The 1,133,815-nt window shown below is 49.1% G+C and overlaps 30 protein-coding genes, 7 long non-coding RNA genes, 13 other non-coding genes and 4 pseudogenes across 193 annotated transcripts; 29 read left to right on the top strand and 25 right to left on the bottom strand.

Moving 5' to 3' along the window:
* Positions 1-518: 518 nt before the first annotated feature.
* CLDN9 (claudin 9) lies at positions 519-1,401 on the top strand. The gene has a single exon (XM_009009012.6). It carries the CDS (start codon positions 649-651, stop codon positions 1,300-1,302), a length of 654 nt encoding a protein of 217 aa, XP_009007260.1. The 5' UTR covers positions 519-648; the 3' UTR covers positions 1,303-1,401.
* Positions 1,402-1,952: 551 nt separating this feature from the next.
* CLDN6 (claudin 6) lies at positions 1,953-5,203 on the bottom strand. Its single transcript, XM_017978662.4, has 2 exons — positions 5,165-5,203; positions 1,953-3,264 (listed from the first exon to the last, which is right to left on the bottom strand). The coding sequence occupies exon 2, from the start codon at positions 3,241-3,243 to the stop codon at positions 2,581-2,583; it is 663 nt and encodes a 220-aa protein (XP_017834151.1). The 5' UTR covers positions 3,244-3,264; positions 5,165-5,203; the 3' UTR covers positions 1,953-2,580.
* A 2,334-nt stretch (positions 5,204-7,537) lies between these two features.
* Positions 7,538-9,523, top strand: TNFRSF12A (TNF receptor superfamily member 12A). Its single transcript, XM_002755824.6, has 4 exons — positions 7,538-7,661; positions 8,377-8,481; positions 8,702-8,836; positions 8,918-9,523. Exons 1-4 carry the CDS (start codon positions 7,568-7,570, stop codon positions 8,971-8,973), a joined length of 390 nt encoding a protein of 129 aa, XP_002755870.1. The 5' UTR covers positions 7,538-7,567; the 3' UTR covers positions 8,974-9,523.
* A 241-nt stretch (positions 9,524-9,764) lies between these two features.
* On the bottom strand, positions 9,765-11,382 carry HCFC1R1 (host cell factor C1 regulator 1). 3 transcript variants are annotated; one of them, XM_017978666.4, is made up of 4 exons: positions 10,973-11,096; positions 10,601-10,657; positions 10,359-10,487; positions 9,765-10,126 (listed from the first exon to the last, which is right to left on the bottom strand). In XM_017978666.4, exons 1-4 carry the CDS (start codon positions 11,065-11,067, stop codon positions 9,991-9,993), a joined length of 417 nt encoding a protein of 138 aa, XP_017834155.1. In that variant the 5' UTR covers positions 11,068-11,096; the 3' UTR covers positions 9,765-9,990. The 3 variants fall into 3 exon arrangements, with proteins under 3 accessions (XP_017834155.1, XP_078200581.1, XP_009007263.1); XM_078344455.1 differs by lacking the exons at positions 10,601-10,657; positions 10,973-11,096 and adding an exon at positions 11,306-11,382; XM_009009015.4 differs by lacking the exon at positions 10,601-10,657.
* THOC6 (THO complex subunit 6) lies at positions 11,169-14,692 on the top strand. Of its 2 annotated transcripts, XM_078344453.1 has the most exons (14): positions 11,441-11,489; positions 12,475-12,532; positions 12,649-12,764; positions 12,866-12,930; positions 13,005-13,108; positions 13,193-13,230; positions 13,308-13,356; positions 13,459-13,530; positions 13,618-13,720; positions 13,810-13,859; positions 13,954-14,016; positions 14,113-14,223; positions 14,307-14,441; positions 14,520-14,692. In XM_078344453.1, the coding sequence occupies exons 2-14, from the start codon at positions 12,494-12,496 to the stop codon at positions 14,598-14,600; spliced, it is 1,026 nt and encodes a 341-aa protein (XP_078200579.1). In that variant the 5' UTR covers positions 11,441-11,489; positions 12,475-12,493; the 3' UTR covers positions 14,601-14,692. The 2 variants fall into 2 exon arrangements, with proteins under 2 accessions (XP_002755872.3, XP_078200579.1); XM_002755826.6 differs by lacking the exon at positions 12,475-12,532 and having other exon boundaries at positions 11,169-11,489.
* On the bottom strand, positions 14,630-26,209 carry BICDL2 (BICD family like cargo adaptor 2). 2 transcript variants are annotated; one of them, XM_035266689.3, is made up of 10 exons: positions 26,168-26,209; positions 24,551-24,859; positions 19,344-19,559; positions 19,105-19,221; positions 18,858-19,004; positions 17,636-17,830; positions 17,052-17,201; positions 15,690-15,820; positions 15,331-15,451; positions 14,630-15,220 (listed from the first exon to the last, which is right to left on the bottom strand). In XM_035266689.3, exons 2-10 carry the CDS (start codon positions 24,833-24,835, stop codon positions 15,053-15,055), a joined length of 1,530 nt encoding a protein of 509 aa, XP_035122580.1. In that variant the 5' UTR covers positions 24,836-24,859; positions 26,168-26,209; the 3' UTR covers positions 14,630-15,052. The 2 variants fall into 2 exon arrangements, with proteins under 2 accessions (XP_035122580.1, XP_054098497.1); XM_054242522.2 differs by lacking the exon at positions 17,052-17,201.
* Positions 25,390-26,161, top strand: LOC128929221 (putative uncharacterized protein FLJ46214; annotated as a pseudogene).
* An 8,334-nt stretch (positions 26,210-34,543) lies between the features above and the next one.
* LOC144578559 (uncharacterized) lies at positions 34,544-40,427 on the bottom strand. Its single transcript, XR_013524535.1, has 3 exons — positions 40,381-40,427; positions 36,658-36,878; positions 34,544-34,679 (listed from the first exon to the last, which is right to left on the bottom strand). It is a non-coding gene; the product is annotated as an uncharacterized LOC144578559 (long non-coding RNA).
* Positions 40,428-41,520: 1,093 nt separating this feature from the next.
* On the top strand, positions 41,521-57,079 carry MMP25 (matrix metallopeptidase 25). Of its 2 annotated transcripts, none has more exons than XM_078344452.1 (10): positions 41,521-41,992; positions 42,389-42,521; positions 45,105-45,324; positions 45,433-45,725; positions 52,791-52,967; positions 53,052-53,133; positions 53,269-53,351; positions 53,935-54,087; positions 54,198-54,455; positions 54,607-57,079. In XM_078344452.1, exons 1-10 carry the CDS (start codon positions 41,873-41,875, stop codon positions 54,876-54,878), a joined length of 1,791 nt encoding a protein of 596 aa, XP_078200578.1. In that variant the 5' UTR covers positions 41,521-41,872; the 3' UTR covers positions 54,879-57,079. The 2 variants fall into 2 exon arrangements, with proteins under 2 accessions (XP_078200578.1, XP_035122584.1); XM_035266693.3 differs by having other exon boundaries at positions 45,189-45,324.
* Positions 49,468-50,372, bottom strand: LOC144578558 (uncharacterized). The gene is given in 4 exon segments (XM_078344454.1): positions 49,468-50,000; positions 50,002-50,076; positions 50,078-50,155; positions 50,157-50,372. Coding segments are annotated over 4 exon segments (726 nt in total). The 5' UTR covers positions 50,319-50,372; the 3' UTR covers positions 49,468-49,589.
* An 11,889-nt stretch (positions 57,080-68,968) lies between the features above and the next one.
* Positions 68,969-74,010, top strand: IL32 (interleukin 32). 2 transcript variants are annotated; one of them, XM_078344478.1, is made up of 7 exons: positions 68,969-70,318; positions 70,586-70,625; positions 71,919-71,957; positions 72,096-72,155; positions 72,487-72,513; positions 72,682-72,741; positions 73,472-74,010. In XM_078344478.1, exons 1-7 carry the CDS (start codon positions 69,885-69,887, stop codon positions 73,787-73,789), a joined length of 978 nt encoding a protein of 325 aa, XP_078200604.1. In that variant the 5' UTR covers positions 68,969-69,884; the 3' UTR covers positions 73,790-74,010. The 2 variants fall into 2 exon arrangements, with proteins under 2 accessions (XP_078200604.1, XP_035122588.1); XM_035266697.3 differs by having other exon boundaries at positions 70,249-70,319; positions 70,583-70,625.
* A 5,678-nt stretch (positions 74,011-79,688) lies between these two features.
* ZSCAN10 (zinc finger and SCAN domain containing 10) lies at positions 79,689-121,626 on the bottom strand. 22 transcript variants are annotated; one of them, XM_078344460.1, is made up of 8 exons: positions 121,324-121,626; positions 116,899-117,591; positions 88,421-88,490; positions 83,768-84,241; positions 83,272-83,539; positions 82,983-83,047; positions 82,758-82,815; positions 79,689-81,446 (listed from the first exon to the last, which is right to left on the bottom strand). In XM_078344460.1, the coding sequence occupies exons 4-8, from the start codon at positions 84,161-84,163 to the stop codon at positions 79,891-79,893; spliced, it is 2,343 nt and encodes a 780-aa protein (XP_078200586.1). In that variant the 5' UTR covers positions 84,164-84,241; positions 88,421-88,490; positions 116,899-117,591; positions 121,324-121,626; the 3' UTR covers positions 79,689-79,890. The 22 variants fall into 22 exon arrangements, with proteins under 22 accessions (XP_078200586.1, XP_078200587.1, XP_078200583.1 ...); XM_078344461.1 differs by lacking the exon at positions 121,324-121,626 and adding an exon at positions 120,529-120,610; XM_078344457.1 differs by lacking the exons at positions 116,899-117,591; positions 121,324-121,626 and adding exons at positions 89,851-89,943; positions 90,376-90,886.
* Positions 105,493-115,099, top strand: ZNF205 (zinc finger protein 205). Of its 4 annotated transcripts, none has more exons than XM_078344475.1 (7): positions 105,493-105,592; positions 106,254-106,392; positions 108,530-108,743; positions 109,003-109,094; positions 109,545-109,701; positions 111,572-111,685; positions 111,915-115,099. In XM_078344475.1, the coding sequence occupies exons 2-7, from the start codon at positions 106,336-106,338 to the stop codon at positions 112,982-112,984; spliced, it is 1,704 nt and encodes a 567-aa protein (XP_078200601.1). In that variant the 5' UTR covers positions 105,493-105,592; positions 106,254-106,335; the 3' UTR covers positions 112,985-115,099. The 4 variants fall into 4 exon arrangements, with proteins under 4 accessions (XP_078200601.1, XP_078200602.1, XP_002807442.4 ...); XM_078344476.1 differs by having other exon boundaries at positions 108,530-108,677; XM_002807396.7 differs by having other exon boundaries at positions 109,581-109,701; positions 111,915-113,182.
* Positions 121,627-141,656: 20,030 nt separating the features above from the next.
* Positions 141,657-149,047, top strand: ZNF213 (zinc finger protein 213). 2 transcript variants are annotated; one of them, XM_035266712.3, is made up of 6 exons: positions 141,657-141,933; positions 143,765-144,275; positions 145,019-145,142; positions 145,335-145,408; positions 145,581-145,704; positions 146,986-149,047. In XM_035266712.3, the coding sequence occupies exons 2-6, from the start codon at positions 143,877-143,879 to the stop codon at positions 147,570-147,572; spliced, it is 1,308 nt and encodes a 435-aa protein (XP_035122603.2). In that variant the 5' UTR covers positions 141,657-141,933; positions 143,765-143,876; the 3' UTR covers positions 147,573-149,047. The 2 variants fall into 2 exon arrangements, with proteins under 2 accessions (XP_035122603.2, XP_035122604.2); XM_035266713.3 differs by having other exon boundaries at positions 145,623-145,704.
* On the bottom strand, positions 147,767-160,006 carry LOC144578560 (uncharacterized). The gene is made up of 2 exons (XR_013524536.1): positions 159,918-160,006; positions 147,767-156,849 (listed from the first exon to the last, which is right to left on the bottom strand). It is a non-coding gene; the product is annotated as an uncharacterized LOC144578560 (long non-coding RNA).
* Positions 160,007-160,110: 104 nt separating this feature from the next.
* On the top strand, positions 160,111-165,891 carry LOC100403233 (caspase-14). 4 transcript variants are annotated; one of them, XM_078344479.1, is made up of 12 exons: positions 160,111-160,401; positions 160,491-160,631; positions 160,762-160,957; positions 161,042-161,130; positions 161,908-162,018; positions 162,157-162,324; positions 163,199-163,421; positions 163,742-163,858; positions 164,257-164,331; positions 164,861-164,964; positions 165,298-165,359; positions 165,618-165,891. In XM_078344479.1, exons 1-11 carry the CDS (start codon positions 160,327-160,329, stop codon positions 165,346-165,348), a joined length of 1,350 nt encoding a protein of 449 aa, XP_078200605.1. In that variant the 5' UTR covers positions 160,111-160,326; the 3' UTR covers positions 165,349-165,359; positions 165,618-165,891. The 4 variants fall into 4 exon arrangements, with proteins under 4 accessions (XP_078200605.1, XP_078200606.1, XP_009007271.3 ...); XM_078344480.1 differs by lacking the exon at positions 165,298-165,359 and having other exon boundaries at positions 160,471-160,631; XM_009009023.6 differs by lacking the exon at positions 165,298-165,359.
* A 771-nt stretch (positions 165,892-166,662) lies between these two features.
* Positions 166,663-166,735, top strand: TRNAR-CCG (transfer RNA arginine (anticodon CCG)). Its single transcript has one exon. It is a non-coding gene; the product is annotated as a tRNA-Arg (tRNA).
* Positions 166,736-170,074: 3,339 nt separating this feature from the next.
* On the top strand, positions 170,075-170,147 carry TRNAR-CCU (transfer RNA arginine (anticodon CCU)). Its single transcript has one exon. It is a non-coding gene; the product is annotated as a tRNA-Arg (tRNA).
* A 2,376-nt stretch (positions 170,148-172,523) lies between these two features.
* TRNAK-CUU (transfer RNA lysine (anticodon CUU)) lies at positions 172,524-172,596 on the bottom strand. Its single transcript has one exon. It is a non-coding gene; the product is annotated as a tRNA-Lys (tRNA).
* Positions 172,597-173,660: 1,064 nt separating this feature from the next.
* TRNAP-UGG (transfer RNA proline (anticodon UGG)) lies at positions 173,661-173,732 on the top strand. The gene has a single exon. It is a non-coding gene; the product is annotated as a tRNA-Pro (tRNA).
* On the top strand, positions 173,669-180,438 carry LOC128929234 (uncharacterized). The gene is made up of 2 exons (XR_008475318.2): positions 173,669-173,985; positions 174,150-180,438. It is a non-coding gene; the product is annotated as an uncharacterized LOC128929234 (long non-coding RNA).
* On the top strand, positions 179,823-179,895 carry TRNAK-CUU (transfer RNA lysine (anticodon CUU)). The gene has a single exon. It is a non-coding gene; the product is annotated as a tRNA-Lys (tRNA).
* Positions 180,439-184,239: 3,801 nt separating the features above from the next.
* Positions 184,240-184,311, top strand: TRNAP-CGG (transfer RNA proline (anticodon CGG)). Its single transcript has one exon. It is a non-coding gene; the product is annotated as a tRNA-Pro (tRNA).
* Positions 184,312-189,897: 5,586 nt separating this feature from the next.
* Positions 189,898-189,969, bottom strand: TRNAP-AGG (transfer RNA proline (anticodon AGG)). Its single transcript has one exon. It is a non-coding gene; the product is annotated as a tRNA-Pro (tRNA).
* A 1,318-nt stretch (positions 189,970-191,287) lies between these two features.
* Positions 191,288-191,359, bottom strand: TRNAP-UGG (transfer RNA proline (anticodon UGG)). Its single transcript has one exon. It is a non-coding gene; the product is annotated as a tRNA-Pro (tRNA).
* A 3,957-nt stretch (positions 191,360-195,316) lies between these two features.
* On the top strand, positions 195,317-195,388 carry TRNAP-AGG (transfer RNA proline (anticodon AGG)). The gene has a single exon. It is a non-coding gene; the product is annotated as a tRNA-Pro (tRNA).
* A 4,881-nt stretch (positions 195,389-200,269) lies between these two features.
* TRNAR-CCU (transfer RNA arginine (anticodon CCU)) lies at positions 200,270-200,342 on the top strand. Its single transcript has one exon. It is a non-coding gene; the product is annotated as a tRNA-Arg (tRNA).
* A 1,394-nt stretch (positions 200,343-201,736) lies between these two features.
* On the top strand, positions 201,737-201,809 carry TRNAK-CUU (transfer RNA lysine (anticodon CUU)). The gene has a single exon. It is a non-coding gene; the product is annotated as a tRNA-Lys (tRNA).
* An 8,108-nt stretch (positions 201,810-209,917) lies between these two features.
* ZNF200 (zinc finger protein 200) lies at positions 209,918-224,703 on the bottom strand. Its single transcript, XM_035266714.3, has 5 exons — positions 224,532-224,703; positions 222,168-222,498; positions 221,493-221,581; positions 221,094-221,220; positions 209,918-213,131 (listed from the first exon to the last, which is right to left on the bottom strand). The coding sequence occupies exons 2-5, from the start codon at positions 222,415-222,417 to the stop codon at positions 212,413-212,415; spliced, it is 1,185 nt and encodes a 394-aa protein (XP_035122605.3). The 5' UTR covers positions 222,418-222,498; positions 224,532-224,703; the 3' UTR covers positions 209,918-212,412.
* Positions 224,704-230,127: 5,424 nt separating this feature from the next.
* Positions 230,128-252,950, bottom strand: MEFV (MEFV innate immunity regulator, pyrin). 5 transcript variants are annotated; one of them, XM_035266717.3, is made up of 11 exons: positions 252,341-252,950; positions 247,295-247,610; positions 244,538-245,209; positions 240,033-240,382; positions 239,529-239,624; positions 237,463-237,693; positions 236,999-237,021; positions 235,028-235,143; positions 234,823-234,855; positions 233,010-233,042; positions 230,128-232,843 (listed from the first exon to the last, which is right to left on the bottom strand). In XM_035266717.3, exons 2-11 carry the CDS (start codon positions 247,569-247,571, stop codon positions 232,290-232,292), a joined length of 2,385 nt encoding a protein of 794 aa, XP_035122608.1. In that variant the 5' UTR covers positions 247,572-247,610; positions 252,341-252,950; the 3' UTR covers positions 230,128-232,289. The 5 variants fall into 5 exon arrangements, with proteins under 5 accessions (XP_035122608.1, XP_002755878.1, XP_035122606.1 ...); XM_002755832.6 differs by having other exon boundaries at positions 247,295-247,877; XM_035266715.3 differs by having other exon boundaries at positions 247,295-248,358.
* Positions 247,570-253,190, top strand: LOC103796537 (uncharacterized; annotated as a pseudogene).
* A 12,551-nt stretch (positions 253,191-265,741) lies between these two features.
* Positions 265,742-274,489, top strand: ZNF263 (zinc finger protein 263). Of its 3 annotated transcripts, none has more exons than XM_002755833.7 (6): positions 265,742-266,386; positions 267,227-267,407; positions 268,149-268,219; positions 268,488-268,614; positions 271,566-271,682; positions 272,435-274,489. In XM_002755833.7, exons 1-6 carry the CDS (start codon positions 266,000-266,002, stop codon positions 273,604-273,606), a joined length of 2,055 nt encoding a protein of 684 aa, XP_002755879.1. In that variant the 5' UTR covers positions 265,742-265,999; the 3' UTR covers positions 273,607-274,489. The 3 variants fall into 3 exon arrangements, with proteins under 3 accessions (XP_002755879.1, XP_035122610.1, XP_009007304.1); XM_035266719.3 differs by having other exon boundaries at positions 268,188-268,219; XM_009009056.5 differs by lacking the exons at positions 267,227-267,407; positions 268,149-268,219.
* A 7,687-nt stretch (positions 274,490-282,176) lies between these two features.
* TIGD7 (tigger transposable element derived 7) lies at positions 282,177-289,042 on the bottom strand. Of its 3 annotated transcripts, none has more exons than XR_004731664.3 (2): positions 288,608-289,042; positions 282,177-285,347 (listed from the first exon to the last, which is right to left on the bottom strand). XR_004731664.3 is itself a non-coding variant. In XM_009009054.4 (2 exons), the coding sequence occupies exon 2, from the start codon at positions 283,952-283,954 to the stop codon at positions 282,305-282,307; it is 1,650 nt and encodes a 549-aa protein (XP_009007302.1). In that variant the 5' UTR covers positions 283,955-285,347; positions 288,821-289,042; the 3' UTR covers positions 282,177-282,304. The 3 variants fall into 3 exon arrangements, 1 of the variants encoding a protein (XP_009007302.1); XR_013524540.1 differs by having other exon boundaries at positions 288,075-289,042; XM_009009054.4 differs by having other exon boundaries at positions 288,821-289,042.
* Positions 289,043-289,106: 64 nt separating this feature from the next.
* ZNF75A (zinc finger protein 75A) lies at positions 289,107-344,220 on the top strand. 24 transcript variants are annotated; one of them, XR_013524541.1, is made up of 8 exons: positions 289,107-289,245; positions 292,007-292,527; positions 295,412-295,607; positions 296,465-296,556; positions 296,813-296,939; positions 301,143-301,253; positions 337,235-337,319; positions 344,094-344,220. XR_013524541.1 is itself a non-coding variant. In XM_078344494.1 (8 exons), the coding sequence occupies exons 3-8, from the start codon at positions 292,123-292,125 to the stop codon at positions 316,627-316,629; spliced, it is 975 nt and encodes a 324-aa protein (XP_078200620.1). In that variant the 5' UTR covers positions 289,107-289,245; positions 290,674-290,934; positions 292,007-292,122; the 3' UTR covers positions 316,630-317,689. The 24 variants fall into 23 exon arrangements, 16 of the variants coding, with proteins under 16 accessions (XP_078200620.1, XP_078200614.1, XP_009007300.1 ...); XR_008475215.2 differs by lacking the exons at positions 337,235-337,319; positions 344,094-344,220 and adding exons at positions 303,786-303,856; positions 316,586-316,721; XR_004731666.3 differs by lacking the exons at positions 337,235-337,319; positions 344,094-344,220 and adding exons at positions 303,786-303,856; positions 313,344-313,479.
* ZSCAN32 (zinc finger and SCAN domain containing 32) lies at positions 332,713-351,433 on the bottom strand. The gene is given in 8 exon segments (XM_003734402.6): positions 332,713-334,292; positions 335,336-335,505; positions 335,507-335,798; positions 341,990-342,113; positions 342,401-342,495; positions 346,688-346,853; positions 350,936-350,976; positions 350,979-351,433. Coding segments are annotated over 8 exon segments (2,064 nt in total). The 5' UTR covers positions 351,298-351,433; the 3' UTR covers positions 332,713-333,435.
* Positions 351,434-355,814: 4,381 nt separating this feature from the next.
* ZNF174 (zinc finger protein 174) lies at positions 355,815-388,627 on the top strand. 6 transcript variants are annotated; one of them, XM_035266743.3, is made up of 4 exons: positions 355,958-356,038; positions 356,687-357,182; positions 359,493-359,715; positions 363,694-364,731. In XM_035266743.3, the coding sequence occupies exons 2-4, from the start codon at positions 356,781-356,783 to the stop codon at positions 364,293-364,295; spliced, it is 1,227 nt and encodes a 408-aa protein (XP_035122634.3). In that variant the 5' UTR covers positions 355,958-356,038; positions 356,687-356,780; the 3' UTR covers positions 364,296-364,731. The 6 variants fall into 6 exon arrangements, with proteins under 6 accessions (XP_017834164.3, XP_035122634.3, XP_035122635.1 ...); XM_017978675.4 differs by lacking the exon at positions 356,687-357,182 and having other exon boundaries at positions 355,815-356,038; XM_035266744.3 differs by lacking the exon at positions 363,694-364,731 and adding an exon at positions 388,400-388,627 and having other exon boundaries at positions 355,958-357,182.
* On the bottom strand, positions 372,094-372,707 carry LOC108594028 (large ribosomal subunit protein eL21 pseudogene; annotated as a pseudogene).
* Positions 388,628-390,060: 1,433 nt separating the features above from the next.
* ZNF597 (zinc finger protein 597) lies at positions 390,061-400,839 on the bottom strand. The gene is made up of 4 exons (XM_002755870.6): positions 400,694-400,839; positions 400,454-400,542; positions 398,253-398,379; positions 390,061-395,138 (listed from the first exon to the last, which is right to left on the bottom strand). The coding sequence occupies exons 2-4, from the start codon at positions 400,484-400,486 to the stop codon at positions 394,024-394,026; spliced, it is 1,275 nt and encodes a 424-aa protein (XP_002755916.3). The 5' UTR covers positions 400,487-400,542; positions 400,694-400,839; the 3' UTR covers positions 390,061-394,023.
* Positions 400,840-400,911: 72 nt separating this feature from the next.
* NAA60 (N-alpha-acetyltransferase 60, NatF catalytic subunit) lies at positions 400,912-439,487 on the top strand. 8 transcript variants are annotated; one of them, XM_078344538.1, is made up of 9 exons: positions 401,017-401,169; positions 404,461-404,558; positions 405,827-405,896; positions 429,481-429,596; positions 431,917-432,046; positions 435,107-435,203; positions 435,953-436,187; positions 437,301-437,662; positions 438,047-439,487. In XM_078344538.1, exons 4-8 carry the CDS (start codon positions 429,487-429,489, stop codon positions 437,455-437,457), a joined length of 729 nt encoding a protein of 242 aa, XP_078200664.1. In that variant the 5' UTR covers positions 401,017-401,169; positions 404,461-404,558; positions 405,827-405,896; positions 429,481-429,486; the 3' UTR covers positions 437,458-437,662; positions 438,047-439,487. The 8 variants fall into 8 exon arrangements, with proteins under 8 accessions (XP_078200665.1, XP_078200664.1, XP_078200663.1 ...); XM_078344537.1 differs by having other exon boundaries at positions 401,017-401,159; positions 404,436-404,558; XM_078344539.1 differs by lacking the exons at positions 401,017-401,169; positions 404,461-404,558 and adding an exon at positions 400,912-400,981.
* A 4,959-nt stretch (positions 439,488-444,446) lies between these two features.
* Positions 444,447-449,181, bottom strand: C12H16orf90 (chromosome 12 C16orf90 homolog). 4 transcript variants are annotated; one of them, XM_035266761.3, is made up of 5 exons: positions 449,078-449,181; positions 447,334-447,459; positions 446,704-446,852; positions 445,475-445,828; positions 444,447-444,939 (listed from the first exon to the last, which is right to left on the bottom strand). In XM_035266761.3, exons 4-5 carry the CDS (start codon positions 445,611-445,613, stop codon positions 444,782-444,784), a joined length of 297 nt encoding a protein of 98 aa, XP_035122652.1. In that variant the 5' UTR covers positions 445,614-445,828; positions 446,704-446,852; positions 447,334-447,459; positions 449,078-449,181; the 3' UTR covers positions 444,447-444,781. The 4 variants fall into 4 exon arrangements, with proteins under 4 accessions (XP_035122652.1, XP_035122651.1, XP_035122650.1 ...); XM_035266760.3 differs by lacking the exons at positions 446,704-446,852; positions 447,334-447,459; positions 449,078-449,181 and adding an exon at positions 446,345-446,428; XM_035266759.3 differs by lacking the exons at positions 446,704-446,852; positions 447,334-447,459; positions 449,078-449,181 and adding an exon at positions 446,311-446,428 and having other exon boundaries at positions 445,538-445,828.
* LOC100403593 (large ribosomal subunit protein eL18 pseudogene) lies at positions 447,144-448,064 on the top strand (annotated as a pseudogene).
* Positions 449,182-449,281: 100 nt separating the features above from the next.
* CLUAP1 (clusterin associated protein 1) lies at positions 449,282-491,401 on the top strand. 26 transcript variants are annotated; one of them, XM_078344506.1, is made up of 15 exons: positions 449,282-449,524; positions 452,485-452,555; positions 454,625-454,698; positions 454,899-455,010; positions 456,521-456,605; positions 458,462-458,641; positions 465,745-465,840; positions 468,998-469,081; positions 473,007-473,140; positions 476,861-477,002; positions 480,118-480,190; positions 482,064-482,171; positions 484,267-484,358; positions 484,617-484,673; positions 487,559-489,182. In XM_078344506.1, exons 4-15 carry the CDS (start codon positions 454,910-454,912, stop codon positions 487,706-487,708), a joined length of 1,302 nt encoding a protein of 433 aa, XP_078200632.1. In that variant the 5' UTR covers positions 449,282-449,524; positions 452,485-452,555; positions 454,625-454,698; positions 454,899-454,909; the 3' UTR covers positions 487,709-489,182. The 26 variants fall into 26 exon arrangements, 25 of the variants coding, with proteins under 25 accessions (XP_078200632.1, XP_078200630.1, XP_078200637.1 ...); XR_004731671.3 differs by lacking the exons at positions 449,282-449,524; positions 452,485-452,555; positions 454,625-454,698 and adding exons at positions 450,019-450,101; positions 491,072-491,150; positions 491,293-491,401 and having other exon boundaries at positions 487,559-487,755; XM_078344501.1 differs by lacking the exon at positions 449,282-449,524 and adding an exon at positions 450,019-450,101 and having other exon boundaries at positions 454,622-454,698.
* Positions 491,402-491,742: 341 nt separating this feature from the next.
* LOC144578561 (uncharacterized) lies at positions 491,743-515,848 on the top strand. Its single transcript, XR_013524544.1, has 6 exons — positions 491,743-491,879; positions 492,217-492,318; positions 493,429-493,511; positions 496,841-496,958; positions 509,095-509,185; positions 515,719-515,848. It is a non-coding gene; the product is annotated as an uncharacterized LOC144578561 (long non-coding RNA).
* On the bottom strand, positions 492,188-517,757 carry NLRC3 (NLR family CARD domain containing 3). The gene is made up of 19 exons (XM_035266720.3): positions 517,671-517,757; positions 516,064-516,125; positions 515,631-515,832; positions 513,781-515,530; positions 512,543-512,629; positions 509,289-509,372; positions 508,604-508,687; positions 505,508-505,591; positions 503,575-503,658; positions 501,820-501,903; positions 501,092-501,175; positions 500,537-500,620; positions 500,067-500,150; positions 499,585-499,668; positions 495,045-495,128; positions 494,265-494,348; positions 493,534-493,617; positions 493,037-493,120; positions 492,188-492,780 (listed from the first exon to the last, which is right to left on the bottom strand). Exons 3-19 carry the CDS (start codon positions 515,818-515,820, stop codon positions 492,690-492,692), a joined length of 3,210 nt encoding a protein of 1,069 aa, XP_035122611.2. The 5' UTR covers positions 515,821-515,832; positions 516,064-516,125; positions 517,671-517,757; the 3' UTR covers positions 492,188-492,689.
* Positions 517,758-527,889: 10,132 nt separating this feature from the next.
* On the bottom strand, positions 527,890-557,972 carry SLX4 (SLX4 structure-specific endonuclease subunit). Of its 6 annotated transcripts, none has more exons than XM_035266764.3 (16): positions 557,936-557,972; positions 557,508-557,591; positions 554,924-556,013; positions 552,826-553,050; positions 548,469-548,658; positions 547,340-547,552; positions 543,936-544,138; positions 543,503-543,819; positions 542,583-542,823; positions 542,051-542,139; positions 540,901-541,047; positions 539,486-539,652; positions 535,404-537,703; positions 531,151-531,253; positions 529,792-530,205; positions 527,890-529,383 (listed from the first exon to the last, which is right to left on the bottom strand). In XM_035266764.3, exons 3-16 carry the CDS (start codon positions 555,282-555,284, stop codon positions 529,029-529,031), a joined length of 5,325 nt encoding a protein of 1,774 aa, XP_035122655.3. In that variant the 5' UTR covers positions 555,285-556,013; positions 557,508-557,591; positions 557,936-557,972; the 3' UTR covers positions 527,890-529,028. The 6 variants fall into 6 exon arrangements, with proteins under 6 accessions (XP_035122655.3, XP_035122654.3, XP_035122656.3 ...); XM_035266763.3 differs by having other exon boundaries at positions 554,876-556,013; XM_035266765.3 differs by lacking the exon at positions 557,508-557,591.
* LOC118146563 (small nucleolar RNA SNORD116) lies at positions 554,511-554,606 on the bottom strand. Its single transcript, XR_004732418.1, has one exon. It is a non-coding gene; the product is annotated as a small nucleolar RNA SNORD116 (small nucleolar RNA).
* Positions 557,973-558,162: 190 nt separating the features above from the next.
* Positions 558,163-617,917, top strand: DNASE1 (deoxyribonuclease 1). 19 transcript variants are annotated; one of them, XM_078344521.1, is made up of 15 exons: positions 558,163-558,312; positions 599,659-600,149; positions 600,407-602,238; positions 606,188-606,307; positions 609,811-609,889; positions 610,590-610,780; positions 611,102-611,804; positions 613,333-613,595; positions 615,141-615,216; positions 615,553-615,700; positions 615,949-616,037; positions 616,198-616,281; positions 616,545-616,660; positions 616,893-617,235; positions 617,563-617,917. In XM_078344521.1, the coding sequence occupies exons 10-15, from the start codon at positions 615,554-615,556 to the stop codon at positions 617,765-617,767; spliced, it is 984 nt and encodes a 327-aa protein (XP_078200647.1). In that variant the 5' UTR covers positions 558,163-558,312; positions 599,659-600,149; positions 600,407-602,238; positions 606,188-606,307; positions 609,811-609,889; positions 610,590-610,780; positions 611,102-611,804; positions 613,333-613,595; positions 615,141-615,216; position 615,553; the 3' UTR covers positions 617,768-617,917. The 19 variants fall into 19 exon arrangements, with proteins under 19 accessions (XP_078200647.1, XP_078200648.1, XP_078200655.1 ...); XM_078344522.1 differs by having other exon boundaries at positions 615,144-615,216; XM_078344529.1 differs by lacking the exons at positions 599,659-600,149; positions 600,407-602,238; positions 606,188-606,307 and having other exon boundaries at positions 616,893-617,005; positions 617,081-617,235; positions 617,563-617,659; positions 617,731-617,917.
* On the bottom strand, positions 614,830-671,092 carry TRAP1 (TNF receptor associated protein 1). Of its 4 annotated transcripts, XR_013524539.1 has the most exons (20): positions 670,989-671,092; positions 650,780-650,938; positions 648,916-648,998; positions 645,852-645,992; positions 638,233-638,304; positions 635,412-635,572; positions 634,265-634,374; positions 633,550-633,623; positions 632,589-632,744; positions 630,926-631,046; positions 629,971-630,040; positions 626,218-626,365; positions 625,639-625,824; positions 625,106-625,244; positions 624,276-624,361; positions 623,418-623,563; positions 618,487-618,559; positions 617,874-618,055; positions 616,868-617,322; positions 614,830-615,254 (listed from the first exon to the last, which is right to left on the bottom strand). XR_013524539.1 is itself a non-coding variant. In XM_035266766.2 (18 exons), the coding sequence occupies exons 1-18, from the start codon at positions 671,074-671,076 to the stop codon at positions 617,954-617,956; spliced, it is 2,115 nt and encodes a 704-aa protein (XP_035122657.1). In that variant the 5' UTR covers positions 671,077-671,092; the 3' UTR covers positions 617,858-617,953. The 4 variants fall into 4 exon arrangements, 1 of the variants encoding a protein (XP_035122657.1); XR_013524537.1 differs by lacking the exon at positions 616,868-617,322; XR_013524538.1 differs by having other exon boundaries at positions 614,830-617,322.
* Positions 625,141-628,654, top strand: LOC144578562 (uncharacterized). Of its 2 annotated transcripts, XR_013524546.1 has the most exons (3): positions 625,141-625,326; positions 627,680-627,844; positions 627,997-628,654. It is a non-coding gene; the product is annotated as an uncharacterized LOC144578562 (long non-coding RNA). The 2 variants fall into 2 exon arrangements; XR_013524545.1 differs by lacking the exon at positions 625,141-625,326 and having other exon boundaries at positions 627,477-627,844.
* Positions 628,510-628,618, top strand: LOC118146503 (U6 spliceosomal RNA). The gene has a single exon (XR_004732363.1). It is a non-coding gene; the product is annotated as a U6 spliceosomal RNA (small nuclear RNA).
* A 5,098-nt stretch (positions 671,093-676,190) lies between the features above and the next one.
* On the bottom strand, positions 676,191-839,820 carry CREBBP (CREB binding lysine acetyltransferase). 8 transcript variants are annotated; one of them, XM_035266789.3, is made up of 31 exons: positions 838,930-839,820; positions 807,617-808,320; positions 765,326-765,502; positions 748,289-748,529; positions 746,891-747,004; positions 737,110-737,352; positions 735,658-735,760; positions 735,191-735,337; positions 732,846-732,963; positions 732,169-732,340; positions 731,169-731,213; positions 728,356-728,480; positions 727,535-727,723; positions 723,997-724,413; positions 722,917-723,096; positions 720,850-721,039; positions 712,107-712,225; positions 710,653-710,892; positions 710,141-710,229; positions 704,599-704,679; positions 701,969-702,025; positions 698,456-698,533; positions 698,071-698,138; positions 691,636-691,786; positions 690,836-690,982; positions 689,809-689,922; positions 687,422-687,587; positions 686,897-687,064; positions 682,672-682,833; positions 682,088-682,369; positions 676,191-680,967 (listed from the first exon to the last, which is right to left on the bottom strand). In XM_035266789.3, exons 1-31 carry the CDS (start codon positions 839,012-839,014, stop codon positions 678,790-678,792), a joined length of 7,350 nt encoding a protein of 2,449 aa, XP_035122680.1. In that variant the 5' UTR covers positions 839,015-839,820; the 3' UTR covers positions 676,191-678,789. The 8 variants fall into 8 exon arrangements, with proteins under 8 accessions (XP_035122680.1, XP_035122681.1, XP_035122679.1 ...); XM_035266790.3 differs by having other exon boundaries at positions 723,997-724,407; positions 838,930-839,144; XM_035266788.3 differs by having other exon boundaries at positions 704,599-704,709; positions 723,997-724,407; positions 838,930-839,144.
* A 28,107-nt stretch (positions 839,821-867,927) lies between these two features.
* Positions 867,928-875,577, bottom strand: LOC128929235 (uncharacterized). The gene is made up of 3 exons (XR_013524547.1): positions 875,476-875,577; positions 874,098-874,420; positions 867,928-869,293 (listed from the first exon to the last, which is right to left on the bottom strand). It is a non-coding gene; the product is annotated as an uncharacterized LOC128929235 (long non-coding RNA).
* A 44,317-nt stretch (positions 875,578-919,894) lies between these two features.
* Positions 919,895-1,081,038, bottom strand: ADCY9 (adenylate cyclase 9). Of its 5 annotated transcripts, none has more exons than XM_035266798.3 (12): positions 1,080,951-1,081,038; positions 1,071,748-1,071,849; positions 1,066,055-1,067,790; positions 966,450-966,640; positions 951,662-951,766; positions 950,436-950,653; positions 946,694-946,796; positions 938,043-938,251; positions 934,016-934,175; positions 933,390-933,538; positions 930,480-930,521; positions 919,895-924,126 (listed from the first exon to the last, which is right to left on the bottom strand). In XM_035266798.3, the coding sequence occupies exons 3-12, from the start codon at positions 1,067,745-1,067,747 to the stop codon at positions 922,935-922,937; spliced, it is 4,062 nt and encodes a 1,353-aa protein (XP_035122689.3). In that variant the 5' UTR covers positions 1,067,748-1,067,790; positions 1,071,748-1,071,849; positions 1,080,951-1,081,038; the 3' UTR covers positions 919,895-922,934. The 5 variants fall into 5 exon arrangements, with proteins under 5 accessions (XP_035122689.3, XP_054098504.2, XP_035122688.3 ...); XM_054242529.2 differs by having other exon boundaries at positions 951,605-951,766; XM_035266797.3 differs by lacking the exon at positions 1,071,748-1,071,849.
* Positions 1,081,039-1,091,202: 10,164 nt separating this feature from the next.
* Positions 1,091,203-1,098,292, bottom strand: LOC144578563 (uncharacterized). The gene is made up of 3 exons (XR_013524549.1): positions 1,097,244-1,098,292; positions 1,094,176-1,094,347; positions 1,091,203-1,091,412 (listed from the first exon to the last, which is right to left on the bottom strand). It is a non-coding gene; the product is annotated as an uncharacterized LOC144578563 (long non-coding RNA).
* Positions 1,098,293-1,133,815: the final 35,523 nt, after the last annotated feature.

Here is a 1,133,815-nt window from a genome sequence, read left to right on the forward strand (position 1 = left end):
CCACATGCCTGGACGCTCTTCCTCCCCCGTCCACTGTTAGCCACAGTGTCCCCTGCTGACCGCAAGGCCACTCATCCACCTGCTGCCTACCAGCCCCCAGCCCCACACCCTCACTGTGGCTCAGGTCTCCCTTGTCCCAGCCTCCCTGCACTTCACTCTGCTCCTCCCCTACCTGGGCCTTAAAACCCCGCCTGCAGCCGGGAGCCGGCAGAGTCCCCAGGTGGCACCGTCAGAGGCTGAATTGCTCAGTGGAAACCTGTGCCAGCCCGGAGGGGATGAGGCTGTCCTCGGCCTGGTGGTGCTTCTGGAGGGCTCGTGTGAGCTCGGCCCAGGCATGACTGCAGGGTGGGAAGAGCAGCAGCACCCTCGGGGCATCTGATGGGCAAGGGCCCCTCGAGGTGACACTCACCACTCAGCTGAGCAGAGCCGGGAGTCTGCTTTGTGATCTGCGAGGATCAGAGTCACCCGAAAGAGGCACAGAGAGACGCCATTCAAGAGGCTTGTGGAACTGAGGACTGGCCTGGCCTGGGGACAACAACCAGGCTTCCCCCTTCTGCTGGGCACGAAGACCCCCACCTAGCACACCTGACACACCCGCTGAGTCACCCAGGCCGTCTGGGGGCTAAGAAGACCTAACCAAGGGGCCCGATGGCTTCCGCTGGCCTAGAACTGTTGGGCATGACGCTGGCTGTGCTGGGCTGGCTGGGAACGCTGGTGTCCTGCGCCCTGCCCCTGTGGAAGGTGACCGCCTTCATCGGCAACAGCATCGTGGTGGCCCAGGTGGTGTGGGAGGGGCTGTGGATGTCCTGCGTGGTGCAGAGCACAGGCCAGATGCAATGCAAGGTGTATGACTCCCTGCTGGCGCTGCCGCAGGACCTGCAGGCTGCTCGAGCCCTCTGTGTTGTGGCCCTCCTGCTGGCCCTGCTTGGCCTCCTGGTGGCCATCACAGGTGCCCAATGTACCACCTGCGTGGAGGACGAAGGCGCCAAGGCCCGAATCGTGCTCACCGCGGGGGTCATCCTCCTCCTCGCTGGCATCCTAGTGCTCATCCCCGTGTGCTGGACGGCGCATGCCATCATCCAGGACTTCTACAACCCCCTGGTGGCCGAGGCCCTCAAGCGGGAGTTGGGGGCCTCCCTCTACCTGGGCTGGGCGGCGGCCGCACTGCTTATGCTGGGCGGGGGGCTCCTCTGCTGCACGTGCCCCCCGCCCCAGGTGGAGCGGCCTCAGGGACCTAGGCTGGGCTACTCCATCCCCTCCCGCTCAGGCGCATCTGGACTGGACAAGAGGGACTATGTGTGAGGCGGACAGTTCCCCCTCAGAGCCTGCTGCTCCCCCCTGCCCTGCACCTTCAGCCTTGACCAGAGGCCCTGCTCCACTACAAGTCCCTCCCCCAGGAAAACCCACTTTCCAAAAGCCCAAGCTACGCACGGCTGCAGGGCTGGGTCTGCTGGCCCGGCTGAGCTCTTCTCAGTGGCTCAGTGGGGTTCCCTTTGATGTCCACCCCCCAGCTGCGCAGCCCAGAGATGTTGGGCACCCTGGCCTTCCTTCTCTTCTGAGCCCGCCCCTGTCCCGGGAACCCTGGCTTCACCAAAAGGGCAGCAGCTCATTGGCTCCAAAACCAAGCAGTTGACTGTGCCCTCCCAACCCTGGAGTTGGCAGGGAGAGTCTGCCCATCACCTCCCGCTCCCTGACATTGCCACCCGACACTGGGAATAAAGAGAACATTTGGAACTGGGCTCCCTCTGATCTGTTCACCGCTACTGGGGCTGGGCAGGGACAGCCAGGTGGCCACCCTTGGTGGCTGTCAGGCCAAGCTCTGGCTCCAGGTTCTGCCTGGGTTTGCTCACTCAAACCACGGGCAGAGGGCACAGGGGATCGTGACTCACTTATGTCCACCTCTTCCCCTAGCCAGGCTGGGCACTCAGTAACCCGCCCTGCAACACTGAACATACCAACAAAACATGCTTTATTTGGTAAAAAACATGAGCGTAACAGGGCAGGATGGGCAGGGCAGAAGGGTACAGTATTGGAGGTGGGAGTAGGGGGTCTACACAGCTGGGACCTTCGGAGGTGTGGACGTTCTATCAGGACAGAGAAGGTCCCAAGTTCTGGAGGAGGGTAGTCCTTTGTTGGCAGATCACTTGCTCTCCCAGGGGTGAAGAGACGGGCTCCAGAGGCCTGAGCAGGCTCGAGGGGTGGCTGTCCTGGCAAGTCTAGGGAAGCCCAGCTCCCAGCAGCAGCAGGAACTCTTGAGGACAGTCCGTCTTGCCCCAAAGGCCAGCACAGCAAGCAGCCTCCACGTTAGTTCCACAGCTCGACTGGCTTCTAAGATGGGCACCTCTAGGGTGGAGAAGGCTCCAGAATCTCAAAGCATCCCCTCTTTGTCTCCATCATCCCAAGGTGAGAAACAGCAGAGCCCGGGTGGAGCCTGAGTCATCTGGGTTGCTTTCAATGGACTTTAAATACCCTCAGTCAAAAGGACAGCAGGAGGAAGCAGAAACAAAAGATCCCAAAGCTGTTGGGCACCACCACCTCCGGATGGCTCTAGCACCAGCGGAGCCCCCACTCCCTTCCACGTCAGACATAATTCTTGGTAGGGTACTCAGAGGGCCCCCGAGAGCCGACAGGGGCCGATGGCGAGTAGCGGGCCATGTAATGGCTGGGGCCCCGGGACCTCCCCAAGGGGCAAGTGCAGCACAGCAGCCCCCCACCCAGCAACAAAAGGGCCGAGGCTGCCCAGCCCAGGTAGAGGGAGGCCCCCAGCTCCCGCTTTTGGGCCTCAGCCACCAGGGGATTGTAGAAGTCCCGGATGATGGCATGCGCTGTCCAGCACACGGGGACGAGCATCAGGACCCCTGAGATGACAAAGACAATCCCAGAGATGAGCACCAGGCGGGCCTTGGCGTCCTTGTCCTCCACACAGGTGGTACACTTGGCCCCAGCAAGGTAGACCAGCAAGCCGAGCAGGACCACAAGGAGGGCCACGACACAGAGGGCTCGAGCGGCCTGCAGGTCCTGCGGCAGCGCCAGCAGCGAGTCGTACACTTTGCACTGCATCTGGCCTGTGCTCTGCACCACGCACGACATCCACAGCCCCTCCCACACCACCTGGGCCACCACGATGCTACTGCCGATGAAGGCGGTCACCTTCCACATGGGCAGGGCGCAGGACACCAGGCCATTCACCCAGCCCAGCATTGTCAGGAGGACTCCCAGGATCTGCATTCCGGCAGAGGCCATGGCGGGGGTGAAGGAGCTGCACTGTAGTGGGGACAGAAGCACAGCAAGGTGAGGCCTGGCAGGCCCAGACCTCGGGCCACGTGCGGACAGGACGCCGGGGGCGTGCACCCTGGAAGTGGTCATCATATCCCGCACCTCAGTGGAGACATGTTCCCTGAGCCTCACTTCTCATGGGCAAAATGAGCGCTTAATGCTTTAGGATTTATTTTTCTTTCTAGTTACGTGACAGGCACCGGCTCATGACAGCGAATGTGCAGGCAGCCGTGTCCCTGGCCGCTCTGAGCGCAAACGAAAGATGACAGGGTGAAACCTATGCAGTGCCAGTCCAGGGCCAGGGCCAGGGCCAGCGATCAGGCTGCACGGCGGCAAAAAGCAGGATAAGACGGTGCTATTTCCAGGCAGTTTCCGCGTAGAATGGTTCGGTTCTAGCCCTGAGTTTAAGGTGAAATATTTGTCCGTTTCTCTTTGTCTGAGATGAAGTCTTGCTCTGTGGCCCAGGCTGGAGCGCAGTAGCGCAATCTTACCTCACCTCACTGCAACCTCTGCCTCCCTCCAGCCTCAGCCTCCCAAGTACCTGAGATGATGGATGCGCACCACCATGCCCGGCTAATTTTTGTATTTTTAGTAGAGATGGGGTTTCACCATGTTGACCAGGCTGGTCTTGAACTTCTGACCTCAGGGGTTAGACTGCCTTCACCTCCCAAAGTGCTGGGATTACAGGTGTGAGCCACCGTGCTCAACCAAAACTTGTTAGTTTTGACACTAAGATTGGAGATTCCAAGCTTGCTCCCACCACCCAGTGTCCCTCACAACTTGATTCCACACCCCAGGCTGGCAGATACCAGCTGGATCTCCGGATCTTGTATCTCAGGCCCCGCCTTCCCCCACCCTACAGGAGCCACCTGAGCCTGGAGATTACCCAAGCTCCTCACATCTGAAGGGCTAGCCAAACCTGGGAGCGGCAGGAGAGTTGACGAAAAAGATAACTAAGCCCCCACCCAAAAGCAGTTCCTTCCCCAAAGCCACTTGCTGACTCTCTCGTCCCACCCTTCTGACCTCACCTAGGAGCTGGAGAGTGTAGCCTCAAGGCTGAGGGCCTTTTCCAAATTCCAAAATGCTCTGCGAGACTCCAGAGCAGTTCTCCCGCTGACACCTGGCCTGCACCTGTGTCCCCTCATACTCAGGCAGTGTTGGAGGTTGTCGAGGGGATCACCTCTGCCCAGGGCTTGGCTGTGGCCTCTCTCACTGCCCAGAGTTCTTACGTTCTACGGCTTGGAGCTAAACTTATCCCTGCCTGCAGTGGCCGGAGGGCAGGCTCTCTACTCATTAGCCAGGGGGCCCCAGGCCTGGGTGGAGCTGGCCACCTTGGGAAGACTGACCCGGGGAGGCCGCCCCAGTGCCCAGGTCTAGCCACTAGGCCTCTGGCAGAGTTAGGGCCAGGGCCACGCTGGTCTAGGCACCCCAGTCCTCTGCCCTCTAAGTGCGTCCCTGCCCCTTTCTTTTCCAGGCACTGCAGGCCCGAATCTGTCCGAGGGCTCGCCTGCCCACCCACCCACCCCAGCCAGGGAGCGCGCCCAGGAGGGGTTTGATAGCTACAGTGGCCGCAAGGTCCGCTCCAGCAGATGAGGGGGAAGGGGGCGAGGGGCACCCCGCCCTGAGACGCAAGGCAGGTGGGGGAGGAGCGCCCGGGGTTTCGGTGTCTTTGTCCCTGGGGAAGGGGGAGGGGCGTTTAACCCCTGGGAGCCGTCGAAGGACCCGGTCTCCGCGGAGGCTTGGGAGTAGACCGCCCCGACCCCCTCAGGGACTCGCCCATCCAGGCGGCTGCAGCCGGAGTTTGAAGGCACCCCTACCCACGCCGCCACCACCCTGCACCCGACCCCAAGAGGCGTGTCTCCAACACGCACACTTGCCCCGGACTCACCTGCGAAAGGGATAAGAGAAATTCCTAAGCCGAGTGTCCGGAAAGGGGCGGAGGCGGGGGGTCTTAAAGACGCGGTGACGTCACTGGACCACCGCCCCGGGGGAGGGGCAGAGACCCTGTCCCAGACGCGCGCGGGCGTGCGAATCCCAGCCTAGTCAGAGGAGGGCGCTGGAGGCTGGGGTCGCTGCGCCAGGCGGGCGGACGTCCAGACTCAGCGAGGGTGACGGGCGCTGGGCTTAGGAGAGAACAGAGCTTGAGTGTCCACTGCACCGCTGAGACAGCGCGGTGACATGGGGGACTCACCTCATCTTCCCGATCCTTCGTTTCCTACTTGGCAAAGTGGAGATAACGAGTCCGCATTTTATTATGTAACTACTTCCTAAGGTACAAATTAAAAGGCATACTGTTAGTATTATTTTAGAGAAAATTAAATATTTTCACTGTGTCACCCAGGCTGGAGTGCAGTGGTGCGATCACAGCTCACTGCAGCCTCAACCTCCCGGGTTGAAGCGATCCTCCGGCCTCAGCCTCCTGAGTAGCTGGGACTAGAGGCGGCCCACACCACCGCACCTAGCTAATTTATGTTTTGTACAGACAGAATCTGGTTACCTTGCCCAGGCTGGTCTCGAACTCGGGGGCTCAATCGATCCGACCTCCTTGGCCTCGCACTGCGCTGGGATTACCGGCTTGAGCCACCGCGCCTGGCTAGAGCACATTATTATTATTACTATTTAAGACGGGGTTTCACCATATTGGTCAGGCTGGTCTCGAACTTCTGACCTCAGGTGATCCGCCCATCTCATCCTCCCAAAGTGCTGGGATTACCGGCGTGAGCCACCGCGCCTGGCGAGCACATTATTTTTATGGTTTTTGTTTGTTTGTTTTGAGACGGGGTCCTGCTCCGTTGCCCAGTTTGGCACAGTCTCGGCTCCCCACAACCTCAGTCTCCGGGGTTCCAGCAATTCTCCTGCCTCAGCCTGCTGAGTAGCTGGGATTACAGGCACCAACAACAGGCACGGCTAAATTTTGGAATTTTAGTAGAGACAGGGTTTCACTCATTTTGGCCGGGGTGGTCTTGAACTCCTGACCTCCTGATCCACCTGCCTCTGCCTCCCAAAGTGCTGTGATTAGAGGCGTCAGCCACTGCGCCCGCCCTATTTTTATGTGGTTACTGTTAGACCCCCTCAGGCCTTTAAGAAAGCTGCAGTGCCCAGTCCAACCTGGGCGATATAGTGAGACTCCCGTCTCTGCATAAAATAAAAAAATGTCCAGGTGCGGTGGCTCACGCCTGTAATCCTAGCCCTTTGGGAGGCCGAGGCGGGCGGATCACCTGAGGTCAGGAGTTAAGAGACCAGACAGACCAACATGGAGAAATCCCGTCTCTACTACAAATACGAAATTAGCCTGGTGGTGCGCGCCTGTAGTCCCAGATACTCCGGAGGCTGAGGCAGGAAAATCGCTAGAACCGGGAGGCAAAGGTTGCGGTGAGCCAAGATCGTGCCATTGCTCTCCAGCCTGGGCAACCAGAGCAGAAACTCTGTCTAAAAAAAAAAAAAAAAAATTAGCCGGGCGTGATGGCGCGTGCCTGTGGTCCCAGTTACTGGGAAGGCTGAGGTGGGAGACTCACCTGAGCCCAGAGAGCCGTGATTGCGCCACTGCACTCCAGGTTGAGCAAGAGCGAGATGCAATCTCAAGAGGTGTGGGGCCGGGGGTTGGGGGGGGAAGGAAGCTGCAGTGATCTCTGCAGGATTTGTTCGTGTCTGATTTTTTTTTTTTTTTTTTTTGGAGGGGGGACGGAGTTTTGCTCTGTGGCTCAGGCTAGATGGAGTGCAGTGGCGCGATTTCGGCTCACTACAACCTCCGCCTCCCGGGTTTAAGCGATTCTTCCGCCACAGCCTCCCGAGTAGTTGGGATTACAGGCGCGCGCCACCATGCCCGGCTAATTTTTGTGTTTTTAGTAGACATGGGGTCTCATCCTGTTGGTCAGGCTGGTCTGGAACTCCTGACCTCGTGATCTGCCCGCCTCGGCCTCCCAAAGTGTTGGGATTACAGGCGTGAGCCACCGCGCCCGGCCATTCTTGTCTGATTTCTGTGTGTGCTGCCGAAGGGAGCACTCGTGTCTGATTTCTGATTTCCCTACCCCACGCGCCCCGGACTAGACCACCAGCGGGGCAAAGGAGGGGTCTACGTCCCTGCCGGGTTCTGGCAGCTCCCGCGCCAGGACTTTGTGGAATGAATGAATGAACGGAGCTGGCCCCGCAGGGCGGGGCGTCCCGGAGCGGACCTCACGGCGGGCGGAGGCGAGAGCTCCGCCCCGGAAGGCGGGGGCGGGGGCGGGGCAGTGGCCATGGGTCTTGCCGGCCGGCGGCGGGCACAGACAGCCGCGGGCGCGGGACGTGCACCATGGCTCGGGGCTCGCTGCGCCCGTTGCCGCTGCTCCTCGTGCTGGGGCTCTGGCTGGCGTTGCTGCGCGCCGTGGCCGGAGAGTGGGCGCCAGGTACGTGGGGATCGGGAAACCCTGGGCCGGGGCTCTGGAGCCGAGATTGGGTGCCCGGAGGACAGCGCGGAACTGGGGGAACAGGCGGATGTGGGGATCTGGGGTCAGGTGGGCTTCAGACAGCGCGTTTCCCGCTGTGGGAGCTTCCATCACTTTCCAAGCTTCATTCACAATCCGGGCCTCAGTTTCTCCCACTGTCCAATTGGGGTTGGAGGGGAGGGATCTTCAGTTCCGAAAGTTCGAACTAGAAGTGGAGAGAGAAAGTAAGTTTTGAGGGCGGGATGTTTAGGAACCGGCACGCCCCCAGCCCGGTCTGTACGGAGTCTAACTAGCCCCAGTGACCGACGAGTTGGGGGGGCTGTCGAGAGGCACTAGGGTCTGTGCCCTCTATACCATGTGGGGTGCCCCCTTCCATCCGGTGACTTCAGTGCCCAGCTATGCGGGGGGAGGGACCGGGGTCGGGCCCGCTGCCCAGGAGTGAGTCACCCGCCGGCGGCAGGGGGGTTATGGGGACCTGACACCCCCACCCTCAGCGTCCCGCGCTCTGCCCTCCCTCCCGGAGCTGCCGCGTCCCGGTCGGGCCGTGCGGTCACCTGTGAGGAATGCGCGGGGAGGGCGCCAGTGACTCACGTTATTCGAGCCGGCCGACCCTGACCTCAGGCCCCAGAATAGCCGAGTCCCACCCCCAGCCTCTGACCCCCGGCCCCCTCCCCAGATACCGCCCCCTGCTCCCGCGGCAGTTCCTGGAGCGCAGACCTGGACAAGTGCATGGACTGCGCGTCGTGCAGGGCGCGACCGCACAGCGACTTCTGCCTGGGCTGTGAGTGGGGGGCGGGGCCAGTGGCGAGCGGACCCCAGACTGGGAGAAAGGGTGGCTGGTGCGGTGGAGGGCTTCGCACCTGGGAAATCAATCAGGGGAAGGTGGGAGTGGGGAGGGGTCTCAGGTCAGGGAGGGGGCCACGGCTGGGAGAAGGCTGAAGGCTCAGTCCAAGGGGGCTGGCCTGGAGAGGGGCGAGGTCTGACTCCCAGTCCGCCCCCAGGTGCTGCGGCACCTCCGACCCCCTTCCGGCTGCTTTGGCCCATCCTGGGGGGTGCTCTGAGCCTGACCTTCGTGCTGGGGCTGCTTTCTGGCTTCCTGGTCTGGAGACGATGCCGCAGGAGAGAGAAGTTCACCAGTAAGTGAGCCCCGGCCTCCCCAGCCGCATCATCACACGACCTTTCCCCTGCCGTTGACGACCCCACCTCTTATCTTGCAGCCCCCATAGAGGAGACCGGTGGAGATGGCTGCCCGGCCGTGGCCCTGATCCAGTGACAATGCGCCCCCTGCCAACCGGGGCTCGCCTACTCATCATTCATTCATCCATCTAGAGCCAGTCTCAGCCTCCCAGACGTGGCAGGAGCCACTCCAACCACAGGGGGGTGGGGGGTGGTGAATCACCTCTGAGGCCTGGGCTCCTGCAGGGTTCAGGGGAGCCTTCCAAGGTGTCTGGTTGCCCTGCTTCTGGCCTCAGAACAGAAAGGGAGCCTTAAGCTGGCTCACACAAACAGCTGACACTGACTAAGGAACTGCAGCATTTGCACAAGGAGGTGTCCTCCTCCCTAGAGGCCCTGGGGGCTAGGCTGACTTGGAGGACCGACAGACACTAGGCCCCACTCACTCAGACGTCCTGAAATTCCACCACAGGGGTCACCAGCCTGGGGGGTTAGGGACCTATTTTTAACACTAGGGGGCTGGCCCACTAGGAGGGCTGGCCCTAAGATACAGACCCCCCCAACTCCCTAAAGAGGGGAGGAGATATTTATTTTGGGGAGAGTTCGGAGGGGAGGGAGAATTTATTAATAAAGGAATCTTTAACTTTAAATGGTTTGGAGAGGCAGTGATCCCCGACTGACTCCCCTGAGCTGGAGGGAGGGAGTGAGTCAGCCAGCCACGGGGGCGGGGGTGAGGCTCTGACTCACACATTCTCAATGCCTGGAACTCAGCCGGCCAGGACCTGGCTGGCCCTAACAGTTTTCCAGGGAAGATCTTGAGGAGAAACCCCAGCATCCTGCACCTCTGCCCTCTCCACCATCCCCAAAAGCCCCAGGTTCCAGTTGGAAGCCTTTCTTTGCTCAGAAATCTTTATTCAGTTCTTGGGGGTGGGATGCCTCCCTGCCCATGCTCCCACCCTCTCATCCCAGAGCTCCATTGGGCTCAGAGTCCTCTGTTGAGGGAAGGTCTTGGTGCCTGGTCTGGAGGAGAGGGAGGCTCCTTGTCCCTTTGCGGGAGTCGCTGGTCTCTTCTGTTGTGGGGACGAAGGAAGCTGGGAGGGGCGCTGTCCACTAGCACTCAGAGCTCCATTATGTCCCCAGCTGGGGTCGAAGGGTAGGAGGGACTGGGGATGTCCCCCAGCCTCAGCAACCGGAGGGCTTCAGGGATGAGGCTGCCAGGGTATCGCCAGAGAAGCAGCTCAGAGCAAGAGCTCCTAGAAGAGGAAATGATAGTCGGCAAGGGGGCTGAGGCGGCCTAACTGAGCACCTCCCACCAGGTCCAGGTCCCCAGGGGCTCCCGGGTTCTCAGCACTTTCCAAAGAGCCAAGATGGGAAACAACCCAGAGGTCAGCTAGAGCTAAAAATGGCACGATGAGGCAGGGCCTGAGGTCAGCTCTGAGAACCGCCTGTGATCCTGCAGAAAGCCTGGCCAGTGGAGGAGCCTACCTGAGTGGGGGCAGGGCCGGGGGGAAGGTCATAGGGGGGCTGCAGTAGGGGTGATCATTGTGCAGGCTGAGTTGAGAGAAATGGGTGGCCATGTTCTCCTCAGACAAAAACTGCTTGCGCAGAGGCTCCCTGGGGAGAGATGAAAGAGAGGGAGGCTGGGAAACTGAGACAGGAGACAGCGTGTTGGGGACCAGAGGTGACAGAGATCTTGTTGGGAGTCCCTCCCTGCCCCCCAAACTCACTGCTCCTCCTCCAGGCGCCGCTTGGTGCTCAGGGGCACAGCTCCTCGGAGAGGGGAGCTGGGAAAAAAAGAGAGCCTGGTGCACCCCACCCTCTTGGCCCCTTCCCAAGGATCTGCCCGCCTGAGCCTGCAGCATCAGCCAGGAGCCCCAAGCCCATTCCTGTCTCAGGTGGTGCTTGTCCCCTCTCTTCTGGGCCATCCAGCAGCGTACCTCGAAAGTCTCGACCTTGAGCCGAAGACCCAATCCGGTCTCAGTTTACACCTAAGCCCCGCCGATTCGCCCTACACCGTGTCCATCTGCAGACCAGCCCTGAGCACCCAGCCAAAGCTCCTGCGGCCCTTGGTCAGGCCCACCCTGGTCCCCTACACGCACCTAGCGTCCAGGCCGCGAGTCACCCCCAAGGCGGCCCGCGGGAGGCGCTGGGCCCCACCCTGCGGGCCTCGCTCCAAGGGCTGCTCCAGGATCATTGGGTTTTGGGGTCCTGCGGGTGGGATCTGGGCGACGGAGGCGGAGTCTCTGAGGGCGTGGCCCAACGCGAAGGGGTGTGGCTTTAGGCGTGCGCAGCTGCGAGGTTCTGCGCGGGCGCGGAAGACGTGGGGCGCGTGGCGGAAGGCGGGCCTGTTCCTCGGGGTGGGGGAAGGGATCGGCTTAGCGGAACTGCGGTGGGCGTCACTTCTTAGTGTCGGGGGTTTTCGTGGTGCTCACCTCGGCTCCTGGGGTTCAGTACAGTACGCAGCAGTCACCTTCGCGCCGAAGGCGGCAGGGCGCCGCGAGGAGTAACCGCTCTAGGAACGTACGGCATCGTGAGATTGCGTTGCGCGCGAGCACTCTGGGACTTGTAGTTCTGGAGATGGAGCGAGCTGTGCCGCTCGCGGTGCCTCTGGGTCAGGTGAGACGGACGTGGTGCGCGGTGCCTTCTGGGGTTTGTAGTCCATGCATGACTTGGACAGGGCGGGCAGGGAATAGTGCCCCGAGCCCTGTTTTGCTAGGGCTGTTTGTGGGACTCAGATTATGACCGGGTCGGGGGGTGGGGCGGGAAAGTAACCAATAAGGCCTCAGGGGCTTAACGCAAGTCAGAGAATAGGGATTACAAGTCAGTACGTTTTTCTATGTTGGGGTAGTAGAGCCACTTTTTTTTTTTTTTTTTTTTAAATCGGGCTGGTCTTGAACTCCTGACCTCAGGTGATCCACCCACCTCTGCCTCCCAAGGTGCTAGGATTACAGGCGTGAGCCAGCGCGCCCAGCCGAGCAGAACCACTTTTTAAACACTTTTTTTTTTTTTTTTTTTGAGACCGAGTCTGTCCCCAGGCTGGGGTGCAATGGTGAGATCTCGGCTCACTGCAACTTGTGCCTCCCAGGTTCAAGCGATTCTCCTGCCTCAGCCTACAGAGTAGCTGGGCCTACAGGCATGTGCCACCACGGCCAGCTAATTTTTGTGTTTTTAGTAAAGACAGGATTTCACCATGTTGGCCAGGCTGGTCTCAAACTCCTGACCTCAGGTAATCTGCCTGTCTTGGCCTCCCAAAGTGCTGGGATTACAGGTGTGAGCCACCGTGCCTGGCCAAATTTTTAAATTTTTTTTTTTTTGTAGAGATAGAGTCTCACTATGTTTCCCAGGCTGCTCTCGAACTCCTGGCATCAAGCGATCCTCCCGCCTCAGCCTCCCAGATCGCTGGGATTACAGGCTTGAGCCATGGCACCTGGCTTAAGCACTGAGTGACAGCTTTGTGCAAAGCTCTGTCTATACACTAGCTCATCTAATCGTGACAATCTCCTGTGAGCTCCATTTGAAAGTTGAGGAAGCTGGTAGGAGAGGCTTGGGTGTTTGCTCAGAGGTTCATGAGGCGTCACACCTCAACTCTCCCCTTCTTCAGTGTCTTCTTGGAGCCACCTATGGGACTGCATGGGCAGGTGCTGGCTGCTGCAAAAGAGGTCTGAGAAGTCAGGACAGTGGGAGGCCTGGCAGGTGTAGCGGGGAAGCAGGGAGGAGTCTGTGGATGGGAGGTTTCAGATGTCCCAGGCAGGCCTCATCCAGTCTTTCCTTGCAGGCAGAGGTGTTCCAGGCCTTGCAGCGGCTCCATATGACCATCTTCTCCCAAAGCGTCTCACCGTGTGGGAAGTTTCTGGCAGCTGGCAACAATTATGGGCAGATCGCCATCTTTAGGTACCCTCTGCTGCCGTCCACCCATTAGCCCTGGCACTTGGTCTTCATGGGACAGATGCCCCTGTTTCTGACTCCTGGGTCCCCTCCATTGTCCCCTGCAGCTTGTCTGCTGCTTTGAGCTCGGAAGCCAAAGAGGAAAGTAAGAAGCCGGTGGTGACTTTCCAAGGTGGGTCTAGCTGTGGAGTCTGGCTTCGGGGCTTTGGGTGGGATCGGCTGACTTACTTCCGGATTTCTCTTCAGCCCATGATGGGCCGGTCTACAGCATGGTCTCCACAGATCGACATCTGCTCAGTGCTGGGGATGGGGAGGTGAAGGCCTGGCTTTGGGTGGAGATGCTCAAGAAGGTAAGGAGTGAGGCTGGGGCAAGGGCTGGGGTACCCAGACCCAAAAAGGGCCTTTGAGGTCGCCTCATGTTTTTCCTTTTGAAGGGCTGTAAGGAGCTGTGGTGCCGTCAGCCTCCATACAGGTGAGCCAGGGCCACGTGGATAGAGGGCGCATGGGGGTGAAGGCACTCCCTCACTTACCCTGACTTTCCTCCCCCAGGACCAGCCTGGAAGTGCCTGAGATCAATGCTTTGCTGCTGGTCCCCAAGGTCTGAGCCCCATGTGACTGTTGTTGGTCCAAACTTTGATTCTTCACTCTCTGCCTTTCCTGATTTGACACTGACTTCCTGCCTCACCCTCCTCCTTCACAGGAGAATTCTCTCATCCTGGCTGGGGGAGACTGTCAGCTGCACACTATGGACCTTGAAACTGGGACCTTCACGGTGAGCAGGGGCTTGGAGCCCTAGAGCAGGTCCAGGCCAGGGAGAGGCACTCTTCCTAGATCTCCTCACATTGCCCCTCTACTGCAGCGGGTCCTCCGGGGCCACACAGACTACATCCATTGCCTGGCATTGAGAGAAAGGAGCCCAGAGGTGCTGTCGGGTGGTGAGGATGGAGCTGTTCGACTTTGGGGTAAGGAGGTGGCTGGCTGGAGGGCAAGATGGCAGTGAGGGAGGCTGAGGCTCGTGGGGCACTACTTAGGGTGGGTTCTTTCCCTGCAGACTTGCGCACAGCCAAGGAGGTCCAGACAATCGAGGTCTATAAGCACGAGGTGAGGGTGTGACCGTGGCCATTGTCCTCTTTCCCAGAAACTCCTTTAACCCTCTAGGACTTCACCTCTTTCCCTCCTCCCCTTCCCCTCCCAGGAGTGCTCCAGGCCCCACAATGGGCGCTGGATCGGATGTTTGGCAACTGATTCTGACTGGATGGTGAGCTGGGCAGACTGTGGGACAGGTTGGCAGCTTCGGGCCTTGTCGGCTGTCGGCCTGTAGCTCACAGCTGGGGACTCCCACCTTTCTGTCCAGGTCTGTGGAGGGGGCCCAGCCCTCACCCTCTGGCACCTGCGATCCTCCACACCCACCACCATCTTCCCCATGCGGGCGCCACAGAAGCACGTCACCTTCTACCAGGACCTGGTGAGTCCCTCTGTCTCGTCTGCCACCCCCATTGGCTCTCCCCTCCAGCCCTGACCCCTGAGCACCTTCCTTGTCCTCTGCAGATTCTGTCTGCGGGCCAGGGCCGCTGTGTCAACCAGTGGCAGCTGAGCGGGGAGCTGAAGGCCCAGGTGCCTGGCTCCTCCCCAGGGCTGCTCAGCCTCAGCCTCAACCAGCAGCCAGCCGCGCCCGAGTGCAAGGTGGGTCTGGTGGCAGGGGCCTCAGGCGGCTGGGAGGCAGGGGAATGGGCAGGCCAGTCATGCCCCTCTCTCCTCCAGGTCCTCACAGCTGCAGGCAACAGCTGTCGGGTGGACGTCTTCACCAACCTGGGCTACCGAGCCTTCTCCCTGTCTTTCTGACCTCTGACCACACCCCCAGCCAGCAAGGGTTTTAGAATGTTTTTCTTTTTCTTTTTTTTTTTAACAATAAAGTTTCAGGCTTTTCTTCCATACTCGCTCTTTCCACGAATGGAGGCCAAATAGGTGGCGTGATTTACATATTACTCTCTCCGATCTTGATACATAAATACCCAGCCCCATCCCTGCCTTAGAAATACCCCATAAATCCCGGCCCTGGAGAAGACAGACCTATATTGATTCGGAAAATCGACAGCTGTTCACCTGCCCCTGCCACCCACCTGGAGCTTCTGCCCCAGAAAGCTGGCTCCGCTCCCGATGAGCCCTTGCCCATCCTCCTGGGGTGGGGAGGGCATCAGCTCCTCTCGGAAGCCAATCCGTGCCCTGGGGATCCATTGGTCAGAAGAGGAAAGTGGGCCCTTAAGCGGGCAAGGGCAGCCCCCTGGGCCCCGCCGTCAGGTCCTTCGGAAGAGGTTGCTGAGAAAGCCGCCGGCGGGCCCGGGGCCCAGGCGCAGCGAGAAGCGGGGCGCGGCGCGGCGCGGGGTCGACGAGGACGCGGCGGCGCTCAGCTCCTTCTGGCGCTGTGAGCGCAGCTGTTGCCCGATCACCACCTGCATGTCGTCCTGCGGGAGGCCGGGGTCGACTCAGCGCCGGTCCCGCCCCCTGCCCCGCCCCGCACGCAGGCCCCGCCCCGCACGCAGGCCCCGCCCTGCACGCAGGCCCCGCCCCTCACCTGCCAGGCCTCCAGCTCCTGCGTGAGCGCCACCTTCTGGCTGATGGCGCGCAGCAGCTCCCGGGACAGGGAGTCTCGCTCCAGAGAGACGCGTTTCAGCTCCAGGGACAGCTCCAGGGCCCTAGCGGGGGAGGGGCGGACGACGCATCTGAGGGTGCTGAGACTTCAGGGAGCCGGGGTGACGGGGGACTTCTGGACCCGGGCGGGAGGGGGGCTGCCAACACCGAGATTAAGGAGGGCCGTGGGCCCCTGGGTGGGGGTGGGGATCATTATAACCAGTATCAGAAGGGGAATCAGGAGCCCAGAGCCCAGAGGGGTCCGGGGGGCGCTGGGGTAGTGCTGGATGACTTGAGGCTCACTTGTTTACGGCCTCGTCCCGGTCTGAGAGGGCCTTGTTCAGGGCCTCCCCAGGGTCGTCCTGCGCCCGCAGCTCCTTCTGCCTCTGCCGCTCTTCCCGCAGGGACTGCAGCTCCGCCAGCTGCAGCGCGATCTGTGGGCAGAGGAGGGGCCGCTCAGCAGATGGGCCAATGGGCCTTCCAGTCCCTGCTCCTCCCAGCAGCCCCGACTCTGGCTCTCCCCAGCTCTCCTCTGCCTGCCCGACAGACACCCCAGGCAGCTGTGGCCCTGTGCTGGAGACTCCTAGATGAGCCCTCTGAGCCCCTCAGGCTGGTGTGGGGTGGGGTGGAGCAGGGTTAGTTGGGGTGCCATAACCCTGCAGGAGGAATGCAGGGAGAAGCACTAAGGAACTAGGGAGAGGTGCTGTCAGGAAGTCTTCCTGGAGGAGGTGGCATACAGGCTGGCTCTTGAAGTAAGTCTGTTGGGATGAAGGCCAATTTAGGTGTGGGAAGTAGAAAAGTTCCTTTTTAAAGTTTCCTTTCCCCGGGCGCGGTGGCTCAAGCCTGTAATCCCAGCACTTTGGGAGGCCAAGGCGGGTGGATCATGAGGTCAAGAGATCGAGACCATCCTGGTCAACATGGTGAAACCCCGTCTCTACTAAAAATACAAAAAATTAGCTGGGCATGGTGGCGCGTGCCAGTAATCCCAGCTACTAGGGAGGCTGAGGCAGGAGAATTGCCTGAACCCAGGAGGCGGAGGTTGTGGTGAGCCGAGATCGCGCCATTGTACTCCAGCCTGGGTAACAGGAGCGATGCTCAGTCTCAAATAAATAAATAAAGTTTCCTTTCTTGTTAAAGAATAAGTGTGCTGATTCTTTGTTAAGTCCTATCCTAAGTAGCTGTTAGACACGCCATGCTTACAGGCACATAGTATGTTCTGTGTCCTTGTACTTTAACCAAGATATCTGTGCGGTACGCGGTCACAGGCACGGGCCAGCTCTCCATTGCTTTTACCTGTCTAGAAAAGTTTTAAGTTTTTAGCCAATCGGGTTTTAGTTTAGATTGTGAGGTCTGGCTCCAGCCAACGGAGATCAGACAAAGCAGTAAGGACGACCCCAAATGGGTGAGGGATAAATGTGTGCGTTTTCTTTGTTCATTGTACTCTCCTGGCCCGATGCCTAAGGAGGGTCCCCTTCCTGCAGTCCGGGAAGTAAAAACTGCGGTGCTGAAAGATTCTTTGTCTCAGTGCTGATTCTTTGCCGCAGGGAGCATCTATTTCCAACACAGGTGTAGGGAGCTCCGTGGGCAAAGGCTGGGAGGCGACATGGGAGACAGAAACTGACAGCTGGAGGGGCCCTGCAACCAGCCACGTGCCCTCTCCCCCACCTCATCTCGCAGCTTGGCCACTTCCGCCTCCTGCTCCTCTAGTATCTCCGCTGGGCTGAGGGATGCTCGCTTCCTGGGGGGCTCTAAGCTCTCCTCTGGGGGTGAAGGCTGGGGCCCGGACGCCTCTCGGGTCTTTGGGGATCGGGTGGTCTGTGGGCCAAAGAAATGGGTTAGTGGGCCGGGCACGGTGGCTCACGCCTATGATCCCAGCACTTTGGGAGGCCGAGGCAGGTGGATCACGAGGTCAAGAGATCGAGACCATCCTGGTCAACGAGGTGAAACCCCGTCTCTACTAAAAATATAAAAATTAGCTGGGCACGGTGGCGCGTGCCTGTAATCCCGGCTACTCAGGAGGCTGAGGCAGGAGAATTGCCTGAACCCAGGAGGCGGAGGTTGCGGTGAGCCGAGATCGCGCCATTGCACTCCAGCCTGGGTAACAAGCGCGAAACTCCGTCTCAAAAAAAAAAAAGAAAGAAAGAAAGAAATGGGTTAGTGGTGTGGAGTCTGTTGCGGAAAGGAGGAAAGGCGGCGCCTGCGACCCTCCCGATGGCACAGGTAACGGGATTGGTGCCCCATGAGCTCACCGGGGAGTCTCCGCGTGCGTCAGCGCCCTGGCCCTGGCCGTCCTCGTCGACACTGTGAGCCAGCTCCGACTGCAGCGAGGCGCTCGACACGTCGGCGTCTTGGAGTCGTGACTCCTCCTCCAGCTCCGAGACTCGCCGCTGCAGCCTCCGCAGCGCGCTCAGCGCCTCCCCGGCCTCGGAGCGTGCGCGTTCCAGCTGTGGACGGTCCCGCAGACGGAAGCGCGGGCGGTCAGCGGGACGCACCCAGCACCGGCATCCCACGGCAGGTCCACGCTGGGGCGCCGCAGAGGGCCCCGCACCCCAGCGGCCCAGGTTGTTCCCATTCTTGGATCGCTGGGCGCCTTCAGCCGTGCCTTCCCTCAGCTGAGATATCAATTTCCTCACCTATATAGCGGGGCCCACCTTGAGAAGCCCTGTCCCCTCCCCCGCCCAGTCTGCCGCCTCCTCACTCACTAATTGCTTTCACGTGACATTTATCAGTGCGACTGAGGCCGTTGGCTCCACAGTAGTAAGAAGAGGCACTGGGATGCGAAGGCAGACTCCTGAGACCCCTAACATCAGACCATGTGTCCTCTTTTCATTCCTTTTTCTGTCTAGGGGCTGGCATTCCTGGCCTGGGCTCTGGCATCAGCCCCCTCCCTGCCCTTCCAGCTGCCAGGCTCTGATGCATTCTAAGAGCATGCCTCCCCTGCTCAATGGCCTTCCATGGCTCCCACTTGCCTACAGCTAATGCCCATGGTCTTGGCCAGGCTCCCACTTGCCTACAGCTAATGCCCATGGTCTTGGCCAGGCTCCCACTTGCCTACAGATAATGCCCATGGTCTTGGCCAGGCTCCCACTTGCCTACAGCTAATGCCCATGGTCTTGGCCAGGCTCCCACTTGCCTACAGCTAATGCCCATGGTCTTGGCCAGGCTCCCACTTGCCTACAGCTAATGCCCATGGTCTTGGCCAGGCTCCCACTTGCCTACAGCTAATGCCCATGGTCTTGGCCAGGCTCCCACTTGCCTACAGCTAATGCCCATGGTCTTGGCCAGGCTCCCACTTGCCTACAGATAATGCCCATGGTCTTGGCCAGGCTCCCACTTGCCTACAGCTAATGCCCATGGTCTTGGCCAGCCTCTGGGCCTCCCAGTGACCCAGCTCTGGCTTCATCTCCCAGAAAGTGCTGAAGCCACTGCCAAGGGTCTAGGCAGTCATAGTTCCCCAGTCCTGCAGGTCACCTCCAGGCTGTGCTCCCGCCGCTCCCGCCTCAGCAGCAACAACTCCTCGTGGGTGGTCTGCAGGCGGCCCTGGCCCTTCTCCACCTCCTCACGGAGGCCTCGGATCTGGGCCTCCAGGTCCTGTCGGCGGCTCTGCAGCATCTGGTTCTGGGGAAACACCTGAGAGCTGGGGAGGGGGCCGCCCCCTCGCAGCCCCCAGCACAGCTTTTTTGGCTCAAACAATCCCCCAGCCCCAGCTGGCACTCACCTCCCCTTGCAGACTCTCCAGCCGCGTCCTCAGCTCTGCCCCAGCCAGTGCCTGAGCCTGGCACTGTCCCCGAAGGGTGTCCAGTTCCCTCTGAAGCTCCTGCTCAGTCTGGGAGGCCTGGCCAGGTAGATAGGGGGACAGAGGAGCCTCAGCGCCAAGCCCAATGCACCCAGTCCCCACTGGAGACCCAGGCATCCTCCCCAACCTTGCCCAGGGTCCTGGGATCAGGGCTGTCCCACCTGGGCCAGCTGCTGGCTGAGGCGGAGGTTCTGCTCGCTGAGCTCACCGAGGGCCCTCGCCCGTTCTCGCCCACTGTCCTGCTGCTCTGAGCGCTGCTCCCCCAGCTGGGCCCGCAGGGCCTCCACATCTCCCTCCAGCTCCACGGCCCTGGCCTCCCACTCAGCTCCCTGGGCTGCCAGGCCTCGACGGAGCTCATGGTTCTCCTGCTGGAGCCGCTGTGGGGGCCACGACAGAGGGACAGAGACAGAGGGGCACCGATGAGACTGGGCAGGCACAGAGAGATGGAGATGGAGAGACAGACACCTAGGGAGAATATCTAAGGGGGCCTGGTGTCCACGACAGACACAAAAGCAAGGGAGAGTGAAGGTTCCAGGCAGATAGGACTTGTGGGCCCAGGGCAAGGGTGGGGCTGGGGCTCTCTGATGCCCACTCACCTCCAGCTGCTGCCTGGGCTTCTGGACCCGAGGTCGCAAGCGCCGTTTTTGGCGCCTCAGTCTGGCAGAATTCAAGCCCCGGCCCATGGTGGCACACACCTGCTGTGGCCCACGGGCTCTGGAGCCCGGACTCTGCCCAGCCCCCTCCCCAGCTCCTCCTGGCCAGTTCCCTCTAATTAAGTCTGGTCAGCTCCGCCCTGGTCCAAAACCTGTCTGACCAGCAGGGGGACGCCCTGGCACACCCAGATGCCCAGCGTGGGGAAGCAGATGAGTTGGGGGTTAACCTCTGGCCCAGTCTCTTCCGCCCTCAGAGGGGGCTGGGCCCACACGGAGGTGCCAATTGCTCCAGGCCCCACAGCAGAGCTTTATCTGCATTGCTCCATTTCGTCCACTAGAGGGAGAATCACTAACGTCCTGGGTTTACAGGTAAAACTGAAGCTCAGAGATGCTCAGTGCCTTGGCTAAGGACACGCAATCTTTTATTTTTGTTTTATTTATTTGGTTTTTTTTTTTTTTGAGACAGGTCCTCACTCTTTTGCCCAGGCTGGAGTGCAGTGGCACGATCTCGGCTCCCTGAAATGTCTGCCTCCTGGGTTCAAGACATTCTCCTGCCTCAACCTCCCGAGTAGCCGAGATTTCTGGCGTGGTGCGCCACCCTGCCTGGCAAATTTTTTTGTTTTCTTAGTAGAGGCGGAGTTTTATCATGTTGGCCAGGCTTGGTCTTGAACTCCTGGCCTCAAGTGACCCACCCTCCTCGGCCCTCCAGAGTGCTGGGATTACAGGTGTGAGACACCGTGCCCGGCCAACACACAGTAATTTTGTGAAGCAGAGATGGCAACTCAGGCAGGAAAACTCTTCAGCCGAAGACTGTGGGGGCAACACAGCCTCGGATGAAGCTGTCAGGCTCGAGGTCAGATCGTCCTGGCTGATGCTTGGCTCTGCTGGTGCCTTGTGGCCTGGACATCATGTCTCTAAGTCCATCCACCCACACTATCGATCCTAAAATATTTCCCGAGCTCCACTTGTTCTGGGGTTCGCTGTCAGCAAGTTCACTGCTTCGAGCAGCTCAGAGCCCAGAGAGCATGGGTACGTACTAGAGTCAGGTAATTTCAGGGGGACAGTAAGGGTTGTAAAGAGACCTGGCAAGTGATGAAGAGTGAGGAGTGGGGTGGGGGTGGAGGGTCTTTCAAGGCGGATGTTGTGTTTGAGTTGACTTCAGCAGGCCAAGAAGGAGCCACCAGAAAGAGGGCCAAGCATTAAGGAACAGCAGGTGCAAAGCCCAGAGGGGACGAGCGTGAGCTCTTGGAGGAACTGAAAAGAGCCCTCGCTGTGGGGGAGGGGGTGGTGCAGCTGCCCTTCTTGGAGGAGGGGAAGAAGGAATGCTTCTGTGATGAGGTGAAGGAGGAGCCCAGCTCTTGGGGACTTTTAGGCCCTGGGGAAGAATTTCCATTTCATTCTAAGAGTGAGGGGGAGATTCTGGGTGAGGAGTGAAAGGATCTGATTTGCAGTTTTTGAAGATCCTGGGGTGTCCCTTAGAGCATGGGCTCCAGGGGTCAAGAGTGGAAGCTGGGAGCTGGGCACAGTGGTTCATACCTATAATCCCAGCACTTTGGGAGGTCAAGGCAGGTGGATCACCTGAGGTCAGGAGTTCGAGACCAGCCTGGCCAACATGGTAAAACCCCGTCTCTACTAAAAATACAAAAATTAACCAAGTGTGCTGGCACACACTTGTAATCCCAGCTACTCAGAAGGCTGAGGTGAGAGAATTGCCTGAACCACCTGAAGTAGGGGTTGCAGTGAGCCGGGATCACACCACTGCACTCTAGCCTGGGTGACAGAGTGAAACTCCATCTAAAAAATGATTAAAAAAAAAAAAAGAGAGAGAGAGAGTGGGGCTGGGTGCAGTTGCTCATGCCTGTAATCCCAGCTATTCGGGAGGCCGAGGCAGGCAGATCACGAGGTCAGGAGTTTGAGAACAGCCTGACCAAAATGGCGAAACCCTGTCTCTACTAAAAATATAAAAATTAGTTGAGCATGGTGGTGGGCGCCTGTAATCCCAGCTACTCAGGAAGGTGAGGCAGGAGAATCGCTTGAACCCAGGAGGTGGAGGCTGTGGTGAGCCAAGACCGTGCCGCTGCACTCCAGCCTGGGCAACAGAGCGAGACTCCATCTCAAAAAAAAAAAAAAAAAAAGAGTGGATACTGGGGACTTGGGAGCAGGTGGCTGGAGTGTCTGCGGCAGAGGTGATGGAGGCTGTGATCAGCTCGAAGGCTGCAGAACTGACAAGCGGGTGGTTCGAATCTAGTTTAGAAGAATCAAAAGGGCTTGTGGATATAGGGGGAATGTGTGCACTCAAGAAAGGTTGGCTGAGCACGTTGTCACACATATATAATCCCAACACTTCGGGAGGCTGAGGCAGGGAGTTTGCTTGAGCCCAGAAGTCATAACTTCACTCACAACTTTTTCCGCAAAGAGCAGATAACAGGGGATGTAGAGGAGTTTATCTAAACAGCTTGTTTACCTATTTATTCTCCCCGCTCCGCAAACCAACCTTTGATCATCCATGCGCGGGACTGCTCTCTACTGGGGGAGGGGGTCAGCAATGTTAATTCCCTACAGGTGGCGTTTGCTCAGGACTTTTGCCATTGAATCTGTTCTAAAATAAATTCAAGTGTGCCTGGCATACTAGGGCTGCATGGACGGACTCCTTCTTCGGGGTGTGTAAGCTGTGGGGTCCCCTAGCTGTGTCTGTGTCCTTTTGTCACCTGTCACTCGGCCAGAGTCTGCGGGTCAAACTCTGCAGTTTAGCCGCTTGAAAACTTTGCTGTACACTCATGAGAGAATGAGAGTAAAAAATGTAAATGTCTTGGGCAACATGGTGAGACCTCATCTGTACAAAAAATACAAAAATTAGCCAGGTATGGTGGTACTCATGTGCCTGTAGTCCCAGCTACTTAGAAGGCCGAGATGGTAGGACTGCTTGAGCTCCTGAGGTTGAGGTTGCAGTGAGCTGCGATTCCACCACTGCACTACAGCTGAGTGACAGAGGGAGACCCTGTTAAATGAGAGAGAGAGAGAGAGAGAGAGAGAGAGAGAGAGAGAGAGAGAGAGAGAGAGAGGGAGGCAGGCCAAGGAGGTGCACAGGCTCTGGTCCTCAGGTGGGAAGGTGGGGATGGGGACAGCAGGTGACGGGGGTGTGGAATCGAGTGCCACTTGTGTTGAGATGCCCACTAGGTGGCCTGGTGGAGAGGATTAGCTATCGAAGTCAGGCTCAGGGCAGTGGTTGGGGCTGATTCCTCATATAAAGGAGGGTGTTCAGGAGACCAGGTGTGAGCCGCAGAGCGAGAATTTGGCCAAAATCCCTCTCCTGGGCAGAGGGAACTGTTCCTACCTAATTGGGCTGGGCAAGAATCAACAGATTCATGAAAAGCACTCAGCCCAGTGCCAGGCAGGGAGTGGATACCCATGACTGTTGCCTGTTTCCACTATACTGCTGAGGAGCTGGACCCAAGATCCAGAGAGGGCCCGCAGCTGACTCATGGTCACACAGCTGGGCAAGGGTCTAAACCAAGGTCTTTCTTTTCCATTTTTTTTTTTTTTTGTTCTGTTTTGAGATGGAGTTTCACTCTTGTTGCCCCGGCTGGAGTGCACTGGTGCCATCTCGGCTCATTGCAACCTCTGCCTCCCAGGTTCAAGCAATTCTCCTGCCTCAGCCTCCCAAGTAGCTGGGACTACAGGCACACACCAACATGCCTGGATAACTTTTTTGTACTTTTAGTAGAGACGGGGTTTCACCATGTTGGTCAGGTTGGTCTTGAACTCCCAACCTCAGGTGATCCGACCACCTCGGCCTCCCAAAATGCTGGGATTACAGGTGTGAGCCATCACATATGACCTGGTCTTTCTTCTTCTTCTTCTTTTTTTTTTTTTTTGAGACAGAGTCTTGCTCTATCATCCAGGCTGGAGAGCAGTGGCATGATCCTGGCTTACAGCAACTTCTGCCTCCAGGGTTCAAGTGATTCTCCTGCCTCAGTCTCCCAAGTAGCTGTGACTACAGGCACAAGCCATCATGCCTGGCTATTTTTTTTTTTTTTTTTTTTTTTTGTATTTTTACTAGAGATGGGGTTTCACCATATTGGTCAGGCTGGTCTTGAACTCCTGACCTCAAATTATCTGCCCTAATTGGCTTCCCAAAGTGCTGGGATTACAGGCTTACAGGTGTGAGCCACCATGTCCAACCCAGGTCTTAATCCTCAGAGTTCATGGTGTTTCTCTTCTTTTCTTTTTTTCTCTCACTTTCTTTCCTTCCTTTTTTTGGGGGTCTCTGTTGCCCAAGCTGGAGTGCAGTGGATCATAGCTTACTGCAGCCTCAAACTCTACGATTCCTGGGTTCATGTGATCCTCCTGTCTCGGCCTCCTGAGTAGCTAGGACTACAAGTGCAACCACCACATCCAGCTAATTTTTAACATTTTATGTAGAGACAGATTCTGGCTATGTTGCCCAGGCTGGTCTCGAACACTGGGCTAGTGATGGTCCTGTCTTGGCCTTCCAAAGTGCTGGGCTTACAGGCGTGAGGAACTGTGCACGGTCCCCAGAATTCATGTTCTTTACCACTGGGCAGCACTGCCAGGGGAACTGGGCGCAGCCCCGACCTGTTCCAGAGTCCTCCCCCTGCCCCTCTGGCCCCCACTCCCTCCGGCTGCTCTCTCCTTCCCTTTCGGGACTCCCCACTCTTGTCCTCCCGTGCCCACCCGGGCTGGCACTAGCTTACTTCCTCACGCTCCGAGTGCTGGGTGCTCAGTGCCTCCAGCTGCCGCCGCAGCTCCTCGTTTCGCTCCAGAAGCATCTTGCCGAGCTCCGCGGCCAACAGCAGGTCTTTCTCCTTCTGCTGCAGCTGCAGGGCCAGGTCCTCTGGCTCCTCAGGCCCTGGGCCCCCTCCCAGGAATGAGTCCCGCCGCTCCAGTACAAAGGGGAAGAAGCCTTCATCGCCGCTGGGGGAGGTACCCCCTGAAAGCAGCCCCGACGACGGGAAGCTGGGCCCATCTGGAGAGCTCATGTCAGCATCTGCGGGGACAGGTGGCTGCGGGGCACTCTACTCTGCAGTCCGACAGGGGCGCCTGGCCCTCCATGAATTCTCAACCTGCGGGGCCTGCCCGGTCCTACAGCCAGAGCTTCCTGGGCCACGAAGGGTTAATGACCTGTGTTCTGGCCACCCAGTTCCGTTAATGTCCCTGGGGTACACTGAGGCAGGAAGTAGAAGGAAATGACCTGCCCAGCCTTTGGCCTCTACCAGACAATCTCTGCCCCCAGGAAAGCTTCTTCCAGCGCTCCAGGGCCACGGGCCACCTCTGCTCCCGGCACCCTCTCTTCCCAGAACCCAGGTTCTCAGGGACTCAGCTGCTGGAGTTGAGCCCAGTCCCTCCTCCTCCCAGGAATGCCGGACCCTAAGGCTTGGGAACTGAGGTGTCTTGGCCCCCAGGAATCCAGCTCCCCCCACTACCAAAAGCCCAGCTCCCAGCCCCAGCCCTGCCAGGTCTCCCCACTCCTCCTCCTTATCTCCCAAGCAGGTGCCTTGACTCCACCCTCCAGACTCAGAGGTCTCCACCTCCAATGTCCCCCGCCAAGGATTCCCACCTCAGTTCCCATTTTCCACGGGACTCAGGCATTCCTGCGCCGCCCCTCCGGACTCAGGAGCCCTGACCCCCGGCCCCCCAGTTTCCCAGGGCCCTGGCGTGGGGCCCAGGACAGGGCGAGGTAACAGGTTGTGCCGGCCGCCCCGCCACAGCGCGGTCGGAGTTTCTGTTTACTTCCCGGCCCGCCCCTGGGGACGGGAACCCTGTGCTCCCCTAGGACTGCTCAGGGCCTGGGGTTCAGGGGCTCGGAACAGAGGGCCCGACACACCAGGCTCACCTGGCCCAGCCCTCCGGAGGGTCCCCAACCACTACACACGACACACACTGGTGCTCCCCCTGCTCCTCTCGCCCGGTGTCCAAGCGCAGCCCTGCTCGCAGCACCTGAACGTCACGGTGGTCCCAGCCCAGCCGCCCCCAGGCTGCTCCCGGGGATCTCCCCGACTCGGCCCCCGCGGACCCGCTCCCCGGCCCCCTCCACCCCAGAGACCCGGACCTGAAGACCCCTCGCCATCCCCTCCCGCACGTAGCTGCCCAGGTGTCTGGGCCTCCAGCCCCCCGACCCCCGGCCCCAGGCGTTGGAAACCTGGAGAAGGGGCTGCGCTCACCCGCGACGGCTGAGTTCCCGCCCCTGGTTCCCCGGCGATCCCCGTTCCCCAGCCCCCGCCCCGGCTCCCCCATTTTCTCCGCCGACGCGGCCAGACCGGTCCCTCCCCAAGCTCGAGGGTCCCGGCCCTCGGCATCCCCCAGGCTCTCACCCGAAGCCGCCGGGCTCCCTCCGAGGTCTCCCGTCCCCTCTTCCGGAGGCGGCTCCAGGTGCGCGGCCAGCACAGGTGAAGGGGCGGGGCCGCGGGAGGGGCCGGTATGGCCGGGCGGGTGGAGGGAGAGTCGCTTCCACCCGGCTGGGGGGCACTGCCCCATCCTGCTGTGGTTGCAAATGACCCGGCCAGTTAACTGCTCACCGACTGCGTGCAGATCCTACATTGAGGTGGCCGCAGGTCCTTTCCCGTCCCCACTGCCTTGCCCTGTGGGATGGGAAATGATTAGCAATGACAACGAGTTTCGCTCTTGTTACCCAGGCTGGAGTGCAATGGCGCGATCTCGGCTCACCACAGCCTCCGCCTCCTGGGTTCAGGCAATTCTCCTGCCTCAGCCTCCCGAGTAGCTGGGATTACAGGCACGCACCACCATGCCCAGCTAATTTTTGTATTTTTAGTAGAGACGGGGTTTCACCTTGTTGACCAGGATGGTCTCGATCTCTTGACCTCGTGATCCACCCGCCTCTGCTTCCCAAAGTGCTGGGATTACAGGCGTGAGCCACCGCGCCCGGCCGAATCTGACATCTTAAGCACTCTGCTAAGTAAACTCTTTTTATGTTTTAGAGATGACGTCTTGCTCTGCCACCCAGGCTGGAGTGCAGTGGCACCATCACTGCCGCCTCCACCTCCCAGGCTCAAGCGATCCTCCCACCTCAGCCTCCTCAGTAGCTGGGACTACAGGCACGGGCCACCCATGACCAGCTAATTTTTGGACTTTTTGTAGGGGTGGGGTTTCACCATGTTGCCAGGGCTGGTCTCAAACGCCTGGATTCAAGCATCCTCTTTCCTGGGCCTCCCAAAGTGCCGAGATGACACGCACCAGCCACTGCTACTGGCCAAGTAAACTATTTCATAGGTGTAACCTGTTGACTTTTTTTTTGGGGGGGGGGACAGAATCTCACTCTTCTCACCCAGGCTGGAGTGCAATGGCGCCATCTCTGCTCACAGCAGCCTCCACTCCCAGGTTCAAGCGATTCTCCTGCCTCAGCCTCACAAGTAGTTGGGATTACAGGCACGTGTCACCTCACTCTGCTAATTTTGTATTTTTAGTAGGACAGGGTTTCACCGTGTTGGCCAGACTGGTCTCGAACTCCTGACCTCGGCCTCCCAAAGTGCTGGGGTTACAGGTGTGAGCCACCTCACTCCATCCAACTTGTTGGCTTTTATGGTGGCCTGATAAGAAGGAACTTCCATCTTACAGATGAGGAAGCTGAGGCTCAAGGGGGTTCTCCACCTTGCTTGGGGTCCCATCTTACAGATGAGGAAGCTGAGGCTCAAGGGGGTTCTCCACCTTGCTTGGGGTCCCATCTTACAGATGAGGAAGCTGAGGCTCAAGGGGGTTCTCCACCTTGCTTGGGGTCCCATCTTACAGATGAGGAAGCTGAGGCTCAAGGGGGTTCTCCACCTTGCTTGGGGTCCCATCTTACAGATGAGGAAGCTGAGGCTCGTGGGGGGTTCTCCACCTTGCTTGGAGTCCCATCTTATAGATGAAAACTGAGGCTCGGGGTGGGGTTCTCCACCTTGCTTGGGGTTCCATCTTACAGATGAGGAAGCTGAGGCTCGCGGGGGGTTCTCCACCTTGCTTGGGGTCCCTTGGGCAGAACTTGAAGGTGAATAGCACAAGCATGGCTTTAGGGTCATGCTGTTCACTGATTCCCATGCCGCAGACGAGGACACTGTAGCCCAGACAGCTAAAGTGACTTGCCCATAGCCACGCCAGAGTCTGTGTGACTCCACACCTGGAGCTCTCAGTTCCTGAGTTATGCAGAGCTGGGGACCAACTCTAGTCTGAGACAGGGGCCTTGGTGTGGAGATGGGAGGGTCTGGGGCTGGGGACCGGGTCCAGCCCCAGGATGGCGTGGACAGCAGTGATGCCCAGCCACAGCCTTGTGTCTTGTCACAATTCTCTCCAGACTCCAGGGCTCCCTGGGCCTTGTGACAGGGGCTCCTGGCCTAGAAAGCAGGACAGAAGGAGGCCTGGGAGCAATGATACATCAAGTGTTTAACAGCAGGCTCCCTGGTAAATAGAAGCCCTGGTTCATTGCATTTGCCAATTTCCATGATGCAATACCTGCTCCTCCGCTGACTTCCAGCTACTCACCTGGCATCATGGAGTGCAGAGGTGGAAGGGGCTGTGCACATCAGCTCCGGCCGGCTGGTGTCAGCTGGCTCCATGCACTTCTGTCTAGGAGTCAGGACTCGTAAGTCTTGGGGGCCTGGGGGCTGCTTACCTGGGTTCTAGAAAAAACAGGAGGGTGGGGGCTGGGACTACTGGCCTGTGGGAAAAGGGAAGCAAGGACTCCCTGGAGGGGTGACTTAGGAACTGGGACCTCTGGGTCCTGGGGCTGGGACAGAGTTTTCTGCCAGCAGAGAGTAGGGGAGTTGGAGCCTTGTCTTAGAGCCACATTGCCCAGCAGGGCTGCCACTTTCTCCCACAGCACCTGTGGGAGCAGCCTGGCAGCCTCTGGAGGGCTGAAGACATCCCAGCCTCCCCTGAGTGCTGCCATGTGACCCTCCAGAAATATAAGCTTAGTGTCTCCTCCAGATGCCAGTCACCCTGGCCCTCCTCACGCCCACACTTAGCACATCTTGAGCACCTCCTGCCAGGCTGGGCTCAGCCCGGGAGGAAATGATCACAGCCCTACTCCCAGAAGGTTCACAGTCCACCCAGGCCGTGGGAGGGAGTGCAGACCTATAAACCAGAAATGAACCAATAAAACAGTACAGCAAAGGCGCTTGGCTCGCGGCTGCTGGCTTCACATGGTTGCAGTTCAGGATCCAACTGGCCACATACCAGATGTGCGTGCCTGTGCCCTTCGGCTGATTAACCTCTGCAGCCCTCAGTTTCCCCATCTGTAAAATGTGGGTGATATTTCCTAGCTTATAGGGATGTGAGGATTTCTTTTTTCTTTTTTTTTTTGAGATGGATTCTCGCTCTGTCTCCCATGCTGGAGTGCAGTGGCTCCATCTCAGTTCACTGCAATCTCTGCCTCCGGGTTCAAGCTATTCTCCCACCCCAGCCTCCTAAGTACCTGGGATCACAGGCGTGCACCACCACAACCAGCTAATTGTTGTATTTTTAGTAGAGACAGGGTTTCACCATGTTGGCCAGAATGCTCTCAAACTCCTGACCTCAAGTGATCTGCCCGCCTCGGCCTCCCAGAGTATTGAGATCATAGGCTCGAGCCACCATGCCCGGCCAGGTGTGAGGATTAAATGATGGTGAAGTTCCAACGCTTTGTCTTTGCTGGTCATCCTCTGCATGGCCCCCGAGATGACTCACTGCATGCTACCCGGTATTTCATCCACAGCAACCCTAGGAGGTCACACCATTCATAGAGGAGGAGGCCAGGCTCAGAGAGGCCAAGTCACTTGTCTGTGGGTACACAGCAGAGCCCTCATCCCAGCATGCCTAGCTCTCAGCTTCAGACACTCTTGATCCTCCTGCGTCAGCCTCCTGAGTGGCTTGAACTACAGGCAGGTGCCACCATGCACTGCTAACCTTTTTATTTTTTGTGGAGATAGGGTCTTACCATGTTCCCTAGGCTGGTCTCAACTCCTGGCCTCAAGCAATCCTCCTGCCTTGGTCTCCAGAAGTGCTGGGATTTGAGTCACGAGCCAGTGGGCCTGGCCTTGAATATTTGAATCTGGTGCTCAGTCTTCTCTGGACCCAACATTCCTGGCCTCCATCTCCCTGTTGGGCTTAACAGTCCTGGCCACCCAGCACACAGGGGCCCCCAGCCCTCCCCTCACCTCTAGGCTCCCTGCTGATCCCAGGAGAAAAATGAATAGGAGAGACAGAGGGGCCTCAGGGAAGCCCTGGGGAGACTGGGACATGACTGGTTAAGAAGGGAGGGATTGGCTGGGTTCGGTGGCTCACTCCTGTAATCCCAGCACTTTGGGAGGCCAATGTAGGTGGATCACAAGCTCAGAAGTTCAAGACCAGTCTGACCAACATGGCGAAGCCCTGTCTCTACCAAAAATACAAAAATTAGCTGGGCGCCTCTAATCCCAGCTACTCAGGAGGCTGAGACAGAATTGCTTGAACCCAGGAGGCAGAGGTTGCAGCGAGCTAAGATTGTGCCACTGCACTCCAGCCTGGGCAACGGAGCAAGACTCCATCTCAAAAAAAAAAGAGGGATCGGCTGGGCACGGTGGTTCACACCTGTAATCCCAGTACTTTGAGCGGCTGAGGCAGGTGGATCACAAGGTCATGAGTTCAAGACCAACCTGGCCAAGATACTGAAACTCCGTCTCTACTAATAATACAAAAATTAGCCTGGCGAGGTGGCACACACCTGTCATGGCAGTTACTCAGGAGGCTGAGGCAGGAGAATTGCTTGAACCCGGGCAGCAGACGTTGCAGTGAGCCAAGATCACGCCACTGCACTCCAGCCTGAGTGACAGAGCAAGGCTCCTTCCCCCACTCCAAAAAAAAGAAATGGTCACCCTGCCTCACCTGCTTTCCAGCCCGGCCCCTAAATAAGCCAGCTTCCCAGATGCTTAGTTTGGAATGACCTCCTTACCTTTCCATCCACCCACTGAGCCCCGGGGGATTCTGAGTCTTGGCTGGGAGTTGAGGAGGGGCCTCGTCCCTGGGGAAGCCTTCTCAGATCTCACAGTACCTTGGGCAGTCTCTGCTGGACATCCAGAGGCCAGCAGAACCCCCCTCTCTTCCCTGCCTTCTCCAGAGGCAGCCTGGTAGAAACAACCTGGGTCCAGACCCAGGTGCCTGCAGGCTTTTCTGACGTGTGACGAGTCCGTGAACAGTAGGTGGTATTGTTTGGTTTCTATAAAATATTCCACAGTGAATCCATTGTCTGCAACTTGTTCTGTTGATGTAGGCTTATGTTTCCAAGTGTTTTCTCCCACTTATGAAAAAAAAAATCAGGCCGGGTGCGGTGGCTCACGCCTGAATCCCAGCACTTTGGGAGGCCAAGGAGGGTAGATCATGAGGTCAGGAGTTCAAGACCAGCCTGGCCAAGATGGTGAAACCCCAGGCTGGGCGCGGTGGCTCAAACCTGTAATCCCAGCACTTTGGGAGGCCAAGGCGGGTGGATCACGAGATCAAGAGATTGAGACCATCCTGGTCAACATGGTGAAACCCCGTCTCTACTAAAAACAATACAAAAAATTAGCTGGGCATGGTGGCGCGTGCCTGTAATCCCAGCTACTCAGGAGGCTGAGGCAGGAGAATTGCCTGAACTCAGGAGGTGGAGGTTGCAGTGAGCCGAGATCCTGCCATTGTACTCCAGCCTGGGTAACAAGAGCAAAACTCCGTCTCAAAAAAAAAAAAAAAAGATGGTGAAACCCCATCTCTACTAAAAATACAAAAATTAGCCAGGTGTGGTGGTGGGTCCTGTAATCCCAGCTACTTGGGAGGCTGAGGCAGGAGAATTGCTTGAGCCCGGGGAGCGAAGGTTGCACTCAGCTGAGATCATTCCACTGCCCTCCAGCCTGGGTGACAGAGCGAGACTCCGTCTCAAAAAAAAAAAAAAAAAAAAGCTTTGGCCAGACACAGTGGCTCACACCTGTAAACCCAACACTTTAGGCAGAGGCAGGCAGATTACTTGAGGCCAGAAGTTCAAGACCAGCCTGGGCAACATGGCAAAAACCCATTTCTACAAAAAGTACAAAATTAGCAGGGCACAGTGGCATGTGCCTACAGTCCCAGCTACTCACAAGGCTAAGGCAGGAGCATCACTCGAGTCCAGGAAGTAGAGGCTGCAGTGAGCTGAGATTGTGCCACTCACTGTACTCCAGCCTGGGTGACAGAGCAAGACCCTGTCTCAAAAGAAAAAAACAATCGGCTCTATTGAGGTAGGCATTAGCTTCCCAGGGCTGATGTAGCAAAATGCCACACCAGCCCGGGACAACAGCGAGACTCAGTCTCTACAAAAATAAAGAATAATCAGTGGCACAGGCCTGCTGTCCCGGCTACTCGGGAGGCTGAGGTGGGAGGATCCCTTGAGTCCAGGAGGTCAGGGCTGCAGCAGTGAGCCATGATTGCACCACTGCCCTCCAGCCTGGGTGACAGAGTGAGGCCCTGTCCCAAACAAAAGAGGGAAACCAAAAAAGCCACAAACCGGGCTTACACAACAGAAAATTATTGTATCACAGTTCTGGAGGCCGGAAGTCTGAACTCGGGGTTGGTTCCTTCCCCCACTCCTCTCAGGGAGCAAATCCACCCCACGCCTCTCCCCGGCCGTGGAGACTGTAGGGACTCCTCGGTGTTCCCTGCCTCCCGGCTGCGTCAGTCCAGTCTCTGCCTCCACTTTCACACAACCTGCCCCTCTAGGTCTTCTCCTCGGTCTGTGACTCAAATTTACCCTCTTTCATAAAGATGCCAGCCACTGCAGGCTCGGTGGCGCGTGCCTGTAGTCGAAGCTACTCGGGAGGCTGAGGTGGGAGGATCTCTTGAACCCAGGAGTTCTGGGCTGTAGTGTGCTATGCCGATCGGGTGTCCGCACTAAGTTCAGCATCAATATGGTGACTTCCCGGGAGCGGGGGACCACCAGGTTGCCTAAGGAGGGGTGAACTGGCCCAGGTCGGAAATGGAGCAGGTCGAAACTCCCGTGCTGATCAGTAGTGGGATCGCACCTGTGAATAGCCACTGCACTCCAGCCTGGGCAACATAGCAAGACCTCGTCTCTTTAAAAAATAAAATAAAAGTGGGTACTACTTTAAAGAAGGTACAATAATAATAATAATAATAATAAAATGAAATAAATATTTTTTTAAGCAGACAAAAAAAATGTGGGCCATTGAAGTTAGGGCCCACCCTAAATCCAGGGTGATCTCATCCTGGAATCTTTTTTTTTTTTTTTTTTTTGAGACGGAGTCTCGCTCTTGTTACCCAGGCTGGAGTGCAATGGCGCGATCTCCGCTCACCGCAACCTCCGCCTCCTGGGTTCGGGCAATTCTCCTGCCTCAGCCTCCCGAGTAGCTGGGATTACAGGCACGCGCCACCATGCCCAGCTAATTTTTTGTATTTTTAGTAGAGACGGGGTTTCACCATGTTGACCAGGATGGTCTCGATCTCTTGACCTTGTGATCCACCCGCCTCTGCCTCCCAAAGTGCTGGGATTACAGGCGTGAGCCACCGCGCCCGGCCTTCATCCTGAAATCTTTAACTTATGCCTGCAAATACCCTGTTTTCTTTTTTATTTTCTTTTTTTGAAGATGGAGTCTCGTTCTGTCGCCCAGGCTGGCGTGCAGTGGCGAGATCTCGGCTCCCAGTAACCTCTGCCTCCCAGATTTAAGGGATTCTCCTGTCTCAGCCTCCCCAGTAGCTGGGACCACAGGTGCGCACCACCACGCCTGGCTAATTTTTGTATTTTTTGTAGAGATGGGGTTTCACCATCTTGACAGGAGCTCTCAAACTCCTGAGCTCGAGCGATGCACCCACCTTGGCCTGCCAAAGTGTTGGGATTACAGGAGTGAGCCACTGCGCCGGCTAGACCCTATTTTCAAATAAGGCCACATTCTTGCAGACCTGGGGTTATCCTTTTTTTTGGGAGGACACTTTTTTTTTTTTTCTTTTTCTGGAGACAGAGTCTTGCCCTGTCATCCAGACTGTACTGCAGTGGCGTGATCTCGGCTCATGTGGGTGGGAGACCCCGTAGGTGCTGAGGCAGGAGTCAGAAGCCTCAGCCTATTCCCATATATATAATGAAAAAGTAAATAACTAGAGATAGGGCCAGGCGGGGCGGCTCACCCCTGTAATCCCAGCACTTTGGGAGGCTGAGGCTGGTGGATCACAAGGTCAAGAGATCGAGACCATCAACATGGTGAAACCCCATCTCTACTAAAAATACAAAAAATTAGCTGGGCACGGTGGCACGTGCCTGTAATCCCAGCTACTCAGGAGGCTGAGGCAGGAGAATTGCCTGATCCCAGGAGGCGGAGGTTGCGGTGAGCCGAGATGGCGCCATTGCACTCCAGCCTGGGTAACAAGAGCGAAACTCCGTCTCAAAAATAAAATTAAAAAAATAAATAACTAGAGATATAACCATTCTAGTTATTCATAGGTGATCTTAGTTATTCATAGGTAATCATTAAGATATGTATATACTCAACATAATCTTTTACTAATACCTCTCAGGTGGTGAAGTGTGAACCTAAGGTAACATTATGAAAGAAGTGACCCTCAGGCAAGACGCTTTAAGCCCTCTGTCACACCCGCGTAAGGGCTGCTGGAGGGCGCCTTGGCTGTGTGCTGGGAAAGAGCCCACTGTTTAGCAAGCGATGGAAAAAGACGTCGGAGAAGTGTCCTTCCTCGGAGCAGCCAGGAGAAAACTCGGCTCCCCCAAGCTCTTGCGGTGGGCCTGACGGCTGTCAGAGAGGCCCACAGACATCCAGGGGCTTACTTGTCTCTGTGTGGGGCTGGGCTTCGACGGTCACCTTCCAGGTCCACCCTCATGTTCTGCTCCTGCACCTGGTTCCTCTTTTCCTTAGAAGATAAAATCAGTAAAAGTAACACAAACCTTAATGTCTTTGCTCTTCCTTGACAAGTATGGAAAAGTGTTCATTCCCTCATCTCAGCTACTTGAAAGTCCTGGACCCCCACCTACATGGCACCTATCGCTGACCACCAGTGCCTCACCCTACCTACCCTGCCCCCTGCTTTGTACTCAGTAAAAGCACGTCCAGGCACTCGGGGCCACTGCTGGACTCCCCGCTTTGATTGGCAGTGGACCCTGTGCCCAAACTCTCTCTTGATCTCGGTGTCTTGTGTCTTTATTTCCACAGTTTCTCATCTCCTTACCAGTAGAGAGGGGCTCACGGGACCCTGCAGGGCTGGACCCTACAGGCTCACTGCAACCTCCACCTCCCAGGTTTAAGCAATTCTCCTGCCTCCTGAGTAGCAAGATTACAGGTGCACATGGCCAACCTGACTAATTTTTTTTCCTTCTTTTCTTTTTCTTCTTATTTTTTGAGAGGGAGTCTCCCTCTGTCACCAGGCTGGAGTTCAATGGCTTAACCTTGGCTCACTGCAACCTCTGCCTCCTGGGTTCAAGCAATTCCCCTGCCTCAGCCTCCTGAGTACCTAGGACTACAGGTACCTGGCACCACACCCAGCTAATTTTTTGTATTTTAGTAGAGAGGGGGTTTCACCATGTTAGGCAGGATGGTTTCGATCTCCTGCCTTTGTGATCCACCCTCCTCAGCCTCCCAAAGTGCTGGGATTACAGGTGTGAGCCACCTTGCCCAGTCTTAATTTTTGTTATTTTAGTAGAGATGGAGTTTCACCATGTTGCCCAGGCTGGTCTCGAACTCCTGAGGTCAGGCAATCCACTGGCCTCAGCTTCCCAAAGTGCTGGGATTACAGGCATGACCCACCTCTCCCAGCCCGGGACACGCAGGTTAACCCACTACGAGGAATACTTTACATGTAATTAAATTCATCAATTTTATGTCTTTCAATTGATGAGTTTCGACAAATATATTTGGTAACGTAACTACCACTACGATCATGATGAATCACCCCAAAAAGTTGTCCTTGCCCCTTTGCAGTCAATCTCTTTCCCCGCCCCAACCCTTGGCAATCACCGCTCTGCTTCCTTTTTTCCTTTTCTCTTTCCAACTCTCCAGGAATTGGAGGCTGCAGTGTGCTGTGATGGAGCCTTGGGATGGCCACTGCACTCCAGCCGGGGCAACAGAGCAAGACCCTGTCTCCGTGTTTCTTTTGAGACAGAGTCTCTTTCTGTTGCCCAGGCTGGAGTGCAGTGGCACAATCAGCTCACCGCAACCTCTGCCTCTAGGGTTCAAGCGATTCTCCTGCCTCAGCCTCCTGAGTAGCTGGGATTATAGGTGTGCACCACAATGCATGCTAATGCTTATTTTTGAGACGAAGTTTTACTCTTGTGGCCCAGGCTGGAGTGCAATGGTGTAATATTGGCTCAGTGCAACCTCTGCCTCCCGAGTTCAAGTGATTCTTCTGCCTCAGCCTGCTGAGTAGCTGGGACTACAGGCTCCTGCCACCACGCCTGGCTAATTTTTGTATTTATAGTAGAGATGGGGTTTCTCATGTTGGTCAGGTTGGTCTTGAACTCTTGATCTCAGATGATCCGCCCATCTCGGCCTCCCAAAATGCTGGGATTACAGGCGTGAGCCATCTCACCCGGCCTTTTTTTTTTTTGAGACCCAGGCTAGAGTGTAATGGCTTGATCTCAGCTCACTGCAACCTCTGACTCTGGGGTTCAAGTGATTCTCTTGCCTCATCCTCTGGAGTAGCTGGGATTACAGGCACCTACCGCCACGTCAGGCTACTTTTTTAGTAGAGACAGGGTTTTGCCCTGTTGGCCAGGCCGGTCTTGAACTCCTGACCTCAGCTGATCCACCCACCTCGGCCTCCCAGAGTGCTGAGATTTCAGGCGAGAGCCACCTCACCCAGCCCTATTTAGTTTCATTTAATCTTAAACAGTCACCTTGCCTTCTTCTGTGTCTTTCAGGCATTCACATTTGAAGAATTCAGGCACTTATTTCGGAAGTGTTTCTGAGGCCATGCCCAGTGGTTTCTTCCTGTAGTCTCAATGCTTCGGGAGGCCAAGGCAGGAGGATCCATTGAGCCCGGGAGGCTCGACAGAGGCTGCAATGAGCTATGATTGCACCCCTGGACTGCAGCATGGGTGACAGAACATGACCCTGTCTAAGAAAAGAGATATCCTGAGATCTCTCCAGGAGGATGCATCTGGATTGAGCTTGTTTTCCTAATCACTCTGTAGTGTTCCATCCCATGTTTAAACTCCTAGAAAAAAACAAAACGAAACAAAAAGAAGGTTAAAAATAAACAGAAAAATCCCCCAAAACACAAAGAAAAGGCCAGGCGAGGTGGCTCACGCCTGTAATCCCAGCACTGTGGGAGGCCAGGGCGGGTGGATCACCTGAGGTCGGGAGTTCCAGACCAGCCTGACTGGCATGGAGAGACCCTGTCTCTACTAAAAATACAAAACATTAGCCAGGCGTGGTGGTGCGCGCCTATAATTCCAGGTACTTGGGAGGCTGAGGTAGGAGAATCGCTTGGACCCGGGAAGCAGAGGTTGCGGTGAGCTGAGATCGTGCCATTGCACTCCAGCCTGGGCAACAAGAGCGAAACTCCATCTCAGAAACAAACCAACACACAAACAACCCCCACCCCCAAATACCACAAAGAAAAACTAATAAACGAAAGGAACAAGCAAACAAACAAACAAAAATAAAATAATACAAAACAAAAAAAACCTCCTACTGTTTCTCCTCGGCCATTTCTCGTAGGAGTATGAGAGAATGTCCTTGTACACAGATCTCCAAAGACACATGGGTAGAACCCCACTCTGTCACCTATCTACAAGTGAAATTGGTGGGTGAGAGTTTCAATAATGTCTTGTGGCATCACTCGTACTCTACAATTTAGAGGCTTATGACAACAATTTGTGGCCAGGAGCAGTGGCTCATTCCTGTAATCTCAGCACTCTGGGAGGCTGAGGCGGGAGGATCACTTAAGCCCAGGAGTCCAACACAAGCCTGGACAACATAGTGAGCGCCTTAGCCTCACCAGTAGCTGGGATTACAGGCACATGCCACGACACTCAGCTAATTTTTTGCAGTTTTAGTAGAGATGGGGTTTCTCCAGCTTGGCCAGGCTGGTCTGCAACTCCTGGCCTCAAGTGATCCACCCACCTTGGCCTCCCAAAGTGCTGGGATTACAGGTGTGAGCCACCATGCCCGGCTGACTTATTTTTAAGGCAGGATTTCACTCTGTCGCTTAGCTGGAGTGCAGTGGTGCAGTAACAGCCCACTGCAGCCTCGATGTCCTAGGCACAGGTGATCCTCCTGCCCCAACTTACCAAGTAGCTGGAACTACAGGTGTGCACCACCACTCCCAGCTAATTTGTGTATTTTTCGTAGAAACAGGGTCTCACTACGTTGCCCAGGCTGGTCTCGAACTCCTGGTTCAAGCAATCTGCATGTGTTGGCCTTCCAAAGTGCTGGGATTACAGGGTGAGCCACTGTACATGGCCTAAAGCATAGGTTTTAATTTATACTAGGTAATAAAGGGTCTGACTCCCTTTCTGATGTTTTACTGCTGACAGCTATGAAGCCTATCTCTTCTCCTGTGCCCACAGCAGGGCAGGCTGATCTGAAGGTCCTGCTGCTCTCTCCCTCACCCTAGAGAGAAATTTAAATTAGGAAAACCATGGCTGGTTGGAAGGGACCCTCATCCCACTTTATCCACTAACCACAATAAAAGCCCCTCCTTGAATTGCTTGAACCCCTGAGGTGGAGGTTGCAGTGAGCCAAGATCACGCCATTGCACTCCAGCCTGGGCGACAAGAGACTCTGTCTCCAAAACAAAAAATAAAAAAAGGACTGGATGTGGTGGCTCATGCCTGTAATCCTAGCACTTTGGGAGGCCGAGGTGGGTGGATTGAATGAGCTCAAGAGTTCCAGACCAGTCTGGGTAACATGGTAACACCTTGTCTCTACTAACATACTCCAGGCGTGGCAGTGCAAACCTGTAGTCCTAGCTACACTGGAAGCTGAGGCAGGAGAATTACTCAAACCTGGGAGGTGGAGGTTGCAGTGAGCAGATAGAGCAGAGATAGAGCCACTGCACTCCAGCCTGGGCGACAGAGAGAGACTCCATCAAAAAAACCAAAAAAACGAATTTGGGGCTTAGGATAAATCACAAAACATCCTTCTATCTGCAGAGGGTAATTTCTCTTTATTTCTATATGAACAAATGCTGCCCATCCTGCAGAGCATCAATTTCATTCTGTTTTTGGTAGAAATGAGGTCTTAGAGGTGCTCAAGGTGGCTCATGCCTCTAATCCTAGAACTTTGGGAGGCTGAGGTGGGTGGATTGCCTGAGGTCAGGAGTTCGAGACCAGCCTGGGCAAAATGGTGAGATCCCTCTCTACTGAAATATGGAAAAAATTAACTAGGTGAGGCAGCCTCCACCTGTAATCTCAGTTACTTGGGAGGCTGAGGTGGGAGAATTGCTTGAACCCCGGAGGTGGAGGTTGCAGTGAGCCGAGATCGCACCACTGCACTCTAGCCTCGGCAACAAGAGTGAAACTCCATCTCAGAAAAAAAAGAAAGAGAGAGAGAGAGAGAGAAATAAATAAATAAATAAATAATAAATAAATAAATGGCGTCTCAGTATGTTGCCCAGGCTGGGTCTCTGAAATTCCTGGCCTCAAAGGATCATCCTGCCATGGCCTCCCAAAGTGCTGGGATGACAGGTGTGAGCCACCACACCCTGGCTAGAGCTCGACTTTCATCGGGGCCACACCTGTCCAATACTTGCCATTGTCAGACTTTAAAATGTTGCCAATCTGATAACAAACATGGAATCTGTTATGGAATAAATTGTGCCCTCTCAAAATTTTAGATGGACCGGGGGTGGCGGCTTACACCTGTAATCCCTGTAATCCTAGCGCTTTGGGAGCCTGAGGCAGGAGAACTGGTTGAACCTAGGAGTTCAAGAACCCCTGAGCAACATAGTGAGACCCCGTCTCCACCAAAAAAAAAAAAAGATGGGGATGGTGGCTTGGGCCAAGAGGCTGAGGTGGGAGGACTGCCTGGGCCTAGGAGTAAGACGCTGCCGTAAGCCGAGATCGGGCCAGCGCACTCCAGCCTGGGAGACAGCAAGGCTCCGTTCAGCCCCCCACCAAAAAAAAAGGAGGTCGAGACACCTGGGGGGACCGTGTGGGGAAACAGCCAGAGGACGCCCTCTGCCCGCCCCGGAGGCGGCTTCAGGAGATACCCGCCCCGCGGGCACCTTGATCTTGGACTTTCAGCTTCCAGAACCGTGAGAACGTGAACTTCGGGTTGAGCCTCCCAGCCCGCGGTTTTGTTCCGGCGCCCCAGCGAGCGGGCACGGGGTCGCGGTGTTTGCCTCCGCGTCTCCAGCTCCGCATCCTGCTCCCTGTGTTCGCGGGCAGCCCGGGCGGCGGCCCCCAGCTGCTCCAGGACTGAGCAGCTTAACTCACAGTCGCCTCGCCAGGAAGCCTCCCGCCCGCTTCCTCCAGTTCCTTCCCCAGCTGCCGGGCCTCCCAGCCCCGTGCTGTGGGCGCGGGAGGGGGCGGCTCGCAGACCCCCAGGTCTCTGCTTCCCGGAACTCCGCTGCCCGCCCATCCACTCCCCTGTACCCGGCTCCCGGCACAGACCTGAGCGGCGGCTTCCGCGCAGTGGTTGCTGCATTTAAATGTCTGGCACCTGGGGAGACCGGCGCAGGCGCGGAGCAGCCCCCGCCCCCGGGACCTAGAGGGGCCCAAACCCCGGGTGCCAAGGCCGAGCCCGGCGCGCAGCCCACGTGGGGAGAAGGGCTCAGGCGCGGAGCAGCCCCTGCCCCCGGGACCTAGAGGGGCCCAAACCCCGGGTGCCAAGGCCGAGCCCGGCGCGCAGCCCACGTGGGGAGAAGGGCGCAGTCACGGAGCAGCCCCTGCCCCCGGGACCTAGAGGGGCCCAAACCCCGGGTGCCAAGGCCGAGCCCGGCGCGCAGCCCACGTGGGGAGAAGGGCGCAGTCACGGAGCAGCCCCCGCCCCCGGGACCTAGAGGGGCCCAAACCCCGGGTGCCAAGGCCGAGCCCGGCGCGCAGCCCACGTGGGGAGAAGGGCGCAGTCACGGAGCAGCTCCTGCCCCCGGGACCTAGAGGGGCCCAAACCCCCGCGTGCCGAGGCCGAGCCGGACGCGCAGCCCACGTGGGGAGAAGGGCGCAGTCATGGAGCAGCCCCCGCCCCCGGGACCTAGAGGGGCCCAAACCCCCGCGTGCCTAGGCCGAGCCGGGCGCGCAGCCCACGTGGGCTGGGGGACTGAGTATCCGGCCCTCTGGCAGCCGCAACCGCGCACAGCTGGAGCTGGCTGGGAGGGCGGCTGGCCGGGACCCCGCGGGGAAGGAGGCTTCCTTCCCAGCCTCCAGCTGCCCGGAAATCCCCCCAGCTCTCAAAAGACCAGCACCATGGGGTCCTAGGGGAAGAAGGCGGGGAGGGATGCGGGGATGGGGAGGGCTGGCCGAGCCAGAGGTCCGAGACGCCCTCTTTCCGGCCGCGCGACTTCGAGAAAGCAGAAACGAGTCCTGCCCCGGGGAGTCCCACGGGAGCGGGGATCTGGGAAGAGAAACTTGCGGACGACGAAGTTGAAGCCGTGAACCCGCCACCCCCGGGGCGTCCTCCGTCGGAGGAGGGTCCCTGGGTCGGGGCGGGGGCCACCGCTTGCCCCGCCCCTTGTCGCTGGACGTCCGAAGATTGGGCCATTTTCCTTGCCGCGCCCTTACTGCTTATCCGGGTGCGCCCGGCCCGCCCCACCCAGTCCTCTGCACGAGCCGGGAGAGGAGGGGCAGCCGGCGCAGCGCCCCGGGACCCGGAGAGGCCGCCGCGGCAAATCCGGACCTCCGCCGTTCCTGCGCCCTCTCAGCCGTCCTGGGATTCCCGGGCCCACCCGAGCCGGCGGCTTGACCCGGGACCTCTTGTACCCTCCGCTGACTCCATTGCGCGCTTCCCGGGACCCCCGGACACACCCAGCCCTCCAGTGCTTCCCTCCCTACTCCGCGCCGGGTGCCCCCGACCCTCTCCAAGCCCGGATCTCCTCCCCCAGGTCCCCGGGGCGGCCCCGGCCAGGCCACCTTCGAGCCCCGCAGGCGGCCGGAGCTGAGGCGCGCCATGCGGCTGCAGGTGCTGCGGTTGCGGCTGAGGCTCCGGCTCCTGGCGCTGCTGCTGCCGCTGCTGCTGCCGCCAGCGCGCGCCTCGAAGCCATCGGCGCAGGACGTGAGCCTGGGCGTGGTGAGCGCGGGGTCCGCAGGCTCCTGGGATCTGCAAGGAGGCTGGGAGAGGGAAGCTGGGCCCGGACTCCTGGGTCCCGAGGAGGCAGGAGCCAAATTACAATATACAGAGTGACCGAGGATGGGATCTGGGCGCCCGGATTCTTGGGTCTGTCGGGAGGTTTGGGACTGGGATTTGGAGCTCTGGAAGGGAGCTGGGGTGAGGAGCTGAAGTCCAGACAAAGACTGGCAAACTCGGGACTGAAGCGAGGACCTCTAGAGGGAAGCAGGCGGACATCCGGGCTGAGGCCCTGGGCTCTGGGTGCCTGGGAGGGGCAGGGCTGCTAGGATGCTGGTGGGCAGGGATACCCCATGCTTTTCACCCAGCCCGCTTCACCTGTCCCCTCCGATGCATTAGGAGTGGCTGACGCGCTATGGTTACCTGCCGCCACCCGACCCTGCCCAGGCCCAGCTGCAGAGCCCTGAGAAGCTGAGCGATGCCATCAAGGTCATGCAGAGGTTCGCGGGGCTACCAGAGACTGGCCTGATGGGTAGGTGGCCCCGCCCCTCCCCAGCCCGGCCTCTGCACCCAGCCTGACCACCACCCAACAGTCTCAGACCTCAGCTGCTCCTGGAACACGGAGCTGGGAAGATTCTGCTCTCAGGCCCCAACCCCAGAGGGTCTCAGGCATTTATCAAGAACCTGGTGGCTTATGCCTTAATCCCAGGTTTTGGGAGGCTAAGGCTTTCGGATTGCTTGAGGCCAGGAGTTTGAGACAAGCCTGGCCAACAAAGCAAGATCCCCATCTCTAAGGATTTTTTAAAACTTAGCTGAGTGTAGTGGCGTAGGCCTGTGGTCCCAGCTACTCAGAACACTGAGGTGGGAGGATTGCTTAAGCCCAGGAGTTCAAGGCTACAATGAGCTATGATTGTACCACCTCATTCCAACCTGGGCAACAAATGGAGACAAATATATAACAAAATATACTTTGAGCATATCTCAGAAGCCACGCCGTTTCAGGCCCCACTGGTATAGTGATGAGTAGAGTAGATAAGGCTCTACTTATCTACTCATGGAACTTTCTCAAGGGAGAGAGAGACAGATCAAGAACATAAATATACAAGATAATTTCAGGTAGTGGCGAGTGTGTGGAAAAAAGTTAAATGCTCTTGGCATCGAGGAGCTGGTCTGCTTAGGGCAGGTCTCTCTGAAAGGTACATGAGCTGAGACAATAGCTAAGAACCAGCCACGGGAAGGTGTGGAAGAAGGGTGTGCCAGGCAAGTGCAAAGGCCCCGTGGCACGCACAAGCTGGTGTACCTGGAGTGAAAGGAGCATTGAAGAGCTCTGGTGAGAGGCCTCAGCCAGGGGCCCTGGGAGGGGATTGGGGTTGATTTCAAGGGTGATTAGCAACTCCCAAGTGTTCTCAGAAGCGAAGCAACTTGGAACTGGGTCTGACTTGCTTTTTTTTTTTGAGACGGAGTTTCGCTCTTGTTACCCAGGCTGGAGTGCAATGGCGCAATCTCGGCTCACCGAAACTTCCACCCCCCGGGTTCAAGCAGTTCTCCTGCCTCAGCCTCCCAGTAGCTGGGACTACAGGCGCACACCACCACACCCAGCTAATTATTGAATTTTTTTTTTTAAAGTAGAGACAGGGTTTTACCATATTGACCAGGATGATCTCGATCTCTTGACCTCGTGATCCACCCATCTCAGCCTCCCAAAGTGCTGGGATTACAGGTGTGAGCCACCGAGCCCGGCCTTTTGAGATAGAATCTCATTCTGTCACCCAGGCTGGAGTGCAGTGGTGCCATCTCAGCTCACTGCTACCTCTGCCTCCCAGGTTCAAGTGGTTCTCGTGCCTCAGCCTCCGGAGCAGATGGGACTACAGGCGCGCGCCACCACATCCTGCTAATTATTTGTGTTTATTAGAGATGAGGTTTCACCATTTTGGCCAGGCTGGTCTTGAACTCCTGACCTCAGGGGATCCTCTCTCCTTGACCTCCCACAGTGCTGGGATTACAGGCACAAGCCACTGCATCTGGCCTTGACTTGTGGTTTTAAGCTTCCTATGGGTCCCGATGCAGAATGGAAGCGGGACCTCTGAGACCAGGCAGAAGGCGGCTACGGAGTCCAGGGGAGGGATGGCGGCAGGAGAACCGGTAGCAGATGAGGCCAGGAGCAGTTAGATTCAGGGTGTATATTTTGGAGGCAGGACTCTTCTGTGGGGTTAAGTGGGCAGGGAGAGGAATTTGAAGGATCTGCCTCACTACAAGGAAAGGCAGGCCCTTTCTCTGTCCTGGTGACTCGTGACCAACTAGAGCAGTGTCTGGCAGCTACATGCTCTTCATTACCGTTTGCTGCCTCAACAAATGAGGCGGTTTGACCTCAATTTGGAGATGAGGCTACTGGAGATGAAGACCGACTGGGAAAGGGGACCCCGGGGAGACCTAACCCGGGAGGAGTGGCTTGCAGGAGGCCAGAGACCCTGTCGGCCTGGGGACTTTGGACTTAATCTGGGTTAAGAATTTGGCAGTGATAGTGTGAGGGCTGCACAGCTCCCAGGGGGTTCCAGCCTCAAAGGGTCCTCACCACCTACCCATAGCTCCTTTCTGCAGATTCCGCCCACCAGGACCCAGAGAAGCTGGATTCCAGGTCCTGGCCTGAGTCTCTGAGCACCACCTGGATGCATCCAGTTTGTCCCAGGCCACTCTGAAGGGCAGTGGTAATGGCTTGGTACGAGCTGGCTTCCAGATACCAACTGCCTGGGGTCAAATCTGGGCTGTGGACCTTTTACTGGCACATTTCTTCCATTTATTTTTATTTTTTGAGACGGGGTTTTCCTCTGTTGCCCAGGCTAGAGTGCAATGGCGCGATCTCGGCTCACTACAGCCTCCACCTCCCAGGTTCAAGTGATTCTCCTGCCTCAGCCTCCTGAGTAGTGGGGATCGCAGGCACGGACCACCACAACCGACTAATTTTTATATTTTTAGTAGAGACGGGGGTCTCGTCAAGTTGGTCAGGTTGGTCTTGAACTCCTGACCTTGTGATCTGCCCACTTCAGCCTCCCAAAGTGCTGGGATTACAAGTGTGAGCCACCACGCCTGGCCATTTCTTAACCCCTCTGACCCTCAGTTTTCCCATGTAGAAAGTTGACTGGTGCCATGATTAAGCAGGCTCTCCTACTGTGGACCCTCCCCTGCCAAATGTCTCCCGCAGACCCAAGGACTGTGGCCACCATGCGTAAGCCCCGCTGCTCCCTGCCTGACGTGCTGGGAGTGGCTGGGCTGGTCAGGCGGCGGCGCCGGTACGCTCTGAGCGGCAGCGTGTGGAAGAAGCGCACCCTGACATGGAGGTGGGTCGCTGGGTCACCTGCACCCTGGGTCGGCCTGCTGGGCCCCAGCTTTGAATGGTTGCCTGCACCCTCCACAGCCGCCCTTATGCCTCGCTCCCCTCTCCCCAGGGTGCGTTCTTTCCCCCAGAGTTCCCAGCTGAGGCCAGAGACCGTGCGGGTCCTCATGAACTATGCCCTGATGGCCTGGGGCATGGAGACAGATCTCAAATTCCATGAGGTGGATTCCCCTCAGGGCCAGGAGCCTGACATCCTCGTCGACTTTGCCAGTGCCTTCCACCAGGACAGCTACCCCTTCGATGGGGTAGGGGGCACTCTAGCCCATGCCTTCTTCCCCGGGGAGCACCCCATCTCTGGGGACACTCACTTTGACGATGAGGAGACCTGGACTTTTGGATCGAAAGGTAAAATCTCCTCTCTTATGAGAGATCCTCTTCCCGTCTGGTCTTAAGAATCTGTTTTCTGTTGTGTGTTTTGTTTAAGTGACAGGATCTCGCTCCGTTGCTCAGGCTGGAGCGCAGTGGTGCAATCATAGCTCACTGGAGCTTTGAACTTCTGGGCTCAAGCGATCCTCCCACCTCAGTCTCCAGAGTAGCTGGGATCACTGGTGCACCATACCTGCCTATTTGTTTTACTTTTTGTAGAAACAGGGTCTCACTATGTTGCCCAGGCTGGAGTGCAGTGACATGGTCACGGCTCACTGCAGCCTTCACCTCCTGGGCTCAGGTGATCCTCCCTCCTCGGCCACCTATGTAGCCAGGACCACAGGTGTGCACCACCACAGCTGGCGAATTTTAAAATTTTTTGTAGCACTGTGTTGCCAGGCTGGTCTTGAACTCCTGGGCTCAAGTGCTCAAGTGATCCTCCCACCTTGGCCTTCCAAAGCCCTGGGATTATGGGCATTAGCCAGCACTCCTGGCCAAGAATTAGGTTTAATTATATTTATTGATGGGGGGCGCTCTATGAACTGGGGTCTCCGGAGAAACAGAACCAATAGGATGTGTGTGTGTGTGTGTGTGTGTCTGTGTGTCTGTGTGTGTGTCTTGTGTGTCTGTGTGTCTTGTGTCTGTGTGTGTGTGTCTGTGTGTCTATGTGTGTGTCTGTGTGTGGTGTGTGCCTGTGTGTCTATGTGTGTGTCTGTGTGTGTGTGTCTGTGTCTTGTGTGTGTCTGTGTATGTGTGTGTGTGTATCTGTCTGTGTGTCTGTGTGTCTGTGTGTGTGTGTGTGTGTGTGTGTGTGTAAAGAGATTTATTTTAAGGAATTGGCTCACGAGGACTGTAGGAGCTAGCAAATCCAAAATTTGTTAGGCAGTTATAGTCCGGAGGCAAAATTTTTTGCTCTCCAGGAAACCTTAGTTTTGCTCTTTATTTTATTTTACTTTTTAAAGATGAGGTTTCACCATGTTGGTCAGGCTGGTCTTGAACTCCCAACCTCAGGTGATTCGCCCGCCTTGGCCTCTGAAGTGCTTGGATTACAGGCGTGAGCCACCGCGCCCGGCCCTTAGTTTTGCTCTTAAGGCCTTGAACTAACTGAGTGTCTGTGCCCCCCCCCACCCCCAGCCCCAGCCACACTATGGAGTGTGATCCGCTTTACTTAAAGTCAACTGATTATAGATGTAAATTGCACCTACCAAGCACCTTCACCACAGCATCTGGGCTGGTGTTTCACCAACCAGCTGGCACAACAGCCAGGCCAAACTGACACCATAATGAGCCATCACAAAGGCCTGTCGGCCGAGGCTGGGGGTTACAGAGACAAAAACACATCTTTGCCCAGCAGCTGAGTCAGAAGAGTGACTGGCAATGACAACACCTACAGTGACACAGCTGCACAGAATCCCAGCAGAGGAAGTCCTCACGCCTGCAGGGGCTCAGAGATGTTGGTTTAAAGCTCTTGGGCAAGGGCAGACTTCCTGAAAGAGGTGATTTCATTGCCTCAATATATATATATATATATATATACGAATATCGGCTGGGCCCAGTGGCTCGCACCTGTAATCCCAGCACCTTGGGAGGCTGAGGTGGGTAGATCACCTGAAGTCAGGAGTTCGACTAGCCTGACCAACATGGTGAAACCCAGTCTCTACTAAAAATACAAAAAATTACTCAGGTGTGGTGGTGGGTGCCTGTAATCCCAGCTACTTGGGAGGCTGAGGCAGGAGAATCACTTGGACCTGAGAGGCAGAGGTTGCAGTGAGCCGAGATTGTGCCACTGTACTCCAGCCTGGGCAACAAGAGCAAAACTCCATCTCAAAAAATTATATATATATGTATGTACATGTGTATGAATATCCACACATACACACTAAATGTCTACTAGCACAGGACAAGACAGACAGGGTTCTGCTCTCCTCAGGGACACTGGATTAGTTACACAGGGTTAGGATTGAGATCTGGCTGGATTCTGGGACAGGGGCAATGAGGTTAAGGCCCTTGGAGGATGGCTGTTAATGCAGGTGGGAATGCAGGTGGGGAAGCGGGAGCGGGAGGAGCCGGCTGGCAGAAACCCGGCACACGTGCTGGTCTGGATGGGAGTCTGCAGCGTGCCCGGGCTGGCCCTGCAAGTGGGCATGGGAAGCTGAGGATCCTGCCCTAGAGTTTGGACTCCTCTATCTGAGGTCAGGTTCCCCAGAGGTGGAGCTCCAGACGGAAATTCTTGTGCCAGCACTTTCTTGGGGGCCATGTGCTGAGCGGAATGGGAGGCAGAAACAGCCCAGAAGCTGAGTGAGGATGTGGTCTCGGCTGGAGAGGAGCCTGATCCTCTGGGAGCTCTGCAGCAGGGCTAGCAATTCAGGGGAGGTGGTCCTGCCTGAGGACCCCTGAATTGTAGCTTCATGTTAAATGCATTGGCTGTGGGCTGCTGGAGAGCCTGAGTAACCGGGAAAGGGGGCAGCCGGGGAAGGTGTCTAGGCCCTGTCTGGGTTTGGGTGAGGCAAAGGCTGGGGAGGCTGTGTGCTGCAGCATTGAGATACAGGTTTCAGACTGGGCACACTGGCCCATACCTGTAATCCCAGCGCTTTGGGAGGCTGAGGCGGGCCGATCACCTGAGGTCAGGAGTTCGAGACCAGCCTGACCAATATAGTGAAACCCCGCCTCTACTAAAAACATAATACTTAGCTGGGTGTGGTGGTGCCTGCCTGTAATCCCAGCCACTCAGGACGCTGAGACAGAAGAATTGCTTGAACCTAGGAGGTGGAGGTTGCAGTGAGCCAAGATCCCGACACTGCACTCCAGCCTGGGCAACAGAGCAAGACTCCATCAAAAAAGAAAGAAAAGAAAAGAAAAGAAAAGAAAGGAAAGGAAAGGAAAGGAAAGGAAGGAAAGAAAGAAAGAAAGAAAGAGAAAGAAGGAAGGAAGGAAGGAAGGAAGGAAAGAAAGAGGAAAGAAAGAAAGATATGGGCTTCAGCTGGGCATGGTAGCACATAGTTGTAGAGTCAGCTACTGCGGAGTCTAAGAGAGGAGGATTGCTTGAGCTGGGGAGGTTGAGGCTGCAATGAGCTGTGTTCGCACAACTGCACTCCAGCCTTGGTGACATAGTGAGACCCTGTCATAAAAAAGAAAGAAAAAAAGAACGCGGGCTTCAAAGTTGAACTCAAGTAAGTCAGGGAACTTCCTCTTGTAAAGAACTACTTCCTTAGCCTCAATGTGCTCAGGTTCCTCGCCTGAGAAATTCGATAAGAGTGGTGGCTGCTGGCGGAGTGGGCTTGCTGATGAAATAAATGATTCACCCTCACCGCTCAGCACAGGGCCTGGGCCGGGCCGCACGCTGTGCATTGCCAACTGCTGTCGGAGCTGGGCTAGCGGCCGCCTTGAGAGCCAGCAGTCCATGGGGGTTGGCGAGCTTCTGGGAAGAAAGGGTGGAACGTGACGTTCAGGTGCAGAGCTATGGAGAACCCCACCACACAGCGGTAGGTGGCAGGGGAGGAGGACTCAACAGAGAGGGAGAAAGACTGAGCCCCAAGGTGATCAAGAACAAGAGTGAAGGAGGAAGTGGTCAGCCCAGGCTGGGGCAGCAGATAAGCCAGTAAGTTACATGGGCCTGTGTTTGGTCATCCAGGGACAAAGTGACTTTTTTAGTGCCTGGAAGCCCAGCAGGTTGGGAAGAATTTAGGCCACAGTGGGGGTAGGTGTGAGAAGAGCAGAGGAAGTGAAGATTGTGTTGAGACCACTGGCTGGAGAACTTGACCGGGAAGGGAGAAGAGAGTGCAGCATGGGAGTGGGGAGGGAATGGGTCCAATGAGCATCTTAGGATGAGGGAGTCCTGAACACTCAACACTGGATGAGCTGATACAAAGAAAGGGATGGGGGATGGATGGACGGACGGATGCATGCACAGAGGCAGGCATGGATGGATGGACAGATGCATGCACAGAGGCAGGGATGGATGGATGGACAGATGCATGCACAGAGGCAGGGATGGATGGACAGACGGACGGATGTATGCACAGAGGCAGGCATGGATGGATGGACAGATGCATGCACAGAGGCAGGGATGGATGGATGGACGGATGCATGCACAGAGACAGGGATGGATGGATGGACGGATGCATGCACAGAGGCAGGGATGGATGGATGGACGGATGCATGCACAGAGGCAGGGATGGATGGATGGACGGATGCATGCACAGAGGCAGGGATGGATGGATGGACGGATGCATGCACAGAGGCAGGGATGGATGGATGGACGGATGCATGCACAGAGGCAGGGATGGATGGATGGACGGATGCATGCACAGAGGCAGGGATGGATGGATGGACGGATGCATGCACAGAGGCGGGGATGGATGGATGGATGGATGGATGGATGGATGGATGGATAGATGCATGCACAGAGGCGGGGATGGATGGATGGACGGATGCATGCACAGAGGCAGGGATGGATGGATGGACGGATGTATGCACAGAGGCGGGGATGGATGGACGGATGCATGCACAAAGGCGGGGATAGATGGACGGATGCATGCACATAGGCGGGGATGGATGGATGGACAGATGCATGCACAGAGGCAGGGATGGATAGATGGACAGATGTATACACAGAGGCAGGGATAGATGGACGGACGGATGCATGCACAGAGGCAGGGATGGATGGACGGACGGATGCATGCACAGAGACAGGGATGGATGGATGGATGGATGGATGGATGGATGGACGGATGCATGCACAGAGGTAGGGATAGATGGACGGATGGATGCATGCACAGAGGCGGGGATGGATGGATGGATGGATGCATGCACAGAGGCGGGGATGGATGGGTGGGTTGGATGGATAGATGGGGGTAGGATGTTCTTATCCTGGAGGAGGTGATTAAGGCTAAGTCCTCAAACTGGGCAGGTTGGGAGGCAGGAGGTGACCGTGGCGATATGCAGCTGTGTGCCCCAGTGCACCGGAAGTTACAGATGACATCGATGTCCTGTCCTGATGAAACAGGAAACACATTTGTCATTTGAGAGTTGGAGGCTGGGGCGGGGTGGAAGCTTGAGGGGCTGTGGGCCTGGCATGGAGCTGCCTGCCGGAGCCCCGGGGCAAGTTTGATAGGAGGTACCCCTGTGGACTGCCCTCTAGAAATCTCACGGGGCTGGGGCTGCACAGTTGTGCTTGTGTAATTCCCCCCAGATGCATGGCGTGACAAGGGTGCAGGAAGAGGTGCAGGGCCCGGAAGCCTAGTGTGGCCAAGGAGAGGCAAGGCAGGGAAGAAAGTGAAAGATGACTGATACTGCCCTGATTGAGACACCAAACTTCCCCAGTTTCTCAGAAAAAGGACAGAGAACAAGAGAACCTACAGTCAACATGGAATTCATCAGTGCGAATGTAATTCCACCAAGACCATTGAAGCCCCTGCTGAGAGGCAGGCCGGCAGAGCCAGGGTACCTGGCCCCTACCTTGAAGTCTCTATACCTCAGTTTCCTCCTTTGTAAAATGGGCATAGGAGACAGGTTTGGTGGGGAGTGAATGAAAACGTGTCTGCTACTCCCCTCGGGACTCACGTTTCATGCTTAGACACTTAGCGAGTGGCTTTAGGGACCAAGAGAAACTTGCTTTTTAATTCACCAGGTCTTTACCTATGGAACTGCCTGAACACCGCTGACCTTAGAGCTGGCTGTGAAACAGATCGGCATGGGGTCATCGGTGCCTCCCTGTGGTGCTGCCACGCTGTGTCTCTGTCTTGGTCTCTTTCGGCCTCTCGGCAGCGGGAGCAGGAGCTGGCAGGCAGCTCACGGATCAATGAGCTGGGCTTGCAAAGCGTCTTGGTCCTGGCGGTCCTGGCGCCTGGGCTGAGTCCCGAGGGAAGAGGCTGGGAGCAAGGCCGGGCGCTGGGGCCAGCAGGCTGTGGTCTGAGAGTGCCTGCTGGAGGAGCTCTGTGTTTCCAAGGAGATGGAGGAAGACCTGAGCCGGGGGGTGGGGGTAAAGGGTGGGGAGATGAGGGGCTGAAGCGGTGGGCAGGGAGATGGGGGAGGGGAATGGAGGACTCAAGGGATGTGGGAAAGGAATGTGCCTCGAAATGGGATGGGGACAGGAATGGGGGTAGGTCTTGGGTTAAGGACAAGGACCTCTATCCCCAGCAGATGTGGGTGACAAGGGAGAGAGGGGCGGGGGTCACTGACCATAGACTGGAGCTGTGGGGTGGGGATGCTCCCAGGGCTGGCACTGCCTGCAGAGAATGGCCCACACCTTGTAGGTTCCTGCCCCGGCCCCACCGCCCCCTCGAGTTTCTTTTCTTTCTTTTTTTTTTGAGATGGGGTCTTGTTCTGCCGTCCAGGCTGGAGTGCAGGGGCTCAGTCATGGCTCGCCCTCCTGGGTTCAAGCAATCCTCCTGCCTCCCTGCCTCAGCCTGGGACCTGAGTAGCTGGGACCGTGGGCGTGTGCCACCACTCCTGGCTAATTTTTTGATTTTTTTTTTTTGTAGAGACAGGGGTCTCCTTATGTTGCCCAGGCTGGTTTTGAACTCCTGGGCTCAAGCAATCCTCCCAACTGGGCCTCCGAAAGTGCTGGGATTACAGGTGTGAGCCACCACACCCAGCTGTTCCCTGTTTTTCAGGAGAGGGGCCCATCTGTTTGTGTAAGGTCACTCCTTCCTCTGTGTGTTCTCCGGGTCTCTTCAGCCTGTGGTCCAGTGTCCAGCACCACCATGCTGACTGGGTGACTGGAGACAGGAATGATGGAAGGTTGGGGAGGGACTGGGCAGGTCCAGTGTCCAGCACCACCATGCTGACTGGGTGACTGGAGACAGGGATGATGGAAGGTTGGGGAGGGACTGGGCAGGTCCAGTGTCCAACACCAACATGCTGACTGGGTGACTGGAGACAGGGATGATGGAAGGTTGGGGAGGGACTGGGCAGGGGAATCTGGGGCCATCTCTGGAGGGTGTCCTGCTGTTCCTGTTGGCCAGCAGCCACACTCACGGCCTTCCCTTGCCCCCCCTTCACAGTGCAGGGGTGGCCTCAGCTCCTGCCTGCCTTCCCCTGCAGATGGCGAGGGGACCGACCTGTTTGCCGTGGCTGTGCATGAGTTTGGCCATGCTCTGGGCCTGGGCCACTCCTCAGCCCCCAACTCCATCATGAGGCCCTTCTACCAGGGCCCAGTGGGTGACCCAGACAAGTACCGCCTGTCTCAGGATGACCGCGACGGCCTGCAGCAGCTCTATGGTAGGGGGAGGGGACCTGCCTCAAACCATCACGTGCCCTGCCCAGGTTCAGGGGACCCACACTTGCCTGACTCTTTCCCCACAGGGAAGGCACCCCAAACCCCATATGACAAGCCCACAAGGAAACCCCTGGCTCCTCCCCAGCCCCCAGCCGCGCCCCCAGACAGGTGAGTCCCCCACCACCTGTGACCTTGGGTGCTCTGCTGCCCAGCCTCAGTGCCCTCTGAAATGGGGACGGTGGGGTCCCTGCCCTTGGAGGAAACAAGCCCCCAGTGTCTGCTCACCTCTCCTTTCCTCCCCAGCCCATCCTCCCCCATCCCTGATCGATGTGAGGGCAATTTTGACGCCATCGCCAACATCCGAGGGGAGACTTTCTTCTTCAAAGGTTAGTCATTTCTCCTGTCCCCTGACCTCACGTAGGCTTGACCTCCTACCCACTTCAAGTGACACACTGGGGCTGTGGGCTTACCCAGGAAGTGAAACGTTTTTTTCTTCTCCTTCTTTGGGACAGAGTCTTGCTTTGTTGCCTGGGCTGAAGTGTAGTGGTGCGACCATGGCTCACTGCAGCCCCCGCATACTGGGCTCAAGCGATCCTCCCACCTCGGCCTCCCTAATAGCTGGGACCACAGGCACAGGCCAACACGCCTTGCTAGTAATTAATTTTTTATTTTGTAGACATGGGGGGGGGTCTCACTGTGTTGCCCAGGCTGGTCTCAAACTCCTGGCTCGAGTGATTCTCCCATCAGCCTCCCAATGTGCTAGGATTACAGGTCTGAGCCACTAGGCCCCCCGTGTGACTTTTAGTGCTAAAAAGGGAAGATCCCCAGGCAGGCCAGGAGGGGCTGGTCGCCCTAGATCCACTGCACCCTCCATTTCCAGACGGGACCCCTCCCACAGAGCCCCACACCCTGGGGGAGGAGACCTCCTGCTATTTCATGCCTTTCTGCCGACCCTTTCGTCCCCTGCAGGCCCCTGGTTCTGGCGTCTCCAGCCCTCGGGACAGCTGGTTTCCCCGCGGCCCGCGCGGCTGCACCGCTTTTGGGAGGGTCTGCCCGCCCAGGTGAAGGTAGTGCAGGCCGCCTACGCCCGGCACCGAGACGGCCGAATCCTCCTCTTTAGCGGTGAGTGGGGGGGTGGGGGTGGGGGTGGGGGCGGGGGGTGGGGGGGGCGGCGGGGCTCGCTGGGGCGGGCGCGGGGAGCCCACCCTGACCTCCCAGCCTCCGCCCTGCAGGGCCCCAGTTTTGGGTGTTCCAGGACCGGCAGATGGAGGGCGGGGCGCGGCCGCTCACCGAGCTGGGGCTGCCCTCGGGGGAGGAGGTGGACGCCGTGTTCTCGTGGCCCCAGAATGGGAAGACCTACCTGGTCCGCGGCCGGCAGTACTGGCGCTACGACGAGGCGGCGGCGCGCCCGGACCCCGGCTACCCTCGTGACCTAAGCCTCTGGGAGGGCGCGCCCCCCTCCCCCGACGACGTCACCGTCAGCAACACAGGTGGGGAGCGCGGGGACCGGCGGGTCGCTGGGCCTGGGGGTGGGGAGAGGGTGCGGGGAATGAGGACATGGAGACCACCCTGGGGGGATGGGGGTCTTTGGGCAGCAGGGAGGGGCGGGGCGGGCCCGGGACTCAAGCTCTGCTCCCCCAGGTGACACCTATTTCTTCAAGGGCGCCCACTACTGGCGCTTCCCCATGGGCAACATCAAGTCCGAGCCGAATGCCCCGCAGCCCATGGGGCCCGAGTGGCTGGGCTGCCCCGCCCCCAGTGCTGGACCCCGCGCCCCCAGACCCCCCAAAGCGACCCAGGAGTCCAGAGGCTGCGATTGTCAGTGCGAGCTCAACCAGGCCTCAGGACCGCGGCCCGCGCCCCTCCTGCTGCTGCCGCTGCCCCTGCTGGTGGCAGGTGTCGCCTCCCGCTGACGGGCCCATCCCGGCAGAACAGCGCCCTCCACGGCCGAGTCACCCGCCGCTGGACCCGGTCGGGATCGTGAGGCGCCGCGGAGGCCCCGTGTCTGTTCCCGGGGACTGGGGCCTGCGCGCGGACGAAGCGAGGCGGATCTCCCGCGGAGCGCGGGCGGCGGGGACTGACCGGCCTTGGCGCTGGGCTCCGCCCCCGCTGGGTCCCGCGCTCTCGGCGCCGCCTCCGGAGCCCGCGCCAGGGGGCGCCCGCTCGCAGAGACCAAGCCTGGGTCACCGCTCCCGTCCTTCCTCCCCGAGGCCGCCAGGGGGCGCCCGCTCGCAGGGACCAAGCCTCGGTCACCGCCCCCGTCCTTCCTCCCCGAGGCCGCCAGGGGGCGGTCGGACTCTCCCGAGCCCGGGAGGGGCGGCAAGGAGGGCGTCACCCGAAGGGAACAGCTGTCCCCCGCCACGCGCTGCCTTCGTAGGACCGTCCTTTTCCGGGAAGGGTCAGCTTTTCTCCGAGCGCAGTCCCGGGACTCCCCGCAGCCCCGCCCCACCTGACCACTGTGCCTGGCGTTCCTGGATCGTTAGAGGACACGCCTGACTGCTAAGCTGCTCTCTCTCCCACCAGCCCCTCTCCCACCCGCAGTTTCTCACCCCGTTCTGCTCCCACGACGCCCCCCTATAGTCACTGGCACATTGGTGGGGACCTGGGACTCAGATCCGGACCCAGCCCAGAGAACAGCGTGGCTCCCATCAACTCAACACTGGTGCAAAGACGGGGACCAACCCTGGCTCAGGCGCAGTCAGTGCCTCCTCAGCACTCCTGGGTGGCCCTAGTTCCAGAGTGAGGGGTGGGTGGAACCTGGGGCCACCTCGTTCACCCTGTCCTCACTCCCCGCAGATAGAGGATCTAAATGATTGCTTCTAGAACTCTTTTCTAGACTATTCCCCATCAGAATCACTGGGAAATTCACATTTGCAGATCCCACACCTCACCCTGAATCCTCACTCAGGGTGGGGTCAGGAAACGCATTTTGACTAGTTGGGGGCATTGTGGGGGCCAGCCGCTGGCTGTCTCGTGGCATTTCTGTGGCTCTGCGGTGTTCCCCCAACCCAGGACCAATCTCTTCATATCTTCTCTGCAGAGCCACACTGACGGCCTGACCTCCATGGGCAGAGTCACTAAGGGGCCACTTCCTAGGTTGCCATCCAGCTTCAGTGGCCCCACAGTGCTTCCTGGAGCCAAGGCTGTGGGCAGCCACCGGGAAGGGTTGCCCCAGTTGCTCATACAAACAGATCAGCTTGAGGATGGGCAGGAGGCTTTGGTCAGTTACCCGGGAATTCTGGGCTGCTAGGAAACGATTTGGGCCTCTGTCAGTTTCCTTCCCATGTATGAGGAGGTGGAAACTTGTATTTTAGAAGCTTATTCATCCCACTCAGGACAATAACAATGAATAGACAGGCCAGGCGCAGTGGCTCACGCCTGTAATCCCAGCACTTTGGGAGGCCAAGGCTGGTAGATCACAAGGTCAACAGACGGAGATCATGCAGGCCAATATGATGAAACCCCATCTCTACTAAAAATACAAAAATTAGCTAAATGTGGTGGCACTGGCCTGTAGTCTCAGCTATTCGGAAGGCTGAGGCAAGAGAATTGCCTGAACCCGGGAGGCGGAGGTTGCAGCGAGCCGAGATTGGGCCACTGCACTCCAGCCTGGTGACAGAACGAGACTCTGCCTAAAAAAAAAAAGAATACACAGAAATCCTTCTTCTGAGCATGGATGGACTTGGGGAGAAGTGTGGTGGTGGGAACTGGACCGACCTGAATCTCTGCATTGCAGAAGAAGGAATCCAGGGTTGCTGGGGAATCTAAAAAGGAAGAGCTGGGGAGCGCTCAGGGGCTCACGCCTGTAATCCCAGCACTTTGGGGGGCCGAGGCAGGCAGATCATTTGAGGTCAGGAGTTTGAGACCAGCCTGGCCAACATGGTGAAACCCTGTCTGCACTAAAAATATATATATATAAAAAATTAGCCCGGCATGGTGGTACAAGTGTGTAATCCCAGCTACTCAGGAGGCTGAGGCAGGAGAGTCACTTGAACCTGAGGGAGGTTGCTATGAACCGAGATCGCACCACTGCACTCCAGCCTGGGTAACAGAGCAAGACTCCATCTAAAAAAAAAAAACAACTAAAAATAAAAATAATAAGAAAAAGAAGAAAGAAGAGTGGGAGGAGGAAGCAGAGGGGAATCCAAAAGTTGGTTATGAGGCACCCAGGGGAGGGATGACCACTGTGGAAGTGAGACTGCCTCATGACTCCATGTAGAGTCTGCGACCTTTAAAGCCTGACGTCTGCTACACAAAAATGTCATGTGAAAGTGATTACTTTTATTTTTTAAATGGTGTCATTTAGCCGAGCGTGGTGGCTCAAGCCTATAATCCCAGCACTTTGGGAGGCCGAGGTGGGTGGATCACGAGGTCAAGAGATCGAGACCATCCTGGTCAACATGGTGAAACCCCATCTCTACTAAAAATACAAAAAATTAGCTGGGCACAGTCGCGCGTGCCTGTAATCCCAGCTACTCGGGAGGCTGAGTCAGGAGAATTGCCTGAACCCAGGGGGCGGAGGTTGCGGTGACCTGAGATCGCGCCATTGCACTCCAGCCTGGGTGACAAGAGCGAAACTCTGCCTCTAAATAAATAAATAAATAAATGGTGTAATTTAAAAACGGTATGTTCTCACTGGGTGCCGTGGCTCACGCCTGTGATCCCAGCATTGGGAGGCACAGGTGGGTGGATCAATGGAGGTCAGGAGTTCAAGGCCAGCCTGGCCAACATGTTGAAGCCCTGTGTCTACTAAAAATACAAAAATTAGCCAGGTGTGGGCATGTGCTTGTAATTGCACCTACTCTGGAGGCTGAGGCAGGAGAATTGATTAAACCTGGGAGGCAGAGGTTGTGGTGAGCCAAGATCACGCCACTGCACTCCAGCCTGGGCAACCGAGACTTCGACTCAAAATAAATAAATAAAATAAAAAATAAGCCAGGCATGGTGGCTCATGTCTGTAATCTCAGCTTTTGGGAGGCCAAGGCAGATCACAAGGCCAAGAGATCAAGACCATCCTGGCCAACGGGGTGAAACCCAGTGTCTCTCTCTTTTTTTTTTTTTTGTAAAAATATAAAAATTACCTGGACATGGTGGCAGGTGCCTGTAATCCCAGCTACTCAGGAAGCTAAGGCAGGTAAATTGCTTGAACTCAGGAGGCAGAGGTTGCAGTGAGCAGAGATCGTGCCACTGCACATCAGCCTGGGCCACAGAGCAAGACTCGACCTCAGAAAAAAAGGAAAGGAAAAAAAGGAAGCAGACGAGTGGTCGTCCATGGAAATGAGCATCGGTGGTGGTGTCTCAGAGGGCAGAACTTCTCTCAGGCGCTGAACACGTTTAGCGGGTGCTGGTGATGCTCACGCCGTTCTCTGCTTTGAATCGCACAGCTTAACGAGTACATTGCCTTGCCTGTGAATTACGTCACATGAAGCTATAAAAACAGGGAACAGTCTGGATGGATGACTTTGGATGGTGGCCTTTGTGAGTCACGGAGGGGCTAGGGTTGCCGGGCGAGTGAGTCTCTTGGAGCTGAAGCCTAGAGCAAGACTTGTAGCTGGTGCAGGGGTGGCTTCCTTCTCTTTCCCGCTCTACAGTTCAGAGATGGCTCAGGGAAGATCTGGGCTTCCTAACTGTGGAGAGGGGGCTGCACGCAGTGGAACGGACTCCCAAGTGACAGGCAGATGACAACCAGTGTCTAGTCCACCCGAGTGAAGCTTTCACCAGGAAAGCGTGGTTTCTAGGTTCTGTCTCTCCGGGTCTCCTTGGAGAATGTAATGGGACACATTGTGCCCATGCTGGGCTAATTTTTTTTTCTATTTTTAGTGCAGACAGAGTTTCACCATGTTGCCCAGGCTGCTCTCAAACTCCTAACCTTGTGATCTGCCCACCTCGGCCTCCCAAAGTGCTGGATTTCATGCATGAGCCACCATGCCTGGCAAACCCCTGCCCTGTCTTGATGTTGGTGTGGGCAGGGTGTGGCCAGCCCCTGAGCTGGGGGTGTGGGGCTGGGATTGACAGCCAGCTGGGAGCTACCCCCAGCCTCCCCCAGCACACAGTGGCAGAGCCCTGCCTTCAACTCAAGACACGGTCGGGGCCCTGGCCTGGTGACCAAACAGACACAGCCATCGTGTCACTGCCATGGAGGGGAATGGAAAGGAGGGGACTCTGGGAAAAGTCCCTCCTGTCCATGGTGCTGTGGCCAAGAAACCAACATCTGTGGGCTTTCCATCCTCCAGACTCAGGTAAAGGCTGAGAAGCCTGGATGTGGCCAGGGCCTGGGGCTGACACCCCCACCTGCAGACCCTGAATGCTGCCCCCATTCCACAGGAGCTCACTCCTCTACTTGAAAAAAAAAAAAAAAAGAGATGAATTATGGTGCAGAGGAAACAGACCCCCTGTCCAGGAAGTTGAGGATCCCAAAACCCAGGAGCCCGAGGAGCCCAAGGAGGGCTTCAAGGCCATGCTGCAGTGGCTGCAGACGTGGTGCCAGATGGTTCTGGCCCGGGTGAAGAAGGTGGCGGACCTGGTCCGTGAAGTACAGACCTTCTGGAAAGAGTTTGAGAGTTTCTGCTGCTCTCTGGCAGAGCTTGTCAGTTTCTCCAGTCCTTAAGGAGCCTCACAGTGGGGAAGGGGGAGCTGACACCCTAGAAGTGCTCTGAACCCCAGTGAAGCTACTGACACCACCTTTGCCCTCCCTGTCACCATGTACCCACCCTGACCCCTCCTTCTGCTCTCCTGCACCTCCTGGCATTCCTGCTGCAGCTCTGACCTGGCACTGTCACGATGGCGTCTTAATAAAACTTGCTTATACTTACGTGGCAGAGGAGATACGGTGATCACAAAGGTGGTTTTCCCAGGGCAAGGCTTATCCGTTTCTGTATTAGTCCATTTTTCACACCACTATAAAGAATGCCTGAGACTGGGTAATTTATGAAGAAAGGAAGGTTAATTGACTCACAGTTTCACAGGCCTGGGGAGGCCTGAGGAAACATACAATCATGGGGGAAGGTGAGAGAGAATCGAGGCACGTTCTACATGGCAGCCGGAGAAGCGGGCAGGGGGAACTGCCAAACGCTGTTTTTTTTTTTTTTTTTTTTTTTGAGATGGGAGTTTTGCTCCTGTCGCCCAGGCTGGAGTGCACTGCCCTTTTGGCCGTGCTCCTGTGACCACAGCCACCTAATACAATGCCGCTGCATTGCCAGCATTGCCAGACCCCATGAGAGCTCTGCCTGCCTGGGAACAGGTGCTCTTCTTTGGCCCTCCCCGGGGCTCCTGCCGCTGGAAAGTATCCCAGACGTGAGATACGCAGGAGTTGCTCATTCATTTGTAGCCTGGTTATATGAAGGCCACGCTTTATTTATGGGGGACTGGGATACTAGACGGCGTTAGAAATGTCTGTGATTTATTAGGTTCTATTACATTCTTTTTTTTTCTTTTTGAGACGGAGTTTCGCTCTTGTTACTCAGGTTGGAGTGCAATGGCGCGATCTCAGCTCACCACAACCTCCGCCTCCTGGGTTCAGGCAATTCTCCTGCCTCAGTCTCCGAATAGCTGGGATTACAGGCACTCGCCAACGTGCCCAGCTAATTTTTTGTGTTTTTAGTAGAGACGGGGTTTCACCATGTTGACCAGGATGGTCTCGATCTCTTGACCTCATGATCCACCCGCCTTGGCCTCCCAAAGGGCTGGGATTACAGGCTTGAGCCACCGTGCCCGGCCCTTTTTTTTCTTTTTCTTGAGACAGAGTCTCACTCTGTCGCCCAGCTAGAGTGTAGTGGTGTGATCTCAGCTCAGTATAACCCCCACCTCCCAGGGTTTAAGCAATTCTCCTGCCTCAGCCTGCTGAGCTGCTGAGATTACAGGCATGCACCACCACGTCCAGCTAGCTTTTATACTTTTAGTAGAGATGGGGCTTCCACATGTTGGTCAGGCTGATTTCCTGCTCCTGACCTCAGGTGATTCACCCACCTCAGGCTCCCAAAGTGCTGGGATTACAGGAATGAGCCACTGTGCCCACCCACCAAACACTTTTTCTTGTCTTTTTTTTTTTTCTTTGTGATGGAGTTTCATTCTTGCTGCCCAGGCTGGAGTGCAATGGTGAAATCTCGGCTCACTGCAACATCCGCCTTCCAGGTTCAAGTGATTCTCCTGCCTCAGGCTCCTGAGTAGCTGGGATTACAGGCATGTGTTACCATGCTTGGCAAATTTTGTATTTTTAGTAGAGACGGGGTTTCTCTATGTTGGTCAGGCTGGTCTCGAACTCCTGACCTCTGGTGATCCACCCACCTCAGCCTCTCAAACTGCTGAGATTACAGTTGTGAGCCACCGTACCCAGTCCACCGCCAAACACTTTTTAAACATTAGTTCTTGTGAGAACTCACTCACTCACACCAGAACTACTTGGGGAAAACCAACACCAACACAGAGCAGCGGGGCCCTGGGCCTAGCTTTACTTTCTCTCCAGAAAATGGGTTTTCTCCTCTACCTCACGGTCAGGCTGCAAATGCTCCATTCCTTTACGCTCTGCGTCCCTTTTAAACTAAGTTCTCATTTCAAGCCACGTCTTTGTGAGTGCGTGTAACCATATGGTTTCAGGAAAAGACAGGTCACCTGTTGAATGCTTTGTGGCTTAGAAATTTCTACTGCTGGCCAGAGTTGGTGGCTCACATCTGCAAACCCAGCACTTTGGGAGGCTGAGGCGGGTGGATCACGAGGTCAGGGGTTCAAGACCATCCTGGCTAACGTGGTGAAACGCTGTCTCTACTAAAAATACAGAAATTAGCTGGGCGTGATGGCATGCGCCTGGAATCCCAGCTACTGGGGAGGCTGAGGCAGGAGAATCGCTGGAACCAGGGAGTCAGAGATTTCAGTCATCTGAGATCGTGCCCCTGTATTCCAGCCTGGTGACAGAGCAACACTCCATCAGGAAGAAAGAAAGAAAGAAGGAAATAAATAAATAAATAAATAAATAAATAAATTTCTACTGCAAGACATGCTAAATCATCTCTCTCAAGTTCAAAGTACCACAGGGCAGGGGCCACCAGTCTCTTTGCTCTAGCACAGCAAGTTCCTATCTCCATCTGATACCCCCTCAGGCCGGACGTCATTCTCCGTATCACCATCCGCATTTTGCTCAAAGCCATTCAACAAGTCTCTAGGAAGTTCCAAACTTTCCCACATCTTCCTGTCTTCTTCTGAGCCCTCCAAACTGCTCCAGCCTCTTCCTGTCACCCAGTTCCAAAGCTACTTCCACATTTTCAGATGATCTTTACAGCAGTGCCCACTCCTGATATGAATTTTCTCTCTTGGTCCATTTTCACACTGCTATAAAGAATACCTGAGATGGCGGTTTTTTTTTTTGAGACGGAGTTTCACTCTTGTTACCCAGGCTGGAGTGCAATGGTGCGATCTTGGCTCACTGCAACCTCCGCTTCCTGGGTTCAGGCAATTCTCCTGCCTCAGCCTCCTGAGTAGCTGGTATTACAGGCACGCACCACCATGCCCAGCTAATTTTTTGTATTTTTAGTAGAGACGGGGTTTCACCTTGTTGACCAGGATGGTCTTGATCTCTCGACCTCGTAATCCACCCGCCTCGGCCTCCCGAAGTGCTGGGATTACAGGCTTGAGCCACCGTGCCCGGCTGAGATGGCGTAATTAATAAAGAAAAAAGGATTAATTGACTCACAGTTCCAAAAATCCAAGGAGGTCTCAGGAAACCTTACAATCATGGTGGAAGGCAAAAGAGAAGCAAGGCACATCTTACGTGGTGGCAGGAGAGAGAAAGAGGGAGAGAGACAGGAAGCAGGGAACTGCCAAACACTTAAAACATCAGACCTCGGCAGGATGTGGTGGCTCACACCTGTAATCCCAGCATTTTGGGAGGCTGAGGCAGATGGATCATCTGAGGTCAGGAGTTCGAGACTAGCCTGGCCAACATGGTGAAACTCTGTCTCTTTAAAAATACAAAAAATAGGCCGGGTATGGTGGCTCAAGCCTGTAATCCCCGCACTTTGGGAGGCCAAGGCGGGTAGATCACGAAATCAAGAGATCGAGACCATCCTGGTCAACATGGTGAAACCCCATCTCTACTAAAAATATAATAAATTAGCTGGGCACTGTGGCGCGTGCCTGTAATCCCAGCTACTCAGGAGGCTGAGGCAGGAGAATTGCCTGAACCCAGGAGGCGGAGGTTGGGGTGAGCCGAGATCACGCCACCAGCCTGAGTAAGAAGGGCAAAACTCCGTCTCAAAAAAAAAAAAAAAAAAAAAAAAAAAAAAAAAAAAACATAGCTGGGAGTGGTGGTATGTGTTGTAATCCCAGCTATTCGTGAGGCGGAGGCAGGAGAATCGCTTGAACCCAGGAGGACGACATTGCAGTGAGCCGAGATTGTGTCATCATACGCCAGCCTGGGCATCAAGAGCAAAACTCCGTCTAACAACAACAACAACAACAAAAATCACATCTGGTGAGAACTCACTTTCACCAGAACAGCGCGGGGGAACCCGCCCCCATGATCCGGTCACCTCCTCCCAGGTCCCTCCCTTGACATGTGGGAATTACAGCTCCAGATGATATTTGGGTGGGACACGAAGCCAAACACTCGGGATGTGCCGACTCCCGTGACTTCCGCACGTGTGGGACCCCTGACTGCATCCTCTGTGGTGGTGGGACTGCACTCATACTGTCCCCTGAAAGCAATGCAGTGAAGCAATAGCTGCTCAGATGGAATCAGGTGCGGCCTCCAGGCTTCTCTGACAGGTGGGCGCAGGGAGGCGGGGAGCCCGGTAGTGACAGCAAAGGATGTGGCTCCTATGGACGTACCCGGGTTGCAGATGTGGAGGAGCAAGGCCAGGCCCCTGACTTCCTTATGGATAACGGTGCATGGGTCTCGGTGACCAGGTGGGTTGGTTGAGGACTAGAGGATTTCAGCCTGGTGCTTCCTTGATCACAGAGCCGGAAGCACAGAAGCCGGCCCGGGACTCACGCTCCTGTCCCCCAGGTGACACCTATTTCTTCAAGGGCGCCCTCTACGGGCGCTTCCCCAAGGGCGACACAAAGACCGAGCCAAACGCCCCCCGAGCCCGTGGGGGGCCAAGTAGCTGGGCTGCTCCGCCCCCAGCTCTGGCCCCCGCGCCCTCTTTGCTGGCCCCCAAAGCAACCCCCGAGTCCGAAACCTGCGATTGTCAGTGCGAGCTCCACCAGGCCTCGGGACCGCAGCTCCTCCTGCCCCTGCTGGTGCTCCCCCTGCTGGTGCTCCCCCTGCTGGTGCCAGCTGTCGCCTCCCGCTGACGGGGCGCTCACCCGGGCGGAACAGCGCCCTCCACCGCCGAGTCACCCGCCGCCGGACCTGGCTGGGGGTTGTGACGAGCTGCGGAGGCCCCTGGTCTGTTCCCAGGGACTGGGGCTCCCGCGCGGACTAAGCGGGGCGGATCTCTCCGGAGCACAGATCCCTGGCGCTGTGCTCAGCCTCAGCTGGGTCCTGCGCTCCCCGCGCCACCTCCGGAGCCCGCGCCAGGGGGCGCCCGCACGCAGAGACCACGCGTCGGTCACCGCCCCCGTCCTTGCCTCCCTCTGGCCAGCAGGGGGCGGTCGGACCCTCCCGAGCCCGGGGAGGGGCGCCGAGGAGGGCCGGCCCACTGGGTTACCCGAAGGAAAGGGCTGTTCCCGCGGTCGCTGCCCCCGCAAGACCGTCCTTTTCCGGGAAGAGCCAGCTTTTCTCGGAGACTCTCCGCAGCCCCGCCCCGCCTGCCCACTGTGCCTGGCGCTCCTGGGTCCTTTGAGCACAGGTCTGACTGCGAGGCTGGGCCCAGCCCCTCTCCCACCTGCTCCCACAATGCCCCCCTATAGTCACTGCCACATTGGTGGGGACCTGAGACCCAGCCTCGGACCCAGCCCAGAGACCGCCCTGAGGACCCAGGCGTCATGTCTTGGGTGGTGGCATCAGTGGCTGGAGGGACGACCTTTGCTCTCCAGACTCCGTTAAGCTCGTTTCCAGTCACTCCACTTCCCGCCAAGGCCACTCAGCCTCCCTGGGGCCAGAGCTGCCTCCCATTCAATCGGGCACCCTTCTGTTAGGGTCACAGCAAGGCAAGTGCAAAGACCCCCTCCCCGTTCTCCCCTGCTAAGCCGAGCTCATAACAAAAACACCCTCAAGCCTGGTAAACAGGGCCCCAGGATGTGGTGGCACCCGGCTCTGAAACTCAGCGTGTTAACCCAAGTAAGCAGAATGTCAGCCCCTGAGAACCAAGATGCGGTTTTTCTTAGAATAGCGCCCAGCTCCCTGCAAACCCTCTCTGTAACCCCCAGGGTCTGTAAGCCAGGCTGCTGCCTTCACTGCCTGTGCCGAGACAGCCTGGCAGGGTAAAATAAACTTGCTAACCCTGACCCTGGGTCTGTCTCTCCATCCCTTGGGTCAGCCTTACACAGTCCACCCCAGGAATCCCTTCCCTGCTTGCACCCTGGAGAGAACAGCGTGGCTCCCATCAACTCAACACTGGTGCAAAGACGGGGACGAACCCTGGCTCAGGCACAGTCAGTGCCTCCTCAGCACTCCTGGGTGGCCCTAGTTCCAGAGTGAGGGATGGGTGGAACCTGGGGCCACCTCGTTCACCCTGTCCTCACTCCCCGCAGATAGAGGATCTAAATGATTGTTTCTAGAACTATGTTTTCTAGACTATTCCACATTAGAATCACTGGGAAATTCACATTTGGAGATCCCACACCTCACCCTGAATCCTCACTCAGGGTGGGGTCAGGAAACGCATTTTGACTAGTTGGGGGGGATTATGGGGGCCAGCCGCTGGCTGTCTCGTGGCATTTCTGTGGCTCTGCGGTGTTCCCCCACCCCAGGACCAATCTCTTCATACCTTCTCTGCAGAGCCACACTGACGGCCTGACCTCCATGGGCAGAGTCGCTAAGGGGCCACTTCCTAGGTTGCCATCCAGCTTCAGTGGCCCCACAGTGCTTCCTGGAGCCAAGGCTGTGGGCAGCCACCGGGAAGGGTTGAGGATGGGCAGGAGGCTTTGGTCAGTTACCTGGGAATTCTGGGTAGCTAGGAAACGATTTGGGCCTCTGTCAGTTTCCTTCCCATGTATGAGAAGGTGGAAACTTGTATTTTAGAAGCTTATTCATCCCACTCAGGACAGTAAAAATGAATAGACAGAAGGCCCTTCCATTCTTCTGAGCACTGATGGACTTGGGGAGAAGTGTGGTGGTGGGAACTGAACCAACCTGAATCTCCTCGCTTTGCAGAAGGAATCCAGGGTTGCTGGGGAGTCTAAAAAAGGAAGAGTGGGGGAGGGCTCAGTGACTCACATCTGTAACCGCAGCATTTTGGGAGGCTGAGGCAGGTGGATCGTTTGAGGTCAGGCATTCGAGACCAGCCTGGCCAACGTGGTGAAACCCTGTCTCCACTAAAAATAGAAAACAGTTAGCTGGGTGTGGTGGTGCACGTCTGTAATTCCAGCTACTAAGGAGGCTGAGGCAGAAGAATCAAGAATCACTTGAACCCAGGAGAGGGAGGTTGCAGTGAGCCAAGATGGCACCAAGCCAAGATTGTACTTCCCCCTGGGCCACAGAGGAGACTCCATCACCAAATAAATAAATAAATACAAACAAGAAGAAGAAAAAGGGGAAAGAAAAGTGGGAGGAGGAAGCAGAGAAGAACCCAAAAGTTGGTTCTGGGGCATGCGGAGGAGGGATGGTCACTGTGGAACTAGGGTGCTGGCTGCGTGGAGACGTCCACAGCCTTTAACATTTTAAGTCTGCTGCACAAAAATGTCATGTCGAAGTGATTACTTTTATTTTTTAAGTATTATTTAAAAATCGTATGGTCTCGTAATCAAAATTGTGCTTCAAAGGACATCATTCAGAAAGTTGGGAAGAGGCAGGGTGCAGTGGTTCACGCCTATGATCCCAACAGTTAGAGAGGCCAAACTGGGAGGACCGCTTGAGCCCAAGAGCAAGACCAGCCTAGGCAACACAGTGAGACACTGTCTCTACAAAAAATTCAAAAAATTAGTCGTGCATGGTGGTGGCACACATCTGTAGTCCCAGCTCCTGGGAAGGCTGAGCGAAGAGAATCGCTTGAGGCAGAGAAGTCTCGGCAGCACTGAGCTGTGATCACACCACTGCACTCCACCCTGAGCAACAGATCTGTCTCAAAAAATAAAAATTTAAAAAATTGGCCGGTCACGGTGGCTCACGCCTGTAATCCCAGCACTTTGGGAGGCTGAGGCAGGTGGATCACGAGGTCAAGAGATCGAGACCATTCTGGTCAACATGGTGAAACCCCTTCTCTACTAAAAATACAAAAAATTAGCTGGGCGTGGTGGTGCGCGCCTGTCATCCCAGCTACTCAGGAGGCTGAGGCAGGAGAATTGCCTGAACCCAGGAAGGAGGCAGAGGTTGCGGTGAGCCGAGATCGCGCCATTGCACTCCAGCCTGGGTAACAGAGCGAAACTCCATCTCAAAAAAAAAAAAAAAAAAAAAGACACAGGGAATAACAGACGTTGCTGCGGATGTGGAGGAAGCAGACCCTCGTATACTGCTGCCGGGAATGTAAAATGACACAGACAATGAAAAGTAGTCTGCTGTTCCTCAAAAGGTTAAAAACACGTTTCCCATGTAACCCAGCGATTCTTCTCCTTCATACACATCCAAGAGAGCTGAAAACACACGTGCCACAGAAACTTGTACGTGAATGTTCCCAGCAGCATTATATTTGGAATAGCCAAAAGGTGGAAACAGCCCAAATGTCCTTAGAGGGATGAATGGAGAAACCAAAATGTGGTCTGTCCATGCAGTAGAATATTATGCAGCCAGAAAAAGGCACGAAGGACTGTCCGTGTTACCACACACACGAACCTCAAGAACGTTAGGCTCAGTGAAAGAGGCTGGACACAGAACATCACCTAGTATGTAATTATACTTATATGAAACGTCTGAGGGAGATGCATCTATTGAGACCAAAAGTAGATGAGGCTAGGCACGGTGGCTCACACCTGTAATTCCAGCACTTTGGGAGGCCAAGACGGGCAGATCACGAAGTCAGGAGATCGAGACTCGCTGATCAATGTTGGAAACAGATGCTTGGTGCCACAAAGAAAAATCAGCACTGAGACAAAGGATCTTTCAGCAACATAATTTTTACTTCCTGGACTGCAGGAAGGGAACCCTCGCTAGCCATCGGGCCATGAGAGTACAATGAACAAAGGAAAACACACACATTTATCCCTCACCCATTTGGGGTCGTCCTTACCGCTGTGTCTGATCTCCGTTGGCTGGAGCCAGACCTCACAATCTAAACTAAAACCCGATTGGCTAAAAACTTAAAACTTTCTAAACAGGTAAAAGCAGTGGAGAGCTGGGACAGGCCTGTGAGCACGTCCAGCACAGATATGTTGGTTAAAGTACAAGGAGAACGTCACAGATATGTTGGCTAAAGTACAAGGACATAGAATGTACTACGTGCCTGTAAGCATGGCGTGTCTAACAGCTACTTAGGAGAGGGCTGGACAAAGTTATTAGCACACCTGCTCTTTAACAAGAAAGGAAACTATTAAAAGCAACTTTTCTACTTCCTACAACCAACATGGTGAAACCCCATCTCCACTAAAAATACAAAAAATTATCTGGGCACGGTGGCGCGTGCCTGTGGTCCCAGCTACTCAGGAGGCTGAGGCAGGAGAATTGCCTGAACCCAGGAGGCGGAGGTTGCGGTGAGCCGAGATCGTGCCATTGCACTCCAGCCTGGGCAACAGAGCAAGACTCCATCTCAAAGAAGAAAAAAAAAAAAGGAAGTAGACGAGTGGTCGTCCATGGAAATGAGCATCGGTGGTGGTGTCTCAGAGGGCAGAACTTCTCTCAGGCGCTGAACACGTTTAGCGGGTGCTGGTGAGGCTCACGCCGTTCCCTGCTTTGAATCGCACAGCTTAACGAGTACATTGCCTTGCCTGTGAATTACGTCACATGAAGCTATAAAAACAGGGAACAGTCTGGATGGATGACTTTGGATGGTGGCCTTTGTGAGTCACGGAGGGGCTAGGGTTGCCGGGCGAGTGAGTCTCTAGGAGCTGAAGCCTAGAGCAAGACTTGTAGCTGGTGCGGGAGTGGCTTCCTTCTCTTTCCCACTCTACAGTTCAGAGATGGCTCAGGGAAGATCTGCGCTTCCTAACTGTGGAGAGGGGGCTGCACGCAGTGGAACGGACTCCCAAGTGGCAGGCAGGTGACAACCAGTGTCTAGTCCACCCGAGTGAAGATTTCACCAGGAAAGCGTGGTTTCTAGGTTCTGTCTCTCCGGGTCTCCTCGGAGAATGTAATGGGACACATTGTGTCCAAGCTGAAGTCCTCACCCCAGGACCTCAGAATGTGCTCTTATTTGGAAACAGGGTCATTATGGAGGTGATGAAGTGACAATGAGGATACTGGGGTGGAACCGACTTCAATGTGACTGCTGTCCTTATGAAAAGGGGAAGTGTGGACAGTCATAGCCAGAAAGAACGCGATGGAGATGAAGGTGGCCACGTACAAGGGCGGGAGAGAGGCAGGATCCCAGCTCCACGGCCTCGGAAGGACGCAGCGCTGCCCACCCTGACCCTGGACTTCCAGCCTGCAGACTGTGCGAGAAGAGATGTCTGCAGTCAGGGATGCTTGTTGTGCTGCTGCCTCAGGGCAGCCCCAGAAGCCATCCCGAGGTCAAGGCTGTGGTTGTGCTCAGCTGGGGGGCTTGGCCACCAGGCTGGGGCATGAGGAGGAGGTGGGAGGCCCAGCCAGGCTGGTGGGTCAGAATCCGGGGGGCTAGAGAAGCCGGCAGGGGAGCCTCAGGATTGCTGGAACCAGTGACCTTCTGCCCCCGCCGGCCTTGCCTCGGCCCAGAAGGCGTCAGGAGAGCCTGGCCAGCCAAGCTCAGACTGTCAGCAGGATGCCTCTCACCCTGCAGAGGGTCCTATCTTGTCCCACAGGTAGATCTACACCACCACTAGCCGCCCCTCCAACTTGCACAGGCCCCCGCCCTCCAGGGCCTCCTTTTCGGTCTGGCGGGTCCTGCCTCCTCCTCACCCAGAAGCTTCTCTGGCCCTCTGGAGTCCGGGCACACCTTATGCAAGGACAATGTCCACATTCCTTTGTCCTTGGACTCCACTTGGCTGAGGTCTCCTCCCTGGGCTCTGGGAGTTTCCCCAGCCTGCTTTCCCAAGTCTGGACTTTCCCTCTGGCCCTCCCCCTCTCGGGCTGGCAGGGTGGGGGAAGCAGCCTCTTCCTGGGCTCAGAGAATCCCACCCCAGCTCAGAAGGTGCAGGACCGCAGCCCGGGACGGACCTCATCCCTCCTAGGGACTCCAGACCACTGTCTCTCTCAGGTAAGTCTCTATCTCTGTCTGTCTCTGTCTCTGTCTCTTTTTCAGCCACTCAGCCCGGCCTCCTGCCCTGGGAGTGGCTCCACCCATTACGCCCCTTCCACCAATAAAACCAGCTGAGTTTGTGCTAGGCTGGGTAGAGGAGGCAACTGTCTCAGTGGTGCTGGGTCATCCCGGGTGGGGAGTTGGGGTCTCTGAATGTGAGAGCCCTCTGGGGAGGAGAGTGCTTCTCTGAGACACTTTTCCTCACACCTGTCACTCACCAGCAGGTCCTGGCTCCTGGAACTCTTGGCCACCATGGTTTCCGAGGTGAGCAAGAGGCTGCGTGTGCTTTTGTGGACTTGTCTGAAAAAACCCCGTAAGGTCGCGTGTGCGCTAAGAATTTCTCTAGCTGCCTGTGTGTGTGAGGCTCAGTCAGGGGCGCCGAGTGACAGGACAGTGACGGACGAAGGTACCGTTGGAGGTGCTGGAGGGTGTGTGTGTCAGGGGTGCTGGAGAAGGGCAGGGGTGCCGATGAGAGAAAGCACCAGGCCCAGGAACCCCTCACAGCCCAGAGAGCCCGGGCCAGGGGCGGGCAGCGCTCTCCTAGAAACCGCTCAGAGAATGCTCCTCTCGGGAGCTGGCTCAGCTGGGCAGGCCTGAGAGCAGGGCCCAGATCTGGGCCTGGGTGTGTTTTCCTCTTTTCCTGGGTTCCTTCCCACTTCCTGTCCTCTACCCCTGCCCCACCCCAAATGCGAGACCCACCAGACCCTCCAGGGAGCTCTGTGGCCCGTGACAATGGAGTTTTCCAGGTTGTGGCCTGGCCCAGGTTCAAGACAGGGACCCAAAGGACATGTGGCTCCCACAGGCCGGCACGTGGCTGCTTTTGCCCTGTGTCATGGGAAGTGGACCATTGCTGCCTCCAAGTGTGCAGACATCTGCCCTGCCCAGAACACCTCCCAGGCCCTGCTCAATCTGTGGTGACACTCACCACTCTGCGGTGGGGGAAGCCAGGCATGTCACCCCCAGACTAGGGCCTTAACATGGGGTCTTAGCGGGGAGTCTGTGGGGTACCTCCTGCCTCTGTGGGTGCAGCCACATGTCTGCAGACAGGAATGGCCCGGGCACTGTGGGCACAGGTTGGCAGTTGGTTATAGGGTGGACCTACCTGGCACTCCTGAATCTTAATCAGCTCCTCAGAGAGGGACGGCCACTGTGGCCTCCCTGAAAGTTCTTCCTTGGCCACCTCTCACCTGGGACCACAGTGGCTGTGGGAATCCCAGCTGAGCCAGCCTGCTCCAGGGCAGCGTCCATGCCCCCGTGTGTGCATGGAAGACACCCCAGGGTCACACAGGTCCTGCTCTTGGAAGGAAGGGTCACCCAGGCCTATGCGGGCCTGCCCTTGGGCCTGCCCAGCTGAGCTGGCTCCTGAGAGGAGCATTCTCTGAGCAGTTCCAGGAGAGCCCTGCCTGCCCCTGCCCTGGGCTCTCTGGGCTGTGAGGGGCTGCTGGGAGTGGTGTCTCCTCTCATCCCACACCTCTGTTGTGAGTGTGTGTGTGTAACTTCTCTTGGGGGAAAGGGTAAGGTTACACATGGGCCTGAGTGTCACCATCATTTCTGCAGAGCCTGTCCGATGGCATGAAGAAACTGAATGCTCGAATGGTAATGCTTTTCCCCACGTCTGCTCAGGGCTGGGGGGTCTGGGTCTCAGCCTGCAACACTGAGGACACTGTGGGCCACCTGGGACCCAGGAGGGGCAAGGATCAGGTCCTTTGATGCCAGCTCTGCCTCTCTTCACAGCATCAGCTTGTGGACAAATTTACTGAAAAAATGGGAAACAAGGAATCGGAACCTGAAAAGGTGGGTGGATTTTCCCTCAATCGCCAGGTCAGGTGTCTCCGCCCTCAGGCTCTCCACACTGTGGGGTCTCAGGGTGAGAAGGATGAAGAGGGACCTTACCCTGGGCAAAGGCTTGCACCTGGGTGGCAGTGAGTGCACGGGTGGGGGATCTGGACCCCCAGGGAGTCTAAGGGAGGCCTCTGAGCCCCAGGGCTCCTTGAGGAAATGACAGGGTGGCAGATGTGGCCTGGGACCCTGCTGGACCCAGTCCAGGGCATGTGGGAGCTGAGGACTGACTGGTGTTGAGCACAGGGGACACTGGGCCTGGAACCATGTGCTTTGTTCCTTACAGGTGAAGTTGAGCCTGGATGATCTGGAGGTGAGCCGCCGCCTCCCCGTCCACCATGCTTAGTCCCTGGGTCTTAGGCTCCACAGGGTACTAAGTCTGGGCTCTGGGTCCCCTTGGGAATCAACCTGGAGCAGTAGGGGCCACAGTGGGGAGGGGGCGGCAGGAGCAGCCCAAGCACCCTGTGTCTTCCTCTCCCAGGACGACTTCAGAGAGTGCATGTTGGACACCGTGGTGGATTGCTATCAAGGACAGCACCTGGTGAGTGAGAGGCACCCATCTCTGCGCCTTACCTCCCTTCACCTTTGCCCTGTCTTTTTTTTGTTTTTTTGACACAGAGTCTCACACTGTCACCCAGGCTAGAGTGCAATGGAGCCATCTGGGCTCTCTGCAACCTCCCTCTCCCAGGTTCAAGTGATTCTCCTCCCTCAGGCTCCTCAGCAGCTGGGACTCTAGAAGTGCACCACCATGCCCGGCTAAATTTTATTTTCATTTCTAGTGCGGGCAGAGTTTCGCCATGTTGTCCTGGCTCATCTTGAACTCCCAACCTTTTGATCTGCCTGTCTTGTCCTCCCTTCATGCGTGAGCCACCACGCCTGGCAGACCCCTGCCCTGTCTTGATGTTGGTGTGGGCAGGGTGTGCCCAGCCCCGGAGCTGAGGGTGGAGGGCTGGGAGTGACAGCCGAGCTGGGAGCTGCCCCCACCCTCCTCCAGCACACAGTAGCAGAGCCCTGCCTTCGACTCAAGGCACAATGGGGGCCCTGGCCTGGTGACCAAGCAGACACAGCCACTGTGTCACTGCTGTGGAGGGGAGTGGAGAGGAGGGGACTCTGGGAAAAGTCCCTCCTGTCCATGGTGCTGTGGCTGAGAAACCAACACCTGTGGGCTTCCATCTCCCAGACTCAGGAAAAGGCTGGGAGGCCTGGGTGTGGCCAGGGCCTGGGGCCGACACCCCCACCTGCAGACCCTGAATGGTGCCCCCTTTCCACAGGAGCTCATTCCTCTACTTGAAAAAGAAAGAGATGAATTACGACTCAGAGGCAACAGACCCCCTGCTCTGGAAGCTGAGGACCCCGAAACCCAGGAGCCCGAGGAGAGCTTTTGTGACAAGGTGATGAGATGGTTCTGCGCCATGATGCAGCGGCTGCAGATGTGGTGGCAGAAGTTTGTGGCCTGGGTGAAGAAGGTGGTGGCGGCCCTGGTCGATGCAGCAAAGGCCTTCTGGAAAGAGCTTGAGCGTTTCTGCTGCTCTCTGGCAGAGCTCCTCAGGTCCCTTTTCAGTACTAAGGAAGCCCATAGAGGGGATTGAGGAGCTGACAGCCCAGAAGTGCTATGAACCCCAGTGAAGCTTCCAATGCCACTTTTGCCCTCCCCTTCACCTCGAACCCACCCTGACCCCTTCCTCAGCTCTGCTATGCCCTGCCCCCCTCCCACACACCCAAGCCCCTTGCCTGGCGTTGCTGCTGCAGCTCTGACCTGGCACTATCACGATGGTGTCATAATAAAACCTTAAACTTACCTGGCAGAGGAGATACTGTGATCGCAAGAGTGGTTTTCCCAGGACAAGGCTCATTCGTTGCTGTATTAGCCCATTTTCACACTGCTGTAAAGAATGTTCCACATGACTGGGGAGGCCTCGGGAAACTTACAGTCACGGGAGAAGGTGAAAGAAGGAAGTCACGTTCTGCGTGGCAGCAGGAGAAGCGGGGTGTTGGGAACTGCCAAACACCTTTTTTTGGGGGGGGATGGAGTGTTGCTGTTATCGCCCAGGCTGGTGTGCAATGGGGTGATCTTGGCTTACCGCAACCTCCGCCTCCCGGGCTCAAGTGATGCTCCTACCTCAGCCTGTGGAGTAGCTGAAAATTAGCCTGGCTGATTTTGTAGTTTTAGTACTGATGCGCCTTCACCATGCCGGTCAGGCTGCTGTGACCAACATCATGTCTCTGACTCCAGGTCTCACATCCAGGGCAGGCTGATGAAGGGGTGGTCCCCAGGGCTTCGGGCAGCTCCGCCCCTGTGGCTCTGCAGGGTCCAGTCCCTGCAACTGCTTTCAGGGGGCTGGTGTTGAGTGTCTGCGGCTTTTCCAGGCACACGGTACAAGCTCTTGGTGGATCTACCATTCTGGGGTCTGGAGGACAGTGGTCCCCTTCTCACAGCTGCAGTAGGCAGTGCCCCAGTGGGGACTCTGTGTGGGGGCTCCAACCCTGCATTTCCCCTCTCCATTGCCCTAGTAGCTGTTCTCCATGAGAGCCCCGCCCCTGCAGCCGACTTCTCCCTGATCGTACAGGCATTTCCCTACATCTGCTGAAATCTAGGCAGAGGCCCCCAAAGCTCAACTCTTGTCTTCTGCATACCTGCAGGCCCAACACCACGTGGAGGCTGCCAAGGCTTGGGACATGCACCTTCTGAAGCCACGGCCTGAACTGTACCTTGGCCCTCTTTAGCCGCAGCTGGAATGGAATGGCTGGGACACAGGCCGCCATGTCCCAAGGCTGCACAGAGCAGCAGGGTGCTGGGCCTAACTTGAATTTCTCTCCAGAAAATGGGTTTTTCTTTTCTACCATATGGTCAGGCTGCAAACTTTCCCATCTTTTACAGTCTGCTTCCCTTTTAAATGTAAGTTCTAATTCTAAACCATGTCTTTGTGAGTGCACGGAACCATGTGGTCTCAGGAAAAGACAGAGCACGTGTTGAATGCTTTGCTGCTTAGAAATTTCTACTGCTGGTAGAGAGCGCTGGCTCACGCCTGTAATCCCAGCACTTTGGGAGGTTGAGGCAGGTGGATCACCTGAGGTCAGGAGTTCAAGACCAGCCTCATCAACATGGAGAAACCATCTCTACTAACAATACAAAATTAGCTGGGCAAGGTGGTCCACGCCTGTAGTCTCAGCTACTTGGGAGGCTGAGCCAGGAGAATTGCTTGAACCCAGGAGGCAGAGATTGTCGTGAGCCAAGATCTTGCCATTGCACTCTAGCCTGGGCGACAGAGCAAAACTTCATCTCAAAACAAAAAACGAAAGAAAACAAAAATTAGCTAGGTGTGGTGGCACATACCTGCAATCCCAGCTACTCAGGAGGCTGAGGCAGGAGAATCATTCCACAGCACTCCAGCCCACCCCTGCCCTCCAAGAAAGAAATGTCTACTACAAGACAAGCTGAATCATCTCTCTCTCTTTTTTTTTTTAATTTTGAGACGGAGTTTCACTCTTGTTACCCAGGCTGGAGTGCAATGGTGTGATCTCGGCTCACCGCAACCTCTGCCTCCTGGGTTCAGGCAATTCTCCTGCCTCAGCCTCCTGAGTAGCTGGGATTACAGGCGCACGCCACCATGCCCAGCTAATTTTTTGTATTTTTAGTAGAGACGGGGTTTCACCATGTTGACCAGGATGGTCTTGATCTCTTGACCTCCTGATCCACCCGCCTTGGCCTCCCAAAGTGCTGGGATTACAGGCGTGAGCCACCGCGCCCGGCGCTGAATCATCTCTTTCAAGTTCAAAGTACCACAGGGCAGGGGCCACCAGTCTCTTTGCTCTAGCACAGCAAGTTCCTATCTCCATCTGATACCCCCTCAGCCTGGACGTCATTCTCCGTATCACCATCCGCATTTTGCTCAAAGCCATTCAACAAGTCTCTAGGAAGTTCCAAACTTTCCCACATCTTCCTGTCTTCTTCTGAGCCCTCCAAACTGCTCCAGCCTCTTCCTGTCACCCAGTTCCAAAGCTGCTTCCACATTTTCAGATGATCTTTACAGCAGTGCCCACTCCTGATATGAATTTTCTCTCTTGGTCCATTTTCACACTGCTATACAGAATACCTGAGACTGGGTAATTTATAAGGAAAAAAGGATTAATTGACTCACAGTTCCACAAAACTGGGGAGGCCTCAGGGAACTTCCAATCACGGTTGAAGGCAAAGGGAAAGCATGTCTTACACGGTGGCAGGAGAGAGAGAGAGAGAGAGAGAGAGAGAGAGAGGGAGAGAGACAGGGAAATGCCAAACATTTTAAAACATCAGATCTCATTAGAACTCACTCAGTTTCACCAGAACAGCACGGGGGAACCCGCCCCCATGATCCGGTCACCTCCTCCCTGGTCCCTCCCTTGACATGTGGGAATTACAGCTCCAGATGATATTTGGGTGGGACACGAAGCCAAACACTCCGGATGTGCCGACTCCCGTGACTTCCGCACGTGTGGGACCCCTGACTGCATCCTCTGTGGTGGTGGGACTGCACTCATACTCTCCCCTGAAAGCAATACAGTGAAGCAATAGCTGCTCAGATGGAATCAGGTGCCGGCCTCCAGGCTTCTCTGACAGGCGGGCGCAGGGAGGTGGGGGGCCCGGTAGTGACAGCAAAGGATGTGGCTCCTATGGACATACCCGGGTTGCAGATGTGGAGGAGCAAGGCCAGGCCCCTGCCTTTTTTTTTTTTTTTCTTTCCTTTTCTTTGAGACAGGGTTTTGCTCTTGTTGCCCAGGCTGGAGTGCAATGGCACAGTCTTGGCTCACCACAACCTCTGCCTCCTGGGTTCAAGCAATTCTCCTGCCTCAGCCTCCGGAAGAGCTGGGATTACAGGCGTGCACCACCACGCCCAGCTAATTTTTTGTGTTTTTAGTAGAGAAGGGGCTTCTTATGTTGGTCAGGCTGGTCTTGAACTCCTGCCCTCAGGTGATCCACCCGCCTTGGCCTTTCAAAGTGCTGAAATGATAAGTGTGAGCCATCACACCCAGCGGCCCCTGACTTCCTTATGGATAACGGTGCACAGGTCTCCATGCACTGGTGGGTGGGTTGAGGACTAGAAGATTTTAGCCTGGTGCTTCCTCGATCTCAGAGCTGGAAGCACAGAAGCGGCTCCCTGACCACCACCCCTGGGCCTTCAGCGTGAGGGGACTTTGGGGCCCCATTTTTCTTGTCATGGCTCCTTCTTCTGCCCTCATCCCTCTGGCAGGGCTGAGGCCACAAAATCCCCTTGGTTTTCTCCCAAGATCAGAGGCCCAAGGGGCTGGGGCGGAAGGGGACTCAGGAGCCCCCCACTGGGCCCTGGTTTCAGGGCAGAGGAAAGAAGGCAGGGGTCGGATCTCTGGGCCTGAGGCCTCACCAGCCTGCAGTTATTTGCAGAGCCTGGAGCAGCCAGAATAAACGCCTGGGAGGGCACCTCTCACCATGTAGGAGGCCACGCTCTCCCAGTCCTGCAGAGGCTCCTCCACTTCCCGCCTCTGCTGACTCACAGAGACCAGCCTCTCCCACTCAGGGGAGGCTTGGCAACCACCAGCAGCTGCCGAGAGAAAGATGGGGCTGGGGTCCCTGGCCTAGCCTGTCCCGTCCCATCCTGGGGATCCATGACTCTGGCCTTCGGTCTAAGCAGGAAGGAGGAGAGGGAAATGGGCTATGGCCTGGGAGGAGCAAACACCCGCAGGGGAGGCTCCCTGAGCAGCTGTCCAGGGCTGAGCCCACTGTCTGGGAGGGGTGCTGGGTGTGTTTGTGGATGTGAAGGGCTTGGGGACCAGCAATATTCCTGGGGGTCAGTACGCCCCTCCCTGGCCTGGCCCTTTTCACACTGCTGTAGAGAATACTTGAGACTGGGTAATTTATAAAGAAAAAAGTTTGCACTCTTGAGTTTTGGAACAAGCACTCCTTGGGACCAGCCTAGAGCCCAGCAGGGAAGACAGCTGGACAGTGACCCTGGTCACCCTGAGGGGCCCTGCTTGCTTCCTGTCCCAGCAGCTCCTACAGGGCTCGGGGAGGTGACCAGGAAGAAGGGTGTTGCCAGGCTCTCTGGGCCCTGCTGTCCCCAGCCTTCCTGAGGAAAGAGGCAGCTGGATCCCGAGTTCCTCTCTGCAGAGCCTCAAAGGGCCCCACAGGCTTTCCTCCTTCACATCCTGCAGATGCTCCTACGTCCCATTACCCTGGAAGGACTGTCTCTGGCCTGAGCCCCCAGTTCTGAGGAGCCGCTCACAGCCAGGGCCTGGTCCTGTCTCAGCTTACCCTGGGCCACATGTGGGATCTCCCCTCTGCCACTGTTCAAGTTCTGTCTCCCATTTCCCTGACCTCTCCAGTGACCCCGTGTCCCTGACTCACCCCTCTCATGTCCCCCATGCTTCCCTCTTACCTAGAAATCCCTCCTGCTGTGCTGTGTCCCCAGGGGCTCTGGCAGCCCCAGTCTCCACCTCCTAGCGGGCATCCCCGGCCTTGCCTTTCTCTAGTCATTTCCAAGCAGTAGCCAAAGCAGAAGTAAGTATCGCTAGAGAAGAAATCCCTCCCTGCCTGCGCCCTCTGCCGGCCTCCCACTGCACGTGAGCTCAGGGCTGTCCTGTCCTGTCAGGCCAGTCATCAGGTTTCCTGTCCCCCTCTGGGACAGATGCTGTCCAGCTGTAGCTGGGGCTCCTCCCTTCCCCCACCTGGCTTCCTGCTACTCCCCCTGCCTGGGCCACCCCTCCCACATCCTTCCCAGGGTGCCTTGCCTTCATTCTGCTCAATAACCCAGCACCTTCCCTGGTACACAGTAGGCACTCGATACATCAGAAGGGCTTCCTGTGCTTCAAATGCGGCCTCTCCCAACTCCTCGCCCTCCATCTTTCAGCTGACTGATCCCTCCTCCTTGAAATGACCTTCTCTGGGGTCTTCCACGAGAGGAATTTCTCCTGTGACATCTGGTGACATAGTCTCCCTCTGTCACCCAGGCTGGAGTGCAATGGTGTGATCTCCGCTCACTGCAGCCTCTGCCTCCCAGGTTCAAGCAGTTCTGCCTCAGCCTCCCTGGTTGCTGGGACTACAGGTGCACACCACCACACCTGGCTAATATTGGTATTTTTTGTAGAGACAGGGGTTTCACCATATTGGTCAGGCTGGTCTTGAACTACTGACTTCAGGTGATCTACCCGTCTCCGCCTCCCAAAATCCTGGGAGCACCAGCACCACGCCCAGCCAACTCAAGGAGTCTTATGTGGACTAGTGAGTACTTACTGCACAGCACAGATCAAGGGTAGTGTCCAGAGGAGAAAATATTTCAGGGTCAGATTCCTTGGTCCTCCCCACGGCTGGCTGTAATGGCTGACATCTCCCCTTCTTCCCCACTCTGGGTGGCAATCCTCTCCCCACACCTGCTCCCAGGCAGCCTACTCCAGAAGGCATAGCTGTGTCTCTGTGCCCCAGAGGGAAAGCTGACAGTTGGAATTTTTGTGGGCTTATAATGAAATAAAGAGGGGCCATTTTGGAGAAGGCCATTTTACTTTGGGCGTTTTAATTACATTGCTGAGGCTGGGAACTAATGCCTAGGGCTGGGAAGGACAGTTGTGGAAGTGGAGGCAGAGGGAAGTGGGGTATGGTGGGAAGGGACATTCCCGCAGGCCTCTGCTATAGAGCACCCCAGGTAGGTGGGCGCAGGGCATGGCTGGCGGAAGGTGGGTTAAGCTAGTAAAGCGTCTCGCGGGCATGGGTGCGCAGGTGGCGCAGCAGGTGGGAGTTGCGGCTGAAGCTGCGGCCACATTGCGTGCAAGAGTAGGGCCTGGCGCCCGTGTGCACCAGCTGGTGTCGCAGCAGGTTGCAGCTGCGGCTGAAGCTCTTGCCGCACTCTATGCACTCCTGTGGGGGCTCGGCCTGCTCCTGCCCGGGCTCTGCATGGGTAGCCAGGTGCCGCCGTAGGTGCGCGTTGCGCCGGAAGCTGCGGCCACATGTCTGGCAGCTATAAGGCCGCTCGCCTGTGTGGCTGCGGCGGTGGCGGGCCAGGTTGGAGCTATTGCGGAAGCGGTGGCCGCAGGTGTCGCACGCGTGGGGCTTCTCCCCAGTGTGGATGCGCTGGTGGCGCGCCAGGTGGGCGCTCTGGCTGAAGCCCTCACCGCACTCGCTGCAGCGGCAGGGCTTCTCGCCCGTGTGGCTGCGCTGGTGGCGGGCAAGGTCCTGGGGCTGGCCAAAGCTCTTGCCGCACTGGGTGCAGTGGTGGGGCCGAGGGCCACCGTGGGTCAGCAGGTGGCGGGCCAGGCTGGCCCGGCGCACAAAGCGCTTCCCGCACTGCGGGCAGGCGTACGGCTTCTCGCCGGTGTGCACCCGTTGGTGGCTGACCAGCTGCGAGCTCTGCGTGAAGCTGCGGCCACAAGCCTGGCAGGAGAAGGGCCGCTCGCCCGTGTGCACCCGCCGGTGGGTCACCAGGTGCTCACTGCGCCGGAAGGCTTTGCCGCAGTCGCTGCACACGAAGGGCCTCCGGTCGGAGTCCCGGCGGCGGCTGCCGGAGCCTTCAGAGGACCGGTGGTCCTTGTCCCTGGCATGGATCCGCAGGTGGCGCTTGAGGCTGGAGCGGCGCTGAAAGGTCTGGCCGCAGTGGGAGCACAGGACCTCGGTTGGCGGCGGCGCTTCGGCCTTGCTCTCAGGCGCGCAGGGCGGCTTCTGGTCCTGGGCGTGCGCCAGCAGGTGCTGCACGAGGCTGGTGCGGCGCTGGAAGCCGCGGCCGCACTCGGCGCACAGGAAGGCGGGCTCGGAGGAGTGGGTGAGCAGGTGCTTGCTCAGGTGCGAGCTCTGGCGGAAGCGGTGGTCGCACAGGTGGCAGGCGTGTGGCCGCTCGTCCGTGTGAGTGCGCATGTGCAGCTTGAGGATGGAGCTGCGGCCGAAGCTCTTCCCGCAGCACAGGCACAGGAAGGAGCGCCCGGCCGGGTGCGAGCGCAGCTGGTGCGCTTTTAGGCGGGACAACTGCGCGAAGCTCACCCCGCAGTCCGCGCAGATGAACTGCAACTCCGGATTGGGCTCGGGGGCGCCCTCGGCCACTTTGACCTCCAGTATTTCCCTGCCACCAAGAAGGGACCCATCTTCACTGGGGCCGCTGTCCGCAGCGCCCGGTCCGAGTGTCTGGGAGGGAGGCTCTCCTGGCACCTCAGGACTGTCTGCCTGGGACTCTGCTAAGATGGCAGCGGGCCAGGCAGCCCCTTTGGGGTCTTCTTGTTTAAACTCCTCCTTGTCTGCGGTTCTGCTTCTGAATCCTGGGAAACAAGAGAAAACAAGAGATGGTCAGGCTTATTCCCAGGGCTCCTATCAATTGCCAGAACCAGATTGGCCTGGACATAGAAAGAAACCCAGGATCCTCCAAAGCTGCTCGGTGAGAGGTCAGGGGCAGTGGTCCACTCCTGTAATTCCAGCGCTTTGGGAGACCGAGGCAGGCGGATCACTTGAAGTCAGGAGTGAGTTTGAGACCAGCCTGGGCAACATTGTGAAGCTCCGTTTCTACAAAAAATACAAAAATTAGCTGGGTGTGATGAAACATGCCTGTGGTCCCAGCTACTTGGGAGACTGAGGCGGGAGACTAGCTTGAACCCGGGAGGGGGAGGTTGCAGTGAGCCGAGATTGTGCCACTACACTCCAGCCTGGGTAACAGAGCGAGACTCCATCTCAAAACGACAACAAAAAACCTGGTAGGTGGGTAGAGAGGGTGGGGGGCAAGTGAGGGTGCCCCTCTTTATTTTTTTTTTTTTCAGTAAAATACACAAAACATGCAATTTACCACAATAATTAATTTTAAGTGTCCAGTTCCGGCCATCAAGTACATTTACAAGGTTGTGCCAACATCATAAATATCTAGTTCCACGACTGTCTCGATACCCCAAATGGAAACCCCATTAGCAATGATTCCCTTGATTGCCTATTTTAAAAGTTCAAAATTAACAGCCGGCAATTACACCAGACGCAATGGGCCTAAAACTAAAAACTAAAAAGAAAACCTCATCAAAATAACCCCTTACAAAGGCCAGAAAGGCCAGGCACAGTGGTTCACGCCTGTATTCCCAGCACTTTGGGAGGCCAAGGTAGGCGGATCACTTGAGGCCCGAAGTTCCAAGACCAGTCTGGGAAATATAGTGAGACCCCATTGCTACGAAAAGTTAGCTGGGCATGGTGGCACACACCTGTAGTCCCAGCTACTCAGGAGGCTGAGGTGGGAGGATTACCTGAGCCCAGGAGGTCCTGGCTGCAGTGAGCCCTGATTGTGCCACAGTCTGGGTGACAGAGTGACACCCTGTTTCAAAAAACATAAAGGCCAGAAGGTCAGGTGGGGTCTGGAACTTCAGTCAAAGGAAGAGGTGTTGGCCGGGCATGGCGGCTCACGCCTGTAATCTTAGTACTTTGGGAGGTCGAGGTGGGAGGATCACTTGAGCCCAAGAGTTGAGACTAGCCTGGGCGACATAGAGAGACCCTGATCTCTTAAAAAAAAAAAGAGAGAGAGAGAGGGAAAGAAAAGTAAAAGAAAAGAAAGACGCATCAGTGATCGGTGGTCACTGCTCCAGGGAAGGTTTGCTTACCCAGGGGGTGTGCAGGCCACACCTTATTCTCTGGCACATCCTCAAAGGTCAGGGACTCCTGTGTCAAGAGCAGAAACCCTTGGTGAGTGAGGAACATGCCTCAGGAACCTGTGGGGAATTAAACGCTTTGCAGGATTGAATCGGGGCAGATGCAGATTAGCTAAAGCTGCAACGGCAGACACGTTCCTGGGGCTTGAGAACTCCCTGGGGTGTGGCCCAGCTCACCAGCACGGCCACCAGCTCCTGATCTCGGGAAGTCTCCTCTGGCCATGGCGAGGGGCCCTGGGGACCTGACAGCATTGGGGAAGAGGGGAGGAAGCACGTTAGAAGGCAGCCCTGCCTGCCACATGGCTGCAAGCACATGCACCCCATCATCGAGGCCCTGTGAAGGCGTCCTGGCACGCTCCTGTCCCCGCCACCTGTGGAGGCCCCACTTCTCACCCCACCCCAGACATCCAGGCAGGCCCCTCCCCTAACATCCAGTCCTTGGCCTTCTAGGGCACAAGCTCCTCACTGCTTTCTTGGAGGGACTGGAATGTCTTCTGGGGCCCCGGGCTGGGCAGCTGCCTTGAACTTGAAGGAAGTCTCCACTGTCCCAGCTCAGCAGGCTTGGCAGGCTCTGACAGGGGTCGGGGAGGCTCATCCGACAGGCCCAGCACTGGAGGCTCTTCTGTGGGCACTTCCTTCTTGGGGCTGTGGCTGGGGACCTGGGAAACACACCCCTGTTCCTCCAAGGTGATGTCTGCACGGGGACAGCTCTTGCCAGCATTACAACTAAAATCCTGCTCAAAACACATTCAAGTTAAGCCACTCCGGGGTGGCAAACTGTGTCCTACCAACTCTGAGGGGACATGGGACAGAGACGGGGTGAGAGTCAGACAGGGGAGGCGTTAGGAGGTGAAGAAGTAATGGTCAGGTGAGGGAAAGTGGCGTTTCCAGAGATTCCTCACTGCGGGGATCAAATCCCCGTCATTCCCACGCTGCTCAGCCCGCTGCCCCGGCCCTCTCACCAGTGGCCCCGAGTGGCTGGGCTCCTGGTGGACGCCCTCCAGCAACAGTACCACCTCCTCCCCGTCCCTGAGCGGCTGCCCCTGCAGGCGGCCCAGGAGGTGTGGCGGCAGCACACTCAGGAACTGCTCCAGCACAAGCAGCTCCAGGATCTGCTTCTTGGTGTGCAGAGCCGGCCGCAGCCAGTGGCCGCAGAGCTCCCGGAGCCGGCTCAGGGATGCCCTCGGCCCCATGTCCTCCTGATACTGGAAGCATCTGAATAGCTGATGAGCCACCTCGGGCCTCAGCCTGGACTCTGGCCGCCTGGGGTCCTCTGGGCCAGTAGCCTCCTCCTCCTCCACTTTGACTTCCCCCAGCTGCTCCTGCTCCAGGGCAGCTGGGACTGATTCTTCAAGCATCCTTCACTGTGGGGATGCCTCCCTGCAGCGGGCCCCGCTCTTGGGTCTCTCTCCTCCTCTCTTCCCACACCTGCAGAGCTGAACACCCTGGGTTAGGATCTACTGCAAGGAAGCTGGCCCTATGCATCCATCATCGATGTAAAAAGACACCCAATACACAGACCCAGGGGAAGTGTTTTTCTCACTGGGTAAGCATCCCTGAAAGAGAAACAACCTGTCCTTCCCTTCTTCCTGATGTAGCCACTGGGAGAATCAAGATGGATCCTGGCCAAAAATATTTGTTTTTTTAAAGTTTTTTTTTTTTTTTTTTGAGACGGAGTTTTGCTCTTGTTACCCAGGCTGGAGTGCAATGGTGCACTCAGCTCACTGCAACCTCTGCCTCCCAGGTTTAAGCAATTCTCCTGTCTCAGCCTCCTGAGTAGCTGAAATTACAGGCATACGCCACCACGCCCGGCTAATTTTATATTTTTAGTAGAGACAGGGTTTCACCATGTTGGTCAGGCTGGTCTTGAACTCCCAACCTCAGGTGATCTGCCTGCCTCAGCCTCCCAAACTGTTGGGATTACACACATGAGCCACTACGCTGGCTTTTTTTTTTTTGAGATGGAGTCTCACTCTATCACCTAGGCTGGAGTGCAGTGGCACAATCTCAGCCCGCTGCAGCCTCCACCTCCCAGGTTCAAGTGATTCTCGTCCCTCAGCTGCCTGAATAGCTAGGATTACAGGCCTGTGCCACCACACCTGGCTAATTTTTGCATTATTAGTAGAGATGAGGATTTCACCATTTTGGCCGGGCTGGTCTTGAACATCCGAACTCAAGTGATTGGCCTGCCTCAGCTTCCAAAAGTGCTGGGATTAAGGCATGACCCATGAGGCCAAACCTTTTTTAAACGTTTAATTTAATTAAGTGATTTATTTAGACCGGTTCTCACTCTGTCACCCAGGCTGGAGTACAGTGGCGCGATCACGGCTCACTGCAGCCTTGACCTCCTGGGCTCAAGTGATCCTCCTGCCTCAGCCTCCCAAAGTGCTGGGATTACAGGCATGAGACACTGTGCCTAGCCCAAAAATGCCTAATCTCAATCCAACGGGGCCTTTATTTTTATTTATTTATTTATTTGAGATGGAGTTTTGCTCTTGTTGCCCAGGCTGAAGTGCAATGGCACGATCTCGGCCCACTGCAACCTCCGCCTCCCAAGTTCCAGTGATTCACAGCCCTCAGCCTCCTGAGTAGCTGGGATCACAGGCGCGCGCCACCACCAGCTAATCTTTTTATTTTTAGTAGACATGGGGTTTCACCATGTTGTCCAGGCTGGTCTCAGACTCTTGACTTCAGGTGATCCACCTGCTTCGGCCTCCCAAAGTGCTGAACCACCACGCCCCGGCCTAATGTGGCCTTTAGACCTAACTTTCAATGCATAGAGCCTTGCCCGGAATAGGCAACAAGTCAGACCATCTCTCAAAGAAACTGACCTGAGTTACTACTCAGTGTCATAAAAAGCAAGTGCCTGTAGGTGGCGCTGTTGGAGAGGAGCCCAAAGAGCACTCACAGCCAAGAACCTTGATTGCACCCTCATTCTTTTTTTTTTTTTTTTTTTTTTTTTTTTTTTTTTTTTGAGATGGAGTTTCGCTCTTGTTACCCAGGCTGGAGTGCAATGGCACGATCTCGGCTCACCGCAACCTCCGCCCCCTGGGTTCAGGCAATTCTCCTGCCTCAGCCTCCTGAGTAGCTGGGATTACAGGCACGCGCCACCATGCCCAGCTAATTTTTTGTATTTTTAGTAGAGACGGGGGTTCACCATGTTGACCAGGATGTTCTTGATCTCTTGACCTCGTGATCCACCCGCCTCGGCCTCCCAAAGTGTTGGGATTACAGGCATGAGCCACTGCGCCCGGCCACCATTCATATTTCTTAAAGGCTCTAAAAGATGTCCTGGGTCCAGTTGGAAAATTCTGAGTATGGTCGGGACACTACATGATAATAGAATGACTACTCATTTCGGAGGTGAGCGTCCAGTCTTGTAACACATAGGAAATGGCTGCGTTCTCAGAAGATGCTGAAGAGTTTGGAGAAGGGGCCTGAAGTCTCAGCCACCTCAATGGATCGACAATGAGATACATATATGAATGTTCCTTTCACTCCTCTTTCAAGTTCTCTGGATATTTTCGAATTTTCAGAATAAAAGGTTGGGGTGCTGGGATCACGCCTGTTATCCCAGCACTTTGGGAGGCTGAGGCAGGAGGATCCCTTGAGCCTCAAGAATTCAAGCCCAGCCTGGGCAACATGGCAAGATCCCCATCTATAAAAAAAAATTTAGGGAGCTGTGGTGGCTCCGGCCAGTTGTCCTGGTGCTTGAGGAGGCGAGGCTATGAGTTCAAGGCTAACCTGAGCAACATAACAAGCTCTCATTGACTAACAACAACAAAAAATTTAGGCTGGGCACGGTGGCTCACGCCTATAATACCAGCACTTTGGGAGGCCGAGGCGGGTAGATCACGAGGTCAAGAGATTGAGACCAAGTCGCGGTGGTGTGCACCTGTAGTCCCAGCTACTCGGGAGGCTGAGGTGGGAGGACTGCTTGCGCCCAGGAGGTTGAGGCGGCAGTGAGCTGTGACTGCAACACTGCACTCCAGCCCCGGTGACAGTGCAATCCCCCATCTCAAAAAATAAAAAATAAGTCATCTGTATAGCCATCAGGGGGCACTGGGTGGGGGTACTGACAGCCTCCTCCTGCCCCACCTCCCTGTGGGGCTTCTCTTCCTGGTCCGGTAGCCGAGTGCTACCCATGGGGAACCTCTGAAATTTCAGCCCCACCTGCAATTCAGCCCAGCTCAACTAATTGAGGCTGGAAGACAAGCTTTTCTGAGCAGAGCAGGCTCATATTTTTGTTAGATCTCTCAGGTACTTTTACATTTTCTTTCAGGCAGGGGTCATTTATAAATATGGAAACCCATGTCTCAGAGGGTTCCTGCCCTCTGCTTTCTGCCCTTCCTGTTCTCCAGCCTCAGGGCTACAAATGAAGCTCTCCTAGAGCCTCCTACCCTCCACTGCCATTGGGCACCCCAGGCAGGGGGATGGGAAGAAAGCCTGAAACTCCCGCCACCTGGATGGCACAGGGCAGTGTCCAGCACCCAGTGGCTGGCATACAGTAGGCGTCCATGAGCATGAGCTGGTACTGTTCTCATTGCTGCTGATTACCACACCAGGCACCACAGCAGTGACTCACCGTCCTGTTGACCCATTCTATAGCTGAGGACACCAAGGCTCAGCAAAAAGATAACCCAGTGGCTGGGTGCAGTGGCTCATCCCTGTAATCCCAGCACTCTGGGAGGCCGAGGTGGGTGAATCGCCTGAGGTCGGGAGTTCGAGACTAGACTGACCAATATGATGAAACCCTGTCTCTACTAAAATTACAAAAATTAGCTGAGCGTGGTGGCATGTGTCTGTGGTGCCCAGCTGCTCAGGAGGCTGAGAGGCCGGAGAATTGCTTGAACCTGGGAGGCAAGGTTGCAGTGAGCTGAGATCGAGCCACTACACTCCAGCCTGGGTGACACAGCGAGACTCCATCTCAAAAAAAAAAAAAAAAAAAGTAACCCAGTCTTGGGCAGCCTCTCCCTGGTAATGATGGCCTAGTCAGAGCCTTGGACAGTTCGGTGAACCCCCTTAATATGAGCCTGAGGGTTCTCTGAACCTCCTTCTCAAGTGGGGTGTGGGGCGTGGTACACAATGCGGGGATTTTAAGCCAGCCGATGAGGAGGGACGTGATGCCAGAACATGACCCATCTCTCCCAACTTCCCCCCAACGTACAGTATCTTCCAAGCTCCCCCACCCCAGAATCCCCAGAATCTCCCAACCTCGGCCACTACGGAAAAATGGAACAGTGGAAGTTCCCTGTCCCAGTCTCAGCTCATCCAGGGGTTGAGGGGTTTCTTAGTGTTAACCCTTAAGCTCTCGGCTTGGGAGCCGGATGGGGACAGGGTAAATAAAGAATCCGGATTTCAACCACTGCATGTGTGAGAGTGTCACCATCCCCAAGCCGGAACTACACTTTCCTGCCCTTTGGCACCCACTCCAGGCACCCACCCCACCCCACCCCGTCTCTCCCCAGCCAGGACAATGCTGTGCCCCAATCACAGATGAGTGTACTTCTCACCCTGGCCTTTGGCACCCACTCCAGGCACCCACCCCACCCCACCCCGTCTCTCCCCAGCCAGGACAATGCTGTGCCCCAATCACAGATGAGTGTACTTCTCACCCTGGCCTGGGAGTAGGAGCTGTGTCTAGTTCAATGGGTGTTCAGCCAGCACTTGAAATGACTTCAGCATCTGTTAGCAGAAATTAGGAAGTGGCAATGATTCTGGCCATCTCGAAGGAAAGTGTGTAGCAACGTCTAGCACAGAAACGGTCAGTGGCAAATGATCAGAAAAATGGCGTGAGGCCGGGTATGGTGGCTCATGCCTACAATCCCAGCATTTTGGGTGGCCAAGGCAGAAGGTTCACTTGAACCTGAAGGGTCGAAGCTGCAGTGAGCCATGTTCGCGCCACTGCACACCAGCCTGGGTAAAAGGGGAAGACCCTGTCTCAAAAACCAATAACAGAAAAGGTGGAGTTGGGGGAGAGGATGGGATTGTGTTTGAGTGCTTTTTAGTAGCATGCACGAAATAACAAGAGAACCAATCACTGCTCATCCGTTGCCCAGCAGGAGCAGTGGGCAGGTACTGAGTGTCGGGCGCTTAGGCTGGTGTCATCCCGGTCCAGCCCGTGGACCAAACAATCATTTCTCCCTCTGCCAAATGCAAAGACCAATCTTTGCCCTTGGTGACTTGCTCAGGGTCACACCAGATGGAGCCAAGGATTTGCTTTAGGCTGAGAATGTGGATCTAGAACACAGGGCCAAAGCTCTGAAACAGAAAAGCAACCGGTGTCGGTCCCGCTCGGTGCCATTTTCCTAGCCTCAGCCAAAATAGCACAGCGAGAACTAGAAAAAATAAGAGGATTGCAAATTCCAGCCCTGAGGCCCAGCCACACTGGGAGGCCGGAATCTCCAGGTGAGGTCCCTCTAAAAGCTTTCAAAGAGGTGGAATTTGAGACAAGTTGGCTTCAGAGAGTCTCCCTCCCCCCAGATCTCCAGGACAAAAGCTCTGTTAATATGCACCACTGTCGGGGGTAGGCTGGGTAGGAAGGCAGGGGAGGCTCTACAGCCACCATCCAACATTTGACCAACTTAATCTGGAGCCCGGGGTGCAGATGCCGCCACGAGACCCACCCAGATCACATGAGTGCCCAGAGCTGGGGAAGGGGACAAAGGTGGGGTCCCCGGCGGGAACACTCCCCTTCTCCCTGGACACAGTTGGCAGCTGCCCGACTTGCTGCTTGCTGGTTGGCTTCCCTCCACGTGCTGGGCTGAGCGGGCAAGGCCCATCAGTCCACCTGGGAGCACGTGAAGCCTGCCTTCTTCAGTGTCACAGGAAGTCCTGCGATCTCCCTCCTCCCCGAAGCCCCCATCGCGACAGGTCCACCAAGCTGGCTGGCACAAGGTTCCCCAGCAGACCCTCTACATCCTCCCAAGACTCTTCCAGTCCCCGCCCAGCACCAAGGCCTGGAGCTTCCCCTGCTCTCTTCAAGCTGCTGTGAGCTCCTAGCACCCGTCCTGGCAGCCTGCACCCCGGCTTCCCTCCAACTCACCACTCAGGGTCCCCACTACAGAGGCAGAGATGCTGGGAGGTTCTCTGAGGGTTCCAGGGCCACAGTCGGCCTCCACCAGCCTGGGGAAGGGCTCTGGGAAAATGGAACAGGAAGTTCCCTGCCCTAGTCCCATCCCATCCAGGTGATGAGGGGCTTCCTAGAGTTAACCCTTAAGCTCCCAGTTTGGGAGTGGGATGGGAAGAGGGCGGGGCCAGAAACAGGAAGACAAAGTGAGAAATCCAGATTTCAATCCCAGAATGTGTGAGAGTGTAACCACCCCCAAGCCAGAGCTACCACCTCCCAAATCAAGACTGGCCTGGTGCCCCTTGGGGGTCTGCCAATCTTTCTTTTGGGCTAAGAGCTAAGAGCCATTTTTAAATGCCCACGGCGTGCCGGCTTCTTTGCTAGACTTTTCATTCACGTGACTACTCTACAATGGCCTGCTGTGTGCCAGGCACCGTTACAAAGCAGGCGCTGGGGACCGAGAGAAACGGAAGGAATGAGGCCCTGCCCTCAGGGGCTTACGTTCCAGGGCACAGGAGCAGCGACCTGTGCTAGAAGATGGAACAGGAGGATGTGATGGGGCCGAGGTGCTCCATCTACACGGTCACCTAAAGTCCTCCCGAGTCCTGCCAGGCGGCTTTCTTCCCAACTTTCCCGATGACGAAGCAGTGGCTCCCCGGGAGGGAAGTGGCCACACCAACAGCGTTTGAACCCAAACTGACTCCCTGTGCTTAAGGTGCCTTCTGGGTCGTGCCCTTGGCGGCAGCTGGTGCCTCCCTGAGCGTTCAGAGCCCCCGGGGAGCCGGGACCACCTCTCCAGTGTCGGCCGGCCCTGGACCTAGACCCCTCGGTGCGTCGGGGCCAGGATCTCCTGACTGGCTCATCTGCCGGGTCTTTGTTTTCCTGCCCTTAGCACCGGAGCGCATCCTGTTCTTTATTTTAGTTGTCTAGGGCTCCTGCGGGCGACGATCTTTCTCTTTGGTGGGCTCTGCATTCTCCGCGTCCCGCGCAGCGCGCTCTCAGCCTCGGGCTCGTCCCACCGCGCAGTCCGTCCAGGGGCGAGGCCAAAAAATCCCGCCCCCAGGGAAGGGGGCCCGAAGGCCAAGGGCGGGGCGGGGTTCTGTAGGGCCGGAGGGGGCGTGCCCGGGGCGGGGTGCCGTGGCACCGGAGGGAGTGTGGCCTTGGCGGGACGAGGCAGCCACTAGAGGCTCGGGAGGGAGAGGCGTGGAGCGCAACCTGCGTGGCTGAGGACTAGAGGGTATTACAGGCCGGGCGCGGTGACTCACGCCTGTAATCCCGGGGCTTTGGGAGGCCGAGGCGGGCAGATCATCGAGGTCAGGAGTTCAAGACCAGCCTGGCCAACATGGTGAAACCCGGTCTCTACTAAAAACACAAAAATTAACCGGGCGTGGTGGTGCGCGCCTGCCACTCGGGAGGCTGAGGCAGGAGAATCGCTTGAACCCGGGAGGTGGAGGCTGCAGTTAGCCGAGAACGTGCCATTGCACTCCAACCTGGGCGACAGAGCAAGACTCCATCTAAAAAAAAAAAAAAAAAAAACGGGGAGTGTTTCCGTTGGAGTCCGCCCGGCCGGTTCCGCGGATTTCAGCGCCTTGGGGAAGGAGCCTGGCTCTCACTCTGTGCAGGTGACCTCTGTTGAGAGGGGAGGGAGCCAGAGGCCTGTGGGGAGATGGGGTGCAGGGGCTCCCCTCGGTTCTGCCGCCTCCAACGCCCGGCTGAGCCCGCACACGCGCACTCCTGCACGCCAAGCCTGGGTCGGAGGGGCCCCTAGCCCTCCAGGGCTGACCAGTGCTCCGCCGCGGCGGCCGTGGCCTTGGAGGACGCGTGGTTTCGTGCCTGAGCCCTTGCGAGCTGGGCGGCTGGACCTCGAAGCGGTCCTGTTCTGGGATGTGGTGCGGGACCCGGCAGGTACGCCCGTCTGGGTGAGGGTCCGACCCGCTGGTCTCGGCGCCCCGTGCCTGGAGCGTGCAGGAGTTTTGAGAGTCTAGGAGAGCGGACCGAGAGGGCAGCGGAAGGTTTGAGGGGGGCTGCAAAGGTGGATTCCCAGGGCCTCCCACTCTGGCGTGTCACCTTCCCTGGACACTTGTCAAAATATCGGAAACCTGCTTGACCCCAAAATCAGCGCCGAGGCAGAAAGGCAAGGTCCTGGGGGGAGAGACAAAATCCATGCTACCTTTGGGCATCCTTCCTTCCTGACCCTCTTCCCGGGTATGGGCTTTAGTTAGCATCCCTGCCCCTGGCCCACTGCGTGCAGGTATCTTTAGTTCATTCATCCATCCACTCACTCGGGAAATGCTTGCTTTCCTAGTTTGTGTGAGGCGCTGTCCCTGACCCCAAGCTTGCTGTGCGGAGTGCGGCTGACACGTGCTGCTTCCCTGAGGCTCACGAATCTGCTCCAGACCAACCCCCCCCCCGAATTCTTTTTGAATTTTATTAACTCGAATGATTTTGCAGGACAAAAGAGCTTAATGAATATTAAAAGTCCCTTCAAATTCTTCCCGGTCTTGGAAAATACACTCTCCTGTCCCAGGGTGCTGTCCACTAATAGAAATAAAAATTCTTGTGAGGTAGCACCATTAAAGAGTTAAAAGTTGGGGGGAAATAGGGGAGGGACAGCGGGGTGGGGGGTAGTTGGGGAGAGATAGCACGGGGAGAAATGCCAGATATAGGTGAAGGGGAGGAAGGCAGCAAATCACACTGCCACGTGTGTATGTATGCAACAATCTTGCATGTTCTTCACATGTACCCCCAAACCTAAAATGCAACAAAAAAATAAAAATAAATTAATTTTTTAAAAAAGAATTAAAAGGGGCTGGGCATGGTGGCTCACACCTATAATCCCAGCACTTTGGGAAGCTGAGGCGGGTGGATAATGAGGTCAAGAGATCGAGACCATCCTGGTCAACATGGTGAAACCCCGTTTCTACTAAAAATACAAAAAAAATTAGCTGGGTATGGTGGCGCGTGCCTGTAATCCCAGCTACTCGGGAGGCTGAGGCAGGAGAATTGCCTGAACCCAGGAGGCGGAGGTTGCGGTGAGCCGAGATCTAGCCATTGCAATCCAGCCTGGGTAACCAGAGCGAAACTCCATCTCAAAAAAAAAAAAAAAAAAAAAAAAGAGTTAAAAGGAAACAGGTGAGATTAATTTTAATAATACAATTTAGTTAACTCGTTATATCCAAAATGTTATTTCAACAAATACAATTACTGACATAATGCATATTTTTGTCTCATAAAAGTCTTCAAAAATCCAGTGCACTTTACAGTGAGAGCGCATCTCAGCTCTGACGCACCCCATTTCAAGCACTCAATAGCCATCTGTGGCTTTGGGGTGGTTCTGGGACCTCAGGATTGTGATGTTTCCTGTGGGGAAAGACTATTGTGGCTACTGAGGGCAGAGGAAGAACAGGCAGTGTGCAGGGCACTGGGGTCCCTTGGGAAGGGCCTTGCCTCTCCCCTGAGAACACACCTGCTTACTGAAATAATGAAGATCCTAAAGCCATCTGTAGGGAAGAAGGGGAGATGGGAAGTGAGGAAGAAGGGGAGATGGGAAGTGAGGAAGAAGGGGAGATGGGAAGTGAGGAAGAAGGGGAGATGGGAAGTGAGGAAGAAGCGAGGGGGACACCGGGGAAGGGAGAAAACGGAGCCGGGGCTGCTTGGTTTGCAGCTAATTTATGATTAAAAAGGCCCATCCAGGCTTGGCACGGTGGCTCACACCTATAATCCCAGCACTTTGAGAGGTGGAGGCGGGCAGGTCATGAGGTCGGGAGTTCAAGACCAGCCTGACCAACATGGTGAAACCCCATCTCTACAAACATTAGCCGGGTGTGGTGGTGTGCACCTGTAATCCCAGCTACTCAGGAGGCTGAGGTGTAAGAATCGCCTGAACCCAGGAGGCAGAGGTTGCAGTAAGCCGAGATCTTGCCATTGCACTCCAGCCTGGGATATGGAGCACAGCTCCGACCCCAAAAAAAACTTATATATTTTTTTACTTCCTACTTATGGAAGTAGGTTTGGGTACAGTGGCTCACACTCGTAATCCCAGCACTTTGTGAGAAAATCACTTGAGCCCAAGAGTTTGAGTCTAGCCTGGGCAACATAGTGAAACCCTGTTCTATAAATTTTTTTTTTTAGTTAGCTGGGTGTGGTGGTGTGAATCTGTAATGTCAACTACTCAGAAGGCTGACGTGGGAGGATCACTTGAGCCCATGAGTTGGGGCTGCAGTGAGCTATGATCACACCATTGCTCTCCAGCCTGGGCAACAGAGGAAGACCCTATCTCTAAAAACAAGCAAAACAAATAATACAAAAAGAAAAGGTAGAAGTTCCAAGCAGCAGGAAAAGAGCAGATGCGCAGAGTGATAAACTGAAGATCGTCGGCCCTGTGGGCTTTTCTTTTCTTTTTTTTTTTTTTTTGAGAGAGAGTTTCACCCTTGTCACCCAGGCTGGAGAGCAATGGCATGAACTGCAACCTCCGCCTCCTGGGTTCAAGTGTTTCTTCTGTCTCAGCCTCAGGAGTAGCTGGCATTACAGGTGCCCAGTACTGCGACCGGCTAATTTTTTTTTTTTTTAGACTAAGTCTCCCTCTTGTCCCCCAGGCTGGAGTGCAATGGCGCAATCTTGGCTCACTGCAACCTCCGCCTCCTGGGTTCAAGTGATTCTCCTGCCTCAGCCTCTCAAGTAGTTGGGATTACAGGCACCTGCCACCACGCCCGGCTTATTATTGTATTTTGTATTTTTAGTAGAGACAGGGTTTCACCATGTTGTCCAGGCTGGTCTCGTACTCATGACCTCAGGTGATCTGCCTGCCTTAGCCTCCCAAAGTGCTGGGATTACAGGTGTGAGCCACTGTGCCCAGCCAGGTATTAATTAGATCTTGAAACCAATTAGCAAACTTAATGTTCACAGCTGGAGGAGGACAAATGCAGGGACACAATCCCCAGGTGGGTATGAGCTAATCCTGCGGGTCGGGTTTCCTTCTTTCTGTGGACATGTCAGGGCCCCTGGGCAGTCCTGCTCCATTCTTATCGGCATGAGGAAAGTGCAGTGGTCACAGCTTGGGAAATCCAAAGATTACAATGGCCCCAAGATCCAAGCTCACTCGATTGGAGATCAGGACAAAAATAAAACACCTCCAGAAGACCTCCAACAAGGAGCAGAGGTAGAACAGGATGAAAATTAATAGGATCCGATGGGTCGTGGTGGCTCACGCCTGTAATCCCAGCACTTTGGGAGGCTGAGGTGGGCAGATCATCTGAGGCCAGCAGTTCGAGACCAGCCTGGCCAACTTGGTGAAACCCTGTCTTAACTGAAAAATAAATAAATAAATAAATACACACACACACACACACAATGAGCTGGGAGTGGTGGCGTGTGCCTGTAGTCCCAGCTACTCAGGAGGCTGAGGCAGGAGAATCCCTTGAACCTGAGAAGTGGAGTTTGCAGTGAGCCAAGATCAAACAACTGCACTCCAGCCTGGGTGACAAAGCAAGACTCTTAAAAAAAAAGAAAAGAAAAGAAAGTTAATAGGATCCATATCATGGCAATTATGTGAAGAAAGCAAGCAACTTTGAGATGGAAAATAACCCAGTTTCTAATTGTTTTTCTTTTTTAAGACAGGGTCTGGCTCTGTTGTTCAGGCTGGAGTGCCGTGGCACAATCATAGCTCACTGCAGCCGTGATCTCTTGGGCTCCAGCGATTTCTTGGGCTCCTGCCTCAGCCCCTTGAGTAGCTGGGACTACTGATGCACACCGCCCACGCCTGGCTAATTTTTTTTTTTTAATATCTTTTTGTGGAGATGGGGCGTCACTATGTTGCCCAAGCTGGTCTCAAAATCCTGGCCTCAAGCCATCCACCCACCGAGGCCTCCCAAAGTGCTAGGATTGCAGGTGTGAGCTACTGCTCCCCACCCCATCTCCAATTCCTGAGATGCTTTAACAGGACATGTCTATGTGTTATCATGTGTCCACAGAGCAGCCTGAAGAGGCCTTGGCTGCTCCCTGCCCTGGTTACCTATGGCTGTTTAATTACCTCCAATTCTTTTTTTTTTTTTTAGACGGAGTTTCACTGTTGTTACCCAGGCTGGAGTGCAATGGCACTATCTCAGCTCACCGCAACCTCTGCCTCCTGGGTTCAGGCAATTCTCCTGCCTCAGCCTCCTGAGTAGCTGAGACTATAGGCACGCGCCACCACGCCCAGCTAATTTTTGTATTTTTAGTAGAGACGGGGTTTCACCTTGTTGACCAGGAGGGTCTTGATCTCTTGACCTCGTGATCCACCCGCCTCAGCCTCCCAAAGTGCTGGGATTATAGGCGTGAGCCACCGCGCCCAGCCAATTACCCCCAATTCTTAGTGGAAAGCTTGAAATTGCTCCTTTGCTCATGATTTTGTGGGTCAGGAATGCAAGCCAGGCTTAGCTGCATGCTCTTCTCTGGGCGGCACTCAGTAGATTTACCCTCCTGGAGGGGCCGAGCTGGCTTTGCTGGGATCTGATGCTTCATGAGGGTGGATGGAGGTCTGGGCTCAAATGAACCAGAAACTGAAGTGTCAGCTGAGTTAGCCCAGAAGCAGACACCAATATGGGAGTAGTGGCTGGGCACAGTGGCTCACTCCTGTAACCCCAGCAATTTGGGAGGCTAAGGCAGGAGGATCACTTGAGCCCAGGAGTTCAAGACCAGCCTGGACAACATAGCAAGACCCTATCTCCACAAAAATTACATGGGGCCAAGTGTGGTGGCTCATGCGTGTAATCCCAGCACTTTGGGAGGTTGAGGTGGGTGGATCACCTGAGGTCAGCAGTTCGAGACCAGCCTGGCCAACATGGTGAAACCCTGTCTCTACTAAAAATACAAAAAGCAGGCTAGGGACGGTGGCTCACACCTGTAATCCCAGCATTTTGGGAGACTGAGGCGGGCAGCTCACAACCTCAGGAGTTCAAGACCAGCCTGGCCAATACGGCAAAACCCTGTTTCTACAAAAATACAAAAAAAAAAAACAACAACAAAAAAAACTAGCCAGGCATGATGGCAGGCGCCTGTAATCCCAGCTACTCAGGAGGCTGAGGCAGGAGAATCTCTTGAACCCAGGAGGCAGAGGTTGCAGTGAACCAAGATCGTGCCATTGCACTCCAGCCTGGGTGACAGGGTACGACTCTATTTCAAAATAGGGATAATAAAAAGTAATGAATGAAAACATCCTCCATCACTGACTTGTTTGGTTTAGCATTCCTGTCCTTCTGGCACTACTAGATTCTCCTGGCTCATCTCACACATTTCTTTTCTTTTCTTTTTTTTTTTTAAACAGAGTTTTGCTCCTGTTGCCCAGGCTGGAGTGTAATGGCACAATCTTGGCTCACCACAGCCTCTGCCTCCCAGGTTCAAGCGATTCTCCTGCCTCAGCCTCCTGGATAGCTGGGATTACAAGCATGCACCACCATGTCTGGATAATTTTGTATTTTTTAGTAAAGATGGGGTTTCTCCACGTTGGTCAGGCTGGTCTCGAACTCCCAACCTCAGGTGATCTGCCCGCCTTGGCCTGCCAAAGTGCTGGGATTACAGACATGAGCCACTGCGCCTGGCGAGTTCATCTCACATATATCTTACCGGAGTCCTAGAATTGGCCATTTACCTAAGGAGCCCTGGTTCTTATCCTTAATTGGTTTCTTTTTTATAAAATAGTATAGGCTGGGCGCGGTGGCTCATGCCTGTAACCCCAGCACTTTGGGAGGCCAAGGCGGGTGGATCATGAGGTCAAGAGATCGAGACCCTCCTGGTCAACATGGTGAAACCCCGTCTCTACTAAAAATACAAAAAATTAGCTGGGCATGGTGGCGTGTGCCTGTAATCCCAGCTGAGGCAGGAGAATTGCCTGAACCCAGGAGGCGGAGGTTGCGGTGAGCCGAGATCGCGCCATTGCACTCCAGCCTGGGTAACAAGAGCGAAACTCTGTCTCAAAAAATAAAAAATAAATAAATAATAAAATAAAATACTAGAACGCGTTCACAAAAATAGAATTTTTAAAAGAATGAGACAAAAACATGGAAGTTCTACATTTCTTGCACCCAATGGAGTAAGACAGATGTGACAGAAATTCATGGGAAAGGAGAGGAGGGAATCTCAAGGCTGGTGTGGGGATGGGGGTAAAAGGACAGCAAGGTGGTGCCTGGGCGTCCCTGCCATGTGCCCCTGTGAGGGGCCTCCAATAGGGTTCCTCTGATGCTGCGCTGGTCAGACTGCCTCCTACAGGCTCCCATCCCATGGCTTCAGTGAGTCTGGCTCATGTGTGAGTGAATGAAGCTGGAAACTCCACCCAACACTGGGGGTGCTTTGAGAATCAGGCAGCAGCAGCAATGAGTATTTTCAGATAATGACACAGTCCCGTTTCCTAAAAATGCACCAACCCCTAAAGGGAAAGTAATTTAATTTACCCTAATTTCCACCCCCAAGAGTCAGCCCCAAAGCCTTCATGAGGGATTATTGAGTTTAGTTCCAAGAAAGAGTCTCCTACCTGGAGGTTGCAGTGAGCCGAGATCGCGCCCCCGTACTCTAGCCTGGGCGACACAGCTGGACTCCATTTTAAAAAAAAGAAAAGAAAAAGAAAGGGCCAGCGCGGTGGCTCACGTCTATAATCCCAGCAATTTGGGAGGCTGAAGCGGGTGGATCACGAGGTCATGAGATCGAGACCATCCTGGTCAAAATGGTGAAACCCCGTCTCTACTAAAGATACAAAAAATTAGCTGGGCATGGTGGCACGTGCCTGTAATCCCAGCTACTCAGGAGGCTGAGGCAGGAGAATTGCCTGAACCCAGGAGGCGGAGGTTGTGGTGAGCCGAGATCGCGCCATTGCACTCCAGCCTGGGTAACAAGAGCGAAACTCCATCTCAAAAAAAAAAAAGAGTCTCCTTCCTGCCTATCCTGTGAGCTGTCTCAGCTCCCAGGTAGAGACAATGCATCGGATAATAGGATGTGGGGTTTTCTGGTCCTGAATTCACAGCTTGCCTGAAGCTAACAAGTTTGAACAAAGAGAGAAGTGCTGGCTGGGCACAATGGCTCAAGCCTGTAATCCCAACACTTTGGGAGACCGAGGCAGGCAGATCACTTGAGGCCAGGAGTTAGAGACGATTCTGGCCAGCATGGTGAAATACCATCTACCCAGACCAGCACGGCCGCAGAGACCCCCACCCAGGCAGCGCTGAGGGCACTGAGAAGCAGACACCCAGATAGAATAGTAAAGTAGGTCTAACGGGGGGGGGGGGGTCAACAGCCTTCTGAGCTGAGAGCCTCAGGGGCTGGCAGCATTCCGGGATGTGGGTCTTGAGCAGATTCTGATTCACATAGTTATTTTCTCTGAACAGGTGATTATTATTAACAAACAGGTGTCCTGTGTTTTCTCATAGAACCAAGATAAACTGGGTAGACAGCTGGTGCTTGCTTACCACTGATCAAGGACAAACTAGAAAGTCATCTCCATGGGGGAGGCCACGGGGGCAGGGCCACGTATCCCACGCTTTAAGTGTTGTGTTAACCGGTGTATGATTTACACATACTGTTTTGCTACTTTAGAATGCCCCAAGTAGTTTTCCACTTGGTGGAGGGGCTGGCTAGGTTTTCCTTGCCGTTGTTCTTAGCAAACAATTTATTTTAGCATACACTGAGCATTTCTCAACACTCATCTCTACTAAAAATACAAAATTAGCTGGGCATGATGGCGCGCACCTGTACTCCCAGCTACTCGGGAGCCTGAGGCTGGAGAATCACTTGAACCCAGGAGGCAAAGGTTCAGTGAGCCAAGCTTGCACCACTGCACTCCAGCCTGGGCAACTGAGCAAGACTTTCTCAAAACAAATAAAAACCCATCTCTACAAATACAAAAATTAGCGGGCATGGTGGCATTCACCTGTAGTCACAGCTACTGGTGGGCTTAGGCAGAAGGATCACCTGAGCCTGGGAGGTGGAGGCTGCCGTAAGCCGTGATCATGCCACTGCACTTCAGCCTGTCTCAAAACAAACAAAGAAGCACTTGGTGCTGCTGCCAAGGGATGCTCTTTGTGCTCTCCCCTGGGTTTGTCCAAGACAGAAATAGGCTGTTTCTCCCAACTGCGGTAGGCAGGCTGCCCAGACAGAAACCCAGGTTGAGATTCGTGAGGCAGGCTTAGGCCAGGAGCCTGGGCTGAGGATACCCCAGCGGGCAGGCGCCTGAGAAGAGCCTCCCCTCCCGCCCTATTTACAAGTTCAGGTGTCTTGTTCATTCACTAGAAAGCCACAAAGGCTCCATGGTCATAGTTATTGGGGTGCTTCCTGTCCCTGCAAGGCAAGGGTGTCAAGATGTGGGTGGTGGGTAGAAGCCTGGTTAATTGTAACAGACACATACAAAAGAATGCTCTCTAGTTAAAAAACGAGCAAGGCAACGCTGCATTTCCGCCCCATTTTTCTCCTTTTGTCCATTTTTTTAAATTTTGAACAATCTCTAAGATATATGTCACCCACACAGAAGGGACAAGTCCCAGGTAGACCATATAGTATAGTCTCATTTTTGGAACAAAACAAAACACCCGAAGCCGGGGAGTGTGGGGCCGACCCTGAGCCGGGGAGACTGTACCCGGGTGCCCCGGCAGGGGTTGGCCCCTCATGGATCGGGATCCTAGCCCAGGAGGTTGGACTCCCCCTTCGTTAAGACCCCAGGGTCCCAGACATGGAGGCGGCCTCGGCGCTCCACTGTGCAGGCCCTCGGGCAGGCAGCGTCAGTTTCCCCACGGGCAGAAGCCAACCCGAGGCTGGGGTGCCCTCACCCCGCGTGCTCCCCAAGACGATCGCCTCCGCGCCCCGGGCGGGACACGTGGGGCCCCGCGAGAAGGCCCGGCAAGCCGGAAGTTGCAATGGGGCAGCCGGACTGAAAACGCGGGGACACCGACCGGGGTCGACCGCGCTAGGGTAACCCTCCCCGCTCGGTGGAGCTGCCGGTCGGGGACGCGGACGGGAGCGCGCAGGTGAGGGCGGTGGGGCGGAGCCATAGGGGCTGCGGCCAATCACCTGCGCCTCCTGTTAGGCGGGGGCGGGGCCGTTGCCTGGGCGACGCGCTGCCGCGTCTGTGTTCTGTGAATTGCTGCGCTAGGGAGTGCCGACAGGTGTGCGCGGGGCTTGCGGGGCTCAGGCTGCTCGGAACTTGTCCTGCGGTCGAGTCGGTTTTGGGACCCGGTCGCCTTCGCGCCTCCGGGGGTGAACGGGTCACGGGCCGCTCTGGCTTTCACGCCCTGGTGTCCGGTGGCCCCGGGAATTATTTTCTTCTTTAAAAAATGTGTATTCCTTGGGTTCTACCTATCTAACACTTCTGCTGGTTTCTTTATCTTTTAGAGTTCAACATTTGCTCTGCTCTTTATTATTCTTATTTTTCTTTACCTCGCTCAATTCCTTTATTTTCCCCTATCGTCGTCTCCTTCCTTTCTTCCTACGGCAAGCAACATCGCCCTGTCTCCATCCTGGCATAGCCACTTTAATTAAGTAACCAATTATTATTATTATTATTTTGAGACGGGGTCTCACTGTCACCCAGGCTGCAGTGCAATCTCGGCTCACTGCAACCTCTGCCCCACCGGGTTCAAGCAATTCTCCTGCCTCAGCCTCCCGAGTAGCTGGGATTACAAGCGCCTGCCACCATCCTAGCTAATTTGTGTATCTTTTAAAAAAATTATTTTACTTTAGGTGCATAATGTATCTGGCATTTCTCCCCATGTTATCCCTTCCCACCCCCTAATTTGTGTATTTTTAGTAGAAACATGGGGCTTCAATATCTTGGCCAGGCTGGTCTTGTACTCTTGATTTAGTGATTCACCCGCCTCAGCCTCCCAAAGTGCTGGGTTTACAGGCGTGAGCCACTGTACCCGGCCTAATTCTTGCAGTCTTTACTTAACGGTCAGGTTGATCTCTGAGAGCAGATTACGATTATTTTACTAAAGGTGGAGTCCTCTCCTTACTGAGAGTCAGTGAAGCCCGAAGCTCTGCTAAGCACCTTCGTCCATTATAGTCAATTCTTTTTTTTTTTTTTTTTTTTGAGACGGAGTTTTGCTCTTGTCACCCAGGCTGGAGTGCAATGGCATGATCTTGGCACACTGCAACCTCCTCCTGGGTTCAGCCAATTCTCCTGCCTCAGCCTCCTGAGTAGCTGGGATTACAGGCACGCACCACCATGCCCAGCTAATTTTTTGTATTTTTAGTAGAGACGGGGTTTCACCATGTTGACCAGGATGGTCTCGATCTCTTGACCTCGTGATCCACCCGCCTCTGCCTCCCAAAGTGCTGGGATTACAGGCTTGAGCCACCGCACCCGGCCAATTTTCTGTCTTTAAATAGAGTTGAGGGTCTCATTTTGTTGCTGAGGCTGGTCAGGAACTCTTGGGGTCAAGCCAGAGTGAGCAATGAACTGAAAGCAGAAGTGTGAGGGGTCCTGGAAATGATGACACTCTTCACTCTGCCAACTAGGAGGAAAGCTGGGACTGTGTGGGGTAAAAGGGCCCCTTTCAGGAGTGAATTCCCTGGCCCTGGACACTCAGCTTTCCTCCTGGTTGGCAGAGTGAAGAGTGTCATCATTTCCAGGACCCCTCACACTTCTGCTTTCAGTTCATTGCTCACTCTGGCTTGAAAACAATACTGACTTGCTAAGCTGCATGTCCGTCTTGGCCTTGAGGATTAAACACCTGGAAGCCAGGTGTGGTAGCTTGCCCCTTTGGTCCCAGACACTCAGCAGGATGAGGCGGGAGAATTGCTTGAAGCCGGGAGTTTGAGACCAGCCTGGGTGACACATCAAGATCACATCTCTAAAAAATCAAAAACAAACAGAACACTTGGCTGGGTGCAGTGGCTCGGCCTATAATCCCAGCACTTTGGGAGGCTGAGGTGGGTGGATTGCTTGAGCCCAAGAGTTCGAGACCAGCCTGGCCAACATGGTGAAAGCCCGTCTCTACTAAAAACACAAGAATTAGCTGGCTGCAGTGGCCCTCGCCTGTAGTCCCAACTACTCAGGAGGCTGAGGCAGGAAAATTGCTTGAACCTGGGAGGTGAAGGTTGCAGTGAGCCAAGATGGTGCCGCTGCACTCCAGCCTGGGTGACAGAGCGAGACTCTGCCTCAGAAAAACAAAACAACAACAACAAAATCCCAAAAACAGAACATCTGGAAAACACCAGAGACAAACCCTAGGAGTCATTTTTCTTTCATCAAATTGACAATACCATCAATCAGAATCTTGGAACTCCTAAAACATGTTCAAGGAAATCCTAAAACATGTTCAACTCCAAAAGCAGAGTTGCAAGCTCAAATGCTCAGAGGCCGAGTAGGCATTGTGGCCACCTAGAAAGTGGGCCCCGAAGGTGGGTCCCGCATGGGCAAATGTTCTGATTTTTTTTTTTTTAAAGAATCAATTTTATAGGCCAGGTGAGGTGGCTCCCACCTGTAATCCCAGCACTTTGGGAGGCTGAGGTGGGCGGATCACCTGAGGTCAGGAGTTTGAGACCAGCCTGACCAACATGAAGAAACCCCATCTCTACTAAAAATACAAAATTATCCGGGCGTAGTGGCACACGCCTGTAATCCTAGCTACTTTGGAGGCTGAGGCAGAAGAATTGCTCGAACCCCAGAGGCGGATGTTACGGTGAGCCGAGTTGAGCCATTGCACTCCAGCCTGGGCAACAAGAGCCAAACTCAGTCTTAAAAGGAAAAAAAAAGAATCAATTTTATAAGATCTCCCCTCATTTTTAAATGTTAGAAACTAAGTTAAAAAAAATTTAAGTCCAAGCACGATGGCTCGGGTCTTTAATCCCAGCACTTTGAGAGGCCAAGACGGGTGGATCACCTGAGGTCAGAAGTTCAAGACCAGCCTGGCCAATATGGTGAAACCCCATCTCTACTAAAAATACAAAAATTAGCTGGACATGGTGATGTGTGCCTGTAATCCCAGCTACTCAGGAAGCTGAGGCAGGAGAATCACTTGAACCCAGGAGGCAGAGGTTGCAGTGACCCAAACTCCTGCCATTGCACACCAGGCTGGGCCACAGAGTGAGACTCCATTTCAAAAAAACCAAAATTAAACCCTCTGGGCACAAGAGCTCAGGTCTGTAATCCCAGCACTTTGGGAGGTGGGAGGATTGCTTGAGATCCGGCATTCAATACCAGCCTGGGCAACAAAGCAACACCCTTGTCTCTACAAAAACAGTTAAAAAATTAGCCAGGTATGGTGGTGTGTGTCTCTGGTCCCAGCCACTTGGCAGGCTAAAGTGAAAGAATCACTTGAACCCAGGAGTTTGAGGGTACAGTGAGCTATGATTGTGCCACTGCACTTCAGCCTGGGCAACAGAGCAAGACCCTATCTTACAAAAAAAAAAGTAAACTCTTGAGAGCCCACACAACACACCAAGAGCTGGTAGACACAACTGTGTCTGTCTACTGGGTGAAGCTGTGTGTCTCAGGGGATTCTGGTGAGCCAAAGACAGCGGGCATGAGAATGTTTTCTAGAGGAAACTTCCTGGAATCTGATTCCAGGACTGTGCCCCTGGCCCTTTTCCTGCCACCCAGCCCCCATGCCTGTCCAGGAGAAATAATTCCTTCCCCTGGAAAGTAAAACCCAGTTTCTGTCCTCTCCATCTTAGGCCTACTTCTCAGGGTCTAAAGGGAACCAACCGGTGCCTCAGAAGCAGAATCTCCAGCTGCCAGGGGTGTTTGCGAACCTAGGGCCCCATCTATCCCCAAGCTGAAGTGAGTCTGGAAAAATCAGATTTACTCACTTCTTTTTTTCATTTTTTTATTTCTTTTGAGACAGAGTCTCACTCTGTCACCCAGGCTGGAGTGCAGTGGTGTGATGCTGGTTCAGTGCAACCCCCAACTCCCGGGTTCAAGTGATTCTCCTGCCTGAGCCTCTCAAGTAGCTGGGACTGCAGGCCTGTGCTACCATGCTCAGCTAATTTTTTTTTTTTTTTTATTAGTAGAGATGGGGTTTCACCATGTTGGCAGGGATGGTCTTGACCTCTTGACCTCGTGATCTGCCCGCCTCAGTCTCCCAAAGTGCTGGGATTACAGGTGTGAGCCACTCCACGCCCAGCCTGATTTACCCACTTCTTCCTGAGGTGTGGAGCATCCGGGTTGGGGGGAGTCCCCAGCCTGTTTCCCAAGTTCACTCTTAGGGGGAGAGTTCTGTGCCAGTCTTGGGGGTACCTAGAAGGCCCTTGACTAGGAGTCCTTAAGTGAATTTGGAGTCCCTCAGGAGACAATAACCTTCAGAAACCCCGTGTGCTAACATGAACGGTCATGCCCTCTCCACCGTGCCAGATGCCCTTCTTTCTACCTGTGAGGACGACTGCAATACTCTTTGAAACTTCAAATAACCCAATCTTTCCACGAAATACATCTTCCCATTTTTCCATTTTGGTGGCCCTGCCTTGCTGGCATGACAAACACGTGCTGGGTGAAGCCATCCTCATAAGCCAGCATAGCGGATCTGGGAGTTACCTCTTGGCCAAGAGCAGGTGCAACCCAGGCTCGGGACTCCAGACCCGGAACCCTCAAAACCGGGAACGCTGTAGGGCTGCGGCTGCATGGGGAATGGGATCTGGGAGGGACTTCCTGTTGTCCCTAATCCCAGTCTCCACCCGGCTCCCCCGCCCCGTGCAGGCTGTGGAGACTCCCTTCCCCGGGGACGGGGCTCCTGCTGCTGCAGGTGGCCTCTCTGCCTCCACCCCGGTGAGAAGGGGGTGTTGGGGAGGGCTCCTGGATCCCGATACCGGCGCAGATGATTAGCATGCAGGAGGGGATGGGGTCAAAGGTGGAAGGCTTCGAGCTGGCAGGAGAGAAGGCGGCCAGGACCAGGTTTAGGAAGGAGAAGGACGTTGTCTGCCAAACCCGAGAGCAGGATGGGCATCCCAGGCCTGGGGCAGGTGGTTGCATCTGGAGGGGGGCTGCTGAGAGCAGGCAGGTTGATTTCTGAAACCCAGGTAGGGCTGGGAGTCAGGTATGGACACAGGGTACATGTCCCGAGGCTGGGGGACAGCAGGGCCTGGATTCCCCTGGCCCTGGTGGGTGGGGTCCCTCCAGCACCTGTTCTGCAGGATCACTGCAGAACTTTCTGCTCCTGATGACAGGAAATATTCCGATTTAGCCCCGGCTTTCCCTGAGCCGACTGCACTGAGATGTAAGGCTCTTGCTTCAGCAATAAAGGGGACAGTGCGAATAGCACTCCTTCAAAAACAGGACCCAGAAAACATCACAGGGAGCGGCACCATCGGATAGGGTCTGGGAGACTTTCTTTCCAATGGGGACCAGGCAGTGCTGGTCCTCATGGGGATTTTCAGGGCTCTTTGGAGGTGTCCAGGAAGTAAGGGCTGGTTTCTGTCTGCTCTTCCAGGCTCCTGGCCAGAAGCTGGAGGGGGATTGGTGGAGAAGAGGGAGCAGCAACTCAGCTGTTCTTTCTAGTTCTGAAATAGAAAATGTCTGCAGACGGTGGAGGCATCCAGACCACCCAGGACAAGGAGACAGCCCTGGAGGTACAGATGGGGCCGGGTGAGGGAGGCGTGCTGTGGGAGAGGCTGGTGCGGAGATTTCCAAGGCAGGGAGTCTGGACTCATGGAAGAGTTAGAGTCACTGGGGTGGGGGGTCAAAGAGAAGGTGGCATGCTGGGTAGTACCCTCTGTCTGGAATTTACAGGATAACAGTTTTGCTTTCCTGGTGAATTCTGTAGTCAGTGGCCACAGGAGATGGCAGGGGGCTGGGTGGGGTCCTATTGGTGAAGTTTTCTATCTGAGCAGCACTTAGAGCACACAGGGAAACCTGTTATCCTGCCCTGTGCTTCTCTATCTGGAACCACAACTTCTCATCTCTCTGGGTCTGAGCTCCCAGTCCTTCTTCCTGCCTGTACCTGCTGCCTGTGTGTGCATGCATTCGTGCGTGTGTGCATGTGTGTGTGTGTGTAATTACTATTTGCAGGGGACCTGGGTCTCCGGGCTTGGAGTCGGAGGAGTATGAGTCAGCAACAGGCCAGGGGCCAATCCCTGGCCTCTGGGAACCAGATGTGTCACTGTAACATGTAGATCATGTACCTGCCATTCCCACCTGCCTCGCAGGGTCATTGAGAGGCTCTGAGGAGACACTAGGCATGAGATGCCATCATCTATGGTTTTCACACCATAGAAGCACAAAGAGTCGTTAGCATGGTTCAGTTTCCTGTCCACTTCCGTGTGCCCTGAACACCCTGCGCCTGGGAGTGGAGCCCACGGGTCGGCTTTCTCTGCTGGCCCTGGCTTCTGTCCAGCGTGCACGGGAAGGGAAGAGTGGCCAGCGCCAACCTGAGTTTGCCCAGGACTTCCCTGAGCCAGCAGCTCCTTCTCCATCATGATCTGTGTGAACTCATGACTGCTCTGTGCAGGTGATGAGCAGCTGTGTCCCAAAGGCTGCCTGGCTGGGGAGGAGTGTCGCCAGGTCTGGCACCCAGGGACCCTGACTCCTGGCCTGAGGTTCTTTCCCTCCAAGACCCAAACACAGATAGGGCACGGAGGAAGGTGTGAGGCCCCAGCAGAAGGCTCACCAGTCCCTGTGCTGTAGATGAGGCCCCACCAGGGCCCTCCCTGACTTTCTTGAAGCTTTTGAGCTCCGTGGGGGCCGCTGTCTCTTCCCCAGCCGTGGTGTGTTCGTCTCCCGTGGCTGCTGTCAAAAGTTTTCACTCTCTGGGGATCTGAAAACAACCAAAATTGGCCGGGTGTGTTGGGTCATGCATGTAATCCCAGCACTTTGGGAGGCTGAGGTGGGCAGATCACCTGAGGTCAGGGGTTCAAGACCAGCCTGGCCAACATGGTGAAACCCCGTCTCTACTAAAATACAAAAATTAGCCGGATGTGGTGGCGCACGCCTGTAATCCCAGCTACTCAGGAGGCTGGGGCAGGAGAATCGCTTGAACCCGGGAGGCAGAGGTTGCAGTGAGCCGAGCCGAGATCACGCCACTGCACTCCAGCCTGGGGGACAACACCGAGACTTTGTCTAAAAAAACGAAAAAAAAGAACTAGAATTGACTTCTCACAGTCCTGGAGGCCTGAAGTCCAAACTCTAGGGTCTGCAGGGTCATGCTCCCTTTGGAAGCTCTAGGCTAGGAGGACCTGCCCATGCCTCTTCCAGCTCCTGGGGGCTCCTAGTGCCCTTGGCACGGGCATCCCTCCAGTCTGCTTCCTTCTCTGGGTCTTCTCCTATTCTTATAGGACATAAGTCATTAGATTTTAGGCTCACTCTAAATCCAGGATCATTTCATCTCAGGATCTTTGACCTCTATAAAGACCCTTTGTCCCCAGTAAGGTCCCATTCTGAGGTTCAGGGAGGACATGGATTCTTAGGGGACACACTCAAGCCACCAAGCTTGGTTTCCTCATATACTAACGAACAGCAGTCTACACCGCTGTGGTCTGTGTGAAGGGGTAGCTGTCCTCGGCATGTGCCCACCTGCGCCGCGGTGGCAGAGTGATGAATGCCCCTCCTCTTGCTGCCTATCCTTGCTGGGGTGAGCTGGAGTGGAAGCAGCAAGGCCAGCCCTTCAGGCTTTGTCTTGCCTGTGGGTTCAGACCCCACTGGAACACCCTGGAAGGCGGCTCTGGGTGTCTCTCCCACTCATCCGGCTCCTCACGGGTCTGTTCCTTCTAGGTTCCAGATCGGCGACATCCTCATCAGGAAATGCTTTCTGCGCTGGGGGAGGCGGTGCCTCCAGGGGCCACTCACGAGTCATCACACATTAAGATGGAGCCAGAGGAGGCACACCTCGAGGGGGCATCGCAGGAGGACGGGGCTCAAGGTGCATGGGGCTGGGCACCCCTAAGTCATGGCTCTAAGGAGAAAGCTCTCTTCTTGCCTGGAGGAGGTAGGAGAGGGACGGGGAAGAGGGGCTTTCCCAGGGAGGCAGCTGCGGGGAGGTCGAGGCTCGGCCCAGGTCCAGGTGGGGCTGAGGGCCTCTATGCCAGCAGGGGATGCACTCTCCCCATGGCCCCCTGCCCCCTGGCAGCCCCAGAGCCATCTGACCCTGTCCTTGGGTTGGGCCGGGGTGGAGTTTGAGGCAGCTAGGGTAGCAGCAGGTCCAGCAGGATGAGCTGGTCACCCTGAGGACCACTCTCCTCCCACAGCCTTCCCCTCCCCCCGGATCCCAGTGCTTTCCCGAGAGGGGAGGACCAGAGACCGGCAGATGGCCGCGGCGCTCCTCACCGCCTGGTCCCAGGTGAGTGGCCCTTCCCCGGCCCCTGCATGGTGCTCAGTTCTTCTTGCATCTGCTGGTTCTGTGCAAAGCCAGGACCCTGCTGGCCCCACTTGCAACCATGCCCAAAGCCTGGGGCTCTTGCTAGTGCTGCTGGAATTGTCCAGGCTCAAGGCCCACAGTCAGGCCTGGCCAAAGCTGCAGGAGAAGCAGCAGGAAGTAGAGACACAGGAGCTTTCACTGGAAGCTGTTGGGAGCCGTCTGAGCTGAGGATGGGGCTACTTGGGCATCTGAGTCTTAACTGTAGTCCCTGAAAATACCGTTTGGTCTTTTCTCAACTCCCCAGAAGGCCTCAGGTGGCTCACCCGCTTCCCCATCAGATACAAGCGGCCGGCCTCACTCGAGACAGTGGGTTGGGAGTCCGGGGTCTTGCCACACATCTCATGTCATGGTGTCCCTCCACCGTGTCCACAGTGTGTCCTGGAGAGTGGATGTTTCACATTGTTTCAGATGCCAGTGACCTTTGAGGACGTGGCCTTGTACCTCTCCCGGGAGGAGTGGGGACGGCTGGACCACACGCAGCAGAGCTTCTATAGGGAAGTCCTCCAGAAGAGAAACGGGCTGTCGCTGGGTGAGCACCTGCCTGGTGGGGGACTGGGGTGTCAGGGAGGGTCCTGCTCTGCCGTCTCCTCTCTACTAACGGGCTGTCGCTGGGTGAGCACCTGCCTGGTGGGGGGCCGGGGTGTCAGGGAGGGTCCTGCTCTGCCGTCTCCTCTCTACTAACGGGCTGTCGCTGGGTGAGCACCTGCCTGGTGGGGGACTGGGGTGTCAGGGAGGGTCCTGCTCTGCCGTCTCCTCTCTACTCCCTTTCCTCCCGCTCCCTCCCATCCTCCTTGTCCCTCGAGACGGCACCTTGGCATCTGGGCTTCCATGGAAACTTCTATAATTCTGAGTGTGCTAGGATGGTGGCCACAAGCCCTGTGTGGCCACTGAGCACTTGGAATGTGGGTAGAGTCCTCAAGATTTTAACTTTAATTGGTTTTAATCAGCTCAAGTTAGAGTTTAAAAGCCGTGTGTGGCCAGCAGCTCCTGTACTGGACGCTGACCCAGGAAGGCCGCTTTTCCTCGGTTCATCCGAAGGGCTCCCTCCTGTAGTTCCAGCTTCCTTTCCAAGCCCCAACTTCAGAGGTGTCTGAGCAGCGAGCTCGGCTCCGGGGCCTGAGGGCTGCCTTCCCTGCAGGGAAATGACATGAGCAGAACTCCTCAGGCCCTGCAGACCCTGAGGTGCCCCAGCTGCTTTGAGGAACAGGTACTTGTGTCTGAGGGGCTTTGGTTCCCTTAGTTTCTTGGATGGCAAGTATTTGAGTCGCGGAGCTTTTTTTTTTGAGACAGAGCCTTGCTCTGTCACCCAGGCTAGAGTGGAGTGGTGCCATCACAACTCATGCAGCCTCAAATTCCTAGGTTCAAACGATCCTCCTATGTCAGCCTCCTGAGAAGCCAGCGCTACAGGCACCACCATGCCCAGCTAATTTTTTTCTTTTCCTTTTTGGGAGAAATGGGATCTCACTATGTTGCTCAGGTTGGTCTTGAGCTCCTGGGCTCAAGCCATCCTCCTGCTTTGACCTCCCAAAGTGTTGAGATTACAGGTGTGAGCTACTGTGCCCAGCCATCCCAGAGCTTTTGACTCCTCAGTTCCAGACTCTAGTTTTCATATGGAAAAATCAGTATTCAGTCATTCATTAATTCATTCATTCGGTTGATACCCAGCAATTGCACACTTGCTAATCCAGGGAGAATCTAGGACTCAGCAGTTCCAGCTGGTGGCATCATGGTGGTCCTGAGGCCCCGCTGGCTGGCACCAGGGACAGTCACCCCTCTAACAGCTCAGGCTGCACACCACTGCTCTTATGGTTCCCTGGGGCCTGGGCCAGCAAGCCCAGAAGGAACTCAGCCCCCATTTCAGCCCCATGGCAGGCCTCATAGATGCCCCAAGCCACCCAGTTGGTCCAACACATTCCTTTCCTCCCACTGGTGGCGGAAGCCAGGACCTCTCTGCTCTCTTACTGACTTGGCCAAAACTCCCCAGGCCACTCACCTCCAAGACTCAACAAATGGGATGACCTCTTAGTCATTGGCAACCCTGGCCCTCTTTGTCCCAAGTCCTCCCACTTGGAGAGCCACTACCCTCCCTCCAGCTGTGGGTGTAGGCATGGGCTACTCATCCAGTGGGTCATGATGTGGAGTGTTGCCCACTCCTCTCCCTTAAATGCTGTTCTTGTTCAGGGAGAGGAGACAGGCCTGCTTAGCTCTGAGGAGCAGCTTTGGCAGCCCCCAGCCAGGGGGCGGACCCCTACCCAGGGGGACTTCTTGGAGCTGCTTTATTTCACTCCATGTTTCCAGAGCCTCACCTCCCACTTTGGCCCCATCAGTTTTGGGGGATGATGTCTGCCACTGGGCAGCGCCAGCAGGCCTGTGACAGCATGGCACCTCTTTCTGGGCAGGCTTTCCCTTCAGCAGGCCTTTCTGGGCCCCCCAAGTGCCAGGCAAGGGCGAGGCCTCATGCTCCAGCCGGCAGACAGGAGATGAGAAGGAGGATTGGAGAGGCGCATGCACAGGTGAGGGATGGGGCCACGCCTTTGTCTAGGTGAGTGGGGTCTAGACGCAGGTCTTCTGGCTGTTGTCTGTGGAAGCGCGGCAGGGCCGCCAGACCCCCTCCTCTGTAGAGGGCAGCCCTTGCACTTTCTGGTCTCCCAGCATCCAGCCCCCACCCTCAGCTCTGCCTTCTCTATCAATGGGGCCCTTAGGGAAGCTTGTCCCTCACTGGAAACGACTTTCTTTTTCCAGGACCCATCCAAGGGGTACAGGGGGTGCCGACTCCACCCGTGGCAGCCCTTGAAGATGTGAAGCCCTTCAGAATCAGGGCAGGGAAAGTCCAGGGGGCCATCCTGCAGTGCGCGCAGGAAGCAGCCTGCGGCCGGAGCTCAGGGCTGGCCAGAGACTCCGGGCAGCCGGCGAATCCAGACAGCACCCCGGGTGCAGCCCCTCCCGACCCCAGTCCCCCGGAGCCCCAGGAGGGCCGTGTCCCAGGGAAGCCCAGCGAGGAGGAGAAGGGCGCCCTGGAGAGCGGCGAGGAGGCCCTGGCCCCCGACGGCGAGGCGGGCAGGAAGAGCTACCGGTGCGAGCAGTGCGGCAAAGGCTTCAGCTGGCACTCGCACCTGGTGACGCACCGGCGCACGCACACGGGCGAGAAGCCCTACGCCTGCACGGACTGTGGCAAGCGCTTCGGCCGCAGCTCGCACCTCATCCAGCACCAGATCATCCACACGGGCGAGAAGCCCTACACCTGCCCCGCCTGCCGGAAGAGCTTCAGCCACCACTCCACGCTCATCCAGCACCAGCGCATCCACACTGGCGAGAAGCCCTACGTGTGCGACCGCTGCGCCAAGCGCTTCACCCGCCGCTCGGACCTGGTCACCCACCAGGGAACCCACACGGGCGCCAAGCCGCACAAGTGCCCCATCTGCGGCAAGTGCTTCACGCAGAGCTCGGCGCTGGTCACCCACCAGCGCACCCACACCGGGGTCAAGCCCTACCCGTGTCCCGAGTGCGGCAAGTGCTTCAGCCAGCGCTCCAACCTCATCGCGCACAACCGCACGCACACGGGCGAGAAACCCTACCACTGCCTCGACTGCGGCAAGAGCTTCAGCCACAGCTCGCACCTCACCGCGCACCAGCGCACGCACCGCGGCGTGCGGCCCTACGCCTGCCCGCTGTGTGGCAAGAGCTTCAGCCGGCGCTCCAACTTGCACCGGCACGAGAAGATCCACACCACCGGGCCCAAGGCCCTGGCCATGCTGATGCTGGGGGCGGCGGCGGCGGGGGCTCTGGCCGCGCCCCGACCCGCTCCCACCTAGGAGGCCAGGAGAGGGGGAGCGGGGCGCCCAGGGCCACTGGGACAGTCCCACTGGAGTCAAGGCCCCGAGGGAGGAAAGATGGGTGCGGGAAGGGAGCTGGGGCGTTGAGGGCATGGGGTGGGGCATGGCGACGTGGGAGGGGCGAGGGCGAGAAAGGGCAGGCACTCTGGCTGCGAAATTAAAGGCCTTGGACTTGAAGCTCCCGCCGACAGCTCTGTCTCCTGAGGCCTTAGCACTGATACCCCAGCATGGGGGAGCTCCTGGGGCAATTCCTTGTCCTCCATGGGGCATCCTGCGATGCCTCATTGGCTTGAGCATCCTCTCCTCCCCAGTCTCCACCCCTTGGTTGGGGTCCCTTTTGTCAAAGGCCCATTCCAGAGTCTTGCACACATTGGCAAGCCAAGACTTCGAGAGGTTTTCAAGGCCAGCCAGCCACTCCTACTCCTGGGGACTTCTTGCCAGGCTGTCTGCTGCTGCTGCCACTTGTCCGAGAGCACTGCTCACTGAACCCACACTCCCCCTCAGCTCTTCTCTTTGGAAGCCAGAAGCAGGCAGAGCTGGTCTGGAAACTCCTGCCTGCCCCATCTGCCACCCAGGCACCGGTGGCTGTGTTCTGTGACTGGTCTTTTCCATCTGCTCCCACCGTGGCCTGCCTGTGGTCCAGTGAGGGGTCCTCACTCACCAGGGACCGCTTTCTTTTTTGGCCCATGCTGCAGCTGCTGCCACCTGCCTCTGCTTTGTCTCACCTCCTCGGCCTCTTGGTATATATCCTTTGTAATTTGCCCTACTTGCCTCTGCCTGGCTCTGATTTACTCCCGGTCTTCCCCTGTTTTTTTGCTTTGTTTTTGTTTTTGAGATGGAGTCTCGCTCTGTCACCCAGGCTAGAGTGCAGTGTGGCACAATCTTGGCTTACTGCAACCTCCGCCTCCTGGGTCCCAGAGATATTCCTGCCTCAGCCTCCTGGGTAGCTGGGACTACGGGCATGTGCCACCATGCTCGGCTAATTTTTTGTATTTTTTTGTAGAGATGGGGTTTCACCACGTTGGCCAGGCTGGTATTGAACTCCTGACCTCAGGTGATCCGCCTGCCTCAATCTCCCAAAGTACTGCGATTTAGGCGTGAGCCCCTCGCGCCTGGCTTCTTCCCTTGGTTTGAACCTCTGCAGCTCCCAACTCCTGTTCTCTGCTTTTTCCCCTGGGTGGGGATGAGCTCAGCCTGGCTGTCATCCCATATCTGTGACCCAGCTCCTGAGATAACTTTCGGCTCTGACACCAACTGATCATGAGGATGTCTGCACCAGGGAGGCCATAGAGACCCCACCTGTCTCTGTGGATTATGGGGCCACCAGGGTGGCCACAGCCCTGGTTGGCTCCCAGCTCCAAACAAAAAGAGTGGCTTGCCTAGGACGGTGGACTGAGGAGAGTAGTCATAGCTACCAGTTGTTAAGCAGCTGCTCTTCCAGGCACGGGGCCAAGCGCAGTAGACTCAGCGCCCCAGCTCTCCACAACAATGTGAGTGCGAATTGCTAGCCCAGGTTTTTCCTTTCCTTTTTTTTTTTTTTTCCTTTTTGAGACAGAGTCTCGCTCTGTCACCCAGGCTGGAGTGTACTGTGTAGTGGCACAACTTCAGCTCACTGCAACCTCTGCCTCCCACATTCAAGCAATTCTCCTGCCTCAGCCTCCCAAGTAGCTGGGATTACAGGCACGTGCCACCATGCCTGGCTAATTTTTGTATTTTTAGTAGAGACAGGGTTTCTCCATGTTGGTAAGGCTAGTCTTGAACTCCCAACCTCAAGTGATGTGCCCACCTCAGCCTCCCAAAGTGCTGGGATTATAGGCGTGAGCCACCATGCCTGACTGTTTTGTCTTTTTAAAAATAGAGATGGGGTCTTGCTATGTTGCTCTGTCTCAAAAAAAAATAATAGACTTGATCTTCAGAAATGTTAGACTCAGCGAGATGGGGGTAGGGGGATGTAATCAACTGGAAACCAGGGAGCCGCTTACTAGTGGAAGCCAGGAAGGCCTTGTTGGTGTTCAGATGGTCTCTGGAATCTAGGCTAGGGATGCTGGCAGGATTGGTTGCATTAAATGATTATTTATCAGGCCAGAAAGAAAAGCTGTTTCCTTCCTTCAGCTTGTCTTCACCGCTTCAGGCACTCAGAGAAATAGGATTGCTCTGCTTGGCTCAGGGTGAGGGGTAAAGGGAGACTCATTTGTAAAGCAGAGTTGCTCTCAAAGAGTTGTTTTTGTTTGTTTTTTGAGATGAGGCTCACTCTGTCACCCAGGCTGAAGTACAGTGGCGCAATCTCGGCTCACTGCAACCTCCGTCTTCTGGGTTCAAGTGATTCTCCTGCCTCAGCCTCCCCCGTAGCTGGGACTACAGGTGCATGCCACCATGCCTGGCTAATTTTTTGTATTTTTAGAAGAGATAGGGTTTCACTCTGTTAGCCAAGATGGTCTTGATCTCCTGAGCTTGTGATCTGCCCGCCTCGGTATCCCATAGTGTTAGGAATATAGGTGTGAGCCACCGCGCCAGGCCAGAGAGCTCATTTTCTTAGCAACAGAGGTAGGAGAGTTGCTGAAATGACCCTGGAAGCCATCATCACTTAGCAAGAGAGCTGAGCAGAGTCCTCACTCACACAGTGAGTGTTGCTTGCATTAATTTCAGTTCCTTATGCTGCGTGGTCAGCGTCCCAGGGACCAGGTGTCAGGACTTGAGTGAGTCAGAGGTCTGTTGAGGCTGGGTGTGGTGGCTTACACCTGTAATCCTAGTACTTAAGGAAGCTGAGGCAGGAGGATCGTTTGACGTCAGGAGTTTGAGACCAGCTTGGGCAACATAGCAAGGTTAATTATTCAATTATAAAAAAGAGCCAAGCATGGTGGCACATGCCTGCAGTACCAGCTACTTGGGGGGCTGAGGTGGGGAGGCTGAGCCTGAGTGGTGATCCAGGGAGTCATTTAAAAACTTCACTTTGGCCTCCAGGGAGCCCACACAGCACACAGCATCCTGTTGAAACGTTTCCCCTTTGGTGGGAGTGCAGGGGCACAGGTTCCCAGGATCCCTTGGAGGGTGCCTGCAGATCGCCACTTCCTAGGGCTGGGTCCACTTCGCTCTCCAGGGATCCCTCTAGAGGCCCCATTACTCTTGCCCATAGATCTGCCAGGAGTATCTTAAGAGTGGAACTTGGCAGTTGGGAAATATTCGACAATCGCAAATAAGGCACGTGGGAGTACGGGCTGTGCCATGGAAGGGCCTGGAACGCCAGGCTTATGGGCTCTCATAGCTTGCTGGATGATGGGCGTCACTGACGGGAGGCTGGAGGGAAGAAGCCACCGAACGGTCTTGGTGTCCCCCCGGGGTAGAGGCTGAGCAGGTTCAGCGGTTTCCCTGGCTTCCTCGGGGATTCTCGGCCACTGGAAAACCCCACCAGATCATCACTGACGCTGTGTCAGGAGCACAGTGAGGGCGGAGGCGGAGAGGCACGAGGTTTCCATGCTGGCTTCCCACCTGCTTCCCTGCGGCCCCAGGTCCCTGTTGCGGGCGCTAACGGATCGGCTGACAGCTCTGCCCCCCTGAGCCGGGGGCGTCGGCCTCAGCGCAGTCCTAGCCTCCGACAGCAACTCCCAGCTCCCGGACCCGGTCCGGTGGTGAGGCCGGGAGTCCGCGGAGTCCCAGGGCCCAGCCTGTCGCTCGGCTGCCCAGTCGCCCGCCAGACTTGAGTCCCAAGAGGCCACGACCCCCCGCTCTGCCCTCAGCCAATCAGACAACGGGGCGGGGAGAAAGGCGACTGTAGCAAAACCAACCAATCACGGCTGACGTTTGTTCCCTGTGCGGCCCTCCCCTGCCACGCCCCAAGCCGCATGGTTGCCCCGGCAACTACTCCAGGTTCCAGGGTTTGAAACGTTCCCTCTTACCTTTCGCAGGGCGTTCCTTACCGGAGGAAGCAAAGACCGAAGGGCTGGACTCCGTTTTGCTGCTGACCTCAGTCCTCACAGCCCGCCCCGCCCCCGCCACTGGCTTCCTGGGTCTATCACCGAGATGCCGAGCCTCCTGCAGTCCTAGAGAGGATAGGCTCAGGGCCAGGACCACTTCTGGCTTTGGGCGGCCACTTCCGTCCCCGCTGACTGCCCGCCGATTAGCTGCACTGGTTCCTGCGCCAGGGCTGAGTGGCTTCGCAGCACCTGCTGCGGCGCTGGAGCATCTTCCGAGCTCCCGAGCAGTGGCTGGCTGCGCTGTCAGCTGTGGTGCGGCCACGGCCGGCGGAGAGCGCGGGGAGCAGAGGAAACGCGTGGGCTGTGCGAGGCGGCTCGCGGCTCTGGGATGCCTGAGGGGCAGAGGACGCGGTGGCTCACGCCTGTAATTCCGGCACTTTGGGAGGCCGAGGCGGCTGGATCACGAGGTTGAGTTCGAGACCAACCAGGCCAACATGGTGAAACCCCGTCTCTACTAAGAATACAAAGATTAGCTGGCCGTGGTGGCAGGCGTCTACAGTCCCAGCTACGCGGGAGGCTGAGGCAGGAGAATCGCTTGAACGTGGGAGGCAGAGATTGCAGTGAGCCGAGATCGCGCCACCGCACTCCAGCCTGGGCAACAGAGCAAGACTCCGTCTGGAAAAACAACAAAACAGTAGTGGCATTACTCCATTCCTCACATGTTCATCTTTCTTTTCTTTCTTTCTCCTTTTTTTGGGGGGGGTAGCGGACAGAGTTTTGCTCTTATTGCCCAGGCTGGAGTGCAATGGTGCTATCTCGGCTCCCCGAAACCTCCGCCACCCAGGTTCAAGCGCTTCTCCTGCCTCAGCCTCCCGAGTAGCTGGGGTTACAGGCATCCGCCACCACACCCGGCTAATTACTCACCCCGGGTGATCCGCCCACCTCGGTCTCCCAAAGTGCTGGGATTACAGGTGTGAGCCACTGTGCCTGGCCAATTTTTATATTTTTAATGGGGGTTCACCATGTTGGTGAGGCTGGTCTTGAACTCCTGACCTCAAGGGATCCACACGCCTCAGTCTCCCAAAGTGCTGGGATTATGGGGGTGAGCCACCGTGCCCGGCCTCACTGGTTCATTTTTAAATTCCGAAAAGAATGCCTGCTAATTTAGCAAAGGTCCTCTGCTAAATGTTGAGTCCTAAGTGGTGAAAATTCCAGACAAGACCCTTGCCCTAACGGGGTGTCAGTGTAGTGGGGTAGACTGACAGACACATACATGGTACACACTTTAACTTCAAGTAGTGACAGACGCCAGAAAGAAATGAACTAGGTGAAGCAGCAGAGGAGGTCGGAGCTTCATTGTCAGGGAGGCCCCCTCCAAGGAGGGAACATTTAAGCTGTGACTTGAAGGATGAGAAGGCAATTTACAAGGATCTGGAGCCTTTCAAGCAAAGGGAACAGGATAAACATGAGAAGACTGGTGCCCAGAAGCTGAAATGACCCCCCAAACCCCACTCCCCCCGTGTGGAAGGTAGGGGAGCCAGCCGATAAGGCTGGAGAGACGAGACTTGTCAGGGGGCTGTGGCTTGAGGCTTCTCCCCAGTGTCCTGTGAAGGGTGGAGAATGGGGTGAAGACAGTCCAGCCTTCCTCATCGCACACTTCTCTGGCAGCCTGAGATGTGGGGTCAGGTGGGCTTCCTGCCTGGGGTAGAGGCAGCACCCAATGAATGGCCTGCACCTCAGTAACTTCAGACAGTGATTTTTGTGTTCTCAACTAAGAAAGCCCCAGGCAATCATGAAGATGAACACAGATCTCACAGAGCTTTTCAAGGAATCCGGTGATCCGGTCATTACTGCCTTTGTCAGAGACTTAGTGAAGCCAGTGTCTACTGGTAAAGATCGCTGGGGATAGGGTGGTGGGTACAGGTCCCACATGATAAGGCCGCTCAACACTTCCAGCTTCCTAAGGAGAAGGAGCCTTTGGGTTCCTTCTTCCCTATCATGCACTTCAGGTGTCTCGGTCTTGTTAACTAAAGGCCACCATTGAGTCCAAATTCCACCCAACCAATGGAGTAAACTGCTAAAAAGCCACCAACAGCCACATGCTAACATTAAATTGGAAGTCTACTAAATGCACCTATATTCTCTTTTTTTTTTTTTTTGGACGCAGTCTTGTTCTGTCCCCAGGCTGAGGTGCAGTGGTGCGATCACAGCTCACTGCAGCGCTGACCTCTCAATCGATCATCCCACCTCATCCTTCTGAGTAGCTAGGACTGTAGGCGCCCACCACCACACCCTGATACTTTTTGTATTTTATGTTACAACTATGTTGCCCAAACTGATAACAAACTTCTGGGCTCAAGCGATGAGCCTCGGCCTCCCAAAGTGCTGGGACTCCAGGTGTGAGCCACTGTTCCCGGCCTCATCTCATCTCTTATATTCTGTCCACTTTGGTATGCTGTCCCTAGACTCTACTCTTGGACCTGTCCCTCAGTTTTCTGCTAGTAAATATTAGCAAAGTCTGAATAATTTAAGTGTATAAGCAATACCCTCCTGGGTCATAATGTGTATCTTTCCTCTCTCTCTGTTTTAGAGATGGAGTCTTGCTCTGTCACCTAGGCCGGAAGTGCAATGGCGCCATCTCCACTTACTGAAACCTCCACCTCCCAGGTTCAAGTGACTCAGCCTCTCGAGTAACTGGGATCACAGGCACCTGCACCTGGCCAGGATCACCTTCTTTACCAACAGTACAGTAACTTTCACGAGAGATTTGTTGGGACTGTAAATGTATCTGTCATTATTATTCAGTAATTCTACAGTTAAGTTTTGTGTTTTTCGGTGATATTATTGTGGCTATAAGAAATAAGAGCTGTGCTGGGCAGGGTGGCTCACACCTGTCATCCCAGCACTTTGGGAGTGTGAGTAACCCCCCATCTAGGCACCGACGGCGGAAAGTCAAGCAGATCCCGGCACAATTAGTGACTGAAGAATCTCTGAGTTTATAGTGTTACTACTCAGTTATTTCCTTTTATATAATCCCCTATATATAGTAGAACAAGTGCCTGAAGAATATCTTACTACTCAGTTATTTCCATATATATATATATAATTATATCTTAGTTCATAGTCAGAGGAATGCCTAGAGCAGACATGGTGCAGAGCATGATTTAAGGGAAAAACAGTTACACCAGGACAAGAACCCATGGCTCAGGCAGCAGCGTTCAGTATCGGAAAGATACCCGCTGTATGGCAGGCTTGGGGCGAGAGCCTCTCCTCCTGACAAAGGAGTCGTAGGACCTTGCTCCAGTTCTTGTGGAAGGCTGCCCTCAGACCAGCAATCCTGCGAGCGTCCGGGGGCTTAAAACCCCTCCGGCATAATCCTGCCTTGGTGACTGAACTTTATCAGCTCTTGTGACTGTGCTGGCTCCAAAGCATCCTCCTATGGAACTCATTGGAAGCTGCCAGCAGGTGGCGGTAACCCTGTCAGCTCTGTCACTGCTGTGTGACTCAGAGCAACCTTCTATAGATACCCTTAGAAGTCGCATGCTCTTAGAAGTAGCATATCATAGATGATATATACTGCGCACTGCACCCGCTTCACTGCGCACGGCTCACCTCCATGCCTCGGTGACCCAACGGGGGGCGGACCCCTCACTGCGCACGGCTCACCTCCATGCCTCGGTGACCCAACGGGGGCGGACCCCTCACTGCGGACGGCCCACCTCCATGCCTCGGTGACCCAATGGGAACCGACCCCTCACTGCGCACGACCCACCTCCATGCCTCCGTGACCCAATGGGAACCGACCCCTCACTGCGCACGGCCCACCTCCATGCCTCCGTGACCCAATGGGAACCGACCCCTCACTGCGCACGACCCACCTCCATGCCTCGGTGACCCAATGGGAACCGACCCCTCACTGCGCACGGCCCACCTCCATGCCTCGGTGACCCAATGGGAACCGACCCCTCACTGCGCACGACCCACCTCCATGCCTCGGTGACCCAATGGGAACCGACCCCTCACTGCGCACGGCCCACCTCCATGCCTCCGTGACCCAATGGGAACCGACCCCTCACTGCGCACGGCCCACCTCCATGCCTTGGTGACCCAACGGGGGCCGACACCTCACTGCGCACGGCCCACCTCCATGCCTCCGTGACCCAATGGGAACCGACCCCTCACTGCGCACGGCCCACCTCCATGCCTCGGTGACCCAACGGGGGCAGAACCCTCACTGCGCACGGCCCACCTCCATGCCTCGGTGACCCAACGGGGGCGGACGCCTCACTGCGCACGGCCCACCTCCATGCCTCCGTCACCCAATGGGGGCGGACCCCTCACTGCGCACGGCCCACCTCCATGCCTCGGTGACCGAACGGGGGCGGACCCTCACTGCGCACGGCTCACCTCCATGCCTCGGTGACCCAAAGGGGGCCGACCCCTCACTGCGCACGGCCCACCTCCAGGCCTCGGTGACCCAACAGGGGCGGACCCTCACTGCGCACGGCCCACCTCCAGGCCTCGGTGACCCAACAGGGGCGGACCCTCACTGCTCACGGCCCACCTCCATGCCTCCGTTTCCCAATGGGGGCCGACCCCTCACTGCGCACGGCCCACCTCCATGCCTCCGTGACCCAATGGGGGCCGACCCCTCACTGCGCACGGCCCACCTCCATGCCTCCGTGACCCAATGGGGGCCGACCCCTCACTGCGCACGGCCCACCTCCATACCTCCGTGACCCAATGGGGGCCGACCCCCTCACTGCGCACGGCCCACCTCCATGCCTCCGTGACCCAATGGGGGCAGACCCCTCACTGCGCACGGCCCACCTCCATGCCTCCGTGACCCAATGGGGGTGGACCCCCTCACTGCGCACGGCCCACCTCCATGCCTCCGTGACCCAATGGGGGCCGACGCCTCACTGCGCACGGCCCACCTCCATGCCTCCGTGACCCAATGGGGGCCGACCCCCTCACTGCGCACGGCCCACCTCCATGCCTCCGTGACCCAATGGGGGCCGACGCCTCACTGCGCACGGCCCACCTCCATGCCTCCGTGACCCAATGGGGGCGGACGCCTCACTGCGCACGGCCCACCTCCATGCCTCCGTGACCCAATGGGGGCGGACGCCTCACTGCGCACGGCCCACGTCCATGCCTCGGTGACCCAATGGGGGCGGACGCCTCACTGCGCACGGCCCACGTCCATGCCTCGGTGACCCAATGGGTGCGGACGCCTCACTGCGCACGGCCCACCTCCATGCCTCCGTGACCCAATGGGGGCGGACCCCTCACTGCGCACGGCCCACCTCCATGCCTCGGTGACCCATGGGGGCCGACCCCTCACTGCGCACGGCCCACCTCCATGCCTCGGTGACCCAATGGGGGCGGACGCCTCACTGCGCACGGCCCACCTCCATGCCTCGGTGACCCAATGGGGGCGGACGCCTCACTGCGCACGGCCCACCTCCATGCCTCCGTGACCCAATGGGGGCGGACGCCTCACTGCGCACGGCCCACGTCCATGCCTCGGTGACCCAATGGGGGCGGACGCCTCACTGCGCACGGCCCACCTCCATGCCTCCGTGACCCAATGGGGGCGGACGCCTCACTGCGCACGGCCCACGTCCATGCCTCGGTGACCCAATGGGGGCGGACGCCTCACTGCGCACGGCCCACCTCCATGCCTCGGTGACCCAATGGGGGCACGCCTCACTGCGCACGGCCCACCTCCATGCCTCCGTGACCCAATGGGGGCGGACCACTCACTGCGCACGGCCCACCTCCATGCCTCGGTGACCCATTGGGGGCCGACCCCTCACTGCGCACGGCCCACCTCCATGCCTCGGTGACCCAATGGGGGCGGACGCCTCACTGCGCACGGCCCACCTCCATGCCTCGGTGACCCAATGGGGGCGGACGCCTCACTGCGCACGGCCCACCTCCATGCCTCCGTGACCCAATGGGGGCGGACCACTCACTGAGCACGGCCCACCTCCATGCCTCGGTGACCTAATGGGGGTGGACCCCCTCACTGCGCACAGCCCACCTCCATGCCTCGGTGACCTAATGGGGGCCGACCCCTCACTGCGCACGGCCCACCTCCATGCCTCGGTGACCCAATGGGAGCGGCGCCTCACTGCGCACGGCCCACCTCCATGTCTCGGTGACCCAATGGGGGCGGACCCCTCACTGCGCACGGCCCACCTCCATGCCTCGGTGACCCAATGGGGGCGGACGCCTCACTGCGCACGGCCCACCTCCATGCCTCCGTGACCCAATGGGGGCCGACCCCTCACTGCGCACGGCCCACCTCCATGCCTCCGTGACCCAATGGGGGCCGACCCCTCACTGCGCACGGCCCACCTCCATGCCTCCGTGACCCAATGGGGGCGGACCCCCTCACTGCGCACGGCCCACCTCCATGCCTCCGTGACCCAATGGGGGCCGACCCCTCACTGCGCACGGCCCACCTCCATGCCTCCGTGACCCAATGGGGGCGGACCCCCTCACTGCGCACGGCCCACCTCCATGCCTCCGTGACCCAATGGGGGCGGACCCCCTCACTGCGCACGGCCCACCTCCATGCCTCCGTGACCCAATGGGGGCGGACGCCTCACTGCGCACGGCCCACCTCCATGCCTCGGTGACCCAATGGGGGCGGACGCCTCACTGCGCACGGCCCACGTCCATGCCTCGGTGACCCAATGGGGGCGGACCCCTCACTGCGCACGGCCCACCTCCATGCTTCGGTGACCCAATGGGGGCGGACGCCTCACTGCGCACGGCCCACCTCCATGCCTCCGTAACCCAATGGGGGCGGACCCCTCACTGCGCACGGCCCACCTCCATGCTTCGGTGACCCAATGGGGGCGGACGCCTCACTGCGCACGGCCCACCTCCATGCCTCCGTAACCCAATGGGGGCGGACCCCTCACTGCGCACGGCCCACCTCCATGCCTCGGTGACCCAATGGGGGCGGCGCCTCACTGCGCACGGCCCACCTCCATGCCTCCGTGACCCAATGGGGGCGGACGCCTCACTGCGCACGGCCCACCTCCATGCCTCGGTGACCCAATGGGGGCGGACGCCTCACTGCGCACGGCCCACGTCCATGCCTCGGTGACCCAATGGGGGCGGACCCCTCACTGCGCACGGCCCACCTCCATGCTTCAGTGACCCAATGGGGGCGGACGCCTCACTGCGCACGGCCCACCTCCATGCCTCCGTAACCCAATGGGGGCGGACGCCTTACTGCGCACGGCCCACCTCCATGCCTCGGTGACCCAATGGGGGCGGCGCCTCACTGCGCACGGCCCACCTCCATGCCTCCGTAACCCAATGGGGGCGGACGCCTTACTGCGCACGGCCCACCTCCATGCCTCGGTGAGCCAATGGGGGCGGCGCCTCACTGAGCACGGCCCCCCTCCATGCCTCGGTGACCTAATGGGGGCGGACCCCTTGTTTATTGCTCACAACCCTATCACTGTCCTAAAGATGACTTCACTCATTACCCTGCCCGCTAATCTATACCCAATAAATACAGACGCTTCTGGACCTTTGGGGCCTCTCCTGTCTCTGCTTATAAGTGGCGTGGCCCCACTGAGCCCAGCTGTGCTTTCTTTGTACTTCTGTGTCCTGTCTCTTTTATTTCTCGAATCCTGCACCTCAGCACAGCGATAGGGGACACCCCACGACCCTGTAGGTCTGTCACCCTACAGGGAGGCTGAAGTAGGTGGATCATGAGGTCAGGAGATTGAAACCCTCCTGGCTAACATGGTGAAACCCCATCTCTACTAAAAATAAAAAAATTAGCCAGGCATGGTGGCACGCACCTGTAGTCCCAGCTACTTGGGAGGCTGGGGCAGGAGAATCGCTTGAACCCGGAGGGTGGAGATTGCAGTGAGCCAAGATTGCGCCACTGTACTCCAGCCTGGGTAACAGAGGGAGAGTCCATCTCTAAATAAATAAATTAAATAAATAAATAAATAAATAAATAAATATAAATAAATAAATAAATAAATATAAATAAATAAATAAATAAATAAAAATAAATAAATAAATAAATATAAATAAATAAATATAAATAAATAAATATAAATAAATAAATATAAATAAATAAATATAAATAAATAAATATAAATATATAAATAAATATAAATAAATAAATATAAATAAATAAATATAAATAAATAAATATAAATAAATAAATAAAAAAAAAAGACAGCTGCTTCTAAGCTATCACAGAAGTTCTCAGGTTCTCCGACCATGACTTGAACTGAACTAAGGGATTCGGGCGTGTCATTTTCTCACTGTAAATGCTCAAGTGCACTAAAAACAAGGTATCCCATGCCGTCATACATCTGTGGACACCCAGTGGTCAAGCGCGGCAGCTACGTGTTCCCACCAGGTACATGCCTTCATCGGCATTTCCTCATCACCTGCAGGTGGCTGCTTGCTCGTGCTCCCACTGCGTGCCGTGCACACCGAGCACCCTGTGATGGTTAACTTTATCTGTAAACTTACTGGGCCAAGGCATGCCCAGATAGCTGGTTTAACACGGAGCGTGTCTGTGAGGGTTTCTCAGGAAGAGGTTGACGTTTGAATCGGCCGAGTGAGTAAAGCAGACAGCCCTCAGCATGGGTGGGCATCTGCCATCCAGTATGGAATTAAATGCAACACGAGGCGAAGGAAGGCTGAATTCTCTCTGTGCCTGAGTACTGGAGACCTGGGTCCTGGGACACTGATCTCCTGGTCTTGTGCTCCTGATTCTCAGGCTTCAGTCTTGAATTGGACTCTGCCCCATTGGCTCTTGGGCACTCAGGCCTTAAAACTGCAATACTGTTAGGAGGCCGAGGCAGGTGGACAGCTTGAGCCCAGGAGGGCGAGACCAGCCTGGGCAATAGAGAGAGGCTGTCTCTACAGGAAAAAAAAAAGGAAAGAAAAGAAAGAAAAAGTTAGCTGGGTGTGGTGGTGTGCACCTGCAGTCCCAGCTGCGCAGGAGGCTGAGGTGGGAATATTGCTTGATCTGGGGAAGGCGAGGCTGCAGTGAACTGTGATTTTGTTTCACTGCAGTCCTGCCTGGGCAACAGAGGAAGACCCCGACTGAAAAAAACGCTAAACCACTGGGCTTCCTGGGTCTCCAGCTTGCAGATAGCATATGTGGGCCTTCTCAACTGCAATCATCACGTGAGCCAATACCTTTGTATATATAGATAAAGCCACATATATATCTTTAAGTAGACATATTAGCTGGGCATGTAGTGGCACATGCCTGTAATTCCAATTAGGAGGCTGAGGCAGGAGAATAGGTGTGTGTGTATATACATACACACACACAGAGACACACACACACAGACACACACAGAGACACACACACAGACACACACAGAGACACACACACAGACACACACAGAGACACACATACACACAGACACACACAGAGACACACACACACACACACACACACACAGCTCTCTCTTGGCCAAGCATGGTGGCTCACGCCAGTAAACCCAGCACTTTGGGAGGCCGAGGTGGGCGGATCACCTGAGGCCAGGAGTTCGAGACCAGCCTGGCTAACATGGTGAAAACCCGTTTCTACTAAAAATGATCTGGGTGTGGTGGCGCGTGCCTGTAATCCCAGTTACTTGAGAGGATGAGGCAGGAGAATCCAGGAGGCAAAGGTTGCAGTGAGCCGAGATCACGCCATTGCACTCCAGTTTGGGCAACAAGAGTAAAACTTGGTCTCAAGAAAAGAAAAAATAGCTCTCTATTTCGCACACTTGTGCAGTCTCTCTCTCTCTCCATACACACACACCATCAAGCAGCCACCTGCAGTTGATTAAAAACTCACTTGAGCATTTACAGTGAGTTTTTCTGTTTCTGGAGAACGCTTACTAATACATATCCTATTTCTTATTGTCAAGGAGCTCAGTCTGCACTCAAGCCCAAAGACCCAATTAGTCCCTTCTTTGTGCATCTATCTCTTGAGACCACTTCTTGTACTATTTTGTATCAAGCAGGGTCCAATCAGGAGAGGGGAAGCACACAATAATTTGAACTGGGAAAGTTTAATACAAAGAATTAAGCTAGCAGCTGGGCGAGGTGTCTCATGCCTGTAATCCGAGCACTTTGGGAGGCCATGGTGGGCGAATCACCTGAGGTCAGGAGTTCAAGACCAGCCTGACCAACATGCAGAAACCCCGTCACTACTAAAAATATATAATTAATCAGGCATGGTGGTACATGCTTGTAATCCCAGCTACTTGGGAGGCCAAGGCAGAAAAATCGCTTGAACCTGGGAGGCAGAGCTTGCAGTGAGCTGAGATCACACCACTGCACTCCAGCCTGGGCAACAAGAGCAAAACTTCATCTCAAAAAAAAAAAAAAAAAAAGAATTAAGCTATAAAGAGCTTGGCATTGCTAGGCCCGGTGGCTCATGCCTGTAATCACAGCACTTTGGGAGTCCAAGGTGGCCAGATCACATGAGGTCAGGAGTTGGAGACCAGCCTGACGAACATAGTGAAACCCTGTCTCTACCAAAAATACAAAATTAGTCAGGCGTAGTGGTGCATGCCTGTAACCTCAGTTACTCAGGAGGCTTAGGCAGAAGACTCACTAGAACCCTGGAGACAGAGGTTGCAGTGAGCCAAGATTGTGCCATTGCACTCCAGCTTGGGCAAAAGAGCTTGGCATTTTCTTTTCTTTTTTTTTTTTTTTTTTGAGACGGAGTTTCGCTCTTGTTACCCAGGCTGGAGTGCAATGGCGCGATCTCGGCTCACCGCAACCTCTGCCTCCTGGGTTCAGGCAATTCTCCTGCCTCAGCCTCCTGAGTAGCTGGGACTACAGGCGCGTGTCACCATGCCCAGCTGATTTTTGTATTTTTAGTAGAGACGGGGTTTCACCTTGTTGACCATGATGGTCTCGATCTCTTGACCTCTTGATCCACCCGCTTCGGCCTCCCAAAGTGCTGGGATTACAGGCGTGCGCCACTGCGCCCGGCAGAGCTTGGCATTTTCAAGCGTTCGGCTGATAAGAAGTAAAGAGAATTCTATTTCGTCATAGCAGATAGCAGCACCCATACTTTCTGGCCTGAGTTTGAACACTCAGGCAAGAGGTTTCTGTGGCCCTGGGCTTGTATCCAGACCTTGAAGAGGGCACGTCTGCAGTTCACGGCATGGCAGAGAAGTGGCTGTGGACAGAACTTGCTGGAAATCCATCCTCGATGGTGGAAAAGCTGCTCACAGGGAGGTGTCTCACGAGAGATGCTGCAGAACTGCCTGAAGAGGGTGGTGAGAAGGCTGCTAGTGGGCAGGCACGGGAGAAGTTGTGCAGCTTGTGGGTGCCTGCTGTCACAGGAGCTGCCCATGCCGCGGGAGCTGGGTGCTGGCAAGCCCTGTGTCGTGGGGAAGCCAGACTCGGAAGAAGTCACCCATCAGGCCGGACCCTGGAGAGAACACACCCGAAGCAGAAAGGGAAACTCCATTCTCTGGCAATGTCTCTCCAGCGCCCTCGACTGACAAAACTTAAAATCATGCCGGCTGGTAAAGGGAAAAAAAGGGCCAGAAGCATTTCCCTGAGCAGGCAATGCAGGATGAACACGGGGCCGGGACGTAATCAACAACCAGCACGGGTTTACAGAATGACTCACCTGTAGCAGCTGCCGGAGCTTCCGTGGAACATCCTTGCGGCATGTGCTGACACTTCAAGCACTGTAGGATCCAGCCCTGCCGGGTCCTGTGAGCCGCTCCCGCCTGGTGCAGAGACGAGGAATTGTAGAAATAAAAGACACAAGACACAGAGATGGAGAAAAGACAGTTCGGGCCCAGGGGTCCGCTACTACCCAAATCGCCGCAGAGACCAGCAGTGGCCCTGAATGCCGGGACGCTCTCACCTTTATTGAGTTGCAAATCTGGGGGCAGGGTAAGTAGGGGGTGGTCTTGGTGGTCGGAGACTGGGGAGAGGGTAGATAGGGCCTGGCAGTGATAGGGTTAAGTACGTCACCTGTCATTCAGGTAGGGGCTCAGGAATTTCTGGCACCTGAAGTGAGGTAAGGAGCATAATGCATCAGCACTTTTTCATACTTATCAAGAAAGAACTAAAACATTATGATTTATATTACTATTACTGATTATCTTTTCTTTCTTTCTTTCTTTTTGAGACGGAGTTTCGCTCTTGTTACCCAGGCTGGAGTGCAATGGCGCGATCTCGGCTCACGGCAACCTCCGCCTCCTGAGTTCAGGCAATTCTCCTGCCTCAGCCTCCTGAGTAGCTGGGATTACAGGCACGCGCCACTGTGCCCAGCTAATTTTTTGTATTTTTAGTAGAGACGGGGTTTCACCATGTTGGCCAGGATGGTCTCGATCTCTTGACTTCATGATCCACCCGCCTCGGCCTCCCAAAGTGCTGGGATTACAGGCATGAGCCACTTCACCGGGCCCTAATTTTTGTATTTTTAGTAGAGACAGGGTTTCAACAGGTTGGCCAGGCTGGTCTTGAACTCCTGACCTCAGGTGAACTGACTGACTCAGCCTCCCAAAGTGCTGGGATTACAGGCAGAAGCCACCGCGCCCGGCCTCCATGTTGCTTCTAACTTCCAAGCTGCCCTCGTTCATTTCTGGGTGTGACTAATTTTGAGAGGAATTTAGTTTCTAGTTACAGCCTTTTCCCGAAACAAACCCCCTTCTTGCCTGGGGACCAGACCGCCTTTGTAAGACTAACAAATTAGCCACAAGATTAGAAACCATGGTTTCGTGCAGCCAGAGGCTGTAAGATTCCAAACCTCTCCAGCTGCTCCCAGGGATAACATCACTATCTCAACATCTAAGATATTTTTCAGACCCCGCTCTCTGATGCACCAGCAGGCGCCACCCAGACCAGTAATCTGGCCCAACCAGTTCTGCAATCCCACCCAGGAAGGGGAGACGGCAGGAAGAACCCACTGGCCCACCTGTGATTTCATCTCAGGCCCAAACAATCAGCACTCCTCACTCCTTGGCCCCGTAGCTGCCAAATTATCCTTTGAAAACCACAGTCGTTGACTTTTCAGGGGGACTGATCTGAGTAATAAAACTCTGGTCTTCCATTCAGCCAGTTTTGTGTGAATTAAACCATTTCTCTATTGCAATTCTCCAGTGTTGATTAACCGGCTCCATCTGGGCAGCTGGCAAGGAGAACCCACTGGGTGGTTTTACAAGAAGCCGCACCCGCGTGGAACTAGAGGCAGCAGACAGTGTTGGAGCCTGCATTTTTCTTTCTTTTTTTTTTTTTTTGAGACAGAGTTTCGCTCTTGTTACCCAGGCTGGAGTGCAATGGCACGATCTCGGCTCCTCCGCCTCCCGGGTTCAGGCAATTCTCCCGCCTCAGCCTCCCGAGTAGCTGGGATTACAGGCACACGCCACCATGCCCAGCTAATTTTTGTATTTTAGTAGAGACGGGGTTTCACCATGTTGACCAGGATGGTGTCAATCTCTTGACCTCGTGATCCACCCGCCTCGGCCTCCCAAAGTGCTGGGATTACAGGTGTGAGCCACCCCGCCCAGCCTATTATTGTATTTATATTTCATTTTTGAGTCAGGGTCTCACTGTGTTGCCCAGGCATGGTGGCATTCACCTGTAGTCCCAGTTACTGGGGAGGCTGAAGGGATGGCATTGAGCTGGGGAGGTCGAGGCTGCAGTGAACTCTGGTTCACGCTTCTTCACTCTAGCCTGTGTGACACAAGACACTGTCTATAAATAAATAAATAAATAAATAACTACTACTGCATAATATGCCAATACTGTGGGCTACCACTGCCACCTGCTGGCCATCTCCATGCTGCAGCACACCAACCCTTAAAGGTGTCATTATTATCCCCCTTCTACAGAAAAGAAGACTGAGCTCAGAGAGGCTGTCACCTCCCAGGATCTCGGATGTTTGCAGCAGAGTTGAGACTGAAATCCAGGTCCACTGAACTCCAGAGTGCCTGACTGTAACTGCTCAGCTCTACTGCTTCTCCATACAGAAATCCATTTAATAGGCCGGGCGCGGTGGCTCACCCTGTAGTCCCAGCACTTTGGGAGGCCAAGGCAGGCGGATCACCTGAGGTTCAAAATCTAAGACCACCCTGACCAACACGGAGAAACCCCGTCTCTACTAAAAATACAAAATTAGCTGGGCATGGTGGCGCGTGCCTGTAATCCCAGCTACTCGGGAGGCTGAGGCAGGAGAATCGCCTGAACCCAGGAGGCGGAGGTTGCGGTGAGCCGAGATCACGCCATTGCACTCCAGCCTGGGTAACAAGAGCGAAACTCCGTCTCAAAAAAAGAAAAAGAAAAAAGAAAACAAAAACAAAAACAAAAAATCCATGTAATAAAAACAACGCGATGGTAAAGAAAGTGGGCAGCAAAATGTACTCCCTCCCGGGTCCCAGAAACAAGCGTCTCTGACCAGGACACTGAGTTTTCTCAACAGAGAAGGGCTTCCTGCCTGTCCAAAAATGCAGAACTGACAGGTGAGGAAGGAACTTCCTTAGGAACTGCTTTTTGTAGGCACTCACCTGCCCCGCAAAGAGCTGCTACAGAACAGAACTCCCCTGAACTTGACTTCTTGCCGGGTCCTACCCCTGCATGCTGGTCAGATGGACCCCCCGTGTCTGTCCTGCACTGTTGGAACCCTTTTACCCTACCGGACACACCCTCATTCCTGGTGATGCGGAGTTCCCTGGGACTAGGGACTGTTGATTGAGCCTTTACTGTGTGCTGGGTCTTCAACAACACAGAAGCATATTTCTTGTGGCGGCATCTGGAGGTGGGTGGGAGGCAGGCAGTCTGGGCGGGGCCAGTCCGGTAGCCCTACCCCACAAAGTGATCAGGGACTCAGGCTCCCCCCCAGCCTGCTGCCCCTCGGTCACTGAGGCGGCCCCTCCACCACGGAAGTGCCGTCTCACACATTCTAGAACAAGGAATAGGAATTCATCACACATGCTGATTAAAATTTTGTTTGCTATTGAGGCAGAGTCTCATTGTGTCACCCAGGCTGGAGTACAGTGGTGCGATCCCAGCTCACTGCAACCTCCACCTCCCAGCTACAAGCGATTCTCCTGCCTCAGTCTCCTGAGTAGTAGCTGGGATTACAGGCACGCTCCACCATGCCTGGCTAATTTTTGTATTTTTAGTAGAGATGGGGTTTCACCATGTTGTCCAGCCTGGTCTCAAACTCCTGATCTCAGGTGACCCACCCACCTTGGCCTCACAAAGTGTTGGGATTACAGGTGTGAACCACCGTGTCCAGCCACTGATTTAAATTTTTTCATCACATGTGAATACTATGTACAACACTGTGTTAATAATTTGAAATCAGGCCAGGCGTAGTGGCTCACGCCAGTAGTCCCAGCACACTGAGAGGCTGAGGCAGGTGGATCACCTGAGGTCAGGAGTTTGAGACTAGCCTGGCCAACATGGTGAAACCCCATCTCTACAAAAAATACAGAAACAGCTGGTGTGGTGCTGTGCACCTGTAATCCCAGCTACTTCGGAGGCTGAGGCAGGAGAATCACTTGAACCCAGGAGGTAGAGGTTGCAGTGAGCCGAAATTGTGCCATTACACTCCAGCCTGGGAGACAAGGGCAAAACTCCATCTCAAAATAAATAAATTTGAAATCATAGATGAAATAAATGATTTCCTGGAAAATATAAACTATCAAAATTTACTCAAGAAGATACAGAAATTCTGAATAGCCAATGTCCCATAGAAAAAATTATACAAATAGACATAAGGAGTAAAGATACTTTTTAAAAGTTAAATTTAAAAAATTTTGGGGGGGACGGAGTCTTGCTCTGTCACCAGGCTGGAGTGCAGTGGCAAAATCTTGGCTCACTGCCTCGGTCTCCTGGGTTCAAGCGATTCGCCTGCCTCAGCCTCTGAAGTAACTGGGACTAGAGGTGTGTGCCACCATGCCAGGCTAATTTTTGTATTTTTAGTAGAGACAGGGTTTCACCATGTTGGCCAAGATGGTCTCAATCTCTTGACCTCGTGATCTTCCCACCTTGGCCTCCCAAAGTGCTGGGATTACAGGTGTGAGCCACCGCGCCCAGCCGATACTCTTTACTTTCAGTTATTTTTTAGAGACGGTATCTAGCTCTGTTGCCATGGCTGGTGTGCAGTGGCATGATCCTGGTTCACAGCAGCCTGGATAGAACTCCTGGGTTCAAGTGATCCTCCCCCCTCAGCCTCCTGAGTACCTGGAACTACAGGTGCCAATAAGCCCAGCTAATTAAAAGATTATTATTTTTTTTTTTGGTAGAGACAAGGTCTCACTATGTTGTCCAGCCTGGTCTTGAACTGTTGGCCTCAAGTTATCCTCCTGCCTGGGCCTCACAAAGTACTGGGATTACATGTATGAGCCATCACACCCAGCCCTCTCTATTTTGAACAGCCATGTGTCCATCAAAAAGCTCCCATTACAGAAGGGGAAAAGCGATAGAGGAGAATAACTAGAAGTCCTTCTGCTGGAAATACGAATATATAGAACTTCCTTAATAAGAACACAAATATCAACCGGGCATAGTGGCGGGCGCCTGCAGTTCTAGCCACTCGGGGGGCTGGGGTGGGAGGATCATTGAGCCTGGGTGTTCCAGGTTCCAGTGAGCAGTGACTGTACCACTGCTGCAGCCCGGGTGAAAGAACAAGACCCTGACTTGTTATTTTGCACAAATACATATCAGAGACCAACAATAGAGACTCAGCTGAATGCCATTAAAAGCAATTTCATGAACTTAAGATACCAGACAACTATGTCTGCAGTCTTCAACTTTTAACACCGTTTTGAGAGTCGTGAGCAGTGCTGTAAGATTGACAGAATGAGTATAAATTCGCAGAAAAACCCTTTACTTTCTTCATTTATAGACTATTTTCTAGCTAGAAAAAAAAAACAAAAAAACAAAGTGTGCCGGATTCGGTGGGTCACGCCTGTAATCCCAGCACTTCAGGAGACTGAGGCAGGTGGGTCACTTGAAGTCAGGCGTTTGAGACCAGCATGGGCAACATGGTGAAACCCAGTCTCTACTAAAATACAAAAATGAGCCGGGCACGGTGGTGCACCACCTGTAATTCCTGCTACTTAGGAGGCTGAGGCAGGAGAAGTGCTTGATCTGGGAGGGGAAGGTTGCAGTGAGCCAAGATTGAGCCACTGCACTCCAGCCTGGGTGACATAGCTAGACTCCATTTAAGGAAAAAAAAAAAAAAAAAAAGAGCCGGGCTTGGTGATTCACGCCTGTAATTTCAGCACTTTGGGAGGCTGAGGTGGGTGGATCACCTGAGGTCAGGAGTTCGAGACCAGAATGATTAACATGGAGAAACCCTGTCTCTACTAAAAAAAATTATCCGGGTGTGATGGCACATGCCTGTAAACCCAACTACTCGGGAGGCTGAGGCAGGAGAATCGCTTGAACACGGGAGGCGGAGGTTTCGGTGAGCCGAGATCGTGCCATTGCACTCCAGCCTGGGTAATAAGAGAGAAACTCCGTCTCGAAAAAAAACAAAACAGAACAAAACAAAAACCCACAAACAACAACAACAACAAAAAAAAAACAAGCAGCCGGGCTCGGTGGCTCACGCCTGTAATCCCAGCACTTTGGGAGGCCGAGGTGGGTGGATCACGAGGTCGAGATCGAGACCTCCCTGGTCAACATGGTGAAACCCCGTCTCTACTAAAAATACAAAAAAAAAAAAAAAAAAAATTAGCTGGGCATGGTGGCGCGTGCCTGTAATCCCAGCTACTCAGGATGCTGAGACAGGAGAATTGCCTGAACCCAGGAGGCGGAGGTTGCGGTGAGCCGAGATCGCGCGATGGCACTCCAGCCTGGGTAACAAGAGCGAAACTCCGTCTCAAAAAAAAAAAAAACAAGTAACATGGAAAATTATCAGACGGGATAAGAAAGTACAATTAGGTGGTCAACTTCAATATAATTTTATTCGTTTGTCACATATATATTATTATGTATTTATTGTATGCAATATATAAGATATTTATTATATATTATATATTTGCCATATGTATATATATTTATTCAAGTATGCCATATATTTTCTAAGTAGAAAACACAGTTCGTGTGCCAGTCACCAGCGTACGGCCTCTCAGCCCGGACACACCCGTTCTGTTCTGCTCTGTGATACTGAGCTGGATCGCACCTGTTGGCACCCAGCTGGACACTGCACACACGTCCTTGCTGGCCAGCTTCATGCAGTTCTTTGCCGACAGAGGGCGATGGAGGAACACCGTCAGGTCAAAGGGGAAGGGACGGACTGTCCCTCCTGGTGCACTTCTCCAACGAGGCCAGCAGAGGGAGCCAGCGGCCCTCACTTCCGCCGTCCTCACCTTGGTCCGGCTCCTACCCGCGTTTCCGCCGTCCACCAGCTGTGAGTTCTCGCGACAGCCGATCCTTCTGAGGTCCAGTCTCCGCCTTGAAGTGAAAGGGCTTGAAGGGATCTTTCGTGTTTCCAAGTTTCCTCCCTTTTTACTTCCTTAGTCCCCGGGGCACAAGTTCCTTCCTGCAGTTGCTCTTCTGTAAATCTTAGAAATCTCTTTTCCAGCTGGGTAGTAAACCATCTTTACAATTGAACAATTCTTTTTATTAAATTTTCTCTTCAAAACACTGGTGTGGGAGAGCGCGGGAGCTCACGCCTGTAATCCTAACACTTTGGGAGGTTGAGGCAGGCCGATCACTTGAGGTCAAGAGTTCGTGAGCAGCCTGGCCAACACGGTGAAACCCAATTTCTACTAAAATTACAAAAAAATTAGCCGGGTGTGGTGATGCACGCCTGTAATCCCAGCTACTCAGGAGGCTGAGCCAGGAGAATCCCTTCAACCCAGTAAGTGGAGGTCGCAGTGAGCCTGAGCTGAGATCGCACCACTGCACTCAAGCCTTGGTGACAGAGTGACACTCGGTCTCGGGAAAACAAATAAATAAATAAATAATAAACTCTATTACAGACTTGTTTCTCAATTTCCAGTTATGTTATATGGCTTTCTACATTCCATTGTTTTTTGTTTTTGTTTTTGAGGCAGGGTCTTACTCCGTCACCCAGGTTGGAGTGCTGGGGCACAATCATGGCTCACTGCATCCTCTGCCTCCCTGGTTCAAGTGATCCCCATCTCAACTTCCCAAGTACCTGAGGCTACTGGTGCACATCACCATGCCCAGCTAATTTTTTGCATTTTTGGTAGAGACAGGGTTTCACCATGTTGCCCACGCTGGTCTAGAGCTCCTGAGCTCAGACCATCCACCTGTCCTGGCTCCCAAAGTGCTGAGATTAAAGGTGTGAACCACTGCACCTGGCCTTCCAGTAGTTTTATAATAGGATTTGATAGGGCAGTTTCCCACATTTAAAGATTGTTGAGAAATACTGTCATGAATATTGATGAATACTGAGTCTATGATATACTATGTTGTTTGCAGGGAAGAAAGACGGCAAGGAAAACCTAGCTGGTCCCCCTGGCCAGTGGAAAACCACTTGGGGCATTCCAAATTGGCAGGACAATGTGTAAGTATCATACACCGGTTAAAACAATTCTTTGAGATACCTGCCCCTGCCCCCGTGGCTTCCTCGTGAAGAATACCTGTAATCAGTGGTAAGCAGGGAACAGCTGCCTACTTGGTATGTTTTTGAGTTATGAGAAAATAAACTCCTGTGTGTTAATAATAATAACCTGTTCAGAGAGGTAAAGTACATGGGTGAGAATCTGCTCGGGGCCCTCACCCTGGAATGCTGTCAGCCCCAGAGGCTCTCAGTTCAGAAGGCTGCTGACCCCCAAAACAGACCCACTTTGCTGTTCTATCTGGGCGTCTGCCTCTCATTCCATCAGCGCTGCCTGGGTGGGGGTCTCTCTGGGGGAGCTGGTACTCGGTAAAATATTTCTTGATTAGTGCATTTTTCTTGACTAATTTCAGAGCAACTTTATAAAATTCCAAAACACGCCCAGCCAGGTTTTTCTGACACATTTGTGCATGTTTATGGGGCACAGTGTGATGTTTCAATACATGCTTACGTTAGGGAATCACTGAATTGGGGTAACAAGCATATCACCTCAATTTTTTTTTTTTTGGCTGATGTTAGGTGGTTAGACAGACATTAGTAGCTGGGAGGGGGTGGAAAAGAAGAGCAGAAAAGCTGTCACTAAGACAGTCCCTGGCCCACCTAACTTCAGCCCTACCTCCATGCTAATGGATAGTTTGTGGTACAGCCTGCGCCCAGCACATCCCGTAGGAGAAACTGGGGCACAGGTGGAAATCCTCTAAAGTGGTGCATATCCAGCAACATCGAACCATGTCTTCAAGTTCATGCCAAGCTCAGTGTGCCATCATTACAATAAAATTTACATGTGGCTTTATGCCCCACCCCACACTTTTCTTAACAAATTATAGGTAAAAACATGAGCAGTTTAACTTTAGTTATAACATCGTCCTGTCATTTTAAGATAGTCCAAACCTCAACTCCGCCTCCCAAACCCCAGGAGTCTTTTTTTGTTTTTTTTTGAGATGCAGTTTCACTCTTGTTACCCAGGCTGGAGTGCAATGGCGTGATCTCGGCTCACCGCAACCTCCGCCTCCTGGGTTCAGGCAATTCTCCTGCCTCAGCCTCCTGAGTAGCTGGGATTACAGGCACGCGCCACCGTGCCCGGCTAATTTTTTGTATTTTTAGTAGAGATGGGGTTTCACCATGTGGACCAGGATGGTCTCGATCTCTTGACCTCGTGATCCACCCGCCTCGGCCTCCCAAAGTGCTGGGATTAGAGGCTTGAGCCACCGCGCCCGGCACCCCAGGAGTTTTCAAAAGCACCTTGAGTTTTGTTAAAGAGCTGCTGGCTTCATATCACAGACATCAGCCCACTCTCCGTCTGAGTGGTACTGTGCTTCAATACACTTTGCTTTGAGCCTGCATTTTGGTGTTTGCAATTCTTTGCTCACTATTACAAGAGCCAAGATTGTTGGTCCAGAGTTCTGGCTCTGTTGATCTCCTCAGTCAAACGATCTATCCTAATGCAGAATTCCTGGCAACAGTGTGAACATTCCAAATCCTCTCTTCCAGCTATTTGGAAGCACACCTTACTGTTAGCTACTGTCACCCTGCTGCACGACAGAACACTATATAACAGAACTTAGTGAAGTAAGAACGAGACTTCACCGGGCGCAGTGGCTCACACCTGTAATCACAGCACTTTGGAAGGCTGAGGCGGACAGATCACCCGCGGTCAGCAGTTAGAGATTAGCTGGCCAATATGATGAAACACCGTCTGTACTAAAAATACAGACATTAGGCCAGCATTATAGCGGGCATGCCTGTAATCCTAGCTACTTGGCAGGCTGAGGCCGGAGAACCGCTTGAACCTGAGAGGTGGAGGTTGCAGGGAGCAGAGATCACACACCAGCTTGGGCAACAGACTGAGACTCTGGCTCAAAAAATAAATAAATAAAACAGAAAAATACAACGTTAGAGTACAATAGCTCTTTAGTCAGACTTCACTGGAATCAACCATATGAGAAAAGAATGAGAGCTTCAATATTTAAAACTCCTTTGTTGGAATAAAAACCTACATCCAAGCATATGATTGGTATCAAAAGATAAACCACAATATGAGGAAATACTTGTAACATATTTTAAAGGGTAGGTCAATGTCCTCAACAAATAAAATACTTGAGAATCAGTCTGTGTTCACACATCCTCAATATATAAAATCAAACGCATCAAGAATATCCCAATGGAAATAACAGCAGGCAATTCACAAAAGGATAAATAGGAATAATACTTGAGAAGGCCGGGCGTGGTGGCTCAAGCCTGTAATCCCAGCACTTTGGGAGGCCGAGGCGGGTGGATCACGAAGTCAACAGATCGAGACCATCCTGGTCAACGTGGTGAAATCCCGTCTCTATTAAAAATACAAAAAATTAGCTGGGCATGGTGGCGCGTGCCTGTAATCCCAGCTACTCAGGAGGCTGAGGCAGGAGAATTGCCTGAACCCAGGAGGCGGAGGTTGCGGTGAGCTGAGATCGCACCATTGCACTCCAGCCTGGGTAACAAGAGCAAAACTCTGTCTCCAAAAAAAAAAGAAATAATACTTGAGACAAGAAAACATGTCCAACTTCCCTAGAAATCAAGGAAATGGTTAACTATATTCATGGAATTTCTCCCATTAGACTGTTGCACAGAATGAGCAGGATATGTAAAGTACTGAGGTCAGTGCCTGACATATAAACACTCTATACATAGTAACTATCATAATTTAAAAGTTTAACAGGATGGGTGTGGTGGCTCTCATCTGTAATCCCAGCACTATGGAAGGCTGAGGTAGGCGATCCCTTGAGGTCAGGAGTTCAAGAGCAGCCTGGTTAACCTGGTGAAACCCCATCTCTACTAAAAATACAAAAATTAGCCCAGTGTGGTGACAGGCACCCGTAATCCCAGCTACCCAGGAGGCTGAGGTGGGAGGACTGCTTGAACCCAGGAGGTGGAGGTTGCACCTCCGTGAAATTGCACCACTGCACCAAAAAAAACCCCAAAAGTTTAGTATTTCTTACTGTGGAACTTAGGGGGATGCTACACCAAGCTGTTTCCCAACTGAACTGGAATGAGCACAACAGCTGAACACTGTAAATGTCCGAATCAGGAGAAATACAGGACAGTAAACATTTGATTTTCAAGTGGAAGTTCAAAGCATTACATGCTTTCTGGAGGACAGTTGGAAATAAGTACACAAAGTCATTTGGCAATTCTCTTTACAGTTTTTCTCAGGGACATGTTCAAGGCAATGTGTAAAGGTATCTGTAGAAGCGTATTTGCAAATACACAAAGATGGAAACAGTCCCAATGTCCAAGGTAGGGGACTTAAAATATGAAAATTCCGTTGCATTAAATACTATCAGCTTGCCAAACAGATGAAGTTCATTTATACACGCTGATGTGAAACCATATCCCTGATGTACTACTGTGTCAACAAAACATTATGGAGCAATTCCTGGTTTGTATTAGAAATACATTCACAGGGCTGGGCACGGTGGCTCACACCTGTAATCCTAACACTTTGTGAGGCTGAGGCGAGCGGACCACAAGGTCAGTAGATCAAGACTATCCTGGCTAACACGGTGAAACCCAATTGCTACTAAAAATACACAAAATTAGCCAGGCGTGGTGGCAGGTGCCTGTAGTCCCAGCTACTCGGGAGGCTGAGGCAGGAGAATCGCTTGAACCCGAGAGGTGGAGGTTGCAGTGAGCAAGATCGCACCACTGCACTCCAGCCTGGGAGGAAGACTGTCCCCACCCCACCACCAAAAACAGTGTCTGCCCTCATGGACACTTATCGTTGAGTCGTGGGAAACACATATTACACAAGTATATAATGTCGGGTAGTGATAAACATTAGGCAGAAAAATAAGGCAGAGCCGAGGCTGTTTGGCTCTTTACAGAGCTGGGGAAGGCCTCTTTGAGGAGGTGAGACAAAGCATTTGCATTATGAGCAAAGTGAGACAGCAAGCCTTGTGGCTACCGCAAGAAAGATAGCTTTATGCTTTTCCAATTAATTTTTTTTTTTTTTTTTGAGACGGAGTTTCGCTACCCAGGCTGGAGTGCAATGGCGCGATCTCTGCCTCTGCCTCCTGGGTTCAAGCAATTCTCCTGCCTCAGCCTCCCGAGTAGCTGGGACTACAGGCGCACATCACCATGCCCAGCTAATTTTTTTTGTATGTTTAGTAGAGCCGGGGTTTCACCATGTTGACCAGGATGGTCTCCATCTCTTGACCTCGTGATCCACCCGCCTCGGCCTCCCAAAGTGCTGGGATTATAGGCGTGAGCCACCTCGCCCGGCCTCCAATTAATTTTCTTAATTTTCTCTTCCAAGCATGCAATTCCTGCAAAATTAAAAGAAAGCAAGAAACCTCTTTCCATTTCAGAAAGAGATCTGGAGCCTGAGATCATCTCCCGGTCAGGCGTGAAGAGAGTGGGAGAGGATCCAAGGTTATGGAAAAGAGAACCCCAAGCCCCTATGCTCTGGATCCCTCCCGGGCCCCTGAACCCCTGCTGCCCCGCAGCTCCTCGCGGACGAAGCCGCTGGTGGGAGAGCGCGGGACTCCGGCCAGGTCAGCGTCCCGCTTGCTGCGTCCTTCTAAGGCGACCCACACGGGATCGCGGCAGGAGGCTCCGCGCTCCTTACCCGACGGCATTTCCCAGGAAGCTCCACGCCTCTCCAGGGAATTGGGAGGAGCGGGACCCAAGAGGCTGGAAAAGAGTATCCCCGTTCCGAGCTCCAGCTCCCGATCCGCGGCCTCTCGGCCCTCGCCTACTAGTTGGTTTAGAAAAGACAGTGGCAGAAGGAACAGGTCGCTCTAGCGCATCCCTTCTGGCGGAGCAGGCACTCCACTGGTGGCTAGACCATGTGCCCTCTCCGCTCCTCGGGCCAGCCTTGGCTTCCCCTTTTTGCCGCTCAAAGGCCAGAGGCGCAGAAAAATGTGAATCAAAAGCAGAGACGAAGAACAGAGCAAATCTAGACTCAGAACCGCACCTTTCCGCCCGGATGCCGGTGTATGACGCGTATGGCGTTTCCGTCTTCTAATAACCAGCCCGAGAACTCTTCCTGTTCATTGGTGATCAGTCAGGGAGAAGGCGGGCTCAGAGTACTAATGGCTTTTTGGGAACCCAGGAATGTAGGGGGCCAATGCTTGCCCCAGCGCGTGCGCTGCGTAGTTTCCCGGCGACACCCGCGAGGACTTCCGGCGCCGGGAGCTGGCGGCGGAAGTGGGATCTTCTGGACCGCCGTTGGCGTAGTGTGTTTCGGGGGCGGGGACCCGAGCTCGGGCTGCTGAGCTCCGACATCCAGCACCCGCCTCCGGGTGGCCGGGATCAGCGTCCCGAGGCAGAGGCCGGCGGGCGCGCGCGCACCGCCCTGCCTGCTTGGTCCCCGGGCAGACGCCCCTGCACGATCGTCGCCCGCCCCGCGGGGCTCCGGCCGGCTTGCCTTCCTGCCTGCGGTGTCCTGCTGAGCGACCCTGGTGAGTCCTGGCCCTCACCAGAGGATGAGCATGGCGCGCGCACCTTTCAGGGGACTTGTGAGGAGCAGAATAAATAAAGCGCTTAGGGTGGAGTAAAAGAATTGGAAACAACCCGAATGCATCACTCGAGTATTGGTTAAGAAACTGGAGCATGTCCATACCTCGGAAGCTCATAGTGCAGCTAATGTGTGTGCAGTAAGGTCTCATTTATGTAAAAACACATCAAGCACCTTCTTTTTTTCTTTTTTCTTTCCACCCTCCGCCCCCGCCCATGGACGGCATTTTTAGGAAAAGCACAGGAAAAGATCTGGAACGTCAGCTGTCAGACCGTCAAGGGAGGGTGCAATTGCACTGAGGAAGGGAGAGTTTCATGGATCTCTCTATTGTTTGAACACCCCCCATTTTATTATGATCGTTTGTATTTTTTTCTTTTCTGTTTTTTCTTTTTTTCTTAACTTTTTTTTTGAGATGGTCTCACTCTGTTGCCCAGACTGGAGTACAGTGGTGCTATCAACCTCAAACTCCAGGACTTAAACGGTCTTCCCTCCTCAGCCTCCCCAGTAGCTGGGACTACAGAAGCCCCCCTACCACACCGGGCATTTTTTTTTTTTTTGGTACAGATGGCATCTCACATTGTCTTCCCAAAGTGGTCTTGAAGTCCTGGCCTCAAGCAGTCCTCCTGTATCTGTCTCCCAAAATGCTGAGATTACAGGCATGAGCCACCAAGCCCAACCAGTTTATATTTTTATTGTTGAAACAAAACATGGATTAATGAAAATTGTAAAATACATTTTTCATAACCATTGTAAAGAGTAACAATGTAAAAAAAAAACACCACCAACAAAAAACAAGAGTGACGATGTAAGGTATAAGTGTGTCATTTATTTTTATTATTAATATTTGAGATGGAGTCTCACTCTGTTGCCCAGGCTGGAGTACAGTGATGCAATCTTGGCTCACTGCAGCCTCCGCCTCCTGGGTTTAAGTAGTTCTCCTGCTTCAGCCTCCTAAATAGTTGGGATTACAGGTGTGCATCACCATGCCTGGCTAATTTTTGTTTTTAGTAAGGACGGGGTTTTACCATGTTGGTCAGGCTGGTTTTGAACTCCTGACCTCGTGATCTGACTGCCTCGCCCTCCTAAAGTGCTCCTAGGATTACAGGCCTGAGCCACCATGCCTGTAATACACCCTGACAATAAACGTGTCATACATTTATATGTGCCTGTGGATAAAGGGCTTTGGATGGTGTCTGTGAGGCCTTCTGTGACACCCCAGGGCCAGATGTGTTTTGGAATTCAGAGATTTTCAAATTTGAGAAAGGTAATACAGTGCATATACAGTATACCAAGCACATCTCCAGAGGGATCTGGGGCAACACTAAGTAATGAAACACCAGTTAAAATTCTTTAATTGATGTGTAATGTATGTACAGAAAAACACACCACTGGGTATAGCTCAAAGAAGTTTTATAAACTGAAGACACATGTTATTAATGTTTCTGCCATAATTGTGAACATTTACACTTAGTGGAATAAATTGAGATTATAAATATGCTCGTATCAGGTCAAGTGGTGCTGCGAAATGAGTGACACTGGGTTTTGCTGTCGGAGGAGCTATACAATACCTGCGTTTTGGATTTCTGACTTTGGGATGAGAGCTTGCGGGCCTGTGTTAATAGGAGAGACAGTCACGTGAGCAAGGCATTCCAATAGAGCCTGGAAAAGGCTTCAGGGCCATGAAAGGATGGGGACTGGATGGCTCTTCAGTCTGGTGTTTGCTCATGTATTCCACATCCTTCCTCCTCAGTTCTGCCATTTTGCTCTTTCCCCAGGAGTACACATCCAGATGCCGACCCAGCTGCCACAGGGGATCCCTCTGGGAGACTGAAAGGACAGGTTCTGGACAGGTTGAGGCTGACCAGCCCTGACCCTCAGGCCAGGGGAATGGCAGCCCCCTTGGAGCCCCAGGACCAGGCCCCTGGGGTGGGAGAAGGGCTTCTGATTGTGAAAGTGGAAGATTCCTCCTGGGAACAGGAATCTGCCCAGCATGAGGACAGCAGGAATTCCGAAGCCTGCCGCCGGCGCTTCCGGCAGTTCTGCTACGGGGATGCGCATGGGCCTCACGAGGCCTTCAGCCAGCTCTGGGAGCTGTGCTGCCGCTGGCTGCGGCCTGAGCTACGCACCAAAGAGCAGATCCTGGAGCTGCTGGTGCTGGAGCAGTTTCTGACAGCGCTGCCGGGGGAGATCCAGGGCTGGGTGCGTGAGCAGCACCCAGGAAGTGGCGAGGAGGCTGTCGCCTTGGTGGAGGACCTACAGAAGCAGCCAGTGAAAGCCTGGCCGCAGGTGAGGGACCCTTCCACATCCGGGGCACCTGGATGGTACCTGAGCTGAAGAGAACTGGGCACCCTGCAGAGATAAGCCTCCCAGAAGTTGACAGGGCAGGGGAGATACAGAGCCCCCAGGAGTGGGCCCAGGAGCACAGTGTGCCATGGGTGCGTTTCTGAAAGACAGAGAGTCCAAAGTAAATGCAGTTTATTTGTTGCGTCTTTGGAAGGCAGTAGTAGGAACGAAGTGGGAATGTTCCACTTCATTCAGGAGGTTTTAGCTCCACTCAGGTTCTGCAGATATTTTATTTGCTTTTTGCTATAGGCCTGGCTCTAGGGACACAACGGTGTGCACAGGGCCAGCTCCAGAGTGGGGTGAGAAGGCGGAGCTGTCCAGGGCCCCTGCTACCTTGTGGGATGTTAGGTTGTTCACATTGGATGCATGTGGGGAGGTTCTAATGAGTGGCTGGGGGATGGGGTTCTGCCTTTGGCAGGAGGGTCCCCAGCTCCCACCCTGCTAAGTGGTTGTGCGTCTGGACTTTCAGGCTGGTTCTTGCCTTGTGACTGATCAGGGAGTTTCCTTGGGCACACAGCATCGCCTGGTATCACATTCTGCTCTGGACTTTCCTAGGGCACATTATTGGTCTCCTTCCCACTCCCCAGCATCCTGAGGGTCATGTCCTGTGTCTCCTTCCCAGGAAATAAACTCTGTCTCCCCCGGTCTGGTTTCGAGCTGATGAGCATATTGTGGTTCCTGCACAGGATGTGCCCTTGGAGGAGGCGGAACCCAAGGCTGCGGGCCAGGGATCTCAGGCCAAAGGGCCTCCCTCGACAGTAGGGGCACGGAGGCAGCCACCTGTTCCCCAGGAGCCGCACAGCCATGGCGGTGAGTAAGCCTCTGTTCCGTGGGTGGTAGAGTGGCTGGGCACTGGCACCAGCATTGCCCTAAGGGTCACAGGCAGGACAGTTCCCTCTGTGAAGCCTAGGGCATGTGTGCATGCACACGGGCCGGGGAGGCCTTAAGGTGTTGGTGTCAGGCCTAGGCTGGCCTTTCTAAGGCTCCATTCTTCTCCTTCAGCCCAGCTTCCTGCTCTTCTTAGAGAGGGGCAGACCAGAGAGCCAATGGATACCTGCTTTGTCTCCGGCGTCCATGTGAGTCACCAGCCCCTTTGGTCTTCTTTAAGGTGCTCAGCTCTGTTGAGCTTGTGAGACAGGACTTGCTGTCCCATCGGGCCTCTTTCATCTGACCCATCCTATGCCCGCCAGCGCTGCTGGGAGGCCTGAGCAAGGCAGCCCTGAGCTGGGTCTTCTTGCCCCATTTCAGGGACCTGTGGCATCAGCAGACATTCCATTCTATTTCTCCCAGGAAGAATGGGGCACCCTGGACCCTGCTCAGAGGGATCTCTTCTGGGACATAAAGCGGGAGAACTCCCGGAACACCACTCTGGGTAAGCACCTAGGGCCTTTGGGGTCCAGCCTGGCTGCTCCCCATTCTGGGACTTCAGTCTTCTTTCCCATCCTGCCCTTAGCTGGCTCCAGAGCAGGCTCTCCAGGTTTCGCCAGGAGCCTGTGTGTAAAATAGGCTCCTGGCTGAGGATCCGTTTTCGTGCCTGTCCACCTGCAGCACGAGACGGTGCCAGCGCTGCTCAGCCCTGCGCCGAGCACTCTCAGGGCAGCTTCCTCAGTTCTCACAACCTCGTGCATGGAAGTATTGTCCCCATTTTATACATAAGGGACCTGAGACGCAGGTCAATGGATGCTAAAGGGACACAACTGGGACTTGGATCAGGCATAGTTGTGAGGCCACCTTGGGCTGCCAGGACCAGGGGTGCTGATGGGGAACCCCAGCTGCTCACCAGCCTGGCCTGCCAATCAGAGCTGCACTTACGAGATCCCTCTTCATGCCAGGCCCCTTCTCAGCACCCTCAGGGATCATCTTGTTCAGTCAGCACTCCTAGCAGGATGGGCTTTGAGCCCTATCCAGGTCTGTTGTGTGTTGAGTTTGGAGAGCTGGAGCCTGCATGGTGACGGGAGCCACACTAGGTAGACCAGCTTGGTTCCTCAGTTTCTGACTGTGACAGTTGGGAAAATTTTCAGAATTACTGTAAATCTGTTCAGCTGTGGAGCTTGAGTAGCTGGGGTTCAGAGTGGGACACTGGATGTGAGTGTGGCCTGCAGGGCTCAGATGGCCTGGGGGCTGGCCTGTGCAGGCGGGATCAGAGGCCTGCTCAGACTTCTGCTCTGCCACATTTTTTCTTTTTCTTTTTTTTTTTAATTGAGACGGAGTTTCGCTCTTTTAACCCAGGCTGGAGTGCAATGGCGCGATCTCAGCTCACCGCAATCTCGGCTCACCGCAACCTCCGCCTCCTGGGTTCAGGCAGTTCTCCTGCCTCAGTTTCCTGAGTAGCTGGGATTACAGACACGCGCCACCATGCCCAGCTAATTTTTTGTATTTTTATTAGAGACAGGGTTTCACCATGTTGACCAGGATGGTCTCGATTTCTTGACCTCGTGATCCACCCGCCTCGGCTTCCCAAAGGCGTGAGCCACTGCCACATTTTTTCATCATCCCCATTTTATAGATGAGGAATCTGAGGCTTCTGCTGTGTGAGCCCAGGGCTATCTGAACCTGGAGGCCAGGGAGCTTTCCCCAGCCTCGTTTCTTCCTCACCTCAGCTCTGGCCCCAGAACCGAGTGGGACTGAAGAGGTCACCTCCTTTGCTTTGTAGGTTTGGGGCTCAAAGGCCAAAGCGAGAGGTCCCGGCCAGAGGAGGTGGTGCCAGCGCTGCCAGGACAGGCGGCCCTGGGCCCAGTGGTGGGCGCGCGACGGGGACGCCCACCCACGCGCCGTCGTCAGTTCCGGGACCTGGCGGCTGAGAAGCCACACAGCTGCGCGCAGTGCGGGAAGCGCTTCCGCTGGGGCTCAGACCTGGCGCGGCACCAGCGCACGCACACGGGCGAGAAGCCGCACAAGTGCCCCGAATGCGACAAGAGCTTCCGCAGCTCCTCAGACCTGGTGCGCCACCAGGGCGTGCACACAGGCGAGAAGCCTTTCTCCTGCTCCGAGTGCGGCAAGAGCTTCAGCCGCAGCGCCTACCTGGCCGAGCACCAGCGCATCCACACAGGCGAGAAGCCCTTCGGCTGCAGCGACTGCGGCAAGAGCTTCTCGCTGCGCTCCTACCTGCTGGACCACCGGCGCGTGCACACCGGCGAGCGGCCCTTCGGCTGCGGGGAGTGCGACAAGAGCTTCAAGCAGCGCGCTCACCTCATCGCACACCAGAGCCTGCACGCCAAGATGGCCCAGCCGGTGGGGTGAGCAGCCAGCTTGCCCGGAAACCCCGGGAGGCCTAGCCGCGGCACATCGTTTCGGCCACGGGACTTTCTTCCCATCTGTGGCCACCTCCCAGGCTGTCCAAGGGAGTCCAGGGCACCCTACATGCAGAGCTGGCCTGCCCTGCTGTGCTCTTGTTGCATTGAACTTAGCACAGAAAGTCAACACCAGAACAAAAGTATGCCAAATTGCAGGGTTTATTGCCGGCGACCACGGAGGACTCACGTCTCTCCAACCCGTGGCCCCGAAAGAAGGACAAGACCTTTTTATACCCGCAAAACCACTTTGGGAGTGGGGGTGGAGATGGGAATGAAAGCTGTCAATCACCTCCCAGGCTAAGACGAGGGTGAGGGGCTTCAGACATTCCGAGGGCCAGTGGATTCAAATCACTTTCTGGGCGGAGAGGAGGGTGAGGGGGTTCCGGACATTTCGAGGGCCAGGGGACTCTTTGACATTCTGATTGTTATTTAAGGGTTCACAGATGCTAAGATTAGCATTCATTTACACATCGTCTGGGTAGGGGTGGGATCCATAGATTTTCAGTTGCTTGGCGCCAGGATGGAATGATCTGAGGGTGCTTACTCTGGGAAACGAAGGCCAGCAATTCTGGCAGATAAGAGAAGGTATGCAGCTTTACCTCTCTTTGCATCCTGCAAATGATCTAGCAATTTACAGAAACCAAGGTTAGCAGTCCTTGAGGAGAATGGAAACATTTTTGTCTTTCATAAGATGGCAGTATACAGGTTCCAACTTAAGTCAGCTATATCACGTTCCCCCCTGTTCTTATAACATGTATTGAATCTTCAATAGGTGTCTTTTTCTTGACACAGGGGCCCATAGTTGGATCTTAGAACTATTTACTGAATCTATTCTTTCCTGGATAAATTTGCAGAGCATGTTTAAAAGACATGGCCTAAATGTCAACCTTAGGACCACTAATATTAAGGGTCCTGCTAACCCAGTGAGCAGGGACGTCAGCCAGGGGACCAAGAGAACAGTTTTTGGTACCAATTTCCTGAGGCCTCTCTGAGGTGTTTCCTTGTTTCTAAGTCTTTCCTAACCATAGCAAGGCTGTCTCGGATAATTCCAGAGTTATTTGCATAGAAGCAACATTGCTCACCGAGAGCCGCGCACAGCCCTCCTTCCTTCAAGAGCAACAAGTCTAACCCCCTTCTATTTTGCAAAACCATTTCAGCCAAGGAGTCTACTTGTTCAGCTAATCTGGTGATGGAATTTTCCAGAGGGGCAATATCTGCATCTATTTGATGTGAAAGAGTTTGGAAATTTTTGTCCCCAGTGACTCAGGCAGATATTTCTATAGGGGTGGACCCTGCAATTCCAAGTCCTACTAATAGGGGTATAATTATGGGGGCCCGTTTCCAACGTCTGTCTGTATTGGGTGCTATGAGAATTTCACTTATCTGGTGTGGACTCTGGGTATAAATATAGCCTCATTGTCTGAAGCTGTTTTTCAGCCACTACGTTTCTATACCCTGTTTCCTTTGCTTTCACCGCATTTCCCCGCCCCATCTTTTTGTTTTCATTTGTCTGACAGTATTTGCATCTAGGCTCTCACTTAAGAGTGCAGAGGTCTAGGGAGAAGGTTATGGCATCTCTGGGAATGTACTCTAGGGTTAAGTTGACAAGGGTGGTTCTAGCCCTAAGTACAGTACTAACAAATTGTTCCATTGAGCCTTCCTATTGACAAGGGGGCACTAAGGGGGGTGGTTACAGGAATTAAAGGGATTAGGATGACAAGTTTGAACGGCGCGAAAGTCTTAGCTGTAGGGAGTCCGTTGAGGATGAAACTACTTCCCATCTTGCATCGGGAGGGGCAGGTCTTGACGTGTGGATGGTGAATCCAGGCAGTCTGTCCACCTTGACTGCTGTGGGGGTGACCAGAATCACGGTGTAGGGTCCCTTCCAGCGAGGATTCAGGCCGGAGACAGTGAATTTCTTTATCAGGACTTCGTCCCTGGCTGGAAGGGGGTGTACCGCCTAGTCAGTGAGGCCCCCTGGGGTAGGTCGAGCTCCCCTTATCAGAGTGCACCTGGGACTGAACACACTGGAGTGCCTGCAAAGACTTAAGGAGTGTATGCTTATGAATTTTAGCATGCACGGTATCCATGGGTATGGGAAGTAAGGGAGGGGGCTTTCCAAACATAGCTTCAAAAGGAGTAAAGCTTTTCTTATAGGGAGTACATTGGGCACTGAGGAGAACAAAAGGAAGCAGGTTGATCCAGTTTTCACCGCTCTCTAGGATAAATTTTGTTAAAGTTTCCTTTATGGTCCAGTTCATCCTTTCAACCTGCCCAGAACTCTGGGAGCGATAGGCACAGTGTAGCTTCCAGGATATGCCCAGGGCCTTGGACAGGCCCTGAGAAACTTGCGCCGTAAAGGCGGGGCCATGATCTGATCCCAGCGTCAGGGGCAAGCCGAACCGAGGAACCAGATCCTGTAGCAATCTCTTTGTTACTACCAGCGCGGTTTCTGACCTAGTAGGAAAAGCCTCGACCCATCCAGAGAAAGTGTCTACAAACACAAGGAGGTATTTATAGCCGCAAGCTGGGGGCTTTATTTCAGTAAAATCTACTTCCCAGTGTTCCCCTGGGCTAGTCCCCTAAGTCTTATCCCTGCCTGACTAGACCTACTGGCCCCTGGATTTACTCTGGCTCAGACCTCACAACGAGTAGAAGTTTCCTTAACAATCTCATATAAATGTGGAATGTAGTATCTGGCCCTCAGCAGCTCAGTTAGTTTTGTTTGCCCTAAGTGGGTAGCCTGATGTATGTCCTTAGCTAGAACCCTTCCTAGGGCCTCGGGGAGCACAATCCTTGTGTCTGGTAGAATCCACCATCCTGTGGAATCTTGCCATCCCCCCTGTTCTTTAGCAAAGTTTTCTTCCTCAGGCGAGTATATTGGGGTAGGAGGCAGGTTTGGGGCCGGCAGAGTCGCAAGAAGAGTCAGAGGTTTTACCGGCCCCAAGGCTGCCTGTCTGGCTTGCAGGCCTGCTGCCCTATTTCCCCTTGCCGCTGGTGAATCTCCTTTCTGGTGTCCTTTGCAGTGTATGAATGCTACTGCTTTAGGCTTCCATGTAGCTTCTGTTCTAGTAAGGCTAGGGGTTCCTCTTCTAGACTCTTTGTTTTTGATGATTTTTCCCTGAGGTAAGCAGCCCTCTTTCTTTATAAATGGCTCCATGTACATGGGCCGTAGCAAAGGCATATTGACTATCTGTGTAGATATTGACAGTTTTTCTCTCTGCCCAGTTCAAGGCCTTTATTAGAGCTATGAGTTCTGCCTTCTGGGCTGAGGTCCCGTATGGGAGAGCTTGGGCCCAGATAACCCGCTCTAGGGTGACCACAGCTGCCCCGGCATACCTGACTCCATTGACCATGAAGCTGCTTCCATCTGTATACAGTACCTCCTCCGGGTTCTGCAGGGGCATGTCGGTGGGGATCTGGCCGTGCAGCGTGGAGGACATCTGTAGTCTGTTGGCAGTCATGTAAGGGCTCCTCTGGCTTGCTGTCAGGTAGCAATGTAGCAGGGTTTAAAACTGTGGTCTTTAAGAACTTTATGCGGGGCTGATCCAAAAGTAAGGCCTGATATTGAACTACGCGGGCGTTTGACATCCATTTTCCCGGGGCTCCACGGAGTAGCGACTCCACCGCGTGGAGAGCTACTAAGTTTAACTCCTGCCCCAAAGTCAGCTTGTCCGCCTCCTTGACTAATAAGGCTATGGCTGCTACCACTCTTAGGCAAGCTGGCCATCCGGAGGCTACGGGGTCAAGTTTTTGAGAGGTAGGCGACTGGCCAGGACCAGGGTCCCAGAGTTTGGGTGAGTAACCCCTTAGCGACTCCCTGTTTTTCATGCACAAACAACTGGAAAGGTTTAGAGATGTCTGGCAAGGCCAAGGCGGGGGCCGCAGTCAGGGCAGTCTTGAGCTTGTCCAAAGCCCGTTGCTCTACCTCTGTCCATGTCAAGGGCTGATTTCCTCCAGTGCAGGCATACAGGGGCTTGGCTATCTCAGCAAATCCCAAAATCCATAGTCTTCAGTATCCTACTGCCCCAAGGAATTCTTGAACTTGGCATTTCGTAGTAGGGGTGGGTATTTGCAGCACTGCTTGGATTCGGCTGGGTGCCAGTGCCCGGTTGCCCTTCTCTATAATATAGCCCAGGTAAGTAACTCTCGGCTGGCAGAGTTGGGCCTTTTTAGCTGAGACCCGGTACCTTAAAGTCTGCAGGGTTTTTAATAATGACTGAGTGGTCTCTTTACAGGCCTCCTGGGTTTTTGTAGCCAAGAGTAAGTCATCCACGTGTTGGAGCAGGGTACATTCTGGGAACTCAGCTCGGAAAGCTGTAAGGTCTTGGCTCAATGCCTCATCGAACAGCGTAGGGCATTTTTGAACACCTGCGGCAGTCTCGTCCAAGTGACTTGCCCAGAAACCCCTGTGTCCGGGTCAGTCCATTCAAAAGCAAATAAGGGCTGGCTGACCGGAGCCAGCGGTATACAGAAGAATGCGTCTTTTAGGTCCAGGACCATGTAGTGGAGGTGGTCCGGGGCCAATAGACTCAGGAGGGTGTATGGGTTCGGAACTGTAGGATGAACAGTTTCCACTCGTTTGTTTACTTTCCTCAAGTCCTGTACAGGTCGATAGTCCTTTGTGCCTGGTTTTAAGACGGGGAGTAAGGATTCCTCCTTTTAGAAGTCTGGTTATATGTGGAGCAATTCCCCGTCTAGCTTCCTGGCTCATGGGATATTGTCGTACCTGGACTGGAGTTGCCATTGCCAATACTGGACCATGACTGGGGTACGGTGACTTGCCAAGCTTGGGGGATTTGTTTCAGCCCATACTCCAGGTACCTTTTCTTGAAACTGGCAGAGGATGTCTGATGTTGGCGGGTGATCTGCTTCTGAGGATAAAGCTTCCTGCAAGAGATACTTGTCTGATAGAGCACAGGTGATGAGGATTTTCTGAGATGGCCCTAATGTCAAGGCGGGGGGACGGAATTGAGAGGCAAGCCTGACTTGCAAAAAGAAATATTTGCTTGAAGTTTGTGGAGTAAATCCCATCCTAGGAGTGGGTATGGACACTCTGGAATAACTAAAAAGGAGTGGGTGACCGTACCGTTTCCCAGATCAATGAGTCGGTTGGTGGTCCAAGGGCTTGATGTGGTTTTTTCCTGTAGCTCCCTGAATAATTGTTTTTCTGTTGGACAGTGGGCCGCACCGGTGTTGAGCAAGAAACTGACAGGTGTGACTCCAACTTTCAAAGTGACCCTGGGCTCCTGGGGGCTTAGTTGATAAGAGCCCGGGGTCTGTCAGTCCCTGGTTTCCAAGCTGAAGATGGCCCTTGGCTGTCTCTCCTGTATTACCCTCGACTCCTTCTTTCTGGACATTCCTTCCTCCAGCGTCCCTCTCTTCGGCAGAATGCGCATTGGTTAGGCTCCAACTGGGGCCTCTGTCTCCTAGGGCCTCTCTGCTGGATTTCTGGTCCCCTTGAGATAACTCGGGTTTCCTGACCTCCAATGGAGGTGTAGGTTTCCTGGAGAGCTGCTATTACTGCCCTAGTAACTCTCTTGTTTGGCTTCTAAGGTGTCTCTATTGTTAAAAACCTTTTGGGCGATCTCCAACAACTGAGTTAGATTTATTCCCTGGAACCCCTCTAATTTTTGTAACTTTCTTTTGATGTCTGGGGCTGACTGGGAAACAAAAGCTAGATTGATGGCCTGCTGATTTTCCGGGGCCTCAGGGTCAATAGGGATGTAGGTGCGGTAAGGTCCTGTAGGCGCTCAAGGAAAGTGGCAGGAGGCTCCTGTGGACCCTGGGTCACGGTCCCTACCTTGGAGAGGTTGGTGGGTTTTTGGGCTGCCCCCTTAATTCTCTCTAATAAGTACCGGTGAAAATTGTTCAAAGCCTGCATGCCCGCTGGGGTGTTTGGGTCCCACTGGGGCCTGGTGGAAGGGAAAAGTTCATTCATTTGTTCCTGGCCGTCTTGTACTGACCCTCCCCCTGTCCCAAGTATTGCTTTATGGGCTTCTTGTCTAATTCTACTCCTCTCCTCTGTGGTGAACAAACTCAGTCATTGTTGGCAGTTATTCTAAGTGGGGCGATAAGTCTGCAGTACAGATTTTAAGTGCCCAGAACGGGGGATGTTGAGCTTTCCGACAGAATTTACAAAACCTCGCTACCGCCTTATGATCCTCAGCTTCCCAAGCACGACCCCTTCCCGGGGAACTTTCCATCTCAGCAGGTTTCTAACCCTCCCCCTCTCGCCTTGTTAGCAGTTCCCCAGCCCTCCCAGGAACTATCAAACTTAGCACTTCCCCAGCCCCTCCCCTCCCATACAGCCCCTCACACTGGAGGCATCTGCCGGCTTGCAGGCCATAGGAATCCCCTTTGCCATGCCACAGGTGCTGCATGTTAATTTTGGGTGCAGCCCAGCAGATTTTTTCTTGCTCTCAATAAAGCTTGTGCCAGCACTTGGTGTTTTGGCCTTCTCCTTAATTTCTATCACCTTCTAGTTATATAAGTCACTTGACAAGATGTGAACGAAGAATGGGAGATCCTAATTGTTTTCTCCTGTTGGGGGAGCCTCTTGGAGAGGAAGGACTGCCTGTGGGTGTGGGGCCCTGCTTCGAGTGTGGAGAGGAGACAAGGGCTGGTCATTAGTACCGTCCGGGGAGGGGTGTTGGAACCCCGCCCCGCCCCCGAGGGCCAAGAATACGGTCGAGGCAACTCGGCAGGGCCTGGAAGAACAGCCGGTGCTGAGGGGCCCTTCTTTGGGCCTGCTAGCATAACCTGAGGTCTAGCACACCTTATACATTTTTCAAGCCAAGGAGGAGGGTGCTGGTTATGTATGGAAATTGATCAGGGTGGCCTGGGGACCCTGACACGATGTTCCAGACAGCCTGAGTTATCTTGGGGTCATATGTCCCCGTATCTGGCCAGCCTACCCCAAAGGCTGGCCACCCTAACTCACAGAGGGTCTGAAGCCTCTGTGGGGTTAGTTTAACACCATACTGGCCAGAGAACCCTATTTTAAAGTTTTTCCATCATGCATCGGAGTGGGGTGCATGGTCGGGACTGAGACGAGCTCATTTGGTCCCCCCTTTTTTTTTTTTCTCTCAGTTTTAAATTTTTCCTTGAGAAATTTTACTAATTTAAGACTGGCTTTATTGAGGACTTAAACTAACAATTTTGTAGCTTGTGGGCCGCCCCCCCCCACTTTAATTGCTGTGCTAACAAATAATTTGCACTACTAAGAGTTAGAAAAGCTTTCCTTATGCTACACTCTGAGGCAGTGTGTCTTGCCTGAAAGCCGAGCGCGGCTGGCAGCTGGCAGAGAAGGAAAAAAATGCTTTTTGTGTCAGTGTAAACTGAGTCCCAAGCCGCTGTTGGGCCGGCTGCGAGTTCGCTGCCCGCAGGTTTTTTTTTTTTTTTTTTTTTTTGTCACCTTTACGCAGGGATCCTGAAAAGCATTTAATTCCTGTCTCCCTCTCTCTCCCTATTTCCTCTCTCTTCTTATTCTCTCTCCTCTCTCGTTTTCTTTTCCTTTCTTTCGAAACTCTTGCTTACTACTCGCCTCTCTTTTTCTGTGGTATAGCCGATTTTGGAAAGCCTCCAACTCAAATTTTGCTCTCTCTAAAGCAGGTTTTAGTAAGGCCTCTGCAGCCAGGTCCTGCAAGGACCAGACAATTGAACTGGTGGGTATGTCTCTAGTCCTATCCAAAGGAACAGGGGATAAGGGCCAGGGTAAGGTGGCGGTCTCTGTAAACCACGGCTGACTAGAATAAGCTCTCTGGAGGTTTACTGCTGCCCGGGCATAATCCTCTTGATTACAGGCTCTCCTATCTAAACCTCGTGGAAAAGTGGGGATATGGCAAAAGAGATGAACTAACAGCTCAACTGGGTGAGTACTTTGTACCCACCACAATTCATAGAGCGAGCAAAAGAGTTGCCAATCTGTCTTTAGTGGTTTATGGCTCCCAAATTCTTAACAATTGGGATGATGCCAGTATGCCTCCCTGTGATACACCACCGGGCACTGCTCATAACAACACTGGACACTTTTCTGACAGAATAGGCAGTTACCAGTTTTCCATCCCAGTCTGACAAAGAGCTCTCGTAGACCCTGACCTAGGACTTTGTTTCCTACAACCCTAAAGAAACTGCTCCGAGGTGCCGAGGGCACAACTGCCTTCCCGACATGGACTCAGACTCAGCACGGGCAAAAATACTCTTTTCCCGGTGGAGGTGGCTGGGAGAATTTACAGGCCACAATGATCATAACAAGGAAGAGAATAAAAACAACGAAAGTTAAGACTATCTGCCACATGGCGGAGAAAGAAAGAATGAGGCCTCAGTGATAGAAGAAGAAGAGAAAGAAGGAGAAGAGAGTAGTCTCTGCAGGGGTATAATCAGTGAAAGTTCCCTGCACCCGGTGGTTCGTCCACCACTGTAATATATCCCCTACCTCAAGGGAAGATGGTCTGGACCAGAGTATGTCTGCTAGCAGAAGTCTGATGAAACTGACAAACTTACAGACGAGACAGAACCACATGAAAGAGTGACAACAAGGGATGGGAGCCTCCCAGAGGAGACCACTCAGTTGCCTGCCCGGCCACGCCCCCGGAGGGGTATTTCAGGAACGTCTTGACTCAAGGTGCACCTGTATAATCCCCGGGCCTGGTCACCTCAGGATGGAAGTCCGAGTAGACAGCTCTGAGGTGAGTCACCGTTATGCCTTATGACGCTCCCGTGGAACCGCGGGTGGAGGCCCACTCAAATCCCGTAGCTTTCAGCCGTGGGACTACATAGATACTCACACTCTCTCACTCACACAGAGGCTACGGAAAACAATCGAATGCTGACACCCACTATGCCAACTACCAAAAGCTGATATCTACTATACCAGCTACTCGACGCGGGTACCCACTGTGCCAGCTACCAGAAGGCTGGCACCCACTATGCCAGCCACCAGAAGCCTCAAGCGACGTCTCGGTGAGGCTTGCCAGGTCAGAGTTGCAGTGACTCGTCAGTCCCCCGACACAGGCCCTTTCCCTTGAACCGGTTCCCAGATTCCAAACCAACCTACCTCCGGAGGCTTTTAGGACCCTGAAGAATTTTGGGGTGAATGTCGGCCGGGTGGGCGCTCTTCCGCAGTGGCACTCCGGGGCCCTGAGATAGCTCAGGGGGCGCCTCCCCTAGAGGCTTCCGAGGAGGGAGCAGCTGCCCGGGCGAGACTCTGAAATGGCTTTTATCTGGTGATGAAAAATAAAATCTCACTGGGGCCTCCAAAATGTTGCATTGAACTTAGCACAGAAAGTCAACACCAGAACAAAAGTATGCCAATTTGCAGGGTTTATTGCCGGCGACCACGGAGGACTCACGTCTCTCCAACCCATGGCCCCGAAAGAAGAGAGACAAGACCTTTTTATACCCGCAAAACCACCTTGGGAGTGGGGGTGGAGATGGGAATGAAAGCTGTCAATCACCTCCCAGGCTAAGACGAGGGTGAGGGGCTTCAGACATTCCGAGGGCCAGTGGATTCAAATCACCTTCTGGGCGGAGAGGAGGGTGAGGGGGTTCCGGACATTTCGAGGGCCAGGGGACTCTTTGACATTCTGATTGTTATTTAAGGGTTCACAGATGCTAAGATTCGCATTCATTTACACATCGTCTGGGTAGGGGTGGGATCCATAGATTTTCAGTTGCTTGGCGCCAGGATGGAATGATCTGGGGGTGCTTACTCTGGGAAACAAAGGCCAGCAATTCTGGCAGATAAGAGAAGGTATGCAGCTTTACCTCTCTTTGCATCCTGCAAATGACCTAGCAGTTTACAGAAACCAAGGTTAGCAGTCCTTGAGGAGAACGGAAACATTTTTGTCTTTCATAAGATGGCAGTGTACAGGTTCCAACTTAAGTCAGCTATATCACACTCTGAGGACCTGCCCAGCACTCAAAGGGAATGGAAGCCCCCCCCCCAATCTTGTCTTTCCCCCTTCTGCTCCTAGCACTTCTCTTCCCCTCTAATCTCCTGGAGCATCAACACATTCCTGACGGGCAGCGGGGCGGCCAGGACTCAGGTCTAGGTCCCTTCCCAGAAGCCCCCTAGCCTCATTTGACTGTGGCTCTTTGGCCTCCACCCTCTGGGGTGGGTCCATGGGTCAGGCCTCTGCCCTGCCAACCTGTGCCTTTCAGTGGGCATGAAGGACTGGCCTTGGCCGCCCAGGGGGCTGCTGGGCTTTGGGAGGGACAGTCAACCGACACCTGTGGGACCCCGGGTCTTAGTCACGGCTGCAGGGGCTTTTTGGCCCCACCCACTCCCGTTTCCAGGCCATGACCACTCTGCCCTGTCCTGGCCACACGGACTCGTCCTGCCTTTACCCTCAGCCTCCTTGCCCCAGCATGAGCCTCGACAGCCATGTACCCACCAGTCTGGGCAGGACAATGGTGGCTCCAGTGACAACCCTGGAACGAAGAACAGGGCGTCTGGCTGTTGTCAGCTCCTCTAGAGCGTACTCAGCACTGGCACTCCATCAGCACTAATGCTCCACCCCCTCGGCACTAGCGCCCCTCTCCGTCAGTACTGATGCCCCCTCTCCATCGGCACTGGTGCCCCGCTCTATTGGCACTAGCAACCCCCTCCATCGGCACTGGTGCCCCGCTCCATTGGCAATAACTCCCCGCCGTATCAGCACTGGCGCCCTGCTCCATCGGCACTGGTGCCCCGCTGTATCGGCACTGGCGCCCCCCTCCATCATCACTGGCACCCAGCTCCATGGCAATAACACCCCCCTCCATCATCACTGGCACCCAGCTCCATCGGCAATAACACCCCGCTCTATTGGCACTGGCGCCCCCCTCCATCACCACTGGCACCCGGCTCCATCGGCAATAACACCCCGCTCCATTGGCACTGGCGCCCGGCTCCATCGGCACTGGTGCCCCACTCTATCGGCACTAGCAACCCCCTCCATTGGCACTGGCACCCCGCTCCGTCGGCACTGGCGCCCCCTTCCATCAGCACTGGCACTCGGCTCCATCGGCAATAACGCCCCGCTCCATCGGCACTGGTGCCCTGCTCTATCGGCACTGGTGCCCTGCTCTATCGGCACTGGTGCCCCCCTCCATCATCACTGGCATCCAGCTCCATCGGCACTGGTGCCCTGCTCTATCGGCACTGGTGCCCCCCTCCATCATCACTGGCACCCAGCTCCATCGGCACTGGCGCCCGGCTCCATCAGCAATAACGCCCCGCTCCATCGGCACTGGCGCCCCGCTCTATCGGCACTGGCGCCCCCCTCCATCATCACTGGCACCCAGCTCCATCGGCACTGGCGCCCGGCTCCATCGGCACTGGTGCCCCGCTCTATCGGCACTGGCGCCCGGCTCCATCGGCACTGGTGCCCTGCTCCATTGGCACTTTGCTGCTGCCCCTGAGCACTGCCTTCCATGGACAGGGACGGACCACAGGCCCTGCAAAGACTCAGCCCTGCAGGCCTCCAGAGGGTGACAGAAGAGTTTTAATAAAGGTGAAAACTTCCCTCCAGGCTATTCTGTTCTTTCCCTGGTAGTGGGTGGGGATACCTGGAATATAAATCCCTTCGCCTGGCCTTGTGTCCTGGTGGCACATGGTGCTGTGCCGTCACCAGGAGGAGCCACATCCTTGGCTTTCAGGTCAGCTGGCCCCCAATGGGCAGCCATGTCCCCTGGGACTCTTGTCCCCGTGTCAGCCAGTGCCTGCCCTGCTCTGGGGGCACTGTCTGTGCCCCAGCAGAACAGGGAGCTGAGCAGGACTCGGGGTCTTCACCAGGCCACTCTTCTTCCACAACCGGGAAAGGAAGAAGGGTCTGGAGATGGCGGCTGCTTGGTCAGCGGTGGGACCCTCATTCTGCCCATTGGGGATCTGAACTCAAGGCTGTCCCAGGCTGAGTCCCTTGGAGGAGGGGCTGACAGTGGGCCTGCCCTTCCTCCCCGGCAGCCCCTGACATCTAACTTCTTCCTGCCAAGAGCCCCAGATGGGGACCCACCAAGAGCTGGTGGGTGCGGGGTCAGAACTGGTGATCACCCAGGCATGACCCCTCCTTCCACCCATGCTGGTGGCATCAGGGGCCCTACCTGAGGGGAGGTGGAAGCCGGCGGAGACAAGATGCTCTGGTCCCTTGGCAACAGGTGTGCATGTGCCAGCCCTCTCTGCCCCCAGGCTGTTCTCTGCCAACCTCCCATGCATGCATCATCCTGCGGTTGCTGCCATGGTCCCCATTTCCCATAAGAAGCAAGTGAGGTCTTGCTGCAGACAGGGCTGATTCCAGTTGGCGATTCTTACCTCTGGGGTCCTGGTGCTATGTGCACGAGGGTGGCAGGTCGCCGAAACGGTACAAGGACGTCTTGGTGGTGGTGGCTGGCTCCAAAGGGACACTCGGGTGTAAGGAGATCAGATAAGCACGTGGGTCAGGAGCTAAGAATAGGATTGGGCACAGGTTCCTGGCTCAGGTGGGGGCACATCAATGCCAGCAAGGGAGTCACCGGCAGGAGCCAGAGAATGGAGCCATGGCTGGGGGAGCAGGGCCAGGCACCAGAGTTCCAGGGAGGGGGCAGAGTCCAGCTTAGCTCATAAGTGGAGCTGATAGCAGTCGTTAGGGGAGAGGCCAAGGGTTAGGACCCAGGGCACTAGGAGCCCAGGGCCAGGAGGCGAGCTCCGTGCTTGGTGCTTGGAGGAAGCCCCACCTGGCACCATGGCCTTCCTGGTGGCTGGGACCCTGCGGGTGGCCACGCAGATAGCAGATACTCGAGACAGCCTGGGGAGAAAGGTAGCAGGAGGCACCACCTGGCCCAGCCACTGCTGCCTCCCAGCTGAGCCCCAGCCTAGCCCAGCCCAGCTCTGGCCTTGCCTCCCCAGGGAAAATACAACGTGCAGGGTCCAAGGGCAGCCCTGATGCTCAGCAGCCCTGGGGTGGCGGACGCTGCAGTCACTGCCTTGAAGGATGTGTTCCAGGCCCTGGGATTTGAGAGCTTCGAGAGGAGGGAGGTCCCGGTCCAGGTGAGCCTTTGCCTTTCACCTCCACCCTCAGGATTAGCCCCCACCCCTTTCCCACCCTCCCCTGACCCAGGATCTCCTCCCCACCCAGAGCTCCCCAACTGACTCAGGCTGGTCTCACTCTTGTCCCTAGGGCTTCCTTGAGGAGCTGGCTTGGTTTCGGGAGCGGCTGGATGCCCAGGGGCACCTTTTGGGGTGTGCCCTAGTGGCCTTGGTGGCCCCCAGAGGGCAGCTGTGGCACCCACAACAGCTGGTCCGGGAGCTGAGCAGCTGTGGGGTCCTTCAGGGCTGCCCCAAAGTCTTTCTGCTGCTCCCAAGTGGCCCTGGTGGTGAGTGGGCTGGGCAGGGACACAGAGGCTGGGCAGGGGAGCCTCAGGCCTCATTCCAGGCCAACACAGTACTTCTCCACCCAGCCACCCTGGAGCCTGGAGCCTTCCTCGATGGCCTGAGAGAGCTCTGTAGCCGCTCTCCTCACTGGTCCCTGGTACAGCTGCTGACGGAGGTGGGGAAGCCGGCTGGGCCTGCTGTCTCCCCTGGTTCTGCGGTGCCGCCAGAGCCAGTTACAGTTAAATTCATTCACATGTGTCCTCCCTCCCATTCATTCTACAAACCTTTATTGTCTATGCACATGGTGTCAGTCCCCCACCCCCAACTAGGGACCCCCACAACCCACTCAGGATACCCCAACACTCCAGCCTCCTCCCAACCCCATGCCTTGACCCAAGCAGTTTCCTGTGCCTGCCACACCCTCCTGCTGTCCCAGCTAGCCCACACAGTCCTCCCCAGGCCGTCAGCGACCCCCTTCCTTGCATCCACCTTGCACTTCAGGCCAGGCAGTAACTATCTGCCATGTTAGATCGCAGGACCCTGGAGACTGGGACTGGGAATGATTCAAGTCTGGTCTCTAGGGGTGAAGGTCTCACTGGGCAGTTGGGTGGCCCCTGGGCAGCCTTGGAGGTGAAGGGGTGTGGGCCCCAGCTGTCCTCTGTGGATCACCCAGAAAGGCAGTGCACAACCCATGTGCCTTCCTAACAGGCCCTGCCCTGCTCCAGGGTGCATCCCCACGTCTGTGCACACTGATCCCGGGGCAGGGGTTAATGGTGTGGCCACTGTCCCCTTGAGGCCATCCATGCCCAGGGAAGTCCATGGCCTTGAGTCTGAACTGGAGCCTGGGTCTTGCTTGAGCCCATCCTGCCTGTCTGTCCTTTGCTGGCAGGTGACCCTGAAGAAACTATAGAAGCCACGAGTCTGGCTAAGTCTTTTCTTGGCCCCATCCCAGCTCTTCCACAGGGTGGCTGAAGAGTCCACTGGGGGCACCTGCTGCCCTGTTCTTCAGAGCTCCTTGCGGGGGGCACTGTGCCTGGGAGGCATGGAGCCCTGGAGGCCCGAGGTGAGGGGTACAGGGCAGGGGTCCAATCACATGGCCACAGTCTCTAGTGGGACAGAGGCTCAGGGAGACCCAGGTTGGGGAGGCTAGGAGTTGGAGTCCTCTCAGGCCGCTTTGGATATGTCTTAACCCTCTCTGCAGCCGGCCCCCGGTCCCAGCACTCAGTATGACCTGTCCAAGACCAGGGCTGCCCTCCTCCTGGCTGTGATCCGAGGCCGGCCTGGGGCCCAGCACGATGTGGAGGCACTGGGGGGCCTGTGCCGGGCCCTGGGCTTTGAGACCACCGTGAGGACAAACCCTACAGCCCAGGTGAGGGGAAGCCGAGAATACCACTGGTGCTCTGAAGGAAGACCACCCCTCCCTAGGAACCTGGGGCCTCTCTCCTGAGCCTCTCTCCGTCACTGGCAGGAAGTGACCACAGGTCTAGCCTCTGCCTTCCCTGCTGCCTGCATCAGGCCGTCACTTCCCTGCCTCTGGAAGCCTGGTCTCCAGGGTCCCCGAGGCCTCCCTCGTTGGCTTGTTCTCTGCCCTCCCCACCCGCCCAGCTCAAAGCTTAGCTCCAAGTCTTGGTTTCCCTCCCAGCAGCCCACTGCCCTCTCCTCACACCTCTCGACTTCCTGGTGCAGCTTCCCCACCAGGGCAGGAGGAGAACTGGCTCTAGGAAGCTGGGCCTATGTCAGCTCTTGGAGGAGAGAGTCAGAAAAGGGCTTCTGGCCGGGCACAGCAGCTCAGGCCTGTAATCCCAACACTTTGGGAGGCTGAGGTGGGCGGATAACTTGAGGTTAGGAGTTTGAGACCAGCCTGACCAACATGGTGAAACCCTGTCTCTACTAAAATGACAAAATCAGCTGGGTGTGGTGGCAGGTGCCTGTAATCCCAGCTACTTGGGAGGCTGAGGCAGGAGAATCGCTTGAACCCAGGATGCAGAGGTTGCAGTGAGCTGAGATTGCACCACTGCACTCCAGCCTGGCCAGCCTGGGCAACAAAACTGGAGACATTCAGAATGTCTCAAAAAAAAAAAAAAAGAAAAAAAGAGGGCCCTCCCTGGGCCTGTGAGTGTGTGAGTGGCAGGTGGTGGGAGGCCAGGTGGGCAGGGGCTGGGAAACCTCAGCCCCGCAGAGGGCAGCTAGGGGCTGGGGAGGTGGTGGCTTTTGCCCAGGCCTCAACATTGCTTCCATCCCAGGCTTTCCAGGAGGAGCTAGCCCAGTTCCGGGAGCAGCTGGACACCTGCAGGGGCCCTGTGAGCTGTGCCCTTGTGGCCCTGATGGCCCATGGGGGACCTCAGGGTCAGCTGCTGGGGGCCGACGGGCAAGAGGTGCAGCCCCAGGCACTGATGCAGGAGCTGAGCCGCTGTCAGATGCTGCGGGGGCATCCCAAGATCTTCCTGCTGCAGGCCTGCCGTGGGGGTGAGCGGCCCGCCTCCTCCTGGCCTCACTTTCCTCGGCCAGCCTCAGCCCCCAGGACTCACTGTCCACCTCCTCCAGGGAGTCTGGGTACCAGTCCTTCCCTGCCCCCTGTCCTGTCCACTCCTAGAGGTCAAGTCCACAACCTTGAACGCTTAACCCTCAACACTTGTCATTCAGTGCTCTGAATGTCTCCAGTCTGGCAAGCCTGCCCTGGAGCTCTGGGGCTGGGTTCTCATCTTGATCCGATGTTCACATGAGACCCCTGAGCACCCCCAGGTATCCCCAGAGTGAGACCATCTGCTTCTCCCCGCCCTCTTCAGGAAACAGGGATGCTGGTGTGGGGCCCGCAGCTCTCCCCTGGTACCGGCGCTGGCTGTGGGCACCTCCATCTGTCCCCTCTCATGCAGATGTCCTGCAGATCTACGCCGAGGCCCGAGGTGGGTTCTGCCTTCCCTACAGGGCCTGGGCTTGGGCAGGGCTGGTGGTGGGGACTGCCCAGAGGGCATCTCCCAGACTCTCAGCTGGGGTATGGCTGCCACCTGCATCCTGTTTGCCAAGACAACAGGAAGAAAAAAAATCTTCCTAAACTGCAAGGGCCTTTGGGAAGTGGGAGCTTTTTCCCCTATTGGAGCTTGGCAAGAACCCTGGAATTGGCAAGGTCAAATAGCTTTTCTGAGGTCACAGCTGGTAAGTCGCTGGGCCAAGCTTTGAACTTCTGTCTTTCCTGCCCTGCATTCTTTCCACCTCCCTGGGCTGCCCTTGAGCCACAGACGGGGAGCCCCTGGGGCTGATGGAGTTCCAGGATGCTGATCACTGGAGCTGATTCCTCTTGCAGACAGCTCCAGCAGGGGTCCCCCTTCAGGGAGCTCCCACCAGGCAGACATCCTGACGGTCTATGCAGCCGCTGAGGGTAAGGAGATGGGTCATCGGGAAGCCCGTGGTTACACAGGCCCCAGCTTCCTGGCCTAAGATGTGGAGTAGCCTTAGGGGCAGCTAAGGGCTTAGGGTTGGGGCACAGAGATGGCAGCCCGGCTGTGGGCAAGCCGTGTTCCCCGCATGGGTTATGACGTGTAGTAACAGCAGTGATGGTGAGCGCTGTGAGGCGCTGCTATGCCCACCACTGTGTGTGCAGGCTTCCTCAAGGCTGTGAGTTCCACAAGGCCAGGGCAGATCTGCCTGCCCCGAGGCCCTGCTCAGTGCCTGGCACATAGTAGGTGTGCAGTAAATAGTAGTGAATGTCTTCATAGGCTCATCCTGCAAATATCTAGCAACGACTTGTTCCAGATGCAAGAAGTCCCTGTTCGCTCCCCTGTTCTCTTGCCTAATCCCCAAGTCCTGCCTGCTTGTACCCCGCTTCCACCAATAATAGGACCCCTGGGATTGGAAGGCAGAAGGTTGGGGCCCTGGTCTGATGCTCTGGCCCTGGTTCCCCGACCTAGGCTATGTGGCCTATCGGGATGAGAGGGGCTCAGACTTTATCCAGACCCTGGTGGAGGTCCTCAGAGCCAACCCCGGGAGAGACCTTCTGGAGCTGCTGACTGAGGTATGTTGGGGGGGCTCCAGGGTGACAAGGGGTGAGGGGCTGGGTTTGCCCTTCTCCCCAGCCCTCGTGTTCTGATTACTTCTGGTAAACTCCACTGGTGTAGGAGGGATCCTCTGCCCTTAACAGTACAAAATAACCAAACCCAGGATGCCCGACTCTGCATAGATGCCATCGACTGTAGTTCTTAGTCCCACGTACCACAGTAGGGGGAGGAGGATGCTGCACGCCATGTGGGGCCACCTGGGCTTGTGCTCAGAGCAGGGTGAACCTGCAGGGCCTATGGGAAGCTGGCTTTGTAGTGGCAAGAGAGTGAGATGTCCCTGGTTCCCACAGGCAGATGTGGTTGGTTGGTTTGGATATTTCCAAGGCCTGACAGAGGGCTGAAGTCCATCAGGGTGAGGACCAGGTGGGGTACAGCTGGTCTGGCTGAGAGGGGAACTAGGGTGTGGGAGCCTGTCCTGCTGGGTGGGGACATGTCTGGCCAGAGTGGAGGAATTCACTGTTAGTTCGCTGGAGTCCTGCGAGCCTCAAAGACGTCCAGGCAGCCCTTGAAATTTTAGAGCTTACAATGCACCAAGTCAGGGGCCCTCCCTTGGGGCAGGCTAAGCCCAGAAGAGCTGGAGCCCCAGGTGCAGGCTGGTTGTGGTCCTCAGGTCAACAGGCGGGTGTGTGAGCAGGATGTGCTGGGCCCCGACTGCGATGAACCCCGAAAGGCCTGCCTGGAGATCTGCAGCTCGCTCCGGCACCGGCTCTGCCTCTAGGCCTGACAGAGCCGCGGCCACCGGGGGCTGCTGAGACCACCACTGTTGCCTCCATCCACCACCCACCCCGCGGTTTCCTCATCTGAGAGCGAGGCGTGGCAGTGTGGGGATGGGCGTGCAATAAACGTGTGCCGTGAACAGTTCCTGTTCTCAAGGAAGTGTGAAATAAGTGAGATGTGTGTAAAGCGTCTTCACGGCATATGGACGCAGTTGCGTCCCTGGGAACCTAGCTGGGGCCAGTGCCCAGGTTCTGGGACTTAGGAATCCAACAAGTGCTGGGCTGGGCGGGGCCGGGCATGGGTGGGCGGGGCAGGGCGGGGCCGGGCATGGGTGGGCGGGGCCGGGCTGTGATAGGCGGGGCATGGTGGGCGGGGCCGGGCTGGGCTGGTGGTTTGGTTACGGGAGTTTCCGAGGGGAGAGCAGTCCCGGGAAGAGGCCGCGTATCCGTCTCCCAGCCATGTCCCTGTGCACACGCGCCCCACCTCCACCCCGCGCTGGGCGACGGAAACGCAGGAGACACGGCCTCCGCTTTCCAGGCGGCCAGAATAAAGTCTGGGGCCAAAAGCCTCCGAAACACACCTTTGCAGGTTCACCGGTGACGGAGCAAGCACGGGGGCTGGGGAAGCAGCTTGCAGCCCTTGACCCAAAGCGGCGGGAGGCACATGGGGGCAAGAGCTCCCAAACGGCGTCTCGGAGGGGCCTGTTGCTGGACGGGTGGGATCTGGCAGCCTCGCCAGGGCGAGAACTCGCAGTCCAGGCCCGCGGGGACAGTTTCCGCCGAGCAGCCTCAGCGACCGGCCGCGGTAGCGCAGCTCGCGGCCCCGCCCACCGGGAGCTCGAGGGGCGGGGCCTCCTTCGCTCTAGTCATGCGCACTGAGGCGGACAACATAGACCCTGGAAAAGCTTTATGAAAAAAATGCGCGAGTGATAGCCGTGGGGCCGCGTGGCCTAATGGATAAGGCGTCTGATTCCGGATCAGAAGATTGAGGGTTCGAGTCCCTTCGTGGTCGCTGCTGGGTTGTCTTTTTCTTGTTGCATTAAACAAATTTCTTCTCCTTGTACTGCACCCTGGACACTCGAACTGAGTGAGCCAGCCGAATCCTCGGATGTCACCTACCCTTGCAATCGCGCAGCTCAGGACCTAGGGCTAGAATTGCAGCAAGGGCGACCCCAAGACCGCTGGCGGGTCCCTGGCGGACTGCGGAGTTTGAAGCCAGAGACCGCGAGTACTGAGAGCCACTAGGGAATTGACTTCACAAATTAAGGTTCAGGCGATGGAAACCGTGACAGATGCGGGGTTGGGATTGCTTGCGATGAGGAGTTGCCCCAAAGGGATCAAAGGACGTGTAGTTTTTATTTTTTGTTTTTGTTTTTAGACAGAATTTTGCTCTTGTTGCCCAAGCTGGAGTGCAATGGCGCGATCTCGGCTTACCGCAAGCTCTGCCTCCCAGCTTTAAGCGATTCTCCTGCCTCGGCCTCCGGAGTAGCTGGGTTAGAGGCATGCACACCCCGGCTCATTTTGTATTTTTAGTAGCGATAGGGTTTCTCCATGCTGGTCAGAACATGGTCTCGAACTCCCGACCTCAGGTAATCTGCCTGCCTCGGCCTTCCAAAGTGCTGGGATTACAGGCGTGAGCCACCGTGCCCAGCGACACGTCTAGCCTAATTGATTATTGCCGTAGTTATCTCATGAACGATGGAGGACGAACGCGGAAATGAAGACAAAGACAAAAGGTTCTGTCTGAAAGAAGGGGTCGGGGGCTCTTTGCCTCCAGTGAGCAAACGCCCTGAGCTTTTACAGCCCTTCGTATTTATGAAGTAAAGAGAATAGGGAGGAGGGGGTGATTGTCTTACAGCTACAGGTACTGCTCTCCTTGTTCAACAGGATCCAGATGATCAGGCAGATAACCTCAAGGAGCACAGGACCTGGGACGTGACTGCCCTCAACATTCCTTCTGGCGACAGACGCGGTTCGTCAGTTTGCGGGCATCCTGCTTCTTGAGGACAATTTGGGTTTGCGCTTACAGGCTCCAGAGGTATACTGAGTTGGTCACGCCCCACATTATATCTGGGGTCTCCAGCAGATTATTGTGGTGAAAAGTTTGTAACCTCTATTAACTGATCATAGGATAACACAGTAAAAAAGAAAAAAAATATATAAATAGTGGTGGTGATTGCACAATATTGTGAATGTGATTAATGCCATTGAATCGCACACTAGAAAATGGTTAAAATGGCAAACCTTTTTTGTATATATTTATATATAAAACTGTGCATATGTATGTATGTGCATGTATATATACACATACATATATACGTAGGTGTATACATATATATACATACACGTTTATACACACACACACACACATATTATATACACCATTTTAAAATACAAAAAAAGAACACCTAGGCCGGTCGCGGTGGCTCACGGTTGTTAATTCCAGCACTTTGAGAGGTTGAGGGCGTGTGGATCGCCCGAGGTCAGGAGTTCAAGGCAAACCTGGCCAATATGGTGAAACCCCGTTTCTACTAAAAATACAAAAATTAGCTGGGCATGGTGGTGCACGCCTGTAGTCCCAGCTACTCAGGAGGCTGAGGCAGGAGAACTGCCTGAACCCAGGAGGCGGAGGTTGCAGTGAGCCGAGATCACGCCATTGCACTCCAGCCTGGGTAACAACAGCGAAACTCTGTCTCAAAAAATAAATAAAATAAAATAAAATGACTACTGTAAAAGTGTATTTAAAAAAAAATTTTTTTTTTTTTGAGACGGAGTCTTGCTCTGTCGCCAGTCCCAGCTTTCAAAATACAGGTGGAGTGCGGTGGCTCACGCCTGTAATCCGAGCACTTTGGGAGACTGAGGCGGGAGGATCACGAGGTCAGAAGATTGAGACCATCCTTGCAAACATGGTGAAAGCCCGTCTCTACCAAAATACAAAAAATTAGCGGGGCGTGGTGGCGCGCGCCTGTAATTCCAGCTACTCGGGAGGCTGAGGTAGGGGAATCGCTTGAACCCGGGAGGCGGAGGTCGCAGTGAGCTGCCATTGCACTCCAGCCTGGCCAACAGAGAGAGACTCTGTCTCAAAATAAAATAAAATAAAATAAAATTTTCAATACAAAGAATATGTCCAGGATTAACATTTCACCGAGTACAAAATGTCTACCAAAAAAAAAAAAAAAAGTCTACCAGCGGAACCTGAGTTTAGTCCGCGTGCCAAGCAGCGCCGCGTGGGGTGTCCTTCCACGGGGTGAAGGTTGCGAAAAGTCACAGCTGCAGGCATGTCCTCCGATCGGCGGACGCTGGTGACTCGGGTCATGCAGGGTGTCACTTTCTACTTTAGCATTTTTTTGATGCTCCAGTGGTTTACGAAGTCTCGAACTCCTGGCCTCGGGCGTTTACTAGCTATTGAGCAAAAGCGTTTACTAGGTATTATGTGTGTGTGCTTAATTAGAATACAGATTATTTTTAAAAAGGAAAATAACACACATGTTGGGGCAGGAGAGTAAACACGCAACGTGACGATACTGAGATTAACATCGAGCCAGCTGGGGATGTAGAGGGCGGATTTTGGAGAGTCTTTTTTTTTTTTTTTTTTTTTGAGACGGAGTTTCGCTCTTGTTACCCAGGCTGGAGTACAATGGTGCGATCTCGGCTCACCGCAACCTCCGCCTCCTGGGTTCAGGCAATTCTCCTGCCTCAGCCTCCTGAGTAGCTGGGACTACAGGCATGTGCCACCGTGCCCAGCTAATTTTTTGTATCTTTAGTAGAGACGGGGTTTCACCTTGTTGACCAGGATGGTCTCGATCTCTTGACCTCGTGACCCACCCGCCTCGGCCTCCCAAAGTGCTGGGATTACAGGCTTGAGCCACCGCGCCCGGCCTTCCATTGTCTAAGAGACAAAGCGGAGAGGAGGACGAAGACCAATACTTCCCCCAGCGGCGGGCTCGGGATGAGGAGTCAGTTGCGAAGCAGGCATCGCGTGCCCCTTCCCATCGCTCCATCGCAAACGCCTCTTTCGCTACTAATTACCCCTGGACTTGGGTTCTCTCCTGAATGGAGACTAGGGCTCCCCAAGGGACTTGATCCAGACACTTCTCACCCCCTAAGCAAAGATCATACCCCTAGACCAAAGGGCCGAACCAAAAGCTAACGTTGGTGTCTTTCAGCTCCCTCTGCACGCGCGCGGTCTCTCTGGGGTCCTGAGAATGCTCAGGAGCAGACAAAATCTGAACCCGAGCTTGGATTCCCGTGGAGAGGCGGGAGGGAGCCAGGATGGGGCCGGTAGGCTCTGCGGGAACCACAGCGGGGTGATGGAGACTGGTCTAAGACAAGCACCGTAACATTGCCGTCTGCCCCGGTGGCCTAATGGATAAGGCATTGGCCTCCTAAGCCAGGGATTGTGGGTTCGAGTCCCACCCGGGGTAATAGGGGCTGAATTTTAGGTTCTTCACCGGGGAGAAAGAGGAAAAACGACGTTGCTGTTGCCCGGTGGAGGTGCGGAGCTTGTGGGAGGGTTCCCCGACAAGCTCTACATTAGAAATCTTGTATTTGGTTTCAAATAAGAGTGAAGGTATTTTCAGAGTACAGAAAAAAGTACTTGAATCTTCAACAGGATTTTAAGAATCATCCGATTTGATAAAGAGGAATGATTGTCTTTCAGGTTTGATAATTCTATTACGGTTACGTATATTCTTAAAATCCTTATTTTCTCAATTATTTATGAATTAAATTACAGGGACAACTGGTTGGTTTTAAAATCATAAGCTGGATGGAAGTATAGATGACACTACTTATCCATGAGTAGATAATGGTATGATGGGGGACATAAGGGGACATTGTACTATTTTCTCTGTTTTAATACATGTTTGAAATAGTCCACAGTATTCTTTTTTTTTTTTAATTTTCTTTTTATTGGGACGGTGTTTTGCTCTTGTTGCCCAGGCTGGAGTGCAGTGGCACAATCTTGGCTCACCGCAACCTCCACCTCCTGGGTTCCAGCAATTCTCCTGCCTCAGCCTCCTGGGTAGCTGAGACTACAGGCATGTACCACCATGCCTGGCTAATTTTGTGTTTTTAGTAGAGATGGGGTTTCATCATGTAGGCCAGGCTGGTCTTGAACTCCTGACCTCAGGTGATCTGCCTGCCTCAGCCTCCCAAAGTGCTGGGATTACAGGTGTGAGCCACCATGCCTGGCTAGTATTCTTTTTTTAATTCATGAAATATATAATGCCATCTTCAAGGTAAAAACTTCCCAAACTACAAGACATGGTGTAAAGTAAAATCAGAAGCCACCTTGATGGGAACCACCGCTGGAATTTGGTCAGATATATGTATAAGAACATAGTTGGATGTTGCCTTTAAAACCCATGATTGGGACTCTTCTGTTTTTCCAGCTCTGACCTGGCTTCTCCAACTTCCCCAAACATCCTGAGCCCCATCAACCCCACTGAAATCAGGGACCTCACCTCAGTGGTATCACCTTCCACCATCATATGTCACCTGCAGAGAATGGTCACCATAGACCTACTTAAGGAAGCTGATGCTTCTGTGATGGATTTATTTGGGAGGACTTGTGAAAGGGGGTGAACTGGCTGGGTGCAGTGGCTCATGCCTGTAATCCCAGCAATTTGGGAGACTGAGGCAGGCAGATCACGAGGTCAGGAGTTGGAGACCAGCCTGGCCAATATGGTGAAACCCCGTCTCTACTAAAAACACAAAAATTAGCCGGGCATGGTGGCGCGTGCCTGTCATCCCAGATACTTGGGAGGCTGACGCAAAATAATTGCTTGAACCCAGGAGGCAGAGGTTGCAGTGAGCCGAGATCGTGCCACTGCATTCCAGACTGGGTGACAGAACGAGACTCCGTCTCAAGAAAAAAGAAGAAAAGAAAAAGGGAGTGTTCTCACTGCGCACACCATGCATGATAGGTGCACTCCAACATTGCTTGGTGTCTTTAGATTCCTTTCTCTACAGTTTGTCTGAGACATTCTTGCATCCCAGTCTCATTAAATACAGGCTACCACTGAGTTCAATTTTCAGCCAATCAACCAAGAAACCTGGTAGGGCCACAGTCAGCTGCGTGAGATAATATATCAACTATAGGTTCTTTGGGATGTGCACCCAGATGGATAATTTCACCAGATACAAAATCATATCCCAGCCTCCCTATGATGGCTTAAGGTAGCAAAACTTGCTTTGTTTTCTCCAAGTATGTATGCTGTTTTCTCCAAGGTCAGTTTGTAGTTCAAGATTCTCAATTTTGAGTTCAACCTGAGTCACTACTTCCTATTCAGTGCCGTATCTTCTTTCACACCAAAGATTTCCTAAGGCTGTGAATTCCATTTACATTGCCATTCTGCAACATGCCTAATTAAATGACATGTTTGATTTTTTTTTTTTTTTTTTTTTTTTTGAGACAGAGTCTCGCTCTGTGGCCAGGCGCCAGGCTGGAGTGCAGTGGCGTGATCTCGGCTCACACTCACTGCAACCTCCGCCCCCCCAGTTCAAGCAATTCTCCTGCCTCAGTCTCCGGAGTAACTGGGCAGTCATGCCCCAGCAGGCCTAGCTCAATTTTCTATTTTTTTAAGAGCTGAGGTCTTACTATGTTGCCCAGGCTGGTCTCAAACTCCTGGAGTCACAGTGTGGGGATTACAGGTACCAGCCATCCGCTCGGCCTATTTTTTGTGAAACAAAACCACAGAGGTGCGATGAATCCAGCCGGTTGGTGGAGAGCCCCAGCGCCGATTACCCCTCACACTTTTCACCTTTTCTTGAGCATCTAATTGTTCTAACAAAACCTACGCCCAACGTGGGGCTCGAACCCACGACCCTGAGATTAAGAGTCTCATGCTCTACCGACTGAGCTAGCCGGGCGGCCGTGGCAGAAGCGTCTCTCGGAGGTCTATTGGAGCGTTCCAGAAGTTCCGTGTACCGTATAAAACCGGTGAGACTGAGTTCTGAACCCAAGACACGCTGCATCCTGAGCGCCAGAGCACTGACTGCCAGGCCCATCTAGTCTGCCGTCCCTCGCGGGGGTGTCCCCTATGGGCCGTGTCTCGCGGGGGTGTGCGGCCCCTGCAGCTCCCGGGAGCGGCAACGTCGGGGACAAGGGCTGAAGGACGCTAGGAATGGCCAGGGGGAGACTCGGCGTGACCATCGCTTAGGGTTGCGAGAGGTTCCGGGGTTAAATCACGGAGGTCCCCTCATTTTCAAACCCTCATCCCCGTTTAGGGCGGGCAGCGAGGCCTCAGCGGAGGCCCAAGCCCGGACGACCCTTCTCCTCTCTAGGCTCCCGGTAAAATGCTGCGTCCCCTGGCGGTGGAAAAGGGAAGAAAAGCTTGGAGCGTTCGTCGAGCCGCCCGTTTGGGAAGAACTGAACTCCGACCCCCAGCTCTGGCCTCTGTCGGCTGCGAGGGTCGCCTGGGCCTAGCTCAGGCCTCGAGGGGGCTCGGCTGAGGGCAGAGGCCCGGGGTCTGTGTGGCACAGGGGATCCCTTCCTAGCATGTCCCGGCTGGGGCTCAGCTTGAGAGACCCCCGCCTTACGCAGGCCACACAGACCCCTCTCCGCGGGCCGCAGCCCCTGGTCACTGGCCCTTCTCTGGGTGTGGGGCCACCTGGAGCCGCTGGGAGCCCGGGAGCCCTCGGGGGAGGCGCCGCCGCGGTGCTCGGGGTGCGGGGTCCGCCTCTGTGCGCCTGAGGGCGGGGTCTTGCGGGGACTCCTCCAGGGGCTGGTCCCCGCGGCGCTGCACCTCCCACCAGCTTCCTGGGATCGAAACGGAAACCTGCCCCCGCGCAACCCTCCGCGCTGGGCTTGAAGTTGGGCCGCGGCCGGGACCGGGTGTGGGCGGGGCGGTGGTGGCCTGAAGGCGGGGCTGTGTGGGGGTGGAGCCCCGGGTGGGAACGTCCGGAGACAGACGTCAGAAAGCCGCTGTCACGCTGGCTCGTTGGTCTAGGGGTATGATTCTCGCTTTGGGTGCGAGAGGTCCCGGGTTCAAATCCCGGACGAGCCCGTTTTGTCTTTTTTCTTCGGAACACCTCATTTTTCCGATCCGACTTCCCGCCTCCGTCCTGCCTGCAGCCCCTCGCCTTGCCCACCTTCAGGCAGGACCCGCCTGAGCCTCTTGACTGGAGACTTCCACCTCTGAGTTCTGGGTGCACCCGAGGCCAGGCGCTGGACCAGTGAATCCCAGACCTGAGACCCGAAAGGAAGGCCACCCCCTCTCCCACCTCCTCTGCCTCTGCAGACATGGCCCTAGATCCCAGGTGACCGTGGAACTTGGTCTGGGTGTGTGGTTTTCCTTTGAGTGGGAAGATTATAAGTTTAAATTTTGGACAAGCCCAGGGTTTTGAACCCTTCCTTTTCTTTTCTTTTCTTCTTCCTTTTTTTGTCCCTTCCTTCCTTCCTTCCTTCTTTCTTTCTTTTCCAGGCTAGAGTGCAGTGGTGCAATCTCGGCTCACAGCAACCTCGACCTGCCAAACTCAAGGATCTTCCCACACCTTCACCTCCCAAGTAGCTGGGACCACAGGTGGGCACCACCATGCCAGGCTAAATTTTTTTTGGTGTGATATACAGATATAATTTTCTTAGAGACGGAAGTCTCACTGCAATCCGGAGATTAGTCTCCAGCCTGGACTAAAGCAGTCTTCCTGCCTCAGCCTCCAATCCCAAAGTGCTGTGTTACAGGCCAGAACCACCATGCCCAGCTGGCTCTTTTTCCTTCTTGAGAGGCTGCCAGAGGTGCCTTTCACAACCGAGGGGAGTGGAAACCGAGACTGAGGATGGCAAGCTCTGTACCTCGTGTTGGGGCAAGGAAGGGCGTGAGGTCACCATGGAAGTCCAGTGGGCTGTGCTCCGGGAATGGGGTGACTTTTCTCTATGCGGGAAGAACGGCAGCATTTAAGTGGGTTGGTTTTTTTGTTTTTTGTTTTTTGGGAGGACAGAGTTTTGCTCTTGTTGCCCAGGCTGGAGTTCAATGGCCCGATACTGCAACCTCCACCTCCCAGGTTCCAGCGAATCTCCTGCCTCAGCCTCCCGAGTAGCCGGGATTACAGGCTAATTTTGTGATTTTAGTAAAGACAGGGTTTCTCCATGTTGGTCAGGCTTGTCTTGAAGTCCTGACCTCAGGTGATCCGCCTGGCCCGGCTTCCCAAAGTGCTGGGATTATAAGTGAGAGCCACCGCGCCTGGCATTAAGTAGGTTTTATCATTATTCTCTTATGGTGAGGCCACCAGATCAAGAGATGACAGCCATTGAAAAGATTCTTACTCACAGTTCCCAAGAGGAGGGACACGCCATGCCACTGGGGACCACGCAGGGAAGTACCAGGGTCAGTGGAGGGGGTTGGTAAGCAAGAGCCTATATTGTAGTTTTTAATGGAAGGAAAAGGCAGGCAGCGTAAGAAAGTTTAGGATTAACTTGTTTTGGTAATTTCAGCGAGCTCTGGGGCATTGGGGCTGTCCTTAGTCTGGTACCTGGCCCGGGGGTGGCTAGGGCAGGTGGACAGTGGCCTGGAGTGTGAGACCCATAGAAGGGGAGGCAGCCAGTGTGTGAGCTCTGGATTGGTTGGTTTACATTTGAAATGCACAACCTGTAGGAAATGGTTTAACCCTGGGAAGAGCAGTCCCGCCAGGGTCAACAAGGTACCAGATGTCGAGCACCCAAATACAGAACAGACAAGACATGACGAATACAGGCGGGGCTCAGGGCTTCGGCTGACACGCCGGGGCCTCCCAAGCTCGGACGATGTGAATCCAGATCCATACCCACCTGGGATTACTGCCCCCACCAGGGTGGGGCCAAGCAGCAGAGCCTGAGCTCCAGGGCGTGGAACGGTCCAGACCAGCGGCCTTGTCTCTGACCCAAAGGGACGTTAGTTTCTCTTCTTAAGCCCAAGGACACAGGCGCTGGGTGCCCCTTTCATGCCTCTTGATTCTCAGATGCGTAATTAGAGCTGTCTCGCACAGAACCCCGGGGGCCACTAGGATGCCTGACGAGGCCTCTCCTGATCCTGAGGCAACTAAGCAGTTTCCCCAGCAGGCGTGTTTTTCTCTAGTGGCCAGAGCATGTTAAGGCTCCTGTTCTTTAAAGGGAAACCACTATGGCCTCCACCAGCTGGATAGTTCCTCTCCAAAGTCCCCTTGGGAGCCAGGGGCGTCCCTCCTCAGGCCGGCCCTAACTCCCTCCCCCACTTCCACACCCAGGCCACACCCTTCTACACGGTGCCCTCAGCCCAGGACCTGGTGATGCTGGGGCTCAGCCTCCATTTGTCCCATGAACAGAAAGCAGATAATTGAGGGTGAAACCCACACTGTGGAAGAAGGTCCCTAAAATGGAGGTCTTAACTGTCTTCTGGATCAAATCCCAGAGGAACCACAGTTTGCTTTTGTCATTTTAGGGCATGGATGGAGCCCCCAGCAGAGCTGCATGGGGTCTGCACTTGTGAGCTTGGCTCAGAGACAGCTTCGGTGTGTAGCAAACACAAATACCCGCTGGAACCGAATGGCCAGATTGGCCTGGGCACTGAGGCTGGGTTTCCGGGTGGTCAGAGGGGCACCTCGACCCGGGCCACGGGTGCTTCCCATGAGGGCTCAGTCCGCTTCCCCATCCTGGGGCTTAAGCTCACTCATTTGAAGGGGCAGCTTGGACTCTGGGAGGTAGGTGTCTGCACTGAAGCTGGAACCGCTGGGGCGTGAGAAAGGGTGTGAAATTCCAGAGGGCCCCTACTTCTGCAGGGGGTCCAGGGCTGGGAAGCCTTTGAGACGGAGGCTCCAGGTCCCGAGGTCGCCGCGGTGCGTCCCTCCCGTACCTGGCGTGGCAGGGAAGGGGTGCGATTCCAGGAGACTGGGGTGCCTCTGAGGAGTCCAAGTCCGGCTCCTCGCCCTCTGCCCAAGGACGAAGGAGGACCTAGCAGCTTTGCCTAGCTGATGGTCTCAGTTCTGCAAGGGCGGCGGGGAAAACGGGACGCCCCAAAACCCGAGCTGAGTTTCCTACTTGGAGTCGTGAGGTGAGGCGATACTGAAGCTCGCCGTTCCCCTCCTCCCCATGAGGACCAGAATCTGGTCCGGGAAAAGCGTCAGGAAAGGCGGACAAATAGTGACCAAATAACCTAGGACTGATCCGGACCAGAGATGGGGGAGCTGCGTTGGGCTCATTAAGGGCGACAAAGTCCATGACTCCCAGTGTGGCTCGTTGGTCTAAGGGTATGATTTTCGCTTAGGGTGCGTGAGGTCCCGGGTTAAAATCCCAGAGGTGCCCAGGCGGAGGTTGCAGTGAGCTGAGATCCCGACACTGCATTCAAGCCTGGGAAGACTCCCTCTCAAAAAAAAAAAAAAAAAAAAAAGAATTAGTGTTTGTGCCTGTTGTGTTATCCTTGGGGCACGTGCGTCTCAGGATACAGGCTCTTTAACCAGGGGATTTTTTGGGGGACAGTCAGCACGGATCTGCCCTGAGGGACTCCCCGAGTGATTGCAGTGGTGGCTTCATCCTGGGGTGAGTGAGGCTTGTGGCCTGGAGCTCCCAGACAAAACCTTCTCCCTCAAGGGAGCAAGTCCGGCAGAAATTGAGCTTTTACGACTGTGGACCGGCTCTCCCGCAGATGCAAGGCTAATAAGAACAGTGGCTCACTCTGTTGACTAAACTAAGGAAAACTGTGGGTGACTTTGTCTGGCAGCTGGGTTCAAATTCCCAATAGGACTTATTCTAAAGTTGCCTTGGTCAGAGAGAAACGAAACGGCGCCAGTATCCAGTGCAGAGAGAGTTTTGGCCGGTTGGCACAAGGCCAGGCTGCACAGGTGGCAGGGGCATGGTTGTCAAATACAAAATGATCAGGCACTTCAGGTCCCCTGGAGAGTGGGCGCAGAGTATAACTCGATCAAGACAGTTGCAGGTGGGCAAAAAAGAAAAGAGAGTGGCTGCAGAGGTGGCCACCCTGGAGTCCCCCTCCTGGCACCATGCTTATCAGGACCTCGGGACTGCAGGGAATTCATGCCCACCTCCCTCAGCCCCGGTGACGCGCCCATCAGAAAGTGGCTGGAAATCACGGCGGTCGGGTCCGGTGGCTCAGTAATCCCAACACTTTGAGAGGCCGAAGTGGAAGAATCACCTGAGCACAAGGAGTTCAAGACTAGCCTAGGCTGGGTTCGGTGGCTCAGCCTGTAATCCCAGCCTGCCCAACATGGCAAAACCCTGGATCTATAGAAAATACAAAACATTAGCTGGGCACGGTGGCGGGTGCCTGTAATCCCAGCTACTCAGGAGGCTGAGGCAGGAGAATTGCCTGAACCCAGGAGGCGGAGGTTGCGGTGAGCCGAGATCGCGCCATTGCACTCCAGCCTGGGTAACAAGAGCGAAACTCCATCTCAAAAAAAAAAAAAGAGACCAGCCTTGACAATAGAGTGAGACCCCACCTCTACAAAACAATTTTAAAAGTTAGCAGGCATGATGGTGCATGCCTGCGACCCCAGCTACTCAGGAACCTGAGACAGGAGGATCTCTTGAGCCTGTTTCAAAAAACAAACAAAAATATACGTGGAAATGGAGGAAGCTGTGTGCATGTGGGGACAGAAGGGCATTTGCAACTCTGCACCTTCCACTAAATTTTGCTGAAAACCTAAAACTGCTCTTAAAATGTATGGGAAATTTACAGCTACTATTTTTGAATTTTTTCTTTTTGAGTCAGAGTTTTGCTCTTGTTGCTCAGGCTGGAGTGCAATGGTGCAATCTCAGCTCACTGCAGTGTTCGCCTCCCAGATTCAAGTGATTCTCCTGCCCCAGCCTCCCGAGTAGCTGGGATTACAGGCACGCACCACCACGCTCAGCTAATTTGTTGTATTTTTAGTAGAGACTGGGTTTCACCATGTTGACCAGCCTGGTCTTGACCTCCTGATCTCAGGTGATCCACTCACCTTGGCCTCCCAAAGTGCTGGGGTTGCAGGCATGAGCCACCCCACCCGGCCATTTGCTTTTTCTTTTTGAGACAGAGTCTCACTCTGTCACCCAGGCTGGAGTCCAATAGTGCGATCAGGGCTCACTGCAGCCTCAAACTCCCAGGCTCAAGCAATCCTCCCACCTCAGATTCCCAAATAGCTGGGACCACAGGCGCCTACCAGCCTGGGGCAACAAGAGTGAAACTCCGTCTTTAAAAAACCAAAACAAACAAACAAAACCTTGCTTTTTTTTTTTTTTTTTTTTTTGAGACGGAGTTTCGCCCTTGTTACCCAGGCTGGAGTGCAATGGCGCGATCTCGGCTCACCACAACCTCCGCCTCCTGGGTTCAAGCAATTCTGCCTCGGCCTCCCAAGTAGCTGGGACTACAGGCACGTGCCACCACGCCCAGCTAATTTTTTGTATTTTTAGTAGAGATGGGGTTTCACCTTGTTGACCAGGATGGTCTCGATCTCTTGACCTCGTGATCCACCCGCCTTGGCCTCCCAAAGTGCTGGGATTATAGGCGTGAGCTACCGCGCCCGGCCCTGCTTTTCTTTTTTTTTAATCACAGAAACCTCTGAAAACCCAAGAGCCCTCCCCACTGGGACTTCATGGTCGGCTGCCTCCACCCTGCACGCAGATCTGCAGGGGCATGAGAAGAGGTGAGCTCTTTGGGTCATTTGAAATGGTTTGGAGCTATTCAAAGCCTGGGCTCAATATTAAGCAGGTATTGGGATTTATATTGGCAGTGGAGTGTGGACCCAGGCCCCCTCACATCCGCACTTGAGCCCAGGAGAGAGGTTGGTCCTTGCTTCCCCGCCTCCCACTCAGGACCACCCTGAGAGGTCCCCGCCTGGAGCCATGGCTAATGGTCCCTGACTACAAATTCCACCTGACTGGAGACTCGGGCTTGAAGTTAAAGGATTCACATTCTGCCCACAGCTGGTTGAGAAAGAGAGTGTGGGGGCAGATGTAAGGTCCCAGATGTCCAGAGACCCTGGTAGGGACTGTGCACCCAGCTGTCTGAATGCCAGAGGCTGGCTTTGCAGGTAGCCACTCCTGTACCACCTCCTCGGAACTAGAATCACCTTGGCCATTTTTGGTTTTTGTTTTTTTGACAGCACCTGCTTTGAAGATTCTGAATATTAGTATGGGAAGCACCATTGCCATGTGAGCCCGGCTAGCTCAGTCGGTAGAGCATGAGACTCTTAATCTCAGGGTCGTGGGTTCAAGCCCCACGTTGGGCACAGCTTTTACCATCCTTGGTACCTAGAATTCAGCATAATCACTGGTGATCTCCAGATTCTGATGGTTGGCTCCTAACTCAAAGGTAAACCTTCATTCAGTCTAAACTCAATCTCTGTCCCCACGGGAGATTCCAGGACCTCCTCCCGAATTCATCAAGGTGATGGCTGCTGTGTCATCTCTCAGGGTCAGTGTCCCAGTGGTTTTACACCCTAGGAAGGTCTGTCTGCTCACCCCTAAGCTGGGATAGAGAACTTGGATGCCCTTCCTTTAGCACAAGATCCAGGGTTTTTTCCCCCTCACCCAGGAGACTCAGTCCCAAGGCTGGGGTTGGAGACTCCAAGGTAGCCACACTGCTTGAAAGTTCAACCAGGGGAGAAGTGCCACCCAGTTCAGCGGAGACCACAGGTCAACGGGGCCACCCAGTTCAGCGGAGATCACGGGTCAGCGGGGGCGGGGCCTCTTATTTTCTCTCCTGCCTTGGCTTAAATGTCACTCACAGACTCTTTTTTTTGTTTTGTTTTTTGTTTTTGAGACAGAGTTTCGCTCTTGTCACCCAGGCTGGAGTGCAATGTCGAGATCTCGGCTCACCGCAACCTCCACCCCCTGGGTTCAGGCAATTCTCCTGCCTCAGCCTCCTGAGTAGCTGGGATTACAGGCACGCGCCACCGTGTCCAGCTAATTTTTGTATTTTTAGTAGAGACGGGGTTTCACCATGTTGACCAGGATGGTCTCGATCTCTTGACCTCGTGATCCACCCGCCTGGGCCTCCCAAAGTGCTGGGATTACAGGCTTGAGCCACCGCACCCGGCCTTCACAGACGCTTATTGTTCCCATCTCAGCAACTCATCTATATCTGATGATAACGCCCTTATCACAGTTTGTAATTTTTTTCCTTTTAATTGCATTTACTTTAATGCTGAATTTAACCATGCTGTAAGTTTGTCTCTTCAGTTTCTTCTGGGATATGTTCTTCTGGGCACCCTCCTCTTCTGGTTTAGGAACAATTCGTTCCTTTTCGGTAAGGATCATCTCGGTGTGGCAGGGAGAGCGCGCCTGCGTGGGTTAATCGGCCATGAGCTCTGTGGGTTCGGCACTGCACCTTAGGTGCCTTGTTCACTCGGATATGCTCAATGACCAGAGCATCTACATTGAAACTCTTAAGCTCAGCACGACTCTCTGCATTTTTAAGCACGTGCAGCAGAAGTTGAGCACTCTTTTTGGGCCACCGACCTGTGTCCAGCCCCACTGCTTGGCCTGGGCACACCTGCCGATTCCACCATTGTAACGTCGGAATGGTGCGCACTGTTCGGTCTGTAATTTTTGAAAGTCTATTCATTTTATTTATTTTTCCAAGACAGGGTCTTGTTGTGTTGCCAAGGCTGGAGTACAGCGGTGTGATCACAGCTCACTGCAGTCTCAGCCTCTTGGACTCAGGAATTCTCCTACCCCAGATTTCCAAGTATCTGGAGAAACAGATTCATGCCACCATGGCTGGCTAAGTTTATTTATTTATTTACTTATTTGTGAAGATGGTGTCTCATTTTGTCACCCAGGCTGGAATGCAGTGATGGCCGATCTCAGCTCGCTGCAACCTCCACCTCCTGGGTTCAAGTGATTCTCTTGCCTCAGCCTCCCAAGTAGCTGGGATTACAGATGTGCGCCATTAGGCAAGGCTATTTTACTTTTTATTTTAAAATAATTATAGATTCACAGTAAGTTGCAAAAAAAAAAAATGCAGAAAACTCTTGTGTACCCTTCTCCCTGTTTCCCCTAAGACTTCCGTAACTGTAGTTCCATATCAATGTCAGAAAATGAACACTGGCTGTTCTTTTAAACATACTTTTCTCGGTCATTGTCAGTCTTCACTCCGAACTGTGTGCTCTTTATTTTGTGCTCACCATTGTACCCACTAAAAAATTAGGTGCATGCTCTAACACATGACACCTATGATCAATAAAAATTTGACTCCAGGCCGGGCGCGGTGGCTCACACCTGTAATCTCAGCACTTTGGGAGGCCGAGGCGGGTGGATCACGAGGTCAAGAGATCGAGACCATCCTGGTCAACATGGTGAAACCCCGTCTCTACTAAAAATACAAAAATTAGCTGGGCATGGTTGCGCGTGCCTGTAATCCCAGCTACTCGGGAGGCTGAGGCAGGAGAATTGCCTGAACCCAGGAGGCGGAGGTTGCGGTGAGCCGAGATCTCACCATTGCACTCCAGCCTGGGTAACAAGAGCGAAACTCCGTCTCAAAAAAAAGTTGACTCCATGTAGATAAATCTAGACCCGACTTATTTAATTTTATTTTTGAGAAAGAGTCTCGCTCCTCTCACCCAGCTTGGAGTGCAGTGGCACAATCTTGGCTCACTGCAACCCCAGCCTCCCGGGTTCAAACGATTCTCCTGCCTCAGCCTACCTAGTAGCTGGGATTGCACGTTCGTGTTACAAGGCCCAGCTAATTTTTGTATTTTTAGTGGAGAGGGGGTTTCACCATGTTGGCCAGGCTGGTCTTGAACCCCTGGCCTCAAGTGCTAGGCCTCCGAAAGTGCTGGAATTACAGGCATGAGCCACCCGCCCAACCTAACTTATTCTTTTTTAAATTAAAATAGGGGCTCGGTCTTTTACTTTGGAAAAGGGGTGTGAACTTGAGAACTGTTCTAGGTTCAGATTGCAGGGAGGAAAGGGGGTCGAAAAAGGAAGGAAGTTGGGCCTCTGAGCATATTGGTGCTTGGGGATCTGGGAGGCGGGGTGACCGGGTGCTCCGGCTCCACCTGCTCGGGCTGGGCCACCCCCGCACAGTGCAGAGGCTCCTGCCCGGGAAGGCGTCCACCTCGTTCGCTTACTTCTCTGGGCCAACATGCGAGAGACGCGGAGACTGAGTTGGCTGGGGCCACCCAGGCCCCTGGACACCATCTTCACCCGCTCTCACCCTCAGTCAAGCACCTCGACCTGCAGCCCTTCCCTAAAACAAGAAAAACAGCCGGTCGCGCGCTGTCCAAGATACTCAGTCCTGCATACATGAAGTGGCAGTGCAGCTGATTCCCGGGTTCCTGAACCCGGGCCCCAGGCCCAAGGCCACGCCTGGTGGGGTCGCATGCTGCCGTCTGAGGAGCCGGAGAAGGTGGGAGAGGGAAGCAGAGCCGGCTTTTTCCGCGAAAGATTCTTTGATTCGCTCCATTCTCGTTCTTGCGCGCCGGATTTCCCAGGCTCACATAAACAGCAGCCGATCACGGGGGGGCTGCAGGGGCTCCTCTGGGACTGAGACCCCGGGCTTCTCACACCCAAAGCGAGACTCATACCTCTAGACTACAGACCTCGGTGGCGGGAAGCACCACCTTTGCTTCCCCATCCCCACCCCCGCCCCCTTTATCTTTCTGGAACCCTGGACTTTCCATTCGCTGCTCTCTGCAAAAACGTTGATGCCAGCGCTGGGAAAGTGGCCGGGAGCCCGGGATAGCAGTAAGGAGAAGCCCACCCAGAGGGGAGGAGGGAGTCCCCAGCGTGGGACAGCGCTCGTGTCTGGGGTGGGGTTGACTTAGGGCAGAATAAGGTCGGTGAACTGTGGGGATGGGCAGGACCCTCTCCCACCACACGCGGAGCTCGCTGGGTCCTCTCCACACCCAGGCCGTGTCCACCGGCTTTTCCAACGCTCACGTCCTTAAAGAAGAATCCAGAAGGTGTTGCGATATTGCCCCATCATGATTTGAACCTAAGGCCCACTCTCACCCTAATCATAATGGCAAAGCCACCCAGCGCCTGGAGACAGAGTGAGAAACAGAGACGGGGAGAGAGCGTGTGTCACAGTCAGGAGAGAGAAAGTCACTGTCACTCCCTTTGCCGTCGCTGCTATCCCGGGTGACCCTCCTGGAACTTCCTCAACTCTTGCCGTCAGAGGCAGAGACGGGGACAGAGCTAATGTCTGAGTCCGGACAGAGACGCTGGGCTCCATTCGAGGGAGGGCATGGGACGCCTGTGGGATGGAGCCAGCCACCGCCTGCAGTCGGCTGCAAGGCGGACTGGCTGCTCAGCCGCCCTCTTAGGGCAAGGTCTTGGGTATGAGTCAGCAGCCCCAGGTGTGAGCGCAGACCCGGTAAACCCAGGACAGGGAAAAACACAGCCGGGAGTCCCAAGCTGCAGGCCTGACCCTGAGCATCACCCTACAAGCCCAGAGTGGATGGGCTGTGTCTCCACCGGGCTGGCTCAGCAGGGTCTCCCCGCAGCCACCCCAGAGTTCTGCCAATCACTTGGGTACACGGATGAGCTCAACCCACTTCGGAACCAGCTGAGTCGCGCCGGAATGGAGACACGGTGTCTGAAATGTCAGTGGAAGAACACACACAGGGGGCTCATTGGTCTAGGGGTATGATTCTCGCTTCGGGTGCGAGAGGTCCCGGGTTCAAATCCCGGACGAGCCCCAAAGTGGTTACTCTTCCCGGTCGTTTTAGAGAATATAGAGTTTGAAAATCGGGACCTCATCCACCAGCCAGTTTGCTCCACTTCAGGTGGGTCCAGGACTGTGCCTCAGCTGCAAGGGACCAGGATGCATCTGAGGCTGGCAGGCTTGGCACGTGCCTCAGCCTTGCTGGAGCCCCAGGCCCTTCTCCTTCCCAGCTCCAGACCAGAGAAGCTGCACCCACCGCAGCCCGGGTCGCTCAGCTGCACGAGGGCTCCAGGTACAGGGGAGGCTGGTCCTTGGGTTCTAGGGCTATCGAGACCTATTCTTTCCTCTGCCTCCCCTCTTCACTCTAGAAACCCACATCTCTGCAGGCCAAGGCAGAGTCGCAGGTGAAGGTCGTTGAGAGCAGGTAAAAGCTGAGTGACTCGATGGACCTGGGCTGCACTAGCCAGGAAGGTAGACAGGAGCCACATATGGCCTTAAGCACTTGAAATAGGGTACAGTTGAGATGTGCTTCTGTTAGTGCAAAATACACATAAAGATTTTTGAAGACTTGGTACCGAAAAAAAAAATATTCTCTCATTACAGATGGAAATTAGAGTTCGCGTCTACAGTATTGGATTGAGAAATACACACACACATATTCGAAAGACACATTGCAGTGGCACCATCTCGGCTCACTGCAACCCCTGCCTCCTGGGTTCAAGTGATTCTTCTGCCCCAGCCCTCAGCCTCCCAAGTAGCTTGGATTATAGTCACACACCACCACACTCAGCTAACTTTTGTATTTTTAGTAGAGATGGAGTTTCACCATATTGGCCAGGCTGGTCTTGAACTCCTGACCTCCTGATCCACCCGCCTCGCCCCACAAAGTGGTGGGATTCAGGTGTGTGCCTCCACCCCCAGCCCTAATTTTTGTTTTTTTAGTAGAAATAAGGTTTTGCCATGTTGGCCAGTCTTGAACTCCTGACCTCACGTGACCTGCCTGCCTAGACCTCCCGAAGTGCTAGGATTAAAGGCACGAGCCACCACGCGACCACACCTGGCTAATTTTTAAAATTTTTTCATAAAAACAGAGTCTTGCTATGTTGCCCAGACCGGTCTTGGACTCCTGGACTCAAGCGATCTGCCCACCTTGGCCTCCCAAAGTGGCTGGGATTACGGGTGTGAGCCGCCGTGCTCAGATGTGTCCTCTTCTCAGCGTTTCTTCCCAGCATCTGCCAGGACCATGTCCCAGGTTACTCTAAGGCAGGTGGGACTTCCTTAGCTCTGCTCCTGCCTCCAAAGTGCCCCAGGAAAGATCAGGGACCATGAGCGCTGTAACCCTAGCTCCTGCTTTTGTTCCGTGACAACGTCCTTGGGGTCAGACCCAGGCCTCGCTAACCAAGAAACACGCAGCCTGACTCAGCAACCCCAGACCCCAACCTGCCCCAGCAAGCAGGTAGCCCCAAGGCCTGTTTGAGGTGGCAGAGAAGGGGACGTGCTTCCTTGGCTACTGCGGCTTGGCTGAGTCGCCCACAACCCTGGGATTCAAGCCCCACTCCCACCCTCCGTTTCCCCAGGTCGCAACTCCAGAATTTTGGCCATTCTAGGGGGCTCAGCCCCAGAATCCGGAGTCCTTATTGACACAGGGGATGTTTGAAATTGGAGAAGGCCTGTTAGGAGCAGCCAAGTCACCTAAGGCCTCAGCTCCAGGGAAGAAGAGCTTTGTCTACCACTACTTGCCCAGCTAGCTCAATTGGTAGAGCACGAGACTCTTCTTTTTCTTTGAGACGGGGTTTCACTCTTGTTACCCAGGCTGGAGTGCAATGGCGCGATCTCGGCTCGCCGCAACCTCCACCTCCTGGGTTCAGGCAATTCTCCTGCCTCAGCCTCCTGAGTAGCTGGGATTACAGGCACGCGCCACCATGCCCAGCTAATTTTTTGTATTTTTAGTAGAGACGGGGTTTCACATTGTTGGCCAGGATGGTCTTGATCTCTTCACCTCGTGATCCACCCACCTCGGCCTCCCAGAGTGCTGGGATTACAGACTTGAGCCACCGTGCTGGGCCTGAACATGCGACTCTTAACCTTAGGGTTGGGTTTGAGCCCCATGTTGGGCGGAGGCTCTGTTTTGAAGGGAATTCCTTCACATAGCTCAGGTCTTTTAAACAACACAGATCCTGTTTGCAGAGATTCCGAGAAAACGTCCCAACTGCCTCATTGCATGAGGAGGAGTGTCCTCTGTTCTGGAGCTTGACTTTTTTTGGGGGGACACATTCTTTCTCACCACATTTGGGATTTATTTGGGGAAATGTGGCTTAAGCAGGGAGAGGCAGAGCCAGCCCCCCCCACCCTCCTCCTCCTCCTCCTTTTTTTCTTTTTCCTCTTTTAAATCTGGGCCCCCGAGATCCTCCTGCCTTACATTCCCAAAGTGCTGGGACTACAGGGGCGAGGCACCACACGCGATCCAAATTTTCTCTTCTTGTAAGGACTCCAGCCATGTTGGATTAAGGCCCATCCTGATAACCTCATCTTATCTTCATTATTCAGTCACTGTCAGTCACATTCTGAGGGACAGAGAGTTAGGACTGCAACACATCAATGGTGGACAGTCACAAGTCAACTCATTAAAGTGAACATTGTGGGCCGGGCGCGGTGGCTCACGCCTATAATCTCAGCACTTTGGGAGGCCAAGGCGGGTGGATCACGAGGTCAAGAGATCGAGACCATCCTGGTCAACAATGTGAAACCCCGTCTCTACTAAAAATACAAAAATTAGCTGGGCATGGTGGCGCGTGCCTGTAATCCCAGCTACTCAGGAGGCTGAGGCAGGAGAATTGCCTGAATCCAGGAGGCGGAGGTTGCGGTGAGCCGAGATCGCGCCATTGCACTCCAGCCTGGGTAACAAGAGTGAAACTCCGTCTCAAAAAAAAAAAAAAAAGTGAACATTGTGTACATGATTTCGTATAATATATGTTTTAAATTTCCCTGAGCATAGGAGTGGGATTCCACTAGGGAATGTAATGTGTGGGTCATTTGGTAGTTTCCATATTTAACATTTTGAGGACCTGCCTGCCAGGCTATTTCCACAGGGGCTGGATCATTTTACATTCCCACCAGTCCGACCCAGGGCTTGTATCCTAGAAAAGTAGTAATAGATTTACACAGATATTTTGCATCAAAAAATGCTTACTCTGAGATTATACTTAGCTGGGCGTGGTGGCTCATGCCTGTAATCCCAGCACTTTGGGAGGCCGAGGTGGGTGGATCACGAGGTCAAGAGATCGAGACCATCCTGGTCAACATGGTGAAACCCGTCTCCACTAAAAATACAAAAAATTAGCTGGGCACGGTGGTGCGCGCCTGTAGTCCCAGCTACTCGGGAGGCTGAGGCAGGAGAATTGCTTGAACCTGGGTGGCAGAGGTTGCAGTGAGCCGAGATCACGCCATTGCACTCCAGCCTGGGTAACAAGAGTGAAACTCCGTCTCAAAAAAAAAAGTATCAACAAATCTGCATCTGTTGGGAAACAGCAGGGAGACGATCTACCTCTATGGGTAAAGGGTAGATTCTGAGAGAGACAGAATCAAAAGGTACACCCAACGAGGGGCTTGAACCCATGACCCTGAGATTAAGAGTCTCATCCTCTGCCGACTGAGCTAGCCGGGCTTGACTATAGGTAGCTTTCTATATCTGAAAATGGGCTGGGTAGCCTAAGGATGGTGGAGGAAACTAAGCGAGGTAATGAGTCAGTCCCAGAAACCAGGGTGCACTGGGGATTTCCCACAACAGGCCCAGTTCTCCACCAATGCCCTCCCGGTGCAGGAATTCCCTCACCACCCCGAAGTCTCCCACAAATGGGGATGACCCGTCAGAGTCTCCTTCGACACCGCGCTGGCATAAGTCTGAGTTCTCCCAACCTGTACCCTCCGACGAAATGCCCTTCTTATCAGAAAGAGAAAAAGGTCTCCAGACTGCACCCACTTAAACGGTCAATGACAACCATTCTTTGAGGCCACTCGAGTTACAGGAACATAAGAGTTCTGCTGTGATTTGGCCAAGCTAACCCATCGTTGGAGCTGCAGGCAGAATGCCCCAAGCTCACTGGGAGCTCGCAGAAGCCCTCGTAGGTGCTGCTCCGCCCTGTAACCTACGGTCATGTACATCCAGCTGTTCCGTTTCCATTACTGTGTGCTTTTATCTACAGAATTATTTGGTTCTTTTTTCAGTCTAGAAGGTTGGAGGTCCTGTTGCCAAAGATATTTTCTTTTCTTTTCTTTCTTTCTTTCTTTTTTTTTTTGAGACGGAGTTTCGCTCTTGTTACCCAGGCTGGAGTGCAATGGCGCGATCTCGGCTCACCGCAACCTCCGCCTCCTGGGTTAGGCAATTCTCCTGCCTCAGCCTCCCAAATTGCTGGGACTACAGGCGCGCACCACCATGCCCAGCTAATTTTTGTATTTTTAGTGGAGACGGGGTTTCACCTTGCTGACCACGATGGTCTCGATCTCCTGACCTCATGATCCACCCACTTCGGCCTCCCAAAGTGCTGGGATTATAGGCGTGAGCCACCACGCCCGGCCCAAGATATTTTCTTTATTGCCTTTTATTTCTTTAGACATAGTAAGGATAGTTGTATTATAAAGTATCTGATATATTTTACATCTGAAATGTTTGCAATTTTATTTCTGCTGCCTACTGTCAATGAGTTGTTGCTCATGGTACCTTGTTTCCTTGTTAATTTGGAGGCTGCAGTGTTCATTTTCCTCTTAAATGTCTTTGTGTAATAAATTCTGTGAGATCTGAAATACAAATGTATGCGCGCACACACACACACACACACACACACACAATTATTGTTTGCTTCTGCAGGGGCCCAAGGGCATAACCAGACATCAGTCACTTTAAATCTTCTGCTTGAGTCTTTCCAATTGGTTCTCAAGTGCTCAGAATCGGATTATTCACGATTCTTGGTTCATATCACGTTTTCAAACCCAGCATCTCAAACAAAAAGGAAGACCTTGCCAGTAGAATATGTCCTCAGAGTAGACCCCAGGAAGCCCTAGTCCTGGAAGGTGCTGGGACTCAGGATCCCGGTACCCGGGCTGCTGGGTTCGGTCGGAGCCCCAGGAGGCTACACCCAGGTGACGAGTGTCGGGGATGTGGGGAGGGGGCGGCCTCTGGACCCCAGTTACAAACGTCTATAGCCCATCTCCTCTGCTCAAGTGCCTGGCTCCCTCTCACTAAGTCTCTAGCCAGCGGAGCCAGGGACAGCGGGTGGGAGTCCCAGGCTAGACCTTTTAAGGGTCTGACTGTGAAGATTCTGCTCTTACTGTATATAGGGAGAACTTGTTTTCTTCATTGCCTCGAGCGAGTTCCTACTGACAAAAGTAGCGTCACACACTATAAAAAAATAATAATAAAGCAGAAAACCAACAAAAATAGCTTGTCAGGTGGCAGCTCCCAATACATTTTAAATGTGGCAGTGGGTGGCGTCAGGCAACTTGAGGCCTTCGTGCATATTAACCCCGAAGGACCGGGGCTGCGCTGACGTGTCAGAGCTGTTTGGATCTCTGATCCTCATGTAAAATAGGGAATGATAGGAACCGATATTTTGGACCAAAACGTGGGCTCGTCCGGGATTTGAACCCGGGACCTCTCGCACCCTAAGCGAGAATCATACCCCTAGACCAACGAGCCACCCAGCTCAGTCCCTCCGGCTTCTCTTTGTGGCCCTCAGGCCGTCCTCGAGGGCAGCAGGCCGGGCCTCAGCAAAGCAGAGCAAGGAGCAGGCGGTTCTCCCAACCTGTACCCTGGAAGAGGCAAGTTCAACGGTGGGTGCGGAGGGAGCCGTGAGTCCCCGCTTCTCCGCGCGCCGCACAAAATGGGGAGCATCCCCTGCGCCCCCACAATCCAGGGGCGCCCTGGGTCCTCGCCCCCTCCGCCACTCGGCCCTAGGCTGGAGCTCGGGAGGGACATGGGGACATCTCAAGAGTGGGCAGCGGCTGCGCTGAGGGTCCGCAAACCACGACCACTGCATGCCCGCCTTGGAAACGCTGCCGCCCCGCGGCGTGGCCGCGATGGGGGGTCAGCAAAGGCCTGCCGAGTGCACCAGGAACCAGGCCCCTACCTCGCCGCGCCCCAGCTTCTCCCGCTCCGGGCCCCCCTTCTCCCCCAGAAGCGCGCTTCCCAGGTGGAACTCAATTCGGGAGGCTGATGCTGAGAGTCGCTTTGCTCCCCCAGACCCGCGGCGCCCGCCGGAGCCCGCGGTGCACCCCCTTCCCCTTCCCTGAGCGCTGGAGGGACCTCCGTTCCCCAGGACGTGGGGAGGACGCAAGAGGCGGCCCTTGGGGCAGCAGAGGCTGCGTCCGGGCGGCGGATCCGGGACACCCTTTACTGTCTCTCTGCCCGTCTCTGTGTCCGAGTTTCACCCGACGCCCGAGAATCCGGCAGATCTGGGCTGAACGGGCCTCCTCCTCCCCCCCAGACCCAAGCCGCGAATTTCCCGGCTCTCAGTGGGAAGGCCCCGGGGCCTGGGGGTAGAGACGGGGTCCGAGACACCCCCCAGCAGGGCCCACTGAAGTGCTGCCGGCGGATGCCCAGGACCTCGCCCCTCCTTCATCTCCCCCCCACTCCCCTCCCTCCCGCCTCCGCCGCACATATTCCTCCCATTTTAAGCGGGAGTAGGGCTCACCTGGGACTGGAGCCGCCATCCTCTCGAATCCTGCGAAAAATTTTGCACCTGGAGCGACCAACGAGCCCAGCACTTTCCTCCTTATTCTAAATAACCTCCTCCTGCTGCCCGGAGTCGTCTCCTTTTATTTTTTGGTGCCGCAGTTGGCAGCTCTGGATCCCATTTCAGGGCGATGGGACCAACTGCGGGCGAGTGATTCAGGCCCGTCCGTCTGCGACCCGGGACTCCGGGAGGTCCCCACTGAGGATCTGCCAGCAGCAGCCTCTCTCCGCCTTCCTAGTCTCCTGTCCGGCTGAAAATGCAAAAAGGGTGGAAAAGGACGAAGGGCTCGTCCGGGATTTGAACCCGGGACCTCTCGCACCCAAAGCGAGAATCATACCCCTAGACCAACGAGCCGGCGCTGCATTGCATTTTCTTTTTTTCACTTGTCCTTTCGTCCCTGACGCAGAGCCAGATTACATCGCCGATAGCTCAGTCCTTAGAGCGCCCACCTGCGAATCTGGACTTACGGGTTCGCGACCACCCTCCGCTTTGCAAGGCGAACTTTATTTCTGCTGGATAAACCAACAAGATTATCCGCTGAGGTTATGAGCTGGTGGTTTAAATGTGCTGATATGAAATACAGGTGTACTCACCTATTACTAAGGTAAGAGGGTTTCCAGGCAGGATAGTGATGTCTAGAAATCACAAAGGACATGTACAGCTTTTAACCGAGTTTTTAAAACGGCAAATGACAGTTCACACAAAATACAATCTAGATGACAAGCCAAGGGCGTATTACTGGACTTATTTATTTATTTATTTATTTAATTGAGACGGAGTTTCACTCTTGTTGCCCAGGCAGGAGCGCAACGGTCCGATCTCTGCTCGCCGCAACCTTTGCCTCCGGGTTCCAGCGACTCTCCTACCTCAGCCTCCCAAGTAGCTGGAATTACAGGCGCCACCACGCCTGGCTAATTTTTGTATTTTTAGTAGAGACGCGGTCTCGCATGTTGGCCAGGCTGGTTTCCAAAGCCTGGCTTCAAGTGATCCACCCGCCTTGGCCTCCCAAAGTGCTGGGATTACAAGTGGGAGCCACCACACCCAGCCTCCTTCACTTTAACGTGACTCCCAGAGCAACCAATACGCAGAAGGGAGGACCCCGGGAGAGATGCCTGCAGCTGAGTAGGTAGGGTTCCCCCGGCTTCCTTTAAGTCTCAAGAAAGTCACTGAAGCGCCAGGCGCGGTGGCGCGTGCCTCTAGTCCCAGCTACTCGGGAGGCTGAGGTGGGAGGATCGCTTGAGCCCAGGAGTTCTGGACTCTGGAGCCCAGGAGTGCGCTATGCTGATCGGGTGTCCACACTAAATTCGGCATCAGTATGGTGACCTCCTGGGAGTGGGGGACCACCAGGTTGTCTAAGGAGGGGTGAACCGGCCCAGGTCGGAAACGGAGCAGGTCAAAACTCCCATGCTGATCAGTAGTGGGATCGCACCTGTGAATAGCCACTGTGCTCCAGCCTGGGCAACATAGCGAGACCCCGTCTCTAAAAAAAAAAAAAAAATTAAATTAAATTAAAATTTAAAAAAAAAGAAAGTCACTGAAGCAGCGGCCCGGCTGCCTGCGACGCCTCACACCAGCCTCCAGACACGCCCATTCCGCCATGTACTTCTGCTTGGCAAACTTTGTCGCAGAGATCCAATGTTTCCAGTTTCTGGGTCCCGAAACTCTTCCTATGCAAGCTCTAGGACAATCTCTTCTCCAGCCTCCACTTCAAGACTCGGCTATTTTCCACCTATGGCCCTTAGGGGCAGGCCAGGACTACACTTGCCTGCCAGAGAGGCTGTGACAAGCAGCGTTTATGCCCAGGTAAGGAAGATGAGGCCGTTTCTGTCATAGATCTTCATTTCTTTTCTTTTCGTAAATGTCTTTTTAAAATATGCCTATGTATTTTTAAAGGACTCGAGATCTATGTGGCCCAGTAATACGCCCTTGGCTTGTCATCTAGATTGTATTTTGTGTGAACTGTCATTTGCCGTTTTAAAAACTCGGTTAAAAGCTGTACGTGGGGCCGGGCGCGGTGGCTCACGCCTGTAATCCCAGCACTTTGGGAGGCCGAGGCGGGTGGATCACGAGGTCAAGAGATCGAGACCATCTTGGTCAACATGGTGAAACCCCGTCTCTACTAAAAATACGAAAAATTAGCTGGGCATGGTGGCGTGTGCCTGTAATCCCAGCTACTCGGGAGGCTGAGGCAGGAGAATTGCCTGAACCCAGGAGGCGGAGGATGCGGTGAGCTGAGATCGAGCCATTGCACTCCAGCCTGGGTAACAAGAGCGAAACTCCGTCTCAAAAAAAAAAGCTGTACGTGTCCTTTGTGATTTCTAGACATCACTATCCTGCCTGGAAACCCTCTTACCTTAGTAATAGGTAAATGCACCTGTATTTCATATCAGCACGACTCTTTTTTTTTTTGACGGAGTTTCGCTCTTGTTACCCAGGCTGGAGTGCAATGGCGCGATCTCGGCTCACCGCAACCTCCGCCTCCTGGGTTCAGGCAATTCTCCTGCCTCAGCCTCCTGAGTAGCTGGGATTACAGGCACGTCAGCACGACATTTAAACCACCAACTCATAACCTCAGCCGATGATCTTGTTGGTTTATCCAGCAGAAGTAAAGTCTGTCTTGGAAATCTGAGGGTGGCCACGAACCCAGAAGTTCAGATTCGCAGGTGCACACGCGCTAAGGATTGAGCTACTGGGGCGATGGAGAGAGCCTCGCTTTGCGTCAGTGGCAGAAGGACGCGTCGGGGTCGGGGGGTGGGGAAGCGAGAATTTGCCGGCTGGTTGGTCTAGAGGTGTAATTCTCGCTTTGGGTACGTGAGGTCCCGGGTTCGAATCCCAGATGAGCCCTCTTTGCCTTCTCTTTCTTCCCTTTTTGCATTTTTCAGCAAAGACGGGAGAATAGGAAGGCGGAGGAAGGAGGCTGTTGCTGGCAGAGCCTCAGTGGGGACCTCCCGGGGTCCCGGGATGCAGACGGATCAATCTGGATCCCTCACCGGTCGAAATGGGATCCAGCGCTGCCAACTGCGGCAACCGCAGTTAGAGGAGACGACTTCGGGCAGCAGGAGGGGTTTATTTAGAATAAGAAAGAGTGCGCCGGACTCGCTGGTCGCTCCAGGTGCACACATTTTTCGTAGGGTTGGAGAGGGTGGTGGCTCCAGTCCCAGGTGGGCCCTACTCCCGCTTAAAATTGCAGTTTATTGGGAGAAGAGGAGAACTAGGGCAGTGGGGGAGAAGTGAGGGGAGTGAGTGAGAGGAGGGAAGAGGGGAGGCCTGGGCGTCCGCGGGCAGCACTTCGGTGGGCCCTGATGGGATGGGGGTCTCGGGCCCTGTCTCCACGTCCAGGCCCTGGGGCCTTCCCACCAAGAGCCAAGAAATACGCGGCTTGGATCCGGAGGGGTGGAGGAGGCCCTTTCCGCCCAGATCTGCTGGATTCTCGGTGGTGGGGTGAAATCTGGACACACAGAAGGGCAGAGAGACAGAAAAGGGTGCTCCGGAACCGACGCCGACGCCTGGACGCGGCCTCTGCTGCCCCGAGGACTGCATTCTTCCTCCTCCCCACGTCCTGAAGACCAGAGGTCCCCAGCTCCACGCAGTGAAGGGGAAGGGGGCGCATCGCCGAATCGCCCTTGGTGCGCAGTGTGGTGGGTGGCCTGAGCCGTCTTCCCCGAGGGCTCAGCCATCCTGGGGCTTGAGGCCACAAGGGCGCTGTGACGCCGGTTCAATCGGTGGAGCAAAGTGACTCTCAGCGTCAGCCTTTAGGGTTCGAGGCCCACATAGGAAACTCGCTTTCTGGGTTTTGGCTTACCTGAGGGAAGAGAGAGGACAGGAGCCGGAGAAGCGTGATGCTCGGCGAGCTAAGGGGCCTGGTGACTAGTGACTAGTGAACTCGGCAGGACTTAACTGACCACCCATTGGCGCCACGCTGCAGGACTGCGCGTTCCAAGCCGGGCGTCCAGCGATCGCCGTTCGCGGACCCTCAGCGGAGTCGCTGCCAGCTATTGGGAGGTCCCCATATCCTGCAAGAGCTGGAGCTCCTCACTGCGCCACGCGGATCCCCAGCCCGGGGCCGAGTGACGGCGGCGGGGGAGAACCCAGGGCGCTCCTGGATTATGGGGGCGCCAGGGCTGCTCCCCATTTTGTGCGACTGCGGGGTGGGGCTGGGGCTCTGAGCCCCCTCCGCACCCATCCGTCCTTGAAGTAGAACCTCCCAGTCGGGTCTGAAATCGGTCTACTCATTGGGTTCTGCTGGCTCCGCCCCTGTCGCTCCGGGATGCTAGAACGCCCACAAAGACAGCCTTAAGCCGTAATTTGCATGGCTCGTTGGTCTAGGGGTATGATTCTCGCTTAGGGTGCGAGAGGTCCCGGGTTCAAATCCCGGACGAGCCCAACTTTTGGTCCAGGAAATGTCGTTTCCTGCTCTTTTTTTGGATTCCGCTCGGCCTAGAGACCTCAGCGCTGGAGGTGGATGCCCTTTGAAGGTGATTTGTACAAAGGTCTCAAACTATGTTGACGCTGCCTAGTATCTATCTCTTAAAATTCATCTGGAATCCTGTCACCAGTGTCCCCAGAGCCCTTTTGACAAGCTACTTTTTGTCGTTTGGTTTTTGTTGTTTTTTTTTTAAAGCTACTTCTGTCGGTGCAAACTCGAGGCACTGAAGAAGAGACAAGTCCCTATATACAGTAAGAGCCGAATCTTCACAGTCAGAGCCTTAGAAGGTCCAGACTGGGACTCCCACCCACTATCCCTGGCTCTAGCAGTCACAGTCTTGATGAGAGAGGGAGCCGGGCACTTGAGCAGAGGAGATGGACTACGGGAGTTTGTATGTGAGGTGTAAAGGCCACTCCCTCCCCACATCCCGTCACTCCTCACCTGCGTGTACTCTCCGGGGGCGCCTCTGCTTCCTCCTCCTAGTTTTGGAATAGTAGGGACTGAACCTGGGGTCTGGTACCCTGTCCTGAGTCCCAGCGCCCACCAAGACTGGGGCCTCGACTGATCTACTCTGAGGACAGGTTCTATTGGCAGGGGCTTGGTTTTTGTTTGGGATGCTGGGTTTGAGAATGAGCTGTGAACCAAGAATCATGATCTCAAACTCTTCACCTCAGATGACCCGCCAGCCTCAGCCTCCCAAGTGTTGGGATTACAGGCGTAAGCCACCGCGCCTGTCCTCTTGAGCCCTTACTTTTCCACAAAACATTTCTTTCTGTAGAGATTTGAGAACCTCTGACAATTGTGATACCTAAGGGAAATCCAACATCCTAGGAGGGAATAAAAGCAAATGTTTAAAAGGCTCAAACGGCTTTAAACTTTAATATATATAATAAAGATTAGGGTAGTGGGGCAGGAGGTGCAGAGGGGTTCTCCCTGTGTCGCCCAGGCTGGAGCGATCCTCCCGAAGTGCTGAGATTACAGGCGTGAGCTGCCTCACCTGGTAACTTTAAACTTTTAATTGGAGCCGTGGGAGTCCGCAGGGGTGCGGACATCCCAGGGCAGGGCGCTAGGTCCAGCTCAGGGCGTTCGGGAGGGGAGTCCAAGGAGACCTCGGCTTTCCACAGCCATGCAGGTTCAAGGGCGCAAGTCCAGGATTCATTCCGGTGAAACTCAACCCCTCGCTAAGCGCCCAGCAGTTCTTACGCCTAGACTGACACAGGAGGTTGGGTTGAAGGCGCTTGGAGCCAGCTTCCGAGGCCCTCCTTCCCCTTTTCCCCTCCCGGTCCTTCCTCCTCCTCCCTCCATTTCCTTTTCACCCCCTACCCCACTTGGGCGACCCAGATGGAAATTGGTTCCCTGGAGCCCAGGCCCCGCTACTGAGCCCTGGGGTCCACACCGTCAGGACACCCGGCTGTGCGGAGGCCCCTTTTTTGGCGATGGGAGTTCAACTGGGGTTTGACTTTGGTTCCTAGAGGGGTTCTGAGCTCCAGTACAGAAAGCTCATTTTCATAAAAGGCAAAGGCTCCTAACTTCCCTTCCCCCCCGCCCCCGCCCCCGCGACTGTGCCCCGGGTCGTGGCTGGGGCTGGAGCTCCCCTCTCTCCCAGAGCCTCCCGGCGGTCACCTCACCGTCAGGCTTGGTTTCTTGAGGATAACCATCACTAACTCCTTGACAGCAGGAATGGAGACGATCAACTTGCTACAAAGAAGCCTAACAAATGTCCTAAACGCCCCCAGCGTCCCTGTGCAGGCAACAATGGACTCAGTGCCTTCTGACATGTGCCATGGGGCAGGAAGGGGGCGTGGGGGTAGGGGTGGGGGAGCACACCTCACCCTGTGCAGCATTCTTGCCAAAAATATTTAACCTGAATCTAATAAGAAGAAAACAATGAGAAAAATCCAGATTGTGGGACTTTCTACATGACAACTGGCTTGGTCTCTTTATAAACAGTTCTCGGCCCGGCGCGGTGGCTCACGCCTGTAATCCCAGCACTTTGAGAGGGTGAGGTCGGCTAATCGCCTGAGGTCAGGAGTTCGAGACCAGCCTGGCCAACATGGTGAAACCCCGTCTCTACTAAAAATCCAAAAATTAGCCGGGGCAGGGTGGCAGGCACCTGTAATCCCAGCTACTTGGGAGGCTGAGGCAACAGAACTGCTTGAACCCAGGATGTGGAGGCTGCAATGAGCCGAGATTGTGCCACTCATTCCGGCCTGGCTGAAAAGAGCGAAATTCCGTCTAAACAACAAACAAACAAACAAAACAAATAAGAAACCAAAAAATAAGAAAACGTGTCTGGCTCCAGGTCGTGGGCTTCCAGCTGGCGGTTGCCTGGCGTCCAGTCTCAGCGCGCTCCTCAGGGCTGATCTGGTGCCGTTCGCGGCTGTCCTCTGCTCCAGTTCCTCTGTCCTGTTTCATTGCTGTACCACCGCCCAGATCCCCCGGGCCTGGACAGATGAAAGAGGGACGGTGACCCAGAACCAGTCAGGGGCGGAGCTCCGCCCGCAGAAGCCCGGGCCTCCTTTTCTTCCCTCCCTCCGCTAAAGTGCAAACTACTTTAAGTAGAGAGCTCGCGTATCCAAAGGGCGAAGCACATCCCCCAAACCAGGAGCTCGTCTGCAGAGCCTTAGCTCCTCTCAGTGACGCTCCTCTACCTGCGGCTGGGCTGCTTTGCTCTGAATTGCCCAGTGGGTTCCTCTCCAGTGTAAGGAAGAGTGGTTCGAGCCCCATCACCGCCACTTTATCTTCTGGACCTGTGGCCGGATTGCCAGGGCAGGCGGGACTAAAGGGGACTGGAAGACACAACTAAATGCAAAGTGCGGTCCCGCATTAAGTCCTGGATTTTTTCTTTCAATATATAAAATATAAAGTTATTGGGGAAATTTAGAATATGAACTGTTTGATATTCTACAATCGTTTTTTTTTGAGACGGAGTTTCGCTCTTGTTACCCAGACTGGAGTGCAGTGGCGCGATCTCGGCTCACCGCAACCTCTGCCTCCTGGGTTCAGGCAATTCTCCTGCCTCAGCCTCCTGAGTAGCTGGGATTACAGGCACGTGCCACCATGCCCAGCTAATTTTTGTATTTTTAGTAGAGACGGGGTTTCACCATGTTGACCAGGATGGTCTCGATTTCTCGACCTCGTGATCCACGTGCCTCCGCCTCCCAAAGTGCTGGGATTACAGGCGTGAGCCACCGCGCCCGGCCTGATAGATCGTCTTGTTGCACGAGTCTCTGAGTCCCGGAAGCTCCCTTGGTGCAATGAGTATCTTGAGCTGCTCCAATTCTGCTGAATTTTTACAATTGGGTAAATGACAGTCACAGTGGATTCCAGTCACTTGTTCACGATCCCGGGGGCGTCGGCTTTGAGCAGCCTCAGGGGAGGGTTTTGTCTGGCGCTTTGCTTCCTCTCTCACGCCGAGCCCAGGGTAATCGAGGTCCAGGATGGAATCTCCCGGGTCTCCTCCGTGTGCTGGACGTTTTCCCAACTCTGAGTCGTGGCGCTCGGCCCCGGGGTGTCGGCGCGGGGGTGGGGAGGGTTCTGCTAAGACGGCTCTGACCTGAGCTTGCACTTGAGCTTCTGGGGTTCCGGTGGGGTGTCTGTCCCACGCTGTCTGCAATGGAGTGATTTTGGCTCACTGCAGCCTTCACCCCCCGGATTCAAGTGATTTTCCTGCCTCAGCCTCCGGAGTAGTTGGGGGAGCCACCACATCCGGCTAATTTTTGTATTTTTAGTAGAGACCGGGTTTCGCCTTATTGGCCAGGCTGGCCTCGATCTCCTAACCTCAAGTGATCCAGCGGCCTTGGCCTACTAAAGTGCTAGGATTACAGGCGTGAGCCACCGCGTCCGGCCCCTGCGGGATCTTTTGTTCAAGGGCTGGACCCCAGGAGGACCTGACGTTTATCAAACACACAGCGGGGCTGTCAAGGGCCTCACATGAAGGCTCAGTGCTCCACCGACTCACCCAGCCCAAGATCCTCCATTGCTCTCTGACTCCGAAGGAAAATCTAGTCTCGGGCGCCTGGAACTCCTTCCTGGAGGATCAGATGAGTCGGGCTCTGCGAAGCCCATGCCGGCTGGAGAAGCAGAAACCACGTGTGAGAGGACAGTGCGGCAGGTGCAAGGGCGCAGCCTGCAGAGCTCCCTGGGGACTGGGAGCTTTCTCTAGATCACTATGGCGTCCCCGGCGACCCGAATGGAGGCTGCTGTGTTACAAGAACTCAAGTAAGCCGGAGCCGGGCGCGGTGGCTCACGCCTGTAATCCCAGCAATTTGGGAGGCCGAGGCGCTTGGATCACGAGGTCAAGAAATCGAGACCATCCTGGTCAACATGGTGAAACCCCGTCTCTACTAAAGATACAAAAAATTAGCTGGGCATGGTGGCGCGTGCCTGTAATCCCAGCTACTCAGGAGGCCGAGGCGGGAGAATTGCCTGAACCCAGGAAGCGGAGGTTGCGGTGAGCCGAGATCGCGCCATTGCACTCCAGCCTGGGTAACAAGAGTGAAAGTCCGTCTCAGAAAAAAAAAAAAAAAGAACTCAAGTAAGCCCCCCCCTTTTTTTGGGACAGGATCTCAAATCTGTCACCCAGAATCTCACTGGACGATGGATAGGCCACCACACCCGACCTACTTTTTTCCATTTTTCTGCATCCACAGGGTCTTGTTACGTTGCCCAGGCTGTTCTTGAACTCCTGAGCTTGTTTCGTAGAAAGGGGATCTCACTGTGTTGCTCAAGCTGGCATACTTTCTTGAATAAATGCCCAAACCTATCTTAAGGTCATTTTCTAGCCACCCACGGTGAGTTATTCTCTTTTAGTATTTTCAGTAGGAAATTCAATAACTGCCCCAGTGGCCTAATGGATAAGGCACTGGCCTCCTAAGCCAGGGATTGTGGGTTCGAGTCCCACCTGGGGTAATGTTACATTCACCCTTGTTTGTCCAGTGGCCTTTTAAAAATGATGAAGCATAGAGATGCACAGGTAGAACAAGCGCACTCCCAATAGGAAGGAAGACATGAGTTACGAAGAAAATCAGACCATCAAACTAAAAAACACACTATCTCTTCAAAGGAACGTACAGTTTTCATATATATGTAATTGGGAAAGGGAAGCTGATTTCCTGTTTGTTTTGTTTTGTTTGACTTTTTGTTTTAGAAAGCAACCCTGGGTCGGGGGCGGTGGCTCACGCCTATAATCCCAGCACTTTGGGAGGCCGAGGCGGGTGGATCACGAGGTCAAGAGATCCAGACCATCGTGGTCAACAAGCTGAAACCCCATCTCTACTAAAAATACAAAAATTAGCTGGGCATGGTGGTGAGCGCCTGTAGTTCCAGCTACTGGGGAGGCTGAGGCAGGAGAATTGCTTGAACCCAGAAGGCGGAGGTTTCGGTGAGCCGAGATCGTGCCATTGCACTCCAGTCGGGGTAACAACAGCGAGACTCCGTCTCAAAAAAAATAAATACATAAAGAAGGAAAGAAAGAAACTCTGGTATACACACCTCTTTTGTTGTTGTTTAGAGGGAGTCTCACTCTGTCTCCAGGCTGGAGTGCAATGGCGCGATCTCGGCTCACAGCAACCTCCGCCTCCTGGGTTCAGGCAATTCTCCTGCCTCAGCCTCCTGAGTAGCTGGGATTACAGGCACGCGCCACCACGCCCGGCGCGAATTGTGTTTACAGAAAGAAAGAAACAAGAAAGAAAGAAAAGAGAGAGGAGGGAGGGGGAGAGAGAGGAGAGAGAGAGAGAGAGAGAGAGAGAGAGCGGGTTAAATGACACGCTGGCTTCAAATGCAGCGTCCATCCCGGTGAAAAACGAAATGGAAGTGAAGACCGGCAACTGCCTCTGATCTGGAATCCGCCGCCTTTCTTCTTCTGTTTTAAAAGTCCATTTTTATTTAACTTTTTAAAAATTCACTCTTTCTCCATAAAAGTCCGTTTTGTGAACTGCTGTATCCCGGGGCCTGTTACATAGTAGGCACTCAATAGATATCTGAATGGATGAATGACTATTGGGCAATGTGGCCTTGGTTATGTCTGGGTGCCCCTTGGGACTGAGAACATAGGGTGGGATGTAGTGGGTGTGCAGCCCCACGGGGTGGGTTTGGTCACTGAGGCCCTGCCTGGGGCTTCCAGGACCTCAGAGTCTCTGTGCCACCTGCCACCAGGACACATGGGTTAGGTTTCTCCTGGCTGACTTTTGCTTTTCCTGGGAAGGTCAGGACCCAGCGAGCAGTTGGTGGAACTCCCCGCTTCATCCCCATGCTACTGTCAAGTGGTAAGCACACATTCCATTATCAGGAGGCATTGCCAGGAAGCCCAGCTAGCTCAGTTGGTAGACCATGAGAGACTTAATCTCAGGGTCGTGGGTTTGAGTCCCACGTTGGGCGCATGCATTCTTTTCATAGGCTGCAGTGAAGAGTGAGACACCGAGTACTCTCAAGTCTGTACCCAGTGAAAGTTTTCGGATGAACGTTAATAACGTTTAGCAAGACTTAGGAGATCCACATAAATAGATCAATGGAAATAGGACAACCCAATGTAATGAGGGGATGCTAGTGAGGGCCATTAGTGTTTTTTTATTTTTAAGACGGAGTCTTGCTCTGTCGCCAGGCTGGAATGCAGTGGTGGTCCAATCTCAGCATACTGCAATGTCCACCCTTCTGGCTCAAGCAATTCCCCTGCCTCAGTCTCCTGAGTAGCTGGGACGACAGGTGCACACAACCATGCCCAGCTAATTGTTTGTAGTTTAGTAGTGACGGGGTTTCACCATGTTGACCAGGATGGGCTCAATCTCCTGACTTCAAGATCTGCCCGCCTCAGCCTCCCAAAGTGCTGGGATTACAGGTGTGAGCCACTGTGTCCAACCAATTAAAAGTTGTTTTTTTGTTTGTTTGTTTTTTGGCCAAGCGCAGTGGCTCACGCCTGTAATTCCAGCACTTTGGGAGGCTGAGGCGGGTGGATCACGAGGTCAAGAGATCGAGACCATCGTGGTCAACATGGTGAAACCCCATCTCTACTAAAAATACAAAAATTAGGCGGAGGTTGGGGTGAGCCAAGATCGCACCATTGCACTCCAGCCTGGGTAACAAGAGTGAAACTCACCGCATCCTCTGCCTCCTGGGTTCAGGCAGTTCTCCCGCCTCAGACTCCTGAGTAGCTGGGACTACAGGCACGCACCACCATGCCCAGCTAATCTTTGTATTTTTAGTAGAGGCAGGGTTTCACCTTGTTGACCAGGATGGTCTCGATCTCTTGACCTCGTGATCCACCCTCCTCGGTCTCCCAAATTGCTGGGATTACAGGCATGAGCCACCGCGCCCGGCCCAATTAAAAGTTTTAAAGTAAAATTATTATTATTATTATTATTTTGAGATGGGGTCTCCCTCTGTTGCCCAGGCTGGAGTGCAGTGGTGCAATTACAGCTCACTGTATCCTTGACCTCCCAGGCTGAGGCTATCCTCCGACCTCAGCCTCCCAAGTAGCTGGGACCACAGGTATGCACTACGACACCCAGCTAGTATTTTTTTTAATTATTTTTGTAGAGATGGGGGTCTCACTATTGTTGCCCAGGCTAGTCTTGATCTCCTGGGCTCAACAGATCCTCCTGTCTTGGTTTCCCAAAGTTCTGGGATTACAGATGTAAGCCACCATGACTGGCGGTGAAATTAATCTTTTTTATTTTTTTTGAAATGGAGTTTTGGTCTTGCTGCACAGGCTGGAGTGCAATGGTGTGGTCTTGGCTCACTGCAACCTCTGCCTCCTGGGTTCAAGAGATTCTCCTGCCTCAGCCTCCCAAAGTGCTGGGATTACAGGTGCCTGTCACCATGCCCAGCTAATTCTTTTTTTTTTTTTTGTATTTTTACTGGAGACGGGATTTCACCTCGTTAGCCAGGCTGGTCTCAAACTCCTGATGTCAGGTGATTCGCCTGCCTCAGCCTCCCAAAGTGCTGGGATTATAGGCCTGAGCCACCACTCCCAGCCCAAAATTAATCTTAATAATACATTTTATTTGACCAAATGCATTATGTCACATTTCCTCTCATTCTAAGCCTTCAAAATCTGGCATGCTTTCCTCTTAGGCACATCTCAATTTGGACAGGCCACATGTCAAGGGCTCCAGAGCCACCTGCTGCTGGGGACCAACTGCTCTGACAGTACAGGCCTAGATCTGACTACATGCTTACATGAGACTGGAGAGAAAGGGAGAAGGAGAGGGAAAGGGAGAGGGAGAGAGGGGAGTAGAGAGAGAGAGATGATAAGGAACTAGCTTGCACAGATGGAGGCTGACAGGTCCCCGAGTCTGCAGGGTGAGCTGGCAAACTGGAGACCCTGGAGAGCTGACGGTGTGCTTCTAATCTAGAGGCTGGCAGGTGGAGACCCAGGAAGCGCGAGTGTTTTCACTGGATTCTGAAGGCAGAAATAGCCAGTGTGCCATCTGGCTGAGGCACGCAGGCTGACATGTTGCCCCTGTTGGTGGTGGGAATCACACATGCAGAGAGGACACACTTAACCCTTTAAGCAGGGGAAATGCTTGCTGAACATGGGTGTTTTAGGGGAATCAATACAGGTCTGTACAGACATGCAAGCTGGGACAGGGAACAGGCAACTCTCCTGGAGCTGGTCTGTATTGGAGCTGGTGGTGGCAGCTGGCAGGAGATGAAAGAAAACAGTGTGACTTTGTACTTCAGGTGAAAGGGTAGTGGTGAGGTCCTGCCTGGTAGAAATCATATGGTCTTCTGATCCGTTGTGTTTACCCTTAAAAAATCACAGCAGTGGACGTGGTAGCTCATGCCTGTATTCCCAACACTTTGGGAGGTGGGGCAGAGGAACACTTGAGTCCAAGAGTTCAAGATCAGCTTGAGCAAAACCCCGTCTCTACAAAAAATACAAAAATTAGCTGGGCTTGGAAGCTGAGATGGGAGGACCGCTTGAGCCCAGGAGGTTGAGGCTGCAGTGAGCTGTGATCGCTCCAGGGCACCCCAGCTTGGGTGACAGAACAAGATCTTGTCTCAAAAAACGAAAACGAAAACAAAAACAAAACCCATTAAAGACGGTGGGGACAGTGGCTCAGGCCTGTAAACCCAACGCGTTGAGAGGCCAGGGCAGGAGGACCACTTAAGTCCAGGTGTTCCAGACCAGCCCAGGCAACATGGTGAGATCATGTATCTACAAAAAAAAAATTAAAAAATTACCTGAATGTAGTGGCATGTGTCTGTGGTCCCAGCTACTCAGGAGGCTGAGAAGGGAAAATTATGAGCCTGGGAGGTTGAGACTGCAGTGAGCTGTGTTCACACCACTGTATTACAGCCTGCGCAAGGGAAGGAGGCCCTACCTCAAACAACAATAATGATAATGATATATAACAAAAGAGATCAAAGGGCTGGGAGCCGTGTCTCAAGCCTGTGATCCCATTATTTTGGGAGGCTTGGGCCCAGGAGTTCAAGACCAGTCCAGACCAGCCTGGGCAACATAATGAGACCTCATCTTTACAAAAAAATTAAAAATTAGCCAGGTGTGGTGATGGTCTCGCTATGTTGCCCAGGCTGTTTTCAAACTCCTGAGCTCAAGCTGCCCTCCCACCTCGGCCTCCCAAAGTGCTAGTGTTGAACATTAATGTGATAACGCTGGTTCTTGCATTCTTGGTTTAAAAGAATTTAAACAAGAGACACACAGCAAAACAAATGCAGCATAGAGTAATTTCTTGCAAAACAAAAATAATATTTTGAAAGTTAGATGCAGAATAGACAGTATACCCTGAGAGACGGGGAATTCAGGGCAGGCTGCTTGGAACAATGAGACAGCAAAGACTGGCATGAGGAAGACTCCCTTTACAGGAGTCTTACACGGTTATTCATAAGGAGGTGGAGGTGTCACCAGTAAGCAAGCTCTGTGTGGTCCTCTCAGTGCACACGTGCAGCAGCTGTGAATGTTTGTTTATATGTTGCATGTCTCGTTAGATCTTAAATCTCCACCCAGGGACGTGTTTTTACTATTAAAATGAGGAAAAAGGCCAGGTATGGTGGCTCATGCCTGTAATCCCAGCACTTTGGGAGGCCGAGACAGAACTTCTCTCTACCAATGTTTATTTATTAATAACATTGTACTGACGTAGGATGAGCAAGCCCCAAAGTGAGGGCTCTGAACTCAGCAGTTTGAGACCAGCCTGGCCAATATGGTGAAACCTTGTTGCTTTCTTTTTTGAGATGGAATTTCACTCATTACCCAGGCTGGAGTGCAATGGCACGATCTCAGCTCACCGCAACCTCGCCTCATGGGTTCAGGCAATTCTCCTGCCTCAGCCTCCTCAGTAGCTGGGATTACAGGCACGCACCACCATGCCCAGCTAATTTTTTGTATTTTTAGTAGAGACGGGGTTTCACCATGTTGACCACGATGGTCTTGATCTCTTGACCTTGTGATCCACCCGCCTCGGCCTCCCAAAGTGCTGGGATTACAGGCGTGAGCTACCGCACCAGCCCTTGTTTCTATTAAAAATACAAAAATTAGCCAGGTGTGGTGGCAGGCGCCTGTAATCCCAGCTAATTGGTAGGTTGAGGCAGGAGGATTGCTTGAACTCGAGAGGTGAAGGTTGCTGTGAGCTGAGATTGCACCATTGCACTCCAGCCTGGGCAACAGAGTGAGACCAACTTAAAAAAAAAAAAAATGAGGAAAAGGCCAATTTGAGGACAGGTAAAACTAGAATGCACATGCTGTGGAGAAAGGAAAGTCCCTACTGAAAATAGCTTTGCTTGAATGACCTTGATACAAGGTGAATGCTGAGGTTTATTGCGTTGACTGGATGGTCACCACAGTTGCTGTGTTTCAAGAACAAGGTGCCTTTCGTGGTAGGAGGCTGCTCTTGTCAGGTATGGAGCTAGGTGCGGATGCAATGTGGCTCTCAATAGCACCTTACGGATAGTTGTGTCCCAAAAGAAGGATGAGAATAGTTGCTGAAGTCCTAAAGAGCAAGCCTAACTCAAGCTGTTGGCACACAGGCATTACACAGAAAGCTGGAAGTTGAAATGGTGGAGTCCAACTTGCCTGGACCAGCTTTACGGGTTCTGCTGGTAACGTTTTTATCCATGGATGGTTTGCTTGGGTGCAGATGTAGGAGACCTTTTAAAGGTGTGGAGAGTCGGTTTGACTACACCATGTGGGGCAAGTTTTAAAGAAGCAAAGGACTCGGAATTCATGCTTGAAGAAATGCAGGCAGACCTGCTAACCTAAAAACTAGTTTTTAATGACCACAGCAGGCAAGCATGCCGTTTGGCCCTTGAAAGCGTCTTTCCTCACCCAGGCTGTAGTGTGGTGTCTCTTTGAGGCTCACCACAGCCTCAAACTCCTGGGCTCAAATGATCCTCAGCCTCCCAGTGGACTTTGTAGACAGCCTGATATGGAGTCTCAAGATTAAAAAATGTCTCCAATTTCAATAATGGCTGCAATCCATCTGGCGTATGGAGTGATTACTTCAAAAAGGACAGTTCTTTTCATCTGTTAATCTTTAGTTGTAAGTATAAATCTCATTCAAAGGCTATTATAACTGCAGGGTATTTGCTTTATTAACAGCATAGCCAATTAAAATTTTATGGGTGGGAAAAAAAAAAGAACATGGTTACTTCCTTGACTCCCTATCCTGCCTCACTAGGATGACAGGTGTGAGACGCCATGCCTGGCCAATGGCATTAATTACATTCACATTGTGTGTAACCATCACCATTATCTGTTTCCAAAATGTTTTCATAATTTCAAACAAATTCTGTAACCATTAAGCAATAACTCCCCACATCCCCTTCCCCAACTGTCAATAACTTTCAGTCTACTTCCTTTCTCTGTGGACTTGCCTACTCTAGACATTTCATGTAAGTAGAATAATAGATTCTTTGTTCTTTTGTGTCTGGCTTCTTTCACTTAGCATAATGTCTCAGGGCTCATCCATATTGTAGCAAATGTCAGGGCTTCATTCCTTTTTACAGATGAATAATATTCCATCGAAGGATCTATCACATTTTGTTTATCTATTCATCTGTTCATGGATACTTGGGTTGTTTTCACGTTTTTGCCTTTGTGACTAATGTTGTACAATAATTGTTGTACAAATATCTGTTGGAGTCCGTGTTTTCAATGCTCTGAGTACAAACCTAGGAATTTAATTGCTGGATTTTACGGTAGTTCTGTTTAGCTTCTGGGGGAACTACCCAGCTGTTTTCCCCAGCAGCCGCATCTTTTACATTCTCACCAGCAATGTAGAGTTCTAGTTTCTCTACGTCCTTGCCAACACTTGTCACTTTTGTTTAATTATTGCCAAATATATGGAGGAAGAGGGGGACTTCTATCCTCCTCCATTTAGTTCTGGTGATAATATCCATCAGTGGATTCCCACATGGATGGATTGAGTTGATGATCCAGAATGATGAGAGTACCCCATTCTCCCATGCAGAATGGTTGGTTCAGCTTTGGACACACGACCCAGGAGGGGATGATTACAACCTTACCTGGAGTTGAGGTAGGAGGCAGGGTGTTTTTACTATTTTTGGTCCAATGCTTGGAAATTGGACCAAACTGTGGACTAGCTAAAAGAGATGGGATGGAAGCAGCTTTCCGTAAGGCACACCCACCAATGTGCCATGTTAGTTTACCATTGCCAAGGCAACAGCCAGGAGTTACCGCCCCTTTCCAATGCAATGACCCAATGACCCAAAAGTCACTAACCTTTACCTAAAAATTTCTGCATAAACTGCCCCTTACTCTATATGTACTTAAAACGGGTATAAATATGGCTGCAAAACTGCCCCGAGCTGCTACTGCCAGCACACTGCCTATGGGAGTCAACCCTTTATCCTCCCACTCAGCTCAGACAGATACAGCAGCTGCTGTGATGTTCACAGTGGTGACTCCCATGCTGAACCCTTTTATCTACAGCCCGGGGAACAAGGACATGAAAGGGGCTCTTGGAAAAGTGGCTGGCAGGAAGACATGCCGTTACTGATGAATGTTCCATGGACCTATCTGTCATTTCCAGGCATAGCAATCTTTGCCAACTCATTGAAATGCGGCAATTATCTGTCAAAGTGTCTCCAAGGAACTCGGAATAAATATACCTGGTAGATACTTATCAATGAACTCTGATTTAACTACAACCCTGCTGAAAGTATATACAGCACATCCTCCAACAACACTGCTTCGTTCAATGACTTTTTTCTTTTTTTAAATTTCAATAATTTTTAGGAAGCAAGCAGTTTTGTTACATGGATACGTTCTTCAGCGGTGATTTCTGAGACTTTGGTGCACCTGTCAGCATGCTAAATGAAATACATCTGTTTGAGACAGCCAGTTCTTTCCAGCCCTCTCCTGGAAAGAAAAATCTGCCTCCGCCTTACCTTCATTCTTTAAAACCTTTTTTTCATCATATGATTTAATACTTCTTTGTTACATAATTTTTTTTTTTTTTTAAAGATGGGGTTTCACCATGATGGCAAGGCTGGTCTTGAACTCCTGATCTCAGGTGATCCACCTGCCTCGGCCTCCCAAAGTGCTGGGATTACAGGTATGAGCACAACCTACACTTAAAAAAACAAAAAGCTATTCAGAAGGCTGAGGCAGGAGGATCACTTGAGCCTAGGAGGCAGAGATTTCAGTGAGCCAAGATCCTCCAACTCCAGCCTTGGTGACAAGAGCCAGTATCAGTTAAAAAAACAAAACAAAAAGTACCTCGGTGACTGTGCCATGGCTGCATGAGGACTGATAAAACACCCGACTCTTGGGCAGGGATGCCAAAGAATGAGTGGAAGCTCTCTTTACTCACTGCCTTGCAGCTACTGGTTTTCTGGGTACACAAGGGGTCCCCTTCACATGGTAACAGCTTGGCAACTCCAGAAACACAGCTCAGGATCCCAGTCCTAGTGCATTGGCCATTCTTTCAAATAAGTGAATAATGTTGTGGGCAGCCAGTTTTGTTAGGTTTGCTGGCTTTACAGGGTATTTACTGTTGGCATGAAATATAAAACCAGTAAAGAACAGTTTTTGTGGCCTTCCACTGTCATGGAGGGTGGTGGTGTTTTTTGAGATGGAGTTTCACTCTTGTTGCCCAGGCTGGAGGGCAATGGCGCGATCTCAGCTCACTGCAACCTCCCCCTCCCAGGTTCAAGCAATTCTGCCTCAGCCTCCCAAATAGCTGGGATTACAGGTGCCCACCACCACACCCAGCTAATTTTTTTATTTTTTTTAGTAGAGACAGGGTTTTGCCATGTTGGTCAGGCTGGTCTCCAACTCCTGACTTCAGGTGTTCCACCTACCTCAGCCTCCCAAAGTGCTGAGATTACAGGCATTAGCCACTGTGCCTGGCCTGTTGCTTTTAAATTATGATTCAGGACTGAACTGTATCATAAAATGTCCTTCAGAATGCTTTGTATCAAAACAACAAACCTCAGAATTACATGTCAATAACAAACAAAACAAAAAAAATCCGATAGGCAGAAGGCAAGAAACAAAACTATTATTTGTAAATGGTGTCATTTTACCAAAAGTTATAACAGAGCTAAACCAAGAAACTATTGAAAATTAAGAACAGTGAGGTGACTAGCTATACAAATATATAATTGAAAATAACTTTCTTATGTAACAACAATAATCAACTATAGAAATATAATGAAAAAACTACTTACAGTAACAAAATTTTGTAAAACCTTAAGTGAAGAAAATTAGGAAAATTTTCACAGGAATATAACACTCTCATAAATACAAAGGCATGTTTCTGGATGGAAACAAACACTGTAATTTTTCCCAAATAGTTTATAGGATTTCTTCATTCCAATCAAAACACCAATGTGAAACTTTTGGAAACCTCAAGTAAGCAAAACTGGTCAAGAATCCCTAGATTGCACCACTGGCCTTGCTTCTAGGCAGAAAGGACAGGAAGGTCTGGATATGAAGAGACTGAAGACAATGAATACCCACTATAATGAAGACACCTGGAATCCTGTCTCTTGAGGGGCAATGTGAGCTAACCACTAGAGATGTAATTTCTAAATATACAACACTATGGGTCAGGTGCAGTGGCTCACACCTGTAATCCCAGCACTTTGGGAGGCTGAGGTGGATCACCTGAGGTTGGGAGTTTGAGACCCGCCTCACCAACATGAAGAAACCCTGTTTCTACTAAAAAACACAAAATTAGCTGGGCGTGGTGGCACATGCCTGTAATCCCAGCTACTTGAAAGGCTGAAGCCTATCGCTCGAATCCGGGAGGCGGAGGCTGCAGTGAGTCGAAATCAGGCCACTGCACTCCAGCCTGGGCAACAACAGTGAAACTCCATCTCTCTTTTTTTGCCCATCACCTACAACAATCATCTTAGAACATGAAACTCCATCTCAAAAAAATATATATATACATACACACACACACACACACACTCTTTGCCTTGTGAGGTAGTGACCACCCCATCACCAAAGGTCTGATGATGGTGTAGAGGGGACCTAAGAATATGGTAAGGTTATTGATGAGACATGGATCTAAGCCAGCTTTTCCTGCCTCCAGGTCGACCCCTCCTGTATGGGTCTTGGGGTTTCCTTCCTAGCACATGAGATCTGGGCTCCAGAGAGGAAGAAGATTCTGAAGAGCTTTTCTAGTGGTGGGACTGGATGGCCCTGCCTGAGTAATCCAAACTTATTTTGGCAAGGGAGAGGCATGAAACAGCTGTTGGAAAGATCAACAGGTGAACAAAATAGAGTAAAAACAGTAGACACTTTTGTTGTAAAAAGGAATCTGTAAAAGTCAATGTTATCACAAATTGCAAATGTTATTGAAATTGCAAGTTTAGATCACATCCAACTGAGAGTCTGACATTCAATTGCTATAGTTTTCCTATATTCCAAAGTAAACAATTCAACACTCAAGACTGCTCTTAGAGGGTTATATGAATTGCCAATAGAAGCTGTTGGCTCAACAAGCCAGTAGTTTGGTTCTTTCATGAGAACACAGTTCCAGATAAGAACCTTTGCACTATTTCTCAAGTACGAATCTCCATGTGGGGGGAAAATGGATATACTTACAATAGACATGTGTCACTCTCTCTTGCAAGTAAGCAGCCTCCAGAGTCATCTTCAAAGTCTTTCTTGGGAAAGGGATCTGTGACCTGTACATTGCCATATAACTTCATAAAGGAAAGCTCCTTAGTCCAGAAAGCGCGGATGCTGAGGTATAGCCCTTGAAAATGTTTTCTTCCCTGTGAATTTACTAACAATTTGAGGTTTTAGCCAAGACGGGCATTTATCCAATTTTGGCTACAATGAGCTTTTCACATATTGTTATTTTTTTTCTTTGAGATGGAGTCTCACTGGGTCACCCAGGCTGGAGTGCAGTGGCGTGATTTTGACTCACTGCAACCTCTGCCTCCTCGATTCAAGCAATGATCCTGCCTCAGCCTCCTGAGTAGCTAGGATTAGAGGTGCATGCCACCACGCCCAGCTAATTTTTGTATTTTTAGTAGAGACATGGTTTCAACTTGTTGGTCAGGCTGGTCTCAAATTCCTAACCTTGTAATTCACCCATCTCGGCCTCCCAAAGTGCTGGGATTACAGGTGTGAGCCACAGAGCCCAGCCTACATATTTATATCTTTTTAGGCAGCTTGGGAACTCCGAAAGCTCTCAGGTTGGCAGGGCACAGTGGCTCCAGCCTGTAATTCCAGCACTTTGGGAGGCTGAGGCAGGTGGATCACGAGGTCAAGAGATCGAGACCATCCTGGTCAACATGATGAAACCCCATCTCTACTAAAAACACAAAAAATTAGCTGGGCATGGTGGCGCGTGCCTGTAATCCCAGCTACTCAGGAGGCTGAGGCAGGAGAATTGCCTGAACCCAGGAGGCGGAGGTTGCGGTGAGCCGAGATTGCACCACTGCACTCCAGCCTGGGTAATAAGAGTGAAAGTCCATCTCAAAAAAAAAAAAAGAAAAACTCTCAGGTTGAGGAAGCACCATCAAACCTTTCCCAATACTACTTCTCCTTTCGAGTCTTACAGGCTGAGTGGATTTTCTCATGCCGGGTACAGTTTGACAGCCGACCAAATCTTCTCCCACATTTTTTGCAACCATATGGTCTCTCAGCCTCATGGGTCTGCAGATGAAGCACAAATTCCTCATTCTTTGGGAAGGTTTCCCCACATTCTGGACACTTAAATATCTTCTCCCTTATATGGATTCCTTCGTGACGACTCCGATGAGAATTCTGACGAAAATTTTTCCCACAATGAGAACAGGAATAAGGTTTCTCTCCTGTATGAATCCGTTCATGTTTATTGAGATTTGTTTTATGATTGAAGCTTTTCCCACAGTGACTACAGTCATAGGGTTTTTCTCCAGTGTGAGTCCTCTGATGGGAAATAAGGTAAGAACTTTCATTAAACTGTTTCCCACACAGTGGACAAGTATACCATCTCCTTGTCCTCCGATTTCGAGTAAGTGCAATAATATTGACATCTACATATTTTGAGAGTTCCTCTAGGGAAGTATCATTCTCAATGGTAACTAACAGATTTCTCATTTTCCTTTTCTGTTGAATGAATGTATTTAGTCTTTCCTTTTCCTGGTTATCTAGAGGGTGCTGAGAGACCAATGAAGAATCCATTTCATCATCATCTGAAGACTTTTCTCTATAATCTTCATTTTCTATAGATTCCTTCTCAGAATCTTCACCTTCAGGATTACTGCCATTGACTGTTGAAACAAAGAGAAAATTGAATAACTTCTGAGGGATATGACAATACCAGGCATGAAAAAACAAATCAGGTTTTTTATGACAGAGCCATCTTGAAAGTCAGTTGGAGGAGTGGTGGATACTGCTGTCATACTCCTTTTCCACACTTATTTCCATCTACCACAATGCAAGCACACATTAAATAAGTAAAATGAGTGTGATTTCACTTAAAGACTTCATATGTTTGTTCTCTTCACAGGTGCTAATTACCTGACAAGTTCATATTCATCTTACACTCTGTAGAGCACTCAGCTAAGGACTAGGGATGAAGACCATAAATCTATAAAGGGCACCACTCGTCATCTTGAAGAGTCTGGTAACTGAAGGTTAAGATGAACTACTTGTAGGTTTTGACTATATTAGAAATTATAGTATCACACACTGGGGTCTGTTAGGGGGTTGGGGGCTAGGGAAGGGACAGCAGCGGGTGGAGACACTGAGGATGGATAACATTAGGATAAATACCTAATGTAGGTGATAGGAGGATGGAGGCAGCAAGCCACCATGTCATGTGTATACCTATGTAACAATCCTGCAAGATCTGCACATGTACTCCAGAACTTAAAGTATAATAAAATTTTTAAAAAGGCCAGACACAGAGGCACATGCCTATAGTCCCAGCTACTTGGGAGGCTGAGGTGGGAGGATCGCCTGAGCCCAGGAGTTCTGGACTGTAGTGCGCTATGCTGATCAGGTGTCCGCACTAATTTCGGCATCAGTATGGTGACCTTACAGAAGCAGGGGACCACCAGGTTGCCTAAGGAGGGGAGAACCAACCTAGGTTGGAAACGGAGCAGGTAGAAACTCCTGTGCCGATGAGTAGTGGGATCATGCCTGTGAAGAGCCACTGCACCCCAGTCTGGGGCAACATAGCAAGACCCTATCTCTAAAAAAAGAAAGAAAGAAAAACACTAAAAAAAAGATTAAAAAAGAAATTATCACAATATTATAGCACTAAATAATATTATAATGTCTTACAATGAGAAAATGGGAACAATTCAAATAACTAAAATTAAAGAGGACACAGCACATTAATACAAAAGTTTATTACTGGCCAGGCATGGTAGCTCACACCTATAATCCAGCATTTTGGGAGGTTGAGGCAGGCAGATCACCTGAGGCTGGGAGTTCAAAAGCAGTTTGACCAACATTGAGAAATCCTGTCTCTACTAAAAAATACAAAATTAGCCTGGAGTGGTGGCAAATGCCTGTAATCCCAGCTACTCAGGAGGCTGAGACAGGAAAACCACCTGAAGCTGGGAGGCAGAGACTGCAGTGAGCCAAGATTGCACCACTGCACTCCAGCCTGGGTGACAAGAATGAAACTCTGTTAAGAGATTACTAAGAACTAATAAAATGAAGCTTTGGGATTACAAGCCAGTAGTGTTTCTCTTTGGGTAGAAAGGGAAGGCACAGGGCACAAGAGGAATTTCTGGGATGCTAAGAAAAGTCCATTTTTAATGGTGATTAGATGGTGTACATTTTGTAAAAAGTTCAGCTATATATTTATTATTTATGATTGGTAGGCTTTTTCTATTATACTTCAGAAAAGTCAGTGTAAACAAATTATAAAGACTAGGTAACAAAGTGAAATACAAACATGCTGTGAACATACTTGTGTGACAAGGGACCCCTCAATTCTGGACTACTGAGAGTAAAGTGTTCCAATCAACCACCAAGACACAGGGCTGATCCTAAAACTGGAGTAGGAATTTAAATGGGATTTAGCAGTTTCACACCAATAGATTTTTAAGAAATTTTTATTTTACTTTTTTTCTTTCAGAGATAGGGTCTTGTTACGTTGCTCAGGCTTGTTTTGAATCTGTGTACTCATGCAATCTTCCCAAAGTGCGGGGGATTACAGGTTTAAACCACCACATCCAGCCTTAATTACTCTTTTTAACCACTCCCTTCAGATAATGAAAATGCTAGGTCAAAGGATATGCCAATTTTTACCATAGCTTTTGACATGAACTACCATTCTGCTTTCCAAAGCAGCTCTACTAATTTGAATTCAACCATCTTCATGTAAGTGTCCACTTCATCTAATCATGTCAGCATATTTTTTCTATTTTTTTTTGTTTTTACGTTTCAGTATTAAAAGTTAAAATATTTAATAGGTAATAAAAAGAAAAAACAAAATAAAAAAATATTTAATAAGTATAAAATGGTTTCTCATTGTAGTTTTACTTTGCATTTTGATTATGCAAAATACTCTATTGGGTTACGACTATAATAAATGTAAACCTTTGTCAATAATTTCTTGTTTGAATAATTAACTGAAGTCTTCCTCTCTAACTACAAACTTAAAACCAGGAAAAAAAATAATTCTCACAAGATCTGACAAAGTTCTGCTCTCTTTTCTGACCACTCTTCTATGATTTATTTTAATAGTTAACTACAATATATTTGGAGTTTAACTCTGTAACACAGACGGAAATAAAATTTCTTCTAAATTATGATGTACTTATCCCACTCTATTTATAACAATTTCACTTTTGTCCTATTTTGAAATGTTCACATTATCTTTATACACAGTTGAGCTATATGGCACTTTCAAGAAAAGGAGACATCTTGAGTTTCAGTAAATTCCCCTGAAAACAGGTATTTAGTTCCTTAAAATTAATATAATTTTATATTTATAATCATATAAAATATTTGTGGGAATTCTTCATGTTAGTAGGTTTGACAATGACCAACTTTTCCTGATAGATCAACCTCAGTTTTTGTTTCCTTTCTTTTAGAGACAGGGTCTTCCTGTGACCCAGGCTGGAGTGTAGTGGTGCCATCACTTATTGTTTTGGTGACATCATTTAGGATTTACTGTCTCAGCAATTTTCAAGCAAAGATTGAATTTGCTTTTCTTATTATTTTTTTTTTTTTTTTGAAACAGGATCTTACTGTCACCCAGTCTGGAGTGCAGTGGTGTAATCTCAGCTCACTGTAACCTCTGCCTCCTGGGTTCAAGTGATCCTTGCATCACAGCCTCCCATGTAGCTGGGACCACATACACACACTACCATGCTTGGCTTATTTTTTCATTTTTTATAGAAATAGGGTCTCCCAGGCTGGTCTCCAACTCCTGGACTCAAACAATCCCTCCACCTTGGCCTCCCAAAGTGCTAGGATTACAGGTGTGAACCACTGCACCCATCCAAAGAATGAATTCTTAGTATCAGTAGCTATTACAATGACCCATTACTTTCTGATAGATCAACCCGTTTTTTTTGTCTTCTTTGTGAGACAAGGTCTTTTTCTGCTGTGCAGGCTAGAGTGCAGTGGTGCCATCACAGCTCACTACAATGTCTACCTCCTGGGTTCAAGCAATTCTCCTATCTCAGCCTTCTGAGTAACTGGGATTGGAGGCATGCGCCACTGCGCCCGGCTAGCTTTTGTACTTTTATTTTAGTACAGATGGTGTTTTGCTGTATTGGCCAGCCTGGTCTCAAACTCCTGATCTCAAGTGATCTGCCTGCCTTGACCTCCCAAAGTGCTGGCATTACGGGCATGAGCCACTCAGATTTCAACATGGGATTTGGGAGGGACAAATATCCAAACTATATCAACAACCTTGGGTCAGAGGGGTAAAGTCAAATTAAAATTGCATATTTCTTTCCTAGAAAACACTATACAGTCCTCCATATTCATGGGTTCCATATCTGAGGATTCAACCAAGGATCGAAAATATTTGAGAGAAAACAAAAAGGATGGTTGTGTCTGTACATATTTTTTTGTCATTCCCTAAATAATGTAGTATAACAAATATTTATGTAGCATTTACTTTGTATTGGGTATTATAAGTAATCTAGAAATAATATATATGGTGGGATATGTGTGGATTATATGTAAATGCTACACCATTTTATATAATAAATTTGAGCATCCATGGATTTTGGTACCTGAGCAGGGGTCCTGGAACTAATCCCCCATGAATACAAAGGACAACTGTATATCAGAATCTATGGTATAATCTAAAGTGATGCTCTTAAGACAGTTCACGGCTGTAAAAACATGTATTAATTCAGAAAAATGAGAATAAAGCCTCTGATTCAAAGTTAGAAAAACGATATGATAAATTTAAAAGTATGAAGGTATTGGCCAGGCGCAGTGCCTCACGCCTGCAATCCCAGCACTTTGGGAGGCCGAGGTGGGTGGATCACCTGAGGTCAGGAGTTCGAGATTAGCCTGGCCAAGAAAGCAAAACTCCATCTCTACTAAAAATTAAAAAAAAAAAAAAAAAGTATAAATACAAATTACAAAGTATTAAAATACAAATTAGAAAGTATTGAAATTAGAAAGTAATGAAATAAAAATAGAAAAAAAAAACAGTAAGATTTAAACAAAAATAAACCGATTTCTGGCTGGGCATGGTGGCTCAAGCCTGTAATCCCAACACTTTGGGAGGCCGAGGTGGGCAGATCACGAGGTCAAGAGATCGAGACCATCCTGGCCAACATGGTGAAACCCTGTCTTACTAAAAATACAAAAATTAGCTGGGCTTGGTGGTGTGCGCCTGTGGTCCCAGCTACTCGGGAGGCTGAGGCAGGAGAATCGCTTGAACCCAGGAGGTGGAGGTTGCAGTGAGCCGAGATTGTGCAACTGCACTCCAGCATGGCGCCTGGCGACAGATTGAGACTCTGTCTCTAAATAAATAAATAAAAATAATAAACCGATTTCCATAGAGAAAATAGAAATTATCAAAAAAGACTAGTCGCCTATGCAAGAAAAGCACCAGCCTCAAACAGTTTCACAGAAAATCCTTCTAAACTTTTAAAAATTATACAATTCAAATGCTAGGAAAATTTCCAGATATAAAAAAAGGAGGAAACTTCCAAATTCAAACAAGAGTGAAACTCCAACTCAAAATAAAAGAAAAAATAAATAAAAATAAATCTGATCCCCAATGATGGAGGTGGGGGCCTAGTGGGAGGTGTTTTCATCATGGGGATAGATCCCTCATGAATGGGGACAACCTCAAGATATTAAGTGATTTCTCGCTCTTACTTCACTTAAGATGTGACTGTTTAAAAGAGCCTGGTACCTTCCTACTCTCTTGCTTCCCTCTCTTGCCATGTGAAGCCTGCTCTCCTTCCACCATGAATAGAAGCTTCTTGAAGCCCTCACCAGAAGCAGACACTGATGCCATGCTTCTTGTGTATCCTACAAAAAACCGTGGGCCAAATAACCCTCTTTATAAATTACCCTGCCTCAGGTAGCCCTTTACAGCAGCACGAAATGAACTAAGAGAGTTGCTAAAGAGTTTTAAATTTTCCAGGTAGAAGGAACTTTAATTTACTGATTTTTATTATTAATTTCTAGCTGTACTACAATGTGACATATCCTAATTCATTGCTTCTATGGAATCTGTCTTTTCTTGATGCCCAGTATTTAGTCAATTTTCTTCAATCTTTAAAAGGTGTATTCTTCTATCACAGCACACAGTAGCTACAGGAAGAATGATCTTACTGAGAATCGCTTAAGTGTTCTTTTTCCTTATTTGTGGGTGGGTCATTTGGCCAGCACACACATTTGCTGTTCCCCTACATTAAGGGTTCTCCTTTGATTTCAGTCACCACAGTGCTGAATTCATTATAGCTTTTCCTTGCAAAAACTGGTTAAATGTTACTGTTTCAATTATCATCACCTATAAACTGATGGCTCCCAATCCCCCCTATATCCTTACATCTGAGCTCCAATCCTTAATTACCAAATATTCAAAGGATAATCTCATTTTATTTCCTATCATGGATTCGATCTCATCTAAAATCTATTTCATCTTCTTCCCAACTCTGCCCTGGTTCCAAATCTTGCCTCAGTCTTATGATAGCTTATTATACCTATAAAAACCAAATTGGAAGGTTATGAAAGGCAGAAATACAGCATCTTTGTAACCTAATGAATGCAATTCCAGAACCCAATCCTGCCTTGGGAAAAAACAAGTATGAAATGCTGTAAATGGCTAAGCTTAAGCCATCCGCTTCAAGGTACAGGGTGGAGGAAGGGGGAAATACAGGGTGAGCACTGAGTCTTAGGGGCCCAAAGTGCAGAGTCAAAGTGATCCTGAAGCAATATATCCACTAACCAGTCACCCAAAGTAAATGCTAGCTCTACCCAAGACTCAGGAAAAACTCAGTATAATAAATCTGATCTTTTTATACTTTACTTTTTTCTTTTTTTTTTGAGACGGAGTTTCGCTCTTGTTACCCAGGCTGGAGTGCAATGGCGCTATCTCGGCTCACCACAACCTCCGCCTTCTGGGTTCAGGCAATTCTCCTGCCTCAGCCTCCCACCTAGCTGGGATCACAGGCACGCGCCACCATGCCCAGCTAATTTTTTGTATTTTTAGTAGAGACGGGGTTTCACCATGTTGACCAGGATGGTCTCGATCTCTCGACCTCGTGATCCACCTGCCTCAGCCTCCCAAAATGCTGGGATTACAGGCTTGAGCCACGGCGCCCAGCCTTATACTTTTCTCTAAAATAAAGATGGTATTATATAGAGCAACGCGTGAGAAATTAACTAGTCTTGTTACATACCACAACTTCTGACCATATGGAATATTACAGCTAAGAGTCTGACAGTCATAATGGATTTTTGTCACCCCAGGCAACTCCTAAAACCTATTCTCTGTACAACTTCATCAGCCCTTCAAACAGCCCTGAAGGCAAAGTAAAAAGTGTCGGCTGGGCGCGGTGGCTCACGCCTGTAATCCCAGCACTTTGGGAGGCCGAGGCGGGTGGATCATGAGGTCAAGAGATCGAGACCATCCTGGTCAACATCGTGAAACGCCGTCTCTACTAAAAATACAAAAAATTAGTTGGGCGTGGTGGCGCGTGCCTGTAATCCCAGCTAGGTGGGAGGCTGAGGCAGGAGAATTGCCTGAACCCAGGAGGCGGAGGTTGCGGTGAGCCGAGATGGCGCCATTGCACTCCAGCCTGGGTAACAAGAGCGAAACTCCGTCTCAAAAAAAAAAAAAAAAAAAAAAAACAAAAAGTGTCAGACACTCAGTAAAGACATTTGTGAGGGCCTCTGCTTCCAGGGCTGCAGCATTTGAGAGAAGAGGTAAAGCATCTCTAAGAAGATTACAGAGAGGCTGCTGCCTGATCAGTTCGTACATAGCACTGGGATACTTGTTAACTATTACTGGGAAATGAGAACAAATAAAGAATGCCCCATTCACCAACCATATATGGAATTCACCCACGAAATTATGAGAAAGGCATCCAGGAGGCAGTACAGCCCTGGGCCATGACTGCAAATTCTGATGTCAGATTCCAAGTCCCTGCTCCAATGCTTACAATTGTGGGACCTTTAGCAAATTTTGTAACCCCCTCTGCCTCAGTTCTGTCACCTGCAAGATGGCAGTAATTTCTGTACCACTCAGTACTACTGTGAGAAGTACATGAGGCAATAAACACAAGAAAAGCATTTGGATTAGTGCCTGGCATGTAACAGCATGTGAGTGCTCACTAAGTGTTAGACATTACTTTCAGCAAAAACAATGTATTTTCACTCAGGATAGTAGTCTTCACATCTACTGAACATCAACAAGGGGAGAGGGATTAAAAGAGTTAGTCATGTGTTCAACAAAAACATTCAAATATACTTTTTGTGAGAAGAGGGTCCAGAAAATGGGTTCAGAACAGTCTGCCTGTAGTTTCTATGTGTGCAGGTTTTGCCTACCTCTCTCCTCACTGACCCCAAGATATAGGGAAAATGGCCACCCACAGCTGTAGCTCTGTGGCAAGGCTCTGCTACACCGAATAAAACAAAAGTAAAACAGAATGTGTGTGTGTGTGTGTGTGTGTGCGCGCGCGCACATATTTTTAGCAGGTGCAAATCATCCCCCGAAGCTGAAGAGATAAAGGACATGCTTTTCCCAAAGCGTACAACCTGAACACACAAAGCCTGTGATTTCTTACCCAGTAACATCATCTCACCAACACTGCTGTCATCTTCCTTCTCTGAGGTGAGTTGTTGAGTAGGATCCAGGCTCACACATTCTTCTTGGCAGTGAAATACATTCAAATCCTCAAAGACCACCAGCTCCTGAAAGAGCAAGAGGCCCCTTTCATCTTAGTGAGGTTCACTGACATCCCTACTGGTAAGAAGAGCTGACACACAAAGATCAAGGGAAGGAATGGCAAGAGGGACCTATAAATCCTTCACAGGTGCAACACAAACCGGAGTTTTGTTGAGCCAGGGTAAGGGCTCAAGGAAAACACTCAAGAAGGCCAAGTCCTAGTATTGTGTTTTTTACACAGGCTGTCCAAGCACAGAAGGTAATGCATTCAGGCAGTGAGTGGGAAAACCAAACCCACCTCAGGGTTAGCTTTCAAACACAGAGACACTGCCTCTTCTTTCTCTTGGATTCCTTTGGGCAGAAGATTCAACAATGGACGAGGATGCACTGGGGATAGAGGAAGGTGTAGTTAGTGAAAAAACTCAATGACTCTAACACAGAGATCCCCTATACCTTGAGGCCATGCTGTCCTCATTCCTTTGACAGGTAACTCATGGCCTTTTCTACTCCTATGAGCCCTTACAGAGTTCAAGCCATTAACTCCATGGTCTTAAACCTATGGCATCTCCCTACTGTGAAAAGAATAACTTTTCTAAGCACCTTGCAAAATCCCCCACGGAGTATTACTAAAGGAGAGCTTGGGGCGACGCAAAATGTGAAGATGCCCAGAAAAAGCACAAAATTTATAAAATTCCACATACACCAAACTCAATAATTCATCTGATTTATCCTAAAAAGACATTTCCCCCAGAATGTCTGGTTAAAACTGACACTACAGAAAGATGCACACTGTTTATTCTGTGGCTTTACCCACAACCAGCACTTGAGGTAGTTCCTCTTTCCAACACTAGAATTGACTCCTTTTCCAATATACACCATCCTAACTTCAATTCATTAGTAACACAGGAGCTTATCTCAGACCCCAGTAGTACCTGTTCCTTCTCTTCCAGTGAAACAAGCATAAGCTTCTCACCTCTGTTCTGAAGTCTTGAGCTCACATCTTTCATAATAACCAAGGTCTCCTTGACTTTCTGACTGGGCTGGACCAGGCCAGGCTTGGGCAAGAAGGTGAGGAAGTGCTCCAGCACTAGCTGGTGGATGGTCTTGGGCCCATTAGTGGCATCCCGACGTAGGTCTTGGCCTAGCTTGGAGTCTGGTGGAACTCTCAGGATAAATGACCGCTTTGGCTTTGGGGGCATAGGAACCACTTTTGCAGCCATCATGCCTTGCAAACACACACCGCACTCGTTTCTCGGGGCCTCCAGAGCTACCTCTCACTGGAAGAAACCTGCTAGAGAGCCAAGCTGTAGACAGAGAAAACAGGGATTACCCATAAGACCAGGGAGGACATGACTGCACTCCAATACCTGGCATGGGTAGTAAGGCTACAGGAGATCTAAAGAAAACAAGAGCTGGGGGACGGAAATCATAACTGAAATGCAGTATATGAACAGGATATGCTTAGAAAAACGTGAAAGGAAGATCCTGAGAATGAAAACCAGAGACTGTGCAAACCTCAAGGGCCAAAGGGAAGGGAGTAAAGGTGGCAGGGAAAAGGCCAAGGTCCAGCCTCCTGAGAAATACAAAGTGTGGCGTGGCACTGGTGGCTCACGCCTGTAATCCCAACACTTTGGAAGGCCCTGGCAGGTGGATCGCTTGAGCCCAGGAGGTCAAGACCAGCCCGCACAACATAGCAAGACCCTAACACACACACACGCACACACACACACGCACACACACACACACACAGCCCAGGAGGTCAAGACCAGCCAGCACAACATAGCAAGGCCCTAACACACACACACACACACACACACACAGCCCAGGAGGTCAAGACCAGCCTGCACAACATAGCAAGACCCTAACACACACACACACACACACAGCCCAGGAGGTCAAGACCAGCCCGCACAACATAGCAAGACCCTAACACACACACACACACACACACAGCCCAGGAGGTCAAGACCAGCCCAAACAACATAGCAAGACCCTAACACACACACACACACACACACACACACACACACACACACACAGCCCAGGAGGTCAAGACCAGCCCGCACAACATAGCAAGACCCTAACACACACACACACACACACACACACACACACACAGCCCAGGAGGTCAAGACCAGCCCACACAACATAGCAAGACCCTAACACACACACACACACACACAGCCCAGGAGGTCAAGACCAGCACGCACAACATAGCAAGGCCCTAACACACACACACACACACACATACACACTCTCTCTCTAACACACACACACTCTCTCTCTAACACACACACTCTCTAACACACACTCTAACACACACACTCTCTAACACACACACACACTCTCTAACACACACACACACTCTAACACACACACTCTCTAACACACTCTCTCTCACACACACACACTCTCTAACACACACACTCTAACACACACAAACACAGACACACACTCTAACACACTCTCTAACACACACACTCTCTCTAACACACACACTCTAACACACACACACTCTAACACACACACACTCTCTAACACACACTCTCTCTCACACACTCTCTAACACACACACACACTCTCTCTCTAACACACACACACACACACACACTCTCTCTCCGTTTTGCGCGTGTCTAGATATAAAAACTAGCTGGGCAAGGCAAAGGAAGCCTGTTGTCCCAGCCGCTCGGAAGGTGGCTGAGCCCACGTCGAGGACGCAGTGAGCTGTGGTCGCGCCAGGGCACTCCAGACTGAGGGACGGGGCGGGGCAAGACCGTGACTCTAAAAAAAGAAGCGAGAAAGGAAAGGAGGAAGGAAGCCAGGGAAGGGAAGGAAAATCAAAGGAGAAAGACTAGACAGAAACGGCGCGATAAGCCCAGCAGGAAGAGGTTGGGTCGGGCTGGGCGAAGGAGCCGCGGGCAGGAAGACAGGAGATCTGGGGTCAGTGCCGAGGACGTCTGCCCAGGAGGGCGCTGGTCCCTGAAACCGGCCACACTGGACCCCTCGGACCGCAGCTCCCTCCCATGCCCTTTGTGAGGCGGAGGCGGCAGGTGACTCCCCCGGGGACGAGGGGTCCCCACACCGCCTGCCGACTCCTCTCCGGCGTCAAAGCTCTGCTGAGAGCGGCAGACGACATCCCACTAGGGCCCTCCGGGCCAGGCTCTGCAGCGGGGCCTCTCGGCCGGTCAGGGAACACCTTTACCGTTAAGCCCAGCGGGCGCCCCTGCCTGAGGCGCTCACCAGGCTCCCCTACCCGGCCTTGATCCCTCAGCAACGGACACGCTCCGCTCCCCAGAGGCGGCCTCAGCCTGGTTCCCGCCCTCAAAGAGCCCCTCACCTCTCGGGGCCTCTGCAGCCCCTGAGCGTTCGCTGAGGACGGCTCAGAGACTCAGGGTCCGGGAGAGACAGGAAAACTAGGCGCGAGCGGCCAAGCCCTCACCGCCCTTCCGAGCACCCTCCTAAAGCGCGGCGACCATTCGTGCACGCCGCCACCAGTGGAGGAGGACGCCAGGGACGCAGTGCCTTCTGGGAGGCCCGGCGCTCTGCAGCTGTGACGTCACAACCGGTGCTTTGTTTCCGGTGCAGAAGCCTGGTCTCCCCGTTCGGAGCGCGAAGTCTGCGCTTGAGAAGGCGAGGCTTGAGGCAAGCCAGGGGAGCTCTCAGGGCCAGAGGGAGGCCGGGACGGCTGCAGCCGGTCTCTCCGTGGCTCTGCCTCGAAGACGGAAGGCAGGAGCCTGGCTCCGGTCATCCATGACGGGCTGGCACCACTCCAGCTACGGCCACTCTAACCCCAGGGCCTACTGGGAAATGCAGTTCGAATGCAAACAACCAACGAACAACCTCAGGCGCCGCGGGAGGTTGGGGCGGGACAGGATCCCACCCCTCGAGGCTTCACCGGAAACGAGCTACCTCTCGGACCGGAAGATTTGCATCACCCCTCCACGGTTTCCGTCTTTTACTGCGGTTTTCCAGTAAAAAGAGACTGCGGAGACGGCGAGGGGGAGGCCGGCATACGACTCCGCCTCTGCTCTGGGGACTGCCATAGGTTACAGCTAGGGTAACCTACGTTTCACACTCCAACTTGCTAACTTCTACACCGGCCGTCTTGTTTTTAAAGAAATGCTAATCGACCGTCTCCTGTCTCTGTTTCCTTTCTCAATTTCAGCTTCCTACGGAGGCCGAACAGAGTTCTTTGTGCGTTGTTTTCATACTGGATTCATTCCCCAGTGAGGCATTGATTAGGGTTGGAACAACTTGTGGGCAGAGATGCCCTTATTTCTCGATGTAACACTAGGCTCCAGAAGGTTGACAAAAGTAAAAGTATAAATGAATGCTGCTTCTTAATTATAGCTGACTAATCGTTTAACGATGGCTTAAAATATGTTACAAAGAAACGAGTATGAAAACTGCGTGGCACCAAGACATTGTAGAAAAATAAGGAATGTCTTCCTTTTCAGATCAAAATTTACTAAAAAGCCGCCTCTAATCAAAGCAGTCTGGTTTGAACTATAAAGCAATACAGATAACTGAGATGTCTTGAAGTAAAATATAAACCTGTGTGATTGTATATTTTAAAACCTTTTTCTTGACTCTGTTAACAAAAGAGAAATAGACTGGAAGATAGTCGTAAAGATTAGCTACATAAAGGATCAGACATTCCCAACAGGAAATGAGCCCCTACCAACTGACCAAAAGCAAAGGCAATGAGGAGCTCTTCCCAAGAGAAGGAAAACTAATTGGTCATTAACATTTGAAAGGATACTTAACCACCCTACTAGTCAAGATTATCACTTTTAAAAGGAACAACAGTTTTCACCTGTCAAACAAAGACGGTAGGGAAATAGGCACTCCTTTGGTAGTGTGGTGTGTGAAGTCATCTTGTAATATTTATTGAAATTAAAAGTACACATATGTACCCTTCGACCGTCACAGTCTCATCTGTGAATGTGATATCTACAAATTTCTTGTAGAATTCTTTGTAGTGACAAAAACTAGAAATGACATGCATGTTCCTACATAGGGAAATGAATAAATTGGTGCATTCATACTCTGGAAATTACATAGCAATGAAAAACAATGGATTGGAGCTATATGCATACCTGGAGGGATGGCCATAAAATATTACATTAAAAAGTTTCAGAGCTACATGTATTATGCGTAATTATATTTTTGGAACAAACAAAACACCTTGTGTATGTTTGTGTTGAGGGATACACATTAGACTAGTACAATGGTTACTCGTGGGATGGCCAGGCGCAGTGGCTCCTTCCTGCAATCCCAGCACTTTGGGAGGCCTGAGGAGGGCCGATCACTGGAGGTTAGGAATTCCAGACCAGCCTGGTGAAACCCCATCTCTACTAAAAATACAAAAATTAGCCGGGTTTGGTGGCCGGCGACTGTAATCCCATCACCTTGGGAAGCTGAGGCATAAGAATTGCTTGAACTGAAAATAGAGAAAAGGGGAGATTACACTTGTTTTTTCATTTTGTCACTTCGTTTAATGAGCAAGTGTCAATCTGTTAACTAAAAATAATAAAACATTAAAATAGCTGGGCGTGGTGGCGCACGCCTGTAATCCCAGCACTTTGGGAGGCCAAGGTGGGCGGATCACGAAGTCAGGACATAGAGACCATTCTGACCTACATGGTGAAACCCTGTCTCTACCAAAATACAAAAAATTAGCCGGGCATAATGGCACACACCTGTAATCCCAGCTACTCCGGAGGCTGAAGCAGGAGAATTGCTTGAACCCAGGAGGCAGAGGTTGCAGTGAGCTGAGATTGCGCCATTACACTCCAGCCTGGGAGACAGAGCAAGACTTGGTCTCAAAAAAAAAAAAAGTTAAAAAAAAAAAAAACTTAAAATAAAAAATAGAACAATAGGCCAGGTGTGGTGGCTCATGCCTGTAATCCCAGCACTTTGGGAGGCTGAGGTGGGTGGATCACCTGAGGTCAGGAGTTCGAGACCAGCCTGACTAACATAGTGAAACCCCATCTCTACTAAAAAATACAAAATTAGCTGGGTGTAGTGGCATGAGCCTGTAGTTCCAACTACTTGGGAGGTTGAGGCAGGCTAATTGCTTGAACTCAGGAGGCAGAATTGCGGTGAGCCGAGATGGCAGCACTGCACACCAGCCTGGGTGACAGAGCGAGACTCCTTTGGGGCAGGGGAGAGGAAGGAACTATAAAGGTTCTTTTTTCTTTTTTTGAGATGGAGTGCAATGGCGCGATCTCGGCTCACCGCAACCTCCGCCTCCTGGGTTCAGGCAATTCTCCTGCCTCAGCCTCCTGAGTAGCTGGGATTACAGGCACGCACCACCATGCCCAGCTAATTTTTTGTATTTTTAGTAGAGATGGGGTTTCACCATGTTGACCAGGATGGTCTCGATTTCTTGACCTCGTGATCCACCTGCCTCAGCCTCCCAAAGTGCTGGGATTACAGGAGTGAGCCACTGTGCCCAACCTATAAAGGTTCTTAAAACAATTTGATAGAATCCTGTTTTTATAATCTAATCTGTAAAATAATGATCATAAATGGATTTGAAGTGATATAAATTAAGGGTGTAAACAATATATATCTCTAGAAATGCTTTTTAACATGAAAAGGTGGTTGTCACATATAAAGAAATGAAATTTAAAATAATAATTACAGAAATAACCAGTATTCTGAAAGCTAATTAATACAATTATTTAACAGGGCAATATGGCACTTCCTATTTTAAGAAGTAAAATGTTCACAAACATTGTAACATTCAATTCTCAACTTATTTTAAATAAAACCACACAGTTGGTATAGTTGGTTTGAAATGTTACAAAATTGGTTACAGCAGCCAACACTCTGGGAAGCCAAGTTGGGTGGATCACTTGAGGTCAGGAGTTCGAGACCAGCCTGGCCAACATGGTGAAACCCCATTTCTACTAACAATACAAAAATTAGCCAGATGTAGTGGCACTCGCCTGTAGTTCTAGCTACTCGGGAAGTTGAAGCAGGATAATCGCTTGAACTCAGGAGGCAGAATTGCAGTGAGCCGAGATCATAGCACTGCACTCCAGCCTGGAGAACAGAGCGAGACTCTGTCTCCAAAACAAACAAACAAACAAACAAAAAAATTGGCTAAATCATGATATGTTTATACAGTGGAAGCCAACAAAACCATTAAAAAGCGATGAATTAAGTGACAAGGCAAGTTATAAAACAGTATGCATATCTCAAGCAATTCCTAGATGACCACTTATTAAAAAAAAAAAAGCAATATGCATAAGTCGCTTTGAAAATAAAATATTTGGCTCACTACAACCTCCGCCGTCCAGATTCGCAATTCTGCCTCAGCCTCCCAAGTAGCTGGGACTACAGGTATGCACCACCATGCCCAGCTAATTTTTGTATTTTTAGTAGAAACGGGGTTTCAACAGATTGGCCAGGCTGGTCTCAAACTCCTGACCTCATGATCCACCCGCCTTCGCCTCCCAAAATGCTGGGATTACAGGCATGAGCCACTGTGCCCAGCCTAGGCTTTTTTTTTTTTTTTTTTTTAACTAGAGGATTATGCAACAAGAGTTAACAGTTACTTTCCAGAAATGTTGGCCAGGAAAAAAAAGAGAGAGAGAGAGAGTTAATACTGGCCGTCTCTAAGGAGTAGGATTAGAGAGAATTTGTCACATTTCATGTTTTATAAATGCATATGTTTTCAAATAATGAGTGTTGCTTTTGTAGTTGAAAAAACACCAAATATTTGAAAGGTGAGATAATTTAGTATCTGATCATTTAGGAGTAAAACTAAGTGAAGAAAGAATTTACAACTTAAAATATCTTGAATACAAATAAAACTTATAATGAGATACCACTTCACACACACTAGAATAACTATAATAAAAATATAATAAAGTGTTATTGGTGAAAATGTGGAGAAAATGAAACCCCCCTATATTGCCGGTGGGAATGTGCTATGGCCCAGCTACTTTGGAAAACAATTTGGCAGTTTCTCAACATAGTTACCATATGAACAAGCAGTTCAATTTCAAGGTATAAACTCAAAAGAAATGAAAATGTGTGTTCACAGGAAAACATGTTCGCAGTAGCCTAAAAGTGGAAACAACCCAATGTCCCCCAGCTGATGAGTGGATGAACAGAAAGTGATGTATACATGTGATCATACAGTGCACTATTGCTCAGTGAGGAAGCATAAGGCATCGACACATGCTACAGCATGAATGGACCGTGAAAACATACTAAGCTCAAGAAGTCAGTCAAAAAACCACATATTGTATGATTCCACTTCACATCATATGTCTGGAATAGGCAAAATCAGAGAGACAGAAAGTAGCTTAGTGGTTTACATGGGCTGGGGAACGAGGGAGAATCGGGAGCAACTGCTAATACATATGATAAAGTGTTCTGGAACTAGATAGTGCTGATATATACATCCAATGCCTATACTAAGAAACACTGAACTTTTCACTTTAAAAGGGTGAATTTTATAGTATGGATTTAGATCTCCATGAAAATAACCACTAGGCAGAAACATTTCATTTGACAGATTCAAAAAGATCTAAAACAGTTATGTTTTTGTTTTCCTTTTTTTTTTTTTTTTTGAGACACGCTCTCACTCTGTTCCCAAAGCTGGGGTACAGTAGCACAATCTTGGCTCACTGCAGCCTCTGCCTCCAAGACTCAGGCGATTCTCCCATGTCAGCCTCATGAGTAGCTGGGACTACAGGTGCTTGCCACCATGCTTGGCTACTTTTCTATTTTTGGCTAGAGACAGGGTTTCACCATGTTGCCCAGACTGGTCTTGAACTTCTGGATGCAAGCGATCTGCATTTTCTTCTCACACCCACCTCTGTCTCCCAAAGTGTTGAGATTACAGGCATGAGCCACTGCGCCCAGACTAAAACATATATGAAGACGTACAGCAAAAAATGAAGTTCAGTATCCAGATTCCAAACAGCAAGTATTCAGAGGAGCTGTACAATTTCCACAGAATGAAGCAAAAAGCAGAAATTCGCATGGAAAAATTCACAGCCTCATTAACAAGTAATCCAATAAAACAGAAGTAAGGCATCATTACATCCCTATTAAATCGGCAAAAACCTTTAAATGACAGTCATTGCTTTGGGCATGAAATATTTTTAAAATCTTTGCAAAGGATGGTATGGCAAACCATAGCAAGCATTATGAGATATTTCACGTTCAGGAACCATTTTGGGAATAACACAAGAGGAAAAATAGGTATTTGGTGAGGTGGTGGAAAGTATACACAAAGATGTTCATGAAATCTTATAACGAGGGAAAATTGGGAGTAACAGAGGACCCGCCACAGGGACCGGCTAAGCATGGGTCATGTGAACCCTCCTGGCACGTGGCTTACTCCTGTAGAATGAAACTCCTTAACAAAAGCACAGCAAGTTTACCTGCTCTCCTCATAGCCACGGAGTATCTGTGAGTCCAAGCTAGACTCTAGTGGTGAAGACGGAGGAGCTGGCATAGGAGTTTGAAATTTAATCTTCATTTGTTTTTTCTTCTCACACCCACCTTGTTTTTGGAGATAAGGACTCACTCTGTTGCCCAGGCTGGACTGCATCTCAGCTCACTGTCGCAGCTTAGATCTCCTGGGCTCAAGCCATCCTCCCACCCCCATCCCTAGGCTAATGTTTGTATTTTTTTGTAGAGATGGGTTTTCACCACATTGCTCAGGCTGGTCTCTAATGATCCACCCACCTTTGCCTCCCAAGGTGCTGAGATTACAGGTGTGAGCCACCATGCCCAGCCCCTTTACATCTCTATAAACAAAGGACAAATGGACAGGATATGTGTGAAGGAGAACCTAATATTCCACAACCCACAGATTTTTCCGTACACACCAAGACAGAGTCATCTGACACTTGGAGTACATGCCAAATGTTTTTTCCATAGAGTAGTCCCACCTGCTTCATGAAATGCATTTGGAAAAGGGAATTCCACAGTGATTGAGTGACAAATGCAAATGACTAGATTTTCTAAATTGTGTATTCATGAGGCCCAGTCAATACTCTTGAGAATCATGGCTGGGCACGGTGGCTCATGGCTGTAATCCCTGCACTTTGGGAGGCCAAGGCGGGCAGATCACCTGAGGTCAGGAGTTTGAGATCATCCTGGCCAACATGATGAAACCCCATCTCAACTAAAAATACAAAAAATTCGCCAGGCATGTTGTGGGCACCTGTAATCCCAACTATTCAGGAGGCTGAGACAGGAGAATCGCTTGAACCTGGGTGGTGGAGGTTGCAGTGAGCTGAGATCTTGCCACTGCACTGGACGACAGACCAAGATTTCATCTCAAAAACAAACAAACAAACAAAACACACACAAAATAAAGCTGGGTGCTGTGGCTCATGCCTGTAATCCCAGCAATTTTTGAGGCCGAGGTAGGTGGATGACCTGAGGTCAGGCATTCGAGACCAGCCTGTCCAACAACGTGAAACCACATCTTTACTAAAACTACAAAAAATTAGCCAGGCATGGTGGCAGGAGTCTGTAATCTCAGCTACTTGGGCGGCTGAGGCAGAAAAGTCACTTGAACCCAGGAGGCGGAGGTTGCAGTGAGCTGAGATCGTGCCACTGCACTCCAGCCCAGGCAACAGTGTGAGACTCCATCTCAAAAACAAACAAAAAAGAATTATAGTTCATCAATCCAGGCACGCAAATACTTCTATCCCAATCCAGTCTCCCATGTTTCTCTAGGCACCCCCTGTCCTCAAGACAGAGGCAGCGACAACAAGGGGACATACCCTTGCCATGGGGTTCTGAGGGAAAATGAAGGCCAAATCTTCTGCTCGGGAGAGCGCCGTTCACCAAAGACTGACTGTGCGACAACTCCATCCTTCCTCCTCTCAGACCCATGGTGTGTCATCAGTACACGTCTTCACCTGGATCGACCAGTGTGTTCGTACCTACCTTACCTCTGCTATGATCGGGTAAGCTCCTTGGGCAGAGTAACTATTTTGTTATTCATTGCATTTCCTATGGTAGCTGGCACCCAGTAGGTGTTCCATGACTGTTGAGTGCGTGAATGAAGACAAAAGACTGGCAGCCAGAAGAAAGATGCGGTGTTGGGCATTCACTCAGGCCCCTGACCACCCACTGGACAGATAGTCAGGGGGCCTGTGTTCTTCCCTCCATCGTGTGTTCCAGGGCTGAAGAGAGGTTGAAGGGGCCCAGAGAAAGAGCAACTGGAGAATGTATAGATGTGGGATCCGGCTGTCACATTGTAAAAGGAAATGCTTCCACCTCTGCAGTCCACTAAGATGCCCACACGTTTGGGAGGCTCCTTTATTACCAGGCGAGTCGGGGGGACACTGGATGCCTGGTACTCATTTGCCTTCATCATTATCACCACCCAGTAGCCTTTATCTGGCGACAGAGTTATGTTCCCTTTCTTGCTTATGGATGCCTCGCAGGCTCCCAGGACCCACCCTGTCTTGTCTCCGACCTCCACCTCCCAGTAATGGCGGCCGGAGATGAAGCTCGGAGAGCCCAGAGCCAGGATGCAGCTGTCAAATCTTTCCGGGCCATCAGGCAGCCTCTCCCACTGGTTTCCAAGTCTTACACTCTTCAGATCATCAGAGAAGACGAGGTTGGGGTTAGCAGTTTCTGCATCCAGAATCATATTAACTGCAAAGAAAATTTGAACACCTTAACTAGGGGTCCGTGGGCAACATCCCCACAGCGTTCTCCCCACCTGCAGGAAACAGGGACGGGGCAGTTCTTCTGGAACATGGTTGGGGAGAGCACAGGGATCCAGCAGGCCAGGGCCGCTTGCCTTGATGTGGGCACTTACCAGCATGTGCCTGAGCGCCAGTCAGCTCTGGAACTATGGAGAAGAATGAGATAGGGAAGAAGTCCTGAGCATTCCCATTCAGAGGGGCTAAATTACACTATCCTGACGACAAGGAACCCCTTGCTTAGGACCCTGTATGCTATGTTGGGTATAATCCCGTTCTTCCCAGGAACCCAGGTGGCATTGGGGACTGTGGTCTAAAGAGTCAACTCAGCCAATGAGTCAGGCACGGAGGTGGGGGCCTGCCATGACCTTTCTCCTGCCTTGGCTCCAGGTGGGTATTTTTTTGTCTTCTAAAGAGTGCCCCTGAAGCCAACAGCACAAGGGAACATTGGAGCAACCCCAGGCCAGCGCACACTGCCACTGCTGACTCACAATCCCAGGCCAGTGCACACTGCCACTGCTGACTCACAACCCCAGGCCAGCGCACACACTGCCACTGCTGACTCACAACCCCAGGCCAGCGCACACACTGCCACTGCTGACTCACAACCCCAGGCCAGTGCACACTGCCACTGCTGACTCACAACCCCAGGCCAGCGCACACACTGCCACTGCTGACTCACAATCCCAGGCCAGCGCACACACTGCCACTGCTGACTCACAATCCCAGGCCAGCGCACACACTGCCACTGCTGGACTCACAACCCCAGGTCCGCACACACTGCCACTGCTGACTCACAACCCCAGGCCCGCGCACACTGCCACTGCTGACTCACAACCCCAGGCCCGCACACACTGCCTCTGCTGACTCACAACCCCAGGCCCGCACACACTGCTGACTCACAACCCCAGGCCCGCACACACTGCCACTGCTGACTCACAACCCCAGGCCAGCGCACACACTGCTGACTCACAACCCCAGGCCCGCACACACTGCCACTGCTGACTCACAACCCCAGGCCAGTGCACACTGCCACTGCTGACTCACAACCCCAGGCCCGCACACACTGCCACTGCTGACTCACAACCCCAGGCCCGCACACACTGCCACTACTGACTCACAACCCCAGGCCAGCACACACTGCCACTGCTGACTCACAACCCCAGGCCCGCACACACTGCCACTGCTGACTCACAACCCCAGGCCAGTGCACACACTGCCTCTGCTGACTCACAACCCCAGGCCAGCGCACACTGCCACTGCTGACTCACAACCCCAGGCCAGCGCACACTGCCACTGCTGACTCACAACCCCAGGTCTGCACACTGCCACTGCTGACTCACAACCCCAGGCCCGCACACACTGCCACTGCTGACTCACAACCCCAGGCCCACACACACTGCCACTGCTGACTCACAACCCCAGGCCCGCACACACTGCCACTGCTGACTCACAACCCCAGGCCAGCACACACTGCCACTGCTGACTCACAACCCCAGGCCAGCGCACACACTGCTGACTCACAACCCCAGGCCCGCACACACTGCCACTGCTGACTCACAATCCCAGGCCCGCACACACTGCCTCTGCTGACTCACAACCCCAGGTCTGCACACTGCCACTGCTGACTCACAACCCCAGGCCAGCGCACACTGCCACTGCTGACTCACAATCCCAGGCCAGCGCACACTGCCACTGCTGACTCACAATCCCAGGCCAGTGCACACTGCCACTGCTGACTCACAACCCCAGGCCAGCGCACACTGCCACTGCTGACTCACAATCCCAGGCCAGTGCACACTGCCACTGCTGACTCACAACCCCAGGCCAGTGCACACTGCCTCTGCTGACTCACAACCCCAGGCCAGTGCACACTGCCACTGCTGACTCACAATCCCAGGCCAGCGCACACTGCCACTGCTGACTCACCATTGAACATTTCCATTTCCAAACGCAGGGTTTCTAAAATGTGAGAAAGGGAGCAAACAGAAGCTCGAGTTAGGTCCCTCGGCCAGGGAGAGACTGGGCAGAGGCTGAAAGCAGGTGGAGGAGGAGGGAAGTGAGGGGCCCCAGGCTATGAGGATCTTAGGGAGGAGTGAGCGTGCGCCTCCGATACTCTCCCAAGCCCGTCTACCTGAGAAGTACTTAGCGCTCTTCTCCACAAACTCTGACTTCTGGTGGAGCAGGTGGATCTTTTCTTTTATCTCTTCAGGAGGGGTCCACCGTTGAGGGACAGGCACCTTCTTGGCCCTAGAGACAAAAGACTGTTGACCAGAGAGGGCTAGAGAGAGAGAGAGGGTGGCCCAAGTACCCGTGAGCTGGGAATGAGACACATTCTCCACAGGACACACCCAGCCCAGCCTGAGCTACACAAAGAAAAGTCTTCCCTTGTCTACGGCCGTACCACCCTGAACGTGCCCGATCTCGTCTGATCTTGGAAGCCAAGCAGGGTCGGGCCTGGATAGTACTTGGATGGGAGAAAAGTCTTCCCTTGTCTACGGCCGTACCACCCTGAACGCGCCCGATCTCGTCTGATCTTGGAAGCTAAGCAGGGTCGGGCCTGGATAGTACTTGGATGGGAGAAAAGTCTTCCCTTGTCTACGGCCGTACCACCCTGAACGCGCCCGATCTCGTCTGATCTTGGAAGCTAAGCAGGGTCGGGCCTGGATAGTACTTGGATGGGAGAAAAGTCTTCCCTGGATTCAGAGATCTAAATGCTGGTCCTCAGCTTTGGCCACAGGTTGGCATGTACTGGGGCACTTTAAAAACATGGATATCCAAATCACAAGGAGTTTTCAGAATGGACTTAAAGTGACATTGATATTATCTACCAGAATTATCTATGGCAAATGGATTATACTTCCCTAGTCTTTTTTTCTTTCTATGGAAATAAAAATGATAATTAAGGGGAAAAAATATAACAAAATACCACTTCACATCCGTTAGGATGGCCATTATGAAAACAGCAACAACAGGAGAAAATAGGCCAGGTGCAGGGGCTCACGCCTGTAATCCTAGCACTTCGGGAGGCGAAGGCAGCTGGATCATTCGAGCCCAGGCGTTCAAAACCAGCCTAGGCAACATAGGGAAACCCTATCTCCATTAAAAATACAAAAAATTAGCCAGGAGTGGTAGCACTTGCCTGTAGTCCCAGCTGTTCAGGAGGCTAAGGTGGGAGAATCACCTAAGCCCAGGAAGTTGAGTTTGCAGTGAGCTGTGTCTGTGCTCCTGCTCTCCAGCTTGGGTAATGGGAGTGAGACCTTGTCTCAGGGGAAAAAAAAAAAAATGGCCGGGCGAGGTGGCTTAGGCCTGTAATCCCAGCACTTCAGGAGGCCAAGGCAGGTGGATCACTCGAGATCAGGAGTTCAAGACCAAAATGGAGAAACCCCGACTCTACTAAAAATACAAAAAATTTGCTGGTCATGGTGGTGGGCACCTATAAGCCCAGCTACTCGGGAGGGTGAGGCAGGAGAATCGCTTGAACTCGAGAGGCGGAGGTTGTAGTGAGCCGAGATGGAGCCACTGCACACCAGCCTGGGCGACAGTGCGAGACTCTTGCCTCAAAAAAAAAAAAGAAAGAAAGAAATTCTGACACATGGATGAAGCCTGAAGACATCATGCTAAGTGAAGAAGCCAGACACAAAAGGACATTGGGATTTTGTAAAGCTCCCAGTGATTTTAAGGCCTAGCCTCTTCTTGTCCCTTTCCTCCCCTTCCTGCTGGGTTTACCCCAGCTCCACTCCAAACAAGCTCTCCAAGGCCACCAGCAGGCCTGCGGGGCAGTTTTCAGAAGGTGAGTTGCTTAGAACACAGTCCACTCAGATGGTTTCTTAGGGAGCCTCCATCCCATTTCAACAGGATAGGCTGAATTCACCCTTCCCAGTCTGCAGCCTCACACCTGGTCAGCCTGCCTGCTGACCAGATCCCCTTCTCCCTGTGCAGATCCAGAGAGGCTTTGGGAAGCTGCAGAAAAAGAGAGGAGTCTGGAGTCGCAGACTCCTCGCCGTAAGTTGGGAACGTCTCCCTCCCAGGTCCGTCCTAGGACTGTCTCTACCAAATGTTTCCTGCAAGACACCCCAGGGGACACCACGGGACCGCTCTGTACCTGTGCAAGATGTCTCCAAAGTCCTAGAAGACAGAAGAAGGAAACTGTTCGTTACCAGGCTCCTAGAGGCTGTGCGGATTCCTGGCCTCTACTCCTGGGCTCCTGGACGTTTAGCTGCCCCCTGCACTTATACCGGAGCTCCCTGCCCTGGGGTGTCAGTGAGTGGAGCCCGTCTCTTCAATTCTAATTCAGGCATCCCAGGTAGCAAGGCCTGCAAGGGAATGGCCCTCAAACCCTGCTAATCCCTTCTGGGCAATGGCAGGGATCCCCTGGATGCTGGGCCACCCTGGACTCCTGTGACACCTCATCAAAGGGGACTGGGCACAAGAGGCATTGTGGGTCACCAAGATCAGGCCTTAGGGGACTCATCCACTGGCTCCGGTAGAACTGATGGCAGAACTGGGAGCCTTAGGCATCCTGATGGGCACAGGGAGCCCGAGAAAGCTGGGCCCAGGCGCACCCACCTGCAGAAGCTCCCATTCCGACTGGCACTGCTTGGCCTCCAGCTCCCCAATTAGCGTATCAAGCAGGGCAATGTCTCGGGATACACGGGTGTCGTATGCCTTCTTGAACTGCCCAACCATCTGGCCCAGGTCCTCCAGTGAGGCCACAAAAACATGCTCCTGCTGCTCCAGAAAGTGGTACAGCTGCTCCAGCTTCCTCTGTACCCGCTGCTTCAGCATTTCAGTTTGTTTCTGGGGAGTGGAGGATGGGGAGGTGCAGGGGTCTGTGGGTGGACATGTATGTCCAGGAACCCCTAGAAGCCCACCTCCTGAAGGTGGCTAAGAGGTGGGCTTCTTCTGCCTCTTGGAGGCCTAGATTCCAGAACAGGAGGCAATATTGGCTGCAACCTTCCAGAACAGACTGAGCATGGCTTGGGCTAGCTCTGGGAAAATGGCCTTAAATCTGGTGTGATGGCTTATCTGTGTCCCCTCCGAAATTTATATGTTGGAGCCCTAGCCCCCAGTCCTCAGAATGTGATCTTCTTTGAAGATAGAGTTCTTGCAGATGTTAGTTAAGATGTGGTCCCACTGGAGTTGAGTGGGTCCCTAATCCTATATAAACATCGTCTTATAAAATGGGGAAATCTCGGCTGGGTCCAGTGCCTCATGTCTGTAATCCCAGCAGTTTGGGAGGCCAAGGCAAGCAGATTACTTGAAGTCAGCAGTTCGAGACCAGCCTGGCCAACATGGGGAACTCCGTCTCTACTAAAAAGATAAAATACAGCTGGGCATGGTGGCACATGCCTGTAGTCCCAGCAACTCAGGAGACTAAGGCAGGAGAATCACTTGGACTGGGGAGGCGAAGGTTTGCCGTGAGCCGAGATCCTACCGCTGCACTCCAGCCTGGATGACAGAGTGAGACTCCATCTCAAACAAACAAATGAACAGAAAACAAAACAAACAAACAAACAAACAAACAAAACAGCTGGACCCAGTGGTTCACACCTGTAATCCTAGCACTTTGGGAGCCGAGGCAGGTAGATGACCTGAGGTCAGGAGTTTGAGACCAGCCTGGCCAACGGTGAAACGCTGTCTCTACTGAAAATACAAAAATGAGCCAGGTTCAGTGGCAGGCACCTATAATCTCAGCTGCTTAGGAGGCTGAGGCAGGAGAATTGTTTGAACCTGAAAGGTGGAGGTTGCAGCAAGCCTAGATTCTATCTCTGTACTCCAGCCTGAGCGACAGAGCAAGACTTTGTCTTGGAAAAACACACACACACACACACACACACACACAACACACACACACACAACACACACACACACACACCACACACACACAACACACACACACACCACACACAACACACACACACAACACACACACAACACACACACACAACACACACACACAACACACACACACACACACAGAGACACACACACACACACACAGAGACACTCAAAAGAATTTACAGTTAAAAGTGTTATTGGCTGGACATGGTGGCTCATGCCTATTATCCCAGCACTCTGCAAGGCCAAGGAGGGCAGATTATCTGAGGTCAGGAGTTTGAGAGCAGCCTGGCCAACATGGCAAAACCCTGTCTCTACTAAAAATACAAAAATTAACCAGGCATGGTGGTATGCGCCTGTAATCCAGCCACTCAAGAGGCTAAGGCAGGAGATTTGCTTAGACCCGGGAGGCAGAGGTGGCAGTGAGCCGAGATCGTGCCACTGCATCCAGCCTGGCGAAAGAGCGAGGCACCATCTCAAGGACAAAAGTGTTCTCCTCCCCTTCCCTCAATCCCGCCTCTCCGTGATAGTCACCCTTGTAGGCTGCCTTATACCATCTTGTGGTGAGTACGAGAAAGCGTGTCAGGATCCTCAGAGTTGACCCCTGCCTGCTGGGGGTGGTCTCCCTCTACAGGGATGAGCTCACCCGTGGCTGCTGGTTACCCCTCTGCCCCCTGAGAGCAGGTGGCCATCCCTGCTGCCCTGTGAACCACAGCAGAACCTCGGGGACTCCTGCTCACTCCTCCCACCCTCCTCGCAGGGAAGGATGGGCCACTGGCCCCCTCTGGCCTTACCAGAAAGCTCGCTGCCTTCTCATTCCCGTAGGATCGCTCCTCCTCCCCAGACGTTCTCAGCTTCTTCAGATACTTCAGCTGCTCCTGAATTTGCTCCTGGAAAAACAGCACTTTTGAAAAGCTTGAATTTGGCTCCTGCCATCTTTAGCTGGTGCCAGTTCAGGAGGGGAACATCTCCTTCTGGTAGCAAGGCTGAGGGTGGCTCGGGGAGGGGTGCTCAGGAAACAGGAGGAATGGCTGCATTGCCAAGGGCAGCAGAGCTGAGAGGCACTTCCTGTGAGTCTCCGGATTTAGCCATACCTGCAACAAGTACCCCCGGACCTCCGAGCAATGTTAACCTGTAACTCCCCTCCTTGCTGGCCTGGTTTATATCGTGTCCTTGTCATTTCCGGCTCAAGAGTTCTGGCTAATAAACCAACATCACAGAGTTTTTGGGACAATGAAGCAAGGCCCGGTGTGTCTGTGTGCCGGGTAGAGAAGGGCCCACAGACAAGGAGTGCCTACCTTGTGTTCCAGGGCGGCCTCCTCAATGGGGCACATTTGGTGGCCTCGGTGCTCCTGACTCATGCTGCAGATGAGGCAGATGGGCTCACCGTGATCCTTGCAGAAGAGCAGCTGGACCTGCTTCAAGTGGCGCTTACACTGTGGCAGGGGCTGGGGGCTTAGGCTTCCTGTGCTCTTCCTTTCATGTGAGGCCTGGCACCGGGGACAGCCAGGTGTGCAGCTGCCTGTGGCCTCGGGGTGTCCAGAAGCTGCCTGAGGGCAGCTGCAGGAATCATGCAAGCAGGTACCACCAACTGGGCCTCCTTCCTGGGTGTGGCAATGGGGACTCGCAGCCTTGTCTGGTGGCCTTCCTGGGGACATGCAGTGGAAAAATCCCCTGAATAGCAAACCCAAGTTTTTTACACAGAGGTATCACCAAGCACAGCGGAGAGCACTCTTGCCTGGCACATGCAGGTGCTCAGACTCTGCCCCCTCCCTAGCTTGTCCTCCCCTGAGTTCCATCCAAGCAGTCCACTGGGACTGAGAGCTACGAGCTAGGCCTCAGACACTCCTTAGACCTGGAATTCTTGGGCCTTTACCCTAAAGAAAGACCCATGGCCTTGTGCTATTCCTCCTGTACAGACACGGATCTAGCAGGCGATACAAAGGAAAGAGACATTCCCACCAGTGTTTCTTCGCCACTTTAACCCATCCCGGCTGCCCATAACATGAGTAGGGGCTTCCAGGGGACGGTGACTTGTGCACCTCACTCCTAGATGGAGCCCAGCGCCTAGCAGAGTACCTGGCATATGGTAAGTATTTGGAAAATGAGTATTGAGTGAAGGAATAAATGAACCACTGCTCACATCTGAGCTCAGTAAGCATTAAATGAAAGCAAAGAAGCGGCTGGGTAGTTCATGCTTATAATCCCAGTAATTTGGGAGGCCAAGGCGGGAGGATCACTTAAGCTCGGGAGTTTGAGATCAGTCTGGGCAACATGGTCAGACCCCATCTCCACAAAAAATTTAAAAATCAGCCAGGTGTGGTGGTGCACACCTCTAATCTCAGGTACTTGGGAGACAGACAGGAGGGTTGCTTGAGCCCAGGCGGTTGAGGCTGCGGTGAGCCAGGATCACACCACTGCACTCCAGCCTGAGTAACAGAGTGAGGTGCTGTCTCAAAAGAAAAGGCAATGGGGACATTATAGGGCTAAAGAGTGGAACTCATCATGAAGACATAACAGTTATGAATAGCTCTACCCCAAGACTCTAACTGCAACTTCATAAGCAGACACACCAGGAGATATGAGAAGAAACAGAAACAGAATCCTTCAGTCCCTCCTACCTCCTCACCTCACAGTGTTCCAGAAATTCACAGCAAATTTGTAAACGAGACTGCTAGTAGCCCCCAGAAATGATTCTTCCCTAGTGATAGAATTCACTGTCCACACAGCTGCTTCCCCGCCTCCCAAGACTGGTTAAAAATACTCCCTTCTGCCGGGCGCGGTAGCTCACGCCTGTAATCCCAGCACTTTGGGAGGCCGAGGCGGGTGGATCACGAGGTCAAGAGATCGAGACCATCCTGGTCAACATGGTGAAACCCCGTCTCTACTAAAAATACAAAAAATTAGCTGGGCGTGGTGGCGCGTGCCTGTAATCTCAGCTATTCAGGAGGCTGAGGCAGGAGAATTGCCTGAACCCAGGAGGCGGAGGTTGCGGTGAGCCGAGATCGCGCCATTGCACTCCAGCCTGGGTAACAAGAGCGAAACTCCGTCTCAAAAAAAAAAAAAAAAAAATACTCCCTTCTCACGGTAATCTCACAGCAATGTGTCATAATGGGGTTGAGACTACCATCTGCCTTTCTCTGGGCAGGGAGGAAAGCCTATTGGTTAAAGTCCCAAGTATCTATCTTTTACTGCTGAGGTAGTCATTAAAACTGTGTTTGGTTGTCAATAATAGAAATGCCCAAATAACAGTAACCTCAACAGGATAGAAGCTTCTGCCTCTCTCACATAAATGATACACAGGTGGTCCCAGACAGGTCTGTGGGGCAAGACCCTGGGCTCCTGCTGTTGCTCTGCTCCACCAAGTTTGTCCTCAAGCTCTCAGAAGGTGACGTCCTCACGCCAGGCAGCAAGATGGAGGAACAGAGGGGAATGGTATCCCTTAGGGAAGGCTTTAGAAGTTTCTAGAAGCTGCTTGTGACACCTCCATTTACATCCCTTTGGATATATTAGGGTCAAATAGCCACACCTAACTGCACAGGAGGCTGAGAAATGCTGGGGTTAGTGGCTCACACCTGTAATCATAGCCCTTTGGGAGGCCAAGGCAGGTGGATCGCTTGAGCCCAGCAGTTCAATCAAGATCAGCTTGGGCAACATAGCAAGTCCCTATATCTACTTTAAAAAACAATAATAATAACCAGGTGTGGTGGTGAGCACCTATAGTCCCACTACTTGGAAGGCTGAGGTGGGAGGATCACCTGAACCTAGGAGGCCGAGGCTGCGGTGAGCTGTAATCACACACTGCACTCCAGCATGGGAGGCGGAGTGAGCTTCTGTCTAAAAAAAAAAAAAAAAAAGGAAAGTGTGTTCCTGAATGCTGCCCCCACCATGAGCATGGAATTGTCACCTGAACAAGCCCAGTCCTCTCTAAACTGGTAGCATTTGTCTTTAAAAGCTTTTCTTTAGTCTCTTTACCTATAGCTGCTTAAAAAAAAAAAAAACAGATGACGGCCAGGCGTGGTGGCTCACGTCTGTAATCCTAGCACTTCAGGAGGCCAAGATGGGTGGATTGCTTGAGCTCAGGAGACCAGCCTGGGCAACATAGTGAAATCCGGTCTCTACTAAAATTAAAAAAAAAAAATCAGCCAGGCATGGTGGCAGGTGCCTGTAATCCCAGCTATGCGGGAGGCTGAGGCACAAGAATTGCTTGAACCTGGGAGGCAAATGTTGCAGTGAGCCGAGGTGCCACTGCGCTCCAGCCTGGGAAACTGTCTTAAAAAAAAAAAAAAGATGTCCTGGAGCCTCCTGATCCCTTGCCAAAAACCAGAGGAAGTTAGGATCAGAGCAAAACCAGTGCAAATCAGAACAAGTGACCTCCAGTTACCTTTAGATCATTAACACATCATTATAAAGCCAAAAGCTCCTCCCATAAAAGATCACCAGGGTTTTGTGTCCATGCAAAGTACGAAGAAGCACGCTGGGGACATTGGCTGCGTGTATGGAATCCTGCCCTGGGCCTGCTTACCTACTTCCCTTCCTCTCTTTGGACTCTAAAATCCCCCTGCCCCTGGTGAGCAGGCGCCGGCAGAGGTGAGCTCCCCTTCTCCATTCTTTGGCCACTGAATAAAACCTGATTGCCTTTTTTCAACTGGACATTCTTTTTTTTTTTTCTTTTTGAGGTGGAGTTTCACTCTTGTTGCCCAGGCTGGAGGGCAATGGTGAGATCTCAGCTCACAGCAACCTCCACCTCCTGAGCTCAAGTGATTCTCCTGTGCCAGCCTCCTAAGCAGCTAGGATTACAGCCACGACCACTGCGCCCAGCCTCCAAAATGTTTAGAGACAGGATCTTGCAGTGTTGCCCAGGCTGGAATGCAGTGGCACGATCTCAGTTCACTGAAGTCTGGAACTCCCCGGTTCAAGCAATTCTCCTGCCTCAGCTTCTCAAGTACCTAGAATTACAGGTGAATGCCACCACATCCAGCTAATTTTTTTTTTAAGTTTTGTAAAGATGGAGTCTGCCTACGTTTCTCAGGCTGGAGTGCAGTGGCACCATCTCAGCTAAGCACAGCCTGGAACTCTCTCTGCTCCCAGATCCTGAGTAGCTGGGACTAAAGGCAAGTGCCATCATAGCTTTTTTTTTTTTTTTTTTGGTAGAGATGGGTCTCACTGTGTTGCCTAGCCTAGTATGAAATTCCTCCTGGGGTCAAGAGATCCTCCTGCCCTGGCCTCTTAAAGCTCTGGGATTACAGGCATGAGCTACCGTGCCCTGCCCAACCTTTGGGTTATTTATTTATTTTTATTTTTTATGGAGTTTCACTCTTGTTGCCCAAGCTGGAGTGCAATGGCACAATCTAGGCTCACTGCAACCTCTGCCTCCCAGGTTCAAGTGATTCTCCTGCCTCAGCCTCCCATGTAGCTAAGATAACAGGCGCGCACCACCACGCATCACTTTTTTTTTTTTTTTTTTTTTTTTTTTTTTAGTAGAAACGAGATTTTACCACGTTAGCAAGGCTGGTCTCCAACTCCTGACCTCAGGTGATCCACCTGTCTCGGCCTCCCAAAGTGCTGGGATTACAGGTGTGAGCCACCGCGCTGGGCCGATTTTTATTTTTTAAATTTTATTTATAGAGATGGGGGGGGTCTCACTATGTTCACCAGAGTGGTCTCAAACTTCTGGCCTCCAGTGATCCTCCCGCCCAGGCCTCCCACAGCGCTGGGATTACAGGCATGGGCCATTGCGCCTGGACAGCTGTTCTTTCTCTGGAGCCCATATAAATTAAAGTAGGGAAGGAACACAATTTACCGGTGACCAAACGTTCTGGATTCCCAGAGCCTTCCCCCGGGTCCGCAGACGCCCCTCCATCCGGAGTGGACCCTGCCTGGGAGGCAGCTGCCAAATCTGGATTCACAGCTCTCATTTCCTCCAGAGTCAGGAGAATTTCTGGATTTGGGGGCGCCTTCTCCCCTGTAGAAACGGTGAACTCAAGGCTTTTAGGCCGCTTCTTTCCCGAGGGCTGGTTCACTTCGAAGGCCCTGCACTCCCTCCGCCCCAGCGTGCCACCCGCCAGCCCCTGCAGCCTCCCTGCGGAGCTGGCGTTCCTGCGCAGCTGGACCTGGGCTTGGACCCCCTCGCGCGCCCTGCTGGGGCTTCTCCCGCTGGTCAGGGCAGGGCTCTGGGTCCGGGTCCGAGGCTTGCCCTGCGTGTCCAGGCCCTCGGAGGCGATTTCTCTGTGTTTGCCTGGGGCCTTCCTCGGCAGCCCCCTCCCGAGGCAGCCCCCGCCAGCCTCGGGCTGGGGGCACCGTGGGTTGGCGGCCCCGTCCCCGCACTGCCTAGGGCAGCTCCTCTCCTTCCCCTCGGGGAGGTCGTCTAGAGTCTTCAGGCTCCTGGGCTCAGGCTTCAGGCTCCTAGAGTCTTCGGCGCCCAGGGAGCTGGACGCTGCAGAACAGTCTGTGCCGCTTTCTTCCGCGGAATATTCTGAAAGGACAACCAGGGAAGAGGGAGGACAGAGAATCCCCTCGGATATTAAAGCTTAGAAATTGAGGAATAAGGGCCGGGCATGATGGCTCGCGCCTATAATCCCAGCACTTTGGGAGGCCGAGGCCTGCGGATTAGGAGGTTAGGAAATCGAGACCATCCTGGCCAACATGGTGAAACCCCGTTTCTACTAAAATCCAAAAAAATTAGCCAGGCATGGCAGCTCGCGCCTGTAGTCCCAGCTACTCGGGAGGCTGATGCAGGAGAATCATTTGAATCTGGGAGGCGGAGGTCGCAGAGAGCCGAGATCTCGCCACTGCACTTCAGCTGGGAGACAGAACAAGATTCCGTATCAAAAAAAGAAAAAAAGAAATTGAGTAATAAAATAGGCTGGGCCGTGGTGACTCACACCTGTAAAACTGGCACCTTGGGAGGCTGAGGTGGGAGGATCACCTGAGGTCAGGGATTCAAGACCAACAGGGAGAAACCCTGTCTACTAAAAATACAAAAAATTGGCCGAGTGTGGTGGCGCATGCCTATAATCCCAGCTTCTCTGGAGGCCAAGGTGGGAGGATCATTTGAGGTCAGAAGTTCAAGACCAGCCTGGCCAAAAATGGCAAAACCCTATTTCTACTAAAAATACGAAACAGTAGATGCAGGTGCACACCCGTAGTCCCAGCTACTCAGGAGGCTGAGGCAGGAGAATCTCTTGAGCCCGGGAGGTGAAGGCTGCAGTGAGCCGAGATAGCACTACTGTACTCCTGCCTGGGCGACAGAGCAAGACTCCATCTCAAAAACAAAAGTTGAGAACTTTGTAGTCAATGGCAGTCAATTACCGTTTAGTAAGAACATGCTTAATGTAGCTATGTATTTCTCTCTTGCTTCCTTTATTTTATTTTTTGAGACAGGGTCTCACTCTGTTGCCATGTTGTGATCACTGCAACCTCTGCCTCCCAGGCTCAAGAGATCCTCCCACCTCAGCCTGTTTTCTGTTTTCTCAATAGCTGAGAATACAGGTGCATGCCACCACCCCTAGCTAATTTTTTGTATTTTTGTTAGAGACAGGGTTTCACCATGTCGTCCAGGCTGGTCTTGAACTCCTGAGCTCAAGCAATACACACACCTTAACCTCCCAAAGTGCTGAGATTACAAGTGTGAGCCACCGCACCTGGCCTAATATTTCTCAAATGGTACTTTTCAAACGTTTTAAGGAGGAGAATTTGTTTCAAATAAGATCTTACACAGATCAGCAAAACCCAGATTATACATTTTAAAAATAAAAATAGGTCGGGAGTGGTGGCTCATGCCTGTAATCCCAGCACTTTAGGAGGCCAAGGCAGGAGGATCACTTGAGGTCAGGAGTTCGAGACCAGCCTGGCCAACATGATGAACAGCAGTGAGAAGATTATATACCCACCCTGTTCATATGATTGGGTAGTTATCCCTTTTTGCTAAGCTAGAAATATTCATCCGCTGTGACTGTTAATCATAAAGGAAGTGAAGAAGTCTCAAAGAACAGGTGCTCCGGCTCCTGCCTTTCCTGATCCTGACCTGCTTCTTAAAAAGCCCACTAGAGGCCGGGTGTGGTGGCTCACGTCTGTAATCCCACAACTTTGGGAGGCAAAGGCAGGCAGATCATGAGGTTAGGAGTTCGAGACCAGCCTGACCAACATGTGAAAACCCCATCTCTACTGAAAATACAACAATTAGCTGGGTGTGGTGATGCACACCTGTAATCCCAGCTACTCAGGAGGCTGAGGCAGAAGGATGGCTTGAACTCAGTAGGCAGAGGTTGTGGTGAGCCAAGATCGTGCCACTGTACTCCAGACTGGGCAACAGAGGGAGACCCCATCTCACAAAAAACAAAAACAAAAACCCATTAGGAGCCTTAAGGAAGTTTACTGACCCAGTTCCAAAGGCCAGAGTGAAGGAAAGGACGTTCCTGAACTGAAGTCACCTGGGTGTTGGTGGACCTGGGAATCCCAACCCCCAAGTCACAGTGAGCTGCTCTGAGCTCCCGGTGCCCTCTCCCGCAAAGCAGCCAGCTGTCAGTGCTGGGTGAGGAGGAGGCCGTGACCCACTTACCCTGAACAGCCGCCCTGTGGAGCTCTTCGGCCAGCAGGCGCTGGTTCATGGCCCGCAGGACCTGCAGGGTCAGCCGCACAGCGTACTCCTCCCCATAGTAGGTGACTAGCAGAGAGGCCATCTTCACCGGCCTGGCTGTCTGGATCTGGCCCCGGGGAATCCGGGAGTGCTTTTTCTCCACACTCGTGTTCTGCAGCTTGAACTTGAACTTCTCAAAGTCATAAGGCACCAGCTCCTCCAGGGTGGACAGCAGATGGTCACTAGGCGTCATGGCCATGGCGCTGAACTGGAAAGGCTGGAACCGGCTGTCTGGCTTCTGGTGGGAGAAGAAGCCTCTGTCCGTCGTGAGCAATAAAAGGCAGCTTGTGAAATAACGGAAAAGGCACCGGAAATGCTCTGTGTCTTGGTGGGAAATGAGACTTAGGGTAAGGGTGTGTCCATGCCGGCTGTGTTCTCTTCTCACAGGTTCAGAGGATTTTCCAGCTGGGAGGGCTCAATGCCTCCGAGTGCCAGACATGTGCGCCCACATCCTCTTGACTCCTGGACCTCACCTCCACACTAGACCACAGACGGGTGGGCAAGTCTGCAAGGGAAGATCTGGGACTAGATTCCAGACACCCACTCCAATCTCCCTTCCTGCCAGGATCTGGGGCTGGCAAAGCAGGTGAGTGGGAACAGAGAGGACCATGCTGATGGCCAGCCCCACTGGTCAACTGTTCTTCTAGAGACGGGGTTTCCTGGACCCTCCAGAGCCAATGGCACAGGACAGGGTGAAGGGGTGGGCAGTGCATACAGACCCCCGAGTTTTGCCTTTCCTGGCCCAAGAAGACAAGTGAAGCCGGAAGGGCACTGCCAGGGATTAACTCTCGCCACATCATCACCCCTGCTGATCCACTTCCAGCTGTCTGGTTCTTCCAGCAACATGAAGGGCTTGAAAAGCAATGCCCGGACCACCAGCCTGACTCATCTATTCCCAGAGCAGACTCGGTCCTCACTCCCTGGAGCCAGAATGCTCTTCTGTGCAAATTCATTGAACATTCTAGACACGTGCCAGGATGCTGGAGCTACAGGGGTAAAAAGGCACAGGTGTCCTTCAGCTCATAGTCTGGTGCAGGGCCCCAGAGGTGGCTCTGAAGCTAACAGAAGTTACATGTAGGGGGTTGGGCGTGGTGGCTCATGCCTGTAATCCCAGCACTTTGGGAGGCCGAGGCAGGTGGATGACCTGAGGTCAGGAGTTCAAGACCAGTCTGGCCAAATGGTGAAACGCCATCTCTACTAAAAATACAAAAATTAGCCAGGTGTGGTGGTGTGGGCCTGTAATCAGGAGGCTGAGGCAGGAGAACTGCTTGAACCTGGGAGGTGGAGGTTGCAGTGAGCTGAGATGGCAGCACCATTACACTCCAGCCTGGGTGACAGAGCAAGACTCTGTCTCGAAATAAATAAATAGGTTACATGTGGGGTGAACTGACTCCTCAGTTACCTACTTGTGATCTTTACCTTTTTTTTTCTTTGTTGAGACAAGGTCTTGCTTAGTCACTCAGGCTGGAGTGCAGTGCTGGGATCTCAGCTCACTGCAATTTCTGCCTCCTGGGCTCGGGTGACCCTCCCACCTCTGCCTCCAGAGTAGCTTGAACTATAAGTGCATGCCACCACGTCCGGCTAATTTTGTATTTTTTATAGAGACAGGGTCTCACTATGCTGCACAGGCTGGTCTTGAACTCCTGAGCTCAAGCCATCCACTCACTTTGGCCTCCCAAAGTGCTGGGATTACAGGCACGAGCCATCATGCCAGCCAGAAGTTTTGTTAATAATGCATTTTACCCTCTGCAGCAGCCACCACTTGCTTTATAAACACCACCTCCTAGAATCTCTGCAGCGTTCTACAGGGCTGGCTTTGTCATTCATTCCCCTGTGCAACCAAGAATCTGTAACTTAATGACGCCCAGAGCCAGGATCCAAACATCCAGCACTTCACAACATCATCCCCTGCGTGACAATAATTTATGACTTTACTACCCATGAGTACCCATGGATGTCACATTTCCAGCTGGCCATTGAGGTCCAGGACGGGTCACTTCCACGGGTCAGTCACCACATTCTGGTACCCAGCTGAGCAAACAGCTCTGCGTGTGAGCACCTCTGTGTGTGCCGAGCCTGGGAGTCAAGGCTTTGATGAGCTCTGGTTGCTTGGATTTAACTTACTGTCCAGTCGGTCTACCAGTTTTCTATTTCACAGAGTATCTGGTGCTTCTGCTTTGTTTTCTTTTCTTTCTTTCCTTTTTGTAAAAAAAGACAGAGTTTTGCTTTTGCCCAGACTGGAGTACAAGGGCGCAATCTCAGCTCACCACAACCTCTGCCTCTCAGATTCAAGCAATTCTCCTGCCTCAGCCTCCCAAGTAGCTGGGATTAGAGGCATGCACCACAGCGCCTGGCTAATTTTGTATTTTTAGTAGAGACGGGTTTCTCCATGTTGGTCAGGTTGGTCTTGAACACTCCCCACCTCAGGTGATCCGCCCGCCTTGGCCTCCCAAAGTGCTTGGATTACAGGCGTGAGCCACCGCGCCCGGCCTGCTTTGTTGTCATAAGTCATAACAAACAAGCAGTTCACTAGATCCTTTTGATCTATAACCTCCAAACCCAACATCTTCCCTAAATAAAGAGTAGGTGAATGGGGCCAGGTATGGTGGCTCACACCTATAATCCCAGCCCTTGGGAGGCTGAGGCAGAAGGATTACTTAAGCCCAGGAATTGGAGATTAGCCTGGGCAATATAAGGAGACCCCACCTCCACACACACACACACACACACACACACACAAAATTAGCTGGGTGTGGTGGCACACACTGGTGGTCCCTGCTGCTCAGGAGGCTGAGGCGGGAAGATTGCTTGAGCCTAGGTTGAGGCTGCAATGAGCTGTGATTGCACCACTGCACTCCAGCCTGGGTGACACAGCAAAACACCCAGTCTCAAGGAAAAAAAAAGGGAGTGAACCGAAATGCACATTGATGGCATAGACAGCAGACTTTTGGAATTTTTAGGCTGAGCCAGAAGAAGGGTGTTGACTGGGGTATCACTGGGACCAGCTCCTCCCGGGCAGTCTCCCAGATGGAGAAAGGATGAGACTCTGTAGTGACGCTATGGGTGCTGTGTGATCCCATCTTGACTGGTCAGAAAACTTCTCGGAGCTGAGACCAAAACCCCATGACAGAATTGGGCAGAAAACGGGACTTTCCGGTTTAAATCAGGACATTTTGCAATCGCGGTGACAGTTTTTGCAACAGAAGCAGTTCTAAGGCAGGACTTCTAGAAGACAATGTTTTGATGCCACTTGGGAGTTTCTAGGGCAAGAAAGGCTCACAAAGCTTTTGTTTGTGGGGGGGTCCAGTAATTTATTACAGTGAAAATACAATTATCGCCCTTGTAATGTCATTTAAGTGTTTTTATTTATTTATTTATTTATTTTTGAGATGGAGTAATAGGTCTGTTGTTGACATAATGGACAGAGCTGTTGGAAGGTTGTGGAAGATTTCCCATGTTGATTTGGAGTGGAGAATAATGAATCCCACTGTGACACAAACTCCTCCACACCACCGGTATATTTACTTTTAAGGGAGAGATCTGAGCCTTTGAGAGGCTAATCATTCAAATTTTAAGTGAATTTCCAGGCACCAAACTATATTCTAAGACACTTTGCTTAGAATCACTCCACAGCCCTCTCTGGGGTGAGCAAGCTGGCAAGAAAGGCCCTTGGTCATCCATGGCTTGTCTGTCAGCTGGCCCCTGATCACAGTGATGGCTGTCACTTCAGTGCTGAGATTATGTTTTGTACAGCACAGTCCTTGAGAAATAAAAAATTCAGAAACCTAAAGGGTTAACGATTTTTTTTTTGAGACGGAGTTTCGCTCTTGTTACCCAGGCTGGAGTGCAATGGCACGATCTCGGCTCACCGCAACCTCCACCTCCTGGGTTCAGGCAATTCTCCTGCCTCAGCCTCCTGAGTAGCTGGGATTACAGGCGCCCACAACCACAAAGCCTGCCTAATTTTTGTATTTTTAGTAGAAACGGGGTTTCACCATGTTGGTTTGGTACTCCTGGCCTCGAATGATCTGCCTGCTTTGGCCTCCCAAAGTGCTGGGATTACAGGCGTGAACCACTGCGTTTGGCCCACTCAGAAGAGCCTTTTTTTTTTTTTTTTTTTTTTTAATACAAGTCTCGCTCTGTTGCCCAGGCTGGAGTGCAGTGGCACTGTCTCGGCTTACTGCAACTCCACCTCTCAGGCTCAAGAGATTCTTCTGCCTCAGCCTCCTGAGTAGCTGGGATTACAGACACCCACCCCCATGCCTGGCTAGTTTATTAGAGATAGGGTATCACCATGTTGGCCAGGCTGGTCTCAAACTCCTGACCTCAGGTGATCCACCTGTCTCAGCGTCCCAAAGTGCTGGGATTACAGGTGTGGTTCACTGTACCTGGCCTGAGCCTACATTCTTATAGGAAAGTGTGAACTGATATAAACAAATACATAATGTATCCGGAAGTCATAAGGAAGTTGGAGAAAAAAATAGCAGAATAATAGGGTTAGCGAGTGCAGGGAATTTGTTTCATATTTTATTTTGTTATTATTATTATTTTTTTTTGAGACAGTCTCACTCAGCTGCCCAAGCAGAGTGCAGTGGCATGATCTCGGCTCACTGCAACCTCCACCTCCCAGGTTCAAGAGATTCTCCTGACTCAGCCTCCCAAGTAGCTGGGATTACAGGTGCACAGCACCACACCTGGATAATTTTTATATTTTTAGTAGAGACGGGGTTTCACCATGTTTGTTGGTGAGGCTGGTCTCAAACTGATGACCTCGTGATCCGCCCGCCTCGGCCTCCCAAAATGCTGGGATTACAGGCCTGAGCCACCGTGCCCAGCCCTTCGTTTCTCACCAACTACGAAGCTGCACTGACACTGCCCCCTTTGAGGTTCCGTTTGTTGAATCCTGCCCTCTAAGGTGCTGCCCACTTCCTCTCCCCGCCCCGTGCTTATGCCATTCCCACTCATCACCTTGTTTTGCAACTGTTGGCGAGTCTGGAAGCTCCACGAAATGGTGGGAAATACGAGACTCAAATATCTGGGGCCGTGTGACGTGGGCAAGTTAGTCGATTTTTCTCAGTTTCCGTTTCCTACCAAGTGGGTTGTTCCGGCAATTCGGGGAGGTAACAGTGCCGGGCACGGCGGGAGGAACCGCCAGTAGCGTCCTCGGACGTCCGCAGAGCCATGGCACGACTGTCAGGGGCGCGTCTGTGGGGAGGAGGGGGTCCCGCCCCCGCACAGCCGTTCCCTCCAGGACCCCTCCCGCCGACGCCCCGCGAACCCCACGCCAGAGCGGAGGGCGGCGCCACTCCGGGGGGGGGGTCTCTGCCCCGGCATCCCGAGGAGAAGGGGCTTCGGGAAGGAGACATGCGGGAAGAGCGACCGAGGATGAAGAGGAAGTGTCCGCAGGGCGCCAGGACGCGCTGGGGTCAAGCGAGACACTCCCTGCGCCTCATTCCCGCCGGGGTCCCGGGCTGACTGAAGAAGGGAGGGAGGCGCCCCACGGCGGCTTCTGCCGAGGGGCTCATAGAAGGCGCGACGGACGCGCCAGACCGACCCCCGAAGCCCCGCCCTCACGCATGCACTTGCGCAGACCGCTCCTAGAAACACATCTCCCAGAGTACCCCGCGAGCACGCGAGCCAGTTGGAGAGGGGATGGACAGGGACCCGTGTCTCCCAGAGGTCTCCGAGTCGCGGCGCCGTTGGTCTGATTGGCAGCCGCGACAGCCTATCGCTGCTTTTCGCCGGAGTTGCCGCGCGCCCTATGTCGGGAATGAGTCGATGTAGTCTCTGGTATCCCGGGCGCGGCGCCGTGAAGTGGAGTCGGCGTGTTTCCTGGCGTCTGGCGGCCCACGAGAATGGGACGTCCCGGGGCTGTGCTGACCCCCAAAAGCCTTCCACCCTTTATTAGCCTGTCGCCCTTTTTCATTCATGTTTACAGCAAACACTTTCCGAGTGCCTACTGTGTCCCACTTACTGTGCCACGTGCGAGTGTGCACGTGTCAGGCAAGACCCCTGTTCCAAGGAGGCCGAGAACAGATAAACGGTAGTTACTAGTCATGACAAAAGCGGTGAAAGGAACAGCTATTTCAGCCCAACAGCAGCACTACCGTTTTCTCAATCAGCAGAGGCAGGCTAGAGCAAGGATTCTCAAACTCTCTGCCCCCCTCAGAACCCTAGAGTACAGTTTCTGAAACTTGTGGCTTTTCCTTTTGAGAAATCTACTAACATAATATGAGCCAGAGAGGTAATGGTTTGGCTCAGAGAAAGCACATGCATCTGGTTTCTTATTTGAGGAGCTTCATAGGCATAGCCCTCTTCCTTCCTCCCCACCTCCCCCAGCTAATGCCAGACCAGCCACGACTTTTTAACTGTTTTAGGTATTGAACCTTCAAGAAGGATTTCCTTTGATCCAAGTGTATTGCAGCCCACAAAAATCTTGGAAAACCAGCTAGATGGTCTGTTTTTCTGGGTCCTACATTCTATTGACGTTCTACCCATCAAGACACTTGTCTTCAGGTAAGCATAAGGAGGGTGTATTCACCTCCATGGTAGTCTCAGGGGCACTTTCGTACACCTATCATGGTGATAATCCTAGAACACTTCCCCACCTGCCACACTTGCCAGTTAGTCAGAAACTATAAATCCCTTAAATGTCTGTCACCAGGGCATTGGCTGAATAAGTTTTGGTAAATCCATTCCATGGACTACACTGCATCCACTAAAAGCAGCGCAGTGCATTTGTGTGCTAATGTGCAAAGATGGTCTATGTATTATTCAATGGAAAAAGCACAATTGCAGTACAGTGCAGATAGTATGATCCCATGTTTGTAAATAACAAAAAAAAAAATTGTTAAAATTTATCTGGAGAGAAACGGAAGAAATAAATATGGCTGGCCGGGCATGGTGGCTCACGCCTGTAATCCAAGCACTTTGGAGGCCAAGGCGAGCGGATCACCTGAGGTCGGGAGTTCAAGACCAGCCTGACCAACATGATGAAACCCCGTCTTAAAAAAAAAAAAAAAAAAAGAAAAAGAAAGAAATATGGCTACCTCTAGAGAGTAGAATTGAGGGTAGGAGTTGGCCTCAAGCAATTCTTTGCCTCAGCCTCCCAAGAAGCTGGGATTACAGGCGCCCGCCATCACGCCCGGCTAATTTTTTTGTATTTTTAGTAGAGTCGGGGTTTCACCAGGGTGGTCTTGAACTCCTGACATCGTGATCCACCTGCTTGGCCTCCTAAAGTGCTGGGATTACAGGCGTGAGCCACTGTGCCCAGCCGTTTTAATTTTTTTCAATGAGCATTTTAAAGTTTTATGACTTATGAAACACAGTCCACGAATATATGCTCAGTGTGAAACAATAAGGCAAAATAAAATATGGCAAGCTAAATTTTAGAGGAGAAATTTCATATTTTGCTCCATTACTTTTATAAGAGAAAAATTTACAAATTTATTGCCTGTGACTTTGTTTCACTGGGGTGCGTAAGATTAGGCAAATGATTTTTAAAAGCAGACTCTCCTCATAGAGAAAAAATATTAGAGGTTTCCAAAGTAGAATGAGTTTAAATTAGCAAGTCAAATAAGGAACCTTGAGCCAGTACTGAATGAAACACATCCCAGATCTATCTCCTAACACACACATACACAACACACACACACACACACTCTGCAGGCATAACATTTATGCAGACAGACTGTTCTTTAGGGCCTAATTGTCTCATGCCTCAATTCCCCTGAAGCTCCAGAGCAGAAACTGAAATTTTAAAAATGCGACTGAGGTAAGCTGAAATGACTAAGAGGCCATTTGCCCAGGAAAGCTTTGGTTCTTTGAAACAAACACAGTGCCAAGGCACATATCTCAGCCAACCTCGTGTGGTATTTCTCTTACTGTCCTGCAGAGGGCATCTTCATGTGTTGGCTCCAGAGCTGCAGCTGGAACCACAGTGGACACCCCACCCTCCAAGGACAATCCTCTGCAGAAACGAGCAGCTGGAAACAAGTCTTAAAGCTGCAGGAAGTGGTTAGGATAAAGCGACCGTGTGAGTCAGAACTAAAAGTGGAGTTCAAAAACCACAGAAAACCAAGGCTGTCTGTGAAGGGGAATGTCAAAATACCAAAAATGACAGTTTCGGAACTGCAGTGGATGGCTTCCTTGATGCAGTTTTTATGTGCCAAATATTGTGTGTGCTTTACATTGCCACATGTGAGTGTCATACCACATAGCAGGGTATGACACTGGCAAGCGATACAGCTGCCCTCTCTGTACCTGTTTCTATCAGCTGTGAAATGGGGGTTCTGGAGTTGTGAAGATTAAAGAAGCTAATACACATAAAGCAGCAAGAACAGTGCTGGAAACAAGGTAACAGGTGTTTCTGCCCAGTCTTCACTATGCTCATGTGAAGTGGATGTGTTTGTTTGTTTATTTAGAGACGGGGTCTCTGTCACCCACATGGGAGCACAGTGTTGTCATGACCTAGCTCTTTACAGCTTTGGCCTCCCCAGCTTAAGTCACCTTCCCACCTCAGCCTCCTGAGTAGCTGGGGCTACAGGAATGTACCACCATGTATAGCTGTAGTTCCAGCTACTCGGTAAGCTGAGGTGGGAAGATTGCCCCTCAAATAAGACTCTAGATACGGGTGCCTTTCTCTGAAATTTTTGAAACAAAATGTCTAATTTTTAAAAAATTACTTTTGGTAGGGATGGGGTCTCACTATGTTTCCCAGGCTGATCTCAGACTCTTGGGCTCAAGCCAATCCTTCCTCCTTGGCCTCCCAAAGTGTCCGGATTATAGGTATGAGCCACTGCACTTGGCCGTCATGGGTGTTGATATATTCAATTTAACGCAGAAAACAGGCAGTTGTACACACCAACTTGCCCAAGGCCACACGCTACAAAGAATCGGATAGCCAACATTCAATTCCGTGGTGTGTGTCTGCAGAGCCCAAGGCCTTTCCCCTTGACTTTGCTGTCTCTTGGCGTCTGTTAGCTTCTTAGCAGTCATCAAGCCACCCCCATCATGTTACAGAGGAAGACACAGACCTCCAGGGTAAATGACTGACTTGAATTCTCACACATCAGTGCAGAGCGGGGACTGGAATTTAGTCCACCTAACTGTATTTGGAAGAAAGTCAAGTGTTTTTGACTATATCTAATATCTGAAAAATCGAGGAGAGGCAGAAGCAAGAAGGAACAATGTTTGAAGTAGGCTGTGAAAATTAAAAACAGGAGAACATGGAAATTCAGAAACACCCTCTTCAATATTATTCCTTTCGGATAACTTGAGGCCCAAACAGGACAGAAAATTACGGGTCGAAGTCACCTGCAGGAAGGCTGACAACCATGGCAGACAACAGGGACGTCGCTCTCCATTCATCCTAAGAGCAGGACATTCTGTCCTGGAACATGGCACGTTTCTTTATACAGACAAGTAAGACCATCTCCCAGAGAAGAGCTGCTGCCACTAACCCCAGTAAGCTGCCTTGAAAGAGCAGGTGGTAGGTGTTGGAAAATTAATCTGAGTTATTAGGAAACAAAATTTGAAATGAAAAATTCCGTGAACAATACCAGCAAAACCCATAACCAGACATAAATTTCATAAGAAATTTGCAAGACCTGTAAGAAGAAAAATATACAGGATTACGTAATTTTAAAAGTTCCAAATCACTGAAGAAATACACCACAGTCCTGGATGGAAGAGTTAATATTATAAATATATCATGCCTTCCTAAATTAATTGATAAATTATAAGTAAATCCAATGAAAACTGTAACAAGATTTTTTTTAACATTTTTTTTAAAAATGAGAGATCTTGCTGGTTGCCTGGGCTAGTCTCGAACTTCTAAGCTCAAGCCATCTTCCTGCTTCAGCCCCTCAAAGTGCTGGGACTACAAATGTGAGCCACAATGCCTAGGTATAACAAGATTTTTTTTTTCTTTTTCAGGCTGGGTCTCACTCTGCTGCCCAGGCTGGACTGCAATGGGGTGATCTCAACTCACTGCAACCTCTGCCTCCCAAGTTCAAGTGATTCTCCTGCTTCAGCCTCCTGAGTAGCTGGGATTACAGACATCCACCACCATGCCCAGCTAACTAAAAAAAATAAAAAATTTTTAGTAGAGACAGGGGTTTCACCATCTTCAAGTGATTCTCCTGCTTCAGCCCCCTGAGTAGCTGGGATTACAGACATCCGCCACCATGCCCAGCTAATTATTTTTAGTAGAGACAGGGGTTTCACCATCTTGGCCAAGCTGGTCTTGAACTCCTGACCTCAGGTGATCCACCTCTTCAGCCCCTGAAAGTGCTAGGATTACAGGTGTGAGCCACTGTGCCTGGCCCTAATTTTTGTATTTTTAGTAGAGATGGGGTTTCGCCACATTGGCCAGGCTAATCTTGAACTCCTGACCTCAAATGATCAGCCCTCCTCGGCCTCCCGAAATGCTGGATTACAGGCACCGTGCTCAGCATATAGATGGATTTCTTGATTCCTTTTCCCTTTGTGTCTGTTGGGGCTAGAATGTCCCAAATAGCTTCTTCACTCATTGGCCTAGTGCTTACACTGGGAGGGCAGAAACAGCTGATGACTGAACATCTGTTTCACTCCATATAAATAGCTTGGGCTTCCTCACAGCATGGCAATTTCAAGATAGGCTTCTTATATAATGATAAAAAATGAAGACAAAGTCTTCAAGAAATCCATTTTAACCAGGCACAGTGGCTCAAGCCTGTAATCCCAGCACTTTGGGAGGCTGAGGCAGGTGGATCACGAGGTCAAGAGATCGAGACCATCTGGTCAACATGGTGAAACCCTGTCTCTACTAAAAATACAAAAAATTAGTTGGGCACGGTGGCGCGTGCCTGTAATCCCAGCTACTCAGGAAGCTGAGGCAGGCGAATTGCCTGAACCCAGGAGGCGGAGGTTGCGGTGAGCCGAGATCGCGCCATTGCACTTCAGCGTGGGTAACAAGAGCGAAACTCTGTCTCAAAAAAAAAAAAGAAAGAAATCCATTTTATCCATTTTATAAACAAGAAATCCGGTCTGATCTTTGATTTATAACAACATTCACTGAAATACAGCACACCAGGTCGGGCTGGTTCTGTTACCAGTAGAGGGTCTTGACACAAGTTGTCCAGGCTCTTGGCATTTTGAACAAAGAACTGGACAAAACGCGCAGCAAAGCAAGGTAAGAATCAAGCAACAGAAGCAGAGATTTATTGAAAGTACACTTCACAGTGTGGGAGCCGGCCAAGCAGCAGCTTAAGGGCCTGGATACAGAAACTTCTGGGGTCCAAACACCCCCTAGGGGTTTCCATTGGCCACTTGGTGTTGATCCCATGTAAATGAAGTGGCCTGCAATCAATCTCATTGTTTACAGACAGCAACAAATCTGAGGCAGGAGAATTGCTTGAACCCGGGAGGCAGAGGTTGCGGTTGGCGGAGGTTGCACCATTGCACTCCAGCCTAGGCAAGAAGAGCGAAACTCCGTTTCAAAAACTACAACAACTAAAAAGTCTGATTCTGATTGGTTGCAAAAAGCAATCTTTTTGTTCAATTTCCTATCTGCCCCTCAGAAAAGGTGGGCGTTAGCAAAGAGAGTAGCCGCTGGTCCTTTTGTTATTTATGGGAGGAAAGTTGGGGGTTTTCTTTTCATTTAGTTCTGGGAAGTCAGGGTGAATCGGCCTTCGGTTCCATGCCTCAGTTCAAATACATAAAACCTAATACCTATATGACCACCATCCACAACTAATCAATGGCAGTGTCTATTTGTTTGACTTTGTTTCTATTTTGCGAGAAATAAAAGCACCCCTGAATAATTCTCCACCAGACAGAGAATGTGCAGCCACTCCAGCATGGTGCTCTCAAGGTAACCAGACTTCTTACATTGACTCCAACTGCAAATTCTTCTAGCTAACAAGATAGAGGTTACAAGCCCTTTCGAGTTTACCCTGGAGGTCAAACTGCATATGTATTTCACTGTATTTTATTGGTAGCAGTCACAAGCTGCCCAGATACAAGGCAGAGGGACAGACGCCCCACAGAACACCGCGAAAAGTTAAAAATTATTAAAACAAAACACCCAGGAGACAAGGTAGTGGAAATGTCTCTCTCCCATTCGCTGACCAAGATGAGGGGCCCCTATTCCTTCGCTACTGACCTTCAGTCTCCCTTCCCCTTAAAAAGTGGTCTTACTGGGGCCAGGCACAGTGGCTCATGCCTGTAATCCCAGCACTTTGGGAGGCTGAGGCGGATGGATCACGAGGTCAACAGATCAAGACCATCCTGGTCAACACTGTGAAACCCCGTCTCTACTAAAAATACAAAAAATTAGCTGGGCATGGTGGTGTGTGCCTGTAATCCCAGCTACTCAGGAGGCTGAGGCAGGAGAATTGCCTGAACCCAAGAGGCGGAGGTTGCAGTGATCCAGGATCACACCATTGCACTCCAGCCTGGGTAACAAGAGCCAAACTCCGTCTCAAAAAAAAAAAAGTGGTCTTACCAAAAGTAGATAAATCCACAAAGATGGGAAGAAACCAGTGCAAAAATGCTGAAATAGCCAAAAACCAGAATGCCTCTTCTCCTCCAAGGGATCACAACTTCTCACCAGCAAGGGAACAAAACTGGATGGAGAATGAGTTTGAGGAATTGAAAGAAGCAGACAATAATAAATAATAATCAGAAGGTGGGTAATCATAAACTTCTCCAAGCTAAAGGAGCATGTTCTAACCTAATGCAAAGAAACTACGAACCTTGACAAAAGGTTAGACGAAATGCTAACTAGAATGAAGAACATAAATGACTTGATGAAGCTGAAAAACACAGCATCAGAACTTTGTGAAGCATACACGTTTCAATAGCTGAATCAAGCAGAAGAAAGGATACCAGAGATTGAAGACCAACTTAATGAAATAAAACAAGAAGGTAAGATTAGAGAAAAAAAGAGTGAAAAGAAATGAACAAAGTCTCAAAGAAATACAGGATTATGTGAAAAGACCAAATCTGTGTTTGATGGGTGTACCTGAATGTGATGGGGAGAATGAAACCAAGTGGGAAAACCCTCTTCAGGATATTATCCAGGAGAATTTCCCCAAACTAGCAAGGCAGGCCAATACTCAAGTCCAGGAAATAGAGAGAACACCACAAAGATATTCCTCAAGAAGAGCAACCCCAAGGCACACAATAATCAGATTCACCAGGGTTGAAATGAAGGAAAAAATGCTAAGGGAAGCCAGAGAGAAAGGTCGGGTTACCCACAAAGGGAAGCCCATCAGACTCACAGCAGATCTCTTGGCAGAAACCCTACAACCCAGAAGAGAATGGGGGCCATTTTTCAACATCCTTAAAGAAATGAATTTTCAACCCATAATTTCTTTTTTTTTTTTTTTTGAAATGGAGTTTCACTGTTGTTACCCAGACTGGAGTGCAATGGCACGATCTTGGCTCACTGCAACCTCCGCCTTCTGGGTTCAAGCAATTCTCCTGCGTCACCCTCCCAAGTAGCTGGGATTACAGGCACACACCACCATGCCCAGCTAATTTTTGTATTTTTAGTAGAGACAGGGTTTCACCATGTTGACCAGGATGGTCTCAATCTCTTGACCTCGTGATCCACCCGCCTCAGCCTCCCAAAGTGCTGGGATGATAGTCGTGAGCCACTGCGCCCGGCCACAACCCATAATTTCATATCCAGCCAAACTAAGCTTCATAAGTGAAGGAGAAATAAAATTCTTTACGGCCAAGCAATTGCTGAGAGATTTTGTCACCACTAGTCCTGCTTTACAAGAGCTCCTGCAAGAAGCACTTAACATGGAAAGGAACAACCAGGACCAGTGACTGCAAAAACGTACCAAATTGTAAAGGCCATCGACACGATGAAGAAACTGCCTGTTAAGGCAAAACAACCAGGTAGCATCCAAATGGCAGGATCAAAGTCACACATAACAATATTCCCTTTAAATGTAAATGGGCTGAATGCCCCACTCGAAAGGACAGACTGGCAAATTGGATAAAAAGTCTAGACCCATGGATGTGTTGTATTCAGGAGGCCCATCTCATGTGCAAAGACATAGATAGGCTCAAAATAAAGGGATGGGGGAAGATTTACCAAGGAAATGGGAGCAAAAAAAAGCAGGGGTTGCAATCCTAGTCTCTGAGAACACAGAAAAGGAAAATTTAAATTCCAGAACATTTAATCAAATATAATTGGAGTAAAATGCCTCATTTTGTCTTTTCATGAGGAAAGACTATATTTCATATTAATAAAAGTAAAATGCATTTCAAATGAAATGCCATTAAATTTGCTCTCTTGTTTATGATTGGATTTCAAAACTAAGAGTAGGAACAAAGAACATGTGGTACAGGTAAAGGAAAACCCTAAGTCAAAAATAAAAAAAAAGAAAAGAAAACCCTAAGTCATAGATCAAGAAAAGATGTAGTCAGGTAAAAGAGGGGAGAGTCCAAAGCTCGGGGCAGTGGCAAGTAGCAAAGGCTTAGAGTGGCAGAAGCTCCCGGAGTCTGAACGTACCCTACAATGAAAGGCAGGAAAAGCATCCATTTTAAATGACTGCTACGTTGCTCAGGATGGGCTTGAACTCCTGGGCTGAAGCAATCCTCCTGCCTCAAAAATCCCTAATAGGTGGGTCTACAGTTGCATGCCACCACAACCAGCTAATTTTAAAAAATTATTTCTTGTGGAGATGGGGTCTTGCTATATTGCCCAGACTGGTCTCAAAATCCTGGTTTCAAATGATCCTTCCACCCCAGCCTCCCAAAGTGCTGTGATTACAGGCATGAGCCACCATGCAGGGCCTAGACTTGGAAGTCTTAACACTGTAGATTTCACCAAATGGCACTGAAAATGGCACAGATAACTGGCCCCTCGAGTGCAAAGGAAACTGTAAGAGTTAGGAACTGAAAGAAGCTCCAGAGACAGAGTCTAGTGCCCATGAGAACTAAAACCAGTAGTAAGGGTTCTTTATCTAAGATTCAAATTTATTTTTTCTCTTCAACAGTCAAAGAGTTATCTGCAGCTGAGGATGAGAAAATACAGTAAGTCCTCCCTTAACACCGTTGATAGGGTCTTCAAAACTGGGACTTAAAGGGGAAAAACATATAATGAAACTGGTAGCTTTTTGTCATCAATCTTATAACAGAATGTTCTTTCACTTAAGGTAACAGTTTCCAACCTATCTAGAACATTGAGTGAGGACTTAACTGTATAAGAAAGTAGAATCAGCCGGGCGTGGTGGCTCACGAGATCAAGAGATCGAGACCATCCTGGTCAACATGGTGAAGCCCCGTCTCTACTAAAAATACAAAAAATTAGCTGGGCATGGTGGCACGTGCCTGTAATCCCAGCTACTCAGGAGGCTGAGGCAGGAGAATTGCCTGAACCCAGGAGGCAGAGGTTGCGGTGAGCCGAGATCTCGCCATTGCACTCCAGCCTGGGTAAACAAAAGCAAAACTCCGTCTCAAAAAAAAAAAAGTAGAATCAGTAGTGGTTTCAAAGAGGCTTACTTCTCTTAACTACTTACTTTTCATCGAAGCCCTAAAGTAGCAGTTCTTAGTCTTTCTGGTGATTTTCAGAACTTGATGAAAGCTATGATCCCACTTACTGGAACATATACATACAAAAACAGAACACACACACACACTTGCATATAGTATCCAAAGGTTTATAAAAGTCTCCGAACACATCCATGGACCCTCTAGAACTGCACTGGCCAATATGGTAGCCATATGATAATATTTGGCAAGACTAACTCCATTTTAAGTGCTCAGTGGCCACCATCACAGAAAGTTCTATTGGATAGCACTGCTGCAGACATGGAGGCAGCTTAAGAATCCTGGCCCCAAAGAACCCCTACAGATCTGCTGGCCTGTTAACACCACTCCTAGTCTAACAGCAGCTATTCTGTTTTCCACATATTGGCAGACCACACAGAAATGGAGGACTACTACCACTAATTTCGAATAAGCCTGAAAGTTCATCTGCTTTCAAATACCCATTAATAGCATAAAATCAAAGGGACCTTAGATAGCAAATGACTAATCCTTCATTCTCCCCATCTCAAGTATGTGTAGTTCTGCAAACATTCCCATACCCCAGATTCTGCAATAATCATCTGAGTGGCTTTTTGAGATGAGGTTCACACTCAGGAATTTGCTGTGCATGCATAACGGCTACTATTTATTGATTCATACTATGTGCCAGGTAGTACTCATCCTATGTTGCTCAGCTCATTTCATCCTCACCCAGTGTTATGACGTAAGGTGCGTATAGTATGATCCCCTCAAAACAGATGAGGAAAATGAGGCTGTGGTTTAGTGAGATTACATCATTTGCCTGAGATTACATAGTAAATGTCAGAGAAAAGTGGTTTTGAGGCTACAGTTTTTTGCAATTGGCTATGAATCTAGAATCTGTCTCTTGAAATAGGTATGTCTAATGACTATGCCGTTGCACTCCAGCCTGGGTGGCAGAGCAAGACCCTATCTCAAAAACAAACAAAAAAGGAATGCCTAAAATCACCAGAATGGTCCTAGGGAGCTCTGAGGTCACATGTCTAAACAAGGCTTTCCAAAGTGGACTTTGAGCATTATGTGGTCGCTGGCTCTGCATTTGCCACAACAGCCTGTGGAGCTGTCATCTTCCCTGGAGCAAAATAGAAAAAAAAATCCACAAATAATAAAAAAAGAAAAAAAAATACCAAAAAAAAGTCCTGCATAGTGGCTCATGCTTGTAACCCCAGCAATTTGGAAGGTGGAGATAGGCATATCACTTGAGGTCAGGAGTTCGAGACCAGCCTGGCCACCATGGTGAAACCCCATCTCTACTAAAAAATACAAAAATTAGACGGGCGTAGTAGTGGGCGCCTGTAACCACAGCTACTCGGGAGGCAGAGGCAGGAGAATGTTGGAACCCGGAAGGCAAAGGTTGCAGTGAGCTGAGATCATGCCATTGCACTCCGGCTAGGTCAACAATAACGAAACTCCTCGTCAAAAAAAAAAAAAAGAAGGAAAAAAAAAAAGAAAACCGAAAATATCAGTACTCTTTTCACCTAGTCATCCCCAAACGACCGTTTTCAATCCCATACTAATCTCAGTAGCCTCATCTTTGGTGACCGACTAGCTGTGCGACCCCAGGCAAATGACTTATCTAAGTGCCGCCACCTGTAGGAAGGGGCTGCTATTAGCATCTACTTCATACGATCGTGTCTTCAGGATCGATCTGCATATAAGCAAGAGCTCAATATAAGGTTACTGGTTGTTATTCACTCCCAGGACGCTATTTGCGGATCTCACGGCCCCGGGGACCTGGGCCGCCTCACAACTGGGTAGCCCCGCTCACAGACACAAAGCCCACAACCGCGCCCAACAGGGAATCGGCCCTGCAGCCCTTCTGCCACTTGCCCCCCACGATCAAAGCCCACGGCCGAGCTGGAAGCCGACCTTGGTGGGCTGGGCAAGAGACTGGAACTTAGAGAATGAACGGCAGGCGCCGCACGTCTTGCGCAGGTTTAAAATCCTTTCTAAAATCGGAAGCAGGTGCCGCGAACCCGGCCTTGAACGCTCCTCTGGGACGTCCCGCTGCAGAAGCGAGCCCAGAGCCCGGCAGGGGGTCTCCGCGGCCCCGAGCCTCACACCCCACCCGACCTTGGGGCTTCAGAATCGCCCAGCTCGCGGGCGTTCTCCCAGGGCGCACGCGCAGTGGCGAGGCCGCGCCGCGAACTGCATCTCCCAGCAGGCCACGGGTCGCAAGCGACAATCTACACTTATCCAAAGTCCCCTGTATGAGGGTCAAGTATCTGCCAAGTGGCACAGTTGGCACACTGACGGGGCGGACAGCTAGCTCCCTGACCTCCCTAATGCCGAGGGGGCCCCAGCTTCTGGAGCCGCCGAGGCCCCAGGGGCGAGTGGGATCCTCGTCAGCCAGCCCGGAGTAGCCAAAGCAGGTAGGGCCTGCCTTGGGGAAGGATTCCTCGGGGGAAGCTTATTAACAATTAATGTTTCCGGGCCTCACCCGGACACTGAAGCACTGGAGAGTGCGTGGCGCTGGGATCTGCTAAGCGCTCAGAAGTAATTCTAGCCCAGGTCGCCCGCCAGTCACAACCGTCAGCCCCAAACGCTTTGAGCTTATTTTTCTCGCTCGGATCTAGCGGCCCCGCCCCCAGGCCCCTCCCAGGATCTCAGGGCGCGCCCCGCCTCTCTTCTCCAATTGGCCCCTCTTTCGTCCCGCCCCCGCAGGCAAATCTTCCCTTCTCGTTGGTCGATGGTGAGTGTGTGGCGAAACCTAACCCAATGGGTGCTGAAGTTCGCGAAACGTGATCCGGAAGTTGGTCACGAGCAAGCGCCATGGGCTTGTGGACGCCTAACCCGCGCGCTTGGATTTCCGGCGTGGGAGCTGAGGTCCGAGTCGTGCCTGGGTCCTCAGCAGTGGGAGGAGCGCGGCGCTCGGTTCCTGCCTTGGGGAAGTCCTGGCGCGGATAGGCCTGGGGGTCGGCGTGGCGGTTCCCGGAACCGACTGAGGCCTAGGCGCCGGACCCGGCTGCGCCTGGGCTGGCAGCGGGGCTCCTCGGCGTGGATTGGGAGCCCGTGGGCACGGCTGGTTTCGGGCTAAGGCGCTCCGGAGACCTGACGATGACGTTAGTCCCGGGCTCCCAGGAACGGGAAGGGCTCCTGATAGTGAAGTTGGAGGAGGACTGCGCCTGGAGCCAGGAGCTGCCTCCGCCTGACCCAGGGCCGAGCCCCGAGGCCTCCCACTTGCGCTTCAGAAGGTTCCGCTTCCAAGAGGCAGCTGGTCCCCGGGAAGCCCTCAGCCGTCTTCAAGAGCTTTGCCATGGGTGGCTTCGGCCTGAGATGCGCACGAAGGAGCAGATCCTGGAGCTGCTGGTGCTGGAGCAGTTTCTGACCATCCTGCCCCAGGAGATCCAGAGCAGGGTGCAGGAGCTGCATCCGGAGAGCGGCGAAGAAGCGGTGACCCTTGTGGAGGATATGCAGAGAGAGCTTGGGAGACTGAGACAACAGGTGAGAGAGAGAAAGAGCTGTTTTATGTGTGGGTTGTTTGGCCCCAAGGACTGGGACATCCCGCCCCCGGTCAGATTCAAGTATATTGCTCCTAGTAGACTTTACATGGGGAAGAGGACCTGTGATTTAACCTGGAACGCACATCCTCCAGATTTTCCCCAAATGAAGAGAAAGAGCAGTGAAGAGTGCCCCGTTTCCAAGCAGAGGCAGTGTCCCTGCAACAGTTAGTGTTAGCCGTGGGGTTAGATCGTCAGCGTTCTAATCCTCAGTCTTACTTTGGCAAGTTATTTGATCTCTTTCGGCCTGTTTTCCTATTTGTAAAATGAGGATATTAACATACTTCCTAGGGTTTAGAGGGAGAGTAGCATGTAAAGCCGTGATCACACTACTAGCTTATAATTAATGCTTAGTACTTGTTAGCTGTTATATTCGGGTCCATGGTCTGGTCTTCTCTGCAGAGCTGGGTCTCCGTTAATTGTGAACTTTGAAAAACAATTTGGCACCGAGGCCCTGAGGTCACTGGCCCCCAGGGCCACCCAAATTTAGCTTATCCTGTAGTGAGGAATAGAAGCACCTAGAAAATGTACGGAGAGTAAAAGGGAGTGAGGTGTATCTTACGAGCTGTGTGGGGAAGGTGTGCTCTGGGAGTGGGCCCTTTCCCTAACCCCTCCCCTTCCACATGGAATCAAAAAAGCCTTTAGTGTAAACCGTTTTTCTGTTGCCTGGGTCCGAAGGGATCGCCTGAGGTTCTCTGATGAAGGCTTGCTCTCAGAATCCTATACTGATTTCCCTTTTTCTTGGGCCCTGTTGTGATGATGAGTGATGTGGGTTGGTTCCCAGGTCACAAACCATGGGCGGGGAACAGAAGTGCTTTTGGAGGAGACTTTGCCTCTGGAAACAGCACGAGAGTCACCGAGCTTCAAGCTGGAGCCCATGGAGACTGAGCGAAGCCCTGGCCCCAGGCTGCAGGAGCTGCTAGGCCCCAGCCCCCAAAGGGATCCCCAGGCTGTAAAGGAGAGGGGTGAGGAACAGTTATCTGGGCTGCTGGGAGGGAGGAGGGTCTTGGGGGTTGCCCCTGACACTAGCAGGATGTAGCGCTGTTGCTAAGAAGAAGGAGTTTCTGAAGTTCAGGTTCTCTCTTGTGGAATGAAAGACTTGGAATTGGTGGTGTGGGTTCTCCTGGAGCTAGGGGGAGGGGAAGGGAGTCTCTTAGTAGAGCCCTTTTTTATGCAGAACAGTGGCGATTTACAACTACTTGAAGGCCTGGCGCAGCAGCTTTCGCCTGCAATCCCAACACTTTGGGAGGCCAAGGTGGGCGGATCACGGGATCAGGAGTTCACGACAAGCCTGGACAAGATAGTGAAATCCTGTCTCTACTAAAAACACAAAAATTAGCTGGGCGTGGTGGTGGACACCTGTAATCCCAGCTACTCAGGAGGCTGAGGCAGAGAATTGCTTGAACCCGGGAGATGGAGGTTGCAGTAAGCCAAGGTCGCACCACTGCTTCCATCCTGGGCGACAGAGCAAGACCCGATCTCAAAAAAAAGAACTACTTGACTGATGAGGGGTTTGGAGTACTACTCTTAGTATTCCTTTCCTTTCACTCTGTCATTTCGGATATCAGTTTATTAGGCCTTTGAGCAGTTTAGCACATTCCCGAAAGCAGAGACTGGGTGATGGGGAATGGATACTGTGTTCTAATAACCCTTGAGTTGCCAAGAATTAGGAATGCCATTCTCATCATAATTTCTGTCACCTTCAGCATTATCTGCTCCCTGGCTTTCTCTTTTTCCTCCTGAAGGGAACATGGAAGACAAGATGACTGGGCCCCAGGTGATGTGGAAGTTTCCGTTGTCTTCCCCCAGCACCCTTCCTTCCCTGAGTGTTGGGGGTGGGGGGTTAAGCCACGTGGAAGGTCCTTTCTCCCTTACCACAGAGTCTCCCCCACTTCTTTGTGTCTCACACCTCACTTGTAGGCCTGACACCCTTCTTCCCCCATGATGTGTGCTTGGCATCCCTCGATTTTGCCCCTTTAACCCATGACTCTGCTTGAATTGTTCTTGGTGCATCAGGGGCTAAAGGAGATCTTGTGCTGTTTCAGTTGCCTGAGAGCTTAGAGGACGTGGCAGTGTACATCTCCCAGGAGGAGTGGGGGCATCAGGATCCTAGTAAGAGGGCCCTCTCCAGGGACACGGTGCAGGAGAGTTATGAGAATGTGGACTCACTGGGTAAGGACTTCTTTTCCAGGGATGATGACTGCGCCATTTCTGACCAGGGTCTTACCCCCTTTTCTTCACCTCCTGGATTTAGACTCTGAGTTTTGCCAAGAAGCCTCCAAAGGAGATTTCCCCTTGTCTAAAGTCCCCTGTATGAGAGTCAAGTATCTGCCAAGTGGCACAGTTGGCACATGCAGACCTGGACTGGGGAGCCCCAGCTGCCAGAGCCTAAGGCGAGTCTGAGCCATAATGGACTTCTAGGGCAGAGTGAATCCAGTGCAGTGACAACCTGCTGGCATCATACACATGCAGAGGCCCAGGATACTGAGGGGCTCTAAATGGTTGATTCCTTGCAGTTTCAAGATGCTTATTCTTCTGAGCTCGCCATTGTTTCCTGTGCTCTGTTAGTGTTCCTAGGCTCATCCCCAAAGACGAAAATTTCAGGGCTAATGGCATCAACATTCTAGTCTGTCAGCTCTCATAGTCCATAAAAATTCAGAAAGCAGGGAGGATCTTGTGGAAATTTGGAAACAATGTATAGCTCCAAAATAGGCTAATGAAGCATAAATTAGAATGCACCTGTGTCTTGAGCTATTACTCAGAGATAAAATATTATGCCTATGAAATATGACAGACTGCCATACAGTTTGATTTAGGTGGAGGATATGCAGGTATTTATTGTACAATTCCCTCAACTTTTCTGTATGTATGAGAATTCTCCTAATAAAAAGTTGGGGAAAGTCTTAAAAACATAAAACTGTGTGTACATTATGATTATATCTATGTTGAAACATGCCAGTAGAAAGACTCACTGCAGGCTGGGCATGGTGGCTCACACCTGTAATCCCAGCACTTTGGGAGGCTGAGATGGAAGGACTGCTTGAGGCCAGTAGTTCAAGACCATCCTGAGCAACATAGGGAGACCCTGTATCTTAAAAAGAAAAGAAAAGAAGGCCGGGCGCGGTGGCTCATGCCTGTAATCCCAGGACTTTGGGAAGCTGAGGCGGGTGGATCACGAGGTAAGGGATCGAGACCATCCTGGTCAACATGGTGAAACCCCATCTCTATTAAAAATACAAAAAGTTAGCTGGGCATGGTGGCGTGTGCCTGTGATCCCAGCTACTCAGGAGGCTGAGGCAGGAGAATTGCCTGAACCCAGGAGGCAGAGGTTGCGGTGAGCCGAGATCGCACCATTGCACTCCAGCCTAGGTAACAAGAGCAAAACTCTGTCTCAAAAAAAGGAAAAAAACAAGGAAATCCTGGCGTGGTGGTTTGCACTTGTATTTCCAGTTACTCGGGAGGCTGAGGTGGGAGAATCACCTGAGCCCAGTTGGTCAAGGCTGCAGTGAGCTATGATGATGCCACTACACTTCAGCCTAGGTGACAGAGTGAGACTCTGTTTCAAAATAAAAAAGACAGACACACATTGTTTCCATAGATCAGGTTTGCCTAAAAAGCATCACAAATATACATTTGTTTTATTTACTTATTTTCTATTTTTTTCCCATGGAAGTACCATATGCCAACAACCATACATTTGTGGACACTAATTCTGCAAAAGGTTTTACTGCTGGTTTTCTGTTTTCCTTCATTGAGACCATCTAGGTTTTCTGCATCTTTTTTTAAATTTTTATTTATTTTTTTCGAGACAGAGTCTAGCTCTCTCACCCAGGCTGGAATGCAGTGGCATGATCTTGGCTCACTGCAACCTCTGCCTCCTGGATTCAAGAGATTCTCCTGCCTCAGCCTCCTGAGTAGCTGGGATTACAGACACGCGCCACGATGCCCAGCTAATTTTTGTATTTTTTAGTAGAGATGTGGTTTCACCATGTTGGTCAGTCTGGTCTCGAACTCCTGACCTCGTGATCTGCCCACCTTGGCCTCCCAAAGTGCTGGGATTACAGGTGTGAGCCACTGAGCCCTGCCTCTTTTTTTTGTTTGTTTGTTTTTTTAAGTGATGAGTCTCTCACTCTGTTGCTGAGGCTGCTCTCGGACTTCTGGGCTCAAGCAGTCATCCTGCCTCAGCCTGGAGGCCACTGTACCAGCTTCCAAATTACTTTTCACTGCTGTGATGTCCAAAGTTCAACATGGCCCTTTTAGTGAGAAATGCTAAATAGGAAGAGAAGATCAGATCACAGCTTGTTGGAATTAAGCTTCCGTTGGAGTCCATGTTTGCTGGAGGAGGAGGTTTTTGTTTTTCTTTTTGGCACAACACAGAAATGACACTTATGGGTTTCAATCTCATGGTCCTCTTCGAGCCTGGGTCCTTTTCTGATTGTCATGTTATATTTTCTTCCTCTGGAGTTGCCCAAATTTAGTTCTTTTTCATATTTATATGTAGAGACAAGGCTCTTTTATGATCTCAAATGGATTATTTAGGGAACTGACCATGTACATTTTATAGTTGTTTTAATTACAGTCGTGTACATTCTCATTGCAAAAAAGCATTCTGAGTACCAAGAAGACATTAAAAAAAAAATGGCTGGGCGCAGTGGCTCATGCCTATAATCCCAGCACTTTGGGAGGCCAAGGCAGGCAGATCACTTGAAGACAGGAGTTTGAGACCAACCTAGCCAACATGGTGAAACCACATTTCTACTAAAAATAAAAAATTGTCTGGGTGTAGTGGTGCATGCCTGTAATCCCAGCTACTGGGGAGGCTGAGGCAGGAGAATCACTTGAACATGGGAGGCGGAGGTTGCAGTGAGCCGAGATGGTGCCACCACCCTCCAGCCTGGGAGACAGACTCAGACTCTGTCTCAAAACAGTAGTCTCCCTCTCCTATTTCTTTCTCTAGAGGTATCCACTGGCAACAGTTTTGTGTATTTTCCAAGTAACTGCTGTCAGATTTATGGAGCATTTTGTATCTACTCGCTGAGGGCAGGGAATAAGACTATCTTTGTTTCTCTAGCCTAGCAGAGGAAAGTGGCAATACAGAAATCTGTTTCTTTCATTGTGAACAGAGTCTCACATTCCCAGTCAGGAAGTCCCAAGCACCCAGGTGGGACAAGGAGGAAAGCTGTGGGATCCCAGTGTCCAGAGCTGCAAGGAGAGCCTGAGCCCCAGAGGCCCAGTTCCAGGTAAGGAATGAAGACGAATGGCCTGCCCAGCAAGGCTTTCGCAGTTAAGAGCGAGATGTGGCCGGGCCTGGTGGATCACAAGGTCAGGAGATAGAGACCATCCTGGTCAACATGGTGAAACCCCGTCTCTACTAAAAATACAAAAAATTAGCTGGGCGTGGTGTCGCATGCCCTTAATCCCATCTACTCAGGAGGCTGAGGCAGGAGAATTGCCTGAACCCAGGAGGTGGAGGTTGTGGTGAGCCGAGATCGCACCATTGTACTCCAGCCTGGGTAACAAGAGCGAAACTCCATCTCAAAAAAAAAAACAAAAAGAGCAAGACGTTTGAGGATTTGGGTGCAGGGCCATCCCACCACAGCTGCCAGAGAGGTACCCCTGCCATTCTCCATCTCAGTGAGGCAAGTGAGGAACCCAGGGTGCAGACTTCAAGGAAGCCTTTACTCTTGAGCTCACTTGTCCCCCTCCCCCAGTCTTAGCCCTGCTCCATCCCACCCATTCCTGAAGGGCAGAAGTGAGAGGCTTAGCTGGAAAGGAAAATTCCAAGACTGGTCTCAGCTCTGATGCCTAGACCAGTGGCCCCACCCTTTATTCTGATGCTTCTCCAGAGTGCTTTACCTTTAGGGAGAGGATGGGAGACTGAGGTGGAAGCAGTCCTTCTGGGATGCTGACCTAACAGGCAGTAGCAGACAAGTGGGATTTTCTTTTCTCCAGCACAGAAATGATGTAGGGGTTTGTTTTCTCTCTCTGCTAGGAGAAGAGAAATTTGAGAACCTGGAAGAAGGTGTTCCGTCTGTGTCCCCTGAGAACACCCACCCTCAGGTGCTGCTTCCTGATCAGGTCCGAGGGGAGGTGCCCTGGAGTCCTGAGCTGGGAAGACCTCGTGACCGGCTACAAGGGGATTGGGCGCCTCCCCCGGAGGGTGGAATGGAGCCATCCTCTGCAGGAGCCTCAAATGGCAGAGAACTGGGGCGACCGAAGGAACTGCAGCCAAAGAAGAAACTCCATTTATGTCCCTTGTGTGGCAAAAATTTTTCTAACAACTCGAACCTAATTAGGCACCAGAGAATCCATGCAGCTGAAAGACTGTGTCTGGGTATGGACTGCAGTGAAATCTTTGGTGGGAACCCACGTTTCCTGTCACTACACAGAGCACACCTGGGAGACGAGGCCCACAAGTGCCTTGAATGTGGGAAGTGCTTCAGTCAGAACACCCATCTGACTCGCCACCAGCGCACCCACACGGGCGAGAAGCCCTATCAGTGTAACATATGTGGGAAACGCTTCTCCTGCAACTCCAACCTCCACAGACACCAGAGGACGCACACGGGGGAGAAGCCCTACAAGTGTCCCGAGTGTGGGGAGATCTTTGCTCACAGTTCCAACCTCCTTCGGCACCAGAGAATTCACACTGGAGAGCGACCTTATAAGTGTCACGAGTGTGGGAAAAGTTTCTCTCGGAGTTCACACCTCGTCATTCACGAAAGAACTCATGAGAGAGAGAGACTTTACCCCTTCTCTGAGTGCGGGGAAGCCGTGAGCGACAGCACGCCCTTTCTTACAAACCATGGAGCCCACAAGGCAGAGAAGAAGCTCTTTGAATGTTTGACTTGTGGGAAGAGCTTCCGGCAGGGCATGCACCTCACCAGACATCAGAGAACACACACAGGAGAGAAACCATATAAATGTACCCTTTGTGGGGAAAACTTCTCTCATAGATCCAACCTAATCAGGCACCAGAGAATCCATACAGGAGAAAAACCCTATACCTGTCATGAATGTGGAGACCGTTTCTCCCACAGCTCCAATCGCATTCGCCACTTGAGAACGCATACAGGAGAGAGACCCTATAAATGTTCTGAATGTGGAGAAAGCTTCTCTCGGAGTTCCCGTCTTATGAGTCATCAGAGAACTCACACGGGTTAGTTAAAGTGGAGTTTCTCTTTGCCCCAGGTGAGGTGGCATATTCAGGGGAGCCTGCTGGCAAGAGCTGGTATTCCCTGCCCAGCCGACCCAATGACCTCTGCGTTCTTCAGGTAATGAGGGCTCATTGTGAGGGAGGTGCAAACGCAGCAGAGGATTGGCCTAAAACTGAAAAGGCGTCGTGTGTGTAGGAGGAGAGAGAGCAAGTCTCTGAGGTGACCTCAGGGTGGAATTCTCTAAGCTCACTCTGCCCCAGGGGGCTCCTACCCTCTTGGTTTTTTAGCAATTGTGTGATTTGAGTGCCTGACTGTCCAGTTTACCTTAACACCTTTGGGAATTCATGTGATGTTTCTGACTCCTCTTCCTCACTTGGGATGTTCAATAGGGGCCACTGAGACCAAAGAAGAGGGGCCAAGTCCCCTGGGAAATCAGCTGTTGGTCAATAAAAGATTGGTGCTGAGTTGCAGCTGTCCTGACGGCCCCAGTTGGAAAGCCATCGGCAATCCAGATCAAGCCACCATGTGTCTGTCTCACGATGGCCTGACAGGATCTACCCATTGGCAGATCACACATGTAAATGTGACCTCAGACAAAAAGGAACCAGAGACCCAAGGGCAATAATAAGGTGGAATTTGCAGGTCAGCCCAGGAATTGGCAGAAGTAGGCATCTGATTACCCTTTGTGCAGAAGGAGATTCCACCCCCCAGCCCTGCCCCATGTGAGAAAAATAAATAGCTCTGGAGTCTTGTTCTTGATTCCAGAGGAACAAGAGGGTTCCAGGAAAGAGATTCCCTGGGAAACTGAAAATGTGGATCCTAGGGGGAAATTAGGGATTGTGTCTTTCCCATGAAAATATGATTGGATGGGAATAAATATCTTCAAGAAACATATATGTGTGCGAGTCTTCATTGAAAGCCTCTGTCTAGACCCTCATTGCTGATCTGTCTCCCCTCTGCCTTGGTCACAGGCCCTGCTTTCTCATGGACTTGCTGGGTTGGTCAGGAAGATTCTGACAAAGGAGGCAGCAGACAGGCAGAGGCAGGTGAGGACCTGGCAGGCTCCTGCCTGGACCGCCATGTGGTAAAGGGTCAAGCCAAATGGCTGCTGGGGTTTTGCTGTCATAGTCTTCAGAAAGTATCCTGTGGTCTAGAGCAGTAAAAATGTTTTCAATTCTTTGTTTAGAATGTTTATGTTATTGTTCAGTAGCTGAGGAAGATCTGACTCTTGGAGGACAAGATATTTTGGTTGATTCCCAGGGTGAAAGCTAAGATGGTCCCAATATAACTGAGTTATTGATGATTAATGATGGGAAAGATAGAAGGTAGGGTGAAATTATTAAGGGAAAGCATTTTTTGGTAGAGATGGGGTCTCACAATTTGCCCAGGCTGCTCTTGAATTCCTGAGCTCAAGCATTCTTCCCTTCTTGGCTTCTCAAAGTGCTGGATTACTAGCATGACATTTTAGAATGGCATATCAGGAATAGGACATCTAGTAGTGTGGGAAAGAGGGAGGAGTATTCTAAGAGTAGGAAATTGGATGCCAGGAAAACAACTCAGGATATGGTGCTGGAGGCACGTATCCATCTGTTCTTTGGGAGAAAAAGATGAACAAACAGTCCCTTGGCAATAGGCTGATGGACATAGCAGCTTGAAGTGACCGAAACAGTTCCCCACTTCTCTTCCTCTCAACCCCACCTCAGTTTAGTATGTTTTTCTTTGGTTGTCTGAGCCTCTTTTTAAATTTCTGTTTCTTATTTCTGTAACTTTCTCTTAATCAGCTTGTTCACAGGAGGAGGGCAGTGGTCATGTGAGGGTTGAGGGCAGGGAAGTGGGGGGTTAGGATTAGAGATCATTGTAGGATCAACAGTGGTAGGAGTGGGACCACACTCCAGTGGAGCAGTGCAGGCCCAGCCAGGCTGCTGATACTATGAAATGGGTGGCGTGTGAAGCTGGTGTTCCTACAAAGCACTCTGATTAAGATGGCAGTTGGTGTGGATGGAGACTGGAAAGCGCCCCTTCCATCTACTCTTCCCCCCCTTGGTACCATCACCACACAGATTTTATGATGCGGTCCAACCCATGCTGCTCATACTTGGAGCACTGCAGCTTGAAACTAGAGAATGACCCCCTGGGTGGGCCGGGCGCGGCGGCTCTCGCCTGTAATCCCAGCACTTTGGGAGGCCGAGGCGGGTGGATCACGAGGTCAAGAGATTGAGACCATCCTGGTCAACATGGTGAAACCCTGTCTCTACTAAAAACACAAAAATTAGCTGGGCATGATGGTGCGCGCCTGTAGTCCCAGCTACTCGGGAGGCTGAGGCAGGAGAATTGCCTGAACCCAGGAGGTGGAGGTTGCAGTGAGCCGAGATCGTGCCATTGCACTCCAGCCTGGGTAATGAGTGAAACTCCGTCTTAAAAAAAAAAAAAAAAGGAAGAAGGCCGGGCGCGGTGGCTCAAGCCTGTAATCCCAGCACTTTGGGAGGCCAAGGCGGGTGGATCACGAGGTCAAGAGATCGAGACCATCCTGGTCAACATGGTGAAACCCTGTCTCTACTAATATTACAAAAAATTAGCTGGGCATGGTGGCGCATGTCTGTAATCCCAGCTGCTCGGGAGGCTGAGGCAGGAGAATTGCCTGAACCCAGGAGGCGGAGGTTGCGGTGAGCCGAGATCTCGCCATTGTACTCCAGCCTGGGTAACGAGCAAAACTCGGTCTCAAAAAAAGAAAAGAAAATGACTCCCTGGTATTTGGTTCCAGTGGAACCCTTCACTCAGTCTTTAGTCTGGCTCCTCTTCTAGCAAACTTCACATGCACAGCTGTTCTTGGCCTTGTTTTAATGAGATGGCATCACAGGAAATAGGCACATAAAGCAGCACCATGACTGGCATGTAAGAAAATCCTCTACCTGTGCCAACTGTCCACTGATGACACAAAAGATTTTCTTCTAAGCACCTAACACTGAGGTCACTGAAGACCACACTGGCAGAAATTTCAGGGACTGATGACATCTCTTTTCCTTGTATTCATGTTTCAGAGAGCAGGTCTGAGTCCCTTACTGCAGGCCCCCATGAGGTCCGATACAGTTTGGCTCTGTATCACCACCCAAATCTCATCTCAGATTGTTACCCACGGGTGGAGGGAGGGACCTGGTGGGAAGTGCTTGGATCATGAGGATGATTCCCCCATGCTGTTCTTGTGATAGTTAATTCTCCTGAGAGCTGATGTATTTTGTTTTGTTTTGTTTTGTTTCTTGAGACAGAGTTTCACTCTGTCACCCAGGCTGGAGTGCAGTGGTGCAATCTCGACTCACTGCAACTTCTGCCCTTCTGGGTTCAAGCGATTCTCCTGCCTGAGCCTCCCGGTAGCTGGGATTACAAGCATCTGCCACAGTGCCCGGCTAATTTTTTTGTTTTTAGTGGAGACAGGGTTTCACCATGTTGGCCACGCTGGTGTCGAACTCCTGAGCTCAAGTAATCTGCCCACCTCGGCCTCCCCAAGTGCTGAGATTACAGGCATGAGCCACCACGCCCAGCCAAGCTGGTGGTTTTAAGTGTCTGGCAGCTCCCCCTTCACTTGTGTGCTTGCTCATTCTCTTGCGAAGAAGGTACCTGCTTCCCCTTTGCCTTCCGCCTTGATTATAAATTTCTTGAGGCCTCCCCAGCCATACAGAACTGTGAGTCAATTAAACCTCTTTTGTTTATAAATTACCCAGTCTCTGCATCTTTATATTGGAGTGAGAACTAGGTCACTGCAAGAGATTAGTGCATACATACTTTTTTACATTATTAATACTTGGCCAACTAGGCCTCTTGTAAAAGAAGCCAAAACAATTTGAATGACTTTTATGTCAAAGGGAGACTATGTAGGGCTGTAAGGCCCCACAGGGTTGTGGGGTGTCCCTTATGCCGTGCTGAGGTGCAGGATCCGAGAAATAAAGAGACCGGACACTGAAGAACTGGTGAAGAGCAGCTGGACTCCGGGGGCCATGCCATCTGTGAGCGGAGATCAGCGAGAGCCCCACATGCCCAGAAGCATCTGTATTTATTCGGTACAAGCAGGGGGCAGGGTCGTAAGTGGGGTCATGATCTATAGGCTTAGTAATAGGGCATATATAATCAGGTGAGTCACAAGGGAGGGGGCCACCCCCATTATGTCAACTGGGTAGAGAGGTGGGCTGTGTGCAGTAGGGGGCCGTGCCGTGCACAGTAGTAGAGGGTTGTGTACAGAAAAGAGGTCTACCCCCATTAGGTCACCGAGGCAAGGAGGTGGGCTGTGGGCAATAGGCGTCGTGCACAACACTTCTTATCTAGGGGCTGGAGACTTAAAAGGATACTGTAAGCCAATGCAGTGGGAGCTCACAGACTTGTGCTCTTCTCTTAAGATAGTTATGGGAGGATGATTTGAGCTAGCACAGAAGCAAGAAAAGACTGACAGGGTGTACAGCCGCTGTGACTGGTCACAGCACAGGGGTTCTCCCTCGGTTATTTCCAGGATCTCAGGCCTCAGGCCTACTTTCCACAGGTGCTGGATGTGAGGTACTACAACTCCTTTATCATGAGGAGAGGCTCCTGCTCCAAGCCTGCCATATAACGTGTGCCCTTTCAGATAGGGATGCAACCACCTGGGTCTTTGGTTCTTGCCCTGGTCTGGCTGTTTTCCCATGTACTGCTTCTGTTCTGTGACTGCTCTAGGCATTCCTCCTACTACAAACTACTATATGGTTATATGGAAGGATTATATAAATCATCACCAAATGTGTCAGTACAGCTCCCACTACAATACCCATATGATTATATAGAAAACAGCACTTTTTAAAGAATTTATTGTAGACTCATTACATTATTAACTGATACAATTTTGGAATGTGCAAAATCACCACTGCTTTAAGGCTTGTAATTTTTTGTAAATATTTCACAAGCATTTGAAACAACTAAGTCATACAAAGTGTCTTAATGTGTGTTACAGGAAAACCAACTAGCAAATTTCTTAGCACTGGGAGACTTTGGTGGTCAGGAGCTCAAGAATAGCTAGATAAATTCAAGCAAAATGCATTTATTTATTTAAAATATTTTTTTTGCCGGGCGCGGTGGCTCACGCCTGTAATCCCAGCACTTTGGGAGGCCACGGCGGGTGGATCACGAGGTCAAGAGATCGAGACCATCCTGGTCAACATGGTGAAACCCCGTCTCTACTAAAAATACAAAAAATTAGCTGGGTATGGTGGCATGTGCCTGTAATCCCAGCTACTCGGGAGGCTGAGGCAGAATTGCCTGAACCCAGGAGGCGGAGGTTGCGGTGAGCCGAGATCGCGCCATTGCACTCCAGCCTGGGTAACAAGAGCGAAACTCTGTCTCAAAAAAAAAAGTCACACACTGTCCCCTCAGACACCTCCCCTGCTAAGAGCTCTCAAAAGCCCTTGCTATGCTCACTTTGGCTCCTGCCCTCACACATCCCATGTTGGCTTGTTCTCATTCATTTTCTTCCTTATCTCCAACAACATGCTTATTGTCTAGTACATGAAACACTTAACAGGAAGTTTCCAGAATCAATGAGTACTTTTGAAAATTGGGCTGACTCTCGATCACTCTAGGAATTTATCGCCACTAAAAAGAATGATGTTTGATGCAAAGCCGCAAACTAAAAGGAACTAGAGCTGCCCAGAGTCCTCATTGCAGTTCTCCTCCACTTCCACAATCCATCCTGTCCCAGGCTTGGAAGGTCTTTGAAAAGAGGCAAAACATCAAGCAAAGAATAATTACTACCCTTGCCCTAACCCACCCCCAGCTTGCAGTCATTCTGGACTAATCTTAACTCAAGCTGTTTGATGTTAAAGCTCTCCCATCTTCCACAGGCTGCAGACTGAATAAACCAAGAAAGCACAAATCAAGCCTAAACTGGCTGTAAAAAAGGTTGCCCAGTGGCAATGCTGATACGTTTTTTTCTACAAGCTCTGGGTAATAAAATTAAGACATTAAAAAAAAAAAACTGAATATACAAGGTGAAAATACCAGCTATAACTACTAATAAAAAAGGTTCCCACTTAAAGCAACAACAAACCTACCTAGGAACAACAATTAAAAAATATGAGAACTCCATTAAAAGAAAACTGCACTTACAATTTGAATGGAGAAAAAAGGAATGTGAATTCTTCCCAAGTTAATTTTATTTAAATTATGAATAAATCCCCAGAGGGAGCTGGTGTCTGGAGAAGGCCTGAATAAATTTTATGCTGAAGTTACTCAGAATAGTAAGAATAGCTTGTATATTTATGAACATGGAAAGTGGGCATGTTTTTTATTACAACTCACATTAACCAGTAATGAAAATGGCAAGGTGCCAGAGCAAGAGTAGACACCAGTAGTACTACATTTAGTCAATAATTTTATACTATAAATTGACTAGTATTGACCAGTGCAACAGAATCTGCACCTCAGAAACATATTCTTGAAGGTAATACATGAGAAAGGAAACATTAAAAGCCAGTAAGAACTAATTACCCAAACAAGGCTTATTTGCAAATACCAACTTAAATGCTCACGTGACACCTCGTACCATGCTAAATAGGAATAGTGATAAAGACACCACCCTTTCGGTTACAAAATTAGCAAAACTGAGCATAACAACATTCAATGCTGGGATTTGTGCACGGGGGGAAGTACTTTCAAACTAATGGCAGGAATGTGAAAGCAATTTAACAGTGTGTATCAAAGTTTTTCAAAAGTTCATTCTCTTTAACCAGGTAGTTCAACTGATATGTTACACCTCCTGGTGGAATATTAAAAAAACATTAAATGTGAGGTCTGTGAAGAGATTTTAATGACATGAGGGAAATGCTCAGAAATAGTGCAGCATGATTAAAAGTCTGAGCTTTGGCATTAAATACAATTTAAGTCTCATCTTTGCTATTTACTAATTTATGTGACCTTTATAAAGTTATGTAACCTCTCTAAATGTGTTTCCTTATATATTTGAAAAGAGCATTAGGCTGGGCCTGGTGCTGATGCCTGTAATCCAAGCACTTTGGGAGGCCGAGGTGGGTGGATCATGAGGTCAGGAGATTGAGACCATCCTGGCCAACATGGAGAAACCCATCTCTACTAATAATACAAAAATTAGCTGGGCATGGTGGTGTACACCTGTAGTCCCAGCTACTCAGGAGGTTGAGGCAGGAGAATTGCTTGAACCTGGGAGGCGGAGGTTGCACTGAGCCACGATCTCACCACTGCACTCCAGCCTGGCTGACAGAGCGAAACTTCATCTCAAAAAAAAAAAAAGGGAAGGTGTTATTATGAAGACTAACACACACATACAATCCTATATATTCAACAAATGCTAACATATTAATACCAAACCATAAAATACATTAAGACAATGAGATAAGGTTTTATAGAAATGTAATCTGCCTGTTTAAAAAATGTATGGTCTACGAAACCGTGTCTACGATTGGTCCCTCCCTGACAAGTATTTAATTTTGAATTTTTCTTTATGGCGTGGGAGAGGCTACAACCCGGACTCCATCGACTCCCCCGGCTCTTAGACTAAAACCATGCCCAAGTTCAAACAACGAAGAAGAAAGCTAAAAGCCAAAGCCAAAGCCAAAAGATTATTGAAAAAAAAAGAAGCCTCTCACGTTCAGTCCAAGCTAATTACACCTCCTCCACCACCCTCACCAGAAAGAGTCATTATTTCTTCAACAGATGTATCTCAAATCAGAAGCTGGCTAAGATCATCCTGGAACTTCAAATTTCCTAACATCAGAGGTGCAATAAAATCTTGGACAAATAGAGTATGGTCTATATACAGCTTGTGTCAGAACTGCATAACCCAGAGTTTAGAAGTATTGAAAGACACCATCTTTCCATCTCGTATCTGCCACCGAGAACTTTACAGTCTAAAACAACAGTTTTGCATTTTGGAAAGTAGATTATGCAAGCTCCAGGAAGCCCTGAAGATGAGGTCTCACTATGTTGTCCAGGCTGGTCTCGAACTCCTGGACTCAAGCAATTTGCTGGACTCAGCCTTGCAGAGTGCTGGGACTACAGGTGTCTGTCAGTTACCATGCCCGGCCTTCTCTGCATGTTTAATGTCTGTCTTCCCTCACCAGACTGTCAGTGCCATGAGGTGACAGGGCCTACATTGTACTTATAGTGCCTGGCATATAGCACATACAAAATAAATGAATGAATGAATGAAATGAAAAAAAAAAATGTATGGTCTACACCAAAAGGTTGAGAGGATATCACTAGTCAATAGAATTGAGTGGTTTTTATCTTCCGTATCCCCTATAATGCACGGTAAGACGAAAACACTAAATAGGTGGTAACAGAAGTAAGAAAGCGTGTCTTACCATTAAATTGGAAACCTAATCTAACGTTATGTTAAATCTAACTAGAACTCGTCAGCAGTTTCTTTGTTATATGCTATGGTTACAAACTAATGCTTTTCTCAAAGGCATGCCACCTTAGATACCATCTGGGACAATACACCATTATTTAGATCCTTGTGTAAAATTTTAAAAAATAAATGTATGAAACACAAATTTATTTAAATAATAAAGAAACACAAATGGATTATTTTCAAACTATAAATTTTATAACCTTTATATAAATGGGCATTGATATACAAAATAATGTCAGTTGCTAAAACATGACAATTCACAGCAGGCCCGTATCATATAATCCCAGAAATCGTTAAACAAAATCTAATGATTAGAAGCAGAAGTTGAAGGTCCACTGAAGGAGTCCTTACTATTATGAGGCCTAGGTTTCAAAAAGCTACCAATTCTAGAATGGATTTTACTCTGAAACTGTTTCTTGACTATTTCTTGTTGCATCTCTTTCAGTGTGAAATGGAATCTCTGAAACTCAGGTGTGGCATCAACAAAGTCAAGAAGGTAGTCCAGACTCTCTCTTACAGCAGATAGCTTAAATGCAGCAGTCTGCTTCTCAGCGTCTCCTCCTTTCTGAGTAACTTCCTTTATAATTCCACCATTGGTTTTTAGGAGACAACCCTTTTCTTCATCTCCATTTAACCACGCCCTATCATCATCTAGCTTAGTTTCCAACTCCCCACATTTTTCAAGAATTTCTCTATAATCCCCATCTTCTAAGCCTTGAAAATCACATTCAGGTTCCTTTTTATAGAGAAGATTTTCCCATGCATTTGCTATGGTTATTTGTTTTACTTCATCCCAACTTTTTGCCCAGTTAAAAATTGCACTTTTTATATTGTAGATTTTAATTTTGGAAACTCCTTTATCTCTTTTCTCTTGCTCATCATCACTTTCTTCAAATATTACAAGACTCTCTTCAAGTTGCTTCCATCTATACAGTCGTTTGCAGCTCAGGATCACACCTTGATTCATTGGTTGAATCAAGGTTGAAGTGTTATGGGGAAAGAACACACATTTTATTCGACCATCCTCACTGGTTAGTGATTCAGAGGAAGGATGAGCTGGGGAACTGTCCAAAATTAACAATGCCCTGACATCCTCTTCATGAAATCTTAGAACATTAAGTTGAAAATGCCGGACCTCAGGAACAAAGTTCTGAAAAAACCATTCTGAAAACAATTCTCTGGTGAACCAAACATCTCTACTGGGTTTATATATCACAGGCAAAGTACTTGTGTCCTCTTTCACACTTTTGGGCAGTTTTGCTTTTCCAATAATGATTGACTTTAATTTATGAGTTCCATCTGCATTTGCACACAAAAGGGCAGACAACCTTTCTTTGTTTATTTTCTTCCCTGGTAGGCAGATATCTTTCCTACTTGCTTGAGAATTTTCTGGCATGGACTTCCAAAAGAGGTCAGTTTCATCCCCACTGTATAGCTGAGCTAGACACAGTTTCTCCTCTTTAATGATCATGGACAGTTTCTGTCGAAATGGCTCAACATTTTCAGAAGCTGAACTTAGGACTTGTTCCCCACAAACTTTTCGGTTCCCAATTGCATGCCGATTTCGAAATCTAAAAAGCCAACCAGTGCTAGCTTTGAAATCTGTTCGCCCAAAACACTGTGCGAATCTCTCTGCAGCAGCCTGAAGCTCCACACCTCTCACGGGAACACCAGCTGAGCGTTTCTGCTGGTACCACATGTAGACCGCATCATCTACATCACCATATTTGGCTCCAGTTGTCCTCTTTCTCTTCTCAGCCCCTACTAATGGCATATCCTGCTTCAGTACAAAGTCCAGAATTAATTTCTTATTTTTTTTAATGTCATAAAATGTTGACTTACTGATTCCAAATTCATCCATTACACTTTTAAGTGATCGTCCAGCTTCAATTCGACTTAGAACCTTCATTTTCTCCTCCAAATTCAGTGTTGTATATTTCCCTCTCTTATTCATACTGAATTTAACTTGGAACAACCAACAGGAGAAAACAAAGGGAAAAGCCTTACTGAATTGGCAAAAAAAAACCACCCACTTTTTAAAAAACAAAACTTAGCTCAAAGCCCCAGAAGGCATGGGCATTGTCTTGGAGGATAATGGACTGAAGGAGATAACCGTGATTGAAGAGCTAGTCTAGAGGTAGAGGTCTTACATACTCAGAAAGCTTCCAGTGCCAAAGTCCTGTCTGGCTCTTGCTCCTGCAGGCCATGAGTGATCATTTCTCAGAATGCCTACTGCTCCTACTCTCTTTTGACAGATGTAGCTCCCCTGGTCAGGAATGACAGGAATACCTGCATACCTTTCCTAACTCAATACAGGAAAAGGGACAACATGGAGAGAGGAGGGATTGAGCAAGATGTGCTCACAAGAAAGGATGCAGGTAGGATAAGTTTCAGTGACAAAATGATGCTTGAGAAGAAAGGAGTGTGAAAGACGCAAAGGCAATGACAGCGTAATCTTGTGTAGCAGAGATGCCATGTGGCTTCTTCCCTTCCAAAAAGAGCTGATTTGACCTCACTGCCAGAAAAGAGAATGGTGCTCATAGTGCTTTGTACATAGTGTTCACTGGGCAGCAGTTCATCTACCTGGAGAAGGGCTCCAAGCTACAAGGACCCTGACATTGGGATGTATGGAGAGCTGGAATTTAGGAACAGTTATACAAAATCTTGCAGTGAAGAAGGTAGTTTCTGTTGTACGTATGAATAAAAGCCAACTTTCAGTGCATTCAGTATAGGAGTGTTAAACACTGTGCTTTAACTGGAGTGTCTCTTGTGTTTGCCAAGGTAATTTATAAGCATGTAAATATGTATTTGTTAGTGGCACTTTTCCATCCTCAGATCTTCTTTCTTGGGAATATCTGATGTATTCTCAAGTGCTACTTTTCACTGCAACTGTTCTATATTTGAGATATTATCAAGTTTCAGAATCACAGCAATTTTTAGAGATGAGCCCAAAAGTTTTATAAATATTTCACCAGTTTAAAAACTTTAAAGATCAGTCCTTTCATTTGTTTTCCTAAATTTACGTTATAAGTAACATACTTTTCGTATGTGAGACTTTGATTTCTCTTCAGTGTTTTACTTAATTTGAACGAAGAATCAACTTTTCCACAGAAGAAATCTAAAATCTGCTACTGTTTCTGATCAATTGTTTCTTATAAATCCTTCTGCTGGCCAACTCTTCTGTCCCTCTGTGCCCTCAAATACTCTTTTCAGGTCCTCCTGGTGCCGCCCAAAGCCATTCCAGGTCCTTAGAAATGTCCTAGTCTAGATTAATTTCCTGGTTCTCATTCCAGATACAGAACCTCATGGGAAGAAATAAAAACTGCCACTTTTATCCATTCCAGGTGCTATGAAGAAAGAAAAGAATGTCAGAGAAATAAGGGAAATGACTGGGTATTTCAGTTATTCTTCCTCTTCTTTAGGGTAGAATCTGACTATTCATTCCCCAACTACATAGAATTCTTTTTTTTTTCTTTTTTTGAGACAGAGTCTCGTTCTGTTGCCAGCCTGGAGTGAAGCGGCATGATCTCAGCCCACTGCAACCTCCACCTCCTGGGTTCAAGCGATTCTCCTGCCTCAGCATCCCGAGTAGTTGCAACTACAGGTGCACCATCAACACACTGGGCTAATTTTTCTGTATTTTTAGTAGAGACGGGGTTTCACCATGTTGGCCAGGATGGTCTCGATCTCCTGACCTTGTGATTGACCCGCCTCAGCCTCCCAGAGTGCTGGGTTTACAAGTGTGAGCCACCAGCGCCTGGCCAAGATTCTCTTTAAGTCTCTCATCTAAGAATCTAGAAGAGTAAGGCCACTGGCTTTCCTCTAACACTTATTGCAAGAAATGACAACTATGGGTTATGGAGCACAGAGAAGATTATTAGAGAATATGGTAGCAATTAGAGTGTGGAGCCAATGACAGGCTAAGATCAAGCAACTTTCTAAACGAGGCAGCTATAATTAAGGCAATTAGTAAGTGGTAACTCAGAGAAAAATCTGTTTATCTCTCTCTCACTTGTAAATGGAAAAATAAAAATATCTGCTAGCCAATAGTAGTACCATTAACTTCAGCCAGTCATCTAGCAAAAATATCCAGTCCACTATGACAGTTGTGTGGGTGTCTCAGAATTACGTATTTGCTTCCAATGCTTCTCAGTTGTGTACTTTTTTTCCTTTGAGACGGGTTCTTGCTCTGTCACCCAGGCTGGAGTGCAGTAGCACAATCTCACTGCAACCTCTGCTTCCAGGATTCAAGTGATTCTTGTGCCTCAGCCTCCTGAGTAGCTGGGATTCTAGGCATGCACCACCATGGCCGGCTAATTTTTGTATTTTTTTTTTTTTTTTTGAGACGGAGTTTCGCTCTTGTTACCCAGGCCGGAATGCAATGGCACAATCTCGGCTCACCGCAACCTCCGCCTCCCGGGTTCAGGCAATTCTCCTGCCTCAGCCTCCTGAGCAGCTGGAATTACAGTCACGCGCCACCATGCCCAGCTAATTTTTTGTATTTTTAGTAGAGACGGGGTTTCACCATGTTGACCAGGATGGTCTTGATCTCTTGACCTCGTGATCCACCCGCCTCGGCCTCCCAAAGTGCTGAGATTACAGGCTTGAGCCACCGCGCCCGGCCAATTTTTGTATTTTTAGTAGAGACATGGTTTCGCCATGTTGGCCAGGCTGGTCTCAAACTCCTGACCTCAAGTGATCCACCTGCCTAGGCTTCCCAAAGTGCTGGGATTATAGGTGTGAGCCACTGCACCCAGCCACAGTCATCATTTCCAAAACAGTGCCCAAGCTGGGGAGGATGAAACCAAAAGGAAAGGCTAAAGTAACATTTGTGGGCTCCCAGGGAAGGATAAGCCACTATGGCAGCAAACTTTCCACAATGAAAATCATTAGTGGCCCTTATTCGCCTTTCACAATTTGTGCCTTGCTCCCTCTTCTTCTTCCCATGAATCCCTTTTCCACTTTCTTCTTGTTTTAACCAACCCCCTATATTATGAATCAGGCCTGCCAATGATATCCAAGGGCACTGCTTTGCAGCGCTAGCAGAACTTCACTTATTCGACTTAATAAATTCTAATGATATATTCAGCATTGGGCGAGGTGATGAGAATCTCAATGCTGAGGGCGTTACTGTCCGCTGGTTCTGAAAGCCTAAGAACAATACTTCTAAATAAATAAAGTCCCAATCTGGCTGAGATTATAAGGAAAGGAACCTACTTGGACACATATTCAAGTGACTTAGGCAGATGCTCATTATTAAATCGGTTTCTCTCTCTCATTTAAAAAGGATCAAGATCTATGCCCAAGAGGAGTTGCACAGCATTCCAACCAAAAGCAAAAATAGCACAATGGCCTGATAATGGCCTCTCATCTTCCTTCTCACCTGAAACTTAGCTTAGATGAACTGCCCTAGAAAGACGCTCAGTCAAAAACCCTCCTATGCTGCTCCAGGATTTACTTTCTTAAAGGCAGTCTTTTCATTCCCATTCAAAGGACTGCAGTGTAAGTTACACATAAACTCATTTCCTACCCTTTAAAACTCTTCCTGTAAATGCAGCCCAACTCAGTAAAGACATACTAAAGATCTCACACTCTAATGTTGCCAGCTTTTACAGTCTTTACTCTTACCCTTCCCTCTGCCTGGAATATGCCTCCTTTCCCTGCTGTGGACAAAATCCCTCAAGGTCTTTTATAATTTTCCCCAACCCCAAATCAACTTTGATTTTCTTGGAGTTCTCAGAGCATGCACTTTATGTCCTATTCTTACATTGTGCTATTGATATTCATGAAACGGCCCCAGTCCTTTCAATAGGTTGCTTAAAGACAAAGACGTCTTACGCAACGTTGTAACACTGGCTACACATACACTTAATACACATTCCCTTGTCTGGTATAGGCTGACATTACAAAAACTGCTAATTCGGAAATCACTCATATCGGACTTACTAAATAATCCCTCGGCACGTAGAGACTGACAATTACAAAAACGGACAATTCAGAGATCACCGGACACCCGGAACACTCAGACTCTTACAGCTATGATTCAGTAAGCATGTGTGGAATGCCTGTCTTACCCAGGTGACTATGTCAGGCGTTGCCTGAGATACAAGATGAAAACAAGGTTCTCGGGCCGGGCGCGGTGGCTCACGCCTGTAATCCCAGCACTTTGGGAGGCCGAGGCGGGTGGATCACGAGGTCAAGATATCGAGACCATCCTGGTCAACATGGTGAAACCCCGTCTCTACTAAAAATACAAAAAATTAGCTGGGCATGGTGGTGCCTGCCTGTAATCCCAGCTACTCAGGAGGCTGAGGCGGGAGAATTGCCTGAACCCAGGAGGCGGAGGTTGCGGTGAGCCGAGATCGCGCCATTGCACTCCAGCCTGGGTAACAAGAGCGAAACTCCGTCTCAAAAAAAGAAAACAAGGTTGTCATTTTCCAGGGAGGAATACTGGAGTGGAAAAGGCAGAAGGTACACCAGGAGAGCTATTTATTTCCAGTTAGCAGCCGCCACTGCTGAGGTCTGTGACCCTCAGCAAGTCACTTTTTAGATCTCCGTTTCTCTGTCCAGGAGAGAGAAAAAAGCTATTTCACAGGTTCAAACCTACCTAAAAAAGAGCTGCGAGGAATGCGTCACGAGACCTAGAAAACGGTACAAAACCCTCGGGGGCCTCTGCTTCTGACCTAGCGAGTGGCCCCACCGGGACAAAACGCCTCGTCCTCGAAGGGGCTGCGACGAGCGCAGCCACAGCTGGAGAATCGCCGGGAGGGCCACGGGAAGGCCAAGGGCGCGGCGCGCGCAGCTGGGCGGCGACCCTTACCCGGCGAGGCTCCCGGGACCAGACACCGCCCAACAGCCACGCACAACAGACGTGTCCGCGCGACAGCTTCCCCGATCGGGGACGCGAGACGGCGACAACCACCTGGCGAGCCGGTACAAGGCCCTCTCTAGGCTTTGGCGGGTCTGCAGCCTTGGTGGCATTAACCCTTCCCCGCCTCCGGGGCTGGCGACAGCTTCTCCGGAGAGGAAGTAGGTCGGGCTCAGACGCCTCGGCCAGGGGGCGGGTCTGCGTGCACCCTCAGAAAGAGTCACTTCCGTTTCCGGCCGGCACTCGGCCTCCGCACCTGGACAGGGCAGCGGGGCGCCGGCGGTTGCGCTATTCAAATCGGCGGACTTCCGGGTGGCGGCTTGTGTTTGAGCCTCAGAAAGCGAGGAGCGGCCTCCGCAGAAGCCGAGCTGCATGAGGTAACCGCGAAGCGGCTTCCCCTTACGGCTTCAGCCCTGGAGCCCCTGAAACGCCGGCGGCTGTAGGGAGGCAACGTTTTTTCCGTTAACGGCGGCCGCGGCGCTTACGGGCCGCGGGACTGGAGCTGCAGGCGGGGCTACCGTCGGGCTCGGGAAGCTTTCTCCCCGTTTTTCGCAGCCACAGCCCAGAGGCGCGGCCGAAGCCCGCGGGGACGCTGCCCGCTTGCCCAGTGCCCACGGGCACGCCTGTCGCGGACATGGGCTGTGGCGAATCCGCGTGCGGGTGGGCGGGTGCTGCCGAAGACCCTTTCCCGCCTCGGCCGGCTGTTCCTTGTCGGGCGGATGTTGTGCGGTTGGCTGAGCCTCGGGGCTGCTGCTGCTGCGGAAACAGGAAGTGTCTCCGTGCTTCCGGAGCCGGGGTGGGCAGCAAGGAACTGGCCACTTTGAGTATCGGTGGCATCCCGGGCAGGGTTTCGGTGCCGTTTCTTTTTTCTTTTTTTTTTTTTTTTTTTTTTTTTGAGATGGAGTTTTGCTCTTGTTACCCAGGCTGGAGTGCAATGGCGCGATCTCGGCTCACCGCAACCTCCGCCTCCCGGGTTCAGGCAATTCTCCTGCCTCAGCCTCCCGAGTAGCTGGGACTACAGGCACGCGCCACCATGCCCAGCTAATTTTTGTATTTTTAGTAGAGACGGGGTTCCATCATGTTGACCACGATGGTCTCGATCTCTTGACCTCGTGATCCACCCACCTCAGCCTCCCAAAGTGCTGGGATTACAGGCACGCGCCACGATGCCCAGCTAATTTTTTGTATTGTTAGTAGAGACGGGGTTCCACCATGTTGACCAGGATGGTCTCGATCTCTTGACCTCGTGATCCACCCGCCTGGGCCTCCCAAAGTGCTGGGATTATAGGCGTGCGCCACCGCGCCTGGCCCTTCGGTGCCGTTTTTGCTGGCTCACCTCAGCCCAGTTTGGACGTCCAGATGACCTTTGGAGAAATATTAAAGTCAGCAGCAGGTTTCACTTGCATCGCTAACAGCTCCCATTTGAGTTAATATTTTGTAAACGAATAGCAACAAAACATAAATGTAGTGGGTATTTAACTACTTGATATTTTGTAAACCCCATATCCTTTTTTACAACTTGATATTTTGTAATTTTCTTCAGATCGATTAAGCACGCTTAAAAATTCGTGTAAATCATCTCATCTTTATGTGTCTTGCAAAGAAGAATGCTGAGCATCTCGTTTACTTGGGAGACGGTGTATGAAAATAGGCAGTTTTTTTACCTTCCTTGTGTAGTCTGCCCCCTCACCCCCCACTTGATCTGGGTTTCAGTTACCCTCTGTCTGCTGTTCAAAAGTACTAGATGGAAAACTCCAGAAATAAACAGTTCAGAAGTTTTAATAACTTTTTTTTTTTAATTTGAGATGGAGCCTCGCTTTGCTGCCCAGGCTGGAGTGCCAGCCATGGTGCGATCTCAGCTCACCACAACATCTGCCTCCAGGGTTCAAGCGATTCTCCTGCCTCAGCCTCCTGAATAGCTGGGACTACAGGCCCACACCACCACACCTCGCTAATTTTTGTATTTTTAGTAGAAAAGAGGTTTCACCTTGTTGACCAGGCTGTTCTTGAACTCCTGACCTCAGGTGATCCACCCACCTCAACCTCCCAAAGTGCCGGGATTACAGGTATGAGCCACCACGCCTGGCCAGTTTTAAATAACTCTTATTACAGCGTTTAATTATTGTTAATCTCTTACTGTACCTAATTTATAAATTAAACTTCATCATAGCTCCGTATACGTAGGAAAACAGTATAGTGCAGTCAGGTGCTGTCAGTGGTTTTAGGCATTCACGAAATGTACTGAAACCCCCCCTTGGATAGAGGGTACTACTGTATTTTGGTCTCACTGTCTCAGCTCTTTTGTCTGAATTCCTACAATGGAAAATCTGAAATGTTTTTGAAGGTGCCTTTATTTTTAGTTTTTGCATTAAAGTCTTGCTCTGACACCCAGGCTGGAGTGCAGTGATGAGATAGTGGCTAACTGCACCCTTGAACTCCTGGGTTCAAGCGATTCTCCCACTTCAGCCTCCTGAACTAGGACTACTGATGTGCTCTACCATCCTGGTTTTGTTTGTTTGTTTCTTTTTGTCTTTTATAGAGACAGGGTCTTGCTATGTTGCTCAGGCTGGTCCGAAACTCCTGGGCTCAAGTGATCCTCCACCTTGGCCTCCGAAAATGCTGGGAATACAGGCGTGAGCCACTTCACCTGGCTTAAAGTGTTTGTAAATTGAAGGCTTCCATCTTCACAAAAGGTTGAAGGGTCATAAAAGTTGTACTCCTGTTACTAGAGATAGACTGAGGTGATCTGTTGAAATTTAACAGAATCTAAGAATGTTCTCCTAGCCTCATTTTCTCCTATTCTTTCCTTATGGGGAAAATGGGATAGGAGGCACACCAGTTAAATCCTTGGAAAATCCCAAAACACCTTTCTGCCAGTGGGTGCCAATTTTCTCACCCACCAACCTTTCTTAAAATTTTTTTTTTTTTTTTCAATAAAAATGATAGTCGTCCACTAGCATTTGTCTTTTTTGTGCTGTGCTTCAGCTGAATAGTAGAAAAGGAGAAGAAAAGGGCCTGCTAATTTATTTTGAAGGGAAAGCAGGACACCTTTGCTGTTCATTTTTCTCTCATAAGCAGCAAGTGATGAGGTTCACGTGACTTTCTTATTGATATGTACTTTTTTCCCCCCGTCCTCAGTGCTTTTAGGAAGAAGATCCTTTTACTGCTTTTGTACGAGACTAGACGGGATCTCATTTGTCAAAGGTGGTACCAGTCAGGTGTCTTAACACAGGAACAGAACTTCCTAGAGCAGAATGATGAAGGTAGATCTGAAAGTGGCTGCATACTTGGACCCTCAGATCAGGGCTCTGTGGGAGACCAAGGGGCCTGCAAGAGGGAACTTCCATCAGAGTACGTCTCGTCAAATGGACAGTCTTGATCCTAAGAGCTCTTGCTGGCACTTCCGGAACTTCACCTATGATGAAGCAGCTGGACCCCATGAGGCTGTCAGCAAACTTCAAGAATTATGTCATCTATGGCTGAGGCCAGAGATCCACTCAAAAGAGCAGATACTGGAACTGGTGGTGCTAGAGCAGTTCCTGACTATTCTGCCCAGGGAGACACAGACTCGGATACAGAAGCACCATCCACAGAGGATTGAGGAGGCTGTGGCTCTGGTAGAACACTTGCAGAGGGAATCTGGTCAAACGTGGAATGGGGTGAGAAGAAAGAGTCCTGTCATGTACAGTGCAATAGGATGAAGGTGGATATAGTAGGGATGGTGGCAGCTAGTTGAGAAATTACATGAATTAGGTCACTGATTTTTTTAGGACAGTTAAGGTGGGACCTGAAACTACAGGCTTACAGAAAAGTCACTCCCCAGGTTTCATAGATTGTGGCAGAGACTTCCCTGGCCTTAGAGAAAGAAGAGTTGCTTTTTGCCCTGTTTGGAGCCAGGGTGAATTGAGGGTCATGGGCCTAATCTGGCTTGGCCAAAGAGACAGGACTTGAGTATTTAGAAATAGAATAAAAGACAATAAAGAGGGAGGCCAGGTACAGTGGCTCATACTAGTAAGCCCAGCACTTCGGGAGGCTGAGATGGGTGGATCACCTGAGGTCAGGAATTCCAGACCAGGTTGGACAACATGGTGAAACCCCATCTCTACAAAAATAAATAAATTAGCCAGGCATGATGACTGGTGCCTGTAATCCCAGCTATTCTGGAGGCTGAGGAGGGAGAATCACTTGAACCTGGGAGGCGGAGGTTGCAGTGATCCAAGATCAAGATCATACCATTGTACTCTAGTCTGGGTGACAGAGTGAGGCTCTGTCTCAAAAAAATAAGGGGGTGCTGGGTACAGTGGCTCACATTTGTAATTCCAGCACTTTGAGAGGCTGAGGCAGGCAGATCCCCTGAGGTACAAAAGTTTGAGACCAGCCTGGGCAACATGATGAAACCTCATCTCTACAAAAAATGTGAAAATTAGCCAGGCATGGTGGCACACACCTGTGGTCCCAGTTACTTGGGAGGCTGAGGCAGGAAAATCACCTGAGCCCAAGAGGTCAAGGTTGCAGTGAGCTGAGACAGCACCACTGCACTCCAGGTTGGGTGACAGAGTAAGACCCTGTCTCCCCCCACAAAAAAGAAGGAGAACAGGAAAACAATGACATTTAAAAGACAAGGAGCAATTGGCCAGGGTCAGTGGCTAACACCTGTATTTCGAAGAGTTTGGGGGTTGAGGTAGAAGGATCACTTGAGCCCAGGAGTTTGAGACAAGCCTGGGCAACATAGTGTGACCTCGTCGCTATGAAAAAAAAATAAGCCAGGTATGGTGGCTCATTTGTCCCAGCTTCCCAGGAGGCTGAGGTGAGAGGATTGCTTGAGCGCAGAATTTTGAGGCTGCAGTGACTTATGATTGCAACATTGTACTCTGGCCTGGGCAACAGAGTGAGATCGTGTCCCTTAAAAAAAAAATGTTTTAGGCCGGGCGTGGTGGCTCACGCCTGTAATCCCAGCACTTTGGGAGGCTGAGGTGGGTGGATCATGTGATCAGGAGTTCAAGACCAGCCTGACAAACATGGTGAAACGCTGTATCTACTAAAAATACAAAAATTATCCAAGTGTGGTGCTGTGTACCTGTAATTCCAGCTACTTAAGAGGCTGAGGCAGGAGAATCACTTGAACCCAGAAGGCGGAAGTTACAGTGAGCTGAGATCGTGCCACTGCACTCCAGCCTGGACAACAGAGTAAGACGCAGTCTCAAAAAAACATGTTTTTAAAAATTAGTAAAAATCCAGCCTGGGCAACATGGTGAAGTTCTGTCTCTACAAAAAATACAAAAATTAGCCTGGCGTGGTGGCGTGTGCCTGTCGTCTTATCTACTTGGGAGGCTGAGGTGGGAGGATTACCTGACCCTAGAGAGGTTGAGACTGCAGGGGGCCATGATTGCACCACTCTATCCCAGCCTGGATGACAGAACAAGACCCTGTCTCAAAAAAAAAAAAAAAAAATCATCAAACAACTAGGGGAAGACTGCAAAAGAAAAGAAAAAATAGGAAAAAGGGAAACAAATTTGGAAAAAGAAATCCCAACAGAATGGCCAAGGAGAAGAAATGCACTATGGGGTGATGACCTCCCTACAGTAGATGAAAGCCTCTACTACCTTCCTTTAATGGTTGTTCCTTGGCTCTGCTGACAAGTAGGGGGCCAGGGTATGCCCTTGGTTGGTGGTGACACATCTGCTGACCTCAGGTTTGCTGGGAAGAACACAGGGCAGGACCTATGTTTGGTGTCAAAATCATTTGGAGGTAGGTTGGAGCCTCTTTCTTGCCCCTTTTCTCCATTTTGTCCCCATTCTCTGAAAACCTTCCCTGGCTCTAGGGATAATCAGGCTGAAAGGAAAAGTTTTAAATTAATTTCTTTTTTTTTTTTTGAGACAGAGTTTTGCTGTTGTTACCCAGCCTGGAATGCAATGGCACGATCCCGGCTCACCGCAACCTCTGCCTTCTGGGTTCAAGCAATTCTCCTGCCTCAGCCTCCCTAGTAGCTGGGACTATAGGCGTGCACCACCATGCCCAGATAATTTTTGTATTCTTAGTAGAGACGGGGTTTCACCTTGTTGACCAGGATGGTCTCGATCTCTTGACCTTGTGATCCACCTGCCTCGGCTTCCCAAAGTGCTGGGATTATAGGCATGAGCCACCGCGCCCGGCCTCATTTCTTTAATTTTTAGAGAAAACTAGAAGTTAGAAAACCACAACTGTGGGTTGAAGTCAAGAGAAAAGGCCTGACAAGGCATCATTAGAATGAGTGGCCTGCCCAACCCTACCAGTAGCCTGACCTGGACCGTATACAGTGGAGTAGAAGCAGCTCTGTTTCAGGGCTGGCAGGCACCACAGCTTGTTTCCTTTTACCCTAATTTTCTCAGATTTGTGGATAGTTACTTGTGGAACATTCTTGGCTCAGTATCTTTTTAAGCCTTTTTGTCATTTCCTTTTGTGTCTTATACTTCCCACAATGTGGGCTCTATACCTGTTGCTCTGCCTCCACCCCCACAAACCAAAAGTAACTTATGTAGTAACAAGGATGGGAATTATTTCCAGGTTGCAGTCACTCAGCTGGGAAAGGAGGCAGTGCTCTTGGGAGAAACGGCAGAGGCCTCAAGTTTCAGGCTGAAGCCGGAAGAGTCCCAACCAGTGGGCGTATCCCAAGATGAAGAATTTTGGAAAACATACCAGGGTCTGCAAGAACAGCTGAGGAGGAATACTCATAAAGAGACTGAGCCTGTGTATGAGATGGGTAAGGAGCTTCATGATAATTTCCCTCTCCTGGGAGCTGTGATAATTGTTTATTCAGCCAAAATGTCATGGTCATTTGTGAATACCTTGCTCTGGATTTATAAACTGGCCTTGATAGCAACTGTGGTGCCCTTCCAGACAGCAGTAGAAATGCCAGCTGTGGGTGCAAGTGGGGCGGCCTAGGGAACAGAAGTGTCTAAACCACAGAGCTCTGAGTAATAACATTGAGAACTAGAAATGCCAGCTGTGGGTGCAAGTGGGGCAACCTAGGGAACAGAGGTGTCTAAACCACGGAACTCTGGGTAATAACATCGAGAACTAGAAATGCCAGCTGTGGGTGCAAGTGGGGCGGCCTAGGGAACAGAAGTGTCTAAACCACGGAGCTCTAGGTATTCCCTAGAAAAGTGGACAGGAAGGAAAGAAATGTACTGGGAAGGCTTGGGGGCCACCTTATCCTCATACGGAAGGAATTGGGATCAGATGGGCTGTTAGTGGCAGAATGTGAAAACAACATGTACCAGGAAAAACAATAAAAGGAAAACACACTTCATCTCCTAGAGTACACTGGAGTCCCTGAGTACTTCATTAAGATACCTTTAATTTTTGCCTCAGAAAAATATGAGAGAAAAAAGGGTTTTTCCTTTTATTTCTGTCATAAAAACTGAGGAAACCGTTAACTGGGGAATTGGTTCTAGGGTCTGGTAGATAATTCGTTCTTATTTATGAAGAGGCTGCCGCAGGCGTCACACACACCACACGTGTCCCATTTGTACTTAAAAAGTCAGGATCGGTATTTTAGAAATGAGCTTGGGATGTTCATAGATAAAAGAGATTTCCTCTGGCTCTTCCCCCTCACAGCTGTGCCTACTCAACAGATTCTAACCTTTCCTGAGCAGACAAACACCAAAGATTGGACAGTGGCACCTGAGCACGTCTTGCCTGAGTCCCAGGTGAGCTGTGCTTTCCAGCTGTTTAGGGCTACCTTTCTCTGCTATGCACAATTCATGCTGCCCAGGAGGAGCTCAGAGGTGTGTCAGTCCCGGGTGTTCTCTGGGCAAAAATCCCAGACTGTGGGCTCCTTTTTTTTCTGCCTTCTTACTTAATTAATTCCTTTAGCGGCTGGCCTACCATGCAGTTCATAGCCAGGTGGTTGGGCTGCTTCTGCACAGTGACAGGTTCTGAGCTGAAGTCCATTCTCTTCTTTAGAGCTTGTTGACATTTGAAGAAGTGGCCATGTATTTTTCCCAGGAAGAATGGGAGTTACTGGATCCCACTCAGAAGGCCCTCTACAATGATGTAATGCAGGAAAACTATGAGACTGTCATCTCTCTAGGTAAAGATTTCCCTTCCCTTTATGTAGTTGAGTATTCTTGGCTTGCTGAGAATGAATCCCAGTGAGGGAGGTCTCACTGTTCCAGGAGCTGGTTGATTCTCGACTAGATGGTATAGGGGAGGGTGTAGGTGTGTGTATGCAGATCACCTGGGGAGCTTTTTCCAAATGCACATCCTGATTGCTTATCCTGTATGAGGTTCTTAATCCCTTCACTCTCTCATCCACCCAACTTTCTCTTCATGTCTTCCAAACTTTCTCTTCATGTCTTCCTTATCTCAGTAAGGGGTACAAGCATTATCCAGTTGCTCAAGGCAAACAAAGTAGCAGTCATCCTTTACCCTCATGCTGCCATCATACCCCACTGTTAACTCATTAGCGTGTTTTCTTGGCTCCACTTTGACAAGTCCTGACTCCAGCCGTGTCTCAGCTTTTCGCATTGTTAGCATCCTGGTGTAAGCCAGTGTCAACTTGAACCAGGCCTACATTAGTAGCTTTCTAACAGGTGCCCCTGCATCTCCTCGTGCCCTCCCACAGTCTGTTTGCTACACAGAAGCTAGACTGATCTTTTAAAAGCCTAATCATGACATTTCCTCACTCCAAAAGCCTGTGGTCACTTACATTCAGGGGGAAAAAAAAGGTTTCATCTTACCAGGACTCCAGGACACTCCACAGTCTGGTTCCTGTTCACCTGCCTGCCCTCATCTGCTCCTCAGGCCCTTGCCCAGTCCTCCCCATCCACTTAGCTGGTCTCCTTACTGTTACTTGAATTTGTCCAGTTCATTTTTACTCTGCTGTTTTATTTGGCACACTGGGGTCCTTGAATACTTCATTTTCATTTCAAATGGAGTACTTGTGTGTTTTGCTAAACTCAAGAACAATTTATATCATGCCGGGGGAAAAAAAACACATATATATCCTTTTAGTAACTTTACTTATGAAAACTGAAGTTAACCATCTGGGGAACCAGTTCTAGGGGCTGGTAGACACTTGGTTCTAATTTACAAAGAGAAGGCCACTTTTGGTAACCGTATACACTTTTAAGGTGTGCTATCTTTCCAGAAAAAATCCAGATCTTCGATATTTTAGAAATGACCTAAGGATGTTCATAGATAGAAAGAAATGTCCTCTGGCTCTTTTCCACCCACAGCTGTGCCTGCTCAACAGATTTTAGTCTTTTCTGAGCAGACAAACACTAAAGACTGAACAGTGGTACATGAGCTCCTCTTGCCTCAGTCCCAGGTGAGCTGTGCTTTCCAGCACTGTAGGGCTTCCTGAGCATAATCTTATCTGCCTTTCCCTGCTGCCTAAGACCCACACTGCCCAGCATGTGCCCTGAGGCATGTTAGCCTCAGAGGTTCTACCCTGGACAGTAGGCTTGGCCCAGAGCAAACTGGGTTCTTCCCAGGCTGTTTGCTGATCCCTTGGCTCCTTTTTTTCTGCCTTCTCCTCTTTGTTTTTTTAAATCATGTTCTCTTAATTCCTTTAGTGGCTGGCTTACCATGTACTTCATAGCCAGTTAGGCTGCTTCTGCAGTGCCAAGTTCAGAGCTGAAGTCCATCCTCTTCTTTAGAGCTTCTTGAATTTTGAAGACGTGGCCATATATTTTTCCCAGGAAGAATGAGAGTTACTGGATTACACTTAGAACGCCCTCTACAATGATGTAATGCAGGAAAACTATGAGACTGTCATCTCTCTAGGTAAAGATTCTGCCTTCTTTTTGTGTAGAAGTTGAGTAATCTGTTCTCAGCTTACTGAGAATGAACCCCTGTGAGAGGGTCTTAGTGTTCTAGGAGCTGGTTGATTCTCAACTAGATGGTGTAGGGAAGGATGTAGGTAGTGTATCCAGATCACCTGGGGAGCTTTTTCCAAATGTACATGCTCATTCCTTATCCTACACAGAGATCTTGATCCCTACCCTCTCCCTTTCCCCAAGCCTTCTCCATGTTTTTCCCGTCTCAGTAAGGGGCACCACCATTATGCAGTTGCTCAGGGCAAACAAAGTACTGTCATCTTTTGTCCTGATCTTGCCGTCATACCACACTGTTAATTCATTAGCATGTTTTCTTAGCTCTACTTTGACGTATCCCGACTCCAGCCGTCTTTCAGCCCCTTGCACTGCTAGCATCCTGATCTAAGCCAGTGTCCTCTTGAAGCAGGTCTATGTCAATAGCTTTCTAACAGGTGCCCCTGCCTCCGCTCTTGTCCTCCCACTCCTGGGAATCACCTGGGACTGAGGCAAGAGGAGCTCAGGTACCTGTTATCAGTGTAGAAAACAGAAGCCAGATTGATCTTTTGAAAACCTAATCAGATCATGGCATTTCCTTGCTTCAGAAGCCTGTGGATACTTCTTGAAATATTTGGAAAAAAATGCAAACTTCTTACCAAGGCCTCAGGACCCTCCATGGTCTGGTTTCTATGAACATCTCTGCCCATGTGTCTTGCTACTGGTGCCCTTGTGCACTTAGTCCTCTTTAGCCACACTGGTCACCTTTCTGTTACTTGAACTCACCAGGCTCATTTCTCCTTTTCCTTTGCCCTGCAAAGGAAGGCCCTTTTTTTGAGATGGAGTTTCGCTCTTGTTACCCAGGCTGGAGTGCAATGACACGATCTCGACTCACCGCAACCTCCGCCTCCTGGGTTCAGGCCATTCTCCTGCCTCGGCCTCCTGAGTAGCTGGAATTAGAGGCATGCGCTACCATGCCCAGCTAATTTTTTTGTATTTTTAGTAGAGACGGGGTTTCACCGTGTTGACCAGGATGGTCTCGATCTCTTGACCTCGTGATCCACCTGCCTCGGCCTCCAAAAGTGCTGGGATAACAGGCATGAGCCACTGCGTCCGACCAGGAAAGCCTATTTTGACCATGTGGCAAAACTCACTTTTAGGTTTCTTCTCAGGTATTACTTTCTCAAAGAGGTGTCCCACAGAACCTTATCTATTTTTTTTTTTTTTTTTTAAGAGACGGGGTTTCACCATATTGGCCAGGCTGATCTCAAACTCCTGACCTCAAGTGATCTACCCACCTCGGCCTCCCAAAGTGCTGGGATTACAGGCGTGAGCCACTGCACCTGGCAGAACCTTATCTAAAATAGCTTCACGGGACAGAATCTTACAATACTCTTTTACCATGATTTAGTTTTCTTTAAAACATTTATCACTCCCTGACATTATTTTGTTTATTGATTGACTGTGTCATCCCTCTACTATAGTGTAAGCTCCATGAAATTAAGGGTCTTCTTTACTTCTATATCCCTAGCCCTCAAGCAGTGCCTGACGCACTGTAACCACTCAATACATGTTTATTGAATTAATGAGTGACAGACGTTCATACCTGGAAATCCATAATTAGAGAAATTTCACTAAGCGGTTTTGGTCTATTTTCTCTACCTGCATGTGAACCAGTAATCTATAGGAATGGTAGAAATCTATTCTAGTTCAGGGCCTGTGGCTAAATAATAAAAGCTAAATAAAAAGTAACTAATTATAATAGTAATCATTTGTACTTATGATACCCAAGCCAGCATCCTTCACATTGGCTCTGCCATAACTGCTCTTACTCAGGCTGAGTCCTAGGAGTTAATAAGACCAGCTTATATTCCCTGCAACTTCTGGAGCTTGGTTCCCTCTTGGTTGGATATAGGGCATTGATGGCAAAAGAGAAAGAATATGTGGGCCGGGCACAGTGGCTCACACCTGTAAGCCCAGCACTTTGGGAGGCCGAGGCGGGTAGATCACGAGGTCAAGAGGTCTAGACCATCCTGGCCAGTATGGTGAAACCCCGACTCTACTAAAAGTACAAAAATTAGCTGGGTGTGGTGGCATGCACCTGTAGTGCCAGCTACTCAGAGGCTGAGGTAGAAGAATTGCTTGAACCTGGGAGGCGGAGGTTACAGTGAGCTGAGATCATACCACTGCCCTCTGGCCTGGTGACAGAACAAAACTCTGTCTCAAAAAAAAAGAGGGAGAACATGTACTGGATTCCTATTCCCTATATCCTTTTCGTTGATCCATCTTAGGGTCATTTCTTATTTTCTGCTTTGCCTGTCTACCTATAGGTACAGGGTAGTATAGACATGATTCTGGATGTTTAACCATTTGGAGTAACAATTGTAAAATATCTTTGTTCATCCTGAAATAGTCTGGGATTAACGGACCAGTTCACTTTTAAGTTACTTGTCCTTGACCTCATTTTGTCCGTTTCACAGCATTATTTGTGCTCCCCAAACCTAAAGTGATCTCCTGTCTAGAGCAAGGGGAAGAGCCATGGGTTCAAGTATCCCCGGAGTTTAAGGATAGTGCCAGAGGATCTTCCACAGGTAAATACACCATGGGAAGAGGAGGAATGTGCCTTGATACTAACTTTTGGAAGGGCTTAACATTTTAGGATTCTGTTCCTTTTTTTTTTTTTTTTTTTCTTCAATTGATCATTGAATTTTTCTTTATATTCCTGTGATTTTCTTGTTCTGGGACACAGATGGGTGATTATGTTTATTCCAACAGGGTTAAAGCTCAAAAATGACACTGAAAATCATCAGCCTATATTTCTTTCTGACTTAGAAATACAAGCACCAGCAGACATAATATCAAAAAAGGCCAAAGGGAAAGTTCCCCAGAAAATAGCAGGCAAAGAAAATCATGTTGATATGCACAGAGTAGGGAAATGGCACCAAGATTTTCCAGTGAAGAAAAGAAAAAAACTTTCAACCTGGAAACAAGAGCTACTGAAACTTATGGATCTTCACAAGAAAGATCGTGCAAGAGAGAAGCCTTTTAAATGTCAGGAATGTGGAAAAACCTTCAGAGTTAGCTCTGACCTTATTAAGCACCAAAGAATTCACACTGAAGAGAAACCGTATAAATGTCAACAGTGTGATAAAAGGTTTAGATGGAGTTCAGATCTTAATAAGCACTTAACAACACACCAAGGAATCAAGCCATATAAATGTTCATGGTGTGGGAAAAGCTTCAGTCAAAATACAAATCTACATACACACCAAAGAACTCATACTGGAGAAAAGCCCTTCACATGTCATGAATGTGGGAAAAAATTCAGTCAGAACTCCCACCTTATTAAGCACCGGAGAACCCACACAGGTGAGCAGCCATATACTTGTAGCATATGCAGGAGAAACTTCAGCAGGCGGTCAAGCCTTCTGAGACACCAGAAACTACATCTGTGAAGAGAAGCTTGTCCAGTGCCCTCATTCTGAAGATACTCACCAAATGGAGCTTGACACTAAAATTTATGGAAAACAAAATAACAAACTTTGAAAAATTCTATATCAGAAAATGTCGGCGGATAAACATATGTTTCACAGGAAAGAATGAAGATTTCCTCTGCAGCCAATTGACAGTCTTCTGTGGTCACAGAAGTAAACATTGTTGGTTTTGTATTGATCTCCAGTCATTCTTGAACATATGCAATAGAAACGTTTGCAGCATGGTCTTCCAAAAAAATGGTAACATGCATGTTTAATTGTATACCATTTTCTTCATGGTACGAAGCTTACTAATTTCAATAGTCTCATGAGGCAGAAATACATTATAATGTAAAGTGTTCCAAGAACCAAACTGGATTTTCTTTTTTTTGTCATTGGATACTGTTCACAAAGTTCAACGTCATTTGAGTTCCTTCTTGAACTTTTTGGCAAATTCTGCTCTTGGATCCTGTTATCACAGTTTTTACTGTGATGAAATCTTGTTAACTTCACCACTAGGAAATCCCCAGATGAACTAATAATGCACTATCTTATGCCTCTCATTGGTGGTGTTTGGAAGGTAGAAAACACCTCTAATGGGATCATGGGGAAACGGGTTGGAATTTGTAACCATGGAATATATATTAGATGTAAAGAATTATTATCTGCACTAAAAGAAACTAGACCTTGTTACATGACTGCCTTGCAATGTCAATAGGATAAGGCAGCTATACAAGTTAGTACTTGCCCAGGGCCTGAAAGAAAATCAGTGGGAGTTAAGGATCAACTTCTCAGGGTTTCGTTCGTTTACCTTTTGATTTGGCTTTTGTTGTTGTTGTTACTAAGAGTAAGAGACTTATGTTTGTTTCGGAGTTGGAGTGTGTTTGCTGCGGGCAGGAATCTATGGCTCATTTGGCATAGAGACTGGACTCCTAGTCGGCGGGAGATGGTTCCCTACGTAAAGGATTTGGGAACTGGTGCTGAGTGTTGGGTGAGGATGGGCAAATCCACATCTATGTTGTTGTGTCCTACTCTGTAAGCTCTACCTGTCTTTGTTCTTCCAGCCCAGCATTTAACAGCAGCCTCAGGTGATAAATTTGATGGATTGCCAGAAGTCTTGTATAGCCTATGGATTTTCTTATAACTTGTTTAACCTACAGCAGTGACTCAGGTGTGTTTCTGTTAGAGCTTTTAGGTATATCAGGAAAGAGGTTAAAGAACTGACCTCTTCCGGCCGGGCGTGGTGGCTCACGCCTATAATCTCAGCACTTTGGGAGGCCGAGGTGGGTGGATCACGAGGTCAAGAGATCGAGACCATCCTAGTCAACATGGTGAAACCCCATCTCTACTAAGAATGCAAAAATTAGCTGGGCATGGTGGTGTGTGCCTGTAGTCCCAGCTACTCGGGAGGCTGAGGCAGGAGAATTGCTTGAACCCAGAAGGTGGAGGTTGCAGTGAGCCGAGGTCGTGCCATTGCACTCCAGTCTGGGTAACGAGTGAAACTCTGTCTTAAAAAAATAAATAAATAAATAAATTCCAGCAGTTTGGCACCTGGGTCTAGTTCAACTGGTGGATGAACTGATTGATGTGTTTACCGTGATAGCCAGGTGTGCCCATCTCCTTGAGAAAGCCCACTCTGTTTTTTTGTAGCATGATGGACCTCTGAGAGGCGGAAAGGGCGCAAGAACCATGAGATATCCTGGAAATGCTTCCCTGGGAAGGTAATTTCATGAATTGCGGTCTTCTAAGCAATGACACTAAACTTCCCCAGGTGCTCCTCAATCACTGTATTGTCTGTCAGAGAGATGATCTTATTCTTGACCTTGGCTTGTCCACATTTCAAAATGAGTTCCCAGACGGACTTCAGATTTGGAAATCTCCAGGTCACATAAGGTTCCACTATACACAGCATTTTTAGGTTCCAGAGGGTGACTTTTACAGAGACAACCTAAAAACTTTCTTTAGGCGAAGTCTTGCAATGGTTCTCTACACCAGTAAACTCACACCATCAGTCCTTTCAATGTATACAAGAAAGCCCAAGGAATGTTTATCTGGCAATTCCAAGGCGTAAGGTTTCACTTCTAGTTGTTTAAGATGCACCTTGTCACGTTTCTGCCACCAGGAATCACACTGGAATGATTCTAGTCGCTTAAACCTGAGCCCTTTTCCTTTCCTCTGCTCCTTCGCCAAAAGTACTTGCTTTTCCTGGGTGGCTTTGAGGGCTTGATAAGCCTTTCTCATTTTCAGGAGATTTTCTGGAACCAAAGAGATTTTTCTTTGCTCTTGCTCCGCCGTCTTTCTAGTGTTGCAGCTACTGATTTTTACTATTGAATTTTTAAAACCAATACATATACTTCGAACATAATTTTTACACTAGGTATTTGTCTGTGATTTGTACAGGCAACTGAATGATTTCCAAACATTTGAAATAATCAAAAGTAAAGGATCTTTAAGTAAATGTTCTTAAAGACAAAATTAAATATTTTTAACATTAGAAAAAATCATAAAATATTTAGTAGCATAGGGAACAATAGCTTCTTAGAGAGGGGAGTAAGGAAAAATATATTTTTTATTTTATTTTTTGGAGACAGAATCTCAGTATGTTGCCCAGGCTGGAGTGCAATTGCACAATCTTGGCTCACTGCAACGTCTGCCTCCCAGGTTCAAGCAATTCTTGGGCCTCAAGCAGCCCAAGTAGCCTGGACCACAGATATGCACCCCAATGCCTGGCTAATTTTTTTTTTATTTTAATAGAGACAGGGTTTCACCATGTTGCCCTGGCTGTTCTTGCACTCTTGAGCTCAGGCAATCCACCTGCCTCAGCCTCCCAAGGTGCTGGGTTTATAGGCATGAACCACCACGTCCAGCCTTTTTTTGTTGTTTTTCAGTGTTTTCTTTATCCTTTAATTATGGTAAATAAATATTACCCAGTTTTAAAGCCATTTGGCCTCATTAAAGGAAAAGCTCATATTTCCAGTTTTATTCTTTGATTTGAGAGGTGCATCTAGGCCTGACACTGTGGCTCACACCTGTAATGTCAGCACTTTGAAAGGCTGAGGCAGAAGGATTGCTTGAGCTCAGGAGTTAAAGACCACCCTGGGCAACATAGTGAGACCTCATCTCTACAGAAAAAAAAAAATTATCTGGGTATGGTGCTGTGCACCTGTAGTCCCAGCTACTCTGGAGGCTGAGGTGAAAGGATTACTTGAGTCTGGGAGGTCGATGCTGCAGTGAGCCATGGTTGTACCACCACACTCCAGCCTAGGTGACAGGGTGAGACCTTGTCTCAAAACAAACAAACAAAAATAATAATAAGGTGCAGCTACAATCTTGCACAGGTGTTTTTGATGTCCTTCATAATGGCAAACCACTTCCACTAATTCCTGATCCCCCGATGCTATTACCTCGATTTCCCAAACTGTTTCTTTGATGTTCATGAAGCCGCTGAATAAAGCTTCACTTCCCTAACCCAGGTTGTATGAGACTCATACATTTGCACCTTTGAGATGCCTTCAGTAGCTTCATCTGAAAGTTTTTTTTTTTTTTTTTTTTTGAGATGGAGTTTCGCTATTGTTACCCAGACTGGAGTGCAATGGCACGATCTTGGCTCACTGCAACCAAGATCCACCTCCTGGGTTCAAGCAATTCTCCTGCCTCAGCCTCCCTAGTAGCTGGGACTACAGGCATGCACTACCATGCCCAGCTAATTTTTGTATTTTTAGTAGAGATGGGGTTTCACCTTGTTGACCAGGATGGTCTCGATCTCTTGGCCTCGTGATCTACCTTGGCCTCCCAGAGTACTGGGATTATAGGTGTGAGCCACCGCGCCTGGCCTATGAAAGCTTTTTTTTTTTTTTTTTTTTTTTAAAGACAGGGTCTTGCTATGTTGCCCAGGCTGGAGTTCAGTGGCTATTCACAGGCGCAATCCCACTACCGATCAGCATGGGAGTTTTGACCTTCGTTTTCAGCCTGGGCTGGTTCACCTCTCCTTAGGCAACCTGGTGGTCCCCCGCTCCCGGGAGGTCACCATATTGATGCTGAACTTAGTGCAGACACTCGATCAGCAGAGCGCACTACAGCCCAGAACTCCTGGGCTCAAGCGATCCTCCTGCCTCAGCCTCCCGAGTAGCTGGGACTACAGGCATGCACCACTGCGCCCAGCCATCTGAAAGTTTTTTATCAGCCATTGTGGGTCAAAACTTTTTCACTAAGACATGGGATATTGATGGAAAGAGACCATGGAAGAATTAATAGATTGGAAAAAGTCACTGAGTTGAGGAAAGTACATTATGATGCATCAGCCTCATGTTCTGAGACCATATCAAAGTACTCTGCTGAATTGCCCAAGCAACCGCGAGAAAAGTAACGAAACCATTTGGTGTTGTAATGGATTTCTCTCTGCATGTGTTTTATATATATATATATATATATATATATTTTTTTTTTTTTTTTAAGATGGAGTTTTTCTCTTGTTGCCCAGGCTGGTGTGCAATGGCGTGATCTCAGCTCAACTGCAGTTTCTGCCTCCCTGGTTCAAGTGTTTCTCCTCCCTCAGCCTCTCAATGTTTTATATATATTTTACAGATGGGAGTCTTGCTATGTTGCCCAGGCTGGCCTTGAACTCCTGGGCTCAAGTGATCCTCCTGCTAAGCCTCCCAAATCTGGGACTGCAGGTGCATGCCATCACACCTGGCTTCTACACATACATATATGTCTATTGTATACACATACATATACATCTATATGCGTGCCTTAAATATATTGCAGGTTTGGTTCCAGGACCATGCAATAACATGAATATCACAATGAAGTGAGTCTCAAACTTTTTGGTTTCCCAGTACATAGAAAGGTTACGTTTACACTGTCCTGTAGTCTTTTTTATTTTTCATTTTATTGGATGTTTTGAGGCAGCGTCTCACTCTGTCACCCAGACTGGTTCCCTGCACCTGAACCTCCCAGGTTCAAGCAATTCCTTTGCTTCAGCCTCCAGAGTAGCTGGAACTATAGACGAGCACCACCGTACCCAGCTAATTTTTGTATTTTTAGTAGAGATGGGTTTTACTGTGTTGGCCAGGCTGGTCTCGAACTCCTGACGTCAAGTGATCCACCCGCCTTAGCCTCCCAAAGTGCTGGGATTACAGGCATGAGCCACTGTGCCCAGCTCAAGTGCATTCTTGTGATGACAGCCTGGGACATCCAGAGCAAACCCAGCACACACCCTGCACCAGGTAAGATGACGCCTTTCCTCCAGGGGTAAATACACTCTCCAAAATGAAGCACATTACACTCTCAAAACTGTTCCCATTCACTCCAGACACTGCTTTAAGGAAATCTTCCACCTCTGCAGACCATCCAGGACCCTGATCTCTGACAACAGTGTCACACTTCTATTATAGTTTTAAAAGATACGGTTCAGTGCCCTCTGTTCTATTCTGTCAGGAACTACACATGGGGAGCGTAGCAGACACTTGCTGACTGCCTCCTAACATCCATTTCATCCTTTTTTTTTCTGTCAATCCTGGTCCTGTTTGGAGATCTGAGAGGTTCCTGGTCCTGGTTTCCAGGAATGGAGAATATGACCTAAATAAGAGAAGGATTCTACCTCTTTGGTTAGACAATTGCTCAGGGTTAGGCATATGGCCTTCAGCTGGTCCTACTGGGATTTTTTTCGGAGATGCTAGAACAAATCCAGCTCTTGCTGGATGATGCAGGTAACACAGTAGCTGTTCACAATCTTCTCGAACCTGGGAGATATATGAGCCTTAGGATGAAGCCACCATTATAGAAAGCAGAACAGAGTGAGAAATTCAGTCCTTGGTAACATCATAGAGCTATAGGATCAAGCATCACCTGATACCTAGAACTGCCTTGTACTTTTCAACTGCATGAATCTATACATTCCCTTTACTGTTTAAGCCAAAGTGAAGTGGGGTTTCTGTTCACCGTAACTGAAAGAATGCTAATAAATACATAGAGTAATAACCTTTAAAATAATATATGTAGGAGGTGGATAATCCTTTTATATGTACCCACTTAAAAGCTTTTCTCATGGAAATTATCAAACATATATAAACAGAATAGTATAATGAACGCGCCCCCCCCGCCCCCGGCCTCAAAATCACCACCATTTTGCCAATCTTGTTTCATTTATCCCCTCCAGTTTTTAAATTTTTTTTTTATAGAGGGTTGTTGGTTTGCTTTGGAGTATTTTAAAGCAAGTCTCAGACATTCTAACATTTCACCCATAAATAGTCCAGTTTATAAGAGGTAATTCTTGACAATCTCTGCCCTAAACCATCTTTGAGGAACAGTTCCCACTCAGTGGAGGACCTCTCCCATAGGAGCAAGGCTTATTGCGAACACAGGAGCAGCCTTTCCCATTCCCAGAGGGCGGCCAAAACTTTACTGACAACTTCTCAAGATGGCTTTGTAAGAGGACCCTCTTGGCCTCCTCCCTGGAGCATTTGTTTGTGAGAACACCAGACATCCCAGATGTTTCGTAATGAGAGTGGTCCAAAAGGGACACTAGATGATGCCTGTAATGATCCCTGGAGCAACTTACTAATAACGTAAAACTACATGATCTACTCTTGCACTTTGAACATGCGCCAGAGTGCTTCATTCATTAAGAGTTCAGTGGCATCAGTTAATTGTCAGTTTCCTGGAAGCCTGCTGCACGAGACAGTAATAATAGTTACACTTCAGTGTATATAGGGCCCTCAGAAGAGAGTTTCTCATTTACTTACTTGCATTGGCTTCAGTTCCTTTTTCTTGAAACAATGTGTAAATAAATATTCAAAGCATTAAAATTTCATTACACTTCACCTCCCTCAGCATTCCTGTTTGTTTATATATTTTTTAATTAGCATTTCACCACCCCATTTGGGTACTTTCTAAAAAGAATGACCTCAAAATTTAATGTCCTTATTCTACTTTTTTCCTCATTTGTTACCATGCTTCCTCTTAATGAGGAATTTTCTCTTTTTTCCCTTGGTTAGTGTTTCTTCCTTCCCTTGATCCTCTGTCTGGAGTTTTTCTAGTTACTCTCTCTAACACCCAGTGTGCTAATAGTCAAGAAGTGTGATACAAACTGCTGTGAAAGATACATTTGCCATCTTCATCAGTGTGGTTTTACAAAAACCTACTTAGCCAACCAAGAGTTCTTTGCAAACAGAATTCCTGGTGTCATAAGCTACTGTTTATCACCTTCTCCAATTCTCAAATCAACACTTAAATTAACCTGCTGACAGAAATTCATTCTGTTTTTATCGGTGCCTAAGGATTACTAGGAATTACTCTGCCTCAGTTTACCCCCTAAAACTTCTGGAAAAATATGTCGTCTGTATGCTCATTCATTCATTCGACACTGGGAAAATATTTATTGGTCACTTTTTATAGGTCAGCCATTGTTTTAGGTGCTGGGATTTTTATGTTTACAAACATCTTCGGTTTTGTTTCTAGCTTCTAGAGAATATTGCATTTTGGATAAAGAATGCATTTTCTAGGCCTCTTTATGTTGTTTAAATACTTTGAATATTTGTATCATTTTCATTTGATCAACTGATTGGCTTTCCATAGTCAGTTTCTCACTGTGCCTTATTTTTAGCCTCCAACTCCAGCTCCCTCAAAATAGAATAAGAAAAATCTCCTTCTCCTATGTTATATACCTTAACATTAATTTTTTTTAAAATAGGGGCAACTGAATTAGGTTAGGCTCTCTACCTTGTTGAGAATGGACTTTAAGCATTCATGTTTGGAAGGTATCCCTAAATACTTTTTAAAAGTAAACAATAACTACAAAACACACACACAAAAAAAAGTAAAAAATAACTAAAAATAATGTGAGTCATACACGGTGGCTCACGCCTGTAATCACAGCACTTTGGGAGGCTGACAGGCAGATCACTTGAGATCAGGAGTTTGAGATCAGCCTAGTGAACATGGTAAAACCCATCTCTTCTAAAAATACAAAAATTAGTCAGGCATGGTGTCTTGTGCACCTATAATTCCAGCTATATGAAAGGCTGAAGCAGGAGAATCACTTGAACCCAGGAGGGGAGGTTGCTGTGAGTTGAGATCCCACCACTGCACTGTAGCCTGGGTGAGAGAGAGAGACTCCATCTGAAAAAAAAAAGGCCTCACACAGTGGCTGACACCAGTAATCCCAGCACTCCAGCACTTTGGACACTGAGGCGGGCGGATCACCTGAGGTCAGGTGTTTGAGACCAGCCTGACTAACGTGGGGAAAGCCTGTTTCTACTAAAAATACAAAATTAGACAAGTGTGGTGGCGCATTACTGTAATTCTAGCTACTGGGGAGGCTGAGGCAGGAGATTTGCTTAAACACGGGAGGTGGGGGTTGCAGTGAGCCGAGATCATGCCACTGCACTACAGCTTCAGTGGCAATAGCGAAACAACCTCAAAAAAAAGAAAAAAGAAAAAGAAAAGGTACAGACACAATTAGAGCACTACAAACAGAAAGGACAAATCTAGGTACATTCTCAGTAAAACATGGAGACACAAATTCCTAAGAAAAGTGTAGGCCCTTTATGACATAAGCAACTATGCCCTATGCTGTGGTTGAATGTATCCCATCCAAAATATGTAGGTTGCCAGTGTGGTAACAGGCGGGCCTTTAACAGCTGATGAGGGCATCGGGCTTCTCCCTTGGGCATGAGATTAAGGCCCTCATAAAAGAAGCTTCACGGCCGGGCGCCTATAATTTCAGCACTTTGGGAGGCCGAGGCGGGTGGATCACGAGGTCAAGAGATCAAGACCATCCTAGTCAACATGGTGAAACCCCATCTCTACTAAAAATACAAAAAATTGGCTGGGCATGGTGGCACGTGCCTGTAATCCCAGCTACTCAGGAGGCTGAGGCAGGAGAATTACCTGAACCCAGGAGGCGGAGGTTGCGGTGAGCCGAGATCGTGCCTTTGCACTCCAGCCTGGGTAACGAGAGCGAAACTCCATCTCAAAAAAAAAAAGAAGCTTCACGCAGTCATCTGCTCACTTGCCTTCCACCTTCCAATAATGAGAGGATGCAGCGTTTCTCCTCTCTAGAGGGTGCAGCAGCAATGCACCATCTTGGAAACAGAGCAGCCCCCGCCAGGCAACCGAATCTGCCCTCTCCTTGATCTTGGACTTCCCAACATCCGAAACTGTGAGAAAATAAATCTGTGGTCTTTGTAACTTACCCAGTCTCAGGCATTCTAGTATAGCAGCAGAAAGTGGACTAAGACACCCTACTTGCCAAAAGGTTTTATTATCATTATTTGCCTATGGCTCAAATTTTCACAATTTTTGACTGTTCCTCAAAAAGTTAAATAGAATTACCATATGGCCCTGCAGTTACACCCTTAAGAGAAATGAAAACTTACGTTCATATAAAAACCTATTCACAAATGTTTAAAGCAGCACTATACATTCACAATAGGGCAGAACTAGAAATAGACAAATGTCTATTAACTGATGAATGGAGAAATAAAACGCAGAATCCTCATGCAGGGAAATATTATTCAGCAGCTGTTGCCATGAACATACATTGATACGCATTTAGTTTGTCTTAAGTTCTAACATGTAAACATACACATGTAAATGTATATATTGTATATGCTCAAAGCTGTCTATCCAGCTGACCCTTGAACAACATAGGGGTTAAATGAACCAACTTCCCACTCCCTGTGCAGCTGAAAATTCGAGTGTAACTTCCGAGTCCCTAAAAATTTATTAATAGCCCACTGTCGACTGGAGTCCTCACCTATAACATAAACAGTTGATTAGCACATATTTCATATGTTATATGTAGTATATGTGGTGTTCTTATAATAACGTAAGCTAGAGAAAAGAAAATGTTATTGAAAAAAGAAAATATATTTACTCTTCATTAAGTGGAAGTGGATCATCATAAAAGTCTTCATCCTCATTGGCATCACGTTAAGTAGGCTGAGAAGGAGAAGGATGAAGGATGAGGAGGGGTTGGTTTTGCTGTCTCAATAGCAGCAGAGGGAGAAGAACGTCCATGTATAGAGGACTCAAGTCATTCAAACTCATGTTGTTCAAGGGTCAACTGTATCTTCATTGTTAAATAACAGTATTATTTTACAATTTTTATGTAACTGGTATACTGTGTATAATGTTCTGCAAGTTGCTTTTTGTTTTATGTGTGGTTTTTTGTTTTTGTTTTTTTTGTGTGTGTTTGTTTTGTTTTTTGTTTTGAGATACGGTCTCACTCTGTCACCCAGGCTGGAGTTCGATGGCACAATCTCAATTTGCTGCAACCTCCGCCTCCTGGGTTCAAGCAGTTCTCAGGCCTCAGCCTCCTGAGTAGCTGGGACTACAGGCACACGCCACCATGACTGGCTAATTTTTTTTCAGAGATGGAGTCTCAGTGTGTTGCCCAGGCCGGAGTACAGTGGCTATTTACAGGCATGATCCCACTACTGATCAGCATGGGAGTTTTGACCTGCTCCGTTTCCAACCTGGGCCCCTCCTTAGGCGACCTGGTAGTCCCCCGCTCCCTGGAGGTCACCATATTGATACTGAACTTAGTATACACCTGATCGGCATAGTGCACTACAGCCCAGAGCTCCTGGGCTCAAGTGATCCTCCCACCTCAGCCTCCCGAGTAGTTGGGACTACAGGCACTTGCCACCATGCCTAGCTAATTTTGGTATTTTTAGTACAGACGGAGTTTTACCGTATTGGCCAGGCTGGTCTTGAACTCCTGACTCAAGAGATTCACCCATTTCAGCCTTCCAAAGTGCTGAGATTACAGGCTTGAGCCATCACACCTGACCTGTTTGTTACCTTTTGAGATTTATTCATATTGGTACCTACAAATCAGGTCATTATTTTGATTGATGGCACAGTTGGCATATGCCTCAATTTATTTACTTCTTATATATTTGTTTCCAATTTTCTTCTTGGTAATGATGCAAAGATGTTTGTGCAGATCTCCCCATGCAAATGTGAAGGAGCTTCACCACCACTAACGAGCTGAGTTCCTAAAATGCTGAATCTGTCTTCTTCTGTAAGATGGGAACGATAGCATGCACCTCATTCAGCTATGTCACATGAGTAAATGTGTATAAAGCACGTGGTATGCCTTGTGAAGTTTAAGTTCTTGTTTATGATAATCATATTATGTCAATCACAACTCTGTTTCACTCTAGCTCATATTCTGATGACCCTGATTTCTTTCTCAAGTTCCAGGTCCAAACCTGTAACTTCCCTCTGGATACCTCTGCCGGTGGTCTTCCAGTGTGGTTGATACTGAACTCACGCTCTTCCTCTCTCCAGCCTGTTGTGGGTTCCCTTTCTGCATTTGCTGCGTGGTTAATGGCACAATGTGGTGATGTGGCTGTTTTCCTTCTACAGAGCCCTCAACATTTTTGCTTAAACACCTTGGGTCACATCACCCCCCAGAGCTCTAACTCTCTAAGGCTCCCTATTGCCTTCCCGCATTCCCTACAACAGGAACAGCAGTCACCAACATTTCCTGTCTCAATTGCAGGGACACTGTCAGTGTTCAGAAAACAATACCATTGAGAGCAGCTTGCTCCTGTGACTTTGGCAGTGGTTCCTACTTCCTGGTTGCCTTTGACTCAGCATAGTTTTGAATTTACACTTCTTTCAGATTCAGTGAGCCATTAGATATCTTGCCAAACATACTTCCTTTTTACTTATGTTAACCAAAGTCAGTTTTTGTTTTTGTATTTTTTGAGACAAGAATTCTCTGTCACCCAGGCTGGACTGCAGTGGCATAATTATGGCTCACTGCAGCCTTGAACTCCTGGGCCAATCGATCCTCCTCCTTTGGCCTCCCAAGTACCTGGGACCACAGGTGCATGCCACCATGCCTGGCTAATTTTTAATTTTTCACAGAGACAGAGCCTCACTACGTTGCTTAGCTGGTCTCAAACTCCTACACTCAAGTGATCCTCCCACCTTGGCCTCCCAAAGTGTTGGGATTATAGGAGTGAGCTACCACACTTAACCCAAAGTCAGTTTCTCTTAATTGCATGAAAGAGCCAAGACTGGCCAGGTGTGGTTGCTCCTGCCTGTAATCCCAGCACTTGGGGATGCCGAGGGGGGCCTATCACCTGAGGTCAGAAGTTCAAGACCAGCCTAGCCAACATGGTGAAACCCCATCTCTCCTAAAACTACAAAAATTAGCTGGGCATGGTGGCACATGCCTGGAATCTCAGCTACCTGGGAAGCTGAAGCAAGAGAATCACTTGAACCCAAAAGGCAGAGGCTGCAGTGAGCTGAGATCATGCCACTGCACTCCAGCCTGGGTGACAGAGGGAGACTCTGTCTCAACAAGTAAATTAAGAAAAATAAACATTAATACATTAAATTATCTAATTACAGACCCCATTCAGTGTTTGCCAACTGTCCCAACAATGCCTTTCATAGCAAAACAGTTCTCTTCCTAATCACACATTGCATTTAGTTGTCATGTGTCTAGTCTTTGTCAGTCTGAGATGGTTCTTCAGTCTGGTCTTGTCTCTCATGATTCTCACACGATAAAAGATTGGTAGCCAGTTATTTGGTAGAACATGTCTCCATTTGGGTTAGATGTTTCTTCACACACAGATTCAGGTTAGCATCTTTGGCAGGAGTATCACAGATGCAAGGTTGCATTCTTCTCATTGTGTCCTATCAGGGAGTGTATATTTCAGTTTTTTACATTTTTTTTTTTTTTGAGACAGAGTCTCACTCTGTCACCAGGCGCCAAGCTGGAGTGTAGTGGCACGATCTCAGCTCATTACAACCTCTGCCTCCCGGGTTCAAGCAGTTCTCCTGCCTCCCGAGTAGCTGGGACTACAGGTGCATGCCACCACACCCAGCTAATTTTTGTATTTTTAGTAGAGATGGGGTTTGACCATGTTGGCCAGGATAGTCTCGATCTCTTGACCTCGTGATCCTCCCATCTCAGCTTCCCAAAGTGCTGAGATTACAGGTGTGAGCCACCGCGCCCAGCCAGTTTTTTACATTTCTAATGATGTCACTTGGATCACTGAACGAAGGTTGTGCTGACCAGTCTTTTCCATTGTTTTCCTCTTTGTAATCAGTAAGTGTCTTGGCTGGATGCGGTGCCTCACACCTGTAATCCCAGCACTTTGGGAGGCCAAGGCAGGTGGATCACGACGAGGTCAGGAGTTCAAGACTAGCCTGACCAACATGGCGAAACCCCATCTGTAGTAAAAATATAAAAATTAGCCGTGTGTGGTGGTGTGCAACTGTAATCCCAGCTACTCAGGGGGCTAAGGCAGGCGAATCACTTGAATCCCGGAGGCAGAGGTTGCAGTGAGCCGAGATTGCGCCACTGCACTCCAGCCTGGGTGATGGAGCGAGACTCTGTCTCAAAAAAAAAACAACAAAAAAGAAGTACTTTGAAACTATGTAAATATCCTGCTACTAATTAAACTCAATTTATTCATTTATTTGTTTCTATCTTGTGCAATTAAGGTTTTCTGTTTAATTCAATGATTTATAACAAAGGTCTCCAACCCCCAGGCCGCAGAGAGAAAGAGAAATCTGTGTGTATATACACGTATATACATATATCTGACATGCCAAAACACTGCTCTGCCCTTGCTTTTCCCTACACTCAGGCTCTGCTTTCTCTTTCTCTCTCTATTTTCTGTCCATTTAGTCATCTACTACCCTGTTCTCTGAGCAGAAAGGCAGCAAAGTGCCTCAGAAAGTTCAATGCACAGAGTCAAGAGCTTGAGTATTTAGGTGTACTCTGCAACTAATTAGCTAAATGACTGCGTTTTTTTATTTTTAATTTTACTGCTTTTTACTTTCTTGACAATAACTTTTTAAATAGTTATTTTTGACATGTTATATATACATATATATGTAAACATAAATAACTTTTTTTAAACAGTTATTTTTGTCCTTTGGTTATATTCTTCTAGGGATATGATTAATGCACTTTTTTTTTTTTTTTTTTTTTGAGACGGAGTCTTGCTCTTTTGCCAGGCTGGAGTGCAGTGGCACAATCTCAGCTCACTGCAACCTCTGTCTCCTGGATTCAAGCGATTCCCCTGCCTCAGCCTCCTGAGTAGCTGGTACTATAGGCACGCGCCTCCAGGCCCAGTTAATTTTGTGTGTTTTAGTAGAGAAAGGGTTTCACCATGACCAGGATGATCTCAATCTCCTGACCTCATGATCCACCCACCTCGGCCTCCCAAAGTGCTGGGCTTACAGGCGTGAGCCACCACACCCGGCTAATACACATTTTTAAAAGCAGTTTTCTTTTCCTTTTTTGAAGACAGGGTCTTGCTCTGTTGTCCAGGCCAGAGTATAGCGGTATGATCATAGCTCACTGCAGACTCGAATTCCTGTGCTCAAGAGATCCTCCTGCCTCGGCCTCTCAAGTAGCTAGGACTGCAGATGTGTGCCACCACTCCTGATTAATTTTTTTTTTTTTTTAGAGAGGGTCTCACTCCGTTACCCAGGTTGGACTGCCGTGGTGTGATCACAGCTCACTGTAGCCTCAACTTCCTAGGCTCAAGCAATCCTCCCACTTCAGCCTTCTGAGTTTCTGGAACTACAAGCATGCCACTACACCTGGTTTTTTGTTTTTTTTTTTTTGAGATGGAGTCTCACTTTGTTACCCAGGCTGGGGTGCAGTGGCACAATTTCGGCTGACTGCAACCTCTGTCTCCCACGTTGAAGCAATTCTCCTGTCTTACCCTCCAGAGTAGCTGGGATTACAGATGTGCACCACCACACCCAGTTAATTTTGACGTCTTGAACTCCTGACCTCAGGGGATCCGATCCTCCTGCCTCAGCCTCCCAAACTGCTGGGATTAACAGGCGTGAGCCACTGAACCTGGCCTATACCTAGCTGTTTTCAGTTTTTTTTTTTTTTTTTGTAAGGATGAGATCTCACTAACTTGTCCAGGCTGGTCTGAAACTCCTGGCCTCCTGCCTCAGCCTCCCAAAGTGCTGGGGTTACAGGAATGAGCCACTGTGTCTCAGTAGCTACTAATTTTTGTATGTCAATTTTGTATCTGCAACTTTTCTGAATTCACTTAATTCTAACAGTTTTTGGAATTGTCTGACATTTATAACATGATGTCATTTGTAAACAGGGACAATTTAACTTCTTCCTTTCCAGTGTGGTTGACTTTTATTTCTTTCCTTTGCCCAATTTCTCTGGCTAGAACTTCCAGTATTATGTTGGGTAGAACTGGTGAAAGTGGGCGTCCTCGTATTGTTCCAGATCTTGGAGGAAAAGCTCTCAGCTTTTCCTTGTTTAGCAGGATGTAGCTATGAGTTTGTCACATATATTATTGTATGAGGTACATATACCTAATTTGAAGAGAGTTTTTATCATGCAGCAATGATGAATTTGTCAAATGTATTTTCTGCATTTATTGAAATGGTTATATGCATTTCAAAAGTTTTTGTGTTTCATTCTGTTAATGTGATATCATGTTTATTGATTTGTATATGTTGAAACATCCTTGCATCTCTGGGTTGAATCCCACTTGATCATGGTGAATGACCTTTTAAATGTGCTGTTGAATTTGGTTTGCTGTTACTTTGTTGACTGTGGTAGTGCCTTTTCATTTGGGACCATCACCTCTAACCAAATCTAGCCTAAGAACAGCTACTTCCTTGATCCGACCAAGCTCTTTTTCCTATCTTGTTAACAAAGTCACACCAATACTTCCCCCTCACATTTGGATGTTAAGAAACAAGGCCCTTAAAGATACACTGAAGGTGCACCTAGGTGGCTCAGGATACATGTGACTAAAGCACTGCTCTGTTTGCTCTTTCTGTCTCTCTTTTCTGTCCATTTGGTCATCTACTACTCTGCTCTCTGAATAGTGAAGGCAGCAAGGTGCCTCAGAAAGTGCACTAGGATTCAAGAGCTTGAGTATTTGGGTGCACTTTGCAACTAATTAGTTAGGGTAGTCAGTGGCTCTTTATAACACCCTGTCTAATCATCAGTGAAATGACTATAATAAGTGGCAGGAACATTGTAGGAATCAAAATAGATAATCTGTGTCAGAAATGCATGTGTTTAGAAAACTCCTCAGTGGTTATATTTCATGGCATACTTTTCTGAGAAGTGTCATCAGCCTATTTCACATCCCATGCCTTGTATTTATATCCTGATGAGCTACTACTTGGTGCTACCGGGGCCGTCATAAATGATGAATGAATGAAGAGAGGCAAGACTGAAGGCAGAAGGACTACATAGAAGCCTTAGTATTATCCTCCACTGTTCTTTTTTTGTTTTTTGAGATGGAGTTTCGCTCTTGTTACCCAGGCTGGAGTGCAATGGTACAATCTCAGCTCACCGCAACCTCCGCCTCCTGGGTTCAGGCAATTCTCCTGCCTCAGCCTCCTTAGTAGCTGTGATTACAGGCATGCACCACCATGCCCAGCTAATTTTTTTTTTTTTTTTTGTATTTTTAGTAGAGATGGGGTTTCACCTTGTTGACCAGGATGTTATCGATCTCTTGACCTTGTGATCCACCCGCCTCGGCCTCCCAAAGTGCTGGGATTACAGGCTTGAGCCACCGGGCCCGGCCCCTCCACTGTTCTTTCTCTCACACTCCACAATTTCAATCTCCCTCTTCAAAATATATCCAGAATACCCCATCCAGAATCACACACACGTGAAAATTAGAAAAGTATTTGAATGTCCATTAAAAGGGGAATGGTTGAATACATACATATGGTGGGGGGGCAGAGGCGCATGGAAAAACATTTTAAATAGAATATATATTGTGGTGAATGCCTAAATGCAGGATATATATATATATGGGAAAAAAATCAAGATGTAGTAAATGGAGAAAGAGTATATATTAAGAACCAGAAAGATATACGTGCTGGTAATGTTACCAGTGGAGAGTGTCCCGGTTCTTGGTGTTTTGAACAAAGAATTCGACAAAACGCGCAAACAAAGCAAGAAAAAAAGCAACAAAAGCAGAGATATATTGAAAACGAAAGTACACTCCACAAGGTGGCAGCCAGTAGAGCACAGGGGCTCAAGAGCCATGTGCCAGAATTTTTCTGGTGTTTAAACACCCTCCGGAGGTTTCCTATAGGTCACTTGGTGTATACCCTATGTAAATGAAGTAGTGCCCCACACTCAGAGGCTGAAGTGAAGTCACAAAGGTTACACCCTACGCAAGCATTTGATTGGTTGTGGGAATCAACCAATCAGAGGCCAAAGTGAATTACAAAGTTACACTGCTATGCAAACTTCTGATCGGGTGTAGAAAGCAACTAATCAAAGACACTTAAATTTTTCATCTGCCACGCAGAAAAGGTTGGGGGTTTGTAAAGGGAGTAGCCTCCAGTCCTTTTGGTGGGTTTTTTCCTTACTTAGGTGAGAAAAGTTGGGGTTTTCCTTTCGATTTAGTTCTAGGAAGTCAGCGTGAATGGCCTTAGGTTCCCTGCCTCCACACTCCTCTGCCTCAGTACCAGTTATTTTGTCTAGGGAGGGAGAGTAGTTTCAGAGGCAAGGTATGAAGATAATTTTTTTTAAATTCATTGGGATTTATTATTTATTTATTTTGAGACGATCTCACTCTGCCGCCCAGGCTGGAGTGCAGTGGCAATTACCTCTCATTGCAGCATCAAATTCCTGGACTCAAGTGATTCCCCCCGCGTCGGCCTTCCAAAGTGCTGGGATTACAAGCGTGGAGACTTCAGTTTTATTTTATTTAATTAATTTATTAATTTATTTATTTTTAAGACGGGGTTTCACCATGTTGGTCAGGCTGGTATTGAACTCCCGACCTTAGGTGATCCGCCCGCCTTGGCCTCCAAAGTGCTTCGATTACAGGCGTGAGCCACCGCTCCCGGCCAAGGCTTCAGTTTCAAGTGAGAACGTTTTTGCAGTACTTACTTAGTATTAAGAAAAACAATATATATTGGGGAAAAAAATCCACTGGTTTTGAAACGATTTGTAGTCCCACTTCTGTCTTTAGAGAGTCACTTAAACTATGTTTTGGCTTCCTCATCTGGAAGATAAAAATGGTAATAGAATTGACTTGGTAGAGTTGCTGTATGAGTTACTGTATAAATGTTTACAATTACGCATTGCCCGCAATAAACGCCACGTTTTCTATCAGGGAAGTCCTCACTTAACGCGTAAAACAGGAAGGCGTGCCCATCTAGAGCCGGGCCCCGGGTTCTCAGGCATTGTGATTGGTCCCAGCATATAACGCAAGGCAGGATTCATGGACGAAAGTGCTGTCAATTAGCGAAGGGCGGAAACCAGGTGGAGAGGATGGTCCTTTAGTGCCGCACTTGAGCGACTCGCATCTCTCGGATCAGGTTTAGCTATTGCGCATGCGTCTGGCCCTCTTGTGGTCCCGGCGTGCCCCGCCACAGCTTCCGGCGTGACGTAGTAGAAAAGATGGCGTGCCTAGCTAGTCGCTTATCTTTTCTCATGAGGCGGGGCTCAACGCTTGGGTCTCCGCTGTCTGTCCTGCGGCTCTGATTGCACCCTGGGTTCTTTGACGCACAAAGTCGCAGTGATTGAGTGATTCAGAGTGAACTGGGTCCTCAGGGGACGCCTGGGATCGAGACAGGCCGGAGTGCCGGCTTTATTGCCCTTCGGAGGTTTCAGTCCATTCAGGTTCCCCCGTGAGGCCGCCTTTGAAGGGCTCGTTGCCTCTTGCCCTTTATGCTACGGAAACACTCCTTAGGGGCTAAGGAAACCTAAAGCCCCATTGCGCCCTTGTACCGAGCGGTGGGGACACGAAGACAGCACAGACACGTTGTTTACCCTCAGCGAGCCCCCTAACTGGTGAAGTGGATAAACCCACCGGAAACAAATTCTACTGTTAGCGGGTTAAGATGGAGCACGCTGAGAGACGTTACAGACAGTACCATAGAGTTCAGAGGATCAGGACGCTTCAAGAAGATGGGGGTATTGGTGTCATCAGTCATTATCCAAGACATCGGTCTTGTCTTTGATGGTGCACTCATTGAGAACGTGAACTTTTTCTTCTACATTTCCGATATGTAGGCTCAGGTGCCCTTACCTGGTTGGTAGAGATGGAGTCCAGCTGTCCCTCGTGTTCGTGGTCTATGGAAAGGACGAATTAGGTCTTGGGGACTTAAAGGAGGGAAATTTTTGGTGAACAAAGGCACTAATATGTTCCTAGGCCAGGGGTTCTCAACCAGCGCCCGACCCACAGCACAATTGACAATTTTGTTGTCACAACTGAGGGGTACCACTGACATCTAGTGGGTGGAGGCCAGGGATGCAGCTAAACATTCCGCAACGTCCACAAGGTTCCCGCCCCAGTCCCCAACCCCAAGAACTCAAAAAACGATCTGACTCAAAACGTCAGTGTGCTAAGGTTCTGAAACCCTGCCCTAGAATGGTAGCAGAAACGGAGAGGGAGCAGATGTGGGAGACATCTCAGCCAAAGACCGGTTTTGTCTCGTTTTGTGTTCTTTATAATGCTTAAGTGATGCTCAGTTGGTTAGGTCTGATGAGCCCAGTCTTCCTCTTATTTTTTCACCCATTCATTCATACCTGGCAAATAAATATATTTAGCACAAATCACTATTCAAGGTGCTAGGATTCAGCGTTGAGCTGAAAAATATCTTACAATCTGGCAGGGGGTGACAGACATTAAACTTATATGTCAAGTAGTCATATATGCTATGAAGTTCCTGCAAGATGGAGTTTCCCTTACTGCCACCACATCCTTTTACTCACAGCCTTCTGAGTGCCAAGCACTGGACTAGATACTTTACTCATAGCATGTATACTCTTTTCCTGTATCCTGCAAGGTGGGTATTTATTTTTTGAGAGAGAGACTCACTCTGTCGCCCAGGCTAAACTACAGTGGTGAGATCTTGGCTCACTGCAACCTCCACCTCTGGAGTTCAAGCGATTCTCCTGCCTCATTCTCCCGAGTAGCTGGGATTACAGGCACCCGCCACCACACTCAGCTAATCTTTTTTTTTTTTTTTTGTATTTTTAGTAGAGATGGGAGTTTCACCATGTTAGCCAGGCTGGTCTTGAACTCCTGACCTCAAGTGATCCGCCCTCCTTGGCCTTCCAGAGTACTGGGATTACAGGGATGAGCCACCACACCCAGCCCTGCAAGGTGGGTGTTACTATCCTCAGATGATCAAAAGAGGATCACAGGAGTTGAATAATTTGCCACAAATTACTTAGCATGGAGTTGAGCTTGGACTCAAACTAGATTCACCTGAAGGAAAAAATCTGTATTATTTCCACTAGTTAACATTGTGTCTCATATGTTGAATTGAATGGGATGAGAAATAAATACGTTCTTTCCTAGAGTTAAGAAAGTGAAGTAGAAATGAACTCACACTGACCTCTTTCTGTTTCCAGAGTAGAGTTTTTATTAGACCTAGTAGGAGTTGTAGGAACTGAATTTTGAGCCACAGATCAGTCTCAGATGTAGTTGAATTCCTCACCACTCCTCCCGGCTGGCTCCTGGCAAAATCTGACGTCTCAGAGAAGTTGGAAACTTTAAGATCCCTCACCAGCCCTTCAGATCCTAATTATCAATGAGTGTCTGGGCCTCACAAGGCCTTCAGTCAGCTCTGGAAGCTGCACTGAAGGAGAAGATCCTGAAACTGAAACAATTCCTGACTATTCTTCACAGGAAGTTAAGCCTGAGTGAGGGAGCATGATCCAGGAAGAAGTGAGAAGGAAATGACTTTGGGGCTGGATTTGGAGTTAGAACCTGGGAGACCAAGGCAATGGGTGAGAAGGGGAGTATGTAAATAGAAACGGAGATCAGGTTGTAGAGGGTCTGGGTGAGCAGACAGACAGCATAGCAAGGTGTAGAAACTTGATTTTGCTGCTGCTGCTGCTTAAGCACTTATTTATTTCCCTGATTGGTGTCCATTCCAGCTTCCCTAAGAGATCAGAATTTCTTCTTTGCAGGAAGGAGGGTGGATGGAGAGCAAAGCTGAATGCCATCGCCAGTCACCAGATGTTCGTTAGACCCTTGCTTCCCCAGTATCAAGGACGGCAGATCTGTCTCCTATAAAATGCACCCTTTCTCCTCTGCAGGTCATGTTCACCTGGTCCTGCTCCGAATGAGAATCCCCTGGTTCTTGGCTGGGCCTGGTGCCTCACACCTGTAATCCCAGCACTTTGGGAGGCCAAGGCAGGCAAATCACCTGAAGTCGGGAGTTCGAGACCAGCCTGACCAACATGGAGGAAACTCCATCTCTACTTAAAACACAAAATTAGCCGGGCATCACTGCAGGCTCTTGTAATCCCAGCTACTCAGGAGGCTGAGGCAGAAGAATCACTTGGATCCAGGAGGTGGAGGTTGCAGTGAGCCGAGACTGTGCCATTGCACTCCAGCCTGGGCAACAAGAGCAAAACTCAGTCTCAAAAAAAAAAAAGATGAGAGAATCTCTTGGTTCTTGAAAGGACTGCTCTGTGATGGAGGAATTGCAATGCCCAGCAAGGTATGGGAGTTTTAGTTAAGTCCTCAGTGTCTGAGTCGCACCTCTCCCCGAAACAGATTAATACAATTGGCTTTCTGCTCAAGACAGTGCCAAAGTGGGACCAGCTAGGGACTGGGAACTACGCTGCACAGTGTGGCAGAGCTGTGGATCTGGAGTGGGGGTGGCCACAGACCATCCTGCACTGCTCTGAGCCAACAGGACCCTGATATGCTCTGTGTCCCTGGCAGCTGTGGTGCTGGGACCTTGATTACTTTTTTTTTTTACCCCCCCCTTTCCAACTCTTAGTTTTGGGGGTAAATGTGCAGGTTTGTTACATGGGTAAATTGCATGTCAAAGGGGTTTGGTGTACAGATTATTTAGTCACACACGTAATAAGCATAGTACCCAATAGGTAGTTTTCAGTCCTTACCGTCCTCCCACTCTCTACCCTCTAGTAAGCCCCAGTGTCTGTTGTTCCCCTCTTTGTATCCATGTGTGTTTGTAAGCTCCGGATTATAAGTGAAAACACATGGTATTTGGGTTTCTGTTCCTGGGTTAATTTGCTTAAAATAATGGCCTCCAGCTCCATCCATGTTGCTGCAAAGGACGTAATTTAATTTTTTTTTTTTTTTTTGAGATGGAGTTTCGCTCTTGTTACCCAGGCTGGAGTGCAATGGCGCGATCTTGGCTCACCGCAACCTCCACCTCCTGGGTTCAAGCAAGTCTCCTGCCTCAGCCTCCCAAGTAGCTAGGACTACAGGTATGCACCACCATGGCCAGCTAATTTTTGTATTTTTAGTAGAGACGGTGTTTCACCATGTTGACCAGGATGGTCTCGATCTCTTGACCTCGTGATCCACCTGCCTTGGCCTCCCAAAGTGCTGGGATTATGGGCGTGAGCCACTGCGCCCGGCAGTAATTTCTTCTTTATGGCTGCGTACTATCCTATGGTGTATATGTACCACATTCTCTTTAATTCACCATTGATGGGCATCTAGATTGATTCCATGTCTTTGCTATTGTGAATAGTACTGCGATGACCATACGTGTGCATGTGTCTTTTTGGTAGAACGATTCTTCCTTTGGCTGTATGTTCAGTAATGGGATTGCTGGGTCCAATGGTAGCTCTAAGTTCTTTGAGAAATCTCCAAACTGATTTCCACATTGGCTGAACTACTTTACATTCCCACCAGCAGTGTATAAGCATTCCCTTTTCTCTGCAACCCTGCCAGCATCTGTTATTTTTTGACATTTAGTAATAGCCACTCTGACTGGTGTGAGATGGTATCTCATTGGGGTTTTGATTTGCATTTCTCTAATGATTCGTGATGAGCATTTTTTCATGTGTTCTCGGCCATGTGTATGCCTGACTGCTCTTGTAATTCTGTTCTGCTCAGCTGTTGAAACACTTGAGCACTGCCCCACTCCACGTTCAAGTGTTTAGCTCTGGCTTTTAGGAAATCTCTGTTCTCACACCTCTGCTCCCTGAGCCCATACAGGGATTTCTGAAGGGGTGAGGTAAGATGTCAGTGATAGGGTTTTTTTCTCTGGGACTATGTGGGGAGTTTCCAAGCTCCTTTTAGAACCAGTGAAGCCCCCTTCCTCAGGGATTTTCCCAAAAGAAGAGGCAGATCTCATACTCAGAACCATTCGGACCGTAAGACCTTATAGAGGAACCCAGTGACTCCAAGAAATGAAGAGACAGTCTCAGACTGGAAAGGGAAGAATCCAGGGATGAGAGCTCATCAGTGCCTGTGACATCATAGACATGACCTTACAGTTCTGTCATGACCAGAACTGGGAGAAAGAAACAGGTGAAATGATGGTACAGCTGCCAGACTGAGACATCTCAGTTCCTTATTAAGCTTTGTCATTTCCTCCAATTCTCCCTTCAGAATGGCCCATTCCATGATAGCCCTTAGAAGGGTTATATCTTGGTGTTTTGCCCAGAACTCTTTGGGTTTCTCCATTAACTTAGCTACTGTGCCCAGATGCTCCAAAAGAACACCAGCAAGGCACCGAGCTGCATGAGTACCTCTGGGGTGATCTCCCCCTCAGGGCTGGCTGAGACCACCACAGCCACACTGTGAACGTTTCAGAGTTTTCATTACTTACAGATCCTCAAGGTAGGCAGGGTGACCAAAGAGAGGCAGACAGCAGTCTTCAGTCCCAGGTCTTGTGTAGTGACAGCAAAAGCACACTTGTGGGAGAGGACTTCCTCTGTTTAAGGGTTCTTTGGGGGTAGGATGTTCTAATTGCAGGGGGTTACCGCCCACTGAGTCCTTCAACCACTTCCAGCAGCAAAGGAAGTTGAGCAGTTTGGCATGAGGCTGGAGTGAAAACAGGGCTCTTGGAGGGACTTCTTGTCTATCTTGGTCAGCCCTGGCCAGGCAACAATCAACTGTGGTTTCTTCACTACTCCTCAGATACTCGGGACATTTTTGGTGACCTACTGGCACCCAAGGAAGAGAACCTGATTTTAATTTAGACTGATAAGCAAGTTTTCTGAACAGGTTTATAGGGGCTAGTTCAGCCTGGACAGCGTGAGCCTGAATCAAAGATGCTTATAATACCATTATTAAGATCCCATGTGGATGTGTCAGGTGGCTTGGCCACTGAGAAGGAATGACAGTAGAGCGGTCCAGAGCCCAGAGCTGGTCCAGAGCCCAGGTATCCAACAAAGGCTAAGAATCAAGGTGAGAGGGCAAACGGAAGGTGTGGACAAACGAGTGAAGCCCCACTGTGTGCTCGGCCAGCCGCAGAGAGCTCTCTGCTGGGGCCTGGGGATATGAATTCTACTTCTGATATGTCCTTTTATGTCTCCATCTCCTGTCCCTTGGTCTAAAGTCTTGACTTGTTAAAAAAAAATCCAACTGGGGATTTCAACAGACACTACCTTGATGGTAAGTGGGGGAACTGGGTAACAAGTGAGATCTCTGATGGGTCACTTTTTTTTTTTTCCTTTTGAGACAGAGTCTCACTCTGTCCCCAGGCTGGAGTGCAGTGGTGCAATCTTAGCTCACTGCAAACTCTGCCTCCTGGGTTCAAGTGATTCTCCTCCCTCAGCCTCCTGAGTCGCTGGAATCACAGGCATGTACCACCATGCCTGGCTAATTTTTGTATTTTTAGTAGCGATGGGGTTTCACCATGTTGGCCAGGCTGGTCTCGAACTCCTGACCTCAGGTGATCTGCCTGCCTTAGCCTCCCAAAGTGTGGGGATTACAGGCTTGAACCACCATGCCCAGCCTTTTCTTTCTTTTTAAATGGGTCACTCTTTGCCTTTTCTACCTTTAGACTGTAAGAATTTCTCTTTTAAAAAAATTTTTTTTAATTTAATTTTTTTTTCACTATGTTGGGGTTTCACTATGTTGGCCAGGCTGGCCTTGAACTCCTGACCTCAGGTGATCCTCCCAAAGTGCTGGGATTACAGGCGTGAGCCACCACGCCCGGCCCTAGACTGTAAGGATTTCTAAGTGAAAGTGAAATGAAAGCAATGAAAGGTTTTGGACTTGATTTGACCTATGTTCAAAATCCAGCTTTTCTCCCTTGGAGCAGTGGCCAGGTCTTCCATATCTCTCTGTGCCTGGCACATTATAAACATACCCAGGCAAAATAAATATCCGTTTCATCATACTATATTTAATGAACAAATGAATTCACTGACCGGCTAAAGAATATGGTGTTGGAGAATCGCAGGTGCAGCCGTCAGTAATGCTTGTTTAAAGCTGTTTGGCGCTTCTTTATCTTTCCTGGTAAAACTTAAGACGACTCCAGTAATAGCTGGCATACGTGAAGCATGTTTTGTGTGGTAGGTTATATGTAAATGGTTTGCACACATGAAAGCAGTTAATCCTTCAAACCCGTCCGAGAGGTAGATACTGTTATCACTGACTGTAAAATGAAGAGGCTGGGCTCAGAAAGGTTAAGCCAGTCATCCAAGGACACACAGCAACAGGTGATCACAAAATTAGAAATTAAACCTGGTTTGTCTCACTCCAAAGCCCTCACTATGGCACCATCCTAACACTTACTGGCCGCATCTGCAGAGCTGGAGGTTGACTGTCTGATACGGACCTTAGGCCCCAGTGTCCTCTATCTCTAAGAAAGGGGTTGGTGGCTCTCAGACAGGCAATAACCACACAGAAGCACTTGGAAAACTGCCTCAGACTGACAAATCAGAACCTCTGGTGGGAGCATCCAGGAATCCTCGTTAAAAAGAGAAATTACAGATGAGCGGAAAATGTCCAGCTCTTTCTACTTAGTCACTAGGCAAGGCACCTAACCTAGCAGAGCAGGTATGAACTGGGACTACCAGGAAACCAAGACGTTACTTACAAATCTCCATAGATCCTAAATCTATGCAAAACTCCAACCTTGCCCCTGGAATGCCCAACTATAAGGGTAGTGGCTGAGCAGTTGCAGGAGCGCAGCTTCCTTCAGCCCCTAGCACAGGTCAACACCAAGTTCACAGCCTTCAGGCTGACTACCATGGGCAATGGTGGGGCCACTCGCCAGAATCGCAAGTTCTAAGTGAAGAACACTCAGTCCTCTTGGTCTTTACCCGGAAACGAAGTTACAGTTGAGTCTCTTTCCAGGACTGCGAGGAGCTGGGGATTCCGCCTCTGGTGACGTAAGCTATGAAATGGGCATGCATGTGCCAGAGTCCCCGAAGTTCTGGGCTGTTCCTAACTCACAAGGGGCAGCGGAGAGGTAGCAAGAGGAAAGGAGAGTGAGGCGAGGAAGCTGGAGGCACCCAGTTCTTGTTTGGCTCTGACCACTCAACAGCCACCATCAGCCGAGGAGCCATGGTGAGAGCCTGTAGGCTCTGCCCAACTTCTCAGGGCTGTAGTGCGACTATTGATCCAGTGTACAGGGGGTGGTTAGGAATCTTTGGAGAAAAGGAATAGTGTCAATTGAAAACTTCTATCAACTAGTTAAAACGTTTCAGTGAGGGAAGGAGAGATGGAAACTGTGGGAAGCCCAGTGTGTAACTTACCAGGGAATAACCTGCTTTTTTAATGGGCATCTGAAGGGCTACACCAAACCTGGAGGGTAATATTAGACATAAGAGGAAATCTGTAGACTTGGGGGTGTTGCCTTTGTGCAGCCTACTTCAAACATATTCTCAAGTGGTCAGTATGGTATTGGGCTTGTTAAGCAATGGAAGGTCAAATGGTGAGGGCCTGTGATCAATGGACTGAGAGAACCAGCCCAAGCTGTCATTCTGAGTGTCCCTCCCAGTGGCAGGTATGCACTAGGCTGCTGAAGAAACAAAAGACCCTCCTCACCATCCTTAAAAACAGCAGTTTCATGAAAATGCCTAACCTGTTACTGACAATGCAAGGTGCTCAAAACAAGAGCTGTGCAGGCTGAAGAGCTGGGTTATCTGCAGATCCAGAGCCGTGTCACAGCAAGGTCAAGTGTCTCCAGATGAACATCACAAGGAGAGCCGCAGCCATGTGCCAAAGCCCTGTGCCCTCCATGAGGAAATGGACCAGATGACATTGAGGAGCCAACCTGCCTGGATTCCTAGTTCCCAAGACCTAGACCAAAAGCTAAGTAGTAGTAACCATTCTCTCCTAGAACAATTTCATTAAGGACCTGGTTAGAAGAGAGCCCTCTGCACCTTGGGAAATCTGAATTATAATTCTGTCTTCACTGTGGATTGAGCCACAAGACTGCTGTGTGCTCATCCTTCCTCCCTCTAAAATGTGTTTCTGTTTCTATAAGGGGGGTGATAATCTGCTCTCTCTCAAAGATGCCACTGAGAGGGCTTGCTTTCCATCTGGGGTTGTACTGGCTCACGCCTATAATCCAAGCACTTTGGAGACCAAGGCGGGTGGATCGCCCAAGGTTGTGAGTTCAAGACCATCTGGGGTTGTATCTCTTCCTTCTTTCTTTGAATTACTTTTCCCTCGTGACCTTCATTTATTTGAGCTTCACCCCCAGATAATGATAGGAAAGCCCTAGAGTAGACATAGACAGGAACTCTCCCTCACCTCCATAACCTATCACCATCACATTATGTTGACTATGCCCCCAAAATGTACAAAGCCCATCCACATTTTTCCATATCCACTGTCACCACTAGCCGAGACATCAGAGCTGAGAAAGTCTTAACTGGCCTCCTTGCTTGCACTTTTAGCTCTTCTGACCTATTCTCCACACAGCAGCCAGAATAAAAGAACTGTGTCATTCCCTCCCTGATTATTCAGGGGCTTCCCATTATACTTGACATAAAATCCAAACTCTTAGCATCGCATGTGATAATAAAGTCCAGTCAGGAAACCAGAAGCCATTCTTGGTATTTCAAAGAGGGGACTTAATAAAAAGAATTTGTAAAGAAGGTGTAGTAGAGCTGGAAAAAAAAAAGAAAGTGAAAACTCCAGTGACAGGAACAGTAACTGTAGGAAACCTGTGGAGTCAGGAGCATAGAGAAAGGGTTGGGTTTACCAGGGCTTGGAAGCTTGGAAGAGAGGCCCTGCAAAACTGGGACCTGGATTTGGCGAGGGTGCTGGGGGACAGGAGCTGGGTAGTGTTGCCTGACTGGTGCTGATACCTCTGAGGGGTCCAATTAGGCTCTTCTGGAAGAAGCTTTGTTCACTGCTTTTTTTTTTTTTTTTTTTTTTTTTGTCACCCAGGCTGGAGTGAGTGGTGTGACCTCAGCTAACTGCAACCTCCGCCTCCTGGGTTCAAGTGATTCTCCTGCCTCAGCCTCCCGAATAGCTGGGATTACAGGCACACACCACCATGCCCAGCTAATTTTTGGATCTTTAGTAGAGACGGGGTTTCACCATGCTGGCCAGGCTGGTCTCGAACTCCTGACCTTGTGATCTGCCCACCTCAACTTCCCAAAGTGCTGGGATTACAGGTGTGAGCCACTATGCCTGGCCTGTTCACTGCTTTTTTTTTTTTTTTTTCAAGATGATTGAATCTTGCACACTGGAGTACAACAGTGATCTTGGCTTACTGTAACCTCTGCCTCCTGGGCTCAAGCCATCCTCCCACCTAAGCCTCTCAAATAGCTACAGGCATGCACCACCATGCCAGGCTAATTTTTAATATTTTTTTGTAGAGATGGGGCTTTGCCATGTTGCCCAGTCTGGTCTCAAACTCCTGAGCTCAAACGATCCACCTGCCTCAGCCTCCCAAAGTGCTGGGATGACAGTTATGAGCCACTGCCCCCGGCGCTCTTCACTGCTTTATATATGGCTCCAATACCTGGTATATTATAGGCAATCAGATATTTCCAGAATAAATGAATCTGTTCTCCAACACTTACCTGTCTACTTGAGGTCATCTGGAGTGGCTGACAGGCAAGGATTGGAGACGCTAAAGGTACTTGTTTTCCTTTTTCTGCCCAGCAGCTTGGAGAGTGGAGGCAACCTAAACAGGCAAGTTGAACGCTTGCATCCCCATTTCCCTGGCCACAGCAGGCCCAGGAGTGGCAGGAGCCTATGAGTGAGGCAGCACAAAGTCTCTATTTCCTTATCTCTTCCGTTGACTTTCACTGGCTCTCCTCACTTATCCAGCCATCTTCTCCGAGGTTATGTCCAAAGTCCGTTAGTAACAAGTCCACTCCTGAGCTGTCTGCCCTTCCCCACCATGAATCACCAATGAAGTCATGGTGTTCCAAAGAGGTCACATTCCAGCCCACCTCTTTGTCGTGTTTTCTTCTGAGTTGAGCAGAGGCTATGAAGTATGTGACTCTAGGAGCTGTCCTGCAGAGCTTCTCCTTAGGGCCATGCTCAAGGACAGTGCATGCAGGGAAAAGCAGTGGCCTAGGCAGAGCTCAGTGAAGAAACACAAGTATATTCTCCTCTTCTGCCTTTGCTTTTCCTTCTTCCCCTTAAATTCGCATTTTTTCTGGCTTTGAAAGCAGTATATTCTCCTTTGCTTATATTTAACTTTTCCCACTTAGAAAAAAAGTGAAACTTGCTGCCAGCACTCATTTAATTTTATATAAACATGTCCTTGAGGCTGAAGCAAATGTGACTGATTTTCATTGTGGAAATAAAATATAAAAACTGTCCTTGGAGTTTTTTCTAAGCGGAACTAACAACAGAATCGCCTGAATCAGCAGAATTGTCTGTTTCATAAAAATCAGATTCATCAAGTAGATCTTTGGCCAACAACTGTTAGAGGATGATGTTAACATCACATGTGAGAATGCTACGTTTTCTAGGATTTGACGTTTTCAGCGACTGAGAATTACTGTATTTTGTAAAAGGAAATACCCCTACTGAATGCTATAAATAGAAGGATGTCTTTCTTTTCAAAAGTTGATCTGCTAGAGCCATGTGAAAATACTAATAAAAGCAAGGTGGCTGGGAGCAGTGGCTCACACCTGTAATCCCAGCACTTTGGGAGGCTGAGGCAGGAGGGTCACTGGAAGCCAGTTCAAGACCAGCTTGGTCAACATGGTGAAACCCAGTTAGTCAGGCATGGTGGTACAGGCCTGTAGTCCCAGCTAGCTGGGAGGCTGAGGCACAAGAATTGCTTGGGCCTGGGATCACACCATTGCACTCAGGTCTGGGCAAGAGTGAGAGACCCTATCTCAAAAAAAATTAAAAGCAAGTTATTTTGTGGCAAAGTTATCTCAGGGTAAACACTACTACAACTCTAAGTGCTGCTGGCAAGTATTCCTGGGGCAAATGGTCAACTCTTCAAAAAGGCTCAAGAAGAGACCGTGATGCCTGTTTTTCGCCGTACCTTAGACAATATCCTATTACCATGTGTGCATCAGCCAACAACCACAGACCATGTCCCACTTGTTATCCAGTATCTGTGACTCATCATGGATGGATTTTAAGTTTGGTTCCCAGTGCCTCTCACACCCACCCTTCCTTTCACGTGCCATTCTCATCTACTGACTCTTCAGAAGTCAGCCTCCTGATGTACCTGCTTTTCCCTTGCATCTGTGATCTTCCTTCTCATGACGGCACAAACTTTTCCCAACCTGATTCATTTCCTGTTTTCCCCATTTCCTTCCCCTTTACTCCCCATTACTCCTCTGCATGTCCTACTGCCCTGAAGCAGACTCTACACTTCTATCATTTTCAGGACCCTACAGGCTTCTGCATGAGTATAGTTTCTAAAGGAGAAAATTACAACTTACAACCAAAGGCCAAGGAACTGGGGGGAGACACAACTTTACTTTCTTCAGAAACAGCAATGCTTATAGATTTGTTTATAGTTTGTAAACTATTATCAGAAATAGTAATGTCTATAAACCACTTACTTTAAGAGTCAATCGGGAACTATGAGGGTGGTAATAACAGGAGAAATCTTACAAAAATTAACCTGGATGTTATGCTTGCTCTAAGATTAAGTCACTTAGGGAAACAAATTCAGATTGTCCAATGGCTTAACCCTCCTTCCTTCCTTTTGTGATGGCTAGGTGGTAAAGAGGAGTGTCTTCTGCCCTGAAGGTAGCAGTGGTATGGTGGGTGCCTACAGGTCAGTTATTGGTTTAGAAGAGATTCAGGTTCTTAACTTCTACCTGTGCTTCGGAGCAGGGACACTTTCTTTCTCAGCCTGCGTGAGGACCACATGAGCTCAGAAAGTGTTCTCAGGCCACTGGGTGCCCATTCTCAGTGTTAGGAACAGGAAGATCCTGGTTTCCTGGCAGAATTTATGGATCCTACAGCTTTCTCTCCATCAAACTTTAAGCCACAGTAAGACAGGACTCTGCAGTCACAGGCACAACCAGAAGGTCAGTATCCTTGTGCTGACTCCTGTTCCTGGACATGGCTCTTAAGATCCAGTAGTTAGTAAGTCTGTTGCTAAGCCGGAGACTGGCTAGGTCTCTCCTCGGAAGAAAGCTCTAAGGAACTGATATGACAGGTTTCCTACACACTCATAATACATCTCTTCCTTCCTGTGATGAGAGACCTACTTCTGTGTGTACTGTCTCATGACGGGTGAGGGCAGAGTTCTTAGTGAAGCTTTTCTCACAGTGAGAGCACCTGTAAGGCGTTTCACCAGTGTGGGTTTTCCGGTGGGCGCCGAAGTGGGAGCTATTGTTGAAGCTTTTCCCGTACTCTGCACACTTGTATGGGCTCTCCCCAGTGTGGGTGCGCCGGTGAGCACTGAACTGGGAACTGTTGTTGAACCTTTTTCCACAGACAATGCACTGGTAAGGCTTCTCCCCTGTATGGGTCCTGTGGTGGACAATGAGGCTGGAACTCTGGTTGAAGCTTTTCCCACACTGCCCACACTGGTAGGGCCTCTCCCCCGTGTGAGTTCGTAGGTGGGCAGTGAGGTTGGAGCGCTCACTAAAGCCTTTCCCGCACTCATTGCACCTGTGAGGCTTCTCGCCTGTGTGGATTCTCTGATGTCGAACAAGATAAGACCTTCGGCTAAAGGTTTTCCCACATTCGGGACACTGAGATACTTTTTCCAGTTCGAGCGCTGGCTTGTGGGGAGAGTGCACACTCTGAGAGCAGTTTTTCCCACACAGGATATGTGTACAGACTTTGTCCCTGACACAAAAACTCTGGAGACTCATCTTCTCCTGGGATGGGGGTTTCTCCTCACTCTCCCCTGGTGAGTTTCTGCATTGCCTTCTTGATGTAGGCTCACTCTCCAAGTCCTTCTGTAGCTCAGAGTGCCAAAAAACTTCTCCTGTAGACTTTCTCTGTAAAGCCTTGTTCATTTCTACTTCCTCCAAATCATCCCATTTTACATTTTCTATCTCATTCTTGATCTCAAAACCTGAAAGAAAAACCCACAGAAATCCAATAGACTATAGAGAAGGAAAACAATGTAATGCAAAGAGTTATAATTACACTATATAGAAGAAACATCTAATTGAAATTCTTCATAAGATTAAGTCTTCTGCTAACAGCTTTTTATTTTCTAATTGTAATATTTTTGAGGCCGAGCACGGTGGCTCAGGCTTGTAATCCCAGCACTTTGGGAGGCCAAGGCAGGTGGATCACGAGGTCAAGAGATCGAGACCATCCTGGTCAACAAGGTGAAACTCCGTCTCTACTAAAAATATAAAAATTAGCTGGGCATGGTGGTGTGCGCCTGTAGTCCCAGCTATTCAGGAGGCTGAGGCAGGAGAATTGCTTGAACCCAGGAGGCAGAGGTTGCAGTGAGCCGAGATCATGCCATTGCACTGGGTAACGAGTGAAACTCCGTCTCAAAAAAAAAAATTTTTTTTTGAGCTCCATATCATTACAGGAAAATTATGCCCTAAACTCCAACTTTTATCCTATCTTTTTTTGGATGTTCTGACACAATGACAAACTGAGGCAAGGCATCAAGCTCTGTGTCACCTGCCAGTCTGTTTATAGGTATACTCTCAATTCTTGAGTAATCTAACTTCTGCCAGCAGAACAACAAAAGGCATCCCTGGGTTTGGCCAGCTCAAACAGGAAGAAAACAAGGTGCTAAGTACCCAGCCGGCACACACTCAGGCTGTAAAAGGCATTGTCGTGCTAGAGAACGAGGGAGAAGATGGAACCTGGTCTGGAGGCCTAACCAGCAATGTGAGGATGCAAAGTACTGAAACTCAGAAAAGATGACATGAACTTAGTGAAAAGTTGGAAAATGCAAAATCAGGGCTCTTTATGCAAGGGGAATCATCTTTAAACTCCGTGAAAACTAAAACTGCTGGTTTAGGCAGGGTCACACATCCAGATGATGATGATGATGCCAGGCTCAGTGACGGCTCCCACTTGACTGCTAGGCTCGTGGCCTCCACGGTGGACTTTCTGATCCTTCGACCTTCAGAGTCAGGGGAGTCTTACCAAGTCTGTGTGGGAACAGCACTGGCAGGTCAAGTCTCCTGACTTCCTGGCCAGGATGGCTTCAGTCCTCTTCATCCCTGCCTGCGCCATCCACAGGGCCATCTTCTACCACTGCGGGCCCCCTGTTCTGCCGACTCAGCTCTCCAGCCTCGGTATCACTTCCTTCTTGCCATAGGAGGCCCAGAGGCCCAGGGGTTTGAGAAAGCATCCATTGCCTCACAAAAGACACAAGGCTCAGGCACACAGCCTCTCCTCACTTTGCAGTAACTCAACTGTAGGCTTTTGAACTTGGTTCGACACTGTTCTGGGGTCCGCAGAAAGCCCTGCTCCCACAGTCGTTCCGCTATGGCCCTGTAGATCTGGCTGTTCTGCTGACAGGTCTGGAGTTTTCCATAAAACTGAGAACTACTAAGAATAGCCAGGAGTGTCCTGGTCTCTTCACAGCCCCAGGGCACACCTGTTGCTGGGAGACAAAGAAGAGGTCGATCCGATCTGTCAGTTAGATCAGGGAGGACTGTACATACTGCAGTTCGGGGTTTTAGCAGCTTAAAAAGTTACATCCTGGTTTCTCAAAGTATGCCACAACTGGCTACTGTTATTTCTAGGAAGAAATCTCACTGTGGCCTTTTTTCTCAAACGTGAGAACTTTAGTATAATACAAAAGGCATTCCCTCCACTGAGAAGGACTTGTAGGGTTATTTACTAAAGCTGCCTTTGTAATTTTTCTTTAATTATCCTCAATCCTACTCATTTCCCCTTGCCTGCCTTGACAGCTGTGGGACTTCCTGAGGGTGGCCACATAAGAGGACACAGTGAAGAGGTGATGCTCAGAGGAAAGCAAAGATTCAGAGGAGAGAGGAACTGGTTTTAAGGATACATATGCCTGTTCCCTCCCCGATACAGGAATACCTCCTCATCTGGCCCATCTCTGTCTGTTTATATCTCCTGTCATACTTGTAGATACAAGAAACTAAATGACAGCAGTTAACAAACCAAGGTAAGAGTAAGCAGTAAACACCTGAGAAGAGCAGTTCACGATGACTGGCTACTCAAGTCTCACCACACACTCCTGCTGCCCATCTGGGCCAGTTCGTGAGGACTGATTTCACTAGAGCTGTCCCAACAAGTGCATTCCAACATCTGGTAGTGATGCTCTGAAGGGCGCCAGCCTCTTCTTGTCACCCCCTACTCCACACTGAGCTGCCACCGCCTTATGCCTAGATCACTGCCAGAGCCTATGTGGTCCTCTTGCTTCCACTCTGGACCTCCTACTTTGAACCCAGCAGCCAGAGGGAGTCCCCTCCTTTGTCATTCAATTCAACTACCACCCTCTGAGGGCCTGCAACGCCAGTTCCTGAGAAATGTGAATAGAAATATGACATGAACCCTGCCTTCAAGGTCACAGTCCTGTAGAAGTCTCTACACCAAAGAGACACAAACAAATGTTTACATAAAGTGCCAAATAAAGTCAAATACTCAAAGTGGTCTTTTTAAAAATATTACTCCACCTTGCTCCAGCCCGAGCCATTTTGTCTGTCTTACACCTTTCCTCCATGTATGACATGGCTGCAAGGCTCATCTCTCCTCCTCCTGCAAGTCTTTTCAAATGTCATTTTCTCATTGAAGGCGACCCTGAGGACCCACACTGAAAACTGCAAACCAGCCTCTGCTCCTTCTCTCCCATCGTGCTTATGGCCCTCATACGTCTTCTGCCGCTTACTGATGATGCTACGGTCTGTCCCTTCCCACAGGGCAGCAATCTTTATCTGTCTTTTCACTGTTGTATCCCTAATGACCTAGAACTAGGCCTGAGATACCGCAGGCACTAAATTAATATTTGTAGAAAGAATGATTTGTCCTCCCCATTCTCTGTCTCAGTTCTTATCTCTCATCTTTCAGGATCCTGATCTTGAAGGACAGCTTCACTGGATATAGAAAAAAGAAAAAAAAGGATCCTGAATGATTGACAAGAAACCCAAAGTGTGTAAGGAATACAAGCTGTCATTCAATAAGCCTAATGTTGTAGAAATTAAAGTTACGGGTCCCATGACATGAATTAATTCACTCAGGACAGATTAATCCACAGAGACAGAATGAAGACTGGTATCTGCCACGGGTTTGCAGGGGGAGGATGGGGAGAAACTGCTGGATGGTTGTAGGAGCTTATTTTGGAGTGAGGGGAGGTTCTGGAACTGGATAGAGGCGGTAATCACACAACACTGTTAATGTGCTGGAAGCCAAAGAATTGTTCACTTTACGTGGTTAACTTCATGTCATGTGAATTTCAACTCAATAAGTTAAAAACCCAGGTTCAAAAATAAAAGAGCCTTCAAGGCTCTTTCATATCTCACCTTATTATATTATCCATGTATATTTAGTAATACAAATCTCAATACAGAGCTCAAAAAGACATTGTACTGTCCTGCAACTGGACAAGATGAGGTGCAGGAGAAGCCCGAAGAAGCAGCAAGAACGGCACATGCTGAGGCCAGAAAACCAGGAGTTCCTGGCAAAGGAGGGGAGGGATGGCAGGGACAGAGCAGGGAAAACCACAGATCACAGGAAACCAGGAGTTCCTGGAGGGATGGCAGGGGACAGAGCAGGGAAAACCACAGATCACAGGAAACCAGGAGTTCCTGGCAGGGGACAGAGCAGGGAAAACCACAGATCACAGGAAACCAGGAGTTCCTGGCAGGGGACAGAGCAGGGAAAACCACAGATCACAGGGAACCAGGAGTTCCTGGAGGGATGGCAGGGGACAGAGCAGGGAAAACCACAGATCACAGGAAACCAGGAGTTCCTGGAGGGATGGCAGGGACAGAGCAGGGAAAACCACAGATCACAGGACACCAGGAGTTCCTGGCAAAGGAGGGGAGGGATGGCAGGGACAGAGCAGGGAAAACCACAGATCACAGGAAACCAGGAGTTCCTGGCAAAGGAGGGGAGGGATGGCAGGGACAGAGCAGGGAAAACCACAGATCACAGGAAACCAGGAGTTCCTGGAGGGATGGCAGGGGACAGAGCAGGGAAAACCACAGATACAGGAAACCAGGAGTTCCTGGAGGGATGGCAGGGGACAGAGCAGGGAAAACCACAGATCACAGGAAACCAGGAGTTCCTGGCAGGGGACAGAGCAGGGAAAACCACAGATCACAGGGAACCAGGAGTTCCTGGAGGGATGGCAGGGGACAGAGCAGGGAAAACCACAGATCACAGGAAACCAGGAGTTCCTGGAGGGATGGCAGGGACAGAGCAGGGAAAACCACAGGTCACAGGACACCAGGAGTTCCTGGAGGGATGGCAGGGGACAGAGCAGGGAAAACCACAGATCACAGGAAACCAGGAGTTCCTGGAGGGATGGCAGGGACAGAGCAGGGAAAACCACAGATCACAGGACACCAGGAGTTCCTGGAGGGATGGCAGGGGACAGAGCGGGGAAAACCACAGATCACAGGGAACCAGGAGTTCCTGGAGGGATGGCAGGGGACAGAGCGGGGAAAACCACAGATCACAGGGAACCAGGAGTTCCTGGAGGGATGGCAGGGGACAGAGCAGGGAAAACCACAGATCACAGGGAATCAGGAGTTCCTGGCAGGGGACAGAGCAGGGAAAACCACAGATCACAGGAAACCAGGAGTTCCTGGAGGGATGGCAGGGGACAGAGCAGGGAAAACCACAGATCACAGGAAACCAGGAGTTCCTGGCAGGGGACAGAGCGGGGAAAACCACAGATCACAGGAAACCAGGAGTTCCTGGCAGGGGACAGAGCGGGGAAAACCACAGATCACAGGGAACCAGGAGTTCCTGGAGGGATGGCAGGGGACAGAGCAGGGAAAACCACAGATCACAGGAAACCAGGAGTTCCTGGCAGGGGACAGAGCGGGGAAAACCACAGATCACAGGAAACCAGGAGTTCCTGGCAGGGGACAGAGCGGGGAAAACCACAGATCACAGGGAACCAGGAGTTCCTGGAGGGATGGCAGGGGACAGAGCAGGGAAAACCACAGATCACAGGAAACCAGGAGTTCCTGGCAGGGGACAGAGCAGGGAAAACCACAGATCACAGGGAACCAGGAGTCCCTGGAGGGATGGCAGGGGACAGAGTGGGGAAAAACCACAGATCACAGGGAAGGGCAACACTGTGGAGTGAGGCAGGGGCAGTGTCACAGGGCCTGTGTTCAGAGCCTTGTGTAGCCCCTCCCACCCTGGGCTTGGCCATGTGACTGACTGTGTCTGGCCAACACAGTGCCAGCAAAGGCTCAGCAAGCACTTGCACACAGAGGCTGCTCCTCCCGGAACGTGGGAAAGTACCGTGAGCCTGCACCCACCTGAGCCCCAGCTGAGCTCCTAGCTGGTGGCCGCCATCATCTGCCAGCCAGGTGACAGGCCATGCTGGATCTTCCAACCTCAGCACCTCAGCCAACATCTTGAAGCAGCAGAACCACTCAGTTGACCCACAGAGTGGTGAGAAATAATGGCTTTCGGGTGGTTTGTGTGGCAGCAGTAGCACAGTACTGGTTACCGTAGATCACAGGGAACCAGGAGTTCCTGGAGGGATGGCAGAGGACAGAGCAGAGGAGGGATGGCAGAGGACAGAGCAGAGGAGGGATGGCAGGGGACTGTGTGGCAGTCATTTGCATGCGTTCTAAGCTGCAGTGGAAGCTGATTCCTAATGATAACCTTTTGAGTTCAGTCACCGGTCCAGGGCATCACGCGGCACTGCTCACCCAGCGTAACAGCGTCTTCATCCTTTATGTTCTGTTAACAAAATCTGGATATAACACCTACTCAGATAATTCACTAGTTTGGAAACGGAAACACACCTGGCTTTGGCTTTCAAATTTCACACTGAAAAGATAATACTCTGGGTGACCCAGACAACCTAAGAGTAGATGCTACTTTCCCTGTATGTCACCTGCACATGGTAAAACGAACTGCTTTTACCCCAACAATGCCCCCAGTGTGGAGGTGTGGTTTACATAAAGGCAATCAGTACCAGGACACAGGGGCAAAGAGGTCCTCGCCCCACGGGCTCTGGAGCGTGGGGTGGCAGGGAGGGCTCCCGGCTGCCTGGCCTGTCTACTTGTCATCAGTTTGGGGGCTAACTGTGTCCTCTCTTGTGCCCAGATCCTCCACCTCTTTCTGAGTCCATGGCCCCTGGCCTGGCCCTTTGGCTTCAATAGCCCTGTTCTGCCAAGCTCCTGGGAGAACTGGTGGGTCCCTGTGATGCCAGCAGAGCTTCCATCTCCTCTTAGAAGGCACAGGGCTCTGGGCTGCAGCCTCACCTCCCTCAATGGGAACTGGTCCAGAGGCTTCTGAACTTGGTTTGACATTGACACTGCTCCAGAGTCTGGTGGAAATCTTGTTCACACAAGAGCTCAGCAACTTTCCCACACAGCTGGTGACTTTGCTGGTGCATCTGGAGTTTTTCACAGAACTGAGCCTTGCCCATAATACAAAGGAAAATCCTAGATTCTTCAGAAACCCAGTGTGCACCTGCTACTTTCTCATCTGCTGGGTCTGGTTGTTTTGCATCACCTCTGATTTTTTTCTTCCCCTTTTGCTGGTTTTTCATGGACTTCCCCTCCAGTCTCCTTTGTGGAACTCTTAGAAATGTGCCTCACTCTGCAGCCATGATAATCTGGGGTACCTGTATGCTCTCTTTGATCCAGTCTAGAGCCAACATTCAGACCATGAATGGGGAACCCTGCATGTGAGACAGCAGAGGAGACAGCAAGGCCCAGTGAGCTGCAGAGCGTCTGTCTCTGAATCTGGATGGTCAGGGAGGCTGCTGAGGACGAGGCATTTGACTGAGATGGGACAGAACTGATTTGAGAAAGTCAGGAGAGTGGTCTGTTTGGCAGAACCTTCTCCTGAGACTCTGGGAAAGGGCCTGGTTCCTCCCCGAGGGCCTGGACAAAGTAGACTGTCCTGGTTGGGTGGTTTTGCTAATCTCCTCTGCTACTGGAGAAGCAACTACCACTACCTGTGCGCATAAGCACGTGTTCAGCTGCCCTGCACATCTGTGCTCCTGGTGGCCACCTGTCTGGCTCCGGCTCTGGACTGCTTGTTCTGACTCTGTCTCACTGTCACATTTTGCTTCCCAGCCCCCTCACCCTTCACCTCCAATGTGCTCGACTGCCTGTCACACATGCTACCCACCCCCCCTCCTCTTTTTTTCTTTTTTTTGAGACAGAGTCTCACTCTGTCTCCTGGACTGGAGTGCAATGGTGCGATCTCAGCTCACTGCAACCTCTGCCTCCCGGGTTCAAGTGATTCTCCTGCCTCAGCCTCCTAAGTAGCTGGGATTACAGGCGCATGTCACCACGTCCAGCTAATTTTTGTATTTTTAGTAGAGTCAGCGTTTCACCATGTTGATCAGGCTGATCTCAAACTCCTGACCTCAGGTGATCTGCCCGCCTCAGCCTCCCAAAGTTTTGGGATTACAGACATGAGCCACTGCGTGCAGCCTGCCCCTTTCTTTTGATCTCTGCCTGTGTCTCTCTTGCCTGCTCTGGTTCCCCATTTACTTCCTCCTTTCCCTCCACCCAATAGTCTCCCCACTCCCTCTGTCTCCCTCACTCTCAAGTCCTTTCAGCCTCTCTGAACAACTGAACACATCCACCTGGACCTGGAGGGAAGATGGATCCTTACCCAGCAAGGCATGTCTGTTCTTCCTCTGTGTGGCATCCCTGTAGACGGCCCTTTGTGCAGGGCCTGGGCGCATCCATTCTTGCTGACAGAGGGATGCAGCTCTGTCGTCACACATGGCTGGTCCCTGTAACAACATTGGAGCTGCTGCTACCGATAGAATAGCACCAGTCTAGCCTGGGGTGGGGGCAGAGACAGGATCACAGTTGTCAGATAAGGGGCAAAGCAAAGGCAGGGGAGGTCACCCCCCGTGGGACAGGTGTAGGGCCATGTGATGATGTCAGAGTGGACAGAATCAAAACAACCCAAGAAGCCCAGGGACCACACAGAATCTTTCTCATGTCTCTGGAAAAGAAGGGGATTTTGGGGTGAGAGTGGGTACTTAGGAAACAGAAGGCATCAACCACAGCTCACCTGGAACCCAGCCGTCCAGACCACAGCACCTGTCTCCTGGTCGTGGAGACCTGTGTTTTGGGGCAGGTTCCTGGGAGCCTGAGGAGCAAGACAGGCTGGGGGAAAAAACAGCCGCTATTAGAGGGCGGCTTCCAGACAGCAGCACAGAGCAGAGGCTCTCAGAGTGGGCTCCTAGGCCAGCCCCTTCAGCAGCCCCTGGCAACCCATCAGAAATACAAATTCTGGGGCCTCACCTCAGATCCTCTGAATCAGAAATTCTGGAGGTGGGGCCTGGGACTCTTTTATCACACCCCTACCTCCAGATGAGACTGAGACAGACGCAAGTTTGAGAACCACTGTCAGAGCCCACAGCTGCTGTGAGGTGAGAGGCTCCTTTCATGAGATTCCTCTTGGCATAAGAGCGTTAATTTTTTTTTTTCATTTTAAGGAAAAATATATATGTTGGGGGAAAAAAAGTTAAAGAGAATCATAGTGGGAAACAAAAATCTCTCCATAGCCCTGCCGCCCAAAGATAACCACAGTACTCTCATAATACCAAAGATAACCACAGTACTCTCATAATACCAAAGATAACCACAGTACTCTCATAATACCAAAGATAACCACAGTACTCTTTCATGATACCAAAGATAACCACAGTACTCTCATAATACCAAAGATAACCACAGTACTCTTTCATGATACCAAAGATAACCACAGTACTCTCAAATACCAAAGATAACCACAGTACTCTTTCATGATACCAAAGATAACCACAGTACTCTCATAATACGAAAGATAACCACAGTACTCTCATAAAACCAAAGATAACCACAGTACTCTCATGATACCAAAGATAACCACAGTACTCTTTCATGATACCAAAGATAACCACAGTACTCTCATAATACCAAAGATAACCACAGTACTCTTTCATGATACCAAAGATAACCACAGTACTCTCATAATACCAAAGATAACCACAGTACTCTTTCATGATACCAAAGATAACCACAGTACTCTCATAATACCAAAGATAACCACAGTACTCTTTCATGATACCAAAGATAACCACAGTACCCTCATAATACGAAAGATAACCACAGTACTCTCATAAAACCAAAGATAACCACAGTACTCTCATGATACCAAAGATAACCACAGTACTCTTTCATGATACCAAAGATAACCACAGTACTCTCATAATACCAAAGATAACCACAGTACTCTTTCATGATACCAAAGATAACCACAGTACTCTCATAATACGAAAGATAACCACAGTACTCTCATAATACCAAAGATAACCACAGTACTCTCATAATACCAAAGATAACCACAGTACTCTCATAATACCAAAGATAACCACAGTACTCTCATAATACCAAAGATAACCACAGTACTCTTTCATGATACCAAAGATAACCACAGTACTCTCATAATACCAAAGATAACCACAGTACTCTCATAATACCAAAGATAACCACAGTACTCTCATAATACCAAAGATAACCACAGTACTCTCATAATACCAAAGATAACCACAGTACTCTTTCATGATACCAGAGATAACCACAGTACTCTCATAATACGAAAGATAACCACAGTACTCTCATAAAACCAAAGATAACCACAGTACTCTTTCATGATACCAAAGATAACCACAGTACTCTTTCATGATACCACAGTAACAGAAACCTTTTCTGTTTTTCAGGCCAAGATAATACATTTTTTTCTCAAATCTCCAACTTTAAGAATTGTACAGATATGACTGTGACATCACTTAAAAAATAGGAAAAAAGTTTTTAAAACAATTGTACAAATAAAATGAATCATGTTTATGACTTGTTAATGGAACTTCAGCAGCAACTCGGAGGTATGTGAACCCTGGGGAGGGGACAACACTGCTGGTCTGTGAGTGCCCTGTGGGCCTGGGAGGCAGAGGGAGCCCAGCCTGGAACACAGTGAGTCCTGCTTCTCTTTATTCACAGCCCCTGCTGTCCCAAAGCCTTGGAAATCACACACCAGAGAGCACAGGTGTTCCCGAAGATTAAAAGGAAATAAATGCTAAGTGGCAAAGTTTATAAAGATGTTGACAACAGTATTTACTTTGCTTAAAAAAATACTAAAAATTGGCCAGACGCGGTGGCTTATGCCTGTAATCCCAGCACTTTGGGAGGCCAAGGCCAGCAGATCACTTGAGGTCAGGAGTTCAAGACCAGCCTGCCCAGCATGGCAAAACCCCATCTCTACTAAAAATACAAAAAATTAGCTGGGCATGACGGTGGGCGCCTGTAATCCCAGCTACTCAGGAGGCTGAGGCAGTAGAATTGCCTGAACCCAGGAGGCAGAGGTTGTAGCGAGCCAAGACCACGCCACTGCACTCCAGCCTGGGCAATAAGAACAAAACTCCATCTCAAAAACAAAACAAAACAAAACAAAAACCCTAAAATCTCTTAGACAGTTTTCTACTTTATCAACACAGGTTTACAAACTTAAACATCATCAAGACACAGTGTTTTTCAGGCTGGGTGTGGTGGTGCATGGCTGTAATTCCAGACCTTTGGGAAGCTGAGGCAGGAGGATTGCTTGAACCCAGCAGTTCGAGGCTGCAGTGAACTATGATGGTACCACTGCACTCCAGCCCGGGCGATAGAGCAAGACCCTGTCTCCTAAAAAAAATTACCTAACAACCTGTAATGGCAGCTTTCAACTAAACAGAAAAGGCAGCAAGTATCTAGCCAATGGAAAAAGACTTTAAAAATACAGAACCTTGGTATATCTGTGCAATGGAACATTATTCAGCCATCAAAAGGAACAACGTATTCATACATGCTCAAAACATGAAAAGCGAAAGAAGGCAGACACCAAAGGTCACATCGTGCATGTGACTCCACTTATATGAAATGTCCAGAACAGGTAAATCCATGGGGACAGAATGAAGAGCAACTGCTTAATGGGTACAGAGTTTCCTTTTCGGGATGATAAAAATGTTTTGGAACTAGACAGAGGTGACGGCTGCGTAACACTGTGGATATACCAAGCATCACTGAATTGTTCACTTGGAAATGGTTAATTTTATGTTATGTGACCTTCACCTCAATTGAAACGTTTTTTTTTTCTTTTTTGGGCAAGACAGGATCTTGTTATCATGCCCAGGCTGGTCTCAAACTCCTAGGCTCAAGTGATCCTCCTGCTTCAGCCTCCCAAAGTGTTGAAGTTACAGGCATGAGCCATCACACCCAGCCAAGATTTTTTAATTAAAAAAGTTTTCTAAAACAATTAAGCAAAAACAAAAAATAGAGCTCGAGAAGAAAGGCAAAAATAATAATGTATTCTGGAAAAGATTAAGCCGGATGGGGAAGGGGACTTAATGTCTTCAAGTATATGAAGAACTGCTGTGCAGAAAGTGAGGGCGGGTGACCATGTTCACCTTTAATGACACCTGATCCTTTTTTTTTTTTTTTTTCTTTGAGATGGAGTTTCGCTCTTGTTACCCGGGCTGAAGTGCAATGGCGTGATCTTGGCTCACCGCAACCTCCGCCTCCTGGGTTCAGGCAATTCTCCTGCCTCAGCCTCCCGAGTAGCTGGGATTACAGGCACGCGCCACCATGCCCAGCTAATTTTTTGTATCTTTAGTAGAGATGGGGTTTCACCATTTTGACCAGGATGGTCTCAATCTCTTGACCTTGTGATCCACCCGCCTCGGCCTCCCAAAGTGCTGGGATTACAGGCTTGAGCCACCGCGCCCAGCCTCATTTTTTTTTTTGAGACGGAGTTTCGCTCGTTACCCAGGCTGGAGTGCAATGGTGCAATCTCAGCTCACCGCAACCTCCGCCTCCTGAGTTCAGGCAATTCTCCTGCCTCAGCCTCCTGAGTAACTGGGACTACAGGTGCGCACCACCATGGCTAGCTAATTTTTTTATTTTTAGGAGAGACGGTGTTTCACCTTGTTGACCAGGATGGTCTCGATCTCTTGATCTCATGATCCACCTGCCTCGGCCTCCCAAAGTGCCAGGATTATAGGCGTGAGCCACCGCGCCTGGCCGAATTTTTTGTATTTTCAGTAGAAATGATGTTTCACAATGTTGGCCAGGCTGGTCTCGAACTCCTGACGTCAGCTGATCTGCCTCTCTGATCTCCCAAGGCGGTGGGGTTACAGGCATGAGCCTCCGTGCCCAGCCACTTTTGGGATATATTTCAAAGGCATTTTGTCTGGAACTCTTGGGTGGACCCAGTTCAGACCTTTGTTTCCAATAAATGATTGTTCCTCACCTGTCTCAGGTGAGAACAGAGGCTTCTGCTTACCTTGTGACTGCTCCCCTGGTCTTTGGTGTGAGCTCTGTGATCCCTTCAAAGTCGGCTCCTCTGGCTGAACCTCCTGTTTCCAGTGGTATCTCAGTGATTCTCTGGTTGCTCCCAAACGGGCCATCTCCTCCACGAGTCCTTTCAAGTCCTTCTCAGAATCTGAGACCTGAGAACAGACCCCATTATCCATCACTACAAATTCCTGCCTAAGCTGCACTTTACAACTCCTAAGAGTGGAATGAAAAAATAGTGTTTAACATAAGGAAGCAGAAGAGAAGCAGCCAGAAGCCACTGCATTGCTGCCGTAATAAAATGAAGAATAATAGAATTAGGTCTTTGAGGGCGCAGTAGCTCATGCCTGTAATCCCAGCACTTTGGGAGGTCGAGGCGGGCAGATCATGAGGTCAAGAGATCGAGACCATCCTAGCCAAGGTGAAACCCTGTCTACTAAAATACAAAAAAATTAACTGGGCATGGTGGCATTGCACCTATCGTGCCAGCCACTCAGGAGGCTGAGGCAGGGGAATCACTGGAACCTGGGAGATGGAGGTTGCAGTGAGCCAAGACCACACCACTACACTCCAGCCTGATGACAGAACAAGACTCCATCTCAAAAAGAAAAAGAAAAATAGGCTGGGCACAGTGGTTCACGCCTGTAATCCCAGCACTTTTGGAGGCCAAGGTGGGTGGACCACGAGGTCAGGAGATTGCGACCATCCTGGCTAACATGGTGAAACCCAATCTCTACTGAAAAAAAAAAAAATACAAAAAGTTAGTTAGGCATGGTGGCACACGCCTGTAGTCCCAGCTACTTGGGAGGATGAGGCAGGAGAATTGCTTTATCCCGGGAGGTGGAGGTTGCAGTGATTCAAGATTACGCCACTGCACTCCAGCAGGAGCAATACAGCAATACTCTGCCTTAAAAAAAAAAAAAAAAAGAATTGGGTCTTTAGAAGTGGTTAAGATTATTCATATGAAAGCACCTAGCATAGAGCCTGGCATACCAGAACTGTTAAAAATCAGGAGCTGGGCGCGGTGGCTCACGCCTGTAATCCTAGCACTTTGGGAGGCTAAGGTGGGTGGATCACCTAAGGTCAGGAGTTCAAAACGAGCCTGCCTGTCCATCAAGGTGAAACCCCATCTTTAAAAAGAAAATCGGAATATATTTGTTAGAAGAAAGAATGTCAGCTTTCATTTCAGCAAGACCCCATGACTCAGCAGTAGGCCATTTCCTGTCCCCCCATATCCAATACCAGCCTTGAGGCTGGGCACAGTAGCTCATGCCTGTAATCCCAGCACTTTGGGAGCCCGAGGCAGGCGGATCACAAGCTTAGGAGTCCAAGACCAACCTGGCCAATGCGGTGAAACCCTGTCTCTATAAAAATACAAAGATTAGCCGGATGTGGTGGTGGGTGCCTGTAGTCCCAGCTACTCAGGAGGCTGAAGCAGGAGAATTGTTTGAACCTGGAAGGTGGAGGTTGCAGTGAGGTGGGTGGGTGCTCCAGCCTGGGCAACAGAGCACTCCAACCTGAGCGACAGAGACTCCATCTCAAAAAAAAAAAGACCTCAAATGGTCCTCTCTCTCCATCCCCTGGCTCCATCTGGGTCCAGGACACTATCTGCTGTCTGCATCCTCTCTACTGCTGGACCCTTCAATCCATTCTTTCTACATGGAATCCAGTGTGATCTCTTTAAAATCTAAGGTCCTGTAGTAACAACACTCTTCAGTGGCTTCCCACTACACACAAAATAAAATCCAAACTCTTCTTTGCAGCCTAAAAGGCCCAGCATGACTCTGCCCTGCCTCCTCCCTTTCTCTCATATCACTCTTCCGGGATCTCTGAGTTCCAGCCACAAGCCCTCCCTTCTTCCTCTCGAACCTGACAAGTCCTCTCCCACCTTAGGCTCATGGTATGTGCTGTGCCCTCTGTCTGGAGTCCTCTCCTCCAGCTCCTGAGACAACTGGCTCCTTCTCCTCCTTCACTGTCATGTCAGAGAGGCCCTGCCTCACCACCTGTCTCCCAGCTCTGCAGTTATCCCATCACTCTACTCATTTCCTTCCAAGCATTCATCTGAAACCATCTTTATGGTTTACTTTTGATTTACAATTGTGTTTCCCCCCATGGACTGCAGGCTCCAGCAGGCCAGGGCCCATACCTGTCCTGTTCACTGTAAAATCCCCAATATCATAGTCACTTAAAATCAACTTTTGTCTTTCAGAGCCATTTTTATTCTTTAAGTCCCATGCTTATAACATCCTTAAAATGAGGAGAGATGCTGAGAGGTAAGTGGGATCCCGAGAAATTATATCAACTCCTTTACTGCTTCCCACCTTCACTTTCTTGCTCTCTGCTTTCATGATAGGTGATACGATTTGGCTGTGTCCCCACCCAAATCTCATCTTCATTCTTAGTTCCTATAATCCCCATGTGTAGTGGGAAGGAACCGGTGGAAGGTAATTGAATCATGGGGGCAGTTTCTCCCATACTACTCTAGTGATAGTACATTCTCACGAGATCTGATGGTTTTATAAAAGTCTTTCCCCTTTGCTCAGTTCTCATTCATCTCCTTCCTGCTGCCATGTGAAGGATGTGTTTGCTGCCCTTCTGACATGATTGTAAGTTTCCTGAGGCCTCTCCAGCCATGGGTAACTGTGAGTCAAGTAAACCTCTTTTCTTTATAAATTACCCAGTGTCAGTATGTCCTTACAGTAGCATGAGAACAGACTAATAAACAGGTTTCAAACAGGTGTTTAACCAATACATTCCTGCACTGTTTTCTTTTATGTTAAGAGTGTGGCTGGGCACAGTGGCTCAACACTTATATTCCCAGCACTTTGGGAGGCTGAGGTGGGTGGACTACCTAAGCTCAGGAGGTCAAGACCAGCCTTAGCAACATGACAAAACCTCATCTCTAATGAAAAACAAAAATTAGCTTGGCATGGTGGCATGCACCTGTAGTCCCAGCTACCTGGGCTCTGAGGCAAGAGGATCGCTTGAGCCCAGGAGGTTGAGGCTACAGTGAGCCACATTCATGGCACTGCACTCCAGCCTAAGTGACAGAGCAAAACCCTATCCAAAAAAAAAAAAAAAAAAAGCGTGGTTCTTAGATGGTTAAGGATAAGGGGGGAGAACATCAAACAGAGAGATGGAAGAGGAACTGGGCTAGGATGATGATTAGCATACTGGGATCCCCACTCTATTTATACAGTTCAGTTCCCCAAGCTCTACCTTCATGCAAGTGCTACTGCACCCCTCCACTCAATCTTCCTTCTGAGTAAGAGCCCCAGTCCCACAGACTGCAGACTCATTTCCTCAACTTCTTCCCTGACACATCACCACCAAGCTGCTTTTTCCCTCTATAAATTAAGTCAGAGTATTAAACCCTCAATCCTACCAAATTTCACTGTAGCCCCCCTCGCCGTTCCTCTTCCCACAGACGGTGCACAGCCCTACCTCCTCACTGAGAAACACGAGCATGTCTGCCGCCTAGGTCATTCCCACTCCAGCCAGGCAGACTCTGGCACCCAGTGAGCTGCTTCCTGCTCTGATTGCAGACCCACTCAGGCCACCCAGCGTTCCTCTGACCTGTGCCCTCCATTCCTCTAGGCCTCTCCCAGACTTACCCAATTTCAGTTGCCTTCCTCCTACCAACTCTTCCACAGCCGAAGCTGGCATGTTGCTTTTCCTCTTCCTGTGCCTTTCCCACTTCCCTTCTCCCAGAAGATATAAGCTGGTTACACTGATCAGATCTCAGATGTAGTCCTGAGCACAAGAGGATATTTTACGAACCCATCAGTGTCCCAAAATGAACACAATCCTGACAGCAAGAAGCAGGGCAAGGCCTGGCTCTGATACACTTTTGTTGAGCATACAAACATGGCACTCTACCCTCAAAGAAGCTTCAAGCAAGAAACTAGATTTTCAGTCACCAACATCTCTAGTTTTCCTCATCCCCTGAGTGAAAGACAGCTGTCCTTTCACTGGTCTTGTTTTTGAGAATTTTTCTGAGTGTTTTTACCACTTTAGGGACTTCAAATATTACTGAATATATGAATGTCTCACAGCTGTATCCACAGATGAGAAATTCTTCCTGTACAATAAGGGCATAGGACCAACCCAAGACAGCCAAAACCTCCTGTGGCCAGCAGAGGGCTACTGCGTGTTTCTCAACCAAGCACCTCTCCAGCAACTGGATTCCCCAACTTCTTCATAACCAAACCACAAAGTTCCAACTCCCTTTTCTCACCTGCTGTCCAGGGGCTCTCTGTACATCCTCAACCAGAGCCCTTCATCGCCGTTTTCTGGATGCTGCTCCCTCACCCAGGTCTGGATCTCCTCTGGCAAGATAGTCAGAAACTGCTCCAAAAGCAGCAGCTCCAGGATTTCCTCTTTTGAGTGTGTCTTAGGCCTCAGCCACTGACAACAGAGTTCCCAGAGTTTGCTAAAAGCTTCATGGGGGCCAGTTACCTCCTGGTAGCAAAACTGCCTGAAGCGCTGACGGGCGGCCTCGGAGTCAGGGCTGTTACCTTGGGGGGCTGATTTCTGGCCCTGCGTGGGATCTCTGCTTGAGGATGAGTGTGCCTGAAGACTATTTTCTGCCGCCATCATTTGCTTCAACAAACTGGCTTACTGTGTTGCCACTGAACCCTGGAGATCAGATTACATCTCTTCTCACATCACTGGGAAGCCATGTTCTCCTGCAAGGAGTGTCTTTCTGGAATCCATGGGACATGAGAGTATCAGACACGTGCAGAGACTCACAACTGAAAAACAGGGCTCAACCTTGAAGGATGTCTGAAGAGGATAGAAAAAGAAAGTATAAACCTATCACACATTCCTTCACTCTGGTTCTTGTGATTTACTTTCTATCCCTTTCCTTTACTCCGTCCACAAATCCACGCCGAGGATCCAAAACACTAGAAATACTGAAACTGCCTTTGCAAACACTGTTAACAGTGAGATTATGACACTAAAAGAGGTATGATCTTACCAACTCCATCTTGCTTTTAACCTCCCATCTGCCCTTTGTCGTTCCTGAGTGTGGGCCAAGCTAGCTTTGGGAAAAATTTATAGTTTGAATAATATTAACCTTTTCTCAAATTTAACTGCCTTTGTAAAACTAATTAAAGACTACCGGCCAGGCGCGGTGGCTCAAGTCTGTAATCCCAGCACTTTGGGAGGCCGAGGCGGGTGGATCACGAGGTCAACAGATCGAGACCCTCCTGGTCAACATGGTAAAACCCCGCCTCTACTAAAAATACAAAAAATTAGCTGGGCATGGTGGCACACGCCTGTAATCCCAGCTACTCAGGAGGCTGAGGCGGGAGAATTGCCTGAACCCAGGAGGCGGAGGTTTCGGTGAGCCGAGATCGCGCCATTGCACTCCAGCCTGGGTAACAAGAGCGAAACTCCGTCTCAAAAAGAAAAAGACTACCAGGTTAGAAGGATGAGAGGGGCCTGAATCCCGCTAAGATGTAGGCATCATTAGATGATTATCCAGAGGTCACAAGAGTTGCAACTTCTGCAATTAAATAACATCACTATTGTAGAACCTGAGATTGGCCTTTTGAGATGTCTTTTCAGGTTTTTGATTTCTGACACCAGGGGGCCCCGCCCAGACCAGGGACTCCTCTGTGGCTCCTAAAAGCGCACTCAAGGGCTGTGGAAAACAGCCCAATCAGTCAGCATTCCCCTACCCACCTGCCTGCCAAAGCCCTAGCCTCTGAATTTCCAGCGAAGCCGACGTGAATGAAAAAACTTCAGTCTCCCATTTAGCTGGTTCTATATGTATTAAACTCTTCCTCTATTGCAGTTCCCCTGTCTTGATAAACTGGGTTTATCTAGGCAGTGGGCAAGATGAATTCACTGGGCAGTTACAATACCAAAAAATACAGTCTTCTCCCCAGCCAAGATTCTGTGTCTGCTAGCGAGTTACTCAAACTGTTCCTGACACTGTAGTTCACCTGTCCCTTCCCTTCTTGCTACACATACTTAGGTCTTTTTCTTGTCCTTCCCTATCCTCCAGAAGCCTGGACTCATGTTCTCTATTGCCCCCCTCTCTTCCGGGGAGAACTAGTGTGTGTGTGTTTCTTGATTAACTTCTCTATCACTTTTACTCTACAGACACACAACATGGACAAGCGACTGTTGAGGTTTGCTGTATGTTTTTATTTTCCAGCATTCCTTCCCCACTTCTGATAGCAGCGTCTTCTTCCTTTGTGGAAAAGTTCCTCCCAGTGGTTCTGGTGGGGTATTATTACAACACCCGCCTCCGCAGAAGTGGCTATATGACACACAGCTGGGCCTATCAAAATTCTTTTCTCAGGCTCGATGGCTCACGCCTGTAATCCCAGCACTTTGGGAGGCCGAGGCAGGTGGATCACGAAGTCAAAAGATCGAGACCATCCTGGCCAACATGGTGAAACCCCATCTCTACTAAAAATACAAAAATTAGCTGGGTGTGGTGGCATGCACCTGTAGTCCCAGCTACTCAGGTGGCTGAGGCAGGAGAATCGCTTGAACCTGGGAGGCAGAGGTTGCGGTGAGCGGAGAGAGAGCCACTGCACTCCGCCACAAAATTAAAAAAAAAAAAAAATTCTTTTCTCAGAATTTGCATACAAGAGGTAGGGAAAGTTGGGCAAATGTTAAGACCAGAAAGTTGTCTACAACTATGTCCCACTCTCTACTCCACTCCTCCACCACAGGAGTGAGCCTATTTACATGAGGACAATATAGTGGAGTCTTGACAACATGTTCGGATCTCCAAGGCCAGTTTATGTAAGGCAATATTTTTTTAAAGAGTTAATTTAAAAAATAGTTTTATATAATTTAAAACTAAACAATAATTAAATAACTTTAAAAAAACTTTATATATGTTTTCCTTTTTTTATTTTTAGAGATGGAGTCTGTGTTGCCCAGGCTGGTCTCAAACTCCTGAACTCAAGCGATCCACCCACCTCAACTTCCCAAAGTGTTAGGATTACAGGTGTGAGCCACCATTCCCAACCTTAAAAATAATTTTAAATAGAGGCTAACTTTTGCACTTTTTGTAGGGATGGGGTTTCACTATGTTGCCCAGGCTGGTCTCAAACTCCTATGCTCAAGTGATCCTCCCACCTTGGCCTCCCACAAGTGCTGGGATTACAGTGGCACCCAGCGAAGGCAGTGTTTTTTAATTAGTTTGTGTTGGGTGTTACCTACTTAAAACACAGATTAAAGCGGATAATTTATATTTTCTACAAGAGCTGATATACCCTCACTAGCTGGTATTAAAATGGATCCAGCATGCATAACAATATGAAGATACTCAAGCAGTACTGAGCTGGACACTTAAAAATGGTTACAATGGTAAATGTTATTATTTTTTTTAATTAAATAGGTGGGCATGGTGGCTCACACCAGTAATCCCAGCACTTTGAGAGGCTGAGGCGAGTGGATCACAAGGTCAGGAGTTCAAAACCAGCCTGGTCAAGATAGTGAAACCCCATTTTTATGAAATAATTTATATATATATATATAAATTAAACATTTCCAATTCTTTTGTTTTTCTTCAGCAGAATCTCCCTTAGTAATTTTTTTTTTTTGAGACGGAGTTTCGCTGTTGTTACCCAGGCTGGAGTGCAATGGCACGATCTCGGCTCACCGCAACCTCCGCCTCCTGGGTTCAGGCAATTCTCCTGCCTCAGCCTCCCGAGTAGCTGGGATTACAGGTGTGCGCCACCGTGCCCAGCTAATTTTTGTATTTTTAGTAGAGATGGGGTTTCACCTTATTGACCAGGATCGTGATGCATCCACCTCGGCCTCCCAAAGTGCTGGGATTACAGGCGTGAGCCACCGCGCGCGGCCTTCCCTTAGTAATTTTTTAGTTATATTTTTTAAATGGATTTGGGTTCCTTTTTGTCAAAGAACCTGAACTGCCTTCACTTAACTTCTCTACGTTTCAGTGCTGCTAGAGATAGAGAAATCAAGGGCATTATTATTGTTAGCACTGCTTTTCAGCCAGAGAACAAACTGAGAGCGATGAAGTATCTTGCTTAAAGCATCACATAGCATAGCTCCTAGGTAGCAAGGCCAGGACTAGAACCTGCACCCCTTGCCTTGCACATGTTCTCACATCCTGTACCTTACCTGGCTGAAGAATAATTTAATAAATGCTCTCCTAACTTCATGCAGGAGGCGGAACCTTGACCCCTCTTGACCCCTTACATCCCACTCATAGTTATTTTTTTTTTTGAGACGGAGTTTCGCTCTTGTTACCCAGGCTGGAGTGCAATGGCGCTATCTCAGCTCACCGCAACCTCCACCTCCTGGGTTCAGGCAATTCTCCTGCCTAAGCCTCCCGAGTAGCTGGGATTCCAGGCACCCGCCACCGTGCCCAGCTAATTTTTTGTATTTTTAGTAGAGACGGGGTTTCACCATGTTGACCAGGATGGTCTCGATCTCTTGACCTCGTGATCCACCCGCCTCGGCCTCCCAAAGTGCTGGGGTTACAGGTGTGAGCCACCGCGCCCGGTTCATCATTAAATTTTAAAATGATGTTCTCTGAAAATTTTACTTTATTGTAGCGATGGCCCTAACACTTGGAAAAAATGCAGCACGAGGATGGGGGGCCGGACTGATAGGTTTTTCACTTAGCAACTATTTACTCAGTACTCAGAACACACTCGGTGCTAGGGTCAGGCGCTGCGGATGAGTAGGGAGTGGGCCAAACAGGAGTAGGGAGTGGGCCAAACAGGGACGAGATGAGCAGCAGGATCAAGCCCAGGGGAGTCCCGGGGTACCGGCGCTCCGGCTCCAAGTGATGCGCGCAGTGGAGGCGGGGCACGGTGATAGCGGAGCTTATGGGGACTACCGGCCCGAGGGAGGCCGCCAGTCCCACGGAGACGCCCATCGAGGCCGGACCCAAACGCCTCGGAGAAGACTCCCAGCGGGGAAGGGCTCCGCAGCCGTCGCAGGGCCCAGCCGTTAGTCCCGCCGGCCGCGAGGAAGCGAAGAACTCACCAGATACCAGCACTCGCGACTCCCCAAACACCCGCATCCTCCTGGCCGGAAGTCAACTGCGCGATTCGCGGTGCTCAACCGCCCACTACGCACGCCCCGGCACACGCCCGCAAGCCGAGCAGTCGGACTGCAGCTCCCGGGATGCATTGCGACGGCATTGACAGACGCAGCAGCCAATAGACGGTAGATGATACCCTCGAGGAGCCAATCCCTTGGGCAGGAGGCGGGCCCTCTCGGTAGTTCCTCAGCAGCCAGTGGGCGTCTCCGCGGCGAGAGGCATGGACACCGCCCCCAGCCCGTGCTCGCTGGTGCCGGGTCCCCAGTTCCCCAGTCCCGAGTTCCCAGAGAGGTGAGTCCACTGCAGGTGGGTGCGGGACGCCGGGCAGCTCGAGGTAGTGTTGTCGCAGGCGCCAGCCCGAGCTCGCACCGGCCGTGGAGTTCAACTGCGCAGTGGGTTGCGGCAGCTTCGCCAGGCCCGGGGCTGGCTGGGCCGCGGGGCCGCCCTGGAGGCCGGAGCCGCCGGGCCTGCGGCGCCTCGGCAGCCAGCAGCCACCTCGCTCTGGTGCGGGAGGCTCTCCGCCGCCTCACACCCCCGGCTGACGCTGTGGCCTTGCTCGGTTGTACCGTTTAGCTCCCAACGACTTGCGTCAGGTCGGTTTCCGCCGGGATGCGGGAGACTTGGGGCAAGCTACCTGTGACAGCTTGAACTTTTCTAGGGATTCCGCTCCACCCGCCGGTTAGAGCGTATTTCTCATTTCCCCCGAGCGAGACCTGTGTGCTTGCTACTGAATCAAAGAAGTATTTTTTCCCCAGAGTCCTTTTAGGACGTTATGACTTTTCCCCTTTGCAAAACTGCAAAAAACCGACAGGAAGACAAAACTCGTTCCCACTCCCAGAGGTCGCGTTGTCTTGAGTTTGGGCTAAAGACTCGCGAGTGAGGAGGTTTTGTCTCTGCATCCCGTTCTCCCTAACATCCTGAGAAAACCTTCGTTTCTAGCGTCTTTCTGGCATTCGGAGAGACTCCTCGAGGGTCATGATCACAAAGGCTTAATTAACCCTTACAAGGAGAGAGTTGTCTCCCGATCCCCAAAATGGCAGCTAAAATGGAGATAACTTTGAGCTCGAACACTGAAGACTCCTCTAAGCAAGAGAGACATATAATAACAAAACTAGAAGAGAAACGGGAGCCTACTTCGCAAAAGAACTGCCCGGATCCTGAGCTCTGCCGCCAGAGCTTCAGACGCTTTTGTTATCAAGAGGTGTCTGGACCCCAAGAGGCGCTCTCCCAGCTCAGACAGCTCTGCCGTCAGTGGCTGCAACCTGAGCTGCACACCAAAGAGCAGATTGTGGAGCTTCTGGTGATGGAGCAGTTCCTGACCATTCTGCCCCCGGAGATCCAGGCTCGCGTCAGGCATCAGTGTCCAATGAGCAGCAAGGAAATTGTGACTCTGGTGGAAGATTTTCACAGAGCAACCAAGAAACCAAAGCAGTGGGTAAGGAGGGTCCTCTCCCATGATCTTGGGGGATTTCATTTTTCATCCGGGTCATGTTTGGTATCTGGATCTCTCCCTGTTTAAGGACTGAGTCTCAGAAGTGGACTGGATGCCTTCAGAAGTTGCTTCCAGCCTCTATCTGGGAACCTACCCCGAGTTGTAACAGGTTTTTAGAAAACCCAACTACTGGCCGGCCAGGCGCGGTGGCTCACTTTGAGAAGCCAAGGTGGGCAGATCACCTGAGGTCGGGAGTTCGAGACCAGCCTGACACAACATGGAGAAACCCTGTCTTTACTAAAAATACAAAATTAGCCAGGCATGGTGGCACATGCCTGTAACCTTGGCTCTTCAGGAGACTGAGGCAGGAGAATCGCTTGAACCCAGGAGGCGGAGGTTGCAGTGAGCCGAGATCCAGCCTTTGTACTCCAGCCGGGGCAACAAGAGCGAAACTCCATCTCAAAAGAAAAAAAAAAAAAAATCCCAAGTGCTGATACCCAGTGAAGCAGTAGAGGACCAAGGTTCTTAACATTCTTTTATGCACCTTGTGTCACCAGAAATAATTGTAAGGTTCTTGTATCTTTTTTCTTTTTCTTTTTTTTTTTTTGAGATGGAGTTTCACTCTTGTTACCCAGGCTGGAGTGCAATGGCGCGATCTCGGCTCACCGCAACCTCTGCCTCCTGGGTTCAGGCAATTCTCCTGCCTCAGCCTCCTGAGTAGCTGGGATTACAGGCGTGCGCCACCATGCCCAGCTAATTTTTCGTATTTTCGTAGAGACAGGGTTTCACCATGTTGACCAGGATGGTCTCGATCTCTTGACCTCGTGATCCACCCGCCTCAGCCTCCCAAAGTGCTGGGATAACAGGCGTGAGCAACCGCGCCCGGCCCGGTTCTTGTATCTTTTATGTCAGATCTTCCCCAAACTCATTTTGTTAGTTTTCCTACAATCAGAATTCTTAGCAGACAGGATCACCCTTTTGGGTAGCAGTTGGACTTTGGGGAACTTCATTTCATTGGAAGTTCTAGCTTACTGTGTTTCCAGTGTTTAGCTTACTGTATTTTTTTTTTTTTGAGATGGAGTCTTGCTGTGTTGCCCAGGCTGGAGGGCAGTGGCACCATCTCGGCTCACTGCAACCTCCGTCCACCTCGGAGTTAAAGCAGTTTCTTGTGTCTCAGCCTCCAAAGTGCTGGGATTACAGGCGCCTGACACCATGCCCAGCTAATTTTTGTACTTTTTAGTAGAGAGGGGGTTTCATCATTTTGGCCAGGCTGGTCTCAAACTCCTGACCTCAAGTGATCCTCCTGCCTTAGCCTCTCAAGGTTTTGGGATTACAGGCGTGAGCCACCATGCCTGGCTGACCTGGTTGTCTTTTTTGTTTGTAGTTTTTTTTTTTTTTTTTTTTTGAGACTGGGTCTCACTCTGTCACGGAGACTGGAATGCAATAGCATGAGCTTGCTGCTGCCTCCACCTCTGGCTCAACTGATCCTCCCACCTCAGCCTCTCAAGTACTTGGGACTGCAGGTACATGCCACTGCAACTGGCTCATTTTTGTACTTTTGTAAAGACAGGGTTTCTCCACGTTGCCTCGGCTGGTCTTGAGTTCTTGGGCTCAAGCAATCCGCCGGTCTTGGCCTCCCAAAGTGCTAGGATTACAGGTGTGAGCCACACCATGACTGGCTTATTGTCTTTGGATCAGGAAGTTACAGTTCAGTTGGCCAGTGTTGCCATTGCTTGCCACTCCCCTCCAGGAAATCAGACCCCAGTCAGGACCTAGGCAAGAAACAAACAGCAGGTACTTTGGAAAATAAAACTTGTTAGGGAATGAGGGTGGGGTAGTTCTCTTGACCCCTACTACTACTGGGATCTGCTAACCAGGAGAGCCTTTGGCAGAACAATGTATTAGATAAGAAGGATTTTTAACAGCCCCTCACCATACTGCTTTCTGTTCCTATGGGCCTATTACCAGCAGAAGTAGGTAGGAAGGTGGTGTGTAGAGTAGGCATCTCATGGCCCAGTGTTGTGACTGTTTCTGATGTTTGTGCCAGCAACTACCCTGATGACTTTGACTCAGGCCCTTGAGAAAGGCCCAAGCTTTAGGGGAAGCCACTCAGCTGACTTGTAGCATCCTCATTCATGTCATTCTGCACACCCTTACCTTTGCTTCCTTTGAGGGTTTCAGTGGTTTCTATGAAAGGTGACCTCTAGATGGTTATCAGCAGTTCCCAAAGTAAATAGGTCATTATATAACAGTGAGAGACCAAGCTTCCCTCAGTCCTGATGGATGGAATTAATGGATGGGGCTTGTTCCTAGGTGGCTGTTTGTATGCAGGGGCAGAAGGTGCTCTTGGAGAAAACTGGATCACAGCTTGGAGAACAGGAACTGCCAGACTTTCAACCACAGACTCCTAGGAGAGGTCTCAGGGAGACCTCTCCAGCAGAGTCTTCCCAGGCGGAAGCTTATGACCAGCTGAGCCCCCATCACTGGGAGAAATCCTCGCTCCTCCAGGAACCAACCCCAAAATTGGCTGGGACAGGTAAACACTCTGTGCCGTTTCTCTCCCTCTCATCAGTTCTTTATCTCCATCAGTGTATCTCATGGTTCTGCAAAGGCACAGACCACATGTGTGTGTTTTTAAATGTTGTATATAATAGTAGGTGATTATTCCCTAAACAAATTTCACCAATTAGAATGGTGATGATACTGTAAATGTGTTTTTATCATTTTCTGTTAATGAATATATGACAATCCAGTGCATAACAGGATTGTACCTACTTTTCTGTCCCTTTCAGAACTTTTTTTTTTTTTTTTTTTTTTTTTTTGAGATGGAGTCTTGCTCTGTCGCCCAGGCTGGAGTGCAGTGGGGTGATCTTGACTCACCACAGCCTCCGCCTCCCGGGTTCAAGTGATTCTCCTGCCTCAGCCTCCTGAGTAGCTGGGATACAGGCGCATGGCAGCACGCCCGGCTAATTTTTGTATTTTTAGTAGAGACAGGGTTTCACCATGTTGATCAGGCTGGTCTTGAACTCCTGACCTCATGATCTGCCCACCTCAGCCTCCCAAAATGCTGGGAATACAGGCGTGAGCCACCGCGCCTGGCCCAGAACTTCTTATAGAAAAGACAGATCCATATATGGCCACAGATGAACTTCCATGCAAGCTATGGTTGAGTTTCATTACTTAAAATGCTCCCCTGTTTAGAAGGGGCCTGGAAGAGGAAAAGCTCCACCCCATATCATTTATCTTTGTCCTCCTCTGTGATGATGTTTGTACTTTAAATCCTCGAATTGATTTCCCTTTCTCTGATGCGATACTTGTGTTACTGCTGCCCTTGTTGTATACAATCCTGTTATCGCTAAGCCGGAATGACAGTGACAGTTTGGCCAAGCCTGGTGATGTGAATATAAGATACAGTGAGCACGTTAGAGAAGAGGGTTATGACAAGACAAAATCCTTATTTTCTTAACATTTGCTACATTCAGTGTGGTACTGTGTGTCTTAGTCTCTTCAGGCTGCTAATATAAAATATTAGAGACTAGATAGTTTATAAACAACAGGAGTTTCTCACAGTTGTAGAGGCAGGGAAGTGTGAGTTCAGGGTGCCATCATGGTTGGGTTCCAGTGAGGGCCCTCTTCCAGATCACAGACTGTCTGCTTCTCTCAGTCCTCATGTGGTGGAAGGGGAAGACTGGCTCCTGGGGGCCTCTTTCATAAGGGCACTAATCGCATTCCAGTGAGGGCAGCACCCTCATGACCTAATCAAAGGCCTCACCTCCCAAAAGCCCCACCTCCTAATACTATTACCTCGGTAGTTAGAATTTCATATGAATTTGGGGGAACATAAACATTCAGCCCCTGGCAACCACAGCCTACTTTTTGTCTCTGAATTTGCTTAGCCAGGACATTTTATATAAATGGAATCACATAGGCTGGGCATAGTGGCTTACACCTGTAATCCCAGCACTTTGGGAGGCCGAGGCAGGCAGATCACTTAGGCGGGGCATTCGAGACCAGCCTGGGAAACATGGCAAAACCCTGTCTCTACAAAAGTACAAAAATAAGTGGGGCATGGTGATGGACGCCTGTAATCCCAGCTACGTGGGTGAGCTGAGGCAGGAGGATCACTTGAACCTGGGAGGTCGAGGCTGCAGTGAACTGAGATTGCGCCATTGCACTCCACCCTGTGTGAAAGTGAGACCCTGTTTCAAAAAAATAAATAAATAAATAATAAATAAATAAATGGAATCACACAATATGTGGTCTTTTGTGTGTGGCTTCTTTCACTGAGCATGTTTTCAAATTTTATCCATGCTGTAGCATGAATCAATGCTTCATCCTTTTCTGTGGCTGAATAATGTGCATTGTATGAATATATTACATGTTGGTTATCTGTTCATGTTGGCTCATCTGTTCATAAACTTTTGGGTTGTTTCCACTTTTTGGTTATTATGAAGAATGCTGCTATAAATGTGTGTTTTCGTGTAGACATGTTTGCATTTCTCTTGAGTATACACCTAGGAGTGGACTTACCATATGCTAGGTCATTAACTTATGAGGAACTACCCAACTGTTTTCCAAAGGAACTGTACTATTTTACATCCCCACCAATACTGTATGAGGATTCCAGTTTCTCCACATTCTTGCTAGTACTTGTTATTGTCTTATATCCATCCTTTAGGTGAAAAGTTTTGATTTGAGGTTTTGGTTTACGTTTTCCTGAGGACTAATGGTGTTGAACATCTTTTCTTGTGCTTATTATCCAGTTACATATCTTGTTTGGAAAAATGTCTGTTGAGATCCTTTTCTCATTTTTAATTAGGTTATTTGTCTTTATTTTCTAGGAGTCCTTTATGTATTCTAGGTACTAGACTCATATATAATTTGCAAATTTTTTCTCATTCTGTGGGTTGTCTCAGTTTCTTGATAGTGTCCTTTGAAGTACAAATGTTTTTTATTTTGTTGCAGTCTAATTTATCTGTTTCTTTGTTTATGCTTTGGTATCATGTGTAAAATACCATTGCCTAATCCAAGGGCACAAATATGTATGGCTGTGTTTTCTTCAAAGAGACATAGATTAAGCTCCCATTTTTAGGTATTTGGTCCATTTTAAGTTAATTTCCCCCATACATAAAGAAACAAATAAGTCAATTTTATATATGATTTTGAGGTAGGAATCTGTCTTAATCTAGTCAGGCTGTTATAACAAAATGCCTTAGACTTGCCATTTGTAAACACCAGAAATGTACTGCTCACTGTTCTGGATGCTGGGAAGTTCAAGATTAAGGTGCCAGCAGATTTGGTGATGGGTGAGGGCCATTTCCTCATAAATGGTGCCTGCTGTGAGTCCTCACATGGAAGAAGGGGCAGACTAGCTCTCTTGGGCTTCTTTTATAAGGACACTAATCCCATTTATGAGGACCCCATCCTTATAACCTAATCACCTCCCAGATGCCCCACCTCCCAAGACCACTGCACAGGGGACTAAGTGTCAATATATGTGTGTGGAGGGACGGGGGGAATAAACATGTAGACCATAGCAGGGTCCAACTTCATTCTCTTGTATGTGGAAATCCAGTTGTCCTAGTATCATTTATGAAAAAAGATATTATTTTCCCATTGAATTGTCTTGTCAAAAAGCAGTTGACCCTGATTTTATAGGTTGATTATTTACATTTGAATTTAATTAATTAAAATTAAATAAAATTTAAAATTAAGTTCCTTAGTTCCAGTAGTCACATTTCAAGTGCCCAGTAGCCACATAGTTACATGTGGCCGGTGGCTGCCATTTTGAACAGCGTGCATGCGACTCTGCATGCACAGACATACACACACACGTTTTCTACATCACAAGGAGTCCTTCTCCAGATCCTGTGACTTCCCATAGGCTGTTCCAGCTCTTCTCCATCCAGACCACCAATCCTTCTGTATTAGGATATATGGCTATCCCGTATTCCAGTTTCTGAACTCATATACTGTCAAATTTGTAATGAAAGAAAACACCACAGTCTCTGAACTTACCATCTTTTGAAGAGAAGGTAGTTGTCAATTAGTGTTTACTAAGTGACAGGTATTTGTTGAAATAGCTAAGGCACTGGACTACAACAGTAAAATTTACAACGTTGAGATTTCACCTCTCTTCCTTCTTTCGTTCATTAGTTGATACCCAGTTCTGACGGGTTTGCTTTTCCCTCTTCTTCCTTTCCTAAATTTTTCCCTAAAGATAGGAAGGAGGAAGGAGGTTGGAGAACTTGGTTCCTAAATTTAATAGAAATCACAGTCACCCCAGGAGCCTGCTAACTGTGCAGATAATCAGGCCCAACCCCCAGAGATTCTGACCCAGCAGCTTTGGGGGAAGGGTGAAGAGCCTGCTTGTTTAACAAGTGCTCCAGATGAGTCTAATGCAAGTTGCCAATGGAGGGCCACACTTTGAGAAACCTTTCAGAGTATTTCATAACTCTTGCTGAAGTTATTTCTTCCAAGCACAGAAAATGAAGCATTTTCTTTCTAATTATAGAGGCCCCCAGAATGAGAAGTGACAACAAGGAAAATCCACAACTGGAAGGGGCTAAAGGAGCAAAGCCATGTGCAGTGTCAGCTGGCAGATCTAAAGGGAATGGCCTGCCGAGTCCTGAACCAAGAGGGGCAAATATGAGTGAACCTCGGTTGTCACGGAGGCAGGTCAGCCCCCCAAATGCTCAAAAGCCATTTGCTCACTACCAGAGACATTGCAGGGAACTGGAATACATCAGCAGCCCCCTAAAAAGCCACCCACTGAGAGAGCTGAAGAAAAGCAAAGGAGGTAAACGGAGCCTGAGCAACCGTTTGCAACATCTTGGTCACCAGCCCACCCGCTCAGCAAAGAAACCCTACAAATGTGATGACTGTGGGAAAAGCTTCACATGGAATTCAGAGCTGAAGAGACACAAGAGAGTCCACACAGGAGAGAGACCCTACACGTGCGGAGAATGTGGAAACTGCTTTGGGCGGCAGTCAACCCTGAAGCTGCACCAGAGGATCCACACTGGAGAGAAGCCATACCAGTGCGGCCAGTGTGGGAAAAGCTTTCGCCAGAGCTCAAACCTTCACCAGCATCATAGGCTCCACCACGGGGACTGAAAGGAGTACTCCATGCTTTAGATCCATAAGGAAGGTGTTTGTGTTTCTCCTCCCCTTTTCTTGCATGTAAATCACAAAGACTGTGTGACTTAGAAGGAAAGCAAGACACCCTTGTGGAATGATGCATATTCTGCTGGTGAGGAGGCCCAGAAGAGGCTGACCAGGGCCTGACCATGCATGGTGACAGGGTGAAGAGGTGGTAGGTCTTGGGCTTTGGGGCAAAAAGAACTTAAGTCTCTGCAGAGAGCAAAGAGTAACAACTGAGAGAGAATAAGGACAGTCCTGTAGGTGCCACTTGTTAAATCATCCCTCTGTTGCTTTATTCTCTAAAATATGTTAAGGGATAAATTCTATATATAGTTATGCATTTGCTGTCATACCAGACAATTTTTTATCATGCACATACTTCTTTAATAAAGATGAGTGATCTATGATAGTTTCAAGGCAAAGTTCATTGGAAAATAGATCCCTCAAATATTCTTTCTCTAATCCTAGCCATTTATAGCAAAGGATGAATTAAATGAGAATATGTACATTTGTGTGAGAAGAGTTTCCAAGTAATTAGATGGTGCTTTTACAAAAAGAAAAGAAAATTACATTTGAGGGAACTTTTTGTATCAAAGCACCTTTTTTTTTCCTTTTTCTTTCTGGAGACAGGGTCTCACTGTTGCCCAGGCTGGTCTTGAACTCCTGGGCTCAAGCAATGTTCCTGCCTTAGCCTCCCAAAGTGCTGAGATTACAAGTGTGAGCCACCATTCCTGTCCTCAAAGCACCTCTGATTGAGAAAAAAAAAATCTATACAGTTGCTGCAACCCCAACCTAACACATAAGGAAAAGCTACAGTGAAGCAAGAAGTGGACAGAGACTACTAAGGAGATGTAAGAGGGAATTCTTCCCACTTTCCTTTCTCGCTGAGCCCATTAGCCTTAAGAATAACAAAATGCAGCAGGGGCACAGTGTCTCACACATGTAATCCCAGCACTTTGAGAGGCTGAGGCAGGATAACTGATTGATCCCAGGAGTTTAAGACCAGCCTGGGCAATGTAGCTAAACCTCGTCTCTAGAGAAAATATTAGCCAAGAATGATAGCGCATGCCTATAATCCCAGCTATTCTGGAGGCTGAGGCAAAAGGATTGCTTGAGCCCAGGAGTTAGAGGCTGCAGTGAGCTATGATTGCACCACTGCACTCTAGCCTGGATGACAGAGTGAGACCCTGTCTCGGGGCGGGGGGGAAAGGATTGCAATAATGAAAATATTCTAAAACTGGATTATAGTGATGGTTGCACAACTCAGTAGATTTACTAAAAATCATTGAAATGGGTTAATTTTATGATATGTAAATTGTACCTCAACAGCATTTTTTTTTTTTTTGAGACAGTGTCTTGCTCTGTTGCCAGGCTGGAGTGCAGTGGTGCAATCTCGGCTCACTGCAACCGCCACCTCCTGGGTTCAAGTGATTCTTATTTTTAAGTGACAAAACATATAAAATTGGGTCCTGGAACTAAGCCTGAGAGATACCTAACGCCACCTCCTTGTTTTCTCAAAGTGTAAATTAAAATGCAAATCAGTACACAATTCCTAGCTCATTTCTCAATTTAGAGAAAACTTTTGGCAGATTAGTGCATTCCTGATGCAGAAAATAGAAACAGATAGGTTTTTTTGTTTGTTTGTTTGTTTGTTGTCTCTTTTAGAGATAGTGTCTCACTCTCTCGGTCATCCAGGCTGGAGAGCAATGGCATGATCATGGCTCACTATAGCTTCAACCTTCTGGGCTCAAGCAATCCTCCCGCCTCAGCCTCCCGAGCAGCTGGGACTATAGGAAGGCACCACCATGCCTGGCTAATTTTTAATTTTTTTTATAGAGACAGAGTCTCACTGTGTTGCCCAGTCTATCCTCGAACACATGGGCTCAAGCCATCCTCTCACCTTGGACTCCCAAAGTGCTGGAATTACAGGTGTGTGCTCAGCAAAGTAACATTCTTCCTAAAACATCAGTATCATCAAATAACTGCCAGTCACCTCAGGGCTGTGGCCTGAGCTCTTCTGCACGCCCAGGAATCTCTTGTTCCTCCTAACTTCTGAGGGACATGTGCACACCTGTGAGTCCTCTTTGGGGCCTTTGCACACAATGGTTTACTTTGCCTTTAGTCCCTGACAGTCCCCACTCCCTCCTGCCTCCTCCCTCTCACAAGAGTTTCCTTCTCTCAAAGCCTTCCCTAGGCGGACTTATGTTATATAATTGGGGGCCGGCCTCTCCGTTAGACCTCACGCACCAGAGGTGCTCAAACTGGGTGCCCCCCAGCGGATGTTTGACAATGTCCAAAGACACTTCTGGTTGTTATGACTGGGAGAAAGGAGGATTGCTACTGGCCTCTAGTGGATCCTACTGAACCTCCTGCAGTACACAGGACAGCCAGCCCCCACAACAATGACCTTGCTCAACAAATCGATATTTCTGAGGTTGGGAAACTACCATGCACTGTAAAAGCTCTTTCAAGACAAGAACATTGTTTTTTCATAACTAGCTTCTGGACTTAGCCGATACCCAGCCAAGAGAAACAGAGGTTCAATAGTTCCACAGTTGAGAATCCCCACTGTACCCACAGTGCCCATTTCTGCCTGAGTTCAGAGATCCTGGTGACTATCTGTTGAATGCACAGATGAGCTTCTGTCTTTTAGGCAGAGGCTTATTGAAGGCCCACTGGCCATCCTTATAGCTTTTGTGGTCCTTTAGGTACTTCAGGCCCTGATCGCATTCCGATCTGTTATGTTAAACCATGAAGAATTTAGCTTCTAAATCCGGCCTGCCCCGTACCTGGCTCCATCCTGATGCCTTTCCCTGGTTGAGACCTCTATTTCTCATTTTGTTTCCCCCTCACCCTAGTGAAACCAGGCTGATTTCACTGTTACCCCTTAATAACCTCCAAGTCACAGTCACATCTGTATTAGTACCTACTCGTGTGGTAACAGATGACCACAAGCTTAATGGTTTACAACACAAACTCGGGCCAGGCGTGATGGCTCACACCTGTAATCCCAGCACTCTGGGAAGCCAAAGCAGGTGGATCACCTGAGGTCAGAAGTTCAAGATCTGCCTGGCCAATATGGTGAAACCCCATCTCTACTAAAAAGACAAAAATTAGCTAGGTATGGTGGTGTGTGCCTGTAATCCCAGCTACTCAGGAGGCTGAAGCAGGAGAATCACTTGAATGTGGGAGGCGGAGGTTGCAGTGGGCCGAGATTGTGCCATTGCACTTCAGCCTGGGCAACAAGAGTGAAACTCTGACTTAAAAAAAAACAAGGCCGGGCGTAGTGGCTCACGCCTGTAATCCAAGCACTTTGGAGGCCAAGGTGGGCGGATCACCTGAGGTCGGGAGTTCAAGACCAGCCTGACCAACATGGTGAAACTCTATTTAAAAACAAAAACAAAACCCCACAAACTTACTGTTCTAGAGGTTAGAAGTCTAAAGTTAATTTCACTCAGCCGAAATCAAGCTGTTGGCAAGGCTGGTTCCTTCCGGAGGCTCTGAGGGGTGAATCTCTTACCTTGAATTTTAAGCTTCTAGTAGCTACCCACATTCTTTGGCTCATGGCCCTGTCCTCCACCTTCAAAGTGCATCACTCCAATCTCATTCCACTGCCTTTTCCTCTGACTATGACCTTCCTGCCTCCATTGTACAAAGACCATTATGATCATGTTGGACCCACTGGGATAATCCAGGATAATCTCCCCATCTCAAGATCCTTAACATCTGCAGAGTTCCTTTTGCCATATAAAGTAACCTTCGTGGGTTCCACTGATTAGGATCTGAACACATTTGGGGTGCCATGACTCAACCCACTACACCTATACATCTTGAATCAACTTAGTCAAAGAGCATCTCTCCTAAAAGGAAAGGAACATAAATTTCTACTTAATCACAAGGGTCGAGGTCAGGCGCAGTGGCTCACGCCTGTAATCCCAGCACTTTGGGAGGCGGAAGCAAATGAATCACGTGAGGTCAGAAGTTTGAGACCAGCCTGGTAAACATGGTAAAACCCTGTCTTTAATAAAAATATAAAAATTATCATGGCATGATGGTGCATGCTTGTAGTCCCAGCTACTCAAAAGGCTGAGGTAGGCGAATCACTTCAGCCCAGGAGGCAGAGTTTGCAATGAACCGAGATCAAGCCACTGCACTCCAGTCTGGGTGACAGAGCAAGACTCAGTCTAAAAAAAAAAAAAAAAAAAAAGCCAGGGTGGTGGCTCACAAGCCTGTAATCCTATAATCCTAGCACTTTGGGAGGCCGAGGTGGGCGGATCACCTGAGGTCAAGAGTTCGACACCAGCCTGGCCAACATGGTGAAACCTCATCTCAACTACAAAATACAAAAATTAGCTGGGCGTGGTGATGCACACCTGTTGTCTCAGCTACTCAGGGAGCCTGAGGCAGGAGAATCACTTGAACCCAGGAGGCAGAGGTTGCAGTGAGCCAAGATGGCGCCAGTGCACTCCAGCCTGGGTGACGGAGGAAGAATCCGTCTCAAAAAAAAACAAAGCCAAGTCTCCAGCAGGGAACAGACCTAAATCAATTACACAAAGGCAAAACTGCAACCACGGCTCCTAAAAGAAATGTTAAACAGTAATGGCGTGACAGGGGCTGAGGGTCCAGTCTGTAAGACAGAAAGATTGACACCCCGCCACCCACAGGCATTTTCTTGCCAGGGCAGTCACTTGATGACGACAGCAATTCTGTAGGGAGATACACTGAGGTACACCTGCAGCATCTGCTTGCGTATTTTGAGATAGACTCTGATTATTTTCTTGGTATTTGAGGAGCCTGAGATTCAGTAATGCATCTGGAGTTTGTATAGCTCATAGGAAGTTTTAACTCAACTCAATTTCAAGTATTCTTACTACAGGAAAAAAAGTGAAGGTAACTATGTGAGGAGATGGGTATGTTCATTTGCTTGACTGTAATAATCATTTCACTGTGTATATCAGAACATCATGTTGTACACCTTAAGTACTGTACACACTGGCCAGGAAGATGGACCTCTCGTGCACTTTCCATCCTGTCTCCTACTGCCCGGCCACCATACCCTACAACCCGACCCTACTTTCTGATGTGTGCAATGGGATGATAATGGTGAAATAACCCAGGTAAAGTGCTTAGCACAGGAGGGCTGACACGGGACCAGCATGTGAATGGTGTTAGCCATTTTTATAATTATTTAAATTACCTCTCTGATTCTCTACTCCGGTTTACCTTTTTTTTTTTTTTTTGGAGATGGAGTCTTGCTCTGTTGTCTGGCTGGACAGCAATGGCACAATCTCAGCTCATTGCAACCTTCTGCTTCCTGAGTTCAAGCAATGCTTCTGCCTCAGCCTTCGAGTAGCTAGGACTACTGGCACACACCACCACGCCCAGCTAATTTTTTAGTAGAGACAGGATTTTAACCACGTTGGTCAGGATGGTCTCCATCTCTTGACCTCATGATCCACCCACCTCAGCTTCCCAAAGTGCTGGGATAACAGGCATCAGCCACTGCGCCCGGCCTTACCTGTTATTTTTAACCCAAATGACCACCCTTTCATTTTCTTCTTTTTTTTTAGAGGTAGGGTCTCACCATGTTGCTGAAGGCTGGAGTACAGTGGCACAATCATGGTTCACTGTAGCCCTGAACTCTTGGACTCAAGTGATCCTTCTGCCAGAGCCTCTTGAGGTAGCTGGGACTACAGGCATGTGCCACCACAGTTGGCTTATAATCAATTTATCTTTTTTTTTTTTTCTCCAGAGACAGGGTCTCACTATGTTACCCAGGCTGGTTTTGAACTCCTGGCCTCAAATAATCTTTCTTGCTTGGCCTCCCAAAGTGCTGGGATTACAGGCATGAGCCAGTATGCCTTGTCACCTCTGATCTTCTTTTAATAGTATCCTAAGTATCCCTTGCAGAGTCCCACTCTTGCTTCACACTTGATCCTGTGATTTTGGTAAAACTGACCCCAACTCCAGGACAGCACATGAGAATCCAACCTGAACAATCAGTCACTCCATCTTCCTGGCCACAGTGTGTATCACACTTAGGGTGTACAACATGATGTTCTGATATACATGTACACAGTGAAATGATCACTATAGTCAAGCAAATTAATATATCCATCTCCTCACAGTTACCTTAAACTTTCTTCCTGTAGAAAGAATGTATGAAATCTACTCTTACCAAATTTCCAGTACTGTGTCTTTAAGTATAATCGTCATACTGTCATCAGCTCTCTTGATGTACGGATCCTACATAACTGCAACTTCACCCTCTCAACTACATTTCCCCATTCCCTCCCCCACACCCCCACCACAATTCTACTCTGTTTTTTGTTGTTTTCTTGGCAGGGACAGAGTCTCACTCTGTTGCCCAGGCTGGAGTGCAGTGGTACGATCTCAGCTCACTGCAACCTCCACTGCCCAGCTTCAAGCAACTCTCCTCCTTCAGCCTCCTGCGCAACTGGGATTACAGGCACACGCCACTATGCCCAGCTAATTTCTGTATTTTTAGTAGACATGGGGTTTCACCATGTTGCTCAGGCTGGTCTCGAACTCCTGACCTCAGGTGATCTACCCGCCTCTGCCTCCCAAAGTGCTAGGATTACAGGCATGAGCCACCGTGCCCACCCTACTGTTTTTATTTGGCTTTTTTTAGATTTCATGTGTAAGTGAGATCATGAATTTTTTTTTTTTTTTTGAGACAGTCTTGCGCTGTCGCCTAGGCTGGAGTGCAGTGGTGCAATTTGGCTCACTGCAGCCTCTGCCTCCTAGATTCAAGCGATTCTTCTGCCTCAGCCTCCAAAGTAGCTGGGACTACAGGCATGCGCCAAAACACCCAGCTCATTTCTGTATTTTTAGCAGAGACGGGGTTTCTTCATATTGGCCAGGCTAGTATTAGATCTTGATCTTGTGATCGAGCCTCCTGATCTTGTGATCCGCCGTCCTCAGCCTCCCAAAGTGCTGGGATTACAGGCGTGAGCCACCACGCCCAGCCTATGAAGTATTTTTTCTATGTCTGGCTTACTTCACGACATCCAACAGGTTCATCCATGTTGTTGCAAATGGTAGAATTTTTTTTTTTTTTTTTGAGACAGGGTCTTGCTGTCACCCAGGCTGGAGTGTAGTGGTGCAGTCATAGCTCACAGCAGTTCTCACCTCCCAGAATCAAGTCATCCTCCCCGAATGAAGTCATCCTCTCCATTCAGCTTCCGAAGTAGCTAGGACTATAGGCGTGTGCTACCACACATGCCTTATTTTATAAAACGTTTATTTTTTGTAGATGCAGGGTCTCACTGTGTTACACAGGCTGGTCTCAAACTTCTGAGCTTGAGCAATCTACCCACCTTGGCCTCCCTAAGAGCTGGGATTACAGGTGTGAGCTACTGCACCCAGCAGATAGATCTCTCTCTTTTTTCTGAGATGATCCCTCACTGTCACCAGGCTGGAGTGCAGTGGCACGATCTCGGCTCACTGCAATATCCACCTCCCAGGTTTAAGCGATTTCCCTGCCTCAGCCTCTGAGTAGCTGGGACTACAGGCACACAGCCCCATGCCGGGCTAATTTTTTGTATTTTAGTAGAGACAAGGTTTTATCATATTCAGCGGGATGGTTTGATCTCCTTACCTCATGATCCACCCACCTCGGCCTCCCAAAGTGCTGGGATTGTAGGCATGAGCCCTGTGCCCGGTATGATAAATCTCCTTTTTAAGGGTGTATAATGTTCCTCTGCGTGTGTGTGTGTGTGTGTGTGTGTGTGTGTGTACTGTTTTGTTTTTTTTTTTTTACAGTCCAGAAGTCTTTTTTTTTTTTTTTTTAACACCTATTATGCCATGAATTCATAGGGAATAGGTTCCAGCAGCTCAGGCTCCTTCCCATTGGTTCTCACAAAGTGTGCTTCTCTGGGTGGAGCAGGCTGTCGCTTCAGTTGGACCCAGGTACCTTTCTGTTTGGCTTCCTTCTTTTTCTGATCATTTTCCTTCACACGTTTTAGGAAGCTATCTCGGCTCTTAGAGTGCTTGATGTGCTCAATACGCACATTAATTCTCTTGGCAAGAATCTTGCCCTTAACTTGTCTGTTTACAACAATGCCAACAGCATGCTGGGTAACATTGTAGACTCTTCCAGTTTTGCCATGGTAACATTTGTGGGGCATTCCTTCTTGAACAGTACCCATTCCCTTGATGTCTACAGTATCACCTTTCTTATAGATTTGCATATACGTGGCCAAAGGAACAACTCCATGTTTTCTAAAAGGCCTGGAGAACATGTATCGAGTGCCTCTCCTCTTTCCCTTTGTGTTCGTCATTTTGGCAAATTACTCTGCGGCCACAAGGTAGCAGTTCAAGTCTGTCAAACGCTTAGCGCCCGGGAGCCACGCACAGGCCCTCGTGTACTGTTTCTTTATCCGTTTATCCACTAGTGGACATTTCCAAGTCTTGGCTGTTGTGAATAATGTCCCTTAGATATATACAGTATACCTCATAGATACTGAAGCTTTGATTCCAGACCCCTACAGTAAAGTGAATGTCGCAATAAAATGAATCACACAAATGTTTTGCTTTCCTGGTGAAAATAAAACCTATGTTTATAATATACTGTAGTCTATTAGAAAGTGTTCAAAAGCATTACATCAGATAAATGTAATGCTGATAAGGGTGGTGGCTGCTGAGGATTGGAGTGGCAGTGATAATTTCTTAAAATAAGACACAATGAAGTTTGCCAAATTAGTTGACTCTTCCATTCCCAAAAGATTTCTGCATAGCATGTGTTGCAGGGTAACAGCAGAGTAGAGCTTTCAAAAGGAGTCAGGTCTTCTCAAACCCTGCTGCTGCTGCATTAACTAGGTTTACGTAATATTCCAAATACTGTGTTGTGTGTTGTCATTTCAACAATGTTCACAGCATCTTCACTAACAGTGGATTCCATCTCAAAAAAAATTGTGGGCTGGACAGAGTGGATCATGTCTGTAATCCCAGCAGTTCGGGAGACCAAGACAGGAGGACTGCTTGAACCCAGGCGTTAACACAGGGAAGACCCTATCTCTACAAAAAAAAAGAAATTAAACAATTAGCTGGGCATGGTGGTGCACACCTATAGTCCCAGCAACTTGGGAGCCTGAGGTGAGAGGATCGCTTGAGCCTAGGAGGTTGAGGCTGCAGTGAGTCCTGATTGTGCCACTGTACTTCAGCCAGAGTGACAGAGCAAAACCCTGTCTCAAGAAACAAAATGGTTGGGTGCCATGGCTCATACCTGAAATCCCAGCACTTTGAGATGCCAAGGCAGGCAGATCACTTGAGGTCAGGAGTTCCAGACAAGCCTGGCCAACATGGCAAAACCCATCTCCACAAACAATAAAAAAAATTAGCTGGGTGGCCCGGGCTCAGTGGCTCACTCCTGTAATCCTAGCACTTTGGGAGGCTGAGGTGTGTGGATTACTTGAGGTCAGGAGGTCAAGACCGGCCTGGCCATCATGGTGAAACCCCATCTTTTTTTTTTTTGAGATGGAGTTTCACTCTTGTTACCCAGGCTGGAGTGCAATGGCGTGATCTCAGCTCACTGCAGCCTCCGCCTCCTGGGTTCAGGCAGTCCTCCTGCCTCAGCCTCCCGAGAAGCTGGGACCACAGGCACGTGCCATCACGCCCAGCTAATTTTTTTGTATTTTTAGTAGAGATTGGGTTTCACCATGTTGACCAGGATGTTCTCAATCTCTTGGGCTCGTGATCCACCCTCCTCGGCCTCCCAAAGTGCTGGGATTACAGGCTTGAGCCACCGCACCCGGCCGAAACCCCATCTTTAAAAAAAAAAAAATTAGCTGGGTGTAGTGGCATGTGCCTGTAGTCCCCGCTACTCAGGAGGCTGAGGCAAAAGAATCGCTTGAACTCAGGAGTTGGGAGTTGCAGTGAGCCGAGATCGTGCCAGTACGCTCCAGCCTGGGCAACCCAGTGAGACTCTGTCTCAAAAAGCAAAAACAGAACAAACCACTTTTGGCTGGGAGCAGTGGTTTATGCCTGTAATCCCAGCATTTTGGGAGGGTAAGGCAGGAGGATCACTTGAGCCCAGGAGTTCAAGACCATCCTGGGCAACATATCAAGACCTCATCACTACAGAACAAAAAAAAATTTTTTTGAGATGGAGTCTCACTCTGTCACCTATGCTGGAGTGCAATGGCATGATCTTGGCTTACTGCAATCTCTGCCCCCCAAGGTCAAGCAATTCTCCTGCCTCAGCCTCCCAAGTAGCTGGGACTACAGGTGTGTGCCACCACACCTGGCTAATTTTTTGGATTTTTAGTAGAGGGATTTCACTGTGTTAGCCAGGATGGTCTCGATCTCCTGACCTTGGGATACATTTGTTTCAGCCTCCCAAAGTGCTGGGATGACAAGGTGTGAGCCACCACGCCTGGCCTACAAAAATTTTTTTTTAAGTAGGCAAGTGTGTAGTAATCCTAGCTATTTGGGAGGCCAAGGCAGGAGGATCACTTGAGCTCAGGAGCAAGGCTGCAATAAATTATGATTGCACCACTGCACTTTAGTCTGGGTGATAGAATGAGAGCCCATCTCAAAAAAAAAAAAAAAAGAGAAAGACAAAATTACCCTTTGATCCATGGGCTACAAAATGAATGTTGTATTAGCAGGCATGAAAACATTAACTTCCTTGTATGTCTCTATCAGAGCTCTTGGTTGTTTAGGTGCACGGTAATGAACAGTAATATTTTGAAAGGAATCTTTTTCTGAGCAGTAAATCTCAACAATGGGCTTAAAATATTCAGCAGACCATGCTGTAAACACATAGGGTGTCATCCAGTCTTTGTGTTCAATTAATAGAGCACAGGCAGAGTAAACATAATTCTTAACGGCCTCAGGATTTTCAGAATGGTAAATAAGAATTGGCTTCACCAACTGCATTTGCCCCTAACAAGAGAGTCAGCCTATTCTTTGAAGCTTTGAAGCTAGGCACTGACTTCTCTAGCTATAAAAGTCTTAGATGGCATCTTTCCCCAATAGAGGGCTGTTTTGTCTATATTGAAAATCGGTTCTTATGGTAGCCACTTTCATCAGTGACCTTAGCTGGATCTTCTGGCTCACCTGCTCGAGTTTCTCCACAGCACTTGCACGTTTATGTTACGGCGATAGCTTTTCTCCTTAAACCTCATGAACCAACCTTTGCTAGTTCCCCACATTTCTTCCACCTTCTTCACCTCTCAGCCTTTGAAGAGAGTTTGGGCCTTGCTCTGGATTGGGCTTTAGTTTAAAGGAATGTTGTGGCTGGTTTGATCTCTCCACACCACTCAGACTTTCCTGATATCAGCAATAGGACTTTCACTTTTTTATCATTCCTGTGTTCACTGGAGTAGCACTTTGAGTTTCCTCCAAGAGCTTTTCCTTTGCCTTCACAATTTGGTTAGCCATTTGGCAAAAGAGACCTAGCTTTTGGCCTCTTTCAGGTTTCAACATGCCTTTCTCACTAAGCTTACTCATTTCAACCTTTTTTTTTTTTTTTTAAATGAGACGGAGTTTCACTGTTGTTACCCAGGCTGGAGTGCAATGGCACGATCTCGGCTCACCACAACCTCCGCCTCCTGGGTTCAGGCAATTCTCCTGCCTCAGCCTCCTGAGTAGCTGGGATTACAGGCACGCACCACTGTGCCCAGCTAATTTTTTGTATTTTTAGTAGAGACAAGGTTTCACCATGTTGACCAGGATGGTCTCTATCTCTTGACCTCGTGATCCACCTGCCTCGGCCTCCCAAAGTGCTGGGATTATAGGTGTGAGCCACCGCGCCTAGCCCATTTCAACCTTTTGATTTAAAGTAAGAGATGTGGCCAGGTGCAGTGGCTCATGCCTGTAATCCTGCCCACTTTGGGAGACCAAGGTGAGCAGATCACAAGGAGACCATCCTGACCAACATGGTGAAACCCCATCTCGACTAAAAATACAAAAATTAGCCAGGTGTGGTTGCACGCATCTGTAGTCCCAGCTACTTGGGAGGCTCAGGCAGGAGAATTGCCTGAACCCAGGAGGTGGATGCTGCAGTGAGCCGAGATGGTGCCATTACACTCCATCCTGGTGACAGACCAAGACACAGGCTCAAAAAAATAAAAGTAAAAAATAAAGTGAGAGATGTGTGACTCTTCCTTTCACTTAAACACTTAGAGGTCATTGTAGAGTTATTAATTGGCCTAATTTCAATATTTTTGTCTCGGGAAAAAGGAAGGCCCAAGGAGAAGAAGAGGGTTGGGAGTATGGCTGGTCAGTGGAACAGTATTAGAAGTTCCATGCAGTATTTTCTGTTCCTCCGTTCGTTTGTCAAGGATAATGGCCCCCAGTTCCATCAATACTCCTGCAAGACATGATCTCCTTGGTTTTTATGGCTGCATAGCATTTCATGGTGTATATGTACATTGCCGGGCGCGGTGGCTCACGCCTGTCATCCCAGCACTTTGGGAGGCCGAGGCGGGTGGATCACGTGGTCAAGAGATCGAGACCATCCTGGTCAACATTTACATTTTCTGTATCCAGTCTGTCACTGATGGGACTTTAGGTTGATTCCATGTCTTTGTTATTATGAATAGTGCTTCTGTGAACATTCATGTTCAGGTGTCTTTACAAGAGAATGATTTATACTTACTTCTCTGGGTATATACCCAGTAAGGGGATTGCTGGGTCCAATTGTAGTTCTGTTTTCTGCTCTTTGAGGAATCACTATACTGTTTTCCAGAATGAGCTACATTTATAATCCCACTAACAGTGCATAAGTGTTCCCTTTTCTCTGCAATCTTGCCAGGATATTTTTTGACTTTTTAATAACAGCCTTTCTGACTAGTGTGAGATGGCATCTCATTATGGTTTTGATTTGTATTTCTTTAATGATTAGTGATAGTGAGTTTTTTTTCATATGATTGTTGGTTGTGTGTATGTCTTCTTTTGAAAATTGTCTGTTTAGGCTGGGCTTGGTGGCTCATGCCTGTAATCCCAGCACTTTGGGAGGCTAAGGCAGGTGGATCAACGGGTCAGGAGTTCAAGACCAGCCTGGCCAAACCCCATCTCTACTAAAAATACAAAATTTAGCTGGGCATGGTGGCAGGTGCCTGTAATCCCTGCTACTCGGGAGGCTGAGGCAGGAGAATCGCTTGAAACCAGGAGGCAGAGGTTGCAGTGAGCTGAGACTGTGCCATTGTACTCCAGCCTGGGTGACAGAGTGAGACTCCATCTCAATCAATCAATCAATCAATCTTGTCTGATCATGTCCTTTGCCTACTTTTTAATGGGGTGGTTTTCTCTTGTGAATGTGTTGACATTCCTTATAGATGTTGGATATCAGACCTTTGCAGATGCATATTTGTAAATATTTTCTTCCATTCTGGAGGTTGTTTACTTGGTTGATAGTTTATTTTGCTGTGCAGAAGATGCTCTTTAGTTCAACGAGGTCCCATTTGACAATTTTTGCTTTTGATGTCTTTGTCATGAAATATTTTCCCATCCTGTGTCCAAGACGGTATTGCCCAGGTTGTCTTCTAGGGTTTTTATACCTTTGGGTTTTACCATTAAGTATTTTATCCATCTTGACTTGATTTTTTAATATGTTGTAAGGAAAGGGTCCAGTTTCAATACTCTGCATATGGCTAGCCAGTTATCCCAGCACCATTTATTAAATAGGGATTTTTCCCCCACTGCGTTTGTCAGTTTTGTTTAAGATTAAATGGTCTTAGGAGTGTGGCCTTATTTCTGGCTTTCTATTTTGTTCCATTGGCCTACCTGCCTGTTTTTGTACCAGTATCATGCTGTTTTGGTTACTGTAGTACAGTTTGAAGCCAGGTAATATGATGCCTCTAGCTTTGTTCTTTTTGCTTAGGATCGTGTTGGCTATTCAGGCTCTTTTTTGGTTCCATGTAAATTTTAAAATAGGTTTCTATAATTCTGTGAAGAATGTCATTGGTAGTTTGATAGGAATAGCACTGAATCTATAGACTGCTTTGGGCAATATGTCCATTTTAATGAAATTTATTCTTCCTGTCCATGAGTATGAAATATTTTTCCATTTGTTTGTGTCATCTCTGATTTCTTTCAGCAGTGTTTTGTTTTGTTTTTGAGACGGAGTTTCGCTCTTGGTTTATCAGATATATGGTTTGCAGTTTTGCTATTGAGATGTGTGAGTTCCTTATATATTTGATAACTTTATCAGATATATGGTTGCAGATATATGGTTTGTTACCCAGGCTGGAGTGCAATGGCGCGATCTCGGCTCACCGCAACCTCCGCCTCCTGAGTTCAGGCAATTCTCCTGCCTCAGCCTCCCGAGTAGCTGGGATTACAGGCATGCACCACCATGCCCAGCTAATTTTTTGTATTTTTAGTAGAGACGGGGTTTCACCATGTTGACCAGGATGGTCTCGATCCCTTGACCTCGTGATCCACCTGCCTCGGCCTCCCAAAGTGCTGGGATTACAGGCGTGAGCCACCGCGCCCAGCTCACCAGTGTTTTGTAATTCGCGTTGTAGAGATCTTTCACCTCCTTGGTTAGCTGTATTCCTAGGTATTTTATTCTTTTTCTTTTTTTTTTTTTTTTTTTTTTTTTTTTGTAGAAAGTGATTTATTTAGAGAGAAACAGGAGAAGGACAGAGAAACATGTAACTCTCACACTGAATGAGAGAATCCAGAAAGATGGAATCCAGGTGAGGAAAGTAGCTTCCACACTGAGTGGAAGGGAATAGAGAGAGACAAGGAGTTTAGGAGGGGAAGACAGGCTTCCACAAGAGAGTGTGGAAGGGGACTCCAGAGGGGAAATCCAGGAGAGGGAAAAACAGCTTCCACGAGCACGAGAGTGTTCGTGGAAGGGGATCCAAGCATGGAGTCCCAGTACTTTATTCTTTTTATGGCGACTGTGAATGGGATTGCCTTCCTGATTCTTGGCTTGGCTGTTGTTGGTACACAAATGCTAGTAGTTTTTGTACATTGTAGCCTGAAACTTTGTTGAAGTTGTTTATCAGCTGAAGGAGCTTTTGGGCCTTAGACTCTGAGGTTTTCTAGATAGAATCATGTCATCTGCAAACAGGGATAGTCTGACTTCTTTTTTTCCTATTTGGATGCCTTTTATTTCTTTCTCTTGACCAACTGCTCTGGCCAGGACTTCCAATACTATGTCGAATAAGAGTGGTAAGATAGGGCATTGTCTTGTGCCAGTTTTCAAATGTAATGCATCCAGTTTTTCCTCATTCAGTATGATGTTGGCTATAGTTTTTTGTTGTTTTTTTTTTTGTAGATGGAGTCTTACACTGTCACCCAAGCTGGAGAGCAATGGTGCAATCTTGGCTCACTGCAACCTCAGCCTCCTGGGCTCAAACGATTCTCCTGCTTCAGCCTCCCCAGTAGCTGGGATTACAGGTGCCCACCACCACGCCCAGCTAATTTTTGTATATATATATATTTTTAATAGAGATGAGGTTTTACAATTTTGGCCAGGCTGGGATGTTGGCTGTTTTACATTTCCTTTAGAAAAATAGTCATTCAAGTTCATTGCCTATTTTAGAATTGGGTTAGTTGGTCAGTTTTGCTATTGAGATGTGTGAGTTCCTTATATATTTGATAACTTTATCAGATATATGGTTTGCAGGTATCTCCTTTTAAACCACAGTCTGCCTTCTCATTTATTGGATCTGATTGTTTCCTTTGCTTTCCAGCAGCTTTATAGTATGATGTATTCCTACTTGTTTCTTTTGTCTGCTTTGCTATTGTTGCCTGAATGCAGTGGGTCACACTTACAATCCCAGCACTTTGGGAGGCTGCAGCAGGCAGATCACCTGAGGTCAGGAGTTTGAGACCAGCCTGGCCAACATGGCAAAATTCCACCTCCTTTAAAAATACAAAAATCAGCTGAGTGCGGTGGCACAAACCTGTAATCCCAGCTACTTGGGAGGCTGAGGCAGGAGAATTGCTTGAGGCTGGGAGGCAGAGATTGCAGTGAGCTGAGATGGCACCACTGCACTCCAGCCTGGGTGACAGAGCAAGACTGTCTCTAAATAAATAAATAAATAAATAAAAATAAGGAAATATTTACTATTGACATTGTGTTAACTATTTTCTGTTACTCTTGTTCTTGTCCTTTTCCTCTTGCTGTCTTCTTTTGTATTTTACTGTTTTTTTGTTTTGTTGGGGTTTTTTTTATTTGTTTTTTGAGATGGGAATCTTGCTTTGTTACCCAGGTTGAAGTGCTGTGAAACGATCTTGGCTCACTGCAACCTTCGCTTCCTGGGTTCAAGCAATTCTCCTGCCTCAGTCTTCTGAGTAGCTGGGATTACAAGTGTGTGCCACCACACCTGGCTGATTTTTGTATTTTTAGTAGAGAAAGGGTTTTGTCATGCTGGACAGGCTCATCTTGAAATCCTGGCCTCAAGTGATTTGCCTGCCTCAGCCTCTCAAAGTGCTGGGATTACAGGCATGAGCCACTGCATCTGGCCATATTTCACTGTTTTTTATATTTATGTTTTTATTCTTTTCTCTTTTTCTTTCTGTAATTCTATAGGTATTTTCTGTGTAGTTACCAAGTGCTTACATAAAGTATCTTAAAGCAGTCTTCTTTAAGCCGGTAACAACTTAACTTCCCTTGCACGTCCTAACTCTGCTTTTCTCTCTCCTTCCCTGGCTTATATGCTATTGATAGCACAATTAACAACTATTCACATTATATCAATTAACATAATATAGTTGTTTTAGTACTTGTCTTTTAACTTTTTTTTTTTTTTTGAGACGGAGTTTCGCTCTTGTTACCCAGGCTGGAGTGCAATGGCGCGATCTCGGCTCACCGCAACCTCTGCCTCCTGGGTTCAGGCAATTCTCCTGCCTCAGCCTCCTGAGTAGCTGGGACTACAGGTGCGCGCCACCATGCCCAGCTAATTTTTTGTAATTTTTAGTAGAGACGGGGTTTCACCATGTTGACCAGGATGGTCTCGATCTGTTGACCTCGTGATCCACCCGCCTTGGCCTCCCAAAGTGCTGGGATTACAGGCGTGAGCCACCGCACCCGGCCTTGTCTTTTAACTTTTATAAGAGAACTAAAATTGATTTACCTACTACTGTTAGAGTAATACAATATTGGTTTTGTCTATATATTTACCTTTGCCAATGAGATTCACACTGGGTGTGCTCATGTTGCTGTCTTCCATACTTTCGTTTTAACCTTAAGAACTCTCTTTAGCATTTCTTGTAAAGCAGGTCTAGTGGCGATAATCTCCCTCAGCTTGGATTTGTTTGAGAATGTATTTCCCCTTCATCTATGAAGGACGGGTTTGTTGGCTATAGCATTCTTGACTGGAATTTTTTCTTTCAGCACTTTGTAACTATCATTCTGCTCCTTTCTGACCTACAAGGTTTAAACAATTTCAGCAAAGTTTCAGGATACAAAGTCAATCTACAAAAATTACTAGCAGGCCGGGCGCTATGGCTCATGCCTGTAATCCCAGCACTTTGGGAGGCCGAGGCAGGTGGATCACGAGGTCAACAGATCGAGACCATCCTGGTCAACATGGTGAAACCCCGTCTCTACTAAAAAATACAAAAAATTAGCTGGGCATGGTGGCGCGTGCCTGTAGTCACAGCTACTCAGGAGGCTGAGGCAGGAGAATTGCCTGAACCCAGGAGGCGGAAATTGCAGTGAGCCGAGATGGCGCCATAGCACTCCAGCCTGGGTAACAAGAGCGAAAAACTCCATCTCAAAAAAAAAAAAAAAAAAATTACTAGCATTCCTATGTATCAACAACAGCCAAGCTGAGAGTCAAATCAGGAAAATCTGTTGATAGTTTTATTAGGAATCCCTTCTAGACAGAAGTTGCTTTTCGCTTGGCTGCTTTCAAGATTCTGTCTCTACCTTTTGACAATTTGATTGTAATGTATGACAGTGTGAGTCTCTCTGGATTCATCTCATTCTCTCTTTTTTTTGAAGCAGAGTCTCACTCTGTCACTCAGGCTGGAGTGCAATGGCACAATCTCAGCTCACTGCAACCTCCACCTCCCAGCTTCAAGACATTCTCCTGCCTCAGCCTCCTGAGTAGCTGGGATTACAGGCGACCCCCACCACGCCCAGATAATTTTTGTATTTTTAGTAGAGATGGGGTTTTACTATGTTGGCCAGGCAGGTCTTAAACTCCTGAACTCAAGTGATCCACCCGCTTTGGCCTCCCAATGTGCTGGCATTACAGGCGTGAGCCACCACTCCTGGCCAGATACATCTTATTTCATGTCACTTGGGCTTCTTGGATCTTGATTTCTATTTCATTTTGCAATTTTGAAAAGTTTTCAGCCACTGTTTGTTTAAATATGCTTTCTGTCCATTTTTCTCTCTCTCTTTGCCTTCTGAAAATTCAGTAATGCATACATTGGTCTACTTCATGGTGTCCCTTAAGCTATCCTCACTTTTTTTTTTTTTTTTTTCAATTTTTGCCCCTCTGATTGATTTCCAGTGACTGGCCTTCAAAGTCACTGACCCTTTCTTCTTTTTTTTTTTTTTGAGACGGAGTTTCACTCTTGTTACCCAGGCTGGAGTGCAATGGCGCGATCTCGGCTCACTGCAACCTCCGCCTCCTGGGTTCAGGCAATTCTCCTGCCTCAGCCTCCCGAGTAGCTGCGATTACAGGCACGCGCCACCATGCCCAGCTAATTTTTTGTATTTGTAGTAGAGACGGGGTTTCACCATGTTGACCAGGATGGTCTAGATCTCTTAACCTCGTGATCCACCCGCCTCGGCCTCCCAAAGTGCTGGGATTACAGGCTTGAGCCACCGCGCCCGGCCGACCCTTTCTTCTACTTGATCTAGTCTGCAGGGGAAACCCTCTAGTGAAGTTTTCAGAAAAGTTATTGCATAATTCATATCCATAACTTTTGTTTGGTATGTTTTTATATGTTCTCTTTTTTCTGAGACAGGGTCTCACTCTGTCACCCAGGCTGAAATGCAATGCTGTGATCACAGCTCACTGTAGCCTTGACATCCCAGGCTCAAGTGATCCTCCCACCTCAGCCTCCAGAAGAGCTGGGACCATAGGTGTATGGCACCATGCCTGGCTAATTTTTAATTTTTTTGTAGAGACAGCGTCTCACTATGTAACCCAGGCTGGTCTTGAACTCCTACGCTCAAGCAATCCTCCCATCTTTGCCTCCCAAAGTGCTGGGATGACAGGTGTGAGCCACCATGCTTGTGCTGTTTTTATATTTTCTGTCTGTTGAAAGTCTCAGTTTGGCCGGGCGTGGTGGCTCATGCCTGTCATCCCAGCACTTTGGGAGGCCGAGGCTGGTGGATCACGAGGTCAAGAGATGGAGACCATCCAGGCCAACACGGTGAAACCCCGCCTCAACTAAAAAGACAAAAATTAGCCAGGCATGGTGGTACATGTCTGTAGTCCCAGCTACTCGGGAGGCTGAGGAAAGGGAATCACTTGAACCCGGGAGGCGGAGGTTGCGGTGAGCCGGGATCACACCACTGCACTGCAGACTGTGCAATAGAGCAAGACTCTGTCAACAGAAGAGAGTCTCCGTTTGTTCACACATCACACTTCTGACCTCAGTGAGCACATTTATGATTACTTTTAATGTTCTTACTTTTTTTTAGATGAGGTTTTGCTCTGTTGCCCAGGATGAAGTGCAATGCACGATCTCGGCTCACTGCAACCTCCACCTTCCAGGTTCAAGTGATTCTCCTGTCTCAGCCTCCCGAGTAGCTGGAATTACAGGTGCCGCCACCACACCCAGCTCATTTTTGTATTTTTAGTAGAGACGAAGTTTCCCATGTTGGCCAGGCTAGTCTCAAACTCCTGACCTCAGGTGATCCACCCACTCAGCCTCCCAAAGTGCTAGGATTACAGTTGTTAGCCACTGCACCTGGCCTATCTTTAATTCTCTAATAGGTAAAATCCTTTACCTGCATTTCATTGGAATTGGTTTCTGGAGATTTACCTTTTTCTTTTGTTTGGAACATATTTTCTATTTATTTATTTATTTATTTATTGACTGTTGATTTTCATGCATTAGATAAGACAAATCCCTTTCCAGGTCTTTTTTTTTTTTTATTTTTTGAGACAGGGTCTTGCTCTGTCACCCAGGCTAGAGTGCAAGATCACAGCTCACTGTAACCTCCGCCTCTTGGTTTCAAGCGATTCTCCTGCCTCAGCCTCCTGAGTAGCTAGGATTACAGGTGCCTGCCACCACATCCAGCTAATTTTTGTATTTTTAGTAGAGATGGAGTTTCACCATGTTGCCCAGGCTGGTCTCAAACTCATGACCTCAGGTGATCCGCCAGCCTGGGCCTCCCAAAGTGCTGGGATTACAGGCGTGAGCCACCCTACCCTGCCCCCTTTCTAAGTCTTAATATCTGATTTTTTGTAGGAGATGAACCTCACCTATCAACCCAACCAGAGGTTCTAGGTGCCTCTCAAACTTCAGTGCTTGTACAAACTGCTCTCTTTATTCTTGCTACCCCCAAGAGATTGGGGTGTACCAAATGCCATCAATGCCCGAAGACTGGTGATATTGAGGCCAGTTCCTGAAATTTAGGTAGAAAAGTCAGGGTGTTATATGTGTTCCAGTTACTTCTGTCCTCAAGGAAAAGCTGGCAACTGGTGTTGATCTCCCACTTGCCCTGCACTAAACTGAGGAGATAATCTGTAGCAAAGACCTGCATTGTGCATTGTCATTCAGAACACACACTCTGAACCCACGGCCTACTGCACGGTTACCCACCTGGGACCTAGTGAATTTCAGCTCCCAACTGTTATCGGGTGGATTGTTCAGAGGCTTGGCTCTGTCTCTAGAGTGAACCTGCAAAAGGAATTTGGGAAGCGACCGCATGGCCATTAAGGCTCTCAAAGGACTACTTATTGCCTGCCCTGTCAGTACCCAGATAGAGGGTAGAGGCCTGACTCATGGACAGCAGCTGGGAAAGTTCAAATATTAGGTGTACAGTCAAACTCCTTCCAGGGGTAAACTCGGAGCTGAGTGTTTTTGCCTGCTCACTTTATACTGAGTTAGGGGAAACAGATGCTAGAAGTGCTCAAACACCCTTTTTTTTTTTTGAGATGGAGTTTCGCTCTTGTTACCCAGGCTGGAGTGCAATGGCGCCATCTCGGCTCACCGCAACCTCCGCCCCCTGGGTTCAGGCAATTCTCCTGCCTCAGCCTCCTGAGTAGCTGGGGTTACAGGCACGCGCCACCGTGTCCAGCTAATTTTTTGTAATTTTTAGTAGAGACAGGGTTTCACCATATTGACCAGGATGGTCTCAATCTGTTGACCTCGTGATCCACCCGCCTCGGCCTCCCAAAGTGCTGGGATTACAGGCTTGAGCCACTGCGCCTGGCCTTCAAACACCCTTTTTAAACCCTTTTCTTCTCTGTAGTCTAGGGAGACTTGTGAATACAGTCTCATTAATTCCCAGAGACAGGTGATTTAGGAGTTGTCTGTTGTGCGGAAGCTATAAAATTTGGGGTACTCCATCCAGGAAGAAGCTAGAAGCCTAGTTTTTTGTTGTTGTTGTTGTTGTTTTATTTTTGAGACAGAATCTCACTTGGTCACCCAGGTGGAAGTGCAGTGGCACGATCTCAGCTCATTGCCACCTCTGCCTCCCAAGTTCAAGCAATTCTCCTGCCTCAGCCTTCCGAGTACCTGAGATTATAAGCACCCCCGAACCATGCCCGGGTAATTTTTTGTATTTTTTAGTAGAGACAGGATTTCACCATGTTGGCTAGGCTTGTCTTGAACTCCTGACCTCAAGTGATCCACCTGCCTCAGCCTCCCAAAGTGCTGGGATTACAGGCATGAGCCACAATGCCTGGCCCCTAGTTTTATCTCTGAATGGAGTAGCAGAAGAGGGGAGAATGCAAGTGAAGTTCCCACATGCCTGTTCACGCTCCTAGAGGTCTATTGTTTACCAGCCCTATCAGCTACTAGATGCAGGCTACTCAGTAGCCTAATGCAGTTGGGAAAATGTACAGACAAATCCCTTTTAGGGAGAAACTGGGAACTGCTTTTTTAAAATTCTTTTTATTTCTTTTTTTTAGAGAAAGGTTCTCACTCTGCCACCTAGTGGCAGTGGCTCCATCATAGCTCACTGCAGCCTTGAATCTTGGGCAGAGGCGGTCATCCTGCCTCAGCTACCTGAGTAGCTGGGACTACAGGCGCATGTCACGACACCTGGCTAATATTTAAGAAAAATTTTTGTAGAGACAGGGTGTTTGTGTGTTTCCCAGGCTGTTCTCAAACTCCTGGCCTCAAGTGATCCTTCTGCCTCAGCCTCTCAAAGCACTGGGATTACAGGCATGAGCCACAGTGTCCAGCCAGAATGGTGTCTTTTTGTCTGCTTGCTCTGCATTGACCCTGGAGGAGGGACAGCCACTGAATGTGCTCACATACCTGTTTAAAATGTCCTCTGACCAGGCATGGTGGCTCACTGTGCATGCCACCAGGCCCAGCTAATTTTTGTGTATTTAGTAGAGATGGGGTTTCACCACATTGGCCAGGATGGTCTTGATCTCTTGACCTTGTATTCAGCCCACCTGGGCCTCCCAAAGTGCTGGGATTATAGGCGTAAGCCACTGCACCCAGCCTTTTTTTTTTTTGAGACAGTTTCACTCTTGTTGCCCAGTCTGGTGTGCAATGGCACGATCTCAGCTCACTGCAATCTCTGCCTCCTGGGTTCAAGCAATTCTTCTAACTCAGACTCCTGAGTAGCTGGGATTACAGGCATGTGCCACCACAGCTGGCTAATTTCTTTTTAGTAGAGATGGCGTTTCTCCATGTTGGTCAGGCTAGTCTCGAACTCTCGACCTCAGGTGATCTGCCTGAGGTCGGGAGTTCGAGACTAGCCTAAAAAACTAAGCTTTCTTAGTTTTTTTCTGAACTGCTTACAGCTTCTTTGGTATATTACTATATCTCCTGCCTACTAGTAACTGACGGCACCAGCGTCTATTCTCCTTTCTTCTCTGTCAGTCTTTAAGCTGAAACCAACACTATAAAAGTGACAGAGCCATGTTAGTTTCATTCAGTGCATAATTTTAAGCATCTATCATGTTCCTGGTCTCTGCCCCCACAGAAACAATGAAATTTTATTAGTTACATAATTACTATTCAATTAAAAGCATAGTAATTGCTGTAAGGAGGATAAAACAAAGGATGTAGAATTGAGGGGGGTGTTCCAAGACAAAGGAAAAGCATGTGCACAATTCTGGAAGAGCTTGGTATGTTCGGTGAATTGAGAGAATGTGTAGTTGGAGAGTGGTGAGAGAAAAAGAACAGCTGAAGTTGATGTGGCAGGGAAGTAATGACTAGGAAGGTCATGTTGAAAATGTCAATGTCCCTAAGGACAACGGGAAGCCAATGAAAGATGTCAAGTTGGATGATGAGATAATCATAATTATCTGGTACCTGGCCCTCTACTTCTACTGTGCAGCAAAGACTGAAAAGATCAACATCTAGTGCCATCTTCCCGCAATTATGCTGGAATTTTCTGCTGAGTTTCAGGGAGCAAGTGATTTCATAATATTTCCTTTATTTCTCTGAGATGGCATCTTGCTCTGTTGCCCATGCTGGAGTGCAGTGGCACGATCTTGGCTCACTGCAACCTCCACCTCCCAGGTTCAAGCAATTTCCTGCCTCAGCCTCCTGAGTAGCTGGGATTACAGGCCCCTGCCACCACACCCGGCTAATTTTTTGTATTTTTAGTAGAGATGGGGTTTCACTATTTGGCCAGGCTGAACTCCTGATCTCGTGATCCACCTGCTTTGGCTGCCCAAAGTGCTGGGATTACAGGTGTGAGCCACTGCGCCTGGCCATAATGCTTATTTTATTAAATGGGATTGTGTTAGCTATGTTGACAGGAAACAAGAGTGATATAAAAGTCATCAGCATGCTATTTCAGGTAACCCAGGTGAATACTGTTGGATAGGATGAGGACAGTAGGGACAGAAACATTCAGGTTTTGGTGATACTTTTGAGGTAGAATCCATGAGACTTGATGATTGAATGGATGTGATGTCTTAAGCCTGTTCTGGATGCTATAAAAAACTACCATAAACTGGGTAGCTTATAAACAGACTTTTTCTTCACAGTTCTAGAGGCTAGGAAGCCCAAGATAAAGGTCGTCAGTCTGGTGAAGGCCATTTCAACGATGGCACTTTCTTGCTGGGTCCTCACAGGCTCAGTCTTGACTTTCTGGGCTCCAGCAATCCTCCTGCTTCAGCCTCCCAAGTAGCTAGGACTACAAGCAACAAGTGACAGCCACTACACCGGGCTAAATAAATTATTTTGTAAAGATGGGGTGTTACAACGTTTCCCAGGCTGGTCTTGAATTCCTGGTTTCAAGCAATCCTTCCATCTTGGCCTCCCAAAGCACCAGGATTACAAACGTAAGCCACCACACCAGGCCTGCAGTCTTTTATGAGAACACTAAACCCAATCATGAGGGCTCTGCCAAAGGCCCCGCCTCCCAATAACATCAATTTAAGTGTTAGAATTCCAACACATGAATTTTTAGGGTACACAAATATTCAAGCTGTAGTAAGAGGAAAGAAGGGGTGTTTGTTGATAGTATGAGCTATTGTATGGATGTGGCCCCACATACTGTAGGCAAACAGGTCAGGGGCTAAAAGCATGAGTTAAGGGCATGTGTTTTGATGCCTGAGAGACATCCAAAGGACGATCTTCTGTAGGCACTTGAATATAGGAATCTGGAGCACATAGAAGAGAAATTGAAGCTAGACCTAAAGTGAGGTCTTTGTAGCCATGAGTGGCTAAGTGCACCCAAGGAGATACCATTTACCGAAAGTAAGCCAAGGGTACATTCCAGCTAACCAGAAGCAGGTTAGAATTTGGCTGCAGACCATGCCAAAAGCCTGAGACTGGTATTGATTGTAAAGAAAAGATACTCTACCCAGCACAAGTGAGAAGTACAAAGTATCCACTTCAACAAGCCAGAGACACATACGCTAGACAGGTCCACAGCTCCATATTGCTTAAGTGGGATCAGGGCTGGGAAGGTGGCGCAGAGCTTCTTCTCCCGTCCTAACGCCTAGAATCACAGATGGGAGATTCGTGTTGGTGTCTGACAGTCACACCTGTGTTACTCTCCTAATGATGCGGAGACAGGGACCTGAGGAGTTCCTCGGCAAACGCTGTTACCCATACCACTAGATTTATATGGAGATCACCTAGCGATATGCAATGGACATGGCCAGGCACACCGCCAAACCCCACCGCTGGATCTCCACCATTCACCACATCCCACTTGCTCCAGGAATGCGCAGGCGCTGCCGGAAACATGCACCGGAAGTGGATTGTGACTTCCGGTTCCGCATCCGTGGCCCGCTGTAGCGCATGTCATCTCATTGGCACTTCCGCTGACCCATGCGGTTGGTGGCTAAACTGGAGACCTGGTATCTCCTTGAGGCCACGCAAGGCCTTCTGGGAGTCCTGCTCACCACATCCGCTTCTCGGACTCCCAGCTTTAAGTGGCAACCCGCACCAGGCAGTAGCTGCCCTGTGAAGACATAGGTCCTTGCTCCTGTACTCCTGTGTACAGTGAAGACGAAAGGAAATTTAAGTCCAGCACTAGCTTCCCGAAATGACGCCGGAATTTTCTGCTTAATTCCACCGAGGGAGCGATTTTGCTTTCTTTATTAAACAGCACGAAGTCACTCACTCTCTCTAAACCACAATCCTAACAGTCTTCAAAATTCACCTTACTGCCATCTAAAACCACTTAAAAAATTCATTGCCATCATCATAAAATAGCATTTATTAGATGCCAAATTGCACATTAGATAGACATGATCAATAACTTGAGAGCTTACAATATAGAGCTAAGACTGATGAGCATACGTCAAAAACAGTAAAACCAAAACATTAAACAAACGGTATAAACGTATACAATAAACAAACTTCTGAGGTATCCAAAGGAACTAGAGATTACAGCATATTCTCATGTTTACATAGATGAATATTTATATTGTATTCTCTCCTCCCCCACAGGCTTAATGCAAAGAGAAATGTCAATTTCAAAATAAAAAACAAAACACCTTTACTACTTAGATGGGCCTTGGAAAGATGGGTAATGGTCATCTTTGAATCACATCAATAGCCCTCCTAAACAACAAAACAAAAACATGAATATATACACTTCTAATGAAGATAATTTGTTAAACAGATGGTCAAAGCAAAAACACTTTCCTACTGAAATCCCACAGGGATAACAAGTTTTATGAACACTCAAAATAGACTATTCACATAAACTGTAACCTGCTGTCTCCTGTTGTACACAAAGGCAATAAATTGCAGATTACTTTGATCAAACTCTGCAGTTTCAGATTGTATGACGTCTTATGCTGCAGTCACTTGAACACTGCCACTTAATTATATGGAAACTCAGGAGGCAAAGATTCAAAAGGGCATTTACTGAGCTTTAGCTCCCTGAATTATTGGGTTAGTCATTTTCTGTTAAATGAGGAGAAGTCAATAGACTGCCACCTGTAGCAACAAAGCTCTAAATAACACTATTTTGAGTCCACCTCATTCAAAAACAACTACATTCCAAAATTTCTTAATTTACAAAATGTAAACTGCTGACATCTGAATTCCATTGGAAAAATGCTGTAATAACTGTTTAACAGAATGTAATACTCCAGCAATCATATTAAGGAACTGTTAGATACACATTTTCATCACTGCATCAACAACAAAAGCCAAGAAATTTGTCTGAATCAATTTCTTCAGCACAAAGTTTTCACTCTCATAGTGTGTTGAATTCCATGCTGCAAAATGCAGTTAACCCATCATTATAGCAATAAACTCTTGCATTTAATTTTTCATTCCTAGATTAACTTTTATCTAGTATTTGTGAATAGCACCTAACATGGTAGGCTAATATTTCTGAGTTAATGACAATTTTATGGAATTTATCTCCATCAGTTGACACTATAAACAGAAGGCAGAAAATGCCGTCACCATAAAAAGCCTGAATCTCACCAGCAGATAACATCTTTTCCTTCAATTCCCTGGGGACAAACCAGCTTGAATTACATCCAGCAAATGTATTTAAGTGCAAGTGCACAATAAGCAAACAACTGAAAATACACCTATTTCACAGTAACTGACACCTAAGGGATTTTTTTTTCATTTTTTTCTGTATGCCAATCATTAATAGTATTAGACCAAAAGCCATTTTAGTTATATCCACATGTGTGTTAATGTTTCTGAGAAGTGGTGTTTTCTTCTAATTTTTAGGGAAGTTTGTCATAATCTTCCAAAATGTGGAGAATAAATAAAACTCCAAAAAATGAGAGGTTAATTGTGAAGAAAGACTCATATGGAAAGGCAAACTTCCATAATAAGGTGAAGAACAGGACAAATTCTCACTTTCTGCTATATTTTCTAGGAGCAAAAAAAAAAAAAATGACAGCACCCATCTTTCATATCAGCCCAACTCTGTCCAAGTGTCTTCCAAGCTATTCCCCTCTACTTCTTTCTGCAGTAACTCTGCTAATCCAGACCTCTTTCCCAATTTCATCCCCATCCTGTCACTCTTCATTACATCACTGAAATATTAGTCCTGGATAAGTGCTGAGGCACCTGCCAGTTTCTCCCACTGAGGGCAAAAGCCGGAGGCGGTGTTCTTGTTACTTAACAAAGATCAAGACATCTCAGAATTGGCTAATAAGAAACCTAACTTGAGACTATTTCTACACATTTCAAAGCATTTCAGAGAAACCTGAAAGCTGGTGTCCTATCTCCTAAGAGTGGAGACATCAGAAACAAAGAGCCAAGTCTGATCTTGACATACAGAGCAGCACATAGTCTCAACCGTGGATCTGCAAACAAGAAACAAGACAAGAATGACAAAGAGAGAGAGAAACTCTCTCTGGGTTAGGGATGTTGGTTTCAGTTTTCCCTCAGCTGCACAGTATCTTCCTGCCTCTACTCAGTAGTAAGAGCTTAGCTGAGTACCCAGCATCATTTTGTATACTGAGTCTTCAATCTGCTGTTCTGTAGGACCACCTTCTGCTACCTTCCATACAATTAGTCTTCAAGAGTCCTTTATCTTTTCTCATTTCCAGCAACAATTCAATTTTAGCAAATATTGTAGTTTTATACTGTCTATTTAAATAGAATGAAAGCATTCTTCCATCCTAATCAAATCCCATGTAAATACTGTTTTGCTGATAAGCATACAATCAACTTTAATGAGAAATTCTATATAAATGTGTATTTACAACATTCTGTGGTTCTTTAACATTAGTAACCATACTGTTTAACAGTATTTTGCTCCAATATTTATCTATAATAGCAGTATCTAAATATATATTGTCAAAAGTATTTTGGTTAAAATCTAACAATTTTTTATAATGCATTTTCTTTGGAGATGGAGAGGAAATGTTATAGGTTTTTTTTTAAAAAAAAAAAACAAAAAACAAAACACAAACCCCCAATTAAGACTTTCAGAACTGTACTCTGCAAAGTGTGAAATCTCCTGTCTGATTACAGGGACAAGAGTTCAAACTCAAAAGTCCTGGAGAGTCTTCTGCTGCTCTCTAACTGTATATGTAAGTCAGGGTACACCACAAAGAGAATGAGGGTTCCAGGATGCAAACACACAGAATCACCTCCAGGATGACCATCCTCAGCTACCTATCTCAGGGCCCCTCTCCCTGGCTGCCTGCAGTGCTACTATGTGGTGCAAATGCCAATAAATGATGTAGTCTCGTGGACTGCATGGCCTTTGTCGTCAGAGAGACCCAAGCTTAATGTCAGCTTCACCACAATGCGATTTGTGTGCTAGGCAAAGTATTCACTTTACCCTCTGAAGACTTCAGTTTCGTTTATGAAACAAAATTGTTTTTCTCAGTCACAAATTTATTCTGAAGATTAAATTAGATAATATCCCTAAAGTAGCTACCATACTCACTGAGAAACAATTACAATTATTCATAGCAAGACAGGTAATGTGCTTAGGTTGTGATTTAGAGGTAATCTTAGAAAGGAGCAAGTACTCCTCCCCTCCCCAAGTCCAACCTCCACAAAAGGGCTATAGTTAGACTGCACCAAAACTCCTTGCAAACATTTGGGTCCTAAATGCCAGTACCTGTCCCTGGCATCAGAACTATGATAGGGAACTCTGTGGCTACTAATGGCCATCAAGATATAAACTAGTCTACCCATTTAGGAACTTTTACAGGACAGAAAAAGACTTCTAAATTCCTACGGGAATTCACATGTAAAACAGCAATCTTATACAAACATTACATTCAAATAGTTATAGCAAAAAAAAAGTATAAAACATATAAAAGCATTTACTTTCCTAAATATTCTATCTGCAGGACTGGCAAAATATAAATAAATTCTCTTCCTTCTAAAAGTTAGAAACTGTGTAAACAAAAGAACTCTAGCAAAAGCCTTCATTTTAATAAAAATTGAATTTAAACAAAAGTTTTGTATCTTTTTCCGGCTCATAGTTGAACAGTAACTGAGTTCAAATCCTGGGTTCGTTCACTAGCTTTAAGACATGGATTTTGTTTCCCTAGTTATGAAGTGGAAATGGTACTACCTAAATCAAGGTTGGGATGAGAATTAAGTATTCCATGGGAATGTGTGTAAAGTGCTTAGCACACTGTCTGGGACTACACAGTAACTGCTTTCCACCATACAGATACTGAAAAGCCCAATCACTAACAAGTTGTTCTATTTATATGGTGTTTTTCATATGGGTTCGCTTATGAGTAATGAGATGCAAATTCGACCTGAAACTCTTCCCACACACAGTACATTTAAAAGGTTCCTCCAGCGTGTGGCTCTTCTGGTGGCATGCAAGTTCTGTGTCCAAAGCAAAACTCTTCTCACATGTTTTGCACTTATGGGACCTTTCCTCTGTATGAACGTTCTGATGGGAAATAAGCTCAGAGAAGCAAGGAAAGGTCATGTCACAGTCAGGACATTGTAAGGGCTTGAATTTTGAGAATGAGAAGAAATTGTCCCCATCACTGCTGCAGCGTTCAGAGTCCTCTGCGTGGCTCTCCTCAGAAAGGGCAGGATGTGAAGACTGCCTGAAGCTCCTCATGCACTCTGTGTGCTGATACTGGGGTACTGATATTAACGTTTCCTCATGCAAAGCAAGATTTGGTTTCTCATCCAAGTATTTATCACAGTTAGTAGATTCGTAGGCTTTTTCATCAATGTGGCTTTTCTGATGCTGCGCCAATCCGGGGAGCCACATAAAACTTCTACCACATACGCTGCATGTATAGGGCTTCTCCTTTACGTGGCTATTCATGTGTCGGGACAGATGCGAGTGCTGGCGAAAGCTGGCACTGCACTTGGCACACTTATAAGGTTTCTCACCCGTGTGGATTCTCTTGTGTGTCCTCAGGTTGGCTCTATGATTGAAGATCTTCCCACAGTCACCACATTTGTGTTTTTTCCCCCCAGAATGAATTTTCTGATGCAAAACCAGGTATGAATGATCGCTGAAGTTTTGATCACATTCGGGACATTTGTACACATTTTTGGCTTCTTCCCAGGGAAAATCAAGAATTTCAGAAAGTGTGTTGGGTCCTAAACACTCAGAGAGTTCTACTAATGGCGTGTGGTTTTCAATGGTAACTAACAGGCTTATGACCCTTCTCTTGAATGTGGGAGTTCCACTTAATAGTCTCCCTTCAGGGTGTCCAACTCCATCCTCAGAGGATTTTTCTGGGTAAGGGACAAGGGGTGCAGCAATGGGGTACTTTTCTAGGGCAAGCTCATCAAGTTCCATAGACTCTAGGCTTAACTGCTGATTAATCTCAGGCTTGCCTTCCTCTCCTGTTGATAAAAACAAAACAAAGCAAAACATAGACAATATCTTCAAGGGATACTAGGGAAAAAGCAAACTAAGGTAGTTACAAAGAGAACTAGGAAACTGTAGAAAGGTTATCCTATAACAGAGAAACAAAATCAGGACCAAGCAGACTCTCTTGGCCTCCTGGAAGATCCAGTTTTGGATGAACATCCAAAGGTAAAGAGAAGAGAGTAGCTACAACTAAGTCAGACTCCAGTGGGACAGGTACTACAGACTGTCTGGTAGTCACCATCTAGGGGTGAACTTTTCCAGCCAGTCTATTTAGGTCTCAAGAGCCTTTCATTATTGAAGCTATCTCAAGTGACAGCAGAAAAATTAACAATTGGACAAAAGATTAGGATTCATATTTATCAAGAAAGAGAGGGCTTGGCACAGTGTCTCACACCTGTAATCTCAGCCCTTTAGAAAGCTGAGGTGGGAGGATCACTTGAGACTAGGAGTTTGAGACCAGTCTGGGCAACACAGTGAGACCCCATCTCTATGAAAAATAATTTTTAAAAATTAGCCAGTCATGGTGGTACATGCCTGTAGTCCTAGATACTTGGGAGGCTGAGGCAGGAGGATCCCTTGAGTTCAGGAGTTTAAGGTTGTAGTAAGCTATGGCTGTGCTATTGCACTCCAGTCTAGGTGACAGAGCCAGAACTTGTTTCTTTAAAAAAAAAAAAAAGATGACAGCAAGAATGAGGGGGAAAGGAGGAGGTAATTTTTAAAAAGAAAAAAAAAGCAATAAACTGAGCATTTTTCTCCCATAACAGAGAAACACATGGGTTACCAGAAATAGTTTTGTCACCATCAGAAGAGATCTCCAAAATCTCTTTACCCCTCACTGAGGAAACATCAAGGTAGAATGCTGTGTGTACTGCATGAAGGTAACAGTTAATCTTACTAACAAGGATAGCTGACAAAGCTAACATTCCTTTGTAATATTTTCCAAGTATTCTTCAGTTATAAAGCTAATATATCAATATAAAAAGAACCTTTCCTTCCAGAGAAACAAAGTTCTATGATTTTCCCAACTCACTGACTAGAAAGGGCGGCAGTACGGTGCATGGGAATCCAAGTGGCAAATAGTACCAAGTGGTTAAGCTGATTTGAGGTGACTTCAGAGATTAGGGATCCCAAGGCAGCTAGAATTTGAAAGCAAAATTGCAAAGAGGCAGCTGCTCAGCAAAAAAGCTCGGAGGGTCTACATAGGGTCCCCTTAAGACTCTCCCGAGACTAGGCACAGTGGCTCACTCCTGTAACCCCAGCACTTCAGGAGACTGAGGTGGGAGGATCGCTTGAGCCGTGCAGTTGGAGACCAGCCCGGGCAATATGGCAAAACCTCGTCTCTATAAAAAATACAAAAATTGGCCGGGTGCGGTGGCTCACGCCTATAATCCCAGCACTTTGGGAGGCTGAGGGCGGGTGGATCACGAGGTCAAGAGATCGAGACCATCCTGGTCAACATGGTGAAACCCCGTCTCTACTAAAAATACAAAAAATTAGCTGGGCACAGTGGTGCACGCCTGTAGTCCCAGCTACTTGGGAGGCTGAGGTGGGAGAAATGCTTGAGCCTGCGAGGTCAAGGCTGCAGTGAGCCATGATTGTGTCATTGCACTCCAGCCTGGGTGACAGAGCAAGACCCTGTCTCAAAAAAAAAAATGGATGAGCAGTAATCTGTAATTGCATGAAGGAACTACCCAATGCCATGGAAAGAACTGCCTAAAAGGAATATACGGAACAATAACCAGTCCATGTTCCCTCCAGCCAAAGTGGAAAGACGTAAGACAGCAAGCAGCAATGTCCAAACACTGCCTGAGCAGTAGCACAAATAAGCCCTAACAGAAAGGTTGATCTGAACCCATCCTAACAAAGCAAAAAAAGCATACCTTAAAAGAATCAAACTGACCCCAAGAAACTAAACTGCCTCCCACAACAAAGTCCAAAATATTTTTAAAAAATACAATGCAATCCAGTGTCCAACAACATAAAATTCTCAATCTAACATCCAACCAAAATTTACCAAGCAAGTAAAGAAAAAATAGAAAATATAGCCCGTAACTAGAAGAAAAATCAATCGATAGAAACAGACCCAGAAATGACATCAATGATAAAACTAGTAGACAAAAAAGTTTAAATATCCATTATAAATATATTCCATATGTTTAAGGAGATAGAAGACAACATGAACATGATGAAGAGAGAAGTGGAAGACAGAAAATATGAGTTATTTAGAATAAGTAGTTATTCTTTTTGTTGCCTTTTTTTTTTTTGAGACAGAGTTTTGCTCTTGTTGCCCAGGCTGGAGTGCAATGGCATGTCAGCTCACTGCAACCTCCGCCTCCAAGGTTCAAGAGATCCTCCTGCCTCAGCCTCCCGAGTAGCTGGGATTACAGGCATGCGCCACCACACCCAGCTAATTTTGTAGTTTTAGTAGAGATGGGGTTTCTCCATGATGACCACGCTGGTCTTGAACTCCCAACCTCAGGTGATCTACCTGCCTCGGCCTCCCAAAGTGCTTGGATTACAAGCCTGAGCCACCGCGCTGAGCCTATTCTAGTTATTCTTTTATTTCTGACTAGGATTGAGTATCTAACCTATCCCAAAGTATTTAGAATAATTATAACAACTACTTAGAATAAATAAGTAGAATAAATAGTTTAGAATAGTTTAGATACTCAATCCTAGTCAGAAATAAAATCTGCTTAGGCACAGGAGTCCATCTATGTATGGTTCCTCTTAGGTGAGAAAGACATAGCATCCCCTAAGAGTACATCAATTTCCAGCCTTTAGCAAATGATAGTGATTTACACTAATGGGATTTTCCAAGTAAAACTGTAAACTAACTGCAACAAACATTTGTGGACAAATACCAAATACCACCATCTCTTGCACTAAACCATAGCCACTGTACTAGACTGAATTTTTGTCTTTAAGAAATAATTTCACATTTTAAAACTGTTTCTCTCATACAATTATCATCTCCACATAAATTACTCAGGGACAGGTCCCACTCTACCACACCAACATATAGACAAAGCATGAAGTCCCAGAATTAATAAAAGTTCCAGATGCAGGAAAAACAATTCTCTTACCCATCAAGGCTGCATCCTCCAAACACTCCTGTGTGGCATCTCTGCTGAGGGACCTCTGGGCAGGGTGCAGAGTCACACACTCCTCTTGAGAAAAATACACAGCCAGATCCTCAAACAGCATTGGTCCCTGAAACATAAGAGCCCGTGTCAGTACAAGTGGCTGGAGGGTAAGCCCCTCACTTAGAGCTAGAAACATCAGATTCACGAAAAGGGCTTAGTGTAAAAGGTTCTTCAGTGCTGGAGTTGGGTAAACCAGTTCTAAGGGGTGGGGTGAGGGTTGAAAAGGAGAGAATAAACATACACATAAATTTTGAGGCAGTGATTTAAGGACGGGGTGTACTGTGAGAATTATAGTCTATCCTGGAAGAGAAAAGATGAGGGAACAGCTCTTAGGGAGGGAAACCATTCTTCCTTTTGATTGGTCACCATCCTTCCTTTCATTGGTCAGGATTCTCCCAAGGGGGCAGAAAGGATGCTCTAAGAAAAGGAGAAGGTTGGGGCCGAGCGCAGTGGCTCATGCCTGTTATCCCAGCACTTTGGGAGGCTGAGATGGGGGCAGATCACTTGAGGTCAGGAGTTCCAGGCGAGCCTGGCCAATATGGTGGAAATCTCGTCTCTACTAAAAATACAAAAATTAAGGCCTGGCACAGTGGCTTAGGCCTGTAACCCCAGCAGGAGGCAGAGGTGAGTAGATCACCTGAGGTCAGGTTCGAGACCAGACTGACCAACATGGTGAAACCCAGACTCTACTAAATACAAAAAATTAGCCAGATGTGGTGGCGCATGCCTGTAATCCCAGCTACTTAGGAGGCTGAGGCAGGAGAATCGACTGAACTCAGGAAGTGCAGGTTGCAGTGAGCCTAGATTGCGACACTGCACTCCAGCCTGGGCGACAAAGGAAGACTCCGTCTCAAAAGAAAAACAGCCAGGCATGGTGGCAGGTGCCTGTAGTCCCCAGCTACTCAGGTCGCTGGGGCAAGAGAATTGTTTGAATCTGGGAGGTGGAGGTTGCAGTGAGTGGAAATTGCACCATTGCATTCCTCCAGCCTGGGTGTTGTGGTGAGACTCCATCTCAAAAATATTTTAAAAAAAGGGAAAAGGTTGGGCAGCCCAGGAAGAATCATAAAGAGATAAAGGTCACAGGATTCTCCCAACATCCTGCCCTTCACTATTTCCTTTCATCCCCTAAACTCACTCCAACATCATCCAGGCCTTACCCCGCCACCTTCCCTAATGGTGTGATTAAGAATCACCTGGGATTTATTATTACTTAACAAGTGTGGAGAGAAATGTGCTTAATTTAAAAATTCATTCAAATTGAAGAAGTACCAAATCTGTAATTTTGGGAACCATTCCAGAAAGACACTTTGAGGCGGAGCACAGTCGCTCATGCCTGTAATCCTAGCACTTTGGGAGGCCGGAGTGGAAGGATAGCTGGAGGCCAAAAGTTCCTGGCAAAGCAGCAAGACTCAGTCTCCACAAATAATTGTTTTTTTTTTCTGAGACTGAGTCTCACTCCCTCACCCAGGTTGGAATGCAGTGGCGCAATCTCGGCTCACTGCAACCCCCACCTCCCGGGTTCAGGCGATTCTCCTGCCTCAGCCTCCCGAGTAAACTGCGATTACGGGCACCCGCCGCCACGCCCAGCTAATTTTTGTATTTTTAGTGGAGACGGGATTTCACTGTGTTGGCCAGGCTAGTCTCAAACTCCTGACCTCGTAACCCGCCCGCCTCGGCTTCCTAAAACGGTGGGATCCCAGCCGACAAAGCATTTTTAAAAATGAGCCAGACACTGCGGTACGCGAGCCTACGGTCCTAGCTACTCCAGAGGCGGAGGCTGAGGCGCGAGGATTCCCCCGAGTTCCAAACGGACCTATGATCTCAGCCCTGCACTCCGGCCTGGGCGACAAGGCCAGACCCTGCCTCTAAAAAGACAACATAAACAGAAAGACACTGGGAACTTCTCTTAAAGATTCCTCCACAGGGCCCTGCTCCCAGTTGGTAGTTGTCAAAGAAGGAAGTCGGTCAATCACGTCTCCTACGTGCCTAGTCTTGGAATGAAGAACGCTTGGTGAAAGGGTGATTTGGGGCTCGGGAGCACTCCCATCACAACAGGCATGCCCAACTCTCCTCCAAAGGAGGGGGTCAGGCGAAGACCGAAAGCAGGGATGAACTTGTACGAAAATGGTTCCTCGACTCACCTGGGCCTCGGGCGTCGGGAGCACGGACGCCATTTGGGGGGGTGTGGGGAATGCCTTGTTCAAGACGCCACAGGGACTTCGAGACAAAGCTGCGGGGAAGAGAACAATCCTTAAATGGACCAATTCTGATGCCAAGCTCCTCCAGTACGCCCAGCCTCTCTCGATTCCCTCCGAAACCCCCTTTAAAACCTATGCGGACGGCTCCTCCTCCCAGCCCGGCTACGAAACGGGCTCACTTACCGCTCCGGGGCTAATGACAGGCCTCGCGCTCGCCAGGCAGGAGCCGCAGAAAGCTTCGCGCCACCAAGACACGACGAAGAACGCCACAGCCACTGCAAAACTCCCACGCTCCCATGCTCCCCTACGCAGGAGCTGCGGGAAAAGCCGCCGGAAGCGACCCGCCCTCAACCCTATCCGTCATCCTTCCCTTTAATTGGTCGGGCTTCTGCCGACAGGCCAGTCCTTCTTCTGTGTTGACCAATGGAATACCTCAACCGAGGACCCGTAGCCAATGGACCGCTGCGAGAGGTAGTTTTCCTTCTTTTCCCTAAGGAAGCATTTCCGCTTCCGCTGGTGGGGTCTCCCCCGTGAGCTCCAGGCCTGTTGACCCGTTGAAGTACATTCTTAGCGTGACCCCAGAGGGACGTAATGTTTCCGAGAAGGACAGAAAGAAGACTGGGAGACACCGGATCTCGAAAGAGAATCGGTAACAAAATGTGGGTTCGGCCAACAGTGTCTCGTAGGCCTGAAATTTTGTTGTGGCCAGAGCGAGGTGAATGAATAGGCCGGTGGTTCCGGCCTAGGCTGGGCCTGAGCTGTGGGTTGTGTCTTGGGTGGACGGTGGGGCCGTGGAACATGAAGGGATGTCTTTTTCTGCGTTCACAGCATTCAGATCGCTGTGGGCCACGTTGCTAGGCTCGGACGCAAAATGTTCGAGAGGCATTGTGTATTGTAGCTGCTGCAGCCTAACCGAGCTGCGTCAGCTTCCGAGTCACAGGGGTCCCCACGCGGGAATAGAGCCTTAGGTTTGCGTCGCGGGACGTTGTTCGCCGCCAAATACCTGACATTCAGCCTGCCCTAGAGCCAGATATTATTTCCTGTGTGTTGGAGGAGGAGGGAGTGCCCTGGTTTAGAGCTCTCTGGAACTGGAAAATTGAGCTCCTTCCTAAGCTCTGCCACTGACTGGTTGGTAATCCTGGTCAGTTTACAGCTTTGCTTTCCTCATCTGCAAACAGCTCAGAATGCCTCTCTGGGCTAACTCAAGAGGGTAACTTCAAAGATTGCAAGATAATGTAAGTGAAAGAAGTTGACAGTTTATAAAGGTGTTTGGGAAAAGAAAAAGACGAAAATGATACGTACCTTGATAGACAAGCCTGAAGAGCCTCAACGTGTTTCCTTATTCTGGTGCTAGGCACATTCCTGTATCTAAAAGCTTTCTCAATGAATGGTCATATGGTTATTAAAACGATATTAGGAGCGTTGACAACTTAGGTAGTGTGATTTGGTGGAATAGCTGATAGGATAGTTTCAGCTGCAAGTAACAGAAAACCCACCAAAATCATGTTCAAAAAGCAATCACAGGTTGGTTAATTCAACGGCCCAGTGACAACATCAGGGTCCCAGTGTGTCTCCTCTGCTACCCTTAGCATATTGGTAAAGTTGATAATAGAATCCAGGTAAAATATGTAGACGTGTGTCATGCCATGTACCCATCCTAAACTAGTTAATATCAAGAATAAATATGGCTGGGTACGGTGGCTCACCTTTACAGCATTTTGGGAGTCGGAGGCCAGTGGATCACAAGTTCAGGAGATCGAGACCCATCCTGGCTGTGTCTACTAAAAATACAAAAAAATTAGCCAGGTGTGGTGGCATACGCCTGTAGTCTCAGCTACTTGGGAGGCTGAGGCAGGGGAATCACGTGAACCTGAGATTTGGAGGTTACAATGAGCCAAAACTGTACCACTGCACTCCAGCCTGGCAACAGAGCGAGACTCCATCTCAAAAAAAGAAAAAAGAAATAAATATTACAATTGTTTGGAGCCCATAATGCATCAGCCCCTGACACTCAGAGAAGGACCCAACCTCCATAACGTACCTGCAGAAAAGAAATCGAAAGGAAAGGAAGTAGAAAATAAGTCAGATAGGAAACTGGTAGTGTCTGCCACAAATGACATCTCTTGACAGCGAATTAAGAGCTAGACCTTGTGGGGATGGGTCACAAAAGAGGTACCTGGCAGTCCCAGGAGAAAGGTGCTTCGAGGACAGGTGGAAGAATGGTAGGAACAAACTTCCCGACAGGCTAGACCAGGCCAAAGTGTCTATGTTGAGGAAGAGCTGATGGCCTGTGAGTGAAGATGTGAACCAAAGAAATGTTCATTGTTGAGTCCCTGTGGTGATCACGTGCTCATTTTTCCTTCTTGGTTTGTGCTTATTCTTATAGCAGCAATATCTCATTTTAGTCTGAGATTCCCATGATCTGGAGTTTTGGCTCTTTCACTAAGAACAAGAGGCTCCCATGGCTCTCTTCTTTAAACCCTGTTGTCAGAAATAAACACAATTTTCAATGCCTTGATCTGAAGCATGTGGCATTAACTCAGTGGATTACCAGAGAGAGAGATGCCTGAAATGGGAGAGGAAACAATCTTCCCCTAGACTATCTTCCCTAAGAGCTATCAAAACTGTAAACAGGGAGAGCAAGGAGGAGGAAGCTTGAAAGCTTTATCTTCCTCAAAGTAAAAAGAGATGACATACAAAGTCCGAGAAAGGCCAAGATTGAAAAAGTAGGCTGCATTATATCCCTAATCACAAATGCTGGACTGTATAGCCATTATATGTTCAAGTAACATATTTTAATCATTAAAATTTAAAAATCCGTCCACAACTTTTTGCAAGTTTTTCCACGTCTGTTTTTAACATGATACTAGTAATAACAATTACAACCTGTTCGTATTGAAATTATTTCTGTAACCAAGCATCTGCTTTCTCTGAAAATTATCTGTTTTAAAATATTAAAAATAACATTATTACAAAAGCAGTATATATACATTTTAGAAAGTTAGAAAATACAGGGGGAAAATGGCACCACATTTCTGTCACCCAAAGATCACCTCTATTTACTCTTCTTTATTTATTTATTTTTTGAGATAGAGTCTCACTCGGTTTTCTAGGCTGGAGTGTGCAGTGTGTGATTTCCATTCACTGCAACTTCTACCTCCTGGGTTCAAGTGATTTTTGTGCCTCGGCCACAAGACTAGCTGGGATGACAGGCACACACTCCCCCACCCAATTCGTTTTTGTATTTTTAGTAGAGATGCAGTTTCACCATGTTGACCAGGCTGGTCTCAAACTCCTGGCCCCAGTGATCCACCCACCTCGGCCTCCCAGAGTGCTGGGATTACAGGCCTGAACCACCACATCCAGCCTCATTTTTCTTTTTTCTTTTTTTTTTTTTTTTTTGAGATGGAGTCTGCTCTGTGACTCAGGCTGGAGTACAGTGGTGCAATCTCAGCTCACTCCAACCTTTACCTCTCGAGTTCAAGCAACTATTCTGCCTCAGCATCCTGAGTAGCTGGGACTACAGGCACTGGCCACCATGCCTGGCTAATTTTTGTATTTTTAGTAGAGACGGGGTTTCGCCATATTGGCCAGACTGGTCTTGAACTCCTGACATCATGATCTACCTGCCTTGGCCTCCCAAAATGCTGGGATTACAGGCACGAGGCACTGTGCCTAGCCCCTACTTTTAAGTCTGTATCTTTTCCCTAGTGATTTTTTTTTTTATGGTGATGTGGGTCTATATTGAAATGGAAAGATACTCAATATGTTTCGGGGAGTATAATTGGTGATGAAACAAATATAATAAAGTTGTTTTTGAAGACTATTCATTAATATGTTACTGTTACATTTTTAATTTTTATGGGTATATAATAGGTGTATATATTTATATAATACATGAAATGTTTTGGTTTTTTTTTTTGAGATGGAGTCTCACCCCCATCACGCAGGTTGGATTGCAGTGGTGTGAACTCCGCTTACTGCAACCTCCACCTCCTGGGTTAAAGTGATTCTCCTGCCTCAGCCTCCCGAGTAGCTGGGATTACAGGTATGTGCCACCATCTCCAGCTAATTTAGTATTTTTAGTAGTTACAGGGTTTTGCCATGTTGACCAGGCTGATCTCAAACTCCTGACCTCAGGTGATCTACCCAACTCGGCCTCCCAAAGTGCTAGGATTACAGGCGTGAGCCCCTGCACCGGCTTACATGAAATGGTTTGATGCAGGCATGCTATGTGTAATCACTTCAAAGTATATGGGGCATCGTCCCTAGGATTTTTAACATGATTTCCAGAATGAATTGCTCACTTTGTTTGGTGTTTTTCCCATTCCCAGATGGTACTGTCTTTCAAGGTCTATTACTTAAACATAAGTATGGCTCTGGTTCTTATGCCCTTTACTGTATCCCTCATGAAAAGTTGATACTGATCGGAAATTGACACAGAGCCTTCTTACCTACACCAAAGGCTTCTAGGTAAGCAAGATTATTTCTCCCAACTTCAGCAAAAGGGTTTCTTACTGGTGTTCAGAGTGCCTGACTGAGCAGTTAGAAAACTGTTGTTTCCTAATCTCCAGTCTCTTCAAGGGAACAACGGCTGCAACTCATGCCTGCAAGAACAAGAGGCTCACACAGTTTTAACATTAGCACAACTTCTAGCTGGATAGGAGTCTTTTTAGTTTCATTTAGCCTTGACTTGAAACTCACAGGAGTCTTTTAATCAGAAAAAGGCTCAGGGGTCTAAATGTACCTTCAACATGTTAACACTATTACCGAAAACAGGCATTGCCAGTTTTTGTGAAACTCCAGCAGAATTCTTTTTTAGTCACTGAGGCCAGAGGTGCTTCCAGAGAAAGATTCTGGGCCTACTGATAACTGAATAATTATTGTTACCAGAAGCTGCAACCCAAGACTCCTGGAGGGGAATGAAAGCTACAGAGAATGTTAGACACAGTGACGACAGAGAAGAAATGATGGAGTGGAGGCTGGGTGTGGTCGTTCGCACCTGTAATTCCAGCTACTCTAGAGGCTGAGGCAAGAGAATCACTTGAGTCCAGGAATTTGAGGCTGCTGTGAGTTAGCCTTGTGTCACTGCACTCCAGCTTGGATGATGGAGCAAAACTTTGTCTCAACAACAACAGCAAAAAGATGGATTGCTTAGTAGGCTAGAGAACTACATGTTTAGATAGTTAATTTTTCCCTCAAAGGGCCCATCAGATTGAGATTCTGAGATCCAGAGTTTGTCTGACACTCGCTGACCTATGAGTTGTAGAGATGAGATAGCCAGGAGTGATGGCCTTATGTTTTTCTCCCCTGCAGCATACAGAAAGGCCGTACCTGGAGGAAGGAAGTGTGGAGCCAGCCTGAGTCGGGAGAAGAGCTCCAGGGAGTGAGTGAAAGCCCTCTGTGTCCTGCTGTGAATGCTCATAGTCAGAGGAAGCCGACTTTAGTGAAATCCATTTTTGACCTGTCAAGTATTAAATATTTTCTTAATTTTTAGTACTGAATGATAGAAGGCATCTGGTGAAACAAATGCTTTCACTTTCTTGCTATGAGGGTAAATGAGTATATTCTTACCTTAGGTACACAGGTATATAATAAAGTATGCCTGCCTCTCTAAACTATAAACAAGTAAACAAGATTTGTTTTAAGTGTCAATTTCTGTGAGTCTGATTGGTAAGCCGTCTCAGGGCACACTGCTATGTTAGTGGAGAACAAGACTCTCCCAGTGTGTTGCAGTGACCCTCTGAGATTGGTCTATGTGGTCACGTGGTCATCCTCTGCCACCTCTGGTTTGGTTCTAATCAGAGGAAGCAGTATCATCCTTGGTGATCCATCTTACACACTTGTATCATTTTATACCAAAGGAGAATTTCTTTTGTTAAAAATTTATTTTCATTATCTAGTCATAAAAACAGAATCAAAGGGCCGCAGTGGCTCATTTCCTGTAATCCCAGCACTTTAGGAAGTGAGGTGGGTGGATTACTTGAGGTTAGGAGGTCAGGAGGTCAGGACCAGCCTGGCCAACATGTTGAAGCTCTATCTTTACTAAAAACTACAAAAATTTAGCCAGAGGTGTGGCACACACCTGTAGTTCCAGCTACTCAGGAGGCTTAGGTAGAAGAATCGCTTGAATCCAGGAGATGGGAGGTTGCAGTGAGCTGAGATTGCACCACTGCTCTATAGCCTGCGCAACAGAGCGAGACTCCATTTGATGTGGTTTGGCTGTGTCCCCGCCCACATCTCATCTTGAATTCCCATATGTTGTGGGAGTGACCTGGCGGAAGGTAATTGAATCATGGGGGCAGGTCTTTCCCGTGCTCTTCTAGTGAGTGAGTAAATCTCACGAGATCTGATGGTTTTAAAAAGGGGATTTCCCTTCATAAGCTCTCTTTTGTCTGCCACCATGTGAGATGTGCCTGTAACTTCCGCCATGATTGTGAGGCATTCCCAGCCATGTGGAACTCTTAAGTCCATTAAACATTTTTCTTGTATAAACTGCCCAGTCTTGGGTATGTCTTTATCAGCAGTGTGAAAACAGACTAATATACCATCTCAAAAAAAATAAAAAAGGAACCAAAGAAGAATTTCTTTGGAAGCAAAATATTTGGCTCCTGACTGAAGGAGTTTTGATTCATGCATATATTAATAAACCCTTCAGAACCATGAGTTAGGATGATGCACCGTTCCTTGTGCCAGTCTCGCGGAGCCTTTCTGCCCTTCTAGGAGTGCTCTCAGGGTGGTCTACAGGCCTCTCAGGCAGAGCAGAGGCTGGTCAGCAAGCTACAGGGCTTGCCATGAAGTGGCTTGTTCATGATTTCTTTATGGGACTCTGGGAAAAATGATTGCAGGGTCTGCCTAGAGAGGCCGCTTTTGGAAATGCATGGATTTCTTCGTGAGTCAGGAAAATTGTGACCCAAGGAAAGGCGCACAGGTTTGAATGATGAACCAGTCTGTTCTTCTGTTTTCTGGCTTTCATTCTTCATGTCCTGTGCTCAGGGCGGCCACTGGAGAGAGGAGCTTCATTCTGCATAGTCTAGAAGCCTTGGGTGGCTGTTTCATCATCTGTAAAATGAGGACCACAATACTTAACTTTCAGGGCCATTGTAAATTAGAATATACAGTACAAGTATTGTAAGTTAGAAGTAAACTAAAACATACAGGAAGGATTATAACTCAGTGTTCGGCATATAGCAGCCACTTCGTAAATAATGCATTCACTGTTCCATTCTAGAAGCTCCATTGTTGTTTGTACAACGAACACCTCTGTTGAAGTGCTTATCAGATTGTCTTATAACCACACACCTCCTAAAGGCAAGATGTGTGTAATCACACATTTTCTTGGTCACCATTTGTTCCCAGATTGAGAAAGGAAGAAATGAAAAGAATCTATTATCTACGCTCAGCCTCCATTTCACTTGCACTTGCCTTTTATTTATGAAAATATAATTCCTGTGTATGTAAATAATATCTCTGAATGGATACCACAAAATGGTAAGATGAATTACCTGGAGAACTTGGGTACCGAGTTGGAGGGAGGGAAACTTATTTTTCACCAGTGTTTCCTTTTAAAATAATTTACCCTAGGTAGGCGTTACTTCTGAAAATAAAAATGTTTAGTGTCAGAAAACACCCCAAGTTAAACCAAAACCAAAATGTTAGGTACATTGGTAGCAGTCATTATTAAAGATGAAATATCAATGATCAAAAATGGAAAAGGTGATCAGACTTCCTGAGAAATGTACATTAAAACAATGAGATCTTTTTCACTTAGACTGCAGAAAGGTAAATAATACCTGGCCAGATGTGGTTCACACCTGTCATCCTAGCACTTGGGAGGCTGAGGTGGGTAGATCACCTGAGCTCAGGAGTTGGAGACCAGCCTGGGCAACATGGCAAAACCTTGTCTCTACAAAAAAAAAAATACAAAAATTAATGAGGCATGGCGGCAGGCACCTACAGTCCCAGCTACTCAGTAAGCTAAGGCAGGAGAATCACTTGAGCCCAGGAGGCAGAAATTGCAGTGAGCCGAGATTGTGCCACTGCACTCCAGCCTGGGAGACAGAGCAAAACCCTGTCTCAAAAAAAAAAAAAAAAAATACTTGGCTGAGCATGGTGGCTCACGTCAATAATCACAGCACTTGGTCAGATCACTTGCACCAGGAGTTCAAGACCAGCCTGGACAACATAGTGAGTATGTCTCTACAAAAAGTAAAAAATTAGCCAGGTGTGGTGGCACGTGCCTGTAGTCCCAGCTTCTGGAGAGGCTGAGGTGGGAGGATCACTTGACACCAGGAGGTGGATGCTACAATAAACCGTGAGTGTGCCACTGCACTCCAACTCGGGTGACAGAGTGAGACCTTGTCTCAAAAAAACTTGAAAAAGACTAATCCCTATGTTTGTGAGGCTGTGGGCCATTTGCCCTGCTGTAGTGGGTGTAGAGTCTTCACACTCTTAGTATGAGAATAAATTGCTAAAACTTTCTGGCAGGCAATCTAGGGTTTGTTTCCAAAGTTAAATGTGGTTAATTAAAAATCATTTTATTTATGCCTGTAATCCCACCACTTTGGGAGGCTGAGGTGGACAGATTGCCTGAGCTCAGGAGTTCAAGACCAGCCTGGGCAACATGGTGAAACCTGTCTCTACTAAAAATACGAAGAATTAGTCAGGTATGGTGGTGGGCGCCTATAGTCCCAGCTACTCGGGAGGCTGAGGCACGAGACTCGCTTGAGCCCAGGAGGCAGAAGTTGGAGTGAGCTGAGATCGTGTCACTGCACTCCAGCCTAGGGTTCAGAGCAAGACCCTGTCTCAAAAAAAAAACAAAAACAAAAGAAAAGAGGCTGGGTGCAATGGCTCATGCTTGTAATCGCAGCACTTAAGGAGACCAAGGCAGGCAGATCATGAGATCAGGAGATCAAGACCGGCTTGACCATATGGTGAAACCCTGTCTCTATGAAAAATACAAAAACTAGCTGAGCATGGTGGTGGTAGCGCATGCCTGTAGTCCCAGCTACTCGGGAGGCTAAGGCAGGAGAATCACTTGAACCCGGGAGGCTTCAGTGAGCCATAATCACACCATTGCACTCCAGCCTGGGTGACACAGTGAGACTCTGTCTCAAAATCATAATACTTGACTGAGCACAGTGGATCACACTAGTAATCTCAGCACTTTGGGAGGTGAGGTGGTCAGAACACTTGCACCAGGAGTTCAAGACCAGCCTGGGTAACATAGTGAGACTCTCTCTCTACAAAAATAAAAAATTAGCCAGGTGTAGTGGTACGTGCCTGTAGTCCCAGCTACTGGGGAGGCTGAGGTGGGAGGATCACTTGACACCAGGAGGTGGATGCTACAATAAACCGTGAGTGTGCCACTGAGCTCCAACTCGGGTGACAGAATGAGACCTTGTCTCAAAAAACTTGAAAAAGACTAATCCTTATGTTTGTGAGGCTGTGGGCCATTTGCCCTGCTGTAGTGGGTGTAGAGTCTTCACACTCTTGGTATGAGAATAAATTGCTAAAACTTTCTGGCAGGCAATCTAGGATTTGTTTCCAAAGTTAAATGTGGATAATTCAAAATAATTTTACTCATGCCTGTAATCCCACCACTTTGAGAGACTGAGGCGGACAGATTGCCTGAGCTCAGGAGTTCAAGACCAGCCTGGGCAACATGTTGAAACCCTGTCTGTACTAAAAATACAAAAAGGTAGCTGGGCATGGTGGCATGTACCTGTAGTCCCAGCTACTCAGGAGGTTGGGGCAGGAGAGTCGCTTGAACCCAGGAGGCTCAGTCAGTAGTGAGTCAAGATCCACCTCACTCCAACCTGGACAATAGAGCGAGATTCTGTCTCCAATAATAAAAAATAATTATTATTCTTTTATTTTATTTTATTTTTTCTTTTGAGTCGGAGTTTCGCTCTTGTTACCCAGGCTGGAGTGCAATGTCGCAATCTCGGCTCACTGCAACCTCCACCTCCTGGGTTCAGGCAATTCTCCTGCCTCAGCCTCCTGAGTAGCTGGGATTACAGGCGTGTGCCACCATGCCCAGCTAATTTTTTTTTTTTTTTTTTTGTATTTTTAGTAGAGACGGGGTTTCACCTTGTTGACCAGGATGGTCTCGATCTCTTGACCTCGTGATCCACCCACCTCGACTCCCAAAGTGTTGGGATTACAGGTGTGAGCCACCGCGCCCGGCCCTAATAATAATAATTGTAACCAACATTCTAGTTTTCCCTAAGGAACTAATCAGAACGCATGCAGATGTGCGCACCATATGTTGAGTTGCAATATTGTTTTTGACCTGAATGTCTAGGTGTGGGTGGGGAAACCTGATCCCAGTCCCTCCTCTCCTCCCAGCCCAGCCCCAGTTCATCTCCTGCCTTTCCCAAATACAGTTTGAATAGGGCCATTGGTTGCCGGAATCCAGGGCAGGGTGTTGGTTGGGGGAAGGTGGTGGTTGGAATCACCTGGGGTTGGATAGTAAACTTAGTTCCTCTGTGGGCAAATGAGAGCTGGGGATTGCGGGGAAGAGGCCTAGGGTGAAAATGAATATTCCTTAATTTCAGGAGCAGTATTGGCCTTGGAGAGTCATAGGACTTCAGAGAAGAAGGACAGAAGTTGACTATGTAGATGGTAGCTTGTTGCTCTGCCTGGGCCAGAGGAACCTGCTTGCCTCCCTATCTCCAAGCCTGAAAGAGGGTTGTGTAGCTGAGATACAGGAATTGAGGATACAGGCAAGTGCCACTGCCTGGCAGCTTGGTATGTGGCTAGACTACAGGAGCCTACCGGTTCCCCACCACTGGGAGTACCTTTAGGTGTCTCTGTGCTGGACCCATGACCAGAGGGTGAAAGGAGGCATGAGTAGATAGGCAAGAGAAAAGCAATAATATGCTGGAAGAGACCTTAGAGCCAGAGAGGGAAGGAGCAGACAGAACTCTCATAAATAGGAGGCTCTGGTGAAACAGACCTTCAGCGGAAAGTTCAGTTACAGCAAAACCTTCTGGAACCAAAAAGCTTTCAAAAGAAAACTCAGAAGTTTAGTAGATGAACTGAAGAAGAGAATGGTCAGCACAAACTTAGCAGCCTGTCAGATCAAGTGGAAGAAACACTCAAACGTAGCAAAGAGACGGAGGAACCAGGAGAGCAAAGACGTGAGGTCCTGAGTCCTGAGGGTGCTGGGGACCCACCCAGCCCTGAACCAAGCCCTGGAACCAGCAGATGCCCCTCTGTTGCACTTGCTTAGGCAGGTCTTCTGAACTCATCACTGAGCCAAGGGAGAATGGGATGACTGCAATGGGTTAGACCGTTAGGGAACACCCTGGGACAAGGAGTAGAGTCCATGCCACAAACAGAAAGAAAGGGTGGGTTTTTTTAGTGTACAAATAACCTTGAAGATGTGTTATAGTAACACATGGCACCTGACCGAATGAACTGTTGTGAAGACAAACGAGATCTTTTGTAACATGCTTAACACAATGCCTCACATACAAGCAGTGAAGAAATAGTTACTATTTTCTCATTTGTGTTTTAACAGTATTTATCTTCCTTTTTTTGAGACAGAGTGTCCCGCTTTTGCCCAGGTTGGAGTGCAGTGGTGCGACCTTCGCTGGTCGCAACCTCAGCTTCCCAGATTCAAGCCATTCTCATGTCTCAGCCCCCCAAAATAGCTGGGATTACAGGACGCTTCACCATGCCCAGCTAATTTTTTTAATTTTTATTTTTTGCATTTTTAGTAGAGATGGGATTTCACCATGTTGGCCAGGCTGGTCTCGAGCTGTTAACCTCAGGTGATCTGCCTGCCTCAGCCTGCCAAAGTGCCGGGATTACAGGCATGAGCCACCTACTTTGAAGGGGTGTACATGCCCTTCTGTTTGCCAGTTCATCTTAATGGTGCTATACATAGAACCCTGGAAACAAAAATACCTGGAAACAATAGAATGTTGTTACTCTGTTGCTACTTAGGGAGTGTTTTTCAGACTCTACTGTGCTTGTTAATCCCATAATGGGGGTCTTGTTGAATGCAGATTCTGAATTAAGTGTTCATTTTGAATTAAATGCCCATTCTGACTCAGTCTGGCTGAGGCCTGACTCTGCGTTTTCAGCAGTCTCCCAACTGGTGCCCATGCTCCTGGACGGCAGACTACACTGAGCAGCAGGCACCTAAGCTTTCCCTTTCTTTATTGATGGGGCGCACCACTGCATCCATCTTCTAGCCAGTGGGAAAGGGGAGAGGAAGTACAGAGCAGGTAATTTTTTTTTAACCCCACATTTTTATCTTGAAAATTTCAAACCTCCTGAATATTTGAAAGAATAATGAGGCTGTGTACGGTGGCGCACACCCGTAATCCCAGCACTGTGGGATGCTGAGGCAGGTGGATCACAAGGTCAGGAATTCAAAACCAGTCTGGCCAACGTGGTGAAACCCTGTGTCTACTAAAAATACAAAAATTAGCTGGGCATGGTGGCGAGTGCGTGTAATTCGAGCTACTTTGGAGGCTGAGGCAGAGAACTGCTTGAACCCAGGAGGCAGAGGTTAGAGTGAGCCGAGATAATGCCACTGCACACTCCAGGCCCAGCTACTTTTTTGTATTTTTAGTAGAGACGGGTTTCGTCGTGTTGGCCAGGCTGCTTTCAAACTCCTGACCTCAGGTGATCCACCTGCCTCGGCCTCCCGAAGTGCTGGGATAACAGGCTTGAGCCACTGAGCCCAGAGAAGACTCCAATCTTAAAACCAGTTCTCTTCAAATTGTATTCTGGAAAGCTCAGAATTGAAATATAGAGTCCAGGCTGGGTGTGGCGGCTCAGGGCAGTAATCCCAGCATTTTAGGAGGCCCAGGTGGGCAGCTCAGTTGAGACCAGGGGTTCAAGACCAGCCTGGGCAACATAACATTCTCATCTGTACAAAAAAAATTTTTTTTAATTAGCCAGGCATGGTGGTTCACACCTGTAATCTCAGCTTCTTGGGAGAATTGCTTAAGGCCAGGAGTTCGAGGTTGCCTGAGCCAAGACTGTGCCACTGCACTCCAGCCTGGAAGACAGAGCAAGACCCTGTTAAATCTTGCATTTTAGAACCCCTGCAACGGGAGGACAGTTGCCCGCTTTAAGCAGGGAATGCCATAAACTGCCTTTATGCCAGAATCGGACCCCGCCATCAGCTCAGATGCCAGTGCCGTCGTGGGGTGGTACTGCCCGCTAGCCTGGGTGGTCGGCTGGGAGCCAGCCTCGTGCCGCTGCTTTCAGTTGTCTGCCAGGCCTGGCACTGCATGCCCTCAAGAGCTTTGGGTGCGCCTGCCAGGGTCTGTGCGGGGGCCGCTCGCAGGACTCCCGCCCGGAAGCTGCGCCACCAGAGTCCGCATACGCTAGGCTAGAGAGCCTAGGGGTCTGGCCGGCCACGTCTCGGCGAAACCCCGGAGCGCGGGACACGGAAGAAAGCCGCCCTCTCCACCGGCCCTCGCCATTGCCCTGCAGACAAGATCCCCGGGCTGGCTTCGCACTGGGCCTGCCCGCTCCCAAGATGGCGGCGGCGGCGGCCTCAGCGGGGCGGGGCCATAGGGGGGCGGCGGCCAATGGGCTTCCTGGCTGCGCCGCCGGCCGGGAGCGGGAGGCGGAAGTGCCGCGGGCCGCCGCCTCCGTCCCGGCTGCGGCCCCTGCCGGTTACATAACTCGTTGCGGCCTCCTCGCGGCCCCACTTCCTGGCTCCCTGCGCCTCCAGGATGCGCTGAGCCCTACGACACCCTCAGCGGCCGCCGGCTCCCCCACGAGGTGAGGCTACGCGGGGCGGCCGCGGGTGCTCGGACCTGTAGCTGGGTCGCCGAAGAGGCGGGGTGGGCGGGGAGGCCGCGCCGGGGTTAGAGGGGTTGGCGCCTTCCCGGGAACGAGTGCGCCCGCGAGGCAGGCCTGGCCGCACCGCACGCTGCCCGCGCGCAGCCCTCTCGGGAGCAGGTTTCGGGTGCGGCGGCGGGGAGTGGGCGCTGGCCCGGTACGGGGGTGGGGAGGTCATGGCTCTCAGTGCTGGGTGGGAGTCGGGCCTTCTGCCTGAGGGTTGCCTCTGTGCCCGACCCCGAGACGAGTGGTCGGGACAATTTGCAGCTGGAGGGTGGTCCTCAGGAGTACCTGCGGGGTCTCGCGCGAGTGAAGGGTCAGGCCTTTCCAGTCGAGTCAGCGATTTGCGCCTTCGCCTGGCCTGGTCCTGGCCTGTTTTGGTACTTGTTGCGCCGATTGGAGTTACTTTCGACTTGTTTGGCCTTCTGTGAACGCATGAAAGCCAGGGGCTTCGTCTAGGTCTCCCCTAGTCTTACTCTCCCAGCTTTCGGTGTTAAGACAAATTCATTTCTAAAGTTTCTGGCCATTTATAGACCTGCCATACAGACCCCACACCCCCAACTACGACTTTCTCCTCCAGATTGGGTACTTCCCAGGCAGTAGAGGGAATCTGTAGCTTTCTGTGGTTTGACTTGCTGGGAAAATCTGGGGGAAAGCTGTGGGCCTTCTCTGGACGATCACCTGCAAATCTGCCCAGGTGGAGAATGGACCCAAGGCCTGGACATCAGGCAAGGGGTACGCTGCAGTAAATGTGGACATTGGCCATTTCGTGGGTCTGTTTTCCTCTGTCAAGTGCTTGAGCTGAATGAACACTTTTGTGTCACTCATTTGTCTTAAAAGGTTAACAGCCCAACAGAGTAGTTCACTTTGGTATCGGGAGTGGTAATCAGAGGTGTCAGAATTGGAGATAACATTGCTGTTCACAGATGTTTTCCTTTTACCAGGGCACTGAAGGCATAAAACCCTTAGTTAATGCTTAACTGAGTGAGCCATGAAGTCATGTGACTCCAAAGGTCGGCTCTAGAAATGCAGCAGTCTCTGTAGCACTGTGATGTGGACATACTGTGATAGACGGGGTCAATGTTCGGAGGCAGGGAAGGGGGTCTCTTTAACATCATTGAATGAAAAAGGATGTGGAGCGGGGTCCAAAGTGGCTCCCGCCGGAGGTCATGGCGCTCGCGAAGGCAAGGTCATCAGTTCAAGGCTAACCTGAGCAACCTCATAAGCTCAAACTGATTGGCAAAAAAAAGAAAAAGAAAAAGGATGTGGAGCAAAAACAAATCAGTACACACATATCAGTGACCTCTTTTAAGCTCAGTCAGAAAAGATGAGATTAAAGACCAGAAGGAACTCGAGGGAGACTGAAGTCTAAGTCCCAGAACCTTGCATCCAGACAGGTCATCACAGCACGTGAGGCCGGTCTTCACCTCCCTCCCTGTAGGATCCCCTGCGTTAGTGTGTAGATCTGCCCTCGGAGAATGAGGCGTGCGTAGCTGGGCCGTGGTTTGCTGGAGCCACATATCACTGAGCCTGCAGACACACTGGGTTACTGTGTGTCTGCGAGTAGTTTAAACTGCGAGTAGCAAAGTCAAGGAATGGGCTGCTGTCAGCATGCCGGAATAAAACACAGACAACTTTTTGAAAGCTCTGTGTGTGTCCTATCTTTAGCCTCTCCCGGTTGTAACTTGACGTGACTCTGTCAGTGTTTGTTTTTGACCAGGCCCACTCTGGAACAGTGTGGAGAGTATCTTTAGATGTGACTTGTCTGGGTTGCTTAGCAACGGCACACTTCTGACTAGAATGGCAGAAAGTTCCTGGGCGTGAGGAGATTTGAGGGATAAAAGATACGTACGCCCTAAAGGAGACCAGGAGGGGTCATGCCGTGTCGTTGCTAACGGTGCTGGTGACGAGACTGCGGTGTACCTGTTAGCAGTGGCAGTGGGACCAGGCGGACACAGAATCTAGAGTGGTCACGTTGCAGCCACGGGCCGGCAGATGCATCGAAGAGTCTTCAGCCCTCTGAGTTAGGGCAGTACATGACTGCTGAAATAGCCCAGAGGTCCCATTTGCTTGGTGACAACTGTCACCTGAATAGAAAGCCGGCTGCTTGTCAGACACTGTGTTTCCTTAAACGGCGGCTCCTGCACATCCGTGTCATCTCCATTATCTCCCCTATCCATCTCTTTCTCGAAGGAATCCACAAAGCCCTCATAGCTTTTTTTTTTAAATAGGGTCTCACTCTGTCACCCAGGCTGGAATGCAGTGGTGCATTCTCCATTTACTGCAAACTCTGCCTCCTGAGTTCAAGTGATTCTCCTGCCTCAGTCTCCTGAGTAGCTGGGACAACAGGCACATGCCACCAGGGCCGGCTAATTGTTTTTGTATTTTTGGTGGAGACAGGGTTTTGCCATGTCAGCCAGGCTGGTCTTGAATTCCTGACCCCAAGTGATCTGCCACCTCAGCCTCCTTAAGTTCTGGGGTTACAGGTGTGAGCCACTGCACCCAGCCGGCCCTCATAGCTTTTACACACACGTCTTTTCCGGTTTGCAGAAACCAAAGCTGGTGTAGACCCTGCGCGTCGAAGCTGGTTCTGCCTGTGTCTGTGTAAAGTGCTTTCAAGTAAAATGCTGATCTGCAGAAAGATGCCGAGGTTCTGGGTCTCTTTCTGGCTGAGTTCAAATGCCAAATTTGATTCAGCAAATAGTTATAAGTGCCTTGAAGTGCAAAGAATGATCCAGGGTGAGGCCTCCTTCCCTACATGTCATTCTTTTGTTGTGTGTGTGTGTGTATGTATGTATGTTTGTTTGTTTAGAGATGGGGTCTAGCTATATTGCCCAGGCTGGTCTCAAACTGATGGCCTTAAGCCATCCTCCAACCTCAGCCTCCTGAGTGTTGGTGTTACAAGAGTGAGCCGGTTGGCCAGGCTCTATATCATTCTTTTTAGCGTAATCTCTGATAGGAGGCTGGCAGGGCAGTTCAGGGCTTTTCTGAAGCCCACATACTTTACACGGCTGCCTAAAGAGAGACCTGTGTTTGAAAACCAACCGGACATATCATAGGATTAACGTTCTGCTACCAACCCTAAGGCATTTGTGTAGTGCTTGTGGGAATGATAGGAAGGGGGTCTGAACTGGGGGAGCCAGGGGGTTCTGCAGGAAGTGGTTTGGGGTCCTTGTCCACAGCGAGTGGTGCTTAACGGAGCCAGAGTGCCTCACTGCGGATGTGGGCAGAGAGGTGCTAGTCACCCCAAGATGGCCACAGCTGTAAGCTGAGACGGTCAGGTAGAGAGGAAGCAAGTAAAGGCCACTCCCTAGTCCCACCTTGTCAGCAACTCAGACGGGATTCCCCGTCTCTGTCTCAGTCAGGGGCCAGTGGCTAGAAGGGGCCAGACATGCCGAGAAGCCATTTCGAGAACTGGCTATGAGCGCAACAGCTTAGAGATGTTCCGATGTCTCTTCAAGTCATGAGTGAAATTATTCTCCATTTTGCCCTAAAGTGGACTCTTAAACCCCCATACACTTGGAATAGTATGTATTTTTGCATTGAAGCCAGAAATAAACATTCTAAACACAGATTTAAAGTTGCGGCGAAGAGGAGGTGGTTGTGGACAGACACGTAAAACAAGGGTCTGAGAAAGTCCTGGTTCCCTTTGCTTCCACAAAAAGACAAAAGAAAGGTATTTTCTAATCTTTAACAAGCCATGTTAGGAATAGTCTTGGCCAGGCACAGTGGCTCAGCACTTTGGGAGGCCAAGGTGGGCGGATCACTAGAGGTCACAAGTTCGAGAGCAGCCTGGGCAACATAGCAAAACCCAGTCTCTACAAAAGATACAGAAATTAGCCAGGCCTGATGGATGGTCCCAGCACCTGTAGTCCCAGCTACTAGGGAAGCTGAGGTGGGAGGACGGCTCGAGCCGGGGAGGTGGAGGTTGTAGTGAGTTTAGATCATGCCACTGCACTCCACGCTGGGTGATAGAGCCAGACCTTGTCTCCAAAAAAACAACTTTCAGTGCTGTTTTTTGTTGTGTAGTTAGTATTATTAAAAAGCAAATGGTATTTCTCTCTTTTTGTTTACTGTATCCCTGAAATAGGATTGGTTTGCCCAGCAGAGTATTGACATTGGGCCCATCTTGAAAATGACTATTGAAGAAAGTAGTTTCATTTTATAAAATAAGGGTCATTTTCCCTTAGGCCAACAGGGACTCCTTTCTGGAAAATGTTAACGCAGCGATCTTTCCCTCATTCCCTTGGCGTTCATGGCAGTTCTGCTGGGTGCTTTTCCAAACTCGTTTCTGTATGGAAGATGGCTCATTCCGACTCCTGTTGTAAACTCTTAAGAGATTATTCTTTCCAGAATCTGTTACATTCAGAATGTCTTGCTCGTCTGTCATTTGCTGCCCTTTTCTTTATACTTAGATTCAGATTACTGGGCGTCTCCTCTGGCCTCCCATTTTTCACCTTTTCATTGATGTACACACAGAAAAACACACTGCTTGACAGGTTGACATGGTGTGAACATACCTTGTACACCCCCAACCCCAGAAGGCCCATGGGCCCCTTACCAGGCAAGCCCTCTCCCATTAAGAAAAACATTTTTCTTGTTGGAAGCACAAGAAACCACTAATAGCAATTATTCTAGGGATGGGGTGCATACAGGATTCTTCATTTTTGCACATGAATTCTTACTCTTCTGTGAACATGGGTTACTTTGACAATTTTAAAACAAAGGTTTGAAAGGAGGACTCACCTCAAGAAAAGGAAAATGCTCTTTTTGTTGTTGTTTAGACAGAGTCTCACTCTGTGCCCAGGCTGGAGTGCGGTGGCGTGATCTTGGCTCACTGCAACCTCTGCCTCCTGGGTTCAAGCAAGTCTCCTGCCTCAGTCTCTTAAGTAGCTGGGATTACAGGCACATGCCACCATGCTCAGCTACACCTAATTTTTTTTCTCTTTTTTTTTTTTAAGATGGGGTTTCACCATAATGGCCAGGCTGGTCTTGAACTCCTGACCTCAGGTGATCCACCCACCTCGGTCTCCCAAAGTGCTAGGATTTCAGGCGTGAGCCATTGTGCCCAGCCGGCTACAGCTAATTTTTGTGCATATTTATATACGTATTTTTTGAGACAGAGTCTCACTCTGTTGCCCAGGCTAGAGTGCAATGGAGCGATCTCGGCTCACTGCAACCTCCACCTCCCAGATTCAAGCAATTCTCTTACCTCAGCCTCCTGAGTAGCTGGGAATTACAGGCGTGCACCACCACGCCCAGCTATTTTTTCTGTATTTTCAGTAGAGACAGGGTGTCACCGTTTGGCCAGGCTAGTCTTAAACTCCCTTGTGATATACCAGCCTCAGCGTCTCAAAGTGCAGGGATTACAGGTGTGAGCTGTTGCACCCAGCCAATTTGTGTAATTTTAGTAGAGACAGTATTTCATCATATTGGTCAGGCTGGTTTCAAACTCTTAACCTCAAGTGATCCACCTGCCTCGGCCTTCCCAAGTGCTGGGATTACAGACCTGAGCCTCCACACCCAGCCGAAAATCTTTTTTTAAATGTTTTTTTTTAAATGGTTGTCTTAAAATTTCTAAATTTTTTTTTTTTGAGACGGAGTTTCGCTCTTGTTACCCAGGCTGGAGTGCGATGGCGCGACCTCGGCTCACCGCAACCTCTGCCCCCTGGGTTCAGGCAATTCTCCTGCCTCAGCCTCCCAAGTAGCTGGGATTACAGGCGCGTGCCACCGTGCCCAGCTAATTTTTTTGTAATTTTTAGTAGAGACGGGGTTTCACCATGTTGACCAGGATGGTCTCGATCTCTTGACCTCGTGATCCACCCGCCTCGGCCTCCCAAAGTGCTGGGATTACAGACTTGAGCCACCGCGCCCGGCCCAAAATTTCTAAATATTTTTTAAGATTGGATTTTATATAGCCATATAAATTACTTTTTAATGGTTACACAGGAATGCCTTAAAGTACTTCTGCAAGGCTACCCCGCCTCCCTGTCCACAGTCACCCCCTTTGTTTCTTTGCAACTTTGACTCTGTGTTTAGAACATTTCTTTCTGGCATGAGTGCACAAAATGCCATGCTAGTCCAAGGCACAGAGTTCAAAGGTCAGCACTGAGTCTTAGGGCAAAACGGGTGATAATTTTACTCATAGTTTGAAAAGACACTATTAAATACCCACTAAAAACAGCCCGTGAGGTTATTTTAATATAAAAATGCAAGCCGAGGCCTGGCGCTGTGGCTCACACCTGTAATCCTAACACTGTGGGAGGTCAGGGTGGGTGGATCATTTGAGCTCGGGAGTTCAAGACCAGCCTGGTCAACATGATGAAACCCTGTCTCTACAAAAAAATACAAAAATTAGCTTCGTGTGGTGACTCATGCCTGTAATCCCAACTACTTGCGGGGGTTGAGGCAGGAAGATTGCTTGAGCTGAGGAGTCGGAGGTTGCAGTGAGCCGAGATCGTGCCACTGCACTCAAGCCTGGGCGACACAGTGAGACCCTGTCTTAAAAAAAAAAAATGCAAGCTGGCCTGGGTGTGGTGGCTGAGACCTGTAATCCCAGCTACTTGGGAGGCTGAGGTGGAAGGATCCCTTGAGCCCAGAAGTTTGAGACCAGCTTGAGCAACATAGTGAGATCTTATCTCTCTCTCTTTTTTTTTTTTTGGAGACAGAGTCTCACTTTGTCACCAGGCGCCAGACTGGAGTGCAGTGGCACAGTCTCGGCTCACTGCAACCTCCGCCTCCCGGTTTCAAGCAATTCTCCTGCCTCAGTAGCTGGGATTACAGGCACGTGCCACCACGCCCAGCTAATTTTTGTATTTTTAGTAGAGACGGAGTTTCACCATGTTGACCAGGATGGTCTCGATCTCTTGACCTCGTGATCCACCTGCCTCGGCCTCCCAAAGTGCTGGGATTACAGGCCTGAGCCACCGAGCCCGGCCAAGATCTTATCTCTTAAAAGAAAATCTGTGTGTGTGTTCATGGTCATAATTTTCACATACAGCATCTTCAATTTTTCTGGTAATAAAAACAATCCAAGGTCATTGCAAAAAAAGCTTCAGTAATCTTGAAATGAGTGATATACAATGGAATATCTGCCACAATTGCCCTTGTAGATTCAGGCAGAAATTTGGATTACTTTTTCTTTTTCTTTTTTGAGACAGCGTCTCACTCGTGTTGCCCAGGCTGGAGTGCGTTGGTGCAATCTTGGCTCACTGTAACTACCACCTCCTGAGTTCAGGCGATTCTCCTGCCTGAGCCTCCCACGTAGCTGCAATAACAGGCGCCTGCCACCATGCCCAGCTACTTTTTGTATTTTTAGTAGAGAAAGGGTTTCTACTCAAGCGTTCCGCCCACCTTGGCCTCCCAGAGTGCTGAGATTACAGGCGTGAGACACCGCACCCGGCCTCCAGAGGATCGTAAATGCAAACCCAGAGAAACAGGGAGTAAAAAGCAAAAAAGCAGCAAAACCCAGCAGTTGGTGATGGAAAGTGAAGAAGCCAGGGAGGGGCAAGCGGAGATAGGAGGTGCTCTGAGACCTGACCCCCTCTTACTAGGCTTTTTCCTTTTTTTTTTTTTTGAGACGGAGTTTCGCTCTTGTTACCCAGGCTGGAGTGCAATGGCGCGATCTTGGCTCACTGCAACCTCCGCCTCCTGGGTTCAGGCAATTCTCCTGCCTCAGCCTCCTGAGTAGCTGGGATTACAGGCACGCGCCACCATGCCCAGCTAATTTTTGTATTTTTAGTAGAGACGGGGTTTCACCTTGTTGACCAGGATCGTCTCGATCTCTTGACCTTGTTTGTGATCCACCCACCTCGGCCTCCCAAAGTGCTGGGATTACAGGCGTGAGCCACCGTGCCCGGCCCGGGCTTTTTCCTTTTAAACTGAGGAGCTGTCCCATCCATCTCGCCCACTGCCTCCTAGGCAGTACAGAAGGTTTCCTGTAGCCTTAGGTTCTCTGTCCAAGAACAGCAGGTTCCTGGTTGAGCTTTAGACAGGGTCCAGTCCTGGGCGTTAGGCAAGAATGCTGCTTGAGTAAACACATTTTACTGTCATTGACTCCCAGCTCCCCCCAAACCTGTATTATTTACAGGTAGTTTTGTGTTGTTTTGTTTTTAAAGCGAACCAGTTGACCCGCCCACTCAGTCCGAGTGAGGAACTGTATTCCAGGTACAACCTATCAGGCGGTTGCCTGCCACAGTCCCAACTGAAAGCGTCACTGGGACAAAGCTGCTGCCCATACCGAAGTTGTCTTGAGCTGCCCTTTCAGTGGAAATGTGAGAGCTGGGAGCACAGGCTCATCCCCAACCTCATTTTCTATTCCTGAGAAAGGAAACTCGTCCGAAGCAAGAGAGGCAGCCATGGGGTCCGGTCTTGGCACCACATCTTCTGGTCCCTGGTGTAGTGTTCTGTCTTCTTGGTCTCTGTTCTTCTCTTCCCCTCTCGTCCTGGTCATCTGCACTTCTGACACCCAGCAGAGCCACAAAAGGCAAACTGTCCTTCCCGCTGCCCTCCCACAATCCAGCCCTAGCCCAAGAGCAGGAAGGTGCTGTCCCCTAGGGCAGACGAGCATTAGTACAGCAGCATCAGTCGGCTTCCTCACCGGGGGAACCCTGTGTGTCCTGAAATTTCAGTGCCTGAATTTTCAGTGCAGTTTCGATAAATTAATGACTAAATGGATTCTCGGTTTGAAGTGTAAGGAATGCAAAACATTGAACCCAGGGAAGACTGAGCTGGGACCCGGGACCTTGCCAGAAACCTGTGGCTATCACTGTTGATATCCGAAGTGTAATTAACCCGCAGCCACATGCACAGCTTCACCCAGCAGATCCATAGGATTTGACAACTGGGAAACAAGATATAGCCCTTTGCCATCGCGCTCCTCACCTCCCCCTTCACCAGCCTGGGTGCCAGTACCCGTGATTTGTTGGGCCGGTTCTAGGGTGTCGGAAAAACAGAATCCCCCAGTGTCACTCGCCTGCCCTTGGAGAGAGGTGCGCCGAGTTGTATGTGGCCACTCTGGGCACACAACGGTCTTCAGAGAGAGGCTTTTGGAAATAGAGTGGTGAGTGTTTGTTTCTTGTCACTCAGTAAATGATTCGTTTTCCTACTGCTCTGATGCTTTGGAAGAAGCCAGGGTTGCTGTGGAGACGGCTTGCTCTCCCGTGGGCAGCTGCTGGTCTGAGAGACAAGCCATGCTCAGTGTTAGCTGCTGACGTCCTCTGCTTTTAGCCCTTGAGACCATTTCACTCATGTGCAGGACAGTGGCCTGTATCTGTCACGATTGTGTTTTTCCTTCTCTCCCCTGCTCCACCCAAAAGACAGGAGCATGGAGTTCTTGAGTGTTGGATTTTTCAAGCCAGACCTTGCTGCTGCAGGTGGTCTTTCATTATTGTGGTATGGAGGAGCGCGTGCTAGTCTCCCCTGCGCTTCTCTTGAGCAGAAGCCTGGTGTGCTAACGGGCAGGACTGGGCCGGTGCTTTGATAGGAAGAGGGAGAAGGTGGCCTGAGAGGGAGAGCCACTGAGGTGTGAGCTGCTTGGAGTTTGGGACAGGGATTCCTCGGAAGGGCCTCTCGATATTGGAGAGGGGCAGCTGTTGGTGTGGAGTTTGGGGCAGGGATTCCTCGGAAGGGCCTCTCGATATTGGAGAGGGGCGGCTGTTGGTGTGGAGTTTGGGGCAGGGATTCCTCGGAAGGGCCTCTGGATTTTGGAGGGGCGGCTGTTGGTGTGGAGTTTGGGGCAGGGATTCCTCGGAAGGACCTCTGGATTTTGGAGGGGCGGCTGTTGGTGTGCAGTTTGGGGCAGGGATTCCTCGGAAGGGCCTCTGGATTTTGGAGGGGCGGTTGTTGGTGTGCAGTTTGGGGCAGGGATTCCTCGGAAGGGCCTCTGGATTTTGGAGGGGCGGCTGTTGGTGTGCAGTTTGGGGCAGGGATTCCTCGGAAGGGCCTCTGGATTTTGGAGGGGCGGCTGTTGGTGTGCAGTTTGGGGCAGGGATTCCTCGGAAGGGCCTCTGGATTTTGGAGGGGCGGCTGTTGGTGTGCAGTTTGGGGCAGGGATTCCTCGGAAGGGCCTCTGGATTTTGGAGGGGCGGCTGTTGGTGTGCAGTTTGGGGCAGGGATTCCTCGGAAGGGCCTCTGGATTTTGGAGGGGCGGCTGTTGATGCACCTCCGTCAGCGTGCTGGGGCAGGAGGGGGGTGAGTGAGGAATAAGTGTTTGAATGGCAGGAGCAGAGCAGAAAGGTGGCAGCAGGTGTTGAGCTGTAAATGGTTCCGTTGCCTGGAAAGGAGGTGACAAGGAGGCCTGGCCAAGATGGGGGCCCACAGGGTGTGGGCAGCCTGTCAGAGGGGAGCTTGTGTAAAAGATAAGATTGAAAATGTCAGATGGGTGCTTGGGCTAGTGGGAAAGAGACTAAGGAGCTGGACCAGGGGTTTGGTTGGGGCGGCCTTTGGTAACAGTGTCCCATGTGGTGTTCCCAGCCACTCTGAGGGAGATGGGAGAATCTTTAGGTCACAGCTGAGAAGCTCAAGCAAATGGCAGGAGAGTGGTCTCAGAATACCTGAGATCTCTGTAGGGTCTGGGAGCACCTTGGGGTCTCAAGAGTGTAGGTAGGGACTGGCAGGGAGGACCTGTGGGCAGGAAAGAATAGAAGGGAGAGCAGGGCAATGTGGCTGTGGCTGGCCGAACATTGGGAGTCACTCCTGAGGTCGTTGGCAGAGGCCAGGGCACCTCTCAAGCCATTAAGACAAGAGGGTGACTCCTCCAAGTGCAGCGTGACTCCTTGGTCTTGAAGCAGTGCCTTCGGAGAAGGAGGAGGCCCCTGTGGACTTGGGGCATCAGGACCGGGTCTAGCCAAGGAGAGAGGGCACTAGGAAGTAGGGTTGTTTTTGACTTTCTTACCTGGGGTGCAAGTAGAGCACCTGTGGGCATCTCGAGGCTACCAGGAAACCCTTCTGGTAACTGAAACGCAGTCCATTCTGTGTCCCCCAGATTCTGAATTCCCAGCACCTGACAGTGGTGGCGGATAGCAGATGCACCTATGGGTGCTGGAGACATCTTGGTGGCCCTTCCTGCAGTTTTGCTCCATGGCCCCTTTCGGCTGAGGACATGGGCTCCTGGGCAGTTGTTACTGATGGAGGATACCAGTGTTCTTGGCATCTTGAACAAAGAATTGGACAAAAGGGCACAAACAAAGCGAGAAAAGAATGAAAGCAACCAAAACAGAGGTTTACTGAAAACAAAAGTATACTCCATAGGGTAGGAGCGGGCCCAGGTTACAGAAGTTTCTGGGGTCTAAATACCCTGGGTGTGACTGACACAGTTGGTTTTGCATCAGCACTGGCGCACACTTCTGCCTCGGCCTTGGGTGTCACGGGGTCTATTAGCTTTGTCCCAGAGGTTCAAAGTGTGGGTAAGCCGTTTCTGGGTTTGCCAGTTTGCTTAGCCTTGAGGGGAAAGGGACTGGGAGCCTGCCCTCAGCTGGCCGCCTAAAAACACGGTACCTGTGCTTGAGTCACATGCCTGGTGTCCTTTTGCATTTTGAGACCTCAGTGGATGTGTGGGCCCTGAGCAGCATCCCCCCACTGACGGTGAACCAGACGCTGACGCCTGCGATTTGAGGGCATGTCAGTGCCAGCCACGTGCGCAGGGCCCACCGTTCCCAGGAATACCAGGTCCCGAGGCCCGTGGTAGCAGCTGCAGCGCACGGCATTGCTTTCCAGAGCTCTCAGTGCAGACGCCAGAGGCCGTCCATTCAGTCACCTGGAAAACCCGCCGTCCACTTGGGAAACTCAGTCTCTCTGGAATGAGAAGTTTGCTTGGTTTTAATAAGAACATTTTTAAACATCCACATGGCGTACCTGTCATCCAGATCTAACCCTCATTAACATGTTGCCACTTTTTTGCTCCAACTAAATTACACTCTAGAACAGTCGTTTTGCCCCTGCATATCCGCCGTGCTTCCCTTAATATAAAACGTGGGCTTTTCGTACATAACCGCAGGCTTTTCCTGCACCTGACCAGATGAACACCTTCATCTGTTGCTTTCAGAGGTTTTGTTTCTTTGCGTGTTTTTTGCCATCTATTTTGTTTTGTTTTACTTTTGAGTCAGAGTCTCACTCTGTCACCCAGGCTGGAATGCAGTGATTCCATCTGAGCTCACTGAAACCTCCGCCTCCGGGTTCAAGCGATTTTTGGGTTTCAGACTCCTGAGTGGCTGGCGTAACAGGTGCACCACCGTGCCCGGGTAGTGTTTGTATTTTTAGTAGAGATGGGGTGTGTTAGTCCGTTTTCACGATGCTGATAAAGACATACCTGAGACTGGGTCATTTACAAAGGAAAGAGGTCTGATGGACTCACAGTTGCACCTGGCTGGGGAGGCTCACCATCATGGCGGAAGGTGAAAGGCACGTCTTGGTGGCAGGCAGAGAGAAGGAGAGCCAAGCAAAAAGGGAAACGCCTTATAAACCCATCAGATCTCATGAGACTTACTCACTGCCACAGAACAGTGTGGACGAAACCTCCGGTGATTCAGTTACCGCCCACCGGGCCCCTCCCACAACATGTAGGAATTCTGGGAGCTACAATTCGAGGTGAGGCTCGGCTTGGGACACAGCCATACCGTATCACGGTATTTCATTGTTGGCCAGGCTGGTCTTGAACTCCTCACCTCAAGCAGTCCACCTGCCTTGACATCCCAAAGTGCTAGGGTTACAGGTGTGAGCCACCATGCCTGGCCCCAGCTAACTTTTTTTTTTTTTTTTCGGTGACGGAGTCTCTCTCTGTCACCCAGGCTGAAGTGCAATGGCACGATCTTGGCTCACTGCAACCTCTGCCTCCTGGGTTCAAGCGATTCTCATGCCTTAGCCTCCCGAGTAGCTGGGACTACAAGTGCCCCCACATCCAGCTAACTTTTTATATTTTTAGTAGAGATGGGGTTTCACCATGTTAGCCAGGTTGGTCTCTATATCCTGACCTCATGATGCGCCCGCCTCAGCCTCCCAAAGTGTCGGGATTACAGGCGTGAGCTACGGCGCCCGGCCCAGCTATTTGTAAAGGGTCTAGAGTCAACAGTGCATGGATCCAGAACCCTGGGAGCGAAGGAGTGGGCGTAAGGGTGCAGTAGGGGGTGTGAGTTTAAAGAGGCTTCTCTATGAAGCTGAGCGTGAACTACTTGGCATCCCTGACGTTGAACCAGGAGCTGAGAACCACACAGGTTAGGAGTCAGAGCAGAGCTGCTCAGGATGTCAGTGTAGGCCCTGTCCCAGGTCAAGGCTGCACCGTGCCGAGTGTCAGCTGGTGGGCGCTCAAGGCTGGTGCAGAGGGATACTGCCTCCCTGCCAGCACTGCCCTGGCACTTGGCCCCCATCAGCTCATTCCAGCACAGAACCACCCTGAGAAGAGGCCTGGTCATCTCTATTTCACAGAACAGGCTCCAGGAATCTGATTAGCTGAGGCTGAGCTGGCAGAGAGACCACATTTGGTGTCCAAATTCTTCCCCTTGTCAGGAAAGGGAGGGTTGTGCCTAGACACTGGATGGCCATGGGTGCTTCCCACCCACGGCAGCAGGAGGCACGGGAGCCCAGAGAGGCTAGGCTCAGCCCTCCAGTGGAGTGGGGACTGCCAGCTAAAGACACGCCTGTCCTGGGATCCCAGGGGCTTTGCCTCCACTCCTTGCACCTGCCTCCAGCTGCTTTCACCGGCGAGTTTAACAGCCTTTCCTGATTCTTGTTTAACTCAGTCATTTCTGTTGGTAATTCCACAGTGGTGACTCTCTAATTCTGTCATATATCTGCTTTTATTAACTGGCATTCTTCTGTAAAAAGAACTTTTCCTCAACCCTAAGATGAACTACACAATTTCTCATAAAAAGCAGGATGGATGCAGTGTCTTTTCCCATTTATTTATGGGTTTGTTTATTCATTTATTTCTAGAGACGGGGTCTTGCCATGTTCCAGGCTGTTCTCAAAATCCTGGGCTCAAGTGATCCTCTCACCTCAGCCTCCCAAACTGCTGGGATTACAGGCATGAGCCACCATGCCCAGCCTTCCATCATTTCCCTATTTTTTGAAACAAAGTCTCACTCTGTTGCCAAGGCTAGAGTGTGATGGCGCAATCTTGGCTCATTGCAACCTCCACCTCCTGGGTTCAAGTGACTCTCCTGCCTCAGCCTCTGCAGTAACTGGGATTATAGGTGCCCACCACCTCACCTGGCTACTTACTGTATTTTTTGTAGAGACGGGATTTCGCCATGTTGACCAGGCTGGTCCTGAACTCCTGAGTGCTGGGAATACAGGGCCTGAGCTGCCACGCCCGGCCCCATCCTTTCCTTTTAATGGCCACTTTCCCACTTAAAGACAAAGGCTTCTGTTCTGTCCTTCTCGGTGCACAGCACTTGGCCAGCCAGCTAGCCTGCCTTCCTCCATTTCTCCCTTCCTTTCCTTGTTAAATAAGACACGGTGGGGGCTGCTCCCCCAGCCCCTGGATTAGATGCTCTTTCCTGATTGAAAAGAGCCCTTGGCCACTTGTGACCCCCAACTTGAACTATGTCCCCCAAAGTCTCTTCCTTTCTGCTCAGGAGTGTTCACTTGCTGGCTGGGGAGGCGAGATTGGGTGTGACCCACTCAGCACAGACCCACGCCCCTGTGATAAAGCCGGCGGGCGCCACTTCCCCTGCAAATCCAGTTGTTCACTGCCCTGGCCTCCGGGCTGCTTTGAAGAGGGATGAGGCATGGGGGCTGCTGAACCCACAGCTGTCATCAGCAGCCATCGACTGGGTTGAGAGAAGTCAGGCTGGCTGGGGCCATTGACCTTTGGAAGGACCACTGCCCTGAGATGTGAGACCAGCCAGGGAGGAGCCAGGGGCAGCTCAGATAGGGAGAGAGGAGAGAGACAGGCTGGCCAGAGCTTCCCTGAGCTGGGGCCGAGCAGCGAGGGTCCTGGGTCCCCATCCTGGCTGCCCTCCTGGGCCTGGGTCTCCTCAGCAGAGGGGGTGACTGCAATGCGTGCCGCAAGCGTGGTCGTGAGGGGCAGGGCACTCTGCGTGGGGGCTTAGGAGTGTCCACCTGTGAGACAAGCTCTGTGCTCTCCTGTCTTGCTTGCCTCACAAGCTGAGCATGAGGAGGACCAGGCCGTGAGATGACGCTGCCCCCTCTCTTGACAGGTGTGAATGACAGAGGTGGTACCATCCAGCGCGCTCAGCGAGGTCAGCCTGCGCCTCCTCTGCCACGATGACATAGACACTGTGAAGCACCTGTGTGGCGACTGGTTCCCCATCGAGTAAGTGGAGCGGATTCAGGGTTGGGGAGAGCACGCGGTCCTTGGGTGCGCAGCTGGGGGAGGCCCCTTGGACCCTTAGGGCCACGCCACCGAAATGGCCTGGAGGGGCCTCGGGGGTCTCAGGTCACCCAGCTCATCCGGGGACCCTTGTTCCTGGGCTCTCTCCACTTCTCAGGGTGTGCAGAGTGCCCCAGAAGGGCTCTGTGAGAAGCTTCAGTTACAGAGCTATCGAGTGTGGTGCTATTTATAATTCAGAAAACTTAGCAACTCAAGTATCTTAACAGCAAGGAGTCGGTTACATGCATTCGAGTAACTAGAGTATCTGCATATAAAAGTGCAGTATTATTCAGCCGGGAAAAAACCTGTCAGAGGTGTGTTTGTTCATAGGGAAATACTTGTTTTACAAGATACTAACGGAAGCAAGGCACACTAGAAACAATGTGTACCATGGTCCTAGTTTTAATTGAAAATGTGTACAAGATAAAATTTTACCAGGATACGTGTGAACTCGGGGGTGAAAAGCATTGACAAGGGTGTATATCCCGTTGAACGTGTCTCAGTAGTTGGAGTGGGTGGGTTATCATCAGGGCCTGTAAGGTTTTTGTTTTTCTTGCCCGTATTGCCTACGTTATATGCACATCCAGCTTTTGTGATGAAAAAGTTGACACGTACTTTGAAAATGGAAAATAAGGTCTTGCCCAGCCATCAGCATTTCCATCACTGTTCACCTCAGGCTGACTGAACCTCATGCTCGTGGCAGGGTGGTAGCAGGGACCTCTGTGCATCTCTGCCGAAGTGGGAACTGTCACAGTTCCCTCGTCCACAGAGGAATGTGGGCTGGCAGTGGCTTCATGAGTTAAAAAATGTCCTGGGCCAGGTGCAGTGACTCACGCCTACAATCCCAGGCAGGCATATCACCTGAGGTCAAGAGTTAATGGACCAGCCTGGCCAACATGGTAAAACCTCATCTGTATTAAAAATACAAAAATTAGCCAGGCATGGTGGCACATGCCTGTAATCCCAGCTACTCAGGAGGCTGAGGCAGGAGAATCGCTTGAAGCCGGGAGGCAGAGGTTGCAGTGAGTGAGCTGAGATCATGCCACTGAACTCCAGCCTGGGTGACAAAGTAAGACTCTGTCTTAAAAATAAAAATAAAAAATTTTCTTCAGCCCAGCAGTTTCACTGCTGGAAACTAATCTACAGAAATAAAAGCTGCGGGCCGGGCGCGGTGCCTCACGCCTGTAATCCCAGCACTTTGGGAGGCCGAGGCGGGTGGATCACGAGGTCAAGAGATCGAGACCATCCTGGTCAACACGGTGAAACCCGGTCTCTCCTAAAAATACAAAAAATTAGCTGGGCATGGTGGTGCGTGCCTGTAATCCCAGCTACCCAGGAGGCTGAGGCAGGAGAATTGCCTGAACCCAGGAGGCGGAGGTTGCGGTGAGCCGAGATCGCGCCCTTGCACTCCAGCCTGGGTAACAAGAGCGAAACTCCGTCTCAAAAAAAAAGAGAAAGAAATGAATAAAAGCTGCAATGAGTGCTTAGATCAGACCCTGCCCAGGGCTGCCTGAGAGCCAGTGGAGCCACGCTGGACTGTGGGCCTCAGCCACATGAGCCGCCTGGCCTGCCCGTCTCTCCTCAAGCCTCGTGGGCCTGAGGCCTCAGGTTCCCAAGATGGTGACACGAACTGGGCTGTGAGGCAGCAAAATAACCCACACACCCGTGAACCCCACGTGCCTCTGCCTTCTTGACCTTGTAACTCTGGGGCTGGAGCTGTATTCGCCTGTCACTGACCGTGTCCTGGGCCTTTATGCCGACTGTTCTTTCTTCTCTGCTCCTCTTGGAGGGGTCTTGGCCACATTCTTGGTGAGCATCCCTTAGCAGCCTCACATTGCCCTTAAGGGTAGGTTCCTCCCTGTTCACGGAGGCGCTGTCAACTCAGATCCTGTCAGCTGTGAACCTGGCTCATCCTCGAATCACTCACTCCCCTGGTCTTCAGTGTCTAGAAGTCTCACAAATTCTCATAGGCACTCATCCAAGTGTTTGAGGGTGACAAGGACCCTAAAACCGTCACCCGGTAGAGGAACAGGGCCCTGCTGATGACCTTCCATGAGCAGCGTCCATGGAGCCAATTTCCCATCAGAGATCCCCAGTCCTGTCTTTAACAAGGTGGCTGTGACAGGTGGAGACCAAGTGCTGGGCAAACTCCTCGTCAGCCTTAGAGCAGCAGGCAGAAGTGGCCCAGAGCCCGCTGTGGTTCTGATGTCTAGGGCATGACTTCAGTTGGACTTGAGGTCACCTGAGTATGTTCTCTTCTCAGGTACCCAGACTCATGGTATCGTGATATCACATCCAACAAGAAGTTCTTCTCCCTTGCTGCAACCTACAGAGGCGCCATTGTGGGAATGATAGTAGCTGAAATTAAAAACAGGACCAAAATACATAAAGAGGTACGTGTGTGAAGTGATGACCTGGCAGTCACGGTCACTGGACAATGCCGCCTGCCCCTCGCCATTGTTCAAGGAACCTGTGACCCAAGGAATCCAAATGGCCAACAATGCTGGCCCCGGCTGGTGCTTTTCGTGTGTGTGTGTGTGTGTGTGTGTGTGTGTGTGTGTGTCTCTGTGAGATTTCGTGGCACATGGGCCTCTAGTCATGCCCAGCAGCAGGCTTCATAACCACTGTCGTTCCGAAGCAGGAATGAGCACAGATGATGCCTTGAGAGTCTGCAGTTCAAACGTGCTATGGAAAGATCCCTGATGCTGTTGGCGGCAGTGTCATAGAAACCGCTAAGACTGCCGTAGCCTGTTGAAGGGTGCTAGTTACATACAGTTCGAGGTCAGGGAAAGTATACACCTAATTTTTTTTCCCCTCTAACTGAACGGAGCCCTTCAAGATCTATCTAAGAACCCCTGGGCATCTGTGGATCCCCTCAGCCCCACTCCAGGCTAGCAAACCCCACTCCGAATATAAACAGTACGGCCATCGCCACAGTGGCTACGTTGTTCCAGACGGTTGACTCTGGTCAACATTCTGCCGGACAGTGCTGGTCATCCCAGCATCTGAGGTAGTGTTTACCACCTGGGGATTTAGCCGAGGAGGGAAAAACCCACCAGCTGGCAGATGAAGTGGTTCCGTTTGTTTGGCTTGAGGTAATTTCTTTAAAAGGTCAAGAAGGGCTGGGCTCGGTGGCTCATGCCTGTAATCCCAGCACTTTGGGAGGCCCAGGTGGGCAGATCACTTCAGGTCAGGAGTTCGAGACCAACCTGGCCAACATGGTAAAACCCTGTCTCTACTAAAAGTAAAAATAAAAGTAAATTAGCCAGGCATGATGGCACACGCCTATAATCCCAGCTACTTGGGAGGCTAAGGGACAAGAATCTCTTGAACCTGGGAGGCAGTGGAGGTTGCAGTGAGCTGAGATTGTGCCATTACACTCCAGCCTGTGTGACAGAGTGAGACTCTGTCTCTAAATAAATAAATAAATAAAAGGTCAAGAGGGAGGCACGTCTCTCCCTTTAAGGTCCCAAATCCACTGGCATCTACCCTGTTTTCCCTGTGGTCATGTTCTGTCTGGCACAGACCTTTTCTCTCCTGCGTCACTTTTCCTGTCCTAGCTTCCTCCTGAGCTTTTTTCTTTGATTTTTAAGTGCTAAGATGTAGCAGAAAGCAAGTGTCAACATCCTTTTGATCTCTCTCTTTTTTTTTTTTTTTTTTTTTTTTTGAGACCAAGTTTCACTCTTGTTTCCCCAGCTGGAGTGCAGTGGCGCAGTCTTGGCTCACTGCTACCTCCGCACCCCAGGTTCAAGCAATTCTCCTGCCTCAGTCTTTTTTTTTTTTTTTTTTTGAGACTGAGTCTCACTCTGTCACCAGGTGCCACACTGGAGTACAGTAGTGCAATCTCAGCTCACTGCAATCTCTGCCTCCCGGGTTCAAGCAATTCTCCTGCCTCAGCCTCCCAAGTAGCTGGGACCACAGGCGCGCGCCACCACGCGCAGCTAATTTTTGTATTTTTTAGTAGAGACGGGGTTTCACCACATTGAGCCAGGATGATTTCAATCTCTTGACCTCGTGATCTACCCACCTGAGCCTCCCAAAGTGTTGGAATTACAGGTGTGGGCCACCGCACTCAGCCTCCCAAATGCTAGGATCACACACGTTAGCCCCTGTGCCTGGCCTTTTTTTTTTTGAAACAGAGTCTTACTGTCTCCCAGGTTGGAGTCCAGTGGCGTGATCCCAGTCCTGGCTCACTGCAGCCTCCACCTCCTAAGTAGCTAGGATTTTAGATGTGCACCACCATACTTAGCTAATTTTTAGTGGAGACAGGGTTTCACCACGATGGCAAGGCTGGTCTAGAACCCCTGGCCTCAAGTGATCCACCTGCCTCAGCCTCCCATAGTGCTGGGATTACAGGCGTGAGCCACCATACCTGGCCTAGTCTCTCCTCTGGATGGGACACGTCCGTACCCTCCCCCATGACTCATTCCCCTGAACCCCCTCCGCCTCCGGGTGGCTTTTCCTGAGTGTCCCGTGGTGACTGTGTGCCTGCCCCCAGGTGATGGCTGGGTCTCTTCCTCCTCTTGAATGTGTTTGTGTTCCCCTGAGGCCGACATGGGGACCCTTTTGCTTGTGTTCACGGCTCTCAGGAGAGGAGCCCTCTGGCCTGTACGCTGGCATCTGCTCACCTCAGCCCTTTCAAAATAAGTGAGTTCAAGGCCAAGGCAAAGCAAAGCCTGTTAAAAGATGTCAGCTGGGAAACACCCTGCCTGTGGGCCTGGAGTAACAAGAGTGATCAGGACGCCTTCCTCACTGGACTGATGTGTCCAGGTGAGCTGTGGCTTGAAGAGCTCTGGGAGAGCAGAGAGCCTGGAGAGGCCAACCCCAGCCCAGCACGTCGGAGCAGAAAGGCCTTCTTGTTCTTCAGAAGTTGGAAGATGATAAGAGCCTCATGCTCATCAGATTCATGACTCCCACCCAGAATTCTACCTCTAAAACCAAGAGATGGTGGGGTGGCTGTATGCAGGTGTGGCAGTGTTCTCTGCATGTGGAGGCAGCAGAGAGTGCTGGACGGCCACCCGGGTCTCCCTCCTCCAGGACCACCTGGGGCAGTGTGTGATTCTTTAAACTTTGCATTTGTCCACTGTCCTTCATCCTGGTGGACCAGGTGACAGCATGCATTCCCATTAGACCCATGTGGTGCTGTGTAGTTGCTCCCTTCATGCCGTAACTCGACCTCATGCTGGCATTAGAGCTTCCTTCCCGTCCTTGGCTAGGCCTCCTACACATCCCCGAGAGAAGCTCCTTTTGTGTGTGTGCATATTTCAGCAGCTTTTCACCAGAAGGACAAGGATGCTCTCATTTCCGTGGGGAGTAGGGGCAACTCTCCAGCACCTCTTGATTCTGCCCCTCCCACTCGGTGTCCATCTGGCTGTTGTGGTGGGGAGTGGGTGTGGAGCGGCCTGGGCTGGGCTGTGCAGTGAGCCTGACTTTCTCTGTGACTCTTCCTCTAGGATGGAGATATTCTAGCCTCCAGCTTCTCTGTTGACACGCAAGTTGCGTACATCCTGAGTCTGGGCGTCGTGAAAGAGTTCAGGAAGCATGGTATCGGTAAGAGCAGCTAGGCTCACAGCTTGGCACCCACCCCACCCCCCATTCCGCCTGCACCATCTCTTCCCTAGCCCCGACGAATCTGGCCCATGAACGTCCCTCAGTCTCATCTTCCATGCTCATCCCCATCTTGGGCCAGACCTTCCTCATCCCTCCCCGGCCAGAGTGGCCACCACCTTCGGCCATCCTCTTTCCACACACTCCCAGGCCTTTATGCCACAGCCTCACTCAGCCCCCAGGATGGAGCTGAGGAAACGGGCACCTCTCACTCTTACTGCCACCACATACACAACTCATGTCTGTTCACTGAGTGCTCACAATTCCAAGTAGAAAGCGTGAACACACAGGACGAGGCCTCACTCACCACCACTTCTCTGACGTCCCATCCCACTCGGCCACACGGCCAGTGAGAGGCAGAGTCTTCATTAGCTTGAAACCCAGGCCCGTCTATCCCACGTTTCCCTGGGCTCACGTTGACCCTGTTTGTTGTCTGAAAGTGAGTCTCCTTGTGAGGCTAGCCCGTGGGAGGGCACTACAAGGCCACCTCTGCAGTCCCTCTCTGGTTTGTAGCTACCAGGCTCCATCTGGCTGTAAGAATTTAGGGGCTTTGACGGCGGTGAGGGAAGGCTGGTCTCTGATACAGTGGGCCGAGACCCCTCTGGGAGACTCCTGCGAAGCCCCCATCCCAGCCCAGTCACCCTTCCTTCCTAACTGCGCTGCCTGCGTAACTGTCACCTCTTCTCCCCGAGGTTCCCTCTTACTTGAAACTTTAAAGGACCACATATCAACCACCGCCCAGGACCACTGCAAAGCCATTTACCTGCATGTCCTCACCACCAACACCACAGCAATCAACTTCTACGAAAACCGAGACTTCAAGCAGCACCACTATCTCCCCTATTACTACTCCATCCGAGGGGTCCTCAAAGATGGCTTCACCTACGTCCTCTACATCAACGGCGGCCACCCTCCCTGGACAATCTTATATCCTTCACTTCTGGGGAGAAGGACTGTGGCTTCCAGGTCATAAGGGTGGCAGAGCCAGTGAGCAAGTTGGAGCTGTGGTCCCCTCAGATGATATTCAGGTGGCTAAGCTTATGGACACTTCTGTCCCTCACCTGATCGTGTTGTGGGTAAATCTGATGCACATTGGGTATCAGATTTTTTGGGTAAATCGAGGTGCACATATTACCATGTTGGCCAGGCAGGTCTCGAACTCCTGAGCCTAAATGATCCGCCTGCTTCAGCCTCCCAAAGTGCTGGGATTACAGGTCTGAGCGCCCGAGCCCAGCTGGAGAGCCTGCTGCTCCAATTGCACTGGGGATCAGCAGTGCACAAAGTAGACTGGAGCCCCTGTCCTCCCAGGAAACAAGTGCGGTGAAAAGAGGTTTTTACTTTTTTTGAACACGTGGGTTCATACCTTCCTTTTGGGGTGCATGACCCAAAGGTGTGCCCTTCCCTGCTTCCTCCCCCTTAAATCTCACTGGCCCCTGACAGGTTGGAGGGAAGCCAGGAAACTTTTAATAGTCACAGAGTATGGCTCAAAAAATGGTGTGTGTGCGCGCATGTGTGTTACTGTGTTTCCAAATGCATGCATCTAAGATTTATTACTTACATAGGCTAATAAGCAGGAAAGAGACAGGATTCCACACTCCGCAGGCCTTCTAGCTTATGTGAAGATGGGCCCCTGCAGACCTCCAAGGGGTCAGTACTGTTGATCCCCTCCTCGACCTAAGGACAGGGCTTAGTCCCTCTTGCTGCCCCAAGGGTTGAGAATCTAGGGAGAACCAGAAACACTTGCTCTTCTGCCAGGCCCCTTCCCCACTCCCCATCCATCCCTGGATGTGGTGTCCACATGCCTGCAGCCTCACCCAGAAGGCCTTTCTGTCCCCAGACCCCACCCTTTGTTATTTTGCACAGCAGAGGCCACTTGGTCTCATGAGCTTTTCCAGCTCTGCAGAGGCTTGGTGGGCTCTCGACCTCCCAGGCGTGGTATGCCATCTGCACACAGTCCCACGGGCCACTGTGTGGACCCCTGATGACTGTGCCCCAGGAGCGTGGTCAGGGCAAGTTGCAATCTTCCTTAACGGAGCCCACAGACTACATCCAGCACCTGGGCTCTGCGCTAGCCAGCCTGAGCCCCTGCTCCATCCCACACAGAGTCTACCGCCAGGCCCACAGCCTGCTCTGCAGCTTCCTGCCATGGTCAGGCATCTCTTCCAAGAGTGGCATCGAGTACAGCCGGACCATGTGATGTTGGCTGGGCAGCCGCCACCAGGCCCCACCCCTCGGTCCCCTGCAGAGCCTGTCTTTCTGTCTATCTGACCCCTGCTATCTTTTGCAAGGAGCTGGTGGCCACCTACCGGGCTCGTCGGCCTGCCCCAGCTGCAGGCCCGGTGCTACACGGGCTCGGGAACAGAACGTCATGGGCACCCACAGAGTGTGCCCACCTCTGGCAGGTACGCTACAGGTGACAGGAGGGTATGGGAGCTTGGTGCTTCCAGCACAAAAGCAGAAGGCCCTGGAAGGGCAGAGAGAATGGCAGAGCTGGAAGGGGCTGTGGGGACTGTAGAGTCCACCACCTGTCCACCAGCACAGCCCAGAGGTTTGGTGACTTGTACCAAGCTCACACCGTGGGCTTCATGGCTGCTGGGCTGCGCACCAGACTTTGTAGCAATCAGTGCCTTTATTTGTGCGAGGACCGAGAAGCACCTGGTGGCTGCAGGCAGGCGCTATGGCCTGGAGAAGGCCTGGTGCTCCTGGAGCGCCCACAGGCAGGGTGTGGGGTGGGTAGAGCGTCTCCACCGGGCCTTCACCCTGCCCTACTCTTCTCTTTCCCGCAGGCTCTCCAGCTTTCCTTCCTGCTTCTGGAAACCCCTGCCTCTGCCCGCTGCCCTGGCCTTGCCTCCCTGCACATGCACCATCCCCAGGGCTGACCCGGTATGGCTGCATTCACTGGGAAGGGACTGCCCTTGCTGGGCCTCTCTCACTCTGCTGCCTGTTCCTGCAGCTCCATCCTGCAAAGCCAGAGGGGACTTTGTGCTGCGAGGGAGGAACACAAGTATTGTGGACACTCTTGACCCTAAAGGCACAGGAGCCTTGCAACACGGGGGCACAATAAAGGGAATGCCAGGTCCCCCTCCAGAGCCAGCCCGGAGAAGCCTGGAGGATGGGGAGTGGCCCCCGCTCCCCCTTAAGTGGCTGATGAGGGGTGGGCAGCCTGGGGGAGGATTTTCATGCAAGCACAGAGCTCTGAGGCTCAGCCCCCCACCACAGGTGGTAACACACCGGGACAGTTTCCGCTCCTCAGTACCTTATGTGCAGTGTCCAGTGCCCTGGAAGGTCACACTGCCCATCGGACCGTGGCATGCTCCATTCAGCTGACCTGCTGAGAGCCAGGCTGAGGACAGGCACCACTGAGACTCCCTGGGTCCTCCCTGCCCTCCCTTGTGCTGCCGTGAGCTGCTGCTCTGAGGCCTGACCACATGCAGACAGGAGGGAGCTGAGCTTGACATTGGGCCTCAAGGCTGCCATGTGCCTTGTAGGGCCCAGCCTCGTGGATGGGGGCAGTCCTGTGCCTTGTGTGCCCTCAGCCGCCAAAGGCAGAGAGACTGTCAGTGCCGGGGGTATATCACACGCTTCTAGCATCCTCTCCCCCCTGCATCCCCCAAACACTGCTTGCTGCCTGCCCTGCCCTCCAAAGCAGGGGTGGGGTGGGGCAGAGTTCTGCCCAGTGTAACTACGGTGTTACAAAGCCATGGCAGAGGGTCCTAGCAGTGCCAGCCTTCCCCAGCCTGAGGAAAAGGAGGGAGGGGCAAGAACAACCTGGGCAGACGGGGCCTTGGGGACCTGAGTTCCTCCTCCAGAGTTGCCCAGCAAGGGGCTCTCAGAGTGCTGGGGCAGCCCAAGGTCCCCTCCTGGCCTCAGCGGGGGCCAGGGGCCCTCAAAATGAAGGCAGGTCCCAGGCAGGAGCAGCATTCCCCTCGCTGACGGTGCTGGCAGGAGGTTCCTGCTGTGCTGTGCTGTGCTGAGCTGACTGGCCTGAACCTCTGCTGAGGCTGCCTACCTGCCAGGCCCATACAGCACCGTCCACTGCGAATCAGCACTGACCACGTGATTTCTATTTCTGCCCCACAGGGTAGAATGAGTCTTCTGGAAGGCTCTGCCAGGGACATTTGTCCACACCCTGCCCTGCGCCTGCCCCTAATTACTAGTGTCCAGCCCAGTGTTGAAGAGATTGTAGCGTTCTGTCTCATTATGAGCAAATAAATAGACTCACCGGAATTGGTCACATCCTGCTTCCTGTACCCACCCAGCTGCTCCTCGGGCCTCTCCCTGTGGCTGAGGGCAGCCTGGAGCTGCTTGTCTTTGGCAAGGCCCCAGGATGGCTTCCAGATAAAGGGGCCAGTGGTTTTGTGTGAGGAACCCTGCCAAAGAATGCAAACTTTTGGTTGGGCGAGGTGGCTCACACCTGTAATCCCAGCACTTTGGGAGGCTGAGGCAGGTGGATCACAGGATCAGGAGATTGAGACCATCTTGGCCAACATGGTGAAACCCCATCTCTACTAAAAATTCAAAATTAGCCAGGCATGGTGGCCTGTGCCTATAATCCCAGTTACTTGGGAGGCTGAGGCAGGAGAATCGCTTGAACCTGGGAGGTGGAGGTTGCAGTGAGCCGAGATGGCGCCACTGCACTCCAGCCTGGTAACGGAATGAGACTCCTCAAAAAAAAAAAAAGAATGTGAACCTAGGGAAGAGCTTCTGCAGAGTTGAGAGGCACTACAGCTGGGCCCTTCTACTTTCTTTTTACTGGGACGTCCCCAGCAGCTGCCCTGTCTGGACCTCTCCCTGCCTCTAGGGCTTGAGGCAGCTTCCAGGGGGGATTCAGTTCACCCTGCTGTGGAGCCTGAGGTGGGTGCCCGCTCTGCACAGACCTGGTGCTTCTGTCAGCCTCTCACGGAAACTTCTGGCCACCCTCAAGGGATGCTGTTATCCCTGTTATAGATGAGGACCACTGGCTCGGGGGCTGACAGCCACGCAGTTTGTGACTGGTGGGTCCAGGCGTCCAGCCCGGGCCTGCATTCCTCTGAAGCCTGCATGGCCACTCTGTTACGCCGTGTCCCGTGTCTTTGACCTCAGCCATTGGCTGGGAGACATGCAGCTCACCTGCAAGATGGAGTAGGGGTGGACGCTGGTGCCCTGGGAGGCCAGGCAGCTGGGCACGGTGGACATGTGTCCAAAGCCACGGGGTGAGTAGATCCAGATGAACCTCCCGAGCTTACTCCAGGGAGCATCTGCTGGGGAGGTGCGCCTGGGTTACTCCGGCGAGGACCCTTTCACCTTTGCTGATGAGTCAGCTTGGGGTTAAGAGGGTGGCTCTTGGAGGCCCTTGGTGGATCATGTGACCAAGTAGTAACTTGCCCATGTGGGGCTCCAGATCCTCAGGCCCTGCTGAGTGAGGCCAGCCACACCACCGCTGCTCTAGGCCTCTCACCGTGGCCCCAGGGGACTGCAGAGCTGGGACACAGGCTCCTGCTCCACTGGGGGCACAAAGGGAATGTGGGACCCAAGGAGAAGTAAGATGATCACACAGGATGCACCAGACTTAGCACAGAGGCCAGCCCTAGGAGCCAGCTCTGCTCCAGGCCTGCTCAGGGATGGAGCCCAAGGCAGTCTTGGGGCTCCCTGCCAATGTGGCCAGGTCTCCCCAGTCCCTTCACATACCACCCAAGGATCTCCTACAGGGTGGGGGGGTCCTTCCTACTTCGCGGACTGAGACAGACTCCTAGCCAGTCCATTCCGGCCCACTGGTGTTCACGTACTCACAGCGGGAGGGACATGCCCAGGGATAGTACGTATTTTCACGAGCGTCCGCTTGCTCAGGCCGAGGGCTACTTTCTCCACATCAGCTCCCACCCCAGCACGCCATGGCTGGCTTTTCTGCCTCTAGCCTGTTGGAGTGCTTCTCAAGAAGGCTTTGGGAGGTTTGGGGAGGAACTGTCTAGAGGCCAATTTAGAGCCAGTTTCTTTGGGGCTAGCATGTGGCTGCAGCAGATGCCTTTCTCACGGATAAGATCCTGGCTACAGTTGTCAGTGGCTGAGTAGCAGACCACCTTAAAGCTTCACAGCCTAAGCAGGGGCCATTCTGTTTGCTTCCATTTCTGCAGCAGGGACCCCATGTGGTGTTAGCTAGGGAGGCTGGCGGGGCTGAAGGACCTGTATCCAAGACGGCCCTACCCACAGGGCTGCCCACAGTGAGCTCGGCTGCAGCCATGGGCTTGGCTCCTGCCCTCCATGGCCTCCTCAGGCTAGGTTGGTTTTGTACCATACGACAGTCCCCGGGTAGACTCCTTACGGGGCCACTGGCCTCCTGGGAAGCTGCCAGGCTTCCTTACTGCCCAAAGTGACACCCCGTCACTTCCACCCCATTCTACTGGTAAAGCAAGATCCAGAACCTGTCCCAGTTCAAGGGCAGGGGGCTACAAAGGGGCCAGAACACCAAGACACATGGCTCTGGGGTAGCAGAGGGGCCACTGACCACAGCCTGGGCCCGCCGAAAATCTGGAGCCTGAGGCAAGCTGTGCTCTTCTCTGAGCCTCCATTCTTTGTTCAGAAGTGACGTCCAGATGTGGTGGCTCACACCTAAAATCCCAGTATTTTGGGAGCCCAAGGTGGGAGGATCTCTTAAGCTCAGGAGTTCAAGATCAGCCTGAGCAACATAGTGAGACCCTCAGCTCTTAAAAAAATAGAAAATTAGCTGGGTGTGGTGGCCCATACCTGTAGTCCCAGCTACTCAGTAGGCTGAGATGGGAGGGTCACTTGGCTGAGGAGCCCACCGTGGTGACTCGTGCCTATAATGCCAGCACTTTGAGGGGCGGAGGTGGGAGCATCACTTGAGGCTGGGAGTTGGAGACCAGCCTGGACAACATAGCAAGACCCTTTACCAAAAAAATTTTTTAATTTACTAGACGGGGTGTCATGTGCCTTGGTCCCAGCTACTCAGGAGGCTGAGGCAGGAGGATCACTTGAACCCCACTTGAGGAGTTCAAAAGTGCAGTGAGCTAAGATCATGCCACTGCAGTCCAGCCTGGGAGACAGTGAGACCCTGTCTTCAAAAGAAAAAAGAAAAAAAAAGTGGATTCAGCCCCTAACAGTCTCCAAGGACCTTGTATTGACCTTCTAGACAAGCTCAGTTCTGCCCATCGTCTGCAGCTGGTGGCTGGCGCAGGTGTCCCTCGGTGTTCCCTCAGCAGCCCCCCAATGTCAATCTTTAGGGGTCCCTTGAGTCCACCTGTCCTCTGCGTCTCTGGGGAATGAGTGTTGTGGGAGAGAGAGAAGGAGCTGCCCCTCTGCCACCCCGTGTGACTCATCAGTGGACCTCAGGCCAGCCTCGTGCCTCCCACACCTGCCCCGTCACAGTTGCTCTTGGGAGCAGCATCTCAGAGCTCCCCGTCCTGGGGAATGCTACAGCTTCGAGTGTCCACCACCCCGGGCCATGCCCACATGCTCAGAACAACCCAAAAACTGCCCAAGGACTGAACTCTCCAGGATCTGCTGTCCCAGGGACACAAGAACTGTCCAGGGTGGACCCAGGGTACAGGGGAAGGGAAGGAGCCCAGCTGGCCTGGGCATGTCCCATGTCACCTGGCAGGAGCCCAAGGTAGGGGTGGCACAGGCTGGAGTCGCCAGATGGAAAGGTCACTGAGGCAAGCCCAGGTGCTCTTGTCGTCTCCCCACAGGATGGAGGCCTGGCCGTATAGAGCAAGCGTATTAGTCCGTTTTGACACTGCTGCCTGAGACTGGGTAATTTATAAACAAAAGAGGTTTAATTGACTCACACTTCCACATGGCTGGGAGGCCTCAGGAAACTTACAATCATGGCAGAAGGCAAAGGGGAAGCAGGCACCTTCTTCACAAGGCGGCAGGACAGAGAGAGGCGGTGGTGGGGAGGTGGGGTGGAACCGCCACACACTTTTTTTTTTTTTTTGAAACGGGGTCTCACTCTGTTGCCCAGGCTGGAGTGCAGTGGTACCATCTCTTCTCACTGCAACCTCCATCTCCTCGGTTGAACTGATTCTCATGCCTCAGACTCCCAAGTAGCTAGGATTACAGAGATGCATCACCACACCTGGCTAATTTTTATATTTTTAGTAGAGACAGGGGTTTGCCACATTGGCCAGGCTGGTCTTGAATTCCTGGTCTCAAGTGTTCTACCCACCTCGGCCTCCCAAAGTGCTGGGATTACAGGCGTGAGCCACCACACCCGGCCGCCAAACACTTAAACCATCAGATCTTCTGAGAACTCACTATCGCGAGGGCAGCAAGGCAGAAACTGTCCCCATGATCCAGTTACCTCCCATAAGGTCCCTTTCTCAACACGTGGGGATTAATTCGAGATGAGAGTTGGGTGGGGACACAGAGCCTAACTGTATCAGGCTTCTCACCCCCAGTAACTGCTCCCAGGGATACCAGGCAATGTCTGGAGACACTTGGTGTCACAGCTTGGAAGAGGGTGCTACTGGACCAAGTGGGTGGTGGCCAGAGGTGCTGCTTAACATCCTACATTCACAGGACAGCCTCTGTCCCAAAGAATGATCCAGTCCCAAACATCAACAGAGCTGAGTGGAGACACCCCAGCACAGGGGAAGCCCACACCTGGGTGCCCAGAATCTGGTCTGGCCGGGAGGAGAAGGGCTGTGCTCATCCTGCTCAGAGGGACCTGGGAGCTGGGGTCTGGTGGAACAGTGGCATCACCTGGTGGGGAGAGTGTGGGGTCCAGGTCCACATCCCTGCCTCGGCCGCTCTCCTCCCTGGTGCTCTCCCTGACCCAGCCCTGCTTTCCTTCATCCACTGTGTCTTCCATCCACAACTCCACAACCTGTATTTAGGCTCCTCCCGAGGTGGAAGGATCACTTGAGTTCAGGAGTTCAAGACCCTCCTGGGCAACACAGCAGGACCCCCCACAACTCTTAAAACAATAGAAAATTAGCCAGGCACAGTGGCTCACAATGTAGGCTGTTGAGCCCCTACCCACCCTATAGAGCCAAGCTCAGCAGTGCCTTATCCAGGAAGCCCTCCCAGACTACTTCCTTGGTGCCTCACACAGGCCCTTACCCCAGCTCATGCCTCTCATGCCCCCAGCAGCTAAGGGTGGGCGCACCACAGACCCATCTCTGGAGAGACACAGTACTGTTTTTCTGACCAAACTGGCCTTATGACAGATAGGCAGATAGACAAGAATGTGCAGGCCTTGGCTTTTATTGAGATCAGAGCTGTGGGCTCCCAGGCCTCTCGTGGGGGCCTGATTCTCCACTCAGTATGGCCTCCAAGGTACAAGTGCTGAATGGAGTCCGAGCGGGCTGCAAGGGAACGGCTGAGCTTCTACTGCTTCTCGCACTCCCTCAGGACCTCCTCCTTCCTCTCTCTCTCACATTTTGCCAAGGCCCAGGTCTGGGTGCTAGGCCGCTGCCTGGGCCACCTTGTGTGGCAGAGCCACTGCCAGGGGCTAGCCCCTCCTGCTGGGGGTGCCTCCTCAGCTGTCCTTGCCTTCCTGTCCCCAGTCCTGGTACTTGGGATTCCTATGGCCTCTCCAGGGCCCCAGAACGGGTTCTCTTGCACAAGGGATACATGGCCTCTTCTGAGGCCCCCCAGGATCTCTTGGGCCTGAGCCCCAAGCCCTCAGAAGGACCAGGCTGGGGGAGGGCACCCTTGGCTGGGTCCATGCTGGAACTGGAAGCTGAGGAAAGAGGAGGGAAAGGAGCCACTTGAGGGACCCAAGGGGAGGCTGGCAGGGAGGCTGCAGCCCACTGTGGGGTCCCCAGAACCCAATATCCTTGAAAACAAAAGGGAAGGTGGCAATGCTTCCTCCTTAACAGAACCCCCAGGGGAGGGAGGAGGTAGAGGGAAGAGAATGGTTCAAGCTGGAGGGACCCTCATCTAACCTGACCCCTCATTTTACAAGTGGGAAAACTGAAGCCCAGCAAGGGAGATAGCTTCCAAGGCTCTCACCAAGTGCGGAGCTGCGACAGTCACCCAGCCCTCCCCCAAGAGAGCCTCCCTTTTTCTTGCACCCCTTGTCCCTTGTGGATTCTCCAGGCCCCGCCCAGCTGTGGGGTGATGCAGGGATGGGGACAGATTAACCAAGATCTTAGCCTGCTGGGGCATGGCACCACTGTGGACAGTTGTTGGTGGAAAGGGGCCCGTCTGAGTCCCCAGCCCAACCATTCCCTGGGGTCTTCCCCCACGCCCAGTCCTGCCTTGACAGAGCTCACCAGTGTTTCCCAGACTGTCCCCGGGCAATTCTGCTTCCAGAAGGGCTGAGCAGTAGCTGTTACCTGGGCCCAGAGTCCCCTGTGGCAGGTCCAGGGTCCAGGCTGTGCCTTCGGGCTGTGGCAGGCAGCCCCCAGCCATAAGCCGGCCCAGCCAGTGGCTCTCACACTGGCTGGCGGGCGACAGGTGGCCCTGCAGGTAAAGAGCCAGGCCCTGGAGGTGGCGCAGCCGGAAGTTCTTGGGCTTGCTTCTCTGGGCACTGGGGCACTGCGGCTGCTGGGACCCCAGGCCCCCTTCGTAGAGGTTGGGTGGTATGTCAGGGTGGCCAGGGCTTCCTTGAGCCTGGCTCACTGCATCTGCAGAGGAGAGAGCGGGAGGGTGGTGGCCAGCCCCCCACAGTAGCCATGAGGGGAGAGTGTGGTCACGTGCCTCTTGAGAGCAGCTCACATGATGGGCTGCATCCCCAACCAGCCTGGCCTCAGCTTACCTGGCTGTTAGGCTCAGTCCACTGCCTCCCCCTACCCACGCCCAAGACATGACTCCTCCTCCCACTCCCAACCAATAGGAAGGGCTGGGAAGCCTGGAGCCTTTGGGACTGAGAGTGCTTAAAACACACTCACCCTGTTCTCTACACTACCCTAGAAAGATATGCTGGTCCCTGCAGAGAAATTGCACAGTGGGGTTGAGAGGAAGTGACCAGCCCAGGGCTGATGGCCTGGCCCAGTGGCCATTCCCATCTCCCAAGCATACATGTCCCTGAGGCCACCCCCGTGGCTTTGGGCCCAGATAGGAACAGAAATGCATCTCTCCTCCTGGCACTCCTCCCTGCACCCGGCACCTTCTCTTATGCGCAGCTCAGAAAATGCACAGACCAAGGCTTCCATGAAGGGCCAGTGTGTGGTGGGGAGGAGTGGCCAGGACTTCGGTGCAGCAGGGCCCTGCTCTCCCCTGCCTACAGGGTATATCTGCAGGTCTCCCCCGGCAACTGGTTCTTATGACATCACAGGGAAAACTCCCAGCCTCCCTGGACTCCTAGTTTGGGCGAGGGCAGTGTGGGAGGAAGGCATGGGAAGAGGCCAGGACCCCAGGGGAAGTCCCTGGTCCCTCTGGCTGGGGTCAGCCCACATAAAACACACTCAGCTCTGGCCAACAGGAGAGTCCTTCTTTGAGGTGATCTCTTGGGGCCAGCTTCCTCATCTGGGGTGGGAAATGAGGGTTCAGGAGTACAGACCTGGGGAGACCTAGGTCAGTGCTTTGAAAATGCTGAAAAGGGGCTGCTGCAGTGGCTTATGCTTGTAATCTCAGCACTTTGGGAGGATGAGGCAGGCAGATCACTTGAGGAGATGAGTTCGAGACCAGCTGGGCCAACATAGTGAAAACCTGTTCCCAAGAAAAATACAAAAATTAGCCGGGTATGGTGGCGGGGGCTTGTAATCCCAGCTACTCAGGAGGCTGAGGCAGGAGAATTGCTTAAACCTGGAAGCTGGAAGTTGCAGTGAGCTGAGATTGCACCACTGCACTCCAGCATGGGTGATAGAGCTAGACTCCGTCTCAAAAAAAAATGCTGAAAAGGTTGTTCTGGGTGACTGAATGAGTCACTTAACTTTTCTAACTGCTCATTTTCCGGTTAATCAGTTACCACCTATTGTATGCACCACATCAAGGGTAAGGATGTGGAGGAACTGGAACTCCCGTGTGCTGCTGGTGGGAATGTAAAATGGTGCAACTCTGGAAAACCATTAAGTTAATAAACATTCATCTTTCCAGACCTGGCGGAGCAGGAGGCGCCATCGTGGGAGTTGACATCCGCCACAAGGACTGAAAGGTTCGGCGCAAGGAGCCCAAGAGCCAGGATGTCTACCTGAGGCTGTTGCTTAAGCTGTACAGGTTTTTGGCCAGAAGAACCAACTCCACATGCAACCAGGCTGTGAGTCGCACCAAATGGCCACCGCTGTCCTTTCCCAGATGATCCAGAAGATGAAGTTTCCTGGCAGGGAAAACAAAACAGCTGTAGTTGTGGAGACCATAATGGATGACATGTAGGTTCAGGAGGTGCCCAAACTGAAGGTGTGTGTGCCGTGTGTGCCCAGCTGGGCCCACAGCTGCATCCTCGGGGCCGGCGGGGGGGGAGGGCAAGATCCTCACTTTCTACCAGCTGGCCCTGGACTCCCCCAAGGATTGTGGCACCGTCCTGCCCTCCAGTCCTGGAAAGGGCTGACAGGTGTGCCGGCATTTCAGCAAGGCCCCAGGAACCCTGCACAGCCACAACAAATCAAACGTCTACTCCAAGGGCCAGAAGTTTCAGCGTGCCAGAGGCCAATGGGCCAGCCAAGGCTACAAAAACAAACTCTGGATCCTACCTTCTTATTTAAAAAAACGTTGGATGCTGACAAAAAAAAAGTTAAACATTCAGTTTTTTTCTAGTCACAGGAGACCTAATTTTTCTTTTTTTCTTTGAGACACCAGGCTGGCGTGCAATGATGCAATCTCGGCTCACCACAACCTCCGCTGAGGCAGGAGTTCAAGTGATTCTCCTGCCTCAGCTTCCAGAGTTGCTGGGATGACAGGCACTCACCGCCACCCACAGCTAATTTTTGTATTTTTAGTAGAGGACATTTCACCTCGTTGGTGAACGAGCTCAACTCCTGAGCTCGTGATCCGCTGGCCTCGGCCTCCCAAAGAGCTGGGATTACAGGCGTGAACCACCATCCTCGGCCCATATATCTACTTTTGTGAATTATCGTTTAAAACATCTTCTCCGCCAGGCGCGGTGGCTCACGCCTGTAATCCCAGCACTTTGGGAGGCCGAGGCGGGTGGATCACGAGTTCAAGAGATCGGAGACCATCCTGGTCAACATGGTGAAACCCCATCTCTACTAAAAATACAAAAAATTAGCTGGGCATGGCGGCATGCACCTGTAATCCCAGCTACCCAGGAGGCTGAGGCAGGAGAATTGCCTGAACCCAGGAGGTAGAGGTTGCGGTGAGCCGAGATCGCGCCATTGCACTCCAGCCTGGGTAACAAGAGCGAAACTCCGACTCAAAAAAAAAAAAAAAAAAATAATAATAATAATAATAAATAAAATAAAACGTTTTCTCCATTCTCTAATTAGATTGTTTCTCATTATTGAGTGTTTAGAGTTCTTTATATATTCTGGATGCAGGTCTCTTTATCAGATAGGCGTTTTGTGAATATTTTCTTCTAGACTGTGGCATACCTTTTTTCTTAATAGTGTTTTTTAAATTTTATTTATTTATTTATTTACCTCCCTCCCACTCCAATAGTGTTTTTCTAGTTAGCGTTTCTTAAAAGTGAAGTGACATTTATGGGAGGCCATTGTTTCGGAGCGAGGCACCAACAGACCAGACCAACCAGAATGGAATCGCCAGTGCGAGGTGCCACGTAATCAAAGCGAACCCTGAGACAGGCCAGTCTGCCGAAAAACAGAAGATTCACTGCCACCCAAAAAGAGGCCCTGTTTACCTAGGCTGGCATAAGGAAGCCCCCTCTGCTTTAACCCACATGAGGAAACGCATCTGAAATAACCTGATGCCAACCAATCGCTTTGTGCACTACGCTGTTTGCTTGTTCCTGCTCAAGCTACCTAAGAAAACCCGGCTGCTGTGCCGCGCCTGGCGGGGAAAATCTCCCCGGTTCACGAGCGAAGGCTGTTCCTGCCTGCAGCGCCCTCACGACCCCCCGCAGTGTGGGAGGGGTTGCCGGATACGCGGGATGCGCGCGGCTCGGAGCGGCTTTGCGGCCTGTCGCGAAGCCCGAGCCGCCTGCGCGTGCGCAGAACCCCGCCCCTGCTTTCCTCTGGGCGCCAGCTGTGAGCCCGACCTCCGCCCAGCTACCGGAGCCCGAGGGGGACCGGGCTTTGCCTAGGACGAGGGAAAGCCGGCTTCTTCAGTATAGTGCATTTTTTTTTTTTAGACGGAGTCTCGCTCTGTCGCCCTGAAGGGCAGTGGCGCGTTCTCCGCTCACTGCAACCTCCGCCTGCCAGTTTCAAGTGATTTTCTTGCCTCAATTTCCCGAGTAGCTGAGATTACAGGTGTGCACCACCACGCTTGGCTAATTTTTGTATTTTTTGGTAGAGACGGGGTTTCGCCGTGTTGGCCAGGGTAGTCTCGAACTCCTGACCTCAAGTGATCCGCCCGCCTCGGCCTCCCGAAGTGCTGGGATTACAGGGGTGAGCCACCGCGCCCGGCCAAGTATAGTGCATTCTTTATACAAACGAGGGGGAAATAAGCATATGGAAAGCGCCTAGCGCAGCGTCAAGCACATAGGTGCTCGGAGCCTGTCAGCCAGCGCGAAACGTCTGCAAAGCCTGTATTTAAAGAGAGGCCTAAAAGCCGCGGAGTTAGTAACCCCCATACTCGCCGAGGTGGCCACGCCCACTGCCCTCGGCGTCTCGGGAGCGGCGTCTGCCGGCCTGCTCTGCCTGTGCGCCTGCGCAAGCTGCGGCGTATTCGCTTCCCGTTTTGTTTGGCCCTGACCGCGCGCCGTCCAAGGCTCCACTGGTTGCCGTAGAGACCGGCGAGCGCTGGGCGTGTAAGCGCTGAGGACCGAGTAGCTGCGACCCGTGGCTTCTGGGGACCTGAGCGTCATGTCTTTCCGCGACCTCCGCAGTAAGCTCCGCGCCCCTGTGACCTGAGGGTCTTCCAAATATTTAGCGTTCCTGCTCGCCAGGTCCCCTGTCTTGGTGACCTCTGAGGCTCGCACTGCCGGAGCCCCCTTTCGGGCCTCTGCTCCTCCGGGACCGCCCCTGATCCGCGGCTACCACCCCGCAGAGCGCCCCAGGCCGTTCTTAGACCATTTCTAGCGAGGAGGGAAAGTTTATATGCCACTGTCCTCGTATGGCTCAGAACGCTTGAAATGTGGCCACTTTAGATGAAGAACTGAATTTTTAATTGTCACTCATTTCTATTTGTATAGCTGCAGGCGTCTGTTCGCTACCGGGTTGGAAAATGCATGGAGACTTGAGAGACTGTTTTTTGAGTTGGGTTAGCTTAGCGCTTAGAAAAATGAACAGCAGGCCGGGCGCGGTGGCTCACGCTTATAATCCCAGCACTTTGGGAGGTCGTGGCGGGCGAATCACCTGAGGTCGGGCGTTCGAGACCAGCCTGAGCAACATGGAGAAACCCTGCCATCTCTACTAAAAATACAAAATTAGCTGGGCGTGGTGGCGCATGCCTGTAATCCCAACTACTCGGGAGGCAGAGGCAGGAGAATCGCTTGAACCCAAGAGGCGAAGGTTGCATTGAGCCAAGATCTCGCCATTGCACTCCAGCCTGGGCAACAAGAGTGAAACTCCATCTCGAAAGAAAGAAAACGAACAGCGGCGGCTGGGCATGGTGGCTCACACCTGTAATCCCAGCACTTTGGAAGGCTGGGGCGGGTGGATCACCTGGGGTCAGGAGTTCGAGACTAGCCTAGCCTGACCAACATGGAGAAAACCTGTATCTGTATTACAAATATAATAGAACAAAACTTGACTACTACGTAGTGGTCAGAAGTATTTAGGCAGTGCCTGACTCTGTGGAGGAAAGTCTGTTGCTTTCTTTTCTTTTCTTTGGTCCAGCCTGGTGACAGAGTGAGACTCTGTCTCAAAAAAAAAAGAATGAACAGCAACAAAACCGAGGAAAGGGGGCTGCACGATGTTTGTTGAGGCTAACGTTTTTTGAGTTTTAACGATCTGCCAGGGACCACTCTGTGTTATGTGAATTATTTCATTTTAATTATCTGCGAAATGAGGAAATGGGCACAGAGAGAACAAGTAACTTGGGCAGGTGACACTGGCGGTTGGAGGTGGTACTGGAGTTTGAATTCAGTTTGCCTGAGCTCCAGAGATCCTGAACTCTGTCTGCATCTATTTGCAGGGCTGGTGAGGAGAAGGGAGCTCGAATTCCTTTGCTAAGAGGATAGGGAAGTGTAAGAATGAGGCTAAGAGTGCTGGCTACGGCTGGGCACAGTGGCTTACACTTGTAATCCCAGCACTTTGGGGGACTGAGGCAGGCAAATCAGTTGTCAGGAGTTCGAGACCAGCCTGGCCAACATGGTGAAACCCTGTGTCTGCCTAAAATTCAAAAAATTAGTTGGGTGTGGTGACCCATGTCTGTAGTCCCAACTACTTGGGAAGCTAAGTAGAATTGCTTGAAATGGCGGGAGGCAGGGGGCGTGCAGAAGTTGCTGTGAGCCAAGATTGCACCACTACATTCCAGCCTGGGCCTCGGAGTGAGACTCTGTCTCAAAAAAAAAAAAAAAAAAAAGGGAATAGCAGATGATTGCCAATTTGGTGTGGTCTGAGGAGTCTCTTAAAGAGCCAGTTTTCTCTTTTTTCTTTCTTTTGTTTTTTTAAATGGGGTTTCACCATGTTGGTCAGGCTGGTCTTGAAGTCCCGACCTCAGGTGATCTGCCCACCTTGGCCTCCAAGGTGCTTGGATTACAGGCGTGAGCCACTGCGCCTGGCCCCAAAGAGCCAATTTTCTTTTTTTTTTTTTTTTTGTGAGACAGAGTTTCGCCCTTGTCACCCAGGCTGGAGTGCAGTGGCACAATCTCGGCTCACCGCAACCTCCTCCTCCTGGGTTCAGGCAATTCTCCTGCCTCAGCCTCCTGAGTAGCTGGGATTACAGGCACGCGCCACCATGCCCAGCTAATTTTTTGTATTTTTAGTAGAGACGGGGTTTCACCATGTTGACCAGGATGGTCTCGATCTCTTGACCTCGTGATCCACCCGCCTCGGCCTCCCAAAGTGCTGGGATTACAGGCGTGAGCCACCGCGCCCGGCCCCAAAGAGACAATTTTCTCACCAAATTACTGGTGCCTGAAATTTCAGCATTAGAGATGACTCCTGTGCTTGCTTCGGAAGCACATATGCTAAAATTGGAACGCTACAGAGAAGATTGGCAATTCTAAAATTGAAAAAAAGAGATTATTCCTTTTGGTTATGAATTGTTATTTTTCTACAATGTAAAAATATCCAGGAAGACACATTACCTTTTATCCACGTAGCCACTGAGCCCTGGAGTGTGAATCCTGTCCTCTGTGATTTGAAGGTCTTTGGTAGCCACACATCATACAGGGTGAGTGTCTCCTCCCCCATAGTTTTTTCAGAGAGGTCAACACCCTTCTAGGGAACATAGAATGGAGTTCTGTAGGGAAGAGATACAGGGAGATTTCAGATTTTTCTTTTTTTTGAGGCAAGTCTCACTCTTGCTGGGCTGGAGTCCAGTGGTATGATCTTGGATCACTACAATCTGTTTTCGGTTCAAGTGATTCTCCTGCCTCAGCCTCCTGAGTAGCTGGGACTACAGGCGTGTGCCACCACGCCCAGCTAATTTTTGTATTTTTAGTGGAGATGGGGTTTTACCATGTCGGCCAGGATGATCTTGATCTCTTGACCTTGTGATCTGCCTGCCTTGGCCTCCCAAAGTGCTGGGATTGCAGGCGTGAGCCACCGCGCCCGGCCAATTTCAGAATATTTTGACCTTGAATGAATGCTGTGAAGTTGTGCAGTGTGTGGTAAGGATCTTACTCAAATCCGTCTCCATTTGACAATAACACAACTGCACAAAGAGGACTTGACTAGTACACAGTGGTCAGAAGTCTTTAGGCAACGCCTGACCGTGTGAAGGAAAGTCTGCTGCCTTCTTTCTTTCTTTTCTTTTTTTTTTTGAGACAGAGTCTTGCTCTGTTGCCCAGGCTGGAGTGCAATGGTGTGATCTTGGCTCACTGCAACCTCCACTTCCCAGATGCCAGCAATTTTCCTGCCTCAGCCTCCCCGGTAACTAGAATTGTAGGCACCCACCACCACACCCACCTAACTTTTGTATTTTTAGTAGAGACAGGGTTTCACGTGTTGGCCAGGGTGGGTCTCAAACTCCTGACCTCAGGTGATCCACCCGCCTCAGTCTTCCGAAGTGCTGGGATTATACGCGTGAGCCACCATGCCACGCTGTGTTACTATTTCTTAATCTGTTTTATAATCTAAATATGGTTCTGTAGTTCAACCACTATAAGATTTCTAGTTTGGGTGCACTTTGGGAGGCTGAGGCAGGCAAATCACCTGAGGTCAGGAGTTTGAGAACAGCCTGACCAATGTGGAGAAACCCTGTCCCTACTACAAATACAAAATTACCCAGGCATGGTGGCACATACATGTAATCCCAGCTGCACATGAAGCCAAGGCAGGACAGTCGCTTCGACCCAGGAAGCAGAGGTTGTGGTGAGCAGAGATGGCGCCATCGCATTCCAGCCGGGGCAGCAAGAGCAAAACTCTGTCTCAAAGAAAAAAAAAAATTTGTTTAGATACAACACGACTGATCTTTTCTTATTATTTTTATTTTTTGAGTCAGTGTCTTGATCTGTTGCCCAGGCTGGAGTGCAGTGGCGTGATCTCGGCTCACTGCAACCTCTGCCTCCTGGGTTCAAGCGATTCTCCTGCTTCAGCTTCCTAAGTAGCTGGATTACAGGCACCCGCTACCACACCTAGCTAATTTTTGTATTTTTAGTAGAGATGGGGTTTCATCATATTGGTCAGGCTGGTCTTGATCTCCTGACCTTGTGATCTACCCACCTTGGTCTCCCAAAGTGCTGGAATTATGAGCCACTGTACTTGGCCAGCAACTGATCTTTAAAACTTGTGTTATTTGGGTCCCATATGCTCACTAAAATTAAAAACAAAGACAACTCAGAAACGTGAATGTCATCCTGCCCATTCCCCACAGAAATAACCACTGTTAACATTTTAAATTTTTTCTTTGAGACAGAGTTTCGCTGTTTTTACCCAGTTGCTGGAGTGCAGTGGCGCAATCTCGGCTCACCACAACCTCCGCCTCCTGGGTTCAAGCAATTCTCCTGCCTCAGCCTCCGGAATAGCTGGGACTACAGGCATGTGCCACCATGTCCAACTAATTTTTGTATTTTTAGTAGAGACGGGGTTTTACCATGTTGATCAGGATGGTCTCAATCTCTTGACCTTGTGTTCCACCCGCCTCGGCCTCCCAAAGGGCTGGGATTACAGGTGTGAGCCGCTGCACCCGGCCTAAAATAATTTTTAATTAGCTGAATTAGAGTCAAACCGCTGTTGATATTTTAAAATACTTTTTCTTCATAACATTTCATAAAGACAGGTGTTTCTTATTTTTAGCAGTAAAGAGAAATCAGATTCACAGCTAACCCCTCAGTTCCATTTTCGTATATAGCCATCTACTTCTCCCATTGAACGTAAGTACATGTTTTTGAGGTAGCATTTTTGGTATTTTAAATTTTGTCTTTGTTTTGGTTTCTCTGGTAGAAAGTTGGCAGATAGACCCTACAGCTGTCAACAGGTTGGAAATCGCAAGGAAAAGCAAAGACGGCATCTAAGTTAACAAGGAGTTGCCGGGGCACGGGGAACTGACTGAACTGTCTTTTACCTTGGACAGATTTCACCGAGATGATGAGAGCCCTGGGATACCCTCGCCATGTCTCTATGGAAAACTTCCGAACACCCAATTTTGAACTTGTGTCTGAAGTGCTTCTCTGGCTTGTGAAAAGGTTACAACTGCACATTATTTTATTTTAGTTATTTATTTTTTTTGAGACGGAGCTTCTCTCTCGTTGCCCAGGCTGGAGTGCAATGGCGCGATCTCGGCTCTCCGCAACCTCCGCCTCCTGGGTTCAGGCAATTCTGCTGCCTCGGCCTCCCGAGTAGCTGGGACTACAGGCACGTACTACCGTGCCCAGCTAATTTTTTGTATTTTTAGTTGAGATGGGGTTTCACCGTGTTGACCAGGATGTTTTCGATCTCTTGACCTCGTGATCCACCCGCCTCGGCCTCCCAAAGTGCTGGGATTACAGGCGTGAGCCACCGCGCCCGGCCCCAGCTGCACTTTACCGAAGTCTGAGAGTGAATGCTGGGTTTTATTTATTAGCCATCTAGAAAACAGGACACGGTTGTGGTGCTGCCCAAGGAAGAGTTTGATGAAGTTGGAGTTTGACAGACCCACTTGTATCCTGTTAAAAAGCGGCTGTGGCTGGGCACAGTGGCTCATTCCTATCATCCCAGCACTTTGTAATCCCAGGGGTGTGAGGCCAGCCTGTTCAACATAGCAAGACCCTGCCTCCACACACAAAAGAACAGTTAGTCAAGCATGGGTGGTACACACTCATAGTTCCAGCTACTCAGGAGGCTGAGGCAGGAGGATCACTTGATCCCAGGGGTTTGAGGCCGCAGCGCCACTGATCATGCTACTGCATGCCTGCTCGGACAGATTGAGATTGTGTCTCAAAAAAAAAAAAATCGTTGGAGTTTAAAGAACGCTGTGGGAGATGGAAATATACCAGGAAGTGGTAAAAGGAGAGTGATAATCCCTCATTTGGGTGCTGGGCTAGGCTGCTCTTCAGCCCCTCACTTCAGAGTGACAGGGACCTTTTTGCACACTCTAATCAGTACATTGGGTTAGAAATAATGTAGATTTCTTTTTGTGTGAAAAATTGAATATGATTCAGAGTTGGCAGCTTTTTCTGTTAAGGACCAGATAATAAATATTTTACCTTTTGCTAAACATAAAACTCAGAGACTGTGTGACATCTCTATTGCATCTCTTCTTCTTAAAATGTAAAAACTGTTCTTAGCTTGCAGGCTGGACAGGTCGGGGGCCGTAGTCTGCTGACCCCTGGTATCAATACCTGGAAGAAAGTAGCTTCAGCAACTTTGCCGCTGCTCAGAGCTGACTAATCAGCCCTGGCATTGATCTCTGAGTCAGGGGCTGCCAGCCAGGGCAGCAGTTCTGATGAGTTTCATGACCTGTTGAGGTCTGAGAGAGATGTAATTTTGTAAGCTGAGCCCCACATTGGATTTTTGAAATCTGTTAAAGCTGTTCTTAGGTGGGGATTTGTTCCCTTGGTATTTGGTTTTGCTTTTGAAGTCTGTCTTACTCTTACCATATTTGGGGACTTGGAGAGTGTTGAGTTACAGACCCACTGTCCTCTCAGTTGCCCACATTCTCTTTAGTGGACTTTCTCCTTGGCTAACCTGTGCTCTCTCCCCTTCCCTCTCTGATAGATACGAGCCCCAGACTGACATCCCGCTTAATGTGGACACTGAACAGGACCGAGTTTTCTTCATTAAGGCAATTGCCCAGTTCATGGTTAGTGGACAGTTATTTTGTGGAGCTGTAAAATTAAGTAAACTAGGAAGAATGACTCTATTAGGGCTACATTCAAATTGAGTAATTGAGTTTATTTTTATTTTTATTTTTTTGAGATGGAGTCTCATTCTGTCACCCAGGCTGGAGTATAATGGCACAACCTGGGCTCACTGCAACCTCCACCTCCCAGGTTTAAGCGATTCTCCTGTGTCAGCTTCCTGAGTAGCTGGGATTACAGGCATGTGCTGCCACACCTGGCTAATTTTTGTATTTTTAGTAGAGACGGGATTTCACCATGTTAGCCACACTGGACTCAAACTCCCAACCTTAAGTGACCCACCCACCTTGGCCTTCCAAAGTGCTGGGATTACAGGCATGAGCCACCATGTGCCTGGCCTGAGTTTGCTTTCTAAAACTATTCCATTGCTGGGTTTCTGTGGAGCCATTTCACCAGCGAAGTTCCTTCTGTTTGTTTTTTAATTCATTATTTGTTAAAAATTTTGTTTATTTTTGAATAGGTAACACATTTCATGGCTCACAGATTTAAAGTGGGCAGAGCATGGCTGTTCATTCCTATATTCCTAGCACCTTGGGAGGCTGAGGTAGAAGGACAGCTTGAGTCCAGGAGTTGGAGAACAGCCTGGGCGATATAGTGAGATCCTATCTCTACAAAAAATAAAAATAAAAAATTAGATGGGCTTGGTGACATGTGCCTGTAGTCTCAGTTACTTGGGAGGCTGAGGTGGGAGGATTGCTTGAGTCTGGGAGGTTGAGGCTGCAGTCAGTCATGCAGTTTACACTCCAGCCCAGGTGACCAAGTGAGATCGTATCTCAGAAAAAAAAAAAAAAATTAAAAACATGAAGCAAAATGGAGTAAAATGACTTTCTACCCTGTCTGCCCTAGGCCAAGTTCCATTCCAGATAATCATTATTTTATTTTGTTTTTTTATCTTTTTAATGTATTTTTTGAGATGGAGTCTTGCTCTGTTGCCAGGCTGGAGTGCAGTGGTGCGATCTGAGCTCACTGCAACCTTTGCCTCCCAGGTTCAAGCAATTCTCCTGCCTCAGCCTCCTGAGTAGCTGGGACCACAGATGTGTGCCACCACGCCCAGCTAACTTTTTTATTTTTAGTAGAGATGGGCTTTCACCATGTTGGGCAGAATGGTCTTGAACTCCTGACCTTGTGATCCGCCCACCTCGGCCTCCCAGAGTTCTGGGATTACAGGCGTGAGGCATTGCGCTCGACCATAACCACTATTTTAAATCTCTTCCAGAGTTTGTGTGTGTGCAAATAGAAATAGATCTTTTTCCTTCGTTTTGCACAAATGCTAGTGTGCTATATACTGCTCGATGTGCTCACTGTACACTACAAGATGTTTAGCATCTTGCTTTACTTAATGGCATGTTTTAGAGAAGTTTCCAAATCCATATAGAATTTCCTCATTCTGTTTACACCTGAGTGGTATTGCTTGCATGGATATGCCGTAAGTTATGTGATTCATATAGGTAGGCTTTTAGGTCGTTGGGCTTTGCTCTTTGAATCAATGCTGTAACAACCTCTGCATCTCATTTGGTTCGTGTTTGAGTGTGTCGCGAGAGCAAGGTCTTAGAATTGGAATGGCTGGGTGAAAAGTGAACTTGCCTTTGTAGTTTTGCCGTCTTTTGCCAAGTTGCTCTCCATCGAGATTGTCCCAGTTTATGGACCCACTCGCAGTATGTGAGGCACTTGAATGCTTTACTCATACGAGGTTGTACCCAGTTGTCAGCAGAGGCGTTTTCAACTTACCTACGTGGGATTTGGTTTAGACATTACATGGAAAGGGCCTTCAACTTTTTTTTTTTTTGTCTAAAAATAGGCCACCAAGGCACATATAAAACTCAACACTAAGAAGCTTTATCAAGCAGATGGGTATGCAGTGAAAGAACTGTTGAAGATCACATCCGTCCTTTATAATGCTATGAAGTCCAAGGGGATGGAGGGCTCTCAGAGAGTGGAGGAAGACGTTAGCAAATTCAAGTTTGATCTCAGCTCAAAGGTAAGGACATTGGAAGCCTTGTAGTGAGCTTCGGAGCACTGATCTGTCGAACTCTGAAGTGGAAGGTGTCCGCTGCTTTCCTTCCTCCTCGGCTGAGGGCAGTTTGTCAGTTTTGTGCTCAGCAGTATTTGGGTAAAGGCATAGTCACAGTCCATTAATTAAACTATTAAAAGCTTAGTATTTTTCAGGTTGCATTCAGGGGCTGGGGGTGTAGATTTGAACAAAAAGGACCGAAATCATGTGCTTCTGCTCTTTAGTTGCGGGAGTCAGACTGTGAACAATAACGTAAGAGATGTGGAAGGTCAGATACAGTGCAGGCTGCGGAGAATAAAAGCTGGGATGGATGGGTATGGACGCTGCTGGGGGGTGATCTTAAATGGGGTGATCAGGAAGGCCTCATGGATTGGGTGGTGTTTCCAGCAGAGATCCGAGGGAGGGAAAGAGCGAGTGGCAGAGGTGGGAGGTTGCCACAGGGTGTCTCAGGATGACAATTTGTTTTGAGCCGGGTGCGGTGACTCACACCTATGAGCTGAGCACCTTGGGGCGTTGAGGTGGGAGGATCCTTTGAGGCCAAGAGTTTGAGAGACCAACCTGGGCAACATAGTGAGACACCATTTCTACCAAAAATAGAGAAAAGTTAGCTAGGTGGGGTGGTACACACCTGTGGTCCCAGCTGCTCAGGAGGCTCAGGTGGAGGATCACTTGAGCCCAGGCAGTTGAGCCATGTTCATGCTGCTGCGCTCCAGCCTAGGCAGCAGAACGAGACCTTGTTTGGGGAAAAAAAAAGTGTTTTGTCTGTTTGCAGAAAAGCGAAGAAGCCATGTGATGAGGGGTGGGAGTGACAGACCCTCTGGCACCTGGGAAGCCCCTGTAAAGCCTTTTCCTTTGCCTCTAAGGTGGGAACCGCTGGGATCTGAGCAGAGCCCTCCATGCTTTTTTCCCATCCAAAGGGTTGCTCTGGCTGCTAGGCTGCCACCAGACTGAAGCAGGAGGCAGGGGTGGAAGCAGCGAGCCTGTTCAGAGAGCGTGGGGTGACTGTGGCTTTGGGCAGAGTGCTTTTAGGAGGGGCGCTGTCTCGTGTCTGGGAGTGACCACAGCAGCAAGCCAGAAATGAAGGTTAAGCCGTTATTCTCTCACTGCAGTGCGTTAATATAAGCAGGACTCTTAAACCAGAGCAGGCCCTGATTCCTCCTGTGCCATATTCTCCTATGGATCGGCACACAGGTCAGGGGCCAGGTGGATTCATGCAGGTGGGGTCGTCTCAGTGTTGAGGCAGCCCCCAGCAGACGGCTTCTGCAGTTCTGTGGACTCTGTGGGGCGGGGAGGAAAGGCTAGGAATGGTAATGGACCGAGAACTGAGTCAGTGGGGCAGGCGTTTCCAAGGCCTCCCTCCTGCCCCTCATTAGGAGGCCTCAGCAGAGGTGCCTGAGGAGGACCTGTACCCAAGGTCTCAGGGAAGGAGACCTAGGAATGAAGGCCCAGGCCTGGGAATGCACCTAAGAGCAAGGGCACGCAGAGTGCCTAAGACCACAGTGCACTGGCTGAGTCCCGAGTCTGGTGCAGGGAGGGAAGCTTCCCCGGTGAGGCCTGCTGGGTGAGGCCTTGTCATTGTCTATAGTCAGGCTTGAAAAGTCACACATGGGTTTTTTGTCTTGGTTTGGTTTTTTTTTTTTTGGGGGGGGGGAGGAAGGCAGGAAGGAAGGAAAGAAGGACGGTAGGGAGGAAGGAAGGGATGAAGGAAGGAAGGAAGGGAGGAAGTGGGGAGGGAGGGAGGGAGGGAGGGAAGGGAAGGAAGGAAATCAAGCAATGAAAGAGACATTGCCGACCTGGATCTAGAGGTTTACAAGTTGATTTCTTTTTTTTTTGAGAGAAGGAAAGAAAAAAAAAATAAGTAAAGGAGAGGAAGAAAGAGGAAGAGAAAGAGGGAGAGTAAATGGAAATATTGCTTTATTTTGAAAAAAATTGGGTATTAATAATGGCCAATCAATGTTTCATTTAAACTAATGGGTAGGTGTGATGTGGTATTGACAAGAATGTATATTTTGTGTATTTGAAGTGGAGAGCTCTATAAATATTTATTAAGTTTACTTGTTCTGGATCTGAGTTCGAGTCCTTGATATCCTTATTAATTTTCTGTCTCATTGAATCTAAGTCTCCTATCTGGGTGTTAGGATTGTTAGCTCTTGTTGTTGCATTGATCCTTTTACCACTATATCTTTGTTGCTTTAAAATCTATTTTATCCGATACAAGAATTGCAACTCCTGCTTTTTATTTATTTTTTATTTATTTTTGCTCTCCATTTGGTTGGTAAATCTTTCTCCATCCATTTGTTTTGAGTCTTTGTGTATCCTTGCATGTGAAACAGGTCTGGATGTAACATGCCATTGGGTTTTGGCTGTGTCTTTTGATTGGGAATTTAGTCAATTTAAATTTAGGGTTACTGTCATTTGATGTTGACTGGCTGTTTTATCCATTTTTTGGTGTAAATTCTTCTTTATGTTGGTGCTCTTTACTTTTTGGTGTATTTTTAGAAAGGCTAATACTGGTTGTTTTTTTCTGTGTGTAATGCTTCTTTCAGAAGCTCTTGTAAAGCAGGCCTGGTGGTAATAAAATCTCTGAGTTCTTGCTTGTTCATAAAAGATTTTATTTTTCCTTCAGTTGTGAAGCTTAGTTTGGCTGGATATGAAATTCTGGGCTGAAGGTTCTGTTCTTTGAGAATGTTGAATATTGGCCCCCACTCTCTTCTGGCTTGTAGAGTTTCTGCTGAGAGATCTGCTGTAAGTCTGATAAGCTTGCCTTTGTGGGTTATCCGACCGTTCTCTCTGGCTGCCCTTAGTATCCTCTCCTTCGTTTCAACCCTGGTGAATCTAACGATTATGTGCCTTGGGGTTGGTCTTCTTGAGGAATATCTTTGTGGTGTTCTCTGTATTACCTGGGGTTGAATGTTGACCTGCTTTGCTAGTTTAGGAAAATTTTCCTGAATAATATCCTGAAGGGTATTTTCCAGCTTGGATTCATTCTCTCCGTCGCATTCAGGTACACCTATCAAACGTAAATTTGGTCTTTTCACATAGTCCCACATTTCTTGGAGACTTTGCTCATTCCTTTTTATCCTTTTTTCTCTAATCATTTCTTCGCGTTTTATTTCATTAAGTTGGACTTTGACCTCTGATATCCCTTCTTCTGCTTGAACAATTCGAGTGTTTAAACCTGTGCATACTTCTTGGAGTTCCTGTATTGTGTTCTTCAGTTCCATTAATTCACTCATACTCCTCTCTAAGTTGTCTATTCTCAATAGGATTTCATCAAACCTTTTTTCAAAGTTCCTAGTTTCTTTACGTTGGGCTACAACATGTTCTTTTAACTCACCGAAGTTTGTTATTATCCATTCCTTGAATAGTGATTCTGTCATCAGGAGGCGCTCGTTCTCCATCAAGCCTTGTTCCATTGTTGATGTGGAGCTGTGATCATCTTTAGAGGGAGAGGCGTTCTGACTTTGAGTATTCTCAGCTTTTTTACGCTGGTTTCTTCCCGTCTTTGAAATTACCAACTTTCAGATTAGGTCTCTTGAGTGGACGTCCAGGTTGTTAGTTCCCAGGGCCAGAGCAGCGGCGTTAAAACTGATGGTGCTTTTCTGCCCAGGATTCTCCTGTCTGGCTTCCTTCTTGTGTCCGTAGTAGGCGACTCTGCCTTTCCGGGGCTCCAAACCTCGGTCAGAAGGGGAAGCATTCCCGTTTACTCTGCTCCGAGAGCTGCAGCGCCAAGGTGCCGGCGGAACCGCTGCGGCGACCACGAGAGTCGCGCTGGCGACCCGTGTGTTTCCACCACTGGGGGTCTTCTGCTCCGTGAGCGACCAGACTTTGTCTGAAAGTGTGGCGTCCTCTAGTTCTCCGCGCCTTCCCTGAGAGCTGCAATCCCGGGATGTTAGCGATCGGCCATCTTGGATCGTTCTCGGTTTGGTTTTTTTTTTTTTTAAGATAGAGTTTCACTCGTTGCCCAGGCTGTAATACAATGGCACGATCTTGGCTCCCTGTGTCTCTGCCTCCTGGGTTCAAGAGATTCTCCTGCCTCAGCCTCCTGAGTAGCTGGGATTACAAGTGCGCACCACCACGCCCAGCTAATTTTTTGTATTTTTCTTTTTTTAGTAGAGACGGGGTTTCATCGTGTTAGTCAGCTAGTCTCAAACTCCTGACCTCAGGGGATCTGCCTGCCTCAGCCTCCCCAAGTGCTGGGATTATAGGCATGAGCCACCACACCTGCCCTCACACGGGGGTTTTTATTTTTATTATTTTTTATTTTTTTGAGATGGAGTCTCACTCTGTCGCCCAAGCTGGAGTGTAGTGGCACAATCCCAGCTCACTGCAAACTCTGCCTCCCAGGTTCAAGTGATTCTTGTGCCTCAGCCTCCCAAGTGCCCAGCTAATTTTTTGTATTTTTTTTTTTTTTTTTTTTTTAGTAGAGACAGGGTTTCACCATGGTGGCCAAGCTGGTTTTGAACTCTTGACCTCAAGTGATCTATCCGCCCTGGCCTCCCAAAGTGTTAGGATTACAGGTGTGAGCCACCATGGCCAGCCGTGGATTTTTTAACCAGGAACGACACTCTTCAGCAGAAGTGTCTAGAAATTGGGGCATATTTTGGTGGTGGATCTCACAGGATGATGCATGGGTTGAGAGTAAGCCAGGTGCTACAGGCAAGGTCTTGGGGCAGCCATGCGGCAGAGCTTGCTGAGCTGGTGGGTGTGTTCCACCTCTGTGTTATACTCTGCAAGAGCCACTGGCCACATGTGGCGAGCACAACTGAGGAACTGAGTTGAGATCTGCGTTTTTTAAAAATGTTTAAATAATTTAAGTGAAAATGGCTAGTGGCTATTGGTTACTATATTAGACATCACTGCTCTGAAGTTTTTGGTGTGAGCCTCTGGCAGGACGAAGTTGCTGTGTACTGAAGCGGAGAAGGTTCTGGACATGCTTCATTTGCCACACCTGTTGGCTGTGCAGGTGGCGTTGGTGCTCAGGTAGCTGGAGTGTGAGACTGGAGCCCAGGGAGAGCCCAGGCTGGAGGTGGGGAGGCATCAGCACACAGATGGCATGAAAGCCTTGAGGATAGGAGCAGAGCCAGCAGAAAAGAAAGGGGGTCCAGGAATGGAACTCCGACTCACTCCACTGTTGAGAAGCAGGGAAGGTGACAGACTCCTGCAAAGAAGTTTGGGGATGTGCTGCCAGGAAGGGAAGAAAAGCAGCTAGAGCCAGAGCAAGCTGGATCCTGGAGGACCAAGGAGGGAAGCAAGCCATCAGCTGCAAGTGAAGAGGGAGAGTTGTTGCTGGTGGGTTGAAAGTGAGAGCCAGAAGGTGGGGATTAGAGTTGTCCAGGAGAGAGGGAGAGGGAGCAGAGCAGGGAGACGTTTATGTTCGCCCTCCTTAGGAGAGTTAGCATATTCCAGGAAGAGGGGGTGACACGCGCATCCTAAGAAAGAAGCCTGTGCGAAGGGTTCGGTGCTAAGTCCTCATCGTGGTTATCACCGCCTTCCTGGCAACAGCTGCCCCCTCTGTGGAGCCCAGAACCCTTGTAAGTCCTTAGTGGGCGCTACCCCACTGAAGCCTCTCCAGGCCTGTGGAGGAAAGTCTGAGGCAGAGAAGGAGGATGTGGGAGAACGAAACACAGGCCGTCAGGCTGCTGCAGGAGCATGTGTGTCCCTCAGGCTGCCCCTTCCTGTGGTCACTCCTCTGCTGTCAGGCACACAGTCCAGGTAAGAAGCTTGTCAGCTTTCTCCCAGTTATGCCTCCTGGTTGGGGCTGCGGTTTGACTTGACATTAGGTTTTTCGGAGAGACCCAGGCATCCTGGAATTGGTCTCATTAGTACTTAGATGATCACTTCCTGGGCATGTGTCCTGCAGCCTGTGAGCATGTCACTGGGGAAGCACATGTTTGTGGTCACATGTCCCGACCAAAGGTAGAAGCTGACATGAACAGGCTGGTGGTTGAACGTCTGTTAAAAATCTGTGACTGGGCTGGGCGTGGTCGCTCACGTCTGTAATCCCAGCGCTTTGGGAGGTTTAGGCAGATGGATCACGAGGTCAGGAGTTCGAGACCAGCCTGGCCAAGGTGGTGAAACCCTGTCTCTACTAAAATACAAAAATTAGCTGGGCACAGTGGCGGGCGCCTATAATCCTAGCTACTTGGGAGGCTGAGGCAGGAGAATGGCTTAAACTCAGGAGGTGGAAGTTGCAACGAGCTGAGATTGCGCCACTGCACTCCAGACTGGGTGACAGAACAAGAGTCCATCTCAAAAAAAAAAAAAACTGTGGCTGAACATGGCGGCTCATGCCTATGATCCCAACACTTTGGGAAGCTGAGGTAGGAGGGTCACTTGAGGCCAGGAGTTAGAGAGCAGCTGGGGCAACATAGCAAGACCCTGTCACTATTTTAAAAAATCTGAGCCGGGCGCGGTGGCTCACGCCTGTAATCCCAGCACTTTGGGAGGCCGAGGCGGGTGGATCACAAGGTCAAGAGATCGAGACCATCCTGGTCAACATGGTGAAACCCCATCTCTACTAAAAATACAAAAAAAAATTAGCTGGGTATGGTGGCGCGTGCCTGTAATCCCAGCTACTCAGGAGGCTGAGGCAGGAGAATTGCCTGAACCCAGGAGGCGGAGGTTGCGGTGAGCCGAGATCGAGCGATTGCACTCCAGCCTGGGTAACAAGAGCGAAACTCCGTCTCAAAAAAATAAATCAATAAATAAATAAAAATAAAAAATCTGTTGCTGGCCGGGCGCAGTGGCTCACGCCTGTAATCTCAGGACTGGGAGGCCAAGGCAGGCAGATCACGAGGTCAAGAGATCGAGACCATCCTGGTGAACATGGTGAAACCCCATCTCTACTAAAAATAAAAAAATTAGCTGGGCATGGTGGCATGCGCCTATAGTCCCAGCTACTCGGGAGGCTGAGGCAGGAGAATTGCCTGAACCCAGGAGGCAGACGTAGCAGTGAGCTGAAACTGCACCACTGCACTCCAGCCTGGCGTCTGGTGACAGAGTGAGACTCTGTCTCAAAAAAAAAAAATCTGTTGCTGAGGTGTCTGTTTTTGGTATTTTCCTTCCAGATTGCAGATTTGAAGGCAGCCAGGCAGCTTGCATCTGAAATCACCTCCAAAGGAGCATCTCTGTATGACTTGCTCGGCATGGAAGTAGAGTTGAGGGTAAGCATTGCAGTACTCCCATAACGATGCAGATTTTCTCTTCAGGGTTTTCTTTTTCAATTCTGTTTCTCCCTTTTCAGTTGTCATTTAATGAAATACACCTGGTTGAATGAGCTAACGTGTGGAAAGGTGATACAGGATGTTAGCTGCCCTTCCTGCTTCTGGTGGGCACTGGTCTACTTTTAACTTCTTGTTCAGGAACGGCAGGTACATGGCATGCGATGAAGCTGCCCTTGTGGCCACTGGCACACTTTATTGACCACGATGCTTTCTTCTGGTGTACTCTGCCTCAGCATTCTTCTCAGAAAGTCTCTTTGGAGCTTGCAGTTCCCAGACCTTGCTGCGACCAGTCTTTAGAGACCTCGGATCTCTAAAGACTCCTGAAACCTGGCTTTAACTCTGAGGTCCTCCTTACGGAATGTGACCTGGGCACGGGGAGTTTTCAGATGTTCCTAGATGATTCTAACAGCAGAGTTTGAGACCAGCGATCCTGGTGTCACTTCCAGTTAGCTGAAGTTGATGTTGCAGTGGAGACTGGTTTGATTTGCGATCCTTATTCCAGCCAATGGCAGCCAAGAAGTACGTGCCATCACCTACATTTAAGCAGCTATTTACGAGTGGAGTAGTGTTTATTTTTTATTTTGTTATTTTTTTTGAGACAGAGTCTTGCTCTGTTGCCCAGGCTGGAGTGTAGTAGCTCGATCCTGGCTCACTGGAACCTCCGCCTCCCAGGTTTGGCTGATTCTTCTGCCTCAGCCTCCTGAGTAGCTGGAATTACAGGTGCATGTTGCCATGCCTGGCTGATTTTTGAATCATTTTTATTTGTTTATTTTTTTGAGACGGAATTTTGCTCTTTTTACCCAGGATGGAGTGCAATGGCGTGATCTTGGCTCGCCGCAACCTCCGCCTCCTGGGTTCAGGCAATTCTCCTGCCTCAGCCTCCTGGGTAGCTGGGATTACAGGCACGCACCACCACGCCCAGCTAATTTTTTGTATTTTTAGTAGAGAAGGGGTTTCACCATGTTGACCAGGATGGTCTCAATCTCTTGACCTCGTGATCCACCCGCCTTGGCCTCCCAAAGTGCTGGGATTACAGGCGTGAGCCACCGCGCCTGGCCTGATTTTTGAATTTTTAATGGAGATGAGGTTTCATCATGTTGGTCGGGCTGGTCCCAAACTCGTGATTTCAAGTGATCCGCCTGCCTTAGCCTCCCAAAGTGCTGGGATTACAGGCATGAGCCACTGCTCCAGGCCTAGAGTGGAGTAGTGTTTAATCCTTACCTATAAAGATTTATGGCATTTGAAGCTTACATGCTCAGTCTAATGCTTTAATATTAAGTGAATTTCTTTCATTCACTTCCCATCAGGAATGCCAGCCATGGCTTCTCTCTCTCACTGCCTTGTCTGTGTTGTGGCATACCCTGGGAGCAAACTGGAAGTGGAAGTCTGGGGAAGAGGGACTTGGGTGCCAGGTCACTATCCCTGCTTATCATGTATCGACTTGGCAGTTGCCACCTGGTAAAGTGTGATTGGCAGAACAAAACTGCCACTGACATCTGCTCGCTAATTCAGATGACGAGTAAGGCAACTCCAGGCTTTCCCTTTGTTCTGTTTGTAGTGCAGTGGTGTGTGTTTGTCTGTACCTGTACTTAAGAGACCCAGAGACAGGAGCTGGCCACTTGCTGATTGCCACTGCAGTTGTGGCATTATTGTGAGACTTCGCTTCCATCCCACGGGGACTCTTTCAACACCGTCCTGTAAAGAATGATGAAGTAACCAGTGGCTGAACTGTTCCCGAAGAAATCGTGAGACCCTGAATATAGTACATTTCAAATTCTGCGTGTGGTCATGATCCAAGGAAGAGGCCCTGGCCAATGTTTGTTTTCCTTTCACTCGGTAAACCTGTACTGAGGAGCAGCACCAGCCACAGGCAAAGCATGAGCTCTGCCTCCTTGACTAAGTCCTCACCCTGCCCTCGCCTGTTCCCACCAGCGTGCACACATGCACCATAGAAGAAAGGGAGGGAGCACAAGACAAATGTTGACGCGGTGCTCCAGGGACCTCGTCTTACTCTACTCAGGCTGCCGTAACAAAACGCAATAAGCGGAGTGACTTGTAAATAACAGACATTTGTTTCTCACAGTTCTGGAGACTGGGAAATTCTAGATGAAAGCACTAGCAGATTTGGTGTGTGACAAGGGCTTGTTCCCCACAGATGGAGCCTTGTTGCTGAGTCCTCACATGGCAGCAGGAGTGAGGGATCTCCCTGGGATTTCTCTAATGAGGTCACTAATCCCGCTCCTGAGGGTGCCACCCTTGTGAGCTAATCATGCACTAAAGGACTCACCTCCTAACATCATCACATTGTGGGTTAGAGTTTCAATACAAGGAATTGAATTCAATACAAGGAATTCCCCCAGTAAGGAATTTTGGGGTCACACGGACATTGTCTATAGAAAACCTCATAAATACGTCCACATTAAAATCCCACGTCTCAGAAGTTTTCAGCACTGATATGATAGTCACACGCCTCCCTTGATTGGTTAATGGTTCATGCTAGGGGCAGGGCCATGGTAATTGTGCTTTCCAGTTGTTTGTTAGTGATAGGCAACTGAGAGGGACTTCATCCTAAGAAAGGTTACAGAGGATGGCAGGGGATCCCGACAGCAAGTTGAACTGTGCTTAGTTTGGGGGTCACCTGGACAGAATCAGGTAAAGAAGCAAATTTGGGGCCAGGCACAGTGGTTCATGCCTGTGATCCTAGCAGTTTGGGAGGCCAAGGAAGGTGGATCACTTGAGCCCAGGAGTTTGAGACCAACCTGGGCAAGAGTGAGACCCTAAATCTATTTAAAAAATAGCAGCAGCACATTTCAGAGAAAAGATAATGGATGCTAAGTTCAGATTTGCTCATAGAGTTGGGGGCACATGGGGCCTCTGGCTGAAAAGTAGCCCCTGAGCTCTGGAGAGACGCTGGATGGGCACTCAGATAACGGAAGACATTATAGGAGGTGATGGTGGAAGTGTTTTTGCATCAGAGATCCACATTGTAATGAAACTTTGGATAATCAGTCCATAAGGCACATCTAGATCTAGGAATATTGGTTTTGAGAACTCCTTTTCTGAAAATATGTGTAAATGATTTTACTGTTTCCCCCAGGAAATGAGGACAGAAGCCATTGCCAGACCTTTGGAAATAAACGAGACTGAAAGAGTGATGAGAATCGCGATAAAGGAGGTTTCGGTGAGATGACTTTGCCTTTATATGATGCCTTCTGTGCCTGGGACTCAAAAATACTGCTTGCTTGCTCGTACAAGACAGAACAAGCTTAGGAACAGGGATGTGTTAGAGATGAAAAATGTAGAGGACATTCGAGCCGACCTAGGTCACTTACTATCGTTTTTTCCCCCGCGTTATAAATAAGAATGGCTTTTCATGTTATTAAAAATTCATCAGTTTCGCCGGGCGCGGTGGCTCACGCCTGTAATCCCAGCACTTTAGGAGGCCGAGGAGGGAGGATCATGAGGTCAAGAGATCGAGACCGTCCTGGTCAACATGGTGAAACCCCTTCTCTACTAAAAATACAAAAAATTAGCTGGGCATGGTGGCACGTGCCTGTAGTCCCAGCTATTTGGAAGGCTGAGGCAGGAGAATTGCTTGAACCCAGGAGGCAGAGGTTGCAGTGAGCCGAGATCGTGCCATTGCACTCCAGCCTGGGTAACAAGAGGGAAACTCCGTCTTAAAAAAAAAAAAAAATTCATCAGTTTCAGTAATTTGATAATTTTTAATTCTTCAATAATTTTAATAAATAATGCTCTGTTTTATTTTGTTTACCCAATTCCTCACTGATTAGTATTTAAATGATTTCAGGGTTTTCTAAATGCTAAACAGCCCTGTAATAAGTAGATGGATCACCACTGTTTGCTGCTCACCCACGTCAGTTCCTCTCTCATATAGAAGCAGTCAGGGGGAAGGCAAATGGTGAGGATGACCCTCGACTCAGATTGCTTGGGTTTGAATTCCGCCCTGTGATCTTAGGCAAGTTACTTAACCTCTCTGTGCCTCTCTTTCCTCATCTGCAAAATGGTAAGAACTGCAAGGCCAACTCTATGGGGTTCTTAGAAACATTAATCACCACAGGGCATATCGAGCCTCGTCTCTGATCCACAATAGACCTTCAGTCATCATCGGTGATTTATTTCACTCAGTAGACACAGACGGCAGGGGCCCCTATGTAAATTTGGAGTAGGCATAAAACAAGAATTTGCTGTGAGTTGTACAGAATTCTAAAAATCATAGGCTTTCCAAGCATCAAATTAAATAAGTTAGAGTAATTAATTTTGTGGTACAATAGAACGAAATAGGAAACCATGGGTTCTCACTGGCATGAAAAAATACCTGAGTATCGAAAGCTGAGAGGAGCAGGTCATCTCATGCAGTTTCAACGTAGCTTTCCACAAAGTGCTTTTTTTTTCCTTTTGTTTTGAGACAGAGTCTCGCTCTGTTGCCCAGGTTGGAGTCCAGTGGCACAACCTCAGCTCACTGCAACCTCTGCCTCCCAGGTTCAAGTGATTCTCGCGCCGCAGCCTCCTGAGTAGCTGGGATTATTGGCGCACACCACCATAACCGGCTCATTATTGTACTTTCATTTTATTTATTTATTTGTTTGTTTATTTTTGAGATGATGTTTCACTCTGTCACCCAGGCTGGAGTACAGTGGTGCCATCTCAGCTCACTGCAATCTCTGTCTCCTGGGTACAAGCCATTCTCGTGCCTCAGCCTCCCGAGTAGCTGGGATTACAGGCGTGCATCACCCAGCTAATTTTTTTTTTTTTTTTTCCACCATGTTTGGCCAGGCTGGTCTCAAACTCCTGACTTCAGGTGATCTTCCTGCCTTGGCCTCCTGAAGTGCTGGGATTACAGTCATGAGCCACCATGCCTGGCCCACAGAATACTTATTAATTACAGAGGGGAAAAGAGTCGAGTCTCAGGGAGAAGCCTGCCAGTTACCCCCTTAATAACGTGATCAAAGTGAACGTCATTTCCAGAACAAATCAAAATCGTGCATGCCCGTTACCATGTGGTCACTCGTGAGTATTCCTGCCAACGATGCATACCTGACCGTAATGAGACAGTGCCGGACTCAGCGGCATCCTGCAGATTAACCAGCCTGGACGCTCCCAGAGGGAAGAGCCCCTAAAGTCAAGGAAAGCTGAGGGGCATTTCACACTGAGCGGGGCTGTGGAGATGTGACAACTGGACACATAGGTGGCTCCTGTCTGCTGTTGGGACCTCACAAGGACAAGTGGGGACAGTGGAATGGGGCCGGGGTTAGATGGTGCTAGTGTGTCAGTGCCGGCTTCCTGTTTTGATTGTGTCGTGGGGATGTGGGAGAAAGTCCTTATTTGTAGGAAATATACAGTCACGTATTCAGGGTGTTGGAACATCTGGTCGGCAACTTCCTGTCACCGAGGTTGGGGAAAAGCGCTCTGTGTTTTACAACAGCTTTTCTGTAAATTTTAGATTGTTTCTAAATTTAAAAATTTTTTAAAAGTTACATTCTTATGCTTGCCAGTGTTCTAACTGAATCAAGTGAACACAACACGAATCTGCCCTTAGCACTAATATGTTAAAAGTAGAACACCCAAGAGAGGGCGGGTTCATTTCTTACAGGTATCTCGTAAGACACCTTGCATTGTTGGAAAATGTCTGTGATGTCTGATCATTCTAAAAACAAAACAAAAACAACAACATGGGCACTTAAAGGGGGTTAGGAAGTACAGGTCGTTTATTTCAGAAACCAGGGAAGATTGTTTACACAGCTGTTTTGGACTTAGATGTTTCTTGTTTGAGAAACAGGTATGTTTAAGTCAGATGAATTCACTAGGTTTTGATCTGACTTTGGTTCAGGAAAATAGTTGCTATTAACTCAAGTCATTCAGAAAGGAGACCCACCTTTCTTCCTGTGAGGGTGAACTCACATTTCTCCTGGGGGCTTTAAGGCACTTGCAGCAAATGGATAAGGATATGATTATTTTAATGAAAGTATCTTAGAAATGGTTAGTGTACTTAGACCAAAAACATCAGACCATAAATGCATTGTCAATAACAGCGGCTGCTTCCAAAACACATCATCTCTGAGAATCATGGAGAGTGTCTGGGCTTCTTAGGCCTTTTCTCTGTGGAGCCCATGGCTTTTCAGAGACCTGCAGGAAAACAGTGAGTAACCCCTTTATGGGATGCTACCCATAGGCAAAGTGCCCCATCTTGGCCATTAGGAACTTAATGCAGGGCTGGCAAGCCAGAACCTGGCGAGGCAGTTCCATGCTCAGCTGGGTGGCAGTCCAGATTTCTCATGGAAGAGATCGGAGCTCTGAACCAAGACATCAGACAAGGCGCATGTGAAGACTGCGCTACCTGTGACTCTACCTGCTTCAGATGAACCTTCTCTTAGAAGAGGATAGAGAGACTTGTGTCACTGTCAGTGGTCTCGTGTCCCCTTTCCCTTCTCTGTTGCCTAAGGGCCTCTGTCTGACTGTTGCCCTGGGCCCCTTCCGGAGCTGGCACACACCAGTGTGGCCAGTGCCACGCAGGAGCTGCTTTTGTACTGACTTCAGAGTGGTGTCTCCTTTTTTTTCAGCCTGTAGTCAAGTTTCTGTTGCCAGGAAGAGGGAAGAGGGACCCTCTCTAAATGCCAGCAGCTGGTGGGTTAGGGCTGAGGCCAGCTGTTGCTTTCTCTCCCTTCCTTGTAGAGCAGTGCTTGGTGTGCCTGTATTCTGTGACTCGGGTGTTTACAACTAGGGGCACGGCCTGAATGATAGGGCAGACTGACTGTCCAGAGTTACGTGTACCTCTTTCTAGCCAAGCGAGTCAGACAAAAGACTGCAGTCCTCTCTACCTTGACCAGGACGCTCTTCTTTCCATCTTCACTTCTTTCCCTCGGCAGAAACACCTGCTTTTCATGCGGGTGGGGAAGAAAAGATAACTTTTTCTGGACTTTGTGACATTCTCCCTGGAACTAGTGGGTTAAATGAGTCGTTGCTTGGGGAAGTGTCTGCTTTGTTTGCTCTTGTGTTTGGTCAGCATAATGTTGCTATGCCTGAAAAGTTCCAAAATTCTTCTACTGTTTTTATTGCCACATTGTGTCATTATTTCCTGTTAAATATAGACACAGGTTCAGAAGACTAAAGACCTGCTCAATAATGTGGCCTCTGATGAAGCTAATTTAGAATCCAAAATTGAAAAGAGAAAATTAGAACTGGAAAGAAATCGGAAGCGACTGGAGACTCTGCAGAGTGTCAGGTAGGTATGAACACTTGGAGAATGAAGAGAAAGATGTCCCAGAAAGGTAAAACAAACTGGGCATTGTGGCTCATGTCTGAAATCTCAGCTGCTTGTGAGAATGGGGTGGGAGCTGCTTTTGACCCCAGGGGTTTGAGACCAGCCTGGGCAGCATAATAAAACCCCATCTCTAAAAATTTTTAAAAATTTGCTAGGTATGGTGATACACACCTGTAGTCCCACCTACTTGGGAGGCTGAGGCAGGAGGATTGCTTGAGCCCAGGAGGTTGAGGGTGCTGTGAGTTATGATCGCATCACTGCACTCCCGCCTGAGCAACAGAATGAGCCCCTGATTTTTTTGAGACAGTTTCGCTCTTGTTACCCAGACTGGAGTGCAATGGCACAATCTCGGCTCTCTGCAACCTCCGCCTTCTGGGTTCAAGCAATTCTCCTGCCTCAGCCTCCCGAGTAACTGGGACTACAGGCACGCACCACCATGCCCAGCTAATTTTTGTATTTTTAGTAGAGACGGGGTTTCACCTTGTTGACCAGGATGGTCTCAATCTCTTGACCTCGTGATCCACCTGCCTCGGCCTCCCAAAGTGCTGGGATTATAGGCGTGAGCCACTGCGCCTGGCTGCCCCTGACTCCTAAAGAAAAAAAATGTTAGAACAATGACTAAGAGGATAGAATGTGATCTTAACTCTTCTCAGCTGGTGAAAAAAGCCTTACGTAAGGGTATCTTCATCTCAGAATGTACATGTGTTGCCTGTCGTGACAAGCAGATGGCTAAACTCATTCTCTTTACTGCAATATGTCTGGAGAGCCACTTAATGCTTGCACTGCCCTTTAAGCTTTTACAGCTTCTTGGAACTCAAGGCAGAATAAACGAATCCAGACGGGGAAATCCAGACTTGGTCTCCTCAGATCTTGCCGTAAATTAGATAGAAACAGAAACATACCCTGCCTTTTTTTTGGCATAGATTTGAGACTTGATTTAAACCTTGATCATTCTTCATCAGTCAGTAATTCATCTTTCTTCCTACTTTCGCTCATTGGAAATATATCTCCCAGGAATACCGATGGAGAATAGTGGCACCTCTTCCGTGTGTTCCTTGAGTTTCAGGGGTTCTCTCTCTCTTCTCTTCCTCGTTCTGTGCCTCTTTCCCTTGCTGTGTCTTTGTCTCCCCCGCCCCCCCCCATGCTGCTGCTCTTTCTCCCTTTTCATTCTCCCTGTATTTTTCTTTCTCTCTTGGCTCCTCCTTCTTCCCAGCTGCCTCCTCTGCTTGAATGTGTTTTGCCTATTTGGATGTTGGTGGCTGGCTCCACCCTGGCCACTATCCTGAGGTCTGTGGAGAGCCAGCATCTGGAAGCAGCGACAGCAACCACAGGGAGCAGCCAGGCTCCTCCCCGCCCAGTGCAAGGCCCAGGCCCTTCCCTCCTGAAACCAGTGCTTTACCTCTAAAGCCTTAACGGAAGAAGACAAAAAAAGAAGTCAGTGCCGCCAGATAGATATTTCTGGTTGACACATTCCACCTTTAAAGTGTCAATTCATTTTTGTTAAGCCACAAATCCTTTTAACAGACAAGTCTCTTTGTTTTGCTCTAGTTCAAAAGATTATAATTATTTCTTAGTTTATCTGCTTATATTTTTAAAAGACTAGAGTTTTCCCTTTAAGGTCAATAATAAGAAAAAAAAAGTTCACCAAACCAGTTGCAATAGATTTTTATGTTTTTTGTTTTCTGAGACAGAGTTTCTTTCTTGTTGCTCAGGCTGGAGTGCAGTGACATGATCTCAGCTCACTGCTAAGAACCTCCGCCTCCCAGGTTCAAGCAGTTCTCCTGCCTCAGCCTCCCGAGTAGCTGGGATTACAGGCATACACCACCATGCTCAGCTAATTTGTGTATTTTTACTGGAGGTGTGGTTTCGCCATGTTTGCCAGGCTGGTCTCGAACTCCTGACCGCAGGTGGTCTGCTCACCTCAGCCTTCTGAAATGCTGGGATTACAGTGTCTGGATTTTTTTTTTTTTTTTTGAGGTGGAGTCCCGCTCTGTCGCCCAGGCTGGAGTACAGTGGCACAATCTTGGCTGACTGTAACCTCCCCCTACCAAATTCAAGCAGTTCTCTGCCTCAGCCTCCCAGGTAGCTGGGATTACAGGTGCCCACCACCACACCTGGCTAATGTTTGTATTTTTAGTAGAGATGGGGTTTCACCATCTTGGTCAGGTTGATCTTGAACTCCTGACCTTGTGATCCACCCGTCTCCACCTCCCAAAATGTTGAGATTACAGGTGTGAACCACTGTACCTGGCCTTTTTAAAAAATTTTTTATTGTTTAAAAACCTTTTTAGGCTGGGCACTGGTTCACCTCTGTCACCCCAGCACTTTGAGAGGCCAAAGTGGGCAGATCACTTGAACTCGAGTTCGAGACCAGCCTGGCCAACGTGGCTAAACCCCGCATCTACAAAAAAAATATAAAAAACAGCCAGACCATGATGGCATATGTCTGTAGTTCCAGGTACTTGGGGGCCTGAGGCAGGAGGATCACTTGATTCCAGGCATTCGGTGCTGCAGTGAGCCATGATTGCATCACTGTACTCTAGCCTGGGTGACAAAGTGAGACCTTATCTCAAAAAAAAACAAAACAACAGCTCTAATTTATAACAGCCTGTGGTCCCCTTTTTAGAGGACTGCTTAAAAATTGTAATATCCTGACAGTAGAACATCATCATCATCATTATTATTATTATTATTATTATTATTATTATTGAGATGGAGTCTCGCTCTGTCCCCAGGCTGGAGTGCAGTGGTGCAGTCTCAGCTCACTACAACCTCCACCTCTCGGATTCAAGTGATTCTCCTGCCTCAGCGTCCTGAGTAGCAGGGATTACAGGCATGTGCCACCACACTCAGCTAATTTTTGTGTTTTTAGTAGAGATGAGGTTTCACCATATTGGCCAGGCTGGTCTCAAGCTCCTGACCTCAGGTGATCCACCCACCTACGCCTCCCAAAGTGCTGGGATTACAGGCCTGATCCACCGTGCCTGGCCTACAGTAGAACATTATATCCAAATAAGATAATTATATATATTTAATTTGTTGATTTTGAGAGATGTGTCTGGAATGTGATCTTTTTGTCTTTAGAGGTGGGGTCTGGCTGTGTCATGCAGGCTGGAGGGCTGGGGTGCCATGGCTAGGTCAGAGGATCCTCACTCACTGCAGCCTCGAACTCCGGGGCGCAAGCCTCCTCCTACCTCAGCCTCCCAAAGTGCTAGGGTTACAGATGTGAGCCGCTGTGCCCGGCCTGATTATTTTGAACTCTTTTGACATTATGCTATATTGAAATGAAAAAAAGTTTATAAAACTTCTATGTATATTTAATTTTTGTTTAAAATGCATTCCTATCTATATTTATGCATAGAAAAGTCTGGAAGGTTATGTGTCATATCAAGCACTTATACCTGGTGATGGGATTATCAGTAATTTTTACATCGTTCTTCATACTTTCAGGATTATTTCAGGTTTTTACAAAGAGCACATCTTATGATAAAAAGCAAGTATCTTCATTTTTAGGGAGAAACAAGAAAGGAAAATATTTTTAAGTAGTTACAAGAATGAAGGACCTTCTCTAATTAAGGGTTTCCAAAGAAAGCCACCATGGAGTTTGGCACTGTGAATACCCATTTCAAACTACTGCATATGAATTCACCTTTTCCTTTTTATTTCATTTGCTTGTTTTAGGCCATGCTTTATGGATGAGTATGAGAAGGTTGAGGAGGAATTACAAAAGCAGTATGACATTTATCTGGAGAAATTTCAAAATCTGACTTACCTGGAAAAACAGCTTGAAGACTACCATAGGATGGAGCAAGAAAGATTTGAGGTGAGCTGAGCCTGTCCTCTGTTTGGCCATTCCTTCTGGGGTGTTACTCTGTACTCGGTGACAAGTCATGCTGTTAGTATCATCGTGAAAAAAATATCAGTACGTTTTGCTTCTCCTGGGTCAGTCTGAGGACTGCTCATGTAATTCGTTTGTTTTGCTGGTAGTGTACCCTCTTGGACTCCAGGGTTGTCAAATATTTGCTGCTGTGTTCCATCAGATTTAGTCAGTTAAAAGTACAGACAGGGCTGACTTGAGGACTGTGCGGTTGTGTAATACTCTGCCCCTAGAGGAGCCATTGCTTCCTTTCAGGCTCTGTTGTCACCGTCTTGAAATTCATAATAATTTCTGAGTGCATTTTATTTTGCACCGATCCCACAAATTTTGAGCTGATCCCACTCGAGCTGGTCTCGAATGCAGATTTAAAAGCTTGCTTGGCTTCGGGAGGCCAAGGTGAGTGGATCACTTGAGGTCAGGAGGTTGAGACCAGCCTGGCCAACATGGTAAAACCCTGTCTCCACTGGAAATAGAAAAATTAGCTGGGCATGGTGGCGGGTGCCTGTAGTCCCAGCTACTCGGGAGGCTGAGGCAGGAGAATCGCTTGAACCCGGAGGTTGCCAAGATAGTGCCACTGCACTCCAGCCTGGGCAACAGAGCAAGACTCCGTCTCCAAAAATGAAAAAATAAAGCCTGCTCGGTCAGTTCACATAAAGATTTTCAAGGCCAGGTGTGATGGCTTAAACCTGTAATACCAGCACTTTGAGAGACTTAGGCAGGAGGCTCACTGGAGCCCAGGAGTCCAAGACCAGTTTAGGCAACATAGTGAGACCCTGTCTCTACAGAGAAGAAAAAAGAAATTAGCTGGGCATGGTGTTGCATACCTGTGTTCCCAGCTACTTGGGAGGCTGAGATGGGAGGATTGCTTGAGTCTGGGAATTTGAAATTGCAGTGAGCCATGGTCATGCCACTGTACTCCAGCTTGGTTGACAGAGCAAGACTGTCTCAGAAAAAAAAAAAAAAAAAAAAAAAAAAGCCAAGCATGGTGGCTCATGCCTATAATCCCAGCACTTTGGGAGGCTGAGGCAGGTAGGTCACTTGAGGTTAGGAGTTTGAGACCAGTCTGGCCAAGATGGTGAAACCCTATCTCTACTAAAAATACAAAAATTAGCTGGGTGCAGTGGCACACCTGTAGTCCTAGTCATTCAGAAGGCTAAGGCAGGAGAATCACTGAATCTGGGAGGCGGAGGTTACAGTGAGTGAGCCGAGATCGCACCACTGCACTGTAGCCTGGGCAACGGAGCAAGACACCATCTCAAAAAGAAGATCTTCAAGTCCTGGTTAATTAAATCACCATAATAGCTCGTTAGAGATTGTTTTATAAAGAGGAATTGCAGTTTATTGATTGATTGTGGGAAATATATGTGGCCTTGAACCTGACCAACTGTCTCACAGGTACCTCTCATCCCAGTGGGTAAGGCCATTTAGGAAAGACTATTCCATACCCTAGCATGCGCTGATAAATGTGGAATTTAGAGCAAAGGAAATTGAACCAAGTTGTGATCAATTTTTGAATTGCCCTATCCCTTGGGGATACTTCTGCTTACCCTGAGAATGGTCATTTAGACTCCATTTTCATGATGAAATTGGTCTGCAGCCTCCGTTTCTCATGCCCTTGACAGCGTTTGGTTTTAAGGTTATGCTAGGCTTCTTACCAGCCTGGACATTTGAGTTGGGCAGAGCTGTTTTGTCGTCCAGGTGGGCTAACTGGGAGTACCTAATGCATCTGTGGGGACACGTCATCTTGGCGAGGAACTCGTTACTGGCATTACTCTGTGCCACAGGCAGGCCATGGAGAAACGATACAGGACAGGCATATTTCGAGGGCACTGGAAAGAGTCTGGAGTTAGAACATTTTAAACATTTGGGTACCTGGGAAAGAACAGTCAAGGGCAGTGAAAAGAGATCTTGGCAGTTTTGTTGTGTCATCTGGGGCCACCTCTGGGTTCAGAGGACAAACCAAACAGTATGGCTCAGAATGGTGGGCAGGTGGCCTTGGTAACTTCCCAGGGAGCCCCTCTACCCCACCTGTCTCTTTTTCTCCTGCTTACTCTCACCCTCTGTCCTTAGTATACCTGTTACCTTGAGATACTCCATGCCTGAAACACAGTGCTTTATTTTTACTGTTTAGTAAAAATATTTAAAATACAATAACACTATTTAAAAGCCAGTTTTCTCCCTCCCTCCATGTCTGTCTGTCTCCCTCCCTCCCTCCCTCACTCCCTCCATGTCTGTGTCTCTCTCTCTCTCTCTCTCTCTCTCTCTGTCTACCTCTATCTCTATCTCTATCTCTATCTCTATCTCTATCTCTATCTCTATCTCTGTCTGTCTCTTTCTCGATAGGGTCTCACTCTGTTGCCTGCTACTCTGTCTGGAGCACAGGCTGTGATCATAGCTCACTGCAGCCTCAGACCTCCTGGGCTCAAGTGATACTCCTTGCCTTGGCCTCCCAAAGCACGGGGGTTACAGGTGTAACCCGCATGCCCAGCCCCCATTCTCTTTCTTGATAATAATCAGGGCCACATTTTATGACCTGAGATATTTTCTTCTCCTGTCACCACCCCAGGAATTAGATTAGCATTTCTTTCTTTTTCTTCCCATCTTGATCTGTCCCATCATTTAGCATCTTTTGAGCTGAAATCTGAAGGCAGGGCAAGGAAGATAAATGATAAAATCTATATGTCTGTCTCTTTCCTAAAGTTAGATGTATCTGTTCTGTGTCCCCAGGCCGTCCAGGCACACGTGTGGGCATTTAACTCTCCTCAGAAGCAGGGACATGCAGTTGGAGAAGCATGGGGATGAGGCAGCTGCTTCACTCTGGGCGCCCCTGTCCACCAGGCCACCAGGTGACCTGAGAGAGAGAGAGCAATAGGTTTTGGGACACTGGAGTTGCCCAGGCAGTGTTAATTCTCTTCCCCTTCCTTGAGTTTAGCTCTTTTCTTGTTCCGTAGCACAAACTTAGCAGTCCTTACACAGCAGAGTGTTAGGTGTAAGAGTGAAGAAGATTAGAACAGTCCAGAAAAGGGCCATCTCTCCTGAGTCTGTTTTTCCTCTTCCACAGGAGGCTAAAAACACTCTCTGCCTGATACAGAACAAGCTCAAGGAGGAAGAGAAGCGCCTGCTCAAGAGTGGAAGTAAGGCTGGGCTTTGTAGACGAGCGGTTTACTCTGGACTAGCATTTTTCAGCCTTGAAATATACCTATGTTTTAAAATATGTATTTTCTTCTTTAAGTTTTTTCAGCTTTTTTTTTAAATGTGGTAACAGCACTTTATATCTTCAGTTTTGAAAAGTATAATAAATTGTTGACCATAGGAACAAAAATATTTTCAAAAGGCAATTTTATCACAGCTTCTGTGTCGGGTGCCATTGTATTCACTCGAGAGTCTGGTTTAAATACAGCATTTAAAGCACGTTTCATTCTTGTGCCAATTAAGATAGCATTTCCCCGTTTACATGATAGTTTGAATTATATATGATGCGTAACTGTAAGAAAATTGGTCCTAGAGGTGTGTAGTGTTCCGTATTTTGGGGCTGACTGATGGAAACCAAGCATTGGGATGCAGTGCAGGCGGAGGAGCCACTCGCCTCGTGATGGTCCCGACACTGCTGAGATGCTCCCCATAATCCAGAATGGCTCAGCAAGACACTCACCTGGAGAGACACAGGGTTACGTCCATACGAGGCCTCGATTCTGGGAAGGAGTGCTCTCTGTGACCAGTCAGGTTCTCTTATCCATGAACTCAGTGTCAAGTCTGTGTTGGGGCCAGTAGCAGCCAGGCAGGATCTTCCTGCTGAATTGGTGGCCTTGCTGCACGAAGTTCCATCTCCTCTTCCTGATTGCTCTCTCTTTTCTTCCTGGTGAGATACTCTATTTGCTCTCACGTTGAGGACAGCATACTTGAGGCATCAGGCCCACACACATGCTCCCTCCCATGCATGCTCTTTCTCTGTCAGTTTCTCTTTCTTTGCCATTTCCTTGTTTCTCTGTCGTTTTGCCCCTGTTCTATGACTATCATCTGAATCTCAGGAAACGCTGGTGGAAGAACAGGGACTTCAGGAAGTTTAGGAAGAATAGGGACTGCTGGGAAATCCTCCAGGAACAGGGTTAGGGAATTCGAAGGGCCTGTCTAGCCAAAGCTGTCCTCCCCTTTTTCAATTCCTTGTCAGCCAGAAGAGCGTGAGGTTGCAGTGAGCCAAAATTGTGCCACTGCACTCCGGCCTGGGTGACAGAGTGAGACTCTGTCTCAAAAAAAAAAAAAGTAGAAAATTACTTTGGAAAAATCTCTCTTTATGATGGGCTTTTCCCCAGGGGAGAACATGGCATCACCAGCTTTCACTGCCAGTCACCAGGATCACCCTCCTCGGGGGAGCCCCACTGGTGCCATTTCTACCCTGGCCTCCTGCCTCCAGGCTTTTTCGTTACCTTTTCAGCAGACTCCACTTCCTCATCTTCGTCACGATCTAGGAGCTCGAGTTCTGGTGATACAGCCTAACATTGGACAGAGAATGGGTTTTTCTCTAAACTAACCAAGCACTTGACAGCTGGGTATTCAGTTTTTACGATCTCAGATTTCCTTCAAGGGCTTCCACACGATTAGCCTGAGAACTATCATCTTCCAAAAGTCTTTGCAGAGAATGTGTGAAGACCTCACTGCCTGGCACCCAGGGAGCCATGCAGGTTTCGGAAGGCTGGGATTGGAGGAGTCGGCGTTGCTGTTCTGGAGACTGTAGTGCTGTTTCTAACTAACATGTCTGACCCACTTTTTTCTTGCTTTGGAAATTAAAAAAAAAAAAACAAAACAAAACAAAACATAGCACATCATTGTCCACATTAAGTCTTCACTAAGCATCTACCGGCCAACCCAGAGAGTCTCATAAAATATAATATATCTAAAGAAAGGCTAGAAGTACAAATGACTTTTGCACACAAACTTTACTTCAGGCAGAGCTGTTCAATTGCGAGGATGAAGCCACTCCTTTGTTTGGCCTGCTTGTGTTCCTGCCAGGTAATGATGACCCGGACATAGACATCCAGGAGGACGATGAATCCGACAGTGAGTTGGAAGAGAGGCAGCTGTCCAAGCCTCGGACAGCCATGGAGGTGCTCATGCAAGGTAACTCGGCGTCTTTCGCTGGCCCTCCTCCCCATGCCCTGTTTCACAGAACACCTGGCCAGGACTGGGGCAGGGCTGCTTAGTGTTGAGGCCCACAGGCGCACTATGAATGGCCCCTAGAAGCAGCTCTTGCTCCAGGTTTACCCTGTCCTGTTGTTTATGGCTCTTGAACTGTTCAGTGGTCAGGTTTGCCCCTAATATTCTTACCTGTCTATGATCCCGAGACTGGATGGTTCATATTCATGGCTTGGTATTTCTCAGAGAGCCACAGGACACATCGCCTCTGCCACTGAACTATAGTCTCCCTTTAGTCTCCCTTTTTTGGGTCTTAGACTGCTCTCACTGCAATTATATACCTAATAGGCTGAGAATTAATACAGAAAGACACTTAAATGAGCATCTCTGCCTTAAAAAGTGTTCTAATTTCTTTACTCATTGCAAAACATTCACGCAGCAAGGCTCAGCACAGTGGCACACACCTTATTCCCAGCTCCTCGGGAGGCTGAGGCAGGAGGACTGTTTGAGCCCAGCCTCGGGGCTTCAGCGCATGATGACTGTGTCTGTGAATAGCCACAGCACTGCAGCCTGGACAACACAGAGGGTCTCTTAAAACTAAGTTAAAAACAAAGACTCAAGCAACAAAATTTGTAGAGCGAATGTCAGTGCTCTCCTGGGGTCTTCCTCATGTCCCACACCCACCTGGGAGGGCTCATGGCTAGTGGCCAGGGTGGGTGTGTCTTTACAAATTACCTTTCTGTACATATACATACGCATACACACACACACATACACAGAGATCACCTGAAAAATACGTACCTTTTTGCACCTAGACTATATGTCTGGTTCTGCAGCTTGCTTTTGTTTTGAAAGATTAGATATGATTGGAACTCTTCCTCTGTTGGTAAAATATAGCTCTACCCCCGACTTTTTTTTCTTTTTTTTGAGATGGAGTCTTGGCACTATTGCCTGGCTGGAGTGCAGTGCCGCGATCTCTGCTTACTGCAACCTCCGTCTGCTGGGTTCAAGCGATTCTCCTGCCTCAGCCCCCAAGTAGTTGGGATTACTTACAGGCACCCACTACCATGCCCGGCTAATTTTTTGTATTTTTAGTAGAGATGGAGTTTCATTGTATCGGCCAGGCTAATCTTGAATTCCTTACCTTGTGATCCACCTGCCTCAGCCTCCCAAAGTGCTGGGATTACAGGCATGAGCCACCACGCCCGGCCTGCTACCTACTTTTTAATGGCTGTATCGTATTCCTAGCACAACCGTACCCATGATGTCCATCGTCATATTGATATTTATTTCCCTTCGTTTCCTTGTATGTACAGCTTTCTGTATGTCTGCATATTTTTAGGTTGCATCATTAAAAGGCAAATTCTTAGGTCAAAGGTTCTATAAATGTTTGTTTTAGTACTATAAAATTGTCTTATATTTGCCTTTAAAAATATTTCTGGGCCGGGCGCGGTGGCTCAAGCCTGTAATCCCAGCACTTTGGGAGGCCGAGGCGGGTGGATCACGAGGTCAAGAGATTGAGACCATCCTGGTCAACATGGTGAAACCCCGTCTCTACTAAAAATACAAAAAATTAGCTGGGCATGGTGGCACGTGCCTGTAGTCCCAGCTATTCGGGAGGCCGAGGCAGGAGAATTGCTTGAACCCAGGAGGCGGAGGTTGCAGTGAGCCGAGATCGCTCCATTGCACTCCAGACTGGGTAACAACAGCAAAACTCCCTCCCAAAAAAAAGTATTTCTTATCTACCGTCTGTTAATGTTTGGAGCACAGTTGCATTTTTGTGTGTGTGCGTGAGAGACAGAATCTCATTCTGTTGTCCAGACTACAGTACGGTGGCGTGATCTCCGCTCGCTGCAGCCTCCGCCTCCTGAGGAGCTGGGGCTACAGGTGTGAACCCCCACACCTTGCTAATTTTTTAAAAAAATTTTTGTAGAGATGAGGTTTCATTATGTTACCCAGGCTATCCTCAAACTCCTGGCCTCCTGTCTCAGCCTCCCAAAGTACTGGGATCATAGGCATGAGTCAACACGCCTGGCCAGAAAACAAATCTTGAATGCTATCTCCTGCTTTATTTTCCAAGGTTTTTATGACTTCTCCATGCTTTCGTTGTTCTCAGGAAGACCCGGCAAACGCATTGTGGGCACAATGCAAGGTGGAGACTCCGATGACATTGTAAGTCTCCTGCTCCCCTCAGCGGTTCTGTGCGTTGTGGGCTTGGCTGTCTGCATAGGTGGGAGTGGCTGAGTTCCTGCCGGCAGCCTGGGAGCCGTCTATGGTCAGCCCGGCCGTGGCTCGATGTGTGGCAGGGTTTGGCTTCGTGAGGTTCTGGACTCTTGCTTGCTCATGGATGGCTCATTCCTTTTCAAGTGAATGTGCTTGCTCTGCTTTTTTTTGCCTTCTCACTGTTCTTTCCATTCTCGCTTTCCAAAGACGGAAGCAGCACCAGCTCTGTTAGGTAAATGCAAGACTTCCAGCTCCAGGAAGCAGGTTGGTTTTCTGTTCTGCCTCGTTCGTTTGTGGGTGTCTGTCAGCCCTCCAGGGCCAGTCGGGGGCCTCTCCCTAGGAGTGATGCTTCCTCTATCCTCAGCAAAAAGCCTCTCGAAAGGGGTCCCACAGTGAGAGCGGGATCATTAAAGGCCCCTATGATAAGAAGGAGGCACAAGCCCCGAGCCTGGAGATGGGGAAAGCTCAGGCTGGGCAGCCTTTGGGCCCTGGGCTGTAATCTAGAAATGAAGGAGGATGCTGAGGGCCTGGCCCAGGACCAGCCCTCTCCTGTACCCTGTACTGGGGAAGGAACTGGGAAGCAGTGCTATTCCCAGACCAGGCCCTCAGGGGCACCGGGTAAGATGAGGCTGAGATGGCAGGTTGCCTTGAGCTTTAATGAGTGGATAACTCACTGGAGCACTTCACCAGAAGGGGAGCCTGGGGATCTTCGTGGGTGTCCCGTCATTCAGGGCTCTGCTGGCCATTACTCAGGCCTTTGTTCTTTGTTGCCGTCCCTGGAAGTGCTGCTCAGTTCACAGCAAAGGGCAGCTAGACAGAGTGACCCCAGGCTGCTTCCATTAGTGGGTGCACCTGTGTCTGGGGCATGGCACTAGCGGCTGCAGAGACAGAAGCAGGGCCGTGTGTTCGTGCACATAGATTTACACACCCGCAGCTGGTGCTGCTGCGGAATTCACTGTGGGGAGAGGCTGCCCAGACTTGCTGGCAGCATGCACAGAGATCGGGTCTTGAATTCACAGGTCAAGGTCTGTAGAGAAGCAGAGAGAGCACCTAGTAAGTAGTTTCCTTAACAAGCTCGGGCGTGGATGGTAAATAGCTTCTCTCCATCTTGCCTACCCAAGACAGAAGCTGAGGGAGTCTGACATGGGCACTGGGGATTCAAGGTCAGCACGGCCTGCCTCTTCCTCAGTGTTTGCATTCTCTGAGAGAATGTGTTAGTTGCAGCTAAGCTTTATCCCTTGTGGTCACTTGTTAATTTCAAGGAGGCTGTATCCATGCAGCCCTCCAGGCACAGGGTTCCGTTCTTTATGTGTTGACTCAGCATCCAGCACATGTCTGTCAAGTGCCCGCCAGTGCCAGTGCTATCATGGATCTTGGGGAACACAGCAAGGGGGCAGAGAAAAGCCCCTGCTTCATAGCTGGCACCGCAGCAATAACAATGGAGCCGAGGATCAGGGCTCATGCTGTTAACAGGAGGAATAACAGCTTCAGGGAGTGACAGGGACAAAGGAGGCAGTGGCATCTTCCATGAGGTCAGCAAAGGGCTCTATTGGTGTTTGAGCAGGGCCTGAGTGGAGGGAGCAAGCATGTACATTGGCAGTACGTGGGTGTGTGGATGCGCTTTTGACGTCAAGAAGCAGAGGGAGCTGGCGTGACTGTGGGTGAGCGACAGAGGCAGCGGGGGCTATGCAGAGCCTTGAAGGGTGAGATGAAGACTCTGCGTTTTATCTGAGTGCAAGGAGAAGGCCCTGGAGAATTGTGAGCCCAGAAAGGCCAAGAGCTGACCTCCATCTGAGAGAGGCCAGTTAGGAGGCACCTGCAGCCATGGAGGTCACGGGTGATGGTGCTTGGCTGAAGGTGTGGCAGCAGAGGTGTTGAGAATTGGGCAGGTCCTGGATGTCTCTAAGAACCATCAGGTTTTATGAATTGATCAGACAGAGGCTATTAGAGAAATGAGGGTGCCTGGGCTGTGGTGTAATCAACAGAAAGCAGTGTTTCATTTTCTGAGATTGGGCCAACTTGACAAAGGGGCTTGGAGGGCAGAAGGACAGTTTGGTTTTGGACATGCTAGGGTTGAGTAGCCAGGTGGAATTTAAGTCTGGGGTTCAAGGGCCAGGTCTGGGCTAGAGATTGAATTCTTGGAGCCGCCCATATTTGGATGGGGTCTAAGCCACAGGATAGGTGTCACTGCCTAGGGAGAGCAAGTAGAACGAGAAGGGAGGCGGCCCCAGCTCGTGAGCTGCCTCTGCCCTGCAGAGGTTGGGGAAGCTGAGGGAGGGGGACCTGGACTAGAGAAGGGGCCCTGGGGGTTGGAGGAGATTGGTTTTAAGGCTGAAGGTGTGATTCCACCGCTCACGCAAGTTGAGGCCTCAGAATCTTTCCACTTTATTGAGTGTTTCACTCTTGACAAAAGCAGTCCTGGGGTCAGCGGGTGAGAGCCCGAGGAATCTGAAGCGGCCGTGAGGGACACAGGTGCAGACAGTGAGTTCAGCAACTCACTCAGGAGCTCTGCGTGCGGGGAGGGAGACGGGCCAGAGCAGCTGGAGAGGAGGGTGGGAATACATAATGGATTTTTTTTTTCAAGAAGGAAATTAAAGCATGTGTGTGCGCTGTCAGGAATGATGTAGACAGAACGACCGGCCCTCCTGGTTTCCACGGGGTGCAGGACCCATTTTAAAGCTGAGCTGATTGGGTGCGCTGGATCTGATGAGGGAGAGGGTGTCTTACTTTGCTCCTTATACCCATGCCTGTGTTGCTTTCCGTCCACAATCTGCAAAAAGCCAAAACAGGCCTCCCTTCCCTCTGTCCAAACCTTTGCCCTCCTTGCCATCTGTAGTGGGGGGTCTCTGGGTCCTGTGGTCCTCATTTCAGATCCAGAGTGCTTCTGGGACACTGTGGCAAGGCCAGCCCCTGTAGCGCCACACCCAGATGCACCTGGTGTTTGAAGGATTCTGGTTGAATGATACATTCCAGCCAGCAGAACATTGCCTCAGTCCCATCCGTGTGCCATCCCACAGCCTGCCTGCCATTCTGCCAGCCTCTTCCTTCACATGGGGATGCTGCTATAGAAAGGGAAGCAGAGAATCCTAGGACAAGATGTCAGGAATGAGGTGGGACCCCCTGTTGTATCTGCCGTCTTTTTCCTATAGGAGGATTCGGAGGACAGTGAAATTGACATGGAAGATGATGATGAGGAGGATGAGGATTTGGAAGATGAGAGCATTGCTCTCTCGCCAACCAAGCCCAATCAAAGGGTCCAGAAACCTGAACCGCTGGAGGACAGTGACAACGACTTCTGACCTTCTTGCTAAGGGACCCAGGCAGATTAAAATCCTCAGTTGTGTAGGTAAATGGGAACTTAGGTTAGGAAGGTGGCTCCTGTTTTGCTCACGAAGCTAGCTGGACTCTGAATACTGAAGCAATACTTATTTCTGCTTTAGGCTCCTGTGATTGCATTCCATGAAGCTTAAATAAGAATGGAAGCAAATCTCAGTTTGTTTTTCTTTTTCACCTTTTTATCTCCTAAAACTTGAGGAATGTGAGTGTTGTTAGTGATTGACATCTGCAGGACAAAAACTCAAGGAGAAATAAGAGCTGATGCCACGCAAGTCTTGGCTGCCTTTGTTGTACATTTTCTCTGAGAGTCTAACAGACTCGGGGCTGGAGCTTGGCCCTGGGACTTGTGTTTGGAACGGTAGAGGAACACCTGGCTGTCAATCACTTGAACAGCTTAGAACGTTTCCTGTGCATCGACTCTTAATTCTAGCCCTTATTTCATTTTGTAGTCTTATGTTCTTTCTTCTGCATGTTCACCATACCAAGCATTAAGTGTATTTTAATAATTAAAATTTGCTGAAAGAAGGTTAGCTAAAGTTAAATGAAAACTGACTTTCCTTGAAAATCAGGCAATAGAGACAGGCTCCAGATGAGGAATACTCCATTTTCTCTCTGAGTCCAGTTCACCTTCCATTACAGCCACCTTCTGTTTCCACAGCTGGTACTAAGTTTGAAAACTCTGGTGGCCTGGGTTGCCCTCGCAGAGATTCCAGACTCCCATGGCAATGACAGCCGGGTCTTTCTAAAGGAGATTTTTTTTGTCTAAAGTGTGCAAGCCATTAGTGCCCAACACAGGGACTAAGGCAGGTTTCCTGCCGCTCACTACCCAGGTGTTTCTGTAGGGGAAGGAGCCAGTTAAGGAAAAAGTGTCAGCACAGGTTCATGTTTCTGATTTAAAACAACAGCAACACAGGATTGAATTAGGTAGAATAGTAGCACTAGAAAAATTTTTCTGTTGTAAAATTAGAAGTGGAGTTTGTTTTTTTAGTATAAAAAGTACTTAGCTGGGCATGGGGCCCAGCTACTCAGGAGGCCAGGGTGGGAAGATCACTTGAGCCCAAAAGTTTGAGACTAACCTGTACAACTAAGTGAGACTCCATCTCTACAAAAAATTTAAAAATTAGCCAGGTGTGGAGGTGCATGCCTGTGGTCCCAGCTACTCGGGAGGTGGAGGCAGGAGGATCATTTGAGACCAGGAGGTTGAGGGTGCAATGAGCCATGATCATGCCACTGCACTCCAGCCTGGGCAACAGAGCAAGACCCTGTCTTTAAAAAAATGAAAAAGAAAAGCATGCTGCTTGTAAAAAGTATACAGTAGGCAGGGCACAGTGGCTCACACCTGTAATCCTAGAGAGGCTGAGGCAGGTGGATCACCTGAGATCAGGGGACCAGCCTGACCAACATGGTGAAATCCCATTTCTACTAAAAATACAAAAATTAGCTGAGTGTGGTGACATATGCCTGTAACCCCAGCTACTGGGGAGGCTGAGGCAGGAGAATCCCTTGAACTCCAGAGGCGGAGGTTGTAGTGAGCCGAGATCACACCATTGTACTCCAGCTTGGGCGACCAAGTGAGACCCCATCTCAAAAAAAAAAAAAAAGTATACAGGACATTAAAAAGAAAAGCACAAATTTTATTTACCATTAAAAACTCAGAAGACTTCTGAAATTAGTTTTTTTTTTTAATCTTTTAATAAATGTATTTAACAGCATATTTCATATTATTAAATAGGTTTTACTTAAAAGTATAATTTTATTTGTACCTGTCAGATATAAATACTTATTCAAGAGTTCACAGGTATGATATGATAGACATCAATTTTAGGAGATTGTGACAATTATTTCTGTCATCTTTGCTTTTTTTCTCTTTTCCTAAATTTTAAGATTACTCCTTTTAAAAAAAAAAAAAGCCAACATTCAGTGAATTCACTAGTAGTTTGAAATGCACTATGTGGTAATTGGTACACGACAGGGAAGCCATGCGTTGGAGCCATGCCAGCCACCTCAGATGCCGTGGCTTTCAGATGCGGAAGACTCACTCCATCTTCTTGGATGTTACGGATTTGGTGTGCCTGAATCTGACTTGACGTCTGTTTTGAAAAAAACATGCAAATAGAGTTCTATTTTCCTTGTGTGATATTTTCTTCTAATGCACTTTAACACAGAAGCCTAACCTGAGCTACAAAGAGCCCATCCACAGACATCGGCAGCAGTTGCCAAGGGCGCTTCATTGTGCCACCTGCTTCTAGTTCATTTGGTGAACTGACTGTGTGCAGAGTCTCACCGTGTCCAGTTGCACTGCCTCGCCTGAGCAAGGAAGTTTCTGTCAACAGCAAGCTTTGTGTACTCGATCATTTTCATTAAAGTATTTCAGTTAATAGTGACCCACTGTAGAATGGATCCAGGAGTCACATAGGTGCAAGTGCCTTGTGACCTGGCACCATGTGGTTTTGGCCAAGCAGCAGAGCAGACCTCAGAACCTGAGGAGGGTAGTTGTGATTAGGTCGGTGAGAACCTAGCAGGCCACTGCTGACCATTTTTTTGCTGTGTAATTAGAGGACTTCCTAAAATGCTTTTAAAAATGTGTATTGATGGAAACTACAAAGGAATTTTTCAGATACTCAATTTTTATTGGTACTGGTTACCAAAAACAAAGTCCTTGGACTTCTGATCGAATATCTGAACTATTGTTTCTCTTTTAACATGAAGAATAAATAGATCCCTTTCGTTGGCACTTTAATACCAGTGTCACGTGTCTGGAAGGAAATTATATTCATTTAGGTGAGCAACACACTACATAAATAGCACAGCTGTTAGACCCAGGGGACTCTCAGATGCTAGAGTTGAGGACTCCTTTAATTGGAAGGGAGCTATAGGGCCTTCCTCTTACCTGTAAGTCCTTTCTGTGTGGACATGAATTAAATTCTCCTGTGTTGCTCTGATGGGATTTTTGGGCCAGCTGGCTCTGCTGCGTCCCTGAACTCCCTAACCATTTCAGACAGCTTGAAGATGTACGATCATTATTTGAAAAGGGACAGAGGGACTCTGTGTTTTCTCCACCACCTTGGCTCCTGAGGTTTCTTCAGTGTTAGGTTTCTGCGGGGTCCAGCTTTCTGCAGTGTTTGGCTCTGCAGCTCTCTCTGTGTTCTGCCCAGCTCTTCACTCAGACAGAAACAATGCAAACCAGCAGGCAGTGGGGCATCACCTTAAGCTCACTAAAACAGCTGTCAGTCTAGAAGTCTATGCCCAGCACAAACTCAATTACCACAAGAGCCATGTTCAGATTTCCCCCTTTTACAAATAATGTTTTGTTTGTTATTTCCCAGCTAGTACAAGTGATCTAAATGTGCTTCATAGCAGACTTCTTCCTCCAGTCTAGGATCCAGCCAAAGATCTTGCATTAAGGTAGATCTCTACTAAGTTAATTCACACTTTCTGCGACCTTCGGTGTTTTTCATGACGTTGATGTTTCTGATGAGGTCAGGTCATTTATTTTGCAGAATATCCATTAGTTTGGATTTTTTTCTAATTGTTCCTTCATGATTAGAATCAAGCAAACGTTTTTTGACAAGAAGACTACATCAGAGACGACTCTGTGGTGCATCAGACTGGGGGCACATGACGTCCACTTGTCCCATTATTAGCGATGTCCAATTCTGTCACTTCTGTTGAGACTGCATTGGCCAGATTTTAGATTAAGGTAGCTTTTTCCTTTTGTAAATTAGGGTATCACCTTTGTGGGTTGCTATTTTGAGACTGTGAGGATATCATCTTCCCAAGTAAGCCTGTATCCATGGCCTTAGCATCCATGATCATTCCGGTCTGGATGCTCACTTTTGAAGGAACATTTTAAACAATAGTGTGATTCCTTTCAAATTCAAAAATGATCATTGCTTTATAGTCTTCATAAACATTTTCTGTAGTTCTTTAATTGATGAAAGCTGTGATGTCCATTTGGATTTTTTTCCTTCCAACGCAGCTGTGGGAATTGGTGCCACATAGAGGCTCAGCTTGCCGGTCTCCTCCATAGGGAAGCTGTGGCCACAGCAGTGGCTTTGGAAGCCTAATAAGGAAGGACATCACTGCCGAGCGCAGTGGCTCACGCCTCTAATCCCAGCCCTTTGGGAGGCTGAGGTGGGTGGATCACTTGAGGTCAGGAGTTCCAGACCAGCCTGGGCAACATGGAGAAACCCCATCTCAGTATAACAATACAAAAAGTAGCCAGGCATAGTGGTGGGCACTTGTAATCCCAGCTACTGGGGAGGATGACGTGAATCCTGGGCAGGAGAATCACATGAGAATCACATGGGAGGCAGAGGCTGCAGTGAGCCGAAGTTGCATCACTGCACTCCAGCCTGGGCAACAAGAGTGAGACTCTTAAAAAATTCTCTTGTCTCTGTTTCTAGAATCCTAGAATTAAAACTTTCAATTTTTCTTCACAATTTTTCCATAATGTTTTCGTGTCTGTAAGGATGATGCCCTAAAACCTTCTTCTTGAGAAAAGAAAGAGGGGTCCCCTCTGTCGCCCCTGCCAAACGCATGCTCCTCACAGGCTTGAGGTGATTTTAACCAGGTGAGTGGAAAGGGGCAGTAATCAACATTTTTAAGGGTTGGGGGCATATGAAGTCCTCAGGTTGTAAATAAGCTGGAATTAGCCTCCTACACTGCTGAGCTTTCAGACCTTTGTCTCCTAGTTCCTTGGTGGTGGCCCCCTCCCTTCTCTGTGCCGTAGCAGAGTACTTGTTGGCCCCTGCTAGGACCACTCCTGCACCAGGAGAGGGGCTCACGACCTCCTTTGGCAGCACCTCTCCTTCCTCCATGTGCTCGTGCTGAGTGAGCAGCGTTCCCAGCTCCCAGGAAGGTCCCCAGAAGTTGGCCTTTCTGTTCAAAAGCTTCCAGCTGACTGCCCGTCCTCCTGCTCCATCCACCAGGAACTCATTTTGCTCACATTTCAACGGTGCACATGGGTGCATTTGTCTTGATGACCTCTGAGATCATCCTGGCCCCCGAGTCTCCAATGTGGTTTCCCTGGAGACTAGAAGAGAAGGATTAAAGCCGGGCTGGAAGCCTACAGGTTCTCCTTAGTAGAGCAGATCATCACGACAGAAAATGCAGTTTGTGCTTCTAGGATTTCTGCCATGGACAAGGCTCAGGATGACTCCCCTTAGACCAGGTTTCCCTGTAGGGCTTCTGAGGGGTCTGGGGGTCAGCTGGCTCTCAGACCTGGGCAAAAGGCAGGGTGTGACCTGGAAGCAGTTCTAAGGGTGAGCAGGAAGGGCAGGTGCACTCACTTGATATGCTGGAGCCTGTGGTTTCCAGACAGTGCCGTGGCAATGAATATTGCCCCATCCATCCCCAGGGAATTCTCTTGAAGACTAGGCAGAGAAAAGATGGAGCCACCATGGTGAGCCATTGGGGCATAAGGAAACACCCGAGAAAGCAACACTGCATTGTCTGGGGGCAGTAACCTAGGCTGATGTGTCCACAAGTGCCGTGGCAACTGTAGGTGGCAGCTGACCTTGTAGGCAGGTGTCTGCGCCTGGCCAGGCCGTCCCACCCTAGTACCATGGAGGATGTAATGCCGTAAATGCAGATGGGAGTGACTTCTGACTTAAGCTGAGCAGACTAAACCCTGAGCAGGGGAATGTGGACCATATTAATAAGTCTGATTATTTATATTCAGAAGGAAGTAGCTGCAGAGGAAATTGGGAGCATTTTATCCCAGCGGGGAGGACCCAGCAGAGACTCTGCTGTTCCAGGATGCAGGTAGGTCCCTCCAGCCGCTTACTTGAGTCTCCGGAGACTGGAGTTTACCTTCAGAGCATTCGCCAGGGCTTTGGCTCCAGCCACCCCAATGGCATTTCCTCTTAAGCTGTAGGGAAAGACAGGAAGCCTAAGGCATGGGTACAGGCTGAGACGTGATCCTGAACCCTCTTCAGGTGGGCTTGGGGCTACTTGGTAGAGGAGACAAAGGACGTCAGCAGTCACAGGAGGCCATGCCTTCCTCACTCTGGGGCAAGAGGGCAGAGCTGGCCCTGGGAAGCAGGGCACATAGGAAGGGGTGTGGCTGGCCCAGCCAGGTGGGTTGTTGAAGCCTTCATCCTCTTCCATTCCAAACAGAAAAGCGAGGTTGAGACAGGAGAGGCAGCCCTCCATCCTGGCAGGTCCCCAGTGCCCACAGCAAGGGCAGGGATTCTGAGGACACCCCTGAGCCTCAGAGCTGTAGCCTCACCCCAGGACTTTGGATCTGCTCATAGAACAAGATCAGCCACCCCAGGACCCATAAACCAGGCCTCTAGACATGTCCAGCCTGGCAAGGCCAACCTGGAGAGGAGGGCAAAAGATAGCAACTCCCAGGGAAAGGCATGAAGTGGGGCTGGGAAGCTGGCACACTTGCCTTGAGATGAAGTCACTAGGATGATTTGTGAGTTGCCTGTAAACTTTGTCCCCTACCTACTCATTGAGATTTCACTGATTTCATTTGGTTTAAAGACCATAGCTGGAGAGTGGAACACTTACTCGAGAATCTCCAAGGTTCTGTTCACAGCCAGGGCTTCCCCTAGCACCTGGGCACCTGGAGCACCAATGGATGCCACCTGGAGACTGGGGCGGGGAGGGTGCTGTCAGTGTGAGCCAGCTGGGCCCAGCTCCCTCTGCACACTCCCTTCCCTTTCACCACCCCTTGACTGAGGGCCAAAAGTGGAGAAACAGTACTGAGAAGGCTGGCCAGTGCTCTGTCTAGGCCCTCCATCTCCTACCTACACTGTCTGTTGCCTAAGACAGAGATCTGGATGCAAAAGACATGAGAAATAGAGGCTCTCCCTGCACCCCCCCATTACTAATAGTTTGAATTGCTAATAGAATATTTTCTATAATATTAGGAAAACCAAACATACCTTCCTTGACTTATAAACAAAAATAACGTGTAGGCCGGGCACAGTGGCTCACGGCTGTAACCCCAGCCTTTTGGGAGGCCGAGGGAGGCAGATCACCTGAAGTCAGCAGTTTGAGATCATCCTGGCCAACATGGTGAAACCCCGTTGCTACTAAAAATACAAAAATTAGGCTGGGTGTGGTGGCGCATTCCTGTAATCCCAGCTACTTGCGGGGGGCTGAGGCTGGAGAATCACTTGAACCCAGGAGGCAGAGGCTACAGTTGGCCAAGACTGTGCCACTGCCCTCCAGCCTGGGCAGCAAAGCAAGACTCTGTCTTGAAAAAAACAAACCAAAAAGACATCTAACATGGAAGGATGGTGAAGGGGCCAGGCTTCCTGGCTGCCACACACATCTAGGACTTACTAGAGAGCGGTGAGGGCTGTGTTGACCTTCAGCGCACGGGCCACCGCACACACTCCTTCATCCCCGATGTCGTTCTCCTGTAAACTGAGCACAGAATGTGACCCCTTCAAGTGCGTGGGGCGCAGGGAGCATTCTAGCAAGGGCCTGCCCCACTTGGACCTGCCGGGTTTGACAGACTACACACACCATAGACATAGAGTCCCAGCGTTTCCCTGGGGATACCTACCCTTCCTCCACAGCACACAGAGGGGCCTGTGGCCTGCCTTGAGCCTGAACCACCAGGGGCAAGCAGGAAATGGGACACATGGAGTGACTGTCAACAGGGGCTTAGGACACAAAAGGGGATGCTTTTCATGGCCAACCAGAAAATGAACTTGGAGCCCTCAATCCCGGAGCTCTTGAGGTCTTGTTTGTTTCGATTTCTCTTGAGAGAGGGTCACTCCGCCACTCAGGCTGGAATGCAGCCTCAACTTCCCCGACTCAAGTGATCCTCCCACCTCCTCCCACCTTAGCCTCCTGAGAAGACTGGAATACTTACTAGAGACTGGGACTAAAAGCACAGGCCACCATGTCCAGCTAATTTTTTTTTTTTTATTTTTTGAGACAGAGTCTAGCCCTGTTGTACAGGCTGGAGTGCAGTGGCGCGATCTCAGCTCACGGCAGTCTCCACCTACCGGGTTTAAGCTGTTCTGGGATTGCAGGAACCCACCGCCATGCCTGGCTAATTTTTTGTACTGTAGTAGAGACGGAGTTTCACCATCTTGGCCAGGCTTGTCTTGAACCCCTGACCTCGTGAGCCACCCACCTCAGCCTCCCAAAGTGCTGGGATTACAGGCATGTGCCACTGCGCCTGGCCCCAGGTAATATTTTTATTCTTTGATAGAGATGAGGTCTCATTATGTTTCCCATTCTGGTCTTTAACTCCTGGGCTCAAGCAATCCTACCTTGGCATCCCAAGTTGCTGGGATTACAGATGTGAGCCACCACGCCCGACCTCCTTGGCCATTCTTGCTAATTAGGGTTTTATGTCATTTTTTCCCTTCTAAATTGGAGGAAAATAGCAGGCCCTGGAGCAGTGAATGACTGAGTTTAGCTCAAGTGCAGGTTGGTATATTTAAGGCTAAGAGCTGTTTGCATTATGTTAACAGCCATTTGAGCGTGGCAGGGCGTGGGGGCGCACGCCTTTAATCGCAGCACTTTGGGAGGCTGAGGCGGTGGCTCACTTGAGGTCAGGAGTTTGAAACCAGCCTGGCCAACATGGTGAAACCCCATCTCTACTAAAAATTCTAAAATTAACCAGGAATGGTGGAGGGCGCCTGTAGTCCCAGCTACTCAGGAGGCTGAGGTGGAATTGCTTGAACCTAGGAGGTGGAGGTTGCAGTGAGCCAAGATCACACCACTGCACTCCAGCCTGGGCAACAGAGTAAGACTTTGTCTCAAATATATATATATTTGAGTGTGTCTCATGTGCTAGGCGTTGTACAAGGAAGCAGGCCCAGTTCCCTCTTTTGAAGTTCAGGTGGGAAGATGTGATCAAATGAGCAGTTACATCAGGCCAAGTGCAGGTGCAGGGAAAACCCACGCAGCATCTTCCACCCCAGGGTGGTCACAGAAGGCTCCCCAGAAGAAGCAGGTCAAAACCCAAAGTTGGGAGCAGGCCTGGCTCAGCTAAGGAACCCAAACAAATTGAATTCATTTCCGGGAGAGGAAGAAACTAGTCCAGGGAGGGACAAAGGAAGCAGATTTTAGGGGTCCCAGAAGCCACCCAGAGGGGCTGTATGTACTTGACTCTGCAGGCCCTCAGCAGCCATTCAAGGTTGGCACCCAAGACGGGGACAGAGCTGCATTCTGGAAAGGTCTCTGGCCAGCAGTGTGAGAGGATGGACTGAAGTGGAGGCTGCCATGGGGATGGAGGTGAGCAGTGCTGATGGCCTGGGTGGTGGCAGTGGAGCAGAGGGAGTCGGGTGGGTGGCAGGGACACAGAGGGGACCCAACAGGACTTGACAATGAATAGGAAGCAGGAGTGGCCAGGCACATTGGCTCACACCTGTAATCCCAGGTCTTTGAGAGGCCAAGGTGGGAGGATTGCTTGAGCCCAGGAGTTCAAGACCAGCCTGGGCAGCATAGTGAGGCCCCATCTCTTAAAAAAAAATTGTACATATTATTTTTAAAAATAGGCGGTGGCTCACGCCTATAATCCCAGCACTTTGGGAGGCCGAGGTGGGTGGATCACGAGGTCAAGAGATCGAGACCATCCTGGTCAACACGGTGAAACCCCGTCTCTACTAAAAATACAAAAATTAGCTGGGCATGGTGGCACGTGCCTGTAGTCCCAGCTACTCGGGAGGCCGAGGCAGAAGAATTGCTTGAACCCAGAAGGCGGAGGTTGTGGTGAGCCAAGATCGTGCCATTGCACTCCAGTCTGGGTAACAACAGCAAAACTCCGTCTCAAAAAATTAATAAATAAATTATAGGCCAGGCGCAGTAGCTCATGCCTGTAATCCCAGCACTTTGGGAGGCTGAGGCGGGAGGATCACTTAAAAGTCAGGAGTTCTAGACCAGCCTGACCAACACAGTGAAACCCATCTCTACTAAAACACACACACACACACACACACACACACACACTAACTGGGTGTGGTGTTGGGCATCTGTAATCCCAGCTACTTGGGAGGCTAAGGCAGGAGAATTATTTGCACCCAGGAGGCGGAGGTTGCAGTGAGCTGAGATCACGCCACTGCACTCTAGTCAGGGGGACAGAGCGAAACTCCATCTCAAAAATAAAATAAAAATGATAGAAAAGGAGGTAGGAGGTGAGAGTGAAGGCATTGTTTCTAGCTTGCATAGTTGGTTCCATTCATGAGATGGGGAACCAAGAAGGAGGTTTTTGGGAGAGAGAATGTAGGGAACCTGCACCCCTATGAAACCCCAAGGGGAGGTGCTGTGGGGGTGTGGAATCTCAGGTCCGGGGCTCAGGAGAGAGGTGAGACCCCCAAGGGGGACTTGGGGAAGGGGTGTGGACGTGCAGGTCCGGGGCTCAGGAGAGAGGTGAGACCCCAAGGGGGACTTGGGGAAGGGGTGTGGACGTGCAGGTCCAGGGCTCAGGAGAGAGGCCTGGGACACAGATATGAGAGTCGTTGGGACTTTGAAGGTCTTTCTGGGAGTGGAGAGTTCCCAGAAAAGAGACGTCAGGCAAGGGAAGATGACATGGGACAGATCCCTGAGGAACACTGTGCTGAAGAGGTAAACAGAAGAAAGGAGGGCAAGGCCCAGCCAGAGAGGACATCCTGGAAGCCGAGAGGGAAGAAATGCTCAAGGAGAAAGGCCAATGAGGCTCCTAAGGTTAAACCGAGAGTTCCTGCATGCCCCAGCGATTCCACTCCCAGGAGTATCCACCCAGGAGCAGGAAAGCTCACGTCCACACAGAAACTGGAGCCCCAGTGTCCACAGCAGCACCGTTCCTAACAGCCAAGGAGGAACAACCCAGTGTCCATCAACTGATGAATAAAGAAATAACAGTTGTCTACGGCCATCCCACCCGGAACGCACCCGATCTCGTCTGATCCCGGAAGCTAAGCAGGGTCGGGCCTGGTTAGTACTTGGATGAGAGAGAAATAGCAGCGGTCTCCCCATACAGTGGGTATCATTCAGCCTTACAAAGGAAGGACATACTGACACAGGCTACATTGTGGATGAACCTCGAAAATCTGACACCAGATGAAAGCCCTGCAGCCACAAAAGGCCATGTGCTGTGGGACTCCAATTTCATTTCTATAAAATGTCCAGGGTGGGAAGATCATGGAGACGGTGGATTAGTGGTTGTCAGCGTTGGGGAAAAGGAGAATGGGTAGTGAGTGCTGATGAGGACGGGGGTTCTTTTTGGGGTGATGGAAATGTAAAACTCATTGTGATTGTTGCATCACTGAATACACCAGAAACCAGTAAATTATAGACTAAGTGGGTGGATCTTCTGGCTTGAAGATTATATCTCAAAGCTGTCGTATATATGTGTATATGCACATATATATGTGATATGTATATGTGTATGTATATGTATATCACACACACACACACACACACACACACACATATATATATATATATTTGGAGATGGAGTCTTGCTCTGTCACCCAGGCTGGAGTGCCGTGACATGATCTCAGTTCACGGCGACCTGTGCCTCCTGGGTTCAAGCAATTCTCCTGCCTCAGCCTCCTTAGGATTACAGGCATGCATCAGCACACCTGATTAATTTTTGTATTTTTAGTAGAGACGGGGTTTCGCTATTTGGCCAGGCTCATCTTGAACTCCTGACCAGGTGATCCACCTGCCTCGGCCTCCCAAAGCGCTGGGATTACAGGTGTGAGCCTCTGTCCCCAGCCAATGTATTTAAAAGGCAGGTGGATCAAGGACTGAAATGTGCCCGCTGGCCTTAGGGAAGAGGAGGCTGTGTGCCAAGGGTCACTGAATTGGGCCTCTGCCTGGTGGGCACCAAGTTTTCAGATTCCTCTGCCCCCCTCAGCCCCTGGTCAGGCCAACTTACTCTAAGCTGGTGAGGCTCCTGTTGAGCTGTAGTGCTTGTCCGAGCACCTGGGCAGCGCCGGCCTGGATGAAGTTCCACTGCAGGCTGGTTAGACACAGACACATGTGACTGTGTGGCCCTGGGGCAGAGCCAAGGGGGCTTGATGGCAGGGTTGGAATCCCTGCAGGATGTGGCAGGAGAATTCCTGCAACCCCCACCCAGGCTTAGTCCCCAGAGGGCCAGGGACTAAGCAAGGAAAGAAACCTCCATATGGCCCCTGCATGAAACCTCATGGGCACCTGGAGGCCCAGCTGTGACGACCTCTTAACACGTGTCTGTCTGTGGATCAGGAGAGCACAGGATGGGGCACAGCCTGCTGGCAGCCCCTGAGACCTTTGCAGGTGGTGCCCCCAAACCAGGCTTGGCCTGTACATTGTTGGTTTGGGTGGAACCCCTCAGCTCTGCAGAAGGGATACAGAACAGGGTGAAAAGCTGAGACTCACTGAAGGGAGGTGAGGGCACGGTTTTCTCTCACTGCCCCTGCAACGGCCTGGGCACCCTGGTCATGGAGGAGGTTGGCTGTCAGGCTAGGAGGAAAGGAACAGGAGCAAGTGAGCCAAGGGGGCTGACCATGAAGTCTCTGGTCCTTGGTCACCAGGGAATCCGGGGCTCGATGCCAGGTCACAGTGCCAGGACGTGGGGGAGCTTCCTGGGGATGTGCTGTCCAGTGGCATGGCCCCATCCTCATCCATCCCCACCAGCTGAGGCAGATGGTGTCACACCAGCCTCACCCTTGTGCAGTTTACACTATGAGAGTGGGGGACTTGCTACCCAATGCCAGCTTCCTGGCTGTGCCCTCCCCAGCCAGCTCCTCCAACCCTGTGATGTTGCGAGGGTGCCCGTCAGCCCAGGGTCAGTGTGGGTGTGACCATGGAATGAACAGCCTTCAGAGGCACAGGCCCCCACCACGTACTCCAGGTTTTTCAGGGTGCTGTTGGCACGGAGGGCACGTGCGATGGCCTTGGCTCCCTCAGGACTGATGGAGTTTTCTCGAAGGCTGAAACAAAATAAAAGACCTGAGCTTCTAATCGGGCAGAGGAGGCATCTGGCAGAGCCAAGCCCAGGTGTTTAGGTTTCTCGAAGCCCAAGAAACTGCAGGTCGGGGATGTACGGTTCTGTACAGTCTAGGCTGAGGTCTGAAGGATCCGATGCCAGCTAGCCAGTGCTAGGCCAGCCAGGCGCCCCCGCTGTAGGACCATCTACAGTACAGGGAGTGGACAGGACAACAGGGCCCCAGAGGTGCAAGGGGACAGGAGGCTGAGCCTGCATCTGCAAAGAGAGCGGCAGAAAGGGCCACTGTGGGCAGCAGCTGTTCCCTGCACCCCAAGAGAGCAGGAAGAGGGCCAGGCTGCCAGGAAGGCTTCCTCAGCCATAGATTTCCCTGAGACAGGCTTCCCAGTGCCAAGTCCCTGCAGATAGTCACCCAATCAAAGAAACGCCCTGGTCAGAGAGGGCGGCCAGGACCTACCTGAGGCTGAGGAGGGCCTGGTTGGTGCAGAGAGCCCCCATCAGTGCTGCCACTCCCGTGTCACTGATGGAATTGCTCTGCAGGCTGTGGACAGAGGAGGAGGCACCCTGGGTGTGGCCATCCCAGGACCCAGAGAGAGCTACCCTGTCCAGTCTGGGACAGGAGGCACTAGGTTCAACAGGGAGTTGGGGGCCCCAGGGACAGTGGTGCCCACCCTGCTACTTTCCTCTTCCCTCTTTACTCTCCCATCCCCACCATCTGATAGCCCCTGCCAGGTCAGGGCAGGCAGGTTTAGCATAACAAGCCCCCAAATTCAAACTCTCCCTCGATGTGGCTGGACCCAGACAGCCTCGGAGCAGGGTTTGTTGGGTCTGCAGCCCCCAGAGGGAGTGGCACAGCAGGTTCCCCAAGTGTGGGTGCAGTGCTGAGCTCTTCTGCCCCCCCACCAAAGCTGCTGCAGCTGACTCTCTCCAGCCACTCATGCTGGCTTCTCAAGGGCACTTGGAGCTCATCATTCCAAACACTCGAGACCCTGCCCCAGCGCCCCCACTGTCTAGGGAAACGGAGCCGGTGGGGCAGGGGAGACTGAGGACAGTGTGTGCCCAGGGTTGGTGCTGACAGGGAAATGGCCCTGGGGGACAGCCATTTTTCAGGACTGCCAGCCCACCATCTACTGGAAGGAGAACCCAGGGGGAATTGTCACCCTGACAGGGGTCAGGTGGACTCACTCCAGGCTCTCTAGGCCCTGGTTCCCCTTCAGGGCCTCAGCCAGGGCCTTGGCACCTCCATCACCAATACTATTACTGGAGAGCCTGCAAGAGAAGGGATATGGATGAGCCAACACCCAGGAACTGCCAGGCAGGGCTAGGCGGAGGGATCAGGGTCAGGGAAACCCTCATGGGAGGGCTGGCTCTGTTGTCTCTAGGGTGGCCAGTGCGCAGTTTGTTCTGCCTGAAGCCTGTTGGCTGTAGTCTCTGCAGGTGAACGACCTGTTGCCTGTAAAAAATCAGAGTAGCAAAGTCCTTCTTGACTCCCTGGCAATGAAGGTCAGCCCTTTAGTGATAAGTATTTTGGGGACTTTTGTGAAAACGGTGAGGAAATGTTTTCTTCTGCCTTCTCAGGTTGAGGTTCACCCAGTCCTGGGAATCTGAGTCTTCATTCTCCTGAGCTTAGTGCTTTTGGAGTCCAAAGCCAGCTAACCAGTACCACACATGTATCCATCCACTCGCCTATCAGTTTATCCATTCACCCACCCTCTCATTTATAAATCCATCTATCCATCCGTTCATCCATACATCCACCTGCCCACCCACCCACTTACTCACCCATTCATCCATCCTCTCTACCCATCTACTCATCAGTCCACTCACCAGTTTGTTTATCCATCTATTCATCTACCCATCCATCTGTCCACTCACCCATTCATCTATTCATTCATTCAGCCATGTGTCCATCCACTCATCCACCCACCCATTCATCCACTCATTCATTCAACCATTCATCTGTCCACTCACCTGTTGATCCATCCACTCATCCATTTATTCATCCACTCACCCATCCATCCATTCATGCACCCTTCCACCTTTTCACCCATCCATCCACCATTCAGCCGTCCATTTATCCACTCATCTACCCATGCATCCATTCATTCACATATCCACTCATCCATCTACTCACTCATTCATCCACTCATTCATTCAACCATCCATTCATCCATTCATCAGTCCATTCACCCATCAACTCATCCATTCATCCACTTATCCACTCATCCATCCATCTATTCAACCACCCATCATCCATCCATCCATCCATCCATTAATTAAACCATCTATCCATCCATCCACCCACTCACCCATTCATTCATTCACTCACCCTCCCATCCACCTACCCACCCCTCCATCCATCCACCCACTCATCCATTTATACACTCATCCATCTATCCATCTACCCACTCATCCACCCATCCATCCATTCACCCATCCATCAATCCACTCACCCATCAGTTCATTTATCCATCCACTCATCTACCCACCCATCCATTCATCTATTCATCCATCCATTTGCCCACAGTCCATCCATTCATCCATCTATCCACTCATTCATTCAACCATCCATCCATCCATTCACCCATCGATCAGGCACTCATCCATCCATCTCATTCATTTATCCATTCTTTCACCCATCCACCTACCTACCCATCCACCCCTACCCACCCACCCACCCATCCATCCATTCATCCACCTAATATCCATCCATTCATCTATCCACTCATCCATCCGTCAACTCATCAGTTTATCCATTCATTCACCCATTCACCCTTCCATCTATCCATCCACCTATCCATCAGTCCATTTACCCACCCACCCATCCACTTATTCACCAATCCATCCATCCATTCATCCATCCACTCCCAGGCTCAAAAATATTTGTGCTGGGTTGGGCATTGTGCTGGGCACTGAGTGTGGCCTTTTTATATGTCTCACATGAGCTCCTTCAGACTCCTATTCTGCTTCAAGGCATCTGCCATCCACTGGGCTCCCGTGGGCCCAATGCTGTTCTTCTGCAGGCTGTGGGAGAAGAGAGGTATCTTTCAGGAAGGCTGGTCACAGCCATTCCCAGCCCAAGGACAATTCAGCTTCAAGGTCAGGGACTACTAGGGTGCCCTGTTCATTTATTGCAGCAGGTTGGAGGGGGGGTCTCCAGAAGAGTCTTTGGATTATTGCCTAAGTGATGATAATAGACCGACATTACGATGTGGGAGAGTAAGGGGTCGGGGCAGCTGGGCCTCCCTTGCAAAGGGCTAGAAAGCAGAGATCGGCAGGTGCTGATAATGCCCACCAACCTCCTGAGCTGGGACCTCCATGGGCAAGTCTCTCGCCAGTCTGCCTCCCATCTAGACCAGCAGGCTGCTTCCCACCCCTCCCTAGGGAGACCCTGGCTTAGGTTCCTCTTCTGAAAAAGGTACTTCCTCTTGTACTAAATCTGGTGGAGGGAGACAGCACAGGGGAAACACTGTCCTCATTCTGCAGGACAGACAGGCAGAACCTCCCCTGTGTGAGGCTCAATACAAATCTAAAAAAATGGCATTTTTTCTGGTTCAAGAAAGGAAAGAGACTCTCCACCACCCCCCATTTTCTCAGAGCACTCCCTGAGAAAACGAGGTTGCAAATGCTGCTTCTGTCCCTTTAAGATGAATGTAAATCTTTTTAAAAGCCTGTGGCCAGTTTCACAGCCTGGGAATGTCTTTTTTTTTTTTCTTTCTTTTTTCAAATGACTACTGCAGTAGGGAATGTCTTTTGTAAGGGTTTGGAGTCATCTCTTTGAAATGTAAATATTAAGGAAAATAATATTTTTTTTTTATTTTCTACTGATGGATCAACAGGTGAGTGGACAGATGAATGGTTGAATGAATGAGTGGATGAATGGGTGGGTGGATGAGTGGATGGACACATGGCTGAATGAATGAATAGATGAATGGGTGAGTGGACAGATGGATGGGTAGATGAATAGATGGATAAACAAACTGGTGAGTGGATTGATGAGTAGATGGGTAGAGAAGTCCCTCTCTCCCTGCCTTCATGGGAATTAGGCTAGGCACCTGGCTCGAAGCTGTGAAGTACCTTTACTTTTCCTTTGGGTAAAGGCACTTAGGGACTACAAATGGCCACTCCAATTATCTGGTGTATTTAGGGTAAACGGCAAATGGTGCTGCCTGGCCCTCGTGCCTGAGGGGGAGGGTCCTATCTGCTTGGTTCTAGAAAAGTGAACTTTCTGTCTTTACACTCTGGTTGATGGGTTGCCTCTGATGCATCTTGCAGTCAGTTTAATGTTTATCCAATAATAAAATTGTTGTTTTCTTTCCTACATTTATGGAGAGGATTTTCTGGGTTGGCAGGAGGTATCTCATATATATATATATATGTATTTGAGATATATGTATTTGAGATGGAGCCTCGCTCTGTCGCCCAGGCTGGAGTGCAGTGGCGTGACCCGAGCTCACTGCAACCTCTGCCTCCTGGGTTCAAGTGATTCTCTCACCTCAGCTTCTCAAGTAGCTGGTAGTACAGGTTTGTGCCATCATGCCTGGTTAATTTTTTTTTTTTTTGTATTTTTAGTAGAGATGGTGTTTCACCATTTTGGCCAGACTGGTCTCAAACTCCTGGCCTCAAGTGATCTGCCCACCTTGGCCTCCCAAAGTGCCTGGCCAGGAGGTTTTATTTTTACTTGTTTCTCCAACACCTGCTCTCTCAAAAGCAGTGGGCATCAGGTTTTCCAGGGGCCATCCAGACAGGTCAGAAGGCCTCAGGTCCTAGCCCCACCCATTCTTCCTAGCAGCCAATAGGCAGAGAGGCCCTTGAAGGAGGAGGGAGAGGTAGAAGGAGAGGGAGAGGGGGAGGGGGAGACGTGTCCACTCACTGCAGCACGGAGAGGGTCCGGTTGGAGGCCAAGGCCTCAGCCATGGACCTGGCACCATCATCCTTGATGGTGTTGCCCTGGAGGCTGCAGAGACAAGAAGAGGTGCATCGATGATGGACCAGAAGCTGGAACTCAGGGGCTTGAACCCTCTCCGCAGTGGGGCACCTCTACGGAGCAAGGTACCCCAGAGTCACCGATGCCCAAGAGGGGACAGCAGCCCGCTCGAGTGAGAAGGAACTCTGACCACTACGTGCCCTCACTGCCCACCATGCTGGGAGAGCAGTTGGCCCTTTGCCCCACTGCCTGCGGCTTAGGTTTTTCTTTGGGTTGCTGAGTGTTTGCTGGCCAGCTGGGAACAAGGTGCCCTCTGAATAACCGCAACAAGGTCATCAGTGGTCCTCATTATAGCGGAAAGACACAGGATCCAAGTGTTGGTGAGAATACGGAGAAACCACAATCCTCACGCTGCTGGTGGGAATGCGGGATGGTCCGGTCTCTATGGAACATGGTCTGGCAGGTCCTTAGAAGGTGAAACACGGGGTGACCATGTGACCCAGCAATTCCATTCCTCACTATATACTCAAAAGAATTGAAAACAGGCAAGGGAAGACTTGTTTACCAGTGCTCACAACAGCGTTATTCATATAACCAATTACTGTTGCTTAGCATTATTCATATAACCAAAAGGTAGAAACAGCCCAAATGGCCATCATCGGGTGAATGGATCAACACATTATGGTCTGTCCATACCATGGAATATGTATGATTCAGCCTTAAAATGGAGGGAAGACGCCCGGTGCAGCGGCTCACAGTTTTAATCCCAGCACTTTGGGAGGCTGAGGCAGGTGGATCACTTGAGGTCAGCAGTTCGAGACCAGCCTGGCTAACATGGTGAAACCCCATCTCTACTAAAAATACCAAAATTAGCTGGGCATGGTGGCACAAGCCTGTAATCCCAGCTACTCGGGGAGCTGAGACAAGAGAATCACTTGAACTCGGGAAGTGGAGTTTGCAGTGAGCCGAGATCCTGCCACTGCCCTCCAGTCTGGGTGACAAAGCGAGACGTCTCAAAAAAATGAAGTAGCTGGGTTTGGTGTCATACACCTGTAATCCCAGCACTTTGGGAGGCTGAGGAGGGAGAATCACCTGAGGTCGGGAGTTTGAGACCAGCCTGATCAACATGGAGAAACCCCGTATCTACTAAAAATAAAAAATTAGCCAAGAGTGGTGGCATATGCCTGTAATCCAGCTATTCGGGAGGCTGAGGCGAGAATTGCTTGAACCTAGGAGGTGGAGGTTGCAGTGAGCCAAGATCATACCATTGCACTCCAGCCTGGGCAGCAAGAGCAAAACTCTGTCTCAATAATCATCATCAAGTTAAAATGGAAGGCAGCATTGGCACATGGTACCACATGGATGAAGTCTAAAAAATCATGCTCAAGGAAGAAAAACAAACACCAAAGGCCAGACTCTATAAACCTATTTACGTAAATGTCCAGAGGTAAATCCTTAGAGACAGGAAGCTAATTGGTGGTTGCCAGGGGCTGGGGAGAAGGGATAATGGGAAGTGACTGCTTATGGGTTTGAGGTCTCCTTTAGGGGTGCCAAAAATATTCTGGAACTGGACAGAGGGGATGGTGGCACAACATTGTGAATGTACGAAATGCCACCGGACTGTATACTTTAAAACAGTCAGGGTTGTTTGTTTTTGTTTTTTTGAGATGGAGTCTCGCTCTGTTGCCCGGGCTGGAGTGCGGTGGTGTGATCTCGGTTCACTGCAACCTCCGCCTCCTGGGCTCAACTCAGCCTCAGCTTTCTGAGTAGCTAGGACCACAGGCACCTGCCACCATGCCTGGCTAATTTTTTTTTTTTTTAATTTTTTTAAGTAGAGACATGGTTTTACCATGTTGGTCAGGCTGGTCTTGAAATTCTGACCTCAAGTGATCAGCCTCTGGGACCCACCTAAAACAGTTTTGTGTTACGTGACATTCACTCTAATAAAAATGAATGAATGAATGAAAACACAGAACAGAAAAGTGGTACCCACTCAACTAAGGACAGGTACAACCTTAGGCTCCTAAAGGAGACATAACAGGCTGGGCGTGGTCATTCATGCCTGTAATCCCAGCAGTTTGGGATGCCAAGGTGGGCGGATCGCTCGAGTGCAGGAGTTTGAGACCAGCCTGGCCTACATGGTGAAAGCCCGTCTCTACTAAAAATACAAAAAAAAGCCAGGTGTGGTGGCACATGCCTGTAATCCCAGCTACCTGGGAGGCTGAAGCAGGAGAATTGCTTGAATCCAGGAGGCAGAGGTTGCAGTGAGCTGAGATTGAACCACTGCACTCCAGCCTGGGTGACAGAGCAAGTCTCCATCTCAAAAATAAAAAGGAGACATAACAAACCACATCACACCATAGGCACTTTCTGGAAAAGTGGGCTTTTGATGTCCTGGAAAATACCACAAGGGAAAATTTTGACACCATGGCCTTGGGGATTTCCTCTTCATTGCAGCCCAGGAGGTTTCCCTAACAGATGGTTTTGCCCTTCCATCTCTACATACCACTCCCTGATGTCTCCTCTGTCCCTGCTCAGGCCACACACACAAGCTCAAAGTCTAGGGAAGATCTGGAGCCTGGAAACTTGCTTAAGGCACAAGATCCCCAGCACCCAACGGGATGGGAGCCGGTATCCCATGACTGCCATCTTTGTTTTGAGACCGAGTTTCGCTCTGTCACCCAGGCTGGAGTGCAGTGGCGTGATTCCAGCTCACTGCAACCTCTGCTTCCCAGGCTCGAGATTCTCCTGCCTCATTCTCTGACTTGCTGGGATTACAGGCACCTGCTACCATGCCCAGCTAATTTTTGTATTTTAGTAAAGACAGTGCTTCACCATGTTGGCCAGGCTGGTCTCAAACTCCTGACCCTAAGCGATCCACCCACTTCGTCCTCCCAAAGTGTTGTTATTACAGGCATGAGCCACCACGCCTGGCCCCATGCCCACCATTGTGAATCACCTCCCACTCTCATCGGTTGCGCCTGAGGAGCGGGTTTTCTGGGCCCTCTCTTGGGGTCACAAGACGGAGCAGGTGACACGCACCTCAGAGAGGTCAGAGTGCGGTTGATCTTCAGAGCGTCTGCCAGTCCCTTGGCCCCTTGTGGTCCAATGGAGTTACCTCGGAGGCTGAAGGAAGGAAGAAAGGAAGAGATGCCTTCTTTATCTGTGTCCCAGGGAGGGAAGGGGAAACAGGAACTGCATGGACCTTGAAATCCATGATGCTCTAAGGGAATGTATGAGGGCCTAGGATCTCATGTTTGGTGGAACCAGGCAGAGATTTTTATATGAACACGGAATGAGTTTCCCCAAGACTGTCCCAGGTGTCGGGGAAAAGAAAACAGGACCTGATGGACTAGTGGGCTTGGGCCAAGTGTGGAGATGAGAATGATGGCCCCAGGTGCAGGGCCAAACATCTGGGTCTTCCCTGGCTGGATCCCAGCAACTGAGGAGCCGTGGTTCTGCTCGCTGTCCTTCCGCCCCACCAGGAAGGCGTGTGCACTAAGGTGTGGCCTCCCTGTGTCTTACTCTCACAGGAGTCTTAGAACCTGCTCCACATGAAGTATGAGTATTATGTCCAGATGCCACCCAGGGGCCGAATCATGGGAATCAGGGAAGGACAGACAGGTAAGACCCCAGTCATTTAATAGGAGGGGAGGGGACTCTGCAAGATGCCTCACAACTCTCCCGGTTCCAATGGTGAAAGTCCAGCCCTGGTTGTCCTACTTACTCCAGAGAGGTCAGACTTCTGTTGACCAGGAGCGATCTGGCCAGAGCTTTGGCCCCTTTGTTACTGATCTGGTTCTCCGCCAGGCTGCCCAGGGAGAGGGAGAGGAGTGGTTATTTCGGGTGTGCGTATCTCATGGCCCTTTCTCAATGCTATGAGCATGACTGATCCTCTAGGCCTCCCCACATCATCAGGCTCTGGACATAGGTGGAGATGAGGTGACCCCTGGAGCAGAATGCCAGGCACAGCAGAGCCCCTGAGCCTGGGCACTGTAGGGCCAGAGTGGGAGGACCAAGCCTCACAATGGCAAAGGGTCCCAGGAAAAAGTTTTGCCAGAATCCAGCACAACAGCTTCTACACTAACAGCACAGCAAAGAAAATGGAAATCTCAGATGCCTCATGCAGATCACAGCCGGTTGTGTGCTGCTAAACTAACCCTCAGGAAAAACAACGTTTAGAAATATGGGGTGTGCATGGTGGCTCGTCCCTATATGATCCCAGCACTTTGGGAGGCCAAGGTACGAGCATCACTTAAAACCAGGAGTTTGAGACCAACCTGGGCAACATAGCAAGATCCTGTCTCTGCAAAAAATAATAATAATAAAATAAAACTCAGCCAGGTATGGTGACTGGCCTATAGTTCAAGCTACCTGGGAGGCTGAGGAGGGAGGATTTAGCCCAGAAGGTTGAGGCTGCAATGAGCCATGATCATGTCACTGCACTCCAGCCTGAGCAACACAGTGAGACCATGTCTCAAAACAAAAAACACAAACGCAAAAAACAAATGCTATCAAACTGATCTGTAGCATCTGCCAGTTTCCATGGTGTAAATACTCCCACCATGCCCAGCTAATTTTTTTGTATTTTTAGTAGAAAAGGGGTTTCACCATGTTAGCCAGGGTGGTCTTGATCTCCTGACCTCATGATACACCCAAAGAGCTGAGATTACAGGTGTTGAGCCACTATGCGCAGCCTCCCCCAGGACTTTTATGGTATTTTCTAAGTTGTGTTTAACTTATAGGTGAAATAGGGTGTAGCACTGAGGATGAACTACAGAGAGGTAAAGAGCATGTGGCCACAAAAGACATTTTTGGCTTCATTCAGAATAATTCACTCATTTTTATTTTTAGTAAAGATGGCATCTTGCTATGTTTCCCATGTTGGTCTTGAACTCCTGGCTTCAGATACCTCCCATCTTCACCTTCCAAATTTCTAGGCTTATAGGAAGGAGCCGCTGTGCCTGGTCCCTGAGTAATTTCTGAGCGCTACCTCGCCTCCTTTAAGCAAAACTAAAATTTGGCTACTTTGTCATGTGCTAAAAATGCTGGAGGCTCTCACAAAGGAAGAAATATTAACTGTGAGAATCTGTCATTCCTTTTCTTTTTCTTTTTTTTCTTCCTTTTAATGGAGTTGGGGTTTCACCATGTTGGTCAGGAGGCTGGTCTCAAACTCCTGACCTGCGATCCACCCACCTTGGCCTCACAAAGTGCTGGGATTACAGGTGTGAGACACTGTGCCTGGACTTTTTTTTCCTTTTGAGACAGACTGTTGCTCTGTTGCCTAGGCTGGTGTGCAGTAGTGCAATCTTGGCTTGCTGCAACCTCTGTCTCCCTGACTCAAGCAGCTCTGCTTTAACAGGAGAATTGCTGTTCTCCTGCTATTCTCCACGCTATTCTCCTGAATAGCATGGATTACATAGACCCACCACCATGCCCGGCTAATTTTTGTATTTTTAGTAGAGATGGGGTTTCACCAGTTTGAACAGTCTGGTCTCGAACTCCTGACCTCTAGTGATTTGTCTCCCACAGTGCTGGGATTAACGGTGTGAGCCATCATACCTGGCCTAGATATCCTTTTAACCCCATTTTTACCCTCTTTAGAAATAGAATGACTTGTTCAAACTCACACAGAACCTACACCTCTAACCGCACTCCCCAGTGATTTATTTTTGTTCCTGAATCAGTCTAAATTGCCATTAACTCAGATAAAGATTATTTCAGAACCCAGAGGCTTGTATGAGAATGAAGAATTACCTCGTGGGGCCAGGTGCAGTGGCTCACACATGTAATCCCAGCATTTTAGGAGGCTGAGGCAGACGGATCACCTGAGGTCAAGAGTGTGAGACCAACCTGACCAACATAGTGAAACCCCACCTCTACTAAAAATACAAAAATTAGCCAGGTGTGGTGGTGTGCGCCTGTAATCCCAGCTACTCAGGAGGCTGAGGCAGGAGAATTCCTTGAACCTGAGAGGTGGAGTTTGCAGTTAGCCAAGATCTCCAGCCTGGGCGATAGAGCAGGACTCTGTCTCAAAAAAAAAAAAAAAGACCCCTTGGGTCCTCTTCTCCAAACTCACCTCCCTAAGTCTCCAAAAGCCACCTTTAGAGGATCAATCACATCAATTCAACCACAAACCCCAGGTGTGTGTAGTTTCTCAGATACGGGAATGCTATTCCAGGAGAGATGTCATAAGCACACAGCATAGGAACTTTGTGTCTAACTGCAAGATTAAAGATGCAGTTTTCAATTAAAAGTTATCTAGATTGATTTAGAATTAAACTGGAAACTGAATTTTAATTAAATTTGAAATGTAAAATTTTAAATTTTAATTAAAATTGCAATCATGGGCCGGCGTGGTGGCTCATACCTGTAATCCCAGCACTTTGGGAAGCCGAGATGTGCGGATCACCTGAGGTCAGGAGTTCAAGACCAGCCTGGCCAAGACGGTGAAACCCCATATCTACTAAAATACAAAAGTTAGCTGGGCCTGGTGGTGCAGGCCTGTAATCTCAGCTACTCAGGAGGCTGAGGCAGGAGAATTGCCTGAACCCGGGAGGCAGAGGTTGCAGTGAGCCAAGATCGCACCACTGCACTCCAGCCTGGGCGATAGAGCAAGACTCCGTCTCGGGGAAAAAAATGCAGTTCTGTGCCTAGAATGCTGTTGGACAGCAAACTTGGAGAGGTGCTTAGAGAACATCATGCCTGCTGTTACGTCAGCACACGTAGTGCTGAAGAAACACCTGCCCATGCGTCCAGTGCTTGCCAGGTCACCTCCCTCTTCCTGCTGATGAAGTACCTGAAGCACTCTGGCACTTTCTGGAACTGGGCAGAAACAAGCAGGCTACATCTGGAGCCACATGCTCCAAAGACACCTCTCCGTGGCAGCACCGCTGGCCAGCTGAGCAGAAGATGATGGGAAGAGGGTTCCATACCCCACAAGAGCATGGGCACCCTGGGGGTCCCCTGGCTCTATGTTACCTGATCTTCTGAATGCGACAGTCCTTCCCACTCAGCACGCTGCCCAGCAGCTCCATCACGGGGTCCTGGAACTGGTTGGTGTCCAGCCTGGCCAAGGGGAGCTGTGACAGTGAGTGTCCCACCGCCCAGAACCTCTGCCTCTCTTAATCCCATGCAGCATCATCACCGCAGCTCTGAAGTCGGTGCACAGACCTTTCCCGTGAGAGGGAATGGGAGGCTCAGTGCCCACAAGATCTCAGATTCCTAAGCAGAAAGACATCTTCCACGGGCTTTTGTGCTCACCACCCCATATGCTACCTGCCTTGAGGGACACCTGGATGACCCTCAGCCTGCATCCTTTCCTCCCTACTCGCTAAGGTCCAGAGTGGCCGGCAGGGGATGGGCTGAGAACATTCAGTGGGTACAACTTCTGTCAGACTGGATGGGTCTGAGAGGGTTATGAATTGAATTGTGTCCACCCCCAAAAGATATGAAGTCCTAACCCCCAGTGCCCCAAGTATGTGGCTTTATTGAGAAACGGAGTCATTGCGGCTGTGCTTTGTTAAGGTGGGGTCATGGTGGAGTGGGGTGGGGCTGTAATCGGGTATGATGGTGTCCTTTTAAAAGAAGACAGCACTGGCCAGGCACGGTGGCTCACACCTGTAATCCCAGCATTTTGGGAGGCTGAGGTAGGTGGATCACCTGAGGTGAGGAGTTTGAGACCAGCCAGGCCAACATGGTGAAACCCCTCCTCTACTAAAAATACAAAAATTAGGCAGGCGTGGTGGTGTGCTCCTGTAATCCCAGCTACTCAGGAGGCTGAGGCAGGAGAATCGCTTGAACCCAGGAGATAAAGTTTGCAGTGAGCCGAGATAGGCCACTGTACTCCAGTCTGGGTGGCAGAGCAAGACTCCGTCTCAAAAAAGAGAAGACAGCACCATGTGGAGACAGACACAGGGAGAAGATGGCCACGAGACGGGACAGAGATTAAAGTAACGCAGCCTTAAGCCAAGGTGCCAGAAGCTAGAGCGGAAGGAAGGAACGTCTCCTACATGTTTCAGAGAGGGTGAAGCCCTCTTGGCACCTTGATTTGAGACTTCTGGCCTCTAGAACTGCAAGAAAACACACTTTAGTTGTTTTAAGTTCCTGGTTCTCTGTTATGGCAGCCTTAGGAAACTGATAGAGAAGCATGGTGGCAGGGAAGGGATGCTCTCTCCTCTGCCTCTCCCCCAGCCCCTGACCCCTGCCTCAGTGCCCACCTGAGCTTCCGGCAGTAGAGCAGCTGGGGCAGCAGGCTCTGAAGGACGCCCTGGCTGAGGTTCATGGACAGGTTGGCTTCCTGGGCGCAGGCATCGGACACCTGCAGGAGGTAGGCCAGGGCGGCACGGTGCGCGGGGCCAGTCAGCCCAGCCAGGGCCCCACTCTCCATGGCCTCCTCCACGCTGCGGGCCAGCTCCGTGTGCTGCAGCTCCTGCAGGCAGTGTAGAATGTTGATGGCCTGTGCACAGACTGCGGTATCAGGGCGCAGGCAGCCCTGCAGGAGCTCAGCCACCTGAGTCCGGTAGGCCTGGTGCTCGCCTTGGGCCAGCAGGGAGCCGGCCAGGAGGGCGTTGACCCTTGGAGACAAGAGGCCGGAAAGGAAGCGCAGGAACACGTCCAGCCTCCCATCCTCCACCTGCATGGCCCTCTGGGCTGCACTCCTGAAATGAGTGAGGAAGCCCAGCCTGGGCCAGGACACGCCACTCTCGGTGAAGAGGTCGAAGATGGCCCTCCTGGATGCGCCATAGTAATATGTGGCTGCCACAAACTCCTGCAGGGACAGGTGGGTGAAGCAGTAGGCTACCGAGGATGCCAGCGTCTCCTCCCGCTGAAGGAAGCAGCTGCACAGGGCGCCCTGCAGCAGAGTGAGGTCCACCCCGAACGCCTTCATGTCTTGCTCATAAAACACGTACTTCTTCTTGAGCAGCCCGTGGAAGGCCAGCCGACCCAGTGTCCCCACCATCTTGCGGCCACTGTGGGCCATCTGCTCGATACGAGGGCTTGCCTTGCCCTTCTCCTGCCCCTCCCCACTGAGGGCCATCCTAAAGTACCATGAGTAGAGCTCACACAGGGTCCTTGGGGACCACAGCTCTGCATCCTGAGGCCCTGTCCTGCTGCGCCACAGGTGGCCCAGCGCCGCCCCCGTGAGCCTGCAGAAGGCTGGGACAGTGCACATCAGGTACAGGGCCCTGTCGGCCTGCACTTGGCTCAGCACCCAGCCCAGGAGAGCCTGGTCCTCGGGGAACATCTGCTCCAAACACACCTTGATCTCCTCCTCACTAAAGCCCCGGATCTGAGTCATCCGGTCCACCAGGCCCCCCGGGATCTGGCCTGATGCACTGGGACGGGAGGTGATCCAGACAGAAACTTCTGGAAAGAGGTTGCCGCGAATGATGTTGGTGATCAGGTGGTCCACCGGGATATCCTTCTTGGGGTCCATGCAGGCCACGGTGTTGGAGAAGTCCAGAGGAGTCCTGCACTCGTCCAAGCCGTCCAGGATCAGGAGGGCCCTGGCTGGGGCTGCCACTGCCAGGCTGGGTTCCCCGACGTGCGGGAAGACAGAGCGGACAAGTCGGTCAGCGCACAGCTTCTCGTGGGTGTTGAGATCCCGGAAGGTCAGAGGCAGCACCAGCGAAAAGTCCTTGCCGACCTGCCCGCGGGCCCAGAGGCGGACGAAGTGCCTCACCAGGGTGGTCTTGCCCATGCCGGCCACTCCGATGGTGATGGAGACTCGGGGTGGGACAGACACTCGAGAGAGAGGCAGGAAGAGCCGATCCAGGGCGACAGTCCTGGCAGGACACCCACCCCCACGGGTGGCCTCCACCTGCGTAAAGTCGTGCTCCCTCAGCTGCAGGTCCGTCAGGCCCTCCACCAGCAAGAGTGAGGGCAGCCTCTGCGAGGGGCCGCCCAGCTCTGGGCCGCCTCCCACCCTGCTCAGCAGGGCCTCGCGGTGCCTCTGTATCCTGGAGTCTGCGGGACAGACGCCAGCAGGGAGGGTGGGTAAGGGAAGGGTGGGTGCAGGTGGCCCAGGGATCCCCCACCCCATGTCTGCCTCCCAAGCTGGTCCTACCATTGCTGCGGGGCCCCAGCGGGGAGTCTGGTGTCCTGTCTGGGGCCTGCAGGGCCTGTGAGACTTGACTGCCTTTCCCTGCCAACAGATCCATGAGGGCTTTCACCTGCTCGGCTGGGGAGCCCGTGCCGTGGCCCTGGCCGGCCTCCCTGCCGGAATGCACCTCCTGCTTCCTCATGGAGTCGGGCATTACCTCCAGGAGCTGTGAAGAGACGGTCTGAACCTGCTGCCTGCCATACCAGCAACCTGGGACAGGTGAGCAAGCCACCAGGAATGGGGCCGGGGATCCCCTCTTCCTCCTTCCCCAGCCTTTGTGTGGTCCACTGGCCTGGCCTCTGAGAACGGGCTGGAAGGGCTGTTTGTTTCTGGATGGTGGCAGTGATCACACAAAATACAGGTAGATGAGAACTGGGGCCCCTGCCCTGCCACTTACCAGCTAGGTGACCATGGGCAGGCTGAGTCACCTCTCTGCATCTTGGTGTCTTCATTTGTGACCTGGAAATGGTTACAAATGAGGTTACAAGTAACTTCGCTCAAAAGGAGGGAGGAATGAAAGAAGCCACTCTGTTGGAACATGTGGGAAAAAGAAAAAAAAAAAAAAGAAAAGCCACTCTAGGAATACTACACTGTGTGATTCAGTTCTGACTTAACATTCTGGAGAAGGCAAAAGGAAGGAGACAGGAAGAGAGTGAAAGAAAGGGTCAGTGGGGGCCGGGGTTGGAGGAGGGATGAATTGGTGGAGCACGGATGATTCCTAGGTCAGTGACACCACTCTGCAGGGCACTACAGTGGTAGGTCCGTGTCGTTTTCATGATACATCTGTCCAGACCCACAGAATGTACAACTCCGAGAGTGAGTGAGCCCATGGCTGGGCACAGTGGCTCACACCTGTAATCCACACTTTGGGAGACTGAGGTGGAAGGTTGCTTGAGCCCAGGAGTTTGAGACCAGCTCGGGCAACATAGTGCAAACCCATCTCTCAGAAGGTTTTTTTCACATTAGCTGAATGTAGGGTGTGTGCCTATAGTCCTAGCTACTTGGGAGGCCAAGGCAGCAGGATTGCTTGAGCCCAGGAGGTCGAAGCTGCAGTGAGCCATGCTCACGCCATGGCACTCCAGCCTGGGGAACAGAGCAAGACCCCATCTCTAAGGGAAAAAAAAAACAAAGCAGAAACCTCTTAACTTCTTGCCACTGAATTAAAGCAAAAAGAAAAAAAGGAGTGAGCCAGAGTATAAACTATGGGTATTGGGTGATGGTGACATGTCTGTATAGGTGTATTGATTGTAATCAGTGGACCACTGTGGCAGGGGACAGTGACAGTGGCAGAGTCTAGGTGGGGGCAGGCATGGAGTGCATGGGAAGTCTCTGTACTGTCCCATCAATTTTTCTGTAAGCCTCGCCTGGTGCAGTGGCTCATGCATGTAATCCCAGCACTTTGGGAGGCCAAGGTGGGCACATCACTTGAGGTCAGGAGTTTGAGACCAGCCTGGCAGATATGGTGAGACCCTGTCTCTACTAAAAATACAAAAATTAGCCAGGTGTGGTAGTGGGTGCTTGTAATCCCAGCTGCTTGGGAGGCTGAGGCATGAGAATCACTTGAACGTGGGAGGTGGAAGCTGCAGTGAGCTGAGATCACCCCACTGCACTCCATCCGGGAGGACAGAGCGAGACTCCGTGAGCCTAAAATTGCTCTACAAGGTAAAGCTTATTAATCAGAAAAAGGCAGTAAAAGAAAGAAGGAGGAGGAGTCAAAAAAGAGAAAATGCTGGTTCTCAGAGCAGCTGTTTTTCTTACTACGTTCCTGGGGTTTCCTGGGATCTCCTGGGAGCCCAGGAGCTCCTGGCATCCCAGCAGCGCTGTCCACCCTCTGCTGCTGGGGATGGTGATGCAGAGATGCCAAGAGGCAAAGCCAAGGCCCCCCACTCACATTTTCCTCCTTGTTCCCAAGGCTGGTCTCTCCCCACCTCGACAGTCCTCCCACAGCCAAGGTGGACACTGAGGCGCCAAGCTCACCCCCACCCACCCTGCTCCCTTCCTCACCGGGCACCCTGGCCACAGCAGCCCCTCCAGCAGGGCCCCAGGAACTCAGCCCTCCACCAGGGCCCCAGGGGCTCAGCCCTCCGTCGTCCACAGTTCTAGGAGGAAAAAACACAATGTAGTCAGCGGAGGTGACGGCCCACTGCTGCTAATGGCAGCTGTGCATTCACAATAACCCCAGGTATTGTCACTGCATGGAGAAGCAGGTCAGACCCCAGCTGTCCACAGGGCATTTCCCTGGTTCTCAGTGTTTAGCTTAAGAGCTTGCCGTCTGGCCAGGTGAGGTGGCTAACACTAGTAATCCCAGCACTTTGGGAGGCTGAGGAGGGTGGATCACCTGATATTAGGAGTTCAAGACCAGCCTGGCCAACACGGAGAAACCCCATCTCTACTAATAATACAAAAATGAGCCGGGTGTGGTGGTGGGCGCCTGTAATCCCAGCTACTCGGGAGGCTGAGGCAGGAGAATCACTTGAACCCAGGACGTAGAAGTTGCAGTGAACCAAGATCGTGCCACTGCACTCCAGCCTGGGTGACAGTGAGGCTCCGTTTCAAAAAAACAGCTTTCTATCTGCAGCCCTGGGGTTTAGCAGGCTCCCTGACCTTGGATTTACAGTGAGGAGCCTGGCGTTTTAACATAGGTAATGCTTTTTACCTGGAAAATGCTAAAAGAAGCTTAGCAATAAGTAAAATAGCATTTTTTCAGGCATTTGGATCATGGTGTTGAAGAGGTGAGGAGGTTGATGGCACTTAGGCCAGCTGAACTAATCTGGAACATTAGGAGCGGGCCAGGGCACGGCCAGTCTCCTTATGCTGCCCCAGATCCTGTTGGCTCTTCCCATTCTTGTATTCTTGTAAGCTTGTAAGTATCAAAACCAAGAGGGATTAAAAAAAAGATGGGATTTTGGGCTAGGCACAGGGGATCATGCCCTCCATCCCAGCACTTTGGGAGGCTGAGGTAGGAGGATCACTTGAACCCAGGAGTTTGAGACCAGCCTGGGCAAAGTAGTGAGAACTTGGCTCTACAAAATAAAAATTTTGAAATTAGTTGGGCATGATGCTGCACGCCTGTAGTCCCAGCTACTGGGTAGGTTGAGGTGAGAGGACTGCTTGAACCTGGGCGGTTGATGCTGCAATGAGCAGAGATTGTGCCATTGCACTCCAGCCTGGGCAAAAGAGTGAGACCCTGTCTCAGAAATAAAAAAGATGGAATTTGGATTGACATTGCCTTGTGTGTATGTGTTCATATGGGTAATTTGAGGCCCTTTTTTAGATCCTTTGGTAAAACTGTATTTTTTCTCATCTCAATCTTGCCAGTTCCTTTTTTGTATCTAGGTATTTTTTTAAAAATTTCTTTTTTTTAGATGGAATCTCATTCTGCTGCCAGGCTGGAGTATAGTGGCATGATCTCAGCTCTCTACTAAAATATAAAAATTAGCCATGCATGGTGGTGCGTGACCGTAATCCCAGCTATTGGGGAGGCTGAGGCAGGAGAATCAGTTGAATGTGGGAGGTAGAGGCTACAGTGAGATCATGCCACTGCACTCCAGCCTGGGTGACAGAGTGAGACTCCACCTCAAAACAAAACAAAAAAAAGAGAGAGTTTTCAGAAGTGAAAAGATAAAAATTATTCTTGCTGAAGTAATCTGTTTTTTGGGTTTTTTTTTTTTTCTTTTTTTGAGAAGGAGTTTCACTCTGTCACCCAGACTGGAGTGCAGTGGTGCAATCTTGACTCAATGCAACCTCTGCCTCCTGGGTTCAATCGATTCTTCTGCTTCAGCCTCCAGAGTAGCTGGAACTACAGGCACTTGCCACCACGCCCGGCTAATTTTTGTATTTTTAGTAGAGATGGGGTTTCACCATGTTGGCCAGGATGGTCTTGATCTCTTGACCTCCCAAAGTGCTGGGATTACAGGTGTGAGCCATTGTGCCCAGCCTAAAATGGTTTTTGTTGTATGATGAATATCGTTGATATAAAAGATGATTGGGATTTTTGTTTATCTCATGTCCCATCAACATATTAAATATTCATGTTGGTTCTCCTCATTTTCCAGTTAATTTTCTTCAGATTTTCAAATTACTTCAGCACAGCTGGGCACAGTAGCTCATGTCTGTAATCCCAGAACTTTGGGAGGCCAAGGCAGGCGGATCACTTAAGGTAGGAGTAAACCCCATCTCTCAAATTGCAGAAGTGAGCTGGGTATGGTGGTGTGTGCCTGTAATCCCAGCTATTGGGGAGGTTGAGGCAGGAGAATCGCTTAAGAGGAAGTTTCAGTGAGTCAGGATCACACCACTGCACTCCAGCCTGGGCGGCAGAGCAAGACTCCATCTCAAAAAACAAACAAACAAAAAACACAAAAACAAGTTATTTCAGCAAGAATAGTTTTTATTTCTTCATTTCTGAAAATTAAAACTCTTTTTATCAGCCTATGAAAGATATTTTCCAGCTGTACTTCACATCAAACAGAACATTTATTTTCAGGTGGACTAAGGAGTTAAAATTGTAAACACAAAACCATAAAAGCACAATAAGAAAATAGGAGAGAATATTTAGAAATATTATTTGGGTACAGAAGCCTTTTTACAGTGGTACGTAGAAGCCAGAACTCTCAGCCTGGGCAATATAGTGACACACTCTCTCTACAGAAAAACAAATAGTTTGGCTGGCGGTAGGCACCTGTGCCCTAGCTATGGGGAGGCTGAGGTAGGAGGACCCCTTGAGTCCAGGAGGCTGAGGCTGCAGTGAGCTATGATTGTGCCACTGCACTCCAGCTTGAGTGACAGAGCAAGACCTTGGCTTAAAAAAAAAAAAAAAAAAAAAGCAGAATTCATAAAAGTGGAGACCAGTAAATTTGCCTTAATTGAAATAAAATAATAAATATTTAGTTTGCTATTAAATAATTTAAATATTTATAAGTAATAATGGATGCCATAAAGTTGAAGTAAAAACCATAAGCCAGGAGCCAACGTATGAAAAAGTATGACTATCCTTAATCCATAAAGAACTGTTAGAAATCAATAAGTAACCAAATAGAATTATGAACCCCAAATGAAATAGCAGAAAGGACACAGATCCTCACAGAAGTATAAATGACCAAGGTATTGGAAAGATGCCCAGTGTCAGTAAGGATCAAGAAAAAAAAGAATAAGCTATCATTTTTCATGTCTCGTGGCTGAATATAACAGACTGCATGGGTGAGAATGAGGAGGTAGTGGGAATCTTTTTTTTTTTTTTAAACAGGGATTCACTCTGTCACCCAGGCTGGAGCGCAGTGGCACAATCATGGTTCACTGCAGCCTCAACCTCCCTGGGCCAAAGTGATCCTCCCAAGTAGCTAGAACTAGCTGGGACTACTGGTTGGTGCATGCTACCACACCCAGCTAATTTTTGTAGAGACAGGGTCTTGCCATTGTTGCCTAGGCTGGTCTCCAACTTCTGGGGTCAGTAATTTCTCATCTTGACCTCCCAAAGTGCTGGAATTATAGGCATGAGCCACTGTGCCTGCCCTGTAATGGGAATCTTTTTTTTTTTGAGTCGGAGTTTCGCTCTTGTTACCCAGGCTGGAGTGCAATGGCACGATCTTGGCTCACCGCAACCTCCGCCTCCTGGGTTCAGGCAATTCTCCTGCCTCAGCCTCCCGAGTAGATGGGATTACAGGCACATGCCACCGTGCCCAGCTAATTTTTTGTGTTTTTAGTAGAGATGGGGTTTCACCATGTTGACCAGGATGGTCTCGATCTCTTGACCTCGTGATCCACCCACCTCGGCCTCCCAAACTGCTGGGATTACAGGCTTGAGCCACCGCGCCCGGCCGTAATCATTTTTTAAAAACCGGCCAGGCATGGTGACTCACGCCTGTAATCCTAGTGCTTTGGGAGGCCAAGGTATGCAGGTTGCCTGAGCTCAGGCGTTCAAGACCAGCCTGGGCAACATGGCGAAACCCTGTCTCTACTAAAAATACAAAAAATTAGCTGGCACGCCTGTAGTCGCAGCTACTTGGGAGGCTGAGGCACAAGAATCTCTTCAGCCCAGGAGGTGGGGGTTGGAGTGAGCCAAGATCACACCACTGCACTCCAGCCTAGGCAATAGAGTGAGACCCTGTCTCCAAAAAAAAAAACCAGTAAGTTCTAATTACGTGTCACTGGAAAGATGTCTCCAGTGTATTTTTGTCTTAATATTATAAAGGTTTTAATTACTTTCACTGAGGCATGATTTATATACAATCAAATGTACTCTTTCACTGTACGGTTAGATGATTTTTGACAAATGTATATACCTGTATAACTATCAAAATCAAAATATTCAACGTCTCTTTCTCCAATAACATGTTCCCTTCTGCCCCTTACAGTCTGTCCTGACCACACCCCTCTGGCCCTAGGCCATTGCTCTACTCTTTTCACTGTAAATCAGTTTTGCCTTTTCTAGAATCTCATGTAAAAAGAATCACACAGTATCTACGATGTATTTTTTATGTGGAAAAATACCAAGATGCAAGGCTGGATGTGGTGGCTCCTGCCTTTAATCCAGCACTTTGGGAGGCTGAGGAGGGAGGATCACTTGAGCCCGAGTTTGAGACCAGCCTGGGTAACATAGGGAGACCCCGTCTCTACAAAAAAATACAAAAATTAGCTGGGTGTGGTGGCGTGTACCTGTAGTTCCAGGTACTTGGGAGACTGAGGTGATAGGATTGCTCCCCGCCGGGGCCTCAGTCCTCGTGGGCCCTGATGGGCCCTTCACTGCCATTTGGCACCCATGTGGGGCCTCCCAGTGCTGGCTGCCTGCATCTCCCACCACGGCTGCTTGGATGCTTCTCTCTCCCTACACCCTGCCCCTGCCCCCTTTCAGGACCTCAGAATTCAGGACTTGGTCCTCTCGAGGTGGCCCCAGCATGATCACCTAATCTCAAAAGGCTTCCGGAAGGAAGAAGGAAGTGGTGGCTGCAACTTGGGGCCCCACCCTGCTCTACTGTGTGGACCCCTGGAGTCCAAGGGGTGGACAAGCCCAGCCCTGGGGAGCCCAGCACCCTGGGACAGAAGGGGGGTTACAACCTGCAGCCAGTGAGCCCCAGGCTGAGGAGCACCTCCAGGGAGGGGACCAGAAAGGACACCAGGGCCCCTGGAGCCTGGCCATAGGGGAGAACCTTGCGGCCGACCCATGGCAGTGATGCCTCTTCCAAGAAGGCCTCTGTGGTTGCCCTCTCTCTTGAGCCTTATCTCACCTGAGGCTGTGGCCGGGAGAGGCCCTGGGGCTGCCCACTGACCTGGGGGCGGTGCCTGTACCCTCCCTGTCCCTCATAATCTTTGGGGCAAGTCCTGTGTTGTCACCTTCATCTACAGGTAGGGAACTGAAGCCCAGAGAAGTAGCCTCCCATGGTGGTGGGGGGGGGGCAGGTCCCAGTGCCAGGAAACGTGCCCAGGTCACATCTGTTTTTTCTTTTTTTTTTTTTTCTTTTTGAGATGGAGTCTCGCTCTGTCACCCAGCCTGGAGTGCAGTGGCGCGATCTCAGCTCACTGCAAGCTCCACCTCTCAGGTTCAAGTGATTCTCCTGCCTCAGCCTCCAAGTAGCTGGGATTACAGCTGTCTGCTACCATGCCAGGCTATTTTTTTTTTAGTAGAGACAGAGTTTCACCATGTTGGCCAGTCTGGTCTCGAATTGCTGACAACTGATCTGTCCACCTCGGCCTCCCAAAGTGCTGGGATTAACATGGAGCCCTGCCACATCTGTTTTTTCTACAGCGTGAGCCAGCCCTGCCCCAGGAGGCACCTTCTTGGAGTCTCGTGGGGGTCTCTCCAGTCCCCCTCCCAGAGTGGCTCAGGCCTTAAGGCCACTGTTCTTTCTGCCAGCATCCCTTCTCCCTCCCCTGCTCTGCACTGAGGGCACTTGGACCCAGCTTACCTCCCGGGCCTCAATGCTGCTCCAGGGACACCAAGACTGGGGGGCCTGGGGGCTCCATCTCTGTGCTCATGGGCTCAGCCCTGCTCCAGCTGGGCGGCGGTGGATGTCCTGGGAATCCCTGTGCCAGCCCGAGTCCTCAGGACTAGGGGTCAGGGCGCTTCCCACGCCAACTAACCAACCGACCTGCTATGCAGGGGCCAAGAACAGTGCAGCCCCGACCTTCTTTGCCGTCCCAGCCGGGCCCACCGGCTGCCCCTGCGGGTCCTCACCTCTTCCTGTGCTGGGCTCCACCTCAGCCTTCCTTCCTGTCTGATTTCAACAGCCAACAGCCTCGCAGACACATCGAGGAGCCAGGGCTCCCTGGCTTGGTCGCCGCCCCCACGTAAGTCAAGTGCAGGGGCGATGCTGGGGGTCGTGACTCTGCTACCAAGTGTCCCTGCAGGTGCCATGCTCAGGATAAAGTGGCCAGCGCCAAGACTGTTGCCATATCACCTCCATCCCGCCAAAAAGGAAGCTGCCTCGCCATCGATAGATGCTTGTTTTCAGGCGGGTAACCAAGAAACCGAGAGAGCAGCCGAGGTCACGCAACTAGACCGTGATCCCAGCAGGACTGGACTGCACCCTCCCACCACCAGGCCACCCCTTCTATTTATTTGTTCGTTCATTTATTAATTTATTTATTTATGACTGAGTCTTGCTCTGTTGCCCAGGCTGGAGTGCAGTGGTGCAATCTCAGCTCACTGCAACCTCCCCTTCCCGGTTCAAGAGATTCTCCTGCCTCAGCCTCCCAAGTAGCTGGGATTACCGGCCCACCCCACCATGCCCAGCTAATTTTTGTATTTTGTTTTGTTTTGTTTTTTTGAGACGGAGTTTCACTCTTGTTACCCAGGCTGGAGTGCAATGGCGCGATCTCGGCTCACTGCAACCTCCGCCTCCTGGGTTCAGGCAATTCTCCTGCCTCAGCCTCCTGAGTAGCTGGGATTACAGGCACGCGCCACCATGCCCAGCTAATTTTTTTTTTGTATCTTTAGTAGAGACGGGGTTTCACCATGTTGACCAGGATGGTCTCGATCTCTTGACCTGGTGATCCACCCGCCTCGGCCTCCCAAAGTGCTGGGATTACAGGCTTGAGCCACCACGCCCAGCCTAATTTTTTGTATTTTTAGTAGAGACGTGGCTTCACCATGTTGGCCAGGCTGGTCTTGAACTCCTGATCTCAGGTGATCCACTCACCTTGCCCTCCCAAAGTGTGGATATTACATGAGCCACCTTGCCCAACCTATTTATTTTTTGAGACAGGATCTTGCTCTGTTGCCCAGACTTGAGTGTGGTGGTGTGATCTTGGCTCGCTGCAGCCTCCACCTCTCCTGGGGATCAAGTGATCCTCCTGCCTTGGCCTCCCAAAACAAGGGGATCACAGGCGTGAGCCACTGTGCTTCCTCTTCGAACATCTCTTGCTTTCCTTTTCTCTGTCACAAAGTAGGCACCTCTGACCCAGCTGTGCCCCATAACATCTTCCTGTGAGCCAAGAGCTCCCCAGAGGCAGGCCACCTGTACCCTAAGAGGAAACAACAGAATGTAGCCGTCCACGGCCGGGATCATACTTGGCCCCTGGAGGGGAACCTCAGCGGGTGGCCTCCCCTGACTGAGGTTCCCCCTGAACATGGCCCAGAGCAGGCCACATGAGAAAAATTACAATAAAGGAGAAGTATGGGACATCTGCCGGGGACAGGGAGCAAGCAACTTAACATGGGGCCACTGAGGGAAGCAGGTGATAAGGTGGGAGCCAAGGGACAAGGGTCTTGGGGTCTGAATTTTCCTCGGTAAGCAAATGGGAGCCAGTGATGGTTGTAGAGCAGGAGAGTAGTGGGTCTGGGCCCATAGAGCAGCTTGTGGACTGGGGAGGTGGGAGGGTTAGCTGGTTCCTGAGAGCCTGTGTGGGTGATGGAGTGAGAGAGCTGAGGCCGCAGATCAGAGGTGCTCCTGCACATTCCCCGGCCTGCCTGCCTTCTTACCTTTTCCCTCCTTTCATCCCTCCCTCCCTCCCTTCCTCCCTCTCTCCCAGCAATGCTTTCTGAGCACCCAGGAAGCTGCTGGATGCTAGGAGGACACGATGGCCCTCAAGAAGGCTGCCTGAGGCTCCAGGCAAGCAGGGTGCAGACCCAGTGGCTGCAGCCTCAGCTGTGGGGAGCAGCAAAGGCGCCTGAAACCAGGCTGCTCACAGGATGTTGGAAACCGCAGGGGCCGGGTGGGTATCTTTCACATGAGAGGGGCCAGAAGCTCGCTCTGCCTCCTTTCATGGCTCACGGGGGATGGATGCAGAGCCTGAGAGGACACAGCCTCCTCCATGGCATCTCAGGGAGCAGCCCATCCTGGCCCAGCCCACGTTCCTCCCTCTCACAGGAGGGGAGTCCATCAGTCCACGCAAGGCTGGTCCTGTTCCCTACTCTGCTGGCTCTGCTGAGAACCAGGTGGGCCGTCCTCCTGGCTCCTGGGCAAGGGGTGTGATGGGGACTTCCTAGCTATTCTCACTCAGGGGCTCTCTGTCCACCCAGAGCTGGGGTCAGTCGGGCAGGCAGCAACTTCCTAACTCAGCAACAGCTCAAGGCCCCACCTGCAGGCTCTTTGTCTGTGAGCCCCCCCGCCTGGGCCCAGACTGGGCTGTAGCTCCCCTGTGACTGCCTTGAGGGGCCATGCCCAAGCCATGCCAAGTTGGGGCCACCAAAAGTGAGGCAGGCCTGGAGGCCCAGTCACATCACAGCGAGGCATGGACATCCCCCCACCGTTTTCTGATCTAGTTGGGTTACCAGATGAGAGTTCTGCTGCCAGCCTTTTTCCCCGCCCCCCTTTAGAAATTTTCTTTTTAAATGTCGTTTACCAAATAGAGACTTGGTCTCACTGTGTTGCTCAGGCTGGTCTCAAGCTCCTGGGCTCAAGTGATCCTCCCGCTTTGACCTCCCAAAGCACTGGGATTACATGTGGGAGCCACTGTGCCCTGCCTGCCAGCTTCCTTCTCAGTCACTCCTGGAAGGGACTCCCTCCCGCCTTGTCCACGAGGAGGCCCCACTGCCTGCCAGCTTCACTGCAGGTGCTGTGAGAAGGCGTTTTCCTTTTCCGTCTGTCAGCTGGACCGAGTTTTGTGCTGCCTAGGTCAGCCTTATCTCTGTGGCAGGGCCGTCTACTCCCGGATGCCACCATGCCTCTGTAGGTTCCCACGGTGGCTCCTTCAACCCCTTTCCCTCTGCAGGAATCAGCTGCTTCCCAGCTGGTTTCAGGACAAGGAAATGCTGCATTGTACAGGTTCAAGGCCAGAACCTGGTCCCCTGGCCGGTGGCACTGCACAGTCTCTGCACAGCGCTGGCCCCTGTCCGCCCAGGGAGCATCCAGCAGGCCCAGCTGGATCCAGGGTCACGGTGAGGCTTGGATCCAGTCCCCAGGCCATGCCCCCACCAGCCCTGGGCTCACACCGCATTCAAGGCTCCTAGCCCAACTTGTTAGCTACTTGGAACTCCTCCCCCAGCCAGTCTTTACCAGCCCTGAAGTTCTGAAGTCTTAAGTCATGGGACACAGCGAATGTATCCAAACCACAAACCCTGTGAGGCCAGACCTTCCCCACTCCCTGTCACTTCCCGAACACCGGGGAGGGGGTCAGCCCACCGAGGCAGCAGTGCAGGATGCCTTCCAAAACAGGCCACAGGCCAGCCTCAGATTGATCACAGCTGATCTCAGGCCCTCAAATTGTCTGCCCTGGGCTCTCTAAGCTTCGAGGCCTGGGCCTCTCCACCAGGTCACGTGCCAGGACACAGCATGAGAGCCTGAAACCACATTTCACTCCCTAAATGCTGTTTGCCCAGAAGACACAGCTCACAAACCTCTCTTCTGAGAGGCTGTCCGGACACGGCCCTTCAGGCCACGGGAGCCTGACCCCCCACCAGGTGGGGATAGGCCAGTGTCTGCCTCCTCCACTGGACGGGACGCACCGGTAAAGGCAGATGCTGACTCGGTGAGTTATGGGGTGGGTGGGGTGGGCGCGGCAGGGATCTGAATCTGCTTAGTAACAACCCCCTGTTGAGGCAGCTGCTGGAGATGCTTGCACCCCACTTTGAGGAGCAGGGGCTGGAGCTTGGCACCCAGCCAGGGCTCAATTGGATGCAGATGTATGGACACATCTCTGGTCTAGGAACTGAAATGAGGAGACAGCAGGCCCAGGTCACCCCGAGGCAAAGAGCAGGTGCAAGGTAGGGGCTTCTGCAGGTGCAGGGCGGGGGCCGAGGGGCCGCGGTGTCTCCAGCTCCTGCCTGTTTCCCTCGTGATCTTCCAGGAGGTTTTAATAAAGCCACTTGGATTTATTGCACATTATATAAAACTGACTGCATTTGAAACAGACGAGGACATTCACAAGGATGGAGACTGAGGTTTCCTTTCCTGGCCCTTGCCTTCCTCCTGAGGTTGGAGGCAGCTTTAACCCAAACAGATGGAACCCGCTAGTGAACATGCTTGTTTTGGGGACATCAGAGTTTTTCTGGGCCCTTGTGCACTGTCCAGTTTCGAGACTGCTGGTGACAATGGCAAGTGTCCAGGCAGCCCGGCTGGGCCAGGAGAGTTGCACCTGGGCTGTGGCAGTGAGGGGAGCCTGAGGACACCTTGTCTCAGGCTGGTGGTGGCTGGGGTTGGCCTGAGTGCTGAGGAGGACTGGCCTGGGCCACTAGGGCAGGCTGGACCTGATGTCCATCTTGGGACAGACGTGTGGGGCAGCTGTGCCCAGGACTGGTGGGCTCAGAGGGTGGCAGATGTGGCAGAACAGGCCTTGCCCTGACCGGCTGGTGATGACCCACTGCCCCTCTGGGACACACGAGGGCCCTACTGGGTTAAAGGGAGACACACTGGGCCGGGTGAGGTGGCTCACACCTGTAATCCCAGCATTTTGGGAGGCTAAGTTGGCTTGCCAGAGCTCAGGAGTTCGAGACCAACCTGGGCAACACGGTGAAACCTAGTCTCTACTAAAATACAAAGATATTATCCAGGCATGGTGGCATGCGCCTGCAGTCCCGACTACCCAGGAGGCTAAGACAAGAGAAGGGCTTGAACCCGGGAGGCGGAGGGTATGGTGAGCCGAGATCGAGCCACTGTCCTCCAGCCTGGGTGACAGAATGAGACTCCATCTCCCAAAAAGGGGAGACACACTGTGGGCACAGACAGAGGAAGGGGCTGAAGTCTAAATTCAATGGATGACACGCTCCAAATGCCACTCTGGAAAGCAGAGCGCAGAGGAGGAAGCCCTGGATTGGGCTGTGGTCGTCGTCACAGTGCATAGCTGATGTGGTCTCAAGGCCCAGGAATGTCTGTGGAGGCCTGACCCACACTGGGTGTCCTAGGTCCTCCCCGAAGATGGCAAGGGTGGGGGCTGCTGATGGCAGGGTGGGGGCTGCTGATGGCAGGGTGGGGTGGGGTTGGGGACAGCCTGTCAGTTCTGCTCTGCCTTCTTTTTGCCCCGAGGCTGCCGCCTCCTGCCCTGCAGCTTCTCCCTGCGGGCGGCGGCGGTGGTGAAGGTGATACAGTGGGTATCCAGGAAGTCCAAGAGCCTGCCCGAGGACACACAGAGGCCATTCTGCTTCAGCTCAGCCTTCAGCTCCCCCAGCTCAAAGGGCTGGTACAGCAGCACCTTCTGGTATAGGGCCGGCTTGGAGCGGATGTAGCATCTCAGCGCCTCGTCCATGTCCGCCACCTGCACGGCTGCCTGCGAGGCACTGATCTCGTCCTCACCCTCCTCCTCTTCACCTGCAGACTCAAATGCTGCTCCAAACTCACAGGAGGAAGAACTGAAAAGAGCCAGACCCAGACATTTTGCAACCCCTTTCTCTCCGGCCCCTCAGACCAGGAGCCTCTTTAAAGGAAGGAGGCTCCCATGGCTCCCATGGAGCCTGGTCTGTGGCACAGACGACCCCCCCTCCCCAGGGCAGTAGGATGGGCCTGAGAGATCCCTGCAGGCTGCTCCAGCGGGATCCTGCCCAGCCAGAAATATCCAGCCTGCAGGAACCAGGAGGCCTGCACAGGGGTGGGAGCCAGAGAACCAGCCCTCTAAACCCACCTGGCTTTCCCATAGGTCACGCCCAGAAGGTGATAGGGGTGTTTGAAGATTGGCCATTAGGCCTCGCTTGTGCCAACCCTCACACCCATGGGCCAGAGAATACATTAGGCCACTGACCCCATCGCATCCATCTGGTTACCTCTGTGAGCTCAAAGAGCTGTCATTGCCATCCACAGAGGTGGCCACGGATTCCTGGGAGGCTGGGAGCTGGGCATCATCATCGAGGCCTGGAGGTGCCTCTTTGGCGGGTGACCTGCTCAGGGGTGTGATGCTTTCAGGATGCTTCTTTTGATATCGGGGGCCCTTGGTCTTAGCAGGTCCCTTGGGCCTATGGGCCTTGGGTCCTGTGGTGGCCTCCTGCTGTGCATGGACCACTGCCCTTGAGGGCTTGCAGGTCTGGGAGGCGAGGGTCTGGCAGTGAGGCGCCTGCAGCAGCACCTGTGAGGACTGGCTCTCGTCCTCGGAGTCTGAGTCCAGGGTCTGGTGTGTGTACTGGAATATCTCCTTCAGCTTCAGAACCATCTGGCGTTTAGGCAGAGGGCGGACTCCAAACCTGACGGAGAAACAGGTGGACCTCAGGACCCACCCACAGGGCTGGCCCACGCTCCAGACTATTCTTCAGCGTAGCAAAGAGTGATGCCCAGTGCATTCAGCGAATGGCTTGTGTGACAAACCATCGATGTCTGACTTCTGTGAGCATCCGAGGTTAGTGTCTCCAGCTAAGCTTACTCTGATGATTCCAAATGAAACACACCAGCCGGGCACAATGGCTCATGCCTACAATCCCAGCAGTTTGTCAGGCCAAGGCAGGAGGATCACTTGAGTCCAGGAGTTCAAGGCCAGTCTGGGCAACATAGCAAAACCCCGTCTCTACAAAAACTACAAAAATTAGCCAGGCGTAGTGGTGTCACCTGTAGTCACAGCTACTAGGAGGCTGAGGTAGAAGGATCGCTTAAGCCCGGGAGGTTGAGGCTACAGTGAGCCAAGGTCACATACTCCAGCGTAGGCAACAGAGTGAGACTCTGTCTCCAAAAATAAAATAAAAACCAGACATAAGATATACTGCTCCCAGTTCTGATGGATGGTAGCAGCAGCAGCCTCCCTGGGTGCCTGAGCGGAAGAGCACCGTCATGTGGATGTGAGAGTTCAATGTTCTTTTAAAAAAATCAGGCCTCCTCACTCAGACTGCTCTGGCTAGGGGCCACTTCCATCCACAAGGAACATGGGGACCTGCTGCCCATGGGTGACATGCCAGAGTCTACGTGTTGGCTCCCTGGGAAGGGTGCACAGAGAGGACTGGGCAGCTCACCCTGGCACCCAGCAGTCATGCATGCTCCCCACGAAGCAGACCGCAGACCCTTTCTCCCAAGCCCAGGCCAGCTGCATCCACCGGACCCCAAGGGACCACGTGGGGGACCCTCCCACCCCCAGGCCTGTGAAACCTGGTTACTCGTGGGAGGGAAAAGCCCACTGTGGGCAAGCTTGGAAGACCACCAACCTATCCAGTTCCTTCTTCAGCACCGGGGTCTCCATAATGGAATACTGTGGCATTGGAGTTATGGGCACTTTGGGGGGCAAATTCTTCTTCCAATTAGCACCTTCTGGGTAAAACAAAAGAAGCACACGTTTTAGCACAAGGGACCCGAATTTCCCACGTGTGATCCCAGTAGCGTCACCAAGAGGAATACTGCACCTGAAGATAACCCAAGCAACACTTTTTCTCCATGAAAGCAACAAAGGAACTTTGTTTTCCCGTTTACAGCACCGGGGACATGCACTGAGGGCCACCCCTTGTATAACACAGATGCCGGCTGAACAGGGCTCCTGGGGCAGCACAGCACGTCACAATATCTTACACATGTAAACTTAAAAACGTCTGACCCACAGTGACAACCTGAGACAATGGGTCACACTGATACTCTTCAAACAGGCTTGGCTGCGTGCTCACGCCTGTAATCCTAGCACTTTGGGAGGCTGAGGTGGGCAGATCATGAGGTCAGGAGTTCCAGACCAGCCTGGCCAAGATGGTGGAACCCTGTTTCTAATGAAAATATAAAAATTAACCGGGCGTGGTGGCTTGTGCCTGTAATCTCAGCTACTTGGGAGGCTGAGTTGCAGTGAGCTGAGATTGCACCACTGCACTCCAGCCTGGACAACAGAGCGAGACTCCGTCTCAAAAAAAAGAACAAAGAAAGAAAAAAAAAAATAGGCTTAGATATCAGTTTTGTTTTTTAAAAATAATTTCATCAATTAAAACCCAGTTATTCACAAGGTAATAACGAAAAAAAAAAACCCACTCAAAAAAATGGGCAAAGAATGTGAACATACATTTCTCCAAAGAAAATGTACAGCATGGCCAATAACCACATGAAAAGCTGCCCGACATCATTAGTCATCAGGGAAATTCAAACCACAGTGAGATACCACTGCACGCCCGCTAGGAGGGCCATGACAGAAACACCGAGCGCTTGGGCAACATGGCAAAACCACAAATCTACAAAAAAAAAAAAAAAAAACAGCTGGGTATGGCGGCCCAAGCCTGTAGTTCCAGCTACTCGGGAGGCTGAGGTGGGAAGATCGCCTCAGCCAGGAAGGTCGAGGCTGCAGCAAGCCGTGAACACACCGCTGCACTCCAGCCTGGGCAGTGCAGCAAGACCTTATCTCAAAACAAACACAACTACAACAACAAGGATAACGAGTGCTGGCAGAGACAGAAAACGGTGAAGTCCTTTGGGAAGTAGTCTAGCAGTTCCTCAAAATGCTACACACAGTTGCCATCTGACCCAGCAATTCCACTGCTAAGTATAGAACCAAGAAGAATGAAAACTTACGTCTACACAAAAGCTTGCATGTGAATGTTCCTGAGTAGCATTATTAACCACCAAGGAGTAAAAACAACCCACGTGTTCATAATGGATGAACGGATAAGCAAAACTGGCATGCCACCAGTGGGAATTAGACATAGAAAGGAATGTATGCCCAAAGCCAGGGCAACATAGCAAGACCCTGTCTCTAAAAAAAAAAAAAAATTAGCCAGGCATGGTGGCACCTGCCTGTAGTCTCAGCTACTCAGGAGGCTGAGGTGGGAGGATCACTTGAGCCTGGGAGGTCGAGGCTGCAGTGAGTTGTGATTCTGCACTGCACTCCAGGCTGGGTAACAGCAAGAGCACTACTCAAAAACTGGCCGGGTGCAGTGGCTCAGGCCTGTAATCCCATCACTTTGGGAGACTGTGGTGGGTGGATCACTTGAGGTTAGGAGTTTGAGATCAGCCTGGTCAACATGATGAAACCTTGTCTCTACAAATACAAAACAAATTACAGGTGGCAGGTGCCTGTAATCCCACCTACTCGGGAGGCTGAGGCGGGAGAAGTGCTTGAACCAGGACGGTGGACGTTGCAGTGAGGCGAGATTGCACTGCTGCACTCTAGCTTGGGCAACAGAGCAAGACTCTGTCTTAAAAAAACAAAAACAAAAAGAAAACAGAATAAAAAGGAATAAAGTACTGATCCATGCTACAACATGTATGAATCTTGAAAACTGTGTGCTAACTGAAAGAAGCCAGACACAAAAGGCCACATATCAGTAACATATGGCTCTGTTTATGACATGTCCAGGACAGGCAAATCTATACAGACAGAAAGTAGATTCTTGGTTGCCAGGCCTGGGGGAAGGGGAAGGGGAAGGGGAGAGACGGTTCATGAGTTTGGGATTTATTGTTGAGATGATGAGAATGTTCTGGAAGTAGATGGTGACAATGGTATAACACTGTGAATGGACTAACAACCACTGAACTGTCCATTTTAAAAGGGTAGTTTTTTTTTGTTTTTTTGTTTTTTTCCTTTTGAGACGGAGTCTCACTCTGTTGCTCAGACTGGAGTGTGTGCAGTGGTGCAATCTGGGCTCACTGCAACCTCTGCCTCCCCAGTTCAAGCAATTCTCCTGCCTTAGCCTCCTGAGTAGCTGGGACTAAAGGCACATGCCACCACGCCCGGCTAATTTTTTATAATTTTAGTAGAGACAGGGTTTCACCATGTTAGCCAGCATGGTCTCGAACTCCTGACTTTGTGATCCACCCACCTTGGCCTCCCAAAGTGCTGGGATTACTGGTGTGAGCCACCGCACCTGCCCCAAAAGGGCAGATTTTATGGTATGTGAATTATATCTAAATAAAGCTCTCACTCTGTGAGAGCTGGAATATCTCTCTCAGGCGTGAGGTGGCTCATGCCTGTAATCCCAGCACTTTGGGAGGCCAAGGCGGGTGGATCACCTGAGGTCAGAAGCTGAAGACCAGCCTGACCAACATGGTGAAACCCCGTCTCTACTAAAAATAAAAACAGCCTGGCATGGTGGCCGGTGCCTGTAGTCTCAGCTACTTGAGAGGCTGAGGCAGGAGAATCTCTTGAACCCGGAGGTGGAGGTTGCACTCCAGCCCGGTGACACATGAGGAACAGGGACTTTGGGTTCTTCTCTCTTTTATGACCATTTTATCACCATGGAACCTTTGAGAAAGGCAGATTCTTCCTGTGGCCACAGCACCATCCTAAAGCCCACCTCAGATCTGCTCTCCGGCCTCCTCCAGCCATTCTCACAGCACTCCCTGGGAACTGGTTAGAAATGCAAATTACTGGTCACCCTTTGGGGCATGCTGGGCCAGGTGTGCTATAAGAAGCTATCCAGGTGCTTCTGAAGCCCCTGAGGGCAGAGGGGGGTGGGGACACCATCAGTGGCCTCATTAGTCTGGATTTCCGGTAGCAGCACCGAGGGGAGGGGCCGACACCTGGGGCTCTGACTCTCCCCCGGGACTGAAATGAGCAGGAAGGTGGCATCCCTGCACCTGGGGGGACCAGGAAGAACGGGCCTCACAGCCTTTCACGCTTGCCCCACCTGTTTCTTTTCTTAATTGAGATGAAATTCACATAAATCGTAAAGGGAATGATTCAGTGGCAGTAAGTATTCACAGTATTGTGCAACCATCACCTCTATTTCCAAAACATTTTCAGCACCCCAGAAGGAAACCTTGTACCCCATAAGCTGTCATTCCCCCTCCTTCCAACCCAGGGCAACCACTAACCTGCATTCTGTCTCTCTGGATTTGCTTATTCTAAACATTTCCTATCCATGAACGCAGACGGTGATTCTGCGTTCTCTCACCTGGCACCGTGTTTCCCGGGGCCTCCACGCTGTGGCATGTGTCAGTGCCTCGCTCCTTTGTGGCTGAACACTGTTCCATTTTCTAGGTGGACCACGTTTGGTTTCCCCCTTCACCTGCTGAAGCATTTGGGTTGCTTCCACCTTTTGGCGACTCAGTAGTGCAGCTATGGACATGCGTGTCTGAGTCCCTGTTTTTAATTCTTTTGGATACACAGGCAAAAGTGGAATTGCTGGGTCCTGCAGCCATTCTACAGCTAACATTTTAAAGAGCCACCCTGGCCCAATCTTAAGGCACGCCGATACTTGTTGAACGACTCTCGGCCTTTGGAGGTGCTGGCTCCGTGTTCTGGAGAGGGGTCCACAGACGTGGATCTTTACCACATGCCCAGGTAAGCACTAGTTCCAGGCAAGTTTGGGAAACCCTGACTTACTGGCTTAGTAGGCGGAGGGGAGTCTGGAAGGCAGCAGAAGCATCGTGCCCTCTGGTCAGCAGGCATTCAGCACCACCTGCCCCTGGGTCGCCTGACTGATCTCCACACCCACTTAGTGTAAAAGAGTCAAAAAGACAGTCCCCCTCCCCAGCTCTCCCAGCTACTTACTGGGCGTCTCTAACCCTTTGGGCTTCTGAGCTCCACTGGTGCTTAGCATCTGGGTGGGAGGAGGGGTCTCTGGAGGCCTCTGCTCTTCCCCATTCCAGTCATCCCACAGAGCTGAATTCAGAACGCTCAGCCTGCTGTTCCCCAGGGAGCCCGCACCCGGGGACTTCTCTTGCGATTTCCGCTGGGCAGTACAGCTTCCTCGGATGGGGGTGGTATCCAGGAGTCCCGGGGAGCAGCAGTCACAGCTGTCTGCAGCCTCCTTCATCCTGAGGCTGGGGCTGCTGGTGCTCAGGGGGCCGGTCCGCTCCAGGTTCCAGTGGTCAATGGGAATTGGCGAGAGGGGCTCCATGTGCCAACAGCCATTGTCAATTGGAATTGGGGGGTCACTGTGCAGTGCGGGGCTGCTGTTGGCCTGATGGGAGGCCACCTCCTGCTCGTCGTCACTGTCACCGAGTTCCACCACTTCAGTCACTGTAGTCTGATTCAGAAAGCTTGGCCCGGGTGGTGAGTGTTTCAGGAACCGCCTGCTGAAGTGGGTGCGGCCCCCTGAGATGGGACGTGGAGCCAGCGGAGAGGAGTGCAGGTGGCCCTCGGAGTGGGGACAGGAAGGACTTCTGTGGCCTTGCCTTCTGCCATCAGAAGCTCCTGGAGAGATAGGAGTGCAGTATGAGGCTGGTGTCTGGGGCCTGATGACTGAGAGCTCCTGAGCAGCTCCGTTCCCTTCCCTGTTTCCTACTGAGGGCCTGGGCATGTGCTGAGTCACCGCCTCCCCGGCCGGCCCACTCCTGAGGCTGCTGATTTGGGTCTGGGAAGAACAGTCTCGGCTTCTGCCTGCCAGCGGGGTGGCGGGCACCAGCCATGAGGTGTCTGTGGTGCTGCCCTCTTCGGGGCTGCTCTCACGGTCACAGAATAGCCACGGAGCCCCTCTGCTGCCCCAAGAGCCCCGATTCTCTGGCAGCCCTGCCTTGTCCTCCCGCTGCAGTGAGGCTTCCCTTTCCACTGGGCTCTGGGAAGGTTCCTGGTCCGCATCAACGTCAATGATGGAGAACAGCTCACAGGATCTAGGGCTAATTTCTAGAGCTTTCTTTTCTTCCAGGGGATCACTAAAAACGGACACCTTTTTGGATTTTTCCAGCTCCAGCTCCTCATCTGAGTCCAGTAAGAGGATGACATCATCTTCTTTGTTCAGTTTGGATGAAGATTTCTGAGATCCGGAACTTGAATGGTGAGGATTTGACTGGGTTAGGTCAATGGGCAGAGACTTTTCTGGAGACATCAGGACCCCCTTATCTCTGTGCTCCAGCATAGACTGACACTCTTTGCCTTTCTGGCCTGGCTCGTTAGACAGCGTGAGGACACTCCTCTCCCTTTTCTGCTTTGATGGCACAGCTGGAGATGGCGAGGTTGGGGACCCCACCTGGGAAGTTCTGCTGCGGGACCGGGGTGTCGCCAGGGCCGGCCAGCTTGTATGATGAGGGTGGGGAGACAGGCAGGGACTCCTGCCCGGGGGAGGCCCCACTAGGAAGCAGCATGGGTGCGGTGGAGACGCCTGCCAGGGAGCCAGGCGATGAGAACCCTCCAGCCCCTTTTCGCCGATAGCGCCACCCTGTCCCTCGGGCTCACTGGTTATTTGTGGCGGCTCTGAGAACTCTCCCTGAGGGGAAGAGAAGAGCTGTTCATAGTCCCCGGCATCATCTGCGCGTGGAAGGGAGATTTCTTTCCTCTTTGCCCGGCAGTCCCCGGAAGGGCTGGAGCAGCTGGAATGGCCAAGCGCCTCCTCCGGTGCCTCCTGCTCAGGGGCCTCCGGTCCCAATGTCCCTGAGCACTGGCGCTGGGGCAGTGGGAGGGTGCACTGTCCCACCTTCCCCCAGGTGGTGGCGGCCTCATCTCCTCCCAGCCCTGATGGCTCCACCTCCTCTACCTTGTCCCGCTGTTCCTGTACCTGGACACTTGCAAGGAGCTGCCCAGAGACCGGACTGTCCCCCTCCAGCCAGTCAGCGTCCTCGCCAGTACCCGATGCCCTTTCTTCCTGGCGCAGCTTTCGCTGAGTAGCTGCAAATTCATAAATTTCCTCCATTTCTTCTTCATTCACTTTTTCTCGATCTTCTTCATGGCCCTTGGATTTCCACAAAGTCTCCGCTTCCTCCTCTTCATCTGCCCACATTGACCTCAAGAGTTCCTGGAAGTTCTCCGCCCTGCTTTCACAATTCTCGGCTTCCTTCTCCTCCCATGGTTTGCCCTCTGAATCTGTAGCAACGGGCACCTGTTCACACAGGTGAACAAGCTCGCTCACGCCAAACCTGTAACACAAAACACCGGGAGTCATCGCCACTCTGCATGGAGGTAGGCTCTGGGCATCCCTGTGGGGTGGGGGACCAGAGCAGAGTCTTCACCAGGAGGAATGACCGTGACCCATGCCCTGCTCCCTCTGAAGGCGGTACCCACACTCCTGCCCAGAAACACCCAGGCCACTTAGTTCCAGACACCAGAGACTCAAGACACTCAGCACAGGGCTTGCTAACTACAGCTGCAGACATAAAGGGGTGTGTTGGGCTGAGTGTGAGGTAACAGGGATTGGCAAGGCTGCAAAACTGGGGTGTCTGTGCTGCCTCAGAGGCCCCTAAGACACAGCGTCAGGGCCAGGGATGGTGGCTCATGCCTGAAATCCCAGCACTTTGAGAGCCAAGATAGCAGGCTCGCTCAAGGCTGGAAGTTTGAGATCAGCCTGGACAACACAGAAAGTCTCCATCTCTATAAAAAAATATAAAAATTAGCCTAGGAGTTCAAGGCTGTATTAAGCTGTGATCATGCCACTGCAATCTAGCCTGGGCAACAGCAAGGGACCCTGTATCTAAAAAGATAAAAAAGGCCACACAGTGGCTCATGCCCATAATCCCAGCACTTTGGGAGGCTGAGGCAGGAGGATCGCTTGAGGCCAAAAGAGTTCAAAAAGAGCCTTAGCAACGTAGTGACACCTGTCTCTCTAAAAAATAAAAAAAAGAATGAAAAAACTTGGCATCAGACACAATCCATAGCAGACCCAGTCTGTCGGGTCAGACCCGGCCAGTTGGCCAGCCAGCCACCTGTTTGAAGGCTCTGTGACCTAATCAGTTCATTTCACATTTCTAAGAAAGCAGCGGAGGGAGGATGCAGCTTTGGATGGGCAAGGCTTCATCAGTGGCAGAGGCCCTGTCCAGAGGTACAACACTTGTCCCTGCTGAGCTGCCGCTTCTCTCCTAAAATGCAGTTGGACAAGCCAGGGGAGCTGTGGCATACCAAGATACAGCCTAAGCATTCTCTCCACGCCTGTTTTCTGGGACTCTGGAAAGGACCCATTTGTTCAGGTCACTGTAGCCAAGGGCCATTCTCTTCTTTTTTTTTTTTTTGATATAGTATAGTGGGGTTTAGTGGCCTGATTCAGCTCACTGCAGCCTCTACCTCCCAGGTTCCAGCAGTTCTCCTGCTTCAGTCTCCTGAGTAGCTAGGATTACAGGCACACGCCACCAGGCCCAGCTAATTTTTATTGTATTTTCAGTAGAGACGGGGTTTCACCATGTTGGCCAGGCTGGTCTCGAACTCCTGACCTCAGGTGATCTGCCCACCTCAGCCTCCCAAAGTGCTGAGATTACAGGTGTGAGCCACCGCGCCTGCCCCATTCTCTTCTTATCACACCCAGGGGGGGCTAAAAACCACGGGGCTTGGCCGGGCGTGGTGGCTCAAGCCTGTAATTCCAGCACTTTGGGAGGCCAGGCAGGCGGATCACGAGGTCAAGAGATTGAGACCATCCTGACCAACATGGTGAAACCCCGTCTCTATAAAAAACAAAAACAAAAACAAAAAAACCTCATGGGGTTTGACAGTCCTCGCCATCCAGTGCTCGGCACCCCTGCCAAGTGTCTGTTCTGGTCTGACTTTCACCTAATGCCCCCTGTTTCACAGAGTCATCGCTGGTCCTGGGCTTGGGATTAAAAGGTATAAACAGGACTCTTAGTTCGCTCAGCCTCAGCCCCGACCCCTCTGCAGCACAACCCTCCCCCGAGCTGTCCACCTGCCAGTTTCAAAGGCTGGGGAGCAATCCAGACCTGTGTGCCAGGGAGCTCAGCTCTGAGCTCAGGCCAGGAGGAAGGCCAGTGTCCGCAGTGTAGAGATAGTGCAGGAACGTGCGGGCGGCCTCGGTGCTCACGTCACCCAGCAGGACACGCTGGGTCAGAACCCCATCCTCTACAGCAGAGAAGCCTTCGTGGTTCACCTGAAGGTGAAATGCAACATGAGGGTTTACTGGTCAGAGAGTTGTAACTTGGAGCAAAGCAGACAGTCTCCAGTGTCCTGCAAGTCACTAGTCTTTTTCTTTTTCTTTTTAGAGAATTTCCAGGAGTGTCTCCTCCTGTTGCCCAGGCTGGAGTGCAGTAGTGTGATCATAGCTTACTGCAGCCTTCAACTCCTAAGCTAATTTTTATTTTTGTTTTGAGCTGGAGTCTCTCTCTGTCACCCAGGCTAGAGTGTAGTGGCAAAATCTTGGCTCACTGCAGCCTCTGCCTCCTGGGTTCAAGCGATTCTCCTGCCTCAGCCTCGTGAGTAGCTGGGATTACAGCTGCATAGCACCACGCCTGGCTGGTTTTTTGTATTTTTAGTAGAGACAGGGCTTCACCATGTTGGCCAAGCTGGTCTCAAACTCCTGACCTCAGGTGATCCACCCTCCTCAGCGTCTCAAAGTTCTGGACTTACTGGTGTGAGCCACTGCTCCGGGCCCCTAGGTTAATTATTAATTTTTTTTGTAGAGATGGGCTCTATGTTGTTCAGACTGGTCTTGAACTCCTGGCCTCAAGCAATCCTCCCACCTTAGTCTCCCAACGTACAGGGATTTAAGGCCTGAGCTGCATGCCGGGTCCCTAGTCTTCTAAATAGCTCCATGCCCCAGGTCAGCGTTAGCCGGTGCTGATGCACATTCTTGGCCAGTAACTTTACAGGTGAGGCTTAACACTTCTCTGCTGTCCAAGCGTATTGAGAATAGACATGCCGAGACCCAGTTAGATTCCTCCTGACAGACACACCTGGGCTCCAGCACTTTGACAGAGACTGATATAGCTCCCTGAGTTCCTGCTGACACTCAGGTCAGATGCTTTCAAATCTGAAAACAAAAGGTTCACCAGCACCTCAACACTGAAGAGATAAATTGTGAGCCTTTGTAATGAGGCAAATAGAGAAGAGAGAAAACAATTCTGGGAAACAATGAACTTTCATTCAACAGGATGAAAAAGCTGATGTTTCCCAATTCTGAGGCCACCCCCTCACACCCACTCCTAACCTCAAGCATGGGTCTTTATCTTCTCCACTGTTAGAGAAAGGGGATGGGAGGGTGGAAGGGAGGTGAGAACATGGTGGGGGCGGGCAGGAAGTGAGGGAGACAGGGATGGGGGGGGGCGGAAAAAGAAGAGCACCTGAGGCAAGGGGAGAGCCTAGTCAGAGAGTCGGGGAAAAGGACGGCATGTGTACTTACATACTGGATGAGAAGCGGGCATCGAGCGTAAAGCACGAACTTGTGGGCATACAGCACCTCCCCGCTGTCCGTCTGGAACTGGATGTCACTCAGGTGTGGGTTATTGACCATGGTGCCAAAGTCAGAAACCAGCAGCCCAAGTGAGAGCTGCAGTGGGAGGGGAGGAAGCGCCGTCACCTCGCCTGCCTCTGCTCCTCTCCCTGCGCAGTGGGAAGCTCCCCACAAGGAGGTGGCACTAGGGTGGGCCTCAAGTCGGGACCTGTGCTCTCCTTTCCTCTCCAAAATGGTTCCCACAGTGGGCTCCACCTTTGAGTGACCCTAAAGCTGTGAGCGGCACAGAAGAGCAATGCACTAGATTGTTCCTCTGACTATTCCAGGGGGTTCCCTGGCACCCATGGAGAGGCCAGATGGGGGGCTAGATGTGAACCCACAGCGCTGGCAGCTCCTGCACTGCCTGGGCCAGGCCGTGGTGTACCTGGGCTCTGAGGAGGTGTACCCATGCCCTGTGATGGACAAGCACCCTGAGTCCAAGAAGCTTGGGGACCTGGCCAAGAGGACAGCTGGGTTCTGTGATGGTGTCCCCAGGCTGGCCCTTGGCCTGAAATGCTTGGCTCTGACATGCAAATGGGAGGAGGTCCACTCTAGGGACAAGCCAGCTCCCACCCCAGGTCCTCCCCACACAGCACCCTGACAGGGAGGCCAGGCCTGACTGCTCCGCTGTGGTCTGGAGCCCAGCCAGGACCTGCACAAAGGGGAGGGACAGCAAGCCCTCAGTAAGCTCGCAGCTACCGGGGAACAAGCAGAGCATGCCTGGATGGGGTAGCCGCACTGAGAAACTGTGGTCCCACACACCTGGGACTCCAGACAGAGCAGGCTCTGGGGGCTCAACCCTGAGGTGCCCCACGGAGTCACAGACAGAAATGGCAGAAGTCTCATGGCAGAGCCCCTAGAGGAACACCAGGGCAGCTGTGGGCCTGTGGCTCTGCTCACAGCTGTCAGGATGTGGCAGCCTTCTGGAAAGCAGAGACCTTTTGGAGAGGCCCTTGCACTTGCATTGGGGGCTAGAGGCCAGTGGTGAGCTGACCCAACCACACACATGGCAGGTGGGAATGGCCGGGACCACAGAGCTTGGGGCAGAGCCAGTCCTTACCGAGGCACGGCCACCCCTGTCCAGCTGCTTGTCCTGCGGTGGCACCACAAACCCAGTCAGAGGAAGGCTGCTGGGCACCATGTCCAACCCTGAGTGGAGGGTTTGCAGGTTAAAGGAATGCCACGGCCCAGCCACGTCCACCACCAACAGTGCTGACCACAGCCCGAGCTGGCCCTGCGATGCCTCGGGAGGCGCTTGCTGCCCGAGGACGCCTTCATGCAAAGCAAGCCCGCGCGCCCGTTTCACCACCACCCACCAGGGAGGTAAGTGAACAGCAAAATGGACACGGTTCACCCAGAGGGTTCCCTCACTGTGGCAGACCGCTCTGTCTTTGGTTAAAGTGGAAGGGAAATCATGATGGAGTTGTCTACACCACATTCACCTTTGAGAAAAATGCAAAGTACCCAGAGGCTGTGTGTTCTCCCAGCAGGTCAGAGCTGCTGTTGCCGTGGTGCAAGAGCCAGTCCTCAGCCACCGGGAGGGGAGTCCTGGGACGGCAGGGCCAGCCCCAGAGTCCCACCCAGCATCTCACCTGTAGCCTCTTCTGAGCCAGCCGGGCCCCCACTGCCGGGCCACTGGCTGGCACTGAACCCCTCCGTCGCCAGGTCCATGAGGTCCTGCAGGGCCTGGTGCTCCCTCTGGCTGGCCGAGGGCGACGGCTCCCTGGAGTCACAGCCTGCAGGTGGGGTGCTGTGGAGAGCGGGTGACCTTCGTGTGCCCGGCTCTGACTGCTCAGGTGGTACCAGCGGTGGCACAGACTCCTGAGTGAGGCCCTGAAAGAGGCCGGTAGGCAGAGTAACCATGTGGCCACTGTCACTGACAGGCACTGCAGAAGCCGTCACATGTGCTGTGCACGGATGAACTTAAAACTACAGAGCAGGACACTGGCTGTGGGGACGGAGGGTCCCCGGAGCTCCAGCCACAGCCCAGAGCAGCCCTGGGATGCTCTTCTCCAGCACTCATGTCAGCAGGCTCCTCCTCTTGTCACGGCCAAGGCCAGGCCTGTGGCATCTGAGTCTGCTCAAAGGCTTGTCAGAGGCCAGTGGGGTCCAGGCCTGCCACCCTCCTAAGTCCTGCAAGTGGCCTCAGGCAGGTGTGTACTGACTCCAGGGCCAGCTGTTGCAGGGCCGTCTGCAGCGTGTGTTCAGAATGCAGGTTCCCAGGCTCTGTCCCAGGCAGTCTGCCAGCCGCCCCAAGACTCTGCATTTTCAACAGCTCCAGGAGCACAGTCCGTGGTGGAAACTAAGGGTCCTCCCAGATCCTACCAGCAGGCCATGTAGTTGCTGTACAGAGAAGTTAGCTGCAACCACCAAGCGTCCCTCTGGCTCCTCCCATCTCTGCCTTTCTTTCCTGGACTTGCCATCACCTGGCTGTGGATCCCCAGTATAGCAGTTCTGGAACTGCCGGCCTCCCCCAAAAGCCTGTGGCATATGCCTGAGGAGAGGGGCTCACCTGGGCGGGCCGCTGGGGCACGAGGGGAGGGACCAGGCTGGCTGTGTAGAAGGCCTCCATGGCCCAGGCCCCGGTCAGTGCGCTGCCCTCCCACAGAAAGCTCTGCTTGCCTTCAGGTGGGGGCAGACACCAGCCTGCCTTTTCCCGCCCTTCCTTTAAAATCCTGCTGGTGGGAAGTGGTGGCGTGCTGGACAATTCCACTTCCTCAGAGAGGAGTAAGGCCACACGGTCCTCTATCTGTCGGCCTGTGGTCTCGGAATCCTGGACTAACAACAGTGGAGGTGAACCTGGAGGTTTCTTCTTGCGACTTTTCTTCTCTAGAGAGAAACAAAAGTGACACTATCAACGGTGGGGTCAACCCACTCACCTGGGACCTGCTGGCGTTTTCTCTCCCAGGTGGGGGCTGGCGGTCTCTGTTCTTGGCCACACAAACCTGCTTCCGGTCTTATCCTCCCAGAAAAGGCACTTTCCAGCCTGAGTGCTGGCACAGCTGCACATGGCTCCATCTCTGACCGGGACAGAGCCATGGCCATCAGCAGGTCCTCAGATGGTGTCTCGTCTATCTTCCGCCTCTTCCGTGGCTCCTTCTTGCTCGAGGGTCCTCTCCGTTTCAGACCTCCACCATGATCGCTGAAGCTAGAAGACAACCACAGAGAAAAGCTATTGGGGCTAGAGGCATGTGCACTTCTGAGGCTGGTCACACTGGCCTGGCAAGGGCTGGGCCTGAGAGAAAAGATGGATGCGGACCCGCCAGGCAGATACATCCCCTGCTTCTACTGCCTTGTGTGAGCTTACTCAATCCAGGCCAAAAGTTCAGCAGGGCCCAGGCACAGGAGAGCCTGGGTCTCTTCATGTGCTGCTGCCCAGCAGGCTCACGGCAGACGTACAGAGCCATCTGCAGTACCTGCACATCCTCATGTGGCCCAGCCCGTCCAGTGGAGGCAGCAATGGATGGCTCTGAGCTGGCTCCCTGGATTCCCTCCACCTTCACCCACCAGTACTTTACACAGTCCTGGCCACACCAGCAGAAAAGGGTCCCTTCCTACAGGGGCTCCAGGCCAGTGCCTCTGCCCATGGCCAGAAGGAAGGGCTTCCCAGCTTAGGCTGCCAATGGTCGACGTTATACCAGCCACCCCGGGACTCTGCATTTGCAATAGGCAGCAGCTCGTCTGGTTTGGAGGAAATGAACAGAAGTGTTTCCAGCTGGAGAGAACCTAGGCTGCCTGGGCGACTCCCAACAAGCTGGGCAGGAAGGAGGAGGGCAGCGGCAACGCAGGAACTTAGCACACTCCGAACCCACCTTCCCTGCACTGCAGTCATGCCTCTGGCTTTGCAAAGGCTTATGCTCTCCACTGGGCCAGGGATGGCTCAAGTTCCCCTTCCTAGATAAGCACAGCCTCCCAGAGGGAAAAGAGCTGCCTGGGCAGCTAGATCCCCCGCCTCTGTGAGGGGAACACAGACTCTCTCCCCTCCTCACTGCCCAGCAGGCCAGGTTTGGGCTGTGGGGAGAATGCAAGTCACTCTGGCTGGGGTGTGCATTCTGATGACCATAGGCTTGGCCTTTGGGGTTGGGGGTTTAAAGACCCCATGGGGCATCCAGCTCCTGCAGTTTTCTACTCTAACGGCCTTCTACATGGGCCAACATACATCTGGTTTCAGTACTTGGAGGTATTCTAAAAGCAGACATGGAGACCTTAACTGAGCAGGTGGTTTTGGTGCGGTCCTGCCAAGAAAGCAACAGTGGCTTAGATGACATCTATTCTAAGGCCCCAAGGCATGCAACCCTGCCATGCTGCTGTGGAGGTACTAAATACAGATAGGCTCCCTGCCAAGAGAATCCCCCTCTGCCCTCTACCGTCTCAGCCCTGGCCCAGCTCAGCTGCCCATGACCTGTGTGCAAAGCAGTGGGTGGGACAAACAGCCATTGCCTTTGGCCTTCTCTTTGCTCCTGACAGCTGTCCCAAACCTGGAGGCGTCAAAGGCCCAAGTTGCCTCTGTTCCTGTGAACCTGGTGTCAGCTCTAGTGTCCTCAGTGGCAGGGCAGTGTGGAGCAGGGCCAGCCCTCTAGCACTTGGGTGGCTGTGGTTTGAATGCTGAGGACTTGTTTCCTGGCTGTGAGCAGGGCCTCTCATTTTAACTTTTAAGCATTAATTTATGCAAGATTTTTTTAAAAAGAGGGTCCTACACTTCTGTTTCACCAACTTTGTTGTTGTTTTTGTTTTGTTTATTAAGAAAGGGTCACCGGGCACGGTGGCTCAAGCCTGTAATCCCAGCACTTTGGGAGGCCAAGGCGGGTGGATCACGAGGTCAAGAGATCGAGACCATCCTGGTCAACATGGTGAAACCCCGTCTCTACTAAAAATACAAAAAATTAGCTGGGCCCAGTGGTGCGTGCCTGTAATCCCAGCTATTCAGGAGGCTGAAGCAGGAGAATTGCCTGAACCCAGGAGGCGGAGGTTGCGGTGAGCCGAGATCGCGTCATTGCACTCCAGCCTGGGTAACAAGAGCGAAACTCCGTCTCAAAAAAAAAAAAAAAGACAGGGTCTGGTTCTGTTGCCCAGGCTGGAGTCCAGTGGTGCAATCATAGCTCACTGCAACCTCGACCTGCCAGGCTCAAGCGATCCTTCTGCCTCAGCCTCCCAAGTAGCTGAGACTACAGGTGAGCAGCACCACGGCCAGCTAATTTTTTGATTTTTTTTTTTTTTATAGTGATGGGTCTTGCTATGTTGCCCAGGCTGGTCTTGAACTCCTGGGCTCAAGTCATCCTCTGCCCTGGCAAAGTATTCAGGTTACAGGCATAAACTACCATGTGTGGCCAATCACCAACTCTTTGAACTGTGCTGAAGAATCTGATATTGACCTTGTGCCAGTGGGACTACACTGAGGGGAAGCATGCAACAAGCATGTAACCACACACCAGTGAGACGGACGCAGTGAGTGACCAGCAAATCCTCAGCTGTGTTAGAGCAGCAGTCCCGAACCTCTTTGGTACCAGGAACTGATATGGAAGACAGTTTTTCCACGGGACAGGAATGGGGGAAATGGTTTCAGCATGAAAGTGTTCTACCCCAGATCTTCAGGCATTAGATTCTTAAAAGGAGAGCGCACCACTTACCTGACAGGAGGCGGAGCTCAGGCGGTAATGCTTGCCTGGCCACTGCTCACCTCCTGTTGTGTGGCCAGGTTCCTACAGGCCACAGACTGGTACTGGCCCAGGGGTTAGGGATCCCTGCACTAGAGGATACCAATTGCCGGATCATGGGATTGGAAACTCAGGAAGAACCTTGAGGGAAATGGTGCAATGATCATTTCTGCACACACCTAAGTGGGCAAGTCCAGAGCCTTCCAGAACACAGACTGTCCCCTCCTCACTCCCTTCTAGACAATGCCCGATTTCCACCTTAAGTGTTTCATTTGTAGAATCAAAGAGGGCTCTATTTTCCTCCAACACCATAAAAAGCTTTCTTTTTTTCTTTAGGCAGGGTCTCACTGTCGCCCAGGCTGGATTGCAGTGGCACTATCCCGGCTCACTGCCACCTTCACCTTCCAGGTTCACGTGATTCTCCTGCCTCAGCCTCCCAAGTAGCTGGGACTACAGGCATGTGCCAGCACACCCAGCTAAATTTTGTATTTTTAGTACAGACAGGTTTTCACTATGTTGGCCAGGCTGGTGTCGAACTCCTCACCTCAAGTGATCTGCCTTCCTCGGCCTCCCAAAGTGCTGGGTTTATAGGCATGAGCCACTGTGCCCAGCCCATAAAAAGCTTTTTTAAATAGAAAAAGCTCTGAGTGCACAAAGCATTACTTGGCTTGGTTTTCTTCCTTTCGTCAACTCACCTGGATACTGGTGGGCTGCCGCCCCCCTCAGACTGTGCTGTCTGCAGCCGCACGGCCTGTAGCAGGAGCTGGGGGCCCACCTCCATCTTCGTGGCACACTGCTTCAAGTGACTGGTTCTGCTCTTTAAGGTGAGAAACTGTTTCCCACAAATGGGGCACTCAGGGATCTGAGGCACAGAAGGTCTTAGTGCCTTTTCAGCTTCATCCAGGCACCTACAGGAAGACCATAAATACAGAAAAACTACCTTTCCCGGGAATGTGGATTGTAGCAAATGTGGGTCCTTGCTGACATGGACATGCTGTGGTCAAAGGAAATTCCCCAAAGCCAGTCCCCTCCATACAGCCTGACTGTCTCCCGACAGCCAGCCCCAAGACACTACATTTAGGTATCTATTAACAAAGTTGGCCAAAGAAAGCACGGAAAGATGAAATGCAGTTACGCAATGGCTTAGAAATTCCACTCCTAAATAGAGACCCCAAAGAACTGAAAACAGGTACTCAAATACATGAAACCCACGTTCACAGCAGCTCTAGTCACAATACCCAAAAGGTAGAAACGATCCAAACTCCCAACAGTGAGTGAAAGAATAAACCACAGTCATACGCCTCATCTAAGACTGGGAAGGAAACTCAGCCTTACCCATAATGAGATACTATTCAGCCAGGGAAAGGAGTGAAGCCTGATCCATGCTACGACACGGAAGAACCTCAGAAACAACACAGGGAGTCAAAGAAGGCAGACACGAAAGGACAACTGTGCGATTTCAGAATCGGCAAAGCCATCCAGACGGAAAGTTGATCAGTGGTTGTCAAGGGAGGGAGGGGCAATAGGGAGTGTCTCCTAATGGGTGTGGGGATTCTTTTGGGAGTGATGAAAATAACCCGGAAGTGATTGTGGTGTGCAACTGTGTGAATATCCCCAAAGCCACTGATTTGTTCAGTTTAAATGGGTAAACTATATGCTCTGTGAATTATATCTCAATGAAGTTATTTTAAAAAGGGGATAGGTTGACAACACAGCTGAGGTGCTATCATCATGGTAAGGTGTGGAGATCCCCACCCCAGCCCTGGGGCACCCGGGGATTCTGGTCACATACACAGGAGTGGTGACGGCCTGAGCTGCCCCCACCTGTTCACATGCTGCTCCCTTCGTGTCACGTTCATGGCTGAGAGGTTCTTTTGACAGATCTGGCAGAAGAACAATCCCTTTTCCTCCAGGCTATCATCATGTGCCGATGCTCTGACCCGGGCAAACTCCTGCTGCAGGGCCAAGGCCACCACGGCGTCGCTCCCTGGGGCAGGGAGCCCAGGCCCATTCCCTGCAGAGAAGCGCCGAAGATCCGTGAGGATAAAGTCCAAAAACAAGCTCACCCTCAGACCTCGGCTCTGTCGGCTCTGGCAGACCATGGGGAGCGGGTGAAGCACCAATAAACCAGAACCCAGCTCCGCCCTGCAGGCCAGGTGAGTTGGGCACTGCCCAGCGAGACTGTACACTAACCAGCGCTCCTGGAACAGCTGCCTCCAGCTTTAACATGCATATGCATTGCCTGGGAAGCCTGTCGACACTCAGGTTCAAATTCAGGGGGTCCAAGTGCAGCCTGAGGCTCTCCACATCCCTAGCAGCCCCTAGGCTTGGCGATGCTGGCAGAGCAGGACCACTCTTTGAGTAGCAAGGACCTAAACTTCCCCACTTCTGCAGAAGTCGGCTACCTCAGGCTTTGAAGGTCCACAAGGCTCATATTCCATCAAAGCTAGATGTTCTTTTCGAAGCTCAACCTTTCCTGCTACCCTTTTACTGCCCATGAGAAAACGAGGGCAGGGTGAAATGCCGTAGGCAGTTAAAAGACAGCAGCATCTCTTACTTAGCATCTGACCAAATGGACGGATTCTGGTCTTGGGATGGCTCCCAAGGTGGCCCATCAGATACTGCTGGAGCAGACCCCTGTCACTCACAAGGGATATGCCCTGAATGCCTAATAAATCCCCAAGTCCTTGATGGCTGTGGCCTACCAATGCCCGCCAGTGAAGCCAGCAAAATAGCACACCTTCATTTTGGTGCCCTGTTTTGTTTGGTTTTCTTTTTTGATATGGAATCTCACTCCAGTGTCCAGGCTGGAGTACACTGACGTGATCTCAGCTCACTACAACCTCCGCCTCCGGGTCCAAGCGACTCTCCTGCCTCAGCCTCCCAAGTAGCTGGGATTATAGGTACCCATCACCACACCTGGCTAATATTTTTTTTTTTTTTAGTGTTAGTGTTTTGAGATGGAGTCTCTCTGTCACTTAGGCTGGAATACAGTGGCGTGATCTCAGCTCACCGGAACCTCCACCTCCTGGATTTAAGAGATTCTTCTGCCTCAGACTGCTGAGTAGCTGGGATTAGAGGTATGTGCCACCACACCCAACTAATTTTTATATTTTTAGTAGAGAAGGGGTTTTGCCATGTTGGCTAGGTTGGTCTCAAATTCCTGACCTCAGGTGATCTACCCACCTTGGCCTCCCAAAGTGCTGGGATTACAGGCGTGAGCCACTGCATCTGGTTTGGTTTCTTAGCGAAGAATCGTTTATCTCTTTCTGGGCACTTGCTGGGTGTGATGTGAAGATAGAGGGAGAACTGAGTCAAATGCTGGGCAGGGGCGGAGCTTACACACCAGCTGGGTGCCTCCTCCGCGCCTCATATGTGCATCCAGGACCAGTGCCTCAGCAGGATATCACATCTGCCTGCTGTGGCACCTGGGGCGGCCTGAGACTCCTTGGTGAAAGCTACTGTAGTGAAATCTGCAATGCAGTGCCAAGGGCCTGCAGATTTATTAGCTCTAGGTCCACCAATAATAGTTTCTTCTCACTTCTTTTCCTTTTGTATATTTTCATCAAAGTTGATGGTCCATATTGTTTCGGGGATGAAGAATGGGACCATCTGGCATTATTATGCTTCTTGGGGTGCGGCCACAGCAAGCACACAGCAGCTATGGGGCACTGTCACTGCACTGTCTTACCTAGAGCCAGTGAGCCTCTAGACCAGAGAGTAGGGTAACCCAATGGTTAGAGGAAGGGGTTAAATGATCCCATAAAGAAATAAATTCAGCAAGTGGGAAATCTTGTAATACAATTAGCCTACCCCATTCTTCTTCTTTTTTTTTTTTTTTTTGGAGACAGAGTCTCATTCTGTCACCAGGCACCAGGCTGGAAGGCTGGAGTGCAGTGGCATGATCTCTGCTCACTGCAACCTCCGCCTCCCGGGTTCAAGCAATGCTCTTGCCTCAGCTTCCCAAGTAGCTGGGACTACAGGCACATGCCACCACGCCCAGCTAATTTTTGTATTTTTTAGTAGAGACGGGGGTTCACCATGTTGGCCAGGATGGTCTCGATGTCTTGACCTCATGATCCGCCTGCCTCGGCCTCCCAAAGTGCCGGCATTACAGGTGTGAGCCACAGCGCCCGGCTGCCCTCCCTCTTCAAAAGGTCCATGCCATGGTTCCGGGCAACGTGGCGAAATCCAGTCTCTACTAACAGTAAAAAAAATTAGCCAGGTGTGGTGGTGGGTGCCTGTAATCTCAGCTGCTCAGGAAGCCGAGTGACAAGAGTTGTTTGAACCTGGGAGGCGGAGGTTGCAGTGAACCGAGATCATGCCACTGCACTCTAGCCTGGGGGACAGAGCAAGGCTCCCTCCAAAAAAAAAAAAAAAAAAAGTTGCTGGGTGTGGTGGCTCACACCTGTAATCCTAGCACTTTGGGAGGCCGAGGCGGGTGGATCGTCTGAGGTCAGGAGTTCAAGACTAGCCTGGCCATCATGGTGAAACCCCATCTTTAAAAAAAAAAAAAAAAGAATAAAAAATAAATAAATAAAAAAGTCAGTGTCATGAGAAAGAAAAGAAAACAGGGGGACTGTTCTAGAATCCAGACCTTAGGAGGCTGCTGAGCTGCAGCAATATGTAGTATGTGAACTACTGAATACTTGTTCAGAAAAAAAAGAAACCTGCTACAAAAAGTGACCTTGAGAGACAACTTGGGACATGTGAATTAGAACTGGGTGCCAGGCACTATTATGGAATTAAGTGTGGTAATGGTACTGTGTGGTTACACAGCAGCTTCTAGAGGGGGAGGGTCCCAATGTCTGTAACTTACCTTCAGATAATACGGAAGAAAAATATGTACATTTATAAAGATACTTGAAAACAGCCAAGTGTTAACAATTGTTAAATCTAGATTGACACATAGGGGATTAGAGGATTCACTGTAATTTTTTTTTTTTTTTTTTTTGAGACAGGGTCTCACTCTGTTGCCCAGGCTGAAGTGCAACGGTGTAATCACAGTTCACTGCGGCCTCAACCTCCTGGGCTCAAGCAATCCTCCCACCTCAGTTTCTCAAGTAGCTGGGAGTACAGGCATACACCATGATGCCCAGCTCATTTGTAAAAATTTTTTGGTAGAGATGGGGTCTCACTATGTTGTCCAGATTGGTTTCAAACTTGTGACCTCAAGCAATCCTGCTCTGGCCTCCCAAAGTGCTGGGATTACAGGCATGAGTTATCATGCCTGGCTTCACTGTAATTAAAAACAAAACAAACCTTGGCCGGGCGCGGTGGCTCACGCCTGTAATCCCAGCACTTTGGGAGGCCGAGGCAGGTGGATCACAAAGTCAAAAGACTGAGACCACCTGGGCAACATGGTGAAACCCAGCTCTACTAAAATACAAAAATTAGCTTGGCATGGTGGCGCACCTGTAGTCCCAGTTACTTGGAGGCTGAGGCGGGAGAATCACTTGAACACAGGAGGCGGAGGTTGCAGTGAGCCGAGATCACACCACTGTACACTCCAGTCTGGTGACAGAGTGAGACTCTGTCTCAAAAAAAAAAAAAAAAAACCTTTCCTGAAAGGAAAAGTTTTCTGTGAATACTGAGGGGTTTTTTTAAGAAAAGGAAAATAAATGAAAGGGAAAGCTTTCATAATAAAAAGTCATAATATTTTTTAAAAAGGAAGAGGGCTGGGTGCAATGGCTCACACCTGTAATCCCAGTAACTTTGGGAGGCTAACGTAGACAGATGGGTTGAGGTCAGGAGTTCAAGACCAGCCTGGCTAACTTGGCGAAACTCTGTCTCTACTAAAAATACAAAAATTGGCTGGGTGTGATGATGCATGCCTGTAATCCCGGTGGCTGAGGCAAGAGACTTGCTTGAACCTGGGAGGCGGAGATTGCAGAGAGCCAAGATCATGCCACTGCACTGTAGTCTGAGTGACAGTGTGAGGCTCTGTCTCAAAAAAAAAAAAAAAGAGGAAGAGGTACCGTGTCAAGGAAACTAGGTGAGAAATGACCCGAGAGACTCTTTTTCTCTGGCTAGATCCAGTGAAGTGCCAAAGGTAAAACATCAAGCAGAGAACCTACCCACAGAAGAAACCCAACCAACGCTGATTCCTTCCTGCCTCCCTTCCTCAGAGTTATGTTAATAACTTATCTCTGTGTAGCAGACAGAAACACACTCATCATACCATTCTCCGCCATCATCTCCTCTTGAGGACTCTCTGGGACAGTTTCTTCTGGCGCAGCCTGGAGGGAGCACTCTTCTGAAGTGTGTCTCAAACGCTCAGGGTCTGCTCTCTTGAACTGCTGCATTCGCTGGAGGACCAATTTTGCCGTGCGGGGTTTGGAGGGACTTGGCACTGCTGTTGTCAAACAGGAAGGAGGCGGCTGGGAGTCGCTGTTGGGCGCATTCTCTGGCAAGGAGGAAAATATTCACAACTGTCTGTTGTAGCTGGAGAAATAAAAGACTCGTCCACCAGATACAGGTTAGGTGTAAGTTTCAAGCGTCCTGATCAGCTAGTTTAGGTTTGACTCACAGATGTGAACAGGACTGGTTGCTTGTTCGTAACCTCTTTGTTTATGGCAATACAGACATAAATATCAATGACAGGAGGGAGTGGGGTGTGACTGCTAACCAGTACGGGCTTTATTTTTAGGATGAAAAAACTGTTCTAAAATTAGGTAGTGGTGGTTGTTGGACAACTCTGTGAATATACTAAAAACCACTGAACCAAACCCTTTTAAAGGGTACATTTTATGGACTAATACATCCAAATAAAGCTGTTATTAAAGAAATATTAATAACAAAGGTGATTGATTATGTCCTAGATCAGTTCTTCTTTAACTTGGGGTCCACAGGTGATCTTCAGCGGGGATCCATGAACCCCCTGAAGTTGTGTGGCAGTTTTGCAGGTGTGTGCATGGGTACATTTTTGGGAGAATCATGCATAGGTTTCATTTGACTGGAAAAGCGCACAAGAGACTAGTGAAGTAGGTAAGGCGGCACTGCGAGCCGAGACTCTACCACCACTCTACTGAGAGGTGATTCTGACCACATTAGAAAAAAAATGTTATTAAAGATCAGGAAGTAAAGGCAAGAAAATCTAGAAAGAAAATTCAGGAGCTCAGAGAGCCCACTGCGTATTATATACGCAAGGCTGGTCTTCACTTCTGCGTGAAGAACGTGTGCTAAGCATATCGCTCAGTGTACCACGGGCAGCAGGGCGGGAAAACTGCTTTAAACAAAAAAAATTGGCCAGGCATGGTGGTGAGCGCCTGTGGTCCCAGAGACTTGGGAGGCTGAGGCAGGGAGGATTGCTTGAACCTGGGAGGTCAAGGCCGCACTGAGTTATGATAGCGCCACTGCACTCCAGCCTGGTTGACAGACCAAGACCCTGTCTTTAAAAACGAAGTAAGTAAATAAATCCATAACAACAACAGAGGGAAAGATGAAAAGGTCTTCAGAGAGAGAAGAAAGAACCTGAAACTTCTGCTGGGACTTGAGCCCACACAGCACCCTCATGCAACCCTCTTAGCAGCCTATCCAAATTAGCCGGCCCAGTCCAACTTTACCCATTTTGGAATAAATTCAAAAACAAGAGAAGCAGCATTATTGTATTGTTTGTGTAACTCATGCCAACCACATAACAGAATTTCATAGAAAATTCTGAAAGCGCAGAGGACTCCAAACATAATCATGTGAAAATTCATACAGGGGCTATATTTTTCATGACTGTTGTTTAAACCAGGAATCAGATGGGCGCAGTGCCTCACGCCAGTAATCCCGGCACTTTGCGAGGCTGAGGCTCGAGGACTGCTTGAGCCCAGGAGTTCAAGACCAGCCTAGGCAACATAGTGAGACCTCTGGCTCTAAATTTCTTCTTTTTTTTTGAGAACGACAGTGTGAGTTTTCACTCATTTTGTTCAGCTTTTCCAAGGAATGTTTTTTTGGAGGACTCATCATTGACCTAAACTTTTTTTAAGCTTAAAAAAAACATTAAAAAGTAAACCAGGAGTTAGCAAACTGTGGTCATGTGGCTGGCTGCCTATTTTTATAAATAAAGTTTTATTGGCATATGGCCATGCCTGTTCATTTATATACTGTCCACACCTGCTTTCTCACACCACAGCAGAGTTGAGTAGTTGTGACAGTCTGTATGGCCTACAAAAACAAAATATTTATGATCTGGCCCTTTCCGGAAAGTTTTCCAGCCCCTGATTTAAAAGAGTACAAATTACCTCGGGTTTCCTCTCTGGAAAGGTCTGCCAGTGATTCTTGCCAGTTACCTGTCTGGATGTTTTGTGCTGTTTCCCAGAGCAGAGGCTGATCTGGAGCAGAGGCAGGCACAACGCCCTCCCCATTCACAGTGAGGGCCGGTTCACTTGCTTGGCATTTGGTCACCGCTTGCTTTTTAGCCCTAGAGGCCTGGCTGCCAGACGGAGGTTTCTTCTCTGCAGGGCGTTGAAGGGTTTTGCTCTTGGTAGCAGTTTGTTTGGTCCTTTTCAATTTGCTTCTTATCTGAGTGCCATTTGAGGCAGCCCTTTGTGCCTTCCTTTCTCCTGACACTTCCTTGGTTCCACGTTTTTTCACCCTTTGGAAAAAGCTAGCGCAGAGTTCTTTGAAATCCTCATCAGACTCATCCATCATCTGACCAGTTTTAAGGCTTTCAGGCTGGTCTTCAGAGGGGAGTGAGGGTCAATCCAGGGACATGTAGATAGATGAGAAAGTGAACCTAAGCCTAGCTCAGCCTCATTCACACTCACAGTTTCATTAGGGTTCCTCTCTATTTCTCCATTAACTACTTGGAGAGTTTGCACAGTCGAACAAAAAGTACCGTTTTCCTCTCTATAATGCTTGAAGTATCTTTGTTCAAATTAGGGCTGTGGTTAAACATGTTTCGAGCTTCCCTCTGTTAATGTCCACAGTCGGGCCGGGCAGAGTGGTTCACGCTTGTAATCTCAGCACTTTTGGAGACTGAGGGGGGTATCACCTGAGGTCAGGAGTCGGCGACCAACCTGGCCAACATGGTGAAAGCTCGTCCCAACTAAAAATAGAAGAAAAAAAAATACAAAAAATTGTCTAGGCTTAGTGGCAGATACCCGTAATCCCGGCCTCGGGAGGCTGAGGCAGGAGAATTGCTTGAATCTGGGAGGCTGAGGTTGCAGTGAGCCAAGACCGTGCCACTGCACTGCACCCTGGACAACAAGAGCAAAACTGTGTCTCAAATAGTAAATAAATAAGTAAAGTCCACAATTCAGAGAATGTTTTGTTGTCCAGTAGATGCCTCTGAGATAGAATACGTATGAACTTGGTGCTCAGATAATTCTCCAAGATCCCGATGATGATGAAGCATATGTGGTTCACTTAATTTCACATCTGTGGAAAACCAAAAGCATGTAAGTGTAATTAGACATTGTCATTTTATGCCATTTCTTCCAGCATGTGGGGTGAGGGAAAAGTCTTCAGATAACAATATTGTCGAATACTCAGTCCAGCCTGGTTAACATAATCTAACCATCCTATCAGACGTCACAACAGAAGGATCTAGAAGCCTGTCAAAGCTTGCTCTTCACAGGTATTAAAATATGTGCATCTTGGAGAGTGTTTTCTTAACTGAAATTTGGGGAGCAAACCCCATGAAAGGCAGTCACCATAGAAACAGGATGATCCCCAAGTCTAGGTAAACTGTCTCTAACACTGATCTAAGACCCCTGGCTATGAAAGAGGCTCCTTCTACAAACACTGCAATGTAAGAGACAGAAAGAGAAACTATATTCCCATGAACACTCAGGAGAGAAAAGGTCACTTTTCTCTATCTTCTTAACCCAGTGAGGGTCTGCAGACTTGGAGGCCTGGAATGTTCCCTATATGCAAAGGTTGGGCCTTTTGGGCATGGTTATTTACTTTGGCACACAGCTTAGTGGGTTTCAAAAATCAAAACTGAATGACCCAATGGCAGAAAGTTACTCCTTTCAAATACAATAATGCAGTCTCCACTGTCCAAGGAATCTGATTAATCATTTTGTTTTCCAGAGCTGAAAATACCTAGAATCTACGCTGTATGGCTGGCTCATTCTTCCGTGTCTTCCCCTTAGGGAAGTATACTGTGGACCCTCTCCATCCCCATTAATCCCTGTCATGGCCCACTGTTTTCACAATGGCATCTGTCATAGGTTATAATCATATGAAATAGATAATATTTGTTGAATGCTTACTGTGTGCTTAGCACTGTTCCAATTGCTTTTCAAGTCAAACTCATTTAATTCTTACAAGAAGCCTGTATGGTGGAATGTCCTGTCATCCTTCTTTACAGCAAGGAAACAGGAAATGGCTCAAAGCCAGTTCGGGAACAGCTTTCAAAGTGGCAGGGCTGAGATCAAACCCAGGTAGTGTGATTCCAAACTATCCGCTCTTGTATTTTTATTCATCGGCTTATTATGTTTCCCATTAAGCTCAACACTTCAGGAGGGTAGACATCGATCTATTTTACTTTGTATCCTCTGGTGGATCCGGTGCCTAACGTGAAAAGAAGTGCTCGACAACTACTTGTTGAATTCATGAACTGCAAAGAGTTCGGTATAATGGGAGTGGAGAGAAAGGTGTAGGGGAGAGGCAAGGATCCGCCCACACGGGCCTGGAAGGTCAGGCTAGGCAAAGTGAATTTTATCCTGCTGGCTGTGGGGAGCGGCTGGAACAAATTTCACCCTCCACAACTGGGTTGAACTCCACATCTCTGTTGATATGAACCTTACAACAGTCTATGTCCTCCTATAGGTGCCCGATCAGTATTTACTGAATGACATAAGGGATCCTGCAAGCCTGCAGGTTTCCAGAGGGAAGGGGACTTGCTCCTCCCTGCTTCGTACCTACCGTGGCGCAAGGCTCACAGCCGGCGCGGGGTGAATGAATGGATCGGTGCGGGGCGGACCCTCCCGTTTCTCCCAGCCCGGCGACCTAGGGAAAGAGGCTGAGGGATCCGCCTGGGCAAAGGGCTGCCAAGGACTCTGACGACTCTAAAGCCAGACGGAGAACCCCGATCCCCGGACAGGCCGGGGCCGAGACCGCTGTGGGGATCCGGATCCGCCACCCTCCTCCCTCCAGGCAGGCCCGGGTCCCTCTCCACCCGAGCGCGGCTCCTCCCTCTCCGTTGGGGCTGCTAGCCTGACGAGGCCACAGAGCCAGCGAGGGAGACGGGCGAGAAAGGCTCTTCTCCCTCAGGAGAGCGAGAACGGCCCGAGATGACAGGACCTTCGCCTCCCGGGTGCAGACTCCCAGCCCCACAGCCCGGCTCCTCCTACCTCCGGCGCCGCCGCGGCACCTTCTTAACGGAGACTCACGCTCTTGCGCATGCGCTTCCCGCGCCCCCGCGGAGAATTGTCTGTGCGCAGGCGCAGAGCGGGCGCGCGCCTTGGTGCGGCAGCCTCGCTTCCCGTCTTCCTCTGCGGCCCCGGGCGCGGGCGCGCGCCGGCCGGCGCTTCCGGTCAGCAGGAGGCGGGGCGAGGCGGAAGCGGCGTTTGCCCCACGTGGATTCTATTAATTGTTGAGAAAGGGTCAGGGCGAGTTTAGTGCACTGTGGCAGCTTTCTGGTTTTTCCCCAGCTCGCTCAGGAAATGTTCGCGGATATAATGGCAGCCCTCTCTAGGCACACCTGTCTGTGGAGCGGAGAGTGAACAGGGTGAGGGGAACGTGGGGAGAGGGAGCAAATCCAGACTGGGGACCCGGGGAGCTTGCTCTCAGGTGAGGCCTGGAGGTCGGGGAGCGTTAGCTACCTGGAGAGGGGATTATACCGCGCGTGCCGCGGCCTGGAGGGATGCCCGAACTCTTAGGCGCAGCTGGGGCAAAGCCGGTCACGGCCTGAGGAAAGGTGGCAGAGGTTCGCCACTGGCTGGCATTTGAGGGACTTCATGTTAAGGCTTTGACCTTCAGCTTCAACGTCGGTTGTTTTTTGAGATGGAGTTTTGCTCTTGTCGCCGAGGCTGGAGTGCAGCGGCGCGACCTTGGCTCACTCCAACCTCCGCCTCCCGTGTTCGAGAGATTCTCGTGCGTTAACTTTCCAAGTAGCTGGGATTACAGGCGCGCGCCACCACGCCAGGCTAATTTTTGTATTTTTAGTAGAGATTTATTTTCACCGTGTTGCCCAGGCTGCTCTCGAGCTCCTAACCTCAGAGAATCCACCCGCTCGGCCTCCCAAAGTGCTGGGATCACAGGCGTGAGCCGCCGCTACCTGATTTTTTTTTTCTTTTTTGTTTAAATAGAGATGGGGGCGGGGGTGGGGGTGAGGGTAGAGTTTCACCATGTTGCCCAGGCTGGTCTCGAACCGTGTCCTCAAGCGATCCTCCCGCCTTGGCCTCCCAAAGCGTTGGGATTACGGGTGTGCGCCACCACGCCGGGCGTTAAGATTTTTTTCTTTAAATGCCTAATTACAGTGAAAACGGATGAAGCCAGGACACCTGTTGGGAGGCTCGTGTTGTGTAATCTAGATGAAAATGAGAATGGCCTGAGTTAGGAAGCAGAGCGAAAAGAATGGAGGAATGTTCTGCATTGTTATGACCTAATTGTTAACGATTTGCCGGTTTCTGGCCATAGCATCTGAGTAGTGTGCTTCTAGTCACGGAAATAAGGAACACAGAAGTGTAGAGGAGTCAGTTTGCAGGGAAAACAATATGATTTTCAAAAGATTTACTGTCATAAAATTCACACTTGGAAATGTACGTTCATTGGTTTTCAGTGGATTTGCAGCCATCATCGCTCATTCCAGAACGTTCTAAAACCTCGCATGGAAACAGCCACGCCCATTAGTGACCACTCCCCAAATCCCCCGACCCCATCCCCTGGCAATCACTGATCTACTCTGTCTCTATGGTTTTGCTTATTCAGTACATTTGATGAGGGTGGAATCGTGATACTTGGCCGTTTCTCCTGGACTTTTCTTAACCATGTTTTCAAGGTGCATCCTTGTAGCATGAATCAGTACTTCGCTGCTTTTCGTGGCTGCGTAATAATCACGTGTATGGATAGACGCTGTTTGTTTATCCATTTATCAGGCGACAAGGATGTGGATGCTTTTGCTTTTTGGGTGTTGTAAATGATGCTGCTATGAACATTGGTGTTCCTAGCGCACGTTTTTGTGTTCTAGGAGTGGAATTACTGGGTAAGACTACGTTCAGCTCTGTATGTTGAGTTTCAAAACCTTCGAAGAGGTTTTCTTTGGTGAAGGATTTAGGAGGTGTTTACTTGCTCCGGCTTGGAAATCTAAGTAAGTTTGTAATACGGTTTCCAATTGGATAAAGTAGAACAAGAATGAGAGGCAGCCCAGAGGCATGGGTAGGGCAGGGTGTCTTGGGGTTTTAATTTATAGAGGAGACTAAGTGACAGCATGAAGAGGCCAGTGCTGTTGAAATAATTTCTGTTTATTTTATATGTTGTTTTTTTTTTTGAGACAGCATTTTGCCCTTGTTTCCCAGTCTGGAGTGCAGTGGCACAATCTCAGCTCATTGTAACCTCCGCCTCCTGGGTTCAAGCAGTTCTTCTGCCTCAGCCTCCTAAGTAGCTGGGATTATAGGCACCTGCCTCCGTGCCTGGGTAATTTTTTGTATTTTTAGTAGAGACGGGGTTTCACCTTGTTGGCCAGGCTGGTCTGGAACTCCTGACCTCAGGCGTTCCGCCCACCTCGTCCTCCTAAAGTGCTGGGATTACAGGCATGAGCCACCACATCTGGCTTGAAATAAGTTCTTTCTTACATTTCTCAAGAAAAGGGGACATGCCAGCACGTGCAGAGCCGCAAAGGAGGCGTCAGCTTTTGGTTAGGAGGAAAAAATAGGAACAAGTAGACAGTCTAGGCCAGATCATTTATGGGTCTTTTTTTTTTTTTTTGAGACTAAGTTTCACTGTTGTTACCCAGGCTGGAGTGCAATGGCGTGATCTCTGCTCACCGCAACCTCCACCTCCTGGGTTCAAGCAATTCTCCTGCCTCGGCCTCCCGAGTGGCTGGGACTACAGGCACGCACCACCACGCCCAGCTAATTTTTGTATTTTTAGTAGAAACGGGGTTTCACCATGTTGACCAGGATGGTTTTGATCTCTTGACCTCGTGATCCACCCGCCTCGGCCTCTAAAGTGCTGGGATTACAGGCGTGAGCCCGGCCCATTTATGGGGTTTACTCAGGAATAGCAAGTCAGGGCAGAGTAAACATTTTTAGGATTCGATAATTTAAGTAATTCCATCAGGCTAAGGTTTCAAAATATCATACGGAAAAAAATTTTAAACAGCTAATAAACATGGACATGGCTGGGATGATATGAAGGATAGTTATGATGGTAGAGATTTTTTTTTTCCAGTCAGATTTAAAATGAAGTGCCTGATTCCTATTTAGGATTTAAATCTCTTAGTGGCCCAACCCCAAATCTGCCTATATTATTTATTTACATAAAATGAATTAGTTGAACTGTGGTTTAGAGGAAGAGAGTTTTCTTAAACCTAATATTCTCAACTGAATCACCTGTGGAATTTTTTTTATTTGGAAAGGCTGGGACATTCCTCTTAGGCCTGTTGAATAAATCTTTCAACCTGTGTCTTTTGAAAGTTTCACAGACGATTCTGATGGTCTCAGGATTGCAAAGCCTGCATTCAGCCAGCACGAACTGAACAAACGCTGTAGGCTAAGTGTAGATGCGAAGAGCTGGGTCGGGATGTTGCGTGGGTTTTCCAGTTACACATAATTCCTCACTTCAAGGAATAAAGCCATCCATGACGGGGAGCTGCTTCTTTGGGCCACAGGTGAACGATGGGAACCACCTTGCCCTGGACCCTATTGTGACTTAACCTCCAGCAGAAGCCTTGGGGTTCATGCTCTTCCACTGTAATTGGTCAGAAGTCACCCATTGCACTAAGCTGAAGGGCGGTGTTCAGAAGTACTAGATGGATGTGGTTTCAGTAGCAGTACTGTGTGTTCCCTGTCAGCCTTTCAGGCGGAAACCCACCGCGCTGTGAAAACACTCAACGGGGGGATCAAGGAAGATTTCAGATATTAAAGGGTGCAGATGGTCCTTGTGTTTGGTAAACCTTACGGGGTGTATCTGAAAGAGCAGATGGTTGCAGAAGCACATGAAAACCTGTGTTATTCCAAATAGATGCGCTCTTTTCCCAGTTCATAGCAGTTGGCCATTTTTGGGTCCTGGGGAAAAAGGCAAAGGTTGAAGATGCTGTGATCATCACTTCCTTACCCTTCTGGAATATTTCCTTTTTGAAAGCTTCTGGCGTCTTCCACCAAATTAATGTTTTAAACAGTTCAGAGGATGAATTGAAAGGCCCTTATCCCAGGTCTGTGGTTGGATTATAAATCATAAAGCCGTAACCTGTCCACCTCCTCCTCTTTTATCTTGACTGGGATTGGGGAGAGGGCAGATTGAACAAGGAAATAATTGTCTTCTCAGTTCTTTGCTCATGTTAACTTTTATTTACTCTCGTATATTCACATTTTCTAGACCACTGAAATTGGTAAAATCAAGAGAGGAAATAACTGTTTTTGTATATCTAAGTATACAAAAGTTACTCTAGATTAGTTATACGGTGTTTCTCTCAGTGTCCTGCCTACCACTGCTCCCTTTGTGTGATTTAGTTCTGTGTGTTCTGCTAGACAAATTTAAGGGAAATTTAAGACAGCAATACTCCCCGCAAAGTACCCACCAGCATAATCCCTATCAGAATTCCAACAGCTTTTTCATTTGTTTGCAGAAGTGGAAAAACTGATGTTAAAATTCATATGGAATCGGCTGGGCCTGGTGGCTCACACCTGTATCCCCAGCATTTTGGGAGGCCAAGATGGGCGGATCACTTGAGGTCAGGAGTTGGAAACCAACCTGGCCAACATGGTAAAAACCCCATCTCTACTAAAAGTACAAAAATTAGCTGGGCATTGTGGCAGGTGCCTGTATTCCCAGCTACTTGGAAGGCTGAGGGATGAGAATCCCTTGAACCTAGGAGGTGGATCTTGCACTCCAGCCTGGGTGATAGAGTGAGGCTCTGTTTCAAATAAATAAATGTCTTTGGAATTGCAAGGGGCTCCTAATACCCAAAACTTAAGTAGCCTCCTACTTTTTTCTTTTTCAAGGACACACTTCGTTATGTTAAAACTGACTACAGTCTATAGTAATGAAGACTGTGGAGTCCTGTACTAGCACAAGGACAGACGTGGGTCGGGGGAATAGAGCTGAGAGGCTAGAAATAAACCCCTACGTTTATGAGCAATTGGTTTTTGTCAAGGATGCCAAGACTAGTCAATGGTAAAAGAATAGTCTCTTCCACAGATGGTGCCGGGGTAACAGGATATCACATGCAGAAAAATGCAGTCGGACCCTCACCTCATACCATGTACAAATATTAACTCAATGGATCAAAGACCCAAATGTAAAAATGGAAACTAAAACTCTTAGAAGACACAAGGGCAGGCCGGGCAGGTGGCTCACGCCTATAATCCCAGCACTTTGGGAGGCCGAAGTGGGTGGATCACCTGATGTCAGGAGTTTGACCAGCATGGAGAAACCCCCTGTCTACTAAAAATACAAAATTAGCTGGGCGTGCTGGTGGGTGCCTGTAATCCCAGCCACTCGGGAGGCTGAGGCAGGAGAATCGCTTGAACCTGGGAGGCAGAGGTTGCAGTGAGCCAAGATCGCACCATTGCACTCCAGCCTGGGCAGCAAGAGTGAAACTCCATCTCAGAAAAACAAAGAATACAGGGTTATGACCTTGGAGTTGGCAGTGGATTCTAGATACGACATTAAAGGCACAAACAAAAATAATTGAACTTCATCAAAATTAAAAACCTGTGTTGAAAAGTACACTGTCATGAAAATGAGAAAGAAGACAGTCCACGGAATGGGAGGCATTTGTGTTTTTTTTTTTTTTGAGACGGAGTTTCGCTCTTGTTACCCAGGCTGGAGTGCAATGGCATGATCTCAGCTCACCGCAACCTCCACCTCCTGGGTTCAGGCAATTCTCCTGCCTCAGCCTCCCGAGTAGCTGGGATTACAGGCAAGCGCCACCGTGCCCAGCTAACTTTTTGTATTTTTTAGTAGAGACGGGGTTTCACCATGTTGACCAGGATGGTCTCGATCTGTTGACCTCGTGATCCACCAGCCTCGACCTCCCAAAGTGCTGGGATTACAGGCGTGAGCCACCACGCCCGGCCCAGCATCTGTTAATCATATACCTCATGAGTCTATGCTGCTATGTCTCCCCTCATCCGGTTCTTATGTGAAGTCCTCACGTGGAAGGTGATGGGATTTAGTGCTCTTACAAAAGGGGCCCATATGGCCACCCATGGTGGTTCATGCCTATAATCCCAGCACTTTGGAAGGTGGAGGTGGGAGGATTGTTTGGGTCCAGGAGTTCAAGACCAGCCTGGGCAACAAGGTGAGACTCCATCTCTACAAAAAATTTAAAAAAGGCCCAAGAGAGTCCCCCTGCCCTTTCTGCCAGCTGAGGCTTTCACCAGACGGAGTCTGCCAACACCTTGATCTTGGCATTCCCAGCCTCCAGAGCAGTGAGGATTTCTGTGGTTTATTAGCCACCCAGTCTGTGGTATTTTGTAAGAGCCGCCCAAATGGACTGACAGTCTAATAGCCGTAATAGATAAAGAACTTTTACAACTCAATGAAAAGACACCTCGGAAAAAGGGCATGGGTCCTGTGGAGAAGCCAAGACCAAAAAAAAAGGGGGCCGGGTGGGCATGGTAGCTCACGCCTGTAATCCAAGCACTTTGGAGGCCAAGGCGGGCGGATCACCTGAGGTCGGGAGTTCAAGAACAGCCTGACCAACATGGTGAAACCCCGTCTTTAAAAAAGAAAAAAAAAATGGACATGGGACTTGGATAAACATTCCAAAGAATGGCAGATGCCAACGAGCACATGAGAAGATGATCATCATTAATCGTTAGAGAAGGGCGCATTGAAACAGCGGTGAGATGCCGTTTCTTAAAAGAATAAGTATTGGTGAGGATATAGAGAAGTTAGAACCCTCATACATTGATGGAGGGAATGGAAAATGGTGCAGCTGCTGTGGGAAACGGTTTGAGGCTCCTCAGCAAGTTAAAGAAAAAATCGTGATCAGCGATTCTGCTCCTGAGGATATGTCCAGAAGAACTGCAGAAGCATCTAAGGGCCAAGCACAGTGGCTCATGCCTGTCATCCCAGCACTTTGGAAAGCTGAGGCAGGTAGATCGCCTGTGGTCATGGGTTCGAGACCAGCCTGGGCAACATGGTGAAACCTCATCTCTACTAAAAATACAAAAATTAGCCGGGCTTGGTGGTGGGTCCCTATAATCCCAGCTACTCAGGAGGCTGAAGCAGAAGAATCCCTTGAACCAGGGAGGCGGAGGTTGTGGTGAGCCAAGATCATGCCATTACACTCCAGCCTGGGTGACAAGAGCTAAGCTCCATCTTAAAAAGCAAGCGTTTCAACAAAAACTCTTACACCTCATATTCAGTCCGAAGACCCTTCAGTGCATGAGTGAACAAAACGTAGATAGAATGGAATACATGTTACAATGCACATTTGCTTACTTCCTTTTTGTCATGTTTTTAGACACAAGGTCTCGTTCCTGTTGCCCAGGCTGGAGAACGGTGGCGTGACTGTGGCTCACGGCAGCCTCAGACTCATGGGCTTAAGTGATCTTCCCAACGTCCCTATACTCCTGACTCAGCCTACCTGTAGTTAGGACAAGAAGGGCTCCTGGGGAATTTTTTTTTTTTTGAGACAGTTACACTGTTTCTGCCAGACTGGAGTGCAGTAGGGCAATCTCAGCTCACTGCAGCCTCCACATCCCAGGCTCAAGTGATCCTCCTGCCTCAGTCTCCCTAGTAGCTGGGACTATAAGTGTGTAACACCACACTTGGCTAATTTTTTGTATTTTTAGTAAAGACAAGTTTTGCCATGTTGGCTCAGGCTGATCTCAAACTCGGGCTCAAGTGATCCACCTGCCTTGGCCTCCTAAAATGCTGGGATTACAGGCATGAGCCACAATGTCTGGCCTGTGGGTAATTAATTTTTTTTTTTTTTTTTTTTTTTTTTGTGGAAACAGGTCTTCTATGTTGCCCAGGCTGGTCTCAAATTCTTGGGCTCAAGTGGTCCTCCTGCCTTGGCCTCCTAAAATGCTGGGATTACAGGCATGAGCCACAATGTCTGGCCTGTGGGTAATTAATTTTTATTTTATTTTATTTTTTTTTTTTGTGGAAACAGGTCTTCTATGTTGCCCAGGCTGGTCTCAAATTCTTGGGCTCAAGTGGTCCTCCTGCCTTGGCCTCCCAGAGTACTGGGATTATAGGTGTGAGCCCCTGTCCCTGGCCCTCAGTATTTCACTGAGTCAGCAGATTTGTTATCACAATAAGGAAAATCGACATGTATGCTTTTGCTTTTTTTTTTTTTTTTTTAAAGAACTTGCTCTGGCTCTCTGCAATCTCTGTCTCCTGGGCTCCAGCAATTCAAAAAAAAGTACTGGAATCACAGGCATGAGCCACCTCGACCAGCCCGTGTATGGTTGTTCTTTCAGAAAGTTCACATGTCATACTTACCACGTTACATTCATTGAGTCACAGTATTTATCACATCATTTAGTCACCTGTGACTGGGTGACAGTCATTTCAGAGATCAAAGGCTTCATGCGGTTAGTAAAGAAACCTGTTCTTTATGTATCTGGAGACGAGGTTCTCACTGTCACCCAGGCTGGAATGCAGTGACCTGATCGTAGCTCCCTGTAACTTCGAGACTGCAGTGAGCTGTGATCATGCCCCTCCGCTCTATCCTGAGCATCAGCGTGAGACCCTGTCTCCAAAAAGAAAAAGGAATTATACCATGCACATTGCATCGTGAGCATTTCTCTAAGTCAGTAGATAGACAGCTGTATTCCATATCCAACATTCCCCTGTTGATAAAGATAGATTTATGCTTTTTATCATAAATTATGCAATAAATGGCTTTGTACCTATAGCCTATCTGTGTGTTTTTATTTCTGTTGGGAGGAGTCCTAAATACAGGATTCCTGGGCTAAAGGGTATGTGTGTTTTGTTTAGTTTGCCTAATTTTTTAGAAAAAAATTGTTTGAGATGGAGTCTCACTCTCTTGCCCAGGCTGGAATGCAGTGGCACGATCTTGGCTCACTGCAACCTACGCACCCCCAGGTTCAAAACATTCTCCTGCCTAAGCCTCACAAATAGCTGGATCACAGGCACCTGCCACCTCAACTGGTTAATTTTTGTATTTTTAGTAGAGACGGGGTTTCACCATCTTGGCCAGGCTGGTCTTGAACTCCTGACCTTGTGATCCACCCGCCTCGGCCTCCCAAAGTGTTGGGATTACACGTGTGAGCCACTGCTCCCGGCTTATTTTTTATTTTTAGAGACAGGGTTTTGCTATCATCAGGCTGGAATGCAGTGGCATGAACATAGACTAGAACCCTTGAGCTCAGACAGTCCTCCTGTTTCAGTCTCCCAGGTAGCCAAGAGCACAGTTGTCTGCCACCACACCCAACTGACAGTTTTTAAAAATTTTTTATAGAGATGGGGTCTCACTGTATTGCCCAGGATGATCTTAAAGTCAGCCTCAGGCTGTCCTCCTTCCTCCTGAAGTACAGGGTTTACAGGTGTGAGCCATTGCGCTGGCTTGGTTTACCTGTTTTAGAAAAAAAAATACCTGTATGGCTGGGCGCAGCACTTTGGGAGGCTGAGGCGGGTGAATCACAAGGTCAGGAGTTTGAGACCAGCCTGGCCAAGATGGTGAAACCCCGTTAGCTGGGTATGGTGGTGGGCACCTGTAGTCCCAGCTACTCAGGAGGCTGAGGCAGGAAAACCTCTTGAACCCAGGAGACAGGGTGCAGCGAGCCCAGATCACACCGCTGCACTCCATCCGGGCAACAAAGCAAGACTCTGTCTCAAACAAAACAAAACAAAAAACCTATACATACTTTTTTTTCCAGAGGCTTCAGAAGAATATAAAAATTCCCTTCTGGCCGAGGCAGGTAGATCACAAGGTAAGGAATTTAAGAGCAGCCTAGCCAAGATGGTGAAATCTCATCTCTACAAAAAAATAGAAAAGTTAGCTGGTCGTGGTGGCGGATGCCTGTAATCCCAGCTACTCAAGAGGCTGAGGCAGGAGAATTGCCTGACCCCAGGAGGCAGAGGTTGCGGTGAGTCAAGATCGTTCCACTGCACTCCAGCCTGGGTGACAGAGTGAGACTCAGTCTCAAAAAAACAAGAACAAAAATCGGAGACTGAATCAGTTTCCATTCCCTTAACAATGAATGTTTTTTACTCATATCCTCACAGAATATGTCTTGAAACATTTTGGTCTTTTACTATGTTAGTGGTTAAAAAATGGTGTCTTCTAGTTTGACATTTCTTTTATTGATTGATTGATTGATTGACAGAGTCTCGCTCTGTCACCAGGCTGGAGTGCAATGGCGCGATCTTGGCTCACTGCAACCTCCGCCTCCTGGGTTCACGGAATTCTGCCTCAGCCTCCTGAGTAGCTGGGATTACAGGCACACGTCACCATGCCGAACTAATTTTTGTATTTTTAGTAGAGACGGGGTTTCACCATGTTGGCCAGGATGGTCTCGAACTCCTGACCTTGTGATCCCCCCACCTCGGCCTCCTAAAGTGCTGGGATTACAGGCGTGAGCCACCATCCAGCCCACATTTCTTTTATGGAAGAAAGTTGAGTATTTTCTTCCCATGATTAAAATTATTTGTTGTTACTTGTTTACCTATGACCTTATGTTTGTGGGCTTTGCATGCTTTTAGATTGTGTGATTAATCTTTTTCTCATTGATTTATAAGAACGCTAGGGCCGGGCGCGGTGGCTCAAGCCTGTAATCCCAGCACTTTGGGAGGCTGAGGTGGGTGGATCACGAGGTCGGCAGATCGAGACCATCCTGGTCAACATGGTGAAACCCCGTCTCTACTAAAAATTACAAAAAAAATTAGCTGGGCTCTGTGGCATGTGCCTGTAATCCCAGCTACTCAGGAGGCTGAGGCAGGAGAATTGGCTGAACCCAGGGGACGGAGGTTGCGGTGAGCCAAGATTGCACCATTGCACTCCAGCCTGGGTGACAAGAGCGAAACTCCTCAAAAAAAAAAAAGAACGCTAGGAAATTGATCTAGTGTTACAATGTCACAAATATTTTTTCCCAGTTTTTAACATTTGTCTTTGTCTTAAAAAAAACAAAAACAAAAAAAACCTTTTTTTTGGAGATGGATTCTCATGATGTTGCCCAGGCTAGACTTGAACTCCTGGGCTCAAGTAATCCCTTTAATTCAGCCTCCCAAGTAGCTGAATTAGCTATGTGCTACTGCGCCCACCTTGTCTTTCATTTTTAATAAAATTTTTTCCATGTAGAGTCTTTCAGGTTTTTGTAGTCAGATGCTTTCTTTTATGCACATACCTTCTTCTAGGGTTTGTCTGACGTTTACATTCTTTTAATGATGTCTCGTAATGAACAAAGGTTCTTCAGAGTTGGAGGCATCACATTACCTGATGTGAAATTATTCCACAAGGCCTTTTTTGGGAGGCTGAGGGGAAAGGCTTGCTTAAGACCAGCCTGGGCAACATGGTAAGACTCTGCTTCTACTCCCCCCGCAACCCCCTCTCCCAAAAATGAAAAATAAATTAGCTGGGCATGGTGGTGCACACCTGTAGGCCTAGCTACTCATGCAGTAACTGAAACAGCATGGTACTTGTGCATATTTTCGTACCATAGATGAGTGGGACAGAATAGAGAACCCAGAAGTAAAGCCACGTGGCTACAACCAGCTGATCTTCAATAAAGTTGACAAATATGCCGTGGGGGAAGGACACCCTATTCAGTAAATGTTGATGGGACAATTGGCTAGCCATAGATAGAAAAATGAAACTGACCCCTATATCTCACCGTATATAAAAATTAAAGTGGATTAAAGACTTAAACATAAGACCTGAAACTCCAAAGATCCTAGAAGAAAACCTAGGAGAAACTCTAAGGGAGATTAGCTTAGGCAAAGAGTATATGACTAAGACCTCAGAAGCAAATGCGACAGGAGGAGAAATTGGCAAATGGGACTTAATTAAATGAAAAAACCAATGCACAGCCAAAGAAATAACAGAGTAAATAGACAACCTACAGAATGGGAGAAGGTAGTTGTAAATTACCTCTCGAAAAGGTTTAATGTCTAGTATTTACAAGGATCTCAACAAGAAAAGAAAAGCTGTTGGTAAGTGGACAAAGGCTGGGCATGGTGGCTAATACCTGTAATCCCAGTGCTTTGGGATGCCGAGGCAGGAGGATCGCTTGAGGCCAGGAATGGGAGAGAAAGCAGGCAAAGGACAAGAGCAGATAATTCACAAACGAAGGCATGCAAGCAGGAAGCAAGCAAGAAAAAGTGCTCAGCACCACTAGTCAGAGAAATGCACATCAAAACCAGCGAGACACCGTCTTAACAGCAGTCAGAATGGCTGTTATTAGTCAAAACACCGCAGATGTTGGCATGGATGCACAGAAAAGGGGATGCTTACATGCTGTCGACAGGAATTAGTATAACCTCTATATAGAAAGCAGTATGGAGGCCAGGTGCAGTGGCTCACACCTGTAATCCCAGCACTTTGGGAGGCCAAGGCAGACAGATCACATGATGTCATGATTTAAAGGCCAGCCTGACCAACGTGGCAAAACCCCGTCTACTAAAAATCAAAAAATTAGCTGGACGTGGTGCCACACGCCTGTAATCCCAGCTACTTGGGAAGCTGAGACAGGAGAATCACTCCAACCCAGGAGGCGGGGGTTTCAGTGACCCTAGACTGCACCACTGCACTCCAGCTTACGCAACAGAGTGAGACTCTCAAAAAAAAAAGGTTAGTGGCTTTTGTATACTTGGTTATTGAGGTCTTCTGTACTTTGAGATTATAAAGTAATTTTCCTCTCGTTCTACAGTTTGAATTTTTACATTAAAATTATTGGCTAGCCGTGTGAGGTGGCTGGAGGTTCTCTAGGCACTGGGTTAGTGTCTCTGTCAGAATGCCCTTTCTGCCCCTGGCTGAGTTCACAGTGGCTGAAGCTCTTCCCATAAGACCCTGAAGCTAGCAGCCACTGTGCACTGCATATGCATGGAGCGATCCTGCTGGGTGCACTGTGGCCAGCATCCAAACGTCTGGACAGACACAACCATTCCTAGTGGTGGCCCAAAGCAGCAAATATTGTGTAACCATTTTTTTTTGCAATTTTCTTCCCTTTTTTTCTTTTTGAGATGGAGTCTTACTCTGTCACCCAGGCTGGAGGTCAGTGCTGGGATCTTGGCTCACTGTAGCCTCTGCCTCCCAGGCTCAAGCAATCCTCCCATCTCAGTTTGTATTCTCAGTTTTCTCAGTAGCTGAGAATACAGGTGTTTGCCACCACACTTGGCGCTCGCTCGCTCATGCTCGCTCGCTCGCTCTCTCTGTGTGTGTGTGTGTGTGTGTGTGTGTGTGTGTGTGTATTTTTAGTAGAGATGGGGTTTTACCATGTTACCCAGGCTGGTCTTGAACTGGGCTCAGTTGATTTACCTGCCCCAGCCTCTCTAAGTGCTGGGGTTACAGGTGTGAGCCACACTGCCGAGCCTGCAATTTTTCTTAGTAAGACCTAATGGGGGCTGGGTATGGTGTCTCACACCCATAATCCCAGCATTTTGGGAGGCCAAGGCAGGCGGATCACCTGAGGTTAGGAGTGCAAGATCAGCCTGGCCAACATGGTGAAACCCTGTCTCTACTAAAATACAAAAATTAGCTGGGCATGGTGTCAAGCACCTGTAATCCAAGCTACTTGGGAGTCTGAGGCAGGAGAATTGCTTGATCCTTGGAGGTGGGGGTTGCAGTACGCCAAGATCATGCCACTGTACTCTAGCCTAGACGACAGAGCGAGACCGTCTCCAGAAAAAAACCGAGTGGGTCTAGGTGTGGTGGTATTTTCCTATAGTCCCTGAAACTTGGGAGACTGAGAGGGGAGAATTGCCTGAGCCCAGGGGTTCAAGGCCAGCCTGGGCAATGTAGTGAGGACCAAAAAAATTAATCCAAAAAAAAAAAGCCAGCGTGGTAGCACATGCCTGTAGTCCTAGCTACTCAGCAGGCTGAAGTGGGAAGATCACTTGAGCCCGGGAGGTTGAGGCTGCAGTGACTCGTGATTACACCTCTGCACTCCAGCCGGGGCAACTAAGCAAGACCCTGTGTCAGAAATAAATAGAAGAACCAGTATAGAATAAAGGTACTAAAAGAAAGCATAGGAGAAAATCATCATGACTTTGGAGTAGGCAGAGATTTCATAAACAGGGGCACAAGTTTGCAAAGAAAACTGCCGAGAAAAAACTGATAAATTAGATGCCATTAAGGCCGGGCGCGGTGGCTCACGCCTGTAATCCCAGCACTTTGGGAGGCCGAGGCGCGTGGATCACGAGGTCAAGAGATCGAGACCATCCTGGTCAACATGGTGAAACCCCCGTCTCTACTAAAAATAAAAAAATTAGCTGGGCATGGTGGCGCGTGCCTGTAGTCCCAGCTACTCAGGAGGTTGAGGTGGGAGAATTGCCTGAACCCAGGAGGCAGAGGTTGCGGTGAGCCGAGATCGCGCCATTGCACTCCAGCCTGGGTGACAAGAGCGAAACTCCGTCTCAAAAAAAAAAAAAAAAAAAAAAAAAAAGATGACATTAAAATTAAGAACCCAGGGGTCCAAAGTGGCTCCCGCCGGAGCTCATGGCGCTCGCGAAGGCGAGGTCATCAGTTCAAGGCTAACCTGAGCAACCTCATTAGCTCAAACTGATTGGCCAAAAAAAAAAAAAAATTAAGAACCTTTATAAGGTACTAATAAGAGTGCAAAGAGGCTGGGCACCGTGGCTCACACCTGTAATTTCAGCACTTTGGGAGGCCGAGAGGCTGAGGTGGGTAGATCATGAGGTTAGGAGTTCAAGACCAACCTGGCCAAGGTGGTGAAATCCCATCTCTACTGACAATAAAAAAATTAGCTGGGTGTGGTGGTAGGTGCTAGTGAGCGTGGCTACTCAGGACGCTGAGGCAGAGAATTGCTTGAACCCGGGTGAGGGAGGTTGCAGTGAGCTGAGGTCACGCCTCTGCACTCCAGCCTAGGTGGCAGCGAAAGACTCGGTCTCAAAAAAGGTGTAAAGAGCTAGGCATGGTGGCTCATGCCTGTAATCCCAACACTTTGGGAGGCTGAGGCAGAAGGATCACTTGAGCCCAGGAATTTGAGATCAGCCTGGGCGACATAGTGAGACCCCATCTCTACAAAAAATTTAAAAATTAGCCAGGTGTGGGGCCATGTACCTGTAGTCCCAGCTCCTCCAGAAGCTGAGGTGGGAGGATTGGTGGAGCCTGAGAAGCCAAGGCTACAGCGAGCCGTGATTATGCCACTGTACCCCAGCCTGGGCAACAGAGCAAGACCCTGTCTCAAAAAAAAGAGGGTGTAAAGATGTACAGACTAGAAGGTATGTGTGGTGTGCATGGGACAAATATCATATACACAATGACAGCACTAGTATCTAAAGACATCCAAAAACACCCAAGTAGTCTAAAGACGAGTGGCCAACAGATACATGAGGAGGTGCTCAGCTTATTTAGTCACAAGGAAAATGCAGATTTAGCCCCGGTGAGGTCACTAATCTCAGCAGCATGAGTGAAATGGAGACGATGGCAGCACCTGGTATGCTCAAGACTTCCCTCTGAGCCACGGTTATTTAGAAGGACGTTGTTTCATGCCAGGTTATTTATTTATTTATTTATTTATTTTGCTTTAGGTGCATACTAGATCTGGCATTTCTCCCCGTGTTATCCCTCCCCTCCCTCCCCTCCCACTGTCTCTCCCCTACCCCCCCAACTGCCCCCAGTGTGTCATGCTCCTCTCCCTGAGTCCACCTGTTCTCATTGTTCAACACCCGCCTGTGAGTGAGAACATACAGCTTTCTGTTCTTGTGTCAGTTTGCTGAGAATGATGGTTTCCACATTCATCCAAGTCCCTCAAAGGACATGAACTCATCATTTTTTATGGCTGCGTAGTATTCCATGGTGTATATGTACCACATTTTCTTTTCTTTTTTCTTTTTTTATGAAACAGAAAGAGAAAGGGGGAGAGAGAACAGGAGTCTTGTTTATTGCCCAGTCTGGAATGCAGTCTAAAAATAGGTGTGTTAAAAACCTCTTTTATGCTGATAATTGTGCTTAACAGTGGAGACAGGAAGGAATAAGGGAAGAAAATAAACAGCCAACCAATATTTCATTTAAGTCTTTGAAATGCTATGCAAATGCTGAAGAGTGATTTACTTCCAATTATGTGGTCACTTTCAAAATACGTGTAATGTGATAACTGAGAAAAATGTATGTTCTGTGGACCTGGGGTGAAGAATTCTATAAATATTCACTGAGTTTACTAGTTCCAGGTCTGAGTTCTAATCATCGATGTCCCTGTTAATTTTCTATCTCATTGATCTGTCGAATATTAACAATGTGGCGTCAAAGTCTCCCGCTATTATTGTGCGGGAGTCCAGGTCTCCTTATAAGTCATTAAGAACTTGTCTTATGTATCTGGGTGCTCCTGTATTGGGTGCATATATATCTATGATCATTGACTCCTGTTGTTGCATTGATCCTTTTACCATTATGTAATGTCCTTCTTTGTTTCTTTTAGTCTTTGTTACTATGAAAGTCTATTTTGTCAGAGACGAAAGTTACAACTCCTGTTTGGTTTTTTTTTTCTCTCTCCATTTGATTGGTGAGTCTTCCACCAACCCTTTGTTTTGAGTCTTTGTGTGTCCTTGCTTATGAGATGGATCTGGATACAGCGAACCGATGGGTTTTGATTTTTATTCAATTTGCCTGTCTGTGTCTTTGATTGGGGCATTTTATCCATTTAAATTCAGGATTAATATTGATATTTGTGAGTTTAATATTGTCATTTAATGCTTGCTGGCTATTTTGCCCATTAGTTGATATAGATTCTTCATTGTGGAGATACTCTTTACCTTTGGTAAGTTTTTGGGATGACTGATACTGCTTGTTCCTTTTTGTGTATAGTGCTTCTTTCAGAAGCTCTTGTAAAGCAGGCCTGGTGGTGATGAAATCTCTGAGTGCTGCTTGTTCCTGAAAAATTTTATTTTTCCTTCATTTGTGAAGCTTGTTTGGCTGGATATGAGATTCTGGGTTGAAAATTCTTTTCTTTGAGGATATTGAATATTGGCCCCCACTCTCTTCTAGTTTGTAGGGTTTCTGCTGAGAGATCTGCTGTAAGTCTGATAGGCTTCCCTTTGTGGGTAACCTGGCCTTTCTCTCTAGCTGCCCTTAGAATTTTCTCCTTTATTTCAACCCTGCTGAATCTAACTATTATGTGTCTTGGGGCTGCTCTACTTGAGGAATATCTTTGTGGTGTTCTCTGTATTACCTGGAGTTGAGTATTGTCCTGCCTTACGAGGTTAAGAAAGTTTTCCTGAATAATATCCTGAAGGGTATTTTCCAGCTTGGATTCATTCTCTCCGTCGCATTCAGGTACACCTATCAAACGTAAATTAGGTCTTTTCACATAGTCCCATATTTCTTGGAGACTTTGCTCATTCCTTTTTACTCTTTCTTCTCTAATCTTGTCTTCTCATTTCGTTTCATTCGTTGGTCTTCAACCTCTGATGTCCTTTCTTCTGCTTGATAATTTGACTGTTAAAACCTGTGCATACTTCGTGGAGTTCTTGTATTGTATTCTTCAGTTCCATTAATTCACTTATATTCCTCTCTAAATTGTCTATTCTCGTTAGGATTTTGTCAAACCTTTTTTCAAGGTTCTTAGTTTCTTTACGTTGGGCTAGAACATGTTCTTTTAACTCACATAAGTTTCTTTTTTTTTTTTTGAGATGGAGTTTTGCTCTTGTTACCCAGGCTGGAGTGCAATGGCGTGATCTCGGCTCACCGCAACCTCCCTCCTGGGTTCAGGCAATTCTCCTGCCTCAGCCTCCTGAGTAGCTGGGATCACAGGCATGCGCCACCATGCCCAGCTAATTTTTTTTTGTATTTTTAATAGGGACAGGGTTTCACCATGTTGACCAGGATGGTCTCAATCTGTTGACCTCATGAGCCACCCACCTCGGCCTCCCAAAGTACTGGGATTACAGGCACGAGCCACTGCGCCCGGCCTAGAATTTTCTTATTATCCACTTTCTGAAGCCTAATTCTGTTATTGGAATGTACTTATTCTCCATCAGGCCTTGTTCCCCTGCTGATGAGGAACTGTGATCCCCTGTAGAGGGAGAGGCATTCTGATTTTGGATATTCTCAGCCTTTTTACGCTGGTTTCTTCCCATCATTGTAAGTTTATCCACCTGTTGTCTTTGTAATTACCGACTTTCAAATTAGGTCTCTGAGTGGACGTCCAACTTGATTCCCAGCGCCAAAATCTGAGCAACCCACTGTGCCAGCTAAAAACAGCGGCATTAAGATTCATGGTGCTTTTCTGCCCAGGAATCTCCGGTCTGGCTTCCCTCTTGAGTTCCTTTTCAATCAGCTAAATGGGTGACTCTGCCTTCCCAGAGCTCCAAATGTTGACCAAAAGGGGACCCAGTCCTGTTTACTCTGCACCGAGAACCGCAGCGTCAAGGCGCCGGCAAAACCTCCACGTCGGCCACAAGAGTCGTGCTGGCAACCCGTGGGGCTCCTCCGCTGGGAATCTCCTGGTCTGTGAGCAACAAAAACTCATCTGAAAGTGTGGCGTCCTCTCGTTCTCTGTGCTTTCACAGGGAGCTATAACCCTGAGCTGCTAGTAATTGGCTGTCTTGGATCTCTCCATTTTCTTTGTCCAGTCTATCATTGATGCGCTTTGGGTTGGTTCAAGGTCTTAGCTATTGTACACAGGGCTGCAGTGAACATACGTGTGCATGTGTCTTTAGAGTAGAACAATTTATAGTTCTTTGGGTATATACTCAGTAACGGGATTGCTGGGTCAAATGGAATTTCTATTTCTAGATCCTTGAGAAATCGCCACACTGTCTTCCACAATGGTTGAACTGATTTACACTCCCACCAACTGTGTAAGAGTGTTCCTATTTCTCCACATCCTCTCCAGCATCTGTTGTCTCCAGATTTTTTTTTTTTTTTGAGACGCTTTTGTTACCCAGGCTGGAGTGCAACGGCGTGATCTCGGCTCACCGCAACCTCCACCTCTTGGGTTCAAGCAGTTCTCCTGCCTCAGCCTCCTGAGTAACTAGGATTACAGGCATGCGCCACCGTGCCCAGCTAGTTTTTTGTATCTTTAGTAGGGAGACGGGGTTTCACCATGTTGACCAGGATGGTCTCGATCTCTTGACCTTGTGATCCACCCTCCTTGGCCTCCCAAAGTGCTGGCCTCCCAAAGGCTTGAGCTACCATGCCCAGCCCGTCTCCAGATTTTTTGATGATCGCCATTCTAACTGGCGTGAGATGGTATCTCAGTGTGGTTTTGATTAGCATTTCTCTAATGACCAGTGATGATGAGCATTTTTTCTTATGTTTGTTGGCCTCATATATGTCTTCTTGTGAAAAGTGTCTGTTCATATTCTTCATCCACTTTTGAATGGGGTTGTTTGTTTTTTTTCTTGTTTATCTGTTTTAGTTCTTTGTAGATTCTGGTTATTAACCCTTTGTCAGATGGGTAGATTGCACAAATTTTTTCCCATTCTGTTGGTTTCCAGTTTGCTCTAATGATGGTTTCTTTTGCTGTGCAGAAGCTCTAGAGTTTAATTAGATCCCATTTGTCTATCTTGGCTTTTGTTGCCATTGCTTTTGGTGTTTTAGACATGAAGTCCTTGCCTATGCCTATGCCTATGTCCTGGATGGTTTTGCCTACATTTTCTTCTAGTGTTTTTATGGTGTTAGGTTTTACGTTTAAATCTTTGATCCATCTGGAGTTAATTTTAGTGTAAGGTGACAGGTAGGGGTCCAGTTTCTGCTTTCTGCACATTGGTAGCCAGTTTTTCCAACACCATTTATTAAACATGGGGTCATTCCCCCATTGCTTGTTTTTGCTGGGTTTGTCAAAGATCCGATGGTAGTAGATGTGATTCTTCTGGGGTCTCTGTTCCATTGGTCTATGTCTCTGTTTTGGACCAGTACCATGCTGTTTTGATTACTGTAGCCTTGTAGTATAGTTTTAAGTCTGGCATTGTGATGTCTCCAGCTTTGTTCTTTTGGCTTAGGATTGTCTTGGCTATGCGGGGTCTTTTGTGATTCCATATGAAGTTTAAAGTGGTTTTTTCCAGTTCTGTGAAGAAGGTCATTTGTAGCCTGATGGGGATAGCATTGAATCTATAGATTACTTTGGGCAGTATGGCCATTTTCATGATACTGATTCTTTGTAACCATGAGCATGGAATGTTTCTCCATCTATTTGTGTCCTCTCTTATTTCCTTTAGCAATGGTTTGTAGTTCTCCTTGAAGAGGTCCCTTACATCCTTTGTTAGCTGTATTTCTAGGTATTTTATTCTCTTTGTAGCAATTGTGAAGGGCAGTTCCCTCTTGATTTGGCTCTCTGTTAGTCTGTTATTGGTATATAGGAATGCTTGTGATTTCTGCACATTGATTTTTGTATCCTGAGACTATGCTGAAGTTGCTTATCAGTTTGAGAAGATTTTGGGCTGAGACGATGGGGTCTTCTAGATATATAATCATGTCATCTGCAAATAGAGACAGTTTGACTTCCTCCTTTCCTAATTGAATACCCTTTATTTATTTTTCTTGCCTGATTGTTCTGGCTAGAATTTCCAATACTAAGATGAATAGGAGTGGTGAGAGAGGGCATCCTTGTCTAGTGCCCGATTTCAAAGGGAATTCCTCCAGCCTTTGCCCGTTCAGTAGGATACTGGCTGTAGGTTTGTCATATATAGCTTTTATCGTTTTATGATATGTTCTGTCAATACCTAGTTTATTGAGAGTTTTCAGCATGAAGGGCTGTTGATCTTTATTGAAGGCCTTCTCTGCATCTGTTGAGATAATCATGTGGTTTTTATCTTTGGTTCCGTTTATGTGATGGATTACATTTATGGGTTTGCATATGTTGAACCAGCCTTGCATCCCCGGATGAAGCCTACTTGGCCGTGATGGATAAGCTTCTTGATGTGCTGTTGCAATCTGTTTGCCAGTATTTTATTGAAGATTTTTGTGTCGATGTTCATGGATATTGGCCTGAAGTTTTCTTTTTCAGTTGAGTCTCTGCCTGGTTTTGGTATCAGGATGATGTTGGTCTCATAACATGAGCTAGGGAGGATTCCCTCCTTTTGTATTGTTTGATACAGTTTCAGAAGGAGTGGAACCAGCTCCTCTTTGTACGTCTGGTAGAATTCGGCTGTGAACCCGTCTGGACCTGGATTTTTTTTGGTTCGTAAGTTATTGATAGCTGCCTCTACTACAGCCCTTGTTACTGGTCTGTTCAGGGTTTTAACTTCCTCCTGGTTTAGTCTTGGTAGAGTACAAGTGTCCAGGAATTTATCCATTTCTTCCTGGTTTACTGGTTTATGTGACTAGAGCTGTTTGTAGTAATCTCTGATGGTAGTTTGTATTTCTGTAGTCAGTGGTGATATTCCCTTTATCATTTTTATTGCATCTATTTGATTCTTCTCCCTTTTCTTTTTTATTAATCTGGCTAGTGGTCTATTTTGTTTATCTTTTCAAAAAACCAGCTCCTGGATTTATTGATTTTTTTGAAGGGATTTTTGTGTGTCTATCTCCTTCAATTCGGCTCCGATCTTAGTCATTTCTTGTCTTCTGCTAGCTTTTGAGTTTTTTTGATCTTGCTCCTCTAGCTCTTTCAATTTTGACGATAGGGTGTCTATTTTAGATCTTTCTTATCTTCTCTGGTGGGCATTTATTGCTATCAATTTTCCTCTCGACACTGCTTTAAAGGCGTCCCAGAGATTCTGGTAAGTTGTGTCTTCATTCTGGTTGGTTTCAAAGAATATCTTTATTTCTGCCTTCATTTCTTTGTTTATCCAGTCAACACTCAGAAACAGGTTGTTCAGTTTCCAAGTTGCTGTGCGGGTTTGAGTGTGTTTCTTGATCCTGAGTCCTAGTTTGAGTGCGCTGTGGTCTGATAGACTGTTTGTTATGATTTCTGTTCTTTTGCATTTGCTGAGGAGTGATTTGCTTCCAATGATGTGGTCAGTTTTAGAGTATGTGCAATGTGGTGCTAAGAAAAATGTCTATTCTGTGGATTTGGGGTGGAACATTCTGTATATGTCTATTAGATCCACTTGGTCCAGCTCTGCATTCAAGCCCTGGATATCCTTAATAATACCGGGGTTTTTTTTTTTTTTGAGACGGAGTTTCGCTTTTGTTACCCAGGCTGGAGTGCAATGGTGCAATCTCAGCTCACTGCAACCTCCGCCTCCTGGGTTCAGGCAATTCTCCTGCCTCAGCCTCCTGAGTAGCTGGGATTACAGGCGCGCACCACCATGCCCAGCTAATTTTTGTATTTTTAGTAGAGACGGGGTTTCACCTTGTTGACCAGGATGGTCTCGATCTCTTGACCTCGTGATCCACCTGCCTCAGGCTCCCAAAGTGCTGGGATTATAGGTGTGAGCCACTGCGCCCGGCCTATAGTCTGTCTTTAATGCTCCAAGTTTGAACAACTATGTATTTTTCTCTTGTTAGGTGGAGTGTTCTCTAAATGTCAGTTACATCCAGTGGGTTGATGGTGGTGTTCAGTTACAGTCTTTGCTGATTTTCTGTCTGCTGGTTCTACATATTATGAAGTATTGAAGCCTCCAGCTCTGATAGTGGATTTGTCTGTTCTTCATTTGTCAGTTTCTGTGTCATGTATTCTGAAGCTCTTTTGTTAGATGCATATACACTTAGGATTATGCTGTCTTGATAAATTGACTTTTTTATCATTATGTAATGTCACTGTTTTATTTTGTTTTCTTTTATGTTTTTTGGAGACAGAGTCTTGCTATGTCACCCAGGCTGGAGCACAGTGATGTCATCAAAACTGACTGCAGCCTGGAACTCCTGAGCTCAAGCTATCCTCCTGCCTCAGTCTCCTGAGTAGGTAGGACCACAGGCACATGCCACCATGCCTGTCTACATTTTTTTTTTTTTTTGTAGAGACAGGATCTCCCTATGTTGCCCATGCTGGTCTGAAATTCCTGGCCTCAAGTAATCCTCCCACGTTGGCCAAGTGCTGAGATTACAGGCATGAGCCATGCACGCAGCCTGGTATCCCGCTTTATCGTAGGTAATTTTCTTTGCGATAAAGTTGGCTTTGCTTGTTTCATGTTAATATAGCCACTCCAGCTGTCTTTTGATTAGTGTTTAATGACATATCTTTTTTTTGAGACAGGGTCTCACTCTGTCACCAGGCCGGAGTGCAGTGGCATGATCATGGCTCACTGCAGCATTGAACTAGCTCAAGCCGTCCTCCCCCCTAAGCCTCCAAAGTAGGGGACTATAGGTGTGTGGCACCACACCTGGATAACTGTTTTTTTTCTTTTTTACAGAGACGAGGTCTTACGATATTGCTCACGCAGGTCTGTAACTCCTGGGCTCAAGTGATCCTTCCACCTTAGTCCCCCAAAATGTTGCATGAGCCAGTGCGCCTGGCCTGTCTAGGTTTTCTTTTGTTACCTGTGCTTTTGATATGATATCCAGGAAATTCTTGTTAAGTTTGATCTTGTGAAGATTTTCTCCTGTTGTCTTCTACAAGTTTTATGGGTTTAGGTCTTACATGTAGGTCTTTTTTTTTTTTTTTTTGAGATGGAGCCTTACTCCGTCGCCCAGGCTTGAGTGCAGTGGCGAGATCTCAGCTCACTGCAACCTCTGCCTCCCAGTTTCAAGCTATTGTCTTGCTTCAGCCTCCCAAGTATCTGGGACTACAGCTGCCCGCCACCACGCCTGGCTGAATTTTGTATTTTTAGTAGAGACAGAGGTTCACCATACTGGCCAGGCTGGTCTTAATCTGCTGACCTTGTGATCCACCCCCCTCAGCCTCCCAAAGCGCTGGGATTACAGGCGTGAGCCGCCGTACCTGGCCTGATCCAATTTTTATATATGGTATTAGATAAGAGTCTGTCCTTGTTCTTTTGCATGTGGAGACACAGTTTTCTCAGCAACATTTGTTAAAAAGACTCTTTTCCCCATTGAATGGTCTTGGCACCCTTGTCAAAAATCACTGGACCATCGATGCCGGGGTTTATTTCTGGGCGTCAGTTCTGTTCCAGTGGTCTGTGTGTCTGTCTTCCCGCCAGTGCCACATCGTTGTGATCGCTGCACTCTACAGGAAGTTGTGAAATCAGGAAGTGTGAGTCCTGAGTCTGTTTCTCCTTTTCAGCATGGTGTTGGCTGTTTGGGGCCCCTGGAGATTCCATATGAATTTCAGCATGTGTTTTTCTATTCTGCCAAAAAAGAAAGTCATTGAGATTTTGCTTCAGATCCCATAGGAACCTTCGGCTCGCTTTTGGGAGTACTGACGTCTTCACGCTGTTTCACTATCTTGTCTTAATATCGTTCAGCCCGTGAAAGTGTTATATTTTTCCTTCATTATCTCTCCTTTAATTTCTTTCTGAGATGTTTTGTAGTTTTCTTTGTACAAGTCTTTCACCTCCCTGGTTGAAATTCCTCAGTATTTTATTCTTTTTAATGCTGAGTGCAATTGTTTTTATAACTTCCTTTCCTGATTGTTCAGTGTTAGTGTGTAAAGATGCAAATGACTTTTGTGTGCTGACTTTGTATGTTGCTGCTTTGCGATTCTCTTACTATAATGTTTTGTGTGTAACCTTTAGGGTTTTCTACATAAAATACTAAATCTCTGATTTGAGATAATTTCACTTCTTCCTTTCCAGTTTGGGGAGATATATATATATATATATATATATATATATATATATATATATATATATATATTTTTTTTTTTCCCCCTAATCGCTCTGGCTAGAACTTCCTGTACTGGTTAAATAGTAGTGGTGGAAGTCAGCATTTTACCCCTTTTTAGCAGTTTTTCAGTCATTCACTGTTGAGTATGATGTTCAATGTACATTTCTCTCTCTCTCTCTCTTTTTTTTGTTTTTGAGACAGAGCCTTGCTCTGTCACCCAGGCTGGAGTGCAGTGGCGAGATCTTGGCTCACTGCAATCTCTACCTCTGGGTTCAAGCGATCCTCTTACCTCAGCCTCCCAAGTAGCTGGGACTACAGGTGCCTGCCACCACGTCTGGCTAATTTTTGTGTTTTTAGTAGAGACAGGGTTTCACCATGTTGTCCAGGCTGGTCTCAGACTCCTGACCTTGTGATCCACCTGCCTTGGCCTCCCAAAGTGCTGGGATTACAGGCATGAGCCACCACGCCCGACCCTCTTTTTTTTTCTTTAAAAAATGTTAGTAAGCCTTCTCAGGTTCAACAACGTAGATTTTTCAAATACGGCTTTGAGTATGTTGAGGTGGTTCCTTGTACTTTCAGTTTGTTGCATGTCTTTGTTATGAGAGGGTGGTGGTACGTTGTGTCGCATGCCTTTTCTGTGGCAGTTGAGATGATGTATTTTTCCCATTATCCCATTACTGTACTGTGTGAATGTTGATTTCTGTAGGTTGGACCATCCATGCCTTCCAGGAACCAATCTCACGTGTGGCATCTAATCCTTCTGAAATGCTGCTGAATTCAGCTTGCTGGCATTTGTGGAGGATTTTTGCATCTATGTGCATAAGGGGTATTAGTCTGTAGTTTTCGTTTATTGAATGACTGGTTATGATATGCGGGTGATTCTGGCCTCATAGAAGGAATTAGGAAGTATTTCTTATTCTCCACTTTTTTGGAAAAGTTTTGAAAAGGGTTGGTATTAGTTGTTCTTTAAATGCTCGTTAGACTCAATCAGTGAAGACTTGAGGTCCAGGACTTTTCTCTGTTAGGAGTTTTTTGATTACTGATTCAACCTGCTTACTAGTTACGGGTCTATTCAGATTTTCTGTTTCTTTGTGACTCAGTCTTGCTAGGGGTTTTTTAATTTGTTTGTTTTTAAAACAGAGTGTCACTCTGGTGCCCAGGCTGGAGTGCAGTGGCACAATCTTGGCTTATTGCAACCTCTGCTTCCTGGGTTCAAGTGATTCTCCTCATTCAGCCTTTCGAGTAGCTGGGACTACATACGGGCACTCGCCACCACATCCAGCTAATTTTTTTTTTAATGGAGATGAGGTTTTACCATGTTGATCAGGCTGGTCTCAAAATCCTGACCTCAGGTGTTCTGGCTACCTTGGCCTCCCAAAATACAGGCTTCCAGGTGTGAGCCACCTACCTAACCCTCGGTGGGGTTTTTTTTCCTGTGGGTTTTTTTGTGTTTTGTTTTGTTTTTTGGGTTGTTTCTTTTGAGACAGGGTGTCACTTTGTCACCCAGTTGGGGTGTAGTTCTGTGATCACAGCTCACTGCAGCCTCAACCTCCCAGGTTCAAAGCGATCCTCCTACCTCAGCGCGCCAAGTAGCTGGGACTGCAGGCACACATCACCACACCTGGCTAATTTTTGTATTTTTTTGTAGAGACAGCTTTTCTTCTTGTTGCCCAGGCTGGTCTTCAGCTTCTACGCTCAGGGAGTCTGCCTACCTCAGTCTCCCAAAGTCTGGGATTTCGGGCAGACGCCACTGCTCCTGGCTGTTTCTCCCTCAATACTGTCAGTTTTGCTTTACATATTTTGACGGTCTGTTATTAGGTCCAATGTGTTACAGTTTTATCTTGCTGTACTGACCCTTTATATAATGTCCTTTTTTATCTCTTATAACTGGTTTTGATTTTTTTTTTTTTTTTGAGAGGAGTTTCACTTTTTTTCACCCAGGCTGGAGTGTAATGGCCTGATCTCGGCTCACTGCAACCTCTGTCTCCCAGGTTCAAGAGGTTCTCCTGCCTCAGCCTCCTGAGTAGCTGGGAATACAGATGCCCGCTGCCACGCATCTGTGAGATGGGGTTTCTCCATGTCGGCCAGGCTGGTCTGGAACTCCTGACCTCAGATAATCCGCCTGCCTCGGCCTCCTGAGTAGCTGGGAATACAGATGCACGCCACCACGCATCTGTGAGATGGGGTTTCTCCATGTCGGCCAGGCTGGTCTGGAACTCCTGACCTCAGATAATCCGCCTGCCTCGGCCTCCTGAGTAGCTGGGAATACAGATGCACGCCACCACGCATCTGTGAGATGGGGTTTTTCCATGTCGGCCAGGCTGGTCTGGAACTCCTGACCTCAGATAATCCGCCTGCCTCGGCCTCCAACTGGTTTTGATTTAAAGTCTCCTTTGTCTGATGATAATAGAGCCTTGCTCTCTTTCGGTTACTGTTTGCATGTAATATGTTTTTCCATCCTTCGACTTTCAATCTATTTGTGTCTTTGGATCTGAAGTGATTCTCAGCCAGGCGCGGTGGCTCACGCCTGTAATCCCAGCACTTTGGGAGGTGAGGCGGGTGGATCACAAGGTCAGGAGATTGAGACCATCCTGGCCAACATAGTGAAACCCCGTCTCTACCAAAAACACAAAAATTAGCTGGGTGTGGTGGCATGTGCCTGCAATCCCAGTTTCTTGGGAGGCTGAGGCAAGAGAATCGCTTGAACCCGGGAGGCGGAGGTTGCAGTGAGCCGAGATCACTGCACTCCAGCCTGCCGGCAGAGCGAGACTTTGTTTCATCAATAAATAAATAATAAATAAGGTGGTTCTCCTCTGTAGTCCTGGTTACTTGGGAGGCTGAGGCAGGAGGATTGCTTGAACCCGGGAGTACAGGTCTAGCTTGAGCAACGTGGAGACATCCTGTGTCTCTAGACAATGAAAGTAAATATAAGGTAAGTTTCTTACAGACGGCATATAACTGGGCAAGGTATTTTCATCCATTCTGGTCATCGCTACTGCAGGGAGCGTTTAATCCATTTACACTTAGTTACTGATCAGGAAGGACTTATGTCATTTTGCTGTTTCTTTCCTGTATACCTTATAGCATTTTATTTATTTTTTTAGAGATGGAGTCTTGCTCTGTCACCCAGGCTGGAGGCAGTGGTGCAATCTCGGCTCACTGCAACCTCCACCTCCCGAGTTCAAGTGATTCTCCTGCCTCAGCTTTCCAGGTAGCTGGCACTACAGGCATGTGCCGTGACACCTGGCTAATTTTTTTTTTTTTTTTTTTTGAGACAGAGTCTTGCTCTGTTGCCCAGGCTGGAGTGCACTGGCAACCTCCGCCTCCCAGGTTCAAGTAATTCTCCTGCCTCAGCTTCCGGAGTAGCTGGGACTACAGGCACCCGCCACCATGCCTGGCTAATTGTTGTATTTTTAGTAAAGACGGTGTTTCACCACATTGGTCAGGTTGGTCTGGAGCTCCTGACTTCAGGTGACCCACCCACCTTGGCCTCCCAAAGTACTGAGATTACAGGCGTGAGCCACCTCGCCCCGCCACCTTACAGGATTTTTTTTTTTTTTTTTTTTTTTGAGACAGAGTCTCACTCTGTTGCCCAGGCTGGAGTGCAGTGGCACGATCTTGGCTCACTGCAACCTCTGCCTCCCAGATTCAAGTGATCCTCTTGCCTCAGGCCCCCGAGTAGCTGCTATTACAGGCATGTGCCACCATGCCTGACTAATTACTGTATTTTTAGTAAAGACGGGTTTTCGCCATGTTGGCCAGATTGGTCTCAAACTCCTGACTTCAGGTGATCCACCCGCCTTGGCCTCCCTAAGGGCTGAGATTACTGGCATGTGCCACTGTGCCTGGCTGTGGATTTAAAAATCTCTCATTACCTGCATTGTTGTCTTCTTTTGTGTCTACCTGGAGTTTTGTGGGTTTTGTGGTAACATGTTTAATTCTCTATCATTTTGCTTTGTGTGATTCTCGAATTTGAACTTGCAGCAGTGTAACTTGAGTAACATGCAAAAATCACGCTTCCTTTTGGAGCCATTTGTTCATGAAAAATAAAAGTTAAAAACTCTGCTTCTTTATAGCTTCATCTCCACCGCTTTCAGTCATCACAAAATGACGTTGTTATATACTGTGTGTCCCAAAACATAGACTCATAATAGTTTTAAATGCCTTATTCTGCTGAGGTGTGTTACGGACCCGAATGTGACCTGTCCTGGTGAGTGTTCCACGTGCTGTTTAGAGGAGTGTGTATCCTGGCGTCGCTGGATGAAATCGTCTATAAATGTCAATTCTATCCTGTTGCTCAGTGGCGCTGCTGAGTTCCGTTATGTCCTCACTGACTTTCTGCCTGCTGGACCTGTGCATTTTGATAGACTAGTGTTGAATTTCCAGCTAGATAGTGAATTCATCTGCTTTTCCTTGCAGTTCTCAGTTTTCGCCTTCAGGATTTTGATGCCCTGTTATTAGGCGTATACGCATAAGGATTGTAATCTCATTTTAGAGAAACACTGCTTTATGTTTTTGTAATATCCTTTTTCTATTTCTGGTCATTTTCCTTGCTCTGAAGTCTGCTCTGCCCGAAATTAATGTAGCTACTGGAAGTTTCTTTTTCTTTTTTTTCTTTCTTTCTTTTTTTTTTTTTTGAGATGGAGTCTTGCTCTATTGCCCAGGCTGGAGTACAGTGGCGAGATCTTAGCTCATCACAAGCTCCACCTCCTGGGTTCAAGCGATTCTCCTACTTCAGCCTCCTGAGTAGCTGGCATTATAGGTGCGTGTCATCGTGCCCAGCTAATGTTTGTAATTTTAGTAGAGACTGGGTTTCACCATGTTGGTCAGGCTGGTCTCAAACTCCTGACGTCGTGATCTGCCCACCTCAGCCTCCCAAAGTGTTGGGATTACAGGCGTGAGCCACTGCACCCAGCTGAACTTTCTTTTCACTAGTATTAGCCTGGTATGCCTTTATTCCAGGCTCCTGAGTAGCTGGGATTACAGGCGCCCACCAGCACGCCTGGCTAATTTTTGTATTTTTAGTAGAGACAGGACTTCACCACATTGCCCAGGCTGGTCTCGAACTCCTGTCCTCAGATCATCCCCCCCGCCTCAGCCTCCCAAAGCGCTGGGATTGCACGTGCGAGCCACTGCGTCCGGCCTCTTCTATTTAATTTTCATCTGACTGTATCTTTATATTTGAAGTGAATTTCTTGGGTTTTTTGGTTTTTTTTTTTTTTTGAGATGAAGTTTTGCTCTTATTGCCCAGGCTGGAGTGCAATGGCTCAGTCTCAGCTCACCGCAACCTCTGCCTCCCGGGTTCAAGCGATTCTCCTGCCTCAGCTTCCTGAGTAGGAGGGATTACAGGCACGTGCCACTGTGCCCAGCTAATCTGGCATTTTTAGTAGAGGCAGGGTTTTTCCATGTTGGTCAGGCTGGTCTTGGACTCCCGACCTCAGATAATCCGCCTATCTCAGCCTCCCAAAGTACCGAGATTACAGGCATGAGCCACGGCACGTGGCCGGGTCTTCTTGTAACGTTTTTTGCAAGGTTTGTTATTGATGACAGATTCCCTTAATTTTTGTTCTTCTGAGAAAAAGCCTTTATTTCTCTTCATTTTTGACCCACGGTATACTTGGGTCTAATTTTTTGATATATTGTGACAGTTTCTGTTTCTTGGTTGATGTATCTAGAACACTGACATATAAAGTGATTATTAGTACAGTTAGATTCACATCTGCGTGTTTATTACGGTTTTCTGTTGCTTTTATTCTTCCGTTTTTCTTTTAGTCTTTCACTCTTTTTCTACTTTCTCTGGCTTTAATTGAGCATTGATCCGATGACATTTTTCCTCTCTTAGCATGTCAGTTATGCATATATATATATATATATATATATAATATTTTATTTTTGCATTTTTGCGGCAGAGTCTTACTCTGTCACCCAGGCTGAAGTATAGCGGCCTGATCTCGGCTCACCGCAACCTCTGCCTCCCAGGTTCAAGAGATTCTCCTGCCTCAGCCTCCTGAGTAGCTGGGACTACAGGCATGTGCCACCATACCCAGCTAATTTTTTGTGTTTTTAGTAGAGATGGGGTTTCACCGTGTTAGCCAGGATGGTCTCGATCTCCTCACCTCAGGTGATCCACCTGTCTTGGCCTCTCACAGTGCTGGGAGTACACATGAGACACCGTGCCTAGTCTTAACTTTATATTTGTAAAAAGCCTTGGCCAGGCGCGGTGGTTCACCCCTGTAATCTTTGAGAGGCTGAGACATGTGGATCACCTGAGGTCAGGAGTTCGAGACCAGCCTGGCCAACATGGTGAAACCCCTTCATGTACTCATTACCCAGCCTCAGGGCTGGCATTTTGAAGTAAATCTCAGGTACTAAAACACTTCATCTTTCTTTCAATATTTTATTAATAGTATGTGACTCTAAAATATACAGCCAAGTGCTTTAGCTCACACCTGTAATCCCAGCATTTTGGGAAGCCAAGGTGGGAGGATTACTTGAGCCCAGGAGTTTGAGATCAGCCTGGGTGACATAGTGAGACCGTCTCTACAAAAAAATAATTTTTTTAAAAAATGAGCCAGGTATGGCCAGGCGTGGTGGCTCACACCTGTAATCCTAGCACTTTGGGAGGCTGAGGTGGACAGATCACAAGATCAGGAGTTTGAGACCAGCCTGGCATATAAAAATTAGGTGGGCACCTGTAATCCCAGCTACTCAGGAGGCTAAGGTAGGAGAATTGATTGAACCTGGAAGGCAGAGGATGCAGTGAGCTGAGATGGCACCATTGCACTCTAGCCTGGGTGACAACAGCGAGACTCCATCTCAATAAAAAAGTCTTTGCCCTTGAATTTGGTATTTACAGTTACAACTAATCCAATTCCACTTTCTTTTTTTTTTTTTTGAGACAGAGGGGTTTCGGTCGTTACCCAGGCTGGAGGGCAATGGCGCGATCTCGGCTCACCGCAACCTCCGCCTCCTGGGTTCAGGCAATTCTCCTGCCTCGGCCTCCTGAGTAGCTGGGATTACAGGCACGCACCACCATGCCCAGCTAATTTTTTTATTTTTATTTTTAGTAGAGACGGGGTTTCACCATGTTGACCAGGATGGTCTCGATCTCTTGACCTCGTGATCCACCCGCCTCGGCCTCCCAAAGTGCTGGGATTACAGGTGTGACCCACTGCGCCCGGCCAAACCCCTGGTCTTAACACATCCTCCCACCTCAGCCTCCAAGTGTTGGGATTAACAGGTGTGAGGTACCCAGCTTTTCACAATATTGATAAAGAGTCAGAGCGTCACTGTGTGGCTCAGGGTCCAGTGCAGTGGCTGTTCAGAAGTGCAGTCCCACTCCTGATGAGTACAGGATTTTGACCTGCTTCATTTCTGACCTGGGCTTATTCACCCCTCCTTAGGAAACCTGGTGGCCTCTAAGGAGGGGAAGTGCCATTTTGATGCCAGACTTAGTGCGGACACTCAGTCCACACAGCCTCGAACTCCGGGACTCAGGCTATCCCGCCTCAGCCTCCTGAGTAGCTGCGCCGCAGGCATGCACCACCGTGCCCAGCGTTGCTGTTACTGTCTTCAGCAAACTGCTATCAGATCAGTTAGGAGTAAGGAAAGTAAAACATTTTGCCATTACTTACTGCTTCTCTAATGCTCTTCCTTTCTTTATATAGGCCTGTATTTCTGACCTGTATTATGTTCCTTCTTTCTTAAAAACTTCTTAACATGATTTTGCAAGGCAGGTCTACTTGATGACAGATTTCTTCACTGGAGAAAGTATTTGTTTCTCTTTTGAAGGGTAATTTTACTAGAGACAGATTTTTAGGTTAGCAGTTTTTTTTTTCTTTACAACACTGTAAATATTCCCCACTCTTTTTCCTTGAATAATTTCTCAAAGAAGCCTGATTTCTTATCCTTCCTTTTTATAGGTAAGGAACTTATTTCCCTGTGGCTTCTCTCAGGATTTCTCTGTCTTTGAATTTCTGTGGTTACTGTAGGCTTGCACGTACTTGGTTTTCTTTGGTTTTTTGGATTTATCCTACTTGGTATTCTGTGAGCTCTCCAGACCTGTTTGGCGTCTGTCACCAGTTTTGGAAAATTCTCATCATCATAGCTTCAGATATTTCTCCTGCTCCTTTCTGCCCGTTGTTTGCTCCCGATACTCCCGTTATGCATATTTATGCCTTTCTAATTGTCCCACCATTCTTGGATGTTCTTTTCCATCTTGTTAATTCTTCCGTCTCTGCATTTCAGTTTTGGAAGTTGCTATTGACATTTTTTTCAAGCTCACCGATTCTTTCCTTTGGCTGTGTCTAATCTATTGATGAATCCCTCAGAGGCATTCTTCCCTTCTCTTACAGTTTTTTTTTGTTTGTTTCTAGCATTTCCTTTTGATTCTTTCTTCGAGTTTTTATCTCTGCTTACGTTACCATCTATTTTCGTACATTGTCTGCTGTTTCCATTAGAGCCCTTAGCATGTTCATCAGAGTTGTTTTAAATTAGAGTTGTTAGCTACGATAATTCTAACATCTCCGCTATTTCTGAGTCTGGTTTTGATGCTTGCTATATCTCTTCAAAGTCTGCTTTTTTTTTTTTTATTTGAGATGGAGTCTCACTCTATCACCCAGGCTGGATGCAGTGACACGATCTCAGCTCACTGCAACCTCCGCCTCCCTGGTTCAAGCGATTCTCCGGCCTCAGCCTCCCAAGTAGCTGGGACCACAGGCGCATGCCACTTTGCCCTGCTAATTTTTTGTATTTTTAGTAGAGACGGGGTTTCACTGTATTAGCCAGGATGGTCTCAATCTCTTGACCTCGTGGTCCGCCCTCTTCGGCCTCCCAAAGTTCTGGGATTATAGGCATGAGCCCCCTTACCCTGCCCAAAGCCTGCTTTTTGTGCCTTATAATTGTTTTATTGAAAAATTTGATGTACTTGTTAAAAGGAATTGAGGAGGCCAGGCACGGCGGCTCACAGCTGTAATCCCAGCACTTTGGGAGGCCGAGTGGGGAGGATCACTTGAGCCCAGGAATTCAAGACCAGCCTGGGCAACATAGAGACCCCATCTCTACTAAAAATACAAAAACTAGCCTGGCATGGTGGCCCCCACCTGTAATCCCAGCTACTCTGGAGGCTGAGGCAGGATAATTGCTTGAACCTGGGAGGCGGAGGTTGCAGTGAGTCAAGATCTCACCGCTGCACTCCAGCCTGGGCGACAGAGTGAGACTTGTCTCAAAAAAAAAAAAAAGTAACTGAGGAAAATAGCTGTTGGGTGTGAGTGTTCAGTGCCTCTGGTTAGCAGTTAGGCTCTGTCTGCTGTGCTGTGAGTACGGGTGTCAGAACCAAAATGTCCTCCTCTGTCTGCTTTTCCTTCCTTGGGTTTCCCCAGAGACTTGTTAAATAAAGTCTGAGATACGCAGGTTTTTCTGTTCTTTTCCCCTGTTACTATAGAGGAGCCCTATGTATGTGGTGGGGAGGGGAACTAAGTCCTGTGACTAGGTCTCAATCTTTCTGTGAGCCCGTGCCCCTGGCATGTGACTTTCACCGGCACTTCTCACTTGGGATTTTTGTCCCCTTTGGTGAAACAGGAAGAGAGGGGGCTGCAGTTGGGCCTTTTCTTTCCTGCCTGTAGAAGGCTTGAGGGCGCTTAGTCTGATTAGGGTCTTGTAAATCCCGATTGAGTTGGGCTCTTGTGAAATAGTGTCCCCTGAGGACAGGCCTTGTTAAGGACAGAAAGCTCTGAACATATTCCACGTGGCTGCTTTCCTCCCACCCTGCCAGAAGCATGAGGGGATTTTTTATTTTTATTTTTTAATTTTGAGATGGAGTCCTACTCTGTCACCCAGGCTGGAGTTCAATGGGACGATCTTGGCTCGCTGCAACCTCTGCTGCCCGGGTTTAAGCAATTCTCCTGCCTCAGCCTCCTGAGTAGCTGGGATGATAGGTGCATGCCACCACACCTGGCTCATTTTTATAATTTTGATGGAGACCTGGTTTTACCATCTTGGCCAATAGAGATGGGGTTTCACCATCTTGATCTTGAACTCCTGACCTTGTGATCCACCCACCTCAGCCTCCGAAAGTGCTGGGATTACAGGCGTGAGCCGCCACGTCCAGTCCACATGAGGGGATTTTTTCTCTGATCTTGAGTGTGAGAACCTGGTTGGCTCATGGAGGTCAAGTCTACACTGAGTCTCCCGCAGGTCATGAATTGCTGTGTAAGTTTTCCCACCCTCGTTTCTGCTCTTGGGCGTCTGCTCAGGTAGGCTCCACTTCACCGTGTTGACCTGTCTCCAGTGTAAGGGGCAGTCATTTGCCCTGTAACTTCAATTCTCTGATGCATCTAAAAGGGGTTGTTTTCCAGTTCAGTTTTTTCTTGTAAGGACGGTAGTGACAACCTCTAAGCTCCTTACATTTGTGACCAAGGAAGAAAAGTCCTTTGCCTTCATTTTTAAATATATTTGGTGGATAAAGATAATTTCAGTTAAAAAAACAAAATAAAAATAAGAATTCCAGTTGACAGGATTTTGTGGGTTTTTTTTCCCAATACCTTAAGAATGTTACTGCTGGCCGGGCGCGGTGGCTCACGCCTGTAATCCCAGCACTTTGGGAGGCCGAGGCGGGTGGATCACGAGGTCAAGAGATCGAGACCATTCTGGTCAACATGGTGAAACCCCGTCTCTACTAAAAATAAAAAAAAAAAAATTAGCTGGGCACGGTGGCGCGCGCCTGTAGTCCCAGCTACTCAGGAGGCTGAGGCAGGAGAATTGCCTGAACCCAGGAGGCGGAGGTTGTGGTGAGCCGAGATCGCGCCATTGCACTCCAGCCTGGGTAAGGAGAGCGAAACTCCATCTCAAAAAAAAAAAAACAGAATGTTACATCTGGCCGGGCGCGGTGGCTCAAGCCTGTAATCCCAGCACTTTGGGAGGCCGAGGAGGGTGGATCACGAGGTCAAGAGATCGAGACCATCCTGGCCAACATGGTGAAACCCCATCTCTACTAAAAATACAAAAATAACCAGGCATCGTGGCCCACGCCTGTAGTTCCAGTTACTCAGTACGCTGAGGCAGGAGAATCGCTTGAACCTGGGAGGCAGAGGTTGTGGTGAGCCGAGATCGCGCCATTGCACTCCAGCCTGCTGATGAGAGAGACTCCTGCTCAAAAAAGTGACTTCTTAGTCTTCTGGCAGCAGAAGCGTCGTGTCATTCTTAACTGTATCTATCCGCACAGAATATGCTTTTCAGCTTAACGGCTTTTAACACTTTTTCTACAGCCTGATTATGATGTGTCTTGGTACAGCTTTCTTTTTTTTTTTCTTTTTTTGAGACGGAGCTTGGCTCGTTACCCAGGCTGGAGAGCAATGGCGCGATCTCGGCTCACTGCAACCTCCGCCTCCCGGGTTCAGGCAATTCTTCTGCCTCAGCCTCCTGGGTAGCTGGGACTATAGGCACGCGCCACCATGCCCAGCTAATTTTTTGTATTTTTAGTAGAGACGGGGTTTCACCATGTTGACCAGGATGGTCTCGATCTCTTGACCTCGTGATCCACCCGCCTCGGCCTCCCAAAGTGCTGGGATTACAGGCATGAGCCACGGTACAGCTTTCTTGAGGTTCCTTGACCTTCTTGGATGTGTGAATTTATAGTTTTGATCATATTTGGTAAATTTTGCTTATTTCTTCAAATATCATTTCTGTCGCCCCGTTTTTTTTCCCTCAGACTTTCAGTTATGTGCACATCAGACAGCTTGATAGCAAACAGTCTTTTTCTCTTTGCCCTGAGTGGTGTCAGTTGCTATGCCTTTAAATTCATGAGTCTTTTCTCTTTCAGTGTTTATTTGATGTTAATTCCATGCAGTGCATTTGGTTTTCATTTCAGATAGTGTGTCGACTGTGTCTGGAACTTCGTTTGGCTCTTTCTTTATCTTCCATTTCGTCATCAGGCTCATGTTTCTCTCTACCTTCTTAAATACATGAGCTTATTGTTGTTAACTGTTGTCTGCGAGTTCCTTGATCTGCCGTTTCTGGGTCACTTTCTCTTGACCGTTTATGGTTTAGGTCGTATCTTCCTCTCTCTCTCGCATTTCTGTTGCAGCCATTTATTACTGCCTCTTGGCCGGGCTCGGTGGCTCACGCCTGTAATCCCAGCACTTTGGGAGGCCGAGGCGGGCGGATCAGGAGATCAAGACCATCCTGGCCAACATAGTGAAACCCCGTCTCTACTAAAATATAAAAAAAAAAATTAGCTGGGCGTGGTGGCGTGCGTCTGTAGTCCCAGCTACTTGGGAGGCTGAGGCAGGAGAATTGCTTGAACCCAGGAGGCGGAGGTTGCAGTTAGCGGAGGTCGCGCCACTGCACTCCAGCCTGGCACCTAGCAACAGAGTAAGACTGTCTCAAAAAAAAAAAAAAAAAAAAAAAAATTATGATTGCCTCTCAACTCTAAATCCACCCTTCCTTGGCTCTTGTGATACTGAACGTTTCTCCCTTGCCCCACGCTGGTTTTTGTCAGTGAAAAGTGCTGGGGAGAAAGGGCATGTCTTTGTTCTGTGGGGCACAGAGGGTGCTCACGCAGCTTTCAGGAAGGTCCCATAGCACCCCAGCTAGCCTCCTGGGAACTTTCTGGTGAGTTCAACAGCACCCCACCCCAACCTCCCCGCTTTCCAGCCCTTCTCAAACAGCCTTCCAGCCCATTGTGTTAGCACCCCCAGCTCATTGTGTTAGCACCCCCAGCTCATTGTGTTAGCACCCCCAGCCCATTGTGTTAGCACCCCCAGCTCATTGTGTTAGCACCCCCAGCTCATTGTGTTAGCACCCCCAGCTCATTGTGTTAGCACCCTCAGCCCATTGTGTTAGCACCCCCAGCCCATTGTTAGTACCCTCAGCCCATTGTGTTAGCACCCCCAGCCCATTGTGTTAGCACCCCCAGCCCACTGTGTTAGCACCCTCAGCCCATTGTGTTAGCACCCCCAGCCCATTGTGTTAGCACCCCCTGCCCACTGTGTTAGCACCCCCAGCCCACTGTGTTAGCACCCTCAGCCCATTGTGTTAGCACCCCCAGCCCACTGTGTTAGCACCCTCAGCCCATTGTGTTAGCACCCCCAGCCCACTGTGTTAGCACCCTCAGCCCATTGTGTTAGCACCCCCAGCCCATTGTGTTAGCACCCCCTGCCCACTGTGTTAGCACCCCCAGCCCACTGTGTTAGCACCCTCAGCCCATTGTGTTAGCACCCCCAGCCCATTGTGTTAGCAACCCCAGCCCATTGTGTTAGCACCCTCAGCCCATTGTTAGCACCCCCAGCCCATTGTGTTAGCACCCCCAGCCCATTGTGTTAGCACCCCCAGCTCATTGTGTTAGCACCCCCAGCCCATTGTGTTAGCACCCCCAGCCCATTGTTAGTACCCTCAGCCCATTGTGTTAGCACCCCCAGCCCATTGTGTTAGCACCCTCAGCCCATTGTGTTAGCACCCCCAGCCCATTGTGTTAGCAACCCCAGCCCATTGTGTTAGCACCCTCAGCCCATTGTTAGCACCCCCAGCCCATTGTGTTAGCACCCCCAGCCCATTGTTAGCACCCCCAGCCCATTGTGTTCGCACCCTCAGCCCATTGTGTTAGCACCCCCAGCCCATTGTTAGTACCCTCAGCCCATTGTGTTAGCACCCTCAGCCCATTGTGTTAGCACCCCCAGCCCATTGTGTTAGCACCCTCAGCCCATTGTTAGTACCCTCAGCCCATTGTGTTAGCACCCCCAGCCCATTGTGTTAGCACCCCCAGCCCATTGTGTTAGCACCCCCAGCCCATTGTGTTAGCACCCCCAGCCCATTGTGTTAGCACCCTCAGCCCATTGTGTTAGCACCCTCAGCCCATTGTGTTAGCACCCCCAGCCCATTGTGTTAGCACCCCCAGCCCATTGTTAGTACCCTCAGCCCATTGTGTTAGCACCCCCAGCCCATTGTGTTAGCACCCCCAGCCCATTGTGTTAGTACCCTCAGCCCATTGTGTTAGTACCCTCAGCCCATTGTTAGTACCCTCAGCCCATTGTGTTAGCACCCCCAGCCCATTGTTAGTACCCTCAGCCCATTGTGTTAGTACCCTCAGCCCATTGTTAGTACCCTCAGCCCATTGTGTTAGCACCCCCAGCCCATTGTTAGTACCCTCAGCCCATTGTGTTAGTACCCTCAGCCCATTGTTAGTACCCTCAGCCCATTGTGTTAGTACCCTCAGCCCATTGTGTTAGTACCCTCAGCCCATTGTTAGCACCCCCAGCCCATTGTTAGCACCCTCAGCCCATTGTTAGTACCCTCAGCCCATTGTGTTAGCACCCTCAGCCCATTGTTAGCACCCTCAGCCCATTGTGTTAGCACCCTCAGCCCATTGTTAGCACCCTCAGCCCATTGTTAGCACCCTCAGCCCATTGTTAGCACCCTCAGCCCATTGTTAGTACCCTCAGCCCATTGTTAGTACCCTCAGCCCATTGTTAGTACCCTCAGCCCATTGTGTTAGTACCCTCAGCCCATTGTTAGTACCCTCAGCCCATTGTGTTAGCACCCTCAGCCCATTGTTAGTACCCTCAGCCCATTGTGTTAGCACCCCCAGCCCATTGTTAGTACCCTCAGCCCATTGTGTTAGCACCCTCAGCCCATTGTTAGTACCCTCAGCCCATTGTTAGCACCCCCAGCCCATTGTTAGCACCCCCAGCCCATTGTTAGCACCCTCAGCCCATTGTGTTAGCACCCCCAGCCCATTGTTAGTACCCTCAGCCCATTGTGTTAGCACCCTCAGCCCATTGTTAGTACCCTCAGCCCATTGTGTTAGCACCCTCAGCCCATTGTTAGTACCCTCAGCCCATTGTTAGCACCCTCAGCCCATTGTTAGCACCCTCAGCCCATTGTTAGCACCCTCAGCCCATTGTTAGCACCCTCAGCCCATTGTTAGTACCCTCAGCCCATTGTTAGTACCCTCAGCCCATTGTGTTAGCACCCTCAGCCCATTGTTAGTACCCTCAGCCCATTGTGTTAGTACCCTCAGCCCATTGTTAGTACCCTCAGCCCATTGTGTTAGCACCCTCAGCCCATTGTTAGTACCCTCAGCCCATTGTTAGCACCCCCAGCCCATTGTGTTAGCACCCCCAGCCCATTGTGTTAGCACCCCCAGCCCATTGTGTTAGCACCCTCAGCCCATTGTGTTAGTACCCTCAGCCCATTGTGTTAGCACCCCCAGCCCATTGTTAGCACCCCCAGCCCATTGTTAGCACCCCCAGCCCATTGTGTTAGTACCCCCAGCCCATTGTTAGTACCCCCAGCCCATTGTTAGCACCCCCAGCCCATTGTTAGCACCCTCAGCCCATTGTTAGCACCCTCAGCCCGTTGTGTTAGCACCCCCAGCCCGTTGTGTTAGCACCCCCAGCCCGTTGTGTTAGCACCCCCAGCCCGTTAGCACCCCCAGCCCGTTGTGTTAGCACCCCCAGCCCGTTGTGTTAGCACCCCCAGCCCGTTGTGTTAGCACCCCCAGCCCGTTGTGTTAGCACCCGCAGCCCGTTGTGTTAGCACCCGCAGCCCGTTGTTAGCACCCCCAGCCCGTTGTGTTAGCACCCCCAGCCCGTTGTGTTAGCACCCCCAGCCCGTTGTGTTAGCACCCCCAGCCCGTTGTGTTAGCACCCCCAGCCCGTTGTGTTAGCACCCCCAGCCCGTTGTGTTAGCACCCCCAGCCCGTTGTGTTAGCACCCTCAGCCCATTGTTAGCACCCTCAGCCCATTGTGTTAGCGCCCCCAGCCCATTGTGTTAGCGCCCCCAGCCCATTGTGTTAGCACCCCCAGCCCATTGTGTTAGCACCCCCAGCCCATTGTGTTAGCACCCTTGCCAGTGGTTCTTGGGCTCTGGCCTTGTCCTGGGACAGCCCAGTGGACTTCATCTATTGGGTAGTTGTGACCCTACCCTCTCCTCAGTCTGAATCCTTCCCTTAGGTACCTCTCTTTACCCCAGGGTGTTCTGTAGATTTCTCTTCATTCCATCTTAGTTAACTCCCTGTAAATAGTTAATAATTCTTACACTAAACTTCCCTTGTTTCAGGTACCATGTGGTTTCTGTCTCCTGGCTGGACCCTGACTGATAGACCTGGTGATTTTTTAAATTAGATGCTGAATATTGTGAATTTTAAATTGTCTGCTGGGCTGGGTGTGGTGACTCACACCTGTAATCCCAGCACTTTGGGAGACTGAGGCAGGTGGATCACTGAAGCTCAGGAGTTCAAGACCAGCCTGGGCAAGTAGTGAGATCCTGTCTCTACAAAAAATAAATGGTTGGTTGCTGAATTTTGTTGAATTCCTTTGAAGAGTATTGGGTTTGGGTGTAGAATGCAGTCAAGTCTCTTGGAAGCAGCCATCTCTAGAGGCTTCTAGGTTTAGTGCGGTGTAGGATGCAGTCAAGTCTCTTGGAAGCAGCCATCTTAGAGGCTTCTAGGTTTAGTGCGGTGGGTCCAGTCCTGCTTCAGTCTGCAGTTGATTTAGCTCAGTCACTAAGGTGATCCCCTTCTGCGGATTCTATGCAGCACCCTGTGGATTAAGAGATCTCTCCAGAGTGGCTTGTGGAACACAAATATTCCCTGCGTGAACTCTGGGGATTGTTTTGTTTGCCCCTTAGAATCCTAAGGCCTCCTGGGCCGCCTGGTACAGTTTTTCTCACTCAGGCACAGATGTTTTCAGCTAAAGACTCCAGGGGACCCTCTGCAGATCCTGGCTCTGCCTCTCTGAGCGGCTGCCCCCTCCCAGGATTCTGCCCTGCAGATAGCAGCCACCTTGGCCTCCGGGACCTGTAAACTCTGTCTTCCCAACTCAGAGACACTGCAGGTTACGGCTGCGTTTCCCCTCCCTGTGCTGCAGCCTGGAACCTGGCTCCTGGCTGTAACTGGTGCAGTCATAGGACCCACTCTCTGGTTTCCCTTCCTTCAGGGGTCACTGTCCTGCACTGTTTTCCACTGACTGAAGATAAAAGTATTTTGTCCAGTTTTCCAGGTGTTCACGGGTCCCTGTTGCTCCATCCTACATGAGTATATAAACGGAGAACCAACAGAACAGCCTGTCAGGAGCTTGCTGAAGTTTCAGCATAGGTGGTGCCTGCTGGCTGAGCTGATGGGCATGATTAACACTTCCCTTTACCTTCTCACAGTAACCACCGTGTGAATGGGAACAGCGAGACGGCAAAGGCTCGCTCAGTGAGCGACGCAGCACCAGCCTGGGTGGCGGCCTCCCCAGCAAGATGCATGTCACTAGCTTTCTGTGGCTGTCACTGCTGGGCCCAGGCGCCTCTGAAGATCAGCACCTCCTCATGGCCTCAAGCAAGGACAGGAGCTGTTCACCCATGAGCTCGCAAGGACAGAGCCACTGTCCCGCCTCCATGGCTCCACCGTGTCTCCAGTGGACTTTGGACAATGGGGAGCTGGCCCAGTAGGGCCACCCGTGTGTGGTCACTCGGCTTTGGGTGGATTAGAGGACCAAGCTAGACTCATCCCCAGCCCCCAGGTGCTGTTGCTGCTCCTGCCTGAGGCCCCATCCACAGCTGCAGCTGTGGCTGGGTGGCTGGTGGTGGCCGGCGTGGCCCTTCTGCAGCTACCCCTCCGTGTGGGCCAGTGGGGAGGATCCTGAAGCAGCCCTGGCAGGGTGAGTGGACCTGTTCATGTGGTGAGAGGTCAGAGCCAGTACTGTTCCCCAGAGCCCTGTGATTCCTGGGGAGGATGAGGCTTGCAGATGCCTTGCCTGCTCTCCTGGGTGCTTTCCTTCCCAGGGCCGGGACCTTGGAGGGAGCCTGTGTCTGCCCATGTTCGAGGGCCCAGCATAGGCAGACCCTCTGGGGAGCCCCTTGTGGCTTGTGGGGAGTCTGGGGCAGGGCAAGGGACAGCATCTTCCACCCACCACAGGCCGTGGGAGGTGTCTGTCCTGAAGACCACCGCTGTGGGAAGGCCTCTTTCGTGTGACTCCTTCCCCATGAAATGGCTTCTCCATACCGTTCAGCCCCACGGGGGCCCTGAGAAAACCCAACGTGTTTTCTGCACACATCACAGACCCCAGAGAAGAGTTTGGTTACAGAGAATCTGACTGTTCATGGCCTCCTGAGGGTGGGTCAGTGGGAGAAGTCCCCAGGGGAGCTTGGGGCCCATGGCCTCCCACTGCCTGGGTGTGGCTGCCCACCGGGAGGCCCATGTTGCCTCAGTGTCCTGCGTTCAGGGTGCCTGAGGGCTGGAAGAGGAGCAGGGGCTGGGGACCAGTGGCTCACAGGCACCTGGGGAGATGGGGAGAACTGTGGAAGCAGCCTTCCCAGCTGTCCCACCCAGGGAAGGAGTGGCCAGAGTTGGAAGAAATACAGCACTACCTCGGCCTTGGTCTTGGCCTCAGACCCGAGGGTCTGACTATAGCTGTGGTGGCAGCTGTGTCGTGGGGGCGGCATCATGGCCTTGGCATTGGCCGCAGGACTGTGGACCAGCACAGACCATCACGAAGTTTCTGCAGGGCTCGGTATGGGAGCCCCTCCTAGCCATGGAGACAGGCCCGCGTCAGCCCCCCAGGATCTGTTGCCCGACAGCTCTGTCTTTTGCCTGAGGCCTGTGTGTCACGTGGAATCATTCTGAGTTTTCTGCTTCTGGCAGTGGCATCTTCTAAGCACTGCTTACTCCGCAGACCGTCCTGCCCTCTCGTTAGGAGCCATCCGTGGGCACTCCAGTGTCACCTGTGGTAACTCCTGCATCCTGCCAGGCCATGGGACGTGAAGGCTGAGGAGTCCAACTTGGCCAGAAGCCCAACCCTCAGTCCTTCCTCAGAGAGGCCTCACACTGAGCAGGGGCAGCCAGCAGCTGGAGAGAGCGGAGCCCTTACACTGTGGCTCCGGAACACAAGGTGCCCTCTGACAGCCCCTTCATCCAGCATATTCTCCGTGAGCACCTGCCGTGGCCCAGGCCTCACTCTCGGTGCTGCCGGCTGAGCGTGGGTTTGTGTGAGGCTGACTGCAGTGTGAGTTAGTGTGATCTTCAGTGAGGAACAGACACGCAGGGTGGAGATGGGGTGGCAGGACGGCATGTGCTCACTGACACTGGATGGTACGAAACAGGCTCTAGTGAAGGAAAGGACAAGCCGCAGAGGAAGCAGAGCGCTGAAGGGAGGGACAGTGCGACGGCCTGAAACTGTCAACTTGAAACAAGCAGTAGGGTCTGCAAGCCCCAGGGCTAGCCCTGGGCAGGAAGCAGCAGTGACGTGAGGTTCTTGTCAGAAGCCTCTAGGGACAGGGTAGGGCCTGTACTGAGGACAGGCACCCCCATGGTCTTTGAGGAGCTGTAGGGGGAGCTTCTGGTGGAAGCAGTTTCCACGTCCTGGCACGTGCTGTCTTGTTAGACATGACCCTGGAGTTCACATGAGGATGCAGAGGTCTTCCGTTCCAGAGGACACTTGGCTGGGCAGAGGGAAATGGCCTTGCGTCCCTGGTGCGCTCTCGTCTGGCACACTGCTGGATGGGACATCTGTGGCTGGAAGATGTCCTTGTGGCCTGTGCTAGTTGACCCAGCCTGGCTATCAGTCCACGTCCCCACCCACTCCCGTTTTCAGTGAGTCACTCCAGGTCCCACAGGCTCTGCCTCTGGCGTGGAAGAGCTCGTGCGAGGCACACCCGCCAAGGACCAGAGGAGCTGGCCACCGTTCAGAAGGCCCCAGCTCGAAGGCCAGTAGAGCCGCCCAGAAGCAGGACGCAGGCAAGCTTGCAGAGGTGAGTCCCACTTCCTGTTCCCACGCGGGTGCTTCTCCCTAGGGCAGGATGCTGAGAAGCTGGCCAGGGGTGGCTGCTGAGTGGCAGAGAAGCCAGAGAGCTGCAGGAAGTATCCTGGGGCTGGGAGACCAGGATGGGGGCTCCGGGCTGCTGAGGCGGCTGGACCTGACGGGGCAAGACCCTTGAGCAAAAGGAGGCAGAGAAGCGAGACAGACATTCAGCACTGGTGTCTCTCTCTCGCCATTTGCTGATGAAGGTGCTTACGGCAGAGGAGCAGAAAGTGGCTGTAAAGCTGAGCAGGACTTTTGGCAGTTTTGTGGAGTTAGGGAATAGTGTGGGGCCTATCAGGTGGAAGGGCCCTAAGAAATCCCAGGCTCAGGCCGGGTGTGGTGGCTGACACCTGTAATCCCAGCACTTTGGGAGGCCAAGGCAGGTTGATCACGAGGTTGGGAGATCGAGACCATCCTGGCTAACATGGTGGAACCTCATCTCCACTAAAATACAAAGAAATTAGCCGGGCCTGGTGGCACATGCCTATGATCCCAGCTACTTGGGAGGCTGCGCCGGGAGAATTGCTTGAATCCAGGAGGGTGAGGTTGCAGTGAGCCAAGACTGTGCCACTGCACTCCAGCCTGGGCAACAGAGTGACTCCATCTCAAAAAAAGAAAGAAAGAAAGAAATATCCCAGCCTGTCATCTGGGACCAACCCAGTCTCACCTGGGACAAGCCACAGGTGGGCTGGTCTTTACCAAGACTGCAGAGGAACTCGCTGTCAGTGGAGTCCCTGATCCGCCTATGGCCGCTTGTCTCACTGATGCCCACCGTGGAGAGGGTGAGCTGTCCCTGTCAGGGGACACGTCCAGACCCCCCGCTATTCTGGACACAGTCCCTGACGCTCAGTCAAAGGCAACCAGGTACGCTGGGAAAGGGGACCACTTGAGACCAGGACTTTGAGTCTGAGGCAGGAGAATCGCTTGAACCCACGAGGCGGAGGTTGCAGTGAGCTGGGATTGCACTCCTTCCCTCCAGCCTGGGCAACAGAGTGAGACTGGCTCTCAAAAAATTGAAATTAAATTAAGATTTTTAAAAATTAGCTGTGTATGGTGACACATATCTGTAGTCCCAGCTACTTGAGAGACTGAGGAGGGAGGATTGTTAGTGTCTAGGAGGTAGAGTGAGCTGTGAATGCACCACTGCACTCCAGCCTGGGCGACAGAATGAGACCCTGTCTCAAGAAAAAAAGAAAAACAATTACAAATCCAGTAGGTGTGTTTACCAGCAGATGGAGTCAGCTGAAAAAGGATTAGTGCTCTAGAAGCAATGTCAACGGAAAACACCGTATGAGGCCGGGCACAGTGGCCACTCCCGCAGCCCCAGCACTTTGGAGGCTAAGGCAGGCAGATCAGTTGAGCTCAGGAGTTCAAGACCAGCCTGGGCAACATGGCAAAACCCCATCTCTACAAAAAAAAAAAAAAAATGCAAAAAATGAGCCAGGCCTGGTGGCGCATGCCTGTGGTTCCAGCTTCTTAGGAGATTGAGGGAGCAGGATCACTTGAGCCCGGGAGGCTGCAGTGAGCTGAGCTCGTGCCCCAGCACTCCAGCCTGGGCAGCAGAGTGAGAGACCCTGTCTCATTTCCTTAAAAATGAAAAAAAAAAAGAATTTAAAAAGAAAATGCCTTGCAGATAACACCACAACCAGCTCACTTTACACTATGTCCTTTTCGTGGACTCTCAGGGTGCCCTCCCTGTCCTTTCTGTGGCCACCCCCCCAGCCTTGGACAGGGAGGGGGCCTGGCTGAGAAGGTCTTTGTACTTGGGAGAGACCGAGGTGGCTTTGGACCTGGGGAATCACTTTTCATGGCGACCCTGTTGGAAACATCAGCTTGCTGGATTGGCCTTCTGGCTCTGTTTCGATGCTCACTGGGAACCCGAGTTCTCATTGTCAGGAACTCAGGCTGCGGGTGCGCCAACCTCCCTGTGCAGCTGAGAAAGCGGCTTTTAAGACAAGCTTCTTTTCATTTGCATCGCTCCTAAAAGCAGAGCTCACACAAGCAGCAGCACTGGGAGTGTGTGGGGAGGGACGGGCAGCCAGCTGAGGCTGAGCCAAGATGCCACGGTTCAGGCCCACACCTCATGCAAGGCAGAAGGCGAGTGCCAAGCTTCCGTAGCAGGCTGGGGTGGTGAAGGGGTGGTCTGCGGAGCGTGACTGTGCCGCTGTTGTGAATCTTTGCGATTCAGATGTGTAGTGTTCTGAGAAATTTCCCATCCTGGGTTATTGCTTTCTTTATAATGAAGAGAAGTAAATTCCTGAGCGATGGTGTGCCCGGGCTAGGGTAGCGCACTGGGCCGTGGTGACTGCATCCTCCTCAGGTGTGGGGCAAGGGCCAAAGCATGGTCATGGCAAAGACACTGGCATTTTACCTGAGCACAGGATAGTAACACTTTTTGGATTTTCTGTTTGTTTTGAGATGGAGTCTCGCTCTGTTCCCAGGCTGCAGTGCAGTGGCGCAATCTCGGGTCGCTGCAACCTCCGCCCCCTGCCTCAGCCTCCTGAGTAGCTGGGACTACAGGTGTCTACCACCACGCCCAGCTGATATTTGTATTTTTAGTAGAGAAGGGGTTTCACCATGTTAGCTAAGCTGGTCTTGATCTCTTGACCTCGTGATCCACCTGCCTCAGCCTCCCAAAATGCTGAAATTACATGTGTGAGCCACCAAGCGCAGCTGGTAGGAGCTCTTTATCCTCTAAGATGCTTTGTCCCTGGGGCCAGCAAACACCTCCCATGGGAGAATAGAGCAGGAACCCCAAATTTGCCAGCTGAGGGCAGGTAGGCCTTATGGGGCTGTGGGAGCCACTGCACTGCTGGGAGGTTCCAGTTAGCTGAAGCCCAGTGTCCAAGTGCCACCTGGACACCCTGCAGTGTCCTCCTGCTGAGTTCGCAGGAGTTTTCTCTGGGGGGCCTCTGGGGGTGGGGCACTCTTGCCTGGCCTGGAGCTCCTGGGTGGGAGGTGGGTTTGTGGCTCAGCTGTGTCCAGCGGTGGCTGGCTGTGGAACACCTCCTCTGCTTTAGTAATACTTTAATGGGTGAGAAAGACCACTGTTTTCCGGGCTACGCTTCCTGGAGCTTGGTTCCTGGAAGCCATAAACGAGGGTAAATGGGTACCTGAGTAAACGCAGCAGAGCAAATCAGCCTCACAGGCCTGGGGCCATTGCGGGGGTGGGGTTGGGTGGGGAGAGGATGTCCTCTGACAAGGTGACATTTAAGCTGAAACTGGAATGACAAGAAGGCCCCAGCTCTCCAGGCAGAGGGGAAGGCTCAGGGATGAGAATCCAAGAGGTCACAGTAAGCATTGGGTTTCGTGTTAGGGACAATGAGAAACTGGTGACAGATTTTAAGTCGGGGAATAATGAGATCTAATTACACATTTGCAAGATATTCTGGGAGCTGTGAGGACAGTCGGGACAGGTACCTGGAAGCAGGGTGGCTACAGGGAGAGGCAGTGGTGACAGGGCTGGTGTGGAGGCTGCAGGATCTGGAGGGCATAGGCTCAAGGTGCATCAGAGACAGGGCTGGCGGGGAGCAGAGCCCAGGATGATCTCAGGTATTCTAGCACCTGGATGCTGGTGGGCCACAGACATGAGCAGGGAAGGCCAGGGAGTGTCTCATGCCCATCAGACCTGTCTGAGGGGAGATGTCCCATCCACGGCTGGTCTGGGACAAAGCCCCTGCTTCAGAGGACAGCAGGGGAGTGTTTGCTGAGCAGGCGTAAGCAGAGGGTCTTTCTAAGATGCAGATCTGGGCATTTAATTGTGTGTGTGTGGTTTCATTTTACCATTAACTGTTACCTTAGTTTTGGATGTGGCATCATATCCAGCAGTATTGCTTAAAAACCTTTTGATTTATAGAATTTTAAGAAACTAATCATGCAATTCTTTTTTCTTTTTTGAGACCAAGTCTCCCTCTGTCATCCAGGCTGGAGTGCAGTGGCTTGATCTCTGCTCATTACAACCTCCACCTCGGGTTAAAGCAAGTCTCCTGCCTCAGCCTCCCAAGTAGCTGGGACTACAGGTGTGTGTCACCATACCTGGCTAAGTATGTTTAGTAGAGATGGGGTTTCACTGTGACCTCCTGACCTGCCCACCTCAGCCTCCAAAAGTGCTGGGATTATAGGCATGAGCCACCGCACCCGGCCTTTTTTCTTCTTTCTGAGATAAGGTCTTGCCCTGTCACCCAGCCTAGAGTGCAGTGGTGCAATCATGGCCCAGTATAACTTTGGCCTTCCAGGCTCAAGCAATCCTCCTGCCTCAGCCTCCCAAGTAGCTGGGACCAGAGATATGTGCCTCTATGCCTGGCTAATTTTTATATTTTTTGTTGAACCAATTTCTTGCCATGTTACCTATGCTGGTTTTAAACTACTGGGCTCAAGCAGTCCTCCCACTATGGCCTCCGAAAGTGCTAGAATTACAGGCATGAGGCACCACGCTCAGCCAGAAAATTTCGGCATATTCAAAAGTAGAGACTACGATGAAAACCCTTCATGTACTCAATACCCAGCCTCGGGGTAATTGTGAAGCAAGTCCCAGGTACCAGACCACTTCATCTTTTGGTATTTTACTAATAGTATGTGACTCTGAAATATAAGGCCAGGTGCTGTAGATCACACCTGTAATCCCAACATTTTGGGAAGCCAAGGCAGGAGGATCACTTGAGCCCAGGAGTTTGAGACCAGCCTGGGCAACATAGTGAGACCCCCCCCCCACCCCATCAAAAAAAATTATTTTTTTAAATTAGCCAGGTGTGGTGGCTCACATCTGTAATCCTAGCACTTTGGGAGGCTGAGGTGGGCGGATCATTTGAGGCCAGGAGTTCAAGACCGCCCTGGCCAACATGGTGAAACCCTATCTCTACAAAAAATACAAAAATGAGCCAGGCACAGTCGTGCATGTCTGTAATCCCAGCTACTAGGGAAGCTGAGGCAGGAGAACTGCTCGAACCTGGGAAGCGGAGGTTGCAATGAGCCGAGATGGTGCCATCGCACTCCAGCCTGGGTGGTAGAGCAAGAACCTGTTTCAAAAAAAAAGAAAAAAACATTAGCCAGGTGTGGTGGCACATGACAGGAGGCTGATGTGGGGTGACCCCTCATCCCAGGCTTCAGTGCACTGCACTCGAGCCTGGGCAACACAGCGAGACCCTGTTTGAGTCCTTACGGACTTAAGAGCTTTGAGAGCCTGTGTCCTCGCATGAAACTTCCCCCGTCACTGCGTCAGGGTTTGCTTTCCAGGACTGCCTCTCACATGGTTTGTTACATAAATGTCTGTTCGTATGAATAAAAGACTGGATGTTTTATAGGATCTAAGTAAGGTCCGCACATTTTACTGACATGTCTCGTTGTTTTATTTATCATCCAGCTCAAAATGTCAGTTTTTTTAATCTGTGAGTTCTGCCTCTCTCCTTCCCATTTTGAACTCTGCTGATGAGCCTGTCCTTGGCCCAGTACAGTTTCCCGCAGGCTGGGTCATACCGTGTCCTCACGGTGCTGTTGAACATGACCCTCTGTCCTTGTCATTTAGATCTAGAGGCTTGATCAGATTCAAGATTGTTTTGGCAAGAACTCTTCTAGGTGCTGCTGTCTTTAGACAGCATCCAGCCATTCCACTCCAGCCTTAGAAGGGACAGAGCTGTCTTTTGTGATGTTAGCAGCCACTGACATCAAGGCTGACATTAGGGACTGCAAAATGGTGACTTTCAAAGGCTAGCGTTCCTTCCTTGTGTATAAGCTGGAATCCACCTGTGTAAAGACAGCCTTCTCGAACTCTGGGCTACCGGGCAGCACTCTGCACGGGAAGGCACTGCCCTGATCCCTGGGCCACCGGGCAGCACTCTGCACGGGAAGGCACTGCCCTGATCCCTGGGCCACCGGGCAGCACTCTGCACGGGAAGGCACTGCCCTGATCCCTGGGCCACCGGGCAGCACTCTGCACGGGAAGGCACTGCCCTGATCCCTGGGCCACCGGGCAGCACTCTGCACGGGAAGGCACTGCCCTGATCCCTGGGCTACCGGGCAGCACTCTGCACGGGAAGGGACTGCCCTGATCCCTGGGCCACCGGGCAGCACTCTGCACGGGAAGGCAGAACACTGCCCTGATCCTTTGACTTTATTTGCCTTTTTGCAGAGTAACGAGTTGACTCCCTAGCACTCCCCCAAGGTAGCTAATAATTATTTAATGCCACCGCGAACTCATGGTTTGAAATACAGTGATATGTTTAATCCATTGCAGTTACTCTTCGGTAGCAAGTTGTTGAATTGAGAATTTCGTTTTTGTTTAGTTTGTTTGGAGATGGAGCCTTGCTCTTTCACCCAAGCTGAGTGCAGTGGCGCGATCTAGACTCACTGCAACCTTGACCTCCTGGGTTCCAGTGGTTCTCCTGCCTCAGTCTCCCGAGCAGCTGGGACTACAGGTGCGCGCCACCACACCTGGCTAATTTTTTGTATTTTTAGTAGAGATGGAGTTTTACCGTGTTAGCCAGAATGGTCTCCATCTCCTGACCTGGTGATCCGCCCACCTCGGCCTCCCAAAGTACTGGGATGACAGGCGTGAGCCACCGCCCGGCCTGGAATTGAGAATTTACTTGTGACAGAATATTGAAGCAGTGGTGAATGACGAACGCTAGAAGTTAAATTCAGTAGGGCAGGAGGTCTCATCTAGTAACTCAGGCATACCCATGATGTCAAATCACAGCTTCCCACTTCGCAGTTCAGAGCACTCTTGATTAAGGTTCAACAATTATTTTAATACTAGGCCAAAAGAGATCCCTCACAGTGATGCCAGTTAGGAGACAGTTGGGTTTTTATCTTGTTGCTGGGTCTTGTCCTGGGATTCTCTGCCCCATCTGAGTAAAGCATTATGGGATAAAGGAATTTCTCAGGGCCAGGAGCTTCTCAAGTTAAATCACTAGAAATTTAGGTATGATCTGGGCCTTCAAATGTGTGAGAAGCTGTATCCTTTTATTTCTCACTGTATTTTCCCCAACTTCTAGTTGACAAGAAACCATTCTTGAGGTCGGGCGTGGTGTCTCATGCCTGTAATACCAGCACTTTGGGAGGCGAGGTAGCTGGATCGCCTGAGCTCAGGAGTTTGAAACCAGCCTGGCCAACATAGTGAAACCCCGTCTCTACTAAAAATACAAAAAATTAGCCAGGCATGGTGGTGCACGCCTGTAATCCCAGCTACTTGGGAGGCTGAGGCAGAATTACTTGAACCTGGGAGGCGGAGGTTGCAATGAACTGAGATTGTGCCATTCCACTCCAGCCTGGGCAGCAAGAGTGAAACTCTGTCTCAAAAAAGAATTTTATTGAAGAGTGTTTATATGTGGGAACGAAGGCAGTATTGTAAGATTTCAAGTCATCCTTAAACAAAATGACCCACCTAAGAACCTGGTCCGGTGAAATCAGCTGGCGTTAGTTCCTCCGAGTTGTTTATATTCTGGTGTCCTTGTGTGTGAGTTATTCATTTATAGTCACTGTATCTCTTTTAAAATAGAAAGTGTTTTTATTATGCATGTCCTTTCAGATCCCACCTGTAGCTGATACTTTGAATCGACCACGTCCAAATCTGAGCATCTTAAACTTCAGCAGGAAGCCGTGAGTTAGTAAGACCTTTTCCGTTCATGTATCAATTTCGGAAGGAAACGGAAGTGAATATTCTAAATAGGGCTTGTTGGTATTAATCTGCCTTTATGTTTGGGGGAAAAAACGCTGAGAACATTGCATGAAAGATGATGCAGGGTATACACTGATCTTTGCTGTTAAAAATGGGGCCGAGGGCCGGGTGCAGTGGCTCACGCCTGTAATCCCAGCACTTTGGGAGGCCGAGGCGGGTGGATCACGAGGTCAAGAGATCGAGACCATGCTGGTCAACATGATGAAACCCCGTCTCTACTAAAAATACAAAAAAATTAGCTGGGCGTGGTGGCGCACGCCTGTAGTCCCAGCTACTTGGGAGGCTGAGGCAGGAGAATTGCTTGAACCCAGGAAGGTTGTGGTGAGCCAAGATCGTGCCATTGCACTCCAGCCTGGGTAACAAGAACGAAACTCCGTCTCAAAAAAAAAAAGAAACGGGGCCGAAATAGTGTGAGCTGTTTGAACATTGTCCTGTTCTGTCACTTTCTTTGTCATTTAATTATAGTCAATTTTTGAATTCCTGTCATACGAGACCTTTTTCTATCTTTTAACCTTTTGTTACCTGCGGTTAATAAACCCTGATTATATGGTCCTTCAAAAAAATCCCTAACAGTTCCACTTATGAAAGAAGTAAACCCCAGTAAGTATTTGTGTCCTGGTAACTTACAGTGGACGTCTAGAAAAACCGATGTTCATCTTACTCGTTTATCCTGGGATGGTGCCTTCAGCTTGGAATCGGATGGAACACCGCCACCCTCGCAAAGATCTTTTTCCATCTTGACCTTCACGGGAATTGCTTGTTGAGTAACTGCCACAACCCAGCTTTGCAGAGAGGATATCTTAGGAAGGAATGAAGCAAGGTAATGCCCGTGTGGAGGCTGTGCACGGCCTTGAGCAGAGCAGTGTGACTGGTTCCCTCAGAACCGAGGATCTGGGGGTGCCCTGTGGGTTCATGGGAGCACCTCCGTGCAGTCTGGGAACCACAGCCCTGCGTCCTTCCCTGTCCCTCTTGATCAGTAGAAATTGCCCCTCCCTGGCCTGCACGTCGCTGGGTGGCACAGCACGGTCTGCGGGTGCACAAAGCCCTACATGGCCTGTGCCACCGCCACAGGTGTTCCCTTGGGGCCATCCGTGTCCAGCCGTGCCGCTTACAGGACTTTTCCTTCATCTTTTAATTTCAGCCACATCAGAGTGCGTGACCTGGCTCAGATGTCAATATGACTGTTGTTACGTGTCTTTTCCTGTGTCTGCGACAGGTTAATTTAACGCAAGAACGCTGCAGGTCCTCAGGGCTGGTGTAAAAACAGCTCACCCTGATGCGATAAAGCAGTCAGCTTTTCTTGTTGCCATTGGCTGCCAGCACCCATTCTTTGTGGATATGAAAACGCCACAGGTGCTGCACTTCCTCCTCGGGCATTCCTCAGCACCCATGCCTGTCTGCAGAGCGGGGCCCAGGATGGAAGGCGTGTACCCCACTCTGTCCCCTGATGTGGAGCTTGGCCCTGCAGCTTGACAGCACCCATGGAATGTGGACAGAAGTGACAGCAACCAGCTCTGCCTCTTCACTGAGGCAGCACATGTTCTGCTTGTGCCCTGGGAGCCTCCACCTTCCACACTGTGGGAAGAGGGTGCCCAGGGAGCTGCAGTCCCTCCAGCCTAGCCCAGGACAAGGCCGGGGAGCAGAGCCATCCCAGCTGACCTGCACCTCACAGCCCTGCAGGTGTGGGGGAAATGCGTGTTGTACACACTGAGTTTTCAGGTGGCTGTTACGTGGTGGCATTGCCTGACACGGACAGAAAAGAGATCCACCAGGGAGAAGAGAGAGTCTGGAGACCCCGCATCGAAGAGGCCACAGGCTGCAGGGGAAGGATGGCTGCTTAGAAGGTAAAATGATACTTTTGGAAATAACGTCATCCTTTCTGACAGAGAAAGACATGGAGGCTCCAGATGGTTGAAGGCCCAGCAGTGATCCCAGGAGGGCCCCATGTCAGACCAGGCTCCTTCAGGGTTGTGCTGCCTTCGCCAGGGCCTGTCCGGAGGGCAGCCACACGGTAGGCGGCGCTTGCCATTTGTACAAGCGAGGCCCAACTTCCAGCCTGCCTTCTGGCAGGCAGAGGAAGCAGGGGCACCGTGCTTCAGAGGTCCCAAAAGCAGATGGGGCAGCATTTGGTCAAGAGCCAGGAGGGGATGACAGACCAAAGGGGAACCCTTGTCCCATGTGCTGAGGGCCGGGGGGCTGGAAACCTGCTCTGTGAGCTCTAATTGGTGTCCCTGTGCCCCACCGGAAGGTGCACCAGGTGTCATCTTTGGTGGAGGACAGTGGCTGCCCTCTAGCCTGGCTCCCTTCCCCGTGATGCGTCACTGTCACACGTGTGTCCAGGAAAGGAAAACACGAAAGGCAGAGGACCAGTCAGTCCCTACGCCAGATGTGTGGCTTTGCTTAGAGACTGGATTTTGATATGCTGCTAGACTGAGATTGGAAACAGGAAAGAACCATCATGGAAACCTTTGGGAAAGCCTGCAGCAGGGCGTCTGGCAGCCTGAGGAGTGGCGGTTTCTCCGTCCCGTAGACGGCGTCTCATGGGGAGGGACAGATGAGTGCATGAGCGCTGCCAGCCAGAGGTGTCTGTCAGCGTCTATGGAATGGGGTGCCCATCTTGAGCCAGAGGTGTCTGTCAGCGTCTATGGAATGGGGTGCCCGTCTTGAGCCAGAGGTGTGTGTCAGCGTCTATGGAATGGGGTGCCCGTCTTGAGCCAGAGGTGTCTGTCAGCGTCTATGGAATGGTGTGCCTGTCTTGAGCCAGAGGTGTGTGTCAGAGCGTCTATGGAATGGGGTGCCCGTCTTAACCCAGAGGTGTGTGTCAGCGTCTATGGAATGGGGTGCCTGTCTTGAGCCAGAGGTGTGTGTCAGAGCGTCTATGGAATGGGGTGCCCGTCTTAACCCAGAGGTGTGTGTCAGCGTCTATGGAATGGGGTGCCCGTCTTGAGCCAGAGGTGTCTGTCAGCGTCTATGGAATGGGGTGCCCGTCTTGAGCCAGAGGTGTCTGTCAGCGTCTATGGAATGGGTTCCAGTCTTGTTGAAGCTGGTTTCCCTTCCTATTTTCAGACCCCACTGGTCTTGCCTTCTCCTTCATGGCCAGTTTGCCAGACCCAGCACTTTCCCGACTTTCGACCTTGGCCTCTGCTTACCCTCACCCCGAGGCCTCCCGCAGACCCCATTTTATTCATTTCCTGCTGTTCTCATGCCTGGATCCCACCTGGGCCTCTCCCAGGCCTTCCAGGCCCTGGTCCACCAGCGGGGACCACAGACTCCTACTCGAAGGGCTGTCCTTGGGAGGGCCAATGCAGCCCCTTCCAAATGGGCAAGACCCAGGGGTGGCTCATTTGGACCTCTCAATGTTGATTCATTTAGCAAAAGAGGACTCAGATTCAGTAAAGGCTGGTGAGACATGACCATCATCCCCGCTGTCCGGGAGCCCTCAATCCAGGCACACACATCTTCTGAAGAGGAGGCAGAGGCTGGGGTGACGCAGCCACAACCAAGGAAGACAGCCCACAGAAACTGGATGGCAAGGAGGGTCCGCCCATAACCTGCAGGAGGTAGAGCAAGGTCCTGCTGTCATCCTGACCTCAGACGTCCAGTCTCCAGAAGTGAGAAGATCCATTTCTATTCTTGTAAGCAACCAAACTCGTGGTAGTTACAGCAGCCTCAGGAAGTGAATACAAATGTAAGCTCGAAGATTCAGAGAAATGAGTGGGTGCAGTGGATCACGACTGTGACCCAGCATTTGTGTGAGGGTTGCTTGAGGTCAGAATTTGGAGACCTTGTCTCCACGAAAAACTTAAAAACTACGCCAGGTGCAGGGCCTCACGCCTGTAATCCTAGCACTTTGGGAGGCCAAGGTGGGTGGATCACTAGGTCAGGAGTTTGAGACCAGCCTGACCAATATGGTGAAACCCCGTCTCTACTAAAAATACAAAAATTAGCCGGGCGTGGTGGCACACGCCTATAGTCCCAGCTACCCGGGAGGCTAAGGCAGGATAATTGCTTGAACCAGGGAGGTGGAAGTTGCAGTGAGCCGAGATCACACCACTGCACTCCAGCCTGGGCGAGAGTGAGACTCTATCGCAAAAAAAAAGAAATTACTGGGTGTGGTGGTGTGCACCTGTAGTCCCAGCTACATGGGAGGATTGCTTGAGGCCAGGAGTTCAAGACCAGTCTGGGCAACACAGCAAGATCCCATCTCTACCAAAAATTTAAAAATTAGCCAGGCATGGTGGCATACCCATAGTCTTAGCTTCTCAGGAGGCTGAGGAGGGAGGATTACCTGAGCCCAGGAAGTCCAGGCTATAATGAGCCATGATTTTGCCACTGCACTCCAGCCTTGCCAACACAGTGTAAGACCCTGTCTCAAAAACAACAGAAACTCAAAAGAACCAAGAACTGACTGGACTGGAGGCCTGGCCTTCAGCTGCTGCCTGGCCCTGTGACCTGGTCACTCAGGATCCCCTGGGCCTAAACACAAAGCCTATTGACCTCAAGAAAGCTCCTCTGCCTGACCGGCCACTTGGGGTGGGCCTTATGGCCCCACCTGTCCTGGCCCCACAGTGCTGCTGCTGCACGGCCCCCGCTGCCTGTTCTGAGCCCCAGCCTCCTGCAGAGTTCCCTGCACCTGACGGCAATGAATCAGGAAGGCAGGCGTGTCCGGACCACAGAGCAGCCATGGCTGTGCAGCCACCAGGGGGCTCCATTTGTAACCCCGGATGTGGCTTTGGTGTCTTACTCAAAGGTGACCTTGTAAGAGACAGGGAGATGGGAGCCCAGTCCCACCCTTCTGCACATACCTTGCCCATCCCTGTCCTATCCCAGAAAATGGGCGCAGCTGCATATGCAAGGGACACAGGAACCTTTGGCCTTGTTATCAGACACTTTAAATGCAAACATGATTAACAGGTGCAGTTTTCACAGCAGCAAGAAACTTGTGCCCACAGAAATAAGCACATTCCAGCAACCTGCCTGTGCGGAAAGCCACACAGCGCCATTGTTTTTGGCACCCTCAGGTGACAGGGCACACATGCCCCAGGGAAGGTCACAGTTGCCTGAACCTTTAAAACTCCCAGGACTTGCACTGTGTGCAAGATCGGGAGCCCAGCGGCACTGCCAGGGCCTTGAAGTGCTTCTTAGAGACCTCTCTTCATAAACTGCTTATTTTCTTAAAGCAGGAAAAGGCGAAAATTGACATCAAAGGATATTCTAGATTCTTGACAGCATTCGAGGATAGCAGCAGCATCTCAGGTGAGCGCCGGTGGAGTCCCTCTGGGTGACGGGCGGGTCTGGAACAGGGAGGGAGGCTTAGAGTCTCGTGCTAACAGCAGAGACTCTAAACGTAGGGGCTCCAGCGTCCCTCCAGGCGGGTTTTCTGGTGGGTGGAGTGACTCAGGGTCCTCTATGTGGTGCCAGCTGCTTGGCTTTCTGGACATTGTAGGAAAGGCTTGCAGGGGTCTCCCCTGCCTGTGTCGCCCTGACCTTGAGCTCCACCAGCCCCTGCCAGTTGGGCTCCAGGAGGCTTGAGTGCTGTGGCAGGGATGACAGCTCACTTCTGCCATGTCTCTGCACCCTGTGCTCTCCCAGGATGAGGGCCATGAGGCTGCTGGGGGCACTGCTGGCACTGGCCACCCTGCTGCAGGTGGCTCTGTCCCTGAAGATAGCAGCCTTCAACATCCAGACATTTGGGGAGACCAAGATGTCCAATGCCACCCTCGTCAGCTACATTGTGCAGGTGAGGCCAGGGTGGCCTCTCCCCAAAAGCAGAGGAGCCCCGGAGTCTGGAGCTGGTGGTGGGGGGGTGCAGAGCCTGAAGCCCAGCAGAACAGGGTCCTGGCTGTGGGCCAAGGTCCTCCTCCCTGCTGTGTTGTCCATAGCTGGCAGAAGGAGCCTGGGCAGAAACATGAGGCTGTGGCTTTGTGGTGCTGTGGGGTCCCTGGGTGGCACCAGCCCTGCTCAGCACTGCTGTTGCCCTGCCTCTAGATCCTGAGCCGCTATGACATTGCCCTGGTCCAGGAGGTCAGAGACAGCCACCTGACGGCCGTGGGGAAGCTGCTGGACAACCTCAATCAGTGGGTGACAGTGGCAGGCTCCTAGGGAGGTGACATCCCATCCAGGCACAGCCTTGCTTCAATTGGGCCCCAAGGGTGGGGACCTGGGCAAAGCCCTGGTGTTGGCAGCCACAGGGGTCCCTCATGACCCTCATTGAGACCTTGTGTTTTTTCAATCCAGGGATGCACCAGACACCTATCGCTACGTGGTCAGTGAGCCACTGGGACGGAACAACTATAAGGAGCGCTACCTGTTTGTGTACAGGTGGGTGGTCCAGAGAGCGAGGAAGCCCCTCCCTCATCTGGGGGGGGGCCCAGCAGAGCGGGTAAGTAGTTTTTCCTATGGGGCAAGAACCTGAGGTGGCAGAGCAGGGTCCAGAGTGGAGTCAAAACATCCCGAGGTCAGGGATCCATGGGGTGACCAGGTGCCTTTCATAGCCAGTGGACAGGCAGGTGGGCCCAGACCCCGCCCTCCTGGGAAGCCGGACTAGGGCAGCCCCAGTCACCTCCTGCCTGGCCTTCCCGCAGGCCTGACCGGGTGTCCGCAGTGGACAGCTACTACTACGATGACGGCTGCGAGCCCTGTGGGAACGACACCTTCAGCCGAGAGCCGGCCATCGTCAGATTCTCCTCCCCTTTCACAGGCGAGTGCTGCCTGGGCCAGGGTGGAGCTCCACCCACTCCTAGGGCACCCGGAACACCTGTGTAACACACTGCCCTCCCAGTCCCTGGGGTTTTCCATTCAAGTGGTTTGGAAAATTACCCCCGTTGGGGGACTGTCCTAACACACAGTTCCAGCTGCCATGGTGACTGAATCTGCCCCCAGGGAATGTGGCTGCTGCACAGTGTACCTCACATGACGCGGTGTCTCCACAGAGGTCAGGGAGTTTGCCATTGTTCCCCTGCATGCTGCCCCAACAGACGCGGTAGCTGAGATTGATGCTCTCTATGACGTCTACCTGGATGTCCAAGAGAAGTGGGGCTTGGAGGTGAGGCCATACAAAGGGCAGTGGGTGCCAGCGGCCTCCGTTGTCCCTGGGCCCACAGGCGGTGTTTCCTGGCAGGATATCATGTTGATGGGAGACTTCAATGCGGGCTGCAGCTACGTGAGACCCTCCCAATGGTCATCCATCCGTCTGCGGACAAGCCCCATATTCCAGTGGCTGATCCCCGACACCGCTGATACCACGGCTATGTCCACGCACTGCGCCTATGACAGGTGAGCAGGGCATCTCGGGGCGTCTCCAGGAGCAGCTGTGACTTGTACATCTGGCTTCAGAGGCCTTTGGACACTCACCCAACTGAGCTTCAGTCGATCCGTTCAGGGAAAATAGTAAAAAGAGCCACGATTTTCAGTTTTGGGGGAAAGCACATTTAGGGATGAGGGGCAGACATCCGGGCTGTGTGGTTGTGGGCATCCACAGACCTGCACTGGCTCCAGCTATGGCAGGGGGAGGTCCCAGAGTTCTTGGCTTAGTTCCTGTGGGCACTAAGCCAGGCCAGTGGGTGAAAGGGGATCCTGCTCTCTCATCCAAACACCCATCAGGATCGTGGTTGCAGGGACGCTGCTCCAAGACTCCGTTGTTCCCGACTCCGCTCTCCCCTTTAACTTCCAGGCTGCCTATGGCCTGAGTGACCAACTGGTACGTGTCCTCCCTTGCCCAGCCACATGGGGACGGGATACAGCCCAGACCCCATGCCCACTTCCCTGCAGGCCCAAGCCATCAGTGATCACTACCCAGTGGAGGTGATACTGAAGTGAGCAGCCCCTCCCCACACCAGTTGAACTGGAGGAAGAGAGGACCCAGCACACCGCAGGACCCACACAAAAAGCCCAATGCTCAGGTTAAGAAATACCTTTTAATTGAGGTAAATAAAGCTCAAGGATGTGGGGCTGTCAATCCTCCTTCCCCTGCCTGGGCAGAGGCCTCCGGTTGTCAGTGTCGCTCCAGGGCCTTGACAAGCAGCTCATTCAGGCGGCCCACCATGGCCCTGGGGTCATCAACGAGCCCAGCGGCTATCATGGCATTCTCGTATATCTGAAACACAAGGGTAGAACCCGTTAGGAGGTGCGCTACACCTTTTCCTTTTGAGATAGATAGTCACCCATTTTTTTTTCCGTCATTACCCAGGCTGGAGTACAACGGTGAGCTCTCAGCTCACTGCAACCTCCACCTCTCAGGTTCAAGGGATTCTCCTGCCTAGCTGGGACTACAAGCATGTGGCACCATGCCCAGCTAACTGTTATATTTTTAGTAGAGATACATTTCACCACGTTGGCCAGGCTGATCTTGACCTCAGGTGATCCACCAGCCTTGGCCTCCCAAAATGCTGGGATTACAGGCATGACCCACTGCGCCCGGCCCATTTTTTCCTTTTTAAAGCAGGATATTTGAGGAAACTGCCATTCCACCCGGAAGGCAGGGAAGTAGCCTGGGTCCCTGCAGTCACCCTAAGCTGTTGGACTCACCTGATCCACCAGCAGCTGAGCCAGGCCAGGTTCGCTCACCCGCAGCTGATTCAGCTTCTTGATGAGTGCATGCCTGCAACAGAGAACCCACCAGAGAAGGTGGCTCAGGAGCACACCCTGTGAGCCTCCCTTCATGTTCTAGAATTGTCAGAGTATTTAAAGCAGGACAGTAAGACTATCCAGTTTTTTTTTCCCCCATAGACTTAGGTGACATTGTTTTCTAAAGGTATGTAAATGATTATTTATAGATGATATGATTACATATTCAGAAAACCCAAGAGAATCAGGAGTTTCAATATTAGAAAATGCTGTAAGCTGGCCAAGTTCCAAGATTAATATACACAAAAGGGACAAAAGAGTTTAGTATAGGAAGACAGGCCTTGGTTCCTAGATCAATAATAAGAGAAGGGAGGAAGGTCCCCCGTGCTGAAACAGTATGGAGCTCTTACAGTTTCGTTCTGGAAAGGAGGAAGGGAACCAGCTCGGGGTAATGAGGGAAGAGGGAGGAGACGGAGCACTGGGATAACTGGTGAGCTGTGCAGAAAACCATTTAGACCAAGATGAATTCCAGAGGGATCAAAGATTAAAAGCATAATTCTAGGGAAGAAATGTTTTATAATCTGTCTTTCCAAGCAAAACAACAAACCCAGAAGCCAAAAACTGATATACTTATTTCATATTTTTCTGCATAGTGTGTAGTGTTTAACCTTAACATGAAAACTATAATTTGTCACTGAGGACTCTGGGGAAATGCAAATTTGCACAATCTCTCCAGAGGACAGCTGGAGTTGAGAAAACCACATGTGGATGATGTGCTCAGACTCAGCCACTCCATTTCCTAACTGCTTCCCTTGAAACACTTTTTTCATATGGAGCCTTATTGTTTTGCCCAGGCTGGAGTAAAGTGGCAGGATCTCAGCTCACTGCAACCTCCACCTCCCACTCCTGCCTCAGCCCCCCCAGTAGCTGGGATTACAGGCACGTGCCACCACGCCCAGCTAATTTTTGTATTTTTAGTACAGACAGGGTTTCACCATGTTGGCCACACTGGTCTCAACTCCTGCCTCAGCCTCCCACGTATATCCTCACATTTCTAGTCTATGTAGCTGGAAAAAAAGGCCATTCTTCATATGCTAATGTGGAGGTCAACTAGTTACCATAAGTGAGAAAAGCAAGGCAAGGACCCACTGCACAGGTTACCCCTTGTGTAACACAGAGGAAACCCACCTGTCCACAAGTGCACATAATCTCTGCAGAAATACATAAGAATTCTAATGCTGGCTATGCTGCGGACATGGATGGGAGCAAATTTTCCCCTGTAAACACTTGAATTCTGAGTTATGTGGACATAACACGAAATTTTAAAGCAAATGCAAGTGAAGTTGGCTGGGCCCAGTGGCTCTGGCCTGTAATCCCAGCACTTTGGGAGGCGGGAGGACCACTTGAGCCCAGGAGGGTGAGGCTGCGGTGAGCTCTGATGGCGCCACTAGTACACTCCAGCAAGACCCTGTCTCAAAAAAAGGTGAAGTCCTTTGGCAATAGACAGAAACGAGCACTTCGGCACAGCGATCTTATAAAACTAGTTAAAGTGGCTGGTGTCCACCTCACTGAGCTTCTCCAGCAGAGGTGCAGGCATTCTGCACACTGGCACTGCTGTGGGAAGGGGCTTACTCAGCAATGCCAGCCAGAAACTGAGTCAGCTTTTCTGCAGGAGTGCCATGGCTAGAAAATGGATCTCCCTCACCCGCAGTATAATTTTAAAAGTTATGGTTGTCATCTGGTCTTTGACAAACCTGATAAAAATAAGCAATAGGGAAAGGACTCCATGTTTAACAAATGGTTTTGGGGAAACTGGCTAGCAATGTGCTGTCACCTAACCCTAAAATTAACTCCAGATGGATCAAAGATTTAAACATAATACCTAACACCATAAGAAAACATAGGCAAAACCATCCAGGACATAGGCATAGGCAAAGACTTCATGACTAAAACACCAAAAGCAATGGCAACAAAAGCCAAGATAGACAAATGGGATCTAATGAAACTCCAGAGCTTCTGCACAGCAAAAGAAACCATCATTAGAGCAAACCAGCAACCAATAGAATGGGGAAAAATTTGTGCAATCTACCCATCTGACAAAGGGTTAATAACCAAAATCTACAAAGAACTAAAACAGGTAAACAAGAAAAAAGCAACCCCATTCAAAAGCAGGCAAAGGATATGAACAGACACTTTTCCAAAGACATATATGAGGCCAACAAACATGAAAAAATGCTAATCAAAACTACACTGAGATGCCATCTCACGTCAGTTAGAATGGCGATCATTAAAAAATCTGGAGACAACAGATGCTGGGAGAGGATGTGGAGAAATTGGAACGTTCTTACACAGTTGGTGGGAGAGTGAGTTGGTTCAACCACTGTGGAAGACAGTGTGGGGATTTATTTCTCAAGGATCTAGAAATAGGAATTCCATCCAACAATCCCATTACTGGGTATATACCCAAAGAACTATAAATTGTTCTACTATAGAGACACATGCACACATAGGTTCACTGCAGCCCTGCGTACAATAGCAAAGACTTGGAACCAACCCAAAAGCCCATCAATGATAGACTGGACAAAGAAAATGTGGCACATACACCACAGAATACTACGCAGCCATAAAAAACGATGAGCCCTTTGCAGAGACACGGATGAATCTGGAAACTGACACAGGACCAGAAAACCAAACACCACATATTCTCAATCATAGGCGGCTGTTAAACAATGAGAACACGTGGACTCAGGGAGAGGAGCAGCGGGTGGGGAGGGATAACATGGGGAAAAATGCCAGATATAGTATGCACCTATGCAACAACCCTGCATGACCTGTACATGTACCTCAGAACCTAAAGTTTAAAAAAAAGTTACGATTGTAACGTGACAAAAGAAAAAAACTATATACTATAAAAAACATCGGCTTGGTGGTGGCTCACACCTCTAATCCCAGCACTTCGGGAGGCCAAGGCAGATGGATGGCTTGAGCACAGGAGGTAGAGGTTGCAGTGAGCTGAGATCACCCCACTGTACTCCAACCTGGGCAACAGAGTAAGGCCCCATCTCAAAAATTAAAATACTGCTTAGGCTAACACTGGGGCGGTGGTAAGGCTATGGACTTTGATTTCCTTTTTGGTAACTTGTTTATGTACTTTCAGTAAAAAAAATTATTGCTATATACAAAATTTCTCCCAAAAAAGAAACTTTACCAGGAGGCTGAGGCAGGAAAATTGCCTGAACCCAGGAGGCGGAGGTTGCGGTGAGCCGAGATCGCGCCATTGCACTCCAGCCTGGGTAACAAGCGCGAAACTCCGTCTCAAAAAAGAAAAAAAAAACTTCACATACAACAGCAACAGTTAAACATGAAACTTTAAAACATCCATTAAGACACATCAAAGAATAATTCTTTAAAAACAGTACCAGAACCCTACAGAAGGTAAGGTACCAAAGTTAAAGACCTAATAACATATCTTCATGGTGCAAAGAGTGATACTGTGATGGTGCCAGTGCCCCTGAAAACTCAGTTAGGGAATCAAAACTATCTCTGTCAAACCCCAGCCGGCCAGGGGCAGTGGCTCACACCTGTAATCCCAGTACGGTGGATCACTTGAGGGCAGTTTGAGACCAGTCTGGGCAATATAATGAGATCTCACCTCCACAATTTTTTTTTTGAGATGGAGTCTCACTCCCACCCAGGCTGGAGTACAGTGGCACGATCTCAGCTCACTGCAACCTCTGCCTCCCAGGTTCAAGTGATTCTTCTGCCTCAGCCTCCCAAGTAGTGGGGATTACAGGCACGTGCCACCACGCCCAGCTAATTTTCTGTATTTTTGGTAGAGATGGGGTTTCCCCATGTTACCAGGACGGTCTCAATCTCCTGACGTCATGATCCTCCCACTTCCTTCTCCCAAAGTGCTGGGAGTTTACTGTGAGCCACCATGCCCAGCTCCACAAAAAGTTTTTTAAAAAATTAGCCAGGCGTGATGCTGATGGTTCACACTCTCAGCTACGCACAAGGCTAAGGCAAGAGAATCATCTGAGCCCAGGAGTTTGAGGCTGCAGTGAGCCACGATTAAACGTCACTGCAATCCAGCCTGGGCAGCGAGTGAGACCCTGTCTCAAAAAAAAGAACACAGGAGAAACACATTCATGACTCTATAAATATTTCTTAAACAAGACCCCAAGAAGGCATCTAACAAAAACTTACATATTCTATTAAGAATACCAACACCTCAGATCTCATAAAAAAAAAAGAATACCAATACCTACTCATCAAAACATAAGGTAGGTGAAAAGACTTTTACAAAAGATAAAGGGTTCAAGAAAAAGGAGGGAAATAGTAGGCTCTGAAGGCCAAACTGGTATAAAGTGGCTGGGGATTCTCTGTCTACCCTGGAAGCAGCTCCCACCACTGGGGCCACAGGGAGACCCACATGAGCCCGAGACATGGAAAAGAATACTTAGAGCAGCTTGGTTCTCCACAACTCCTGACCAAGAACCACCCAAGGCCAGAAGAGCAGAACGGAGGTGTCTGCTGTGCCGAGGTGGGTGGCTACAGAAATGAACTGGTAGCAGCCCCTCTGCACAGGCAACCCTCCCACCAAGTGAGCAACGTGAGACCTTAGCACGCACCAGGATCCATGTACAAAGCTCAAAACAGGCAAAAGAGAGCATGTCCAGGACACGAACAGGTACTAAAGCCATAAAGCAAAATGAAGACGTGGTCACAGGTTGGGTTGTGGCTAACCTCCCTGCGGACGGCAGGCTCCGTTTCACATGGGTGCAGCTTCAACTAAATACAACTCCTTAGAGTCACCCAAATGTCCACAGACCTCAACACACTTCTCTTCTGGGGAATCCCACAGGCTGGAAGGGCCAGGAGCACGGCCTCACCTGGGGTTGATCTCCAGTGTGGGCTGCAGGAGCTGTGCTCGCTCCTCCTGGGTCTTGGCCAGCTGCTGCATGCGCAGGAAGTGCCGGGCGGCCCCCATCTCCAGCACAGTGACCATGGCGGGGTGGGTGTCCAGTCGGAAGGTCACCTGTGAGCAAAGCAGGGGGTTGAGGGTGATAGAGGTTCCCAAGGTGAGAGGGCCAGGAGCTGGCAGGATCTTAACCAGGGGTGAAGGTCACCCAGACCACAAGGTAGCAGGCAGGGAGGGTCCCAAGGACTCCCCTGAACCAGCGCTGCTCTGCCATCCTCCCCACTGCCCACTAACCAGTAGGCCCTGAGCTGCTGCCCCCAGGAGCTGCCCAAATTCATCCTCTGCTCCACGCCCGCCACCCAGCATGAGGCCCCTCCTGCAAGTGGCCCTGCATGAGACACTCATTTCCCTTCTTGCTCTAAGCTAGACCAGTGATGGCGGTGGGGGGGAGGACTTAGCTCTCTGAAGCCCACCCAGAACCCCCGACTAAGAACCCAAGTGAGAATGTGAGCTCCTGAGGGGTGGGGACTAGGATGGCTGGCTGGGGCTGCTGGTATTTCAGTTCTCAGCTCCCACCTACTCTGTAGCAGCACCGGGGAGGGGTTGGGCGATAGGATGCTGCTGCCTTCCTGCCTCAGCGGCTCCCCACCAGGCAACACATGTGCCAAGCAGGGACCCCCGCATGGTCTCCACCTGACACCATGGGCTTCTACTGCTGCTGGAAGGACACCTACCAGGCCACCAGCTGGGAGCCACCAGCTGGCCAGTCTGGTAAGAACACTGAGGGCCACAATGGCAGAGTGGTGGTCCGTCCCCAGGAAAGCCTCACCTTCACATTGGTGACACGCGACCCCAGCACGTTTCTCATCCAGGCCATGAGCTCCTCCATCTCCTTCTCCGACAGGTACTCGGCAGCTGCGGAAGAGAAGGCGAGAGTGAGCTCAGGCCTGCACCCCTACTCCCCAGCTTCTAGGGGGGCCGTGCAGCATCCTGCCAGCTCTCCCACCAGGATGGAGACAGAAGCTAGCAAGATGATGCTTTTCACCTAAAAGTAAAACCTCAAAGGATGCTTCGGGTTGCCTGACGCCCATACAACTTAGTTTGGGCTTTAAAAAGACGATTCGATCGGGCGCAGTGGCTCACACCTGTAATCCCAGCACTTTACGAAGCCAAGGCGGGCGGATCACTGGAGGTAAGGAGTTCAAGACCAGCCTGGCCAACATAGTGAAACCCCGTTTCAACTAAACACACAAAAGATTAGCCAGGCGTGGTGGCATGTGCCTGTAGTCCCACCTACTCAGGAGGCTGAGGCAGAATGGCTTGAACCCAGGAGGTGGAGGTTGCAGTGAGCTGAGATCGCACCACTGCACTCCAGCCTGGGCAACAAGAGCAAAACTCTGTCTCAAAAAAAGACAATTCATGGCTTCTCAGGAAGTTGAGCCAGCTCCAGAAGCCACCATAGCGGGAGCACTGGACAGACCCCTGGTATCTAAACCAGGGGGCACCTCCCTCTAGTCACCAGGGTGCTCCTACACAGCTCCTCTCGGAGGCGGCTGAGCCCAGATCAGCTGAGAAAAACTCCAGGGAAGCCCCCACTGCTAAGCAGGAGAGGCGTGCAGGATGTAGGCACCAGCTGCCTGGAGAGCAAGGGATGCTAACCTGGGGACCCATCCTCAAACTTCTCCTCCTTGTAGTGATCCACGACAATGTCCGTCTCCACGGAGATCAGCTTCTTCTTGTCAAACTCACGAAGGTGCAGCAGCGTGAGCTCATCAAACTGCTCATAGCAGAAGAGAACCTGCGAGTGGCCAAGAGGGGGTCCATCAGACCACCCACCACAGAAGAGAGGATGTGGATGGCGGGAAGGCTGGAGAAGCCAGGTGGGCCACACTGGGGAACACCTGGGCTGCTGGGGTCCCAGGCCTGTGTGACAGTTACTGTGATACTTGGTTCTGAGAAAGGCTCTGACTGCCTTCAAGGCAGAAGCACTCCACACATAAAGAAATCTACATGTGACCTCCAAGTGAGAAACACAACTGTTGCAGTTGGTCCAGCCTCTGTGCCCATGACCCTGACTCGCTGTGCAGCCCTGAGCTGGGTCTTGGGCAGGTTCACCCAGCACAGAGCTGAGAAAGTCAAGACCGTCCCCAAGCTGCAGCCCCGGGAGCCCGTCCTACCCATGGCTCACCCACCTCTGTGTCTTTCTGCTTCATAGCCTCGTAGTAGGGCGAGTGCTCTGCCAGGTGCCGGTTGGGGGCACACAGATAATAGATGTTGCGGGTGCCAGCCCGCATGCGGCCGGCGTATTCCGAGAGGCTGGTTAGCTGCCCGGCCGGCAGTGCAGAGGACTCGTAGCGCAGCAGCTTTGCTATGTCCTCCTGGAAGGGACAGGGCAGGTCAGGCCCACAGGCTCAATGCCCCCCGAAACAGCTGGGCGCAAACCATCTGATGTCCATGGCGTCCTGGCACTCGGGCTGGCCCTGACCCCAGGGACTGTGGTGGACTTGGGGGTTGTCAGAGACAGCCCTTGCTTTGCCTGTCAGGCCCCTTCTGGGGCTCTGGGAGCATGGGAAGCACCTCCTGCGCTGAAGGGCCCAGGGGTTCTCCAGGCAGCTCCATACACCATGCCCTGGGCAGGCACCCTGCTCAACAGCACAGCCCAGCAGGGTGCCCATCTGCACCACTGTCACGTCAGAGGATGCCTCCATCAGCTTCCTCGGCAGCCGCAGGGACGAGGTGGCCCAGAGAGAGGCCTGGAACGCGGCTCGTACCTTGACCTCCTGCTCGGCAGTGGTCACAATGCCCTCCCGCATGAACAGGCCGTAATCTTCAAAAAACTTTGCATATTTCTCAGCATCTTTTTTACTCTGATCAACGAAGAATTTGATCAGCCTCTGCTGTAAAACATCCCGGAGTTTCCTACAGAAAAGAAATGCATTCAACACATATAAGCAGCTTCTATGAAATAGAGCCAGCAGTACGAAAAAATGTCCAGCCCCATTAAGAATCAAAGAAATGGCAGGAGGAGAACTGCAGCCCGAGAGACAGATACCCACGCCCGGAAAATGCTTCCAACCTCTAAGCCAGTTGTTCCAGTCCTGGGAACTGTACTTTAGGAAATAGAAGAGCACACCGAGATCTATGTATCAGGATATCACTGCGGCACATCAAATACAACAATTATGAACAACCTCATGTTCAACAAAAGAATACAGGCAAATTATGCAATGCTAAATGACTATAAAAAATCGCATCTTTTGGCAAGGCGTGGTGGCTCACGCCTATAATCCCAGCACTTGGGAGGCTCAGGTGGGCAGATCACCTGAGGTTGAGAGTTTCAGCCCAGCCTGACCAACATGGAGAAACCTCATCTCTACTAAAAATACAAAAATTAGCAGGGCGTAGGCCAGGCACAGTGGCTCACACTTGTAATCCCACTATACTGGGAGGCCGAGACCATCCTGGCCAACATGGTGAAACCCTGTCTCTTAAAAAAAAAGAAATTAGCCAAGCGTGTAATCCCAGCTACTTGGGAGGTTGAGGCAGGAGGATCACTTTAACCCAGGAACCAGAGGTTGTGGTGAGCCAAGATCGTGCCATTGTACTCCAGCCTGGGGAACAAAAAAAACAAGAAAAACCAGAAAAATCCCAATATGGATAAATTGTAGTGTATCTATAGATACAGGCAAAAGACTATACATTCTACATGTACATAACAATTTTTCATAATTAGAAGCAACACTGTCTATACTATGTACATACACTAATTTGGGATTTTTTTTTGAGACGGAGTCTCGCACTGTTTCCTAAGCTGGAGTACAGTGGCACGATCTCTGCTCACTGTAATCTCTGCCTCCTGCGTTCATGCCATTCTCCTGTTTCAGCCTCCCAAAGTAGCTGGGATTACAGGCCCACACCACCACACCTGGCTCATGCTTTTTGTATTTCTATAGAGATGGGGTTTCACTATGTTGGCCAGACTTGTCTCAAACTCCTGACCTCGTGATCCACCTGCCTTGGCCTCCCAAAGTGCTGAGATTACAGGCGTGAGCCACCACACCCTGCCTTGGATATATACTGAATATATGTACCCTGTAATTTTTCTGGTGGTGCACCACCAGGGAGCCAGCATGCCTGCCACAGCCAGGAGCACAGCTCTCTTCCTGAGGAGTGCCACCCCCCTGTGACTCAGTTCCCACAACTATGAGTGAGGACTCATGGTTCCCCTCACAGGGTGAAACAGGCAGTTATGCAGGCTCAGCAGTTCTCAGTGGAGAAGAAATACTCAATAAACACAGCTGCAGTGCATTCAGAATGGGAAGAGGAACACAGCCACCCGGGCGCAGGGACACCGGGAGCTCCCTCTCCACGCGACCCAGCTCCTGCTTCCCAGACAAGGTCAGACGAGTCCCCAGTTCCACAGGTGTCCTTTGCCTCATCTAGCCCAGGGACACTGCCTGGAACCTGCCCTCCCGTGGCCACTCCTGGGTGGGGTGATGGGGACAGACAAAGGGTGGGAAACTCCAGCACCAGCAATAATTTTCTTGCAGGTGCCAGCCCACGCCCTGTTCACTGAAGTGAGCTGAAACACGACAGATCATCAGGAACCCACAGGCACACTCGAGGCATACAGGGTCAATACACCGAAGAGCGCATCTCTAACGATGACAGAATGGTCACTGTTACGGGGTGGGGGCCCCACTGTCAGGAGCCAGCATGGCTGTGCAGGGGGTAATAAGGACTGAGGTCCCTTTTTTATTGATTATGAAACACCTGTAGTCAGCAGGGAAAATACCTTTTATACAATTAAATGTTAAATCCTCTGACCAAGTAACCCCACCCCTGGCATTCTATCCTAAGGAAATACAGCTGCAGGTAAAGATTTCAGAACAAAGATCGACATGTGCACTGCAGTGTCATACCAGCAGCAACAGCGAGATGGCCCGAGGGACTGCATCGGGAAACTACAGTAGGTCCTGGAATACCATGATAGCAATGAAATGTGCTTCCCAAAAAGCGACATGGCAAGTGCGGCAAATAAACTAGGTGGAAAACAGGCAACAGTGCTCGCGGCGACAGCACACACACACTAAAACTGGAGCGATACAGAGAAGAGTAGCATGGCCCCTGTGCAAGGATGACATGCATATTCATGAAACGTTCCATTTTTTTTTTTGTAAAAAAAAAAAAGAAAGAAAATAGGAAACAGAGAATATAAGCATTATGAATTCAATTGTGTGGGGAAAAAAATCTAAGTGGTCAGGTGCAGGGGCTCACACCTAGAATCCCAGCACTCTGGGAGGCTGAGGCCAAAGGATCACTTGAGCTCTGAAGTTCAAGACCAGCCTGGGCAACACAGTGAGATCCCAACTCTACAAAAAATACAAAAATTAGCCATGCAAGGTGGCTGGAACCTGTAGCCCCAGCTACTCGGGAGGCTGAGGCGGGAGGACTGCTTGAGCCTGAGACGTTAAGGCTGCAGTTAGCTATGACCACACCACTGCACTCCAGCCTGGACGACACAGCAAGACCCTATCAGTCAACCAATAAAACTATCACCGTGGCCTGCTTGAAAACAATCTCTGTGACTCTGCCTCTGAAAGTGAGTCAAGAGGAGGTTACTGCAGCCCCATGTGGCCTATGCAGGGCTGGGCATGAGCTCACCGGGCGGGAAACCACACTGCCCACTGTCTCCCCAGACCTGCTCCTGCCCACGGCACATGACAGACTGTGACTCCCTTGGGGTCAGTGTAGGCCTCTCACCATCACCACAGCTCGGCCCATACCCACACCAGCTACCAAGTCTTGTCCTCTATCCAACAAGCTGCCTCCACTCCAACTCTGGAAAGAAACTGGCGGTGGAACGCACTGCAGGCACATCGGGGCTCCAACAAGGCCCATTCCACGGCCCGCGGCAGGTGCTGGGCTGTTCAGAGACCTCCAAGGCAGCTGAGTACTCACAGGCTGTGACTCTGCCTCTGGCTACCTCTGAAGCCTGCCCTACTTGGCGGCCAATCTACCCACCCTAAACTGTCAACAGTGGTCATCTCTAAGTGAGAGCAGAGGTGACTTAAGTGTGCTCTAGTAAGGAAACGTTACTTGCATCAGAGGGAAAAAAAGCCATTTTGAATAAAGACTATCTGGTGAGCCTGGGGCCAGATTGGGGCAGTCAGAGCTACCAATGAAGAACTGGGAGCCAGGGCACTGGAGGAGTCCCCACCACACAGGGCAGGCCTGCTGCAGGGTCACAGTCACAACCCTGTCCTGGGGCACAGGTGGGCAGGTCTGGCTCTGCGACCCCTCCCCTGTGCAGACTCCAGCCTCGACAGTGACCAGCCACCCCCACGTTCTTCTGGACTACAGGTCTCAGAGGCCAGGCCAGCACCTGGAGGGCTCCTGAGGACCAGGCTTCCCCATCCACCTTGGCTCAGCTACATGGGCCATGGCTAGGGCCCTCTGGGGGCAAAGGAGCGGGTAGGGGCCTTGTCTCCAGCAGGGTCCTCTCCCCCCGGCCGAAGGCTCACCTGATGAGTGCACTCTCCTGCAGCAGCTCCCGGCTGAGGTTCAGGGGAATGTCCTCACTGTCCACCACACCTGGGAGACACAGCAGTCAGGTTCTCCCAGGGCCACTGTCCCTCCACACCACCTAACATTCCCCCATTAACCTGCCCTTCATCTTCACAACCTGCCTTCAACCCAGCACGTGTGCTAAGCGGGAAGCAGGGAGGCAGCACCAGCGGAGCTTCCTCTATGTCCTGCCACCTCCCAGAACAGTGACCCAGGCCGTGTGGGTGGCTGGGCCAGCCTTGGAATACACGTTAAAAATTAATTCTGGGATGGGCGCAGTGGCTCATGCCTGTAATCCCAGCACTTTGGGAGGCTGAGGCAGGTGGATCACGAGGTCAGGAGTTTGAGATCAGCCTGGCCAACATGGTGAAACCCTGTCTCTACTAAAAATACAAAAATTAGTCGGGCGTGGTGGCGTGTGCCTATAATCCCAGTTACTCGACAGGCTGAGGCAGGAGAATCTATTGAACCCAGAAGGTGGAGGTTGCAGTGAGCAGTGACAGCGCCACTGCACTCCAGCCGGGGTGACAGAGCACGACACCGTCTCAAAAAAATAAAAAAACATTAACTCTCAGGGGTGGCTTGCACCTCTGTGTGCCAAGGCTTAAATACTGAAGTCTTTCTTCCGCTATAATCTCACTCAAACGTAACAACTCACACATACATCTCAAACTCACACAGTATCCCCACACATGGAAAGACCTCAATCTGGACACCCTAGTGCTTCCTCCAAGATCAGCCACATGCACGGGGACGCAGGGCAGCTCCCAGGGTGTGTAAACACGGCTGCCACGCAGGCCCGCAGCGATGGGTGGCCACTGAGAACAGGATCAGCAAGGTGCCTCACAGATGCAGCAAGCAACACTGGGCCACACGGGCTCCGCTCACGGACTGGGGCTCTGGGCGGCGTACCTCGGATGAAGCGCAGCCACTTGGGCAGAATGTCTGTGGCCTTGGTCTGGATGAGGACTTTGCGGCTGTACAGTGCAACGCTGGAGCCCAACTCCCGGCTCACATCAAACACGGATGGTTTCTGGGGGTGAGGAGAGGATGCCATCATGCAGCACTGACTCTCCCCAGGCAGACCCTGGCTGAGAGGTGAGGGCGGACGTGACAAGTCCAGCGCCTGTTCCCCTCCTCACCATGCCTTCCCTCCCACGTCTGGTCTGAGCCAAAGCCCAGTGTCCAGGGGCCCCACAATGCTCCACACTGTGGCTCTGCAGGGGCCAAGGGTCTTCTCTGGCAGCTGTTGCTCTCCCCAGCCTACCCACTAAGGAGGACACAACAAAGTGAGCCTTGCACATACCCCTGAACACAGCCAAACCCTGCTACAGGTCAGAGGTCAGCAAAAAGCCCACTGGCCAAATCTGGCTCACTGACTACTTCTGTGTAGCCTGAGAGTAGTTTTTACACTTTCAAATGGTTGAGAAAAGATTTCAAAAAGTAACTCATGACATGTGAAAGAGATGAAAATTCAAGTTTCAGTGTCTACGCAGCTCACGGATCCCAGCCCTGTGTTGGGGGAGGGGGGGGGCGGGCAGCATGAGTGGTGCCGTTTCCTCACCCTGGAAGCCAGGCATGAAAAGCCGGGGCCAGCTCCTGTCTGGGCCTCATGGAACATGGCTGCCTACACCTGCTCCACACTGGCAATTCCTGACTCAGGCCTTGCACCTTTTCATGGGGGATCCAATTAAAATGCAGGGGATCTAGTTAAAATGTGGGGAGACCTGGTTAAACTGTGAGGGGATCCGGTTAAAATGTGGGGAGATCAATTTAAAATGCCAGAGGATCCATTTAAAATGCAGGGAGATCTTGTTAAAATGTGGGCTCCCACTCAGGAGCTATGGGTGGGGCCTGAGACTCTAACAAGCCCCAGGAGACCACACCTGGGGTGGCTCTTTCTAAGACAGATGTTAACTTTGCCGGACATGACAAGAGTTCCAGGCAGACAAGGACAGGAAAGCCTGGGGGCGGGACAGGCTGGCTCTCAGCCCCAAATAGGTCTCCTTATGGCAGGGTTTGTGGAAGCTTCAGTGTGGTCAAGGGAACTGGGAGAGTCAGAGGGGACTTGAGGAAGCACAGAGCAGCCAGTGCAGCAGCAGACCACAGGCCCTTCCCAGAGCACCAGGTGGAACAGCATCCAGGCCAGTGAAGCAAGGCTCTGAGGGCCCCTCCCCAGGCATACCCTAGTCCACGAGCCCACACCCAGGCCTGCACTAAGACATCCATCAAGCCTTCCCTCGCCATGTGTGTCCCTTGTGAGAGAAAACCTCTGTGTCCACCCACCGAGAGGCATCAATTCTTTTGTTCTTTTTTAAGAGTTGTAGTCTCACTATGTTGGCCAGGCTGGGCCGAACTCCTGGGCTCGAGTGATCCACCCTCCTCGGCCTCCCAAAGTGCTGGGATGCAGATCGAGCCGCCGTGACTGGCAGAACCTGTTTCTTGTGCCATCATGCTGCCATGTTAATCATGTGACATCTGCAGAGCTGAAAGCCCTGTGGCCGTGGGGGAACACCCTGGCCCCAGGGGACAACAGAGTCACCCTGAGGGCTGTGGGCCTACTGCAGCACCTCACCGTGTCTGGAACGTAGAAGATGCTGCGGATGTTGAGGGGCGCGTCCGTCTTATAGTGCAGGGTGTAGCGGGGCCTGTCGTAAGCCTGTGCAATGTAACGGTAGAACTCCTCATGCTGCCACTCACCAATGTCCTTGGGGTCCATCATCCAGATGGCCTGGAAACAGAGATCGATGGGGGAGGGTGTCAGGTTTACCACATGTGTCTTCCTAACCATGACGCTGGCCTAAGCTAGTGCAGCATGTGTCCCTGGACAGGCTCCCAGGACAGACGGGTGATGGTCTCAGGTGTAGACCCCTCTCCAGCCCCACCACTAGGCTGTGCAGGGGAGACACACAGGGCTCTGGGGCAGGAGCTTCCCGGAGAGTAAGTCAGGAGGACTAGCAGGCCCTGAGGTGCCCTGTGGGAGAGAACGACACTGCCCAGCAGGGGTGGGCTGACCAATAAAATCTGGGCCATGAGAGAGAGCATGAGCCATGCTGCACCACGGCTGAGCCTCGAGGCGGGAAGCTGGTCACTGAGGACAGCGTGTCACGACTCCAACCAGGAGAAATGTCCGGAACAGGTGGCACAACGGACAGAAAGGAGACCGTGCCTGCTGGGGCTGGGGGAGGGGTGGCAGGGACAGCGCTGCTTTTTGGGGTGATGGGATGTTCTGGAATTGATGCAGAGTGGTTGCACATCTCTGTGGCTGCAGTGAACACCACTGGCTACATACTCACGGGGTGACCCAGATAGATGGGCATTATGCCTCAGTGAACCCTGGTCCCTGACCCCAGCTGCCCAGTGCACAGGGGCAGGGCTGTGGTAGGGGCTGGGCCTCTACCTCCTCCCCACACCCAGGTCTCATCTCCACAAAGCAGCTCACCCTGGGACTCTGGGCTGCATCCCCCAGGCTCATCTCTGCCCCCCAGCCCTGAAATGTACAGATTCATCACCATGTGGAGGAGCTTGGGGATCACCTGCAAGGTGTTCATCCGCCTTCCATTCAGGTACAAGGGGAAGCTGACAAAGTTGCTGTACTTCGTCACCACATCTGGAAGGAACAAAAAAAGCCACACTGCATCTACAATGCTTCTGGAAACGCAAGCTTTGCAGCAGCTCCAGGGTGAGTGCCAGCCTGCTGGGAAGGGTCCTCCATGCTACGCTCACTTCGCAAGTAAAGAAATGGGGCACAGCGGGGACATCTGTCCTCCAAACAGTCTCATGGGGACAGCAGTGGAGCCTGAGTGAGAACCACATTTATGGACAACCCGGCTGCTGTGAAACCACGATGCTGGCTCGTAGCTGGAACGTGGCTTTCTGGGCTGACTCCTGGTACTCAGGGCCTCCCCAAGCATCCAGCAGGACATGGACAGGGAAGGCCACCCTCGGACAGGATTGCGCCAACCCCCCAGGTGCACTAACGGCCAAGGGCCACGCAGAGGGAGAAAGGAGAATGAGCCCCGTCTCTGCCAGGCTGGCTTCTTTCCAGTCCCATCACACAGAACCAGCAGGAGTTCAGGGCAGTGCAGCCCCAGCGGGCAGCCCCTGCCCAGTCCCACAGCAGCACGGCCCTTTGCAGCTCTGCCCAAGTGCCCCTTGTGCAGGCAGAACCCGGGAAAATGCCTGCTGACCCGCTGGCCTCCAGGCCACACATGGATCCCAGAGCGAGTCTGGGCCTGGGCTCCTGCTCACCTCGCACCCGGGCCTCACTGGCAAACTCCCTGCAGTCAGATTTCAGGTGGATGATGATTTTCGTCCCAGTTCTAACTCCCGAAGCTTCCGCGATTTCAAACGCTCCGGAGCTAAAAAAAAAAAAAAAAAAAGGAAGAGCCAGCTGGACGAAATGCTGGGATGCCTCCCAAGTGGGACTCCAGTGGTTCCCTATGGTTTCACAGGCAGAGCCCAAAACAACACAGAGCACACCCTCAAGTGCCCCATTTCTGACCCGAGGGCACCACTCAGGCCATCGAATGCCCATCAAGAACAATGACCCTGTACCAGGCGGCACAGACCTCTCCTCGTTCTCTTGGGCGGGGTGGGGAGGAGAGTCCTCCACCGACCCTGGGCTTAGAAGAAGCTCCTGGGCTTATCCCAAAAGCGGGCCTGGGGCACTATGGGGACCTGGCCCAGCTCCAAATTGGTGCCAGATGCCTGGGGGCAGAAACAAAGGTGGGGATGGGGGAAAGCGCCCCCTTAGAAGAGCAGAAAACCATCTCAGAAGCACAGGGGGGGAAATCCCCCATGGGGCTGTGTTGATGCCTTGGCCTGAGTTTACTCTGAGCCCTGCACTCAGAATTAAACAGGAATGCCAGTTTTGGGAGACGGGGCAGTGAAGATGAGCATACTATGCACACTGTGGGACAGACATGGTGTCATGGAGGGAGGACACCTCGTGTGGCTGGAAGCAGCTCACCCACTAAAAAGCCCCAAGCAGGCTCTGCACCCGACAGAGGCGGAGGTGGGCTAGGGAGGCCAAGTGGGGAAATGCCAGGGCCAGGAGGAAATACAACGAGCTCTCGCAGAAGGTCAGTCACAGGAGGCTGTGGAGGGGCCACTGGGCAAGAGGCCAGTTCTGCAGCCCAGCCACTGAGGAGAGAACTCAGCAAGGGACGGGCCTGCCTTCCCGAGCAAAGTGGTCACCAACCACACGGGACCACAGGTGCCATGGGCCACTTGGAGCCACAAAAGTCACTGTCTCCTCAAAGCCAGAGAGTCAGATTTCACATAAAAAGCCCAGAAAATGCCTGTGTAGGTTTTCTGAATCCAACCCTTTCCAAACTCCATGGTAAGGGCTCCAGCTCTGCCTGGAGCTGCCTGTCAGGTGATGTTCATCACTCACCCGTCTGAAAGCCACTGGTAACCTGGACTCCCCGGGGACGCAGAGCGGGAATAGACCTCCACTCTGTCAGCCACCATGAAGGCTGAGTAGAAACCCACTCCAAACTGGCCGATGATCTTGCTGCTGGCCTCAGCCTGGTTCTGCAGAGCATCCAGGAAGGCCTGTGGGGCAGAGGCCGGTTAGGGAGGCAGCCTCCCTTCCAGTGAGCAGACACTTGCGACACTGCGGCTGTTCTGCTAGCGTAGCCGAGAACCCTTCATCCTTAAAACAGCCACACCGAGTACTTTTCCAACCCATTCTACACATGAAAAGCTAAGTCACAGACAGGTCACACACTGGCCCTAGGACACCCAGCTGGCAGCAGTGGGACAAGTGTGTATTCCACTTGATTCCCAGAGCCCGCAGTCCTGCCTGTCCCGGACAGGTGGAGGCCTGCAGGTCACACCTGGGGATGGGGAAAGAGCGGACTGAATAAGCTTTCCCTGAGTAAGCTCCTTCCACAGGAAAGCCAGGAGTGAGGAGAGGCTCCAAACTGGTTTCTAGATTCCAGTCTGTTGGAGTCTCTTCTTTGTGGGGAGAGTGGAAATCAGACACGTGCGTACCGCACAGCCCTTAATTATTCTACTATAATGCCAAAGGTCCTAAGGCCAGAATCCAGTAAAACGCACCACCCAGTGCCCTGACCCACGCGGCCGATGGAACTTTTTCCGATGTTGGGAACACTCTGCATCTGCCAGGTGCAGCGTCACAGCCTGCTGAGCACCTGGAATGTGGCCTGTGCAGCTGAGGAGCTCAATGTCCACTTTTATTTAATTTTAATGCGTTAACATTTAAGCTGCTCCACGCAGCTGGTGGCCACTGCATGGGACAGCAGACCAACCTTGAGAGAAATACAACAAAAACATAATGTGGGGAAAGTCACCGTTATGGTAGGTGTTTTTTTGAGATGCAGTCTCGCTCTGTCACCCAGGCTGGAACGCAGTGGTACAATCTCAGCTCACTGCAACCTCCACCTCCCAGGTTGAAGCGATTCTCCTGCTCAGCCTCCCAAGGAGGTGGGACTACAGGCACCTGCCACCATGCCCAGCTAATATTTGTATTTTTGGTAGAGATGGGGTTTCACCATATTGGTCAGTCTGGTCTCAAACTCCTGACCTCAGATGATCCACCTGCCTTGGCCTCCCAAAGTGCTGGGTTACAGGTGTGAGCCACTGTAACCAGCCTGGTAGAAATTTCTGCCTGGATGTGATGGCTCACGCCTGTAATCATAACACTCTGGGAGGCTGAGGCAGGAGGATTGCTTGAGCCCAGGAGTTTGAGACCAGCCTGGGCAACAAATCAAGACCCCGGTCTCCACAAAAACATACAAAATTAGCTAGGTATAATGTCACATGCTTGTAGTTACAGCTACTCAGGACGGCTGAGGAGGATCGATTGAGCCTAGGAGTTCAGGAGGGAGGATCGCTTGAGCCTAGGAGTTCAGGAGGGAGGATCGCTTGAGCCTAGGAGTTCAAGGTTGCAGTGAGCTGTTATTGCACTCCAGACTGGGCAACAGAGTAAGACCCTGTCTCTGAATGAATGAACAAATTAATGAATACATGAATGTAGAAATTTCTGTGAATTACTTTGGAACAACAACTGCTCTGTTTTGAAGCACGTGGTAACAAGTGCCACATGGGTGTCACTTGGGCTAACAACAACAAGGAAGAAAAGCACTTGGCCAGCAAGGAGGGCACCAGGGTGACCCAGGGCCACCTGAGTTTGTCCCAGTTTGGCAAAGACCCTGCTGAGGAAACCCTGACCACCCACACCTGTCTTCCCCTTGCAGGCTGCAGTCACACCAGCAGCCAAATGACACCCTAGCCCTAAGGGCTGACTTGTCTCTACAAAGCAGTTATTCTTTCTTTTCTTTCCTTTCTTTCAGAAGTCAAGATCTCGCTCTGTCACCCAGGCTGGAGTGCAGGGGTACAATCATAGCTCATTGCATCCTTGGACTTCTGGGCCCAGGCAATCCTCCTGCCTCCGCCGCCTGAGTAGCAGTGACTATAGGTGCAAGTCACCACACCCAGACCCACAGAGCAGTTCTGACCAGGACCATCAAATCCACAGATGTCGCGTCCCAAGCCTGTTCTCACACATGGCGCTGTCTGTGACTGACCCCTCTGACCCTCTCTGCATCAAGCCCACACAGTTCAGGGACCTTGCAGGAAAGTGTCATGAGGCAGAACGACAAGTGTGGACTCAGACCAACACCCAAGAACCTCCGGCTCACCCTGCTCCAGCTATGGGCAGAGCAATTATTTCAATCTCCTCATCAGTAAAATGAGAACACTAACGTAAACTGGCCCACGGGGCCTGTGCCGGTGAATGAAACACAGTCGGTCCCCGTATCTATGGGTTCCACATCTGCAGATTTGACCAGCCAAGGATTGAAAATGCTCAGAAAAAAATAAAATATAACACAATGATAAAAAACAAAAACAAAAAAACAACTATGTTATACTATATATATAGCATTTACATTCTATCAGGTATTATAAGTAATCTAGAGATTATCTAAAGCTTACAGGAAGAGATGTCTACAAAACATGACACCACTTTAATCCAGGACTGCAGCATCTGCAGACTGGCATCCCAGGGGGCATCCTGGCACCACCCCAGATACTGAGGGACGGCTGTCAGGTCATGAGGTGTTCCCACAGTGCCCACCGCATGGCACGCACCTGACATTCTGACTTCATTGGGCACCCGAGGATGCCTACTGGAGGCGTCCTTGCACCCTGAGGTGAAGGGGGAGGTCATGTGGGGAGTCCGTGCTTACCTTTGACCCCGATCTGGCAATCGTCCCCAGGTTGGACACCAGCTCTTCCTGTGTCATCCCGATGCCAGTATCCTGAGGAGAGAGACACTGTAAGCACCAAGCCCCCAGCACCTGGGGAGGGGGTAAGTGCACCGGCAGCCCCAGGGACTCAAATGGTGTCACTGACATTGGCAAGACAGAGCCCAGCTAGGTAGCACCAGATGCTCAGCAGAAAAGACTAATTCTAGGGGCTGGGCATAGTGTCTCACCCAGCATTTTAGGAGGCTGCAGAGAGCGGACCACAAGGTCAACAGATCAAGACCATCCTGGCCAACATGGTAAAACCCCGTCTCTACTAAAAATACAAACATTAGCCAGGTGTAGTGGCAGGTGCCTGTAATCCTAGCTACTCGGGAGGCTGAGGCAGGAGAATGACTTTAACCTGGGAGGTAGAGGTTGCAGTGAGCTGAGATGGCGCCACTGCACTCCAGCCTGGGTGACAGAGCAAGACACTGTCTCAAAGAAAAAAAAAAAACCCACCATCCTGAAAAGAAAATCTGACACCAGCAATTAGAAGGAAAAGCACAGCTCTTCCGTCATGGAGATGTGGCCCCCACGCCTTTTCCCTGGCTGTGGTTCTGCGGAACAGTAGCCCTCTCCTCTGGTGGCTCTATCAATCCAGCAGAACAATCCAATTGAGGAGCCCAGGAAGCAGGTGTAGAGGGCACAGTTCTGAGGGCGGCCCCCATATCCACCCTACCACCATGAGAAGAGTGGGCAGAAATGCCTCTCCTGGGGCAGACGCAGCCCTCATGTGGGAGCCTCGATCAGGCCCGTCCTGTTGCAGCTGCTCTGGTCTGAGGGCTGGTGTCACCCAAATCCATATGTTGAGACCTAACTCCCAAGGGGATGGCACTGGGAGTGGGGCCTTTGGGAGGTTTATCAAGAGGGCTCCACTCTCATGAATGGGAGTAGGGCCCTTAGAAAACAGGCTTGAGGGAGGTTGTCTGCCCCTTCCACCTTCTATGTGAAGATGTAAGGGGTACTGCCTGAGACAAAGGGCCCTTCCAGGTACCTAATCTGCTGGCCCTTGCTCTTGGACCTCCCAGCCTGTGAGCAATGTGATTCTGTTTATAAACTGCCCCGAGGTATTCTGGTGTGCCCTAAGTTCTAAGGCATTCTGCTACAGCCGCCGGAATCACAACACAGACCAACGCACAGTGGAACACACAGGGCCTTACTGACCACCGCCGCCTCCTTCCTCAAAGCCCGGTCAGACTCCCATCTGGAGTTCCTGACTCAACATTCCCATAACAAAGTGGCAGCCCCAGCTTGCTCTGCTATGACGTGCAAACCACTTAAATAAAAGAGCTCGCTCCAGGCCTCCAGCATCTATGAATTGGAACAAAGGCCCTGCTTCCTTCTAGGAAGTTCCTTTACAAGGCTTCCTCTCCAGGACAGTCCAAAGGGGCTGTGGGAGCCCGCCAGCACCAAGCAGCACTGCTGTCTCCATCGTGCAGCAGGGCCAGTCAATGCCACTCAGCAAAGGATCCACAGGTTCATCGCCAGACAAGGGCCTCTTATCAACACTTGACAGCAAGCAGCAGGCCGGGGAGACTGGCCAGCCATTGCCCTCCCCACTGCAGGCAGTGCAGGCAGAATGGGTGCCAAAACCATGTCACCACCAGCTATTGGGGTGCACACGTGTGTGCGTGTTCCATGGACCCCAGTAGTCAACAAGAAACATGGTACCGAGAGACTTCTGGGGAATTATTTCTGAGGTGCCGGTATGAAGAGTCCAAAATTCATTTATTGTAGATCATGTGGTAAGGTAATCACAAATAAAAACTACTTAAAGTTAATATCCAGTTGATATCAGTCATTAAATATAATTTTCACTGACATGTTTACTTCAGTGCCTCAGGAACTCAGAGTCTAAAGGAAAGGTTAATGTTGGACAAAGGTAAAGGAGAAAATCCAACTAACTGCTCCTATTTTCAATGTATTTTGATTTGTTTCCCAAACTGATCTGCATTGCAATCCCAACCCAAATCCTCACAGGTTTGGTAGAAAAGTGAAGGCTGATTCTAAAATTTATACATAAATACAAAGAACCTAGAATTGTTTTAAATTTTTTGAAGAACAAAGTTAGAGAATTTTAAATACCTAATTTTTTCTTTTTGGAGGCAGAGTCTCACACCGTCGCCCAGGCTGGAGTGCAGTGGCGCAATCTCGGCTCACCACAACCTCCACCTCCCGGGTTCAAGTGGTTCTCCTGCCTCGGCCTCCTGAGTAGCTGAGATTACAGGTGCCGGGCTAATTTTCTGTATTTTTAGTAGAGACGCGGTTTCACTATGTTGGCCAGGATGGTCTCAAACTCCTGACCTTGTGACCCACCCATCTCGGCCTCCCATAGTGCTGGGATTATAGGTGTGAGCCACCATGCTCAGCCTTAAAATGCCTAATTTTAAAACTTCCTACAAAGCTACAAAAATTAAGACCGTGTGATGTGGGCATTTAAGGATTGACACGTAGATCAAAGAAACCAAACCGAGCCCGTAAACAGAGCTGCACAGAGAGTGTATTACTTAACATGTGGCAAAGATGCCAAGGTAATTCAATGGGGATGATAGGTCTATCAACAGACAGTAACGAAGCAACTGGACAGCCATATGCAAAACATAAACTTCAACCCCTACCTCACCCCACACACAAAAATTAACTTGAAATGGATCATACATCTAAATGTAAAAGCTAAAGCTATAAAACCGCTAAAAGAAAACACAAGGCTGGGCACAAGAGTTCACATCTGTAATCCCAGCACTTTGGAAGGTCAAGGTGGGAGAATCACTTGAGCCCAGGAGTTTGAGACCAGCCTGGCCCATAAAGCAAGACTCTGTCTCTACATACAAAAAAAAAATTTTAAGGTAGCCAGGCATGGTGGCATGTGCCTGTGGCCCCAGCTACAGGAGGCTGAGGTGGGAGATCACTTGAGCCCAGGAGGTCAAGGCTGCAGGAAGCTCTGATAGCACCACTGTGCTCCAACCTGGGAGACGAAGGAAGACGCTGACTAAACATAAAAACCTTCCAGGTCATCAAAAACAAGGAAAGTCTGAGAAACTGTCACAGCCAACAGAAGCCTAAGGGAACAGGACAACTAAATGTCAAGTGAGATCCTGGAAGGGAAAAAGGACATGAGGTAAAATATAAGGAAATACGAATAGAGTTGGATTAAGGATAATATATCCATACTGGTTGATTAACTGCAACCAATGTAACATACTAACATAAGATTTCAATCATAAGGGAAGCTGGGTGTGGAGTAAATGGCAATGCTGTACTCTCTTTAAAATTTTTCGAGAGTCACCTACTACAGACACAAGAAAGAAGCCAGACAGGAGAATCCTGGGAAGAAAAGTACCATCAGTTATAACGCCGCTGCTCTGGCCCTGGGAACTAACAACCTGGACGTCCACTCAAGAGACCTAATCTGAAAGCTGGTAATTTCAAAGACAACAGGAGGGAAGAAACCAGCGTAAAAAAGCTGAGAATACTCAAAATCAGAATGCCTATCCCTCTAAAGATGACCACAGTTCCACATCAACAATGGAACAAGGCTTGACAGAGAACGAGCGCATCCCAATGACAGAATCACTCTTCAAGGAATGGATAATAAGAAACTTCGGTGAGTTAAAAGAACATGTTGTAGCCCAACGTAAAGAAACTAGGAACTTTGAAAAAAGGTTCGATGAAATCCTATTGAGAATAGACAACTTAGAGAGGAGTATGAGTGAATTAATGGAACTGAAGAATACAATACAGGAACTCCGAGAAGTATGCACAGGTTTAAACACTCGAATTGTTCAAGCAGAAGAAAGGATATCAGAGGTCAAAGTCCAACTTAATGAAATAAAACGTGAAGATTAGAGAAAAAAGGATAAAAAGGAATAAGCAAAGTCTCCAAGAAATGTGGGACTATGTGAAAAGACCAAATTTACGTTTGATAGGTGTACCTGAATGCGACGGAGAGAATGAATCCAAGCTGGAAAATACCCTTCAGGATATTATTCAGGAAAATTTTTCTAAACTAGCAAAGCAGGTCAACATTCAACCCCAGATAATACAGAGAACACCATAAAGATATTCCTCAAGAAGAGCAACCCCAAGGCATATAATCGTTAGATTTACCAGGGTTGAAACGAAGGAGAAAATACTAAGAGCAGCCAGAGAAAAAGGTCAGATTACCCACAAAGGCAAGCCTATCAGACTTACAGCAGATCTCTCAGCAGAAACTCTACAAGCCAGAAGAGAGTGGGGGCCAATATTCAACATCCTCAAAGAACAGAACCTTCAGCCCAGAATTTCATATCCAGCCAAACTAAGCTTCACAACTGAAGGAAAAATAAAATCTTTTATGAACAAGCAAGAACTCAGAGATTTTATTACCACCAGGCCTGCTTTACAAGAGCTTCTGAAAGAAGCATTACACACAGAAAGAAACAACCAGTATTAGCCTTTCTAAAAATATACCAAAAAGTAAAGAGCACCAACATAAAGAAGAATTTACACCAACGAATGAATAAAACAGCCAGTCAACATCAAATGGCAGTAACCCTAAATTTATATCGACTAAATCCCCCAATCAAAAGACACAGCCAAAACCCAACGGCATGTTACATCCAGACCTGTTTCACATGCAAGGATACACAAAGAATCAAAACAAAGGGATGGAGAAAGATTTACCAACCAAATGGAGAGCAAAAATAAATAATAAATAAATAAAAAGCAGGAGTTGCAATTCTCGTATCGGATAAAATAGATTTTAAAGCAACAAAGATACAGTGGTAAAAGGATCAATGCAACAACAAGAGCTAACGATCCTAACACCCAGATACATAGAGACTTAGACTCAATGAGACAGAAAATTAATAAGGATATCAAGGACTCGAACTCAGATCCGGAACAAGTAAACTTAATAAATATTTATAGAGCTCTCCACTTCAAATACACAAAATATACATTCTTGTCAATACCACATCACACCTACCCATAAATTTAAATGAAACATTGATTGGCCATTATTAATACCCAATTTTTTTCAGAATAAAGCAATATTTCCATTTACTCTCCCTCTTTCTCTTCCTCTTTTTCCTCTCCTTTACTTATTTTTTTTTTTCCTTTCCTTCTCTCAAAAAAAAGAAATCAACTTGTAAACCTCTAGATCCAGGTCGGCAATGTCTCTCTCATTTCCTTCCTTCCCTCCCTCCCCCCCCTTCCTCCCTCCTTCCCTCCCCCCTCCTTCCTTCCTTCCTTCATCCCTTCCTTCCTCCCTACCGTCCTCCTTCCCTCCCTTCCTGCCTTCCTCCCAAAAAAAAAAAAAAAAATTTTTTTCTGAAAATTTAAATCTGTTCTAAAATATTTACAAAAAAAAAAAAACTATAGATTTTTCTGATGTAGACAGAAATCATCTGTTGCCAGGTGACCTGCACAAGGTGATTTTAAAAGGAATTGGTGAGACCAGGCATGGTGGCTCACGCCTGTATTCCCATCAGTTTGGGAGAACAAGGTGGGCGGGCAGATCATCTGAGATCAGGAGTTCGAGACCAGCCTGGCCAACATGGTGAAACCCCTTCTCTACAAAAAATACAAAAATTAGCCAGGTATGGTGGTATCTTCCTGTTATGCCAGCTATTCAGGAAGCTGAGGCAGGAATCACTTGAACCCAGGAGGCAGAGGCTACAGTGAGGTAAGATCGCACCACTGCACTCCAGCCTGAGCAATAAAGTGAGACTCTGCCTCAAAAAAGAAAAATAAAAAAGGAATCCATGAGGGTTTACAACAGGTGTATACATAAGATATTTGACATCAAAAGAAAAAGATGATTTTGCCACTGAAATGCTACTGCCATAAGATTCTCACACTGAAGTGTTAGATATTAATTCAGGCTAGACAGTGATAAATTAAGGCTGCATATTTTATTCCCTAAAAATAACAAAAAGCAGTGTAGCTATCAGTAAGAGAGATGGAATGGTATAATATCTCTGAGACTCCACAAGAACCCCTCCTTTTCTAAACGTTATGTAAGAATAATGTATCAGTATTAGCTCATTAATTGTAATAAATGGGCCAAGCATGGTGGCTAATGCCTGTAATATAACACTTGGGAGGCAGAGGCAGGAGGATCACTTGAGGCCAGTAATTCAATCCCAGCCTGGCCAATTTGGTAAAACCCCATCTCTACTAAAAATACAAAAATTATCTGGGCATGGTGACACATGTCTGTAATCCCAGCTACTCAGGAGGCCAAGGCACGAGAACTGCTTGAACCTGGGAGGAGGAGGCTGCAGTGAACTGAGATCACACCACTGCACTCCAGCCTGGGCAACACATCAAGACTCTGTCTCATTAAAAAAAAAAAAAAAAAAAAGAAAAGAAAAGAAAAGAAAGAAAGAAATGGACCACGCTCATGTCAGATGTTGGGGAAAAACTGGGTACCAAAGGATATAATGGAACTCTGAATTATCTGCTCAAATTTTCTGTAAATCTAGAACTATTCTTTAAGAAAAAAGACAAAAGACAAAAACAAAAAACCATTCTTGTAACATAAACAGTCTTCGTACCAGGAAGTACTGGCACATGAGCACAGGTCCCTCTGCTCAGGACCATGAATCACGTCCCCATGACCCCTTGCCCCAGCCCATCCATTTTCTGTCACGTCCAAGGAACCTCTGTGCTGTAAACGGGAGGGATGTGCAGGCTGCCCCAGCAGCACATCCAGCTCTGTGCCCCAGCTCTGCTCATAGGGACCATTCTGCAGCCAGACCAGATCAGAAAAAACAGGGAGAAAAGAGACTCACTCCCCACCCAATCTTTATGACCAAGGGCTATGACAAACAAATGGCATGTACCAAAGGGCTCAGTCTGGATCTCTAAGCCCAAGAGGGGGCACATAAAGCTGACGCCTTACAAAAGCCCTTCCTTTAACGAAAACAGCCGTCCCTTAAGCTCATTCATTCATGAATGCCTTCATTCATTCATCTGGCATGGCCTTGAGAGCAAGTCAGCACCTTAAAGGAAATACTCAAATCCCGCCAAGGCCTGTCTGTTCACTTCTCCACAGAGACAGACACCCCTGCAATGATGCCATGACTCCGCCGCCACAGGTCCTGAGGCAGCTGTCTTGGAACACAATGTCTCTCAGGGCCCCTCCCTGACCCTCTTTGGCCTTTCTAACTTTTCAGCCTTAAAATTTCCACGAGGCTACAGCAGCAGCCATAAGCACTGCTTCGTCTGCATTTTTAGGGGGAAATGCAGTCAAAAATATGAAAAGAGTACATTAAAAATAAGACATGTTTAGAGATGTTAATAACTGCATACACCAAGACCCTATGTAGCTATACACTAAGATGTTACCAGCAGTTATCTCTGGATGATGGGAGGATTTCAAATTTTCTTCTTACCTGCTTTTCCAAAACATTCTATAATGAATAAGTGCTACTGTAACAATAAATCACAGCAAGAGTTATCCTGGTGGTACAGACGGCCAGCATGTCCCTAGGACCCCAGACATCGCTAGAAGGCAGGTGCGGTCCCTGCTGCGTGGCCAGCCTGCCCCAGGCCTGGACACTGCGGGCAGGTACCTGGATGGTGATGGTGCCTTTGTCGGCATCGGTCTGCAAGTGAATCTCCATTTCTGGCAGAGCTTGGCCGTCAGACACCAGTTTGTGACGCAGTTTTTCCAACGCATCGCTGGCATTGGAGATCAGCTCCCGTATAAACACCTATGGGAATAGAAACGGGAGGCACGGTTGATAAAGGACACTCATCCTGCAGTACCTATCTGGTCAGCTACACTTCCACCAGCTGTTCAAGGGCGGAGAAGAACCGCCGCAGAACAATCAGTTCTCAAAGCATAAAGAGTTTCTGCTTTAGTCAAAGTCAGTTCCTCTGGGCAGGTCACAAAGTAACTAAAGGTGTTGACTTCTGTCAGTCTTTCCTTTCAGGATTTGTTTGTTTGAGACAGGGTCTCGCTCTGTCACCCAGACTGGAGTGCAGTGGCGCAATCACAGCTCACTGCAGCCTCAACCTCCTGGGCCCAAGCAATCCTCCCACCTCAGCCTCCTAAGTAGCTGGGAGAACAGGCATGCACCACCACATCCAGCTAACTGTTTTGAAATTTTTATAGACGGTGTCTTGCTATGTTGCCCAGGCTGGTCGTGATCTCCTGGGCTCAAGTAATCCTTGTGACTGGCCTCCCAAAATGCTGGGATTACAGGCATGAGCGACCATGCCTGGCCATTCCAGGATTTTTCGATCAAACCTGAAGTTATGTGCCCATCTGTTAATTAAAACTTTAAGACGAGCCCTCCAGCTGGGTGTGGTGGCTCACACTGCTAATCCCAGCACTTTGAGAGGCTGAGGTGGGCAGATCACTTGAGGTCAGGAGCTCAAGACCAGCCTGGCCAACATGGGGAAACCCCATCTCTACTAAAAATAAAAAAACTAGCTGGACGTGGTGGCACATGCCTGTAATCGCAGCTGCTCAGGAGGCTGAGGCACGAGAATTGCTTGAACCTGGGAGGCAGAGGTTGTAGAGAGCCTAGATCGCACCACTACACTCCAGCCTAGGCAACAAGAGCAAGACTCTGTCTGAAGAAAACAAACCAAAGAGCCCTGTGAGGAACAATTTCTTTCCCAACTCCTGCACAAGGATGAGGACATATCACTCCAACATCCATTTCTCCTTGATAAGGTTTGGTGGTGTCCCCATCCAAATCTCATCTTGAATTGTATTCCCGTAATTCCCACATGTTGTGGGAAGGGCCGGCGGGAGATAAATGAATCACGGGGGTGTTTCCCCAATACTGTTCTCATGGTAGTGAATACGTCTCATGATATCTGACGGTTTTATTTGAAGTTTTCGCTTGTGCATCCTGCTTATTCTCTCTGCCTGCTGCCATCCATGTAAGACGGGACTTGCTCCTCCTTGCCTGCCGCCAGGGTTGTGAGGCTTCCCCAGATATATGGAACTGTGAATCCAATTTAACCTCCTTCTTTCGGAAACTGCTCAGTCTCAGGTATGCCTTTATCAGCAGTGTGTGAAAACGGACTAATACACTCCTACTCCACAAAAACGGGTTCCTTGGCTTCATCTCTAGTACAGACCACCAAACACCAGATCTACCACACCTGGAGAAAAACGGGGCCTAGGGACCAGCTGTCCTTTGGGAGATGAAAAGCAGCCTGACATCAGACCTTCCATTTAAAGTGAGTGAGAGAGGCCAGGTGCGAAGGTTCACACCTGGGATCCCAGCACTTTGGAAGGCTGAAGTGGGCAGATCACTTGAGCCCAGTAGTTCAGGACCAGCCTGGGCAACATGGTAAAACCCTATCTCTACAAAAAAATACAAATATCAGCCAGGCATGGTGGCATGCATCTGTAGTCCCAGCTACTTGGGAGGCTGAGGAGGAAGGATGGCTTGAGCCCAGGGGCAGAGGTTGTAGTGAGCCAAGATCATACCATTGCACTCCAGCCTGGGCGTCAGAGCCAGATCCTGTTCCAAAAAAAAAAACAAGTAAAAACAGAAAAATTAAGTCCGCAAGAGCACGCAGGTGAAGAGGAAGCAGCAGCCGATCTGAGCGGAAGCTAGAGGTCACTGGAGGCAGGACACAGCGCTCAGCACTACCAACCCAGGAATAGCTCCTGGACGCCTCTCTGGACTTCGAAATCCGGTGCTTTACCTTTCTTCCGGATTCTCTTTTGCCTTCCAGCAATAATCAGCAGGCCAATGATGGTAGCCTTTGTTTTCCTCTTTTTCCTTTTCCTGTTACCCCAAATGACTTTTGTGGGTTTTTTTTTTTTAATAGAGACGGAGGTCTCATCACGTTACCCAGGCTGGACTCATGCAAAATCCTCCTGCCTTGGCTTCCCTAAGTGCCGGGATTACAGGTATGAGCCACTGCACCAGTCCCCAAATGAGTTTTCATTTCCTCAGTAACTCCTCCCAGCTCCACATACACATGACTGGGGAACTTTCTTCTCCAGCAGCCAAAGGCCGCCCAGACCTGCAGGTGGTCACAAGAGGCAAAGGAGCCTCAGAGCACATCCACAGCTCCACAGAAACAGATTTCAGCAGAGCTGCACACTAGGAATTGGGGGACTTGTTTTGACAAGAGGATCTCACTCTGTCACACAAGTCAGTATAGTAACGTGATCATTGCTCACTGCAGTCCCAGTCTGCCAGGCTCAAGTGATCCTCCCACCCCAGCCTCCTGGGTAGCTGGGACCACAGCTCTGTGATACCACAGCTGGGTAATTTTTTTTATTCTTTGTAGAGACAGAGTCTTACTGTGTTGCCCAGGCTGGTCTCAAACTCCTGGGCTCAAGTGATCCTCCCACCTGGAACTCCCAAAGCACAGGCCACTGTGCCAGGCCTGTATTTGGGGAACTTTTAAATTATTGTCAAAATTCAATTAATTCCCAGAGTTGATCCAGCCCAAAGAACCATCTGGATACACTTATCCACGAAACCAAAACAGATTCTGGTAAAAATCCTCTCACTGGTAGCTTAAGATGGGGACCTGCCCAAAGTTTAATGCTTTCTCGCAGTTAATAAATTATCTGGCACTTCTCCAGAATGGTATAAAAACAGTTTTGTCAAAAGAAACCTTGCTAGCGTCAGGCACGGTTAGCAGGGAACGAACCTCTTTTTCTGAGTACAAGGACCGGGCAACGATGTCCAAAAGCTTCTTTGTCTCGGCCTGGAACTCATGTTTGGAAGTAGAACCTAGTAATGAAACACAGACACAACCAATAAAGTTTAATTTCTATTTTTGTGCAAGAATACGCTATGTCACATTCCAAAGAATGTTTAAGTTTATGAGTTTTAAACATTTAAGAGTTTGAACAAAAAGAAACAAGTAGACAGAAACAAAGTCTGGCTGGGCGCAATGGCTCACGTCCATAATTCCAGCACTTTGGGAAGCCAAGGCAGGAGAATCACTTGAGCCCAGGAGTTCAAGACTAGCGTGGGCAACACAGCAAGACCCCACCATCTCCACAAAAATACAAACATCAGCTGAGCATGGTGGCGTACACTTGTGGTCCCAGTGACTCAGGAGGCTGAGGTGGGAGGATCACTTGAGCCAAGGAGGTCGAGGCTACAGTGAGCCTTGACTGTGCCACTGCACTTGGCCCAGGCGATAGAGCAATACCCTGTCCCAAAACAAATCAAAAAGTCTCTCAGGGAAGGAGATCCCAGGGCAGGACAAATCAAGTGGCTCCTGCCTGCGCTGAAAGAACACAGATGGGACAAATCCTCCCACTGCTGAGGACAGTCACCTCAGGCTATGTTGAGGGACTGTTGAGCCTGGTTTCCTGATGTGCATGGTCACAGGAACTGGGCTGCCTCTAAGAACCAAATTACATGTTCTTTCTCTTCTTTTCCTTTCTTTTCTTTTTTGTTTTTAAAGGCAGAATCTGGCTGTCTGCCCAGGCTGCAGTGCAGTGGCATGATCATGCTCACAGCAGCCTCAACCTCCCAGGCTCTAGTGATTCTCCTGCCTCAGCCTCTCAAGTAGCTGGAACCACTGGTGTTCACTACCATGCCTGGTTTTTTTTTTTTTGTTTTTTTTTTTTAGATGGAGTCTCGCTCTGTTACCCAGGCTGGAGTGCAGTGGCACAATCTTGCCTCACTGAAACCTCCACCTCCCAGGTTCAAGTCATTCTCCTACCTTAGCCTCCCTAGTAGCTGGGGTTATAGGCATGTACAACCAAACCCGGTTAATTTTTGTATTTTTAGTAGAGATGGGGTTTCACCATGTTGGCCAGGCTGGTCTTGAACTCCTGATCTCAGGTAATCAGCCCACCTTAGCTTTCCAAAGTGCTGGGATTACAGGCATGAGCCACTGTGCCCTGCTAACTTTTTTATTTTTCATAGAGAAAAGGTGTCACTATATTGCCCAGTCTGGTCTTGACCCCTTGGCCTCAAGCAATCCTCCTGCCTTGACCTCCTTACAAGTGTAAGCCACTGTACCTGGCCTGTATTCTCCAAAAAAGCGGTTTCTAAATTATTTATTTAGAAATCAAAATAACAAGAAAACCTCACTTCTCTTTTTAACTTCAAAGATTCTACTCTTGTCGATCCGCTTAAAAGCCAGAAATGGAGCCACTTCAGGACTGGCTCCAAAGACTGCTTTCTTATACTTCAGAGGGAACGAAAAGACAGCTGCAGAACTTGGTCCGCTGCAGGCTGAGCCAATGCTGAGTTTCCCCCCCACCCCCGCTTCCATGATTATTAGCAGATGTGCCATGAATCACCACTCAGGGGAGGTGCTGCACGGCGAACTCACGGATGGCCACCAGAGGGGGCAAGACACACCCCGACACTGGCAGAAGTCCCTGGCTGGGACAGAAATGGAGGGCGCATCACTCCCTAGAGCCAAGACCTTCAGATTTCACACCTGAGGCGGTAGCTCTACCAATCACTGTCTCCACCTTGAAAATGCCCCCCTACTCACAGCAGTGAACCCAGAAGCCCTCCCAGACCAAAGCGCCAGTGCGGGCTACCGTGCACGCTCTCTGTGCTGCTGATGATCAAGTGCAGGGGTTCCTCCTTGTCCTCCGCAGTCTGCGTGCTGAATGGCTGTCCTGCCTGGAAGCTCCAGGCTGGGTTTCGCCTGGGGCAGAAATGGGCTGCAGTCCTCCGTGGACACAGAATTGGTTTTCCTGAAAAGACAAATACACAAAAAGAACAAGAATTAGGAAGACACAAGGAACAATTTGGTGACTGGTCCCATCAAGCGTGTCTAGAGGAAGCTAGCACGGATGCCTCTACGTCAGGCTGTTGCTGAAAGACAAATCCACAGGACATACACCACAGAATCAGGGTGTGGTTTTGGCAAGGAGACTTACACTGCCATCAGCGTCTAAGATGCTGGTGCTTCTTAGAACCTCAGGAGCAAACTGGAGCGGGTGGGCTGCTGCTCTCTTTTTCTGAGACACGGTCTCGCTCTGTCACTCAGACTGGAGTATGGGGATGCAATCACAGCTCACTGCACCCTCGACCTCCTGCGCTGAAGTGATGCTCCGGCCTCAGCCTTATGAGTAGCTGGGACCACAGACACAGAACACCATGCCACTAATTTTTTTAAAAAAATTTTGTGGAAATGGGGTTTCACTGTGTTGTTCAGACTGGTCTCGAACTCCTGGGCTCAAATGATCCTTCTACCTTGGCCTTACAAAGAGCTGGGTGTGAGCCACCACCTCCGGCCAACAGGTCCTGCTGACAGCACTTCCCACATTTGCCTCACAAGTGAGACCTCGCATCCATCCACCAAACTCAAACCTGGCTGGATCCTTGCCAGACTTCCTTGCTCTTAACAGTCGGGTGAAAAAAAAATCCTCCCAAAAGAGAGCCACATTTTTAAACGTTAATATTCTGAAACTGTCTCATCATGTTCTAAAAGTTGTTTTCATCCAAAGCAGAGTTTTTTATAAAATTAGTGTATAGGGCCAGGCGTGGTGGCTCACGCCTATAATCCCAGCACTTTGGGAGGCCGAGGCGAGTGGATCACGAGGTCAAGAGATCAAGACCATCCTTGTCAACAGCTGAAATCCTGTCTCTACTAAAAACACAAAAATTAGCTGGGCGTGGTGGCACAAGCCTGTAGTCCCAGGTACTCAGGAGGCTGAGGCAGGAGAATTGCTTGAACCAGGACTGGGAGGTGGAGGTTGCAGTGAGCCGAGATGGCGCTACTGCACTCCAGCCTGGACTACAGAGCCAGACTCCATCTCAAAACAAACAAACAAACAAACAAACTGAAAAACAAGGTTCTGCCTTGTAACTAGGAAGATGAGTGATCTTCTGTATTCCTGCTCATCCAGTGGGCTGAGAAAGTCCCCAGAAGAGCACAGCAAGGGAAGAAAGGCAGCCAATGTGTCCCCAGCCACGCACAGTTCACCAACGCAGCCCCAGCCTTTGATGCTACAGAAACCACACAGACACTTTCACTCCAACACAGGAAAGGACTGACCCAAAACCATCACCCACTGACCCCAGGGAGTACATGCCAGGCTTGGTCAATAGATTGGCAATACATGGGCCGGGTGTGGTGGCTCATGCCTATAATCCCAGCACTTTGTGAGGCCGAGGTGGGAGGGTCACAAGGTCAGGAGATCAAGACCAGACTGGCCAACATGGTGAAACCCCATCTCTACTAAAAAATACAAAAATTAGCTGGGCATGGTGGCTCGTGCCTGTAATCCCAGCTACTTGGGCGGCTGAGGATGCAGTGAGCTGAGATCGCACCACTGCACTCCAGCCTAAGCTACAGAGTGACTCCATCTCAAAAAACAAACAGACAAACAAAGATTTGCAATACATGATGATGTCAACAATATGTGGCCGGCCAGCCAGCCAAGCTCTGCTTAAGTCCAAGACTAAACAAACTAGGCATCTAACTGGGAGGCTCTCATCTTGTTCACAAAATTGCAACAAGTAGAAAGGAAGGACACATAGTATCCAGGAATCAGTTAAAGGTTTTACATTTCAACTTTCAACTTTCTAAAAGGTATAAAAACTTGCCTATTCTTAGGCTTATTCCTAGACTTACAAACAGCACAACCCAAGCCTTTTCTTTTAATCTTCTTTGAGACAGAGTCACACTCTTGTCGCCCAGGCTGAAGCGCAGTGCTACGATCTCAGCTCACTGCACCCTCCACCTCCTGTCTTCAAGCAATTCTGCTGCCTCAGCACCCCCAGTAGCTGTGACACTACAGGCAAGTGCCAACGTGCCCGGCTAATTTTTGTATTTTTAGTAGACATGGGGTTTCACCGTATTGGTCGGAATGGTATCAAACTACCGATATCAGGTGATATGCCTGCCTCGGCCTCCCAAAATGCTGGGATTACACGTGTGAGCCACCGAGCCCAGCCAACCCTAGCCTTTCTTTATCTCTGTGCAGACACCTTAAAAACATCTACCACAATTCAGAAAATATTTAATTTCCAACCCATGTAAATATCCAATTCTTTGGGCCTACCTAATCGTATTGTTCACTTTATTCACACAGTTAAAAAAAAAACCCTGGAGCATTTCTTCAGGAATTGAACCGTATTTGGCATTAGAAGAGTTCATGAACAGTCCACACTAAACCAGGGTGCTGAAGTGTCTGTGCCTCTGCCCTGGGAGCACAAGAGGGAAGGGTCCAAGCGCCGCCCACCTATGCACAGATCACATGGTTTCTAATTATTGGTGTAAAATAAACACAAAAAGGGGGCCGGGCGCGGTGGCTCAAGGCTGTAATCCCAGCACTTTGGGAGGCCGAGCCGGGTGGATCGCGAGGTCAAGAGATCGAGACCATCCTGGTCAACATGGTGAAACCCCGTCTCTACTAAAAATACAAAAAATTAGCTGGGCATGGTGGCGCGTGCCTGTAATCCCAGCTACTCGGGAGGCTGAGGCAGGAGAATTGCCTGAACCCAGGAGGCGGAGGTTGCAGTGAGCCGAGATTGCGCCATTGCACTCCAGCCTGGGTAACAAGAGCGAAACTCCGTCTCAAAAAAAAGAAACACAAAAAGGATAAACCTGAAGGAGATAAAACTGTGTGTTTTGCTTCCTACAGCTACTGATACTGGACAGTTTCAAAAGGTCCAGAGTTCTGGGCCAGGCACAGTGGCTCACCTGTAATCCCAGCACTTTGGGAAGCCAAGGCAGGAGGATCACTTCAGCCCAGAGGTTTAAGACCAGCCTGGGTAACAAAGTAAGACCCTGTTTCTGGAAAAAAAAAAAAAAAAAAAACACACAAAAATTAGCTGGGTGTAGTGGCATGTAGCTACTGGAGAGGCTGAGGTGGGAGGATTGCTTGAGCGTAGGAGGTTGAGGCTGTAACGAGCCAAGATCAAACTACTGCACCTGTGCACTTCAGCCTGAGCGAGAGTGAGACCCTGTCTCAAAAAAAAAAAAGTCCCCACTTCTGGGCGGGTGCAGTTCCCACTGGAGGTGCCAAGGGAGAGTCCACCCTCTCCCCAGCTTCTGGCAGCAGCCGGCATCCGTGGTGTTTCGTGGTTTGCAGACGCTCCAGGCACCACCTCTTGTCACATGACAACCTCTTCTCTATGTGAGTCCTGGCCATGTCCAAATTTCTCTCTTCTTATATGGATACCAGGAATACTGGAGTTAGGCTCTACCCCCATTCAGTGTGACCTCATCACAACCCGATACATCTGCAATAACCCAAATAAGGTCACACTCAGATACCAGGGGTCAGGACTTAAACATATCTTTTTTTTTTTTTGAGACAGAGTCTCACTCTGTCATCCACGCTGGAGTGCAGTGGCATAATCTCAACTCACTGCAACCTTCACCTCCTGGGTTCAAGCGATTCCGCTGCCTAAGCCCCCTGAGTAGCTAGGATTATAGGCATGTACCACTACGCCTGGCTGATTTTTATATTTTTAGTAGAGATGGGGTTTCACCATGTTGGTCAGGCTGGTCTTGAACTCCTGACCTCAAGTGATCTGCCCACCTTGGCATCCCGAAGTACTGTAATTGTATACAGTGGCTCGATCTTGGTTCACTGCAATCTCCACCTCCTGGGTTCAAGCAATTCTCTTGTCTCAGCATCCCAAGTAGCTGAGATTACAGGTGTGTGCCACCAAGCCCAGCTAATTTTTGTATTTTTAGTAGACATGGGTCAGAATGGTCTCAATCTCTTGATCTCATGGTCAGCCTACCTCGGCCTCCCAAAGTGCTGGGATTACAGGTGTGAGCCACCACGCTCAGCTTTTTTTTTTTTTTTTTAATAAAAATAGAGACAGGGTCTTGCTTTGTTGCCCGGCCTGGTCTTGACCTCCTGGCCTCAAGTGATACTCCCACCTCGGCCTCCCAAAGCACTGGGACAGTGTGAGCCATTGTGCCTGACCTTCAAACCCGAGCTTCGTTACCTGCACCAAGTGTGTCATGAAGCTTGCCATGGCAGAAACCCGGAACAGAAATCAAGCGGGGAGGGGAGAGGGCTGGCAGGGCTCAGGGAACATGACTCTTGCACATACATCTTCTCGTATGTCTCTCAGAACCACGCTCATGTTTCTCAGACCCAGAAAACAAACCATTAATTAGCTCGACATGGTGGCGCACCTGCAGTATCAGCTACTTGAGAGACTGAGGTGGGAGAGTCGCCTGAACCCAGGAGACAGAGGTTGCAGTGAGCCGAGATCGCACCACTGTACTCCAGCCTGGGTGACAGTGAGACACTGTCAAAAAAAAACAAAAAAGAAAAGAAAAATAAATCATGAAAACAAAACGGGGTGCACAGGAACAAAATGAAACACAAACAGCAAACATGCCTAGCTGTGGTGACGGCACCACCACGCTGAGAGAACTAACCTAAGAGACCTCAGAAAACGGCGCCTTGGCTCTTACTGTAAAATTAACCTTGGAGGACAAGGCGCCATCACTGGGCTCGGGCAGGAGACGTATCCAGCGTGCGGTCAGCGGTCTCAGCCCGACGTACGCATGTATCAAGATCAAGCAGACAGGCTCACTGCCTACCGAGTTGGGGTCCTCATGGTTGAAGGAATGCCACTAACACGGAAGGGGGCAGGGCTAAACCCTACGGTGCTGCATTGGAAGCACAGGCGTCAGTACAGATTCACGACTTTTCCCATGAGTACAGACTCTGGATGCAGAAATCAACCCCGGAGCGTGTACACACATGCATTTTCCCAGCTCTATCCACTGATGTGTGACAGGGCCCAGGCACAATGACCCCCAACACAGGCTATGGAGAGCAAAGTCCAAAAGCTGCTCCAGTTTCAGCACTCTAAAATCCCATGTCCCAAAGAAAGCCTTTGTCCTGGCAAACTAGGACAGCTGGTCACCCTACTGGCAGCCAGATTTTGGTTTATGAATACCTCTCTCCAAAAACAGGAACAAGAGAGCCCTGTGGAACACACAAGAGGAGCCTGGGACACCCTGCGGTGTGCAGAAGGACGGGATGTGTCAGGAGGACACACAGCCCAGCCAGAAGGGCTCCTAGTGGCAGGATCTAGGGCAATCTGAGTGCTGAAATAACGACAGTAATGGATTGTGAACTGTGACCCAGCAAATCAAGCAAACATCAGTGCACACTTAAACAGAGAAGGGGTAGCTCTTCATCACAGCAGAATTCTAACGGATAAACACAAGGAATGGCGGAAAACAGAAAGCATACCATCAGGAAACGCCACAGTAATAACTGTGGCAGGTAGAAATTACTACTACTATTTTGAGACAGGGTCTCACTCTGTTGCCCAGGCTGAATCACAACAGCACAATCACAGCTCACTGCAGCTTGGACCTTCCTGGGCTCGGGTGATCCTCCCACCTCAGCCTTCCAAGCAGCTGAGACTATAGGCTCATGTGTTTTCTGCAGAGACAGGGATTCACAATGTTGCCCAGGCTGGTCTCAAACTCCTCAGCCCAAGTGATCCCCCCACCTCTGCCTCCCAAAGTGCTGGGATTAGAGCGTGAGCCACCATGCCCACCCTAAGGTTATGTATTTTAAGTTGTGGTAGATACTGCCAAGTCACACTCCAAAGAGACTCTATCAGTTTACATTTCCATGGCGAAATACTAAAGTGTGTATCATCCCACACTCCTACCAAGTCAGTATTGAGATGAAACTCTTGGACCTTGGCCTACTGGGCAGATAAAATTTTCACTGTAGTTTCTACTTACACTTCTATTATAAGCAAAACCGAGTACTTTCCCATATTTTAAGTATTTCCTAACTTCCTTTTGTTAATGGACTGTTTCCTTTTTTGTTAATGGACTGTTGGTATCCTCTGATGATTTTTCTACTACATATTAAATCTTATTGATTTGTAAGAGCTTTTTATATATTAAGGAAATTGGTCTTTTGTTTATAAAAGCCTTTCTCATTCCAAGATTAAACATGATTTCCCCATGTTTCATTTTCTAGTCTTTTTGGTTTTTCCCCATTTAATACACAAAATATTTTTGAAAAGATTTAATATAATGTTCATGATGGGAGGAGTATATATAAGTCCTCATAGCTGGGAAAAAGAAAAAATAAGGAATCTATATTTCCAACCAGAACTTCAAGACTTTGTGTAATTCAGAGATTACATTAACTGACAGCATTGCTAAAAGTAGATTTGATTCCATGTTACTCGAACTTTCTAAAACTTTTAACAACTAGGTCAGGTGCAGTGGCTCATGCCTGTAATCCCAGGACTTAGGGAGGCCAGGCAGGAGGGTTGCTTCAGCTCAGAAGTTTGAGACCACCCTGGGCAACATGGTGAAACCCCACCTCTACAAAAAACAGCCAGGTGTGGTGGAGTGTGCCTGTAGTCCCAGGTACTCGGGAGGATCACTTGAGCCTGCAGGGCAGAGGCTGCAGTTAGCCAAGATCATGCCACTACACTTCAGCCTGGGAGATGGAGCCAGAGCCTGTCTCAAAAAAAATTAAAAATTAAAAAAAAAAAAACAACCAAGAAACCACTAGAGGAATAAATCTGCCTGAACCAGATACCAAACACACTATCTGCACAGTTTCCATCTTCACATTTCTCCTACACCCTAGAGGAAAAACCACAAACCTCAATATCAGGCTACAAGGTCCTAAACTATCTGGTGGTTTGGGGTCACACAAAATGGGAAGCACTGAGAGTCTGAATGTGACACTACACATCCCTCCCTTTCCACCCCCCACATACCTACCCACTATTGCCAGTGCCCATGAATGTGACACCACACACCCCTCCCATTCCACCCCACATCCACACCAACCACTGCCAGTGCCCATGCTGCTTCTCCACTCTGCAACCACACCCCTCCTTTCCACCTGAGTTACTTCAAGACATGGCGGCAGGTCTTCTCTCACATTAAGGCCTCCCTGGTCCCCGAAGTTCACAATAATCTCTTCCTATGAATTCACTGCATTTACTTTTTATGCTACCCATTTAAAAAATTTTTGCTGGGCGCAGTGGCTCACACCTGTAATCCTAGCACTTTGGGAGGCCGAGGTGGGTGGATCACCTGAAGTCAGGAGTTCAAGACCAGCCTGGCCATCATGGTGAAACCCCATCTTAGAAAAGAAAAAAAAAAAAAATACAACAATGGCAGTGTGTCATCCTCATCATACAATGCCTAATCATGCTGCTTCTGTCACCCTCCACAATTCCACAGACCAGGACATTCCATGTGCCTCATGATACGCCCATGTGGCCCTTTGCCCTATTTTCTGTTCAGATCTTTTTTAAAAAAAGTGTTGTAAGTGACTCCTGAGGAAAGCACAGAGTTTATTTGTAAAAAAAAAAAAAAAAAAAAAAGAAAGAAAGAAAAAAAAGAAAAAAAAATTTTTTTATATATTGGCAGGGAGCAGTGGTTCACAACTGTAATGCCAACACTTTGGGAGGCCGAGGCAGGTGGATCACCTGAGCTTAAGAGTTCAAGACCAGGCTGGCCAACATAGTGAAACCCCATCTCTACTAAAAATACAAAAATTAGCTAGGCATGGATGGTGGCAGGCACCTATAGTCCCAGCTACTTGGGAGGCTGAGGCAGGAGAATTACTTAAACCTGGGAGGCGGAGGTTGTAGTGAGCAGAGATTGTGCCACTGCATTCTTTTTTTTTTTTTTTTTTTTTTGAGACGGAGTTTCGCTCTTGTTACCCAGGCTGGAGGGCAATGGCACGATCTCGGCTCACCGCAACCTCCGCCCCCTGGGTTCAGGCAATTCTCCTGCCTCAGCCTCCTGAGTAGCTGGGATTACAGGCACGCGCCACCGTGCCCAGCTAATTTTTTGTAGTTTTTAGTAGAGACGGGGTTTCACCGTGTTGACCATGTGCCACTGCATTCTACTGTGGCAGACAGAGTGAGACCCGGTCCCCCCGCCGCCACCAAAAAATAAAAATAAAAAAGCCAGTCAGTCCACAAGAAAAACCTGGGGCAAACAATATGAAGGGTATTTCAGTGGCCACAGAAACCAAAGAAGGAGCAAACCATACTGTGAACACGCCAAGTTCTCCACGAGCTGTGAAGTGAGGAACAGAACGCAGAGACGGGTGCGTCCTTGAAGGAAAATGTCCATGTGCACTTGTTACAGTCATACAGCACTGATAGGACCCACAGGCGACTAACAGTGATTACAAAGGCAGCAGCGGGGCTCTGAGTAGCAACAAGGATTCTGAAAGTTTACCTGTTTACATGGTTTTGGCTTTTTAACCAAACCCTATTTATTTATTCAAAACAGATATTAAGTCATCAAAAATCTGACACTGGGCTGGGTGCTGTGGCTCACGCTTGTAATCCCAGTACTTTGGGAAGCAGAGGCAGGTAAATCACGAGGTCGGGAGTTCAAGACCTGCCTGGCCAACATGGTGAAACCCCTTCTCTACTAAAAATACAAAAATTAGCCAGGCGTGGTGGCAGATGCCTGTAATCCCAGCCAGGGCAACATAGCAAGACTCTATCTTAGGGGGAATAAAACAATATGAGACTGTCGCAAAAGTGCTAATGTTCTTCTTGATGTTAATGCTGAGGCAACTTGAAGGGTGACATGGCACACGGGATGAGGAATTCCATCTAGGGGCCCCTGAGGCACTAGGACCCAATGACCAGGCAAAGTGGACCCAGCAAATATAGAGGGAGGGGGCCTGAGGCACAAACACCAACAAGGTCCGAAGCTCAAGCCAAACACGGACGAAAAAGGTGAGAGCCAGGAGGAGCCTCTGTGCTGCCTCAAAGACCTGAGAAGAAGTTTTTTGAGAAAAGTCTTTCATTTTTCAAGAGGGAGATTATTTTAAAGAAAAAGGCCACGGTGGCTCACACTTGTAATCCCAGCACTTTGAGAGGCCGAGGTGGGCGGATCACAAGGTCACGAGTTCAAGACCAGACTGGCCAAGATGGTGAAACACTGTCTCTAGTAAAACACAAAAATTGGCTGGGCGTGGTGCCTTGTGCCTGTAGCCCCAGCTACTTGGAAGGCTGAGGTAGGTGAATTGCTTGAACCAGGACCAGGGAGGCTGAGGTTGCAGTGAGCCGAGATCACACCACTGCATTGGAGGCTGAGGCAGGCAGATCGCTTGAGTCCAAGAGTTTGATACCAGCCTGCGCAACTGGTGAAACCCCATCTATCAAAAATAGGAAAACTTAGCTGGGCATGGTGGCACACACCTGTAGATCCAGCTATTTAGGGTACTTGAGGCAGAAGAATCACCTGAGCACAGGAGGTAAAGGCTGCAGTGAGCTGAGATCATAGCACTGCACTCTAGCCTGTGCAGTGAAACCCTGTCTTAAGAAAAAATAAAAAAAGGAACCAGGCGTGGTGGCTCATGCCTGCAATCCCAGCACTTTGGGAGTAAGACCTGTCTTAAAAAAAAATAAAAAAGAAACCAGGCATGGTGGCTGACACCTGCAATCCCAGTACTTTGGGAGGCTGAGGCAGGCGGATCATGAGGTCCAAAGATTGACACCATCCTGGCTAACACAGTGAAACCCCGCCTCTACCAAAAATACAAAAAATTAGCTGGGCGAGGTGGCATGCACCCATAGTCCCAGCTACTCAGGAGACAGACGCAGAAGAATCACTTGAACCTGGGAGGCAGAGGTTGCAGTGAGTTGACATCATGCCACTGCACTGCAGTCTGAACAAGAACGAGACTCCTCAAAAAAATAAAATAAAATAAAAATTTAAAAAGAAATGGAGAAACTCCATTTCTACTAAAAATACCAAAATTAGCTGGGCGTGGTAGTGGGCACCTGCAATTCCAGCTACTCTGGAGGCTGAGGTATGAAAATCACTTGAACCTGGGAGGCGGAGGTTGCAGTGAGCCGAGATTGCGCCATTGTACTCCAGCCTGGGCGACAGAGCGCGACTCTATCTCAACAACAACAACAATTATTTAATTAAATTTCATTTAAAAAAAATCTTAAACTCACTAGTTTCAGTTAATGTACCAAGGTCTATTTTCCTTAACATACCAAGACCACCTACGAATCATCTATAGGAAAAAGGCTATTAGTTCAAGAGAAAAATGGCCATTCACAAAAACAAGAAACTTCAACGGCTTTAAATCCTAGAAAAAGATATTTTATCACATTTGTAACTAAAGAAGTGCAGTTGGCCGGGCACAGTGGCTCACGCCTGTAATCCCAGCACTTTGGGAGGCCAAGGCGGGTGGATCACAAGGTCAAGAGATCGAGACCATCCTGGTCAACATGGTGAAACCCCCCATCTCTATTAAAAATACAAAAAGTTGGCTGGGCATGGTGGCGTGTGCCTGTGATCCCAGCTACTCAAGAGGCTGAGGCAGGAGAATTGCCTGAACCCAGGAGGCAGAGGTTGCGGTAAGCTAAGATCGCGCCATTGTACTCCAGCCTGGATAACAAGAGGGAAACTCCGTCTCAAAAAAAAAAAAAAAGGGCAGTTTAAGGCTGGGCGCAGTGGCTCACACATGTAATCCCAGCACTTCTGGAGTCTGAGGTGGGCGGATCAACAGGTCAGGAGATCGAGACCATCCTGGACACGGTGAAACTTCACCTCTACTGAAAAATACAAAAAATTAGCTGGGTGTGGTGGCACACGCCTGTAATCCCAGCTACTCAGGAAGGTAAGGCAGGGGAATCGCTTGAATCCAGGAGACGGAGGTTGCAGTGAGATGAGATATCACCACTGCACTCCAGCCTGGCAAAAGAGTAAGACTCTATTTCAAAAAAAAAAAAAAAGAAATGCAGTTTAAAAGAAGATAGCATTTGCACTACCAGATTTACATAGATGTTTCAAATACTGTCATTCTAGCATCGGTGAAGGTGTGAAACTGTTGGCAGTACCGTCAATGATTCTGGGGAAAGTCAGCAACAACCTAAATGTCCATCATGAGAGGGTTACAAAATTTAAGGAGCATCCACATTGTGAATAGTAGAGCTCTGTGGCAACAGGAAACAAACTCCAGAATATGAGTAAGAGGAAAATGGAAGGTACAGGAGATTACAGACGATCCCTTCCCAGTTCACCTTTGTTTCCCTTCTTTTCCAAGGAACTGTGGGTGTGGGCACAGTCTGCAGGGGCTTCTCTGCAAAGACAGCAGTGGCTGCCACTGGGCAGAGCACAGAATGTCAGGATGGAAGGATAACTTTTTCACTGCACCAGTTTGTTCTGTAAAGCAGCACTGCCTTTTTGTTAATAAAAACAGAATTTTTCTCAGAAAAAACCACTAAGTCAGCTTTAACTCTAACACCTTTCTTTTCTTTTTGAGACAGGGTCTCCCACTGTCACTCAGGCTGGAGTGCAGTGTCATGATCATAGTTCACTGTAGCCTCGACTTCCTGGGCTCAAGAGATCCTCTTACTCGGCCTCCTGTGTAGCTGGAACTACAGGCATGTGCCACCACACTTGGCTAATTTTTTTGTAGAGACAAGGTCTTCCTATGTTGCTCAGGCTGGTCTCAAACTCCTTGAAGCAATCCCCCCACCCCACCACCTTGGCCTCCCAAAGTGCTGGAATTACAGGTATGAGCCACTGCACCCAGCCACCTAGTCTTCATCACTGCCCAAATCTGTCTGTGAAGTCAGAAGCCCCGAGCACAGTGGCCCACTACTCTATCCACTGAAGAACTCCACCTCCAGCTCCTGGTCTCCTGCGGCCCCTTAAACATGCCAGCCCACTCCTACTGGAGCCCTGGCTCCCACCACTCCCTCTGATGCAAACTCTTCCTTGGTCCCTGGTGTGGCCTCCTCCTTCCCCTTCGTCAAGGCTTTGCTTACAGGCCACCTTCTCTGTGAGGCCTCCCTAGACATCCCCTTCTGCTGTGCCTGTGACTTCAAAACCCAGCATTTTCCTTGTCTTTCCTTTGCTTTATGAACTGACATTGCTGTGCATTGTGCAAATGTACCAGGGTTAATCCTCTTTTTTTCCCATAATGCTAGAGTCAGAGCAGGCCATTAACAAACATACGGTGGGCCAGGGGCATGGTGGCTCACGTCTGTAATTCCAGCACTTTCGGAGGCCAAGGCAGGCAGATCACAAGGTCAGGAGATCGAGACCATCCTGCTAATATGATGAAACCCTGTCTCTATTAAAAATACAAAAAATTAGCCAGGCGTGGTGGCTCACACCTGTAATCCCCGCAGTTTCAGAGGCCGAGGTGGGCAGATCACGAGATTGAGATCATCCTGGCTAATATGGTGGAACCTTGTCTCACAAATACAAATTAGCTGGCGTGGTGGCACACGTCTATAGTCCCAGCTATTCAGGAGGCTGAGGCAGGAGGATCGCGTGAACCTGGGAGGTGGAGGCTGCACTGAGCCAAGATCACGCCACTGCACTCCAGCCTGGGCAACAGAGCAAGACTCCGTCTAAAAAAATTATAATAAATACATAAACAAACATATGGTGAATCCTCTCTGGGAAGGTATAGCATGGAAACACCAAGTGTTTTTCAGACTGTGGGCCAAAATCTGTGACCCAATGGTGATGTGACCAATTCAGTGCATTAAACTAAAATTTTTTTAGAAAATGAAAATTAGGCCGGGCGCAGTGGCTCACGCCTATAATCCCAGCACTTTGGGAGGCCAAGGCGGGTGAATCACAAGGTAAGAGATTGAGACCATCCTGGTCAACATGGTGAAACCCCATCTCTACTAAAAGTACAAAAATCAGCTGGGCATGGTGGCGCCCGCCTGTAGTCCCAGCTACTCAGGAGGCTGAGGCAGGAGAATTGCCTGAACCCAAGAGGCGGAGGTTGCGGTGAGCCGAGATCGCGCCATTGCACTCCAGCCTGGGTAACAAGAGCAAAACTCCGTCTCAAAAAAAAAAAAAGCTTTGGATTCTATAAAATGAACTATGAGTTTACTAGTAAGTTTACAAATCTGTAAGCTTCCTTCCAGAGGAGTAAAGAGCAGAAATGATGGTCTCTCACAAAGCAGAAACACTACACGGAAAACCACAGGATGCAGCCTCTAGCCTTTCCCCACAGCACCTTCCATTACTCTACCATTGTTCCATGCTCATCACCACAAAATTCTCTGCTTTCAGCAAGTCAACTCTGACAGTTTCATTTCTCCAGTTTATCAAGTTCTCTAATTAGAGAAATTCTTTTTTTTTTTTGAGATGGAGTTTCGCACTTGTTGCCCAGGCTTGAGTGCAATGGCACAATCTTGGCTCACCGCAACCTCTACCTCCTGGGTTCAAGCAATTCTCCTGCCTCAGCCTCCCCAGTAGCTGCGATTACAGGGATGTGCCACCGGACCTGGCTAATTTTGTATTTTTAGTAGAGATGGGGTTTCTCCATGTTGGTCAGGCTGGTCTCGAACTCCAGACCTCAGATGATCTGGAATCCCGCCTCAGCCTCTCGAAGTGCTGGGATTACAGGCGTAAGCCACTGTACCTGGCAAGAAGATTCTTAAGTACATCAATGTTCTGGAGAGAAAGACCTGTATTCCTTCACAAATGTCTGAGTTGTTAGCTCTGTCATTCTCAACACTTATGCTTCTTGAGGCTTCCTGTGTTCCAGAACCTGGTCTAATCATTCTCTACTATGATATACTGACACTTCATTAATCAGGAAATCTAACTCCTTGAACACTAAGAGAAAGAACAAGAAGGGAAAGGGCACTTCGGAACTGTCAAATTATGGGCCTGAAGCCCTCATGGTAAGCTCTGGTCAGAGAAGATTATTGGCACCCACGTGAAATCCGTATCTTTCTTTTTAACAATTTAATGCTAACAAGTTTCCCAGCCGCATCTGAACACTGGGAAAGGAGACACCGCCCCACAGAGGCCTACAAGTTAAACCCACAGTAAGAGGCCAAAAATATCAACACTCACAATGCAGTTTTGATGTGGGGACACTATAGACGAAGGATTCTTCACATTTCAATGGCCCTGCCGGAATCTATGGATTAAAACAAGAGACAGAAACTTCACAGCCACAATCCCGACCCCGAAAACATCAGAGTCCAGTTACAGTCCATCTCATGGTGAAGTCTTTTAGAAAGACTTCTTCGTATAACGGTTAAAAGCAAATGTTTCCGTTTAAAAGTCATGGAAAATTCGCTTGAACATTACATTGCCTGACAAACACTGCAATGCTGGCGAGTGTGAACAGCACAACGTACTGTCTTAATTTCTCCTTCAGGGCATGTATCACTAACCCGACACATACAGCTACATCAGAAGGACCCATGCCCTTCTGTCTTGTTCTCAGCAGCATTGCTGTATAGCCGCCTGCTCTTTTTTTAATATGGCATTTAATTTAGCAATCTCAAAATTATTTACTTACTTACTTACTTATTTATTTATTTTTGGGACGGAGTTTCGCTCTTGTTACCCAGACTGGAGTGCAATGGCACGATCTTGGCTCACCGCAACCTCCGCCCTCTGGGTTCAGGCAATTCTCCTGCCTCAGCCTCCCGAGTAGCTGGGACTACAGGCGCGCACCTCCATGCCCAGCTAATTTTTGTATTTTTAGTAGAGACGGGGTTTCACCTTGTTGACCAGGATGGTCTCGATCTCTTGACCTCGTGATCCACCCGCCTCGGACTCCCAAAGTGCTGGGATTATAGGCGTGAGCCACCTCGCCTGGCCAAAATTAATCTTATACATACTTTTTTTTTTTTGAGACACTATTGCTCTGTCACCCAGACTGTAGTGCAGTGGCACAATCTCAGCTCACTGCAACCTCCAACCTCCACCTCCCAGGTTCAAGCAATTCTCCTGCCCCAGCCACCCGAGTAACTGGGATTACAGTGCCTGCCACCACCCTAATTTTTTTGTATTTTTAGTACAGATGGGGTTTCATGTTGGCCAGGCTGGTCTCAAACTTCTGTTCTGAGGTGATCCACCCACCTCAGCCTCCCAAAGTGCTGGGATTACAGGGAGAGCCACCGAGACCAGCCTGATGTGTTCTTTTTCAGACACTCAGATAACTCAGCCCCCTTGGTCCTAACCAAGTTGAAGGTGTTCCTGGTGGTACTGGGCAGCTGGATCTCACCTTCCTCTGCCATCTAAGCCCCAGCACCACGGCTTATTCAGATGGCCAAGGTGTCATGGACACTACACCTCTAAAGAGCTGTTTCACAGAGAGAGTGGCATCTCACCAACAATCACTACTCCCCTCCACCCTGAAAAGAACAGCCTGCGAGCACCGGAAATTCACCTGAATTCTCCTGAAGGGTGCAGCACACCAGATACGGAAATCAAACAGCACAGGCTCCAAATAACGGGAGAGCAGAGGGAGGAGGCAAAACAAGTCAACAAAATGAAGTACTGAAGGGGAGGGGCAGCCAGGCAGGTGCCCCTGCAGGAGCGGGGTCCAGGTGAGACTCTTTCTGGAAGATGAAACAAACCTGCTAGTGCTTGTACCCTCAGCAAACTGAGGAAACCAGCTCTCCTGACCTTCTCAGTGCTGGCAGCAGACCTACTCTTACAACTCTGATTTCCAAGACAGGAAATTACAGCATAGGCTCTAGCTTACGGAGACCGAAAAGGCCTAAGACCTTAAAGCCGGCACCAAGAAGTCCTATCGTGGCTGCCTGACAGTCCTGTCCTGGCAAGATCATGAAAACAAGAGCATCTGGCATAACCAGGAGACTGGGCTCAGCATCCTCTGTGACTGTGGCAGCCACCTGGTAACGAAAAATGACCAATCCATCACCCTATCTACCTGAACACACAATCACGTTTGCTCTTGATCTTTCCAGGTCTTCTCTCTCCTTTGGGAGGCAGCCTCATCTGTCTACTGGCACATATGACACTTCCGACAGTTGAAGCTGCGAAGAAAAGGTCTCATGGTGGTTTACAGTGTGTGGACCTAACAGGCCAGGTGGCTGGGCTCCCCTAACATCAGGCCCAGGTCCAGCTCTGTGACTGTCCTGAGGATTGCAGGCCAAGGCTGCTACCTAAGAGCTTGTATCTGACAGAAAAGACACAACTGCTAGCTTCATTCACCATGGACTCCTGCAAGTCTCTTGTCAAACCAATTATTCACGGGCATCTCCTTACCCTTGCACGTGCAGTTTTCCAGACATGGAATGCTGCTGCCTCCCCTCCAGTGAAAACAGCCTTCCAGGTTTGGCCCAAGTAGACCCTCATCTGTGAAACTTATCCTGGTGCAAGCAGTGCCTGTTTCTATGCTCCCTAATGTGCTGCCCAGGCCACCAAGATGATCCTGGTACACTGCCCAGCAGTCACCTATGACCCCAGACAGCAGGGTCACAGTTTAAGACTCAGAGGATATGGGAAATGTATTTGTTAAATACAAGTTATGAGCAAAAATGAAAAATAAAAGTCCACAGGCAGAGATCCCAGCCCACCTATCACAGAGATATTATGAGGGTGGGCAGGACATGGTGGCTCACACCTGTAACCCCAGCACTTCAGCAGGCTTAGGCAGGCAAATTACCGGAGGTCAGAAATTCCAGACCAGCCTGGCTAACATGGTGAAACGCCGTTTCTACTAAAAATACAATAAATTAGCTGGGCATGGTGGTGCACACCTGTAATCCCAGCTACTCAGGAGGCTGAGGGAGGAGAATCACTTGAACCCAGCAGGTGGAGGTTGCAGTGAGCCGAGATTGCACGACTACACTCCAGCCTGGGCAACAGAAGGGACTCCATCTCTAAATAAATAAATAAATAAATAAGATATTCTGAGGGCAAGTGACTGGGCTGGCCGTGTTGGGTCAGTGAGATCTTAAAGGTTAACTGCCTGAGCTCCTGGGTGACTGAGGCAGTACAGCACGGGCGAGAGGATTCCACAGACATGTGAAGTCAGGCACATGCTAGAACCTAGAAACACTTTCCCAAGAAGATAAAAAATATTTTGCCTGTCACAGTGGCTCATGCCTATAGTCCCAGCACTTTGGGAGGCTAAGGCAGGTGATCGACTGAGGTTGGGAGTCTGAGACCAGCCTGACCAACATGGAGAAACCCTGTCTCTACTAAAAATACAAAATTAGCAGGTCGTGATGACAGGTGCCTGTAATCCCAGCTACTGAAGAGGATGAAGCAGGAGAATCGCTTGAACCTGGGAGGCAGAGGCTGCAGTAAGCAGACTACACCATTGCACTCCAGTCTGGGAAACAAAAGCAAAACTCAGTCTCGAAAAAACAAAAAAAAAACAAACAAATTTTGAGAAGTCTGACTTTTCTGCATGGGGGGATCCGCCTAAACCATTCTTCCTCCCCTACTGCACAAGACATGTATCTTCTTAGCCAAATTTACTCACCACTCAATCAATCCAAACAATTTGCCTCACATTCACCCACAGGTGACAATAGCAAGGGCATCTACAACACAGCAGGCTACCAAGACAGAGGAATGCTTGAACCACTGCACCAGAAGTTGGAGGAGGAGAGGACAGAGATGATTAAGAAAAAGAGATAAAGCAGGCAGGGTGTGGTGGTTCAGCAATCCTAGCACTTTGAGAGGCAGGTGAATCACCTGACATTGGGAGGTCGGGAGTTCGAGACCAGTCTGACCAACATGGACCAACTCCCTCTCTACCAAAAATACAAAAACGAGCCAAGCATGGTGGCATACGCCTGTAATCCCAGCTACTCAGGAGGCTGAGGCAGAAGGATCACTTGAACCTGGGAGGCGGAGGTTGCAGTGAGCCCATATCACACCATTGTACTCCAGCCTAGGCAACAAGAGCAAAATTCCATCTCTAAATAAATAAAAAGAGATAAAGAGAATTAAAATCTTCCTGGGCTGAAAACTGACATATCATCCAAATGGAAGTGACAGTGCATGATACAAAGCATGAATTACAAACAGCTGTGGACACCTGAAACCACGAATGACAAAGATAAAAAATCTTAACCTCCAAGGAGGGAAAAAAACCTGAGTTAGCTACAAAAGAAACAAGAACCAAATGAATAGGACAGTTGGCCAGGCACAGTGGCTAACCCCTGTAATCCCAGCACTCTGCAGGGGCTGAGGCGGGCAAATCACTTGAGGTCAGGAGTTTGAGACCAGCCTGACCAACATGGTGAAACCCCACCTCATAAAGACAAGAAAAATAAATAACAAATTGATCAGACAACAGTGCTAGAAGAGAGCCAGAGCATCACTTTCTGAAGGAATATTATTGTTTTTGCTGTTGAAATGCAGTCTAGCTCTATCGCTCTGAGCCCGGATCACAACACTGCAATTCACCCTGGGAGGCCCAGCCAGACTCGGTCTTTAAAAAACAAGACATCTTTTTTTTTTTTTTTTTTTGAGATGAAGTCTCCCTCTGTTGCCCAGGCTGGAGTGCAGCGGCACCATCTTGGCTCACAGCAACCTCTGCCTCCCAGGTTCAAGTGATTCTCCAGCCTCAGCCTCCAGCATAGCTGGGACTACAAGCACATGCCACCATGCCTGGCTAATATTTGTATTTTTAGTAGGGACAGAGTGTCACTGTGTTGGCCGGGCTGGTCTCGAACTCCTGACCTCGTGAACCGCCCACCTTGGTCTACCAAAGTGCTGAGATTACAGGTGTACAGGCGTAAGCCACCACGGTGCCACGCCACAAGATACCTTTTGCAGACGATTGGTTTTGAAAAGACATAACATTAATCGCTGAAGAAAATACCTTTGGAATAGGCAATCTTGATTGCCTGCTAATGGGATATAAATTGATAAGGCCTTTTTGGACAATTTGGCAATATCTGCTAACATTTCAAAAATGCATAGGCTTTGAAACATCAATTCTAAAACTTTATATAAAGCTAAAGAAATACCGCACGCGAACGAACATGCAAGCACTCACCCATCCTATGCAGCATAGTAATAAAAATTAAAAGCTGAAATAATCTTTATTGCCTCCATTAATAAGACAATGTTTAAAGCAAATAACACGTCCGTCATACAGAATACTCTGTGGTCACTGGAAAGCCCCTGGACCTGTGTACACTGACATGAAAAGAGGTGGAAAGAATGACCGGAGCGTTAAAATTTTCTGTAGCGCAATGCATACATAGTTAGGCTATTTAGAGAAAAATAGTTATACGGATACATTTATATTTACACGTGTGTGTAACAGTGTGCACAGCCCAGAAGGAACGCCAAAACATTCACTGCTGTTACCTCCGAGTGGGGAGTGGGAGAGTAGAGGTTAGGGTCATTCTCTCTTTTCTTTTTACAAATATTTATTGGCACATCCATCAATTCTAGGCCCCGAGGATACAGCTGCGTCAACCACCCCGAGTCCACCGGCTCTGGGAACCCCGGTGACCGCTGCTGGTTTTGTTCACTGTGGCGTCCCCAGAACCTGCACCGCGCCGGGCACTCAGCGGGCGCTCACATGTGCGTCCAATGAACGAATTAACAAACGGTCTGTACGCTATCGGGGGGCGGGGAGGGGTAAAGCATGAGCCAGGGAATTCAAACGATCACCTGAGTAAGTCTGTTCCCCGCGAAAGGCACCCGCCAAGACTGCGCTCCGGAGCGGCTCCACCTGCTCGTGCTAGACCTGACTGGACCTAAAGCTTCAGGAGGGACTACCACGCGGCCCCTCTGCCCGACCCCGCGACCACCCAAACCGCGGCCTCCTTCAGGGCTCCAAGGCGCCGGTGGCGAGGGGAGTCCAGCCGAGGAAAAGGCTGTCCGGCAGGAGCTGCCGAGAAGTGGAGCGAAAGGAAACGCTCCTGCAGCGTTTGGCCTCACCTGACCTCACACGCCCATCAAGCAGGTGCCGGCGCCTCGCGCCCCGGAGCACCTAGGAGGAACGCCCCTGGCGTCTCTGTGGCCCGGCCCGCCCGATGCCCGTCCAGCCAGGCTGCCCTCACCTCCCGGGGCGGCCGCCAACGCCGGCGCCCGCAGTAGAGGCCGCAGTCGGCTGCCCCACAGCAGTATCGCCTGCAGTTCGCGCGCCATGTTGTTCTCCCAGAGCGCCGCGCGCAGCTACGCTAGATGGGACGGGACGTTGCGGGGCGGGGCCGTCCTTCGGCGCATGGAGATGACGTCACGGAGGGCGCCGGGCTGCCCGGACCGCTGCCTGCTCGGGTGCGTGGGCGGTTACGGCGCTCACAGTCGGGCCTGCAAGCGGGACCTTCGTAACCTTGGGTCGCGTTATCAAGGGCGACGGTCCCTGCGTGCAGAGCTGGGAGAGGTGGCCCCGCTGTCCCCGGCTCACGCTGGCCGGCTGCGCCTTGCGGTGCGCATCCCTGGAATGGGGCGGATGTCGGTACCACGCGAGGGTGTGGAGGCGGCGCCGGGGAAGAAGCATTTCACGTCTCTTCGGAGTTTATGAATCCTGACCGTCCTTCTAGGGCGCTTCAAGTCTCTTGCAAACCAAGACTGGCCAAAAAGCTAAAGCGCATTAGGAAGGGAATTCCAGGCTTGACTGACTACACCAAAACGTGAACTCAGTAACCACGACCACCAGGAAAACTGGGGTTTTTCGTTTATTCCACTTCTCTTGTTCTTGCTGAGAAGAGTCAAACTCTAAAATATAAGTTTATTCTGAGCCGACTATGAGTGTGCATGGCGGGAGTCACAGTCCCAAAAGGTCCTGAGAAGTTCTGCCCAAGGTGGTTGTGTTACAGCTTGGTTTTATACGTTTTAGGGACACATAAGACAACAGCCAGTACGTGTAAGAGATGGGTTGGTTCGGTGTGGAAAGGCAGGACAACTCAAAGGGTAGGGTACTTAGAGGTCACAGGTGGATTCAAAAATTTTCTGATTGGCAATTGTCTCAAAGAGTTGAGTTCTGGCTGGGCGTGATTACAGACTCACGCCTGTAATCCTAACACTTTAGGAGGCCGAAGTGGGCGGATTGCCTGAGCTCAGGAGTTCAAGACCAGCCTGGGCAACATGGTGAAGCCCCATCTCTACTAAAATACAAAAAACTTAGCCAAGCATGGTGGTGCGTGCCTGTAGTCCCAGCATCTGGGGAGGCTGAGGCAGAAGAATTGTTTGAACCCAGGAGGCAGAGGTTACAGTGAGTTGAGATCATTCCACTGCCCTCCAGTCTGGGTGACAGAGCTGACACTCTATCTCAAAAAAACAGTTGAGTTCTAAAGACCTGGAATAAAAAAATTAAAAAAAAAAAAAGTAGTGTCTGAGTGAAGAGAAGAGGTTGTGGGCACCCTCACAGTGGCTCACGCCTTTAATCCCAGCACTTTGGGAGGCCAAGGTGGGCGAATTGCTTGAGCTAAGGAGTTGAAGACCAGCCTGGGCAACGTGGTGAAACCCTTGAGACCGTGTCTGTACAAAACACCGGTGGTACAGGCCTGTAGTCCCAGCTACAAGGGAGGCTGAGTGGGAGGATTACTTAAGCCCAGGAGGAAGAGGTTGCAGTGACCCCAGATCATGCTGTTGAACTCCTGCTTGGGTGACAAAGCCACACCCTGTCTCAAACCCTTAAAAGTTCCTAGACCCTCAGCTAATCTCTTCAGGATCAGAAAAAGACTTGGAAAGGTGGCCAGGTGCGGTGGCTCATGCCTGTAATCCCAGCACTTTAGGAGGCTGAGTTGGGTTTATCACTTAAGGTCAGGAGTTTGAGACTAGTCTGACCAACATGGCAAAACCCTATCTCTACTAGAAATACAAAAATTAGGCCGGGCACAGTGGCTCATGCCTGTAATTCCAGCACTTTGGGAGGCCAAGGCAGGCGGATTGCCTGAGCTCAGGAGTTTGCAACCAGCCTGGGCAACACAGTGAAACCCCCTCTCTACTAAAATACAAAAAAAATTAACCAGGCGTGGTGGCGCATGCCTGTAGTCTCGGCTACTTGGGAGGCTGAGGCCGGAGAATCACTTGAATCCAGAAGGCGGAGGTTGCAGTGAGTGGATATTGTGCCACTGCACTCCAGCCTGGGCAACAGAGCAAGAGAGAGAAGATTAGTTAGGACTAGTTTGGCCTGAGATACTAGAGAGTGAAACGACAGCTCAGCCTTACGTGTCCAGAGGAATTGCAAGGCCCCCTCCCTGCTGGCGTGGCTGCCTGGTGGCTCTGTCCCTGCCACCTTGCCACCTCAAGACTGCTCCTTCGCCTGGGTGCTGTGGGCCTGGATTGCAGCTGATTGGCGTCCTAAGCAGTGTCTGCCACATCCCAGGGTCCCCTTGGGTGTAAAGAGGGCCCCTCAGTCCAGGTTCTCACACTGGTCCTTGGGGCATGGATGGAGGACAGAAAAAGAAAAAGGACTTCGGGCAGGTGGAAACGCAGACCATCTAGCTTCTTCCCTGAAGTCTGGCCTTGAAGGTGCCGACTCCGGCAAGCATGAGGTGAAGGGGACACTTGACCATCATCTCTGTTAGCCCTGTCACTTCTTCATAGCGAGTGCCACACTGGCCTCCACAGCCTCACCCCTGCAGCTCATGAAACGTGAAGGATGGCAGAAATGTGTTCCGCCTCGCTTGGGTGGTGGGTTGGGACGCTAGGGTGTGGGGCAAAGCATGACTTGATTTCCTCTTCCTGTAAGTCTGCGATTGTCACAGAAAGGACATCTCCCAGTGCCTCTTTGTTCCCTGGGGCAAGCAACATGGTCAGGGAGCTCCTTCCAGGTAACTTTGGGTTTCAAGCCCACTGCAGGGGGGCTGCCCCTGGTGTTTCTCAGCCTTGGCTCTGCTGAGACTCCTATCCTGTTGGGAGAGGATCTGAGGCTGTCACTGACTGGCTGCCACCTCCTTTTTTTTTTTTTTTTTTTTTTGAGAAAGAGTCTCACTCTGTCACCCAGGCTTGAGTACACTGGCATAGTCTCAGCTCACTGCAATCTCTGCCTCCTGGGTTCAAGCAATTCTCCTTCCTCCGCCTTCCACGTAGCTGGGATTACAGGCATGTGCCACCACATCTGGCTAAGTTTTGTATATTTAGTAGAGATGGGGTTTTACCATGTTGGCCAGGCTGGTCTCGAACTCCTGACCTCGTGATCCACCCACCTCGGCCTCTCAAAGTGCTGGGATTACAGGAGTGAGCCACCATGCCGAGCCAAGAAAAGTCTTTCTTGCTGCTAGCCTGGAGCCATAGGGATGCCAGATCAGAGATGATAAAGCCTGCCCATCAAGCCTGATAAAATTCAGGTCCCTCAAACGCATTGGGTAGGGATGGATCAGTGTCACCCACACTAGGAGCTTGGCACTGTGGACACTAGGGGTGCCTAGCATGAGGGCTGTCAGCGTTTCTTTTTCTCCAATGCCAAAGTTAACCAGTAAGCAACCCAACATGGGCAAGCTGATGCCCAACAGGCCTTTGTAAAACCTTGGTCACCACTTACTGCCTCCAGGATGCTTGAGGGCTGCATATAAATTCCACAGTTTCCTGAGGCACTCCCAAAGTGAGTCCAAGGTGAATGCCTGGATAGAGGAGATAGAGGATGAGAGGCGGAGGTGTAGGACACTTTTCCAGCAAAGGATTAAGGAGCCGGCACCCCCTCAGTCCCTTGATGCTCTGTGAACTTGACAGTTACTAAGCACCTTCGTTTTCCTACAGGAATACGTGTAAACAGTATTTGCTGCATGCCGTATTTTCCCATCTCTTCACTTTGTTATCCACGGGGGAAGGCAGAATCTGGACAACTCAATCAAGGTTGAGGCTGAGGCCCTTGCCCCAGGCCCAGGACTCCAGGCTGGGAGGTGTTCATTTCTCAGTCCCCTCTGCCTCACAGAGGCAGCCACTCACCCTTTATAGCCTCATCTGTCCCTCGAGTCTCTTCCTAATCCCCTTAAAAATATCTGAAATACTTACATTTTTTTTCTTTCTTTTTTTGAGACAGAGACTTACTCTGTCACCCAGGGTGGAGTGCAGTGGCACGATCTTACCTCACTGCAACCTCTGCCTCCTAGATTCAAGCAATACTCCTGCCTCAGCCTCCCGAATAGCTGGGATCACAGGCGCATGCCACAATGCCTGGCTTATTTATATATATATATATATATATATATATATATATATATATTTTTTTTTTTGAGATGGAGTTTCACTCTTGTTACCCAGGTTGGAGTGCAATGGCACGATCTCGGCTCACCGCAACCTCCACCTCCTGGGTTCAGGCAATTCTCCTGCCTCAGCCTCCTGAGTAGCTGGGACTATAGGCGTGCGCCACCATGCCCGCTAATTTTTTGGTATTTTTAGTAGAGACGGGGTTTCACCATGTTGACCAGGATGGTCTCGATCTCTTGACCTCGTGATCCACCTGCCTCGGCCTCCCAAAGTGCTGGGACTACAGGTGAGAGCCACCGTGCCCGGCCAATCTGAGGTCTTAAAAGAAGCCTCTCCATGCCACATTATACAGGGCAGCTCATTCTGTTTTTAACATGTGATGATTTCAAAGGCAGCATCAAACACATGCTCTGTGGAGACAAACTCCACTGGGCATCTGCAATCCTTTTTTTTTTTTTTTTTTTTTTTTGAGATGGAGTCTCGCTCTGTCACCCAGGGTGGGATAGCAATGGTGTGACAGCAATGGTGTGACCTCGGCTCACGGCTCACTACAACTTCCGCCTCCAGATTCAAGCAATTCTCCTACCTCAGCCTCCCAAGTAGCTGGGACTACAAGCAAGTGCCACCACACTCAGGTAATTTTTTGTATTTTTAGTACAGCCAGGGTTTCACTGGGTTAGCCAGGATGGTTTTGATGTCCTGACCTTGTGACCCGCCCTTCTTGGCCTCCCAAAGTGCTGGGATTACAGGTGTGAGCCACCGCACCTGGATTTTTTTTTTTTTGGTCTCACTCTGTCATCCAGGCCAGAATGCAGTGATGCAATATCAGCTCACTGCAAACTCCACCTCTCTCCTGCCTTAGCCTCCTGAGTAGCTGGGACTACAGGCGCGCACCACCACGCCCAGCTGATTTTTTGTATTTAATATAGACAGGGTTTCTCACCACATTGCCTAGGTTGGTCTCGAACTCCAGACCTCGTGATCCACTCACTTTGGTCTCCCAAAGTGCTAGGATTACAAGCATAAACCACTGCTTCCGGCCCGCATCTGCAATCTTATGATGACAAGCTGTTGAGCTAACTCTAAGTCATTAGCCAATCTGAACCATCTTTGAATCCAAGTAGTTTTACCAGTTTTTATTATAAACACCATCACATTTCAAGTTTCCTCTTTTCGATCACAAATATAGGACTTTTTCTTCTCCTCTTAAGTATACAGCATGAAACACAGCGTTGCGGCTTTCCAGCTTTCTTACAGGTATTTCCTTATGACAAGCTTAGGGTGAGCATCCACATCCTTCGACATCTGGATTGCCTAAGATGGTTGCACGGGATGCAGCCTCCGAAAAGAATGAGGTCGGTACATAAAGTTTTGAATTCCAGGGTAACCTGAAAGAGAGGCCCCTCCACTGCCCACATTAAAGGCAGCACAACCAGGAGGGTGCTACTGAGTGTGGGCTTAGAGCTGCTGCTCCTGGGCTCCAGCCCACTTCTTGTTTGAACACGTGGCTCAAGGCTTCCCCATGGGTGGAAAAGGTGAAGAGGATCGTGGAGGTGTAAGAATCCAGCAGGCAGAGCAGGGACAGCAATCTCCACTGGAGGCCAGGCCTGTGTTCCCCTCCTGGGATGGGGTGGATGAGGGCTGGCTGAAGGTGCCAGATAGTGGTCTTTTACCTGGTTTATTTTACATCTTATAACTCAAGATTCAAAGCTGTATGCTAAAAACTAGATTGGACCTTTCCAATTTCTTAGAAAGATTCCTTGAATTTAGATTCGCAAATCAAGTATTCAAGTATTTTAAAAATAACTGTGAAGGCAAGGGCCCAAATGGAAGCTATTTGGGCCACAATTTCTAAATTTACCATCACCCCCCACCTAGACCACCCTTTGGCTGATGAACTAGGGATAAAGTGAGTTCTCTGGGTGTTGGGGCGGCAGACTAGGGGATAAACTTCAGCTCTCCCGACGATGATCCTCTTTTGTTTTGCGATTTTTGTGAACTGGTCTCACCCACTCAGTAAGGGGGCCTGAACTGGACTCTAAGGGAAGTGGGGCCATGCGGCCGAGTCCGAGTGTCCTTCGAAGTGGGGGACCTTTCTCACTGTAACAGGATCTGGAGCTGGTGCTCCAAGATGTCTGCCCCTCAGTGTTTTCTCCAAGGCCACATAGGACAGGCTGCATGGTGGCGGCAGGATGTTGGGGAAAGTCAGGAAGCACCTTTCGAGCCTGGAACACCCTCTATCTCGAATTCTGGGAGTGGTGTTTGCAGGGAGCTGCCTGAATATGGGAGGAAGCCCTACTTCTGGGGGCGCAGCTATGACAGGCAGGGAGGATGGAGTGGGCCAACGGCAGTTTCAGACCAACTGGTGACCCTAACTGTGTTATATTCACCTGTGAGCCTCGAATGTGTGGGGCCAACGCTGAGCCACACCTCAGTCTCTGGGAATAAACCCTCCAGGTGGCCGCTAAGCCTGGACCACAGTTCCCAGCCACCACCCATGCCACCACGACCACAACCACAGCCCCAGCCTCTCCGCTATGAGCGAACAACCAGAACCATGTCTTACAAAGAACAGACTCCAAAAATATATATAAATAAATAAAAACCTTAAACATTCTTACAGGGATCTTAGAGAACAGAATACATGTTAAAAACCTCAGTAATTTATATCAATTTTAAGCGGTACTTTATATACAATGGGGAAACACATGCATAGTCCAAATACAATGTTGAAAACAGCATTTTCATAACAAAACCCCGAACACTAAGTGTTAATACCATGTACATGAATTCAAGAAGGACCACCCTTTTTGTCTGTTGCACACAGTTTATTTAACAATATGATATAAGAAATGAGTTGGTATTTTACCATTCTATACAGTGATTGAATCTTCTCGAGTTTCGTATTTATAGTAATTAGAGCGCTTGCATGATTTACACTAGAATTGCTTTTCCTCATTTCAAGTTTCACATAGAAGAAAGGAAAGAAGGCTTCTTCTCTAAACATTAGCATGGTCTAAGAGTGATCATCCCTATGTTTTGTCTAAAACCAGTTTTATCAGAGAAACAAAGCAACAATTTCTACATCTGCAAGACAAGAGTTTGGCTTCAGCCATTATGTATAGATAGATGTGTGTGGGTGTGAGTACGTGTGTGTGCACGCCGGAGTCAATTCCTATCGTCCAGGGGTAATACTGGGAAACGCCCACAGAGTTCACTATAGAAAAAAAATCTTCCCGACACATCAGAAAGTTATCGGGATACATTATAAGCTTGCATTATTTCAGGAATCAGTTCTGAATATTATTTTTCTTCTTACTTTTAAACATAAATGTTTAAAGTCTTGAAAATACAAATAAAAAATATGAATATAATGAACTTGTTTTTCCCATTAAAAAAAGGCATGAGTCACCAGCAATGACGACAAAAAGAATTCAAACAAACCCCCCTCCCCCAAAACAAAAACAAAACAGAAACCACCCCCCCAAAAAAAAAACAAAAAGAAAGAGAGAGAGAGAGACCAGATATTTAAATCAACTGGTTTTTAACAAAAAAATATATTCTTTGTATTGTTTCTTTAAACATCAATCCGCCCTCCATGGCTTGGAAGTCGCAGTTCCGTCTAGGAGTAAAAAGAACCCAGACGCCTGAATTTTCAGTACAAAAGGTCCAAGAACATGAAAGGGAAAAAGTGATGCTCTCACAATGCTACAAGCCCTCCACAAACTTCTCTAGCGTGTCCCCCGTGGTGTCCCCGACCAGGGACAGTTCGCTGGACAGCGCACTCCTGCTGGGGGTGTTCAGCTGGGGGAGCATTGCACTCTGTTCGGGGTTCCCCAGGTGTCCCTGATCTATGGAGCTGGCCATAGTAACTGCGAGTCCGGGGTGGGGGGAACCAGTCTGGGGTGAGACGTGGTGTGGCGAAGGCTGGGGCTGTATCCGTGGTGACGGGCTGGAATGTGGAGGCTGGGACTGGGGCCGAGGAGACTGGACAGGGGCTGGAGACCGCACCTGGTTACTAAGGGATGTGGCGATCTGCTGGCCAGGAAGATGCGAGGCCTGTGGCTGTCCTGAGAGCATGTGTTGCTGGGGGCTCATGGGATTCGGCTGGCCTGGGGACCCAATCTGCTGCTTCATCTGCTGTTGCTGCAGAATCCGCTGCTGCAGGGCTTGCTGGATGTTGGGGGTGCTGTCTGCCCCCATCCCTGGCTGCCCCATCTGGCTGAGCTGTCCCATCTGGGCCGCCATCTGGCCTATGGAGCTGCCCTGGAGGGGGAGATGCTGTGGCATGCGCTGCTGCTGCTGCATGGCTGGCGGGTAGCCTCCAGGTCCTTGAGGCTGCTGGAACTGGCCGTGCCCTGCCATGCCCCCAGCCATGCCAGCATTCCCTTGCTGCTGCTGCTGCTGCTGTTGCTGCTGCTGCTGTTGCTGCTGTTGCTGCTGCTGCAGCAGCTGCCTCCGTAACATTTCTCGGTACTGTGGATTCATACTCGCCATGTTGGGGTTGTGTCCTGGGTTCATGATGTTCAGGGCCTGGCCCTGGGGGTTCAGGCCTCCCATTGCCTGCTGCTGTGGAGGCACACCGGGCCGTGGCACGCCAGCCTGCATGGCGTTCAGGTTCTGTAGGCTGGGCTGCTGGTGTATGCCAGGCTGGGGCTGCATGCCGGGCTGGGGCTGCATGCCGGGCTGGGGCTGGAGGCCGGGCTGGGGCTGGAGGCCGGGCTGATTGGCCACATACTTGGCTGTGCGCTGTTTGATGAAAGCTGCCATTAGCTGCGGGTTTGACTTGAGAATGTTCAGCACCTGCTGCTGCTGCTGAGGGGAGCTGGGTGACTTCAGGGTCCGCAGCAGGTCTTGCAGGGCGCTGGGGGAGATGCTTCTGGGTGGCTGCACGCTGGGCATCCGGGGCCCGGCTACAGCTGCCTGGGCCTGCATGGACATCACAGGCCTGGGCATGCCTGGCATCGGCTGCTGCTGGGGAAGGGGTGCCTGTTGCCACTGGCCGGGAGGCATGCTGGGCATGACAGGCCCGCTCACCTGGTTGGGTCGGGGCACGTTCAGGCTCACAGGGGCCATCTGGCTTCCTGGGGTCCCCATGCCCGTGCGTCCTGGGGGCATGCCATTGTTGATGTTCACCCGGTACAGGTGCTGCTGCTGCTGGGCCTCACGCTCGATCTGCCGAGCCGCTTCCACCGCTGCAGGTGGGGGCTGGGCCGGGGGCGGGGGTGCTGGCACCTGGCTGGTGGGCTTCCCTGCAGACACCGTGGTGGGGGGCTGAGTCCGGGCCACGCTGGGGAAGCCAGCTGGTGACATGCTCACGGGTGAGGGCTGGGGCTGGGCAGGGGGCTGCGGCGTCTGGGGTGTGCTGGGCTGCTGCGTGGGGGTCCCAGGTGGTGCTGAGGTAGGAGAAGGCAGACTCTGCTGAGGCACGTTGCGGGTGTTCATGGTGGCCATCCGCCGGCGCATGAGCTGGGCCTGCTGCAGGCGGTGCTGGATCTGCTGCTGGCGGAGCTTGTGTTTGATGTTGAGGCAGAAGGGCACGGGGCATTTGTTTTCTTGGCAGTGCTTGGCGTGGTAGCAGCAGAGGGCGATGAGCTGCTTACACACCGGGCAGCCCCCATTGGTCTTGCGCTTACAGCCCTTGGTGTGCTGCACCACCCGCTTCATCTTCTGGCAGGATGGCAGCGAGCAGTTGGCGTTGCGGCACTGGCATGCGTGCACCAGAGACTGGATGCAGCGCTGGATGCTCAGCCGGCGGGACTCCTGGGGGCTCTTTGACTGTGGCTCGCCCTGGCTGCTGCCCTCGTCGTCCAGACCCAGCCCCCACTTCACCATCTTATGGGCATGGCTCTTCGTGTTATAGCAGTTGATGCAGAGGTCGTAGTCCTGGAAGCGAGAAAAGGGGACAGGCTGGTGTCAGCACGGGGCCCAACACCAGGAACCCTGGCCGTTTCCCTCCATCACTACGTCTGGGTCCGTGCCAAGAGAACCAGACAGGAGACCCAGACAGGATGGAAGCATGGACAGGACAGGAGCACGGGCCGTGTACATGCTCCTCCCAAAGACCTTGACTCCTGGGAATAGCCCTGAAGGCTCAAAGATAACCAGACTTATGCCCTGAGACCTCCCAGCCTGTGAGTTTATGGACAGTAGACACCAGCCCCCTTCCTTTTGGCTTCCTCTGCCCAGGGAGTCACACTGGCCCCGTCATGGCCTGTCCTGCTCCTGTACCTGGACTGTGAAACCTGACAGTGAAAGGCCGAGGGAGGCTGGTCCCTCCCAGAGCACCGACAGTTGCCATGAAGCGCCTCTGGAAAGGCCTGGGCTACCCTACCCATGGCGTGCCAGTGGACTTTCCCTAATGCAGAAGCCGGTTACTAAAAACTGCTTGCACCTGGCAACCTGACGGAGCCCTAGAATCAGGTACGAAGTCTGCCTTCACAGAAAGAGGTAAAAACTGCCACATGCAAAAACTAGAAAGAGGACAAAGGACACTGGAGAAAGCTGGAGTGTGGAAGAGAGGCGTGTGAAGGTGGAGAGAGAAGAAGCCCTCGCTCGGCTGAGGACCGCTCTGCCTGCCTACAGACACCACAGCAAGCGAGTGGGCTCTGGGGTGGCAGGTGATGGTGACTGTCCTGGGAGGGGAATGGTGGGGTCTGTCACCTGCCTGAGCCCATGCAAGGAACACCCATGCAAGGGACCAGAGGGTCCCAAGCTACCAAGAGGACAGCGGGTGTTCCCAGCCATTTAGCAAGACCAGAACTGGGCACAGATAGGACAGACTTCCCTGCAAAGCCTTTCTCTGGCTGTCCCCACTGCCAGGCCTGTGGACATGGCTACACAGAGCAGGTTTAGGAAACACAAACATGGCGATGCCTTCTGCCTTGTGATACTGTCCTAGTTCCAGAGGACTCAGCGCAGCCGCCATCAGGTAGAGACACTGACCCCAGCACCCACGCAAAGGGACGGGATGCTTCGTCAGCTCCCAGGCTGGCTGCGGGCCTACCTCGCACACAGTGCAGTGCCAGCGCGTCTCCACGTGGTGCTTGCACTCGTTGCAGGTATAGACGAAGCGGTCCTGGCCCTGGGTGTGCAGCTCCACCAGCATACACAGCGTGGACCACTTGGAGCGGCGCAAGGAGGAGAACTCCCAGTGCTTGTCTCTGGCGAGGGTGAGGAAGGCATCTCGCCCGTCCATGAGGTCGCAGCTAAGCAGGGGGTCGGGATCGACGATGGGGGGCAAGGTGTTGATGACAGGCCCGGCGTGCAGGTGGATCACGAAGAAGACCTGCAGGAGAGGAAGGGCTTTAGTCCCACACAGGGGACATGGCACCTCTGGTGGTTAAGTGTAGGACAGGCGCAGCCAACCCAGCTTATAGGACAGGCAAGTGGCTGAGCCTGATGGCCTTGATGCTTTGGGATACAACAGAATTGGTGACACGTTGCATGACATCATCCAACTGGTCCACTCAGTCTCCTGAGGGCCACCTCCCTCCCACCACAGACCTGCACGGGGCCCAGACCGCCAGCTGCACGTCTGTCCCTGCTCTGGGCTGGAGGCAGGGCTGCAGCACCGCACCCCGAGCCCACCTCCTTGTGTTTCTCCATGGTGGCATAGAGCTTCTGGGACAGGTCATTGGACACGTTGGGCATGCTGGGCTTCTTCTTATTGGCGCGGCTGATGCTGCTTTTGTTCTTGTTGGTCTTCTTATTGTTCTTCTTCTTGGCATTCTTGCTGTCGCCCTGACTGCCCTGCAATAACAGGCAAGGTTGTGAGACCAGGCAAGTGCTCCTCCACACCTGGCATGGACTCCCAGTTCCCGGGCCGTGGGTGTCAGGAGGCTCAGGCCAAAGCAGGTCACCACCAGGCAGAACCCACATGTGCACAGCCACAGGCAGCTACAGATGCTGCTGCCTTGAGGACAGAGCCGGGCCTGTCCTCAGGCAGTGCTGGTGTCACTATCAGCTTTAAGCTATGTTGCCTTTTGAGGGGAAAACAGACCCAGAGTGTGAGTTCAGAAACGAATTAATTACAGCAGTAGGGGGCATTTCCACTGTGTCACAACCATACATGGAAGATTCCACGTCACAACTGTGGTCAGCAGCGGTCTGCCTTAAGGAAGGCTCTACACACCTGAGAAAGCATGAGAGCTTCCAGAAGACAGGAAAGCTGTTCACGGCAGAAGCAGCTACCCCGGCAAGAGCCGGGACTCTGAGGCTCCTGCAGGGTCCACTCAAGGCCCACCAGGGGCAGGCCAGCACCCTGCCAGGGCCATCAGTGTTATGCCTGACTGGCTGAAGTTGTGATTGCTCTCAGCCCACAGGCTCCTCCTCTGGAAACAATGCAGGCTTGCTACTCATACACTTCAACAGAGAAAACTCAACTAGGTCCAAACAGCTTTTTTTTGGTGTAAGGGTGCAATCTTGGGTTCAAGTGATTCTCCCGCCCCAGCCTCCCGAGTAGCTGGGATTATAGGCATGCACCATCATGCCCAGCTAATTTTTCTATTTTTTAGTAGAGACAGTGTTTCACCATGTTGGTCAGGCTGGTCTTAAACTCCGTTAACCTCAGAGAATCTTAGTGTTCAAAGATGGGTGTCAGTCCGGGGACAATCCAATAACCCTGCCCAACTGACAAGGAGCTGAAGGAGCCGAAATGTCATGCAAGATCCTCTGTGAGATTCAGGGACAGAAAAAAAACATGAGAAGAAAACTGAGAAAACAGGATCAAAGTGTGGACTTCAGCTAATCATAATGCATCGGTCAATGCTCACCATGGCAGCAACTGTGCCACACAAAGTAAGACGTTAGGAGCAGGAGAAACAGGGCGCTGGAATTACAGTGGCACTCTGCTCAATTTCTGTGTCAGCCCTAAAACAAAACAAGTTTTTTTTTTTGAGACGGAGTCTCCCTCTGTTGCCCAGGCTGGAGTGCAATGGTGCAATCTTGGCTCACTGCAACCTCTGCCTCCTGGGTTCAAGGGATTCTCCTGCCTCAGCCGCCTGAGTAGCTGAGATCACAGGCATGTGACATAATGCCCAGCTAATTTTTTGAGTGGAGACAGGGTTTCACCATGTTGGCCAGGCTGGTCTTGAACTCCTGACCTAGGTGATCCACCCACCTCGGCCTCCCAAAGTGCTAGGATGACAGGCATGAGCCACTGCGCCCAGCCGGAAGCCTATTTTTATAAAATTATAAAAGAAATATGTTCACGAAATTAAGAAAATACAGACAAGTACTTTAAAAAAGTTGTTTCATGGCCAGGTGCAATGGCACACGCCTGTAATCCCAGCACTTCGGGAGGCCGAGGCCGGCAGATCACAAGGTCACAAGATGGAGACAATCCTGGCCAACATGGTAAAACCCCATCTGTTGGCCGGGCGCGGTGGCTCACGCCTATAATCCCAGCACTTTGGGAGGCCAAGGCGGGTGGATCACGAGGTCAAGAGATCGAGACCATCCCGGTCAATGGGGTGAAACCCCATCTCTACTAAAAATACAAAAATTAGCTAGGCATGGTGGCACATACCTGTAATCCCAGCTACTCGGGAGGGTGAGGCAAGAGAATTGCTTGAACCCAGAAGGTGGAGGTTGCGGTGAGCCGAGATCGTGCCACTGCACTCCAGCCTGAGTAACAACAGCGAACCTCTGTCTCAAAAAAAAAAAAAACAACCATCTGTACTTAAAAAAAGAAGTCCAAAAATTAGCTGGGAGTGGTGGTGCACACCTGTAGTTCCAGCTACTCAGGAGGCTGAGGCAGGAGAATCGCTTGAACCTGGGAGGCAGAGGTTGCAGTGAGCCGAGATCGCACCACTGCACTCCAGGCCCTGGTGACAGAGTGAGACTCCGCCTCAAAAAAAAAAAAAAAAAGTTGTTTCGTTTTTCTGGTCTTCCTGAACAGTAGTAGTATTTTACATTCTGGAGCTCTCCTTGTGCATGTTTGTCTCTGTCTGCCACGTTCCTCATGAAGCTGGGAGTGTGCAGAGGGAGCTGGTTCCATTTCTCACCCTACCTGACATTATCACAAGCTTTTCATCATTTCCCAGACTTGACAGAATGATTTTTAATGGCAAGAGTGCTCCACCCCATGTGCCGGCCCTCACTAAAGCTGACCCCCAAAGCGAGCTCCTGGGGTGTCGCTGCCCACTGTTACACATGGGACAGCATGTCTACCTGCCAACACCTCAGCATCCCACCCTCCCCAGCACACACAAGTCCCCGGTGCACAGGGAATGCTGCCCCAGCTCGAGCCCCTGTCGAGCCTGTCTGAACAGCCCTGTCGCTGCCATGCCACAGGCAGGTGTCCCCTCCTGGGGTGGGACCCAGCTGCGTTCTCCCTCAGAGCCCTCTCCCTACACCAGCAGGGGCTGTGTCCCTGTGCTGTCGAACATTTGTGAAAGGCTCAGAGCCAGGGCACCGGCTCTGACGGACCCCAGAGGAGCCTGATGGCCCAGATTCCTTCTTCCGCAGTGACCCCCAACCCTGTACAGGCCTGCAGCAGCTCTCATCAGGCCACCTCCTGCCGTGGCATGTGGGACACAGAGCCTGGGTTCGCAAAACCAGCTGGTCGCTGTCATGCTGATTACAAATACCTCCCCCTTCAAAGCCTATCTTGGATGTGGTATCCTCCAGAGTCACCCTTAGGAGGTGGAACTTGAGCATTAACTCACCAGAAACCAGTAAAGCTAGCTACGCTCCAGCAGGAGCAAGTCAGAAAACAACAGGCCTGGAGCTCTGCTTAGGAGCCATCTAGAGCATAAACCTGCACAGGACCCTGCCCGTGCTTCCTCTGTCCAGCAAATGACACTCTGGGGTGCTTTTTAGCAGGTGGCCATCTCTCAACCACTGGTGCAGTGAGCACGAGAGTGCACGGTGGAAGGAGCCTAGGCTCCACTGAGCCCACAGACCCGGCACCCACCTCACAGCCCTGCTCTCACATGCGACAGGCACTGCAGCAGCAACAGGTCCCCAGTTGGTGCCTGGCTGCTTCACCCCTGGCAGCTGCTCAGGCCCATGCAGGAGCCGCCTCTGTTCATGGCTTTTCCTCACCAGTCACAATGGCCTGTCCCAAGTTCTGGGGCTGCAGTCTTCAACATTTGTCACTGCTCTCCCTGCACCTACAGCTATAGCCCACACCCACGCCACCACCATCTCTTCCCCAGACAGCCATACAACCCTGCACACAGCACGCCTCCTCCCACTGCCTGGCGGGTCCTCTCCCCACACCATCCTGTGGTGGGCAGGTCTGGCCCACTCTTTACCTCCTCAAGGTTCCTTCCCCTTCACAGCTCCACCACAATCGGAGCACACCACACTGGGGTCTGGGCTCTTTTTGTTTCTCTTACCAGGACACAGCTAACCCCTTGGGGGCAGACATGGGGTTTTGTTTGGCTCACTCTGCACTGCCTGGCACTCAGGGGCAATACTGAGGAGAGAGAGCAGGAGGGCATGAGCACCACATGCAGAGCAGCCACCAAACATGGGTACAAGGCCTTGGCAACCTGGTGCCTCTTTCTCGAGTCACTTTTTACATCAGTGGGTTGTGTCCTGACTGCCATGTGACCTCTTTTCTGCCTTCCTCTCTCTGCTCTCCAAGTCCAAATGGACCCCCAGCCCCAGAGAGCATCCACTGAGCAGAGGGTGCAGCGCCCACACTGCTGCCCACCAACGCCACATGCTGCAGATAGTGTCAGTGCACGTGTGTGAACAGAGACACCACTGAAAGGACCTAACAGCCAACACGTGCTTCCCAGCCTGCCACCCTGGCAGCTCCGGCGGGCTGTGTGGGCAGGCGGGCTTGGAGGAGGACCTGTACCTCGGTGGTTTCACTGGCTGCGGTGCTCTCTTCCTTTTTCCTCTCCTCTTCTTCTTGTTCTAGTTCCTTAATGCTCTCTTCTAACACATTGGGCCAGAAATCACCTTCAAAATAGGGCAGTTCCTTGGCACTGGTGAGTCTGTCTTCAGTTGCTTGTTTGAAAATGTCCTGCGTGGGCAAAGCACAATGAGATGAGGGCCATGCATGTGGGCCCCAGCATGGAGCAGCAGACCCCCCTGCATGCACGCCCCTCACCACAGTGCTGGCCCCCCCCATGTGTGCAACAGTTATGCACAGGCCCCGAGGCCCAGCGATGAAAACAGCACAACTGTGCGGCCCTCGGACAGCCAGGGCAAAGCCCATCAGCCGAAGAAAATGCTTCTAAGTTCTCACTTTATGCTTTTTCTGCTTTCTAATCCTCGTAAGTAAACATTATTATCAAGTATGTCAATGCAAGAAAGAGACACGTAAGTAACCTTCACTCAGCTGTGACAAAAGCCACCACCTTCCTTCAGCACCAGGTACCTTGTAGTCATGAATGATCCGCTCTGCAAACGCCTTGTCCAGCATCTTTTTGTACCATTCCTGCAGTCGTTTTGGCTTGGGGATTTTTTGATCAGGTGGGTGGCAGTGGAAGATATAATCATCTCCTTCACTTGGAGGACAGGCCCAGATGTGCCCTGTCACATACCTGCAGGACACACACACATCACATGGAAGCGCCAGTGAAATTGGCCCTGCCTTTAAGAAGTCATAGCAGAAGAGCAAGGACTCAAGCCAGGACAAAAGTAACCAGAAAGAGGAGAGAACGAACACCCACAATGCTGGAACTTCCTCCAGCATTGGCGGCAAGGCTGGAACTTCCTCCTGAGCAAATGCAAGCCTAGAATCCTGCCCTGAAATACTTCTCTCTTGGGGTGCACACACAGGGCAGGGCCAAGCCTGCAAAGGAAACCTGAGGCCTCATTAAAGAGCCAGGGAATAGCCGGGTGCGGTGGCTCACGCCTGTAATCCCAGCACTTTGGGAGGTCAAGAGATCGAGACCATCCTGGTCAACATGGTGAAACCCCCTGTCTCTATTAAAAATACAAAAAATTAGCTGGGCACGGTGGCGCGTGCCTGTAATCCCAGCTACTCAGGAGGCTGAGGCAGGAGAACTGCCTGAACCCAGGAGGCGGAGGTTGGGGTGAGCGGAGATGGCGTCATTGCACTCCAGCCTGGGTAACAAGAGCGAAACTCTGTCTCAAAAAAAAAAGAAGAACCAGGGAATATGATGGCTCATCAAGGCAACGCCATCCCCTTCCTCCTGAGCTAGCAGTTCAGCTGACTATTTCTCTCTCTGAGAGTCAATGTCAACATAGTATCATTCATTCTGTTCAAGACACTTTGATCAAATGCCCCTAACCTTTTCAAGATTCAGAAAGGAATGGGGCAGGTCTACAGTACAGAAACCAAGCGCTAGAGAAGAAAACCAGACCCAAGACAGCAGGCACTGCAGGGTTCTGTTTACACAAAGGATCCAGAAAAGACAAATTCAGAGAGACAACAAGTAGATTAGTGGTCACCCATGGCAGAGATGGGACAGGAATTAACAGCAAGGGGCAGGAGGAATTTTTTTTTTTATTTTTGAGATAGAGTTTATCTTTTTGCTCAGGATGGAGTGCAATGGCACGACTGGCTCACTGCAACCTCTGCCTCACTGGTTCAAGTGACTCTCCCTGCCTCAGCATCCCAAGAAGCTGGGATTACAGGCGTGCACCATCATGCACAGATAACTTTTTTTGTGTGTGAGACAGGGTCTTGTTCTTGTTGCCCAGGCTGGAGTGCAATGGCACAATCTCGGCTCACTGCAACCTCCACCTCCCAGCTTCAAGCTATTCTCCTGCCCCAGCTTTCCCAGTAGCAAGGATTACCCTAGGCACCCTCCCCCATGCTCTGGCTAATTTTTTGTATTTTTAGTAGAGACAGGGTTTCACCATGTTGGTCAGGCTGGTTTCCTCCTCTGACCTCTGGTGATCCACCTGCCTTGGCCTCCCAAAGTGCAGGGATTACAGGCATAAGCCACCACACCTGGCCAAATTAAAAAAAAAATTTTATTTTATTTTTTGAGACACTGTCTTGCTCTGTCACCCAGGATGGAGTGCAGTGGCGCAATCTCGGCTCAGTGCAATCTCTGCCTCCCAGGTTCAAGTGCTTCTCCTGCCTCAGCCTCCTGAGTAGCTGGGATAATAGGCATGCCTGACTAATTTTTGTATTTTTAGTAGAGGCAGGGTTTCACCATGTCTGTCGGTCAGGCTGGTCTCGAACTCTTGACCTGTGATCTGCCCACCTTAGTCTCCCAAAGTGCTGGGATTACAGGCATGAGCCACCGCACCTGGCCTTTCTTTGTATTTTTAGTAGAGACGGGGTTTCACCATGTTGGCCAGGCTGGTCTTGAACTCCTGACCTCAGGTGATCCACCTGCCTCAGCCTCCTGAAGTGCTGGGATACAGGCATAAGCCACCGCACCTGGCTGGCAGGAGGAATCTTAAGGCCAGTAACAATGTTCTGAAACTGACTTCTGATAGTTGCACTTATCAGTAAAGTTACTAAAAACTACTGAATCATACACCTAAACAGGAGAATTCTACGGTATGTACATTTTGCCTCAATAAAGTAAACAAACACAAATAAAAAGAAATGAACAAAAAGTAAAGGCAGGATTGCAACATTCCTAGCAGCCAGGCCTGTGAGTTCCGGGAAGCACCTGAGAAGGGAAGCTTTGGAAATTCTGAATGGATCTCAGGATGTAAAAATAAAAACATATAAAAAAAATCCATTATTTCACAGAATAAACATACATTTCACAGAATAAACATACAGTAAAAAATAAAAGAGTTTTTACTATTCCAAATAATTCAATCCAAACTCACCCCAATTTCTTCACATACTCTAGATATCCAATAAGGATCTCATGGTAAACAGCTGTGCGGAGGCAACGCGGCCGGAAGAAATGAATACTGTCCAGATAAGAAATGTACACCCGCCTGTGGGAAGGAGGCACACGCTTAGCTCTGGGTACCCCTCAGACGTAAAATCAAACAGGCAATGAAAACCATCCTGGAAGTTGAATTTTCAGACAGGGTCTTGCTCTGTTGTTCAGGCTGGAATGCAGTGGTGCAGTCACACCCTGCAGCCTTGACCTCTTGGGCCCAAGCAATCCTCCTGCCTTAGACACCCATGTAGTTAGCATGACAAGGCATGTACCACCCTGCCCAGATCATCTTTTATCTGTTTTGTGGAGATGGGGTCTCACTTTGCTGCCCAGCGTTGTCTCAAACTCCTGGGCTCCAGTGATCCTCCTACCTCAGCCTCCCACACTGCTGTGATTACACAGGTGTGAGCCACTGCACATGGCCAGTTTTTGTTTTGATGGTATTTACACTGGCCACCAAATAGGCTGTGATGAAAAATAAAACAAATAAACAAAATAGTCACCGACCACACTGCCAACCAGTTAAATGGAATTCAGTTTTTGTCACTGAAGAAAAAGATGAATGGCATCACTCAGTACAGAGAGCCACAATTAGGGCAAACTGAGAAAAGCCACTTTTAGTTCCCTCTCGCCCAGATTCCTGACTGCACATGAAGTCCCTCTTGGCAGAGTTATTTCCTTTGTGCAGGTGCCAGGCTGTCCCCACCCCAGTTTTACCTGCCTTAGGTAAGAGGGGGACGCACACAGACTCACCACACAAAACAAGCTCACTGCAGTCATCTCAACAGTTCACTTCCTGTGAGCTTAATGGAAAACACAGCTAACTACTTTGGTTAGTTAACTGTGGCTTGATTTACTTTAATCCCCTATGATGGCTAACAGGCTCCTCTGGGACACTTAAGAGCCCTGGTCTATCCTAACACAGCACACTGAATGACACACCCCAGAAGGAGCTGGAAAACTACCTCGTATTTGGAGGGGGGCAATCAGAGCCGTATTCTTGCACGTGCATTCCAAAAAAGCAGACATCCACGCCGTCAATTTCCTCAAAAGCAAACAGTGCTTTGGTTCGATATGGGAAAGATTCAGACATTTCCCCAGAATCCACAAACCTGAAACAAAAGCCAGAGCCTGACATTTACAAAGGCTGTTGCTGACAAGGTGCTTCTGCACACCAGGCCTGCTGCTCTAACTCTGTACACTGCAGACAAGGGGAGGCATGGAGTCCTCAGACCGTGGCCTGGAGTCCTCCCTATGGGCCGAGCAGCCCTGGAGTGTGGAGAGCCCATTCTTTCTGACGAGTTTCCCCCACTAGACAACTGTACCTCTGCGAACGATATACGGGATGCTGAGGAGGACCGGCTATACAGCAGTCCCCTTATCTGCAGGGTACATGGGAAACCATGGTCAGTATCAACCTCTATGTATGCTTTTTCTTATACATCTGTACCAGTCACAAAATTTTAATTTATAAAACAGGCACAGCAAGAGATTAACAAGAATAAGTTATAATAAATCAAGACAATTATAAACAGTATACTGTAATACAAGTTATGTGGTCTCTCTCAAAACAGCTCAGTGCACTGTATCGGGTAGCTGAAACCCAAGAGAGGAGAACCGATGGCTGAGGGGGGCTACTATATTCGTTTGCTGCTGCAAAGTCTTTGAAGTATGACATCAAACTCAAGAGCTTTGCAGAGAGCAGGCTCTGGCAAGCAGGCGTGGGGACTGCTCGCAGAGCACTGTAGGCAGCAGGCACACCGACCGTGACTTCATTCCAGGCTTGACCTCCACCGTCTTGTCTGAGCTGGCCACCACTCGAACAAAAACCTCCCCGGCTTCAGGGTGATTCTGGCGTCGCAAAAATTTGTTCACTCGGTCTTCCAAGTGGTTTCCCAGTCTCGTGGTCTGCAGTCCTAGGAAGTCCAGAAGGAGCAGGTGAGAGGGCTTCAGCAGCACTGCTGAGACAGTGGCGAAGACTACAGAATCCACCCTCTTTATGGCACAGGCTGATATTTTAAAAGAACTCATGTTCTCCAAACATGGAAGAAATCTAATCTGTCCTGTGACACGTACAGAGAGCCACGTGTGTGTGTGTGTGTGTGTGTGTGTGTGTGTGTGTGTGTTGGTGTGTTTTTTTTTTTACTTTTTTTTTTTTGAGACAAGAGTCTCACTCACTCTGTTGCCAGGGCTGGAGTGCAGTGGCGAGGTTTTGGCTCAGCTTACTGCAACCTCCACCTCCCTGGGTTCAAGTGATTATCCTGCCTCAGCCACCCGAGTAGCTGGGATTACAGACACCAACACGATACCCAGCTATTTTTTGGATTTTTAGTAAAGAGAGGGTTTCACCATGTTGGCCAGGCTGGTCTCTAACTCCCAACTTTGTGATTCACCCACCTTGGCCTCCCAAAGGGCTGGGATTACAGGCATGAGCCACCGCATCTGGCCAAATATATATATTTTTGGGAGATAAAGTCTCGGTTTGTCACCCAGGCTGGATTACAATGGCACGCTCAGCTCACTGCAACCTCCAACTCCTGGGTTAAAGTGATTGCCCCGCCTCAGCCTCCTGAGTAGCTGGCACCCACCACACGGCTGGCTAACTTTGTATTTTTAGTTGAGAAGGGGTTTCACTATGTTGGCCAGGATGGTCTTGAACTCCTGACCTCAGATGATCTGCCTGCCTTGGCTTCCTAAAGGCCTGGGATTACAGAAGTGAGCCACTGTGCCGGGCGACTTGAGTGTTTTATAAGAGAAAGGTGGACTCTGGGATCTCAGGCACTCCACTCCTGCAAACTGTTTATGTGCCCAGATGACTTGCATCTTTATCTAACAGGATGGGACAGAGGAGCCACAGAGGTGGACCCAAAACTGACAGGGGCTCTAGGAGTGGAGCAGAGGGATTTTTCCTGTTGCTATTTTTCCTGCTTTCCCTGGAGGGCAGAGCTGGCATACCCTCAGTGGGCTCCTCCTGTCCAGCTCTGAGGACAAAGACCCTACTACAGAGTCTGACGTGAGCGTGTCATGTTCCAGGGCTGACAAAGCAAGCTCCATCCAGGGTCTGCCTGGTGCCCCAGGAGTTGGCATAGTATTGGCGTCCACCGCCTTGTGCAGCACGTGAATGAACTTTCCAAGCCTTGGTGAGGGGAGCCTAGGACAGGCTGCCCTCTTCACTCACGGCTAGCTCCAGGTGGCCACTGTCACAGGAACGACCCAGAGGCAGAACATTATTTCAGTACAGAGAACTCCTCAAGTACAGGTTAAAAAACGAGAATGGAAAGTTGCAAAAGGTTCTTAGTGATTACTTATAGACAATGAGATTTTAAAAAAGTTTCTTCCTGGAGAAGGGAGGGGGGCATGGAAAAAAAAAGTTTCTTCTTTGTTGGCTTTTAAATAGTTCCTGGCCGGCGCGGTGGCTCACGCCTGTATTCCCAGCACTTTGGGAGGCCGAGGTGGGTGGATCACGAGGTCAACAGATCGAGACCATCCTGGTCAACAAGGTGAAACCTGTCTCTACTAAAAATACAAAAATTAGCTGGGCATGGTGGTGCGTGCCTATAGTCCCAGCTACTCGGGAGGCTGAGGCAGGAGAATTGCTTGAACCCAGAAGGTGGAGGTTGCGGTGAGACTAGATTGTGCCATTGCACTCCAGTCTGGGTAACAACAGTGACACTCCGTCTCAAAAAAAAAAAAAAAACGAACAAAAAAAAGCAAACAAATAAATAAATATTTCCTACATTAGTGAGAAAAGGAAAAATCAGAAATTTTAGGAGATTCCTTAATGAGCTGGAAAATTTAGACTAAAGTTCTAAATTTCATTTTTCTACAATAAACAAACCAGTGGTGCTGCTTTTTGGGTAAGTTGTACCTGAATAAAAATGATTTAAAAAGAAAAATGTGGCTGGGCACAGTGGCTCACGCCTATAATCCCAGCACTTTGGGAGGCTGAGGCGGGAGGATCACCTGAGGTCAGGAGTTTGAGACCAGCCTGACCAACATGGAGAAACCCCGTCTTTAATAAAAAAACAAAATTAACCAGGTGTGGTGGTGCATGCCTGTAATGCCAGCTATTTGGGAGGCTGAGGCAAGAGAATTGCTTGAATCCGGGACGCGGAGGTTGTGGTGAGCTGAGATTGTGCCATTGAACTCCATCCTGGGAAACAAGAGTGAAGCTCCGTCTCAAAAGAAAAATAATAAAATAAAACAAAAAAAGAAAAATGTACAATGGCAAGGAAAAACTACATGAAAACGTTAAAGCTGGCCAGGCCCAGGGGCTCATGCCTGTAATCCCAGCACTTTGGGAGGCTGAGGTGGGCAGATCACCTGAGGTCAGGAGTTCGAGACCAGCCAGGCCAACATGGCAAAACCCTATCTCTACTAAAAGTACAAAAATTAGCCGGACATGGTGGCAGGCACCTGTAATCCCAGCTACTCAGGAGTCTGAGGCAGGAGAATCTCCTGAAACTGGGAGGTGGAGGTTGCAGTGAGCTAAGAGATCACACCACTGCATTTAAGCCTGCATAACAGAGCAAGACTAGCTAAAAAAAAAAAAGAAAAGAAAGTTGGCCAAGCTATAAAAATAAAGGGAGGAGGGACTGAGAGATGTTTTACCCTTGATAAGATGGACACCTTACGGCTTCCAGTACCACTCTGAGCCCTGTGCTCAGCACGCCCCATGGCTGAGATGACCATTCTGAGAAACGCAGACTTCGGGGACTCACAGCTGTACCGCCTACTCTCAGTGAAGCCCCTGAAGAACATTCTCACTTTCTTACCCTCATGCAACTGCTGAGCAAGTTTCACTCCACAACGAGGTGGCTTCCAGCTCAGAAAGTTAGACATGGCTCAGAAGGGCCACGCTGCTGTGAAACACCTTGTCTCCTCTCCCTTGTGAAAAGATAACCCCCACACACTACTATTTTCAAGTATCAAACAGAACGACTTCTTTTTTTTTTTGAGAGGGGGTCTCATTCTGTCACCCAGGCTGGAATGCAGTATGATCTTAGCTCAGTGCAGCCTCGACCTCCTGGGCTCGTGATCCTCTCGCCACAGCCTTTTAAAGTGCTGGGATTATAGGTGTGAGCCACCATGCCTGGCCAGAATCAACCTTTTACATTAGGTCTTTACTTTTTTCTTCAAATCACCTAAATTAACTGTACTATATAAAGAGGCATTTAAACAGCTGCCAAGGACCAACAACATGTTGTGTGCAGGAAGGCACACGGAAAAAGGAGAGGAGCCAGCACATTCAGAAATAAACATTTTAGTGATGCAGCTTCTTGTGGGGAAAAGGACTGTTTTTGTATGCATGAAAACAAAAACAAAAACAACACTCTTCCAGAGTAACTTCACTATTTGACACCTGTGATCCATAAACAGGTGCGCTCCAGAGGCTGCCTCACAACAGTGCAAGGGTGAGGGGCAGGCCGTGCCCCCTGCGGTGCACACAGTGCCGCCTTCCTCATGGTGCTGCCTCCTGCTCTGTATCTCTTGACTTGGCTGCTGTTCCTACTTTTTCATCACTCCTTGTCATGCTGCAGTTATGTCCTTCTATGTGCCTTTATGCATATGTGCAAATATTTTTATAGGATACATGTGTAAAAGTAGACTTGCTAAATCTAAAAATGGACATTTTAAATTGTGCCCCTCACTTTCTGGCATTCAACTTACATTTTCATCCATGGCACATGACGAGCCTTTCATGCCTTTTTGTTTCTGATCTTTGGGTTATATCTTTTTTAGGAAGGCTTTTCATAACTCAACACAGTAAAATTATTACTTTTTTTTTTTTTTTTGAGACGGAGTTTCGCTCTTGTTACCCAGGCTGGAGTGCAATGGCGCGATCTCGGCTCACTGCAACCGCCGCCTCCTGGGTTCAGGCAATTCTCCTGCCTCAGCCTCCTGAGTAGCTGGGATTACAGGCACACACCACCGTGCCCAGCTAATTTTTTGTAGTTTTTAGTAGAGACGGGGTTTCACCATGTTGACCAGGATGGTCTCGATCTGTTGACCTCGTGATCCACCCACCTCGGCCTCCCAAAGTGCTGGGATTACAGGCTTGAGCCACCGCGCCCGGCCTATTATCCTACTTTTATCCTGAATGCACTGGTAGTTTTGTTTATCTTTCTCACTTTTAACCTACCTGAATTTGATTTTTCATATACCTTCGTATATGCAAAGGAGGTGGTTTTAAATGCAAGATTAAGGAAGCATACCTTTACTCTGTGACCAGAGACACTGCAAAGACTGTGCGCGCGCGCGCGCGCACACACACACACACGCACACACACACACACACACACACCCCGACAGAGCAGAGCTGCCTCTTGTCTCCTAGGCCCTTTTCTCATGTAATGTTCCATTTCTAGATCTAAGGCTCATCTACCGAATGCCCACGGGTCCTTCTGGAGGCTGGGGTGGGAGGGGGGCTGGACCTGCTCTGGGGTCACTTGTGCCATTCCCCCAAATCACCTCTTGCCCCTTCCAGGCAATGACTGTTCTATGGAGGCCTGGCTGTCTGGTTAATTCTATGTTGGTTACTGAGCCTCTGGCCTAGGAAAGAGCTTCTATTTTGCAAAAATGCTTTAGTGAACTCACTCAGAATGGATCCTCTGAAGCAGGGCCTCTCAAATGGAGGCCCTGTGCCCCTCCAGGGGACATCTGGCAATGTGTGGAGACATTTCTGGTAGACATAATTAATTCTTGAGGAAGGTGTTACTGGCACTGAGTGAGGTCAGGGATGTTGCTAAAATCCTGTAATGCACAGGACAGCCCCCACAACAGAGGACGACCTGGCCTGAAACGTCAACGGTGGCTCAGTTGAGAAACTGAGCTAAGGAAAAATATTACAATAGTTTATCAATGAGTGATATCTCAAAAGTTTTTAACAGAGGCAGTGCAAACTATAGGATGACTCTGGATTTTGGTTAACAACAGAGTTTCAACTTGAATTAAGACTTAGTCTCAAGTCTACAGTGTGGCTTCCTCCTCCCCTTCCCCAGTGCATGGTCCATCCCAGCATTTCTATTTCTCTTCTACTCCCAGCTCCCCGGATACCCTGGTCTGGTTAGGGATCCCCTGGGCAACATGCTAGTCACCTGTCCTGACACAGAAAGGTGACGGCTCTAGGGAGCAGCGGGCCAGTGAACTTTAGAATACTGCTGCAGTTGCCCTTGTGTGGTTTGCTGGTTAGCTCAGCAAAAGGACAGCCTGGCACGTCAAGCTGCAGAAGGCTATTCCAAGACTTGAGAACTGACTCTATAAAGATTAAGTAATCATAAACCTTTGAAAAAATGCTGTCTTTAAAAAGAAAAGTTAGACAGGCACGGGGTCTCATGCATGTAATCCCAGCACTTTGGGAGGTCAAGGCGGGTGGATCACAAGGTCAAGAGATGGAGACCATCCTTGTCAACATGGTGAAACCCTGTCTCTACTAAAATATAAAAATTTGCTGGGTGTGGGGGCACACGCCTGTAGTCCCAGCTACTCAGTAGGCTGAGGCAGGAGAATCGCTGGAACCCAAGAGGCAGAGGTTGGAGTGAGCTGAGATCGTGCTACTGCACTTCAATCTGGTGACAGAGCGAGACTCCACCCCCATCCCCCCAAAAAAGTCTACTCATGAAAAGTTACTTCCAGTAGTAACAGGTTCTTTCTGCTTCTGCACAGGCACCACCAGCCACAGTAACATGTCCAGTCAAGTCCACATGCAGGCCAGGCTCCTACTGCTCCAAGGGCGGCAGCTGGTTCCCAAGGTCCCTGGCTCATGCCCCACTGTAGCAGAACCCAGAGCCCACAGGATGGACCCATGGCAGCCCACACAGGGCCCAGGGTCAGAGAGTGCTGGCCAGCGCCATACCAGTGTATATGCACACATGCCCAGGCTGAGGGATCTTAGTCTAAGCCACTTGAGAATAATCTGTTGACAAACTTCTCTCAGAATTTACAAAGTTTACTGTATATCTAACCTTTCATCTAAAACATGCACTAATCATAAAAGCTTACTTTCATGTAAGAATCAAGCCAAGTATCCTCTTTAAGGATGAGACAAGAAAAATACAAACAACTGGGGAAAAACTAACAAAAATCCTTGACAACCAAATCTGAGAACCACATGTTGAGAGAAATCAAAGGACAATGGGGACAATTTATACAAGTTTCTAAAATGTGCACTCTGGGAAACAGAAAGCTCCCTCAAACTTACTCTTAGCACTGAACTTGTTTTCTTTTCGAGGTCTGCCAGTTTTCTTCAAGCAGTTATCGCATACAAAACTGCAAAAATAATAGTGGTATGATCAGACTGTGCATAATGATGTATATTGTCAAACCAATGAAATGCAGCATTCAGATATTTTTTGTTAGTTGTTTAAATCACATTATTATAAAATTAAAGAGTGAAGAGGCAGACTGCTTTGATTCCACACTTTGTAAAGCGGGTAAACACTTAGAACTTAAATTTAGAACCAACTGCCATCTCTCTTAGTTGCTGAATTCTTGCTGACAACAATGAATGAGATGCAGCAGCCACTGCAACGGCCCCCCTTTGGCTCTGTGCAGAACCGCCCTCCAGGCCACGGGAAACTACTCACCCTGAAGGCCAAATGATGTCATAGTGCAGAACGCAGATCTGATGCATCTTCCGGCCACACTCCTTGCAATCAACGAAACTAGGAGACAAAGAAGGCTCACTGTTAAGCACACGGCAGCACACAGAGTCACTTGCAGAAGTCTGTGTGCGTCCACACCTTGTTCTCTAGGTTACTTTGAGTAGTGCTGACATTAATGCGTATGTTGGCAACTTTGGCTATATTTTACGAAGCATCCATATGATATCTTCTATAGGAAAAAACTTTCTTCCCTTCTTTGTACAAGTGCTTCATTCTTCTTTTCTCCCAATCTCCTTTTGCAACCAGAAGGGAAACTTTATTTTTTTCTTCAAAGATGGGGTTTCTCCATGATGGCCAGGCTGGTCTTGAACTCCTGACCTCAGGTGATCCACCCACCTTGGCCTCCCAAAGTGCTAGGATTACAGGCATGAGCTACCATGCCCGGTGGGAAACTTTACAGCATAATACTTTCAGTGTTCTAAATAATTCTCTTAAGTCTAATATTATTTAGGATACTAAAGGGTAACACAGCCAGTTCAAAGCAGCCATGCTAGGCCTGAGGCACAAAACACCAGTTATGAGTCACTTATAAATGGTGGAACGTGTCAGGCCCACTGGTAAACTGACAGGGGTTTATTCAAGTAAACCCTGGTGAAGTGAGAGGATGGGTCACCCATTCCCCATAAATCCTCCACAATGCTCTACAGCAGCCCACGACCATGACCCACCAGGGCTCGGAGAACTGCCTCACCTGAGAATCTTGAATGCCAAGATGCCTTTACGTCAGGATCTTGGGTTTTATTAACTCCCTCCCTTGCCGCCATCACAATGCAAACCTCCAAGGAGGCTGAAGGGACTGGCGAGTATTGTGACTCTCTCTCTGCTCCTGAGCTCTGAGATAGGGCTCCTCTGCAGGACGCCCCTGCCCTTGCCCCCTTAATCTGTCTGCTGCACATGCTATGCAAGCCCTCGGCCATGGGTCTACCCTCACATGGGTTCTCTGCCCAGTGTGCAGAGAAAAAACACAGACACAAAACTGTGAAACGGTGGCGGCACCCGTTCATGGTCCTATGGCGCTCTCTGACAGGCCTGCTCTATGTGGCTCCCTCTCCCTTCCATGTGGCAGGTGCTTTGAATCTGCATTCCTTTCCTCCAGTGCTGTATCCCCCACAAGCCCTGTCTTTCAAAACTCAGCCACTGAGCTCATCCCCTATAAGAATTTCAAAGGTTGGTGCCAAGAACTTCCTTAATTCCTGTGCTGTCTCCAAAGATTCCCTGCTCTCAGCTCTTCCCCGCAGTGTCAGGGAAAAGGAGTGCTCCCCACCCCCAACCAAACCGTACTGGGGCCAGGTGCAGAGGGTCAAACCTATAATCCCAGCACTTGGAGAGGCTGAGGTGGAAGGACTGCTTGAGGCTGGGAGTTTGAGACAAACCCGGGTAAAATACGGAGACCCTGCCTCTACAAAAAATTACAAAATTGGCCGGACGTGGTGACTCATAAAGTCAGGAGTTTGAGACCAGCCTGGCCAACACAGTGAAACCCCATCTCTACTAAAAGTACAAAAATTACCCAGGCATGGTGGTATGTGCCTGTAGTACCAGCTAGGGAGGCTGAGGCAGAAGAATCACTTGAACTTTGGAGGTGGAGGTTGTGGTGAGCCAAGATCCTGCCACTACACTTCAGCCTGGGCAACAGAGCAAGACGTCTCAATAAATAAATAAATAGAAACAAAAAATTAGCTGGAAGTTAACCTCCTCTGCCTACTGACCATCCACTCTAGGGGCCTTGTATTTTTATTGAGTATCCTGCGTTCTTTCATGCCCCTGTCTCTAGAATGCTCTATAGCTCTGACACAAGTGTCACCTTGCCAAAGAAACCAGGCCCAACTGTAGTGATGCTGCTCTGCCCAGGTGGGGTCCCTTCCGGCTGGGACTCACCTGCACTGTCTCCTGCCTCAGGCTGTGCCATGACCCAGCTGTCTCTCTAGACTACGACCAGCAGGAAGGAGACCCCTTCACTCATCCATGCATTCCCTCTGCCTGGCACCTACCACTTCGATGTAATCTATTTTGAAATTGAAAAGTGGATATAAATCATAATAACTATAAAGTCACAGAGAAAAAAACACATGTGAAAAGAAAGGTGGAAAATCAGGAAAAAAAATCCACTGGTCACAAGCAGGATGGGTGCTCTGCCCTGGCATCTTGCCAAGACTACAGCTCTAGGATTTACATAATTGTCCTGTGTACCAGGTGCTGGCAGAGATGAAGTAACCTGCCAAAAGTCAAGCTAGGTTTCCAGAGGTGGCCTGGGTAGAAATCTGTGCCTACCACTTTAGCCGCTGGCCTCCCTGGAGTGAGAGGGTCACGCGAGGGAAAGCAGAAGATGTTTCTCGGCTTTGGCTGAGTCACAGCCCACATCTCCCCAGCAGCCAACACTCCTGGAGCCTGTGCTTACCACAGGGACAAAAAGCAGCCAGTATCACCATGCACTGGAGTGCCCTCAGAACCTTACATTGGGAACCTGGGAAGGGGCGACCACACTGAAGAAACTCTGAAGTCTCTTAAGGGGCTGTTATGAGGCAAGGTAAGCAAATGCAGCACTCTCACTCACCACTGAAAAAAGGCCTTAACATGCATCAAGCTTCCCATTATTTGAGAAAGCAGCTTCTAAGAGGTTTTCGTTCTGTTATTTCCCTTTAAACGATACTACTAGTACTATTTCAACAAATATTCCTACCTTTGGTCGCTAAAGATTCACACAAAATGGCTTCTTAAAGACACCCATAACCAAATTCACACAGAACAAAAACATCCCATTAACCTTGTCACTGTTAAAATCCAGTAACTAGAGAACATGTTAGAGGCAGACATACTTTGTTTACGTTTAAAAAGAATCTATATTTAAAAGATATTAAACTCAAGGCCGGGCGCGGTGGCTCAAGCCTGTAATCCCAGCACTTTGGGAGGCCGAGGCAGGTGGATCACGAGGTCGAGATCGAGATCATCCTGGTCAACATGGTGAAACCCCGTCTCTACTAAAAATACAAAAAAAATTAGCTGGACATGGTGGCGCGTGCCTGTAATCCCAGCTACTCAGGAGGCTGAGGCAGGAGAATTGCCTGAACCCAGGAGGCGGAGGTTGCAGTGAGCAGAGATCGTGCCATTGCACTCCAGCCTGGGAAACGAGCGAAACTCCATCTCAAAAAACAAAAAAACAAACAAAAAAAAACTCAGACCAGAAATTCCTCTTAAGGCAACATATTTCCAATGTTTTTACCCACAACCCACTCTATAAAGAGTAACTTTACTGATTTCAAAGCAAAATTAAAAGTAAAAGGCCGGGCGTGGTGGCTCACGCCTGTAATCCAAGCACTTTGGAGGCCAAGGCAGGCGGATCACCTGAGGTCGGGAGTTTAAGACCGGCGTGACCAACATGGTGAAACCCCATCTCAAATAAAAAAACAGGTAAAAAAGAAACAGTTATATACTTACGGTTCAGGGTCTAAGGTATCATTTTTCTTCTTTTCAAACTGATCCTTTGAAATTGTCCTTGTTTTAAAAAAAAAAAAAAATGTTTTATTAACTAAAATTTATCTGTTGAGTATAAACTATAGGGTCTTCTGAATGTTATTTTGTAACTAGTTTTACAAACAAAAAGAAATGATGGCCCGCTAAAATTTCAAGTACATGTAATGATGGAATGAATAGAAAATTTAATTTCACAGAACACTACAATTTCCTTTCCCACATATTCCACTACCATTTCTTTTCTTTCCTTTGTTTTAGAGACAGGGTCTCGCTCTGTTGCCCAGGCTGGAGTGCAGTGGTGTGATCATGGCTCACTGCAATCCCAGTCTCCTAGGCTCAAGTGATCTTCCTGAGTAGGTGGGACTATAGGCACGCACCACCACGACAGACTAATTTTTTGATCTTTTTGGAGATGGGGGTCTCGCTATGTTGCCCAGGCTGAACTCAAACTCCTGGGTTCAAGTGGTCCTCCCACCTCAGTTTTGAGTAGCTGGGGCTACAGGTACTAACCACCATGCACTGCTAAGTTTTTTCATTTTTTATACAGGTGGAGGTCTCACTATGTTGCTCAGGCGACAATCCAGTTATTAATCACACAACTAAAGAGAATAGGATGACAATGGAAATCAATTCAAAATGTAGAATTTCAGTCACTCTGGTTTCTCTTACAAGGCGCTAGGTTTTTTTTTTGCACTTGAATAAAGAAAAGGTATTGGAGCATTAAGTGCCTACACTGCTGGAAACCACTTCTGTGGCAAAGTCTTCCTTTCTGTTAGGGGAACTCACACTGTGGGTAGGGTGGTAGGGATCATGGAAGACTGAGGAATCCAGTCTGGCAACAAGAGGGAACCACATAGCACTGGCAAACCTGGGCAGAAGCAGTGGGTAGCTGGCAGGCTTTTAGGTATTTCAAGCATAGAAATAAGTTGATCACACAATTAGTGCATTTGCATTTTCTTGCCACACACTGGCCATTCTTTCTTTTTTTTGGGGGGGTGGGGGAGGGGGAAGAGTCTTGCTCTGTTGCCAGGCTGGAGTGCAGTGGTGCGATCTCGGCTCACTGCAACCTCTGACTCCTGGGTTTAAGCAATTCCCCTGCCTCAGCCTACCAAGTAGCTGGGACTACAGGTGCATGCCACCACACCCAGCTAATTTTTCTATTTTTCCTAGAGATGGGGTTTCATCATGTTGGTTAGGATAATCTTGATTTCTTGACCTTGTGATCCACCCACCTCGGCCTCTCAAAGTGCTGGGATTATAGGCGTTAGCCACTGTGCCCAGCCCACTCTGGCCATTCTATGGTTCCAAGGTAACTCTGCCAGATAGTAAACACTGGAAGGAAAAGTTTAACCCTGTGCAGGAATGAACTAACAAAGTTACACCTGTCCACTTTGGAGCTGATGAACAATAGGTAAAGCACTAGTGAGGGAAGGAGACACATTTATACTTTTGGCCAAAAACTGGGGTTGGAGAACACTGGAATCAATTAATCTGCATTAGAGCGCAGCAACCGAAAGCATGGAGGTTTAAGTGGAGATAAACTAAATGTAAAGAGTGGGGATGTATATCAAACTAATTTTTTGCTACTGCCAGTTCTGTGAATGGGAGTAGGTATAACTGAAAATTTACAGGGTCGGGCAAGGTGGCCCCTGTACTTTGGAAGGCAAAGGCAGGAGGACTGCTTGAGGCCAAGAGTTCAAGACTAGCCTGGGAAACTCAGTGAGACCACGTTTCAAAATAAAAGAAAATTCGTAATTCCCCAAAATGGTAGTTGACAACCACTACAAAAAAGCAATTACTTTATGTAGTTTTTTTTTGAGGAGTCTTGCTCTGTCGCCCAGGATGGAGTGCAGTGTTGCGATCATGGCTCACTGCAACCTCTGCCTTCCGGGTTCAAGGTTTTCTGCTGCCTCAGCCTCCTGAGTAGCTGGGACTACAGGTACCCGCCACCACGACTGGTTAAATTTTTAAATTTTTTATTTTTATTAAGTAGAGACTGAGTTTCACCATGTTGGCTGGTCTTGAACTCCTGACCTCAGGCGATCCACCCACTTCAGCCTCCCAAAGTGCTGGGATTACAGGTGTAAGCCACCACGCCTGGCTGGAGAAAACAATTATTTTACAAGAAAAGACCAAGGTCAAGAGAGGCCAGCGATCTACAGTGGTAGGCTACAGTACTACTGCCCTGAATGATAAAGAAGGCAGAGGTGGCATTATGGTTCAGCCAAAACACATTTTTCAGTATAAACGTGTAAGTTTATACTAGCCTGGGCAACATGGCGAGACCTCGTCTCTACAAGAAATACAAAAAATCAGTTGGGTGTGGTGCACCTGTAGCCTCAGCTACTTGAGATGCTGAGGCAGGAGGATCGCTTGAACCCAGAAGGTCAAGGCTGCAGTGAGTAGAGATAGAGTCACTCCACTGCAAACCACCCAGGTGACTGAATGAGACCCTGTCTCAAAAACGAAAACCCAAAAAACACTGCATAAAAGTCAAAATGACAGTGGTACTTCCCTTATAGTAATGATAAGAGGGAAAAACAACTTAAGGCCACCCTCCTCTGCCCCTGAAAAAATGACAGGATGGTACTTACGTTTGGGGTTGTGAAGGGTCGTCACCCAGGGTCACATTCTCGCCCTGGATCTCTGTGAAACACTTCTCACAGAAATGATACCTGTCAGCAAGAAGGCCATACTTGGGTGAACTGGTCCATCATAACACACAGCCACCCAAGCAACGAAGCCACCAATCAGAGCAGGGCAGAGCACCACGACGAAGGGGGGGCGTTGTTGGTTGATTGATGGGTCAGTGAGGACAATGAAAGGAACAGGGGGCAGGTGGGGAAGGGCAGGATTAGAGAACAGGGAAGGGAACAAATAGCACAGACACAGAGGTAAGACGCAGACACCGAGACAACACAGAGCAGAAAGCCAAGGCAAAGCATTGATTAGCATTCGGTCTCACTGCACACGTCACAGGCCATCATCACTAACAACGACAGGCTCGGTCCGGCTCCAAGAGGCAAATGTTTTCAAGGAGTTGTTAACACTAGAATTGCGTGGAGCCCAAATTTAGGAATCTGAATTTTGTTCTTACTCAGAGAAAGTCAAATATAACTCTAGGGTTTGAGATGGAAAAATTTACTTGAACAAAACAGTCTGACAAAAGGCCTTAAAAAAGCAATTTAAACTGAAATAGCTTTATTTTTCAAAATGGAAAATTTATGCTTGACAGCAATTCACAGATTTCATTTCCGGTATTAAGCCAAATCTTTAAATGTATGAAAATGCTGAGCACCCAGAACTGTTTTAATTTTTCCTGTTCTTTTTTTTTTCATGTTAATCATTCAGTTAATTGTATTACAATACAAATGAAACCAAATCCATATTCTAGACAAACATTTAACATAAATGCAGTCAAGGGTCAAAGACTTTCCACCCATTTATCAATATGAATATATACAGTAAGAAATGTGATATATTGTATAAGAAATACAATATATGTAAATCCATGAACAATCTTTGAAAATTCAATTCTAAGCTTTGATTTGATATTTTGGTACTGGGATTAATCATTCATCAATCTGAAAGACTTAGCAAATGACTGTTCTGACTTGGGGGCCATCCAAGTTAAGTGAATTTAATCTTTAAAGAACAATCTGCATTTGAGAAATTATCCATCACCCCGATTTCTTGTAAGACAATACAGAGCCGGGGCTCAAGCTATCAAATACAAACAATTAAAATAAAAACTACTAAATGTTTGGAAAGGACATAAATGAGAAATCAACAGAAATACAGGCTGATGCTGCATAAAACGAGATGAGTACACAAGAATACTGTAAAATAAACAAGCGGGTGGAGGTGGACCATACAAGCGAGAAGAAGGAGTGTCAGGTAGCGACGGCAGCACGAATGCGGTTTAGTGCTCAAAACTATGTCTATGAGATGCCAGAAAGGATTAGTATTAAAAACGGTGTGACAGGACTCGAGCGCCAGGCTGAACCACCAAGTGCAGAATGGGACGCAGCGGCTGCAGTCTCACTTGCTCACGCACTCACTCGGCTACAGAAGACAGGTGTGGGCCACCGCATGACCGGTTTATTACCATTAGGACAGGTCCCCCACAAGTCCCAAATCTAATCTTAATTCCACACACTGAGCATTTTGTCTGTTATATTTCACTAACCACACAGAAACAGCAAACCTTAAAGCATACAACTTCAGAGCATGCATAATATCTCAAGATGAGCCAATTTTTTTGCATCTGGTTGGTGAGGAACATGACAGATTCACTGTGGGTAAGGACTGGATTAATGAAGGTTTCTTGCTAGGACTAATTTATTTGGGACTAATTTAATAAATGATGTCAAATTTAAAACTCTGACAGGGAACAGACATGTTTCTCTCTCCTTCCGTCTCTCTCTCTCTCCTCCCCCCCCATACACACACACACACACACACACACACACACACACACACACACACATATATGTATTTTTTTTTTTCCTGAAAGAACTGTAGCAATATTCTGGCCACTCACTATTTTGTAAATACCCTAAAATCCTCTATGGAAAAGAACTTCCATGTGCAGGAGGGCATGGTCATCACTGGCAAGAAGGAATTAAAGTATAGAAACTATTACCAATTCAGTGGCAACCAAAACAATATGTAAAAAAGACATTCCCTCAATCCCCAATCCCCTTTTAAGTAAAACTCTGAATTGAGTGATCCATCCAGGATACAGTCAAACATGCAGCACTATGGCCAGCTAGAAGGAACTGTGAAACACGTTCTGAAATGAAATTCCCACCATAATCACAGGTGAGTCTAAAAAGTTTTCAATTCCTAGACAAACTCTTCGCTTTTATTCAAGGACAGCAAGCCCAGAAACATCCAGGAAACAAGAACCATGAACCCATCTTTTCTCATTTGAGGAAACTGACACAGAAGGAGGCATTGGTGGCAGAATGGCAGCCCTTGGAGGGTTGGGAAACGGAGGCTCTCCCTGTGCGATCAACTCCCTAGAACTGGGAGCCAAAGTGTGTTAATAGACTCCTCGTGTGTCCCAAAACTGCTGGAAAAATGGACAATTTGGCCTGTTCATGTTTAAGGAAGGGAGGAAGAGGGGCCCGTGGCTTCACTTTATTACTATTCTGAGAGACGAAGACGGCACACAGAGCAAGGAGCCGTCACCTCCAACTAGCAAATCAGATAAAGCAATCCTGGCAATCAATGGGTGACAGATGTTGTTGCTAGACCGCCCCTACCTTCTTACCTGGTCCATACTTTATTCTCCCTGGAAATACATAAAGGCTCAGAAATTCCCTTTCCAACTTAGGCACCTAGATGACATTTTGCCTGGTGTGAAGCAAGCAGTTTGATGAAGATGGAGTTGCAAAGGAAATACTTCCCGTGACCCACTGATGTTGCATTTCAGGGTTGCTAAAGTTAGTTAGTACAACGTAACTGCAGAGTTTATCTGTAAGGGTAATTTAATATACGGAGTAACTTTTCAAATGCAGATTGTTTTAAAGCACTGTACAAGTACATATGAATAACTGGGATATCTATAGATAAAATTTATATTATCTACAGACACTAACTGGGAAAGCTAAAGAACAGTTTTCCCAACACGAGTTACTTTCAAATTGCAAAGTGTGAAAACAAGTGAAAATGTAACCATACGCTAGTTTATGTATTAGGGTTTCACCTGTTTAAATGGTCTATAGGATCTTCTATTGTTCTAAGTGCCCAGCGTAGGACTACAAGTGCCAAGACAACTGTTTATAAGAACACTACGGTGTTCATTAATAGTCAAAGTTCAAAATGAAAACATAAGCACTTAAAATATTTGTTACAGAATCAGGCCACTGCTTTCTTAGGATTATAACATGCTAACCTACTCAGATACAGTCGTCTAGAGCATGCCTCGGGTCAGCTGAGGAACACTATGCCTACGCTTCACTAATTATCACTAATAAAATGGAACTCCTTTATTTGCATTTCCACTGTTAAAAATACATTTTGTTCAGTAAAAATGCAGTTCTATACAGAAATAAAATTAAAGGTTTCAGAACTTTCAAGATGGTCCTGTGTTGGTATGCCATTAATGACTCTCTGATCCTCCCAATTCCATTTAATTTTAATTGTTCTCAACATGTAGGACCAAAATCTGTGCAAATCAGCAAAAGCAGTGCCCTAAAAGACACAGGAATAGACCCCATACATTTTAGAGACAGTGGTAAACAATCTACCTTCCTTCTAGGCCAAAACTGCGTTGGGCAATGCAGTAGCAGGGCTGGCATTTTTCTGGGTATAGTTAACATTAACCTTTTCTCTGAAAATACCATTAACTCTACTTTGCTTGGTGCGAATGTTTTTTAAAGTGCATTCCTATTCATTATTCCATCGTTGGGCACTTGACAAAATGAGGCTGCCAAGGAAGATGCTATTGTCTGTATCACGGACAAGGCCAACCTTGATCCATTACCACATCATGGGGCGTGAAGATCATGGGGCTAAAGTCTAAAAGGAGGGGCCGGAAACTCCAGAGAAGCAGCAAGGGACTCTGGGAAGGAGCTATGGTACCATTTCAAACTTGATCATAAAATGTTTCTGTTGATAAAGGGGAAGTCAAGAGGGAAATCACACTCCAAATGTTAGACTATTTCAGCTTAACAACTGCATAGGCTGCACTTCCAGCAGGGAAGCGGTATAGGGTCTGTCCTTCCCCCGTGCACTGGCCTTTCATTACATTAAACGGTATGAGGAATAAGCAGGCCAGGCTTATTCCTAATAGAAAAGGCTCACAAACCTTTAAGACAATTTTGTGCCCAAAGCATTTTTTAAAAAAACAGGATTTGGATGGGAGTTATAATCTTGAAAATGGACTTAAAAAAAAAAAAAAAAAACTGAAGAATGAAAACACATAACCACAAAATTCCAAGTTTTTCAGGCCTGTGAATAAATAACAAAAAGCCTCCTGTCTTCTCTGAAGTATAGGACATAAGTGGTTACTATGACCAAACAGGAGTAAAATGATCAAAAACGCCACACCCCAGCATTGACACTTAATACTTGAACCTAAAGACAAAGAAAAGGCAAAAAGCTCTACCTTGGCCACAGAGAATCCAGTTGCCAGCTCATAAAATGGAGGCAATGCCACAGTTTGAGCAAGACTCCTGACCTGTGGCTCAAGGCATGTTGCACTCACAACGCAGCTGCACGTGGACACTTAAAGGCTGCGGTACAGATAAGCTGACTTCTCAAACAACTCCAAAACTACGCAAGCTGTATGTGTGTGGGAAGCCACAACAAAAAATACTGTTTTCACTCTCTATTTTAAGACTAGAAAACTGTTATTTAGTCATCTTCATAATCCAAAAGAATGGATTTTAGATTATCAAAAAAAATACTTCTCAAGCAGAGTCACCACTCACAAAACCCTGAAATGGCCATCTTGTAACAGGGGGGTGATTCTTGAACTCAATTAAATTGCCAGATCTCATTTGGTATAGTGATGCTAATGTAAAATTTAAAAATAAAGATCATGGACCCCTTTCCTCCACCTTAAAGGAAGTAGCACTCCTGCAAATCTTTCCATTAGACTGACCAGGCCAAATTACTCAGCCAAACATTTGCAGGCAGAAGCGTAAAATACACATTTTCTACTCTATGAACTTCTTGAAAAAAGCATGGCAAGCTTTATCACAGTTACTCTCAACTTCAGACGTCTGTTTCCAGGGCTGGGTTTTAGAAAGGGCATGGTTCAAGGAAATAATGCACCTAATCCAAGTAGTACGGCAAGACTTGGCGCTGAGGTTAGTTTTTACACTATAAAAGTACGCTTTATAAGTAGGAGGCCATGGGCCTATCTGAGTGAATAACAGACACTGAAACCGAGCCACTTTTCTTTTTTCTGATAGAGATGAAGTCTCGCTCTGTTGTCAAGGCTGGTGTTAAACTCTTGGCTCAAGCGATCCTCCAACCTCAGCCTCCCAAAGTGCTGGGATTACAGGTGTAAGTCACCACACCCAGCCTGAAATTGGGACACTTTAAGTAACGTACACAGACTATAACCAGATGGACGTGCCTTGCCCTAAGACATAAGGCAGGATGCTGCTCAGTGCTTACCTATTCTGATAGCTGTAGTAGGCGGCATCTCGAGGAATGGTACACAGCTGCTTCCCATAGCAGCACAAAGTCTGTGGGGAAAACTCATACTGCAAAAATAGAGGAGAAATACTTTTATATAAAAATACATTCTGTTTACTGTACTATAATGTTCTAGTCTACTAGACCATTAGCAAATTATTTGTTAGTATATTAGATGGTTTTCTAACAATTTCAGTAGCTTTAAAGACATTTTGGGATAGCATGTGATAGAACTGGCTTTAATTAAGAGACATTTATTAGAGACAGATACCATGGGCGGAGGGGCAGCTAGCAATGCTTCCCCACAGTCTCCCTCAGTACACGCCTGTACACCCTGCTCTGATCACCCATCACATCACTTCAGGCATTAACGAAACACCAGTTTGCACATATGCACTCCCAGTACACAGGTGTGATCTCATATTAGTGTAACACCCTTCTGGCTGGATTAACCAGGAAAATTCACTTTCCGGAAAAACTTAAAGCTGTACCTTGCGTCCACAGCAATATCCAAGGGACTGCATGACAGGGTCAATTTCCTGCTCAAAGACCTCTGCAAGCTTACTGCAGAACTTATAGACTCGGGATGTCTTGCGATTATAGAGCCAGGCATTGTTGAACATGAGCCAGACGTCGTCCACATACTGCCAGGGCTCTTGGTATTGCCCTGTGTCCAGCTTCCGCTTGATGGTCGAGAGGTCCATGGGATTCTTTACAATGTCAAAATAATCCTAAAAAACAAAATGGTCTCAGTCTAGGGAATTCCCCGATATCTAAATCCCAGTCTTGCTTGGCAGCATTGTCTTAAAATAACAGCAATAGCAAGTACCACAATAAATTCCGTTCCTAACAGTAAGAAATGGGAATTAAAAAGAAAACAATCTCGGATGCACCTGATTTTACTCACTACAAGTGTAATTAATATTTTCAAGTATAATCACATTACATACCTCAAAGGCAAAAATTAAAAAAAAATGTTAGAAGACACATTTTTTTTCTTTTTCTTTTTAAAAGACAGAGTCTTGCTCTGTTGCCCAGGCTGGAGTGCAATGGCGCGATCTTGGCTTACTGCAACCTCCGCCTCCTGGGTTTAAAAGATTCTCCTGCCTTAGCTTTCTGAGTAGCTGGGACTATAGGCATGCGCCACCACACCTGGCTAATTTTGTTTTAGTAGAGATGGGGTTTCACCATGTTAGTCAGGGTGGTCTTGATCTCCTGACCTTGTGATCTGCCTGCCTTGGCCTCCGAAAGTGCTGGGATTACAGGCAAGAGCCACCGTGTATGGCCAGAAGATACTTTAAATAAACCATTTAAAAAACAGATCTTTAATCCACTGAATTAAAATAGTGAACAAGTATATCAAACAGTGTGTATTTCTAGATATTAACTTTTCTTTTTTTAAAGATGGGGCTTCACCATGATGGCCAGGCTGGTCTTGAACTCCTGACCTCAGGTGATCCACCCACCTCGGCCTCCCAAAGTGCTAGGATTACAGGCGTGAGCCACCGCGCCCAGCCAATCACTCTTGATGCTATCAAGCAAAATGAAATTCCAATATAAACAAAAAACTAGTAATGACTCCTATGTAGAATCTGTTCGGTCCCCATGGCCTTTGCAAGGCTATCCAGGAATATCAAAGAGAGAGAGCCCTATTTTTTTACAGTTGATGTTCACAAATTCATACAGAAGTGACACAAGGTCCCAAATATAAAGTGAAGTCTCAGGGGCATGTGCTGCCCTTGCTTCGTGCACCCCTCCAAGGACCAGGGCTTCAGGAATAGGTGAAATCAAACAAACTAAACACTTTTATTGATAAAAATTCACAGACAGCAATTTTTTTATGTTAGGAGAAAAATATTTAAAGCAAGGGGGTTATTTTATCTCATTTCAGGAGATAAAACAACGGACACTCAAAAGTCAAATCTATTTATATGAATTAACTTACTGGAATTCCAAGGAGCTGGGGATCTACAGGCTGCCGGAAAGGTAAAGACTCTGGGTCCTGTCGATACAGTGCTTCTAGGGTCGGCATGAGTGCCTGACGTAACTCCTCTGGTTTAAAGACTGCAGAGAAAACATCAAGCAAAGACTCTCAGTAAAGGGTGCTCAGATCCCTCCTACCTCTCATTAAAAACAGGAGCCTGGCCGCTGTGACATCCCAGCCACGACGTTCTTAAAGCAATTGAGGGGCTCTCGTCCATCACTGTAAGTATCCTGGGACTAAAGCTTCTGAAAATGCACTAGTGTCAGAACTGCATTCAGGTTATGAGAGAAAATACCATTGAAAAGTCTGCTTCTTCCACGAAAGGTTTCCAACATTAAAAACGTATTGAAAAAGAAAATCAAGCTCACTCCCAAATCTGTCTCATTCATAAACCTGTGTGGTAAATAAAGCCATTTCAGGCCGGGCGCAATGGCTCACACTTGTAATCCCACTACTTTGGGAGGCTGAGTCGGGTGCATCACCTGAGGTGAAGAGTTCAAGACCAGTCTGACCAACCCGGTAAAACCTCGTCCCTACTAAAAATACAAAATTAGCCAGGAGTGGTGGGCGCCTATAATCCTAGCTACTCAGGAGGCTGAGGCAAGAGAATCACTTGAATTTGGAAGGAAGGGACCTTAAAAGAGCCTAAGAGGAAAAGTACTTTTTATCCTTGGCTAAATTAAATTCAGGCTGCTGGCGACAAATGGTTCTAAATCTCATAAATGTAAACAGTAATAGTGCTACAAAAGAAAGCATTTTTATAAAAAAGTTTTGTTTTGTTGGACAGGGTGGTCGTACCTGTAATCCCAGCACTTTGGGAGGCCGAGGCAGGTGGATCATGAGGTCAAGAGATCGAGACCATCCTGGGTAACACAGTGAAACCCCATTTCTACTAAAAATACAAAAATGTTAGCTGGGCGTAGTGGCACGCACCTGTAGTCCCAGCTACTTGGGAGGCTGAGGCAGAAGAATTGCTTGAACCTGGGAGGCAGAGGTTGCAGCAGGCTGAGATCACACCACCGCACTCCAGTCTGAGCGATGGAGCACGACTCCATCTCAAAAAAAGTTCCGTATTGCTCACTCTCACATTTACTAATGCCAATTTCTCCAACCCCTCAGCCATCTTACTGCCTACTACACTTTCTGTTGTCACTAATACAAACATAAATACTGGCTGCGAAATACATTCAAGACTGTACATTCATACAAACCCTAAATGAGTATCGGAACAGGTGCTAGGGAAGCTGTTTGGTGTGGGAGGCTGTCCAGTCAGCAGTCTGGCCACTTGGCTCATGTTCACTCTCACAGAGAAACAACTGGAGGCAAAGATGTCTCAGGCATTCTAATGCCATAGCTTGTAAGTGATACATAATTTTTTGTGTTCTTTCAAATTTAATTTAATTATTGAGACAAGGTCCCACTCTGCTGCCCAGGCTGGGGGACACTGGCATATTCTTGGCTCACTGAAGCTCTACCTCCTAGGCTCAAGCCATCCTCCTGCCTCAGCCTTGGGAGTAACTGGGACTACAGGTGAGTGCTACTATGCCTAATTCTTTTTTTTTTTTCTCTGAGATGGAGTTTTGCTCCATTGTGCAGGCTGGAGCGCAGTGGTGTGATCTCAGTTCACTGCAACGTCTGCCTCCCAGGTTCAAGCAATTCTCCTGTCTCAGCCTCCCAAGTAGCTGGGATTACAGAAGCCTGCTCCCATACCCAGCTAATTTTCATATTTTTAGTAGAGACGGGGTTTTACCTTGTTGGTCATGACGGTCTTGAACTCCTGACCTCAGGTGATCCAATTGCCTTGGTCTCCCAAAGTGCTGGGATTACAGGTGTGAGCCATTCTCCTGGCCACATGACTAATTTTTAAATTTTCTGTGGAAATGAGGTCTCACTATGTTGTCCAGGCTGGTCTTGAACTCCTGAGCTCAAGTGTTTGCCCTGCCTCAGCTTCCAAAGTGCTGACATTATGGGCATTGAGCGATCATGCCTAGCATTTTTTTTTTTTTTTTAAAGGCAGAGTCTCACTGCCACCCACACTGGACTACAGTGGTATAAGATCTCAGTTCACTGCAACCTCTGTCTCCCGGGTTCAAGTGATTCTCCTGCCTCAGCCTCCCAAGTAGCTGGAATTACAGGTGCGCACCACCATGCCCAGCTCATCTTTGTTCTTTTAGTAGAGATGGGTTTTCACCACATTGGCCAGGCTGGTCTTGAACTCCTGGCCTCAAGTGATCCACCTGCCTCGGCTTCCCAAAGTGTTGGGATTATGGGCTTAAGCCACCATGCCTGGCCATCATGCCCAGCTCATTTTATATTTTTAGAGACGGAGTCTTGCTCCTTGGCCCAGACTGGATTGCAATGTGGTGGGCCCCACAGTAGCCACTGCAGCCGCAAACTCCTGGGCTCAAGTGATCTTGGGGCATGGTGGCACGCACCTGTAATCCCAGTTACTTGGGAGACAGAGGCAGGAGAACTGCTTGAACCAGGGAGGTGGAGGTTGCAGTGAGCCAAGATCGCACCACTGCACTCCAGCCTGGGTGATAGAGTGAGACTCCGTCACAAACAAACAAATAACATCAGAATAAAATACAGTAAACATTTAAAGTTCTAGTTGGGAAGTGGCAAACATTGGGTACATAAGCCTGTCATCAACTTTGTGTGGGGTGGGGATGGTCTAACTTACAAATTCTGGAAAGCACCACGTGATTCCTAACTGGGAAAGTAAAAGTTTAAAGTTGAAGGAGAAACACACATATTTAACACGCTCACTTTAAAGACGAAAACAGGTGCACAAAGAACATGCCCCAGAGCTCATTCCCATCAGAGGCCAAGATCTGGTCTCTTGACCAACTTCTGTAGACACCACCTCCCCTCCAGGGTACCTGGCTGCTTCAGACACTGGATTGAGGTCTGGACAAGCAGGTAAAAACCCCAATGCAGCACTCCCCAAGCACAAGGTCCCTAGCACTTGAAGGCGCAAAGGCCTGGTCTAGGCTGCAGATGTGCCCTTCAGAAGTGTCAGAAACACATACACATCCTTGCTTCCCACTAACTCCTTTCTTCTATTTTATGCAGAGATGAAGTAGCATTTGGTAGTCTTTGAATAACTTTACAAGAAAAGAATTATGTAACAACCTTTTCATTCCTCTAAAGGAGGGGCTGGCAAATTATGACCAACAGGCCAAATGTAGCTGCTTGCTTTTCTGTATGGCCCAAGAGCTAAGAATGCATTTTACATTCTTTAATGCCTGGGGGAAAAAAGAAAATACTACTATTTCATGACATGTGAAAATCACACAAAATTCCAGTGTCTCTAAAAATACAGCTTTATTGACACACAGCTGTGCTCATTCATTTATACAGGATCTGTAGCTGCCTCCGCGCCACAGTGACAGCGCTAAGGAATGGTAACAGAGGCCTCAGGAGATCGCGCCATCACACTCTAGGCTGGGCGAAAGAGCCAGACTTCGTCTCAAAAAACAAACAAACAACAAAAAAAACCCTAAACTGTTTAAAATCTCTGCTGAGGAGAGTATTTTCAAACTCTTCTCTTCACCAGCACCTTTCTGTAAGAAGAACCCACATACGCAGAGGTGGTCAGGAGTGTATGTGAACCTCACTTCTCCCTTCCTCTGGCCTAAGGACCTGCTCAACGTGGCAGGACTGCTGCAGCACACCAGCAGCTCCCAAAACGCGGCTCTCAAGCCCTTGGAGGCTCCCGTGCTGTCTCATATTGCAGTCCCCAGCCCCCAGTGGCTACTGAAATTTCACCAAATGAATACTACCACCAAAGATAAAAAACACAGTTTGTCAGTCACCCTGGTCACATTTTAGGTGCTCAACTTGTAGCACTGCCCTAGGCCCTTCTATGTGCTGTGAAATGAAAATTATTTCACCTAAACTGAAACCATGTTTGTTTTTTGTTTTTTTTTTTGAGACGAGGTCTTCTGGAGTACAGTAGTGTAATCACAGCTCACTGCAAATTTGACCTCCTAGGCTCAAGCAACCCTCCTAACTCAGCCTCATGAATAGCGAGGGCTATGGGTGTGCCACCACCGTACCCAGCTAAGTATTTTATTTTTTCTATAGAGACGGGGTCTCACCGTGTTGCCCAGGCTGGTCTTTTTTTTTTTTTTTTTTTTTTTTTTTTTTTTTTGAGACGGAGTTTCGCTCTTGTTACCCAGGCTGGAGTGCAATGGCGTGATCTCGGCTCACCGCAACCTCCACCTCCTGGGTTCAGGCAATTCTCCTGCCTCAGCCTCCTGAGTAGCTGGGACTACAGGCACGCGCCACCGTGCCCAGCTAATTTTTTGTATTTTTAGTAGAGACGGGGTTTCACCATGTTGACCAGAATGGTCTCAATCTCTTGACCTCGTGATCCACCCGCCTCAGCCTCGGAAAGTGCTGGGATTACAGGCGTGAGCCACCGCGCCCGGCCGCCCAGGCTGGTCTTAAAGTCTGGGCCTCAAGTGATCCCTCCCACCTAAGCCTCCAGAAGTGCTGGAATTATAGGTGTGAGGCCCAATGCCCAGCTTGAAATAATTTTTGTTTGTTTTGAGATGGGGTCTCTCTCTTGTTGTCCAGGTTGGAGTGCAATGGTGCAACGCAGGCTGGAGTGCAAAGGTGCAATCTCAGCTCACTGCAACCTCCACCTCCCAGGTTCAAGCAATTCTCCAGCCTCAGCCTCCCGGATAGCTGGGATTACAGGCATGTGCTACCATGCCTGGCTAATGTTTGTATTTTTAATAGAGACAGAGTTTTGCCATGTTGGCCAGGCTGGTTGTGAATTCCTGACCTCAGGTGATCCATTCGCCTCGGTCCCCCTAAGTGCTGGGATTACAGGTGTAAGCCACCACACTTGGCCTGAAATGATTTTTATAACACTAAATCATCTTCTGCCTTTTGCACTATGTTGGACATCTGCACAGATGAGAGAAAAGCAAGGGTGACTAAAATCGCCAACATCTTAGAAAAACAAAAAAAGCAAAAGCAAAAAGCAAAAGAAAGCCAGTATCACCAAACTCTACTGTTATCACACATTGCTGCTGCTGTACAGTCACAAGAAAAAAAAATACCAGCCATGCTTAAGACAATATGTTAAAAAATTTATTTTGTTTGGTAGAGATGGGTTCTTGCTATGTTGCCCAGGGTGGCTTGAAACCCAGGCCTCAAGTAATCCTCCTGTCTCAGCCTCCCAAAGTCCTGGGATTACAGGTATGAGCTACGGCTCCTAGCAGAGAAAAAATATTATCTGTGAGACAGGGTCTCACGCTGGCAACCAGGCTAGAATGCACTAGCACAATCATGGTTCACTGCAGCCTTGACCTCCTGGGCTCAAGCAATCCTCCCCCATCAGCCTCCTGAGCCAGTGGGACCACAAGTACACGACCACATCTGACTAATGTTTAAATTCTTTTGCAGAGACAAGGTCTCACTACATTGCCCTGGCTGGTCTTGAACTCCTGGACATAAGTGATCCTCTAGTCTTGGCCTCCCAAAGTGCTGGGATTACAGGTAGGAGTCACTATGCCCACTTGTTTCTTAAAGTATTTATTTTTGATATAGGGTCTTGCTCTGTTGTCCAGGCTGGAGTCCAACAGTGCCATCACAGCTTGCTGCAGCCTTGGAACCCTGGGCTTGTGTGATCCTGCTGCCTCAGGATCTGCCTGTAGTCCTGAGCAGCCAGGACTAAAGGCACGTACCACCACACTTGGCTAATTTTTTTATTTTTTGTAGAGACAGGGTCTTACTATGTTGCCCAGGCTTGTCTTGAACTCCTAGACTCAACTGATCCTCCCACTTTGGCCTTCCAGACTGCTGAGATTACAGATGTGAGTCACCACACCTGGCTGAAAAAATATTCTTCATGAGGTGGTAAAAAGTATTCCTTGTATTAAATCTCAGCCTTTGGTACCTGTCTTTTATTCTGTGTGATGAAATACTCTGTGTGTATGTGTGCTGCATACACACAGTGGCCCTATTAGGAGGCAGTACTAGTGCAAGTGTCAGAAGTGAGAGCTGAAGTAGCTGCTTACCTACATGGAACACATTAAAACTTGCAAGAATGACTGAGACATAAACTCCAGTTACATGGCAGATATTTTTTCAGAAATGAACAAAAAGGGATAGTTACTTCAAGGACAAGTGACAGTATTTGTTGCCAATGATAAAAGCTGGGCTTTCATTAAAAAAATCTAAAGTTTTGGAAAACTTGTACATGGGCGTGGCAGCTTCTCAAAGTTTATTATTACTAATATTTTTTGAGACAGGGTCTCATTCTGTCACCCAGGTTGGAGTACACTGCCATGGTCACGGCTCACTGCAGCTTCAACCTCCAGGCTTCGGTGATTCTCCACCTCAATCTCTCGAGTAGCTGCGGCTAAAGCCAGGCACTACCATGCCCAGCTAATTTTTTTTATATAGAGAGGGTTTTGCCAAGTTGCCGAGGCTGGTCTTGAACTCCTGAGCTCCAGGCTAGAGTGCAGTGGTGTTATCATAGACTTTGAATTCCTGGTCTCAAGCAATCCTCCCGCCTTAGCCTCCCAAAGTGCTGAGGTTACAGGCGTGAGCCACCTTGTCTGACCTGCTTTACAAAATTGAGAAGACCTGTTTGAAGAGACTGACGGGGGCATCAACAAATGTGATTTTTTTTGACACTGTATATTGAAATATGTCAACATTTGGAAAATCTGCAGAACTTAGTGTCAATTGAAAAAAAAAAATTGCGTGTACATGAAAGATCCATTCCAAGTACAAGATGGATCAATGGATTCTAATGTCATAAGAGTATGAAAAATCCAGTGCTATAGATTCCAATTCCATGTTGCAAAAAAGAAACTTTCACTGGTTGAATTTTGGTACAGTATGAAAGAACATCCACAATCGGCTGAAAGGGCGATGAACATACTTCCCCCTTTACCAACTACAGGACAGTATGAAAGAACATCCACAATCGGCTGAAAGGGCGATGAACATACTTCCCCCTTTACCAACGACAGGACAGTATGAAAGAACATCCACAATCGGCTGAAAGGGCGATGAACATAGTTCCCCCTTTACCAACGACAGGACAGTATGAAAGAACGTCCACAATCGGCTGAAAGGGCGATGAACACAGTTCCCCCTTTACCAACGACAGGACAGTATGAAAGAACGTCCACAATCGGCTGAAAGGTCTATGAACATACTTCCCCCTTTACCAACGACAGGACAGTATCAAAGAACATCCACAATCGGCTGAAAGGTCTATGAACATAGTTCCCCCTTTACCAACGACAGGACAGTATCAAAGAACATCCACAATCGGCTGAAAGGGCGATGAACATAGTTCCCCCTTTACCAACTACAGGGTTTTCTTCATAGACTCCAACCAAAACAACCAATCACAACACTGAGAATGCACAGGCAGATACCCTTAATAATATCACTACTCTTACTTATTTTTGCTTTGGAAAAATTATTTTTCATATAAATGTTTTCTATGGGTGCCATGTAACAGACTACTTTAAGTGAACTAAATGTTTAAAAAATTTTCTCTGTTTCTTTTTTTGTGTGAGACAATAATTTCGCCTTGTCTCCTGGGCTAGAGTGCAGTGATGTGATCTGCGCTCACTGAAGCCTCAAACTCCTAGGCTCAGGGCAATCCTGCTGCTTCAGCTTCTCAAGTAGCTGGAATTACAGGTCTGCACCACCACACTCAGCTAATTTATTTTAGTTTTGTAGAGATGGAGGCTCACTATATTGCTCGGGCAGGTTTTGAACTCCTGGCATCAAGTGAACCTTCCGTCTCGGTCTCCCAAAGTGCTGGGAGCCATTGTGCTCAAATTTCTCAATTTTAATTTCCAATACAGTAAGCAATGATAGATAATCCACACAAACAACTACTCTCCAGGACCCCTAACTTCTAAGAGTATAAAGAGGCCTGAGATTCACTATACTTCACACTCTCCAGGGTCACTGCAACATGGTTTCAGTTTCTAAAATTTTGTTGCAATCTTTCCCAGAAGTGTCATCTGCAGCCTTGGACTTTCTGAGTCCCATCTCCCATTTCTAAGATTCACTTGACAGTTTTCTGATACCCTGATATCTCTTGACTTTGGACACGTCAAATGGATTCCATCCAACTTCCAATGTGAGGTGGGCGCAGCCCATAGATCTCAGACCCTTAAAGCTGCCTAACCCACCCCTTCCCTGTGTCCTCTGCACTGGGTCCCCAGGCGCCACCCTGCTCCTCACTCTGCTGCCCCGGACTCTGGATGCTCAGCTTCCTCACTGTATTGGCAGAAACCTGCTGCCTCCAGCTCAGGCCTATGCTGTCATAATGATCATTTTCCGCAAAACATGGCTGCTTTGGTTATTCTCCTACTCACATACATGACTGGTTCTTTATACTTTTATGAGTATAGCCTGCTCAAGGACCCAGACGCATTTCAACCCCAGCCCCTGGAGGCACCATCTCAGAAGACAGCACTGCAGCCTGCGTGCCCGTGGAGCCACAGCTCATCACTCACTCCTACCACAAGCCCTGTGGGCACAGGGCTGGGGTTGCTCAGCCTCAGTGCTTCTGCAGGGGAATGGCAGGCAAGAATGGTAAAAGGGCAGACAGAACGATGTTTCTACTTCAGCTTTTCATCCTCTACGTGGAATCCCAACACTATGGAAAAGCAGCACCGCTTAATAAGGTAATGCATAAACACCAGCCTACTTTTTTTGCGCGGCTGTGAGGGAGACGTTGACTGAGAGGCTGTGCCGTTAGTGCTACTCTCCTCTTCCTCTTTAACTTCTACTTTCACTTCAGGTTTCTTTTCATCCACTTCCATTGGTTCTGATTTCTGCTCTGCTGTATCTGTTTCTTCTTTAACTTGAGAAGCACCTTGCAAATCCTCCTCCATCATCTTGAGAAAAACATTACAGATAACATATGAATATCAAACACCTTTATGTTACCTCGGCTTCACTAAAAGGCTCTTACAAACCTAGGTAGGTTTGTTAAAACCTTTCACTAGTCAGAGTTGCATTTATGATACCTGTTCTCTTCCAGAAGAAGAAATAAAGCCCTGGGTATTCATTAAGTTGCTTCAGTACAGGGTCAATGCAATTACAGTCCTAAATTTAAAAGGTTGTTTTGAGATGGAGTCTGCTCTGTCATCCAGGCAGAAGTGCAGCGGCAACATCTCAGCTCACTGCAACCTCCACCTCCCGGATGCAAGCAATTCTCCTGCCTCAGCCTCCCGAGTAGCTGGGATTATAGGTGTGTGCCACCACACCTGGCTCATTTTTTATACTTTTGGTAGAGATAGGAGTTTTATCATGTTGGCCAGGCTGGTCTTGAACTCCTGACCTCAAGTGATCCACCCATCTTGGCCTCCCAAAATGCTGGGATTATAGGCACCAGCCACCATGCCCAGGCTAATTTAATAGTTTTTAAATGTAAAAGTGCTTTAAAAAATTGCACACACAGTTAGGTGCGGTGGCTCATGCCTGTAATCCCAGCACTTTGGGAGGCCAAGGCGGGCAAATCGTGAGGTCAAGAGATAGAGACCATCCTGGCCAACATGGTGAAACCCTGTCTCAACTAAAAATACAAAAATTGGCTGGGCGTGGTGGCGTGTGCCTGTAGTCCCAGCTACTCAGGAGGCTGAGGCAGAAGAATTGCTTGAACGCAGGAGGTAGAAGTTGCAGTGAGCCGAGATCACGCCACTGCACTCCAGCCTGGCGCCTGGTGACTGAGCAAGACTCTGTCTCAAAAAAAAAAAAAAAAAAAAATTGCACATACTCAGATTTTTCACAAACAGATACTTCTAATTTGAAAAAAAAAAATCTCCTTGAAAATTGGGCAGGGACCAAAAGTCCTTCTCAGAGGCAAGAAGTGTGGTATGGGACAGCAAGGAGCAGTGGGAACTGTGGCTAACTAGAGAGTCTGCCACAGCTGGTGCTCACGACCAGACTCCTGTCACACAGGAATGCAGGCACAATACTGAAAGCGTCTCATTTTCCAAGAAAAGCCAGAAATCTAGAGTTTTATTTGCAATTTCCTGATTTTTAAGATACTGTGTGGGCCAAACACATTTACAGGCTGGATCCAGCCCATGGTCTGCCAGTTTTCAGCTTCTGCCGTAAGTGAATTAGTAAATGATTTCATCCATCTTCTACAGTCTACCTCTGCAGAAACACAAATGAATGGGGAACATAAATAAAAAGTTGTTGGAGGACTCAAATATTGCAAATACAAGCCAGTATTCTTAATTTCTGGCAAAATAAACCCACCCCTTATATTTATTTTAATTTTTTGAGACAGACTTTTGCTCTTTCACCCAGGCTAAAGTGCAGTGGCGTGATCTTGGCTCACTGCAACATCTGCCTCCTGGGTTCAAGGGATTCCCCTGCCTCAGCCTCCCACGAAGCTGGGACTACAGGCGCACACCACTAGGCCCGGCTAATTTTTTGTATTTTTAGTACAGACGGGGTTTCACAGTGTTAGCCAGGATGGTCTCGATCTCCTGACTTCGTGATCTGCCCGTCTTGGCCTCCCAAAGTGCTGGAATTACAGGTGTGAGCCACCGTGCATGGCCATGCCACCCCTATATTTAAAAACGAAAAGCCAAGCTGTTTTAAATCTATTTCCTACACACTGAACCACGAACACACATTCAAACAAAATATTCTAACTAAAGTGAGGGACACCCATGGCACGCTCCCAGCCTTGCCCAAGAACACCTGGGTGACGTTACAACACAAAGCCATCAATGCATTCCTACAGAGTGGCACCCACCTCAGACCGGGGCTCCCCCTTGGATTCACCAGGATCGGGCTCAGTGTTCTCTGTGTGGGCCTCCACCTTCATTTCTAGCACAGGTACATCGGGTCCTGGCTGCTGGGAATTGGTTTCTGCACTGGCCACCGAGGACGGGGTAGGGACCCTGTTATCAATGCTGGCTGCTGCCTGGGAAAGCTGTGAAAAAACCAAAAGCACTGATTTCAGTAGGCAAGGCAACATAAATGATCTTCAATTATGCTGCTCATGAAACCTACAATTTCCCGTTACATTTCTCAGTACTGCTCCAGCAGGCATACTTCCGTGAAATAACCAAAGAACAGAGGTCAAAGTAGGAGTGAGTTCTAGAGGAAGGCACCAGGAGCCAGAAGCACAACTCACATCTTGTCACAAAGGCAGAGGTAACAGTAGAGCTTTGCAAACTTTGATATAAAATTATTTTCTCAAAGTTTTCTAGCTAAGTCATGAAAGCTCATATTTTGAAATTAATTCCCTTCAATATGGTGGTTAATGTGTATGGTAAAAGGTTGAATTATGAATGTCTAAGCATATCTGAACAGAGGGAAATCAAGTGCCTATCTAAAGACGAAGCATTCCCCAGCCTGTGTCTATAGTGGGAACACGAATGCTGGTGAAGTAAATGAACGTTATGAGAAGGAACCACTAAAAGAAATCTTAATTTGCAAATTTTTAATCAACAGAGTTTTTTTGAAATGGAGTCTCGCTTTTCACTAAGGTTGGAGTGCAGTGGCGGGACCTTAACTCACTGTAACCTGCGCCTCCGAGGCTCAAGTGATCTTCCCACCTATGCCTTCCAAGTGGCTGGGACTACAGGCACACAGCACCATCCTTGTCTAATTAAAAAAAAATTTTTTTTTTGGTGGAGATAAGGTCTCACTATGTTGCCCAGTCTGGTCTTGAACTCATGGGCTCAAGTGTTTGTCCCACCTTGACCTCCCAAAGTGCTGAAATTACAGGTGTGAACCACCATGCCTGGCCTGGCCATCAGACAATTTTTATGGGAAAATTACCTCCTAAGAGTCTCCGCCCAAAGACAGTAGACAGAGAGAGGCTTACCGGCGTGCCAGGAGGCTGGGCGTGCACAGGTGTTGGCTGCTGCTGCGATGACTGAGGGGTAGCCACAGACGGGGGCTGAGCTGGGGTTTGAGGCTGTGGGGTCACCTGGGACTGGGCTGCTGTTTGGACTGTAGGGGTGCTCTGGGTTTGGGTAGCACTGGGCACTGAGCCAGGAGTCGGGGTAGGAGTCTGCCCGGAAGACGACACAGGAGTTGATGGCTGAGTGGGAGCTGCTGGCTGGGGAGGAGTCATCCCAGGTGGTGTAGGGTGCTGGAGAGATGGCATGCCAGCAGCCGTGGAAGCAGGAGGTGGTGTCGGGTGCAACGGTGACTGTGTCACTGGAGGGCAGGGCAGCTGGCTGGCCTGAGGCCCCAACATGTTGAGAGGGTTAGGAAGAGCAGCACCAGGCACCTGTCCCTACCAGAAATGGACAGAGAACGTCAAAATTATTTCTCCCATTTGAAAATGTGACAAAACATTTGGAAAATTAAAGGTTATGAAATTTTGTTTGTTTGTTTGGAGACAAGAGTTTTACTCTTGTTCCCGAGGCTGGAGTGCAGTGGCACGACCTCGGCTCACTGCAACCTCCACCTCCTGGGTTCAAGTGATTTTCTTGTCTCAGCTCCCCAAGCTGCAGGGATTACAGGTGCCTGCCACCATGCCTGGCTAAGTTTTTTGTTTTTCGTAGAGATGGGGTTTCACCACGTTGGCCAGACTGGCCTCAAACTCCTGATCTCAAGTGATCCTCCTGCTTCCGTCTCCTGAAGCGCTGGGTTTACAGGTATAAGCCACCATGCCCGGCCAAATGTATGGCAATTTAATCATACTTTCTTGATGAGCTGTGTTGGTTTCTTGGGAGTATTCTGTTTGTGAAAATTCATCGAGCTATACATTTGCAATGTGCACTCCTCAATGAAGTGCACATTTCTCATAGTCTAATTTATATAATTAAAATAACCACTGAAACTTATGGCTTAAACAAGCACATCTACAGCAGTCCCCTCATATCCACTCGGATACATTCCAAGACCCCCAGGGGATGCCTGAAACCACATACAGTACCGAACCCAGTATTTACCATGTTTTTGGGATCTAACAACCAAGGTAGATACACAGTGACTAACAGTGTCTACAGCATGGAAATGCTGTACAAAGAAACGATCCATATCCCTGGTGGCAGAGTAGGACAGTGCGAGAATTCATCACATAACTCACAATGACATTCAATTTAAAACTTTTTTTTCCCTTTTTTTGAGATGGAGTCTCACTCTGCCACCCAGGCCAGAGAGCAATGGTGCAATCTTGGCTCACTGCAACCTCCACCTTACTGGTTCAAGCGATTCTTCTGCTTCAGTCTCCTCAGGAGCTGGGATCAAAGGCGTGATCCCAGGTATGGTAGCACCACGCCTGGCTAATTAATTTAAAACTTATCAGTGGTTTATTCCTACAATTTTCCATTTAATATTTTTGGACCATGGTTGACCGCAGGTAACTGAAACCTCAGAAAGTGAAATGGCACATCGGCGGTGGGGGGGCGCACTGTACACTGACCAGCCTGTAAGCTTCAAGTTCCGTAACATGTTCGCAATGTTCTTTAACGTTTTCCAAGCTTAGCTTTAGCAAAAGATTTTTTTTTAAGTTAGTTGCTTCTTCCAAACTCCTCTGGTGACCACCCACCTCAGCCTCCCAAAGTGCTGGGATCACAGGTGTGAGCGACCACACCCGGTGAATTTTTGTGTTTTCGGTAGAGATGGGGTTTCACGGTCTCTATCAAAGACACTTCAGATACTTCAAATGTGGAGACACTTCAGAATTATTTGCGGACCTTTTAAAAACGATTCTGAATCACTAATCTAGAGTAGGGGTTGGAGAACTCCCACCTGTGGGCCAAACACACAGAGCTGCTTGTTTCTTTCTTTTTTTTTAAAGACAGGTTTCACTATGTTGGTCAGGCTGGTCTTGAACTCCCGACCTCAGGTGATCCGCCCACCTCAGCCTCTCAGAATGCTGGGATTACAGGCGTGAGCCACCGCGCCCAGCCAAGAGCTGCTTGTTTTCTATAAATAAATTTTATTGGCACACGGTCACCTCATTTATGTACCACAGCAGCTTACGCACTACAAGAACAGAGGCAAATAATGAAAACCAAAACTGAATTGAATGGCTTGCAAAGCTGAGGATACCTGGCCTTTTGCAAGAAGTTTGCTGATCCCTGTTCTAGAGCAATGAGATGTTATGGAAAATTAAGAATAATTAGTGAGGAAATACATAATAATGACTTATTCAGCATTACTTCACATTAAAAACGGAAAACAAGGCCAGGTAAGGTAGCTCACACCTGTAATCCCAGCACTTTGGAAGGCTAAGGTGGGTGGATCACCTGAAGTCAGGAATTTGAGACCAGCATGGCCAACATACTAAAACCCTGGCTCTATTTAAAAAAAAAAAAAAAAATTAGCTGGGTATGGTGGCACACATCTGTAATCACAGCTACCTGAGAGGCTGAGGTGGGATAATTGCTTGAACCCAGGAGGCAGAGGTTACAGAGCCAAGATTGTGCCACTGCACTCCAGCCTGGGCAGCAGAGCAAGACCCTGTCTCAACACACACACACACACACCCCCAAGAATTTTATCTGTTGGGGAGGATTTGGTCTGTTTTAAATACATGTATATTTTGTATACAGTAGCAATCATATGCACTACAACAAAAGAGGAAATAAGGAACAAATAAATGGACAATTGTTTTCTTCAGCTCTAGATTGAAAAATTAAAAACATTCAACAAGAAGAGAACTATTGAAATGATTCTGTTAGCTTGACTTCACCTGGCAGTGGAGACAGGCCAAAAGATATGAAAGCCAAATCTCCAAGAGTGAATTCATGGGTCCTTCTCATTCCCTTTTAAAAATTCTAATGACTCAGGCCGGGCATGGTGGCTCACACGTGTAATCCCAGCACTTTGGGAGGCTGAGGCAGACAGATCACAGGGTCAGGAGTTTGAGACCAGCCTGACCAACATGGTGAAACCCTGTCTCTACTAAAAATATAAAACTTAGCCGGGCATGGTGGCATATGCCTATAGTCCCAGTTACTCAGGAGGCTGAGGTAGGACAATTGCTTGAACCTGGGAGGTGGAGGTTGCAGTGAGCTGAGACGGCACCACTGCACTCCAGCCTGGGCAATACAGCAAGACTCCGTCTCAAATAAAAATAAAATTCTCATGTCTCTCAGAGTCACGTTAAACTTAAAATCTGAAATACACAAACAAAAAATAAGAAGAAAACCCAAAGATCAAAACACAAAAGCCCACAAACCAAAAAAATCTAAATCCATTTCCGCTTCTGCATGTAGTTAACCCAGAGAGGATAAGAGAAATTCCATAAAAGGTAAGACCTACAGGACAAAGGAGAAAAAAATAAAGAGATACTGATACACAGAAGTGGAATGTGTGTTCTGGATGAAGGAAGACAGGCTTACGTCACAGAAAGCTGGGGCTACGTGAATATTGGTAGCCATGGTCCCAGTGGGGCACGGTACCTGTGACACGCCTGTCTGGGCTGGCGGCTGGCCCATCCCCACACTGTTCACACTCATCGCTCCGCTGGATGACGGGAACTGGTTTTGTGGCAGAAACTGGCTCTGAGCGGGCGCCTGGGCCATCATGTTGTTGGTGTGCGCACCCATCATGTTTGGAGGCTGAGGCATTCGGGAAGGAGAAATGGCCATCTACGAGACAACAAGCATCACCAGAGCTGTAGTTCAGAAGCCGACGGCCAGAGTTTTCAAAATGGATCAGAAAGACCCAAGGCCTCACAAAATCCCAGAGGATGCCAAGCACAGGGCTGAAATCCCGCCCTTCCTTGTGGGAAGAGACCACTACTTGCTAAGAACTTCTGGGCTTCTGGGTACTTTACACACTTTCTCAGGCAATCTCTCAAATAAGCCAGCTTCAAAATGTCCTCTGAAGAGAAATCAATAGCAGGCTATAACTTAAAGTTTAAGACATGCCTATGAGTTCTCTAAAGTGTTTAGAAAGCAGCCTCGGTAGAGCGAGCTCTCAGTCAACAGATGCTGACAATTCCCTGCTGGCCATATATCCCAGGCTGCAACTCCCACATTCTCACAAAGCCACACATTCCCATAAATTGGTTATTCCAATAAAATAACTAACAGTCAAATAATTCTCAGTGTAGTAATGAAGACTTTTCTAAAAAGGAGAGATGAAAGAAGGAAAGCATAACCCAAATTCAAAGGAACAGGAACCACAGGATTCTCAAGTGACAGGAATCCTGCTGCTTAGATAATGTTCCATGTGAGAGGGAGGGCTATCTGCAGCACAGCTAAAGGGAAGCACTTACCCCTGGCACTGAGCCCATGCTGTTGATCTGTACAGAGTGGTTCATTGGGGAGGCTGTACGAGGTCCCATGGGTGCTTGTGGCAACTGGACGTTCCCCAAAGACATGGGGTTAAATGAATTCATCCCTGTAAATGTACCCACAACAGTTCATTAGGAAAAGCACCCACAGGAAAACAGAATTACAGCTTGCTAAATAAACTCTAAGTAAAGTAAGATGGAACACACAGGCCACAGAAAACTGAATGGAAATCACCCAATTAATCAATGAACATGATGAAGGAACAGACTTCTCCACATCCAGGGAAAATGGCATCAATGTGGTGGTGGTGAGGGTGGCATGATGGGGTATGCTAGGCAAGGATGAGGATATGAAGGCATAAGGTTGGTTAAGACAGAACAAGAGTGTGAGACGTTAAACAAGGCTGAAGTAGAGCTGAGCCAGAAGGCAGCATACAGAACAAAGTATCACAGAAACAAATAGGGTGAGGAGGTGCCCTGAAGGAAGAGGACAGCTGCCCCACCCCAATCTTCAAGACGTTTCCTAAGACCAGGGCAAGATTCTGTGCACACCCAAACCTAATGCCTCAGAAGCAGCGGGTGTGCATCACCCTAGACTTCCTAGCTCCGTGCTGGGTTTACATTCATTGTTAGAATCTGTGCTAAGACTCCAAACATTGTTTTAATTTTGCAGGCACTTTAAGAATTATGAAGTGCCCAAGAGTCAACTATCCTCAATCCCGGCCTCCTGCAGGTTCCAGAAACACCGCATCACTAAAAGAGATTTCACAGCCAGTAAGTTTCTCCAGAGTGTGGTGTCTAGTTCCTTCCAATTTCCAACAATACCCTGTCAACTCTGAGATCTAAAGAAGCACCAGTTTCAAGTTCGTCTTGGGAGCAACACTAGAATGTGACAGAACCTTTTAGAGAATTTCCGGGAGTCGTTGCCTTAGCACTGCTGTAGCCATGAAAAGGCTCAAAGGATGACTCTCATGGAGCACTACCTTTAACGGTTACCTAGAAATACCACCCTCAAATAACCAAGTGCCGATATAGACCAGGAAGACTTTCCAGGGAGTATGTAATATAAGTTTCCCCTCCCTTGAGAATTTTATAAAAGAAAAGGAATTACTAAGAAACAGCACTTAAAAAAATCTGTATTTACCCAGATGTGCTGGCAGGGAGGTTGCTAAGTGCTTACCTAGAAAACAGCTATTCCAATATTCTGCTGCTCAACAGCAAGCTCATCACATCCCACAGCAGCAGCATCTTCCTATCCAGACTGAAGCCCTGGACCAATCCCTAACACAACAACCAGTCACTCTCCTAAGGCTCAATTTCTGACTCCTTCATTTCTTCTTCTTCTTTTTTTTTTTTTTTTTTTTGAGATACAGTCTCGCTCTGTCGCCCAGGCTGGAGTGCAGTGGTACGATCTTGGCTCACTGCAACTTCTGCCTCCTGGGTTTAAGCAATTCTCCTGCCTCAGCCTCTTGAGTAGCTGGGACTATAGGCACATGCTGCCATGTCCAGCTAATTTTTGTATTTTTAGTGGAGATGGGGTTTCACCATGTTGGCCAGGCTGGTCTCAAACTCCTGACCCTGTGACCTACCCACCTCGGCCTCCCAAAGTGCTGGAATTACAGGCATCAGCCACCGTGCCTAGCCTTTTCTTTTTTTGAGATGCTGTTTCACTTTTGTTGCCCAGGCTGGAGTACAGTGGTACAATCTTGACTCACTGCAGCCTCTGCCTTCCGAGTTCAAGTAATTCTCCTACCTCAGCCTCCTGAGTAGCTGGGATTACAGGCGTGCACCACCACACCTGGCTAATTTTTGTATTTTTAGTAGAGATGGGGTTTCACCATGTTGGTTAGACTGGTCTCAAACTCCTGACCTCAAGTCATCCTCCCGCCTCGGCCTCCCAGAGTGCTGGGATTACAGGCGTGAGCCACCGTGCCTGGCCAGACTCCTTGATTTCTTTCACCCTTCAAATCTAGTCCATCAAAACAAATCCCTGATAAGTTTTTTCTATAATATCAGCTATCCGCCATGTCTTTTCCAGGATCTAATATGAATAAAAGTTTAAAAATGATCTCTTCTTCCCTCCCTCCCCAAACTACTCTGCCAAAGCAAAGCTTCCTTCCTCAGAGTCTTCTGGATAATTATTTTACAATCTGGAAAAATATCCTCCCGCTTGGGTCTCAATGGTCAAGAGCCACAGGGTTTTCAAATGCTCCCTACCTCAAAAGAAAAATAGCTGTTTCAACCAACAAAAAAACCATAGGCTCCCTACTTAAAAACCTTTCAAGGTTGCTGAGACAGCTGCTGCCACCCCAACTTGGGGCAGGACCTGTGTGTACACACTCTCCAGAAGTTGACATCCAGCCAGGTGGGCTTAAGCCCTAGGACCAGAAGCAGCCCCTGCTGTCACCACCTCACCATCTGCAAGCGCTCCGTGGTGTAGGACTGGCTTGCATGCTTCTCCTTCTCAGCATTCAGAAGGACTTCCTCTGCGCATCTAGAGGGCTTCTTTTTCAGACTCTTCCTGAGTAATGTACCAAACCCACTCTACCATCCATTAAAAAAATAAAAAGCTAACTACTACTTCTGATCTCTTGGAAGATCTTTCCTACTATATCTCCAAACTCCACACTATAAACAGATGCACACTACCTGCAGAACTGAATTATGACCATCAGCAAAAAAGGAATGGAAAGAATAAAGGGTTAGAAAGAAATACACAGGGGAAGAGGAAAAAAAAAACCAGTAAAAGTTATAGCTGTTGAATGTTAATATGATTCACAGCAAATAGTTAATACCTTGAGAAACTTGCATGCGATTCACTGGAAGGGGTAGGGGTCCATCTATGGTGGCAAAAAAACAAAAACAAAACACCCTAGTTATTTAATATAATCCTTGATTCAGGAATAGGAATAGGAAATTTTTCTTTGAGATGGAGTCTTGCTCTGTTGCCTAGGCTGGAATGCAATGCTATGATCTCAGATCACAGCAACCTCTGCTTCCCACGTTCAAGTGATTCTTCTGCCTCAGCCTCCTGAGTAGCTGGGACTATAGGCATGCACCACCAGGCCCCAAGAATTTTTGTATTTTTTCTTTTTTTGAAACAGAGTTTTCACTCTTGTTATCCAGGCTGGAGTGCAACGGTGCGATCTCGGCTCACCACAACCTCCGCCTCCTGGGTTCAGGCAATTCTCCTGCCTCAGCCTCCTGAGTAGCTGGGATTACAGGCACACGCCACCATGCCCAGCTAATTTTTTTATATTTTTAGTAGAGACGGGGTTTCACCATGTTGACCAGGATGGTCTCGATCTCTTGACTTCGTGATCCACCCGCCTCGGCCTCCCAAAGTGCTGGGATTACCGGCATGAGCCACCGCACCCGGCGAATTTTTGTATTTTTTAGTAGAGATGGGGTTTCATCGTATTGGCCAGGCTCGTCTTGAACGCCTGACCTCGTGAACCACCCACCTCGGCCTCCCAAAGTGCTGGGATTATAGGCCACTGTGCCCAGCTGGGAATAAACAGAAAATTTCTTATTAGGACTTCAGACTTAAAAACAGCCAACAAGTCCAAAAACACTTGTGTTCCAATGCTGGTGCACCCTTTAAAGGGCCTTCCCAAGAGACAAACTCAGAGTCCCAACATGGCCTGAGGCAGGTGGTCAGGGCCACTGCCACATCAACAGCTTCTATAGGTCACATGTCAAAGACTAATCCTCTATTCTTAGAAATACACCCCAAACATGAAGGAAAACCAAGGAAACAGGCTAAGGATTGGCAGAAGGAAATGGAATGCTTACTTGGGGGTCTCACAGGTTGTGCCTGTGGAATCACAGGGGGCTGAGCCCCTGGGGCTGGTAGGGCTGGCTGGTTCCCCAAGATGCCTTGTTTATGTAGACGCGACCTCCGTTTTTCTTCTAGTTCTTTTTGTATCTTGTAGATTTTCTCTGCTAGTAAGTGATAATATTCATCCTAAAAAGCAATCATATTCAATATGAAGCCGTTAAAACTGTAAAAAGCAACAGAATGATCTGTGTTGTAGGTTCTAACTAATGAACTTCTTCACTGAGTACACTGGCAAAAGTATGCAAATACCTGATGCACCAGAAGCCCACGCTCCTGCTCAATTCCCAATGATTTTACAGGACATGTCAAATAGTAGGTACTAAATACATGTTCCATTTCACTCAAATCAACTTCTTGAATATTCACTGATGCTAGCAATAATACATCACCACCTAATATGAAAAATATATCCCATGGACATAATGTAAATTTATATACTCCATGTACCAATGTAGCTAACCAAGAGAGTTGTGCAGGAAATTTGTGTCTTATCTGGGAGGTCTCCTTGGCCCGTGGCCTCATGTCTCTCCCAACTACACAGATTCCACTGTTTCCAGATAACAACCAGACAAATGTAGTGCTGTCTAGTACAGATGCAGTAGAGGCGAGAGCACGGTGAGCAGCTACCTACCCTGCTGTTGGCAGACTCGTACATGTCCCCTTCCACTTTCTTAGCATAGGCTACCAGGTTTTCCATGCGGCGATCCTTTAGAGCTGCGGGATCTGGTGTTGGGAAGATGGCTTGGACTCTGAAAGGATAACACATCTATCAAACTACTTCCTTTTTTTCCCCTAGAGATAAGTCTTGCTCTGTCACGTAGGCTGGAGTGTAGTGACACGATCTCAGCTCACTGCAACTTAAGCCTTCTGGGTTTAAGCAATTCTCCTGCCTCAACCTCCCAACTAGCTGGGACTACAGGTGTGCACCATCACACCCAGCTAATTTCTTTTGTATTTTAGTAGAGACAGGGTTTTGTCGTGTTGTCCAGTGTGGCCCTGAACTCCTAAGCAAGGCAATCCGCCTGCCTCCGCCTCCCAAAAGTGCTAGGATTATAGGTGTGAACCACTATCAAATTATTTTCTTTCTTCTTTTTTTTTTTAAAAAAGGGGTCTCAGCCGGGCACGATGGCTTATGCTTGTAATCCCAGCACTTTGGGAGGTCAAGGCAGGCAAATCAACTGAGGTCAGGAGTTTGAGACCAGCCTGGCAACGTGGTGAAATCTTGTCTGTACTAAAAATACAAAAATTAGCTGGGCATGGTGGCGGGTGACTTTAATCCCAGCTACTTGGGAGGCTGAGGCAGGAGAATCACCTGAACCCAAGAGGCAGAAGTTATAGTGAGCTGAGATCACGCCATTGCACTCCAGCCCTGAATAACGGGAAGACAGGCCAGCTTAAAGACATGGGGTCTCACTCTGTTGCCCAGGTTGGAGTACAGTGGCATGATCATAGTTTACTGAAGCTTTGAACTCCTGGGCTCAAGTGATCCTTCCACCTCAGCCTCCCAAGTAAGCTGGGAGGTACAGGTGCACACCACCATGCCCAGCTAATTTTTAAGTTTTCTGTAGAGACAGAGTTTTACTGTGTTGCCCCGGCTGGCCTGAACCTGGGCTCCAGCAATCCTCTGACCCTGGGCTCCCAAAGCACTGGGATTACAGGTGGGGGCCACTGCACCTGGCCTGAAGCTACTTCCAGTGCCATCAGATGAGCACTACAAAATCAGAATTATCTATCTCTGGTGGCAATACAATGTGGAGAAAAACGCCAAGCCTCTCTTGCCTAGCATATCAATACATGAAAGAAGTAACTCCCTGGAGACAATCCAGACCTATCAACTATCTACACATCAAACCTATCAACATTTTGCTATTAGCAAGTATGTGCTGGGTCATTTCCAGAATAATACGATTTCAAAGCTCTGATTTCTAAACTACCTATTACTAAAAAAAAAATTCGATCAAAATAAGGAAGGGAAAAAACTCAAAGGGAATGTAAATCTGGTTCATTTAAAATAATTAGCTCAAGAAAGTTAGGCCTGGTATCACCACACTTCATACCACCCAGCACTTTGGGAGGCCAAGGTGAGAGGATTACTTGAGGCCAAGAGTTTGAGAGCACCCTGAGCAACATGGCAAGACTCCATCTCTTTCTCTTCAAACAAACAAACAAACAAACAAACAAACAAACAAACAAACAGGCAGGGCTCAGAGGCTCACGGCTGTAATACCAGCACTTTGGGATGCTGAGGCGGACACATGACTTGAGGTCAGGAGTTTGAGACCAGCCTGATCAACATGATGAACCCCTATCTCTACTAAAAATACAAAAACTAGCTGGGGGTGGTGGTGCATGCCTGTAATCCCAGCTACTTGGGAGGCTGAGGCAGGAGAATTACTTAAATCTGGGAGGCAGAGGTCGTAGAGAGCTGTTATCGTGCCACTGCACTTCAGTCTGGGTGACAAGAGCGAGACTCCATCTCCAAAAGAAAAAAAAAAAAAAAAAAGAAAAGTTAATTGTTAACTTTTTGTTATGTTAACTAACTGTAAGGTGAGAGTGACATGCCATCTATACTCTTAAGTTTATCTCATTCTGAGGGATCTCCACAACTAGAATCTGGAACTAGAAAATAAGATGAAGCTTTTGAGCTAACCCCAGCCCTCTCATGCAGCTCAAAGTGCAGAGGCACATAAGACCAAACTGCATCAAGGATCTTTGTCTCCATGACAGGGGCTGCAACTCAGTGCTCCTCAGCAGTACAGAGCCACCCATGCTCTCTTTGACAGCCCCACTCAGCAAGGACACAGAGTGTGGGAATCTCTGGCCTGCCCAGGGCTGCCAGAGTTCTACCCGCAGTGGGAGTGGCTCCCTAAATAAGCGAATGGCTCGTACAGCCTAGTAGGGTACTGTCATCTGGTAGCCAATGGGCAACACAGGAACAAAACCAGGTATCTATGAAACTGCAAACCTGTTACGTACAGTTTATGCACTAGATGGCTCCGCAGGTCCTGAGTGACATGTTCGTGCCAGCCTTTCCTTACACCAGTGCTGGAAGGAGGAGCTGCTGTTGGTATGGTACTGAGAGTTCCAATGCTACCAGAGTTGGAGCCATCGTTCATCAGGGGGCTAGGGAGGAAACAAGGACACTTCGTCCATCTACCGAAGGAACTGAAACACACTTAGTCTAATACGGTTCATTTACCACCATATGTGACTTTTAAAAATCTAAGTCAGGAGAGCCAAGTGATGTATGTACACAAAGTTAAACTACGTTTAATCTATTACCTGTTCTACATTTATAATTAAAGAAAAAAGAAAAACAGCATTCATCCCTCACCACCCCATTTAACTATTTTCTCTATCGCGCATTTAGAAAGAATCAGGTCTGTGCGGTTTCGGCCCACACTTCCGTAGGACTGCCACTCAGAACTGAAACACGATCTTACTTTGCAGCCCCCAGGGAAGTTGGAAGAGCGGATTCTGAAATCAAGTTTGGGGGCTGCTGATCTGTTGTTATTCCTCCTGCTGGAATCGTCATTGGGTTATTTCCTTTAAAGACAGAAAGAAAAGAAATCGATCAACTCTTAAAATTTTAATATATACTTCAAAGTGTTGATGACAGATAACCAACATGTCACCATATAAACAATCGGTGATTATTTAAATAAGCGATTCTGATCAGTTATAATAAGCACAAAGGCAGGAACCCCGAGTGTCATATTTCAATAATGGTAACCAACATGCACAAATAATCAGTAGACGCCTCCCCACTCTACTTTGTAACCAAAGTAAAACCACTAGGTTAGCTGGTATCTAGTGACCCATACGCAGCCTCCAACTTTCATTCTGCTTCATGAATCTCTCTCCTAAGTGACTCAGCTGCCCTGACACATGCCTCTATCATTACCCCCAATATGAGAAAATAAAATCATAGAAATTAAGCTCAGGAAAAAATATCGAGGTGAATTTGTCTACAATCTTCATACTAAAGTAAACGAAAGCTGAGATTCAAAAGGTTAACCCTGTCCCAAATTACACCATCAACAGGAGAGGAATTACATTAAGACTTTGGTCTCAGGATTCTAGTCTCCTGGCCAGTATTAATGAGATATTCATTAGGGCAGTTGTTTTCCAAAAAGCAACAAATAAAGTGACTTTAACTGGGCATATTTTAAGGTGTAATTTTTAAGAGTATAATACTTACTCTATTAGGAAAAGAACAAAACTAGAACAACTAGTTAACCAGACTTGACTTTACAAACATCACTACTTAGCTTAAGCCAAAATGTAAAGGGACTGTGTCCACTTAAAGTAAAATGTTAAAGAAACCATATGCAGAAATGACAAAAATCATGGTGATGTGTAAGCAAATGACCAAACGCTGGCAAATAATGGGCTGGGGTGACAAAGGAATATTGGTGTGTCCGGCAGCCTGAGCCAAGAACGTCCCCAGGACTCCTGTCTTTAACCTGCTGAAGTCCAGGCTGGCACTTCTAACTGCAGGGAAGACCCTAACCCAAATGTGTGAGAAACTGCCAGACACAAGTTCTCCATCAAATAAATGACAAGAGTCAGCAGGAGGGGTCCGCTCAGCATCTTGACGTGTGAGATCTGCATTCTGAGCCACATGGCACATTCTTTATGAAAACTGTCCAGACAGAAGTGGCACAGAATGCAACAAAAACATTGCTTTATTTGCAAATGCAAATAAAAAATTCTTTTTATAAGCATGTAACATTTTCCTTGCATCAGACACTTCAGCTTTTTCCTGTTAGATTTTTATTTCAATCATTGTAGTAAAAAACAAAACAAACAGAAAAGTGCCTTGGGTTCCATCACTCCATTCCCTTCAGTGCATTTGGACAAGTAGGAACGAGGTTGAGAGTTCTTTCACCTACCCAGGGGGTTGAGAGTCCTCATCTGCTGGTGGGTTTGAGGCTGTGCTGGTTGCTGGCCAGGAACCTGAGGCTGCAGCTGCGTCTGGGGCTGGTTCATGTAGGGGAGTCCGAGAGCAGCATAGGCTCGCTGCATGGAGCTGGGGTCTATGGGATTTGGGTTACTTAAAGAAGTGGCATTCTGTTGCCCTGTGCCAACAGAACCAATTGTGTTTTGAATCCCACTAGCCGGAGACCCCAGGATGGCTATAACAACAAAGAGACAGACAAACAAGAAAGGTTAGCAAAAGGAGGAAGCCCACAAATGGTTTAACAACTTCTGAGAAGCAAACACATTTTACCAAAAGACTACACGTGAATATCAGAAAGCCATGAAACAAGGCTAGGGAGAAAGGAGCTGTTTTGAAGGAAATTCTCATTTATTCCGCCTTGCAGTAAGAGAAGAACAAAAAGCTAAAGAAAAGTCAAGTTTCTATCTTAGCATGCAACAGATCATAAAATCTCACTTAAAAAAATTAGTATATCTTAAAATCTAGAGACTCCTTAAGAAGTCAGTTCCAGGGAGTGGCAAATGGATGACAAAGGAAACATCTGATTCTCTGGGGGCCAGCAGACACCTCTGAGATGAACAGAGGAGCACCCTCCTGCTGCTGATCCCAACCCTGTCCTTCACTGCTCACCTGCACAGGTAGAGAAGGAGCAGAGATGATACCTGGTCAGTCACTTTTGATTAATAAATCTATGCTGTGCTCTTCCAAATCACATAACTGGAATTCCTTGAAACTTACACAAACAATGACAGCATGAACACAACCTTTTGACGGGATTCCTATGCGGCAGAGCACCACGCTGAGCTCTCTGGCTACATGAAGCTAGTCAAGAAATACTGCACGTGACCGACTGATCTGTTTCAAATTAAGGATGGAGGAAAGCTTTGCAATTCCACATCAGTCTTGTTATCCAGGGGTCTCCTCAGTACTCATGATATTCAGGAGGTGGCTCTGCCTCACATGGCCATCATCAGCTTCTGCTACCTAGGCCCACTGCAGGAAGCTACGCCATCCAGTCAGCTAACCCCAGGAGACTAAAGGAAAAACTGGTGTCAACATAAGGAACTCCATCCCAAAGGGCTTCTGATGTCACAGAGAGACAAGTCCAAACTTGCATCAATTTGGGGATTGCAAGGTCAATAAATCTACCTACCTACCTATCCACCTGTTTGCCTGCCCACTCATCTGTCCCAACAACCCAAATGTTGTTGACTGAAATTTTATCATCTGGTAGAAGTTTTATATAACAGTACTGATTATTCTTCTTATTGTTTTTTTTTTGGAGACAGAGTCTTCATCTGTCGCCAGGTGCCAGGCTGGAGTGCAGTGGCACGATCTCAGCTCACTGCAACCTCCGCCTCCCAGGTTCAAGTAATTCTCCTGCCTCAGCCTCCTGAGTAGCCGGGACTACAGGCGCATGCCACCATGCCCAGCTAATTTTTGTATTTTTAGTAGAGACTAAAAATACAGAGTTTCACCATGGTGGCCAGGATGGTCTCGATCTCCTGACCTTGTGATTCGCCCGCCTCGGCCTCCCAGCGTGCTGGGGTTACAGGCTTGAGCCACCGCGCCCAGCCTGATTCTCATTTTTGAGTTCCTTTCTAACTGCCACAAATTTTAGAGTCATGTTAAAAAGAGCAGCTTATAGTGTTGCTACTATAAGACAACATTTTTGATATGTAAAACACAATCACAAAGCCTTTCTTTCAAATTCAGACCACCATGTATAACGGTAATATTCTCACATTCAACCATCAGTGCACACATAATAAACAACCCCAATACTTACCAGAGCAATTTAATTAAACTAAAATGTGTGAAAAAAAATTCCTCGTAATTACATATTCCATACTATTAACTTTTCTAATATGGATATTCAGATCAACTCATTAACACTCATTAGACACAATTACGCACACCAAGCACTCATTATCATAAATGAAAAGCAACTCCCAAGATGCACTTTATGACGAGTGTGTAGCTGAAGTCAGTCGTGCACAATACCTTTAAAAGTACTCTAATACTACGCCCCAAAACGTTACACACGTGTCCACCATACTTCTGAAACCGACATCCTATATTCTGAAGAAGCACTATGGTATAAAAATGAAAGTAATAGTGGTAGGATAGTTTATTTTGCTATAACCTTGTGATATAAGGAAGAACAGGACTACATGATATTTAACACACATGGTGATGAACTGTGGAGAGGAACTTAAAGAAACAAAGTATACAGCCTTCCATTTCCGAGTGAATGCTTGATTGACGTCTTCCTACATTTCCCTTTTCTCCACACTTCCCCAAGTGCCATCCATTTAGCTAAAATGCCCCACCTTACAGTGAATGCCCCTGCTAAGCTCACAGCCACTTACAGGGCAGCCAATGCCTCTTACTCACACAGGCCTCCCATCCAAGCTGCTGACATGGTCACTGCATTTTGTATTAAAAGCATTAATTTTCTAAATGTAAATATTATATTTTTATCTTAAAGGAAAATATATCTATGAGAAGTAAGCATTAAAACTCACCATTTCTAAAATTCAGAAGCAAGGGAAATAATCTGCAAACAAATAAAGAAGGTCTCTGCCATTTAAGTATGGCTGAATTTGAAGTTGAAATGATGCTGTTAGATGAAATGATACAATACTGAAGGGTAAGGGAGCTCAGGCATTCACTGTGGGGCTGATGGATGACTGAAAGGGGAGTCCTTATGTACCAGCAACCATCAACTGTACTGCAACCTCAAGGTGCTCCAAGTGCTCCATGGTGGTGCTCCCAATCCCTCTCTGAATTCCTACAGTGCCTCCTGTGTCCCTGCTTCTTCATTTACTCACTCACCCACATGACAGACTCAGTGAGTACACTCTGCCAGGCTCCCAGATATGATGTGTACATATGTTTCTGCATTCTCTGAGCCTAGAATCTGTTGGAAGGGACAACAGATTAATCTAATAATCACCTAACATAACCAAACTGCAGCTTGGAACCCTGGGGCAGAGAAAATCAGGCTCATCTCATCTTCCCTATGCATCCCTGAAAGGTGGGATTAAGGTGTCACTCAAGTTTTGCTCTTCACCGCCTGCCACCTGCCACATGGGCCATGTGACTTGCTGTGCAGAGTCCAGGGCATGTGCCAGGTATAGCGCAGCAGCCAGCATACCGTGGGCCCTCCCAGCACAGCCCATAAAGCACCTCAGAACTGAACAGAAATGCATAGAGAGCTACAGACAGCACTGCTCCATCTACCTGGCATTCCTAAGAATGAGGTTTCTATATTTATCCTTTCCACAATATTGCTGCCTACCTCTTCCAGTGTCTAGGCCATGTGCTCATTTGGCCATTTTTGCAACTTTTTTCCTCACTAGAGCATAAAGCTCTACCTTTTAGGAAGCCACAACACACCTGTAACACACTAACACACAGGCTGGATTCTTCTCCTGGGCCCATCAGGTGACACACCTGTCTCAGATATTTATCTCTTTAAAGCACCCCAACATCCCCCAGCCTCACCACCCCTTCTGATATAAGTTGAAGAAGAATCCTATGACCTATGAACAAAAGGCCAAGTTTTATAGCAGACACTCTTTCTGGGACTCACCTGCCATTCTTCACACACAAAGAATGTTCCACTAAGAGGCCAGGCGCAATGGCTCACGCCTATAATCCCAGCACTTTGGGAGGCCAAGGCAGGTGGATCAATTGACGTCAGAAGTTCAAGACCGGCCTAGCTATCTTGGTGAAACCCCATCTCTATCAAAAATACAAAAATTAGCTGGGTGTGGTAGTAAGCACCTGTAATCCCAGCTACTCGGGAGGTTGAGGCAGTAGAATGGCTTGCACCCGAGGCAGAGGTTGCAGTGAGCTGAGATTGTGCCACTCCACTCCAGCCTGGGTGACAGAAAGACTGAGTCTCAAAAAAAAAAAAAAAAAAAAAAAAAGTTCCACTAAGGTTAAGAGGTTACCTGTATAGTCTATGCTGCTGATGCAAAGTATTCAGTTACCCCGACAACTTCAGCCCTCAGTCATTCTCAATAAAACTGAACTCCATTTGGAAATTCAGTGAAAAATCAACAAGAATTAAGTGTGTAAGCATTGTCAGGATGTGGGGAGACACACCATGAAGCAAAGCAGTAGCTGCTAGAGCTGAATCTACAGCCACACGAGAGTGAGCCGCATGTCACCCAAGGCCGGCCAGAAACTGCTAGTGGGAGGCAAATGTATGAGGAGGGCCAGCTGTGGGGCTTGAGTCCGCCTGGTTTCGGTATACTTGGGGGGTCATGGAACCAGTTTCCTGATGATACCAAGAGACATTTAGATTTCTACTAAAAAAACAATGCTAGAATTTATTCAGGTGGCTCATAGCTGTAATTCCAGGACTTTGGGAAGCAGAGGTGGAGGAATCACCTGAGGTCAGGAGTTCCAGACCAGCTTGGCAAACATGGGGAAACCCTATCTCTATTAAAAATATAAAAATTAGCCAGGTGTGGTGGCGTGTGCCTGTAATCCCAGCTATTTGGGAGGCTGAAGCAGGAATCACTTGAACTAGGGAGGCAGATGTTGCAGGGAGCTGAGATCACGCCACTGCACTCTAGCCTAGGCAAGAGAGTAAGACTATGTCTCAAAAAAAAGAATTTACTCAGTCCTGCAGACATCTCTATAAAGTTGCTGGTGGTACCACCATACCTCACAGGTATTGTACGGACCAGGACCTACTTCCCACCTGGCACCTTCCTATGCACAGTGTGGGGGGGCATGACAATGAAGAGAGGTACTGAGGGGGACCCAGGCACCGCCAGGCTGGCGAGCCAGCCTCCTACTCCCATCAGATGGAGCCACAAGCCCTCAAGCAAAAGGCTTTCTTCAGAAGCCAAGTGACACTAGCTCAGCGACACTGCTCCTTGATAGCAAGGAGCAAAGCTGTTCAGATGTAACACATCACCAACGACCCTTTGGTGCTTAAGTCTGGGTCAATCAAGCCCGCCATTCTCTCTACAGCCTTCAGATTCTGCTCCCTACTGTTCCCCATCCCACCAGTTTGTCACAACAGGTGAAAATCTCTGAAGGGACCTCAAGTAGAACAAAGGGGCTGCTCCACACACACTCACAGGGCACCTGATGGGCAACTAAATGAGTGGCAGTTCGAAGGAGGGAGATCTTGACTCCATTTAATGAAAGGAGGTGTTTTTCAGTTTTGTTTTTGAGAAGGAATCTTGCTCTGTTGCCCAGGCTGGAGTGCAGTGGCAAGATCTCAGCTCACTGCAACCTTTGCCTCCTGGGTTCAAGCAATTCTCCTGCTTCAGCCTCCTGAGGAGCAGGGACTACAGGTGCCCACCACCATGCCCAGCTAATTGTTGGTATCTTAGTAGAGAAGGGGTTTCACTGTGTTGCCAGGCTAGTCTTGAACCTGAGCTCAGGCAATCTGCCCACCTTGGCCTCCCAAAGTGTTAGGATTACAGACATGAGCCACTGCATCTGGTCGAAAGGAGGTGTTTAAAACAATCTGTGGCACCTATAGATGGAACATGTTGCCAGGTCAAGCAGTGGGCACTGCACTCATGGAGATACCCGGCAGCAGCTGGGACCATGGCTGAAGCACCCAGGGCAGTGGGTGGAATAGGCTGGCTCTGGGGCTGACGGTGCAACCTTGCTTCAACAGTCCCTGTGGGACTCTGGGTTGGAAAACCCATGGTCTCCCTCAGAGAATGACTCAAACCCTGTCACCAGCTCTGGCCCAGACGCCTGCCTTTCAAGGCATCCAGAACAGTGCATCTCAGACTTTAATGTGCACGCCAATCACCCGGAAATTTTATAAAAACGCAGGTTTTAATACAGGAGGTCTGAAATGGGGCTCTAATTTCTTTACTGCTTACAAGCAACCCAGGAGCGCCTGTATGGTTTGCCTGAGGCCTACACTTGGAGCAGCAAGAACTTCACCAGTGAGGCAACATGAGCTCCAAGACCCATGACCACAACCTGGTCACAGGTCCCACAACCCAGTCCTCATTCCACTCTGTGCACTGGAATTTATTGGAGGTCAGATGGCAGGACTGAATTAAGATATCTATCTTGGAGAGTCCTAACTATTCAACAAAAATTGAACACTGCTCTAAGGGATGGTTGGCTTGAGATCAGTGATTACAGAATCTTTAAAAAAACAATTCAAGGCAATTGAATGAGGCCAGACACAGTGGCTCAAACCTGTAATCCCAGAACTTGGTAGACCAAGGGGGGAAAATTGCGTGATCTCATTAGTTCAAGACCAGCCTGGGCAACATGGTGAAACCCCATCATTACAAAAAAACCCACACATGCAAAAATTAGCCAGGGATGGTCCCAGGTACCCAGGAGGCTGGAGCAGGATGACTGCTTGAGCCCAAGCTGTTGAGTCAGCAGTGAGACATGGCTGCGCCACTGCATTCCAGCCTGGGTGACAGAGAAAGACTGTCTCAAAACAAACCTCACAAAAACTCAACACAGGCCAAAAAGGTAATCGATGGTCTGGGCTTCATTTCAAAGAATGTCAGATTAGCTCCACAGGTGATTCTGGAAGGTTCTCTCAGTAGAGACATCAATCACAGAAGTTAGAGAGAAGAATGTGTGCTGACCAAGGAAGTGTGCCATAGATAAGGCCAGCACTGGCCTATGGGAAACAATGCCTAAAAAGCAGAGTCCTGGGGCCCCGAAGGCGGTCTCCACAGAGCAAGCACAGGTGGGTCTCAGCAGAGTTCCTGCGGCTTCCAGGAGCTCACCACAGCCCACCTCTCTGTCGACCTTGCTTGCACAGGGACCCTAGTCCAGTCAAATGCATGCCCTCACAGGCTGTGTACTGTGCGGACACCGTCCCCACTGTCTGAAATGTTCTTTGTTATTTTGTTTGCACTGGGCTCCATCAAGTCCTACATTTCTCTATAAAGTAGTCAGGTGCACTCCAATTCTCCTAAAAAAAAAATTCTGACTGCACTCACTCATCTCTACCTCAGTCCTCTGAGGGAGATCACTGTTCCATTATTTATTATTATTATTATTATTATTATTTTTTGAGACGGAGTTTCGCTCTTGTTACCCAGGCTGGAGTGCAATGGCGCGATCTCTGCTCACCGCAACCTCCGCCTCCTGGGTTCAGGCAATTCTCCTGCCTCAGCCTCCTGAGTAGCTGGGATTACAGGCACGCGCCACCGTGCCCAGCTAATTTTTTGTATTTTTAGTAGAGACGGGGTTTCACCATGTTGACCAGGATGGTCTCGATCTCTTGACCTCGTGATCCACCCGCCTCGGCCTCCCAAAGTGCTGGGATTACAGGCATAAGCCACCATGCCCGGCCCCCTTCCGTTATTTTAAACATATATATCATCTTCAAAGCCCAACCTTAAGCCACGGTAGGGTCAGATTCACATTTTCCTCTCTGGGTTCCCGACTCAAGAGTTAACACACAATAAGCATCATTTGATTTGTGGGGAAGAGGAAAAAAAGCAAAATTTACAGAAAGGATATGGCCAAAACCTTGTCACTTACACTTTTATAAAAAACTACCAAAACTTTGTAGCAAGTTAATCTACATCTTCCTTATGACTTTATAAAATCAGCCTGGTAATATCTTGCATTATGACTAGTAGAAAACCTGTGGTTTACCACTTGAGAGAGCATGCACGGAATCAATTTTCACAACACTGAGGCAGTTAGAAGGATGGTTTAAAAAAAAAAAAAAACCACATACACTTCTTTTTCCTTTTAAAACAAAAACCACGTAAGTGTTTCTTAAAAAGAGAAATCACAAAACTATGACTGTCATGGTAATATGTACCAGAAACAAAAGATCTTCAAAAAGCCACACCCCCAAATTAAAAGCTAAGAATAAATCTAGCTCATTATTCACGGAGAATAATGTATAACTACAAACTTGAAAACGAGTATTTTGGCACTTAAAGAGCCTATTACTGAAATGTGCCCTAAAAGACAAGAAGTTTAGCCATCACAATATACTGAAGAAAAAAGTTGGGAGGAGAAACAGACTGTATTCCATTAGAACTACTGTCCCAAATATCTGGTCCTAGAAGACCCAGGATTCTAGAGTGTCACTTTATATGAGATACCCAGGGAAATTTTTATTAATTCAAATTTTGGTCAATCAAAGAATAACTTTTTTATTTGAGACGGAGTTTCACCCTTGTTGCCCAGGCTAGAGTGCAATGGGGTGATCTTGGCCCACTGCGACCTCTGCCTCCCAGGTTCAAGTGATTCTCCTGTATCAGCCTCCCGAGCAGCTGGGATTATAGGCATGCACCACTATGTCCGGCTAATTTTGTATTTTTAGTAGAGACGGGGTTTCACCATGTTGGTCAGGCTGGTCTTGAACTCCTGACCTCAGGTGACCAGCCCACCCTGGCTTCCCAAAGTGCTGGGATTACAGGTGTGAGCCACTGCGCCTGGCCAGGAAACTGGCTTTTAAAGGAAATTCATTTGGTTCCTCTGCAGGGAGGCAGATAACAGGCCCCATCACCACGGCATTTCTCTTCTCTGTGATAGGGACATCCTGCTTTAAATGAAGCAGGGTAAGCATTAGCTCACTGCCCACTCCCTTGCTACCAGAGGGAGGTGGGCCGGACAGATTCAAAGGAAAACCACGGGTGCTGTTACTGGCACGCCATTCCATGGTACTCTTAGGAACAAAGTGCTTTTTCCATCTTTCCCTGGGCCACTCAGAAACAACCAGAAAGAAAACCAGCACATGTTCTCCAGGCAGCTGTGGGGACTTGAGGAAGGATGATCAAGAAGAATGAGAGGAACGAACACTTAAAACACAAAACAGGGAGAGTGGCAAGATGGCACAGACGAGATGGAAGAAGATGAGGAAGACTGTGTTGTGCTAGAAAAGTCGCTAAGGGGGCAGCTCCAGCCACGAGGGGACAGGAGATTGAAGGGTACTTCCTAGCTGTCCGAAACTGAAGGACACACCCAAAGACCACGGTTTTTACCTCTAAAATGACAGGAAAAGGGTTTAAAAACAAGGAAGTTCATCCTTCTTACTGCCTGAAGCCTACAAACAGCAGGGAGCCCCAGAGCCCCACTACAGGCCTCCCAAGGAGCAGGGATTGCTACGTCAGCTGAGCCAAGGGCTACAGACAACCCAGACAATAGCAAAACGATGGGGTGACCAGGATGCAGCAGCCCTATGGCAGAGGCTCCCACTTCAAAGCAGAGGGAATGGTTCGTCTGGGGACCGCAGCTCCAGAGAGGGAAACCTTCACAAACATCCATGTGGGATTTTATACTGACCCAGCCTGACTGACAGAGCCTTCAAAATTCACTTCAGGATAAGGGCTTTCCAATTCCAAAAGTGTCCCCTCTGTCCCCCTCCCCCAGATACCACTGCTATTACAGTGACGTGGAATTTAAATTCTCACGTACTGAGCAACTGTCAGGAAATACCATGTCTTCACGTTGGCTCTCTGATCTAAGTGACTCCGCTGTTCCATGTAGCTTCAAGTGCGTGTGAGCAGGGGGCAGGGAGAGGGAGAGGCAGTGAGTAAGTCAGGGTCCAACACTCTCACAGCCTTCCCGACACGGAGAGCCAACCTGCCCTCTGAGCTTGGCTGTACCTTGGGCCACTGTCCGCCCTACCTCACCCTGCACTCCGTGGCTCATAACCCCTGCCCACTCCCTACCTACTCTCTGCACTTTCTTAGAAACAGCTTCTATTCTCATCTCCAAGCTTCTCTGCCCCCGTGCTCACTTACTTTGTTGGTTTCGCTTGTCACTGGCATTTTTCAAAGGGAGGCAAACAGGACAGTCATGTCGTGTGCAGTTCTTCCAATGAGAGATGATTTGTCGTGAAGATGCACAATGGGCAACTATGACCAGAAAAACAACGAGATGTTATTTTTCTATCCAAATCGTCACACTTTCAATTATACCTAAATTATAATGCCAGATTCCATAAGAAAATGGTAACAAGTGTAACCATAACACAGTACAGGCAGTCCTCAACTTACAAACAGGCTGTTTTCCAAAAAGTTTGTAAGTTGACTATTGAGAAATCCAAACAAAACCTCCCCTAGAAGCAATGTTATGAAGGATGGGTGATCAAGGGCAGCCCGCAAAACAAAACAGAAATGATTCCACCTGGAATACTGAACAACTGCAATGAAAGGGAGAACAAGTAATAGTCCTGCGATGTCACTATTTAAAATAAAAATGTTCAATTATGTTTCAAGATGAAACCACCTAAATACTACAGAGAAGAAACACAGATAGAGAAGCAAATGAGAAGTCTGTACAGATTCCAAAAGGGACTCTGGGCACTTGGTGAAGAAATGCTCAAGAGGGTAACTGACCCGGGTTATTCCGTCTTCATCTTCTAAAGGTCTAACCTTACCCTTCCTCTGCTTCTCTGCTACAACAGGGTTACTCTGGGAACTCACACATGTTACAGCAGGAGACAAGGAGACCAGGGGGAGATTCCCCCACAAGGTTTATGAGCATAAAAAGAGAAGGAAAGAGAACAAAGATTAAAGGAAAGTACAGCTGTTAATAGGAAACACTTCCTTTAGTAGAAATGAGGTGTTTGAAGTAAAAGAGGAGACAGAGGGCACATGAGGTGCCTAGTTCACCACCTCCTCTGGGATGATACAGTGAACAGTTCCCCATGTCACTGCCAGTCACCCAGGACAGCTTCGCTGTCATCTGGACCTGCCTCAAGACACAGGACAGAGGAGCAAGACAGCAGGCTGCCAAGACAGATGCTGGGGTGCAGGAAGGGCGTGTGCCTGCACGTGCATGTGCTATGTTCGCTGCCCAAAAGAAAACCACGATCTAGACATTCACAACAAAGACAGTGCTCAAGAAGTAACCAATGTCTTCCGTGAGAGGGGAAGGAGGAAGAGAACAAATGCAGGGCACAGCTTCACGCAGAAGTTCACAGAGTATCAGAAAACCAAATCGCCTTTCTCCTCAGCAGGTAAGACTTCCTGGGGTACCTGACTGTTGTGTGGGGATCGTGAGCCCAACATGTCTTGCCACACCAAATGGAAAGCAGCACTCAGGCTGTCGGAGACTTATCAACCAGAGAGCTGATGGACAATAAAGGCAAATTCTTCCTGACCTCTGCCACTAGGAGTTCCAAAAACAGCACTTACCTTGGCAGGCTTTCCCAGCCTGACAGTGCGTCATGTGATTCAAAACGTTTTTCATGGTTCGACAGTGTGGGAGCGAGCAGGCCCGAACCTCTCCGTTTGCTTGCTCTCGTCTCTGACACTTATGAGCATGAAGCAGTAGAACCAGCTGCTGCTGTATCAGTTTGCGTTTTTCAGGATCTGCAGTGGGGCCCGTTGCAATTGCTTGTGTGGGTACAATTCCCACTGTTGTTTGCATCTGGGACTAAAATAAAGCATAAGAATAAAAACACTTTAACCTCTCAGAGTTCCAACTCACATTCATTAATTATTTATCAAACAAAAACAAAATCTGATGGATAATACTAACCACAGAGAAGGCTACTGTAGTTCTCTTTAATCCACTGATGACTTTAAGAAGATCCAGAAGCATGGACATAAACCCAACTCAGCAGCAAAGCTGACTCAAGTTCACTTGTATACAATTATCATCCAGGCAAGACAACGGCTGACCTTTCACTGTGGCAACCAAAACCCAACTCACTCGACAATGCGCACAACCACAGGAAAAGCTGTGTCTTTTATCAGACGGACCATCGGACACTGCCGTTTCTGTAGGTTCCAAATGGCCAAATGCTGGCAATTTCATGGGGTTCAACCTAATTAAAAAGATTGCCAAGGCCTGACCAATTGCAATGTGCTACAAACATTTGATGTAGCAAAAAGAATCAGAGCCGCCTTTTGGATTTCATTACCACATGACCAGAAGGACAACGCCTGCAGCTTGATTTCACAGCAAACATTACCTCTCCTAAACAACTAACGACACTCAGCCTTATACAACCACCCAGTTCAATGGTAAATGTACCGTCTTATGAAATGCTTTGTTTTTCATTAAAATTTCCACTTAGACAGCTGACAAATTTTAAATATTTGATGATCTGCTAAAAATACAGAGAGTTTGCTTTCAGTTGCCTGAAATAACAAGCCAGATGAAACAAACCTTTTAACTGCAAGGAAAATGGAAAAAGGGACCCATAGAATCTTATTCTTTACAAACTACCAGCATTCTTCAGATAAACGTACTAAAAGACTTAGGCAATAAGAGAATTGTTCCTAATGTGCAACAGTATCCTCCACAGCTCCAGGATTCCAGTCTTCTAGCACTCTACTCCAGCTACTCCAGCTTGCTTCCACGACCATTATTACCTCCCCTAAAGTACAGCACTCTGATTTGTTAAAAATGTAAGAGTCAAACCCGTATATTCATGATGAGGAGAGAAAACTGTAAAAATCATTTTCAATGAATCAAAGCTCACTTTTAAAAGCTTACAGAGTTTTCTGTTTTGGTTTTACCTTTACGAGAACTAGAAAATACATGTGTAGAAAAGCTGCATGGCTTTGCTAGGGAGCAAAACTCTCTGAAGTCTGAGAAGGAGCTAAAGCAAAATCAGCATCCTGGCCGAGAAGGAGAGCACCGTGAATGTACGGCTCAGCTTCTCAGAGACAGCCTCCTTCCCTTATGTTTACTTTTTCCCGACCATAAAAGTATATATGCACACTGCAGGAAATCTGGAAAGCAAGAGAACCACTACAGAAATAATTAACAACAATTAAAATCCCATTATCCAGGAGTCCACTATTAAAGTGTTGATAGAAATTTTCTATATAGATGCATATGCATGAACCATAATCAACAGAACCTCTTATCTTGCCTGCAATGCACATTTTGCTTAGTGTTTTTCCCCAGAATCTGCCCCGTAGCATTAAACTGTCTGACACAGCGGGCTGGGATGACTTGTAGTAAAGGTGCGGCATGTTACTCTCTACCGTTATATTCATTTAACTAGTGTCCCGTTATGGGGTATCAACTGGAATCCCTGGCTCCTTCCTTTATTTTTTACAATTTTAACTAAAGCTTCAGTAAGCAAACAGCCCTTGAGCTGTTCCCACAAGCACGCAGTGCTGGTGTTACGTCCACTGCCTGACTGGCTTATCCCTGTGAATTGGAAGGTCCATCCAGCAATCAACAGGAATGGAGATGTGGAAGAGCCGGAGAAACATAAAATGAGTCTCATTTAGGTCTCTTTCTTTTATGTTTATGAAAATTTCAAACATACAGAAAAGTGGAAAGGAAAGGATATCATCATTTCACCTAAGAAAAAGAACAATCCCTCTTGGGTATCAGCTAGTAACGAGTCATATTCCAATTTCCCCGGTTGCCCAAAACATTTCTTTTATAGCTGGTTTGCACAAATCAGGACCCAATATGAAGGCTGACATTCTCTGTCTATTGTGTTCTCCCTTTTTTCACTCCTGACACTGCCTCTAAGAGACCACACAGTTGTCCTCTCACTGTTTCTTGAAGTACAGAAATGTGACATACCAAAAATTTTATATAAAAAAAGTAGGCAAAAATTTTAGCTCTACAAGTAAGTTATAAGCAGACTGTTCTCAATTCACCAAAAATTAACACATTGCTTTTGACTTGGGATTTAAAAAGGTTCTTCTTTTAATTTCAGGGACAAGGTCTTGCTATTATGCTGCCCAGGCTGGCCTCCTGGGCTCAAGCGATCTTCCCACCTCAGCCTCCCACGTACCTGGGATCACAGATGTGTGGTGGCATCCAGCTGGCTTGCTTTTTATTTTTTGAAACAGGAGTCTCACTCTGTCACCCATCTCAGCTCACTGCAACCATCTGCCTTCAGGGTTCAAGTGATTCTCCTGCCGCAGCCTCCCAAGTAGCTGGAATTACAGGCACCCACCACCACACCTGGCTAAATTTTTTATTTTTAGTAGAGATGGGGTTTCATCGTGTTGGCCAAGCTGGTCTCAAACTCCTGACCTCAAGTGACCAGCCTGCCTCGGCCTCACAAAGTGCTGGGATTACAGGCGTGAGCCACCACACCCAGCCTTGCATGTATCTTTAATATTATCTTTTGCATTACACCTGACCATATGTCGCGACAGTATGGCTGAAAACTATATGACAAATTTAAAACTTGTTCTGTCATTTGTCTACTTCTGGATGGAGGACAAATGTACAGTTTAATGTGCTCTACATATTGTTTACATGCATCTCAAAAGCCATTCTGAGGTGACGCTGAGTCAAAGATGGGATAGAAAATGTTTTACATCCCTGTGCCTGGCTCTCCTCATGGAATTCTACATATTTGTCTGAGACTGGCTTAGTTTTGCAGAGTACTTACGAATACAGGGGTGCACTTAATTTCCTCCTCTCCCAGGATGGTGTTCAATGAGCCATGAGAGTTAGATGTGAACTGTAGGTGGTCCCTAAATCTGTCAGAAGCATCCTTCAGACTTTCCCAACTTCCCTGCCCAGTTTCCACGGGCAGGCAAGCACTGAGGATGGAGGTAGGGTACTTCAGAACCTCCTTTTCAAGCACAGAACAAAGCCATCGTGGTGGAAGCTGCCCCAAAGGCAATCTACATTTTGTGTGATTGTGTTTCCCTTTTTTTTTGAGACAGAGTCTCACTCTGTCACCCAGGTTGGAGAGCAACGGCACGATCTTGGCTCACTGCAACCTGTGCCTCCCAGGTTCAAGCAATTCTCCTGCCTCAGCCTCCTGAGTAGCTGGAATTACAGGCACCACCACACCCGGCCAATTTTTGTATTTTTAGTAGAGACATGGTTTCACCATGTTTGCCAGGCTGACCTTGAACTCCTTACCTCAGGTAATCTACCCACCTCAGCCTCCCAAGAGCACCCGCCTGCAATTTTGCTTTTCTAAGAGTCAAGAAAATTTTGAAAAAACAGTAAAAATAAAGGAGCAATATATATTGCCAAATACTGAAACATACTATATGAAGCTAATTTCTTTGTCTAAGTCCAGAAATAGATATATGTACACATGAAATTAGGGAACAGAAGTCCCCTCTTATCCTAAAGGGACAGGTTCCAAGAACCCTAGTGGATGCCTGAAACTTCAGATAGCACCGAATCCTGTAATACTATATTATTTTCTATACACACACACCTATTATGAAGTTTAATTTATAAATAAGGTATAGTAAAAGATTAACAGTAACTAATAGTGAAATGCAGCGATTATAATAACACTGTAGTAACAGCTACATGAATGTGGTCTCTCTCTCTCTCACCTTATTATACTGTAGTCACTTATTTTTGGACTGCTGGTAAGTGGAACCCCAGATAAGAGGAGACTATTGCATCATGAAGGTGGGGCTTTACATCTAAGAGTGGTGAGACATCTTTGATCCTTATCTTCCCTTTTATTTAAAGAAAAAAAAACTTCAGATGGACTAAAATGGATAAAAACAGATTAAAATGGAGAAAAAAATTAAAATACTTTTAAGACACGAGGATGAGAAGGCCTTCTTAACATAGACACGTAATAAAAGCAACAACAAATACAAAAACGTTCTACAGCTTGATGCCCGGGCAACACAAGGGAAGGAGGGATCGTTTCTCAATGGCAGTGAGGAGGAGTGCAGGCAATGGACGGTCCGGGCAGAAGAAGGAAGATAGCCTTCTCTCTACCTCCTACTCGAAAATGAACTCAAGGCGGAGCAAAGACTTAGTGTAAGAGTGACAATCATAACATTCAGAGAAGAAAACCAGGAATAAATCTTCACAACCTTGGATTAGGCAGTTTCTTAGCATGTCACTAAAAGGACAAATGACAGAAGAAAAATAAACCGGATTTCATAAAAAATTAAAAACTTTTATGCTTCAAAGGATACCATCACGAAACAAGGAACTGTGAAAGTGGAAAGTGAAAGACAACCCAAAAAGTGAGAGAAAATACTTGCAAGTCACAGGTCTCATAAAGCACTTGCATCTAGAACCTATTTTTAAAACTCCTGTAACTCAGTAATAAAAAGACAAATAGCCCAGTTAAAAAATGAGTGAAAGTGCTGGGCATGGTGGTCACGCTTGTAATCCCAGCACTTTGGGAGGTCAAGGTAGGTGGATCACATGAGGTTGGGAGTTTGAGACCAGCCTGACCAACATGGAGAAACCCCGTCTCTATTAAAAATACAAAAAAATTAGCCGTGCGTGGTGGCAGGCACCTGTAATCCCAGCTACTCGGGAGGCCGAGGCAGGAGAATTGCTTGAACCCGGGAGGCGGAGGTTGTGGTAAGCCGAGATCCCGCCACTGCACTCCAGCCTGGGGAACAAGAGCAAAACTCTGTCTCAAAAAACAAACAAAACCAAGAATGAAAGCTCTGAATAGATATTTCTCCAAAGAAGACACACAAATGGGCAGTAAGCACACGATAAGTTGTCGAACTTTATTAGCCATTTGGGAAATTCAAGTGAGACCACAGTGAAATACCACTTCACACCCACCACATGGTTGTAGTAGAGCAAGCGCTAAGCAGTAGCAACAGAGCGGCCAGGACGTGGAGAACTCCGAATACTCATGCACTGGTGTGGGAAGCAGAAGGCAGCAGCCACTCGGGAAAACAAGCTGGCAATTGCTCAAAAGGCCAAACACAAAAATTACCATATGACCTCTGCAATTCCTATTTTCGGTATATAACCAAAAGAACTGAAAATGCATGTTCACACAACTGTAAAAAATGTTCACAGCAGCCTTTACAAATAGCCAAAAAGTAGATACAATTCAAACACCCATCAAGTGATGAAGGGAAAAACAGAACATGATATATCTCCACAATGGAATACTATTCAACTGTAAAATGGGAAGGAACCACACACACTACAACACGAACTTTGAAAACACGCTTAGTAAAAGAAGCCAGTCACAAAGACCGCATGTCCTATGATTCAATTTCTAGGAAATACCCAGAATAGATACATCTATGGGAGTTGAAAGACTAGTGGCTGCTTGCTAGTGGGGTATCGGGGGAAATGGGGAATAACTGCTAATGGTACTGCATTTCTTTCTGAGGCAGTGAAAATGTTTCAAAATTGACTGTGGTGATGGTTACACAACACACTAAATACCATGGAACCGTACACTTCAAAGCGAGGACTGTGTGGTACATGAATTATATCCTAACAAACTGTCTTTAAAAAGTTCTTACTCATCATTAAAGACCTTGCAATTCTCAAGTACTCTGGCAATTCAGTGTGATTTTGGAAAGTAACATATATCTGAAAGAAAACTATCCATTTCTTTCCACGGTAATTCCACTTCCTGTAATTTATTAAGGAAGTAATTGGACAAGCATGTTAAAATATGTGTGCCAAAATAATGCATCACATCCTGATTGAATATTGAAAACTGGAAAAAATTCTAAATGCCTGTCAAAGGTAGATTAATGAAACGTCCTATGGCTACAGACTTACAGTGAAAATAAGGCAGACCTCAAATAACCCTCCAAAGCCATGTGGAAGCAGGGGAATGGCCCAGCCAAACCCTGCCTGAATTCCTGACTCACAAAAAACTGGGAGAAAACATCCAATGACTGTTATTTAAGGTAACAAATAACAGTAACAACAAAAAGGTAGACCTTCATGCAGTAAAAAAAGCTGTTTCAGCAACTACAATTTTTAGAATTAAAAAGCATTCTATTTTGGGGGAAAATCCCTGAGAATACAAAATCAGGAGAATCAATATGAAGATGATGAGGAATAAAATATAAAAAATTCAATTGTAAAAGCATTGGAAGATAATTAAGGTGAGTGCTTCGTTATGCACAGGTAGTAAAGGCTTTAGTCACAGAGCATAAAGCAGTGGTTCCTCACTATTATCAGTAAAACTTCTTTTGATGTTTGGAGACAGGACCTTGCTCTGTCATCCAGGCTGAAGTGAAGCAGTGCAATCAAGGCTCACAAGCTCAAGTGATCCTTTGACCTCAGCCTCCTGAATAGCCGAGATCACAGAAGTGTGCATCGCGACGCCAAGTTAGGTCTTAGAGAAAGGGTCATGCAGCGTTGCCTGAGCTGGTCCTGAACGGGTCTCAAGCACTTCTCTCACCTCGGCCTGAGCCACTGTGCCTGGCCTTTCAGTAAAAATTCCTAAAATACAGATCCTCCCATTTTCCCCCAAGAGACAAGCCTGCTTTGATTTAGACTTTTCCCAATTTTTCCAAAGCTACCATACACGTACTTTTACAATAAGAATAAAGACATTCGAGAAGCCAGCAGTTGGTCGTACACCTGTAGTCCCAGCTACTCAGGAGGTGAAGGTGGGAAAACTGCTTGAGGCCAGGAGATCAAGGCTATATCATTGTGCCTGTGAATTGCTACTGTATCCCTGCCTGGGCAGCACAGCAAGATCTTGCTGCTAAAATAAGACAAAAACAAAACCAAAAACATTGAGAAAAGAGAGAAAAAAAGAACAAAAGTCCCATGGGCGATTCCAATGCAGCAGGGAACTGTACCATTACATAAGTGAGAGGCCAGATTACAGAAAGACTGGCATTCTCTCTATGACTAAAGCCACTAAGAACAGGTGTAAAGGCCATGGATGAATTAGAACAATTAAATCTAAAAAACATAAAACAAAACAAACAATGATGGAAAGATTATTGCTTCTCCTCTCAGACCATCTTTATTCCTTACTCTGTGCCAGGCTTTGTGTTCAGGGTCCAAGGTACAGCAGCTCATGGAAGACCACACGTCCCCACGGGAGGAGTGCGCTGGGAGCTCAACACAGAACAAACAGGTGGAGTAACTGAGGCCCCAAGGAAAGGGCCTTGCCTAGGTGGTGAGCCGGCCCCCTAACAGCAGAGCCCTGACCCTGCACCTCTCTGTGACCCTCCTCCACAGAGGGCTGCATCTTGCTTTATAAAGTATTCTAAGAGAATCTGATAGGAAAACTGTGAAGAACAGAACCGAAGCAACTCAAATGCTTACGTCTCTAAACATAAGCACCTTAAATCTTACTCATAAGAGGAATGCTCATCAAAATAAGATGACATAATTTTGTCCTATTAAAGGACAGGGAGGCCAGGCGTGGTGGTTCACGGTAATCCCAGCACTTTGGGAGGCCAAGGCTGGTGGATCATCTGAGGGCAGGAGTTTGAGACCAGCCTGGCTAATATCACGAAACTCCGTTTCTACTTAAAATACAAAATATTAGCCGGGTGTGGTGGTGCGTATCTGTAATCCCAGCTACTCAAGAGGCTGAGGCAGGAGAATCAACTGAACCTGGGAGGCAAAGACTGCAGTGAGACGAGACTGTACCATTGCACTCCAGCCTGGGCAACAAAAGCGAAACTCCATCTCAAAATAAAAAAAGGGGGGAAAAAAAAAGGACGGGGTGATAGTCCCTGGCCTTGGGAAGACGGTGTGATGCTGGTAACTGGGTACATGGCTTTTGTCGGAAGGCAGTATAACAGTATCTGTCAAAAGCCTTAAAATATATGCAATATGCATTTCTGTAGCAAGAATCATTTCATGGCAATTGTAATCTGGAAGGAGGAGGTGAGTATGCTGTCAGAACCATACTGGTTTAAACCTTAGTCTCCCCTGCCTGTTACTATTTTGAGCCACTCAGTAACAGCAGGTAAAACATGAAGCTCACTGAGCTCACTCACCCCATCTGGTATCTTCACTCGGTTTAGCACAGGCTCTTTGCATGTGTTACTTGTCACATAATTCGGCAGCCTCAACCACTGTTTACACTCCGCTGTCAAACTACCTTTAAAAGCAAACTCTTTATATTACATTTACTCTGGTATTCCTTTTTTTTTTTTTTTTTTTTTTTTTTTTTTACTTGTTTGAGACAGAGTCTGGCTCTGTTGCCTAGACTGGAGTGCGATGATGCGATATTGGCTGACTGCAACCTTAGCCTCCCGGGTTCAAGCAATTCTCCTGTCTCAGCCTCCCAAGTAGCTGGGTTTACACAGGCACATCACTGCACTTGGCTCATTTTTGTATTTTCAGTAGATGGGGTTTTACCATGTTGGCCAGGCTGGTCTCGAACTCCTGACTTTAACTGATCCACCTGCCTCAGCCTCCCAAAGTGTTGGGATTACAGGATTGAGCCACTGTTCCCAGACTATTCCTTAATTTTTAAAAGAATCTAATGTGCATTTTTTATTAGGATTTTTATTGCTACATGTATAGGTTTTGGGTAATTTAGCCCCAATACCATTTTTTCTTGTAATGCCCTATATTCCATGCTAAGGACATAAAAGTCCATACAGAATGTGGATAATAACACTTATCCTAACATTTCTTACAGAAAATAAGTCATTTTTCACTGCGTGTCCAAGAATAGGTTATCATGTCTTCAAAGGACCCTGTGTTCCAAATGGTAAGAAGGGACTGATCAAGAAGGAACAAGAAGAGACTGACCAAGAAGAGACTGACCTAGAAGGAACAAGAAAAACACTGTTGCCCCTCCATGCCCCAGATCCACGCCAGGCTGGGATTCCTGCTGCTGGTTCCCAACCTTTCACATCTCAACAGGGTCCAAACCCATGCTCCATGGATGCTCCCCCACCTACCTGGAAACATAAGTCCTCCACAATCTCCACTTAGAGTCAGAAAACGACACCAAAGAGAACATGAGGCAGAATGAGGGTGGGCTCTGCAATCAGAATCCACCGTAAGGATCTACCACACTGGTTATGCAAAGCTGTGGCGTCATAAAGCAAAACGCCTATTAAATGTACACAGCTGCCAACCTGGGAAGAAGTGATATTCACCTCTGAGGTGAGAAAGATCAACTGGGAAGAGACACAACATAGCTATTTTGATAGAAGGGATGTTTCCTGTGTTTTCTTCTTTTTTGCTTGGTGTTTACTGATTGTTTAAAAAAATAACATTATCTTAAAATTTAAGATCTAAATTCAATAGTGAAATAACCTAAAATGAGCAAGCTAGACCAGAATGATTTATAAGTAATCTTAAAGCTGTGATTTAACATAGCAAGAGAATGGCTAAGGTGAACGGGACAGTCTGAGCCCAAGCCAAGGCTCAGTTTAGGAAATGTGGCCAAGGACAGCAGACCTGCCACTCCCTCCCTACTCTCTTCCTGGACCCACAGCCACAGCCATCAGAACCCAGCAGACTACCTAGAAAGGATGCGAGTTACTTGCTACAGCACAAAGAAAACCTACAAAGTGGCTGGGAGTGGTGGCTCACACCTGTGATGCCTGCATAGACCAGCCTGAGCAACATGGCAAAACCTGTCTCTACTAAAATATACAAAAAATTAGCTGCATGTAGTGGCACACGCCTGTGGTCCCAGCTACTCAGGAGGCTGACGTGGGAGGATCGCTTGAGCCTGGGAAATGGAGGATGCAGTGAGCCGAGACTGCGCCACTGCACTCCAACTGGAGTGACAGCGAGACCCCATCTCAAAACAACAACAATAAATCCCAACCAGACAAAGAAACAAACAACCTGCAAGGTGGAAGGTTCTGGATCTGTTCCTACGGTCAAAAGTGACAGGTGGACCAGACCAGGAGCCGGAAGACCAAGTCCACAAGAATTACCCCTTTACTAAAAACTTAAAAGTTTTTAGAACAGTCTTCTTGAATACTGTTGATACATATATATATATATGTATTCTTCAAGAATACTTATGACATCTATAGGTTCTAGGGATTAGAAGAAAAACTGAAAAAAAAATTTTACACAATAATTTTTTGGTAACTTGGCAAATTAGTTAATGGACAGACACTCTCTTTTTGGTGACTTGAACTCAGGGCCATCTCAAAGGATTACGGAAAAGTAAAAAGAAGTTAGGTTTATTTGGGCTGTGAAGAGACAGACGTAGTTCATACATCTACAGAGAAAGTGAAGTATTCCCATTACTGCTAGCTAGAAATGGCCTTAAAAGAAGCATGACCTGTGCTGTTTACTGAGTTGTTTCTTACAGGATTATTGCGATATACTTACTGAGTTCTCATGAAAGTCACTTCATTTCTCAGAAATGCCGGCTAGCTCTGTAATTTCTTCCAGCAGGCAGAGGCTGCAATGCTGGTTGTTAGTAAGTATGCAGCACATCTTATATAGACAACAACAACAACAACAACGACAAAAAACTACCCCTCTGGCTGGGCCTCCACTTTACACCAGTATCTCTGAGATGATTTACACTTCTAGCAGGAGGCTTTGCTGAAGAAAGGGTTATATTAATCAGACTCTAGAAAAGATACTGCTGGTTAATGGGAAACCCATACTGAAAAGTGAAATGACCTTGACTGAGCACCTGTAATACGAAAGACTGGCTACTTTTTCCTAATTTATACTTTCTTGTTATTTGCAACACGTCACACGCTTAGATTACATTTCCCAGCTAATACTTATTGCCAAAAACAATGGGGACAAGTTTGAACAGAAGCAAGAATTTATACTGAGTGATGTCTGAAAGCCCTGCATACATGTTTTCTCAGCGATCTTCAAGACAGATGGTGCCAATAGATGTAAACTCTTAGAAATACGCAAAAACTTATATACTAATAATTAGGGACAAGGGCTTACTTCCAAACCTTTTCCCATGTTTCCCAATTCAATTAGTGAGACCCAATTCATAATCATGGTGTAATTTTTATATAGAAACTGTTATCGTGGTGAAGAGATGACATGACTATTCACCCGCCGCCTCCACAGAATCTAAAGGACTTTCTTTAGTCCTAGTATAGAGGGAGATATTAGACAAGCAGTGATTTTAATATTTCGACTTGTGCGGTGAAAGGAGCTTATGCATAAGGTTAGGGAACACAGACATTTGTGCAAGGAAGCCAAAACCTGGAGGAGCTCAATGAGGACAACAAAGAGAGACATCCTGGCATTCATGAAGCTTAACCCCGTGCAGCCAGTTTAAGTCTTGTTCCCTCAATGATCAAACCCTAGACACAGGAGAGAGAACACTATGAAAATATGACAAACAAGATTTGGGGGTAGGGGAAGATGCGGACGTGAAGGCCAACAAAGGAAGCCCACTCCACAGTGGACAGCTGGCCACGACGCCAGTGGTTAACGGCCTCAGCAGACAGTGGCTTTCATGATCTTTATTCCACATCAGAATCACTGGAGCAGCTCGGGTAAAACCAGGGGTTCCAGCAGACCACAAACAGCCACAAGTCCATGTATTCAGGAATTATCTGAATTACATTTGAGGGAATTAGGTGGTATTAATTGGGAAACTGAGAAAGAAAAAATCACTTTTACAAGTAGAAGTGATGACAAAACATAGATTCTATACCTTCCTCCCTAAGAGACTGTGAATTGAGAGGACTGGGTGAGGCCCTGGAACTGCCAGTCACTCAGATGCAGGTGGGGCCCTGGATAGCGTTGAGACATAGCAGTGGAATGAACCCCCAGGAACAGGGGGCCCTGGAAGGCCTACAGCCCACAGCTTGCCTCTCAGGTGCTACCAGTGTCACTGCCCCAGCTGTGATATTCTGGCAGACACAGAAACCACTTTTTCACCCTCCCATCTACACAGTCTTCCAGCCACACCTCCCTTCCATTCAGAGATGGGGATCTACAGCTGCCATGGGCCCCATCCACAACCTCCACACCAAATTCTGACACTCGATTAAAACAAATCATAACATCACTCTCATGAGCAATTTTAAATAAGCATCGCTCCCAATGAATCTTCTGCATCTCAACTTTAAGAATGGTGAAGTCTCCATAATGCATTTCTTTTCTTTTTTTTTTTTTTTTTTGAGACAGAGTCTCACTATGTTGACCAGGCTGGAGTGCAGTGGCACTATCTCTGCTCACTGCAATCTTTGCCTCCTGGGTTCAAACAATTCTCTGCCTCAGCCTCCTGAGTAGCTGGGATTACAGGCACCTGCCACAACACCTGGCTAATTTTTATGTTTTTTGGTAGAGATGGGGTTTCACAATCTTGGCCAGGCTGGTCTTAAACTCCTGATCTTGTGATCTACCCATACCTCAGCCTCCCAAAACGCTGGGATTACAGGCATGAGCCACCACGCCTGGCCCATAATGTAGTTCTTAAAAAAAAAAAAAAAAAATCCCACCTAGGAACTTCACCTTAGAAATAACCCTTGTGGGAGAACCTGAAGATGAGGCGCCTCTGGTCACTGAATGTTCTCAGTCCAAGATGTGTCCCACTTCTACACAGTGATCTGTGAAAATGGCAGAAAGCCCAATCCAAAGCTTAAGCAAAATGTCATCAGGAATCAGGTGGGTTCTGCTTCCAGAAGGACCACCCTTTGCTTCTCCTCCTCACTCAACTGACGTGTCTTCAACTTCCTGCATCACACCCTACCCTGTAAGCCGATGGCCCACCTTACCTCCATGACCCACCTGAGCTGGTTCCTGCTCAGCCCTCAACTTCTACTCACGCCATGCTCCCTTCCCTCATGAGTGGCCTTTCTGGACTTCCACCAGTTCCTATGCAAGCCAGTGTTCTCCCAGTACCCTGGCATCTCTGTGGCTTCTTCTCAACCTTCCAATCTTGCCTTTAAATCTTCCTCAATGTGGCCGCCTCTGATAGCTCCAACTAAGGAGGTCCCATGTCAATCTGAACCACCACATGCTACTCAAACCTCTTGGAGCAGTCTGTAACGATTTGTTTTCCCTGGCCACTACGTCCTCCCTTTCACAAAAGCAGGGTGAGCTCTGTGTCACTCCCAGTTGCCTTCTGGGAGCTGATTCCAGCACCTGAGCCCACAAAAGGCTTTCAATGCATGTGACCAATCAATCGAATGATCACATCCTTCCCTTCCTCAGTGCTACCCAGTAATGTTGGACTCCTATAGAAATTAGGAGATGAGAGGAACGAGAGCTCCCTGACCCATGACCACATGGCTAAATCACTCCAGCAAAGAGCTCCAGAAGGCACCAAGTGATTTCACACTGGAGACCATGTTTGGGACACCAAATAGTTGGGTACCCCCCCAAAGCATGACAGTAAATGCAAATGTGGTAGACACTTCATATTTTTATCTTTTTCACTAAACAGACTTAGATTTCTTTTTAAGTGCTTACCCTCACTGTGCAAAAGTCTGTCAGTTTTGAGGCCAGGTATAATTTTGAAAATTCAAAAGGACCACAAAACGCATTTGAGGAACTGCAGACAAACCGTGTAAGCACGGGATGGTGAAGCATTCCTTGCAGGCTCAGGGCTGCAAAAATGTGATCTCAGGACATATTGAACAGTTTTAATTATGCTTTGCAAACAGGAAGCTACAAAGCTTTGAACAATCCAAACCCTTCAGAGTCTCAACTTGCTCAGCTGTAAAATGGGACCTGGAATGATGTCTCTCAAGAGGCTATTGCAGATATAGGGTAAAAATTACCTAGAACGATGTCGAGGAGACCATATGTGCTGGTACCCCACTTTCCCAACAGTCCCCTCTGGTTCCTATCAATGCTATGTGGAGAACTGAAGACAGTTCCTGGGTCACGCTGCCTCACAAAGGCACATATGGGCACAGCTCAACCTGATCTGTCCCCTCTAGGGTCAGTGGTGTCATTCAGTTTACCCCCATCAGACATCTGTGGATGTGTCTCAAAGTCCACAGGGGTTCTCGTGAGACAGTGACCACCAGGCAAGCGATGCAGTTCCCATGAACAAATAGGCTTTCTCAGTTTACCATGACCCTGAGAAGACCAGACAGAGGGAGAGACAGAGGAAGAGAGGGGTTGGGGCAGGGAGCAAGAGGGGCGATGAAAGGAAGGAAAGGGAGGGGGAGGGAGAGAGAAAGACAGGCAGAGAGGAAGAGAAGTGGTTCTACTTCCAGACGTCTGGAAGACAGGCAAAAGGATGAGATGTTGTTGCTACTGCTTCTCCTAATTATTCTCCAGAGCAGTTTTCAATTCGGGGTGAATATGCCCTGGGGAATGTATGTTGGTGCCCAGAGCCATTTTTGGTTGTCATGGCTTAGGGGAGAAGGTTGTGAGCACCCAGTGGGTAGTGCCAGGGATGCTGCCCAACATCCTGCGGGGCACACCTACCCCACAACAGAGAATTGCCATTGGTGCAGAGGCAAAGGGGAGCCTGTCCCAGACCAAAGGGCTCCAGCCCTGCTGCAGGTGAAGGGAAGGAAAAGCCTCTTTGTAGTCCCAGCCTAATCTGCCCTTGACAAGCGCACCACATCTGGCAAGTTCAGCTCTCTGGAGCAGCAGTAGAGGCAGCAGAGGGGCCCAGAGCAAAGAGATTCTGTCACTAAGCTGTGGATAAAGGAGAGGGGATGGGGATGTGGGGCAGGAGAATATTTTAAAAGAGGAAAGGGAGGAAAATGTTAGGTCAGGACTTCCCGGACTATAAAACACAGGAGTCTTAGAAAAAGCAAATGCTTTCACTCTGAAGCCTGGTTACTGAGCAGGCACAACTAATGACAGCCAACTCCAGAGTCCACACTACTGTCCTTTCGGTGAGGACTGGAAAAGGAAGTGCAGGAGAGAAAAGGATGTGTGTGGTGCCAGAGCCCAGCATTACAGAGGTCAGTGCTGCTCCCTGAACTTGAGGGGCTGACCCAGGGACCTCTGGGCTCCATTTTGGGTTCTGGACCTGTGCTGTCAGGAACAGGACAGTCCTGGCAACAAAAAGTTCTAGAAAGAAAGGAGCAGATGAAGGAAAGTTATAAGGGGACTGTCAGAAGAAATAAAGAAGTCATAAGAACTTTAGGTTGTTTTCATAGTTTTAAAAACAAGATTTGTTACTTGTACATACCCAACCATTTTTTACCCCCGAAGCTTGTTGACCTGTGTCTAGAATTTTTTTTTTTTTTTTTGAGACAGAGTCTCACTCTGTCACCCAAGCTAGAGCATAGTGGCCCAATCTCGGCTCACTGAAATCTCCATCTCCCAGGTTCAAGCAATTCTCCTGCCTGAGCCTTCCGAGCAGCTGGGACTACAGGAACGTGCCAACACACCTGGTTAGTTTTTTATACTTTTAGTAGAGATGGGTTTTCACCGTGTTAGCCAGGATGTTCTCGATCTCCTGACCTCATGATCTACCTGCCTCAATCTCCCGAAGTGCTGGGATTACAGGTGTGAGCCACTGTGCATGGCCCCAACCACCTTTTTAAATGGAGGTACCATATAGCAGGGAGCCAGCACCTGACAGGACACCCCATTATTCCCATTTCCTGATTTTATCAAACAAGAAGAGAAACAAATCTGGCTCTCTCTGCTTTCTGACAGCCTCAAATCTTCTAAGTACTGTAAGCAATGTTGATTTCTTAGTTTGAAAAATGACCAAGGTTATAGAAAATGCATCAGAGGAAGCTGGATGAGATGAAGGATATACAGGAATTCTCTGTACTGTCTTACAACAAATACTTCAAAATAAAAAGTGTAAAACACGGAAGTCAAAAAGCAACCTTTTCTAAACACATAATCCTCCTTCTTGTGATCTTCCCAAATCACTACTGCAGAAACAGGTGAACAGTGGCTGGGAAGGTGTGGGTCCCAGCAACAAGCACAGGGCTGGGAAGGTGAGGCTCCCAGCAACAAGCACAGGGGGAGAGTTGGCTGCCTGTGGTCTTCACCCACCAAGGGCACACCAGACACGCAGCAGCTGGGGTGAGCAAGAGAAGCCAGACAAAAGAATGCACTCCCCTCAGTGTTTTGAAATAAAAGAGATTCTATTATTTCGTGGTACAAAAGGAGATACTTTCTCATGAATATCTTGGTTCATCAGGCTCAGAAGTGATAAGAACAGTTCCTGTTTTATAGATGGGAAACCTGAGAGAGGATAAAGACACGTGGAATCACCGATCGTGTAAGACATTAATACGCATCTCATCAACAGAGTATCATCCTCGAAAACAAATGTCCTTCATCTGACAGTAACACAAATCAATGGGCTTCTACTGATATCATCAACCCACTAACAAACAGGAAGTATAGGAAAAACCAGTCTCTCTGGGTCTCATCATTCTGGAGAGAAAGGTAAAGTGATTCATGTACATGAATTCTCTCCATCAACAAAGGAAGCCTGGGAGGAGCGGCTGAATCACCCTCACCTGTCTCTCCTGTTGCTAGCTCACCACAGAAGATGTTAAACTCATTCAGAGCGAGACTCATGAGAAATCTGGGCTCTCTTCCTATCACCTACTGACACATTTTTAGCTATAGATGTTCACTGTGAGCATGATAAAAATCCACAGACCACGGCACCCCCTGGGGAGCCACAGCACTGAGAGCCAAGGGTAACTTACCATATTTGGCACGTTGGTGACTGAAGTATTCTTGATGTCTGTAGGGAAGGTGGGCAAACTGTTGACCATGCTCTGTTTGCTGGCTAACTGGGGGTTCACTCCAGTGGCTCCCATTGGCTGCCCTCCAGCTTGACTAAAGGGCTGTCCAAACGGACTTGTGTTCCCAGTTATTCCCATCTGAAACAAAAAGAGGTAATATCAACTGTGGTGATGCAGTCACATACAAAATGAAGGGCCTGGGAAAGGCTCACATGGTTTCCTATGAAATAGAAATGATAAATGCAATGATCAATTCAAGGTTCATTATCAGGTTCACATGCTCCAGAAAGAAGGCTCATGAAGCTGCTCCTAGCAGCCACTCTCCCCTCACCCTAAAACCCCATTCCCTAAGAAGCTGAGCTGTTTCCCCTACCCTCAGCCACTCTCCTCACTCAACCCCTCTTGCCCCAGCAATGCGCCAACGCCCGAAGAAAGTCATTTGGAAAACAAAATCTTCCAAAGCTGCTGCTCAAGGAGAATTCTTTCAGTTTTCTCCTTAATTACTCCTTAAGAATCTAGTTTTTGTTAGGTTCCCCATCAGATTTGAACCAAGTTTTCATAGTTCAAAACACACAGTGGCAATATTGGCAATGAAATGATGCAACACCTGGGATCTCCTTCAAAATACATTTGACCCATGAACGACATGAGTGTGAACTGCATGGGTCCACTGGAACGTTTCTTCAATCTCTCCAGCTCCCCTATAACCTCCTCAGCCTCTGCTACGCAAGAAATCAAGACTAGTCCCTCCTCGTCCTCCTGAATCTACTCAACGTGAAGACTACGAGAATGAAGACCTTGATGACCTACTTTCACTTAATGAATGGTACATGTATTTTCTCTTTCTTATGGTTTTCCTAATAACATTTTCTTTTCTCTAGCCTACTTCACTGTGAAAATACAGTATATAATACATAAAACATGAAATTTGTGGCAAGCAATTGTATATGTTATTGGTAAGGCTTCCGATCAACAGCAGGGGATTAGTAGTAGTTAAGCTTTTAGGGAGTCAAAAGATTATAAGCAGATTTTCAACTGAGCAGAGTCAGCACCCTTAGCCCCTGAGTTGCTTAAGAGTCCCCTCTAATCCACTGAGGCAGGAAGAGGTGAAGGGAAAAGGCCCTAGATGGAGAGAGCCTGGTAAAGTACTAATAATCACTAACCAATCAGTAGGCGATTGGTACACAGAAGTTATGGTACCCTCTCTACCATTGTACATGTGTAAAATTTACTTTTTTTTTTCTTTTTGGAGACAGTGTCTCACTCTGTCACCCAGGATGGAGTGCAGGAGCGTGATCTTGGCTCACTGAAACCTCTGCCTCCCAGTTTTAAGCGATTCTCCTGCTTCAGCCTCCAGAGTAGCTGCAATTATGGGCTCGTGCCACCAAGCCCAGCTAATTTTTATATTTTTAGTAGAGACAAGGTTTCACCACGTTGGCCAGGCTGGTCTCAAACTCCTGGTGATCTGCCTGCCTTGGCCTCCCAAAGTTCTGGGATGACAGCCGTGAGCCACTGCGCATGGCCTAAAATTTTCCATAATAAAGTTTTTACAAAATTAAAGTGAACTGAAATCAAATATATAGTAGATAAAGTGAGGAAAAGGAAGGAGGAACCCTCAGCTATGCTTCCGCGAGGGCCTGCAACCAACTGGTATTCTTTCCATCAATAGACGTACGCCAGGTTCCCTAAAGACCCCCAGCTCCAGCCTCCACAGGTAAACTCAGGAATCGCCACGGCAATATCCCAGGGCTTACCTTTCTCCCTGTGAAGCAACAAAGACTAATTAAGAAACTGGATGCCTGGGCTGCCTGTCTTTGCTTTTTCACAAAGCTCTAATATTCCACCTGCTGTTTATTGTGAACTCTGCCTTTCTGGTGTAGCGGTCCATCTGATGTACTGGGAAGGTCCCCGCATAGGGAAAACCTCCAGGGGTGAGTTTCCAGTCAAGAAATCATAGCTCAGTTCTCTCCATCAGCCTCACACAGTAACTGCCATGCCAGCACGTCCACTCTGGGTAACTTACATTCCCTCTATGGATTTCAATCTCCTCACCTGTAAGATGAGTGTCTTGAACAAGATGGATCATATTACTTCTTTCAGCTCTAAAAGTCTAGACTACAAACAAATCAACACTCAACATAACTGACCCTTTCTGCTGAAATGCCTGTACAAAAACACAAATAAAAACCAAAGGAGTATAACCAGAAATCTCTAGTTCTGTGCATTTCATACACAGGTGACTTCCTTCCACATGTAGTCCTCACAGGAGACATTTCTCACCTTTTTGAAAGCAATCACTTTCAAGCCTCCATTAGGTGTTCTACTTAAGTGAACTGAGACACTAATTCTTCACCGAGTCCACAAACCAGTCTCAACTTCAAGCTCAAATGACTTAATCAAGGTGAGATGGTAGCTCAATAAATACTAAGGGCATTTCTGATTTGCAAGAAGCTTCCTTCAATTGTCATCTGAAACTTAATTGAAGCAGGAATTTAAATTTTCAGAAACGACTCCACTAAATTAATTCCATGGAGCAATTACCACTCTCAGAATTTGTCTTATTAGATATAATCAAAATGCTGAAACACTGTTCTTAGAAGCCTAGAATCTGAATACAAGAACTTGAACAACAAAAAATACATCTTTTTTTTTTCTCTAGTTCCTAAATTTCTCACTTTGGACAAAATATGACAGAACACATGCATTCATTTTCCCTCGATCAATCCGTCCTTGAAGTCGCCGGTTATTCACCAAATACCTGCCATGAGCCAAGCCCAGTTCTGAGGCTGTATAGACGTATTTCCAACTTGTTATGGAGCTCACACCTCAATTTGACAAACAGACAAAAATCAACATCTTTTGGAAGTTTCTAATTAATTAGGCCCAGTACTGACAAACCAAAGCGGGTGGGAGGTTAATGCGGTGGGGAAGGGTACAGGTAACCATCTTCCTCACACTCCAAATGCCCAGGCACCCTGGCCCCAGAGAAGAGGGGACCTAAGTACCAAGAGGCCAGCGCACTCTGAAAGGGGTCCCATGGATCTCAAAGTTCACCTGACTTGCTTCAGAAATTTCCAAAACTTCCTAGACATTTTGACTATTTTCCTAAGATAGCCTTGCCAAAGTGAACATGAGGTAGACGTGTGTGGTCAGGTGGGTAATACTTGCCTGGCTACACTCTGGGGCCCTTTTCTAACTGGCCAATTTGGGATTTTTGTGTTTTTGTTTTTGAGACAATCTCATTCTGTTGCCTAGGCTGGAGTGTAGTGGCACAATCTCAACCCACTGTAACCTCCACCTCCCAGATTCAAGCAATTCTCGTGTCTCAGCCTCCCAAGTAGTTGGGATTACAGGCATGGGCCAACACACCCAGCAAATTTTTGTGTTTTACAGTAGAGAAGAGTTTTGTCATGTTGGCCAGGCTGATCTCGAACTCCTGGCCTCAAGTGATCCATAAGACTCAAGCCTCCCAAAGTGTTGGGATTAAAGGTGTGAGCCACTGTGCCTGGCCATAACTGGTCAATTTCAAAGGGTAACCCAGTGTTCTGAAGTGCTCTCACAGGTTTCATCAGGAAATATGTTTGCACCTTTTCTTCTTGGCCATCAGGTAACAAATTGAAGGAAACAGTCTCAAGTTTTTACCTTGATTCTTACAAGGTAAAAAACATTTCAAGTCAAAGATCATGAACAGCGTGTAAGGAATGTGCAGCTCATAGGGATCTATACAATTCTTAAAAATAGGGGAAAATGGCCAGGCGTGGTGGCTCATGCCTGTAATCCCAGCGTTTTGGGAGGCCAAGGGGTGGGCGGATCATGAGGTCAAGAGATCAAGACCATCCTGGCCAATGAGGTGAAACCCTGTCTCTACTAAAAATACAAAAATTAGCCGGGAGTGGCGGTGTGTGCCTGTAATCCCAGCTATTCGAGAGGCTGAGGTAAGAGAATCGCGTGAACCCAGGAGGTGGAGGTTGCAGTGAGCCAAGATCATGCCACAGCATTTCAGCTTGGGCAACAGGGGGAGACTCCATCTCAATAAATAAATAAATAAAAAATAATAATAATAGAGGAAATATCCTGTCCTTAGGCTATGACAAAAACAAACAAAACCCAGGCTATATACAGGAGGTTAGGGTTCAAAACCCTGGCCCCAGGACCAGCCCCAGCCTCTCGTTGTCAGAATAAGTTAATAGCCAGGCCAAAGAGGTGCGTTCTCCCACAGGCTCACTGCTCATTGCCAAGCAAGGCTACCTCCTGGTGCCAAACCATCTTCTGGCAGAACTCAAGAGTCATGCACCAGTTCTAGGCTGCAGTTCTGGATAAAAATCATCTGCTTCTAGAGATTCTAGATTTCTAAATTCCTAATATGTATCTATTCTCCATTGATCAAACGGAGCATTGCAGTCCCCAAGTCTAGACTAACACATACTTTTTAGAACCAATACTCCAAATGAAATACTAAAATCAAGATGTATAATTCTAAATAACAAAAACCTACATATTTCTTTTAACTTCCTAACAGTTACTTAATAACAATTAAGTAGGCTGGGCGTTCATGGCTGCAATCCTAGCACTTTGGGAGGTTGAGGCAGGCAGGTCACTTGAGGTCAGCAGTTAGAAACCAGCCTCACCAACATGGTGAAACCCTACCTCTATTAAAAACACAACAATTAGCCGGACATGGTTGTGTGTGCCTGTAATCCAGGTTGAGGCAGGAGAACTGCTTGAACCCGGGAGGCAGAAACTGCAGTGAGCCAAGATCTTGCCACTGTACTCTAGCCTGGGTGACAGAGGGAGACTGTATTTAAAAAAAAAAAAAAAAATTTTCAATGGAGACTCTTCAGGATTTCATTTAAAGCTGCTAGATAACCTCTATATAATCTTTAAAAGTTTTTTCATTTTTAATTTTGGGGGTATACATAGTAGGTATATATATTTATGGGTTATATAAGATTTTTTTTTTAACAGGCATGCACTGTGTAATAATCATGTCAGGGTAAATGGGGTCTCCATCATCTCAAGCATTTATCCTTTGTGTTATAAACAATCCAATTACACTCTTTCATTAAAAATATACAATTAAATGATTTTTGACTAGTCACCTGTTGTGCTAGCAAATACAAAGTCGTACTCATTTTTTTTGTATTCCATATACTCTTTTAAGAACAGAACAGAATAGGCTAATAGTAAAATTAATATATTTCAGTTAATATAATATATGTTCAGTTAATAGTAAATTTATTAACAAATTAAAACCCATAAAATATATTTTGCCTCATCCAACAACAGTCCATACATGTTACAAGTCTCTTTTACTTTCTTCCTAACAGAACTCCTTTAAGCATTTAATTCAAGTTTAATCTCAGAAAATAGGAAAAGTTAACTACAGTAAGTACCTAAAAAAGAATAGGCACTTCCATAATGAAACTAAATTAAATAATGCCTCACAGCTCTCCCAGGTTTCCCATGAAAAAGCACTGTGACCAAGTGTATCAATCAACTAACTGTTTGAGAATCTACTTCTGTTTTCTATCACTTCATTCAGAGAGTAAAAATATGTAAACCACAGTCCCTGTGTATGACAAGAAGAACACTGAAGCCGATCATGAGGTTTCCCCAATTCCAACCACTGCCACCAACAAAGAATGGGGATGACACTGGATTCCCCTTAACATGACTGCAGTGAACTCTGATGAGGAAATTCCTCTTTACGCTCCCCTCAAAACCGGAGAACAACACAAAAAGGCACCCGCAGCAGATCCTGGTGCTGAGTCCAACCCATCCAACACGTCCTGCTGCTGTGGCCCTGAGGTGTCTGGCAAGAAGGTGAGTGACCATCATGAACACAGAAGAAGGAAAGGTAGACTGTGACTGTCCATCTACTCCAGCAGACACAGGTACCATGGAAAGTACAAAGAACAACACAGCTCTAGAGGATTATCTGTCATGCCCGAACCCAAGAGCTTTCCACTTGCACACTGAATTATGGACCCATCAGCCTCCATGGTCACCGCTGGCTGCCAACAGCCTCCTCTGTTTACCTCAGTGGGTGGAACAAATACTATCATTTTCGCCTTGCAACAATATGACAGCTATCAAAACATTAATAAGAAAACAAGCTCCAGGCTCACAAAGAACAGAAAATTTCTCTCTATTCACTAACCAGGAGAATACCTCTACTACTCACCTAACTCCCCTTCTCAAGTGAGATCTAGTCTCGTAAATAAGGTAGTAAACAGAAATCCAAGAAGTAATTAAGGGGTTTAAGGAGAGAGAAAAGTTAGGTCAAGTCCATCAATATCTCCAGAAAAACTCCTAGTACTGAAAAGGAGTTTAGACTGAAAGGTTATAGAAGAAATCATCAAAATACAACTTTCTCCCCAGAACAGGTTTTCTACAATAGTAGAAAGCCAAGCACTCATTTTCTTGCTCCTCTGTTGAACAAGGTCAGAGAAACATGTTCTTTGCACTTAAGGCCAACACAAGTTACAGCCCCTTTCCCACCATCCACAGGCCAAACTCCATGGGACGTGGCAATGAGCCAGGCAGTCCATGGGGGCAGGGGAGGGAGGATTGAAGTGGGCAATTGTTCACAATTCTGTGTGATGTTCATTTCTGAGGGACACCCTAAGATCTCCTAAAGATTAAGAACACCTGCCCTGGGGGGAAGGAAACTCCCTCCATGCCCCCCATTTTCAGGGAAGGGCAAGCTAGTTCCTGATCTCATACAACCCTGAGCTAGCTACACGTGGGAGTCTTTTCAAGTAATAGTCCAATTCCAGAGATATCAATCACTCATAAAAACAACCACTCCCCCAGTTTTCATCGCCAAATGTCCTTTGGAAGTGCACACTCACAAGAAGGGGTTGCCCATACCCACTTATGAGCTACATACCTGACAGGGCCACCAAGTGATCAATGAGGGGTTGTGGGGGGAGGAGGATGGCCAGAAATGCACTGGCACACAGGACTTGACCTAGAGTCGACCAGGCCGTCAGAAATTCTCAGTGGCAACAAGTGCTGAGTTTGATGTTTGGGTTCTTTTTTTTTTTTTTTTAGACGGAGTCTCACTCTATCCCCCAGGCTAGACTGTAGTGCTCCTAGCTCACTGCAACCCCTGCCTCCCTGGTTCAAGCAATTTTCCCGCCTCAGCCTCCTGAGTAGCTGGGATTACAGTGCGTGCCACTATGCCTGGTTAATTTTTGTATTTTTAATAGAGACAAGGTTTCACCATGTTGGCCAGGCTGGTCTCAAACTCCCGAGCTCAAGTGATCTGCCTGCCTCGGCCTCCCAAAGTGCTGGGATTACAGGTGTGAGCCACCGTTTACTCAGCTGCTGCAAAAACAGGAGCCCACTCAGGCTGTTCTTGGAGCAGCTGACTACTTCAGCAGTTTTCCTCACATCTCAAGACAAGTCTCAAGCCACACTACACAGCAGAGCACTCAGCAAGCGGGCTTTGGGGCAGGGGTGGGGGTGGGGTCACTGATTCTGATCAGAAACATACCAGAAAAGGAACCAAAATAATAAATAATGTTCAGTAACACGCTATGCAAAGACAAGTGGAGAGGTAAGACTATCTAGTTAAAATCTACCACTTCAAAGATGAGGAAAGGGTCCCCCAAAAGCGCAGGGACACACCAAATCAGCCTGAGAACTCAGCAGAAGCTCCCCAAAGCCACTGCTAGAGACTTCGCCCTTGCGTGGAGGCTTATCACCACCCTGCTTAACGGAACTCTGTCTCCTTCAAGCTCACCAGTCCCACACCAGTACCTGGGACAGAGAGGGGATCTGTCTATAAAAACAGAGTGGCAAAGTGAGGCCCATGGGCCAAAGGCAGCTCAATGCCGCTTTTTTTTAAAAAAAGTTTTTCTAACTGGAACACAGCCAAAAATACAATTTCACTCATAGAGGCAGTATGCCACTGTGGTCAACTATGTAGGCTCTGGGGATATCTGAATGGTGGCTCTGCCACTTGTTAGGGATTTACTTCAACCTCTTTGCACCTTGGTTTTATCGTCTATAAAGTGGAGACCACAGCCCCAGCTCTAAGGGTTGTGTGACAATTAAGTTCATATATGTGAAGCACTAAGATGAGCGGCTGGCACAGTGAGTGCCACGGGTGAGGAGATGCGAGACAGCTTTAGGAAGAATCTTTCTACACTACATGTAATTTCTCTCTGACCACACTTAAGCAGTAATGAAATAAAGGAACGCTTTTCAGAGAACGTATGATGGTGGAGATTGGTTCCAACATGAAGGATGGTAGGGAAAGGCCAGCTGGAATTATTGGCATTTGATTATGAGACATTTTCAGAGAAACACTCGTGACGACAACAATCTTGTACATTTGCTATTTGTAGAAATATTCTGAAGAGGCCATTATTTTTCAATTGTCCTAGTGAATCACAAGCGTTTCCAGTTTTCATTCTACATTGTTTTGCAGCTTTAAAAACAATGAATTCAGGATGTTTATCTGAAACTTAAAATATACCACAAGCAATAATGACATATGATCAAAATACCCTAGCCTAACATTCTTGGGCTGAAATTTAAACCAAAACATAGAAGAACTGAACACGAAAGAACACTCCCACGAAAAAAGAAATTGATGCAACTATCACTCATATGCCACCACGACACAGCAACAAACTTCCATTTGATGTGGCTTCAGCCTAACCTGACATATTTTTTAAGCTGGAGTTTTTAGCATCTTTCTCCACATGCTAGTATACACTTAAAACCACAAATTCATAGAAGGTGTAGAAAACAACACAGTTCCGTACGTCAAGAGCAAAGTTTGCTAAATAATGTAACGGCCAGAAATATTTATTGTTTTCAATGACATAAAGAACCAGAACTAACCCAGACTATGGCCAGATCACTTGTAAAGCCAAAAGCATTTTCTCTTGGCAACCTACCATTGTTGGAAGAAAGCCAAGAAAAGCAGTTTGCATGGAAAGACATGACTGCATTCAGTTGTCTGCCATCACCCGCTTGCTCCTGGAATCCTTCCAGTACAGCAACTTGGCAAACAGAGAGTAGGGAGAAACAACACGACACTGACTACAGTGCCACAGACAGCACTCGGCTGTCCAGGGTGCACCTGGGGCGGGAGAGTGGGGCCACAGCACCTGGGCAGGTGAGCCGCACACCTTCCCCCTCAATTAAACTCTTATGTACCACCAACTTGGAATGAATTCAGGAAAACAAACACCCCCCAGGTCTGAACATATGCCCTGGAAGGGTTGAGTCCTAACTGGAAGACTGGTAACAAGTATTTAGCAACTCTCACTGTATTTCACTTGGATAATGTCTTTCAAGAAGCATTCCTCATCTTCTTGGGATAAGATCCTCCAAGGCGGGGCCAGGGGTCTGAGATTAACCTGGGAAACAAAGCGAGAACCCCGTCTCTACAAAATATAATTAGCCAGGTGTGATGGTGCATGCTTGTAGTATTAGCTATTTGGGAGGCTGAGTTGGGAGGATTATTTGAACCCAGGAGGTTGAGAATGTAGTGATCCATAATTAAACCACTGTACATAGACATACACACACACGTACACACACACACACACACACACACACACACACACACAGCCATGACCAGAATGATGTGACTTAGAAGAGTGGAAATACTGGCCTGCATCCTCACTGTTAGTCACCCAACTGCTCCAGAAACTTCTCGCAGTGAAACCAGCACCCTAATACTGTTGGTACACCTTGGCAGGTACCCACAGTTAAGAGATGCTGGCTCCCCAGGGTGCAGTCCGCATTAATGCATAAGCAAAAATAATGGGCCACGGTCATTGGAGAAACTCTTTCTAATCCTGTTTCTGCCCCTAATCAGCCCTATAACTGGGACAAACTTCTTGGTCCCTTCATTTTCCTTAGCTGTAAGATAGGAAGCATTTAGATTATTATTAGGTGATCTTTAAAGTTCTTTCTAACTCTAAAAATCTGATGACATTTTTGATTTCCAACCATCAGTGCTTGATTCATAAGAAGCCTGCACTCCTGGGAGATGAAGCAGTGAGTGACAACTGAGGGCTCTGAGTCTGCAGAGGAGGCCCTCACCACGGCAATGCTCCCTGTGGGGCCCAGAGTGGATGGCCAGCGGCCTTTCCAGGAGACTGGGGAGCTCGCAGAGCAAGTCCTGCCATCCCCATTCCCCAGAGACCAGGCTTCCATAGCCCCACACCCTGAACACCACTTCCCAGAGAGTTTTACACAAAGAACAGCTGATCTGAGGCAAAATGATCCAAGAAAAGGGCGACAAAACTTAAACGCATTGTTTCCTCTAATTCTTCTAAGTCCTAAATTTTTTTTTTTTTTAGGTAGAAGAGTAGCCTCTTCAGGATTGAGTATTCCTTTCAAGGCAAGCCAAGCCAACTTCATAGGGGCAATGGAAAAAGAGAAGAAAAGAGGAAAAGATGACAAAAAATATGAGAAAGACTTTATTCTATAAAGACTGAATCTTGGCCAAGCGCAATGGCCCATGCCTGTAATCCCAGCACTTTGGAAGGCCAAGGCGGGTGGATCTCCTGAGGTCAGGAGTTTAAGACCAGCCTGGCCAACACGGCAAAACCCCATCTCTACTAAAAATACAAAAATTAGCCAGGCATGGCAGGATACACCTGTAGTCCCAGCTACTCAGGAGGCTAAGGTGGGAGAATCACATGAACCCCGGGACAGAGAGGTTGCATTCGCGACTGCACCACTGCACTCTAAGCCTGGATGACAGAGCAAGACTGTCTCCAAAAAAAAAAGGGGGGAGCCAGTCTTTACAAAGACAAAGTTAATTTACACTGCAATCCAGCTATGGCACAGTGGGACAGAGGGACTCAGTAAGTCACCTGACGAAGCAGGTGTTTTCCCCAGACCCTTCACATACAGCGCTCATGCAAGACAGAGAAGCACCTTTTTCCATGAATCTACGATCCACTCACTGATGCAAAGTGACGCCAAGAATGCAAAAGAAGGCTTTAAGACAGACAGCCCTACTATTTCTAGTAAACTTAAGGGAGAACAAATGCTGACATTTCAGAGGACTGTGTTCCCCTGCTACTTTGGGGCAGGAAAACAGAATGAATTCTTAAACCAGGCAGGCCGTCAGCTCTACTGTGGGAGCAGGAAGAACAGCTAGAGGGATGAGCCCTGGGAGTCGATGTAAGGATGCCTCAGGGTTCTGTGTCACCTCCTCATGGAAAGCCTCCTGGACCTCAGTGACAAGAGGACTGCAGAGGCTAAAGGAAGATTTGCTCAGCTTATTAAATGCCATAACCCTAAAAGTGTAAAGCACACTCAAAGACAGATGTTAACAAAACTATGTGCGTCCACCTCTTACCAAAAGCTGAGGTGTAAAAAGTCCTAACAAAAGTAATAATTGGCAAAGTAAAATCCTCTTCAATATAGCTGTTCTTCCTGATTGGTGATGTCAGTGAGGAGACAAAACAGGGAAGGACGCTGAGGGAGCGGGGAGCTGGCTCAGTGTGCTGTTGTCTCTGTGCCTTGTTCTGAGAGAACGCATGGGAAGCACCTGGAAGAGGGAGAGGGCGAGGTCAACATAAGGCACCACGGGTACCCCAGAGGTCACTCTGATTACTGGCAGGGAAAACGCGCCCTTTAAGTTACAAAAAGAAAAAAAGGACACAAATGTATAATTGCCATAAAACACACACCTATACACAGCAAGGAGGACAGAACACCAAAATATTTTAGAGTGATTACTCTGGAGGGCTTGTAGGCAAATGTTGTTAATATTTTTTTTTTTTTGAGACAGAGTCTCGCTCTGTCGCCAGACTGGAGTGCAGTGGCATGATCTCGGCTCAGCAACCTGTGCCTCCCAGATTCAAGCAATTCTCCTGCCTCAGACTCCCGAGCAGCTGGGACTACAGGCATGCACCACTATGCCTGGATAATTTTTGTGTTTTTAGTAGAGATGGGATTTCACCATGTTGGCCAGGTCTGAATCTCTTGACCTTGTGATCCACCTGCCTCAGCCTCCCAAAGTGCTGGGATTACAGCCATGAGCCACTGTGCCCAACCTTCTTTCTTAATATGCTTTATATGACTCAAAATCTCTATACAAAGCATTAACTTATTAGTAGGAGGAAAAGTAGTTTTTTAAAGTCGTTCTTTACTCGAACATTCTGACTGCCCATAATGACGAGACAACCCTGTCAGGTTGCACAACCTGTATTTAAAATATTAAACTGTTGCCGGACGCAGCAGCTCACACCTGTAAACCCCAGCACTTTGTGAGGCTGAGGCAGGTGGATCATGAGGTCAGGAGTTCCAGACCATCCTACCCAACATAGTGAAACACATCTCTACCAAAAATACAAAAAATTATCTGGGCGTGGGAATGAGGGCCTATAATCCCAGCTACTGGGGAGGCTGAGGCAGGAGTATCACTTGAACCTGGGAGGTAGTGGTTGAAGTGAGCCAAGACTGTGCCATTGCACTCCAGCCTAGGCAACAGTGCAAAACTCGAAAAAAAAAAAAAAATTAAACCGTCATTAAACACTGAATGAAACTAGGTAAATCAAACTGATAGTCGTAGAGATTACAGCTAAGTGGTAAATGAAATCAAACTCGCCCTGGTTACAATGTAGCTGTAACCTGTCAGGCTTTGCTCTAATGCCTTATATACGTGGCCAGAGAACAGTTTCAACGAGCCTCAGCACAGGACCAGCACTCTCTGCAGGGATGGCCACAGAGGAAAGAAAACAGAAACAAACGAGGCTGACACCTCCTCAGGACAGAAAAAGCCATGAGGCTGACACCTCCTCAGGACAGAAAAAGCCATGAGTGAATCTAACAGCTTATGGTTTTCCTCCTCAGAAATCCCATGGTTGGCTCTTGGTACCACAAAGGTACAATGATCCCTGCTGTTTTAAACTCTTTGTTTCAAAGTTCAGGCAGTGAGGGATGCCCCTTCATCCTCATCTACCTGGCCTGAGCTTTGGAGAGCAGCAAGCAAGAGACTGGAGCATGAGGAATGGACCTGAATGCATTTAGTTCCCAAGTTTCCATGACAAGGCGCACTTCTAGTCGGACAGTGCCTATTCGAGCAGCAGACCTTTCCAGCAAGGGGACAGCTCGGCAGCTATCATATCACCACTTGCCCCCGGCTCTCTTCAGTAGTGATGCTCTTATCTTTAGGACACTGGAAGTTGAAAAGGCTGTGGCAACACAAGCACTCATCTAGAAATGCGAAGCGTGTTCAGGTCTTGCAGGAGGAACGTACTGTGCGGTAGGGACGCACATAGGGCCATATTCACCCAAGCCAAAGGTAAGACACACAAGCCACAAGGAAATCAGACATGTGCTGTTAACAGGTGTCACCAACATAGACTGTTAAATGGCATTTGAAGAGGGAGAGGGGTCCTGACTGGGAGGCCAAGAAGGGGATCAAGAGCTGGGCCTGCAAAGGTGGACACGGTAATAGCCACATGGTAACAGCTGCAGCTCTGCAACCTCATCGTGAACAGAAATGGAGTGAAACACCTCTGAGAGGGGCCTGGAGAGCCATGGATCTTGCAGTTTCAAAATCCATCTCTAATAAAATAATCAAAATGTCCATAAAAAAATGGCAGGATGAGAAGCCATCCAGCTGCAGGTTAACTGACAGAGCTAAAGTGTTCATTAAAATGAACACGGAAACTGGAAAGCTCAAGAGAGCTGGTTATTCATACTGATGGTTAGTCACAAAAGGCAAGCACTGTCTCAGAAGAACATCACTCGTAACATCGACAGGAACAAACGCTGCTCTGATCTCTCCACTCAAATCCCGAAGGACTCAAGCCAAAAGTGGCAGCCTCCCACCTCTGGACACTCCCATCCCCACACACCTTTGCCTTACTGAGCCCATATGGTGAGCCTCATTCAGCACATCTAGGATGAACCACAATGGACCTCTTGGAGACTACAACTGCCACGAAGGCCAGTGCCTCCCATTCTACAGTAACTGTCTAAGTAAAATGTGCCAGGTGTTTAATTAATTAATTTTTTAAAATTGCATTTTAGGTTTTGGGGTACATGTGCAGAACGTGCAGGATAGTTGCATAGGTACACACGTGGCGGTGTGATTTGCTGCCTTTCTCCCCTTCACCCTCATCTGGCATTTCTCCCCATGCTAACCCTCCCCAGCTCCCCGCCCCCCACTGTCCCTCCCCTATTCCCCCCAACAGACCCCAGTGTGTAGTGCTCCCCTCCCTGTGTCCATGTGTTCTCATTGTTCATCACCCGCCTATGAGTGAGAACATGCGGTATTTCATTTTCTGTTCTTGTGTCAGTTTGCTGAGAATGATGTTCTCCAGATTCATCCATGTCCCTACGTGCCAGGTTTTTAGGGAAAACACACTCCATCCCCTACTTGGACTGTCCCCTTCTCTATGGCCCCATCACTCCCTGTGCCTCATCAGTATGCTCATTCATCGCTGATATATACACGCCTATTTGCCATTCACACAGGACTGCTCTAACTTCCTGTTTCTGATTTAAATGGGATAGCACATGAGAAAATGCTCTGAAAACCACAAAGCACTGTGCAATCTTGAGGTGCCTTTAAGATCTCTTTCTAAAAATAGAGCACAGAACATCTCTAACATCAGACAGGACTCTAGACAATGAACAGACTTTCTACAATACTGAAAATAGGCAAGCATCCTTACTGCAATAATTTATAAAGTCAATAATTGCAAGACAATGTCTAAAGTTGGCATTTCTCAGTATTATCTATCTCTTGCTTTGTTCTAGGAAGGATTTCAGCTGGCTTGTTTTCCAGCTCATTCTTAATTACTTGGCAGAAAAACATGAAATGAATAATACGACTCACTGCTAAGAGCATTAAGTTTTTACTTCGTAAATAAAAAAGCAATCCCTGCAATCACATTACTTTAGACCACGTGCCATTTTTTTGAAAGCCACAAACCACACTGCCACATTCTTATCCAAAAATATGTAGTAATTGCACAGATGTGTATCTATGGAAGTAAGGCCTTAGAATTTAAATCAGTTGATAAGCATTTACACTTCCTGACAAGGAAATGTCACTGGCATTCAATTCCTAGCCCTGAGTGTCTCAAGGGCTCTGGACACTTGCCTTAGTAGAGCACTGAGAAACGGGCTCACTCCTCTTCCGACAACAAAGGATGCATTTTTTATAAAGTAAATCAAAGATGATTAAAGATGCCAGAGGGAAACCTAATCTGTGAGTAACTTTGCCTTTACTTCTTAAATTACTAAGACAAATTTCTTGTTTCTGAGATCCAGCCACACCATTTAAACCTCTTATAAGAGACAAAGTTTTCATTAAAATGTCACTGTGTATCCTCAAAAGCATAAACAATAGAGAACCCTGTAAAAGAAAAAAAATATAACAAGAATTCAGTCATATGAACAGGTTAGAATAAATGAATCAAATCTATGTGCATGAATTTTAATACTGTTCTTAAAAAAGCAAGATAAGGCCAAGCGTGGTGGACTGCTTGAGCTCAGGAGTTTGAGACCAGCCTAGGCCAACATGGCAAAACCCCATCTCTCCAGAAAACAGCTGGGTACAGTGCGGTACTCCTGTAGTCCCAGCTACTTGGGAGGCTGAGACGGGAGGACTGCTTGTGCCCTGCAGGCAGCTGCAGTGAGCTGAGATAACACCATTTCACTCCAGCCTGGGTGACAGAACCAGACCCAATCTAATTTAAAAAAAAAACCAACAAAAAAGATAAGATGAATATGTATCATGTGAAAGATTCCTTGATTTTTACAAATTGATTTCATTTAGTAAAAAACTATGAAGAGACAGATCTTATACACCGAAAAAGACCAAATAAATCATGTAGATACTCTGCATTAAGGTAGAGTGTAAACCTCCTACCCTTAAACAAAGGATGGCATGGAGGAGTGAAGCAAACGTTACAGTGGAGAAACTCGAGAGGCACGACTTCAGCCAGGTGGCTATGGGCAGCATCAACCATAGTGGTAAGTCACACTGACAGAATGCGCCCTCAATGTGATGTGGTAAAAATGGCCGTTGGCTGCTATGATCTTCCTTTCAGAAGCGCATAAACCCAGTCTCACCATGAGAAAAACAGCAGACAAATGTGTACAGAGGGGCATCCTGCAATACATCTGACGGGCTCTCCTGAAAACTGTCAAGGTCACTGAAAACTAAGGAAAGTCCGAGAAAACATCATAGCCCACAGGCGCCTAAAGAGACGTGATGATTAAAAGTAATGTGGTGTAGTGAATGAGACCCTCAAAGAGGACATTAGGGGAAAATTAAGAAAATCTGATTGAAGTATGGACTTCAGTTAATCACAGATATCAATATTGGTTCATTACTTGTGACAAATACAACAAAAGAAATGTGACAGGCTAACACTAGGAGTGTGTGGGCGGTGGGGAGGAGGTACAGAATCTACTGTACTATCTTTCAATTTTCCTGTAAATCTAAAACTGTTCTCAACAGTCCACTTACTTGCACCCACTTGTAGCTTCACCTCCTCAGAAAGTTGAGGCTTAGGCCAGGCACGGTGGCTCACACCTGTAATCCCAGCATTTTGGGAGGCTGAGGCAGGCAGATCACATGACGTAGGGAGTCTGAGACCAGCCTGACCAACGTGGAGAAACCCCGACTCTACTAAAAATATAAAATTAGCCAGGCACGGTGGTGCATGCCTGTAATCCCAGCTACTCAGGAGGCTGAGGCAGGAGAATCACTCGAACCTGGAAGGTGGAGGCTGAGGTTAATTTAAGTCTACTTAAAAAATAAAAAAAAAAAAAAACTATGAAAGAAATGATAAATATCAACAGGCATGAATTCTACAAAGGTGTCGGTTACACTATCCTTTGTTCTTGTTTTGAAAATTTTAAAAACTCAGAACATTACACATCAAACCTTTCTTTGCTACATAATGTAAGACAAATATTTTTTTTTTAAAAGAAAGGGATCTTAATTTTTATTTTTTTTTTGAAACAGGGCCTCACTCTGTCACCCAAACTGGAATACAGTGATGCATGCAATCACAGCTCACTGCAGTCTTGGCCTCCTGAACTCAAGCAATCTTCCTACCTCAGCTCCCCGAGTAGCTGGGACTACAAGGCATGTGCCACCACACTCAGCTGATTTTTAAATGCTCTGTAGAGATGTAGTCTCACTGTGTCGCCCACACTGGTCTCAAACTCCTTGGCTCAAGCAATCCTCCTGCCTTAGCCTCCTTAAGTGCTGGGATTGCAGGTGTGAGTCACTGCAGCTGGCCAAGATCACTTTTAAAAATCATGTTTAAGAAAAATATTTATGCTGAGCGCGGTGGCTGATGCCTGTAATCCCAGCACTTTGAGAGGCCAAGGTGGGAGGATCATGAGGTCAGGAGATTGAGAGCATCCTGGCCAACACGGGGAAACCCCGTTTCTACTAAAAATTAGCTGGGTGTGGTGGTTCACACCTGCAGTCTCAGCTACTTGGGAGGCTGAAGCAGGAGAATTACTTGAACCCAGGAGGCAGAGATGGCACTGAGTTGAGATCACGCCACTGCACTGCAGCCTGAGCGACAGAGCGAGACTGTTTCACAAAAAAAAAAAGAAAAGAAAAATAATTAAGAAAAGAAAAATAAATATTATAATTTTTATAGCCAGAAAAGCTGACTTCTTTATGGGTCTTACAAAAACTGCTTGGCTGAATTAATACTTCAGATGAAGAGCCACAGTCCAATCAGACCACAGGCAAAGCTTATAGCATACAAGGGTGTGTTTCTAGAAAGATATAAGCAATAAATTCTTTCATTTGACAAAAATACTCTCGGGAAATTAGACTCACTCTCCCAGTTATCTGTTCTACAAATTTTCTGTATGGGGAAGTAACTTGACCCACACATGGAAAACAGGGTCTCACGTCTTTCCCCACCATATTTTGAATCCAGCTATATTACAGACAAAAAGATGCAGCAGAAAAAAATACAGGTTTGGAGTCAATCACAGGTAGATTTTAAGTAAAAGTCTGCCACTTTCCAACATGTGTCATCTTGAATAATTTCCTGGATAGGCAGGAAAAATGGTTCAGAATATTTTACTCCTTGTTATAAAAGACATATGGCAGCCACCTCACAGGATTATTAAAAATGAGATGAAGCAAGTTCATGTTTGCAAAGCACCCAGCACAGTGCCCAGTACAATAAGCATGTCCTTTTCTATTCTTCCTCTTACCGTAATTCAGGAAGAATAAATATAGTAATTGTTATCCTTGCTCATACCAGGATCACACTGAAATTTTATGCTATAGACATATATATAATTTTGAAAAATGCCAAAAAAACTACATGGTAATCAACATAAAAACCCTTAGATATTTTAACTTGGTGACAGATGGACAGCAAATTACTGTCTACAGTAATTTGTATGAATGTAACTCTTTTTAAACTATAGCAAAAATATTTTGGAAAAGTTGGTCTTGAAGTTATGATTTGGACCCATTTACATTAAGAATGTTGGATGTGGCACTTACCAGGTTTCCACACTGAAAACTTAATCCTCAGACGATTCAGAAGATGAGATACTGTTTAAAGTGTGAAATACACAGTCACTATGGGACAACCATTTTATGCCATAATGTTATGCTCACCATTAAAATGGAGAGTATCTCCCAGTGTGACCACACACAACCACCACATCACCAACAACTCCTAGGGCTTACTGGAGCTGTACCTAAGCATGCAGGACTACTAAGGAATTGTGAAAGGAACAGATTCTGGAGGTGGCACAGAGCTAGAGACACAGATGTTCTGATCAGCCAGAGTTTCAAGATCTTGCTGAACACCCCCAGGAATTAAACTGAGACCCCCAAAAAATACCACGTCTAAGGAACAGGGCTTCTTGAGACGTGCCCTAAGAAAGTTTAAAAACAAGCCTTGAGAGAATCAAACTGATCTGAGTAATTAAGTGCCTGTCAGAACAAAACACACTAACAAAAGACAATCAAACCCATATTCAACAACATTATCACCCACAATGTCCACTACACAGCCTAAAAGTACTGGACATGCCACGGAGCAGGAAGATATGACCCATAACCAGGAATTCTACATTTAAACAAACAAAAGACTGCAAATGAAACAGATACATAGATGACAGAGATGTTGGAATTTGCCTCTAAAAGAAGAGCAGGAAAGGAGAAAAAAAGGAACAAAACACAGAAGGGACAAACAGAAAACAAGATCAGAGACCTAAACCCAACAATTATCAACAATAAATATAAATAAACTGAACACTACAATTAAAAGACTAAGGTTATTAGAACAAATTAAAACAAGATCTACTGCTATGCTGCTTACAAGAGACATATTTTAAATGTAAAGACCAAGAGTGGGCTGGGTGTGGTGGCTCATGCCTGTAATTCCAGCACTTTGGGAGGCCGAGGTAGGCAGACTGCTTGAGCTCAGGAGTTCGAGACCAGCCTGGGCAACATGTTGAGACCCTGTCTCTCCTAAAAATACAAAAAAATAGCCAGGCGTGGTGATGCATGCCTGTGGTCCTAGCTACTTGGGAGGTTGAGGTGGGAAGATCACTTGATCCTGGGTGGGGGGCAGAGGTTACAGTAAGCCCCAGATTGTACCACTCACTGCACTCTAGCCTGGGTGAGAGTGAAATCTTGTTATCAAAACAAAAAGAGTGGGGAAAAAACCCAAACTCTGTGAATGCTAATCATAAGAAAGTCAGAGTCTACATTAAATATGAGAAAAAGAAGATACAAAGACAGACAATATTAACAACAACAACAAAAATTTTGTAATGATAAAATGCTAAATTTACCATAGGCCTAACAATCTAAAATACATATTCACCTAATAAAAAGAGATTTAAAGCACAAGAAATAAGTAGTTACATTTTGTTCTGACTAAAAGAAAAACCAGACAAACCTATAATTATAATAGTAGATTTTAATAATCCTCCCCTAGTAACCAACAGAACAAAAAATAATCAGTAAGGATTTGAATATAATCAACCAACTTATTCTAGTTGACAATTATGAAACAGCACATCCCATAACCATAGGATACACATTCGTTTTTTGGTTTTTTTTCTTTTTTTTTGAGACAGAGTCTTGCTTCATGCCCAGGCTGGAGTGCAGTGGTGGAATCTCAGCTCACTGCAACCTCTGTCTGTGGATTTAAGCAATTTTTGTGTCTCAGGCCCCCCCAAAAGCAGCTGCTACCACAGACAAGCACCACCATGCCTGGCTACTAATTTATCTTATATCTTTAGTAGAGACAGGTTTCACCACGTTGGCCAGGGTGGTCTCAAACTCAAGTGTGGCCTCCCAAAGTGCTGGGATGCTGCAGTGAGCTGAGATGGTGCCACTGCACTCCAGTCAGGGTAACAAGAGTGAAATTCTGTTTCAAAAAAATAAATAAATAACAATTAAAAAAAAAAGAAAAACCATCCCTGGGCCATAAGACAAGTCTGCAATTTCCATAACAATCATACCGAGTATGTTCTCTGAACACATCGGAGTTAGAAACCAGTAGAAAGAATCTGCAAAATTCCTAAATATTTAAAAGCTAAACACATTTCAGCATAATCCATGGGTCAAAGAATAAATCAAATGTAAAAAATAAAAATATTTCAGATTAACTTTAAAAATTTATTATAATTTATGAGATGCAATTAAGAACAGTATTTGGGGCACGTTTTGATGTTTACAGATTAAAAGGATTCAAAGAAATGAGGAAATGAAAAAGGAGCATAGGGTTTAAGGAGAAACTTATTGCCCAAATGTTAATATTGGATAAGGCTAAAATCAATGATATAAACTTCTACCCCAAAGAAAACCCAAAATAAGCAGAAGCAAATAAAGACAGAAATGATGACACAGAAAACAAACAAGAAAAGGCTGACAAAATCAAAAGCTGGCTGTTTGAAAATATCAGTAAATTGATAAACCCCAACCTAGAACAACAGGGAAAAACAAGAGAGCACACCAGACATTATTAAAAATTCTATGCACATTAAGAAAACAGTAGAGAGGCCGGGTGTGGAGGCTCACACCTATAATCCCAGCACTTTGGGAGGCGGAGGAAGACGCCTCACTTGAGGTCAGGAGTTCAACACCAGCCTGGCCAAAAGGGCGAAACCCCACTTATACTAAAAATATAAAAAAATGTACTTGTAATCACAGCTACTTGGGAAGCTGAGGTGGGAGAACTGTTTGAACCCAGGAGGTGGAGGTTGCAGTGAGCTGAGATTGTGCCACTGTACTCCAGCCTGGGCAACAGAGTGACACTCCATCTCAATTAAAAAAAAGAAAAAAGAAAAGAGAAATGTTGTGAACACCTTCATGCCAAATCAATTCAAGAACTTAAATAAAATGGATATATTACTTAAAAATACAAATTACCAAAATTAGCACAAGAAGCAGAAAATCTGAATAGCTTAACACCTACTAAAGTAATTAAGTCATAACTTAAAAACCTTCCCACAAGGAAAACGCCAGACCTGGATCGCTTCACTGGTGAATTTTATAAAACATTTAAGGAAAAAATAATATAAGATGAACTCTTTCAGAAGAGAGGAAACATTTCCAGGTAACGTCATGAAGCCAGTGTATTACTGTTATCAAAACCAGAAAATTATAGATCCATATCAGTCATTAATATATAATCATGCTTTGGCCGAAGACAAGGATATCTTCTGAGAAAAGTGTCATTAGGTAATTCTGGTCACTGTGGGAACATCACAGAATGTACTTACACAAACCCAGATGGTGCAGCCTACTACACACCTGGGCTATATGGTATAGCCCACTGCTCCCAGGCTACAAACCTGTACAGCTTGTTATTGTGCTGAATACTGGAGATACCTGTAACACAACTGCAAGTATTTGTGTATCTAAATGTAGAAAAGACACAGCAAAAACATATTATAATTTTACAGGACCACAGTTGGATATGTAGTCTGCTGTTGACCAAAGTTCGATAGGTAGCACCTTACTGTGGAAGCATAAATCCTGTACAATATTTTAATAAATCAGATCCAGTAATATATAAAAAAAGATAACACTCCACAATCAAGTAGGGTTATGTCACAGGAATGCAAGGTTGGTTCAACATTCAGAAAGATGTAATTCACATTCGAAAAAAGAAAAAAACCACCCTATGACTCATCTCAATAAATGAAGAAAAGATGTGACAAAATTCAGTAATAACTTATGACCAAAAGACTCAGCAAACTAGAAACAAAATTACTCATCCTAATGAATGATACCCAAAGCCTACAACTAATATCATACTTAGTGAAAGGCTGAATGTTTTTTTCCACAAATCAAGAGTAAGAAATGGGATGCACACTGTCATTGCTTTTATTAAACACTGTACTAGAGGTCCTAGGCAGAACCTTAAAGCCAGAAAAATAAATAAAATGCATACAGATGAAAAAGGAAGAAGTAGCTGGGTGAGGTGGCTCATGCCTGTAATCCCAGCACTTTGGGAGGCCAAGGAAGGCAGATCATGATGTCAGGAGTTCAAGACCAGCCTGACCAACATGGTGAAAACCCGTCTCTACTAAAGATACAAAAATTAGCCAAGCAAGGTGGTGCACGCCTGTAATCTCAGCTACTCGGGAGGCTGAGGCAGGAGAATCGCCTGAACCAGGGAGATACAGGTTGCAGTGAGCCAAGATCACGCCACTGTACTAAAGCCTGGGCGACAGAGCAAGACTCCTCCTCAAAAAAGAAAAAAAAAAGAAAGAAAGAAAAAGAAAGATGCAACTATTTTTATTCTCAGACAACATGGTCCAGAAAATTCTAAGACATCTTAAAAAATCAATCAGTGAGTTTAGCAGGGCCACAGATACATTAGTACAGAAAAAAATTATTATACTTCTCCATACCAGCAACAAACAAATAATGATCTAAAATCTAGGAATTAAACAGAAATGAAAACAAGAAACTAAGTAACATGACTTTAAAACTTACTGTAAAACTAAAGTACATCTATCAAAGTTTCACCCACGAAATAATAAAATGGACTTCATTAAAATTAAAAACTGTCCCTTCAAAGTTCATGTCAAGAAGATGAAAACACAAGCCACAGACTGGGAGAAAATATGTGCAAGAGACACATCTGATAAAGATCTATTTGCAAAAATATACAAAGAACTCTCACAACTCAACAATTAACAATGACCTGGTATAAAAATGAACCAAAAACCCTAACACATACGTCATCAAAGATACATAGATGGCAAATAAGCATATGAAAAGATGATCCACATCATATCAGAGAAATGCAAATTAAAACAATGAGATACCAATATTCACTTATTAGAATAGCCAAATCCAGAACACTGTCAACACCAAATGCTGGCAGGATGTACCCAACAGGAGCTCTCAATCATCACTGGTAGGAATGCAAAAAGTTACAGACACTGTGGAAGATATTTCCGCAGTTTCTCACAAAACTAAGCAGACTTTTTTACCACATAATCCAGCAATTGTGCTCACTGGTAATTACTCAAAAGAGGTGAAAACTTTTATCTAGACAGAAACCTGCACATAAATGTTTATGGTTAAGTTTATTCCTAACTGTCAAAACTTGGGAGCAACCATGAAGTCCTTCAGTAGGTAAAGGGAAAAGATCCAGAGGAACCTTAAATACATATCATCAAATGAAAGAAGCCAATCAGAAAAGACTACACACTGTATGACTGTAACTTTACAAAAAGGCAAAATACGGAGACAATCAGTGGTTGCCAGGGTTTGGGGGGAGGAGAGAGGGATGAAGAAGTGAAACACAGAGGACTTTTAGGGCAGTGAAAATACTCTGCATGACACTACAAAGATGCACACATCATTATACATTTGTCCAAGCCCAGAGAATGTACAACACCAAGAGTGAACCCTAATGAAAACTACAGACTTTGGGTTCATTATGACATGTCAATATAGGTTTATTGATTGTGACAAACTGTACCATTCTAGACAGGGGAGTTGGGGAGGATGCTGATAATGGGGGAGACTATGAACTAGGAAACAGAGGATAGATGGAAAAATCTCTGTACCTTCATTTAGTTGTAAAGCCCAAACTACTCCAAAAAAATAAAATCTTTAGGGCCAGGCACTGTGGCTCATGCCTGTAATCCCAGCACTTTGGGAGGCTGAGGCAGGCACAACACAAGGTGAGGAAATCGAGACTACCCTGGCTAACATGATGGAACCCTGTCTCTACTAAAAATACAAAAAATTACCCGGGTATGGTGACAGGTGCCTGCAGTCCCAGCTACTCAGGAGGCTAAGGCAGGAGAATCGCTTGAACCCAGGAGGCAGAGGTTGCAGTGGGCTGAGATCATGCCCCTGCACCCCAGCCTGGGCAGCACCCTAGCCTGTGCGACAGAGCAAGACTCTACCTCAAAAAACAAAAAAATCTTTAAAAGATTTCCTAAGGAACAAACTAAATGGATAGAAAAATAGATCAACTGAACAAACTAGAACAGATTACAGGGATTTTTTTCTATCAAGGGACAGTTAGTAAATAATCTAGTCTTTGCAGATAACCTATAGTTTCCATCCCAGATTTTCTTTTTAAATAATCCTTTAAAACTATAAAACCCATTCTTATGTGGCAGGCCATATAAAAACGGGTCATGGAGCTGGATGTGGCCTATGAGATATAGTTTGCCCTTAGACTGCTGACTCCTACTTATACAGTCAATTTCATTCCTATTTAAGAGAAATGAAAATTTACATGCCCACAAAAAAACTTGTACAAAAATGTTCACAGAAGATTTATTCTTAATAGCTTCAAACTGGAAACCATCCCAATGTCCATTAATGGGAGAATGGACAAGCAAACTATGCTATAGTCATACAACAGAATACCACTTAGTAATAACAAAGAACCAGTTCATGCCAACTACATGGATGAATCTCAGAAAACAAGTGTGAGCAAAAGAAGTCGTATTAAATAAGCACGTACTATATTATTCCATTATATGAAGTCTGAGAACAAGCAAAGCAATTCATGGTGAAAGATATTAGCAGTAACTGTGGGGGTTGAGTGGGGACAGAAAAAGGGAGGCATACAAAGGAACATTCTGGGTTAAGAAAAATGTCTTGAATTTTGACGGGGTGTGGGTTCTGCGGATAAAGGGTTTTAACAAATATAAGATCTGTGTATTTCATGCTATGTAAATTATACCTCCAAATATAATAAAAGTAAAATAATATTTTAAAAATAAATATAGGTAGGTATTTAACTTGACCTGTAGCTGCTAAAGTAACAAAGACAATCGTTTTTCTTCTAAGTACAGCCTCATATACAGCAGTCCCATAAGATCATCATGGAGCTGAACAATTCCAATGGCCTAGAGACATAGCAGTTCACACTGTCATAGCACAAGGCATTACTCACGTGTCTGTGACACTTCTGCTGTCAACAAATCTATGTACCACCAACTATATAAAAGCGGGGCTCAATTACTCAATAATGATAACAAATGACTATGTTACTGGCTTATGTATTTACTACACTTTATTAGAGTACAGTCCTACGTTTTAAGTTAACTGTAAAACAGCCTCAAGGAAGGACCTACGGTAGGTATTCCAGAAGGCAGCACTGTCATCACAGGAGATTAGAGCCTCCATACGTGTTACTGCCTCTGAAGACCTTTCAGTGTGACAAGATGTGGAGGTGAAAGAGTGATATTCATGATCCTGACCCTATGCAGGCCTAGGCTAGAGGGTGTGTGTGTACATGTTTGTGTTTTAGTTTTTAACAAAACAGATTGAAAATTGAAAAAAAAATAGAAAAAAGTTTATGAATAAGCACAAATACTTTTGTACAGCTGTACATGTTGTAACATGTTTGTGCTTTAAGCTAAGTGTTAATACAAAAGAATAAAGAAGTTTTTTTAAAAAACATAAGTTTACAGCTGGGTGTGGTAGCACGTGCCTGTAATCCCAGCACTTTGGGAGGCCGAGACAGGCAGATCACGAGGTCAGGAGTTTGAGATCAGCCTAGCTAACATGGCGAAACCCCATCTCTACTACAAATACAAAAAAAATTAGCTGGCCATGGTGGCATGTGCCTGTAATCACAGCTACACAGGAGGCTAAGGCAGGAGAATCGCTCGAACCAGGAAACTGGAGGTCACAGTGAGCCAAAATTGTGCCAAAGCACTCCAGCCTGGTGAAAGAACGAGACTCCATCTCAAAACAAAAACAACCGAAGTAAGCTAAGGTTAATTTATTAATAAAATTGAAAAAAAATAAATTTAGTGTGGCCTCAGTGTACAAAGTGTGTATAAAGTCTAAAGCAGTATACAGCAACATTCTCAGCCATCTTTCACTCACCACTTTCCCTCACCTACAGAAACCTCCAGTCCTGCAAACACCATTCATAGTAAATGCCTTATATAGGTCTATTTTACACATACACGACAGCCTCTCCCTCACCCCCTACCACCACACACACACACCAGGATCTGTGCTGCCCAGGTCAGTCTCCAACTTATGGGCTCAAGTGATCCTCCTGCCTCAGCCTCCTAAAGTGCTGGGATTGCAGGCATGGGACAGAGTGCCTAGTCAGGTATGCCATTTTAAATCTTTTATACACTATTTTTTACCATACCATTTCTATGTATAGAAATGTTTAGGTTTATAAATACTTAGCACTGTGGCATTGTGTTACAACTGCCCACAGTATTCATTACAGTAACATGATGTACAGATTTATAATCTAGGAGCAACAGGGTATACTATATAGCCTAGGTGTATGATAGGCTATGCTATCTAAACTACACTCTATGATCTTCCCACAGTAACAAAATCACCTAAGGATGCATTTCACCCCCATTGTTTTTTTTTTTAATTTAATCACCCCCATTGTTAAGTGGCACGTGTCTAAGTTACTCTTCAAGGTGGCCACCTAGGAGATCCGTCAAATAAAAATCTTCATTGTTGTTATGCTAAACATTCATTCTGTTTGTGTTATAGAAAATAATCAGCCACAAAGTTAACTGGAAATACTACTCCAACTCTGACTTTAGAAAAGATAAAGCCGGGTGCGGTGGCTCATGCCTGTAATCCCAGCACTTTGGGAGGCTGAGGAGGGTGGATCACGAGGTCAGGAGTTCGAGACCAGCCTGGCCAACATGGTGAAACTCCATCTCTACTAAAAATACAAATATTAGCTGGGCCTGGTGACGTGCGCCTATAGTTCCAGGTTTTAGGGAGGCTGAGGCAGGAGAACTGCTTAAATCTGGGAGGGGGAGGTAGCAGTGAGCTGAGATCAGGCCACTGCACTCCACCTGGCAACAGAGCAAGACTCCATCTAAAAAAATAAAAAGATACATGATTATAGATAAAAGCCTAGTAGAGAAAACATCAGATGTATGGTTTCTTTAGCACTAAGTATGACTAGGTTATAGGCTTACAGGCCAAGATTTTCTTTTCTGGGCATTTCTGTGCTAATTTTCTATAATAAACATCAACTTTTTAAAACTTAATACAGGATTTCGATCTGTTGCCCAGGCTGGTGTCAAATTCCTGGCCTAAAGAAATCCTCCTGCCTCAGCCTCCTAAGGAGCTGGGATCACAGGAATGTGCCACCAAGTTCAACAGCTATTTTTACTACCAAAAAATGTTTTCTGAAAATATCAGAAAAGCAGTCTCATTATCACTTCAAATGTTTTGTGGCTATCTCAAATATTTTATGTGGCAAAGCACCTTGCCAGTTCACTACTCAGTATTCTCTGAAAGGTTTTCTGTAAACCTATGTACTATGCTAATAATGTTACATATATCACCTCATTTAATTGACGTGGTTCTGTAAGATAGAGATTTTTATCCATTTTTAACTGATACAACAATTCTCAATGGCAGCTACTATTATCCTCAATTAAAAGCCAAAAAAACTAAAGCCCAGAGAGATTAAATAAGTTTCCCATAGCTAATAATTAGCGAAGCCTGGATGTGAAATGAGGCAGCTTATTCCAGAGCCCATGCCAGGCTTGAAAGCACTTAGCCCCTACATCTGCAGAAGGCAGTCTGAGGTGCTGCTGTTACTGCTGCTGCTGCTACGTATACTGAGTACCATGTGTGTGTCAATCCGTTTAATACACACATGCAATCCCATTTAATTAAGAAGTCTAAAAAAGAAATTCATGAGGCTAGGCACAGTGACTCATGCTTGTAATCCCAACACTTTGGGAGGCCGAGGTTGGCTGATCACCTGAGGTCAGGGGTTCAAGATCAGCCTGGCCAACATGGTGAAACCCCATCTCTACTAAAAATACAAAAAATGGGCTGGGTGCAGTGGCTCACACCTGTAATCTCAGCACTTTGGGAGGTTGAGGTGAGCAGATCATGAGGTCAGGAGATTAAAACCATCCTAGCTAACACGGTGAAATCCTGTCTCTACTAAAAATATAAAAAATTAGTGTGGCGTGGTGGCACACGCATGTAGTCTCAGGAGGCTGAGGCAGAAGAATGACTTGAACCCAGGAGGTGAAGGTTGCAGTGAGCTGAGATTGCGCCACTGCCACTGCAGCGTGGGTATGAGAGCAAAACTCCATCTCAAAAACAAACAAACAACAACAAACAAAAAACAAAAAATTAGCTGGGCTTGGTGGCGGGCACCTGTAATCCCAGCTACTTGGGAGGCTGAGGCAGGAGAACTGCTTGAACCCTGGAGGCGGAGGTCGAAGTGAGCCGTTATCATGCCATTGCACTCCAGCCTGGGCAACAAGAGCAAAACTCCATCTCAAAAAAAAAAAAGAAAAGAAAGAAAGAAAATTCATGATTAATTATCATAGGAAGGTAGGTACATCCTGAATCATACATTCTACAGAACATCTATGCTCATTTTCCATTATCATCATAAGATCCTAGACTGCTTAACATGTCTACTAAACATCTGTGCCCACGCAAGTTACATACATTCTGCATGATGCTGTATTAATTCACTGGACTGCAGAATTTCATTCTATAAACTATTTTTGTTATCTTTTAAAAGAGGCCAAATTAAGATGTGCTTAATATAAAATTCCATTATTTCTTTGCATTATTTTAATGCATGACTTCGCATGAAAAAGTGAAAAGCAACAGACAACTGTACAGTATTATTTCTCTTGCTATTAAATATTAGAAATTCCAGACAGGCATGATGGTTCACACCTGTAAACCCAGCACTTTGGGTGGCCATGACAGGAGGTCAGCTTAAGCTCAGTTCAAGGCCAGCCCAGGCAAACATAGCAACACCTTGTCTGCATTAAAAGTAAAAGAAAAAAAATTGGTTGGAGTTTGCGTTTCAGGCTCTTTCTGGTCTATCTTCTGGCAATCTGAGAGTTCGTCATCAATTTCTGCTGGGTTTCAAAGATCCAGGAGAAGGTAAGTGTTGTGTCATGACTGCTAATGTACCCATCACAAAAGTTTAATCCAACCTTGGTCCCAAGAATCTTCACAAACACTCACTGAAGAAAATTCCCAGGTCAGGGGCCTCTCAAAACTTCCGCTCCAAAATGTTGATAACGAACCTTAGTAACTTGACAATCAACCCTACTACCAAATTCCCTGCCCCTATGCTGGAAGGTTCACCCCAACAACAGTGTATGGGGGAGCAACGATCTTCAAAGAAATCAGAGATGACTTGATTTACAGGAGAAGAGTACGAACACTGCCGTCTACGCAAAAAGGATGGCAAAATTGAGATACCTGTTACTGGGCAGAGCTAGGCATGAAATAGAACTAACACTGACTGGGCTTAAGGGAGTTCAGAATGAATCAAGAAGTGGACGATTCAGATGTTGCTGTAGTTTGTGTGTGTGTAACAGATGGGAACCTTCTGAGAATGCTACAAAAGAGAATTACAACAATGAGCCACGTCAGCCATAAGCCTTATTCTTGTACTTTTTTTTTCTTGCTGGTAATTTCATGCAGCAGGTTGAGAAAGCTACTCCATGCTACAATAAACTATATAGGAAAAACTTTCATAATGAGTTCTAGGATGTATTTTTTCTTTTATCTTTTCCTTTCTACAGCGATACTACTGATGTATAAGGGATCTCTGTAGTCTGAAGGCATCCAAATAACTTCAGTATACTTCAGCTCTACTGTTTAATTTGACTCAAAGAAGCCAAGAGGACCTAAGTATCCTCATGTGTTTTAGAAGCCCAAAGTCAGCGAGATGAAAGCCAGTATCAAGAATGTGAAGTAAAGTCACTTGTGGGTAAAGAAAGCACTGGGTAGCTTGCCTAGAGCACAACAGTAAGAAAAATTTGGGTTGCATTAAGAGGAAACTTTGTGTTCTTTTTACAATTTTCAGTACAAATAAAGGTGTATATATGAGTATCAATTTAAAAAAAAATAAAAAAACTTAGCCAGGCATGATGGTACACACCTGTAGTATGAGCTCCTTAGGAGTCTGAGGCTGGAGCATTGCTTGAGCCCAGGAGTTCAAGGCTGCAGGAAGCCATGGTAATGCTACTGCACGCCACTCCAGCCTGGGTGACTTGAGTGAGGCCTTGTCTCAAAATAAATAAAATTAGAAATTCCCAATAATATACCCAAAATACAGAAAGTGGATAAATGATTTCTTAGCCAACTTGTTTCTACTAATTTTTTACTGACTGGCCAAGCATGGTGGCTCAAGCCCGTAATCCCAGCACTTTGGGAGGCTGAGGTGGGAGGATCACGAGGTCAAGAGATTGAGATCAACCTGGTCAACATGGTGAAATCCCATCTCCACTAAATATACAAAAAAATTAGCTGGACATGGTGGCGTGCACCTGTAGTCCCAGCTACTCAGGAGGCTGAGGCAGGAGAATCACTTGAACCTGGGAGGCGGAGGTTGCAGTCAGCTGAGATCACGCCACTGCACTCCAGCCTGATGACAGAGCAAAACTCCATCTCAAAAAAATAAAAAATAAAATAAATTCTTTACTGACTATATTCTGCTAATCCATTCCTTTAGTGCACAGCTTCTCAGAGTGTGGCCCCTGACCACCGCAGTTAGGGTCACCTATGAGCTGGTTAGAACTGCAAGGCCAGGCGCGGTGGCTCACGCCTGTAATCCTAGCATGTTGGGAGGCTGAGGCGGGTGGATCACGAGGTCAGGAGATCAAGATCAGCCTGGCCAAGATAGTGAAATCCTGTCTCTACAAAAAAGAAATGCAAATTCTCAGGTCCCACCCCAAATCTGCTGAATGGAAGCAAGCTGGAGGCAGAAATCTGTCTTAACAAGCCTGCAGCGACTCTGCTGGACATTCCAGTTTTGGTACCACTGCTTTATAGTATCTAACAAAAATGATAGCTCACTGAGTCCTGAGAGCTGATCTAATTTGCACTAAAAATACAAAAATTGGCCGAGCCGTGGTGGTGTGCACCTGTAACCCCAGCTACTTGAGAGGCTGAGGCAGGAGAATTGCTCGAACCTGTGAAGTGGAGGCTGCAGTGAGCCAAGATCTTGCCACTGCACTCCAGCCTGGGGGACAGAGTGAGACTCCAACTCAAAACCAAACCAAACCTTTACTCCAGGAAGCTCACCAGTCAAAAATTAAGCCCTGTGTTTTCTGATGACTTTCTGAAAAAGATGAATATTCCAAAAACTTTATTCAAAAAGTGAGCCCTAATCTGACCCCCTATGAAGATGGTTTACCATACAAACTATTTTAGTCACTTTTCAGATTCATTAGTTAAAAGAAAGTAACTTGTAAGATTTCTCAGGTCACAAAAGCAAATTCTTACCAACCTTAAAATTAGAATGCCTCTGGACCCCTTGACCTGGTAATACTGTAGCAGCTTCCGGCTTCCTTCTGTCATCTCTGTGCGCAGCAACATCTCTAACACCTACAGTCAAGGGAGTGTCTGTAGTGCGGCTTCTAAATCCCACCCAAATGTCTTTTTTGCTCTCTTTCTACAGGACAAGTGTATGAGTTATTTTTAGTAGACAATGAGAACATGCTCCTTGCATAAGATAACCTGTTAAGTTTTGCTACTGTCAAATTTGAAAAACTGTTTTGTTTTTTTTAAAAAGAATTACTATGCATTCATCTATCACAAGAGTAAAGAAAACAAAAGAAAAAAATAGTGATACTATGTTTTGTTAATAAATAATACTGCCATGTTGTCAACAAGGGTCATGTTTTTCCTACTGTAAATATTTTCTTTAAGAGTCACACACAATTAGGAATGAGAAAAGGAGAAATAATCGCAAATATCAAAAGTGACTAAGAACTGCACATATTTGTGCGCAGCTCTCAGTTAACAAATTTTAAAGGCCACATGAAAAGAAATTTCCACTAAAATAGAAACTAAAAACAGACTATATTGCACTAGTGCTAACAGGCCCCTGGCCAGACTGTGAACGCAGGCCTGGTTCTGCCACTTACTGGCAGCCTTTCTTAATCTGCAACATGGGACTTACCTACCTTCGAATTTTTTTTTAAACAAAGATTAAGAATATCTGTTAGTTTTTCTCAAAATCAAAGCAAATTTAGACTTTATTAAATAAAAATTATATTGACCTAAGAGATTACTAACAGCCTAAAAGAGCCAATATTTATAAAAAACAGCAATAAAGTTGTCAAGGATTTGTTCTTTTATTTTTTTTGAGTCAGAGTCTCACTCTGTCGGCTATGCTTGAGTGTAGTGGTGAGATCATGGCCCACTGCAACTTCGCACTCCTGGGCTCAAGCAATCCACCTGCTTCAGCCTCCTGAGTAGCTGAGACTACAGACGTTTGCCACCATGACCAGCTAATTTTTAAATTTTATTAGACACAGGGTCTCCCTATGTTCCCAGGCTGGTCTTAAACTCCTGGGCTCAAGCAATCCTCCCACCTCAGCCTCCCAAAGTGTTGGAAATATAAGTGTGAGCCACCACACCTGGCACTATTATCAAAGATGTTCAGTCACTTCCAAGGGAAAAAAAGCTTCAGGTCCACATCACTTTAAGGGTGAAGTCTCTCAATTCTTCTTCTTTTTTTTTTTTAAAGACGGGGTTTCACCATGTTGGTCAGGCTGGTCTTGAACTCCCGACCTCAGGTGATCCACCCACCTCGGAAGTCTCTCAATTCTTAATGGAATAGATCATTCCAAATCAATCTAAACTGTTTCAGAGAATAAATACAAAAGACTTTCAAACTCTTTTTGACCAAGTTAACATAATACTGATATAAAAATTGACAAAGCACTAAAAGAACTATGGATCAATTTAATCACTGAGTAATGAGAAACAAAATTCTAAATAAAACACTAGCAATTAAAACTCAGCAATACATTAACTTTTTACAATTACAGAGATGGCCCAATTTGATATTATAAAACCTATTCAGTTAATCTATCACATAAATAAACGAAAAGTGAAAAATCACAAGGTAATCACCATAGGTAGGTATCAAAGAGAAATTTTATAAAACCTAACATTTAGATTTTATCATTTATTTTATGAAGAATAGATTATGCCCTAATTTAGAAAGAAATATACAAATGACTGCAAACCAAAGCTCATATTATTCTTAATAATAAAACACCAGATACATATCCAGTTAAGTAGGATACAACACAGGAGGGATGCCTAAGAGCATAAAAACTGGTACAAATATTAGCAAGAAGAAAATAAAAGTATCAATAATGGAAAAGATTACTATCTCCTTGGAAAACCCAACACAATCTCCTGAAAATGTATTAGAATATTTAAGATAATCCCATAAAGCAGCCAGAGTACCAGAGTAGCATACACATAACATCTTTCCTATATTAAAACAGCCAGTTAGGCTCGTCTTCACTTCTCTGTGTCCGGTTCTCCTAGATGCCTAGCTTGTGTGGCTCTGTGACCTGCAGATATTGGAGATCCACAGCTAAGACGCCAGGATCCCTTGGAAGCCTAGAAATGGAACCGTTGACATTTAGGGATATGGCCACAGAATTCTCTCTGGAGGAGTGGCAGTGCCTAGACACTGCACAGCAGAATTTATATAGAAATGTGATGTTAGAGAACTACAGAAACCCGGCCTTCCTGGGCAGACAAGCAACCTCATCAAGCAGCTCCCGACACCACAGCCAGATAAATCCACAAAGATGGGAAAAAACCAGCACAAAAAGATGAAACCATCAAAGACCAGAACGACACTTCTCCTTCAAGGCATCACAACTTCTCAACAACATAGGATCACAACTTGACTGAGGAGTGCAACAAACTGACAGAAACAGGCTTCAGAAGGTGGCTAATAAACATTTCTGAGCTAAAGGAACATGTTCTAACTCAATGCAAAGAAACCAAAAACCTTGAAAAAAAGTTAGACAAAATGCTAATTGGAATAACCAGGATAGAGAAGAACATAAACAACTTGATGGAGCTGAAAAACACAGCACGAGAACTATGTGAAGCAAACACAAGTTTTAATAGCCAGATCAATCAAGGAGAAGAAAGGATATCAGAGATTGAAGATCAACTCAATGGAATAAAAAGAGAAGGGAAGACAAGAGAAAAGAGTGAAAAGAAATAAACAAAGCTTCCAAGAAATAAGGGATTATGTGAAAAGACCTAATCTACGCTTGATCGGTGTACCTGAATATGATGGGAGAATGAATCCAAGCTGGAAAACATGTTCCAGGATATTATCCAGGAGAACTTCCCAAGCCTAGCAAGGCAGTCCAAATTTCTCTTCTTTTTTGAGACGGAGTTTCGCTCTTGTTACCCAGGCTGGAGTGCAATGGTGTGATCTCGGCTCACCGCAACCTCCGCCTCCTGGGTTCAGGCAATTCTCCTGCCTCAGCCTCCTGAGTAGCTGGGATTACAGGCACGCGCCACCATGCCCAGCTAATTTTTTGTATTTTTAGTAGAGACGGGGTTTCACCATGTTGACCAGGATGGTCTTGATCTGTTGACCTCGTGTTCGTGATCCACCCGCCTCGGCCTCCCAAAATGCTGGGATTACAGGCTTGAGCCACCGCGCCTGGCCGGCAGTCCAAATTTCAAATTCAAGAAATACAGAGAACTCCCCAAAGATATTCCTCAAGAAGAGCAACCCCAAGGCACATAATTGTCAGATTCACCAGGGTTGAAATGAAGGAAAAAATGCTTAGGGCAGCCAGAGAGAAAGGCCAGGTCACCCACAGAGGGAAGCCAATCAGACTCACAGCAGATCTCTCTGCAGAAACCCTACAAGCTAGAAGAGAGTGGGGGCCGATATTCAACATCCTTAAAGAAAAGAACTTTCAACCCAGAATCTCATATCTGGCCAAACTAAGCTTTGTAAGTGAAGGAGAAATAAAATCCTTTATGGAGAAGCAATTTTGTGAGAGATTTTGTCACCACCAGACCTGCCCTACAAGAGCTCCCGAAAGAAACACTAACCATGGAAAGGAACAAGTACCAGTCACTGCAAAAGCAAACCAGTGGCAAAAACCAAAATTGCAATGAAGAAAATGAGGCAACTAATGGGAAAGAAAACCAGTCAGTGACAAAATGGCAGTATCAAATCCACACATAACAATATTAACATTGAATGTAAATGGCCTAAACACCCCAATCAAAAGACAGACTGGCAAACTGGATAAAAAGTCAGAACCCTTCAGTGTGCTTTATTCAGGAAACCCATCTCACATACAAAGACACACATAGACTCAAAATAAAGGGATGGAAGAAGATTTACCAAGCAAATGGAGAACAAAAAAAAAGCAGGGGTTGCAATCCTAGTCTCTGATAAATAGATTTCAAACCAACAAAGATCAAAAGAGACAAAGAAGGACACTACATAATGGTAAAAGCATCAATCCAACAGGAAGAGCTAAGTATCCTAAATACATACGCCCCCAACACAGGAGCACCCAGATACATAAAGCAAGTTCTTAATGACCTAAAATGAGATTTAGACTCCCACACAATAATAGTGGGAGACTTCAACACTCCACTGTCAATATTAGATCAATGAGACAGAAAATTAACAAGGATATCCAGGACTTGAATGCAGAGCTGGACCAAGTGGATCTAATAGACATACACAGAATGCTCCACCCCAAATCCACAGAATATACATTTTTCTTAGCACCACATTGCACATACTCTAAAACTGACCACATCATTGGAAGCAAATCACTCCTCAGCAAATGCAAAAGAACAGAAATCATAACAAACAGTCTATCAGACCACAGCGCACTCAAACTAGGACTCAGGATCAAGAAACACACTCAAACCCGCACAACAACTTGGAAACTGAACAACCTGTTTCTGAGTGTTGACTGGAAACTCTGAAAAAAAAAAAAAATACTAGACTTCCATAGAATCAACCCAAATGTCCATCAATGATAGACTGGACAAAGAAAATGTGGTACATATACAGCGTGGAATACTACGCAGCCATAAAAAAACGAGTTTGTGTCCTTTGTAGGGACTTGGATGAATCTGGAAACCATCATTCTCAGCAAACTAACACAAGAACAGAAAGCCAAACACCGTATGTTCTCACTCTTAGGTGGGTGTTGAACAACGAGAACATGTGGACTCTGGGAGAGGGGCATCACACACTGGGGGCAGTTGAGGAGGGTAGGGAGAGACAGCAGGGGGTGCGGAGGGAGGGGAGGGTGAGGAGGGATAACATGGGGAGAAATGCCAGATATAGTATGCACCTAAAGTAAATAAATTAATTTAAAAATATACCAAAAAAAAAACCCCAGCCAGTTAGATAATGAAATAGAACTCATCCCCAACAGCAACAAAAATCCCCTAATACCTCCAGAAATAAACGACATAAGAAAGATTGATTACACAGATAAAGAAAACCATACTATGCTTCTAAGGAACATAAGACCCTCAGAAAAGATCATTTATATGCATAGGATAAAAAGACTGAGAAAGCCACAAAACTGTTAAAATGTCACATCCCTCCTAAAATGGTTTATAAAGCTGTACTGAATCTTATAAATCCAAAATCCCGACTTTTTGTTTTTAAAATTTGAAAAAAAGTCCTAAATTTATCTAACACAGTGGTTCTCAACCCTGGCTGCCATGAAAATCATCTGAGGAACTGCACACTGTATGAATGTCCCTATCATATCCTACAGATTCTAACTTAACTTGTCTACATGTGCTTCAGACATCATATTTTTAAGAACTCTACAGATAAATCTGATAAAGCGTGGCCAGAGCTGAGAACCACTTGTGTGAGGAATAAATAGAGCGGTCATATACTAAAATTCATCACACAGCTGGGTTAATACGTTTCTGGTACAGGAACAAACAAAGGTCAATGCAACTAAAAGGAGTTCAGAATTAGACCCAAATCCTATATATTTGAAAAGTGAATCAAGTATATACCAAAAATAGCATAACGTATCAGTGGAAGAAAAGATGGATTACCAATTATCTAAATAAATGGTACTAAGATGATTATAACATGAAAAATACATATACTGCTGGATCTCTGTATCTCACTCTTTATGCCAAAATAAACTGAGTTAAAGATTTGTGGAGGCCAGGCACAGTGCCCCATGCCTGTAATCCTAGCACTTGGGGAGGCCAAGGTGGTCGGATTGCTCGAGCTTAGGAGTTCAAGAACAGCCTGGGCAACATGGCAAAACCCCTCCTCCACAAAAAAATACAAAAATTAGTCAGCTGTGGTGGTGAGTGCCTGTAGTCCCAGCTACTGGGGAGACTGAGGCAGGCAGATCACCTAAGCCCAGGAGGTGGAGGTTGCAGTAAGTCAAGATCATGCCACTGCACTCAACCCTGGGCAACAAAGTGAGACCCTATATCATAAAAAAGAATTAAGAAATAAGGAGAAAAACACAGGAAAATATTTTATAACTTTTTAACAGAAAAAGCACTTCTAAAATGTAATATAGCCCTAAAAGCCATGGAGGAAAGAAAGAGATAAATGTGTTTCTATGAAAACTGAAAACATATGCCAGGCATGATGGCTCACGCCGGGAATCCCAGCACTTTAGGAGGCAGAGGCGGGCAGATCACCTGAGGTCGGGAGTTAGAGACCAGCCCAACCAAGACAGAGAAACCCCATCTCTACGAAAAATACAAAAAAAAAAAAAATAGCTGGGCATGGTGGCACATGCCTGTAATCCCAGTTACTCAAGAGGCTGAGGCAGGAGAATTGCCTGAACCCAGGAGGCGGAGGTTGCGGTGAGCCGAGATCACGCCATTGCACTCCAACCTGGGCAAAAAGAGCGAAACTCCAGCTCAAAACAAAACAAAACAAAAGAGAAAACGTACATTTGGTAAAAACATATTGTAAACCTATGTGACCATATTCCTGAAAAAACAGGCTATGGAGAATAACAACGGGAAAAAGATGTATTAAGAGACTTAAGAATATAAATTAACAAGAAAAAATGGGAAACAATTCAAGAGAAAAATGGACAAAGATTATGAACAATCAGTAAAATACCTCATGAAAAGTCAGAACAATCCAAATATTCATCCTCAGAGGATCACGTCCATAAATTATGATACAGCATATGATGGAGTACTGTGCAATCAGTAAAAATAAATAATCTGTGCAGTGTCACAGAAAGCCATCTAAGGTACACGATCAAGTAAAACAGCATGGTGCTTATGTAGTCTGGTTTCATTATGTATTTTAAATCTGCATCTGTAAGGAGGGTGCTGCTTTTTTCCTACAGTTTGAATTATTTCATAGGATGTACCTCCAGTGTAATAATTCTTAAATTATCGGCCAGGCGCGGTGGCTCAAACCTGTAATCCCAGCACTTTAAGAGGCCGAGGCGGGTGGATCACAAGGTCAAGAGATCAAGACCATCCCGGTCAACGAGGTGAAACCCCGTCTCTACTAAAAATACAAAAAAATTAGCTGGGCGTGGTGGCGCGTGCCTGTAATCCCAGCTACTCGGGAGACTGAGACAGGAGAATTGCCTAAACCCAGGAGGCAGAGGTTGCGGTGAGCCGAGATCGCGCCATTGCACTCCAGCCTGGGTAACAAGAGTGAAACTCCGTCTCAAAAAAAAAAAAAAAACAAATTATCTTTTTAAAAAAGTGCTTTTCTCTGTGCATTTTAAAATCTAGTTGGCTCTGCTACTGTCAGGTTCTAGAGAGGGAATGGTTTTAAAGTGGGCTTATCTCTTGCTCTTTTTGCCAACCACTACTTGGTCTTTCATTCCACCCCAAGGCCATGACACATCTTTCAAAAATGCACTCTACCCACCTTCAGTGGGTTGCTTTGAGATACTTATAGGAAAAGACAACTATCCCCAACACGCCAACAAGGCTCACTTTCCAAACAGTGACATCCAGAAGTTGCTGTTTGAAAGAAAGACCACTTGGTATAAAGGAACCCCAGGATGGAATGAAAAGCCTGAGCGGACAGAGAAGCATAAACTGTTACAGGTGTAATTGCAAAGCCCAACCTCTGAAAGACACTCCCCAGGATGAATAGCAGACAACAAACAAAACAAGACTCTTTAATAAATTGTAAGGTTCCTACAGACTATCAGATTCTTTAACAGATTCTTAGGAGGCATATCAACTGAATGAAACATAGATTTTGAGTAAAAATCTATTAAAAAAAAAATTACAGGCCAGGTATGGTGGATCACACCTGTAATCCCAGCACTTTGGGAGGCTGAGGCAGGCAGATCACGAGGTCAAGAGATAGAGACCATCATGGTCAACATGGTGAAACTCTGTCTTTACTGAAAATACAAAAATCAGCTGGGCGTGGTGTCATGCACCTGTAGTCCCAGCTACTTGGGAGGCTGAGGCAGGAGAATCAATTGAACCCAGGAAGCGGAAGTTGCAGTGAGTCAAGATTGTGCCACTGTACTCCAGCCTGCTAAAAGAGACTCCATTTTAAAAAAAAACCAACCAAACCAAAAAAAACCCCAACAAATTATAACATATGAGGCCACTGGAAAAGTGACTCTCCTATAGACACTGGATGACATGAAGTTACTGTTAAACTTGTGTATGTATATATGTATTTATTTATTTTTGAGACAGAGTATCACTCTTCTTGCCCAGGCTGGAGTACAATGGCGTGATCTTGGCTCACCACAACCTCTGCCTCCTGGGTTCAAGCAATTCTCTTGCCTCAGCTTCCCAAGTAGCTGGAATTACAGGCAGGTACCACCACACCTGGTTAATTTTGTATTTTTAGTAGAGACGGAGTTTCTCCATGTTGGTCAGGCTGGTCTCAAACTCCCAACCTCACGTGATCCACCCACTTCAGCCTCCCAAAGTGCCAGGATTACAGGCATGAGCCACCACGCCAGGTCTAAATTTATTAACATGTGATAATGACCTTGTCTAACTGCTACATACATGTTATCAAAAGCTCTTGAAGTACAGTGCAAGATCCCAGACCGTTGAGAAGACCATAAAATACTAAGACATTATTTGCCTTTTCACTCATTCTCTCACAGTAACACAGTGGATCTAGTTTTCTAGCTGCTTTGTGATGTGTGATGCCACTGTGCTGGACAGACTCTGTTTTACTACTGAATATGGTAAATACTGAGAGGTATACTGCATATGTTAAGGAAATCTCTTTGGCGTCCTCCGTAATTGCTAAGATTATTCACAAATCTTGAGATTAAAAAAAAGTTTGGGAGATCATTGCTTTATACTATTATGTCGACTTCATATGCTTTAAACTCTCCAAAATAGAAGGAATTTTATAAATGGGCAGTAAGGAGTAGAGTGATGAATGAACTAGGAAAGGAACAACTATCAATCTATCCAGCAACCGTAAACCCATGAGAAGTTCCTTCTCTATCAACTCGAAATGACACACTCATACAGACTCTTCTTCAAATGCCAGGTACAAGTAAAATTCAAGTTCAGGTTCTCCTCTACCAACATTTCAAAAGATACAAATACAATTTAAACATTGAGAATTACTTCATCCTCTTTTCTAAAGTTAAAAAAAAAATCCTCTCGTTGTTTACAGTCACAGGGTTTCAGATCCAGCACCCAACAGTCTCAACAACCTTGTGGGGAAACTGCTTTACTCTTGTCTCCCTCACCCCTACTCGGCACTAATCAAATCCAAAGAACAGCCCAAACTGATTTTCTGTTCTGGGATGTGTGGAATTCCACTGCCTGAAAACGTGCCTGCTAGCTGCTGTTGAGAAGCCTGTGGCCGCAGAGCGTCCACAATGTTTGTCACTTCAGTGGGAATAGGCCCCGCTTCCTTGTCTATGCTTCGCCATGCTCCTCCCTGTCAGCCCTGGGCTTCTCCAGCCGTCACATCTATCTAAGCATTTGCCTTCCCCCTTCACCAAGTTAGTTTCTACTCTAGAAGGCAGTTGCAAGGCTGGTGGCTGCAAACCCCAGTCCAGGCCTTTCTCTAGCAGAGCTCTTGACCTTGTGTGTGTGTATTGACCTTGTATGTGTGTGCAATGGGCGGGGGCCAAGCTTGAAACCACATTTCTTCTTTTCTTTTTAAAGAGACAGGGTTTCACCATGTTGCCCAGGCTGCTCTTGAACTCCTGGACTCAAGCTATCCACCCGCCTCGGCCTCCCAAAGTGCTGGGATCACAGGCAGGAGTCACCGTGTCCAGCATCCATTTGAATGCTTCTTAAAGCCCAGAGCGCTGAGCCCAACTCCCAGTTTCTGAGTCAATAAAGAAGTCTGCATATCTAACAAGCTCCTAAGGGATACTGCTGCTGCTGCTGGTCTGGGAGGAGCCCACTTCAAGAACCACTACACTGGTGTTTCCTCTGGGACCCGAAGGCCTGTGCTTCTCCCAGGTTCTGCCACCTCTTCCTTGTTAACATGTCAAGAGAGTGAGTTGACCACCTTGGAACACAGCTTTCTCCATCAGTGAAATGGAGACCGACAACAGACACTTCACTGGGTGGCTGCAGAGGAGCACGCAGACCAGCAAGCACCTCATCATGGGCAGTACAGAGGCAGGAAGCAATCTTTATCAGGTTCACTGATGCACTCCAAAGCCGATTCCAATAAAAGCGGTCTCTTTCAGCCCTGTGTTCATTCATACCTCCATACACTTTCCTCAGAGGCTGAAAACTGGCAATCCCTCCAAAGGCAGGCCCTGTATTTTTCCAATTGCCTGACCTGCAAGCTATCCTACTTCTTTAAGAATTCACATTTTAAAGACAGAAATGGGGCAGAGATCTCTATCCTAGAAAGAAACCTGTCTCTTCCAAGCATTAGTGGCACGTGGAGAGCTCAAGAGAAGGAAGAGGAGTGGGCCACATGGTCCCATTTTACGCTTTACTCGCAGGGAAAGCCTGCGGTTAGGTAGGAAGTATTGAAAGCATTTCAGCTCACTTACCTTGGCCATGCCTCCTGCCTGTGCGGTGTTCAGTCCTGCGTGGCCGGCCATTTGCGGGGAAACCTGCGTTAGGGTCTCAGCCAGCACGCTGCTCGTGGCCCCCTGCATGGCTGGAGTAGGGTATGGCATTCCAGCTCCCCTTCCTCTACCAGCAGCCCCAAGAGATCCATTCATGACTTGCGCCTGTCCTTGAGAAGCCTGATTCATTAAACTATGGCCAGAGTTACTATTGAGGAGGCCTGGGTGGGTCTGGTTAAAGTTAGCATTCATGCAGATACCAGGTCCAGTCTGTGACGTGGTAGGGCTGCTAGTCGCCAGCTTTTGTGCTTGAGGATTCAGTGCCTGGGAGGCAGGGGGGGTGGGCCCAGAGGTGCTGGCTGCCTGTTTTGGCAGGCTGGGGGCTGAAGAATCTCCCTGGCTCAGAGGACTCTTGCCCATGGCACCGAGGCTGGACATGTTCGCACTGTTCGGCTGCCCTTGAGCCTGGCCACCCAGGCCCTGCTGCACGGGGCTGCTGGCGCTCACATTTCCTATTCCTGGGTTGATACTAGAGCTGCTGCCTCCTCGTAGAAGCTCCGACAGTTGTTTATGTTTGGAAGCAGCATCTGGAACAAGGTTCCCACTGGTTAAAAGGCCTAATTCTCCTCCATTGGGTATCAGCTCATCAGGAAGATCATTTTCCAAGTCAAACAATGATCCAAAATCTAGAAATTAAACAGAAATGGAAATGAGAAACTAAGCAACCTTAACAGCTCTCCAACTGCCCTGTTTCTACTATCTTAACCTAATGATTGGGCATTCAGCATGGAGCACTAGCATGTCTTAAGAGTCAGGTCAAAATGATTTGCAAGTTTGTTTGGGAAAAGAAAAAATATCCTTCAAATTCTGAAAACAGGAAAGTTAAACAGAGATGAGAAGGACAGCCCTACTAGATGTATCATATCCTAAAACAATAATTAAATACTGTTGTGTGAGGGCAAACGCAGATATATAAAGTAAAATAAAACAAGCAGCAGCCCCAAAATTCAATGAATTATAATTTTAAAACACTCTTAAGCATCTATGCGTGCAAAGAAGTAACTGAGCACTGACTTAGGTAACCGATTTGGAGAGAGTAATGCCCAATCTTAATTACATTACTTCAAAGTTAAAATACCAAAACAACAACAACAAAACTGGCTTTAACACAACATGAAATCAGTGATTCCTGAAAGTGCTGAAGCTGCGGGAAATGCTAATAAAGACATACACAGAAACTACAAAGGGCTGAAAATAAAAGACAGTAAAAGCCTAAAAACATATTTGAATTCTATGAAAGGGGTAAATGCCAATCATACAGGAAGATGAGAAGTACACCGAGTCCCGAGGATAAACGGACAAAGGAGTCAGGCAGATCACTACCTCAAAGGGAGACAGAACACTCAGCAAAACAGACCATCTTTCCCCATCAGGAAACAAGTGGGAACTAGAACAACCTTTTTCTGGCCCCTTTCAAAGTAACTTTTCTCTGAACCGTGGTCTACACATGTCATCTCTACCCTCTCATCTCCCACACACTCTAAACCACGACGGTCAGGCTATTCACGTACGTGCAAAGGAAAAGGTATGTAGAAATATATTCATTTTAGTATTATCCATAGCATCCAAAAAAAAAGTAATCCCAGCACTTTGGGAGGCCAAGTGGGCAGACCACATGAGGTCAGGATCTTGAGACCAGTGTGGCTAACATGGCAAAACCCTGTCTCTACTAGAAATACAAAAATTAGCTGTGTGTGGTGGCATGCGCCTGTAATCCCAGCTACTCAGGAGGCTGAGGCAGGAGAATTGCTTGAACCTGGCGGGGTGGGGCAGAGGTTGCAGTGAGCAGAGACTGCACCACTTCACTCCAGCCTGGACGAAAGAGCAAATCTCTGCCTCTAAAAAAAAAGAAGGAAAGAAAGAAAGAAAAGAAAACTAAAATCTGCTAGGTGCAGTGGCTCACACTTAGAATCCTAGCACTTTGGGAGGCCAAGGTGCAAAGATCACCTGAGGTTGGGAATTTGAGACCAGCCTGACCAACCTGGAAAAACCCTGTCTCTCCTAAAAATACAAAATTAGCTGGGCGTGGTGGTGCATGCCTGTAATCTCAGCTACTCGGGAGGCTGAGGCAAGAGAATCACTTTAACCTAGGAGGTAGAGGTGGCAGTGAGCCGAGATTGTGCCATTGCACTCCAGCCTGGGCAGTGAGAGCAAAACTAGGCTCAAAAAGAAAAGACAAGAAAAAATTAAAGCCTTTTTTCTGCATGGTGGCAGACCGTAATATCTGCTTAACCAATATGCCTGACCCCATGCTGCTGGCAACACCCACATGATCTGAGGTGGCTGCCTAGGAGGTTCCTCTGAGGAAGGGCAACACCTTCTCTGGCCACAGGAGGGAGAGTAACCAGATAAACCAACCACCATGATCATGTTCCCCTTTGCAGGTAACACAATCTCAACCAAGGGAATCTGAAGGTACGCTGAACCAGGACCACCATGTAAAGGTGTTCCAGCCTCATAGTAGGGATGCTCAGAAAGAAATCTCTTCCTCTTCTTCACTAGATCTCATCGTGGGCGGGTGACAAACACCCTGTAGCCAGGAGAGCAGACACCACTCGCACACTAAGAATGGCTGCAGCCAAAAACACAAACACCTGGGGTACGGAGATCATCTCTGAACTGCCGAGTGATGCAACCCTGGTACCTCCCCACCTTCTAACTTCATGTTATGTGAGAAAATACACTTGTTATCATTTAAGCCATTTCAGCTGGAGTTCAATGCAACTGCAGCTGACAGCATCCTAACAGACCTATCATGTCTATGGAAGAAGTTCACACACCTTTGCATGGCATGCAAGGCTATCTTTCTTCTCAGCCTTCCTTTACAGGACAACACCGGATGACCCCTACTTTCCAACCACAACACTGACAGCTGTCACATGCACTGGTAAACTTTCTTCTTGAATCTTATTCTAAAACTGGCCTCAATCCCCCCTCAGGTTAAACACAGCAACTATGAAGACTTTCTTTGGGCTGCCCCTGCAGAATTGACCAGGAAGTCCCTCTTGTCACCCTGGAAAACCATGTCTAGCACACAGTTTTAGCTTCCCACCTGTCTATAAGTGATTCGAGGAGTGTGCACATGCAACAGTTTTTACAGAAAAACTGAGACTGAGAGTAAGCTGCAGACAGTATGACACTGTCCTCCTAAATACTTCAGTAGGCATCTCCCACGAACAGCCTCTTACATAATCACGGTATGCGTGTGCAACTCAGGAAATGTAACATTGACACAATACTTAATACACTGTCCTTACTCAAATTTTTTGGTTGTCCCAATAATGCCCTTTATCACATCTGTCTCTTCAAAATTATATGTCCTGTAACCATGAGACTACAAGATCCGAGATCTAAGTATCACGGTGCATTTAATTGTCATGTCTCTGTTGCCTTGTTTAATCAAAAAATGTTTAAAAGTTCCCTGCCCTTTGTCTTTTATAACTGACTTTTATTTCATTTTTTTCAAACAGAGCCTTGCTCTGTCACCCAGGCTAGATGGAGTACAGTAGTGGGATCTCAGCTCACCACAACCTTTGCCCCCCGGGTTCAAGCGATTCTCCTGCCTCCACCTCCCAAATAGCTGGGATTACAAGCATATGCTACCACATCTGGCTAATTTTTGTATTTTTAGTAGAGATGGGGTTTCTCCATGTTGGGCAGACTGGTCTCGAACTCCTGACCTCAGGTGGTAAGTCCACCTAGGCATCCCAAAGTGCTGGGATTTGAGGCATGAGCCACTGCGCCCAGCCATAACTGGGGTTTTTGAAGAATAGAGGTCAGTTGTTTTACAGAAGTCCTTCAATTTGGAGTACCTCCTCATGGTTACAGAACATGTCATTCTGAAGAACAGGAATCTGATCCTGGCTATAGCAGACAGTTCCATGAGGACACAGGGCCTGAAACTGGTAAACTAGGTCTCAGCATGCTTCTGAAGGTCCCAATCCGTAGCTTTTATGCTATTGTGGTATCCTAAATTTGGAGATTCACTAAGGTGTCCAGGTACAAAGACTGCACAATGTAAGACTTTATTAAAAAATCCTCTGTCATAACCTGCCCTTCAGGCTTTGTCCACCTGCACACACACTTGTACTCAGTACTCCTTCATGAATATTTTTGTCCAACCCAAATGATACATGTTTGAGGTGGTAGATATCCTAATTGCCCTGATTTGCTCATTACACAATGAATGCATGTTACAAAATATTCTGTATGCCATTAATATATACAATTATTACATGTCAACTACAAATAAAAAGAAAATATAAAATATATACCCCCCAATAACAACTTTTTCTTTTTTATTTTGTTTTATTTTCTAGAGAGAGGGTCTTGCTCCATCACCGAGGCTGGAGTGCAATGGCACAATCACAGCTCACTGTAACCTTGAACTTCTGGACTCAACCAATTCTTCCGCTTCAACCCCCTATAGCTGTGACCACAGGTGTGCCCCACCACACACAGCTCATCTTTTGTTTTATTTTAAACTAATTAATTAATTATTTTGACAGGGTCTCACTCTGCTGCCCAGGCTGGAGTGCAGTGAAATTGCAGGCTCACTGTAGCCTCCGTCTCCCGGGCTCAAGCAATCCTCCAACCTCAGCTTCCAGTAGCTGGGACTACAGGTGCGCATCAACATATCCAGCTAATTTTTGTACTGTTTTGTAGAGACAGGGTTTCACCAGGGTTTGCAGGCTTGCCAGCTAATTTAACAAAAAAATTTTTTTTAGAAATGGGGTGTTGCTATGTTGCCCAGGCTAATCTCAAATTCCTAGCCTCAAGAGATATTCCCACCTCAGTCTCCCAAAGCATTGAGATTACGGGCATGAACCACTGGCAGCCCAAAATAACTACTTTTAAAAATGCAGTGTTTCATGAAAAAAATTCATCTAAACCAGGAAGTGGAGTCATTACATTAGAGATCAGGGTGAGAATGTAGAGACCATGTCAAGCAAGCACCGTAAATCAGAAGCAAACAAGTGCCAAATATTTTATATTTATGTTCGGAAAAATCTGCAAAAGGTGACCTAACTGGCTATTTCAAACATCTGTAAGCACTCTTCCCAGGAGAGGCAGACCAGGCCACAGAACAGCAGACACACTCAGAGCATAGTCACTTAAACCCAGCAGGGCCTGGTCTCACTGTGGGCCAGTGCGAACAGGACACCTGGAAGCTGGGCATAGAAGTTCAAATCCTGCATCCCTGGGTAAACTGCTTCATCACTGCATCTTTATACCCTCACCTATAAAACAAGGGTACCAGCACCCCAGAGTTACATGGCAGAAGTTGAACTGTGGCACCTCGGGCCATAGACAGCGGTTATCTTATTATATCTTGCAGAGTAATTTTGCTCCAAAAAGGTCTTACCTAAATAAATTCACCCATCATCCTGCCTCTCTCAAAGCTATCAGTTTTCATTTGTAGTTTATTCCAGTTCTTATCAAATTTACAGACAAGTTTCAAAGTTGTAAGCAGGCCTTCTGTCCGGGCTACTGTTTTTGTTTTTCACTGGTCTGCTACACTTGGACCACCCTGACTACGATTTCATCCTATTTCAGTCCAAATACGTATACCAGCCGTTTGGGTGAAGGAAGGGTTGACTAATTCTGTAATTCACCAGTCCAAACACATATGAGTATGTATAAAGCCAAATATATAGGTGTGGCTTTTTAAAAAGACAAGATGGGGCAGGGCACAGTGGCTCACACCTATAATCCCAGCACTTTGGAAGGCTGAGGAGGGCGGATCACAAGGTCAGGAGTTCGAGACCAGCCTGGCCAATTTGGTGAAACCCCATCTCTACTAAAAATACAAAAATAAGCCAGGTGTCGTGGTGGGCGCCTGTAGTCTCAGCTACTAGGGAGGCTGACACAGGAGAATCGCTTTAACATGGGAGGCAGAGGTTATAGTGAGCTGAGATCACGCCACTGCACTCCAGCCTGGGTGACAGAACGAGACTCCGTCTCAAAAAAAAAGGGGGAGGGGGCAAGACGGGGTGCACACATAACCGTACCATCACCCTTCTGTTTACCACTGTCACCACATTTCCATATTCTCTAGTTCAAAAAAAACTGACAAAGGGGAGTGAAGGAGGCAGGCCAGGATATTGCAACACGGCACAGCTTTGCTTTCTACACACCGAAGTGTCCCAACACATGGTTGAGCAAGAATAATCTGAATCATAGGAAGTTCCTAAGGTTCAGGACTGACAGTGACCACTTCCAGTCCCAGGTAAGTTCTCTTCATCACCGGGGGCTCGGGACAACGCAAAGCAAAGGCTGCAGGAAAGCTGTGGGCACCCTGCACCCAGGGCATCTGCACCTTAAGGGAGACTTCCTCAGCTGATGTCAAACAGCAAACACTGCCTGTCACACTTCCATAGCTACGGACAATAATTTTCTCTTTTGGAGCTTCCTGGCTGCCAACTAGGAGGCGACCCCTTTCATTAAGCTGAAATGAGAGAAAATAGAGGCTACACACTTCTCCATTTCTATCACACTCTTACAAGGCTGGGGAGACCCAGTGAGGATGAGGAAAATAGCAGGGACTTGGGAAGGAGAAAGTCACAGCCAAACTCAACCAGCCTCAGGAAAAGCAAGCTGTTTACCAAGCAAGGTACAGAAGACATTCACTTCTATACTAGGAAACCCAAGCCAGTGGTCTGCACACAGACCGTAAGGTGGGGATCCCTCCTAGACACTGAAAGACAAATGGTACCCACAGTGTTCCAGGGTCCATCCTTAACAATCATGATCAGAAATGCAAGGAACGAACTACTAGAATCAAACAGCAGGTGGGTGGCTAAATCAATCTCTGCACCCAATAACATTTGGAAACAGTCTCATTTGAAAACAATTTCAAAAACATCAGCCAAAGTGTCTACAGAACACACCTTTCTTCAGGTTTTCTACAGTCTCCCCTTTCATGATACCCTATTTTTTTCTCTGATTTCCACTTCAAGCCCCAAATTATCTGCACTGATAGGACTGGTTTATCACACCCTCTCCTGGAAATATGAACTCTTTTATGTCCTACAGACATGAGTTACAATTATGAGAACAACTTCACGTTATAATGTGTGAGGCTGTAAGCTCCCTGAAAACAGGGATCCTGTCTTGCTCAGTACTATCTACTCAGTGCCTAGCATAAAATGCTTTGTATGTACCAGGCACTCAATAAACCCATGTGCTGAATGAGTGCACAAATTAGAGGATACACAATAGGAACAAGCTGTTTGTCTAGTCAAAGATATAAAGTAGTAATAACGTTTACTACTACTTGCTGAAAACAAACAATAATGAATTCTCCAGAAATACACTGACTCATCTTCCTCTTTATGCCTTTTTCCTACTGCCTTCTTTACCTTTTAAAGGATCACCCAAGTATATTTCACTCTGTGGCTACAAACTCAGCATCAATGAACTTCAACCCTAGAACTGACACACAGAGTAAATGGCATAATAGAGAATGAGCAACAGTAGTGTGAGAAATAAGCACGTAAGAGTTCAGATGCTGTTTTGTGATGTGTTCATATTTCTCTGCTTTCCCTCCCACACATATTTTCTCTTCCCCACCCACTCCTAATTTCCCTCTCACATTCCTATTTCCTGGGAAAAAGGTCGCCTTCCTTTAGATTTTTTTTTCTTAGTTTCTTCAGCTTGTCTTCTTGCATTACTTTTGTGATACTGTGAATAGGTATTTGGTTTTCTACCCTGTCTCCTGGCATCCAACTCCCGGCACACAATCTTTGGATCTCCAAAGCAGTGTTAGTTAGTTAGTTAGTTAGTTAGTTAGTTAGTTAGTTAGTTAGTTATGAGATGGAGTCTCACTGTCGCCCAGGATAAGGTGCAGTAGCACAATCTCGGCTCACTGCAGCCTGCACCTCCCTGATTCAAGCAATTCTCCTGCCTCAGCCTCCTGAGTAGCTGGAATTATAGGCATACACCACCATGCTGGACTAACTTTTTGTATTTTTAGTAGAGACAGGGTTTCACCATATTGGTCAGGCTGGTCTTGAACTCCCAACCTCAGGTGATCCACCTGCCTCACCCTCACAAAGTGCAAGGATTACAGGCATGAGCCACCACACCCATCCAGTATACTCATTCTGTATACTCATGAAATGACTGAAGGCTGGCAGCCCTTAGGTTGCTTCAGATGGGAGCTGGTCACAAGGAAGACCAAGTCATGACTAACAAGAGGACTGGGACTTTCAGTCCACCTTTAATTTTCAGGGAAGGGAGAGATGCTAAAGCTTAAGTGGATCCCCAATAGCCAATGATTTAATTAATCACGTCTGTGTAATGAAGACTCCATAAGAGTTTCCAGATAGCTGAACACATGGAGGTTCCTGAAGAGTGGCACCCCTGGAGGGGGCAAAAAAGCTACATGGCCCTCTCACATGCCTTGACCTATCACCTGATATTCAGTGGTATCCTTCATAATAGCCTACACAATAAAAAAACAGTAAACATGTTTCCTTGAGCTCTGTGAGCCGCACCAGCAAATTAATCGAACTCAAGAAGGGGCTTGTAGGAACCCCATTTACAGCCAGTGGAATACACAGGTAAAACAACTCGGGGCTTGCGAAGGAGATGGGGTGGGCAGTCTTGGGGACTGACCCCTCAACTGTGGGATCTGACACTATCTACATGTCAGCTGGTGACCACTGCATAACGCAGCGCTTGCTCAGTGTATGTGTGCAGCTGGGGGAACCTCCACAAATGTGGACCCAGAAGTGTTCCATGTTGACTGTTGACACTTGGTATAGGAGCAAATGAGTACAGAAGAAAGTTGATTTTTCCTACATCCTCCGACTTGTACTATAATCATGACGACTCAAATGCTTCTGTTAAATTTTTCAAAAGCTAAATACTTTTATTTACCTACCCTCAAAAAACTTCCAAAAAGAATTTTTAATTTCTAAGTTAACACTGGACACAGGAAGAGGTAATGCATATGTTAACTGTCTCAATTTTGCCAATCTATGATGTATATATATTTCAAAACATCACGTTGTATATGATAAATACAAACATACAATTTCTATGTTAGTTAAAACAAAATTTGAAGGAAAAAAACTTCATCCAGCAAGGGCAAAGAATCCTGGAAAAGTTCACATCTAGAGATGAGGAATCTACAGAGTGGTGGAAGGATTCGAAGGGTCATTATTATTGTTAAATGACCCAGAGGCCACATTCGGTTCTTGGTGTGTTTTCTCATTCAGTACTAACTAGACATGATGGACACAGTAAGTGCAGTCAGGTGTAGTGAGAAGAGTACTCAGCCAAGCCCTGTCTCAGATCACAGCTGTCACCACGGCTACTGCCTCCCTGTGTACCCCTTCTTAGCTCTAAAATGGAAGGACAGCTGGGTGCAGTGGCTCACGCCTGTAACCCCAGGACTTTGGGAGGCTAAGGCAGGTGGATCGCCTGAGGTCAGGAGTTTGAGACCAGCCTGGCCAACATGGTGGACCCCAGTATCTACCAATAATACAAAAATCAGCAGGGTATGGTGGCAGGTGCCAGTCATCCTAGTTACTCTGGAGGCTGAGACAGGAGAATCGTTTCAACCCAGAAGGCAGAGGTTGCAGTGAGCAGAGATTATGCCACTGTACTCCAACATGGGCAACAAGAGTGAAACTCCACCTCAAAAAAATAGATAGATTAAATTAAATTAAATGGAAGGACAGTAGCACCTGTTTCACAGGATCACTGATGAAAGAATTCAATCATACAATGTTTTACAATACAACATTTAGCACTGAGCCTGGCATGCAGTAAGGACTCAAAAAATATAACTCATTATTGTCATGGCCCAAGCCTATCTCCCAAGGCAGCTATGAGGGCTGATCTAGCCAAAGCCTGAAGAACCTGGCACCCCAGGGCTGGTACAAGGCAGGCACTCAACAGCCGTCACTTATCAATGGTAGTGACTTGCTAATAAACTCAACCCTGCTGATATGTTGCAATTCTAGTAGAATTAAAGATTACTTAGCTTTGAAAGTTCTTTTATACAATAAATATAACGGAACAACTCTCCATACCAAAAAAAAAAAAAAAGGAAAGAGAAAAGCTGTTTTATTAATATTTATGCCATCATAAGTAATTTTTATCTAAGCATTTAAACAAGTTCCCAAAAGACATCTAACTTTTTTTTGTTTTACAATGACTATTAGGAAATAATTAATCAACCTCCTTCTAAAATCTTCCTTAATTCAGGCTTCCTTTATGCAGATACACCAACCCCTAATTAGAACAGAATGAGGTTGAACTTCATTCTGAACAGCGATCTTATCTTAAGCAAGTCTTGCCCCTCCTCAGAATCACTGATCTGCTCAAGGGCCAGAGAGCTCCGCTGGCAGCCCCCTCCCTCTCCTCCCCTGTAGAAGAAAGCAGTCACTGCTCAGGGGCCCTCACTCCGTGCGGACTGGCTGGGTTTATTTGAGACTAGAATACAAGTCTGCCTCCCCAGAGGACTGTACTCTAATTGAGGAAGGCAGCGCATGGACACGAACTCACAAACTTAAATTGATTAACACATATGTCATATTTTCCAGCCAAGTGGAATAAGGTAGTGAACAACAGTGGGAAAGGCTTCAAGTAAGAGGCAAACTGAGTAGAACTTTAGAGGGAAAGGACACTGAGAAAAGACAATTCCGAAGAGGCAGGGACGGAAGGTAACAAGGCAGGCAGGCAGACCTAGCTGCTCTGCTGTGGGGTGCATCAAGGTAAAAACTGCAAACGGCAGGAGCCCCTCGGTAGGTAGAAGTCGAGTACAGCGGGAAGGGCCTCACTACGGTAGGCACCCTTGCTCTGTTGCCCAGACTGGAGTGCAGTGACATGATCCTGGCTTATTAAATTGGGGTTTAATAAACCAAACTGTCTTAAAGCCCTCAACATTATACTAGCACTTAATATTTATACTAGAGCCTAGGATTCGAGTTTTCTCGTTTTCCTGTCATATGCTGTATTTTGTACAATGGACAATATAAAGGTGGACATTAACAATGATCTTCCCCAAGGAGTCCATTCTTTCCTTTCTTTTTTTTTTTTTTTGAGATGGAGTCTCACTCTGTCAACCAGACTAGAGTAGAGTGGCACAATGTTGGCTCACTGCAACCTTCCACCTCCCAGGTTGAAGCGAGTCTCCTGCCTCAGCCTCCCCAGTACCTGGAACTACAGTATGTGCCACCACGCCTGGCTAATTTTTGTATTTTTAGTACAGAGGGGGTTTCACCATGTTGGCCAGGCTGGTCTCAAACTCCTGACCTCAAGTGACCCACCCACCTTGGCCTCCCAAAGTGTTGGGTTTACAGATGTAAGCCACTGCACCGGCCACAGGAGTCCACCCTTCATTAAGGACATTCCAGTGGGGTTTTCCCTACTGTATCAGATCCACATACCTACTGTAGTGAGGCCCTTCCCAATGTATCAAACTTGTACCTACCGAGGGGCTCCTGCCATCTTGGAGTTTTTCCCTTTAAGCTCCCCATGGCAGAGTAGCCAGCTTTGCCTGCCTGCCTTGCAGCCTTCCATCCCTGACTCTTTCGAATTGTCTTTTCTGTGTCCTTTCCCTCTAAAGTTCTGCTCAGAGTTTGCCTCTCATTTGAAAGCTAAATTACAGGATAAATATGCTTCATGTCACAGAAGGGTCCGTCCAGGGGGACTCTTTTTTTAGATGGAAACCTGCCTAGTAAGTACACTGAATATGGAAACATCATAAACCTCAAAGTCTGGAGTAAGGCGAAAGAAATCAAGCTACGGTATTAGGTTAGACTCATGGAGATAAAACTTACAGACCTTAGAAACTGTAATACAAATCAGAAGGGAAATACCTGATTTATTAAAACGCACTTAATACAGTTTTCAAGAATAATTATACCTGGAAAAGGTAAAACCTAGTTCGTTTAACTGATGATGAAATTGTTACTTTTTCATTCATTCCCAAATGCACTTCATGGCTATACTCTGTATCCGGTATCGAAAAACATCTTGCTTCCCTGAATGACTGCTGTTTACCTTTCATTTAAAGAACCCACTCAAGACAGGGCCGGGCACCTATAATTCCAGTACTTTAGGAGGCCAGGTTGGCAGATCACCTAAGGTCAAGAGATCAAGACCAGCCTGACCAACATGGTGAAAACCCGTTTCTACTAACATTACAAAATCAGCCAGGTAAGGTGGTGGGCACAAGTAATCCCATCTGCCTAGGAGGCTAACACTGGAGAACTGCTCAAACATGGGAGGCAGAGGCTGCAATGAGCCGAGATCATACCATTGCACTTCGGCCTGAGCAACAGAGCAAGATTCTGTCTCAAAAAGACAAAAAATAAAAATAAAAAACCCAGACAGTCCTTACTGAAAGTTGTTGGCTGGGCACAGTGGCTCACCCTATAATCTCAGCACTTTATAAGGCCAAGGCAGGTAGATTACCTGAGGTCAGGAGTTCGAGACCAGCCTGGTCAACACCGAGAAACCCCAATCTCTATACAAAATTAGCTGGGCATGGTGATGCATGCCTGTAATCCCAGCTACTCGGGAGGCTGAGGCAGGAGAATGGCTTGAACCCAGTAGGTGGACGTTGTGGTGAGCCAAGACGGCACCATTGCACTCCAGCCTGGGTAACAAGAATGAAACTCCAGGAAAAGAGGTGAGAAGGGAGAGGGGAGTGAGGTGAGGGGAAGAGGGGGGAGAGGGCAGAGAGGCGAGGGGGAAGAGGGAGGAGAGAGGGGAATGAGGGGAGGGGGGGAGGGGAGTGAGGGGAGGGGAGAGAGGGGGAGGGAGAGGGAAGTGAGGGGAGGGGAGAGAGGGGGAGGGAGAGGGAAGTGAGGGGAAGGGGGAGGGGGGAGGGGGAGAGGAGAGAGGAGGCAGAGAGGAGAGAGAGGGAAGAAGGGAGAGGGGAGAGGGAAAGGAAGGGAAGAAAGCTAGTTCTTTGTCATCTGGGACTCTAAATCGTCTTGGAAATGAAGCCAGCCTCCTATTTTCATTTGGTGCACTTAGAAGTCACAGGGAAGTGCCATTCCCAGACAGCCAAGACAATTTTGTTTCCTCAACACGGTTTGTGTGCTGCCTCCCTCAGCCCTGAACGGTGGGTACAAGGGTGAACAGAAGGTAGCTGACACAGCAGCCAGCTGCCACCAGACCACAGTAATAACCCAGCAGCCCCTGCACGTTAGCCCAACTATCTGGGACAGGAGAGCAAAAAGGGGTTCACTGTTTACTACCACCATAGCTGAGAAGGGCACCAGACCCCAGGGAGGTGCCAGTCAGCTGCCGTCCACCCTGCTTACAGGGAGGATTCTCCAGTCAAGAACAGGATTCCTCCTGTCCAAGGAGGAGGAATGTGGAGGCTGAGCTAGAATCTAGCCCTTGCAGAAGCAGCCCCAGACCCCAGATTCCCAGCCACCTCATATTCCCCAGCCATACCATAAGAATAAGCAAACAAACATCCAGAGACCAGGTCCTTTGCCCCAAATGCTGTGAGATGCAGCTGGTAGGCGGCAACACCAAGATGAAAAAGGGGGAAAGATCATATCCCAGACACGAAAGCAAACTTGGAAGTGCCAGTCCATGTACAACACATGGAAGCATGTGTGCTATTTGAGAGCCACAAGCAGGAAATTAATGCATTAAATCCAAAAAGTATACAAGGACCGGGCACGGTGGCTCACACCTGTAATGCTGGCACTTTGGAAAGCAGAGGAAGGTGGATTGCTTGTGTCCAAGAGTTCAAGACTAGCCTGGGCAACATGGCAAAAGCCAGTCTCTACAAAAAAAAAAAAAAGTACAAAAGTCAGTCAGGTGTGGTGACACATGCCTGTAGACTATGCTGATAAAGAGTATCTGTGGTGGCCGGGTGCAGTGACTCACGCGTGTAATCCCAGCACTTTGGGAGGCCAAGGCGGGTGGACCACGAGGTCAGAAGTTCAAGACCAGCCTGGCTAACATGGTGAAAACCCATCTCTAAAAAATTAATTAATTAATTAAAAATAAAAGAATATCTGTGGTAGGGCATGGCGCGGTGGCTCACACCTGTAATGTCACCACTTTGGGAGGCCAAGGTGAGAGGATTACGAGGTCAAGAGACTGAGACCATCCTGGACAACATGGTGAAACCCCATCTCTACTAAAATATAAATAATTAGCTGCAAGTGGTGCCATGCACCTGTAGTCCCAGCTACTCAGGAGGCTGGAGGCAGAAGGCTGGAGGCAGCCAAGATCGTGCCAACGTACTCTAGCCTGTGTGACAGAGCAAGACTCTGTCTTTAAAAAAAAAAAAAAAAAGAAGAAGAAGAAGAAGAAACAAAAAAAAAAAAGAGTAACGGCTGGGCACTGTGGCTTAGGCTGTAATCCTAGCACTTTAAGAGGCCAAGGCAGGGGGCTCACCAGGTCAAGAGATCAAGACCATCCTGGCCAACACAGTGAAACCTCATCACTACCAAAAACACAAAAATTAGCTGGGAGTGGTGGTGCATGCCTGTAGTCCCAGCTACTTTCGAGGCTGAGGCAGGAGAATCGCTTCAACCCAGGATGTGGAGGTTGCAGTGAGCTGAGACTGCGCCACTGCAGTCCAGCCTGGTGACAGAGCGAGACTCCAATTTGGGGAGGGGGGAAGAATATCAGCAACACATCTAGTAATGTCTACACTGAGAATATATGTGTTGCTTTTCACATTTTAAGACTCTATCAACACACATGCTCTTGAAGAAAATTTGGTATGATCAAAACTATAAATGCATATGCCTTTTAACCACTAATTCTATTTCTATGAATCTGTTCAATATATTTGCTTGTCCACATAACTATACAGGGCTATTCATAAAGCACTGTGTGAGAAGACAAGACTGGAAATCACCTAAATATCATCAGCAGGGAGAGGATTAAAGCAATCAAGGCACAGTTCACATAGAGGAACAGTAGGCAACTACAAGAGGACAATAAGGTATGCGGCCATGTCTATACCCCTGCTACCTCAGTTAAGAAGAAAAAAGTGGCCAGGCATGGTGGCTCACGCCCATAATCCCAACACTTTGGGAGGCCGAGGTGGGCACATCATGAGGTCAGGAGTTCAAGACCTGCCTGCCAACGTAGTGAAACCCCATCTCTACTAAAAATACAAAAATTAGCTGTGTGTGGTGGCACGCACCTGTAGTCCCAGCTACTTGAGAGGCTGAGGCAGGAGAATCACTTGAATCCAAGAGGTGGAGGTTGCAGTGAGCTGAGACTGTGCCATTACACTCCAGCCTGGGTGACAGAGGAAGACTTCATCTCAAAAAAAAAAAAAGAAGCAGAAAGCAGGAAGGGGGAAGACAGAGCTAAGAAGAGACAACAGTGTCTGCCTGGATACAGACAAACTCTGGAAGAGAGCACTACTCCCAGTGGTTACCTGGGAGAAACTAGGTGGAGGGAGGCTCTCTGTATGGCTTTTGTCCTCTGAGTTTTCTGAGCCATGTGAATGAACTACTAGTTTAAGTAATTAAAGAAATTGATTTTTGGGGTCCAAAGTGGCTCCCGCCGGAGGTCATGGCGCTCGCGAAGGCGAGGTCATCAGTTCAAGGCTAACCTGAGCAACCTCATAAGTTCAAACTGATTGGCCAAAAAAAAAAAAAAAAAAAAAAAAAAAGAAATTGATTTTTTTTTTGAGATGGAGTCCCACTCTGTCATCCACAGTGGAGTGCAGTGGCATGATCTGGCTCACTGCACCCCCCATCTCCCTGGTTCAAGCCATTTCCCTGCCTCCGCATCCCAAGAAGCTGGGACTACAGGTGTGTGCCACCATGCCCAGCTGATTTTTGAATTTTTTGTAGAGACGCCGTTTCACCATTTTGGTCAGGATGGTCTGGATCTCCTGACCTCATGATCCACCTGCCTCAGCCTCCTAAAATGCTGGGATTACAGGTGTGAGCCATCGTGCCTGGCCAAGAAACTGAATTTTTTAAGATACCCCCTCCAGGGGTGTATTGGCCCAGGTGATTAACTTCAGCACCAGGTGATAACACCTGGAATGATTCCCAGTGCTCCAGTTTCCAGTTGGAGTGTTCACAATTTGAGGATAAAATCTGCAAGGGGTTCAATATTAGTTTAAAATATATTTAGTGTTCCAATAAGCTTAAAAGGTTGGAAAAGAAAGGGCACTTTAAAGAAGAACTTTTCAAAAGTAAGTATTTTTTCCTAAAGAGATGTAACAATCGACATGTAATATTTTGTAGGGAAATCTGACATTAATTCAAAATACTCAAACATTAGTTGGCTGTCAGGTCTTGTAGTTCTAGCAAATCATGAAGAAACCTCTAATATAAACATGATGTTAAAAGTGAAGAGCTTGTGCTGGGCACAGTGGCTCATGCCTGTAATGGCAGCACTTTGGGAGACCGAGACGGTCGGATCACCTGAGGTCAGGAGTTTGAGACCAGCCTGACCAACATGGAGAAACCCCGTCTCTACTAAAAATACAAAAATTAGCTGGGTGTGGTGGCGCATGCCTGAAATCCCAGCTACTCGGGAGGCGGAGGCAGCAGAATCGCTTTAATCCAGGAGGTAGATGTTGTGGTGAGCCTAGATCATGCCACTGCACTCCAGCCTGGGCAACAAGAGCAAAACTCTGTCTCAAAAAAAAAAAAAAAAGGGAGCTTGTGACAAAGGAAGTGATGATTGAACGCCACAGTCAAACACTCACATTTTCCTGTCTCTGGATGGCACCTCTTAGGAGTAATTTGTACTTTGTTCAAATAACTCTTGTTAGAAGTCTAAAGGCTTAGCAACACGAATTAATCAAAACTTTGCTTCTCACCATTTAATTAATTCTCCTAATCACATATATAAAAATAAATAAAACAATGCAAAAACATCTATGCCCCCAAAATATGTTTTGCTTTGAATTTTTTCCACTAATTTTTCTTTTTTCATTATAAAATACATTTATGATTTATGATTGTTTAAAAAAAAATATGCAGAATATAAAATGAAAACAGCCCCAAACATTCCTAGCTCAACATGAAAACCAAGTTCTAGAGACTTCCTTCCAGAAGTTCCCTATACACACCACCAGCATCTCTCCTTTCACCCCTACTAGAGATCTAATCATGGTTCTGCTCTGTCCTGACTTTGTTTATTGATTTTCAATCTTATCTTGCCTTCTAAGTGCCCATCACGCTCCCTCACTTGGACCTGCAATGCCAGGGAACTCAGCTACTCTTCTGATGGAAACGCACTGATTTAACCCTTTATTTTCTTTTTTTTGAGATGCAGTTTCGCTCTTGTTACCCAGGCTGGAAGTGTAATGTCGCGATCTCGGCTCACCGCAACCTCTGTCTCCTGGGTTCAGGCAATTCTCCTGCCTCAGCCTCCTGAGTAGCTGGGATTACAGGCACGCGCCACAGTGCCCAGCTAATTTATTGGATTTTTAGTAGAGACGGGGTTTCACCATGTTGACCAGGATGGTCTCGATCTCTTGACCTCGTGATCCACCCGCCTCGGCCTCCCAAAGTGCTGGGATTACAGGCGTGAGCCACTGCGCCCGGCTAACCCTTTATTTTCTAAAGGACTTCTGAGTCATACTCCGTGTTTTACAATCTCTACATTAATCAACTAAATTAATGAAAAGGTCTGGAGTCCAAAGAGAATGTTCGTAGAAGTCCTACCAAACAAGAAACTTTACCGGCCTGGTGCTGAAGTAGTTGCTAATCTACAGGTACTTGTATTTCAACTAATAAGGTGGGTAATAAAAACCAGAGGTTTTAAGAATCTATTTCAGGAACTGAGAAACAATAAACACAACTTCTGTGTGGGGTGGCTGCATGACATGAATTTTGATGATCTGATGACAGTAACAAAACCTCTAATATCTTTGATATGACATAAAATTAATTTTTAAAAAACTTTATGCCTAGGCAACATAGCAAGACCCTGTCTCTACAAAAATAAAAAATTAGCAGGGCATGGCAGTACATGCCTATGATCCAGGTTACTCTGGAGGCTGAAGTGGGAGGATGGCTTGAGCCCAGGAGTTTGAGGCTACAGTGAACTAGGATCTCACCACTCACTCCAGCCTAAAAGACAGGGCAAGACCCTGTCTCAAAAAACAAAAAACACCAAGAAAACTTCCATTATTCATATTCATATAATATCGTGAAAACATTACAATTGTTTGTGTTATTAATCTAAGTGCAGTGCCAAAACATTACCATTAAAAAGAAAACTTAATTAGAACAAAGCCTGGGCTGAGCACAGTGGTTCACATCTGTAATCCCTACACTTTGGGAAGCTGAGGTGGGAGGAATGCTTGAGCCCAGGAGCTCAAGACCAGCCTAGGCAACACAGGAAGACCCCATATCTCTACTAAAAAAAAGGTAAGCCAGGCATGGAGGCATGCACCTGTGATCCTAGCTACTTGGGAGGCTGAGGTGGGATTGCCTGAGCCAAGGCGGAGGCTGCAGTGAGCTGTGATCACATAACTGCACACCAGCCTGGCGAACGGAGATCCTGTCTCGAAATAAATGAAAGTAAAATTTAAAAACCAGAACAAAGCCTGCACCTCTAATACTAACATTTCCAACAGCTGAGATACGTATCACTCTGAAATGCACTTCTAGTGGAATAACATAATGAGCTACTTAGGGAAAAAGAGTCAGAGGAGACCATGTTTGCCTGGTTATGCACAATCCACCTCCAAAATACGGAAGAAACAGCTGACACTGGCTGCCTACGGGGGGGAATGACCAGTGGCCCCAGAAACAGACAGGAGGAAGGGTTTTCACCAATTACTCTGCCTTTTTGAATTCTGAACCATATGAATATAGTATCTACTCAAAAGAACTTAATTAAACTTTTAAAAGAAAATTCTGTTGGTATAAAAATTTCCTAACATCTTAAGAACTAGTTCCACTTCTTAAGCTACTTTTCATGGGGCCCTTTTCCTCCCAAATATGGAGCTCAGGAGGGGAAAGCATTGTCTACTCTCCCTAGAGATTGGATGAAAAAAATACACCTTGAAAAAGCTAATCTATTAAGGTCTTTTAGGTGTCATGGATGCCATGTTAACCTCCACGACCTGCATGGACACTCCAGATGAGTTCCTGAAAAATCTAAAGTAACTGGAAGAACAAAGAAATAATCCACCCCTGAGGCACCTACTTAACTTTGAGACATTCTCTATGATTGTTCCCTAATCCCACCCTAATTGGTGAAGCCACTGGACTTTGTAACCACACCCCTAAGACCTTCTCCCAGCTTGCAAAAAATCGCCCTAAACTGTAACTTTCCACTGCCCCCCGACAAACCCATAAAACCAACTTCTATCTTACCACCTTTGCTGATGCCCTTTTTGACCTCAGCCCACCTATACTCAGGTGAATAAAGAGCCATATTGCTCACACAAAGCCTGTCTGGGGAGCGGGGGGCTCTTCATTCAGAGCTCACATTTTAACAATCTAGACTTCTGTAAAATAAATCACAAGAGTTCCCCCAATTACTCTGGATGTGGGTTTTTTAAAACTGAATTTTGTTTTGTAAGCCCTAAAAAAAAAAAAAAAAAAAAAAAAGACAACCCAGACTCTCTGGTCTGACATTCAAGGCCCTTGGTGACATTACCTCACCTTCAGATGCCCAAGCTGACTGCTCTACTCACCCTCAATGAGCTCCAGTATCCTCCCTGCAGGCATCTGCTTCCTTTTAGTCATACATCGAGCTCAGTGTGAAATGTTATAAGCAATGGTGGGTACTGCTCACCCATAACCACACAACTCAGAGTTCCTTGAGAACAGAGGCAGCTTCTGCCACCACTGTTATCACCAGAGCCCAGCAGGGTGCCCCACACATAAAATGCACTTAAATATTTGCTGAATAAAACAATGAAGTGGGAGGAGTCAAGACTGGATCCCAGGCCTGACCAACTCCCGCATTGCAGTGCCACAACACCTTGAGTCTCCATCCTCTCAGAAGCAAAACCAGGAGGCTTCCTAAATTCTGGTAGCCCAGTGAACATCAGCCAAAAACAAAAACTGTCACAAGAGCCAGCGCTGCGTGCTGTTCCCTCTACCTGGAACAGTACTATCTGCCATCTCCTATTCACCCTCAGGTGTCAGTACTAACGTCACAGCCCCCAGGGACTTCCAAAACCCTTCAAAACAGGCTCAGTCCCTGTCTGGTGCCCCAGTCAATGCACAGTACGTCCCCTCCAAGGTCACGCCTAACTGCTGTTACCAGTCCAGTCTCCACCATCACCCATGAGGGCGGAGACGGGGCCTACCGCTTCCCCACTAAAGCACCAGGGCCTATACCACAGCATAACAAATATTTTCTCAATTAGTGAACAATCCTGAACAATGTGACCTAAGCCATGAATATTTCTGAAAGAGTCTTTCATCTCTCTTTTGTTTTTTGGTCTTGCATCTTTAAAAGGTGATCATTTTGCTGGGTGCGGTGGCTCACTCCTGTAATCCCAGCACTTTGAGAGGCCAAGGTGGGTGATCACCTGAGGTCAGGAGTTCAAGACCAGCCTGGCCAACATGGTGAACTCCCATCTCTACTAAAAATCCAAAAGAAATTAACTGGTTATTGTGATACACACCTGTAATCCTAGCCACTAGGGAGGCTGAGGCAGGAGAATTGCTTGAACCCGGGGGGTGGAGGGTGCAGGGAGCCAAGATTTCACCACTGCACTCCAGCCTGGATGACAAAGTAAAACTGTCTCCAAAAAGAAAAACAAAAAGATGATTGTTTTAAAAGAACTTTGTCATAAATAATATATAGGTGATACGTATCTTAGAGCAAACTCTAGGCAAACAGAAGTAAATGTACTTAGAGCTGTGCTGTCCAATACCGTAGTGATTAACAACACGTGGCTATCCTCATTTACTTAAATCAAATACAATTTAAAATTTAGTTCCTAAGTCACACTAATCACAATTCAAGTACTCAAAGCCACACATGGCTCGTGGTTCCAGTACTGTGTCATGTAGATACAGAATAAAATAACCCTCCCAAAAGGGACCACTGGACAGCGCTGACTTGAGGCATCCCAAACAAAGGAATCATCTCAATCCACCCTCTTCCTGCTGGGAAAGAATCCGTTTTCCCCTAAAGTTTCAGTGACTGAGAAAGTCATCAGTGAAAGCAAAACACTGGATTCTCTCACCCTCATTCAAATGATCCCCTCAGAGATTTTTCAACAGAAGTGCAACTCTGGGCAGGTGTGCTCTTCAAACAAAAACCGACTCTCACGGTAGCAGAGGAGCAACCAAAACGACAGAGAAAACCTACCAATATTTTTTTATGTCTTTTTGTCTTTTTCAGTACAGGTGACTTACTGAATATGTAAATCAGAATTAAGTAAAGATATCCACAAATTAAGGAAAAAATTCTTTGTCCCCCACGGGGTAATTTTTACTTATTAAAAAAAAACAACATCACACCAAATTTAATGGAAAAACAGTAACCTCCATTAAAAGAATTTCCTATTATAGAATCTGCAGGAGGAGCAAAGTCTCACAGTACAGTACGGAGCTGAATTTGTTCCTTTCAAGATCAGTGGTGGCTGAGCCCAAGAGGAAACCGAGTCTCACTGGTGTTCCTTTCAATCATCAACCTGACTAAACTGGATAGTGATCCAAATCGTTTTCTCCTCTAACTCTGTTTCCAAAAAAGACTATGTGTATAATTCTCTGCATTCACTTTTCCCTTTCCTCTAACCGCTAATCTAAATCAAGGCTTTGTTCTGAAGCAATAACTAGAAACACAGTTCCATTTAATGAAGAGTTCAATTTTCCAATAAAGAACAGTTGAACTGCAAACACAGACGGAGTAAAATGAGTCAAACGATTACCCATTTTGTAGGATTCCCGAATACTAGCTATTAACTCATTTTCTTACAAACTGGTTCCTAAACTGCACTAGAGCTAGTACTGGAAGCCAAATAGGCAAAGGCAGAAGCTTCCCATGTACTCAGGGAGAAGCCTCCTGATTCTGGGTCAGGCTACATCACCTCAGTCCTCACAGGCCCAAGAGGTAGGTGATGGCTAATATTCTCCCATACAATTAATAGTAACAGCTGCTTCAACCTGCTAAATGCCAGGTACCCTAGTAGCCCAATGTACCAAGGTAATCAAAGTAAGCAGAAATAGAGCCAGGCATAGTGGCTCCATCCTTGTAATCCCAGCTGCTCAGGAGGTTGAGGCAGGAGGATTGCTGGAGGCTAGGAGTTCAAGACCAGCTTGACTAAGCAAGAACCCATCTCTTTAAAAAAAGAAAAGAAAAGAAAAGAAATGGAATATTGTAGGGGAAAAAGTTCCTTTTAGAGATCTATTTCTCTCTCTCTCTCTCTCTCTCTCTCACAGACACACACACACACACACATCCAACCCTGCAAAACTCAAACATGACATCACCAGCCAAAGTCACAGCACTGATGAGCTGGGAGCTGGGACTCAGAGTCCGCTCTAAGCAGGAGCCAGGGCTCCCTTCTCAGCACCACACTGAAGGCCTCCCAGTAAAAAAAAAAAAGAAAAAAAAAAACCTCTTGACATTTCCTTCAACTCTGACTCATGGTTAGAAGGTTCTACTTTTAATCAGGTGACAAATACTCAAAACATTTTAATCCAAAGCAACTGGGTCAAACTCGTAGAGTCCATGATTGTCCGAGCAAACCCTAATTACCTGAGACATTTCTATAGCTCGTTTCTACGTCCTCATTCAGTTTGTAACCAAACACCCAAACCTGCTTACTTAAACTGTTGGACAAGCCTTCTCGACAGATTACCATAAAGAAAAGTAGCTTATTTTTCCATTTCACTGGTTATTTTAAGCATAAAGTTAAAACATGTTGAGGTGGTGCAGTGTTAATAAGAAAAATCCAAACTAGGGGGAGGAGAAGCAGCTTCTGAATTACAAAAAGATTTGCTTTGCAACAGTACGGTACAACTCCACTACACTGCCAATTTTCTCTCCTTGTTACAGATTATTTAGGTTCAAAAGGTTGATTTGGGTGCAAATGGAAGATAAATCTACTGTATACAGTACAGACTGCATATTAGAAAGGCAAATTAAGACGTTTTCAAACAACAGCAGACAAGATACCTAGAAATGGGAAAGTAAAGTCAGATTTAATCATGTAGAATTATTTTCCCCATTAGATTTTACTATTCTTAGCGAGGGTTCAACTAAACAGTCTTTTGATTAATGGAAATGAAACACGGGGGAAAATGTCACACGGGATAATATCCAAATCTTTCTTAAGGGTAAGTTTTAAAAGGAATTCAACTTTTAGAGACAGAGCCCAAAAATAGCCTTGCTTCCTACATTTAGAACCAGAAAACACCCTAAAGGCAGTACAGACAGCCACAGTCATCAGCTGTACTGTCTAGGAACTTGAACAGTAAAAACTCTAAAGAGAAAGGGGCCGCTTGTGCTTACGTCCAAGGCTTTCACACAGCCTTCTCCGATTGGAGTGGTGTGCCCTCACGCAAATCTCTTCAGGTCACAGCTCAAATGGCACAGATCTGACCACTCCAGGGGACTCTGCTCGTGACCTATTGTAGTACTCCTGTCAGCAGAGCACAACCCCCAGTGAAAGGGGAATGGGCAAAAGCCCCCACAGGCACAGCTCCCATGGCTTACACTTCTGCATCGAAGACTCATGCAATGGGAGAATTTTCCTGAAAGCCAAGCTTGGGCCTGACTGGGAAGAGTGGAATCCTTTTACAGTTAAAGCAGGGAATGTATCTGAGGGATGCATTGCAAGGAAAAGGACTCAGAGAGGACCAAAGGGAACGCTGGGCACTTCTGCTAAAAAGTAGACTGCATGGCCAGGAGTTTCAAAGCTTAGGAGAGACTGTCTGGGGGCAACCAGAAGAGGACTCAGATGTGAGCCATGGGCCTACAATGATACCCCAGGAAACAAACTGTCGTGGTCAGGGTGATTTTCCCAACAACCAGGAACGCATGGAAAACAGGCAGGCTTCCCCACCTCCCAACTCCCGGCTCTGTGCTGGCTCAGCAGGAGGGCCAAGACAGGAGCACAAGGCCCCTTAACCATCCGAGGGCCTGCCTCCCACTGGGGCATCACCCCTGGGCTTTTGCACACAAGGACATTCAGGAAACAGGGGAGGGAGTAAATGAAGCCTTATTCGGATCACCCTTTCTGGGTCTGGAGTTTTTGCACTTGACTGTGTTTTGTATTCTTTCCTCAAGTTTTACCTGCAGGTTTTATCTTGTCAGATGGTTCTAAGCCAAAGGCACCTATCAGAATCCTGTGTATACTGCTACTGCTTAACAGGTACTTCGAGATGAATATGAATCACATACTTCAGTGCTGCTTACATAGTCCATGAAATATGCTTCAAAATGATCAAGAATTTTCAGTGTACATCCTAATCTGATTTAAAAGAAAAAAAAATTTCAGAGCACATGACACCATTTAAGTTTTCATAATGTTAAAGTTTCATGGCGATCATGTTCCTATTTTTAAAAATGCAATCAAGGGCCGGGCTTGGTGGCTCATGCCTATAATCCGAGCACTTTGGAGGCCAAGACAGGCGGATCGCCTGAGGTCAGGAGTTCAAGACCAGCCTGACCAACACGGTGAAACCCCGTCTTTAAAAAAAAAAAAAAAAAAAAAAGAATGCAATCGAAAATGGAGACAGAATCAATGATATAGATGACAGAATTCCTGGCTGTGTTATCTACTAAGGCTACACTATCACATGTGTGCCTGCACGCTGGTCTCTGGATACGAGCACACAGCTTCTGTCCTTTCCAGAACTGCTGAAAGACAGGTCTTGGTCCAATCAGACTAGCACTCCCAGTAAGTCCTAGGACTACAAGGTACGCCAGCTTCCCTGGTGAATGCCAGTGTCAGTTCCCATTAAGCACATATGCCAGACACACATCATCTCAGGCTATCCTCATAACCACCCTGAAATGGGAATCGTTATTATCTCTGTATTACAGATGAGGAAACTCTGAGCTCAAAGAGCTGATGTAACTTGCCCCAAACATGCTCTAGCCCCAGTACTCCTAAGGCCAGCTGGATTACGGAAACAAATAACAGACCCAACTTGAATATAGGTCACAATTTGCTTAAAAGTAAAATCTAAAATCTTAACAAGAAAACGATGAGAACTTCGAGGGACAAATACTATATAATTCTTTCACCAATTCTCTCAAATATTTCCTGAGGGCTTACTGTATGTCAGGTGCTGCCCTGGGGAGGGAAATGTTGGGAAGGGGGCTGTGGAAAGGCTCTAGAGTTCTTAGGCTCACCTCCAGGAGTCACAGGAAGGGGAGAAAGCCTAGAGCCTGAGATGACAAAGAGGGTTGAGAAATGCCGTGTGGGCCACTGGGGTCAACAAAAAGCAAAAGAACAAAGAAAAATGAATGGGTCACCTGGCTTTCTGATAAACTCCCCTGATTTTAAATCAAGTCGTCCACAGAACTGTTACAGGGGAACAAAAAGAAAAAGAGGGAGAGGGCCCTGATAAGCTCTGAAGTACTCCAAGACAGGAGACCTGTCCTAGCGGGCTGCTCACCTGGGCTCCACTTCCAGCAGCTCAGGAAACTTGCCCGGCTGCTGTTTTCCTTAAAGCTGTCTGTGCAGCGTGGCAGGCCAGTGCTCCCCAACGGGTGCTCAGAGAATTAAGCCCCACATTATATCAGGGTCACCAAATTGCGGCCCTTGGGCCAAGTCCTCAGATGCCAGCCTTCGGAACTAAAGCTTTACTGGAACACAGCCATGCCCACTGGTCACATATCGCCCATGGCTACTTTCTTGAGTAGTTGCAACAAGAGACCATAGGGCTCACAAAACCATGCATGCTCTCTGGCCCCCTGCAGAGTTTGTAGACCCATAAATAGGCTAAAAAGAGTTCTGGGGTCAATCAGGATTGAGAGTGTACAACTGCAACCCCTCTCCCGCAGTGCCCCATCACAGCACACCAAGGCTCTGTGAAAGCCTGCAGTCAAATTCCTCGGCTACAACCAACACATCTGAGCACAAATCCTTTGTTGAGAAACACCTCTTAGCATGTTTCTGGGAATATACGCAAATACCTGGTTTGAGTAACGTAAAGAGGGGGTGCCCTCACTAACAGGACCCCAAAAACTAAACTGGCAAGCTTTCCTAACCTTCAGAAACTCAGAATAAGGTACATTCCATCTTAACTAAGGTAAGACATACTTTGGCAAAATCATTTTCCTGTTTTCAAATACATTAAGTAAAAACACAAGTCAGCACTTAGGGACCCCCCTCCCCCCCACCACTCCACCAAGTTATCACATACTTTGTCACACAATTACAACATACAACTTAGAAGCTGTGAAAACACAGGCTAGCAATCTAAGCATCAACTTCTAACTGCAGGACTAAGCCTCAGTCTCTTTTTAAGTTAGGCTCCATTGTTTAAGATTACAGAATCAAATCTGAATGCTCAGCCAGGAGCGACTCTCCATCTTCTGAAGGACCTCTAAGGCGCCCTGTGCATGACTTGTCCTTGCCACCTTCATCCCTGGGACCTTCAAACACAGCCACCACTCTCACGCCTCTCAGTTATTCAAAAGCTAGGCAAGGTCATGGAATGCCCTAGCCCTAACAGTCTCTGTGACAACTTGCATTACTATTTAGCCAGAACTCACTGATGGGGTAACATTACTTAACCATTTTTCATTCTCCCTGAGGTAAACAGGAACACAAGCCACACACTTCACACTGACAATGACACCAGAACCACAGGGAAAAGGGGGAGCCCCTAACCAGGGAGGAGGAACACACTCCCGGGTGCCCTCACCACAGGTGGTTACAAACCTTCCCCCTAGGGATCTCATTGAGGGGTGGGAGGGCCGGTACTGAAACTCACCAAGCATGGCAGGTTCCTGGGTCCTGGATTCAAGCAAATGCAATGTTTACAGACAGAGACTTAGAAAATAAACATGTAGAACTACTGACTTTAACAAGCTAGGCTGGGTCTGGTTTTGACCCCGTATCACCTCCCAAGTCCAGTTCCTTGCTAGAAAATAGCAGTAGCAGCCTCTTCCCGTCCTCCCAGGACGCTGTAAGGTGACGTGGAGAAGAGCACTCTGACACAGAAGCTCCACACACATAACAGGTCATTTGGTTGGCAACCACATTCACCGCCAGCTTTCTTTAAATAAGCTTCCCTATTGCATTTAAAGGGACTGTGATTACGTCATAAAATGTAATCACAACTGCTTAGAGCCACTTACACAACATAGGAGGAAATATAGTTATGTTCAATTTTCAGAATGTAGTTTTTCTTTTCCTTTTTAGCCCAGAGACAGGGTCTCACTCTCTCACCCTGGGCAGAGTACAGTGGCGTCATCATAGCTCACTGCAGCCTTGACCTCATGGGCTCAAGCGATCCTCCTGCCACAGCCTCCTGAACAGCTGGGATTACAGGATTATACTATTACACCCAGCTAATATTAAATTTTGTAGAGAAGGGGTCTCACTATATTGCCCAGGCTGGTCTCCCACTCCGGGCCTCAAGTAATCCTTCTAAGTCTCCCTAAGCACTGGGATTACAGGCATGAGCCACCACCCCGGCCTGCAATTTCAAAAAACTTTATAGGGGGCCGGGCACGGTGGCTCAAGTCTGTAATCCCAGCACTTTGGGAGGCCGAGGTGGGTGGATCACGAGGTCAGGAGATCGAGACCATCCTGGTCAACATGGTGAAACCCCGTCCCTACTAAAAATATAAAAAATTAGCTGGGCATGGTGTCGCGTGCCTGTAATCCCAGCTACTCGGGAGACTGAGGCAGGAGAATTGCCTGAACCCAGGAGGCAGAGGTTGCGGTGAGCCGAGATCGCGCCATTGCACTCCAGTCTGAGTAACAAGTGAAACTGTCTCAAAAAAAAAAAAACAAAAAAAACTTTATAAACAGCCTGTTGTGTGCAAATTTTCCAAAAAAACAAAACAACCAGTCTACTGCTTGCCTGGATATTTGTCTTATACAATTAAATCATGAATCTCTGCTGTTGAAAGACACAATATGCTATTTTAACTCAGACATATTAAATAGAGAAGTTTCCAAAACACCCAACTAACTATATACTGATAACATGAAGTCCCCACTTCTTGTGAGGGTGCTAAGTAAAGGAAGACCTCATCTGTGAGAAAGTGTAAAATGCTGCTTTAACCTCTGAGGCCACCACATTCTGTGCCGCTCTGGGCTTCTGCTCCAGCGGCATGAAAGGCATTGTTTTTCCTTCCTCTTGCTACCCTCCTTCGCGGCACATTCCCTATTTCTGCATCATCTCTGCGTAAGCTTCCCAGCCTTCAGTGACTTCTGTCTGTCAACAGTTGCAGTGACATTTATCACTCCGAGGTGCCTCCTGACCTCAGGAGTGCTGTTTGCAACACCCACGCTCCCTGATGAGCAGCACCCTGGCTGAGCAGTGCCCCATTGTTGGAGGGGGCACTCTTCTCTCAGCTCACCACCCCCCCCACAGACATATCTAAATGACACTGGTGGCCCCACAGGCCAGTCTCACAAACATGCCCTGGAGTTCAAGTAGCTCCTGTTTCTCAGGCTGCTGTCTCCTCCTCCTTTCAACCCCTCAGCTCCCAGAGGTCCCCTCCCTCAAATGGGATCATAGGCATTGGGCACATACCTGCTCCACTAGGCCGAATTTTCCCCTGGGAGCCTGGGAGACACATCCCCTCGATAAAAAGATTGAGTCCCTCAAAAATGTTATTCTCTGGTCTGTCCCACATGACCAAATGCCTCCAGTCCTTAAGACGACTGCAGGCATTTATCTGTTTAATATACATCCCTCAGATCTCCAACCATCTCATTACTTGATTTCTTAGATTAGTAGTTAAACCAGACATGGTCATCCCGTTTTTTTTTTTTTTGGAGACAGGCTCACTCTATCACCCAGGGAGAGTGCAGCAGCAAGATCTCGGCTCACTGCAACCTCTGCCTCCCAGGTTCAAGCGATTCTCATGCCTCAGCCTCCCAAGTAGCTGGGATTACAGACACCTGCCACTCACTATGCCTGGCTGGCTAATTTTTGTATTTTTAATAAAGAAAGAGTTTTGTCATGCTGGCCAGGCTGGTCTGGAAGTCCTGGCCTCAAGTGATCCGCCCACGTCCACCTCCCAAAGTGCTGAGATTACACACATGAGCCATGGTGCTTGGCCCCTTGTTTAATGTGGTTGATAAGGATTCATTCCTTGATCCTCCACACGAACAGCCCCTTTCACAATAGTGTGATGGTGATGAACGGTAACCCAGGACCCAGCTTAAGTATGATGCTGATTTTCTATTTTGGACTAAATTGGACCATCTCAAACTGACTTTTGTTTCCACAAAAGAGCTCCTGAGCCTTGCAAGGATCAAAATTGGAAAGGAAGGGGGAAAGGGTGAGTAAGTGTGGAAAATCCTTTCTGATCAACTTTGTTCTTTACTAAGTAAACAATTTTGTTATTTATTAAGCATCTGGCCATCCAATAACGGAAACTATCAAAAAACCTATCCTTTGGGCTCCATCTTGGAAACAGCTGGATGTACACAGGACAAAGCTTTTTGTTAACGCTTGTGTTACTAACTGTCCTCCTTTTTAACACAAAATCTACAACAAATTCATTCAACAATAGCAGAGCCACAAAGCCACCCAGGTTACCAGTCTCAGCAGACAGCCTTCACAACTGAACTTGCCTTGTATGACCTACCTACGTCTCACAGAAGTGAAGGTTCTTCACTCAAACACAGCAAAGTTAATGAAGAAACGGAGATCTGTTTTGCAGCAAAGATCTCTTAAACTATTGTTCTTTAAGGGACTTAAAACTATTTTGTTTACAGATTTCTCACTTCAATAAGTTCATTTTATAAGATTAATGTCAAACTCAACTTTTAATCAGCTAAAAAGAAAAGCATTATTAGTGATTTTTATATACCTCGAGCATCGTTTACTTCTCCCCACTGTTTAAGGAATTTTAACTTGATAAGTTCTCTCCTCGTGATTTTTAAAAATAGTTTTTCACTTCTACATTAATATTAAATGTCGCTTATCAAAACTTGATTCCAGGAATTGTAGTCAAGCTTAAGCCACAAAATTCAAGTTTTGTTTCAACAGCAGAAGCAGATTTCTGAATATGCTAGTGGTCGGTCACAGAAATATTTCCACGAGTTGAACAGCTGTGTCTAGTGCAAATCTGAAGGCAGCAATGTAATTCAATTTGGACTCATTCATTAGAAACTGACTTTCAGACGCTGCCACTGCAAGACTACTGGAGAAATGCAAGCTGCGCTGGAGACAGAATTGTTCGCAGCGGCACACAAGTTTTTGCCACAAAGGAAAGAGCTCTCAAAGAGGAAATACAACTAGTTCATGTTACCATGAACCAGCGCAGGAGGACCCAGAATTACTGAATGAATAGAAAACTAAAGTACTACTCTTAAACAGCTATGATTACTCAAGAAACTTTCCAGGGAAGCTGTTTAATTAGAGGAAACAAACAAAAAAGGTGATTTATTCCGTATCCTGGTATATTTTTTAGAAAAATTGGAATTCCTACATTCCTTAATTTTTTGTACATGTACACGGTGAAAACAACACAAACTCAAACGGTGACTGCAGCCGAAATGAACTTAAAATCTGCCGTTTCACTTTCTTTTGAAGTTATACATGGAAACGAAACACTAAATGCCTAGTTGACAAAAAAAAAAAAAAAGTTTTGAAAATAAGCACTAAGCATCCTTCCAAGGAACTCACTCATTCCTAACTTCAGTCTAACTCAAAGCTGGCGGCTGCTCTGCGTCCTCTGACTGCAGCCTGGTCAATGTGTCGCCAATCAAGAAAACACATCGCGCTACCTCTGGCCGCGATCTTGCTTTCTCTAAGCATCAAATGTACCCTCCGCTGTCATTCCTCTGGACAGCCACGCGTGTGGACGGCCGTGGAAGGGTGCGTAGGGCATTCCCAAACAAACCCACACGCTGCACTTTACTTCTTCTCTTCTGGAGTGCCACTCACGTCCCCGCGAGGAGGGCTGATCAGGGGCGGGTAGGCCGAGTGCATCGTGCATGTGCTGCCCCATCTGGGCCCAGTGACAGTCCTGCGACGAACTTCCACCCTCCGGCGCGGGGCGAGAGGAACCGGCTGCCGGACCTGCTCCGGGCTCCCGGCTCGGTCGGTCTCCGCGACCACGACCCCTGGGCACTCTCTTCCGGATGGGGGTGACAGCGCGCCCCGGGATCCCGCTGCCCCGGACCCCCTCCTCACCTGTGCTGTCATTCGCCGAGAAGCCGGGCGAGCTGAGTTTGGCTCGTTTGGGGTTAGGAGGTCCGTCCAGCAAGTTCTCGGCCATTTTCACCTGCTCGCGAAAACAGCCCCGGGAGCGGGCGGCCGGGCAGGCGAGGGCCCGGGCGGGGGTCGGGGGCCCGGCCGGCTGCGAGGGAGAGGAGCGAGCGCCGGCCGTGAGCCGGCGGGCGGGCGCCGAGGGAGAGGGAGGGCGCAGGCCGGGTGGGGGAGGCGGCGGCCAAATCTCAGCCACAGCAACAGCGCCCCGCAGCGCTCACCGCCCGCCCCCGGCCGCCGCCGCCGCCGCCGCCGCCGCCGGCCGCGGCCCCCTCATCCCCTGCCCGCCTCCCGAGCGCGACACTCCGCGGCGGGGACGCCCCGGCGGCCCGGCTGCCCCCCCGGGGCCGGCTGGCAGCGACGGCGCCCGGCCGAGCGGCTCAGGCAGTCCCCGGGAACATGGTGGTGCCGCCGCCGCCTCGCTCCCCCCCCCGCGCCCCACTTAATGAATTCGCTCGCGGCCCGACGACGAGGGGGCTCCGGGCTCCGCTCCCCACCCGCGGCCCGCCGCCGCCGCCGCCGTGAGGAAAAACAATGCGCCGAGCGGGGTCGCCGCCGCCGCCGCCGCGGCCCCCCCACCCCCCGTTCCGCCGCCGCCGCCGCCGCCGCTGCCGCCGCCGCCGCCGCCGGGCTCCGGGAGGCCGAGCCGAGAGGCGAGCGGGGCCGCCGGGGCGGGCGCCGAGGGCCGGGCGGAGCGGGCCGGCCGGGCGGAGCGGGGTACGCGGGCGGTTGTGGGGCCCGGGACCGGCGGGGCCGAGTAGATCGCGCTCGAAGCCCCGGTCGGGTCCGCGACAAGATGGCGGCTGTTGATTCCTCAATTAAAAAAAAAAGAAAGTTTTTTTTCTTCTCTTTCCAGAGCCTGAACGGGGAGGGGGTGGGGGCGGGGCACGCCAGTGCGTCACCCCCCCCCGCGGCGTCACCACGCACAGCCCCCGCCCCGCCCCCTCCACCTGCGCCGGCCGCGGCGGAAAGAGCCGAGCGTGCTCGGGCGGAAGGGCCGAAGGCGCGGCCGCTGAGCAAGGGGCGGCGGGTGGCCGGGCGCGGGCGAGGCCTGCGGGACGCCGGGGCTACGGGCTGAGCCGCGGCTTTTGTTCTGACGGCGACTAGGCGACGACTGCCGTGGTTCCTGGCCCGAGCGGACTCCAGGAGCAGCGGCCTGGCCATGGATCGGGCCTTGGGGTGTGGAGTCGACGCCGGCCCGGGCCCGCCCGTCTCGCTGGGGCGGCGGTGCTTGTTCCCAGCTCCGCGCTTCCCGGAGACCCTCCTCGGTGGTGTCGGGCGGGGACTGCCGGGGGCGACCCCAGCCCAGACCACGCCACGCCACTAGCCCTCGCCGCCAGGGAAGTGGAATGGCCCCTGCGAGGTACAGACCGCCCTCGGGTCCGCCGACGAGGTGGGCCGATGGGGAAACTGAGGCAGGAAGGGCAGAGCAACTTCTCCAAAGTCGCCAAGGCAGAAAGTGGCAGGGCCAGAATTCGGATCCCGCCCCACCTCGTGATACTAGAGAGTGAGGGGACCTCACGCCTGTTCCCAGCCCGAGGCGGCGAGGCCGATATCCTCACCTATGAGAGTGGGGTGGCGAGCGCCAGCCTGGGCCGAGAAGGGCCCGCGCATAGGGCTTAGGCCTGCACGCCCCGGCCGTGCTCCCCGCCCCAGGCAAGTCGCAGGTGCCCCAGACGGATGCGGGCCTGGGGAGGCCCCCACGCGAGACCACAACCCGCAGGACATTTCCACGAACACCCAAGGTGTTCCCATCTCAGTTAGTTATCTGCCCCTCCAAACCTGCCCGGCTTCCTCATAAAGGTATCAGCAGCAACCCTATTTCCTAAGCCAGAAACCCTGAGTTCCTAAGTGAGTCATTGCGGACTCCTCCTCACCGGCCACGCACTCCTCTCCCGATGGTGTTGACCTGGGAGACGGCTCCTCTCGCACTGGTGGCGATGGCGGTAGCTGCTCACTTAAGTATTCTTTGCCCTCTTTTGTTTCTCTCCACGCAGCAAGAGTTAACTTCCCGAAAAGAGAGGAAAAAAATCTGTTTAAAACAACTCCCGGGCCGGGCAGGGTGGCTCATGCCTGTAATCCCAGCACATTGGGAGGCCTAGGCCGGCGGATTACCTGAGGTCAGGAGTTCGAGACCAGCCTGACTAGTATGATGAAACCCCCGCCTCTACTAAAAATCCAAAAATCAGCTGGGCGTGGTGGTGCGCGCCTGTAATCCCAGCTACTCTGGAGGCTGAGACAGAAGAATCGCTTGAACTTGGAAGGTGGAGGTTGCAGTGAGCCGGGATCAGCCACTGCACTCCAGCCTGGGCAACAAGAGTGAAACTCCTTCTCAAAAACACACCAAGACCCTGACACAGAAAAAGGAAACAATATTCTTTAAAAAAAAAAAAAAAACATGTATCAAGTCTCCTAAAAACATTGTAATATGTACATATGGTGACTGTCCTTGAGTGTCAAGACCGATTGTTCTGCTTTTCTCTGTTTATCCGTACTGTTCAAAGTCGTGCACCACCACACCAGCACCCCTCTTGAGTCTCTCTTCCCCTTTCCACGGCTCAGTTCACCATCATCATCCTACACCCACTTACTTGGCCAATAGGCATTTCTCATCATTCAGGCCTTTTTTTTTTTCAAATGCTGTTCCCTGTGCTAAGAACACATATGCCTGGCAAATTCAATCTCATCCTCCATGACCCAGTTCAAATGTCACCTACTCCAGGAAGCCCTTCTAGTCCACTCCTCAGCTCCCGTTATCACTTCTGGGCTCTGTGAGAGAGCACCTAACACATCTTGCCCTATCTTCCCCTCCTCCACTGCCCCGGAATTAGTTCATGTTTTTACTTATGTATCAAATAGCTCTTGAGAATCCCAAGGCCATTGAGGCTGTGCTAATCCCCTTGGCCAAAAACATAAAGAGATCCCCATATTTCCCCAAGAAATTGATTGGGACAGGCTTCAGGCCATTCCTCCATAGAGGGAACAAGGTGTCTGGCCACTTACACGCCCTAGGGCCTGCCTTGGGGCAGTGGAAACACCGTGCAGCCCCCCCAGAGGCCCCTTGGAAAGTGGTTTGCAAAGAAGCAGGCACAGGAACTTGAGCCATTCCCCCACAGGTGTGCAGCTGTGATGCAGATTCCCTTTTTTTTTAAGAGTGAGTTTTACTCTGTTGTCCCGGCTGGAGTGCAATGTCACGATCTGCGCTCACTGCAGCCTCCACCTCTGGCGTTCAGGCAATTCTCCTGCCTCAGCCTCTCGACTAACTGGGATTACCTGCACCGGCCACAACACGTGGCTAATTTTTTTGTATTTTTAGTAGAGATGGGGTTTCACCATGTTGGCCAGGCTGGTCTCTAAGTCCTGACCTCAGGTGATCTGCCCACCTCAGCCTCCCCAAGTGCTGGGATTGCAGGCGTGAGCACAGCCACAGGTTCCATTATATACAGGAAGTCAAGGGAACGCCAGGACTCAGAAGTAAATGACCTGGGCATGGCAGGGCTGGGCCTGGAACCCAGGTCCTCACTCTCCAAACCCCTTGACTTCCCGTCTCTCCATGCTCCACCCTCAAACATCCCTGCTCTGCAGTCCCTTTTTCTCTCTCATTGTTCTCGCCTGGTATTCACTGATACCTGTTTTTATTTTCCTTTCTATTTCTTCTCCCTTCAGTTTGACCCAAGGAATACTGAGCTCAGACACTGATGGGGAGTAGCATGGAAGGGACTGTGGCTCCCGCCTGCACTCACCTGGCTGGGGATCACCATCGACAAGTGAGTGCCTTAGGGATACCAGGCAGCTCTGCTATGCCTACCACGGATGGCACTTCCTACAATCCTTGAAGGAAAAATTGTCCTCATTTCACAGATGAGGACATAAAGCTCAAAAGAGGACAAGTCGCCGAGCCATGAAAGGGCTTCGCTCCGGTGCACACCTCCGGCTTCCTGCTCTTTCCACAAACCTCCCTCTAGTCTCAGAAGCCGCATTAAAAAACAACCAAGGGAATGGGCATGATGGCTCCTGCCTGTAATCCCAGCACTTTGGGAGGCTGAGGCAGAAGGATCACGGGAGCCCAGGAGTTTGAGACCAGCCTGGGCAACATAGTGAGACCCGCCCCCCAATCTCTACAACAAAATTTTAAAAAATTAACTGGGTATGGTGGCATGCTCCTGTAGTCCCAACTACTGGGGAGGCTGAGGCAACAGGATCATCAGAACACAGCAGGGAGCTGTGATTGAACCACTGCACTCCAGCCTGGACAACAGTGAGATACTGTGTCAAATAAAAAAAGAAAAATAAATGGAATTTTGGCCAGGCATGGGCCTGTAATCCCAGCACTTTAGGAGGCTGAGGTGGGCAGATACTTGAGGTCAGGAATTTGAGACCAGCCTGCCCAACATGGTGAAACCCCATCTCTACTAAAAATACAAAAAATTAGCTGAGCATGCTGGCACATGCCTGCAATCCCACCTACTTGGGAGGCTGAGGCAGGAGAATTGCTTGAATCCAGCAGGTGGAGGTTGCAGTGGACCAAGATGGGGCCACTGCACTCCAGCCTGGGCGACAAGAGTGAAACTCCATCTCAAAAAAAAAAGCAAGAAAAAGAAATAGAATTGTTGCAATTTGATATTTGTTGTCCCTTTCTAGGATTAAATAGATTAAAAGCATCAAGTGTGGACTTTACCTTCAAGATACAGAACAGCATTGGAGAGAAAAACATAAACATGAACCACATTGAAAAGATAAGCAGAGAATCAGAATAGCACAAAACCATAAAAACTGCCAGCCCAGGGGTAGGAGTCCTGGGCTGGGGGGCAGAGGCTTGGGGGAATAGTCCCAGGAAGACAGGATTCCAGCCAGTTCCCAGCAGACAGAGGGCAGACAGAGCTGGGGTCAAATCCCAAACCTACTGCTTTTTCTTAGCTGTGTTGAAAACAAATACCTCCTCACCTGCCAAGAGAGCTGAGGTGTGGTGATGAGATGGAGGGTGCATGGGGTTCCGGGCACACCAAGGCACCATACTAGGCAGTTGCTATTTGGGGTGGTGGGAAGCAGGTGCTGAATGGGGAGGGGCCCCCTCTCCTCTCTCCACCTTCCACGTAGGAGGCCGCACCCGCCTCTCTGGTGGGAGACTTGCTGTTGTTTTTTGACCATCACTGTCCCTGAATCTTTCCTCCCTCACTTACCCTGGTGCCTCCTTTTCCTCAAACACATTGGTAGCTCCGGTTTCAGCCCTGATTCCACCCTGTCTCTTCCATTCCCAGCCAAGGAAACTGGAACAAGTTGTCTACACAGATTGGGTTCATTTCCTCTTCTCCCATGCCCTGTGTTTTTTGTTTTTCTTTTATTTTATTATTTTGAGACGGAGTCTTGCTCTTTCCCCCAGGCTGGAGGGCAGTGTCACAATCTCTACTCACAGCAATCTCTGCCTCCCAGGTTCAAGCAATTCCCCTGCCTTAGCCTCCCAAGTAGCTGGGATTACAGGTACCAACCACCAAGCCCAGGTAATTTTTGTATATTTTTATAGAGATGGGGTTTCACCATGTTGGGCAGCTGGTCTTGAACTCCTGACGTCAGGTGAGCCACCCGCCGCGGCCTCCCAAAGTACTGGGATTACAGGTGTGAGCCACCGTGCCCTGCCTATTTTTATTTTTGAGACAGTCTTGCTCTGTCACCCAGGCTGGAGGGCAGTGTCACAATCTCGACTCACAGCAATCTCTGCCTCCCAGGTTCAAGCGATTCCCCTGCCTCAGCCTCCCGAGTTGTTGGAACTACAGGTGCCCACCACCACACCTGGCTAGTTTTTGTATTTTAGTAGAGTGTTACGGAGTTTCACCATGTTGACCAGGATGGTCTTGATCTCCAGACCTCGTGACCCACCTGCCTCAGCCTTTCAAAGCACTGGGATCACAGGAGTGTACCACCACACCCAATTAATTTTTGCATTTTTTATAGAGACGGGGTTTCACCGTGTTACCCAGGCTGGTCTCAAACTCCGGCTCAAGTGATCCTCCCACCTCAGCCTCCCAAAGCGTTGGGATTACGGGGTGAGCCACCACACCCAGCCTGCTTTCAGTTCTTTTGGGTATACACCCAGAATGGGATAATTGCTGTCCCATATGGTAATTCTACTTCTGACTCTTTGAGGAGCTCTCATAATGTTTTCCATAGCAGGCGTATCATTTTACATTCCTACCAGCAGGGCACAAAAGTTCAAATTTCTCCACATCCTCACCAACACTTAGGCTTTTTTGTTCTTTCATTTTCTTTTCTTTTCTTCTTTTCACTGGGCCTTCCAGTTCATTCCTTTTAACCGCCATCTTGTATTCTATTGCAGGAACAAAGCACATTTTATTTATCTGTTCTCCTCCTAAGGGACTGGTAGATCGGTCCCACTTTTTTCCTATCACAAACCGGGCTGGAATGAATGTTCTTGTACGGGTTTCCTTGTGCACCTAAGAGCATCACCATGTGAACCCTGAGAAGTAGATTTCCTGGGTTTAAGGTTATATTAGGCAGAGCCCTGGTAGAAGGAGATGGCACACTTAAAATCAGCCAGTGCAGCCGGGCATGGTGGCGGGTGCCTGTAATCCCAGCTACTCCGGAGGCTGAGGCAGGGGAATTTCTTGAATTCGGGAGGCGGAGGTTGCGGTGAACCGAGATTGCATCACTGCACTCCAGCCTGAACAACAGAGTGAGACTCTGTCTAAAAAAAAAAAAATCAGCCAACTTATGGAAGGTTTCATAGACGAACTGCTTGCTCAGTTAGGGCAGGTTGCAAGGAAATGATAAGGGACAGGGCAGGAACCCGGGGCTTGTAGCAGCTGAGCTGTTACTGCCACGAGACTCAAAGGGACATGGAGGGGAGAGCTTCCCAGACCCGGGAAGAAAATAGTTGTGAAGAGATGGTTATCTTGAGAGGGGTGATCTTTTGCCAAGGGACTCAGCTGCCTTGAGGTGACCAAATACCATGACCACTCTTTCCCTCCCTCCCTCCTTCCCTTCCTTCTTCTTTCTTTCCTTCTTTCTTTTTTTGAGACCGAGTCTCACTCTGTCACGATCTCAGCTGACTGCCAACTCCACCTCCTGGGTTCAAGTGATTTCCCCTGCCTCAGCCTCCCAAGTAGCTGGGATTACAGGTGTGTGACACCACATCCAGCTAACTTTTTGTATTTTACTAGAGACCAGTTTTCCCCATCTTGGCCAGGATGGTCTCAAATTCCTGACCTTGTGATCTGCCCGCTTCGGCCTCCCAAAGTGCTGGGATTACAGGTGTGAGCCATCGCACCCAGCCTCTTTCTTTTTTTCTTTTTTCTTGTTTTCCCTTCCTTCCTTCCTTTGTTTCCTTACTGCCTGCCTGCCTGCCTGCCTTCCCTTTCTTTCTTCTTGTCTCCCTTCCCCCCACCTTCCTCCCTTCCTCCTTTCCTTCATGGAGTCTCATCCTGTTGCCCAGGCTAAAGTGCAGTGATACGATCTCAGCTCACTGTAACCCCCACCTCTTAGGTTCAAGCAATTCTCCCGCCTCAAACCTCCCGGGTAGCTGAGATTACAGGCCTGGCTAATTTTTGTATGTTTAGTAGAGATGGAGTTTCACCATGGTGTCCAGACTGGTCTCAAACTCCCAGCCTCAGGTGATCTGCCCACTTTGGCCTCCCAAAGTTTAGAGATTATAGGCATGAACCACCATGCCCGACCACTTTTTCTTTAAAAAAAAATTTTAATTTTTTTTTTTGTAGAGATAGGTCGTGCTTTGTTGCCCAGGCTGATCTTGAACTCCTGGCTCAAGCAATCCTCTTGCCTCTGCCTCCCAAGATGTTGGGATTACAGGCATGAGCCACCATGCCAGGCCCTTCCTTCTTCCTTCTTTCCTGTCTGTCTGTCTTCTCTCTCTCTCTCTCTAACAGGGTCTCAGTATTCCTTCTTCCTCCTTTCCTATCTGTCTCCCTCTCTCTCTCTCTCCCTCTTTTTCTAACAGGATCTCACTTTTCCTTCTTCCTCCTTTCCTGTCTGTTGTCCTCTCTCCCTCTCTCCCCTTCTCTCTGTCTCTAACAGGGTCTCACCATTCCTTCTTCCTACTTTTCTGTCTCCCTCTCTTTCTCTGTCTCTAACAGGGTCTCACCATTCCTTCTTCCTCCTTTCCTATCTCTCTCTCTCTCTCTCTCTGTTTCTAACAGGGTCTCACCTTTCCTTCTTCCTTCTTTCCTATCTCTCTCCCTCTCTCCCTCTCTCACAGGGTCTCAGGTTGGAGTGCAGTGGCACGATCACAGCTCACTGCAGCCTTGACCACCCAGGCTCAAGCAATTCTCCCGCCTCAGCTCACCGAGTAGCTGGGACTACAGGCATGTGCCACCACACCTGGCTAATGATTTCTTACTTTTTGTAGAGACAGGGTCTCACTATGGTACCCAGGCTGGTCTCAAACTCCTGGGCTCAAGCCATCCTCCCACCTCAGCCACCCAAAGTGCAGCGATTACAGGTGTGAGCCACGGCCCCCAGCCTTTCCTTCCTTCTGATCTCCCACCAAACTGCCCACCAGGAACCCAAGCCCAAGGCATGGCAGCCTGTCCACGTCAGCCTCCTGAGGCCAGGGCAGCGTGAAAAGGGGTGAAGGGATCGATTCGAGGACCATCTGGAAGATGTCTGGCACATAGAGAATAGCCATCCTCACCTGCAGGGGGAATTTTCAATTTGCCTGGTTTTTCGGTTTTTTGTTTGTTTGTTTGTTTGTTTTGAGACGGAGTCTCATTCTGTTTTCCAGGCTGGAGTGCAATGGCACCATCTTGGCTCACTGCAACCTCCACCTGCCAGGTTCAAGCGATTCTCTTGCCTCAGCCTCTCAAGTAGCTGGGATTATAGGCGTGCACCACCATACCTGGCTAATTTTTTTGTATTTTTAGTAGAGATGGGGTTTCCTCATGTTGGTCAGGTTGGTCTCGAATCCCTGACTTCAGGTGATCCGCCTGATTTGATTCATTTCCGTTCCCACCAGCGATTTATTTACCCACAGGCTCACATCTTCGCCAACATTAGCTGTTATCTACCAGACTTAATTTTCATTCATTTTCCCAGCCTTCCGGGATGAAATGGTGCCTCGGAATTTTAACATGCTCTTTCCTAATCACTAATGAGGCTGAGTATTCTCAGGAACTTCTTTGTTCGGGGCAGATTTTATGTACTACGGATCACCTTCTACTTTGCTCTTTCGCTGTTGGGTTGTTTTTCTGATTCATTCATCAGAGTTTCTTTTTAAATTTTGGATGCTAATCCTTCATAAATAAATTGTAACTGTTAGGCCAGATGTGGTGGCTCACGCCTGTAATCCCAGCACTTTGGGAGGTCGAGGCAGGGGGGCGGCTTGAGCCCAGGAGTTTGAGATGCACTTGGGCAACAGAGTGAGATCCCATTTCTACAAAAAAAAAAAATTTTTTTTTAACTGGCTGGGCATAATGGCACGCACCTGTAGCCCCAGCTACTCAGGAGGCTGAGGTGGGAAGATTTCTTGAGCCCAGGAACTGCAGGCCGCAGTGAGCTGTAATGGCACCACTGCACTCCAACCTGAGCAACATGGTAAGACCCCAGCTCAAAAAAATAAACTTGTAGCTCTTCTCTCCTGTCTGTGATTTATCTTTTATCTTTTTCCTTGCAGTATTTTCTGTCATACAGAACTTTTACATTTTCTCTTCTTTTTTTTTGAGACAGGGTCCTGCTTCATCTCCCAGGCTGGAGTGCAGTGGTGTGATCCCGGCTCACTGCAACCCTGTCCCAGGTTCAAGTGATTCTCGTTCCTCAGCCTCCCAAGTAGCTGAGATTACAGGCACCCGCCACCATGCCTGGCTAATTTTTATATGTTTAGTAGAGATGGGGTTTTGCCATTTTGGCCAGGCTGGTCTTGAACTCCTGACCTCAGGTGATCTGCCTGCCTTGGCCTCCCAAAGTGCTGAGATTACAGGCATGAGCCACTGCACCCAGCCAGAAATTTTACATTTTCTTTCTTTCTTTTCTTTTTTTTTTTTTTTTTGAGACAGTCTTGCTCTGTCACCAGGCTGAAGGGCAGTGGCACAATCTTGGCTCACTGCATCCTCCGCCTCCCGGATTCAAGTGATTCTCCTGCCTCAGCCTCCTGAGTAGCTGGGACTACAGGCGCACGCCACTACGCCCAGCTAACTTTTGTATTTTTAGTAGAGATAGGTTTTCGCCGTGTTGACCAGGACGGTCTTGATCTCCTGACCTCGTGATCCACCTGCCTCGTCCTCCTAAAGTGCTGGGATTGTAGGTGTTAGCCACTGCACCCAGCGAGTTTTACCATACCATCTCTTGCCCTTCGTGGTATGTATCTGTGGCTTAGATCTCCTTCACTACTCTGATGTCATAAAGATGGTTTCCCATGTTTTCTTCTAGAAATTTTACAGTTTTGCTTTTTCACATTTGGGTGTTAAAGCATTCTGGGAATGTGCATGTGGGCATGTGCTTATGTGTGGTTTGAGGTAGGGATGTACTCTATCTTTTTCCTTACAGATAGCTAACATGAAATACTCCATCCTCGTGTCTTTGATTTCTAATGTCAACTCTTATCTTGTACCAAGATCCTCTCCCACTTCCCCTTCCCTCCCTTCTTCTCTTCTTTCTTCCTTTCTCTTTCTCCTTCCTTCCTTTTTGCTTTCTTTCTTTCCCTCCCTCCATCTCTTCTTTCCCCTTCCCCTTCTCCTTTCTCTTTCCCTCTTTGTTTCAAGGCAGGGTCTTGCTCTGTTGCCCAGTCTAGAGTACAATGACATAATCTTGATTCACTGCAACCTCTGCTTCCAGCGTTCAAGCAATTCTCCTGCCTCAGCCTTCCAAGTAGCTGGGACTACAAGCACGTGCCACCACACCCAGCTAATTTATGTATATTTAGTAGATATAGGGTTTTATCCTGTTGGCCAGGCTGGTCTTGAACTCACTCCTGACCTCAAGTGATCTGCCTGCCTCGGCCTCCCTAAGTGCTAGAGTTGCAGGTGTCAGCCACCGCACCTGGCGCCAAGATCCTTTCTTCTGTCAGCTGGCATATTTGTATTCCCCTGTGCCAATATTACAATGTTTAAAATCTTTCCCAGTAACGGTAACTCCTGGTATCTGGAGAGCAGAGTTTCCCCCACCCCTCGTCCCCTTCAAAGTTGTCCTGACTATTCTTGACTCTTTTGCTCTTCCACGTGAATTTCAATTTTTCAAGGAGTGTCAAGAAAACATTGGGATTTTCATTGGAATTGCTTTGAATTTGTAAATTAATTTGAGGAAAATTGCCATTTAAAAAATAGTGTAGAGTCTTGGCCAGGTGTGGTGGCTCATGCCTGTAATCCCAGCACTTTGGGAGGCTGAGGAGGGTGGATCACTTAAGGTCAGGAGTTTGAGACCAGCCTGGCCAACATGGTGAAACCCTGTCTCTACTAAAAATTCAAAAATTAGCCGGGTGTGGTGGCACAAGTCTGTAGTCCCAGATTCTAAGGAGTCTAAGGCATGAGAATCACTTGAGCCCAAGAGGCGGAGGTTGCAGTGAGCCAAGATTGAGCACTGCACTCCAGCCTGGGCGACAGAGACAGACTCTGTCTCCAAAATAAAAATAAAAATAGAATAGTGTGTCTTCCTAACAATTAGCAGGCAAAACAGAAGACAAAGAAATGTGGCACTTGATGCTAGGAGAAGCCAGTGGCAGAATCCAAACTCCAGGAGGCTCTGCAGGGAAGCACGCTTGAGTTCTTTAACAAATAAAGTTCAAAAAAAAAAAAAAAGCCAAAGCAGTTGAAGGGAGAACGTGTAAATCAGGGGTGTCCAATCTTTTGGCTTCCCTGGGCCACAGTGGAAGAACTGTCTTGGGCCACACATTAAACACACTAACACTAACAATAGCTGATGAGCTAAAAAAAAACCACATAAAAAAATCTTGTAATGTTTCATGAAAGTTTCCGAATTTGTGTTGGGCTGTATTCAAAGCCACCAGGGCCACATGCAGCCTATGGGCCATGGTTTGGACAAGCTTGCTGTACATTTATTTATTTATTTAATTTTTTTTTTTGAGGTGGAGTTTCGCTCTTGTTACCCAGGCGGGAGTGCAATGGCGCAATCTCAGCTCACCGCAACCTCCGCCTCCTGGGTTCAGGCAATTCTCCTGCCTCAGCCTCCCTAGTAGCTGGGATTACAGGCATGTGCCACCGTGCCCAGCTAATTTTTTTTGCATTTTCAGTAGAGACGGGGTTTCACCATGTTGACCAGGATGGTCTCGATCTCCTGACCTCGTGATCCGCCCGCCTCGGCCTCCCACAGTGCTGGGATTACAGGCGTGAGCCACCGCGCCCGGCCCGCTTGCTATAAATTAAGAGCCTTAAGCAACATAACAACAAATTGTGTTGTGAATCTTGTATGGATCCTGAATAAATCCAAATAATGAGACAATTAGAAATGGAAACAATGACTGTTATGGAATGATACTTAGAACTTACCATTAATTTTTTATTATATTTTAATTTTTGTAGAGGTAGGGTCTTGCTAAATTGCCCAGGCTGGTCTAAACTCCCAGGCTCAAGCAATCCACCTGCCTTGGCCTCCCAAATTGCTGGGATTACAGGGGTGAGCCACCACCCACAGCCAATTATTTAAAGTGTGATGGTAACATTATGATGATGTATTTTTAAATAGTCCTTGTCTTTAGAGGCCAAGGCTGAAATATTCATACTCTATAAACATTACATTATAACATATATAAATGTATATAAAATATAGTATGATAATAGGATGGCTGGGAGTAGGTGGGTTAACAGATAAAGCAAGATTGGCCAGGAATAGTTACTGAAGCTGAGCGATGGGGACCTGAGAATTCACTATATAATTATGTGTACATTTGTGTGTTTGAAAAATTCCCATAATAAAAGTTTTTAAAATATGAGGGCCAGGTGTAGGGGCTCCTGACTGTAATTTCAGCGCTTTGGGAGACCGAGGTGGGAGGACTTCTTGAGGCCAGGAAGTCAAGACCAGCCTGGGCAACACAGCAGGACCCCAAGACCCCATCTCTGCAAAAAAATTTAAAAATTAGCCAGGCATAGGATAGAATATATTTGCTGGGAAGAACAAAATAAATAAACAAATAAGAAAAAAGAAAAAAAAGACTCTTTTTGGCCAGGCACAGTGGCTTACACATATAATCCTAGCTCTTTTTGGCCAGGCACAGTGGCTTACACATATAATCCTAGTTCTTTGTGAGGCTGAGGTTGGCAGATCACTTGAGGTCAGGAGGTCGAGTCCAGCCTGGCCAACATGGTGAAACCCGTCTCCACGAAAAATAGGAAAATTAGCCAAGTGTGGTGGTGGGTGCCTGTAATCCCAGCTACTCAGTAGGCTGAGGCACAAGAATTTCTTGAACCCAGGAGGTGGAAGTTGCAGTGAGCCAAGATCATGCCACTTTACGCCAGCCTGGGCAACAAAGTAAGACTCTATCTCAAAAAAACAAAACTGTAGTTTTGTATGTTTGCGGTGCCTTTCTAGGTTTAGACATACTTAAATACATAAATACTTACCATGAGGTTACAGTTGCCTGCAGTGCTCAGTGCAGTAACGAGCCCAGGAACAATGGGCTGCACCATATATCCTGGGTGTGTAGTGGGCTGTACCATCTATGACTGTGTAAGTGCACCTTGCAATGCTCACACAGTGACGAAATCGCCTAATGATGCGTTTCTCAGAACATATCCCTGTAGCTAAGTGACACTTGGCTCCATTTCTAAGTACAGTGGCAAGTGTCCATATAAGAAGAAGGCAGAGGGTATTTGACACAGAAAGAGGAGACAGATACAAAGAGAAAAAAATACGAAGACAGAGGCAGAGATTTAAGTGATAAACCCACAAGCCAAGGAATGCCAGCAGCCACCAAAAACCAGAGGCAAGGGACAGAACCACCCCCTCAGAGCCTTCAGGTTCAGTGTGGCCCTGATGACATCTTAATTTCAGACTTCAACCTCCAGAACTGTCAGAGATTTTGTTGTTTGATTTGTTATTGTTGCTGTAGTTTTTTTTTTTTTTTTTTTTAGACGGAGTTTTGCTCTTGTTACCCAGGCTGGAGTGCAATGGCACGATCTTGGCTCACCGCAACCTCCGTCTCCTGGGTTCAAGCAGTTCTCCTGCCTCAGCCTCCTGAGTAGCTGGGATTACAGGCGCACACCACCATGCCCAGCTAATTTTTTGTATTTTTAGTAGAGACAGGGTTTCACCATGTTGACCAGGATGGTCTTGATCTCTTGACCTCGTGATCCACCCGCCTCGGCCTCCCAAAGTGCTGGGATTACAGGCTTGAGCCACCGCGCCCAGCCCCGTTGCTGTATTTTTTGTTGTTGTTGTTTTGTTTTTGTTTTTGGAGATGGAGTCTCGCTCCGTCACTCAGGCTGGAGTGCAGTGGCACCCGATCTCCACTCACTGCAATCTCTGCCTCCTAGGTTCAAGCAATTCTTGTGCCTCAGCCTCCCGAGTAGCTGGGATTACAGCCACGCGCCACCACCCCTGGCTAATTTTTGTATTTTTAGTGAGACAGGTTTCACCATGTTGCCCAGGCTGGTCAAGAACTCCTGACCTCTACTGGTCTGCCTGCCTTGGCTTCCCAAAGTGCTGGGATCACAGGCATGAGTCACCATGCCTGGCCTGATTTTTGTTGTTTGAAGCCACCAAGTTTGTGGCCATTTCTTACAGCAGCTTCAGCTAACAAATACACTGATTAGAATAGAAAAATCTTATAATCATCTCTTTTGATGCAAAAAAATCCCATCTGATAAAATTAAATACCTATTCATAATTTTAAAAAAATAGATAAAGAAGAAAAACAACTCACAGCAAACTAAAATAGAAGAGGTCCTCTTTGACCCAATAACAGGCATCTGTAGAAAACCTACAACAAAAGCACCATACATCTTTAATAATTGATCAGTTGGAGCTGGGTACGGTGGCTCATGCCTGAAATCCCAGCACTTTGGGAGGCCGAGGCAGGTGGATCATTTGAAGTCAGGAGTTTGAGACAGGCCTGACCAACATGATCAAACACCATCTCTACTAAAAATACAAAAATTAGCCAGGCATGATAGTGCACGCCTGTAATCCCAGCTACTCCCAAGGCTGAGCCAAGAGAATCGCTTGAACCTGGGAGGCGGAGGTTGCAGTGAGCCGAGATTGCACCATTGTAGCCCGGGTAACAAGAGTGAAACTTCATCTCAAAAAAACAAAACAAAACAAAACAAACAGATCAATTGGACCTCATCAAAATGCAAATCTTCTGTTCTTCAAAAAATATCATTAAAAAAATGGCAAAGCAAGCAACCCACAGGACCCATGGGGAGGAAATGTTTCCAAAACATTTACCCATTAAAGCACATGTATCCAGAATACACAAAGAATTCTACAACAAAATAAGAAAACAATCCCACATATCAATGAAAAAAAGGTTTGGTTAGCCATTTTACCAAAAAATATATACACATAGCAAATGGGCATATGAAGAGATCTTAAGGCCGGGTGCAGTGGCTCACACCTCTATGCCCAGCACTTTGGGAGGATAAGGGAGGCAGATCACTTGAGGCCAGGAGTTCGAAACCAGCCTGGCCAACACGGCAAAACCTCGTCTCTACTAAAAGTACAAAAATTAGCCAGGCACAGTGGCAGGCACCTGTAATCCCAACTACTCAGGAGACTGAGGCACAAGAATCACTTGAATCCAGGAGGCAGAGGTTGCAGTGAGCCAAGGTCATGCCACTGAACTCCAGCCTGTGTAACAGAGCAAGACTATCTCAAAAAAAAAAAAAAAGAATACATCCTCAAAATTTTTCATTATGTGGGATGTGCAATTTGAAACCACAGAGAGATAATATTTAACAACCACCAGGAATGGCTACAGGATAAATAAAGAAATAAATACATACGTGAATAAATAACCAAAATAAAATAAAATAACAAATGTTGGTGAGGAGAAACAAAATCACTCATACATTGCTGTTGGGTGTGTAAAATGGTGCTCTTCAGAAAAAATAATTTACCCATTCTTTTTTTTTTTTGCCTTTTTTGAAACAAAGCCTTGCTCTGTTGCCCAGGCTGGAGTGCAATGGCCCGATTTCAGCTCACTGCAACCTCCGCCTTCTGGGCCTCAAGCAATTCTCCTGCCTCAGACTCCTGAGTAGCTGAGATTACAGGCATGTGCCACCACACCCGGCTAATTTTTTTTATTTTTAGTAGAGATGGGGTTTCACCATATTGGCCGGGCTGGTCTTGAACTCCTGACCTCAAGTGATCCGCCCACCTCGGCCTCCCAAAGTGCTGGGAATACAGCCACCATGCCCAGCCTACCAATTCTTTAAGAAGTTTAACACAGTCAGGTGCAAGCCTGAAGCCTGTTACTTGAGACGCTAAGGCAGGAGGATCCCTTGAGCCCAGGAGATTAAGACCAGCCTGGGCAACATAGTGCGACCTCATCTCAATAATAAATAAATAAATACGTCTTTAATATACTCTTAGGTATGATGCCAGAAGTACAGGGCAATGAAAGAAAAAGAATGCCATCCTGGCCAACATGGTGAAACCCTGTCTCTACTAAAAATACAAAAATTAGCTGGGAGTGGTGGTGTGCGCCTGTAGTCCCAGCTACTCGGGAGGCTGAGGCAGGAGAATTGCTTGAACCCGAGAGGCAGAGGTTGCAGTGAACTGAGATTGTTCCACTGCACTCCAGCCTGCCACCTGGCAACAGAGCGAGACTCTGTCTCAAAAAAGAAAAGAAAAGAAAAAGAAAAAGAAAAAATGATTAATTAAGCTGGGCACAGTGGCTCACACCTGTAATCCTAGTACTTTGGGAGGCTGAGGCAGGCAGATCACCTGGGGTCAGGAGTTCAAGAGCAGCGTGGCCAACATGGTGAAACCCGACTCTACAAAAATCCAAAAATTGGCCAGGCATGATGGCAGGTGCCTGTAATTCCAGCAACGTGTAAAGCTGAGGCAGGAGAATTGCTTGAACCCTGGTAGCAGAGGTTGCAGGGAGCAGAGATCGTGCCATTGCACTCCAGCCTGGGCGACAGAGGGACTCAGTCTTGGACGTCCTCAAAATAGAAGACTTTTATGCATGAACACGAGCACAGCAAAGAGCAACCCGGAGAGTTTGGAAAACATTTGCAAATAACATATCTGATAAGTGATTAATATTCAGAATATGTGAAGAAATTCTGAAACTCGAATACAACAAAGCAAAGAACCCAATTAAGAAACGAGCAAGGCCTTGTACAGTGGCTCACACCTGGAATCCCAGCACTTTGGGAGGCCAAGGTGGGCAGTCACGAGGTCAAGAGATGGAGACCATCCTGGCCAACATGGTGAAACCTCGTCTCTACTAAAAATACAAAAAATTAGCTGGGCACGGTGGCGCGTGCCTGTAATCCCAGCTACTCAGGAGGCTGAGGCAGGAGAATTGCCTGAACCCGGGAGGCGGAGGTTGCGGTGAGCCGAGATCGCGCTATTGCACACTAGCATTATTCACAATCTCCAGAATGTGGAAGCAACCCAAGTGTTCTCCCATGAAGGAATGGAGAAACAAACTATGCTCCATCCATCAATGGGATATGATTCAGCCCCACAGGAAGTTCATTCTAACACTTGCTACAATGTGGAAAACATGGCTAGACCTTGAAGACTTGCTAATAAGCCAAATGCAAAAGGGCCAATATTGCCTGATTCCAATCATATGACATACCTCACACAAGCAGAAGAGTAAAATAGAATAAATGAATTCAGAGGCCAGGTGCGGTGGCTCACGCCTGTAATCCCAGCACTTTGGGACGCTGAGGCAGGATCACTGGATCACTTGAGGTTAGGAGTTAGAGACCAGTCTGGCCAACATAGTGAAACCCTGTGTCTACCAAAAAATTCAAAAATTAGCTGGGCATGTTGGTATGGGCCTGTAGCCCCAGGTACTTGGGAGGCTGAAGCAGGAGAATCGCTGGAACCCGGGAGGCGGAGGTTGCATAAGCTGAGATCACACCACTGCACTCTAGCTTGGATGACAGTGCAAGACTCTATTTCAAAAAAAAAAAAGTTGAATTGGGAGACAAAAACTAGAATAGTGGTTACAGCTGGTGGGAGGAGGGGAAAGCAGCAAGTTCATACTTAATGAGGACAGAGTTTCAGTTTAGGAAGATGAAAAGGTTCCGGAGAAAAATATGGTGATGGTTACACAGCAATGTGAAGATGCTTAATGCCGCTGAACCGCATGCTCAAAGAGTGGTAAGACTGGCCGGGCGCGGTGGCTCACACCTGTCATCCCAGCTCTTTGGGAGCCCTAGGCGGGCAGATCACCTGAGGTTAGGAGTTTGAAATTAGCCTGGTTCACATGGTAAAACCCCATCTCTACTAAAAATACAAAAATTAGCCAGAGGTGGTGGCGGGTACCTGTAGCCCCAGCTACTCAGGACAGGAGAATTGCTTGAACCTGGGAGGTGGAGATTGCAGTGGGCAAGATCATGCCACTGTACTCTAGCCTGGGCAACAAAGTAACATTCTATCTCAAAAAATGGCAAATTTTATGTTATATATAGTGTATCACAATTTTTTTTAAAAACCCAAATTTTAAACCGGCCTCGATGGTTCACGCCTGTGATCCTAACACTTCAGGAGGCCAAGGTGGGCAGAACATGAGGTCAGGATTCAAAGATCAGCCTGGCTAGCATGGTGAAACCCTATCCCTACTAAAAATACAAAAATTAGCCAGGCATGGTGGTACGTGCCTGCAGTTTCAGCTCCTTGGCAGGCTGAAGCAGGAGAATCACTTGAACCTAGGAGGCGAAGGTTGCAGGGAGCCAAGACTGTGCCACTGCACTCCAGACTGGGTGACAGAGCAAGACTCCGGCTCAAAAAAAACAAAAACAAAAAAACCTCCATGACAACAAAAACAAAAGTAGCAAAAAAAAAAAAAAAAAAAAAAGAATTTGACTTTATCAAAATTTAAAACTTGTGTATTTCAAAGGCAGTGTCAAGAAAGTGAAAAGATGAGGAAAATATTTGTAACTCATATATCTATCAGAGAATTCTATTTAGAATATATAAATAACTCTTACAAGTCAATAACAAAAAGACAAACAACCCAGTTAAAAATGAACAAAAGGGCCGGGTCTGTAATCCCAGCACTTTGTGAGGCCGAGGCGGGCGGATCACCTGGGGTCCAGAGTTCGAGACCAGCCCGGCCAAAATGGTGAAACCACATCTCAACTAAAAATACAAAACTTAGCCAGGTATGGTGGCGTGCACCTGTAATCCCAGCTATTTGGGAGGCTGAGGCAGAAGAATCGCTTGAACCCAGAAGGCGAAGGTTGCAGTGAGCTGAGATCACGCCACTGCACTCCAGCCTGGGCGACAGAGTGAGACTCTACCCCACCCCACCCCGCCAAAAAAAAAAAAGGACAAAATATCTAAATGGGCATTGCTCTGAAGAAAGTATACAAATTGTTAAAAAGCCCACGAAAACACATCAACATCATTAGTCCCCAGGGAAGTGCAAATGAAAACCACAGTGAGATACAACTTCACATCCACTAGGGTCCCTGTAATAAAAAAAAAGAGAGAAAATAACAGGTTTTCGCAAGGATGTAAGGAAACCGAAACCCTCGTGCACTGCTGACGGAAATGTAAAATGCTGCAGCCTCTGTGGAAAACAATCTGGCAGTTCCTCAAAATGTTAAACGTTTGATCCACAAATTCTTCTCCTGGATATGTACCAAAGAGAAACAAAAACCTATGCCTATAAGAAACTTGTACACAAATATTACCAGTATTACTCATGATGGTCAAAAGGCGGAAACAAATCACGTGTCCATTAACCAATGAGTGAATGAACAAAATGGTCTATCCCTGCAACGGAATATTATACAACCACAGAAAGGAAGTGAGTGTTGATACATCCTACAACACAGATGGACCTTGAAAACGTTCTGTTAGGGAGGGAAGAGACCCCTCTTTCCTGTCTCTTGTCTCAGAGGTGGAGGAAGTGAAAGGTGAGACATAGCAGGTGTGAGGTCAGTGGCAATGTGATAAGATGAACCCCCCCACCCTTAATCACACCCCTATCTATAGATCCAAGGCATCATATGGAAAAGACACCCTCCATTGTTCTCACTCAGTCTCAAGCCCCCACCCGGTCGCGTACCCCACGCCTACTTTATCGATCACAACTAGAATCGTAAGCCTTTAAAAGAGCTAGGAATACTGACCGCGGTGGCTCACGCCTGTAATCCCAGCATTTTGGGAGGCTGAGGCAGGTGGATCATGAGGTCAGGAGTTCGAGATGAGCCTGGGCCAAGATGGTGAAACCCTATCTCCACTAAAAATAAAAAAAATTGCTGAGTATAGTGGCATGCACCTGTGGTCCCAGCTGCTCGGGAAGCTAAGGCAGGAGAATTGCTTGAACCAGGAGGTGGAGGTTACTGAGATCATGCCACTGCACTCCAGTCTGGGTGACAGAGCAAGACTCCGTCTCAGAAAAAAAAAAAGCAGGGGAGCTAGGATTTTGTTGGGGAGCTCAGTTCTGGAGACACAAGTCCGCCGATGTGCTCGGCCGAATAAAGCCACGTCCTTCTATAAATCTGGCATCCAGGAGGTTTCGTCTGCAGCTTGTCCTGCTACATTAGGAGAAAAAAGCCAGACATGAAAGCTACATGTTATATGACTCCATTGATACAAAATGTCCGTAACAGGCAAATCCACAGGAACAGAAAGATTAGTTGTTGCTTAGGGTGGAGGGTGAGGATAAGAGCAGAGGGAAAGGGAAGGGACGGTTAGAGGGCAGGCGACTTTGTGCCATAATGAAAATGTTCAAAACTTGTGGCAAAGGTGCACAATTCTGTGAGCTTATTGAAACCATTCAGTGGTTAAAAAAAAATTACCATGATGCAGACGTTTCACAAAAATGAGGTATCCACACAAGAAAAAGAAGCACATGTCTGCACACATACTTGCACACAGTGTTCTTAGCGTCATTCCTTTGTGTGTGTTTCAGACAGGATCTCGCTCTGTCACCAGATGGGAGGTCACTGGCATGATCTCAGCTCACTGCAACCTCCATCTCCCAGGCTCAAACCATTCTCCTGCCTCAGCCTCCTGAGTAGCTGGAACTACAGGTGTGTGCCACCACGCTTGACTAATTTGTTTTTTTTTTAAATTTGAGTAGAAATGAGGTCTCATTATTTTGCCCAGGCTGGCCTCAAATTCCTGGCCTCAAGGAATCCTCCCACCGCAGCCTCCCAAAGTGCTGGGATAATATATGTGGGTCACTGTGCCTGGCCAATTTCATTATTCTTTTTCTGGTTGGTGGTTTTTAAGTTCTGTTGCCCAGGCTGCAGTGCAATGGTGCAGTCTTGGCTCACTGCAATCTTCGCCTCCTGGGCTCAAGCAATCCTCTTGACGCAGCCTCCCAAGTATTGGGACCACAGGTGTGCACCCTCTATACCTAGCTACTTGCCTTTTTTTTTTTTTTTTTTGGTCACACTCCGTTCCCCAGGCTGGAGTGCAGTGGAGAAATACTGGCTCACTGCAACCTCCACCTCTCAGGCTTCAAACTCCCAAGTAGCTGGGACTAAAAATTCATGCGCCACAATGCCCAGATAATTATTTTATTATTTTTTGAGACAGGGTCTTGTTCTGTCATGTAGGCTGGAGTGCAGTGGCATGATCATGGCTCACTGCAGCCTCAGCCTCCCAGGCTCAGGTGACCTTCCCACCTCACCTTCTGGAGTACCTGGAACTACAGGCACTTGCCACCACACCCAACTCATTTTTATATTTTTTGTAGAGACGGGTTTTGCCATGCTGCCCAGCCTAGCCTTGATCCCTTGAGTTCCAAGCGATCCTCCAACCTCAGCCTCTCAAAGTGCGAGGATTACAGGCGTGAGCCACTGCACCCAGCCAGCCTAGCTAATTTTTGTATTTTTAGTAGAGACAGGTTTCACCATGTTGGCCAAGCTGGTCTCGAACTCCTGGGCTCAAGTAATCCACCTGCCGTGGCCTCCCAAAGTGCTGGTATTATCCTGCTTTTTGAACAAGGGGCCCTGCATTTTCTTTTTGCACTGGGCCCTGCAAATGATGTCGTCAGGCGTGAGGCCATGATTAGGTCCCACTTCAGACACCCAGGCTTCAGGGTTTCAGATGACAAAATCCAAACCTGGCTTCTCTCCACGCCTCAGCCCTGGCCTCCTTGTGTTGGCTTCAGTCTCAGGCCTCCTGCAGAGGCAGGATAGAGCTGGTAGCTCCAGAACCAGCGGCAGCAGAAGCAGCAGCTCAAGTCTTTCCTGCCAACGCCAGCAAGGCCTCCTTGAGTTTCTTTTCTTTTTTTTTTGAGACAGAGTCTCACTCTGTCATCCCAGCTGGAGTACAGTGGTACTGTCTTGGCTCACGGCAACCTCAGCCTCCCAGGTTCAAGTGATTTTCCTGCCTCAGCCTCCAGAGCAGCCAGGGTCACAGGAATGTGCCACCATGCCTGGCTAATATTTTTTTGTATTTTTAGTAGAGATGGGGGTTTGCCATGTTGGCCAGGCTGGTCTCGAACTCCTCTCGTCTTAGCCTCCAAAATGTAGGACTGGTGACTTGGCCTTTCTGCTAAGTCTGGGATGCGGGTCCTCATAGTCTGGCCACCATGGCTGCATGAGGAATTTGACCAACCCACCCCATGAAGGGGGTATTCTAGAAAGAGATCTATAAAACCATCCAAAACCCAGGCCAGATGTGGTGGCTCACGCTGGCAATCCCAGCACTTTGGGAGACTGAGGAAAGTGGATCACTTGAGATCAGGAGTTCAGGACCAGCCTGGCCAACATGGTAAAAACCCCGTCTCTACTAAAAATACAAAAATTAGCCAGGCGTGGTGGCACATATCTATCTGTAGCCCCAGCTACTCGGGAGGCTGAAGCAGGAGAATTGCTTGAACCTGGGAGGCGGAGGTTGCAGTGAGCCAAGATAGTGCCACTGCAATCTAGAGCAAGACTTCATCTCAAAAAAAAAAACACCATGCCATCCAAAAGCCCTCTCCTGTGGAGAGGGCAGACCAGGAGGGTGGCCACCTGATTATGGCATGTACATTCTGATGTCCAGAGGAGTAGGAGGTCCTTGCCCTGACAGTGGAGCGAATACTTCCGTCAGTAGGTCCAGCCTCGCCTCCACCACCCACCATCCAGCTCTCCAGCAGGATCTGCCTTGTCCTTTGTCCCCTCAGACCCTGTTCTGAGGTCACAGTGGAAACACCTGCACTGGACTTGGGGAAAATTTCCCTTCTAGAGGGTCTGCATTGTCTTTGGCAGCCCACTTCTTGTTGGCATAAGAGAGAACCCAGAAAGTGAGTGATCACCATTTCTGCTTTGCCAGGTTTTTCTGGCTTCACACACCTGCTGAAAGCCTTCCTAACATTTTTTTTTTTTTTTTTGAGATGGAGTTTCGCTGTTGTTACCCAGACTGGAGTGCAATGGCACAATCTTGGCTCACCGCAACCTCCGCCCCCTGGGTTCAGGCAATTCTCCTGCCTCAGCCTCCTGAGTAGCTGGGATTATAGGCACGTGCCACCATGCCCAGCTAATTTTTTGTAGTTTTAGTAGAGACGGGGTTTCACCATGTTGACCAGGATGGTCTTGATCTCTTGACCTTGTGATCTACCTGCGTTGGCCTCCCAAAGTGCTGGGATTATAGGCGTGAGCCACCGTGCCCGGCCACTTTTTTTTTTTTTTTTAATAGGATCTCACTCTGTCACCCAGGCTGGAGTACAGTGACACAATCATAGCTCACTGCGGCCTCCAACTCCTAGGCTCATGTGATCCTCCTGCCTCAGCCTCCCAATGTGCTGGATTATAGGTGCACACCATCACGCCTGGCCTAGTGATTTCTTTCTTTTTAAAAAAATTTTAATTAAAAATTTAAAATAGGGGCTGGATGCAAGTGGCTCACTCCTGTAATCACAGCACTTTGGGAGGCTGAGGCTGGTGGATCACAAGGTCAGGAGTTCGAGACCATCCTGGCCAACGTGGTAAAACCCCATCTCTACTAAAAATACAAAAGATTAGCTAGGCATGGTGGCGTGCACCTGTAATCCCCGCTACTCTGGAGGCTGAGGCAGGAGAATGGCTTGAACCCAGGAGGCGGAGGTTCACACTGTCGTACTACAATCTGGGCAACAGAGCAAGACTCCCTCTCAAAGAAAGAATAAAAAAAGACCCCCCAAAAATTTTTTTAAATAGAGACAAGGTCTCACTATGTTGCCGGCATGCTTTCAAACTCCTGGTCTAAAGTGAGGACAAAGAACACCTCCCAAAGTGTTCTTCCAGACAATTCCACAGGTGGGAGTAACTGAACCTGCCTCCCAGGTTCAAGCGATTCTCCTGCCTCAGCCCTCTGAGTAGCTGGGACTATAGGCACACACTGCCTGGCTAATTTTTGTATTTTTCGTAGAGATGGGGTTGGTCTTGAACCAGGCTGGTCTCAAACTCCTCACCTCAAATGATCCACCTGCCTAGGCCTCCCAAAGTGCTGGGATTACGGGCGTGAGCCACTGGGCCCGGCCCCAGCTCAGTTTTATCCAGCCATAGTTTCCCACCCTAGGACTGGAATCTTTTTAAATTAAGTTTTCAAACCCTGATCAAGTCAGGGTCTCTGGATAGAACCGTGCCATGGGAGTTCCTGTTCTTACCAACAGGCCTCAGGCTACCCTCTGAGTCTGTGCTGCCGTCTTGGCCACCACCCCCGGGGGTTTCTGCCCTCAGGCTGCATGTAAGCTATGCTTGACGAAAGAAAAGAGAGAGAGGCTTTTCGCAGACTAGTGCCGAGCTCAGCCAGGAACCGAGAGGTCAGTCACTTAATGTTTGGTGCCTGGGGTCAAAAAATAGAGTGGAAAAAAAAAAGACTAAAAGCAAACAATTTATGTATCACTTGCAAAAGTTCTTGAAATTTAAAGCTTTCAAATTATACATATATAAAATCTTATCTGGTCTTATGTTCTGGGGTACATGTGCAGAACGTGCAGGTTTGTTCATAGGCAAACATGTGCCCTGGTGGTTTCCTGCACCGATAACGTAAAACCATCAGTAGGGTGTTAAGCCCCACACACATTAGCTATTCATCCTGATACTCTTCCTTCCCCCACCACCTCCAAAATTAAATTCTTAAAAAATTGTGAGAAAAATTCAAGGACCAAAGGAAAAAAAATAGACAAATTAAACTTCATGAAAAAAAAAAACTTTTTTGTTTTTAAGACAGGGTCCTGCTCCGTCATCTAGGCTGGCATGAAGTGGCACAATCACGGCTCACTGCAGCCTTGACCTACGTGGCTCAACGGGCCTTACTGCCTCAGCCTCTCAAGTAATTGGGAGTACAGGCACTGCCACCACATCTGGCCAGTTTTTAGTTTTTTGTTGAGACGGGGTCTAGCTATGTCCCCCAGGATGGTCGCCACCTCTTGGCCTCAAGTGATCCTCCTGCCTCAGCTCCCAAAGTGCTGGGACTACAGGGGTGAGCCACCATGCCAGGCTGTTCTTCAAACAATTTAAAATATGCATATAAAAAGATACTATCAAAAGAGTAAAAAAAACAACCCGCAGAATGGGAGAAATATTTGCCAATCATTTATCTGATAAGGGATTTACATCCAGAATCTAAAGACACCTCTAAAACTCCATAGCAAAATCAAACAACCTGATTCAAATACGGGCAAAGGACTTGAGCTGACACTTATCCAAAGAAGACACACGAAGAACCAACAAACATGAAAAGCTGCTCAACGTCTCTAACCATGAGGGAAATTCAAAGCCACAATGACACACCGTGTGCACCTGCCCCTGCTTGGGGTGGCTGCTATCCAAAAAACCCAGAAAATAACAAGCGTACGTGAGGACGTGGAGAAATCTGAATCCTTGCATGCTGCTATTAGGAATGTAAAATGGTACAACCACTACGGAAAACAGTATGGCAATTCCTTAAAAAATTCAAAATAGAATTACCATATGATTCAGCAATTCCATTTCTGGCTACATACCCAGAAGAATTGAAAGCAGGGTCTGGAAGAAATATTTGTACATCTATGTTCATAGCAGCATTTCACAAGAGCCAAAATGTAGAAGCAACCCAACTGTCCAATGACAGATAAACAGCTAAAGTAAATATAGGCCGTGCTTGCAATGGAATACTATTCAGCCTTGAAAAGGAAGGACATTCTGACACAGGCTATAACATGGATAAACCTTATGCTAATGAAATAAGCCAGACACAAAAAGACAGATACTATTAACACATTATTCTGCTTACATAAGGTACCTAGAGGAGTCAAAGTCATAAAGACGGAAGGTAGAGTGGCAGGCTGGGCACAGTGGTTCACACCTGTAATCCAATGCCTTGGGGGGCCAAGGCGGGAGGATCGCATGAGTCTACGAGGTTGAGGCCAACCTGGGCAACATAGACAGACCCTGTCTCTGCAAAAAATAAAAAAATTCAGTGGCTATCTATGGTGGTGTGTGCCTGTAGTCCCAGTTCCATGGGAGGCTGAGTTGACAAGATCACTTGAGCTCAGGAGATCAAGGCCACGGTTAGCTATGATTGTGCCACTGCACTCCAGCCTGGGCAACAAAGTGAGATCCTGTTTCCTTAGAAAAAAACCCAAAACTCAGCCAGGTAGAGTTCCCCACGCAGTAATGCCAGAACTTTGGGAGGCTGAGGTGAGAGGATTGCCTGTGCCCAGTAGTTTGAGACTGCAGTGAGCTACAATCGTGACTGCACTTGCACTCCAGCCTGGGCAACAGAGCAAGACCCCATCTCAAAAAAAAAAAAACCCACAAGCTTAAGGAGGGAAAAATAACAATATAAATGACTAAGATGATAAGGTTTATGTTATGTGTATTACAGCACAATCAAAAAAAAGTAGTAACATAGTTTAAAAAAAAAATCATGAGGCCAGGCACGGTGGCTCACACCTGTAATCCCAGCACTCTGGGAGGCCGAGGTGGGTGGATCATGGGGTCAAGAGATCGAGTCCATCCTGGCCAACATGGTGAAACCCCGTCTCTACTAAAAATACAAAAAATTAGCTGGGCACGGTGGCACGTGCCTGTAATCCCAGCTACTCAGGAGGCTGAGGCAGGAGAATTGCCTGAACCCAGGAGGCGGAGGTTGCGGTGAGCCGAGATCGTGCCATTGCACTCCAGCCTGGGTAACAAGAGTGAAACTCCATCTCAAAAAAAAAAAAAAAAAAAAGAGGACGGGGTAGAGCTGAGCTCTGTTCGGCCACCGTGTGAGTCAGCCATCAGCAGAAGCCCAGCGGACAGAGTGCTTTCTCTCACGGATGTTGAGAGCAGAAAACCACAGCACAGGAGGGACACTGGGTGGCGAGAACTGAGAGGTTGGCAAACACGTCTGCAACAGGAACAAGGTCTGCCCGACCTGTCCTGGGCGACACTGTGAAGCGCAGCAATCAGGTGTCGGCAGCAAACTTGTGCAAGCTCTCTCTCTCTCTCCTCTCTCTCTCTTTTTTTTTTTTTTTTTGAGATGGAGTCTTGCTGTGCTGCCCAGGCTGGAGTGCAGCTGCACGATTTCAGCTCAGTGCAACTTCTGCCTCCCAGGTTCAAGTGATTCTCCTGCCTCAGCCTCTCAAAGTGCTGGGATTACAGGTGTGAGCCACTGAGCCTGGCATTTTTTTTTTAAGACAGGGTCTTGGCTGGGTGTGGTGGCTCACACTTGTAATCCCAGCACTTTGCCAGGCCGAGGCGGCAGATCATGAGGTCAGGAGTTTGAGACCAGTCTAGCCAACATGGTGAAACCCCGTCTCTACTAAAAATACAAAAAATTAGCGGTGTGTGGTGGTGTCACCTGTAATCTCAGCTATGTGGGAGGCTGAGGCGGGAGAGCTGTGTGATCCCGGGAGGTGGAGGTTGCAGTGAGCTGAAAAGACAGGGGCTGGCTGTGTTGCCCAGGATGGAGTGCAGTGATATGATCACGGCTCACTGCAATCTCTGCCTCCCAGGCTCGATCGATCCTCCCGCCTCAGCCTCCTGAGTAGTGGGGACTACTTGCACTTGCCACTGTGCCCGTGGAGGCCCCACTTAAGTCCCTACAATGATAACCCACTGTGACTCAACCCCTCACAGGGATACCCAGGAACAGGCAGGGAGCCTCATGCTGACTGCTGGGCTGGAACACGGCACATGGAGGGTGCTGAGTTCCAGGTCACACTTGGATCGGGGCCAGGCAACCCTCTTTCCCTGAAGCAGGGAATCCCTCTGCCTGCTGTTGGCATAAAAGTAATCGGGTCTATAGGGACAGTTTGACGACCCTCCGCCCTCCCTTCTGGACTGAAGGACTTGGGCTCCAACTGCCCGTGACTGAGACAAGTTGCCTGATTCAAGGTCACAACTCCTGTCCCGAGGTGGCCGAGGCAGGGGGAGAATCTTAGCCGCTTCCCTGAACCCAGGTCTGAAGGGGAGTTAGGAAGCCGAAGCCATGCTGGATCCTACGTCGCAGCCCTGAGTCTCCTGGGCCCGAACGGCTTCCGAACTTTCCCAGGCAAGCTAACCTCAAGAGCCTGAGAAACCTTCCCCACACTCCTCGGCAAGTCACAGTGCGCGTCCTGGGAGCCCCATGCGGGGGGGTTCAATCTCGGTCCACCATAACCTCTGCCTCCCGGGTTCCTTCAAGCGATTCTCCTGTCTCAGCCTCCTGAGTAGCTGGGATTACAGGCATGTGCCACCGCACCTAGTTTTTGTACTTTTAGTACAGACGGGGTTTCACCATGTAGGCCAGTCTGGTCTCGAACTCCTGACCTCAGGTGATCCACCCACCCTGGCCTCCCAAAGTGCTGGAATTATAGGTCTGAGCCACTGCGCCTGGGCGCCTTGTATTCTTTTTTGGGGCTACCAAAACAAATGACCACGAACTGGGTGGCTTAAACCACAGAAATTTATTCTCACCCAGTTCTGGAGGCCTGAAGCTCAAAATCAAGATCTGAGCAGGCCGTGCTGCCTGAGAGGCTGTAGGGAGGACCCGTCCTGCCTCTTCCAGCCTTCCTGGGCTTGTGGCCCCATCACACCAGGCTCTGCCTCCATCTTCACGCCGCCTTCTCCTCGGAGTCTCTGTGTCTGTTCCCTCTTCTCTTCTCTTCTCTTCTCAGCACTTGTCATTGGATTTAGGGCCCATTCTGATCCAGGATGAGCTCATCTTGAGAGCCTCAGCTGTATCACACCTGCAGAGGTCTTGAGTCCAATAAGATCGCATGCTGCAGGTTCCAGGTGGACATATCTTTTAGGGGAGGCCACAACTGAGCAGTCCGGGCTTCCGTTTCTATGGCAACACTAAGAGCAACCAGTGAGCTCCGGTGAGCTCTGGAAGGGCAGGGTCTTGGTTGCATTTGTCTCTGGGCCTCCGGGGGCTACTCAGAAGTGGTGACAACATGAATAGCTCCATCTGCCACCGCTGCGAATGTCCTCTCTTGATGGTGCTGAGAGCAACATGCAAAGTGTAGGGGAGATGCAGACCCTACCCCCCATGCCAGCACCCCCAATACTGCAGCCAAGGGAGAGTTTCTGGCCCTGCCCTACCCCTCTAGGGTAAGCAGGTGAGCTGGCCAGCTTAGGAGAGAAAGAAAGCCCGATGGCTTGGATGTCTTTTGAAATTTTTCTTTTTTTAAGACAATCTTGCTCTCTTGCCCAGGCTGGAGTGCAGTGGTTCGATCATGGCTCACTGAAGCTTCGAGCTCCTGGGCTCGAGCAGTCCTCCCATGTCAGCCTCCTGAGTGGCGGGGACTACAGGCATGCACCACCACATCTGGCTAATTAAAAAAAAAATTCTTGTAGAGATGGGGTCTCACTGTGTTGCCCAGGCTGGTCTCCAACTCCTGGGCTCAAGTGATTCTCCAGTCTTGCCCTCCCGAAGCACTGGGATCACAGTTGAGAGCCACCACACTGGCCGTCTTTCGAAACTTTCCACCAAGCATAAAGAGTAACTATTTTCCACTGTCAAGGCTGAAGTGTTAAGTGCGTCTGTGTCGGCCACGCCCATCACCTTACCTTCCCAGGAATGCAGGGCCCTGAGACATCAGCTGGAGAACGGCACGTATGAGTTAGGTTCTCCAGAGAACCGGAGCCAACGAGATGTATACAGATGTGCAGGAAGAGGCTTGGCATGAGGAACTGGCTTACGTGGTTGTGGAGGCAGAGAAGTCCCAAGATCCTCCATCTACAGCCAACCCACACTCAAAGGACTGGGAACTGGAAGCCCATGGGGTAAGTCCTTCTCTGAGTCTGAAGGCCTGAAAACCAGAAGCACCAATATCAGGGAGCAGGAAAAGAAGGACGTCCCAGTTCAAGCCGAGACAATCCACCGCTCCTCTGCCTCTGCGTGCTCTTCCGGGTTGTACATGCCCACCTGTGTTGGTGAGGGTAATCTTCTCTATTGAGTCCAGCAACTCAAATGCTAATCTCTGCCAGACTCAGTGGCTCACACCTGAAATCCCAGCACTTTGGGAGGCCAAGGGGGGCCTATCACTTGAGGCCAGGAGTGTGAGACCGGCCTGGCCAACATGGTGAACCCCATCTCTACTAGAAATACACAAATTAGCTGGGTGTGGTGGCACATCCCTGTAGTCCCAGCTACTGGGGAGGCTGAGGCAGACAATTGCTCGAACTCGGGAGGAGGAGGCTGCAGGGAGCTGAGATCGCACCAGTGCACTCCAGCCTGGGTGACAGAGCAAGACTGTGTCTCAAAAATGAAAAACAAAACAAAACGAAAATGCTAATTTCTTCCAGAAACCACACAGACAGACCCAGAAACAATGATTTAGCAGCTATCTGGGCACCCCTTAGCCCAGGCAAGGTGCCACAGGGAAACAACGGTCACACTGCACCTGGTGGCACTGGCTCCTCTGGTGGCAACTCAGCTATGAAGCGGGGAACTGAACTAGCCTCATGGCGCTCTTTCCTATCATCTACGTTTTGATATCGTACAACGGGAACCCATTTGGGCCGGTAATTGGAGTGTGTCCATTTCAGTCTGTTCTAGGGATCACAGCATGCTTAGAGGGAAAACTCAGCCACGAAGGGAGGTGCCATCACAGTCCTCTTGATACTGTACCTTCCAGGAAGCCAAAGGATGTTTCCGGGGCAACCAAAGGGACAACGGCCACTGGACATGCTCTCTCTCTCTCTCTCTCTTTTTTTTTTTTTAGACAGGGTTTCACCATGTTGGTCAGGCTGGTCTTAAACTCCTGACCTGAGGTGATCCGCCCGCCTTGGCCTCCCAAAGTGCTGGGATTAGAGGCGTGAGCCACCACACCCGGCCAGGTGAAATCTCAAAAGGTGACTGGCCAGGCATAGTGACTTGTGCCGGTAATCCCAAAGCTTTGGGAGGCCAAGGCAAGAGGACTGCTTCAGTCCAGGAGTTTGAGACTAGCCTGGGCAACATAGCAAGACCACATCTCTAAAAAAAAATGTTTTTAATTAAAAAAGAAAATTAGCAGCCAGTGCGGTGGCTTATGGCTGTAATCCCAGCACTTTGGGAGGCTGAGGCAGGTGGATCATGAGGTCAGGAGTTCGAGACCAGCCTGGCCAACATGGTGAAACCCCACCTCTACTAAAAATATAAAAATTAGCCAGACATGGTAGCACATACCTGTAACCCCAGCTCCTTAGGAGGCTGAGGCAGAAGATTTGCTTCAACCAGGGAGGTGGAGGTTGCAGTGAGCTGAGATCATGCCACTACACTCTAGCCTGGGAGACAGAGTGAGACTCTGTCTCAAAAAAAAATTAGGTAGCTGGATGCAGTGGCTCATGCCTGTAATTCCAGCACTTTAGGAGGCTGAGATGGGCAGATCACAATTAGCTGGGCATGGTGGCATGTGCCTGTAGTCCCAGGAATTTGGGAGGCTGAGGCAAAAGAACACCACTTGTAGTCCCAGCTACTTGGGAGGCTGAAGTTGGAGGATTGCTTGAGCTCAAGAGGTCGAGCCTGCTATACTCCAGCCTTGGCAACAGAGCAAGACCCTACCTCTAAAGTCAAATCAGGCTGGCAGCGGTGGCTCATGCCTGTAATCCCAGCACTTTGGGAGGTCAAGGCAGGTAGATCACCTGAGGTCAGGAGTTCAAGACCAGCCTGGCCAACATGATGAAATTCCGTCTCTCTAAAAATACAAAAATTAGCTGGGCATGGTGGTGAGCGCCTGTAATCCCAGCTACTCATGTGGCTGAGGCAGAAGAAACACTTGAACCCGGGAGGAGGAGGTTGCAGTGAGTGGAGATCGTACCGGCGACAGAGCAGACCTCCGTCTCAGTAAAAAAGTCAAATCAAGGGGGCCGGTTGAGGAAAACAAAAAAAAAGTCTCATCAAATCAAAGGCAGCAGCTGAGAAGCACATTTGCCTTCAAGGAGGCTTCACACACGGCTGCCGAGAGAGGGGGTGGCCATGTGGGTCTCCGCATGGTGGCTCCCCAGAAGATCCCTGTTCTTGGAAGTGATGAGGATGTGAGATCATTTGTGTGGCGCTTTCTCTCTTTACCCCATGTGCCCCGCTCCCCTCTGTGAGGTCCATGGGCATGGTGGTGTGACGGGGGGACCTTGGAAGCACCAGGGAACAAGGCTGAGTCCTAGCTTGAAGCCTGCATCTCACTGTCTGTAGAACTAGGCAGATCTCCTCACTTCCTGCCAGTTGTCATGAGGCTCCAATGACAGGATGGGGAGAGAGGACACAGCACAGCAGACTGGGCTTTCGACCCAGGAGGGGCTGGGTGGCTCACCTACAGGCTTTACCTCCACTAGCAGTCAACTCCAGGCAAGCTGGGTTCTCGGAACCTCTTGATAAGATGCCGTGAGCACCTGAGGAGCATAGGCGCTGCCCACCGAATGGTGGTTACCAGATCGTGGAAAGCAGTGAGCTCACTGCCTGATGGATAGTGGGAGCCCTGCGTGTGAATCCTTTCCCTCCCTCAGTGGTACATGAGGAAGCCGTGACAGAAGGGATGAGGCTGTCATTGAGTGACCTGAGCTGGGTGGCCACAGGGTGGACTGCAGGAGGCCCAGGTGGGGACCGGCATCCATGAGCCGTCTTGGTTACCAACTCACCACACGTGGGTGGCTTCTACTTTTTGCGGCACACGGATGTTTAATGACTTACGCAGCCCAGCCCCAGCTAAAGCCACAGTATCCAGTCTACTGTGGACTCTAAATGATGAAGAAATCGTGTTTGGTCCACATGACTCATGACCCTTAGAATCCCTTACACTGCAGCGTGCGTGGTTCTGCGCATCCACGCACAGATGGGGGACTGTCGAACAGTTCTCGGTTCTGCGCGTCCACGTACAGATGCGGGGACTGTCTAACAGTTCTCGGTTCTGCGCATCCACGTACAGATGCGGGGACTGTCTAACAGTTCTCGGTTCTGCGCATCCACGCACAGAGGGGGGACTGTCGAACAGTTCTCGGTTCTGCGCGTCCACGCACAGATGCGGGTACTGTCTGACAGTTCTCGGTTCTGCGCATCCACGCACAGATGCGGGGACCGTCTGACAGTTCTCGATTCTGCGCATCCACGCACAGATGCGGGGACTGTCTGACAGTTCTCGGTTCTGCGCATCCACGCACAGATGCGGGGACTGTCGAACAGTTCTCTTTTAGGGAAAATTTTTTTTTTTTTGAGAGAGTCTCGTTCTGTCGCCCAGTCTGGAGTGCAGTGGCACAATCTTGGCTCACTGCAACATCTACTTTTCAGGCTCAAGCGATTCTTGTGCCTCAGCCTCCTGAGTGGCTGGAACTACAGGCATGCACCACCCTGCCCTGATCACTTTCGTATTTTTTTTTTTTTCAGTAGAGATGGGGTTTTGCCATGTTGGCCAGGCTGGTCTTGAACATCTGGCCTCAAGTGATTCACCCACCTCAGCCTCTGCCAAAGTGCTTGGATTACAGGCATGAGCCACTGTGCTTGGCCTGGGATATTTAAAAAAAAAAAAAAAAAAAAAAAAAAAAAAAAAAGTAAGACTCATCAATTGCAGCAAGATTTTTTTTTTTTTTTTTTTTTTGAGACAGAGTGCAGGGATGTGATCCCAGCTCACTGCAATCTCTGCCTCCCGGGTTCAAGTGATTCTCCTGCCTCAGCCTCCTGAGTAGCTGGGATTACAGGCACGTGCCACCATGCCCAGCTAATCTGTATATTTTTAGTATAGACAGGGTTTCACTATGTAGGCCAGGCTGGTCTCAAACTCCTGACCTCAGGAGATCCACCTGCCTCAGCCTCCCAAAGTGCTGGGATTACAAGCATGAGCTACCCAGCCAAGATTTTTATTTATTTATTGTTTGTTTGTTTTTAAGAGACAGAATTTCTCTCAGTCAAGCAGCCTGAGTGCAGTGGCATGATCATAGCTCACCGCAGCCTCGAACTCCTGGGCTCAAGCAATCCTCTTGCTTCAGCCTCCTGAGTAGCTGGGACTATACATGTGCACCACCATGCCTGAGTAGTTCTAATTTTTTCTTATAGAGACTGGGTGCTAAGTCGCTCAGGCTAGTCTCGAACTCCTAGCCTCATGCAGTCCTCCCATCTCTTCTTTCCAAAGTGCTGGGATGCCAGGTGTGACCCATTGCACTTGGCTAAGATAAATACTGAATACTCAGAGCCAAATAGCAGATGACTAAGGAGGGCTGATGTCTGCAGGGTTTACTCCATTGCATTGTACAGTGGACCTTGGCACCCCTAAAACAAGCATGCAGGTTGTCACCAGGATCAGGGGACAGCAGAACTTTGTCACACTGTCTTGCTGGGGTGTTGTACAAAAGCTGCCATGAGCGAACTACAGTGGGAGCTCCACTCTCCCAGGACACAGAGACGGAAGCAGGATCCAGGACTCGTGCCTCCTTGGTGCTCTCCTGCTACCAGGTGGCCTCTTCCTTCCTTCAAGTCCTCTGTCCCTTTTCCATTTCTCTCTGCCTCCTCTACCTGTTCCCGCAGGCATCTGGCCATGACCTTCTATGGGAGCTTCTGTTCCTCTTTACCACTTGAACCCTTCAAAATAGCCCCCATGCAAACTGGGATGTATATGACCTCCCACAGGCAACAGCAACAGTGGACTTTACCTACTTCCATTGTAAGATGCTCCTTGGAGGGTTGAAAATGACTCTGGGGGCCGGGCGCCGTGGTTCACGCCTATAATCCCAGCACTTTAGGAGGCTGAGGCGGGTGGATCAATTGAGATCAGGAGTTCGAGACCAGCCTGGCCGACGTGACAAAAGCACGTCTGTACTAAAAGTACAAAAATTAGCCAGGTGTGGTGGCAAAGGCCTGTGATCCAGCTACTCAGGAAGCGGAGACAGGAGAATCGCTTGAACCCAGGAGGCAGAGGTTGCAGTGTGTCGAGATAGTGCCTCTGCACTTCAGCCTGGGTGACAAAAGCAGGACTCTAAAAAAAAAAAAAAAAATGATTCAGAGGCAAATGCATTCGACATGGGCCCTGCTCTCTCCTGACCCACAAAGCTTTCTGTCTGGCCCTCTTGAGGGTCCTGACCTCATCCTTTCCTCTGAGTCCAGCCCTCCTCGGGAGTCTGACTTGAATGGTGCAAATCGAAGGCCCATGCAGAGTAAGACAATCTTGATGTGGCCACAGCATCCCTGGACAGATGGCGAGGAGCCCAGCCCTTTAGAAGCAGTCCTAGGGCTACACCATGATAATCAACGTGCAAAATGCGGCCACCCCTCTGAATGGTAACAACGGCAGCCGCCCCTCTGAATGGTAACAATGGCGGCCACCCCTCTAATGGTGGCAATATTTGAACCATCCTCCAACAGCAGACACCCACCAAGCGCTTACCCTGCCAGCTGGGTAAGTACTCTCTACACACGATCTTGGTGACTCCCCAGAACTGCTCTGGGAAGTAGATGCCCTTATTCCCCTTTTACAAATGGATCACCCGAAGCTCAGAAACATATCCAAGGATAGGAGGACACCAAGGCCCATCCGAGCTCACAGTGACAGCACTGAGTCCCACACCGCAGAGGGCGGGCCCGGCGTGCTGGCCACAGCCACAGCCACAGCCACAGCGTGGGGAATCTGCCCTTAATTACATAGCAGGGAGTGATCAGACGAGTTCTATCACATACCAACAGTGCAGGCCCCTCTGGCTCCTCTACCCAAGCACCTCCTGGTAATGGACGGAGGGCAGGGAGAGGAGGAGAGAGGAGACCTGGGTTCTGCCTTCCCCAGCCCCACTGTGCTGGGCACACGGAGGTCCACCTGGCGGTTGGCCCCTCTGGGCCTTGAGCCAGCCTGGCGCAGGCAATGTACTGTTCACTGGCATCTGGACCCATGTTTGTGCCTTAAGTGTGACAGGTGGCCCTGAGCCCAAACTCCCTGTGCTCCCTCTCCCTGTTTCCTGATGGAAGAAACCCTAGTTTTGGGCCCAGGCTGGGACTCAGACATTTTAGAAACCTGTGTTGGGCCAGTGGGTCAGGCCTCACCAGAAGCTCGTGCAGAGGCCAAGGAGCCTCCAGGAAATCACTCAGCCGTGGAAGGGAGGAGCTGGGCCCAGCGAGTTGACCTGGAAAAGTAACATGGCCTATGACATACCAACACCGCAGACTCCTCTGGCTCTTCAGACCCTGAGGCATGCGTACCCAGAGAGCAGGAGGAAACGGGGGGTGTATATATGCCATAAAGATGAGTTGATTGGCCCTATAAAACAGGACACAGGCACTGCTTTGGCCATGAGAGTAGCCACCAGTAGCCCAGAGAGATCAGATGCAGCCTCGTGAAGCCGTAGTGGCCAATTTGAGCGCACACATAGACTCAGCCTTCCGTGATACCTTCTCGGGGGCTGCAGCAAGGCCAGGGCGAGAGCTGGCCGGGTTATGACTGCCTTCTTCCCACGGTGGCAGCATGCACCAGAGAAAGGACATGGGCTCTGGGCAGCTGGGTTCTTTTACCGTCCGAGGCAGTCTTACTGCCCAGGCAGGAGTGCAGTAGCACAAACTGCTGCCTTCTTCCCTGCGGTTGTGACCTCCTGGTCTCAAGTAATCTTCCTGCCTCATTTTTTTTTAATTTTTTGTAGAGACAAGGTCTAACTATGTCACCCAGGCTGGTGTCAAACTCTTGGACTCAGCTATTCTCCTGCCTCAGCCTCCCAAACTGCGGAGAGGACAGGCATGAGCCACCACCCCTGGCCAGGAGCTGGATTCTAATCTCCTTCTCAGCACTTCCTTGTGTGTGATCTGGGGTAAGTTAATTAAAGACTTAAACTGGGAATGAGAATGCTGCTGCCCGCTGTGGTTTAAAATATGTCCACAACAAACTCTTTGATATTCCCCCCTTTAAGAGGTGGAGCCTCATCCCCTGCCCTTGAGTGTGGGATGGAATTAGTGACTCGCTTCTAAATAATCAGGCAGAGGTGGTACTGTACGACCTTGGGGACTGTGGTCATAAAAGGACTGTGGGTTCCTTCTTCTTCCCCTTCTTGATCTCAGATCCCTCCTCTGGCAAAAACCAGCTGCTATGTCACTAAAACAGCGTCGATCACTGGTGAAGACCAAATCCTCCAGCCAGCAGCCACGTGAAGGTGTCATCTTGTAGGTAGCTCCACCAGCCCCAGTTGAGCCTTCAGATGATGGAAGCCCCAGCTGACATCCCAGGTGCAACCTCACAAGAGACCCTGAGACAGAGCCACCTGGATTTAAATGACCATGATGTTCCTGAATTCCTGACCTGTAGAAACTGTGAGATAATGTTTTTTTTTTTTGAGATGGAGTCTCACTCTGTCACCAGGCTGCAGTGCAGGGTGCAGTGGTACCATCTCAGCTCACTGCAACCTCTGCCTCCCAGGTTCAAGCAATTCTTCTGCTTCAGCCTCTCGAGTAGCTGGGACTATAGCTGCCTGCCACCACGCCCAGCAGGCGTGCTGTATTTGTATTTTAGTAGAGATGGGGTTTCACCATGTTGGCCAGCATGGTCTCAATCTCCTGACCTTGTGATCCACCCGCCTTGACCTCCCAAAGTGCTGGGATTACAGGCGTGAGCCACCGCGCCCACCCTAAATGTTTGTTATTTTAAGGTAATATTTTTTTGGGGGTAGTTTGTTACAAAACAATAGATGACTGATACGCCCATCTCAAAGTATTTGTCAGGATTTACTGGGCCAACATATACAGGGAGCCAGATGCCCAATGGACCCACGGTTTCATCAGCTCCTTTCCACACTGATATCTCAGCAGCCCCTTCCTCATGGGGGCTAAAGTTTGGACTCTGGTTATGCCACTCAGGGACCAGCCCTCCAGCAGGTTCCTGGCTTTCTCCTCCTTTCCCCCAGCTACATCCTGGCCTTGACCAGCAGAAACCTTGTCACATTGAGGGAGGCTCATGCTCTAAACAACAGATCAAAGAAATTGGTTTGTATGATGTTAAACATTTTTTTTTTTTTGAGACGGAGTTTCGCTCTTGTTACCCAGGCTGGAGTGCAATGGCGCGATCTCGGCTCACCGCAACCTCCGCCTCCTGGGTTCAGGCAATTCTCCTGCCTCAGCCTCCTGAGTAGCTGGGATTACAGGCACGCGCCACCATGCCCAGCTAATTTTTTGTATTTTTAGTAGAGACGGGGTTTCACCATGTTGACCAGGATGGTCTCAAACTGTTGACCTTGTGATCCACCTGCCTTGGCCTCCCAAAGTGCTGGGATTACAGGCTTGAGCCACCGCGCCCGGCAGATGTTAAACATTTAAAAAAAACTTTTTTAAGAGATGGGGCCCTTACTATGTTGCTCAGGCTGGACTCGAACTTCTGGCCTCAAGCAATCCTCCCACAGCAGCCTCCCAGGTACCTGGGACAACAGGCACCCGACTGTCTCAATCATCACTTCTTGCTTAAAATCCTTCCATGGCTTCCCTTTACCCTTACAGTAAAAACCCTAAGCCATGACCATGGCTACAAGCTTCCTGTAACACACCCCCAACCCCATGGTGTGTCATGATGTTCTCCACGCCCTGCAAACTGACCAGTCACCACACTTCATTTCTCCAGCACAAACCATTCTTCCACCTGACCTTCAGAAAGCTGCCTTCTTTCCTGCAGTTCTCATCTTTACTTAGTGTCACCTTCTCAGAGCACACCCCACCCAAGGTCCTCTTGACCACATCATCTCATCTTTTTTTTTTGAGACATAGTCTTGCTCTATCACTAGGCTGGAGTGCAGTGGCACAGTCTTGGCTCACTGCAACCTCTGTCTCCCAGGTTCAAGTGGAAAATAGGTTCTGTGTGGATGCTGGGCCCTCAGGGGTCCTTCCCATAGTAGCACTGAGCCCACATGGGCTGGCTGTGCGGGATAGGAGATTCTGCCAGAGAACATGAGGGGCCAGGCTGCAAGCCCCAGTGTGGAGGTCCCGGCTGTCACAGGGGAACGTTGCCCAGGACTGGATGCTTGGTGAGCTGATGAGACCTTCTCTCCCATCGATAAGACTGCCCGTGGCTCACACTCCAGCACCCGTCTTGCACCACAGAAGTGAGAGCTACCTCTGTGAAACACTGTTGGCGTTGCCTGTATCCAAACCACCAACCTGCTCTTTGCTTTGTCTCTCCCTCCTGTCTGACTGTTCTACCAGGACTTTTTCCCCCATGGAAAGATTTCATCTTTTCTGAGTGGCTGGAAAGCTGGTAAAACAAAGTGACAAAAGGCATTTAATGAAAGATACTAGATTAATAAGGTTGTGCCTATTTCGTCCCTCTTTCTTTCTCCCTCCTTCTTTCCATCCTTCCTTCCTCCCTCCCTCCCTCCCTGTCTCCCTCCTTTCTTTCTTTCTCTCTCTTTCTTTCTTTTCTTTCTTGATGGAGTCTCGCTCTATCACCAGCCTCCTCCCTCCCTCCCTCCTTTCTTTCTTTCTTTCTTTCTCTCTCCCCCTTTCCTTTCTTTCCTTTCCTTTTTCCTTTTCTTTTTTCTTTCTTGATGGAGTCTCGCTCTGTCACCAGCCCGGAGTTCAGAGGTGAGATTCTGGCTCGCTGCAACCTCCACCTCCTGGGTTCAAGTGATTCTCCTGCCTCAGCCTCCAGAGTAGCTGGGACCACAAGAGCGTGCCCACAACACTCAGCAAATTTTTTGTATTTTTAGTAGGGACGGAGTTTCACTGTTTTAGCCAGGATGGTCTCGATCTCCTGACCTCGTGATCTGCTTGCCTCGGCCTCCCAATGTGCTAGGATTACAGGCGTGAGCCGCTGCGCCCAACCTATTTTGTCTTTCATAGGGTCACGCTGGGAGTTGTATGGGGGAAGAGAAGTGTTCTTTTCGTATTCAATTATTCAACTGCCTAAACCGGAAGGTAGTTTCCAGAAAGAACTCTCCTGCAGCTGAAGGCAATTCTCCCAGCCTCAGCAGCTGCTTGGGGTAACACGCACACCCTCTTGGTGTTAACCTCCCTCGACTTCAGGCAAATGGCTGATACTTACCTGGCTGTGGTGGGGCCCCTGCCACACACTGTCCCGGGCAGAGAGGCAGCTTTGGCTTGCCAGCTCCACGAGCTGCCAATCATCATGCAGGAAATCAACTTGCTGGCCAGACCTCCCGCATAAAGGCCCCGGGAGCAGCAGCCACCGGAGCCGAGAACTTGGAAAGGGCAGGGAGGAAGCCGCTGGCAGAACGAGGAAAACCTGTTCCAACGTGGGAGGTGGGAGGGGCTGCGCTGGGCAGGGAGACTCGGTGGAGGGGTTGGGTGGTCCTGGTTCATCTTGACCCTTGACTGTCTAGCAGGGGGATTTTTAAAAAACTGGATAGAAATTGGGTAAGATATGCTTGTTTAATGGGGAGAGATAAGGTGAGGGATTTTAAATGTTAGAGAACAATTGGGAAACCTGCCCCTTATGGAAAACCTGAGATGCGGAGAAATTCCCGCAAAACTGGGAGGGAGCAGGTGCCAGCCTCGCTGATGCAGGCTGGGGAGTGTCTTTCTCTCTGTAGAATGAGCCCAGCGGTTCACCCTTAGTCTGTGGTTGGGGGTGAGGCAGGGAAGCTGGAAGCAACAACAGCAGCAGCAGAAGTGTGGCTCCAGCCTGGTTAGGAGCAGAAGTGTGGCTCCAGCCTGGTTAGGAGCAGAAGTGTGGCTCCAGCCTGGTTAGGAGCAGCGGATCCCTCCTCAGCAGGGAACTGCAAGTCAAAGCCACAATGAGGCAGGGCGCGGTGGCTCACACCTGTAATCCCAGCCCTTTGGGAGGCCGAGGTGGGCAGATCACCTGAAGTCACAAGTTCGAGACCAGCCTGGCCAACATGGTGAAACCTCATCTCTACTAAAATTACAAAAGTTAGCTGGGCGTGGTGGTGCATGCCAGCGGCCCCAGCTACTCGGGAGGCTGAGGCAGGAGAATCGCTTGAACCCGGGAGGCGGAGGTTGCAGTGAGATGAAATCTCACCGGTGCACTCCAGCCTGTTCGACAGAACGAGACTCTGTCTCAAAACAAACAAACGAAAAACAAAGCCACAATGAGGCACCACCTTATACCCATGAGGATGCCACAGTCAAAACCACAGAGAATGAAAAGTGATGGCAGGGACGTGAAGACAGGGACCATTTATGCACCTTTGATGACCATGTAAAATGGTGCAGCCATTGTGCAAAATAGTCTGGCCATTCCCCAAAAGTTTAAACACAGAGCTGCCAGTAATCCCACTCCGAGGTATATACCCAGGAGAAATGCAAGTCGGCATCCGCACGAACACGTGTGCACACAGCAGCGCTGCCTTTAATAGTCTAAAGCGGAGACAACCCAGATATCCACAAACTCATGAATGCATAAGCAAAATACGGTCTATCCATACAACGGAATATTATTCAACCATAAATAGGACTGAAGCCAGGCACAGTGGCTCATGCCTCTAATCCCAGAACTTTGAGAGGCTGAGGTAGGTTAATCACCTAAGGTCAGGAGTTCAAGACCAGCCTGACCAACATGGTGAAACCTTATCTCTACTAAAATACAAAAGTTAGCTGAGTATGACTCTGGGCACCTGTAGTCCCAGCTACTTAGGAGGCCGAGGCAGGAGAATCACTTGAACCCGGGAGGTGGAGGTTGCAGTGAGCTGAGACTGCAAGATTGCAACCCCGGACTCCAACCTGGGTGACAGAGTCAGACTCTGTCTCAAAAAAAAAAAAGGGTGGGGGTGGGTAGGGGGAGGACAGGCACGGTGGCTTATGCCTGTAATCTCAGCACTTTGGGAGGCCGAGGCAGGCAGATAACGAGGTCAGGAGTTCGAGACCAGCCTGACCAACATGGTGAAACCTCATCTCTACTAAAAATACAAAAATTAGCCAGGCGTGGTGGTGCATGCCTGTAATCCCAGCTACTCAGGAGGCCGAGGCAGGAAAATCGCTTGAACCTGGGAGGCGGAGGTTGCAGCGAGCTGAGATTGCACCACTGCACTCCAGCCTAGGTGACAGAGGGAGACTCCATCTCAAAAAAAAAAAAAAAGGAGTGAAGCACACTGCAACATGGATGGAGCTTGAGAACTCTACGGTTGGTGAAAGACGCCAATCACAGAGGACCATGCTCTGCTTGATTCCATTTCTCTGAAACATCCAATATCAACAAATCTATACAAAGAGACAGGAAGTAGATGAATGGTTCTCTGGAGTTGGGACTGGGGAATGGAAGGACTAGGGAAGTGACAGTTAAGAGATACGGTGTTTCTTTCTGGGATAATGAAAATCTCCTAAAGTGGATTGTGCTGACGGTTGTACAAGTCTGTGAATATATGAAAAGTTATTGAATTGTATACTTAAAAGTGTGAATCAGGCCAGATGCAGTGGCTCATGCCTGTAATCCCAGCACTTTGGGAGGCTGAGGCAGGAGGATCACTTGAGCCCAGGAGTTTGAGACCAGCCTGGGCAACATGGTAAAACCCCATCTCTACACTAAAAAAAAAAAAAGCGCATCATGCCGGGCACAATGGCTCATGCCTATAATCCCAGCACTTTGGGAGGCTGAGGCAAGTGGATCACGAGATCAGGAGTTCGAGACCAGCCTGTCCAACATGGTGAAACCCTGTCTCAAAAAAAAAAAAATAGTGCATCATATGGTATGTGAATTATATCTCAGTAAAACTGTCTAAGAAAAAGAATTTTGGGTCAGGGTGTCTCTCTGTCTCTTTTCAGTCTGTGTGGTAGGATCTCCTATAATCCCTCCAGCCATCTGTGAAATGATGGACTGCACTGGAGACGGTGAACAGTAAGGGAATTCCTTGTTACAATAAGTACGTAAGATAAGGGCACAGGTTCTACCCCGAGGCCCCCATGGAAAGTGAGCGTCACCCTGAACATTCAGACTGAAAACAATCGATGTATAATTGACCGCGCAACAATCTGCAGTAATAGGAGAAACAGCTTCAAGAGAAACTGCAGGAGAAATGGAATCAGTAATGAATAACCTTCCAAAACAGAAAGTACCAGGCCAAGATGGGCTCACTGGTGAATTCTACCAAACTCTTAAGGAAGACATGATACCAATTCTCTACAGTCTCTTTCAGAAGACAGAAACTGAGGGTATACTTCATAATTCATTCTGTGAGACTAGCATCACTGTAAGCAGACATTACCAGAAAGGAAAACTTTGAGGCTGGGTGCGAAGGCTCTCGGCTGTAATCCCAGTACTTTGGGAGGCTGAGGCAGAGAATTGCTTGTGCTCAGGGAGTTTAAAACCAGCCTGGGCAACATAGTGAGAGCTTGTCTCTACTAAAATTTCAAAAAAAAAAACAAAAAAAAACGGCTGGGGGTGGTAGCTCACACTTGTAATACCAGCACTTTGGGAGGCCAAGGTGGACAGATCACCTGAGGTCAGGAGTTCAAAACCAGCCTGGGCAACATGGTGAAACCCTGCCTGTACAAAAAATATAAAAATTAGCTGGGCATGGTGGTCCAGGCCTGTATTCCCAGCTACTCAGGAGGCTGAGGCAGGATAATTGATTGAACCCAGGAGGCAGAGGTTGCATTGAGCCAAGATTGCACTACTGTGGTCCAGTTTGGGTGACAGAGCGAGACTCAGTATTAAAAAAAAAAACAGTCGCCGGGTGCGGTGGCGCACACCTGTAATCCCAGCACTTTGGGAGGCCGAGGCGGGTGGATCACGAGGTCAAGAGATCAAGACCATCTGGTCAAAATGGTGAAACCCCGTCTCTACTAAAAATACAAAAAATTAGCTGGGCATGGTGGCACGTGCCTGTAATCCCAGCTACTCAGGAGGCTGAGGCAGGAGAATTGCCTGAACCCAGGGGGCGGAGGTTGCGGTGAGCCGAGATCATGCCATTGCACTCCAGCCTGGGTAACAAGAGCGAAACTCCGTCTCAAAAAAAAAAAGAAAAGAAAAACAAAACAGCCATGGTGGCTCACGCCTGTAATCTCAGCACTTTGGGAGGCCAAGGCGAGTGGATCACCTTGAGGTCGGGAGTTTGAGACCAGCCTGACCAACATGAAGAAACCCAGTCTCTACTAAAAATACAAAATTAGCCAGGCACGGTGGCACATGCCTGTAATCCCAGCTACTCAGGAGGCTGAGGCAGGAGAACTGCCTGAACTCGGGAGGCAGAGGTTATGGTGAGCCGAGATCGTGCCATTGCACTCCAGACTGGGCAACAAGAGGGCAGTTCTCTGTCTTTAAAAAAAAATTAGGCTGGGTGCGGTGGCTCAAGCCTGTAATCCCAGCACTTTCAGAGGCCGAGGCGGGTGGATCACGAGGTCAAGAGATCAAGACCATCTGGTCAACATGGTGAAACCCCGTCTCTATTAAAAATACAAAAAATTAGCTGGGCATGGTGTGTCCGAGCATGCGCCATTGCACTCCAGCCTGGGTAACAAGAGTGAAACTCTGTCTCAAAAAAAAAAAAAAAAAATTAGGTAAGTGTGGTGGGCAGACCCATAGTCCCAGCTATTTGGGGGTCTGAGGCAGGAGGATTATTTGAGCCTGGGAGGTTCAGGCTCCAGTGAGTCCTGACTGTGTCACTGAACTCCAACCTAGGCAACAGAATAAGACCCTGTCTTAATTTTAAAAATGAAAGAAAGAAAACTACAGACTAATATAACTTATGAACATAGATGAAAAAATTCCCAACAAAATAACAGTAAATTGAATCCAGCAATGTATACATAGAAGTAGACAGCGTTACCAAGTGGGATTTGTCCTAGGTATGCAAGCCTGGTTCAACATTTGCTCATCAGTTAATGTCATCCATCACACCGACGGTCTAAGAAAAATCGGACGACCATATCCACAGACGTTATACCCTCCACAAAAATCAACGCAAAATGGATCCTAGACCATTTTGAGTTAATGCAATACTATAAAACTCCTAGAAAATAACATAGGAGAAAATCCAGATGACCTTGGCCATGGCAGTGACTTTTAAAAAACAATAAAAAAAGATACAATCCATGAGAAAAATAACTGATAAGCTGGATTTCATTAAAATTAAAAATGTCTGCTCTGTGAAAGACACTTGCAAGAAAATAAAAAGACAAGCTACAGACTTGGAGAAAATATTTGCAAAGGACATATCTGATAAAGGACTGTTATCTAAGATATACAAAGAATTTTTAAAACTCAACAATAAGAAAATGAACAGATGGATTGAAAAATGGGCAAAAGATCTAAACAGACGCCTCACCAGAGAAGACATACAGATGGTAAATAAGCATATGAAAAGATGCTCCATATCATATGTCACTAGGGAAATACAAATTAAAACAATAATGAGCCGGTGTGGTGGCTCACGCCTGAAATCCCAACACTTTGGGAGGCCGAGGCGGCAGATCACGAGGTCAGGAGATCGAGACCAGGCATTGTGGCACATGCTGTAGTCCCAGCTACTTTGGAGGCTCAGGCAGGAGAATTGCTTGAACCTGGGAGGTGGAGGTTGCAGTGGACCCAGATTGCGCCACTGCACTCCAGCCTGGGAGACAGAGAGAGACTCCATCTCAAAAAATAACAACAACAATAAAAATAAGAAAACAATTGTAGGAGGAGCGGCCGTGGGAAACAGATCTCTCGGACACTGAATACAGGGGGAGGGATGGTTTATTTGGCTGGGAGCAAGGTGGCATAGTTACCTAACAGCCAAGCTCCCCTAACAAGGAAAGGTTTCGTCTTCATATAGGCTCATACTTCAGATGTTACACGTGGAAGAATCTTAGGTTTATAGCTTAACATATGAAAAGGGTCTTGGTTTACAGTCTCAGGAATTACATATGAAAAGGTTTCAGTTTACAGTCTTAGGAATGAAAAGGGGAAGTTTACAGTCCTAGGAATGAAAAGGGGAAGTTTACCTGAGATGCCTGGGTCTCCGTCTTCACAATGAGATACCACTACACACCTATTAGAATGGCCCAAATCTAGAATACTGACACCACCAAATGCTGGTAAGGATGTGGAGCAACAGGAATGCTCATTCATTGCCGGTGGAAATCAGCTTTGGTAGACAGTAAACATACCCTTACCATATGATCCAGCAGTCACACTCTTTGGTGTTTACCCAGATGAGTTAGAAACTTAGGTCCACACAAGTATCTGCACAGAGATGTTTATGGTAGTATTATTCATAATTGTCAAGACTTGGACACACCCAAGATGTCCTTCAGTAGGTGAAGGGATAACTAAACCTCGGCACACATCCAGACAACAAAATATTATTCGGTGCCAAAAAGAAATTCAATGGAATATTATTCAGTGCTAAAAAGTTATCAAGTCATAAATTTTTATGAAAAGACATGGAGGAACCTTTTTTTAATAACAATTTTTAACTTTATTAAAATAGGGATGGTGTCTTACCATGTTGCCCAGGCTGGTCTCAAACTCTTGGGTTCAGGCAATCCTCCAGCCTCAGCCTCCTAAAGTACTGGGATTACAGACACGAGCCACCGCACCCAGCCATCAAGGAACTTACTTACTTATTTATTTATGGAGACAGAGTCTTGCTCTGTTGCCCAGGCTGGAGTGCAGTGGCACGATCTCTGATCACTGCAACCTCCGATTCCCTGGTACAAGCGATTCTCCTGCCTTAGCCTTCCAAGTAGCTGGGATTACAGGCACACACCACCATGGCTGGCTAATTTTGTATTTTTAGTAGAGATGGGGTTTCACCGCGTTGGCCAGGCTGCTCTCAAACTCCTGACCTCAGGTGAATCACCCTCCTTGGCCTCCCAAAGTGCTGGAATTACAAGCATGAGCCACCGTGCCCAGCCATTGACAAACTATAGAAACACATGTTAAGTGAAAGACACCAATCTGAAAAGGTCACAGTATATGATTCCAACTATATGACACTCTGGAAAAGGCAAAGCTATGCAGATATGGACACAGTAAAACAACTACTAGTTTCCAGGAGTTAAGGGAGAGGGAGAGATGAATAGGTGACGTGCAGAGGGTTTTAGGCTGGTGAAACTATTCTGTATGATACCATAGTGGTGGATCCACATCATTATGTATTTGTCTAAACACATAGAACGTACAACACTAAGAGTGAACCCTAATGTTATAATGTTAACTGTGGACATCAGGTAACAGTGGTGTGTGAGTGTAGACTGATTCTATCTATCTATCTATCTATCTATCTATCTATCTATCTATCTATCTATCTGTCTGTCTGTCTGTCTGTCTGTCTGTCTGTCTATCTATCTATCTATCTATCTATCATCTGTCTATCTATCTATCTATCTGTAAGGTCTTTCAGGCTGACTGAGGGTGTCATGGATGCCACGTAAACCTCTGTGACCTGCAGGGACACTCCAGATGAGTTCCTGGAAAATCTAAAGTAACTGGAAGACCCATAAAAGAGAAAGTAATGATCAAGCCCTGAGGTGCCTACTTAACTTTGAGACATTCTTTATTCTTCCTTATTCCAGCCCCAAATGATAAGGCCACTGGACTTTGTAACTGACCTTGGTCAACCGCACCCTATGACCCCCTCCCAGCTTGCAAAAGACTGGCCTAAAGTTACTTCTGTAACTTTCCACTGCCTACCCCAAACCTGTAAAACAGACCCCTATCCCACCGCCCTTCGCTGACGCCCTTTTCGGCCTTAGCCCAGCCATGCTACTCACACAAACAAAGCCTGTTTGGGGATCTCTTCATTCAGCGTGCACATTTTAACATTTAGTGCTGAAAACCCGGGACGGGGTACTCCTTTGGGGAGACCAGCCCCCTCTCCCTGCTCCCCCTCTGGGAAGAAACCCACCTGAGACCTCAACACATCACAACAGACCAGCAGCTCGCACCACCTTCGGATCAGGTAAGCAGTCTCCCTGTCCTCTTTTCCTTTAGAGAACGTGAGACAAGTCTCTCTCCGCCTCTCTCTTCTCCTTCAAATCCCATGGAGACAAGTCTCTGCCTCTTTCTCTCTCTTTTCCTTTAAATCTTTCTCCTTCTGGGAGAGACAAAGAGACATTCTTTATCTGTGTGGAGCTGGAGGAGACAAGTCTGTCCCTCTCGCTCAAAAACTCCAATGTTGGTCACGGACTTGGGAAGACTGTCTTCCCTTGGTGTCTGGTCAATCGTGGGGACGCCTGCCTTGATCGCTCACCCAGGTTACAGCCCAGGAATCAGTCAGGGATGCCTACTGAAAACCCTGGCAGCTGCTCACTCCTCCTAGTCTCGTCTCTACTCCTTTCCTTAAAACTTCTCTCCTTTGCTGGCGGCATCACACTACCTGACTTCAAACTATACTACAAGGCTACAGTAATCAAAACAGCATAGTACCGGTACCAAAACAGAGATCTAGACCAATGGAACAGAACAGAGGCCTCGGAGGCAATGTCACACATCTACAACCATCTGATCTTTGACAAACCTCACAAAAACAATCAATGGGGAAAGGAGTCCCTGTTTAATAAATGGTGTTGGGAAAACTGGCTAGCCATGTGCAGAAAGCAGAAACTGGACCCCTTCCTGACACTTTACACTAAAATTAACTCCAGATGAATTAAAGACTTCAACATAAGACCTAACACCATAAAAACCCTAGAAGAAAACCTAGGCAAAACCATTTAGGACATAGGCACAGGCAAGGACTTCATGACTAACACGCCAAAAGCATTGGCAACAAAAGCCAAAATAGACAAATGGGACTTAATCAAACTCCACAGCTTCTGCACAGCAAAAGAAACAATCATTAGAGTGAACCGGCAACCAACAGAATGGGAAAAAATTTTTGCAGTTTACCCATCTGACAAAGGGCTGATATCCAGAATTTACAAAGAACTAAAACAGATTTACAAGAAAAACAAGCCCATTCAAAAGTGGGCACAGGATATGAACAGACACTTTTCCAAAGACATATATGAGGCCAACAAACATATGAAAAAATGCTCATCACTGGTCATTAGAGAAATGCAAATCAAAACCACACTGAGATACCATCTCACGCCAGTTAGAATGGTGCTCATTAAAAAATCTGGAGACAACAGATGCTGGAGAGGATGTGGAGAAGAAATAGGAACACTCTTACACGGTTGGTGGGAGTGTAAATTAGTTCAACCATTGTGGAAGACAGTGTGGTGATTTCTCAAGGACCTAGAAATAGAAATTCCATTTGACCCAGCAATCCCGTTACTGGGTATATATCCAAAGGATTATGAATCGTTCTAGTAGAAGGACACACGCAGACGAATGTTCATTGCAGCACTGTTTACAATAGCAAAGACCTGGAACCAACCCAAATGCCCAATGATGACAGACTGGACAGGGAAAATGTGGCACAGATACATCATGGAATACTATGCAGCCATCAAAAATGATAAGTTTGTGTCCTTTGTAGGGACATGGATGAACCTGGAAACCATCATTCTCAGCAAACTGACACAAGAACAGAAAATCAAACACCACATGTTCTCACTCATAGGCGGGTGTTGAACAATGAGAGCACATGGACACAGGGAGGGGAGGGGAGCATCACACACTGGGGTCTATTGGGGGGGCTTGGGGGGACAGTGGGGAGTGGGGAGGTGGGCAGGAATAACATGGGGAGAAATGCCAGATATAGGTGATGGGGAGGAAGGCAGCAAACCACACTGCCATGTGTGTACCTATGCAACAATCTTGCATGTTCTTCACATGTACCCCAAACCTAAAATGCAATAAAATATATATTAAAAAAACAAACAAAAACTTCTCTCCTTCACCAGGGGCAATATTCCGCCCCCTATTCCTCGGTTTTCACCTCTAGCCTTCATCCTGAAAAACCTAAAACCTCTTTAACTGTCACCTGATCTGAAACCTAACCATCGTGGCAACACGGCCTGGCCTCAGTCCAGATGGCCAGAAAACGGCACTTTCAATATGTCTTATGTAAACCAGTCATCAATAAATTAAACCTGGCTGGGCTGGCTGGACACTCTAACTGGGAGTCACGGCCTCTTCCAATCCCTGGTCCTCTAATCCTCTCTTTCTCCTTCTCTTAGTCTGACCTGGTGTTTTCCGATTAATCTCTCAATTCCCACAAAATTGTATACAAACGACAACCAATCAGTCAGTGTGACAAATCCTCCTTCTACCAACCCACAATATCACCCCTTGCCCTGAAGTCTCCCAGCAGTCGGAATTCTTTCCCATGTTCAGGTTTCCGCGCCTCCCCCAGTCCCACTGGAAGAAGCCCTGGGAAGCGTCGCCCCGTCCCGTCCCGCTCTGCGCGGCCTTCCTGATGCTCCACTGCCTCCCACTCTGGATTTCCTTTTCCTCTATATTACTAATATAAAAACACAGAAATGGGTGTGGTGGCTCAAGCCTGTGACCCCAGCACTTTGGGAGGCTGAGGCGGGTGGATCACGAGGTCAAGGGACTGAGACCATCCTGGTCAACATGGTGAAACCCCATCTCTACTAAAAATACAAAAAATTAGCTGGGCATGGTGGTGCGTGCCTGTAATCCCAGCTACTTGGGAGGCTGAGGCAGGAGAATTGCCTGAACCCAGGAGGCGGAGGTTGCGGTGAGCAGAGATCGCACCATTGCACTCCAGCCTGGGTAACAAGAGCAAAACTCTGTCTCAAAAAAAAAAAAAAAAAAAAAAGACAGAAATGGAAGGCTCTTTAGGCTGACCGACGGCCCCGTGGATGCCACTTTAACCCCTGTGACCTGCACGGACACTCCAGATGCATTCCTGAAAAATCTAAAGTCACTGGAAGACCAGGAAAAGATGAAACGGGGAATCCCTGCGGTGCCTACTGAACTTTGAGGCATTCTCTGTGGTTCCTTATTCCCCGCAAATGATAAGGCCTTTGTAACCGGCCTTCATCAATCTCTTGACTCTACACCCTACGACCCCCACCAGCTTGGAAAAAACCACCCTAAAGTTACTTCTGTAACTTTCCACTGCCCACCCCAAACCTATAAAACCAACTCCTATACCACCGCCCTTCGCTGATGCCCTTTTCGGCCTCAGCCTGCCTGCACCCGGGTGAATAAACAGCCATGTTGCTCGCACAAAGCCTGTCGCAGGGCGTGGGGAGGTGGGGACGGGGGGGAGTGTCTCTTCATTCACAGCATGCATTTTAATGCTATCTATCTATCTATCTATCTATCTATCTATCTATCTATCTATCTATGTATGTATCATTTATCTATCTATCATTTATCTATCATCCATCTATCTATCTATCTATCTAGTCTTGTTCTGTTGTTCATGCTGGTCTTGAACTCCTGGGTTCAAGCAATCCTCTTGCCTTGGCTTTTCAAAGTGCTGTCCACTATAGATTTATTGACTAACAAATACACCACTCCAGGCCAGGATATTGATGGTCGGCTTGTTGGGGAGGTCGTATGTATGTGGAGAAATGGATATGTGAGAATTCTCTCTACTTTCTGCTCAATTTTGCTGTGAGCCTAAAACAAACAACAGAAGGAAGGAGGGAGGGAGGGAGGGAGGGAAAAAGAAGGAGGGGGAGGGAAGGAGGGAAGGAAGGAAGGAAAGAAGAAAGGAGGGAAGGGAAGGGAGAAAGGGAGGGGGGAGGGAGGGGCAGGCTGGGCATGGTGGCTCATGCCTATAATCATAGCACTTTGGGAGGCCAAGGTGGGAGGATCACTTGAGGACAGGAGTTTGAGACCACTCTGGCCAACAATGTGAAATCCTGTCCTTACTAAAAATACAAGAATATTAGGCATGGTGGTGGACACCTGTAATCCCAGCTGCTTGGGAGGCTGAGGCAGAATTGCTTTGATTGAATTGATTGAACCAGGAGGCAGAGGTTGCAGTGAGCCGAGATGGTGCCACTGCACTCCAGCCTAGGTGACAGAGTGAGACTCCGTGTCAAAAAAAAAAAAAAAAAAATTAACCAGGCATGGTGGTGCATGCCTGTAATCCCAGCTCAGGAAGCCGAGGCAGGAGGTTAATTTGAACCCAGGAGGTGGAGGGTGCAGTAAGATTGTGCCATTGCACTCCAGCCAGGTTTAGAGCAAGACTTCATCTCAAAAAAAACACAACTCTTGCTGACTTTTCAACACCAACAATGGAAGCTAGAATTAGTAGAATAATATCTCAATCTGTTGGAAAGAAAACTATACCACCTAGCACTTTGGGAGGCCAAGGTGGGTGGATCACCTGAGGTCAGGAGTTCAAGACCAGCCTGGCCATCATGGTGAAACCCCATCTTAAAAACTAAATAAATAAAATAAAAGAAAATAAAACGAAACCACACAACAACAGCAAATTTGCCAAACTAGGATTTTACTCAGTGAAAAAGTTCTTCAGTAAAGAGAAGTCTAGGGTGGTCTTCAGACAGAAACAAAAATTGTCCCAGAGGGGACGTTGGGGATGGAGGAAGGAAAAGGGGATAAAAATGTTTCACTCTGTTGTCCAGGCTGGAGTACAGGGGCAAGATCTCAGCTCACCTCAAACTCCATCTCCTGGGTTCAAGTCATCATCCTAGACTCCGCCTCTCAAGCAGCTGGGATTACAAGCATGTGCCACCATGCCCAAATAATTTTTATATTTTTAGCAGAGACAAGGTTTCACCATGTTAGCCAGGCTGGTCTTCAACTCCTGATGACCTCAAGTGATCTGCCTGTCTTGGCCTCCTGAAGCTCTGGGATTACAGGTGTGAGCCACCACGCCAAGCCGCTTATTGTAATTTTTAGAATAATTACTAAAAATGGCAAAAACCCAAATAACTCTCTAAAACAGGAATAAAATGAAAATGTAAAAATTCAACCAAACTAAACAAAGGCAAAAATGAGATAAATGAACACAGAAGGCCGGGCGCGGTGGCTCACACCTATAATCCCAGCACTTTGGGAGGCCGAGGCAGACGGATCACCTGAGGTCAGGAGTTTGAGACCAGCCTGGCCAACACGGTAAAACGCCGTCTTTACTAAAAATACAAAAATTAGCCGGGTGTGGTGACAAGTGCCTGTGATCCCAGCTACTCAGGAGGCTGAGGCAGGAGAATCGCTTGAACCCAGGAGGCGGAGGATTCAGTGAACCGAGATGGTGCCACTGCATTCCAGCTTGGGTGACAGAGTAAGACTCTGTCTAAAAAAAAAAAAAAAAAAAAAAAAAAAAAATTAGGCTCGGCATGGTGGCTCATGCCTGTAATCCAAGCACTTTGGAGGCCAAGGCAGGTGGATCACGAGGTCAAGAGATCGAGACCATCCTGGTCAACAAGGTGAAACCCCATCTCTACTAAAAATACAAAAATTAGCTGGGCATGGTGGCGCGTGCCTGTAGTCCCAGCTACTCAGGAGGCTGAGGCAGGAGAATTGCCTGAACCCAGGAGGCGGAGGTTGCGGTGAGCTGAGATTGCTCCATTGCACTCCATCCTGGGTAACAAGAGCAAAACTCCGTCTCAAAAAAAGAAAGAAAGAAAATGATTTGACAGTTTCCACAAAAGGCATCTGTGAAAAGAAGAAAAGGCCAGGCGCAGTGGCTCAAGCCTGTAATCCCAGCACTTTGGGAGACCGAGGGGGTTGGATCACTTGAGGTCAGGAGTTTCATGTCAGCCTGACCAACACGGCAAAACCCCGTTTATACTAAAAAGTAAGAAAATTAGCTGGGTGTGGTGGTGCATGCCTGTAATCTCAGCTACTTGGGAGGGTGAGGCAAGAGAACCCTGTAAATCAGGCAGGCGGACGTTGCAGTGAGCCGAGATTGCACCATTGCACTCCGACCTGGGGGACAAGAGCAAAACTTCTCAAAAAAAAAAGAAAAGAAAAAGCAAAAACAAGACACACACACACACAGAGAAAAGGAAAAAGAAAATAAGGCAAAAATAAATACAACAAATGAAAAAGGTACTTCACCACAAAAATAAGAGTATATTATCAAAAACTTTAGGCCGACAAACTTGAAAATTTGGTGAAATGAACAGATTCACAGGAAAATACAACCTCACTGACACAAAAAGAAATAGAAAAATCTTAGTCCTGTAATTATCAAACAAAATAAACTGTAATTTAAAAACATCCTGGCCAGGTGCCAGTTTTCTGTACTAAAAATACAAAAATTAGCTGGGCGTGGTGGGTGCCTATAATCCCATCACTTTGGGAGGCCGAGGTGGGTGGATCAGCTGAGGTCAGGAGTTCCAGACCAGCCTGGCCAACACGGAAAAACTCTGTCTCTACTAAATTAGCTGGGTGGGGTGGCGCACGTCTGTAATCCCAGCTACTTGGGAGACCGAGGCAGGAGAATCGCTTGAAACCGGGAGGCGGAGGTTGCAGTGAGCCGAGATCTCACCACTGCACTCCAGCCTGGGCTACAGGGTAGGACTCTGTCTCAAAATAAATAAATAAATAAATAATTGAAAGAAACACTCGAGTGATAAGCATAAAAAAGCAAAAACAAACAAACAAAAACATGCTAAGATAAAACCTCGGGTCGTAAATTTCTTCACTAGGGAATACTACTAAACACTGAAGAATGAAACAAAGCTAAATTATAACCATGCTTCTTCTACAAAGTAGAAAAAGAATCGCGAACTAATTTGAGGAGGCGAGCATAACCTTTGTACTAATACTCAACAAGAATGGTTAAAACAAATACAGATTAACGTCACTCATTCATTTAACCACGAAAATCCTAGACACTAGCCAAAACATTAGCAACTCAAATCGGGCAATATATAAAAGGGTAATACAGACTGACCATATTGGATTGATGCCAGGAATGCACATTTGGCATCACGTTAGGAAAGCAGTTGATGGAATCTACCATGTTGATAGATTGAAGGAGAAAATTCAGCCGGTTTGGTGGCGTATGCCTGTACCTTGAGAAGCCACAGCATGACGAGAGCTTGAGGCCAGGAGTCTGAAAACAGCCTGGGCGACACAGCAAGACCCTGCTTCTACGAAAAATTAGCTGGGCATGGTGATGCATGCCTGTAGTCCCAGCTACTCGCAGGCCGAGGTGGGAGGATTGCTTGAACCCAGGAGGTCGAGGCTACAGAGAGGCATGATTGTGCCACTGCACTCCAGCCTGGGCGACAGAGCCAGACCCTTTCTCAAAAAACCAAAAACACATGGGATTAACTACACTGTGATGTGTCTGTACCACGGAATACATACAGCAGATAAAATGACAGTGTAACTATCTCAAAAATAAAAAGGTTTTTTTTTTTGAGACGGAGTCTCACTCTGTCACCCAGGCTAGAGTGCAATGGCACCATCTCGGCTCACTGCAACATCCACCTCCTGGGTTCAAGCAATTCTCCTGCCTCCACCTCTGGAGTAGGTGGATTACAGGCACCGGCCAGCACGCCTGGCTAATTTTTTTTTTATTGCTTCTTTTTTTTCTTTTTTCAAAACCACAATCAGAAGAATAATTTATATGTGTGTGTGTGTGTGTGTGTGTGTGTGTGTGTGTGTGTGGTTTTAAAGATGGGGTTTCACCATGATGGCCAGGCTGGTCATGAACTCCTGACCTCAGGTGATCCACCCACCTCAGCCTCCCAAAGTACTAGGATTACAGGCGTGAGCAACAGCGCCTGGCCAATTTTTATATTTTTTTATATTTTTAGTAGACACAGGGTTTCACCACGTTGGCTAGGCTGGTCTTGAACTCTTGACCTTAGGTGATCTACCACCTACCTCGGCCTCCCAAAGTGCTGGGGATATAGGCGTGAGGCACCATTCAGGGCCTCAGAAATTAAAAGTTTTAAAAAATGATGGTGTGGATCTGTATGTCTGCATGTAAGGAAGGAACTCCATGACACATAAGGGAATGAGCAAAGCGAATCCCAATTCTGCACCAGTCAGTGCGCCGCGACCCTCACGCATCAGAATCACTGTGCGATTCGCGTGTCATCGTTCGCCAGTGAGACCCAGGCACTGGGTATTTAAAAACAAACAAACAAAGCAACCAACAGTTATTGTCACGTGCAGCCCTGCGCTGAGAACCCCGGTAATAAAAGGAGCTACGGCCATTATTTTGGACTTAGCGTGCAGCCGACATCGTTCTGAACACTTTGTCTGTAGCAACTCACTGCTTACAAGTCCAGGAGGAGGGTTCCGTCATCCTCCCACTTCACAGATAAGGAAAGTGAGGCGCAGAGTTTCCGCAGCTTGTTCAGAATCATGCAGCCAGTGGATAGCGGGGCTGGTACTTCCGGGACCCAAGCTGTGGCTCTAAAAAGCTAACAGAATCCCACGCAGTGGTGGTGGGGGAAGAGGAGGGCAGAATTCAGGGATTTTCAATTTAAGTCTGCAGGGGTGGGGCCCAGGAACTTAATGATCCCCAGGTTTGCAAACTCCCCGATAATAACCACCTGGAGCATTCTTTAACTCTAGGATTCCTGGAAATCTCAGAGATTCTGCTTCCTGGGTCTAGGGCAGGGTCCCAGGTGGAACCAGCTTTGAGAACCTGGGCAGCCACAGACAGCAGCTCACCCTCGAGGGGGCCATGCTTGCTTCAAACCTCTGAAATTCTTTTTTTTTTTTTTTTTTTTTGACAGAGTCTTGCTCTGTTGCCAGGCGCCAGGCTGGAGTGCAGTGGTGCGATCTCGGCTCACTGCAACCTCTGCCTCCCAGGTTCAAGCAATTCTCTTGCCTCAGCCTCCCGGTGCACGCCACCATGCCCAGCTAATTGTTTTTTGTATTTTTCAGTAGAGACGGGGTTTCACCATGTTGGCCAGGATGGTCTCGATCTCTTGACCTCGTGATCCGCCCGCCTCGGCCTCCCAAAGTGCTGGGATTACAGGCTTTTTTTTTTTTGAGATGGAGTCTCACTCTTGCCCAGGCTGAAATGCAGCGGCACGATCTTGGCTCACTGCAATTTGTGTCTCGTGCCTCAGCCTCCTGGGTAGCTGGGACTACAGGTGTGAGCCACCATGCCCAGCTAATTTTTGTAGTTTTAGTAGAGACTGAAATTCTTAATGATTTAAGAATTTTAAGAGACTGAAATTCTTAATAATGTAATATTCGCCAGGTGCAGTGGCTCGCGCCTGTAAACCCCAGCACTTTGGGAGGCCAAGATCAGGAGTTCGAGACCACCCTGACCAACATGGTGAAACCCCGTCTTTACTAAAGATATAAAAAAGCAGCTGGGCGTCGTGGCAGATACCTGTAATCCCAGCTACTCTGGAGGCTGAGGCAGGAACCTGGGAGGCAGCGGTTGCAGTGAGCCGAGATCCGGCCACTGCACTTAAGCCTGGGCAACAGAGTGAGATTCCATCTCAAAAAAAAACAATTTTTTTTTTCCACCTGGGAGACAGTGTGAGACTCCATCTCAAAAAAAAAAAATTAATCTTTGAATGTGTGTTTTGCAAGTGATGGGACAGTGTGACGTGTTTCAGGGGCTCGGGGTCTAAGCAATGTCACCCCTACCCCCTCTCTGCCTCCCTGGGAAGGCTTTCCGTGGCAGTCCCCTCCACACCAGATGCCCCAGGCTTGGTTACCCTACCTGACCCTGCCTCGTGCACTACCATGCTCTGCCATTTATCCTCTGTCCTCGGAGGGCCTGGTCACAAGCATGGGGAGGGCTGGAGTCGGGTGTGCTGCCTGCAACATTGTGGGGTGGTGGCCATCCCTGCCCCAGGCTGGCAGCACCCGGCACACCTGTCTTGGCGGGGTTCGTGACCTCTGCGAATCTTGGCACAGATGTTTAAAGATCTCTGGGGGTCCCCGTCTGCAATGCACTGGGGCAGTGAGCCTACGGGAGAAGAGATTCCTGGGTAAACCTCCGCCTGAGCTCCGTGCCTGGGGAACCCCTCTTCCTCCTTCCACCCTCTCTGAGTCAGGCCTGCATTGGTCTCTCCCAGCGTACTGAGGACAAAAGCACAACACAGATGGTGTGATCTCTGTGATTCTGCCTGCAAGTTCAGTGCTCTCGTCTGTGTGCTTAGAGCTGGCATTGCACAATACATAGGTGAACAGTAAAGTTCATGCTGATAATCTACAGTTTGATTTCTCTTCACTTACAACATTAAATAGAAATAAAAAAAGTACACCATGATGAGTCGAGGGAGAGAGACCACAGAAGAAAGGGAAAAGTTTACACGTTAATATCTTTCACAACACTTTGTTTTGGCTTTAAAAAAAAAAATTTTTTTTTTTAAGATGGCATCTCCCTCTGTCGCCCAGGCTAGAATGAGGTGGCACGATCATAGTTCACTGCCGCCTCAACTGCCCCAGCTCAAGTGATCCCCCCACCTCAGCCTTCCCAGTAGCTGGGACTGCAGGCATGCAGCGCTATGCCCAGCGGATTGAAAACATTTTTGTAGGTCGGGCGCGGTGGCTCACGCCTGTAATCCCAGCAATTTGGGAGGCCCAGGCAGGCAGATCATGAGGTCGAAGGATCGAGACCACCATGGCCAACATGGTGAAACCCTGTATCTAAAAAAAATACAAAAGAAAAAGAAAAAAAATTAGCTGGGCATGATGGCGAGTGCCTGTAGTCCCAACTACTCGGGAGGCTGAGGCGGGAGCATCGCTTGAACCCAGGAGGTGGAGGTTGCAGTGAGCTGAGATCATGCCACTGCACTCCAGCCTGGGGACAGAGCAAGACTGCAACTCAAAAACAACAAAAAAAGTTTTTTGTAGGCTGGGTGCAGTGGCTCATGCCTGTAATCTCAGCACTTTGGGAGGCCGAGGTGGGCAGATCACCTGAGGTCAGGAGTTCGAGACCAGCCTGGCCAACATGGAGAAACCCTGTCTCTACTAAAAATACAAAAATTAGCTGGGTGTGATGGTACATGCCTGTAATCCCAGCTACTTGGGAGGCATAGGCAGGAGAATTGCTTGAATCTGGCAGGCAAAGGCTGCGGTGAGCTGAGATCATGCTATTGCACTCCAGCCAGGGCAACAAGAGCAAAACTTCCGGGGTCTCCCTATGTTGCCCAGGCTGGTTTTGAACTCCTGGGCTCAAGCAATCCTCCCAAAGTGCTGGGATTATAGGTGTGAGCCACCATATCTAGCCTGATCCAACTTTTTGAACAAGGGGTCCTTCATTTTCATTTTGCTCTGGACCCCCAAAATTACACAACTGGCTCCAATCTCAGGGGTTCTTATTGTCAGGAAGTTGAAGAAACTTCAGGAATACGGCTGGGTGCGGTGGCTCACGCCTGTAATCCCAGCGCTTGCAAAGGTCGGGATGGGCAGACCACTTAAGCTCACGAGTTCAAGACCAGCCTGGCCAACATGGCGAGACAAAAATACAAAAATTAGATGGGTGTGGTGGCGTACATCTGTAGTCTTAGTCCCAGCTGCTTGGGACGCTGAAGCGGGAGAATGGCTTGAGACCAGGAGGCAGAGGTGTCAGACAGCTGAGATCGTTTCACTGAGCTCCAACCTGGGTGACAAAGCCAAACCCTGTTTCAAAAACTGAAAGAGAGGAAGGAGGGAGGGAGGGAGGGAGGGAGGGAGGGAGGGAGGGAGGGAAAGAGGGAGGGAGGAACTGTAGAGGAATGTGGATTGGAGAAAACTCTAAATTTGTGTCTCTGTGTTGCCAGTAGCTGGCCCATTTTGCTGAGCATTTTAGTTAAGGACACTGCTGTAGACATCTGAGCTTCCCTGGGCTCCCCAGCTACAGGGCCACGTCTACGAAGACACCACAGGCTCCAAACCACCTTCCTTATGGTCAATGGGCAGCAAGCCAGGCTCTCCAGACAGAGCTGGGGTGGAGGCATCTCAGGCGAGTGGGCAAGTACTCTGGAAGGGCCAGCCAGGGGTGCTCAGTATTTGGCATGGGTGGACACTGGCCTGGGGAGAAGGGTAGCTGCAGGCCCTGGATAAAAGGCACTGGGCCATTTTAAATTTAATTTTATTAATTTATTTATTTAGAGATGGGGTTTCACCATGTTACCTAGGCTGATCTCGAACTCCTGACTTTATGTGATCCACCCGCCTCGGCCTCCCAAAGTGCTGGGATTACAGGCGTGAGCCACTGCACCCGGTCTGAAAGGCACTGGGCCATTTTCAACCAGTTGTATATTTACATATGTATATGTGGATAGACAAAGATGCAATTTCACCTGAAAAAATACAGTGTACCTTAAATTTGATTTTTTTTTTTTTTTTTGAGACGGAGTTTCGCTCTTGTTACCCAGGCTGGAGTGCAATGGCGCGATCTCGGCTCACCGCAACCTCCGCCTCCTGGGTTCAGGCAATTCTCCTGCCTCAGCCTCCTGAGTAGCTGGGATTATAGGCACGCGCCACCATGCCCAGCTAAGTTTTTGTATTTTTAGTAGAGACGGGGTTTCACCATGTTGACCAGGACGGTCTCGATCTCTTGACCTCGTGATCCACCCGCCTCGGCCTCCCAAAGTGCTGGGATTACAGGCGTGAGCCACCGCACCCGGCCCGATTTTTTTTTTTTTTAAAGACAGGGTTTTACCATGTTGGTCAGGCTGGTCTTGAACTCCCGACCTCAGGTGATCCACCCACCTTGGCCTCCAAAGTGCCTGGATTACAGGCGTGAGCCACCACGCCTGGCCTTAAATTTGATTTTTTTTTTTTTTTTGAGACGGAGTTTCGCTGTTGTTACCCAGGCTGGAGTGCAATGGCACGATCTCGGCTCACCGCAACCTCCACCTCCTGGGTTCAAACAATTCTCCTGCCTCAGCCTCCCGAGTAGCTGGGATTACAGGCACGCACCACCATGCCCAGCTAATTTTTTGTATTTTTAGTAGAGACGGGGTTTCACCATGTTGACCAGGATGGTCTTGATCTCTTGACCTTGTGATCTACCCACCTCGGCCTCCCAAAGTGCTGGGATCATAGGTGTGAGCCACCATGCCTGACCTTAAATTTGATTTAAAAAAAAATTTAAGACAGATTCTCACTCTGTTGCCCAGGCTGGAGTACAGTGGCACGATTTCAGCTCATGGCCACCTCCTCCTCCCAGGTTAAAGTGATTCTCCTGCCTCAGCCTCCCACGTAGTTGGGATTACAGGTGTGTGCCACCACGCCCAGCTCATTTTTGTATTTTTAGTAGAGATGGGGTTTTGCCATGTTGGCCAATCTGGTCTTGAACTCCTGACCTCAGGTGATCCTTCCGCCTAGCCTCCCAAAGTGTTGGGATTACAGGTGTGGGCCACTGTGCCCGGCCTAAATTTGAATTTCAAATAATTTCAAACATCAATTTTTTTTTGGTGTAAGTATATCCCAAGCCATGCACTATTTGGGATATACTTATGCTAAAAAAAATTATTCACTGTTGCTGTGACCCTCATAGTTATGTGCACACCCTGTATTTTAATTTGCCAAATCTGGCAACATCCACTGTACAGGAAGTTCAGAGATCCATATTCTAGTCCCGGCTTTGCTCTAACCAGAGGTGGGAGCAATCTCAGGCCTCTGGTTAAAAGAAGCCCCTCTCCACCTCCCCCACTGCCTCCACTATCCAAGGTGAGAGAGAGGTACAGTCAGACACACCACAGCTAGACCCCAAGCGGATGCTTTCTGGGTCAAGGCCGCTCAGAGAGGTGAGATTTTGCAGCAAAGGATTCCGTGGGCATGCACAGAGGACGCACGCTAAGTGTGAGGCGGTGTTCCCAACGCCGAGCAGTGCATTGGGAACGATACTGACGTCCAGTGCCCCCACCCCCAATTCAACTGGTCTAAAGTGGAGCGAAGATACTTGTCTTTTTTTTTTTTGAGATGGATTCTCACTCTGTTGCCAGGCTGGAGAGTGCAGTGGCCCGATCTCGGCTCACTACAACCTCTGCCTCTCGGGTTTAAGAAATTCTCCTGCCTCAGCCTCCCGAGTATCTGGGACTACAGGCATGTGCCATCATGCCCGGAGAATATTTTTGTATTTTTAGTAGAGACGGGGTTTCATCATGTTGGCCAGCATGGTCTCGATCTCTTGACATCGTGATCCACGCACCCGGCAGATTCTTGCCTGTTTTAAAAAGTTCCCCAGTGACTCCAGTGTAACCTGCGCGGTAAAGAAACTGCAGGAAGCCGGGTGCAGTGGCTCACGCCTGTAATCCCAGCACTTTGGAGGCCAAAGCGGGCGGATCACCTGAGGTCAGTTCAAGACCAGCCTGACCAACATGGTGAAACCTCGTCTTAAAAAAAAAAAAGAAAGAAAGAAAGAAAAATACAAAATTAGTTAGATGTGGTGGCTCATTCCTGTAATCCCATCTAGTTGGGAGGCTGAGGCAGGAGAATCGCTTGAGCCCGGGAGGCGGAGGTTGCAGTGAGCTGAGATCGCACCATTGCACTCTAGCCCGGCAACAGAGCAAGACTGTCTAAAAAAAAGACAAGAAGAAAAGAAACTGCAGGAGTCTGGACGGCTTCCAAGGATGGGTCAGGGGCTGAAGGCGGTCTGCGCAATTGGCCCCGGGCTTGCAGAGCTGGAAGAGCCCGAGTAACACTGGGGCCACTTCCGCCTGCATAAAGAAAGGGGTACAGGCAGGACTGAGGCAGGACTGGGACCCCATCCCTGTTCCTGAGCCAGCACCCGTCCCACCCCTGGCACGGCGCCTCCAGAAACCCGACAGGGGGAGCGCCTGGACCCGGGCAGGACGCCGCGTGGGGGACGCTGGCCGCGGACCCCTGTTCCAAAGGCGGCCAGAGGCTGGCTCTGAATCCCAGGGTGCCCAGGCCACGCTTGCTCGGTCCCGGAGCCTGGGACTCCTGAAACCGCCGGGCCTCGTTTGGGCTTTGGGGTTTGGGGTCGCAGGTCTGAGCGCTCCGGCTCCGGCTGGCGCTAGGTGGCACCCGAGAGCGCGCTAGGCTCTCCCTGGGGAGCCCTGGGGCCCTCCGGGGTCTCCCTGCCCCAGCGCAGGCAGACCATTGACCCCCTGCGTGGCCCAATTACAGGATCCTTGGGCCACGCCTTCTCAAGGCTCAGCACTTCGCCCAGCCCCTGGCAGGGATGGAGAGTCGTTCGCCTAACAGGGTTTGGGTCAACAGCCTGCGTAGAGGACCGTGGTCCCATAAGATTATCATGGAGCTGAAAAATTCTTAACATTCTTATGGCCTAGAGACTTCACAGGGGTGCGCATTCCTCACGAGTTTGTGGCGATGCTACTGTGAACCAACCTGCTGTACTGCCCGTCGTATAAAGGTCTAGCACAGGCAATGATGCGCCGTACACAATACTCGGTCGTGATCATACACAACTATGTTACTGGCTTAGGTATTTACTACACTGTACTTTTTTCATTTCATTTTGTTTTTTTTTTTTTTTTTGAGACGGAGTTTCGCTCTTGTTACCCAGGCTGGAGTGCAATGGCGCAATCTTGGCTCACCGCAACCTCCGCCCCCTGGGTTCAGGCAATTCTCCTGCCTCAGCCTCCTGAGTAGCTGGGATTACAGGCACGCGCCACCATGCCCAGCTAATTTTTTGTAATTTTTAGTAGAGACGGGGTTTCACCATGTTGACCAGGATGGTCTCGATCTCTTGACCTCGTGATCCACCCGCCTCGGCCTCCCAAAGTGCTGGGATTACAGGCTTGAGCCACCGCGCCCGGCCCTTTGTTTTGTTTTTATAGAGACAGGGTCTCGCTCTGTTGCCAGGGCTAGAGTGCAGTGGCGTGACCATAGCTCGATGCAGCCTCCGCCTCTGGAGCGCAAACGGTCCTCCTGCCTGAGCCGTCTGAGTAGCTGAGACTACAGGTGTACGCCACCACTCCTGGCTGTGTGCCCAGAGGAGCTGCTCAGAGGCAGTGCTGCTGTCATATTTATACCCGCTTTTAATTACATGCAAATTAAGGGGCAGATTATGCAGAATCTAGGAGAAGGGTGGTAACTTCTGGGTGCTGGGTCGTTGCCATGGAAAGGGATGCTAACTCCCAGGTGTTGCTATGATGATGGCAAACTGACACACGGTGGGCTCTTATGAAAATCTGCTTCTACCCAGTCCCTGTTTTAGCTAGTCCTCAATTTGGTCCTCGTCAGGAATCAAGTCCCACCTCCGACCTCAACGTGATGGCAAAGGAGACTCCCAATGAGGACTGTGAGACATAAAATGTTGGCCAGGCACGGTGGCTCACACCTGTAATCCCAGCACTTTGAGAGGCTGAGGCGGGCGGATCATTGGAGGGCAGGAGTTCAAGACCAGCTTAGGCAACATGGTGAAATCCTGTCTGTACAAAAAATACAAAAATTAGCCAGGTGTGGTGACATGGGCCTCCAGTTCCAGCTACTTGGGAGGCTGAGCCTGGGAAGTGGAGGTTGCAGTGAGCCAAGGTCACGCCACTGCGCTCTACCCTGGGTGACAGAGTGATACTCCACTAGAGAAAAGGAAAAAAAAATTAAGAAGAATCTAGGCTGGGCACAGTGGCTCACACCTGTAATCCCAGCACTTTAAAAGGCTGAGGCAGGAGGATCACCTGAGGTCAGGCGTTTGAGACCAACCAGGCCAACATGGTGAAACCTCGTCTCTACTAAAAACACAAAATTAGCTGGGCGTGGTGGCACACACCTGTAATCCCAGCTTCTCAGAGGCTGAGGTAGGAGAATTGCTTGAACCTGGGAGGCGGAGGTTGCAGTGAGCTGAGATAGTGCCACTGCACCCCGCAGCCTGGGGGACAAGAGTGAAACTCCATCTCAAAGAAAAAAAGAAGAATCCAATTTTGTTCAGCATTATCTTCATGTAGATGCTTGAATGATTGTTGAAAAATGAGAAAAAGGGATCCATTCCTCATGCGTCTACTGATGCTGTCTGTCTCTAAAGCAGGACATGCCAAACAGCAAAGCAGCCCCCAAGCGAACACGGACGAGGAGCTCTGGAGGTTCTGCGAAGTGGAAAGATTTCCTTTCAAGAAACTCAAGTTAGCTTTCAGAAAATGGGCCGGGTGCGGTGGCTCAAGCCTGTAATCCCAGCACTTTGGGAGGCCGAGGCGGGTGGATCATGAGGTCAAGAGATAGAGACCATCCAGGTCAACATGGTGAAACCCTGTCTCTACTAAAAATCCAATAAATTAGCTGGGCACGGTGGCACGTGCCTGTGATCCCAGCTACTCAGGAGGCTGAGGCAGGAGAATTGCCTGAACCCAGGAGGCGGAGGTTGCGGTGAGCCGAGATCGCGCCATTGCACTCCAGCCTGGGTAACAAGAGTGAAACTCCGTCTCAAAAAAAAAAAAAAAAAGAAAATGATCTTTCCTATGTTACTAGATATTTCCTTTTTTTCTCTCCCCATTTTACTTAAATAACTTATTCAATGATCATTTATTTGCCAGCCTTCAAAGCCAGATCCGGGAAATACAAAAAAGCCGCCAATTAGAGGAAACCATCCCCGTCTCTGGGAAACTCACTAACTTCGTAGAAAGGAAGGCTCGTAAATGATGCCGATATGGCCTGCCTGGGATTTCATGGGAACGCATGTGTTTTCGTGTTTGGAAGCACAGAGGTGTAAGTATTAATTTTTTAAACTTAGCATAATGAAACATTTCAAACATAAACAAAAATAATAGTATAATGAATCCTGCTACCCATAACTTACAAAATGATTGTCTTGTCGGCACCTGCCTCGCCTGGGCCTCATCACCTTGCAGGTTACTTTCTTTTGCTTTTACAGTGTTATTTAGATGTAGTTACCTGTAGTAAATTCACCCACTCCAAATGTATAACCAATGCTTTTTAGTAAATTTGTAGAGTCAAGTAACCAGCACAACCCAGTTTTTAGAACATCTCCACCCTAAAAATTTCACTCTCAGCTATTGGCAGTTCTCCCTTGCCCCAGGAACCATGGATCTTTCTGTCTCTATAGGTTCGCTTTTTCTGGACATTTCATATTCCCTTTTTTTTTTCGAGATGGAGTCTCATTCTATCACCCAAGCTGGAGTGCAGTGGCACCATCTCGGCTCACTGTAACTTCTGCCTACCGGGTTCAAGCAATTCTCCTGCCTCAGCCTCCTGAGTAGCTGGGATTACAGGCATGCGCCACCACGCCCAGCTATTTTTGTATTTTTAGTAGAGACAGGGTTTCCCCATGTTAGCCAGACTGGTCTGGAACTCCTGACCTCAGGTGATCCACCCACCTCAGCCTCCCAAAGTGCTGGGATTATAGGCGTGAGCCACTGAGCCTGGCCTCTTTTTTTTTTCTTTGAGACGGGATCTCATTTTGTCATCCAGGATGGAGTGCAGCGTCACAAACATGGCTCACTATGGCCTCAACTTCCTGGGCTCAAGTGATCCTCCACATCAGACCCCTGAGTAGCTGGGAGTACAGGCATGCTCTACCATGTCTGGCAGATTTCCATGGCTGGATACTGTGCTGTTGCCTGACTATGCCTTATTTTATGTATGCATTATTAGCGGATGACACACGTGGGTTACTTACGGTCCCGGGCTGCTACAAACAACAATCCGTGAACACTGGCATTCAGGTCTTCGTGTGGACGTCGATTTTTGTTTCTCTGGTACATACCTAAAAGTGGAATTGCTGTGTCTCACTGGTAAGTTGAACTGCCAACTTTTTTACCCAAAGTGGCTGTCCCATTTAAAATTCCCATTGGCAACTTAAAAGGATTCTAGTTTTTTTCACATTCTTGCCAACATTTGTTATTCCTTTTTTTTTTTTTTGAGACAGGGTCTCACTCTTCCCCAGGCTGGAGTGCAGTGGCGCAATCACGGCTCACTACAGCCTCGACCCCCTGGGCTCAAGCGGCCCTCCTGCCTCAGCCTTCTGAGTAGCCAGGACTACAGGCACATGACGCCCTGCCTGGCTAATTTTTTAGTTTTTGTAGAGATGGGCTCTTACTACATTGTCCAGGCTGGTTTCAAACTCCTGGGCTCAAGCAATCCTCCCATCTCAGCCTCCCAAAGTGCTAGGATGACAGGCATGAGTCACTGTGCCTGGCCTCACCTTAGTTTGTAAAAATATTGATGGTGGAGGAAGGGACGGGAACATCCACCAGCACCAGCCTGGGTCCTCTGACAAAGGCGCTGAATATTTTGCTCAGCTCTGTGCTTCTGTGCTCGGGCCAGCCACGCATACTTGAACACGAAGGAATGTGCTTGAATATGAAGGAATGGAAGCCACAGGCTCAGGCCTGGCTTCCGTCCAAGGAGCCGTAATAGTCACAGGTATCTGCTTCCAGCTTCTTCTCTGAGAAGTGGGGTGTGGGAAGAGGACCCCGTTTCTGTGGCAAGTTCTGGTACTGAGGTGGGTTCTCTATCAACAGAGAGGAAAGAAACCTTGGTCTAAAGCCCACGCTGGCCGCCACTTCCTGTGTGCCTTATGTATGCCTGAGCCTTTACTTGCCTTCCTGTAAAATGGGATTCCTTGCATTTTACTGAATTTTAGGACATTTTATTAGAATTAACATACTGGTTGCTGAGGAGTTGTTGGGACCCCAGGAATCTTTAGGGTGTCTCCAAGCCTTAGCTTTTGCAAATAAATGCTGTGAAAAAGAACCTGGTGCATGAGACATTTTTCTTGTTTGGCCAGATCTGTAGAATTCATTCCCAAAAGGGCACGTGTTGTTTTGATTTTGACAGCTCTTGTTTAATCGCCCTTTAAAGAGGTTGTGCCAGTTGTGATTCCCATCAGAACCTGTCTCCAAACCTACCATGAAATACTCTGGCGCAGACAAGAATGCTCGCTGTGGCATTCTTCATCACAGCCCCGAGCCGGAAGCAACTCAAGCGATCCTCAGCAGAAGAGAGAAATCGTGGCCTCCTTGTACAATGAAATATTACGCTGCAATGAAAAGAGACAAACCTCTGCCGCACACGGCAGGGAGGAACCTCCTAGGCCGGACTGACAAGGGAAAGAAGCCAGACCCAGAACGGTCCTTACCCCAGGATTTCTGTGAATTGACTCACCCCAAGGTCAAAAGGAAGATGCAATCTAGGGTGACAGGGATGAAAACAGAGTGTCCCCTGGGCGGCAGAGGGAGTTAGCTGAGCTTCCAGAAACGTCCTGTATCTTGTTTTGAATGATAGTTGTATGAGTGTATCAAAGTGTGAAAACTCACTGAACTGTGTGCATTTTACTGATGGAAGCTGCACCCCAACGAAAAGTTAAAAGATTTCAAAAAATTGCCTACATTGACGTACAAACCACACGGCTGCCCCAGCAGGCAGACTCCCGAGATGCAAAAGCTTAGGACGCAGGCTGTCTTTCTTTTGTCCAATCTTTTGCCAGATGTGGGTTCTGGGCACAAAGAGGTGAAGCACGAGGTCCCTTCCGCTGCCTCCAGGGTTGTCCAGCGTTCCCCTCTGCACCCCCAAAAGAGCAGAGTCACACCTGCAGGGGAAGAAGGACCAGAGCGACTCTGCACCCCTTGCCCCACCGCCTCCTTCTCTGTTTGCCCTCTGACCCGTGCTGTTTCATTGTTCTCTTCCTGGATGCCGTCCCCTGGTTCAGACAATTCCCTGTACCAGCTGCTGTGCAGCTGCCTGGCTATTTATAGCCCTGGTCATCAGCCCCTTCCTCCCACCCTTGGCCCTACTCCTGGGACCGCCCTCCTCACCCCCCACCCACTTTCCGAGAGTCCAGCTGTGTCCGCCCAACCTGGAGAAGAGCAGGGATGGTGGTGGCTGAGTTCCTTAACAAATATCATAGAACACAATTTTTAAAAATGATTCTGGAACATTCCAGGACCTGTTGTGGGGAGGTGCCTGACCCTGCGGAGCTGATCCCTGGGTCTCCTGAGGTGACCTTAATTGTCTCCATGGCTTTTGGATGAGGTGAGATGAATCTAATTTTTTTTTTTTTTTGAGACAGAGTCTCGCTCTGTCTCCCAGGCTGGAATGCAGTGGCATGATCTCGGCTCACAGCAGCTGCTGCCTCCTGGGTTCAAGCGATTCCCGTGCCTCAGCCTACTGAGTAGCTGGGACTATAGGCATGTGCCAACCACGCCCGGCCAATTTTTATATTTTTTTATTGGAAGTGGGATTTCACCATGTTGGCCAGGCTAGTCTTGAACTCCTGATCTCAAATCTACCCTGCCTGGCCTCCCAAAGTGCTGGGATTACAGGCGTGAGCCACGGTGTCTGGTGGTCAAATCCACTTTAAAAGCAGTAACGGCATTTTCCTCCTTCATCTTTCTCATTCTTTCTTACTTCACGCAGTCCGTCTTCCTTCCCCTGTCTCTCCTTCCTCTCTGCACCCACTTTTCTTCCTTTCTTTCTCAGTGAAGTGAAGGGTCACCTCTCATTGTGGAGGGAAGATAAGTAAAGCCAGCTTTAAATGAACGTCACTGGATTGGCCTATGGCAGGCAGGCATGAGGTCTCTATTCCCCACGGCTGGAGTGTGTTCACACCCGAGACGCTGGGGTTGCCCACCTCTAGGCTTAGAGTGGGATGAGGAGGAGAAGCAATTTTTTCAGGAGCAGAGAAAGTGCACTTGGCTGTGACTGGCCACCTGTTTGTCGACAGTCTTCGGCGGGTCCACGATCATGGGACACGATGGCGATCGGTCCTCAGGCCCTGCCTCTCCAGAGCCTGTGGAGGCCAAGGCGTTACTGGCGGAAAAGCAAGAGCAGAATGAGCTTGCGTACCTGAAGTCTGCGGCCGTCTGCCAACGTCGCCTTCGAATGTGAACATTCTTAGTTCGCTCTGAAGTTTTCGTCAGGTTTACTGCAAATGCAAGGGTGGTGAGCAGACAGAAACGAGACGGTATCTGGTGGGCTGGAAGGACTGTTTTCTCAAGAGCATGCAAGTAGATGTGCACTTCCCTGGGCGACATCAGGCTCTCCGTGGGGATTTTAATCCAAGTCAGATACGGCCTTGCTTTACGACGGACGGTCCTGGGTCTCAGGGTGTGTGTGTTCATAATAAATATGAGTACATTCCATCCAGTACGTGGTAAGGACCATGTGAACCACCCCTGGAAACACGTGTAAGATAGAGGGCAAGCCGTTCACAAGACTGCAGCCTTCCAGTGAATTTCACAGACATCAAACGTTACGTTTCTGTAAACTTCTGCAAGCCACGAAGTTAGAATGAGTGCCTCACAATAGTTCAGCAGTGACTTAATTAACTGAAGAAAGGACTCCGAAACACGAATTGGTAAATCAAAACTAAAACTAGTATCCTTTAAAAAAAACTCAAGAATGAAGTCCCTAGGTTTTGTGGGGCTTTTTGGTTTTGTTTTTTGAGATGGAGTTTCGCTCGTGTAGCCCAGGTTGGAGTGCAGTGGCGCGATCTTGGCTCACTGCAACCCCCGCCTGCCTCCCGGGTTCAAGCGATTCTCCTGCCTCAGCCTCCCGCGTCGCTGGGATTACAGGTGCCTGCCACCATGCCTAGCTAACGTTTGTTACTTTTAGTAGAGATGGGGTTTCACCTGACCATGTTAGCCAGGCTGATCTCAAACTCCTGGCCTCAAGCAATTCTCCTGCCTCAGACTCCCAAAGTGCTTGAATTACAGGCATGAGCCACCGTGCTCGGCTGGGATGACTATTTTATTTTATTTTTATTTTTTATTTGAGATGGAGTTTCGCTCTTGTTACCCAGACTGGAGTGCAATGGCACGATCTCGCTCACTACAACCTCTACCTCCTGGGTTCAGGCAATTCTCCTGCCTCAGCCTCCCGAGTAGCTGAGATTACAGGCAGGCACCTCCATGCCCAGCTAATTTTTGTATTTTTAGTAGAGACGGGGTTTCACCTTGTTGACCAGGATGGTCTCGATCTCTTGACCTCGTGATCCACCGGCCTCGGCCTCCCAAAGTGCTTGAATTATAGGCATGAGCCACCGTGCTCAGCTGGGATGACTATTTTAATCTCAGGAGAGCACACAACTGGGCCCCTTCCAGGGCCCGATTCTATTTAAGGATATACTTTCTTATTTTCATACAAGCTTGATAACTGGATCAAAGAAAATTTTTTTTTGCATGGAGAAAAAAAATGTATCCATAAGGGCATTTGTTAACATGCACATCCAAAATCTCTTCCCACCTTCCTGTGCAATGCAAAGTGGTAAAGAGGGCAAGAACTTTCTTTCTGAGCGGTTGGGCTGAAATTCAACAACAACAACAAAAAGCCAAGTTCCCATTCCCTTCCCAGAGGAAGTGCAGCTTCTCTTTGTATTGTGTTATCAGTCCACCGAACACACCTGTTCGCCCAACAGCAGCCAACAAAAGTCAGACTCAGAATTATGAGTTGTACCCATCACAGTTGTGTTGAAAATCTGATCCAAGCACGTGGACAGAAATTTCTACGATTCCCGGCGCCTAAGCTCGGAGGCTTGTTTTCAGCGCATTCTTAAAAACCAAGGAAATTGACAATCACGCTTCTAAGTTAAAAGATTGGGAAACTGGGCCAGTGAATAAATACTTACTTTGGATCTGCACTATTGATGAAAACTAAAAAAATCACTGGAAAAAATGAGCCCCTTTCTTCTATTTTTGCTCAAAGCAGTCCAAAGAAAACAAGCTTTGGTTCACTCCTGTCTGTGAGGTCGGTGTTGAACCAACTCCAGCAAAATCACGGAGGAATCTGGAACCAGATTTGCAGTGGTGTGTCTCATGCATGTTTTTCTTTTCTTTTTTCTTTTTCTTTTTTTTTTGAGACAGAATTTCACTCTTGTTAGCCAGGCTGGAGTGCAATGGCATGATCTCGGCTCACCGCAACCTCTGCCTCCTGGGTTCAGGCAATTCTCCTGCCTCAGCCTCCTGAGTAGCTGGGATTACAGGCACGCGCCACCATGCCCAGCTGCCTTTTAGATTATTTGTAGAGATGGGGTCTCACTAGGTTGCCCAAGATGAAGTGCAGTGCCATGACGTTGCCAAGGCTGGTCCCAAACTCCTGGGTGCTGGGATTATAGATGTGAACCACTGCACCTGCACCATGGTTCTCTTTTTTGTCTTTTTTTGAGACAGAGTCTTGCTCTGTTGCCAGGCTGGAGTGCAGTGGCACCATCTCAGCTCACTGCAACCTTCCACCTCCTGGTTCAAGCGATTCTCCTGCCTCAGCCTCCCGAGTAGTTGGGATTACAGGCACACGCCACTACACCCAGCTAATTTTTGTATTATTAATAACAGCGTGGCCCAGGATGGTCTCAATCTCCTGACCTCATGATCCATCCACTTCAGCGTCCCAAATTGCTGGGCTTACAGGCAGGAGCCACCGTGCCTGGCTGCCCCATGGTTCTTAAAAAGGGGTTTTCTTAAAAAGAATGCTTCACCTTCCTTTCTGGTGTCAGGGAGACGGACTGTCAGGGAGAAGGGGTTTTGCTCCTCTAAGTGCCTTTCTGCAGAGAGATTCCTGCTCAAGGAACGGGGTGCCTAAACCTCAAATGTCCAGTGGCATTCAAGGCGGCTTGCAGCCACTGTGTTCTGGCCAATTCTGTTCATGCGAGGGGAGCTGAGGGTGGCCCAGCACATGCAGGCTGGACAGAGTTGCAGCCCATTCTTCCTGGAAGTGCCTGCATCAGGGCCAAGGACAGGCCACCTAGTAGCAGAGCCCCTGGAGCCTGCTGCTTGGCTCAGTGGATTAAAACACAACAACCAGGCTGGGCTTGGGGTCTCACGCCTGGAATCACAGCACTTTGGGAGGGTGAAGTGGGCAGATCGCCTGAGGTCAGGAGTTCGAGACCAGTCTGGCCAACAGGGTGAAACCCCATCTCTGCTAAAAAATACTGGGTGTCGTGGCACACACCTGTCATCCCAGCTACTCAGGAGGCTGAGGCAGGAGAATCCCCTGAACCTGGGAGGCAGAGGTTACAGCGAGCTGAGATTGTGCCACTGTACTCCAGCCTGGGTGACAGAGGAAGACTCTGTCTCAAAAAATGTATATATATGTGTTTCACAGATACAATTCTTCCTGGTCTTGGTTATTGAGAGCACATAAGCAAATTTTCATTTATTTTATTTTATTTATTTATTTTTGAGACGGAGTCTCACTCTATTGCCCAGGCTGGAGTGCAGTGGCGTGATCTCAGCTTGATGCAACCTCCGCCTCCCGGGTTCAAGTGAATCTCCTGTCTCAGCTGCCTCCTGAGTAGCTGAGACTACAGGTGCATGCCATCATGCCCAGCTGATTTTTGTATTTTTAGTAAAGACGGGTTTCACCATGTTGACCAGGACGGTCTCAATCTCCTGACGTCGTGATCCACCCACCTCGGCCTCGCAAAGTGCTGGGATTACAGGCGTGAGCCACCGCGCCCGGACAGTTTTTAATTTCTTAAAATTTAGGATTTGGCTCCTGAATGGCAACTCTCTTCTGTGAACTGAAGGGAAATCTGGAGCGACCCCTCTCCACAGGGTTTTCGTCTTCTAGAAAAGAGAAGATGAGAAAGGGCAGATAAGAAGAGGGTTGGGAGGGGAACTGGGGGAGAGTGGGAAAAAAAGAAGAAGAGGGTTGGAGGGGAGGAAAGAAAGAAAAACCGAGAAATTTCTAGAAAACATGATTAAAAAAAAAACTATCCACACTTGTGGAATGGACAGATTCTTTAAAATCTGTGATTTCTTTATGACTAACAAGGTGCCATGCCTACAGGTAGGAAGCTTTAGCCAGTGTGTGGAAGTGCCTGTTTGCAATATGACAGACAAGCCAGAAGGCTGCTCGAACCTCTGTCACCCTTTGCAGCCATCCAACACCACCAACAGCAAGAACATCCGCCCTGGCAACCCGTGGGGACAAAGCTGACCATCAGCGTGGGGAGGTTCCTGTCACAGCCGCGTCACAGCTCTCGCACCTCCCAGAATTGCTTTTGGTGTGAGGATCGCTGCTTGGATTGAGCAGGTGGAATTTGATTGTAATAACTGGAGCATCTCAGGGATGGCTAAACCCTAAACTGCTTACAAAGCATGAAACTGACGCGGGATTTCACAGAGCACGTCAAGGCTCTGATTTTTCCACGTGGTGCTCATCTGGGTGTTATTATTAGCACTTCGGTTTAATACTGCAGGGTGAGGAGGATGTGCCCAGACGCCCCAGCGATGCACCCCGTCCACTGGCTTCTGATATACAGAGCTGCAACCCAGGGGCCACCGAGGGGGCTGGGGCAGGCTGGGAGCTGAACTCTGCAGGCACTGGGTGCTAGGGAATGATGGCGCTTCGATGTCCACTCTTCTGGGCATTCCCAGTCTGGTCCTCTGCTCTGTCCCTGCCCTCCATAATTCCAGGGACTTAGTCTATGGGAGAACCTGGTGTGCTGCTGCTGGGCCAGCCCAGGAGTGAACGGATGAAGGAGGAAGTTCTTCTTTCTGAGCCGGGATCAGGCCCAGAACGCCCAGCTCGCAACTTGGGCAGCTGCCTGGTGCTGAAACCAGAAGGGACCTGCAGATGATTTCCTGAAAGGCTTCCCGGGACTTAGTGGCTGCTTAGGGGGCGCAGCTGGGAGTGTCTCCCTCTGGGCCAGTGCGTAAGGTCCAGACTGGGAAAAGCACCAGAAATGGAACGCAAAGTTCACCAAGAAGCCAAGGGAGCAGGCCTAGGGTCAGCACTGCACCTTGGTGCTGGGAGGTTGCTGCCTTGCCACAGTAAGGGAAGGAAGAACACATGTGACATTGGCATCCACACAGGGGAGCTCACGGCAGGAGCCATCCACGGGGATGATGGACGTGGACACAGGTGGGGAGGTCCCGTGTGTGAGGCAGTGACAGAGCCATCAGTTGGGAACATGGCCAACTCTTTTGGAGTTCTGTTAACTTTCCCAAGGTAGAGGCCGAGGGGTCACATTCACATCATGCCACCTGGTTAGTGTACTAGAACATGCTAGATTGTCTCTCAAAGCACGCAGGTCTAAGCCTGTCATCATTCTGCCAGTAAGACAGACAGATGAATGAAAAGACGGGGGAACTCGGAAATGAGGGGCTGAAAAGGAGAGAAAGTGGCCTTTGGTACTGGCTGTGTAAGAAAAACAGTGACCCAGAATAATTTGGGTTACTAGCTGTCTGATTCATACAATAAATTCATTTTGTCTCATGTGAAATATTTTAGGGAAAAGGGATGCTTTTATCCAAAATTATCTGAAAAATTGCCTCAAATGTCTCTGATTAAAAAAAAAAAAAGAGTTGGGCCAGGCACAGGGGCTCACGCCTGTAATCCCAGCACTTTGAGAGGCCAAGGCGGGAGGATCACCTGAGGTCAGGAGTTTGAGACCAGCCTGACCAACATGGAGAAACCCCAACTCTACTAAAAATACAACATTAGCCAGGCATGGTGGCAGGTGCCTGTAATCCCAGCTGCTCTGGAGGCTAAGGCAGGGGAATCGCTTGAACCTGGGAGATGGGGGGTTGTGGTGAGCCAAGATCATGCCACTGCACTCCAGCCTGTGCAATAAGATCGAAACTCCGTCTCAAAAAAACAAAACAAAACAAAAAAAAAAACAGTTGGATCAAGCGAGGTGACTCACGCCTGTAATCCCAGTGCTTTGGGAGGTGGAGGAGAGAGGGTCACTGGAGCCCAGGAGTTTGGGATCAGCCTGCGCCGCATAGTGAGATCTCACCTCTACAAAAGAAATACATAAAATAGTTGCATCTTATCTTCTGAGGTCTTAATTGAATTAATGTTCTGAAAGTTCACACAAAGGACATTCTTCAATATTTTTTTAAAAAAGCCAAAACAAAACCCAGACAGTCTCTAGGCATCAGGTTGGATAAGTACCTTTAGACGCCTATGGATGCCTTTCATCTAAGGTCGTTCAAAGTTTAAAAAATTGTTTGGGGGTCTCGCTCTGTCGCCCAGGCTGGAGCGCAGTGCTGAGACCATAGCTCACTGCAGCCTTCACCTCCTGGGCTCAAGCGATCCTCCCGCCTCAGCCTCCCAAGTAGCTGGGATCCTATGTGTACACCACTATGCCTGGCTAATTTTGAAAAATTTTCGGTAGAGATGAGGTCTTACTATGTTGCACAGGCTGGTCTCAAACTCCTGGGTTCAAGCGATCTTCCCACCTGACCCCTACAAAGTGCTGAGATTACAGGCATAAGCAACTGCGCCCAGGCAAAGTCAGATTTGTTTTCACCTGAGATCTCCAACTGCCATGGAAAAGTCAAATCATATTCTACAATAACTCAATTAAGTGGGCAAGTAATTTCTTTTCCTTCCTTCTCTTCTAAGTGCCTGAAATACCAGAAATACACGATAAGGGCTTCTAAAAACTACCTAACACAATAAAGAACGGTAAGAATTTACTGCATAATCAACAAGTTAGGGGAAACCTGATTTTGCATTAAAGGTACATATTCTGTTTCTGTTAAATAGTAGGAAGGACAAGACACCACTGGAATCAGCTTTTTTGTTTTGAGACGGAGTCTCACTTTGTCTCGCAGGCTGGAGTGCAGTGGTACAATATCGGCTCAGTGCAACCTCCGTGTCCCATGTTCAAGCGATTCTCCTGCCTCAGCCTTCGAAGGAGCTGGGATTACAGGTGACCGCCACCACACCTGGCTAATTTTTGTGTGTGTGTGGATTTTTAGTAGAGGCGGGGTTTGTCCATGTTGGCCAGGCTGGTCTCAAACTCCTGCTTTCAAGTGATCTGCCCATCTCGCCTCCCAAAGTGCTGAGATTACAGGTGTGAACCACCACGTGTGGCCAGCAATGTCTTTTCTACGGAGGCAGCAAACCTTACCTCTTTCCTATGACCATTTGGATAATTCGGTTACTCTATGGACACCAAGTTTAGGTTTTTCAGAGATCAGGCTCATTTGACTAATTTAAACATTTCTCCATTCTAAGCATACGTGAGATAAATGTTCCACACAAAATTTAAGCAATGAAACTTTTTTTTTTTTTTTTTGAGACAGTTTTACTCGTTGACCTAGCTGAAGTGCAATGGTGTAATCTTGGCTCATCGAAACCTCTGCCTCCTGGGTTCAAGTGATTCTCCTGCCTCAGCCTCCCAAGTAGCTGGGACTACAGGTGCCTGCCACCACGCCTGACTGATTTTTAAATTTTTAGTAGAGACAGGGTTTCACCATGTTGGCCAGGATGGTCTCAAACTCCTGACCTCATGTGATCTGCCCACCTCGGCCTTCCAAAGTGCTGGGATTACAGGTGTGAGCCACCACGCCTGGCCTCAGTTGCCTTTGATTCAGAGGGTGAATTCTCCATAATGTCATGGACAAGAAAATAATCTCGCAGGCATTAGAGTTGACACTGAGAGTCCTATTTAAAAACGTGAGCAGTGAGGTGGCTCACATCTGTAATCCCAGCACTTTGGGAGGCCAGAGCGAATGGATCACTTGAGTCCAGGAGTTTAAGACCAGCCTGGGCAATATGGTGAAATCCCATCTCCACAAAAAACAGAAAAATTAGCAGGGCACGGTGGCATGCGCCTGTAGTCCCAGCTACTCAGGAAGCAGAGGCAGGAGGGTCCCTGGAGCCCAGGGAGGCTGAGAGTGCAGTGAGCTGGGATTGAGCTATTGCATTCCAGCTTGGGTGACAGAGTGAGCCTCTATCTTAAACAAGCAACAAAAGTTCCCACTCAGTTCCTCATCTCTGGAAAGTCCCTTCAGTTTACTAGTGGAATTCAGAGTGGTATAGGTAAAGCCACCAGAAAGGCACAGCTCTAATCACAGCTGTTTCTCAAATGCGCTCATGAATCGCTGAAAATTTAACAACCCAGGTAAATTTAAAAACCTAAGAAAAGGGAATTTAGGGAGTTATTTGGCACACAGTAGGCACTTAACAAATACTGGCTGTATGTTACTTATCCGTTGGAAATAATTCAACTAATATTTGTGTACTGAAGTGTTTTTTAAGCAGCTCTTCAAATATATTTAGATAACTCACACATTAAATTCTAAAATATAATTTTGATTAAAAATGCATGCGTCAAGGCTGGGTGCGGTGGCTCATGCCTGTAATCCCAACACTCTGGGAGGCTGAGGCGGGTGGATCACCTGAAGTCAGGGGTTTGAGACCAGCCTGGCCACCATGGTGGCCTCATTTTTATTAGAAACCCTGTCTCTAATAAAAATACAAAATTTAGCTGGGCATGGTGGTGCCTGCCTATAATCCCAGCTACTTGGGAGGCTGAGGCAGGAAAATTGCTTGAATCTTGGAGGTGGAGGTTGCAGTGAGCCAAGACTGTGCCACTGCACTCCAGCTGGGGCAACAGTGAGATGCTGTCTCAATAATAATAATAATAACGCAGGTATCAGAAAGTAGCACTAACTTGCTGAATCAGGTTTCCAGTGGAGAGTGCAGAAATGCTAGGAAACCTCATCTGCAGAGTCAGAATGAAAGTCATCTCTCTGGTTACTGTTGATTGGGGCACTTGATTTGCATCTGTGGGCTCCTGAAATGATATACAAAATCAGAAGAGTTGGCCGGGCATGGTGGCTTACGCCTGTAATCCCAGCACTTTGGGAGGCAGAGGCAGGTGGATCCCCTGAGGTCAGGAGTTTGAGACAATCTGGCCAACATGGTGAAACCCTGTCTCTACTAAAAATACAAATTAGCCGGGCGTGGTGGCGCAAGTGCCTGAAGCCCCAGCTACTCAGGAAGCTGAGGCAGGAGAATCACTTGAACCTGGAAGGTGGAGGTCGCAGAGATCACACCACTGCATTCCAGCCTGTTGACAGAGCCAGACTCCGTCTCAAGCAAACAAATCAAGAGTTGTCTTTATGTGCATTTTTCTGGACAAAGGAGCCATAACTTTCATTGAATTATCAAAGGCTTTGTGAGCCAAAAAACCAAACCAAACCAAACCAAAACCGGTTAAGAATCACTGCTACTGAATGAGATTCCAACAGGCACACGGATTATTCAATTCACATCTCCTTTAGACTTTCAGGCCCCGCAGGAATACGAGAATTCCCCAAGCTTAAATTACTCTAATATCCAGTAACAACTCTTTAGAGTCATGTTATTAAAAAAAAAAAAACAATTTTTACAAAGGAACTGTATAAAAATAGACACTTGGGAAGATTTGAAATGTACGTGTCCATCGCGTGCAAGTGTGTTCTTTTTCTTAATCACTTCCTCTGGGCTTTCTCCAGTTAGTTTCACTTTCTCAGTTCCTGGGATCTATTCCAGGCGGCCACAAAGATAGATTCCCACAGCAGGGAAAAGCAACTATGTGAACAAGATTTCAGACGAAAGAGAAACCGCAAATGATCGGTTCTGGGCTGATTGCAAAAATCAGAGGCTGCCTTTCTTGATCATCTGAGAAATCTTCTAAGTCCCTGGGTGCCCTTTCTGGTAGAAAAACCCACGTTCTGCCCGGGCGTGGTGGCTCACGCCTGTAATCCCAGCACTTTTGGAGGCCGAGGACGACGGATCACTTGAACCCAGGAGTTCGAGACCAGCCTAGCCAACATGGCAAGACCCCATCTCTGCAAAAAATTAGCTGGGTGTGGTGGTGCACACTTGTCCCAGCTACTCTGGAGGCTGAGCTGGGAGGATGACCTGAGTCAGGGGAGGTCGAGGCTGCAGTGATTCCTTATGGAGTCACTGCACTCCAGCCTGGGCAACAGAATGAGATCCTGTCTCAAAAAAAAAACAATCAAATAAAGCCTACATTCTTACAAGACCTTCAAGGCGGCAAGGATGGTTATTCTCTTAGCTGGAAAGGTGTTCAAGGATACCCGCAGTAGGGAGGAGAGTAGCCTCATCAAATAGTGTCCTCATTGGCCCCAGACTCCAACAGAGAATCATCTGGAGACTGCACCCCCACAAGTCCATGACGGGAGGCCATGAATTCAGCTCCCTATGCAGACTCTACAAGACAGTCTTTGTGCCCTGAAGTTGGTTATAAATACTTAACTCCCCAGGCCAGGCTCAGTGACTCATGCCTGTAATCCCAGCACTTTGGAAGGCTGAGGCGCACAGATTAATTGAGGCCAGGAGTTGGAGACCAGCCTGGCTAACATGGTGAAATCCTGTCTCTAGTAAAAATACAAAAATTATCTGGGTGTGGTGGCGTGCACCTGTAATCACAGCTATTAGGGAGGCTGAGGCATGAGAACTGCTTGAATCCAGGAGGCAGAGGTTGCAGTGAGCTGAGATCACGCCGCTGCACTCCAGCCTGGTCAAGAGTAAGACTCTTTCTCAAAAAAAAAAAAAAAAATTTAACTCATCAGGAAGAACCCTGAAGGGGAAGAGGCTCTAATCCCTAGAAGATCCCTAGTTAGGCCTCAGATTTGGGGTTGTGAACTCCTAAAGTGTAGAAAATGGCATGTGTTGTGGTCTGTTTGGGCTTTAAAAAAAAATGGCATGTGTGTATTTCTGGGAAGAGGCTCTATACTTTCAACAGGCTAAAGTGGCTTTGTGTCCCCAAAACACCGGGACCCCAGTGATCCACGCACCTGCAATAACTCTTTCCTTTTCAGAAAACCTACTTTTCCCCCTCAATTCCTTCTCTTAGGGTGTTGCAGAAATCTATTTAGAAATCCTCATAGGGAAAAATCTCACAAGCAGAACTTGTCCCGCAACTTTATTGTCAAAAAAAATTCTGTGTAAACATAAATACTTTTCAACCCAACTTAACTGTAGCAAATATATCCAATTTAAAAAGTCACATGTACACAGACGGGGTGTTTTACCTGCCCTGTTTCTGAAGTCGTGTCGTGGAGGAAAAGCAGAGCATGAGGGATCCCAGGAGGACAGCCCTCGTCTCAGGCAGTGCTGATCTTTCAATAAGAAAATACCAAGCATCAAACATTTAGATTTTAGAATATTTTAATGTCCATTTCTTCAGTGAATGCATTTTGAAATTATTAGAATTAACAATTTAAAAAGAGCAGATCAAAGGAAATACGGAAAATGCAGACAGTCGGTTCTTGCTGATTCAATTTCAGATTCTAGGCATGGTGTGATTTTCAAAACAACCAATTAAAAAAGCAAAACTCCTTACCTCAAAAATCTAGAAATTCAAATGCAGATGTGTCTTTGGAAACTACAAATGATTACAGCCCATGTAACAGGAAGCACGCGGCCTTTGGCTCTCTGATCGTGTGCAAATGTGCAGGTGCAGCCCCCGCGGGTGACGTCAGTGTGGATGGAGTCACAGGTGCGGCACAGCCTGTGGGACTCTCAAGCTATTTGAGGGTTTCATAACTGATGCTCTACATTTGTTTGCATTGGATAAAACTGCGTGTGCTTGTTTACCGTATATATGGATAGATAATTTGATCTGAGCTGGGGCTGAGGAGAAAACAGCAATTGCAACTATTTACACACATTCAATGCTGAAGTATTGCTTCCTGTCCTAAGTTCCTAAGAGGTATTGCCACCCTGAAGAACGACCCATCCTGTCAACGCCACTCGCGCCAGCTGCTTAGAAACCCCGCGTCTCCAGCACGGTGTGTTCACTGCCAACAGACGGAGATGCACGGCGTTTCCGCCGCAGAGATTCTGTGGTTCTACACTGAGGTATGCTTCGGAGCGGGGGACAGGTAGGACCCGAGGGGCTTCGTGGCCCAGAGAGAGCATCTGCACTGGTTGTTTAGGAAGGCTCAGGGTGTTTTTAAAGACAACATTAAGCTCTGGGTGAGACTGCACGGGCCTGAACCAGACTCCAGTTTGCAGCTCCATGGGTTCCGGGGGTGAGGGATTCGCAAACACCTTTGTGGTAGGGGAAGGAAGAGACTGATGGGGAAGAAGGCTGTGCGGAGATGAACTTTGCCGAGCACGTTCCGAGTGAGACAGCAAGGACATCAGCAACCGCCCAGACCCTCAAAGCTACACAGCCTGGAGGGGAAGGAGGGGATGACATTCAAATACACACCTTAATACTGATGGCAGAAAGAGCGTCATGTGATCGCGATCCCCACGAACAAGGAAAGCATCAGGTAGTGTTTTTTAAGGAAAAAAAAAATATGTGGTGTTTTTTTTTTTACATTCTTTAGAAGCAAGAGGTATTGTCACAACCACCCTTTCTTCGGTATTGGAAGACCAGCAAACTGACAGTCACACCTGACGGGAAATCTTACAGCAACTGGGGTTGCCCTGGACCCCCTGGACGGTGGGACCCCAGGTCCCGCTGTCCTGCTGGGTGGCTGCCCTGGGCGAGGCCCCTGGAGAGGTGGCGGGTCAGAATCGTGACTTCTTCATGCTGGAGAGGGCAATCTGTATGTCTTTGGGGAGGAGTGATGATGGGCACTGATGCGGGCATGAGAACAAGACAGTGGGATTTAAGAGAAGAAAGCGAAATGCATGGGGACGTGGGGCAAGACTGACAAGGAGCGTGCCCAGGGCCTCATCGGCATTGCCGGGGGGTCCCTGGAAGAGTGGCTACGAATCCAACCGGCAACTCGGGCGAGTTTACTTCTACGTAAATTTCAGACTCAATGCGTTAAAACATGATGGCAGACAGTACCTGCAGCCGAGTGCCCAGAGGGAGCTTCCCTGGGTCTCCTGTGCCACCCTTGGGATTCTGCCCCCCACAGACCCCGAGTCTGCATCCAGATGACTGTCTCGGGGGATGGTCTGAGAACTCCGCCTCAGAGGCTGGAACTTGCTTCCCTGATTAAATCCTGCCACAGACAGTCCCTGTGCCACCCAAGCACAAGAGGGGGCCGAAAAACTTCTTGGATTTGTGGAAGCCAAGATGGCACTGGGGCTGCCTACCCAGACCCCCGTGGCTTTGAGTGAACCCCGGCAGGAAGGAGCCCTCGTGGGTGGCAGGGGCAGCTACTCCCCCAGCCCCAGAATCGCACTGGCTGTGCTTTGGGGTCTTGCTTAGACCCATCTTGGAGTGGGGAGATTGGGGGCAGCCCCAGGTGGCCGAAACACAAAGAGACATCTGGTCACCTTCCTAGAAACTGCCCTCCCCTGTGGCTACTTCCCCCAACCCTGAGGACCCAGCATCCCGTTCCGGAGCACACATGCTTCTGCATAAATATATAAATAAATAAATGCAACCTTGGATGTTTATTTGGTGTTTCCCTCTCCTCCGATGAGTCAGCGTCCAGGACCAATGCCTCGACTCCTGATTGGAAGACCCCTGGGTGGAGGGTCAGGGTGAGGGGCGACTCTGAGACCCCCGAGGCATTGTGCCTGGCTGGTGTTTGCTGCCTTGGCCTGCATGCATGTGGCAGAGTCCCTGAACCTGCTCGGGGCAGGGAGTGAGGCCCACTCAGCCCACGGGGCCCACGGCTCGGGAAAGCGCAGGTGGATTAGTGGGGGTGGTGGGGCCGTTGTGACGTGCCCCCTTGGAACCCCGTTGGTGGATTACTGGCACTTTATATCAGATTCATGAATGCAAGTGTGTGTGCGCATGTGCTTACGTGGAGAGGTCAGGTCGCCGGGGAACACTGTGACTGAGACAGAGACAAAATAAACTCAAAAACGGCATTAGCCAGAGAACCAAAAAGTGTTCCGTGGGAAAAAGCAGTAAAAATGAGATCTCAACCACAGCTTTTGTTCCAAAAGTCAAGTAATACCCAAAGCCATGATCTCCACTGGCGGCCTCTGTCCCGAGACTCCAGGCCGAGGCCAGCCCTGAAGGCACTTGTTCTCCACCACGTGCTGAACGGAAGACCCGGAGGCAGGCGGGGTTTCCAGGGAAGGGAGCGAAGGGAAAGAAATGGATGAAAATGAACCCTGAATAACTGTGATCCACACAGAAGTTAGGGCTGAAATGACCACATAAAACCACGTCCAGGGAGGGAAACTGTGGCGCTTTGGAAGCACAACAGCCAAATACAAATATTATTGTGTTTCGACAAACAGAGCACCTCGGGCAGCGGGTGGGCGCCCCTCACACACTCTTTGAAACGTTGAGCTTGGTGAGTTCATTGGCTTCTTCCATGCCCGTGTCGTCACAGTCGTCTTTCTCTATGGCTTTGCCAAACTGACCCCCTTCTTCTGCTTTGATGGGCTCCTTCCAGGGTCTCTTGGGGGACAGGTGAGCATCCTTGGCCTGCGAGCCGCTGTTGGAGCCCAGAGACGTCTTGTCCGCATACTGGACAGAAGGCACCAGGTTGGCAATCTCGTCCGTGGGAGACCGTCCGATGCTGCCATCCACCTGGACGCGGATGTCTGGGGAGATGGACAGCTGGTGCTGCGGGATGACCCCGTGGTCTGTGCACTTTGGGTACAGGTAGGTCTTCATCTGGCCTTTCCCCTTGACGTTCACGGTCCCTCTGTAGTCGAAGTCGTAGCCCATCTTGCTCAGGACGCGGTAGCTCTCTTCGCTCACCTGGATGCGGCACTCCACGCCGGTGGTGTCCATCCTGCTGGCGATGTTGACGGTGTCCCCCCAGATGTCGTACAGCAGCTTGGTGGTACCGATGACCCCCGCCGTGAGGGGCCCGTGGTTGAAGCCGATGCGGAGCTTGAAGTTGAACCACAGCATGTTGTTGTTGAAGTCGTCTACCACGCGCATCATCTCCTTGGCGAACTCGAACAGGATCTGCAGGTGCTCCTGCGGGTGGCTGCCGTCCTGTGCCTGCGCGGTGTTCAGCCCCGACGCCGCCATGTACGTGGCTCCGATGGTCTTGATCTTCTCGATGCTGCTGTAGTCCGGCTTGCTTAGGAGCTCGTCGAAGTCCCCGATGAGCTCGTTGAGGACCCGGTAGCACTCCTTGCCACCCTCGTAGTTCTCCTCGTAGAACTCGCTGAAGTTGACGATGCTGGCGAAAATCACCCCTCCGCTGTCGTGGTTCTTGGAGTAGGTCTGGGAAACCTTCAGCTGCTCGGCCACATGGTAGGGGATGATGTTCCTCAGCAGCCAGTCCGCCTGGTCCCGCATGCTCTGGATCTTGGTGCGGTGGAGGTCCGCTTCCACATCCCCATGGTAGTGGAGGCGGTAGCTGACTTCAAATTCGCGGTTCAGGAACCAGACCAACAAGAGCAGGAGAAAGAAGACGAGAACCACCTCCTGGCCGATGAGGCTTGCCGGCCGCCGGAGGTCACGCGGCAGCGAGCTATTGCACGGGTTCCTCTCAGAACTGGAGAGCAAAGACACGGGAAAGGGACAGGTTACTGCTCAGCGCTTCCAAGTTCAGAACAGCCCCGCTAGCTATGCAAAGCTTCGTGGAGTCCAAGCCGTCAACAACCTGAAGCTGGCAAGCCGCCCGTTCCTGGTTTAGGCTGGCTGCAGATGTGGAGGGATAAAGACTGAGTTTTGAAACTGATTTATTTTATTTTGTTAAACAGATTCACTGTATTGCCCAGGCTGGTCTTGCACTCCTGGGCTCAAGCAATCCTCGTCCCTTGGCCTCCCACAGTGCTGGAATTATAGGCGTGAGCTGCTGTGCCTGGCCCTGTAACTGATTTCTTTACTAAGTACTTGGTCATTCTTTTTTCTTTTCTTTTTTTTTTTTAATACAAGTCTTTAGCTTCTTTTAAAAGTCTTTTCTTTTCTCTCTCTCTTTTTTTTTAAGAGACACTGTTTCTGTTGTCCAGGCTGGAGTGCAGTGGCACAATCATGGCTCACTGAAGCCTCAAACTCCTGGGCTCAAATGATCCTCCTGACTTAGCCTCCTAAGTAGCTGGGATTACAGGCATGTACCACCATACCTGGCTAATTTAAAAAAAAATGTTTGAAGACATAGGGTCTTGCTTGTTGCCAAGGATGGTCTTGAATTTCTAACTTCAAGCCATCCTCTCACCTTGGCCTCCCAAAGTGCTGGGATTACAGGGTTGAGCAGCTGTGCCTGGCTAACATCTTTTTTTTTTTTTTTTTTTTTTTTTTTTTTTTTTTTTTATAGATTGAGTCTTGCTCTGTTGCCCAGGCTGGAGTGCAGTGGTGCGATCTTGGCTGACTGCAACCTTTGCTTCCTGAGTTCAAGCGATCCTCCTGTCTCAGCCTCCTGAGTAGCTGGGACTATAGGAATGTGTCACCATGCCCAGCTAATTTTTGTATTTTAGTAGAAACAGGGTCTCACCATGTTGGCCAGGCTGATCTCAAACTCCTGACCTCAAGTGACCTGCCCACCGTGGCCTCCCAAAGTGCTGGGATTACAGGCGTGAGCAATTGCACCTGGCTTTTTGCTGAACATTTTGAAAGTAAGTTGCTGACATGACACTTTAAATATTTTAGTATACATCTCCTAAGAATAAGGATATTTCCCTATGTAACTACAATATCACCATCATACTGAAGAAATTTAACATTCTCTAATATATTTGGTTCTTAGATTTCTAATCCAACAAACCTGTCCTTTACAAATAGCTTTTGTAAGTTCTGTACTCTCTACCTGTATAAAAAAGTTTGACAAGACACCATTTCCCCCCATTCTGGGTTAGTTCTGTTTCGCCCAAGTCACACAGGACAATGTTAACATTTTAGCCAGTGCTGTGATTTTCTCATGGTTGTGCCGTGTTCTAGCACATAGATAGCCCGTAATTTAACCAGATTCCTCCGGATGGAACTGGGCCTGGGTCTGTCTTATCCAACCACAAACAACAATGCAGGGAATATTCTTCTCCCCCTATCTTTGAGTGTGGAAGTGCTAAGTCATTTTAAATATTGCACATTTAGAATTTCTTTAGAAATTTCCAAATTGCCTTTATACCAGGCTGAATTAATTGGTCAGAGGGTTGCAGATTAGCACAGTTCCTTCCTTTTCTTTCTTTCTTCTCTCTCCTATCTCCTTCCTTCCCTCCCTCCTCCCTCTCTCCCTCTCTCTCTCCCTCCCTCCTCCCTCCCTCCTCCTTCTCTCCCTCTCTCTCTCCCAGGCTGCAGTGCAGTGCTGCAATCTTAGCTCACTGCAACCTCCGCCAATTCTCGTGCCCCAGCTTCCTGAGTTGTGCGCACCACCACACCCAGCTAACTTTTGTATTTTTTGGTAGACACAGGGTTTCACCATGTTGGCTGGGCTGGTCTCAAACTCCTGACTTCAAGTGATCTGCCCACCTTGGCCTCCCAAAGTGCTGGGATTATAGGGGTGAGCCACCATGGCCAGCCGAGTAGCACAATTTCTTAAAGTTTGTTTTGAAAATATACTGTTTTTTTTTTTTTTTTTTTTTAAGAGACCGGGTCTTTGTTACCCAGGCTGGAGTGCGGTGGCACGATCCTAGCTCACTGCAGTCTTGACCTCCCAGACTAAAGCAATCCTCCTGCATCAGCTGCCAGATTAGCTGGGGCTACAGGCAGGCATCAGCACACCTGGCTAATTTTTTGAACTTTGTGTAGAGATGAGGTCTTACTATGTTGCCCAGGGTGGTCTCAAACTCCTAGGTTCGAACAATTCTGCCTCTGCCTCCCCAACGTGCTGGAATACATTTTTTTCCATTAAAAAATACTACATACTCATCATAGGAAATGAAGGAAAAAAGCAGACAGAAAAAAAAAAGATTCATCCATCATCCTGCCAGCCAGAGGCAATCACTCTTAACATTTGTTGAATTTCCTCCTAGTCTTTTTCTTTTTTGCAACACACTGACTGTTCTGCTCATGTAAATGCTGTGCCCTGATGTATTCCTCCCATGCAGAGTAGGCCACTTGATTTTACATAATAAAGGGCTTGGTCACTAAATAATTATATGTCCAACTGGCAAGTCCTCAGTTTGGACAGCTCCGTGACACTGAAGATCAATTCTTTTTCTTTTAGAGATGGGGCCTCGCATGTTACCCAAGCTGATCTTGAACTCCTGAGCTTGAACAATCTGCCTGCCTTGGTCTCCTAAACTGCTGGGATTACAGGCATGAGCCACCATGCCTGGCCAAAGCTCAATTCCTTTTTTTTTTTTTTTTTAAATTAAGTTATTCCAATCTTCACTCATGCTTCCTATAGAATATTAGAAGGGACCTAATTCTTATCCTACCAAAGGATTTTAAAAATCCCAATATCTTAGACCTCACCTCTGTTTTAGAGCCTAAACATTTAGACAAGCTCTAAATGATCCTTGTTTTTTTCCTTATGCCTCTAAGGCCCTCTAGAATTCTTTTTGGATTTTTGATTTCATATCCCAGTGGGTGTCACTAGGACCAGCAGAGACCAAGCCTGTGGATTGAAAAGGAAGATTTATGCCAACAGTGGCAGAGCCGTCTTTGAATGATGATGAGGTTAAATTGGTAGGGTTAGAAGGAGCCTTCAAATACTATTCCTCAACCTTCTGTTTGATCATTTTTTTTCTACTTCTATACCAGGTATCAATATTAATTACACTACTCAAAAGCCCATACTATTGCAGTTTATTCCTCTTTTTATTTTCTTGGTTTCTTTACTTCCTATTCAGTACCTCTAGAAGTGCTGTAAAGTTTAGCCTTGTTGCGTCTGTCAAGGTCCCTCGTCACAAACACAGGAAATATGAAATTTGAACCAGGAAATATGAAATTTTCCAAGGGGCAGTCATTAGCTATGTCAATTCCTTTTTTTTTTGAGATAGAGGTCTCGCTCTGTCGCCCAGGCTGAAGTGCAGTGGCGTGACCTTGGCTCACAGCAACCTCTGCTTCCCAGGTTCAAGCGATTCTCCTGCCTCAGCCTCCCGAGTAGCTGGGACTACAGGCATAAGCCACTGTGCCTAGATAATTTTTACATTTTTAGTAGAGACAGGGTTTCACCATGTTGGCCACGCTGGTCTCAAGCTCCCAGCCTTACATGATCCACCTGCCTTGGCCTCCCAAAGTGCTGGGATTAAAGGCCAAGACACCACGTCCGGCCAAAAGCTCAATTCTTTAATCAAAGTGTTGGTTTTACTAACTTTGACTTAGGATATTAAAAAATAACGAGCTTGACCTATGTGGCTGTCATGGTCCTCTGTGAAGTGCAACCCCAAAAGCCCTGGCCGTGGAACAGAGAACCCCTGGGCCTGTCCTGGTGGAACTGCGGGGGAGTTCTGGAATCTTGGGCAGGCCATGCCGTCTTTCTGGCTCTCGGCTTCCTTGAGTATAAGCTGTGAAGAGGGACTGGCAACCTCCCTTTCGGTCTAAGACTGCTGTCCTTGGAAAGGCCTGCCTGCCAATGTGAGCTGGCTGGCACCGTGGAGCTGGGATTCGGGGAGGATTCCCACCATTCCTTGGTAAGACGGCTCAGATGCCTACGCTGTGTAAAGGAGGAGGTTTATGCCCAATATCCGCTTCCCTGCTGGAGGTCTGGAATTTAGGCATGCGCTAGGAAGAGGCGGCCGACCTGAACAGCCCCTAATGCCACTCTGGATGCCGAGTCTCTAACGAGCTTCCCTGGTAGACTGCATGTTACAAGTGGGCTGGAGGAATTAAGCCCATCCCCTGTGACTCCACAGGAGGGGACTCCTGGAAGCTGGTGCTGGCTTCCTCCAAAGTCAATTCACGCGCCCTTCCCTTTGCTGACTCTGCTTTCTGTCTTTTTAGCTGTAACAAATCACAGCCGTAAGAGAGCCGATTGCGGAGTCCAGAGTCCACCCTGAGCTGGTCTTGGGAGCTCTGGGGCAGTTTCTATGACTCAGTGCCTATGACCAGGAACCAAGAGTCCCCCGTGGGGAGACACCCTGTGCTTCCCTGACTCATTTCGCAAACTGTTATTGAAACAAATGACATGACATGTCCTACGTCTCAGGTACTGAGTGAGTAAAGTAACCATTTGTTACAATGAGTCAAGCGTAGGTATGTCCCGCTCCTTGAGCCCTCTAACTGGTTTTTAAATAGAGTAGGAAGAGAATGTGGACTGGGGGAAGGTTTGTGAGCCCATCTCATTGGGTTAGGAGCTGACCTTTCTTTTGGTTTCTCAAAGTGGACACCGCGAACAGTTCCCCCTTATGAGCGGATGCCACCAAGGTCCAACATCCCCGTTACGTCAGGGGAGTGTTTCCAGTCTCTGCGGTGGAAACAGGAGCCTGTATCTGGGATTCTCAATGGTTATTGCCTGTGCAACTCACTCTGATCTGCTGGAGCCGCAGCCAATGGCACGGCTGACTCTGGAGATGGGCACAGGCCAGGCCCCTCCGGGCAGAGAAGGAACAGCAGCCGTGGGCTAGTGCCAGAGGGAGAGGGAAGCAGAGCACACCGTGTGCTTTTCACCTTTGCTTCAAAGGAAGAAAAGTCATTATATGCAGCATGTGCACTCAGAAGCCAAGGGGGCTGCCTTGCACCAGAAGGTATCTAACCAACAGGTAAGAGGGCGACTTTCCAGCTATAACCTGTGTTTCCTATTCTAATACCGAGGAGCAAAGGGCTGATCCTATTCCTAAATCCAAACAGCAAAGGTCCGTTTCAAAAAGAGGAATTTCTTTCTTTTTTTTTGGAATAGAGTCGCGCTCTGTCCCCCAGCCTGGAGTGCAATGGTGCGATCGTGGCTCACCGCATCTCCGCCTCCTAGGTTCTAGCAATTCTCCTGCCTCAGGCTCCCAAGTAGCTGGAATTAAGGCACCTGCCACCATGCCTGATTAATTTTTGTATTTTTAGTAGAGATGGGGTTTCACCACGTTGGCCAGGCTGGTCTCGAACTCCTGACCTCGTAATCTACTCACCTCAGCCTCCCAAAGCACTGGGATTACAGGCGTGAGTCACTATGCCTGGGCATTTTTTTCTTTTTTTGAGACACAGTCTCACTGTGACATCCAGGATGCGGTGCACTGGCACCATCACAGCTCACTGCAGCCTCGAATTCCTGGCCTCAAGCCCACCTTAGCTTCCCGCGCAGCTACAACTATAGATGCGTACCACTGCACCTGGCTAATTTTTTAAATGTTTTGCAGAAACAGGATTTCACTACGTTGACCAGGCTGGCCTAGAGCTCTGGGCTCGTGTAAGCTTCCCGCCTTGGCCCCCTAAAGTGCTGGGATTACGGGCGTGAGTCGTCGAGTCCAGTCTTTTCCTTTTCCTGTCTGCTTTGATTTTCCCTCCCTTCCTCTCTAATTTGCCCATCTTTTCTTTGTGGTTCTATTTATTATTTGTAAGCCTGGAGGGTTATCTCAGTCTTAGAGGCTTGAAAATGATTAACTTCTACTTTTTCTAGACCTTACATGGTTTAATCTTTATTTCTGACTCTTGAATTTATTTAGAATTTATTGTGATATTTATCGTAGAGCAAGGGTCCAAGACTGAGTACTGTGGATTTCAAAGTCAGTTATTTAAAACATTTTACAGAATAACTTTTTCCTTTGATTTGTGAGATTTCCTTTGTTACACGCTAAAGTCTTACAGAAAATTACAATGACTTTTATCTGTCTTAATAAAATGAAAATAATTTTATCTTCCCGATGAGACGTTACAGCTGTGATGTATTCTAGCAAGCAGGCATTTTCCACTTCCTATTATGAGGACAGACATGCTGTTCATTTTATTCCAGACCCTGCTGTTTTCAGGAAGCTTAGAAACGAGCGGGGTAAGAAAATCACTATCATTTATTCAGACAGAGGCGCAGCATTAAAAGCTTACCTGAAATTCTGTACGGCGTCAAGGGGCGAAGTTAATACAGAACTGAAATTAAAATGCAGAAAAAGTATTATTATAAAGAGCAAAGAAGGCACTCTGCAAGGCAACCTGAAAAGGGTCGAGCAAACCATGCTCCTTTTGTGGACGTGGCTGAGACACCTGCTTCTACCTTTTCCTTCACGTCTGTGTCTCTCAATGCTGGGGGCAGTTCCCTTGGAAAAGTTGAGTTTCTGTCTTTGTGTACCACCCGCATCCTCCTGGTGAGGCTTAGCAGCCGTGATGGGATTAGGGACTCCGAGGGTCTCACGTGGATGGAGGAGTTCTGAGCTGAGAACTTCACCCACCATCCCTACCCCAGATCTGCTATTTGAACTCTGAGAGCAAAGGTGATGGAGGGGTCCTTCATCACTGTGGCTGTCCAGCTCCAGGTGGAAAAGCCCCGCAGCCACGACTAAAGGTCCCTGTGAATGTCTGATGAGGGAACTGTGACGGATCTAATCCCAGCACTTTGGGAGGCCGAGGCGGGTGGATCACGAAGTCAGGAGATTGAGACCATCCTGGTCAACATGGTGAAACCCCGTCTCTACTAAAAATACAAAAAATTAGCTGGGCATGGTGGCGCGTGCTTGTAATCCCAGCTACTCAGGAGGCTGAGACAGGAGAATTGCCTGAACCCAGGAGGCGGAGGTTGTGGTGAGCCGAGATCCCGCCATTGCACTCCAGTCTGGGTAACAAGAGCGAAACTCCATCTCAAAAAAAAAAAAAAAGCAGTTTGCTGTATTTCTTTTATCTTCTTGAGACGGGAATCTTGCTCTGTCACCCAGGCTGGTGTGCAGTGGCAGGATCTCAGCTCACTGAAACTTCTGCCTCCTGGCTTCCAGCAATTCTCCTGCCTCAGACTCCCAAGTAACTGGGATTACAAGCATGTGCCACCATGCCTGGCTAATTTTTTTGTATTTTTAGTAGAGATGGGGTTTCACCATACTGGCCAGGCTGGTCTCAAACTCCTGACCCCTCTGGCTCTCTTAATAACTTAGGGAATCAGAATGTTAGCTCTCCTGCAAGGACCAGGAAGAAATGTCCCAACGTGACTCTAAAATATTCTGCACACCTAAACCCTCTGTAATTGTAAGCAGGCATTTTTTCAATACACACTAATAGTGAAATACTTTCAGAAGCAGTTATAGAAAAAGCCCAGAATTTGGGAGAAGTTTATTACACGAATGGAAGTTTAACGGGTTTAAGATATTACAAATATTTGCATGAACTGTTCACTGCTTACATTCTGCTAGCCAAGGCATTACGTATTTCCAACAACGTATTTAGTTGAAAAGGCTTCAACTACCCTGAAGCCAGTTGCAAATGTGCAATAGGCAATTTGGGACTTATTTTTAACAAATCAAGAACCAAACATTATTCAGTTAGTGAAACACACGAAAGACAGGGATCTCACTGGATGTCACTAATGGCCAACATATATATATGGAGAGAGAGATAGAGAGTCTTGCTCTGTCACCCAGGCTGGAGTGCAATGGCGTGACCGCGACTTACAGCGACCTCCATCTCCTGGGTTAAAGCAGTTCTCCTGCTTCAGCCTCCTGAATAGCTGGGACTACAGGTGCCCGCCAACATGCCCAGCTAATGTTTGTATTTTCAGTAGAGACGGGTTTCACCATGCTCGCCAGGCAGATCTTGAACTCCTGACCTCGTGATTCACCTGCCTTGGCCTCCCAAAGTGCTGGAATTATAGGTGTGAGCCACTATGCCTGGCCACTAATAGCAAATATTTTAAATATAGCACCCATCACTGCCATCCTGTATGTTTTTACATTGTTTATAGCATAATGATGAGAGCGGGCTTATCCCCTGAGGTCCACCGGCCTCCCTGACTGCTGTTTCTATGTCTGTGCCATCTTTCCTTGGCACCTATCAGCGATACAGTTTCGAAGGCCAACATCCTCCTCGGTATATAGAGGATTTCAAAATAAAAGACCTGTGTCCCGTGACCGGTCATGGATGCTCTGTGTCATGGCGTCACATGGGGAATTATTTTGACAGTATTTATTTTATTTATTATTTACTTTTTTTTTTTTTTTGAGACAGAATCTCACTGTCACCCAGGCTGGAGTGCAGCTCACTGCAACCTCCCCCTCCCAGGTTAAGCGGTTCTCCTGCCTTAGCCTCCTGCGTTCAAGCGGTTCTTCTGCCTCAGCCTCCCGAGTAGCTGGGATTACAGGTGCATGCTACCATGCCTGGCTAATATTTGTATTTTTAGTAGAGGCGGGTTTTACTGTGTTGGCCAGGCTGGTCTTGAACTCCTGACCTCAGGTGGTCCGCTTGCCTCAGCTTCCCAAAGTGCTAGAATTAACAGGTGGAAGCCACCATGCCTGGGCTGACATAATATTTAGAAATAAGGCCCAGGTCACTTGCAAGATCATCCTACGTCTTGCCCTCCTCCTTCCAGGCCGTGACCTGTCCTGGATCATGAGCCCTACCCTACTCAAGGACGGTCAGCACCAGCTTCCTCTCCGCCTTCGCGTCCACCTGCACCTCCGCCCTTTCACGGCCTTGACTGTCTTCTATGAAATCCTTCAGGTCCTACTTTCTTAGATTCCAGTCCATTCATCAGAAGTCACCTCAAGTCTGTGACTGCTGCATGATGCCTTCCAGGATATCTACATTCAAATGTTCAGAGGGCTGTTCTAAATAACACTCTTTTTCTTTCTTTTGCATATTACGCCGAGGGCATCTCATTAGCTCTTTGACATGATGTGTGTTGAGAGTGATTTTTGGTCATGATGGGAAACAACTCTATCGAGGCATGAGGAACAGTGTGCAAACGGAGCCAACCCCTAAGCGAGCTCAGGCATGGTGGCCCCGCACCCAGGTGCCCACACAGTGCTGGCCACGTACCTGTCTGGGCACAGGGAGGCATAGAGCAGGAGCAGCGGCCCGGCCCCCACGACGGTGGCAAGGGAGGACCTCATCCAAGAGCTGAGCTGGCAGAAGTTACAGTAGTGCACGACGGCGATCAGCGCGGCTGAGCCTGTGAACACCGGGAACTGCAAGAGGGAAGGGTTAGGATGGCTGCCGGCCCCACCGCCCCCACCCCGCTCACACACCCAGGCCTCCAAAACACTCACCACTGATCCATGTTTCTTTTTTTTGTTTTTGAGACAGAGTTGCTCAGGCTGGAGTGCAGTGGCACTATCTCAGCTCACTGCAACCTCTGCCTCATGGGTTAAAATGATTCTCCTGCTTCAGCCTCACAAGTAGCTGGGACTACAGGTGCCCGCCACCACGCCTGGCTAATTTTTGTATTTTTAGTAGAGACGGAGTTTCCCCATGTTGGCCAGGCTGGTCTCGATCTCTTGACCTCATGATCCACCTGCCTCAGCCCCCCAAAGTGCTGAGATGAAGTTGTAAGCCACCATGCTCGGCCAAAGGGTTTATTTGTAAATGGCTATCCCAAGTGATTTAGAGAGAGGGATCAGGTAATCAGGAGAACATGGAAATAAAACAGCTGAGCCTTTACTTACATGTACGTTTGTCTCAAATTCGGAGGTGACGTGGGAGTAGACGGCCAGGGCAGGGAGCGACACCAGGATGGCCCCGATGCAGTGACGCGGCAACCAGCCGGCGACCCACTCCAGCAGGCGCTTGGTGCAAGCCATGACGTCCTCCAGGAAGAACACCATCCTGCAAGAGGGCGGGGTTAGCAGGGGCAACGGGGCCCGGGGTGGGTCATCCGCCTGGAGACGGCATGAGACTGAAGCCAGCACTCCCCTCCGCTCTCTCCCTCGCTGCACCAGGATGGGCTTGGAAGCAGGTGCGGGGGGATCCACCTCCCTCACTTTTGGTGGAAGGCAAGGAAGCCGGGCTTAACTCACTGCACCTGGTTGTAGGGTCACAGGTTGCGTTCTTATAAAATTTGCTTGTGAAAAGCACATGCTTTGCTAGTCTCAGGGAGTAAGTGAGAGTATCACAGGCCCCGAGTCTGGGAGCCACCATGCTGCCGTCACCTGCTCCCATTGGCTTCTGGGGCAGGAGGTCTTGACAGGGGGCAGTTTTGAGGGCACTTGGAGTTCTGTGAAGCCCGTGCAGTTGTCACAGCAGGAGGGGTGCTGGTGGGCAGATGCCAGGGACGGAGGCCTCCTGCATGTGGGTGGGTGTCACCGGGGAGGTTCTGCCCTACACCCCGCACAGCAGCCACGCCCCTGGGCACTCACAAAGATGGAAGGCTGCTGACAGCATCTTAGCCCAGAACCTGTGTCCCATCCACAGACAGAGAGTGCTCTGCGGTGGCGCTCACACACACTGGACTTTCCCGGCGCACGGCCCCTGTGCAAACTGAGTGACGGTGATCTCTATGGTGTTTGGGGCATCGCTGAGGCCTGCCCAGTGGTTCAGAAAATCAAATCACAGGCTGAACCCGGCTCGTGGCACTGGGACCACCAAACCTGCACACGTGTGCTGTCTGCGTCTGGGCTGTCGCATTCACAGTGCGTGTGTGAGGCTGGCGGCTTCAGGACTCCCCAGGCAGCGGAGCCCTGTTGTACATGAAGGGCAGCCACGCATTTCATTTTAAAAGGCTTCCTGTTTGTCCTGACGAGTGACGGCAGTCACTGACTCCTGCAGGTGTGTTTAGGCGGGCTCCGTTTCAGGAGTGTGAGGCTGACGAAATAAAAAGCTCTGTATAGAGGAGCTGAGCATGTGGGCCGAGAACCGCTGTGAGGAGCAGGAACAGGTCTTGGCTGAGCCTGGGGACCCCTGGGCCATGGGGGGCCCACGTGGGGAGGTGAGGAGAGTGTGGGGTCCTTGTAGGGAGATAGTCCTTTTCTCAAGCTTGCTGCCAGGGAGCTGGGGACGGGCCTGATGTCCCTGCCTCAGGAGGGGCTGAGGCTGCTGCTGTGACTCAACAGCACAAAGCCCCCCAACCCCACATGCACTTCGGTGGCCCGGCCTTCGGACCTCAACACCTACAGCGTTTCCACCACCTGGCTGTGTCCTGTGGCCAGGTGAGGAAGGGCTGACTCTCCAGCCACTCGCCGCATGGACTCCGGCACAGCCTCACCCGTTCAGGGCCCTGGACAGCCCTGGCTTCCTGATATTTAAAGGATAATGAAGGCTTTGGAGTATTTCCAAGAATAACCACAAATATGCAGAATAGAGGCCCTAGGAGGGAGGACAGACAGAACCCAGTTCCCAGCCAGGAGCAGGAAAGATGTGGGGTGGGGGGGCCTTCACGCTGGTCCTCGAGACAGCAGGGATCTGAGAACAAGAACTGCCGTCCTCAGTGCCATCCTGATGCCTGCCGGGGGGCAAAGCAGTGGGGGAGATGCAGGAAGCCTCCTGGAGGCAGCAGGCGGGGCCTGGGCTGGTCCCTGAGAAGGCGCTTGGCTTCCCTCCTGTGCAGAAAAGGGACAGGGCGCCCATAAACCCCACAAGCAGGCTCTCATCAAGCTGGGGTTCTCAAGATGTCCCTCAGGGGGCCAGGGCAGACTTTCAGGATCTGGACGTCTCCTAGGCCTGATGATTCCTGGTAAATGGAACCAAATCCCACCAGACGCCTGGGGAGTGTGTCCATCCAGGCAGGCCCAGCACACCTCGTCCCGGCCCTGGGCAGTGTAGACCGGGTTGGCCTCAACGCTTTAGAACTGGGCCTGAAGAAGCAGGGAGTAATGGCTGAAGGGCAAGAGTAAAAAGGTGTGGAGACAATGCTGGGAGCCCTCAAGAGGCTACAGGCACAGGCATTAGAGGAAGACCTGGGGCAGGCCAGGGAGGGCGGATCTGGGGGAGTGACTGTGCATAGGGACAGGTTTGTTTTTGGGGTGATGGAGGTGCCCGGTGATATTTGCACAACTCTTTACATACTAAAAATCACGGAGTTGTCGACTTGAATGAGTGAGTCTGTAATATTGTAAAGCATATTACAATAAAGCTGATCCCTTTCTTTCATTTTGGAGATGGAGTTTTGCTCTGTCACCCAGGCTGGAACGCAGTGGTGCAATCTCAGCTCACTGCAACTTCTACTTCCTGGTTTCAAGCGATTCTCCTGCCTCAGTCTCCAGAGTAGCTGGGACTACAGGCGCCTGTCATCACGCCCAGCTAATTTTTGTACTTTTAGTAGAGGTGGGGTTTCACCATGTTGGCTAGGATGGTTTCAAACTCCTGACCCCAGATTTCCAGAGTGCTGAGATTACAGGCCTGAGCCACCATGCTGATCTTTTTAAAGAGGAAAAACCAACCAACCAGGGCCTGAGGATGACTAGTTTGGGTTTTGGGGAAGCAGACCCTGGAAGGGCTTGTGTGTGACAGCTCCTTTGGGAGGGGTCCCCAGAAGCACAGGAGGGCATTGAGGCAGGAGGGGAGGCTGTGCCAGGGAGAGGGCTGCTCACTGTGGGTGCTGGGGCATGAGCCTTTGTGGAGTTCTGGGAAACAGTGAGCACATGCTATAGAGAAGGGCATGGCCCATGGCAGCCTCAGCAGAAGCTGAAAGCGTCCTGCGTACAGTGTGGTTGGGAAGCAGGAGGCAGGAATCCAGCCTGCCCACCCCAGATGGAAAAAGCCAGCTTTCTGGAGCCTCGGGCCAGACCCCAAGCGGTTCTTTTCTGCCCTGGGATGTTGGGTAAGGGCAGCAGAAGCTCAAGGTCAGGGCTGCCTCCGTCGGTCTGTTTGAAGCCCAGCTCCTGAGGGCAGTTGCTAGTGGGGCTCAGCTAGGAAGGCAGCTGTCCTGTTGAAGGTGACAGGGCCATGAAAGGAGTGTGTGGTGCCCAGGAGGTGGACCACACAGGACCACCTGCTTGATCAGGACTACAGGGCTGCTGTGAGCCCCCTCAGGGAGCCGGGCTGGTCTGGAGGGCCTGGCTTCCCAAAATGCACCTATGGTCCACTCGGACCCTCTGTCTCTTTTAAAATGAGTTGCCTTTTTATTATTGGTTATATGAGTTCTTTATCCGTTCTAGATAGTAGACCTTATCCGAGGCCTGATATGCAAATTTTCCCTCCCATTCTATGGGTTGTTTCACTTTCTGGATGGTGTTCTTTGCAGCACAACAGTTTAAATTCTGAGGAAGCTGACCCTGTCTACTCTTCCTTCTGTTGGCATCATACCCAAGAGACCACCGCCTGATGCAAGCACATGGGACGCTGCTAAGGGGTGTATGTTTGGCTCCTGCACTCTGAAGAGGCGCCTGCGGACCCAGGCCCACCTGCCATTCCCCGCACAGCTCATGTCTTCTCCTTTCCTTCTTCCGGAATCATTTCCTATCTTCTCACCAGCTCCTTTGCAGTCTCTGACCCTGAAGATCCCAGGACCAGCTGGCAGTGGTTGGGGCTGCGAGGGCACTGCCCCCTCCAGCAAGTGGGACCCCTGTACGTGGGCCAGAGTCAGGGAGGGAGGATGCCAGGGCACAGGGCTCAGGGAGTACACGGAGGCCCACCTCCAGAAATCAGCCAGCAGGGACAGCTGGCTCGGGACCAGTCCAACTGCTCAGCCTTAAGTCATGGAGCCAGAAGAGGGAGCTAATGACTCAGAGCTGGAGACCTGGCCCACGAGGCGCCTACCTGACGGACACCGCGAGGGACAGCATCTCCAAAAGCAGGGCCGTGCTGAAGACTGCCAGGGCAGCCGGTGGGGGAGGTGCGGTGGCCGCCCCGTACTTCAGGAAGCAGGTGATGGACAGCGTCAGAAACACTGTGGTCGACAGAAACACGTCCAGGAGGGAGCTGAAGGTGGGACTGGCAAACGTCTTCACGGGGGAGTTCTTGATGACCTGTTTGGAGCAGGAGTGGAGCAGAATGACTGGGCAGCCACTGGCAGCCAGGGGCGCGGTTCAGATGGAGAAACAGCCAACAGGTGCTGAGTGGCTGCTCAGGGCCAGGCCCAGGGTGGGAAGGCTCTAGGAGGGCTGGTTCCCGCTACCACCCATTTTAACACTGGGGAGTCCAAGGCACAGAGAAGTTGAACTTGACCAGGAGGGCCGGACATGGTGGCTCACGCCTGTAATCCCGACACGTTGGGAGGCTGAGGCAGGACAGTTGCTGGAGCCCAGGAGTTCAAGGCCAGCCTGAGTAACACAGTGACACCCCATTTCTACACGAAGTTTTAAAATTAGCCAGTGGCAGTGCGTGACTGTGGTCCCAGCTACTTGGGAGGCTGAGGCAGAAGGATCGTGTGAGCCCAGGAGTCTGAGGCCACAGTGAGCTACAATCATGCCACTGCTCTCCAGCCGAGGCAACAGAGCGAGGCCCGGTCTAAAAAAATAAAATAATCAGCCGGGCATAGTGTGTGTGCCTAGTGGTGTGTGTGTTTCTCCCAGATACTTGGGAGGCTGGGGTGGGAAGATTACTTGAGCCCAGGAGTTCGAAGCCACAGTGAAGTATGATCACGCCACTGCAGAATGATAACGTTTCCAAAAAACCCCAAAAAAAAAAAAAAAAACCCTGCCAGGGTAACAGAGCAACTGATTACGACCCAGCACGTTCTCATAGACACATTTTATACACACACACACACACACACACACACACATATATTTTAAATAAAGACGAGGTTTCACCATGTTGGTTAGGCTTGTCTTGAACTCCTGACCTCAGGTGATCTGTCTGCCTTGGCCTCCAAAGTGCTTGGATTACAGGCGTGAGCCACCATGCCCGGCCATATATATATATTTTTAAAGATGGGGTTTCTCCATGATGGCCAGGCTGGTCTTGAACTCCTGACCTCAGGTGATCCACCCACCTCGGCCTCCCAAAGTGCTGGGATTACAGGCGTGAGCCACCACGCCCGGCCAACACATTATATATTTAGCTGAAAGATGAGTTCCTGACTGCTCAGGTGAGGTCTGCATCTGTAAGGCGGTCGCATGAGAGCAATGGGAAGCAAAGCCCTGCCACATGGCGGAGTCCCAGGTTCAGCAGGGGCTTCATGGCGGAAGCAGCCGGCGGGAATTTCCGCGGCAGTGGTGACACTTCCGCATATCGTCACCTGGGAGCCTGCGGGGTCTGGCTGTGTGCCAGGGGCCGGGGCCCACATGGAATGATGCCCCTGGACAACTCACACCTGAAGGCGGGAGGGACAGGGATACAAAACGCAGGCAGGTGTGCCAAGTACAGGGGGGAGGCACGCACTAGTGTTCGGGAGTTGAGGGAGAAATCATGATGCTGACATGCCCAAGAGCTGACCAGGCCCAGCCCCCACGGGGCCCTGGAGATGTGAGACCTCCACCGATGCTCTGGACACCTCACAGGCAGGAAACACCACCCATCTCGGTGCACAGACTGGGAGCCTCAGGCCAGGGGCTGCCTCGAGGGCATACAGTGAAGGAGGAACCAGGCCCAAGACTCGGCGTGGACCAGCTGACCCCTGAGCACGCCGCTAACCTAGAGGAAGGCGCAGGGCCCAAAGGTAGGGGCTGTGGCTGGGAGAGAGGGACGCAGTGATTCAGCTGCTTTCCACTTGGCCTTGCAACTTTCTGGCAACCTCAGAGAGGCCATGGGTGTCTACTCGGCATCCCAGCTGGGCTCGGGGCTGGGGGCAGGGGCTGGAGGCGCAGGGAGTGGAAAGGTCCCACAACAGCCCCGGGTCTGGTGCATGTTCCTCGGGACAAACCTGCTCCAGGTGCCACAGCCACTACTGGGAGCTGGGTGGGAGGGGAGGAGGCGGAGCTTGGACGGTGGGGGCAAAGCTGCCTGTCAGACCTGATGTTAGGCTGCACCCCGGGGGCACGGGTCTGATTCCAGCCCTGGAATCCCCTCAGAAGGTGTGGGAATTTCAGGGGTGACACTGCCCGTGCCCACCCAACTTGGCAGAAGCACACACACATCCCCTCTCCCTGGGGCTCCATCTAGTGCCCATCAGGGGACTCTGTCAGGGCTGGGTGCACGCATGGCTCCTGAGACCTCACTGCCTCACCCACACGTGAGGTCAGAAGGTTTCCACATGGGCTGCTGTCCTTCTCAGAGCCCACACTGCCCACCTTCCAAGCCAAGGCTCAGGTTCAGGGCCTTTCCCGCTTGGGGCTGCTGTCGCCTCTGTAGAAAGCCCCATCCGTGGTTGCTGGCAGGGGCCTGCTCCTCCCTCCACCTCTCTTGAGGTCTCTCCTGCCTGCTCTGCCGCTTCTCAGAAACACCTGCCCGGCCCCAGCCTCTCCCTCTGGGCCACCCCTACCCCTGATGACAGAGGCTCCCCAGGCCCACCTGCCCCGCCCCATGCATCCCGGCAGTGGCAGCGCCACCTGTCCCAGTCCCCCAGAGAACGACGCTCCCCCAGCAGCCCATGTCATGATGTTCTTTTGCCCTCTCTTCCGTGGGCTCCAGACCCGGGGACAGTGCCGTGGGCCAGGCTCCGCCTTGCTTACTGCCCACATCCCAGGGGCTCTGGGTGCGGCCATCCCACCATTATCAAAGCACAGGCTCTGCAGCTGGGCTGCCTGGGCTCAAGACCACTCCACCATGACTAGCGATGATACCTACCCACGTGTGCCTCAGTCTCTTACCCAAAACCCAGGATAAACCAGTACCTGCACCTTGTGGGCAGTGGGAAGCTCAGCTAAGAACCTGCCCATGTGGAGCCCCCAGCACAGTGAGTCCCCACGTGAGGGCCAGCTAGAAGGCCCTGGTCCCCGCATCTCTCCTTTCCCCCCGCACCGGGACCCTGTGGCTGCCTGCGCAGTTTCGGTAACAGCCTCCCACCTGTCATGTCATGTGGCCTCCTGTCTTGTCCACACTCTATCACCCTCCAAAACTCAGCTTATACATATCCTTCCTTCCCTTCTTTCCTTCCCTCACTCCCTTCCTTCCTTCCTTTTTATCTTTCTTCCTTTTTTGATGGAGTTTCGCTCTTCTTGCCCAGGCTGGAGTGCAGTGGCAGGGTCTCGGCTCACTGCAACCTCTGCCTCCCGGGTTCGCCTGCCTCAGCTTCCCAAGTAGCTGGCCTTACAGGTGCCTGCCACCACACCTGGCTAATTTCATATTTTTAGTAGAGACAGGGCTTCACCATGTTGGCCAGGCTGGTCTTGAACTCCTGGCCTCAGGCAACCCACCCTCCTTGGCCTCCCAAAGTGCTGGGATTACAGGTATGAGCCACCACGCCTGGCCATGTTTTTCTTCTTTTTGCTGGAAAAGACGGTCTCACTATGTTGCTCAGGCTGGTCTATCTGCTGGCCTCAAGTGATCCTCCTGCCTCAGTCTCCTGAGTAGCTGGGATTACAGGCATGAGTCGGGTGATCTTTATAACACACAGTCTATTCCAGACCCTTCAACAGCTCCTGTGACCTCTGGCATAAAGTCCATGGTGTGGGAGCCATGACCTGGCCCCTGTCACCTCCTGCTGCTCCTGTCCTGCCCTGCCCTGGGATGCATCTGCAGCTCCCTGGACACACTGGGCTCATTGGTATCACTAATGTTTGTGGGTACTGGCCCCACTCTCCAGAATGTTCCCTCCTCCTGCATTCCATTAATTCCTAGTCCTCACACGGAGGCAGACTGAGGAACTCCCTTCTCAGAGTCCCCAGCCTGGGGCTGGTGCCTTGCTGTGTGCTCGGAGGACATTCGCAGACCTCCAGCTCCAAACCTTGTTTCTAATTCCGGCTCCCTAGCGTGGCACATCTTTCCCCCTTCCCTGGCACCAAGAACAGTCCTGGGCAGAGCAGAGGCTGAGCACACATTTGGTGCCAGGAGGAAGGGATGGCAAAGGTGCCTGCTGTTTGGGAGCCTCCGTGGTGCAGCGTGAGGAGTGGCCCGGACACCTGGCTTCAGCCAGACTGCTGGTGTGCGACCCTGGCTATGGGACGGTGGCCACCCGCTCAGCCTTTCTCAGCCCTGGCTTTCTCTTTGGTAAAATGAAGATGATAATCAGCTTTGCCAAAGCCTTGCTGTGAGGATTACATGAGACGATACTCTGCCTTACAAGCTACCAACCAGCCAACTTGCAAGTCCACTCCCGGAGCCGTGCCTGGGACATTAACGGATATTCCCTGTCCCTTGGAGACAGATGGAAGGGGGCACCTCCCACCCCACGAGGCATGAGCCGCCTCTACCAGGCTCAGCAGGGTCTCTCTAGAGCCCAGGCCAGGACACCACAGTTTGATGAAGACTTGATGGAGGAACCAAGGGAATCAGAGTGAGAAACTCCCTTTGTTCTGAGTGGGGAGGGCGTGCACTCTTGACTTGAGAACACTCAGAGATTAGGTTTGGGTCCAGAAGAGAGAACGCAGTCAGAGAGCCACCAGAATTCAAACCAGCCTCTAGGTTCTGGTATGATTCCTTTCAATAACCCCCTCTGAGCACTTGTGGGTGCTGAGACTGTGCTGGAGGCTGTGAGGAGGGGCTAGGAGAAGACAAGGGGGTCCCACCTCACAAGGCTGAGCATCTAGGGAGGGAGAAGTATGATTCCAGAAATGAACAGGAAAGATTCCAAAATGGCACATGCATGGAGAAGGAAATGTATGAAGGGAAGCCCAGTCCAGTCTGCGGTTGGGGAGAGCTCCTTGGAGGAAGTGGGATTGGGTGATTGAGCTGAGAGGTCAAGGACACGGGGCTAAGGAGGTGGGGGCGCGAGAGGGAATGTGGACCCAGAGTTAGAGAGAGAGGTAAAGGCCTCCTGGGCCCTTCCCAGAGGAAGAAAGCAGGGAGGGCAACAGGTAGGGAAGTTTCGCCCAAGAATCCGTGAGCGGTGGGGTGGGTGCCATGCCAGGGTAGGTTGGTGGGGAGCTCTCCTCCAGGGCAGTTATGTATGTGTGGGGCTCCCTTCCAGGGCAGGTATAGGAGGAGCTCCCTTCCAGGACAGGTCGGGGACCCCCTTTCCAGGGCAGGTGTGGGGGGTTCCTCCCAAGGCATGTGTGTGTGTGTGTGTGTGTGTGTGTGTGTGTGTGTCTTCCAGGACAGGTGTGGGGGTTCCTCCCAAGGCATGTGTGTGTGTGTGTGTGGCTCTTCCAGGACAGGTGGTGGGGGGTTCCTCCCAAGGCATGTGTGTGTGTGTGGGGCTCTTCCAGGACAGGTGTGGGGGTTCTTCCCAAGGCATGTGTGTGTGTGTGGGGCTCCTCCAGGACAGGTGTGGGGGTTCTTCCCAAGGCATGTGTGTGTGGGGCTCTTCCAGGACAGGTATGGGGAGTTCCTCCCAAGGCATGTGTGTTGGGGGGGGGCTCTTCCAGGACAGGTGTGGGGGAGTTCCTCCCAAGGCATGTGTGTTGGGGGGGGCTCTTCCAGGACAGGTGTGGGGGGGTTCCTCCCAAGGCATGTGTGTGTGTGTGTGTGTGTGTGTCTCTTCCAGGACAGGTGTGGGGGGGTTCCTCCCAAGGCATGTGTGTGTGTGTGGGGCTCTTCCAGGACAGGTGTGGGGGTTCTTCCCAAGGCATGTGTGTGTGTGTGTGTGTCTCTTCCAGGACAGGTGTGGGGGTTCTTCCCAAGGCATGTGTGTGTGGGGCTCTTCCAGGACAGGTATGGGGAGTTCCTCCCAAGGCATGTGTGTTGGAGGGGGGGCTCTTCCAGGACAGGTGTGGGGGAGTTCCTCCCAAGGCATGTGTGTTGGGGGGGGGCTCTTCCAGGACAGGTGTGGGGGGGTTCCTCCCAAGGCATGTGTGTGTGTGTGTGTGTCTCTTCCAGGACAGGTGTGGGGGGGTTCCTCCCAAGGCATATGTGTCTGGGGGCTCTTCCAGGACAGGTGTGGGGGGTTCCTCCCAAGGCATGTGTGTGGGGGGGTTCCTCCCAAGGCATGTGTGTGTGGGGCTCTTCCAGGACAGGTGTGGGGGGGTTCCTCCCAAGGCATGTGTGTGGGGGGGTTCCTCCCAAGGCATGTGTGTGGGGCTCTTCCAGGACAGGTGTGGGGGGGTTCCTCCCAAGGCATGTGTGTGTGGGCTCTTCCAGGACAGGTGTGGGGGGGTTCCTCCCAAGGCATGTGTGTGGGGGCTCTTCCAGGACAGGTGTGGGGGGGTTCCTCCCAAGGCATGTGTGTGTGGGCTCTTCCAGGACAGGTGTGGGGGAGTTCCTCCCAAGGCATATGTGTCTGGGGGCTCTTCCAGGACAGGTGTGGGGGGGTTCCTCCCAAGGCATGTGTGTGGGGGCTCTTCCAGGACAGGTGTGGGGGGGTTCCTCCCAAGGCATGTGTGTGTGTGTGTGTGTGTCTCTTCCAGGACAGGTATGGGGAGTTCCTCCCAAGGCATGTGTGTGTGTGTCTCTTCCAGGACAGGTGTGGGGGGGTTCCTCCCAAGGCATGTGGGGGGTGGGCTCTTCCAGGACAGGTGTGGGGGGGTTCCTCCCAAGGCATGTGTGTGTGTGTGTGTCTCTTCCAGGACAGGTATGGGGAGTTCCTCCCAAGGCATGTGTGTGTGTGTCTCTTCCAGGACAGGTGTGGGGGGGTTCCTCCCAAGGCATATGTGTCTGGGGGCTCTTCCAGGACAGGTGTGGGGGAGTTCCTCCCAAGGCATGTGTGTGGGGGCTCTTCCAGGACAGGTGTGGGGGGGTTCCTCCCAAGGCATGTGGGGGGTGGGCTCTTCCAGGACAGGTGTGGGGGTTCTTCCCAAGGCCTGTGTGTGTGTGTGTGTGTCTCTTCCAGGACAGGTATGGGGAGTTCCTCCCAAGGCATGTGTGTGTATGTCTCTTCCAGGACAGGTGTGGGGGGGTTCCTCCCAAGGCATGTGGGGGGTGGGCTCTTCCAGGACAGGTGTGGGGGAGTTCCTCCCAAGGCATGTGTGTGGGGGCTCTTCCAGGACAGGTGTGGGGGGGTTCCTCCCAAGGCATATGTGTCTGGGGGCTCTTCCAGGACAGGTGTGGGGGGGTTCCTCCCAAGGCATGTGTGTGGGGGCTCTTCCAGGACAGGTGTGGGGGGGTTCCTCCCAAGGCATATGTGTCTGGGGGCTCTTCCAGGACAGGTGTGGGGGGGTTCCTCCCAAGGCATGTGTGTGGGGGCTCTTCCAGGACAGGTGTAAGGGGGTTCCTCCCAAGGCATGTGGGGGGTGGGCTCTTCCAGGACAGGTGTGGGGGGGTCCTCCCAAGGCATGTGTGTGTGTGTGTGTCTCTTCCAGGACAGGTATGGGGAGTTCCTCCCAAGGCATGTGTGTGTGTGTCTCTTCCAGGACAGGTGTGGGGGGGTTCCTCCCAAGGCATGTGTGTGTGTGTGTGTCTCTTCCAGGACAGGTGTGGGGGGGTTCCTCCCAAGGCATGTGTGTGTGTGTGTGTCTCTTCCAGGACAGGTGTGGGGGAGTTCCTCCCAAGGCATATGTGTCTGGGGGCTCTTCCAGGACAGGTGTGGGGGGGTTCCTCCCAAGGCATGTTGGGGGTGGGCTCTTCCAGGACAGGTGTGGGGGTTCTTCCCAAGGCATGTGTGTGTGTGTCTCTTCCAGGACAGGTGTGGGGGGGTTCCTCCCAAGGCATGTTGGGGGTGGGCTCTTCCAGGACAGGTGTGGGGGTTCTTCCCAAGGCATGTGTGTGTGTGTCTCTTCCAGGACAGGTGTGGGGGAGTTCCTCCCAAGGCATATGTGTCTGGGGGCTCTTCCAGGACAGGTGTGGGGGGGTTCCTCCCAAGGCATGTGGGGGGTGGGCTCTTCCAGGACAGGTGTGGGGAGTTCCTCCCAAGGCATGTGTGTGTGTGTCTCTTCCAGGACAGGTGTGGGGGGGTTCCTCCCAAGGCATGTGGGGGGTGGGCTCTTCCAGGACAGGTGTGGGGGGGTTCCTCCCAAGGCATGTGGGGGGTGGGCTCTTCCAGGACAGGTGTGGGGGGGTTCCTCCCAAGGCATGTGTGTGGGGGCTCTTCCAGGACAGGTGTGGGAGTTCCTCCCAAGGCATGTGTGTGGGGGGGCTCTTTCAGGAAAGGTTGGGGGGGTCCCTTCTAGGGCAGGTGTGAGGGGTTCCTCCCAAGGCATGTGTGTGTATGGGGGGCTCTTTCAGGACAGGTTGGGGGGGTCCCTTCCAGGGCAGGTTTGGGGGCATCCCTTCCAAGACTGGGATAGCCACAGGGTCCTGGAAACACTATTGCAGAGGAAAGGGTCTGGTAATGGCAAGGATGCACTTTAAGACAAAAGACCAAAGAAAAGTTTTTTTTTTTCTTCCTTTACAAAGAGAAACCCACATACAGTTGCCACTTAGGGTTTACAGAGTGTGGGAAATCAGTGTCAGCCTTCATGTCCCTATCCCCTGCTAAAGCACAAAACTAACAGTGAATGACCCAGTGAGAACAACGGACACGTTCTTTAGCAAAAGCACAGGAAAAACGAACGCACCTCTTCCTGATAGCTGCTCCTGTAGGATCGCTCCAGCTCCTGATCCAGGAAGTTCAGGCTGAACTGATTAATGGGTGGCTTAAAAAAATAATCTTTCATCAGGCTGGAAGACACAATAAACGCAGTCCATCAACATCCAGCACCGTCATCGGATTGATTTGTTTCAGAAGATCACAATTAGCTACCAAAACGCTGCTCATTAGGTATATTACAACAGCGGCTTCTCCAAGTGCCTGTGTGACAGACACCGCTCAGCGGCCCCCCCGTTAAAACAGACCTCTGGGCGGAGCACGCTGGCTCACGCCTGTAATCCCAGCACTTTGGGAGGCCAAGGCGGGTGGATCACCTGAGGTCAGGAGTTTGGGACCAGCCTGGCCAACATGGTGAAACCTTGTCTCTACTAAAAGTACAAAAAATTAGCCAGGCATAGTGGCAGGTGCCTGTAATCTTAGCTACTCATGTGGTAGAAGAATCACTTAAACCCAGGAGGTGGAGGCTGCAGCGAGCTGAGATTGAGCCATTGCACTCCAGCCTGAGCAACAAGAGCAAAACTGTGTCCCAAAAAAAAAAAAAAAAAAAAAAAATCAACAAAACAACAGCTCTCTGGAAAGTCCTTTGTGCTTCTAAGCTTGATATTTTGTATTCCACTTCTGATAAAGAATGGCCACCCACCATGATGACACACATCATCAGAGCAGTGGGTTTTGGTTTGTTCTTTCTTTGAGGCAGGGTCTCACTCTGTCGCCCCGGCTGGAGTGCAATGGGACAGCAGTCTCGGCTCACTGAACCCTCCGCCTCCCGGGTTCAAGCGATTCTCCTGCCTCAGCCTCCCGAGTAGCTGGGACTACAGGTGCGCGCCACCACGCCCAGCTAATTTTTGTATTTTTAGTAGAGACGGGATTTCACTATTTGGTCAGGATGGTCTTGAACTCCTGGGCTCAAGAGATCTGCCCACCTCGGCCTCCCAAAGTGCTGGGATGACAGGCGTGAGCCGCTGAGGCTTGTTTTTGAAAACACGTTTCTAAGGCCCAGGACTAAGAAGAAGAAGGCAGCTTTTCTGTTTTGTGAAATAATCTTTTGTGAAGAACATGCAGATCACTGTGCTGAGAGTACTTACACTGATTTGGAGGCTTCGAAATGAAAACATAATTCAGAACCGCGGCCCTGCCATTCAGAGCACTGACAGTAATTGCCACCGGAAAAGCTAACAGGTTGTTATCACAAAATTGTGTTTATAGTTAGTGTAATTTTGGTGCTATTGTCACATATGCAGATTGCATGTGAAACCTGAGAAATGATAAAGCTCAGTGATTTTAATAGCAGGGAAATCAAACCCGCTTTCCCTGACTCTTTCGTTCATTTATGAATTGCCAGCAAACAGTAATATCCTTTTGATACTGCAGAAAATGACTAGAAACTTAAGGGAATGATAACACGATTTCAGAAAGCAAATATAGCTGCATTAATCATACGGGGACTATCACAAGTAAATCAGATGAGGCCAGGCATGGTGGTTTATCCCTGTAATCACAGCACTTTGGGAGGCTGAGGCGGGTGGATCACTTGAGGTCAGGAGCTCGAGACCAGTCTGGCCAAGATGGTGAAACCCTGTCTCTACTAAAAATACAAAAATTAGCCAGGCATGGTAGAGGGTGCTTGTAGTCCCAGCTATTCAGGAGGCGGAGGCAGGAGAATTCCTTGAACCTGGAAGACGGAGTTTGCAGTGAGCTGAGATCGTGCCACTGCTCTCTAGCCCGGGTGACAGAGTGAGACCGTGTCTCAAAAAAAAAAAGACGTAAATCAGATGAAATATGTGAAGTGCCTCGAGTGCACCTGACATAAAGCAGAGCTCACCACATGTGTGCTCTGCTCCTTCCTCTCCCTGCAGCCTAGCAGACGCTCTGTTCTGTGAACATACGGAATAATTTTCTACATTCTCAGACTCAGATGAGAAATAATTCTGTCCCAGGATGCCGACCCTCACTACTCTCCTGACTCAGGGGATGAGGACAGAGGGAAGAGCAACCAAGCAGCTGCGGGGAGGATGTGCACAGGGCCACATTCTAACAGCCAAGTGGCAGAAGCGACACTGCTATAAGCTGTGCTGCTCCTTTATTTATGTATTTTTTGAGAGGGAGTCTCACTCTGTCACCCAGGCTGGAGTGCAATGGCACGATCTCAACTCACTGCAACCTCAGCCTCCCAGGTTCAATCAATTCAATCGAAGCAATTCTGTCTCAGCCTCCCAAGCAGCTGTGACTACAAACGCGTGCCACCATGCACAGCTAAGTTTTTGTATTTTTTTTTTTTTTTGAGACAGAGCCTCGCTCTGTCACCCAGGCTGGAGTGCAATGGCACGATCTCAACTCACTGCAACCTCAGTCTCCTGAGCTCAAGTAATTCTCCTGCCTCAGCCTCCCAAGCAGCTGTGACTATAGGCACATGCCACCATGACTGGCTAAGTTTTTGTAGTTTTAGTAGAGACGGGGTTTCACCGGGTTAGCCAGGATGGTCTAGATCTCCTGAACTCATGATCTGCCTGCCTCGGCCTCCCAAAGTGCTGGGATTACAAGCGTGAGCCACCACAACCAGCATTTTTGTATTTTTAGTAGAGATGGGGTTTCGCCCTTTTGGCAGGCTGGTCTTGAACTCCTGACCTCAGGTGATCCACCTGCCTCGGCCTCCCAAAGTGCTGGGACTACAGGCATGAGCCACTGCACCGGCTGAAAATAACCCTCTGAAGCATCATAGTGAAGACTGTTTGAGGCAAGAATCATCAATGAATGTTAAACCAGGGAATTCTGATGGGGAATGAAATATTTACAAGATCTTAAAGTTCTTCCCACAGATTGCTTATTAGTCATAAGGGGAAGATAATAACCCTGGATGAGAGAACCTGGCACCACCTTGCCTAATTAATCAAAATTAGTATCACTAATGAGGAACAGGTGGGCATGGCCTGTCCCTGGAGGGGACCCCCTGAGAAGGACATGGCATCCCTTCTGCAGTCTCTGCCTGGCCAGAGGGAGAGCCTGAATCCAACCAATCCAACTTCAGGAATGTCTGATAGAAGGACGGCATCTGTGTTGTTCATAAATGTTAACATTAGTCCAGGCATGTTGCTCATGCCTATAATCCTAGCACTTTGGGAGGCCGAAGCGGGTGCATCACCTGAGGCTAGGAGTTTGAGAGCAGCCTGGCCAACATGGTGAAACCTCTTCTCTATTAAAAATACAAAAATTAGCTGGGCGTGGTGGTGTGCACCTCTAGTCCGGGCTACTTGGGAGGCTCAGGTAGGAGAATCACTTAAACCCAGGAGGTGGAGGTTGCAGTAAGCCAAGATGGAACCACAGCACTCCATCTTGAGCAACAGAGCAAGACTCATTTTTTTTTTAAACGCGGTGGCTCACACCTGTAATCCCAGCACTCTGGGAGGCCAAGGCAGGTGGATCACCTGAGGTCAGGAGTTCGAGACCAGCCTGCCAAAAGGGTGAAACCCCATCTCTACTAAAAATACAAAAATTAGCTGGGCATGGTGGTATGCACCTGTAATCCCAGCTATTAGGGAAGCTGAGGCAGGAGAATCACTTGATCCTGGGAGGTGGAGGCTGTAGTGAGCCGACATCACACCACTGCAGTCCAGCCTGGGCGACAGAGTCAGGCTGTCTCCAGGAAAAAAGGAAAAAGGCAGAGGGGCTACTGCCTGTAACCGCTGCTTCTCCCCAGCCGGCCCCAGTCTTACCTGTCTTCCTTGATGACGTCTACGAAGTGGGCATCCGTTTTCTCCCGGATATTCTTGAACCTCAGCGGAAGGAGAGCTGACTGGTCCAGGCTCACCCCTGCCCACCTTCCCTTCTCCTGCAAGATCTCACACAGAGATGTCTGACTGTTGGTGAGCTTCTCCTCCTGGGGAGGGCTCAGGAGCCCGTTCTGAGTTTTGGGATTAGATCCTCCAGAAGCCTGCCTCGAGACAAAGAGGGCGCAAACACAGGAAGTGAAGTGGCACCGGGTGCGCGTGCCTATCCTGCCCCAATCTCTGCCATTCGGGGCCCTGCTGTACTGTTTGCGGGACCTTCTGACCTTCGAGGGGCTCTCCAACCCCCTGCACCTGCAGACCTGCTCTAATCCCAGCCCTGCTGGCCTGTCTGCTCCTCCCTGTCACCCAATAGTGCCCAGTGGCAATGCTGGGTGTTTAGGCCACCAGGAAAGTGAGATGTGGGAAGAGTCAGTGAGGAGGTGGAGGGCAAGGGAGGAAAGTGAGGAACCAGAACCAGGATTCCGGGGGCAGTGTACACGGGTCGGGGGGCCGGGGGAAGTGTGATGAGGGCCCAGGGCTGTCAGGGCATGGCCCGGGGAAGATGGTTGGAAATGGGTGTGTGTCATAGGTGTCCACCACAGCTGTGGGAAGACACGGGTTGACCTGCACCCGCAGTCCCTTGGCAGATGGAGAGGGGATGGAGGACAACAGAGCCTGCGCCCCAGGGACATCGCCTGCATGAGCCCTCCTGGCAGGGTCTCGCGGGTGGGCTCAGTCCTGGCCCTGGTGTCTGAGTCTGGTTTTCCGGGCAGCCTTTGTGCCACCTGCCCTACCTCCCACCCTCTCTTCACTGAGCCTTTCTCCCAGTGAAGACCACCTCTTGTCTCTGCCCGTATTCTACCACAAATTGAGTCTAGCTTCCAGCACCACTAATCCCTGCAAACACTCAAATCCCCGCATTTTAAACTCTTATTGGCCTTTAGGGGAGTCCCGCCCAGCTCAGCCACTGAGCGCTGCACTCCACGTGGGTTCCTGCCGACCCTCCCCCATGCTCCCTGCCGCTCTCTTCAATGCCCAGAGGACCCGTGGGTGGGGAATGGTGTTACCCAGGAGTTACTCTCAGAACTAAGAAGTTGACAAGACAGGAATGTCACCTTGGGTGGATGCGCCAGCAGAGGAACTGACAGGAACAACAGCCATGAGCTTGTTACCTTGGTGCTGTTTTTATGCTCGTCTTGGCAGCCGTTTTGAGGTGCTCCTCCCTCGGCGCCGGCTTCGGATTTGGGAGCAAATGTGATTCCGCATGAAGAGCAGGTCTAGAAGAAAAACACAGATCGTGGGAACACACCGAGAAACCGAGACTGCCACCCTCCATTCAGGCCGGTCCACTGTTGCTGCTGCCGTCTGCCATTGTGCGGCACGGTGGTGAGCAAGGGCAAGGCGTACGGAGCCACTCGGGGTGACCTGAAAGCCGACTGGCAAAGTGATCACGGAAACGCACAAAAACCCGTGCATGAACGCACGTGGCAGCATGACCCAAAAATGGAATGTTCACTCACTGAACAATGGATCGACAAACTGTGGTCTATTCGAACAATGGAATATTACTCAGCCGTGAAAAAGACAGAAGCACTGACACCCATCACAGCACAGGGGAACCTGAAAAACGTCATGCTCAGGGAGGGAAGCCAGACATGGCACAGATGTGATGTGATCCCGTCCTCACAAAATACTCCGAAAAGGTGAATCCTTAGTGGGGGAGGCAGATTCATGGCTGCCAGCAGGGACAGGGAGGAGGAATGGGGAGTGACTGCTAAGGGATGTGGGGTTTGCTACGGTCCTAATGTGTGTGTCCCCCCAAAAGTCAGATGCTGAAATCCTAACTCCCAAGGTGATGGCATTGGGGGGCAAAACCTTGGGAGGTAATCAGGTCATGGGGGACAAGCCCTCAAAATGGGATTGGTGCTTTCATACAAGAGGCCCCAGAAGAATCCCTCCTCTTTTCCACCCTGGGGGGGCACCATCTGTGAGACAGGAACGGGTCCCTACCAGACACTGAACCTTCTGGGACCTTGATCTTGGACTTCCCAGCCTCCGGAACTGTGAGAAATACATTTCTGTTCTTTAAAAGCCACCTGGTTTGTGGTATTTCATTATAGCAGCTGGAATGAACTAAGATGGGGCTTCACTTTGGGATGATAAAAATATTCTCAAATTGATCACGGTGATGGCTGAACAATCTTGCTAAATATGCTAAAAACCACCGAAAGGTACACTTTAAAAAGGTTGATTTAAAAAATTTTTTTGCGACAGAGTTTCACTCCTGTCGCCCAGGTTGGAGTGCAGTGGCATGATCGTGGCTCACCGCAACCTCCACCTCCTGGGTTCAAGCCATTCTCCTGTTTCAACCTCCTGAGTAGCTGGGACTACAGGCACGTGCCACCACACCTGGCTAATTTTTTGTATTTTTAGTAGACGCAGGGTTTCACCATGTTGGCCAGGCTGGTCTTAAACTCCTAACCTCAGATGATCCACCCATTTCGGCCTCCCAAAGTGCCAGGATTACAGGGACGAGCCGCGGCGCCTGGTGAAAAAGATAAACTTTATAGTATGTGAACTGTATCTCAACAGCGCTGTTATTAAGTAAATAAACTGTCCACCAGCTATGCCAGCCCACAAATCCGAGGTTCTCAAGCTCTGCGTGACGGTGAGCTAGTCTCATAAGATGGGCTGAATCATCAGAGGTGCATGATTTCCAGATCTAGGAGTGCTTCAAAGTTATGGGAGTTAACTGTCATAGGACAGAGACGGCAAGATTTAATACAGGTACACCAGGAAGAGCAAAGACTTTATTTTTCACGTATTAGGGTTCAAACGCTAGTCAATTACTTACTAGCTTGGAGACTCTTCAAATCACTTTACCCCAGTTCCCTCATCTATAAGAAAGAGTGAAGATATGTTGTTAAGAATTAAATGAAACGGGCTGGGTGTGGTAGCTCACACCTGTAATCCCAGCACTTTGGGAGGCTGGGGTGGGAGGATGACTTGAGTCCAGGAATTTGAGACCAGCCTGGGCAACATGGCAAAACCGTGCCTCTACAAAAAGGAGAAAAATTAGCCTGGCATGGTGGTGTGTGCCTGTAGTCCCAGCTACTTTCGGGGCTGAGGTGGGAGGATTGCATGAGGCTGGGAGGTCAAGGTTGTAGTGAGCTATGAAGGCGCCACTGCACTCCAGCCTGGGGCAACAGAGAAAGACCCTGTCTTAAAAAAATAATTATTAAATGAAGTAAGTATATATACATATAGCCTAGCACAGTTCCTGGCATACAGTGTACCCTGAATAAAGTTTATCATTATTATTGATGTGACCCAGTAACCTAGGAAGTGTCTAAGAAAGCAACTAACAGCTTCCAGTGAAGACAAACAGTGGCAAGAATGATTTTTTTTTTTTTTGAGATGGAGTTTCGCTCTTGTTACCCAGGCTGGAGTGCCATGGCGTAATCTCGGCTCACCGCAACCTCCGCCTCCCGGGTTCAGGCAATTCTCCTGCCTCAGCCTCCTGAGTAGCTGGGATTACAGGCACGCGCCACCATGCCCAGCTAACTTTTTGTATTTTTGGTAGAGACGGGGTTTCACCTTGTTGACCAGGATGGTCTCGATCTCTTGACCTCGTGATCCACCCGCCTCGGCCTCCCAAAGTGCTGGGATTACAGGCTTGAGCCACCGCGCCCAGCCAAGAATGATTTTTATAATTTTTTTCTTTTTGTTTTTTATAGAGTGCTTCATTAGCAACGCAGAAGGAAAGATTTTTTTTTTTTTTTTAGGACTCAAAAGCAATTTTCTTACAGTAAGAACTGTAAAACAGTTATGAAATGAATTCTGGGAAGCCAGATATTATTTTGGAAATTTAAAATCAGTGTCATTACCTAAGGGCAAAGACATGGCCCGAGTTATCTTTTAAGTCAAACTGCAGGCCTATACTGTATTGAATAAAAGAAATAAGGATTCAACAGGGTTGTACAGTTTGAGAACCTAATGTAACACACAAGCTAAATTTGAACATTTGTATGCATTCAAAAAATGGAAATATACATGCCACGATAGCTAGTGAAATCATTAACGAGCATATCTGAGCAAATAACGGCACCCAGATAACATCTGCTTACAGCTCTTTAACAACGGGCCTTATCAACAGAGGTAAAATGTTCCAGCTGTCAGTGACATGCAGTGAGATTATTTTAAAGCATCTCTTGGTATTGACTGACAGAGTTAAACTTCAAAACATTTTGCTGCTCAGGCGCAGTGGGTCACACCTGTAATCCCAGCATTTTTGGAGGCTGAGGCAGAAGGATGGCTTGAGGCCAGGAGACCAAGACCAGCCTGGGCAACGCAGAGAGATCCTGTCTCTACCAAAAATAAAACATATTAGCTGAGCGTGGTGGCATGTGCCTGTGGTCCTAGCCACTCGAGAGGCTGAGGCAGGACTGCTTGAGCCCAGGAGGTCAAGGCTGCAGTGAGCTGTGATTGCACCACTGCACTCCAGCATGGTACACACACACATGCACACACACACAGACACAAAGCCAATGAGACCACTGATCTTATTAAATGAAAAACAATCTAATACCAAGAGACAAATAGAGCAGACGTGCCTGATACGCAGGCCTAAAAGATCCCCGAGGGGGCTGGGCGTGGTGGTGACTGTAATCCCAGCACCTTGGGAGACCAAGGTGGGCAGATCATTTGAGGTCAGAAGTTTGAGACCAGCTTGATCTACATAGTGAAACCCCATCTCTCCTAAAATAAATTAGCCAGGCTTGGTGGCAGGCACCTGTAATCCCAGCTACTCAGGAGGCTGAGGCAGGAGAATCGCTTGAACCCAAGAGGCAGAGTTTGCAGTGAGCCTAGGGCTACTGCACTCTAGCCTGGGTGACAGAACAAGACTCCCTCTCAAAGGAAAAAAAAAAAGATCCCTGAAGGAACTCTCTGATGTGGCTAAGGTGGGGGGCTTGGTGCTGGAGGGGGCATAGCAGCCATTTCAGGGACCAGCTGATAGGTCAGGAAAGGGAGCTGGAGGTGTGGAAGCGTTTCCCGCACTTGGCTCAGCACGAAGCCTGAACACGGTGCCAGCGAGTGCTCAGTAACTGCTGGTACCGAATATGAAAACCTCTGCTGTCTATTCTTCTGTAGCCATTTCGTCACGGGAATCTCCTGGCCTCAGTCTGTTTCAGGGATGTTTCTTGCCTCAAGTTCATCTGCTGTGCTTTTCTTTCTTTTGTTTGTGTCACTCTGTCGCCCAGGCTGGAGTGCAGTGAGTGGTGTGATCTCGGGTCACTGCAAACTTTACCTCCAGGGTTCAAGCGATTCTGCTGCCTCATCCTCCTGAGTAGCTGGGATTACAGGCGCCCACCACCACACCAGCTAATTTTTGTATTTTCAGTAGAGACGGTTTCATCATGTTGGCCAGGCTGGTCTCGAACTCCTGGCCCTCAAGTGATCTGCCTGCCTCGACCTCCCAAAGTGCTGGGATTACAGGTGTGAGCCACTGGGCCCTGCCAACCCTGCTGTGCTGTAAGACGAGGCCTCCTGCTTCTTCAGTGCCCCGCAAGGCACATGGGCTTTCCCAGCTTTATAAGATGTTCTACGCATTTAGAGCCAACTAACCTGTACCAGCGGGTACCTTCTCTGCAAGGGCTTCCCTAGGAGGGCTGGAAGGCTGGTGGAGCCTGGGAACGCCTGCTGGGATGAGGCTGATCTCTGGGGTGCCTGGGGCTGTGGTCTCCACAGGTGGGGAACTCAGTGCTTTGCTTACAATCCTCCTGAACAGACGCTGAGGCCTGCACCCTGCGGTGACAAGAAGTTCTGATACAGAAGAGAAGTCTTGCAGAGCTGCCCACAAATGGCAAACGAGGCTGCGCCTGAGGAAGTAAGGGGCTGTCTGGGTCACGCGGCCAGCTGTAGACACCCACGGTGGGGTCCTGAGGGCTGGGACAGTGCTCACTCCCTATTCCATTCCAAGCAGGTTTGTCCAGGAAGTGGGGGCATGGGAGGCAGGAGCTGGCCCCACTGAGCAGCGTGGGCCCGTGGGCCTGTGTCATCCGGACCCAGCAGCCATCATTTTGCTGCACTTCGAACATGTGGCCTTTAGCCGGGCGCAGTGGCTCATGCTTGTAATCCCAGCACTTTGGGAGGCCAAGGGGGGCAGATCATGAGGTCAGGAGTTTGAGGCCAGCTTGGTCAACACAACGAAACCCCGTCTCTACTAAAAATACAAAAATTAGCCGGGGTGTGATGGCATGGACCTGTAATCCCAGCTACTCGGGAGGCTGAGGCAGGAGAACTGCTTGAATCCAGAAGGCAGAGGTTGCAGTGAGCCGAGATCGTGCCACTGTACTCTAGCCTGGGTGACAGAGTGAGACTCTGTTTCTAAAAAAAAAAAAAAAGTGGATTTCTGTTGTTCTATTTCTTCCTCAGCTACTTTCCTTTCGGGGGATAAACTTTCTGGATAAAAACTTTAAAACAAATGAAACAAAAGAAATCTTAGAGCTGGGCATGGTGGCTCGCTTAAACCCAGGAGTCTGAGGCCAACCTGGGCAACACAGCAAGATCCCATCTCTACAAAAACTTCTTTAAAATTTTAAAAATGAGCTCGGCATAGTGGTGTGTACCTGTGGTACCAGCTACTCTGGAGGCTGAGGTGGGAGGATTGCTTGAGCCCAGGAGGGAGAGGCTGCAGTGAGCTATGGTCATGCCACTGGACTGCAGACTGGCCAGAGAGCAAGACCCTGTCTCTTTAAGAAAGAAAACAGAGAGACAGAAATCCATCTACCCTATGGAGAGATTCTCACATGTCAACACCCCCTTTTAAGCTTAGTTAAAGGCCCTTCTGTACCCGAAGGGTCCCACCAGGCAATGGTGGGTGGCTTTATTTCCCTCCCCTGAACCCCTCACGACAATTTTCCTTGAGCAATTCGCCAGCTTAATTTTAATCTGGATTAAAACATTTCACAAACTGCTTTTTGCGAAGCGTGGATGCCTCCATGAAATGTTTCCAGCCGGCTAAACATCGTCCCCGCTGCACAGCTGCAGGCACCTCCACCCCTGCTGAGAAGTCCTCCCTGGGAAGAGCATTTCCGACTCCAGGGAGCTCCAGACATGGAAGCACCTCACCGCCTTGGGAGACAACCCTAGCAGCTGGCTCACGGGGAGCGACACGGGCAGGTACTTTGGAGAAAAAGCAGTGCCGTAATGACGGCAGCTGCTGTGACTCAGGAATGTCTATGTGCCAAGGTCCTGCCCGTGAACGACAGTCGGGCCCCCATCCATGCAACGTCGCGGTCTCGACTCTATGATCTCGACCTCTGCAGCCATACTGCGGGGCAGCAGTGATCAGTGTGCAGATGGCAGTGGACTCCAGGGCCCTGAACACTCCTGACCACCCTTGTGTTGCTCTGGCCCCCTTTCCTGGCACAGGGAGGACCCAGGAATAATCCTGGCACCTCGCTCTCCTGGGCCTCGTTCCCCTAGAGCGACCTGAGCGGCTACGGTTGTCCTCCTGGTTCTTCTAAGCAGCACCCGGGCCTTCGGGCACCAAGGGAAGTCTCAGGGCTTCCAAGGTCCTCCCAGCAGCACGTGTGGCAAGCCAAGGAGTTTGCTGGCTGTTGCCTGGGTAACCTGAGATTCCTTGGAGAACGCCCAACAGCAAACTCTGCATTTTCCCGGATTATCGCTGCTCCTTCCCCCACGCGGACGTGGGCTTTGGAGGGAAGAGTGTAGCTATTCCTCTAACACACTCGGGCACATTTGCATTTGTTTTTAACACGTTTCAGGACGCGCACCCTGCATTCCGGTCAAAATATATGGCGCAGAGCTCTAAAAGCGCTTTTCCTTCAAGGTTATTTCTCATCACAAGATAAATCATTTCTAAGCCAACAGCTGTCCCTTTTCAAAACTGTCAAGGGAGGGAGAGGGGAAACCTCTTTTCTCAGAAATGAGGAGGAAACACCAGCAGAGGAACCCAGCTTTGCCTGCTTCGTCTTCTCAACAGGATTGTTTTTGCAAGATGTCGTGTTATTAGAGGCATCCTCTGTTCCCAAACTCAAGGTGATGCTGACCGTGGCAAACGGGAAAAGTCATGACACTGCAACCCCAGTAGCCACGGATCCTATTTCCCGAGGTTCTCTTTGAAACTCTGCATCTATTCAGCCCTCGTAAGCAACCATGATGCGGGTGCTATCATCGGATCCATTTTACAGATGAGGAGGCTGAGAAAGAGCAGGCACTGGCCCAGAGCCACATGGTTGGACCTGAGTAGAGGGGCGGTGAGCCCAGGCAACAGAGCTCCTGACCCCGATCATCTCCAGGTGAACGGGGACAGCCCGTCAGTGCGGCAGAGTCACCGGGCTGAGTCAACGTTCCTGGCAGGCCTGGGCACGGCTGTTTAAGCCGATGGATGAGGTACAGGCTAAAGTACATGAAAACGAAGTATTTCTGCTAGCGAAACATTACGGAAACATAGAATATTAGAAGAAAAGAGAAGCAGTCATTATCACAGCCAAAGAAAGGCTTCCCTGAAGCAGTGAGAACAGAACAGACAGCAGACGGCCTGAGAACGCTGGAGACAAGGCAACCCGCGAACACACACGTGTCAAACGCACACACACAATCTCAGAGCCACACAGCGTCGAGTCGAAGAACCCCCGGGACCTCTCGCTCAGTCCCTCGGGCGTAAATGACCACTGGGCCCCATGACCAGGCTGGTGGTGACGACCCGAGTCAAGAAGAGGTGAAAATGTACTCAGCAGACTCTCAGGCAGGAGCACCGTTACCAGGCTGTGGAAATACTCCGTCATGAAGTCAAAATAAGAAAATATTTGGCATTTGGGGAAGTTTCGTGGAAGTGCAATATTTCGCTCGCTGGTAATGCCAGTTCAGTGATTCTGCACATACATTTCCCTCCCTCTCTCTCTCGACATACACATAATTTCTTACTTTGAAGTAATTTTAGACTTACAGAGAGTGGGAAAGACAGTTCAAGGAGTCTGCGTATATCTTTCTCCATATACACCCATAGGACAGTCACGAAAAGCAAAGCGACTCACACCGGCACAACGCCGCTAACCAAGCTGCAGGCTCTATTCTGACGTCCCTGGTCTCTCCAATGTCCCTCTGCTGTTTGGGGTCTCCTGCAGGTTCCACCTTGCATTTAGCCCTTATGCCTCCTGCTTGCCCCCAGCTTATGGGGGTTCCTCTGTCTTTCCCTGTCTCTCCTGTCTGCTGCGTTTGAAGTCCTGGCCAGGCATTCTGTCAAATGTCTGGATCTGGACCTGCCTGGGGCTTTCTCAGAGGAGTCTGAGGTTTGGGGTCTGTGGGAAGAATGCCGCAGAGGTGATGTGCCCTTCTCAGCACACCACACAGGGGTACAGGACGGCCACGTGTCTTGCTAGCAGTGAGGCTCACCTGGATCATTCGGTAAAGGTGGTGTCTGCCTCCTGTCAAGTTCCTTACCCCCTGCTCCCCACCTTTCTTTTTTGAGATTGGATCTCATCCTAGTGCCCAGGCTAGAGAGCAACGGTGTAACCTCGGCTCACTATAGCCTCCGCTTCCCAGGCTCAAGCGATCCTCCTGCCTTAGCCTCCCAGGTAGCTGGGACTACAGGCACATACCAATATGCCTGGCTAATTTTTATAGTTTTTGTAGAGATGGTTTTTTTTTTAAATTGTTTTTGTGTTTTTGAGATGGATTTTCACTCTGTCGCCCAGGCTAGAGTGCAGTGACGTGATCTTGGCTCACTGCAACCTCTGCCTCCAAGTAAAGCAATTCTCCTGCCTCAGCCTCCCAAGTAGCTGCCACCACACCTGGCAAATTTTTGTATTTTTAATAAAGATGGAGTTTCATCATGTTGGCCAGGCTGGTCTCGAACCCCCTGACCTCAAGTGATCTGCCCATCTAGGCCTTCCAAAGTGCTGGGATTACAGGTCTGAGCCAGGCTGAGAGTACCCTTCAGTTTTATAACAGCTCTATTAAGATGTAATTCACATAGAATACAATGCACCCACTTACAGTAGAAGACTCCAGGGTTTCCAGCATAGTCACAGGGTTGTGCAAGCATCACCACTAACGATTCAGACTACTGTTTATCACAAATGCCTACTGAATTTCGAAGCTGTGTATGTTTATATGTGTATCTATAAAATATAAAATCGCTTCTTCAATTTCCGTAATAAACGAAAATGCCCTTACTTCCTCAGACTGGGCGGACCGAGTCTATTCACAGTGACCTCCCGCAAAGAAAACAAGTAGATAAAAAACGTGCTCATTTATTGAGGGTCATTTTTAAAATTCGCTGTCAGAAAAGGATGGTTCCTGAGGTGCGTGTCCTCAAAGGGGAAGGAGAAACCTTTTGAAAGCAGGACAGGTCCTCTCGGAATCATCCCCGTGGGGGTAAATCAACATTATTCGTTTCTTTACCGACTGGTGCATGTGGAAACGCCCAGTGGCCGAGCGGCCCGGGGTTCTGAACACTAGATGAAGGGTAAACTCAGGAAGAGCAGCCGAGCAGGTGCTGCCCAGGGAGGCCTTCCGGAGATTAACTAAGATGCTCTCACAGCTCGAACGGTTCACGGATCAGAACTACTGTGATGAAAGTCATTCAATTTTGGGTTTTCTTTTCTTTTTTTTCTTTCTTTTTGAGATGGACTCTCACTCTGTTCCCCAGGCTGAAGTGCAGTGGCACAATCCCAGCTCACTGCAATCTCCGCCTCCTAGATTCAAGGGATCCTCCTGCCTCAGCCTCCTGAGTAGCTAGGACTACAGGCATATACCACCACACCTGGCTAAATGTGTTTTTTTGAGATAGAGTTTTGTTCTTGTTGCCCAGGCTGGAGTGCAGTGGTGTGATCTCGGCTCACTGCAACCTCCGCCTCCTGGGTTCAAGTGATTCTCCTGCCTCAGCCTCCCAAGTAGCTGGGATTACAGGCACTCACCACCACACCTGGCTAATTTTTTGTATTTTTACTAGAGACAGGGTTTCTCAATATTGGTCAGACTGGTCTTGAACTCCCTACCTTAGATGATCCACCCGCCTCGGCCCCCCAAAGTGCTGGGATAACAGGTGTGAGCCACTGCGCCCAGTTGGGTTTTTTCTTCACAAAGATGTTGGAAAAGCGGTTTTTATTGACATACAGCATCTAGATCTGGCCATCACCCACAGGGTTCACAAGAAAATGGAAAGCAAATGCCCGCTGAAGTGCTGACATCACGTTCAACAGGCCACGATGCCCGTGCTCCTGTGACCTCTGAGCGACTTGGTATGGCCGTGGGCATCCAACTGAACAGCAGTGGTCAGCCGCAGTCATCTTGAGAATCTCCCTTGAACCAGAACCGTGGAGAAGGTGGGACCTTCCCAGACAGCCAGTGACTTCTTGAAGGCAAGCCGGACCGTCTCTCGGCCCCTCCCAGTCCCCCACGACTCCATCTGTGGTCACTGCCCCTGCTCTGTGTGGACTGAATGCGTGCGTGCCTGAGTGTGAGCGAGCTTCTTCTCAGGCACAACATCTGCAGAAACCACTCTGGCTAATCTCCCAGCAACCCTGAGAGGTCTCCTCCGCATCACCTCTGCACTGATGAGGAAAACTCTTGCTTAGAAGAATTAAGTGATTTTTTTTTTTTTTTGAGATGGAGTCTTGCTCTGTTGCCCAGGCTGGAGTGCAGTGGCGTGATCTCGGCTCACTGCAACCTCTGCCTCCCAAGTTCAAGCGATGCTTTGCGTCAGCCTCCAGAGTAGCTGGGATTACAGGTGCATGCTTGGCTAATTCTGCATTTTTAGTAGAGACGGGGTTTCACCATGTTGGTCAGGCTGGTCTCAAACTCCTGATCTTGTGATCTGCCCACCTTGGCCTCCCAAAGTACTGGGACTACAGGCGTGAGCTGCTGCGTACGGCCTTCTTTTCTTTTTTCTCTTTTTTTTTTTTTTTGAGACAGGGTCTTGTCTGTCACCCAGGCTGGAGTGCAATGGCACCATATTAGCTCACTGCAGCCTCGAACTCCTGGGCTCAGGTGATCCTCCTGCTTCAGCCGTCTAAGTGGTAAGCACTACAGGCATGAGCCACCGCACCTGGCTGCAACTTCCTCACAGTTGCAAAGCCCAGGCTTTGAGAAGGGTCTTGTTTCAAGTTGCAGCCCTTCCCACCATGCTCTGCCTCCCCTCTGAGCTCCGCCTCCCCTCCTCCACACCGACAGTGGCGTCCTTGTCTCTAAATGCTCACTCCTTGGCTTCCTTCTTGACTCCTCTGTCTTTCACTTGGGCAGTATCTGTCCCCCCATTATGCAATGTCAGGACCCTTCGGCTAAGGACCTCTCACTGCCAATCACTTTAAGAAGCCAAGGGCAGGCAGAAAGGCTCATGCCTGTAATCCCAGAATTTTGACAGGCCAAAGCAGGAGGAATTTATGAGCCCAGGAGTTTGCAACCAGCCTGGACAATACAGCAAGACCTCATCTCTACAAAAAAAAATTTTTTTTAATTAGCTAGGCATGGTGGCCCATATCTGTGGTCCAAGCTACTCAGAAGGTTGACTTGGGAGGGTCGCTTCTGCCCAGGAATTTGAGGCTGCAGTGAGTCAAGATCATGCCACTGGTACTTTAGCCTGGGCAACACAGCGAGACCCCATCTCTTAAAAAAAAAAAAAAAAGAAGGCTGGGTGTAGTGGCTCAGGCCTGTAATCCCAGCACTTTGGGAGGCCGAGGAGGGGTGGATCACCTGAGGTCGAGAGTTCAAGACCAGCCTGACCAACATGGAGAAACCCCATGTCTATTAAAAATACAAAATTAGCTGGGCATGGTAGCACACACCTGTAATCTCAGCTACTCAAAAGGCTGAGGCAAAAGAATTGCTTGAACCTAGGAGGCGAAGGTTGCAGTGAGCCGAGATCAAGCCATTGCACTCCATCCTGAGCGACAGAGCAAGACTTGGTCTCAAAAAAAAAAAAAAACCACGAAAAACAAAAAAACAAGTCAACACTTGGGTATAGAGAGGGCTCCCTGTGAGCTACGACTTCAGGGGCAAAGCCCTGGCCTTTCATGCCACTATCATTTCCTGGGAGGTCGTTACAATACACAGGCGATGTTACAACAGATAAGAATTTTCCAGCTATGACCTGGGAGATGACTTAAGTTCACACAGGACACACATGACAAGGGTGGGAAACAAGCCCTTCGTGGACACTGCTCTGGTTCTACACAGTTCTGCTTGGGCTTCTGAGTTCCGTCCTTTGCCTGGCTCTGCCGAGCTGCGTCGCTCTGCGTGTTTAATTAAAGAATTAACAACTTCAGCCAAAGAGAAACTGTTAATTACTACATGCCAGGCACCATGCTCAACGCTTGGGAAATAGTTGAGTTATTTAACACGCAGTCCCTGATTTCAAAGAGCTCACGGGAAGGCGCGTAGGAAACAGAGATTGAGGGTGGTGTATGTTCCGGCCCAGTGGGACGGACTGAAGGGACAGAGAACGTGGAGAGGAGGCTGAGGAGGCACAGGAAACCGTAGCAGAGCTGAGCGGTGAATGCAGACGGGAGTTCAGAGGGAAAGCGAAGCCACGCGGATCGCAAGTGAGTGGCAGCTGGATCGGGACACACATGAAAACCTCTGCATGCTCACTCAGGGATGGTTTGCTGAACACCTTCCTCTAACCTCTTCGTCCTTGGCATGAAACCGCTTTGCCTACATGAGCATTCCCCCAAGAGGTGTGATCCACATTAGCCCTGCAAGGTGCAGCTCGAAAGAAACGATTGTGCTCAGAGGCCTAAGAATGCCGTATAGGCTGCACCCGCCTCTGGAGGCCTAGCCACTGCCTACCAGAAGCACTGCAGTAAGGAAACCCTTTGCGTGTTGTATAACCCAGTTTCCCAAACTTACTTCACCACTGAGCGCCCCCAGCCCCATGTTTATTTATTTACTTTTTTTTGAGAAAGGGCAAGGTCTCACTGGCACAATCAGAGCTCACTGCACATTAAATTCCTGGGCTTAAGTGATCCGCACCTCAGCCTCCCAGGCAGCTGGGACCACACGCACATGCCACCAAGCCCGGTTAATTAAAAAAATGGTTTTTGTAGAGATGATGTCTTGCTATATCGTCCAGGCTGGTCTTGAAATCCTAGCCTCAGGCGTTCCTCCTACCTTGGTCACCCAAAGCACCAGGATTACAGGCCTGAGCCACTGTGCCTGGTCTTCTGTCAACTTGATAGATTATAAGATTCTCAGAAACTTTCAATGATATATTTGGAAAATCTCCACATGCCAAGAAGATACGCTGAATGGTTTTTGCTTATTCCGATCAAAACAAATATGTATGACTAGAATACAGTGCAGCATATATAATCGCCATCGCTAAAACTGTGGTCACTAAACCCGTGATACCTGCGACCATATCCCTCACCAGAAATACACACACATGGAAGCTAAAATGGCAAACACACAAATTACTCATTTTTGGCTTGGACTGCCTTTCACTACTTAAATACAGCTCAGTTTGCAGGCTGGAGGAAACAACTCTTCCCCCCCAAAAGCAAAATCATTCCCAGTTCCTCCCCATGCCAGCCCCTCCCAGCCTGGGTCCGCTGTCGAGGAGCCCAGGGCTCCATTTTCTGACTCCTGCAAAACATCAGCCCAGGCAAGGCAGCCGTCTCTAAAGTTTGCAGGTATCCATGGAATCTTAGATACATGAGCTTTACACACGTTCTAAGAGTTCAGGAAAGAGAGAGTCCAACGCCACTGTCCCGGTGATTCTGCGCCCCCAGGGGACCCGGGCCATGTCTGCAGACATTTTTGGTTGGCATAGCTGGGGAGTAGGGTACAGTGGGTATCTGGTATCTGGCAGGTGGAGGCTAGGGATGCTGTCGGCCATGTGACAGTGCACAGGACAGCCCCACAGCACAGGACCACCTGATCCAAAATGCAAATGGTGCCAAGGCGAGAAGCCCTATGTTATGCTAACAAATGAACATGATACGTGAGCGGCATCAATGATAATTACACATGTATTCTGACCCAGTAAATAATCTGGATACCCCAGCTGACTGCCACATCATGAAGACGGTTCATTGTAAATGCCCTAGCAGCTTGGTATCGTAAATGCCAACAGAAGCCTGTGAATGAATGAGGAGAGGCAGAGATGTATTGGGTGAAGCCGTCACCACTGGCCGCCATCCTCACCGACACCCCACTGTGTCATCTGAGGACACAAAGCAGCACAGAACTATTTTTATTCTCCCTCTCATTTTAAGAATGGAGATGGTAGATACCTAAACTATAAAAATAAACAGAAGTAACCAGTGGGAGAACTAAATCAGATGTGAAGGCGGAGGAACAGCTCATACACTGAAATGATTTCATATACCCAAGGTTGACTGCGTCAATTCCTTGGTAGTTTATGATGACAGAAGGTCAGTCCAGAAACGGGCACTTCTAGGTGGCTACCAGGGATCTCGGTTCCAATAATGAAACACTACAACATTCTCGGCAGCCTGTACTCTCAGCGAGCTTTGTCCTGAGATTCACCCACACCAACATCATTTCAAGTAACCATTCAACGGTGGATTTCAAGAGCCGGAGAAGTATTTGAGAAAGTGGTCTCTGAAATCAGACTATCAACTAGCTCTCCACCCAAGGTACCAAGGACAGCCACCTTTCACTGTCATTTACGAGTAGCTTCCAGAAATCCTCAGAAACACCACAAGTCCCAGGAAGAGAAAATAGCTCATTACTCAAGTGAGAAGCATCCTCATGCAGCAGAAAGGAAATGGAGGTGTGTAATACGTCAAAAAGCCGCGATATTCAAAATGCGAAATGCTACTAGCTTTAGACTACATTTTAAAATCGTGAAAACGAAATCAGAGCATTCCAAGGTGTGCGCCCCAGACCTGGAGGCTGTTTATTATTTCACGTGCTCTACTGCAGAATTAATAGAAAGTTTTAGAAGTAGGAAAAAACAAAAAAACTAACCTTAAGGTTATCAAAGGTTTTGACAGTCTGCGCCAAGTCACTGACATTCCCTGATGACGCTGTCCCCTGTCCCCTAGGGCCTGAGGACACCTGTGAGCCGCCAATGACCTCAAAGCCAGAAAGCAAGGCCTCTGCACAGCTGCAAGGAGACTCCTTGGCTCTCTGACCCGATATCAGGTATGTCTTCAAACCTATGATGGATAAAAGTTACAGTCAGCACAGATTGAAAGCACCGTCAGTCGAAACGCAGCTCCGTCTTGCTCTCTGGGGAGGACTCACTCCTGGAAAGTTGAGAGTAAAGTGAACATGTGAACAGATCATCATTTAGGACGGACTCCCACTGTCTTCCTGGAGAGGTGCACCCTCAGGGAGACCACGGGCCCCCGAGACACAGCAGTTACTCCCATTAGGTTTTCTCGGGAGTAATGGCTGCCTGTTTCATGTTTGTCCTTCAGGGTTAAAATAAGCATTAAGAAGTTCCTCCACAGAAGGGTCCCCTGACCTCTCCACAAAGGCAGCAAAGCAGATTGGTTGGCCCTAGACACTGCCACCAGTCCAGCGAGTCCCTTCATCGCGAGCCGTCTGCACGTCACGGCAGCCTGGGTACTGACCATCTTACCTGTGTCAGAGGTTGCAAAACTACCCGGAAAACGAGACCCTACTTCGGAGCAACAGGCAGTTAACCTCCCCTGACTCGCATCTGCTGAGCATCTATTGCCTGTTGGATCCAAACTCACCCCAGGAACATCCAGCTTTTGTTAAGCTGAGGTCCACACGCATTTTATTCTCTCACAAAATCTCCCATTGAGGAAAAAAGAAAAAAGTTGGTCAAAGGGACACTTGACTTCTATCTTTACAATCCTCCCGCGAGGCTGAGCTACCACCCGGACCCACGCTGCCTGGGGAAGGAGCTGTGACCAGGCGGGTGGCTCCGGCCCCAGGAATCTGCTGGGAAGATGGTAAAGGAGCAGCTTCTCCAGGAAGAGCCCAAGGAATTTTTGAAAAAGAAGCAAACTTTATTTAAAGAAATCCATCCTTTGTTCTCGCTAGAATGTAACCAGATGGCAAATGTATCGGGAAGGAGGGACAATGTAATTTAACATTTAAATAACATTTATTTCAGGTCCGGGGTATGCCACACACTGAGACTAAAATCATGAGCAAAGCAGGGTCCCTCCTTCTTCTTCTTTTTATTGAGATGGAGTCTCACTCTGTTGCCCAGGCTAGAGTGCAATGATGCAATCTCGGCTCACTGCAGCTTCCACCTCCTGGGTTCAAGCAATTCTCCTGCCTCAGCCTCCCAAGTAGCTGGGATTACAGGTGCCTACCACCATGCCCGGCTAATTTTTGTATTTTTAGTAGAGACAGGGTTTCTCCATGTTGGCCAGGCTGGTCTAGAACACCCAACCTTAAGTGATCTGACCACCTCTGTCTCCCAAAGTCCTGGGCTTACAGGTATGAGCCACCGCGCCTGGTCGCAGGGTCCCTTCTTGAAGGGTGTAAGCTCCAGCTTCAGGTTGTGGAGGGTGAGGCATGTCGCCAGTGAGAGGCGACACGTCTAAAACGCTGATCGACTGTGGCTTTGTACACAGGGTATGCACTTAGTCAGTGCTTTAAAATTAATTAATCAGAAACCCAGCGACCGCTTCATCAGTAATGCTGACTCACACCGTAAGTCCGGCACCATCTTACCACCTCCTCTCCCTCTCCCCTTATAAAAACACTACATGCTTATCTTTTTAAGTCAACTGTTCTGAGAATTTGGCGAGAGTCCTGGAAATACCTAAAGACATCTTAAAGTGGAGCCAAAGCACAGCTGAGAATCTAAACTCTTAGATTATTTTTAGATGCCAACTGGCCCCAAGAAACTCTTCACGGTGTTTTTTCCCCTTTAGAGGTAGGGTCTTGCCCCGCTGCCCAGGCTGGAGTGCAGTGGTACAACAATGACTCACCACAGCCTCCCCCCGCTCGGCTCCCACAGCCTCAGCCTCCTGAGCAGCTTGGACTACAGACGTGAGTCACTATGCCCAGCTAGGTTTTCTTTTAAAGATACAGGTTCTCACTGTATTGGCCAGGCTGGTCTCCAACTCCTGGGCTCAAGTGATCCGCCCAGCTCGGCCTCCCAAAGTGCTGGGATTACAGGTGTGAGCCGCTGCACTGGTCCAATGGAAAAACTTTTGTGCATTTTCTTTGCCGACAAAAACCTGCATCCCAACTTACGTACAAGGATCAATCACGGTTGTAACATGTATACCCTGACATGGAAACGTGGACTGGAATACGATGTGGGTGTGATGGCATCTTCACGCTAATTTCTCAGATCTGTCCCAGGTGGCGCTGGACTGACTCTGTCATTTCACTTTGCCAGAGTTAAAAAATGCAACCTATGTGGACCAAAGACAGGAAAACGGCACCTCTGACCTACTGGGAGTCTGAGCTAGCAGGGCTTTTTCCCGCCTTCGTCAGGAAGTACTCCCGCGAGAAGGCCTGTCCAGGGGGCTGCTCTAAGGCTCTCCTTCCCATGACTCCTGAGCGTGGCCCACAAGTCACTGAGTGGCAGGGTGGTGACAGAAGCCACTGCGAACCAGCGTGACCGTGGAGGGCCACTCTGAAGACCACAGTCCCCACGCACTGTGAGAGGAAGGACATTTTTCTGGCTTGGAGGTAGGAAAAGCAGCGACTGAAGGGTGAGGTTTTCCATTACGTCTGTGGCTGGCCCTGCAAGGTGCTGGCGGCTCAGGGCGCCCCTGCCGAGGCTATGGCTCCCCATATACAAGTTCATGCCCTGGGAGCATGAACTGGGCTGCTTCTCAAACCCAGGAGGGGTCTCTCTCCAGGTAACTGTTCACCTGCTCCCTCTGTGGCTCCAGAACGGCAGGAGAAAGTAAAGACAGCCTTTCCTGGAAGCGTGTGGCAACTGAAGCGGAGAGGCTGAGCAGCGGGGTCTAAAGAGCTGGAGCACAATGGGGCAGCCAGGACATTCACAGTGCTCAGCATGGCAGTCCGCAGGGAGCACCCTGCTGAGCAGCAGTGGCTGCCTCTGGTCCCAAGCCCAGCATGTGCCTCAGGCACATCTCCAAGGTCTGCCGTTGCTTTTGTGAACTTGGGTTACTGAGTCACTCTTAATTCATCAAACATTTATTAAGCACTTCCTGTTTACTACACACTGATGGGTGCAGGGACAACACGTGACTGTGTCAGCCAGGATCATGACCTGTGTAGAGCCCATCACCTGAAGAGGGGCCGGGAAGATGGGCAGGTGTGACTACGGTCAGGCGTGCCAAGTCCCAGCACGAGGAAGGGTGGGTGCTCCAGAAAGCACAGGAGGGGACACCTTGAGAAGCCTCGGGAAGGAAGGGGCTGTGGCTCGAACGTGTCCCCTCCAAAGTTCAGGGGTTGCCGAGTGAGTCTTAAGGAAGCAGGGGTTTAGGAGGTGACGGAGCCAGGAGGGCTCCTCCCTGGCGATGGGATCAGGTACCTGCATACACGAGCTTGCCTCGGAGGGGGGGGTTCTCTTGCTTGCCCTCCCGTTTTCTTCTCCCTTCCAGAAGATGCAGCTCTCCCAGACACCTGAACCTGCTGGCGCCTTGATCTTGCACTTCCCAACCTCTAGAAGTATGAGGACATAAATTCCCGTGCTGCATCGATTCCCCAGCCTGTGCTGTTCTGTTACTGCTGCACAGCAGATGGAGACAGACGGCCCCGGATCAGCGCTCTCCACATGGAGAACTGAATGACAGGGTGAGGTGAGCTCCGCAACAGCAAGGGGCCAGGGATGGGGGTGGCTGACCAGGCAGGGAGGTTACCAGAACAGGTCATGAAAGGCCCTCTCTGGAGGGGGCCTGCAGCAGGAATAGCTAAAGGAATAGCTTTCAGCTCACTGTGGCTGGAAGAGAGAATGTGTGCAGGGAATGACAGCACCTGTGCAGGACGCTGTGTGGGCCATCCCAGGAAGCCTCCATCCTGGGGCCACGGAGGGGTGGGGGCGGGGGGGAGCAGGAGGAAGAGCCACATGGGAGGCATGAGGCGTAGGACAAGCCAGGAGGCTGGTGGAAATGCCAGCCATAGCAGGTGAGAAGTTGGGAGGCACGGGGGTCAGGAAACAATGGTGGAAATGGGAAATCTACTCTTCCCAAAACTGGTGGTGAGAGGCAAGGCTCCCAAACCGTCAATCAAGTGTGATGGGTGAGGGCCTGGTTGCTAGAGGGGGCCTCGGAGTCACGTCCAGGTCTGCCCCAATCCCGTGACCTAACTGAGCTGCTTCATCTCTCTGCCTCTCAGTTTCCTCATCTCTAAGGAGGACGGGAGCAGGGCTTACCCCACAGCTCGGATGTGAGCCTTAAATGATCAACATGCACACCACGCTACAGCTCCCTGGCATGCAGCAAGCACTTGACATGAGCTGTGATTATCGACGTGGTACTTGACCTGTGTATCACCGGAACCTTTTCCATGCACCTTCTGTGTACAAAAGCATTTGCAAAACTGTTGAATCAATAATTGCTCCTGATTTGTTTCTGACTTGACTTTTTCTTTAGGAAGCTGAGTGACCGACCTGTGGTGATAACGGGATCCTACCAGTGTTCCAAAGGTCAGACACACCTCCGCGTCCACGACAAGCAGAATCGGGAAACAAACTACCTTTTTATTTATGTTGCAATATGGAAAGCTAAATTTCAAGTGAAATCTCCTGCCAAAACCAGAGGGATATCAGCATGACAGCTAAGGCAGAGCTCAGCTGCCTGACCAGAAACGCCCAGGAAATACATCAGGGCAGGTTACTGAGTTCAAGCCCAGCCAAAGTCTTAAGTCAGGAGAATCTGCAGGCAATAGGATTTAATGAATAACCACACGCATGGACCCTGGGGTCCAAGTTCGTTAGAACGGCTCCTTTGCAGCAGAAGGTCCAAAAAAGAAAAAAAAGAGAGCTAAATGATTTTAGTATAGTGTAAATAGGAGAAGAGTTAATATGATTTCTCATATTCTTTCCTGGTTATCCATTGATTTTAAACCTAAAAAACAGGGATGCCTTTTATCAGCTTAATTTTACAAAGGCTACAGAGGGGGGTGGGCATCTCCTAATGGGTCCCCGTCTGACAAAGGAATTTGTCTATGGCTTTGTGCGTGGAGCTAACACAGTTAATCTTCTTAAGTATTCCCTTTTTGTATTTTTTTGAGACAGAGTCTTGCTCTGTCACCGGGCTGGGGTACAGTGGCACGATCTCAGCTCACGGCAACCTCTGCCTCCCGGATTCAAGCAATTCTCCCATCTCAGCCTCCCCAGTAGCTGTGACTACAGGTATACGCCACCATGCCCAGCCAATTTTTTGTGTTTTAGTAGAGAGAGGTTTTGCCGTGTTGGCCAGATGGTCTCAATATCCCGACCTGGTGATCCACCCACCTCAGCCTCACAAAGTGCTGGGATTACAGGTGTGAGCCACAATGCTCGGCCACTGTTACTTCTTTGAGAACTAAAACTGCACCTTGCACATAGTGGCCATCTGTTTTGGTGAACCAAGTGTATGAAGAGTGACTGTCAGAGCCCATTTTGGAAAAGGAAGACAATTCTGGCCTCGTTTGTCCCAGGCTTTTTCTGTGGGAGCCTTGGCTTGGATTGACACACCCTCAGCCACCAAGAATCAAGGACCTGATCACCAACGCAACAGAAGGAGACGGACAGCTGGGCAGAGGGGGTCACACCTATGACCTCAGCACTTTTGGAGGCCGAGACAGGAGGATCACTTGGGCCTAGGAGTTCGAGACCAGCCTGAGCAACATAGCGAGATCCCGTCTCTATAAAAAATTTAAAAAATTAGCCGAGTGTGGTAGCACCTGTGGTTCCAGCTACCCAGGAGGCTAAGGTGGGAGGATTGCTTGAGCCTGGGAGGTCAAGGCTATAGTGAACCTTGATCGCACCACTGCACGCCAACCTGGGCAGGAGAGTGAGACCCTGCCTCAAAAAAAAAAAAAAAAAAAAAGAAAAGAAAAACAAGAAAGAGAAGAATAATCGGGAAGGAAAGAATGTTTTAAGACATGACATTGGGAGCCAGCCACACAGCATAACAAACGCCTAGAAGCTTACGTCACTTATGACTTAAAACAATAAACATAAGAGAGGCAATCGGTTCGGCTGGCTCAGAAACATTCCAAAAACGTCTTTTCATTTTGCATCACATTCTTCCTCACGACTAGGTCTGAAAAGACCAAGCAGCAGGAGAATTATTTAAACTAAACTGCAATCAGCCAATAAGAAAAATAAAGATTAAAAATGCTGTTAATCTACCAAATAACAAAATCCTACGGAGTTACAGATATATTTTATAATTATCTATTCCTTCTGCGTAAGAAGAGCAAAAGTTTTGGTACAAAACAAAGAGTATCTTTCACCTGTTAACGTTAAAATGCTCTGGAGCAACGTAAGTCCTTCCTACTCATACATACAATAAATAATCACAAGGACTGATTTGTTCTGGTTGTCCTAGTATATGATGATACATCACAAGTTCCTACCACAAATGGCTGCTGGTGAATCTTAACCTCTTAAAGAATGAAGTCCCAGGCTGGGTGTGGTGGCTCACACCTGTAATCCTAGCACTTTGGGAGGCCGAGACGGGAGGATGACTTGAGCTCAGGAGTTTGAGAGCAGCCTGCCCAACATGGCAAAACTCCATGTCTATGAAAAATATAAAAATTAGCTGAGCATGGTGGTGCATGCCTATACTCCCAGCTACTCAGGAGGCTGAGCCAGGAGACCTGTTTGAACCCAGGAGGCAGAGGCTGCAGTGAGCCAAGATTGCTCCATTGCATTTCAGCCTGGGCAACAGAGTGAGACTCCTTCTTAAAAAAAAAAAAAAAAAAAAAAGTCACAAATAATAAAATACAAGACAGATTTATGGAAGAAAGTTAAGAAACAAAGGCTGGGCATCTTGCCTGTTTGACTTGATCTTCTGCCTAACCAAAAAAAAAAATATATATATTTTTTGTTTTATTGAGACAGAGTCTCACTCTGTCACCCAGGCTGAAGTGCAGTGGAGTGATCTCAGCTCACTGCAACCTCCGCCTCCCGGGTTCAAGTGATTCTCCTGCCTCAGTCTTCTGAGTAGCTGGGATTACAGGTATGCACCACCATGAGAGGCTAATTTTTATATTTTTGGTAGAGATGGAGTTCTGCCGTGTTGGCCAGGCTGGTCACGAACTCCTGACCTCAAGTGATCTGCCTGCCTTTGTCTCCCAAAGTGCTGGGATTACAGGCATGAGCCACCACACCCAGCCAGAAAACAAAATTTTAGAGTGTATGCACATATGCTTTCTCCCTCTCCCTCCCGCTTCCCCACCCCTGCTTTGAAGCAGGTACTTTCTATACCCAGCTTCCCCTCTCTCTCCCAGTAATGCTTAAAGAGATCGGATCACAGCCAAATGAGAATGACAGGCACCCTCCTGAGTGACCACATTCCCGTTCTGGCTTCTTACCTTGCGTATTCCATGTTAATAAATGCCCCACTGCTAAATGCTCCATTCCTGAAGGCTAACGCAGGGAGAGGCCAGGAGTCACAAACTTCAGAGACCCTCGCCTCTCACCTCTCAGAAACCTCTTGGATTGTGGTTTATTCTCACAAGCCTTCACAAGGACTGCAGGAACGAGTCTCTGAGAGACATCTAGCAGGCACTATCTCCGCCATTCATTCGCTCATTCACTCACCCAGCAATCTAAATGTTTATTGAGTACTTACTGGGCTCAGGGTTGAAAGAAATAAATAGGTTAAAAAAGAAAAAAAGCTTGCTCATGCATGGCTAAGCAAGAAAAAAGAAAAAAGCAACCTAGGTGACTTTCACTTCAATGCTAGATCTTAGTTCCCTCATCTAGATAATGGAAATACTGGCCGGGCGTGGTGGCTCACGCCTGTAATCCCAGGACTTTGGGAGGATGAGGTGGGTGGATCGCTTGAGGTCAGGAGTTCAAGACCAGCCTGGCCAACATGGCAAAACCCGGTCTCTATGAAAAATACAAGACTTAGCCAGGTGTGGTGGCACGCGCCTGTAGTCCCATTTACTCGGGAAGGGGAGGCAGTAGAATCTCTTGAACCCAGGAGGCAGAGGTCACAGACAGTTGAGATTGTACCACTGCACTCCAGCCTGGGTGACAGAGTGAGACCCTGTCTCAAAAAAAAAAAAAAAAAAGAAAATGAAAATGCTGTGATATGTTGGTCATAGCACACATAGGGCTGTTTTGAGGATTAAATGAGTTCATTCATGTCAACAAGGACATGCGAAAGGAAAAGACAATGCTTGTCCTGAGAGTGGCCGTGAATGTGAGGACAGTGAGGGAGTGACGATCTGGACCCACAGGAAGTGAGAGTCACACGAAGTCAAGTCCAAGTGTCTACGGGACATTCCGAAGCGAAAGACTGCACTTCAACAATGAGTTGTGACAACAAAATGAAGATGAAGGTCTGCGATCACTAAGAAAGCCGTAATAGAGCACAGTTTAAATAACGGGAAGAGGCTATGAAACAAGAGAGCTGGGGAAGGACACCAGAACCGGGACAGACCACCACAGATGAGTTTTCACTTGGGAAGTGACAGCCCCGATGCACCAGATGCCACAGACGGGAGGGAGGGGAGGTCAGGTCACATCTGCAGCAGGGACGGGGGGTCCCAGACCACACTCTTGTCCCTAGAGAGCTAACAGCTAATCTGAAGGTTTCTAAGAGGTGCTGATTCAAGTACAGAGTGTAGATGATTAAAATTAGATTCTAGAAAGGAGAGAAATGAAAAACTAAATGGAAAATCTGAGACTACGGCCGGGCGCGGTGGCTCACGCCTGTAATCCCAGCACTTTGGGAGGCCGAGGCGGGTGGATCATGAGGTCAAGAGATCGAGACCATCCTGGTCAACAAGGTGAAACCCCATCGCTACCAAAAATACAAAAATTAGCTGGGCACGGTGGTGCGCGCCTGTAGTCCCAGCTACTCGGGAGGCTGAGGTAGGAGAATTGCTTGAACCCAGAAGGTGGAGGTTGCGGTGAGACAAGATCATGCCATTGCACTCCAGCCTGGGTAACAACAGCGAAACTCCGTCCCCTAAAAAAATCTGAGACTAGGTGGTTGGTAGATACTTGAAAGCTAACAAAGGGAATACACTGAAAATGAAAAAAAAAGCTGTCTGATGTTTAGTGAAAGAAGCCAGCCCCTGCGTGATCCCGTTCGTACGCGATGTCCAGTGCAGGGCGATGTGGAGGCACAGAATGCAGGTGGGCGGCTGCCAAGGGTTTGGGAGAGAGGGTGTGACTGCTGCGCGCTCAGGGTTACTTTAGGAGGGAGGTGTGACCGCCGAGTGCGCTCAGGGTGATGCGAACTGAGCTGGGTTGTGGAGATGGCTGCACAACGCTGTAAATACACTAAAAACCACCGGATTGGACCCTGGAGGGGGGGAATTGCATCGTATGTGAATTATTCCTCATTAGAGCTGTTTTCTGAAAAGAAAAGGAAGCTGGGTGTGGTGGTACATTTCTGTGGTCTCAGCCACTTGGGACCACCAAATGGTACACTTGAGATGGCTGAATTGTATCCTATGTGAATTATTCCTCAATAAAGCTGTTTTCTAAACAAGGAAAGGAGACTGGGTGTGGCGGCACATTTCTGTGGTCTCAGCTACTTGGGAGGCAGAGGCGGGAGGACTGCTTGAGCGCAGAACATGGAGGCTGCAGTGAGCTATAACTGTGCCACCGCACTCCAACCAGGGTGACAGGGTGAGACCTTGTCTCAAATATAATAATAAGAATAATGCAAGAAACTAAATAAAACAATGTGAACATCGACAAGATGCAATAATTCTGAGACTCAGAGAAGAAATAAAGCTGGGAAGAAACACACCGTCTGTAAGAGAACAGGGCAGAGTGAGCAGTAGCAGGTAAATAAAAAATATTAAAGGCTTAGAAACAGACAAGGTGGGCTGGGCGCAGTGGCTCACACCTGTAATCCCAGCACTTTGGGAGGCCAAGGTGGGCGGATCACTTGAACCTGGGAGGCAGAGGCTGCAGTGAGCCGAGCTCACGCCACTGCACTCCAGCCTGCATGGCAGAGTAGAACTCCTTCTCAATAAACTAAAAATAAATAAGTAAATACATGAAATAGATAATGTGGTAGAGCTAGGGCAGAAAAACATGTAAGTCGGGAGTAGGGCCAAGTAACCTTGAAGAACTAAAAACTCAACACGGCAAGAGTTCAGAAGTCTGGGAGAGATTAAATAAAGCAAAACAAAAACATTTGACCTTCATGAAATAGCTCCAGGAAACATCCAACCTGCAGCTTTCACTACTGTAGTCGGGACTGAAAAGCGCGGGGCCGACACTCGCCGTCCTCTTCCAGCAGCACACTTCTCCTGTGGCAGGTGTGGCCCGCACGGCACGGTGAGCCCGGCCACAAAAATGCAGCAGGGGCCACTGTCCTTGCCTGGAACACAGATGGACCTTTTCATCCAGTAGGACATTTACTTGCAAAGGCATTTTCTTCTGACCCACAGGTGGTTCTACCTGCCCTGACACCTCCCGTGGGCATCTTGAGCTGGAGGAAAGGCCACTGAGACTGTGGAGCCACCTCTCCTGTAAACCTCGTATCGTGCAAAGAAAAAACAAGATGTTAAAAATCCTTTTTTTTTTGTTACGGGGTCTCGCTCTGTCGCCCAGGCTGGAGTCAGTGGCAAAATCTGGGGTCACTGCAACCTCTGTCTCCCGGGTTCAAGCGATTCTCCTGCCTCAGCCCCACGAGTAGCTATGATTACAGGCATGCACCCCACCTGGCTAATTTTTGTATTTTAAGTAGAGATGGGGTTTCACCACGTTGGTCAGGCTGGGCTCGAACTCCTCACCTGAAGTGATCCCCCCACCTCAGCCTCTGAAAGTGCTGGGATTACAGGCATGAGCCACCACGCCTGACCAACGCTGAGCATTCGTGACTAACCTTCCGCGGAACAGTCATGCCACTGCCTTTGCCACCTGCTGCTTCCTGGAAATGTTGATCCAGGCTCCTGGCTCTCTCCCAGATCATATTTGCAGCACAGGCAAGCACACGCTTGCTGTGAATTTCCACACTTGTCAGATCACCCGGTTTTCAACTTGTTTTCAAGTTTTCGCTCTTTTGAAGAGTATTTTGCACACTGGCTGGGGCAGAGGCTGACACTTTCCCAGACGGTGTTTTCTTGTTTACGGAGCACATGCAGACTTGCTTGAATCATCTAACAGAGAAACCCAAAACCTCCATTTTCTCCCGAGATACCTCTGCTGTCTCCAATTTATTTTTTATTTTTTTCTTTAAATTCTTTTTGCTCTTCTTGTTTAGAATCCGATTTCATTTCGGCAGCACTAGTGGCTGAAATACTATGGACTATGTATTTTGCACTTTCCTTTTTCAGAAGAATCACAGGTGTGTGTGTGTGTGTGTGTATTTTGTTTTGATTTTTAAGAGACAGGCTCTTGCTCTGTCACTCAGGCTGGAGTGCAGTAGCACAATCACGGGTCACTGCAGCCTCGACCTCTTGGCCTCAAGTGATCCTCCCACCTTAACCTCTCCAGTAGCCGGGATCACAGGTGTGCAACACCACACCTGGTTTTGTTTTGTTTTTTAACTTTTTGTAGGGATGGAGTCTCATTATGTTGCCCAGGCTGGACCTGAACTCCCCGCCTGAAGTGATCCTCCAGCCTCAGCCTCCCGAATTGCTGAAATTACAGGCATGAGCCACCACACCCAGACTCAGGAATTTTTTAATAACCTTAAGGTGTTTCTGCACATTCCACGAGAAGCAGAGAGCGGGCCACTCCGCACCCAGGGATGGCCCAGACTGGGCAATTTGCTCTCCTGCTGCACACCGTGCCACTGTCAGGTATGCCTCACTAAAATCCCATCGAAGTTGTGAACTCAACACACAATCAAAGCTGAAAGCAAAACTGAGGCAGTGAGCACGAGAGGAGGGGACAAAGGCTGGGTCCTGGGCCACTAACGCATGGAGAGCTGGCTTATAAAACGGTGACCTGGAGCTTCATTCAGCAGCCCTCACTTCCAAAAGGGGTGCGGAGTCTTCAGAACCTCCCCTGTCTTATGGCAGAAAGCTGAGCTCTGCACGGCCCCCGGAAAAACCAGTGTTCAAAGGAGAAATGGACGTGGGCAGAAAGCCCAGGAAGGAGGGTTCCCGACGAGAAGAGGCATTGGCCTCAAACAAGACAGCTGGGTACTTAGAGAAGAAGAGAGATATGCCAGGCCTGGTGGCTCATGCCTACAATCCCAGCACTGTGGGTGGCCAAGGAAGATGATTCACTGGAGGTCAAGAGTTCGAGAACAGTCTGGCCAACATGCTGAAATCCCGTCACCACTAAAAATACAAAAATTAACCGGGCATGGTGGCAGGCACTTGTCATCCCAGCTACTCAGGAGGCTGAAGCACGATAATCGCTTGAATCTGGGAGGTGGAGGTTGCAGTGACCCAAGATAGAGCCACTGCTCTCCTGCCTGGGCAACTGAGCAAGACTCCATCTCAAAAAAAAAAAAAAAATCTTCCTATTCCTGTGATGACGGACACGTCCTGTAGCTGTCCAGTTCAGTGGCTTCCAGCCACATGTGGCTACTGACCACTGGAAATAATGTAGCTAGCATGAACAAGGAACTGATTTTTGAATGATTTCAATTATAATTTACATTTTAAACAGCCACACATGTCTGGCAGCTACGTATTAAGCAGTAAAGATCTACATCTGTCCTTACTGGTGAAAGAAATGAAGTGGACACAGAAAGCTCTTTTTTACCTTTATTAAATAAAGGTGAAGTGGTAAGAACGACCAAAAGAAAATGGGTGGGATAAAAGGAAAACTAAATATGAAACCACTAAGTATTCACTGTTATTCGTTATAGATGACATTTAGACGCAAATACAAGCGGGAGAGTGCCCTGTACTCTCACAGCAGCAACAGCCAATCAGAATGTGGTCTAACCGTACAGTGGAATATTATTCAGCCATAAAAATGAGTAAAGCTGTCAGGAGTTCGAGACCAGCCTGGTCAACAAGGTGAAACCCCATCTCTACTAAAAAACATACAAAAAATCAGCCGGGCTTGGTGGCACGTGTCTGTAATCCCAGCTGCTCGGGAAGCTGAGGCAGGAGAATCACTTGAACCCAGGAGGTGGAGGCTGCAGTGAGACTGTGTCACTGCACTCCAGCCTGAGTGATGGAGCAAGACTCTGTCAGCAAAAAAAAAAAGAAAGTGGAATAGAAACAGTTACCCTATCAAACAAAATAGTAGATAATTTTTAAGATAAGGAAACAAAACAGCTTGGAAACATCTGAATATTATATTTTTTTAAAAAACCCTGTAAGTGGGATGAAATATTGGTTCACAACTCTAATTTAGAGCCTATATATACATTAGCTTGACCTTGCTTGACATATATGATTTCTAAAAACTGTTTTCAGTGTGAGTATTTAGAAGCCACATTTTCTGCTTTTCATATACTTCAATTTTTACTATGTGAGTCTAAAAAACTTGGTAAAACACACCCCAAGCTCTCTGATCTTTCACACCTATTAAAAGCAACACATGTATTAAACACACGACTGCACAAGGGCGTGTCATGGGTGCTCTCCGACTGCACGGGGTTGAGTGTTTAACTAGGCTGGAGGCCGCAGTGCTAATGGGATCTGGCAGGGACTGACGAGGCCATGCTGGCCACAGGTGTTTCAGGAGAGGTATTACTCTACTGTCCCTTGCACTGAAGCCTTAGCCTCAGGCAAATTTGTGAACCAGGTGGAATCTAACTCAGGTCACTTAGGCCAGTCTCCACTTTCTGCCAGCCCCCTATAGGACCCTACTGCCTCGGGAGGGCCCCTACCTCCCTGCCAACCTACCCCTTGACCATCCACCAGCACCAAGGCTGCATGAACACCATGCAGACACATGAGCTCCGTCCCAACTCAGGGATAGGAGAGCATCAGAGGCCAAACTCCAGCCCACTGCTCCACCAGCACCTGGGAGACCACCCCCTCCAGCTGACTCATCTGTATACTGAGCCTTCCTGATAACAAATGCACGTGACAATATTCGTTCCCCCATCATATCCCAGAAATTCCCTTATCTCTGACATCCATTCTGAGTTTCCACAGTGCCTAACACGGGGGCAGCTCCAGGCTGAAATGGCAGGTCCCGGCGTCAGACTCCACTTCACCAGAACACTTCTGTTAGAGTCTTTAAAACGTGTGAAATTCCTTCTAGGATCCATAACAACGCCTTCTGAAACTCGATGGCAAGCCACTTGCCCTCAACCCTATTAGACTGGTGATTCCTTATCTTTTTTGTGACATACTTAATTTGTAATGCCCTCTTCTCCATCTTGAAACAAAATTAAATTCATGGTTTTAGTCACTGAGAGCGTAAGAGACACTTCCAGTGGCTGACAAGCCTTTCCTCAGTCACCTTTGTGCCCAGCCTAAGGGCAGGGTGGCACTGGAACCTCCATGTTTCAAAGGTGGCCACCAGGCCCCATCCCCTTTCCATCCTTCTCCCTGCCCAGAGAGAAGCAGCTTGAGGACAGGTTAAAGACTAAACACGGCCAGGCGTGGTGGCTCACACTTGTAATTCCAGCACTTTGGGAGGCAGAGGTGGGCGGATCATTTGAGGCCAGGAGTTCAAGACCAGCCTGGCCAACATGATGAAATCCCATCTCTACTAAAAACACAAAAATCAGCTGGGCATGGTGGCACGCGCACACTGTAATCCCAGCTACTCGAGAGGCTGAGATGGGATAATAGCTTGAACCCAGGAGGCAGAGGTTGCAATGAGCCCAGATTGTGCTACAGCACTCCAGCCTGGGAGTGAGACTCTGTCTCAAAAAAAAAAAAAAAAAAAAAAAAAAGACTAAATATGCCACAACTCTGCATATGTGTATATCTATTATATACATGTACGTATAGACACATATTTATATATACGTGTGTGTATATCTGTGCATATGTATATATCTGCAGTAATTTTTTTTTAAAAGGAGAAAACAGGCCAGATTCAGTGGCTCACATCTGTAATCCCAGCAGTTTGGGAGGCTGAGGCAGGGAGACTGCTTAAGACCAGGAATTCGAAGCCGCAGTGACCTGTGACTGCACCACTGCACTCCAGCCTGGGTGTCAGAGTGAGACCCTGTCGCTAAAATGTAAACAAATAAATAAAAGTTAAACGGGGAAAATCTCTGAATAACTTCTACCCTATTCATTCTTTCAACACATCATAAGCTCCTGAAATCTACTGAGAATGAGATTAGACCTACTCTAAATCCTCCTAACACCTTACATTGAGTCTGTGTTACTCATCTTGGGACCGTGGTACCCGGAGGAAGGCCCAGTACCAAGGACATTCAGAAATGTCAAGTAACGAATCACATCCCTGCGACAGTGGTCCGTCTGCAAACGGCACCGGAGACCCAGGCAGGGCAGAACAAAGTACCGAAAGGGCAGTCATTTCTCTGGAGTCTGCATTACACAGATCAACTTTCTTCACACAATAAGAAACAAGAAGTTGTCTGTTGGCTGGGCGCAGTGGCTCACGCCTGTAATCCCAGCACTTTGGGAGGCCGAGGCAGGTGGATCACAAGGTCCAGAGATCGAGACCATCCTGACTAACATGGTGAAATCCTGTCTCTACAGAAAGAAAAAAAAATGTGAATAGAAATAAAAATTTAAAAAAGAAGTTGTCTGTTGTGGGTTCTGTGGGAGTACCCGCTGCATGCCAGGCTAGACGCTGGTGATAAAACTGTGAGCATGACATTCATCATCTGACTCAGCAGTAGGAACCAGCGACAGTGAGAATCCACAAGCAGGACCTGAGTCACCAGCTGCGATTAAGAGCCAAGAAGAAAGCAAAAGCTTCCTGCAATAGAGAAGAGCCAGCACTCAGGATCGACAGAGAATCAGGGAAATCCTTGCTGAAGAAATGAGACTGAAGTGGAGACGTCACAGTGAGACGGAGCCAACTGTGACATTGAAGGTCTGGGCAAGGCACGTGGGATGCAGGGATCAGTGTGGAGAGGATGGTCCCAGCGCACTCACCTGGCTGAAAGGTGGCAACCGTCCCCAAGGCAGAGCGAGGGGAGAAAGTGTGGCATGAGTCAAGGCTGGGGAGGTGGGCCAGGCCCTGGGAACCATTATAAGAGGTGTCTGCCTGGCAAGGTGCAGTGATTCATGCCTGTAATCCTAGCACTTTGGGAGGCTGAGGCAGGAAGATCACTTGAGGTCAGGAGTTTGAGACCAGCCTGGCTGACATGGTGAAAACCCATTTCTACTAAAAATACAAAAATTAGCTGGTGGGGTGCATGTCTGTAATCCCAGCTATTTGGGAGGCTGAGGCACAAGAATCACTTGAACCCAGGAGGTGGAGGCTGGAGTGAGCCAAGATTGCACCACTGCACTGCAGCCTGGAGACTGTCAAAACGAAAAGAGGCATCTGACTTACATGCTAGGCACACAGAAGGGCTCTGCAGTGTTTTAAGTAAGAGAGACACAATTTGATTCTTTCTTTTTTTGCGGTTTAATTTTTTTTACCTTTTTTCTTTTGAAATGGAGTCTCACTCTGTTGCCCAGGCTGGAGTGCAAGTGGCACAATCTTGGCTCACTGCAACCTCTGCCTCCCAGGTTCAAGCGATTCTCCTGCCTCAGCCTCCGGAGCAGCTGGGGCTACAGGTGCCCGTCACCACACCGGGCTTATTTTTTTGTATTTTTAGTAGAGACGGCTAGGCTAGTCTCGAACTTCTGACCTTGTGATCCACCCACCTCGGCCTCCCAAAGTGCTGGGATCACAGGTGTGAGCCACTGCACTTGGCCTAATTTTTTTTTAACTTTTTAATTCAAACTAATGTTAGTCATACAGAAAAGTTCTAATAGGGTACAAGGAATTCTCATATACCTTTCCCCTACTTCTTCCCCTAACGTGAATGTCTTATTGTACTACTGTAATCAAGAACAGGAAACTAACATCGGTACAATGTTACTAACTAGATGATGAACTTGATTTGAATTTCACCAATTTTTCACCTGATTTATGTTCCAGGATCGCATCCTGGATTCCACATGCTGGCTGGCTCTTTTTAAAGCTCACACAGCTGTGGGTGGTGAATGGCTCCAGAGGTGTCAGTAGAAGCAGCGGCTCACTCCTGGCCAGTTGCTGTGGTCTAGGAAAAAGCTGGAGTGGCCTTAAATGAGGTTCACGATTTAACATCTAGAGGAACCGACAGCATATGAGCAAATGTAACAAGGACACCTCCCGGGTTTCGATTTCTGCCTTCAGTACGTGGATGGATGAGGATATGTGTACCCAGATGAGTGACACCAGGAGAGGTAAAAGTTTAGGGGGCAAAATCAGGAGCTCAGTTCTGGACCTGTCAAGCTGAAGATGCCAGTGACATGCTCCAGTGACAGAGACAAGGAGACGGCTACACATCAGATCAGAAGGGAGCTCAGGGCCAGAGATCCGCTGTCTCTAATAGCACCACGGAGAAGATGGTAGGCTGGGGAGGCCTGGGAAGCAGCCTCAGAGCTACAATGTTTACAGCAGCCAGGGAGGTGGAATAGCAGGGCTCTGAGGGGGAACACAGGGATAACAGAGGCCGGGTACGGTGCCTCACACCTGTAAAGCCAGCACTTTGGGAAGTCAAGGTGGGTAGAACACCTGAGGTCAGGAGTTCCAGACCAGCCTGGCCAACATGGTGAATGGTGAAACCCCATCTCTACTAATAATACAAAAGTTAGCCAGGTGTGGTGGCAGGTGCCTGTAATCTCAGCTACTCAGGAGGCTGAAGCAGAAGAATTGCTGGAACCTGGAGGGTAGAGGCTGCAGTGAACTGAGATCATGCCACTGTACTCCAGCCTGGGCAACGGAGTCAGACTCCATCTCAAAAATAAATGAATAAAATAAACAGATTTAAAAACAAAACCAAAAAACCACGTTCAGATCAGGATGAAAACCTGCCGCTTCCTTTGCTGTTGCTTCCAAGGCCCTGGGCTGGCAAATATGCAGCCATTTAGGAAATGCCAGTTAAAGCCACGATGAAGTATCCTATATACGACTCGAAAGGAAAACGCAACAGTAAGTGGCAACGAGGACACGGGGTTACAGGAGCTGCCACCGTCCCTTGCTGGTGGCAATATGAAATAATCAAAACCACTGTAGAAACACCTCCGGCTGGCACTTAATAAAGCTAATCATACACTGACCATACGCCCGGAAACCCCAATCCTGAATATTTACCCTAGAGAAATCAAACCTTATGTTTACAAAAAATGCTGTATACAAATGTTTGTAGCCACACTATTCATAATTGCCAAAACCTCGAAACTAACCTAATGTCCTTCCGAGGATGACGGGGTAAACACACTGTGTTCCCATCAACAATGGTGCACTACTCACCATCATAAGGAACGAACTAGAGACCCGCGTGGCACCAGGACGCACCTCAGTAGCTCTATACTAAATGCAAGAAACCAGTCTTCAAGGGTACCTGCTCTGTGGTTCCATTTGAATGACAGGCTCCCAAAGGCAAAGGCAAAACTACAGGGAATAGACAGTGGTTGCTGCGTCGGCAGGGGCCTGGAGGCAGAGGACCTAAGGCCGACTCACCCTGACTCTCTAGAGCTGAATCAAAAGGACAACCACACCCAAGTAACAAAAGGAGCAGAGGCTACTCCCTTTGCACCTTGTGGCAGATGAAAAATGAAAAGTATCTCTGATTGGTCACCTCCTACAACCAATCAGACTGGCCCCAGGCCAAGTCTTCTTGTGTTACTTTGTAACTTCACCCTCTGATTGGTCACCTCCTGCATTTACAGAGAGTGTAACCAAATAACCAATGGGAAACCTCTAGAGGGTATTTAAACCCCAGAAAATTCTGTTGCTTCTGCTCTAGCCCACTCCCACTCTGTGGAATGTACTTTGAACACATCTATGCCTCCACTGCTTCATTGTCTCATTGCTTTGTTTGTGCATTTTGTCCAAATCTTTGTTCAAAACCCCAAGAACCTGGCCAAGAACCCAGACAACCTGTAATCAAGAACCTCCATTGGTAACACCCACAACGGGTGTGCGGTTCTCTTCTCATGCTGCCAATGAGGACTTTATCCAAGACTGGGCAATTATAAAAGAAAAAGGTTTAATTGACACGCAGTTCCACATGGCTGTGAGGGAGGCCTCACAATCATGGCGGAGGGCAAGAAGGAGCAAGTCACATCTTACATGACATCAGGGAAGGGAGATAGCTTGTGTAGGAAACTCGTCTTCATAAAACCATCAGATCAGCTGGGATCGGTGGCTTAAACTTGTAACCCCATCACTTTAGGCGGCAGAGGCGGGTAGGTCACCTGAGCTCAGGAGTCTGAGAGCAGCCTGGCCAACATGGTGGAACCCCGTCTCTACTAATAATACAAAAATTAATCAGGCATAGTACACCTGTAATCCAGCTACTCAGGAGGCTGTGGCAGGAGAATTGTCTGAACCTGGGAGGTAGAAGTTGCAATGAGCAAAGAATGAGCCATTGCACTCCAGCCTGGGTGACAAGAGCGAAACTTCATCTCCCAAAAAAAAAAAAAAAAAGACCACCATCAGATCTCATGAGACTTATTCACTAACACAAGAACAGCACGGGAATGACTCACCCTCATGATTCAATTACCTCCCCTGAGCCCCTCCCATAACACATGGGAATTGTGGGAGCTACGATTCATGATGAGATTTGGGTGGGGACACAACCAACCCATATCAAAAGGTCAACACCAGGGAAAAACATCTGGGGGTGATGGAAATGTTGAGTACCCTGATTGTATGGGTGGCTACAAAACTATACATGTGTTATGATCCTTAGAACAGTATAGCAATAGAAAAAAGTCAACACGCAGATGGCAATTAGAATCAAATGATAGGTTACCATACAATCTTGTCATCCAAGCCTCTCCGCATGAGGAGTTAAAACAACCAAGACTTGCATGCAATGTTCAAAGCAGCTTTGTTTATTACAGCCAAGATGTGGGAATAATTCGTGTGTCCAGCAGCTGATCCATGGATGGACGCACCACTAGTATATCCACATCACTGAGTTTAACTCAGTAAAAAGGACCTAAATACTTGATCCGTGCTACAAGACAGAAGAACCTCAAAAACAGTAAGCTAAGTGAGAGAAGTCAGGTACAAAAGACCACATATTGCCTAATTCCAATTATATGAAATGTCTAGAAAAAGCAAATCTATAGAGACAGAAAGCAGATTCGTGGTTTGGGGCTGGGAGCAGGTATTGCCTGAAACCGGGTATGATAAACTTCATAGGGTGATAGAAATGTTCTAAAACCAGGTAACACCTTAAATTTTCTAAAGATACATAATTATATACGTTTCAGAGATGAGTTTCGTGGTGTGCAAATGGTACCTTAATAAAGTTGGTTTTAACAAAAAGCATGCAATTAGCTACCTGTTTTTTTTTTTAAATAAAAGCTGACCCCTATCTCATAGTGTACACAGAAAATATCAGGTCACATTTCACGTGGATTATAGACATAAATCTGAAAAGCTAAACAGTAGAGTACTTAGGAAATAATATTATAGTTTCATGAGCTCAGAAGGCGAGAAATAGAATGAAAAGCCCTCACCTAACAAAGGAAAAAGTGGATCAATTTTAAGCTAAGCTCAACCATACGCCGATTTTTTTTTTGGTCAATATTTCACCATTTTGAGTTACAAAAATGGTGATTTCATAGTGACAAGGCAAGACTAGAGTGGGAGAAAGTATTTGCCTCACATGTAACTGACAAAGGGCTGGTAGCCCGAATATAAGGAACTCCCCAAAATCATTAAGAGGCCAGGCCCGGGGGCTCAACCTCTAATTCCAGCACTTTAGGAGGCTGAGGCAGGTGGATGACCTGAGATGGGGAGGTCAAGACCAGCCTGGCCAACACAGTGAAACCCTGACTCTACTAAAAATACAAGTTAGCTGGGTGTGCTGGCACATGCCTGTAATCCCAGCTACTTGGGAGACTGAGGCAGGAGAATCGCTTGAATCTGGGAGGCAGAGATAGTGAGCAGAGCTTGTGCCACTGCACGCCAGCCTGGCCGACAGAGTGAGACTCTGTCGCAAACAAAACAAAACAAAACAAAACCACTCAGTAGAAAAATGTGTAAGAAAGCTCAACAGGCACTTACTGAAGAGCCAACCCAAGTGGCCAGCAGACACATGAAAAGACAGCCAGGGAAATGCAAATCAAATACAGAATCACAAATGATTCCAAAAGAAACCACGCCTACCCACCAGAGTCGCTGAAATGCAACAGACTGACACATGTTGGTGAGGATGCAGAGCCACGAACTCTCACACCTTGCTGGTGGGTGTATGCACTGGTATCGCCCTTTGTAAAACAAGTTGGTAACGAAATAAGTTGAAGACACTCACACTCACGGCTCAATAATTCCACTTCTAGACACCGATTTCCACCAAAGAAATGCATGCAAGTGTGCACCAGGATATGGTACAGAAATATTCACAGGGACTACTGTAAAACCCAAAGGCCAGAAATAAGCCACATGTCCATCAAGAGGAGGAGGATGGATACATTGTGACATGACAGAGAAGGCACAAGAGCAGTGATGAGGAAGGAAGCCCTGCATAACAGGAACGAAGCTCGCAAACCTAACGCTGAGTGACAGAGGCAGCCACAAAAGAACACGTACTGGCCAGGCATGGTGGCTCAAGCCTGTAATCCCAGCACTTTGGGAGGCTGAGATGGGTGGATCACCTGAGGTCAGGAGTTCAAGACCAGCAGGGCCAACATGTCGAAACCCCGTCTCTACTAAAAATACAAAAAATTAGCCAGGTGTGGTGGTGGATGCCTGGAGTCCAAGCTCCTTGGGAGGCTGAGGCAGGAGAATCGCTTGAACTCAGGAGGTGGAGGTTGCAGTGAGTCGTGGCCACACCATTGCACTCCAGCCTGGGCAACAAAAGCGAAACCCCACCTCAAAAAAACAAGAACAAAAAACAGAATATACACTGCAGGTTCCGTTTGTATGAAATTCAAACACAGGCAAGTGCAACGCATGGTGCCAGAAGTCAGGACAGTGTTCCCTTCAGGAGGTGGAAGTGGGCAGTGTGGAGAGGGACACAAGGGAAACTTCGGGGATGTTCTATTACCTCTGGGTGCTGGTTTAGTGGACGTGTTCCTGTTGTGATAATTCTTCAAACTACACTTAGAACTCATGTACTTTATGTATGCATATTACACTGCAACGCGAAATGTATTTAAAAAAACAGGAAACCAAACCCTTCAAAAATGCCAAAAGCAGCAAGGAAAAAAAAAAAAACGTGGGGACCTGTTCTCGATGGAGATCTTGAGTGTCCTCTTTCTAGGAACAGATCACCCCTGTCTGGATCCCACATGAACGTCATAAAAGCTCTAGAGGATACCACTAGACACTGGGGAAATCTGAACAGGAACTATATGTTTCCTAAGAGTATTCTGTCAATGTTAAATTTCTCGAGTATGATAATTTGTTTTGTCTATACAGGAGAATGTCCTTGCTCTCAGGAGATAAGATGCTGAAGAATTTGAGGGTGCAGGGCCACAACACCTGCAATTCAGTCAGTAACGGTTCAATAGCTCAGCAAAGAAAAAAGAGGACGGACAATAGAGATAGGTATACACCCACGCACATATGCACACAATTATACATCACACAAACATCTGTGCCTACCGTGTTATATCCCGTTCAGCGTTCTTGTGCAAATGTGTGTATAATTATGTACACAGATACACAGATACACACAAACATTGAGAGAGCCAAAGAAATTTGGCAAAATGTTAACCACAGGTCAATCAGGTGAAGTGGGAAATTACTGTTTATCATACTATTATTTCAACTTTTCTGTAGGTTTCAAATTTATCAGAATTAAAAGTTGGGAAGCCCAGGTACAGTGGCCTACACCTGTAATCTCAGCACTTTGGGAGGCTGAGGCGGGTGGATTGTTTGAGCCCAGGAGTTTGAGACCAGCCTGGGTGACATGGCGAAACCACTGGCTAATACAAAAACTAATCAGTCATGGTGGTGCACACCTGTAGCTCCAGTTCCTCAGAGGCAGAGGTGGAAGATCACCTGAGCCTGGGAGGTCCAGGCAGCGGTGAGCTGTGATCATGCCACTGCACTCCAGCCTGGGTGACAGAGCGAGACCCTGTCTCAATAAATAAATAAATAGAAAGATGGAGGAAAAAAACAAAAGCAAGCCAAAAAAGAGATAAGCCAAATGCCCCGTGCCAGATGGTGAAGGACTCATACTTGGATGAGAAAACCAACAAGAACAGAGGTGCAACCACCATGAACTGCGGTGGGGGGTGGGGGCAGGAGGGCTGCTGGCTGGCTGTGCTCTCTGCAACCTGCTTCGTAGATATGCAAAGGTGATCGCCTTATAATAATCAGACTATCCATTTAATTTATGTGGTTTTCCATCTGCATTGTACAATACTTTTTGAGATGGAGTTTCGCTCTTGTTGCCCAGACTGGAGTGCAATGGCAAGGTCTCAGGTCACCACAACCCCCACCTCCCGGGTTCAAGCAATTCTCCTGCCTCAGCCTCTGATGTAGCTGGGATTACAGGTGCCTGCCACCAAGTCCAGCTAATTTTTTCTATTTTCAGTAGAGAAGGGGTTTCACTATGTTGGCCAGGCTGGTCTTGAACTCCTGACCTCAAGTGATCCACCTGCCTCTACCTCTCAAAGTGCTGGGATTACAGTCAGCCACCACCACGCCCAGACTGGATCATACGCTTTTTTAAAAAGAGGCTTTACAGAAGAACAAACAGACAGAGCAGGGAGAGCTGCATGCCAGTGCGTGAGCAACGAGTTATAATTGGGCACTAGAGGAAGAAAGAGGGGGCAGTCGGCTACGCAGCTCTGCTCTGCCAACGCTCTGAGGCCACCACCCGCCCCACTGCACTGGCTACGCGATCACAACAATGCCGCCATCCCCTAGCAGCTGAATGCCCTCACAATGTGCTTGCTATGCAAACACACCTAACTTAGACTCCAGACCGACCTCCTGGAGGGGCTGCAAGACGGCCATTCTTTATGAATGAGGCTGTCTTCCAGGGCGAGAAGTATGATCCTCCCATAAATCACATATAAGCACCTAGCAAACAATATTTAAAACTCTCAGAAGTTTTGGTCCTACATTCTTTTCTCTTGCTACTACTATAAAAATAACAGAGAAAAAGTTTCTTGGAATCTAATTCCAAATGAGTTGCTTCCATAGATTCACTTACAGCAGAACTACGCAAGACTCCAAATGGAGGCCAAAATCTGTCCACACGTGGGACGGAGGAACCCTCAGCAGTCTCTCCTTGAAGTCATTCTCGACAAGCTGACGACAGGATCTGCGTTCTTTTTCAGCTTGTGGACTCCATGCCGAAATGCCTGGCTGCAGGTCCCAATTCCTCTACCTGTGGAGCCTTAGGCACTACTTCACCTCTTCCTGCCTCAGCTGAGTCTGTCAGATTATGGCGACATCAGCAACTTTACAGGGCTGTTGAGGATTAAATGGGTGACTACTCAAAAGATCTCAGATCTGTGCCTGGCACATATTAGCACTGACTCTGGCCTATTCAAAAATTGTATTATTATTTGCTCAACAATTGCGTGAAGACACAGAAAAGCTCTTTGCCACCTATGCAGATGGGTGAAACAGCCAAAGATTCTGTGGGTTTCAGAAGAGGTTCAGGCCTGATGGCTGCCCTGTGCCATCAAGGTGAGCCTGCAGATCAGAGACCACGTGCATGAGCCACAGTGCACAGAGCTGCTGCGTCACCTCTCCCTTCTCAGGCTTCTACAAATGGTCTCTTGTGGTGCAGGTTACATACAGAGCTCCAACTGAGCCAAAGTGACACAACAGGAATTCACTACAATTACCCCTTGTCAACTTGGTGTCCATATCTACTCCTCTTTTAAATATGATTTATTTCCAATTCAAGAAAATAGCAACCAGGCTTCCAGGCCATATAATGCTGATATCCCTCTTACAACCCAAACCGTGCTGACTTTCTCCGCAGAAGAGGATCCAAAGTTTTTTTATCTTCTTTTTTTGAGACAAAGTCTCACTCTGTCACCCAGGCTGCAGTGCAGTGGCGCAATCATAGCTCACTGCAACCTCCGCCTCCTGGGTTCAAGTGATTCTCCTGACTCAGCCTCCTGAGTAGCTGGGATTACAGGCACCCACCACCACACCCAGCTAATTTTTGATGTTTTAGTAGAGACGGGGTTTCACCACGTTGGCCAGCCTGGTCTAAAACTCCTGACCTCACATGATCTGCCTGCCTGAGCCTCCCAAAGTGCTGGGATTATAAGCATGAGCCACTGCGCCCGGCCCAAAGTCATTTCACATTCTGAGTGGTTACCCGCTGGCACCTGTGGAATGAAGGAGGAGATCGAAGTGATGGCATAAGTCTGGGAGCTGACAGCTCCCTGAAGTGTAACCAGGAAGGCAGGCTGTGGAACCTGCCGGCTGGAACCAAGACCCTCCTGGTCATCTTTACTACCAGGTAGAGAAGGAGAAGGCATTCACTGCATACCAGGTGCCAGGAAACACGCTGACTTGTTCCAGCAACAAAAACACATCTGGCACAGCAGCTGTAACTGGAGTCACCGCCTAGTTAAGTTTATGACAACCTGCTGTCATTCTCTAAGAGTCATCCGTCTTTCAGACAAGCCAAATAAGGGATGAACGGAGATGCGACAGGATCACCACCCTTGCATCTTTCAAGTCCTTGATGGTGGCACTAATCTCTGCCATCCTTCCAGGAATGTGATAATTGCTCTGGGTTGACTATTTTGGTAGACAGAGGCAGTTCTGGCAGCTTCCACTTGGCCTTTACTGCCACAAGAGCCCTCACTCCAGGGAACCAATGTCAGAATTCTGCTAGTTGCTAAGTAGATGTATATTTAATGATGCATTCCAGAACTGCATATGGAACCACAAGATAGCTATTATATCTGAATAATTACTTAATATATAATACACAATGATATGTGGTTATTAAATATTATATGAGTCATTACTCTGAAATGGATTAAAGTTAATATAAGTGTAATTGACATACTGCGTAATTACGGGTGCCCACTCAAAAGTCAGCCATACGCAATTGTACACAAAAACACAAAACACACGTGCACACATGCTCAGAATGCCTTGCAGAGCCTATATGCATGGGAAGCCAATGAAACACATGAAGAAAGACAGGAGCACAGAGCTACTTCCTGGTTTCAGGGAATCCTCACTCTTTCTTCCTTCTCAAGGAAATTTCATTTCATTTCAGGCTCGATCTCCAGCCTCCCAAGTCTTGGCCTTAAAGATTCCAAGGGACCCCAGCCCCACTGTCTTCACTAAATATAAGCCAGCTCCTCAGAACTCATGATGTCAGGGCTCTGATCTCCTGGTACACTGGAGAAACTGCTTGTATCTTTCTACCTCCCAGTAGGCTGGTGTCATCCACCAACAGCCGCAGCGTCTCAAAACGACCCAGGAGCTGCTGTTTCCGTGGTTGCGTGGTCAACCCTCACCCTTCAAACTTCTTTCAGAACTCACACACATACCACACCTCCTTATGAGTTTTGAGCGTAATGCCTCTTTCAAAGCCTTTATTCAAACCGCCCTTTTTATTTATACAAACTGGGAGGGTATGTGAGAAATTTTATGGCACATATATAATGTGTAGTGATAAGTCCATCACTACTACTCAAGTATAATACATTTTGGGGTTTTTTTTTTTTTTTGGATCTCACTCTGTCGCCCAGACTGGAGTGCAATGGCACGATCTTGGCTCACTGCAACCTCTGCCTCCTGGGTTCAAGCAATTCTCCTGCCTCAGCCTCCAGAGTAGCTGGGATTACAGGCACCTGCTATCACAGGCTAATTTTTGTATTTTTAGTAGAGATGGGGTTTCGCCATGTTGGCCGGCTGCTCTTAAACTCCTGACCTCAGGTGATCTGCCTGCCTCAGCCTCCCAAAGTGCTAGGATTACAGGCGTGAGCCACTGCGCCTGGCCACAATACCTTTTTTTTTTTTTTTTTTTTTGAGATGGAGTTTCGCTCTTGTTACCCGGGCTGGAGTGCAATGGTGCGATCTCGGCTCACCGCAACCTCCGCCTCCTGGGTTCAGGCAATTCTCCTGCCTCAGCCTCCTGAGTAGCTGGGACGACAGGCATGCACCACCATGCCCAGCTAATTTTTGCATTTTTAGTAGAGACGGGGTTTCACCATGTTGACCAGGCTGGTCTCGATCTCTTGATCTCGTGATCCACCCGCCTTGGCCTCCCAAAGTGCTGGGAATAGAGGCGTGAGCCACCCCAATCCCTTTTCTTTTTAAGGTGCAGTCACCCTACTCTGATCTGAAGCCTTGGATTTACTCCTTCTACCTTACTGCATGCTCGAAGCCTTTAACCAACTTCTCCTGGCCCTCCCCTGCCCCGCCAGGCACCCTTCCCGGTTTCTGTTATGTATCTTTCCACTCTCTCCCTCCATGGGGGCAAACCTTTAGGCTCCCACATATAAGAACATGCAATATCTGTCTTTTGTGTCTGGCTTCTTTCACTTAAGATAATGACTTCCATGCTGGGCGTAGTGGCTCATGCCTGTGATTCCAGGACTTCAGGAGCCCAAGGTGAGGGGATCACTGGAGCCCCAGGAGTTCCAGACCAGCCTGGCCAACACGGTGAAACCCTGTGTCTACTAAATATACAAAAAAGTTGCTGGGTGTGGTGGTGCGCACCTGTAATCTCAGCTACTTGAGAGGCTGAGGCAGGGAGAATCACTTGAACCCAGGAGGTGGAGGTTGCAGTGAGCTGACATGGCGCCGTTGTGCTCTACCCTGGGCAACAGAGCAAGACTCCGTCTCAAAAATAAATCAATAAATAAAAATAATCATAGCGACAACATCTCCTATAACTGAGATTTAGAGAACGTAGATTGTGTGCCAAACACTGTGCTAAGCACCTTACACATGTCACCCTCACAGTTAACCCACACCAGCCCATGAATAGACACTATTACAAACTCCCGCTAACAGAACAAAGCAGACTCTAACGTGGCGTGCGAAGTCATTCAGTACCAGGCTCCAAGCCCCTTTCCACCCCCATCTCCCATGTCCTCCATCTTTGCCACTTTCCCAGGTATCTGTGATACTGTTTCTCAAACACCCACCCCTTTCCGTGTTACACGCCCTCATGCCATTTCCTTACCATTTTAGGTGTTCTGCCACTGTTCCAATGCTTGTCTTTTTAAGTGTTCTGACGACACTTTTTAAATGTTTTCAAGGCAAGGTTGCACCCTTGAAAACTAAAATTTTACTTTTGCTGAAAGAAATAATTGAAGCCAGGTGCAGTGTTTCACGCCTGGAATCCTGGTACTTTGGGAGGTTGAGGAAGGCAGATTGCTTGAGCCCAGGAGTTTAAGACCAGCCTGGGTAACATAGTAACACCCCATCTCTACAAAAAAACACAAAAATTAGCTGGGCATGGTGGTACACACTTGTAGTCCCAGCTACTCGGGTGGCTGAAGTGGGAGGATCACCTGAGTCCAGGAGGTAGGTGCTGAAGTGACCCATGATTGTCCCACTGCACTCCAGGCTGGGTGATAGAGCAAAAATCCTGTCTCAAATTTAAAAAGGAAGGGGAGGAAACAATTGAGCTTAACATGCCTTTTCGTATAAATAACTCCAATGATGGCTTTAATCTGAGCTGAAATTTTGGCTTCTGTGAACACATCATTTTGTTAATAATTCAGTGGACATTAATGCTCCAAGACAGTCAGAGCCCCTAAACTGCAGGTGCATGAAAAATCGGGTGTAGGGACATTACGCTACACAATTACCTCAAACTAGGGTGGTTTGCTGTGGAGAGGGGCGTTTTCTTTCTTTCTTTCCTTTTTAATTTTTACTTAATCACGGAAGCCTCTTTTAAGACAAACGCTTAGTGCGATGCACTATAATATTTCCCAGTTTCTTCTTTACTTAACAAGGAACTGCTCATTAAAATGACATCTCTTTAATTTTTTTCTTTCTTTTCTTTTTTTTTGAGTCCCACTCTGTCACCCAAGCTGGAGTGCAGTGGTGCCATCTCAGCTCACTGCAATCTCTACCTGCTGGGTTCAAGAGATCCTCCCACTTCAGCCTCCCAAGTAGCTGGGATAAAAGGCAGCCACCACCACACCCGGCTAATTTTTGTATTTTTAGTAGAGATAAGGTTTCAGCATGTTAGCCAGGCTGGTCTTGAACTCCTGACCTCCTGACTCCTGAGGTGATCTGCCCGCCTCAGCCTCCCAAAGTGCTGGGATTACAAGCGTGAGCCACTGTGCATGGCGACATATTTTAAACTCACATCTAAGGAGTGTCTACTGAGTGTGAGATATTGATTCCAGGTTAAATAAAGGATCTACAGAGTCTTTTCAACCTGTTGATTGAACTGTCTTTAATAATTACACTTGTGTAGTACTTTTCATTTCTATTACCTCATTTGATTTTCTAACGAGACAGGTGAAAAAATTCTCCTTCCAGTAGAGATGGGAGGGTGGAAACAGCGGGGACAGTTCAAAGTTGAAGGTAAATATTCCTCCAAAATTTCAGGATGGAAAGCTCACAGGAGACAAGGCAGAGAGTCAAAGCCAGGGAGGAAAATCATACAGGGGGCATTAAAGACCAGCAGGGTTACAAGACTTCCCAAGACATGGCAAGTTCTAGAAAAAGGGCAAGGAAATCACCCCATACTCATCCTTCTCTGAACTTCTACTCTACTTTTTTCCTTCTAAAGAGGTAGACCCGGGCCAGGCGCGGTGGCTCACACTTGTAATCCCAGCACTCTGGGAGGCCAAGGCGGGTGGATTACCTGAGGTCAGGAGTTTGAGACCAGCCGGGCCAACATGGTGAAACTCTACAAAAAATACAAAAGGTAGCTGGGTATGGTGGCTCACGCCTGTCATCCCACCTACTTGGGAGGCTGAGGCAAAAGGATTGCTTGAACCCAGGAGGTGGAGGTTACAGTGATCTGAGATTACACCACTGCACTCCGGCCTGGGCAACAGAGCAAGGTCCCATCTTAAAAATAAAATAAAATAAAATAAAATCCCTAGACTCTTTATAAACCTCTAAATCTATTGCTAAATTCAAGGAAGACTCAATTGCAATAGCATATAACTCTGGAATCACAAAGTACTAGCAAATTCCACGTCTAGACACTACTACTTTAATGCCACGCTAGTACTAAAAAAAGAAAATGGGCAAAGAAAAAGTTGATGATTCATCAGTTTAAACAAAAAGTTCCTTTTTGTTTTATCTGATTTTTTTTTTTTTTTTTTTTTTTTTGAGACAAGGTTTCACTGTGTTGCCCATGCTGGAGTACAGGGGCAGAATCACAGCTAACCACAGCCTCAACCACCTCGGGCCAAGCCAACTTCCCACCTCAGCCTCCCAAGTAGCTGGGACCTCACGGATGTGTCACCAAGCCTGGCTAAGTTTTTAAATTTTTTGTAGAGACAAGCTTTCCCTGTGTTGCCCAGGATGGTCTCAAATGCTTGGGCTTAAGCCATTCTCCCTCCTTGGCCTCCCAAAGTGCTGGGATTACAGGTGTGAACCACAGTGCCTGGCCTTCAATACATTTCTAAAAAGAGAGGAAAAATATATCACTCCTTCCCTGACCCATTATTATTTGATTATTTGCAAAATGAATTCTCAGGATATTCTGCATTTTTATTTCCTTCTGAAAAATCCATTTTTACACTTAATCTGGCTAATTCTGTTAAAATAGGATTTAATTTTAGATAAGTTCCCAGAGGACATGCATTCAATTCAATTGTTGGTTGAACTGTATTTCCTAGTGACTAGGATTTACAAATATTAATTATCTCAAAGAGTAGAAATGAACATATAGTTATTTTTAGAGTATACTGTGATAACGACAATAAAAAATCCTGGAAAACGGAACTAGACCAGCACTGAGACGAAAATCCAACAGCCACCTGGTGAACTCTGCATTCCACAAGGCTTTTTAGTCACAGTGCAGGATGTGCCTTTATCTATAAGACACAAGCTTTTCCAGGGCTTTCTGGGTGCCACTGCGCCACTCTGCTCAGACGATTCTGCTTTTGGTCTGCTAACTTACCAACTGCATGATTTTGGCAAGTCCCTAAGCCTCTCTGTGCTTCATTTCTCCCCTTGGTAAAACAGGACTGAAAATACTAAAACTCTACCCTGTGGGGTTGCCTTTAAATTCACAGAATGTGTTGGATGCAAACATAAAGCATGAAAACAAGATAGAGGAACACACCAGTGGAGCAAAAGCAGAAGCAGTTCCCTGGTTTTCTCATAACATGGAGTCTGGCCAGAGGCGGTGGCTCACGACTGTAATCCCAGCACTTTGGGAGGCCAAGGCAGGGGGATCACTTGAGGTCAGGAGTTCGAGACCAGCCTGGTCAACATGGTGAAACACCATCTCTACTAATAATAGAAAAACTAGCCATGCGTGGTGGTGCATGTCTGTAATCCAAGCTACTCGAGAGGTTGAGGCCGGGGAATCACTTGAGCCTGAGAGGTGGAGGTTGCAGTAAGCCAAGATCATGCTACTGCACTCCAGCCTGGGCAACAGCACAAGAATATGTCTCAAAATAATAATAATAATAATAATGTGGAGTCTTTTATTCTTTTCTTAGAATGTTCTGTGCATTGTGGGAATTAGTACATTCAGGATTCATTCCAAAGTTCATTAAGAAAAGTACAGTTGGCTGGGCGTGGTGGCTCACGCCTGTAATCCCAGCACTTTAGGAGGCCTAGGCGGGTGGATCGCCTGAGGTCAGGAGTTGGAGACCAGTGTGGCCAAAATGGTGAAACCCTGTCTCTACTAAAAATACAAAAATTAGCCAGGTATGGTGGTGGAAGCCTATAATCCCAGCTATTCAGGAAGCTGAGGCAGGAGAATCACTTGAACCCAGGAGGCGGAGGATGCAGTGAGCCATGATCGCACCACTGCACTCCAGCCTGAGCAACAGAGTAAGACTCCATCTCTGAAAAAAAAAAAAAATCTAAAACACGACGACTTACGAAGTAAATAAAATTCTATGATAGGATGGAGCCATGTTCGTCCAGGCTGTTTACCAAACACAGCAAAGGAAAGAGGAAAAAGGTTCTCAAATAGTAAAACTTACGTTTTGGAGATCTGGACTTCTCAGTTATAAACCTATGGGGTCAAATCATTTAAAATCTAGTTACCAGGGAAACCTCAGTTTCACATCAACAAACATACTTTCTTTAACCATGAAGACAGCAGTTTATCGCCACTTTAACGTATATCAGTTTTATCTCTGGAGCTTCATAAATCCCAGCAGAGAAGGCTGATCTATTTTAAGAGAAACGTAGCAGGAGAGGGTCACTTCCGAACCATTATACATTTAAACAATGTCTCTAGATGGAGAGCCTGCATCTAAATCCCAGCAATTTTTGAGGACCTAGTTCCGCAGCCACATCAGCACTCCAGGCAGGCAGACCGTCTCTCTGCCCCGCCTCTGTTGCCCCCAGAAAATAAATCTTTCCCCAGACCAAAAGTCCACCTCCTGGCCTCACAGCGACTGGCTCCCGGCTCCTGCATGAGACTGTCAATTCTTTGTGAGACAAGACCGTGCTGGCTCGGTATTGCTCACAAGACAAGCGTGCAAGAAAATTTATTAATATAAATGCCTACAAATCTGTATCAGCTGAGTTTATGGGCTTAATGATAAATCACAAAAGCATTATAAGTGAGGCTTTGGACAAAGTCCTGAATGGAAGAGTCTAGTATCATTTTTAGAGCCTTTTTTTTTCTTTTTTAAACCCAACCCAACCTTGGTAGACACTTAAAAATATTTGAGGGGAAGCTGATGATAAAAAGATGAAAATAAAGTGGCTGCTATGAAAAGATTAAAGCCTAGATAAGAATAAGCAGTTTGATCTCTGTTTAGTTAAGAAGGAGCCAAACAATTTTGCCTCCCAATTTTCTGGATCCATCCAAGAGGGGAAGATGGTCTCAGGTAGTAACTAGCTTTGAAAATCCCTTATGAACTTTTTGAGACAAGGTCCCACTTTGTTGCCCAGGCTGGAGTGCAGAGCCACGATCTCGGCTCACTGTAGCCTCGACCCCGTAGGCTCAAGGGATCCTCCCACCTCAGCCTCCCGAGTAGCTGGGACTACAGACATGCACCACCATGCCCCCATGCCCTTTTTTTTTTTTTGTAAAGATGAGGTTTTATCATGTTGCCCAGGTGGATCTTGAACTCCTGGGCTCAAGCAATTGTCCCATCTCAGCCTCCCCAGTAGCTGGGACTACAAGTGCATACCACCATACCTGGCTAAATGTTTTTCCTATTTTTTGTAGAGATGGGGTTTTCCTATGTTTCCCAGAATGGTCTAGAAATCCTGGGCTCAAGAGATCCTCCTGCCTCAGCCTCCCAAAGTGCTGGAATCACAGGTATGAGCCGTGGCACCTGGCCTGAATTTGTGATTCATGTTAATGACGAAACTAAGCTAAGCCTCAAGTATCAGTCCAAGGTCGCAAAAGCAATCAGCACAGTGCCCAGCACTAGAACCACAGCACACGCGCATTCCCCTTATGCCCCCAACCTCGTACTTAATCGACATATGTTGTCCCGATTCATGAATGAGCACAGCCACAATTCTCGCATTAGCTTTGTAAATAAGGAAAAACTGCATGGGCCAGCACACCTTGCTTGGGTATGTGTCCTAAGCACTGATGACATAAATGCAGAACCAACGACATTTCCACTCAACCAGATGGAATCATGAGAGTTCTCAAGGAGTAGGCTGGTAGTTATTCAGCAGTCATTTCCAAAGCACTGCTAAACTTGTTTACGTCACGAAAAAGTACCGAGGCAGTTTTACAGCCCTTTACCTTAAACCTAGTAATGGTGCCGATCAGAGCTCTGAAGAAAATAAGACTCTTAAAAATCTTAGCTACTAGTTCATGTAGATCATCTTACACCAAGATTTTCACAGACCTCACATATTGAGGTGACATGACCCCTTTTTAGAATGAAACAGCTTTGCTAGAGCCCAGAAGTTCGAGACTGGCCTGGACAACATAAGTGACACTCCATCTCAACAAAACAAAAAAAAATTATCCAAGTGTGGTGGCATGCACCTGAAGTCCCAGCTACTTGGGAGGCTGAGGTAGGAGGATTGACAGAGCTCTGGCGGTCAAGGCTGCAGTAAACTATGAGTGCATCACTGGACTCCAGCCTGGTCAACAGAGCAAGACCCAATCTCAAAAAACAAAACAAAACAAAGAAACAAAAGAACCCATGAAAACATATTCCATACAAAAAAGATTTGTATAAAAGGACTGTATATAAGGTTGTTTTCTAGGCAGACACTCAATGCTAGTTTCTTCCTTTAAAAAAAAATGAAATAGCTTAACTATAACCATCTAAACTACAAAGTACCTTTTTTAAATTCTAAAATATTAGAATTTATAAAGTAAACAAAATTCTATGATAGGATGGAGCCATTTTCACCCAGGATGTTTGAAAACCTCCTTTTTTTGAGACTCTGTTAAAGAAAGAAAGAAAAGAGAGAAAAACAGAGGCCACGCTTAACAAAAATCATCTAAACTACAAAGTACCTTAATTCTAAAATACTAGAATTTATAAAGTAAATAAAATGCTGTGATGTGGTTTCTCTATTTAACGGCAGGGGGACTTACATAGCTGTTATAAAAACATTATTTAAAAATCTTCAGTTCTCTCTGCGGGGGCAACTGGATTGACAATTCCAATTCCTTTGTAACCAATGGGCTTCTGTGTGAGCTATTAGACGCATATTGGTACTCATTCAAGATGGAAAGCGAAACTGCATCTACGCTTCTCACGACTGCCTGCAAAGCTCTGGCTACATGACCAATCAGGTCCTTCAAAGCTCTGTCTGCATGACCAATCAGATCCTTCAAAGCTCTGTCTGCATGACCAATCAGATCTTTCAAAGCTCTGTCTGCATGACCAATCAGGTCCTTCAAAGCGCTATCTGCATGACCAATCAGGTCCTTCAAAGCTCTATCTGCATAACCAATCAGATCCTTCAAAGCTCTGTCATATGACCGATCAGGTCTTTTGTTGCAGTCTTTTGCTATAACAGCAGCTAGATGATCACAGCTCTCCCTGTCCCTGTCCCTCTCCAGGTACAGAGGCACTCAATACACAATTAAAAATAAATAAATAGAATTTTGGACATCTTTCCTCTTTGCTTCTGACACACATGGGTTCAAGTCCTTGAAGATAGCATGGTTTTCCTCAACAGTGAGGATGGGCATTCCCTAATGATTAGTTTTTCTAGTTGGGCAGATTCAAGGAAGCGCGTTTCTTTTTCTTTCTTTTTTTTAAGTGGAGTCTCACTTCGTTGCCAGGCTGGAGTGCAGTGGCGCAATCTTGGCTCACTGCAATCTGTGCCTCCCGGGTTCAAGCGGATCTTCTGCCTCAGCCTCCCGAGTAGCTGGGACTACAGGCACCCGCCACCATGCCTGGCTAATTTTTTGTATTTTTAGTATAGATAGATTTTCACCGTGTTAGCGAGGATGGTCTCAATCTCCTGACCTTGTGATCCGCCCACCTCGGTCTCCCAAAGTGCTGGGATTACAGCACGTTTCTTTTTAAAAAATACAATGAAATGCTGCTGTGGTTTGAACGTGTGTCCCCTCCACAACTCATGCTGAAATTGAACTCCCAATGTGGCAGTATTGAGAGGCTGGCCCTCTAAGAGGTGATGATCGGCCTTGGGTTAACAGATGAACGAGTTAACAGATGAATGGGTTATTAATGGGAGTGGAACTGGTAGCTTTATCAAAAGAGGAAGAGAGACCTGAGTGAGCAGTAAGCCTCCTTGCTGTGTGGTGCCCTGAGCCTCGAGGGGACCCTGCAGAGTCTATATATTTCCCAGTTTTAGGAACTCTGTGATAAATAGGAAGCAAACTGACACAACGTGAAGCCAGTTCCTGGGCGCAGACGGAAGCAGAGTGCCAGCGACAAGCTGGGGCAGTGTGTGGAGGTCAGGGAATTTGGGGGGGGGGATCTTGCTTTTGGGGCCCTGCTGGCCTGGATGGTGGGTGGGCCATGCAGAGATGGGTGGGCTGCTGTACCACAGAGGGAAAGAGGTAGGAGGCGGCTCCCAGTGACTTAGAGACTTCCCTTACAGAGACTGAAAATCTCAGAGCAAGTTCCAAGAATGCAAGAGAAAAGACTTTTGTTTTTGGATGAACTCTCATCCCCTCCAGAGTGTTGTGTTGTTTTTTTTTTTTTTTTAAGACGGAGTTTCACTCTGTCACCCAGAATGGACTGCGGTGGCATGATGTCGGCTCACTGCACCTCCCGGGATCAAGTGAATCATCTGCCTCAGCCTCCCGAGTAGCTGGGATTACAGGCACAGGCGTGCTCCACCACACTTGGCTAATTTTTGTATTTTTAGTAGAGACGGGGTTTTACCATGTCGGCCAGGCTGGTCTCGAACTCCTGACCTCAGGTAATCTGCCTGCCTCGGCCTCCCAAAGTGCTGGGATTAGAGGCATGAGCCACCGCATCCAGCCAGAGTGTGTTGTTTTCTCATTGCAGACAGTCCCTAACTTGCCCTGAACCCTCCTGTTCCCAGGTAGCCATGAAACCTCTGGTGACTGAGGCCCGGGAGTAAACCCTGGCGGTTCTGGACGGCACTCTGCCCTGACCCACTTGGGGCCTGTGTGACGTTCCCTTCAGCCTGACAAGAGGACCCAGTTCTCCTCCCTGCTCACCCTGAACAAAGCAGGTCCCAGCCTGGGAAGGGTGCCAAACACAGATCTTTTCACTGCCTTCTGTTCCCCGTCATTTTGGGGGGAGGGCAGGGGAAGGAACGCAAACACCCAATAATTGGAAATCGTCAGACACACAAAAAAGAAATGTAATTAGTCATAAATCCTATTTTAAGGTTATATTTGCACTGCCATTTTAAAACGAGAAAACACTAATAACATTAAAATGAAGTCTTTGTTAAAAGAAAAGTAACCACACATTGTTCAAATTTCCATTTGCTCTTTGTCTGACAATGAAAAATTATCCCAAATTAGTTCCATACACCTACCGTGAAACACAACAGTTTATTCCTGGGTCACGTTCTCCCGCTTTGAGGGTTTATATAACTTCTCTTAGTTACGCAAATGGCAGTCCGATGGCAAACAAAATAAAACGGAGTTTATAATGAAATGGATTCATTAAAGCTACCTAAGAGTAACACAGCCCAGCAACTCCTGCGCTTGCAGAGGGACATGGGTGAGATGAAAGGGACGTCAGGACCCCTGTGAGAACCACACAGACAGGTGCCTCCGTGCACCTGGAGAGGGAGGCTGCAATGGCAAACAACAGGGACCACAGCCATGCCCCACTCCCTTCTTTCCCAAGAGCTGCCATTTCTGCCATTACTGCATACATTCGGTGTCTCAGACAGAGTGAGCCTCTGATAAATGCTGGCCTGGGCAGGGTGATGCTGAGTGTTCCCACTGATGACACTCTAGCAGGGCTGTTCAGGTCCCTCCTTATAATCCAGAGGGTTCTACCTGGGCAGAACTGATGGTCACATCCCCTGGAGAAGAGCCAGTAAGGTTCCCATCAAGCAAAACCCCCGGTCTCCAGTTCACAACTCAAAACCCGAGCAAATGAAGGAAAAGCTTCTGAGGACATTAGGACTTGCAATGACTGAGGGTCGGTCATGGTATCAGGAATCGTAATCCCGGTTCAGAAAGGTTTTAGATACAGGGAAACAGAGGGCTGGGCAAGCAAAGGTCACTACTGGGAGCTAGTGACTCACAGGGCTTACCCAGAAGGCATTACCAACCAGAATTTCAAAAACAGTAGCTGCCAATCTCACCCAAAGATGAGGAAAACCTCCCATCTGCCACTTGTGCCTGAGTCTGCTCCAAACGGCCATGCACAGGCTGGGCACCCTCTCCCCTGTCTTCCACTGCCGTGCAGAACCTGACCTGGGAACACACAGAAGAGGATCCTGGGAAATGCCGCTAAAGGCTTCGTCCCTATGGTGGAGAGAAAGTCGGAGAGGGCGGCACCCACTGTAGCTGCTCACAGACGACCAGGCATAGGCACCCACCACCTACGCCAGCACAATCCCCCGACGAGCTCTCAGACCAGACGGGAGACCCCAGCAGAGCCCAAGGATGCTGGTTAATAAAACAGTAACCACCTTCTGCCAGACTGTCCTTAAAACATCACTGGAATGTCAACTTCAATCTCTATAGTCTACTCTCTAAGATGTGTCTGAGGCAAAACCAGGTGAAAATATTTTTCTTCTAGCTACAAGGCAGAACAATAAAAGTGACCCCCTGAGTTAAAGATACCTCATGAAACTCACCTCCCACCTCTAACCCAGTCCTTCTGCATCCTTCATGTCCAAAGTCCCTTTACCAAAACCAGCTGATTCTTCAAACCGTCAAAGTCTTTCAGATTAACTCAAAAATATCAGCAAGGGAGGTCTTTTTCTCAGCTTATGTTGGATATGTTTTTCTGTTTAGGCTACTGTTACCAAGAACTATCCACCAGCCTGGGCTGAGACCAGGCTGGTGGATAGTTCTTGGTAGAAACAAGGTGAGACCCCATTTCTACAAAGAAATATAAAAACTATCCTGTATGAGGTGACTCTTTGGGTATATGGGGAAAAAAAGAAGTAAAAAGAAAAAGGAAAAAAAAAGAGAAATACAAAAACTAGCCGGGCATGGTGGTGTGCAGCCGTAGTTCCAGCTACTGCGGAAGCTGGGGTGGGAGGATCGCTTGAGCCTGGGAGATCAAGGCTGCAGTTAGCCATGATCACACCAGTGCACTTCAGCCTGGGTGACAGAGTGAGGCTGTGTCTCAAAAAAAAAGAACGATCCCGAGACTAACTGAATACCCTTTCAAGACAAAAGTATAAATTAAAAAATACTTATACTACTCACTGGCTGGCTAGGGTGTGTCTGTCCACTGCTGGGGGTCGGGGTGGGGGTGGGGACCCTTGGCTGCCATGTTCCTGGGCCGGGGACATGGACTGGATGGCCTGTGCGTCAGAAGAGTGGTTACATACAAGGGGACCGATCAATAAATAAAGATAGCAAATATGATAAGAGTCATCTGTTACTGTTATTTTTAGAAAAGAGGGGCACAGCCAAGGAAAGGGGGAAGCTAAAGCAAGCCACATGACTTGGATGGTATCATGGCTTTTATACCTGAGGGATGGATAGACAGATACTAGAGGGACAGATGGACAGACAGAACCACAAATGTATGTGTGCACATGTGTGTGTATGTACATATGTGTACATGTAGGGAAATACATGCTGTCACTTGGGAAGCCCTTGTAGCCCTAATAGCCCAGTGTGTAAACACACCTAGTGCTTAGATCCTGGTTTCTAAAAGCACTTTCTACTAAAAGGAACCAGGGCTTATTGGAGAAATGGCTGATTACAGGGCTGGAGCAAGGAAAGTTCCAGATGAGCCTAGAACCAAGAAATAAAGATGCGGCCGGGTGCAGTGGCTCACACCTGTAATCCCAGCACTTCGGGATGCCGAGGGGGTTGGATCACCTGGTCAGGAGTTCAAGACCAGCCTGGCCAACATGGTGAAATCCCATCTCTACTTAATATACACAAATTATCTGGGCGTGGTGGTGTGCACGTGTAATCCCAGCTACTAAGGAGGCTGAGGCAGGAGAATCGCTTGAACCCAGGAGGCGGAGGTTGCAGTGAGCCAAGATCATGCCATTGCACTCTAGCCTGGGTGACAGAACAAGATTCCATCTCAAAAAAAAAAAAAGTAAAGACGAATAACATGAACACATCGAAAGGACACGGGAAGCAGCCTGGAGGTGCTCCTGGCGTCCAAATCTGGGACAATCTGGGTATGGAAGCAAATGATGATGGTCATGGATTATAACCCAGTGGGTAAGATAGGAGTCTATGAGTCTGTTGATAGGAAGGAGGGAAGGACAGCAGGCAAGCTCCAGCTTGCAGTGGAATGCCAACTAATAAACGCAAAAGAAACAAATGCAACTAGAAACATCACCTTTTGGCAACGACCAGACTCATTCACTCAGGCAAGAATCGTCCAAGGAGGCTAAAACAAACGGGCCAAAGTTGAAAGAGAAACAGGACGTTTGCTGAGTCCCCCAAACATCTCCCCACTAAAAACTGTACTTTTTAACTGATAATTACAAAATGCCAACCAATTCATCTTACAGTGAAGAAACCGGGTAGACACCACCTCAACCAAACGATAAGAGTTATCATCTCTAGAAATGGGACTGATCGAAATTGTGCACGTTCCCGTCCTGACGCCCCTGCAGGGACTCTCCTGCCAAGAACCTACAGCCCGATTCTAATCATGAAGGAATACGAGACCAGCCCAAACTGAGGGACATTCTACAAAGTAACTGGCCCGTTCTCTTCAAAGACGTCAAGGTCGTGAAGGACAGACATGAAGTAACGGCCCCAGATTGAAGGAGACTCAAGAGCCATTACGGACGGCGCGTGTGGTCCTGGATGGGTTCCAGGGCCTCCGGATTTGGTGGCGTGCTGTGGCATTACAGTGCCCACGTCCCTATTTGGGCGGGTCGGTGCAGGCTATACACCAGGGTGTCCTTGTTTTCAGGAAACTCACACAGAAGAATCTAGGGTTACTCTCTGCAGCCTATTCTCAAATTATTCCGGGAAAAAAGGGATGTGTGTATGTGAAAAGACAGACAGAAAAATATGTCAGAATGTTAATTCAGGGAATCCAGGCGAAGAATATTTGGCTATTCTTTATACTGTTCGGGAACTTCTCTGTAAATGTGAACTTTCTTCAGAATTAGAATATAATGCCATCAAAACCCCGTGTCACTCACTCGGCATTCCTGGAACTAGTATGGAATGCTGTTGCTTGAAGCCACCTGGTCTGAACTACTTTGGTACGGTAGCCCTAGGAAATCAATAGCTACTCAAGGGACACCGAATGTGGCTTTTTCTACAATACTAAAATCACACTTACCGCGTTAACTTAGTAAGGTAAACTGCTGGGACATGGTCCCATTTCAGCCGAAGGCATCTGACAACGTCTTAGGTCACACACCGCATAGTCACAAGTTTCTTCTTCACATGAGCAGCTCTTCAAGTGCACGGGGAACAGTGGATTCTTTGTCAAGGACTCACAAGAGTCACATGCTGTTAATTTTGTTTTTCCTTAACAGACAAACGGATGTCTTAATTACTGAGAGCCTACTACATGAATGGCATAGTTTTAGGATGTTTTGACAGGTCACACGTAAACCACAATAAAAGTTTCTTGGAAGAGGGGCCAAGATATGGGATGAACGTGATTATTTAATGGGCACGTGCTTCCGGCCATGAATCGCACATACATACACCAGCGCGATGATCCCCAGTTCTACCACTGAATTATTAGTGAGCCACGTGAGACTGTAAAACATAGTGAAGCGGGCCGTCAGCAGTCAGGACTAAGAAAGCACGGGAAACATCTAAGGTGAACAGTGAAGAGAGAAGATGCATCCGGAACAGAATCCCGGAGACAGTTAACGGTTGTTGTTTTTTCTAATTGAATCGCTGAGACATAAAATAATATTGATCTTTGAGAAGGGCTCTCCACGGAAACAGCAGTTGGCAGCGTCCCCAGAGCACTTGCCCTTCCTCTGGAGCGTCTCACGTGCGAGCCCGCCGTCTATTTATAACACTCGGGCACTTGTCGCCACAATGGCTGATTGTGTTGCCCAGCTGTCTGTGTCTATCAAGAAGGGCAGGAGTGGACAGCCTGCACTTTGATGTTTCCCTTTTCTGGAGACGGAAAATAACATCTAAAAAAACTGCCAACAGGCAAGGTCACAAAATATTTTTGGATGGCACGGGGACCCATGGCTAAGCTGTGGTTCACATCAGATCTGGAGGCCTGGGACACCGCCAGCGGGCCCCGTTGCACAATATCCTGCTCATGCCAGCTTCAAAAGTTATTTGCCTCGGAGAGCTCCCAGATGACTCTTTCCCGGTAATAAAACACAGCATTTTATAAATTTTCGAGGGTCTTCCAGACAGGGCATTTCCCAGAGGAGTAAGGACTTCCCTGGCCACTCTGGTTACAACTGCAACTAGCAGCCCCAGGCCTCTTGTCGCCCTCGCCCTGCCCCACCCCACACCCCTAACCCCCATGCCATGAACCCCTGCCCTTCCCTCATGAGCTCTCGAGCACTTACCAGCGACACACTATGTATTTTTCGAATGCTTGTGTCGATTTCTTGACTCGCCCATTCTATTACAGATGGCTCACAAAAGCAGGGATTAGCATCTGTTTTGTTCACTGATGCAACCAGAGAGCTGAGAATCGTGCCTGGCTCACAATATTTACTGAGTGCATACTTGTGGAATTAATTAATTTAAACAGCAGAGACAATGGGATGGGGAAGCACACAGAAATACCGACAGGCAGTATTAGATGTCAGGGCTCTGTTGCTCTCCCGCTGCCCCCAGCGAAGATCTCAGCTTTGTTTACATATTTGTGGCGTGCAAAAATAGAAATGGACTAAACAAAATTCCCGATTTTCCCAAAGTGTGGTGGAATGCAGAAACCAAGACCTCGCAGGGCTCGATTCTGACATGATTTTCACTCAAACGCTCTCCCTGAGATTCTTCAGATTACTGTCTGGTCCATTTCGTAAACCTTCTTGCGGGAGGTATTAGACAGGGGAAGCACCTGTGCTAATCAGCAAGCATGGCTCTGATTAAACGGATACTCTGAAAATCATCAAGTTATGCAGAAGAACCCCACTCGGTATACAGCAACACTCAGGATTTTAGGGGTTTTGTGGGTACATCACGAGATCATGAAACCCTGACTAATTATAATGTAAATGAAATTCAACAATACACCCACACCTCAAAAACTCTGGCAAGTAAGAAAGAGGCAGAAAGCAGGCCCCGTGGAAGGGGAGGGGCACAAGGACAAGAGAGGTGGGGGGTGGGGGGGTGGACACAGGTTCCCACACTGTGGTGGCCGGCAGCGGAGCCATTCTTCCATACCAGGAAGGGACCCTGGGCCTCAGGAAGCTGGCTCTATTCAGCAGAATTCACAAGGGAAGAAATCTTTTAAGATGTCTTTTGGGGCCAGGCATGGTGGCGCATACCAGTAATCCTAGCACTTTGGGGGGCTGAGGCGGGCAGATCATTTGAGGTCAGGAATTCAAGACCAGCCTGGCAAACATGGTGAAACCCCATCTCTACTAAAAATAAAAAAATGAGCTGGGTGTGGTGGTGTGCACCTATAAGCCCGCTCCTTGGGAGGCTGAGGCAGGAGAATTGCTTGAACCCAGGAGGCAGAGGTTGCAGTGAGCTGAGATTGTGCCACTGCACTTCAGCCTGGGCAACAGGGTAAGATACCGTCTCAAAAAAACAGTAATGTCTTTTGGGAACAATTCACTAGCAGAACAAAGGTGCCACTTCTAAGTATGAGAAATTCCTTATCCAAGACGCCTGAGCCTGCAAGAAAGCTCCTACAAGTACAAGTGCCACAACGACCGGGTGTGCGTTTCTGGCAAGTGGTTTTGAAGCCACTTCCTTAGCTTCCATAAACAGGCTGTGCTGGAAACACACATGCAGGGAGCTCCCAGCGTTGTTGTGGGATACGGAACCTGAGAGCCGCAGCCAAGAAGGAGCTGGTCAGATTCACCTGCAGGCTCTTTTCTCCCTCAGGGAGGTTGTCTTCAGAAAACTCTGTGACATCTGGATTCTTTGGCAATTTCAACATCAGATCTCAAAACATTTACAGAAGATCTGTTCCATCCACACCCAGCAGTACTCCTACCTGTGCAAAAATGCTGTGTGGCTTCAAAGTAATGTATTTTGTTTTTTTGAGACAGAGTCTTACTCCGTCGCCCAGGCTGAAGTACAGTGGTGTCATCTAGGCTCTCTGCAGCCTCCGCCTCCCGGGCTCGAGAGATTCTCTTGCCTCAGCCTCGCAAGTACCTGGGACTATAGGCACACGCCACCATGCCCAGCTAACTATTTTATTTTTAGTAGAGATGGGGTTTCACCATGGTGGCCAGGCTGGTCTTGAGCTCCTGACCTCAAGGGATCCACCTGCCTCGGCCTCCCAAAGTGCTGGGATCACAAGCGTGAGGTACCATACCTGGCCAAAGTAAATGTAGCCCTGGGAGGGCTTTTGTCCTCCCAGGAGTCAGAATCAGTCCTCACTGTCAGAAGCAGAATTCTAACCTCAAAACTGGTCTCCTGGGCACACTGGAAAGCAGCGTGTGATCCGTGGGGGAGAAATGAGCGACACCCAAACACACCTCTGCATCACAGGCACTCAGCACCACAGCTAGTGCATAGGAGGCCTTCAACAAATGCACACCGTTGTTATAATATGGTGTGACGATGGAGGTGCAGAGGTTTACCTGTGGGGTTTTATTATGTCCCGTTGAGGCGGCCACACCCAGGTTCCCTGTTCTGAAGCTGTCTCCTGACAGTGACTGTCACTGACGTCAGGCCTTAGGATGTGGTGAGTGCAAATAGCTAGAGCTCTCCCTTAGGTACCAGGTCTGCCACGATACATGGGGAGTCCTAGCAGAGGGTGGACCAACAACTCAGTTCTTTCAGGTAACGTGTACTGATGAAACCCAGCCCAATCTCCCTCTTCCGTTACTTTACTTCTATGAAGGGTTTCAGCAGAGAAAAAAAAATCTACAATTGTTTAAGTTTTTTTTTTTTTTAGAGATACAGAGCCTCGTTCTGTTGCCTAGGCTGGAGTGCAGTGGTACAATCAGGGCTCACTGCAGTCTCTGACCTCTGGGCTCAAACAATTCTCCTGCCTCAGCTTCCTGAGTAGCTGGGACTGTCCATTATTTTTTCAATAATAGGTTTATTGAGATATAATTCACATCGCAGACAGTTCACCCATTTCCAGTGTACAATTCAGTGGTGTCCAGCATGTTCACACAGGGCTGTGCAAGCATCACCGCAGTCAACCTGGAACACGTTCATCGCCCCCAGGAAGAAACACCGCACCCTGTCGCACTTACTCCATCCTCCTGGCTTATCTCGGGTGTCGGCCGACCACTGTTCTGTTTGTTTCCTTCCTGACTCCAGCCTCTCTTTTCACCCACCACCTCCACGCCAGTGCTGCTCCCTGCGTTCTGTAGGAAATGCTTGGCTCCTACAGTGGTTGAACAAATATCAAAGCTTTTGTGAGCATGCCAGAGGGACCCCTCAAAGCTCTCTCCTCTGTCTGAAACGTTACTTTGAAGGAGCGATTTCTCGTTCGTTCTGAATAAGGATGACGACGCCAGGAAGCGGAGGCCTGGGAGCATTTCCAGCGTGCTCTTGATGTGCGAGCACCGTGGCCAGCACGGTCCTCACAGTGCCCTGCTAAATTCTAAAAACCACCCAGCACTGCAAGGGTCGCTCTCAGCACCACTTTAGAGATAAGAAAATCAAGGCCCAGGGAACCCAAGGTCACAAAAGACTGTAAGAAGGAAAGCTGAGTAATCCCAGCACTTTGGGAGACCAAGGTAGGCAGATCGCTTTAGGTCAGGAGTTGGAGACCAACCTGGCCAACATAGTGAAATCCCATGTCTACTAAAAATTACAAAAATTAGCCAGGTGTGGTGGTGGGCACCTGTAGTCCCAGCTACTCAGGAGGCTGAAGCAGGAGAATCGCTTGAACCCAGGAGGCGGAAGTTGCAGTGAGCCGAGATCATGCCACTGTACTCCAGCTGGGGTGACAGAGGAAGACTCCATCTCAAAAAAAAAAAAAAGGAAGAAGAAAGAAGAAAGAAGGAGGAGGAGGAGGAGGAGGAGGAGAGTTGAGGGGCCGGGCATGGTGGCTCACACCTATAATCCCAACACTTTGGGAAGTGGAAGCCGGTGGATCACTTGAGGTCAGGGGTTCAAAACCAACCTGGCCAACATGGCTAAGCCCCGTCTCTACTAAAAATACAAAAATTAGACGGGCATGGTGATATGTACCTGTAGTTCTGGCTACTCAGGAGGCTGAGGCAGGAGAATCACTTGAACCTGGGAGGCGGAGATTGTAGTGAGCCAATATCACCCCACTGCACTCCAGCCTGGGAGACAGAAAGATTCTGGTCTCCAAGAGAAAAAAAAAAAAAAGGATAATTGAAATTTGAACTCCAAGCAATGTGACACCAGAGCTCAGACCTGGAACCCCATGCTACATGACTCTTCCTTCAGAGAACACTGCAAGATCTAATCACGCCTACTCCCATAACGATGTCGCAGGGGCAGTGCCTGATCTGCTACTTTCCTGGAGAAACTGGGAAGGTATGTGCAATCAGGAGGACACAAGGCCAGGGAACAAGAAAACTGCAGAGGGGAGACCCAACAGGCACGACGCTGTGAAAGGTGCAGCAGAACTGAGTCCACTGAGAGTCTCAAAAGAAAATCTGTATCTGCCATCCCCCTCCCACGGCCCGGTCTTAGAATTCTGTCCTCGTCAGGAAAGGGCTCATCCCCTCATTGCTGATCAACTTTATCTCCTCGAATCAAGGGAGATAAAGGAAGTCTCTGAATTGGAAAACCTTTTTGGTAAGGGGTAAAGGAACTTTGGTAAGAGGATGTAATAAAAACTATGATGATTAAAGAAAGATCTTAACCTGGAAAGCAATTCACTAACTTAACAGTGACAGGATTGACAAAGATTTTCATTTCCATTTTATACATTTCTATACTGCCAAATTTTACAACAAGCTTATAGTACTTCAAGAGCTGGAAGAAAAACCAGTCAGGTGCAGTGGCTCACGCCTGTAATACTAGCATTCTGGGAGGCCAAGGTGGGTGGATCACCTGAGGTCAAGAGTTCGAGACCAGCCTGGCCAACATGGTGAAACCCCGTCTCTACTAAAAATACAAAAAGTAGCCAGGCATGGTGGTGCCTGCCTAGAGCCCCAGCTACGTGGGAGGCTGAGGCAGGAGAATTGCTATAACTTGGAAGGCAGAGGCTGCAGCGAGCTGAGATTGTGCCACCACACTCCAGCCAGGTCTACAGAGCAAGACTCTGTCTCAAAAAGAAAAAAAGTTAGTAGAAAAACCCAAAAAAATGACTTGGGGAGAGGGCCAGAACTTCTAGAATAATGAAATGAGAAGCTTGGTAAAGCTTATTGAAAAGTAACAATAAAACTAGATGAGTTTGTCAAAAACAACCACTTCAGGGCTGAAAATCAACCAAAGGCATACAAAAAATTGAAAAATCTTTATTCAAGAAAAACTACACAGCTGGGCATGGTGGCTCCCACCTGCAATCCTAGCACTTTGGGAAGTTGAGGCAGGAGGATCACTTGAGGCTGGGAGTTCGAGACCAGCCTGGGCAACATATCAAGACCTCCATCTCTACAAAAATAAAAAAGTCAGCCTGGCATTGTGGTGTGGACCCACAGTCCCAGCCACTCAGCGGGCTGGGGTGGGAAAACCTCTTGAGCCTGGGAGTTTGAGGCTACAGTGGGCTACGACTGTGCCACACCATCTTGAGTGACAGAGTAAGGCCTCATCCCAAAAATTAAAAAATAAGTTGAAGAAGATAAATGACCAAACCTTGAGTTAGAGTCATGGTGTTCTGTGACGCTCTGGCCTGAGGGGCTCCCTTCCCTCCCTCCCCTCGGCTCCCCTGTGCTGGTTCCTCTACCAGGCTGGGACTAGCTGTGAAAACTGGTGGCTCCACTGCTGGAGGAGTTGATTTGGAGGACAGCACATGCCCAAAGACACTGACATAAACAACGGTGATTTCCTATAAACAGCAGGAAATGTATAGAAGGTCAACATCTCAGCCACCCTGAGCCTGCAATACAGGTTGTGGCAAGCAACAGATCCGCAGACCAGCCAAAAGCCTGGCAGGTAGACACAGGGAATAAGGGAGCTATCATGGGCAATGGTAAAGCCCCACACATTCTTCATGCTCTGGAAGGCAGCACACAGGCAGGAGACTGGAGGGGACCCTAGTTACCCACTCATCCCTGGCTAAAGTAAGGTCTAGTACACGCATAACGGAGGCCAGAAAAGGCCTGGCAGAAAGGAGAAACCAAGGCAGACTTCTTTAATAAATGCCTGAATTCTGAACATGCCCCTAAACCCACACACATATCCAACACAAACTGTGGGAGCCGTTAGCAGCTCAAGGTGTTCAAGCACACCTCTAAACAATCACTGCCTGACCCCTAAACTATGCCGACCTAGTGGCAACTCCTGCAAAGCAGGCTTAAACATATTTTAAAAATGAGGGGAAAAAAAAGCAGGATTATCAGCATGGAGACAGACTTCACAGAATTCATCCAGGCGAGTCACAAACAAAAAGAAATAACAAAAACCTGGATTTTGCCCAAGATGATCATAATCCAGAGCTGCTACAACATATTAACTAAAATACAGAGTTTAAAAAAATATAATACAAGACATACAAAGAAACATGAAGCATTGTGAACTATACTCAGGCAGGAATCATAACTAGAAACTCTAAGGGGGCCCAGATATTAGTCTTAACAAAGATTTCAAAGTTGTAAGAAACTGTTATAAGAATGGAACTGAAGGAATTCATATTTAAAGAATTAAAGGCAAGTGTGATGACGGTAACTCATCAAATGGGGAATACTAGTAAAGAGACAGAAATTATAAAAAGAAACCAAACAGAAATTCTGAAGCTCAAAAGTACAGAAACTGTAATGAAAGTTCACTGGAGGGGTTCAACAACAGACTGGACATGGGACAAGAAAGAATCAGTGAACTCAGAATCATCCAATCTGAAGAATTTAAAAAGCATAAGGAAAAATGAAAAGAACCTCAGAAACACAAGGGATACCATCAAGCATACCAACACATATATAAAGGAAGTCCCAAAAGAAGAAGCAAAAGGACGCAGAAAAAACTTTTTGAAAAATGAATGGCTGAAACTTCTCAAATCTGATTCTTAAAAAAAATCAATGTTCATATCCAACAAACTCAAAGTAAACTCAAAAAAACTCCAACCCAGATAAAGTGACCCACCACGACACATCACAGCTCAACCACGGAAAGCCGGAAACAAAGAGAAAATCTTGACTACACAAAGACTAAATGGTTCTTCATATAAAGGAGCACTGCAATAAGATTAACAGCCGACTTCACGTTAGAAAGTAACACAGACCAGGAAACAGTAAAGTGGCATATTCAAAGAACTGAAACAAAAACTTCTGATCAGGAATTCCATATCCATCAAAACTATACTCCAAAACTAAAGAGTAGAAATGAAGATATTACTAGATAAACAAAGACCGAAAATTTGTTACTGGCAGACCCTGCTTCTAAGAAATACTAAAGGGGCTGGGCACGGTGGCTCAAGCCTGTAATCCCAGCACTTTGGGAGGCCGAGGCGGGTGGATCGCGAGGTCAAGAGATCGAGATCATCCTGGTCAACATGGTGAAACCCCGTCTCTACTAAAAATACAAAAATTAGCTGGGCACGGTGGTGCACACCTGTAGTCCCAGCTACTCAGGAGGCTGAGGCAGGAGAATTGCCTGAACCCAGGAGGCGGAGGTAGCGGTGAGCCGAGATCGCGCCATTGCACTCCAGCCTGGGTAACAAGAGCAAAACTCCATCTCAAAAATAAATAAATAAATAAATACTAAAGGAAGCCCTTCAAGATGAAAGCAAAAAAACCACCAGATTGTGTCCTGAATCCACATGAAGAAATAAAGAATGCTAGTAATACTAATTACATAGACAAATACATAGCAGATTATATTCTTTTTTTATTATACTTAACTGATTTTTAAAAAAGTACCTAGAACAATAACCATGGACTTTTACTATTGTGCTTATAAAATATAAAGATATAATATACATGACACAATGTCACAAAGGAGGTAGACAGACATAGATATTTAATGGAGTAAAGCTTCTATATTTTATTGAAAATGAATTAGCATTAATCTAAAGTAAACTGTGTGGGCTGGGCATGGTGGTTCATGCCTGTAATCCCAGCACTTTGGGAGGCCAAAATAGATCACTTGAATCCAGGAGTTTGAAACCAGCCTGGGCAACATGGCAAAACGCCATCTCTACTTTTTAAAAACCATATATAGATACTTAAAAAGTAGACTCTGATGAGATGCATATTGGAATCCTTAGAGTAACCACTAAAAATGAAATAAAAAATGTATTAAAAACCTCACCAAACAGATGAAAACAGAACACTAGAAAATATCTATTTAACACAAAAGAACACAGTAAAGAGAAACAGAACAAAAAGATGTGAGACAGAGAAAACACAGCAAAATGTTAGACGTAATCCAAGCATATCAACAATTACACTAAATGTAAATGGATTAAATACTCCAATAAAAGGTGAAGAATGTCGGACTAATTTTTTTAAACTTCCAACCATGTGCTTTCTGCAAGAGACGCAGACGGAGAAAAACGTACTGTGCAAACAAAACCATGAAAAAGTTGCAGTGGCTGTAACAATATCAGACCAAGTGTGGGAGGCTGTGGCAGGAGGACTGCTTGAGTACAGGAATTCAAGGTCACAGTGTGCACTCCAGCCCACGTGACAGAGTGATACCCTGTCTCAAAACAAAGAAACAAACAAAAGCACAAAAAAGTCCCACACACTAAATAAATTTTAAGACAAAAAAGTTACAAGAGAAAAAAAAGAAATTTTTGTAATAATGAAAGAGTGAATTCATGAGGAAGATATAAAAATACAAACATATAAGCATTTGATAACAGAGCCCAAAATACAATAAAGCAAATGCTGACTGAATTGAAGGGAGAAATAGACAATTCACAATAAAGTTTGGAGACTTCAATATCCCAATCTCAACAATTGATTTAACCGTTAAACAGAGTCAGCAAGGTTACAGAGACTTTGAACAGCACTGTCAACCAATGTGACCTAGCTGACATCTACAAATCACGCCAAGCAACAACAAATAGAAGATATATTATTTTCTAGTGCACATGTACCATTGTCCAGAATGAATCATGGGCTGGGTTGTAAAACAGGTGTCAATAAATTTAAAATAATTAAAATCATATAAAGCATGTTCTCTACCAAAATGGAATTTTAAAAAATCAAGAACAGAAAGAAGTTTGTGAAATCCCCAACTACTTAGAAATTAGAAAACATATCTAAATAATTCAAGGATCAAAGAAGAAATCACAAGGGAAGTTTAAAAATACTTCAAACTGGATGAAAAGAAAAACACAGCAGATCAAAATTTATGGACACAGCTTTAAGAAGTTACTTAGCAATTTATAATGTTAAAAGCCTGTATTAGGAAAAAAAGAAAAGTCTCAAGTTCATAACCTGAGCATCAGCAGGGCATGGTTGGCTCACACTTGTAATCCCAACACTTTGGAAGGCCAAGGTGGGATGATCACTTAAGCCCAGGAGTTGAAGAGCCTGGGTAACATAGTGAGATCCTGTGTCTACAAAAAATAAAAATAAAAATTAGCTGGTCCTGTGGTACACACCTGTAGTCTTGCTACTTGGGGATGGGGAGTGGGGGTGTGACTAAGGTGATGGAATCTCTTGAGTCTGGGAGGTGGAGGCTGCAGTGAGCCAGCATTGCAGCACTGCACTCAAGCCTGGGAGACAGGGTGAAATCCTGTCTCAAAAAAAAACCAAACCTGAGTTTCTACCTTAAGAAACTATAAAAAGAAGAGTAAACTAAAGCCCCCCAAAAGCAGAAGGAAGGCAATACTAAATACCAGACCAGAAATCAATGAATTAGGGAAAATAATAGAGAAAACTGATGAAAAGAAAAGTTGGTTCTTTGATCAGGAACAAGACAAGGACGTCTACTGTCACCACTTCTGCTCAACATTGTACTGGAGGGGCTGTCCAGCACAGTAAGGCAGGAAAAAGAAATTTAAAATACACAGATTGGAAAAGAAGTAAAACTGTTCATATTCACTAACCCTATATATTGAAAATCTTTAGGAGTCTACAAAAAAGTACTAGAACTAATAAGCAAGTTTGGCACGTTCATAAGATACAAAATCAGTATCAGGAAACCAACTGTTTTGTGTATACCAGCAATGAACAATCTAAAAACAGAATTAAGAAATCATTCCATTTGTAACAGCACCAAAATTAATATGTGAAAATGACAGAACATTGTAGATACAGTAAATAGCATCTAAATAAACAGAAGGAGATATCAGGTTCTTGGATTTATTTAGATGCTATTTACTGTATCCACAATGTTCTGTCATTTTCACATATTAATTTTGATGGAAGGACTCAGTATTGTTAAGATGGCATGTCTTCACAAATTCATCTACAGATTCAGCAAGATCCAGCAAGCTTTTTGTAGAAATTAACAAGAATGGTTATGAGTGGGTAATTGTTTAAAGCTGGGTAGCATGTACCTGAGAGTTGATTACACCACCCTCTTCACTTTTGTTTATGTTTGAAATTATCCATAATAAAGTGTTGTTATTTGATTTTGAGAGACAGGGTCTCACTCTATCACTCAGGCTGGAGTACAATGGCACAATCATAGCTACACGCAGCCTCAAATTCCTGGGCTCAAGCAGTCTCTCCATTAGCTGGGATGCCAGGTGGGTGCCACTATGCCCAGCTAATTTTTTCAATTTAATTTTTTATAGAGACAGGGTCTCACCATGTTGCCCAGATTGCTTGGTCTCCTGGACTCAAGCAATCCTCCCACCTGGGCCTCCCAAAGTGCTGGGATCACAGGCGTGAGCCACTACACTTGGCCAGTAATGTGGTTTTTGTTTGATTGCTTACAATTTTTTTTTAAAAGACTAGAGAAAAGAAAAAAAACAATGTGCAACTATTCCAAGGGCTGCTTTAATATTCCTCACTCCTTACCCTCAGCCACATCACTGCCCCACAGGCTGATCCTTGCCCACTCCTGATTCACAGCTAGTGAACAGGTGAGGGAGGAAAATGGAGAGAGCAAACATGCAGAGTGACAAAGGAAGAAGTGAGAGGACATAAGCATCCGCTGCAGCCATGCCTGCAGAAGGGCCAATCACCAAGCTTCAATTTATAGCAGCTCCATGACTGTGTGTGTCATCTCTAACTGGCCCATGTGCCAGACCAGAAGCCACTAACTGTCGGAAAGAGCCCCTCTCTCATCATGTCACTTGCACAGTAATGCACTTAGAGCTGAACTGAGTACAAATTAGTGGTGCTCTAATATCAAAGCACCTAGGTCTTTAAAGTTGTTATCTACACTCTCCCTGCACCCCGCCCCAAACACCTGCATGTACCTTTCGCTTTCTTTCCTCTGTTTTCTTTTTTGAAACGGAGTTTTACTCTTGTTGCCTGAGCTGGAGGGCAGTGACAGAATCATGGCTCACTGCAACCTCCGCCTCCTGGGTTCAAGCAATTCTCCTGTCTCAGCCTCCCGAGTACCTAGGATTACAGGCACACACCACCACACCCAGCTAATTTTGGTTTTTTGTTTGTTTGTTTGTTTTAGTAGAGACGGGGTTTCACCACATTGGTCAGGCTGGTCTCGAACTCCTGACCTCAGGTGATCCACCCACCTCGCCCTCCCAAAGTGCTGGGATTACAGGCGCGAAACACCGTGCCCAGTCACCTTGGTTCGCTTTCAATTCCAAAGTGCACCCTTTTATTGCTGGCTAAAAGGGAAAGTGTGCCCCGTTTCCATTTCCTTTCAAGTATCTGATGCTTTCCAACTGTATCCCATTGTCCCTAACGGAGTAATGCTTAATACTTGGAAAGCATCATTCGTCCCTCTCAAGATCCTCACGGCAGCACCATGCTGCCAGTCGGGCAGGTCTGAAATCTGAAATAATGGCAGAAGTGTCATGTCGCATGTCAATGTGCCGCCTCCCATTGAGGCCCAGGACTTTATTTTTATTGATTGATTGATTGATTGACTGAGATTGAGTCTCGATCTGTTATCTAGGCTGGAGTGCAGTGGCATGATTTCGGCTCACCACAACCTCTGCCTCCCAGGTTCAAGTGATTCTCCTGCCTCAGCCTCCCAAGTAGCTGGGATGACAGGCGTGAACCACCACACCCTGCTAACTTTTAGATTTTTAGTAGAGACGGGGTTTCATTATGTTGGCCAGGCTGGTCTCGAACTCCTGACCTCGAGTGATCTGCCCACCTCGGAATTGCAAGTGCTGAGATTACAGGTGTAAGCCACCATGCCCCGCCTGAGACCCTGACTTTAACAAGCGGGATGCTGTTTTCCATTTCCTGCTGCTGCCTCTTAAGGCAAAGGTCACTTCCTCACCACAGGGAAGGGGACCCTTCTCCACCCTGGGAATGGGTATGAACTTGCCTCAACAGTCTGCGGACATGGGGATGTTCCAGCTACATCTCATTATGAAACTCCCCGAAAACATTACTGAACTGTACAATCATGAGGTTTTCAGAAGTCTTAAGTCATTCTAATATATAATTCCCCAGAAATCTTTTGTCTGTAAAAAAACTCTTGTTTTTCTCATCTTGATATGCCACTTCAAAGCTTTTCCCACTCCTTGAGCATATTTACTTTCTCTCTTCCCTCTCCAGTGACTTAGCAGCGACTTCATCTTTATTTATTGTGAGACAGAGCCTCACTCTGCTGCCCAGGCTGAAGTGCAGTGCCACACCCACGGCTCACTGCAGGCTCTACCTCCCGGGTTCAAACAATCCTCCTACCTCAGCCTCCACAGCAGCTTGGACCACAGGTGCATGCCAGCACACTCAGCTAATTTTTTTATTATTTGTAGAAATTAGGTCTCACTGTTGCCCAGGCTGGTCTCAAACTCCTGGGCTCAAGTAATCCTCTCGCCTCAGCCTCCCAAAGTGCTGGGATTACAGGTGTGAGCTACAGTTCCAGGCTAACAACTTCACTTTTTAATGAGATGGGTCATATTGTCCAATAATATTTACATGAGATCCATGAAAAAAGTGAGTATTATTATTTAGAATAAATAATTCACATAAAAATTAGCTTTAAAAGATTCCCACTTGTTAGAGCTATTAGAATTTCGAAACTGCCCAGTTAAACAGAACCTGGTCCATGCTAACGTTTTCATTTACATATAATTCAAAGAAGAGACTTGCTTTTCTACAAATTTCAAGTGTTCTTCAGATGAAGGAAACATTATTTTATTACATCAAAGCAAGTGCAACTTCAATACTAAATTTTCTGATCTTTTATACGATTAAAGTGCAAGTCCTCATCTGAGACAGATTTAGAAAAAATTGCTTCTGATACGCAGCTCTCACGAAAGAGTTTTAAGAACTGAAATGACAACTTAAAAAATAAAAACAGAATAACAGAATGGGAGGAGATGAGAAAAAAATTCTTCCTAAATTAGAAATATGAACGCCTGCCCAAAGTGCAGGGTTGTTAAAAAATGGAATTGTTAAACAGATTTAAATAATGTTTACAAATAATGCCAGCTCACAAGGATACTGAAATGCTAATTCTTAAAATCATTAAACAGATTGAAATCACGTCTGTAAACAACATCAGCTCACAAGGATACTAAAGAATGAATTCGTAAAACCCTCCCTCTCAGGCCGTGGCCATATTTTGATGTTGGCTGAGCAAGTGAATTCCCTTCCCCAGGGTTCCAACGGTGAACATGATCTGGCAGCATTAGGCTCACCACAACGACACTGCAGACCAAGGTGGGCCTCGGTCAAACCCAGGACTTCCGGCTCAAATTAGGGTAGCTACCACATTAGGACACTTCTGCCTCAGCTGAGTCACCCTCCCGGGGCGGCTGAGTCCATTTCAAGGGTGAGTGTTGGGGTAGCTCTACCCACTCCAGAGAGATGTATTCTATGGTCTGTCGTAAAGAACTGGACCCCCAGAGAAGTTCCAAGATCAACACAGCCTGCAGCTGACCCTTGGGTGCGGGTTCATTCAGGGCGTTGGCTGACCAAGAGGGATCTCTCTCACCCGGAGGCGAGCGAGGCGAGCTGCTACCTCCCGAAGGTTTTGCCACTGCAGCTAATGTGTGCAGACACGGACTTTGTGAATTTGTATCTTAGCAGCTTCGCTAAGTCAGCAGAATCCAATCTCTGAATCTTTTTTTGGTGATAAAATTGAATTAATTCTTTATTTGAATCAGTTAAGGGAAAAACCGTAGCAATAATTTTTTTCCTCTTTCACTTTTAGGATTTGAAGGTCTTCAAATAAGTTTTTCTAACTGTAGGAAAAACAAAGTCTTTTAATAATTCACATTAACGATTTATAATTTAAGCAATTTAGGGAATAAAAAAATATATAGAACACGATTCTCTCACACCCAGACAAGTTCATATCCGATCTGCACCCCCACTTTTACAGCCAGGGTTTATTTTGCATCTCTTTTCCTCACTTAAGTGCCTTAAACATACATTTTCACCAACTAGGATAACTTCATATAATGGCTTTTTAAAAATCTTATTTTTCTGATAATAAAATCATATCTGTTGTAAAAAAAAAAAACTGAAACAACAAAACGAAAAAATATGAGTGTAAGTTCCTCCAATCCCACTGTAGAGGACACGCACTATATATAGATTTGTATGTATTCTTCGATGCATGTATTATTCTCTTGCTGGATACTCGCTGTCAAACAGACCGTTTTAGGGAAAATGAGATCGTGTTTTACATATGACACAGTTACTTGCTTTTTTCAATTAACAATTCACAATGGCTCTTCTGCCCATGTGGTTACACAGAGATCTACCTCATTCTTACAAATATTCCACCATAAGGATAGAGCATAATTTCCACTTGATAAATGTTCAAGTGATTTCCAATTTTCTGCTATGACAAGAAAGGTAGGAACCAAGAGTCTCATAAATACATTTTTTGCACTTATGCAAACATGGCCATAGGGTAAATCCCTAAAAGTGAAATGGCTTGGTCAAACGGTATGACATGAAATTCTGAAGACATGGCAAAATGTCCTCCAAAAGCGTTTCTGCAATGTGTAGTGTTTCAGTGTGCCTGGGTTCCCTGTCCTCTTACCGCTAACAACCCAATCAGCTTTTCCATCTTTATGAATCAAGGAGATGTGTCAAATTTTTATACTTATTTCAATATGCTGCTGTTGTTGTGACTGTATTATTATTATTATTGTTATTGTTAGGGGGACTGTACATTTAGCCTGCCACACACTAGCTGCATGGCCTAGGGAAGTAATTTAATAGCTCTGTGCCTTGGTTCCCTTGGTTGTAAAATGAAGATAATGAAAGTAGCCTCTACCTCTTGGGGGAGTTGTGAAGATGTAATGAGCTAAGGCATCTCAGACGCTTGGTGCCAAGTCTGACAGAGTCGGGGTTCGACACAGGTTGGAAGAATGATGAATAAATGGAGTATATTCCATTGGGGTGACTCATCAGAGCGACCTCACTGACCATCTGTTGGCCGGAATCTGGCCGCCATTCAGTGTGTGCTATTCTCAATTATATTTCTATCTTTGAGCACATTGTTCTTTTGTATCTACAGGATCATCTTCTAAGACCTCTCTCCCAGGATCTGGACAGTGTTACAGTTCTTACTGCTGTTCTTTAGAAGAAGTGAACCAGCAACAATATGCCACCCATCACGTTTTAGAAATGTTTTACTGCCTTAAAAAGTATGTAACGCAGCCAGGCATGGTGGCTCACACCTGTAATCCCAGCACTTTGGGAGGCTGAGGCCGGTGGATCGCTTGAGGGCAGGAGTTCGAGACAAGTCTGGCCAACATGATGAAACCCCGTCTCTACTAAAAGTACAAAAAAATTGGCCAGGCGTGGTGGCACACACCCGTAATTCCAGCCACTCAGGAGGCTGAGGTACAAAAATCATTGAAACCCAGGAGGCAAAGGTTGCAGTGAGTCCAGATTACGCCACTGAACTCCAGCCTGGGCAAAAGAGTGACACTGTCTAAAAATATGTGTGTGTGTGTGTGTGTGTGTGTGTGTGTGTGTGTGTCTGTGTACTTTTAAGGCATTATCTTTTGTACTGTTAAAACTACTAGGATACACATTTTCTATATCACTCACTGTTTGTTGTATAGAAAATAAGCTTTATTAGCCAGGCACAGTAGCTCACACTTGTAATCCCAGCACTTTCCAAGGCCAAGGTGGGCAGATCACTTGAGGTCAGGAGTTCAAGACCAGCCTGACCAACATGGCGAAACCATGTCTCTACTAAAAATACAAAAATTAGCTGGGTGTGCACCTATAATCCCAATCACTTGAAAGGCTGAGGCAGGAGAATCACTGGAGGCAGAGGTTGCAGTGGGCCAAGATCATGTCACTGCACACCAATCTGCCTGACAGAGTGAGGCTCCATCTGAATTTAACAAAGATTTAATAAAAATTGTCATACTTTTAAGTACTACTTTATGGCTAGGTGTAGTGGCTCACAGCTATAATCCCAATACTTAAAGAGACTGAAGCAGGATGATTGCTTGAACCAAGGAGTTCAAGGCCAGCCTGGGCAACATAGTGAGGCCCCATCTCTACAAAAAAATAGACTAGTTGGGCACAGTGGCTCACGCCTGTAATCCCAGCACTTTGGGAGGCCGAGGTGGGTGGATCATGAGGTCAAGAGATCAAGACCATCCTGGCCAACATGGTGAAACCCCATCACTACTAAAAATACAAAAATGAGCTGGGTGTGGAGGCGTGCACCTGTAGTCCCAGCTACATGGGAGGCTGAGGCAGAATGGCTCGAACCTGGGAGGCGGATGTTGCTGGTGCCTGGCCACAGAGCAAGACTCTGTCTAAAAAATAATAATAATAATAGAAAAATTAGCCGGCTGTGGTGGTGCATGCCTGTAGTCCCACCTACTCAGGAGGCTGAGACGGGAGGATCACTTGAGCCCAGGAAGCTAAGGCTACGATGAGCCGTGACTGTGTCACTCCACTCCAGCCCGGGTGACAGGGTGAGACCCTGTCTCAACTACAACAACAACAAAACTTTATGTATCATGAATATTGATGAAATGAGCCAGATGATACTGCCAAAGTTGAGACATGTGCAACAATCATTTATTTTTATTATTACTTATATAGTTTAAAGAAAAGGCTGGAAAATATTTTGCTACTGTTGGCCAGGCACAGTGGCTCACGCCTGTAATCCCAGCACTTTGGGAGGCCAAGGCAGGTGATCACCTGAGGTCAGGAGTTGGAGGCCTGTCTGGCCAACTTGGCGAAACCCCATCTCTACTAAAAACACAAAAATCAGCTGGGTATTGTGGCACACACCTGTAATCTCAGCTACCTGGGAGGCTGGGGCAGGAGAATCGCTTGAACCTTGGAGGCAGTGAGCAAAGATGGTGCCACTGCACTCCAGCCTGGGTAACAGAGGAAGACTCAATCTCAAAAAAAAAAAAAAAAAAAAATTGCTACCGTTAATGTCTTTTTTTTTTTTTTTTTTTTTTGAGATGGCATCTTGCTTTGTCATCAAGGCTAGAGTGCAGTGGCATGATCTTGGCTCACTGCAACCTCCACCTCCTGGGTTCACGCAATTCTCCTCTCAATTAGATGGAATTACAGGCACCCACCACCACGCCCAGCTAATTTTTGTATCTTTAGCAGAGATGGGGATTTGCCATGTTGCCAGTCTGGTCTCAAACTCCTGACCTCTGGTGATTCGCCCGCCTCGACCTCCCAAAGTGCTGGGACTACAGGCGTGAGCCACCGCGCCCAGCCAGTGCCTAATTTTAATCTCTTACTTTAACCACTAAATTTATGTCTTAAACCCCAGAGGAATGTTAATTTACAGCAGAAGTGGTGAGGGAAAACTGGATGTACTGACAGGAAGCTGACTTGGTCCCATGCGTGCAATCTGTCAGCATGTAAATTCCGAGTGTCTGCTAAGCACCATACACCAGGGACACAAAGATGTTGCAAAATGTGTCCTGGAGAGCTCAGTGAAGGGAAGACACAACTCCAAAGACCCATTAAAGCAAAAGGGGCTGAACAGAGGCCAGGCAAGGAATGGCGGCGGGGGGAGGGGCGGGGGAGGGAGGGGTCAGGAAAAGCTTTCCAAAGGAGATGACACTGGGTCTTGTAATGTGGGCGGGGGTCCAAGCTGCACAGACACCGGGCTAATGAGAGAGTGTCTGACTTATTTGGGAGAAACACAGGCAGGGTTTTTTGGAGAAATGATAAATTTTAAGTCTGGAAGAGTTTATAGGGGTTCTATTATTCTGAAATGCATCGGTGTTATTTCTTAAAGTGACAGATACCTAGTTAATGAGGAGGAAAGGAAGGCACAAAAGCACAATGCGATGACAGAGCACATGCCAAACACGGCTGGGTGGAGCAGCACATGCCTGTGGTCCCAGCTACTTGGGAGGCCGAGCTGGGAGGATCATTGAGCCCAGGAGTTTGAGGCTGCAGTGCACTGTGACCGCACCTGTGAGCAGCCACTATACTCCAGCCTGTGCAACACAGTAAGATCCCTGCCTCAGAAAACACAACAAAAATGCGAAACAGAATCACCGCCCAATTTCTCAGCTTTAGGCTTAGTTGCTAATCTGTGACATCTTTCTGAGAAAAGCTAACGAGACAAAAAGAAAAATTCACGTGAACTCCAGGACTGACAGTGGCAAATCCGCAACTCCTTCCACTTAAACACTCAACGAAATAAGAGATTCAGATTTCTGCTCTTTTTTGCGTCCTAAGATAAAAGCTCCAGTTTTCTACTTGCCCTTCCATCAGCTTACATAATCTAACTCATCCCGCACAAACAGGGATGAATGATTCTCCTCGCGGATGAAATATTCCCAAGATTTTGCCTCTAAGGTCTCAGAGGGTCATGTGATAAGCAGCACAAAGTCAGGCTCGGGATTTCAGAAGAAAACATCTGAAATTGTGGCCGAAAGCTGAGACGTGTACCCAAACAGCAGCTGTGATGGCTGGAAGTGTACTGCCAAAGTGAGGAGCCATTGATTAGTTTCAAAGAGAACCAAATGACCCTGAGAGATACATATATACGTGTGTGCGTGTGTGTATATATGTGTGTGTGTGTGTGTGTATATTTTTTTTAGACAGGGTCTCGCTCTCTTGCCCAGGCTGGAGTGCAGTGGCATGATCCCAGCTCACTGCAACCTCCACCTCCTGGGTTCCGGTGATTCTCCTGCCTCAGCCTTCCAAGTATCTGGGACTAAAGGTATGCGCCACCACACCTAGCTAATTTTGTATTTGTAGTAGAGACAAGGTTTCACCATGTTGGCCAGCATGGTCTCAGACTCCTGACCTCAGGTGATCTGCCTGCCTCAGCCTCACAAAGGTCTGGGATGAAAGGTGTGAGCTACCATGCCCAGCCCAGACATCAGCCATCGATAATTAAGAATCAGCCTCTTTTCTGCACATGCTTTCCACGGCTAGCATGCACACTCAGTGGGCTACGGGGTGTTAAGATGAGGCCAAATTTAAGCCCTATATAGGGAAGTTATAGTTTTGTTCAAAACCCACTCATAACTGGGAACGGCTTGAGACCATGACTGAATGGAGAAGCATAGCCTCATCTCTCCAAGTCAGTTCCTGTGGCGTCTGGGGACATGAGCACACTCACGAGGCCAAGGAGTGTTTTCATGGGGTCTTTTTGGCTGTCAGGAGACCAAAGGCCCTTCCCCAACGTACTTAAGGAGCAAATGACCAATTTAGTAACAATGAGCACTCTAGAAGCACGCCAGCGTTTCCTTATTGTGACTGTCTCCTGCACATGACATCATGCTTTCTTTTTCTACAGAGGGAAAACACCCACATACACATGTACACAGGTATACACACACACACACACACATCAAATGTTACTGTAACTTCTGAGCAGAGAAAAGGCATATTTTTGGCCTTTACTTTTCAGTCTAATTTTTTAAAATGAGATATAAAAACTGAAAAGGAAGGGATTTTAAATTTATATGATTTTCTGCCAAGAAAAATCTAAGTCTATCTGATTTTTAAAAATCAGACATAGGTCAGGCGTGGTAGCTCATACCTCTGATATCAGCACTTTGGGAGTGGGTGGATTACTTGAGGTCAGGAGTTTGAGACCAGCCTGGCCAACAATGGCAAAACCCCTTCTCTACTAAAAATACAAAATAAATTAGCAGGGCATGGTGGCACGCACCTGTAATCACAGCTACTCAGAGGCTGAGGGAAGAGAATCACTTAAACCTGGATGTAGAGGTTGCGGTGAGCCAAGATGGTGCCACTGCACTCCAGCCTGGGCGACAAAGTGAGACTCTATCTCTCAAAAAAAAAAAAAATCAGACACAATAAGTATTCAATTAAGTGGCCAGTTACAAAGAAAAATAACATTTTCAGCTTCTTAGTGTCTTATAAACACACTCATACAATCCAGTCACTCCACTCCTGTGCATTTTACCAAGAGAAATAAAAATAGACATCCACAAAGACTTGTGAATGTTCGCAGCAACTCTACTCATAATAGCCAAGAACTGGAAACAACTCATATTCATCAACTGATAAAGTGATTTTTTTAAATTGTGGTATATCCAGTCCAGGCACAATGGTTCATGCTTGTCATCCCAGTACTTTGGGAGGCCAGTGTGGGAGGACTGTTGAAGCCAGAAGTTCAAGACCAGCCTGAGCAATATAATAAGACCCCCATCTCTACAAAATATTTAAAAATTAGCTGGGTGTGGTGGTATACACCTGTAGTCCCAGCTACTTGGGAGGCTGAGGTGGGAGGATCACCTCAGCCCAGGAGGTCAAGGCCGCAGTGAGATCACACCACAGCACTCCAGCCTGCCCAGAGTGAGACCCTGTCATTAAAAAAAGAAGAAGAAGAAAAGAAAAACATAAAAGTATTAGAAGAAAATGTAAGTTAATATTTTACATAGTCCTGGAGTGGGGAAGGCTTTTCTAACCACGTTACCAAAGGTAGAAACCATAAACAATGACTGATAGATAAGACCAACAAAAAGATTTTAAATTTCTACATAGCAAAAAATATCATGATTGAAAGACAAATTACAAAATGGGGGAAATTTCATAACACATGTGGAAGACAAAGATTTATGATACTTACATAAATAAAGAGTTTTCACAAATCAATAAGGAAAAGACAACCAATTCACAAGCAATTCATAAAGAAATACAAGAGGACAACACACATATGAAAGAGATTTGGCCCCACTACTAGGTACTGTGGGCAAAGACAATGGCCAATAAGAATATTCATCACACTGTTACAACTGACAATATTGTATTTCATCAAGTCTAAGATGCCAATGATTATATGATGCATCATTACTTTTTGTTCTATTAAAAAATAACACAGAGTGCTGCCAATTATACTATGACATACCATTAAATTATAAAATGCATCCTGATTTGAGGGATGGCTGAATTACTAACAGCTCTATATTACAACATACAGTGATTCAAAATTGGAAACAATGTACCTTTCCAGCAAGAGATATTTCCTGAATAAATTATAGTACATCCCCAGAATAAAATAATAGTCATTTAAAATGATGATATAGATGTATATACAGATTTGGCTGGGAACGGTGGCTCACACCTGTAATCCCAAGACTTTGGGAGGCCAAGGCGGTGGATCACCTGAGGTCAAGAGTTCGAGACCAGCCTGGCCAACATGGTGAAACCCTGTCTTTACTAAAAATATAAAAATTAACCTTAGCCAGGTGTGGTGGCGAGCACCTCTAGTCCTAGCTACTAAGGAGGTTGAGGCAGGAGAATCTCTTGAACCCCTGAGGCAGAGGTTGCAGTGGGCCAAAATCATGCCCCTGCACACCAGCCAGGGCGAAAAAGCAAGATTCTGTACCAAAAAGTAAATTAAAAAAAAAAAATAATAATAATACATACACACACACACACACACACACACACACACACAAAGATGCACATATAGAGTTATAGCGGAAAGATATGATTCATTAGGTTAAAAAGGGGGAATTATAAGACAGTGTATTTCATATGATAGCATTATGTATATACATATACATTGTATAAATATACATTGTATATATATATTGTATAAATATATACTGTTTATAATATATATTGTATAAATATATATTGTTTATAATATATATTGTATAAATATATATTGTTTATAATATACATTGTATATAAAGATATATATATTTGATATATATTTGATTTTGAATAAAAATTTGATATATATTGTATATGCACTGAAAAGTCTAAAAACCTCATGTTGAAATATTCAAAATGGCTATCTCTAGTTCGTAAATGTTTTTTATCTTCTTTTTGCATATCTGTCTTTCCTAAAACACCAAAAACATGTTTTACTTTTATAATAAAAAATAAATAAAAATAAGATGGTCACCCCTTTGCCATCTGCCTAAACAGAGAGCTAAAAGTTACACATTTCTTTTTTTTTCTTTCACACATCACAGCCTGGAGTCACACATTTCTTAAAGCTGTAATAGTTACAGAGGAAAGAAAAATCTTCAGGCAATCTAAAAGCTCAAACAGGAAATGGTTAAACTACGGCATATTAACTCAAAGAAATGCTATTGTATCATGTAGAGGTACAGAAAAATCCCCACGAAATGGCAAAAGAAAACTAAAACACAAAATGATTGACATCAATTTTAACAAAGAAAAAAATTACCGACTATACCTAAGAATTTAAAGAGGTTAACAGAGTGAGGTGATTTTTCTTTACTTTTTTTTTGAGACAGTCTTGCTCTGTTGCCCAGGCTGCAGGGCAGTGGCATGATATCAGCTCACTGCAACCTCCACCTCCTGGGCTCAAGCCTCCTGAGTAGCTGGGACTACAGGCGTGTGCCACCATGCCCAGCTAGTGCGTGTGTGTGTGTGTGTGTGTGTGTGTGTGTGTTTTGATAGAGAACAGATTTGCTATTTTGGCCAGGCTGGGCCTCAAGAGTGATCCTCCCACCTTAGCCTCCCAAAGTGCTGTGATTACAGGCATGACCCACCACACCGAGCCCAACAGGTAATTTTTCTAACAGACTTCAGAGAATTATGTGTTTTAACCTTTTCATTAATTTCTCATATATAATTAGTGCAATAGAAACAATAAAAACATATCCACCTTCAGAACCACGATAGCATTCTCCAGGCCTCTACCAGAAACTTTTTTTTTTTTTTGTAAAATGTCAATTTTATACCCCAAAAATATTCCACATGGCAACCAAGCTCCTGTAGAGAACACTTTTTTCTACTTGCCTCTTCTTTTTTTTTTTTTTTGAGACGGAGTTTCACTCTTGTTACCCAGGCTGGAGTGCAATGGCGTGATCTCGGCTCACCGCAACCTCCACCTCCTGGGTTCAGGCAATTCTCCTGCCTCAGCCTCCTGAGTAGCTGGGATTACAGGCACGCGCCACCATGCCCAGCTAATTTTTTGTATTTTTAGTAGAGACGGGGTTTCACCATATTGACCAGGATGGTCTCGATCTCTTGACCTCGTGATCCACCCGCCTCGGCCTCCCAAAGTGCTGGGATTACAGGTGTGAGCCACCGCGCCCGGCCCTACTTGTCAATTTTGGTTTCTAATAACCTGCTCAAGAAAGAAAGAAAATCTCACATCAAAATGCCTTTACTACAGGGAAATGGAGCAAGAAATCTCCCTTCTCTCTGGGAATGCTTTTTTCTGTTTTCTGGTTAAGGAAAACATTTCCAAGTTCATAAAAATAAGGAACTAAAATTAGAGAGATGAGAACTGAACCTTGACTTGAGGTAGGGAAAACACTTATTTTTAAACCAAGAAATATTTCTAGGTCTGTGCTTTATGAGAAAGGAAGACGGGCATGCTGGTGTGTGTGAATGGCATGGCCTGGGGACTGACCGGGGGCAGGAGGAGAAACCATCTCTCTGCAGGGTGGGGCATTCCCTGCACCTCACACACATCTGCTCTCGTGGAATACAAATTGGAACTTATCAGTAGATGGCACTTGGGAAGTCTATTCACTTAGCAGCAGGGAGAAGGTTATACATTGCTCACACCAGACCATGAAACCATCTCTTGCTGTCACCATCTTCAGAGCCAGGAGTTGGCTGGCCACGCAGGAGACCCTCTGTAAGTCCCGCAGAACAGCTAATGCTTTGCAGAGATCCAGATGTAAGTTTAAGAAACACATTTGTTAAAAGGTTTCTTAACAAGACACATCAGTGAAATCTAAGACGCTTAATGGGTGACTATGAAAGGAATAAATCTCTTCCCCACGTTAAAACCACATTTATCTCGACAGTCCCGGCCTAGCTCAAAAGCCTTTGAGGGTGCTTTTACCTCCCACCACATCAAGTCTAGATTTCTTCCTTTCATCCTGACACCCACACGTTTAGCACATGCCGGGAGCCCGGGTGTGGCGGGGGAGGAGGGTACTGTGTCTGCAGGGGCGTGTGGGTAAGAGAGCAAGTGAGGGTGCTGCGGGGCAGGGGCGTGTGGGTTAGAGCCAAGAGAGGGGGTGGCGGGGGAGTGCTGGAGAGGAGAGGGGTATGGAGGGGCACTGCCTTGTGAGGTCACTGATGGGGATGTGGGTTCCAAGCAGCAAGAACAAGGGACTGGGGCCAAGTTGAAGAATCGAAGGCGAGTCACGCACAGGCAGAGTTGGTTAAATGATCCAACTTCACAAGTTTTTCCTAGAACAAGCACCTATATTTTCCATTTTTTAAATGCTGTATGAGGCCAGGCACGGTGGCTCACACCTGTAATCCCAGCACTTCGGGAGGCCGAGGTGGGTGGATGACGAGGTCAAGAGATCGAGACCATGGTGAAACCCCATCTCTACTAAAAAATACAAAAATTAGCTGGGCGTGGTGATATGCGCCTGTGGTCCCAGCTACTCAGGAGGCTAAGGCAGGAGAATTGCTTGAAACCGGGAGGCGGAGGTTACAGTGAGCCAAGATTGTGCCACTGCACTCCAGCCTGGCACCTGGCGACAGAACAAGACTCTGTCTCAAAAAAAAAAAAATGCTGCATGAAGGTTGGGCAGTAGCTCACACCTGTAATCCCAGCACTTTGAGAGGCTGAGGAGAGAGGATCACTTGAGGCCAGGAGTTTGAGACCAGCCTGGCCAAAGTAGTGAGACCCTGTCTCTACAAAAAAAAAATTGTAATTAGCCAGGCACGGTGATGCATGCCTTTATTCCCAGCTACTCAGGAGGCTGAGGTGGGAGGATCGTTAGAGCCCAGGAGATCAAGGCTGCATGGAGCCATTACTGCCACTGCACACCAGCCTGGGCAACAAAATGGGACCCTGTCTCAAAAGAAAAACAAAAGCAAACAAAACTCCAAGTTTTAAGTAAAGTCAAAGCCACAAACGCACTGTATCCCTAGGAGTCATTTTCTTTCTTCATGTCCCCCCGTTCCCACACGCCTACCTTCCTCACTAGCAGAAGCCTAATTATGCTGATCTCCTTCCTACCTGCTTAGGAAGGAAATGCACACATGCACACACACACGCACACACACCACAGCCATGCATGCATGCACAGCCCACCCACAGTAAGTAGATGATGCAGGGTTAAGTCTGCCCCAATAGGGCTTTACTTCCCTGTCCAGTGACTAAGGAGGGTGTGGCACATGACCCCACCTTGGCCAAAGGGAGCTGAGAGATGTCTGCTTGGGGACATCTGGCACATTTCTACTCTGATAAAATAAGACATGCAGGAGAGGAAAAGGCCCTCTTCTTTACTAGATGTCACTGTGTCATTTGGAATGGCCGCAGCCACCTTGTGCCACAAGGGAAGACATCTCCCACATGGCAAGGACAACAGAGTGCAAAAGCACCTGGGGTCCTGGAAATGTCAACAAACCTCTGAACTCATCAACCCTCGAAGTGCCATATTTCTCATCATGTGGATAGTACATTCTTTTTGTTTGTTTTAGGTGATTTTAGTTAGGTTTTCAGTAACTCACAGCAAAAACCATCTTAACCAACATAACGTGCTTATTTTATCAAACCTTAAAATTTTTTTTATGAAAAATCACTAATACATAATTTTTTTTTCTTTTTTTGAGACAAAGTCTTGCTCTGTTGCCCAGGCTGAAGTGCAGTGGCACGATCTCGGCTCACTGCAACCTCCGCCTCCTGGGATCAAGCGATTCTCCTGCCTCAGACTCCTGAGTAGCTAGGAATACAGGCGCCCACCACCATGCCCAGATAATTTTTGTATATTTAGTAAAGACAGGGTTTTGCCAGGCTGGTGTTGAACTCCTGACCTCATAATCCACATGCCTCAGCCTCCCAAAGTGCTGGGATTACAGGCGTGAGCCACCACGCCTAGCCACTAATACACAAATTTTCTGTCTATATGTGATACAAAAGTGTCTTCCCACTAGTGTGGCTACAATCGAAAAGATGAACAGCCACAAGTGTGTGTGGAGACGTGGGGAAATCAGGGCCCACACACACGCTGGTGGGAAGAGAAAACGACAGAGCCACTGTGAAACAGTCTGGATGTTTCTCAAAAAGTTAACCATAGAGTTACCATATGACCCAGCAATTCCACTCCTAGGTACAGACCCAGGAGAAATGAAAACCTACATCTACACGAAAACGTACCTGCCAACATTCATAGGAACACTATGTGTCACAGTCAGAAAATGAAACAACCCAAATATCCATCGACTGGGGAATGGATAATCCACAAAGACAGACAAAACACAATGGAATATTACGCAGCCATAAAAAGGAAGAGAGCACTAGCACACGCTACACCATGGGTGAACCTGGAAAGCATTAGGCTCAGTGAGAGAAGCCAGTCACGAAGGGCCATATACATGTGATTCCATTTTTATGAAACGTCCAGAACAGGCAAATGCAGAGAGACACAAAGCAGTTTAGGGGCTGCCAGGGGCTGGGAGCACTGGGGGTGGCAGCTGAGGGATGCCGAGCTTCTCTGTCAAGTGAAGAATATGTCCCCAAACTGTCTGCGGTGATGGATGTCGAAGTGTAGGAACTGTACACTTCAATTGCTGAATTGTGTGACATGTGGATTACAGCTCAGCAAAGCTTGTCCTTTTTTTTGGAGACAGAGTCTCGCTCTGTCACTCAGGCTGGAGTGCAGCAGCGCAATCTCGGCTAACTGCAACCTCCGCCTCCCGGGTTCAAGTGATTATCCTGCCTCAGCCTCCCAAGTAGCTGGGACTACAGGCTAACACCACCAATCCCGGGTTTTTTTTAATTTTTAGTAGAGACAGGGTTTCACCATGTTAGCCAGGCTGGTCTTGAACTCCTGACCTCAAGTGACCTGCCTGCCTTGGCCTCCCAAAGTGCTCGAATTACAAGTGTGATTTGCCACGCCCAGCCTCAATAAAGCATTTTTTTAAAAAAGGAAACGTTGGCTGGGCACGGAAGCTCACACCTGTAATCTCAACACTTTGGGGGGCCAAGGTGGGGGATCGCTGGAGGCCAGGAGTTTGAAACCAGACTGGGCAACACAGTGAGACCCTAGCTCTACAAAAAAACACAGGAAGTTTAAAACTTAGGTGGTACACACCTGCAGTTCCAGCTACTCAGGGGACTGAGGTAGGAGGATCATCTGAGCCTGGGTGGTGGCGGCTGCAGTGAGCCATGACTGCACCACTGCACTCCAGCCCGGGTGACAGAGTGACTGTGGCAATCTCTGTGTTTCTGTTGTAACATATCAAACTGAGCTGTGCAGTGGTTATCAGAAACCCACCAAGGGACGACCCAGGGTCCCGGGACTTCTGAAGTAACTACTTAACTTGGGCGTTCATAATACTCAGACCCACCTCAACTCCCGGCGGTCTAACTGGTTTAGCGACAACCAAATAAAGCACACGTTTGTAAACGTCTTCAGACGCCTGTTTCTCCATTTACCAGCTGGTGCCTGAGGTGTAAACTGTGCTGAGTGGTGGCACCCAGAGGCTGAAACATCCAGAAGCTGAGAGAGCGCACTGGAGGCTGCGCACAGTGGCTCACGCCTGTAATCCCAGCACTTTGGGAGGCCAAGGTGAGCAGATCGCTTGAGGTCAGGAGTTTGAGACCAGCCTGGCCAACATGGCGAAACTCTGTCTCTACTAAAAATACAAAAATTAGCCGGGCATGGTGGCAGGCGCCTGTAACCCCACCTACTCGGGAGGCTGAGATGGGAGAATCACTTGAGCCTGGGACATGGAGATTGCCATGAGCTGAGACTGTACCACTGCACTCCAGCCTGGGCTCTGTCTCAAAAATGAAAACGAGAGAGAGGGCAGGTCCCAGAGAGAGGAGCACCTAGTGCACGCGCCCAGCACCCCAGAGCCCTCCGATAAAGTGTGTTGAACGCATGTGCATGTGAACACCATCAACCGAGGTGGTATAGAAAAAGCAATTCCTGGTCAGAGCCAGGAGGAACCTCATCTAAGGTGGAGGCTCCCAACAGCTGCAGCAGAGGGTCGCCAAAGGAGGGGAATTCCATGTGGGATTCCAACCCTAACTGGTTCCATGGAGGTGAACCAGACCCCATCGAGGAGGGAGAGGTCTGCGTTGCCTCCGAGCAGTGCTTCTTGAAATGGGATGTCCCTAGCAGCCACTTCAGCATCACCTGGGAACTTGCAGGAAGGCACATTCTTGCCCCACCCTGGACCTGCTGAGCCAGACTCTCTAGGGTGGGGTCCAGACGTCTGTGTTTCGGCTCAGATGGCGTCGATGCAGGCTCGAGGAAGAGCCACTGCTCTGGGGACAACCAGGCCAGTGCTTCCAGCAGTGCATGTCCAGGATGACCAGCGGGTGCCGGTGTTCAGGGCAGTGTCCTGACATCTACTCACTTATTCCACACTTTTTAAAAAACGACACTTGCTGAGTATCTGCTGTGCCCTAAAAAAATAAAAAAGACTCCACTAACGCATAGGGAGTCATCCAGCCCAGGTCCGTGTACGAACAGGTAGGCAGACGGCCACCAGGAGAGCACTGAGGGGTAGAGGGATGCTGCTTGGGGGTGGGGAGAAGAGCGACGCAAGGAAAACAGATGAAGAACGAGAAGAAAAAAATGAAGTGCCACCAGATGCTGGCACAAAGCTGGAGGGAGATCACGCCTATCGACGGGGAGGAGGGCAACAGAGAAGAAGAAACAGGGAAGCCGCCTCTCCAGTGCCTTCCATTGCCAGCATGTGGAGAATCAGCCTCATCTGATGTACTACAGGGCAGAGGTGGCAGCCCAGGGCCTGAGGTCAGAGAGCCTATCCCATGTGACACACATCAGCCAGGCCTGTGACAAAGGACAAGCACACACTCCGCTCAGATGACACGGGCAGATGGCCCCAACCCAGGAGGGATCACGTACGTGAGGAGATGTCAGTGTCCGAAGAGAGCTCATCAGCCCGGAGAAAGCTGACACAGAATAGTAAAACTTCGTTTACTCAGGGGGTGGCTCACCCTCGGCCCCAGTGCAAAACGCAGATATTATCCACTGACACTTCCGTAAGTATCTCAACAAAACTGGACTGTGATTTTTGTTTTTATTAATTTTTTTAAGACAGGGCCTCACTCTGTCACCCAGGCTGGCGTGCAGTGGAGCGATCTCAGCTCACTGCAACCTCTGCCTCCTGGGTGCAAACAATTCTCCTGCCTCAGCCACTCAAATAGCTGGGATTACAGGCGCGTACCACCAAGCTCGGCTAATTTTTGTATTTTTAATAGAGACGGAGTTTCACCATGTTGCCCAGGCTGGTCTCAAACCCCTGACTTACGGTGATCTGCCCACCTAGGCCTCCCAAAGTGCTGGGATTACAGGCATGAGCCACAGCAGCACCTGGCCCTCCAATGCTTCCTTATTCTGCCCTAATCAAGGTGGTGCTCCTTCTTCGAACCCTTCCATCCTAGCAACTCACCTGCTTAATCCTATCCCATTCTGATACCGTGCCCTACATCCCAACAAAGTACGCCTTTGACCTGCATTCTACGAATGTGAAATCCACTCTGGCTGTCTTTGTGAGCATTTCCACATTTATCTGCATCCCTCCTGAAAGAGGGAGTTTCTTTAATGGTGAGGTTGTGTTTTGTATGCTGAAGGAAGGCTGGCCACAGTGGCTCACGCCTGTCATCCCAGCACTCTGGGAGACCGAGGCGGGCAGATTGGTTGAGGCAGGAATTTAAGACCAGTTGGGCCAACACAGCGAAACTCTGTCTCTACTAAAAATACAAAAAGTTAGCCAGGCATGGTGGCACGTGCCTGCAATCCCAGCTTTTTGGGAGGCCAAGACATGAGAACTGCTTGAACCCAGAAGGTAGAGGCTGTAGTGAGGTATGATCACGTCACTGTACTCCAGCCTGGGCAACAGAGCAAGATTCCATCTTCAAAAAAAAAAAGGCTGTCCGTGCTGTCTCACACCTGTAATCCCAGCACTTTGGGAGGCCGAGGCAAGCAGATCATCTGAGGTCAGGAGTTCACCACCAGCCTGACCAATATGGTGAAACCCCCTCTCTACCAAAAAAAAAAAAAAAAAATTAGTCGGGCGTGGTGGCAGGGACCTGTAGTCCCAGCTACTCAGGAGGCTGAGACAGAATTGCTTGAACTTGGAAGGCAGAGGTTGCAGTGAGCTGAGATCACGCTATTGCACTCCAGCCTAAGTTACAGAGTAACACTCTGTCTCAAAAAAAAAAAGAACAACAGCTAAGAGCTTGGCAGAGTTTACTCTGCACAGTTCAGGGAGGGCAATGAGTCTGGTGGGCATAAGCACTCAGTCCCTCGTGCATGTGCTGGATAAAATGAGGTCCTTTGCTCAGATACTACCGCCCCGAAACAATCCTGTTAATATTTGCTTTTTTTGGCAACAGAGTCTCACTCTGTCACCCAGGCTGGTGTGCACTGGTGTGAGCTCAAATGACCCTCCCGCCTCAATCAAGGTGCTGCTTTTCCTCAGTTGCTGAGACTAAAGGCACGTGACGCCATGCCCGGCTAACTTATTACTATTAATTAGGCCTTGCAGATACCTTGATCTCATGAATGAAGTGCCTTGGGAAGTAGATATTAATATTCTAGCCACTGGAAAAGTACATCTTATTCCCCAAAGTAACCTGATACACTGGCACCTGACTTATACCTGTCTCATGGTTAGTATGAATCATGCCTCCTAAACTCACACAATTCTGAACTGATGGAAATGAAGATTCTGGTTTGTTTGGGTTTTTTTAAGATAGGGTCTTGCTGCATTGCCCAGGTTGGAGTACAGTGGCACAATCTCGGCTCACTGTAGCCTCAATGTCCCAACGCAACCCATCCTCCCATCTCAGCCTCCAGAGCAGTTGAGACTACAGGCACGTGCCATCATTCCCATCTAGCTTTTGTATTTTGTAGAGACAGGGTTTCACCATGTGACCCAGGCCGGTCTTGAACTCCTGAGCTCAAGCCATCTGCCCACCTCGGCCTCCCAAAGTGCTGGGATTACAGGCATGGGATTCCACACCAAGATTCTTAATCTCCAAAATTGTGAACAAGATCCTGAAGCTCGGTGATCACCTAAGGATCTCTATCCCTTCTAAGAGGCTGGGACAGAACCATCCACCTTATCCGTCTCTGTTCCACCATCTACAAAATCTCTAGTCCAATCTTATCTTTCCAGTCTACAACTGTCTCATACTACAATGTGATCTAATTGTTCACGTTAGTCTGGTAGGTTCGCTTTTCAAGACAGCCTTAGAGAGAGAGCGTTCATACACCATGCAATTCTCTCATTTATAGTTTATAATTCAGTGATGTTTCACGTAGTCACAGAGGTGTGCAATCATCACCCCATAACCCATTTCAGAACATTTCCATCACCCCAAAAGGAAACTTGTACCCATCGGCAGTCACCTCCCATTTCCCTTCAGTTCCCCCAGCCCCTGGCCATCACTATTCTACTTTCTGTGTCTGTGGATGAGAGTTTTGCTCTGTCACCCAGGCTGGAGTACAGTGGTGTAATCTCTGCTCACTGCAACCTCCCACTTCAGCCTCCCAAGTAGCTGGGACCACAGACGCATGCCACCATGCCTGGCTGATTTTTTTTTTTTTTTAAGTAAAGAAGGGATTTTAGCACGTTGCCCAGGCTGGTCTTGGGCTCCTGGATTGCAGAGATCCAAACGTGGCCTCGGTCGTGTGGCTTCTTTCACTTGGCATGTTTTCAGTATTCATCCACGTTGTCACATGAATTAGAACTTCACTCCTTCTTAGGGCTGAAGAGGGCGTCATCCTATGGATGCCGTCCGTTTTGTTCACGCGTTGTTGTGTTTATGTGTTCTTCAGCACACAGACATTTGTGCTGTTCCTACTTTTCGGCAGTTGTGGATACTGCCACTATGAACATTCCTGTAAGTTTTTGTGTGAACGTGTGTTTTCACCTCCCAGGTACAAATGCTAGGAGTGGCACTGCTGGTCCTACGGTAGCTCCACGCTTAACTTCTGGGGACCTGCCAGACTGTCACGGCAAGTGTACCATTTCACGTTCCCGACAGTCTGGGAGGTTTCTGAGAAAAGGCCTATGGTTTCTTCAAGCGCACATCGTCAACCTCCGGCAGGTACTCCAAAACTTGTCAACCGGTACACGCGTACAAAGGTGGCTTTCAAAGAGAGCAAATGTAGCCTGGCCGCAGAGGACCACAGCACTTTCCAGAACAGTCCTCTCCCTGGTGGGATCTTTTTGTTCCCTGGAAAAGCCAACCCCCACATCCTGGGTAGTTTTACCTACCCACAGGCTTGAATTACATCCTAACAAAAGTAAACCACACTTGTTGGGACTCTGTGGGCCTGAGGGCTGCCTAACAGCTTGGCAGGCATTCCCCGGCAGCCACTGTGACCAGCTGCCCCACAGGCCATTCCAAGCTCCTCACACAAGGACACTGTTGAGGTGAACTCATACAAATGGGTGGGGAGCGATGTGTCTGACTTGGAGGGGACTCCAGCCGAGGTCAGCCCTGGAGCAGGCCCCACACGCCCTATGGACACTTTCAAGCCCCCCAGCTTAGCAAATGCAGCTGGAGACCTCCAACCTCACCCAGTTACTCAAAGAGGGACCCTGCCCCCCCTTCCTTTGCCTTTAAGGATGAACAGATTTTTTCCCGCTGAGAAGCTCAGTGTTTTCCTCCTGTCTCCTGAACACCGCTGATGTTTGGTAATGCAGACCTGTTTACATGCTATTTCTTGTTTGAACGACACGAAAACAAAGTAAGAATGAACTATGAACTGATGACCGTGTTTGGGAGTTCAGCTCTTTCCGTGGCCAATGCTGCTTTTAAAAACGTTCTATATTAAGGAAGTGCTGTGGGAACACAGCGGCTGTGGAACCATCCCACCCCCCCGGGCTCTGAAGCTAGCCAGCAGGCAGAGTCCTGGCTGGGCACGGGAGACTCCGGGCTCACTCAGCCCCACGGAAACCAGAGGGGAAGCCTAATTTTATCACACTGCATTTAGACAGTGTGGATTCATTTGAACGAGAAAGTTCCTAGAGTTGTTTGGGAATTTTTTTTTTGGTCAATATTTAAATACTACTTTTTTTTCAAGCTTGCCCTAGATACCAACTGTTTATCTAACACACAATTCCAATGTTGCCAAGCCTCACGCCAGTTTGAAGGGAACAGCCAGCACTCGTGTGTTCATACAAAAAGAGTCTCTAAGCTCTTATATCTACACTATAATTTTTATCCTAATCACAAAACTATCCCGAATGATAGTGAACAAAGTAGTTATTTCAATTAAGAAAACATAATGGCCAGCCACATCCACTACCAGCTTGCCCCAAGCTTTCGGATGTTTTCCGAAACAGAGGACTGCCATAGGTAACTTTTTACAGGGTCTTCATGTGAGTTCCTATTTTACTTTTTTACATTATTTTTTGAGACAGAGACTCTCTGTCACCCAGGCTGGAGCGCCATGGCGTGACCTTGGTTCACTGCAACCTCCGCCTTCCAGGTTCAAGTGATTCTCCTGCCTCAGCCTCCGAGTAGGTGGGATTATAGGCATGCTAACTTTTTGTTCTTTTAGTAGAGATGGAGTTTCACCATATTGGCCAGGCTGGTCTCAAACTCCTGACCTCAATTAATCCTCCCGCCTCAGCTTCCCAAAGTGCTGGGATTACAGACATGAGCCACTGCACCCAGCCCAAGTTCCTTATTTTAAACGTGGCAGTGGTTTGTCAAAAAGTTAAGCAGAGTTACCGCATGAGCTAGCAACTCCATGCCTAGGCATGCACCCGAGAACTGAAAACAGGTACTAAAATAAAAACCAGTGCACAGAGGTTCAAAGCAGCACAATGGCCAACAGGTGGGAACAACCCCAGCGTCCATCGACGCATGGACGGAGAACAAAACGTGGTTTCTCCATACCGTGGAATGTTACACAACCATAATAAAAAGCAGGTACTACTCCACACTACAACATGAACGAATGTTGAAAACACACTGAGTGAAAGAATCCAGACACAAAAAGCCACATACCCTACGATTCCATGTATGTGAAACATCCAGACTAGGTGAATTCTGCAGACAGAAAGCACAGTATAGCAGCTGCCAGGTGCTACGGTTTGGGAGATGGGACGTGACTGCTTAATGGGTGTGAGGTTTCCTTTTGGGGCTGATGGAAATGTTTCGGAGCTAGACAGAGGTGATGGTTGCATAACACTGTGAATGCACTAAATGCCACTGAACAGTTCACCTTAAAAATCAGCAATTTAGGCCGGGTGCAGTGGCTCATGCCTATAATCCCAGCACTTTGGGAGGCCAAGTCGGGCAGACCACCTTAAATCAAGAGTTCGAGACCAGCCTGACCAACATGGAGAAACTCTGTTTCCACTAAAAATACAAAATTAGTAGGGCATGGCGATGCATGCCTGTAATCCCAGCTATTCCGGAGGCTGAGGCGGAACTGCTTGAACCCAGGAGACAGAGGGTGTGGTGAGCTCAGATCACACCATAGCACTCCAGTCGGGGCAACAGGAGCAAAACTCCATCTCAAAAAAAAAAAAAAAAAATTAAGTTATGTGAATTTAGCTTCAACTAAAATAAATCAGAGCCAGGCACAGTGGCTCAAACCTGTAATCCCAGCACTTTGGGAGGCTGAGTTGGGTGGATCACCTGAAGTCAATTCGAGACCAGCCTGGCCAACATGACAAAACCTCGTCTCTACTGAAATACAAAAATTAGCCATGTGTGGTGGTGTACGCCTGTAATCTCAGCTACTCAGGAGGCTGAGGCGGAAGAATCGCTTGAACCTCAGAGGCGGAGGTTGCAGTGAGCCAAGATTGTGCCACTGTACTCCAGCCTGGGCGACAGAGCAAGACTCCATCTCAAAAAATTAATTAATTAATTTTAAAAATAAAAAATAAATCAGGCCAGACACCGTGGCTCACACCTGTAATTCTAGCATTTTGGGAGACCAAGGCAGGCGGATCATCTGAGGCCAGGAGTTCGAGACCAGCCTGGCCAACATAGTAAAACCCCGTCTCTACTAAAAATACAAAAAATTAGCCAGGCATAACAACAGGCGCCTGTAATCATCGGTACTAGGGAGGTTAAGGCATAAGAATCACTTGAACCTGGGAGGCGGAAGCTGCAGTGAGCCAAGATCATGCCACTGCACTCCAGCCTGGGCGACAGAGTGAGACCCTGTCTCAAAAAAAAAAAACAAGTAGGAAGAAATGTGTCCAGTTCTTGCTGGGCAGTTTTGTAGAGAAGACACAAAATTTCTAAAGTGACTCCTACCAGATGTTTCTTGGGAAAGTAAGGTCCTTTCCTAAAATTCTGGTAAATTTTAATAAAAATCAATAATCCGCTAACTTAACATTCACATTTTAGCTTTATAATGTAACTAGTTATAAAATTGTTCATTAAATCTAATTGAGTGTCAATTACACAATCTGATCTCTAATTCCCATATTCCATTTCTAGTATATAAGCAAAAAGAAACGTCCTTTTAGTCTTGTGGAAAACATGTCCTATTTAATAAGACACAAATTTGATTCAAATTTCTCCTTCTCCTCCTCCCCTTAATACTACACTAAAAATAACTGTAATAACGTCTTACTCATCCTGAACGCATGTACCTAGCAACCTCACTTATTCAGACTATAGCTGACAACCAAAAAACCGCACAAAGACGGAATCCCTAGCCCTTTCCATCGAACCATATCTGCAGGGTTAACGAGCTGAATTACTTGTTGGTTTGGTTTTTTAATGTAACAAAGTGAAAACCAGGAGCAAATGTGTTACAAAAAGGCACAGCAACAGCAACATAGGTTGATAGCAAAAGAAGTCAAAAAATTATTTTTTAAAACGTAAGAACTGGGAAAACAGAACAATCTCAGTTTTGTTTTGTTTTTTAAAAGCAAAGATTACTATTTTTATAGAGAAATTGCTATATTAGTAAAAGCCAAATAACAAGAAGTAAAAATAACTGAGTCATCAAGAAAATTACATCTTATTTGGCATAGTCCATTTTTATGAAAGTGATTTATATATTCCAGAAACATAAAACCAAATGACGGAAAATTGTCTAACTGACTAAAAGAGAAAACCTTCCATTCTTCAGCAAACTCAACCACCCAGAAAGCGCTATCACTGACATTTATACCTAACAACATGTCATATGAGGTTGGTTTCATATTCAACCATTTGCTACCCCTGAAGCTCTCTATTAAGGAACTGGCTGCTCAGAGAACTTAATACTTAATCAAAATAGAGCAAGCAAGAAAAGAGGCTACTGTTCAAAAAAAAAAAAAAAAAGATTATATGAAACAGTCACATCAAATTATAATTCAGTATTAAATCTCATGGAATCATGCCTTTCAGGAAAATATGTAGACACTAGTGAAAATGAAATGGCTAAATCTCAAAGTATATTATTAAAAAGTAAGAGATGTTTTATCATTCGATTTTATTGTCTCTACAAAAAAATATGTTTTGTCTCTACAACAAAATACAAAAATTAGTCAGTCACAGTGCACCTGTAGTCCCAGCTACCGGGGAGGCTGAAGCTGGAGAATCGCTTGAGCCCAGGAGGAGGAGGCTACAAAGAGCCGAGATCTTGCCACTGCACTCCAGCCTGGGCGACAGAGCCAGACCCTCTCAAAATAATTAATTAATTTCTTTAAAAATCAAAGAATACCTTAAAATTACTGCCAAGCTAAGAACCTTGATGCTACTCCTTGTTCGGGAAAGCTCCACACACCATAAGCCGTGGTGCTGAAAGCAACAGAAACTTTATGCAAACTGGAACACCTCCCAGGGAGTCTATGGAATTGGAAATCTAATAGCTACTAAATAAAGTAACATCATGACTGGAGCTATGAAAACAAACACTTCCATCTGAACTTCAAGTGGCAGCAGGGACAAAGTTGGTATCTTAGACTCATCAGCCCTGAAAGTGTTCCTAATCACAATGTCTTTTGGGAGCCAGAAAGAACACAGCGTTAATTATGTGAATCCAGCTGAGACATTCACTGTGAAATGTGTGTTAGGGGAAAGTCCTTTGAAATTTCTCATGTGCATGGTGGTTTCTGAAACTTTTTAACCTCCTGCAGTTCCTGGGACACTGAGTCAGTCACCTGTCCTTAGGAAGCATAGGATGGCAGCAAGTTCAAAATCACACTTTCTCTTAGGGAAGCTACGGTTTCACAACTCGGGTCTTTGTCCAGGTGACATTTTCACTCGGGTCAGAGGGCAAAGGTATCCAGTATCAACCCTGTCCCGTTCAAAACCAAGTAGCGTTTTCCCAACAGCCGTGCAAATCACAGAAAATGTCATGTGGCTTTCCAGGAGCTTCTTTGCTCGAGGCGGGTGGATCACGAGGTCAAGAGATCGAGACCAGCCTGGCCAACATAGTAAAACCCCGTCTCTACTAAAAATACAAAAAATTAGCTTGGCACGGTGGCGCGTGCCTGTAATCCCAGCTACTCAGGAGGCTGAGGCGGGAGAATTGCCTGAACCCAGGAGGCGGAGGTTGCGGTGAGCCGAGATCGCGCCATTGCACTCCAACCTGGGTAACAAGAGCGAAACTCTGTCTCAAAAAAAAAAAAGAAAGAAAACCACAGAGGATTAAAATTACCACATTTAAATTATCATAAAGAAAAGGAGGCCAGGCGCTGTGGCTCACGCCTGTAATCCTAGCACTTTGGGAGGCCAAGGTGGGACGAAAGCTTGAGACAGGGTCAGGAGTTCAAGACCAGCCTGGGCAACAATAACAAGACCCCATCTCTACTGGAAAAAAAAGGAGTGGGGAGAAGAAAGAAAAGGAAAAATGCAAACAACCCAGAAAACAAAATTGAGGAGATTATTACAACATAATAATCAGGTACTGAAGGTACCGGAGATCACGCCTGGAAAACCACCTCACCAGGAAAAGGAGGAAAAGCTTTCATGGGTGCTCATCATTTGAGCAAAACAGCAAAAATACACACAGAAACGCAGGAGATCCAGAAGAGACACTCTGAACAAAGAAAAATGGAAATGACAGGGAACCAAATGATCTACATCAGGGATTTTCAGAGGGAAAAATATGCTTCTGAGTGAAAAAAAGAAATAAAGTCAACCAAAACTTTTTATAAACTGGGGCACAGTGGCTCACACCTGTAATCCCAACACTCTGGGAGGCCAAGGCAGGTGGATCACTTGAGTTCGGGAGTTCAAGTGCAGCCTGACCAACATGGAGAAATCCCATCTCCACTAAAAATACAAAAGTAGCTGGGTGTGGTGGCGGGCGCCTGTAATCTCAGCTACTCAGGAGTCTGAGGCAGGAGAATTGCTTGAACCCAGGAGGCAGAGGCTGTAGTGAGATGAGGTCACGCCACTGTACTCCAGCCTGGGCAACAAGAGCAAAACTCCATCTCAAAAGAAAAATACTTTTTCTAAATCTTTGACAAAACCAAGAGTTTCCTTTCAACATGTCACATTTAATTTTTTTTTTTTTTTTTTTATACAGAGTCCTGCTCTGTCACCGAGGCTAGAGTGCAATGGTGTTGTCTTGGCTCACTGCAACCTCCAATTCCCAGGTTCATGCAACTCTTCTGCCTCAGCCTCTGAGTAGCTGGGATTACAGGCACCCCCCACCACGCCCAGTTAATTTTTGTATTTTTAGTAGAGACAGGAGTTCACCATGTTGGCCAGGCTGGTCTCAAACTCCTGACCTCATGTGATCCACAAGTGTCAGCCTCCCACAGTGTTGGAATGACAGGGTGAGCCATCATGCCCAGCTGTTGGCATTTTAATTTCTTTTTTTTTTTTTTGAGAAAGGGTCACACTCTCTCGCCCAGGCTTGAGTACTGTGGCACAATCTCGGCTTACTGCAACCTCAAACTCCTGAGTTCAAGGAATCCTCCCAAATCAGCCTCCCCTGCAGTAGTTGGGAACACAGGCATGTGCCACCATGCCCTGCTAAGTTTTTAATCTTTTTGTAAAGACGGTTTCTCACTATGTTGCCCAGTCTGGTCTTGAGCTCCTGGGCTCAAGTGATTCTCCATCTTGGCCTCCTAAAGTGCTGGGATTACAGGCATGAGCCACCATGCCCAGTCCTCTAATTTCTAATTAAAGATCTAAGGTAGACACTTTCCAGGTACAATAATTTGGGGGACAACTAGAGGACTAACACCCTCAATATAGGGCCGGCAGATCCTGAACCTCACCGTCAAAGGTAACAAGAACAGCCGGGCACGGTGGCTCAAGCCTGTAATCCCAGCACTTTGGGAGGCTGAGGCGGGTGGATCATGAGGTCAAGAGATCGAGACCATCCTGGTCAATATGGTGAAACCCCATCTCTACTAAAGATACAAAAAATTAGCTGGGCATGGTGGCGTGTGCCTGTAGTCCCAGCTCCTCAGGAGGCTGAGGCAGGAGAATTGCCTGAACCCAGGAGGTGGAGGTTGCGGTGAGCCGAGATCGCGCCATTGCACTCCAGCCTGGGTAACAAGAGCGAAACTCCGTCTCAAAAAAAAAAAAGTAACAAGAACAAGCAAGTCCTTCATCAACGAAATCATCATAAGAACATTATCAGTCCAGTATTCGCTCAGTCCTACTAGTGAAAAACCTGCCAACACAGTGAAATTCATTTACTGGCAACTGACTTCCGATCTCTCTCCAAAATAATGTTCACATGGGAACTGAAACACATTTAAAAAAAAAATTTATTCACTTCACATTTTCTCCAAGCTATTTCAGAAGTATTTCTCAGACTTTCAAAATCCAATGGGGTTCCTGGGCTGGGCGCTATGGCTCACGCCTGTAATCCCACCACTTCAGGAGGCCTTGGGAGGTGGATTGCTTGAGCTCAGGAGTCTGAGACCAGCCTGGCAACATGATGAAACCCCATCTCTACAAAATATACAAAAATGAGATGGGCGTGGTGTTGCATGCCTGTAGTCCCAGCTACGCAAAAGGCTGAGGCACAAGAATCACTTGAACTCGGGAGGCGGAGGTTGCAATGAGCTGAGATCACGCCACTGCACTCCAGCCTGGGTGACAGAGCAAGATTGTGTCTTAAAAAAAAAAAAAAAGTCAAATGGGGCTCCACTAACGATACCCTGCTTTATTCAGCAAATGTGATCCTCAGGAAACTATGTGTAAATTATACTTCTAGAACTCAACCTTATGTGTTTATATTTAAAGGAAGTAAAGAATCTTTTATGAAGTTAAGGCTCTCACACACACCCTGCAATTTAGTGGCTCTATAAATCGGAGCTTCCCCATGAGGGTTCATAGTTTAAACAAACGGACAAAGAAAAAACCACTTTTCACATTAAGAACGAGCACTATGTCCCAGTCACGTGAGACTCTCACTGTTCTTAGAGAACGGTGGAGATTTTAAGCACATTTAGCTCAAACTTTCTATTTTACCAATGTGAATAAAACAGAACCAGAAACAGGAAAGTATTTGCCCAAAAAGTGCTTGTTAGTGGAGGAAATGTATTAAGACGGAAAGCTAATTTACAAAAACAAATTAAATTTTCAAATAAGATCATGCTATAAAAGTGCTTCCCTTTCAGAAACCACCCCTCACCACACCCAGTTTTTAGGCAGCTCATTCACACACACAAAAATAACATTAATGACCGTAAGAAGCAGCCGGCATTTTCTCATGGGAAAAAGAACTCATTTATGAAGTTCCAGAATGCAATCCACACTTTAAATAGTAACACAATAGGGTAAAACTAACTGAATCAACATGCAATAAACCCTTTCACTTAAAATGTCACCGCCTTAACGGTATATCGCATTTAACATCCATACAAAAGGAAATAAATCACATGCCTGTGGGGCTTCTTCCTTCTCCAGGCTAGAGTGTCAGAAAATGTAGTTAATATTTCCCAAACAACTCAAACATGAAACCAAACGATTCAAAAGCTGCTTGTTCCACCCGCCTTTCCTTTGGAAGGAAAAAAAAAAAAAAAAAAAGGAACAGACCTTAATAGCATTACATAAAAATCCTGGAAATTATGCACAAAGACTACCCTGGAGCTTTGCCAGAAAAAGGTATGCTGGTTTTCCGTGTGTATGAGTGGTAATCAAATAAGAATTACCAGGAGCTACAATATTATTAAAGATAAATATACTTCTTGAAATCTCCATCTTACAAAGCTTAAAAATAATTGCCGGAACTAAGCCGTTCAACCCCACATTTCCTGGGCCTTCCTGAAGCACTGAGTCCTCTGTGTTTCTGCCCTGCACCCCACACCCTCAAGGCAGCACATCGGAGCTGACGGTCACAAGCTGTCCACACTCAGGCGCCCCGGGCCCGTTCACATGCCCAGGCACTGTGCACTGGCCTGCTCTCTCCAACTCCATCTTCACTAGAGCCTCTCAAGGCCCTCCCAGAGTCTCCACTTAATGAACCACTCAATCGTTCCCAGCAAAGCAGTTATTGCCTTTCCTCTACTTTCTGGCTTGTTCCATGTAGATGTTTGGGGTGTGGTTTGCACATTACAGGGTACTCACAGGTAGAGTGTGAGTAGGTGTAATTTTTTGGGGGTGGAGGACAGAGTCTCACTCTGTCACCCAGGCTGGAGTACAGTGGCACAAACTCAGCAACCACTGCCTCCCAGGTTCGAGCGATTCTCCTGCCTCAGCTTCCAGAGCAGCTGAGATTATAGGTGCTTGCCACCATGCCCAGCTAATTTTTCTATTTTTAATAGACACTGCTTTCTCCATGTTGGCCAGGCTGGTCTCGAACTCCCCACCTCAAGTGATCCACCTGCCTCAGCCTCCCAAAGTCCTGGAATTACAGGATGAGCCACTGTGCCCGGCTTATAATATTTACTGATGTTCATTCATTTATCAGCAAATATTATCGAGCATGGATTATGTGCCTGGCTTTATTCCCAGCGCTAGGAACACAGCGAGAAATAAAACATGGAAAATTCCTGCTCTTCAGATGCATTCCAGTGGCGTGGAAACAGATTATAAACAAAATAAGTTAAATACATATGATGCAAGATGGAAATGACAGTGGCCAGCCCATCGCTCCAGGAGGCACTGTTGAGAGCAAGACCCCTACTAAGGGACTACTGGAGTTGGGCCTTCCGGAATGTTCCACAGCTGTCCTGGGGGATGGGGTTGGTTGGGCTGGGGGAGGACTCCTCAGTCTGCAAACAGGTCATCTACATTTTGGGTTGGGATTTCTTTTCACTGTTTTTTCTTGGGGGGGTGTCTTTTTTGAGACAGAGTCTTACTCTGTCACCCAGTACAGTGGCATGACCGCAACAACCTCTGCCTCCCGGGTTCAAGCAATTCTCCTGCCTCAGCTTCCCAAGTAGCTGGGAATACAGGCACCTGCCCCCATGCCCAGCTAATTTTTGTATTTTTAGTAGAGACAGGGTTTCACCATGTGAGCCAGGCTGGCCTCCAACTTGTGCCCTCAGGTGATCCACCCACCTAGGCCTCCCAAAGTGCTGGATCACAGGCATGAGCCACTATGTCTGACCTATAATATTTGCTCATTCATTCATTCAGCCAATATTATCAGGCATGTATTAAATGCCTGGCTATACTCCCAGCACTAGGAACACAGCAGGAAGTAAAACATAAAAAATCCCTGCTCTTCAGATGCATTCCAGTGGCGTGGAAACAGATTATAAACAAAATAAGTCGAATACATACGATGCAAGATGGAAATGACAGTGGCCAGCCCATCGCTCCAGGAGGCACTGTTGAGAGCAAGGCCCCTACTAAGGGAATTCTTGGAGTTAGGCCTTCTGGAATGTTCCACAGCTGTCCTGGGGGATGGGGTTTGCTGGGTTGGGGGAGGGCTCCTCAGTCTGCAAACAGGTCATCTACATTTTGGTTTAAGATTTCTTTTTACTGTTTTTTGTTTGTTTGTTTGTTTGTTTGTTTTTGGAGACAGAGTTCTCACTCTGTCGCCCAGGCTGGAGTACAATGGCACAATCTTGGCTCACTGCAACCTCTGCCTACCAAGTTGAAGCAATTCTCCTGCCTCAGCTTCCTAAGTAGCTGGGACTACAGGTGTGCGCCACTATACCTGGATAATTTTTGTATTTTCGGTAGAGACGGGGTTTCACCACGTTGGCCAGGCTGGTCTCAAACTCCTGAACTCAAGTGATCTACCCACCTTAGCCTCCCAAAGTGCCGGAGTTACAGACGTGGGCTACCGCACCCGACCTTTTTTTATTATTTTTTTTTTATCACAATTTACCTACATTCACAGGCACCTGCCCCTCAACATGCATTAGTGGGAAGATACAGAAAGAAATTCTACAGTGCTCTCAATTTGTAAGAATGCACATGAAAACTTCCAAGGAACTGGAAGATACACGTACCGTTTCTTAGGTGACATTATTTCCTCATAGAAACATGCAAAACAATTCATTTTCTCTTCAAAACAGGTGAGGGTAGACTTTAGCTCAGTCTCTGAATAAACATATCAGATGAGCAGCATTAATGAGATTTTAATGCCCATAATTTCTTGACTCTTTAAAAATGTTACTAAATGGGTAGGAAAGCTATCGAAGACCACTCGCGTTGCATGACAAGAACTCAGCAGCCAACCTAAAGGGCTCCCATGGGCCCCCAACAGGACAATTTGAGCATCAAAAATAACATATCTGTCATGGAATCAAACACATCAAATAAGCTAAAATCCCAGAGTTTATATTGATTCTTGAAAAAAATCACCTTTGGAGAACATTAAGAAAGCAATTCAGCCCAGGACTTTGAGACCAGCCCAGGCAACATGGCAAGACCCTTTCCCTCTCAAACATTTTAAAAAATCAGCTGGGTGTACTGGGCACATCTGTAGTCCCAGCTCCTGGGGAGGCTGAGGCAGGAGGAGCCCTTGACCCTAGGAGGTTGATGTATATGGCTCTGTGTCCCCACCCAAATCTCATCTTGAACTGTAATCCCCACGTGTGGAGGAGGGGACCTGGTGGGAGGTAACTGGATCATGGGGGCGGTTCCCCCATGCTGTTCTCGTGATAGTGAGGGAATTCTCATAAGAGCTGATGGTTTAAAAGTGGCAGTTTCCCCTGTGTGCCTACGCTCTCTCTCACTCTTGTTCTCTCTCTTGACACCATGTAAGATGTGACTTGCTTCCTCTTCAACTTCTGCCATGATTGTAAGTTTCCTGAGGCCTCCCCCGGATGCAGAACTGTGTCAATTAAACCCGCTTTCTGTACAAATTACCCGGTGTCAGGTAGCATCTCTTTTTTGTTTTTGAGACGGAGTCTTGCTCTGTCACCCAAGCTGGAGTATACTGGCACAATCCTGGCTCACTGCCACCTCCACCTCCTCGGTTCCAGTGATTCTCCTGCCTCAGCCTCCTAAGTACCTGGGATTACAAGTATATGCCACCACGCCCAGATAATTTTTTGTACGTTTAGTAGACACGGGGTTTCGCCGTGTTGGCCGGACTGAACTCCTGAGCTCAAGGGATCTGCCTACCTCAGCTTCCAAAAGTGCTGGGACTACAGGCATGAGCTACCACGACTGGCCTCAGGTAGCATCTTTAGAGCAGTGTGAGAACGGTATGATACAGGTGGGGCTGCAGGGAGCTGAGACTGCACAGGTGCATTCCAGCCCGGGCAGAGGAGCAAACCCTGTCCCAAAAAAATAAACAAGAAAAAAACAAACTCAGTCTGAAAATGGTCCAGAAAGAGAAAGAACCAAGCAACGAAAAGCATCTAAACATCCATGGCTCCCAGGATCCCAGGATTCCACCGTGGATGAGATGGCGTTGTGCGTGAGGGCACCTTGTAAACGGAGGCGGCTAAAGGCAGGTACGGCTCTTTGGCTGTTGCTGCTGAGAAAGTCATTCCCACTCTCAGTAACACCAGCTCTTCTCTAGTGAGAGTCACTGTGTGCCAAGAACTCTTCTAAGAACTTGAACTTCCTCAGTTAATCCTCGCAGCAGCTTTGTGAGGTAGGCACTGGTGTTTCCTTACGCAGCCTTTGAGTTTAAATACTGCGCCGCCATGCAGCATCCCATTCTGGCCATCGCAGGCTACCTAACCTCTCTGTGCTTCAGTGCTCTCATTTATAAAACGGAGATAATCTCAGCCCTCTTTGTAATACAATTAGGAGGTCTAGTGCAGTATTTGTTCAGGGACTTTTTTTTTTGAGATGGAGCCTTGCTCTGTCACCCAGGCTGAGTACAGTGGTGTGATCACAGCTCAGTGCAGCCTCAACCTCCCGGGCTCAAATGATCCTCCTACCTCAGCCTTCCAAGAAGCTTGAAATATAAGCACATGCCGCCATACACGGCTGTTTACTTTTTTTAGGGACAGGGTCTCACTATGTTGCCCAGGCTGGCCTCAAACTCCTAGATGCAAGTGGTCCTCCCACCTCCCGCTTCCAAACTGCCAGGATGACAGACGTGAGCCACTGCTCCTGACCTGTACAGATTATTTGTTCACTGTCTACTTCCTTTCCTAGGCTTCATGGCTCAAGAGGGCAGGGGCCACCTCTCTATCTCCAGAACCTAGACCTGGCCTTACCAGTGGTAGGAACCCATTCAATATTTAATGAATAAACAAAGGAGTTTACAGTAGGATACAGTAGAGTGGAAAAACCACTCTAGTTGAAACCACAGCCAATAGCTCGAGTTGCAGAGCTGAGTATTTGCTCATAATTCCTCAATCATCAAGGGCCCCATCATCTTTAGAACCTCCAGGCTCTGGGGATCTGAAGTAGCCTAGGAACGAGACCTCTGAATCACGCCCCCCCGCCACCTCCCGAGTATTTTCAGTAAAGAGGCAGCCAGGTTCGGCAGCTAGAGTTTAACCAGGGTGAGCCATCAGCGTTTTGTATTTTGGACACCTGCCCTTTTTTGTACAAGAAACTGACACAATCACAGTCCCTGGTGAGTTCTAGGTTTCAGTACCAAATTATACAAGATGTGAGCCAGATTGAGCGCAGGAAGAAAGAAACACCCTTGAGCGCAGTACGAAATGTGACTCAGCAAGGATGGAGCGTTAGCTGTTACTGACGGAATGGCTGTCCGCCATCAAGTCACCATGCCAGTAAATGCTTTTCTTGAATTGTCTCAGCTGATTCTCCCAATGACAGAGACACCATCATTCCCATAAACTGCAGAGCCCCTAGGTAGCGTGCCCAAAGTCCTACAGTTAGGAAACCGTAGAACCAAGGATGAAGTCAAATGTATCAGAAATCAAAATCCAAGCACCTAACCATTCAAGGGTGGGCCCTTCCAAAAAAAATGTACAGAGTTGACGGTCCTTTGTTTTTTGATGTAGAGTCTCACTCTTATCGCCCAGGCTGGAGTGCAGTGGCGTGATCTCGGCTCACTGCATCCTCCACCTCCCAGGTCAGCAATTCTCCTGCCTCAGCCTCCTGAGTAGCTGGGATTACAGGTGCACACCACCACACCTGGCTAATTTTTGTATTTTTAGTAGAGATGGAGCTTCACCAAGTTGGCCAGGGTGGTCTCGAACTCCTGACTTCAGGTGATCCACCTATGTCAGACTCTCAAAGTGCTGGAATTACAGGCGTGAGCCAGGCCCAGTTCAAAGTTAATGGTCTTGATCACACACCTTGAACACGAGCAACAAAGACTTATCAGAATCACAAAGGATTTTTAAGGATTTTGTAGGAAAAGGTCAATGTGTGAACTAAGGTCACTTGCTATTTCCACAGGAAACACGTAACGTCCGTCACAACTCCCATGTGCGTTATTTCACGCACATGAGAATGCATGTTTGGGTCGCACATACAAAACCCGCAGTCTTCCTATCTCACAGCCCAGCAAGAGAAGCAGTTCCCAAAGTGGGGTCTGCAGATCCCTAGAGGTCCCTGAGACCTCTACAAGGCACCTGTGAAGTCTAAACTATTCGCACAATGACACTAAGACATCATTTGCCTTCTTCACTGTTGACGCTTGCAGAAGCAGCCATGGGTGAAATCGCTAGTGCCTGAGCGCATCTCGAGGCGGGGGAACCAAACTGCACCAGCCCTCAGCATGTCCTTCACCACTACTCATGAAAGGAAAAGCAAACAGCTTTGCTTAAGAATGTCCCTGACACGCTGGGTGGTGGCTCAGGCCTGGAATCCCAGCACTCTGGGAGGCTGAGGTGGGCAAATCACCAGTCAGGAGTTCGAGACCAGCCTGGCCAACATGGTGATACCCTGTCTCTGCTATAAATGCAAAAATTAGCCAGGCGTGGTGGCAGACACCTCTGATCCCAGCTACTAAGGAGGCTGAGGCACGAGAATCTCTTGAACCTGGGAGGTAGAAGTTGCAGTGAACCAAGATAGCCCCACTGCACTCCAGCCTGGGCGAGAGAGCAAGACTCTGTCTCAGAAAGAAAAAAGGAATGTCCCTGATGAAGCTGTCAACACTAATGACTGTGTTAAATCTCAAGCCTGAGTAGGTGTCTTCTGAACAGTCTGAGTGATAAAGGGAGAAGCACACCTGCAGCCTGGGTGCAGCCACCACAGTACCGTGGCTTCGAGCAAAGCAGCTGTGAGCTGTTTGGGATGCCGGCTGAACTGGCCACCTTTCTGGTGTGGAACATATTTATACTTGACCTACAGGCAAACTACGATCGTTCAGACCTGAGTACCCACAGACCGTTCCTAGAAATAGGAAGAGTCTGTCATTTCAAGGAAAACAACTGACAGTACCTGCTGCCAATGATAAAATCCCGGTTTTCAGGTCGAGTTTTGGAAAACTTACATCAGCCACTGTGAAGTCAACATCTTCCTACTATTTGACTTGACTGACGGCAACATTTGGAAAAGTTGCATCATTCAAGAGACCAGTATTTTCCAAATGACTAGTGCATGATGTTATAAAAATCATACCTGGATAAAAACCCAACAGCGTTTAATGTAACAGCGTACAAAAAAAGATAATAAAATTTCAGATTCTATATCGCAACTAGTATGACACTACCACTCAAAATTAAAAATCAGTGGGGTGTGGTGGCGCATGCCTGTAGTCCCACTACTTGGTAGGCCAAGGGAGGAGGATCACTTGAGCCCATGAGGTCAAGGCTACAGTGAGCTATGAAAGCACCACTGCACTCCAGCCTGGGTGACAGACCAGGACCCCATCTCAGAAAAAAAAAAAGAAACGACTACTCATTTGTTGGGTGTTGGTACAGAATCAAAGAAAAACATTCACAATTCCACAGAAAGGCTATGAACATGCTCTGCCATTTTCCAGCTACATACATACTGCAACCAAATGAATGCCAGAGCAGTTAGAAAATTGAGCGGACACACTTAAAAGTGGTTAACATGGTAGATTTCTGTTGTGTGTATTGTGTCACTTCAGGAGCACTGGCTCATGCCTGTAATCCCAGCACTTTGGGAGGCGGAGGCAGGCAGATCACCTGAAGTCGGGAGTTCGAGACCAGCCTGGATAACATGGTGAAACCCTGTTTCTACAAAAAATTTTAAAAAATTAGCCGAGCATGGTAGGGGGTGCCTATAATCACAGCTACTCAGGAGGCTGAGGCAGGAGAACCACTTGAACCCAGGAGGCAGAGATTGCAGTGAGCCAAGATTGCACCATTGCACTGCAGCTTGGGCAGTAAGAATGAAACTCTGTCTCAAAAAAAAAACTCCAGGCATTTATTAATCCAGACATTAAGGAGATTTGCAAAAACGTACAGCAGTGCCACCCTTCTCATGAAATTTTTTCATTTTAAAAAACATAGCTACTTTTATAAAAAGGTCAAATGTAGATATATTAACATGCAATGGGGGTATTTCCCATTCGTTATTATTTTAAAATAAATTAAGAAAATATTTTTAAACCTCTCAGTTTGTTTCCATTTCTAATACTGTAAATATCAATAAACAATCTATATAAATAACCTACGTAAGCCTGGGCAACATAGAAAGCTGTCAACTCTACAATTAATTTTTAAAATTAGGCTGGACGTGGTGGCTCATGCCTATAATCCCAGCACTTTGAGAGGCCGAGACAGTGATCACTTGAGGCCAAGAGTTTGAGAGGTGGTGAAACCCCATCTCTACTAAAAATACAAAAAAAATTAGCCAGGCACAGTGGCATACGTCTGTAATCCCAGCTACAGGGTAAACTGAGACACAAGAATTGCTTGAACCTGGGAGGCACAGGTTGCAGTAGCCGAGTTACACCACGGCTCTCCAGCCTGGACAAGAGAGGGACTCTGTCTCAAAAAAAAAAAAAATTAGTTGGGTGTGGTGGTATGAGCCTGTGGTCCCAGCTACTGGAGAAGCTGACACGGGAGGATCACATGAGTGCAGGAGGCTGAGGCTCCAATGAGCCATGACTGCACCACTGTACTCCAGTCGGGGCAACAGAGCAACACCCTGTTTCAAAATTAAAGAAAAAAAACCAACAGAAACAGAAACGACCTACAGAAACACAGTTTAATAATTTGTACTGGATGCGAGAAAGGCATATAAGCTAGGTGCAGCTATCCCTGAGTGTCAGGGGCCCAGAATTTCATCCTATTCTCAAATCTGTTCCTGTTACCCAGCTTCTGCCCTCTAGGTCACACTCCTGCCACCACTACTGCTACAACTCCTTCTGCCTCCACGGCCACCACCGGCCTCTGGTGGGTTTGACGTTCCCACCTATCCCAAAATATTAGTTTCCCTACTTAATTCCTCAGAAAGGATGCAGGGAATTTTTTGCAAGTGCAATGCTAGCAAATGCTGGGAAAAAGAGGCAAAACCTGACTTCCAAGAGCAGACGAGGTTTACCAGGCACAGTCTTCTTTGCCAAAGTTGACTCAAATTTAGCCACAGGTTGGCTTGGGCGGCGTGGTTCACTGGGTACACCCCCGGGACTACAAGAATATCACTGCCCTCTGCAGTCTTCTCAGGGAGGACCACCCTACCCTTGGGCCACTCCTATGGGTGGTGGCCCCGCATTCACCCTCTGATGCAGCCCAGTCCCTTCCTTTCTGCTCTGTGGCAGCACTGGTGCCAGGCCCTTTCCCGTTTCGAAAACTCTCATCTCTTCACAAAATTCCCTCCGGTGATGCTAGTTCCTATTGGAAAAGGTCTTGAGATGTCTGAAAGGCAAAGTACAGATGACGCCTGGAGCCAGACAGATGACAGGCCCCTCAGCCCAGCTAGTCCAGAGTGAGAAGCGGACCCGCACCAGAAGCGGACCCGCACCAGAAGGGGACCCACACCAGAAGGGGACCCGCACCAGAAGGGGACCTGCACAATTCTAACAGTGAATGAGCATACGCTTACAATACTGGAATTCTGGCAAAAACATCAAAACTGACATCACCAACCAAGACACAGAGGAAAATGACGGCCCAGGCTTGTGCACGCTATGTGCCCAGATGTGGACAGATTAATAGTTTTTTTTTTTCCACCAAGATTACTATTGCACAGCAAAGGACATAGGCTACACTGATCAATATATGCAAAACACAATTACTACCTAACCAGGCTGGCCAGCAAAGATCTCGAAACTTCTTGACTTACCCTAACTGCTCCTTCTCCATGTCTCCCTGCCTTAGGTACCCTACCTGAAGACAGCCTCCTCTCCCCTCCTCATCACATCAGCAACGCAGCAAACAACCTCCTCTCCCTTCACCGGAGCTTACCTCTACCGAAATCTTGTCTTCAGAATTAACAGCTGTGTCCTTGTCACTGGAAGCCACGTCTCAAAGAGCCTGACAAAATGGTCACTGGGGGCGGCCTGAGTGTTGACTCCACAGCTGTTTTGTCTCCCACCCCAGCTGGGGACGGGAACTGTGTGCTTCATCTCATCTCTGCCACTTGCTGCCTGAGAGGCTGTATTTCCATGTGCACAAGAGATCATGATCAAGAATGCAGGTCAAGGCTGGGTGAGGTGGCTCACACCTGTAATCCCAGTCCTTTGGGAGGCTGAGGTAAGTGGATCACCTAAGGTCAGGAGTTCGAGACCAGCCCCCTGGCCAACATGGTGAAACCCCGTCTCTACCAAAAAAACAAAAATTAGCTGGGCATGGTGGTGCACACCTGTAATCCCAGCTATCTGGGAGGCTGAGGCAGGAAACCCCTTAAACCTGGGAGGCAGAGGTTGCAGTAAGCTGAGATTGCACCACTGTATTCTAGCCTGGGCAACAGAGCAAGACTTTTCCACAAAAAAAAAAAAAAAGGCAGGGAGCGGTGGCTCATGCCTGTAATTCCAACACTTTGGGAGGCCAAGGTGGGTGGATTACAAGGTCAGGAGATCGAGACCATTCTGGCCAACATGGTGAAATCCCGTCTCTATTAAAATATAAAAAACTAGCCAGGCATGGCGGCACATGCCTGTAGTCCCAGCTGCTTGGGTGGCTGAGGCAGGGGAATCACTCAGACCCAGGAGGCAGAGGTTGCACTGAGCCAAGATCGCACCACTGCATTCCAGCCTGGCAACAGAGCAAGACTCCATCTCAAAAAAAAAAAAAAAAAAAAAAAAATGCAGGTCGACGCAGAATTTCTGAGAGGAAACTGGGCTGTGCTAATGGGTTAGCATCCCAGTGACAAGAGTTGCAGCCTTAGGTGTGTACAAGCTACCCAAGCTATCAGGGGAAGGAAGGGGAACACCTGAGCACGCAAACTATACCCCAAACCAACACCTTAGGCTAGGGTTCTCAACTGTCAGCTGGCAGGCCCATGCCCGAGGTTAACAGGGCACCCAGACTTCCAGCGTGAGACAGGTGTCTGCAGAGGCTAATGCGTACAGAATGCCTCCATCCACCATCGGTCTGTCGGCCCACCAGACAGGGTCTAGATAGGAACTCTTCTAAGGCGAAGGTCTTGGTCACAGAGGTGGCCAACGGTTGACAATCTGCCCAAATGCGCACCAGTGGTTCTCTTCCCCCAGTTGCTCCAGGCCTAAAGCTTGGCTGGGGAAAAAGGCTTTTTAAATTTCTGCATCTGATAGTGTGATCGCTCCCTGGTATTCCCTTCCTCAGAGATATTACCATGGGTGTTGACGGGAGTGACAAAGCATCTTCATTCTGTATTCCTAATATTTACAGGGGAAAAGAGGACGCCTGGAGGTATTTTCCAGCGGTTTCACTTTCTGTCTTTGTGACCTTGTAGCTGTGACAGGAAAAGCCAACAGCTCAAGACAACACACCTCACTATTTTTTGCTTATGGCCCAGGGCAAAATACAACAGCCATGGTTCCGTCAGGCCTAGTGGTTTCATCCCAAATGCTGTGGAAGATCCCTCACCTGAATCAGAACATTTCTCCGTATCTTTAACAACTGTCCTGCGCTTTTTTTTTTTTTCTGAGACAGGGTCTCGCTCTTGTCAGTCAGACTGGAGGGCAATGAGGTGATCTCGGCTCACTGCAGCCTCCGCCTCCCGGGTTCAAGCAATTCCCCTGCCTCAGCCCTTCAAGTAGCTGGGATTATAGGCGCGCACCACCATGCCTGGCTGATTTTTGTATTTTTAGTAGAGATGGGGTTTCACCACGTTGGCCAGGCTGGTCTCAAACTGCTGACCTCAGGTGATCTGTCTGCCTCGGCCTCCCAACATGCTGGGATTACAGGCTTGAGCCCCTGCACCCGGCCCCTCACTTCTCAGATTAATTCCAAAATCCTACCAGTATGCTGAAAATCCCTGCAACTTTCTCCCAGTGACTGGCCACCCTACATAAGATCTCTCACACTCACACCCCATCTTCTATATCCCCTTCCTGCCTTATGTTTTTTCACAAAACACTTTTCCTATTTTACTTACTTACGGTTTCACTCCCTTTTTGGCCCCTCTGTCAGATCTCCGCTATTAGAAAGCCTAGTTTTTGTTTCTTAGAGACAGGGTCTCACTGTCGCCCAGGCTAGAGTGCAGCGGTGCGATCACAGCTCCCGCTGCCTCGACCTCCTGGGCTCCAGCCGCCCTCCTGTAGAAACTCTATGATGGACTTAAAAACTCTTGTCCCTATTACAAGAGCAGGAACTTGTGTCTGTTTTGTTTATGGCTGTATCCCTACAACCCAGAAATAAGCCTTGCACAGAAGTGATTTGCTGAATGAAAGGGCAGACCAGGGGTTCCAGGCCCCTTCCATATTCTGCAAGTCCATCCCGCTTTCTCCACTTCAGAGGCCCCTCACCCATTCCTGTCTCCACATTGTCTCCAGGTCACTTCCAGAAACTTAAAATGCCATTTCCCATTCACACAGTCAAGTCCTTCCCCTCCTGCCTGTCATTTGTCTAAATGTGGCTTGCAGTCCCATCAAGCTGGTCTTCCTAATGCCACTCAGCTCTGTCCCATCAGCTCCATCGGCTGCTGTGACCCTGGATTGGGCCACCATCACCCCTACCTGGGATTTATCAACACCTCATTAATCTCCTTCCAAAGAGTGAACACTCAAAAACCACAAGTCAGATCACCTAAGCCCCATGCTGAGTGGTTCCCTGACACCTAGAGGATCAAATCCAAACTCCTTCCCACGTTACCCACGGCCTTCCCTGTCCTGATGAACAACTTACAATCGCCAGCTCCCTCAGAGCAGCACAGGTCCCAGCCCCTCCCCCACACCCGCCCCACCTCTCTGCTCTACCCCGGTGCTCTTCTGTCCACCTGGAGAGCCATGAGCTGGTCTCAGGAGCCAGCTCCAGCATGAGTCCCCTCTAAAACACTCCCCACTCATGGACATACTCCACAACATTTTTAACTGTGAAATCGCGGAGGTCGGGAACTATTAATGCAGGGCAGGTGAGCCCAAAGTGGGGCCTAGCCCAGGAGGGTTCTTGGCTTTGCCCAGGAAAGAATTCAAGGGCAAGCCGGTGGCAGGAAAGAAAACAGCTTGATTGAAGAGACAGGCGGTGTTATAGCTCCGTGACTGCTCCTGCAAAGCTGGGTTCCCCTATAGGCAGAAAGGAGCAGCTCAGGGCAATTTTACAATCATACTTATACCTACTTTTTTTTTTTTTTTTGAGATGCAGTCTCGCTGTGTGGCCCAGGCTGGAGTGCAGAGGCCATGATCGCAGCTCACTGTAATCTCCACCTCCTGGGTTCAAGCTATTCTGCTGTCTCAGCCTCCCGAGCAGCTGGGATTACAGGTACGTGCCACCACACCTGGTTAATTTATTTTTAGTAGAGACGGGGTTTCATGTTGGCCAGGCTGATCTCAAATTCATGAACACAGGTGATCCACCCGCCTTGGCCTCCCAAAGTGCTGGGATTACAGGCGTGAGCCACCGCGCCCAGCCTTACCTTATACCTACTTTTAATTCCATGTAGATTAAGGGGCGGCATAGGCAGACATTTCTAGGAAAAGGGTGATGGCTATTGGGTTGTCAGGTTATTGCCACAGAAAGGGGCAGTAACTCCAGGTGTTGCCCTGGTAACAGTAAACTGACATGGCACACTGGTGGGTGCGCCTCACAGAACGCTGCTTCCGGCCTGTCTCTGCATTCGCTAGTCCTCAATTTGGTCTGGCATCTGCGCCCCACCTCTGGAGTCATGTCCCACCAACTATGCACGATCACAGGTCCACCTCCATATCCACAGTGCCAGGTGCACAGTCGGCACTGGGCACACAGCACAGATTTCAGAGTGAGGGAATGTGCAGAAATCAAGAAACTACCCTTCTGCAAAGCCTGCTCACATCAATCAGAGTGAGAGGAGCTTCCTACTGTGCTCCCAGGCTAGTTCAAGAAGCCCCTTCTCATTCTCTGGATGCTCACTCCTGCAGGGCTGCTTCTGGATGCTTTTTAACCCTGGGATCAGAGAATGGGGTAAGGGGAAAGGCTAATACCCAATACTGGGGGTTTTCTCGGTTGTTTTTTTGTTTTGTTTTTTTGGGACACAGTCTTGCTCTGTCGCCAGGATGAAGTGCAATGGCACGACCTCAGCTCACAGCAACCTCCTCCTCCTGGGTTCAAATCATTCTCCTTCCTCAGCCTCCCATCATACCCAATATTGTATAGAGAAAACATCTGCCACCAGCCCAAAGACAGAAGGCTAAAATCAATCTTACATGTAGATAAGCTTAACTCTGTGTATGCAAAGGTCTTCTACAAACTGTGCTATCATCTCAATTTAGTTTTGTAAGGACAGTTTCAGAAAGGTCCAGGAAGTTGTGTAGACATACTCTATTCCTGGAGTCCTAGCCACAAAGGTCTTCCAAATGAGTTCCAGGACACGAGATCGTGGTCTCAGGGAAACCGTTAAGGGAGAGAATCTCACGGTTAAAAAACCAGCGGCTTAGCTAAGCCTTCTGTCTTCCCTACTCCCTGCAGCGCTAACACTTTCATACATACACAATGTACACAAATGTCAAGAAAAGTTAAATTACCAAATTTACACTATCTGAGGTTTAAAAAAAACAAGCACAGACCCACTCTAGCTGGGTTGTTTTGGTTTTTTTTTTTTTTGGCTCAGTGTCTGAGACCCCTGATCTACAAACTTAAAATTTAAACTGTTCGTAAATTCACAAAGTAGTATTCAATGACCTGGCAATTTCCAAACAGACTTAACAATGACACCCTTTTCCTTTTTGAAATTCGAGTAATACAGCATACGAAGTACAACTTACGAAGCGGCTCTCACTGTCCTTTGGGCCAGCATAGTTGATTTAACGTAGCGCTGCCCAGCTCCACCACCCCACAGTCCCCAAGGACAGAGGTCACAACACCTGGGTCCTAAAAACGCCCAAGTGCCAAGCAGGGGGTCACACCCACAGCCCCGCCCACTGGCACCGTCAGGCTCAAGAGCAAGTGCCACCCCCTACACGGAAAGACACTTGTCACTGCAGCGTCTTTCAAGTGAACGGAAAGTGTCGTTTCTGACCTCGTCAACGCAGCCCTTAAAGCGCTCTAGGTCAAGGGAATTCTCAGGTGAAAATAGTTTTCGCTTACATCCATAAATTCTTCAACAGCCCAATTAGTAAAATAAAGAAAAATCAGAAGAAACATGCTCCCTTGCCAGGTAACAAATACACAAAAGATACAGGAGCTCAGATCACCAGCCAGAGGAAGAGAATGCCAACTGAGTATATAGGACTCTCTCACCCCGACAACCAGTGAAACCCTTAACTCAGCCACTGGCCGTCTCTGATTGAAACTATTACTTCTGCCATCTCTGCCAGAAACTATTAATTACTTCTCCTCAGGAAAGGATTCCCTTTCCTGAGGTTTTTTACTGTTTAATTATGCAGTGTGTGAGGACCACAAAATACGATACAGCTTAACAAAAGCAGGCTTTAAAAAAAAAAGATCAGTGTTATTTTCTCCACATACTTCCAAAACAGATATTCCCCTCAACCCTGAAGACTTTAGTAAAACTCAGGACTATGTGAAAAGGGTCGGTGGGGAGAAATGCAGCAGATTAGTACATCTTTCGTTCCACTCAAACATCCTCTTCCAGATCTCAAAGATTTTTGTCCTATAATAAAAAAAGCAGCAGCCCAGTAAAAACACCAAGAATAGGGGTCAGGAGCTTAAAACCAGGGACCAGGCACCAGATTCAAACCTGAGAGCTAGAGGGAGGGGATACCAGCTCTCCTGCGGGTACCTTTCCCCCTTCCAAATCACCTGGTGGCTGGAGACGCTCAATATTCTAAAATGCCAGGCTCCTCACTTAAGGCAAACGCTATGTTAAGAAACCATCCTTAAACAAATGGCGGCTGAAAGCTGAAAATACAAACTTTTTTTAAAAAAGACCTAGATAAAAGGCAGTGTGCACTCAGAGGTAAGTAACTCCGTCTCATTCTCCAGAGTCCAGCAGGACTGAGCCGACTTCCTCTCCCTATTTTGAGGATCAGCAAAGTGAGGCCTAGAGAGGAGAAAGGTTTTATTTCTCCACGTTTTCACAAAAAAAGGGGCATAGAGAAACATTTGGGTGGGACTTGGGGATGACCGAATGAAATGCAAAGGCAATTTCCTTAAGTGCTAAAAAGTGCTAAATGCTGAAGGGCTCCAGGCCCTGACGTTCACGAGATGTGCCCCCACGTTTCAGCCAACCAGTGGTTAGGCACTTTCGAAAGTTCTCCTTTCTTCTAAAGGTCGCATCTAGGTCATCTCTGCCCAGCGTCCTTTTCTGCAGTGTGAATAGATCTGTGATACCTGACCAGCTGGAGGAAAAATCACAGACCCTGAGATTCCCCCCAGTAAGGCATCTGACACCTGAGCTCCCTCTAGACACTGAGGCTTGAAGATTTTTTTTTTTTTTAAGTTAATACGATCAGGATCAGGGAGGGAGGATACCGAGGTATGGAAGTGCACATACCTTTCAACTGGTCAGCAACCACGCTCTGGCCCAGCCGTTCCGTAACTTTCCCATCTTCCATTTCGTACCGGTCATCTAAGTATTTTGCAGTGGCCTCAGAAATGTGAACTTTGCCGGCCACCCCCAGCTGCTCCATGAGATTGGCCAGGTTCACATCGTTGGACCACACATCAAATTTAAACCTCCTCATGCCCAGGATGCCACACAGGACGGTGCCCGTGTGAACCCCGACCCGCATGTTCACCATTTCCTTCTTCTCCTGGCAGAACTGCTCAATGGCCTTGATCATGCCCAGCCCCATCTCAATGCAGCAGTAGGCATGGTCGGCCCGGGGCTCGGGACAGCCCGCCACGCAGTAGTAACAGTCTCCCAGAGTGCTGATCTTCTCACACTTGGTCTCCTCACACAGGCGGTCGAAGCGACCGAACAGATCGTTCAGGAGACCCACCAGGGCGTGGGCGGACTTGTTGGCACTCATCTTGGTGAAGCCCACGATATCTGCAAATAAAATACTGACTTCCTCGATCTGCTGCATCTTAAAAGGGCGGAAGGCAATAGGAGCTTTTTGTATGGAAGACTTCTTCTTCCTATTCTTGGGGCTCGAGGTGGCATACCTCTTGACAGAATTCTCACTCTCCTCATCCCCCTGCTTCATTAAGTCGTCGGCTATGATTCTTGGCATCACGGAGTGAATCATCCTCTCTTTAAGGGCTTTCTCCACTTCCAAGTCCTTCCCGTGCATGATGGACTGTCCAACCTTGAGGAAGGTGCTCCTGGACCTCACCTGGGACATGACGAACAGGTGGACCCCGATGGCATGGATGCAACCGTGGAGCAGCGCCCTGCTCAACAGCTCCCAGTGCAGGGCCCCGGCTCCGGGCGAGGGGAAGCAGGCTTCATCCCGGAAATGGTAGCCAAAGGTCTCGAAAAGGACAGAGTAGGCCACCCCCAGACACAAGCTCAAGTACAAAGGCAAGTGCATGACGGTGTAGAGCAAGAAGAGCACTTCGATGCACATGGAAAAGCTCCCCACTTGAGATAAGCACGTGTCCGTGGGCTGGGCTGCAGCCGTCAGATTGGAGCTGTCGCCCAGTCCTGAGACAGGCGTCAAGACCTGGAACTGTGCAGCCAGGGTCAGGGCGAACACCAGCAGGGTGAGGGCCAGCGAGGTCCACACGTAATGCCGGGCGTACAGCTTGGTGAAGGTAAACAGAAAGAAGCCCACGCACACCAGGAGGAAGCACAGAGCGGGGGCGACCATGACGATCAGTCTGGATCTCATGTGGACCGCAAAATAGATGCTCCACAGAAGGCAAGCAAAGCCAATGTAGAAGAGTGCATACCGGAACCGGCGCTGGGTCTGCGGGAAGCAGCGCTCCAGGCAGGCCTCCTCCAGGTTTACCGAGTCGAACTTGGGGTCCCACCAGCGGCTGGAGGCCCTCTCGAACAGCTGGGGGAGCTTCTTCTGCCTGCGAAGGCGGCCTCCGCTGCCCACTCGCCGGGGGACACCCCCGGAGTCCCCGGAGCTGCTGCAGCTGGAGGAGATGCTGTACTTGCAGTGCTTGGGGTGGCTGTTGGAGGACAGCTGCTTGGGGTTGATCTTGACGCGCACGCTGTTGCTGTCCCCGCTGGAGTCGCAGCTCACCTCGGTGCTGTGGTGATGCAGCAGCTGCTGGTGGGGCGGGGAAGCCATGTTGCCGAGTCCCGGGGCCTGCCCCGGCCGGGGTCACCAGTACCTGCCAGCAAAACGGGGAGAGTTAGTGGCGCTCCCACCTGGACACGCACACCTAGGGGCCGGGGACTCGCTGCCGTCCTAAGGGGCGGCTCCAGCACGCGGCTAGGAAAGGCACCAGAGGCTCCCCGAAACTGTGTGTGGATCCCGGCTCAGCCGTGCCCCCACCGCCCCCGCTTCGAGGCGGACGCGAACCGCTCGGTACAGACCTAGAGCGCCCGGGGGTCCCCGACGCGTGGCTGCCGTGAGTCCCAGACCGCGGTGCCCGCTCGCCTTCCGCGCCGCTCGCCCCGAGGGTGGCCTCCGCGCCGCACGGCTTCTACTCCCCGCGCGCTCGCCTCCTCCAGCTGCGGCTCCGGAGGGAAGTTCAGACCTTGAGCGCTCCCAGCCCCGCGAGCCGCCTGCGCACAAACAACTCCGCCGGCGGCGCGGAGCCCTCCATCCTGCAGGAGCCGCGCTCCGATGCGTCAAAGGCAGCGCGCTGCGGGCCCCGGCCCCGGCCCCCACAGGAGCCGCGAGCCTCGGCGGGCGCCCCGGGCCCGCGCTCCCTGGGCCGCCCCCCGCGCTCCGGGCCCGCCCTGCTCGCCGCGGCGGGCGCTGGGGGTGGGGGCGCCCCTGGCCGCGAGTGCGCGGAGCCCGTCGGCGCGGCCCGTCTAGCGGGGCCTGCTTCCCCCGAGCGCGCCGCCGCCCCCGCCGGGGCCGCCGCTGTCCCGGGACCGAGCGCGGGGAGCCGAGGGCGCGGGCCACTCGCCGGGCGGCGGTGCGGACGCTACCTCAGAGCCGGGCTCCCGCGACGCCGGCCGGGACGCCCGCCCGCCAGCCCGCGCCGGGGGCCGCCTCCCCGAGCTAGAGACGCGGCCGCCGCCGCGCCCGCCGCCGTGTCCCCCGCGGCCGCTGCCTCATGTCGGAAGAGCCGCCGCCGCCGCCACCATCTCCGGCCCCTGCCCCGCCCGCTGTCACTGACAGACGCGCGCCCGCGCCGCCCCTCGCCCCGCTGCAGCGCGCACGCGCGGCCCGCGCACGCCGCCGCCGCCTCCGGGCCCCGGACACGCGCACCGGCCGCGCGCCGCCCCGCCTTGGTGCGCGCACCGGGCTCGGGGCTGCGGGGCGGGGCGGGCGCGCGCCCGGCTCCGCCCTCCGCCCCGGGCGGCGCCTGTCCAAGGCAGCGCGCTGCGGGCACTGCGGGCTCTTCGGGCACTGCGGGACACCGCGCGACACCGGGAGCCCCGACCCCATGGAGAGACCTGAAGGCGCCTGCCGTGGAAGGAGCCGCTGGGCGCAACGTTTGGGAAATCAAAATGCTGCCTTCCCACTCGGCACGCCTGTGGGATAAATCGAAGTTTCCAACCGTTGGAGTTCCCTCCCGGGCGGCGCCCCTGGCTCTATAAGCAACGAATGCGCGCCCCGGGGCACTCGGCGGGCCCTGGACCTGCTCACGGGGTGACCTCCGCGGCCCAAGCCTCCAAAACTGGGCCCACCGACGACCACGTCCCCCCGTGCCAAGGGGAGCTTGCCTTACTGTCCTTGAGCCCCTCTCTCCCTCCTCATGAACTCCTGCTTTTCCTTTTACACAAATGAAACTTTCAAAGGAGTTCGCGTCCCATAACTGCACTTCTGCAATGGCCTCCATCAACGTTGCCACGTGTAAATAAAATCCTATTCTCGGCCTGGTCGCGGTGGCTCACGCCCGTAATCCCAGCACTTTGGGAGGCCGAGTCGGGCGGATCACCTGAGGTCAGGAGTTCGAGACCAGCCTGGCCAACATGGAGAAACCCCATCTCTACTAAAAATACAAAATTAGCTAGATGTGGTGGTACATTCCTGTAATACTATTTACTCCGGAGGCTGAGGCAAGAGAATCGCTTGAACCCGGGAGGTGGAGGTTGTGGTGAGCGAGATCGTGCCATTGCTCTCCAGCCTGGGCAACAAGAGAAAAACTCCGAATCAAAAAAAAATCCTATTCTCCCTAGCATGCAGATCCCAACTCCTCCCCACACCCCACAGTACCTCCTGCCAGTCACCGGGCTCTCTTCCATCGCCTCCCAGGCCCAGCGCGAGGCCCACACCAGGTCTCACTGTTAATTAGAAAATAAAAGTAAGGGCCGGGCGCGGTGGCTCACGCCTGTAATCCCAGCACTTTGAGAGGCTGAGGCGGGTGGATCACGAGGTTAAGAGATCGAGACCATCCTGGTCAACATGGTGAAACCCCGTCTCTACTAAAAATACAAAAAATTAGCTGGGCATGGTGGTGCGTGCCTGTAATCCCAGCTACTCGGGAGGCTGAGGCAGGAGAATTGCCTGAACCCAGGAGGTGGAGGTTGCGGTGAGCCGAGATCGCGCTATTGCACTCCAGCCTGGGTAAACAACAGCAAAACTCCGTCTCAAAAAAAAAAAAAAAAGAAAAGAAAAGTAAAATGTGGTCTATCCATGCATGGAACATTATTCAGCTACGAAAAGGAATGGCAGTGTGGAGGAACCCGGGAAACGTTATGCTAGTAAAAGAAGCGAGACGCAAAAGGACACACATCACATGATTCCATCCAGATGCAATGTCTGGAATTGGCAAATCCGTAGCAGCAACCCAGATTCATGGTTGCCAGGTGCTAGGGGAGGAAGACAAGGAGCTTGGGGTATCCTTTTAGGTTGATGAAAAAGTCTAGAACTAGATAGAAGTGATCCAACAGGATGGATCTACTGAATGCCCTTGAATCATCCACTTTATAGTGGTTTAAGTGGTAAATTTTATGTTGTATTTTTTACCACAAAAAAAGAAGAAACAAAACTTAAAGTAACATATCGCTGTGGCATTCCTGCATAAGTGTGTAATCTCAGTCTAATCACAAGAAAGCACCAGACAAACCCAGATTGTGACCTCTTCTGCAAACTGATCTACCAGTACCCATCAAAAGTGAGGGGGCAGGGAGCAGTGGCTCACACATGTAATCCCAGCACTTTGGGAGGCCAAGGAGGGCAGATCACCTGAGGTCAGGAGTTCAAGACCAGCCTGGCCAACATGGTGAAACCCCCATCTCTACTAAAAATACAAAAATTAGCTGGGTGTGGTGGTACACGCCTGTAATCCCAGCTACTTGGGAGGCTGAGGCAGGAGAATCACTTTAACCCGGGAGGCGGAGGTTGCAGTGAGCCGAGATCGCGCCACTGCATTCCAGCCTGGGTGACAGATCAAGACTCTGTCTCGGAAAAAAAAAAAAAATTAGGGGAAGCTGGATATAGGAAATAGAGAAACATGCTAGTATTTGTGCAACTCTTCAAGTCTAAAACGATTTTGAGTTTAAAATTTTAAAAAATAATAAACCTTTAATGAACATCAGCCCTGTGCCAGTCACTCTCGGGTATGAGGTTCAGAAACGCATGGTGCATTACATGCTTAGTAAATGGGACAGCAGTGAGCTAACATTGCCCCAACATGTCATAAATGCCAGAAACTACTGGACATTTTCACCTTTGACGATCCTCTGAGGTAGTTACTACTGTCCCTTGTTGAGATGTGAAACCTGGGATTGAAGAGAAACGTGCCCTAGGTCTCCCACTAAGGGTGACGAGTTCAGATTGAAAACCAGATCTCAGGCCGGGCACAGTGGCTCACACCTGTAATCCCAGCATTTTGAGAGGCTGAGGCTGGCAGATCACGAGGTCAGGAGTTTGAGACCAACCTCACCAACATAGTGAAACGCTGTCTCTACTAAAAATACAAAAAAAATTAGCTGGGCATGGTGGCAGGTGTCTGTAGTCCCAGCTACTTGGGAGGCTGAGGCAGGAGAACTGCTTGAACCTGAGAGGTCAAGGTGGCAGTGCATGGCGCTATTACATTCCAGCCTGGGTGACAAAGTCAGATTCTGTCTCAAAAAGAAAACAAGATCTCAGACTTCTGAGGCCATGATGCCCCGCATGGCCCTGGCCCCACCCTTTGTGAGCCTCACCATGACCCAGCACAGACTACCTGTCTCCTCCATCGGCCCAGCTGGATGGGGGGCCCTCAGAGCCAGGACTCCAGCTTCCGTTTGCCCTCACTGCAACGCTGTGCTCCCCGCTTCCTGGTTTCCTGAAACAATCCAAAAGGTGGCCTGTCTGCACTTTTCCCCTCCTCCCCAAATCATTTGTGGTGACTTGTGTGTTTGTAAATTAGTCATGTTGGATTTTGAGGCACGAGTAATGATCACACCCACATCCCTACTTCTCTGGAAGCAGTTTGGATGCACTCCCTGCTGCTGAAACCTATAAGCTGGCAGAGCCTCCCCAATCTGCAGGTCAGGGTGTGAGCCATGCCATCAACCCTGGGGGGAGTGGGGATGTGGGGGCTAGCACTGTGTGCCAGACCCGGAGGTACAAGGATATGCCATCCATATCTTTTTTTTTTTTCTTTGTTTTTGAGACAGAGATCTGCTCTGTCACCCAGGCTGGAGTGCAGTGGTGTGATCTCAGCTCACTGCAATCTCCGCCTCCCAGGTTCAAGCGATTCTCCTGCCTTAGCCTCCCAAGTAACAGGGACTACAGGCACCTGCTACCATGCCCAGCTAATATTTGAATTTTTAGTAGAGACAGAGTTTTTCCACGTTGGCCAGGCTGGTCTTGAACTCCTAACCTCAAGTGATCCTCTTGCCTCGGCCTCCCAAAGTGCTGGGATCTTGGGATCACTGCAACCTCCACCTCTCGGGTTCAAGCAATTCTTTGCCTCGGCCTCCCAAGTAGCTGGAATTACAGGTGCCTGCCACCACACCAGGCTAAGTTTTTGCATTTTCAGTAGAGACTGGGTTTCACCATATTGGTCAGGCTGTCTTATGATCCACCCACCTTGGTCTTCCAACGTGCCAGGATTACAGGCATGAGCCACCGCACCCAGCCTATATTTTTATTATTTTTTTAAATGAATTCAAGCAATTCTACTGCCTCAGCCTCCGAGTAGCTGGGACTACAGGCACGCACCACCACACTCAGCTAAATTTTGTATTTTCAGTTGAGGCAGGGTTTCACCGTGCTGGCCAGGCTGGTCTCAAACTCCTGACTTCAAGTAATCCACCTGCCTCAGCCTCCCAAAGTTCTGAGATTACATGCATGAGCCACTGTGCCCGGCTGGTAATCACATTTTAAGGTAAGGAGGAGCCAACTGGTAGCCCACGCAAGATGAGCTTAGTTGAGAGAGCAGATGGGAGATTCGAAGTAAAGCAGGGTATCTGTCACTCAGCTTTGTCACCTGGTGCAGCTCCTGCTGGAGCTTCGGTCCCATCAGTGTGGAGTGGTGAAGAGCCCAGGAGTGGTTGTAAGAACTATGCAAGAGCTGTGAAGTGGGTTGAACGGTGTCCCCTCAAAATTCATGCCCACCAGGATCCTCAGAATGTGACCTTATTTGGAAATAGGGTCCTTGCACATATAGTTAAGATACAGTCGTACTGGATTGTGATGGCCCTAAATCCGATGACTGGCATCATTTTAACAAGAGGAACCAGGCACAGTGGCTCATGCCTAGAATCCCAATGCTTTGAGAGGCCAAGGCAGGAGGATCATCTGAGCCCAGGAGTTTGAGACCAGCCCAGACAACAGAGTGAGCCCCACCACTTTGTTGTTGTTGAGATGGGACCTCATTCTGTTGCCCAGGATGGAGTGTAGTGGCTTGATCTTGGCTCACAGCAACCTCCTCCTCCCAGGCTCAAGTGATCTGCCCACCTCAGTCTCCTGAGCAGCTGGGACCACAGGCATGCACCACCACGCCTGGCTAACTTCTGTATTTTTAGAGAGATGGGGTTTTGCCATGTCCCCTGGGGAGGTCTCGAATCCCTGTACTAAAGCAATTGACCAGCCCTGCCCTCCCAGAGTGCTCAAATTACAAATTTGAGCCACTGCGCCCAGCCCAAAAAGGTTTTTAAAACAGTAGCTGGCCGGGCACGGTGGCTCACGCCTGTAATCCCAGCACTTTGGGAGGCTGAGGCAGGTGGATCACAAGGTCAGGAGGTAGAGACCATCCTGGCCAACATGATGAAACCCTGTCTCTACTAAAATACAAGAAATTAGCAGGGCATGGTGGTGCATGCCTGTAGTCTCAGCTACTTGGGAGGCTGAGGCAGGGGAATTGCTTGAACCAGGGAGGTGGAGGTTGCAGTGAGCCAAGATTGTGCCACTGCCCTCCAGCCTGGCAACAGAGTAAGACTCTGCCTCAAAAAAAAAAAAAAAAAAAAAAAAGAAAGATAAAAAAGAAAAACACACATACACACACACACACAAACAAACAAAAAATTAGCTAGACATGGTGGCACGCATCTGTGGTCCTAGCTACTCAGAAGGTTCAGGTGGGAAGATTGCTTAACCCCCGGAGTTCAAGGCTGCAGTGACCTGTGATCACTCCACTGTTCCCAGCCTGGGCACCCTGTCTCAAAATAAAACATTAAGTAAAAGAATAAGAAGAGGAGAAGACACAGAGACATGCATTGGGGAGAAGACAGATAAGACAGAAGACATATAAAGACAGAGGCACCTGTAATCCTGGCACTTTAGGGGGAGGATCACCTGAGGTCAGGAGTTCGAGACCAGCCTGACCAACACAGAGAAATCCTGTCTCTACTAAAAATACAAAATTAGCCAGGTGTGGTGGCACATGCCTATAATCCCAGCAACTCAGGAGGCTGATGCAGGAGAATCGCTTGAACCTGGGAGGCGGAGGTTGCACTGAGCCGAGATTGTGGTGCCATTGCACTCCAGCCTGGGCAACAAGAGGGAAACTCCGTCTCGAAAAAAAAAAAAAAGACAGAGGCAGAGACAGGAGTGATGCCGCCACCAGCCAAGGCACCCCAGGCAGTCCTGGGAGTTGCCAGAGGCCGGAAGAGGCAAGACAGGATCCTGCCCTAGAACCTTCAGAATAAGCACAGCTCTGCGGACACTGATTTCACACTTCTGGCCTCTAGAAATGTGAGAAAGAGAAGAAAGAGAAATGGGGTCAGGCACAGTGGCTCACGCCTGTAATTCCTGCACTTTGGGAGGCCGAGGCGGGAGGATCACCTGAGGTCAGGAGTTCAAGAGCAGCCTGGCCAACATGGAGAAACCCCATCTCTACTAAAAATACAAAAATTAGCTGGGCATGGTCGTGGGTGCCTGTAATCTAAGCTACAAGGGAAGCTGAAGCAGGAGAATCACTTGAGCCGGGGAAGCAGAGATTGCAGTGAACCAAGATTGCACCACTGCACTCCAGCCTGGGCAACAGCAAGAAGACAAAGAGGAGGAGGAGGAGGAGGAGGGGGAGGAGGAGGAGGGGGAGGAGGAGGAGGAGGAGGAAGAGGAGGAATGGAAATGGAGAACAGAGACAAGAAAATAATAAGAACAGCCCAAAAAGTCCAGCATCCAAATAAAAAGGAGTTTCAGAAAGAAGAGGGAACACAGAAGGGAGAAATCACTGAGGAACTGTTCAAGAAAAGTTATCATAAATGAAGGATGTGATCGAAAAGAAACAGCAAGTGGCCAGCACGGTGACCGGAAATAGATCCACACCAAGACACAGCTGGGTGCAACTTCAGAACCACAGAGAGCTACAGAGAGCAGTTCCGCAGAGAAAAAGCAGGTTTCAAACAGAGGGTCGAGAATGAGATGACATTGGGATACAACCATTTGGGGGTGGGGAAGGGGTGCAGACAGGCATGTAAACCTCCCAAGGTGATTCCAATCATCACGTGTTGTTTAGAATAATCAGGCCGGGTCATTTTGTCGGGGATCCCACCCCCGTGTCACCATCTGCTGGTATTTTTCCTTGGATTAATTTGTCAGGTTTTCCAGAGAAGACCCTTCCTGCCTGCAGCCACTCAGCTGAGGGCGGCACAAAGCTGGAAGTCTCAGCCTTCGGTATCAAAACCTTCACTTAGCAAGCCATCATTAGGGACAGTTTCAATCCTGTTGGCGTGCTGCAAACCTTTGCCCTGAAGTCCTACGCCAGTCACTTATAGATGGAGCAGCATCTACCATGATCTGCCTGAACATCCTTGGAAGCATGCATCTTTCGCCAGCGTGGTAGAAACTTGAAGCTTGGCTGGGCGCCGTGGCTCACACCTGTAATCCCAGCACTTTGGGAGGCTGAGACGGGCGGATCACGAGGTCAAGAAATCGAGACCATCCTGGCCAACATGGTCTCTACTAAAAATACAAATATTAGCCGGGCATGGTGGTGTGCAACTGTAGTCCCAGATACTTGGGAGGCTGAGGCAGGGGAATGGCTTGAACCAGGGAAGCAGAGGTGGCAGTCAGCTGAGATCACACCACTGCACTTCAGCCTGGCAACAGAGTAAGACTCCATCTCAAAAAAAAAAAAAAAAGAAAAAGAAACTTGCAGGCTTATCAGAAGGATGTGTGTTTATTTTACCCACACAGTAGTATGAAAATATCATTAACATTACTCAAAAATAAGTTTGCTATGCGCAGTGGCTCATGCCTATAATCCCAACACTTTGGGAGGCCAAGGAGGGCAGATCACCTGAGGTCAGGAGTTCAAGACCAACCTGGTAAACATGATGAAACCCCAACTCTACTAAAAATACAAAAATTGGCCAGGCATGGTGGTGTGCGCCTGTAATTGCAGCTATTGAGAAGGCAGAGGCAGGAGAATCACTTGAAACCAGGAGGCGGAGTGACCTGAGATCACGCCACTGCACTCCATCCTGGGCAACAAAGGAAGACCATTTCCTAGAGGAGGAAACTAGGACATAGAGAGGCGCAGAGGGAAGATGACGAGGAGACAAAGGAAAAACACAGCACTGTACAAGCTGAGGAGAGGGGCCCCAGAAGAAGCCAACCCCGTCCACACCGCGGTCAGCCTTCTAGGCCCCAGGACTGTGAGAACATACATTTCTGTCATTTAAGCTGCCTAGTCAGCAATACTTAGGCATTGGCAGCCCCGACAAACTAATCCACGTGGTAACCTTTCCGTGATGTCTATTTTACCACAATTAATAATAGTAATAATAGACTGGACATGGTGGCTCATGCCTCTACTCCCAGTGCTTTGGGACATGAGGCAGGAAGATTGCTTGAGGCCAGTTCAAGACCAGCCTGGACAACAACACAAGACTCCAAATATCTCTACCAAAATATTTTTTTTGTTTTTGAAACAAGGTCTCACTCTGTCTCCCAGGCTGGAGTGCTGTGGCACCATCTCGACTCACTGCACCCTCCACCTCCCGAGTAGCTGAGATTACAGGTGTGCACCACAATACCCGTCTAAAAATTTTTTTTTCTGGAGACGGAGTCTCACTCTGTCACCCAGGCTGGAATGCAGTGGCACAATCTCTGCTCACTGAAACCTCCACCTCCTGGTTTAAGCCACCCTCCCACCTCAGACTCCCACGTAGGCTACCACGCCTGGCTAATTCTTTTTGTATTTTTAGTAGAGATGGGGTTTCACCATGTTGGCCAGGCTGGTCTCAAACTCCTGATCTCAAGTGATCCGCCTGCCTCAGCCTCCCAAAGTGCTGGGATTACAGGTGTGAGCCACTACACCCAGACTAAAAAATTTTAATAAAAAATAAAAACATAGGTAGATGCGGTGGTTCCTGCCTGTAGTCCCACCTACTCAGGAGGCTGAGGCAGGAGGATCACTTAAGCCCGAGAGTTGGAGGCTGCTGTGAGCTATGATTGCACCACTGAACTTCAGCCTAGGCAACAGAACAAGACCCTGTCTTTAAATAATAATGAAAATAAAATAATAAGCCCATGAGCATTCAAGTAGAAAACAACCACCACCTGCCTTCCTAGAGCACACAGACTTCCTGTAGCTCAGAACAGAGCAGGCCATGGTGAGTGCCATTAGAAAGGGACCTGGGGCTGGGCACAGAAAGACAGGAGGTTCATTTGGACAGAGCAGATTTGGAAATTAAATCTTTGGTACAGGAAAGGTGAGAATGGTGTCTTGAAAGAGGTGATAAGTCTGGGCGCAGTGCCACACGCCTGTAATCCCAGCACTGTAGGAGGCCGAAGCAGGTGGATCACCTGAGGTCAGGAGTTCAAGACCAGTCTGGCCAACATGGTGAAACCCCTTCTCTACTGAAAATACAAAAAATTAACTGGGCATGGTGGTGCGTGCCTGCAATCACAGCTACTCAGGAGGCTGAGACAATAGAACCACTTGAACCCAGGAGGCAGAGGTTGTGGTGAGCCGAGATCACAACACTGTATTCCAGCCTGGGCAACAAGAGCAAAACTCCACCTCAAAAAAAACAAACAAAAAAACGCTGCACAGGATGAGGAGTTAAGACCAAGCCAGCGGATGATGAGGTGCTGTTCCTCTACTGCCGCTACAGACACACGACTGTGGGCGACATCAGTACAGAACAGCCCAGAATGCTGGACTTCAAGGGCAAGGCCAGCGGGATCCCTGGAATTAGCTAAAAGGGGCTGCCAAGGAAGATGCCATGAAAGCTAGAGCCTACATCACAAAGCAGAAGAGCGAAAGAAACAGTTCAGAGACTGATTTGGTGGCCAGCCATGCCTTTGTTCCAAACTGAGACAATGCCTTGCTTTTTCTAACACTGCAGGTGGTGGGAGCTAATGGAAATCATCAGCTAACCCATCCTCAAGACTACTCAGGATAAGGTTCTAATAGATTAGGGGCTAAAACGATTACTGACTTTTCCTGAGTACTTTTTAATCTGAGATCAATTAAAAGTGTATTTGTGGCCAACTGCGGTGGCTCATGCCTGTAATCCCAGCCCTTTGGGAGGCCAAGGCAGGTGGATCACCCAAGGTCAGGAGTTTGAGACCAGCCTGGCCAACATGGTGAAACCCCATATCTACTAAAAATACAAAAATTAGCCAGGCATGGTGGCACACACCTGTAATCCCAGCTGCTTGGGAGAATCGCTTGAACCTGGGAGGCAGAGGCTGCAGTGAGCCCGAGATTGCACCATTGCACTCCAGCCTGGGTAGCAGGGTAGGACTCCATCTTCCAAAAAAAAAAAAAAAGTGTATTTGTTACTTTAAATTAAAAAAAAAAAATTCTACTTCCACTGCACAGTCATTTTTCTGGTTCTTCCCGTCACACCCCTGGCCCTGCACAATTACCTCTCTTGCATGTACCTCTTAGCCACGAATCTTCAGGGATGGGAACAGCAAGTTCTCGAGATGGGATTCGTGGCAGGAACAGCTCTGAGAAAAGCTGCCGTGTGAGGCTTTCATTCACTTCCACAAGATGAAGAAGCTGATCTCTCACCTGTGTTCCCCTCACATCTAGACCTGTGTCTGTTATTTACCATAATGCAATCTAAAATTAGGTGCCTGTCACCTGAGGCTCTAACAGCTGGAAGGCAGTGATCGGGTCACATTTATGCCACCTGAGGGAATAATCCCCAGTAAGCAGTCCCAGTGGGGCTCAGAGGTTCAGGCTTGTCCCACGCGGGGTGCAGGAAGGGCCGGCACTGGGACAGCCTGGCTCCTGGGCCCCAGGGCTTCAGTGCAGACTGTCTGCGCTTCAGTGCCCATCCCCACACCTGCTATTAGAAGCCTGTCGGTGACCCACTGTGGGAGAGAGGGAAGGCCACACAAAGCAAGAAGCCTTCTGCAAAACTGTGCACTGCTGAACAAGGAGCGTGTGGTTGCAGTTTCATTCTCCCTGGTTCAGAGCCAGCTTTCTTTATCAAATCCTAGTAAAACATTTAAAGCCTGGAAACCACCTTTTCCCACCTTGTGAGTTGCACACAGGTGCCGTCACAGATACCAGGTGCAATGCGCTGGGACACTGGATTATGTGTAAATCATCAGACAAACACCCTGGGCTTCTGAAATATGGCTTGCAAAAGGGTTGCACCCAAACTCTTGGGCCAGGCACAGTGGCTCACGCCTGTAATCCCAACACTTCAGGAGGCCGAGGCGAGCAGATCATTTGACATCAAGAGTTCAAGACCAGCCTGGTCAACATGGCGAAACCCCATCTCTACTAAAAATACAAAAATTCGTGGGGCGTGGTGGCAGGCACCTGTAATCCCAGCTACTTGGGAGGCTTAGGCAGGAGAATTCCTTGAACCCAGGAGGGGGAGGTTGTAGTGAGCCGAGATCGCACCACTGCACTCCAGCCTAGTTGACAGAGACCCTGTCTCAAAATAAATAAATAAATAAAGAGGCCAGACTTGGTGGCTCATGCCTGTAATCCCAGCACTTTGGGAGGCCAAGGTGGGTGGATCACCTGAGGTCAAGAGTTTGAGACTAGCCTGGCCAACACAGCAAAACCCCCTCTCTGCTAAAATTACAAAAACTTAGCTGAGCATGGTGGCTGGCGCCTGTAATCCAGCTACTTGGGAGGCTAAGGCAGCAGAATTCCTTGAACCCAAGAGGCTGAGGTTGCACTGAGCTGAGATTGCATAACTGCAGTCCAGCCTGGGCAACAGAGCGAGACTCTGTCTCAAAAAAAAAAAAGAGCACTGCACCCAAACTCCTTCGAGTCTCACAGTAAGTAGTCCTGTGAGTAAGGGGACAGGACAAACTGCCCCCCTCGGACAGACAGATGCAGCCTCCAAGACTCAAAGCCAGTGTAAATGCCTCCCAGAAAGTCACAGCCGTCCTGTGATAGAGGAATCTGAGGCGCGAACCCCAGGTTCCTATCCCAGCATTCCTCTCTGCTTGACCCTGAGAATAACCACCTTTATGGGCACTTACTCTGTGACAGGCATTTCCACTTATTATTTCCTTCAATCCTCAACTACCCTTTGAGGAAATCAACTTCAGCCAACAAATAGTAGAGGAAACATTGAACTCAGGTGTGTCCTTGAAGGCTGCCTTCTGATTCAGTTACTTCTCTTCCTTCCAGTTCAGTTCCACTCTGTTTTGTTTTGTTTTGAGACGAAGTCTCACTCTGTCTCTCAGGCAGGAGTGCAGCGGCACAATCTCGACTCACTTCAACCTCCACCTCCTGGGTTCAAGCAATTCTCCTGCTTTCAAGCCATTTTCCTGCCTCAGCCTCCCAAGTAGCTGGGACTACAGGTGCCCACCACCACACTCAGCTAATTTTTTGTATTTTTAGTAGAGATAGAGTTTCACTGTGTTAGCCAGAATGGTCTCAATCTTTTGACCTCATGATCTGCCTGCTTTGGCCTCCCAAAGTGCTGGGATTACAGGTGTCAGCCACCACACCCAGCTCAGTTCCACTCATTTTTATGGGGTACCTCGTACAAACAAGATGCTCACAGCCAGGCAGTGGGATGGCTGGGGTCTGGATCCCCAGGGCAGGGCAGGGCTTGACCAGACTTGCTCCCTGGGCCCCAGTCTCAAGACTGGAAATGCATTAATTCCCTAGGCCTCCTGTAACAACGTGTCACAAATATGTTGGCTCATAATAGACCATTCTCTAACAATTCTAGAAGCCAGAAATCCAACATCAAGGTGTGAGCAGGACTCTAGGGGAAAATCTTTCTCTCTGCAGGTCAGAGCTCCCACCACAGGCTCTGCAGGGGGACCCTTACTTGCCTCTTCCAGTTTCTGGGGGCTCCCAGAGTTCCTTGACTTGGGGCTGTATGTCTCCAATTTCTATCTTCACACAGCCTCTGCCTCATTCTTTTTTAATTGGGAACGAGATCTGGCTGTCATCCAAGCTGCAGTGGCATGATCTCGGCTCACAGAAACCTCTGCCTCCTCCCAGGCTCAAGCGATCCTCCCCGCTCAGCCTCCCAAGTAGCTGGGACCACAGGCATGCACCACCACACCTGGCTAATTGTTGGTATTGTTGGTAGAGATGCGGTTTTGCCATGTTGGCTACTCTTAAAAGGACACCTGCCATTGGATTTAGAGCCCACCCAGGTAATCACATCTCGAGATCCTTAGGTTAATTATATCCACAAAGATCTCTTTTCCAAATAAGATCGTATTCACAGGGACCAGGGTTACAAATTGCACGTCTTTTGCGGGGACATTGTCCAACCTAATTCAGGGATGAGGCAGGTTCAGGTCCACAGTATCCCCAGTCCTCAGTGGTAGCTGCCTCTCCCACAGCCCTAGGAAGGGTCAGGCCTGGGGCAAGCAGGCGGGCAATGGGAAGCAGCATCCGCCCTGGGCGGGTCTGGGCAACCCATCCGTCCAAGAGTCAGGGAGCAGGGCCAGCACGCTCGTTCCCTGGGCAGCAGGTGAGTAGAACATGGGGCCAGGCAGATCGTGAGACTCAGGGAGGTCGGAGAAAGCGAGTGAAGCCCAGAGAGCCAGGGCAGCGCTGACGTCACATTAACATCCCATACCTGGGCCGCTTGAGTCCCCCAAGAAGGTGGAAATTGTGGAAATCGCGTTAATCGCCTCTGCTGCAGCCAGGCCACGGTGCTCTGTTGGGGGCTAACCTTGTTTAACCCCTCAGACCAGAGCTGGGCTTCCTCCTGGTTTGTTATCTGCTGGAGCTGTAAGGGCCTGGGGGTCACAGTGCCTTTTGTTTGTTTGTTTATTTGGAGACGGAGTTTTGTTCTTGTCTCCCAGGCTGGAGTATAATGGTGCAGTCTCAGCTCACTGCAACCTCCGCCTCCCAGGTTCAAGTGATTCTCCTGCCTTAGCCTCCCAAGTAGCTGACATTACAGGAGCACACCACCACACCTGCCTCATTTTTGTATTTTTAGTATAAATGGGGTTTTACCAGGTTGGCCAGGCTGGTCTCGAACCCCTGTCCTCTGGTGATCTGCCCGCCTAGGCCTCCCAAAGTGCTGGAATTACAGGTGTGAACCACAACACCAAGCCTCACAGTGCCTTTTGCAGGAGATGTGGCCTCACCAGTGCCCACTCAGGGACAGTGGTCATTCAGGAGCGCCCTGGCTTCCAGGGTGGTAGAGGTCAGAGGTGCCTGGCCACAAGCAATCCTGGGCTTCACTGATAGGCAACAAACCCATTATCTGCTTCCAACAAATAGGGAAGGAGGATAAGACACAGGCAGATGAAACTGCCTCCAAGATCTGCAAGTTCTGGGAGTGCTGTGAGCCAGGGTTAGGGAAGTGGGAGGAGGCCCTGCAGATTCTGTGCAGCTGAAGCAGCAGGCTCTGCCGTGGGACTGCCTGGCTTCAGACCTCAGCTCTTGAGCTTGCTGTGCGCTCTTGGGATAGTAACTCAATCTCTCTCAACCTCACCTCTCTTTCCTGTGAACCCAAGACCAAAACAGAACCAACATCATAGGGCTATTATGAGGATCACATCGAACAAGCCGGAAAAAAGCACTTCGCACAATACCTGGTATGTAGGAAATACTCAACGAACGCCAGCTATGATCACCCAGCCACACTGGAGGGAAACCTGGAAGGCGGGTGTGGTTTTATGTGTCTGCTTGGCCAGGCTACGGAATTTGGCTGTTTGCTCAGTCAGCAGTCTGGACACTGCTGTGAAGCTATTGTTTTCAGCGTGATTATTATTTAAGTAAGTCGACTTTGAGTCAAGGAAATCGCCTTCACAATGTGGGTGGGCTTTATCCCACCAGTTGAAGACCTTAAGAGATAAGGAAAAGAAGAGACTCTGCCTCCAGGCTCCGGGCTGCAACATCAGCCAGGTACAGGGGCTCACGCCTGTAATCCCAGCACTTTGGGAGGCCGAGGCGGGCAGATCATCTGAGGTCAGGAGTTTAAGACCAACCTGGTCAACATAGTGAAACTCCATCTCTACCAAAAATACAAAAATTAGCCAGGCATGGTGGCACATGCCTGCAGTCCCAACTACTCAGGAGGCTGAGGCAGGAGAATAGCTTGAGCCTGGGAGGCGGAGGTTGCAGTGAGCCGAGATCATGCCACTGCACTCCAGCCTGAGAGATAGAGTAAGGAATCCATTTCAAAAAAAAAAAAGACCCAAGCATCAATTCTTCCCTGGAGCTCCAGCTTGCTTGGCTGCTCTACAGATTTTGGGCTTGCCAGCCCCACAATTTATAACTAGCTATTTATTTATTTAGAGAAGGCCTCATTCTGTCACCCAGGCCAGAGTGCAGTGGTATGATCATAGCTCACTGCAGCCTTGACCTCCCAGGCTTAAGCAATCCTCCTGCCTCTGCCTCCAAAGTAGCTGGGACTATAGGTGTGCACCACCACACCTGGCTAATGTGTGCCATCATGCTCAGCTAATTTTTAAATTTTTTGTAGACATGGGGGGGTCCCATTATGTTGCCCAGGCTGGTCTCAAACTCCTGAGTTCAAGAGATTCTCCCATCTCAGCCTCCCAAATTGCTGGGATTATAGGTATGAGCCACTACACCCAGCTGACAATTCCTTTAGGTTGGTAGGTAGATGATAGGGAGGGAGGGAGGGAGGGAGGGAGGGAGGGAGGGATGGACAGATGAACAGATGGATGAGTGGTTGGGTGGTTGGATGGGTGGATAGATGGATAGACAGATATAGATCTAGTTATCTATCCATCTATCTGTCTACATATCCTATGGGGCTAATATAGGCCGGGTGTGCTGGCTCACGCCTGTAATCTCAGCACTTTGGGATGCTGAGGCGGGCGGATCACCTGAGGTCAGCAGTTTGAGACCAGCCTAACATGGAGAAACCCCCAGCTTTACTAAAAGTACAAAATTAGCTGGGTGTGGTGGCACATGCCTATAATCCCAGCTACTCGGGAGGTTGAGGCAGGAGAATCACTTGAACCCAGGAGGCGGAGGTTGTGGTGAGCCAAGATCGGGCCATTGTACTCCAGCCTGGGCAACAAGAGCGAAACTCTGTCTCAAAAAGGAAAAAAAAAAAAGGCTGGGTATGGTGGCTCATGGCTGTAATCCCAGCACTTTGGGTGACCAAGATGGGCAGATCACAAGATCAGGAGTTCAAGACAAGCCTGGCCAACATAGTGAAATCCTGTCTCTACTAAAAATACAAAATTGAGCTGGGCGTGGTGGCACCTGCTTGTAGTCCCAGCTACTCAGGAGGCTGAGGCAGGAGAATCACGTGAACCTGAGAGGCAGAGGTTGCAGTGAGCTGAGATTGTATGCACTCTGGCCTGTTTGACAGAACGAGACTCTGTCTCCAGAAAAAAAAAAAAAAACACTCTAATACAGTGGGATTAGTGGCCAGAAGACACAAGAACAAATGTCCCAGGCAAAGGCCCAAGAGCACAGGCTGTGCTATGGAGGATCAGGCAGGCCAATGAAGCCACTGCGCACAGGGCACAAGAGAAGCAGGACTGCAGGCTGCAGTCACATGCAGGGCGGCTCCCCAGCCAGCTGGAAGCCTTTGGAAGATTGAGCCATGCACACTCCTCAGCTGTATCTGCTGCTGACGCGAAACCAGAACGGCTGTGGAAACTGGCTTCAAATGCAGAAACCTGCCCCTCGACGGGGACAAATGATGTCACACACAAGTGCAGAAGGGGACTGCATCCCTGCTGGACAGCACCACTGCTCAAAGTCACAAGGCAGAAGCACCTGAGCAGCGGAAAGGCCTGCGGGAGGAGCTTGGTCTGCCTAGTTCTGCTTTGGAATCTGGGTGTGGCTGCCCTATGTGGGGATCTGGAATGTGCTGTGTGGCAAAGTGAATTCCTGGTGCATTTTTGAGGCTCAGGTAATCCCGAAGGTATGGTTCTCATGAGAGAGCAGCACCCTGCAGACAGAAGGTTCTGGAAGGCAGGCAGTGCAAGCTGGCTTCATCCATGAGCCCTGCTCACAGTCTGGTGCTAAATGGATATCATCCCCATTGGAAGTTCTAGGAGCTGCCCTTGGTTGGTGAGCCTGGCTCCCATGAGGCAGCTGAACGGCGTCACTTGCCAGGTCACATGGGCAAATGGCCAGCACCTCCTTCCCGGGGACAAGGTGGAGTCATTCAGTTCTTTTTTTTGTTGTGTTGGACGGAGATTTGCCCTTGTCACCCAGGCTGGAGTACAGTAGTACAATCTCAGTTCATTGTGACCTCTGCCTCCCAGGGTTCAAGTGATTCTCCTGCCTCAGCCTCCCCAGTAGCTGGGACTACAGACGAGCACCATCACGCCTGGCTAATTTTTGTATTTTTAGTAGAAACAGGGTTTCACCATGTTGGCCAGGCTGGTCTCCAACTCCTGACCTCATGATCTGCCCGCCTCAGCCTCCCAAAATGCTGGGATCACGGGCATGAGCCACCGCACCCCGCCCGGAATCATCCAGCTCTAGGGGCTTCTTTCTTCCTTATTAACAGGCCTTGTGCAGGGAGCAGAAGTTCTGCCTGCCCTTTCTAATGGCTGGTCACAATAATATCATATATTTGTACCCATTCTTTCTCCCAAGTATATAAATGCCAAGATTGGAGAAGGACAAAGCAGAGTCACCAACCCAAATGTTTCCAAGGTCAGGGCCAGCGCTGCAGGGCCAGCAGCGTGGAGTCCGAGCTATACAGAAAAATCCTCCTGCTCCAAAACATCTAAAAAAGAAACAAAAAATCTATTGTAGTTGCAAAAGTAATCGAAGAAAAAGAATTAAAATTTTAAAAAATTAAAAAGAAAAAAGAAAGAAGAAAATTTATTGTAGTAAAGCATATACAGCATAAAATCTATCATTTCAACCTTTTTTTTTTTTTTTTGAGACGGAAGCTGGAGTGCAGTCCTGCAACCCCAGCTCACTGCAACCTCCGCCTCCTGGGTTCAAGTGATCCTCCTGCCTCAGACTCCCGATTAGCTGGGACTACAAGTGTCTGCCACCACACCCAGCTAATTTTTTTATTTTTCATAGAGACAGAGTTTCACTGTTGTTCTAAGATGGTCTGGATCTCTTGACCTTGTGATCCACCCACCTTGGCCTCCCAAAGTGCTGGGATTACAAGCATGAGCAACCACGCCTGGCCCATTTTAACGATTTTCAAGTGTACAGTTCAGTGGTACGAAGTACAGTAAATCCTCACTTAACATTCTCTATAGCTTCTTGGAAACTGACTTTTTTTTTTTTTTTTTAATAAAATCTCTGTTGCCAGGCGCCAGGCTGGAGTGCAGTGGCACAATCTTGGCTCACTGCAACCTCCACCTCCTGGGTTCAAGCAAGTCTTCTGCCTCAGCCTCCCAAGTAGCTGGAGCTATAGGCGCACACCACCACGCCCAGCTAATTTTTGTATTTTTTTTTTTTGAGACGGAGTTTCGCTCTTGTTACCCAGGCTGGAGTGCAATGGCGCGATCTCGGCTCACTGCAACCTCCGCCTCCTGGGTTCAGGCAATTCTCCTGCCTCAGCCTCCTGAGTAGCTGGGATTATAGGCATGCGCCACCATGCCCAGCTAATTTTTTGTACTTTTAGTAGAGACCGGGTTTCACCATGTTGACCAGGATGGCCTCAATCTCTTGACCTCGTGATCCATCCTCCTCGGCCTCCCAAAGTGCTAGGATTACAGGCATGAGCCACTGTGCCCGGCCTTTTTATTTATTTATTTATTTATTACACAGTGTCTCACTCTTTCGCCCAGGCTGGAGTGCAGTGGTACAATTTCAATTCACTGCAACCTCCGCCTCCTGGGCTCAAGCAATTCTCCTGCCTCAGCCTCCTGAGTAGCTGGGACTACCGGTGCATGCTACCATGCCCAGCTAATTTTTGTTTGTTTGTTTGTTTTGAGATGGAGTTTCACTCTTGTTGCCCAGGCTGGAATGCAGTGGTGCAATCTCGGCTCACTGCAACCTCCACCTCCAGGTTCAAGTGATTCTCCTACCTCAGCCTCCTGAGTAGCTGGGACTACAGGCGCCCACCACCACACCTGGCTAATTTTTTAGTAGAGATGGGTTTTACCACGTTGGCCAAGGTGGTCTCGAACTCCTGACCTCAGTTGATCTACCTGCCTCGACCTCCCAAAGTGCTGGGATTACAGGTGTGAGGCACCGCACCTGGCAGGAAACTACTACTTTAAGTGAGACATAACTAAACCAACTTTAACACAGGCTAATTTATATAAACATGGCCAAGTTCCTACAGCATCTTTCTGGTCACAAAAATATCACCAACTTCTGCATAAAGACCAGGCCAGGTGAGGTGGCTCACGCCTATAATCCCAGCATTTTTGGAGGCTGAAGCAGGAGGAGCCTTTGAGGCCAGGAGTTTGAGACCAGCCTGGGCAACAAAGTGAGACCTCATCTCTATGTAATAAATAAATAAACAGATAAATGCCAAAAAAGTATAATATCACACATTGGAATAAATACATTTCAAAAAGATTAATAAAAACAAGTCAGATAATTATTTACCTGCTCATTCCCGCTTGGGGTTGCAGGTGGCCGGAGCCTGTCCCAGAAGCTCAGGGCCCAAGGCAGAAAACAGCCCCAGACAGGACACCCTCCCATCGCAAGCCGAGCTCACGCCGACACGCACTCGGACTGGGACCATTTAGACACATCGATTCACCTCTGTGCACACCTTTGGGATGGGGAAGGAAACCAGAGTACCTGGAGAAAACGCTCGTAGACATGGGGGTCATATGCAAATTCCACAGACAGTGGCCCCAGCCGGGAATCAAAATTTCTTTTCTCATCAACGTTATAATGAAATGATGGTGAATGAAACCACATTCATGTCGTTGTATAACTGTCACCATCTATCTCAGAACTTTATTATTATTATTATTTGAGGTAGAGTTTCACATTGGAGTGCAATGGCGCAATCTCAGCTCACTGCAACCTCCGCCTCCAGGGTTCAAGTGATCTTCCTGCCTCAGCCTCTGGAGTAGCTGGGATTACAGGGGGCCTGCCACCATGCCCAGGTAATTTTTGTATTTTCAGTAGAGATGGGGTTTCACCATGTTGGTCAGGATGGTCTCAAACTCCTGACCTCAGGTGATTCGGCCACCTCAGCCTCCCAGAGTGCTGAGATTACAGGCATGACCCACCACGCCTGGCCTATGTCCAGAACTTTTTCATCTTCCAAAACTGAAACTCTGTCCCCATTAAACACTAAACCCATATCCTCGTCTCCCAGCCCCTGGCCGCCATCATTCCACTTTCTGTCTCTATGAATTTGACTATCCTAGAAGCCTCCTATGAGTGGAATCACACAATATTTGTCCCTAAGGTTTATTCACATTGTAGCAGGTGTCAGAATGTCATTCTTTTTTAAGACTGAATAATATTCCATGGAATGGATAAAGCTCACCTTGTTTATTCAGTTATTTGTTGATGGAAATTTGGTTTGTTTCTACCGTTTGGCTATTGTAAATATTGCTGCTGTGAACACTGGCGTCTAAATATCTGTTTTAAGTCTCTGCTCTTTGCTGGCTGGGTGAGGTGGCTCACGCCTATAACCCCAGCACTTTGGTAGGCCAAGGTGGAGGATCACCTGAGCTTAGGAGGTTGAGAACAGTCTGGGCAACACAGCAAGACCTCATCTCTACAAAACCTTGACAAATCACCCGAACATGGTGGCACATGCCTGCAGTTGCAGCCACTTGGGAGGCTGAGGTGGAATCATGGCTTGAGCCCAGGAAGTTGAGGCTGCGGTGAGTGGTGATTGCATCACTGCACTCCAGCCTGGATGACAGAGTGACAGAGCGACAGAGTGAGGCCTGTCACAGAAAGAAAGAAAAGAAAGAAAGAAAGAGAGAGAGAGAGAGAGAGAGAGAGAGAGAGAGAGAGAGAGAGAGGAAGGAAGGAAGGAAGGAAGGAAGGAAGGAAGGAAGGAAGGAAGGAAGGAAGGAAGGAAGGAAGGAAGGAAGGAAGGAAGGAAAAGAAAGGAAGGAAGGAAGGAGAGAGAAGGGAGGAAGGGAAGAAGGGAAGAAGGGAGGAAGAGAAGGGAGGGAAGGAGGGAAGGAGAGTGGGAGGGAGGGAGAAAGAAAGGAAGGGAGAGAGAGAGAGAGAAAGAATGAAAGAGGACAAGCATGGTGGCTCACAACTGTAATCCCAGCACTTTGGGAAGCTGAAGTGGGAGGAAGGTCGGGAGATCGAGCCCATCCAGGCTAATAGGGCAAAAACCTGTTTCTACTAAAAATACAAAAAATTAGCCAGGCATGGTGGTAGGCACCTGCAGTCCCAGCTACTTGGGAGACTAAGGCAGGAGAATCGCTTGAACACTTGGGAGGCAGAGGCTGCAGTGAGCTGAGATTGTGCCACTGCATTCCAGCCTGGGTGACAGAGCAAGACTCCATCTCAAAAAAAAAAAAAAAGTAAGAAAGAAAGAAAAGAAAGAAGAAAGAGGAAAAAAGGAAGGGAGGGAGGGAGGGAGGAAAGGAGGGAAAGGGCACATCAAGATGACACATGTTGGAACAAGAAAATAAAGATGCCGCTCGTTATTAAACAGCACCTAGCCGGACAACACACGGAGTTTGCAAAATCCTCAGAACCTCATTCTTGGTTGACAAACAGGAAAGGGGATTCTTCCCCAGTTGCTTCCACTGTACACAGGACAGCGAGTGGCTGTGACCACCTAAACGCCCTCCTCCCAAGTCACACCCAGCAGTGACCTGCCTGCCACGTCACATCACCCGTTTGTGTCATTTCTCCCACAGGCAGCCCCTTCCTTTGTGTCAATCAAAAGCTGACGGGGACCTGGCAGCTGGCTTGCTTCTGTCAGCAGCAAATGCTGCCCACAGTTCAGACCACTAGTGAAAGTGGGAAAGATGTTTAGCGAGTTGGCAAAAAAAAGTGGGAAAGAAACGATGACCATAAGAGGTTTCCTTGATGAAAGCAGATTTTGATTCAGCCTTCGTTCCCTAATTTTTGACACTACTTTGACAGTGGTTTATTTTATTTTGAGATGGAGTTTCGCTCTTGTTGCCCAGGCTGGAGTGCAATGGCATGATCTCAGCTCACTGCAACCTCCATCTCCCAGGTTCAAGTGATTCTCTTGCCTCAGCCTCCTGAGTAGCTGGGGTTACAGATGCCCGCCACCACACTTTGCTAATTTTTGTGTTTTTAGTAGAGATGGGGTTTCACTACGTTGGCCAGGCTGGTCTCAAACTCCTGACCTCAGGGGATCTGCCCGCCTCAGCCTCCCAAAGTTACAGTGGTTTATTTTAAAACATAATTTTGAGTCATGGAATAACCACAGAATATGCAACATATTCTTTGTTTATCTGATTGCAGTGATCAATTCATCTGGTTCGCTTGACTCCCAGAATTCATATATATTAATAAATATTTTATTCAGTCTGAATGTTTCTGCCTCCAACACAATCCATAACTTCAGAGGCGATAGTGTTAGGAGGTAGGATTTTTGGGAGGTGATCAGGTCATGAGGGTGACACCCCTATGAATAGCATTAGTGCCCTTGTAAGAGGCCCCAGAGCTGCCAAGCCCTTCCCACCTTCTGAGATCTCAGCAAGAAGGCACCTCTGTGAACCAGAAAGCAGCCCTCGCCAGACACTGAATCTTCCAGCACTTGATCTTGGACTTCCTAGCCTCCAGAACCATGAGAAAAACAAAAAAATTTAAGAGCTAGGCTCCAGCTTTGTCCCCCAGGCTGAAATGCAGTGGCACAATCATCATGGCTCACTGCTGCCTCAAGCTCCTGGGCTCAAGAGATCCTCCCACCTCAGCCTCCCCAGTAGCAGGGACCACAGACATGCACTGCTGCACCCAGCTGATGTTTTTTATTCTTCATTTTTTCAGAGATGGGGTCTTGCCACCTTGCCCAGGCCTACAGGCGTGCACCACCATGCCTGGCTTCCGACCATAATTCATTGTATCAAGACGAGCAGAAAGCTCGCTTGGACTTGGGTGCTGATTCTTCGTTGATTTTGCCGTATGACCAAACTGGGTTGTCGAGAAACACACTCCTCTGGGCTACCTGTGTTCAAAGAGAGGAAGATAACAGTTAAGATCAAGTCTGGCTTTTCGATCTAGAAAATTCCCCTTCTGGCAGCAAATACTGGTCTGGAAGCAAGGCTGGAAAACACATCCACAAAAGGCGTGAGGTCGGTTGGTAGAAAAAGGCAACGCAGACCATGTCTGTGTTCGAGGCTGAGTCCGAGATCAAGTGTTGGCTCATAATCCTGCGGCTCCAGATCCACCCCCAGCCCCCACCAGGGCAATGAAAGAAACACCACAATAAGCTGCACCCGGCCAGGAGCAGCGGCTCATGCATTATAATCCCAGAACTTCAGGAGGCTGAGGGAGGTGGATTGCTTGAAGCCAGGAGTTCAAGACCAGCCTGGCCAACATGGCGAAACTCCATCTCTACAAAAAATACAAAAATTAGCTGGGTGCTGTGGCTCACGCCTGCAATCCCAGCTCTTAGGGAGGCAGAGGCGGGAGGATAGCTTGAGCCCAGGAGTGGCAGTTAGAGGCTGCAGTGAGCTCTGACTGCACCACTGCACTCCTACCTGAGTGACAGAGTGAGAACCCATCTTTTAAAAAGAAAGGTTATGCAAATCTGAAGCACATGAGGTCCATCTGTCCCTTTTGCTTCTGTGTGTCTGTCTCTCTCAACGAATTGATCGCCCCTTGATCACACCCAGCCAGTGGGGTCCAGAAGCCAGGACACTGGACCTGAGATCAAATCCCAGTTCTGAAAGTTGCCACCTGGGTACCTCAGGCAAGGCCTGGCATACCTCTCCGGGTCTCCAGCTCCCATTCTGGGAAATGAGAATATTCTAATACCTGCCTTGCCCATCTCAAAGAGTTCTGAGAGACCCAAAGGAAGAAGTGAATGAGCAGGTGCTTTGTGTATAAAGATGAAACACAGGCTAGACAAGACCCCCATCTCTAAAAAAAAAAAGAGAAAGAAAGAAACATAGGCTAGAAAGAAACGTAATCTGTTCTTATTGTTACTATTAGATCTGCCACTTACAGTATGACCTTGGGCAAATTCCACAAGTACTTTGAGTCTAAGTTTCCTCATCTGTAAGGCAAAGAAAAAAAAATTTTTTTTTTTGGACCGAGTTTCACTCTTATTGCCCAGGCTGGAGTGCAATGGCACAATCTTGGTTCATTGCATCCTCCATCTCCCAAGTTCAAGCTATTCTCCTCCCTCAGTCTCCTCAGTAGCTGGGATTACAGGTGCCCGCCACCACAACTGGCTAATTTTTTATATTTTTAGTAGAGTCAGGATTTCGCCATGCCGGCCAGACTGGTCTTGAATTCCTGACCTCAGGGGATCCGCCCACCTTTGCCTCCCAAAATGCTGGGATTACAGGCATGAACCACCTCATCCCACCTGAGAAAAGATTCCCTAGGGCCTGGTGCTGTGGTTCACACCTGTAATCCCAGCACTTTGAAAGGCCAAGGTGGGCGGATCACCTGAGGTCAGGAGTTCAAGACCAGTCTGGTCCACATGGCAGAACCCTGTCTCTACTAAAAATACAAAAAAATTAGCTGAGTATGGTGGCGGACACCTATAATCCCAGCTACTCAGGAGGCTGAGGCAACAGAATCACTTGAACCCACGAGGTAGAGTTTGCAGTGAGCTGGAATCATGCCACTTCACTCCAGCCTGGGCAACAGAATGAGATCCTAACTCAAGAAAAAAAAGATTCCCTACCTCAAAGGGTTGAAATAGGGATTACATGAGATAGTTAATATAAAACAGACACTGGGCCGGGCACAGTGACTCACGCCTGTAATCCCAACACTTTGGGAGGCCGAGGCAGGTGGATCACGAGGTCAAGAGATCGAGACCATCCTGGTCAACATGGTGAAACCCCGTCCTACTAAAAATACAAAAAATTAGCTGGGCATGGTGGCACGTGCCTGTAATCCCAGCTACTCAGGAGGCTGAGGCAGGAGAATTGCCTGAACCCAGGAGGCGGAGATTGCGGTGAGCCGAGATTGCGTCATTGCACTCCCGCCTGGGTAACAAGAGCAAAACTCCGTCTCAAAAAAACAAAAACAAAAACAAAACAGATACTGTTGGTGGGCTTATCCAGGCCCTGGGAAGGGTTTTGCCCTCCTGAATAAGAAGGTAAGGACTTGCTAAGGGAAAGCCCTTCATCCCTTCACCCTTCCTCTTCTTTCTGCCTGGAACATCAATGTGAGGTGTGGAGGTGCAGCAGCCATCTTGCAACCATGAGACGAGAGGCTTGAGAATGAGGTCTATGCTAAGGACAGAGGAACAGAAAAATGGGAAGAGCCTGGGCTCCTGATAGCATCAGTGGTCATTAATACTGATACGGTTTGGATCTGTGTCCCCACCCAAATCTCATGTTGAAATGTAATTCCCAATGCTGGAGGTGGGGTCTGGTGGGAGGTGATGGGATCCTGCGGCAGTTTCTCACAGTTTCACACCATCCCCCTTTGGTGCTGTTGTTAGCAATAGTGACAGTGATCGCTGGAGCAGGAACAAGAGAGACAGCACCTCCCGTCTCTCTTGCCCTTGCTCCTGCCCCAGCCATGGAGGACAAGCCTGCTTTCCCTTTACCTTCCACAATGATTGCAGGTTTCCCGAGGACTCCTTGGAAGCTGAGCAGATGCCAGCATCAGGCTTCCTGTACAGCCTATGGAACCACGAGCAAATCCAACCTCTTCTCCTTCCTCAGAAATTGCCCAGTCTCAGCCATTTCTTTATAGCGATGTGAGAACCAACTAGTACAGATACCAGCCACGAAGTACCTACCATGAACTTTTTCCAACACAGGAAAAATGACTTCTTTCTTGTCATCGGCCTCTAAGATGGGGCTTTCTGTTACTTCCTCCACATGCACTCCAAACTGACACACTATATAATTCATGCTGAGGGCATAGCGAGGGAACACACCCAGGCACGTGGCTCTTACCTGCAGGGCTAGACAAGATTGCGGAAGTGAAAGTCAAATGGGAAGACTGGATGAAAGATGTCAAAATCAGGGGAAGGCTGAGTAATCTGAGAATCCTCAGACGGCTCATAGATGAGGAAAATCACAGTATTAGCGTTAACACAAAACATTCCACACAAGAAAAGGCCTTTAAAGTAAATGCAGGTGGATCACGAGGTCAGGAGATCGTGACTATCCCGGCCAACATGATGAAACCCCATGTCTACTGAAATACAAACATTAGCTGGACGTGGTGGCGCACGCTTGTAATCCCAGCTACTCAGGAGGCTGAGGCAGGAGAATTGCTTGAACCCAGAGGTGGAGATTGCAGTGAACGGAGATCTCGCCACTGCACTCCAGCCTAACAACAGAGCCATGCTCTGTCTCAAAAAAAAGAAGAAAGAAAGAAAAAAAGTAAATGACTGTAACAGGTCAGACACAGTGGCTCATGCCTGTAATCCCAGCACTTTGGGAGGCCAAGGCAGAGGATCACCTGAGGTCAAGAGTTGGAGACCAGCCTGGCCAACATGGCGAAACCCTGTCTCTACTAAAAATACAAAAATTAGCCAGGTGTGGTGGTGCACGCCTGTAGTCCCAGCTACTCGGGAGGCGGAGGTGGTGGAATGGCTTGAATGAGACTAAATCAAGCCTTTCCAGCCTTCAACATGAGCCCAGTAAATTGACCTCAGCCTGAAGACACATCTGTGGAAATTTCCACTAACCCTAACCTGAAGACTTTGCTCCTGCCGCCTCTTGGGCAGCATGCCAGGCATCTTCCCTCAGTGGTTGAGACATGGCTCACAAAGCAATGGAACAAATGCCATTTACGTCCCCATATCTTGCAAAAGCTAAAGGAGAGAAATAGCCTAGGTCTTTTCACAGATTTTCAGCGTCAGTCATCTTTGATTAAGTATCTGTGCTATCCCCATCAATGAACCTACAGCCCCATGAATAATACTATGGCCTGTTGCCATACTCATAATGGAAGGACATAAAAACGTCCTTATGGCCATGTGCGGTGGCTCCTGCCTGTAATCCCAGCAGGAGGAGGCCGAGGCAGGCGGATCACGAGGTCAGGAGATCGAGACCATTCTGGCTAACACAGTGAAACCTCGTCTCCACTAAAAATACAAAAAATTAGCTGGGTATGGTGCCGCGCACCTGTAGTCCCAGCTACTTGGGAGGCTTAGGGAAGAGAATCGCTTGAAACCAGGAGGTGGAGGTTGCAGTGAGCCAAGATCGTGTCACTGCACTCCAGCCTGGGCGACAGAGTGATACTCTGTCTCAAAAAAAGAAAAAGACTACGTCTAAAGAAAAGTGCTTATTTGGAATTCATAAAACTGAGATGCAATTTTTATTCCATCCAAAACTGGCTACTAGAGGTTCATTAGTTATCTCCCTTTTCTTCCCTCAGCTCTCGGTTCCTGAGCAAATCATTTCTTTGGGCTCCATCACATTTACATTGTTCATACGTGATACCCATGGAGGTGTGAGAAGGCACCATCTTTCATTGATGAAAATGATTCAGCTGGCCAGGCATGCTGGCTCACACCTGTAATCCCAGCACTTTGGGAGGCCGAGGCGGGTGGATCACCTGAGGTCAAGAGTTTGAGACCAGCCTGACAAACATGTTGAAACCCCGTCTCTACTAAAAATACAAAAATTAGCCAAGCATGGTAGCAGGCACCTGTAATCCCAGCTACTCAGGAAGTTGAGACAGGAGAATCGCTTGAACCCTGGAGGCGGAGGTTTCAGTGAGCTGAGATGCAGCACTCCAGCCTGGGCAACAAAGAGCAAAACTCCATCTAAAATACATATATTTTTTTCTTTTTTAAAGAAATTAATAATAATAAAATGGTCCAACTGCCTCCCAAACTGCTTTTCCAGGAAGCAGGTGGAGGGACTGTGCTGGGATGGTGTGGTTTCATGGCAACAAGTCAAATTGGGCCACCCAAAGGATTAAACTCCTCACATGGGCCCCAGTACGGTAACCCATGAAAGAACCGGCCTTAGACTTCCATGGCCTCAACACCCACACTTGCTGCCACCCCCAGGCCCCACCCAGTCCTCTGTCCTGGGTCCCACACCCCCAGCTACACTCTGACAGACACTGGGCTGGAGGGACCCAGGACTCCAGACACACCCAGGATGTTCTCACCACTTCCCAGAGCCAAATGCCCTGGCTGCAAAACAGAGAAGTGAAACCTATAAATAATCAAGGCTTGTTTCCAAACCTTCAGCATTCTTGTACCCTGCCCTGTCTTGTGTGTGTGTGTGTGTGTGTGTGTGTGTGTATACAGATATAGACAAAGATGACATCATCTGTAGGTAGAGATGTAAATATAGATACATCTCAGCTATTTCTCAGGAGGCTGAGGCAGGAGAATCGCTTGAACCCAGGAGGCAGAGGTTACAGTGGCCAAGACTGCACCACTGCACTGCAGCCTGGGCAACAGAGCAAGACCCCATCTCAAAAAAAAAAAAGATATATCTCAGCTAAACACTTTACACAGATTTTCTGATTTAATCCTATCAGCGAGAGGATTACTATCTCTGTTTTACTGATGAGAAAAACAGATTTACAGTTCCATTTGCTTGTTTTTTTGGTGGGTGGACAGTATCGCACCCTGTCGCCCAGGCTGGAGTGCAGTGGTGTGATCACAGCTCACTGCAGCCTCAAAACAATGGGCTCAAGAGATCCTCTTGTCTCGGGTTCCCGAGTACCTCAGACCACAGGCATATGCCTGTGATGGGGTCTTGCCGTGTTGCCCAGGCTGGACTCTAACTCCTGGCCTCAAGCACTCCACCTGCCTCGGCCTCCCAAAGTGCTGGGATTACTGGCGTGAGCTGCTGTGCCCGGCCCCAAGAGACTTTTCTTCACCTTACCGAAGTCAACAGCTGATGGGAGGTGGAGGTGAGGGTAGCGGCGGCTTTGAGGACTGCAGTCACCACGATGCCTCCTTCCATCTCACTTTCATCAGGCTCCTAAAGCCGCACCCTAAGCCACACCAGGTTTCCTGCTATTTCTCAGGCTGGCCCGACACCATCACGACTCCACGTGTTTGTCCAGGTCTGGCTCCAGGTTCCCCTTCCAGGGCCCTCTCCCTGCTTCTTTTGAACTACCCCTCATACAAGAGGCTCCAGATAACTGCTGCCTCAGACGCCAGGCCTGATGTCCTGCCAGAATACAAGCTTCACACACTGAATTATGGGTTCATGGGCCGGCTCCTGATCCTCATCCTCAGAACCTACTTCTGAACGAGTGAGCATGTGAGTGGTTCTATTTTTTTTTTTTCGTACACACAGGATCTTGCTATGTTGCCCAGGCTGGTCTCAAACTCCTGGCCTCAGGTGTTCCTCCACAGCCTCCCAAAGTGCTGGGATGATCGACTTTTTATATCCTCAAGCTTAGCTCAGGAGCTCCAGCAGAGCAGGCAGCCAAGGGATGTTGGTTGAATAAATGAACAAACCAAGCAATGTTTTCACATCTCACAAACACTGGTCGACAGTATTACCTTTCAGGATTCAGGTCGCTGATTAGATTACAAACACATAATTTTGATTGGAACCTAAAATTTATCATTTTAACCATTTTTCAAGTGTGCGATTCAGTGACATTAATGATATATTCACATTACTGGCCAGGTGCAGTGGCTCACACCTGTAATCCAGCACTTTGGGAGACCAAGGCTGGCAGATCCCTTGAGGCCATGTGTTAGAGACCAGCCTGGCCAACACGGCAAAACCCCATCTCTACTCCAACACAAAAATTAGCTGGGCGTGGTGGGGCGCAACTGTAACCCAAGCTACTCGGGAGGCTGAGGAAGGAAAATCACTTGAATCCGAGAGGCAGAGTTTTCAATGAGCCGAGATCACACCACTGCGCTCTAGCCTGGGCAACAAAGTGAGACTCTGTCTCAAAAAAAAAAAAAAAAAAAAAAAAAGGTAAGAAAAAGTATATTCACACTGGTGTGCAGCCATCACCACATCTATCTTCAAATATTTTCATCATCTTAAACTGAACCTTTGTTCCAGTAAACCCTCACTCCTCAGCCCTCCCCTCCATTCCCTGACACATCATTCCATTTTCTGTCTCCATGAGTGACTCTTCTGGGTCCCTCCTGGAAGTGGAATTACACAACATGTCCTTTTGTGTCTGGCTTATTTCACTTAGCACAGTGTCCTCAAGGTTTATTCATCATGCAGCCTGTCTCGGAATCCTGTAGTTTTTAAGATACTCACTGGATCATCTAAAAACGCTGATGAGTTCCTGCTGCAGGCAGGGCCTCTCCTCACTACTCCAACTAAAAAGGCAAATGACAGAGTCTCTGCTCGAAGGTGTCAGCCAAACAACTTCACTTTTTTTCTTTTCTTTGAGACGAAGTTTCGCTCTTGTTACCCAGGCTGGAGCGCAATGGTGCGATCTCGGCTCACCGCAACCTCCGCCTCCTGGGTTCAGGCAATTCTCCCACCTCAGCCTCCTGAGTAGCTGGGATTATAGGCACACGCCACCATGCCCAGCTAATTTTTTTGGTGAAACCCCGTCTCTACTAAAAATACAACTTCACTTTTAATTTTTCTTTCTTTTTTTTTTTTTGAGACTTCTGGAATCTGTCTTCTGCAATTAATAGGTTGAACTGGAGAGATAGTCTACAGTCTACAGGCTAGTGTGGAAAGCCATTTTCAAAGGTGAAGAGGAAGGCAGGTAGGCCAGGTATATTGGCTGCCTCTCATCTAGTAGCATGGGACCCCTTAAAAGTAAAATTGGCCAGGTGCAGTGGCTCACGCCTGTAATCCCAGCACTTTGGGAGGCCAAGACAGAAGAATTGCTTGAGCCCCAGGAGTAAAGACCAGTCTATAGTGAGACATAGTGAGGCCCCATCTCTACAAAAAATATATATACAAAAATTAGCCAGTAGTCTAATTTGTGGTGGGTGCCTGTAGTCCCAGCTGCCCAGGAGGCTGAGGCAGGAGAATCCTTGAACCCGGGAGGCAGAGGTTACAGTGAGCCGAGATCACGCCACTGCGCTCTAGCCTAGGTGACAGAGCAAGACTCCATCTCAAAAAACAAACAAACAAAAATGTCTTTCAGCAGCACGGTAGCTGACGTCTATAATCCCGTAACTTTGGGAGGCCATGGTATGAGAATTACTTGAAGCTAGGAGTTCAAGACCAGCCCAGGCAACATACCAAGACACTGTCTCTATAAAAATTTTTTAAAATGTAACCAGGCCAGGCATGGTGACTCATGCCTGTAATCCCAACACTTTGGGAGGCTGAGGTGGAAGAACCACTTGAGCTCAGGAGTTCCAGACCAGCCTGGCCAACATGGTAAAACCCCATCTCTACTAAAAACACAAAATTAGCCAGGCATGGTGACAGGTACATGTAATCCCAGCTACTCGGGAGACTGAGGCAGAAGAATTGCTTGAACCCGGGAGACAGAAGCTGCAGTGAACGGAGATTGAGCCACTGCATTCCAGCTGGGCAAAAGAGAGACTCTGTCTCAGAAACAAATAAATAAATGATAATTAACCAGACCATAGGACTGCAGTCCCAACTACTCAGAGAGGCTGAAGAGGGGGGATCTCTTGAGCCTAGGGGGTCGAGGCTGCAATGAACCATGATCCCACCATTGCACTCACTCCAGCCTGGGTGACAGAGTGAGACCCTGCCTCAAAAAAAGAAAAAAAAAAATTGGTTGGGTGCAGTGGCTCACACTTGATCCCACAGACCAAGACTCCATCTTTTTTTTTGAGACGGAGTTTCGCTCTTGTTACCCAGGCTGGAGTGCAATGGCGCGATCTCGGCTCACTGCAATCTCCACCTCCTGGGTTCAGGTAATTCTCCTGCCTCAGCCTCCTGAGTAGCTGGGATTACAGGCACGTGCCACCATGCCCAGCTAATTTTTTGTATTTTTAGTAGAGACGGGGTTTCACCATGTTGACCAGGATGGTCTCGATCTCTTGACCTCGTGATCCACCCGCCTCGGCCTCCCAAAGTGCTGGGATTACAGGCTTGAGCCACCGCATTCTTAAAATTTTTATAGAGATGGGGTCTCACAATGTTGCCTAGGCTGGTCTCGAACTCCTGGGCTCAAGCAATCTTCACATCTCAGCCTCCCGAAGTGCTGGGATTGCTATATCCGAGCAAGCTGCATGGAAAGCGCTATACTCTGAAATCTGATTGTGAGTCCTTTATTGCCAGTGACCGAGAGTCAGCTCATGCTCAAAATCTCTCTCTCAGCCCCAAGGAAGGGGTGTGATTTCCTTTCATATGTTGCTCAGAGTAAGTGGGGAAGCAGCAGGGGAGGTGGGGCGGCAAGGCGGAATTTTACAAAAGCAGAGCAAGCAAGTTAGGGAGAAGGCTGGTAACTAGGAGGCAGGAGTCTCCCATGATTGTTGATTAACTAAGGAGGGTATACAAGTGGTTTCCATGATTGCTGGTTACCAAGGGGGGCATTTCCGTACTTTCCATAGGATCAATCAAGGGGATATTCACAATAGCAAGTGGGCTTGTCAAGCAGGACATGGTTACAACGGTTATGTTTCTATGGTTCTAAGTACAACATGACCCAGCACCATGTGACCCAGGTATGCACTCGGAGGAATGGCGGGGGTAGGGTGGGGTGGGGGAAGGCAAGATGGAGTCAGTCAGGCTCACTTCTAAGACGGAGGTAGTTTGGTCCACCTCAGGATGACAGGTGAACTGCCATGTCCGGCCTGGCCTGCCTTTCAGACTGTCTAGGATGCCTCTGACTGGCCCACTGCAAACTATCAGTAAGACTTCTGCCTGTGTGTGACAAAATTGCAAAGACAAAGTGTGGTGTCCCAGTTATTTTTGTGTGTGCACCCACACACTGACATAGCCTAGTAACCTAGAGACAACAAAAGGCTTCCAGGTGAGGGAATCCGATAGTCCCAAGGGCCGTCACCATTGTGTGAGTGTGGCACTCCTGGATACTGGAGATTCTGAGTCCGTTCTCACAGTAGGTGGGCAGCATGGTTTGGATGCTTGTGGAAATAAGGAACAGAGGCAGCTAAGCCTCAGCACCAGCCCTCAAAGGAGCATTGGGAAAGTCAGAACACCCAAGCCATGCAGGGAAAGCAGGGGTCCCAGGACAGCAAGGCCCCCCAGCGCTGGAACCAGAAGGCCATGGGAAACCCAAGGCTGCTCAGAGAGCAGTCATTCATGGGCCCCCTCCCCAGTGCTCTGCCATTAAAGCCACTCAGCTCCCCTCTCATGCTCTGCCTCTTCTCATCCATGTCTTGGCTTCTCCTGTCCTACCAAGTCCGTGGTTGGTACTACATTTTCTGGTCCCCTAGAACAGGACTGTCAAGCCTGGGCTCACCAAGGCCACTGGCCACTGTTGCTCAGGGAACAGCTTGACAAGGTGCATCGGAAGGTGGAGACATGGCAGCTTCTCTCAGGAGGGGACCATAAGCACAGCCAGCCTGTGGCTGACCTGTGTGGGACACCCAGGGGGGCCCAAGAAGGCGTTCAGTGCAATTGAACACAGCCTTCCTGGCTGTCATGTCCCCCAGACAGCAAACTGGCTTGATTGTGATATATCCAGACGGAGGGAACATGGTGAGAATCACCCCACGTGACTAGCTGCTCTTGATGGTGATCATTTTGGCTGTTGAATCAAGCTCCAACCCCAAATATCAGCCCCATAATTGCCCATCTACCATTTCCCCTTTGCCTCTCTGGGGTCTCCAGTTTCCTGCATAAAAATAAAAAATGCAGCCAGGTGCAGTAGCTCACGCCTGTAATCCCAGCACTTTGGAAGGCTGAGGCAGGTGGATCACCTGAGGTCAGGAGTTCGAGACCAGCCTGGCCAATGTAGTGAAACCCCATCTCTATTAAAAATACAAAAAATTAGCTGGGCGTGGTGGTGGGCGTCTGTAATCCCAGCTACTTGGGAGGCTGACGCGGGAGAATAACTAGAACCCAGGATGCAGAGGTTATACTGAGCTGCGATCACATCATTGCACTCCAGCATAGGCAACAAGAGTGAAACTCCATCTCTAAATAAATAAATAAATAATGCTATTTGGGAATAAATTTAACAAAAGATAAGCACATCTTCTCTACTGAAAACTGTAACACATTATTGAAAGAAATGAAAGAAAATCTAAATAAATGATAAAATGTACCATGTTCACGGATGGGAAGATTCAATGTTGTTAAAATGTCAATTGTTGGGAGGCCGAGGCAGGTGGATCATGAGGTCAGAGATCGAGACTATCCTGGTCAACATGGTGAAACTTTGTCTCTACTAAAAAAAAAATACAAAAAATTAGCTGAGCACGGTGGCGCGTGCCTGTAATCCCAGCTACTCAGGAAGCTGAGGCAGGAGAATTACCTGAACCCAGGAGGCGGAGGTTGCAGTGAGCTCAGATCGCGCCATTGCACTCCAGCCTGGGTAACAAAAGCGAAACTCCGTCTCAAAAAAAAAAAAGTCAATTGTCTCAAATTGATCTATAGACTCAATGTAATCCCAAGTAAAATTCCAGAAGGCAGCCTGGCATGGTGGCTCACAATTGTAATCCCAGCATTTTGGGAGGCCAAAGCAGAAGAATCACTTGAGCTCAGGAGTTTGAGACCAGCCTAGGCAACATGGCAAAACCCCATCTCCACAAAAAAATGGAAGTATTAGCCAGGCATGGTGGAATGTGACTGTAGTCCCAGCTCAGGAGACTGAGGTGGAAGGGCTGCTTGAGCCCAGGAGGTGGGGGCTACAGTGACTATGATCCTGCTACTGCACTTCAGCCTGGTGACAGAACAAGACCCTCTCTCAAAAAAAATTTAAAATTTAAAAAAAATATCAGAAGGCTTTTTTTAGAAACTGGCAAGCAGATTCTAAAATGTAAGTGAAAATGAAAAAGACCTAGAATAGCCAAAATAATCCTAATAAAGAAAATTCAGGCCGGGAACAGTGGCTAATACCTATAATCCCAGCACTTTGGAAGGCTGAGGCTGGCGGATCACCTGAGGTTGGGAGTTTGAGACCAGCATGACCAACATGGAGAAATCCCATCTCTACTAAAAATACAAAATTAGCCAGGCATGGTGGTGCAGGCCTGTAATCCCAGCTACTCAGGAGGCTGAGGTAGGAGAATCACTTGAACCTAGGAGGCAGAGGTTGCAGTGAGCCGAGATCACGCCATTGTACTCCAGCCTGGGCAACAAGAGTGAAATTCTGTCTCGAAAAAAGAAAAAGGAAAATTCAGAGCACTTACACTGGCTGATTTTAAGGCTTACTATAAACAGCAGTAACTAAGACCATTTGGTAGTGGAATTAGGATACACAAAATAGAATCAATGGAGCAGAAAACAGAGTCCAAAAATAGACCTACGTAAACATGGCCAACTGATTTTCAACAAATGTGCCAAGGTAATTCAATGGAGAAAGACATGGGCTTTCAACAAATGAGCTATGCTAGGTGCAGCGGCTCATGAATGTAATCCCAACATTTTGGGAGGCTGAGGCAGGCGGATCACAAGGTCTAGAGATCGACACGATCCTGGCCTACATGGTGAAACTCTGTCTCTACTAAAAATACAAAAATTAGCTAGGTGTGGTAGCACACACCTGTGGTCCCAGCTACTCAGGAGGCTAAAGCAGAAGAATCACTTGAACCCAAGAGGCAGAGATGACAGTGAGCCAAGATCGCACCACTGCACTCTAGCTTGTCTCAAAAAAAATGAGCTAGAATAATTGTCTATTTGTAAGGAAAAACAAATTGTCTATTTGTAAGGAAAACAAATGAACCTCAACTTCTTACATCACACCAAAAACTTAAATTGAAAGGGATCCAAGACTTAAATGAAAAATTAAATTCATACAGCAACTAAAAGAAAACACAGGAAAATATCTTCACAACTTTGAGATGTGCAAATACTTCTAAGGCAAAACACAAAAAGCCTTCCATAAAAAATTAACAAACTGAAATCCATCAAAATTTTACATTTTGAGTATAGTCACCAGAACAGCTACAATTAAGCAGGTTGACAACACCAAATGTCGGCAAAAATGTGGAGTAACTAGAACCGTCATATGTCGTTGATGGGAGCGTAAAATGATAAAACCACTTTGGAAAACGGTCTGTCAGTTTTGTGTGTGGGGTTGTTTTTGTTTTTTTTGAGACAGGGTCTTTTTCTGTTGCGCAGACTGGAGTGCAATGGTACAGTCACTGCTCACTGCAGCCTCAATCTCCTGGGCTCAAGTCATCCTCCTGCCTACACTTCCCAAGTAGCTGGGACTACAGGCATGAGTGCCACCATGCCCAGCTGTACTTTTCTTTTTTTTTTTTTGAGACAGAGTCTCACCCAGTTTTCCAGACTGGAGTGCAGTGGCGCAGTCCCGGCTCACTGAAACCTCTGCCCCCCAGGTTCAAGCTATTCTCCCGCCTCAGCCTCTCGAGTAGCTGAAACTACAGGTGTGCACCACCACACCCGGCTAATTTTTGTGTCTTTAGTAGAGATGGGGTTTCACCATGTTGGTCAGGCTGGTCTCAAACTCCTGACCTCAGGCGAATCGCCAGCCTCAGCCTCCCAAAGGAGGCATGTGAACTATTGTACCCAACCTGGTTTCTTTATTAAACTAGAAAGCAAAATCCTATTACCCAACAATTCCATTTCTTTCTCTTTTTTTTCAACAATTCCATTTCAAATGTCCATGAAAAGCCTTGTGGAAGATTACTGTGATAGTCAAAAAATGGAAGTGGCCCCTGTTGTCTGTCTAAAAGAAAACAGATAAACTGTGGTAAAGTCGTATTAGGGAAAAGTAAAGGGTGCTATCACAGCGACAGAGACAAATCTCAAAGACAATGCTTGGCCAGGTGTGGTGGCTCACACGTATAATCCCAGCCCTTCGGGAGGCCAAGGTGGGCAGATCACCTGAGGTCAGGAGTTTGAGACCAGCCTGGCCAACATGGTGAAAACCTGTCTCTACTAAAAATACAAAAATTAGCCAGGTGTGGTGGCAGGTGCCTGTAGTCGCAGCTACTTGGGAGGCTGAGGCAGGAGAATGGCTTAAACCCGGGAGGCAGAGGTTTCAGTGAGCTGGGACCATGCCACTGCCCTCCAGCCTGGGCCACAGAGTGAGATGCCATCTCAAAAAAATCAAAATCAAAATAAAATAACAAAAATTAAAAACATATAATATTGATTATATTGTAAGTAAACTATAATTAGAAAAAAAAAAGAGCCCCTGAAATGAGAGGAATAAAGACAACACAGGCAGAAAGGAAGGGAGACAGGGAGGAAAGGAGGGCCAGCATGAACTATTTCAGGGGTGGAAAATCACCCACATCAAACACCACAGGTATCCCCAGTAGGCTGCAGCCAATTCCTCTCCATAGGGACCAAGCTGCGCACAGCATCAAGCCACAGCACTGCCACTATCTGGCATGCTCACCGGTCAGTCCTCATGACCGGCGGCAGGGTACACTCTATCCTGCAGAGACGACCCAGCCGTCACCCTATCCTCCTTGCTGAAGAAGGGGCCCTGTGGGGCTGCGGCCCCGTCATCTTTGGGTTGGCCCATCCCTTCACGGGCCCCCGAATCTGAGCTCACGCCCTGGGAGTCGCTTACCCAGCAACTTCATCATGGCAAGTTGCCCTCCGGGGTAGATTTTCCTGCTGCATGAGAGAGAGATGATATCTGGGGAGCCTGGCGGTTCTATTTCTCATTGTTAATCAGTAAATTGACATCGGATTTCACATTTCAGAAACCATTTGTTTTCAGCCAGAAGGCAGGTGGTGTCTGGGAGCAGCGAGGAATGTGAAGTGTACACAGCGCATCCAGCACTGGGAAGGAGGCCTCAGGCCAAGGCCACTGGCTCAGGACCCCTGAGCAATGAGTACTCTGTCTCCTTGTCCGAAGACACTTAGCATGATGTAGGTTAAAAACAGCCAAATCAGCCAGGAGCCGTCGCTTACGCCTGTAATCCCAGCACTCTGGAAAGTTGAGATGGGCGAATCATGAGGTCAGGAGTTCGAGACCAGCCTGGCCAACATGGTGAAATCCCATCTCTACTAAAAATACAAAAATTAGCAGGGCATGATGGCGCATGCCTGTAACCCCAGCTACTCAGGAGGCTGAGGCAGGAGAATCACTTGAACATGGGAGACAGAGGTTGCCGTGAGCCAAGATCGCGCCACTGCACTCCAGCCTGGGTGACAGAGTGAGACTACATCTCAAAAAAAAAAAAATGGAGGAACGTCACAGCTCTGCCAATCTATGACACCTATGTAAGATTGGGGTGGATAAGAGGAGTTTTGTAGAAGAAAGCAGACAGACTGGGGTCAGATGGTACTTTCCAGGTAAAAAGAGGGCTCTCAGAGTAAAAGAGCAGAAGTAGAAATGTGCCCAGACCAAGGAGGGGCCTCTGTTTGACACAGACATGCTCACGGTTAAGGGCAGCAGTAGGAACCAAGGCTGAGGAGCATCCAGATGGAGGGATTCAAGGAAGACTTCCTGGAGGAGGCAGTAGAGGTCTTAAATGATGGGAAGAATTTAGACACGTGCAGATAAGCAGGCGTGGCAGGGCTGGGGACGACAGCTCACATCTATAATCCCAGCACTTTGGCAGGCCTAGGTGGGCAGATAACCTAAGGTTGGGAGTTCAAGACCAGCCTGGTGAACATGGTAAAACTCCATCTCTACTAAAAAAAAATACAAAATATTAGCCAGGCATGGTGGTGAGCACCTGTAATGCCAGCTACTTGGGAGGCTGAGGCAGGAGAATCACTTGAACCCAGAAGGTGGAGGTTGCAGTCAGCCAAAATCATGCCACTGCACTCCATCCTGGGTGACAAAGTAAGACTCTGTCTAAAAAAAACAAAATAAAATAAGAAGCCATGGCAGGAGCTTTCTGAACGTGGTAACCTGGACAATGGCCTCCTCAGAGATGTCCAACTCCCAGTCCCCAAAACCTGTGAAGATGTCACCTTATATGGTCAAAGGGACTTTGCAGATGTGATTAAGGATCTTGAGAGAATAACCTGTGTTATTTAAGTGGGCCCAACTGAATCACAAGGACCCTGGCGAGTGGGAGGCAAATAAGAGTGAGTACCAGCAAGAGACTGGAGCCATGTGAGGAAGGGGCCATGAGCCAGTATATGCAGGCAGACCCTAGAAGTTGCAAAGGCAAGGAGATTGATTCTCTCTGAAGCCTCCAGAAGGAGAACAGACCTGCAGACACCTTGATTTTAGCCTCATAAGACTCACTTCAGACTCCTGAGCTTCAGGACTGCAGAATAATAAACGAATGTGTGTTTTTTTGTTGTTGTTGTTTGAGACGGAGTCTTGCTCTGTGGCCCAGGCTGCAGTGAGTGATCTCGTGTCACCACAACCTCTGCCTCCCAGGTTCAAGAGATTCTCCTGCCTCAGCCTCCCGAGTAGCTGGCATTACAGGCGCCCCCAACATACCTGGGAAATTTTTGTATTTTTAGTAGAGACGTGGTTTTACCACGTTGGCCAGGCTGGTCTGGAACTCCTGACCTCACGTGATCCACCCGCCTGGGCCTTCCAAAGTGCTGAGATGACAGGTGAGAGCCACCGCACCCACCCTTGGGTTTTGTTTTCAGCCACCACATTTGTATAACTTGTTACAGCAGCAGTGGGAACTATTACCCTGCAGGATCAGTGGAAATTCAATTCACACATCTCCTCTACACAGTCCCCTCCTCACTGTGGTACATACCTCAGGTATATACATTTCCCTCTGGAGATCTCACTCCATCAGAAAGGGCTGGAATGCACATGCATTTTGGCCAAATGTAGGTCATCCACCACAGCTCCATTCATTCATTCACCCAGCAAGTGACAGGAATGGAGCTAAGACCATGGTTCTTATCAACACCCCCGCCCTCAGAGAGCGCAGAATCGGGGAAGGGGGGGGACAGAGCCATGTCCACAGGTAGTTGCAACACAAGGAGATAAAACCTTTTTTTTTTAAGCTCATCATCATTGGTCATTACAGAAACGCAAATCAAAACCACAGTGAGATATTGTCTCATGCCAGTTAGAATGGCAATCATTAAAAAGTCAGGAAACAACGATGCTGGAGAAGATGTGGAGAAATAGGAACACTTTCACACTGTTGATGGGAGTGTAAATTAGTTCAACCATTGTGGAAGACAGTGTGGCAATTCCTCAAGGATCTAGAACAAGAAATACCATTAGACCCAGCAATCGCATTACTGGGTATACACCCAAAGGATTATAAATCATTCTGCTACAAAGACACCTGCACATGTATGTTTCCTGCAGCACCTATTCACAACAGCAAAGACTTGGAATCAACCCAAATGCCCATCAATGATAGACTAGATAAAGAAAATGTGGCACGCATACACCATGGAATACTATGCAGCCATAAAAAAGAATGAGTTCATTTCCTTTGCAGGGACATGGATGACGCTGGAAACCATCATTCTCAGCAAACTGACACAGGAACAAAAAACCAAACATCGCATCTTCTTACTTGTAAGTGGGAGTTGAACAACAAGAATACATGGACACAGAGAGGGGAACATCACATACTGGAGCCTGTAGGGGTATGGGGGACAAGGGGAGGGAGGGCATTAAGATAAATACCTAATGTAGATGACAGGTTCACGGGCGCAGCAAACCACCATGGCGTATGTATACCTACGTAACAAACCTGCACATGTATCCCAGAACTTAAAGTATAATAATTTTTTTTAAAAAAAAAAGCTTTTTTTTGAGACAGTCTCGCTCTGTTGCCTAGGCTGGAGTGCAGTAGTATGATCTTGGCACACTACAACCTCCACCTCTTGGGTTCAAGCAATTCTCCTGTCTCAGCCTCCTGAGTAGCTGGGACTACAGGTGCCCAACACCACGCCCAGCTAAGAGATAAAAGCTTTGATGAAAGTGGGCAAAGGAAAACGCAGCACAGAAGAGCCATTGCATCCAGCTTCCCGGACGTCGGAGCGTTGCAGTACAACAGGTCTTACTGAGCTGGGCAAAGAGGTGAGAGAGAAAAGGGAATGCAACCAGATGGAACCATCTTTTTTTTTTTTTTTTGTGACAGTCTCACTCTGTCACCCAAACTGGAGCACAGTGCAATGATCACAGCTCACAGCAACCTTGAACTTCTGGGCTCAAGCAATCCTCCCACCTCAGCCTCCTGACTAGATAGGCCTACAGGCACGTGTGCCCAGCTAATTTTTTTATTTTTGTTTTTTTGTAGAGGCAAAATCGTGGACCTTGAACCCATGTTTGCCAAATGGAGACCAGAGGTGGTATCGGGAACTATGGACTACTTGGGTATGACCAGAACAGAGGTCAGAGGCTGGGGTAAGTGGTTCCTGATTACCAAATGCAGACAACTGCTGCAGAGCGGCTTCTGGGGCCTCTTCTTGGTCAAAGAAAAAAGCTGGCCGGTCGCAGTGACTCACACCTGCCATCCCAGCAGTTTGGGAGGCCGAGGTGGGCGGATCACCTGAGATCAGGAGTTCAAGGCCAGCATCGCCAACATGGTGAAATCCCGTCTCTACTAAAAATACAAAACTTAGCTTGGTGGCATGCGTGTGTAATCCCAGCTACTCGGGAGGTTGAGGCAGGAGAATTGCTTGAACCTGGCAGGCAGAGGTTGCAGTGAGCCTAGGTCACACTGCTGCACTCCAGCCTGGACAATAGAGTGAGACCATCTCCAAAAACAAAAGCAGATAAAAGGGTCAGTACAGGAAGGTTCACGGCAAAGACCAGGAAGGCTCTAGGGACTAGGGACACCCTTCCTACATAACCTGAAACTATGTTCATCGTCATGAAGAGAAGCTCCAGGTAAAAAGAAATACTGGGCTGAGCACTTCTGCCCCTGTTTCTCCTGGGTGACACCTTTGCCTGGAATTTCTCTCACTTCGAATGCCAGTGCCACTACCAGGGGCACCTCTGTGTGCATTGCTCCCCCGTCACACCCTGCGCCAAGAGGCAACAAAACCTTTTCCTTGCCACCTTCACGAGTAAAATAAAGAAAAAGAGATTCCCACCTGAGAACAGCCTGACTTCTCAAGCTGGTTTCTGGTCGGAGACATTCCCAGATGGTTTGTATTCCAGATGAAATGAACGAGCCAACTATCATCATAGCTGCATGCAGAAAACAGTCACAGCTTTGAGACAGCATTACCCATGGATAGTAACCGGATGAGGTTTGGTCACAAGGGTGAGAAAATCTGGAGAGGAAAAGAAGATGCCAGCCTGGGCAACATAGTGAGACCCCCATCTCCACAAAAAATAAACAAAAAACTACTCGGGCATCTGGCACCTGTAGTCCAGCTACTCAGGAGTCTGAGTTGGGAGGAATACTTGAATCCAGGAGGTCAAGGCTATAGTGAGCTATGATTGCACCACTGCACTCCAGCCTGGGTGACAGAGCAAAACCCTGTCTCAAAAAAGAGAGAGAGAGAGAGGAAAGAAAGAAAGAAGGAAGGAAGAAGAAGAAGAAGTAGTGGTGGAAGAAGAAGAAGAGGAACAGGAGGAGGAGAAGGGAAGGGGAGCAAGAGGAAAGGAGAGGAAAAGAAGGTGGGGTTGGGCTGGGCAACGTGGCTTACACCTGCAATCCCAGCACTTTGGGAGGCCGAGGTGGGCAGATCACTTGGGGTCAGGAGTTCAGGACCAGCCTAGCCAGGGTGGTAAAACCCTGTCTTACTTAAAAACAAAAATCAGCCAGATGTGGTGGCACACACCTGTAGTCCCAGCTACTTGGGAGGCTGAGGTGGGAGGATTGCTTGACCCGGGACTCGGAGGTTGCAGTGAGCTGAGATCGCACCACTGCACTCCAGCCTGGGCAATAGAGCAAGACTCTGTCTCAAAAAAAAAAAAAAAAAAAGATGTAGTTGGAGAAGAGGGGGTGGGGGGTGGAGCATCTTTCCTTTGCACAAGGACTGATGGGCCAGACTTCTAAGACTGCAGAGAGCTCTCTAGGACTCCTGGCCTCAAAGAGTAAGATCAGGGTTGTGGCAGAGGAGCAGGCTATGAGGCTGAGGAGACAGAATCACCCCCCTTGTAGCCCAGGGATCGAACTCCTTTAAACCACTGACCTTATCCCTGATGCAGATCTGGGCCAGGGACTTTGTGTAGGAAGAAGAGGACTGCACTGTAGTTCAGACCAAGGGGAAGAGTTTGTAAATTTGTTCTTAATTGTCACTACTTATGTGCAAAGACTCTGAAGCTTGAGAAGCAACATGTTTTCCTCCCTGAGCAATCAAAAATAAATGAAAGGAGAACTCTCTGTACTTATGAGATCTGCGTTGGTGTGGGCCCACACGCAGCAGAACATGGCGGAGCGGGTGGGCAAAGTGATGGAGAGCCCTAGCCGAGTTCCAGATGGTGCAGAAAGGGGGTTGCAGCTGAGCGCAAACAGGAGAGAAGGCTGCTCCAACCAAAGCCACCGGAGCCACATGTGGAGAAAGTCAGACATTTGCGGTGCACGTGGACGGAGGCTCTCTGGAGAGGGCTGCAGTTGGCATCCGTCATCCCCAATCCTCCTCAGCAACCGATGCTCTGGGCACAGAGGCTGTTGGCTGGGCTGGATTGGCTGCGTGGAGCTTGAATGAAGCTGCCCAGGCAAGCAAACGAGCAGCTCTGGCTCTGCTACTAATTGGCTACTAAATGCAACTGGGGCCACTCATGTCCTCTCTCTGGATCTATTTCCTCATTTTGTTTATTGGGTGTTTGTTTTGAGACAGAGTCTCGCTCCGTCACCAGGCTGGAGTGGAATGAGGCGGTCTCAGCTCACTGCAACCTCCACCTCCTGGGTTCAAGAGACTATTCTGCCTCAGCCTCCCAAGTAGCTGGGACTGCAGGCATGTGCCACCACACCCAGTTAATTTTTGTATTTTTAGTAGAAATGGGGTTTCACCATATTGGCCAGGCTGGTCTCGAACTCCTGACCTCGTGATCCACCTGCCTTGGCCTCCCAAAGTGCTGGAATTACAGGCGTGAGCCACTGTGCCCAGCCTGTTTGTTCTGAAACAGTCTCGCTCTGTCACCCAGGCTGGAGTGCGGTGGTATGATCTTGGCTCACTGCAACCTCCATCTCCTGGGTTCAAGTGATTCTCGTGCCTCAGCCTCCCAAATAGCTTGGACTACAGGTACACACTACCATGCCCAGCTAATTTAGTATTTTTAGTAGAGACAGTGTTTCACCACGTTGGCCAGGCTGGTCTTGAACTCGTGGCCTCACGTAATCTACCCGCCTTGCCTCTCAAAGTGCTGGGATTACAGGCATGGGCCACCGTGCCCGTCTACTTCCTCATTTTGAAAAGGACAGAGAGGGGGTGTGGAGGGGCAGCGTTCTCCTTGGTAACACCTGAGGCCTCTGGTGTGTCACTGTTGGAAAGGGGCCTTGACACCCACCACCCCAAACTCTACTAAAATACGTTTCTGGCACCTCCAACCCTAAATCATTGCCTTCTTTCCTCTAGCTTTGTTAGTCAGTGATCTTTCTCACTAGGCCAGGACGTGAGCTTGCAAGGGGGCACGCCTTCGGATTTTCCACGGAGAGAGCCTCTCCGCTGCAAACTCACCAAAAATGTGTGACAGGCCCTCCTAAGGGATAAAGTTGGCCAATGAAGTGGCAACCTCTGCTGCCATCACTGCTACTGTTTTAGGTCTATTTTCAAAAAACAGCATATTAAAGCAACCTTACTGAGACACCCTTACCACAGAACATAAAATTCACCACCTAAAGTAGACAATTCAGTGGGCCATCACCACCACCATCTAATTCACTGCATTTCACCATCTCCAAGGGAGACCCCTACCCATTAGTACTCACTCTCATTTTGCCCAGCCCCAGGAAACCACCAATCTACTTTTTGTCTTTTTTTTTTTTGAGACAGAGTTTTGCTCTGTCACCCATGCTGGAGAGCAATGGCTCACTGCAACCTCCACTTCCCAGGTTCAGGCAATTCTCCTGCGTCAGCCTCCCGAGTAGCTGGGATTACAGGTATGTGCCACCAGGCCCAGCTAATTTTTTGTATTGTTGGTAGAGATGGGGTTTCACCATGTTGGTCAGGCTGGTCTCAAACTCTTGACCTCAGGTGATCTACCAGCCTCAGACTCTCAAAGTGCTGGGATTACAGGCGTGAGCCACCACTCCCAGCTCTACTTTCCATCTCTAGAGATTTAAAACATAGCATTTTACCCCATTGGGGACTTTTCCTACAAATAAGTATAGCATCATGGTATAGCACTGCCTAATCCAGGACTTGGAACCCATATATAATCCAGGACTTGGAACCCATATGTAATCCAGGACTTGGAACCCATATATAATCCAGGACTTGGAACCCATATATAATCCAGGACTTGGAACCCATATATAATCCAGGACTTGGAACCCATATGTAATCCAGGACTTGGAACCCATATATAATCCAGGACTTGGAACCCATATATAATCCAGGACTTGGAACCCATATATAATCCAGGACTTGGAACCCATATGTAATCCAGGACTTGGAACCCATATATAATCCAGGACTTGGAACCCATATATAATCCAGGACTTGGAACCCATATGTAATCCAGGACTTGGAACCCATATATAATCCAGGACTTGGAACCCATATGTAATCCAGGACTTGGAACCCATATATAATCCAGGACTTGGAACCCATATGTAATCCAGGACTTGGAACCCATATATAATCCAGGACTTGGAACCCATATGTAATCCAGGACTTGGAACCCATATATAATCCAGGACTTGGAACCCATATGTAATCCAGGACTTGGAACCCATATGTAATCCAGGACTTGGAACCCATATATAATCCAGGACTTGGAACCCATATGTAATCCAGGACTTGGAACCCATATATAATCCAGGACTTGGAACCCATATGTAATCCAGGACTTGGAACCCATATATAATCCAGGACTTGGAACCCATATATAATCCAGGACTTGGAACCCATATATAAATGGCCCAGAGAAACATGAAACATGCTCAGTTATCACTAATTAAAAAACTGCAAACTGAAAACCACAATGAACACCACAAAACTTGCATCCATCTGGGTGGCTACTGTCGAAAACACAGAGGACAGTCAGTGTTGGCCAGGGTGCAGAGAAACTGGAAGCCTTGCACATTGTTGGTGGAAATGTAAAATAGTGCAGCTGCTGTGAAAAACAGCATGGTGGTTCCTTGAAAAACTAAAAATAAAACTATTACATGATCAGAAATTCCACTTCTGGGTTTATGCCCAAAAGAACTGAAAGCAGGGCCTCTCGGAGATATCCATATATCCTGTTCACAGCATTATTCTCAATGAATCAATAAACAAAATGTGGTCTATGTATACAATACAGCATTCGTTTTTTTTCTTTTGGCCAACATGGTGAAACCCCATCTCTACTAAAAAGTAAAGAAATCTTTTCTTTTTGAGACAGATTCTCGCTCTGTTGCCCCTGGTGGAGTGCAATGGCACGAATTTGGCTCACTGCAACCTCCACCTCCAAAGTTCAAGCCATTTTCCCATCACAGCCCCCTGAGGAGCTGCATCACAGGTGCCTACCACTACACCTGGCTAATTCTTTTTTTTTTTTTTTTTTGAGACAGTTTCACTCTTGCCCAGGCCAGAGTGCAATGGCACAATCTCAGCTCACCGCAACCTCAGCCTCTCAGGTTCAAGCCATTCTCCTGCCTCAGCCTCCCGAGTAGCTGGGATTACAGGCATGAGCCACCACACCCCGCTAATTTTATATTTTTAGTAGAGACAGGGTTCCTCCAGTCAGGCTGATCTCCAACTCCTGACCTCAGTGAGCCACCACACCCCACCTGCCTGGGTAATTTTTGTACTTAGTAAAGACAGGGTTTCACTATGCTGGCCAAGCTCATCTTGAACTCCCAATCTCAAGTGATCTGCTCACCTTGGCCTCCTAAACTGTTGGGATTACAGGCGTGAGCCACCACACATGGCCAAAAAGTAAAGAAATTCTATGGCTGGGCGTGGTGACTCACACCTGTAATCCCAGCACTTTGGGAGGCCAAGGCAGGTAGATGGCTTGAGCTCAGAAGTTTAAAACCAGCATCCTGGGCAACAAAGTGAGACCTTGTCTCTGCAAAAAAATACAAAAATTAGCCAGGTATAGTGGTGCACACCTGTAGTCCCAGCTACTTGGGAGGCTGAGATGGGAGGATGGTTTGAGCCTGGGGGGCAGAGGTTCCAGTGAGCTGAGATCACACCACTGCACTCCAGCCTGGGCCACAGAGTCAGACCCTGTCTCAAGTAAACCCCCCCCCCCCAAAAAAAAAAAAACAGGCTGGGCACCGTGGCTCATGCCTATAATCCTAGCACTTTGGGAGGTCAACCTGAGGTTAGGAGTTCGAGACCAGCCTGACCAACACGGTGAAACCCCCTCTCTACTAAAAACACAAAAATTGGCATTGCTGAGATGGTAACTCTTCAAAGAGAAGAACAGAACCACAAAGAACTTCCCTCCTCCTCTGAGTGATCAAGCCCCAGCCATCTGGAGAAACCAAGGTGAAGAAGTGCCTGAGAAGTATGTAAATTACCCAACCTAGCAAGCCACATGGGCAGAACAGGACCTTGTCTTTACAGAGATGCCGTATTTTCCATAAAAGCATCTTTGTTATCATCACGTGTTGGAAACTGAAAGGGTAGAGAGAAATAGGGAAGGAAAAATATAAATGACCAGTGATCTAATTTGCCAGCAGATAGGCCCAGAAATGACCATCCTGGAGGAATAGCCGGGGAGGTGCCGTGACTGCTCACAGCCCCGCCAACATTGTGGTGCGACCATCTGTGTGAGCTCCCAAGCAGCATCCAAAAAGTCAACCCCACCGGCACACGGATGTTGCCTGGAGCACTTGACCAAGAGGGGTCTCTGTGTTCAGCTCCAGAAGCTGACACTGGCTGCTGGTGATTCTGACCCTTTCACCGTCACCCTGCTTGAGTTTAACACCTGCAGGGTCTCAGCTGTTCCTAGGCCTCAAAACAATAACCCGGAGTCAAGGCATAGAGCTGGGTGCCCCTGACCATTCCTTGCTGGGGGAACTGATTTCTGTGATGGCAAAAGGCATAGATTAACAAAGCCTAAGGATACAGAATATTTGAAATCTGGGCCAGGCGCGGTGGGTCACACCTGTAATTCCAGCACTTTGGGAGGCCGAGGTGGGCGATCACCTGAGGTCGGGAGTTCGAGACCAACCTGGGCAACATGGTGAAACCCCGTCTCTACTAAAAATACAAAATTAGCCAGGCATGGCAGTGCACACCTGTGATCCCAGCTACTCGGGAGACTGAGGCAGGAGAATCGCTGGAACCTGGGAGGTGGAGGTTGCAGTGTGCCGAGATCATCTCATTGCACTCCAGCCTGGGCAACAAAAGCGAAACTCCATCTCGAAAAAAAATTAAAAAAGAATATTTGAAATCCACAGAGAAACTTGGTGCCCTTCCTGTCACCGCTGAATTAGCCCTGGGGTTCACAGTCATGCACCAGATACTGACATTTTAGTCAACGATGAACCACATATGCAACAGTAGTTCTTTTTTTTTTTCCTGAGACAGTCTCACTCTGTCTCCCAGGCTGGAGTGGGAATGCAATGTGGCACACTCTCAGTTCACCGTAGCCTCAACCTCCCAGGCTCCAGCAATCCTCCCACCTCAATCTCCCGATTAGCTGAGACTATAAGCATGCATCACCATACCCAGCTAATTTTTATATTTTTTGTAGAGACAGGGGTCTTACTATGTTGCCCAGGCTGGTCTCAAACTCCTGGACTCAAGCAATTCACCCATCTCAGCCTCCCAAAGTACTGGGATTACAGGTGTGAGCCTCCATGGCCAGCCTGCAACAGTGGCTCTACAAGGTTAGAATACAGTATCTTTACTGTACCTTTTCTATATTTAGATGTGTTCAGATACACAAACACACACCATTATGCTACAATTGCCTACAGCATTCTGCACAGTAGTCTGCTGTACAGATTTGTATTGATGGCCATATAGCACCACTGTGTAGTAGGCTGTGCCATCTAGATTTGTGTATGTTCAAACGATCACTAAATCACCAAACTATGCATTTCTTAGAACATATGTATTCCCGTTGTGATGCATGACTATATTTTTATTAACGATCCTGCCATCTTCTTCCCCATCCTCTAGACTTGCTAATCATCTTGAATTCCACTCTTTTTTTTTTAAAAGGCAGAGTCTTGTTCTGTCACCCATGTTGGAGTGCAGAGGTGCGATCTGAGCTCCCTGCAACCTCCACCTCCCAGGTTGAAGCAATTCTCCTGTCTGAACCTCCCAAGTAGCTAGAACTGGAGATGCACACCATCAAGCCTGGCTAATTTTTGTATTTTTAGTAGAGACGGGGTTTCTCCACATTAGTCAGGCTGGTCTTGAACTCCTGACTTCATGATCCACCCCCTTCGGGCTCCCAAAGTGCTGGGATTACAGGCGTGAGCCACTGCGCCTGGCTGATTCAGCCATTTTCTTTCAGCTCCTGTGACCAGCAGGATCAATGAAGGGGTTCAAAAACTGGCTGGCCACAGGCAGACAGAGAGCCTTTCTCATCAGACTCTGGATTCGTGGCATCCTGGGATTCACAAAGTGCCTAGATGGTAATAAGCCATTTCTGAAGCTTGGCTTTTCATTAATACTGGCCAGTCATGCTTTCTAGCTCCAATTCTGTGAATCATGTCCTGGGTTTTTAGGGTGATGTGCAACTGAACTTGTAAACACAAAGGAAGTGAGAATGAGGTCTCACAAATGTATTACTTGTATTTTGTTCAACAACAAACTTGTCCTGAATGCTGTTGTGTCCAGGCACCAAGCTTGACCTGGAGACTGAGAAAAAGGAACTAGAATGACCCTTACTCTAGAGCTTTAATCAAAGTATCCCCTGATCACAGTGGTCATGGTGGTGTGACGGTTTAGAAACCAGGAGACCAAATTTCCTCAAGTCAGACAAATGAGTGACAACAGAATCAGGTCTTCTACAGGCAGGCAGTGGGTGGGGTTCCCGTCTGTGTTCTTCCCTGCCCCCATGACTCTGGGCCTGTCTTCTGTGCCCCACCCTGGACCTCAATAACATGCATATGATGTCACTGTCTAGATGTGCAACAGCCTTGGCAAATTTCATCCAGAGCCCTCAAGCACAGATTAAATAATAAGTCCAGCCTGGTGAGGTGGCTCATGCCTGTAATCCCAACACTTTGGAATGCTGAGGCAGGCGGATCACTTGAGGCCAGGAGTTTGAGACCAGCGTGGCCAACATGGCAAAACCCCATCTTTACTAAAAATACAAAAATTAGCCAGGCATGGTTGCAGGTGCATGTAATCCCAGCTACTCAAGAGACTGAGCCACAAGAATCTCTTGAACCCAGGAGGCAGAGGTTGCAGTGAGCCAAGATTATGCCACTGCACTCCAGCCTGGGACAGGGCAAGACTCTGTCTCAAAAAAAAATAAGTAAACAGGCCGGGCATGGTGGCTCACACCTATAATCCCAGCATTTTGGGAGGCTGAGGCAGGCAGATCAACTGAGGTCAGGAGTTTGAGACCAGCCTGACCAACATGGAGAAACCCCATCTCCCCTAAAAATACAAAATTAGCCAGGTGTGGTGGGGTGCCTGTAATCACCCACTTTGGGAGGCTGAGGCAGGAGAATCACTTGAACCCAGGAGGCGGTGGTTGCAGTGAGCCGAGGTCGTGTCATTGCACTCCAGTCTGGGCAACAATTGTGAAACTCGACTTAAAAAAAAAAAAAACTGAGGTTCAGAGACTAGGAGTGATTTACCCAAGTCACACATGTTCTTCTCTTCATACCATTTTGGATCTAGTCTTGGGACTAGATGGGAAATCAAATGGAGATTGGTCAAGCTCAGGCCAACCTTAGTAGCTGATGATCTGAGAGCTTTCAAAGAACTCATATCTTTCTTATCTCATTTGGTTCTTAGAACAATCTCAAAGTAACTATAATGTCACCAGAAATTGGATCAAAGCTAGTCCCCAGTTCTGATTCCAGTGATCTTTCCATGCGCTAGGGGAGGCCTTCCCACATTCACACTCTACTTTTGCTCCTTTGGCTCTAAAGGGTCAAAACCAAAAGAAGATTGACACCCTTCTTTCGTACGTCCATACAAGTCCTACTTAATATGACTTTTAATTTCACTATGTGTTCCCCTGCCAAAAAGTGGCCCTAGAAACAGCCCTTCTCCCTTCTGGTTTTAGGATTACTTTACTGTCACCCACCCAAGCTGGAGTACAGTGGGGGCATCATAGCTCACTGTAGCCTCAACCTCCTGGGTCAAGGGATGCTCCCACCTCAGCCTCCTGAGTAGCTAGAACTACAGGCACGCACCACTACACCCGGCTATCTTTTGTTTTTTGTTTTCTTTTTGAGACGGAGTCTCACTCTGTCACCCAGGCTGGAGTGTAGTGGCAAGGTCTCTGCTCACTGCAACCTCCACTTCTCAGGTTCAAGCAATTCTCCTGCCTCAGCCTCCTGAGTAGCTGGGACTACAAAAGTGCACCACCATGCCTGGCTAATTTTTGTATTTTTAGTAGAGAATGGTAGTCAGGCTGGTCTCAAAACTCCTGACCTCAGGATCTGCCTGCCTCAGTCTCCCAAAGCACTGGGATTACAGGAGTAAAGCCACTGCGCCCAACCAACACCCAGCTAATTTTTTATTTTTAATTTTTGTATTTTTATTATTTTATTATTTGTATTGTTTGTATTTGTTGCCCAGGCTGGTCTCAAATTTCTGGCCTCAAGGGATCCTTCTGCCTCAGGCTCCCAAAGCACTGAGATGACAGGCATAAGCCATGGCGCCTAGCCTAGAACTGATTCTTTAGGACTCAAATGCCACAGGGAATAGAATCCGTTCACTCACTTAGCGAACATTTTCTAAGCAGAATAACACGCTAGGGTAGTCATCAGGAGTTAGAGGAATGAATCAGATATAGTCCCGGCTAACCAGAAGCTCAGAATCTCCTGGAACTGATGAAAACACTCCCAAATACACGATAAGATAAAATAAATGTCACAGTCGAGCTGTAAACAAAGAACTGCAGAGGAACGCAGAAGACAGCAACAACCCTAACTGACGAGAAGAACGCGTCTTCATGAAAAAGGAGCCACTCGGGCTGGGCCGGGGAGGATGAACGGGGACTCTTGAGGAGTAGGAAGATGCAGGCTGAGGAAAGAGCATAAACATTTGGATAATAGGGACGTCTCCCCAGGAGGGCCACATGAAGTGCCGATTGGCCCCCAACCTCACACTGAGACTAGCTGAGATCCAGCTTAGGCCCTCAGGCTAGATCGAGGTGGACCCAACCCCCAACTTGAGGCAACCCAAGACACCTAGAGACTGCTAGACAGCACTTGCTTTTTGTTGTTTTTTTTTTTTTCTGGAGATATGATCTCACTCTGTCAGCCCAGGCTGAAGTTGTGTGGCATGATCTCATTTCACTGCAACCTCCACCACCTGGGTTCAATGAGTCTCCTCCCTCAGCCTCTGGAATAGCTGGGACCACTGCACCTGGCTAATTTTTGTATTTTTATTAGGGACAGGGTTTCACCATGTTGGCCAGGCTGGTCTTGAACCCTAACCTCAAGTGATCTTCCTTCCTCGACCTTCCAAAGTGCTGGGATTATAGGCATGAGCCACCACACCCAGCCCCTTGCTCCTGTGTCTAGGGCTCTATAGTATCTATCGCCTGTGCCATCACGTTTTTTTCTTTTTTTTTAAAGTATTTTTTTGAGACATGGTCTTGGTCTGTCACCTCCCATCTTAGCCTCCCAAGTAGCTGGAACTACAGGCACATGCCACCATGCCCGGCTAATTTTTGTATTTTTGTTTGTTTGAGATGGAGTCTCACTCTGTTGCCCAGGCTGTAGTACAATGGCAAGATCTTGGCTCGCTGCAACCTCTGCCTCCTGGGTTCAGGCGATTCTCCTGCCTCAGCCTCCCCAAGTAGCTGGGACTACAGGCACGCGCCACCACACCCAGCTACTTTCTTTTTTAATTATATTTTTAGTAGAAACAAGGTTTCACCATGTTGGCCACGCTGGACTCGAACTCTTGGCCTCGGCTGATGCATCAGCCTCCCAAAGTGCTAGGGTTATAGGTGTGAGCTACTGCACCCAGCCAATTTTTGTATTTTTTTTGCAAAGAGGGTTTTGCCATATTGCCCAGGCTGTCTCAAACTCTTGAGCTCAAGCCATCCACCCACCTTGGCCTCCCAAAGTGCTAGGGTTACAGGCATGAGCCACCGTGCCCTGCCTGTACCACTAAATTCTTTTTTTCTCTTTTTGTTTTTTTTGGACCCATGTCACAGAAAAGTACCACTGAATTCTAACCGCCCTCTTAACTACTCTTCTTTTCTTTCTTTTTTTTTTTTTTGGAGACAGAGTCTTGCTCTGTCACCCAGGCTGGAGTGCAATGGTGCGATCTTGGCTTGCTACAACCTCCGCCTTGCCGGTTCAAGCAATTCTCCTGCTACTCTCTCAGCAATTCTCCCAGCTATTCTCTCCGGAGTAGCTGGGACTACAGGTGCCCGCCACCACACTCGGCTAACTTTTGTATTTTTAGTAGAGGTGGGGTTTCACCATATTGGCCAGGCTGGTCTCAAACTCCTGACCTTGTGATCTGCCTTCCAAAGTGCTGGGGTTACAGGCGTGAGCCACCGTGCCCAGCCTCTTATTTTCTATAGTTAGCTCTTGTGTTATGCTTTCCCAACTACTCTAAAACACCAGTCTTCTGATTCCGTGAGAACACAGCCAGCGGGCGTCTGTATCCTGTCCCAGCTACTATCAGGCTAGGCACACCACAGGCACTCCCAACCTATTTGTTGACTGCCAAAGTCTACAGGTCTAAGAATCGCAAAATGGGCCGGGCACAGTGGGTCACTCCTGTAATCCCAGCACTTTGAGAGGCTGAGGCAGGTGGATCACCTGAGATCAGGAGTTCAAGACCAGCCTGGCCAACATAGTGAAACCCTGTCTCTACTAAAAATACAAAAGTTAGCCAGGCGTTGTGGTGGGAGCCTGTAATCCCAGCTACTCTGGAGACTGAGGCAGAAGAATGGCTTGAACCCGGGAGGTGGAGGTTGCAGTGAACTGATATTGTGCCACTGTACTCCAGCCTGGGTGACAAAGCAGGACTCTGTCTCAAAAAAAGAATCACAAGATGACTGTTTCACAAACAAGTAGAGCAAGAAGAGGGAGGATGTGTAACCCCGGCCAGAAATAGAAACAGTGAAGGAATTATGAGAAGACACATACCTCTGGGTTTTTTATTACATTTTATAGAAACAGCCTAAATTTAAGTCAAGGTGCTCAGACTTGCTTGATGACTGTGTAGGACTGCCCTGTATCTCACCTTCTGCTCTTAGACCAAGGTCACAAACTCAGTCTTTAATCAATTTTCCTAGTTCCTGCTTGTCAACATCTTCCAATGACACACAGTGTCTCATCTTTCCTCCTAGAAAGAGTAATGGGAAGGATGGCATAGATGCCACTGCCAATCTGGAGACCTCAAGTCCAATGCCGGAGGAGAGAGGAGAGTGGGGGCTGGAGGTGGGAGCAAGAAGGACTCTGAGACAGAGAACAGCTTCCTCCTAGTTGGTCTCCAAGGAGCTGCATCTCATCTGAAGTGAACTTCAGGGATGAACAGAACAGACAAACAGGGAAATCAGATTGGTTCAAAACCCAAACAGGTCACCGTCCCCCAAGGATGGGTCATGAGCAAGCAATCAAGGCAATCAGATAGGAGGAGGGTGGGGAGGGGGCAGGTATGAAAAGCGCCAAAGCAGCCAGTGTGGTGGCTCACACCTGTAATCTAGCGCTTTGGGTGGCTGAGGCAGGTAGATCATGAGGTCAGGAGTTCAAGACCATCCTGGCCAACTAAGTGAAACCTTGTCTCAACTAAAAATACAAAAATTAGCCTGGCATGGTGGTGTGTGCCTACAGTCCCAGCTACTCAGGAGGTTGAGGCAGGATAATCGCTTGGACCTGGAAAGCAGAGGTTGCACCACTGCACTCCAGCCTGGGCAAAAAGAGCAAAATTCTGTCTCAAAAAAAAAGAAGAAAAAAGAATGAATGTTCTTGCTTTATAGACACACGGTGAGCTCCGGTTAGAGCCCAGGTAAGACCTGGGTTGTCTGACACCAGATCAGGGCACTGCTTTCTGAGGCTGCTGATTCTGACTGTTCTCCATGCTCATCCAGTGGATGGCTCCTCACTGACCTGGACTTTGAAACAGCAGTGCGGTGACAGGCATTTGCAGAAGCAGGAACCCAAGCTGCTGTCTCTAAGGAGAGCCTTCTGTGCCTCTCCTAGGGAAGTGTTTTGATTCCCAAGGGCTTTGAGCTGCACTGTAGGCGGCGACAGAGCAGGTGAGTCATCCCAGCCCACACCCGCTCTCCGCTGAAGCGCCCCAGCATCTGTCTTGGGTGTTATGAGAAATGGGTGCTCTGAACTGACTGGGGTCCCAGGGAGGGAGGACTGCTATTATGGTCAAGGTCTCCCTCATCCCCAGTGGTGAAAGCAGGAGTCGTGACAACCTTCATCTATCAGAACAAACATAAAGGAACTCAGCAGAGCAGGTGATGGCCTCAGAAAAGCTGTAGCATGTGACAAAAGTCGAGGGACACAGCTCACCATTCTCCTAGGCCCCATCTGGAGAGTCGAATACATAGGGTCTGGGGGGCTTCTACCTAAGCAGCCTGTTCTCCACTGCCTGCCCTCAATGGTGTCTCTTCACCTCCCCAAATTCGAAGCTCTCTTGCTAGGCGCAGCAGCTTATGCCTCTAATCTCAGCACTTTGGGAGGGTGAGGCAGGTAGATTACCTGAGGTCAGGGGTTCTAGACCAGCCTGGCCAACATGGTGAATCCCAATCTCCACTGAAAATACAAAAATTAGCTGGGCATGGTGGTGCATGCCTGTAGTCCCAGCTACTCGGGAGGCTGAGGCAGAAGAATCATTTGAGCCTGGGAGGTGGAGGCTGCAGTGAACTGAGATCACACCACTGCACTCCAGCCTCGGTGACAGAATGACACAATGTCAAAAAAAAAAAATACCGAAAAACCAAATTTGCAGCTCTCAAGGAAAACACAAGGAATGTCTCCCTAGGAGTGCCTTACCACCACAGTAGACTCAAGCAGGACATTTATGTCACAGCTGAATCTTGTTTTTAAGCAAAGTTAACACATAAAGTGGAGGAAGACATCTTCACTTTACAAACCCGTTTCCCCATAAAGAGCTCCCCTGATGCATGCATTCACTAGCAGCTTGCTAGTGTAAGGTCCTGGAGAGATTCAAGTACTAATGCAGAATAATCCCTGCCCGGCACAACAAGGAAAATAAATTACATGCCCAAATTACAGTAACACAAAGAGCAACGTAAGAAATCCTTCAGGGAAGGCTAACGAAGGTAAGTTTGGGAATCCAGAGGCAAATAAGCTCCAAGGGACACGATGAGGGAGATGGCATTTGAGCTGGGCTTGGATGTTGCCATACAGAAATAGGTGAAATGGCCTCCCAGATTGAGGAGCCATCAGCAGCAAAGGAGGATGGATGGAATGAAACATTAGACACTCCACGTGGAAACCCACGAGGATGAGCTGAAACAGCACCTTCCATACACCTGAGCCACAGGGACACAGACAACGACACAAGGAAGAGGCTCTGACTCGAAAAAGTATAAGATAAACCCAAATACTGCAGCAACAGGGTTTACTCTTGCTTTTTTTTTTTTTTCAAGACACGGTCTTGCTTTGTTGCCCCGGCTGTAGTACAGTGGCTGGATCATGGCTCACTGCAGCCTTGACCTCCCGGGCTCAAGTGGTCTCTCCGCCTCAGCCTCCCAAGCAGCCAGGACTAAAGATGTGCAACAGCATGCCCAGCTAATTTTGCTTTTAATTTTTTGTAGAGATGGGGGTCTCCCTGTTGCCCAGGCGCATGTGAGTGTGAAGTGTGTCAGATGGACCTTGGGATTAGATGAGCGTTCACATGCCAGCACCCTGCTTCACAGCTGTGTACTCTCCCACAAGTTCCCTAACTGGTCTTAGTTTTCTCAGCTGTGAGAAAACTAAGCCAGGTCTGGTAGCAGGTGCCTGCCATCCCAGCTATTTGGGAGGCTGGGATTTTTTTTACAAATAAACTGCTATCACATTAAATGAGATCTAGATATGAAGTCTATGGCACAGCGTGTCAGGCACATAGCATGTGACCAATATATATCAGGTTCCTTTTCCATGCTTGAGGGGCTTAGATTATCAACAACTGAAAGACTTCATGGGACCCGCTAGGAAAGAAGAGGCCAATAAAAATAGAAAGACAGTAAGGCAAGAGGAAGGCATGGAAGAAATGGCTCAGCGCTTTCGAGCAGAGCTTGTTGCTCCACAACAGCCATTTGCAGGGTGCTGCTGAAACTTACCCACCAAACTGGTTGTTGGTGCATCCCTGAACACTGTGTTCCAGCAGCAGCAGCAATACAATTAGCAGAACTGAGCTTGTGGGTGGAGCCGTGGGGAGGAGTTGAGCAGGGAGAGAGGTAATACCCTGGGCTCTTGCCCAGACTGCGGGGGTATCAGGAATCAGGCGGTGGGTAAAGTTGGCCTCCGAGAGAGTTTTTGTTTCTGTTTTTTTTGAGATGAAGTCTCCCTCTATTACCCAGGCGGGATTGCACTGGCACAATCTCAGCTCACTGCATCTCCACCTCCCAGGCTCAAGCAATTCTCCTGCTTCCACCTCCCAAGTAGCTTGGGATTACAGCTGCCCACTACCATGCCTGGATAATTTTTGTATTTTTAGTAGAGACAGGGTTTCGCCATGTTGGCCGGGCTGTTCTTGAACTCCCGACCTTAGGTGATCTGCCCACCTTGGCCTCCCAAAGTGGTGGGGTTGCAGGTGTGAGCCACCAAGCCCAGCCTAGAGAGACTCTTTTTTTTTTGAGACCGAGTTTCGCTCTTGTTACCCAGGCTGGAGTGCAATGGCGCAATCTCGGCTCACCGCAACCTCCGCTTCCTGGGTTCAGGCAATTCTCCTGCCTCAGCCTCCTGAGTAGCTGGGATTACAGGCATGTGCCACCGTGCCCAGCTAATTTTTTGTATTTTCAGTAGAGACGGGGTTTCACCATGTTGACCAGGATGGTCTCGATCTTTTGACCTCGTGATCCACCCACCTCGGCCTCCCAAAGCTAGCCTGTTACAAGTCAACAGGACACACAGAAAAAGGCACAGGGCTCATCTCTGCAGAGACCTTCCAAGTCCCACGGAGAACAGGCCCCAATAAGGCTCCTCAGGAGAGTTTACCATCTAACCCTTTTTATGTCTGCTCCTCATTCATTCATTCATTCCACAAATATTCATGGAGGAACTACTATCCACCAGATAAGACTATGGACAGGAACATGTTAGCTTAGCTGTTCATACCTCCGTCCCTCAAGCTGTTTCACTAGTCAGTTTCTTTACCTGTCCAATGGGGAAAACAGTTTATGGGAAGACGCAATGAGATCATGGACATGCCTGGCACAGACTAAGTACTCAAAAAATGTAAACTATTTTCATGGTAGTAGAAGCAAGATTGCCTGTGATACTGGGTATCTTTCATTTGCCTCCTCAGGTACACTGCTTCTTCTCCATCCCACACTGCACACTGGAATCGGCCTGTATGCCCTACATCAAGATTCTCTTGCCCTCTGACTGCCAGCTGAGTCTGGTCCATGTAGAGCCTGGAGCTGAAACCAGGGGGAGGGAGAAGGTGAGGACAGGGTTTTTATTCCCCCAAGTCCCTTTCTGAGCTCCTTGACTTAAAGTCCCAACTCTAGTAAGATCGCCCTCCACACAGATTCTCTGCCTCCAGGTGCAGAGGTGGTAAGATCCCACTGTCACCAGCCCCAGGATATTCTGCTCTCCATAGCACTTTCCCTAAATCCTGCCTCAAAGCCCCCAATTTAAATGGCCCCAATTTAATCTGTTTTCTGCTTGATCCTGACTAATACACAGGGTAGAGAACAAGGGCAGGTCTGGGAATTGGGAGACTGGAATTCAAGCCTGATCTTTGCCACCAGCTCTCTCTGTGACCCTGGGCCACATTTTTCCATTTCTAGGCCTCAAGCTTCTTCACCTGTAAAATGAGTGGGTTGGGGCTGGGCACAGTGGCCCATGACTATAATCCCAGCACATTAGGAGGCTGAGGCTGCTGGATCACTTGAGATCAGGAGTTCAAATCCAGCCTGGCCAACATGGCAAAACTCAGTCTCTACTAAAAATACAAAAATTGGCCTGGTGTGGTGGCGGGCGCCTGTAATCCAAGCTACTCAAGAGGCTGAGGCAGGAGAATCACTTAAATCCAGGAGGTGGAGGTTTCAGTGAGCCGAGATTGCACAACTGCACTCCAACCTGGGCGACAGAGCGAGACTCCATCTCAAAAAAATAAAAAATAAAAAAAAAGACCAGCCTGGACAACATAGTGAAACCCTGTCTCTACAAAAAATATATACATGTGTTTATGGAAAATGGAGTTTGGAAAATAAAATATATATATATACACATCTGTAAATGAGTGGGTTGGACTACATGGCTCTTTCATGATCCAATTATCTGCCACTTCTGGGTGTTCTGTTAAATTACAGGAGGAGGACACAGATGAGAGAATAAGAGCTCCCTAGTGAAGATGGCAGTGATGGCCAGGTTGGCCACTAAGCAGCTCTCCCCACTCTCCACCCTTGTATCAGCTCATTTTTACCCAGAAGTCACCTAACTCCTTTCCAAGGACTTTCTCCCATCAGGCCATCAGGGTACCAGATGCCTAAATGATCTCCACTCCAAAGCAACAGCCAAGAAAACCCAGGAAATTAAAAATAAATTCCTTTTCCTTTCAGCAACTTACTGCCCAGCCCTGGGTCAGCTCCAGAGGTCCCTTCCCAGGTTCCAGTATACCCAGGGGGCCAAAGAGAGAAGCTGTTCCATGCTGACACCAAAGCACTCTCACAGGAAGTGATCTGTCCCTACCCTGGGAAACGCTGGGGAGACAGCTGGCTCGAGGGGCAGAGGGAGTGACCTAACCCAGCATCCTGTCAGAAGACATGCAAAGCCCTGCACTGAGATCCCTGTCAGTGGGCAGGTTCCAAAGAGAGGCTAGGCAGGGCGCGGTGGCTCACACCTGTAATCCCTGCATAGAGGCTGAGGTGGGAGAATCACTTAAGAAGTTTGAAATCAGCCCGGGCAAAAGAGCAAGGCCCCTTATTTATCTACTTATTTTTTATTTTTTTGAGACGTAGTCTCCATCTGTTGCCCAGGCCGGAGTGTGATGGCACAATCTCAGCTCACCACAACCTCTGCCTCCCAGGTTCAAGCAATTATCCTGCCTCAGCCTCCCAAGTAGATGGGATTACAGGCATGTGCCATCACACCTGGCTAATTTTTGTATTTTTAGTAGAAACAGCGTTTCACTATGTTGGTCAGACTGGTCTCCAACTCCTGACCTGGTGATCCACCCACTTCCCAGTGCTGGCATTACAAATGTAAGCCACTGAGTCCAGCTATTTTATTTTAGAGACTGAGTTTCACTCTTGCTGCCCAGGCTAGAGTGGGGTGGTGCAATCTTGGCTCTCTGCAGCCTCCACCTCCTGGGTTCAAGCAATTCTCCTGCCTCAACCTCCTGAGTAGCTGTGATCACAGGCTTATACCTCCAAACCCAGCTAATTTTCTGTTTTCAGTAGAGATGGGTTTTACCATGTTGGTCAGGCTGGTCTCAAACTCCTAACCTCAGGTGATCCACCTGCCTCAGCCTCCCAAAGTACTGGGATTACAGGCATGAGCCACATGCCTGAGTCAAGTTTTTTTTTTTGAGACAGTCTGGCTCTGCCGTCCAGGCTGGAGTGCAGTGGCTAATCCTGGCTCACTGTAACCTCCGCTTTCCCGGTTCAAGACATTCTCCTTTGTCAGCCTCCCAGGTAGCTGGGACTAGAGGGGTGCAACCACATCTGACTAATTTTTGCATTTTTAGTAGAGACAGAGTTTTACCATGATGGGCAGGCCGGTCTCAAACTCCTGACCTCAAGTGATCTACCTGCTTTGGCCTCCCAAAGTGCTGGCATTACAGGCATGAGCCACCGCACCCGGTGTTACCAAAAATTCTTTTAAATAAAAAATTAAACAGGAGTAGTGATGCACACCTGTAGTCCCAGCTGCTGGGAAAGCTGCGGCAGGCAGATCGCTTGAGCCTGGGAATTTGAGGCTGCAGTGAGCTGAGATCCGGCCACTGCACTCCAGCCTGGGCAACACAGCAAGACTCCGTCTCAAAAAAGGTAAGGCCGGGCACGGTGGTTCATGCCTGTAATCCAGCACTTTGGGAGGCCAAGGTGGGTGGATCACAAGGTGAAGAAATCGAGACCATCCTGGCCAACATGGTGAAACCCTGTCTCTACTAAAAATACAAAAATTAGCCAGGTGTGGTGGCCTGGGCTTGTAGTCCCAGGTACTTGGGAGGCTGAGGCAGGAGAATCGCTTGAACCTCGGAGGCCGGAGGGTACAGTGAGCCGAGATCCCACCGCTGCACTGCAGCCTAGCAAGAGCGAGACTCTGTCTCAAAAAAAGATAAAAAAGTAAAAAAAAAAAAAATTAGCCAGGCATGGTGGCGCACTCCTCTAATTCCAGCTACTCAGGAGGCTGAGGAGGGAGGATCACCTGAGCCCAGGGAGCTGGAGGTTTTGATGTTTCAAAAGAGAGAAAAGAGGTGGAGGGGAGGGGAAGGGAAAGTGGAGGTGAACGGGAAGGGGAAGGGGAGGAAAGGACAGAAGAGAGGTTAATGACCACTTGATCCTCTTAAGGCCTTTTCGGTTCCCAAGATAACTGATTCAGGGAACCCCAGGAGCCACAAGAGTCAGTCTAGACCCTGCCTGACCCTCCTGGTTTCTGGAGTTTTCATTTACCCTAAGGGCTGCCCTTCGGTTTTCAACGACTGGAGGAGAGCGCGGTTCGTTTCTGTCGGGGAAGGGTGGTGACATTTCGGTTGGAGAATCTCCTAAAATTTTCATTTCCTGTCGGCCTCAGGTGGAAACCTCACCCCAGTAACCGAGGGAAGCCGTCGGCCTTGGGTGTTCCTTCCGTCCCCCGTGTCTCCAAAACACCGCGGCCTCAATGGCAGGTCACTGGGCAAGTTCGGGCCTTTTCGGTCCGGGTCGAGGATCCGGAGATCCCGGGGCTTCCCGGTCGTACGCCCCACCGCGCAGGAGGCGGGCCGAGCTGGGGACTGACACACCGGGAGCGCACCGCAGCCCGCGGTGACGGCGGGAGAGGACAGATGTTCACTGCCCCGTCCCACCCGGCCAGCGGCGCCCGCAAGGCCCGGGAGCGGAGTCAGCGGCGTGAGGCGGACGCAGCCGGGAGCTGCCTCCTAGGCTGAGGGGGCAGGGCCGGTGCTGGCGGCCACGGAGCTCGCGCGCCGCTTGGCCCGGGACCCTGGGACAGGAGCCAGGGCAGGGAGCGGGCGTAGGGGCTTCGTTGCCCTCCGACTCAGGCAGGGGCCTCCCGCTCCGCTCCAGCGCCTAGGCGCCGCCCGCCCTAAGGCTCTCCTGAGCGCCGCGTTCTGGAAGCTCCACGGCGACGCGTCTTCGTCTGCGCCTGTGCGGACTCCAGGACTCGGTTCGAAGCGCGCGGCCCGGAGGGGGCGGGAGGGGGCGGGGCCGAAGCCGGAAAGGCGATGCGCATGCGCGGGGCCACCCGGCGGGTGATCTCCAGATCGCTGCTGAGCCGCCGCTGGGTTAGTACCAGTCTGCAGGCTCCGGTAATGTCCCCCTCGGGGATAGCGCGTGAGGATCTGGGCGCGAAGGACGAGGCAAGGTTCAGCCAGATGCCCACTTTCCCCGCAGTCACGACCCTGGTCCAGAACTGCCCGGCCCCGGAGGCCTCAGTTTCCCCACTAAGGAGAGGAGGCGCGCCGGGGAACTCTGAGGCCCTCCGAAGCCGCGACGTTTTCCCTCACACGAGGGAAGAGTGGCCAGACCCTGCAGCGATCACCGAAGCCTCCAGCCCTGTCCCCGAACGGATACCAGGAGCCCGTCCACGCTGCGTAGGGAGTTGGGGTCTGGGTCATCCTACCGCCTGCGGGCCTTATCTCCGCGATCTTAATTGATTCCCAGAGGATCCAGAGAAGGGACACTTTGGGACCTGCCTGGGGGGGCGGGGTCCCTCAGCAGAGACAGGCCGATGGGGCGGGTGGGCTTTTGCTCGTGGTCGCCTGGTGGGGTTCCGGCAACGGATGGCAGCAGGGCAGCATCGGAGAAGACAGAGAACCCCAAGCCCCCACCCCGCAGCAGGGCCAGGGGCAGGCGCTCGGCTCCTGCGTGCGGTGCTCCGGTCGCCCCAGCACTGCTGCCATCTGGATCTTCCCTGCTCAGAAACCTGCAGTGGCCTCAGACCCAGACTCCCTGAGCTTCACCCTTAAGGCCCAGTTTTCCCTAATTCACCTTGTCTCACCTTGACTGCTCCCATTCCCTGTTCCCGCCACATACAGCGGTCTTCCTTTGTCTACGTCCAGCGCCCTCGATCTTCCCTTGTGCTCCATCCCCCAATCTGTGATCCGCCAAACCTGCTTATCCCTCAAAGTGTATCTCAAACTCCACTCCTTCCCCAAGCTCCATAGCCCCTTAGGGTGCCTCAGTATTCTCAAAAGAGCCCTGAGGTGTCAATTGATTCTTCTCAACAGAAATAATCCATTACATGTTTAAGTAAATTTAACAATTTATATGCATTGATCAGCCTTGCAAATAATTACAGTGAGAAAGTTCTTTGCTGCACCCATGTATCCTGATTTACAGTCGTGCCTTGTATCCCTTACTAGATGGCCATGTCCTCCAGGAGAGAGACTGTATGCCTTAATATGCAGAATATAATTTTTTTGGAATCATGGTGGGAAAATTCAGAAGTATGGAGAAAATGGAAATATAACATATTTTTGCACTCTTCACAATACAAAATCACATCTTTTAGTGTGTCCAAAATATATACAGTGCACAACTTGCTGTCAGCTCCATGTTACCGCAAATCAATGTGATGGAGTAGAGTAGAAAGAATATTGGGATAGGGAGGAAATTGGCTTGTGGTGTGGTTTGTCTTGCATTAGCAGAGTGAACTCTCAGGCCAAACTGCACCTCCGTAGATGCAGTTTCCCCATGTTAGATTTGGGTTTAGGGATAAGAAATATCCCTGCCCCCATCTAGTTTACAAGATCATGGTAAAGATCAAATATGAGATGGAAATGGAGTAAAGATGTTTTAAAAGTATTTTTTGTTCAGAAAATAATCCTCAATGCATTTTATTTATTTGTTTATTTACTTGTTTTTTCGAGACTGAGTCTCGCTCTGTCACCCAGGCTGGAGTGCAGTGGTGTGATCTTGGCTCACTGCAACCTCTGCCTCCCAGGTTCAAGCAATTCTGTCTTAGCCTCCCCAGTAGCTGGGACTACAGGCACACACCACCACACCCAGATAACTTTTGTATTTTTAGTACAGACGGGGTTTCACCATATTGATCAGGCTGGTCTTGAACTCCTGACCTCAGGTGATCCATCCATCTCAGCCTCCCAAAGTGCTGGGATTATAGGCATGGTAAGCCACCACACCCAGCCAATTTTCTAATGAAAATTACTTTTAAATGTTTTAATTTCTTTTTTCTTTTTTTTTTTTTTTTTGAGACATAATTTCTGTCACCCAGGCTGGAGTGCAGTGGCATGATCTCAGCTCACTGCAAGCTCCAGCTTCCAGGCTTAAGTGATTCTCATGCCTCAGTCAGAGTAGCTGGAACCACAGGCATGCACCACCACACCCAGCTAATTTTCGTATTTTTGGTAGAGATGGGGTTTCACCATGTTGGCCAGACTGGTCAGCATTCTTACAGACAACCTCATGTCACATCACACTACTCTTCAGTTTCTATTTTTTTAATTGAGACAGGTTCTTGCTCTGTTGCCCAGGCTGGAGTGCAGTGGTGGAATCATGGCTCACTGCAGCCTCTGCCTCCTGGGCTCAAGCAATCCAAGGTGGTGGCACATGCCACCACACCCAGCCAATGTTATTGTTGTAGAGAGGAGGTCTCACTCTTTCCCAGGCTGGTCTTGAACTCCTGTCCTCAAATGATCTTCCCATCTTGACTTCCTAAAGTGTTGGGATTACAGGCATGAGCCACCTATCCCAACCAGTTTCTGTTTTTCTAATGCTTCTTTTTTATTGCCTTTATCCAAAGAAAAATTACCTGAGGTGAGACAATCACTTGAGCCCAGGAGTTTGAGACTAGCCTGGCAAGATAACAAGACCCTGTCTCAAAAAAAAAAAATTGTTTTTGAGACAGGTTCTCACTCTGTCACTCAGCCTGGAGTGCAGTGGCACAATCTCAGCTCACTGCAACCTCTGCCTCCTGGGTTCAAGCAATTCCCCTCCC

The sequence above is a fragment of the Callithrix jacchus genome, chromosome 12 (assembly GCF_049354715.1).
Source record: "Callithrix jacchus isolate 240 chromosome 12, calJac240_pri, whole genome shotgun sequence".
NCBI classification, from domain to species: Eukaryota; Metazoa; Chordata; class Mammalia; order Primates; family Cebidae; genus Callithrix; species Callithrix jacchus.

Bases quoted from the DNA above. Each gene is read 5' to 3' on its own strand.
- NAA60 (XM_078344539.1), top strand. From the start codon at position 429,487: ATGACAGAGGTGGTACCATCCAGCGCGCTCAGCGAGGTCAGCCTGCGC. The intron at 429,597-431,916 runs GTAAGTGGAGCG...TTCTCTTCTCAG, and splicing joins GGCGACTGGTTCCCCATCGA to GTACCCAGACTCATGGTATC. The intron at 435,204-435,952 runs GTAAGAGCAGCT...CTTCTCCCCGAG, and splicing joins GTTCAGGAAGCATGGTATCG to GTTCCCTCTTACTTGAAACT.
- ZNF200 (XM_035266714.3), bottom strand. From the start codon at position 222,417: ATGATGGCTGCAAAAGTGGTTCCTATGCCCCCAAAGCCAAAGCGGTCA. The intron at 221,582-222,167 runs GTGAGAAGCTTA...CTCTATCCCCAG, and splicing joins CTCAAGACTTCAGAACAGAG to TGCATCCTCGTCCATTGTTG. The intron at 213,132-221,093 runs GTAAGAAATCAC...TTGTTTCAACAG, and splicing joins TGGTGAGATGATGTTACTGG to TCAATGGCAGTAATCCTGAA.
- THOC6 (XM_002755826.6), top strand. From the start codon at position 11,451: ATGGAGCGAGCTGTGCCGCTCGCGGTGCCTCTGGGTCAG. The intron at 12,765-12,865 runs GTACCCTCTGCT...TGTCCCCTGCAG, and splicing joins GGGCAGATCGCCATCTTTAG to CTTGTCTGCTGCTTTGAGCT. The intron at 13,860-13,953 runs GTGAGGGTGTGA...TTCCCCTCCCAG, and splicing joins TCGAGGTCTATAAGCACGAG to GAGTGCTCCAGGCCCCACAA.
- TNFRSF12A (XM_002755824.6), top strand. From the start codon at position 7,568: ATGGCTCGGGGCTCGCTGCGCCCGTTGCCGCTGCTCCTCGTGCTGGGG. The intron at 7,662-8,376 runs GTACGTGGGGAT...CCCCCTCCCCAG, and splicing joins GGCCGGAGAGTGGGCGCCAG to ATACCGCCCCCTGCTCCCGC. The intron at 8,837-8,917 runs GTAAGTGAGCCC...CTTATCTTGCAG, and splicing joins CAGGAGAGAGAAGTTCACCA to CCCCCATAGAGGAGACCGGT.
- CLDN9 (XM_009009012.6), top strand. From the start codon at position 649: ATGGCTTCCGCTGGCCTAGAACTGTTGGGCATGACGCTGGCTGTGCTG.
- CLUAP1 (XM_078344500.1), top strand. From the start codon at position 450,080: ATGTCTTTCCGCGACCTCCGCA. The intron at 458,642-465,744 runs GTAAGGACATTG...TTTTCCTTCCAG, and splicing joins AGTTTGATCTCAGCTCAAAG to ATTGCAGATTTGAAGGCAGC. The intron at 473,141-476,860 runs GTAGGTATGAAC...TGCTTGTTTTAG, and splicing joins GAGACTCTGCAGAGTGTCAG to GCCATGCTTTATGGATGAGT.
- TIGD7 (XM_009009054.4), bottom strand. From the start codon at position 283,954: ATGAATAAGAGAGGGAAATATACAACACTGAATTTGGAGGAGAAAATG.
- C12H16orf90 (XM_035266758.3), bottom strand. From the start codon at position 446,356: ATGGAAGCCTTGGTCTGTGCATTTTCTGAGCTGCGCATAAGAGAAG. The intron at 445,829-446,310 runs GTGCCGGGTGCA...TCTCCTCTGCAG, and splicing joins TGAGCTGCGCATAAGAGAAG to ATGCAGTGAGCCAGGCTCAA. The intron at 444,940-445,474 runs GTGAGCTCTGTC...CTCTTTCCTCAG, and splicing joins GGACAGTCTGGGAAACACTG to CTTCCAGTTCCAGCATGGAC.
- ZNF174 (XM_078344519.1), top strand. From the start codon at position 356,781: ATGGCAGCTAAAATGGAGATAACTTTGAGCTCGAACACTGAAGACTCC. The intron at 357,183-359,492 runs GTAAGGAGGGTC...GCTTGTTCCTAG, and splicing joins CCAAGAAACCAAAGCAGTGG to GTGGCTGTTTGTATGCAGGG. The intron at 359,716-363,693 runs GTAAACACTCTG...TTCTAATTATAG, and splicing joins CCCAAAATTGGCTGGGACAG to AGGCCCCCAGAATGAGAAGT.
- IL32 (XM_078344478.1), top strand. From the start codon at position 69,885: ATGCCTCTCACCCTGCAGAGGGTCCTATCTTGTCCCACAGGTAGATCT. The intron at 70,319-70,585 runs GGTAAGTCTCTA...ACTCACCAGCAG, and splicing joins CCAGACCACTGTCTCTCTCA to GTCCTGGCTCCTGGAACTCT. The intron at 70,626-71,918 runs GTGAGCAAGAGG...TCATTTCTGCAG, and splicing joins TGGCCACCATGGTTTCCGAG to AGCCTGTCCGATGGCATGAA.
- ZNF205 (XM_078344475.1), top strand. From the start codon at position 106,336: ATGTCTGCAGACGGTGGAGGCATCCAGACCACCCAGGACAAGGAGACA. The intron at 106,393-108,529 runs GTACAGATGGGG...TGTTCCTTCTAG, and splicing joins ACAAGGAGACAGCCCTGGAG to GTTCCAGATCGGCGACATCC. The intron at 109,095-109,544 runs GTGAGTGGCCCT...CCGTGTCCACAG, and splicing joins TCCTCACCGCCTGGTCCCAG to TGTGTCCTGGAGAGTGGATG.
- LOC100403233 (XM_009009023.6), top strand. From the start codon at position 160,327: ATGGCCTTCCTGGTGGCTGGGACCCTGCGGGTGGCCACGCAGATAGCA. The intron at 161,131-161,907 runs GTGGGGAAGCCG...GCCCCATCCCAG, and splicing joins TGGTACAGCTGCTGACGGAG to CTCTTCCACAGGGTGGCTGA. The intron at 164,965-165,617 runs GTATGTTGGGGG...TGTGGTCCTCAG, and splicing joins TTCTGGAGCTGCTGACTGAG to GTCAACAGGCGGGTGTGTGA.
- ZNF213 (XM_035266712.3), top strand. From the start codon at position 143,877: ATGGCAGCCCCCTTGGAGCCCCAGGACCAGGCCCCTGGGGTGGGAGAA. The intron at 144,276-145,018 runs GTGAGGGACCCT...GTTCCTGCACAG, and splicing joins CAGTGAAAGCCTGGCCGCAG to GATGTGCCCTTGGAGGAGGC. The intron at 145,409-145,580 runs GTGAGTCACCAG...GCCCCATTTCAG, and splicing joins GCTTTGTCTCCGGCGTCCAT to GGACCTGTGGCATCAGCAGA.
- ZNF263 (XM_002755833.7), top strand. From the start codon at position 266,000: ATGACGTTAGTCCCGGGCTCCCAGGAACGGGAAGGGCTCCTGATAGTG. The intron at 268,220-268,487 runs GTGATGTGGAAG...GTGCTGTTTCAG, and splicing joins ACAAGATGACTGGGCCCCAG to TTGCCTGAGAGCTTAGAGGA. The intron at 268,615-271,565 runs GTAAGGACTTCT...CATTGTGAACAG, and splicing joins TGAGAATGTGGACTCACTGG to AGTCTCACATTCCCAGTCAG.
- DNASE1 (XM_078344521.1), top strand. From the start codon at position 615,554: ATGAGGGCCATGAGGCTGCTGGGGGCACTGCTGGCACTGGCCACCCTG. The intron at 616,661-616,892 runs GCGAGTGCTGCC...GTGTCTCCACAG, and splicing joins ATTCTCCTCCCCTTTCACAG to AGGTCAGGGAGTTTGCCATT. The intron at 617,236-617,562 runs GTGAGCAGGGCA...AACACCCATCAG, and splicing joins ACGCACTGCGCCTATGACAG to GATCGTGGTTGCAGGGACGC.
- MEFV (XM_035266717.3), bottom strand. From the start codon at position 247,571: ATGGCCATGACGCCTAGTGACCATCTGCTGTCCACCCTGGAGGAGCTG. The intron at 245,210-247,294 runs GTAAGTGGGTCA...TTGTCCTTTCAG, and splicing joins CCACAGGGCGGCTGTTCAGG to AATATTCCGCGGAAGAAAGC. The intron at 235,144-236,998 runs GTACAGAGCGGT...TTTTGTCTCTAG, and splicing joins TTTGGAGACATCTTGCACAG to GGCCAAGAAGGTGCCTGTCC.
- ZNF75A (XM_078344488.1), top strand. From the start codon at position 292,123: ATGATGAAGGTAGATCTGAAAGTGGCTGCATACTTGGACCCTCAGATC. The intron at 292,528-295,411 runs GTGAGAAGAAAG...AATTATTTCCAG, and splicing joins CTGGTCAAACGTGGAATGGG to GTTGCAGTCACTCAGCTGGG. The intron at 301,254-301,437 runs GTAAATACACCA...TTATTCCAACAG, and splicing joins TGCCAGAGGATCTTCCACAG to GGTTAAAGCTCAAAAATGAC.
- CREBBP (XM_035266787.3), bottom strand. From the start codon at position 839,014: ATGGCCGAGAACTTGCTGGACGGACCTCCTAACCCCAAACGAGCCAAA. The intron at 689,923-690,835 runs GTAGTTTTCCAG...TCCTTCCCACAG, and splicing joins TGCCCCCCTCCAAATACGAG to GCGGGTGTACATTTCTTATC. The intron at 682,834-686,896 runs GTACAGGTCCTC...CTGTTATTGCAG, and splicing joins CAGCCAGTGAAACCACCGAG to GGCAGTCAGGGCGACAGCAA.
- TRAP1 (XM_035266766.2), bottom strand. From the start codon at position 671,076: ATGGCGCGCGAACTGCAGGCGATACTGCTGTGGGGCAGCCGACTGCGG. The intron at 650,939-670,988 runs GTGAGGGCAGCC...TTGTCTTTTCAG, and splicing joins GTTGGCGGCCGCCCCGGGAG to GAAAACCAATTCTGTGTCCA. The intron at 638,305-645,851 runs GTACCTGCCCGC...CTCTCTCCTCAG, and splicing joins AAGGCACCATCACCATCCAG to GATACTGGCATCGGGATGAC.
- ADCY9 (XM_035266794.3), bottom strand. From the start codon at position 1,067,747: ATGGCTTCCCCGCCCCACCAGCAGCTGCTGCATCACCACAGCACCGAG. The intron at 950,654-951,604 runs GTGACATTCCTG...GTCTCGAGGCAG, and splicing joins TGCTGGCGCATCCACCCAAG to GCTTCTGGAGGATCTAATCC. The intron at 933,539-934,015 runs GTAAGTAAAGGC...TCCCTCTTGCAG, and splicing joins AATTTGAGACAAACGTACAT to TTCCCGGTGTTCACAGGCTC.
- HCFC1R1 (XM_017978666.4), bottom strand. From the start codon at position 11,067: ATGATCCTGGAGCAGCCCTTGGAGCGAGGCCCGCAGGGTGGGGCCCAG. The intron at 10,488-10,600 runs GTGAGTTTGGGG...ATCTCTCCCCAG, and splicing joins CGGCGCCTGGAGGAGGAGCA to GGAGCCTCTGCGCAAGCAGT. The intron at 10,127-10,358 runs GTAGGCTCCTCC...TTCCTCTTCTAG, and splicing joins CCGGCCCTGCCCCCACTCAG to GAGCTCTTGCTCTGAGCTGC.
- ZNF597 (XM_002755870.6), bottom strand. From the start codon at position 400,486: ATGGCGTCCGTGCTCCCGACGCCCGAGGCCCAG. The intron at 398,380-400,453 runs GTGAGTCGAGGA...CTTATGTTTCAG, and splicing joins TCCCGACGCCCGAGGCCCAG to GGACCAATGCTGTTTGAGGA. The intron at 395,139-398,252 runs GTAAGAGAATTG...TTTTATCAACAG, and splicing joins GGAGGATGCAGCCTTGATGG to GAGAGGAAGGCAAGCCTGAG.
- CLDN6 (XM_017978662.4), bottom strand. From the start codon at position 3,243: ATGGCCTCTGCCGGAATGCAGATCCTGGGAGTCCTCCTGACAATGCTG.
- NLRC3 (XM_035266720.3), bottom strand. From the start codon at position 515,820: ATGCCCGACTCCATGAGGAAGCAGGAGGTGCATTCCGGCAGGGAGGCC. The intron at 505,592-508,603 runs GTGCGTGTCACC...TTGTCTCTGCAG, and splicing joins CGCACTCTGACCTCTCTGAG to CCTCCAGGGCAACACCATCA. The intron at 500,621-501,091 runs GTAGGTCCTGGC...ATTTTGTTTCAG, and splicing joins CAGGCCCTCCTCAGCCTCAG to CCTTCGAGAAAACTCCATCA.
- ZSCAN10 (XM_078344460.1), bottom strand. From the start codon at position 84,163: ATGCTTGAAGAATCAGTCCCAGCTGCCCTGGAGCAGGAGCAGCTGGGG. The intron at 83,540-83,767 runs GTGAGAGGGCCG...TGTTTTGAGCAG, and splicing joins CCAGCCACTCGGGGCCACTG to GATTTTAGTTGTAATGCTGG. The intron at 83,048-83,271 runs GTGAGGAGCTTG...CAATGCTGTCAG, and splicing joins CCAGTCCCTCCAAGAAAGCA to GTCCCCAGGGCCCCTCGCCA.
- MMP25 (XM_078344452.1), top strand. From the start codon at position 41,873: ATGCGGCTGCAGGTGCTGCGGTTGCGGCTGAGGCTCCGGCTCCTGGCG. The intron at 52,968-53,051 runs GTAGGGGGAGGG...CTTTCCCCACAG, and splicing joins CGGCCTGCAGCAGCTCTATG to GGAAGGCACCCCAAACCCCA. The intron at 54,456-54,606 runs GTGGGGAGCGCG...CTGCTCCCCCAG, and splicing joins CGTCACCGTCAGCAACACAG to GTGACACCTATTTCTTCAAG.
- BICDL2 (XM_035266689.3), bottom strand. From the start codon at position 24,835: ATGAGCTCTCCAGATGGGCCCAGCTTCCCGTCGTCGGGGCTGCTTTCA. The intron at 19,222-19,343 runs GTGGGACAGCCC...CTACCTGGCCAG, and splicing joins TCAGCCAGCAGCTGGCCCAG to GCCTCCCAGACTGAGCAGGA. The intron at 19,005-19,104 runs GTGAGTGCCAGC...GTGTTTCCCCAG, and splicing joins TGGAGAGTCTGCAAGGGGAG to AACCAGATGCTGCAGAGCCG.
- SLX4 (XM_009009059.5), bottom strand. From the start codon at position 555,284: ATGATGGATGAGTCTGATGAGGATTTCAAAGAACTCTGCGCTAGCTTT. The intron at 542,140-542,582 runs GTGAGATGCTGG...CCCTCCACTCAG, and splicing joins TGGCTCAGAAGAGGCTACAG to GGTTGGACATGGTGCCCAGC. The intron at 530,206-531,150 runs GTTGGTGGTCTT...TTTCTCCGTCAG, and splicing joins CTGAAGAAGGAACTGGATAG to GTTTGGAGTCCGCCCTCTGC.